This window comes from Triturus cristatus, chromosome 5_2 (assembly GCF_964204655.1).
Source record: "Triturus cristatus chromosome 5_2, aTriCri1.1, whole genome shotgun sequence".
NCBI lineage: Eukaryota > Metazoa > Chordata > Amphibia > Caudata > Salamandridae > Triturus > Triturus cristatus.
The window spans coordinates 218549643-219655394 of record NC_140588.1 but is presented as its reverse complement, the minus strand read 5'-3'; the positions used below and the strand labels follow the sequence as shown (position 1 = coordinate 219655394).

Sequence of the window (1105752 nt, the reverse complement as noted above, 5' to 3'; positions counted from 1 at the left end):
GCGCCTGTTTCTAATTGTCTAACGTTTCGGCTCCTGCCTTGTTCACAGACTGGATCACAAGCGCTCCGGGTGCGCTCGAGCCTAATATACCATAGCGCATCACGTGACTGCAGTCTTAAACTACTGCTCCCAAAGTGCATTGTGCGTGTTTTGGCATTGTATGGTGATAGTTCCATCTTAAAGCACAAGCTCGATGTCAAAGTGGAATTTCATTTTTAACAGTCAGGTGAGAGTATTATTGCCGCTGCTCATTTTCATTGACTTTGACTCTGGAAAAGCCGTTGGCAAACTGTACGATCATGACAGGGTGTCCCCCCATCTGAAACCCTTCCACGCGCCGACCTTTTTGCTTTAGTAGCGATCCTTCGTAGGTTGGGAGGCGCGAGTGAGCCTAGCTCCTCATAAACATTCAAAAGAAGCATCAAAGCGTTCCCCTGTTGTCAGGAGCTCCTGGCCCTTCAGGGTGGCCTCACAAAATGGGCACAGGGAAGCCCATCAATACCTTCTCGGCGAAACAAACAAGGTGAGGCCCAATGCAGTTGCAACTCGCTTTATTTCCAAAGTCACAAAGCGCCTGTTTCCAATTGTCTAACGTTTCGGCTCCTGCCTTGTTCACAGACTGGATCACAAGCGCTCCAGGTGCGCTCGAGCCTAATATACCATAGCGCATCACGTGACTGCAGTCTTAAACTACTGCTCCCAAAGTGCATTGTGCGTGTTTTGGCATTGTATGGTGATAGTTCCATCTTAAAGCACAAGCTCGATGTCAAAGTGGAATTTCATTTTTAACAGTCAGGTGAGAGTATTATTGCCGCTGCTCATTTTCATTGACTTTGACTCTGGAAAAGCCGTTGGCAAACTGTACAATCATGACAGGGTGTCCCCCCATCTGAAACCCTTCCACGCGCCGACCTTTTTGCTTTAGTAGCGATCCTTCGTAGGTTGGGAGGCGCGAGTGAGCCTAGCTCCTCATAAACATTCAAAAGAAGCATCAAAGCGTTCCCCTGTTGTCAGGAGCTCCTGGCCCTTCAGGGTGGCCTCACAAAATGGGCACAGGGAAGCCCATCAATACCTTCTCGGCGAAACAAACAAGGTGAGGCCCAATGCAGTTGCAACTCGCTTTATTTCCAAAGTCACAAAGCGCCTGTTTCCAATTGTCTAACGTTTCGGCTCCTGCCTTGTTCACAGACTGGATCACAAGCGCTCCAGGTGCGCTCGAGCCTAATATACCATAGCGCATCACGTGACTGCAGTCTTAAACTACTGCTCCCAAAGTGCATTGTGCGTGTTTTGGCATTGTATGGTGATAGTTCCATCTTAAAGCACAAGCTCGATGTCAAAGTGGAATTTCATTTTTAACAGTCAGGTGAGAGTATTATTGCCGCTGCTCATTTTCATTGACTTTGACTCTGGAAAAGCCGTTGGCAAACTGTACGATCATGACAGGGTGTCCCCCCATCTGAAACCCTTCCACGCGCCGACCTTTTTGCTTTAGTAGCGATCCTTCGTAGGTTGGGAGGCGCGAGTGAGCCTAGCTCCTCATAAACATTCAAAAGAAGCATCAAAGCGTTCCCCTGTTGTCAGGAGCTCCTGGCCCTTCAGGGTGGCCTCACAAAATGGGCACAGGGAAGCCCATCAATACCTTCTTGGCGAAACAAACAAGGTGAGGCCCAATGCAGTTGCAACTCGCTTTATTTCCAAAGTCACAAAGCGCCTGTTTCCAATTGTCTAACGTTTCGGCTCCTGCCTTGTTCACAGACTGGATCACAAGCGCTCCAGGTGCGCTCGAGCCTAATATACCATAGCGCATCACGTGACTGCAGTCTTAAACTACTGCTCCCAAAGTGCATTGTGCGTGTTTTGGCATTGTATGGTGATAGTTCCATCTTAAAGCACAAGCTCGATGTCAAAGTGGAATTTCATTTTTAACAGTCAGGTGAGAGTATTATTGCCGCTGCTCATTTTCATTGACTTTGACTCTGGAAAAGCCGTTGGCAAACTGTACGATCATGACAGGGTGTCCCCCCATCTGAAACCCTTCCACGCGCCGACCTTTTTGCTTTAGTAGCGATCCTTCGTAGGTTGGGAGGCGCGAGTGAGCCTAGCTCCTCATAAACATTCAAAAGAAGCATCAAAGCGTTCCCCTGTTGTCAGGAGCTCCTGGCCCTTCAGGGTGGCCTCACAAAATGGGCACAGGGAAGCCCATCAATACCTTCTCGGCGAAACAAACAAGGTGAGGCCCAATGCAGTTGCAACTCGCTATATATATATTATCTACTGGCGGTCGCCAGTAGATAGTTATAGTTAGGACCGAGTTTCCATAGGAAATCTCAAAATTCTATTTTGAATAACTTTGGCGCCGATTGACGAATCATCGCGAAATTTTAAAACTAATGGGGCGCTCCGCTCCTACCCTGAAAGTCTCGGGGTGATTCGTCAAGCGGGGGCCGAGAAAAAGGGGGGGTCCCAAAACACGTTTTCCCCATGGATTTTTCCATAGGGACTTTAGTCGCAGCTACAGCCCGAACGGCTGAACAGAATTACGTGAAATTTGGCAGAGAGGTTGCCATAAGGTCCGTTTGGTGCCTTTTGCAGGTTTGGTGTAAATCTGTTCAGTATTTTCTGAGAAAATAGCATTTAAATCAATATATATATCTATACGCGCGCAGCGTGCGCGCAGGGTGCGCGCACTCGGCCGTCCGCGAGCGCACTTCTGATTGGTTGTTACATCTTAGTAAACATTCGAATCGGTCGAAACCAGGAAGTGTCGGCCGCCATTTTGTCTCTCGCACTGAGAGGGGGGTGAAACACAAAGGAGAAAAACATGTAAAGGGGGCATGCTGGACAGTTCCTGACCCCCTAGCAGGGGTCAAGGGGTCCCAGGAGGTCCCCCAAGGGCAATTAAAATGTTTTAATTTTTTTCGGTAATTCGCCGAGTGCGCGAAGCGTGCGCGCACTATAGAAATGAAAAAAATTCCGCGAGGTTCGCGCAGCGTGCGCGCATGGTTTAAATGCTTTAAAATAAAATCGCAATGTCAATCCCCCCGTGTGCACACCCTGCGCGCAGCGCAGTGAGTGTGCATGGCTTATATAATCATTAACAGTTTATACCAAAACCCTTAACAACAAAGCGTATCATGTGTCCTCCTTCTGCGGACGGTGCGCGAAGTGCACCGTGCGTACATGGCCCATTAAGCGTAACGTGGGCGCGCGGTGCGCGTAGCGCACTGCGTGCCCACCGTGCGTGCAGGGTGCGCAAAGTGCACCGTGCATGCACGGCACTAACTGCGTAAAGTGGGCGCGAGGTGCGCAAAGCGCACCGCGTGCTTACCGTGCGCGCACGGAACGAACTGCGTGAAGTGGGCGCGCGGTGCGCAAAGCGCACCGCGTGCCCACCGTGCGCGCATGGCACGAACGGCGTAAAGTAACTTAGCATTTAAAAAAACGTACAAATTCACTGAAAAAACCATAGGTTTCACACACGTTATAGTTAGGAATTAGCATTTAAAAAACCTTGCAAATTCACTTAAAAAACCATAGGTTTCACACATGTTATAGTTAGCTGGGCATTTTCCTCATGAAAAACCAATGAAATTCCCCCGTTATAGTTAGTGCAGGCAACTATAACTCACGCGACCGCAATCCTCTGCTGATGACGTCAGATATTACATCACTGATGACATATGTGTCTTTCTGAAAAATAAATATTTGTAATATATGTATAGCTAAAGATTAATGGAAGAAGACATGGGTAAATAAGTGTCTAAATACAGTGATGTAATATCTGACGTCATCAGCAGAGGATTGCGGTCGCGTGAGTTATAGTTGCCTGCACTAACTATAACGGGGGAATTTCATTGGTTTTTCATGAGGAAAATGCCCAGCTAACTATAACATGTGTGAAACCTATGGTTTTTAAAGTGAATTTGCAAGGTTTTTTAAATGCTAATTCCTAACTATAACGTGTGTGAAACCTATGGTTTTTTCAGTGAATATATATATATATATATATATACACATATAGGAAAAGAAAGGAAACACCCACGTGGCTAGCACTCCCAGGCAGATAGGATAAAGGGCCATGCAAGGTAAGTGGGGATCAAAGCACGCCCCCTTCAAAGCATTGATCCGACGCATTTCGGGAAAGACATCCCTTAATCATGGATCCCAGGAGACAAAAGCAGCAAACAACTGGGCTACATTTAGTCCACCTTTTATTTTAATTAAACAGGAAATGAACGGGTGGCCTGGAGGCTACCTTGCAGATGGAACATAGTGGGGATCATTGGCGCTTTTCACCCCTTTTTAACAAACTCTGCCTTTAGAAGGCAGTCCGTCGGCTCGCAGCTGTCTACCTTTGCGAGCTAGTACGCTGCTGTGCCTCTTTGCGAGCGGATGCGCCACATTTGGCAGGGAGAAAGGTTGTGGTCCAGAAAGCACGCTTTTGTTTATACCCCTTTCACGCTCCCTCTGCCCACATCACCAGCTCGCAGCTATGCCTTTAGAAGGCAGTCCGTCTGCTCGCAGCTCTCTACCTTTGCGAGCTAGTATGCTGCTGTGCCTCTTTCCGAGCGGACATGCCACATTTAGCAGGGAGAAAGGTCGTGGTCCAGAAAGCACGCTTTTGTTGAAATGGGGTAAATCAGTTCAGTAGCTTTTGAGAAATATCATATTGTACAGATATCGATATTTGAGAATTCTGACATCTGATTGGTTGAGGTGTTACGAGCACGAGCTTGCGGCTCATTGGCTGCGAACTGTTGAGACTAGGAAGTGTTGCCAGCCATTTTGTGATTCAGTCCGTCAGCTCGTATCTCTCCGTAGTTCTACCTCTGCGAGGCAATACTGAAAATATACCGGAGCTCTGTCTGTGCGAGATTCCCGTTTCACGCTCCCTCTCCCCACATCACCACTTCACAGCTATGCCTTTAGAAGCCAGTCCGTCGGCTAGCAGCTCTCTACCTTTGTGAGCTAGTACGCTGCTGTTCCTTTGGGAGCGGACAGCTCATAGTTCTCCCTCTGCGAGTCAAAGCCCTCGGGCCGCAGCTGTCCCTCTGTGAGCCTGGGTGCAAACTGTTGATAAGTCACACTATATGAGCATTGAAAAGCCATTTTGCGATTCAGTACATCAGCTCGCATCTGTCCGAGGCAACTCTGAAAACATACCGGAGCTTTGTCTGTGCGAGATGCCCCTTTCACGCTGCTCTCCCCACATCAGCAGGTAATTCACCCTCTTCCCACTTCACCAGCATACCCCCAACAACCTTCTTGGGCCCGCAGTTGTATCTGTGAAGCCAAGACTGGAAATATGCCGCAGGTCTCTCTCTGCGAGATACCCCCTTCACGCTCCCTCTACCCACATCACTGTTCCTCAGCTATCCCTTTGGAAGCCGACGGCCCGCACCTTTCCCTATACCTGTCGGCCTGCAGCTGTTCCTCTGCGAGCTGGCTCGCAGCTCTCCCTCTGCGAACTGACAGGCCGCGGCTCTCCCTCTATGAGCTAGCAAGTCGGCTCGCAGCTCTTCATCTATGAGCCAGTCCGCCGGCTCGCAAGTCTCTGAGAGCAGATGCAATGGAGCCAACGATCATGCAGGTCGGACACCCAACACTGCTCCAACACCCCCCAGCAGCAGCTCCTTGTCCGCCATCCCCCTCACCTCCACCCCGCACAAACAAATGTGACAGTCTTGTTAGGGAATCTGGAACGTAAAAAATTGTCTAATGTCGTACAATTATTAATAAGAAGATGCTTGTGAGGTTGGACAAATAAGAATCTTAGTAATGTATGGATATACATATAAAACATTTTATTTAAACAAAATAACAAAATAAAAGTAGGTACAGGTATGGTGTGTCATCCCTCGACAATTTGTGAATCACAGCCTGCAAGACAAAAAGAAAGATAAGATGGTGCATCATGCGTCCAGCAAAGGAGAGAGAGAGAGAGAGAGAGTGAGAGAGAGAAAGAGTGAGATACAAGAAAGAGAGAAACAGTGTGAGTGAGAGGAAGAGAGAGAGAGAAAGAGTGAGAGAGAGGAAGAGAGAGAAAGAAAGAATAACAGAGAGAGGAAGAGACAGAGAAAGTGTGAGAGAGAGAAATGAAGAGATAGAGAATAAGTGAGAGAAAGAGTGTGAGTGACAGAAAGGAAGAGATGGAGAGGGAGAGTGAGTGTTAACACTGTGGAGAAAATCTTCACAGCTCACCTTTCTGCCACCGGTGTGTCTCCAACCACGTGCCGGGATATAATGCAGCCCTCAAGTTTAGTCATCTGAAACATAGTATAGAAACAGTGATGGCAGAGTACATAGAAATGCACATGCGTAATTCACTGTTTCGCCCCTGCGCACTCAGGCTGCTGCACCCCATCGACTCCCGTCGCCCAGAGGTGTCTGTCTGGCCTGCGCACTCAGGCTGTTGCACACCATCGACTCCTGCCGCCCAGAGGTGTCTGCCCACGTCTGCGCACCCAGGCTGATGTACCCCATCCACTCCCACTGCCCAGAGGTGTCTGCCTGCTGCTGTGCACCCAGGCTGCTGCACCCCATCCACTCTCAGTGCCCAGAGGTGACTGCCCGTTCCTGCGCATCCAGGCTGCTGAACCCCATCCACTCCCAGTGCCCGGAGGTGTCTGTCCACTCTTGTGCACCCAAGCTGCTGCACACTATCCACTCCCACCGCCCAGAGGTGACTGCCCGCTGCTGCGGAAAGAAGCCTCTTTGCCCACCTTCCGCCACCTGCGTGTGTGTAAGAGGGTGCACCACGTGCCGAAGCAACCTTCTCAGGCGTTGCATACACGCGGTACAGCAGAGCTCACAATTCAGACTGGGTGTTGATTGTCAGGATGGCCACGCATCATTGCAGGCTGCACACGCGTTCAGCTCTGGTGGCACTGAGTGGTGGGAGTTTTGTGTTGGGGGGGGACATCAATCCGTGAATCACAGCCTGTTAGACAAAAAGCAAGATAAGATTGTGCATCATGCGTCCATCAAAGGAGAGAGAGAGAGACAGAAAGAGTGTGAGAGAGGAAGAGAGAGAGAGAGAGAAAGAAAGAGTGAGAGGAAGAGAGAGAGAAAAAGAAAGAAAGAGTGAGAGGAAGACAGAGAAAGAGAGAAACAGTGAGAGTGAGAGGAAGAGAGATAGAAAAAGAAAAAGAAAGAAAGAGTGAGAGGAAGACAGAGACAAAGAGTGAGAGAGACAAAGAGAGAGAAACAGTGAGAGAGGAAGAGATAGAGAAAGAGTGTGAGAAAGAGGAAGAGGGAAACAGAGGAAGAGTGAGAGAGAAAGAGAAAGAGAGAGAGAAAGAGTGAGAGAGACAAAGAGAGAGAGAAACAGTGAGAGAGGAAGAGAGAGAAAAAGAGAGAAACCGTGTGAGAGAGAGGAAGAGAGAGAGAAAGAGTGTGAGGGAGAGAAAGGAAGAGATGAGGAGGGACAGTGAGTGCCCACATTGCGGACAAAATCCTCACAGCTCACCTTTACGCCACCACTGTGTCTCCAACCATGTGCCGGGACCTAGTGGAGCCCTCAAGCTTCCACATCTGAAACATAGTACAGAATCAGGAATGGCAGAGTATATACGAATGCGCATGCCTAAATCGCTGTCCCACCTTTGTGCAGCCAGGCTGCTGCACATCATCCACTTCCACTGCCCAGAGGTGTCTGCCTGCCGCTGCGCACACAGGCTGCTGCACCCCATCCACTCCCGCCGCCCGAGGTGTCTGCCCGCCCCTGCGCACCCAGGCCTCACTGCTCACCTTTACTCGGACAGGGCCCCTGTCCCTGACCCTCCACATCATGCAACCCCGCTCCGCAGGCCACCAGGTCTCACATTTGGTGCTGCGTCTTGATTTTACCATGGCAGAGGACATACCAGTGCACCCACCATTATCGCAGGTTGCACACCCACTCACCCCTTGCTGTGCCACTAACTCAGTGACCAGTGAGGCCACGCATGTGGCGGTAGGCCCCGGCTGTCCAATGGCTCAGGCATACACTGCGGTCCAGCAGGGTACACAAAACATGAGCTGTCCGGACCAGTGGGACGGGGGGGGATCATCGCAGGCTGCACACCCACTCAGCACTTACAATGCCCCTACCTCAGTGGAACAAAATTCATCGTCCCGTGGCGGTGTGCCTGTGCCGGCCGCAGTGCATCCAGTGCACCAAGTCTGAAATGGAAATGGCGTGGAGCACGTACGTCCGGTTGTTTTGATTGGCAGGGTCACGTGTCCTGTGACGCCTGTGCGTGATGGGTGTGGTGTGGGTGTAAACCAGCCATCAGGGAGTGGCTGTGGTGTACTGAGAACTAGACCTGTGAGCAGCAGATGACTACAATGAAAAGCTGGGCCATGTAGCGTTGTTGTCCCTCCCTGTATGTGTAAACGGATTGGGCTGGCCTGGCGTATGCCAGCCCTGCGTGAGGTTGTGAACAATTACTCCGGAGCTCTGGGCGTGGTTCCGTCCTGGGCTGTATGAGGAATCAATTGATGTGGGTGTCCCTGTTGTAGTGGTGCCGCGACCCGGGCCGCAAGCGCCAATGTGTCACCCTGTACTCTAGGTATTGTGTGCATTATTATTGGTGAGTGACTTGCGTTCTTCACACATGTTTGGTTGCCACATCTCGCTACATTCAGCTATTGTGTGGCTGAGGGGCCATGCCGTTTTTGGAAGCTCCGCTGTCCTGTTGTGCGCAGCCTCGGTGGTAGTAGGGGGGGTGGTCCAGGCGGAGGTCCTGAGGGTGGTGGCAATGGGTTATGTGGCCTTCTTGGGTGTCGGAGGTGCATGAACAGTAGCTCTATGACATGTGTTGGTCTTCAGATGTGATTCAGGGCTGGGCTCCCTTTCACACTGTAGGTAGTCATCCTACTTTACACCAGTAAAAGGCAGATGTTACATTCCTACTGCTAACGCAGCTCTTCGCCTGTTTTTGGAACGCACCGCAGATTTGGCTGCTCGTTGAAAATATCGGGAAGTTTTGTTTTCGTATTATTGTGTACAGGAACGCCTACTCTGCATATTATTTGCGTTAGTTGTTGCTCTCATTTGTGGCAATTTTTTTGGGCGGGAGCTATTGCTGAAAAACTGGCGATATCGGCTGTTTTAACCAGGTTGAGAATGGAATGATAATTTAAAATCACTGATAAAACTATAGGTTTAATGAACATTATAATTAGAAATTAGCATTTAAAAAACCTTTGAAATTCACTGAAAAAAACATAGGTTTTACAGACGTTATAGTTAGAAATTAGCATTTAAAAAACATTAGAAATGCACTGAAAAAACCATAGGTTTCAGGGACGTTATAGTTAGTTGGTCATTTCACTCGTACAGAAATTCAAACGTTATAGTTAGTAGAGCTAACTATAACTCGAGCCCCCGCAATGCACTGCTGATGACTTCACATATTACATCACTCATGACATGGTCAGTGACATCACTCATGACATCTCAAATGACATCACTCATGACATCATCCACGTGATAATCTGATGCACCTCCTCACACCCTAATATAACCTTTGATACACCCAGTATAAAATACAGACTACCATTTTCGAAACCATAGACAAATCAATAGCAGTTACTATATACCCACTGACTAATTCCTAGCTATACACACACATTCATTCACCCATACAGTTATTCATACATGCAGTCACTCATCAATACAGCACTATTATATGTACTCATACACCTATACAAATACTCATACACCATCACTCATCCATAGAGTTATTGACACACCTAGCTAGTTATGTAAAGAATCAATAACACTGCCATTTACTCACCTATACAGTTATACATTCACCATCTAACCTATTCTTACAGATACTAACATATACTTAATCTCTTATACAATCACTGACACAAGCACACACTAATTTATACAGCCACTCTCACAATTACTGAGTGTCTCACATATAGTCATGTATATACTCCAACACTCACATATACTGCCTTTCACATATGTAGTTGCTCACACATATACCAATGAGACATACATTCACTCACCTATAAAGCTATTTCCACATGCACTATTGAACCCATACACCCAGTAAATTATCCACTCACACATGTAGGCAGAAAGGCACACACCTCCCACCCACCCACTCACACAAACACCCATACAGATACTCATGCAACTAATAAGTTACCCATATAGACAGTCATGTACCGAATCATCAACCCATGCAGCAGCTTACACAACAACTGAGAGACTGATACAGACATTCACATAGCTTAGTCACTAACCCATGCAGTCAGTAAGACACAATTAATCACTAACTTATACAGTCAGTCACACACCTATTAAATGCTCCACCCACAACTTATACACCAACTCATTCTTCAATACACCTCGGCATTAACATATATAAAATATATTTAAACTTTACAGAAACACACATTCACTGGATGAAACCATGTCATCTGTGATGTAATATGTGACGTCATCAGCAGTGCATTGTGGGGGCGCGAGTTATAATTTGCTCTACTAACTATAACGTTCGAATTTCTCTGTTTTGTACGAGTGAAATGACCAACTAACTATAACATCCCTGGAAACTATGTTTTTTTTCAGTGAATATATATATATATATATATATATATATATTACCTACTGGCGGTCGCCAGTAGGTAGTTATAGTTAGGACCACGTTTCCATAGGAAATCCGCAACATTCTATTTTGAATAACTTTGGCGCCGGTCGACGAATCCTCGTGAATTTTTCAAAATAGGTGGGGCGCTACGCTCCGCTCCTACCCTGAAAGTCTCGGGGGGATTCGTCAAGCGGGGGCTGAGATAAAAGGGGGGTCCCAAAACGCGTTTTTCCCATGCATTTTTCCATAGGACCTTTAGACAGGGCTACAGCCCGAACGGCTGAACAGAATTACTAGAAATTTGGCAGAGAGGTAGTCCTCAGGTCAAGGAAGTGCCTTTTGTAGGTTTGGTGTAAATCTGTTCAGTAGATTCTGAGAAAATAGCCTTTAAATCAATATATATATCTGAGCCAGCTTACGGTGCGCGTACGGTACGCTTACCGTACGCGTACGGTGGCGTGCGCGAGCGCGATTCTGATTGGCTCTTAGATCTTAGTAAACATTCGAATCGGCCGAAACCAGGAAGCGGCGGCCGCCATTTTCTCTCTCGCACTGAGAGTGATTTCTAAAATATAAAGCCCAAAAACATGTAAAGGGGCTGTTTAGACAGCTCCCACACACATAGCCATGTTGAGGGAGTCCCCAAAGATCCCCCAAGGCCAAAAACGGAATTTTTATTTTTTCGGTAATTTCGCCGATTACGCTTACCGTACGCGTAAGGTAAAAAATTAAAAAAAAAAAAAAATTATCCACACTCTCTCCACCCCGTGTGCAATTGGTGCCCGCAGGGCACCAATTGTGCATGGCTTAATAGAGATGACATAAACTAAAATATTAAAAAAAAAAATAATAAAAAAAAAATTATCCACACTCTCTCCACCCCGTGTGCAAATGGTGCCCGAAGGGCACCATTTGTGCATGGCTTATAAAATATACGAAAAATTAAAATATTACCTTTCAAAACGAAGTGCATCATATGTCCTCCATGTGCGCACGGTGCGCGAAGCGCATCGTGCGTACATGGCCCATCTAGCGTAACGTGGGCACGCGGTGCGCATAGCGCACCGCGTGCCTACCGTGCGTGCACGGCACTAACTGCGTAAAGTGGGCGCGCGGTGCGCGAAGCACACCGCGTGCTCACTGTGCGCGCACCGTGCGCGCACGGAACGAACTGCGTTAAGTGGGCGCGCACGCCACGAATGGCGTAAAGTAACTTAGCATTTAAAAAACCGTACAAATTCACTGAAAAAAACCCATAGGTTTCACACACGTTATAGTTAGGAATTAGCATTTAAAAAACCTTGCAAATTCACTGAAAAAACCATAGGTTTCACACATGTTATAGTTAGCGGAAATTTTACTGATAAAAAACCAATGAAATTCCCCCGTTATAGTTAGTGCAGGCAACTATAACTCACGCGACCGCAATCTTCTGCTGATGACATATGTGTCATTATGAAAAAAAAATATTTGTAATATATGTATAGCTAAAAATGTATGGAAGAAGACATGGGCAAATAAGTGTCTAAATACAGTATTAGCATCAGCAGAGGATTGCGGTCGCGTGAGTTATAGTTGCCTGCACTAACTATAACGGGGGAATTTCATTGGTTTTTTATCAGTAAAATTTCCGCTAACTATAACATGTGTGAAACCTATGGTTTTTTCAGTGAATATATATATATATATATATATATATATATATATATATATATATATATATATATATATATACATTTATTTTTTTCCCATCAAATAATTCACCGCACTCCAGAAGTCGTCTTTTGAAAAAAGCTTTTAATGAAGCATAGTTTCCACCACCATTACCACCACCAAACGTTTCGACCAAGAGATGGTCTTTGTCACGGTTTCGTAAGTCCATCTCTGCTTTCGCCCTTTTATAGTGTCACACTGTGTGCCCAAATATACTGCATTCTGGGACTTGTATTTTCACTTAGTCACAAGAGTCTTTTAGTTTGGTAAATCACACATTCTTGTTCCTTTTATCCTCTTTATTTTATTTTTCCTGTTTTCTGGCACTGTTATTCATCCATGTTTGATGAAGAATTTCTCTTTATTGTGTATCTCAACCACTTAGTAGTGTAAATGTTATTCTCCATGCAAGTGTGTTTATTTACTTTTCTTTGTTGTTTTCTTCATAGTGGACAAACTTTATTTAGATATATGTAGAGTTACACTCGCTTTTTCTTGATTCTCATTGTTTTTTAGGTCTCGCCTGACCCAGCGCATGCGCTGGTCTGGCGAGACTTTTTGTGAGGGCTCAAAAAAGTGCTACCACTGTAGCCTAGAGCTACAGTGCATGTGCGCAGGCGCGCGCGCCTCACTTCCGCGTCCGCTTTGATGTTTGATCGCGATTGCGATCACTTTCACTTTCGCGGCTTTGATGTTCTCCGTGAGCCCGTTTTTTTTCCCTGTTTACTACTTCTATGTAGTAATGGTGGCACCCGTGCGCCGCCATTACTACAGAGCAGTAATAAACAGAAACAAGCATTGGCATAGCCAATAGGTCTCGCTTTTGGGACCTTATAAGTATTTAGTTATGCAACTGTTGCATGGCTAAACACTTATAAGGTCCAAAAAGCGAGACCTATTGGCTATGCCAATGCTTGTCTTCATTCAGAATTGTTACTGGTGTAGTACCCATTTTCTTTTCTTAGTGCATGTTCAATTCTTGTGTTTTTATAGATGTGTATATAATTCTTCCTCTCCGTTTAGTCCATACAGGCTCTTTATTTTGAACTTTATGATAAGGCGCCATTCCAATCTTCTTAGTTTGAGGGTTCGATTACCTACACTTTCATTGAGTGGAACAGTTGCTATACCAAAATAGCGTATGTTTTCCCAGTTGGTTCTGTGTTGGGTGTGTAGATGTTTGATATCGCATAGTTCATGTCTTTATTATGAATAGCTCTGAGATGTTCCAATATTCGTTTATGTCACGGACAGATAGTGCTACCAATGTAGCGTAGTCCACAGGTACATTCAATCTTGAAGACAACATATGTTGTCTCGCAGGTTATCCTTTCATTTATCGTGAATGTTTTACCTCTAAAATCTTTGATGTTAGTTACGGTCTTTCCTATTTTACAGGCTTTGCATCTGTTGCAGTGGACAAACCCTTTTTGGTTTTCTCTCAGCCATGTAATTGGTTTTTTCATCGAAAAGTGGCTATTTACAAGTTTTTCTAGAGATGCTACTTTGCAATATGTTACATTAGGTCTCGGTCCAATATTTTTTCCGATATCAGGATCTTTTTCCAATACATTCCAGTATTTTTGTAGAATTTACAGCTTTCTGTACAGAATTTTGAAGCTTTCTTTGCTGTAGGTTAGGATTAATCTGGTTGTGTCCTCTGTTTCAGTCTTTACTTTGTTTATTAGAGTATTAGCTCTTGATGCTGTTTTTGCCCGTTCTAGGTCTTCTTTTACATCTCTGTGTTTGTATCCCCTTCTCATGAATAATTTTTCAGTTTCTTGAAAGTTATTTTCTGCGATTTCATCTACAGAAAAAGTTCTCCTCACCCTAATAAATTCCCCATACGGGATGATTTTTTTCAATTTTGTTGGATGAAAGCTGGTGCCGTGGAGTATGTTGTTTGTGGCTGTGGGTTTACGATACACTTTCGTATGAATCTGATTTTCTTCTATGTACACAGAGACGTCCAAATGTTGAATTATTATGGAACTGATGTTATAGGTGAAATTCAAGCCCACTACATTATTGTTTAAAATGTTGAAGTATTCTTTAAATTCGTCCGGGCTGCCATTCCAAATAAGGAAGAGATCGTCTATGTATCTCAACCACAGTTCTATTTTGGCCATGTATCTTTCATTTTCCTCATTCCATGCTATGAAATTTTCCCACCAACCCATGGTGAGGTTGGCATAGCTTGGTGAAAATTATATCCCATAGCAGTTCCGCACTTTTGGGTGTAGATTTGCTGATTAAAAAGGAAGATGTTGTTCCTTTAACAAACTTTATTGAGTACCAAATAGAGAATACAATGTTTTTTGCCAGGTACCATACGGCATTTTCATTTTTTGTTTTGCCATCTTAAACAAATATCTTATTGTTTGCAGACTAGTTCGTCTGGGTGTGGATGTCAATACACCATGGTACAATCAATACAATTGGAAAACAAATAATGTGTGCTTATAAGGTACAATGTTATCACTTGGAATGATTGCATTTTAAAATACATTTTGAACAGTTCCGTTGACTAGAACCCCCCATTCTCTCCCTCCTCTCTCCCTCCTGGTCTGCCGTCTTTTGTATGCTGTTCAGCCTAATACAGTACATCTGCCTAGATAACTTTTGCCACCAGTTGCCGGTGGTGTGTAGTTTGGGTGTTGATATGGCCCATAAGAAGTCTGTGTCTCGTGTTATATAATGAAATGGATACGTTATGGAGTAGGGGTGACGTGTACGGGTATAAGGTCTATCTTTCTAAAATCCTCTAACATGCAGAGCCATTCCATAGAAATGGGATGTTTCCTTAGCCCTCTCGCCTCCTAATGTCTAAGTGCCGCGCTCTCGGCTCCACACCATCTGATCACATCTTGCTGCCACATAGTTAATGGGGGGCATGTAGGAGATTTCCATCTCATGGTGATCTCTCTTATGGCTAATATAAGGGCGAGGTCTAGGAAGCGCAATTGGACCCTCAGGGTGCTGGTACGTTTGCGGAGACCCAGTAGACACTCCAGGGTGTTGTCATTGATTGTTAAATGTGTAGCCTCTCCGAGTGCTCTTCGGATCTCTCCCCAGTAGACACTGAGGTGGGGGCAAGCCCATAGCATATGGACAACGCCTGTCTCCTCTACCTTGCATCAAGGGCAGCAGTGCTGGGCCTCTGGAAACATACGCTGTATTCTCTTAGGAGTTAAGTGGGACCTATGTAGTACCATAGTTTGTATGAATTTAAGTCTGGCATTACGGGATACCCGTTTGAGATGTTCTAGAATGCTCGCCCAGGCTTTGTCAGTTATATCCGTGTCAGTGGGTTCTGCCCATTTTGCTCGGAGGTCAGTGAGTGTGATAGATGCCTGTGCCCTAATACCAGTGTACAGCCATTTAACTAGATGGCCGCCCTTCCCCATATAAAAAAGCAAGTGTACTAGCTCATGTTGTGTAGGTTCAATGCTCTGGGGTGCCCATGTCTCCCTAGTGTAGTGGGGGACTGCAGCATATAGTAAATAATGGCGATCTGGTGCTCCCGTGGTCTGCACAAAAGTCTCATGATCTAGTAGCGTGCCATCGCCGAAGAGCGATCCGACCTCCTCCACTCCAGCCTCCGCCCAATCCTGTAGCTGTACCTTAAGGAAGATGTTGTTCCTTAGGCATAGTTCCACCATTTCCATTAACATCTTTGTGTGCTTTAGTTCCTGAATGTTTCTCTGGCGTAGAAAATACCCAACAGCCTTCAATCCGAATTCATGATCAATGGATGTTTATAAGGATACCACTTTGATGGTTACTAGATAAAAGCCTTTTTGCCATCCCATGTTGGTTAATGTTTTAAAATAAAAAAATCTCCAGTGTCTTTGATATAAGAACTTAAGTTGGTTACTATGGGTGCGAGATATTGATCCACATAAATCGAAATGTTCTCGTATAAGGAGTTACAACTAGAGACGATGGATCTCCGTGGAGGGCCTATGAGGGTCTTGTGAACCTTATGAAGGAAGTATATGGTGGGCATCACCGGACTGTCGTTGAAAAGAAATTGGGCCTCTTCATCATCCAATAGGCCATCATTTTTCCACGTCTTAATCTTTATTTCTACCTCCAATGTTAATCTGTTGATTGGATTGGAGGACAATTTTGTGTAGTTTTTCTTTTCTCCAAGTTGTTTCATGGCTTCATTTATGTAGTCTGTGGTGTTCAAAATAACTACATTCCCACCCTTGTCGGCTGGTTTGATTGTTATGTGGAATTAATCAATTCTATTGCCTGGGCTTAGAGAGGGACAGAATTTTGATTTCGGTTTCAGACCCGATCCTTTATGTTTCACCGTGACGATGTCTAGATCTTCTAATATCTGCGTTTCCGTCATATCCTCCTCATTTAGATCGAGTAACATTGCTACGCTAATCCCTAACCAACTGACCAGGAGTCTCAGGTCAGCTAACAGAGGCTGGTCACCCAACGATTCAGGTACAAAATGTACAGTGACCATTTCCTCCACATTCTGAGCTCTTCCCTACTCATTCATCTGACCCTTCAAAAGGTCTACCTCACATTCAGGAAATCCTTGTAGACTCATCTTTTCACCCTGGCATGTAGACAACTTTGCTATCTTAGTATCATCCAGCACAGCTTTACCCTGCACTGTTCGTCAGGCACCTAAGACCAGCCCACCCTTTATACTAGTTCTCTGGACTCATGCACATTGATCTTTGAACTTATTAGTGGGACTGTTGTTTTACGTTGTCCATCGTAGCAGACTGATTGGGGTCACATTACCAGTGCTTGTGGCAGCTTTTTATGCTGTACTTTCACACTCAATCTACAAGCACTCTGAGGCCACAGATAGCCATCATTTAAATATATATATATATATATATATATATATTCACAGAAAAAAACATAGGTTTCAGGGGTGCTATAGTTAGCTGGACATTTCACTCATACAAAACCATTGAAATTCCACCGTTATAGCTAGTTCAGCTAACTATAACTCGCGCGCGCAATGCACTGCTGATGACATCACATATTACATCACTCATGACATGGTCAGTGACATCACTCATGACATCACTCATGACATCTCAAATGACATCACTGATGACATCACTGATGACATCATCCTTGTGATAGAGTGGCAGACCTCCTCTCACCCTAATATAACCTTTGATACACACATTCAAAAATATAAACTAACATTTTCAAAAAAATGAACATACCAATACAAGTTACAACAACCTATTCAATAATTCCAAGATCTACATACACATCCACTTATTCACCAACAGTCCTATATAGTCACTCATACATGTAGTCACTCATCATATGTACTCATTCACCTATACATTCTGTTACACACCGCTACTCATTCATAGAGTTACTCACACACATAGTCACTCATGCTAATACAGAATCAAACATCCATTTACTTGTGTATACAGTTATACACACACCACTACACTTACTTCTACAGAAACGTACACATACTTACTCTCTTAAACAATCACTTACAGAAACACATATTTATACAGGAACTCTTCCAATCTCTCACTCTCACATATACTCTCTTGTACACACCAATACTCACATATACTAGTTTAAAACATATATAGTTACTCATAAAGACACTATTGAGACAGTCATTCACTCACTAACACACCCATACACACACTCATCCACCCATACAGTCCTGCACACATGCTGTCTTCAACACCTACAAACAGTGAGTCACTCATTCATTTATCTATGCGCTAAGTAATACCCCCCACCGAACTATTCAGACACTCAGACACTCATACTGATACTCAAAAACACAACTAATAACCCATATAGACACTCATATAACTACTCACCCACCCATGCACTCACTTATACACAAAGTGAGAGACTGATACAGATATTTACATATTTAAACATTACTCGCTAACCCATGTATTCACGAAGATACACTTTATCAGTCAGTTATACAATCAATTTTACAAAAATAAAATCCCTTTAGACACTTCTTTACCCATTTATTCTTCCATTGTCCTTGAGATATACATATATAAAAAATATTTAATCTTCAGAAAGACACACATTCACTGGATGATGTCATCAGTGATATCATTTGAGATGTCATCAGTGATGTCACTGACCATGTCATGAGTGATGTAATATGTGACGTCATCAGCAGTGCATTGCGGGCGCGCGAGTTATAGTTAGCTGAACTAACTATAACGGTGGAATTTCAATGATTTTGTACGAATGAAATGTCCAGCTAACTATAACACCCCTGAAACCTATGGTTTTTTCAGTGAATTTCTAAGGTTTTTTAAATGCTAATTCCTAACGATAACGTTCCTGAAACCTATGTTTTTTTCAGTGAATTTCAAAGGTTTTTTAAATGCTCATTTCTACTTTTTACGTAACTGAAACCTATGTTTTTTTAAGTGAATTTCAAAGCTTTTTTAAATGCTAGTTTCTAACTATGCCTACAGAGGTAGGACATGTGAAGAAAGAAGACAAAACACACAGAAAGAAGAAAAAGAAATATAGAAAGAAGCAACAGAAGTCCTCAAAGACGAAGAAAAGTGCAGGAAGAACAAACAGAGGAGCAGAAAGAGGCCTTGTTGCAAAATCATTCTGCACCCTCAACTTTTTCAGATGGATACTGGTGGTAACTGACTCTGACTAACCAGTCCTAGAGCCAGTACTATGCTAAAAGACACTTAGAATACAGTTAAAACACCTACATACACTAGGGAACACTATGTGTTGGGGTACCCCTGTTATTAGCATGACCTCCTCTGTAAGCCCCTAGTATATAATAGGGTAGGGGGATTAAACGTACCTCTTACAATGCGCCACAGGGTGCGTTTGCACACTGGTGAAGGGAGGGGGGGGGCTGAGCTGACTTGTGCAAACACGCCCTGTGGCTGTTTTAATTTGGGGTATAAAGTCCCCTTGAATCCTGAGTGTCCCTAGGGTACAACTGGCCCATCAGGTATCTCTAGTTAGCACCACAGAACTGCGTTGCAGAGAAAATGGGCACGGCCTAGACCACCTCTCTGCAACGCAGCGCAGTGGCGCTTACTGGAAGCACCTGGTGGACTAGTTGGCCCCCATGGGCCCTCAGGATTGAAGGGGAATTATTTCCCCAACTTAAAACGCGCCATAGGGCGTGTTTGCACACGTCACCTCAGGCCCCGTCCCCTCCCTTCCCAACTCTGTAAACACGCCCTGTGGCCGTTTTAAGTTGGGAGATTAACTCTCCTTGAATCCTAAGGGTCCCTAGGTGCAAATTAGCCCACTAGGTACGTCCAGTAAGCACAATTGCAGAGAGATGTAAAAAGGGTCACGGCCTGCACCACCTCTCTGTAACGCAGCGCAGTGGCGCTTACTGGGAGCACCTGGTGGGCTAGTTGGCCCCCAGGGTCCCTCAGGATTGAAGGGGAATTATTTCCCCAACTTAAAACGCGCCACAGGGCGTGTTTGCACACGTCACCTCAGGCCCCGTCCCCTCCCTTCACCACTGTGTAAACGCACCCTGTGGCCGTTCTAAGTTGAGAGATTAAGTCCCCTTGAATTCTAAGGGTCCCTAGGGTCAAACTAGCCCACTAGGTACCTCCAGTAAGCACCACAGAGCTGCGTTCCAGAGAGGTGTAAAAAGGGGCATGGCCTCTGAACACCTGTCTGCAATGCAGCTCCCTGGCGCATGCTGGAGATACCTGTTGGGCTAGTTGGCCCTCAGGGACCCTCAGTATTGAAAGAGAGTTAATCCCCCGACTTAAAACACGCCACGGGGCATGTTTGCACAGTGGTGAAGGAAGGGGGCGTGGCCTGAGGTGACATGTCTGCAAACACGACCTGTGGCGCGTTTTAAGTTAGAAAATTAATTCCTCTTCAATCCATTTTTTTCTCTGTTTTCTGGTGCCTCGGTTCTACCGAGGCACAAGATGGCTGCCAACACTTCCTGGTTTGGAGTGTTGACAGCCAATTAGCATACTGCTTGTCATCGGAAGGGTGCGCGGATCCTGCACACCCATAGATATATAAGTGATTTTACTTTAGATTTTCTCAGGAACTACTTAACAGATTTACACCATTTAACCAAAAGGCACGACTCTGAACCAAGGGCTACCTTTTTGCCAAATTTGGTGTAATTCCGTTCAGCAGTTCGGGCTGTAGCTGCGACTAAAGGTTCCTATGGAAAATTGTATGGGGAAAACATGTTTTGGGACCCCCCTTTTTTCTCGGCCCCCGCTTGACGCATCACCCCGAAACTGTCAGGATAGGAGCGGACTAGAGCTGGCCAAAAGGTTTAAAAATTTCGCGAAGATTCGTCAACCGGCGCCAAAGTTAATTGGAATAGAATGTTGCGGGTTACCTATGGAAAATAGGTCCTAACTATAACTACCTACTGGCGACTGCCAGTAGGTAATATATACATATACATATATATATATATATATATACATATATATATATATATATATATATATATATATATATATATTCACTGAAAAAACCATAGGTTTCACACATGTTATAGTTAGCGGAAATTTTACTGATAAAAAACCAATGAAATTCCCCCGTTATAGTTAGTGCAGGCAACTATAACTCACGCGACCGCAATCCTCTGCTGATGCTAATACTGTATTTAGACACTTATTTGCCCATGTCTTCTTCCATAAATTTTTAGCTATACATATATTACAAATATTTTTTTTTCATAAAGACACATATGTCATCAGCAGAAGATTGCGGTCGCGTGAGTTATAGTTGCCTGCACTAACTATAACGGGGGAATTTCATTGGTTTTTTATCAGTAAAATTTCCGCTAACTATAACATGTGTGAAACCTATGGTTTTTTCAGTGAATTTGCAAGGTTTTTTAAATGCTAATTCCTAACTATAACGTGTGTGAAACCTATGGTTTTTTCAGTGAATTTGTACGTTTTTTTAAATGCTAAGTTACTTTACGCCATTCGTGGCGTGCGTGCCCACTTAACGCAGTTCGTTCCGTGCGCGCATGGTGCGCTTCGCGCACTGTGCGCGCACAGTGAGCACGCGGTGCGCTTCGCGCACCGCGCGCCCACTTTACGCAGTTAGTGCCGTGCACGCACGGTGGGCACGCGGTGCGCTACGCGCACCGCGTGCCCACGTTACGCTAGATGGGCCATGTACGCACGATGCGCTTCGCGCACCGTGCGCACATGGAGGACATATTTTTTTTTTTTTTTTTTGTATTTTTTTTTATTGAGCAGAGCAAAAAGGTACATGCATATTTTTCAAGAGCAACATTAGAAACACCACAATTAGACCAACCATTGATGTTGATTGGCTACTTACTAAACAAAGTGCAAAGTGCAATGCATTTTCATATTTTATAAACAGTCACATATAATTTCATTGTCTGTTGACAAAAAAAAATAAAAAATAAAAAAAAATAAAGTGCAAATGCAAAATGTAGCCACAGGTTAACTTATAGCTCAACTAAGACACAAGACAGACACAAAATTCACTCAAGACAAAAAATTAAAATCCCGATTAAAGTGCCCAGTGCGATAGCAGCCGAAGTTAACCTTGGCGAATACAGTACTCTTAGCATCACAGATAAAGTGCAAATGCAACATTTGAAACCAGAATTAGACCCACCATTGATGTTGGTTGTTAATAGGCTACTTACTAAGCAAAGTAAAAAGTGCTATGCATTTTCATATTTTGTAGGCAGTCACATATTCTTCCACTGTCTATTGACAAGTTGGCAGATAAAGTGCAAATGCAAGATATAACTACGAGTTAACTTATAACTCAGCTGAGACATAAGATTCATCTTAAATCACTCAAGACTAATATTAAAATCCAGATTATAATGCCCAATGCCATAGCAGTCAGAGTTAACCTTGACAAATACAGTACTCTTAGCATCGAATAAAAGTATAAACGAATAAGGTGCAAATGCAAGATAAAACTACGGAGTCGCATATAACACAACTCATCTTATAGCTCTAAAGACCTAATTAGGTTCTAAATTAAAGTATCAATATATATGCAACCAAAATCTACCTTGTTAGAATACAGTATTATTAACATTATTACTGTTTAAAGTGCAATTGTACTAGCAGCAAAGCTTAGTCGTAAAATACAACATATCAGGCAACTGGGTAAAATACAAAATACCAATGGCAACCATTTAAAAGCTGCTGAAATCACATAAAAGGAGAGCAACATTAACATCATTGACCCCAGTATAAAACTTGTACAAGTAGAAAATCGTTTCCCCAATCCATTTGGGGATCAATGATAATTTAATAATTAAAATTGCATTGTTCTTTAGCAATTAAAAAATCCCCGCGCCATCTCTAAGACCTATCCTTGAGTAGGAGTAATTCTTCAAACTTTTTCCAATTTTTCTTATATTTCCTTATACCCCCTACTCTTTTGGCATATGCCTCTTCAAATTTCCAAATCCTTTTCATTTTATTTAACCAATTTAGATGATTTGGAATCTCCTTAGATTTCCAATTTTGAAGTATCAAAGAACGCGCCACCATACAAGATATTGCTACAAGAACCCTATCGGAGCTAGATAAATTGGCCTCGTCCCTGGAATACCCGAAAAATGCAGTTTCGGCCTGGGGAGAAACACTTATGCCTATAACTGCTCCCAAATCATTGAAAATCTCCCCCCAGAACTGTACCAGTTGAGGGCAAGAAAAAAAAATGTGTAGCCATCCTCCTTCCTCCTCCTGGTGACAGCGGAAACACCTATTGGGATGGTCTGGATATCGTTTCTGAATCATAGATGGGGTCCAATAAGCAAGCCATCTTGATAGAAAGGACATTCTTTTAAAATTAGCGGCACGTAGAGACCTATGCCCTAGAAGGCATATTTTTTCCCATTCCCTAGGGCTAAATCTGCAACCAGTATCCCTTGCTATTTTTTCGATATGGGAGACTGTCCCTTTTGCCTGTTCATCCTTCCGCAATACAGAATACCATTTCCCCAGTCCCAAAAGCTTGAAGTCATAGAGTTCTACCATGGTATAGTGTGGAGTATTCAAAATACCCTCCATATTGGAAATAAAATGAGCTATCCGCATATATTCAAGAAATGTGGGCTTTCTACAACCTTCTGTCCTATCCATTATCTCTTGCCAGGATATTATTTTGTTATGGGCGATAAAGTGTTTAAGTTGAGAAAACCCACAGTTCCTCCAAATCTCAATATGTCTTAGTTGCAATTGTAGGCCCAGACTGTTGCATTCTCCCAGACCCAAAAATTGAAAGCCAGAGGAGCTATTTTTTTTAAAAACTGCTTGAAGCCTAAACTGAACTTCTCGTAGAGACTTATAGCGGGTCCTCTTGGGTAATTTAGCAGTTTTTAAAAAAGCGGGCATTTGCGTTCCCCCTTCTATTATCATTTTATCAATAAAAAAGCTATCATAAATGCACTTATAAAAAGTTAGGTCAGCGACTAAATTCAATAGGGCAGCCTGATAATATGTTCGTATCTGCGGAAGTGCTAGACCTCCTTGATTTATGGGCAGCTGTACTGTACTTAATTTTATTCTGGGAACCTTTTTTGCCCAAATAAATTCCCTAAACAAAGTATCTAATTCATTAAAATAGGTTTGATTAAGGCGAATAGGGACATTTAAGAACAAAAAGATTAATAGAGGAAGAATGGACATTTTAATCAAGGAATTTCATTGGTTTTTTATCAGTAAAATTTCCGCTAACTATAACATGTGTGAAACCTATGGTTTTTTCAGTGAATTTGCAAGGTTTTTTAAATGCTAATTCCTAACTATAACGTGTGTGAAACCTATGGTTTTTTCAGTGAATTTGTACGTTTTTTTAAATGCTAAGTTACTTTACGCCATTCGTGGCGTGCGCGCCCACTTAACGCAGTTCGTTCCGTGCGCGCATGGTGCGCGCCCACTTTACGCAGTTAGTGCCGTGCACGCACGGTGGGCACGCGGTGCGCTACGCGCACCGCGTGCCCACGTTACGCTAGATGGGCCATGTACGCACGATGCGCTTCGCGCACCGTGCGCACATGGAGGACATATGATGCGCTTCGTTGTGAAAGGTAATATTTAAATTTTTCACATCTGTAATATGCCATGCACAAATGGTGCACTTCGGGCACCATTTGCACATGGGGTGGGTATAGTATGGATAATTTTTTTTTTTTTAAACTTTTTACCGTACGCGTACGGTAAGCGTAATCGGCGAAATTGTCGAAAAAATTAAAATTCTGTTTTTGGCCTTGGGGGATCTTTGGGGACTCCCCCAACATGGCTAGGTGCTTAGGAGCTGTCTAAACAGCCCCTTTACATGTTTTTGTCCTTTGTTTTTTAATCCCCACTCAAAGTGCGAGAGAGAAAATGACGGCTGCTGCTTCCTGGTTTCGACCGATTCGAATGTTTACTAAGATCTATCAGCCAATCAGAATCGCGCTCGTGCACGTCACCGTACGCATACGGTAAGCGCACCGTAAGCGCACCGTAAGCTGGCTCAGATATATATATTGATTTAAAGGCTATTTTCTCAGAATCTACTGAACAGATTTACACCAAACCTACAAAAGGCACTTCCTTGACCTGAGGACTACCGCTCTGCCAAATTTCAAGGAACTCTGTTCAGCCGTTCGGGCTGTAGCTGTGTCTAAAGGTCCTATGGAAAAATGCATGGGAAAAACGTGTTTTGGGACCCCCCTTTTATCTCAGCCCCCGCTTGACGAATCCCCCCGAGACTTTCAGGGTAGGAGCGGAGCGCAGCGCCCCACCTATTTTGAAAATTTGGCGAGGATTCGTCGACCGGCGCCAAAGTTATTCAAAATAGAATGTTGCGGATTTCCTATGGTAAGAGGGTCCTAACTATAACTACCTACTGGCGACCGCCAGTAGGTAATATATATATATATATTCACTGAAAAAACCATAGGTTTCACACTTGTTATAGTTAGCTGTACATTTCACTCGTAAAAAACCAATGAAATTCCCCCGTTATAGTTAGTGCAGGCAACTATAACTCACGCGACCGCAATCCTCTGCTGATGCTAATACTGTATTTAGACACTTATTTGCCCATGTCTTCTTCCATTAAATTTTAGCTATACATATATTACAAATATTTTTTTTTCATAAAGACACATATGTCATCAGCAGAAGATTGCGGTCGCGTGAGTTATAGTTGCCTGCACTAACTATAACGGGGGAATTTCATTGGTTTTTTACGAGTGAAATGTACAGCTAACTATAACAAGTGTGAAACCTATGGTTTTTTCAGTGAATTTGCAAGGTTTTTTAAATGCTAATTCCTAACTATAACGTGTGTGAAACCTATGGTTTTTTCAGTGAATTTGTACGGTTTTTTAAATGCTAACTTACTTTACGCCATTCGTGGCGTGCGCGCCCAGTTAACGCAGTTAGTTCCGTGCGCGCACGGTGCGCTTCGCGCACCGTGCGCGCACAGTGAGCACGCGGTGCGCTTTGCGCACCGCGCGCCCACTTTACGCAGTTAGTGCCGTGCACGCACGGTGGTCACGTGGTGCGCTGCGCGCACCGCGTACCCACGTTATGCGGGATGGGCACTGTACGCACGAAGCGCTTCGCGCACCGTGCGCACATGGGGGACATATTATGCGCATCGTTGTGAAATGTATTCTTTATTATTTTCATATGTTTGTTATGCCATGCACAAATGGCGCACTTCTGGCACCATTTGCACACGGGGTGGGGAGAGTATGGATAATTTTTTTTTTTTTAAAACATTTTTACCGTACGCGTACGGTAAGCGTAATCGGCGATTTTTCGAAAAAAATAAAAAAAAATTTTGGGCCTTGGGAGTTGTTTGGGGACCCGTATATCACTGCTGGGTGGTTATGATCTCAATATACTGCCCCTTTAGACATTTTTTGGCTTCATTTATGCTGCCACACTCGGAGTGCGAGAGAGAAAATGGCGGCCGCCGCTTCCTGGTTTCGGCCGATTCGAATGTTTACTAAGATCTAAGAGCCAATCAGAATCGCGCTCGCGCACGTCACCGTACGCGTACGGTAAGCGCACCGTAAGCGCACCGTAAGCTGGCTCAGATATATATATTGATTTAAAGGCTATTTTCTCAGAATCTACTGAACAGATTTACACCAAACCTACAAAAGGCACTTCCTTGACCTGAGGACTACCTCACTGCCAAATTTCATTTAATTCTGTTCAGCCGTTCGGGCTGTAGCTCTGTCTAAAGGTCCTATGGAAAAATGCATGGGAAAAATGCGTTTTGGGACCCCCCTTTTATCTCAGCCCCCACTTGACGAATCCCCCCGAGACTTTCAGGGTAGGAGCGGAGCTCAACGCCCCACCTATTTTGAAAATTTCGCGAGGATTCGTCGACCGGCGCCAAAGTTATTCAAAATAGAATGTTGCGGATTTCCTATGGTAAGAGGGTCCCAACTATAACTACCTACTGGCGACCGCCAGTAGGTAATATGTATATGTATATATATATATATATATATATATATATATATCCAATTGCCGCTGGTGCATAGAAGACGTAATCGACATCAGTTGCTCCAGAAACACTCGCAGACACGGACCTTCGTTAAAGTGCTTATTTATTTCGTAAGGTTGTCGTCATAACGTTTCGGCTCAGCAGAGCCTTGATCACATGACAACGTCAGTGCAATACAAGATCCAATAAATAGCCTGAACAAAGAGTTCAAAGTGCAAAATTACAAACATGTGACCTTTGGTATCATTGACATAGAGAAAACACTACTTCATTCACTTAGTGTTTGTACAAAATGCAAAAAACGACTTAATCCTAAAATAAAACAGGATGAAGTTATTCGAATTGTGCAAATTGTTGCTGTTATTCAAAATATTTAGATTAAGACAATAAATAGATAAATAAGTCAGTAAAAACAAACAATCCATTTTAAATATAATTGTCGCCCTTCATGGTAAAAACATATCAGGTAATCATGGCGTAAATGCCAAATAAACGATACCTATAGCCCTAAAAAACAGAATATAGGATGATGCACAGAAAATATATGTTAGGTGCAAACAATAATGGCATAAATGCCTGTAGCATCCATCATCTACATATTAGAGGGGTTATATTGATTAGGGTAATCATGGAGGGGGCTTTAAATAAAGGTAGTCTATATCTAAAAAACATATGTCAACAATATCGGTCATGTGCAAAAAGTGATCCAATGTAGAACTCATGATTTGTATCAAGGCTAAAAACGGATCCACAAATAGGTACTAAAAGATTAAAGTGCATGAGTTATGGAAGGAAAAAAGATAAAAACATAACATATCCAACGCTGGCGTGTAACGGGACCTCATTGGATAATTACCTACTGAATTTCAACAATATTTGAACAAAGAAATCCTGGGATCAGGGAAGAGTATCCCATTAAGATACTGTGATATTGGAGTAAAAGTGCAACAAATATATAAAGAGACATCATCTCATGGCATAAGCAAAATTATGTTGATCAGAAGTTATAGTCATTCACATTGTTCATTTCATACCTAATTGTATGGTTCATTTAAGGTAGACATGTATACATATCTTCAGTTGTATTGAGCCCTTTCGGGTGCTTAGTATCCAAGCGTAATATGTATTGAGTTTCCAACTTGTGGAGCTTCGCTTCTCTATTGCCACCTCGTCTGCTCGCATTTATGGCATCAGTGACGACTATCACTGTGGTGGGACTCCCTGAAATGTCTGGCCACTGGGTATGTGTTGTCTTGATTAGATATTGCCCTAAGGTGTTGAAGAATTCGTTTGTGCACCGGCAATTTGGTGCTGCCCACATACCTCAATGGACACGGGCAAATCAGGATGTAAACTGCGAATTCCGTTTTGCAGGTAAGTAACTTGTTGATCGGATGATCCAAGGTACTAAAACCATCCTGATAGGATCTAGTGTTCACACCTTGGAGACATGATTTGCATGTTTTGCATTTATAAAAACCCGTGTTGGATTGTAGCCAAGTTGCTCTCTCGATAGTTTCAGGATTAGTATCCACCAGGGAGTCCCTCATCGAGGGAGCTCTACTGAAGGTAAGCGAGGCACGTGTTGGTAATGTTGCGCCTATAACTGGATCATTAAGAACAATGGGCCAATTATGATTGATGATTTTATAGATATCCTTATGTTGCTTGCTATACCCTGTAATGATTCTAAAGGTGTTGATTTTTGCAAGGGGAGTGAGAGCTAGGCTTTCATTCACAACACTCTGACTGGGAGTATAGGTGCTCAGAAGTTCCTCCCTAGTGTGTTGCATAGATTTGCTGATAGCACTATCTATAGCTTTTTTTAGAATAGCCTCTCTCAAAAAATCTGATGCTACTAGAAAGTTGTGCTGAGGTCAAGTCAGTGATATTGCTGCATACTCTTCTGATACGCAGCATTTCCCCGTAGGGGATGCTAGCTATCAGATGGGCCGGATGTGAACTCCTGGCATGTAACAGTGTGTTACCTGCTGTCTTTTTACGGTATAGTCTAGTTTCCAATACTTCATTAGGACATATACCTCAGTGTCTAAGAATGTCACTGATGTCTGGCTCATAGTTGCAGTAAAGCTAAGATTATAGTCATTGCTGTTAATATAACTAATAAATCTTAGAGCTGAGTTCTCATCTCCTCGCCAAACAATAAATAAGTCATCGATAAAACGATACCATGCTACCACAAAGTTATCCATCACATCTTTGAACTGTGATCTGAGGACCAGTTCCTCCCAAGCTCCCATCACTAAACAGGCATAGCTTGGTGAAAAACTGGCCCCCATAGCAACACCCTGGAGTTGGCGGTAAAGCAAATTATTAAACATGAACAAGTTGTTAGTTAAACAATATTGTAGCATCTGCAATAACATGGTGTTATGATCATTGTCTTGGTCACCCCTTTGGCTCAAATAATGGGAAACTGCTTTAAGACCAATCTCGTGTTTAATGCTGGTAAAGAGGGCTGTGACGTCTAGTGCAAGCATCCAGTAGCCATCTATCCACTTAATTTGTTGTATCTTGCACAAAAAATCTCCTGTGTCCTGGATATAAGAGGGTAGTTGTTTGACAAAAGGCTGAAGGAAATAATCAATATACACAGAAGTTTTCTCCAAAAGCCCCCCTCTGGCTGAAATTATAGGTCTACCCGGGGGTTTATTTATATCCTTGTGTACCTTTGGGATAAAATAAATGATTGGAGTTAATGGATTATCAACTTTGAGATACTTAAACTTTGCTTCTGTAATTAGTTTTTTGTTCCTCCACTTTGTAAGTTTCAAATGATAGTCCTGTACCATGATTTTAAGGTCACTCGCATTAGATCTAATATAGCACTCTCTGTCATTCAATTGAGTGTAGGCTTCCTTCTCATAGAGTGATCGCTCCAAAAGTACCACATTGCCACCCTTGTCACTCTGACGAATCACAATGTTCTTGTTTTCCCCTAGTTTCTTTATTAGGTTGTTATATTCAAAGGATTGTCGGTCATATTTTTTTCTCTGAGTTACTGTCTTTTTATAAAGTTTTTTTATTTGACAGACCGTGTTCTCATGGAAAATGTCTATGGCATCACGTGGCATAATGGGATTAAATACAGATGGAGGCTTGAAAGGTGTTGTTGCTTGTTTGCTTTCCGTTGTGTTGAATTGATAGCCAATCCCATCCGTTTCCCATAGTTCTAGAAGCTCGGCTGTTTGCGACATATCACAAGAATCAATTTTGTCCTGAGTCTGACCACTGGATTTCGTATTGCCAATGTTTTTATTGAGAGCAAAGTACTTGCGAAGTTTTAGTTTTCTTACCGCCTTATAAATGTCACACCTAGTTTTGGTGTAGTTCATGAGTTTGAGAATATCTTCTTCAGTTTTGGTTAAAGTACATGAACTAAGATTGATGATGGTATATATATATATATATATATATATATATATATATATATATATCTGGAGCGCAATGTTTATTTCTGCTTGAACCGCCAAGGTCAAAGGAAATGAAAATCATCCTGCCAGCTGGAAGATTCTGTCAATTATAGAATTGAAGGACTAAAGTAATCCATACTTTACCTGCAGGAGTGCTTAACATTTTTTGAAACCATGGCACGGCGAGGGATGGTAACATGGCACAAGCAATGGAAAAGGAGGCACAGAGGCTGGTTTCACGAACGACGGCATTAATCATGCTTCGTGTAAGTGACATTTGGCAAACATGACTTTCCTGTTATTTAAGAGGAAATGCAGCCGTTTAAACAGAATGTGGTATCTACCTTGAGGCTGTAAAGCACACGCAGACATGGCAGCCATAAAGTTTAGTATTACACCATGAATTCAAGTAGTCCTTCGTCACTGGTCGTGATAAAGGGCTTCCTCAATGAAATCATTTGTGGTTATATTTAAATGTGCTATGTGTTTAGAGCTGCGTTGATGAGCACTGAGGAAGGCTAAACGCTGAAATGCATTTGCTCTATGAATGATGCTCAAATAAAGAACTATTGAATACCTCCCGAGAGTGCTCCGCATTTTGGAAGCTGTGGTATTTTACGTGATTTCACCCTCACGCTGGCGGAGAATAGCACCCGTCGAATAAGAGTTCAGCAGCTGGGTGTTACTTGGAGCGCGATGTTTATTTCTGCTTGAACCGCCAAGGTCGAAGGAAATGAAAATCATCCTGCCAGCTGGAAGATGCTGTCAATTATAGAATTGAAGGACTAAAGTAATCCATACTTTACCTGCAGGAGTGCTTAACATTTTTTGAAACCATGGCACGGCGAGGAATGGTAACATGGCACAAGCAATGGAAAAGGAGGCACAGAGGCTGGTTTCACGAAGGACGGCATTAATCATGCTGCGTGTAAGTGACATTTGGCAAACATGACTTTCCTGTTATTTAAGAGGAAATGCAGCCGTTTAAACAGAATGTGGTATCTACCTTGAGGCTGTAAAGCACACGCAGACATGGCAGCCATAAAGTTTAGTATTACACCATGAATTCAAGTAGTCCTTCGTCACTGCCCGTGATAAAGGGCTTCCCCAATGAAATCATTTGTGGTTATATTTAAATGTGCTATGTGTTTAGAGCTGCGTTGATGAGCACTGAGGAAGGCTAAACGCTGAAATGCATTTGCTCTATGAATGATGCTCGAATAAAGAACTATTGAATACCTCCCGAGAGTGCTCCGCATTTTGGAAGCTGTGGTATTTTACGTGATTTCACCCTCACACTGGCGGAGAATAGCACCCGTCGAATAAGAGTTCAGCAGCTGGGTGTTACTTGGAGCGCGATATATATATATATATATATTATCTACTGGCGGTCGCCAGTAGATAGTTATAGTTAGGACCGTGTTTCCATAGGAAATCTCAAAATTCTATTTTGAATAACTTTGGCGCCGGTTGACGAATCCTAGCGAAATTTTCAAAACTAATGGGGCGCTCCGTTCAGCTCCTACCCTGAAAGTCTCGGGGTGATTCGTCAAGCGGGGGCCCGAGAAAAAAGGTGGGTCCCAAAACGCGTTTTCCCCATGCATTTTCCCATAGGACCTTTAGACACAGCTACAGCCCGAACGGCTGAACAGAATTACTTGAAATTTGGCAGAGAGGTAGCCATAAGGTCAAGGAAGTGCCTTTTGCAGGTCTGGTGTAAATCTGTTCCGTATTTCCTGAGAAAATAGCATTTATCTATACGCGCGCAGGGTGCGCGCACCGTGCGCGCACCGTGCGAGCACCGTGCGAGCACCCTAACGTGCGCGAGCGTAATTCTGATTGGTGGTTACATGTTAGTCAACGTTCGAATCGGTCGAAATCAGGAAGTGTCGGCCGCCATTTTGTTTGTTTTCAGTGCGAGAGTGAAAAAGGAAGGTGGCGAACGTGAAAAGGCGGCAGGGTAGAGAGTTCCTGACCCCCTAGCCTTTGTCAGCGGGTCCCTGAAGGACCCCGAAGGCAGAATTATTATTTTATTTTTTTTAAATCGCGGGGGTGCGCGCTCCTTGCGCGCACGGTGAAAAACAAAAAAAACATTTTTTTTTTTTTTTTTTGTAAAAAAATCGCGGGGGTGCGCGCACCTTGAAAAAAAAAAAAATGTTTAATACGTAGTTTATTGTAAAATAAATATATATAAAAAATAATAATACATAAATAAATTAGCATTTAAAAAACCGTACAAATTCACTGGAAACACCATAGGTTTCACACACGTTATAGTTAGGAATTAGCATTTAAAAAACCTTGCAAATTCACTTAAAAAACCATAGGTTTCACACATGTTACAGTTAGGTGGATATTTCACTCGTAAAAAACCAATGAAATTCCCCCGTTATAGTTAGTTCAGATAACTATAACTCGCGCGACCGCCACTCTATCACAAGGATGATGTCATCAGTGATGTCATGAGTGATGTCACTGACCATGTCATGAGTGGTGTAATATGTGACGTCATGAGCAGTGGATTGCGGGCGCGCAAGTTATAGTTATCTGAACTAACTATAACGGGGGAATTTCATTGTTTTTTTTGGAAATATCCACCTAACTATAACATGTGTGAAACCTATGGTTTTTTAAGTGAATATAAAAAAAAAATGACCATCAAGCCCCAGAGGGTCACAGAAAGGCAGCACACCAAACGGAAAATCCAGGTTAGTTTCAAGTTGCTCACTTCATGTTTATTTGCTTTTTTTCTTCTTAGATTTCAAACATGCAAAGTGCAAAGTGCATCAGGTAACAAAAAAGACGAGATACATATATATATAATGTGACGATTTATGTGACCATCCATATGTAATCAGAGGAGCAGCAAACAACAGGAAAGATTGCATGCTGGGAAGTATGAGTATACAAGACAGTGGAAGTCTTTTATTTCATAAATATATACTCAATTGATGCTTCTGTATTTTCTATTTACATATACTCTTCACCACATATTGACACTTTCTTTCACTAACATGCTCAGTATGGTATGCCCTCCCAATAGCTGGTGTTTCAATGAGAATTAAATAAATCAATGTAAAATATCATCAAGCTTTGTGATGTTCTCACAAATGCTTTATGTAGAAGTTCCATTTGCAGCGTACGTATCAGCAGTGACTAGACCTACCAACTCACACGGTGCCGCCATATGTCACACGATTTAGGCTCCCTTCACACAGTCTACTGGTGAGGAGCTGAGAACACACGGTGGCAGCCAAGGCGAGCTAGAAACCACTGCAGAAAGTGGATTATCAGCTTGTCCTTTAAGGCTGCAAGCAGGCAATGTCCATTAAGGGGTGTGAAAACACCCCAGGACATGACCAGGAGCCTCAAAAACCTTTAGATATCAACTAGGGGGAGAGTAAGGGAATTCAGTGCTCAGTACACAGTTCAGAAATATTATAGCATATTGTATTAGTGCATTGCTAAAAAAAGAAAGGATGTCATCCCTGCACCCCTTAATATGGAGGTAAACTACTTGAAAACAGGTCTTCTGGCACACACAATAATAGATAAAAAAAATAAGAGTCATCCAAAAATATATGATTAGTATCACGAATATGGGAAGGTAGGTTCTCCACATATGGTGTAAAAATAAATCTACATATTCGAAAAGTCTCTCTGTTGGTCCCCCAATACCGGATATAATGGGTGTACAGACATGGGTATCACACACAATCAAGTAGCTTTAATATGAGTGTTTCCATGGATCGAGAAAATATGGCAGAAGTATTATTTAAAAACCTTAAGATGGGCAGTAGTAAGGGGTGCGACAAAGAGGGAAAGTATGTGACATCATTTATATTAGCATTTAATGCACTTTTGTAGGGGGTGCAAACATTGATCAAACATTTCCTAGGGGTGTGTGGTATAGAAAAGGTTGGGAACCCCATGTCTAGTGTCTGACTAGAATGGCAGAGTGAGCAAAAACATTGGATTGGAAAGCAATCCAGCTAATTACCATCAGCTGAGATTAGTTCAAGCATTCGATTGAAGGGATGAGACATCAAGGTAAGAAAGCTAAATTCTCCACCACAAACAGCCAGGTCCCTACAGCAACTGCCTAACCTTGAATCTTACGTACATTCCATCTCCAGATGACATACATAACATTTAATAGCCCAATATACTGCCCTGTCTTCACAATTTAAAATAAACAAACTTTGATAACCTGAATATCATAACAACATTTTAGACATATAATCACAAAATGAAAATGCTAAAAAAAATAAATAACATGAACCATACAACTCTTCAAAACCAATCTTGATGGGAATATATATGACAAATAATGTGAAATCAATTATTACATAACATAATCTTAAAATGTTACTGGACTGGCTCTTACTCTATGGGGAAACCTTGTTTGACTGTGGTTGCAACTTTTGCCATCATAATTCCATGGTTGACTCTGGTCACAACCCTTATCATCATGCTTCTCAGTGCTCATACCCACCTTTTCACACACATACTTAAACATGGAGTTATGCACCCATAATACTAGGCTCTTGTTGTACACTTTTCCATTCTTGAGAACCACTATATGTTGCTTCACTTACTTTACCTGAAATGGTGCTGAGAAACAGGAAAAATATTTGAATATGGCCAGATTTCTCGATTCTTATCCAGTTTCCTGCCTTAACAGGCAATTCATTGTAATCTCTCTTGACAGTACTAAATCTCTTTTGCACTTCATATCTCACATTCATCACATTGCTAATCTTTGTAGCATAAACACCCTTCATGTCCATCCATTCTTTGTTCAGTTTGGAGCAGGCAACCCTTCCTCTTAGTAAAGTAAAAGGTGACATTTCTGTGCTCATGTGAGGTGTAGTCCTCACTGCCCAAATCATATCCCTCACTACAGACTTCCATTCCAATCCATTCTCCAATGCCAACTGCTGTTGATCTTTAATGATGCGATAAATCCTCTCCACTAGACTGTTGCTAAGGGCATGATACAAAGATGTTCTTACATGTTTAATGTAAGTAAATTCCAAAAACTCTCATCTCTCGGAACACCAACCAGGTACCACTGTCAGTCATGAATTCTCCAGGATTCCCTTCCTCAAAAATACTTCCTTGAAGAAATTAATGGCCACACTGAAATTCACACTCTCAACCAATTTGATCAAAATACAGGCATAGTTTGACGTGATGCTCAAAACACTGTATGGTCCGGATATGTCAAAAGCTAATTTACATCATGGTGAATTATACGTGACTATGAAGGAAACAGGACTGGGGCAAGTCACCTGCGATTTGTCATAACACATATATAACAATCGCTGACAAAAAGCTGCTCAGCCATGTCAACTCCAGGCCATCACACATCCACCTGTACCCTACGCTTCATGGCACGAATTCCAATATGACCGTCATAGGTTAAAGTTAAAACCTTGTCACGCAGATCTGATGTAACAGCCCACACTTACATAAAACTCCATTGAGAACTGACAATTCAACAGACACTCTTCGATACAGAATTAGGTTCCCTCGAATCTCTTTGGCAGCAGGCCAATGACTGATGACAAATTCCATAACACTTTGTATTTTGCTGTCGCTTGCTAATGCTTCCATCCATTTCCTTTCAGAGAGGGTTTCATTCATAGCAATTTTGATAGAACTTACTTCACACACCATTTCCAATTCTCTGATCATTTCATAACGGGACTCAGACTTACACAATGGCAACCTAGTAAAAAAATCTGCAATAAAAGTCTTAGCACCAACCAAATACTCCAGCTTGTATTGAAACTCTTGCTGTCTTTATTGCCGTTTGACAGTGCAAGGCGTGGCTCTCCCATCACCACTCGTGCTAAATAGGTCCACCAACTGTTTATGGTCCTTTCTTAATATAAACTCATTGCCACACAGAATTTCTGAAATATTGCACACCCCACCACAAACCTAAAGCCTCCTTCTCAATGGTGGAATAAGTGGCCGCAACAATTTGCAGAACCCTTGAAGCAAATGCAATGATTTCCTTATAATGCTATGCCTTTGCATGAGTACTGCATTAAGGCCCAAATTGCTGGCATCGGTGGAAATAAGGCAGATGTCATTCATATCAAACGGTTTGAGAGGGCATGCTACAATAATTTCATGTTTAATTGAATCAAAAACTAACTCTCACTATCCCAAAAATACTTTGAGTTTTTCATGATTAAATCCCGTAAATACACTATTTAGCTTGCAAAATTATCCACAAATTTGGCATATCATTTTATTAAACCCCAAAAAGATCAAAGTTCGTATTTATTGGTGGGTTTAGGTCCTTCTCAAATGCTTCCAAAGATTTGACTTTAGACTCTACCCCTCCTTTAAACACAAGGGGCTAGATGTATGACCTGCCAAATAGTGCCTCGCAAATTGCGTCGCATTTGCGACTCGCAATTTGTGAGGCGTTATTTGGCATGTACAACAGTGTGTTTAACGCTGTTTGCGATTCCCAATGGGGTCGCAAATTGCTTGGCTCATGAATATTAATGAGCCTCTCGTAATTTGTGAGCCCATTGGGAATGACAGGCTCTCCCAGGGCTGAGCAGACCACCATGTCTGGGACTGCTTTTAAATAAAGCTGCTCTCTTGTTTTTTTAAAAGCAGCCCGTTTTTCTTAAAGGAAAACAGGATGCATTTAAAGAAAAAAAATGAAAAGTTTTCGTTTCATTTTTTAAGGGCAAGCAGTGGTCCTTGGGACCACTGCCTGCACTTAAAAATAATATTGCATGCATTTGCAAAGGGGAAGTGGTCTCCTGGGGACCCCTTCCCATTTGCAAATGCATTACCACCTACTTGAAGTAGGTGGTAATTTGCGAGTGTTTTGCGACCGCAATTGAGGTTGCAAAACATTGGTACATAGCTTTGCGGTTGCTATTAGGAAGGGAACGCCCCTTCCTAATAGCGAGTTGCAAAACAGTATTTTGCAAGTCACAAAATACTGTTTGAACATGGGCCCATGCTTTTTAGCGTGCGCAAACGGGTCTAAGACCCTCTTGCGCACGCTAAAGAGCGTCATACATCTGGCCCATGGTGTCTTAAATAATCCACCCCATCTTGCGAGAATGTGCACTTATCCTTCCTTAATGTCAGCCCACTAGATATCAATATGTGAAGAATACATCTTATCCTATTGTCATGTTCGTATCTGTCTTTCCATATACCAAAACATCATCTTGGAAATAAACTCCTGACATAATCTTGAACTAATTATTCATCAATCTCTTGAAAACTGCTGATGCAGACGTCAAACTAAATAGCATCCGAATATAGCGATACACAACTTCGGGTATTACAAAGGTTGTGCGATTTCTAGATTCTTGACACAACTCTACCTGGCGGTAAGCAGCTGACACGCCCAAAGATGTAAATAAACACCTCTCCCTTAAGGATTGCTAACATTTTGGTAATATTGAGCAATAGTTGACGATTAACCCATATATTAGCATTCGGATCCCTCAAATCACCACACAATCTCAAAGACTTCTCTGATTTGTGCACCAAGACAACAGGAGCAAACCATTCTGAACCTTCAATAGGTTCAATGATTCCCAAATTACACAATTTCTCAAGTTCTGATCTCAGCTCAGTCCATAGCCCCTTGCATGCCTTATGCACAATTGCTCAGATATTGTCTTTCAACATAATGTGGTGTTGGAAATCCTTCAGTTTGCCTAACTTTTTGTTGGCAACATCAGGATATACTTTACCCCCTCACTCTTGCACAGCTGACCAACACTCAAATAATTAGGATCGCATCACACACTTTTCCATTGAAATTACCATATCAGGTTGATTTGGATCTAATACTATATTCAAATCTCCTTGTTATTTCCACTCTAACTAATTGAATCCATCTTTCACAACATACACCAGTCCCTTGGTGAAACTGCCTTCAAACTCCAATGTGGTGTCAAATTTATCCTCAAATTCTACTCTCTTTCCCCCATAAGCAAATGTTCTAATGCATGATGCTTGTAATTGTACCCTTTGAAACTCATAAAAATCCTTCACATTAATAAGTGTGAAGGGAGAACATGAATTTGACAATTTTGCCTTTGACAGCAATTCCACATTCTGAAGGCTTCCTCCTGTGAAGCTCACTCATAGTAGATATCTCTACAATATTGCCCCAGCGATGCTCTGGCGTAAAGAAGATCAGTATACAATTCCCACTTTTATCAGTTAAAACGTCCTCCAGTGATTTTACCATCACTGAACTACGAGACTTTTCTCCTAATGCTGATTTATACACACATGCAAAATGTCCTTTCTTTCCAGACTTTAAGCAAGTCTGATTGACAGTATTACAAAACTTGGAACTGCCTAAATGTGATATGCTGTCACAACAGAAACACAACATATCCTTCTTTTCTCAGTTAGATTTGGTGCTCGGCATTGGGCATTTTCTGTGGAAACTTTTCACCCTTTGAATACCAACAGTGCTTTTTGCTTTTTTAGAAGTGGATTTATCTATCCTCAATTGCTTCCAAATATGCTTCAAACGATTCCCTCCACTTGGCTAATTGAGTTGAGAGTTCTGGGAACAGATCAAAATGGTGCAGGAGGTGCTATTATTTCCATGAGCGTGACCTGGCGCGAGTCAGTTGCAGCCAATAACTGTACTATACTGTATATTACATTGGTCAAAATCTACTCATCAGGGTGTGGTAACCAAGTGAATAAGGTGTGCCTTTCACCTTCGATGCGGGCTTAAGTTAATATGTACACCTTTTGTTTTTAGATAAGAGACAAGAAAATGAGATACGATATCCAGCAAAACTCACAATATTCAAACTGAGCAAGGTGTGCTCATCACTGTAAATGCAGGCTTAATGTTCACACTTTTTTGTTATTGAGGCAAGAAAACAAAATCTGATATCTAGCAAGCCCACAGTCTTAAAGTTAAGAAATGAAACACTTAACAATCCACTAAAATGGCTGCCAAAACATAGAAAACATGATTTTCTATAGCAGGGAGGGCACAAATTCCACCCAACCTCACAACATGGGTGCCAAAATGTGCCGCATGCAGGGATGTGCTTATTTTTAATGGGGGTTTAGCTTAATTCTTACTAACGCAGATCTCCCTGTGATATGCCACGAGAATAAAAATATCTTAAATTCACAAGGCGCGGTGCCAGGAACAGCAGAAAGACACTTGCCAAGAGGAAGGGCCAGAGTACACAGTCAGCACTGTGCCACATACCCAAATCCGGAACCCAGCCACAGGAACACGCATACAGTGTCAGGAACCTCTGCAGGAGCACTGAAAGTAATGGACACATCGAGGTAAGTAAGCCATGTTTATTATTCCACCCGTAATGGCCAGGTTCCGGCCGCAAATGCCTAATTGTGAACCTTACATACAGTCCATCTCCCAATGACATGCATAACATTCCATAACCCGACAAAAGTCCAGATAAAAGATAAATGAGGTGGAGTCCTCTGGACCACCACAGTAGATGTCAGCTGTTCTGGAGAGGAATGGACCCACTTTCATTGGATGGATATGGTTTTTCAAGGAGGTGGACTATATCAGTGCAGCACTGCTGACCAAAGCTTAAGTGGACAGCCTATCAATTAGCAGTTGAAGATCAGCAGTCTAAAAGGTGACAAGATCAAGTAGCATCAGTGCACAGGGGTATCCTGTTCATGGGTAGAGAGAAGGCCTTCCCTAGTTTTTAATAAGGTGATTTCAGTGTTCCTGTGTGGTTTATATTCAAACTGGAGGTTACTGAGGAGAAAATTGGACTCCAGGTGTAGGACATTTGGTGAGAGAAAATGGTTTGGAGCAAGCTTGCAGCACATGGAAGGCCCAATTTCTTTTTTTTTTTTTTTAATTTTCTTTATTGAGTTTTTTATGACATCAGGCAGTCAGGACAAAAATCAAGAAATACATATAATTTAACAAAAACATCATTTGCAGGAAGGCACGTCATATAAGATACATGCATTAAGAGTATTACATCAGTTCATAACCAGTTAATAAGTGGGGTCCACAGTTTCAACCCAATTGCTCTCCTTTTCTTGCCCTTAGTTTTATAAACAGCCATTTCCAGGTGATACACAGAAAGTAATCTGGCTTGCCAGTTATTAAAGACAGGTGGTTCAATATCTAGCCATTGTGTAGTAATACAACGCCGAAAGATTGACATACATATAAATACAAATCTATCCTCCACATCTGTTCTTATACTATTACTACTAGTTTGTACCCCCAGAATCACCAATTCTGCAGTAATTTGTGTTGAAACCCCTAAATAAATCGATAAAAAGTTCTCGATGTCTCTTATAAATTGGCTAAGTTTTGGGCACAAAAAGAACATATGTATAGTGTCTGCTGCTATTAAGTCGCATCGATTACATTTATTCACTCTGACCTGTGCCCATCTAGCAATTTTAGCCGGTGTATAATATAAGTCATAAATGGACATGAAGTGTTGACTTATTAATGATCCATTATATAACGTTTTACTAGATATTTCGATAACTCTGTTCATATCAATTCCTTCTACATCAAATTTCTTTTGCCATTTGTCTCCTACTATTGATAGGTCATCCTGATAGTTGGCAAGCATTAATTGATAAATAGTTCCAATTCTCGACCTTTTCCGAAGTATTTCAATAATTTTGATTTTTTGAAACAAAATTTGATTCTCAAAACATTTTCTATCCAAAAAACTACGAATCTGTAAAAACTTAAAAAATTCTATCCGAGAAAGACCATATTTCTGTTGTAGAGACAAAAAAGAAGCCATTTGTTGACCAACGAATAAATCCCCCAATTGGCTAATACTGGCCCGATACCATCTGTGCATAATTGGATCTTTGAATATATCCGGTAGCAAAGGACAGTTAATTAAAGGTGTATAATAATTTAAGTTGGAGCTGAGACCTATTCTTTTCTTTATTTTTTTCCAAATCTCAAATACAGTTAATATAATTTTACATTTGGTTTTTTTATAGTAGCTCGGCTCGATAATACGAACTAAGCATTGGCGTGCCTCCTGTCCTAAAACCATCTCATATATAGATGGTCTAACTGACTCATCCAAATATGTTTCATTAACCAATAGGACACCCATATTCTGTAAAAAGATAGACCAAAAGTATAATTGAAAATTAGGAATTGCCAGGCCCCCTCTATCTCTTGATAAAGTAAGTTTTTTTAAAGCTCTTCTAGATCTGTGATAGCTCCATAGAAACCTGGACGACATTCTATCAATTCGGTTAAATATTGATATGGAAAAAAGCAGAGGTATAGTTCGAAATAAATACAAAAACTTAGGAAAAATTAGCATTTTTAAAACATTGCTACGGCCATATAACGACAAACGAAGATTATCAAGCCTCTCCAGAGTTTTGTTGGCAGAAGCAATTACCGCATCAGTATTTAAACAAACAATTTTATCTAGGTCAGCAGATATTTTTATTCCCAAGTATGTAGACTCTGCCTCGAAATGCATGTCTTGTGGACGTCCAGCTTCTGAATGAAGAAGTTGAGTCTTGGCAACATTAAGCTTATATCCAGAGTATTGACCAAATTTTTCCGCCGCTTCTATTATTTTAGGGAGGGCAGTCCTGATATCTGTTGTGACTATGGCAATGTCATCTGCATATGCAAACACCTTATAAGCTATGTCGTGTATCATAACCGGATTGATTCCAGCGTTATTGTCCAGACTATTTAAAAAGGGCTCAATATACAGAGCAAACAACAGGGGCGATGTAGGGCAGCCCTGCCTTGTACCCCTCGTAAACATTATATTACCAGAGAGCCGACCTGCGATACGCAGGGTTGCTTTTGGATCCTTATAAAGAGCCTGAATAGCTATAATAAATTCAGCGGGAAAGCCTTTCCAAGTTAGAGTTGACCATAGGAACTTCCAGCAGACCCGGTCAAACGCTTTTTCAGCGTCCAACAGAGCCACTGCAACCGGAGAGTTAGAGGCCTGTGCCCAATCCAATATGGAGATAATTCTTTTAACGTGGTCCGTTGTATCACGCTGTAGAATAAATCCATGTTGTCTCTTTGATACCAACAGAGGCATAAAATTATTTAACCTGTTTGCTATAATTTTAGAATAGATTTTGCTATCCACATTAAGAAGAGATATGGGTCTATAAGATCCCATATCTACTTCTGGTTTTCCTTTTTTAAGGAAAATTACTATGATGGCCTCTGACCATGAATCCGGGGGTCTACCCGAGAAGGAATGTTGGAACACCTCCAGTAATTCCTTTTTCAGCATATTTCTGAAAGTGCGATAAAACTCCAGAGGAATCTGATCCGGGCCCATTGCTTTACCCATAGCTAATGCTAAAATAGCTTCTTCAACTTCATCCCACGTTATTGGGGCCGATAAGACAGTTTTCTGTAGTTCAGAAAATTCTGTTGTCAGAGCCCCCATCGTATACTCCCTCCCATCATGATCATACATCTCACTACCCGGGGCACTATAAAGCGATTGATAAAAATTCTGAAAAGCCTCCAAGACCCCCTCTCTTGTTTCTTGAATAACACCATCGGCATCCATAATTTTAATAATATCATTATATGCCGCTTTTTGCCTTAATCTTTGAGCCAAGATTTTCCCAGTTTTCTCACCGAATTCGTATACTTGCTCTTTATGTTGTTTATATTTTAAAGCTATTTTATCCGCGATGTTAGAGTATACTCTTGCCCTATTGACAGTGAGTTCTCTTTGAGCCAATCCTGGGTTCCCACCAGACCTAATTACCTCGGCTAGTTTATGTTCAGCTAACATGACCATCTGAAAGTCATTTTTATATTTTATCAACATTCTTTTGCGTCGAGATAATGAAAAACTGAGGGTCTCCCCACGAACTGTGGCTTTAAATGCATCCCACGTAGTTTGAATAGATGCCGTCCCTTTGTTGAAAGAAAAAAACTCCTGTATAACTTTAAGCATAAATTTACAATATTCGGTTTCTAAGAGGAGGCTCCGCTCAAAGGACCATGATTGATTCCCTGCTTTTATTTGTGATTCAATTGAAACTTTGAGAACTAAAGGATTATGGTCAGATATAAGTTTTGGCAAGATCTCTAGCTCCAATTTTCCTAGATATTGTAAAGACATAAAAAAATAATCTAATCTCACAAATTTCTTGTGCGGAGCAGAGTAAAAGGTATATCCTAAGTCATCCCCATGAATTGCATTCCAAGTGTCAAATAGCCCATGATCTATAATCAGATTTCTTAATGCTGTATATAAACGGGGTTTTCTACCCTTATATGAAGTAGTCATCCTAACATCTAGATTAGCATCCAAATGAATATTCAAATCGCCACATAAAACTAGAGGTTGTGGCCATTGAGCTAACTCAACATTAAGAAAATGAATAAGTTCTGTATCATCCAGATTAGGTCCATATACATTACAAACCGTGAGTCTAAGTAATCCGATCTGAAATAAACTAATCGTCCATCGCCCCCATTTGTCTTCAGCCGACTTAATACATGCACCTAAGCCTCGTTTCATTAGAGTTGCAACCCCTCTCTTCACCCCTGTCTGTTTAGAGCAGGCAACCAGTTCTAGTCCAAGTTTCCTCAAACAGCCCCTTCTGGCCCATGCAACATGAGTTTCTTGTAGGCAGAGTAAATCAACATTTATAATCTGTATAAACTTCGCAAACACTTCTCTTTTTTTCACATCATTTAACCCACAGATGTTAAGCGTACAAATTTTTAATTTCCTGGCCATAATATAAACAAAAAGTTACGGACCATCATCTTGATAAAAACAACAAAAATTATCGAGATGATATCTTGTACATACATTAGTATAGTTTTGCCATAGAATTTGATGCTTTCCAGATCAGCACAATCAAATAAACTCATAAGTCCAGACTGCCGATGTTCTTTTATTCCCCCCCACACAACCCAACACCCCCCACTCTTCCCTTCCCCTAGACCCAAGATCCCCCAGCAAGCCGCCCAAACCCACCCAAACCACCCAACCCACCCAAACCACCATATGAGGCATAGGGACAAGCAGGCCCTAATAGAGATGGTCAGCCGCCCTCCCTCCCTCCCTCAACTGCAGACAAGGTTAAACTTATAAAGAGAGACATCCCCTATAATTCAAGACACATACTATAATGAATCTAGAAATCCTCTGGCTAGAATCTCAGAAAAGAAAAATCTAGTCTGACCTTTAAACATAACTTTGAGCTTGGCGGGGTTCTGCAAATATACAACAGCACCTTTCTCTTGGAACCCAGATATTAATTGTCGTAAGTGCCATCTTCTAGAAACTGTTTCCTTACAAAAATCAGGTCTAACAAAGAATTTACAACCTTTCGCAACTCTCTTCTTATCAGGTCGTGCCAAACCAAACACGGCTTCTCTAGCCAAAAAATTATTGAATCGAACCAAAATGGCACGAGGTTTCTCTTCTTCTCCCAATCTAGTCTTCCTAACATTAAAGGGAATCCTATGGGCCCTTTGAATCTCCATAGACCAGTCCCATGAAGTCAGTTCCGGAAAAGCTTCGACAAATAGATCACAAATAAATTTCCGAGCATCAGCTCCTTCTTCTTTTTCCGGAATTTCAATAATACGAAGATTCTTTCTCCTGGCTTGATTTTCCAGTTCAGCCAGTTTGGATACAACATCATCCCTATGTTCACAAATAGAGCTTATTTCCGTTTTTTGGGCTGCTACGGTATCTTCTAATGTAGAGATTCTAGACTCTGCTTCAGTCATTCTGATTGCCGTATCAGAGCAAATTTTTATAACCCGACGCACAGAGTTTTGAACTTTCCGGCATGTGGCTTGCATACGAACATTTTCTGATTTGATCTCGGCTCTGTGCTCCATCATAGTATTATAGATTGTGGATAATGTAATTTCATGATCTGATAATTGTGTAGCAGAATCATTTACTATATCAGAATTTTTTTCAGATATTGGCCCCGTCTTCATGGGTCCTGTAGGCGTGTCACCATTAGCTATGTCCTTATTACTGTTAATAATAAGACGCTCTTTTCCTTTTTTGGTTTTTTTCACTGTTATTATAGGGGAGTCCTTACTTAAATCGGCTTCATTTTCAGTATAATTTTCTGCTTCATTGTCATACCAATCCTTACTGCTTTCATCTGACGAAAAATCAGACAAGGAATAAAAGTTATCAGTAATTTCTTGAGACCCTGCACTTGCCTGTGGTAAAGCTCCTTTGTTTAATCCAAATACCTCTGTTTGTAATGTTAGATCTTCAGACACAGGAGTTTCACGCACTACATCTCCCAGAATTCCCCTTCCAGGATTGGAAAGCAACTGATTTCTATCCATTAACTGTTCTTCTGTTAAAGTACTTTTTACGGAGTTGGATAGAGACAGGCTAGTGCTTTCAACAAAGGGTGAGAGATTACCAGCTACAGTGTCTCTATTGCCAGATAAAGTTGAACAAGGCTCCCCTTCCCTTTCGAGTTGCAACAAAGTATCTTTTTTCGTTACCTGCTTTCCAAACAACTCTGGGAGGGTTATCGCTCCGTGCTTTCCAGTACGAGGTTTCTCCTTTCCACCTCGATCCCCTTTCTTTTGAGGCACGTTGTTGGAGTGCTGGGTGAAGCCGGCGTTGGCCGCTCCTTCCGTTGATTCATTAGTTGCACCCGTAGTAGCGTTCTCCGCAAGGGCTACCTGAGTCTTAGTGCTACGCGTTACAGCTTTTGGCGGCATCATGCACTGAGTATTTCTGCGCCAGTCAACAGTGTTCTGAAGAGCACGCCAAACGCCGATAGAAGGTAAACGGGTCAGAGCCGCCTCCCAACTCCGGTTCTGGCTCCGACTCTGTCCGGTTAACGCCCTCCAGCCGTTAAGTATTCTGGCAACAAAGCGGGGAATGAGGACCCCGCCAAACATTCAGAGGCTCCAAATGCGGGTCATTTACCGACCGAGAAGCATTTTCCTCTTTTAATCACCATATAGCCATATCGAACAAAACCCTCTCCAGCAGTTGAGAGAGGTCAGGGAGTCGAGCTGTTACACAGCCTTAATCACGGCGGCCATCTTGCCTCTGCAGCCTGGAAGGCCCAATTTCTAACTCCAGTTGGCTAGGATATCAGGATCTTCTATAGATTTCTTTAGAATGGGCCCAATAGTTGCATGTTTGAAAGACTGGCTAAGAAGCTATTCACAAAGTTGCTGATGGTTGGTAAGAGTGCTAGAGGCCCAAGACTGATGACTTTAGCATTGGTGATATCCAAAGATGGAGAGGACTTCTTGACAAAGTTCATGATGTTCCAAACTTGGGATTCAGAAGCTGGGAAAAACTCACATAGAGTGCTGACACTAGAAGTGTTGGGAGACTGAGGAGTATTCTAACTATATCCCTCTGAGGTGGCAGCGATTAGGACTTCAGAGAGTAAAATGTATTGGAGAAGAATGAGAGCAGGAGGTTATAGCAGAGATCTGATGATGGCACAGGCAAGCAATTGGAGGCTCTGAAACACACCATTTACTTGAAGGTGCAAAACAGCTCCTTGGTGGAGTCAGAAAGTTCAGTGATTTGAGACTAGTATTATTATTTTTCTTTTGCCCTTGCACATGCAGATTTGTCGGTACAGGTGTAAGCATGGCAGGTTACGCTATTGGAAGGAAGTTAAGTTTTGAATCTGCATCTTTCTAGTAATCTGCTTTGCTGTTTCAGATGGCACTGGCTGTTAGTACATCATTTGTTAGCTATTAAATGACATATTTTTTCCCTGAAGATCAAGGGTTTTTGTTAACTTTGAGATCATATAATCAAGAATGTAATCAGGAGGTAGAGAAGTGTCCAGGATACATCTTAGCAACTGGATGAAGGCTTCCTGTTGTAATTTGTTCAGTTTAAATGAGAAGGAGGAAGGAATCTTGTTAAAGAGAGTCTTGGATCCGCTATCGAACACGTCATCAATACAGAATTTAACTAAAAGTGGTCTGACCACAATAGCTTTTAGATATAAAGAAACAGTGGTACTGGTGTTGTTTATGCGCAATGGAGGACAAAATAGAGTGGTAGGATTGACTAAATGAAATGGCAAAGTAAATGCAAATTATGTGGCATATTATGTGAGTAATGGTACATTATGCCATACATACAGTAGCATTCAGTTGCCACTTTTAACATGCATTGATTCAAAAAGAATGTAAATGCTATGAAAAATACGTGGGGCCTGATTTAGATCTCGGCAGATGGGTTACTATGTCACAACGGTGACCGATATCCCATCTGCCGAAATATAAATCCCATAGGATGTAATGGAATGTATATTTCAGCGTACGGGATATATGGCACCCATGTGACGGAGTAACTCGTCCACCCAAATCTAAATCAGGCCCATAGGTTTTTTAAGAAAATCTATATCCAAAAAAACCAAATGATTTTGTCTAAAGCGGAAGCACAGGAACCCTGTTTTATTAATCCTATCTTTTCTGTCTCCCTGAGTAAAATTGTTTATGTAAAGCACATACAATATTGCATTGCACAGAAAATAAACCTACATGAACAATGTACGTGTTAATAAAAGGTGTTTCTCTTTTTTTTCTGCACATCCTAACTATGCATGGAAATCTACTCAGTTTCAAGTTTACCCTTTAGTTACACTGTAGGTCCTCTGGAAGCAACCATTTCCATTCAGAAAAAGTCATCTAGACCAATAATGTACATATTACATTTATTACATTTTAGCAATATCAAATTACCAGCCACTTTAAGATTCAAGATATGAGAACTTTTAAATCAGTGTGTCTGCTGTAAACATGAATTTCCATGATCAGTGAAAAAAACATCTTCCTAAGAAAGAAAGAGCCATTATTTCTGTTGTGGTTCAATTACATTAAGGCAAATAATATTTTTTTAACCTACTTAAGCTTAACCCCCTTTTCCAAACATTAATTGGCAATTTTAACATAATCTTAGCATAATTATCGCCTGCTTCCTGCCAATCAACAGTTGATAGGTGAATTGTTAACTTTGTGCTTTCTACTTTCTGAAAGTGACAGATGTCCTGGGTGAAGTGTTTCTAATTGCTTGCATTGTGTTTGAGCTAGAATTTTCTTTCTGTTAAAATATGTAAATTATGCAGCAGTTAGTGGTTACGTAGCACGTGTGGCAGCCAAACATATAGGCTGTAATAGCTTCAGAAGCACAGAATTTCATCGGCCCTGGGTATGGCAGTAACTTTCTCTATCCCTAGACCTCTTTCTTTCTTTTGGCTTTCATTTGTGAATTGTGCTTCAAGTGATTCCACCCAGTAGTGTTTATTTATATGAAATCTACAATTTTCTTGTATATTTGAATTTTTTTTAATTTGTCAGTTTAAAGGTTCAGGAAAAATTGAATCCGCTTCCTCATCCCCAACTGTTGTACATGTGCAGGTCCCAACTATGTCCTCTGTCAGCTAGTAACCCACCCACACATCACACTGGTTATATCTTAAAAGGGCAGGGTTCTAGGATAACAGATACTGGCTGGATGGTTAGGGTTGCCACCAGAAAGAGGGTACAAGATAACTCCTACAAGCAATCGAGAAGGCTTTCTTTGCAGGGGAGTGTGAGGAGGTAAAGTTGCACCTGTTCTATGATGACAAATATTCTTGCTCTCCACATGTAATCTAAACCTGCTTTTTGCTTCTGCTAACATTTATTTTAGTAGATAGTCATATTCCACTAATATAATATGCTAACTGGCACTTCTGTTGGTTCTCTCCACTCTATCATTACTACACAGAAGGCCTGATTCACAAAGGGCGCCTCAGCACTCGTGGCAGAGTCTCGTCACTTGGGGCGGAGTCTCCGCGATGAGAATTCTCATGGCAGAGATTCCGAAACGAGTGCCAAGACTACCCCATGCCGGGCCTCTGCCATGAGTGCGCATGCCCTTTGTGAACCAGTCCAGAGGCTTCTCTTCCTCATTTTTTATTTAAACAAATTTTATTAGTTTTTTCAAGCGATGACATATCTGGTGCAGAGTCTTCTCTTCCTCATCAAGATGCCTGAAAGGCTTGTGGAGGGATTTGCTGTACTGTAACACTCCCCTTTCCCCTCACCAGAAAGGCTCCTAATCTACTTTGCCCTCTGATGGTGGAAGCCACCCTGAGTCATTATATGCTACCTGCTACTGCTGCTGTCATGACTCAACACTGGGGTGTGGAAGAGAAAGCATTAAGTTCTGAGACAAGGAAGATAACACTCAGTTTAACAGAAATTAACCTAGACATTAGCCCCCCTTTTTTGCTCACCACAGTCCCCAACAGGAGCAAAAACACCACCTGACTCCAGTATACCAATGCAACACACATGTTTATTGCAAAGACCATTGCAAGGGTATTTATTGTGTCTCAAAATGAGGGAATGACAATCCCACTAGTGTCTGTATGGGAAACTCAGCCTGAAATATTGTGAAATGAAGGTGGAGGGCAAGTGAAAGTGGCTGCTTGAAGGGAACCCCCAAAGCTTCAAACCAGGGAGCCAACACATAACATGCTTAGTAGCCATATTGATAAGCCCTCATTATGAAGGCCAAGGTAATCTCGATGAGGCCAGTAACAAGATGTATCGGTCTCATTGGGATCCCAAGACCCAGGGTAATTCAATGGATCAGTCGCACTTCACCCTGAGACTTTGACAAAGTAGGCAATGACTCTGTGTGAAATACTGGACTAAAACTAACAGGAATCAATGTGGAATCTTGATTTCCCACAAGTTATTGCCTAAAATCTTGCTTCCTTTATTAGTTGATTCTAGGTGGGGCAGGGAGATGGAGAATACCAGGATAAAACACCGACTCGTACTGGCCCCATAATCTTCCACACCTACTTTTTTTTCCCTTGGTCAATGCATATGCCGATACTAATGTCACCTTTTCTATTAATCTGATTCTGCCTAAGACACTTTGATTATAGTAACGTTATAACAGTAGCTGGTATGGCCTGCACCACATACTGAATCCCAGGCGCATTCTGTTGAACAGGAATTTATCAAGTTTTCAATCTTGAAAGCAGGGTGCTTGGTTATAAGTGTGAGGGTGCCCCTGCATGAGCAGGACACCCCTGCAAACCCTGGAGTCCATTTTCCAGTCATTGTAAGTGTGTCAGTCATTACAATAAATATAGTGACAATGCGTCATTATATATATCTTGAGCATAAGATTTCTGAACTTGACTGTCATACTTCTCTCTTGATGTACTATCCAAGGCCACTGTTTCTCTTAGGGTATACCAGAACAAAACTGAATGTCTCTTCATTCACTTTGTGAAACTTTCAGATCTAGGAGTCTGCTTAGTATTCTGATGTTATGGTTTAAACTCAGGAATATGACTCTTTGGCATTGGTAATTGTTATGGCATGAATACAATACAAATAAGTTGTTCAAAGATTAGTGGTTATCTGCTTAAAGAAATTGACGATGACTAGTATAAAGATATAACAACAAGCATTGCAAGCAGCACAGAGGAGCACCTTTGTGTGCCCGACTGGTTACAATTGATCTGTTCATACATGGAGGTAAAGTTTTCCAAATGCATTGTGCTAAACAGATTCACACAAGAGATGGTGGCATCTGTGGAATTGTATTTACAATTTACTCAATAAAGGGCCTTTGTGGCTTAGTGTGCGTTAGTAACACAACAATAAGTGTGAAAGCAAGAATTGGATAAGATTTATCTGCCATAAGACTTAGAAACAAAAAAAACCCTAATAACAAGACATTTACTTGGAAATGGTTGCTCGTTTTATGTCTTGACAGGTACACAGAGGTGACAATTTCAAGGACCCTGAAATGAATGCTATTCTGATGATCTGTGATCAGCAGTGAGTTGTAAGGATGAGTCCCACATGCTGATGCATATAAATGAAGTCCTGGATCTGTGATATTAGGAAGCATTGCTGGATTGATAGTGAACCAATGGGTTGGATCAACATGAATTTTGCCAGTACCAGATTAGGTAGCCTAACACATTCTGGATATTGTAGTCTTGTTTTCCTCCATTGAAGTATTTAAACTAACACATCGAAATCTATGTTTTGTAGTTGAGAAGTTCAGAACTGGAAATGATGTACTTAATGACCTGCCATGTATTATAGAGAGGGTGCAGTGTCCCTGTATGCACCATGGCGCACCTTTAAACATGTTTCACATGTGTAGACAGGGATTGTGCATCTTTTTATCAATTAATGTGCTACCCTGAGGGCAGCCCCAGCCCAGCCTCTGTCCTCGGGGCATTGCATTCAGTGAAATACGGAATTACAGAGTAGGCGGCAACCCACCTGCTTTTTAAAGAGGTTACAGAGATCCCCCTGCAGGCAGGTGCAGTGAATGAGTACACCGGCCTGCAAGGGGATGTCTGGGAGTTTCATGGGGCCCCCTTTCCCACCACCAGAGGGATGTCTTTTTGTGGCGCACTATCATGGCGCCTCCTAAGAAACTGTTTGCCTCTGTGCCCATGTCCATAATATGGCTTGGGGCACAGATGCAAAGTGATTTCCTCTTTGCATGGGGCAATGCCTCATGCAAATTAAGCTTTGCCCTCTCAAGATAGTGCTGCTGCTAGATGTGCACCAGCGTTATCAGTATTACAGAAGGAGCCGCACAAACATCTGCAGCCCTTTCTGTAAAACCATAGTGGCACAGGGGCACACAAAGCAGGCTCTCAATGTATAATACGGCCCCTGGAGTCAGGTGGTCACCCTTATATCAGATATTGAGAACTGTTACAGTTATTTGGTTAGTACTTCAACACTATTCACTGGGAAACTGGCAAGCAATTTTAGGATTACCAAGCTTCTATAACATGGTGACCTTTCGGCAACCAGCTCACATGTCAAATGGTAGCATTTTGATTATCCTTCAGTTTGATGAGTGCATAAGATGGAAGGCCTAAATACAAGGTGTTCCAGTAGTCTAACCACCACAGTCAACCAAAGCATACTGATCAACTGGGAGGACTATCCAAAGAAGGGAAGGGTTATCAAAATAGGATGCGGAGATCGCATTATCTGATCCAGAGCAGAGAGATTCATATTTAATAAGAAACAAAGATGAGGCATCGTTAGCATCTGGTGTACATCCCTGGTATAGAATGGGTAACTCTGGCATCAGAGGAGCATATCTGGCAGCTTCGATTATCCATTGAGTTTGATGGACATTTCTGGCATTTGATGGACATTAGTAAGGTATGGTGTCTATATCTACCATTTCATGGGTATTCCTGTCATGCGCCCATATGCCAACAATTTCTGGCACTTGCCACATATCCATGGCATGTGGTGGTCATTCTTGGCACATGCGGGACATTACTTCTGTTTGCGGACCACCACTTGTATTGGCAGGGAGCTTCAATGTAGACTTGAGTTATTAATTAAATATGAAGGCTGATAATTGGGATCAAAACTAATTTATTTTCATAAAATGACATGCTGGTGTTTGAGGGTAAAATCACTACATTGATAAGCTGATGTCTGTCAAAATACCAGTATACTGAGTCAAAACAAATGTGGTATTTTCGGATACAATTTGTATATTTAAAATAAATTAAGATGTTTGGGAGCTAACTAGTGTATCTCAATCTCAGAAAAAGCTGATGATCACGTACTGATTCGTGTTGAGTTGGGGGCACCTGTTACTGATAATATTCTCGTTGTGTTAAAGAACACTTGCTATATGCTGTTTCAGAGCTCCCGTGGGGGCATTCCTACACTGATACATTTTTGTGATATTATTATCGATATAGTTCCTTCCGCTGAATGACACCTTAACCTGAAAGAACAGTTTACCCTGAGGATACGTGTATAGGTTGAAGCCATAATGTCTTGGTGCATTGAATGTTAACTGTGAACCTGTAAAAGCTGTCTAATTTGATGCATAGCACTGTTGTCTAAAGAATGACATTGAAAGCTCTATACAGCCTTTATTTACCTTGCCACATCCATTCTCAGAACTTTTAAGTGACCAATAGTCTTAGCCTATATGATGAACCAATTTTCCTGCACCACGGGCCAGATGTACAACCGTTTTTAGTGGTCGCAAACTGAAAGTCGGGCTGCTTACGACCGCTAAAAAGGGTTGTAACATGTACCAATCCTATTTTGCGAGTCGCTAACCTGTTACTGACTCCCAAAATGCATTTTGTGAGTCGTTATTAAGAAGGGGCGTACAAAGGGTGTCCCTTCCTAATAGCGAGTCACAGGGGCTTATACGATTGTTTTGTGGCCGCAAACGCATTCACAAAACAATCGCATTTACCACCAATTTCAAGTTGGTAGTAAGCCAGTCACAAACTGGAAGGGATCCTCAGGGGACCCCTTCCCGTTTGTGATTAGCAGCTAAAATGTTTTTTTAAGAGTGGACCATTGTCTGCTCTTAAAAAATGAAACAGAAATGTTTCATTTTTATTTTTTAAATGCATCCCATTTTCCTTTAAGGAAAATGGGCTGCTTCTCCCCCCCCCCCCCCCCCGCCCCCCCCAAAAAAAATGCATTATTGAAATAGCAGTCACAGACATGCTGGTCATTCCCAATGGTTTGCAAAATGCGACCTGTCTCATGAATATTAAGGAGGCAGGTTGTTTGCAAACCATTAGGGAATCACAAACCGTGTCTCAGACACTGTTATACATCAGTGTTTACGAGTTGCAAAACAATGCAAATAGCGAGTCGCAAACACTGAGGGTTGTACATCGGGCCCCACATTTTATATGTATTGCACACTTCTCATTGGGGGCAGGATTGCTCACTAACTGCTGACGAATGTATTAGTCTGAAGGTCATGCGTTTGAATGTCAGCAAGGCAGACTCAGCTTTCCATCCTTTCGAAAGGGTAAATTGAGTGCCATAAACTAGGTATTAGTAGCAGCTGTTAATTACACTGCGACCCCAGAATAACAGGACTTAGCAACAGTGGCAGCTGGCACAGATCGGGGGTGAGATGCAGCCTGTATGGAGAACATGCAAAGTGTGCATGGCTGTTTGGACGGCCCTAGACGGACGGCCAAACATTCATGCGCACTATGGAAGGGCTAACCACTCCTCCACTCCCTTACTCTGTCAGCAGTGCAGCCCCGCCCGTAAAACTGCAGCAACAAGGACAAAATAAAATGATAATAACTAAGAGTTATAATCATTTCATTTTTCCTTTATCCCGTACGGCCTTTATCTATACTGCTTTAATAGCAGTGGGGCGACGCTCCTCCACCTTAGCGGAGTAGTAGCTACAGCAAGTTAGCAATGAATAAAAAAGAAGTGATTAGAAAAATGACTTGGAGGGACAGTGTGAGAAAATGAAACGAAGAGAAGGTAAGAATGAAAGAAGATGGTCCACATCGTTTAAAAACGATAGTATGCTACATAAGATTGCACAACGGGATTATTTGAAATGTCTATAAAAACGATGGGGTTTTTTTATCTATAAAATTTCGCTGTAAAAAGAACCATTTGGCCCAAATTTTGTGGAAGTGTTTTTGAGGGAAGAAGCACCCTGAACATTTATTGGAATTTCGAGCTTGTTCTGGAACCCAAGAAGAAACAGCGCAATCAAGAGAAATGGAAATACCAAGGCAGACTGTTTCCTTCTCACCAGTTAGAATGATGAATCTACTTAATAAAATACATGATGAAATAGAGAAAAGCACACACAGTTAGGGCCAAAAGTACACCTGTGCTATGACAGATAATTTAGAGCTCCATGTTTAATAGAGCTGAGGCTCAGTCTTTATTAATTTAGTCTAAATAAACAATTTGTTTTATTGCATGATGTATAGTCTCAATAATCGTTCTTCTTTTGAAAAGTGTTTTTACAGTGAGAGGTATGGGCACCACACACAAGTCAGTTCTATAAATGTCCCGCTACAGCAAGCCTAAACTTACCACTGCTACTAGATGGTACTGTGAAATGTGTTGTTCGGTCTGCACATGTCAGCTTTATGGAGCCACTGCTGCGGCTTTCCTGGAAAAATTAGCTGGTTGCTGTGTCATATTACTGCACTTGTTACATAAGCCTCTACCACCACTCTGATTCCAAACAAATCTTTTAGTGAGCTCTGTAAATTCTCCCTCCACTCATTCAAAAAAATTCAAGCTTCCAAACTCAACAGAGCACCTGAAAAGTGCTGTACAAGTGCTTCTTATCGCAAGACTCCGCTTCAGAAATGCTATTTTAGTGGGTGATCGTAGGAAAGTAGGATCTGCTTTCATGGTTACCCCTACATTTTGCTGGTGTCATTCTGTTTGCTGACTAATCTGACTGGACTCCTGCTAATCAGGACCCCCCTAAATTAGACCATGGTGAGTACTTAGGTACCTCCCCATATTGGCCTCTGGTCTACCCTTGTATGTCCCTAGTATGTGGTACTAAGGTTCCCAGGGCATCGGTTAACCAGGGGTCCACAATAGGGTGAAGCAGGTATTATGCCACCCATGGGAGACCACTCAGATTGTGACTACAGGCTGCCATTGCAGCCTGTGTAAGCTGGTGCTAGCACCACTTACTACAGGTATGTTTTCTTATATCCGGGGTCACTACACTTAAAACCTATAACTCACCCCTAAGGCAGGCCTTTCAATCTTGAAGGCAGGGTGCTTGGTTATAAGTGTGAGGGTGCCCTTCCATGAGCAGGACACCCTTACAAACCCCAGAGTCCATTTTCCAGGCGTTGTAAGTGTGTCAGTCATTACAATATATATAGTGATCATACGTCATTATGGCTAACTATAAACTGGCTGTAATGAACCCTGGCATGCTTGGTATCAAGCATGTTGGAATCATATCCCAACACCTTAAACTTTGTTGGAGGTATGATTCCATGCACTATGGGGTTCCTCCAGGAAGCCCCAGTGCTCCCGGTACCAGTCTTCCAGAGTCTAACAGCAAGCTAGGGCTGCTGCTGACCACAGACATGATTCTGCCCTCCTGCTGCTGAGCCAAGCTCAAGCAGGGGAAGGTAGAACAATAGGTTTCCTGTCACAGTGAGGTGTGACCACCTCCCAGACAGGATTTAGTGTATTGGGCTGGGGCGGGGGTGCTTGCCAGCACCACTAGACTGCTTTGTAGGGCAAATCTGGTGCCCTCCTTGCATACTCCAGTTGGAACCAGTTCAGGAAGCCATTGGCTCCTGTACTGGCGTGAAACTGCACAAATGACATGGAAGTATCCTCCCCACTGTCCAGCCCCTCCTTTGGGAGGGACCCCTGAATCGTCCCAACCCTTTCCTTAGGGTACTTAAGTGCTTACCTGTGGATGGCTCTTCAGGTTCATCATGGGACAACATTCAGCTCTGAAACCACTTCACTTCAACCGTCTGGGCCCTTTGGACTTTGTTGGACTTCACTTAGGGAACCAAGACTGCAACTGGAAGAATCCTGCTGCTCTTGGTGTCGTCGTCTTGCCAGTCTTCTGCGTTGTCTGTGCTTGTGCTCCATCCAGGTTCTTCTGTAGGCCTGTGGGCATAAAAGACACCTGAAGTAATCTCCCTTGGAGTGAAGAAGTCACTCCCCTGCATCCGCAGGCACAATAATTAAGCTGAGAGGGCTGCTGCTCCTGACGTCCTCCGGACTTCCTGAGTCCAGCAACACAGGTGGTGGTAATGCAACCCCCTCAAGGCCTGCGCTGCCCTATCACCGAGTTTGAGGCCAGTATCCCTCGTAGGAACCGCTGGAATAACACCCCTGTGCACCATGTTGACTTGCCAATACCAAGGCTTGTTGACTTTCTTCACCAGAGATCTTCAGTGGGCATTCGTCTTCTGTGCCTCCTGGTCACTCCTGAGTGGCATAGACTTGTTCCCTCTGCTTGCAGGTACCTCTCTTCCTGAATCTACCCTTGGATTACACCGCACTCTTTCACCTTCTTCGCCAGTGGCATCTATTCTGAAGTACTCCATTGTGGTCTATGGCGGTTCCCGACGTCACTTCTCACCTATGCACCTGGCTTCCCTGGTGTAAGTACCCTGGGTCCCATGGTATCATTAGTGGGGTAACTCTCCACCCTTCCATCTTCAAGGTCCTCTGGGAAGAGTCCTTCTTCTTGAAAACTGCAACTGCGACTTCCCCATTGACTTGTATTGAGTATGCAGCTGAGTATTCACTCTGCAAACAGCCTCCGTGAGGTTCCTGGGTACTTACTTTGGGTGGTTCCTTGGGTCCCCAGCTCCTCTAAGTCTGCTGGGTCCAGTCTCGACTTCGGTCGCAGTTCGCATTCCACTTCATTAGTATGTGGTTTGCCCCCCCCCACCCCCCCCCCCCGGCATCCACTGTGTGTTTGTGCTATTTACCTGTTCTCGTATTGAAATATTGTGTGTATTGTGTTTATATATCCGGACAGGAGATATACCAATGTGTTAGTGAGTGTGTATAATAAATAACATTATTTTTATAACTACAATGTGTGGTTCTTTTTCGTTTAACCTACACTATATGATTAGTACTGGTAAAACAAGCTGCTTCAAACTCCTCTGCATTAAGCCTGAAGGCTGCTCTCCACAGCTACCACTTAGAGAGCTTTCTAAGGCCACTAACATCACCACAAGGGTTGCCAGGATTAGTGCAAGGTGCTCCACTTAAATAAGTGTGCACCATATACTAAGCCAGCCTCCTACAGTGACCACCACAAACATATCTTATCTTTCTCTAATCAAGGCAATATTATATACCGCAGCTAAACATGACACTAACTCAAAATTATTCGACTTCATTACACAATTTCTACATGATCAGGTTTTGCTAAATTTATCAGCAACAATCAAGCTCAAATTATGCTGCCTCACCTTTACCTTACATTAGAATAGACTCACATTCAAAGCCAAACTTGGAGCCATTTTGGGTGGCCTAAGAGAACTTGAAGGCTGGAGCTAAAATTTTGAAGTACCTCGCTTCAAAACGTATGTTGAACAGAAACATTCCTTCACTGGTGGCGTGTCCTCTGCTAGAAACTCACTCTCCCACATAGTAGAACGAAATCCAGCCTTCTTAGATTTAGAAAACACCCAAAAAATCAACGCTTCAATTTCTACTTGAATTATTTCGCTCTCTCCCACACCAATTAACCTCCACATTATGTGGCCCAGTCTTTCCAGAATTACTAAGGCATTTACATAACTGTTAGAACTGGGGGTCTCTAGTTGGCAAAGGTAGGTACCTTTGACCAAATAGGGACCCTTGCTTCTAGTCAGGGAAAGGGGATTACACTCCTGGATAACCCTTGCTCGCCCCCTTGGTAGCTTGGTACGAGCAAACAGGCTTATCTCAGAGGCAGTGTGTTGAGCATTTGTGAACACATACAGTAACACAGTGGAAACACTACAAATGGACACTACACAGGTTGTATAAAAAATAAGTATTCTTTATAGAGACTTAACAGAAGACCACAAACGACAACAATCCACAATACTGTACTCAAAATAGACTTAAAGATGGCAGATGTAACTTAGCTCAAGATGATGATAAATGCGACACGTTTCTCACAAAAGTACCTTGGATGCGTAACGCAAAACAAACAAAAGGTTTGCAGGGAGGGTGATGCGTCGGTTCCTTGCTTCGGGGGAGGCAATGCGTCGCTCCTCAATGGTTGCGTAGAGTAGGGGATGCGTCTTATTCCTTACCGGAGAGGAGGTGATGCGTTGATTCTCATACTGCGTTCCGGTTACGATGCGGCAAGATGGCGCCTCAATGCGATGCGACAATCCAGCGCGATGCGATAAGATGGCGCCCTTGATGCGATGCGATGACGTGAAGACGACGCGTGCACTCCCGATGGCTGTGCAGTGACTCGACAACTTCTGAGCTGCGACAGGCCCTGTGACGCGCTTCTCCGGTGATGGGACCCTTGCGGTGGTGATACTCTTCTACGGTGATGCGACGGCAAGCAACTGCGGCGAAGACACGCTTCTCTGGTGATGCGGCGGCAGCCTCTGCGGCGGCTACACGCTTCTCCGTCGATGCAAATGCACAGCTGCGGCACACTTCTCGTTGAGTCGCGCTTCCAGCTCCCAGCGACACGCAGGCTTCTGCAGACAGAATTCCCAGCAAGGGAAATTCAGAGGGGAGCTGGTGGTGAAGTCTTGTAGCCCTGAGACTTCAGCAGGAGGTAAGCACAAGTTCAAGTCCTTGGAGAAATATTCTGCAAGATGATGAAAGTTCCTTAAAAGTTCCTTCTCCTTTCCTTGGCAATATAGAAACCACTGCAGGCCAACCCAGAAAAACAGCACACTGGCAGAGGGGCAGTCCAAACTCCTGCAGCTTTCTTGGTTCTTCTCCTTGGCAAAGGTTTGTCTTGTTTTCCCAGAAGTGATCTAAAGTCTTGGGGTCTGGGCCCCCATATTTATACTACTATTCTCTTTGTTCGCTGAAGGCAGAGGGTCCTGTACCTAGTTCAAACCAGTTCTGGGTGCATTCTGCCAGTGCACACCTTCTTCCTTTGTCAGTGTGGGCCAGGGTCATCACACACCACAGGAGGTGGAGCCAGCATTGTGGAAGGCAGGCATAGCCCTATTCAGGCCCAGGTGCTACTCCTCCCACCACTCCTCATGCAGATAGGCCTATTCAGCCTAGTGCTGACTCACCCTGTCTCCAGGAGCCACCCAGCCCCTGTCACTCACAAACCAGACATGCAGTACACAACCTAGCAGAGGCAGACTGGATGGTTAGGCAAGAAATACCTACTTTCTAAAAGTGGTATTTTCAAACACAGAATGCTAAAACTCATTCTGAGTTCAGGCATACTAAATTCGTTTTTCTACCATGTTCCCTGGGTCAGTAAGTATTATAAGATGTTATAATCAAACTGCCCATTCTGGCCTATGGGGACAGGTAGCCTTGCAATAGTGAAAAATGAAATAGGCTGTAATTCACTATCATGTCATGCCACACACATCAGGGCATGACCTACCTTTTACATAAAATTCACCCTTCCCTAGGGCCTACCTTAGGGGTGTCTGATATGTAGAAAAGGGAAGGTTAGGGACTGGCAAGTGGGTTCACGTGCCAAGTCGACATGGCAGTCACAGACTGCACACAGGCTCTGCAATAGCAGGCCTGAGACACACTTTTACAAGCTGCTTCTGTGGGTGGCACAACCAGTGCTGCAAGCCTACCAGCAGCATTTGATTTACAGGCCCTTGGCACACAGGGTGCACTATACTAATGTCTGACAGGTAAATCAAATAATCCAATCAGGGAGTCACTAATCAATACATGAATTTACAATAGGGAGCACTTGCACTGTGGCATTGAATAGCAGTGGCACAGTGCCCAAAGCATCTAAACCAGCAAAACATATCAAAACAGAGGAGGCAATCAGTGAAAAAGGGAAGGGAGACTCATGCCAATGGTACCAGGTCTAATAATAACTTCCTCACAATTACAATAACATTTCCTACTCTTTATTGCAACTTTTTTCTCAGTGATTTTTTAAAATGTTTTCCATTAAGCTCATCATAGCATGCCCTAATGTTTCTGGGAGGGCAGGTCCACTGTATGATGAGGCTGAACATATTCCAACAATGGGCATGGTGTCTCCTCCTCTGATGGAGGGTCTGATGGACTCTACTGATCCTTGTGTGTTGGTCAGTCTATGGTCTTCTTGGTGTCACCTTCTACACCCTCAGTTTCTAGAGTCAAGATGTAATTGTGTGGCAGTTGTGATAGGACCCGCTCACTGACCTCCACCACTAACATGAGAATGGGCTGAAATGAGACTGTTAGTGCTGCTGCATGTTTAGCTTGCAGCTTATTCAATCAATCAATCAGAATTTGTAGAGCCTGGCTGCTTCATCCATGAGGGTCTCGAGGCACTGACGGATAGTGCTGCCTGTTCTCCTGTTGGTTGAAAATCTATTTCTTGAGGTCCTTCCTGAATTGCAGGAGCGATCGGGAGGTTCTGAGGTGAAAGGGGAGGGTGTTTCAGATCTTGGCCACCAGATGGGAGAAGGAGCGGCCTCCGCTGTATGTCAGGGAGAAGGATCGGCCTCCGCTGTATGTGCGGTGGATGCGACAGGTGGCAGCTAGGGCAAGGGATCCAGATCTGAGTTTCCTGGTGTACAAGTTCTGCATTGGTTGAGGAATGCCGGTCCCTCGTTGTGTAATGTCTTGTATGCATGGGTGAGTAGTTTGTACTGGCATCTCTTCATGGCTGGTAGCCACTGGAGTTTCCTGAGGTGAGGGATTATGTGCGTTGCCGTGGCTAGAGCATCTGCCACATGTACAGATGAAGTGACTAGAGTAGGTGCTGCTGGAGTGTCTGCTGGAGGTGTGAGTAAAGTCTCTGCTGCAGTTGTGAACTAATGGCTGCAGACTGGCAGCAGCTTTTGCCATGGAGAAGGCAGATTTATTGGCTGCTGAGATGGCAGCTGAGATGGTAGCAGGTGACAAGTGGCATGGCTGCAAAGATGGATGCTGTCTTGGTTGGGTAGGTGGCATCTGTCTTGGCTGCAAAGACAGCAACAGGCTTGCCAAAAGTGATTGATAAGCAGGTTGCAGATGTTTTAGCACTGCTAGGTGTCTTCATGCCAGAACTTCTAGGTGTATTAATTGCTCCTTTTCCTGCACTCGAGGTGGCCACAGTGTTAGCCATGATTTAGAAGCTGTGGTTGATAAATACATGCTGTGGGTAGAGGGACTCTCATCTGACTCGTCAGGGAGGGAGTCATCTGCCAGTGGAGATGTTTTATTTTTGTGCAGTTACTTTTCACGCCCTACACTGATTACAGCCATGGGAGGTGCCCTTTTGTGACGTCGATATAGGAAGTGGAGATGCATGTAGTGTAATAATGTAATGACACGTTAGTGTTGTATATTGGGGTTTTGTTTATTTGCCATGACCATGCTGGCGCCTTTTTATTATTTGTATTCATGTATGAGACCTATTTTACTTGATCAGGAACAAGTCTCAGGGCCCGATTCACAGAACTAACTTAAGACAAAATCCTAAACTTACAACCATTTTGGTATTCACAGAAAGCACTTACTCATTTTGGTATTCACAGAAGGCACTTACTCATTTCGGTATTCACAGAAGTTAGGAGTCCTAACTTTAGGACTCCTAAATGCCTTCTGTGAATACCGAAAGTCTTAAAATGAGGATTTTTCTGAGTTTAGTAGTAGTATAGTTAGGACTCCTAACTTTAGGACTCCTAAATGTCTTCTGTGAATACCGAAATTCTTAAAATTAGGATTTTTCTCAATTTAGTAGTCCTAAGTTTAGACTTAGGACTACTAAATTGAGAAAAATCCTAATTTTAAGACTTTCGGTATTCACAGAAGGCATTTAGGAGTCCTAAAGTTAGGAGTCCTAACTATACTACTACTAAACTGAGAAAAATCGGAATTTTAAGGCTTTCGGTAGTCACAGAAGGCATTTAGGAGTCCTAAAGTTAGGAGTCCTAAACTTAGGACTACTAAATTGAGAAAAATCCTAATTTTAAGACTTTCGGTATTCACAGAAGGCATTTAGGAGTCCTAAAGTTAGGAGTCCTAACTATACTACTACTAAACTGAGAAAAATCCAAATTTTAAGGCTTTCGGTATTCACAGAAGGCATTTAGGAGTCCTAAAGTTAGGACTCCTAACTTCTGTGAATACCGAAATGAGTAAGTGCCTTCTGTGAATACCAAAATGAGTAAGTGCCTTCTGTGAATACCAAAATGGTAGTAAGTTTAGGATTTTGTCTTAAGTTAGTTCTGTGAATCGGGCCCTCAGATTCTTGCACTTTGCTCTGAAGTCCTTACATTTTTTTAAACAAAATATTATTATTGTTCATCATGTCTGCATGATACAGACTGTGCTATATATACATAAAAGAGCATAAGACGATGCACAATTGTGGGTCATGGCACAATACATTTCAGCCATTATTACAAAGTATACAATAGCGAATACTCAGGTTTGCATTTCGCAAGGTAATGAACAGCAATCGCCCCTGAGGTGCAAGAGGTTTGCATCAGTACCACCCAGGCCATTAGGTAGGCTTCCCTAACCATCTATCGAACACAACACAACTGAAACCCCCACCTGTTCATCTAAAGCGGGGTGTCTGTTCCCCACCTTTCGTCTAGTTGTATGGTCGATCTAAATATACCTGCGGCAATCACCTCTGCCCTCCTGTGTCACTCATTACCTCACCTACCTTTGAGTTCTAGGGAATAAACGAGGATGTCAGCTATTCTCATATCCACGTGGCATTCCAAAGTCAGGGATGATTCCCGGCCCTAGTCATCCAAGTATGGGCAGCACTCAACCTCTAATCAGCGATAGGATTATCATCGATAGTCTCCCCTACTCACAAATCTCCCAAGCCTGAGCAAATTCCGTAGGCCCCATGCCCTGCCCTGATGCGCCTCCCACAGCCCATTGCAGTAGAACTGCCATCCAGCGGTCAACCTTGGGGCCCGTAGCATGTTTCCATTGCTTCATAATTCTTCGCTTGGCAAGCACCACCTCAGACCAGTAATAGGTTAAATGAGCACACCTCCATAACATGTGAAGGAGATCCCCATCATCAGCATGAAAGCAAGGACATTAATGGGTAGCCGGTGGGAAATCAATGCTAAGTTTCTAGGGCATGAGGTAGGCCTGATGTAAAACATAATAGTGAATACTTTTCAAATGGGCATTGTGGGATATCTTGGGCACAACTTCCCACATTTTAGACCACTCCCCATCTGTAGACGGTGATCCCAGATCAGTTTCCCATTGTTCGCACAGTAGTGTGAGTGGGGAGAGCACATCCACACTCAGCGTACCATAGAGCCCCAAGGCCAATCTTCTAGTGTTAGTGACATCACATTAAAGTGGCATCTATGAAGTGGCTGCAGTTCTACCTTCTACCTCTGCTAGAGCCTATGCACCACCGCAGTCAGGGTACCATATAACAGAAACTGCCGCGCTGGGAGGTCAAACTTCACACACAAATCCTAGAAGGGGTGCAACACAACATCCATGTAAAGGGCATCTATTGTATCCAGGCCACCCTCTATTCAATCCTGTAGGCGACCTTCCTCAACCACCTCAGAGTGCGCGAAGTGTGCCTGAAGTGGGAATCCTGGGGATTACAGAGCTCACAGCCAGTAGTTCAATCTACCAGCAGGTCTTCTTGACCCGCAGAGAAAACCTGTTTAGTGTTAAGCAGGTGGGTCCACAACTGGGTCCGGTCAGGGTCATCCGGAAATCCCAGCATCCCCGGGGTCTCTTGTCTCCAAATCCACTCCATACACCACTGCAATTGTGCTGCCAGGTAGTAGGATTCAAAGTCAGGGGTTTTCTCCCCATGTCCATGGATGCTCGATGCATCCTAGCTAGTTCACCACACCGCCGGCACTTGCCCCAAATCAAGTCAATCAGAATCATGTCCAGGACCCGAAACGTACCCCGCGAAACCACGACTGGGAGGACTGCAAAAAATTACAGAAGGCAAAGCAATGCTATCATTTTAGCTATGGCTATCCGACCCACCACCGACAGGGGCAATGTCTTGCAAAACTCTGCATTCACACGGAAAGCAGCTACCGCCATCTCCACGTTACCCTCCAGTAGCTCAGGAACCATGCGATACAATCAGACCCACAGGTATTGCACTGCATTCCGTTCCCATCTCATGCCGCACAGAGCCGGGGGTTCATCCCTGTCTTCACGAATCAGGAACAGACTCATTTTGAGCCAATTCATGCGGAGACCAGATGCCTCCCCAAAAGTCCTGAGGAGATGCACTACCCTCTCAGTTTCTGTGCACAGCTCACCTAAGTAGAGGACCATATCATCAGCATGTATGTAGATGTAATGTGAGACCTCACAGGACTGAATGTCAGCATAAAGCAGTCCGCCATGGGCCCTGCTCATCAGTGGCTCCACCACAATGGCAAAAAGCAGGGGAGAGAGCAGCTACCCTTGACAGGTGCCCTGCTCCAGGTTATACTGCCCGGAGATCATCCACCCCATTCGGATCCACGCTACAGGGTTTGCGTAGAGCAAGAAAGTCCATTTCACAAATCGACATCCCTGCCCCATATGAATCATGACAAAGAGGTGAAATTCCCAGTCTAAGCTATCAAAAGCCTTTTCAATGTCAACAAACATGAAGCCAGCCCATTCTGGCAGGGCTGGGCTATCCCCCAAAACTGCCAACAGGTTCCAGATGTTGAGATCTGTGCTACAGCCAGGGATAAACCCCGACTGGTCAGCATGGATCAGCCCCCATATGTGGTGCAGTATATGCTGAGCTGGGACCACATTGAGGTTTTAATAATCCAAGTCCAGCAACGACAACAGTCTGTAAGCCATCACATCAGTTGCAGGCCTCCCGGACTAAAATAGGGGCACAATAAGGCCCTCCCCCAAGGTGGGGTTAAGATACGAGCCATCAGCGCCTCCCCGTACAATGTAGACAGGAGGGGAGCCAGCACATCAATGGAAGCTGCAAACAACTCCACACGGTTTGCGTGGAGCAAGAAAGTCCATTTCACAAATCGATACACAGCCCCATATGAATCATGACGAAGAGGAGAAATTCCTAGTCTAAGCTATCAAAAGCCTTTTCAATGTCAGCAAACATGAAGCCAGCCCATTCTGGTAGGGCCGGGCCATCCCTCAAAACTGCCAACAGATGCCGGATGTTGAGATCTATGCTATGGCCAGGGATAAACCCTGACTGGTCAGCATGGATCAGTCAAGTCGGACTAGAGCAGGGGGACAATAAGGGCCCCCCCCAAGGTGGGGGTAAGATATGAGCTGTCAGCGCCTCCCCGTACAATGTAAACAAGTGGGGAGCCAGCAGGCGAATGTAAGCTGCAAAGAACTCCACTGGGAGGTCATCTGTCCCTGGGAATTTCCCTGGGACTTTGACATAGGACATACGTTGCATGTAAACTCAAATCCCTCCTCTGTGATGCCCTCTACCTATCGCCCTCACCACCTCTGGTGCCAACCTGCAAAGTGGGAGGCCAGCCAACCAATCAGAAATGGTCTGCTCTTGTGTCCCATCACCCTCGGCGTACAGCCTGGCATAATAATCGGCAAAAGGTTGAATTATCTCATCCTGTATGTAGAGACTAGTCCCCCAAGAGGTTCCCAACTCTAGGGTCGGTGAAACAGCAGAGGTGCTCCACATATTATGTCACTTTTTCCTTGGCCTCCAATAAGGCCTGTTGTAGATCTGGTCTCCCCTACTGTAATTGCTCTATAACTTTTGGGACCTGTTCATGAGTAATAATCTCACCTAAGAGGGTCCGCTACACTCCAGCTGACTCTGATATGCACTAGCCCCGGAAGACAACCTTGAAGGCCTCCAATTCATTAAGCAGAGAAGAGGCAGTGCCCTCATTCTCGGCAATGTAGTGCTGGATACCCTCCCTGATAGTCTTGCGGAACACCAGGTCCTACAAACTAGCAGCCTTCAGACATCATCTTGGGAAACATGCATGCGCATCACCCCACTGTATCGTTATGAGATTGGGGGTTGTCATTGAAAATGGTTCTGGCCAAATATTCTATGTCCGAAATGGCCCCCAGCATGTCAGCTGAGCACAAAAGGGTATTGAGGCAGACATGAAGCGCATGCACGGTTGAATGAAACAAATAGTCATGGTCCTGCGGGTGGCGATGCCGCTACCCATCCTTCAGACCCCAGGGGCAATCCAGGTGGAGAATCTCCCAGCTATTCGGACAGCTGGGGAATCCGTAAGTGGGAGTGAGGGTGATCCAGGTCAGTATTGGTGACACAATCACAATTAAAGTCACCACCAATAATAAGCGGGTGTGGTAGCAGAGGAGCTAGAGCATGGTACAACTTGTCAAGAAACAGGATTGGTCGATATTGGGTGCATGAATATTAACAAAAGAAATATCTTGGCTGCCCAAACAGCCCATGAGGATGGAATAGCGTCCTTCAGTGTCTACTTTCTGGCTGGTGACTTGGGGACGCAAGGCAACATTACCCCATCCAAAGAAACTCAACCAAAGAAACCAGTAGACCATGGATCCACCAGCACCACTCCTTGTGGGGTATCAGAAGTAAGACGCAGTTGTCGTCAAGAGGAGGGAGCCCCGACGGAGAAACACCACACTTGGTCATTCAGGAAAAAGAAGAGAGCAAGCCCTCGTCCTAAGGCTCTCTACGCAGTGAATACGATTAGTCATCATAGGATCTGAAGACAAAAGCACCCCGCAATACCCCTAGGTGTACCATCAAGTTCAAAGGGCCAGTGTATATCCTTACAACAAACAAATGATGGACGGAATGCTGACAATGCAGACATTCTCCCCCAGTCAAGAGATCTGGGTTAAATCCATCGTTCTTTTGCCCACTACACCACCCCAGTTTAGACATGGCCATATGCAAATCAGTCTTGACCCTGTGCCTCATGGGAACAGTCCAGCCCGAACTGCCAAGCCATGTCTTCCCTGGACCGGAATCAAGCATCCTAGGACCGGTTTCTGGCTATCAGCCGTCATCAGCCAGGATAGCTTGACTCCAGTGGCGTAGTGAGCATGGGTCCCACGTCTGGGAATACCCATCCCACTTAGGGCGAAAAGCGTTACAACAAACAAATGATGGACGGAATGCTGACAATGCAGACATTCTCCCCCAGTCAAGATATCTGGGTTAAATCCATCGTTCTTTTGCCCACTACACCACCCCAGTTTAGACATGGCCATATGCAAATCAGTCTTGACCCTGTGCCTCATGGGAACAGTCCAGCCCGAACTGCCAAGCCATGTCTTCCCTGGACCGGAATCAAGCATCCTAGGACCGGTTTCTGGCTATCAGCCGTCATCAGCCAGGATAGCTTGACTCCAGTGGCGTAGTGAGCATGGGTCCCACGTCTGGGAATACCCATCCCACTTAGGGCGAAAAGCGATACAACAAACAAATGATGGACGGAATGCTGACAATGCAGACATTCTCCCCCAGTCAAGAGATCTGGGTTAAATCCATCGTTCTTTTGCCCACTACACCACCCCAGTTTAGACATGGCCATATGCAAATCAGTCTTGACCCTGTGCCTCATGGGAACAGTCCAGCCCGAACTGCCAAGCCATGTCTTCCCTGGACCGGAATCAAGCATCCTAGGACCGGTTTCTGGCTATCAGCCGTCATCAGCCAGGATAGCTTGACTCCAGTGGCGTAGTGAGCATGGGTCCCACGTCTGGGAATACCCATCCCACTTAGGGCGAAAAGCGTTACAACAAACAAATGATGGACGGAATGCTGACAATGCAGACATTCTCCCCCAGTCAAGAGATCTGGGTTAAATCCATCGTTCTTTTGCCCACTACACCACCCCAGTTTAGACATGGCCATATGCAAATCAGTCTTGACCCTGTGCCTCATGGGAACAGTCCAGCCCGAACTGCCAAGCCATGTCTTCCCTGGACCGGAATCAAGCATCCTAGGACCGGTTTCTGGCTATCAGCCGTCATCAGCCAGGATAGCTTGACTCCAGTGGCGTAGTGAGCATGGGTCCCACGTCTGGGAATACCCATCCCACTTAGGGCGAAAAGCGTTACAACAAACAAATGATGGACGGAATGCTGACAATGCAGACATTCTCCCCCAGTCAAGAGATCTGGGTTAAATCCATCGTTCTTTTGCCCACTACACCACCCCAGTTTAGACATGGCCATATGCAAATCAGTCTTGACCCTGTGCCTCATGGGAACAGTCCAGCCCGAACTGCCAAGCCATGTCTTCCCTGGACCGGAATCAAGCATCCTAGGACCGGTTTCTGGCTATCAGCCGTCATCAGCCAGGATAGCTTGACTCCAGTGGCGTAGTGAGCATGGGTCCCACGTCTGGGGTGAATGTATGACATTGTTCTGCATTCTGTCCATCAATTGTTGTTTTTGCATTTGTCACCCCGAGTGGGAAGGGTATGCTCAGACGTGAGTCCCTTGCTCTCCATGCCACTGGAATCAAGCTATCCTGGCTGACGAGGGCTGAAAGCCCGAAACCGGTCCTAGGATGCTTGTTTCCAGTCCAGGGAGGACCTGGCTTGGCAGTTCGGGCTGGACTGTTCCCATGGGGCACAGGGTCAAGACTGATTTGCATATGGCTGGGTTCAAACTGGAATGGCATGGTGAGCAAAAAAACGATGGATTTAGGCCCAGATCTCTGTACTGGGGTGAATGTATGACATTGTTCTGCATTCTGTCCATCAATTGTTGTTTTTGCATTTGTCACCCCGAGTGGGAAGGGTATGCTCAGACGTGAGTCCCTTGCTCTCCATGCCACTGGAATCAAGCTATCCTGGCTGACGAGGGCTGAAAGCCCGAAACCGGTCCTAGGATGCTTGTTTCCAGTCCAGGGAGGACCTGGCTTGGCAGTTCGGGCTGGACTGTTCCCATGGGGCACAGGGTCAAGACTGATTTGCATATGGCTGGGTTCAAACTGGAATGGCATGGTGAGCAAAAAAACGATGGATTTAGGCCCAGATCTCTGTACTGGGGTGAATGTATGACATTGTTCTGCATTCTGTCCATCAATTGTTGTTTTTGCATTTGTCACCCCGAGTGGGAAGGGTATGCTCAGACGTGAGTCCCTTGCTCTCCATGCCACTGGAATCAAGCTATCCTGGCTGACGAGGGCTGAAAGCCCGAAACCGGTCCTAGGATGCTTGTTTCCAGTCCAGGGAGGACCTGGCTTGGCAGTTCGGGCTGGACTGTTCCCATGGGGCACAGGGTCAAGACTGATTTGCATATGGCTGGGTTCAAACTGGAATGGCATGGTGAGCAAAAAAACGATGGATTTAGGCCCAGATCTCTGTACTGGGGTGAATGTATGACATTGTTCTGCATTCTGTCCATCAATTGTTGTTTTTGCAAGTGTATATCCTTGGCAGTTTGCGGGGTGACACGGGGCAGGTCTCTGTTCTGGGTGGTGTCTAGTGTGGATTCAGAATCAAGTCCTGAGTCCCAGTCTCCCGCCATATCCCCAGATGGCTGTAGGTGCTGCTCCAAGCTCAAAGTCATAAGCTTAGCAGCTGCCTCCGCCGCATTCTGCCGGTCACGCTATGCTGCTGTTGGAGCGTCCCGCCACCCCGCCGGGGTCGAGTTAAAGGCTACAGGGTGCTCTTCTGGGCTCAGTTAAGCCAGTCCGACACCTCGCATTGATCCAAGAAGAATTTGGTCCCTTGGGTAGTGATAACCTAAATGAGCCGAGGATACAGCATAGCGAACATAATATCCAAGTCTCTGAGCTTTTGCTTGGCCTCCAGAAACGAGGTCCTCTGCCTCTGGAGTGCCAAGGTAAAGTCAGGGAAAATCATCACCCTGCTGTTGTCAAACATATCTCCTCTATGTCGCAGGCACACTTCAGGATGTGGTCACAGTCTTGGAAGTGCAGAAGGAGTTGCACAATAGGGCGAGGCACACCCGCAGGTGGTGATTGGCAAGCCGGCGCCTTATATGCCCTTTCCAGGGCAAAAAAAGGAGGACAGGCTCTCCAGGACAACCACACATCTTAGCTAGTCCTCAAGAAAAGCAACCATGTCTGCGCTCTCCACTTTTTCAGGCTTCCCCACCACTCAGATATTATTCCTGTGGGCACGACCTTCAGAGTTCTCCATCCAGGCCTCCAGAACATGAACCATATCAAGAACATTTGCCATCTAGCCCCTGAAATCCCCTTTCATCTGGACCACTTCCTGGAGTGGAAGCTGAGTAGCTGGCATGCACACAGCTAATTTACATTGGTCTCCTCTGAGCAGACCAAGGTCCGCCACCACAGTGTCTATTTTGCACTCCAGGTTTCTTTTGAGTCCATATGGCCAGCAAGATACAGTTGAGCTTATCCTGTGGGACCAGCACCAATTCCATAGTGGGATAGTCTCATCCACGGCTGTGGGGGGCCCTCGGCCACTAGCTCTGGGACCTCTTACGAGCAGTGTTGGTGCCACATGGCCGCAGGTGGAGGATCTGTAAGGATAACACGGGCCCTTGAACACCAGGCATTAGGAAAGAATCACAACCCCTTTAGGTCCAACTAGGAAGGCCCTCTTAGGGTTGCACACAGCTCCCAACCTAAGTTGGGCCTGCAGGCTGCCCCACAAGGTAATGAGGACAAATCCAAAGGGACGTCAAATAGTGCTGGAGGGGTCACAATAGGCACCAGGTCAACACAGGGCACTCCTGCAGTAGCACCCAGGAAGTAGGTGAGATCCCCCCATCAATAGCAGTGTCAAGAAACGGCAGTTTGCAGCAGCCACGCTAGCACAGGTCATCAGCCGATGGCTGCACCCACACAAAGGCACTCCAGGGGCCCAGTGCCGAAGGCAGCTGTCACAAAGTCCCAACACTGACTTCTCCCATAGAGCCTTGAGAGGATCTCTAAAGCCAGATCATGGGCAAATAAGTAGCAGAATTCCAGTGGGAGGTAGGGCACCATCTTTTGCGCCACTGGGGTGGTCCCATTTTGTCCCTCTAGCGACTTCACACAGCACAGGGCAGTCCACAGACACCCTAATTGCCCGCGCCCGCTTGTGCGTTCCAAGCACAGCAAGGGAAGGCCCGCTGCAGCTCGCATCCATGGGTGTTCGGCCTTGTAGAGCCTGCCTCAGATTCAGGCTTTAGCTCGTATACAAAGGTCCCTAGGGCCCCGTGCCACCATTAACATCAGGGGGGGGTCATCGTTTCTTCACTCCGCAGGCCGCAGAAGAAGTCGCTCCCCAGGAGGCAATGCAGCGAGCTCCATTTCAGTAATGTCGTTCGGCCCCACAGCACTCACGTAGTGGGCCTCCTGTAGCTCCCTCTGAGGTCCCGCAGTGGTGATGGTTGTCAGGGTCTGCTCCACGCATCACACAAAGGCTTCCTTGCACTTCTCTCCCTGCTGTCCTAGGTAGCAGGCCACAGGTTAGAGGACACCATGCTCAGGACCAGCCATCTTGTCGAGGCCTCGTGGCACAGTTGGGCTCAATCTGTGTAGAGGGCCGGGGGAGCCCACCACACTCATCCCAGGCATTTGAAGGGGGCCCAGGATGGTGCCAAGGATCTCAGTGGCCCCTCATATGACAGTGGTGGTAGTATTGTCAGGATAGGGCTGGATGTGGGAGCCCTGCTGGAAGCTCCTGAAAGCAGCGTCCTTTTCCAATGGCATCCGGCCACACAGCCCGAAGTCCTTACTTCATACCCACATATGTGCTTCACTAGCAAATTTAAAATAGCAGTATTCATACGTAAATGAATATTCTCCTAACCTGTGTCAACTTAATTTACATTTAGCAGGCAGTGGGGCGATATGTCTCCTACAACCCATTAATGTGCTCCCTGCACCACCCTCCCAGCTCCACTGTTTACATATGGCCACACTCATGGGCATTCAAACTGTGACCATCCGACACATTCCTTCCCCAAATGTCATTACCCCAAGATGCCATACAAATGCCTTTATGCTGACACGCTGAGTGGTGCATTGCCCACTGTCATCATGTCCAGATGATTTTTCAAAGAACTTTTTCCACAGTGTGTCTGTGCCAGCTGGGGTGTATCGGTTTATAGAAGTTGTTCTTTGTTTCCCATATACTGACCACCATTTACAAACTGCAGCCCCAACCAGCATCACGTCAAGCAACCACACACAGCAGATTCACAACGGCATGCACCATGCATTGCATTTGGCAACAACTTTCATGCACAAACTAGGTCCGCTCCTCAGATGCAGGGCTGGACAGTGACCGCAAACTAGTCCTGGCAATTACGTTGGACCAGCCCCTGAGAGTGGGGTGTATGCTGGTGGGAAACACTGCTGCTGCGCTTTTGTTACAGGGGGACGATTTTGTAGCACTGCTACAAAACCGGCCCCCAGTAACAAAAACTGTCCCGACCAGGCCAAAACCGGCCCCCACCCTTCCGGCCCACCGGGAAAACGCCTGGTGCCTGATACCGCCAGTCTGGCCCTGCTCAGATGTCCTCAATTCCCAAAAGCTCCTGGAATCTGTTGCCATTTACCCGGGCTTTAAGATTCTTTAATAGACTCTTGGAGGACAATTAAGCGATAAAGGTCTCCAAACTTTGCAGGGACAAGATTCAATGCAGTGAAAGAAGATGGGCAAGGGAAGTAAGAAATAGATTACGTTGCATCCATTTTGATTGTGGTACAATTACATCCTGGTCCCCTTTTCCAGGTAAACAAGTATTAAAAGAGTCTGCGGCAAAGGTGGCCGGGGCTCTCGACCTGGCATGAGTCAGAAACCTTTGATCAGTTTTTCAATATCCACTCTAGGTCTGGATATCGTTTGTTCCCTACCTGACGCAGGTACCTGATCCCGACCTGCTGAATGAAATTTTTAGGGCAAGAGTGGGATGTAATCCAATCCATTCATCCCGCTCTTATTGGGCCAGGGGCCAAGATAACAACAGTTTTTGTCCCTGCCCCCTCAATGTAAAATGCTCTATACTGCATATACTAATGGATTGTGCATTTTACCTTTCATGTTGCATTAAGTTTTTAAGACCCTTGTTTTTTAAATATAGAATTGTACAAAGGATGAAGGCTGTAGAGTTGCTGTCAGAAATGTGTTATTTAGATGAGGCACTAGGAATTGCTCGGTTTTCACATTTTGTTAAACAGAGTTATAATGATGGATTACAGTAGAATGGGGGCGATGGGTTGGCCAGAGGGGTTGTAGATTAGATTTACACTGTAACTGTTTAGTGTGTTTTTTAGAAGGTTTTATGGACAATTGTCCAAATAAACTTGTTTTCTACTACTACCAAAAGCTCCAAGATGAGGAGCAGCTTGGATATAAGTACATTTGGGGTGCATGTTTATTTCCTGTAACCTGGGTCTCTATGCAGTTAAGTGCAACAGCATCACACACAATACTGTTGAGATTGTTAAAACTCTTTTTACATCTTCTACACCCCTTGTGTATTTAGATACCACAACCTGGACCCCAAGAGGTGGAGTTCGTACTGTGTGGCAGATGTGTTTGTTCAGGAATCAGACTTTGGGGCCACTTCAGTTTTGCACTCTACAAAAATCTTTTTTGTCCACTATTAGTGCTCAGAGGGCATTGCCCTACATTGAACTGTTTGCAGTGTCATCCCCTGGGAATGGTAGGTAGTAGAATGTATACTTTTTCCTCAGTTTCTACCCAAAGGGTAGGAACTTCTAGTGAGTTTCAGATCCTGGTCACAATGGACTTCCAGAGTTATAGGTCTCTTGTCAAGCATCTGTTTTATCTGAAGATGCCTCCTGAATGGATTCAGTAGATACATGTGTAACGTACCCTCAGGCACCAATACTGCGAGCTCACAAAGATTGAATGCGACTGTTGATATTTCTCCCCCACGTAATGTAACTAGGCCATCCCTAACCCAAATACATCTACCACAAGAATCCTTTCCATACGTTGTGGTATTAACGGGTGTTCCTGAACTTCCTAACAACAAAAATGAGTCCTTTGAACAACTAAAAAATAAAGTAAGTCATTGGCTTAACATTCATAGACCAATACCGAACGAACTGAATGGTCGGATTCTTTTTGTTAGAAGGGTTCATTGGATAGGCTCCCAACCAAAAAACACGCAGGGGGATTGTATCATCGTTAATTTCAAAGATCCACGCCTTCCTAGGTTCATCACCGAGCATCCATCCTTTGATTCTAGATCCAGTATAGAGGCCCACAACTTAGCTTATTTCTACACCGGAGGTCTTTGCCAGTGACAATTGTATAGTTTGACACCCCTCCCACACCCCGTGACACCGAGGGTAACTGTTAATACATTAATAGATCCGGTGGCCACCCCTTTGGTCTGGACCAGATTTCAAACATCACCCAGTGCTTTAACGCCAACTTCATCCGGTCTGTCTGAGAGGGAAAATTCACTTAGCCAATCTATTACGATCCACACCACACGGCCTGGTAACTACTCTGGTACCTTTTTGTCATGGAACCTGGCGGGCATCAATACAAAACTTGACTCCCCTGAATGGGTTAGTTTTGTCAACAACTATGATCTCTGCCTATTGCAGGAAACATGGTCCCTCGAGGCTCGGTTTTTGACGGGTTACCTGAGCTTTCATGTCCCAGCGACGAAAGGCCCGAAAGGCCGTCCTTCTGGCGGCCTAATTATTTGGGCTCGCCAGGATCTATTTTCACATGCTGTCGCGATTGATACCGGGTCCCCGGATATCCAATTAGTGAGACTAACTTCTGACCATAAGTGCTCCCTGGATATCTATAACATTTATCTCCGGGGCACTAAAGGGAAAAAGTCAAGGGAGTTGGACATTTTAACCTCACTCATCGAATTTAATTCGTGTCGGAGGGACCTGATCGTAGCTGGGGATTTCAATGTTACTTTTGAACCCCTTTTAGATCCTGATTTGGAATGGGGCTCTGACCCCGATGAGGACGGCCAATGGGGTATCCCAGTTCTTTCGTTACCCCCTATTAAAAGGTGGACTACGGCCGCAGTCCAGGTAAACGCATTTTGCCTTGGAAATGGACTACGGGCACTGAATGGCAGGACAAAGGGTGACATGATGGGAGCACCTACCTTTGACAATGGCCGTTCGGTCAGTAGGATTGATTGCGTCCTTTGTTGTCTGAGGTTGTGGCGTCAGCCCATAGATATGGTGGTGGAGAAAAGATTAGAGAGCGACCACAACCCAATTTGTGTCTCCCATTGTTGGTGGGGTTCTCTCCGCTCATTGACCAAGGAAACAACTTTGGATCCTTTGGCGTGTGTCCCATCGAACGACATGCGGAGGCTAAAATGGTCTACGGTAAAGACCAACGCCTCAGTAATGGCCCATATTGACACCACTCTTTCTGCTACTATTGCAAATTTGCAAGAAATCTTGAAAACCCATGACCAAAATGCACAAGTAATCAGAACACATGAGTCTTTTTTTGAGGACCTACGCGCTTTCTTTTTCAAACAACTAAGAAAGGACACTATGCCACCATCAAAGCGACCTAGGTGGTATGATAAACATTGTAAAAGCGCAAGAGGCACCCTGGCCAAAGTACTTTCCAGTGGACGTTTACCTCTTATCCAATCTGCTAGACAAGCTTATAGGAAAAGCATCACTCTAGCCAAACGAAAATGGGATGCTTCGTTTTGGCTTGAATTGAAGGATGCTTGCCATGCCCGTGATACGAGATTATTCTGGAACGTGCTAAAGTGGGGCAGAGGGGGTTCCCCTGATAACCCCGCAAATCATGTTACCCAGGAAGATTGGCTGAGGTACTTCAAACCCCAATATGCACGAGACCCCCATTGTAGTAACTTGGGCCAAATTCCATATGTTTTCTATCCATCGGGACCTTTTAGTACTAACGACGTTTTGGTCGCCTTATCCTGTGTAGCTACAGGGCGGGCCCCTGGTTTGGATGGTGTTCCATCTGACCTTTTCCTTAGCAACAAAGCTTCCTGGAGTAAGTACATCGCTTTAATCGCGAACGCAGTGGCTGTAGGCGCCCCAGTACCTAAATCCTGGGGGGGTGCTATTATAATTCCAATATACAAAAAGGGTGATAAAACCCTCCCAGGGAACTACAGGCCCATCAGCCTAATTGACACAATTCAAAAAGTCATTGGGAGGATGGCACTGAATGAGGTACTTAATTGGATAGAAGCTAATAAGATTATTTCTAATCTCCAAGCGGGCTTCCGCAAATTTACCAGCACTGTGGACCAGGTGTTTCGCTTCAAACAATTACTTTGGAAGGTAGTTGAGCTAGGCAAAGGCAGTCTCTATGTCACCTTTGTGGATTTAAGAGCAGCCTTCGACCTTGTCCCTCGAGAGCATCTCTGGAGGGTCCTAGAAAAGCTTGGTCTACCCCTGGAGCTCTTGACCCTAATCAGGAGACTCCATGAGCCTAACTTTGCAAAAATACAATGGGGTGGTCTGGGGGAAACAACTCAAGAGTTTCCAGTTGAGAGAGGTGTGCGCCAGGGATGTGCAATGGCTCCCACACTCTTCTCTTTGTATATCAACGGAGTAGTTGATTATATGCTCCAAGCAAATACTGACGCCCCCAAATTGGCAGGAGTCCCTATACCAATACTAATGTTTGCAGATGACACCCTTATAGTGTCTAAAACACCGTGTGGCATGCAGAGGGCTCTGTCAATTTTCGAAAATATTTGCAAAGACTATGGCCTGGAGGTAAATGTGGCAAAGACTAAGCTTATGACCTTCAATCCACACCCAAGCTATAGAGCTGGCAAGCTTTTAATGAACTGCCAAATTCTGGAGGAGGTAACAAGCTTTCCTTACCTGGGCATCCATGTCTCTCATAATAATCGGTGGAGCAGACATTTGGAATTGTCCACGTTGAAATTCACCCAGATTACGGGGGCGCTGGTTAAAGAGCATAAAAAATCACTCACTAAACCTGTTAAACCAGTGCTACAAATATATGAGGCAAAGGCCCTAAACTCTGTCTTGTATGGGGCAGAGCTTTGGGGTTTTGACTCATTAACATCTTTAATAGCCGTTGAAAATAAATTTTTCCGTTACATTATCGGCTTGCCACAAAGTACGCCAATGGTCCCATTGCGTTACGATCTAGGTAGAAAGGGCATTAATGATTTGGCCAGTCTCCGCCCGGTTCTATACTGGAGGAGACTATGGACTACACCGGAGCTACAATCATACGCACTGGGTATCTTGGACATAATCCGGGTTGATAAGTTTCACAAGATTGGATGGTTAAGGAACCTTCGTGAATCTTTAAAGGCCCTGGGGTTGGAAGATTTATGGATTAATCCAGTTGGTGCCGTGTTCCCCGCCAAAAAGCTATTGAAAACATTATATTGGGAACAGGTAAATCACAGGGTATGGGGTTCTTTTTCTGCCCCTACAATGACCAGCCGCTTTTTAGAGGCTAAGGTCTCACCTTTCCTAGAACCTTACTGGGATTTGATTACTTCACCAACTGACAGGAAACTTTATTTCCAACTCAGAGCAGGCTCCCTTCCACTAAGGGCTTTAACTTGCGGGTGGTTTAGAACAACTATATGCACCTGTCCTGCTTGTGATGCCAAAGAAGAAACAATCGCCCACTTCTTGTTTGTCTGCCCGGTATATGTCATTCCAAGACGTCATTGGCTCTCTCCTTTATGTAAACTTTTGGGTACAAGGAGATCCGCCGTTGCCATTAGAATCCTACTCACAAGTACCTTACCATTACACTCAGTAGTTTTAGCCAAATACACGGGGTGGGCATGGTCCCTTAGATTAAAAGCCCTCCGGTCCAGGGGAAAGGCTCATAGGTAGGCCCTTAAATATGATCATTAATTGTGTATTAACTGTTTTAACACTATTTGATTATTGATGTCTAATGCATATCATCTTGTCTGTTTCAATGTTTAATACCCCTTTTATCTAAAAATTTTATCTATTTATTGAAAGATTTTAGATTTTAATTATTCAGTGATCTGTTCTATTTTGTATTTGTTTTTTTTGTGTTTGTGTCTTGTATGAATTATTTTAATTCGAATAAAGACGATGATGACATGTGTAGAGGAGCCTGTGAAATGATCCTTTCCTGCAACTAACTTTGCGATGCACTCGAACATAAATCACCTACACAATTCCATCCCTGCTAATGCACTTTCAAGCACTGAGCAGGGCAATGAATACAGGAAGGACTCCTATGGCCTGGATTGGATAGCCTCTCTTCCTGTTCAGCAACAAGTTTCCCCCTACTCGGCCACCTCATCGTCAAGTCAAGCAAGAAGCTCTTCTGCAGTAGATTGGGGTCTTCTTGGAAAAACTGGTATGGTTCTGCTGCTACTAGTGAAGAATTGGGACTTGAATATTAATCCATCATTTTCCTTGTACAGACGTCATTTGGAGACATCTGCCAGATACCCGAACTAAAGCAGCAAACTGGTTCATGGTTTCAATGATAGTGATAATCTTTCTAGTTGATCCAGGAGACTTCCTTGTCTCACTATACTTCAAAAATCCTTAGCTGGTGCTTTTTTTATTTAACTTAAAATGGCCAGCATTTCGGAATGTAGTACCACTTTGTAGGTCGAGCCTGGGCTGTGCATGCGCTGCTCTGCAAGGCATGCTGTATTTAGTTATGGACTTGAACCTCTGCCCGCTCTCCGCCCATATTTTTTATTGGCTTGTGCCATTGTGCTTTGGAAACTGTGGCTTTTCATTGGTCAATAGGCTTAGTAGTCCCTCCTTAGTACCACCTTGTCTCATTTTATAACCTTCCCTGAGGACACCCCCTGTTACATGTGTTGTTAGTCAGTGGGCTTTAATTACAGCCTCCGAGCACTTTTTACTTAAATGGTTTTCTCCTGCCTGCTGTTGCAGGCAGGACACGCTGCCCCCCATTGTTTTTTTTTACTGTTTATTAACTTTTATTTTTATACCTGCCCCATGCCGCACTTTCAATTTATTGGCGGCTCTGCCCCTTTCCATTGACCAGCGGCGTCAACTTGACAAACAAATGCTTTTTTTTGTAAAAACGCCCCATGCCACATTTTTACTTTAATGGCGGCCATGCCCCTTTCTTAAGACACAGCTCGTCTAAGGAAAGGGGCGCGGCCGACATTAAAGTGAAAGCACCGCATGGGCGCTTTTACAAACAAGAATTTGCAATGCAATAGGTCTCACATTTACAAGAGTTTCGTAAATGCGAGACATATTGCATTGCAAATGCTTGTTTGGTCTGGCACCAGCTCTGCATACAATTACCAAGGTTCTGCACCATTACAGTCAAAGAGGAAATTCAAATTTTCTCTTATTCAGATGATACCAGCGTTTGGAGTTCCACATTCCAACACCTATTTCAACAACCAACACAAGTCATACTCGCACCTGAAACCAATAAAGCAAATGTACTTAATAAGGACATCGTTTTGAATTGATCGGTGAAGAATGCTCCACCAGTTCACAGACAGCTCAAGTTGTACATGGTGGTAATCACCCAGGTGGATTTTGATTTGCATTAATCTGTCACCTTCTGAGACATTTGTCCCCTTCCTCATAGAACTAATACCGTCAACATAACCAGCCGCAACCAAAATAATAACATCTCAATCAATCAATCAGGCGTTTGTTAAGCGCGACTACTCACCCATAAGGGTCTGAAGGCGCTGGGGGTGGAGGGGATGCAGGTTCCAGTCCATCAAGGAGGGGGTCTGTCGAAGAGCCAGGTTTTGAAGTTTCTTGCGATGATGGGGAGTGATGTTGTCTGTCTGAGGTGGAGCGGGAGGGCATTCCAGGCTCTGGCCGCACGGAAGGAGAAGAAGCGGACTCCCGATCTGGTCTTTCTGGTGCGGGGGACCACGGCGTAGGAGAGCTGGGCTGATCATAGGGTCCTTTGGGGTGCGTGGAATTTGAGTCGGCTATTTAGGTATGCTGGTCCGGTGTCATGGAGGGCCTTGTGTGTGTGGGTGAGCATCTTGAAGGTGACTCTAGCCTCGATGGGGAGCCAGTGGAGTGTGCGCAGGTGCTGGGAGTGTAGTGTAGTCCCAATATTACCCTGCATGCAGGACCTATGCTATTTACGGATAACATATACTGTGGGCCTGGTGGCAGACTGACTCTGTGCACCCCCGCCGCATATGTTAGCCTATGGTTTGCATTAGCTAGCTCGTAGTGCCACAAGAATCTCCTGATAGAGATTGTTTTTTGGCAACCTCAGAACACAATAACCTCAGACTTGTAGAAACAATATACTACTTTTCACCCAGTCACTCGTGCATGCTTGTTTTGCTCTCAGAGAGATACAGAGAAGAAACAGTCGCGTGGTTTTACAATAAGAATTTATTGTACCGTAGTTCTTCTCATGTAAAATAAGTGCGCTGTTACCATTGTAACACAGTAGCAGAGATATAGGACCAGCAGTACAGTGAATAAAAAAGAATAGTATTGTTCTATCATTTTGCAATAGTCATGAACACATACATGATTATAAAATGCGTTTATAAAATAAAGTGCGTACTCCTAAGATGCCTGATTAGATGTGCCTAAGTGTACCTAACATGTGAGTAGGTGCTACAGAGCCTAAGAGGCTAAGAGCCAAGAATCCCGCTAGGACTGAGTCAAAACCCCATACCTGAATAGTGAGAGTGTGGGACTTCGTCCTGGACTTGAGCTGGACACCCCGCAAGGGATCGTCAGACCACTGTCAACTGGAGTGATGGCATGCCGGAGCTGCAGCGTTACTGGTCAGTGTGTCGGTCTTGAAGTCTTGGTTCCCTCCTGCTCTCTGGTAGCAAGAGGTGCTGTATTTATACAGTCTATGTACGTGTGTTACCCATTGTTCAGTATGAGGATGACGTTGGGGATTAAACCTTGTGCGTCGATGGGAGAGGTGAAGGACACCTCCTGGAGAGTGTACTCATCAATTATTCATATGTGCTAAGGATGACGTCTTAGCAATATCGATTGAGAAATACCCACCCTCGGCATGGAACTAGGTGAAAGGTTTAGTCCATAAAAGTCTACAGGCTCGTTCATATGAAATAATGGGGAGATGATATAGGGAAAGTGTACGATGTTCCCTGGACCTATATTAGGGTACCAATATGAAATATAACAGGAGATGTGGCAGTGTCTTGGCAGGTTGAGGACCAGTCTTGCGGCGGCGTTCTGGATGTTCTGTAGCTTGCAGGTGTGTTTTTTGTTTATTCTGGCATAGAGTGTGTTGCTGTAGTTGAGTCTGTTGGTGACCAGGGCGTGAGTGACGGTCTTTCTGTGTTTGAGGGAGATCCAGTTGAAGGTCTTTCATAAGAGGCAGAGGGCGTGGAAGCAGGAGGACGAGACAGAGTTGATCTGGCAGTCCATTTTGAGCTCGGAGTCCAGGATGGTTCCCAGGTTGCGTGCGTGGTCCGTGGGGGTGGGCGGGCTTCCGAGGGCGGGGGGCCACCAGGTCGTTCCAGGTGTCTGGGTTTGGGCCCAGGATGAATACTTCTGTTCTGTTGGTGTTTAGTTGTAGGCAGCTATTTTTCATCCATTTGGCGACGGCTTCTATGCCTTCTCGAAAGTTGTGTCTGGCGGTGTTGGGTTCGATGAGTTGCGTGTCGTCTGCATATGACACAATGTCGAGTCTGTAGGTTCTGACGATGGGGGCGAGCGGAGCCATGTAGACGTTGAAGAGCGTAGGGCTGAGGGAGGAGCCCTGGGGGACTCCGCAGGTGTTTGGTGTAGAGTCCAAGAGGAAAGGGGGGAGTCTGACCCGCTGCATTCTGCTGGAGAGGAAGGAGCGGATCCAGTAGAGGACCTTCTCCCGGATCCCTGCGTCGTGGAGTCTGCGTATTAGGGTGCGGTTAGAGACTGTGTTGAACGCCGCTGAGAGGTCGAGGAAGATGAGGGCTACTGATTCTCCTTTGTCCAGAAGGGTGCGGATGTCGTCTGTTGCGGCGAGGAGGGTGGTTTCCGTACTGTGGTTTTTTCTGAAGCAGGATTGGGAGGAGTCGAGGGTGTTGTGCTCTTCGATGAATGTGGCGAGTTGGCTGTTAATGGCTTTCTCGATGACTTTCACTGGGAACGGGAGCAGGGAGATGGGTCTGTAGTTTTTGAGGTCGGTGGGGCCCGCCAAGGGTTTCTTCAGGAGGGGGTTGACCTGAGCGTGTTTCTAGTCGTCCGGGAACGAGGCGATCACCAGGGAGCAGTATATTGTGTGGCGGAGCATGGGTGCGATGGTGTTGGCAGCTCGGTTGAAGATGTGGGGGGGGCAGGGGTCCGTGGGGGCCCCAGAGTGAATTGACTTCATTTTCTTCAGTCTGTTTTCGGTGATGAGTGCTGTCCAGTTGTCAATCGCTGGCTTCCGGGTGTTCGGGGGTGGTTGGTGAGGGTTCAGTGTGTTGGTTGTCTTCGTTGAAGTTGTCATAGATGCTCTTGATTTTGTTGTGGAAAAAGGTGCTGAGTTTGTCGCACAGGTCTTGTGAGGGAGAGATGTCAGTAGACACACTAGTGGGTTGGGCAAACTCCTTGATGAAGTTGAAAAGTTCTTTGTTGTTGTGTGCGTGTGTGGAGATTCTGTCTTCAATCGCTTTTTTCCTCGTTTTTCTGATGAGTTGGTGGTAGGCGTTGGTGGCGGCTCTGAAGTCGTTGTGGGCTTCTGTGGATTTGCTGTTCCTCCAGGCCTTTTCGAGGCAGCGGCAAGTGCATCTGGACTCTCGAAATTCGGTGGTAACCCACCTGGCTTTCTTGGCATGGGAGTTGTTGTTTTTCTTGAGGGAGGCTATGGTGTTGGAGCTATCGGAGATCCATCTGTGCAGGGTTTGGGCTCCGGTGTTGGTGTCGTCGTTTTCCGTGATGGTTGGGGTGGAGTCGCTGAGTGAGGAGGTGAGCTGATCATCGGTAATTTTGGGCCAGTTTCTACGTGGGAGCAGGTACTGGTGTCTGTGGATGGTGGGTGTTCTGAAGGTGAAGAGGACGCATCGATGGTCAGTCCATGGGAGTTTGGTGGTGTGGCTGAAGGTGATGGAGTTTCCTGTTGTGAAGAGGGGGTCTTGGTGTGTCCTACTGAGTGCGTGGGTTTGGTCACGATCTGGCAGAGGAGGGCATCGAACACCAACACTCGAGAGTGCAGGGGCTCGGGGAAGGCCTCACTTAATGGTGGAGCCGCGAGGGTGGGAGAGCAATTACACTGACAATGAGTTTGTGGTCTTGCTGAGGGAGGAACCCTGGGGGACTCCGCAGGTGTTTGGTGTAGAGTCCAAGAGGAAAGGGGGGAGTCTGACCCACTGCATTCTGCTGGAGAGGAAGGAGCGGATCCAGTCGAGGGCCTTCTCCCGGATCCCTGCGTCGTGGAGTCTGCGTATTAGGGTGCGGTTAGAGACTGTGTTGAACGCCGCTGAGAGGTCGAGGAAGATGAGGGCTACTGATTCTCCTTTGTCCAGTAGGGTGTGGATGTCTTCTGTTGCGGCGAGGAGGGCGGTTTCCGTACTGTGGTTTTTTCTGAAGCAGGATTGGGAGGAGTCGAGGGTGTTGTGCTCTTCGATGAATGTGGCGAGTTGGCCGTTAATGGCTTTCTCGATGACTTTCACTGGGAACGGGAGCAGGGAGATGAGTCTGTAGTTTTTGAGGTCGGTGGGGCCCGCCAAGAGTTTCTTCAGGAGGGGGTTGACCTGAGCGTGTTTCCAGTCGTCGGAGAACGAGGCGATCGCCAGGGAGCCGTTGATGGTGTGGCGGAGCATGGGTGCGATGGTGTTGGCGGCTCGGTTGAAGATGTGGGGGGGGCAGGGGTCCGTGGGAGCCCCGGAGTGGATTGACTTCATTTTCTTCAGTCTGTTTTCGGTGATGAGGGCTGTCCAGTTGTCAATCGCTGGCTTCCGGGTGTTCGGGGGTGGTTGGTGAGGGTTCAGTGTGTTGGTTGTCTTCGTTGAAGTTGTCATAGATGCTCTTGATTTTGTTGTGGAAAAAGGTGCTGAGTTTGTCGCACAGGTCTTGTGAGGGAGAGATGTCAGTAGACTCGCTGGTGGGTTGGGCAAACTCCTTGATGAAGTTGAAAAGTTCTTTGTTGTTGTGTGCGTGTGTGGAGATTCTGTCTTCAATCGCTTTTTTCCTCGTTTTTCTGATGAGTTAGTGGTAGGCGTTGGTCGCGGCTCTGAAGTCGTTGTGGGCTTCTGTGGATTTGCTGTTCCTCCAGGCCTTTTCGAGGCAGTGGCAAATGCATCTGGACTCTAGAAGTTCGGTGGTAAACCATCTGGCTTTCTTGGCATGGGTGTTGTTGTTTTTATTGAGGGAGGCTATGGTGTTGGCGCTATCGGAGATCCATCTGTGCAGGGTTTGGGCTCCGGTGCTGGGGTCGTCGTTTTCCGTGATGGTTGGGGTGGAGTCGCTAAGTGAGGAGGTGAGCTGGTCATCGGTAATTTTGGGCCAGTTTCTTCATGGGAGCAGGTACTGGTGTCTGTGGATGGTGGGTGTTCTGAAGGTGAAGTGGACGCATCGATGGTCAGTCCATGGGAGTTTGGTGGTGTGGCTGAAGGTGATGGAGTTTCCTGTTGTGAAGAGGGGGTCTTGGTGTGTCCTGCTGAGTGCGTGGGTTTGGTCACGATCTGGCGGAGGAGGGCATCGAACACCAACACTCGAGAGTGCAGGGGCTCGGGGAAGGCCTCACTTAACGGTGGAGCCGTGAGGGTGGGAGAGCAATTACACTGACAATGAGTTTGTGGTCTTGCTCACCTGTCCCCGCAGCGGCCGCCATTAAGTAGGGGTCGGGGAGGGCTGGACAGCTGGGAGGCGGGAGCAGGGAGGGGATCTGGATTGGGCCGGTCGTGCTGGTCAAGCTGAGGGGGAGGGGCTGCGGGGGCAGCAGCGGCAGGGAAAACGGGCAGGAAAGGGAAAGGAGAAATAAAGGAGGAATCAAGTAGTAAATAAAGTGGAAAAAGCAGACAAGCAGAAAAGTGCAGAAAAGCAGGAAAGAGCAGAAAAGAGAATAATATAAGGGTAAAACGAGTGAAAATGGAGAGGGAAGCGGAGCGAGAGAAAGGAGACAGGGTTCCACTGGACCACCAGGGATGAGGCCCAGGTAAACCTGTGGGTGGAGGAGGGCCTCGAACACCAACACTCGAGAGTGCAGGGGCTCGGGGGAGGCCTCACTTAATGGTGGAGCTGCGAGGGTGGGAGAGAAATGACAGTGACAATGAGTCAGTGGTCTTGCTCCAGCTACATATATCATATCAGATTCTGCTACAACTAAACACTCCCTCAAAACACTAACTACCTCTTCACATCTCACACATACAGAAGAAGAAAAACAACACACATTCCAGGGTACGACACCAAACCAAACATCGACACCTTTTGACTCCACTCACAACACACTACAGCCCAGCATGCAACATCTGTTCCAAATTGTCTCAACTGCCAAACCCCACAAACAGCATTTCTATGAAATGTAGTAACATGTAAAGTGAAGTGTTAGAGGGATTTGGTATACCATGCAGAAATTAACATTGTAATCGTGTCCTAAATGGTGAAATCTTAATGTTCGTTCATAAATGACTAATGAGAAATTAATTTACTGACTATGTAACGCATTGATTTAAATGTGCACAATAATAACGGTCATGTATATGCATGTTTAATGAAGTTCCATAGTGATTTTTATGTTTGCTCATTTTCTGTAGGCATCATGTGTATTTTCCTTAGCTCTCAGAAATGGTTGGGTATATGCAGAATCTTTCTTTTTTCACGTTTCTGTTGCAGGTGGAGAAATTCATCTTCATTAGTTAGAATAGCGCTTTTGTTTAAGGAGTTAGGCTTAGGGAGGAGAGGATACAGTTGAACTAGTGGTGCTGATAATGTGAGACAGTGTTCTTTCTCACTAGAGAAGGCCTGGGAATCAAGGTCATCGAGCTAGAGGCTAGGAGTATCGAAAACAACTGGAAAGTTACCTATGAGGAGGTGTCTAGCCGGATGGGACAATCACGTGATGTGAAGATGGGTATGTCCTAGGATTTTGATGTTGGAATTAGGGCCAGTGCCCCGGAGATTGAGTAAGGAGAGGAGATCTGATGGTGGGAGAAGGAGCATCTTAGAACGAGCTCTATAACTTTATGCTACATGACCCAATCAACGTGAGTGTACTTCTTAGGAAGTCTTCACATGCTGATACCTTTTTTTCTGAACTTGCCTGGGCAAATGCTAAGTAGGGATGTCACATTAGTGGTAGTGTGGGGATAGGCTAATGCTTTTTACAAACGAACCTCCAATGAGCAATAATCTTGATGTAGGGGCAGTCATTGCCTTGGTTCTGATTCTAGAACTGGTCATCCATTGCTTGCTTCACCATCTCAACTTCGCTCGTAGATTTGGCTTTGTATTAGTCCCAATGTCTTTCTACACCCTCATCTTGAGGTGTTTGTATGACCAATTGTTCTTGGGTTTGTAATAAACTGACTAAACTTAGAACCTGGAGTCAGTGATTCTTTGCAGTAATGATTATTGAGATTGAGAATTATAATCAAACAAGATATTATTCTCCCCTTCACACTTTTAAGCAGGAACCAACAATCCATCAACCAGAAGTGGTTCCAAAGTAAATCTAGAACATGGAACCGGCCCCATCATATCCACTGAATCCTCCTATTCATCTGCAGTAATGAATGGCACAGTACAGCTACGATATAGCTTGCATACAGACCACATTACACATTGCACACCTAACATATATCACAGCAACTAACACCTACATAACAAACACAAACCATGTAGACAATTTGTTACTCTTACACACTAGCAGAATAGCAAATTTGGAACTCACCTACCCCAAAAACATGCTAAATGGTTACTCTAATTCCCCACGTACAGCTAAAATCAGCAGTCATCTTACTCTACTCACAAACATATTAGGTCCTCTTCTCCCCCTCAAGGACTGCAATCAGTACCACAACACTGAACCTGCTAAACCACAGTCCACAATAATACTCAACTGACACGCAGGTGTTTTGTTTTCAAAGCATGTCACATGTAGGTTTCCCTACCTAATAATTTTAGACTCAAAACGAAACGATTCCTCCTTGATTACCTCTACACATAGACAACGTCCTGATGAAGATCCTGGGAATTTACTGATGAGGTGTCAAAATATTGTCTGAAATTATTTTGGACTGTCCATTAAAAAAAACATAAAGAGGAACACGATTTTTGATTTCCACCTGGTGTGTGTTAATCCCAAAGTGGCCCAGCAAAAAACATTTGTTTATAACCACGTGGGATTTTTACCGTTCATATGTTCGCATGTTTGTTTTGAATGAGCACAGTGCCATCCCCTCAAAGTTCTTACCTGCACCTTGTTTTCCTCTTTTAGGAATACATTCTTATGTTGTATGAATTGAAACCATGTTTGTCTACCAAAACAAAAATTGTTACTCTTCAGGCATGTTTTAAAAAAAATTTTAAACTTGACTTTAGTAAGTGTGCATTTAGCAGCCATTAGTCCCGAGGGACTTAGCTCACAGGTAGATATCCCACACTACCGTCTAAAATAAGGAAAAACATGCATGCTAAATGTTTTCATTGTACACAACCATGATATACAACCAACGTAGTTTAGCATGTACTTCAGACAAAAACAAAAGGTCCATGAAAGCTTTGGTTAACTAAATTATTCAGGAGTTCTATAAGCCATTTCAGTTCTCAGCAAGTATGTTCGAATAGTACGATCACCAGTTCTTGGAACGACATTGTGCTGGCGGGTGTCTACCAAGCTTGCACACTTGGGGTGATTGGATTATATCACCATAACTGACATTGAGTAATTTTCAAATCCGGTGCTGTTCTAGAGGGCCACCGCTAGCTTCGTGTTTGGTTGTATATGTTCTAATAGTATTAGTGAATGCTTTAGTGAGCATCATCACTGAGTATTTATTTTGTACCTAGCCAAGCAGATTAAGGGTGCATCCCAATGCAAGCAGAATCCAGGTAAGGAACTTCTATCAGATAGAGTCCTTTGGCACTAGAGTCCCTTAGGTGAGCTTTTATGCTACCATAGTCCAGAAACAGGAGAGATACACAAATAATCACCGCGGCTGAACACTGTTGGTCAACATCTATGTATGTTCCATAGTCGCCATATCAACCACAAATATAGAGCAACAGCTTCAATTGATCTGTGTGTGGCAGACATTTCAGTCAAGGATGGCTGAGCTGCATCAGGCCCACTTTCAAATGTGATACCAAAGGGGATGATGGACGGAGTGTTTGAGCAAATCAAACACTCACCCCCAGTCAACTGATCTGGGTTTAGTCCATCATCATTCTTTAGCTCACTACACCACCCCAGTTCAGACATGGCCATATGTAAATCAGTCTGACCCTGTGCCTCATGGGAACAGTCCAGCCCGAACTGCCAAGCCATGTCTTCCCTGGACTGGAAACAAGCATCTAGGGACCGGTTTCGGGTTCATAACCCTCATCAGCCAGGCTATCTTGAATCCAGTGGCAAAGTGAGCAAGGAACCCACGTCTGGGCATTCCCTGCCAACTAAGGGCGAACAAAGCGATACCAAAGGGGATGATGGACGGAGCATTTGAGCAAATCAAACACTCACCCCCAGTCAACTGATCTGGGTTTAATCCATCATCATTCTTTAGCTCACTCCACCAACCCAGTTCAGACATGGCCATATGCAAATCAGTCTGACCCTGTGCCTCATGGGAACAGTCCAGCCCGAACTGCCAAGCCATGTCTTCCCTGGACCGCAAACAAGCATCCTGGGACCAGTTACTGGGGTGAATGTATGACATTGTTCTGCATTCTGTCCATCAACTGTTGTTTTTGCATTTGTCAACCCGAGTGGGACGGGTATGCTCAGACGTGAGTCCTGTGCTCTCCATGCCACTAGAATCAAGCTATCCTGGCTGAAGAGGGGTGAAACCCCGAAACCGGTCCTAGGATGCTTGGTTCCAGTCCAGGCAGGACCTGGCTTGGCAGTTCGGGCTGGACTGTTCCCATGAGGCACAGGGTCAAGACTGATTTGCATATAGCTGGGTTCAAACTGGAATGGCATGGTGAGCAAAAAAACAATGGATTTAGGCCCAGATCTCTGTTCTGGGGTGAATGTATGACATTGTTCTGCATTCTGTCCATAAACTGTTGTTTTTGCATTTGTCACCCCGAGTGGGACGGGTATGATCAGACGTGAGTCCCGTGCTCTCCATGCCACTGGAATCAAGCTATCCTGGCTGAAGAGGGATGAAACCCCAAAACCGGTCCTAGGAGGCATGGTTCCAGTCCAGGGAGGACCTGGCCTGGCAGTTCGGGCTGGACTGTTCCCATGAGGCACAGGGTCAAGACTGATTTGTATATAGCTGGTTTCAAACTGGAATGGCATGGTGAGCAAAAAAACGATGGAGTTAGGCCCAGATCTCTGTACTGGGGTGAATGTATGACATTGTTCTGCATTCTGTCCATCAACTGTTGTTTTTCCACTTTCAAATGTGCCAAGGAAGGCTTTGACTTCTAGAATGGACAGTTCTTGCTGTTCTGGAGGAAAGCAAAATCTATTACAAATATAATGGGAGCTATCTGGAATAAACCACAGAAAGATATTCCTCTGTGTATGAAATTAGACTTGGTGTTCAACAGCACAAATGCAACCACATTACACAAGATGCTTATGGACTATGATCCACCTAACTACACTATGGGAGAAATGGGATGGAAATATGGTTGAAAAAGATCCCTAATGAACAATGGGTATTAGTGTGAGTTTACAATTGGAAAGCCTTAAAGATGCTAAGTTCAAATACATGCAATGAAATTACCCAAACATGACCTCTAGACCCCACTGGTAAATAGTAGTGTTTCCAAAATGCTCAATGAGACTGCTGGGTTACATTAGACTTCTAGGCGAAAGCCATTGACAAATTGGTAGATTTGACTCTCAGGTCTTCATAGTGCTCTTTCAACATATGTGTACTCATGATTACAAAATGGTGAAACCAGAACCACAAATTTCTTGACCACACTATGTTACTAGCAACAACGTTCAAAGTGATCATGGATGGACAGAGTGGTTATTGGTCCTAAACTCCACTGGGGTTTTCTCGTCTACAATAAGCCTTGCTACTAAAGGATCATGGTCGCTCATCCCTCTGTATGATTTCCAAATCTATAACCCACCTCCAAGCCTCTATACTAATCAAGAAATAGTCTGAAAGTGAGGATCTCTTGCCACGACAAAAAGCCTCTTGCTGGTAAGTCAGAAAGGGTTTGCCTATTTATTAAGCTTACCTTATGGGTTAAGAGGAACTAGGCAGAAGTCTCCAATTGTTTGCTAGCTTTTTTCCAGTCTAATATGTCTTTGGAATACCCCAGTGCAGGTTCTCCTCTACCACCTCATTGTTCACTATATCCTATCCTGCATATGAATTAAAGTCTCCCTAAATAATCCGTATATGAGTCATTTGAAGGCAAGGATGCCCGGAGATACTCTAGAATCCATACTAGTGCTTCCCATTGCTCTCGTACCTTATGAAACCAGCCAGAAGCTACATGCACATTTTAAATATTTAGTAATGGAATTAATTTGCCTATCCCTGCTAGCCTATATGCAGGATATAAGAGTTTGTATTTGCAGTGTGTAACTGTTCAAGCTTGCTTTCCAATTTCTTTCACACCCAAGTTAAAAGACTACCAGAGGTGGGCTGACAGGCCCTCCACCCCAAGCCCTAAAAAGCTCCGGGACTCCATCCGCTGTGGCCGTAATTGAAATAAAAAGGGAGGGGGGGGGCTATGCAGCCTCCATCCTGGAGCCTTTTAAAGGCCCCAGTGATCCCATTCCCCAGAGCCATCTCAATTACTGTTACCCGGGGTGCCCACCACCCAAGGCACAGTAGTTTCCCTGCCCGCACTAGTATGGGCTGGGAAACATTTTCTCTCTTCTGGCGGGTGTATTTTCAAATCTCTCATCAAATGAGAGCAAACACTTAAGTCTGCTTTCAGCCGGCTGGAGATTTACAAATGCTCCCACCGGCTTGGAGCAGACGTGTGCACTGTTTTCCCGCCCGCACTGCCCACCAGGAGGGAGCATGCAAAGATAGCTGTTCCCTCTGGGCGGGACCAATGCCACATAACACAAGCTTGGTTCCCCTCAGGGAGTTGTATATATGATGTCAATCAATCAAAGCTTTATTTCGATAAAAAATTATATCATAAAAGCATACAACCAAACATAAATAATACAAATTTGTCATAGGGAATGAAATAACTAAAATTAAGACAAATAAAATCTGGTCGGGGGAAAAAGAATATCGTTACAAAGGGAGCAATCGTAGAATAAAAGATACATTGCTACACCAAACGTTTCTACCCCCCCCCCGCAGAACCACATGAGAATCTAAAAGACAACCAAGAATAAATAGATTTAAAAATGGACAGTCACAATCTATATAAAAAACATTAAATTGCACTAAGTAACAATGCAGTTAATTCCCCAAAGAAGATAAGTTGAGAGATATATCATATCAAAGAACGCAGAGACCTAAATCTAATAACCCATGACCAGCCAAGAAATTTGGCCAGACCACATACCAGCAGTGCACTAGTGTCTGACTGTAAAATTCTAAGTGCTACACGATAGTTCGCAGTGCCCAGCTGCCTGCAGACGGGACTCAGCCATTTTACTCGAGGATTTTTATAAGCTGGGCACTCGAACAAAAGGTGCGCTACAGTTTCAACCTCCCCATTGCAACATGGGCAATTTGCAATAGTTTGATGGGGGAGGGGGTTCCATTTACTAGTACACTCACGAGTAGGGAGTGTGCCAAACCTAAACTGGGTATAAAGTGTCCAATCTCTAGGTTTCTGTATAAAATCAAAAAAGCACTCCAACCTTACCACCTGTTTGTGTAGATAGAAATCCCCAGTCAATCTACCTAGGTTGGGAGTGCTATTCTCCTCGTTATCTAGCCAGGTCCAACAGGCCTTCTTGAGATCAGCCCCGCTCAAGTGTTTTCCAGTCTCCCAAACTTCTCTTAAGCCCATTGAAAGAAAAGACTTTTTGACATTGCTCAACCAACCAATCCTATGTGAACCCGTCGCGCTCATCACTTCTCTAAGGCCATCAACGTATTTGGATAGCTCGGGGGTGCGCCATAGGCGGGTCCAAAAAAGCAAGGGGCGTAATCTAGCAAGATCCCTAAATGAGCGCCTGCCCATGTCGCTCATCAGGGGCTTAAGAGGAGTGCCCCTTGGGAGCGAGACCAAGTCCCTAAGGTATTTGCTTTCAGATCTTGAAATTTCATCGACATTATCAAGACCCCAGAGTTCGGCACCATAAAGTGCAGAGCTGACAGCTTTAGCAGCATAAATCACAAGGGCGGGAGCAATGGGCCTGCTCTGCGAAGAGCGATGTTCCTTCCCAATTGCTCCCGTAACCCGCTTGTGATTCAAGAGCATTTTATCAATATGGGGTTTCCAACTTAGTCTGTCTGAAATTCTGATTCCGAGATAATCAAAAGTATTAACAAGCTCCAAGGGGACTCCATCCAAAGTAGGAGTTATTTTAAGGGATCTGCAGGGATTAAACAAGAGAAGTTTGGTCTTCAAGGTGTTTATAGTCAAGCCTCTCAATCTGCAGAAAAGATCGAACCTATCCAAAAGTTTTTGCAACCCTGCCGGGGTTTTAGAAATTAGCAGGGTGTCGTTGGCAAAAAGTAGGGCAGGAACTTTATCACCCGCCAGGGTCGGGGCATCAGCTGGAGTTTACTTACCACCCCATTCACATATAAAGAGAATAGGGTGGGAGCCATAACACAGCCCTGGCGCACTCCCCCATTAACAGGAATTTTATCCGTTTTCTGTTGCTGAGAGCCCCACCTCACCTGAGCATAGTTGCCCTCATGAAGACGAATCAAAAGGTCTAGGATAGGCAGCGGAACACCCATTTCCTTCAAGACCAACCACAAGCGGTCACGAGGGACTAGATCAAAGGCAGTCTTTAAATCTATGAATGCCAAATAAAGACTGCCCTTGCCAATCGAGACCACCTTCCAATACAAAAGAAGGAGCCTAAAGACCTGGTCAATGGTACCCGTGTTTGCTCTAAAACCCGCCTGGTAATCTGTCAGGATGTTGTTATCATTGGCCCATGTCAAGATTCTCTCTAGCAAGACCCTGCCAACTACCTTCTGACCAGCATCAATGAGGCTGATGCGTCGGTAGTTGGCAGGGTCTTCCCTAAGTCCCTTTTTAAATATTGGGATCACCTCCGCCCCTTTCCATGATTCTGGGACGGGGGATCCTTTAAGGAGAGCATTAAGCAGGGTGGGGAAATACCTGGCCCAATTTTGGGGATCGGCTCGAAACGAATCACCAGGGAGGCCATCTGGTCCGGAAGCCTTGGCTGGGACTATTTTATTAACAGCAGCCAAAACTTCAGGTTCCACAAATGGATCATATGTCTCTAAAACGAAAGATGACAAAGAAGAACCAGGAAAGTCACCTAGGCAATGAGCAACATCCCCAGAGTAGAGTTTTTTAAAGTGATCGAACCACTCCTGGTTCGTAATATGATTGGGATTTGTATCGGAGTCCTGGCCATTGGACTTCCTAAACAGTTTCCAAAAGGCATTTCCATCTTTGGCCAGACTGGCAGCCTTTAGATCTAACCAAAAGGATTCTTCCCAGGCACGCTTAGCTCCTAGTACTGCCTTTTTATAATCCTTTGTAGCGCTTTGCACCAGATGGCAATCACGTTTTTTAACAGCAGCTATCAAGATACACTTTTTTTGTCTGCACTCCGAGTTATACCATGAATCTGAAACTTTGGGGGGCTTGTTTGAGTTACTAAAAGAGGATGGTACCAAGAAAAAAGAGCCTATCAACTCTACTGTATTTAGGTAAATACTCCCGGTGTTAGGGGGCCCATCCACGACACTACATGCTATCTGTAGTTCCGTGGTTTTAGCCAACAAGACCTCTTTTATAGCGTTCAGTTTTTGGACGTCGCAGACGATTTTCGGCCATTTCAGGTACCTCCTGCAATTAGATGGAACTACCTCCTTTGAAGACATGATTCGACCAGTACCAGAATGAAAGGAGTCAGGAGACCAAGGATTCTTCATAGACAAACATAAGGAATTATGATCACTTTCAGTAGTAGGAACTATAACCAGATCTACTAAATGTCTCCATAGTCTATGATCAATTAAAATATAATCAATTCGAGAGGGGCATGTTGCTCTATTAAAAGTATTGGCACCATGGATATCAGAAGGCGTTCTGCCATTGGCGGCTCTTAGGCCAAATTCAAGTGATAGGGCATTCATTTGGATGGCCAACTGCGTCCACTTCTTGATTGGCGGTAAAGTCAAAGATGGTATGCCCCACCTGGCATCCTCAACCTCTGTCTCAAGCAAATCTTCTGAGGCCAAAGGTTCGAAGGTGCAGTTCATATCCCCTGCTACCATGATTAAAGAGTCAGGCAGACAGGAGGTAAGTTCGTCACCCAAAGCTGTAACAAGTGGCGACTTTAGACCACCCTTCGTACCTCTAACATAGACATTAAAAAGCTTGATGACAGGTCCACCTCTAACCCCGGTCAATGTTAACCGCATCAAATCCAGGGATATACACTCATGATGTTTTACCCTACAATTAAGGTTAATGCTAACCCAAACAATGAGACCCCCGAGGGTCGCCCACGACCATTGGAAATTGCTGGTAAAAAAACAAGTAAAGCCAGTTTTGTATATTGGCACTAGACTCCAGGTCTCCTGAAAAATACATATGTTGTGTTCTTCAATGTAATTATTCCAGTCTCGCAACAACAATTTGTTACATAAACCCGCAATGTTCCATGAGATTATTTTGAGATTTAAAGTGGAGAGCGATGAGGTATCATCAACATGGACAAGCATTTCACATGGTAAAAAATCACTCGATCTATCAACAATACTCTCACAGGTATTGCGGGGTAGGACAATATTGTCTTGGGGTTGAACTAATGGAATAACAATATTAGAGTTCGTAGCTAAAGATACAGAGGTTAGTCAATCATTGTTGTCAAAAGTGGATTGACTCACTTTCAGCTAATCTAATTCAAAACCCCTCGATATTAATGGTTCGACAAAAGGAAAGCGCCTAAACTGGATGGGAGAAGAACCTGGAGAAGAGGTTCTAAATTCCAGTGCCAAGAGACCCTTGGCCAATGGGTGGCTGGCCAAGGTGAGTTCGATGGTATCAGTAAGATTATCTTCAGATCTACACCTTTGGGCCCTGACTATATCATTCCTTATTAGGGACCGGCAGCCCCAAACATGGTGAATCCAATGTGTAACCTTGTTTATGAGAGAACCTTCATCCTCTCTTCCCACAAAAGCAGGGACTCGAACCATGAAAACAGTGGGCTGCTTGGGAACATTGGGGATCTGGACCCTGCAAGAAGGAAAGAAAGAACAAGTCTCAGGAATGCTACTTGGTAGTTTGGCCAGTCTAGAAGGGTTTGACGAGCTAGAAATCAAGCAAGGCTTCACAGTTGGATTAGAAAGGTAAGCCCTAGTACTGGCTGTCTGCTTTGTATCTTTCTTAACGTGAATAGATGGAGTGACAGGGGGGAGCTGATTGCCAGTATAATTTGGGAGTAAGAGATGGGATTGTGAAGATGGTAACAAGGGAGAAAGGCCACCTAAACTAGGATGAAAAGTATTCGGGTTTGATTTTTTAACAATGGTCAGCAATTCTTGAATCAGTAACTTCATCTCACCTACTTCTTGCCTAAGAGAAGCAATAGTTTCCATGACATCAGGTGTTTCCCCTCCACCTACATCAGAGGGCTTCCCCACCATACCCCTGAGAGCCGAGGCTCGTAATTCTGGTTCCCTAGCTTGTTCAGGCTCATCTGATGCATCGAGGGTATCAGCCAGAACCGCGTAGCGGTTTGCACAAACTACGACTAATGGTTCAAGAGGTATATGATTGATACCGGATAAGGTAGTATTAGGGTCGGGATAAGCTACCACAGGGGAGACCACATTTTCACATAAATTATCGTTACTAGATGCTAGGTGGCGAGATGGCAGTTTACAGAACATTTGTGGGATTGTCACAGAACGGGGTGGACTTTTACTCAAACACATGTCTGTATCTGCAGTGTTCAAAAAAGAAAAATTTGGGGCAGATTCAAGAATCACTTCGCAATCATCAACCAGTGACTCAATACGATCCATTGTGCCAGTAGGAAGTTGTTTCTTGGTGGTCTTCCTTGTCTTTTTCCTTTTTGCCGCCCCACCAATAATGCTTGGGGCCCCTTCGTAATATTATGGTCTACTTTGTACTTACTTTCAGACCCCAAATGCCACACTTACTTATAGAGCAATGTGTGCAAAAGAAGCTTGGATTATGTCGTTAGTGATGTCATCAATGATGTCATTTGAGATGTCTTCAGTGATGTCATAAATTATATCATAGACCATGTCATAAGTGGTGTAATATGTGAGGTCATAAGCAGTGCATGGCGGTGGTGGCAAGTTCTAGTTAGCTCTGCTAACTATAACTAGTGAATTTCTGAGATTTTATTAGCTAAAAAAGTTAATGTTGACACCGAGATATTTACCTAACTATAACATCACTTTAACATTTGTTTTATCATATGAATTCTAAGTTTTTTTTAAAAACAAAAGCAGATCATTTTATCACACCTAACTATAACGTTACTTAGGCCTTTCGCCATGCGCAGCAGGGGGTTGGACGCAAACCTGGTCTCTGGACAGGCCCTGTGGCCAACCCCACACAGTGCACACCATTTGGCCATGCACATCAGGGAGTTGGCAACAGGGCCTGGCATGTGGCTAGACCCTGATGCCAAACCAACCAGAGGCAGCCAACCCCCCTCCACAGATAACCAACCCCATGCCGCGTACAGCTTGAGGCATGAGGTTTGGCAACAGGGCTTATATATATATATATATATATTCACAGAAAAAAACATAGGTTTCATGCACGTTATAGTTAGGAATTGGCATTTAAAAAACCTTAGCAATTCACTGAAAAAACCATAGGTTTCACACATGTTATAGTTAGCTGGACATTTCCTCGTACGAAACCCTAGAAATTCCCCCGTTATAGTTAGTTCAGCTAACTATAACTCGCGCGCCCCCGCAATGCACTGCTGATGACGTCACATATTCCATCACTGATGACATGGTCAGTGACATCACTGATGACATCATCCATTGAGTCTGTGTTTCTGTAGAGTGTTAATATGTTTAATATATATAGGGAAAGACCTATAGAAGAATGAGTGGATGTATAAGTGTGTGAATGGATGATTTTCTAGGTGTGTGACTGACTCTATAAGTGAGTCATTAAATGTATCTTACTGCAGACTAGTGACTAAACTGTGTGAATGTCTGTATCTGTCTGTCTGTTGGTGTATAAGTGGCTGCATGGTTTTGTGAATAGCTATATGAGTGTCTATATGGGTTATTGATTGGTTGTCTGAGTATCTGTATGGGTGCCCGAGTGTTTGTGTGGCTAGGGTGTGTGTGACTCTGTCCATAGATGTGTGAGTGGGTGAATCTATGGGTGCATGGTTTTAAGAGTGCATCTGTGATGGACTGTATGGTTGGGTGAGTGTATGTATGGGTGTGTTAATGATTGAATGTATATCTCAGTGGTACATGTGTGAGTAACTACATATGTGAAAGGCAGGGTATATGTGTGTAAGAGTATATAACTGAGTATATGTGAGAGTGTGTGATTGTGAGAGTGGCTGTATAGATGAGTGTGTGCTTGTATCAGTAATTGTATAAGAGCATAAGAATGTGGAAGTATTTTTATGAGTAAGTGAACTTGTGTGTGTATAACTGTATAGGTGAGTAAATTGGAGTGTGATTAATTATTTGCATGATTGACTAGGTGTGTGAGTATGTCTATGGATGATTGGCGGTGTCTGAGTGTCTATATAGGTGTATAAATGAGGTGTGTGTAGACCTAAGTGTCAATGAGTGGGTATGTAGTTATTGGTATTGGAGTATCTTTGGTTTTGAGAATGGCCGTCTGATATTTTGAGTCGGTGTATCAAAGGTTATATTAGGGTGTGAGAAGATGCACTAATTTATTACATGGATGACATCATCAGTGATGTCATCACTGATGTCATTTGAGATGTCATCAGTGATGTCACTGACCATGTCATGAGTGATGTAATATGTGACATCATCAGCAGTGCATTGCGGGGGCGCGTGAGTTATAGTTAGCTGAACTAACTATAACAGGGGAATTTCTAGGGTTTTGTACGAGGGAAATGTCCAGCTAACTATAACACCCCTGAAACCTATGGTTTTTTTCAGTGAATTTCTAAGGTTTTTTAAATGCCTATTCCTAACTATAACGTCCATGAAACCTATGGTTTTTTCAGTGAATTTCAAAGGTTTTTTAAATGTTAATTCCTATCTATAATTTATCTCTAAAGCTATGATGTTTAATGATTTTCATCAAATTTTGAAATTTTTCAATTTCAGTGTGTCAATTCCTTTAATTATGTTTTTTAAAGTACTTTTTTATCACCAGTTTAACTTATTTTTTCAATTAATTATTTAAAAAAAGTAAAAAATATTATTTGTTTTTATTGGCTTTTTTTTTTAAATTGTTAATTTCGTTAAATATTTTTTTATATTTTTTCAAATATTTTTTAAGCTATATTTTCAAAACTTAATTTTTTATTTTTGTTCCCATTTTTTTGGGATCCGCGCACCCTATGCACACCGTTCTCTATCCCTACGCGAAAGCATTTCAGTTTTTTTCCCTTGGATCCGCGCACCCAATGCGAGAGAAACCGTGCATCCAACGAGTTAGGATGCGCGACTCCTAATTTTACTGTAAAAAAAAAAATAGCCCCTATCACTAATTTTTATTATCCCCGGGGACCTCATCCCCCTGGGCTTATAAAAAAACGTTGGAGACCTTGGGGGGAGCCCCACTCGCCCACGGTCCCAGCCGGCTCCCCGCGTCCTTCGGGAGCCGGCATTGCTTTTCCACATGGGGAGCTGCTGACATGCAGCTCCCTGTGTGGAAAAGCAATATCGTTTGGATTTTGAAAGAGAGAGCAGGTTTCCCTGCTCTCTCTTTCAAAATCCTAACGAAGTTTGCTATGGGAGGGTGGGAGACTCCCGCCCTCTCATAGCAAACAACAGTGTCCTGGGGGTGGGCACCCCAGAACACTGTAGGAGCTGGCCCTGGGGGTGGCGGTCCCCAGGGCCCTCGAGGGCTCCAGGAGGGGGGACCACGCAGCCCCCCTCCCCCTATTAATTTATAACAATTTGCCACCGGGATTTGGCCCACCCGGGGGCTAATTATTAACGAAGCACGGAAGCCCGCGCTTCGGGGGTTTGTTTTTTTTCCGTCCGGATCCGCGCACCCTGCGCGCATTTTGCTGTTTAAAAAAAAAAAGGGGCCCCAGGGGGTCCTTCTGGGACCCCCTAAGCAACACTAGAGGGTCAGAGTATTTCTACCCTGCCCCCTTTACATCTTTCACACACTTATTTCCCTTACTTAATCAGCCTCGCTTCTACCGAGGCACAAAATGGCTGCCAACAGTTCCTGGCTTCGAATGTAGACAGACACTCGACAGCCAATTAGCATTCAGCGCGTGATCGGGATGGTGCGTGCTCGGTTCGGGGAGGGTGCGCTTAGGGGGCGCATAGGGTGCTCGGATCCTCCGAGGCCATAGATATATCTATCTTTTTTACTCTAATTTTCTCAGGAACTACTGAACGGATTTACACCATTTATGCAAAAGGCATGAGTCTGAACTGAGGACTACATCTTTGCCAAATTTGGTGTAATTCCGTTCAGCAGTTCGGGCTGTAGCTGCATCAACAGGTCCTATGGGAAAATGCATGGGGAAAACACGTTTTTGGGACCCCCCTTTTTTCTATGCCCCCGCTTGACGAATCACCACGAAACTTTCAGGATAGGAGCGGACCGGAGCTGGCCAAAAGTTTGGAAAATTTCACGACGATGCGTAAACCGGCGCCAGACTTATTGGGAATAGAATGTTGCGGATTTCCTATGGAAAATAGGTTCTAACTATAACTACCTACTGGCGACCACTAGTAGGTAATATATATATATATATATATATATATATATATATATATATATATATATATATATACCTAGCTATATATAGCAAGATAGAGGAAATACATGAGGGTAACTATGTAATATGGCCCATTGTTACCACTGAGAGATTCTGGTGGTTTCAGAAACCACAAGGCCAAAAGCTGATTGGTGTATAAATGTTATCAGAATCCAGAGATGGCAATATATATGACATATTATAAGTTTCCTATTATGTATTTGTATTTTTTATATTACATGTTTATTTTGCAGTGGTTAGCTAGAAAATCAGTTTCCTTCAAGGTGCATCTATCCATGGGCACTAATTGGAATTAAATTGTTTAGGTTTATCTTTCATGAATAAACTGTTCATTAAACATTGGTGAGGAGCAGAAGATTTATGTGATTCTGTGGCTGCAGTATTTAACACATAATTATGGAAATTATGGAGATACTACATTTGCCATGTAATTTACAGATTTCACCCAAAAATGTTGTTTGCAGGTAAATTGGATTAAAATAATACTGTCAGAGAACGTGCATCATCATTTGCATTTCTGAAGGACATTTTGGTCCTCTATACCGCATAATCATAGTAACACTGACAATATAAAGCTCTGCAGAGTGGCTTAGGGCCCATCATTATGATGATGAAATCCGTACTTCACAGACAACGAGGAAATATTTTCCATATTTCACCATTCACGGTGAAATAGAATGTTTTTATACCACTGCAATTTATGCAATCAAAGCAGCCTACATCTAAAGTACGGAAAGTGTTACTTAACCGGTCAACAGCTATTTGTAGTGCATCATGCTCTGCATGCTCCTGAAATTTAGTGTTAGGCCTGGATGTTTGCAATTTGTTTTTCTTCAAAGAGGTCTAAGTCACAAGACTTGTTGGGACTCCACCTTTGGTCCGAAATGCAGCAACACACTGGCTCCCTCGCAGATTGTTTTCTGTTCAGCGGGCGAGTAGTATAAGTAAAGTGCAGTGTCAAAGCCAGTGTTCTGTGCATAATAAAGGGATTAAAAAGGACGTGAAACTATATGTGATCATTGCTAGATTCTGGGCAGGATGGTGTGGGTATGTGAATCTACAGAATACACACTACAAACAGATGGTTAAAGGGTAAGTAACATTTTCCATTCGTACCATGTGTGGCTGTAGCTTATACATTTTCGGCATAGACTATAAAGCTGTCACTCTTGAAAGAGGTGTCTAGCATGTAGTTGATGCAGATATGTGAAAGCGTGGTCTTAAGACAGCTTGGCTGACTAATCCTTGCAGATGTGCTAAAATATCTACATAATAATGCTTGAAGAAGTTGTGAGGCATTCACTAAGTGGCAGCCTTGTAGATATTCGCTAAAGAGATATTACCCAAAAAGACTACAGTGTCCCCTTTGTTGCGTGTAGAGTGGCCTCTAGGAGGCAGGGGTATGTGCCCTTGGGCTTAGCATAGCAAGTATGAATGCACTTACCTAATCATCTTGCACTGCCGGCTTTAGAGATGGCATGATCCATGTGGGTTTGGCGAAGGCTACAAAACGTTTATTGAACTTTCTAAAACATTTAGTTCTGTCAATATGTGAGCACCCTCCTAACATCCAGATTGCAAAGGGCTCTTTCCACTATCCACTACAGACTACGGTTGAGGGAAAAAGACAGGCATCTGAATGGTCTGGTTCATGTGAAAAGGTGAGGCAACTTTGGGCAGATATTTGAGGTTGGGACGAAGTACTACCCTATCCTTGTGAACCTGGATGAATGGTTCCTTTACTGTAAGAGCCTGGAGCCAAGTAATGTATCTGAGCTTGGTGATTGAGACTAGGAATGCCACCTTCCAAGATCAGAACAGTAGAGTGCATGAGTATAGGGGTTCAAAGAGAAGGACATTGAGTATAGTGAGGACTACATTCAGCTGTCACACACGCTCAAGGGAGTTTTTGTAGGTATTACACTGTTAAGACCCTCGATGAAGTCTTTAATGACTGAGACTCTAAAAAGAGGTGAGTATTGCCTGTTTAGTAAATACACTAAAAGTGTGGTTAAGTGTGTGGAAGTCTAGGCAAGGCCTGCCTGGTATAGGTGCATAAGGTAGCAGACATGCTCCTGTATTTAAACCTTTAAGGAGTCATTTAGAGATACTATAATGTATGAACCTTTTCCACTTAGCTGCATAACAGGCGCTAGAAGTGGGCTTACATGCCTCTCGCAAGATAAGCATGCATTCCTCTGTAAATTTGAAGTAGCCAAATTCAAGGAAATTAAGTGCCAAATCGAGAGGTTCAGCCGTCTAGTACCTGGGTATCTCAGCTAACTGGGAATGTTGAGTAAAAAGGTCCGATCTGATCAAACACTTCTTGTGAGGATTGACAGATACCTCTAGGAGCATTTAATATCATGGCTGACCTGCCAGGGCTGGTGCTACATAGGATAAGGGTCAGGGATACCAGCCTTACCTTCCTCACTATCTACAGAATATGAGGGGAAAGGTGAAAAAGCCTAGAAAATATCACTGACCAGTTTATTCACAGTGCATTGCCTATGAAATGCAGGTACCTGGCTGGAGGTGGGGTTTTGGCATTTTGCATTTTCGGGAGTGGTGAAGAGATCTAAATACGGGTTCCCCACTGATGAAAGTACTTTTGAAAGATATGGGGGGATGGAGTTCCCTCCTTGATTTATTGATATGGTTGGCTGAGCAGTTCCACAAAATAGTGATCTACTCCCAGCAAATGCTCCACCAACAGCTGAATGTTGTTTCAGGTTGCCCAGTGCCAAATTTGCTGAGCTAGTGCAGAGAACTGGGGGAGAGGGTGCTCTTTTGGCTCTAGATATAATACATGGTTTTCAGGTTGTCCATCATTATTAGGACTGTCTTACCCTGAAAGAGACTGAAAAAAGCTCTGAGGGTTAGTCTGATGGCTAACAGCTCCAGGAAGTTACGGAGCTACTCTTGGTACTGAGGAGTTCAGATGCCTAGGGCAGTCATCTCATGAAGTTGAGCACCACACCCCATGAGGGTCTAGAGATGGCTTGTCGAGCAACAGTATGTTGCTATTCCACCAAACCAAAGAGAGGTGAGCCCTGGTTGCCATGAACACTAGATGCTCTCAATGCCATTCTGCATGTGCCCATTACCTCTAGAGGCACTCCTTGAGCCGTCACATTTGTAACATGGCATATGGCACAATTGCTATGCATGAAGTAATCATCTCCACCAGTTTCATCTCAGTTTGGACAGCTATGGGATGGTATGTATGAAAAAGAGGCCCCAGGTGTTGGAATGCCATCACCCTCTGTCTGTTGGGGTATGCTTTCTCTGTTACTGCATTTAAAACACAACCTAGGACTTGCTGTGGTTGATGGTGTGACTTTGTTTGCATTGATAGTAAAACCTAGTCTGTGAACAAGGGACATCATTGTTTGAGAATGTGTTGTCTAAGTATGGAAAAACAGGCATTGCTTTTCTACCCAGGTGCGCTCTACTATCACTGGGCACTTTTTGAAGCGGTAGGGACTCTGACGGGTAACACCTTAAACAAGTTTTGTCACCCACTTACCAGGAATCAAAGGTACTGGTGATGCGCTGGATGGATTGGAATGGGAAAGAATGCGTCTTTAAGATCCAGCGCTGACATGATGTCACCTTTGCGGAGCAGGCGGATGACGTCCCTACGGTTGACCAAGTGAAAATTTTCTGAGAGGATGATGGGGCCATTTGTTAGAAATACATTAACCTTTTCCTCTAGAAGGTCGCTGTGACGTGGCAGCAGGGTGAGATGACAGGCTGGGGATGGGGTGGATCTTGAGGCAGTACCCTACTCGCACAATAGAGAAGACCCACAGGTCAGAGTTGATGTCTTTCAACTGAGGGAAGTAACTTAGTCTTTCACCAACATGCATGGTGTGATTGGTGGGGGAATTATGGGTGTTAGACCTGGCATCTTTTGCCGTGATTTCCCCTGTCATTTTGCTCTTGGTCTCCTGTTTTTGACTGTGCTGCACTTCGTTTTTGCAAGTTTTAGGACTTTGGACACTTTCCCACTGCTGACCAGTGCTAAAGTGCAAGTGCCCCCTGTGTAAAATGTATTGGTGATTGGATTATCCAGAACTGGCATATTTGATTGACTGATAAGTCCCTAGTAAAGTGCCCAGGGTCTGTAAATCAAATGCTGCTAGTGGGCCTGCAGCCCTGATTGTGCCACCTACATGAGTAGCCCTGCAAACATGTCTCAGACCTGTCATTGGAGTGAGTGAATGAGTGTGTGGTGTGTGTGTGGTTTTAAAACTGCCATTTCGACATGGCAAGTACACCCCCATGCAAGGCTCAAACCTTCCCTTTAACTACATGTAAGTCACCCCTAAGGTTGGCCAAAGGCAGCCCCTTGGGCAGGGTGCAGTATATTTAAAAGGTAGGGCATGTACTGGTGTGTTTTACATGTCCTAATAGTGAAATACTGCTAATTTAGTTTTTCACTATTGCAAGGGCTATCTCTCCCATATGGTAACATGGGGATTGCCTTGAAATATATTTAAGAGTAATTTTCCATTGGGAGCAGACAGAGATTATGGAGTTCGGGGTCTCTGAACTCACAATTTAAAAATACATCTTTTGGTGAAGTTGTTTTTTAATTGCGTGTTTGAAAATGCCACTTTTAGAAAGTGGGCATTTTCTTGCATAGCCATTCTATGCCTCTACCTGTCTGTAGAATATATGTCTGGGTTGGCTGACAGTTGGGCTCTTGTGCATTCACTCTAGACAGTCACACAGAGGGAGCTGAGGTGTGCCCTGCATATCCTGATGGGCCATCACCAGGGTGATGGGCCTTCCTGAGGTAGAGGGGTGGCCAAAGAGTTGTCACTGACACCTGAATAGGGTTGTGCCTGCCTTCACACAAAGCTGTCTCCACCGCCTGTAGTATGTCTGGAGCCAGGTCAGGGAAAGGCAGGGTCTTGGACACTAGAAAGACTTTCCTTTGAAGCTTGTCTACTTCAAAGGCAGAAAGAGGTATACGTATTGGGCCTCTGACAATCAAAAGTCAGAACACTTCTGAACTGAGGACATTCTGCCAGAGAGAAGAGCTGGATGCTGTAGGAGGGACTGCCATTCTGCCTCTTGCTTTGATTTGCTGGCCTGCTGCTTCTGTCCTGGGAGTGAAAGGACTGGACTTTGCTTTCTACATCCTGCTTCCAAGGTTCTCCAAGGGCTTCTTCGTGCTTGCCTCCTGTTAAGAAGTCTCAGAGCCATTAAAGACTTCACCTACCAGTCCCTGGGCTCGTCAGCTGAGAGAACTATCTTGCCAAGTCATGCCGCATCCAGTTCCTGGGCCCTTGGAAGTGTCGCTGCAAAAGATCGACACATCGCCGGTGCCAGCCCCGAGGTGTGGTTCCCGCTGGAAGCATCAACCGCAGCTTTCATTGCAGGCCCCAGCTCGCCGTCGCAGCATGAGTCAGAAAAATCGCCGCAGCGTGAGTCCCAAGCCCTATTTCACTGACTTCTGTGGCATCCGCACCGACTGACGCAGGACCTTCTTGAAGAATCGACACAGCACCTGCCTCGATACTGCAACATTGACACAGCACCTGCATTGCTGCAGCACATCTGGATTTTCAATGCATCGTCTCTCGATGCCGAGTCTTCATCAACACCACACCGCAGTAAGGAATGGAGGCGGCATGTCCAGAAACCAACGCATCACCTCTCCTGACAGTAAGGAACCAACGCATCATCTCCCCAGCCTAGCAGTAAGGAACCCACGCATCACCTCCCCTGCCTGTAAGGAGCTGATGCATCACCACCCCTTTGTAGTAAAGGTACTACGCATCAATTGATTTCTATGGACTAAACCTGCTAATCTTTTAAAAGAGATATCTTGATTTGTGCATGTTGGATTTTTGTTGTTTTGGTCTGGTTTTATTCAGATAAATATTGGCTATTTTTCTAAATGGGTGTGGACTCTTTTTGTTGCGTTTTCACTGTGTTACTGTGTGTGTGGTTACAAATGCTTTACACATTGCCTCTGAGATAAGCCTGAATGCTCATGCCAAGCTACCAAGGGGGGAAGCAGTGATTATCTTAGCTGTGTGACTTCCTTACCCTGACTAGAGTGAGGGTCCCGACTTGGACAGGGTGCAAACCACTGCCAACTAGAGAACCAATTTTTAACAAGGGGGAGTCACTGCTAGCTGGTGTACGTGCCTCTAAGGCAGTAGCCTTTGACTCTACCATGAATGCTTCTTCTGTAGGCTCCCCCACTGGAAGGTTGTGGTGTGCTGGAGGTCCTAAAAGGGCTCATGGTGTTAATAGGGAAGTCTGCTAAGAACCCGCTCATGTAGCACCATCCCTGTTTTGCTGCCTACTAAAGGCAGATCTGAGACTGCGGAACAGCAAGGCGCCTACGGACTTTGCAATCTCCATGTCGTTCTTGATTTTTTTTAGCATCTCGTCCACCTGGGGGCCAAACATGCTCACCATCCAAAGGGGCATGCAATAAGTGCTGCTACACCTCAGATCTAAACTCAGATTCCCAGAGCCAGGCATGCCTGTGGAGGAGGATCCTGGTATAATTCCTCTAGCACCAGTATCTGCCATGTCAAGGATGTATCTGGTGGTAGAGTTGCTGATGAAAACCCCCTCAGCATCTAGCTCCTGTTCTCACTTCAGGTGGGCTTCTGGAAGGTATTCACCAGCTCACCATTTCCTCCCAGTGGTACTGATCGTACCTAGTAAGGACACTCACAGAATTGGCAATGTGTCAATGGGTAGCTGCTCAGACTTTGGCGTTGAAAGGGGTTCAATATTGTTTTCGATGCTGTTCATGGAGAGCTTTTGCCATCTATTTCAGCTCAGAGTGGGCATTTTTTTACCTTTAGGGTTGAGGTGGCATCGAAGCATGACACGGTTTGATATCCTTGCATGGGTCTTCACTAGCGTCGACCCAGCCCTTCAAATATGGGGCATCCCGGTCACAGAAGCCAAACCCAAAGGCGTCTGATGTTTTCAGCTCGATGTGGGGCTCAAAGCCAGACTCCTGCGGGAGCAGTGCTCCGCCACCATCAAAGGGCATTTTAGGGCTTCAGACGGACATTTTGGTGCCTGTGGTGCTATCAAGGTGTGGAGAGTCGATCTGGTCTTTCGCCATGAGAGTGGCATCTGTTTCACTGTAGACGCTTGGAATTCCACCTCTTCTTTGACGTTGGAGGCCTCTCAAAAGATGCCCTCTGGGTTCTCCACTTCTTGGCCTGCTGATATGCTGAAGGGGCTAGCTTCATCTTCCTTGGTACCGGACAGGTCTTTTGCTCCGAAAAGATCCAGCTTCTCGGACGATGCTTGTCACTGCATTTTGTGGTAAGTCTACCTTTTTTCCCTCAGATACCACAGTGATAGGCATGGCATGCTTCACAGGAGGACTACTTGTGGTCTTACAAAGTGCTGATCATTCCAGTGGTATTTGGTATTACACCTAGGGCAAAACTGTAAGGGTTTAAGTTCCATAGAAAATGAGAGAGAAGACACGAAGTGCGTCAAGGACCACGCCCTTAAGTTGAGGTAAGTCAAAGGTTAATAGTAAGTGGCTTTCCAGTTTGCATTCTCAGCATAATGGATAAATACTCTTGACAATGCAATCAAATATTTTTTGTTGCAGGGTTCAAAGGGTGAGCAGCTGAAATCAAGAACACCGGTGTAGAGCAATAGGAAAAGAGCAGCGTTCCTGATAGTCGAAAAACAATGTTGGAAGATAAGAATCCAAGGTGGTGCCAGTGTGCTGGTTTATTGTAAACCAAGGGTCGGGTCACAACAGGTCTTGTGAGTCATATATTTTCAAAGAAAAACAAGTTCCACACATCCAGGCCCAACACTAGACGGCAGGAGGATGCAAAGCATGTGTATTTACTACCCCGCATGCTATGGACGTAATGTGTGTATATATATATATTTAGAAAGGAGAAGTTGGAGGACGATTAGGAATCTGCAGTTAAACAGGGTATCCACTAGAAAGAGCGCTTCCAAAGGAAAGTAACTTGTTCTTTTGATGCAGACTTCTAACTGCGGATTCCTCACCTTAGAACGGATACCAAAGCAGCAAATCTGAAAGGTGAGGGGTCTGTTGAGTGGACTCAACCCAAAAAGTTCTATAGGACCGAGAAACCAAAATGCCCTTCCTGCCAAACCTGGCTGTCGAGGCAGTAGTGCTTTGTGAAAGTGTGCATTAATGCCAATGTCGCAGCCTGGCAAATATCAAGAACAGGCACTCCATGTGCCAACGCAGAGGAACCAGCCTCAGACTTAATGGAATGGACTTTCAGCCTTTCCGGAGGCTGCTTGTTGGCCAGTGAATAGAAGATCGTATTGCAGAGAACTGTCCATCGCAACAGGTTCTCCTTCTACACAGCCTTCCCCTTCTTCACACAGGAGAACTCCACAAAAAGTTAACTGTCCACTCGATGCTCCTTGGAATGAGCTTAAAACCCTTTTGGGGTCCAGTCAGTGGACCCTCTCCTACTCTTTGGTGTGTTTAGAGTTCCCACACTTATTTTGATTAAATGGGTACCCCCACTTGAGTGTGTCAGACTAGCACACACAATGTGAAATGTGCTAGACCCAGATACACTAGTAAGGTACCCTTTTTATTGGAAGAGATGTGGGCTTGCTGGGTGGTAGGAAATGTGTAGATATTCGCAGATTCCAGAACTTTCCCTCACAGAAGCTTAAGGAAAATGTGTGATTTTAGACAATGTTTGAGGTTTGCAGGGTACGAAAATGTGTCGGGTCCATGCAAGGCATAACACCCTGTACTCTCCTGAGTGCAGGGTTTTGAAATATGTCTGTGTATGTTAGGTTTCCCTGGGTGGTGGCCGAGTCCACAACCAAATACTGCAGCTACCCTAACACTAAGTAATGAGGATGCAAATGTAGCCAGGATACCATTTGTGGAAAAAAAAAGTGTAATGAAGCCCTAAGTGCAAAGTGCCCAAACAACAAAAAAGCTCAGCACTGGGGATGGAAAAGCCTTAACAGATAAGGGGCTACTAGTGCCCACTTCATGGGCCTTGGTGGGCCAAAGATAAAACAAACAAAAGGATGTCCGGCAACTTTGATTGTAAGGGCTCAGTCTTACAAGTGTCACACCAGGCCACCAATTTGTCCCAGTGCCTGGTATAAATGGATTTTGTGGAAGGACACATGATGGCAAGGATGATATCCACCACTTCAAGAAGCAGCTCAAACACAGTCAATTGTCACTGCTCAGCAGATCAAACACAGTCAGTTGTCGCTGCTCAATCTCTATGCATGTAGGTGCAGATTACAAAATCTCTGGTGGAAGACACTGCCTCATTGCTGAAAAACAAGATTCTTGCAAAGTGGTAGGCTGATCAGAGAACAGATGCTCATACCTAGAAATCTGGGTACAATTCTCTTCTGGCCTAACGCGGAATCACTCAGGAAGGCTTCCTGATCTTTTTCAGAACTTGGGGCAGAAGAGGCAGGGGCGGAAAAGTGTACAGAAGTCCTGTGTTTAATTCCAGAACCCCCTAACAAGTGTTCTTTCAGAAACTCCCAATGCACAACACATTTGACAGAAAGATACAGTGAAAACTCCTCCTCCTGCAGATAACTGATGCTTTGGGAATGAAAATGATATGTTTGTACACTTTCTCTAATAGTGCAGTAGATGCAAAGGAACTGATAGAAATTGCTTCTTCAACGGTGGCACAGGGCATGCCTGTAGAGCAGCGACCAATCCTTCCCCTCTAACTTGGGGCTCAATGGTGACTGCAGTTCAACTGGGGCACTGTGTTACCAGTTATGGGCAGTTATTTACAACGTCTCCCACAAAGCACTAGGACATCATTGCAATCCCAAGTGTTAGAGACTCACCATGTCCCTTTCATAATTCCCCTAGCTAAGCACCCTCTCACACAGGGAGGGTTGGGGAGTGAGGTTGGGGCTTTCGCTCTTCCCCTCAGGAAGGAATATGTGACTGGTGGGCACATGTGACATAGGCGGAATAACTCACAATAATGTCACATCTGCCCCCCTTTTGCCACACCCACTCCATATCAAGGATGCAATATTTGGTGAGGGGCCCCTAAAAGATAAAAAAACTAGCTGCTTCCCTTGTATACAAAGACATGTGGTCTGAAGGGGCCCGAAGGAGTGGCCAGCCCACAAAAAATGACAGGAGAGTGTTCCAACCTTGGAGCTCTGCCTTTCAACTATATATTGTTTTATATCACTCTGAGTCGTGTGCTGCTTTCGCTTAATTGTATTTGAGGAATTCGTTTAATATAGCATTCCTAGACTCTGGCGGATGGCAGAGAGCTGGACCACGACGGTACGAGTTTAAATGGTCTATGTGACCATTTGGACAAAAGTTGTGGGAGGGTATGGGTACATCATCATTCCACTTAACACTGGAGTGCAGCTTGCTCCCAGAAGGTGCTGGCTGTGTGCTCATCCTCCAGAAAGGGAAGATGGAGGGGGCATGGACATCTAAATCTGCTCCAGAGAAAGGAATGAAACAGTGAAATAAACTTGTTCACATAGTGTGGAGAGACAGACGATTTAATTTGCAGCACTAAAGAGCATTTCGATAGAACAGCACTTTAGCATACAGATTCCTTCACATTAGTGCCAAGAAGTTGCATAGGATTTTACCACCTCTCTTTACACCACATCCCCACAAAACACAATACTGTATGTTTATAGCTATGCATATGGTGGTGACAGATGTACTGCCAGGGATAACTTTTTTAGACAAAGTGTAAATGGTGGCATTATTTGTAACACATGCAAATAATGTTGTTTCCTTCTACAGTTTTTGTATGTGCCTCTAGTGCTGAAGGTTTAGGAGATGGAAAGTGTGAAGGGTGGGCCTACAGTTTCTATTGCTCATTTGAGGAAGTTTCTAGGCAGGGCTTTTCCTTCTGTATGCCTGATTGCTGCTACAGGAAGACTTAATGACGGCCAGATGTGAAATATCACATTTCATTGGGACTATGTTGCGGGTGCTTCAGACTGGAGACAAACCCAGTGTTACCTGCCCTCAGAAGTGTAGATATGTCCCTTTTGAGCCTACTTTGTCTCTCCCTTAGTTTTCCATACTAGATGTTACACCTTGGTTTTCATGACATTATTTTAGGAATACGCTGTACATGTTGTTTATTATTCAGGGATTCTTCTGGGAAATCAGTCTGCACATTTCATCCCTTGGTTGCCTAGTATACATAACAACATGGTGTTTTGTTTTCTTTGCCTGGTCAGCACCAGTTCCCAATGTTTTAGACATCTAAAACACTGTGGCACAGATGCAGCTTTTCAACACAGTAGTTCTTATCATATAAACAGAATCGTGTGCTCTGGGTGGCAGGGAAGATAATTCTGACAGAAAGACTGGTCCTGGAACAAATGCCTGCACAGCCTGACATGCAACCAAGCAGCCTTGCGTAATCGGAGTTTACAATCATGATGCAGATCACCTAACTACATACATGTGGTATGGGTTCTGTTGCCAATCCCAGAAATAGCCCTGTGTCCTCACAGTAAGGGTAGGCCTTCACACATAGATAATTTGCCATGGCAGGGATGTTTATTTTATACAGCTTAACAGTAATGCCAATTACTTTGCTTAGTTTCATCTACCTAGTGATCGCAACACATTTGCTTCATAATAGACTACGATAGTTTCAATAAATATATTGTAAACTTTCTTGGTGTCTTTCTTTTGTTTACTAAGGGCATGCATGAGTGAGCGACGAAAGGTGAGGATCTGTTTCCACGGTTCCCTTGAGGATTAGGGGGCCATGGTCTAGGTTGCCAAAATCACCTGCTACTCGGGGAAGGTTAGGAGTTCAGGTGAGGCACTGTGAGCTAGCCAGGATTTGGATCGAATAACACATGTTGTAGAGCGACTTAGTCCCTACATTCTGACGTCCTGTCATCCCAAGGCACAGTTCTGCTTTACCAGCGGAATCCCTGCGCCATAGCACTACCAACATGGTCAGGTACTTTAACTGTTCTCCTGAGTAATATTTGTGTGTGAGCATAGTACCCTTACACCTCCTCTGGAGACTTCCGTGCTGTTGGGGATTAATCCGCCACAGTATTTTAGGAAGCACATTTTTTTCTGTTAGTTATTCAAGCTTGAATATTTAAAAAGATTACTCACATTTGTGTTTGCACTCTGGTTCCAATACTGTTTTATTAATGGCGGCTCCTCCGCATGTACCTGTAGCTGACAATTGTAGACTTTCAGTCCATGCACAATTACTTTTACATGACCTTGGCAATGCAGGTGGTGACAATCTTCATGGTTGAAGCCCACAATGCCTATTGTTAGGAAGTATTTTATTCTTGGGTCATTTTTCCAGCTGTGGATGCTAATACACAGACATTTCATCACTACACTGAGATTTCACCACCACAACAATACAGAGTGGATCAGCTCTTAGAAATTCCACTTTCTCATTGGGAACATCAAAATTGGTTCAGAGGTGCCCTAATACACGTATTTGCTCCTGTACGCATAGGTTCCCTTAGTAACGAAGGGGCCACTTGGCCAGCGTAAGCTAGTTATACATCATACCATAGCCTACAAAACCTCAATGTTAATGAGCTATGGCAATAATACAATGGTCTAGTTAGACTATATAGATGCTTAAATCAGTATTGCGTACCTTGCTTTCTGTCTCAGCGAGGTCAGTACTAGCAGGGTAACCACAGTTGCTTGTGGTACCTACAATAAGTCCTGTGATTATTAGTTCAATTATGAGTAAAATTCCCACCAACCGTAAGTAAATCCCTTTTTGGATAGCCAAAACATTGATCAGATTGAGGCAGGGTTTCCCCTTACGAGACTACAAGACAAGCACAGAATATTGACTATAGGCTTACCCTAAGGGATGGTTCCCCAAATAGGTGACTGCGCCTCCTGGGGCACAGTCTTAGCTGTAGTCTATATCATCATGCATGGTACTCTGCCTATGTCAGTCTTGCTGGAGGTGTTAAAACAAATACAAAACAAACACGGGGCAGTTTCTGCCCTGGATTTGGGGATGAAATTAATGGGAAATTTTCCTGTAGTCTCCTGCTGCGTCTCCTGCAGATTATGTCATTTATACTTATCCACCACTCTTGGAATCTACCAGTTATCTTACTGCACCTGTGGCTCCTGTTTTTCAACAAACTGCTTCTGGTTATTTTGTGGGAAAAGATGATTTTTCATCCGACTATTGACAGTTCCACCGTTCTAGACACTCCGCCTACACAGCCTGCGTTTTCTTTTCGTGGCTGAAACACACTTATTTGGCCTCTCCTTGGATATATGTTTGGATAACATTTTCCTAGGATTTCTTTTGATTTGATTTGTGACTGTTTTCTTCTTACGAATAAATGTTCATTACCTTCCAGATTGCTCTGCCACAGAACTAGTGGATGAGGTGTTAATACCTCACTTTTCTTCACATAAACTGAAAAGAGATCAGTTCCTTGTTAACATTTTAGCTGTCCCATAAGCTGATGGAATTGTTTGGGATATTTTTGGTCCTAAAGAAATAATACAGATTTCTTATATCTTTAAGGTCTCCATGGGCGATGCTATTGTACTTGGGTTACATTTGGATGACTGGGATGATGACACTGTTAACTCTATGCTCTCAGAGCTGACATATTATACTGTTTTTTAAAGGGAAGACCTGTATCTAAATTCTGCTAATTATGGTGAAATGTTCAGTTATCATCAATATGGACATCATTACTTACATCGAGCTGGTGTTCAACGCACCCTTTATAAATTGCGCGGAATGGGAACACTGTCCGACTTCCCCAAAAGGGAGCTCAATAAACATATAGGGATGCATTCACATATTTTTCTGGCCATGATTCATTAGACCCAAAAACTTTTTATTTTAATCTTGTCCCCACACCAGCAAAGAAATATAAACTGACACAAACCAAGCTAATATATACAGATTTGTTTGTCACACAATTTGCCTTGAAATGCTATGAGAATTGGAAGAATACCATATGAATGAAATCAATCTGGGGTACCAAACACTGGCAGGTTCAGGGAACAGGCACCTTATTTAGAGTCAGCTTAATTCCAAGACAAATGATTTTACTAAATTACACAGTCCAACAGACTACTTGTTTAGTATTTGCTAAAATTAAAGTCATTAATACAAACAATAATTCTTCCATTGCCCGATTTGATAATATTCAACATTTAACAATTAATAGTGAAGAACACCTCAATAGTATGGTGCAGAAGGGTACATTTAACATTACTCTTTCAGGTCCAAATGGGTGGTTGTAGTAGCCAATGTACTAAAATGGTTGGTTGTAGTGGCCAATGTACTAAAATGGTTGTTATGCTTGTTTTTGGAATTCCACATCAGGGTTTAAGTCAAGCAGACTTTACCCTCGCAATTCCCAGTCTCAACACTCAGGGATAGTCACCAGCTATTGGGTAGTGAAATTGTGACAACAATGGTTGGAACATTCCACACTGTCTGCAGTAAAATACCATCTTTCCCTCCTGCTGAAAGACACGGACCTATCTGATTTCTTGTTGGGTTTTAAGTCTCCATGCTCTTAAAGTTTAAATTATGCAACTTACAATGAAATTTGGATAGTGTCACAAATGGAGGCAGCTGCACTTTTAAAACAAATTGATCAAGATTATTTGGATAGCGTTCTTGCTGTTGTGGATTATAGTATTGATATGTTGTCTTCTCGCATTTACAGCTTGAATAACATTGTGTCGTCTGTGGTCAATATTATGCAAGATAACATGTCTTTATTATACCATGGGCAAAGTCAGCTTAGATCTCCTATGTAGTTTAGTTGAACACTTCAGGACCTACAAAATTGCTGCATGCCATGGTGTTTATTAAATTCTACGCAACTATTCTTGCCTTTCAACCTCACACGTAAAAAGCAACTTGTGGCCACAAAACATACCACCTACACAATGTTACACATCGAGAAGTTAGAATAACTACCATTTACAGTAGCTGAAACACCATCCACTGAGTGGTTAATACATAGCATGTAATTCTTGCCAATTTCAACATTCCAGTTTACATCTTGCAAGAAACATTTCTTGGTAGGTAGATATGAAGCTTTGGGAGGGAGACAATCCATGGAGATTGCAATACTTCGGTAGCAAATCTGGCCTGTTTTCTAAAAGGAATACCAGCCCCTTCAGTTCTCCCCCTCATTACTGTCCTTTTCAAAGCCAGTTATTTCATGTTAAGTGACCAAGATTGTTGTGGAATGAAGACCGGAATCCCATATGTCCTTTCTGTTTGTCAGATAGTGATCTGCTGCAAAAACGTGCCTTTTCCTCCAAAGCCCGTGGTTTCCTATAGTTAATTATGGCCTTCAATTCCAACTTTGAAGGTAGATTTTACCTGGCTAAGCAAAATTAAAGCCTTTTTTTTTTTTTTAAAGATTTGTCATTAACATTTTCCTGAGAAACTGTTGAACTCCAGGTTGCAAGGACATCCAGAGAAATACAGTCACTTTTGAGCACAAATCTGCTGCTGCATTTCAGCAAGCTTGTACATCGCATCTTTAATGCTCCCAATACTGTTGATATAGTGCATATTTTTTAAAACAATCAGGACTGACTTAGTCAGTAACTTCCAGAATAATGTTGGAGTGACACCGGCCTTTATACAGTCTCTGTTTTCAAGTGTTTTCGGGGCATACCCTTAGTGTTATTCGTCATTTGCTGCATTTTGGTTCTATTTTTGCTATTCCGCAATGGATGTTCAGTTTCGAAGCCCATGATTAATGGAACTTCCACCGGTTCAGCTGTTTTTGTTAGCGCATGATAGGATTCTTTGGAGTCCCTCTGCTCCAGGAACTGAACACTGACTGGTCAATGGCAACCTGACCCCACCTGGCTTACCTGTTTCACTGCCTAAGGTGTCCCTTCAAGTGGGCACTTGCTGTTTGCCTTGCACTGCAATTGCCTGTTCCTATGAACCTGTTGAGGAGTCTTATAATGACCCTTTTTCGGAGTTGTTTTATGAACTTGCAGCTGCTTCAAGATGCATGGTATGAGCTACTCCCTACTGGGGAGATAGGTGCTTTAGCACCTGAACCTCTGAACTCCAGCTCTAAAAACACAGATGCAGAACAACAGACTACTTTCCCAGCATCGGCTGAGAGCGAGGATCATGTCTATTCTTTGTAGTGTTGAATGGGACTATTGAAGAATTATTGTCTGCAGAGACTGAATCCATTCTGGATTCACTAAACATTGATCTTGTGGAAGAAATCTTGGGTGCCCCCGGCTCAACCTAATCTGGCCCCCTTTTAAAAAATGTAATGCTCCATTTTTATTATACTTTTAAATGTGGATATTATGCTTATTAGCATCGCTTTGACTTTGCTTGTGATCTTTATTATTTTGTTAGCCGCTAAATTACTCTCCCGACCAAGGAGGGGGTGTAGTCCCGTCTGGGCCCACTTAGGTTCTCCCTTAGCTTTCCATATTAGATGTTTTAGGCTGCCTTTACTCTGCACAGCCACATAAAATACATTTTTTTCATGACATTATTTTAGGAAAACGCTATACAAGGTTGTTTCCTATTCAGTCTGCATATTTCATTCAAGGTTGCCTAGAATACATAACAACCTGGTGTACTCTTTACTTAGCACAGTCAGCAACAGCTTTTTAATGTTTTAGACATAATATGGTAGCACAGCTGCAGCTTTCCAACACTGTAGTTCTTATCATATATACTGTGTTTTGTCCTCTTGTGGGAGGAGGGGGCAGAGAGACCAGTCCTGGAACGAACGCCTGCACAGCCTGACTTGCAGCCATGCGTAATGCACAAGTTACTACTTGTGTAACGATATATCTGTAAGAGACATTAGTTAGTGATAGATTCCTTACCTTAGAAAATCCCCAGGCGTCAGACTGGATCCGGAAAGTTTTTCGTCAGCAGTACCCCTGCGCATTGGAAGGTGGTGTCGTGCGCTCCGCGTCCGTCGCTGGCGCCGAGATGACGTCACAGAGACTACTTAGGCACCACCCATGCGCACTGACGTCAGTTCTGTACACGACTTTCAGCGCCAGTAACGCAGAGCCATGCAAGAAACTGACCACCGGTGCCATGAAACTAGGGCCCTGAAAGGGATGACCTTAACCCTAGAAATCAGTTCGCAGAACGGGGAGAATGGGTGGGGCGGTAAGGAATCTATCACTAACTAATGTCTCTTACAGATATATTGTTACACAAGTAGTAACTTGTGCATCTGAAAGAGACACGTTAGTGATAGATTCCTTACCTAAGAATAGATACCCCAGCAATACCAACCCCGGTGGTGGGCTGCGAACAAAGATCACACCAGAAAGTCACGGAAAACAGAACGGCCAAAGAAGTTGTCTCTCCGGACTTGACTGTCAAGGCAATAATGCTTGGTAAACGTGTGCAGCAAGGCCCACGTAGCTGCCTGACAGATGTCCTGCAATGGGACGCCGCGTCCCAAGGCAGTAGTGGCTGCCGTTGCCCGGGTAGAATGGTCACGCAGCCCCACAGGAGGCTCCTTCTTAGCCAACGAGTAACATGCTTTGATGCACAGAACGAACCACCGAGGATTGGTCCGTTTGTGCACGGCCCGACCTTTTTTGGTGCCCACGTAGCCAACAAAAAGTTGGTCATCCACCCTGGACTGTTGTGTGTGCTTCAGATACAACAAGAGTGCACCTTTTGGGTCCAGATGGTGGAGCCTCTCTTTCTCTTTTGAAGGATGCGGAGGTGGAAAGAAGGTAGGCAAAGTGATGGTCTGCCCGATGTGGAAGGGTGCGACACCCTTATTCAAGAAAGAAGGACGAGTCCGTAAAACCACCTTGTCCGGAAGAACAGAGAGAAAAGGAGGTTTAGAAGACAGAGCCTGGAGCTCACTCACTCTCCTGGCAGAGGTGATAGCTACCAGGAAAGCCGTCTTTAGAGTGAGAAGACATAAAGGACAGTTATGGAGTGGCTCAAAGGGAGCGCACGTCAGATAAGTCAAAACAAGATTTAAGTCCCATTGAGGCATTATGAAAGACACGGGAGGAAACGTGTGTGTAATGCCCTTCAGGAAGCGGTTAACAACCGAGGACTTAAAAAGGGAAGGCTGATCTGGAAGCCTTAGATAGGCGGAAATGGCCGAAAGATAACCCTTGATAGGGCCCAGAGCAGAGCCCTGCTGAGCCAAAGAGAGAAGGAACAGAAAAACCTCGAAAAGAGGGGCAGAAAGGGGATCCACAGCCTACGCTGTGCACCATGCCACAAATCTGTTCCACCGGCAGGCTTATACCGTCTTAGTGGTGGGACGCCTGGCTGCCAGAATGACATCACAGACTTCAGGAGGAAGGTCGAAAGCTGTCAACTGTCGCCGCTCAATCTCCACGCATGAAGGTGGAGGCTGGACAGGTTCTGGTGGAGGACTGTCCCCTGCTGCTGCGACAGAAGATCCTCCCGAAGAGGCAGTCGGATCGGGAGATCGATCACCATGCTGAGTAGCTCGGCATACCAGTATCTTCGTGCCCAATCCGGAGCCACAAGGATGACTTGGGCCCAATCGCGCCAAATCTTTCTCAGCACTCTGGGCAGAAGTGGTATAGGTGGAAAGGCATAAAACAGACCGTAGCTCCACTCGTGACAAAGCGCCGCCGAGCGAGTGCCGCCTTGGAAATTCCAACGCGCAGAACTGATGACATTGCGCGTTCTCTTCAGTGGCGAATAGATCTAACCAAGCCTCTCCCCACTGCAGAAAGAAACCTTGTGCCACGTCCGAGTTCAGAAGCCATTTGTGATCCAACATGCTCTGGCGGCTTAGTTCGTCCACCTTGGCGTTCAGAGAACCTGCCAGGTGTTGAACCACCAAGGTAACGCCTTGATGTTCCAGCCATGTCCAGAGGTGGAGAGCCTCCAGACAGAGTCCACAACCCCACCCGCCCTGTTTGTTGCAGTACCACATGGCGGTGGTGTTGTCCGTGAACACCTGCACTACACTTCCCCGGACAGTGGGAAGGAATGCCTTCAGTGCAAGTCGGATCGCCCGAAGCTCCAGAAGGTTGATGTGGAGCCGGGACTCCGCCGGAGACCAATGGCCTCTGATCTCCTCCTCTCCCATGTGGCCCCCCCATCCCAGGAGGGACGCATCCGTCACCACTGTGTGCTCTGGTTGGGGAAGGGAGAGGGATCTGCTATTGACCCAATCGCGAGTTACTACTGCAATTGTAGTGCAGTGCCCTCCGAGATCTGGACGTGATTGGACAGGTTGCCCTGATGCTGTGCTCACTGGAACTTCAGGTCCCACTGCAGAGCTGCCAAATGCCATCTAGCATGCAGCACTAGCAGAATGCAGGAGGCCATCAGGCCCAGGAGCAGGAGGGTCATCCTGACTGAAAGCCGGGATAGAGGCTGAAAGATCGGAATCATAACCTGTATATCCTGGACTCGCTGCTCGGGAGGATAAACCCGAAACTGCGTCGCATACAGAACCACTCCGATGAAGAGGAGCTTCTGAGAGGGACTCAGGTGCGACTTTGGCACATTGATGGAGAACCCCAGCAAATGCAGGAGGTCGGCCGTAGTCTGGAGGTGGGAGATGACTGCCTGGGGCGAGCCCGCCTTCAACAACCAGTCGTCAAGATTGGGGAAAACTGGAACCCCTGATCTGTGCAGATGAGCTGCGACCACAGACATCACTTTTGTGAACACCCGAGGGGCGCTGGTAAGGCCGAATGGGAGCACGGCAAACTGAAAGTGCTCGTGGCCTACCGTGAACCGCAGGTAACGCCAGTGGGCCGGCAGGACGGGGATATGAAAATATGCATCCTGCAAATCCAACGTTACCATCCAGTCTCCAGGGTCGAGGGCAGCCAAGACCTGAGCCAGAGTCAACATCTTAAACTTCTCCTTCCGGAGGAAGCGATTGACGTTCCTGAGGTCCAAGATGGGGCACAGGCCCCCTTTCTCCTTTTTGGGTACCAGAAAGTAGTGGGAATAACAACCACGTCCTACTTCTGGTCCAGGAACGTGCTCGATGGACCCCTTGGCCAAGAGGGCTATGACTTTCTGTTGGAGAAGCGCAAAGTGATCCCCCGACATACAGTGGAACTGAGGTGGCATGGCTGGGGGAGCAGACTCGAAGGGGAGGGAGTAGCCCCTTCAGATGATTTGCAGCACCCACCTGTCCGAGGTGACTTAACGCCAGCGGGGGAGGTGATGGCGAATCCTGCCGCCCACCGGCGTGGGGTGCACCCCAAAGCTCGGACTAGGAAAACTTTGAGGTGGATGCTGAGGGAGCAGAGGTGGACTGACCCGCACGCTGGACCCCTGTTCCGCCGCGGCGGGAACCACATCTGCGTCCGGGCGGGCGGGCGGGCTTGGGTTGGGAGGAGGGCGACTGTTGTGGAGATCGCCCTACCCAGTGAGTCTGCAGTGTCCAGTCCACACCTGATGGTGAACTTAGATGCATCTTTCCCCTCACCAACAGCTTGGGACAGCACTGCCCGAACCTCCTCCGGACACTGAGGCAGCGTCTGCGCAACCGTGTCCACACAGCGTGAGAGTAGCAGCCCAAGAGGCATGCGGTGTTCACCGACCGCAGCCCTAAGCTGGCAGAAGAAAAACGTTTCTTGCCAAACTGTTCCAGCTTCTTAAATTCCTTATCTGGCGGGGCGGTAGGGAATGCGCTTTGGGAATTGGAGGCCTGGATGACCAGGCTCTCCGGAGTTGGGTGGGTTGTCAAAAAGGCAGGGTCACCCAGGGTCGGCCGAAGGCGCCTCGCTACGTTCTTATCCACAGGAACCCCCATGGTTGGTCTAGACCAGGTGCCCATCAACACATCAGTTAACGCTTCATTGAACGGTAGCAGGGGCTCCATAGAGCTTGCCGCCAGGTGAAGGACTTCAGTGAGGAGGTTAGTCTTGAGGGTCACCGTAGGCAGGTCACGGTCAAGGGCCTCAGCTGCTCTACGGAGCACCACAGTGTATGTTGCACCCTCCTCCATGGCCACAGCAGGAGGAGAAAGAAAACCAGGTTCAGAGGAGAGGTCAAGGCCACCTGCATCCTCCAACTCTTCTGTCCATTCCTGTTCTGACTCGCACTGCCGTGCAAGAGGGTCCTCAGACCCCTCCCAGTCGTCCCCTTCCTTTACTGCCCGTGGCAAAGGCGGCGGCGGTGGGGGAGGGACAGGGGAATATAAGTGGTCCAACGGCACCGGGAACTGCGCCGGTCGGCACTGATCCGGCTCCATGTCCCAAGTAGGGTCCCAACCCGGAGCAAAATTGTCCGGAAACCCGGGCAAGGGCAGAGGTGGAACTAAAAGGAACCATTGCGGTGCCAGGAACGGAGCCGTGGGAGGCACCGGGGCCAGAGCCACCGGCGGAGGACCTTGCGACGCCGGGGCCAGAGCCGCCGGCGGAGGCCCTTGTGGCGCCGGGGCCAAAGGTACGCCAGCGGGAGACCGAGGCCTGAAAAGGTGGTCCATGGCAGCAAGAAAATCTTGCACCTGGGCAAGAGTCGCCGACAGACCCGGATAAGGTGGGTAGGCCGCGGGACTCACAGGCTCCAACAAAGCCGCGGGGGAGGTACCCTCGGCCCACTCGTCTGCATCTGGGGACCGACGGGGGGACGTCGGAGCGTAAGCGCTTCTTCGACTTCTTCTTATGACGTCTCTTACCCGATTCAGAGTGTGAAGACTTCGACCCCGGGGAGCGATGATGATGGCTCCGCGGACGGTCCCTCGATCGACCCCTGGACCTCGAACGGCGCGGAGACTGCTGCCAGGCCTCCAGCAGCTTACGGAACCGCTCCCGCAAGGCCTTCGGAGCCATGGCCAGACAGTCGGAACATGACCGGGAGTCATGGTCGCGCTCCAGACAGTAGACAGACGCCATGGGGGTTGGCCACCAACATCGTACGGCGACAGGCCCCGCAGGATTTAAAGTCTCAAAAAAGTCAGTCAAAATGTGACTAAGGTACGTGTTCTAACCGGATCTGCGCTTGCTGGCACGGAAAAAGAAAGAACTGACATCAGCGTGCATGGGTGGGGCCTAAGTAGTCTCCGTGACGTCATCTCGGTGCCTACGACGCCAGCAAGGGACACGGAGCCGCACAACGCCACCTTCCGACGCGCAGGGGTACTGCTGACAAAAAACTTTCCGGATCCAGTCTGACGCCTGGGGATATTCTAAGGTAAGGAATCTTTAATTAACGTTTACTTTCATGATGCGGATCACTTAACTACATGCACCAGGTATGGGGTCAGCTACTTATCCCAGAGATCACATAAATCCCTATGTCCACACAGGAAGGTTAGGCCTATCCAAAGCAATTATTTGCCATAGTGGGGATGTTTATTTTATACAGCCTTTAGTAATGCTAATTACATTGTTTAGTTTGATCTGCCTAGTGATCGCAGCACATTTGCTTCATAACAGACTACAATAGTTTCAATTAATTTATTGTAAAGTTTCTTTGTGTCTTTCTTTTGTTTACAAAGGGCATGCATGAGTATGTGACGAAAGGTGAGGATCTGCTTCCACGGTTCCCTTGAGGTCTAGAGGGCCATGTTCTAGGTTACCAAAATCAACTGCTACTCTGGGAAGGTTAGGAGTTCAGGTGATGCACTGTGAGATAGCCAGGATTTGGGCCGACAGATACTCACATTGTAGAGAGACTCAGTCCTTACATTCTGAAGTTCTCTCATCTCAAGGCACAGTTCTGCTTTACCAGCAGATTCCCTGTGACAGTAGCATTCGTTTACACAAACTCACTAAAACAAGCTTGATTCTATTTAAATCCCACTCTGAAAACCACATGGAAAAGTGAAGAGAATAAACATTTAAAATATAATATTCCTGTTTTTGCAGTTTCCTTCTATCAGATTCATTGGGAAAATTAAACCATTTTTATTAAACTGTATTTACCCGGTGGGTGTGAACACTAGATTTCTCATGGCATACAGTGGGATTGTAACACATGCAAACAATGTTGTTTCCTTCTACAGTGTTTGAAAGCTATCTCAAAAAGCCTCCAATGATATTCCTAAAAACCCTGCATGAAAACCAAACCTTCACTTAAAACTTCAGCAAGTCGACTCTCCTTTTTCCTTCGAATTACCCTGTTCTTCCTTTCCATTCTCTGCATGCCTCCGTTCTTTGAGTTCAGCCCACTCATGTAAAAGGCATGTCTTCCTTTAATCCCTATTATTGTGCGTCTGTAAATTACCCACTGAGGTCAAACTTGCTTGGCAAAACGAAAATACTAATAAATATTTTGAGTTTTCCTTTAGAAATGCCTATAAGAACTGTGTTTATGGTCCATTTATCTCAGAAATAGTACTGAAAATCGCACCAATATTTTCAAGTTTTCCCGAGGGGACAACCCTCCCCTCCAGCCATCCCTCAGAAACATCAGGCTCGCTTGTGTGATTTACTTAGGTAATTGCTCTAATGCCTCACCACTTTCAAATTCCAACATCCACCATTGAACTCCACTTTGCTAGTTCCAATATCACATGGCAGTGGTGATGCCCATGAGAATCTGCACCAGCATCTGCAAGATGAATTATAGGAGAGCCTTCAGAGCCAGACAAATGACCCACGGCTCCAAGAGATGGATGTGGAGCTGGGCTTCTGTCGAAGACCAGAGTCTTCGGATAGCCATCTCCCCCAGATGACCTTCCCTGCCAAGCAGGGGCAAATCTGATACCACCATCAGCTCCGGGCGGGGAAGGGTAAAGAGCCTGCAGCTGGACCATTCGAGCAGTCACCACTCCAGATTGTGAGCTGTCTCCTGCAAGATCTGGGTTGACAACTGTCAGATTTCCTTGAAGCTAAGCTCACTGGAATTTCAGATTCTATTCAGAACCTGGAGTAGCTGACAAGGATGCAGATTTCTAACATGCCAAGAAGCCTCAGAGCTGCTCCCTACATGATCTAGGAGCAAGGCACATTGAGATCATAACCCACATTTTCCAGACTTGTCATGGAGAAGGGAAGGCCCTGGAACTGTACTGTGTCCAGGATAGCGCCAATAATTGCAAGCCTCTGTGAAAGACTCAGGCGTGACTTTGCCTCGTTAACAGTGAACCCCAAGACTTTTCGGAGATTGGTCGTCGTCCGGATGTGGTCTATGACCGACCATAACAAGCCCGCTTTCAACAGCCAGCCACTAAAACTTGTGACCTAACTTAACTATAATTCGCACCCCGCCACTCAGTGTTCTCATCTAATATGTTATTTCAGATGTTGCAGTGATGCTATCAATGATGTCATAAATTACGTCATGGGTGATATAAGGGATAGTTAGCAGTCTAAGTCGTGGGTACAAGTAATAGTTAATTGAGAGAACTATAACTGGTTAATTTCAGTGGTTTTGTTAGTGTAAAAAATGTATGTTTTAACTGGGATTTTCCCCTAGCTATAACATATGTTTAACCTTTGTTTTTTTCAATGAATATCTCAATTAAAAAAATATTTATAAAGTAAGATATTATTACAATTACTGACGATAACATCACTTTAACCTTTCTTTTTTTCAGTGAATTTCAAGGTTTGACGTAAAGTAAGCTGTTCCTCACTGTGCGCGGTGTGCAGTTGGGTGCCCAAACCCCCACCAAGTACAGCCTTTGGGGTGCAGTTTCTCAAATAACATATTAACATGTCAGTTTCTTTTTAACATTTTTCAGGACAGAAAATGCCCGTGTAGAAGAGCCTACTACAAGAGGTCCCTGCACTGCAGGGAAACAGCAGGCAGTTTCAGCTCACAGTACTTAAAAAAACTATGGTAAGCTTTCCTGGGGTCATGAATTCAATGATCCAGGAGACTTGCAGTATTTTTTGTTAATGTTGCTGGCGAGCTGCAGCACTCTGTGGAGCCCCTGAAAACATAAAACAAAGCTTGTTAAGTGTCCTGTCCCTCCTACAGACATCACCAGGATGAAACAAATATTTTTTTAAAGCCCTTGAAGGACATTATGGGCTATTCCCTAGCTAGAGCAGTGAATGGGAAATAAACAGCAAATTCGATCATGTCACATTTGCAGTTTATTTAATCTACTTTTAATAGGGGAGGGTGGCATGCAGCTCCCCCTCCCTGAGCCATTTCATGGCACTGGGATACCATTCCCTAGGGCTATCATTTATTTTTGGGGGAGGGTGGTCATGCGGCCCTCCTTCCCTTGCCACTTAAGAGCTCCAGGGACCCCATCACCTGGGTCGATGCTTTTTAGGTCGAGCCTAGAGCATCGCATGCGCTGCTTGCTCGACTTTTAGTAAGGGGTTTTTCAAAGTGCTACCCACAAGCTTTTCCTGGCCTAAAGCTTGCATGCTTTGCACGTGAACGCGTGCAGCCGCCATCTGCCTTTCTTATCTCATTAAGCCTTGTTTTACAGTTACGAACCGTCATAGCTCATTAACTGCTTTCGCGTGCAGCGCGCGCGCACACATGTCCCTCCACCTCTCTCTCTCCCGCTGCAGCCCCATCTATGCATTCTGCGCGCCCAATGTTTGTTTATTATCAACAGCAGTGTAAGAAACGCTTTGTGTGCTCTCTCTCCCACTTTTAGCGGGAGGCGCGTGCTTGTTTCCTTGGGGTTTGCCTCAGGCATGTGTGTCGGCGCCCATTTCACAGAGCGGTGCTAAATGTTTCAGATGGCGTTTCACACCTAATCTCCCCGTCCCGTCTTGCACGCCCTCCCACAACACTGCTTACCTGCCCTACCAACTCTCCAAGGTCACCTGGCTGTGCCATCCCCGCCCATCGCTGCTTGTAAGCGGGTCGTTCTGGCTCTCTATCGAAATCGCACTCTACACTCAAATGGAGGCAGTAGTATCCCTAGCCTAAGTTCAGGGGACCGGGAGGCGCTGCAGCCCAGTAGGAGGCATGTTAAAGGCTTTCTGTGCTCTGTTTTCTCTTTAATCCTCGGGTCAGGCTCCTTTGTGCTTTCATTTTAAGAGGCTGAATGGGAGCGCCAAGCTGCGTTAACCTGTGCCTCTTAGCGCTGCCTCTCCACTTCGCATTAGACAGCCAGTGTCTGTTGGCACTGAGCGCCCCAGCGCCAGCATACAGGAGGTTAATGAAGCCTCAGGTCCAGACCCCACTGTGGACTCTCTTTGTGTAAAGCGGAGCCTTGTGATTCCGCGTGTATTGACATACCAAGGCATCTTTACTGCCCTGTGACAATGCTTTGCCCTTCTAAAAATATTTGCAATTGTATCATACTGTGCTTTTCTGCCTACCTTTAACAGTATGGGTTTCGGATTTAACTTTGGATCTTAGAATGCTCATCTAAATTGTAAAAGACCTGCAATTGTGTGTCTTTTGCTTTCTCACATCTAAATTGTGGCTGCTCTTTTTTTATGCACAAACCTTTAGATGCGCTGCCACTGCTTGAATATAAAGGTCATCTGACAGCAGCAGCTTCAGTATACAAAATAGATGGATTGATGTAGGAAGGGGTAATGATGCGAGAGTGGCAGATAAAGGGATTGACTAAGGTGCATAGTGAGAGACTGATGAATAGGTGATGCATGTAAATTAATAGAAAGAAATGTAGAAACATCCAGCTCTGGGCATGGCGTGTGTTTTCATCTCTTGTATCTCCATGTGTGTCACTTTCCATGTCTCTCTCTGTTGGATACCTTCCTCTGCCTCTTCCTGCTTCCATCACACTGCCTCTTCAGGTTTTTCGTTTTCGGTCTCTTCCTTTTTGTTTCCTTCACTGTTGCTCTCTTTTCATCTTGCAGTCTGTTTCTCCCAAATTAACCTGCATTTCTGTGCTTCTGCTGTGTTTCTTACTATTCCTTTTTGTCTTTCCCTGTCTCATCTGGTCTTTCTGGCCGATTTAATTTCTCTCTTTGACAGACTTTCTATGTCTCTCCCTTTCTTTTGCCTCTAAGTCACACTTGAGTGTGTCTATTTATCAAATGCTGTTTCACTTTACAATGCACATCAAGGGCAGCTTTGAAGTGATTTAATTTATAGTTGCTCGTTTTTTTCCCTCCAAATACATCGGAGCTGCCAGAGCAATGGAATAGGGCAGTGGTATGTTTACGGTGGAATCTTATCGTTTTTGTATAACACACGGGCTGCACTCTCAATCACACTCTCTTCCCCCATAAAACAAGCATTGGCATAGCCAATAGGTCTCGCTTTTGGGACCTTATAAGTAGTTTGTTATGCAGCACAATATCCTTGGTGCAACAACATCAACTGTTGCATGGCTAAACACTTATAAGGTCCCAAATGCGAGACCTATTGGCTATGCCAATGCTTGTTTTGATGTGTGACACCTCCAAGGACCAGGTAAGGGCCCAAGGGACCATCATCCCCCACAGCCATTTTTTTTGGGGGGGGGGGGGGGAGGGGGAATGGGGCCCCTAGCCATACAGTGATCCTAGGGAATCCATCCCCCGGGCCCAATGGCAGCAATGTCCCGGGGACCCATTCCCTGGGATACTGCAGTTTCCTGCCTGCAAAAATGGGGCCAGAGAGAACAAATGCCCTGTCCACTCTCTAGCTGGCAGGGAACACAGGCTAGTTCCTGCCTGGCAGAAACAAACAGATGGAGCAGGCTTTCGCCACACCACGATGGCAGCAGGCTGGGGAGCCGGTGGTGGCCCTGGGGCTCCCTCCATGGCCACATGACCTCCTATTGCTGAGGGTGTCGCGGATAAGCACTGGGCACACATGCAATTTTAGTGTTTCGACCCCAGGGTATGGGGTCCCAGGACCTGATAACGGCATGGGAAGTGGAACCTACATTAACTCTCACCTAAATACACATTCGGTCCCAGGGGATCGAGCCCCTGTGGCTTATTTAAGGCTCTGGGAGGGGGCACACTGCCTTCCTCATCAAGTAAGAAAACAAAAATCACACCAGGCCTAGAAGGCTTGGGAAGGGGGGTGGGTCTGCACCACTCCACAGGGCTATTTTTTTTATTTCTTTTTGCAGCTCTGCAGATCCGATCAAAACAAATAAAATGGCCACAGAACCCCCATTTGGTCCAAGGGGGCAGGGCATGCCTGCCCCGCCTCCCTAAATGTTTTTAATAACCTTTCTGTAGGACAGGGAACTGAGCCACCAAGTACTAAAACAGCTGCAGTCACATCTTTGTTGATGTGGTGGTAGCAATCAGATTTTACCTTTTGATCTGAAGAGCCTGCGGATCTTCTGCTGCCTGGTATAAACATAAATTAAATTTGGAACCAAAATTTCTCAAAAACTGCTAAACGGATTGTTAGAAATGGGGTCTGCAGTTGGCAGTGTTTTGCACCCTGTCCAAGTAAGGACTCTCACTTTAGTCAGGCTGTGGGGGTCACACAACTAAGATAACCCATGCTCACCCCCTTGGTAGCTTGGCATGAGCAGTCAGGATTATCTCAAAGGCAATGTGTAAAGCATTTGTACCCACACACACAGTAAAACAGTGAAAACACAAACAAAATGAGTCCACACCAGTTTAGAACAATAAACAAGTTCGCATCCACAGGGCCTAAAGGAGAACCTCCCTTATGGGCAGCTGATGCGGATTAGGAGAAATTGTACAGGTCTGGCAGAGTTTGAGGACCACGCAATGTCATTCTGTAAGGAAATGGAAAAGAGGGGTTACCCTAAGAAACTCCTTAAGCATTCCAAAAAAAGAGCAAGGTTCACTCCTAGGGAAAATTTGTTACAGAAAAAGGAAAAGACAGAAATGGACAAACTCGTATGTGTTACAACATATGGGGCCCATACCAATAAATTCAGACAAATGATCTTAAGGAATTGGCATTTGCTTGAAAGTTTGGAACATCCCTTAGCTAAACCCATTTTCGCCATGCGCAAGAATCCCAGCATTGGCCAGCAGATAGTAAGAGCAGACAGTTACATCCCTAAACCAAAGAGTGATTTGATCACCAAGTGGAATTTAAAACCCATTTGTGGGCACCACAAGTGTGGGAATTGTGTGGCCTGCCCAGCTACTATAGAAGGAAGTCTATTTGAATACAATGGAGTAAAATGGAGACATGAAAGTTTTACAAATTGTAAGACTAAGAACGTCATTTATGCAGTGGTATGCTCTTGCAATAAAATATATATCGGAAAGACAAGCCAACAGGTTAATGTGAGAATTATACAGCACAAATCTCGAATTAGGAGAAAAGTCCTGACAGCACCTATGGTAGAACACTTTCTAGCTGTTGAACACAGCGAAAATGAACTGCGTTGGACAGTTCTTGCATGGATTGACTCAAAATCTACATGTATTGAGACCGCTCTACTGCGGAAAGAGGCATATTTAATTATGAAATTCGATAGCATCAACCAGGGCCTCAACTGCATGAGCGAGCTAAACAGAGCTTAGATGGCTCATGAGCTGTAATCAAGTATATGGCGCTGCTGTCAGCTTCAGGACCTGTATCTCTCTAATAAAGTAAAAATGGGATCAATATCGAGATGTTGGAAAACACAACCGACCTGTGATATTGAAAAGTTTTACTTTGGGCAAATGAATTGAGACACATGACTTCAATAAACAACATCTCCCAGAAGTCATTGCAAATGCAATTAGATCATCCCCTCCTGTGATCGATCAGAAACGCATCATGTGACACTGATGCACCATCACATGATGTGTCAATCAGCTCGGCGAGCTGCTAGCAATAATGGAGACAAATCCCCACTTGAAACCTCGAGCCTGAAGCTTCATTAGGTGAGCAAAACATAGTTTGCACTTGAATCCAAGTGCTTTCAGCCAAAAACGATTTTTACAAACCCTTACATTTTTTTGCCCCTGCAGCCACGAACTATTTTTAAAGAGAGTGAAGGACCGTCATTTGTTACAACACTTCCTCTGTGGAGCCACGCCTTTGGGCCCCTTTCTCTGAGTGAGTAAATAATTTGTGCCTAGTTGTCACGTTTTAAACTCATTTAAACAGACACCGCGAAACTGCATGTATTATTTCTCTTGCAGAAGTAAAGATCTGCAATTGCTGTCTACTGTTTATAAATCATCTTGGCCACGCAATATTGAAAACCAGGTAACCTTTTTTTCCCTCCTTGTCCCCAGACATAGCTATCAGACAAAAGAATTACACCCCATGAGCTAAAATATTCATAATGTATTTTATTGCAGATTGGCAACCACTGCTTGTTACATATTGCTGATGGTTACATTTAATCGGCATAATGCAGGTATGTGACCACCAACTTGTGCAGATAGAGAAAGAATTAGGGCTTTGGGAAGCGCCTTTTTTAATAAAAACTTAAACTCTGTTTTTTCCCCAACCCTCCCCCCCCCCCCCTTTTTTGTCACAATCAGTCTGTTCGTGAGAAAGACTAATCCAGCCCTGATGAGAGTGCGGCAATTGATTTAACCGGCACTCGAAACGCGTCGGCAGACAAAGGAACTCAACTCCTTGGTTAAATATTGCAAATATACCCCCTTGTGTCCCTGATATTTCAGAGGATTTGATTTATTCCAAATATAAGGGTGTTAGTTGTCTAATTCATCAATTTGTATGACAACTTTGTATTTCGGATTGTGTATATAATGATTGTTCTTTGTGACATTTCATTTGGTTGTTTCAATGTTTGATTATTATGAGTTTATTTGTAATTGTGTGTCAAAACACATTTTTCGCGTTGTTCATTTTCATTGTGTAAGTACTAATGTGGTATTTCGTGAAGTTCATTATGTGTTCTTTTTGTGATCAAAGATATTTATTTAAAAATTAAAAAATAAATAAAAGGCAGAAATTACTGCTTAGGTAAACGTATTAATTTTCGTTTATCTTACTTCATATGAATAAGTGTTGAAGTCACTAGAGGTATAGGTAATTTTTTTCTTATGTAGTATAACTGGCCCTACCTACCCTCTAATTCTTTGGGCCAAACCCCTCCTTTTATGATAGCATCGGAGTTGGAGGCATGGGGCTCTGGACTCATGCTGTGTCAATTCTTCTGACGCACTGCAACGGCGAGCTGGGGCCTTCGGTGAAAACCTTAGTCAATGCTTGTAGTGGGAACCATGCTTCGGGGCAGGCAATCGTGATACGACGATCTTTTGCACCGATGCGTCAAAAAACACAGGCGCTGGGACTCGATGTGTGGATTTTCTCCCTAAGATCACCAGGTTACACTTCCAGGGGCCCAGGAACTGGAATTGACACCACTTGGCAAATAAGGACTCTCAGCAGAAGAGCCCAGGTACTGGTAGATGAAGTATTTGATGGCCCTGAGACATCTCAACAGGTGGCAAGCGTGCACAAACCTTTGGAGAACCTTGGAAGCAGGATGTATAAAGTAAAGCCCAGCCTTTCACTCCCAGGAAAGAAGAAGCAGGCCAGTACAACAAAGCAACAGGAATAGTGACAGTCCCTCCTAAAGCATCCTGCTCTTTTTTTCTGTCAGAATGTACTCAGTCCAGAAGTGTTCTGATGTTGGGGTGTCTGAGGCCCAATACTTATACCCCTTTCTGCCTTTGAAGTAGGCAAACTTCAAAGGAAAGTATTTCTAGTGCACAAGACCTTGCCTTTACCTGACCTGGCTCCAGACACACTACTGGGTGTGGAGACAGCTTTGAGTGATGACAGCACCGCCCTATTCAGGTGTTAGTGACAACTCCTCCCACCACTCTAGCTCAGGAAGGCCCTTCGGCCTGGAGATGGCCCATCAGTATATACAAGGCACACCTCATCACCCTATGTGTGACTTTCTAGAGTGAATGCACAAGAGCCAGTCAGCCAACCCAAACATGTATTCTACAGACAGGCAGTGGCACAGAATGATTAAGCAAGAAAATGCCCACTTTCTAAAAGTGACGTTTTCAAACTCGCAATATAAAAACCAACTTCACCAAAAGATGTATTTTTAAATTGTGAGTTCAGAGACCCCAAACTCAAAATCTCTATCAGCTCCCAAAGGGGAATTAGACTTAAGATATGTCAAGGATATCCCCATGTTACCGTATGGCAGAGATAACCCTTGCAATAGTGAAAGACAAAATCATTAGGATTTCACTATTAGGACATGTAAAACAATCCAGTACATGTCCAACCTCTTACATACACTGCACCCTGCCTTGGGCCTACCTTAGGGGTGAGTTACATGTAGTAAATGGAAGGTTTGGGCCTGGAATGTTGTTACACTTGCCAGGACAACATGGCAGTTTAAAACTGCACCTACCAACACTGCAGTGGCAGGTCTGAGACATGTTTGCAGGGTTACTCATGTGGGTGGTGCAATTGGTGGTGCAGGCCCAATAGCAGCATTTGATTTCAAGGCTCTGGGCACACCTGGTGCACTTTACTAGGTACTTAAACAAATATCCCAATCATGGATAAATCAATCACCAATACATTTTAAACAGAGAGCATATGCAATTAAGCACTGGTTAAGTGCTCAGAGTCCTAAAGCCAAGAAAAACAGGTCAGAAAAAATAGGAGCAAGAGGGCAAAAAGTTTGGGGATGAACCTGCAAAAATGGCCAGGTCCAACACTGATTTACACCAAATTACACTTTCTTCACCAAGAGCTACTTTTCTGCCAAATTTGGTGTAATTCCTATCAGCCATTTTTGCAGCATCACTTTTCAATTTTCCTATGGAAAATTACATAGGGAAATGATTTTTGAGACCCCGCTTTTTTCTCAGCCCCCGGTTGATGGATCTCCACGAAACTGTCCAGGAAGAAGCTGATGAGGAAGAGACTTTTCTTTGGAAAAGTTTGTGAAGATTCATCAAACAGAGCCAAAGTTATAAGCAAACACGAAAAATAATTTCCTATGGAAACTTGGTGGTTACTGTAACTACCCAGAGGTGACCGTACAAAGCGTGGTTCTCTTCTTATGCAAACAAACTCTCTTCCGTTTTTATGACCCAAGTTATTTGTGGAAAAAAATAAGAAATGTGGCGCTGAGTGGGCTGCAGACATGGGCATGGACCAGCAGATAAGCAGTTATCAAAGGGACATTTTATTTGTTTAATTTATGACCATCAACTGGTTTTACCTTTCATCCCAGAGTTGGCAAAACTCTAAGCTATGTATGTTGGATTTTCACAATTGCTTATAAAACACATACATGTCTGCAATAACAGCCAGCCATCACCACCTATGTTGAGATCCTGGCACTGGGTTCCATTGAAATTTAAAATCCTCTCCTTGATACTGTATGGCTCAACTCGATCTGTTCAGTGGAGTTTCATACATTTCAGCATGTACACCTGGATTTGATGACTCTTGGCTGTTGGGGTCCTTTAAAACAGATATGGAAGGTGTGGAGGTAGAGGGTTTCTGGTCCACGCTGTTAGTTTGGGAAACAGCCTGCACCTGGCAGTTCCACCTCTCTATGCCTAAATGAGATGACAAAGGCAGGGGAATGTTACTGTTCAACTAGGTCAGTTTCCCACCAGAATATTGTGGAAAAATGATCTTTGTTACCAAGACGGAATATGCATTGTGAAGCTATGTAGAGGTGGAGTTAGGAATAGGAAGTCCAGTCTTACCTATATGCACTTACTTTCACAATATTTTGGCTCTTGATGTTTAGACCTCGATATTTTGGCTCCACTGTTTTTTTGCCTTGATATTTTGACATACAATCTTTAGATCACTTGGGGCCTTATGTACAAAGCAATTATACAGTTGCAAATAATGCAATTCACTATATTACAAGGTTTATGAGAGCAAAATAGCCATTTGCTATGTACTAAAACAAATTGGGTTTAGAAACGTGTAACAAATCACTATTTCTAGGGAGGTATTTAGGCAGTCCCTGCCAAATAATAGTTTGTTTAAGGGATGTATCAATGTTTTGCACCCGTGATAATATCGCCAAACACTGAAAAGTTACTTACTCCCAATTTGGGGTGATAATACTTTCGCAAAAAGGAAGGGTTACCCAGGACCCCTGTCGCTTTGTGAATGGTAAAAAAAAAAAAAAAAAAAGAAGGTTGTTGGGGAGTAGGTAGTGGTCCACTTCCAACCCTCATAAATCTTTCAAAAAAATAATAAACTTTTCTTTTTCAATCCAGTCCAATCTCCTTTAAGGAAAACGAGCTGCTTTAAAAAAAAAAAAAAGTTTGTTTTACAAAAATGTAATCAAAGGCAGGGCCGGGCTGGCTACCAGGTGATTCGGTGGACAAGCAGTGTGGTAGTTGCCTTCACTGCTGTGGGGGCCGGTTTTGTTGCTAGGGACCTGCCAGTCACATTACCAGTTGCAGTGCTTCTAAATGCACATTGCAATAACAAAATGTTTTAAAGTGTGCTTGAAGCGCGCTTAAAAACATTTGTTTTTGCGTTGTTTATCGGTAAGTGCTGCAAGTAGGAACAAGGCTAGCAGGTCCCCAGCAACAAAACCGCCCCACGCTAGTGCTCCACCTTTTTATCACAAGAGTCACAGGTATTAGGAGAACCATTTGTTGTGTTTTGCTTTCAACTGTTTCAGATTGTTTTTTGGGTAATGGGAGCAAAGTAATCCAGTGTGATAGTGGTTGTTATGGCAGAGGCAATCCAATATGTCGGCGGGTGATGTATGGGAATGCCGCCTTTAACAGCAAGTGCCTGAAAAAGTCCTTGACCGGCTCATAATTTGAGTTTCTTATCCACAATGAAAAAGGGGCGTGGGCTTTCACTACAGTCTTTGGGGAAAATTAAAACATAATGGATTGTGCCAGACCTAGAGGTTGATTAAGAAGGATTTAGATAATGTTTATGAAAGGTGATAAACACCTGCACACAAGGAGCAGCAACTGGTTACACATTTGATAAGTAACTGTATAAAGGACTCTTAGTGCGCTCCTGTCTCTATGTGACTGGAGATGGAGCTACTCATGTGTATGGCCTTTACTGAATCATCCACCAGCCTTCTGCTACATTCCCTTTTTGGGGGACAAAAGGAAAGTTTTCAAATATATCTGAGTCAGTCTCACATCTTCTGGCTGCACATTGTTAAAATATCCTAAGAACTAGCTTGATGGAGTCAGATTTTTACAGAACGAGTCAGATTTCTACAGAACTTCTGTCATATCTGAAATGTTTAGTGAGCCAAGGTGGCAGGTGAGTAGAAAACCTTGGTGAATCAGCTGTAGTGGAAGTGGGTGGAAGTGGTACCTACGCATGCAAGGATCTGAATGCACAAAGCTATGAGTGTCTTACTTCCAAAACTGGATGGCGGAGGGCATATTATCTTTGCTTGCATTAGGCCTGATGACACATTTTCTGCACCATTACATGGTGGAGAGGCTTCTAGCTCACTCTTAAACCTTCCAACACACCAACTCCTTAACCAGACAGAGGAGGATCGGTGCAGAAAGAACATTTCACAGGGATTCTGGTTATATGAAAACAAAGGTACTTATTTTCAGCTTTTTAATGTGGAAATTCTGAAGCACTAAAGACCCCTTCCCACCAATGTACTCAAAGTCCCTTCTTGAAGACGGCTACTAAGATCACAATTATGGATGGGATGGCTAAATCCAAGTACTTCAGTGTGATAACTTTCTGAGATAAGTCACATAAATTCACTGCATTCATTAAATCTGGTCCTTTGAATCACATAAGGATGTTTTGTGATATGCAAGGAAGCCACCAGGTGGCACATAACTTATAAGCTTATAAAGGAGCCACTGTGAAGATGATCCACTTTCCTTGGTGAGGGAAAACAAACAAATAGGGAATGTCAAGTCAACAGAGTAAATTGATCCGGGTTGGCCTGCTTGAAGCTTCCACAAGAGTGCAGGAACAAGGTTGTGGATGTAAAAGTGCATGTGGTTTCTTTTTACCTGTTCTCTTCCTATACATCATTAGTCAGTAGAAACGACTTCGATGCTAGCAAAACATTATGTGCATCACTTTGATATCACGTTAGGGACCAGGCCCTATATATAAAACAGATTATAATAAAGAAGTCTCAAGTCACAAACTGTGAATTAAGTCATATTGCTTTATGCAAATGTCAATTGCATAATGCACTTTTAAGTCGACCCCTGCAGGTGATAATGGGTGCTCACTCATACGGTGTAATAATTAATCATATGGAAGCATTTAAGGTATTCTGCAACTAAGCTAGATAATTCTGTATCCAAACTTGGTGTATTTTGAGTTTTCAACCAATGGAACGTGCTTGTACTAGTGGTAGTAGAGTTATAATATGTAATTAAACAATAATAAAACCTACTATTGCTTATACGTAATTTACTTGAATGTTACTATCCGCCAAGTCAATAATGTAATAAGAACAAACTAAACTAGTGAACACTGGCAATAATCTGTAGAAACCTGAAGCAAATCACCTGTATAGTTGTGAATATTTTTTTGCATCAATGATCCATATTTGATAGACTTTAAATTTGATGCAATCATAGAAATGTGTATTTGTACCTGCAAGTTAGATCCATCATCTACAGTGGTATTTTGGTGGCATGTATCATATTAAAAAATATGTAAGTGTATATATCAAAACACATGCATTGGAGGACGATCCAGATCAATACTCAAAACCGTAGCAATCATTTCATAAAGAGAAGTATTCACATGTTTTGGCTAGTAATGATTATGAACAGAAAATATATAAACACTTTTTGGTGATGGGAAAAAACATACTCCTTCGATCCCCTCAAACATTTCTGTTGAGTCATTGCATGTCACCGTGACTTTACCTTCTTTAGCAATAATACACGTGGCACACTTCATCCATGTAAGGCATATCAACAGGTCTGACATTTCTTAGGAATTATGCGGCTAACAATCTCTTACTAAAATCATGTAATCTGGCATTGTTCGCTAAAGTGACATCACATTCACAAAACATCTCCTCCATTCCTTGTTGAGAGGAAAATATACAATACCGGTGGTTTATCCTCCCGCTCTTAGGTTTGTAGCACAGTTGCTGCTCAGGCCCCATGGTCCTCTGTTAGTGGTGGGTGGAGCATGGAGTGGGAGGAGTATGGAGGTAATGAGCAGTGATCCAACGACGCGGCTTCATTTCCCAGTATGAAAAGATGAGGAGAGTGGACTAGCCTCATTGAGGTACACCTTGCTTAGTACCAGCTGAGGCCCATGACTTCCCCTCAGATTGCATCAGGAGGATGTATAAGCATAGGTCGTTACCCAAGAGACCTAAGGGACAAGTGCCATTTCAGCCGCTTCTCCCAACCTTGAATAGAGAAGTGAAACTATAAGGGGTGATTACAAGCTTCCCTAAATTTCCAAAGGGGCCAGGAACCGAGTTCCTAACTCCATCAGGCACTACAAGTTCCACTGAAAATCCACAGACCACGTGACTTCATCCTGGGACTCCAGTTGCTGAAAGCAGCTGAAATCTCTAGGTGAAGCTATAGGAGGAAATTAGGGATTACTGTGGGGATTAACCGGGCAGTAAAGGGGAGCTTGTAAAGAGATCCCAAAAATGTTCACTGTAAGCATCTTCTTCGGTTTATTAATTGCCGTTACAGGTTTAACAGATAGAAAGAAAGGTGACAAATTAACACAAGTGCGCCTTGTGGTTTGCCAGCTGTGACCAGCCAGTCTCTGGAACCAGCATTACCCTTGAAAACAACCCAGCAATGATGCTCACTCATAGAGGAACCCACAGAAATGAAACGCTGAAAGACCTCGCGCGCGTGGCTCACTAGCTGCATGGCAGCAAGAAGACACACCGCAGCATCAACTAAAGTCAGTAATGAAAACTTTACTGTAACATTTTTCCACACAGACAAGTTCTGTCGTAAAGTGTAAAGCTACTGTCTTGCACACAAAGGACAGCTCCATTTTCAAAAACTCGTATGGATACAATAAATATGGAGTTTTATATACTAATTCTGTACACAAAAACGCTTCCTCACAGCCATAGAAATTTACATTTAACAGTGCAACATGTATAATTTAAATCTCTCGTTTTGTCAGACAGTTTAGGTTTACTTACTAAACACAAGCAACTATTTTGCTTAATTGTACACATTTCATACATGTATACAGGCACACATGTATACATATATATGTATACATATATACAGAGAGGATGAGAAAAAGATTGATCGCTAAAGATAGGGGATAGACAGATAGATAGATAGACAGATAGACATACAGACATATAGATATTAAACAACCTGTACAGTTTTCTACACATAAAACTCCAAAAAGGCACAATTGTCTTTACAACATGTACAAAATGGCTGGAGCTGACAAGAAACTACAAATATTGGTCAAGAGTTCATGATTGCACATGGGTCGGTACAAGTTTCGCTCTGAAAAAAATGTGCTTTAAGGAACAGAAGGCTCTCAAAGAAACCTTCAAGTTAGTTTTACAAAATAAAACTTTAAAAAAGTACTAGGTTGCAATCACAAGCCTGTCCTCGTCGTCGTCACTGCTGGCATCACTGAACTGCACAGTACTTTGCTTGCGGGACAACTCCATCCGCCTGCGTATTTGTCGGTCTGGAGAAGAAGTCTGGTGAGAGGGAGACCTCGATGAAGCTTCAGAATGTACTTTTCGGAAGGGCTCGGTGGCAGAAGCCGTTTTGCCCTTCAAAGAAGTAATGTCATGAGGGAGCTGCGCTTGCCTCACTGGGTCACCTCTATCGGCATGGGTCTTCTCCTGCACATTCGCCTTGTTATGGTCAACCACCTGCTCTAACCCCTTTCTGGCACTGGAGTCTTGGGCTACAGGCAGTGCATGAGGAGAGTCAGCTCTGGTGAACTGGTGAGTGTCTGTGACAGGAAAGTGCGCAGGCCTTTGCTCACGTGGAGTCTCTGAGGGTTTCCCGTTGGAAGTCAGTGAGCCGGCAAGCCCCCGTCCATCTACTGTTACTGGGCTGACAGACGGAATTAAAGTAGGCAGTGCTATGTTCAGTATCTGCAAGCCTGGAATGTGAGTCTGGGGGCCTGGATTGCTCTGTGTTGAGGGACTTGCCGTCAAAACTTGTAGCCCTAAAGCATTGAGGGTAAGACCAGAAGGATGTATCTGTGGGGCTAGGTTTGAATTTGTCAGGCCCAAGATGTTCAGCGTCTCCATGCTTAGCGACGGAAGAGGGGTGGTCAGCTTGGGGAGACCAGGCACATGAACCTGACCAATAGGGATGCACGGCAGGACACTGTTCACTTCAGCAACTCCAAGGGTATTTGTAGGTCCAGATGTCTCAGAAGACTTGTCACCCGGTGTACTTGCGTTTCTATGGAACACACCAACCGCAGGGAACGTGAGCTGCACTTGCCCCGCTTGGAGCGGCAGAAAGGCAGAGTATGCAGCCAGGCCCGCCGGAACCAGCTGGATGCCACCTACTGGTATACTGTAAGGTACTCTAGCTGGGTGCTGCGAATGCAAAGGAAGGTGGCTAAAGAGATGCGCCTCTGTAGATGGAAATTGAGTTGCTTGTTCCTTGGACACCTCTGTTTTTTTCGAATTTAATTCATAATCTGTAAAAGCCATGAAGGGTGCCACCATTGTAGTCTGTGTGCCACGGTCCACAGGTGATGAGGGGAGTTTCACAGATGATGCATCCTGAAAGACAAGATATAACCAATCACAATCTATTTAGAAGTAGATCTGGAGTCTAATAGGGCTCCATTACAATACATTAATGCAGCATATTTTTGCTTAACAAATCCCACTTTGGCTGCCACAGCAATGTGTTTGGTGCTAATAAATGATTATAGTTGAGTTATGACTCACAATGTCTGTTGCCTGAGCCAGCAAACAAGGTAAAAGATGGGTCACAATCATAATTGTAGCTGCAGTTTAAATAAGGCAAATACATTTTTTTCCTAAAACTAAACACTGACCACAAAATATTTATGGCAACATGTTTAGTTTTTGAGCACTAAAGGTCATTACGGGTAAAATAGAAACTTTCTGCCTTTCCTATACTTTGAGTCTTTTTAAATCTGACTTACAATGCACTGATTCTAAATATCTTTTTGCAACAAATTATTAACTTTTTTGTGTATTTACTTTCAAACTAGATTCTGCTTTTAATCTTCATGTTTGCAACTATACCACCTCCTTCATATAAAAGAGCAAGGCTTCTAGGATTTGAGTGGTGTGTGGGATGGATGCTGGTGGGACAATTTAACATAAGGAATAAAATACCCCTTCCATACATTTTAAAGATGTTACAAGTCATCTTGGAGTTTCATGACCTAACGAAGGAACTCTGCCTGCGGCCTTATTCCTCTATATGGTCACAGATCTCCTTGGTGGCTTGTAATATCTTTATAGTGTATGCAGGGGGTACTTTATTCCATATATAAAATACATACACATTTGTAATAACAAAATAAAGTAAAACCAATGTTTACTGTTCTTTGCTGAAGGCAGCATGTTGACGAAAAAATAACAAGCATTTGCAATGCAATAGGTCTCGCAGTCGCGAGAATTTAAGCTATTGACACTGTAAATGACAATGCCTTTTATTTATATGTTTTGATAATTAGCACACAAATAAAAGGCATTGTCATGAAAAAATGCCAATAGCTCAAACGCTTGTAAATGCGAGACCTATTGAAAGAAACGTCCGCCATTGTCCCGGGCTGCTTAGAAACTGAAAGTGTGCATGGCGCGCTGAATGTTGCAGGAAAGCATGTTGTGCCATCAGTAGGAGAAACTATTTAAAGAAAATTGTGCATACAGACTAAAAAGGAATCACAGTATAACAACCGAAGTAAAAGGGTTATGAGGACTTCATGGGAGTTTACAAATGAAGACAAGGCGGTACTAAGGAGGGACTAAAAAGCCAATTAATGAATTAGAAGCCTACATTTACGAAGGACTATGACACAAGCCAGTGACAAATATAGGCAGAGAGTGGGTGGGGCTAGTATTCCATACTCCAATACAGCATGGCTCGCAGAGCAGCGCATGCGCTGCCCAGGCTCAACCTAAAAATATAGTGATTAAAGTAACTGAAAATTGAGAGGTGATGCTCACATCTCCTGAAGAAAATACAAAGATATTCACACAAAAAATCTTCCACTGTTTATTAGATTAAAATGTAGAAACAAATACTGAAAGGACCCAGGAGAATTAGAGGGAAAGGAATGAAGATGAGGGCACACATCTTCTGTGCCTTTCACAATTCTGTTTCCGAGTTTGTACACAACGCGGCTGGCATGTGTGCAGTGGTTCTGTTCTACAATCATTGGATTCAATCGTTAGCGAATGCAGCTTTTCCTAAATTGTAAACTGATTATAATAATTTGCTTTGAATTTAAAGAGCACTTACTGAAGCTGGTCTTCTATGACACACTACAGTAGGTTGGAAGGAAAAGGCAAACACTGTAATGGAGCTTTCACTAGAAGCAAACATTTGGAGGGATTTGCCATTTAAGTTCCACAGAGAAAATTACCATCTCACTTAAGACATACAATGAGCGGCAGTTATAACTCAAAGCAAAGAAATAAGAAGTTACCTACGGAAAGGTCCTTTCATGAATCATAATCACGGAACACAGTGGTTTCCACTTAAAAGAGCAACAATACACCGCCCTCCCAACACAGATCGCACATGCTGGAGCCAGCTACCGTAGCTTTTAAATGCATTTCCTTCCCTGTACACCAACATCTGGTTAGAAAACCTTTCACAGCATTTAGAGTATGTTGTTGTGGGTTCAGCTAAAGGATTATTTTGTGCATCACTTACCACTTATGCCGCATCATAATGCATATGTGAACAGTGGGATTGATACACAAGCAGGCTGCTCAGAAATAAGACCTCAATTTTAGTTTTGATGAGCATATGGCATATCACTGACAAGGAGCCGGGGCCACACCTGTGAGTGCAGACACTTTACATTATGAGTAATGGTCGTAGACTCAGATGGTTCACCAAGGCATTGGTACACACCACTCGGAGCCCCTTACTACCCACCCGCGGGTGCTGGGAAAGAGATATTAGCGGAGACATGGCGCCCAGGGAATGGGACGTGCTCCATTATCCCCAGAAGTTATCACGGAACACTACATTTCAATACATCCAACATAACATTCTTCTTAGGGCTTCCCTCACACTGGCGTGCTTACATAAAAAGTTTGGGTCCGCCACTCTCTGTCCCAGATGCCGTGCACCGAATGCTATCATGGCTCACATGTTTTGGAACTGCCCGCCCACCAGGACCTTATGGAGAGAGCTTACAGAAGCATTGTTGGAGCTGAGAGGTCAGAAAGACCAGCTTACTATGTAGTGGGTGCTTTCAGGCCTATTTAAATAGAATTGCAACACTTAAATGGGGTAAGGCTGAGGCAGTGGCGCTAAGGCAGCAGGAGGTCCGAGGCTTGCGCAGCATTCCCATAGCAGCATCACGGAACGTCCTATTGCAGGACTTGCAAACGTTCCAAAGAATCCCTCACTGTCCAGATTGTGATCCAAACAGAAGTACAGCGGCTTGCCACTGCACTCTGACCAGGCGGCCTACCCCTGTCTTCTGCATATGTACCCCATTTTCATTCCCATTTGGTTAAGCCCCAAGGACACTTGGGAAGCGAAGAGGTGCTGCAAAGAAAATATCTCTGCTGCAGAATATTTAAGTAAGTCGGGAGGACACCATGATAGGGAATGTCATTAATATGGTGACAGGGATCTATTGACCTAGTGTGTGTAACTGTTTATGTATTCATGTTATGAACCAATTACTCCTGGCAAAAGATGAACTCTACCATATCTGTACAGAACCTGCGAGGAGTTCCAAATGTTGAAGTATACTGTGATTTACCGCTATGATGCACATAAATAAAATTGGTTAAAAAATATATAGTTTTGGTGAGTAAGCATATGCATGACTTAATGTTTGGGTCCATCATGTGTTGGCTGATGTCTTACATTTACGTTCCTTTGGAGGTACAGTGTGTCCTATGTTACCTACAAGAGACTTGGTCTACCATGGATATGGCTATAGACGGTTTTACTTCAGTCGCTGCATCGAGGATGGGTAAAACAAAAGGGGACTTTTGACATTGATCTCCAGAACGGCCTCACTCAGAAACGTTAAACATTTTCTAGCCTCTCCACGCTTTTAATTACTCCTGGTAAGCATGGCTGGCATTTTGAATCTTGTTATTATCACATTTTATAATATTATTTTTGACAAACATAGGACCCAAGTTGTAACTGCTCTGGAGAAATTTCTGTTAGATAAGAATAAGGATGTTTTTATCATTTGGGCAGGAAATTTTAACCTGCCTAATTGTTCTATATCCCTTGATAAGGCATATGGGCAAGAGGACATAATTGATAAAGATTTAGACCACTTTAAACATTGTCAATATGGAACGCATCTTAACAGGCTAGTGGCAATACTTTAGATGTATATTATGGCCCCTACTCTTAGGAGAGTCGACAGCCAATAATACACTTCTACCGGTACCAGGGGCCAGAGTAACATAGATCACATACACATTTCTAGAAATAAAGATGCAACATCTCTCCATCTGGTGACAAGTAAAAATTGTGTAAGTGATCACAATCCTCTTAAGTTATCACTTGAGATCCCAATTCAAGCTAAAATTATGATGGAAGCCATTGCACATAATTATTTAGTAAAACAGACATGGATAAGGGTAAAGTGGTTAGGTGTCGACCGAGACCAAGTTATGCGTGACTTACTGAGAGGCAATAAGGATAATTTCGATTTATGTTCTGAGGATCATCCAGAACCCTCAGCAGTCTTTAACTCACATATTGCTATTTCGATCAATCGATTGACCATCCTCTGAGCAAAGTGGTAAGAGCTAACATAAAAAAGAATAATGGGTGGTTTGACAGCCAGTGCAATAAGGCACGCAGGGACTTAATTAAACATCTACATGCATCCCCAAGGGATCGGGATGCCATCATAGAGAGAAGAACAAGATATAAAAAGGCCATAAAACTAAGAATTTACAGGACATAGCTTGGGCAAATCTGACACAGGCGGCCAACACCAGGGATAACAATCAATTTTGGGGAACAGTGAATGCCCCATTCCTCAATGACAAATCTGGCCCGAATTTAGAAAGAACTATAGGGGCAGAAGCATGGGCAGACCACTTCTCCATCATGTTTGTATCTACAATTGATCTTCCAGGAGTAGCTTGTCAATCACCAAACATCAAAGAATTTGACGTTACCTTTAATAAGGAGGAAATTCGGAGAGTGTTAGTTAAATTCGTACAAGGGAAGGCTCCCGGAACCAATGAGGTACCCATGGATGTAAATAAGCAACTCTCTGATCTATGGGTGCCCTGGTTAACACAGGTGTAATGCCACTGGAAAGGGTCATATACCACCCACCTGGCCGGAGTCCATTATCATTCCGATATTAGAAAAATGCTCCAAACAGAACTCCAAATGCTATAGACCAATCTCACTGTTGGACTCCTCAGTAAAATTGCTGTGAAGAGTACTATGAGAGAGATTGGAGGAATGGGCTGGGCCAATGACACACTCTCAAGTGCACAGTATAGCTCCAGGAAACCTGGTACGACTGAACAGTGTCTTAATTTAGATCTTTTAATTGGTAAATATTTTAATGCCAGATCTAGCGATTTGTACATGTGCTTTATGGATTTATGTAGTGCTTTTAATCTGGTGAATCATAGCAAGCTATGGAGAGTAACGTCTGTTTGCGGGGGCGCTAAAGACATCATTGCACTATTTACTCAAATGTATAGTAATATTTCTGCCAAGGTACTATTTGGACCATAGAGGGAATTTACCAATTATATTCACATCCGTAAGGGAGTCAGACAGGGGTGAGTTCTGGCCCCGCTTCTCTTCTCCGTGTATATCACTGGTATTGATAAAACGCCTTCCATCACTTGGTACTGATGCCCCTAAAGCAGGGGCTAGACCGGTACCAATTTTGTGGATTACGCCTTACTCCTAGCTTTAACCCCAGCCTAGCCCAAGCGCTTATTAATTCTTTTAGTGACTTCAAAAACAGGGAGAAAGGATTAGAAGCGCCAAGCACTTTAATTAACTTGGCCTTAGACTCTCAGATAAAGAGGATTGGCAAATGCATAAAAACGTTACTGTCACTAACATAGCCAGGAATAATGAGGCGATCTTTAGATTTGCCACTAAGCTGGGGTGAAGAGAATACCGGACATGATAATGTTATATAATGCAAAGACAATTTCCACTGCCAACTATATGGCAGGAATCCGGGTTTCCGAGGACAACACAGCCTTGCAAATGCAGGAATATACATTTTTACAAAGGTTCTAATCTGTCCCAAAATCAACTTCCAGTATTATCATTCATTTAAAACTTGCCTTACAGTACATAGCTGCGTTACTAGAGGAGAGACAATTGCTGCTCTGGCATTCAGTCTGGACGACAAATTAAGCTATACTGACCTGGGACATTATAAGGGACTGAATGCCGCTACATGATGCGAATTTGTTAACATGGCTGTCTTATATTTAAAAGGCCCTCTACACTTTAGCTGACAATATTACAAACCTGTGGGAACATCCGGGGGACAAGCAACTAGTCAAGGAAAAAATGGGGCATATAACAAGAAGTATGGCAAGTCCCAACCAACAGCTGCAATATATACATCATACTAAACGTCCCATGGACTACAGCAGTACCTGTGAAGGGTTTATAACAACTATCACAGGTTCCTATTGATTAGATTTTGCAAATAAATCTTCCATCATTTGATAGTATTTCCAACAGGCTCTAATTGAGCTCCCAAGGTCTGTAAGTGCTCTTGTGACAATGTAACCCACAATCTACATTGCATGCAGTTATCTTTTGTACATTTTACAGCAAAGGCAGAACAAGCATTGGCATAGCCAATAGGTCTCGCTTTTGGGACCTTATAAGTATTTAGTTATGCAGCACAATATCCTTGGTGCAACAACACCAACTGTTGCATGGCTAAACACTTATAAGGTCCCAAAAGCGAGACCTATTGGCTATGCCAATGCTTGTTTCCTTTTGTTAAAGCATTCTATGATAGTGCATGTGATTTCAGCTCTCCACCTGGTGTGCTTCTCCCACCCGCACTCTGCGTTGATGTCTCCTTTGTGTTGGTAGCTCTCTCGCTCATGTGTGTCCCCTGGCCAAACATCTTGCTTCCCCATGGTCCATGTTGCTTTCTCGCTCATGTGCTTCTCCCTCCACTCACCTGGGTTGCATTTTCCGATGTCTTGATTTTCCTCTTCCTTCACCCACTTCCTGTAGGTTCCCCAACCTATTCCTTCTTCGCTGCCACTTTTTTTCTTTTGAATTTTTTTTATGGAGCAATTTGCTGCCGGCCCCTCTGCCCTAAAATAGCTATGTCATGCTACTGCTTGTTATTTTTTTTAATTTACCATTCTATGTTGGTTTGCTAAATAAAAATGTTGCCTGCGTTATTTTGTAGGCACACAGGCATAATGACGCATGCATACACACACGTCTTCATGCATGTGCATGCCTATAAAATGACGTGGCAGCTGTAGCCCGTTATAGCACCTTTAACATTTTTTTTTCTGTTTTATTTTGCAACTTGCTGAATCTGTACAGCATTGCCAAAGGCATCATCAAAGCCAATAGGATGCAAATGAACATTTCCTATAAAAAGCCTTATAACTTTATACACTTGTGCCCGTTTCTCCTACATCCCTCGACTTCTCTCCAGGCTCCAGCTGAGCCACAAGCTCACTGCAGCATGACTGAGGCCCACCACTGACTCCCCAGCATGACTGAGGCACACTACCGACAACCCCAGCATGACATCAACATTCTACCCAAACATACAGACCACCCCATAAACTCTCACACTCTGCCAGCCATGCACATCACTCAGACTCCACCACCACTAAGTGCTTTGGGGCATGGAAGCGCTATACAAATGTTACAATATGCTAGAATAACTATGGAGACAGGAGCAGTACGGCCCCTGTGGTGATCGCCACGCAGCGCCCCTTTAATGCTAGACCTTCATAAGAGACTAATTAAAGCCGTGGGGGGATATCACTGGCTCGCCCCCTTGAAGCCTGTCATTATTTGTGCCTCTGGGCAGTTGTAGAATGAAATTAATCAAAAGGTATGACATTTGACAGAGTGGTCCATGCATGCTTTTTTACCCATGAAATGATGTGACTCTATAAACTGCAACGCATTTTCAAACCAGCGACTAACTCTATGCCCGCCCTACCAGCCTTTTCAAAGCACCTGCAGCCTGACACATGACTGGCTGCCGAAGTCCTAAGGCCTTTTCAGAAGCAGTGACATCACAGCCTAATCCAGGACTAATTCTTCCCCAGCCCAACCAGCACTTCAGAAGCGCCTGCCCACCTGGAAGTGCAGTGATGTTCCATTGCCTGTCATGAGATTGAGTGCTTGCCAACCCCACTGCCCTGTCAAAAGCTCTTGTCTTGTGTGTCTGATTCCTGCCGAGCTGGCCTTTCAGAAAAGCATGTGTCTCGTACTAAAAAACCAGACTGACCCTACCATAGACCTACAGGCCTCTCAGAGTCACAAGTGTCCCACTCTGTCCATTTCTGAAGAAGTCTGCGGCGCGCGCCGCCCTCTTCTCCGAGACCCATCGTCAGAAGTGTTTGCAACGAGACCTGATATTACAAGCAGACCTTGGTGGCAGGGCAGGCTGGCTCCCATGAGCCTTTTTGGTGGAGACTGGAATATATTGCCCTTTGAAGAAGTAAGGAAATCACACACGGATATGAGCCTGCAGCTAGGGGGATCTTACGGTCAGACACAGGAGCCGGTACAAAGAGGTAGGAATCACAAAGATGGAAAATAAAATGATTAGGCAGATTCTCGGTATCTGAGGAACGGAGCTCGAGGCTCAGTCCATGTACAGCCTTTACTTTGCGGGAGCGAGCAGCGGCACCATCTGTTTCCAAAGCGCAGGCGTGATAATTGCAAACAGATGGCGCCGCTGCTCGCTCCCGCAAGGTAAATGCCGTCCATGCACGAGTGCTCATTGGAAACAGTGCAGTACATGCACAAGTTTCCAAAAAAGTCCGGAGTGATTCCAAGAGGTCTCTCCTAAGCAGCGCTTGCGCGCCGCATAGGCGACACCTACAAAAGTACTTAAGGACCTTTTTTTTAAGTGAAGGGGTGCGGTAATACACAGTAGCCTACACATTTTATATGGAAATGCAAGATATAATAATTCGTTTTGCCCTTGCATCCTTTCTTGCCTATGTGATTAAAATGAGGAAATCATTAAGGGACATAGGATAGATACATGTATGGAGCTATACCTTTTTTTTTTTAAATCATTACTGTATTTCTGTACAATCAAGATTTATGCGGTTATTTTAAAGATTTTATTTTTAATTGATTATTCATAATGGTGTATTAAACAAAAATGTCTGGGCGGGTTTGTTGTACGTTTGGTTTATAATTCTTTTATATGCTTTTATGTTCATATTCTTTTATGTACCGAATAAAGATTTTTTAACTCTAACCCAAAGGTATGCCGAAACATTACAGTAAATTGTGCGACATTAACAAAGCATTAAGCCTAGCAGTGACAAGGGTGACATTACGCTTTTTGGGCTCAGGGTACGTGTAGGAGACCTGAAAATATCTGATGTTTGATAGTTATGACTCCTGCTAGGTAACTTAACCTTTTCACGACTCAGGCAAGCATAAACAATGAGTTTCCATTATGAAGGGTAACAAAATGTGTAACATGTTTGTAATGCACCCTGTGATGGCGTACACTTACTGGTAATCACCATTACACCAAGTGGAACTCTTTGTCATCCCTGTCCTCACTATCTAAGGATAAATTTGAGCCCAGATTACATGCACCAACCCATGCCCTTTAAAAAACATATGACTATATTTTTAAGAAATAAACCACTTTCCACCTTATTTGTAGGGCAGAGGTGAAAAGTTGAAGCTAGCCCATTATAAAAATAATGAAGTTATTTTGAAAATAATATCGACCCCCAATATTATTAGATCTCTAAGGAGCTCCACTTGACAAGCTAATATTTAGTTGTACTTCATATTCCAGGATCCAGAAATTAAGGGAGGAAAGTAGATAAAAAAGTCCTGAAAAAGGTGAACTAGAAGTACAATTTATTTTCACCGGCACAACTCACCGAAGATTAAAAAACATAATCCGCCAGCCATGAATTATTGTATATGAACAATCAATTCATGATTGTACAGTGACGTCATTTGGTAGATGCGTATTTGTTGAAGGTCTAATGATTTGGCCTCTTTTAAATTTTCTGCCTTGTGATTGTGATATCCGTTTTTGTTTTCTATGGTGTATGAGCTATACGTAAAATGGAATAAATGAAGTTTTTATAATAATAAATATTTAACATATTTTTAGATATTCATGTGGTTATTTCACAGTATGTGTAAGACATTGTTTGAAGAATAAGTGTTGTGTAGGTGTTGAATGCAAGTGTGCAGTGGGGGAATATTTTTTTCAGTCCTGGTTCCCCCCTCTTCAAACAGAGGCCCGTCTACCTCATGTGAAATATAGAACTGTCTCCCACTTATGCGAGCTTCTCAAACTTCTTGCAAGCTTTGGGGCTCAGGATGAAAAGAGGTTGCGCAGTCAGCAGTGAAGTACACCTGTCTGGATGTTGAACAGCACAACAAAAGCAGCTGGCAAAGCAAGAAATCAATCGGAGATGCGTACTTCCATGATTCCTTACATGCTCATAAACGATTAAAAAAAAAAGGCTAACTGGAAATGCAGATTAGAAAAAGTGACACTGAAGCAAACAAGATCAAGACCTTCCCATACCATCAATTTGTCAAACGGGCTAGGACGAAGACAAACGAAGGTATATGAGGGAGAATCACAGCCATGTAATGAGAGTAAGCGTATAAATACAAAGGCTGATGCATGTGGAACACCAGCTCTATTAAACAATTCCACTACAGTGATAACTTAAGGTCCAGGCTGATAGGTGAAAGAAGCAAAAGGGATCTGTTCAAGAAATCATGAGAAATGGAAAGCAATGTAGCCAAGAGCCTAATTTTCAACCAAGCAAATGGGTTGACGGAGAGGGATTCTGGCTAGAGCAAGACAGAGGAGGTGTAACAGAGAACCACTGAGAGGACAGCCTTCTGTTCATTCATCTGGCTAGAACTCTCGGAAATAATGGGATGTGCAGAAAAGCAATTGCGACCTCTCACTGGTCAGTTGAATAAAATACAGGAAGCTCCCAAAATGTCAGAGATGGTCAGCAGGATGCAAACAAGCGCCCAGGAATCAGCAAAACTAGCTCCAGACATAATGATTAGGTCTGGGTGAAATTAAAATTGCACTGGCGAGGCTAGCGTAATTTCACGCTGTGTTTGTTGCACAAAGTTTCTGAGATTGTGCCAATAAGCCACTTCATATAATTTTGTGGCACTTGTGGTAAGGATTTTCTGCGAGCGTACCACTCAGGATGAAAAGTTACCATGAACGTACAGGAACGCCAAACGAGAGCGGCTGTTGTTTATGGTGCTTTTGATTTTCTTGCGCTGTTTCTTTAAACAAAATGAACCATCGAGCAAAAGTACAGTGCAAATTAATAGATTTGCATTTCATGTGATTACGTGTAATTCAGCGTAATATTGCCAACGTCTTGCATAATTGTACAAAGGTCAATTATACAAATTTCGCACAACCTTAATAACAAGCATTAAAATAATAAGGGGTGGTCTCATTTTTCCCAGACAATGTGCTGGTATCAACCAAGACCAAAGTTACTGAAGTGGTCTCAATTGAACAAGGCAAGCAAATGAGCTGCTCTCCCAGAGCAGACCATGGCTGCAGCATCAAATATTGAGTTAGGAGTTTTCCAGGGGTGGAGTGGGAATAGAATGGACAAAGGAACTTGGAAGGGAAGTTAACTGTGGAGCCATATATAAAAAGTGTTTGTCACAAGATTCACAGGTCAAAACTGAGCTGGGCTAACAATAAAATCAGAACGACCAAATCTGTGCCATGCTGCTGTCCTAGTTGAAATAAAGGAAGCAGGGCAAGTCATCTTTCACTTCGTTGTGTCTTTTCGTGACCCTGCAATGTCATTCACTACTAATAATGAAATCGGAAATCGTTCTGGGAGAAAATTCTAGAATGTCAGGAAGATGCATTACTATTTAAACTAGAAAAAACAAGGCCCTGTGGGATCCATGAAAAGTATAGAGAATGCATGAAGGGGTGACGACAGCTAACAAAAGTCAAGCCAGATCACTCTTGCGCTGTCAGGACAGCAACATATCTAGTCTTCTTTCACCCTTGCATGCGCACGGTGTCCCATTGGCAGGTCTGAGCTACAGCCTAACTACGGCATGAGCAGGATTTAGGACATGAACACCTTCTCAAACTTTGGCTTCCTTTCACCTAGGAGGAGTGGGAGGAATCTGGGTCTTTTCAAGTTTGTGTAGTTTCTGCTTAGGTTGCCAGCCTTGCTTGCTTTTCCACAGACTGCCTGAAATGGTACATAGCTACTCATTTTGTCACCAACAGCCAACCTTAAATGGTACATTGATACCTCTTGTGTCACCAACTCCCATTCTTTCCCTTTTGGTGTCCTTTTACTAATTCGACAGCATCCATGCATAACGCATGTCGCTGCATTGAATACTGGGCTTTCTTTGATTAATCTCTTTTTCAGTGTATGGGCACAGAGCATCCCATTGCCCCTATGGCTAAGCTGGTTTGTCCTTATTATAATTATAATTTGTACCTCTATATTTCACATACCCTCACTTATCACACTATCAGGTTCTGCGTCCCACAACACGATAACACCCCGGTGGTAATATTGCAGGACATGACAACACTTCCCACATAGGCTTAAAGCACAACATATATCCTCTGAACCATAGACCCTACACGGTGTAGTTTGCTATCTTTGTGGGAAAGCACTTCAGCACCCCACACAGTGGCAGTAAGCGCTTTACAATACAATACTGTCTGGATCTGGTTTCTTTTTTAGGTTATTCCTTTTAAAAAGTGGGCAGGAGAGAATGGGTATGTGGCCATTGTCAGCGAACAGGAAGGGTACGAGAAGGTCACGCTGGCACTCTGTGTGCCAGAGAAGGCAGGGGATGAGAGCTACTAATGATGGCAGTGCCCACAGAAACCTTAGCTTTTCTGCAGTGCAGTGCCACAGTCTTTGTAGGGAGGAAGTGTCGCTCTGACAGGGTCCCACTACCTGTATTACTGTAACCTTCTGGTATATGGTTGGCTGTATGAGGCACCAGAGGGTTGAGAGGCAGGCATGGTCTCTAAACTAATACAGGGAAATGACCAGGCTGTCCAGAAGGTACTATGCCTGCTTCACATTCAGTCATACAATACAATCGCCATGACTCTCGGCTCCAGAATGGGCATCTGAGATGCTGCTGCAATGCCTAGTGCCCTCTGCACACACACATTTGTAACTATGGTCCTTTTCACAAATCTGTATGAAGTTTTCCAAAACAAATGTTCACTCATTTAATGTTCTCTCATTTTTAGTATTTCTCTGCCAAATTCCATGCAGATTGCTCGAAGGAAGCAAATGTTATAACAGGGTTCGAAAATGTTCTATTTTTCCATTCAAAATTTCGCCCAAACTTTTGCTTGTGTGACCAGGAAAAGTTACTAGAAAGATATACATAAAAATGTACAGGAAGACATGCAATGGCCAACTTGAAATCTTGTCGTGGTTAGAGTTAAATTTGTAACAGAGGTGTTGCATATAATAAAAAGAATGTCAAATAACAGTAAGTTGACACTTTGGTTCACCAATCTGTATTTTTATGAAATCTTTCTGTCTGACACCTAAAATTCTATTAGGCACTGCAAGTTTCGAGAATCAACACATTTTGAAAACCACTGTTCTTTTGGTCGTTGAACCGTGTTCATGGGAAACCTAGAGCACAATGACGGCTAGGTGGGCACACGCAAATCTGACAGGAGATACACACAGGTGTAAAATGCCATTTTCTCTTCTGAAAACGAAATGGTAAGAGGTAAGACATGAGCTCAAACAACAACCTTGGCCAGTTCTTAAACTAATTGTGAGTCCACAAACTGCCATCAAAACACTTCCTTCAAGAAACTAAAATGGATCTACCTTTCAAGAATTGTCCCTGCCATTTCCAGCTTGTCTCTTATTCTACACCCCACACTACTCTACATAAAAAACACAGACCCAAGCATATACATATCGTCTTATGCCTATTCAACCAGATTGCATAAGCATGCATTTGAAAGAAAATATTTTTTTTTAATCTTACCTTTGTTGCAGCTGGGCTTTTAGGGGATGGTAAGGTCTCCAAATCTTCAGCATCTGGGGAATCAATAGACATCTGATGGCACAGCGATTTGGGGGGCGCATCTAAAGTTTGAGTACCATTTGAATTGGTGCCTGTCTCGGGCAGAGAGCTCTTGTTTGTCTCTTGCTGAACAGCCACTCGCGGACCACTTTCCTTACTTTCGGGTGTCGTACTAAGTGCAGTCATTTTGGTGAGCAAAGCTTTTGGCAGGACGTCCATGGAGTCAGCATGAGATAAACAGCCTGGTACCCGCAGTTCTTCATCTGCACTCGACGTCTCATGTTGACTGCTTCTGTACGGCTGGTGCTGAGGGCTAGCAGTAACAGAAGGCGTGGTGGACAGCACAGACTCAGCCTGACTGTCCTCGTCCTCCTCATCGTTGTCATTGTCATCCTCGTCTTGCCCATCTGAATCATCCGCATCAAATCCAGGCTTATCACAGCCAAACCGAGGTCTCTCACCTGGGGGGCGAAAACCAAGATAGTATTACAGATGCTACACTGCAGTTACATGTTCTACTCAATTCAGAAGTGTTGTTAGGGAGTCACATTTTTTGTGAAGACAGATAATCACCACTGTATATACAAAACACCATAGCAACACAACATATAATTTGTAAGGCGGTACATCTGATTAAACTGGATTAGTTAACAACTTAATATAGCCTTACACGTTACCCCTTGATTCACCAGATCAGAGCAGAAAAAGGAGGGCAGGGTTTGGCAGAGCACTGCATTAAGAATCATTAAGTGACTTATGTGAATCCTTAGTTAGTGCACCCCACTATCTTTTTTTGATTGGAATGTTCCACTCTACTAATAGTTCCTGTGGCACCAAATGCAACATTGGTACAAAGTCCTTACAAAAACAAACAACGTTTTATCACAAAGTGCCATGTAAGTCGAGATGGGTGGACGGGAGTGGCAGATCACGTTGAATTGTGTCGACTTTGTGATAGTTTTTTTGTTTTTTTAAATAAATAGCGCTGTCTCTCCCACCTTATGTCAATAGATACAGAGGAAACCGAGCATTGCAAGGTCAAGACGTTAGTCAGGATTTCGTTTTTTAGGTCTCGCCTACTCAGCGCGCATGCGCTGCATAGGAGGGTCTTTAGCCATCGTTCTTCACTTTTTCAAGCACTGCACTCGTGCTTGTGGCGGCATCCACCTTGAGGGAGCGAGCAGCGGCGCGCCACAAGCACGAGTGCAGTGCTTGAAAAAGTGAAGACTACGCGCATGTGCACGCACGCACCACTCCCTGGCTTGATAAGAGTTTAACGAGTTTTCTCAGGTGCCTTGTAATCCTTACCCGATGTGCTGTCTCTCTATCTTAATTGAATTACTTTAAAATGAAATTGATTAATATAAATTAGCAATGACGAGCACAAGCGTGAGTGCTTTAAAACAGCTGCTGCTTGTGCTCTTTTGAAAGATGGGAAATTACAGGTTTTCAGAACATGCGGATTCAAGTCTTCACTATAATTGTGTCTTTTATTTGTTCTGCATGTATTTATTTGCATATAATAATGTAGTATCCTCAGAGCATTAGGAATAGCCACAAATCGTTAAACTATGCAAACATGTACAGGTTTGATATTCAAACCATTGTCACAATGAAAGTTGAGCTTTAGGGTACTCACCCTAACTGCCAATGCCTTGCATTAATGACTGACTCTCCCTCACTTACTATCACACTCCCACAGACTCTCTCTCTCTCACACTCTCACTGACAGACTCTCCCACTCACTCTCACTGACTGACTGACTCTCCCACTCTCACTCACTGTCTCACTCAGTCTCACTGACTGACTCACTCACTCACTCTCACTGACACTCTCCCACTCTCTCTCTCACTGACACTCTCCCACTCTCTCTCTCTCACTGACTGACAGACTCACTGACTATCTCACTCTCACTGACTATCTCACTGACTATCTCACTCACACTGACTGACTCTCACTGACAGACTCTCACTGACAGGCTCACTCTCACTAACAGACTCTCACTGACCCACTCACTGACTCTCACCGACAGACTCTCCCACTCTCACTGACTGACAGACTCTCCCACTCTCACTGACTGACAGACAGACTCACTCACTCTCATTTTACTGACAGACTCACTCTCACTGACAGACTCTCCCACTCACTGACTCTCTCACTCGCTCTCTCACTGACTGACTCACTCTCACTGACAGACTCACTCTCACTGACAGACTCACTCTCACTGACAGACTCTCCCCCTCTCTCACTGACTGACTCACTCTCACTGACTGACTGACTCACTCACTCTCACAGACTCCCTCACTGACTGACAGACTCTCACTGAGACTCTCCCACTCACTCTCACCGACTGACACGCTCACTCACTGACTGACTCTCACTGACTGACTCTCTCTCTCTCACTGACTGACTCACTCACTCTCACTCACTGACTGGCAGACTCACTCTCACTCACTGACTCACTCTCTGACTGATTGACTCACTCTCACTGACACTCTCACTAACAGACTCTCATTGACTGACTCACTCACTCTCACTGACAGACTCTCTCAATGACAGACTCACTCTCTCACTCTCACTGACCGGCAGACTTTCACTGACCAACAGACTCTCACTGACCGACAGACTCTCGCTGACCGACAGACTCTCGCTGACCGACAGACTCTCGCTGACCGACAGACTCTCCCACTCTCTCTCACTGACTGACTCTTCCACTCTCTCTCACTGACTCTCCCACTCTCTTTCACTGACTGACTCTCTCTCACTGACTGACTCTCCCACTCTCTCTCACTGACTCTCCCACTCTCTCTCACTGACTGACTCTCCCACTCTCACTGACAGACTCTCACTGGCTCATTCTCTCTGACAGACTCTCACTCTCAGACTCTTCCACTCTCTCTCACTGGCTCTCCCACTCTCTTTCACTGACTGACTCTCTCTCACTGACTGACTCTCCCACTCTCTCTCACTGACTGACTCATTCTCAGTGACTGACAGACTCTCCCACTCTCTCTGACTGACTCACTCTCACTGACTGACAGACTCTCCCACTCTCTCTCACTGACTGACTCACTCTCACTGACTGACAGACTCTCCCACTCTCTCTCACTGACTGACTCACTCACTCTCACAGACTCCCTCACTGACTGACAGACTCTCACTGAGACTCTCCCACTCACTCTCACCAACTGACACACTCACTCACTGACTGAATCTCACTGACTGACTCTCTCTCTCTCTCACTGACTGACTCACTCACTCTCACTCACTGACTGGCAGACTCACTCTCACTCACTGACTCACTCTCTGACTGATTGACTCACTCTCACTGACACTCTCACTAACAGACTCTCATTGACTGACTCACTCTCACTGACAGACTCTCTCAATGACAGACTCACTCTCTCACTCTCACTGACCGGCAGACTTTCACTGACCAACAGACTCTCACTGACCGACAGACTCTCGCTGACCGACAGACTCTCGCTGACCGACAGACTCTCGCTGACCGACAGACTCTCGCTGACCGACAGACTCTCCCACTCTCTCTCACTGACTGACTCTTCCACTCTCTCTCACTGACTCTCCCACTCTCTTTCACTGACTGACTCTCTCTCACTGACTGACTCTCCCACTCTCTCTCACTGACTCTCCCACTCTCTCTCACTGACTGACTCTCCCACTCTCACTGACAGACTCTCACTGGCTCATTCTCTCTGACAGACTCTCACTCTCAGACTCTTCCACTCTCTCTCACTGGCTCTCCCACTCTCTTTCACTGACTGACTCTCTCTCACTGACTGACTCTCCCACTCTCTCTCACTGACTGACTCATTCTCAGTGACTGACAGACTCTCCCACTCTCTCTCACTGACTGACTCACTCTCACTGACTGACAGACTCTCCCACTCTCTCTCACTGACTGACTCACTCACTCTCAGACTCCCTCACTGACTGACAGACTCTCACTGAGACTCTCCCACTCACTCTCACCAACTGACACACTCACTCACTGACTGAATCTCACTGACTGACTCTCCCACTCTCTCTCACTGACTCACTCACTCTCACTCTCAGACTCTTCCACTCTCTCTCACTGACTGACTCTTCCACTCTCTCTCACTGACTCTCCCACTCTCTTTCACGGACTGACTCTCTCTCACTGACTGACTCTCCCACTCTCTCTCACTGACTGACTCACTCTCACTGACTGACAGACTCTCCCACTCTCTCTCACTGACTGACTCTTCCACTCTCTCTCACTGGCTGACTCTTCCACTCTCTCTCACTGGCTGACTCTTCCACTCTCTCTCACTGGCTGACTCTCACTGACTGACTTTCCCACTCTCTCTCACTGATTCACTCTCACTGACTGACTCTCCCACTCTCTCTCACTGACTGACTCTTCCACTCTCTCTCACTGGCTGACTCTTCCACTCTCTCTCACTGACTCTCCCCCTCTCTCTCACTGACTGACTCACTCTCACTGACTGACTCTCCCACTCTCTATCACTGACTCACTCTCACTGACTGACTCTCCCACTCTCTCTCACTGATTCACTCTCACTGACTGACTCTCCCACTCTCTCTCACTGACAGACTCACTCTCACTGACAGACTCTCTCACTGACAGACTCACTCTCTCTGACAGACTCACTCTCACTGACTGACTCTCCCACTCTCTCTCACTGACTGACTCACTCTCACTGACTGACAGACTCTCCCACTCTCTCTCACTGACTGACTCTTCCACTCTCTCTCACTGGCTGACTCTTCCACTCTCTCTCACTGGCTGACTCTTCCACTCTCTCTCACTGGCTGACTCTCACTGACTGACTTTCCCACTCTCTCTCACTGATTCACTCTCACTGACTGACTCTCCCACTCTCTCTCACTGACTGACTCTTCCACTCTCTCTCACTGGCTGACTCTTCCACTCTCTCTCACTGACTCTCCCTCTCTCTCTCACTGACTGACTCACTCTCACTGACTGACTCTCCCACTCTCTATCACTGACTCACTCTCACTGACTGACTCTCCCACTCTCTCTCACTGATTCACTCTCACTGACTGACTCTCCCACTCTCTCTCACTGACAGACTCACTCTCACTGACAGACTCTCTCACTGACAGACTCACTCTCTCTGACAGACTCACTCTCACTGACTGACTCTCCCACTCTCTCACTGATTCACTCTCACTGACTGACTCTCCCACTCTCTCTCACTGACAGACTCACTCTCACTGACAGACTCTCTCACTGACAGACTCACTCTCTCTGACAGACTCACTCTCACTGACTGACTCTCCCACTCTCTCACTGATTCACTCTCACTGACTGACTCTCCCACTCTCTCTCACTGACAGACTCACTCTCACTGACAGACTCACTCTCTCTGACAGACTCACTCTCTCTGACACTCACTCTCTCACTGACTCTTCCACTCTCTCTCACTGACACTCACTCTCTGACAGACTCACTCTCACTGACAGACTCACTCTCTCACTGACAGACTCACTCTCTCACTGACAGACTCACTCTCTCACTGACAGACTCACTCTCTCACTGACAGACTCACTCTCTCACTGACAGACTCACTCTCTCACTGACAGACTCACTCTCTTACTGACAGACTCACTCTCACTGACAGACTCACTCTCTCACTGACAGACTCACTCTCTCACTGACAGACTCACTCTCTCTGACAGACTCACTCTCTCTGACAGACTCACTCTCACTGACTGACTCTCCCACTCTCTCACTGATTCACTCTCACTGACTGACTCTCCCACTCTCTCTCACTGACAGACTCACTCTCACTGACAGACTCACTCTCTCTGACAGACTCACTCTCTCTGACACTCACTCTCTCACTGACTCTTCCACTCTCTCTCACTGACACTCACTCTCTGACAGACTCACTCTCACTGACAGACTCACTCTCTCACTGACAGACTCACTCTCTCACTGACAGACTCACTCTCTCACTGACAGACTCACTCTCTCACTGACAGACTCACTCTCTCACTGACAGACTCACTCTCTCACTGACAGACTCACTCTCTCACTGACAGACTCACTCTCTCACTGACAGACTCACTCTCACTCTCTCTCACTGATTCACTCTCACTGACTGAGTCACTCACTCACTCTCACAGACTCCCTCACTGACTGACTGACTCTCACTGACTGACACACTCACTCACTGACTCACTAACTGACTCTCACTGACTGACTCTCTCTCTCTCTCTCTGTCTCACTGACTGACTCTCACTCGCTGACAGACTCACTCTCACTCACTGACTGGCAGACTCACTCTCACTCACTGACTCACTCTCACTGACTCACTCTCTGACTGATTGACTCACTCTCACTAACAGACTCATTGACTGACTCACTCTCACAGACTCACTCTCTCACTTACTCACTCACTCTCACTGACCGACAGACTCTCACAGACCAACAGACTCTCGCTGACCGACAGACTCTCGCTGACCGACAGACTCTCGCTGACCGACAGACTCTCGCTGACTGACTCTCCCACTCTCTCTCACTGGCTGACTCACTCTCACTGACTGACTCTCCCACTCTCTCTCACTGACTGACTGACTCTCCCACTCTCTCTCACTGACTGACTCACTCTCACTGACTGACTCTTCCTCTCTCACTGACAGACTCACTCTCACTGACAGACTCTCACTGGCTCATTCTCTCTGACAGACTCTCACTCTCAGACTCTTCCACTCTCTCTCACTGGCTCTCCCACTCTCTCTCACTGGCTCTCCCACTCTCTCTCACTGGCTCTCCCACTCTCTCTCACTGACTGACTCACTCTCACTGACTGACAGACTCTCACTCACTCTTCCTCTCACTGACTGACTCTTCCTCTCTCACTGACAGACTCACTCTCACTGACAGACTCTCACTGGTTCATTCTCTCTGACAGACTCTCACTGACTGACTCTTCCACTCTCTCTCACTGACTGACTCTCCCACTCTCTCTCACAGACTCTCCCACTCTCTCTCACAGACTCTCCCACTCTCTCTCACAGACTCTCCCACTCTCACTGACAGACTCTCCCACTCTCACTGACAGACTCTCCCACTCTCACTGACAGACTCTCCCACTCTCACTGACAGACTCGACCACTCTCACTGACAGACTCTACCACTCTCACTGACAGACTCGACCACTCTCACTGACAGACTCGACCACTCTCACTGACAGACTCGACCACTCTCACTGACAGACTCGACCACTCTCACTGACAGACTCGACCACTCTCACTGACAGACTCGACCACTCTCACTGACAGACTCGACCACTCTCACTGACAGACTCGACCACTCTCACTGACAGACTCGACCACTCTCACTGACAGACTCGACCACTCTCACTGACAGACTCGACCACTCTCACTGACAGACTCTCCCACTCTCACTGACAGACTCTCCCACTGACAGACTCTCCCACTCTCACTGACAGACTCTCCCACTCTCTCTCACTGACAGACTCTCCCACTCTCTCTCACTGACAGACTCTCTCTCACTGACAGACTCTCTCTCACTGACAGACTCTCTCTCACTGACAGACTCTCTCACTGACAGACTCTCTCTCACTGACAGACTCTCTCTCACTGACAGACTCTCTCTCACTGACAGACTCTCTCACTGACAGACTCTCTCTCACTGACAGACTCTCTCACTGACAGACTCTCTCACTGACTGACTCTCTCACTGACTGACTCTCGCTAAAAGACTGACTGACTCTCGCTAAAAGACTGACTGACTCTCGCTAAAAGACTGACTGACTCTCGCTAAAAGACTGACTGACTCTCACTGACTGACTATCCCACTGGCTCACTCTCTTTCACTCACTGACTGACTCACTCTCTCACTCTCATTCACTCTCACTGACGGACTCACTCTCACTGACTGACTTGACTCTCACTGACTCACTGACTAACTCTCTCTCTCTCACTGACTGACTCTCTCACTCACTCTCACTAACTGACTGACTTTCACCCTCCTGTTATTTATGCCCCCCATAACAAAACAAGCATTTGCATAGCCAATAGGTCTCGCCTTTGGGACCTTATAAGTGTTTAGCCATGCAACAGTTGATGCTGTTGTACCAATGATATTGTGCTGCATCACTAAATACTTATAATGTCCCAAAGGTGAGACCTATTGGCTATGCCGGTGAGACCTATTGGCTATGCCAATGCTTGTATTTATTTTCTTGCACAAACATGTAATTCGCAAAGAAAATGGCAAAACTTCAAAAATAAAGGACTGGCCATGCAACGCAGGCACACTGGCTCTGGCATTTAGGTGTGTACTCCTTTTCAGGCAACAATGCACATGTGATCAGGCAAAATGATGTCACTCGCACTGCAAGGTACTCAATTGGGCTAAGTTAGTAGGTAGAAGCAAAACATGAATGATACTTGAGCAGACCAACGCATGTAGAAGGCTGACAAAGGAAGATATATCCATATATCTCAAAGCAGCACTCGCGACAACTCCAGAGAAAGTTTCAAGATGTGTATTTATTTCGGCTGACTCTTTTCGAACGGGACGGTCCTCCTCAAAGACACACACACAAAGACACATACACACGCGATGCTCATGGTTAGAAATTCCTAAGTAGACAACTGGAGTTCCAGCATCGACAAAAAATACCAAAAGTAAGATGTGTATCTGGCGCATAACTAATACTTTTTTTGAGACAGTAGTAAGACTGACCCAGTGAATTAGCTAGAGACAGAGAGATCTTATAGTCTCGATAAAGGTGTCAACCCATATTGGCACAATACTTAATGGCCAAAACATGTTAACAAATAATTGAGTGGTGGGAAGGTGATAATACCCAGACAGAGACCAACCACATATTTTTAATCCTGTCTAAGGAACCGGTAAATAAAGGTCAGCAGGGACGCTCAACATCCTATGATTCTAGGCAACTCACGTAATCTCGATTGTCTGACAAATAAATTAAATGTATCCGTCTGTATCGCAACTGGCGCTCATGTAAAGCGCTCTGATACCTTCAGGTGTGGTTCGCGCTAAATAAAACATCCCCCCCCCCAAAAAAAAACCTGGGCATTCCTGAAAGCAGTTGTATCTATTCATGATTGGATCTCTGTACCCATTATCGAGCTTAAAATATATGACCAAGCTCATGCCCAATGATGAAGCATGAAATTAAAGCTGGCAAGGGCATTGCTTCCAGAATGATGGCATCACACCAGCAGGTAGACTAAAAACCTTAATCAATCTTTGAGTGTGATATACATTGTATTGATCTATATGGTACACAGGAAAGAACCTGAATGTAGTGCGCACTGTTCCTAATGAACATAAAGTTCTAAAACCTACTTTATCTAATAATTTATGACAACAATTATTCCATCAATAAAAAAAAATCATTGTATTTGTTATTGAATCTTTACAAAAAATCATAATGTATTTCACCAAATTAACATCAGTTTTTGTATAATCGTATAAACTTAATGATTGCTCAAACAATTAAATTTTGAATTGAATAACATCATCTTGTACATTCCAAATGATTATAATACAATGCGGGGTTTGATATCACATTGAATATTTCACTCATTGTATATTTCTTAAGAAGCCCCGTGATTCTTAGAAAGCCCAATGCATTTCGGGACTCACAGGTCCCTTCTTCAGGGGTGAGCTTCTGTGTGATACCGATGTGCCTCAAAATTTGAGGCTACAGTGAGCAGTTCGAAAAGCCAAAAAAAGACCGACGTTGCCGGTTCGAGATCGTGTGTGGAGGTATTCTAAAGATGTAGGGGATTTTTAGGAAGTGCCGGTGTACGATCAGAGTTATCGAATCGTTCAAAGTGGATATAAATGAAAAATATCACAACGCGATTCCGGTCTTCAAAATAACGCTGCATGTGCATTTTATTGAGCCTCACCCATGCCTCCTCCCAAGAATTACATATATCACTGTGGCCCCTGTTAGTATGCAATCCTGTCTGGGCTTGGAATTGTTGGAGCACACTGTGCTGGGAGGAATGGTGTTATCGGATGGTATTGAAGGGCTTTCTCAAAGTTTGCCTCTCAGGTCTGTGGCAGATGATGTAAACAGAGGAGTATAACACGTCTCCTTCCATCAGAAATAGCCAAGCTGATAATCGTTAACTCATAAAGGGAAAAGGTCTTACTACGAGAGGTTAGAACATGCCCTCTTCTTGGTTTAGTCATTAGTTTTTCCCTGCCCCTTATTTTGCCCATCACTTTAGCACTGCAGCAAATGCTCAGTTATGTGAAGCTTCCAAAGCAACGACTGCTGGCGTGGAGCTGGCATGGAGCCTAGTCTGAATGGCCTTCTGATTTGATAATTGTCTCACTTCCCAGAGAAGAGTCATGTCCAAGCTTTACTTTGATGCTCAGTCTACTGAAGAAGGTTCGCATGAAAGACAATCACTGAAGTGTTGGGTAAAGCGTCAAGAAAGAGCTATATGGGGACACAGACCTGTTCTTGGCACTTCTCCCTGAACTTGGGTCCCTGAAGACTAGTCAGGAGAGATTCCTGAGCAGGGATTCTCTTGGGAGGGGCTTTAGAGGGAAGAAACAGTTCAACCCTCTCTCGGGTCCTCAGGTCAAGAAGCCAAGAGTGCAAGCGCTGCCCCAGCATTCATTGCAGACTTCAGCCTACAATATGTGCACTGACGCCATTAATCACTCTTGCTTACACCTTGGAGAGCACCAACTTATACAGGGTGAGATAAATGGCAGGTGAAACCCTGCTGTGCTTGTCTACCACTGGCCCTTGGGTTCCAAATATTGTGTGCCTGAAATTTAGAAGAATATTGGAGGGAAAACGGAGTCAAAATGATGCCTCTACCATAGCCATTCTATCTTTCCCTAAGACTGTGCATTTTAGATTCTACATAATAAGCATCATTCACTTTTAAACTTCTCTACAGAATGTAAATTAGAGTCCTAATGCATTAGTGATCCATGTCTCCAGCCTCCTTGCAGCCAGAAAGGAGTCATGCGTGTAGCATCACACAAGTCATGAGCAAGGAAAGCGCATGTAGTACAAATATGTCCAAAGTTTCTTACAGCACCTTTTGTCAAGTAATATGCTTAGAGGCTGGTAATTCTAGGATTTTCATACAATGCACCTTATAAACAAAATGAAACATATACATGCATGAGCAAGTAATAATGTATGGATAAGCAAGAGTCAGGTCAGGACGCTTGTATGATGCTACAATGCAAACAGAGTACCTCCGGCCAGGTGCACTGCCACAAAGAAAGGGCACCTACCGCCATAACGCTTCGCAACACACAACAAACTCGCAGAGAGGCCGCTGTTGGGCATTATTAGCTTTTATTTTTTTTTTCCCTCGTAATGCACTTTTGGCTCGGGCCATAATTGTCAAGATTTTAATTAATCTCAGGGAATGTCCTTTGTGAATGTTCTTAATTAGCACTATTTTTTAGTACTGATTGTTTTGACCACTGTACTGATGTTCTTAATCATGCAATAACGTATTCTCACGTCTACCAAACTATTTCACTTGTCCTTTTAAAAAAAATGAATAAAAAACGACCTGCCCCCACAAAGGCCATATTCTCTAACTAATTGCAATAATAAACATGTCTGTTCTTAATATCCATCAACATATAGCAGCCAACTTTTCAGTTTCGCCAAAATATCACAAGTGCATACAGACGTTAATTTCCCAGTAGTTATTGACCCTCCACAAAATGACAAAACTCCCAACTAAAGGGAGTAGGAAAAGTATTGCCTGTGGAGAGAAAAGTACTCGTTTTAAATACAATGTCATACCCGAAGGTCTTTCAAATCTAAAGTTTTCTTTTAAATATTTTTTGTATACAATTACGGATTTTCACAAGACACGTATTTATTTCGACATTTTTCGTTTAGTGAAATTATGATTAAAAAAAAAGTTGCCTTGACAGTGGAAAGAATTCCAACACAGCAACCTAAACCAGGGAAGGGGCGGAAACAAAGGCAAAATCCAAGACCCTACTGGAGACTCCATTATAATCGTCTGCACTCGGAAGATGCCAGCGGGTTTTCCAGTGATCACAGCACGCTGAGACCCGAGAAACCCGAAGCTCTTCTAATGGCCGCCTCGGTGTTGTCAGTAAGCAGCCTGTGACAAATTTCACTCCTCTGTCCTTTTCTTCCCTCCAGCGGCCCAGCTGCCCCCGTTTGTGGACAAAACTAATCTTACAAAATAATCCTCCTTTTGATCCTGTGTCTGGAGTGAAACTAAATAGGATGTGGATTGCAGGGTGACTGCAAGGATTCCCTGCACATTCCCTGGATATGAGCGCTGCAGGCGTCCCCTTTTCGGACACTTACAGCAGGGCCGACTTTAGGGCAGTGCCATAGGTGCGGCCGCACTGGGCGCCGACCTGTGAAGGGGGCGCTGTGTTTAGCAATAACTTATGACTTGAGAGATGAGGGGCACTTTTTCCCGGTGGTAGTGATTGAATCCGAGGAGGCGGTCAGGGGGTGTGGGGGCACCGATTGTTGTACCAGGGGGCGCCACCAGCGATAAAGCTGGCCCTGACTTACAGTCTATGTGAAATGTAAAACAGGAGATAATACTTACCTGTTCGCCCCTTGGAACATGTGATAAGCCATCTTTAAAATACATTTCACTGCGAGGAAAAACGCACACCCAAGAAAGGTGCTTCAGAATCATCAGGCCAATCATCCTCAACCTCCTCCCTCCGCCAGGCCGGAAGCCCCTCTACACCCAAGATCTGGGTAACCCATAGGTGCGTTAGGGAAAACAAATGGGAAAATGAGTCCAATATCGGAATGTTTGAATCCTTGGAGCGATTCCGCATGATCTGCACAATTTCCAGGATAAGCGCTTTTCTCAATATGATCCCTTGTAAATAGTGCGGGGCCTGACAGCCCCATACTCATGAAGCACAGCGATCACCCTAAGCGCATGTGAATAAAAACATTGTTTTGTTTACAACCTTTGCAAAGGGTTTTGACGTTTTTTACCACACAAATCAATCATGTCTACTTTAATGACCGGATACAGATGAAAGGCTGAGTTGGCCCAGCCAGAATTCGACTCGTAACTTACAGGTCACACTTGTGAGTTGTTGCAAGCGGACGGTGTTTTGGGAGTGCGGATAAGGTCTGGCCACAATGAAACTGACTCAAACATTTCTGGACCTCTAAATTGGATTTCGGAGCACCAAATAACCACTGTGTACTTATATTCCGAATCCTCAATCACACAATCAAGACTAACAGAATTTCATCGGTAGAAAATGCATTAGAAAATGTGGATATTTGGCCAGCATGGTAGAATGTCCTCATTCACAAATCTGGAGCTTGACATTTGTGGGCGTTTCTGGGTGCAAACTTAAAAAATGAACTTGGGTCTGATCTTCTGAAAAATAATCTGTGTGCACACATAGTACTAATCCTCATTTGTAGAATCAGACCTAGCAGAATGTTGTATGTGCAAAGATAGGGTGACTAGATTTTGAAAAACAAAAACATATTTAGCTAACAAAGAAGACAGGCTACAATTTTACTTCGGCTGAGGGGCACAGAGGACTTTAAAGTCAGCTCTCAGCAATACAGACAAACTGCAGTAAGGGAATACCTTACATGCAAGTTTTAAACCCAGCCTCATGCATGTTAATTAAATTGTTTTCTGATAACTGCTGACTAATCCTGCCTTGGAAAGCATGAAAGTATGCCTCCCTTTCCTTTCAGGTTACCCTCTCTGAAAACCAGGACATGTGCCAAATTTGCCAAAATCTGCAATCGCTTTTTTGCTTACCATGCCAGCCCAGTATGGACCCAGCAAAATGCAAATCAGTCTAGACCCTGTGCACCATGTGGACAGTCCAGCCCGAACTGCCCACAGGAAGTAACCTGGGACCGGATTCGGGGTATCACCCCATATCAGTCAGGCTGGCTTGAATCCAGTGGCATAGAGACCATGGGACACACGTCTCGGCATACCCTTGTCACTTAGGGCTGCTATAGCAACTCAAAAAGATGATAGAGGGAATGCAGAACATTGCCAAACACTCAACCCACCCTCACCCGAAGCCAGTCCCAGGATGCTTGTTTACGGTCCCGGGAAGACCTGGCTTGACAGTTCGGGCTGGATCGTTCACATGAGGAGCAGGGTCAAGACTGATTTGCATAATGCTGGATCCAAACTGGGGTGGCTTGGTGAGCAAAAAACAAGGAATTAAACCTAGATCTGTGACTGGAGGTGAATGTTTGCATTGTTCAGCATTCCGCCTATTATTATCTATTCTTTTTGCTTTTGCCGCCCTAAGTGGGAAGGGTATGCCCAGATGTGGGTCCCGTGCCCACTGTACCACTGGATTCAAGCTAGCCTGGCTGATGAGGGGTGATATCCCAAAACCAGTCCCAGGATACTTGTTGCCAGTCAAGGGTGGACTTGGCTTGGCATTTCGGGCTGGATTGTTCCCATGAGGAGCAGGGTCAAGACTGATTTGCATATGGCTAGGTCCAAACTGGGGTGGTTTAAAGAGCAAAAAACAATGGATTAAGCCCAGATCTGTGACTGGGGGGTGAATGTTTGCATTGTTCAGCATTCCATCCATCATCCGCTCTTTTAGCATTAGAAAGCTGCCAGAACTCTGTCTATGCACCTGCAAATGTGCTGGGCATGCTAACCAGATGAGACTAAGGGTCTCTGGTCCCCAGGGAGCTCATCTCAGTGGTATTTACAATTCAAGCTTGTATGGTCCAAAGTCACAAATTTACCTTGCAGTTAATTCCATGAACGCTGGATCCTAGCACTTTGGGGTTCGTCAGTTCCTGCACCCCTGCATAGACAGCTATGGTCAGCAGTGTCTTGGGCTACTCTTTCAAAAACCCAGGTGTAAGGGTGAAGTTGACCCTTGCTCATGCTACAAAAGAGAAGAATAGGTGTTACTAGAGACAAATAACGGGTGACGCCCACATTAAAAGGATCGCTAGGTGTAGTGGAAGGGCTTCCCTGGGTAGGGACTCTACCCAGGTTGGATCATCTGCACTTTCCCACTGTTGCAACAGCAGTCCTTGGTTTCTTGTCAGTGGTCTCTGGAAGCCTTTAAGTTACTCTGTGCAGCTCCTCTGGTCTCCTTTGGCTCGCTGGGGGTCTCCTCTCAGGATGCACTTGCAGACAGTTAGCAGCTGTCATTATCACGGACAAAGAGAGAACTTCAGGCTCTGTGCTAGCATAGGGGAAAGCACGCAGGGCACGGTGTGATGACGTGGGTAAGTACTGCAGGTCCTAACATCAGGCTGTAGAGGCCTTCCAATTGCTGGGCAGAGGAATTGGCTTGCATCCTCCATTTGTGGCAGCTGTGCCCACAGCTAGTTTTACTTTTAATTTATACTTTTTTTTTTTTAAACATTGCTGCGAGATGTAGCAAAATGCGAAAAATAAAGGATGGCATCGAAATAAAAGGCATACACAATTTAGATGAGGAAAGGCAGGTCTGCACAACGTATATGTAGAGTATATGACATTAGAAGGACCTTCATAATTCTTTAAAGGACAGTACCAAATCCTGTGATTTGACCCCCTGGGGGTTATGTAGCTATGTACAGCATTTGGACAGAAATAGAATCAGAAAGAATAGTACTGAATCTTTTGGTGCCAAGTAATCAACTTGGCGGCATATTTGCAGGCCTTCTCTCACAATAAAGGGCTTGGAACAGATGTCCATGGTGTAGTTCAGAATCGAGACAGACATGAGAAAAATAACTCCACAAAAAGTGTAGTGCTGGGGATGAAGGTGTGTGAAAGAAGTGTATACCATCGTTTTTTCCCCCTGGCACGGACATGATACGTCAATGCTCAGAATATTGTGTTTCTTTAGGTTTGCTAAAAAACTCTAATAAAACATTTAAAAAAATGAAGGTGTGTGGAAGATCACCTGCCAGTGGAGAAAGAAAATGAGTGGGGGTGGACACAGAACAGAGTTACAGAAGTGTTTCCCCTTAAACTCAGAAGTTTTCAAGGCAACCAGGGACACAACATAAATTCAGATAGGAGGGAGGACTGTGCGGATGGGGAAACTACCTGCACTCAAACATATGTCCATTAACTTGTCACACACATGCAGACAGCTCATGAGGGCCATTTAGTATTAGTTTTGATGGCACTGGAATTTAGACTAACCTGGAATAAAAGCAGACTTCCTCACTGAAGCTCACAGCTAATTACTCCCTGTAGTAGGGGTGGTGTAGGATAGCAGCTTCCATAAGCACAGGCCAGTGAGAAACACCCTTCAGAAGACTCTGCTCAACTGACAGGAGGAAAGAGGCTTCACCTCCGGTGCAAATCTCCCATCACTTTGACATGACCTTGGACAACCATGTTTGAGGGATCCAGCGCCAACACGCATGAAAGAGAGGTCCAAGGTCAAAACACTTCAGATCAAGCATTGGATTATCCAACCCCCCTGAAGCAAGAAGGAAAAAACCAAACTGGTGGTTGGGGGGGGGGGGGGGGGGGGAGGCGTTCACAGAGTTTGTTTTTTTAACAACTGTTTCCATGCTGATGCTGAGGTTTTAAATAGGAATTTACAATAAAGGTGCTTAATTCTTGTGGTGTCATTATCTCAGAATGTCCTGTGTAAGGTATTTTTGGATGTCAGTAGCAACAATTAGCAAAGACAACAGGTCAAAACGCCACTGCACAAACCTGCACTGCAGCATATTTCAATTCTACATTTACGTGATCGAGTACTACACACCGATGTAGTTTGTTTGAATCCATTCTTGTTGGCAGTTCTGCACACTGCCATTTCCTTGTCAAAAGAGGCTGCGCGTGACAATCTTTATCTAGTAATAAGGACTAAGGAGGAAGACATTTAATGGTGATGCAAAATCCGATCTTGTGTGACAGTCTGAGGCAATAATTTCCATGGGCTGCAAAATGCGGGTGCATTCTGCGAGTTTGCTAATCTGCATTAGTGAAAATGAGTCATTGAGAAACTGCACCCGATTCAGAGTTTCACATCTAAGGTATATTGCGCCAACAGAAGTTATTCACCATTTTCTGGTGTGCAAACAGTGCATCTGTAAGCTTTGCTTCCACATTTTGCTGCGGGCAAATTCTAGGGACAAAATCCGCCACATTGTATTCCTGATTTTGGCACAAAGTGGAATTTGACCCAAAATTAGATTAGAAGTCAAATGGTGGTTGGAGCCTTCCAAGGATATAATGTCCTGAGATGCCTCACTTGGAAGCAAACACTGCTAATATGAATCTTGATTAGGGCTCCCTGTTTTCCGTTTTTACTGATTCTTACAGATAAATACAGACAGAAAAATTTGTTTCCTGTCTGTATTTATTTTTAAAAGCGGAAAAATGCAGATAATTTGGTTTCTTTAGAGTGACTCTCCGTGCTGAGATTAATGACTTGCGGGCCAAAAGCAGTACATATTGGCAGCATAGGAGTTACAAAGCTCGATGAGATTTGCTTAAAATACTGCATATCTCAATATGTATTGGTGCGGTTATGCAAATGTATTAATGTGGGTTTATTATTCTATTACTTTTGGCTGTGTAATGTACTAAACCCAACAGGCATCAAAATGAGTGCACTTTTATCTGTTAAATAAATGTGGAAATATAAGAGTTATCACACCATCTGTTCACAAAACATAAAATAAATATGGATCAATTCCGATAAAATGGCCCAAAAATTAAATATGGATAAATACAGACGGAAATGTTCAAAAAATAAATACCATAAAACCGGGAGCCCTAATCTTGATGTGCCGATCATCAAGTAAGAAGCATGAAACAGAGAGCAACTACGCGCTCTAATCCGTTTTAACAATTAACAGCACATGTAATATGGCACTACGCAACTTCAAGAAGGGGCTTCTTTTGCTGTTCCTTAAAAGCACTGTTTCTTCCTCTCTGGCTCGGTTTTAGAGTCGAAAGCTCCAGAGTCCTAAACATGCTTGTCGGTTAGAAGATGGCAAAAAGCAAAAGGGGGAAATAATAATAATAATAATAATAATAATCCACATTTGTAAAGCGCGAACAATCACCCGTAAGGGTCTCTAGGCGCTGGAGGCTGCCGGGAAGATTAGGCAAGCTATTGCCCAGAGTCACATGGTGCTGGTCTAATCTGCCGCCGGCGATCGAACCGTGACCCCCAGATTCCGGAGTCAGTCGCCCTGGCCGCGGCGCCACACCGTGAAAGAAACACGTGGCAACCGTACCTCACCTTAGGATAGGCAGGGTACAGGCAATTGTGTAAAACTTTATGAGTTGCACTACTGAGTTTTAAGATACACTAATACATTAACCACGTACATCATAACAGTTAATCTACTGATTATTGAAATTCTTGAGTTGAAAGTCTGTTCAACAAAAATTAGAGCTCTAAAGTTTGCTGATGCCATGCGTGAGCAGCTACTGAGTTCACTTTTTGCCCCGACACTTGCAGTCCTACTTACCCGTGGCACTTGAGATCTTTGAAAAGTTAGTCTCTCTCTTCATTGCCTATGACAATTCACTCATCATGCCAATGCATATCCCAGACACTTGTACGGGAGTCACGGACAGGGATAACTGCTGGTGAAAACAACCAACCAGTGTAGATTGTAGAGCACTGCTTAACCATTAGCACACCAGCTTGTCCACAATACTCAAGAAATAACACAATGAAAGTGATGCAATCAATGGTACCACACACAAATACTGATTTACGCAGCCGTCGTTGGACAGGATGCTTTTTGCACACCAAAAAAACAAGGAACTCCAACCTCCACAAAGGACACTCAACTGAGGCAGGGTGTTGGTCACAGGCGTTTGTGCCCCATTACCATTTCACATTCATTTTTGACTAATAGATCACAAATTCCCTTAGCGTGAAAAAGCGCAGGCTGGTGTGACATGCTTAATGAACCCTGGTACAGCAGAACCCGATCTGAGAAACTGAGTGCACTGGGAATGATCTTTGCAACCAGTGGATAATTATTTGGCAAACCTCTTGGTTTTCACTCCTCCATCTCTGGATTAAATTACTTAAATTAGTTCTGCGGCACATCCCTGAGTCAGTCACCCCCTCAGCAATATCCATGCCTTTCTGTAAGCGCATTGGTTTTGCTAGCCTTGTTTGGGAAAACAGCTCAACCCCCTGTGCAACCAATATAATGTGTAGTGATTCTGATACAGAGACCTTTACACCAACACGCGATGAACTAACTAAAGTCTGCCTATGGGGAGGATGCAGAACGTAAACTGTGCATTCCAGAATAACGATGAACCATTCGTTCATTGGCCTTCATTGCGGTTAAGTGATAGCAGGGGAGGATCAAGCTGCAGGTTTAATAGTTCTGGCCTGATGCTAGCAGTGTTCTGCTTGACTTGGGTGTTTCCCCATGTCAGAACAAAGCTGCTACAATCCAGAATCGAGCATACATTTTACCTATCATTTAGGTATAGACTAACTGCAATTCGCAGGCCTCTGGCACCCATCTTCAGAAATATTAAATTGGAACTTATGTCCGACCGCTGTACAATAATACTGGATGTGGCTGCCTCAAATAGTATCCGAGCTGTATGGATCTTTCCACATGCAGCACCTATTGTTTTACATTTCCACACCATTGCCCGAGTCTTAGGAGCATCTTGCCCATTCAAAGGATCATTGTGCCAATGGGCCAAGGTTCTTGGCCTCAGGGTGGGAAAGGAACACCTTTCGCTTGTCTCTATATTCACCTAGTCTGTCATACCACACCAAGGGGCCAGCATCATCAAACACACCCTCTCCTTGTGCCACCTTTTTACCCTGGTCTGAAGAGGCAAAGCAGGCTTGGCACAGGAACTTGAATGCTCCTCAAACCCAATGACCCCCTCCTAGAACCCTTTTTGGGGCAAGGGATTCAGGGAAGCTGAGGATACTGGGCTAGCATGGGGTGGTAGAGACTCAGAACTCAAGCAAACACACTCAAAAAGTAGACGCCCAGGCCAGAGTTTTTTTTTTTTTTTTTTAAATAAAAGAGAAGTACTTTATTACACCACAATATAATATGTTACAGAGAGAAAATGAAGCAATACCGGGATAAACACTACAGAGTCTTCATGTTTCTCTACATAGAGAAACAAAATGTCCTGGAACAAAGTGTAGTTGTATGATCACTGATTAAGTTGAGCAGTTTCCCTGTATTGTGTGACCTACTGATCAATCCGTAATCATCAACTGTGCAGCTCTTGTATGCGGCCTGCAGTTACTTCTCCATCAAAATCTGTTTAGCCAGCTTAAAAGTCTATGAGTCTCAGCAATTGACATTAACTCAAGTGGCATGTACTGGGAATTCCAAGCATGGGAGCAACTTTTGTCCACACTAGAATAGCAGACACTCTTCTGGTCAACACAGCTCATTTGAGCCAAACCTCCTCCTCCTCCTCCTCTCTTTATCGACTAAACTCTGGACAGGCTATTTCAGCTCCAGTGGGGAGGGCAAAGGTAGAGTCCACACATGTTTTCTGTCTTCCTCTATAGAAGTCACTGGACCGGCTGGTATGGTGGTTCACTACGTAAACTTAGTCTTTGGTTGGGCAGTGAATCCAGGAGTCCCTTAGGTTCACACAGGTTGCCTGCAGACATGCTCCTATTGCAATCTGCTTCTTCTGGGATGCTCATCTCTCTGGACTCGAACTGGGGTTTTCCTCCAAGGGCAGACAGCATCTGTCGAACAATGCACTTCCTTCTCTCCTCTTAGCAGGAAGGCAGGTTCCCTAGTCTCAGAGTCCACAGTTTCACCAGTAAGATGTGCATACTTCAGGCAATGTCCCCTTTCCTGCAGGAGACGGACTAGCGACAATACCAGCCCAGAATCACAGCATCCTGACAAGCAGCTTGGAACTGGAACCAACTGGGAAAGTTTAGGTCCCACATGATTTCTAGACTTGGGATGTGGATCCAACTTCTACAGTTTAGGGTACGGTTTGTGGTGGTTCCTTTACATACATTCATAATCTTTCTGCAGTGCAGACAAAAACATCTTTGAATAAAGAGATGGCTCACACAGTAGATAGTGACAATGCTGGCTCCAGGCACTAGTACCCATAACATGCATGCAGTAAGTGTGAAGCTCTTCCTAGATGAGTCACTCAAGGGAAGAGAAAAGCCCAGGATCTGACTAGAAACTTCTCTCCCTCTAGCACCTGAATCTGCTGACCTACCCACATTCCCTCACCAACATCCAAATGGCAAGTTTTCAGGAAGGACTGATCCACAATTCCCAGAGAAATAGGTAAAAGAACTTCTAAATGCACCCCTTTCTCCATCACTCCACACATCAGGGTCTAATGTACACCTTCAAGCTCAGGAATTCAGGCAATACACTTTCACTGTTAAGGAGACTATCACAATCTCCATCTTGTTACATGTTGAAACCAAAGGGAATCCTAATGTGATCTCACCGGCTTCTGCATACACACACTCGCACTACATGCAGTATTGCTACCAGGCACCAGAAACACAACTTGCACTCGACATATACACAGGGATGCAGTCTGGTCATGACGTGCAAACAGAATTTTACATGAGCAGGCCTATAGGCACTGCATGCTTACTTGGAACAGATAAAAAAGGCCTGACCAAAACTATGGATTCACCACTATTCACTGTCCCAGAGACACAGATCATAGTCTTGTGGCAATTGGAGAGTACAATTTTGGTGTCCCTCCTTCGGGTCTCATGGTGAATTTCTAATTTCAGGCTTAGGCCTTAGAACACACACAGGATTTAATGTGTGTGGTGGGCCTAAAGAAAGTCAGGATACAAGATCCACTTGCAGCTAGGCGACTCACAGCAGGGGTGCACACCAATTTCCATGCAGGGGACATTACCATTTCAACACCCCCTAATGGGCAGGCAGTGTTGTTAACACACAAATACCAAGTGCATGAACATGTCTCACAGAACATGGCCCAGAACCTGGCAGGCAAACAAGCTAGGGGTTAAAAAGCAGAGATTGTATGTGGGGAGAAAGTTACCTACACATCTTCACACTAGTCCCGAGTGAAACACCTACTATCTGGCATGAGGAGATGCGCTGGCATTTCTAACTACCATCATGGACAACATGTAACATGCAGTGAAACGAACTTAAGTAAAAAAATCTGTTGGAGAGTAAAATTCTTATTTGGTTTCAAATAGGAAATTACAGAAAGTATAGAGAGAAACAATTATGCCTTTTCCAGCACTTCCAGATATTTACTTGGAGAAACAGTTGGACCATAAAGACAAAACTCAAGTTGATTTAGTGTGAAAATGTAAAAACATAAATGTGTTACAAATTACTTCCCTGGTTATTGCATCAAGGTGAAGTTGTCTTTTGCAGCAAACTAAGATTTTAGAGATAAGTCCGGCTCTCCACATGTTTGATGAATTTTCAGCAATGTTTATAGCTCAAAGGTCTGACAACAGAACAATGCAATTATGAACTTTGGTGCTAGCAGATGGGTGAGGGGAACTTTGGTATATTGAAAATTAAATTTCTCCTAATTAAAAGTAGCAAGAGTCAGAAGGAAGGGGCATAAATAATAAGGAAAATAATTTAAAAGTACAGAAAACACGCATCTATTCACTAAAGATCAGCAACACCATTATAAATGAAGTGTCAAAATAAAATGCATCCCTATTCACAGTGTGTGTGTGTGTGGGGGGGGGGGGGAGAAAAATTGTTCAAATTCTTCAAGCTCGGTACACAATGAACAGAAAACGTAAAGTATAAATATGTGCTGACGCATAGGCAAAGAACCCATGGTTAGATCTATAAGGAGCACATTAAGAATTATATATTTTTTACTTTTCTTACTCGAAAAACAAACTGAGTGCAAGGAACCCACCCATATAAACAGAAGGCAAGGACAACATACGAAAGGAACCTGTAAGACAAAACAAAGCCAACTGCCACCATTTCTATTCCTACTTTATCAATTGTTGATACTATTTACAAATCATTATCATCAGTAATGTTAGTTCTAAATTCTGCCATGTGGGTGGTCATATTAATTTGCGTTCTTAATATTGTTGATTAAATATTACCATTAGGATTATCAACTCAGATAAATAATTATTCCCAACTAAAAAACTGACCGATGTGCAAACACTCGGAATTTTGTTTTTGGAGGATTGTGGCAAAAAGCACATTGTTATTCAATGTATATAATTGAGAAGCTGGAAATTCAGGGCCCATTTTGCACTTGTGATGCCCATTTGCATCTACACTTTCCGCATGCAGATGGGAGCTCCTTTGCTGCATCACTCTTTTTTGCCCATATGCTCTAACTCATGCACATATTTACATGTGCAAATAAGATGCATGTTAATGCGCAATTTGTGCAAGACCAATCTGGGACATTTTTTACTCCCTAGCCTTTACAGAAGAAAAAAAAAATCATTTTTGGGTGGGGCTGTGAATTTGAGGAGATCACTGGAATGTATGCTGCGTTTCTGAAAGTAGTTGGGCCCCCTCTCATAGGCCCTGGAAGTAGGGGTGCGTGGGGCGCTGCCGAAAAAAACCATGCTGGAGTTTAGAAGATGAATGAGCAATAAAGATACCTTTAATTTTTTGTTTTTATCTTGTCACATTTGCTGTGCGTTCAAGGCAGAGGTCTAACGTCAGGCTATTTACTTTGAAAAATTGCTAATTATTCTTTTAACATGAAAATTGAGTTTACTTTTCTGTCTCTAACTGAAAGTTCAAGGCATTTTTCAAGGTGACCCATCTGACAATCACGCTGGGGTACAGGAAATATGAAAAGAAAGGCCGTAGGATGTCAGTTTCTTTAAACACCCTAAAAAATTTAAATACCTGTAAATACACTACTCGTGTATTTCAAACATGTCAGCAGATAGAGGAACATAACAGAAGCAATTTTGTTTGTAATTCGGAAGTGTGATTAAAACATTTTAATAGGATTAAAACAAATCAAGACACTTTACAAGGTGTTATGCAAACGATAAACATTTGCTAAAACCCGACTTTCACACATTATCGTTTGTGCACTATGGCTTTATCAGCAAGAATCAATGTCAGTGTGAATTTTGCCACCATTTTAACTGAAAATGTGCTGTCGGTAAAACAAATAGGTTTGAGACGGTATGCTCAAAAACGCACCGACGGCTACATACCACCCTCATCACTCTCCTGCTAAACTGATGTGGACCGTTTGCTGCACTTCTTCTTTGTGACCACTTAGATTTTTCACACTCCGTATGACTTCAGTGATGCAACATTTATGACAGCAGGACCACTCTGGAAATTGGTCCAGCAGCACTGGCCCCTCCAGTGTCTTTAAGACCCGATAAACGTGGAATAGCGAAGGTTTCAACAACTGGCAGGAGTCACAAGTTGGGAATCATATACCTGGGTGTTGGATACTGGCTCTTTATAGAGCGCAGTAAAATGAAGTACACTGTGTAGAGAGTCCAGTGGGACCCAGATTGGTATATAGAGGCAAAAGTAGATAATACTAAAGCTCTATTTCTGGTAGTGTGGGCAAGCAGTCAGGCTCATCAGAGGGTAGTGCCAAGCATTTGTTGTACACACAGAGGCAATAAATGAGACACATACTCAAAAATAAACCCAAGACCAATTTATAAAAATAATATCGATATTATATAATTTATCGGACGAAGAACCTCATTCTACAGTAAGAACTTTTAAAGATATGAATTTTTCAATATCAATCCCTTCTGTGTGCATTTATGCACCATTGAACTCAATGGGAGAAAACACAAAAATGCACATAAAATCACAGTTGCATCTCAAGGTTCACCTTCTGGATTTAAGCAAATAGCAAGTCTGGTCCAATGTTCAACCAGTAGATTCTAGGGAGCATCCCGGATTCGGCCGGGAGCAGCATGCCGAGGTCGTTGGTTGCTGGTGCGCTGCGAAGAAGGGGGCTGGATAGTTGTTATTAAGGCCGGTCGACTAACCATGCAATACCTGCACGTCATGGGGAGGGGCGGACATCTGGTCCAAGGCTTCGTTACGGGAGCACACGGCGGTTAGTCTGGGCCTGCTTCGCGGAAAATGGGAGCTGGACCTGGGGAGGCCATTGGCAGACAAGAAGTGGGAAAGAGTCCTTAAAGGCCCAGTGCGTATCCCCAGAAATATGCGGTTCATAGTACACAGGGCCTACCTCACACCTGAGTTGATTAACAGGTACTTTCACCGCAACAGCGCACTCTGCCCTCGGTGCAGCGAGCTGGGGGCGGGGTTTTTGCACATGCTGTGGAGCTGCCCTGGGTTGAGCACCTATTGGAGAGTGGTCAGTGGGCTGTTACAGGGGAGTGTGGGTCGTAACATCCCACTAGACTGGCCCGAACACATTTTACACCAATTTAAAAGATCGCCCAAAGACAAGGTAACGTCCCGATTTCTGGACCTGGGGCTCGTAGTAGCAAAACGCCTCATCACTAGGAGATGGAAGGCGCATGACCCACCACACACGCGAGCCTGGAGCTCCTCATTCCAGGCATGGGCTAGGGCGGAGGGGACTGCCATCCGTAGGGAGGACACTCTGGGGCTGCGGAAGGAACCTATGGCGGACCGCTGGGAGCAGTTACTTGCTGAGCTCCGGCGCTTGGACGGGGAGGGTCACACGGGCCTTCATGGGGGTGGTCAGAAATGCCTGCGCGAGTGACGGCGTAGTACAGGCTGCCTTACTGACGGGATAGCATAGCCCCCATTGCCTCTAGCCTAAAGACGGGGCGTCTGCGAACACATGGGGATGGTTGCAACCGTGGGGTTGGGGGGGGTGATCCCGGAGGTGCGGGGGGGGAGTCAGGGGTAGGAGGGGGGGGGAGCAATCTATGTGTACCACTGTTCACGCTGCCACTGTTATGAGTTCTTCTTTTGAATTGTAGGTAACTCATCTGTTCTGAACGCCTAAGTTGTGTGGGCGACATAAGTTTGCATGTACGGCTAAGTGGCTGGTATACGGTGGCAACTGCCCCTCCTCAAGTGACAACACCAGAACTGATCACGAAAATGCAGCCGGCTCCTGAGCGGGTGGTGGTTGGCACATAACTCAAATGCAGGTTATATTAAATTGACTGCAGGCTAGGCACGGCTTAATCTGCATATGCTCATGAACTTCTGTGTGTAATGTATGCTGCCGAAACATGTATTCTTTTACCAAAACAACAAAACAATAAAAACAGATTTGCAAAAAAATGAAGGCCGGTCGGGACGGATGCAGAGCAGATAGGTCAGCTGGGCGCATCAAGATGTCCTTGGGGTCAGGAGCAGGCTTGTAGAGGGGATTCCAGAACAGCTGGGCCACTCACGAAGTGGGTCACCGGGACCTCGACGCCCCTTGAAGGATGCTTGCTTCCTGGGCAGTTGGAGTTCAGAGTGGCCTCTTCATTTCGCTGTACGCTGCAGGGGGTCCAGTCCTCCAGGTACTGGTGCAGCAAGGCTCTGGTAGATCCTGGTGACTTGAGACTAGATGTAGAAGCAATTTTGATCCTACGGAGCTGGTGCTGCGTCCAAGTCGCCAGGGAGCAACAAGTCGGTAATACCGAATTCTGCGGTTCGGCATCTGTAGCTGCTGGGGAGTGGTACCTCCACTCCAAGGGAGTTATTTGGTAATTTGTCGAAGGCTGGAGGGGCTCTGGGGTTCTTGGAAGCCTCACAGTTGCAGGATGAGACAGCACACCACACCACGATTGTCAAGTCCTTAAGGCAGCAGACAGGATTTGGCACCAAATTGTGCAGCAGGGCTTCAGTTCTCAGGTCAGCAGCACTTATGTGTCTGCATCCTTTTTGTGTCCATCAAATCTAAAGTTCAGGGCCCAGGGGTGCAACCTAAATACTAAATCTATGGTTGTTACAGGGGGAGACAGGCAGTAGCCAATAGGCTACATACCTTTAGGTTGTCTACACCCTCTATGTGATCACTTCCTTCATCTGGAGATGCCTGGGTTACATTTCAAAGGCGGCATCACCTTTGAAGCTTCCTGCCTTGGAATGCCATTCCACCCTGGACAAGGTGTGAAGCACCTCACCCAGAGCAGGCATTATTCCTGCCCTCTGAGAGCAAAGACCCTCACCCCATGAGGTCAGAAACATGTGTTGTGGAGGCAGGCTGGCTAAGACTAGTCAGAGACAACACCAGTGCTTGACAGGTTTTTGGGAGGCCTTCTAAGGTGCTCTGTGTGTGCATTTATCAAAAAATCCAACACTGGCAATGTGGATTTATTAAGAGGAGATGTTTGGTACCAGACATCCCTGGGTACAGTGAAGCCATCACGGGGCTGGGGAACCCGTAATGACGGGTGTCCAGTAAATTTACTTTATTCGCCCTCCTTCCTCACTTACAAGACTTAAGAATGGACGTAGATATTGTAGAGTCATATCTGATAAGACAGATATGACCACACGTGGTATACTGCACCCTGCCTTAGGTATTAAGGCCTGCAGTAGGAGTGACTTACCTATACATCAAGCAGTGTGAGGGGGCGTGGCACACAGGGATGTGTGCCATGTCGACTCTTCAGTTTTCTCTGCATCAAGACACGCAGCCGGCAATGGCAGTTTGTGGTCTTGGTGAGGGGGTCTCTGGGGGAGAGGAGAGGGCCATTTGTGCTGCAGCCCTATAGGACCCTCTTCAGTCCCAATGCCCTAGGTACCAGGGGTACCATTTACTAGGGACTTATAGGGGTGGTTGAAGTTGTGCCAATTATGGTACAGTTTTAGGGAAAGAACACTGGTATTGGGAACTTGGTTAGAAGGGACTCAGTACACCTCAGTCCAAGTTGCATCTGAAACCAAGCAGAAAGTGTGTGTGTGGGGGGGGGGGTACTGCAACAAGAACCCCATTTCCTACACTGTGGCTCTAGTCTTTTACCTCCCATTTCCCACATTAACTTTGGTGTCTAACACTGGCTTGGGGTTGCAGAAGGAGCAGATGTGCTGTAATGTGAATGAATTGATGCATACAATGGCCAGGGGTGGACATGCATTGTTCTCCTGTTACCGTGCAGAAGAAGCTGTATGTAAACTAGCAATGGGGTTGATAAAAGATGGAGCTGCAACATGCTTGGACAGCTCCATAGACAGCCTTATTGCTGCGGATAGTTTGAGATATGCAGCACCATCTTTACTACGCAGTGCCAAGCGGTAAGGTTAATTGGTGGCCAGTGAAGGAAAAAAGCCAATTAATCGGAGAAATGACAAGACTGATAATGAAAAGCACCACAAAGGCTGCTAATTAGTGTGTACGAACTCTTCGGTCCTTCGACAGTCCCATGGACAGAGGTGGCATGTTGTGGTGGCACCGCCTTTGATAGCCCTGCTATAGGAGCGTCACCAATTGAAGATCCATTTCTTTGTGCCTCCTGCTTGGCTGGAATGAAGCACAATGAGGACCTGAAAATCTGCAACTCTGTCCTTTGAGGGGCTGACATTTTTAAACACACATTGTTTAGAGAATAACCAAGTGTGCCCTTCCTGAGAAACTGATAATGCGCGTGGCAATGTTCACTGAAAGTAAAATACTCCAAGTATCAGGTAAGAAACACATAAATGAGAATTAGCCTTCAAATATACGCCATATAAAAGCTACTGAAAAAATGTGCTATACTACCATACAAGGTTGTCCCTGATGTTATTATCAGCAGTTTATTTTCCGCCGCTGCTTTGGTGCAGATTCATAAAGGGTTAGAAAAAAACAGGTTGGTAACTTGCTGCAATCTCAAGCTACAATTGTGCCTGTGCATACCTGTTTAGTCTGCTTTTCTGCTAATTGACAGTAGTTTCTTGTGTCTTGTGCCAACACTGCCCATGGCATGAGACAGCCAGGCAAATGTATGAAATTCACCGGCACAGTGTTATGGCTGCAGGCTCTGCCACAAGTCCTGAATATGCAGCTTGTACATAACAATCGACAATATGGGGGGGGGGGGGAGATTTTATAGTTAACAAAAGTGCCTCCTCTAATGTGGCAACTGATCGACTTCTAGGAAATACTACAAACAAATCTACGTTTGGGCACGTGACATTTCTGAGTTATGACAGGCTGGAGCAGAAGTACTTTTGCTGCCACAGAAGCAATCCTATGGCTTCACCACCCTATTTCTTCAACCAACAAATATAGTCTACAGCCGCTACTGCCAGGATGGGTCTTTCGCCCACTTGCACCACATCCTCTCATTGTTCATCATGGACGTTTCATGCGAACAATTCGCTCACATATAAAAATAGGGCTCCCGGTTTTATGGTATATGTCTTTTTTGTCAACTTTATCTGCATTTATTCATATTCATTGTGGGTTTTGTGAAAAAAATAAAGCTGAAACTGGTATATTTCAGCATTTTTTTACCCAATAAATATGCAGTCATGCTTGAATGCATGCCAGCTTTTAGTGATATGAACACCTGCAGAAGATAAATCAATGCAGAGTGTAGAATGAGAGATTGGGAATGATTCTCAGTTTTTTTGTAGTTGTTGCAATTAGCTCTGCACCAAAATAATGTCAAGTGGCTTTCATTATATGCAAGGCTCACTGTTTTCCGTTTTTACTGATTTTTACAGATGAATACAGTCAGAAAACCATTAACTTTCTTGTCTGTATTTATTTTTAAAAGTGGATAAAAAAGGAAATTGGGTGCTTTTTGAGTGATTATAAATACACTTTGCCATGACTGCCAAGCCAATAACTGTGAGGCCTGATAGGTAAGTGTGTTAAAAAAAAGGAATTTTAGTAAAGATGCTTAAACAGTAGTAGATAGGCACAAGGCTGATACCGAAAGGGGCATCATTTTCATATAAGTGCCTGTTTCTAAAATATCCTATTTTAGTACATAAGGGAAGTGCAGGGAGACCGACAAATGTAACCACGATTACTCAAATGTATCCAAGTAAGGATGTATACAGGTTATGCCTTCTGCAGTCTGGAAGTCTGATTACATATCATTCATATCGGTTCGAGGCTTCTTGATTTTTCATTATTTTTTACATTTAATGTGTATTGCTGCTGGATGACTCCAGCAGAAAAATAAACGATAACGGCGACAAAAACAAATAAAAATGTTGGAGAAAACAGAAATGCACACTGTTTGCTCTTGACTAACAAGGGCCTACTGTCTCCATTGTGTGATAATTGACGGGGTGACGTTTTCTCTACATCCCTCTCACTCTCATACACTGCGCCTCAGGCGAAGCAGTAACTTCTGCACCGCAGTGAGACAGGGCATTTTTTAAATACCGTTTATCCGGGCACCATTAAAAACACGCAGTTTGTGCAAAGAATGAAGAACAAAGCCGAAAATCAACTATTTTCTCCGTAGAGGTATCCCTAAAATAATAAGGGATCTTTAAAGAGCTTTGTCGAAATGTGGGAGAGAAGGGAAACCGATTAGCCCTTTGGTACAAACTAGAGACCCTTCTAAGAGTGCAACCTGTGTGTCCCCTTACCGCCATTACACACATTTTAAACGTTCCTGCTTTCAGCACCAGCCACTGTGCGAGTAAACAAACATGGCGCGGCCTTTTTCATTCAGCTACGCTTTTTTAACCTAAAACTCTCCGCCTGACCTTCTTGCCCTCTTTCGCAAATAGTGTCCAAACCTTTGACCCGTTAAGCTTGTTGGCACTAATTAGCAGCTAAGCTTTCAGTTCAGAGGGCTGCGTGGAAATGAAATACGCGGTGCTAATGACAGACTTTGGTGGTTGGTTTTGGGCTGTGTTCAGCTTTGTCTTGGCTTTGAAGTTATGTGAGGTTGCTATCCCAGTAGGGGCGTTGTAAGAGCACACGTTGAAGGAGGGATGTTTTCAGGGCTAGAGAGGACGCGACCATGTTCAAAGATAAACAAATCCCAGTAGAAATGGGAAACCTTGAGATTTGCTAGAATGTAAGTGAGCATGGAGCGACCGCGCGAAGCACAGCGGAGTCTCCTCATCACTTCAGCAGGAAGCGAAAGACCTGGCTTTCTGAATAATCTCTCCTCCTGCAAAGCGCTTGGATACCCCTACAGGTGATTAGCGTCCTATACAAATCTGCACAACATAACACACAAAACTGACGGTTTGCTAATCAGAACCCAGTACTAAACGAACCTTGACCAGCGCGCACAGGCTTGCTTTGTTCTGGATATTAAATAAAAAAAAGTGTAAAGGATTTGTGCCACGTTCATCCATTTGCCGGGTGGAAAAACCTTCTGCACATGGTTCATACTGGTAACTAACGTTCATGGCGTATGGCACTAGGACACAAGGAGAGTTCCATTGGTCAATTAGAAAATCCAGATCAAACGAACAAGCCTAAAAAAACACAAATCACAGGCAAGGCAGCATGACCCCAAAAATACAACAAAGAAGCAACAGCTCCTCAGAAATTGTGAGCTGGCCAAAGGTCTTACAAAAGGCTGCCATTTTGCATTTCACAGTCTAGATGACTGGCTGCAGTGCATAATCATTAGATGAAAGGTCTTTCCTGACACTACATGCAGAATCTTGTGCGTCTATCCATGGTGACTTCATCGCTAATCGATTTCTAGCTATCCCAAAACAAGTGCTACACATACAACTAAACAAAATAAGCACTTCAGTGTTGTGTAACATTGATGGCATAATTATAGCTGAGAATTAAGTTAAATATGGGTGCATGGTTTGCTGCCACAACAAGTTCTCTGCCCCATTTTGAAATCCTTTGGTTTCACCCCCAGTTCTCGCCCCACTCACAAACGGCAGATCAACAGGGAGGGAAAATTAGCACATTTCAACTTGCTCTCCCTCAAATAAGTTCAACATCCCATTTTCATGGACCATATCAAAATGGAAGTCCAGGCTCTTTTCATCTCCATAGTAGACGTCGGGAATGCAATCTTTACAGGAGCACTACAATCTGCAGTCGCTGTTCAAAGTAAGCCTCCACTCACCCGCCAGATTGATCACTACCTCAAAAATCTTTGGTCACATCAACCCACATGGTAGGACAGCTTCACTGGTTACCGACAAAAGCAAGGATAAAATTCAAATTGTGCAGCCTCACCTACAAATGCACTCACCACAACAACCTTCTTATTGTATATGACCAATTATCCAACACTGGTGGACATTAAAAAGCCTTAGAAGTCAGGATTTCCTACAATTCCAGGCCACTAAATTTAGCCCATCTGCTTTTCAGGGACAATCGCTCCAGTGGTGCCGATATAGTTGCACGGAACTCATTACCCTTTCAGTACTATAACTGCGCCCACCACACTTGCCTTTAGGAAGACCGTAAAATCTCAAACCTTTAACCTCTTCCTTCCCTACAGGTACCCACAAACTTGATATATAATACATTTACTAGTTCTCCACCCCCTCGCCTAACCGGTTATCTCCTTTGGCATTTCTTAGAGTTCTGTATGGTCTGCTAATTGTCATTGTAACAATGGACTCCTGATCTATAAGTAGAGCACCCTAATACCTATTGGTAGAGGTGTTCTATACAACACTGCTAAGTAAATTGAGAACATGTGTTCTAGGAGACCAGAAGATCTGGGCTTATAGAAAACACATACTTTAAACTGGCACTTTACTCTGAACAATAGCACCAACTAGACGACTGTCTGAGAATCCAATTAAACCGGTTCAGATGAATACATAATACTCCAGTTATTGTCCGAGACAGCTTGAAAGTTAAGTTGGGAGGTTTGAGTGCTCGGGCAACAATCGTTAGTGATTTAATTAAAGGTAAGGGCTGAACAGTTTTGCCCAAATCTACATCTATAGCTTACTTCGATGAGCTACGGAGGCCTGCGATCATGTGTTTCCACATATGGAATTTGCTACCACAAACTCTGCTCAGGAACGAGCTAACAACACACCTCTTTAAACAGCACTACATCACAATGCAGTAACAGTTTACTTCTCCAGGAATCCTGTTTCCTCCAGTCAATCATTGACACTGCATGGGACTCTGCAGTCGATAGGATAGGATTACATCTATAAAACCTTTATCAGCTTCATCCCAATTATTTTCAGGGAGAAAAGTGGAAGTACTGCCGAGGCCGGGCTTACATCCTTTCACCCGCAAACAAAATGTCACATAATGGGGAGCCACAGCCAACGGGCAATAAGCCAAGGGAGCGGTGGGTTGAAAATGTTTGGGGACCACTGAGCTAGGGTGATGGGTGTGTCAAACAATAGCACTGAGAAGCAATCACATAGTTAATGAAATAAAAGAAAGCTGTCAATCTCCATTTAAAGACATTAAAAGTGAGGAAGAAGAGGCAAAGGTGTATAGCATTTCAAAGGTAATCGGTCAGATTTTCCACCATCCAAATGGCAATTCAAGGTTAGAAGAAAGCAGGGCCCAAACCTTCCTTTTTAATACATATACGTCACACTCAAGGTAGGCCCTAAATGCCCATTGGGCAGGGTGCACAGTATCTGAAAAGTAAGATATGTAAATTTTATGTTTTACATGTTCTAACAGTGAAACACCTCCAAAGTCATTTTTTCACGGAGGTAAGACTGACTCTCCTATAGGAAAGCAGAGGATGGCATTATAATACCTTATAATGTTTACCTTTAGTTTAGGAGAAGCTAGAAAAGTGATTGTTACTCATTTCGATAGTAATCGAACATCTAACTCAATGGTCAAGGACTATATATTAGTATTTTGAAAATGAAATTTTTAGAAAGTTGTAATTTTCCTGCCTGAGTCAAATGTGACTTTCTGCCATTGTACAGTATCATCCGGTAGCTGAATAGGTCCTTGATTAGGTGTGAAGTGGCTCCTTTCACCTACTCATATCCTCCTCCACTAGACCCAGGCTTGGCAATTTTGCATTAAAATCTCCTGCCAGACACAAATGCAGTTGGCGACCCTTGCTAGAAGCAGTCTCCACCATAGAGTTTATAAACTCAAAACAGGAAAGCTCAAATTTGAGACACTTACAAAATCGTTATTATAAAAATTTACAAAATGTACAGTCATGGGCCCCTTTAAGACAATCACTTGAAAGTAAGAACTAAAGGTATTCACAGCCTCTGTGTGGCCACCCAACAACAACTTAATCCACAAACGGACGGGCGACCAGAACTGGAAGGAGTGGCGGGTACACTCAAAAAAATGAACCCGTCAAAGGCAGTATTGAGTTCCCATTTTACTTGGAATAAAAGAATATCAATGTTTTCCAGTCAATTGCTCTGTAATAATTTAGCAGAATATTTCAAGAACAAAGTAGAGACAGTTTACAGGGTTTTTGACGCCAGTCGAACTGCTAACTCCCCAACTTTAGGGAAGAACAGCTCAAGTCAAAGCATCTCTGAACTTTGCAAGTTTCCGCTCCTAACCACAGAGCAGGTGACAGAACAGACAGACTGCAGTAAATGAGGAGCTCCTTCTGACCCACGCCCGAAGGTCCTCCAAGATGCACCAGGAATGGTAGCCACTCACCACCCTACTGAACAATATCATGAATGTAGACCTCTTCCCCACCGATTGGAAAGAGGCCTCCATTCTCCCCTTGCTGAAAAACTCTTCCCTTAATCCAGGCGAGAAAAAAAACTATCATCTCATCTACATCTCCCTATGCCAGCAACAATCGTCAAGAGGGATTTGAATATAGCTCGTGCAGAGTATTTAGATCAAAATGAGATTTTGGATGGAGCCCAGTTTGGCTTTAGGAAAGGCCATAGTACTGAGTCAGCATTGGTAGGGGCTACCAAAGAGATGAGACATATCATGGACAACGGAGGAAAGGCTGCGGTATTACTTTTGGACCTATTTGCAGCCTTTGACACCCTCACTCAGTTCTGAAGGAGCGTCTTGTGGAGATTGGGATCGGCGGTTTAGCCTACGATCTCCTCTTTTCATTTCCCACTGACCGAAAGCAATTGGTCTCCTTTGGAGAGTTCACCTTCAAATTTTTCTCCTTGCCCTGTGGTGTCCCGCAAGGGTCATCACTAACCCCTACACTTTTTAACATTTATGTAGCTCCCCTAGCTAAGCTGATCCGGTCTGTTGGTTTCTCAACCATCTCTTACGCTGACGATACACAGATCATAGTGTCAATCATAAGTAATGTGGAAGAGGTGGCACACCGCTTTAACAACTGCATGAGATCAATAGTCCGCTAAATTCAGAGAAAACTGAAGTGCTCCTTTTTGGTAAGGACACCTAATTTTGGAAAACTTCCGGGTACCAGGCAAGACATAATTTAACTGTTTGTGCGGGTCCCCGTTAACGTTTAAAATTTAATTTAACATTTTTGGCATCATGTGGGTTTGAATTAGCAGGAAATGGGCAATGAAATTCAAATTTGCTCTGCATCTGGTCCCCAAAATAAGTCTTGCCCGGTGCCCCCAAAATCCTTAAGCCGACTGCTACCTTCAATGCATTTGAAAAAGTAGTGATAATCGCTTAATAAATCTGGAACTCACCTGCAAATGAATGAAACTAAAAAAAAGCATGGGTTCTGGGCAGGTCCATGATAGGCTTAAAAGATATTTAGTAGCAATGGGGAAGAAACTGGCACACAAGTACACTCAACCACCACAGATGAGGAACTATAGAGGTGTGAGGACAGAATCTTTAGGACTTTTGAGTCCATTCCTTTTATTAAGGGCAGGTTTGTGGTGTCAGTTACTTGTATGCATGTGGGAATATTGCCTTATCAAGCTCTAAAGAAACTGCATAAGAAGCAGACCTCAAATCAGCAGTTAACACCAAGATTATGATGATAGGTGCTGCATAACTTTTGTTCAAATCCCTGAATTCATACCCTACATCGCCAGGGAGGGAGGGCCCATTTCTGCATATTGGTATAATGTTCCCCTGTTAGAAATGGGGGTCTCTAGTTGGCAAAGGTAGGTACCTTTGTCCAAATAGGGACCTTTGCATCTAGTCAGGGTAAGGGGGATACACACTTTAGATAACCCCTGCTCACCCCCTGGGTAGCTTGGCACGAGCAGACAGACTGATCCCAAAGGCAATGTGTAAAGTATTTGTACTCAAAACACACAGTAATACAGTGATAACACCACAAATGGACACCACACCAGTTCAGAAAAATAAAGTATCTTTATCTAAACTAAACAAGACAAAAACGACAAAAAATCCAACATACATGTAATAAGAATATAACTTTTCAAAGGTGTCAAACAACTGGGTCCATAGAAAACTATGGATGCATGACTCTCACAAAGTAACTGTAGATGCGTCAAAATTCCCAAGGCAAAACAGCTGCAGAGATGGGAAGCGTAGAGAAACAAAGAGATGTGTCAGTTCCTGAGACCTTGTGGAGGCGATGCAACAGTTCTGCTGCACGCAGGGGAAATGATGCGTCGACTCCAAGACGGTTCTGGTCTGCGGGTGTTGCGTCGGGAAAACTTGCAGCGCAGGTGCAATGCATGAAAATCCGGGATGCATCGGTGAGCGATGCTGCGGCGTTGTATCGGTTTCTTCAGCTGCGATCCCTCGATGCATTGGTTCTTGCAGCAGCGACAGGCGCTGCGTCTGTTCCGGCAGCGGCGCCGCGATGTGTGGAGATTCTTCTTGCAGAGCGATGCTGCATCAGAAAAACAGCCGCAAGAAGAGCTATGCGTCGATTTCGTTAGTTCTTTAGGTTTCTTCCAGCTCCCAGCAGCAAGCACAACCTCCAGAGGCTCAGAACTGGAACAGGAACCTCCTGGCAGGTCAGAACTCTCAGCAGCAGAGGTCAGGGGAGATGTGGGTGAAGTCTGAGTCCCTGAGACTTCAGAGCAGGAGGCCAGCAGACACAGGCCCTTGGAGATGATCTACAAGCAGGTTCAAAGCAAAGATCCAGTCTTTGTCCTTTCCTTGGCAGAAACAGCAACTATAGGCCAACCCCACACAGCACACAGCAAAGGGGAAAGTACTCCTCCTCAAAGCTCTTCAGCTCTTCTGCTCTTCTCCTTGGCAAAGGTTTCTCTTGTGTCCAGAAGTAATCTAAAGTTCTAGGGTTTTAGGTCAAATACTTATACCCCAAAATGTCTTTGTTCTCTTTGTCCAAGGGTCTCTGAGCCCAGTCCAAACCGTCGGTCTTCACTGGTGCAGTATGACCACAGGGGGTGGAGACAGCATTGTGCAAGGGAGACAGGCCCTATTCAGGTGCTAGGCCATCTCTTCCCACTACTCTAAATTCAGCCAAGGTCTTTTCATCCCAGCTCTGAGTCATCCAGGATGTTTCAGGCACACCTCAACCCCCACCCAGTGGCTGGCTACAGTGAATGCACATCTACAGCCCCTGTCACTCCAAAACCAGACAGTCAATACGCAACCAGGCGGAGGCACAGAGAATGGTTAAACAAGAAAATGCCTAGTGACATTTTCAGACACACAATTTAAAAAACATCTTTAGTAAAAAATGTGTTATTAAATTCTGAGTTCAGAGAGCCTAAACTTTATTTCTCTATATTGTCCCAATGGTAAGATGCTACAAAGTTTTTCCCATTCTATCCTATGGGGGAAGATACCCTTTCAATAGTGAAAATCATAATTGGCAGTATTTCACTATTAGGGCATGTCACACAGAAACGTACATGTCCTACCTTTCACATACACTGCACCCTGCCCAGGGGGGCACCTTGGTCCAACCACAGGGGTGCCTTGCATGTAAGAAAAGGGAAGGTTAGGGCCTGGCAAGTGAGTGCACTTGCCAAGTCGACTTGGCAGTTAACAACTGCGCCCAGACACTGCAGTGGCAGGTCTGAGATACCTTTTCAGGTTACTCATGTGGGTGGCACAAGCAGTGCTGCAGGCCCACTAGTAGCATTTGATTTACAGGCCCTGGCACACTTCAGTGCATTTTACTGGGGACTTACCAGTAAATCAAATATGCTAATCAGGGAGAACCAATTGTAACAACAATTTACACAGGGAGCACTCGCACTTTGATACTGATCAGCAGTGGCAAAGTGCCCAAAGCATTTAAGCCAGCAAAAACAAAATCCAAAACAGCATCAAAAATACAGGAGGTAGAAGCAAAATGTCTGGAGAAACCACGCCAAATATACCAAGTCTGATATCCCCCTTCTTCCTAGAGGTTTTCTGTTTAAATATCAATTTATTAATTTGGGTTCATATAAGACGTGATATATAGTAACCTCAAGCCCCTTGACTTTCCTAATGAAGAAAGAAGCAGTGCTTAATTTATGCCGGTAGTTGTTGGCGGGAGCACCGGCACTTATTTTTGGGGACCAGCACTTATTTTTCTGCATCAGACATTTACCAAGAGTAAGAGAGAGAAAAACAAAACAAACACTGAAGAACAGAAAGATGGAAAACCCCTCAAAGGGAGAAAGTAGGAACCTGCAAAAGTGAGATAGAGGGGCAGGACGTGTCTGGCATTGGATTAAAAGGGCATGAGGTGGAATAAAGACTATGCGGAATTGGATGCTGTAACATTTAATTGCACCGGCTACGGGCTTCTGAGCACAGCTTTGGGCACCGACACTCATTCTTTTACAAATAATCACTGGAAAAACAGCATTAGTGGTGTGAAAAAGGACTGAACTTCTGGGAAAAACCTATGAGGCTAATTTACGACAGAGTCCATTTTGTGCTTGGATACTCCTTTCATAGGTTGCATTATAGGTTGTCAGTCTCACCATATGTACCTCGGTATCCTCTGCCCCAAACGTCCTCCACCAAGTTTCAAGATGGCAATACTACCTAATCAAGGCGGCAAGCAAAGTCTTAAAATCTGTGTTTTATCGAGCTCGACTCCTAATGGTTTTTAGTGGAATGATCCTGTTGTAAAGTGAACAAATCCTTTCACAGAATTACGAAGTAGCTATCACTAAAACTCGCAGCACTTGGCCGGGGCGGGCTGGCCTTTTATCTCATCTGACTTATCCCCAGTGGGCTGGAGCTATGGGAGGCCAGTTTTAGAAGGTTCGGGGCCATCATGAAGCTTCTCCCACTCTGTCCACCTCCCCGTAGTTTATTGCAGCAGGTGCATCACTGAAAGGGGAAGACAGAGGAGAGGTAAAGACAGCAGAAGAAAAGAGAGAATGGCTAGATGTCAGAGAGAGGGAAAAGCGAGATTAGCGAAGGAGAGACTGAATAGATGGATTGAAAAAGAGAAAAAGTAAACAGAGCAAGGGAGAGGGGCTGTTTGAACATCTTTGCAAGAGCTGTTTTGGTTCTCAGCCGTACCCTGGAACTGGAACTCTGTATCAGCTCTAGTGGGGCTTATTTTGTGGCTAGGGACATTGGGGCTCTTTTCATTTCTGGAGTTCCCTCGGGAGCCCGTTCGCCCTGCAGACTGTGCAGGCGCTCAATTTTGAATGTGCACAATGCATGATCAATCCAAAATATAGAACCACTTCTGTTCTGGAAATGGTAACGTTTCTGGAGAATACAGAATTAAGGTAAAGTCTTACATACGGCATGATACAATAAATGCAACTTGTGAGAAATTATGTGCATCTGTTTTATTAGTAGTTTTGAATAACAAACCGGGTCCTAATCGATGTCAAGGTGCTTTACAGATTCTGTCCTTGCACATTGTTTTAGAACTAATGTAATTACACAAAGACTTGTATTAGGCGAGTGATATTGCAGAATATTGTGGGTTTACTACCGGGGGTTGAGGAGCGTTATCATTTCGTGCATGCAAGGAAAGATTATTTGCTATCAAAGTATGGAGTAACAGATTCGGAAAAGAGGCATTGCTGAGCATTCATTACGTTCAAAAACCTTGGGGTATCTGTTGGTTCTACGAATTTCAAACGCAAACTAAAGCCTTGCCAAACAAGAAGGCGAGGAGACAGCGCCATTGAGCCAGAAATGGAGCCTATTCGTGCAAAAAGCCCATTCCTCCCTTGGCAGTATGGAAAAACAGAGGCATCTTAGTGGTTGGCTGATTAACTACATAGCATTTAAGAGCCAATACCTCTGATCCACGTTGCCCTCTTTTTCGGTCGCGCGTGCGACTCTCGCTTGTGAAATACTGCTGTTTACTGTAAAGGGTTTGGAGCCCACCCATTAATTACTATTTGTTGGCTTCAGTGTCACTCTTCTGTGCAGTCTCCTAATTGGCCAGCGCAGGCCAAGCGTCATTTCCATTCCTTTCTGTGGAGCACAGATTGATTCCACTTACATAGTGCCCATTCGCAGCTCGCGCTGTGAGGTACTATTTCTTCCTCCTTCCCCTGTCTGGTATTAACTCCCACGCACCTCCCTCATTTTGTTTTTCCCATTCCTACTCCTCCCGCTGTCCATTATTGCTGTTCCCTCTACCTCATGTTGGTCCCCCTCTCCCCATGCAATTTTTAAACCTATTGCACAGCAGCGCAGGCTGCTGTGCAACATTGGTTAAAAAACGCTTTGACGCTGTCAGCGCTGGCAGAGTCACAGCACTTCTTTTCGTGACTTTAAGCCACGTTGCACAGCAGCGTACACTTGTTTTTATGGTCAGTGTAACTTTTGAGCAGTCCACGTTCCCTTCTTTAGCCAATCCAATAATTTGATGGTAATGCCTGCTGGAAACAATCTCATTATTCACTGCAGATGAGCTCCAATTCAGGATAGAGTTGAAGACTAACCTCTTTCAAGAACACTAGATGGGGATGGCATCTATTATAACACAATAAAGAGAGTAAAGGCAGAATGGACACTATAGCACAATGCATGAACTGTCCACAACCTAGCCGCCTCTCCTATTACTCTGCCTTTATACTCATCTTCCATCATGTACAGCGCTATAGAAATATCATATACGTATCATATACGTATGGCATTAAACTGTAATGATGAAAAGTTCAGTACTTTTGCCTGCAGCTATCACTCTGTTGTCACTTTTTTTCCAGGCACAGTTTCCCTCGTTCATTTAACTTTACCTTGTGGGCGGCATTCGCTATTGTGTGAAATTCCTTGATAATACAGTGGACCGGCATCCAAAGTTTGGAGATCCTGGAATCATGCAGCCACTATTTGTTTTTAATATAAAAAAAGATTGGAAACTTTGTACTCAATAGATGACGCCCACTTCAACCTCTGCGTTTGAGATGTAAAATAGTTCCTCTGCATTGCAATACTCCATTTGAAGTGTAAGGAAACACAAAACAGCATAGAGTGTGAGGAGAGAGAAGTACTTGGGTAGAGATAAAGCGGACTATCTAGATTTTAAATAAGCATTATCAAAGCCAATAGGTTTTGCCTCAATGAAATCTTTTGGTTTTGTCAATGTTTTTTAGATATGTTACAAACAGCATGTCTTAAAGTTTAAAAATGGCAGCATGACAGTCAATGCATAGACATGTTGCACAGTGGCGCAAGCCGCTAGACAACATGGCTTAAATTTTTTTTTTTTTAAAGGGCTATGACACGACCCTCGTCATAGTTTTTTTTACTCTAATACACACTGCATAGCAGCTAGCGCTGCTGTGTAGCATGCCTAAAAAGCATTGATAAAAGCAATAGATTTCACAGAGGTGAAACTTATTGGCTTTGCCAAGGCTTGTTTCTTATGTAGTTATATGTTGCACGAATTCCATCGGAAGGTATTGGAGTGCTTTATGTGAGCACCAGTTACATTACACAAGGTCACATTACTTTATTTTTATAGGTATGGGGACATGACGTGATTTGCCCCGAATCACAGAATGTTGAGCAGATGCTGAGACTCAAACCTGGTTCCCCAGTTCAGTGTAATCATATTTCGTACCCAACTGAAAATACCAATTCTAGTTAAGCCCTTTACAACCCTTTATATATATGGTTAAACCCTTTATTGCTGTGCAACTTTCCAACTCTCACTTTAAGTGTGGTTGACCCTTTCTCCATACCATATATGTTACGCACCGTGTACCACCAAACTAACAGCAAAGGCGGTGCCAGTGAAAGGACGTTGGCTGAGGACCGGAAGCTCTACTTGGTCCTTGCTCGATGACTTTGACCGAGAAACAGAAAGCAAAATCAGGAAGTGCCAGTGTGGCACTGACCAATACGAGGCAAGAAAACGAGACGGAGGACGCAGGCAAAAAATGGTGGCTGTAAGCCCCTCTTAAGACTTTTAAGGTCCCGCCTAGCGAACGCAGCGCATGCACTACTTCGCCTTGGCGAGACTATTGTTGTCGGTTTGGTGCGAGAAGGGAGACAAACCATGTGCGCGCACGGACAGGCGATGTGCACACGCATGGCGTCTCCTCTGCCTCACACGCTCCCACCACGCGCTTGATTCTGCTTTTAGTTTCACTGCGCGCTGCAACTATACAAGGCAGACACGCGCTTGTCATAGACTGCAGCGGGCATAGGAGGTGTGGGCTTCAGAATACATGGAACAGCTGTGCGTTCGACATGTCTGCGGTCCTGAATGCAAGCAACCGTTCATTAAGCTGGTGGAAGGTCTCAGTGACTGAGTGCCCTATCGAATGCTCTAGCCTCCACATCTGCGCAGCACTAGAGTGACACAACGCTACAGCCATGGCATGTGGCAGCCCAGGGAAAGTGCATTCCTGCTGGATTATCCGTCAGAAGGCTCGTAATTGTGGAACACCTTTTTATGGGTGGTGATGTCAGCAAAGCTGCCGGGCTTGCTGACCTGAGAGGAAGCGACCAGTCAGTGTGCGTGACCTGCGCCGAGGTCTTTGTTCGTACGTACCCCATGCTCTTTAAGGTCCTGTCTGCACCTCGTGTGGTAATTAGTTCAGACAACACTAATGCCGAAAATACAGCACGTTACGCAAAAAGAACTATTGATGGACAGAATGCAGAACAATGTCATACATTCACCCCAGTACAGAGATCTGGGCCGAAAGCCATCGTTTTTTTGCTCACCATACCATTCCAGTTTGGACCCAGCCATATGCAAATCAGTCTTGACCCTGTGCCCAATGGGAACAGTACAGCCCGAACTGCCAGGCCAGGTCCAGAAAATACAGCAAGTTAATCATGCTTCTAAGACGTGGACTACTCTGCAGTGACGATGAACGTGCGCCGCGTGCCCAACACCCTCAATGGTTGCAACGACCTTATATGAGTTTAAACGCATCACACACACAAATCTAAAAATTAGTACAAGAACATATCCGAGACATAACACATGGTATGGGGTAGATTTCATAGGAATCGATATTTTGAATGTAAGAAATCGAGTTATATTTAAATGGATGAAAGAATAAGGTAAGTCGATTTTAAATTAGCACATGTTTTGTATATGTGAAGACATGGTTAGCGAATGAGGGGAGAGAGCGTGTGGTCCTGGGAAAGGGCTAGTGCCGGCTCAGCAGCTGTTGGTGTGTGTATTTCAAGCGGTGAACAATCTGACCTAAAAGACATTTGAACCATTTTCTTTAGCAAATAACCCGGAAGTACCTTCTTCAAAGTCTGGATTATAAAGACAATTGCCTTCTCAGTGTAACTTTTGCGTAACTGCTCTGAGTAAAATAATCAATTAAGCATGCTGTGTTATCCTGGCTGGCTCATAGTGCGACCACATAAACTACCAAACAATATGTGCCAACTGGCGCAGAGGCCCGGGCCTCTGCGCCTAATGACTATGTGGGACCCTTCTGTTTACCTCGTAGTTCCACTTTTTCAGCTGGACACATGTACAACAAGCATTTGCAATGCAATAGGTCTCGCATTTACGCGAGTTTGAGCTATTGACATTGCAAATAACAATGCCTTTTATTTTTGTTTTCGTTTTTAAAACATAAATAAAAGGCAGTCATTTACAATGCCAATAGCTTAAAGTCGCGCAAATGCGAGACCTATTGCATTGCAAATGCTTGTTTTTATTTACAAGAGATTTCGCAAGCACAGTGTAAGCGAAACCTAAAAATGGCAACAATAGGCAGATGCAACAGTTGTGCTGTCATGCCAGACCTAAAGAAGATGACCTTAAACATGCCGGTCTATGTTCTCCTGAGGTTAGTACACCGAAGCGTTATTGTGAGACACAGGGCTTACTGAAATGCCATACTCCCCAAAATGGACACATATGGTCACATTGAGAGCTTAAGTTCTCACAATGCATTTTACAAACGCGTTTGAAAACGAAATTAAATTTAACACCACTCTGTAAGAAAAACGGGGTGGCAAATTTGAAGACTGTACAATCTCAATTTGCATCAATAACGCATTTATTCTATTCCAGACACATACATATATGCGCCCAGGTGCTTGTATAAAAGTACCATCATTTTACTTTTGTACCCCTTCAAGTCTTCTGTGTTTCAGTGGCAACTCCTGCGGGCGGAGGGAGGGGGAGGAGGGTGGATAAGCTGAGACTGGAATAAACTAATTAATTTAATGACTTGTTTCTGAAAGACGAAGGATGAAAATGCGTCCACAATGTGTTTAAATAAATGGTTCTTTCTGATTATATTATAATCAAGAACGACCAGTTTACAGATAACAATACAAACAAGAGCGCCCAGTCCAATCTCTTAATACCTGAGGGCTAAAAAGAAAAGAAAAACATTTCAGAATGCTTCTATGCGAAAGGATTTTTTTTTTTTTAATGTTGACCATTGACGAAAAGGCGTAATTGCTTCAGCGGCTGCAATATTACGGGATACACTGGTGTGGACCATAGGCAGGCCATGAAAAAGACAGAAACTGCCCTCCAACATGGCGAAATCGGATACTGCGAGTTGCGTTTTGTCACGCTAAACGGTTCACCTGGCCTGACACCTTAATTCACATATTAACATTCCTAACATGGCAGCCCGCTGTTTCGGTGACAGGCGCATTCCGTGGAACAGGAGACGTGAAATAAACAGCCATAGGGGAAGATTCCGGAGGACACAAAAGAATAAACAAAAAGAATTTACTAATTCCCGTATGATGACAAAAGATTCCACAAGGAGGCTCCGCTGACAAAGAAACTTGACCAAATAAAACTGTACATATATCAGGCAGTGTCTTTTAAAAAGAAACTCTGCAGTAAAATAATACAAGTTGGGATGACTTTCGAGTCAGAACGAAAAAACAAAATTGGGATAAAAAAAAAGAAATCCGATTTAAGTACGTTACCTACTTTTTTTTTTTTTAAATCAAAAGGCACACAATATTGTTAATGAAAACGGCATTCATCCGCCCCCACCCCGTCAGTGCTACCGTTCGCAGACAATGGACTTCAACCTCGTAGATAAATATTTAGTCTAATCCATTTCTAACATGAAATCGACTTCAGAATACAAAAGATTGCAAAAATCAGATTGGAAAATAAATATGTATTGTCAAATGAGCTATCATGCTTCAATATTGCCAGCCAAAAATTTGTACTCGTTTTAAAACATAAAATCCAGTCCAACTCACGTCACGTCCTCTGCAGGGCATTCACATTCTTAAACAAACATGTTTGGGAAAATGCTCGACAGTGGGATTGCATTCATGTGGCGATCTTTGGAGAGAGGTTTTTATGTGTGGTAGATACTTCTCCAGTAGATGTTGGAGTCTATATTTTTGTAGTCAGCGGTCCCCTTTCCTGCTCGCTTGTAAATCCAGGTTCAGTGCAAACTCTTGTTTGTAACTGGTTCCATATTTTAACTGTTGCAGAAATAGCACACCCAGCTGGTGTTTTGTCACACAACTGTCAACAGGTAAAACCTGGAGCAACTTATGTGAGCAAACACAGTATATTCTGTTCTTACAACTTAGAATGGGTGAAAACACGCGCCACTGTCATTCTAAGGTCCAAAAGTCGGTTGTATGACAGAGGAACGCATGGTTAAACCACCACATTTCTTTACCACGCATGCCCTTACCAGGCAATTTCCTGGTAAAGACATGACTAGTAAAGGGGTGTGTGGTAAAGATCACACCCCAGCCCCCATCCGCCCTGAGCTCTAAAGACTACCCCAATCCCCAAGCCCTCTACACTAACCTGACCCCCCTGAGCCCTAAACACTACCCTGACCCCCCTGAGCCCTGAACACTAACCAACCCCCCTGAGCCCTGAACACTAACCAACCTCCCTGAGCCGTAAACACTACCTGAGCCCTAAACACTACTCGACACCCCTGAGCCCTAAACACTACCCGACCCGCCCTAAACACTACTCGACCCCCCCTGTTAGCCCTAAAGCACAAGTTACTTACTTGTGTAACAATATATCTGTAAAAGACATTAGTTAGTGATAGATTCCTTACCTTTGAATATCCCCAGGCGTCAGACTGGATCCGGCAAGTTTTCGTCAGCAGTACCCTTGCGTGTCAGTAGGCGTCGTCGTGCGGCTCCGCGTACGTCGCTGGCGTCGTAGTCTCCAAAGCTACTTAGACGCATCCACGCGCGCTAACGTCAGTTCTGTACACAACTTTTCGGCACCAGGAACGCAGAGCCATGCCAGAGACCAACTACTGGTGCAATAGAACTAGAGCCCTGAAAGGGATGACCTGAACCCTAGAGAACAGTTCGCAGAACGGGGAGGATGGGCGGGCGGTAAGGAATCTACCATTAACTAATGTCTCTTACAGATATATCGTTACACAAGTAAGTAACTTGTGCATCTGAAAGAGACACGTTAGTGATAAGATTCCTTACCTTAGAATACATACCCAAGCAATACCAACCCCGGTGGTGGGTCTGCGAAGTGAGATTAGACCAGAAAGTCACGGAGAACCGAACGGCCAAAAAAGCAGTCTCTCCGGACCTGACTGTCAAGGCAATACTGCTTAGTGAAAGTATGCAACGAGGCCCAAGTGGCTGCCTGACAGATGTCTTGCAGGGGGACACCGCGCCCCAATGCTGTAGTAGCTGCTGTCGCCCTGGTAGAATGGGCGCGCAGCCCAAACGGCGGTTCCTTTTTAGCCAGAGAGTAACAGGCTCTGATGCACAAGACAACCCATCGGGAGATAGTTTGCTTGTGCACAGCCTGGCCTCTTTTGGCGCCCACATAGCCAACAAAGAGCTGGTCATCCACCCGGAACGGTTGTGTGTGGTTGAGATAGAATGAAAGCGCACATTTGGGTCCAGACGGTGGAACCTCTCCTTCTCTGGAAGGGTACGGAGGCGGAAAGAAAGTGGGCAGTGACAGTTTGCCCGAGATGAAAGGCAGAAACTACTTTTGGTAGAAAGGAGGGACGCAGTCGAAGCACAACCTTGTCCGGATGAATCGCCAGGAAAGATTTGCTGGAAAGAGCCTGGAGCTCACTCACCCGCCGAGCGGAGTTGACGGCCACCAAGAAGACAGTTTTCAAAGTTAATAACCGCATAGGACAGTTATGAAGAGGCTCAAAGGAGCACACATCAAGTATGTGAGAACCAGGTTCGAGTCCCACTGAGGCATCACAAAAGGAATAGGAGGAAAAAGGCGAGTAATGGCTCTGAGAAATCTATTGACAACTGGGGACTTGAAAAGAGAGGGCTGATCAGGCAGCCTAAGAAAGGCTGAAAGAGCAGAAAGGTAGCCCTTGATAGTGCCCAGAGCAGAGCCCTGCTGGGCCAAAGAGAGAAGGAACAATAGGACCTCAGAAAGAGGGGCAGAAAGAGGATCTACAGCTTTCTCTGCGCACCATGCCACAAATATTTTCCACCGACAGGCGTATACCGTTTTAGTGGAGGGACGCCTGGCTGCCAGAATTACATTACAGACTTCAGGAGGCAAGTCAAATGGAATCACTGTTGCAGCTCAATCTCCACGCAAGGAAGTGGAGGCTGGACAGGTTCCAGTGGAGGACCGTCCCCTGTTGCTGCGACAGGAGATACTCCCGAAGAGGCAGTCGGATCAGGGGATCCACTCTCATACTGAGTAGCTTGGGATACCAAACTCTTCGAGCCCAGTCCGGTGCCCCAAGAATGACTTGGGCCCAGCCGCGTCTGATCTTCTTCAGCACTGACTCTGGGCAGAAGTGGTATAGGAGGAAAGGTGTACAACAGACCGCAACTCCACTCGCGACAAAAAGCGTCTCCGAGCGAGTGCCGCCTTGGAAATTCCAACGCGCAGAACAGCTGACATTGCGCGTTCTCTTCGGTGGCGGAAAGATCTAACCAAGGTTTTCCCCAGTGCTGAAAGAGACCCTGTGCCACCTCCAAGTGAAGACGCCATTCATGATCCAACCTGCACCTGCAGCTGAGTTAGTCCGCCCTGGTGTTCAGGGTACCTGCCAGGTGTTGAACTACCAAGGAAATGCCTTGGCATTCCAGCCACGTCCAGAGACGTAAAGCCTCCTGACATAGGGTCCACAACCCAACCCCGTCCTGCTTTTTGCAGTACCACATGGCGGTGGTGTTGTCCGTGAACACCTGCACTACTCTCCCCTTGACAGAGGGAAGGAATGCTTTCAGTGCAAGTAGGATCACCCTGAGCTCCAAAAGGTTGATATGGAGGGAGTATAAACCCGAAACTGCGCCGTATCCAGAACCGCTCCGATGAAGAGGAGCTTCTGAGAGGGAATCAGGTGCGATTTCGGCCCGTTGATGGAAAACCCCAGCAAATACAGGAGGTCGGCCTTAATCTGGAGGTGGGAGACGACTGCCTGGGGCGAGTCCGCCTTTAACAGCCAGTCATTGAGATAGGGGGGGAGACTGAAATCCCTGATCTGCGCAGATGAGCTGCGACCACCACCATCATTTTCGTGAACACCTGAGGGGTGCTGGTAAGGTCGAAAGGAAGCACGGTGAACTGAAAGTGCTTGTGGCCTACTATGATCCGCAGGTAACGCCAGTAGGCCGGCAGGATGGGGTTATGAAAATAAGCATCCTGCAAGTCCAATTGTACAATCCAGTCCTGTGGGTGTAGGGCAGACAAGACTTGCGCAAGCGTGAGCATTTTGTACTTCTCCTTCCGGAGGAAGCGAGTGGCGTTCCGGAGGTTTAAGATAGGACGTAGGCCGCGGTCCTCCTTTGGGATTGAGATGTAGTGAGAGTAACAACCATAACCTACTTCTGACACTGGAACGTGCTCAATGGCCCCCTTGGCCAAGAGTGTCGCAACCTCGTGCTGGAGAAGTGTCAAGCAATCTTCTGACATGCGGTGGTGCTGAGGTGGCATGGCAGGAGGAGTAGTGTCGAAGGGAAGGGAGTAGCCCCTTTGGACCATTTGCAGAACCCCACCTGTTCAAAGGGATGGCACACCAGTGGGGGAGGGGATAGCGAATCCTGCCGCCCACTGGCGTGTGGTGGGCCTTAAACACTGGACTGAAACAGCCGACTAGGAAGGTCTTTAGGACTGATCTGCCTGCTAGCCCCGTGTCCCATTGGTGCGGGTCCCCTGTTCGCGGCTGCGCTGCTGTATGCAAATTGCCCTGCATATGGAGGAGGCGGAGTAAAGACCACAATGGATGGTGAACCTTGACGCATCATTGCCCTCGGCAATTGCTTGGGAGAGCACCTTGGAAGCATCCGCTAGACACAGAGGCAGCACCTGCGCCACCGTGTTCCACACACAGTGTGAAAAGAGGACAAATGGCACTTGGAGAGGCAGAGTCTCGAACAACTAGCCACTCTGACGTTAGGTGTTGGGTGATGAAACTGGGGTTGCCTTGTATCCACAGGAGCCCCTGTGTTAGGTTTAAGTGCGTTACTGAAGGGTAGTAGCGGCTCAGTGGAGGATGCCGCTGCAGAAACACTGCAGTCAGGAGAGCCCGGATAGTCCCTGTAGGGAATGTGATGTTAGGAGCCTCCCCTACGCAACACCACAGAATGAACCAACCACCTCCGTAGCTACGGAAGAAGCGCACAGTTTATAAGGGTGTGGAGATAATTCCAGCTCGCTGGGACTCTCCGTGTTGCCAACTTAGTTAGTACATCCTCCCACCGAGCTGCGAGAAGGTCCTCAGACCCCTCCTAGAACCCCCCTTCGGTCCCTGGCCGTTTGAGAGGCCGAGAAGGACGAGGGGCTAGGGGGAAGGTGAAAAAATGTCCCCCGCTCGGAACAGGAATTGGAGAAGGCAGGCTCGATAGAGTCTGGCCCTGGAGGCAACTACGCCGTGTCCGGCGCCGAGGTGGGATAAAACTGAGTTACCGAGGCCAGCGCCGAGTCCGGAGCCGAAGGCGGCACCGATGCCAGAACCAATGGCGGCGTCGAGGCCGGAGCCAACGGGGGCGCTGAGGCCAGAGCCAGCAGCGGCGCCGAGGCCAGAGCCATTGGCGGTGCAAAGGCCGGAGCCAACGGCGGCGCCGAGGTCAGAGCCAATGGCGCTTCAGGGCATCTTGCAGGCGTAACGGGGCCCAAAGGCGGTGGAACGGAGCAGAGCCACCCAAGGGGTTCACAGGGCCCAAGGGCGCGCCGGAGGGACCCAATGGGGCAAATAAACTACAACAACGGAGGCTCCATCGGAGCCGCGGGGGAGTGACCACCCGCCCCCTCCACCGTGTACCACGACTGGTGAGGGGTAGACGAAGAGCGACATCGCTTCTTCGACTTTTTATGGCGCCTGGACTTATCTGTCCCAGATTCCGACGAATGGTGGTGACGGCCTCGCAACCTGTCTCCCGATCTTCCTCAGGAGCGGGATCTCGAGCGTCGCGGAGCCGAATGCCGGGCCTCCAACAACTTTCGGGAACGCTCCCGCAAAGCCTTCGGCACCTTGGCCCGACAATCAGGGCATGCCTCGGGGTCATGGGCATACCCCAAGCAGAAGAGACCCACTTTAAGTGGGTCCACCACTGACCTGTTCCGATAACAGTCCAGACAGGACTTAAACCCGGGCTTCTCTATTGCACCAGAAGTCGAGAAATCGACAAAACAAGAGAAACAAGTCTCAGAACAAAGTTAAAATATTAACTAGGAGTACCGCTCTCTTTTGGATCTGCGCTTGCTGGCGCGGAAAAAGAAAGAACTGACGTCAGCGCGGGTGGGCGCGTCTAAGTAGCTCCGACGACGTCATCTCGGCGACTACGACGCCAGCGACGTATGCGGAGCTGCACGACCCCTACCGACGAGCAAGGGTACTGCTGACGAAAACTTTCCGGATCCAGTCTGATGCCTGGAGATATTCGAAGGTAAGGAATCTATAACTAACGTGTCTCTTTCAGATCACTACCTCGACCCCCGAGCCCTAAACACTACCTCGACCCCCGAGCCCTAAACACTACCTCGACCCCCCGAGTCCTAAAACTACCCTGACCCCCCCCCTGAGCCCTAAAACTACCCCAACCCCCCCAAGCCCTAAAAACTACCTTGAGCCCCCTGACTGTAAACACTACCCGAGCCCTAAACACTACCCCAACCGCACTGAGCCCTAAAAACTACACCAACCATAATAAAAATACTCCCCAAAAACCCAACCCCACTTACCAGTCCGCGTTCTTTCCCAACTCTTCCTCTTCCTGTGTCCGCGCATCTAGACCAGCACAGTGCCTTAACCACGAGGCATATGTGGTTGCGCTTGCCGGAAAAAGCCAAGTGTGGCTCTGCCAGCGTTTAAAAGGCAGTTTCCCCCCCAAAACTCAGAATGGTTCAATAATTAAGCACTTGGTAACTATCGTACCTAGCAGTATCAGTATTTACCAGGAGTGCAGCTACCACCCGTGAGTTAGAATGTGCTCACTATTTTTTCACATGCGACCATGCCCTCATTACGCGTAGCATCTTAGTTTGGATGAGGCTGCCAAATGCAGTTACTGACCCCACAGGATTTCTGAGAGATGTGCTTTTTCAGCAGGTCTGCTGATTTTCACCCAGAGATTTAGCTGACATCGCAGTGTAAACATCTTGGGGGGGTGGGGACAGAATGAGGAATTACTAGGGTCAGTCTTTAAATGGGCCATAACTGTCGGGTACTGAGTGCCTGTACTTCTTTATCAGGAGAGGGAGAATACCAGGACTTCACAGAAACAAGCAGGTAAACTGCATGAGGCACCTGCACTTCCAATTTCCATTTCAAGCACTGACCAGGGAAATTACCGATTACCCCAGTAATTCTTCATTTCTAAGTGTATCCTCAGGATCACACTTGAAATGCCCTGGATTTTCCCCACTCTTTTCATGACTTTCAGCCAAGTTTCAGCAAGATCCTGGGCGGGGAAATTCCGTGCTATTTTCTCAGGCCCTCGTAATGAGTATCTATGTGATAGCCAGAGAGCGGACAGTTCTTACAGAAAAGGAGGAGTGGTTAATTTGTAAAAAAGAAATTAATAAGTCCCAGGGCTCTCCTTAAGAGGCAGCTTGCACCAGCCCATTTCTCCTGATAGCGCCGCCTAAAGCAGAACCAACTACTAACCACGAAAGTGGGGAGAGGATGTGGCGTAATAGCCAGAGCTGCCAACTTTGGTACGGGAGAACCAGGTTCAAGTCTCGGCGTCGGCTCCGCATCCTGTGATTCTGGGCAAATCACTTAATCTCCCAATGCCTGAAAGAATGTCCTAAACTGGTGCTCATGAAAAGCGCCGGTGTTCATAATTACGTGCCGGTGCTGAGCACCGGAAACCACAGGCTCAAATTAAGCAGTGGCAAGAAGCAACATATTAATTGCACAATCCAATTCCAAAAGAGTACAAGTACCATACGGTATCCAACTCTCTGTGCCTGGGCATCGACATCCGAGTAAGTGCAAGTCTGCAATCACATTCGCTCGTTTGCATGCGGAGAGGTTCACATGGACTGCATCTGTCCTCTCCTCCACCTCCTGAGGTCCCTGCAGAACATGCTCTTCAGATAGACTTCCAGGCATGGGCAGAATATAAACACAGAACGCCTGAGCTTCCAGAGAGAGCAGAGCATGAAGGGCATAGTGATTAATTAAACTGGTGGCAGGCACATTGAAGACCTTATAATGACCTTATATGACATGCAAAGGAAGAGTCAACCTGACAAATAGGTAACATGGCAATGTTTGGAGTGACACGGAGGGCCACCATCAGGTTTTCAGGATAAGGGTTAGAGTGTTATCTATTGGGAAAAAAAACGCCAGCAGGAAAATTCCACTTATTTTAATTTTAAGTGACATGTCCAGTTGAACCAAGGCACCCTGTTTCAGCGCAGGATTGTACTAAAAAAGCTTAGCCTTCACAATAGATGCTTGATAAATGCCCTTAGAAGCAGAGCGTGGTAAGAAACACCTCTACGGAAGTTCTGACCCACAGTGCTCAGATCGCCAGTTTAGAAAAATTCCTATCCAGTCGCCTATTCCTCTACAGCAATGGTTCTTAACCTGTGGTCCAAGAACTCCTGGGGATCCGCAAGACCTACTCGGGTGGTCCGCGACTGTTTGACAAGCAAATAATATTGAAAACTAATAAAGTATATACAAATAAAGAAGCAACATTGAAAATGTAAAAACGTTTTCTATATTGGAGTGTGAATTTAAAAAATATTTATATATTTCATCATTTATGCTGTGTGTGCTTGTTTTGTATACTGTCTCGTGGTTCAAATCATTAAAATTGCTTAGGCCGGTAGTGACCAATAATAACTTGGTTGAGGTCCCCAGATTCTAGTAATGATTCAGTGGAAGTTCACAGAAGTCAAAAGGTCAAGAACTGCTGCTCTACTGTATTACTCCCCTTGTGGAGGAGGTGTGTCCTATATTTGTGCCGACCCCTTCGTTTCACTCATTCTGTTCTTGAGGACGGTTTCGGTGCATCAATGGTGTTTTGTTCTCCTCACAGCTCCCCTTGATCTTAGTCTTCTATATGGCAATAAGCAACCCCAAGAGAGTTAAAGTCTTGTTCTGCAGACCGCGCCCTCGCCACCGTCCCCCGCATCCGAAGAGTGACCGCCGGCGGCAGATCATTCTCCCACCTCGCCGCCAAGACATGGAACACCCTCCTCATCCACCTGCGGCAGACCGAAGACCTTCTGACCTTCAGAAGACTTCTCAGGACCTGGCTCTTCGAACAGTAGCAGCTCCCCCCCCCACGCCTTGAGACCCTCGCGGGTATGTAGTGCGCTTTACAAATGCCATGATTGATTGATTGATTCTCCTCACAGAATGCTGGCCTTACATAGGAAGCCACAACAGCTGAAATGGACACGAAATTTATAGAGAAAACAAAAATGGACTCAATCACAACTGTTAAACAGAGGCTTAGATCAAGCACTGAGCGGGAATCTAGAATGGACACCATGGCAGTGTAGCAACAGAGATGCTGGCTCACGGGCTACAAAGGAAAAAGTCAGGGTGTGCGGCAACAGTACATGCTCCTCTTCTCAGCAAAACTTCATGTCACTGTGCATGGTAAATCACACTTTTTCATGGTATTTGGTGGAGTCTTGGGAGCGGCCTAAATGGGGTCTCCTCTGAACCAGACACAAACAGAAAGGGTATACGCAAGGAGTGACAGTCAGCTTATCACATAGTTGCAGTTGAGACAGTGGCTGTGGTTGCCTCGATTGAACCTTTACGGGGAATTGCGCGAGTCCCATCAATAAGGACTCCGACACATCCTCTACGAAGAAGGGAGACGGCAACGAAAATGTAAGTAATAACAACAAGAAGCAGTACCCAGTGGCAACACCTATAATGCTGGATGGCATTTTTTGATCTACTTTGTTGCCGTTGTCGTACAACATTTTTTTAGATCTATTTCCTCACACCATGCCCCACCAGGGCATTACTTGTCTCTGCCCTTTTTAGGTGCATATTTGACTCTATTTGCGTTTCTTTGTATGAATGAGGCATTGTTTCCTAGACCGATTTTTGCGTTGGGTCCTCCCTGTCTCTAGTGTCATCCGAGCTAGTGCTGGTATAGTTCCTGTCCTTAAAACACGGGCTCTAATAATCTTCTAGTTTTTACATTCTGCTGTTGAACTTGGTTTGTATTCCAGTTGTGCTTTGTACTCTTGTTCACCATCCTATTTCAAGACTGGTCCATCATCTGCGCCAGCCCTGCATTAATTTGCAGTGTGACCAGAGGAGTTGTCTTTAGTCCCAAATAAGGGATAAACTTCAAGGGTTGCTTCCAGGACCCATAGCTGCCAATGTCCAACACAGCTGCCAACGTCCTAGGCAACTCAGACAACCTGTCCTGGTTTTCAGCAAACAGCAGCACTTTGAATGTGGGACTTCCCAGCCCAAACACATTTCAGTAAAAAGGAAACTACATGTGATACAAAGCTATGTTCTATTGTCTAAATAGCAAGGGTTGGCTGACATGGTCACATGGAGCCAATTGTTGAAAGCTACAAGTAGGTCCTGTGGAGTTTTGCCTTTCTTAGTTTGTTGTCAGTCTTGGTTCATCTTCGCAACAGTGTCTAAAAGCATGGTCAAACTATGGTTTTGCTTTATGACTAAACCACATCTCTTGGCATCAATATAGATGGCTTCCCGATAACTACCAAAATCCTTTACACACATACCAGAAGACTAACTCTGATCAAAGCGTGTTACCCGGAAACTATGGTCGTTTTCTGGTGTTCTCCTTTACTCTCTCTGGCTTGTAACCAGCATCTGTCCTCTGCACTGCCCTTGACATCAAGTTTCTATTTATGAGCAGCCTGGGATGTAGCTTGATCTGTTATTGTGCGACGTATTACCTTCCGAATCACCTTGCCCTTCTGTTCGACATCTCGGCTCTTCCTGGTCTACACTGATCCCTGCTTTATGTCACAGAGTTGCTTTCTTTAATCAGCGCAGGAAAGTTCAGATCAAAAGGCAATAAGGAGTAGTGTAGTACATACAGCTTTTCTAGCGAGTGAGCACTAGCTTGCTACTATAGGGAGAAAAGTTGTGCTCCCATCAGAGAAATTAAGAAACCTTAAGTTTACAACTCTGAACTTTACCCTAAATTATAATTTACAAATGTCATATTCTACTTCTCCTTAATTCCAAGTTAGTGGACATATTTGTATGAGAGTAAGAGATTTGCTCTTCTCTACAGTCCACTTCCTGCTATTTCACAGGGGCAGCTAGTTTTGTATGAGAATACAGGAGTGGTTTCCTCTGCTAGCCAAGGACCCAGCAGACTGACCCTGGGCCCTCTGAGCAAAGTGATTCACCGAATAACTACTGACATTTCTTATCCAAGGTAAAGTGAAAAAATTCACAATGTCTTCACATATGAAGGGCCATTGACTTATATATACATCCACAGAAATGTAACTTAGAAATGACAGTGTGCATTTGACTTGAATTCATTTATTTTAGATTTCATTCTGTAGTAAAAATATAAGTTTAGAGAAACAAAAATTGCAAAAAAAGCTTTAGAAAAGAGGTTTAGACAAAAGGTACAAACACCAAGATATTTTCAAGTCAACCTAGCAACCAGAAGGGTTAACGAAAAACTCATTTATTGATACTGAGGCTTATTAGGCACAGGGAGCCACCAGCAAGTGTCACAACAGTAGGAAGGATTTGTTAATGTGCTTTTAAAAGACGTGCAAGATGTCCAGTACAAATAACTTTGATACTTCCAGACACAGATCAGCAGGAGCAGGCCTGTCTGTTGTATGGCCATTCACATTCACCCATGTGAACTCTTCAGGGGTGAATGGATGAGTCCACTTACAGTAAAACATGGTGGTTGAAGTAAAACAGAAGGCATTAGCCTCCAGTGGAGGTCAAAAAGGAAGTGCAGCAAAAGGTTTAGACAGATGGGATCCTTCCAGAGACGCTTTTGGTCATAACCCTCCCCCCCCATGTGGCTAATAATGCATGAAACTTAAGTCCCACTAGTAAAGTTGTATTAAAACCATACAAGGCTGCTGATGAACGCTGTAGCTCTGCTCGGGTGGTTTAATCTGCCTGCGCTTTGCCTTGAGTGCAGAACACGAGTTTGCGCTGGTGATGCACATGTCTTACATGCGCTTATCTTTAATGGAAGGTTCTACTGCCGCGGCCTGTAGCTTACACACTCTTAGAGTGATGGACGCTTGAGCTGCTCCTGGCTTTGTTAAATGTTCTGTACGACAGTGAAATGGGCATCATGCATTGCTGTTGGTGTTCCAGTACCTGGTGTGTGTGCAAGGAAAGCTGCATCTGGACCTATTAGCCATGAATTAATCGTTCTCAGCTGCTTCACCTACACTAACCACAGACATGGAACATGTGCTTGATCAGGGTGTACTTGCCAAACCCAAGTCCCTACAGCACCAGCATCACCCACCCTTGGTGACCATTCAGGTCATGTAACCATCACCACAAACACTCTTTGGTAAACATCCAATTCTTTGAGGTGTGGACCTCTCTGGAACCTCTTCTGTGCCTCAGACATGGTGATATGTAAATCTCACTTAAGACTGCTTCTGTATCTCAGATGGAAGCGCCTTCATTTCATTTCAGCTATGGACCATCTGCATCTAACGGAAGGGAGTTTATGAACTTCAATAATGTGAATGTGTACAATACGGTTTGAGGTGTGTGTGCTCTCCAAATGAACAAAAATCTTACCGAACTGGGCTTGTGCCCAACATGGAAGGGAGATTGTGCACCTCACTGCTAGACGCTTGTGCATTTTACTGGCAGAGGCTTGTGGACATTTCTGATCTGTGATTCTGTACCACTTTATTCCATATGCCTCAAAAATCGCAATTCGCGCTCTAAATTTTATTCACTGTGACATCATCGAAAAGCACTCTTGGGTGACCCGGTTTAGATTTCAGAACAAGCAGGCTGAGGAAACAGCATCTTAGGAAATGAGCTCTGAAGGACACTGGTAGATACATTTAACCTCATCTTTTTAAAGGATTTTTAATTGTTTTCTTTAATAATGCCTACTTAGAAATTAGAAGGCTTCTGGTGAAGATTATACAGGAACAGTAGCTCAGATAAGAAAAGGCGAGTCCCCGATGAAAGAGGTCAATAGAAAATCAGATCAGGTTCGAAAAGACTTTGATATAAATATGAAGTGACCATGAGAAATAACACACCAAATTTGAAAATCAGAATACATTTTAATCCTGGAGACCCAGGCTGCCTTCTACACCCACAACGGATCCAAGGCTAATCAAAGATTCACAGAGCAAGAATATAACATCAGAAGAAAAAGAGAAAATCAAATGGGATGTTCATAAAAAAAATGTTCCCCATGCTTTTATGTTTGCCATCAAATTTTCCACTGGAGATTGAAAGCGCCCACAAATCCTTGGCCCCAGCCCCACTTCAAAGACCAAGTCTTTCTGTGCACTTTGTGCTTTTTGAGAACTTAAGAAATACATATCAAAGCATCAGATGCATGAAGTGGCGAGAAGAGGGAAAACGTGGGTCCGGTTTTAAATCCTTTCACAAAAGTAACTTGTTTTCCAGGCAGGTTTTCTTTCATCTATGACACTGCAACTCCGAAAGTGAAGAATGAAGCTTGAGAGTATAAATAAGTTGACAGCAATAACAAGTTCATGGAGCACCTTATGGCAGAAGTTTCTGAATGACTGACCTCTTGTTATAGATTGTACCACTCACACAGGCACACTATATATATTTCTACATTGTGCTGTTTTGTGTCCACTAAAGGTGACCTGAGGAAACCTGTGTCTCCTAATGTAAATCTATCGCCACCGTTGAAGAACCTTTGAGAATGACACATAGGGGTCTGGAGACTCCTTGTGATTTTCACAACCCACCCTTCTGAAGTTTCCTTCACATTGCCCATTTGATGCGGAAAAAAATTATCCATCAATTCAATCTGGTACAATAATGCAACGTCTACCCAATCATGCCATGGCTTGCATCGGGGACGGTGACACTGGGAAGGCACTAGGCGGACTTCTGCCGAGGGGAGGCCGCTTAGAGGCCCGATATGCCAGATACCCTAAAAAGGTGACATATTAGCACATATGCACTATTAGCACTTCCACATGTTCATTTTGGGTTTTTTCACACATTTTCTGAATCTTGGTAATCGACATCACTTTATCTACGCTACCAGTCATCTGGGTGGCCATTTATTTCACTTCTTTCCCAATGATACGTGTATCACTCTTTCCAATCAATCCTAAATTGATCTGAGTTTTGCAATCAATCCTGAATTACTCTCCTTGTAATTTGGGGATAAGTGATTTGCGTAGCTATGTTTCGAACTTCTCCTTCAGAACCCACAACTTTGTGTGTATTTTGAGACAGGGCTGTTCCCACACGTGGCCCAAATATGCACATTCTCTTGCTCATTACAATGCAACAAAATCGTGCACGTTACACAAACATGAATGAAACACATTGTAATTTATCTAATGAAACAAATAATGACAGCTTTATGTTTCTTCACATCAGATGGATTCTGGCATTGAAACTCGACTAACGTGGGTGCTTTAGGGGCACAATAAAGCCCACAAAACCTATGGCTATGTAAAAAGAGTCACGTTGCTTTTTATGCAAGCAGTAGACTCTTTCCAATGGGTGACTCATTCGTGTTATTTCTTCCGAATAGGAACAAATCAATTTGTGCTCAAAATAGACGAACTCGGTTTTCGTTATACTTAGAATAATATTGAGTTGCGAGAACTTAAGCACGAGAGAGCCACACTCCCAAGGGATTCACCACTCAATGCCGGCTGACTCACGCCGCCCGCTGTTCGCAGACGACAGCAAGGGCATCCATCTTTTCTTTTACACTTTTTTCTCTTCCAATACTTCCATTTTGTCGTCTTCAAATTCAACCCACAATGCAATAACCACTGACCTTGGCATGGAATTTGACTGGAAAAAGTGTCCCTGTAGTCCCCTTGCAGGGAGGTGGCACGGCCGTTTTAGCTGCTTTGTTTAATAACACTGATGAAGAGTTTGACCAGTTGCTTCAAATATGGGTGTGTTAGAAGGGGTCAATGCTCTGAAATCTCAGCAGGTTAGTAGACTATTATTCCAGGCTTGGCAATTTGGAATATCAGAAAGTTAAACAAGGCAGAACTGATTGCATGCTTGTGGGTTATAACACCCATGTATCATTACAAATGGTGGATACACCCCCTTTGCAGCTAAAATGTTCTCATTTGTGGTGGAATCATACCGCTTTAGCCAAAATGTCATTACTGGTGGTGGATACATCCCATTATAGCTAGAATGGCGTTGCTAGTTGGATACATTGCACTTTAGCTGCAATGGCATTATCAGAGCAAACAGTTTTGTCAATTCTGGTGGATGAGCAGCTGGGCCCAGGTTGCGGGCCTCCAAGGAGTCTCAAGAACATGTAATGTTGTTCTGCCCAGACTACTTAACTAGTAGGCGTTGTTGGATCCTACCACTCTGCCGGAATTTGGGGATTAGAGAATATGTCTGCCCTAAGGATATGAAAAATCAACTGTAGTAAACCATTGGTTTTCACACTCTACCGGTACTTGTTGGCTATGTGCGTTACAAGGGCCAAATTTAGGGCCTTAAACGGCTAATTATCATGGGTTATTCTGTTAATGAGCGTACACGCACCATCAAAAGTGAATTTTTAATGTTGTATTTTATTTTGAATCCTTAGTCTCTGTTTACACAACAGTTTTAATATTGTTTTAGGCACATTTGCTTTTAGACCATGTATTTATTGCACTAGGATTATTAATGTTTTATCATTCCTTATTTATGTGCTTTTATGGCCTTGGGCCGAAGTATCGCTTGAACGAACAAACGTTTTGTCAATTTACAAACTGATTTTCCATGATAACAATGAATGATGTGCAGTAAGTTTTGATGCTCGTTCACTGTCAAATCAGCATGCAATATGTAAAGACCAGCTGGTTGATCAGCTTAGCAGAAGCAAGTTTGGGAGTACAAAAAAAAAATACATCTATTACTCTATAGTTTTAACACAACTTTATTACAAAGCTATACGAACAGTTTTTTTTGTTAACAACCCAAGGAACTCTATAAAGTCGCTGCAAAGTGATATTCTTTTAATCAAGGCTCTTATCTTTTGCCACCATGGCAGCCTTCTAAGTTCCTCCATGTAGCATAACCACAACAATGCCTACTCTCTTTTGCATTCTGGCTTTCCTAGTGAATACATATGAGCTTGTACAAATGTTTGAGTACTGGCCTGAATGCATTTGCAGAGCATACAGTCCCTTCTTCCAGGTGTTGTTTAACTATTTAATGAAATCCTCATGGAAAACCCAATTTATTCCTGTTTGGGTCGCTGGGGAAAAGGAGATGTGTGTCCTGCAACAGCATGTGAAAGTAAAGTGTACTGATCAAAATTAACAATAAAAAAGAACCGATTTACTATACTATGTGTAATTATAAAGCACACTATCGCCCGCAAGGGTATCCTGGTGCTAAAGAGGTGTGTGTGCCTAGCCCTGCCTATGGTAGGTTGGTTAATGGAAACGCCAGGCCTTCAGCTTCTTGTGAAATTCAAGACGAGTGGAGGAGGCTCTGAGGTGGAGTGGGAGGCCGTTCCACGCTTTAGGGTTGGCTTATATAACATTAAAGTGTGTAAACTTTAAGGGGCAGAAACAGTGCACCGGGTGACACCCTAGAATCCATTGAAAAGTTTATTACAGCATCTTGCTGGGACCAAAACTGGTGGACCTCCATGGTGTATGTAGTGTAGAAATGGTTCCACTAACTTAATAACTGACTTTACCTCAGGTAAGTGCTTTTATTGACGAGTTTAAACTCTTCAAACCATGTTTTCCTCCTGCCTCAGTACCCTCCCACCGGTGCACGTTAGCCCCCAACAATACCTGCATTCTCGTGCAATGAAAACCCCAACCAGGCTGCACTCACAGAAGCAAGAGATAAACAATATATGGCAACTCTACTTATTTTTGCCTAACAATGTACTTCTTTTAAAACGGTTCACCACCTTGACAATGCACGACAACATCTTCCACAGCTCAAACTCCCCTTTTAATTGGCGTTAAGCTTCTGGTTTTACTCACGCTCCCCGTTTTAATAAACAAATTCACACTTTATGGCAGATTTTTCTTATGGTTTTTCGGATCTTCCTGAAATATTGTAGCAGTCCTGTTTCTCTGGATGTTGATGTTGGGAACCCTCTGGCAATGCAATTCCGAGCACAAAGTACTCAGCTCCTTTCACTTGTAGTCACCAACCTTGCAGAGTATCCCAATCACAAGCTCTAAAGCTTCTTACCGCGCATATGGTGACGCTGACGGAAGGGGGTCGTTCCCTTCAATCGATGAGAAAATAAGAAACATAAGATGTCCTTTATATCGAAGAAGCCACTGTTACTTGTTTTATTATGTGTTCTTTACAATGGCATCTACCTCAATTCATTAGGTCCAGGGGAGCGCTTGTAATGCTACTGAGAGACTGGTGCTTCAAAGCTCAAGCATTTGATATGTAACTGTTATCAGATTAGCTTTTTTGGGGGGGGGGGGGGGGGGTGGGGGGGGGGGTTATATAGCACAAACTCGACTTGAAGGTATCAGAGCGCTTTACATAAGCACCGGTTGCGTTACAGACGGACACATTCATTTTGGAGATTTGGGAGATTAAGTGATTTGCCCAGAATCACAGGATGTTGAGCGTCTCTGCCGAGACTCGAACCAGGTCCCTCAGCTTCGAGGTCGACAACTCTAGCCATTAGGCCACACCCTCTCTCCGCTTTACTGCTACATGGAGATCCACAACACTGGGGAGGTAAAGAAGCATCAGGCGCTGTGTCATGGCCTGTAATTAATGGCACTCAACAGAAACTTTCGTCACAGACCCTAACTCTGGGCTTCCAAACATAACCACTGACACCCAGTTGGAGGCAGAACATGGATCCGATGGCTAGGTTAGTAGCAGCTGGAGCCAACAAAGGGGGGGGGTGTCTTTCAGGCATTGGAACATTAATTTGGGACTATTAAAGTGGGGACAGTAGGGATCACACTTTTCTTCAACATTTTGAATAGTTGTAGGGTTGCAGCTTCGCACCGAGTTTGTATTCCTATGCAGTCCATCACCATTTTTTTTTACATTTCTTTCCTTTCAAAGGTAAACTTTTTTTTGTTTTTGACAACATTTTGGGTCGATTTTCCTTTTTCATCATCCCTCACGGTTTTTACCCGCAAACTTTTTGTTCTTGATTCGTTAACCCTCACCTCATATCAGAGACTTCGAGTGGCATTATCCTAATATTCCCTTAAATCAATAGTTGCTGAATGCTTCCGAGCGGTGGAAGGGTTTTTGGGTCCCCTTTGACTCTTCAACAGTACAATGCAGTCTCTGGCAAGAATATGTATTGTGCAACTTGTTACACATTTGGTAACTTAAGTCCGATATTACTTAGGAAATACTTTAAAAATATTCCATGACCTCTGATGAATCGCTCCACTGGATGTGCGAGAATTGTTATCAAGGCTGCCACCAATGATGTTTTTTTCTGTCCATATTCCCCTTTCTCCACACTACAGATTTGGCTCTCCATTCCTACTCAAAGGGCAGAACCTTGGGTGGTGCAAGGTGGGAGGGAGGAATCTTGAACTTATGAGGGTTGACTGGGCCATCACATTTAGATTCCCAGCAAAGCAACTGTTTCTCTACAAAGAGCACCAACTCTTCAAATGATATTCCGTATTATCACCTATTGCAGCATCATCGGGCACAGAATGTACTGCTGGAGTGGGGCAGGGCACAGAAATGCCACTGAAATATATATATATCCACCGCCCTTAAAGACTCTGCGACTGCGCTTTCCCATCCCAGAATTCTTGACTTTGGATGTAAAACAGAAGATCGGTTCAACCGTATCTTATTTCTTGATTACTACGATGGAGAAAGAGAGAATGTGTTTCGGTATATGAATGCTCTCTTTTGATTCTTGATTCAATGTTCTAAAATTTAAAAAACAGTCCGATGTAAAGAGGCCATGTCATAAATCAGTGTGATCTTGCGGGCAAAGTATATTGAGCAAAGCCTTATCCAAAGAGGCAAGATCACTTCAAGTCTCCATCATATATACATGGCTGACTGTCTGCAGAGAGGCTCCCTCAGCTCTACATGTGGTCCTGAAAGGTCTGATCTTGGTTATAAATAGCTCTTTCTTAATGGCAATCTCTACTCAACTCTATTCCACCTCAAAGAATAATGAGGTAGAATGCTAGGTAAAGATTGCTTTTACCCGCATGTTCTATTTGCTGATTGCTGGATGCTTTGCCCTAATCACACATTTAGACCAGTTTGGCACTAAAGCCTCTTGCAGCATTCAGGGGACAATAAGACAAAGCAGACAGCAAAGTAATGTTGTGGAAATTGGGCTGCAGTCGTTGGGAGAGGGAGGGAGCGAACCATAGGCACTTTAAGGAAACTTGTGCACTAATTATCTGTGCCCCGATTTTAAACACTGAAGATCGAAACTATGCTCTGCCTGACTGATGGAGGGGCCAGCTGCTGAAGCAGGGGTGTAAAATTCCATAACAAAACACCACGTTCCGACAATTAGGAAGAGAAATGTACTAATCTTTTCAATTTATTTAGCTATCTTTTGAAACATTATCTTGCGCTTTAGCTGAGGGTTGTTTGATCTCCAACAAACGAAGGGTGAAGGATAAATGAATGAGAAATATGTTATTTGCACAGCAAAAGATGCTCACTCTTTAATATCCCTCTCCATGGGCTACCAGGACACATCCGCACTTCTAAGATTAATTTATCTAGTGCAGAAGTATCCAACATTTTCTATAGTGAGAGCTACTTCTGATCCATGAAGATCATTGAGAGCTACGGAAGGCTAAACAACTCATGCATTGTTACCAGACACCCCATGCCCAGCTTCATGGACTTTAGGGCTAGTGTCCATAGAGCCAGATACTAGGGTTTGAAAAAAATACTTTGACTAGTGGCACTATGACAGGGCTGCCATGTATGTCAGTGATAGTGTGGCCTATGGGATGTATAAACATGTGTGCGCATGAATGGGATATATGGGTATGAGTGACTGAGAGCCTGTGTCATATGTACTTGTGGCGCTGGACATACCTTTCACGTATGTGACTCCACATACATAGAACCACTTGTTTTTAGGTTTAAATCTTTTATTAAAGGTTTTTAACAAAGGAAAAAATAGCGTCAAGCAATTTACACATTCCCGGCCTAAGCGGGAGCAGAATCAGCTGAGCTCGCCTCCACCACCAACAGTTGGGGGGAAGCCGAAGAGGTGCTTGCTAGTCCTATCAGTCGCTATCAGTTACACCCCCCCCCCCCCGTAACCCAAACCCCCCAGCAACCCCCTCCCGCCGTCACTTCCCCCCCCCCCCCCCCATTCCCGTTGTCAAGATAGTCAGAGGAGAGAAAGAAAGAAGAAGAAAGAAAGGAAGGGAGACCCTGTCTCGGGAACAAAGGGACCAGAAAGGAGAGTGCCCAGAGCCGCCTCCGGGCAAGTGTCCAAGCAGGGCGGCTATGCGGACTCCCCATCCTCTGGATCTGTGCTAAGCCGTAGGAGGCGTAGGTATCGGGGACACGTCAGCTCCCTGAAGTCCTGCGATAGAAGGGACCTGAACGGCTGCCACAGTTCCGGGAAAGAGGCGCCTTTTCCCGCCAATGTCAGAGAGATACGTTCCATCCCCAGGATATGCCAGAGGCGGTGCAGCCATTCTAGATGTGTGGGTATGCAGGGTGTTTTCCAACAAGCTAGAAGGCACTGTGTGGCCGCCCCTAGCGCCAGGGCTATCTGTTTCCCCCGGTGGGACATCAAGGGGTAAGTAATGGCATTGGGGACCCCCAGGATGATGTATGCAGGGAATCTGGGCAGCTCTGTGTCAAAATATCTGTCCACCTCATCCAGAATCTGTCGCCAATAGGAGGATAACAAGGGGCAATCCCAAAGAATGTGCGCTAAAGTGCCCAGTTGACCGCACCCCCTCCAGCAGTCCGCGTTGTGTGAGCTATCCATGCGGTGTAGGCGTTCCGGTGTGTAATACCAGTAAGTCACCAGTTTAGTGAACGTCTCGGTGAGCCCTGTGTGTGTAGCCGTGTGACAGGCCCTATAGCAACATCCCTCCCATTCCTTCGCTAGTAGGTCCCTTCCCAGGTCCCGCTCCAATCGTGCCCTCCCTGCGTGATATGAGTGATAGTGTGTCGAAAGGAGCATCTTGTACAGATCCGAGGTCAGTTTCTTGTCTGTGTGGCGGGTGATCAGCCAGCGCTCGAACGGTGTGAGCCGGCGTTGCGCTGCGCGTTTCTCCCGTGGCCGTGTGGCCCAGTGTTTAACCTGCAAGTACCCGATCAGATCCGTGGCCGGAATTCCATAGTCAGCTGCCAACTGTGCTAGGGGGATAAACCTGCCGTCATTATACAGGACCCCCAGTGCTCTGCAGCCGGAGTATCGCCAACCCGGGAAAGTGGACTCCGAGAGCCCCGGCGGGAAGTCGGGATTGCCGAACAGAGGGGTAAGAGGCGAGGGGAAGGACGTCAGCTCATGTCTCTCACCGGTCTGGTCCCAGATCCGCACTGTTGCCTGGGTCACCCACGAGGCATACAGATTGGGTGGCCGCTGGTCCCGTCGAAGAAACGGGATCGCGGCCAGGGGCGTCCCCGCCACCGCCTGGTCCTGGAACAGCCAATGCTTTTCGGATGCGGGCCTCATCCATTCCGCCTTGTATCGTAGCTGGGCGGCTTGGAAGTAGAGCATTAGGTCCGGGACGCCAATGCCCCCGTAGTCCGGCGGAAGCGAACTAATCTGGCATTTGAGACGCGGTTTCCTGCCCTGCCAAATGAATTGTGCTAGTTCGGATTGGACCCGTTTGATCCAGCCCTTCGGGGGGTATATGGGGAGCGTGTGGAACATGTACAGAATCTTAGGCAGTATAGTCATTTTGATGGCCGCCACCCGCCCAAGCCACGAGATCGGCAGACGGCGCCAGCGATGGAGATCCGTTTTAATGGCGGAGGAAAGACGGTCGTAGTTCAGGGTCCGGATGCCCGGGATCGTGGGAGTCAGCTGCACCCTGAGGTAGGGGACTGGTCCAGTTGTCCAGGGGACCGGATATTTTGCGCGTAGGTTCGCCACCGCACCCGGTGCGAGAGAGAGGGAGAGCGCCACTGATTTAGCAATGTTAACTTTGAAACCCGATACGTCCCCGAACACGGCGAGTTCCTCCAAGATCGCTCCCAGGGACGTCAAGGGCTCTCTGAAGGTCAAAAGGACATCGTCGGCATAAAGGCAAATCGTATGGGTGTCCCCACCGAACCGGATGACGGTGATCCGCCCGTTTTGGCGTATGTGCTGTGCTAGGGGTTCCATATACATTGCGAAGAGCAACGGGGAAAGGGGGCAACCCTGCCTAGTGCCCCGGGAGATCCGAAATGGCGCCGACGTGTGGCCATTAACGCGGACCGAGGCGTGGGGATCGCGGTAGCAGTTGAGTATTCGTGCCCTCATTTTGTCCTTTAGGCCGAACCTGTGCAAGACCGCTTCGAGATAGGGCCAGTGCACCCGGTCAAAGGCCTTCTCGGCATCCACCGCCAAGAGGGCGTAGTCGGCCGGGAAGCGGGAGGCTTTCTCGATGAGATGCAGTACCCCCTTCGTGTGGTCGCTCGTTTGGCGGCCTGGGATAAAGCCCGCCTGATCCGGGTCTATGAGGTTCGGCAGGTGGGGCGCAATGCGGGCCGCCAAGATCCCCGTGTACAGCTTGAGGTCCACGTTGAGGAGGGAGATCGGTCGGTAGGAACCGCACTGTTTTCTATCCTTCCCGGGTTTGGGGATCACCACTATTGCAGCATCCAGCAAAGAAGGGGGCATCTCCCCGAGTGTGTCAAACGAATTGAAGAGTCGCGTGAGTACGGGGGTAACCAATGAGCAAAATTGCTTATAAAACGTGGCCGTGAAGCCGTCCGGGCCTAGGGACTTGCCCACCTTGAGCCTCGAAATGGCCGAAATCACCTCCTCCGGCCGAATCGGCGATTCCAGCAGCTCAGCCTGGGGTGGTGAAAGGCCTTCCACCCGTGCCTGTTCCAAATACGCGTCGAGCCCGCCACCGTCAAGGGGCTGATCGTCATAGAGCCGGGCGTAAAAATCCCGAAACGTCGCGGCAATCTCCCCGTCATCTGTATGCAGGACCCCGCGGGAGTCCTCTATCGCCTTGACGCCCTCTCTCTGTCTGCGCTCCCTCAGGCAGCGGGCCAAAAGGCTACCACATTTATCACCCCCCACATAGTAGCTATGCCGGAGGCGTAGTGCTGCATACTCTGCCCTATCGCGGTCTAGTGCTTCCAGCTGTGCTCTCTGCGTTTTTAACAGCCGCCAGACCCTCGGAGCCCCCGTACGGCTGTGCATACGTTCTAGTTCACTGACTTTCTGCGATAACTCCGCGCGTTACGCCTGCCTTTCTTTGTTTTCTGCCGCGGAGAGGGCTATAATGGCACCCCGGACCACCGCCTTCAGAGCAAGCCAACACGTGGGGAGGGTTGTGGCTCCATTGTCATTGAATCGAAGGTATTCTTCAATGACCCCTTGTAGCTTTTTGACCACCACAGGGCGAAGCAGGAGTGCATTCCGCAACCGCCACTGGCGCTTCCTCCTGCCCATGGGCGGGAGTGTCAGCGTCATAACCACCGCCTCATGATCGGAGAGGGACGCCGCCAAGATCTCCACCCCCGAACCCATCTCCCGAACGAGCGCTTGGGTGGCCAGAAAATAGTCTAGACGCGCATATGTACCGTGCGCTCCCGAAGTGTGTGTATACTCCCGGGCCGCGGGGTTGTATAACCGCCAGAGATCCACCATATCTAAGTCCTGCAGCGCCGTGCGACCCGTCTGGGATAGAGCGCCTACCTGCCCCGTGCGGTGGGCCGACCGGTCCATCACGTTGTCGAAGGCCAGGTTTAGGTCACCCCCGAGTAACAGCCTCCGGTCCGGGGAGGCCGACAATTCCGTCAGAGCCGCATGGAGGAAGTTTTCCGGTCTGTCATTGGGTGCGTAAATCGTGCCTGCCGTGAATGTGTAGTCTCCCATGTGGAATTGGTAAACCAGCAGCCTGCCCTTAATCTCTGCCACTTTACACAGTGAAAGCCCCTTAAACCTCGGTGCGAGAAGTATCGCCACCCCCGCCCGTTTCGTGGTGTCACAGGAAAAGAACTGTATGGGGAATGACCTGGACTGCAGCCGGTGCGTGTCTTTCATGAGTAAATGAGTTTCTTGGAGCAGGCACATCTCCGCCCCTGACTGTGCAAGAAGGGAGATTATGGATCGACGTTTAATTGGATTGTTCAGGCCCTGGACATTGAGCGTAAGGATCTTAAGTGTTATTGGAGGCATTCCCACCGGTCAGCGAACGCCAGCTTGTGATGTGTATCCCCGTGACGGCCAGAGTGCGCCCCAGACATCCAACCACCGCCCTCCGAACCCGACACAGGAAAGAGAAGAAAAAGAAAGGAAGGAGATAGAGAAACAGAAAACCCCAACTAACCCCGTAAGTCCCCCCTCCCCCTCCCCAACAACATTAAGCGCACCAAAAGTCCATCTTCCAAGGAAGATCAGGATGTCCAAAGTCAAAGGGGGTAACGTGGCGTACCGAAGTGTCCCCCCTCCCCCGCCCGTCCGCCCTAGTGTCCGCCAACATGGCCCCGACGAGCTTAGAGGCATGATAGATGAAAAAGGAACGACATTAGCACTTTCCTCAGGTAGTCACCCTCAAGGGACTTCGCCCTGCTGATCCAATGATTCTGCCACCGAGGATATGGCATCCTGACGTCCCTGGGCGATCACCTCGGGGGCGGCCTCCGTCGTCTATCACCCCTGCGGCGCTGCTTCAGTTGGCTCCAGCCAGAGCTCGGACCGCTGACTCTGTGAACTCGTTGCCTGTCCGTCCTCCATCTCCGTCGGGCAGTCAATGTCCAGCAGCTTGCACGCCTCCGTCAGGGATTGAAGCTGGTACAGTCGGTCCTCGTGCCGGAAGATAAGACGAAACGGATGGCCCCAGGAGTATTTAATGTCCCGTTGACGGAGGGCATCCGTGACAGGGCGAAAGGTTCTGCGTTTTTGCAGGGTCAGGGCGGACAGATCTTGATAGAGCACCGGGAGGTGACCCTGAAAGGTGATGGGGTGTTGTGTTCTGGCCTTACGGAGGATCTCCTCCTTAGTGGTGTAGTCCTGGACACAGACCAAAATGTCGGCGGGGAGGGCATTTTCCGGGCGCGGGTGGCCCACCCGATGGGCCCTGTCCAGAACGAGCGCCGCGCCGGCCGGCCTCCCCAGGATCTGGTTGAAAAGCTCTCGCATGAAGGTGGAGATGAAGATATCCCCCGCTTCGGTGTCCCGTTTCACCCCCCGGATGCGGATGTTGTGCCGCCTCGACCGATTCTCCAGGTCTTCCAGGTGGGTTTGAATGTCCACCTGCTGGTCGTGGAGCCGTAGAAGATCCTGGTGGACCAGGGAGAGCTCCGTGTCTTGTGCATCCGCTCTGTCCTCCACCGCTTGCACTCTCTCACCCAGACCGTCCAGGTCCCTCCGTACCTCCTGTAGCTCCGCCGCCAGTTCCTGCCGCATGCCTTTGAGTTCCTCCTTCTGTTCCGCGAACAGCGACAGCAGGAGTGCCTTGGTGATCGGTTCCGCTCCGTCGTCTCCGGACCCCTTCGACTGCATCGCGTCAGACGCGGTCGTCTGAGTTTCGGGAGCCGCCGCCGTGGCCCCCCCTTGGGTCTTGGCAAACAGCTCCTGCAGTGACTTGCCCTGGGCCTTGTCCTTGCCTTTACCCCTCCGTGTCGCCATCGTTCGGGTGGGCTCACCGTCGTGCCGTCTCTCTAAGCGGGGCACCAGGAAGCGGGCCATATACCGGCCAGGCAGGTCCCCGGGGTCTGTTCTCCGCGGCTCCGTGGGCCTCTGCGCCTCCCACCTGTGCAGCCGCCGATGGGGGACAAGTATCGTCTGCTACCGCTCTCCGCTTCCTGGGGATCTCCCCCACCGATTGTGGGGCGACGTGGCAGCAGCCCTCTCCCGCCCCAATCACGCAGCCGTGTCTGAGGGGCCTGTCCGCTCCGTCTCCCGCCCGCCGGGCGCCTCCCGGTCCCTCCTCGCGCCCGGGGCCCGACTGTCGTGGGTCGCCCTCTCCGCCTCTGGGAATTGCGGGCAGTAGGCCTTCTCACCTCTGGGGGCCTGGAGTCACCCCGGCCCGCCGTTCTCGACTGCGGGCTCTTCGTCGCCGGTTCTCCCACCTCCAGGCTGCACACCGCTGTGATGCGCGTGCGTCCACCAGCCAGTCAGGCCCCCCGCTCCAGTGTGGGTGCGCGGCCTCTGCCTCCGTCCATGGGCGCCACAGCAATCTCCTCGCCAGTCCAGGCCGGCACCGCGCCGTGCCCCACTAGGCCACGGGCCTTCCTGAGTGCCCGCCGCCTCCGCGTCCCTCGAGTCTGTGCTTCCGTCGCGGATGTCCTGTCGCTGTGCCCACTAGGATGCGGCCCCGGGACCACCCGGCCGCCGCCAAAACTGCCACGGGAGCCGCTCACCCTCGCCTGTTCCTCTGCACTAGAGGTCGGGGCTGCGACGCTCGTCGCCAGGCCGCGATCGGCCGTTGACGTCCTCCGCCACCGGGAGAGCTCCACTGCTCACGGGAGCGTGTGCGGGGTACCGGCAGGCGCGCCTCGCTCTCGGGCGTCGCTGGCGGTGCTGTGTGCCGAAAACGGGAGAAGGAATCGGTCCCGTTTCGGCGCTGTTCACGGGCGCGCGAGGGAGAGACAGAGAGATGCGTCTCACATCGCCGCCATCTTGGCCACGCCCCGAACCACTTGTTTTTAAATTGGAAAAAACTGAAGAGCAGAAAGATGTTCTGCAAAAACATTCAAAATATGGAACATTTTTCTACCCTTTAGATTTCCCCCCATTTAAAAAATGTGTGTATTTTTTTAGTTCTCTATATTTACTGGCCATTACAAGCAAGAGGCCTGCTGTATGTCAATGTGACACTTTGAAATGGGAGAAAATTAAAAAGAAGAGTTAATTTAATCATTAGGGTAACTTTTTATTTTACTATTCTCCCATTTAAAAGCACTCAGAAACATCATTATTTTCTCACGTTCCAATATTGAGTTGACAAGGACTTTTGTTTAAGAGTTAAATACCTCAGTTCTTCACCTCTGTGCCCTAGCCTCATCCTGGGTCAAACATCTGACTGTGCACTGCTCAATATCAGGCCCTGCTAGCTGCAGCCTGATGATAATAATGCAATAGAAACACAGCCTTCCTTAACTTTGATATGAAAATGTGACCCTGTGCTTACTTAGAAATTAAATCAAGGCTGTGAGTTACACTAAAGGTGTCTGGGAGCTACTGGGAGCTCGCGATTGACTGGTTGGAGACACCTGATCTATTGTATCCTGAACAGAAAGGTAAATGCCAGATAGTGCAGCTCTCACCAGCTGCATGAAATAATTCATGAGTGAGATCAACTATGTTATAGTTAAAATTATTCTCATCTGCATGGCCATCCACACCCATATATCTGACCAGCTGGCTGAACTAATTCCCCTCACTGGCTTACCAGTGAAAACTGATGAAATTCAAGATCTCCAAGTCAAGGAAAGTCAGGACAGGTTCTCTAACTTCTGACATACAGAAAATTATTAAAAATCCCCCCTCCTACCATCACCTTTACCCACTACTAGCATAGTCTCTCTTCCTGGTCCTCCAAACACATGCTTTGTTAGAACATGTTTGTGCATTAACGCCTGTACACATCATCACAGTAGAGGTCTTGTGCATGTCCATTCATGCTTCTGAGATCTTCACACATCACGCATAATTACTATCCAGCATAATTGCTCTGCTGCTCTGCGAGGTTAGGTTTGCTCTTTAAAAATGCATCCAGTAAAATAGAATAAAGAGCCAGAAAAAAATTATTTCCCACCAGGGCTGATCCTCATATGCAGCTTAGCCTAGCCCACATGCACCCGGGCATGGTTCTGATCACTGTTGAAGAGACTCCTGAAAGTATTAAAAGGATTTCTTGTCTTTGCCACTCTTCCCATAGACTTGCATGGCTTTCCAGTCAAACAAACATTCCCACTGAGCATAAATAACATTCTTGCAACCGGTGATGGCGTTCTCCTCTCCTTTCTACTCTTACTTTTTTGTGAAGTATAGTTCTTAAATGTTAACTGTTTAAAAAAAAAATACTCCTGTATCAGCCTTAAGCTTTTCCTTTCCTTTCTTAAGGCAGTTGAATGCACGCTTCATCATGCATCCACGTCACCTCTGGTGGAGTTAAGTCTGCCCTAGTCAAACATTGGCTAAAGTTACTTCAAGAAGACTTTTGGCCAACTGTCTGAACTGTAGGGTTAAGATGTTGTGGAAGTTTGTCTAAAATAACAGTTCACGCCTGCTCATCCAGGTGGTTCCTAGAATCCCCAGACATCCAAATTCTGGGTACCTTTTGAAGTGATGAGGTGGCTTCAAAATGAAAACTTTACTTCAGGGATAGAATTTATATTTAATTTCCCCTACCACAAATCTAATAAGCATTTATCGACCTGAAAACAAACGTACACCTGCCCTATGGAAACCCAGAAGTGTAATGTAATGTTGTGGATATGGTGACAATACTGCACGCTTCATTCGAATTAGACATAAAGGAGGGGAACAGAAAAGGATGATATCGCCTATGAAATGCCGTGATCTGGACCTAAGGAGTAGGACTCTTTAGTGCAGTGTTTTTTTATTTGGCACTTATAATAAACGTTATTGTTTTTTCCACAACAAAACAGTACTGCTTATTTAATATCTCTGCCAACCTCCTTAGCAATTTGATCAAATCATTTCAATGTATTCTCGTAAAAGGCAGACAACAAATAGCTTTATTACTCAATGTTCTCAGATTTTTCTGCAACTACAGCTTTCTCATTTAAATCTCCCAGGGGCTTTGAGGAAAGGATATAATATAATAACCCAGAGCTCCAGGCAAGCAAGATAGAAATATCTTCCAGGAGCAGCGGCTTCGGAAATGTTTCAGGGAGAACAGTTTAGGGTTTTACCAAAAATATCCGGATGAGACTGACAAACAAAAAACACACATAAAAGAAAGAGTGGGGATTTCCAGTGACAGAGCCAACAGCAAACGAACAGGTGAAAACTAAGTCTCTACAAACGTGTGTGCTGATTAAGAACCCACCACATGTAGGCTGCAGGGTATGTGGCGTAATCTTCAGATGAGAATAAAGGTCAACTGAAGGACGTTGTTCAGGCAACCAATGTTACACTGGCCGCTGGTGACGACTAGGTTGGTGTGCTGCCTTTTTGTTCACAAGGTCATTCATCACAAAAGCCTGCGCCACAAAATGAGCTAAAAAAGTAAAGTTAGCCAGCCAAGACCACAGGACTCCTCTGCAGCAGTCCAGTTTATTCGACCTCTCCCTTTCAGTGAACGGAAGGGCCTGCTCATTCATCGTCTGATTACTTTTATCATATGGGGCGTTAAAGGCGTCGCCGCCCCCTCCCGCTTTAGCTGCTACAAGTGTGTGTGTGGGGAGGGGGGGGGGGGGTTGATGGGCCTCTTGTCTGCAGCTCAGCAGAAGATGACTCATTATTTACGAAAAACTGTTGGTGGGCGAGTGAAAAGATGGATTGGATGATGAGCGGGTGAGTGGGTGAGTAAAAAGCTAAATGGAGAGATGGCAAGATGAATGAGTGAAAAAATGGGTTCAAGGATGGAAGAGTGAAAGGATTCATGGGTGGGTGGATGGATGGATGAGTTGGAAGAGGGGTGGCTGAGTGAAAGGGTGGATGGGAGGCTGAGTGAAAGGATGGATCAAAGAATGGGTGGATCGATGAGTGGATGAATGGATGGGTGAAAGGATGGATTGCTGAGTGAAGGAGTGGGTGAACGGATGAGTGAAAGGGTGGGTTGATTGGTGGATGGCTGGTTATATGGATGAATGAGTAAACGGGTGGATGGATGAGTAAAAGGGAGGATGGATGAGTAAAAGGGAAGATGGATGAGTAAAAGAGGAGTTGGGTGTACAGAGTGAGTGGATGGATTGGTGAGTGAAAGAGTGGGTGAATGACTGTGTGAAAGGGTAGATGGATGGGTGGAGGAATGGATGGATGGTTTGGCTAGAAGGATGATGGCTGGATATGTGGATGGTTGCGTCAAAGGATGGATGGATGAGTGAAAGGGTGGATGGATGGATGAGTGAAAGGGTGGCTGGATGGATGAGTGAAAGGGTTGATGGATGAGTGAAAGGAAGGATAATGGAGTAAACAGGAAGATGGATGTATGGTGGAGCGAAAGGATGGATGAGCGAATGAATGGATGGAGGGGTGGATGAGTGAACGCATATATGGATGAGTGGAAGGGTAGATGGGTGGAAGAGTGGATGGCGGAGTGTAAGGGAGGATGGATGGAAAGGGTGTGTTGATGGATGGCAGATGGATGATTGAGTGACCGCATGGATAGAGGGATGGCAAGATGAATGACTGAAAGCATGGATGGATGAATGGATGGATGGCTAAGTAAAAGGATGGATGGAAGGATGGTTGAGTGAAGGCTGGATGGATGGATGAGTGGATGGATGGGTGAAAGGGAGGGTGAATGGGAAAAATTAAGTCACCTCGATCCTGTCAAGGATCTTTGCTGTGTAATATGTGCAAGATGACAAAGGTTGGATGGAGGGATGGATGACTGAAAAGATGAATGGATAGGTTTGTTGGATAGGTCTGGAGATGGTTGAATAGATTTGGATATAGATGGGCGGATGAATGAATGGACAGATAATGGTGAAAGACTGAATGATGGATGAAAGAATGAATGGATGACAGAATGTAATGGCGAAATGATGGCTATCAGTGGGTGGATATAAGGATAAAAAGGATAGCTGCTTGGATGGAAGAGACAAGAGAGATCCTCTGGGGAAGGTCTCAATGACTTGACTTGCTTGTTTGGTGCCAGAACAGCTTTAGTTCAAAGTGGGGGGTATTTTAATTTTCTGGCTACTCCCTTGACCAGAGCTATGAACAAACTGCCCCCTCAAGCTCAGGTGAAAATAGCATGCTTGTGCGAACATTCACATGCAACAGTTCCCGCGTACTTTTTTATATAAAGAACCCGTGCAGATGTGGGCTCACTCTGCATATTTTAATGAGATAAAAATATTCAGAACGTAGGGTAGGAGAGATCTTATATCCTTTTAACAAATGTGAGGACATATTTAAGTTTTTAAAGACTGCATTTTTGAGATGATATCTAAGAAATGGGTCGAGGAGGTATTCATATACTAGAAAGGACAAAGTATAGAACATGTTCAAAGTTTTCACAATATGCACTGACCGGGAGACTTCGTCATCTGGATCTATTCGTAAGAAACTATTATGCAGATTCAAAGAAGCACGTGCCAAGTCACATGATGCGCTGAAGTTTTGTTAACTATAATGATACTTTACTTGCTTTCCTTTTTCACTGCACTTCCTTTCTGTCCTCCAGTTCTCATTGTTTTAAAGATAAACACGTTATATTTCTTGCCACCCTTTTCTCTTCTTACCCTTTTTATTGACTTTTCTCGCTTGCCCCTTTCTCCTTTACTCTTACCTTCCCATCCTACTCCTTTACACCTTCGCTCATTTATCCCATTTCTTTCCTTCATCAGCTTTCTCAACCTCCCTTTTGCACCCTTTATTCTGCCCCATTCGTTGCTTTTCCCCTCTTTTCCACCCCATCTTCCATATATATACATGTTGCAATCCGTCCGTTTCTTTTTGTCCATCATCTACGTCAAATTTCTCATTTCATTTGTTCCTTTGTTCACTTCTCACTGAGTCTCTTCTTTGTTGTTTCGTTTCATACTTTCTCTTTTCTTCCACTCATTCGAACCCCTTTTCTGCATTACCTGTGCTTGCTTCTGTCCTCATTTTTATCTATGTATCACCCATTTCCCAACTCCTTTTATAGTTTCCTTACCTCTACTCTGTTTGTCCTCCCTTTTTCTCCATACACATTTCTTTCTGCCACTGCCCCATTTCACTTCCCCTATTTCTCTCCCAAGTTCTCTTTTTCACTTTACTCTCTTCCTTTTTAAAACACATTTGCCATGCCGGGTCATTTTACAGTTCATAAAATTATGTAAAGATTTTCTGACATGCTTCAAAGTAGCAAGAGGGAACATTTGGACATTCTGCATGGCTCCAAGCATCACACACATCTGCAATATGTTACAAATGCAGGGCGATAACGAGCTCAGTCTCACCTCGCCCTGTATAAATCCGAATAGATGTGAAAAATCAGTCGGTACAAAGCTAGTTTTCACACCCCCCCCATCCCTTGCCTTTTCATTCATGTGACTTGTGAACAGAGGATTCAAAGAGAAATCATTAACTTAGTGCAGTTAACATTAATACTTCATTTTTACACCACTGCCAAGGTGTAAAAATGATAAGTCTCAACTAGTATTTTATAATTAAATATATGGTCTCAATATTAATTTAAACAATTTTTTTTCTTAAAGTTTTATATAGCGCGAACTTGACCCGAAACCGTGTATCAGCGCGCCTTACAGGAGCACCAGTTGCGTTACATGAGGACACATTCATTTTTGTGAGGCATGGCGAGATTAAGTGATTTGCCCAGAATCACAGGATGTTGAGCGTCAATGCCAAGACTCAAACACGGTTCCCCAGATTTGAAGTCGACCGCTCAAGCCGTTAGGCTACATCCTCTCAACCAGGTCCAACTATATTGGTACAACATGGTTACCTCTTTTTTTTAATGAAAGTTCGTCCCCAAGATAAATTGCAACTTTGGCCTCAGATGAAGTGGTGCAAAATACTGGGTTATGGGAGCAAAAGTGCAAAACATGCGGCCAGCGGAGCAACACCATTTTGTTCCAGTAGAGGTGACATTTGGGCATAGTGGAAAAGAACAAGAAAGGTAAATAGGCATGCACAGCTGTTCAATTCCTACCAGCTTCCTCAGTATCCTGGTCATCGTATAGATCATCAGAAACTCCCAAATCTATACACTTCTTGCTGTGGGCTTTGGACTTCATGTGTTTGGTGAGATTTCCTGTAAAATCCAAGCATAGTTGATTTATGTACGGTTCAACGTTCAGATGAGATGGTAACATGAATGTGTACATTCAAAGAATAATTTCACTGTTATGTTGAATTGTATACAAGATACTATATATTTATCATTTATGCATTTGTATCTATTTGCTTCGAATATGTTGCCACTAAAATATGTACATGAGTAATCAGAGCTAGGTGTGGTTAGTATTAGTAAATGAGTTTGAATCAACAGATGTGAGATAGTCGCAACCCTAAATGAACTAAGACTGATTTTGGAGGAGAATAACTTCTTAGGTGATTCATTTACCCACACTTTTGGTTTTATTTTTATTGTACAAGACAACAGCCAGGGCATTATCACGGCTGCCATCGGGTGCCTGACATACTGAAGAGGAGTACCAGGAAGAAGTGGGAGAGGAGAGAAGGGGGTGTGTAAAGGGATGCCAGGGAAAAAGCACAAGAGTGCTCGACAGAAATTGAAGGATTAAACATATTCAATCAAAAGGAAAGAAAAAATAGGCGATGATCCAGGAGCAGGACAGACATGGAACGGGGTAGAAGTCATCTAATAAAGAGCAGGGAACTGAGATAGACAAGAAAGCCATTTAATCACGAGCAATGGCCTACCAAAAGCACGCTCTTTACCGCATAGTGTATCTGTAGTGAGACCACAAAAAACATGAGACCAAACTAGAGATCTGACAACATATAAAAACAATTTATTGAACAATATATATATATATATATATATATATATATATATATATACACATATATACACATATATATACACATATATATACATATATATATATACATACATATATATACATACATATATATATATACACATTTGTGTGAGCAAGGCAGGAAATGCCGAAACGCGTAACAACGCGTAAAAGAATAAACGAAGATTTGAAATTGAAAGATTCATAGCCCTGTGTCCGTGTCCGTGTCTAATGACAGCTCGCCGACCATCCGGTCTTCATTTCTGGCTTTCCTGGCGTCCCAGCAGATTCTCTTCATGCCTGACGCGTTTCGATGCTGGATGCATTTTAGTCATAGGCTTGCAATCTCGCGGAAAAGAGCTCCTCTTTTATTTCCATTCGTGGCATGCTCAATTAATTATTTGCCCTAAGTGGGTCCTGCATAGTGCGTAACATGGTATAGCATGCTGGGACTTGTAGTTCCTTTGGGAGCATCAGTATTTCCCTAAGTGGGTTTTCCGTCGAGTTGCACATTAAAAGCATTTATTTTCCTTAGTAGGATTGCGGGGCGTTCTGGAAAGTCCCATTTGCATTAGGCTCACTGCGCTGTTTCAGACACGGAATAGTTCCACGTCGCAGCCTCTCTTGTATTATCCGAGATGGTGCTCCTGTCCACGGCTGGACCACCGTGCAAATAATTTTATTCCCCAAATGCCCACGAGCTTTGACAGGGCACACGACAGCTCGCCTACCATCCGGTCTTCATTTCTGGCTTTCTTGGCGTCCCAGCATATTCTCTTCATGCCTGACGCGTTTCGATGCTGGATGCATGTTAGTCATAGGCTTGCTTGCAATCTCACGGAAAAGAGCTCCTCTTTTATTTCTATTCGTGGCATGCTTAATTAATTAATTGCCCTAAGTGGGTCCTGCATAGTGCGTAACATGGTATAGCATGCTGGGACTTGTGGATCCTTTGGGAGCATCAGTATTTCCCTAAGTGGGTTTTCCATCGAGTGGCACATTAAAAGCATTTATTTTCCTTAGTAGGATTGCGGGGCGTTCTGGAAAGTCCCATTTGCATTAGGCTCACTGCGATATATATATATGTATATATATCAACGCTCCAGTTTCAAAGAAACTTGCTGCACTCACGGGGTCCCTTTAAAATAACTTTATTTGCAAGGACGCGTTTCGGCTGTATGCCTTCTTCTGCTTGCTTCATAAATAAAACGTCACTGGCATGATTCTGCTTTTAAGTTCATACCTGGATCTTCATTGGTCCCTGCACAGTGACAGGAGAGGGGATTGGATGATCATGGGCCAATGGCAGTGCCCCGTTTCAGATTTTACATATTATCCGTGTACTTCGGCGTTATTGAATGTTTGGTTCTTAGGCTGTATGCCAATGTTCTTTTTCATATTGCGCCCCCAGATGGGCACCTCCGAAGCACACAAATCTCCATGTGAATGAACACACTCTTTTTCCTGTACTGGCCATTAACGCTGTGGTGACGGTTATCTTGCGGGATCCCTCGTCCGACCGTCAGGGTTCTCAGCACGTCACGCAGGAGTCGGTAGATAGCCGTAACTCCAACAGTCTCTATGACTGTCGACTATGTCGACGTTTCCTACCAGGATTCCCTCAGGTGGTGCAAGACGCCATGTATACAATACTTTGCTTCATAGTCCACCTTAAGGCGCAACTGCACTCTTCACGACGGGTTGCAAGCACGCACGGAGGTGGATCCATGCCAAATATCAACGCTCCAGTTTCAAAGAAAATTGCTGCACTCACGGGGTCCCTTTAAAATAACTTTATTTGCAAGGACGCGTTTCGGCTGTATGCCTTCTTCTGCTTGCTTCATAAATAAAACGTCACTGGCATGATTCTGCTTTTAAGTTCATACCTGGATCTTCATTGGTCCCTGCATCTGGGGGCGCAATATGAAAAAGAACATTGGCATACAGCCTAAGAACCAAACATTCAATAACGCCGAAGTAGACGGATAATATGTAAAATCTGAAACAGGGCACTGCCATTGGCCCATGATCATCCAAGCCCCTCTCCTGTCACTGTGCAGGGACCAATGAAGATCCAGGTATGAACTTAAAAGCAGAATCATGCCAGTGACGTTTTATTTATGAAGCAAGCAGAAGAAGGCATACAGCCGAAACGTGTCCTTGCAAATAAAGTTATTTTAAAGGGACCCCGTGAGTGCAGCAAGTCTCTTTGAAACTGGAGCGTTGATATTTGGCATGGACCCACCTCCGTGCGTGCTTGCAACCAGTCGTGAAGAGTGCAGTTGCGCCTTAAGGTGGACTATGTGTATATATATATACAGATTTTTCCACAATCACTTTGATTTAATCTTTTTACTCTTTTCTAGCCACTTTTTTTTTTTACCTATCCTTCCCAGTTGATAATACAGTTCTATATACAAAAAAAACATACAACAGACTGTGAAAGAATCTAGGGATTTTGTTATAGGTGCTGCCTACAATAAACTAGCTATCTAATGTAATACAATACATGTAATTTATATATAATCTCGCCATTTGCCTGCACAATTAGATGGAACTCTAGTTAGAGTTACCTCAAACTATAACTCGTGCCCTTTTAGGTAACTATAACTCGCAGCCCCGCCATAAACCGCTTTCTCATCAATTATTTTACAGCAAATATTGCAGTGATATTATCAATGATGTCATAGACATTGTCATGAGTGATGTAATCTGTGGGGTAATTAGTAGTGCATGGCAAGGGTGCGAGTTATAGTTACTTTAGGGCACGAGTTACAGCTTATTAAGATAACTTTATAACTGCTACATTTCTATGGCTTTGTAGCAGTAAAATCTGAACCCCACTATAACGTCCCTGATACGTATGATTTTTAGTAATTTTTAAAGTTTTTTCCAATTCTATTTCTTAATAATAATGGCCCTGTAATCTTTGGTTTCTAGGGTTTATTTTATCCTAAAGCACAACTTACCTACCTTCGGTAACGATATATCTGTAAGAAACATTAGTTAGTGATAGATTCCTTACCTTAGAATTACCCCCAGGCGTCAGACTGGATCCGGGAAGTTTTCGTCAGCAGTACCCCTGCGTGTCGGAATGTGCCGTTGTGCGGCTCCGCATCCGTCGTTGGCGTCGAGATGACGTTGCGGCAGCTACTTAGACGCCACCCTCGCACGCTGACGTCAGTTCTGTACATGACTTTCCGCGCCAGAAACACAGAGCCATGCAAGATACAGACCACTGGTGCATTGAAACGAGGGCCATGAAAGGGATGACCTTAACCCTAGAAATCAGTTCACAGAACGGGTAGGATGGGTGGGGTGGTAAGGAATCTATCACCAACTAATATTTCTTACAGATATATCATTACTGAAGGTAGGCAACTTGAGCATCTGAAAGAAACACGTTAGTGATGGATTCCTTACCTTAGAATAGATACCCCAGCAACACCAATCCCGGTGGGGGGTCTGTGAACCAAGATCCCACCAGAAGTCACGGAGAACAGAACGGCCAAAAAAGCCGGCTCTCTGGACTTGGCTGTCCAGGCAATAGTGCTTAGTAAAAGTGTGCAGCGAGGCCCACGTAGCTGCCGGACAGATGTCTTTTAAGGGGACACCACGTCCCAACGCCGTAGTGGCAGCTGTCACCCTGGTAGAATTGGCGTGCAGCCCTAACGGAGGCTCCTTCTTTGCCAGAGAATAACAGGCTTTAATACACAAGACGACCCATCGGGAGATAGTCCGCTTGTGTGTGGCTTGACCTTTCTTGGCGCCAACGTAGCCAACAAAGAGCTGGTCATCCACCCGGAACTGTTGTGTGCGATTCAGGTAAAATTAGAGCGCACGTTTTGGGTCCAGAAGGTGAAGCCTCTCTTCCTCCTTGGAAGGAGGCGGATAGAAGGTGGACAAAGTGATGGTCTGCCCGATGTGAAAGGCAGTAACAACTTTCGGCAGAAAGGATGGACGTGTCCTGAGCACAACCTTGTCCGGATGGACAGACAGAAAAGGAGGTTTGCAAGAAAGAGCCTGGAGCTCACTCACTCTGCTAGTGAAGGTGATGGCAACCAGGAAAGCAGTTTAGAGTTAACAGGCGAAGAGGACAGTTGGGGAGAGGCTCAAAGGGAGCGCACATTAAATATGTGAGAACCAGGTTCAAGTCCCACTGTGGCATTACAAAAGGAATAGGAGGGAAAAGGTGAGTAATGCCTTTGAGGAATCTATTTACAACAGGGGACTTGAAAAGAGTGGGCTGATCAGGAAGCCTAAGAAAGGCTGAAATAGCAGAAAGGTAGCCCTAGATAGGGCCCAGAGCAGAGCCCTGCTGGGCCAAAGAAAGAAGGAACAGAAGTACTTCAGAAAGAGGGGCAGAAAGGGGATGGACAGCCTTTGCTGTGTACTATGCCACAAACTTGTTCCACCTGCAGGCATATACCAACTTAGTGGAGGGACGCCTGGCTGCCAGAATGACATCACAGACTTCAGGAGGCAAGTCGAAAGGAATCAACTGCTGCCGCTCAATCTCAACGCAAAGAGGTGGAGACTGGGCAGGTTCGGGTGTAGGACCGTCCCCTGCTGCTGTGACAGAAGATCCTCCCGAAGAGGCAACGGATCGGAGGAATCGATGGTCATACTGAGTAGCTCGGAATACCAAACTCTTCGAGCCCAGTCCGGAGCCACAAGAATGACTTGGGCCCGGTCGCGCCTGATCTTCTTCAGCACTCTGGGCAGAAGTGGTATAGGCGGAAAGGCGTACAACAGACCGCAACTCCACTTGCGACGAAAAGCGTCTCCTAGCGAGTACCACCTTGGAAATTCCAATGCGCAGAACTGCTGACGTTGCGCGTTCTCTTAGGTGGCGAAGAGATCTAACCAAGGCTCTTCCCACTGCTGAAAGAGACCTTGCGCCACGTCCGAGTGAAGACGCCATTCGTGATCCATCATGCACCTGCGGCTGAGCTCGTACGTCCTGGCGTTCAGTGAACCTGCCAGGTGTTGAACCACCAGGGAAATGCCCTGACGTTCCAGCCATGTCCAGAGGCGCAGAGCCTCCTGACATAGGTTCCACGACCCCACCCTGCTTGTTGCAGTACCACATGGCGGTGGTGTTGTCTGTGAACACCTGCACTACTCTGCCCTTGACAGAGGGAAGAAATGCCTTCAGTGCAAGTTGGATCGCCCGAAGCTCCAGAAGGTTGATATGGAGCCTGGACAACGCCGGAGACCAAAGGCCTCTGAGCCAGAGTTAACATCTTGAACTTCTCCTTCCGGAGGAAGCAATTGACGTCCCTGAGGTCCAAGATAGGACGCAGGCCATTGTCCTTCTTGGGTACCAGAAAGTATTGGGAATAACAACCACGTCCTACTTCTGGCGCAGGAATGCGCTCAATGGCCCCCTTGGCCAAGAGGGCCGCGACTTCCTGTTGAAGAAGAGCCAACATGCGGTGGTACTGGGGTGGCATGGCTGGAGGGGTAGTCTCGAAGGGGAGGGAGTAGCTCCTTCGGAATATTTGTAAAACCCACCTGTCTGAAGTGATGGTGCACCAGTGGGGGAGGTGATGGCGAATCCTGCCGCCCACTGGCATTTGTTGGGCCTGAAAAAACGGACTAGGGAGGTTTGGTGGCAGTGGTGGCCGGGGTGGAGGTGGACTGATCCGCCAGCTGGCCTCCTGACCCACCTCTGCGGGTCCCACGTCTGTGCTGAGACTGTTGCTACACAGGCCTGTGGCTCTGGAACTAACGTGTTGGGGTACACCTTCCGTGGCCACGAGAGGAGCAAAAAGCAGAAGGCCGAGAAGGACGCGTGGCGGAAAGGCCCAGGGATTTGGCTGTAGCCCGCGAACCCTTACAGCGCTTCAACGCACTGCCTTGTTGCCAAAAAAGCGAATGCCATCAAAGGGCATTTCCATCAGGGTGTTCTGGACATCCCCAGAGAAACCAGTAGTCCTCAGCCAGGCATGGCGATGGAGCGCCACTGTGGGGGAAATCACTCTGCGCAGCGAGTCGGCGGTATGAAGGCCACATTGAATTGTGAACTTTGTTCCATTTCGCCCTTCAGCAATAGCCTGAGAGAGAGCACTGCCCGGGCCTCCTCCAGACACTGAGGCAGCACTTGCGCCACCGTATCCCACACAGAGTGGGAATAACGGCACAAGAGGCATGCGGTGTTCACAGCATGCAGCCCTGATCCGGCGGAAGAAAAAATCTTCTTGCCAAACTGCTCCAGTCTCTTGCATTCCCTGTCCGGTGGTGCCGTAGGAAATGCGCTCTGGGACATAGAGGCTTGGACAACCAAGCTCTCAGGGGTGGGGTGTTGGGAAAGGAAAAGGGGGTCGTCCTGGCCGGGCGATGGCATCGGTCCACGTTCCTATCCACAGGATCCCCTGTGTTGGGCTGGACCAGGTGTCCAAAAGAACATTGGAAAGTGCATCATTAAAGGGCAGTAGTGGCTCCGCCGAGTTAGCCGCTGGCTGAAGCACATCTGTCAGGAGGTTAGTCCTGACGGCCACTGTAGGGAGCTCGAGGTGGAGGGCCTCAGCCGCCCTACGCAACACCACGGCATAACTCGCACCCTCCTCCGTAGCCACAGTAGGAGGAGTTAGCATGCCAAGGTCAGGAGAGGTGTCAAGACCACTGGCATCCCCGAGCTCCTCCGCCCAGTCTGGGTCATACTCACACTGAGCTGTGAGAGGGTCCTCAGACCCCTTCCAGTCCTCCCCTTCCTCCGAAGGCTGATGAAAGGGCGAAAAATAAGGAGGCTGGACATAGGGGTAGAAAGGCCCCGTCTGAATCGGTGAAGAGCGACGCCGTTCCGGCGCAGTGTCCACATCAGGGCAACGTCAGTGGTGGTGCCGGTGGGGTCGACGTCGGTGGAGGTGTCACAAGGTCAACCGCCGTCGACCGGGATCCAGGCCTGGATACATGGGGGCCCTGCTGCGCCGGAGCTGCCGACAGTAAAGAGCGAGGACCACCAGTCGGGCCTGCGGGGCCCAAAGGAGCGTCGGTGGGGCCCAAAGGCCCAAAGAGGCAAGCCATGGCTGAAAGAAATTCCTGCAGCTGGACCAGAGTCGCCGACGGACCTGTTAAGGGTGGGTAGGCTGACTGCGTAGGCTCCGCTGGCGCCACGGGAGAGGCGCCACCCGCACCCTCAGCCGCGTCGCGCGACAGGGGAGGGGAAGTTGGGGTGCGATGGGGCTTCTTCCGACTTCTTGTGATGCTTCGTCTTACCTGACCCCAAGTGCAAAGACTTCGATACAGACGAACAATGGTGGTGGCTCTCCACGACCAGTCCCTCGACCTCCCATGGGACTGAGACCTTGAATGGCATGGAGCCGACTGCCGGACTTCAAGCAACTTTTTATACCGCTCCCGCAAAGTCTTTCGGCGCCATGGCCTGGCAGTCAGGGCACGACTTGGGGTCGTGGTCTCACCCAGGCAGTAGAGACACAAGCGGTGCGGGTCCGTCACCGACATCATGCGAGGACAGTCTCTGCAATGCTTGAAGCCGGGTATCCCTACGGCACCAGGAGTCGATCGACTTGAAAAATAGAGACAAAAAGGCCTCGAAAAAAATCAAAAAGTGACTGGGGTACCGCTCTCTCCAGATCTGCGCTTGCTGGCGCAGAAAAAGAAAGAACTGACGTCAGTGCGCGAGGGCGGCGTCTAAGTAGCTGCCGCGACGTCATCTTGGCGACCACGACGCTAACGACGGACGCGTAGCTGCACAACGCCACCTTCCGACGCGCAGGGGTACTGCTGACGAAAACTTTTCGGATCCAGTCTGACGCCTGGGGGTAATTCTAAGGTAAGGAATCTATGACTAACGTGTTTCTTTCAGATGTTATATTTAATTATCACGTCAATCTATCTGTCGCTGTGCATGGCCACTGGCAAACGAGCATCAAAGTCTATCACGTACAAAATGTGAGGAAAAGTGTTACTACATGAATTACGGCTATTTCTATAATATGATTAGAAATTGAGCAGTTGACACTTGCAGTTGTGATGTAGCTGGTGCAGAATGAAATACATTACTTCAAGTTTCAGAATGCTATATGAGGCCAGGTACACACCTGAGAGAGATTTCTGGAGGTTAACAGTGCTTTGGATTACATTTTAGGCTACCCAAGAGTGTCAGAGATGCATTGGGGAGCCACTTCCTTCTACCACATGATGTAAAATAAACATTGAATTAATCATGTATGACTATTTAACTGCTCAAAAACTGGCATGACCACGCTCCTTTGATGGGATCATATCAGCGGTTGCATTAAGGACAAATATTATGACGTTTATTAACACAAGAAAAACTATAAAGATTGCAGCATGATAATTTGAGGAACTGAAAATTGTAACTGAGATGTAACAGCTCTACTGCGATATTTACACCTAGAAGGTAGACTTAAAAATGCAAAACCAGAAAGAGAGGAAGGGATTCTAAAGCCCGTGTCTTGACCTTGAGGTAGTGAAATTGGTTTGTTGGAGTGTGTCCACACTGCAGATCTTTTGTAAACCCAGATGAGCCAGCACTGTCAAAGACTATAGTAACAATGCCTCAACTGTTAAATGATGTGGTGAACAATCAATAACTGAATTTTAGTTGAAGGATTCTGCTTCTTTTATCCATCAGAAACAGATAATAGAAATTGATCAGTTTACTGCAAATATGTATTACCTCCCGTTAGGACAATACTTAGGTTAGCTCAACAGCATACTGCTCATTGCATCACAGAACAAATAAACATTGCATATAGAATCAATTCATGGTTGCACTTCTACGTAGAGCCCTTGAGATGTAGCAGACATCACTTCCACACAGACCAAAACACCATCTTCATCACAAAAGGCTGTAATCTCACCCAGCTCAACTCACATGTTCCAAGTCCTGATCCCAGAGCGTTACATCATGCTACATATTGACTGACCTAAAGAACAGCATGAGGCAATGTAGCGGTACTCCAACGACCATCACTTGGCACTTTCTTTAATAATGACCTTAATATCCTTTGAGGTTGCTTTCATTGCAACACAGATTGCCACTATCCATCTCATCTGCAGACCTAAAAATATAATGAAACACAGACCTAAAAATATAATGAACCACAAAAGGTGCCTTCGACAACCTGCTTCAAGCCACTAGCATTAAACAGCTCACCTAGCCTGCCAATCCATGTTAATACAACATCTTGGACATCAACTCATTTTCCAGGACCAGTCTCACCAGCCACGCCACACAACACTTGGCATGGACAAATCCATTGTTATCAACCTACCTCACTTTAGACACACCCACCAGGAACAGCCAAACCAGACCGCTTCAATCAAGAACATCACCATTAAGGTACTCGGCAAGACTCCAAGCACCTATCAATCTCACTCTCCGCAACTATCAGGCAAAGTTTCAAAACTGCACCTGCACCATTTCTTAAACATTCCAAGGCAAAACTCTGAGCCAACGGCAGTCTTTTTAAGAAAATCAACAAAATATGACAACATCACCAAGGCAATACTAACCCACAATGCTCCCAAATGGAGTCACTTCAACACGCTCTAAACTGATGATCCTTCTCAGCATACCAAATCTTTGAAAGCCACCTTCTACAAGGATGAGATCTGAATCAAAACAGTAGAACATCTGTGGTGAAGCTCTTTAACAACTATTCAACATAGTCAACACTACCACGGCCTAGACACTTTCCTAAACTCCCTCACAAAGAAAAACTCCTCTCTCTGTTGAAAAATACCATACAGAACTGTGATAACCTCAACTACCAACAAGTCCATTCACTTTCCATTCTAAGGCAGGATCACGGAGAAGGCTGTCAATACCCTGATTCACTAGAAGATAAAGAGCAACAACTTAAGACTACCCATCTCACCTCCTGCGGCAATGCAGCACTAAAAGAGCAATCATGCAGTTGTCGACAATGTGCTAAAAAAAGAGAAAAATCATACACTATAGTGATCCTTGAATATTCATTCTGCTTTACCACTCAGCAGCCTTCCATATGGTGAACCACCAAAACCTGCTCAATGCCCTCTCCTCAGAAATGAGTTTCGTCCTGCAGTGGCCCTCATCCCAGCTTACCCAGGTGAGCTCCATCATATCCGAGCCCATTCCCATAATTAATGCATTACCTAAGCTCAATCCTGTCACAAGTGATCTTCTACCACTACTCAGCTTATCCAGGAAAGCACCTCCAGAACTAAGACCATTCCCTCAAGTTTGGCATAAACTAATCTCCAACTTGTCACCAGTGACCTACAACCTGTACAAGTACAAGCAACTCCCATGGAAACGTCTTTGCCCACCACAATATCAATATCAGTATTCATCAATATGCAAACAATATGAAACCCGACATTGAACATCTGGGGCTGTATTATGCATAGTGCCACAACCGATGTCTGCGCCTGCTTTGTGCCCCTCCGGGGCACTATGGTATTACAAAAGGGGCTGCAGACACTTGTGTGGCCACCACTGTAATACTGAAAACACTGGCGCACATGTAGCGCCAGCACTATCTTGCGAGGGTGTTCCCTCAATTACATAGAGATGTGGCCCCATGCAATTGAGGGAATCACTTTGCCTTTGCACCCGCACCCTGTTACAGACACTGGCACAGAAGCAAACAGTTCCTTAGGAGGCACACAAACAGTGCCCCCACAAAAAGGTGCGGCACTGTTAGTGTGCCATCTTATGGCAGCACTCCGGAGGGTGCAAAGAGGGTCCTGGACCCCCAGATAGCCCACCGCTGCAGTTACTCACTGCAGCAATATGCAGGGGTTCTCAGTCCCATCTTTAAAGTGCAAGCGGCTGCCAACTGTGGCGTGACGCATGAAGTAGCTTGTAAGCAGCTGCCACGACTTTCACTAAATGCGTGGCACCCAAGGCAGGCACAAGTACACAGCTGCCCTGGGGGCAGCCCATGCATTGCAATAGGGTGCACTGTCTCAGTTGTCACCAGGTGCATCTTCCGAATGATGTACTTGGCACAGGCCGGGACAGTACGCCCATTCTGTAATCTGGTCCTGAAGCTCTGTCTGAAGCATCATCTTCAAGGAAATAAGCTAAAACATCCTACCATACCTGCTACGAACAAAATGTCTTGTGAGACATGCAACATTGCCATGACCAAGATAAGAAACTTTTTTAAAAAGCAGAAGACGGGTGAAAGACCTTCTTCTATGCACCACGACAGATTGTTCTGGCAATCACAATCCTTCCTCCACTTCAACAATCCATTTCGATATGCAACTCTCATCCTTGTGTAACATACCCAGTAAACTGCCCCAAAACGAAGAGTCCCCACCCAACCAGATGCACATCCACTTTTCTGTAGATCACAAAAATACCCTGTACTCCTTCTCCCTTGAACTCCAGAACCATGAGGGCCCTTATGCTTTGCAGCCAGGATCACACTATTAAAGTTTCTCTTGAACATAACTCTTCACTAATAGCTGCAATTGAACTGTAAAAGAAGTGTTGTGCGATGAGAAAGTTGACAAAGGGGTAGTATGACGGGGGGGGGATTGCCCTCTCAGACATTAGGCTCTATTATTGGGTGTCGCAATTAATGGTAGTAAATCACTGGATATCCCCTATAGATCCAGCTTATTTGCTGGACAAATACCAAACTGGACAGATGGAATATTTGGAGGCATTGTACTCAAAAGTTAGTAAGGGGCGCTATTTTGGGCCCACATCTCACACTATAACAATCTGGCATCAGGCGGACTCCCATCTGGGATGGTCAAATGTCCTCACAAAAGCCGCGCCCCTGTGGGACACTATAGGGATTTCCACTGTAGGGGATTTGGTCAAAGAGGGCTCGATCCTTAGGTTTGAGGAGCTCAGAGACAAATACGACATGGCCCATGGGGAGGTATTCAGGTACCTGCAAATTAGGCACGCCCTTACAACAGCTTTACCTGATCTTACAGACATACCGGAGTCATCACCACTGGAAGACCGACTGCTGGACGGCCCGCTGCACTCAAAAGCAATAACACTGACCTACAAAAAACTATGCAACAACCTACCTGACACGTTCCACAAACTAAGAGAGCAGTGGCAAAGAGACCTAGGACCCATGGACAATGAGGACTGACAAATGGCACTAATGTCCCCTAGGGAAGTTTCAGATTGATACAACTCAAAATCTTACATAGGTCTTACGTAACAGGGGTTACTCTGGCGAAGATAGGCGCTAAACTAGATTCGCTCTGCCTCAGGGGATGCCAACAAAATGCAACCTTCTATCACACGATTTGGGTATGCCCTGCAAATATGGGAGGGGGCCACGACCCATATCCAGAATGCCCTGGGAAAGGAGTAAATCTTAACACCAAGACTAGGTCTTCTTAACATATGGGAACCGACTGACCTCATGGGAGGTGGAACAACAACTGACCACACTGGGCTACACCCATGTCAAGCGTGAGATTGCGAAGGGATGGGGGCGGCAGGTGAGCCTTCTCCCCGATTGTGGGTACAAGAGTTCGATAAGTGTATGATTGCAGAAACTGAAGTATTTAAATCACAAGGATGTCTGAGGAAATGGGATAGGAAATGGGGCAAGTGGAATGTACACCGTGGCAACCTGTGTAAATCCCCATCAGTGGAAATGGACATGCAGTACGGGGGAGAGTGAGGTATAGGCATATTATGATTGTAACCGCTTTCACCTCAACTATTGCAATGAAGCATTGCACGATTACTCGAAATGATAAATGGAAAATTCATGTGACTTTAATTGTTGTGAAATTAATAAAAAGATTAATAAAAAAAAAAATTTAAAGTGTTGTAACAGCCCCGTTTGTTGGCAATGACATACCTCTTCAATCCCTCAAATTCTTGCAGACTTGAGTTTCAAATGTCTCAAAATGCAAGACAATTTATACAGTGAACACAGGGTTTGAGATCTGAAAATTTTACAGTAAACTTCCTTAACACAAAATAGTCAAAGGCTTTACTTTGACATCGTGTTCGGTACCTTAATAGGGAAAACATTTCGGTGGTGAATGTTTTAAATTAACAGTAGGGTTTTTTGGTAGAATGTCAAAATCTCCATGTTTGTATCTTTTCCAAATGTCTTACAGAGATAGACAATTTGGTAATGATTTCATATCCTATCACAGCTACCAAACAAACGTAATGAAATAGGTTCAAGAGTGGTGTTCGTGAGTTAGCCCAAAACCTAAGAGAAAAAATGTCAAACAGCCTTGGACCACCCAATGGGACATTTGGCAAATCCCTTATACTCAAGGAGTGCTAGGGTTTCCCTTGCTGCTCTCTTTCACATTCGTTCAAGTCGAATAGGACGTCAAAAATGGATTTATGCTGCAATAATACAGTCAAAAGCATGTCATCCTTCAAAATGGCTGAAAAGGAGTTTACAATTAGTGGATGTGTAAAACATAAATAAGTTGGTGTTATAAATTACAGCAAATGGCAAATGGCAGAATTCATCAAAAACAGCACAAATATAGTCCTGTCTGTGTGGCTCAACACACACAGAGCTATATTTACAAAAGTGCATGGGGGTACAATAGGCACCTGTTCTCGTTAAAGGGATCCGATGCATTTTGGGAATGCCAATTGGGTCGCAGAGTTGCTGAGCCCCTTCTGTAATTGCTATTACCTGTACGCATAATACTTAAGCCATATGCACGGTCCACTAGCGAGCCATTACTGGGATGGGGTGCAGAGGGATCCCCAGGGACTAGGGCCCTTTCATATGGAGGCCAGGGTGCACATCAGTACACAATGATGGTGTGAGAGGGGGTGTAGTGTCACTGCTTGCATAAGGGCAGGATGTCACCTGGCCCACGAGGGGGCCCTCAGGGGTCAGGAGACCATTTTCACACACAGCAGCAGTGAACTGCTGCTCTGTTTGTTTGTGACGTGCATACTTTTGCTCATGTACTGAATGGCACATTTCACTTTGTGTATACTTCATATTAATAAAGAACGTACACAGGCAAAATAGCCACAGAGGACATGCTAAGTGTGCACGAGTGGAGCACGTTTATAACATCACCCCAAAGTATATTTAGGAGGGTTACGGCAGACCCTAAGAAACCTCCACTAGGCTATCTATAAGGGATGGGACGGTTTCATTCACAGACTATAGTCTTTGTGTTGTTCTCACATGGCGAGAGCGAGAGCTAACATACCCAGTTGCATTGTCCCAAACATTCACTTTTTCAAACAAGCATTTTCAATGCAATAGGCCTCGCATTAGTTAAATGTTGAGCTATTGCTTTGCAAATGTAAAAGAAATGCAGCGTCCGCCTGCCTTTTTTTCTGTTTCTTTACCATTGTAGCAATCGCGGCTCGCCGCGATTTAGCTTTAGATGTTTGAAGCTAAATTGTGGTGTGCCGCCATTGCTATAAAAGTAAATAAATGTAAAAAAAATGTGGCATTCGCCCCCTTTTGTTTTTTTAAGCATTGGTGGCACGCCGCGCTTTAGATGTTTAAAGCTAAAACGTGGCGTGCCGCCATGGCCACAAAAGTCAATGCAGTGTTGTGCAGGGGGAGGGGCATGCCGCAAGAAGGACGGCAGCAATGACGGGAGAGACAGGGTGCAAGCAAGGAGGCAACAGATGGCCAGAGATGGCCACCCAAAAAAAAACAATTGGTGAGATCTCCTGGGAGGGAACCAAGCACACATGGGGGGGGGGGGGGGGGGACAGATGGACAGTATTGACCAAGCAGAGTAAACCAATTTAGAAAGGCAGACCAATTAACCAACCAGAAAAGCTGGGTGTTTTGAATGCCCATATCCTGAATACAGCATGTCTCGAAGAGACAGCACAAGCGTTGCCTAGGCGAGACCTAAAAAATAGCAACTGGGTGAATTCGCCCTTTTGTGAATAAATAGTCTTTGTGTTAACATCCTGATTTTTTTTTTCAAACGGAGGCCAGGAGTGCCGCTGTGCATACGAGAGTGTAAGAGGCAGCATAGAGTCAGCATTTGTGCTTGAAATATGGCGTGGGTCCTTGAGGTGGACCTGGAAAACCCTACCATGGTGGGTGTTGTCTTATTTTACCCACCAACCTTGGGGCGGCAGATCCCACTCAAGAGCCGGCTGGAACACGAGCAGACAAAGAGCGAGGAGTGAGGGTGGCTGGTCCATGAACGTCCACGGGGCTCTCTTTTTCGTTTGTGCTAGTCTTGTACAATGAACCAGCGAGTGAAATCCGCGATGACCTGCAGGTCACAAGTTCGAATCCTGCAAGGCCAAATGAGCTTTCCTTACTTACGAATTCATTACATTATCATTAAATTAATGAATACCTGTAATGTGCAGGTCTTAGAATTGTCCCAAAAATGTTTAAGTTACAGATTTAGAAAAAGGTATCTAGATAGCGCTGTTAAGTTTTTTTTAGGTTAATGGGGAGTGCCCCTGCCTTACTCTTTAAAGATCCATCTCTAGCAACCTAAGTCCTTGCACCCCTTCAATAACAAAACCTTGTTTTTCAGAATTCTATTTAGTCATTTAGTGCTGGATTAATCACTAGAGAACTGGGCTCACTTCAAGTACATGCATAATTCTGATGCCTGTCGGATACTGCTGAACAACAGGGAGCACGCATGGTTTCAACAGCACATATGTCACCTACCAATACGTGTGAGAATTAACCCCTTCGTTACTCTTACATCTAGAGCTGTATAAGAGAACTCACGTAATTCAATTGAACTTTGACCGTTCGCTAACAATAAGGTAACTCTGGGTTTTACTCGGGTAAGTTCCATCTTCAGCTCATCGATCTCCACAGAACGCGAGAATTAAAATAGTTTTTTTAAGGGAAAGCTCTCTACGTAAGGCCCCATCCGCTGGTACACACGGTTGTATAAGAATATGGAAAACGGACTCCGCGCCATACAGGCGTCAGGCCCAGCAGCTTTAGGTTCACGCCACTCTCTCAGACAGTGGTCGAAGTGGGGGGGAACGGAAGGGCACGGCGTGCCCCTACTTTTTAAATTTATTACAGTCCGTTCCCCTACTTCTTTTTATTAAGAAAGCGTCCCAGGACTGCAGGAATGGTCCATACTAAAATGAAATCTTAATCATTTAGCCATGTCCCCTGTGTGGTGCATATCGAAGAAGGCCTCTGCGGTGCCCACTGCCTTCCCCTCTGTATCTGGGGACAGGGGCCTGTAAAACAACACTGAAAGGGCCGTCAGTGGGAAAAATGCTACCACTGATGGCTCTAATTACAGTGATTTACAGCTCATTTACTGCCGATGCTACATGCCTGCCCCCACTGTGACTGATACAATGGTCACATCAAGAACGTTTGGTGTCCCCGCCCTTGACCTCGTATGCCCTTTATATTCGGGCTCACCCAGATTGACGGACACCTTACTGAAAAGAAGTAAGAGGGATTCAGTGAGGAATCCCTGGCTGGCTGCGAATCTGCTCTCCAACCAGCCAGAACTCGAAAATAGGAGGAAGCACCTTGAAGGATGGTCCACCACAATCCATACTGAATTTCACCTCCAGTCTTGAAGGCAGGCCTAAAAAGCAGCACACCCTCGAGCAGCAGTGAATTTGTCACTGAGGTCATAGGACCCTTGAGGCTAGACCACCTCACTCATTGGTGCCTCCATTGGCTTTGTTCCAGCAGTACTAATGCAACTCACCAGGGATTGGCATGCACAACGCAAAGCTCCAAGTCATATTTTAAAAGCCACGCAAAGCCACTTTGCAAGTCTTCAATGGCTTCATAAATATGAAATAATACAACGCAGTGCAAAGTGCTGTGTTGCCTTATTGTGCGCAAAGGAGGTGTTGCGGTGGGTGTTGGGTGGGAGACTGGTTTTGCAGCAATGCTGCAAAATCAGCCCCCAGTCACGAAACCAGCAGAACTGTGCAGCATAATGACTCACTCTTAAAAACACATAACACACTGCAGAGTTCCTTGTAAACCCAGTAGTTTTCCTGCAACAATAAAAGTTTCCACGCAACTCCCACGGTTTCTGATGTATTCACAGATTTACAAGGACTTCTAAACTTGGGATTGCGTCAAAATCTTGCACCTCCTGAGAGGAGGCATAACGAGGAGAAATGTTGTTATTTCTCCTTCTTTTGTCAGCACACATAGAAAGAGGAAAGAGCCTCTTAGGATTGTTTTTGTACAGGAAGGTGCATGCAACAGAGGCATCCTTGCACCATGGTGCAAGTGTGCCTGCGTTGGCGCTAGCTTGCCAAAATGGCACCAGCACAGGGGAAAGGGACAGGAATGCACCATATTGGATAAATACAGTGCATTCTTGCCCTTTCCCTGTGATGCAGGGCAGCGCAGCAAAGTAACTTGCTGCGCTGCTCTACGCCACCATTCCCATAAATATTCCCCTAAGTTTGCAAACTCCACGGTCTCTCTGCTTCATGCACAAGCACTTTTAGCATGTGCTGCCTGCTTTGATGCCACTGCAATTATGCAGCCATGGAAGACAAAATGATGTTGCAGTGTTGACTAAATCCTGCAGCAAAAAGGCTGCAGCGTAATGCTGTACATTTTCTGATACTTTATTATTTTGACATTTTTACACATACTAATAGTCTCTGTAAAGCAGTTTAACAAACAAGTGCAGCACTGAGAATGTGATCAGTTATCCTTTGTAAAGGACCCTCCACTTCACAGCAACACAAGTCACGTTGTTAATCAATTTGAGCTACAATTTATTTTTAGTTAAAACCTTCAGATTATGCAGCGGATGGTGCATTTTGTGGCAAACACGGGAGACCTATAATTATGTGGAAAACATTTGCAAACTAGGATATTTTGCATCCATGTTTGAAGTTCTCTCATGCAGTCTCTGTTGGGTGGTATTTCCAGACACCTACAGTGCTCTTGGAGAGATAAAGAACCAAGATGTCTCATAGTGATTCTGGAGGGGAGAAAATAACTGATTGAGATAATCCAAGGACCACTACCTATTTCTGAGTCTACCACTGTTTGAGTCTCATAATTTCAGAATCGATGCATTTGCAATTCTCATTGCTAACTAACTAGAGTAGTAATTACACATACTACTAATAAAATAGTTGTATTTCATTCGTCTGATACTACTAAAAGCATGTGCAAAACCACCAGGTCTCTGTTTTTGAGTGCGCTATGTTTAGATACAATAACCGGAAACTAAGAGGCATCTAATGCTGGCTTCGTGACATGTTGCGTGAATCACGTAAAAACGTAGGAATATAATTTTGCATGGACGGGGGGGGGGGGGGGGCACAGAATGATGTAATCAACAGTGCTCCAAAACTCGTGGGGCCTTCTGTCATAGAATCTAAAGCCAAATTTTATGTTCAGAAATGGTTAGAAAAAGGGAGGAAAAGTGCTGATGAAAGAAACTACATGGCTTGGACACACATGGCTTATGATTCCACTTATATGCGTATTTGGGACATTCTGTGATTGAAAACGTATCCCACATTGTAAATGTATTTTAATGTCAATAACTTGTATTAAACCTCAAATAAACGTGTTTCTATTGGTAGCATTAAAAAACACTTATAAACTGTAACAGGTCAGTGAAATGCCAAACATGCTAAAAATTAGGATGTTTTGCTCTTTCTAGCCACACCTATGACTCCACCCACTGAACCAATCCCTGATTATTCCCGCCCCCTGATGCCCCACCCACAGTTCCCCTACTTTTTTTTCCCCACTTCGACCACTGCCGTAAGGGAACAACTGGGAATGCCACTCGTTCCTGCCCCTCTATCGGAAATACAACTCCGTAAGGTCTTTGACATATTCGGATGGACAGATAGGTCCTAGGTGTTGCTGCGTGCCCAGGCAATGTCTGCTTCTAACTTCTTTCAACGTGTGATGCTGTTGGATTGCGCCCATTCCTACCACTGTGCTATTCTCGCCTCGGCCACTGGGTGCTGCTGCTGCACCACTGTTTCTTTCTATATCTATCGTGTTACTCTTGGCCCCTTTTGCCCAGCAGAATCAATCGCCAGCACCGGTAGCTTTATCTCTGTGCTTCAGGCGCTCAGTTGTGATAAGAGAGGAGTACTTCTGTAGACAGCCTTACTAAGGTTTCATTAACAAATGTACTGCCCTGTCCAGCTCGGTTTGTTGTCATGCCACATGACGTCTGTCAAGGGAATACGTAATGGCAACAGGCATGCCGTCTCTCTCAGAAACACTCCTTCTCAAACAGAGACGTGTCCCCAGGAAGCTTTGATGAAAATCCGAGGAGACCTAATGCGGTAAGAGGCTGACCTTTAGTTTTGAAGGAGAAGTTGCAGTAATTGCAGCGGTAGGGTCGGACGTCCGTGTGCGTCCGAATGTGTTTCTTCAACATGCTCGGCTTCTTGCATCGTATCCCGCACTCCTCGCAGATGTACTTCCCTCTGCCTCGGCCACGGACGTACACATACTCCTCGTTCGATTTGTAGCTGGTGAAAAAAATGCAAAGAGAAACCACAGTTTAGACTAAGTCAAAAAGCAGAAAATAAACTAGCGTTCTAAGAGTTGAACTGAACTCTCAAAGTAACAGCAAATATGAACCACTGCACAATCACAAGCATCAAATAACCAATACGTTTTATTGTGGTTAAATAAACATTACATGGTCGATAATGTCCCCTGTATTAAAATACACAACTTTCGCACTGGAGAGTCTCAAGACAGACACGAGCAATGCTGTATTTAGATTCCAGCAGAAGAAGCTAGAGGCTCCAAAGGAGACACACTTCTTCTCCATGGCCCAAGTCCTTGGGAGCCAGCAAAGCCATCTGTGGAGTGCCTCAAGGTTCATCACTCAGCCCACCCTCTGCAACGCATGCATGATCCCGTGGGGCAATGTCATCGTGCACTCCTACACCGACAGAACTCATACTCTCCCTCTCAGAGATGTAGAGAGCCACCCGGACTCTCCTGAACAATGTTGCACTACAACACGCATCCCTACACCCCTCGGGGCGGGCTCGTCCCGAGGGGAAAAATAAACGTGGGCGGGACCGCACGTGGTCTTCCAGCCCAGAACGATATACTGTGGTGTGCGTGTCCTTTACTCCATATCGTGGCAGTAACTGAGACCCAGGCCTCACCGCCCTACAAGATAAGAACCAACAGAAGAAACAAGTTCACCGCCTGCATGACCGAAGTCGCTAACTGGAGGAAAGCCAACTGTGATGCTCAACACCCACAAGACAGAAGTAGTGATCTTCCACAAGATCACCTCACCATGTGTCTCCAACTGGTGGCCGGCCAAACTCAAACCCACACCCTCCACACAAATCTCCCATGCCAGGTACCTTGAAATAATTATCGACAGTAAACTGGACATGACCACACAGATCAATGCTGTTACTGCATCCTGCTTCCATTCCCTGAAGATGCAGAGGAAAATCTTCTTATGGCTTCCAAGCAACACTAGAAAAACTGTCACTCAGGCCCTAGTCTCCAACAAGTTGGAATAAGAGAACGTCCTCTATGCCGGGATCACCAAGCAAGCGACTTACTAGAAGACTACAAACCAATGAGAACTCGGCAGTCAGATTCATCCTCAACTTCCCACACAGAACTCCCATTGCTCCACTGGCTCCCGATACACAAACACACTTATTTCACATTCCTCACACACATTCTAGGCTCTACACAACCCCACATACCGGAACCGTCGTAGCTCCTACCACCCACACAGACACCTCCATTCCAAACAGCCCTTCAAAAAACAATATCCCAGGCTGGCCACTTCACCCCATGTCTTTCATACTCCTCAGAGCGGAGGACGGACTATGCTCCCCGCTCTCGATGAAAGCACAGAGACAACGCAACATGCTGAGAACAACTGTAATATAACAGCCACCACAGAGTGAAATCCCCCCACCAGCAACAAGTTTGGACCAAGTAGCTCAAAAGGCAAGAGGGAAGATGGCTGCTGATGCAGGCGCATCGTCCACATTCTCTCACTTCCTTTGGGTCCATGGAAGAAAGAGGGAGGCAGAGGGAGGGTAGTATCTTTCGTCTGAAGTGACCCAGGAGAAGCAGGGTAGGGCCTCAGAAGCTTCCATTTCCCTCATTGACCGTACAATAGTAAAAATCTAACATAACCCAGTGGCACATAATCCGTAACAAGCACGACTCTTGAGACGAAGCAAACCACATCCATAAGTGTGCTGGGTTATGTCAAATGCTGTACTACCAGCATACGTTAAAAAAAGGTCAACATTTATGCATGGCACTTTTTAACCACAGTCCAATGCTTGCTATACAGAAAAAGTGGACTATTAAATTGAGGCCAGCATTTAATTCTCAAATCCACTCCCTTTATTTTGTGAGATAGCTAACCCAAAACATGAAGTCATCTTCAGCGCTGATCGAAAAACTGAGGTAAATGTTTGTAGTTGGAAGTATTTTATACATTACTTTTCGAACATACGGGTTCAAAAGACTTCGGCATCAAAAATGAATATAATTGGGTGGGTTAAATGTATTTTTCATTTGAAAACACTCAGATTTTTATTCAAACCTAAACTATTTTCAATAGATTTTTCAATTGTGGCCCAGTCCTGCATAAGGCCTAGACCTTAAGAGCAGCTGATCGGTGCAAAGGTTTGGATTCTCAGGAAAGAATACAGTTTACAGTAATCATAATCAAGTTCACTAGTTAAATATTTCAGGCACATATTTTAGGTAAACTTTGAGTAAATAAAAACAATGCAATTTGAACAATTTCCTAATATATGTATTTGGTAAAATCGATCACAAGGTATTAACAGGAAACAATTTTTAGAAAACAGCAACATTGATATATATATTTTTTTTTAATAAAATGACTCAGTTGAGTTATGCTCTAACACAGCCATAAAAACACCTCAAAACAGGTCACAAACGCCACCTCTACCAATATAATTTTGTTCTAAAGCTAGCAAACACTACTGCTAGGAATAGGACTACAATAACAATACTGGCCTTTGTATACTACACACCACAAAAATAACTTAATTTTGGAACTTACTACGACGTGCTTTCACTACCCTGGTGTAAGAAAGCAGTTCCAAACTCCTGGAAAGGATGATACCTCCAGCTGACTCTGCCAGGGTTGACACATTTTAGCTGCAGGCTACAAAGAGATCCTGTTAAACTGTCTGGCCAATTTAGGTGTCCACAAGCAACCAATGGGATTCTCACTAATAAACTCAATCTGACAACATGCTGAACATTGTGCAACAGATTATTTCTCATTAGCGACACATTTAAGTGCCCAAAGTGCTACAGTTTAGTGATCAGTGTCCCACTGTAGAGCGGTGACCCATAATTATTAGTGGTTTAGGATTATTAGTGGCTCAAGATTATCGAATGATTCCGATTATGAGGAATACCCATTTCTCAGTAGTATTGCAGGTACTCAGTATAATCAATGGCCCTGTACAGTCATTGACTCATTATAACACATGGGATTCTGCAATCCCTGTATAAACGGCGGTCTCTAATTTCTTTATAATCGGAGACGTGACTCACCCAGTCGCCGATTATAAAGAAAAGTTATCTTAACTCGACTATAAGTTATTACAGTCTGGGTCTGATGTCACAATGCCTGCTGCTAGAGGTAGCAGCCAAGATAAAAGGCAGGTCAGGTCATGGAGCATAAATGAAGGAGCTGTTTAAAGCAACAAATCCAGAACTTTGCATTTCTTTATTCTGCTCTATTTTAATAGCTTACAATGACAAGCAGAGAGAATATGTTTATTTTCTGCACTCCTTAGATAGAGAAAAGCTTGAATCTTTCTGCACGTTAATACACATTCCAAGCTACTGCAGCTTTTTTTTTTAAACTGACTTGTATTGAACTGCTTCTAATATATGTTTGCAACAAATATTTAACAGTTTTTTGATGTGTTTGACTTTGCACTAGAGGTTTTAGTTTTCATGTCTACAAACATGCTCGCTCCTTCATATGAAAGAGCTGCGCACCAAGGTTGTAATTGGTTTGTGGGAAAGATGCTGGTTTGACCATGTATTATATGGGACAAAGTACCCCCGGCGTACATGATAAGGATATTGTAAGTCACCTCGAAGTTCCACATCCTTACAAAGGAACTCGGACTTCTGCCTCCTTCCTCTTTATGGTTTTGAAGTCCTCTGTGACTCCCAATATCCTTATAATGTACGACAGGGGCAACTTTACCCCTTATATTACCAGTATTTCAGTATTACCAATGCCTCGGTGTAGTCTGTGTCTCAATATAGTCAATTGTGCAGTGCAAGCGATGGTGCCATGTTATCAGTTCAATATCAATAGTGGTTTATTTTAATCAAAAGGTCAGTATGGTTTAATGGCTCTGTCTTTTTAGCCGCTTGTCAAGATCAGTGGCATAGCATGATTTATTAGTGGAAGCCTAGGAGGCCTTCAGCAGAACAGGCAACCATCTGAACTGTACAGATGACTGAACCCCCAGAGAAAGAACTGGGTATCTCAAAAGTTCTCCTAATGGTAAAAGGATCATATGATGTGTTGTTCATCATAACATGATCTTGGGACAGCCTTTCCTTCTGGGAAGGTGCAAAGTCTTTGAACATCTCATCAGTATGTAGATCTCTACGCATGTGCTATTAAATCGTAGTGAGGTGCCAGGAGAGTCTGATAGGCTGCAATGGCAGGATAAAAGCACAGATAGTGCGAGAAGACAGGATGCTGCAATTCTTAAACACTAGAACCAGCAAAAACCCCTCCAATTAGTAGATGTATTGGTAAAATACCTATCACCAATAATTTTCACGTAGGCATGCCTACAATAAAAACAACAAATAACGTGTAACATTTAAGAAAACGACCTGGAGAGAAAGCAGCAGAGCAAGAGACCACAGCTGGTCCCTCGCCTCCTGGAGTTAAACGGTTAGACAGAAGTACATTTTGGTCATAAGGCAGACAATGTGCAAGACTGGAAAAGGAAGGGTGATAGGCAGCACACAGGCTAAAAGTAGGAACAACAAAAATATTTGAAAATATTTTGAGCAAGCACAGGTGAGTCAAGAGCAGAACTGCTAAGAAGAGACAGAAAGTTAGGCCAGGCTTAACTTTATGGGGAGCAGAAAAATGCAAGCACAGTGGAAACAGCTAAGCACTAAGGAAGGATGCAGAGAGGTAAAATTGTAGCTAAAGAATTAGCTGATTAGAACAGAAAAGAAGGAAAAATGCAAATAAAAAAAATAGGAATATCTCAGTATAAATGGGGTTTGCTGGGGAAATAGGAGGCCTTGAGAGCTGGGAATTGGCCACCTGAGAGAGAAAGAGGAAGGGGCAGCTGGAAACTTTTATGAAAAGCATAACAGCAATTCTGATATTTTTTTTTGGACTAGGAAATTCAATAGAAAAATCGATGGTGAAGGAACCGTGGTGACTAGAAAACCGAGGCACCCGTTAGGATGACACTACTAATGGTATCAATGCTGCAGTAGCATACAACTCTCTTCATGACTATATTGTGTACGCCCATATCAGCAGAAGCTGTACAATACAGGACACACCACTATCACATACAGACCAATCTCCACCCGCACACAGAAGGTCTTATATGTGGTACTTTTGGAAGTGGACTAAGTAACAAGATTGGCGTAGGAGGATTATGTGGTTGAATTACCACTTTTGCAGTGAAGACAACACATTCTGAGGGTTCTCACCATTCTATAGTATATTGCAAAGGAATAGCTCCTTAATCAAAACCAAGTACTGCTGGCAAAACAAAGCTAGTTTACTAGCTTAGGTTGGAGAGATTATTGTTATTACTCTGGATGGATCAGCCAGAGGAAGGGCCAATCCATTCCTGCAGATCATAACACGTTTTTTGACACAGTTTATCATTTCCCATCTTTCAAGAGATTGAGATGAAGTGGCTGTTCTTTTTCATATGTAGCATAACGTATGTGGAATGCCTCATCAAATGCAGTTACGTGTAACCAATAACAACCCGGCCTTCAGGAAAGTGTCACAAACATAACTATTTGAATACATCTTCTTGTAAACAGCCAGCAGCACCAGGACACTTGGTCAACATACTATAGCTAACAACATGCAAATATTGCAGCATTAAAATTCTCTCTATTCTCTAGCAGTTGGTCTAATCGCTCGCTCCTGTTTTTGGTCTCATATGCCTGTAGAGTTCATGCCTCAACTGGAGATGGAGAATCTGAGTGATCTCTTGTCAAGAAGAAAAATAAACCAGAATTCAGCAAAAACTAAGACATTAGGAAAAAGGGAACGGTTTAGGAGGTTTCAACTAAATTTGAGATTGCAAAACATTATGAAGCTGCACTTAAGCAAACAATATAAATAATAGCACAAATCATCAGGTTACTGACAATCAAAAATACCAGAGGAATACCTCAATAACCAAAGCAGGGGAACATATGACCTGTTGCACACCCCTTCAGGTATGCACGACCACAAGATGAACTTTAGTGAGGAGGGGCTATAAAAAGAATACCTACAAATACAAGAGCGGTCTATCTCCTGTTGACTAACCAGCTGTGACTCATGATGGAAAGAATAGAATCCATAACCTGGAAGAGTAATCTTTGCATTTTTGGTGTACTAGAACCGGTCACTGGTAATATGTTTGCATTGAATAGGTTTGCAACAGAATTTTTAACAAAACATTAACTCAACGATGCAGAAAAGGAGCGTACACTGGACTAATGTAATCTGACAGCAAATGTATAAGATTTAGTAACGTATTTGAATACATACAATATGCACACTAATCCCTTAAGAACCTTCTTTTCAAATTCAGTCTTCTGTGCTTTTTAATAAACATGTTTTAAAACTAATCATTAATTTCTGTGCATCCGGGATAACACATGTATCCGGGATAACACATGTAGCTTATTAAAAAAAACACTGGGCTTTATTTGACGGGCCGAAAAGCAAATCTCAATTTTATTAAATCTTTTGAAGACCTGTAAATAATGTTTGGTGTCTTAAACCTACATTTGTATCTATCCATCGTGTTGTTTTAAGCACTTTAAGCTCTGCTCTATTGCTAACAAATTATTAATTCATACCCAAGTATTAGAATGACACACATTATTTGCTACACCTCATTGCATGTTAACATGTTTCAGATTTGGACCAGTTAGGCAGAAGTAACCAGTTGGGCAAGCCCATAAGCAGCAGTGAAATTAGTCAATTGTTATCCGGTATGAAGAAACTAGTACAACCTGTGAATATCAGATGAGTTTTAAAATAAGCGGCTTTGTTTAATTTAGAATGTAAGACATTAAGAATTGTAAAAATGTAAATTAAGAAATTATTTGGCTTAAAGAATCATCAAAATGCCCATGCTTCATTGATGAAAAGTTAGCACATGTTCATTTTCTGTTTCAAGCTAGAAGCATACCGGACTAATTTGTTTGATAAAGGCAACAACATCTGTAACTCTTATACAATAACAGACATTGAAAGCACTGTACTTGGTATTCTCAGCACCCATTACGATATATGTTTTGTCAAACTTTAGAACTCCATGTGGAATTGGGCCTACAGATTTCTTGCCTGCCACTATTATGGGGAGAAAAACTTTGGAGAAGCTACGCATCTAAAGAGAAAGGGAAATGACTAACATTTGCAGGTGAAGATGACAGAAGGGATGCCAGGAAGTGATTATCCTGTGTCTCATACATACACTGAAATATATTATCATATACTACATTATCCATATAAATGGACTGTCTGGGCTACGTTTAGTACGTCTGAGTTTGTTTTTTATCCTGCCTGAACTAGTAATAATAATATATAAATAAAATAAGGCTACTACTTTGCAAGTGGGTTAATAATTAAGAAGCTCTTGATGAACATTAATATCTGCATCTTTAGACTTTCAATAGTTACAGTTTTTCACGGTCCAAAGTTGGGTAAAAGTTAATTTTGATGTGGGAATTTGGAGGGTAGATAATAACATAAATAGGGGAAAATGAAGGAGCAACAATTGGGCATGGCAGAATGTGGGCCGTCACATTTCGGCTACAGCAATAACAAATTCCTGAAACGTAAGGTCAGTGGCCTTAACACCATAAGAAAGTAACAACTGAGAACAATGTATTGCATTACTTAGAACCAATACCCTATTTACAAGAGATATTAATAAACAGAAAGATAAACATTGGCATAAACTTTGCAAGTCTGATGGGCTTCCTGTGTTTATACACTAACAATTCACCAAAATGCAAATGAACCTGAAGATAGGTAGATAATCGCAAGATTAAGCTTTAAAAGGGAGCAAGGTAAAGTTTTTGTTTTTTTACTCATCCGCTCCTGTTTTTAGAATCTGCTTAAAATATCCAATTTGCCCTCTCTATAAGTGGAAGATGGACATTATAACACGGTTCTCAATCTTGATATTGAAAGTATGAATGTGCAACAAAATAACTCCTAAGATCAAGAAACACATCTAAAGGGAATTTACACTTATGAATACTGATTTTTATCTACACATTAAAGTACAATATATTTATTTCATGCATCTATTTCACACATTCAAATGTGCAATACTCTGGCATTGATTTGACTAATGCATTTATGGATTTGCAATGAAAATCTAGTTTCTTACAGTCCTCTCAAAGATGGCTTCCATCACGCTTCCAATGAGTTTGAAATACTCGTGGACATTCTACATACTTAAAGATAAACGGCTTGCAGAAAAGTCTCAAAGGTGAATGCAACACTAAACAGAGATTGCAAGATAGGAACGGCTAAACTAAAGGAATAAAAGATGGTGCACACTGAACACTTCTAAAAGCAAAGACTGCCCTCATTTGACAACGTTGAAGGGATCACTGTAATCAAATTAGGGATCATAGATATATGATCATTTATATTCAAAGCGAACGCTAAAGGTCAAGCTTCTGGGCATGAATTTAGCACACATTTTTGGCAAGGTCCTATGGTTTTTAGTCAAAATTACATTTTCATAAGGTTCTTGCTTTTAAGCACAATGTCGTATTCTGCAGATTTTAGACTGCTCTGGTTAAAAAAGTTTAGACCGTGACTAAAATGACTTTTGGAAGAAAGCATATACCGAGCAAAACAGGAATAGAGTAATGTGCAATCCAGACTACTGATGCTGAATCACGTTCAATCATCTTACCTTGACTGATGATAGATGCTAGCTTTAATCTCAGTGGGGGCGGGGAGTTTTAGATCACTAGGGAATGCCTTAGAGATCCCACCTGGCCATCACCACTGCAGGATACAATATGAGAAAGAAGGCACTTTCTTTGTTGTGCTACCTCACACATTAAATGAAGGAATATCAGTGTGAAGCACTCCAAATGCACCGGGCAAGCGTGAAACACGGAGTGACCCAGAAGGAATTACTTCATATAATCCAATAAATACCAATCCATCGATCAGTTTCCTTTTAAAATGCAGCTAAAATCCATCTACCCAGGGATACTTAGCAAAATAAGTCCCCACAGCTTAGCTGTACTTCTATTAATCAATTATTGCTATTGTAACCAGAAACAATGCAAACTCCAGAAGCTTCTGAGATGGCCGATATGATATCCTTTGAAATCAAAACATCGATAAGCCCCTCTCTTCAACATTTTGTTCAATTTCTTTGATGATGTTTGAAAAATTTACAGACTACAGGGTTATCATCTGTTGCACAAATACGGATCCTGGAGGATCAGCATCTTGGAAAACCAACCACAGAAGTATAAAAGGGTGCTAATGCAGTAGGGAACCCTTGCAACAATCTACTGGATGCTTAAGAGGCATTTGGCAGGGGTCACTTCAAAGATCTATGTGCCATGATGGCCTAGGTCACCTTTGAAAGATTTTTTTTTTTTTAACGTCGGTGGAAAACCTTATTAGAAAAAATAAAACTCTACTTTCCATAATTTCAGAGCTCCGATTTCAAAGGGACACACGATGAACTGCCCGCCTTGTCTGGAATTGTTCACTTCTGTATATGGAGTAATTTGTAGTACAAATAAATACAACGATCAAAGAATTCTACTGTTGTCTGTGAAAGGACAAGATACACGTATGCCAACTATAGGAAAGTGTTGTAGTGTTTTTCTATTTCATTCTCTATTTATTTTTTACACTATTTCTACTGTGCAAATGTCACAGATAAGAGTACCGCCTGGATTCAGCTAAAATCACTCCTTTGTTTTAAGCCACGACCACAACAACTTGAAAACCACTACAGTAAAACAAAAAGAGACTCAGACATGGAGACACAGCAGACTACACTTATATCTACAAAGTCATACAGCGTTTAAAATAAACGGAGCCCAATTCACAATAAAAAAAGTAAATCTTTAGATGCATCATAAAGCACCTTACTGCATCTTATGGAAAGGAAACTGAGACCACAGTGACATTCCAGGATACATATTTCAGAATTTTACATCTATGAACCTGAAGCACAAAATGCATAAGGCCACACCGCAAGTTTATCATTTGCTTACATTTCCTGGAGAATTCAGGCTTCCTCTGCTCTAGATGTATGGTGGCAGCACTACAGGGGAATACCCATCATTAGTGTAGCAGGTGCAGGGACACCATGGCACAAGAGTGTGAGGCTTCCACTTCAGCAAGCAGCAGTTTTATCCGCCAAATGACCCTGATTAGAGTGTCTTTTTGCGCCCACTCAGAAGGGAGAAAGGTACATTAGCCTGGCTTCCTTAAGGGTCCTTGCAATTGTGATGCTCCAATAGTGCATAGGCAGTAACTGATATTGGCAAATTTTAGCTACATTTTTTGAAAACTTTCTTTATAAGGAAAACGTATTTCCATGTAAAATACCCCTTCCTACAACCACCCTGGGAAAATGGGTGCGTTCAATGCACTCTACCACACAATCAGTCAAGCAGTGCTCAAAGTATGACAGGCAATGCAAGTGTCTGTGACTACTCGTAACATTACAATTCTTACAGGAGTTCACCTCACTAAAGGTTGTCATGCCCACTTCTCCTCTAGGTGACACTAATGCAAAAACATATGTGCACGCTTTGCGTAAATTCGCAATTCACGACTCCTTTGCGTGAGTAACTCAATGAAGCACATTGCAATTTTGCATGTGGTGTTTTGAATATTTACATGGGTGATTCTGACCTAAGCCAGTGAAAAACACTTTGAATCATGTCGCTGAATACAACAACCATCTCTCCTTCCCTCTTCTGGCGCACAACCCTTCGGAAACAGGACATAGAGGCACAGTCATTAAACACTTATAAACTATATTTTTTGGCGGCAAACCTTCTATGATATTCAAAACAGAATTTTTGAACTTCGTAGACCTTGACATAAATAAAATAAGTTTCTTTGAGCCAAAAAGAAGGCAAATCAATGGTAACTAAAAAGTGTGATGAAATACACAGTACAAAGCACATTTAACTCTTACTTACCCTCCATCAAATATTTTGACTCTTCGTGGTTCGTGTTTGGGAAGATAACCCTCTTTGTCGTGTTCAGCGTGAGCCTCGGAGTTCTCCTTGTCACAGACTTCGCTAGCTGCAGCTTTATGGTTAGCTAACCTTTGCTGAAATGAATGAAGAAACTATTAACAGTGGGATGGAAAGCAATATCTAGACGTGACGTCACAATTTTAAACAAAAAATATACTGTGATCTAGATTTTATGTCTATTTGATATTTTCTGCAGGAAACATGGAAATATTTATTTGAATCTCTCTGTACTGTGATGAACTGTCTGACAATTAAACACATGATGAAAACCGTTATTTTTAGTTGATTACACGATTCATTTATTTGTAGTCTGAAATACATGTGGTTCACTGTAAATGGGTCGAAAATGTCCTTGTCACTTTGGAAAAAAAGTACATAAGTTCCAAACATTTGATTTCCATCTACACCTCGCTCAATTCCTTCGTCAAGTCCTAAGTCTATTTCTATTTTTATTATCTCCCTCTTTTCTGTGCTTTCTCCTATTCTTTCTTTCCTACTGGGAAGTGCCTCATACCTCCGAATTAACATTACACCTGCCGATTCTCCTTTCTGCACCTTTTTCCTATTCTTCCGCTACTAGATCTTTTCCAGTCCTACATTCTTGCCTTTCTACGCTCAACTTCCTTTTTTTGAACCTATATCCTCTACAAGCTATTTACTATCACACCACTTGCACGTTCAAACCATTTGCTTCAGACTGCAAGTAATTTATTTGTATGAGCCACTGGTTACTGTTTTTTTTTTTTTTTAACCAGTCTTAAAGAATTTTTTTAGCTATCACCACCATCTACAATAAAAAACTAAAACGTGATAACTAAACCCTACCACACTGTAAATGGTGTGACTGATGTGCAGCTCACAGAGGGAAAAACAGCTCAACTTGGGGAAGACCTTATCCCCTCTCTGTTTGCTTTTATCAATTCTCAACATAGGTCTTGGAAGAATATCTTTAATAGAGGGTCATACAATCTCAAGTTTGCTGGAAACCACAACAAAAAAGCAAAAGTTGGGAATTGACCATACGTCCACTGGATCTATGGGTATATGTTTATTATCTGGAGACTGTAAACTAAGGGTGTGTGTTTTACTTTTCCCTTATTATCCTTGCCATGCGTGGAGAAGGTATATATTGTATCGTCATGCAACCCTGCCACCAAACCTTTCTCCATGTCCCACACCTATGAGAGCCCCGCAACATACGGAAACCCGCTGTTCTTTTGAGCATGGGAGCAAGTCAGACATTGAAAAATGCTGGAGGCAATGGAAACCAGCGCTGCAAGTGAGGACTGTCTGAGGCTTTTAAGCTCCATCTAAAGAGGCATAGTGCCGACTTCTGTCCCTCTCCTCATCTGGTCTTTTGCAGCTACCGGGCAGGGGGTGTGGATAACGTAGTGAGGGGGTAGGAAATAATAAAAAATAAAGCACTAACCTATACCGCCGCCTCTTCTTCCTCCGTCCTTCTTCCGCAGGAAGCAAACAGCCTCCCAGAATCCTTTGACGATTCACAACTCTGCCTTAGCAGCGCAGTGTTTGGTCCGAGCGCTGTGGTTCGGCACTCAGACAGGGGCTGGCAGGCTGTGCATGTTCTCCACGCAGAAAGCCTGCATGGCGAACATGCAGAGTGCGCATGACTGTTTGGACGGCCCGAGAAGGCTGGCCAAACCATCTTGCACACTTTATGTGCTGCTACCCCTCCCCCTGTGACGTAGGGAGCCCAGCCCCGCCCCCCTGGCTTCAGCTCCAAGCTGAATAAAGAAAACAAAATGATAATTGCGTATATTATCATTTTATTTTTTGTATTCAGCTTGCAGTTCAAGCAGTGGGGTGACGGTCCTTTCTTGGCGCAGGAGCCGCAACTGGTCTTTTGTACAGTCCTTTCCAAAAATACTACTGCAAATACTCCACCGTGCGGATTGCTTGCCATATGTAGTTACCTCTGCAGATCTGTTGGTGTTTATTCTGCTAATCAGGATCTTTTGCAAAGCTAAGTTTGATTTCAGTGAGCACAAAGTTTGTAACTTGCGCCCCACAGTGAGCAACTCATGCACCATGTCATTATGCAACTGATTCTTAAGCAAACAAGGTGCAGTTCTGCACCATATATTTTGCATAAGCTGCTAGCTCCAACATAAAAATAATTTCTATAGCTAGTCTTTTGGCAGATCATACGATAATAAAAGGAGGTGTGCAATAATTCACGCTGTCTATAATTGTTCGTTACATTTAAAAAAAAAAAAATACTCTTTCAGCACACATAGTGAGCAGTAAACATTGATGTGGAACACTGCACATCTTTTCTGCTCTTAAGCATCACGCCAGATGTATAAATTTTGCATAAAACACTCGTCTCCACGTGACGTGCATGAGATGAGTACCCTTAATAATCGATGTAATTCATGAACACTTCAGTATTCGATCAGAGGTATGCATTAGAAATGCTGTACACGTAAAGTCGCCTAAGTGTAGTATGTGTGGAACAATAGCCAGTCTATGGCCTACAGACATTCAGCATTGCCGCATTTATCACGCACCTTAAGATACAATTCTCAGCCCACGAGAGCGACCCGTTAGTCCTTTTGACATGCCGAGATGGCCGGATGGCAGTAAACCTCCCATAAATAAACATACATGCGATCTGTGCGACAGATTGATGCTTGTTAATCTAGGGTACACAAAACCGGTTTCTTCCAAAGAAGGACTTCAGCATTAATGTGGCAGGGTTCACGCTCTGCGCGTTTCACTTGTCACACATTGTGTAGGTGGGACTGGTGACGAACAGTCAGGCGACAGGCACACAAAGGAATACAGGCCAACCCGTCTCTATGGTCAGGTTGCAGGGGCAGACAGAAGCAAATGGTCTACTGCAGAGAAATCTGAACAAAGGTTAAAACTCGTGATCAGAAAAAAAGAAGAAAATTCACGGAATCGGTCAGCTTACTAATCCTCCTTTAATATTGCGGAAGAATACTGTTTTAGACAATGAAATAACCAATATTTTTTATTTTTTATAGAACTTTAGGAGACAGAGGCTCTGTTTTCAATAAACCGACAAATCCCTGGAATTGGGGAGTGTTTAGTAACTGTGAACACGTAAAATCACTGCTACAAAAACAATGATATATTTTGAAATATACACCCAATTTCAACATATTAGCTATACCCAAGTGCCGACATCAAATTTATTTTACTTTACCCTTATTAATTTGTCTGACGTTTTTATCTGCAATTACTTCAACAGCACCTTTACTTCATCTAAATGAACTGAATTTAGCACTACTTTGCCCAAAGTATTAGGAAATGACTTGTAAGGAAGCATTACTTAGTCTTAGGGTAACAAAACAATTAATCACTAAAAAACGACTCAATAATTGATCTTTATGTAGTTTAGCAACATTTTAAGTTAGGATTAGTTTTAATTAAGTTAACTGAAGAATACGTTAAAGGTTAGGATCAAAATAACAATACTTGTTGGTTCATTTTTAAATAGAGTTAAACTAATAATATTTAAAGTCAGAGTTTAATTGAATAAAATAAAATTATAAATATAATTAAGCATATTTCTTAAATGATAAATACATTTAATACAATACGGCTTTGGCTAAAATTCGGGTTACAACAATTTATAATTATTTTACTTTAACTTAATTTAGTTTAAGAATTCATTTAATACAAATAAGCTAATTGAATGTAAATAACTGAATTAAGGTTAGATTGGAGTACAGTAAATGTATTATTCTTTAAATTTAATTACATATATTAAAAATATAGTTGGAGTTACGGATAGCATTCGTGTGCTATTAAAAGTAATTCAAATCAATTTAAGTCCATTTAAGTTTTGGGTCAGGGTTGTTTCAGCAAGGTAACTTATTATTTTAATTACTTTTAATTCAATGCATGATTGGGTTTAGGTTAGTTATAGATATTTATTGCAAAAAATTAAAACAGGAATAAGGAAGTGGTTAACAGTAAATAGAATGTAGGCTTAAACAAAGGGAGATATTTTGAAGGTGTGAAGAATAAGAGGGGACAAAGGGGCAGTTCAATGTGATGAATTTGTGAAAAAAATAAGAGGACTAAGTGAAGATGGGGAAATAAAGGTAAGGGGCAGTAACAATAAACCTATGACTGCATTCTGTGAATGGGGTCCTGAGTAGTGCAGCTACTGCTCTCAATGATTCGGTTTGGAACACAGACGAGTTTATGCCAACCTGATTCTGAAAACACCTGCTGCAGGGATAAACCATGATAACTGGAGATAAATTTTTTTAAAAAAAACAGAATTGGGGTTAGATGAACACAAGTCAGTAAAACTTCATATTAAGGCTACAGTGAATGGAGTGTTTCCTCTCCTCCAACCCTATGTAAAATATCGTTCATATCAGAATAGAGGTCTCTTATCAATACAGCCACTAATTTACAGATCAAGTAGCGTCAATTCCCGAAGAAGGCCTACTGCTAAGAAAACTAAGCAGAGGGCAGCAAAACAAACTACTGTCACTGGTCAGGAGAAACAGTGGAAACGGAGAGACCATGTATCAACCACAAGAAGAGTTCTCCACAGACAAAAATAGTATGCGGCCTTTCTGTCACATACAGTGCAGCACAGGACATTTCGCCCCATGCACACACCGACTGCAAGAGTAACTGCAGTAGCTGGTGCCACACTGTTAGCCGTCACAGGGCACATGTGCTAGTATACATGTGGTTGCGACCCCCATGAGAAGCTGAGGTTTGGAGGTAGCACCCCATAGAGGAAAAAAATTAACACAAAGGGATGGGGAAGGGGAGATTCCCACCAGTTTAAAAAAAAAAAAAAAAAAAAAAAGGACAGACAGCGGAATTCCAGCTTCACATCTGGGTTAAGGTCCACAGAAAAAAAGGAAACCAAAGAACAGTCTTTTCTAGTGGGAATATGGAATAGGAGCAACGGGGGGAGAGCGGGAGCGAAGGTACGAGGGGCAAAGGGAGAGGGAAGTAGAAAGGAAACACGAGACAAGGTTATTACCGCAGGACAAACAGCACCACAGAGTGTATGTCAGTGTTAATACTGTTTTGTGAAGTCCACAAATCATTAAAAATTGAAGACTGCATACAGTTAAGGATAGTCTATCCCACACAACACTGAAAGCTCTGAGATACAACAGCACCTCACTGTGCAAATAAAATCTTACAGTTGAGGAATCTCTCGCAACTAGTAGTAGCAACGTGTATTTTAACATCAGTAAGACAAAGGTGCTTCAAACGTCACAATCTACAACAACATCCCCTTAAATCCACGCATCTAGCGGAAAGAAGGAAATGGAAATGTTGGTTGTAGAAAATCATAGGTTCTAGACTCGTCGCCCACAGCAGTCTGTCCAGCTCCAAGAAGTGGTTACTCTTACTACCGTGTCCACGAACAGATTTAGATTGTAGTCACAACCAGAATGCAACTGTCAAAGAGCAGTTAATCGCACTAAATGCACCATCCATAAACTAGACAATCCTCTTGTGGATTCCAGACTCGAAACTCTGATTGGGGGAGGTCTATTAATGCCTCTTCAGAAATCACTGAAAGCTATGAGATGAATCTGAAAATGACATTCAAATCTGGGCACAAGAGTTACAGAAAACAACAGACAAAGAGTACAAAAGCCACTCCACAAATACAATCTTCCTCGGTGACTCACTTGAAATACATTTTTTATGGGAGTTTAGCGAATGTATTCTGTACACTTATGACAGTGGTGAAAACTCCCACAACCAAATTGTGGTGCTCTCTTCTCTACAATAGTGATACAAATGAACAGCCCAGCAAGTATTCATATGTACACCTGTCTTTAGGTGAACATGCCATATCAATGAAATACCAAAGGGGATGATGGACGGAGTGTTGAACATTGTAAGCACTCACCCCCAGTCAACTGATCTGGGTTTAATCCATCATCATTCTTTAGCTCACTCCGCCACCCAGGTCAGACATGGCCATATGCAAATCAGTCTGACCCTGTGCCTCATGGGAACAGTCCAGCCCGAACTGCCAAGCCTTTCTTCCCTGGACCGGAAACAAGCATCCTGGGACCGGTTTCTGGCTAATCAGCCTTCATCAGCCAGGCTAGCTTGAATCCAGTGGCAAAGTGAGCAAGGGACCCACGTCTGGGCATACCCTGCCAACTTAGGGCGAACAAAGAAATACCGAAGGGGATGATGGACAGAATGTTGAACATTGCAAGCACTCACCCCCAGTCACCCCGAGTGGGAAGGGTATGCCCAGACGTGGGTCCCCTGCTCTCCATGCCACTGGAATCAAGCTATCCCCGCTGAAGAGGAGTGAAACCCCAAAACCGGTCCTAGGATGCTTGTTTCCAGTCCATGGAGGACCTGGCTTGGCAGTTCGGGCTGGACTGTTCCCATGAGGCACAGGGTCAAGACTGATTTGCATATGGCTGGGTTCAAACTGGAAGGGCATGGTGAGCAAAACAATGATGGATTTAGGCCCAGATCTCTGTACTGGGGTGAATGTATGACATTATTCTGCATTCTGTCCATCAACTGTTGTTTTTGCATTTGTCACCCCGAGTGGGAAGGGTCTGCCCAGACGTGGGTCCCGTGCTCTCCATACCACTGGAATCAAGCTATCCTGGCTGAAGAGGGGTGAAACCCCGAAACCGGTCCTAGGATGCTTGTTTCCAGTCCAGGGAGGACCTGGCTTGGCAGTTCGAGCTGGACTGTTCCCATGAGGCACAGGGTCAAGACTGATTTGCATATGACTGGGTTCAAACTGGAAGGGCATGGTGAGCAAAACAATGATGGATTTAGGCCCAGATCTCTGTACTGGGGTGAATGTATGACATTGTTCTGCATCTTGTCCATCAACTGTTTTTGAACATGCCATATCTTCTGGCCACGCTCTGGAAAAGAATGTGCCTTATCATACTTATTTATCTTCTGAAGCCAGAGAAGAACAATGCCTAATTATCACTGTATCAGAGATCTAAAAAAGCAATATAATAAAACCTTCATCCAATCACTGCATTGAATTGGCACATATATATATCGGTTTCTACACACCTTTCAAGACCCAAAGGACTTGCTCAAATGATGATTAGGTAGCTACCCTTTAAGATTAATTTATACAGTGCATCTTAGTCTTGACAAGGTCCACAGGGTCCCTCCAATCTACACGAGGCTCCTGGTGCCCTTTGGGTCTATGTTTTCAAGAATGCTCTCTGTTGATTAGTCTGTGTGGGAAATGTAGTGTGCCGTGCAGGAGTCGGTATACAATTCCAAACATGAGAACATGAAATGTTTTATTTTAAAATTCAACAGATGCTGCATAAAGGTGAGAAATATCGAATATACATGTTACTTTCAATGCGCCGTCTAGTGAATTGGGGAACACACAGAGGTGAACTGGTTTTCAAAAGACGCTTCTGCTAGGCTTTCCTACCCTTGCAACATCAACTCTCGCAATATCCAGGGCATGGAGTCTCAGTTTGTCGCTTGTAGACATCCAGTGCATGGTGTCTCAATTTGTCGCTTGTATATGTCACTTTGAAGTTCTCTTTATCTCACCACGAGCAGGTAGTTCTGGTGGGCACCAACGCTAAAAAAAGCTGGCATTTTGTGGCCTCATTGGCTTGTCTCACTTTTATAGAAAGAGGCGCTCTGTATTACAGATTTCATGTAGTTGTATGCATGGATTAAAAGGGCTAAAGGGCCCTCGGCTACACCCTGGACAAGATTCGCAAAGGCAATTATACATTTACATATTAATGTTAGCATGCATTCAGCAGTTACCCCTAAAGCTAAAAGTACAGACAATTCAACCTAGGAAACAGTACGGCAATATGTTCTTGAATTGTGCTCTACATCTTGTCCTTTTTTGTACTTTTTAAGGAATCAGAAGTGCTGTGTTGCTGAAAGGACTAACTCTTCTGGACTGCCGCTATGAAGGACTGCTGCCATGCTGTGCTGACATGCTGCCCTGTTGCCTGAGTGAGAAGGACTGGACCTGTATCTCTGTCAGCCTTTAGCATTTCACCCTTGTTGGTGCATTAGACACGTGTTTCAGGATAATTGTCCTTCTTCAGTAGAGAGCAACACTTTTTAGGGGGATGCTGGAGATGCAGCCCAAAGTCTTCTCAAGTCTCAGTATCACTCGCAGGGCGCAGGTGCATCAACTTTGGGCAGCATCTCCAGCACGCCCAAAAAAAGTGTTGCTCGCTACTGAAGAAGGACAATTATCCTGAAACACGTGTCTAGAGATGCACAGCACTGGCTGCACCAACAAGGGTGAAAAACTTAAGCCTGACACCGAAGAAAGTGTTATCATGCACTGCATTTATTATGATGCATCGGGGTAAACGGAGTGCTGGAGTGTGAGGCAGTGTGCGCCCACCCCCCTCCCATGCTATGTAACTAAGTTAACCACGTTTCTATTGCCATCTTGAATATTGACTTTTACACGTTAAAGGCTAAGAGACCTGCACATTTCATTCTCGTTTGTTTTGCATGTTATGTGTTTCTTATTGCAGATGCGTTCTTTCCACATGCCTGTTGCTAGCCACTGAATAGAATATTGTTATGTATTAGAAAACTGATAGTGAGTTTCTCCTGAAAAGAAGATGCTACGATGGGAGAGCGACTTGTGGGAACAGCTGATTGCACCCAACAGTCTTTCCAGTGTAACAATTCAAGGACATAACCATGCATGGACCAATGACTTGCTCTGAGAAAGAGTGGAGTTTACCTGCTCCCAGTAAAATGATTGGCTCCCAAGAATGAGAACAAGCTGTAATGCTGCAAACGAATACCTTAATGAATAAGAATAGTGTGTTTTCCTTAGACTAGAGAGGAGATGCTTGCTGACTTTGAACTGAGAAGACCCTTCTCACCTCTGCCAATCTCCGCTTCCAAAGTGCAAAGGCTTTATGCTGAAAGCCTTCACATTTTCTCATCAGAGACCATTATTTGTTTATCTGAAGCCGACACCTTATCTTGTTAGCCTAACCTAATGCCCTTTCCCGAGCCATACCTGCTTAATTTACATTAGGGTGTTCCTTCATGGAACACACTTATTGCATATTTTGTTTTCTTTGTGTAATTCTTGTTGATTTTCTATTTTTCCTTATCCTGAAATATGGCTTATGGACAGTTTAAAGTTGTAATAACAATGCATACAATCTGAATATTTAATTAATTAATTATTTAACTAAATGTGTTAACTAATCTCTTAACTCGATACAATTCTATTTACTATTTCTTGTGGAGTCCAATTGGTCATCACTGTTTATAGAAATTAATGTAAACGATTGCATCTAGCCCATAAGACTAGTGGCAGGGTTTCTCGGATGATTACACCCGTTTGAAATTTAAGAATCCCCACGCCATCAAAACTCTCTGAACATGCTGCTGTACTTCAGGTTACTGAGGACCATTAAATTCTTTACTAATAAATTCTCATATCAAGCCTGATATCTGGGTACATTGAAACCGAAATCAAATCCAACAGGAAGGGGAGGTGAGCTTCTGCATTTATGCTGACAGTATTAAGCCAAGTAACAGATTTACTTCTAAAGCTTTACACCACAAAAAACCTTAATACCTACTTTCCTCAATCAAGAGATATAGTAGCAGCAAGAGAATTACCAGGGGCGCCAGAAGTTCAATTAGGAAACTAAAAAACGTATCACTAAGAAAGCAGCTACACGTGCCTTCTGAGGGGCTGCTACCGCTATTTGGCATTTCCTGTCAAAGAAAAGTGGACAACATCTAGCATGACCACATCCTGACATAACAGCCTTTTAACTAATTTATTTGGTCTGGGAGGATCACCTGATTTGAACCTTTCTTCTCTCACCAACTACTTCCTCAACTTTTGTTTTGTCAAGGCGTTACGTCGGACTTCTTTTTCGTCATTTTTCCCTCTCTCCGTTATGGTCCTTTTTTACTTCTATGCCTCATCTATCTGCACTCACCCATCTGTTCTGTTTCACTTCTATTTTACTCTATATCATATTCTTCCATCCAAGGACCCATATCTATCCCATTTATACATCCATGGTATCCTAATGTATTGCTTACGTCAATTGTTCTTATGCAATATTACATTTGATTCCATGCTCTCGGTAACTTGCTTCACCGATTTGAGGTGAGGGGGCAGTGCACACATTCACAGAGTCCTCCATGATTTGTGCTGTGCATTGCATGCCTTTGTAGCTTCATGGGACTCTCAACAGTGGCCTAGATATGGACATACTTGCCTGCTTAGACAAGAAAGAATATCCCGGAAGCTGTGGGTTGGTTGTCCCCTTGTGACCCGCCAAAACAAGCAACTGTGAAGCACTTACCCGGCAGTGGCATCATGAGAGAGAAAGAGTGGCAGTCTAGCAGGTCTGTTGCGAGTGTAGTGAAAACTTTACTTGCATTGTTCCCCACACCTGGTCATCCAAGTGCAATTGCGTGCTCTTTGAGCTTTTGACTTTAGACCCACTTGTTTAGAAAGGGCATATCTGCGTGTAGTAGACTGGGGGAAGGTAGTAGTGTGAGGGAAGGGCCACTGGAGAGAGCCATCTACCGTCCTTTTCCTCTGATGCTTACATATGCTTCCCCCTAAACAAATAAGTGGCAGATGAACAGAGGGGCAATTTAGTTCCCGGCCAGTCCTATTTTGTGCTTCCTATTTTTAATTTCAATCTGAGCCCCTATGCCATTGCCATATACCACAATGAAACCTAGACATTTAGGTAACAAAGGAGCCACAGTAGGACAGGGGAGCAAAGGACAGGACTCAGAGGCCACAAGCTTCTTCTAAATTCATGTTAACAGTGTCACCTCTAAGCTCCAAATGTTTACAAAGACCCAACCTCCTCCCTGCAGTAGGACAAGAGGGCAATTGGAGCTAGCAGATATGTTGGGTAATAAAACAGGCTTAGACCCTTAAGTTTGGGGAAAGAGCAGGGAATATTTGCAAAGACAATCACCAGCCCCTCCAACAACATTCACAGGGCAGGAATAATCTTGCACTGTAAGTGGGGAGAATGAAGGCTCTGTGCATCATCAGACTGGATTATACCAGGCCTACATGCACCTGCTATAAGGAGGGGGGACATAAACTCAATGGATAGTCCAAGCAGCAACTGTAATTATTCCAAATTCTTCCCCAACAATTTAATTATATACCAGCATCGTGGATGCATTTAGTGACACAAAGGGCTCAGGGGAGAGCATGAGTAAAACCATGACTCCTCCTATGACTCCCTGCCTAGATGAGACACAAAAGCAGTGGGTCCTCAATCCCCTGAACTACCTGAGCCCTTTGGAAAAATGAGTTAGAGACGATTTCTAAATAAAATAATCTACAAAAATAATCAATAATTGCTCGAGGTTTCTTTCAATTTGTCTTGGAGCAGAGTGAACAAAAAATCTAAAGGATGCTGGAAAAGGATACAAAAGAGGTCGAGAACAGAGCTGCCTGAAAAGGCTGGAGCATCACACCGCTGGCATGTGCAACATTGATCCCTCTGCAGAACAAAGAAGAGAAGCCAAAAACGACTTGCTTCCTGTCAAAGCAGTCTGGGGAGGAGAGCATTGCAAATGCTCCTATTAATTGTAGCTCCTAATTTCACAGCTTCAGAAAACACAAATACTAACCTCTAACCACTGAATATATCCTAGGACGCATTAAAACCTTGGTAAAAGCACAAGCAGATGAAATAACCAATTTATAGAAGATGTTACAGAAACGTCTGTGCAAAAACACCTCCACACTCATGATGAAGGGGCATTTAACCTGCTCAACCCAAACTACATCGAGCAACTTCAAGGAACAGAGCAACACAAAGGCCACAGACAGTAGAGTCCCATCCTAAACCGCATTAAAGTGTTGTTCCTCGGCCCAGAGGGTCGTCTGACAGACCCAGTTACAGGTTTAGGCTCACAAACGGAACTTCTAAACAATCTACTTATCGCTGCGAGGATCCTACCACCAAACAGATTTTTTTTTTTTTATTTCAATACAATTTTATTGAGATTTTGTCAAAGAAAGCCATATACAACAAATAACAATAAACATAAAACAAAGCACTTTGTATCGCATGTTGTTACAGGGCAGCACACGTTGGATGTCTAAGCAGAGGTTTCGGTCCAGTAAGCAATCAGTTTCAACTGCCCTGTTGTAGAGATTGTGCCTGCCTGTCTCAACCCCCTTACAGAGGCCACAAACCAACCTCGGTAAAATACTTGGAAATGTAAGCTCCCATTATTCCATGGGATGCCAACGGAAACAAACCTTGCCTCAGATGAGCAACACAACGGGGACTTACCAACGGTACTGAGTTGACCTATTTCAGTGACTTAAGAATGGTAACCACAGTATATATTCCAGAAAGGAGTCGAGCAAGACACTGTACAATCGTGGGCTGGGGGTGAAGCAATCTTCCAGGCATTGGACCAAGAAGTAAAAAGTTAACGTCCACCGTCTCAAAAGTGAAACAAGTCCTCTAACAAATTTCTTCAGAGATGGTTTTCTCTCCCAAGGAACATTTCTTATGGGATTTATAAGTATGCTATAATTTTTTATGTCACTCTTCATTGCCACCTGAAATCAGTGTCTTGGCACCAGCATCATACAAATGTACAAAACAAGATGGCGAAAACTACTCTTGACCATATAGCTTTTTTTCTTTTCAAAGCAATAATGGCTTTATTGATTCAAAGCAATCACGCACCAGCTGTATTATGTAAGTGATTGGACTGAAGAATGAACCAGCTCAACCTTGGAACATTTTGAGACAGGGTGGCATTCTACTACCAACCCATGAACTGAGTAACCTATATTCAAACATTGGAATCAATTGCCTAAAGAAAATGATCTATATTTGTTTTATAGCATTCTGAGCCCCCAATTCATATTTTTCATCAGCCACAGATTTTCCTGTTATCAAAACATTTCGACATGCCCATCAAATGCCATGTACCAAAAGTTCCTGTCTTTTTTTTTTTTTTACTATTGTGAAATTGTTATTTGCTCTTTTCCCACTCACTTTAGGAATGACCTTTTTTAACATGTTTGCATTTTTAAAACGTTATTTTTTACTAAATGCTAATAAATTGTCAAATATCATATTTCATCCAGTTCTGTGTACAGCAGGCTAATACACTTGGTGTGAGTGTGCTTTATAAGGAAGTAAAAATAAATAACTGGATAAAGAAGACTGTCTAAGGCATACAGAACCGACTCAAGACCTAGCTAATCAGCTTCATGCATACACACAAGCCAACTAGTAAAAATGTGTTTCCTTATGCTACAAAATGTAATTCTTCCAATTCAAATATGCAGCCTAGTTATTATATGGTCGAACATCGAGCAAGTGTTTATCCTGGAGTAAATGTTCTCATTGTATTAACCCAGTGGCTCATTTTCTTCTCCTAGTCTCGTACACAGCTTTCAGGTTGGCAATTTTTGATCCCCAAGAGAAATAGATTTCCTCCCCTTTAGGTCACGACCCATTCCTCACACAAGGAATATTCACCAAATAAATACGCTAAACATCAAGCAATGCTCTATGGCTCATTCAGTTACTATCTCGAAGCTTGATCGCCATGGCTGTAAACGCAGCACCCTCCATCTGCAACAGTTTCTTGAAGACATTGCACTCTGTAAGAAAGGTGATGAGATCTAGTCTGAATGAAAATACAACCAGATTAATATTCCAGACTCTGTGGATGAACCACAAAAATAGATCAACACCTGGAAGAGGAGGGCGCTGTGGATATATTCAGCAATAGAGGTGTTGTTGACTCTTGCAACATATTCAAGAATTTGCTTGGACTACCCTGACAGATTATAAAGTAACTAAAATGCATACATTTCCTTCTGTAATTATTTAGATCTCCCTCGTCTCTAAACTGATGCATACTGCACTGTGCTGTATTCCTATTATCTCAATACTCTGTTGATTTAATTTGGCAATAGTATACATGAAGGCTTAAAAAAAGAAAATCGAACATTTCACTCAATCGTGTCTCAATCTAGTCTGTTACTGAAAACACAGGGATCTGTTTGTGTATCAATCAATCAAGATTTATAAAGCGCAACAAGTCAGCCGTGAGGGTCTCAAGGCCCTTATGTAAGACAACGACAATGTACAACTTATCAATAAAGAGTTTCAGAACTGCCATTGGCTGGCCTCCCTCTTGGTGAACCTCCTATGCACTTTACAGCGGGGCAGATGATGGCCTGGAGAAACGCAGGACTTGTTACAGTGGGTGACTGCTACCACCAGGGTGCCATGTTACCACTGGATGACCTCACGGAACAATACGGCCTGCCGCCGGGACAGTTCCATACCTAAGAAGCGCTGATACGGACCTTCAGGGACATATGGGCGGGGGACCGAGAGGAGCCTGAAACGTACGCGGTCCTACAGTCATTGGTTAGATTAGGACTGACTAGACATCTAGTAACATGGCTATGCAAGTCCTTTGCGACAGTGGTACACTGCCCGCTACTGGCCCTACAGGACAAGTGGGAGAAGATCCTGGAACGGGAGCTGACGGACCCGGAATGAAGGAGAATCCTAGCCTCCATGGTGAAAATCTCTAGGAATACGAGCTTAAAATATATATAATTTAACTATATCCGTATGACGCGCATGACATCGCATAGGCTCCAGGTGGTGTATGGAGGTGAACCGTGCTTGTGCCCCAGATGTGGTCACGTAGATGCTGATTTAAAAAAACATAGCATAGCATTGTCCTACCCTAAGGCCCTACTGGGAAGGCATAGTTGAAGCCTTAAAGAAGACTCTTGGGTGATCTCCTGCCCGCCCTTTGGAGGCATGTGTTTTGGGGTTTTTCCCAAGACCGGCACAGAGTAAGGTCAGCACGAGGTTCACAGACCTGGCCATAGTGCTGGCTAAGAGGTGAATAGCCATGAGTTGGAAGTCATCCAAGAGTGCTGGAGTGCAGACCTGGAGGACGGATGTCACCAGATGGGCGAAAGCCGAGGAAAGGGCACTGACCTGAGAGGAGGCGGGGGGGGGGGATAAGAATCCGCCCAATTGCAGACTTATGGACAGAAGAACTGATAACATGGGGGCACCCGGAGATTGACAGGGTGGAAAAATCCACAGACAGCCGACAGACAGCAAGGATAGGTCAGGGGACGAATGAACCACCATACCTAGAGGCCAGACAGAGGGGGAGCCCTTGAAGTGATAGTGGACTCTCACATTCCTGAGTAGGGTGACACAGGAAATATTAAGTGACTACCATACACCACATACCATGCGGTTGGTGCACATTAACTAGATAGCACTGATCATCCCCGAAGATGTTAGAAGACCCTCCCACCCATGGGTTCCATGCCAAAGGGCGTATGTCCTAGCCGCTTGGGGAACCCCAAAACTAGACATTGAAAATGTGATGATTAAAAGCTGGCTGGTCGTTTCCTATGCACGCAACCCTCCTGTTTTTTTTTCTTCTTTTTTCTTTCTACGGTCACTCACATAGTTCAACATAGCTTTAAGCAAAGTTTCTTATTATACAGACAGCACCCTAATCTTCTCTACACGAACACCCAGACACGACACCCACATGTCCCTCCTTTGTATAAGTAAGGGGATGCTCTCACATACTATGCGTGGTGGGTTAATGGTTATATTAACTGGATTGGTATTTGATCATATTAACAAATGCAGCAGCTATAAGATGTATGTTTTCTCCTGTGTTTCGATTTGCAAACTACTGAGATGACATGTAATACCATAAAATGCCAATAAAAATATCTACTAAAAAAGAAGTGTTTCAGATACTATCAAAATATAAGCTTCAAGTGTCCAGTGTAAAAAACACAAACCACGAGACATGCAGGTCTTGATTTTAGAAATGATTTAGTTGAACAACAATCACTATATCTTGCAGTGAGGATCAGCCATTGTTACTTCAGAGCAATGGGTTAATAGTGGCATCAATCAATGAGACTGTTTTTGAGATAGAGTATACAAAGTGGACCAGTGTTAAAACATACAAAAATAAACAGAGATTCAGGTTTAGCCTATTCTAGGATCCAGTTTCTTCTAGAACTCATTTTGATGTGCCTTTATCTGGGATATTCTTCCTTGAAGCAGGCAATGTTCCTAACTCGTTTTGGTATCATGGTGCGCAACTCTTTCTATTTGCAGATAGAAATAAAAGACCGAGGAAGGGCCTACATCTAATGATTAAAGAGTGTGAAGGAAAAGTTAAAACTTGTACCAAGCACATCACCACATGTTGCAGTGGGTGGAGTCATAGCCTAACATTGAGACTGTAATGGAAGCAACAGATATGTAGTTTAAGTCCATGGCTGCTTATCAGAACAAGTTGTCTGACACTAAAACTCGTGCCCCAAGGTAACTATAACTTGCACCCTGCCATGCACAGTTTTCTCATCAATAATTTCATTGCAAATGTTGCAGTGATATTATCAATGATGTCAAAGTAGATTTCATGAGTTATGTAATATGTACCGTAATTAGCAGTGCATGACGAAGTTATAGATTCTTAAGATAACTATAACTGGGGAATACCTGTGGTTTTTAGAGTTTAAAGCGTTACGTTGTTAATGAACATTTCATCTAACTATAACGTTATTTTAAAGTTTTTTTTAACGTAAAGTAAAATTTTATTACCATATGTAAAGCCAACCACCTGCCGCGCACAGCCTTTGGACGTTCCCTGAGTGCCAACTCCTGGCAGGCAGCCAACCCTACGATGCGCACTACATTTGGGAGTGTGCTGCAGGGGTTTGGCCAAGCCCCACAGGCAACCAATCCTCTCCCTACTCCCCTCAACTTACACCCCATATATAACACCCTATATATAAAGGAGATCTATCATCGTTATCCAAAAACTACCAAAAAGATTAATCAAATCAAAATATCAATAAGGACTTAAAACATTTTGAATAAAGTTTTATTGAATTACATATCTGTGACTCTTTCCTTTTACATAGTTTTGATTATTACATTATTACATTTTGGTAGTGAAAATGTTTGAAAACAAATAGTCAGAGATATATTATTTTTTCTATAAGAAAAAAATAAAACAAACATATCTCCTTTCTACCTTTTAACATTTTACACCCAGAAAATGCAGTGGTAAATACAACCACATAAAGGGCTTGCATTGTATGTGATATATCTTCAACACACAAGATTCAACCGGTCCCTAGGTGGCACAGCAATCCCAGCTGTATAGCAAAAGCTCCAGTCTGAGAAATGCTTTAGAAATATAAGTTAAGTTCTTCTGAGGTCATGGTTTGAATGACACAGGAGACTTATGTTTTTTTTTCTAGTGTTGCTGGGGGAGCTGCAGATTTCACTACAGCCCCCCCCCCCCTCCCAATTTGCAAAAAATGTTTGGGACATCCACCCACTACTTTATTCTTTTTTTTTTAATGGGCCATGGGTGAGCCCCAAATAAAGGGCCACGGGGGAGGGGGGGAACCCCAGGCCATACTGGCTCCCTGAAAGCGACCGCATTTAATGGGGGAATGCAGGAGCCAGCAATTTTTATGTTTTGTGTCTAAAATGTGCATCAGTGCCCACCAACTGGTTCCTTGTTGGGGACTAAGGGGGGAGCCCAGGGCCCCCGCAGAGCCGGAAGGACTTGGAGGCCTCCCTACCTTTTATCAAATTATGAGCCCTGAGGATGGAGGGGGGCCATGCTAATTTAATTTAAATAAATGCCACGTCTCCCCCCCCCCCCACCCGGCACTGGATTGCGGTTTAAAAAATAGAAATAAACCTGGGAACACACTATTTTCTTTTATAAATATTTCAGCAGATTTGTGGCTCCTCCTTGAATTTTAGGCAAAAAAAAAGAAATTGACCCCAAACGGGGGTCTCTCTGGTACCCTAGCACCAGGCCTAGAGGGCCAGGGTATCTGTACCCTGCCTCATATCTTTTTTTGATGTTTTTCTTAGGGCTCAGGACAGAGTCCTGAGTCCTAAGTTGGCTGCCACCATTTCCTGGTTTAGGTGGCAGCATCCAGTCCGATCTCAGGAGGAGATCTGTCAGCTCCTTGCATCCTCCATGGCATGATATACACAATTTATTTAACTTTACATTTTACAAAACTACTCAACACATTTACACCAAACCATAAAAAGCACTCTTTCTGGAGCAAGATCTAGCTTTCTTCCAATTTTGATGTAAATCGTTTCAGCTGTTTGGGCTGTAGCTGTGTGAAAAGTTCATATAGGAAAATGAATGAGAAAAACGCGTTTTCAACCCCCTGTTTTTCTCGGCCCCCACTTAACGGATCACCGCGAAACTTTACACAAACTAGTCAAAATATAGCACTAGTTTGGAAAGTTTCGTGGAGATTCGTCAAACGTCTCCAAAATTATTAGCAATGAAAAAAACACTACCCTAACTGTAACTACCTACTGGATATATATATGTGTGTGTATATATATATATATATATATTCACTGAAGGCACGTTATAGTTAGGAATTAGCATTTAAAAAACCTTAGAAATTCATTAAAAAAAACATAGGTTTCAGGGGCGTTATAGTTAGCTGGACATTTCACTCGTACAAAACCCTAGAAATTTCCCCGTTCTAGTTAGTTCAGCTAACTATAACTCGCGCGCCCGCAATGCACTGCTGATGACGTCACATATTACATCACTCATGACATTGTCAGTGACATCACTGATGACATCTCAAATGACATGTCCTTGTGGGGTCCCCTTACGCAGGCCCAGGGGGTCAGGGCGCTTCTACCCTGCGCCTTTTTCGTGTTTTGCGCATTTGTTTTACTGGTTTCTTGTGCCTCGGTTCTACCGAGGCACAAGATGGCTGCCAGCACTTCCTGGTTTGGAGAGTTGACAGCCAATTAGCATGCAGCTCATGATCGGGAGGGTCCGCGGATCCTCCGCGGCCGTAGATATATATTTGTGTTTACTTTTGATTTTCTCAGCAACTACTGAATGGATTTACATTTAAACAAAAAGGGTTCTTTCTGAACAAAAGGCTTCCGAATTTGGTGTAATTCCGTTCAGCAGTTCGGGCTGTAGCCGTGTCTAAAGTTTCCTATGGGAAATTGCATGGGGAAAACACGTATTGGGACCCCCCTTTTTTCCTCGGCCCCCGCTTGCCGAACCACCCCAAAACTTTCAAGATAGAAGCCAACCAGAGCAGCCCACGAGTTTTGAAAATTTCGCGAAGATTCATCAACCGGCGCCAAAGTTATTGGGAATAGAATGTTGCGAACTTCCTATGGAAAATAGGTCCTAACTATAACTATCTACTGGCCAGTAGAATATATATATATATATATATATATATATATATATATATATATATATATATATATATATATATATATATATATATTCACTGAAAAAACCATAGGTTTCACACATGTTATAGTTAGCGGAAATTTTACTGATAAAAAACCAGTGAAATTGCCCCGTTATAGTTAGTTAGTGCTGGCAACTATAACTCACGCGACCGCAATCCTCTGCTGATGCTAATACTGTATTTAGACACTTATTTGCCCATGTCTTCTTTCATACATTTTTAGCTATACATATATTACAAATATTTTTTTTTCATAAAGACGCATATGTCATCAGCAGAAGATTGCGGTCGCGTGAGTTATAGTTGCCAGCACTAACTATAACGGGGCAATTTCACTGGTTTTTTATCAGTAAAATTTCCGCTAACTATAACATGTGTGAAACCTATGGTTTTTTCAGTGAATTTGCAAGGTTTTTTAAATGCTAATTCCTAACTATAACGTGTGTGAAACCTATGGTTTTTTCAGTGAATTTGTACGGTTTTTTAAATGCTAAGTTACTTTACGCCATTCGAGGCGTGCGCGCCCACTTAACGCAGTTCGTTCCGTGCACGGTTTTTATCAACTTTAATAAGCCCTGTACATTTGGTGGCATTCGGCCACCAAAAGCACAGGGGGTGGGGTCAATGTGGATAGTGTTTTTTTTTATTTCGATTTTATAATTCCATGTAGACAATATATAGTTTTTTATCACGGAAAATAAGCCCTGTACATTAGGTGGCCTTCGGCCACCAAAAGCACAGGGGGTGGGGTGAGTGTGGATAGTGTTTTTTTTTTTTCAATTTTTTTACCGTACGCGTACGGTACGCGTAATCGGCGAAATTGCCGAAAAAAAAAAAAATCCTTTTTTGCTCTTGGGGGATCTTTGGGGACTCCCTCAACATGGCTATGTGGGTGGGAGTTGTCAAAACTGCCCCTTTACATGTTTTTGGGCTTCATATTTGAAAAATTACACTCCGTGCGAGAGACAAAATGGCGGACCCCGCTTCCTGGTTTCGGCCGATTCGAATGTTTACTAAGATCTAAGAGCCAATCAGAATCGCGCTCGCGCACGCCACCGTACGCGTACGGTAAGCGTACGGTAAGCGTACCGTAAGCTGGCTCAGATATATATATTGATTTAAAGGCTATTTTCTCAGATTCTACCGAACAGATTTACACCAAACCTACAAAAGGCACTTCCTTGACCTGAGGACTACCTCTCTGCCAAATTTCAAGTAAATCTGTTCAGCCGTTCGGGCTGTAGCCCTGTCTAAAGGTCCTATGGAAAAATGCATGGGAAAAACGCGTTTTGGGACCCCCCTTTTATCTCAGCCCCCGCTTGACGAATCCCCCCGAGACTTTCAGGGTAGGAGCGGAGCATAGCGCCCCACCTATTTTGAAAAATTCGCGAGGATTCGTCGACCGGCGCCAAAGTTATTCAAAATAGAATGTTGCGGATTTCCTATGGAAAAGGGGTCCTAACTATAACTACCTACTGGCGACCGCCAGTAGGTAATATATATATATATATATATATATATATTCCACATGAAATGCCACCACAAATGAGCCTCACAGGTAAGTGAGGGTGCAGGACCAGGCACCGACCCACTGTAGTTTTCATGAGATGAAAAACAGGTAAAGAGACGCTTTCCAGTGAAATAAAAGAAAATATACCTGAAAGAGTAAGAACTACTTTGATCAGAAGGCTGTGCTAGCCACGCCCATTGTGGAAATATTAAAAAATGTAAGTGAAATCACGAAAGTCTCGCTAAAACAAACAAGCCATTGAGAAAGGGAGATGAACTTACCCGAAATGCGTTTGGCTTAATGAGTGGTATCCTGGTTTCTGAACTGATGGATTGTGGCTCCTAGTATAATAAAGGGAGAACGAATTTACCTGTGAGGCTCTTCATTTGTGGTGGCATTTCGTGTGGAATCTATAGCAGCTGGTCTCCGACAGCGAAGAGCCCCACCGCATAGCAGCGGGCCAGTGGAAACGGCGATGGAGTTTCCGATACACGGGAGGAAGCCCGTACTTGCAGCAAAAGTTGACAACCCTGAGGGTGCAGGACCAGGCACCAACCCACTGTGGTTTTCATGAGATGAAAAACAGGTAAAGAGACGCTTTCCAGTGATATAAAAGAAAATATACCTGAAAGAGTAAGAACTACTTTGACCAGAAGGCTGTGCAAGCCACACCCATTGGGGAAATATTAAAAAATTGAAGTGAAATCACGAAAGTATCGCTAAAACAAACAAGCCATTGAGAAAGGGAGAGGAACTTGTCCTGGTTTCTGCACTGACGGATTGTGGCTCCTAGTATAATAAAGGGAGAACAAACTTACCTGTGAGGCTCTTCATTTGTGATGGCATTTCGTGTGAAATATATTTTATATATATATATATATATATATATATATATATATATATATATATATATATATATATATATTCATATATTCCACAAATTCTTGCAACCATGCGTACAATAGCCTACACTCTAGGAACATATTTCACCGATTAGTTTATTGGCTGACACATTGGTTGATCAGTGAAGTTTATTGGCTGATGTGTTGGCTGATCAGTGAAATACGTTCCTGGAGTGCCGGCTATTTCTGGTACTCATGGTTGCAAGAATTTGTGAAATTATTTAAGGCGGGTCCTGCTTTCGCCGCCGAGCACAAGTCCCGCTGGATGGATGTAGCTGGGAACAGCAGGGGAATATGTTTGATAGATATATATATAGTAGCACAAAAGCAATGCTATAATTTCATATGCTACAAGTCATGCAATAAGCAAGGGGATTACAAATGCATGAAGGAGGAGCGTGTTATAGTTAATGTAGTGTAGCGAGTAAGGTGACAAGACAGTGAACAGCAGCAAATGACTTGTAATAAATTCAAGGTGGTGCAGAAATAACAAAATTTAAGTTAGAACTTTTGAATATCGAATGTTTGTCTAGCTTAGATTGGGTTTGTGTAAACAACTAATAATGTTTTCCTAACTATAACTTACCTTTATCCTTCAATTGTTTTCTTTTAATTTGAAAGTTTTTAATTTTTTTAACAAAAATTTGTTTCAAATTGTAGAGTCGATTGCCATTCATTTGAGTCTCAAGTGCAGTGTCGTAGAGAATAGTGAAGGACAGTGTTGTACAGTCTAGTGTCATGGACCCTAGTGTTGAAGAGTGAAAAAGAACGGAGCGGCTTTGCATATACTGGAGTAAAGTGTTACAGTGGAGTGGCTTGGTGTGTTGTGTAGTGAAGTGAGGAATCGTAGTGTGAAGTGGCGTGTTGTGGAGTGGCATTTCATACAGTACAGCTGAGTGTCATACAATGGAGTGTCGCCAACTGCAGTGTCGCCGAGTGTCGTTGAGTGGCATGGAATGGTGAAGCTTGTTGTACAATTTAGTGGCAGAGTGGAGTACAGTTCAGTAAAGTGTTGTACAGTTCAGTGTTGTGGAGTGTTGTCCAGTAGAGTGGCCAATAGCATCGTACAGTGTAGTGCTGTACAGTGAAGCGTTGTAGAGTGGTGTGTAAGATAGTGGACAGTGTTGTACAGTGTAGGAGAGTCTTGTGTTGTGTGATATAGAGGACTGGCATGTCGTGGAGAGAGGTGGAGGGACGTATGCTAGAGTGTCATACAGAGGTGCAGAGTGGAGGGGTACAGAGTGGAGTAAAGTGTCATATAGTGCCATGGAGTGTAGTAGAGTATAGAGTTGCATTGAGTATAGTAGGGTGCTGCGCAGTGGACAAGCCTAGAGTGGAGTGTTGAACAGTGTCGTAGAGTGGGCTAAAGTATCATCGACTGGAGGGGAGTTCGGTGGAGTCACATAGGATACAGTGTAGTAAACTAATACAAGGGAGTGTTATGTTGTACAGTAGAGAGGTGTGGGGTAGAGTGGCCTGGCGTATTATACAGTGTAGTAAATTGTCAGAGTAGAGTGCTGTGTGGTACCGTGGAGTGGAGTGGTGTATCTTAAACTGTTGAAAGGTTTTGTACAGTAAAGTGGCTTAGAGTGGAGTACAGTGTTGTAGAGTGGAGTGGCATACAGTGTCAGAGTGTGGTAGAATGTAGTAGGTTAGAGTGTTGTAGAGTTGAGTGGCATAGAGTCACAGAGTGGAGTGACGCACACTCGAGTAGTGCATAGAGTGGCGTAGGGTGTCAGAGTGGAGTAAAGTGTTAAGGAGTGGCGTAGAGATAGTTGTGTGGGGTCTCTTAAGTGTCATAGAGAGGCACAGAATTGAGTAGAGTGTTGAACAGTGGCATAGAGTGGAGTAGATTGTTGCACAGTGTAGGGGCATACAGTGTAGTACAAAGCATAGAGAGTAGTGGAATAATATAAAGTGCATTTTTACAGAGTAGGGTGTCACAGAGTGGAGCGGCAAACTTTGGACTGACGTACAGTGGTGTAGAGTGGGGTAAACTGTCGTACACGATTGGCATAGCGTAGAATGGACTAAAGCGTCCGATAGTGGAGCCGTGTCTCGTTTAGTACAGTATAGTGATGTAGCATACTGTAGAGTACAGTGTTATAGAGTGGAGGGGCATGCCATGTCAGAGTGAGGGCAAAACTGTCGTAGAGTGGAATGGCATAGAGTGGACTACAGTGTTGTAGAGAGGAGTGAGGTATAGAAGAGTGTGGTGCAGTGGAGTGGCATACAGTGTTGTAGAGTTGAGTGGCATACAATGCCAATGTGTGGCGTAGGGAAGTGGAGTAGAGCTGAGTAGTGTGTTTAGAGTAGAGTGGAGTAAATTCTGTTGGAGTGGCATAGAGGGAGTTGCATAGAGTGTCGTACAGTGGAGTAAAGTCTGGCATCGAGTGCAGTACAGTGTTATATAGTGACAAACTGGTACAGAGGAGTAGTATAGAGAGAAGTAGAGTGGGGGTCGTAGTGTTGCACCGTGGAATAGAGGTTTGTAGAGCTGAGTAGACGCAAGAGGCATATACTGGAGGGGCGTAGAGGGCAGTGCTGTACAGCATAGATTTGTAGAGTCATGGCATACAATGCGACGGTTTAGAGTGTTGTGGAGTGGTGTAGAGTTGAGTGGCGTAGAGTGGAATGGTGTACAGTGGAATAGTGTATAGTGGAGTGGCGGTACAGTTGAGGAGCATAAACTGGTGTTGGGTACAGTGGAGTGGCATATACTGGAATGGCGTAGAGTCGCATACATAGGTGTAGCATGTAGTGGAAGAGCATAGAGTGGTATACCGTACTGTGGAGTGATATATAATGGAGTGTCCTAGACCAGAGTGGCGTAGGGTGGAATAGCGTATAGTAGACTAGGGTACAGTGGATTCAAGCCTTAATTCCATCTTTTTCCCTACACGTCTGTATTCAGAGATAGATGTTTTTGAGAGAGGTGTAATCAAAGACTTGAAAAAATGTCACGGATTACTCAAATAATTTGTTTTGCATTTAATTTGTGTATAGTATTCATTTTGTGGAATGAATTATTATAATTCCTGACTTACTGTTCCAATAAAGGCATATATGGTAATATTTGCATTATGGAGTTTAAAACATGGATTGTGTTTTAATATTGCACGTTTCAAAATGTCCGCACTTAACAAAAGTGATTGTCAGACCATGTTGCAGTCTGTTTGTCTCTGTTAGTTGCACTGATGGTAATTAGAAGCACCTAGGAAATGGCTTATCCACAGACCCATGAGCAAGGCTATGACCGAAACGCGTCAGGGGCAGCCGAGATCACAATAAATCACCTTTGCTGCAAAATCATTGGTGTAAGCAGTTTTTTCATTTGCATGGTTAATAATTTTGTTTTTTGAGATACCCAATGGTGATTGCCACTGGTATTTATAGTTAGGATTGTGCTTCCATAGGAAATTCATTTTTGGTGTTGCTAAAAACTTTGGCGTAGTTTGAAAAATCTCCACAAACCTTTCCCAAAAATTGCTCTCTTTTGCCTAGTTTGGGCATGGAATGTTTTGAGGTGATCCATCAACCATGGGCAGAGAAAAAAGTAAGGTCCGAAAATGCGTTTCCCTCATTTATTTTCCAATAGGAACTTTAGGCACAGCTACAGCCTAAGCCGCTGAATGGATTTATTTATTTATATAGCTCAACATTCATCAGGCTGGATATCATGGCGCTTAGGAGCACAATCTAGGTGGGAGTGAAGTAATGTGAAAAGGTCTCTAAGTCACTGATCAGACCCTAGTTAACAGATGGGTTTTCAGCTTCTTCCTAAATACCAGGTAGTCATCGGTAAGTCGGAATTCTAGCAGTAATTCATTCCAGTGAGTTGCTGCCAGATGGGAGAAGGAGCAACCCCCTTCCCTGGTTTCCTTGATGCGTTTGGTTTTTGCCCGTGCCTGATAGCACAACCTTAGGTTCCGTGTGGGGGCATAGAATTCAACTCGGTCTTGCAGAATTCTGGGGCAAGATGGTGTAGAACTTTGTGTGCATGGCCCCGCAGCATAAATCTAGCCATTTGACGCACAGGCAGCCAGTGGAGCTCCCTCATGCATTCTGATGCAGAGCTGTACTTGCTCTTGTTGCACACTAGCTTGCCAGCAGCATTCTGGACCACCTGCAGACGGGCGAAGAGGTAGTCTGCCATGCCCACATAGAGTGCATTCCCGTAATCCAATTTACTTATCAGCAAGACCTGAATGATGGTTTTCCTACACTCCAGGGGGATCCATAAGAAAAGTATTTTTAGGAGTTTGTGTCGCAAAGCTTTTCCTGCACAGTGCACGGACATGGTCCTGTATGGTTAGTGCATTATCACTAAGAATGCCTACATTTTTTTTGTGACCTGTTTGGGTGCGGGTGCGTTTCCTAGTGATGGGGCCACCAGGTTGCGTCCCAGACTAGGTGTGCTCCTCCACAGAGTAGAATCTCTGACTTATCCGCATTCAGCTTCAGACAGTGGTTGGACATCCAGGCCGCCATTTCTGAGAGACAGTTGGTTAGTCTAATCATAGTGTCCTCGTATCTTTCATCAAGGTCTATCAGTAGTTGTGTGTCATCTGCATAACAGCAAATTTACACCAAATGTTGCAGAAAACTAGATCTAGGTCCAGAAAAGATGCTTTTTGTCTTTTGGTGTAAATCGTTTCAGTAGTTTTTGAGCAATTAATGCTCAGGAACTTCACGTATCTAGTGCCGTGGAGGTTTTGCGGGTCTCGTCAGATCTCAAACTGAGGACTGATTGGCTGCCATCACCTCAACCAGTAAATGGTTGCAGCCATCATAGAACTCTGGACTTAGTCCTGAGTCCAAAGACAAAAATAAAACACAAGTAGAAATGGGAGGAATATCCTGACCCTCTAGGTCCTGTCGGGTTAAAAAACAAACATGGTCTCTTTCGCTATTTTTGTGTCCCTGGGGCCGAAATCAGGCCAGGGAGGGGGGCCACATTCCGACCGGCTATGGGGTTCCCTGGGCCGAAATCGGCCTGGGGAGGGGGAGCGCTTGCCTCCCTTCCACCTGAAAAAGTTACCAGGCCCTTGGAGATGGGGTCCCCAGGGCCTAAAGCCCACCACCCACAGCATATGGATAAAGACCGTGTGCAGTGTGGGGTTGGCTGCTTTCGGGGGTTTGGCCACAGGACTTGCATAGCGTGAGGTTGGCTGGATGTGGGGAGTTACCGGAGACCATGCACGGTGAGGGGTTGGTTTTACATATTGTAATTCAATATTACTTTACGTTTTTTTTAAAAACTAGAAATTTACTGAAAAAAATCAAGGTTAAATTAACATTACAGTTAAGTGCAATATTCAGTAATGACGTAATGTTTTAAACTCTAAAAATCACAGAAACTGCCGTTTATAGTCTGAGTTATCGCAAGTAACTATAACTTGTGCCCTAAGGTAGCTATAACTCGCTTCCTCACCATGCACTGCTAATTACCTTAAATATTACATAACTCATGACATCTTTTACCACCTCATTGTTAATATCACTGCAACATTAGCAGTGAAGTTCTTGATGAGAAAACTGTGCTCAGTAGTGGCCTGAGTTAAAGTTGCCTTACGGCACGAGCTATAGTTACTTGAGACAACTAACTATAGCTGGTGAATTTCTGCAGTCTTTAGAGTTTAAAACATTACGCTGTTACTGAACATTTCACCTAACTACAACGTTACATTAACCTTTGTTTTTTTCAGTGAATAGAATATAAATATATAAAAATATATATCCCAAAACTTAGACTTTTTAGACAGATGTCCCGGCAAAATTGCTGAACTGATTTTTATTAAATTTGGCAGGAATGTAGACGATGATGTGGAAAGGATCCCTCTTGTTCTTAGAAGTGAATTGTTTCAGCGGTTGTTTTTTTAGTAATAAAGTATAAAAATGTAGTGATATATTGGTCTGCAGTATACTGCGTACGTTTGTAGTATACCACAGTACTTAGTGATGACAAAATTGAGAAGACACCATTTTATTGCCTAATGCAAGCCTTTATAAAATTAAAAGGTAGTCATATCGCCGAGACCTTACTTTGGATATGCTATAGGTTTCTACGTCCAATATAGGTTTGTACAGGAGGCCCTTTACCAAAGTCTCAATAGGCAAGGAAAACTATTTTTTTATATATATTTTTTTTAACCACTCCATACCAGTTTACTACACTCTACTGTATGACACAGTACTCCACTGTAGGGCATTCCAGATTATGACGCTCTATGCCGCTCCACTTTACCACACTGTAGTCAACTCCATGCCACTCTACAACACTGTACTCCAGTCTACGACATTCTATGCAACTCCCTTTATGCCATTTAATGCAAGTTTACTACAGTGTCCTATATGACGACATGTGTGAGTGGCTGCGTGAGTACTCGTATGGGTCTGTGAATGGGCATGTGAGTGGTCGTGTGTATAGGGGTGTGCATGGGTGATTATTTTGATGATGTCATCAGTGATGGCATTTGAGATGTCATGAGTGATGTAACTGACAGTGTCATGAGTAATGTAATATGTGAAGTCACAAGCAGTGCATTGCGGGGGCGTAAGTTTTAGTTAGCTCAGGTAACTGCTGAATTTCTCTGGTTTTGTAAGAGTGAAATGTTAGCCCAACGAGAACGTCCCTGTAACCTGTATACATATATATATATATATATATACACACACACACACAAGGTCCTAACTATAACTACCTACTGGCAACCGCCAGTAGGTAATATATACATACACTCCACATAAAGAGGGAACATCCTTTTGTGACTACATTTGTTTACACACTACAGACACATATATAGTTACAAAAGAATGTTCTGTGTGCATGTGTATATATACATATATGTTATGACATTTATAGTTCCTTAAGGCAGTCAGGACCTAATGAGGTCTAGACAACAGTGGTAACGTGTGCTTCACAGGACGAGATATCGTTGGATAGTTCAGACCAGCCAATCTAGAAAACTATGGAAGAAAGAACGATTGAAAAGCACATTCTTTTTTTGTCTTAGATAAGGATACTATTGATATAAGAACATAAGTCAAATTGTCACATTACTGGTAGACACACACTGGGACACAAGTATACATGGCTCTTTGGGACACACTCTAGTACAGGCACTTTACCTATGTGGTAATTACCTTGTCGGTGCGATTCTTCCACTTGCTTGAGTAGACTAGTATGTCCAATATGGGACGTGAAGTTCCAGGATAACTGTAAAGTGATTTTCCTTCCTTCTGTTTTGAATTAAGAAGTGAAAGTGCTACTTTAGTTAGCAAGCCAAGAGGATTGGGATTGTTCTGACTAACCGTCCAGGCTGAATATGCTGATGTTTTCAAATCATTTTGAGGAAGCTGTAGTGGTTTCCGTTTTAACAGATAACACCAGGTGAAACTTGTCGTAGTCTTGAGGCTTGGGAATGAAAGTCGATGCATGTCACCAGCGTTGATCACAGAAATGGACGTCCCAAGCTTTATTTGCCCCTGAATATTTACTTGTTTACCCTGGGAAGTGACCACTGTAAGTCGAGACTCCTGGATACTATTGGAAGATTTTGAATATGACGATTCAGTCTTTCCTGAGGAGGGTTCTGGTGACCTTCTCACTGGAGAACTGGAAGGCAATGAAGATTTAGCAATTGTCAGCCCTGTTGTTTCTTTGAGAGATTCTGACACTTGGGGTGCTGAATTATCAGATGAATGGTTACTGTTCACAGGCACATTCAGAGAGCAAACTACTTCCTTGCTTTGACCTTGCTGAGTGGCAACTTCTTGATCAAGACTGTCAAGTGGCTCCATGGTGCAAACCTGTCGCACTAGAACAGGTTTCTTTGGCCTGTATGGGTCACTACCTCTCAAACTTAACAAATGCGCTGAGCGAGCCTCACTGGTAAAAGCTGCCCCACTTTCATCCTTCACCCGCTTCTGATTTTTCTCCATGGCAATATCCAAACTATTGGCAGGAGAAAGCATGCGTTTACTTGAGGCAGTTGCTTCTTGCTGAGGAAGAAGTCCGCCAACTGCCACTTTCTCATTGAAGTTCAAGCACCCTATCGAATCTGAGTTTTGGCTTGTAGTTTCTGAAAAATTATGTTCCTTACTAGGTGGATTATGAGAATATGGCAAACTCCTAGGTGGGACTTCAAGAGATTTTGGCACCAACATGTTTTCTTCAGGTATTGGCGTGGGTGCTTTATTTGCTTTGCTCACAATCGACTGATTTACCTGATCCTGGGTAACTAAAATCTCTGGTAATTTTGCAAGAGTAGGACAACCATACGGGTGGAGGTTACTATAATCATGAACAGGCACCACAAAGGAAGTGCCCTTTAGCAATGTACTAGAATTGCCTGACATTATTTGCTGAGGCACTGGGTAGCTGCTTGGCAAACTATCAAACAAGCTTGTTCTATTTACTGAAACACCACTAGGGCCTATACCTTGGCTATTGGTGAAAATGTTGCTGCTTAAATCTTTTAAAGACTGTTCAGAATGGTAAATGGTATTTTCATGCTGTGTTAAAACATGAAGCTGATATTTAGGAGCAAAACAACCTTCCATTTCATTGAGCTGCCTAGATACTGCGCTAATGTCTTGCTCACCACCCACCATTTGTAGTTTATCAGCAGATGTTGGTATGCTGTAATGCAAAGGAGACTGTGAATGTTTGGTCCTGAAACCAGAATGCAATTGTTCAACAGAAGGGAGGCTCGAAGAACTACATTTTTTAACTAATGAATGTGACTCTATTAATGTCTTGATATAGGTTGGTAAATGCAATGAGCTTTCCAGAAGCATTCCTGGAGCCCGACAACTGGATTGTGATTTATGAACTGGCACCATAGATATTTCTGCAGACTTTTGGACAATGCAAGTAGATTTACCCTGAGGCAAAGTGTTTTCCGGAGCAATATTTAATGATATTTGTCTAACAAAAGGGCCTCGTCTTCTTTCCAATAGAGGCACATGTCCAGTAACCACTGTGCAGAGAGACTTTGGAGTTTGTGTTTCAGAATGCAACACAGCCATAGAGAGAGACAGGCTTCCACAGTCAAAGGATTTACTCCTGTAATCTGGAACCTCCATTGATGGTTGTGTGCATGTGATCTGCTCAGAAGCAGCTCGTCTCATTTCTCTAGGAGGACCAAGAACATTTGAGCAAGTAGGAAGTGTAAGAAACTCAGATGATTTAGTGGCAACCTCTGCTTTGGAAGAACAGTCAGTTTTAAAAGTGTCTTCCTTATCAAATGATGCTGAGAAACTGGAAGCACGAGATAAACTGCTATCACGGCTAAGACTTCTTGACAAGGTTGAGTCAAAACTTGATTCACCAGATGAATTTTCAAGATCCGCTAGACGGATCCTTTTTTTCTTTGGCGGGAGTTTTTCTGTTGGCAAGTTTGATAGACTCTCACTACGCTGGGGCCAGTTAAACTTTTCGGTTGTCTCCTGATCATTTGCAGTATTCTCTCGATCTTGGTCGGGTTCTTCTGTTACTAGAATCTCAGGGACCTGAATATTATGTTGCCGAACAAGTCTTGATTGGGGCAAAAGCATACTTCTTTCATTAGAGACCACATTTTGCATTTCTTGCACTTCTAAACTAGTCACCTCTGATGAAATTAATTGAGGAGTATGACTAGGACTTTCATTTGAATGCTCATCTACTGAAATCACTCCAATACTATTTAGCGAATTAGACTTAGCAGTCTTGCTGATGTCAACAAAGGAAACTGGTGAAGCTCTTTCAAACGACTCCAATTTCTCAAACGAATTTGGCCTGCTCAATGAATTTGTATGTTGAATCACAGAAATTCCAGAGCCTTGCCTTTTCAGTTCAACTTTTTCTTGCACAGCTGAATTTATGTTATCTAGAACTGAAGAACATGTTGGCTCCATGCTCTCTTCGGTTACTCTGGATATTGACTGCAATTGAGAACTTGGCAATGGAATGCTACTATATTGTCCTGTAATGATAACATTATTTTTTGTTGAACTTGAACAAGGCCCAGATGTATTTTGACACTGAAGAGTCTTGTTACCTTCCACAGATGTGCTACATTCAATTTGCTGAGGCTCATCGTCATCTCCAACACTTTTGACCTTTCTTCTTTTGCGTATTTGTGGAGGTTGTTCCAAGATTCCAGTCGATCCAGCAACTCGATAGTGTAGTACTTGAGGGGCTATGCTGCTTGGTGCCACGTTCTGGTCTGGCTCACGTGCAGAAGCCTTGCTTTTTGGTCCATGCAATTCTGAACAGTAAAACTTCTTATGATTTTCAAAATTTTCCAGTTTTCTATACCTGTTTCTACAGGTTTCACACTCAAACATTGTCCCTCGCCCTTGATGGGATTTTTTCAGTTTGTCTATACTTGATCCTTGTGCAAAAGACTTACTTCTTGGCAACATGATCTCTGTAGCTACACTACAACCATGATAGCCTTCATCCACAGACCTTGCTGGACCAAGGCCATGACTGTCATTGGCCAAGTCTTCTACTGCAGTCTGTCGGACCAGAGTACGGGGATGGACAACTTGGTGCAATGGAGTAGCTGGTGCAGACACAAAGACATCATCACACAAGGCACCTATTTTATCATCAAATGACTGACTGCCTCGAAGAGGATGAGGAGGGGGTACTACAGTAGGAGGTATGGCAGAACAACCTGAGGTGGGCATCGAATTGCTTCTTGTTATTGGTAAACATTCAACAGAAGGAAACTGAGAAGGGACAGAAAGAAAAAAAACTTGTTTTGATTTTTCATTTGGTGTGAAAGGGGATTTGGGAATTTCAGAGCCTGAACTCGTTCTTCTGCCCACAGGCTTTAAATCGAACTGGAACGAATCCTTGAATATGTATGATTTTGGTGAATCTATACTGCCCCTTCTGGAGAGAGATGTTCTTCTGGGCTTCACACTGTCCAGTTGCTTGTCATCCACCACAGCTTCATTGTCCGATATGAGCTTTGAAATGCGCTCTTCAAGTGTTTTTGTACCCACAGGGGGCATCATTGTACCAGATAGAACTACTGGCTTCTCACTGCACACCAATTGTACAACAGAAGCCACAGATGTTTTGGTACGTGAAACAGAAACCAGATTTTTAATAGCATCTTTTTCACAAATTGGTAACACCCTTATGAAGGGAGATGGAGGACTCATAGTCTGGTCTGCACTTTCAGAGCGTGAAAAATAACCAGAGTCTGTACTCCCTAAGCTTCTTGGGCTCAAAAGACATTTCCCCTGCTGGTCTAGGGAACAATCTGTAGCCTGTTGCCTTTGGAGCTGTGCATGATTTGTTACTGAATCACAGACATGTTTTTCAAGAGATTGCAACAATTCCTCTTTTCTGAGAGCTGCCTCATTCAAGGAGGGCATGCGTGTCAAAATAGGCTTGATGGTTGCAGACTTGCAATCCACCGGTCTCTGTGCCTGGACATACTCCACAGCAGATTCTGTCTGTTTTGGACTAGTCACCCTAGATGGAGAAACAGGGACAGGATAAACTACTACTTTTGGCAATGTTGCTATCATGGTTGGGTCTGTGGAGTTTTCCAACAATAAGCGTTCCTCCATTAGATGATCTGGTTGGCTTATCTGAGAGTGACCAGAGCTATGTAGGTCTGAATCAGCTGCCATTTTCACTGCCTGGGAGAACTCCAGTGGCAAAAACTGCTGATCATCTTGCCTTTCTTCTGATGTACATTCGTCATCACTTTCACCACTTTCATCCAAATCTGAATTAACACATAGAGATTTATCAGATTCTTGTGAAAAAATGAGGCCTCCAGAATCTGTCTTTAATCCGAGTCTGATAGCATGGGTATGAGATTTTTTGTGCTTATATAGATTGCTTTTTGTCTTAAAGGAAATGTCGCATGTTATACAAGGGTAAGGGCGTTCTCCAGTATGAGATCGAATGTGCTTGAGGAGAACACTTGGCTTTGCACATGCCCGATTGCAATATTCACAAATGTATTTTCCTTGCTTTTTTGATTTGTGGTCTTTCAGAAGCACAGCACACACTTGTTCCCCACTTTGGTTCACAAGTGATGCTACCTGTGCTAAGTTATAAGCAGAACCAACAGTCAACTGTGCAGAACTGGATGAAATGGTGGATCTATTTTGAGATGAATTTGCTGTCAGCTGACGTGGAGTAAGAGCCTGAGGTATTGAACATATGCTGTGACCCGCAGAAGAACCTATAGGCAAACTGTACATTTGTTTCAGCTTAACGGATTCCAGCAAACCTGCCGAGCTTGGACAGGAACCAACCCGTTGAAGTCTGTGATCAATCTGAGACAAAAAAAGTTCATGTTTGTCACGCGTTTGAGAAGTCGGTTGAGCCAGTGCTTCCATACTCCTCCCCGATGTTGACAGCAGACCAATACGAGCAGCACAGGGATAATGATGAGTTCTAGAAACAAGCTCTTGCTGTGACGAGTCATTACTTTGGAGATTACACTGGGGATTGTTTAGGCCTGATGGGAAAGACGAGTAAATTTTATTTGGTCTCAGTTTGTCTGCATGTGCACCACAATGATTAAACTTCTGTGTCAGAGTGCTGAGTTCTGGTTCCATAGCTTTTAATAATACATCAAGAGCAGTGTTTGGGCAAGAGGGAGAAGTGCTGCAGTCACCAAAGCCAATATTGTCCCTTGTTTTATCTGATGAAAGGTCAGAAGCGGACTTGCCCTCTGCTGATGTCAATTTATTACCAGAAATGTGGACATTGTGTTCCCCATGACACATTTCCAAGGACTGTTGTGGCAGTGAGTCCTCTCTGGATTGGTTGAACACTCCAGGTTTCAAAGGCTCTGCAGTTAACTCATTACTTACACCACCATTTTGTTTGGAATATTCTTTGCCCTTATGTGCAAGGCAACTGCCCGGAACCTTTTTGTCTCCTGAACTAACATTCGGAGAATCAGTAGCTGTAGAGTTCTCGGTTTTATGTCTAAGCTTTTCCTGAGTGCGAGTCCTTAAAGGAGATTTGGGTATCTTTTTCAATTGATTTTCAGTTACGATTTTCTTTCTTTTGATGCCTTTAATACTGTCCACGGCAGCATGCCCACCTGTCTCCGTTACTTCTGTAAAAAAAAGAGAAAAATCATTAATAATACTGCTTCTTTGTTGAGGAACTAGATTAAATTGTTACAGTTCATAAACATCCAGGTCAACAAATCATGAAAGGGTTTGTTTAGGTTTAATAGGCATCTTGTTAGCAAATATGAGGAAGTGTATCTGTAAATTTAAGAAAACAGATGCATCCACAGTGTTGTTAAAGCAAAGTGATCACAAACCTGTTTTTTTGTGGATACTGGCAACAATGTTTGCAAGATAGACTCACTGAAAAATTCAGAAAAATGTGATCTACAGCTACGGGATTCAATATCCTTCAATTCCACAGATTGTTGCAAGGTTATATCTACTATATAGAGTATTGCAACGTTATGCATTATTTGAGGCAGATCTTAGCAATATTCAGTTGTTATTTAGAAATGTACGCTGAGTGCTTCTACCCGTGGATTAGCCTCGTAAAGTTCTTGCCTTGTCTGTTTGTTGCAAGCCGAGTTTGACTTTAGCGTCTCGAACGGTATTTGAATGTAATGTTGTCTATGAAGGAAGCCTTTGGTGACATGAGTGGAATTGTGATGGTTTCTTCATTTTTTCACTGTGAGCGTGACGCTGAATGAGGGTCTATTGGGCCCATGAACAGTGAAGTGGACATGTTCTCTACTTCATCCACACCTCTACCTGGACCGGTCTTAAGAAACCTCAGCTATTAAGAGGGAAATTAATGAAAGGTTTGTCTGGTGTTGCGAGCAACCTGATGTCTATATGAGAAGTCGTAGTCATACTCTTATGAGCAGTTGGTCAGTTTACAAAACAGTAGGTGTGAAAGAAAGCCAAGGTATCAAGTGTGACTGCAGGGTATGAAGTGTGACTGAAGTATTTAGATTCCTCTCTCAGCTGAAAGTAGGTTATTAGGATTTTTAAATAACTAAGATGCAACTCAAAGGGGATTCTGGTAAAAACAAGATGCAGTTGAATTGACAAGGCAAAAGGACACCTAAGTTCTTTTGGTGGCTTTGCATTTAAAATAAAATATATTGTGTAGCTTGTAGACAGACAGATCAATCATTCATCTATTAAATGGGATGCTGGTTTCTCAAGGGGTGTACCTTCTGCTGTTCTTCTGGTTCTTAGCCATGTACAGCTTTGACTTCTACTAATTAGTATTTTTGCAACACCCCCTTGGTGCAAAGTATAAGATCTTGCAGATTTGAGATAGTATCATATGCAGACACCCAACTATTTGGGAATGATCTGGAAAACGTTAAATCTCGGCTTGTGAGCTCATGAAAGAAATTTCTGATTGTGTGAGTAGAAACTGCCTTCAATTAAATATTAAATGGTGTACAAAATGAAATAGTACTATTTGGTAAGGCCCAGTAGCTTTGGTCGGCAGACTGGTGGCCTTCTGAGTTAGGCATATCCCCATGCTTAAAACAGGTGGTAAAAAAGCTTGGCATTAAACTGGATCAAACGTTTTTCATGAAAGGCCAGGTCAGCGCGACCTGTGGCACTTGTTTTGCTACAATGTGCCTCCTATGAAAAGTCTTTCTATGCCTTCCACCCACTTCAAGAAAGACCCTAGTCCATGCACTAATCACGAGTCACTTGAAGCATGGGAATGCACGGCTAGTGGCAGCTAACAACACATTCCTGTCTATACTTCAAGTTGTGCAGAACACGGTGGCTCGGATGTCCTGCAAACTCCCTTCACGTGCTTCCTCTGCACCTATTTTGAAAGCATTGCACTGGCTGCCTATTATAAAACGTGTCATCTACAAGTTATGTTGCTTGACCTATAGGGCACTTAGTAACTTGTTAACTACTTACCTGTACACCAGACTATGTCACTATCAGCCCACCAGACTGCTTACGTCCGCAAATATGGCTCTATTAAGGATTCCTCACGTATGCAGGTCCTGGCTCGGAGGTAGATCCTTCTCATACCTTGCCCCGCTGCACTGGAACAACCTCCCTCAGCAAATTCGCACTTGGCCAGATTTTTCCAAATTCAAAAAACTTTTAAAGACGTAGATATTTTAACTGCACTGTACCGTTTCTGAGAAGCAAGTTCCGAGATCCTTCTTCAGGAATGAGTCGCTGCCCTATATCAAGTGCCATAAACATATGGGGAAGTTTGGTGGCAAAAAGAATTTTGTTAACAAGATGGATAGTAGTTAGTAAATCACAAACTGGGCTATTAGAAAAGGCAAAGGTAGGTCAATATTCAGCTTTATGTGGAATTAATTATTTGGAGCCATACGACTTATAAAATCTACTAACTTAACTCTTGTGAATTATTCCACAAGGCATTTTCATAATTTACTGGATTATAGGAACAGAACAGATTGCGCTGAATTTTGATCAAAAATGTCCAGTTCTGGTGAGGAACTTAGGCTTATGCTATGACTAACTGAATCAGAGATCTTCAACCATAACAATACTTTAGTTAACTATTCAGACCTTGGTCATTTCATTTACAAGTAATACACAAATGATCTATAGTAATGATTAGATTCTAAACTAGAAAGTTGTGTTTTCTAAACTACTAAGGGACTTGCTCCTCTTTGATATAGCAAAGTGCATTTTAAAAGTAACTGTCTCATTAGCTTTACTTACTATGTTTATACCCTTTTTTTTATGATTTTATGTCATATTACATCAATAAACAAGCATTGGCATAGCCAATAGGTCTCACCTTTAGGACCTTATAAGTGTTTAGCCATGCAACAGTTAACGTTGTTGCAGTAAGGATATTGTGCTGCATAACTAAATACTTATAAGGTCCCAAAGGCAAAACCTATTGGTTATGCCAATGCTTGTTTTTCCTATTGAAGTCAGTGGAGTGAAACTCCTCCACCTTAGCAGAGGAGCCCTCACTGAAAACAAAGGCCCTGGCTGCATCCCTAAATAATTATCAGTGACAGAGATTAATTTAAGCATTCCAACTTACACTTTTTTGATTACTTCATATTGAATATTCAGTTATGTACAAGCGAACATCATACTCCATTTAGGCAAAACGATCTCAAAAAATGACAAACAGAAATATATTTCTTCAAATAATTTATTGGAATGAACTATTACAATTCAGATATTGAAAAACATTGTTAAAACGTTCTGAAATGCGTATTATTTTGCTTTGCCAGAAACCGTAAGAACGAACATCAATTGAATGCGCTTCTGGGAAGCATTTTTGGACCGACTGCTACCGTACAGATGACGCATCTTTTAAAATGATCATTAAAATGTATTGATTTTGTAATCTTTGTTTACAAAGCTCCCTGTGCGGTTGCCACGGCTCCGGCTCTCCACGAAGTGGATTTCTCGCTAGACTTTGGGATGTCGTCATCGAGTCAAAGCCTTGCAGCAGCGCGAGCACAGGAGACATCAGTGGGAAATAAAGAGGGGGAGGCGGGCTCGCGCTGAACGTGGCTGGCATTTTCAGGCTGTAATGGTTTGCGTGTGAAGTCTTAGCCAGTAAATTACCTGGTTGCAAACACGAGCACGCGAGTAGTGCGCGAGCACCACAGCGAGCCATGTGTTTTGAATTATTGCGCCCGTGTCTGGGCACGATATTTAAAAACATATGGCGCCGGTGTGGGAAACTGCAAGCAATAGGCCACACACGCACGAGCGTGTGGTGAGCTCTTGAAAGCCCCTTACTATAGGTCTCGCCAGAGCAGCGCATGTGCGCTGCTCTAGGCTCGACCTAAAAATGAACTAAAAAAAGAAAATCATTATGTTCGTGGATGCTGCAAAACTGGACATTACAACATATATGAAGACTGAAGAAAGACAAAATATACTGGGAGCAAGAATTGTGGGGACCCATCACAGACAGAGAAAATTCAGCAAGTAAGCAGAGAGAATGCTTAAAAAGACGTCATCTTGGGGTTAGGCAAGCTAAGTGGTGACAAAAGCCAGATAATAAATGTGTTCTTTGGAGTGGAGGTATCCCAATTTCTAGACTTTTTCTGGACTCCTAGTCTGAGTGGTGTGAAGCCCGCAGAGGTGGTCATTGGTTCTTGAAGTTCACAATTATCTTAAACGACATCTTAAAACAGCAGACAGTTTCAGATATGCGAATGAAGCAATGGCTCCTTTTGTTTTCCTATTTGTTTCTATGATAAATACATAGTTAGGCTGTGTTGGATGCCTATTATGTCTGTAAGGTCATTACAGATACACTCTGTCTTCTAGTATCAATCACTGGTTTGTGGCTTTGAGAGTAACAAGGTATTGAAACCACCGGCTTCCAAAGCATGCTCGGCAGAGTGTGTTGGTCTGGGAGCATGGTGGTATGTATAAGTAGTGTGCCTCAAGGTTAGCAATAAGAGTTTTCATCTGGGCTATGTCCACCCTGGCAAACCAGGGCCTCTCAATTGAACTCACTGTAATGAGAGTCAAAAACTACTAGGATAACAATATCAATGAGGCTTTCTGTTTCCAACAGTATGCGTGATATTAATAAAGGCTTGGGTTTGGTTCATTTTAATATATGGAAAGCAAAATAAAAAGATACTTTATGGTGGGACTAGAAAGAAGTTCTCTTCCATCAGGATATGTTATCCTGCATTGAGCCCAATCCTGCCCATTACCTAAAGGTTAGTAATGAAGTGCATAGTTTTTACACGGAACAGATACAAATGATTTGATTATTGTCTACAATAAAAAAATAAAACAATTTGAAAATGATTCTCTACACAAGAGGCAAGTAAAAAAACTTTATGCCATCAGCTGCTGACAGGAGCTTAAATGGAATTTAAAAAGTGGGATATTGTGAACATAAAATAATTACTGTCATTTCCTAAATAACCTGTATTCTGAAATTATAAATACTGTTAACCTACAATGGATTCCAAAGCTCGGAAAATCTAGCTACTAATTTGGTGTTATCACAGCTAGGTTCAAATTAACCAAGCCATTGCTGCTTATCCCACAAATGAGTTTCCAGCAACAGAAATCACATTTAGTTTCTGTATTCATAAGCATTCAAAAAGCTTAGTTTTCTTTTTAGAAATTTAGAGCTGATATTTCAGAAAAATCAAGCCAAATATAAGCCATTTCCTGAAAATTTCCAAATGTAAATTCTAGAGTAGTTGAAAAAAATGTTAATGTAATTTATTAATGTACCCCAGACCAAAGCTTGCCAAATTGTGTTTTTTTCAGGCTGATCTACAACCATACGAAAACTCCACCCCCCAATGTTTTCCACCTCAACCATGCATCAAATCCCAGGATGCTCTACCGTGTACTCCACCTTGTAGGGGACGAATAGTGCATCTTCAATGCAACACTGTTCTTTCTGACTGAAGGATTAGAATAGCATTCACCTTTCAATCACTTCTTTCAGTTTTTTTCCTACTTACACGTTTATTTGGATCTAGCATTTGCTTGATCATGATTTTATTGATATCACGGTTTCAGGAGACAAGGTGTTGTGCCCAATCTAGGTTAGAAATCCTGCCTTCTTGTGGCAAGGGTGCTCAATGTTATTAGGTTGTGCTGCCTGTTAAGATGTCATAAGCCCAATTCTATGTTTCATGAACATCTTGAGAAACAATTAGAGCTCGTAATCCTCATGTTCTGATAATTGTGTTCTGCTGTAGCCCTTCCTGTTACTAAGAAAATGCAGATTATATATCCAAGTCAATTCTTATCCTTCCACCAAAATTAAACACAGACTGAATTAACTGTATCTGCTTTCGTGTTTCGGTAGCTCGGTCTTGTTCTGCAAACTTTTTACTCTCATCAATTGTGCTACGCCTTACAACAACCACTATTATCTCACCTGATTTTAGTCTTCTGACCAGTCTTTAATTTCTCTAACAAGATTCGAAATCTTTAAAGCGGTCAAGTAATTGCTCTAGACAATTTGGTAACATTTTGCTGGGCCATCGCTATGAGCATTTAGGCCTTTCAATAAAAAAATCGATTCTGTTCACCTACACATTTAAATTCTCACAAGCCCCTTTTAATCTCTATGGCTGACTTGACTGAGATGTTAGTTGTCTTTTCTGCATCGGTGTAAGTATTTTCTTCATGGATTGGCCTTTCTCAACTACTCCATTTTTCGACTGATCAGTTCATCCTTGATTGGCACGGATTTGCAGCTTTTCTTTGCCTGTGAGAGGGAGGCTTCCGTCACCGAGGTTCATGAGTGAGCAATGCCAGGGGTCCTCATTATCTCTTCTAGGATGATTTAGTGCGTTGGCCCATTTCCATTCCTACAACGATTTTTCTCCAAGTTTTGCTTACTGCAAACGTTAGGGTTGGCATAGACGGCGTGTCTCCACCCCAAAATAAGTATCTTCAAGCAGTGCATAATATAGGCCTGGGCTAAAAATCTGTTCCGCTCGCGGAAATTGCGATAATTTGACATTTTCGCATTCCGCGGAGAGCGCGAAAATGTCAAAATTTCTGCATTCCGCATTTTACCGGAAATGTATTGCTTGCTCGCGCTGTAAAATAATGCATTCTCGCGTGCGCGCGATCGCCTTACCTGAATCCCCGCGTTCGCCAACAAGTTTTCCCGATCCGGTCGCGTTCTCCACGAGATGTTGGATAGTTGGTAGCCATTTGCGCTGTCTCGCGACAGTTCGCGCCCGCAGTAATGTCATTCATCGCGCGATCACGTCTTTCTTCTCGCGATCATGCACCGCGAGACAAGTGAAAACAAGATGGCCGCGCCCGCGAGCAACCGCATGGGTAAGTTGGGGAGCCGCGACCACGCAGAAAATACCGAGAACGGGCGGGAAAAAAACTTCCGCATCTTCGCGATATTTCCGCGTGTTTGCGGAGATTTTTAACATTTTCGCGATAATTTGTGAAAGTGAATTTCGCAAATTCCACCCACCCCTAGCATAATAGCAAGGAAAAGGATTTCTTAGTGGACATTTAATGATCTGAGATCCCATAGACCTTAAGGTGTCACACAAAGTACCCCTAAGACTTGTAATCTCATGGCTCAATAGGTACGAGTTGAGTATTTACTAGCCTGTATAGGAATCGCAAGTATTGCATTAAATCTCTCTGCTAGTTTGCCATTCTTCCTAAGGCCCGACTTCCTTTAACTGTTACTGACAACAGAAAAGTCAGGCCAATCTCCAGATATTCATAGCGCTCAAACCAACTATTAAATATTTTGTACCACTCACATCCATTTCGAATTAGAGCAAGAGTGCAGGCAAATCAAACTTTCTGAAATATCTAGCAGGTTTGATCTAGACTAGGAGCACGAGTATCAATTCCTGATCATTATCACATATAGTTTCTAACAATGAATATAGAATCTGCATTTGACATGTGGCTTCCGAACAAAATCAATATTTGAGTCTCTATTCAAAAGGTAGATTGCATTATAAATCCTTTTTCTAAATCTTCTATAATTTAATTTTCAAAGGGTCGATTTGATCATGAGGAATCTTTGCACCTAGTAGGAGACCACTCATGCTTGCGAAATTGAGGAGTATTGCACCCCTGGACACAAAACACATCTGCATAATCCTAGCAAGCTGCAGATAGACCATGTTACTCTTAAGGAATGTGGCGTAGCAACACAAAGATTGTGTCTGCAATTTTCGTGTTCTTGGAAAACTGTGCGGCTTACTACATGACAGATGAAGCTATGAAGTACCAGGCACTACTGGAAACACAAGCAGTCTCACACACCAGTGGAATGTGGACGGTTTCTACTGCAATGTCTTCAGATGAGAGAGTTGCCCCATCAGTGTCCTCTGCCTCCTCGGTTTACACTCTTGACAATACTTAGGCACATAAAACTTATCGAAGCCCTAGATTTTATTCAGGCATACAATACGTCAGACGTCAGAATAACAATGAGAAACAAATGAGCACTATCCACGGCAGACACTTGAAATAAAGGTGCCTCATTGGGCCATGTTTCCCTCCATCTGTAGGCAATGGCCAATGAAATGACCGAACCACAGTAAAGGCACAAGCCTGCCTTTCCACACCACTCTTCCTCTTCAGCGGCTTAATGTTTTGTGACATTCACATTTGTATAGGTTTTTTGTACTTTTAGTTGTTAGAATCTTTGGCATATCTAGTAACAATTGCCTTTCAGCAGGTGTTTAAAGTCTCTCAGTTCAGCGTCCCTGTTCCTGCCGGAGGAATCCAAGGGAATGCTCCCAGTGCCAGCTGCAGAGAGTTCCATGGCTTGTATTCACTGTGTGAAAACCTATGAACAAGTCAATTTGTGTACTGTTTAACGGACGCGCGTTGAGGTTTCCTAAAAAAGGAAATAAAACATAGCTCTTAAAGTGTTTTTGTGATAGTCCGCCAGCAAAACAAAATACACAACGACTGTAACTAGGGGAAAAAACAAGGCCTTTGCCGCAAATGCGTTTTCGCTCCAATAGCTGTCACTTTCCTGGCATTCTGCTGCCGACAGCAACCTCCATCCGCAGCTAGGAGGGTAACTGGATTTATGATGTAAATAGCTGCGGCCACCCACGTGTACTGTCAAATAATGTATTTCAGAGCGCCAATTACCGCACTGCAATATCGCATCGGCACGGCTATCCCCACGGACCAATAACACCGGCCCAGCCTGGATGAGATCGCATTGATGGGCGATGAAACAAACTTTGAATCGCTTTATTGACTAACTCCTGCATCCTTTGCCTTCGCGCTTCATCAAAAATGAATTAGGGACTTGATGCAGCCGACGGGAATGCCAGTTGGTTCAAATCATTTCTCACGGTGTTGTTGAGTCATCTGGAGAACTGCGCTTACCAGGCAGATACAGGCATTATTTTATATTTAATCCTGCATGCTGATTAAAATTAATGACTCCGTAACAAGAGTTCAGGTTAAGGGCTTTATATAAAGAGCTATCCGGAAATTCGAGGCAGCATGATGCCATTAAATAAGGTTTATGTTATTCACCGTGGGCAAACGAATTTGCGATTTGCATAATTTTTTAGCGCAGTGAAGGATTCCAACGAGGACTGTTGGAATAGAAAATATTCCTGCTGTTCATGAGTGTCGCTCTTCAGGAAACTGCAATAACCTACCTGATGGGCTCATGAAAATATGCTGTACATTTTTTAAAATTTAAAACCATAGCATGTGCACTCGCCACACTATACATTAAAGGACTGCAGGACATTAAGACATCTCGGCTTAATTTATATAATTGTGAGTTGAATTCTCACGTTCTTGAAATTCACATATGAATAATAAGGTGCTTACATTTGTAATCATATATTAATATGTAACGGGTATATGGGCACGGGTACATTTCTGTATCAGAAATGCTACAACGTAGAAAAAACATCTCCCCTGTGGAGAAAGCCCCTTTGCTAAATCCCCACTTATATTGCCCGTATTACCTACTCACTATGAAAACGGTTTTAATCCCGTCTTGGACACTGATAAATCTCCGACCACTCTCAAAGTGGGAAATTCTATAAACCTCTGGAGCAATAACCCACAACGCGCGTCTTTGTTGGTCTTCATCAAGAGACCACAGCATTACCTTTTATCCACCAGCCATGTACCCCAGACAGTTGTCCCATCACTGTTACACCCGCCGCCTCTGGCGGCATGTCTGCGTTGGTGCTGACGTGTATAAGTGGTCTGCAATAAATGAGTAAATATTCACTCTTCCTCTATATCTATGCAAATGCCTCCTACTGTCTACTGGGGTTCGGGGGCCACATGTACAATACATGCCCCAACAAGCACTCCCGTAGTAGCTGTGCGCGCTAGAATATTTTCATCTGTTCATTCATTCGTTTTCACTATACAAGCTGGGACCATTCTCTGAATTTTTTTTTTTTTTTAACATAAGCCACGCCCTTGACAGAGCCATAATCAGTTCAAATATATCCAGTTCTACAACTATCTGGACAACACAAGTGATGCACTCGTACTGGCTCTCGTGGCGGACTCATGAATCTTGTTCTCCATCTCCAAGTGCACAGCACCTCCTTCTTCCCTGGAGTAAACCAACTGATGCCCTCCACTGGCCGCGACGCTGTGGATCGCCAACAGATTGGCAGAACAGACTCATGCGAGCTGAAGTGAGATCCACCACCTTTGGATGTTGGTGACCGTGCATCCTACCAGGCACTGTAAGATGCACAGCTTAACTGGAGATCGTCGCTGCCAGACCCCGCTTATTGAGCCCAATTAATAATGTACACATTCTTGGAGTAATACAATTCAAAAAGGTTCAAGAAAACAGACAGAAGAGTACGAAAACGGTGCTAAAGCAGGCATCTACTTCTTCACTATCATGACCGTATTTCCACCAAGAAACTTTCCGATACTTGCTTTGAGAAGATTGAACAGTGACCAGGAGACTCTGCTTTATTTATTCTGTGTCAAGCTTTCTAACTGAGGCTGTAAATCAATTTAAGTTACAGTTATTTAACATTAGAAATTGCCTTTTCCTGTTATTATGGCCTTTTGCATGAGTTTCCACCACATTCGATATTCACAATAATATGTGATGCCCACTACTTAATTCAGGAATAGGCTCGATGATTCAGCTATAAACAGATCTCCATGAATTGGTACGAAATTAATTTAAAAGGCCAATTGCATTATGGCTCAAGTGAATTTGCCACTATGTCACCACTAACACACCCATTCGCAATCCTTTAAATTCACCAAATAGATCCACTCTACAAGTTAAAACAACCTTTTACTACACAAGGTTTAGAAAGGATATGTTTTTGTTAATCCCAGTATTCACAGACTTCTGTGACTGCATATTTCTGTCATTTACAGCAGTCGTTTTTGTATTAAATCACCAACCACAACAGTCTGTGGAATTGAGATGTAGTCTGAAAAGTAAGGGTGGTTCAGCTAAAGGGATCTAGGATCACACATCAAGGCAGTGGTAGTACAAGTCCAACCGAACACACTGCTAGGATGTCAGACGGCACAATGTTGTTCTGGTTTGTAGTTTCTTCAAGCAGTTCAGCACAGGAAATGCACAGGGAGGCCGAGTGACCACTCGCAACTTGGATGGTTGCTGGTTGGGCTCCCTGTGTCAGTAAGCTCTTCTAGGTGCTAAACACACTGGGACAACAGCTAGGCTTCTCCTCCTGAACAGTTTCTCCTCCTGCAAGGCGGTGCGCTCTCCTTTACCCTCTGGGCAGGCAAGCAGACTTCTAAGCAGACCCACAGCTTCTCCAGCAAGTTGTGCAGACTTTAGGTGATCCCCCTCACACCTCAGGGATTGACCATCATGAAGACACCAGTTCTGGCCTCACAATAACTGAAGTATGTCACCGAGCACGCCAGTCCTTAGTCACAAAGAGCTTGAAGCTGGAACAAAGTGGGATGATTTGGGTACCGCTTTAATACACATTTTACAGACAGAGGACAGTAATCCATCCACTGTCTAATGTCCTGGCACCAGTTTGAGGTGGTTCTCTTTCAAATGTAATTTTCTGGTTGCAAAGCAGATACGGCTTTTTGTACAAAGTGTTGATGTGCTTCTCTCTAGCTTGCAAGAACCACTTTTGTCACCAGCGGAAAGCCCACCAGTGGTCTGTCCTCATAAATGTAATGAAATGGTGCATGATCTACAAGTACCCACCACTCACTCTGATAAGTTGGGTCAGATCCTGGAACAAAATAAACAACTGTTTGCCATGAAAAGGAAGGTCCTATATAGGAGAGTATATTAGCCATAATCGGGCCGCAATCAAAGATCAATTTACATAATTTTACCATAATTTGACACTCTAAGCACCCTGTTATTCCATATAAACTCTGAGCATGAAGGTTAGTCATGTTGAATCAGTTTGCAAGGTAGGTTCTCCTTAACATATAGGATAGGAGCTGTGGGTGTACAATCATTTTCAGCAGGGTCACTCCTACCGGTCAGGGACAGTTGCAGCAGGTTCTATTGATGGAGAATCACTTTTCATTTATTCTAGCATTGGGGGAATATTACTCACCCAACTCTGTGTCTCAATGTGGACTAAACTCATCTCAAAGTAGCAGAAATTGCCCATAGCCATAAATAGCTGTGATGATCATAAAATTCATTCTACCCACAGGAAAGACACTTCGCCGTCTTAGACCCATTCACTCTCAACCCCACCAGGGTCTCAATAGGTTTAAAATCGTATTGGCTTTCGGACCTGAGCTAGCTGGTTTGCTAGATAAATCAGGAAGACATCAGCATATAAAGACACATGCTCTTCCAGCCCAGGAAACCACGCATATCCTGTGAAGCAATTAGCCCCTCAGATACCATCTTTCCATGTCCACAACATACAGCAGTGCATATAAAGGGCACCCCTGGTGGGACAATCAACCAGTTGGGAAGGGTGCAGAGAGCGCTCTATTCAGCTGCTCTCTGGCCATCGGCTGGTGATCCACTAGGAACACCCACGAAACTAAAGTGGAACCAAGGTCAATGCAACTGTGACTGTGGAACATAAAGAGGTAGTCGCAGTTTAGATTTTTGAATGAGTCTTCAAAATCAACCACGAGAAGTGCCAGGTGCTCACTAAACTTGTATGCCAATGCTCGGGAAGTGAACGCCCTCCCAGTGCTGTGGCAGGTGGAACTACTGGAGTTCATGTCACTTTGATCGGTATGGACCATTGCGTTAATTACTTGAACAAGCCTATTGGCCAACATCTTGATCAGGATTTTGGCCACTATACAGATTAGCAATGTTGGTCTATAAGATCCACAGTGGTCAGGCAATTTGTTTGATTCCAAGACAGCGCTGATGGCAGCCTCCCTGCACGTAGCTTCCCTTGAGGAAATGAATATTGCTTGTAAAGTATGAACTAGCAAGCCAGGTAGCTTTTAAACAATTCCACCAGGATCCTTTTGGGTTCTGACATTTTTTTGGCATGCAGAGCGGGATCACTTCAATTATAATGTTCCAGTTGAGTGTCGCCGCCTTCTCCTCCGAGAGCATGGCCACAGGGAGGTGAGGTACAGGGTTGAAGAGGGCTTCCAGGTTTATTTGAGGCCTGGGAAGCACAGTCTGAGGTAGAATTGTGCAAATGTTTGTGCATTTGTCTCTATGTCCTCTTATAGCTGGTCTATATCCTACTGTATGACCCAGATACATTTGCCCTGCACTGCTCTGTGACATAGCCAGTATACAAGCTTTCCCATCTTACTTTCCTGATAATACACGGTACACCGGGAAGAGAGTCATAACTGCTTGGGTTCACTAAGCAGAAGCTGCCAATAATTCAAATTGGATGTCTCCGGTTGGGTAAAGAGCTCTTTCTGCTGACTGTCTCGGATTCAGGCCTCCCGTTACAGGATATCTAACTCCATATGGATAAGCACCTCCTGCCCAACCCTTTTGAGTTGGGAGATGAAGCTTAGGGCTTTCCCTCTCACCACAGGTTTAAAGATTACCCACAGGGTCTTCAGAGAATCTATCTACCCCTTTTTAGCAAGATGTATTGCTTTGTCTTCTCCCCAAGGGCTTCCATAAGCTCTATACTAGTAAACAACCAAGCATTTACTTGCCACTTAGCCTGCGACCTAGTGAGCTCCCCTCCTATGGTTAGCTCAATCTGTGAGTTACCCGATAAACCCTGGCTGCATCTGTATCGTGAACCATTACGTTCTCTCACTGTCATTTATCCTGAAGGATGACATGGGAACTTGGGATTGTTTTAGCACAAAAGTAGCTGTCTTGAAACACTATAAACTCCAAAATGAATCAACACATGCAGAAAAATCACCCAACTCTCCCACAGTTTCTAACATCCAATGAAGGGAAAATATGCTTTCAGCAACATCTTTCTCTGGAGCACTGGAAACTCCTCTGCAATCACTTGGGGGTAGTCCGTTTATAGCTGCACCACTCCAGAGTATCAGTCCCAGGTACCAGTTACAGCAGTCATAAAAGAAGAGAACTAGCATTTTCTGTACTTATACCTACTCCCCTCACCATTAACAGCACCCCCACCCTAGTTCCTGGAGTGCTAATCTTCAATTGAAGTGGCTTTCATAGAGCTTACCTGCTCTGCCTCTTTTGTGATCCTGTCTTTTGTATTACTATCTGAGTGGGAGCCCTGCCACACCATGGTTCCTCTGTGTCCGCACAATCCAAGTCTTAAGCCCGACATTTGTTGTTCCATGGAGAATCCCCTGGATACCGGGCCCAGAAGGGCCTCCTCCTGATGCACAGATGTTCCTTCCGTTTGCAGTATCTGCTAGTGGCAGGTCGTTCTCTATGGGTGATCACCCAGTAGTGGCTAGAGGAACTTACATTCTTCCACCTAGTCCCACGCAAAGAAGGACTTAGAATGAAAAATGATCTTTAATTTTAAAGGTACAGCAGCATATATCATAAATGACTTATTGTTTCCTCATGTGCTGGCCTGTACACACCTGCTTGCAGATGCAGGATCACTTCAGAGACTTCATTGTAATGTTTCAGTCGAGAGTCGCCGTCTTCTCTTCCGAGAGCGTGAGTCACAGAGTTTAAGAGTGCTTCCAGGTTTATTTGAGGCCGTGGACCCCGTATGACCCCGATATACTTGCCCTGTGGCATCGCCAGTATACAAGCTTTCCCACCTTAATTTCCTGCTAATACACCATACACCGAGAAGAGGGTCATATCTGCTTGGCAGCAGGTAAACTAAGCTAAAATGTAATCTATTCAATACTAGGTTGTTGAGATTAATTAACGCCCTTATTGTGTCCTTATGATAAACGTTACACAAAGCAGGACCTGCCCCGTAAAAAATGGTAAACAAAGTAAGCACACCTTCATCAGTATCCCTTGCAAATTCAAAGCTGTTTTGTTTTGATATTGCATGTGTGGCCAATTTTTTGCCATACAACAACCGGGTCTGATGTCACTCACTTCTTTAGAAAAACCTATTCGTGTCTATGTGTGTATAAAAATGTTTCCTTGGTTATCTCTTTCCCAAAAATAGTTTGTATAGAAGGAAAAGACAGAGGGAACCATATGTTTATGGTGTCCACTCGAAAACGACAGTGGTAGAGGAAAAGTGAAGAGGGACTGGCAGTGCCTCACGGAAGTAACCCCAACGGGGATACGCAGACAGGTACTCGCCTGCTATCTCACGTTCTCATCAATAAGCAACTGCCGCCCAGAAAGGAAAAAAGGAAAAAAACTTCTTATCAATCCCAACAACTGGTGCCTCGTGAAACTTATATAGTAATTTGTGTCTATGTTCAAAAATAACAATGTCGACCCAGATAGGAGAGACTAGGTCTGATCAGAACCCACGTCAATCCAAGTTAAAACCAAGCGAAACTACACTAGCTGTATAACTCTTTATTCTGTGCTGTGTGTCTGCTCATTTAAAACTTATGATAAACGTGTCAGAGTCGGTCTCAATGAATCAAGTTCCAGGTTAGATGAAATGCCACCTGCTTGTCGTTGTCATAATTCTGGAAATCAACATCCGGACCTCTCTCTGTATATCATGTAAACATTGGATATAAATGTTAACTAACTATGGTCAGTGACAAGAGCTTTGAGGCATTCCTAACCATTCCACCACCATTACATCAGTGTTCTTGTCCCTCCATTAAACTGCCCTATGGTTGGAATCAAAGGATTCAAGTTATCGGCCCAACAAGTCTTTCAACCCACCCCTTTTCAGATTCTATCCAGAAAGAGATGGAGTAATCAATGCTGATAAATACAGCTGACAAAACCAATAGCTTTAGTGCTTTGTCGTGTGTTATATTATGCAGAGAATAAACATTTAGTGTGGCACTAATGAAAAGATTCAGCCGTAGCAAGGTTAATGATTGGCATAATTATATGCATGGTGTATGCAGCGCAAGCCAATAAACAGAAACAAAAATTATGACTGAGCAATGGTCTTTCCTCCATTCTCACTGAGCATGGAAGCCTGCACAGTTTGCACTACACACTCACAATATGCTCTGCACAATGTGGATTAGTGCACATGGCTCAGGGAAATTATAGATTAAATATGCACTCAGTCAGAATGTATTTATTTAAACCAGTCCACGGTTCCTTGTGTGCAATATAACAGAAATAAAGTTGGGTTCAAATCATCTAGAGACATAACAAGGGTGTTGGTGGCCCTTAGTTGCAATTGTCAATAAGCGCACACAAAATACCCTCACAATTGGCCACACATTGGTAAATTTTAACTTTCAGATTCTCTTAAGAAGTTGAGAACTAACAAACAGCCATGATGCCAAAACCCATTTCCGGCCCTCAATACAGTTTGATGCATTGTTTGCAATGCAGCGGCACTCTAGGCAAAGTTAGATATTTTCCTGCATCCCACTAATCTCGTCACGAATTCGGCAGTGGGGCCACATTTGATGCTAATCTGAAGCACCCTAAGTAGTCGCTCAGCATTGCCTTGCCCTAATCCCATCGACGACTGTCACAGGGCCGACTGCATTATTTAGGACCTTCAGCAAAACTACATTTTGTTGTACCACTTCCACCACCACCACCCCAGCAGTGTGGCCATATTGGATACTTCAGATTCCTATCTGGAACACCATAAGTGCCTGCCTAGCACTGCCTTGCCTTAGCATACATTGTCCAAAGCCGAGGTGGCCTTGCGCTGCCCCTGGTCTCTGTAAAGGTGTAAGCAAATAATGAAACTACCAGAGAGACCCAAAATCCACCATGTGACACTTCTGATAGGTCCAAGTATTCACACACAATACATATATGCAGAAAATGTAACAACTACAGCAAAACTAGAAACTAATACAATAAGCATTTGCAATTCAATAGGTCTCGCAATTGCGAGATTTTGAGATATTGGCATTGTAAATGTAAATGCCCTTTATTTGAGCTTAAAAAAGCTGCAATAATAAAAGACATTGTCATTTACAATATCAATAGGTCAAAGTTTCTAAAATGCGACACCTATAGCATTGGAAATGCTTGTTGTTTACAAGCGCCCCATGCTGCGCTTTCACCTTAATAGAAGCCACGCCCTTTTCTTTAGACAAGCCATGTCTAAAGAAAGGTCCTCTGCTGCTATTAAAGTGAAAGAGCAGTATGGGGCCCTTTTACCAAAAAAAGCATTTGTTTGTCAACTTGATGAACAAATGCTTTTTTTTTTTTGTAAAAGCGCCCCGTTAAAGCCTGCATGGCGCACTGAATGTTGTAGGAAAGCATGTACTGGCTGCAGTAGGAGTAACCATTAAAGAAAATAGTGCTTACAGACTACAGAAGATGTATTGTGTAACAAATGAAGTAAAAGGGGCAGTTCCTCATGGAAGGTTACAAATGAAGACAAGGTGATACTAAGGAGGGACTAACAAGCCTATTAAGGAATCAGAAGCCAGCACTTACAAAGGACAATGACACAGGCCAATGACAAATATGGGCAGAGTGGGCGGGGCTTCAAGTCCATACTCAAATGCAGCATGGCTCACAGAGCAGGCAGCGCATGTCCAGGCTCGACCTAAAAGTACCATTAGAAAGACACTGAGAACGTGTTCATATTGTACCCCACCTGCGCACACTAAAGTCATGATTATTGAAACAGATACACTTTTCAGAACTCTGATAATCTGGGACGGTCCATTGAGCCTTTGCCTCCATAAAAAAAGAGCCAGTTAGTGACTTGTGGACCACCAGTAGGCTTAGATATGCAAATATTTACCAATACAGCATGGCTAAACAGGAAGTGCGCCAAAAGAAAATGCAGTTCAACCGAATTAAACACCATTATTATTACCTGGACGGCTCTTTGTGTTCTCGACCCGGGGCACGCTATTATCTTGGAGAAAAAAAGCTTGAGTTCCGGTTCTGCTGCAATAACTGCCAAAGCCGACCGTTTCCTCAAGTACATTAAAATACCACCACTACGGCCAGTCTGTCGGAAGCATTCCGCGTTTAATCTGGATGCGCGCGTGCACAGAAAGGTTAAGAGCAGAGGCACGGCCGTCCACTTCACTGAAAGATATAACTCCGGCGCACCCGCTTGAAACATAACACGTCTCCGCCGAACAATTTAAAAGCCGAGAGCGGCGCGCGTCGTTTTCCTGGAAGTCCCCGTTTGCAAATTTCCATGAAATGTGCTAAAATCTGCCATGAGCACTTCACGGGTGAAGTCAGCAAACGACACGTGAATCTCTTCTACTACTCAGCTTGAAGGAATACAGACACCACACCAGGTCCCACGATTAAAAATGAAAAGAAATGCAAAATAACACCAAGAAGGGTCTTGAGCTCGGGGGGATCCTCCCAGGCGTAACGCTGACGTGCACAGGGTACTATTTATTTGTTTACAAGTCATGCGTGAGGTTGCCACGTGATTCAGTATACACTCAAGTGTAAATTTTAACCACCTGTTTCCTTTCAGTATTTAGCCAACGAAACACTTGCAAATAAGCATTCACAAGCCCTCCTGGTTTAGCTTTTGTGTAGCAGTAGCTTCACGAACACAGTCCAGGTACAGCGATTCAGCTGGCACATGTGCCGCAGCAGTGTAAGCTTGCCAAAGACATGCACAGGCAGCGGTGGCACGTGGTCCAATCCTAGGTAAACCGGATCTCTTGGAATACCACAAAGAGGCAGCAGGCGCCATAACGGACATGGAGTAACATTTAACAAGAAAGACTAAACTTTCCATAGCGCGAATATTATCAAGTTAAGATCTAGCTCAGGTTTATTTTCCTGAGTGCGGGCAAGATAATCAGCCAATTGTGGGATATGTTGAGTGCAGGGATTTAAGTGGGCCGGGTCCTGCCGGTGCTGAGAAAGTAGGTGCTGAAACAGGTCTCTATCAGGCTCTCCATTTTCGCCCTCACCCTTGGTGAAAACATAAATCTTAACTGCAGCAGTGCCACCCTTCACTGCCTCTGATGTAACTCAAACAGACTCCTTATAGTTCTTTCACAGTCTCATTTCAGAACTGTAGCATTTTCAATATTCTATACAACAAAACCATAGCTGTTGCTTATTTATCTTAAACAAATAACAATTGGCAAAGCCTATAGTCCGGGCTTGCTGTAGGTGTAATTTTACTTGTTGCATTACATAACTGGATGCAATGACAGAAGCAGCCAAATACCAGTCTGCGGCACACAATACTAAGCACAGATTTTTAGATTACTTTTTAAGCCTCGCCCTAATTACCTCAACCACGCCCCTTTGAGAGAACCCCCAGTTTTTTCATCCCACTTAAAGCCCTAGTGGAGTGGTTTATGCTGCAGATCAAGGAGCCACACTCAGGCCGCTACCAGGCCGGACCGTACCCGCAATGAAAGAGGCCCACACTCTGGATGCTGTGCTCGAACGGCCTAGTGCCTCTTTATTTATTACGTCCGGCCGCGCCTGGCCGGCAAGATGCGCGAGACATCCAACGTACCGTAGTGGGCGGTGGTTCACTACATGCCTTACAACCTTTATCAAAAGAAAGAAAGGAAAAGTGAATAACGAAATATAAACTTGATGAAACAAGATAATGTCCATGTCCTTGATTCTGTGTACACGCAATCCTCTCAGCATGCGGTCGTGTACTGCTAAGATCTTCAACATGCAAAGTCTCTGAGCCTTTGGCTAGGTCTGGCAGGTGCTAAGGGCACCACCGGGAGTTCGGTTCCCCACTAGACCTCGACTGGCTGTCTTCTTCTGGAGTCCCCATTCTCGGAGTGCGGCCATCACTCTAACAATGATCCTGAGATGCTTGAGTTCCGGCATCTTCCTGACTCTAGCCATTCACCGTTGAGTCCTCTTCCCATATGGGATCACCATTTTCACTGTGTCAAGTGCTTGGAATCTTCCGGAACCAAGACACATTCCTCGACACCTCCATGTCCAGTCTTTTGGCCATCCCCATGGTTCCTTTTATTTTCATCACTTCCCATTCCTCTTTCTCAAAAGGGGTGCAAAACTTCCACCCTGGGTGGCGATCTTTGATGACCACTTGATAACCCACTCGCAGGGTGAGTACCACAGCTCTCCTGTAATGGCTCGCTCGCTTCATGGTTAGCTCTTCTTTTCTCCTGAGCGGCATGGGCAATGAAGATAGCAGGTTGCCAGTTTAGTCCAGCTGGCAAGAGATCTTGCATAGGCCTTCTCATCAGCAGATCGTTCGGAGCACACCTGGTGGTGCTGTGGGGAGTCTGCCTGTAGGCCTTTAGGAATTGGTGCAAACGGCACTCTGGGTCTTCACCTCGCTCTACTACAATTTTGAAAGCCTTGTTTAGTGTTCTCATAAACCTTTCCACCTCTCCGTTAGCTTGTGGCCATTAGGTAGTTATGAGATGATGTTTGATGTTCAGTTGGCGAAGAAACTCGCAGAATTCCTGGCCTTGAAAAGGAGGCCCATTGTTGATCTTGGTTTTCTTGGTCAACTCCAATAATGCAAACATATTTTTCAGAGCGGGCCGTAAACATGTTCAACAGCAGGGAACTTGGCATGGCTATCCATGACCACAAGCGTCAATCTGTTGTCTGGTAATCTGCCAAAACCCATACTCGCGGAAGACCGCAGCTGGGAGCAGGCAGCTTCAGTGAGGACAGGAGCTATAGGCAGCTCGCCTCCTGCGATTAATGCAGGACGTGCAGGTCTTCACACTCTCCTTGACCAGAGGATCCATACCAAGGAACCACACTTTGCTCCTTAGCTGCACTTTCGTTTTGGCAACATCTTGATGTCTCGATGAGCCTATTCCACTGTTCTGGTCCCTAGACTACAGGGAATGACTATCTGATGACCCTGCAAGACGAGCCCTTCTCTGCTCTCGCCAAATTAATTCCTGCAGAGCCACAGCTGGATTCGCACCTAGTGTCCCTTCACAGTTAACTAACCTGCCCCATCCAGGAAGTTCCTCCACCAATGTCCTCCCAGGGCTTTGGATACATGTTGTAGGCATGGATCTGTTATAGAGGCTCCTGCAATTTCTGACAGACAAAATTCTCCGGGATAGGCAATCTCCATGATCATCTTTACAAACTCTTCAGTTCCAGGGTCATCCTCCAATTACGTGCTGGAATTTGCCACCAGGGGATGACGCAACAGATAATCAGCGGGGTTGTTTACCTTGGGGCGATATATCACCTCAAAGGAGTACAGTTGTAACTGAACGGCCCACCTCTTGATCCTTGGCAGCCCGTTGTGAGCAGTACCTGCAAATAACAGTATGTTAAGGCATGTAACAGGGGTTTGTGGTCAGTCACTACTTGAAATCTTTGCCCGCAGAGATAAAGGTGAAAATGTTTGCTGACCCATTCAATGGCCAAGGCCTCTCTATTGGGGCATAATGAGTTTCCACTGCCATCAGTGTCCTGCTCGCATACGCTATGGGGACACATTCACCTTCTCTCTTCAACTGCAACAGTACAGTGCCAAGCCCCACTGGACTTGTGTCCCCGATAAGTTCTGCTCTACGTGCGGGATTAAAGTACACCATGGTGGCGTCATGTAGAAGGGTGTTCTTTATGTCTCCAAAAGCCTTGGCTGCCTTGCAGTTCCACTCCCAAGAGACATCCTTCCTGGTCAGTGATCTCAGAGGGTCTGCCAAAGTGGCTAACTGAGGAATGAAACTGCTGTAGTAATTGGCCATCCCCAGAAAACCTCATTATGGCTGCGAGGAATGGCAATGGTCTTGATATCTTCGAACTTCTTTGTGTCTATTTGGAGGCCATCACAGGAGAATTTGTATCCAAAGGATTATATTACATTGGTGTACAATAGGCATTTTCGACAGTGAAGGGTCAGGCAACATTTTGCCAGACGACGCAGACTGGCCCTCAGTCTGGAATGATGTTCTCTAGCATGCTTGAGAAGATGAGAATATCGTCACTTACATTGATTACACCTACCAGGCCAGACAACCCTTCACATATTGCGTCCTGAAAAACCTCTGCTACAGAGGACATGCCAAAGCTAGGACGCTTCAAATGGCAGAGTCCCACATGAGTAGATAATGTTATGTACCTGCTGGACTCTTCTAGGGATAGTTGATGGGGTTCAGAGTTCAAGTCTAGTTTAGAAAACTATTTTGCCAAATTCAAATCAGCCACGATTTCATCAATGGTTGGTGTTATATGCCTTTACCTGTGAATGGCTTTGTTGGGAAACCTTATATCAACGCAGAGCCATATTGCACCAGGATGTTCAGCTTTCGAGGCAATGACCCGTGGCAAACCCATGGCGTCGGGTCTGTCACCTTCTCTAGTTCGCTATCTCGCCGAAGCAGTTTCAATTCTCGCTCAACTTGCGGGCGAAGGGGAAAAGGCACTCTACAGTGACGCAAGGCTACAGGTTTTTACATATTGTCAGCGATACGGAGTTTCACCTGGAGGTCTTTTGAGCACCCCAACTCCATGAACAGCTTTGGGAATTCATCCATGATATTATCGACATGTGATTGATGGACCCATCTTGCGAAAGACACTAGCTCCAAGTCCTCGGCCGTTTGACACCCTAATAGGTTTCCAGTGCTGTCCTTGGTCACATGCAATTTGGGTCATGACTTTGTGTCACTGCTGGCGATATCAACTTCAATGACACCTCTTAACAGGATGGGGTCTGTACCTCCACACATGTAAATTTTAGCCTTCGTTGGCAGGATTTTATGGCTTGGGGTTCAGGTTCAGGAATTGTATTAAGTCAATGACAATTATCTGATGCTCCTGTATCAATAAGAGCAGAGATCTGCACACCGTTCTCTTCGATGTCACACATGGTTAATGGCCTCCGTCACTGGTTGTTCCGGCCTGTGAAGGATATAGTAAACAGCTTTTACTCCTCATTGTCATCCAGTTGATTTCCCGTGGCCTGGTGCGGCAGCGTCTGGTCAACTCCTCCAGTTACAACTGCTGACTATCCAGAGACTTCTTCCCTTTTGTACTCGGGACGGACCCGGTGGCGGAACTGCGACACCTTTGCAAAGTGATTCAAACCACTTCAAGCCTGTTTCCCCTTGTGCTAGACATCCTCGTGGCGGGCCATTCCGCAGCTTCCGCATGCTCTCTCATTCTTACAGGCCAGAGTTGTCCCCCTTGCTCACACTGGGACCATCGGATGGCCTCCACCTGTTCCTCCTTGACTTTTACCACGCCGGCCACCGTTGGAGCTGCCGAGCAATGGATGAGCGCTAATTCCATCGCTCGCTGACAGTCGGACTGAGCATCATGCCGGACGAAATCCTTATCCTGGGTTGCCACAATATTAGCTTTCGGAGGTTGGACGACCTGCAACGTTGAATTAGTTGAGCTCTGATTTCATCCTGCTAGTCTATCCCTTTGCACATGCTCACTAGCTTGCTCAGCCTCGCAAAGAAAATGCCTACTGACCCTGCTGCCACCTGAATCACAGAATGCTTCACAGCGCTGACCGTCTCACGCGCTGCACAAAATAAATTCTGAAACCTTCCATTCCACTGACGCCATTGTGGTGCTGACTCTGGATCAGCAATCTAGCTGAATGGCGGCAATGCTGCAACTGGGGCCTGTACACTTCTCTGCGTTGTTTGCCGTGCAGCTGCAGCAGGCGCAGTGTCTTGGGGCAGAGCCGACATGGTGCTCTCCTCTTGCACCTATACAAAAATGCAGGTGTGTGTACTTGGCAATCACTGTCTGCCTTATCTCTGGATCTCAATGACCCCCAGTTTAGTGTATGCAGAGGGGCTCCTTTCATAATATGCGCACAGGCATGCACCTCCACATTACTTGGGGACCTGTTCCTTCCTCTGTTTAAAGTCTTTTTGACAGCTGGGAGCACTCCCCTCTCTCTTGGCAGGCACACACTGCACAGTCACTCTTGTTGGGCCTCAGTTACCTGCTGGTAGGCCACACAGGATCATCAGGCAGCCATCAATGCTCTGACGCTCTTACCATGTAATGAGCAGACTGGCGGCTGAAGCTCTGTCAGGCTCCCAGAGCGCCATGCCCAATCCATGTTGGGTGAGTCAGCACGCAGCAACTCCTCTCAGGTGGGCTGAAAGGCCGCCTCCGCGCAGCAACTGGAACTGGCTGGGCAGCGTGGGGCAGGAATGACGCCAGCGAGATCACACTCCTTCTCCCAGGACTGCCAAAGTGGCCAAGCCGCACATCTGCTGACATCCTGGCAAACAGTGGGAAGCGACACTCCGGCACGCTCAGCAGCAGGGCCTTGCGGGAGAGCAGGTCGTACTGGAGATGACTCTAATCACCGAAGGCAGCACGTGACAGGTATCGCCCTCCTCGTCGCCAGGGTTAAATCAGAGAGACACACTCAGGACACTACAAGGCCTGATCTCACACACAATGAAACACGGCCACACTCTGGATGCTGTTAATTTCAGTGGTAAAAACCAAAGACGTAGCTTCAGAGATTGTTGTACAACCACATTCGCTAAATATTGGATGTAGTACCTTTCTTCTCAAATCAAGTAAGCCAGCCATGTTCAATAGATAAGTTAAATAAACATTGTAGGAAGGTGGATATCGGACTATGGTTACCCCCAAATTTTTGCCTAGTGTCTAGCTGGTTTTTCAACTTAGTTGGCCTGAGATCCTGCCATTCAGGATCTCAGCCTATCTGCTCTCTCTTTAAAATGGACTCCATGTACCCTAGGTGCATAACCCATTGGAACTAGATCACCCTGTGAGCCCCTGTACCAGTGTACACTAGGTACCCAGGGCATTGGTGTATCTAAGGCCTACCAGGGGCTGAAGCATGTATTGTGCCACCCCTGGCCTGGCCTAACAATTTGACACAACTGGCTGATCACTCAGCTGGGGTAAGTTGGTGTAACCACCTCTTACTTAGGTGTAGTATACCTATACCTAACCTTAAATGGAACACATGTTAACCTATAAGTCACTCCTATGGCAGGCCTTAACAATCCTGAAGGCAGAGTGCTTGGTTCCATGTGAGATGGTGCTCTGGCATGAGCTGAGCCTGTCTGCAGTGGTCGGAACAACTTCCTTCTACCGTTTCCAGATATCGCCATACCATATAGTCTTAAGTGCATTATGAACCTCGCGGTTAAATGCTATCTTTGGTTTGGCTTTATCAAAACATGTCGAGTAAGGTGTCATACGAATTGGAATACTAACCCCTCGCCAATTCTGGCAACGGGGTTAGCATTCCACCCTTCTAGAGGGACACGACATGTACAGTACCTGAAACCCAGGTAAAATCCGACATAGCCTCAGCTCCACAAAATGGACGCTGCCACCACAGACACAAGTCTGCCCTCCTGCTGCTGGGAGTCCTTCCAGCTTGGGAGGCGTGGACAAAGGGTTTCCTGCCAGGGGAGGTGCGAGCACCACCCCAGACAGGATTTTGTGTATTGGTCAGGTAGGGCTTGAATGGAATCAGACATGCCTGAGGCTCACAAGGAGCCTCGGTGCATATGCCAGTTCAAACCGGTCCTGGGGCACACCAGCCCCAGACCTGGGGCGAGCTGGACAAAGGATTGGGGGTGCAACCACTTCCTGGTCCCACCCTTAGGGAGGGACCTAGCAGGTAGTCCGGCCCCTAGAATCCGCTTAAAGGTAGGAGCTGTGTCCTAAGACTTCAGACATCCTGGAATCAACTTACTACAAAGAAGAAGACGGGAACTTCGACGCTCTGCTGCACAGAGGACTGAAGGAAATCTCCCCTATGGTCAGGGAGTGACCATCTTGCTAACGCAAGCACCATCCAGCAACTCGACGTCTGCTTTGCCGCCGCCTCCTGCCGGAGCCCGAGCCCAGAGACTGACAAGACCTAGACCTCCAGACCTCTCACAGCCCGATCCACAGTCCCTGCAAAGAAGGAACCCGTGGAGGCACCGAGACACGTGGAGCCAGCCATCTTGGAAGACACTCGACAAGCTGCAAGCGCGACAACAGAGGCTCCCTCCCAGTTGTGCTTTGGGTCCTGAGAAGCCCAACATCCGAGCAGCATCTGCACCAAAGGTGAGCCCTCCAGCATCTCCACGATCTGCGTGGGGCCCCTCTGCACTTTGCATCTCGACGCGCCTGCCCGGTCCCTGGCCCGTTGGCTAGTGGCCATTTTGGCGACGAACCTTGAAATCTACGACGCTGGTCTGGTTGCTCCAGACTGGCCCCTGCTGCCCTCCAAAGGAGCAGCCCCTCTGACCGTGCTGGTCAGAGTAATCAGCTTTCTTCATTCTTCACGACTTCTGCTTTTGCCAAGGCTTGTTTGCTTCCTTCGAGTCGCCGACACCGCCGACAGCGAGAGCCTGCGTGGGACAGCTCGTGAACCGACTCCTGGACGTCGTCGACCTTCAGGGACCACGTGGCTGCGGAGACAAGCTACCCCTCATCACCTGTTTGCACCCGACATCGCCTGGTACCTACCTGGTGCCACGCTGGTCACTGGCTAGTGACTGTGAACACTGCCCCCTCTGCTTTCAGGTCTTCTACAACTCCGATCCACTCTTGGATCCACCGCATCTCTTCTGGACCGGTCGCCTGCAGCATCTTTGTCATCAGGCTCCATTGAACAGATAGACGAAACCCGACGCACTTCGAGACCTATGCACCCGCTTCCTGTGGGTGAGGTAAAGCTGGCACTCCGGTGCCCAAGTGTAGAGAAACATCTCTAGTGTCTGTGTTTTAAGTCTTAAGTTCGTAGTCCATCCAGAAGACCCTTCTAGCAGTAACTTTTGAACTTTTACGCACCCTTTGAAAACCTATGGGAGCCCGCGTGTAACTTTCCTCACTGCACACGCGACCCGTGGACCTCCTGGTCACTAACTGAAGTTAGCTCCTTGTAGGCCCAGCGATTCTAGAGGCCCTAGGCCTTTTCCCTTTCCTGTTCGTGGTACTTATACCACTATTTTAGTATATGGTTTGAGTGGCCACCAGGGCCCATCCATATAAAGTGCAACTTCTGTATATTGTAATACTTTCTTGTTTAACGATTTGTGCTCCTGTGCTCATAAAGAGTCTAGGGGATACTTTGAGTAATAAATACATATATATTTTGAATATATATCTGTGTGGTGTCCTTTCATTGGTATAAAGAGGGGTTACCTGTGGTAAAACAGCCTGCTTAACACGCTTTAACGAGTTTAGCCTCAAAGACTGCTTAGCCTACGCTACCACTAGGGCAGCTAGTCCGAAAAGGTTGACTTACAACCACACCATAAGGGTTGCTTGGCATGGTACAAGGTGGTCACTTTAACTAGTGAACATCATATACCAGGCCAACTTCTCACAAACATGATTTAAATTTTGACCTCAGATACACCCAGGAACCTTCAAATTCTATGTCAGGATCAGAGGCAAGAATTCTGCTTTTCTCTTTCCACTTAATTGAATGGCAGCCATTTGAAGTTAACAAAACAAACTACTATTCCCATGAAACATAGAAAATAACACAAGAAAATGATAGAGTGTCCATGGGTAGAATGTCCCTCTCCCTCTGCACCAATCACAGGGCTCTGAGGTGATGGTATTCCTCTGTAACTGTCAATTTCCCCTCTTTATTCGCTGCTTGCAGCCAGATAAGTGCTATTTTACTTCACTCTCAGTGTTTTGCATTATTGTGCTCTTTTCTCGACTATTTCAACCGTCGAGCTATTGTTTTATTCATTGTATGTTAATGTATGCTGTGCCTGTCTCTACGGGGTTTTTCCAACTGTTTTTCCCCTCAGGCACTTCCAGTGCCGAAGCGCGCTTTACCTTCACTGTCCCTGCCTTTGGGCGGTAGGTGTGTGCAGTGCATTGGTTCTACATATTGTGCCGGCTTCCTGGGGGTTTTATCTCACCTTTCCCCTCCGGCGCTTCCAGTGGCGACGCGTGCTGGCTGTTTGCCGACGCGCGCCTCACGCCCCGTATACTTGTTATTTGCCGGCTTTTGTTTATCTGCCGGTTTTTGGCTAATACTCGTTTATTTTTCACCTTCCTTGTGCCCGAGTCAGCCACTAGTCGGCTGACTCGCATCCAGCCGTGGGAGCGTTTCCTCCCTAACGGCTGCATAGTTGGTGCAGTTCGCGGTGCTCTCCTGCTGCCGCATGAGGTCACGTTTGTGCGTCCTTCTCACGGCGTGCGCTCTCGGGATTCTGCTAATTTTTCAATCTCGAGATCGCACCGCCGTGAGTAAGCCTCTGCCTGCCTGTACACTGGTTCATGGCCTGTCTACTGCCGTTAGGCAGCTTTATGTGCGTGAACGCCCCCTGAACGCCTTTGACGGTCTGTAACTGTCATTTGACAGTGTGCTTGTGACCCGCCTGGGGGGTCAGTATCTTTAGGCCTCATAACGCTCTGAGGGAGTCTGTATTGCAGGCTGTAACCTGCAGGGGCCCCATTTTCAGGCAGGCTGCCCTTACATTCTTGGCACCAGGGCTGTTGGGTCCCAGGGCTTTGTTCCCGAACGCGGACGCTGCTTGCTTGAAGTGTAGGCTGACACCAAGCCCCCCTTATTGTGAGGTAACCCCTCTCCCTGATTTATTCCACTTACATGGGTAGTGTCACTTTCCTGTCCTCATGGAATCCTACCAGGACGACACATACCAAGATGACCAGTGGGAGGAGGATCCCCTAACAGCGCTTCAGAGGAATGACGATTTTTATGATGCTGTTGACTCATCCATCTATAAAGCGGTGGAGCAGGCTTTGGCGCCCCTAGAAGACCACCTCTCCCGCAAGATTGAGCAGGCCTGTGATAAGCTGACCAGGGCAGCTCAGGCCATCCCGACCTCTCTTCCACCCAGCGGAGCCCCGCTGACTCTCAACCCCCTCCAGCCAAACGACCCAGAGATGCGGGGGTTGACACAGATGCCTTTGCTCGCCTTAAGCAGGCTTTCCTGGCAAGCAATCCCCCATCAGCGACACCCACTACCCCTGGGGACACTGCTCAAGGGGACGATAATGATGCCGCCGGCCCTTCGCGCCCACTACATCCTGCGCCTGATTCAGGTGACCAGAACCTCTGCGCGGATATGTTAAATCCTAATGGCATTCTGCACCCTAGGTCTTCCGACTGGGCGCCCTGTGAAAAAGTCACCTAATACATTGCCAGCCGCATCGGCCGGCCGTTAGAGGCCACAGTTCGTAACTGTCTTAGGGCAGAGTGTCCTCGCCCCTCTTTAGAAGGAAAGGTAGCGGCCACCGCTGACATGGACCCACGCATGGCGACCTTCTTTCAAAAATTCATCAAGGACCCTAAGAAGGGCATTGACAGGTTTTGGCGGGCTTGCCAAGACAAGCTCCTTGATGCCTTAGGCCCCATCACGAAAATCCTCGATATGGCAGAAGAAGCCAAATCGTCAGGGTCCCTAATCTCCCCAGAGAACCTCTCGTCTTGGGCCCAACGAGTCGTGGTATTTCTTGGAAATGCCAATTGCGCTATCTCGACAGAACGGCGCAGATCTCTACTGATTAAAGTTGACCCCAAGATTGGGGATCTGGCAGACTCAGAGGCAGGCCCCATTGCTCAGCGAAGCCTCTTCGGAGAGCCCCTTATGAAAGAGAAGGGAGGCGTTTACATGTTTGGACAGGGCGCAATCCTCTATAAGGAAGGTGTGAAGCCCTCGGGTTTTCAGAGGGGCCGGTCAAGGCAGGGGCTGCTCGTCCGGCAGCCCTAACCAGCCCAGAGGACAAGGCTCCAACCAGGGAAATTACCAGGATCAAGCCAGATTCGGCAACCTTTATCCGACAAGAGGACGACGGGGCAAGAACCGAGGCGGTAGAGGCGGTGGCACCTCCAGCTCTTCCGGTGAGTGTTCGCCCTTCTTCCCTTCTAAAAGTGGGGGGCCGTCTGGCACATTTTTTCCAGGCCTGGACTTCTGTCACAGGGACGCCTGGGTTCTCCAGACTGTTCAGGGGTTTCATATAGAGTTTCACGGGGAACCCTTCCAACCAGTTCCACCACACCCTCTCGCTTTTTCGTCAGCAGACACCGTGTTGATCGATCAAGAGGCCCAATCTCTTCTGGACAAAGGGGCAGCTGTTGAAACCCTACCCCATCCCGCGGCTTCATCAGCAACCTCTTTGTGGTGGACAAGACGGACGGGGGTCAGAGGTCCATCATCAACTTGCATGAGTTCAACGAGTGGCTGGTTTACCGCCACTTCAAAATGGAGGGAATCCATCTTCTTCGCGATCTCCTCAGGCCAAACGACTGGATGGCGCATCTCTATCTCAAGGACGCATATCTGACCGTACCCACTTTCCCTCCTGACCGGAGGTTCCTGCAATTTCAATGGCGAGACATGGTGTACGAGTTCACCACTCTTCCTTTCGGTCTTTCCTCCGCTCCTTGGTGCTTCACCAAGGTTCTCCGTAAGGTGATCGAACGTCTGCGAGCGTCCGGTATGAGACTCATAGTTTACTTGGATGACATCTTATTGATGGCACAATGCCCCAACGCCTTGACTCATCAGCTCCAGATGGCGGTCAATCTGCTCCAAAGCATGGGCTTCGCGATCAACAAAGTCCACCCTCGCTCCTACCCAAAGGGTCATTTACCTTGGGTTTTCCATTGACTCCGTGGCTGCTACTCCCAGTCTTCCCTCCCGAAAGATTACGAAAATCCATCACGCACTCAGGAGAGCTCTCTCCCAACAGCAACTCTCCCTCAGGCAACTGGCACGCATCGTAGGTCTTCTTTTGGCATCGATTCAGGCTATCTTCCCGGGGGCAATCCATCACAGGGCCCTCCAGCGCCTCAAGCTCAACACCTTCGGAAGGGTCTCTCCTACTATCGGAAGGTGTCACTCTCTGCGGAAGCCAGAGAAGAAATACAGTAGTGGCTCTCCAACATGGAGGCCTGGAATGGGCGTGCGATTTTCGGTTCCGCGCCAGATAGCTTTATCAAATCAGACGACAGCAGATCCGTCTGGGGCACGCGATGTGGCGATTTCACGACGGGAGGTGTGTGGTCACCACAGGAGCGACAGTTGCACATCAACTGTTTGGAACTCTTGGCGGGATCGTTTGCGATCCAATGTTGGACCAAGGACTCGGTTTGCTCATGTGTCCTGCTCAACATGGACAACATATAGGCAGTCCGATACATCAATCATCTTGGGAGCACGCATTTGAGAGCACTCTCACACATAGCAGCACATTTTTGGGGGTTGCCTGGATCATTAGGTTTCCGTTACGGCGGAATATCTGCTGGGTCACGACAACCAGATAGCGGATTTCCACTCTCGCCATTTCCACGATGGGAGTCTTTGGCAGTTTTATCTGGGGGACTTTGCGGATCTCCAGAGTATCTGGGGCCCGTTCTCAGTCGACCTGTTTGCCTCCCGTTTGGACCACCAACTTCCCCGGTTCTTCAGTGGGAAACCAGACCTCCTGGCAGCGCGGACAGACGCATTCCTTCAGAACTGGCTGGACGAAAAGGGCTATGCCTTTTCCCCGTTCGCCATGCTCACGAGGGTCTCAGCCTAGGTTTGACGCCAGAGAGCGGACGTGGTCCTTATTTTCCCAATTTGGAGTTCTCAAGTTTGGTTTCCGGTTCTTCTGGAACTTTCTTGGAATTCTCCAACCTCACTCCCCCGCTTTCTGACTCTCCCTCTCACCCGCTAATAGCGCAGGGCTCTCTCACCCTGATGGCGTGTCGGATTACAGGGGACGCTGGGCTGTCACAGGCCTTTCGGGAGAGGCTGAGAAATACATGTCCAAGGCCTGGGCAGACAGTACCGTCAAACGATACCATTCTACCTGGAGGAGGTGGTATTGTTGGTGTGTGCGATGGGGCCTCAATCCCGTGGCAACAGATGTGACCTCTATCCTGAATTTTCTGGCCAGCCTCGCGGAGGAGGGCTTGGCTTATAGGACCAGTAACACCTCCCGTTCCGCCATCTCGGTGGGTCATACCATGGTTGATGGTTCCCCTGTGGGCGAGCACCCCTTGGTCTGTCATCTCCTTCGAGGCATCCGTCTCTCTTTACCTCCTGAACCTCGTTTTTCTCAACTCTGGAATGTTAACCAGGTTTTACATTTGTTTCTGTCCTGGCAGCAGAACAGGTTCCTTTCTAGGAAAGAACTGTCGGCGAAATTGGCGATGCTTCGCTGCCTTATATCCTGCAGGAGAGTTTCGGACGTTGGGGCCCTGTATGTTTCCAGCAGGATCTTCTCTCCCACGGGGGTCCCCTTTACAATTCAGAGACAAACAAAATGTCGGACGACGTCCATCTCATACCCTGCGTTCCCGGATACTCCGAAGCTGTGCGTGGTCTCTTGCCTCAAGGCATACGAGGAAATGTCAGAGGAGTTACGTCCTCCAGGTGAGCGGCAATTACTTATTGCGCTCAAGAAACCCCATAAGGCGGTTTCTTCCCCCACCACTGCCCGGTGGGTAAGGTGGGTGATGCAGGAAGCTGGAATTGACCTTCGAGCCTTCTACGCTCATTCTGCCAGAGGAGCAATGGCCTCTAAGGCATTTACCCTGGGAGCTCGTCTGGAAGACATTCTGAATGCAGCAGATTAGTATTCAGACTCCACCTTTAAATGGTTTTATTTTAAACCGATTATTGATATGGCTCAATTGGTGGTGAGCAAGGTCTAAACGAGCATAATCCTCGCCTCCGGTCCTGAAATAGAATGAAACATTTCCTAGCTATCTTAACGGAAAGTTTCTATTCTATTAAGGACTCGGAGGCGAGGATTATCCCACCCAGGGTAAAAGGTGCTCTTTGGTACCTTCCCACCCTCGTACTGGGGTAAGTAAGATGTTTTTTTATCTTGCCTACAATATCAACTGCTGTTTGGTATACACTTCTCTGTACTGTTTCCCCTACAGGCTAAATCTTAGCCATTGCTGTCGCTTATACTTTATTTTGCTTTGCAGGCGATTCTAGTAAACAAAATTCGTGAAGCCTCCTGGCTGGCTGACCTTCAGCAACGAGAGAGGGGGAAGGGACAGTAACAGAGGACTACCATCACCTCGGAGCCCTGTGATTGGTGCAGAGGAGAGGGACATTCTACCCATGGACACACTATCATTTTCTTGTGTTATTACCTATGTTTCATGGGAATAGTAGTTTGTTTTGTTACCTTCAAATGGCTGCCATTCAAAAAAGTGGAGAAAGAATAGCATAATCCTCACCTCCGAGTCCTTAATAGAATTGAAACTTTCCGTTACGATAGCTAGGAAATTTTTCATTAACTGAAACTTAAAATAGCCTACATTGTACAAAATCATATTTATCCTTAAAAGATAAATCAAAATCAAGACATAACTGCCTTTTCCACACGTAGGAATCTTAGATATAGTAAGAAAACCTATAGTATAAAGAAGATTCAAGGTCATTTTCACAATTCTTTTTTATACATTTTAAAAATAAATTGCATGCAAATTGTGACATTAACAATAGTTCCTAAAGATAGTAATTGATGGTCTCTAATAATCAAATGAGCACTTTCTAAAGGACAAAGTAGTATCATGGTTTGATAGGGACATTTCCTTATAGATTAATCGTTTTAAAGTGCCTTGATCAACTACTACACACTTACTCAAAGAATGAATGCATTGAAGATTGGGTACAGACAATACCAAAATGAAAAATAGTTCCAGCCACATTTAACATTGGGGAGTTGAAGATCTTAGCTTTATGCAAAACTGCAACATAAAATATGGAGATAAAGAGCTATAAACCCCTAAAGTCCCAAAGTAACAAGTCTACTTGTAATTACATCAATTGAGGGTCGGACTGCAGAAACAATTTCACTACTTCTACACTTGAGGTTGGCTAGTTATTGTAATTTATCTGGCTACCTACGATTATACAGAAAGAAGATAACTGGTTACAAGGTTTAGATTTGTGGAGCCAATATTCAATGAAAATCCAAGATTTATGCAACTGAAGCATATGACTTCAGTTTTCAAAGCATTACTATTCTAGTTTGTTATATCGTTCAATTCTGTGCAGTAATTGAAACCATGCCATTGACATAAAAACCAAAATCATCATCGTAGACCGTGATCACTTTTAAGTAACTCATTTTCAGTAGTACGCCTCCTTCATGATTTAAATATTCCACAAGATCTGCAATATATAAAATAGGACGCACCAAGATACACCCCTGTTTCAGGCCATTAGCCATAAAGATCTCAGGGGAAATCCCGTTCAGCTGCATAACTTTGTTTGCACCCAGGTGATTGTTTGAATTTCTACCAGAAAATGTAACAAAGCACTATAGATAACCCGAGATTGCAATTTTAACCTTGTCAAAAGCCGAAGAATAACCAACACAGAACAAAGATCTTTGGTGATCAGTGCAAGTAGGGAATATGTTCAAAGCCATGATCATAGTAGAACAACTTTTGGAAAAAAAATGTTTTGGAAAATTTCAACAAACCCTTTTCCTGTGCCCATTCAATATGCCCATTCAATATGCCAAATAATATTCAAAAGTCCTATGAGGCAATTTAAGAATCATTTGCTCGCCTGAATCAGTTCCTCTAACTGCTCCTATGCAATGATTACAAAATGGATCCTTCTAAGAAGACGGTATAATCTCAAGGCTAGTGGAAAAAATACTCACCACTGCAACAAGCATACCATTAGGACCAGGAACTTTTGACAAACGCCTCGATTAAAAAAATAAAATAACTTTCTTTCAGAAATAATGATGCGATTGTTTACTCAACAGAACATGTAGAATTAGTTTTCAAATTAACAGAATACAAATGTAATATAAAAGACTCAGAATTTATAGGTGATATTATAAAGAGCTATTATTTTTACAACAATGTAGACCAAATCTTACTAAATGCTAGTAGCGTCTTGTGCCTCTATTTTTTCAACTGCCATACAGTTGTGATCAGATATATTCAAGCTGAAGTCTCATAATATCGCACACTTGCTATCTATAGCCAAGTGAAATACCTTCCTCATGTTTTGCGTCAATAATCAGCCTGTGAAATCTGTTTCATTATGCTTTACTGATAAATATTTTTAAATGGTCTAGATAAAATTTGTCCAAATCTGGCATGCATCTGTAATAGTAATAGAATTGAAGAAATAGCTCTTTCATAAAATCGCAAGAGTATGAAAATGCTGGTTGTTTGATATAACAATTCCATCAAATATTCCTATTGTTACTTATATGGGCTGAATGTGCCCAAAAATACCAAAGATTTGAGTGTTATGATCACTTTTGCTTTGAGAAGTAATTTCAAAATCTGAGCAGTAGTAAAATTCAGAAATAAGTAGGAAGTGTAATCCACAAAACAGAAAAATAAGTGCTGTGGGATAGTCAATCAGAGCTAGAACAAACATGTAGACTAGGAAAGCCCAAGGTTTATAGTAAAAAAAATGTTTTAAAAAAAATCTACTGCAGATTGGTGCTTAGCACCAAAACTAGGTCATGGAACATTACAGTAATTTTCAATTGAGTCTGCAGTTTTTACAAAAAAAACACAACTGAGAAGATTAGCATTAAAGTTACCAACATTTAAAAAAAAAAAAAAAAATCATATTTTTATATCAGATGTTCAATTTCAGATAATTCAGATTTTAAACTTATTGTACATGTAAGAAGAGTAGGGGCAGTAAACTAAGAATTAGTACACCCGGTTCAAATGAATAACTAGATAAGTACTCCATCCTGACAGGAAGGATTAATTTAGAATTAACATTTAATTTTAACACCTTGATGCCTAAAGTAGAGTTAACAAAGGTAAAAAGGCAGTGCCTGACCCATCACTTGATACGTTTGAAGCAAAGGTTCCATATAAGACAAAATTATTAAACGTAAAATTGATCCGCTTCCCTGATTCTTGCAAACATATAATAAAAACATGAATTAAAGAACAGTGCTAAATTGCCACCCCACCCCTCCAGTTTTAGTAGTCTTTCAATAGCAACGATGTTGCAGGAGCATAATATGTGGAGAAGCTTTAGAGGAATCAAGACGCGTTTTAGGTGTATCGGGTATCTTGTGTAAATGATGAATGAAGAGAACAGGTGAAATTAGCATTATACTCCTTGCCAGTCACCGAATCAATAATATTATTTAAAACACAGACTGTTTAATTTGTCTTGCTCTGGATAAAGCCATCACCAGGTTGTCATCTTCATTGGAAAAACAGGCGTCCAGCCCCTTATAATTCCTGCAATGACATCCTTGACTCAGAGGACTATTATGCTGTTCAGCACTTCTAGATGACGGAAAATGTTTAGGTCTTAAAATTGAAGGGTAATTGTTTTGGGGGACTGTTTTTGCTAAATGCCCATAAGTGATAGGACTGGTCGTTTCTTCCAGATTATAGCAACCCAAGAATGAAAAGCTCATGACATTGGTTTCATTAAATTATGCCTGGTTAAATTTTTTTTTTACCTTAGTAGATCTTTCGATTTGAGGTCTTTAAACCTGGGATATATAGACAGAAGCCTTACAAGGTTACATGTGTTCAACACGTCATATGGACATTTCAACAAATACAAAACAACAAGCTCAGTTTGAGTTCTGATCAGGTAATGTAGGTTTTAACTAAATAATTGAGCCTTGGGATTCTGATTACTGTTGGAGTTGTTCGAGGGAGTATTAGACTCAAGATTAGATCCAAGCACAGCAGCATAAAGGTGCTTGCCAGGGACAAGTAATGATGTATCAGAAGATGGCTCAGATGATACTATAGGTTTATGACAACACTTGTGAGGGGGGTAAATGTTTAACCAGAAGACTATCCATGCCAACAAGCATCTTTTAAATCATATTTGCAGGTCTCAGAATTACAGTGGCCAAAAGATTCAATGAAATTCTTGTTTGAAGTGTTAAGATTTGAACTATGTAAGCCAGCTTCGTTACAAGCCACTTTTTTCACTTTTGCTGGAGAGGTGTTCTTATCCACTATTGCATAGTTAAACTGTTGATTATTACTTGTGGTCTCAATTATAGTTTTTGTCTTAGACCCTGTGAAAACAATAGACTGAACATTCCTCATGTCAGAGACATTGAATATTGAATAGGTTTTACTAATCATCAGAGAAGTAATAGGATTCATAGTCTAATCGAATTTTGCCTTATTTTTTGCAGATTGTTTTCAATTTCTTATGTTGTTTCAATCTACATTTACTAATATATGGCTGAAAAACACCACACTCTTCCAGTCCATCTGTGAAAAGTCTGTGCATTCAACATTGGAGCCCCTTGCATATCCATATCAGAAATGCCAACTATCAAATTAGAGCTTATAGGATTGTTTTCATTAACTTCATAATCCTCCAGTAGAAAAGGAGGTTGAGCTGGATGTGGAATCACATTGTTTAGTTAACCCCTTCGACGCTCATGACGGAACGGTTCCGTCATGAGCGTCGGTTGCGCTGTGCTCATGACGGAACCATTCCGTCATGACCACGCCCGCGCAAGCAACGGTCAGCACCGCGGGGGAATCCGCCCCGCATGGAAGGGGTTAACTAAAATAGACTGAGAATCTATAGTGCTATCAGGAGTTGTAAGTTTAACAGTTATTCAAAACAGAACCAATTTTAACAGGAGGCAGCTGAATTTGACCAATTTGGTTGTCCATGCCCAAGGTAGTACTATATTCTGAGTGAAAAATCTCCAAATTTGTATTTAACAATATGATCTGATGTAAAACCGTGTTTATGTTTTCTGTGCTAAAAGCAACAGACTTCAACAGGGTGAAATGGTCATTTAACAATGATGTATAATTTAATCAGATATCACTCATTTTCGACAGAGTGTTGGAAGATAGCGCCTGTTGAGGTCGAAATAGGATATGATGGTGGAGTATCATTGTGCTCCAACGTAGAAGAAGGTGGCTTGATTAACTTTGGGCTAATGGAGTTGCCTTTATTAATCTCAATGTCAATACTGGAGTTCCTAGGATGTGAGGATAGCGCTTCAAGTTCAGCTAAAATTATGATTTTTTTAAAAATCTGTTTTTATTGATTTCTGATTAACAACACACACGTATACAGCTCAACACATTGTTTGCCCCAGACATAGGGGGTAAGCAGCATTAATAGACAGCAAAGCGTGGTACAGAGATGATTGAGACATGTCAACAAACGGCTATGTCCAACATTAGTGAGAAACATGAAAGTAGAATCATATCAAAGTTGACTACGGAAGGTAACTTCAACTTTTAAACATCCAGGTACAACTTATAGCAATTTTAGTAAGCGTCTACTGTGTAATGGTCTATGTAAAATGGTGAATTCTTAAACGAATCGCTCAGTTTAAAACTGAAAACTGGGTTTTCAGTGACAATTGACAAATTATCATCAGACGCATTGTCCAGGTGATCATCCGGTTTATAAATGGACTCTCAGATAATTGGTATTGAAGCATAGAAGGAAAAGCGGTCAACTTTATGGAGTTAACTAATGCAGCCGAAATAATACTGTTCCTTTGACTTAGTAAATGAATCTCTTTTTGAACATCCACAGCAGAAGTAGACGATTTTGATGTTGTATTCACAGAAGCTATTTTGGAAAAGCAAAATGTAATTGTTTGTTGCTTGCAATAAAACATATTTTCTACAGAAAAAGCCACTTTTTCTTTGTTACCGGTCATCAAAACAGTAACCAATCCCTAGCTGTGCGCTGTTATTGTTCTTGGCACAAGTAATCATGATTCAAATAAAACTCAATTAAATAACTTTTTTAATAAGAATGAAACATAGGAGTATAATATTACATTTTCCAGCAGCCAAGGCAACGCCCATAGTGTTACAGAAGTGAGCCTACCAAAATCCTTCAGGTGAATAAACAAGCAAAATAAACGGAAGTTGTACCGCCAGCTCACCTCCTTCCCAATTTGCAGCTGATTAGTTGCCAATTCAGCTTGACTCACCGAATTTACAAGCTGCTACCAAACTTGAATACTTCATTGAGGTCATACCTATGCCATCAATGCCAGCTACCAATAAGCCAAAACTGCACACTTAATTAAATGCTTTTCAAAAACGTTTCACTTGGAAAACTGGAAAAAATGTAAAAGACTAAGAGAATGTTAAGGAAGACTTGCCAAGGCCAAATTTTCTCTCCACAAGATCCAGCCATTTGGTCTTCTGACAGTATCCCAGAGATTTACGGGCCTCCAGCAGAAGTGTTATCCTAAGTACACCATCTGCCTCAAACACCACCTAAGTGAGTGCAGCATATGGCAAACCGTCAAATAGGAAGCAAGCAAACAAAGTGACAATTAACCCAACCAATAGTAAGCAATGGGTGGGCTGTAAGCCAACTGTCAGTTCACATTAGGTCTTTCGCAACTAGACAGCTTGTGCTGTGGTGGGCTTGACCTAAAAAGCCAGGGTATTGTTTCATACATGCAAACACCTCAGAACAAGAAAGTAGGAGATTGTGTGGAAAAAAATATGGGGCAATGTATTTTCCTCATGGACTTCTATTGAAGCAGAAACGATTTTAGACATATAAAACAAAGCCCTTTTTGGCTTTAAAAAAAATCAGGAGTCTCCTGGCTGAATCGGGTCTATTGGTATGTATGTTGTTTGTTACCAGAATGCATTTACAAGTAGAGGATCAACCTCTTCCCTTCTTCCGTTATCCAAGAATCTCGCTGCTTGTGTGTATGAAGAGGCAAAGGCAACAAGCATTGGCATAGCCAATAGGTCTCGCCTTTGGGACCTTATAAGTATTTAGCCATGCAGCACATTATCCTTTGTCCTACAACATCTTCTGTTACTTCACGTGGCACTGGTAACGGCCACATACACCCAAGGATGGGCTTCCATGTTATTTGATGAAAACATGATAAAGACTCTTCAAATTTCAAAAAGTGTATTTCTTTAACGAAGGCGCTTTGACACTCATAGGCACATTATAGCACTGCATTCTTAAAAAGTAGTCTGATTTCTTTCTGTCACAGGAGGATAACAGTGTCTATGACCTCCATCATGATCACTGTGAAGAAATCATTCTAGAGATCCATGGTGAATTTTATGCAAATGTATCCCCATGGTTACAAGGCAAGCCTTGAAAAGACAAATTAGGTAGTGACATATAATCTCCCCATATACACATCGCATGGTCGGGACCCAGGTCCCCTGAAGCAGCGCATAGGTGCCCAGTATAGGTGGTAGACCCTGCCTTTTTGAGACCAGCTGCAGAACGAAATGCAAAAAATTGCTTTTACTTAAAAGGGGGATTGGAAAAGGCAAGGACTGATCTCTGAAGACAAACAACCTTTACAACGCAGTCATTACATCGCACTACATTTACAACGCAGTCATTACATCGCAACATCCTTTACAACGCATGTCACTACAACGGAGCAATAACATTGCAGGTCACTACAACGCATGACACTACAACGCATGACACTACAACACAGACATTACAGCGCATGTCATTACAACACATACCATTACAATGCATAGTACCCCTACATTATCCAACACTTACCCTACTGTTGCACCCCCTTGAGTTAGAATAGCAATTTTTACCCCTACACTATCCAACACTTACCTTAAATGCAATGTAATGGTATGCGTTGTAAAGGTATAATGCGATGTAATGGAATGTGTTGTAAATGAAGTTTTAAAACATTTGTTGTAGTGGCATGCCATGTAAATGTATGCGTTGTAAAGGATGTTGCGATGTAAAAACTGTGTTGTAAAGGCATGCGTTGTAAATGTATGCATTGTAACATCATACATTCTCCCTGAAGGAAGAAATAAGAAAATCCCCAAATACCCAGCTGCAGCCACTCGGAAAGTCAATTTTCTGCAGTTTTTAGCTGCGCCCAGTAACAATCAGTTTCTTGTAAGGTGGTGGGTTTGATGGGCGATAGGTGGAAGCCCTGGGCTATGCATGCGCAATGCACTTTGTAGCAGGCTTAGTGTGCATCATACATGAGCTACTGGGCTGTGTGTGTATTCTGCAGTTTGCACTGGACTGTGAGCGTGCATCGTGCACTCTGCAGTCAGCTGTATGATGAGCAGTAGCCTGCATTCTGTACTGGGCTATGGGCTAAGCCTGCACTCTGTACCTGGCTAGACAAGCATGCTCTGGAGTCACTCTCGCACCCCAGAAGGCGTCTAAGAGAATACTAGAAAGAACAGCAATTTCGTAACCTGTGGAGTTAACTGTAAACAGAAGGGTTCCTGGGTGACTTTGTCTGTGCTGAGGGGGAGACCTCCTAACGGGCTGGAGAGGGGGAAGTGTATAGTTCCTGGAAACAATGAGCGCATTTGAGGGAAGGGACACTTCCCTAACACTTTACTTAAGTGCGCTACGAAGGGCGCAGACTTCCTTGGTGAACACTGAGTAGGGTTGGTCAGGTGGTGACGACAGGATCGACTGCCTTCAGTGTTTTTGTCTGCGGTGCACGATGTCTGGTGTGGACGGGTATGTTTGACAGTTTGTAGCCGATGAACGCCACAAATAGATCGTCTCTAAAATAATCTGAGGGAATTCAGTGGCCGGAAATGCCCATTGTTCGCCATTTTCAGGATGTGACATTTTCGTGCGTCTGCGGGATCCCCTCACCCAAAGTCTGATTCAATATTTGGGTTTGACATCGTTAGATGCATTAGTTTGTTTTATTAACGCATGGCCCTTCCTGCAATCTTTGCCCCTGGGGCCTATGATCTGTTTGCCACACATCTGTGATTGCTGCCAGGATACATGCCCCCCCAGATCTTTAGAGACTGGCACTCAGATGTGAGGTGATAATTCAGCAGCCGGTGTTTGGAGGGGAGATGTGCCACGGATGAGTTCCCTCCGGGTAGTACGAGGATGTTCTAGGGGGTCGAAAGGTTCAGGCGCATGCTTGTTTCTTAGAAGAGGACGCGTTTGCGACGTAGGTAGACACCGGATGGCTTTAGTTAGAGGATGGCTGAAGCACGGTGTAGCGAACAAAAAAAAAAACAATGTTTAAAGGTAAAGCGGACGTTGCGGCGTGCTGCGAACGCTTTTAGTGTAAATATAAAGTGGGTAGAGAATAAAAACAATATTTAAAGTTAAAGCATGACCTCGAGGTGAGTGCTTTTTGTAAATATAAAGCGGACGCGCAAGCACCCACATAAGTGCCTGTCCGTTGTAAATTGTAAAAAAAAAAGCGAAAGCACCGGGCGTTGTGTGTAACCTGACCTACGAGGAATGCAGCTGCCACCTTGTGCGCTGCAGCTCGCTCCCCAGAGCAAATCGCCATGGGAGTTAACATCAAAAAAGAAGGTGGGACATGTACCCGCCTTTAGCCATTTGCGTGCTTTCATTAGTGAAAGACACACGAAAAAGCCAATCATATGTGTGGGAGAAGTCAGACCCACACGGAGTAATTTAGAGTGCTTACAAGAAGCCTTGCAGAGCAACGCATGCTCGCTGGCTCAGGCTCGACCTAAAAAGGGGAGGGCGAAAGGCGTGTGTAAAGGGAGATCTGGGAGAGAAGACTGAACAGTGAGAGCAGCAGCCTGTCACAGATGCACCCGTGGTGCAGTGCTAGCACTGGATTCACCAGAGGCAAATGTACTCCCTACTTTTGGGTTATCCTGGAAGGGATTACAAAATGTTAAAGATTGAAACCTTATTTAAAATGGGCAACTAAGTAATCTAGTTACTTTCAAAGGAAGGAATCTCTTTCACAACCAAATCCCTTTGGGTCAAAGTACGAGCTTCCAAATCGTTTTTACTTGTGGGTCCAAGTTCACTTTAGTAAGCGATAATGATTCTGTGCACAGGGCACCTCCACAATAGCCCGTCTAATATTCCTAATGGGTTGGATTGTCAAAAGCTCACCAAATAGGGTTCTTAGTTTGACCCCCTAAGTAGGAAGTGAGAAATGCCACATCTGCTTCTGGGTGAGAGCACCCTCGCTCTAAAGTATTGTGGCAAGAAGACACCAACAAGAGGATCACCTTCAAGCTCCTCACCCACGCACACAAGGCACTCCACAACACCGGACCGGCATACCTCAACATACGACTCACCTTCTACACCCCGAACCGCCAGCTCCCTTCCGCCGACCTCGCCCCCATCCCACGCATCCGAAGAGCGACCACCGGCGGCAGATCGTTCTCCCACCTCGCCGCCAAAACCTGGAATACCATCCCCATCCTCCTTTGGCGACCCAGGACCTAGTAACTTTCAGGAGGCTACTCAAGACCTGGCTATTCAAGCAGTAGCAGCACCCCTTTCCCCCCGTGCCTTGAGACCCTCACGGGTGAGTAGTGTGCTTTACAAATGTTCTGATTGAGTGATTGAAAACGATAGTCGGCCCAGAGAGGCAAAGATGCATCCATTTTCCTTTACCAAGAGGGACAACTGCACTATGAGAAACAGCTGTACTTTGTAGTCAAAATATGGATCTCAAATTCAGTGAGGCTGTAGGTGAGGTTTCAGTTCCTGTACTTGGATAAGCGAATGGGGGTGAACGTTCTAGTGGGTAGCAAATGCAACCACAAATGTCTGGAACATACATTCAAGTGTTGTCTACTGACTCTTTTGAGGAGTGGGGAGTCGCTGAAAATGAAACATTCAGATACACAGTATTGTGTACGGTAAATATGCAAATGAAAATTGCTTAAGACATTCAAGGGCATTTTGTCCAGTGATCTGAACTCCTGCCAGAGGGATGACGTTAGTCAATAAAATTGTGAAAACAAATGACGCTTGTAGGCAGGCATCCATGGAATGTGCAATAACTGGTGATACTGCCTCAGTAACTTCTAGGGAGTTCCCAGCTCATAGTCTTCTTTCTCCCTCTTCAAGTTTTGATGATTCAGACACTCAAAGTGAATGTGTTCGCCACATGCTGCAATTTGCCAAGAATCGATATTATATTCCCCCACACGCTGTCGATGAAGAGTAAAATTAATCCACCACCCGCTACATTCAGAACTTTGCCATTTTCATTAATAAAACCAAATCTTCAATACACTACAAAAAAACAATAATGCTATAGTAATTGTTTTACAGTGATATAATGCTTGCAGATAATGCCTCTGTAGAGGGAAGCTTGATTGCCAACTAGTCTAATGTTAGGACGTGCCCCAGCATGCAGTGTACTGTTGGCAAAAAATGAGGGCTGTCCCGAGTTGTCAAAAGTGAAACGGATCCATTTGGCAGCTATGGTGAAGCTCTTTCACTATGCTGCTCCTAACCTAAAACCCAACAGCACAGATGTACTTTATGAGCCTCACAATTACTTGCCGCAAAATAAAGAAGGATTGGCTAAACTTTACTACCAATCACATCCGGTTAGTGGTTCCTTTAAAATCAAAATACTAAAGATCTCAAACTTGTTTCATGTACATTTTTATTATGGCCATTTATAGGAGCATCAACCCAGTCATAACTTCTCAAGAGCAAAACAAATAGATGGCATCAAAGCAGCATAGTGAAAAGTGAAAACAATCTAACTAGAAAAACACACAGATTATTTACAAGAAATTTTCATTACAACAAGACAGAGAAGGCCAGTCTGCATCTAGGAAACAAGTATTCCCTTTGTCGTCATATTAATTCTCAGACCCCCATCTTGGGTATGCATACACCAATACATTACTCCGAGTTCTTGGTTAGGGTACAAAAGGAGGAGCTAACCTGGTCAAAGATCAGATAAGGTAAAATCACTTCTTCACATATTCAACTTTTAGATGCTTGCCCCTCCCCCCCTATTGCCACTTGCTCGATCACCCCCCCCCCCCACCCCCAGCCACCGAAAGTTATGCTTTTTACCTGGCCTCCCCTGCATGATGATTCATCCCATCCAGGCAATCTCCTTTGTTGCTCCTTCTTAACACCCACCGGTTTCCACATCATTGTACAGAGATAAAGGATGTTATCATCTGCCATAAATTATACATTTTGTTTCTTACCGAAACATGGCTCAAAGACTCCTCTGGGAAAGAACTAGCTCTAGCCCTCCACCCAGGTTTTAACTTTCTCCTCCTGGACCGTCCTGTTAAAGCTGGTGGGTAGAGTTTCCATCATTTTTCACAATCTCATCTCTAGCTCTCTGCTTCCTTCTTTACCTTTCGTCCCACGCAGAATCTTTTATTTTTAGATTATGGCAGACTACCTGCTATTCTGCTGGTCTGCAGCTTTATCTCCCGCCTTGTGGCCATGCGCAAGATATCTAGACATTTTTCTTAACTTTGTGTTTACATGCTTATCAAAGCATTCATTTTTTTTCTTTTCAGGCACATTAATACTTAGTTTGAGGACGCCTAGCTCACTAGAATTGCTGAACCAGATTTCCTCTATCGGCTTCTCGCTGTCAGTCACTCTACCCACTCGCTCTGGGGGAGAAATTCACGATCCAGTTTTCACTTCCTGTTGTTTTCTCACAACCTGGATATCTTGTGAAACAATCTTATGGTTGCTTTTAGCATCACACTTTCCGATCTTTAGCTGGTCACCCAAGCTCCCCGAGGTCTTGTTTTCGCCACTGAAACAAGATCAATAGCCACAAATTGCAAGATCATCTTGCCTTCACCCTCTCGTCTTTTTCCACATCCTCTGGAACCAACCAATAATTACTTCTTCTGGCTCATAGATGCTGCCAATTTTCTTGCCTCTAATTAATGTATCTGTCAAACCCGAAAAACTCAGTCAGTAGCCTGGTTTACACCTGCTTTCACTAAAGCTAAAAGAAGCTGCAAACATGTTGAATGATTTTGGAGGGCTGACTGTGGCCAAAACACAATACCGCCTCTAGCTAAAGCAGTATAACAACCTAATCAAACACGCTTGCTCCTCAAATTATTTTGCCTCCATAACTAAAATCACGAATTCTCCCAGCTCAGTCTTCTTGATTGTTAGCCATCTTATCGACCGCCATTTGTAGATTCCTACCATTTGACCCTCACAAGAGTATACAACCTTTACAACGCAACTTTTACAACGCACTACACTTACAACGCATTTTTTACAACGCAACATCCACTACAACGCATTCCATTACATCGCAGGACACTACAACGCATTTTTAAAAACTACCTTTACAACGCATTCCATTACATCGCATACTACCTTTACAACGCATACCATTACAACGCATAATATTACATTCAAACCCCTACACTATCCAACACTTACCCTACTGTTGCACCCCCTGGAGTTAGAATAGTAATTTTTACCCCTATACTATCCAACACTTACCCTACTGTTGCACCCCCTGGAGTTAGAATAGTAATTTTTACCCCTATACTATCCAACACTTACCCTACTGTTGCACCCCCTGGAGTTAGAATAGTAATTTTTACCCCTATACTATCCAACACTTACCCTACTGTTGCACCCCCTGGAGTTAGAATAGTAATTTTTACCCCTATATTATCCAACACTTGCCCTACTGTTGCACCCCCTGGAGTTAGAATAGTAATTTTTACCCCTATACTATCCAACACTTGCCCTACTGTTGCACCCACTGGAGTTAGAATAGTAATTTTTACCCCTATACTATCCAACACTTACCCTACTGTTGCACCCCCTGGAGTAAGAATAGTAATTTTTACCCCTATACTATCCAACACTTACCCTACTGTTGCACCCCCTGGAGTAAGAATAGTAATTTTTACCCCTATATTATCCAACAATTACTCTACTGTTGCACCCCCTGGAGTAAGATTAGTAATTTTTACCCCTATACTATCCAATACTTACCTTAAATGCAATGTAATATTATGCGTTGTAATGGTATGCGTTGTAAAGGTAGTATGCGATGTAATGGAATGCGTTGTAAAGGTAGTTTTTAAAAATGCGTTGTAGTGTCCTGCGATGTAATGGAATGCGTTGTAGTGGATGTTGCGTTGTAAAAAATGCGTTGTAAGTGCATGCGTTGTAAAAGTGTGCGTTGTAACGACATACATCCCTCACAAGAGCTCTGCAGCTTTCTTTTTTTTTTTTTTACGTCAAAATTGTAACTATTTACCAGTTCAATACTTGCAAGGCCAATTCTCCTTCCGGTATTCTTACCAACTCTGACAACCAGCCTCTACTAGATCAGTTTTCTTAGCACTCATCAACAAAAAGTACTTTCTCTTGTTAATTCTATTCCTTCTCATTGGCAACAAACTAGCTTTTGTTCAAGAGACCAACAGTGTATCTTCCTCTTCTCAATATTACCTCCGGCTGCACAAGAAAATTCTCTCACTTCTACCAACGGGATTTAGGAAAACGGTTGTTCGGGCTCTCATGCTTGCCAGACTTGACCATTGCAACTCTTTATTTAGGTCTTCCTGATTGCTGGCTTCTATAGCTCCAGTCTATTCAAAGTACTGCAGCAAGGTTACTCATGGGCATGCCGTCTTGTGACCCCCCCCCCCCCCCCTTCCTCCCCCAATGTCATCTTTTGCCCAGGCTCCACGTGGCTACAAGAAGCACCTTCATGGCTTTACTTATTTTCTACAAAGACCTAGTTTGTCAATGTCCTCTTTCTTCTGGGAAAATTTCACTTGAGAGCACTTCAATCCTCATCACCCAGTTTGCCATGAATCGGACGATCCACAACCAGCACACTGGTGGCTGGTCTTTTTCTAATTTGGCTGTCAAATGCTGGAATTCGTTACCAGGCACACTTCCTGGTCGACAGCATGCTTTAATTTTCTGGAAACAGATGAAAATCTGGCTTTTCCAAACTGACTGTTAGGAGGCCTCTACCTCTCTTTTTCTCCCTTAACTATCAATCGATATCCCGCTCTTACCCCCATCCTCAACTACCAGCATCACATCCAGCACCAGGGCGCCTTTGAGATATCAGCGGCACTCTATAAAAACTATTCATTTATAGTATTATGCGATGCATGTGTAAGAAACGTTTAGGGAAAAGGAATAATCTTTCTTAAACTCCGCTCTATTTTTTGGAAAAGCATGGCTCTCAGAGATCCAGAGACTTTCCCACACTTTCAGTAAAACAATGCAAGAATGTATAAAGGTTACAAAAAAGAAATTAACCATCAGTTACAAATATTACATGCCATTTTACTTGTGATTTTTGTTATTCTCTTCTCCAGTTTATTTTTAAAAACTCTACCGATACTACTTACACAGTTGTAAAACACACCATTTAAAAAAAAAAGCAAACCCCTTTACTCACTTTTTAATAAAATAATATTCACCTAAATTTGGTTTCAGAAATGTGTCAAAGAACAACCAATAGCCCGGAGGACCATTTCATACACAGAACTAAGGAAAAATGAAAGCAGAATTTGTGTAGATATTATTGGTACAAACAACGTTCTTCAAGTTTGAAACCAACTATGTTACCATATCAAAGAAGTTTAGCACTGGGGATCAAAATAGTAAGTTCGAGAGATTCATGTAATTTTAATTATGGAGTAAAAAAAATAATACAAAAGAGAAAAAATACAAAATGTATGGAAACATTTACAAATCCTTCAGTGGTGCTTCTTTCAAAAAATACCATTCCAATACAAACAAGCCTTGGCAAAGCAATAGGTCCGGCCTTGGCAAGAATGCAATTGTTTTATTTCTTTATTTGCATGCATATGCAATCGAATTTAAAGTTTACAAGAAAAGAAAAACAAATATACATAACAAAAAAGAAATAAAAAGAGATTGGCCCACCAGCACTGGCACTGAAGAAAGCTACATTTTAGGCAGAAGTGAGCATGTGATCAGAGTCGGCTTTAGCGCTGGTGTAATCTTTTTTGGTGCCCCTCCCACCCCAAGACCTCCTGCTCGCGTTCACTTACTGCCACCCGACAAACGTGCCCCTGATCTCTCCATAGCTCCTCTCTCACATACATTTCATTTGTTTTAAAGGCTGGCTTTACCAATCCACTCAGCTAACCATATAAAATACAGATCCATTTTGTTTTTTGCAGCAGGCATATTAACCCTCTGCGCTACTTTATGATGAGTCAAAGCTGCCACTAGACAAAACTGCAATCTCTCTCTGTAGCAGGAACATTTACACAAGAGTTATCTTGACATTTTTATTGCTGCCTGAAAGCTGGAAGCACTGGGAACCCTGCAGCAGGTGATTTGAAACCATAAGTTATTGCTAATACTGCACTCCCCCTGAGGTCAGTGCCCCCTTCCAAGTCAGTGCCCAGTGTTGCGTACTAGACAACATGAGACTGGCAGCGTCAAGAAGATAATAGACCATATACGCTCTACATGATACTTTTTCGTATTGGGATTACTGAACTCGTAGGAACTTTATTTAAGGACGCCACAGACAACAGACTCCCTCTGTGGGTTGGAATTATCACCATAGAAATAAAATTTACATTGAGGAGACTTAGCCTTGAAAAAGTCGCAGGACCAATTCCCATGTATGCGACGAACCACGTGTCGGCTGTGTCTATGTGTGAAGATCTACTGAATAAAGGCGAAAAGAAGACAAAGAATCTGGAACCTTTGTTTAATTGTGCTCATTTTGATGCACTGTCCATTATTTTTCTAGGATATTTTGATGTGTGCCGGGGAATGTAAATGTACTTTGATAGCTTAGGCTAGTAAATTGGGGAGGTTGTTGGTTCTCCTCACCTTGCAGCACCGTCACACGAATAGATACTAAAGTATAAATTGCAATGTGATTTTCTCCTTAAAGGCGCCAAAACTACCTAGAACAAATACCACCTTTTTGTTATGTCTGCACCAGTGGCACTGCCCTAAAGCCGGCCCTGCATGCGAATAGAAAAAAAGTGCCATTACAAGCACAAGAGAGTCGAGAGGAAGTAGGCTGAGCCACCGCTCTATGCTGTATACAGTAGAGGGCGGAAGTAAAATGTGAATGGCAATTTAATGACCGACAGGTAAAGAGGGTTGACCGAAAGCCCCTTTATGTATGCATTTGAATTATTTTTTTTAAACACAAGGCTAACGATTGAAATAAAGCTGCCTCTAACAGACCTAACAAGGAATGACGATATGAAGCAACATGCCTGCAAAAATAATTTAGCAAAATAAAACCTGATGACGAATTTGATACCACAATTGTGTCCGATTTTGTGCTGCCTCACTTTTTTGAGGTGGGGGGGGGGTTCCACAGTCAGCTGGTCTAGAACCTAGCCGGGGGGTGGTAAGATGTTGGCACTCAGACACAGACTAGACCTTTGTTATGAATGTTAGCCTTAACAAGGGGAAATAATGGATGAAAGAAGCCATCATCAAGAGAAACTTCTCGACCATCAAGCCAAGAAATGTTTCACGTATTTAGGGTGTTATTTCTAAAGTACTAAACCTCCCTATGAGGCATCTGGTAACGGTGCATCATGAGTATCCTCTAGACTCCAGCTAGGATCCCGAGAAGGCAAGAGGTTGCATTCGTTCATTAGGTGTCTTAAAGGAATCGGATGAATTGGAGCCTCTGTGCAAGTTGCAGGCTTGTCTAAGGTTTATTCACAAAGACCAGTGAGTAGAGGGAATGGAGGAAGAAACCGAGGTTGCCAGAGTCTGGAGAAATCAATTGTTGAGGTGCATGTAGATGAGAAACTTCTGGCGGCACACAACTAGGCTACATCTTCCAAGGAGACGCATGCACACCAAACGAGAGGATACAGACCTAACAACATTTTCTCACACCACAGAAATCTGAACTCTCCAGTAACACTGATATCGTAAGTAATGGAAATAAGGGCTTGGGATCTACTTCACCTAGCAAATCTCCCTCTCTATGATAAATGAATGGATGCAAAATCACAGCAATCAGCTTGAATTTCTCAAGTAATAGGAATAGATATGGCACACAGATTTAGGTAAGAGCTTGCACCACTATCCTCATCTACTATTACATAGCGGAATACAATGCTTGGCCTCTGGTTTAGGTCATCCATGTCCTTAACTTCTAACTCTCAGCCAAAAGCTATGCTGAGATGCAGAGCCTACCTTCCACTTATTGGTGATGCAGAAGTTAAATTGGTGACTAGAAGTTTACATACAATGCAAAAGAAGGTACTTTAATTGTCTACCAAGTAAGACGAATGCTGAAAATTAAACATGTAAATGCATTAAATAGTTTAGACTCTTCAACAGTGGTTGTGTTACTTTGCATGACATTTTAAAGAGCATGTTTCATGCACGTTAAAACAGACACATCTTGATGCACTATCTACATACTACTTGCAAGCATCCAGAGGTGATGCAGTTTCTCTTCTTCAAATTACTGGGTTGAAGATTCATTTTTCTTGCTGAATGTGGTTGAAGTAGGGATCCTGAAAGGTTTTTATAAGTGGAGCAGTGTAGGAGAAATCTGTAGTGTGATGCCCAGCCTGGGAGAAGCAAATGGAATACACCACACATGGAGCTCTGCGATACACACCTTTATTCTTCAACATGGAACCATACACTGCACACATTGCATCATAACTTTCATAACCACATTTTAACACCTCCCAGCAGATTACATAGTTCCTGTTTACAGTCCACCGAGAACTGCAAGGGTCCTAGAGCTCATAATCTCAGGAAACTACATGTCCCCCCTTGGTTAAAAAAAAAAGAATAGACAGCATTATCATCATAGTTCCTCAATGAGTCGTCAAGGCGCTCAGCCAGATCCGGTGGTATGAGGTTGTTGAGGGGCCTCATGATCAGGCACTGATGCCATCAGTTCAGATGTTTGATCTGGACAGGTAGGAGGGGGTCGCCACCACTCGTGATATCAGGAGCTGATGAACATAGAGGTAGGTGTTTAAAGTGGGACGAGTGGCGTGTGATGGACTTTCTGGGACAATGTGGTGTCACCATGTGTCCTTTGCAAGTTACAACCTTGAAAGGGTCGACATCAAACCGAGTGTTCGTTTTTCACTTTCTTTTCTTGTTGAACATTACCGGGGGCCCTTTTCCGCAGACTCTTTCCTGGGCGCGCCAGCACTAATCAGCATATGTTTCATCTAGCACTTTCGAGAAGTGTCTGTGACACGAAGCTCATCGGCATTCATCGATAGGTCCGATGTCCAATGTGGTAGTTTGGTTCTGATGGCTCTCCCAAAGAGCAAGCTGGCAGGACTCTCACCAATTTTGCAATGAGGAGTTTATTGATAAGCACAAAGCGCTTGACACATGGCTTGGTTGGTTGAGATTTATTCCATCTATCGATTCTCACTGAATCACCTTCTTGAGGGTGCCCATGAATCATTTAGCAACACTATTGGCTTGGGGCCAGAGAGGTGTACTCTTGATGCTCGACAAGAAATTCCTTGAATTCTTTGCTATTAAAAGGTTGCGCATTGTTAGATTTCCCACGCTGTAAAGATGTTACCGAGCCATCTATGACTGTCAGGGGTTGTTGATGACAAGTCTTCCACCAAAGGAAAACAAAAGTATTCATCAATGACTACAATGAAATTATGTCTAGTTCCTAGAGGCCCAAAGAAATCAACTGCAACTCTCTCCCAGGCATTTGCAGCAAGGTCACACAATGTCAATGGATGCTGTGTCACCTTGGGGGATAAACAGTTAAAAAGGTGGCATGCTTTCAGCTCTTTCTCAACTTGTTCATCTAGGCGAGATAACCACACTCTGTATCATAGGGCTTTTTTGGTGGCTATAATGTCTTTAATGGGCCAGTTCAATGATTTGCTGTCCAAGGCTCACAGATATGACTATTCACGAGCCTCTCAGTATGAAACTTTCGAGTGATGAAGAGCTCATCTTGTACATTTTTGGATTTCAACATCAGCAAAGGGTCGACTACTTTTCTTCCAAGATTGGGTTGTAATGATGTCTATGAGGATGAGCATGTCCTTATCTGCATTCGTAGGAGCAATAATTTGTTCAATGGATAGAGCTGCTGGCATTCTGGACCTTGCAATGAAGTAGAGATACTCTTCTGCAGCATTGGACGTTTAACTGTGGCAATGTAGTGGCACTGGTGTAAAGTAGTCGGTGGGGTTTTGATATTTCCCTGGCTTGTATACAATCACATAGTCGTACTCTTGAAGTTGCACTCTCCACCTCTCGATATGAGGGGTCATCAAGGCTTTTGGATTTCCGAAGATAGTGAGCAACTTTTGGTAGTCTGTGAGGATAGTGAAACCTTTCCCATATAAAAACACCCTACAGCCAGACTCTCCTTCTGAGAGTAGGCACGTTCTGTTTCAAACAGGCTTCTACTGGCATAGGCTACAATGGGTACAAAGGGTCAATGGCACCAAGCTACAATAAGCTGCTTCTCAGTTGCAACTAAGTTCCACCAAGTGGCCTTAACGTTTCTATGGGCACTTTGCATTTGTATATTATGTGCCCTACTGTTCGATTTGTAGATTCCCTAAAAGAAGCTATTTGATACATTATGTCCTTCTATCTAGCCCAAGGTGTCTAGATGGAGGCAGGTGTGACAAACCGAACTTGATAGATAAGTGATCTGGGGGCACATTTTAACAGTTATAGACCTGATGAGTTACTGTAGTCAATTACAGGCTGAAACATGCCTACTTGGAATCCTGTAATATTACAAAATGAAGAAATAATAAGAGTAGGCTGCAATAAAGAGTAGGATTGTCAGGCATTTTATCAACTGCACACCGTTTCACATATGTCAAGCACTTTTCCTCACACTACAAATGTCATTAGGCTGGAACACAAGAGACTGTTACAGAGTACGAACAGCGACTTTCTTCTAACACGAAAGGACAATTCCCGGACTAGTGAATTTCTTTGTCTGAAGTCAGGAGTCACACCCTTTTAGCCAGTGTTGCTACTGATTTTTATAAGTAAAAGAAACTGTGTACAGTATGGTTAGTGGTGCATCCCATATGAAAAGGTGAAACACAAATAATCTTTCACCAAAAAAGAGAAAACAGGGCTTCCAAATGGGAGCAACCTTTTTGACGAGAAAAATCTTACTTGGAGTGAGCGTCCAAGAAGCAGGTCAAGATCACATAGTGTTATACCTGCTGTTCTGAGGACCTCAGAATAAAATATGAAGTGATTGAGAGACAGACAGAAGCGACTTCCTAAGCAGCACCTGACATGCGAGTTAGGGAGTCTACAACCTATAAACGAGTGGCCCTTTAATGCATGCCTTCTCCCAGTAGATTAAGTATACAGACTACATCTATTCTATTCCGCTATTACCAGGCTCAAAAAGTTGAGAACCAGACAAATGGTTGATTTTATTTAAGCAACGCTAATCAGCCAAGATCAGTTTTGTTTGCTTCATAAGCATTTTAGAGCTTGGGCAGACGCAAATGAGTTCCAAGCCCTTTGACATTTTGTCAGTTACGCACTTACGCTGCTGACTACAGTGGTCACCAACATAGAATAGGTTACTTTTACCTTTTTGCAGGTCTTCGGGACTGTGGAGCTCTTTTTGTGCTTCTTCAATTTTATCTGTGAAGAGAGAAAAACATTAATGTCAGTTAAGTACAAATAATAATTTTAAAAAAATGTAAACATCAGAAGTATGGTAAGAGTTAGATGTGAATGGCTAATTAAGGATCAGTGTGTAAATAATGAAGGGGAGAGGTTATTGAGAAGGCGAATATAATTTGAATGCCAAAATAACCTACAATAGTATTTATTTGGTATAGCAATGGGCAACTAATGAGAAAATGACAGTACTTCTGATATCAACTTTGAGAGCCTAATTGATATTTGTAGAGTTTGCTGAACTGCGTCAATGACAAAATTGCAATGATTCATTTTTCACCCATGAAATGTAAAACTCTCTATTTTGAAGAAGTAATATATACTTGCCAATGGCAACATCACAATCCAAATTGCTTCAACAAAGTGACGGGTGTATCGTACCATGAACATAATCTAGGCCTCACAAAATAAGGGCGCAAGACCTTTTTCTTTTTGTCCAAAAAGAGGGGACAATCTAACAATCGATGAATTACAGAATATTTAATTTGCAAATTACACATACAGTAGCCACAGTTGACCAGCACCCTCCTTATAAAACCACAAACTCTTCAACCTGGGTTGATCCCAATCCAGAACTGTAAAATAGCGTTCCTTAATCGCTCTAATGGGAGTTGGCCCAAGTAAGGAAAAGGCACCTCCATTCCAATATATTCTAAACATTTCCTTAGAGAATGTTTTGTAGTAAAGTGCTGTTTATCACTGGCTAGTGAGGAGGGTTTAACTCTCTTCAGGAGAACTCAATCGGATTCTACATCATCTGATCACCCAGATCCACAAAGTTAAATCCCATGCCAATTTCCCTCACTGCCTTCTTAAAATTTTGGGGAGATTTGCTTACATTATGTCCTGCATCATCATAGATGATCATTTATCTTTAGAATCGTCATGTCTAAGACCGCGCACAAGGCACATGATCTAGTATTCACAGAACAGGAGTCGAGATTGAACTCCAACCTATCTACGCTGCTCTCTCCAGGTGGGATCAATATCTTGTATTCAGTTTCCCTTTCCACACTGATGCTGGCAGGGAAACAAAACAAGTCTTCTCCCAACTGGCAGGAGCATTTTTAAAGGTCCCGCCCACTGGGAGCAGACTTTGTTTTTGCTCCCATTAGTACGTAGTTTTAAAAAGCTTCCAGCAAGACAAGAGCAAACTCAAGTTCTGCTGTGTCCCGGGGATGCCCAACCCAGGACACAGCAAATGAGCTGGCCCTGGGGGAAGGGGTTCCCGGGGCCATTAAAGGCTCAGGGAGGGAGGCTGCGTTGCCCTACCCCTTCTTTTTTTAAATGACTGCCCTGGGAGATGGGGTCCCCGGAGCTTTTTAGAGGCTCGGGAAGAGGTATCATGGCCCCCTCCCCATAATCAATACTCTAGGCTCCATGGGATGGGTTACCGGGGGCCCAACTATGACTTGGGGAGAGGGGCCATGCACCACCCCTCCCCATATTAATTACATTGGACCCTTGGGATGGGGTCACTGGGGCCAAATCTCAGGGAGGGAGGCCATGCGCCCCGTCCCCATTTAATTAACTCAGTCCCCAGGGCCGAATACTGCTCAGGGAGGGGGGCATATGCCCGCCTCCCCAATTCATTTAATGGGATGATGGCCACCCTGGGCCGCCATTTTGCGGGGTTTTTTGCCCGCGATTCAGCAGGAGTCCTGCGAGATCACTGCAAAATTGATTTTTTTTTAATCTTGGCCCCGAACAGGTGGGGGGTGTGGGGAGGTCTCTCTGGGTCCCCACTATGGGGCATAGGGGGCAGAGTATCCCTACTCTACCCCTTATAAGATTTTTAACTTAAGGTTCAGGACAGGAACTAAGTTCCTGAGTCCTGTAGTGGCTGTCAGCAAAAAATGTTCATGTTTTTGGCAGCCAATCAGATCAGTTGTTCCAGCTAAAGCCTGACTCCAATGGTGTGCAAGATAGCCCATGGTAAAAAAAGCTCCCTGGCCAATCAGAATGCTCTATTTTTAGGTCTCGCCTTGCTATCGCGTAAGCGATCACAAGGCGAGACTATTGTAAGGGGGTTTTAAAAGTGCTCCCAAAAAGCGGATTGCATGGCTAGCACGCGCACAATCACCCGCATCGTGCCGCCATGCAATCCGTTTGACATCGCACTTCAAAGGGTCCGCTCTCCCGCCTGGAATGCGCTCCCCCACCCCCGCCAAGCACGCGCACCACGCTCCGCCGGGCTTGTTTAATTAAGCCCTGTACATAACAATGCTTTTTCTACCTACAGATATTGGCATAACCCTTATTGAAAAAGAAATGTTTTGACGTGTCAAGGCTTCTCGATTTTTAAAGTCCTTGTCAATTCTTTCATTCCTAATGTCTTCTTTTCTCTAGCACGATTTGGTTAGAAATCAGACACAAATCAGCTTCACAAAAAGAGCATTTAAATAATTAGCAGACTGAGTTCACGTTGTTCTTGCATGCTTGGTGCTGCACCGTGCCATAAGGTACTTGGTACAGGCACACAATACTGCTGGTCTCAATGTGTGTGGTGCCGAGCTGGTCACACAAAGAGTCAAAGTCTTGTCGTGACTCGTGAGGGGTGAAATATGCTGCAGGGGGCTTCATGCTCCACTGAACTGGAACAGCCGGCTTTTGACACAGCTGCCACATTCACCATAAACGACTTTCACTATACCACCACGACCAACAGCGCTTTCTTTTAAACACTCTTTATGACCAAGCAACAACTTTCCATTATCTTGGCTGACCCCCATCCTGTTTTCGTGACTTGAAAGGAAACTGTGTTCATTTGTAAGGCGCAGTTTATTTCCATTCCCGGCAAAAAGAACTAATGTTGACTAGCAGGCGAAATCGCACTTCCGGTTTCAGCCAATGAAACTGAGGGTTCCTATTGTAAACACTTGCAGGATCGAAGTGTCTGGCTCGCATGCTGCATTTGATCTAAAGAGATTTACAACGGCACTGACAGAAAAACAATGTTTAATCTGTTCCTCAACCTCGAATTTCCGTTTTCACTTTAAAGCACAGCATACACCCTCAAAGTCCCATTAATTGTACATTCAGCTTTCAAAGTAGCAAACCATTATAAAATAAAAACGTTGTGGAATTGTTAAACTCAGTCAGAGAAATGTGCAGATCTTTGCTATCAAACACCCTCCCATCTCCATGTCAAAATACAAAATAAGCCCTCTCCGACTCATCTCCAACCTGCTCCTGGAAAATGTCAAACCCGTAAATAATCTATTATCTACAGGCGAGATGCACTAACGTGTAATTCTATGGGCGGGTAAAAATCTGAACGTATTTGTAAACTTCACAATATTTGCCGAGGTTCAAAAAATGAATAGAAGAAAACTTCAGCTACAAGTAAGTTTGTGATGCATAAACTCCACAGAATCATATATTGATGTTCTGCCCCCACCCACGCCCTCTTTCTTTCTCGTTCTTTGCTTCTCCTCCACACCTCCCACACTCCACCACTCTGTCGCTTCTCCGACCCCCTGCCCCCAACCCCACCGACATTGCTTACCCACAAGCCGAGCACTCCATATTGTTTCCCCCACCCTGGCCCTCTGTGCTCCTTCCGCCACCCAGACACTCCATGCTGCCACCATCAAAGCTAAAAGAGTACACAAGCATTTGCAATGCAATAGGTCTCGCATTTACACGAGTTTAAGGTATTGGCATTGTAAATGACAATGCCTTTTATTTATGTTCAAAAAACAAAAATAAAAGGCATTGTCATTTGCAATGTCAATAGCTCAAACTCGCGTAAATGCAAGACCTATTGCATTGCAAATGCTTGTTTTTAATTGGGCTTGAGGGACTCGTGAGAGTCCCTCGAACCCATCCGTCCAGATATACAAATATTTTAAACCTTAGTTTCTCAAACACTACTGAATGGAATTACACCAAATCACACAAAGCACAATCTGAGACCAAGATCTAGCTTCCTGCCAAGTTTGGTGCAATTCAATTCAGCAGTTTTTGTGATAGCACTTCTTAAAGAATTCAATTGAAAACGTATGAGGATTTTGCATTTTTGGATCCCCCTTTTTTCCCCACAGTCCCCGCTTGACAGATCACCCCAAAATATTCCATGCTCAAACTAGTCAACAGGTAGCACCTTTTTGGAAAGTTTGGTGAAGATACGCCAAATGAGGCCAAAGTTATTACCAAAACAAACAAGCCATTTCCTATGAAAATGCTGACCTAACTATAACTACCCAGTGGCTACCGTCACTTGGTAATGTCCGCACAGTAAAGGCATGTGGGTACAAGACCCACAGAAAGAAAGTGGAAAAGTGATAACGAAGGGATGAGGAAGGCAAATCAGGGGGAGCATGGACACAAGAAGGATAGAGGGAAAATAAAGTTCTATTTCTCCACGACACTATGTCTGCATCAGAGCCCCCATTTTAGGTTGAGCTTGGGCAGTGCATGCCCTGCTCTGTGAGGCATGCTGTATTTGATTATGGACTTGAAGCTCCGCCCATATTTTCCATTGGCTTGTATCATTGTCTTTTGTAAATGCTGGCTTCTGATTCATAAATAGGCTTGTTAGTACCTCCTTAGTACCCCCATTGTCTTCATTTGTAACCTACCATGAGAACTGGCCCTTCGGTTGTTACATGGTAGGTCTTATTTAGTCTGTAAGCACTATTTTCTTGAATTAGATTCTCCTACTGCATTCAGCGCGCCATGCACGCTTCCACTTTCCAAGCAGCCCTGGACAATGGTGGCCGCTTCTTTGAAGTGAAATAGGTCTTGCATGTGCAAGAGTTTGAGATATTGCCATTGTAAATGACAATGACTTTTATATATGTGTTGATTATCAAATAAAAGACATTGTTATTTACAATGCCAATAGCTTAAACTCTCGCAAACGCAAGACCTATTGCATTGCAAATGCTTGTTAAAAATCCAAGCAGGTCATCGTGGAAAGGCAAGGTATGGTAGTGTCCTTAAATAAGCACTGAAAGATAATGAAGCTGTTTTAATAAAATTTCTAGGCCATTATACTACCAAAAAGTGGTCCTTTTTGTAGACTATCAAACATATCACTCTGGGGCACATACAAGGCATTAAAACATAAATGCACTTCCCACTGCTGGGAACACCACGGGGGGGTTTACACTACAGCGGCAGAACTGCAGCACTGGGCCTTGGAAGGAATCCAAGATATAGGGGACTTCTTCCAACATGGCTCCCTCATCTCATATCAGGAACTCATAGTGGAGGGGAACTTACGTCCTGGGCAGTTTTTATTGCATCACACACTCCTAGCTTCCTTAACGTCTAAATGGGGCACTCTTACACAGAAACCCCCCATGCACTACACTTTGCAGTATCTGCATGTGATGGGTACAGGGGGACACTTGACACGCTGGTTTGCATCTTCCATCCGACAACACACAGAAGTTGATCTCACTCGACTTAGACACCATTGGGAGGAGGCTCTGGGCAGGGCATTCACAGATAGGGAATGGACCACAGTCAGCGGTAGTCCCACATATATCCCGCGCAATCAACGGTTCAGATTCAATTCTTTGTGCTTCATAGGGCCTACCTTACCCCCACCCAAATCAACAGGCACTTCCTCCGTACCGATGCGATCTGCCCCCGTTGCCGGCAGTTGGATGCTGACATTCTTTACATGCTGTGGCATTGCCCAGTCTTAAGTGAATACTGGAACAGTGTGTCGACTACCCTGGTGACCTGCACCTCTCGTACCCTTTCATTTCAATAGAAGGTTTACATACTGCACCTATTTAGTAGAAACAAGAAGCACAGAGCCACCACTTGATTTCTAGACCTGGGTATTATAGCAGCCAAACGCTTAATTACTAAGCGGTGGAAATCCCCCCTATCGCCTCACACACTCGCCTGGCGCCGGTCTCTGCTTAACTGGGCTGAAGAAGGGGTGGCCCTCCGACGGGAAGACCTCCTTGATCTCCGCAAATTTCCCCTAGCGCCTCAGTGGGACACTATGGTATTGAAGCTCCGGGAAACGGTCCCTAACACAGGGGACCCCCACACGCTGTCTCCGGCCGATGACCACGGATCCCCCTCTGATCCTACGGGGGGTGAATAGCACTGACCTCCAAGACACTCTGACGCGTCGACTACCAAACCTCATTGTTGCCGAGTCCTGATGAACCCGGGCCCCACCCTCCCCTTTCCCCCCCTCGGCTACACCAGTCACGGCGGCAGGTCTCAAGCGACTCTCCTACCCCTTTCTAGATTTAGGTTGTCCTCCTTTTGTTGCATGCTTTGACCACAGTTGCTGCAATTTGTACCATGTCTGATTTATTTGCATGCCGATCAGTGGTACGGCCTTTTTGGCCCTGAAGAGCCTCAAGATAGGCGCAGTCATTGGACTTCCTGTAGTCATGGTTATACAATTCATCTGCTACACCCTCTCCTGTTGAGAGCTCGTTTCTGTACTACAGGCAAGCATTTATTCATGATGTACGGGCTTTGCTCGGATTGTCTACTTTAAAAATGTGAAAAATGCTAATAAAAAAAATGGTTCCAACAAAAACAATTAAAACAAATGCACTGAAAATGTAAAAATCACACTTGAGCAAGTGGAAAACTTGGGGCATATGGATGGTGGTGTGGAAACGTGTATGAAAGTGTTTAATTGACATGATCAATTAAGTGGTTGTCAAAGTTATATTTTTTTTCAGAGGCACTGCCAATGAAAACCATGTGCCTCATTTATGAAAAGTGACGCATCACTGCGTGAAAACAGTGATGCGCCACTTTTCACTGCGCCCTCCCTGCGACTCCATTGATGCGTCATATTTACAGTATGACGCATCATGTCGCAAGGAGTCACATTGACGTATCTGTAGGTGCAAAAGTGACGCATCGCTGGAGTGTGTCACAAAAGTGACGCAACTCCAGCAATGTGTCCTTTCACATGGGGCAAGCCCCATGTGAAAGGGCCTGCGTCAGTCTTACGCCTGCTGTGAGGCAGGCGCAAGAAAGTGACGCATTTGCACACTAGAAGTGGCGCAGTGAAATCTCGTAGATTTCACTGCGTCACTTCTACGACCCTTTGTTGCGTCAAAACGCCCCCCTTGCATACATTATACCTGGCGCAGGTATGATGTGGCGCAGGGCTTTACAAAGTGACGCATCTACCTAGATGCGTCACTTTGTAAATATGGCGCAACATGGCGCATGTTTTCTGCCACTGGTGCGTCACAAAAAGTGACGCACCGGTGGCGCAAAAGTGACGCAGGGGCTCATAAATGAGCCCCCATGCACTTAACGCTTTCGTCTAATAGCCGAACTACAACGACACCACATCCTATGCAAACTACCACGCATGTCAATTGGTTTCTTTTTCAGAAAATTCAGGTATAGTCCTTAAAGCGGCCAGTAGGGGGCAAGCGACACTAAATATACACACTGCTAAGCCTTTCCCGAACTCTCGCCCTTTCACTGGTGCTGTTAGGTGAGCCCGCTCAATCCTGGATGACGCTAATGACCGTGTCGGCGATTACACGGTGTAAGGCCGTCAGAGTAGTCCACAGGTCCCTGGATGTTTACGTGACTTATCTACTTCCGAAAACACAGGACTCAAACCACTGCGATCTCAACTGAGCTCACGGTCGGTATTTAAACAGCTACAGATTCAATGCTTGTAATTCCTCTGTGAATGCGAGAATTAAAATGTGCCTCTTCACAAGGATTATAAACGAATTTGTGTAAAAATAAACGCGAATCTTGAAGAAAAAAAAAAGCAATCGTGAAAATATTTTTCTGTGGTTCCCATATTTTATCTTCGAGAATTGGTGCACTTGTGTGTATATGTTGGGGGGGGGGGGGGAGGGGGGTGTAAAAACACTTGCATTTGACAGAGATACAGGCAAATAAGCTTCTATAGTCACCACTTGGCCTCCGCTATTAAACAGTACTTCCTTGCTGTGTAGCTAGAATTGCGCCTTATAAAAACCCATATTATCATATAAACTTTTAAAAACCTGTAAAAATGAAGGAATAGAATAACATTTGAAAGCCGTCGGTGAGTAAATACTTCATCGCTCCACAAATAGTTAAACGTTTGGTTTAAATAACTTAATTGCAGAAAGGCTATGGCTGCCGCTTGTAATAGAGGCGGCAGGCAAGCAGTCACACTGTCGAGGCGCTATGTTGCACTCATTCATAAGGAACAGAAAGATCATGTGTTGCCCAAAACGATGGCAGGTGTTGCCAATTCCAACACGCACCCTTATTGTAATGTGTGCGATTGCTGGGGTGGCCGCCTTTCTCACAGAAAAATAGTACCATGCATTTGTTTACATTTTGCAAGAAGGGCCTAGAGCTGGTAGGAGGGAACATCTGTGTAAAATGTTCACTATTCTTTTGTTACATGGCAATTATCACACTGTTTGCTTTGGTGATATTTTAGAAATAACTTGAGAAATTCTAAAACCATTTCAATTGATTTATTCATGTTTTTCTACTCATATTTTAAAAGGGAAAACAATATAGCTTTCACTTCTTTCCCCATTTATTTTTTCAATTGGCATGCACATTAAAATACATGCCAGGCTGGTAGAATATCTGTCACCAGCAACCCTAGATTTTGAACATGTGATGTTTGTTAAACATCAGACAAGTATCTTAGGGGTTTTAAACATGTTTTGAGTTTGTGGTACCACTTCTCATTTATTTTTTTCACCGTGGGAACTTCTATAGCATGCACAACGATCAAAATGGCTCAAAACTCTCTGTATCAAATACCACCACAGTTAAAACGCACCTATAAATAAAGGAGACTACCTCATGGATGTATTCTTTTATGTTTTGGTTATGATTAAACACATTTGGTAACAACTACTGCACTGTAAAAAACCTGGCAAGAACTATACATGCAGATTCGCTGAGTGTAATATGTATGCATTACCTTTGTTGAGGGATATACATATACTAGCATATTACTCTATATGTATATGTGTAGATAGATAAATCAATCAATCTATCAAATCAGACATTTATAGAGCAAACAAATCACCTGTGAGGGTCTCTAGGCGCATACAGATATCTCATTGGCAAGCCCAATTACTGAATGTTTGCCAGTGGTTTCAAAGCTTGTATTTCACACTGTAATTCACAGTGCTGCCTTCATTTGGAGGATATTTTGCTTCCGTTTGCAGGTATCTACTAATGAGTCCTTCCCTAGTGTGTGAAAAATATTATAAACGCATAACCCTGTCAGCAAATATTTACACTGGTCCACATTGCACTTTTTTCTTTCCTGTTCTTTTTAAGGCTACTTTATAGTGCCAATGTACTAGAAAAGAAACATTTCAAATAGGTTTTTAATTTTCTTACCACCTGCTTTAGTTTTAGAATTTGACCTAGAATGTTACACTTTGTTGCAAAAAGATATTTAAAATATTTTCACATTATGGTCAACAAAAACACACATTTCTCAAAACACGGACAGTCGCTTTAGCTGCCCTGGCCTGCAGGGGTCTCACGTAGGACCCGATTAAAACAATCCTTCAGCAACACAATCTTGTCAGATGTATCAAACGCGCACCCAGGACTGCAAAAAGACCTCATTTATTGAAAATAAATCAAACCAGCTCAGCAACGCGTTTCAGCCCTCAGGCCTTGCTCACTGGTTCAAGAGAAGTGCAAACCACCTCAATTAATGTGAACGATAAAAATGGAAAAAGGACCAACACTGTTTGACTAACACTGTTTTTCAAATTGAGCGCCATGTTGGAAGGTTACCTCGTGGTCTACAAACATATCATTGTAATAACAAAATAACAATAATGCAAGAAAGGGAATCAATGACATGACTTCATCTCTCCCCCAAGTGGGAATAAAATATGCCTTCAGCATATAACATACATTGGCGATACTAAGCAATAAAAATACATGTCAGGAAAAGCCAATGGAAACCATGTGGTACATACCCACATGTCAATCTCACCTAAATAGGATTATCCCGTACCTCAACATGACCCCAGTCTAGCACTGAAGTATGAAACATGGACGTTGCAAGTTGTTTTCCTTCAAAGTAGGGGTTTCAATTTCGAGGTGAGTCAAGGGAACTACTTTGAAATCCATAATGCACCAGGGTAAGAATCCACCTTAGACTGTGCAGTTTCCCATACAGATGAGATGAGAAGGGTATGCAAATATGTACTTTAAACATAGTACATTTTAAATGTCATAACTTGAGCTCAAATCCAGGGAGGTGGAAGGGCACATGCGAATCTATGAGCACTACAAGCTGTAGACGGAGTTTTACAGGTAACTAATGTTTTTATTTGCATCAAGTGCTGCTATAGATCACATGGTATGGAAAGACTGAAAAGCACCATTCTCCCTGAAGCAGTAGCTAGTGAGCAGAATGGAAAACATTTAGTACAACGTTTGAAGTACAGTTTGTCTACTTGTACTTCATGTCGGCAAGAGTGTCTACACAGCAATGTTTGGCGAAAGTGTGGATTGAAGACCATGTTCCAGCTTTACATATGCATGCAAGCGGAATGCTAAGAAGGCTATAGTGGCTCCCTAGACATGGATGTAAACATAAGATTGGCTTTGATAGGAGGAACGTGAATACACCAGACAACCCAAACGGTAAGGCATGTCATTCATTTCCCGAAGTATGGCAGGCCAAAAGATACAAAGAGCTGCTTGATTTCTTTAAGTATTTGAGATCAAAGTAGTACATAAGGGCTCTAAACATCTAAAGTGTTTAGGGATATTTCAGCATCATACCATGATTGTGTGTGGGGGAGAGGGTGGGCGAGGGAGTATAATCAAGGGAAATGGGGAGACTACCATAGGCAAAAGAAATGTATGCTCTAAGGTTAAACCATCCGTTGTGCATCTGAATAAACAGCTTCTCTAGCATTAGGGACTGCAGTTCTCCTCCCAGTGGCATCTGCTGCCTAGGCACCAGTGTGTGGCAGGACCCACGGCTACGTGCTTGCCTGCAGCATTAATCGGCTTGCTTACTTTGTCTGGTGGAGGGGTATACCTGTACTATGCGCTAAAGCCTTTTTAACCTGCTGTATGTACTAGAGGTGAATGTGGTAGGACATAACCTCTAATGTAAATGGGGTCTTGTGGTAACACTTTATACCGGTCAAGCTGAGGCGTGACAATTTTGTCTTTGACAGATCTTTGAAGTTTTTTGTACGGAAGTTCAGTATGCTCTTTAACAGACAAAAAGTGGGCAGAGCTCTATGCCGATGAAAGGTGTCTCAATGACCTCTTCCACTTCCATACGATGCCAGTCAATTCATCAACGAAGTTTCAACAAATGCCGGCTAAAACTCGTGCAGTTTCACTAGGGTACCCTGAACATATTTAACCTCAGCAAGATTACAGGTTATGTTCCCAGACACCACTCTTTTTATCCCAAGATGTAAAGAGAGGGAAGCTATATTTATACATATGGTATATGGTTCTGTGTCATAATTAGACAATGGTGGACCGATGTCACCAGATAATCACCGAGTGGACTGACAAGTATAATACAGATCAACTTTTAAAAAAACGTGTCCTAAAGGGTTCATGCAGTGGCAGAGGATGGAAAGTACAACAAAAATGTATTGACTTGGCTCTACTTCTTGCAATGATGGCAATTTCAATGCAACAGAGATAACTCCCATCTCACCAGCCCACAGAAGATGGAGATATGATTTGAATAAGTTTGCACAGGAAGAAATCTATGCAAGATGTGGCTGTGCCAGAAATGCAAGCAGACCAGAAGGAGCACTGAGAGGGGAGGCCCTGCTGGGGGCTGTTGAATCTAAAATAGATAAACTCCATGAGCAGCCACGGACATTCCAATTGCATTAGCAATAGCATCTCTTGAGCCATTCGGGGTGCCTGCAAAAACTTTGTTTTTAGGTCTTTCCTAGGCAGCGCACTGCTGTCTCTCAAGACATTCTGTATTTACTTTATGGGCTTTCAGCACACCCATCCGTTTTGAATTTGCTCCATCATGTGCCTTTCAAAATTCCTTTGTTTTAATTGGTGAATAGTTTACATTTGACCCTCCTTTTGCTACTTTCGTCACGCCCTGGAGACTGGCCCTGTTACATGGATCATCTCACTATTGGCCATATGTTAGTTCAGGTGCACTACATTTTCTTTTGCCTGGGCTTGGTTTGGCTTTCCGAAAGCGCTAAGCCGACAGTTGCAAATCATGTCCTTATCTTGTTTTTAACTGTTTTTGGTTTCACAAGCGCTTTTTCAGCCGTACGATATGTTGTTTTTCATCCTACAACATTTTTGGTTTCATTAGCTCAAATGTACAAACCTTAACTATTATACTTATTTAATGGAAATGTAGTTTAAAAGACAGCCAACAGAAGGATCAACCTATTTACGTTGCGCTTTTGACAACGTGAATATTTGGAAACGATTAAAGAGGTAAACATGCTGTTATTGCTCCATTTTCGGAAAATGGAAGCAGCTTCAAATTGTGTGCTTTCAACTTTTTATGCTTTTCTTTTAGGTTTCCTTCGATGGTGAAATAAAACCAATATTAAGGGATGCCTCCTCATGCTCTCCAAACACAGCATGTAATGTGAGGTTCCTTAACAATATATCCCTGCAAGTAGAGGGTGTAACACCACCTCAGCATCACCTCAGCATTAGCGCACTACCACTTCAACATGAGTCAGTGTCACTCAGCTCCACTTCAGCAGCACCACCTGAGCAACACCTAAGTACCACCACAACACCAGCACGGCACCACCTCAGTACCACCTCAGACCCAGCGCAGCACCACCACACCAACTCTGCACTAATGCAGCACCACCTCACAACCAGTGCAGTACTACCTCAGTGCAACATCACCACCTCAGAGCAGCACCAACATAGCATCACTCAGCACCACCTCAGCATTACTCAGCACCAGCACATCTCCTCAGCATCACCGACCCCCTCAGTATCAGCACAGCACCACTTCAGCATTAGCACAGCACCACCTCAGCACCAGTGTAGCATCACCAGCACAGCACCAACTCAGCATCACTATGCACCACCTGAGTACCACCTAATTATCACTCAGCACCATGTGAGTATCACTCAGCACCACCTGACCACGACTCCATACAAGCACACCACCACCTCAGAATCACTTAGCACCACCTCAGCATCAGCACATCAGTGCAGCAGCACCTCAGCATCAGTGCATCGCATCAGCACAGCACCACCTGAGCACCACCTCAGCATCAGCACAGCACCGCCTCCTCATCAGTGCACCACCACCACTGAAGCACCAACTCCATATCAGTGCAGCACTGCTTCAGCACCAGCGGAGCACCACCTCAACATTAGCACAGCACCAATTCGGAATCAGTGCACCACCAGCACAGCTCCATCTCAGCACCAGCGCAGCCCCACCTCAGCAGCAACTCAGCACAAATGCAGCACCACCTGAGCACCAGCACAGCACTACCACAGAATCACCTCTGCATCAGCACAGCACTACCTGAGCACCACCTCATCAGTGCACCAACATCAGTGCAGCACCAGCGCCACCACAGTATCACCACTGCACCACCTGATCATCAGTGCACCACCAATGCAGCCCCACTAGAGCATCAACGCAGCACCATCTCAGCATCAGTGCAGCCTCACATCAGCACAGCACCACCTGAACACCAGCTCAGCACCACCACAGCCTCACTAAGCACAGCACCACCTCATCAGTGCACCACCATATATGCAGCAACTCCGCACCAACGCAGCACCACTTCAGCACTACCATCACCTCAGCACTGCACGAACTCACTATCAGTCACGACTTCAGCACCACCTGAACACCAGTACAGCACCACCACCTCAGCGGTACTCCGCATTACCAGAGCATGACTCAGCACCACCACAGAATCCCTCAGCATCACACAGTACCCCTTCAGCACCACCTTAGCACCAGCCAGCATCTTCTCAGCATCAGCACAGCCCCACTCCCGAATCAGTGCACCAGCGCAGGACCAACTCAGCACCAGCACAGCACGACTTCAGCATTAGCGCAACACCACCTCAGCACCAGTGCAGAATTACCACCACACCTGCGCAGCACCAACTCAGCATCACTATGCACCAACTGAGCACCAGCTAAGTATCACTCGGCACCACCTGCCCACCACGTCGGTACAAGCACACCACCCCCTCAGTATCACTTAGCACCAGTGCAGCTCCACTACAGCATCCACAGATCACCACTCAACATCAGCACAGCACCACCTCCTCATCATCATCATCATCATCATCAGTGCACCACCACCACTGAAGCACCAACTCAGTATCAGCGCCGCCCCACACCAGCAGCAATTCAGCACCAACTAAGCATGAGCATATCATCACAGCACCAACTCAGCATCCCTCAGCACTACCTAAGCACCAGCTCAGCACTACTGGAGCACTAGCTCAGCATCACCTGAGCACCAGCTCGACACCACTTCAGCATGACTCAGCACCAGTGCAGCACTACCTACACATCAGTGCCTTACCACCAGCATGGCCCCACCTCCACAGCAATGCAGCACCACTTCAGCATAGGTGCAGCATAGCAGCAACCCAGCACCACCTGAGCACCAGCACAGCATCACTCAGCACCACCACAGCATCACTCAGGATCACCTCAGCAACAGCGCATCTTCTCAGCATTATCCAAAAGCCCCTCAGCATCAGCACAGCACCACCTCTGCATCAGTGCACCACCACCAGCGCATCACAAACTCAACTCCAGTGCAGCACCACCTCAGCAACAGTGCATCACCACCTCAGCAGCAACGTAGCACCAACGCAGCACCAGTTCAGCATTAGCACAGCACCAGTGCAGCATCATCTCAGCACCACCAAAGCATCACTCAGCACCAAAGCATCACTCAACACCACCTCTGCACAAGCACACCTTCAGTATCACACTACACCACCTCAGCACTAGCACAGCATCAGCACACCACCTCATCAGTGCACCATCACGGCGCAGCACCACCTCAGCACTAGCACAGCACCATCACAGCATCATCACAGCACCACCAGTGCAGTCCCACCTCAGCACCAGCACAACCCCATCTCAGAAGCAGTTTAGCACCAATTTAGCACCACTTCGGATTCAGCACAGTACCATCTCAGCATCACTTAGTACTACCTGAGCACCAGTGCAACACCACCACCTCCCCATGACTCAGCACCACCTCAGTATCACTTAGCATCACCCGAGTATCACTCAGCATCACCTCCACATCAGCACACCACCACCTCAGCATCACTTAGCACCACCTCAGTCTACCGTCTGTTGATTCTCCCCTAGTGGCTGTCCGCTGCAGGTACTAGTTCCCAATCTCCACCCTCCAGTTGTTTATCTTCCCCCTTCAATAACAAAAATAAAGCTATAACAACAAGCATTAGAACAAGCAGGAAGAAGTTGCCAGCATTGCAAGGACAAAAAACTAGAAGATATGTTTTATGTTAATTCTTTTTTTAATAGGGTCGTTCAGTTATACATAATGTTTTCTTCGTTATATATATATATATATATATATATATATATATATATATATATATAGTTACAAAAATGCAACTTTTCAACATGCTGCACAGTAGCCGCAATGCTCTACAACATAGCTTAAAGACATTGGCAAAGCCAATAGGCTCTGGCTAAACACTTATATGGTCCCCAAGGCGAAACCTATTAGCTATGCCAATGCTTGTTATTTTCTCTGGCTGTCCACGGCACGCAGGTAACAGGGTGGTGCCTGCTAGCACAAAAGCTAGCACATGTGCTTCAGCAGTTCAAAAGTAGACCTGACTTTAGCATCTTTAAGATGGTTGTTGATTGTTCAAATGAGTTGCATGTTTTAAGTTATGATGAGCATCCTGAGATGGATCGAATCCATTTGAAAAGTGTAAAGCATGTGACAAAGTGTTGGACGAGTAGTTTCATTTTTTCAAATACAGTACATCATGTCAGAAGAGTTCTATCAGCACTGTACGTGGTCTGTATCACTTAAAATTTGAATAATGATCAATTAATGAAAAAAATATTTAGTTTGCAAAAATCGTTTAGCCCATTGCAGTTTTCAAAGTATTTAAAATAGCTGCCTCTTTTTGGGGTCTGATTTACAATGAAGCTAATTTTAAAGTGAATTACCTTTGAAAGTATATATGTATGTATGTATTGGTATTTATACGTGTGAACCTAGCTATGAAGCAACAGAGCGCTGTACAGTACAGGGAGAGTTGGGAGACAATCTACAAGATCGTGTACATCTATTGGGGATTACACAAATGCATTTCACACACATGTAGTGAAAGAGCCACTCTTGTGGTTTGGCAACCTATGATGACCTCCAACTACCACCATTTTAACTGACTTTAGTGTGTTATTTTACCCTAGCCTTAATGTAGGATGGTCCTGCATATATCTGCTTCTCTTCTATCCTGTGATCTTGCGGTCGTTCTTTGACATGGCCTCATGTCATCCTGCTTTCTGACTTTACCTTGCTTCAAACTTTTCTGTGTGCACAGTGGTGCTTGTAAGTTGTGTGGATGAGAATTATAGGTGCTGACTATTGCCTTTGACAGGGCCTCATGGCTGACTCTGCCTTGCTGCTGCGTGCACAGCAGTGCTTGCAAGTTGTTTGGGTTATTCACATTCAAGGTCTTGCTGTTTTCCTGAGCAATTGTTTTTGTTTAGTGTACTGTGGAAGGCCTTGTGAGAGCTTCGTCAAGACAGATGCTAGAAGAAGTGTGAATGGAGGAAGAGACTTGAGAGCTCCTTACTGCCATGAGGATGCTTGCTTGGAACTTGGCCAGTTCTAGTAAAATTCCTCTGGCGGTGGGAGGAGGTCTTTCATGAATCTTCTAGTGTGTTTAAAGCTGAGGGTTGCAGGCTGAGAAACTGAGAGTTTGGATTCCGAGCAAGGGCAGATGTGGCTATCTCGGATTGAACCCTGGCTTGCTGAGCTCTGATCCCCGGCTGTGATTCGCCCGGTCAGAAGTGGGCAGTGTATGCACCAGGTGATGTATTTAGTTGTGTGGTTCTTTGACCATTTGAGGTGTTTTCTTTGTGGTGTGGGAGGTGCACATCCAGAGTGATCCTCTACTGTATATATATATATATATATATATATATATATATATATATATATATATATATATATATCTTTGATGTCTTGCAGGACGTCCAGTGTATCTTCTCTTAATCAGTATAATTATTGATTCATGCCTTCAGATTATAAATTTGCTCAGTTATTGATTCATGCCTTTAGATTATAAATTTGCTACATATATTTGAATCTTATGCATTTGGTATCTGAGACAGCTTTTGTTTAGAGAGTATTATGTAATAAACCCCAAGCCTTATTCTAAAAGGGATAGAGTCTTTGCATTTTGTTAAATAAAACCCCTTTTCAAAAGGTGCGGTTTGTTTTGTTTCGAAGTCTTGCTGTGCCTGGGGTGGTAAGACAGGCTCAAAAGTGTATATTATTCAAAGGTGCAGTAGTATATTTGCCTCCCAGGTGGGAGTGCAAGGATTGGGTGTGGCTTATTGGTGAGAAGCCAGAAGTGAAACACACACGTTACATACTTTTTAGGCACAGGAATATTACCGGATGCTGGGATTTGAAACTGGGTTCCTAGGTTACATGGGTGGTAGCTCTTGCTACTAGGCCACATCTTCTATGTAGCCATTTGTATGGGTGTTATTTAGATAATATATATTTTTCCGCATGTTTTAGCATTTCCCAATTTTGAAATCACAATAAAAACAATTTTAAAACCAGTGCATGTTTACGCAGGGTACTGTACCTATTGAAACATCTAAACAGCAAAATTTTCAGGTGGTCTTAATACCCACAAGAGCATACATCTATTAATTCATAATTTGAAAACTGAATACAAATTGTGGGGAACAACCTTTACAACGCAACTTTTACAACGCACTACCATTACAACGAAACTGTTACAACGCAAATGCATTGACAACGCATGCCATTACAACGCAAGTCTTTACATCGACTTGCACTAGATGGCGTGCTAACATTAAAAATAGTGTAGTTTACTATCCAAACACCTTCCCTACTGTTACGTGGACTGGAGTTAGAATAGTAAATTACACTTTTTTAATGTTAGCACGCCATCTAGTGCAAGTCGATGTAAAGACTTGCGTTGTAAAGACTTGCGTGGTCACTGCATTTGCGTTGTAAACATTTCGTTGTAACAGCATGCGTTGTAAAAGCATGCGTTGTAACATCATACATCCACAAATTGCTCATGAACCTCTGAAATAAAATCTACTCTAGGGCATTTAAATGGAAAATTAAAATCCTTCTATGAGTATCAAATTGATACCATTTTACAGTTAAAGAAATAGTAAATGACAAAGATAGATAGTCTGAGGAAACAAATGTGGAGAGAGGATGCGGAACTCGAGAAAGGGATCTTTCTGGTTAATCATGTTTAGGCTAGCACTTTAAAAATAAATGATGCTATGAACATAAAAAAAAAACCATTCTTCCCTCACATAATGCTCCACATGGAAGGCTTTAAATCAAAGAGCTCCTACTCTACCAGTATGGCGTTCAAGAGGGCCTCACTACAGTCATGGATACAGAATATGTTATGGCAAAAGGAGTATGAATCCGGTGAGTTGTTTTTCAGGATACATTTATTATTATCAAGTTGTAGCCGTAACATAGCCACCGCCAGAGAGTCGTATGGATGCGCTTCAACTGTCTTTCAGTGGAACGCTCCATGAACGAGCACGGCAATGACCTCACACAAAATACATTCCATGAGTTGGGTGATTCTACCAACTCAAGACATATAACTTAATCTCTTTTTTTTTTACAATCCGAACCCAACCTATCAAGGAAACTAATTCAGGAACCCCCCCCAAAAGAAATAAACACAAAAATAATAGCTAAACGTAATAAAACACTATCTAATAAAACTAACCATAAAATATATGAAATTATGGGTATCTTGCATAGAACCAATATGAAATTATGCTCATGTTGCATAGAAAACCCAGGCATTCTACTTATCTCAGCTTCCATGGTAAATACTTTTCATGTGTAGACCTATGTAGCCCCACAACTGTGGAACCCTTTTTTGTGGCTGGCAAATTTACCTCCATTTCCAGGTTTGTTATTCCAGGCAACTTTTTCCCAGCATCATCCTGTACTTTTACAATTTTACTCGCATTCCACCAATGTCCACTCTGAACCATTACAGCATTACCACAAAACCGTTGGACAGTATCTGGCTCTCCATAGCCGATATCACCTTTTTTCACAAAATTAACTTTCTTCACACAGACCACACCACCAATGCGAAATACTAGCTCTTTGGTAGCCATTTTTACGTAACACTCTTTTTTCATTTTATTCTGTTCTTTCTCTACCCTACTACACATGGCTTTCTGATTAATACTATTCATAACTTTATTCCTTACAGCTTTAGACAACCACGCAGGATAAAGTATCAACATAGATTGGCGCCCTCTAAGCAAATGAAAAGGAGACACTTTGGTGAGAGAATGTGGTGTGGTTCGATAAAACCACAACATAGACTTCATTGCTTCCTCTGTGTCTTAGCCATTGGTTTTTGCTCACTTTATACATTCCACCACAACCCTATTCATTCTTTCTGCTAATCCATTGGTTTGTGGATAATAGAGCAAACTTCTTATCTGTTTCACTCCTGACTCTTTCAAAAACCCTTCCATTTCATGATTCACAAATTGCACTCCATTGTCGGAAACTAACGATTCTGGGAAACACTCCCTCATGAAAATGTCTTTTAGGAACCGCCCTGCGTTGTTAGCTGTTGCCGTTGGAAAAAAAAAAGCAAAACTTGGGCCATTTGCTATTGTAGTCCATTTGTACAAATGCATAACACAAGTGATATGTAAGAAAATTAAATGGACCTACCATGTCAATGACCACTTTCATCCACGGCCTTTGAGGTAAAGGTATCGTTTGTAAAGGTGGTGTCACAATCTTGAACCCCTTTGCAGCTTTGCTACATACTACACAGCATTTCACAACCAATCAATTTCCTGATCAATAGATGGCCACCAATAATGAACACTAACCCTTCTTTTGGTCATGGTTGACCCAAGATGGTCTTCATGAGCATTGTTAACCAATACTGCTCGTATAGCGTAGGGTCGTACATACTTCACATCTCATCACAACACCATCCTCTATGTTCTTTCTCAATTTTGCAGAACAGTTGAGTCTCAGAGCACATGGTTCTTTCCTTAGGCCAACTATTCACAAGGAATTATTTGACCCTTTTCAACACCATGTCATCTTCAGCCTTTCTCCAGTCAATCTCACTACATGCTTTAATCTCAACAGCACCCACCCTTGCTATAAAGCAATCTTCCTTGACATCTTCAGGATCTGCAATGTCCCCATCACTGACTGGCAACCTCGAGAGAAGATCTGCTGTGACATTCTCTTTACCCGGAATGTACTGTATTTCAAAATCGTACTGAAGCAACTTACTGGTAAGACGAGCTATACGGGGAGTAGTCTATTTGACTTTACCACCACTCAGAATGTACACAAGTGGCTTGTGGCCATTCCATAACACAAACCTCCTACCCCAGACATGACCTCTAAATCTTTTAGCTCACCCAATAACATGACAGTAATTCCTTCTCAATTACCTACTTAATTCCGGTTCATGCAGCCCTCTAGATGCGTAACTGATGGTCACCTCACCCAAGTCAGTACACTGGGCTAAGCCGTACTTGCTCGCATCGATCGTGATGGTGCATGGTACCTTCAGATCATTTACAAACAATGTTTTAGCATTCATCATTTCCAGTTTAGCTATGTCAAACGTACCCTGGCAAACACCATCCCAAACGAACAGAACCTTGTTTTTCAACATATTGGTTACAACTTTCAGTTTGGTGGCATAACCTACGATGAATCTAGCATAAAACTTGCAGGACCCAATGAACAAATGTAGTTCTTATTGTTGTTAGAACTGGGGCGCTCAACTATTACCCAAACCAACCCTGGCCTGGACTGATGCCCTCACTCGATACACGGTGTCCAAAAATGTCCCTGTTCCAAAATTCACATATTTCTTTTTTAAATCACCACACCATTCTTTTGAAAATTGTGAAGTACAGACCTAAGGACTTTGTCAAGATCTTCCAGGTGTTTGACAAAAATCAGCACATTGTCCTGACAAATGAGGACGCACCTCATATTCTCTAAGAGTTGCTGCATGATTCACTGAAAAACCCAAGCGACAGACTCCAAGCCAAACGGCATCCTGCATAACTGGAATGTACCAAAAGGTGAGTTAAAGACGTGTAGTGACAGGATGTATCCTCCAACACCAACTGATGGTACGTTGACACCAAAACGATTTTAGAGAACCATTCAGCACCTCAAAGTTCTTCTAAGAGATCACCAATCCTGGGTAGGGAGTGAGTATCTATCCAAATCTCCTTATTGAGGCTCTTCAAATCAATGCAAAAATGCATTTCTCCATTGCGTTTGTGGGCCGCCACCAATGGAGATAGCCAAAGGCTAGATTCAATGGGCTCAATCACACCTTTCTTCTACAAGCTATCCAATTCTCGTTCAAGATCGTCTCTAATGCTGAATTGTACAGATTCTAATCTTATGTTTAACAGGAATTGCATCTTGTCTGAGTTTTATCCTGTGTTTGAAACTAACAATCTTTGCTAGATTGTTGGAAAAAACATTGGCAAACTCGTCTGCAAAATGCAATGAAGAGGACGGCTCCTTGATAACCAGAACCTGTTCCCTCGTCCTTGGCTTAAGCACAATCCCAAACAGACCCTAGTGGTACCACCCCAAAATATTTAGACATCTTACTGTTACATATACCTTGCCTTGGATCTTACACCCCTTAAACTCGAAGATATATTCAATAAATCCCTCCAGATCAATCTTCCTGCCTTCGTAAGATACCAGAGCTCTGTCTGTGGGTAACAACACTGTCACCCCACGTCTTACGAACGAACGCAGAAGTGATCATTGTGATGCGTGTCCCCGAATTTACTAACCAGTGCAAAGTCTTGTCTCCAACATCGACGTAAGGATCCACACAATTACTCGGGTCTCCAGTTACAATTTCATCTTCAGCGACAACTACAACCATATCTTGAAATTATTTTGCAATTAGTTGATCATTCACCTCATCATCCAGCACACTAAGGTACTTTACTTTGAACACTGTGACAGACCTCAGCTAAGTGACCGACTTTTTGTCACACTTACGACAGGACACACTCTGGGCCGGACACCCTCTGTTCTCTTTGTTAAGGGGTAGGTTCCCACACCGAAAACTAGTTAAGAGTGTTTAAAAATGACTTCTCCAAACATTTAACATTCCTGTGCGCAGACTGGCTGGTGGAAAAGACACTAACATTTTCCTTGACAATATGTGTCGCATTGTTCTTTGGGTAATAATTGTGCTGATTCCACACTCTTAGCTACTTTTATAACGTCTGCCAATGATGGTTTACAAATAGCTAAAAGCTTTAGTTGTATTTGCTCATCTGCGCAGTGACCAATGAACTGATCTCTTAGTAGTTGGTCATGATTTTGACCAAATTGACATTGTGAACATAACTTCCTTAAAACACTAATATAGGCATTGAGATTCTCATTTGTTCACGTTTAAAAGATTTGTGAATTAGTACAACCCGATAAGGCTGGACATCAAATCTTGCAACTCATTTCTTAAATACTTCTTGATAGCCATCCAACTCTACTCCCTCAGCCAGTACCAACTCTGGAAGGTGCATAAAAACCTCCATGCCTTTGAATCCCAATGAATGTAGGAGCAGAAATTTCTGGTCTGAAAAGCGACGCCCCAATTGCACCAAGATACATTTCAAAGGCTTAATACCATTGTTTCTATGGAATGTTATGATGGTCAGGCGATTTTAGAAAGACCAGTGGAGGGTTAACAGACTGCATACTTGAAGTGTTTGGACCACCACTGATGCGCCACAGGAACTGATAGCCAAATTCAAAAAAATAACAATAACCCCCAACCAAAATTTATAGCAAATGCAGACGAGGAAAAATGAAATATTCTTAAGGTTTCTGCAACTCAAATTTCGACACACAGGCAAAGACATACTAGTCACATGGAGGTATCAAAAATGTACTAATGTAACAAGACTAGAAAATGGTGAGTGGATCACCAAGATGGAACCGAGCCCCAACGACACGCAAGTACATAAAAGGAACGAAGGAAGGTCACCTTTGTAAAAGTGGTGAACGTGTCACTGAAGCTTCACAGAGGCACGCATCAGAAACATGTGGCCACTTAAATGAGGTGTGCGTGTCACCAGTGAGCCGAGTGAAGAAGAAACACGCTGACTGTAGACTATCAGGTGTGTGTTTCACTGATGAGCAAAAATGAAGAAGAAATACGCTGGCAGAGAATTGTTCGGGGTGCGCATCATCAATGAACACGCAGGTAATAAACTGTAATAAATAAATAAATAAACTGGTGTGCGTGTCATCGAAGTCTATCAGCTGTACTTCACAGTAAGAAACCGGCTTGCTGATTAATCACACACAGCCAAAAAAACACTGACCCACGGTTCCTGCAGCACTGACCGAGGAATGTATGTCAAGGAGACCACATTTCTACACAAGATGGCAGACACATGCAGCCTGGAGACTGGGCAGGATGACCTAGGATGGCAGCCAAAACATTGCGTGATGCAGCCATTATGCAGACTAGGCTTGACCAACAAAGTCCCTGGACAGGCGGAGATGGCAGTATTGAGTACCCGCAGCAAGTGCAGTAGCGCTTCACTCAGACACTCTTTGTACCAAATCCTCTGGTCTGCACCACTGATCGTTGCTTACTTATGGCAGCACCCGACCTTGCGTCAGCACCAGACCTTGCGGCAGCACCGTGGCTCGCCTGGGCTCAGTGCAGTGGATCCCATCCTCATCGCCAGTTTATGTTACGATGAAATGAGCATGAATCATGTGCGTGGTCTTTCAGGATACATTTATTATCATCAAGTTGTAGCCATAACAGAGCCACCGCCATATAGTCGTCTGGATGTGCTTTAACTGCCTTTCAATGGAAGGCTCTACGAACGAACATAGCAATGACCTCACACAAAACTACATTCTATGAGTTGGAGGATTCTAACTACTTAAGACATAGAATATACCAATGTTAGCACTCTAGTTGTTCATTAGAGCTCTGATGATGTAGTAGAACACTAGAGAATCAACTGACAGTCTGCTGCTACTGTTGGAAGTTTGTTTCACTCAACTTGCCAGACTTTTCCCCCACATGGATGAGGAAGATATTTAATACTCCACAGGAAATGTTTCCTCAATTTTACCTTTCTAGGACACAGACCATAATTTACATGACAAAATGTACCTCCTCAATTTGTACACTAAATGTGGTCTGCTCCACAGGAAATGCTGTCAATTCAACAGTGCCTATTACAGTAGCATGGCGTTCAGGTATCCCTCACATTTGTCAACAATACTGAATGGTAGTTTTCTGACTGTTTATTATAACAATATGATGATGCTGTAGAACAACATCGGGTGAGATCGCACTTATAACCATGGATTATTTATGGTCACTGAAAAAGGCCACTTTCACCCCTTCGGTGCTCATGACGGAACGGTTCCGTCATGAGCGTCGGTTGAGCTGTGCTCATGACGGAACCGTTCCGTCATGACCACGCCCGCGCAAGAAACCGTCAGCACAGCGGCGGAATTCGCGCAGCATGGAAGGGGTTAATAAGACAGGTCTGTGTATGTCAAATTGTTAAACAAATACACGATCTTTAAAATCCCATCTCTATAATAGATGAAATATTTCCGATCCTTCACACCAATAAAACTCACTGGAGCCCCCAACCGCTCAAATGTAGACAGCCCAAAATAACAAGCATCGACTCGAAGCATCTGAAACGCATCACGTCTGCTGCCTTACAGATTTAACACTTCACACCACAGCTATTGGAGTACGTGTGTTTTTTAGCTAAGACATGCACTGCTAATTACATCAAATATTACATCACTCATGACATATTCTATGACATCATTGATATCACTGCAGGATCTGAAATGACATTATTGATGACAACACTGTGCATGGCGGGGGCGAGAGGTCTAGTTACTTTATGGCACAAGTTATACTTACTTGGGATAACTATAACTTGTGAATTTCTGTGGTTTTAGACATTTAAAATTGTATGTTTTAATCGATATTATTATATAACGCCCCTTTAACCTTTGCATTTAAAAAAGAAAAACCTTAGAAATTCAATGAAAAAACAAAGTAAGCGACATATTGATACCTCATATACTGTATCCCTTACGGCTACCTTAAAGAGGAGGACAACAAAAAAAAACAACCTTTCTGTGCTAATTCTCTACAATGTTATGAAGTCACGGTCCTCAATAAAGTTTGGTGTATCAATATGTCGCTTTTTTTTTAAACAAAGTGCAAAAGGCAGACAAATGTAGACATATTAGCGCTATTTTAACCCCACGCCTTTTGATAAATATTTTCAATGTATTAGGATGCCTCATACCATATTTGTTGGCAATACAAAAATGACAACTTTTACTGGAATGCGGTATGTCTTTGGCATGTAACATCATCACTGAAATATTGATGTTTCATCTTCAAGGGGACAGATGTCCTCTGCATAACAATTAACTGCTGAGATATCTATCTGGCTATTTTAATTAGTAGGATGTGCTCGAAGCTCACAGATGAAACATCAATATTTAAGCACAGACATTTGCCAAAAAACACTGTACGCTATTTAACGCTCGTGAAAGTATATAAACAATAGTGACTCGTTTTTGGAAGCGAAGCATGGACAGCCCGCAGCTGAAATGCTACGTTTCCTTGCTCCTCATCACGCTAATTAGACGCATGCGCAGTTCTACAAAGAGTGACAAAATCGACTGAAAAATACAGCATCACCTGGGAGGGTGCCAGTCACCCCTGGTTTATCGCAGCTCGTGCTGTTTAATGCTTGCTCCTGCACATCTTCTATCTATGAAAAATGACTTGGCCTGCACATATCATAACCAAGAGGAATTTTCTTTGTAGCTTGCTTTGATTTGATTTATGTGAACAATTGAAAAGGTCACATCTAGAGCGTGCAAGAAGATGGATAGCAGTGCAGAGGAAAACATGAAATATCAAAGAGAGAAGGGAACCTGAAATCTCTATCAGCTGTGCGCCGCCAGCTGCACCATCCCTGGAAGCCATTTTATTAGGGTGGAAACCAATCGCTTCTTTGGTTTATTAGAGCTTCCCTTTTTATCTGGTAAAAAGTGCTTGATTTGTAAAATAAAATAAATAGACCCGAGGCCCAAAGTTCCTCTTAGAAGCCCACCCCCAAATCTGGATTTTCAGTACAGTTTCAGAATATCAAAGCAGCCTAGTCTTGATTTCACCTCATGCCTTTCTTCATCACCCTACAATTCTGCCTTCTTTATTTCACTCATGCAGGTTCTTTTGCGTCACTTTTTTTTTTCTCGTTACAGTTTTCTAATTTTTCTTTTCCCCCCATTTTCTCACTTTCAATCTTTTGTTCTGGGACAAGGTCGGAAACAAAAAGTAAAGTACTGGGCTCAGAAATAAAAGTGATTGCACACCACCTGCAACTATCTACACAAATTATGCCTTGATTGTCAGAGGCAGCTTGTGTCAGGGTAGGGTTGCGGGGCGAGGGAGTTGGAGGGTTGGGGGGGGGATGGATAGACTTGAAAAAAAACAAAAAAAGAATAACTTACCTTCAGCTACATCACACTCTTCTGCTCCTCTGCAGACAGGCTCCCAGAATCCCCTCCTGCCAATCCTGACACTGCTCTAACAGCATGAGAGCAGCATTCGGATTGGCCTGAGTGCCGTTGATGTGCGCTCTCAGGGAGCCTGTGCCTGCTGTCTCCAACCCGGCAACGCAGCTCGGGTTAGAGTCAGCTTCAGCGCACATGTGGGTTTGGCTGTCCTGAGACGGCCGGCCAAACCCACATGTGCACTGAGGGCAGTGCACCTACCACTCCCTCTCACTGCTTGTCATCCCCTGGCCCTGCCCCTAAGACTCGGCACACTTCGAAGAAAAATAAAACTATAATAAATCTGGTTTAACTGCAGTTTTATTATTGTTTTATTTTTCATGTTTTTGAGGGTGCTGGGGGGGGGGGGTGGGGTGGGGGGAGGGGGGCGACGCTTTTCCACAATACTGGAGGAGCCATCGCTGCTGATGGTTATCAGTGTGCTTTGGTCTTTGAGGAAAAGCTGCACCCCTTCGCATTTTCTTTGAATGGCAGTGCTCACCTTTATGGGTTCTCTCCTATAAAATATACGCAGTCGATGTCCTTGTTTTTTTAGAAGACATTGAATCAGCCATTCCTTCTATTTTTAACATTATTTGTGCATTTTCTGTTGTTTCTGGCCCTACCCTTAATACAGAGAAAATGGAAGTGTTCCTCCTGAATCCATTTTGTCTTCCCTCCTCACTTATTAGATTCAGGCTTTAAATGGCAATCCACATGCATTAAATACAAGAGGATTCGGTTTTGTAGAGATCTTATAGATACTGCACTCTATAACGAATCCCACACAATAAATAAAATTAGAGATCTCTTATCTTCCTGGTAGCCTAAATATATTTCTTGGTGGGGTAGACTGCAAACTCTGAAAATGATCACGCCAATCCATTAATTTCCTGTCTTCTAATGTTGTAGACTTGTAAAGCGCACAGCTACCCCAGCAACGGGGCGTCCCGGCGCTGTAGACCGCTGGGGAACCCGTCCTGGCTATCCCTGTGAGATGGTCCCTTTCTGGGTATCTCCAAGGTGAAACCAGGCATCCCCGGCGTCTGTGGGGGGCCGTTGTAGAGATGAGGCAAGCTTAATGCCCAGAGTTGCCGAGTGAGTTCCTGGTTAGAGTAGGTACCGAGGCAAGAATTATCGAGTCCGTTTTGACCCTGGTCCACGACCCTGCCGCGTCGGGAATTGAACCCTGGTCCCTGGCCGATTCTCTGCTTACGGGTCTGCCGCCTCTAACTAGTGAGCCACACTATGCTCCCTTTTAAACGTTCAGCATCTTTCTTTCATGAAATTGATATACTCACTCTGAGGTTTTTATGGAGCGACAAGAGAGCTGGAATTACCAATAAATACCTTAGGAAACCTTCTACGGTTGTAGTCTTCCGGATAGGAATGTATACCAAATATCCTTCCTAGCAGCTCAAGGAGCAATTTGGTTCTTACCAGAATCTCACTACATACCTCCATGGGTCCATACAGAAAGAGACTTGTGCTCTCCTTTAAGCGCTCTCTCCCTTCTTACAAGCTCAAAATTTACAATAGCACACTCTCAACTTGTTATATTAGATACGGTTAATGCTTTAAAATACTTTGATAGAAGACTTTCGAAACCCATTCATAAACCAAGATGGACATCTTTATGGCTTCATCCTAAGCTTGCTGATGATACTGAACTTCATACGGCTTCTCAGTGGGCCTCTATGGTACTAAGGTACTAATCATGACCCTCTTCCCTATAATAACAGTACAATTGATTGTTATACCTTCTATTATCTCTGTGTAACAAAATTGCACCTTCATTGATTCAATCTAAATTCTTCACAATGAATCTTACATTGGACTCCTGCTCGCGTACACAATCTGAAATTAAGAGATAGTGACCTATGTTGGAATTGCAATTCAGAACCGGGCACCCACCATCATATGTTCTTTGAATGCACACTATTGGACTTTTTTGGGGCCCTATACAGAAACATGTGTCTATAATCTTTAATACAACTATATACTGGGCCCATGGGCTGTAGTTACCCCTCTACCTCTTGATAATATAGATTTGGAGCTATTAGATTTGCTTTTATCCATCGCAGTCAAGATTATACTCACAGAATGGAAATCCTTTCAACTTCTATCATACCTCACTTGGTGGGCTTGGGGGTCATATCTTCCAGGAGCTCATACTATTGAAAGGAAACCGTATGCATTTCCAATCGCTAGTAATGTATGGCATTCTTTGTATAACTATATGGATTTGTCTGCTCGGGGTTTGGTAGCTCAACATCCTTTTGGGTCCCTCTCTTGATTTTGTCTTACTACTGTTACAAAAGTATTAAATTAAACCCCGGGCTCCCAAGGGAGTTAGTTAAGACCTTAAAGAGGCAAAAGTGCAAGACAGACACATTTTCATATAAAGTTTAGGAGCAAAAGAAGCGATCCTTATTAGTCGGATACTTAGCAGCAGAGTAGATAAAGGAGCAAAATGCCAAAGTGTGCAAGAGAAAGTGCAAATCGCAGAAACAAATTTTAGCCTGTGCAAAGGTTCTTCTAATTTGGCTGAGCATCCCCCATTGTGTTCAATTTTAGGCAAAAAAACTAATATAAAAAGTGCTGAGTCCGAGGCAACAAACAGTTAACCAAGGCTGTTCCACATGATGGCTCGGAGTGTTCATTAAACAATAATTTTGATGGCCACAGTCCATATGGAAAGTGCAGATGTAAAGACACGGAAAGTGCAGATGTAAAGATATGTAAAGTGCAGATGTAAAGGCAGCACAAGTTGTCCCAAGGCTGCTGTAGATGATTAAAGTTTAGTAGCAGCTGTACAACGATGTTCTTCGTTGCACTACTCTTAGGGAATCAAACAAATAGAAAGTGTCAAGTCCATAGAACAATGGATTATCCCCGAGATGCTTTAAATGCTCATTAACAGCTGTTCAATGAGGAGGACAGATTGGAGAACAGAGTTCTGCAAGGAGGGTGGGGTTTGCGGAGCCTGGTTTCACTAAGGCCATCTTAAGGAATTAAACAGTTGTACAGAGTGCAGTTACGTGAACCAAGAGTGAAGGAAGTTCTCACCTTCTAACAGGAGGCCTTATGGCAGGATGGGATTATTGAGCAACCTGCCAGTAAGCAGAGGGTGCTAGATCGGGGTGGTCTTGGGTCACAGAATGAGTGCTTCCAGAGGCCCATTGGGGGTGGCAGAGTGTGATAGAGCACCCGGGGTCACTGGACCCGTACTCACCCCGCCAGGATCATCACCCCTCCGATATGCTCCCTTCCAGGGCACGCAATCTGGAATAAACACCAAAGCGTCCGTGACAACGGAGACCCCGCCCCGCTCTCTGTTACAGGATCCAATCCGGAGAGACGACGGACCGGAAGGACTGCCCCTTGACCCCGGAAATCCCTCCTCCATGCTGACGGCCGGACAGAGAAAAGACGGAAGACGAGAGACAGACGGCGTCGGAGTATCGTGGCAGGAGATTTCGACTGGAGGTGCGAAGGAAGGAGAGGACGGGAGTGGAGAACCCGAGGAGTGGGCCGAAGACTGTTGGAATCCCCCGGAGGTGGCTGAAGAGCGGCCGTAACTCGGAGGAGAGTTGTGGCGGAGCGCGCGAGTACCAGCTACCCTCTTTAAAGCACGCTAGGTGCTCTGTGTAAACAGTACGACTCCTATGTAAATACTCCCTCTATTTTAGGCACGCCACATCACTCAGACACCTTGTAAATAAAGTACAGCACCGTGCACTGTGTAATTACCGCCCCCTTTTTCGAGCACCCCTCCATCTTTACCAAGTCTTGTCCTTTCCCCTTCTCTTCCCTTTTCCCTCACGATCTGCTACGCCTTTATCACCCCTGGTTGTGGTACCGGACATCGAGCCCCAGTAGGACTAACGGCGCCTTTTCTTTCTCTCACTGCCCTCCGAGGAGCCGCCCCCACCTCCTACAGACGGCTACCACCGAGACCTGAAGCCCCTGGAGCAACGACACGAACGACAGCGGCAGAAGAACACTGCACAGTTTATTTTCCTTCTCCTTCCCTGAGCCATATCAGGGTCCCTTTTATTTTTTGGCTGTAAGAACTGGCTTGTGTGCAATAAAAGATCACAATTGCCCAATATATCCGGCCTCCTCGCCTGCTTTTCCAGCCCGCCGTACCCCCACGTTCACACAGAGATGCTAACAACTTAGCTTCTCCCTCTGCTTCATTTCCTAAGTGTCCAATCTTGCTTTTCTGCAAGTTTCAAAAGCTTGGTTAAGTAAAGGTCTCGGCATCCTCGGGTATCTTTTCTTTTTTTTTTGCTCTGCATAGTTTATTTTCTTGCAGATAATTGTGGCTTCTCAATAGGATGCCCCTGGTTTCACAAGGGAAGCCAGCTTCCATCCTGCACTGCTACAGAGGAACATTTGGAACACAAACATATAGTAACCGTGTCCCTGACAAATGAGGCACCATCAGTTAAATCATCTTTTTTGTGCTGTTACAACCAGGGCAAGAGGTGCTCCGGTTAACTAAGGGTAGACCACAAGAAACCAATATGGAAAATCCTTTTGCAGTTCCTTATCAGCATATGGACAAACCTACTTTCCATTAGCAATGCTACTCAGGAACTCCTGAGGTGTAGAAAAGAAGCGGGGTCTGCTAGTAAGGTCCCTGCAGTCAGTCATAGCTTGAGTCCAGATATTACCACTGTTCAAAGGTGAAATGATCATAAGCCAGAGGGACAAAAGTAAAAGGGACAAAAGTAAAAGGGACTATCATGTTCCAGCCTTTTACTCAGTGGTAACATATGCTTTGTTTTCCAGTCAGGTTCCACATTAAACCTGGTTGTGGCTACCAAGCATGTGAGAGCCAAAGGCAAAATCAGGATTTGTAAGTAGGACGGTGTTTGGAAAAAAAATAACCACAGATGACAGCCCAACAACACTGGTTAGGGGGATTTACTGGTTATATATACTGGGCGACCAAATATTTCTTAAAGGACAGTTGCTGTACCGGCAGATAGAGGCATACCCTGTCTACTAATGGAAACACTTACAATCCTGACTAATTAACATGGTTTCAGTACTTCGGGAAAGTGGACAGAGATACTCGATAGGTACTGTTACTGTGCTACACTGGCTGAAAGAAGCCATTGTCGCAGAAAAGCTGTCTTATGTAGGTCTTTGCAGTACACTGGCGATTGCTTAAATCACCTGGAGATTGGATGTTTTTTGCTCAATTCTGTCTGCTAGCACTAGGAAATGTACAAACATGGGAGATGTGGAAACTGCTGTAGTGCTACAGTTGCTTGTGTGAGGATTACAGTAATGTAAAATCACATCAGGGTTACACCTACAAAGTAGGTAAAACCACTGCTTATTACTAACAGAAACCTCCCGCTGAAAAAATGTCCACAACTTGCGAGTCAAACTAGACATCACCCTGTCAATGTTCGTTGTTCAAGACTACTTCTGATAAAAGTCACTAAAACATGTTTCACTATCGTCACATCCTTCGTGGAATCCTACCTCTGCTTCTGACTCCTCAAAGGAGAGTCCTCATGCTAGCTGATGAGAGATGCAGATCGACTAGTGCAATGTAATCTATTGGGACTCACCAACAAGGACCACAGGAAAACTCCAAAGCGTGCAAAATCCCATCACTTGCCCCTATCCGTGACCTGATGCTCACAGGACCATATACTTCCTGCAATGAAGTTGTGCCACTAAATTTGTACTAAAGCATTGAAACAAGAACTTCTGCGTAAGTGCTGCATACATGTCTACCAAAAAGAGATTCTTCGTACAACCAATGAGATAAAAATCTTTAGGAGGTATCATGTTGAGTTCAAGGGTTGTCTCTATGGGACTCTCTTACCTTACCACTTGCATTTGAAACAACTCATTTAGATTCAGGAAATTCATGAAATCACACATGCCTCAACATGCCTTTGGCCTCTATGCCAGTAACCAGTTACAGTTATTGGCAATTACTATGTTAGCGGATAGAATCCTTTTCAAATCCCGTTACCTGGAATTCCAATGGTAACTGCCCTGAAGCAGCTTCCGGGAAGCACCAGCGCAACACAAAAAACTCAATAAATAAAAGAAAATGAGAGAGAAACATGTTGAATGCTTACTTATTTGCTCAAGAGGTAGATTACTGTACAATACTACCAGATGGGTGATTCTACATGCGAAGGCAGATGGGGTGATCATTGCACAGTAATGACAACTGAAAACGTAGACGCAGAAAGCCACAATGCAACACTGGTTCATGAACAGAAGTGATAAATCATGTGACTATTGTTCACAACTGCTTGGGTACTGCCTATTCTGTTACTACTTTACTGTACTGATGTATAGGGGAGGATTAAAATGTATTGCTGGTTAAGAGGAGAAGGATCCGATCATTATTGACTTTTGGTTTAGAGTACTTTACAGTACCTTGCTACTGGGTACGTATTACTGGGACTATGCTTGGCTTATTACGGTCACCGTTTCTCTTGCCGGTTATAATGAGAATATCTGAAGGAATATTTGTCAATTACATTTGGCACAGTAGTCTACCGGGCTGCATCTAGGACATATTTATCCAAGTTCAATATCGGGCATTTTTTTACTGATACTTTCTGAAAAATGTATACATTAGAGTGTACAGAGATATATATATATTGCACTAAATGGATATGCTCATGTTGATCAGAGACCTTTTAGGTAGTGTGTATCCACTTGAGAATATTTTGGAAAAGATCTCCCCCTTTTAATTTTTTGTAAATTAACTGAGTCATTTTACAGTTTTCTTGGCTATTAATTTAAATATTTTATGGATGTCACTTGTGGTCATGTAATTTAGATCTAAGATCATCTATTGTCGCTTTCTGAGATGCCACAGGCTCTGCTTACTGGCATCACACAATTGTCTGGGGAGATGAAGGGGCTGGATAGGCTAACCCATATAGAGAAGTACTCCAAGACGTTCGGAAATTACTGGAGGGTGGTAATCTAGGCATATACAATAATACCAAGTGTATACTATCCAGGTAGCCCAACACTGAAAGGAGGTGTTAAGCGCACGACCGATGGTTGGTATACGGGAGAACGAAAGGGCCAACATTCTAACTAATTAAAGGACATAAGTACCCAATGCTATTTCATGGCAGATTCTACACAATGTACTCAACAGAACGTATTGGAAGTCAGTGAGGCAAACCAAGACAGATGCAGCAGTCAACATCAGATGCTGTGGATGGCATGGAGAAGACTTCTTTCTTGCATAGGGCATGGAGCTGACAGATACACCAGTGTGGCACTATGTATTCCAGCTGCAAAGGAATGTTCTGGATGCGAGGCGCAATGGTCTGGTTCTCGCGGAGAAATAAAAAAAACAGTAAAAAGGTCATTTAAAAAAAAAGACAATTTTCAAAAACGTCATCTTGGATGTCTCAAATATGGATATAGTCCCTCTTTTTGCTTGATTTTATTTTGGGGGGGGAGATGCAAGGCACACTGCTCAAGCGTTTGCAGCATCTCCAGGGAAGGTTCTACTGAATGGTTTTGGAAGGTGTTACTATTAAATCAATGGAGATAAAAATACTTCGGGAGGGTGAGGAACCTTGGAGAGTATGATGCCATTCAAGCTTAAGTGAGGTATTTTGTTTGAAAAGTGAAGAGAAGCCCAAGTAGGGTGGCACCCTCCAAACGAGGTGTGGTTAAACAAATCTCACTGTGATGAAGCACTGAAAAACCCATAACATGTGGCATTTTAAATGGAAAAAGAAAAATACAACCACTGCAAACCAACCCGAGAATGTATAAAATTCGGATCAAGCGTGTGCATGCTGTACAACCATCAAACCTATGGTCTTTGCTAATGTCGACTGCCCGGCAGCACTATGGCGTGAACACAGATAAAAGCATCTGAAAACCCAATGTTACAAAAAAAGAGGATTTTTTCTAGGTCATCCATTTGTAGCCGTTTTGTTTTAGCACTGTATGCCGAGTGTTACAAGGCCACTAGCCAACTGTTTGCAAAATAGTACCTCATGTATTCCAGTGGCCGTAGAAGGACACACTCAAGGAGCAAAGAGCAAACCGGTGATACTCATACAGGCTGATTCAAGATGTGATTGATAATGTCCCAAGCCAATGGGCGAAGAAACCAGTGGCTTAAGGATTATGTATGATTACCAGAGAAACGACACAAAAAAGAAATTCCAAACGGGTTATTTGTGCAAGAATTTGTGGCCCACGTTTGAAAAACTGATGCTCAGAGGTAACACTGATTCCACAAGTCTAAATAAACACCATATTTCAGCAGAGTCTTATAGGAGAGCACGATAGAAATTCACAACATCAAACATGGATGGATGGATGTCAACTTGAGGTAATTTCAGTGCCCTTCAAAATATCATAAGCAAGCTAACCAATCAACCAAGAACTGCCCCAATATCTGGGCTGCAGGCGTGCGCAAGTGCCGCGTAAAATGCCAGAGCATATGAAAATGGAAGAGAAAGCAATAACCTATTTGATTCATCTTCCAACACCAACTGTGAAAGCAATATTACTTACTAAATTTATATTAAACTTATTTCAGAGAGTGTGGTTTATTTTTGTGCTGCAAGCGGCCTGGAAACCTTGAGAGACACTCCACCTCGGCCTTTGAAAACAGTGTTCCCAAGCACAGTGAGAAACAGGTCACCATGGAAAGAACACGCTTTTAAAAGAAGTTCTGAATGTGCCAGGGAACTTCTTCCACTTCCTGCTGTGTGACTCTATAAATTGCTGCAGCCAGTTCTCTACCAGACGGGCAACTCAACAGAAGGCAGCGAAAAAGCAGGAAAGTTTCCGCCACAATGCTTGAACTGCTGTCGGAGAGGGACGTGTCTTTGAAATCTTACAGCGAGCTTTAGTTTGCCTTCTAATGGGTCATTATGTGCAATTTCCCATTTCTGCGTATTAGCAAAGTTTTTCCTATTCCCCTTAGCGAGGCTGCTGAAGTCTACTGATTCACCAATAAAGAGGCCTCTTGTGTGTTTTTTACCTTTACAGAGGTTACAGGGGAGGTATTAAATCAATTGTCTCCACGGGAGGCGGAAGGCAGACTTACCTAGAAAAGTTGCAATGCACGCCTGCCTCACATACACCATTTTTCCAACCTGAAGATATGGTGTAAGTGAGGTTTAGGTGTGTGTGGGTAGAGCGCATTACACTCTAGTTAAAAAGAAGGAAAAACGTCACCACCTCTAAACACACAACGCACCCACTCACCTATAGCATAACAATGCATTTTTTTTGTTACCTTTCGCTTTGTTTATATTTTGACAACTGTGTACCTCCTTCACAGATTCAGATTCAGGAACACAAGTTTTAGAAGCAGACCGCTTGGATTCCCGCAGTCCTTGGAGATGCCAGCAGTGTAATTTCCCCCTGCTGCCGCATCGGTACATTTAGTCCTCATCTTACACCTACAGGCTTTATTGAGGCCCGCCCCTGTGGTTTCTTTTTGAGAAATTCCTCTTATTATCGTGCTTGGTTGCAAGCCAAGTGTGACCAGTACATGCATTGCTCTCTGACTAAGGCTCCCATATCTTGTGTCCTTTAGATGATCCGAGTATCTTTATAGGGGTCGAAACGCCATTCACTTTAACACGAACCCTTCATACGTTGTGTATCATTTTGATGGGCCGGCTGTACTTGTCGTACACGCTGATCACGCTTTATCACTTGTGTGTATCACGTATATGAGAGTACCAAGCATGATTTGCACAAGCACCCACTGCGTCGTTATTAGGTCTCACCTAGGCAGCGCGCATGCGCTGAATTGGAGGACCTTTAGCCGTCGTTCTGCTCCTTTTCGAAGCACATACTCGTGCTTGTGGCAGCATACACCGTGCGGGAGCACGCAGGGGTGCGCCACGAGTACGTGCTTCCAAAAAGAGCAGACTGCATGCGCACCACTCCCAGGCTCACCTCCTGCTCCCCCTCTCTCTCACGCGCATTCCTTGTTTTTTTTAAAAACTTTCAGCGCGAGGCGCGCAAGCTTGTTTATTAGCTGCTGCCCCTTGAGCACAAACTTTTAACAGGTACTACACTCAAGCTAATCACAAACAGGTTCCGACTTAAGGCTCACAGATATAGCTCCTGCACATATTTGCCAGCTAATAGTTAAACAGATAATGCCTTATTTTTTATCATATGGGAGCATCCCTAAATCTTATCTTGTCCCCTTCTCTTCACTTTGCATAAACTTGTTTTGTTGCACTGTTTCCCAGGACTCACCGATAATCCTGACTTTTCATTAACACCTTGGTAAGAACAAGAAACTTGTGAATTTAAGTACTGTTTTTTGGAGGTTCTGCCTTCGAATCTTGCTTGTCCAGTTGTTCATCTTTCTCAGTAAGTGTAGTGCACTTCCATATCTATCTTCAAGTTCATTAGTTGCAGTAATCCCCTGTATGTGCTTCTTGCTGCTTCGTTTAACTGTTTAGGGCCGTCTCTCCTCCACATGCTTTAAATTAATTTGTATCACGTGCAGTTTACGCTTTCACTACTCTAACCAGGAAGAGTTGTTGCTCTCTTTGAATATCTGAACTTAACTAAAGATGAGAAGCGGATATATGGTTACCTGCCGCCCTCACATTGATGACACATAATACAAAGAAAGTTCCACTAAAAGACTGAAGTTTTTCCCTAATACAAGACGGAAGGTGGTAGATTTTGCATGCTTGCTATGCTAATTTTGAGCTGTGTACTTCTGCTTTCATGATAAAAAAAATGTGTAGACAGTGGTCTCTTGAACATCTCAAATTCCAACATCCAGGGTTTTAAAAACAAGGGTAGCATGCCCAGACATAACACAGGGTCCCATGGTGTGCATGTGTGTGTATAGGCTGCAGTCCACAGTGCTGGAGAATATGCATTCATCAGTACGAGTTGCTTGTGTTTGTCGAGAGTGCCCACGGTTGGCAACACACCTTCTGACCCTTGTCCTATACCTTCCATTACACATTACAGTGGGAATCCAGATCGGTTCGGGCCTACCAACGTACTGCTATAGCTTTCTACTGCACCTATCTTGCTGTGGAAACTAACATTTTTCATTATCCAATGTTTGAGGTAAGATGTCTTTCCGTAGCCTTCTACATACCCTACAAACTGGAGACCGTGACATCTGTCACAAGGGTCAGCGTAGCCTCTCCCATCCTTCAGTCTGCAGTGGTTCCCCATTCAGGCCAGCACTGCATTTGAGGAAATATCTTTGGTATACAATTCCCTTCGAGGAATGTCCCCTGAGCAGTTAATCTGAGCGGACCCTTTCCAGCCAGAGCATTATCCACCATGAACTCTGTATCTTAAACGTGCCGTGCCTTTGAGAGCCAGGGCAGGGGCTGCTCGTTTTCAGTTCTTGCCCTCTCCCTATGAAGCGCTCTACCTCTGGATCTTCGGGGGACCCCTTTACTGTACTCCCGTTCAGAAAAAAATAAAACCTTGCTCATTTAATCGTTTCATGTAGCAGTACCTTTCATCTTCTGTATTCTTTTGTTGTTTTGCCAAGTAATATTAGTTACACCAGTGCTTAATTTGAGCCGGTGGTTGTAGGTGGGGCCCACCGGCATTCAGGTTTGGGGACCAGCGCTTATTTTTCATCAACACACGTTGGCCCAGAGCAAACGAGGGAAACACAAGCGAGAAAGGAGGAGCAAGAGAAAAATAAACAAGCATTGGAATAGCCAATAGGTCTCGCCTTTGGGACCTTATAAGTGTTTAGTTAATCTGCACAATATCCTTGGTGCAACAACATCAAGTGTTGCATGGCTAAACACGTATAAGGCCCCAAAGGCGAGACCTATTGGCTATGCCAATGCTCGTTATGAGAAGTTTTCATTTTGTGTGTTGATTAAAATACTATTTGGTCAAGTGACATTCTAGTACTTTTATTCTGCATTTTACTATTAGTTAGTAGGGGTAAAGTGCACAGAGTTCTAAAACCAACAAAAATAAAGGGTACATACGGCAAGAGGTGAAAAGAGGGTGGCAGTACAGGAAAGGTGTATTTACTACCAGTGTCTTCCAAATCTTTTTCCAGACTTGAAGAGAAAGGGATTCTAACATGGGACCCAGCAAGGAAGACGAAAAAAACACAACATATTATACTGCTGAAGCCGCACTGGAAAGGCTCGCAGGAGAGCTCCAGCGTTCTACCATCTCTGCTATTGAAAATGCCGTGTCTGGGCACTAAAGCTTTATTATGGTGTGTATCAGAGGATGTTGGGAGGCTTGATTGCCCAGTCCATCTCCTTTCGGTTTTCTAGATTCATCAACAGTTGAGTTGCTCTGCCCCAAAATACACTGAATATCTCGGGCACCAATGATTATTATGAGCGGGTATACAAAGATGTAGTTAAGTGCGGGTGTACAGTGCAGCAATGTATAATCTACCTTGAATTTGCCCTACAAAAGGTGCTTTCTGCACAAGCTTTGCTTACATTAAATTTTCAGCACGCAAACAGAACTTTAATCTAGAGCCAAATACAGCGGATGTTCATACATTAAATACATTTTAGAGCACAACAGCATACATCTTGTGCACAAGGTTGATACAATATCATTAAATTGATTAATTTGGCTGATTTTTCAGCCTGAACACTGTTACAAGTAATTGGGTTGGAGTAATCGTTAAAACCTGTTCTATAAACTAGTTTAAAATAGATTAAATTATACACCTTTATAGTTCTTCGGGGGTCAATAAAATAAGCACCAACTGGGAGGAGAATAACATCAACCATTATTTAAAACAGCAAGAGATCATTCACTTTCAGGTGTGTGGTGGCAAATAACTTATCATGATAAACAATCACTAATAAATACAACTTGTAACACTAGATATATAACATAAGCATAATGATCAATTCAGTTTATAGGATGGGGTAAGGAAACCGTGTGGAATGTCTTACACAATCGAAGAGTGTGACTGTGCAGGTTAACCTGCAAACTCCTAATTGGCCACCGAGCTGGACTGGCCATAGCGCGCACCGGGCGTTTACCCAGAGGGTCAGAAGGGTGGAGGCCGGTTTTGGACTGGTGGGGGCTGTTTTTGTTACTGGGCGCCGGTTTAAAATCGGCCATTTATAACAAAAACGCAGCAGCAGTGTTGCTGCCAGCCCCACCCCCGAACTCCCCTCCCCCAGCCGGTCAGACGCAATTGCCAGGGCTGGTTTGCGATCCCAGTCCGGCCCTGTTGGCCACAAAATAAGAATATATTTTGGGTGAGGGGCTCACTACAGGTCCACCACAGTAAAAGAAGCGACACCTGACCAGAAAGAGCTCCACATTTTTAGGCTCACTCCAACTTCCCACATTCAAGGCCAACAAGAAAAAACAAGCATTTACAATGCAATAGGTTTCGCATTTACGAGAGTTTGAGCTATTTGGCATTGTAAATGACAATGCCTTTCATTTATGTTTTACAAACAAAAACATAAATAAAAGGCATTGTCATTTACAATGCCAATAGCTCAAACTCGCGTAATTGCGAGACCTATTGCACTGCAAAGGTTTGTTGCTGTCTGTAGACACTATGAATAAATGCCGTTGTACAGTGTGAACTGCTTTTAGAGTCCTGCATTTTGAAAAAGTAAAAGAAAAGGTGAAAAGGGATTGCTTGCAGGTTAGTGTGTGTGTGCAGGGCAATGGTGAAGTGAAGGAGATGCCTGGAAGTGTGTGCAGGAGAGAGTCAGTGGAAAGAAACCGCTGTGTGACGTATGCAGGCGGAGGCTTTTTAGAAAGATGGGGAGAGAAAAGGGGCATAAAGGGTTCTAATAGAGAAACCGTAAAGGAAAGAGGTGTGAAGTAAAGAATGGGAGCGATTAAGACTCCGAAGACCTCTACCTCTTACACAGAACTCAGTAATGTTTAATTCACACACTCAAACTTCAAAATTGAAAAATTTGCATTTCTTCAAATGCTATTACAGATATCAACTGATTGATAAATGATCATTATATTAATTATCTGTGGAGCATGCTATACAGAGTAAACGTTCAGTAACTCTAATATTGGACCATTTACAAAGTGCAGCTGCAAACTCGCTTATTAGGAAAGGTAGTTTTGCACAAGCCATTCCTTTGATCGCCAAGTTACATATGGATCTTCGCAGCAGTTACTCAACCAACTGAGCTAACTTGAAAGTGCTGTAAAACCATCTTTGGAAATTACGTAGAGCCATAGACTGATAAAGAGGCAGGCAAATCGAACCAAGATATGTGGCAGCTGCATTCATTCAACCTTTCTGAACATGGCAGGCTTTGCGACCCGGCGGGATGGCTTGAGTCAGCGTCCGACCCCGTACCCCCACCTCTCCCTCCGACAGCCATGGATGAGGAAATCGTGAGGATAATAAACAAGAGCCAGCGGAGCTTAAAAGGGAGATAAGGGGGCTGCGGGGATCTGGGACGTTTGGAGCATTGCATTTTAAAAGTCGTTAAATAAACAAGAGAGTAGAAAGAAAAGGAGACAAGAGTGATAAAGCGAAGGTAAAAGAGTGAGGGAAAGGCAAAACAAAAAGACGGTGGAAAGCTAAAAGGAACAAGAGAGAGAAATGGAGTCTGAAACAAAGACGGGATCGACGTAACAATAGCCTCCGTAGTGCGTGGGGCCCCGAGAGAAAGGGAAAGAGTGGGAGAGAGAGCGAGAGAGAAAGAGAAAGAGAAAGAGAAGGCCATGAAAGAGAATGTGAGCCACACGGGGTAACATGGAAGCGGGGGGGGCGGTGAGTGCTGAAGCAATACAGGGAAGGGTGAGGGGGGGAATGTGAGAAGCAACATGCAGGCTGGCAAATGGTGTGCATTTTCGCGGCCGCTTTGATGTTCTCAGTGGCCGCGCGGCTCAGTGAGAACATCAAAGCGGCCGCGAAAGTGATCAGCAGACTGACAAATGGTGCGCGCGCCCGGCGCACATGCCCTGTAGTTGGAGGCCTGAAAAGCCACTAGTCTGCACTTCCAAATCCCGCTTACTAAAGCTCTCGCCAGAGCAGCGCTAAAGCTCTGGCGAGACCTAAAAAGGGAGTAGCCAATCAACAGATCAGAACATTAGAGGATATTATTGGTCAACGCCATGTCCTTCAAGCTTTAGTGCATGTTAATGTGTGGAAACCACAACACTCTTAATTGCCGACACTATCCTTTGAGGAAGACAAGGAGACAATCTAAGCTATATTTTTCTTCAGCTTCATATGCCCTTATTCATGGAATTCTCAGCAGTATCTTTAGAAAATGTATGGAAATTGGTGTCAATGTCTACTCTCCCCTTATGTGATTAATCATCATCAAAATGCCAAGGCATGTGACATGGGTACAACTCCATCCCTGTACCCAGTAGAAGCTTCAAGAGACAAGTCTAATGACAATTCTATCAACACATTCAATGAAACGTGTCATGTAAGAGTGATGCTGAGCGGCAGGCAACTTTCTTGGGAGTAATTCTTAATCGGAAGACCAATAATTTCGTAAGATTAAATCTTAAATAACCATGAAAAATGCGGACAAAAGCGTGCACTCCTCTAACATCTCTAGGACTAGATACTCTCAATCAGGGTGGATTAGCCCCCGAATTAGCGAAAAGAACATATGATGGACGGAATGCTTAAAAACTCAAACATTCGCCCCCCAGTCATAGCCTGGGTTAAATCTATCGTATTTTTCTTCATGCAAAGCCATTCCAGTTTCGACCCAGCCATATGCAAATCACTTGTGACCCTGCTCCACATGGGAACTGTCCAGCCTGAAACTGCCAGGCCAGGTCCTCCCTGGACCAGAAACAAGCATCCTGGGACTAGTTTCCGATCATCACCTCTCATCAGCCAGGCTAGCTTGAATCTGGTGGTGTAGAGAGAACGGGACCCATGTCTGGGCATACCCCGCCACACACTTGGAGGCAAGTTACAAATTATAGCCAGAAATGACATGCTTGCTTTGTGAAGGAGTCTTATAGAACTATAATAAAGCAGAAAATAAAGGCAACACCATATTAATAATATTGATATCACACATCTCACTTTAAGAAAAAAAAAAGATTAACCAGGTGTCCACGAAGGATAGTACTCAAAGCCTCATGAACTTGGCCTATTCCAGTGTCCAGTAGCACTTGGCAGAAGATTAGATCAGATACCGAGAAGGGCAGCAATTCTATGCTGGTCACTGCATGAATGAATGTCTAGGCGAGTGCTTTTTGTGATCAGTAAATACACTGACCCTCTCAGCGCTCACCTAGAACAAATCCCTGATACATGCTCTTTCACTTAAAAAACCTTGCTGTGAAGCAGATGCGCATGGGCAGAGGGCAAGTCACATGCAGAGGGCAAGTCACGTGGAGGGCAAGTCACGTGCAGAGGGGAGCGCATGGTAAACTGGAGCAGTGTGACAACTGTTAATGGCCTCGGTCCCGCAGGAGGCAAGCAATAAGTCAGACAATGGACAAGGGCACACTGAGAAGTATACAGACGTGCCAACAACCGCAGTGCACTGAGCGGTCTATAAAGCAATATACAGTAGTACAGATAACGATGGATTTTGGATAGTTGTGTCAACTTAAGAATTAATAAAAAAAGGCAATAAATGTCCTATGAAGAATGTGTTATTTTGTGGCTCATAAAGCTCCTCACTCGGCTGCAAGTGATTGGAAGGGTAATTATGAAACCTGCCATTCCATCTACAGGCGGCAAAAAAATGCACACCACAAAAGAAAGAGGAAACTAGTGGAGAAATTTCAGTAGACCATGCTCCTTGCTGGCATGGGATCGCTACTGGAGTGTCTGAAATAAAGCTAAAATCTACTATACTGCATAAAAAAATAAACTGTGCAGTAATAGCAATTAGTGGCTGGAGCTTTCCGACAATTGTAACCTGCTTGCTAAGAACCCCAGAAAATGTTCAGATTTAGAAGGTTCGGTTATTAGCACATGCAAAGTGCAACAAAAACAAAGACTACCACGAACACATTGAATTTACGGGCCTGGCAGAGTGCGCTCAAACATAAGGTGGTTTAAGGAACCCACATAAGTAACTCTGTTGTGGGTAGTGTTAAGACTGGTGAGCGGTCGTATGGCCAAGAAGTTTGTAAGTATATGCATAGGAAAATCCCACCTCATGGGGGTGGGGCTGGGCAGGCATGTCCATTAAGTCCAATGAAGAGCTACAGAACGAATAATCCCAACACAAATCACAATTTTGTTGGTCTCTCAGCTTAGGAGTCACCTGGACCCCCCCTACGGACTAATTCAGACTCTCTGCCAGAGTATAACCCCCTGGGGCCTAAACTGACTCTGGAGCCTATGGGGAAGGGGGGGGGGAATCTCCCGCCTATAGCGATCATTGGTCTTAAACACACCGGATTTATTAGACTGGCTCCGACGCCAATGGGAGTCTCTACCTTCCCCAGAGATCTTTGCGTTCCAGTACCAAACACCTATTGACGGTCCCTAGGAATAGGAGAGCGAGATTAGGAGGGAAATCTCTATCATACCTCGGACCTAATTATTATTATTATTATTATGTGTTCTTATATAGCGCTCAACTTACCCTTGGGCATCTTGGCGCTTGCATTGGGAACCCGTCCTGGTTTTTCCCTGTGAGATAACCCGTACTGGGCATCCCCAAGGTGAAAGCCAGGCATCCCACCGCGGGGGGGGCGTTGTGGAGATTAAGCAAGCTTGTTGCCCAGAGCTGCATAGTGTGAACTCGTGCTTAGAGTGGGCACCGAAGCGAGAATTATCGAGTCCGTGGACAATTGGGCTCCGGACCCTGCCGCGTCGGGAATTGAACCCTGGTCCCGGGTCTGACCTCTGCTTCAGGGTATGCCTCCTCTAACCAGTGAGCTACACTTCTCCACCAATTATTGGAACGAACTCCCCCTTTTTTTAAGAGAATGCTCAAATCATTTAACTTTTAGGGAATCACTTAAAACCATTTTGTTCTGCTTTTAATAAAAGTAAAACTAATCCTACAGCCTTCGCTATACAGCTGATATGCCTCCACAAAAGCGCAGAGATACTGCTCAGAGTCGATTCTGGCGCTATATAAACCCTTAAATAAATAAAATAAATAGGTAGACTTAGGCCCGTTGGAGGACGACGAGTGGAGGGAAGCTAAGGTGGCCCGCGAATCTTGGAAGTGTAGGCTCTTCTCCACTTAATATGGATAACATATTTTCACAGGACATACTATACTCCCGAAAGATTGTAGAAAATGGTCCTTAGATTGAGTCCTTTATGCCCGCGTTGCTTGTAGAAGAAGGGCTCCTTCCCACACAGAACCTGGTCATGCATGGTTGTCTGATACTACCAATCCCGAGTGGAGAGGGCACTATCTTCCGCAATGGGTAGACCATTGGGGCTTAACCCCTAAGATGCCTTCTGGGTTCACTGGAGGAGGAGGGGGGGCCATGAAGCAACCAGTAGGCATAGTTGTAATCTGGTGAAGTGGGACATAGCTCGTAGATGGGGGTTCCACCACAACAACGTAAAAGAATGGCAAAATGGGATGAATCAAGGCTTTACCAAGGAGCATGAAGTATACAAAACTATGGGTTGTCCACATAAACACAACAAAGTTTGGTGACCCTGATTGGAGTACTCCACGACACAGGGTGCATGCCAATATACTTAGCTGGAACCCGGGATGTGTCCCATGCATTTATTATTTAGGCCATTAAAATATGTATCCCTGTTACAGTAGTATTATGACCGGCGGGAGGAACCGCTCAATGGGCATTTCAGGACAGAAGTACTCGCTATCCATTGCTGGAATTGCCTGCTTTTCAGTAGGTTATCATGAGTACAGTACAGTAAAGTTTGGCAATTGTCATTTGATTACACTATAACTTACAGTTTACACATAATCAATAGAATATGTTTGGGGAACATAAAAAAGTACATTGATTTGTCTAACACTCAATTCATAATAAACTATATGAAAACACAATACCTATGCTTCTCAAAAACACCGATTCACTTAAATGCGTATAAATACACGGTGCAACATTGTAAGTAAGAATCAATTCATCAAGTTAGACAGGCTAAAAGCCCAATACAAAACCATCATCCCAGAGCTAAAAACATGTTGACAATTCATTTCGACAGCAATGCTACCGAAGCATTTCCTTTGCTGCTGCGATCTCCCCCTCCTTCCAAGACCTACGTGTAAATTGTAAGCACAGCGAAGAAAAGAATGGAGTCTTTTGTCTCTTTTGTTAACATGACACTTCACTCCCTCAAATGTGGCTTACTGCAAACCTTTCTCAACCTCTCCTGAACAAGAAGGCAAGTAGACAAGATTCTTCACTGCACCTTGTTCAACAGTGCAAAAGCCTTCTGGCCTAAAATCTACCATAGATCTTTAGCTTGCTAGGAAGAACTTCTGCCCAAACATATATTCGCATAAAGCTGTCAAATCACTAGCAAAGAGTCAGCTAGGTATTTCATTGAACCTCACATTGAGTTATACACAGAACAAGTCATTGAAAGCATGCTGTTGTAATCCTTAAAAGCACTTGTGAACCTTACCATATGTTCCTTTAGGATGCGGGTTGACTTGCCCCGCATAGAAAAAAAGCCCAAAAGACCCAGAGTGTCTTTAATGTAGGTAAGCTACAGGATCAAGCGACAGCTTTCCGCTGTCAAACTTGAGTGGATGCCTCGTGGCAGTGCTGTGCATGGGAGTGAAGCCACAGTTCTACCCAGAGTGGCAAAAGCTTAAACCATACCATGTCCGTCACAGGTTTTATCTCACATAACTGTGCTGTAGCAGAACCTGGAGGCACTCCAGGAGCATGAACTGAAAAGATAGTCAGCATTACATAAGAGTTGCACTGTGCACACCCTAAACGTATGGCACCAAGTGATGCTGCTGGCAATACACACCACTGGTAAAAATGTGTCTGTAATCATTACTACCCACCTACACGGTCCAGCTGAAATGCAGAACACCCACAATTAACTGCCTGTATGTGTCCCCGAGTCTCTAATATGTTGAGCCCAGTAACATGTAGCTACTCATCTTGATCCCAATAGCTTACTTTTTCTCAAATGAGAAGCTTGCAAATAATAAGAATCCCTCTTTTCTGACCTATGTGATTTTGGACCTCGGAAAACCTTTGGTTCTACTAGCTATCATGACTCTACGATTAAACAGGGGCAGATCAAGACAACCACCCACTGAGAAGCTGGGGTACATTCTAGCCTGCCACGCTCAAATGCATAGCCAATTCATTGACAAAAACACTGAAGATTGGGGGCATGAGCACAACCTTCACACACCCGAAGAGCCACCAGAAAAGGTAGATAAATCGTGCACCACCCAAGGCAATCTCATGTGCTTTTTCATGTGTAAAAACGCCGGTCCCAGTCTTAGCACGTGGAGTGTCTTCGAGGTGAGTGTCTATTTATCAAGGTGTTTAACTGTGTTAAAATGATAACCGTAAATATATAGCAGGCTTGCGTTTGTTCAAACACCCCCTTTAACTCCTCCTGTATCTTGGGAATAAATTCCCCTCCTGCAATTACTCATATAAATGGCTTACTAAGACTTTTCATAAAATCTTTGCATGGGCATTCAAAAGGAAAATAGATCTGTTGGGTATGTCCTGTCTGTTTCAAAACCAGCAACATTATTGGCCTCCCCCAAGGTACTGTGGGAGACGGGAGAGGAGACCAGTCAAGAGCATCATTTAATGCTAGAAAAAAAGACTGATGCATACAAATCTAAATTTGATCTATACAGCTTACTTACTTCCATATCCAGACTGAGCATTTATCAGATTTCTATTGACACAAGGTTAACTACACTTCAGAGATCCGAAAGGGATCAACAATGGGATCCCCATAAGACCTTCACGCCGACGGACCCCTACCTTATCTCAAGCTCGACAAAGTAATTGTATTACTGATCTTACTACTCGTTTAAATCAGAGTACTGTGGGGTGGAAGCACTCAGAACGGACATCAGAAATGCTACCAGATATATCATGGAGAGACTACTGTTGCTGCCCAGATATTTCAATGGAAGGAACACCCTTTAGGAAATCCAGACAAGCTGCATTGGTGCTAGGAGGCACGGAATTCATCCCGGCAGAAAAAGAAGTCCTAAGATGGCCTATTAATGGGCAGAGCTTGCAATAATTGGGGAGAGGATGTAGCCTTACCGCTAAAGCAGTCGACATCGAAGCTGGGGAACCGGGTTTGAGTCTCGGCAACAACGCTCAACATCCTATGATTGAGGGCAAATCACTTAATCTCCCTGTGCCTAACAAAAATGAATGTGTCCATCTGTAACGAAACTGGTGCTCATGTAAAGCGCTCGGATACCGGATATCTTCGGGTCTAGTTCGCGCTATCCAAAACTATAACTATAATAATTCTAATTTTAAGTTAGCGATTGAGAGCTCTTCTGCCAGGCCCAGCAGCAGAGCTCTTGGGGTCTTACCTAGACTGATGTGGTGGTCCGGTACTGAAAACTTGTCTTCCAACATTGCATAAGACCACAATTCTTTTGTCACAGTCTAAACAACTCAAGTAGAGGCCAAACCATTGAAGGTGGTATCCCTAATTCCATTGCTAGCCTCGGATAACCTCAGTATGGTGACTATCGCCTTCTACTCAGCAGGTTATAATGTCCAAAACATTAATGAATGTTCCTTTCTAACTCACTGGCAGACAACTGCCTGAATTATGGACGGCGCACAGCCATGAGGCGGGTCTAGGTGCTAGTGCTCCAGCACCCGACATGGGAGTATAAGGATTCATTCAAGAGCAGACTAACAAGTCACACAGTACGTGAAGCAGATTCACCCAGTGGAAGAAGTAAAAACAAAATCAATGGCTTGGTCCACACAACTGCAAACATGATAATGTGTCTAAAAGGTCTCCGTAGGGATCCAGTCACCAAAGAACTCGGGGAACAAGTGCCATTCCTCACTGGTTAATAAAAAAAAGAAGAAATATGGGGGGTAAGTAACAAAGAATTATTGAGAATTTCTTGAGTTTTGTAGTTGCAGTACCACTTGAAGCCATTTCAAATCTCTAAAGAAAAATGGAGGACAGATCAGAGAAACCTGCTCCTTGCTTCAGCTTTGAGACCATCCTACGTGTCTTCACAGGTGGCGATGAACAGGTGAGGAATGGGGCTTCTCTGGAATCTCGAGAAGTTTCCTGCAAGATCTGGAGGGAAAGGTAGGACGGAGAGGCAGGAGTACTGACAAAAAGTGTGTGTAAACAAAAGGGAAATGCTCAGCTCTGCCCTAGCCTCGGTAATGTTTAAGCAAGTGGGGGAGCAATTTCAGGTTATACTAACTACTGAAATGAGGTTTCACAGTCTGAAAATTTAAAAGTGCTACCTTGAAGAGTAATTTGTGTTTTCCAATCGCCCAGATCAGCACACACTATACTCCTCGAAAAAGCTCCTCGCACCTGCCGCTACTCTGCAGTACTTGGTGTGTTGACAACAGTTCACTGACAGATGCCACCACTGGTGGTCTGAGAGAGAAAAGGGGGTGGGGTGCTGCCGACATATTGTCTTTTGTTTAACTTTTTACCTACTCTATTCAAAAAATGGAAAATCCTCCCCCTCGCGCCCTTTGTTTGTCCCGCCTCTGCAGTCAGACGCACCGGGAGCAGGGAAAACACCTTCCAACAATAATGTTGCCGAGGTAACTACTTGCTTATGCAACGTTATTAGAGGTTTTCCAGCACAGCCGCGGAGTTCCACGCGGCACTTTTTTTCCCCTTTTGATAGACATGCGCGAGGCAGCTTGACTGCGAGGTAAACTCCCAGAATGAATGGTGAGGCGCTGAGATGTTTGGACGTGGCCTTTTGAAATATTTCAACAAATATGAGTACTCCAGTGGAGAGCTTTATAACAAAACAGGTTGTTGCTATTTGTATGTCGCCAGACAAAGGACCACTTCAGGCTGTTTTATTTACATGAGAAATAGTGTGTACTCTAATCAGTAATTCTCACATTGCAGGTTCTTTATGGCGCTTCCTACTACGAACTGCAACACAGGACACTGTGACATGGTAAAATTGTGCCATTGCTGCATAACAAAACGTGCGTGCCTTCATTTGAGCACAATGCATCGCATGCTTGCGTTACACTGAACACACTGACGTCTAGAACCCTTTTAACAATTGGTTAAGTGTTCGGCCTTTTCCGCGGGTAATGCACAAATTAATGTATAGCTCTCATAATTTAAGTTATGTGCTTTTGACGGAAAGTAGAACATGAACAAATGTAGAAAAATAGCATACGTGTATGTACCTCCAAAGTGCTCTCGATTCACATTAAGGCCCAGGGGCTTAGCTTCCACGGGGCAGCGGTTGCAGTGGCACTGGGGCCCAATGAACTCGGATTACTGCTGTATTTCACAGTTCCTACAGGGGATCCATTTCCTTCCTTGCACTAGAGCCCATGGCGCACCGGCTACGCCACTGTAGGGGACTGGGTGCAGAGAGGATGGCCAGGTTCACAGCCTGATTTGAACAAAAGGGTTGAGCACTAATGCATGAGGTTTGATCTCCACCCATCTAAAGGTCCATTTGATTGTAACTAGAAACTGGCACTCCCATACAATAGGCATAAAAGAACCAAACCAATAATAATTGCATGACAAGTAAAAGCATGCACAGCTATGAGCACGTACAAGGGCATGGTACAGGGATGACCAGCTCAACACCGAGTGCCCATGCTTGGCACAAGCTGGTCATTGATCGACACAGAATTCAAATGACGTATGTAGACTGAGGAAACACAGTTTTGTGTTTTAACAATTAATAATAAAAATAACATCTTCATTGAGCACTAAAATCTAAAGATGTCTCTGGTGTTTTCCTTCAAGCAGCACATAAATACTGGGGAGATGTTTGGGACATGAAGCCAAGACATGAAGCCAAACGTTTTTAATGCGACATTTTTTAATCACACATTTGTTAGCCCATACAATATAGAAGCAGCTCATCATGACTCAATAGCTTACATGCCTTGACTCACTTCAGCAGGTCAGCAAACCATGCCTCTGCCCACATCAGACCTTATCTTCCAAAAAACATTCAAATTGCACAATGGTGTGCATTGCCCTTCCTAGGATTAACCACCAAGTTATCTCTTTCACGGTCACCACCCCCATTCACTCTGGTGCACCCAAGGACCCTTGCCCCCACCACATATTCAACATGGGAAGTAAACATCATCAGCAAGGAACTCACCTCCATCCTCAATGCCTCCATCACCTCTGCCTCCTTCCAAGAGGCATAGAATCCCGCAAAAGTCAAACCTGTCGTCCAAAAACCCTCCGCAAACCCAGATGAACTGAAGAATTGTCCGCCCATCTCCCTGCTCCCATTTCCCACAAAGGTTCTAGAAAAAGTCAACAACCAACAACCTGTCAAGGAGAGTAACAAGGTGCTTGACCCATACGAATCTGGTTTCCACTTAAATAACAGCATGGAGACCACCCTAATCGTGACCACCAATGAAGATGTTATGTTATATAGGCTTATTAAGTGTTCGAATGGCCTCAGGCGTCTTTGTGCTGGCTAGACCATGGAGAAGCCGTAGCCCTGATCCTACTCGATCTCTCTGCAGCTTATGACACAGTGTCACACTATACCCTCTTACAAAGACTCCACCAAATGGAGGTCCAAGGGAACGCCCTCAAGTATATCACATCCTTTCTCACCAAAAGAACCCAGAGTGTCCACCTCCCACTCTACACCTTGGATCCAAAAAACATCACCTGCGGCGTTCCCTAGGTATCGTCACTCAGCCCTACCCTGTTCAATGCATACATGGCCCCACTGGCCTCCAAGGTATGTGCATCATATCATACGCGGACGGCACAGCTCATCCTGTTCCAGTCAGCAGACCCTACTAACACCAAAGCCATAGGTGCATGACCCGCCGGGCCAACTGGATGCAAAGCCGCCTCCAACTCAACAGCAATAAAACGGAGGTACTCCTATTCGGGAGCAACACATCCATGTGGACCAACTCCTGGTGGCCAGAAGTACTGGGCCAGCACCTACACCCATAGAACACACAAGAAACCTCAGCATCATACTTGACAGGAAGCTCTCAGTGAGGAAACAGATAAAAGCTGTGCCCTAAGCCTGCTTCTTCACTCTCTGCATTCTCCGGAAAATCTTCAAATATATTCCTGTCAGCACCAGACGCACTGTTACCCAGGCCCTCACCACCAGCAGTCTGGACTATGGCAACACCTTTTACATAGATATCACTGCCCAGCTGTTCATCTGACTTCGGAGCATCCAGAACATGGCAGCAAGGATCATCCTCAATCTCACATCACCCCTCACCTCAGAACTCTTCACTGGCTCCCTTCCAAAAAAGGTGCCACTTCAAGATGCTGACCCACGCCTTCAAGGAAGTCCTACCACAACCACAGGATCAACTTCCACCACCTCCACACACATCTGTGCTCCCTCTCCCTCTCCAACACTCCCCACATTCACTGAAGCAAGATCGTAGGCTGTACATTCTCCTACCTGGCCGCCAAGACCTGGAACGATCTTCCCCTCCGTACCTCACCTAACCTACAGAGATTCAGAAACGGCCCAAAAACCTGGCTGTTCGGCTGACCCCAACCCACGCAGCAGCAGCAACATCCCCATTTATAAATACACTTTGATTGATTTACTGTCCCAGATACACACACTGAACAGTGTGCCTAAAGAAACTGTACTGTGTTCATACAAAATATTAGAGCAAGCACCATCACAAAAGTCACAAGAACATTAAATAATACCACACTTCGATAGCTGGTGCTAAAATGCCCAATGGTTGAATCTATCCAGAAAATATTTACAGCTAAATCCAACATCAAGTACTACCTCAATCATCTAAAAGAATTTACTAAGAATTTACTAAGCCTTCTCCCTCCAGGATCACCAATTCAAAAAACCCTATGACCTATTAATAATATTGTTTTTACATTTCTTTAAAGACAAAAATCATCACAACTTAAGAATAAAGCTAACACCTAATCACAAACGTCACAGAGCAACATGGCCCTCCTGCCTGATCACTTAAATGCGTCCTAGAATCCACAGACTGCAAAAAATTGTCACTCTAAGAATGAACGGCCACATAGATCCATTGCCAAACATTACATCTCAAATAATTGTAGCATCAACCTGTATTGCACTTTCATGACTAGACTGACCATCAAATAATAGTTGGCAGAGCACGTCTTTAGTCTTTTGCATGTAACTGAATCAGGTCTGCACAAAATCTGTGATGGATCCATAACGTTTTTAATGAGGGCAAGGCATGCCTCTTTGTGCTACCAGACCAAAGGGAACCATTTAACTTTTTAGAGCATGAAGCCCATCCTCACTGCCTTTGCTGAGCAAGCAGACATCTGATTTTCTGGCCTCCCTATTTCCCGTCTGACCTACCCGAGGTAAGCTGATCCTTCCAGATTCCCAGCAAGATTCATACAGATTCCACGAGGGATCATCAGCACCAGCCAGTCTATTCAACATTTATCACCACACACCCACCCCCCATTGCTGAACATTATTAGCAAGCACAATTTCCCTTCCACTTCCGAGTCGATGGCACAGAGCTCTGCCTTTAGACAAAACCAGTACTACAATGATTTATCACACTCGTAGCCATAAATGCATTAAATGCCGTTTATAATCTCATAAATAACCTCTCGGTTAATGTTTAGAGATGCAGAATTAACTGTTTGAAAAATACGTCGATAAATGCTCTGTGACTTCACTTTAGAATTTGTTATTCAGTACTGTCTAAATTCTTCATAATTGATTCATGTATGGTCATCTTGTATTAAAAAAACAGTAGATGCAACTGTTTTGTTTAAAGGCAACCTCACTAAACTACCTAAAAGTAACCTAGTAGCTTTGCATAGTCTAGGAGAAGAAAGCCACATCATACAAAATAAATGCCGGAGATCTGTCTGAGGAATGGTACTAAATGCATCTAACTATTCCTAAAAACCTCTAATAGAGATACACATAAGAATTTATCATGTCTAAAGCTACAACTTTAGGTGCACTGTGTAGGTTAAAGAATAAACCAATATCATTCTGAAAAAGATACATATAATCTAGATACATTAAAACACATAATTCAAATCATGACATTTACCCGACTGGCATTTTTTTCTCGTTCAAATTAAATCACAAACTTACTCTCACTCATTCATCCTTCACTCTTCCAACTGTTACCCACATGCTGTAACATCTCAGACTGCTAACACACACCTACAAGGCCCTCCATAACACCAGACCCCAATACCTCAACGAAAGACTCTCCTTCCATGCCCCCAAGAGAAACCTCCAGCCCACCGACCTTGTCCTAGCCACGGTCCCCCTCATCCACAGGGTCATAACGGGTGGCAGATCCTTCTCCTACATCGCGGCCAAGACATGGAATGAACTCCCCTTATGCATCAGACGAAGCCCGACACTGCACTTATTAAGAATGGACCTCAAGACCTGGCTCTTCGGATGACCACAGAGCTGCCCGCAACCCCCCTTCCTCAGCGCCTTGAGAACCTCACGGGTGAGTAGTGCGCGTTACAAACCCCTGATTGATTGAAAGTTCAAACATTAACATCTCTTATATATGAAATGTTGATTAAATGTTGGTGTTCGGGTCCGACCAGTGCTTGAAATGGAAAAATAGAAGTGCAGGTACTCTGTAACAGTACCTGCTTGTTTCTGAGAAGTGCTGGTACTCTCCACTTGAAAGTATAGCATTTCTCTTGAGAAGCGCAGATACTCTCTCTCAAAATAAAAAAGTGCCAGTAGTCTGTACCGGACAGTAACGCCCCATTAAAGCACTGGGTACGCCAATAAAGAAAGTGCCTTTTGAACTATGTATTTTTAGTTTACAGCAAGATTTAAACTGTTATTTTGGCATAACTAACAACGCAGTCATCTTTCCCAAAAATTTCGAACCTCTTTTCTTCTCATTTATGGGAGTCTTGCAATCAGTGCAAGCAAAAAAAAATCGAACAGGCCATTACCATCCAAGAATTCACATCCACACAAGGTGAAGAACTGCTTTGTCAATTCATCACTTACTAATTAAACAGTCACATTGACTTTTTTCTGCTTAAGGAGCCGGAGCATGAGTCGATCTGCATGTTTCGATCAGTTTATAAAACGAAGTAAAAAAATAATGAGAAGGTTCCTTAGTATAGAAAAAATCTTTCCTTTATCTAAGTACCAAGAGGGATACTTTGGAATATATCGTAAATAAGACTATAAATCAGAATTTGAAAGGACGGTAAGAAACACAGAATCAGGTACCGGATAGGCACTGCTGACTTGTCCAGTTCCTGGTCTGCTTTGACACAGATCCTAGATAGCCCCCAGCCCAAAGATTCTCTTCGCTCATGCTTTTCCAGCACTACTCCTTTCCTACCTGTTGGCGTGATGATCTGTGAATCATTTACCAGGGGAGGCTCCTCCGTTATGGGGGAGGAGCATCACCACCCCCCACACCCCACTGCTGAAAGCCAGCAGAGGCAAACGACAAAAAGAAAATGATAATAAAACATTTTTATTATCATTGTATTTTTGGTCCTGCAGGCTGCGAGCTGAGAGAGGGGCAGGGTCATCCATACCGATGCTGGTAATCTAGTGCCACTCCCTGCAGATCTCTTGTACCTGCTCGGACAGCAGGTCACTGGAGGAGCTAGTCTGTTACCCTTACTTCAATTTTCCTCCATGCTTGGATCCAATGGCAGTCAACACTCGTAGAGTCCCCTGGCGTGGCATTCACCCCAAAGATTGGGATTTATATTGACTTATACGTGGTCTTTGTGGACCCCAAATCAGCTATTGATTCTATTCCCATAAGCAAGCTCTGGGAGGTTCTGAGGGAGATGGGTGTCCCTGACAATCTTCTGCCTGTACTAATTAGGCTCCATTGGCATAACTTGGCCAGGGTTAAATAGGAAGCCAATGGTGAGTTTACTGACTCCTTTAAAATTAGCTCCGGTGTTCACCAGGGGTGTGTGCTGCCCCCTATATTATTCACGCTCTACCTTAATGGTCTAGTGTGTCCACTCCACTTCCAAGGCAATGATGCAGTTAAATTGAGTCCTCACAAAATTGCAATGCTGCTCTTTGCAGATGATAGGCTATTAATATCTAAAACTCAGCGTGGTCTGCAAGAAATTGTGGATCGTTTGCTACACTTCGGCAGCACACGAGGACTCGAGCTTAGTATTAATAAAACAAAATTCATGGTGCTAAATCCGTAAAAAATAGCCAGGGCTAAGATCGTGGTGCAGGGTGTTCCTCTCGAACAAGTAAAATAGTTTGTGCATTTGGGGGTTTGCTTAAACCAAAAACAATAGCTGGTCCACACACAAGGAAAAATGCATTGAAACTCCAACAGGAGTCTGGGGTTGTGTCTAAATTGCAAAGAAGCTCCATGCGCACACTTTTGCCCCAGTAATGGGGATCTACATTATTAAGGTGAAAAGTTCAGTCATGTATGGTGCAGAACTCTAGGGACCCGCTTGGTTGGATGAACTCTGTAAAATAAAACATAGGTTTGTGAAGAGTGTTCTTAACCTCTCGCAGAGTGCCCCTCGTCTTCCCCAGCTCTTAGACTTGGGTCTTTTTTCCTATTAATTATGCTATTAGGGCTAGATCCATCTTGTATTGGCATAGACTCTGGTCTACAGAGGAACTTGAATCCTAAGAACTTTGATTACGGCATTCCTAAACTCCCTGGGGTGGGAAAAGATCACCCCCCTTGTTCACATCAAGTCCTTGCTTCGTGCACCTAGTATGTTCTCTCCTTGGGATTTACCGGGTACGGATAAGTCCATCCCTCGCACCGTGATTAAAAATCATCTAAAGGATCATCTGTGGGTGAGAGAAGTAAAAAGTGTCTAAGGAGGGAGCATGACAGATTCATTTTTAGATATTAAAGATTAAACCTGCCTATGAACGGTTTGTTGACAGTGGGGTGCAAAGTATTGTAGCTCGAGCTGGTACACCTCCTGCAATCAGAAAAAAGAACCCCTCCATCACTTTACTTTCTTTTGTCCTGCTTAAGCCAAACCCCATAAGCAATGGCTAAAACCTTTGTGCAGGCTTCTAGGCTTCCGGCAGTATACGCCTACACTTCGCATTCTGCGTTTCGATGCCAGAGAGGTGACTGTGGTTGCGATGACCAAGTTTCTTCATGCTGCCTGACTTTCTTGCATCCGTAGTGTTCAACAACGAAGTATTTATTTTTGAGTGCCCCTGATTGGAGCATTTTTATTTTGTACCCCAGATCTAAAGCTATATTGTTACGCACTTTTATTACACCCGAACTTTGTTGCTCTGTATTTTATCTTTGTGTGCTAATGCAGTAATGTGGTATTGACTCCTTTGTATGCATTTGCTGTAAACTACAGCTTTTAATTTTATTATTTTTATTAATTGCATTCTAGATGTATGTGTTTTATGGATTTATTCAAAATAAACATTTGATAATGAGGATAGCCATGAGAGCGGCGTAAGTGCTGTATTCATCCACTGTAATATTTGACCACATCTCCGATTAGTGACTGGAACTGGAAAGGGAGCCGGGTCAGACAAAGCATGGGTAATTCCTGTTGACGGTTCCAGCGCGATTACTGCAGCACCAAGATGCTCTAGAGTGTATGAGCTATCTATATATAAATAGTATTGAAAAACAAGAAACTGTGCAATGTAATGAGTTGAACAACCAGACCTCGTGATAGCAGGAGGAATAGAACAACAAAGGAAATGCACACACAACTGATAACTTCAACCACACCAATATGGAGTGAAAAAAGGGCAGGCGTTAGAAGACAAGTGAGAGAAATCAAACCTAGATTCTATGTTTTCAAATGAAAGGATGTTGGAACTGGCACTTTCTGGTTGATGCGGCAGTGCCCTAGGCGGGCAGAACCTTACCACTCTCATCAGGGGTAGGTGATACTTGCTGTATAACCTGCGCTCACCCTTAGGTAGCTTGGCATTGAGCAGTCAGGCTTATCACAGAGGCAATGTGTAAAGCATCGGCACAGCACACACACACAATAAGTACACTGAGCGTCACAAAAGAGACTTCACATTTGGTGTATGTAATTAAAGTTTTTGAATTCAACACACACATTAACATAACATGAACATCATGTTTTTGTGGGCATGAATCACATGTGGAAATATTACTAGCAGTACTACGCCCAAGCATGTTAAAATAACATCAGTGGTATGCACACATGGGACAGATCCTACTTTACGCCACAGCACCCTCATGCAATGCGAAACGTTGTCAGAATAAGGCCTATCATGGTAATTATTACAATTCAATGAATACCACACAGTAAGAGGGTGCACCCCAGATCATAACGATATCAGAAATGTGTACACACATATAATTACAACACTTTTAAACAGCACCATGGGCCAAGGCCGCACGGGTTAAAACCAACATCAAACGTAGTATTCTTTTGGCAAGGAATCAATGTGTAAAGCAACACCGCCATACTGTGCAATTAATAACAGGCGGTCCTCAAGCAGTCACTCCCACATACTCATTCAGAACAGCTACGCTGTGCAACGGATATCAGGCAAATCCGTATTTAGTGCACACACAAGCACAAAGCACCGTAATGTGGTGCAACTGATAAACAGCAGGTCTGTTGAGAATATAAATGCAGAACCCCCATGGCCCAAGCCCTCCTCCACCTTTCAGCTAACCCCGAATTCCCTACGCCCATGGGTTGGAGATAAAAAAAAAAACCCCGATACTAGGCTGATTGCGGCTGGAGTCGCACTTAGTCAGGGTCCCAGGAAAGAAGGTAGGGGTAGGTAGCAGGGCTAATTAGGTGGCAGTCGATAAATGGGGGTTTGGCCAGCACTCTGGAAGTTCACCCATGGTATGCGGGGCAGAAAAGGCTGAGGGTGATAATCGTTCAATCAAAGGGTTCCACTATTGGCCTTCTGGCACCAGCTCTGTTCTGTGAAGCACAGGGTGGGAAGTCACGCACTCTTGACCCAACTGCTCTCAGAAGTGCTCCTCAGCCCAGTCGATTACTTTCACCATCCAGGTCCGATCCGGGCAATATTACTTGGCAACACAAAGTCATTGGGCGGGGTGAGGAGAGGACAGTTGATCCACTGATCTGAGGGCACAAAAGGAACAATCGAGGGTGGGTGAAGCAGGGAAGTCTCTCGGAAGAAGGAGGCACCCCGTCAGACACATATCGATCAAAGTAGCACCCAGGCAATCCAGGCACAACAGAACACAAATCCGCTCCTCCTGGGAAATTAGACACAACGTCTGGTGCGCATGAGCCAAGCCGCACCAAAACAGTTCCAGTCACACACAACGATGAGTGCCCGTTGATACGGGTCGCACCTGGCAATACCGGTCACACACACAGTGGCAAGTTTAGCAGTGCAGCACGAGGTAGAATGAGGCACCACTATGGGGACGTCCTCCTTCCGAGGGTCGCAACCTGTGAATCCGACACTGCACGCAATGAGCATGCAGTCAGCGTGTCGCATGAGAGAGAATTGGCCAAATCGACGAAGCGGGCTACACTGGGTCGGGAAACTACCTTTACAACGCGGTCATTACACCGCGATACCTTTACAACGCGGTCATTACAACGACTGCGTTGTTAGTACGCGATGCATTTACATCGCAAGTCTTTACAACAAATTCCACTAGGGGGCGCTGAGGTATTGGAAATGAATTCCAACACCTTCCCTACTGTTGCGCAAACTGGAGTAGGAATAGTAGATAATACTATTCCTAAGTCCAGCGCGCCCCCTAGTGGAAGCCGTTGTAAAGACTTGCGATATAAATGCATCGTGTACTAACAACGCGGTCGTTGAATAGCATACGATGTAATACATTGCGTAGTAAAGTGCTATATTCCACTTGGTCCTGCAACCGGTGAATCCACTCATCACCATCAAGACGCTTATGCGTGTTGAGGCTCCCACGATGAAGGGGTCACACTCCTTAGATGTGGGCAATACTTTTGAGGCTCGGCACAAGGCAATCCGGTTTCCTGGCACAATCTTCAGTTCCACATTCACGCAGGGCTACCAGTTGCGATCCAGTAGATGAGGTGGGCACTCAAGAAGGCACCGCTCTCCAGGTGTCATGCGTAGACAGTGTGGGTCCCTTGCAGGAGGTTTCTGATGTCCCTGAGACCTTCACAAGAGAACAGGGGGCAAGCCAACATGCCCTTGGAGAGTACATTTCAGGTGTCACACATCCCAGGCCAGTACTATTCAGAAAGGTTGCACAGTCCCTTCAAATGGCAGAAATCCTCCTTGTGCACAACAGATTCCTCTGGCAGTGTGCACCATGCAGTTCCAGGGTGTCCGGTCCCACATCCCAACTAGTGTATCTCTGCCCTGCTGAAGTATGGCACCAGTAGTTATGCTGTAGTGTGCCTCTGAAGTAGGGGGTGGTAAAGAGGGCTACCTTTGAGCCACCCGTCTCCCCTAAATTTCAGTTCAGTCTGCCATGAGACCGTGGAATACAGATGTTAATCTTTAGTGGGGCCATGATCTGGCTTTCCAGAGGCCAAGTGTCAAACACTGTCCCTCCAATCTATCATGCCAGGCCCCAAAATTGAAGAGGTTGGTCATTCCAGTTGCATGCCCAATGTCTATGGCTGTTGCTGGGGAATGCACGGTTGTGCTCTCCCAGCTTCCAGTGTGGACTGGAGTAAAACTAAAAGGCACACAAAGAGGTAGCGCAGAGAAATTCCCACGTTTTAGACGTGCCACTTCTAAGCTATTAATGAAAAATCCACCTTTACCGTAGGAGAGGATTTGTCATTGTGAATCCAATGTTAAGAAACATTATGAGGCTGCTCCACTGCAAGTCACTATTGCAGCTTGAAGTAGTTTCAACCATTCCCCATGTTAAACTATGGAAAGAGCAAAAAGTAGTGAAAACACACCTGGGTATTCTTCACTATATGGGCAGGGAACACATGTGTACCTGCCCTGCCTTTCACCTACCACTTACTTCATCCCTCAAGACATACCCTAGGGGTGCTCTAGTGGTAGTGAAAGGTCCCCTCAGGAGTGGGTAGAGGTTTAGAAAGGCCAACCTGAGCATAAATGCAAGGACGCACACACATGCCTGCCGTAGCAGGCGGGAGGCATGTTTAAAAACATCATAGGTGCTAGTGCGCACATACAGGCCTGCAATGACAGGCTTGAGGCATGTTTGGAAACATCATAGGTGCAAGTGTGCACACACAGGCCTGCAATGGCAGGCGAGACATTTTTTAAAACATCAGGTAAGCACCACTTCCTAACATGTGTATGAACAGCGCACCCACTTGCACACTGCATTTACAGTGGGAAAGTGCCCTAAGGCCACTAAAAGAGAATCAGCAAAACCCTGGTGTTGTCCCATGGGAAGAGCCAACCTCCTAGGTAGGGAAAACCCACATGGGGGAGTTCTTCACTACCTGGGCATGGAACACCCATGTGTACCTGCCCTGTCTTTTGACTACCACTTGCTCCACCCCTCAGGGCTTACCCCAGGGGTGTTCTAGTGGTAGTGGAAGGCCCACTCAGGGTTAGCTAATGAGTTAGAAATGTCAACCTGAGCTTAAGTACAACTGCGCACCCACAGGCCAGCAATGGAAGGCTTGATACATGTTTGAAAGACTTACGGCGAGAGTGATGTCAGATTTGCTACTACTGTCATTTTGGCAAATAGATGTCCATGCTGATAACGAACTCAATCTACGTGGCTGGGGCATAACACAGCAAGCCTAAAGATTTAGAAAGAATCCAATTTCATTCTTTACTACTTTAATGAAAAGCATATTATACCTCCCAAAACAGTGAAGATGTGTCCATCCTTACCTTTGAGCAACAACAGAGTCTGATTTCAAGGAAAGCACCAGTGTGGCTGGCTGGTGCTTCACCTTGGCCTCCGTATTCCTGGGCCATTCAGAAATGTGCCCATGTACGTATTCCTGCATCCAGGGCACTCTCACAAACAAACGGTGTTTCCTGTAGAGAGTAAGCAGTTTTCTTCCCTCTCGAATAGCCTTCACTATCTGCTATAATCACTCCATCACCTTTATGCATAATCATCCAATTTCAGTAGTTCACTCACCTGAAGTTGTTCAGGGTTTTCGGAACCAGTATCAAAACCCACGTATTACGCAACCAAGTACCAAAGGTGACAACTTGCAATAAACCAGCGGTCAGGATTAACAACACAGGTAAGCTTTTTGCATCTTGTTAGGCCACCAACTCCCAAATTCCCATATCACTGCTAGTGTTTGTTCCAGAATCCAGCAGTCAATATGTACTACATTTGGTGTTGCTCTTAGCCAGATGACATTGGAAACATTAAGAGCAACGTTTCGCTTGGTGTGGCATGTCGCTGTAAGCAGAAATTGCTGGTATATACCATATACAGAGGTGAGTCAGGAAATAGAGAACTTTAATATTTTCTAAAATGGTTTTCCACGATGACTGACTGAACAACATGAACGTCCCGCCACTGCGGACCCATAATGCTCCAGCAACCTCAACCCACTTCAAATTTCACTCTGCAGCATGTAAAGCGTTAATTTACAGTTCTGGACGGACCCAAGCGGACCTGGCCAGCTCGCACATAAAGCAGTGTACAAGTTCTGACAAGACCAACACACTGGTGTACAATGCCAAGACCAGTTCAAGCATAGTATTGCACAATCTGTGAACGTGTTTATGTGCTCTCTCCAACCGTGTATGAGATAAAGATGCAAAAGAGCACAGCCAAAGATCAGATCCACTCCACTTCTCAGAGAAATCACCTCGCTTGGTCATTTACACAATAGGGAGGTTGAGCTATCTCACGGGTTGGCCATGCAGCCTCACCAGCGAGTATACAAACATTGTGTTTTCCACTGGAACCCTGGCTGGATCAGCCATTTTCCCAGTTGGCTGTGTCTACAAGATGCTTTCAGAACTGGGAGGGCTGCCATGCCCCCATGGCCACATTCTAGTTGGGCCTCCAGCGGTGTGTCACTGGTTTGAACATTATTGGCAGGCCTGACACTGGCTTCCAGTCCAGCCCTGGTTGCAATGCTGTGCTCCAAGGCAGCTGTCATCTCCTCAATAGTGCCGGTTTCATCTGCTTTAAAAAAAAATTAAAAAATCCATCCAGCTTGGCTATTTATTATATCATTTTGTTAGTTTATCTACAGGTTGCCGCTCTGCACGCCTTTCCTCTAATTTCCGATCCTTTTGTTTTTTGCTTGAAATACCCGGTATGAAATCTGGCCTTTCTTCGGCAGCAGGTGCTGCTGCTAACCCCTGGACTATTTCACACTAATGCGGGCGGGATTTTCTTAGCCAGGGAAAAAAAAAGTGTTTTCCTTCAGAAGCCGGTGCTTCGTTTTCTTGGAACTGCTGCCGCCTGGAGCAAGTTAATCTAAGAGTGTGTAGGTGTTAGAACTGCAAAGCCATACATCAGTGGCACAGAAAATGATTTTGAAAGTCCAAGACTTCCGCCAACGCATTGCTACTTGCTCAAAATATCCTCAGTGGCTGGATGCTACAAAACATTGTCCAAGAAAGTTTCCAAATAGGCAGACAAAGTATTTGATTGAAACAGAACCCATAATGCAAATAATTGCCTTAGTTGATTACCATCGTAGGCAGATCAGTCCTTCTCAAACCAGCAGCTCTAGACCCAGTTAGCTTTATTTACTAGCACTTAGCTTTATTTACTAGCACGTTTATATAAATAGCACAGACAAGATCCAATGTGCAGAAGAGCACTTTAAAGAGCACCAGGCTTAAGCAAACAGTGAACAATACATTATATGATGCATAAAATAGTGTATAGTCAAAAAAATACACTAACATTTCGAAACAGTTACACAGGGTGTGATTATGCTTGGTGAAAGCACACAATATGTAGAATTATGGATGGATAACAACTATGGGAATGTCTTTAAACTAACGGGCACTTCATGACAACAAACTGAAAAGAAGCACTGGCAAAGCCAATAGGTCTCCCCTTTGGGACCTGTTGGCTTTGCCAATGGGTTTGGCCATGCCGCACAGCTGTGCTGTTGGACTAACGAATTAAGAAAAAAAGGTTTTGCAGCTGGGCATCAGCTGGGCATCACTTTGTAAGGGCACGTCAACCAAATAACGTGGATGTTTTCTTCTGACTTTTTTTTTTTTTAGTCACCAATCCGAGTTGGATCGTTAACTAAAAAGAACAAGCATTTACAATGCAATAGGTCTCCCATTTACGAGAGTTTGAGCTATTGGCATTGTAAATGACAATGCCTTTTATTTATTTGTTGTTTTTAAAAACAGATAAATAAAAGGAATTGTCATTAACAATGCCAATAGCTTAAATAAACTCTTGCAAATGAGTGCTATAAAAATAAAACAAAAGTGTTAGGAGAGAGCGTGTCCTGCCTGCAAGAGCAGACAGGACAAAGCTATTTGAGAAAATAGTGCTCAAAGGCTGTAATTAAAGCCTACCGAGCAACAACACACGGACTAGGAGGTGTCACCATGGAAGGTTGCAAAATGAGACAAGGCGGTACGAAGGAAGAAATACTAAGCCTTTTAGTCAATGAGCAGCCAGTTTACAGTGGCCAATGAAAAATGTGGATGGAGAGTGCACGGAGCTTCAACTCCCTACCTCAAGACAGTATGCCTCGCAGAGCAGTGCATGTGCTGCCCAGGCTCGACCTAAAAACGTGTGAAAGAGTTCTATTTTTTTTTAAGTAAGTCAGACAACAACATTGGGGGGGGGGGGGGCGGAAGCAACACAGGGGCACAGTTAGGTGTGGAGGCAACAGTGGGTTGGCACCGATAGGTGTTGGTCGAACTGCCACTGCCAAAAAAACACAGTGGAACTGGTAGGGAGAAAATAAAAGGTGAGAAGGCAACATGGAGGGCATAGGAGAGACACGCATGGGGGAGAGAGAGAGGAGCAAGAATCATGGCTAAGGGGTGAGAAGCACCCAAGGGAGAAACTGGGAAAACACATGCACTCTTGTAGAGTGCTTAAACAAAAGAAAACTAATAGCACCTGAAAGCCAGAGCAAGCAGAAGAAGTACACAGTAATGCGCCAATGCTCCAGAGGTGGGACATACGCAAGAAGAGGACGGAAAACCCACACAGCTACATAAGAAGCAAGGAAATGAGGGACAATCAAGCAACCCAATGGTAAGCAGTGGGCAGACTTTAAACCCACTGTAAGCTAACAATATATCTTACAAGCAACAGCACATGCACGGTCTTACGCAAGATATAAAAAACAAAACCCAAGATAGGCAATGGATATTTGAAATAGATATAAACATTCAGTCACATGACCAAAATAACTTATTTTTAACAAAACGCGTATTATAGACTATCCCTGTTTGTAATATGCACTCTAAAACAGATAAAACACAATTGTTCCTAAAAACATCAACCACAAAAGTATGAAGGGCTAGGTTGGAAGTACATGGATTCGAACCTGTAAATTAAAGGTTACACAGAAAATTCTGTTGCAAGTGTGGGCCTCAATTAGCTAATTTAACATGTGTAAAAGGAGGAGTGTGCAACGTTGCTTGACAAATTCCAAAACAAAGCATAATTTGCTGCAAAAGTTTCTTTCTCGACTCATGATAAAAGTTTTCTATATGCGGATATATGCTACAGAATGGCAGATACGCTTTTCCCGGGTCGTGATTTGACGAGGGGCTTAGTTTTAGAAGCTATTCTCAGAATCGAATTAATAAAGTGTGCTACTACATGAGAAATCTAATTAGCACTACTAATTGTCCAGCCACCCGAGTGCTTCTAGTTCTCAGAATACCATCAAGCAGATTCTATTGGAAAAGAGAAAACTTCCAACATGAATGGACTTCAAACCATTCATCTTTCTCCGTTTCTCCTAATTTTAAACATTATTTAGTAGCGATTCGTTGGGCTGGAGAGAAGAGGTAACGGTGCATGCAGAACTGAATATTTATCCACTTCCTATTTATGTTAAAGGAATCAAGAGATATTTTGTTTATCCTGTCAAAGCATTCTCATGCAAATTCTGCCATCAGACTTTTCACTCACTGTAGTGGTCTTGTCTTTGCAGGAAGTGTGCCCTTACTGCAGCAAGATATGTTATGTATTTTCTTTTGGGTCCGACTTAAGAGTTCTGGCAACACTATGCTGTCATCAGTAGGTCTTTGTAGACACTCTCCAAGGAGAAATCACTACAGCTAGTCTGTAACCATTCCTCTCAAAGGAGTAGGGACTACAGATGGTTTGTCTCTCGTACTCTCAGCCTTACTCACAGTCAGTCTGTCTTCAGCAGGGTTAGATTTACTGACAACAGAAAGGCTAACCTGGTTTCTCTCAGGTATGTGCACCACCAGTGGCGGCTGCTATGTAATGGCGGAGGAGCATCGCTAACCCCTGCCTGGCGCAGAGCCAGCAAAGGGAAAATAAAACGATGCCCTAGCATCGTTTTATTTTTTGTTTGCCAGCTTGTGCATGGAGGGGCGGGGCATGGGAGGAGGAGTGCTTGTGCACTCCCTAATCCCTAAATGCTCAGGTGCATTTGGCCGGCCATCTCTGGCCAACCAAAACAAACATGCGCACTTAGGTTTTCTCCAGCCCAGCTGCTTGAGCATCAGGTGCTGGAGAAACCCCACAGACTCCCCTGAGCAGGGCGTCTTTTCTACCTGCTCAGACCAATCCCCCCCTCTGCTTTGAAGCACAGGAATTGGCTGGGAGTCTGTCCCAGGGGCTGCGGGGACCCAGAAACAGCCAGCAGAAGCAACGCGGGAGGCAGCCGGCGGGGTGAACTACTTAAAAAAATTATTATTACTCTCCCCTCCTCATGCTAGCTCTCCACCCCCCACAACCCCCCACCCACCCCCACCCACCCCACCACCCTTTGTTACTGGCGGCCGCCACTACACACCACAATGTTTCTCAGTTACACCCAATTGACACTTATTAAAGTAAGTCTGTCCCTGCTTGCCACCGACAAGTGCACTTTCTAAGAAAACCTCACTTTGTTGTACCATCACAGTAGAGGTCTTCAAACTGCGGGGCGGAAAGGGGGAATATTGATGCTTAGCGGGATGAGGGTTGACGGGGGGCAGGCACTATCCAAGAGAATCATCATGCTGATAATACTACTTTGTTTTTACCGGAAAAAAAACACAGAGGGCCAGAAGGCAACTTTGTAATGTGCCACTACAAACATCTTATGTCATTCATATGATGGCTGGAAGTCGGTGTCAAGGGGGGAGGGGGGTCGAGGGAAACCACTGAATGATACTTTTACACTTTAGTAAGACGTAGCTGACCAGAATAGTGGGTTAGGAATAATGTATTTGATAGCATTTTTAAAACGGATAACTGCAATGTTCAAGTATATTTATACATATTTAAAGATTGTCGATTTTTTCAGACTAATTTGAAAAAATAAGTTTTCATGGGGGGGGGGGGGGTATGATTCTTTTTTTTTTCCACCGGAGGGGGCACAACATTAAAATGTTTTAAGACCACTGCATTACAGTAATATCCGTCTGCCTCTCATTTTCACTGTAATTTTGTATTGTGCCCTAATGCAGCACCAGTTTGTCAGTCTTTGGGCACATGCGTCTCCCAGCATGTGCAGTGACGTGCTGCATACTGTAGGAGAGCTTGACTGTGATGAGCACTGGTCCAATCAGTTCATACACCTGTGCAAACTTCTGATGGTGGCAGCACAGGTCTCAGGCAACATTCGGAGGAGCTTCTAAGAAGGTGTCCAGAGTGGATTCAAAGCCTCATGCCTATCTGCTGGCTCATCCTCTACAAAAAGAATGTCACAGTATGCAAAGCTTCATACCCTACTTGGATACTTCCTGGAGCACACATTCACGGGCAGGTTCCCGTAAACTATTAGAACTATGCCTTTCTGTGATCCTAAATGCAAGTATGGTTCCAGGGTGCACGAGTGACACAGACTTCATGGTTATTAACCAGTATTATTTCCTGCCCCTTGTCTAGTTTAGATGCTTCCACAAACCTGCCTACTTGTCACTGACCAAAGAATGTGAGCCCATGTGCTGTTTTTAACAATACTTGTTACATTTTAAAATTGGAATACTTTAGTCTGCAGTATGATGGGCACTTGATCCAGCAAAACACTAGACTGCCAATGACTTCAATGGTGCGTGAAATTGTGGCTCCTTAGTGGGGATCACCCATGCATGAAACCCGCTCTGAGACTGTGGCACCAGAAAATAACACAGTTCAGAAATAACTATTTTGTATGCCCAGTACAACTACGGTTGGTGTGATCTTTTGCAATAGTTTCCCTGGTATGCACTATTTTCTGAGAATCTATTTTAGCATGACTTTACCAGAGAAAGCAGTTTAGTCTATTTTAACAGTGATAGCGCTAAATCGATTAAACCCGGCTATATGTAATAGATGAAGTTGCCAAAGCGTTTTTAGGTCCCTCAACGTAACGCACCAACATCAGCTTTATGTTGGCTTAAAAGTGAAAGTGTTTCTTCATTGATTGCATATGTTGTTGTGCTAAATGACTTGTGCTCGAGTTCATTAAAACCAGCTCTAGTTGGTTTGCCAAGTCTTGTATTTAGATGGCGAGCTTTATTCTTTGGTCCCGGGATGGAGGTGGAAAGGTTCACAAAGCTGATCTCGAATTGTACTAATTTGGAGTGGGCAAACTCTTGACGAGGCAGTAGAAGCAGGCCACAATCCATCCAGCCTGTAAGCCACCTTGTATATTGGGTGGAAATGATGACATGGGCAGGGGCTACCTAATAACGGAGGATGCAGCTTTTTCCAGAGCCCTGCTACTCCAATATGTCTAGAGCAAGTCCTATTGTTTGGAGGGCGGTGTCTCAAATTACAGGTTTTTTTACACTCCGCGCATTTTACCATGTTAAAAAATGGTCACAGGTTAGCATTCAAAAGGCAGATTTTGCTCCAGCACACTTGATTCTGGTAAATCTTTAAACGTTGTATACAGCTAGAGGCATAGGAGAGTACGGGCGAGGTGTAGTAGAACACTAAGCATAGAAGAGATTTTGTTTCTGGAATGACGAGTCACTGGCTCAACACGCGATCACTTCGATTAAAAAAGAAAAAACTGACTAACTGAAAAATGTTCTTCTTGAAGTGGCCTTCACCTAGCTTAGGCTTAAAATGTTCCATCTCTCCTTCACTGAAGCTCAGATGATGACCATTTGATAATGCAAACAATGCTTAATAGAACTAGCTCAAAGAAATTCACCAATAGATACATCTTCTGGATTCCCTAAGCACCAGTTAAAAGAGACTACTTGGATTGTGGATGAGAGCATTAGAGCAAAGAAAACAAAGCACACTTCTACATCAAACAGTACATCTAAGCTGCTTGAGGAAGAACATTTTATTCAGGTTACCTATAAAAAAGATCCACAATACTAGATGCTCTTGCAAATCTGAAATGTATGTAGTCAATCAATACATTCGCAATGTTAAAATTAACTTCCAAAGCCAAGCACCTGGATTTCGTTAGAAGGGGCATATAGTGAAATGTAGTCTATAATTTACATCACTTTCAAAATACAAGTATGCGAATAAAGCAATATTCATGACACATGATTCAAATGAAAACAAAAGCAGTACACACAGCTTCCAAATAGCTACTTCAGTCTGACTGTTTATTTCTCATTATTGATTCTGAAGGACACTGACTGGCTGCAATGCAGACCAATTACTAATAGATGAAGTATTTCCATTTGACAGCTGAAGACAGGACAGCAATCAAGACCAATTACGTTTCCAATATTAAAACAATTAATGGCTTCTAGGCCAAAAGCGATGGCCATTCTATCTTTAGCAATGCACAGACAAATATAATGTACAAGTTACTGACCATCTTGCTGAATATGTATCTACAAATTCTCATTAAAACCACACTGACGATCAATAAAGCATGCAAATCAATTCCCTTGGTCTGTGTTTTTAGAAAATCCAATTTTATAAATTCATCATCTTATTAAAATTGGTATCAATGTTAGAAGGAATATTCTCCAACGTTATATCTCAATACCAACTAAAAATATCAAATTAGTTTTGTTAAAAGTTGACCAATTGTAGACAATGCCCACGAGCATATCAGGGTTTTGATTTTCTGTTATTCAAAACCAATTATAATAATAACAATAGCAGTGCTAATAATACAATTAGTAATAATAACAAGAACGCTAATTATAACAATGGTAATAAAATTAGCATTAACAATTGTAATAGCAACAATAATAAAAAGAAAATCGTAACAGCAAGGAATTGAGCTGGCGAGTTTCCCCTATCAGGCCTTTTGGTGGCAAGCTGCGCAACTCTTGACCGATGGGGCTGTAAGGTAGGATCTATGGCCTCTAGCCCCTAGCAACTCTACATTGCTTTTAGCTGTGCGGGAGTCTAGGGGCCAGCGCTGGCTCCCTAAGGACTCTTGACACAAACTTCACAATACTTTAGCCAAAGTTCCACACAAGTTAAGGTGGCAAGTTTGCCCAGATCAATGAATAATGTACTTTTGCTTTAGCACAGCACACCAAAACCACATGTAGGCACAGAAAACAGCTGTGGGGACAAAAACCTTAACACTACAAGAAAACTTGCATTCAACCTTTTTGTTTTTCTGGCCAGCGGAGTGATTTCCCCCAATCTGTGAATTTGAGATCTACCGAACCTCTGGAGATGATCCACATTTTCTTTCGCTGCTCCAGCAGAAGTATTTGCTCCTACAGCCAATCGAAAATATTGTTCATGATAAAGAAGTGCGACTCAAGGATTTCGGGACACCAAGTAAAACTCATACGCTATGGCCCACACGATAACACCGACTACAAGTGCTAGTGTCATTTTGACTGCAGCACCTTGCTGCGGTAGCAATCTAAATATTTACGGGTCACATCTCTCTCTCTCAGAAGATGCTACCCCCTGTGGTTTTTTGTGTTGTGTGCATTTTTACAGCCTTGCTTCAACTACTCAGACTGGACATCAAGTTAATTGGGTGCGATAACTGCATCATACTACATTTGAGTTCCAAACCTACTATTACCTCCAGGTCGGAGTATTGACTGGTCATCCTAGCTAACCTTGGAGAGTCAAGTGTCCAAAGGGAATAACTTAGTTATCCAACAGGAGAGAAAGCAACCCCATTGGTTCTGGAGCACTGGTAGTAAACTACAATACCCACCATGAATACTCTCCAATATCGACAAGCTTCTCTGGACTCAACTGCATGTCAAGTCCAGAAAGAATAAACACATTCAGCATTCCCCACTGTCAAATAGTGCAAGGGTCAGCACAGCCATAATGGAATAGAATAGCCTTGACCAATGATAATTTACCTTCACATCATAAAATCTCCAATCCCAGGTACACGTGCTAAAATGAATGCCATTTTAATCAATATGGAACTGGCCAAAACTATTTTAATACCAGGTACATATAATTGAATTTTGTGATGCAAAAGGCGTTACTTCAAATCTGTGAGAGATCATTGTTGTATTACAAACACTGACAAGTGAGAGCTTACATTTACATAGGGAAGAAAGGATGGACTTGCGTAAGCATCCCATTGCTCAGGACTGGGATTCCCTGCTTGAAGCATTTACACGAGCTAACAAAGAAGATGCACATCACTCATAAAACACTCCCACTCATGCTGAATTAAGTCACTGGTCCTTTTCATCGTTCCAGTCCTTCTAGAGTAAGTATCTTTATTATGTTCATTTTAGGTATTGCAGCCTAGTTCACTCCCTTGAACAAGTCAGTGACACCAGTTATTAACCTATATTTTATGATATTGCCCATCAATACCGATGGTTGTGGAGAGGGACGGGTTGAGTATTGGGGAGTGGGGGGTGAATTCAGATGGGTGTTTTTGCACTGCGCGGGAGATGAGAACGTTACACAGAAAAAACGTACGATTTCAATTGTACCTTTATTTTATTTGTATTAGCAACAATATTGTTAAATACTATACTTATTCGAATACTGCCAATAAAGAATATATATATTTTTTTTAAACTTGGACAAGAAGAGAAATTTTGTGAATACACTGAAGTTTGTTCTCATAATCTGCTGATTACTGCAAAATAAAACAAATTATGTGAATGCCCAACATCTCATTGTTTCAACTTTTTACAAAGGACGGACGACATAAAATGAGACCAACCTATAGAGTCAGCTCAGTAAGGGGCCCTTTACACATCATGTGCATGGCTATTATGGAGAACGCCCATTGTTTCATCACTTCTCTCTTTCACCTCCAATGAAGATTTTTCTACTTTATGGGTAGACCAGTTCTTCATTTATTCACAGCCAGTGCACTCTGTGAGTAGGCCTATGTGGAGGCGCAACTGTCATAAGAGAGCAACATAATGAATGGATTCCTTGTGACTTATTTCTTTCTACCCTAAAGGGCTGCTATTTTAGCGCATGTCTTAAATTCTGCTCTGTGAAGTTGTTGTCAGTCCAAAAACAAAAGTGCAAATATTTGAGATCCTGTTGATCAAGTTTGCCTACTTTATTAATATAGTGAACGTAAAACGGTTTGCTATAAGCGGCTACTGATCAAATAAAGTAGAAGGAAACAATAGATGTTGGCAGTTTGCGTAAACTAGAGATTTACCAGAAACAAACGTTAAATGTCGCAAGAGCTTTAACCAATCAATATAATGTTTCAGTTTATAGATGTAAGCCATTCAATATACAACACATACACTTTGCTAAAACACATAGTCAAAAACATATACAAAGAGTGATCAAGACAGCTCCCCCCCCCCAAAAAAAAAACTCATCTTGAGCTGATAGCCCAGCGCCACTTTTATAGTGCATTGCCATGCAATCGTTTTTCTTCAAGTGCAGTTGCAAAGCCAGCCATACAATTCTCGAATTTAAGTAACAATTCTCTTGAATCATTGCGCAAAATGGACATTCTAAAAAGGTGCAAATACTAGTAAAAAAGTGCAAATGTTTCCCAGTGCCTGCAATAGTACAAATAATCGAATAAAGTACTTATGGCATGAACTGCTAAATAGAGGGACAGCCACTAAGAATGGCTTAAAAATAATGAGGAAAACGGTTTACCAAAAAAAACGGCCACCTAACTGCATGTTTTAACTTTTGCATTGGGAAGTTAACGGTCAGTCCAATTTAAAATGCAGAACTTGAGATCCTGTTGATAAAGTTTGTTTGGCATCACGTTATGTCCCTGGAACCAAGCACAGAGTCAATGACCCAATCTGTTTTACTTTTCAGGACAGTGCAGCTTTTTTTCAGTGGCCATCTTGGTATTCCTCGAGTATCTTCAACTCTGTTGGACCAGACTGTGAAATACATTTTAGGCTGGACCATCATAAGGCCATCCTAAAAGAATGTGAGCCCCTTTGGGAATGAGGACCCTCTAGAGAAGGGTATCTCCAGGTATTTGTAGAGGGGAAGCCTATCTAAGGGCAGCCAATCACTGTGAAAAATGATATGCCCCACATCCCCAAAAGCTCTCTGAAATGTTGGCTATCCTGTAGATTACTACATTAACATCTGCAGTGCTCCGAAAGTCATGTAGTGTTTGTGAACACAAGATCTGGAGCTGCTGTCTGTGGGTAAGTGCCACTTTACACTGATCCTATTGACATGGATCACTACAAAGGGTTAATAGACTATTGCCATAACAGTATTGAGGGGTCGTCAATAATTTAGCTTTAATTAAGTTGTCCTTTACATAAATTCTGCCAACTTTGGATGTTTAATATTGGCACTCTGGACCCTTAAGTGTGTATTGGACCATTAGCATAACTGCCTGTTAATTTGTTGTGTGTGAAGCACAAATCCGTGCTAGGGCCTAATGCTGCTCTGCAGCTTCATCGAAATCCATACATTGTGCACAATGTATTAGCAGATCGTACCCTGGCAAAGATTTTTGACACCCTTCCAAATAGAACATGACCATCAGGCATGCACTTCATTTTCTACTTGAGAATCAATCCCACTGCGAACCGCCAGCTCGACTTGGAGTGAGTGGTGAGGAAAGAGTGGGCGAAAGCCCCAGCAAGCAGACACACCAAGAGGCACACACTCGCATACTTGCACATGGAAATTAACAATGAACTTGGAAGGAAGCGTGAAGAAAGCGGTGTTCAAGGTGCTTCTGGGGATGTCAAGTCTAAAGCCTTAGAAGGAATGGCTGTGGAAAATCCTAACAAATGTTGCACAGTTGTCACAAGAATAAGTTGATCTTTTAGGAATTATCAACAAAGTTATGAAGGAAACTGGCATTTTTCCGCGAAAAATCCGCCCTTCAACAAAGGAAAATCTTATCCCTTCAAGACGGACTTGACTGGAATGCCATGTCAGAGTTACCACAGAGCTAACCGCATTAGTTAAACGGTTACAATAGCCAGAAAGTGAATATTTTAAGGGTCCGAGTAAGAGAAATGAGGCAGAAGTATAGTCATATGTAGAATTCACAAATCACACATTGTGGACCAACATGCATATGTTGTGCTTAGAAGAACGATGGTGCAGATTACAGCCAGATTATTTTTAGATTTTGCCTAGAAACATCCTTAGCCCTTTACCCAGCCTCAGGCAATCAAAAAAAGTGGAGGAATTAAAAAAAGGCATACGTAGATACATACATAGAGTGGCTTTGGATCAGGTAGCCTCATCCATTTGTCTGTTCTACTGTCATTCATGTTTTGCTTCCGCACATGTTAGCATAAAGCATGGGGCAAAGTGTCAGCCCACTTTAGCCATCTGCTCTGGCACTTCGAGAGTCGGCACTGTTCCTTATCACATTTGCACATCTGCCTAAATAGAAAAGCACTTTTGACCAGGGCAAATGGGACAATACTTTACTTTGCGGTTTTTTTTCTTTTAATTCTTACTCCTTTTTATTAGTTTTTGGGTGGAATTCTTTTTTTTATTAATTATATTTATTAACATTTTCCAATATTATCAATGTATTTTTGGCACTGATCATCATGAGACACACATTTGTAACAAATAAATGAACTTTTGGCATATCACATATCCTTTTGATGACATTAGTAATATAACATCTCCTATTCCTCTTTAATGAGCTTACGTCCGAGCCTGGATCCTCCCTTGGGAGCTCACATATATTCCCACGATAAGCGTTCCACCCTCCCCAAATCAGTGACCATTTTTTGGGGCATCCTCTGTGAATATATACAGTCTCTTCTACAATCATTGCATTATCCATTGCTTCACTCCACTGAGGAAGGGTGGGAGTCTGACGGGACCCCCACAGCTGTGCTATATTTCTTTTTTTGGGTGGAATTCTTGAGTGTTTAAATTCTCTTCAGATTACAGTAATTTCATGACACGAGCATATTCGTATTTCCTGTGATGTGCATTAGAAATAAAAAGCCTCTGTTTTAAGTACACCTACATGCTACATTGTACCCTTATGTTGTACCCCTATGTTTCTGTTAACATAATATGCAATGCATAGCTGAAGTAGAGTGGAGGTCTGGGGTATCATTCACAGAAAGAAAATGAAAAAAAGCATCCTTACAAATAAGGTAATGTTGAGCCTTCCCTTGTAAATAAGAGGGTCAAAATAAGAGATGAATAAGACAGTGGCGTCTTCTCTGGACAGACTGGTAGGCATGTCGACTGCTTCCATCCATGCCATCACCCAAGGGCCTTTGCACCACAGGGCCTAACAAAGGTTAAGGGCTCTTCGTCTCAGGAAAGCTATTATGTATACACAGATTTCCCTCTTGGGGAGGCAAGAGTGGAGCTTGTGCGGTAGTCAGAGCACATGGAAGATTGGAATGGGAAAGCAATTTTCAGTTGTCTCCCAGAACTGGTGCTTAGTGTCAGCAGACTGGTCTAGGGAGTGTGATGTGGGGAGGTTGTCACTGAAGGTCTGTGATGACCCGAGGAACTAGAGTAGGATACAAGTTGTGTGACCTGCTAGCAGGCTATTTTGGAGGTAAGCCTCTACCATGGGATTATCTGAAGCATTACATTCTTCTGGGAATGGACAGAATAGCAACACTTCGCTACATGAACCACTTAGGAGGTATGCACACCTGAATGTTGGCAGATTTAGCAAAGGACTCTAGATTTGGAGTCTAGCCAGGTAGTTAAAGTACAGAGTAGATTTCCAGCCATGGAGAAACAACGTGGTGCCAACTGGCAATCTCAGCATTTCAGGGATGTGAATGATTAGATACAGATTTGTGAGTTGGTAAAAATTCACAACCTTTTACGCAGCTGGTTTTATAGAGATCTTATTGGATCATGACTCAACACTCTGATTGAAATCGTTCTTAAAGGGAGGCTGAACCAGAGGATGCAGCTGCAAACGATTTTACACACGACTGAAGCAAAGTAGTTAGCTACATGTCCCGCCCTTTAGCAATGACTGCCAGGACCCCAGCCCAGTAGATGGCAGGGAAAATCACTGGTATTAATAGCAATAGTGACGACAATGCAGGCACAGTTCCAGGTATTCTAGAAGTGGGATAGAGCTTTCTGATCCTCCTTCACCACCTTCAGTGGATTGGATGTGGCTTGAACCAATAGTTCAAGCCACATTCAATGTTTTTGAACGAGCTGATGCATTTAGCAGCCTGAAGGATATTAACATAAGTTGGCCATGCTCGGGCCTTTCAGTCTCTGCTTTCACGTTTCTGCTAGAATCTTGTGCTTCACGTGCCACTTAACAGTATCAATTAAAATCAAATAGATAGACTACGCAATAGGTGACTATCTCTTGGCCTCTAGACTGATGCAAATAATTGGAATGCTGCCTATAAACAGATAACCAAAAGTATGGGCCGTCAGTGTAGTTTTCAATTTGTTTTTGAGCATGCAGTGCAATGCACATTTGACAAGAAAACAACTTTCAGCCAAGCTTACAATGTTCTCATGTCTTATTTCACATAAGAGGTCTTCAGATGCATGAGAGATAGATAGCAATGGTAGTTTGTTTATTTTTTACTTTTTTACAACAAAATGGGTGGTGTTCAATAAAAGATGAAGGAGCGGTACAAATGTTTCATCTGCTAGTTCACAGATTATGTTCAGAGGTGTGGAATTTTATAAAACATCTACTTGTCCAGGAAAGAAGACGCTTCAGAAATCTACCTGTCCTGTAAAAATAAAAATCCACATCACTTTTGGTGCCATGAGGTGACATGTGTTGGCAGCGTTCTCATTTTATCACAGATCCAACAATAGCCTTTTAGCCCTGTGCATTTTAACTGTTGCCTTTGGCAAGGCTTGGAGGGACAACATTATGTTGAGCATGTCCCAGGACCCTGATTTAACATGGTTTGAATTGCAGCAAGATTCCGACTTTGTAACTTTAGAAATCTACAACAGGGACTGGAAGTAGGCAGGAAGCAGTAGTTCCAGGTTTGGAATGCCATGCGAGTCTGTGCACAAAGGTACATATTTAAGGGAGTGTGCCAACTCAGCTCCAATCTTTCCTTCACTGAAAACACTTTGAAGTTTACCCCTGACAAGGGCAAGAGTAAGCATTTCTCAAAGGAGGAAAAAACGTGGGTGTAGGAAAAGTGAACTGACAATCGCTCAGCAGATTTTTACATCAGCAAATATGCGTTGCTATATTTGCTCAAGCAAAAAATGGAGCTCATAAACATTTACTAGGAGCACTGTTACCAGTCCAACCTTTGTAAATTCTTGTGAATTCCTGAAAGCTGTAAAGCTGCATCAGTACAATAACAGAATGCCCGCGGGAGCACTTTTGAGACTTTCTTTACGAATTGGGGCCATAATTTATCTTCATGCTGCACATAATGGTTTTACATTGATTCTCCATAATGAATATCTGTTTTTAGGTCTCGCCTGAGCCAGCGCATGCGCTGCTCTGCGAGACATTTAGTAAGTGGGCTTTTCAAAGTGCTACCACAAGCTTTTGCTGGCCTCAAGCTTGCGGATACGTGCGCAGCCACCATCTGGCTTTTTGTCATGGCTTATTAAGCCTTACAGCGTGTGAATCACTTGTATTTGAATGCTCCTCCACCCCCTTGCTCTCTGCTCTCACTACCCCCTCCCTTCTCCCCCTCGCTCCTCGTCAGCTTCATGGCAGACTCTACAAGGCTCATTTTAAATTGGACATTGATCACGCACACAAAGTAACCATTACTGAAAACCTTACGAAATATTGATGAGCCCTGTGGAAATTTCATTTCAGTGTTAGCCGAGATCAGACTCTCGCACTACACACATCTCTCACCAAAAATAACACATGGAACATATTTAGGCAATAATACTAAACATCCTGCCATTTACCTTTATGGAAAACAACGTGCTCTCTCACCAAAGGCAGCTTCATCTGATAATTAAACAATTATTTCGTACTTAAACATACATTTCTGTCTTGTTATTATGAAATAAATTGAGTGCATGCAATTAAAAAAATGAAACCATGTGCTATTTACCCAAAGACAGCCTCGGCCGCAAGTTATACAATTTATTAAATTTCCTATTTAGCTTTTAACTACTACAAACATCCTTTCCATTTTTAAAAATGTACCCATATGTGAAACTTTGACGGCACATTTTCCTCTCCTAACGCTGGGACTAATATTTAGGAGGACCAAACCACAAACATTTTGGAACCCTTATAATTGCAGTGCCATGACGTCCTCGTCTCCTCATTATACATGCTTTCGTGCTTAAACTAACATTTCCGTTTTGTTATTATTAAATAAATACCACGGCGATCAGCCAATGTCTACGAACATCAGAAACACATTCTGCTCATCTTTGCACACATAATAACTTGAGATGCTTCGGCAATAAGGACCACAGCAACAATTAGAATGAGGTTCTAAATCGTGTTATTGTGTTACAAAATTTGTGCAGCTTGTGGCTTCACGTTAGTATGAAACTGAAAACTCGCCTCTTCGAGAAACGCTACCTCGGGTAGGATGACTTCTACTAGCGCCACTTCGTCAGCCACAATCAGCACTCTCCTCCCCGCTTTACACCCCAGTGGCGCTGGGCTGCCCAGCTCTCCATTACTTGCCAGCTAGGTTCACGCAGACAAGCTACAGCAAGGTGGTCTCAGATCAGACAACTAAAATGAGGCAAAGTGAGGTGTCTATAATTATAAATATGTGCCTTTGTAATTAGCATAGTGTTTATTGCTGTGTGTGTTCTGTGTATTTCGGGGTCGGTGTCTGTGTTGGGTCCTGTGCGTGCTTCTGAGGTTCAGCTGTTGTTGCACTGTGTTCTTTTTGTCACTGTGACTCTGTGGCTGTTCATCTCTTGAGTGGTCGTGTTTGCCTCCGTATTTGTGTGACCGCTCCTCTCTATGGCTGTGACTCTGCTCTGCACCTGTGTGTGCTGTCCGGTAACACACATCGTGTGCCTGCAGTCGTGTATCTTTTGTGCCTTGCGTGTCACTTGTGCGTTTGTGTCTCTGCTCAGCACACGCGTGTGTGTACCTGTGATTCCCAGCGTGTTCTTGCTTATGTGTAGCTTCCATTTCCGGTGTGTAGCTGTGCTTCTGTTACGTCCCCATGGCATTTGTTTGTGTGTGTCTGTGATACCTTGTATGTATCCGCAGTGTTTTCATGACTCACTGTGTGGGTTTCTGTGTCTGTGATTTAGTATTTAGATTTGTTATTCTCTGTGTAGCAGCGTGTCTAATGTATCGCCCTGTGTGCATGTGTGTGTTTGCAGTTATATGGCTGTGCCTTCCTGATTAATGCTAGCTGCCTGTTGTCCGGAGGTTTAATGTCACACCTCTTCCCTCGTGTAATAAATTATTTGTGCGGCTCCTCAGAATGTCATGTTTTCACAATTATGCATACAATTGTCAGCTCTAATAACTCACGGACTCTGTCCTGTCACACTACAACCCCACGTTCGCAAGGTAGAGGGAAGCACTTTTGTCAACCACACGCAAATGAGTTGGCAGAAATGCTTCTCTGTCCTTGCATTGGACCTATGGAACAGTCACTCTGTACATTAGCTTTATGCTAAATCACTAGCAGTGAAAAAAGGCAGTGGCAAGGCCAATAGGTCTGGCATTGGCTGCCAGCCTTTTGGCTTTGTTAATTTTGTTTAGTTTTTGTTATGGTTTTTTAAAAACAATATTTTTGCAGAGCTGTTTGGCCCTCAAAAATATTAAAAACAATACATTGGCTAAAAACAAACATCGTTTTTGGTCTAAAAAAATACACACATTGCCATAGTAGTCCTTTGCACTGAAGGGAACTACTTTGAGTGTGTGGATGCGCTCTGGTGAAAGAGCAGAATGGCGTCACTCACAGTGAAGTTAGCCTGTGGCTGAAGTGGGCTGTCTTACTGCCCTGTGCTGTATGCTGTGTTGGGTGGAATTAAAATGTGAATGACACAACTGCCCAATGGATGAAAAGGGCTGACGGACATAAGACTACAAGAACGTGGACAACTGGAGTGGTTCAGTTATAGTCCATCCAAGTGTCTAGTCTAGACATACAATTCGTATCCTTATTGTGTTGAGTGGACAATCTGGGGAATTTGGGTTTGGTTGTATGTTAGGCTAACTGCATTAATTGCAGCTCCAATATCGTTTTCTTATACAGTAACAAATGGTATAAAGGAATAAATACAAAGTAATTTCTGCGTAGAGCACATTTAATTACCCTCTACACAATTATTATTCTTGATGAATTGTACCAAAACATATTTATAACCCACATGGACAATAGCACCTAATCAATGAAGTAAACACAGAAATGACATATCACAACATTCTATACATAAACCAAAAACAAATATATAACACAATAACCCTAAAAAATTATTATCGCTAGTGTTCCCCTTACAGTTCTGGAAGGACCACTGAGAGGTAGTCCAGGTGTCACATTTAAGGCTAGTCAACTAGTACAAATTGTTCTAGAGTGACACCCTACAATTCCAAACAATCACTACAATTCCAATGACTCATCTTTAGAAGTGTCTTGACTTATAAGGTCCCAGAAGCGAGACCTACTGGCTATGCCAATGCTTGTTAATATAGGCATGCATCAAACATTTTACTAAATGAAGCCTTTAAACTAACATATGTGTGCAAATCGTTGGTGACCTAACTTTTCCAGCTGCAGGTTATCTTCTTAAAGAGTTTAGCCCATTGTAGCCCTCTGTATAGTGTTATTGCTTCAGAATCTGTGCAGGATAAGCTTTCTCACCACAACTTTTTAGGGACGGTCCAGAGACAGCTTCAGCTGCCTCACCAGCTGTGCAATTTGGCAAATTATAACTGAAAATAGACTTCTAGGGGGCCTCTGGAACAGCAATCTTCATTCACCAGACTGTTATTCACATTTGGCTTCTGCCTACCACAGCGTAGCATATGCATGGAGCAATAGGTCAACCACTTCACCCACTAGCACTCTTTCACTGATGGGTGATGGCATTTATCCTGATCACAAGTGATTGATTTACCTGCCGAAAAATACAGGCACTTCAGTGCCCGATCCGACAGCCCAAAAGTTTACATTGCTAATGTTTTCTCTTTCCAATCTCTATCCCTTTCTGCTCATCTTTGTGTACGTCAACTATGTCTTACTTAACCCCTTCGATGCTGCGCAGATTCCGCCGCTGTGCTGACGGAATCTTGCGCGGGTGTGGTCATGACGGAATGGTTCCGTCATGAGCACAGCTCAACCGTGGGTCATGACGGAACCATTCCGTCATGAGCACCGAAGGGGTTAATTCAAAGCCAATAGCAAATTTTCTCTGCATCAACAAAAAAAATCAAGTTAAATCTGGTGAAGTGAATTAAAACTAAAAACTCTTTCCATACCGACGACTTCAGGGTCCTCCTAGACCACATTGAAACGGCAGCCCTCATCCTCCTGGACCTGTCAGCCACCTTCAATACCATCTCCACCCACATCTTGATCAACAAACTCCATCACATCAGAATCCAGGGAGATGCCCTCAAATGCATCACCTCATACCTCACCGGAAGAACCCAGAGAATCTGTCTCCCACCGTTCACCTCGAAACCCAAGAAGATCATCTGTGACGTCCCCCAAAGATCGCCCACAGCCCCACCCTCTAAAAAACACACATAATTTCCTAGCTAACACAGTCCGATCACATGGACTCAACATAATCTCCAACGCTGATGACACCCAACTCATCCTCTCACTATCAGAAGACCCCCTCCATCACCAGACCAAACTTCCACAGATGTATAAGGAACTTCACAAACTGGATGAAGGACAATTGTCTCAAGCTCAACACGGAAAAGACAGAAGTCCTGATCTTTGGGAACAACTACTCACCATAGAACGACGCCTGCTGAACTCTCCGCTCCCCTCCACCCCCATAGACCACACCTGTAACCTAGGCATCATCCTGGACAGTAAGCAATCTATGAAGAAACAGGTTAACGCAGTCTCATCCACCTGCTTCCACATTTCTATTCATGCTACACAATATCTTCAGGTGGATCCTATCAACACCAGAAGGACCGTCACGAAGACCCTAGTAACCAGCAGGCTGGACTACGGGAACACGCACTACGTAGGCATCACCACCCTCCTCCTGACAAGACTACAGACAATACAAAACTCTGCTGCAAGACTCATCCTCGACCTCCCCAGACGGACACACATCAGACCCCACCTCAAGAAGCTACACTGGCTCTCAAACCAGAAGAGATGCCAGTTCAAGCTGTTGATCCATGCCTACAAAGCACTGCACAACGAGGAACCAGCATACCACAAACACACACATAACTTTCCACTGACTGACCAGACACCTAATATCCACAAGCCTCTCCCTCGCAAACATCCCCCGGATCCGCCAAATCAACAGAGGAGGACACTCCTCTCACTTAGCGGACAAAGCTTGGAATGACCCGTCCCTGCACCTCAAGATCGACTTTTCGCTCCAGCAATTCAGGAAAGGACTCAAGACTTGGCTGTTCGAATGAGCAGATGACCACCAAGCAATTAGCCACTCTTGCACCTTGAGACTCTCATGGGTGATTGGTGCGCTTTATAAATCTTTGAATGATTGATTGACACCTTTTCCAAATACACCTGACTGCTGGAAAGCAACCATACTGTTTCACAAAATTTATATGCAATGATTAATTATTTCTTCAGTTTAAAAAAATGGATAAGCGTATGACTGGTTGTGACTATTTCTTCCCTACTTTCACCCTTGTGCAATGGAACAGTTGTCTTTGGTAAGGCTTGGAAAGACAGCATTAATTTCGGTTAAGAATGGACCACTGGAAAAAAATAATTATAACTACGGACCCTCTGCTGAATACAAAGAGACCGGGTGGGACTGGATAGCTATCGGATGTATCAAATGGAAAAGATTAAACCCTTACATTTGAGAATGGGAAGGAAGGAAATCAAGGAAATCAAACAAACCAAAGAAATAAATATACATAGCTTGCTTCTCACAAGAAAACTAAAGCAGTAAAGGCTGGTAACAACATCAAGACCCAACTGTGTCAATCTTCTAGGGAGGTCTTCTGTGGAGACAGAGATTGGCTAACAGTACTGGCATTGATGCCAATCCTGAAATCGCCCTGGCAGAGGTTCACGAAAGATGTGGATAAAAACATCAATTTACAACTTGCTAATTAATGCATATACATACAGTACTACTATTTTATGATTCAAGTATATTCATCGATCTGGTGCAAGATAAGCACTGTGCAAGTGTAAGCCATTCACCACGAGTAGCGATCCAGACCCATTTAAGAGCATCTATGCCTGCACAATGCAAATTAGAAACAGAGAGGTGTAGGAAGTACACACAAATATTTACTATCTTTATAGTTTGCCGATTTTAACCTCAACTTAAGAAATATTTCAATTGCAGCAAAAAAAAAAAAAAAAAAAGGACTGAACAGGGCACATCAGCACTTTATCTGCTCGTACATCAGATTAATCAGATCAATTGAGTTATATGATGTGCTGAGAAGTAATGCAAGTGTATAACTCAACATCTGTCAACGTCCAACAACTTTGAGACTTGGCAGGTGTCAATTACTTTTGAACTGAATTTCCTTAGCCCTCTACTGTGGTATACCAATTTTCCAGAAATTACACCCCTTGAGACATCCACTGTTTTATTTCCAGTTATGCATGCATAATAACTACTCTTCTTTTCCAGGCGTAAGACTGACTACCAAGTTAAAAACACAGGGCCTGATTTAGAGTTAAGTGGACTGTTCACTCCATTACAAACATGGTGGAGATCCAGTCTGCCTTATCACAATTACATTATATTCAGTGGCACCTGCAAACTGTAGTGCTGTGTGATCATGTTCAGTAGGACCCTTGTGGTCCTAGGCGGACTACTTAAAAAGTTACTTAATAAGGTGGGAAGTATTTGGGTGTGTCTAGGTGTGGTTAATAAAGTCTATGACATGTGCGTTCAGGTAACGGTTGCTTGCCGAAGGATAAAGATGTGTGTAATATAGCTCCATGTGCGGCATAGTCATTTATGAGCACCCGAGCTGAGGTGGATACTACACAAACCACCCACCAAACTCTTAATCAGGCCCATACTGATTCGGGTGCCAGCAGCAAAGGCCCCTTAGGAAACACAACTTAAGATACATGGCACTGTAACGCTGTAGCTTTGTGGGCATCCTTATCAAATGAGTTTCCAAAGATTGGATACCTCAAATGATAAACAATGTTCGGTTAATGCATAGTATAAGACCTGAGCAAGGGTCACCATGATATGCCAGTCAGGAACCAAGGGTAAAGAAATTCAAGAGCAAAAAACAGTAGTTCACTGTGGACTCTTAAATAATTATGTTTATAGAAAATAAACCTAATAGATACAGTAATTATTACAACAGTAAGGAAACAATTTCCTGTACACCAAAGACATAAATTTTAGTTATAGCATCAATGCAGAAAAAAGTGGTTAAATAGTGATCACATAGTGTGGTAAATATGCAAAACATATTCAATAAAAACATGATGACTAAGTCAGGATTGTCTGGTCTCCTAGGTGCCTTGACAGCTGGACACGCACAGGAGTTTGTTTAAACTGGAAACCACCGCTACCAAACATCCCACAGGGTCAGATCCTTGATCTACTTGATGCCCAAGAATCGGAACCACTCCCATCTGGTCCACTCTCCTGCATGGGTATGATTTACGCCACACACCTTATTTTTTAGGGGATATGATGTGCACCAGTTGCCATACGCTTAGGTCAACAATAGGAAGAAAGAAACATGTAATAATGTGAGCCGGGTCGGTTTTCCTTACTACATTGCGATCTTCAGAAACCCCAGGTGGGAAAGTCTTTGCAGTCCGGGAATGGCCAGAGCTTCTCCCGTAGAAGCGCTCTTTGTAGAGAAGTCACTTGCACGAGAGCCTCTAACTCACTGAGTCATTATGGATTTGCAGGAAACTATTTAAACCCCACACTCCGGGATCTCAATGGGAAGCAGACTTATGGAGCTCCTCTCCAGATCCGGCTTTCTTGGGGGACGTTGCAGTGGGACACAACTGTCAAGGAGCAGTCAGCAATCTAGGATTAGAATCTACAGCAGGACCCAGACAAGTGCTTGTGCCTGCAACTTAATTTTGTGGCGATAAGCAGGGGGCGCTGTGAACCTTGCATAGTGAACATTGCCTTCAGATGACTAAAAGAATTTAAGGAATCTGGGTCTTGGTTTAAGTTCACGTTTAATTCTAAGAGTGTTCCTTGTTCTTTATAACTTGTGTGAAAAAGTGAACTTTTGCATATTTAGTTCTGATGTTCATGTGTGACAAAGTGGCATGGATCACGACAATAGTGAGATGGCAATATCATAGTTTGTGGAGGTGCACATGAAATGCAGGGAAAAAAATAACATTGAGTGTTTAGTATGTGAAGACAACCTAATATTATTGCAAGAGTAAGCCTTAAATACCGCTCAATCAAGTCGATGAATCCTCAGATATCAGTTATAGATTAGAGAGAGGTCTTAGGAGTGCCGAGGGACAGCTAAGCACACATGGTATCTAACCCAAATAGGTTCTTGGGACTTCTTTTAGGAGTGAAGTTGAGGATTTGGGGAGGGATCTCTGAGATCCAAAGGCAAGACAGGTGACCCTCTGTTTTTCTCAACCGGTAAGAATGCGCACCCATTTACTTTTTTCTTTTAGTTAGTTTGTTCCTAAAACCCCTTCCATTGGGGTCACCTATTGGTTACTGGTCATCTGTTTTCAGTGGCAGTTGGGTGGCTTTGGGGGGGATTGTTGGGTTAAAGTTGCCTTTGTGGTCATAACCAGAGAGAAGAACATGTTCCAAGTTTCTAGTCCCAGATACTCTAGACTCAAAGTTATCTCAGAGAAAACAAGGTAAAAGACACTAGCTGTTTAACCTGTGTAAGGCGTTTTTACCTCATTAGGAGTACGAGGTCTTCATCAGGCCATAAATGTAGTCAGAGCACTTATAAGAGATGTGGCAATATGTCCCCTGGACATATACAAATCTGCATTGCCAAGGAACCAAATCAGGGCCCTGGTTTTGATACAGAGAGTCACAGAATGAAATGAAAATGCCCTCATTTGGAACCAATCAAGATGAAAACACAGGATTCATACATGAGAACACACTAGCACTCACTGATTTATGCTTGCGCCTGTGGATGCACTGCAAACACTATTGAATCTCATCTAAAATAAAGGGGTCTGTAAACCATGGGTAATATTCAGTTTAGGAAGTGGGAAATGAATTTGCTTCTAGTTTAGGGGAGTGAGATGACAGAGGGGGGTGCTTGTATAAAATCAAATGCATGGGAGTGGCGTAATCCTCACATGGAAACTGGGTTCATGTACCCAGCACCATCTCCCAGTGTTTGCATATCAGCTCCTGGAGCGTCATTGCAGCAGTTTTTCCAAGGGGTTTGTTTACAGGATCAAGGTTTGCAGTTTGCTTCAAATGATTTTGGCACTCCAACAACACCCCCCCCCCCCAAAAAAAAATAAGCATTGGCAAAGCTAATAGGTCTCACCTATGCAAGAGCTATTGGCTTGCCAATATGTTTTAGCCATGTACACCAGCGTGGTTGGTATTCAGCATAGATAACATTTAATGGGATTAAGGAGTCTGGAGCAGAATGTTGTAAAATGGAGTAGAGTGCAGTAGAGTTCAGTGTTATGGAGTGGCGTGGAGGGAGGAGAGTTTCAGATTGATAGAGAGTAGAGAGACGTAGAGTTGATTGGAGTAGAGTTTTGTAGAATGTAGTGGGGTAGAGGGTGTTGCATAGAGTGGAGTAGAGCGGAGCAAATTGTCGTGGAGTGGCATAGCGTGGAATAGTGTAGGAGAGTGGATTGGTAGAGTGGACTACAGTATTGCAGAGTCAAGTAGAGCAGAGTGGAGTATTGGGTTGTATAATAGAGTGGAGTAAAGTGGCATGGAGTGGCATAGAGCAAGTTACATAGAGCATCAGAGTGGAGTAGTGTTGTAGAGTGGCGTAGAGTGGAGTGGCATCGAGTGGAGTAGAGTGTCAGAGAGGAGTGGCATAGAGTGGAGTAGAGCATCAGAGTGAAGTGGCGTAAAGAACAATGGTGCAGAGTAGAGTGGTGTAGAGTGTAGTGGCATTGAGTGTAATGGTGCAGAGAGGATTAGAGTGGTGTGCAGTGATGTAGAGTGTAGTGGCGTAGAGTGCATTGACGTAGAATCCAGTAGAGCGGTGTAGAGCTCAATGGTGCAGAATAGAGTACAGGGATGTTCAATAGAGTGGTGCAGAGAGCATAGTGTGTATTGGTTTTGAGTAAATTGGCATAGAGTGCATTGCCGTAGAGGTCAGCGGTATAAAATAGAGTGGCGAGGAGTGGTGTGGCGCAGGGTAGATGGATGTGGCGTGGAGTAGCACAGAGTGGAATAGAGTGCCACAGCTTGCAGTGGCGTAGTGTAGATTGTTTCAATGTAGAGTGCAGTGGCAGAGAGTGCAGTGTAGATTATAGTGGCGTACAGTGCATTGGCGTAGAGTGGAGGAGAGTGGCGTAGACTAGAGTGGTGCAGAGTAGAGTGTAGTGGCATAAAGTGCAGTGGTACAGAGCAGAGTGGTGCAGCGTGGAGTGGTCAGAGTGGAGGGGCATAGATTGGAGTAGAGTGGGGTAAAGTGAAGTATGCATGGTATGGTACCATACTAGCATTACAGACAGTACATCTTCAATTGAAATGACCATTACATTTGCACAGACATACAGTTTAACTGATAAAAGTATAAAGCACACAAATGATAATGTGTGGAAATGTTATCTCCCAGTGCATTGATTCGTTTTAATCGTATTAAAATATGTGGTTCCACCACACTTCAGAATTACCAAAAAAAATGTGCTTCATTTGTGCTTTGCTAATTCTGATCTATTCCGAAATATCTGCACAGTTCATATACAGACATTTAAATTTTGTTGTGCTCTAGAAATAAAAATATCATTGTAAAGACTCATCAAGCACACCCCCAGTAGCCAGCATGACAGTCACATAAATCCTTTCACTTTAAAGTCGGAGAAAGAAAACACCCGGTTCCCTGGAAGACAGGGCCTGACATTTAACCTCTGCCTTTGAATGCACAGCGAATGTGACCATATAAGAACAACATTTAAAAGGCCTGTTTACACAGGTAGAAAAATACAATAAATAGGGTTTGGTTAATGGAAGTGATGAACTCAAGCCGGACAGTCAAAAACAAATAGAGCCAGCAAGCAAATGTGAGTTACAAACCACAAAGCCAATGGTAAGCAATAGGCGGAATGCATTCCCAGGAAAGCTTTCCGAATGTCCCCAAGATGTGGTGTCTGGTAGGCTGAGACCTAAAAAAAAATAATCAGCCAAATGATCTGCTTCAGCCAGAGAAGGGAGCTACCCATCAGCTAGTGCATGAACTGCAACGTACAAATCTTGTTTTGTTATCCACTGCATACCCTGAGGACAGCTGTACAATATCAGAGGTCCTGGTTCACGAAGTACTGTAGAAGACTTGAACTACGATTTATGCATTTTTGTGGTTCACAATACACAAGTACATTCATGAATCAAAGAAAATATCATTTCTAGACCTTCTCCTGGTCTTCCATGCATCCATTAGGTTTTCTAGTTAGCGGAAAACCAACAGAAATGCCTTGCTGAGAACAATTCGTCCCACAAGCGCATGAAAAGTTAGTGTGCGACGTTTTGATACCATCTTGGAAGAAAATTACTTCTGCTTTTTGCAGGAGTAGTTTTATATGTGGCGAAGAGGGTCAAACTACCTGCAAAGTACTTGTGAACACCAACATACCTATAAGTTTGTGGGCGTTTACTGCTATTTCTACGAATATTGTCACACCGATTCTCATGGACTACTTTAACCACCGCTGATCCAACAGTTGGCAATCAGTTTTTATGCACGTGCACAAAAATGAGCCCTAAACAATTAGTCTCTTAAAAAAAAAAAAAAAAAAGAGCTTTTTATCCCCAAAGTCCACATGGCTGTGAAAACCCAAATACTGCTGACAACACATTCCTGCTGTTGTTTCATGAGAGTGAATTTGTGGACTACTTGGCTGGGATTGGGCCTTCCATCCAGTATCTGTAGTTATGAATGAATAAAGCTATGAGAGCATGTGTTAATTTGACCTGAAAAAAATGGTTACATTACCATCCTAATGATATTACTTATTCTATTGTCCTTCTTTTACACTATCCTAACATTGCATAGATACAGCCAGCTATATGTATATGTCAGATGGAAAGAAGTATGTCTTACAAATGTCTTACAAATGAGCTCCACTACTTTAACAATACACACAAATATGTTTACGAAAAGTAGAAGTTAAAGAGAAAATTAAATTTGCAATGGGAATTAGAAAATGTAAAGTAAAGATAAGCAAAAAAAAATGTTCCACAAAGATAAACGGTATGGATAAAAGTACCATATGCATCTCTAACCAACACTGAAACGTATAGGCAATTCCACCAGCACTGTGCGACCGGACAGAAGCTGCATGTCACTGACGGGGTCCCAGAAGTCTGACAGCGGTCTAGGATGCATACACTTTATTTTGCATACGTCTGACCCATAACTTAAGTATCCATGTGAGCAAACAAATTACTGGACTGAGGCCCCGAGTAACCAGTGGCTAAAATTCGTTCAATTATTCCAATTCGTCACTTTTTAGCTTCTCTATTTAAGGATGTAAAGTTCACAAATGCAAATTTTTGCGTAAAATGGCGCCACAAAATCCCTAACTAACACATCTGGCAATACTGATTTAAATAATTTAATTTTTTCTATTTAGCGCTCATAAGCTCAAAAGGTGGGGTTAAATCGCTCCCACAGCAGCAGGGCTGCTTTTTATAACAAGTAATACGTAATGCGGAAAGGGAACAGCAAACAGCAGACTCTATTCACCTGTCAGCACGAGGATATTAACTTGAAACGGGCCCAGTCGTTTTCAGCCTATGCGGAACCTTTTTCAACTGAGGCGGAAGTTCAAGTGGATAGCGTGCCAAATTCAGCTACTTGAGTGTAATTTTTCCTAAAAAACCAAAAACCTGAGTTGCCTCGACCAAAGACATGTTATTTTGGGATGCCCATCTTAGGAGGCATCTAGGCAGGAGATAAATGTATTAAACTTTATGGTTCAGTAAGTCAAATTAATGAAATATGGGTAATTTTCTCAGATTTGAGTGAAACTGAGTTAGCCTAATCATTCACTCCTCCATTGGGAATTCAACACAGTCAAATGTAAAACTGCAGGGCAGCCTGGCTGACCACTTTGCTGGTACTGCTTAAAGCATAGCCAAGACTCTAAAATCAACCCATGTACGGGTGCTGACCCACTTTGTGCACAGCGGCTACGAACAAAGACCCCCAAACTTTTGTCCCAGGACCCTGCATAACATTTCACAAACAGACAGCAACCGTTTTGAAAATGTATTTCTGTCAGTGTTAGAATAGAATATATAATTAATGGCATCCGCAATAATTATATCACTACCAAGCGACAGGCATCTTCATAGATATTAGGGGCTCTAATCACCAGCCCTCTGTGTGAGGAGCACAGCCTCTTGGCCTCCCAGCTTTAAATGGAGAGGCAGCTGTGTAATAAGCACATTACACTGCCCGGAGTACAAATCCTACACACAAGGAAAAGCTATTGAATACGAGGTTCCCTTGCCGTAATCACAGAGTATAAAGACTGTAACTAACAAGTTTCAGGTGTAAAATCGCAAGGCACCAGATTAGGGATGGAGTCATGGAGCGAAAACCGACTCTCTGCCTCTTTTGAGTGACCTGCGTTTTTGAACAAAAACGACATGCAATGACGAGCATTTTCAAAGTAAATAGGTCTCGCATTTGCTAGAGTTTAAGCTATTGGCATTGTAAATGACCATGCCTTTCATTTATGTTTTTTTAAAAGCAACACATATATAAAAGGCATTGTCATTTTTAATGCCAACAGCTCAAACTCTCACAAATGCGAGACCACTTTAATGGTGGCCACGCCCTTTTCTTTAGACGCTGCTCGTCAAACGCAGGTTACAGCGAGCAGCATCTAAAGAAAGGGGCACAGTCAAACATCAAAGTGAAAGCGCGGTATGGGGCGCTTTCACCCAAAAAGAAAAAATAATTAAAGAAAGGTTCTGTATCGCGGCCTCTAAAATAAAAGCCCTCTAAAGTGAAAGCGGAACGCCCTGTAAATTAATTAAATAAATAGGCACGCCCGCTAAAGTGAAAGCGCACCGTGCTGTAAACTGAATAAATAAACGTGGCCGCTAAAGTGAAAGCGGACCGTGCCGTAAATTAAATAAATAAATTAATTAATAAGCACAGCCACTATAGTTAAAGCTGGCCACGTTGTAAATTAAATAAATGCATTATTAATAACAATATAAAAGCGGGCAGCGTGCTGCTATGTCGTGGGTGGAATAGGGGGAAGATCATTAAAGAAAATAGTGCTCACCTACTACATAAAGCAGACCATGTACCACAACAAGTAAAAACTCCAGTCCTTATGGGAGAATACAAATACAGACAAGGCAGTACCAAGGAGGGACTACTAAGCCTATTTACGAATGAAAAGCAAAGTTTCGAAAGGACAGTAACAGGAGCCAAATGAAAAGATGGGCAGGAAATGGACGGAGCTTCTATTCCATACCTCAATACGGCATGCCTCGCAGAGCAGCGCATGCGCTGCTCAGGCTCGACTTAAAAACGCTATTGGGATTTCTAATGAAATGCCCGGTTTAACTTCTCTCAGTATTTAAGTCCCAGCAAATTCTGGGCAATGGAGCAAGTTATGCACAAATGACAGAAGTACCCCCTACTATAAAATCATGAGTCTCTTGTGAGTGCTTGAAATTTCCCCATTGGTGTTTGTACACCTTCAGCAACCTCTGACCAAAGTGATAAGGGGGTGGAGAGCACAGGTTAGGCCTCTGCATCCTTGAATGCACAAGACACAGCCCTGAAAATATATGGATTTTAATGTTACTTAATGGGGCCCCCATTAAGTAACAACGAACTCCATATATTTTCAGGGCGGTGTCTTGTGCACTCAGGGATACAAAGACCTAATGGGTGCTCTCTGACCTCTTATCACCTTGCTTTAAGAGATACAGTTGTTGGAACCCGATACTGACAAAGGCGTTAGGCCAGTGTTACAATTCACTCAGGGGGCAGTTCAGAAGACTGGCAAGAGTAAAAGGATAGGTCGCATAACTGCAGGCCGAAATAAGGAACCACCAATAACGATACAATCATGCCCAGAGTCAAAATGAAGGGGGCAGAGAGAAAGACCCTAAGGTAAAGGTTCAACTTGGTGGCAATCACAACCATCAATGCCCTGCCTAGGTAGTCTGACGATTAAACCTAGAAGTGGAAGACAAACAAAAGCAGTATAAGTAGAGATAGAGAGAGAACCCCAGTAGTCAGTGTGAACCCGCTTGAAAAATTTAACCACAGTGCACAAAGTAGGAATACAAATGGGTGATACTATAGTTCAGAGGATTCTCTCCCCAGACATTACACTGGGGAGAAACACTTGCTTCAATCCTTAAGAGTGTAACATTCTGAAAACGGTGAACACTAGGCAGAGCGAAAGCAACATCTGCCAAAATATAGCCGCCAACAATAAAAACAAACAGGGAGGGCTGGTTAAAACCTTCCATAGCTCGGAGTAGCAAGAGAGGAAACACAGGGGGAAGGAGAAACAGCCCGTCTACCAATCCAGGATCCCTTGACACAAAAGGGATGTGGCAGATCAGACAAAGCATGCAGTCTTTTCATTTCCTCAAGTACTCAGAAGCTACACCATGGCAAGAGCATAATGTAAAAAGAAGGCACACCATCAAGCACCTAAACAGAAGATACTGACATCTACTAAGTAGCTAATACCAAGAATAAAACCCTCCTTCGCTTCCAGAGATTAATACAAGGCAGTTTCAAAGGCATCAATAAAACAATACTTCTGAGATCACAAAGGAGAGCTGAGCAGAGTAAGGTAAAGTTAAAACAATGCTTAAAACACATCAAGAAGTATGTCTCTGCCCTTTGGGAAAGAATACCCACCCTAAAAGAAACCGGTGATAAGATATACTTACACCAAGGCCAGCTCAAAATCAACAATCATATACAGCACATATTTCTCCATGAAAAGAGGACCTCAAACACTGGTCATAAGGAATAACATCTGAATTTTGGCTACGGGGATGCTCAATCAAAATTGATCAAGAGCATATGGTGGTGCAGATGTATGATAAAAGAAATTCTGCTCCTGATATAGATTCAGAAATACTCAACTACAAAGATAAAGAGAAGGTGATGAACAACCTAAGAGGTGGCGACACAGTCACCCATACAAATATTTCTAAACCAGTTTAACTCTTCAAAAAAGGAAACATGTCAGACTGGTAGAAGACTATTTAGGTAAAGTAAGAGCAACATACAGATGGGGCCATGCATTCACTAGTAGCGTTTTCTAGAGCGGCAAACAACAATCTACAAGATTGTTGAGTGAATTGTGCACCATCTTGGGACTGGAACCAAGGTAGTCAGAGTGCAATGGTACACTGACAAACACCGCCCAGGAATTAGGTGTTCCACTGGAGGAAAAAAAAGCAGATTCAAAAGGTCAATGGAGTGGCTGAAGAAGCAAACAGTGCAGGAACCAAAAACTACTGAACCAACAGGTTAGCAAAGAATTAAAAAGATGGTAAGGGAAGCAAATAGGCCATTTACTCACATGGTGAAGTCTTCAAAATTTAGGGAGCACACTAGGAGGCAGGCAGTCAGAGCAGGGGATGAGCAGAAAGAACTAAGACGGCCAGTAGTAAAATCTCTTTCTAGAAAAACAAGACTATTGACTGCAGAAGGACTTGGAGAAACATAGGATTCTCATGGTATCAAACGTCATAATTGTTGAATGCAGTTGTTGAGGAGGGATTAAAGGAGGTGGGAAACTGTTAGAGGAACCTTAACCCCGGAAAAGAGAAGGGTGGCAATATAGGGCTCGCATAGAATAATATCTCAGGCTGTGAACTCCATCTATGCGCCTAGCTCAAAACTCACAGCATTCCTTCATACAATGATGCATGCACTTCTAGAGAGGTCCAAAAGCCCCCTTGTTGTGAGTGGAGACCTAACCCTGCTAATGGACCAGGGAACACTAAAACCCAAAAGAGGTACAGGGGAAGGGTGGATATCACAACCAGTGGTAAGGGATGGTTAAAAGAAACAAATGTAACTGATTTGTTGCAGCACAGACTCCCTATACAGATGCACTTCACACTCTTTCCTGCAGCACACAAGCTTTAACAATGCATAGATGGCATACTCATTGACAGGCATATACTTACACAAGTATAAGATGTAGTGTAAGATCATCTGACTTTGTCAACTCTTGTCCCATAAACGCACTTTAGAGTAGCTGAGAGAGCTGAGCAGAAGAGATGGAGGCCGACAGAGGCCAAACACAAGGTTCTGTACATAGACCCAATCATACTGAAACCTAAAAAAAGAGAATCAAAGACTGTATTCAACTGGGAAGCTCTGTAGAGAATATTTGGGGGGGCAATTCGTTGTGGAGGTAGCTCATCTAAATTTCATGAGGGAGGCACTAGCCAAGAAGCTGAAGAGGGCCCTTAAATAGACAGAACAGAAACACAAAGCAACACAGTTGCATGAACAGTGGAAGAAGGTCATTGTATTGAGAAGTTATGTTAGAACGCTGTAAATAGGAAGAACACATCACGTGAGATAATAGGATGGCGATAAGATGATGCCCATTAAACTGCAACACTGGCAAGACAGAAGTTATGTGACATAACAAGCAGGGGGATGCGTTGACTCAGGCGACTGAGGCAATAGATTGAAAATTCCACCCAGAGCTCTACAGGAAATAAACCACAAACCACAGACCAAGAAGAGAGGGTAGGCTACCTCATCACGACTGAAATCCCAGCACTCACCCAATAGGCCAGAGAGGTAAATAATATTTATTAAAAAAATGAAAGAAGAAGCTCCTCTTGCAGTAAGAGGAATCATAATTGTGAAATTCCGTGAGCTAGATGGCTCTCAACAGGCTTTTTAGAAGACATTTGTGACCTAATTGTTTCGGATGCGTATCGAGATCTTCAATGAAGTCAATGACACAGGAACCCTACATTAAACAACGTTGGAGACATTTGTCTCTCAAATTCCTAAAGCAAATAGTTCACCCTTGGAATGTGCCTTATACATGCCAGTTTTAATGCTTAATGCGGACGCAAAAATGCTAACCAAAACCTTGGCCACTAGGCTACATACACTTTTAACTTAACCTGGTCTATCCTGACCAGGCGGGCTTCATCCAGGAGAGGAACACTTGAAACACCACCGAGAAGGTGCTGCATCTCAGATACCAGATGTAGACTAAAGGCAGTCCTCTTGTCTTAGGATGCAGAGATTGCCTTCAACAGAGTATATTGGGGTTTTCTGGAAAAGACAACAGGGCTTAGATAATCAGATTTTTTAGGCGGACACAAGGCTACTGCAACCCCTCAGCTGCTTCAACTCAAATTACATCGAAAGCAAACTCTGAGTTCTAGTCCAGAATGGGACAAGACAGGGAAGTCCTCGGTCTCTTCTTCTCTATGTGATCTCTACCTGGAACTTTTCATGCCGAGGATATAGAGAATTGGAGATATAAAAGGCATCAAAATGGGCCCAGGTGAATTCAAATTAACCATGTTTGCAGCTAGAAATAGGAGTAAGTCAGACTTCCTTAAAATAGGTGATGGGGATTTGTACAGCTGGATACATGCAGCTCCTTCATATGGATATGGCACATCACTCATTCAAAATTGTGATCCTCCTGTAAATTTTATCCAGCTTCTAAGCCAAGAAGATAAACATTTTAGATACCAGCAATTCCAACACAGGTTGTGCACACTCAAGTTAAATCAGGAGCTGATAGCCAGAAGACCATGCAAGATGTTCCTCCTAGAGAGAAACACATCAACATTCGTCACGTCCTCATATACAAACTGCTCACTGAACTAGAGGTGCGGGAAAGCTACTCTTCCAAAGGGCATAGGAGGAAGAATTAGGGATTCAGTGAGATGAGGATATTATGATAAGAGCAAACAACTTTGCAACCTATGCATCTGGTAAGAAAACCCGGCTTAAGATCTTATGCCAATGGTATTATACCCCAAACAGCTACACAAGATAGACATAAGCAGATCAGACCACTGTTGGAACCTTGACATACATTGTGTCGTGCCAAAAGTTCCAGAGTTTCCAAGGAGACGTTTTAAAGCGTTCAGCGCGGGGAAATTCAGTTGGAGTAACCAAGCACTTTATAAGCTTTAATCTAAAAGTGATCAAGGACATCACGGGGTCTGCTATAGAGTTAGATTTAGAGGTCAACCTCCTCAGCACTGCGGCAGGATTGGTTTACCCACTGCAGGGGAGGAAAGGCAAATTCATGTCAAACTTACTATTAGTGGGAAAATAGTCTCTATCGCACCTTTGGGGTTCTGAGGTAATACCTAGGGAAGACATGTGGTTATAGAAATTATAGCGGATAGTAGAGGTGAAAAAACGATCCGAGGTGGCACTTGGAAAAGAAAAATCCTTTCAGAAACAATGGCAACCGGTAGTCAACTATAAATAAAATAAATAAATAAAATATACGCGCACAGCGTGAGTGTATGTTGTCTAGCTAGGTGAAAGAACATAATAAAAGCATGCCATAATAAAATATGTCTTTGTGTCAAAAGAAGAAACCTGCAGGATGTAAATCTGTAAAGCAATTGTAAATATGTACGGAATCCACCAACATAAATTCAGGGGATGACGACGGGCCAGGCATACGTGAGCGGAGCTTACAAGTAGGGGAAGTTGCATATGAAGTTGTAATTGATTCACAAGCATTGCTAACTTAACACCTGTATTTTCAAATGTTCTAACGTTAAGTGGGCAAAGACAACACACTGCATAGCTCTCTGATACATAGGGCTAGAGAAATGGCAAAAAGAAAAATCACGTTTCCTGTTTAATGGAAATGTTGGTCATCCTTTCATGCTCCATTATCTGATTTTTTTTTTAAATTACGGTACACTTTCGGCAAAACTTCGACTAGTTTCTACAGGTGTCAGTGCATATATGTTTGTGAGAAATGCATTACATTTTGTATGTGAACAATAGCAAAGTTATAGCTGCGCAGCTGATTGTTGGGACGATTATCCTTAATAAATATTCTGATGTTACATCCAACATCGTTTTTGTACATTTTGTGGTTTTCTGCCCGGCTGCCTTATATCTCGAGATCATGTGGAGATGCTCCATGGGTACTGATGCTGGCCAACCAGCTGCAGAGTGGGACGACCTGCTGGACAAGGTGATCACCACTAAATTAGACATCGCCCTTAGTGGGTGGTGACTAATGCCATTTTCATCAAGCAATGGGTGATGGTTAATGGCATTTTTTTTTTACCTGTGCCTTTAAGAAAAGTGCCTAACTATATAGGTGGAGAATCCTTGCCCCATGCCTCCAGTTCAGTTTAGGGTCCTTGTGTGCTTGGCACCTAATTTGCATACACAGTCACAACTGTTTGACACCAAAGTAAAGCGGGGATAAAAAACGTTGGGAGCATTTGTGAATATTCACAGACTGTGTGGCTGAGGGCCACATTCACAAAGCACACCACACGCGCCTTTCTTGTTAACACTCGCATTCCCTTCACAAACCCAGGACTCAGGAATGGGGAAAGCCTTTCATGCTTCTCAATTAACCACAGATGTGGGTTCAATCACGCGGTGCAAATACACACACATCCAGTTTCCATAATTCAGGATCTACATGTGTGCCTGCACTTTTTTTTCACATGGAAGTTGTAACCAACTGTGCAAAAAGAGTTGTGAATGTGGCCCTAAATATTTAAATTATGAACAGGGGCATTGGTTGTGTTGATGTGATCGTTAAAAGGCACAATATCACAATTTCCCATATGCCATTGAACCATCTGGCTCTCTCCAGGGCTCCTAGATACTTGTGCCTTTAACAGTTGTGCCTTTGTGGGTAGATGTTAACAATCAATATTTGGTTCCCATGACCCATGTTCAAAATTCACTGACATAGTATCATTAGTTTTCTTATGGACCATCTCCTGGTGCATGCCCGAGTTCAATGGATTGACAGAAGAAAAAAATACAACGTTCTGCAGAGGGAACATTTCCCAGCTGCAATCAAAATAGATCAATGTGACAAACATGCACACATTTTAAACAGAGTGGCAACAATATATTGGAAAAATACAAGTGCAACTCGGAAAACATGATTGTAAATACGCGCCATTACCGGTTACTTGCAATGATGCAAAGTCTAACTTCTGGTTATCCTGAGAGGGAGTGGGACAGAGTAGGAACCTTTTGCTTGTTTGCTAAACAAAGACATCTAGAAACATCCAGGGCTGCGAAGCCCTGTGGCAGTAGACCTCACAATACAGAAACACTGAAAAGAAAGTCCAATGAAGAGAATGAGGCAGCATGAATAATTGATGGAGGAAAATGTGTGGGAGGCTGGCTGAGAGTATAGGATTCAGGGGACGGAAAAACATGGAATACATTTTCTTGGCTTGTAAGAAAACAACAAAAAATACTCCATTGTTAGATGCTGTCACATTGCACAGGAGTGCTTGAAAATACACATTAAGTGTTACTGTTTTCCTTGGCTTTTCACTGAAACGTCTGCTGTTGTTTTCAGTTTTTGGTAAGCGTTTAGCATTGGTGGGTATTATACCTTAGTTTCTGCCATATTTAAATTGTGTCCATGATTGCAGGTGGTGGGCACTAGCAATCATTAGGTCTGGCTCAACCCAAAAAATTGCTTTCAGGTGTACTAGCTTTGGCTCAGCCCACAAGTTGCTGGACAGGATTACATGTTTCGATTGGGCAGTCGTGTGGTTGCATAGAAAAAAAACAGAGCTTCCCCTCCAAACAGCTGTGATTATTTTGTTTATCTAGCAGCCTCAACCAGCAGCAGTATGGTTGCTTGGAGAAGTCTCACTTACATGCATAAAGTGTCAAGCTTACAATGGAATAGGACCTTTCTGGTGCACATACACTGCACTGTAATGCCGTTAAAGTGTCTTAGATAAGTAGATAATTTATGGTGCTTGTTTTTATCTCAATGCAGCACAGAGGAAGGAAGTCATGAGGGTGGTATTGTCAGAGCACCCCTCCCTCTATTTCCATCACTACCTTTAGACTTCAGAATGCAGTTGTGCGCTTTCAGAGCTGAGTGGAGAAACAATCTACATGAATTTTTAGGTCATGCTTGAAAGAATAGCTTTCGCTTGACCTTATGTGATAAAAAAGAGCTTGGAGAGTACTACTGAGAGAGGGGATTAGGCCGCACCTATATGTTGGTTTCCCTGAGTACAGGATTTGATTGGGCCAGATTTGTGTGCTTCCACTAAAAATGCTACTTGTATTGCAATAGCTGTTTGTGGCAAGGCTTATACGAAATATATCCGGACTAAGTAGGTTATGTTGGCTAGACACTGGTCATGGCTATAGGCCTGATCTGTTTATTATGAAATGTTACAATAAAGGCCTGATATACTTATTGTAAACAAAAGTATTTGCTAAAGTTAATCAGCATTTAAGGTTGGATTGTTATTACTCGACGTTAAAGTCTACAGATAGTTTTTATTTTTTTGTTACATGGATGAACAGAGATTACACTGGTAGGCAAGAGTTTTGGTGTTGGTTACCCCTCTGAGAACTATGGTTATAGCAGGTCTGCACTGAAGACCAGTATTTGGTTACATGTAATCTCACAGGTTACCATAGCAGGCACGGGTTAGAAGGTATGGATTTTGGTGTTATCCCTCTGATAAACAGCAGGTATTTGCACGATCAGATTCCTTGCTCCGCCTTTTTCAGCGGGAAAGTATACATAATTACAGCTGGCACACAAAATACTATGTACTTTGATGACTGCATGCATGACGGGTGCCTTGTAAGAAAGTTTAAGATCAATACAGGAGGCCCGAATTGGTTCTGGTGACAAGCCAGTGATAAAAGCTAGAGGCCGATTGATCTCTAGCAGAGGTTAATTTAAATGTCATAGGTCTGATCGGTTTATTATGAAAAGTTATAATAAAGTCAGTAGGCCGGACATATTGATTGTGACGAGCATAAGCTAACTTCAATAGGCATTTAATGGTAGATTGTATTTCTATGTATTAAAACCTACAAATAGGTATTTTACTCCATTAAATCTCATAGAATACCTTTGTAGGGAAGGATTATGGTGTTGGTTAAGGCTTCTGATAAACCATAGGGGTAGAAGATTTGCACTGTAATAATTCTTGCTGAATTCTCATCTTTGCTTCCATCAATGACAGTGTCGCACAGGGATTGGTTCAGTCCACATCGGTCATTGGCTCTCTTGCCCTGTGAATGGCAATACCTTCCGATCACATGTGAGAAACCACTTTAACATTAATGCACTTCAGTGTCAGGGCTGGTTACACAATCTTTTAGTTTTCAATTTTCTCGTTTTACAATTCCCCTTTCATTTATTGGTTTTTCCTCTTTATTTCAATTTTCATAAAAGGATTCTACAGCTATCCAGACAGTGCTAACGGGTTGCTTATTTGCCGCTCATTTGATCTGCTGTATGCCACATCCCATCTGGCCATTTTCTCTAAACCAGGAGGCCATTATAAAATGCCGCTGTCAATATTGTTTAATTGATTTACCATTCCAAGATGGCCAACAGGTACGCTCTAAGTGTGGAACCTATGCTGGAAAATTAAACAACGATAAACTATGTACAATACCTCTGCAAGATAGGCATCTGCTGCTACTTTAGTTTAATTGTTGCAAGCATATGCCACCCATGTTTAGATGGCAGCATGGTTTCTTATTCTACCTGTATTCCATTAATTTATCTTGAACATGTTGTTGAAATTGTATGTGTTTTATTGCAGTTGTTTCAGAGGATGAATGCAAGAATGAGTCAGTGGATGGCTGAATTGGTGAACAAGTGCAAACATGAGTGACGGAGTGCACGTATGGTGACTTATTGAGTACCCAAACTCATCAATGACACAAATAACATTCACTCATAAGCCAGGCCTATTGGCATTGCCAGAGCTGGTTTTTGGAGATGGGGAATCATTTTATCATCATCAAACTGATACAGAGCAAGAGGCAGAATGGCAGGAAACGATAAAGGAGGAGGAAGGGAACAATAGCAAAACAGTGATAAAGAGAGAAAGCAGAGATGAAAAAGCCTGTAAGAGTGAGCTAAAGAGATAAAGTATTGGGTGACAGAAGTAAGAGGCATGAAGTAGAATAAAAGCTAAGCAGCCTTAGCATTCAGAAATTACGGCATTAAACAATGGGCTCCAAAAAAAGTTTTACACCCTGCACACTATTCCTTACTAAATTATGCGCTACCCAAAGAGTACATCTCACATAAGCCGGACAACTTTGCCATGGAAAAGCCCTCATTTCATTATGCTTACAGGAGCAGTTTGGTCCTGACTCACAAAGGAATGCTCAGTGAGTTGAACTCTAACCAGTTAGATATGCAGTGATCTGCGGGCCAGAAGTTCAAATTTCAGTAAGGTCGACTCAGCCTTTGAAGGTTGGCAAATTGAGTACCATTAAACTGAGTAACAGTCAAACTCATTATTTCACATTTAAAATGGCAGTATGATAGCCACACTCACTAGTTAACGTTTAAAATGGCAGTATGGTATAACATGCTATATAAATAAATATGAAAAATATGTGATTCGTTTATAGCTTCTTTCAAGGACATTTGGTGCTTGAGATCTGGTGCAATACTTGAGCAATTCCCAGTGCCATATGATCAGCCTACGATCTTTAGATCAATGACAGTGGTAAATGATGCCTTATATGGCAGTATCTCACTAAAATATAAAAGTTGTAACAGCAGATGTTAGTTACGGTTTGTCGAGCCTTGATGGACAAATGCTTCTTTTAGTCACAAACAAAATTTCTAGTTTTGTCCAGTAAGTTTGTCACAGAAGAGTGCACAAGAATATAAAATGATGAAAAAACAAGAGTCCAGAGTCAAGGAGTGTAACCAACTGAGTCTAACGGTTGTGTTGTGCAGGCAAGGAAAACCAAAAGTTGGATTTTGTGTGCCAACTAAAGTGGCAAAAAAAGATAACGGACACTGATGTTCAGCTTGACAAATTTGTTTAAAAAAAAGAAAAAACACACACAACGCAGAAGTCCACAGCTGACCAACAAAGATAGCGTGGAGGCAGTGTTTGTAAAAGTAAAATGAGTGTTCTGTTAAGAATCAAATTGCTTTCCCTTATTCATAATCATCACTCTTTGTTATTCTGCGGTCCAACTGACTTGACAAAATGAATACTATCCTACGAACTCTTGCAGTTTATATTAAAGATTGTGATTAGGCTGTTCTTTCTCATTTATTCCACTCCAGCAACCATTAACAAAACATCAAAACTACATTTCCCATGAGCCAATGGAGAATGGAAATAGAAAAAAGTCCAACATATTGTCCAATCCTAGATCAGTCCAGCTTGTGACCTTCCCTTGAGAACGCTCTACCATCCTCTTTCTTCGCTGCTCCAGCAGCACTCAGTTAAGTGAATGTTCCTCTCTGTGTTGTTTGGTAGTTCTAATTGCTTTATAAACAAAGTTTTGTTTTGGAAATTGTACCAGCGCGAGCGCTAGGATGTCTGTGCAATTGCCCTGTGTTTAATAACCTCACGCAACTTGTTTTGACAGATTTAGTCAATATCCTGACCGCTCGAGTGCTCACTCCTTACGCGGTCTTTATTATTACTGGCTGTCTCTAACACGGCGCGGCCCTCCCGCCGCTAGGGGACCACGTCATTTCTTCTCCTCAGCACGTTTGGCGCGCAGATTACCACCCGAGGCCAACGAGTCTCTCTGCCTCAGTTCGCGGTCTGTGGCTGACACGGAGAGACTCGATCGGAGACTGCTGTGAGGCTATAACCACCTTTCCTTTAAAACACGCGGGGAAAGAGGTCACTGCATTCGATCAGTACTAATAACAGGCAAAGCCGGTTACTTGAGCCATTGCCTGGAGAATAACACCTGTGCTTCGGGTAAGACAGCTTCATTAAAAAGGGACCTGCCCAGGCATAATTACCCTCTGGATGTGAAGGGAGTTAAGGTCCCAATCTTATTCTTATAAATACCATAAAGGTATTCGACATCTTTACAGGGAAATCCCCTTCTATTTACCCCTAATTAAGAGAATTTTGGCCTGATCCTTAACAATGGAGGATTTTGAGGACCAGTATTACGAGGAGGAGGAGGAGGAGGAGGAGGAAGAAGTGACATACTTACCTGTGGATGATCACTTTTGTCAGATTATGGACTCCTCCATCCTCAGGGCGGTGACAACGGTGGTAGCGCCCTTGGAGTAGAAAATTAAGCAGTTGCAGGCCCAGTGCCTGAATCCTCCAGGGCAGTCCTCCACCTCCGCCCCAGACCGCAAGAGGAAACGCGCCGATGACGCTCGGGTAGACACTGATGCGTTTGAGCACCTAAATAAATCGTTTATGGATACCCAACCCCTTCTTTCTTCTCCAACTGCTCCCCAACCCTCAGGAGACCTGGCGGGACCCTCGGGACTTTCAGATTCTCTGCCAGCGGCAGATCAGGATGCGTCCCCCCCCCCAGACTTCTCCCTGTGATGGTGACTCTGGCAGACCATGGCGCCCATCGAGATCAGACCAACCTGCAGAGCCGGAAGTAAGCAGTGACATGCTAAACCCGGAAGATCTACTGCAGCACAGGTCAGCAGAGTGGGTTCTGGCCCCTAAAGTGGCGGCTTACATGGCATCAAGACTTTGCAAGTCCTTAGACAAGGAAGTTACAAGCTGCCTCAAAGCAGAATATCCGAGACAAGCTCTGGAGGTAAAGGTCGCCCTTACCCCCGAGGTGGACACAAAAATGGCTACCTTCCTGGCGAAGTTTATTAGGGATCCCAAAAAAGGCATTGATCGTTCCTGGAGAGCGTGCCAGGACAAACTCCTGGACACGGCAGGTCCATTAGCTAAAATCTTGGACATGGCGGAAGATGCCAAAGCATCGGGCACGCTCATATCTTCCGAAATTCTTTCCAGTTGGACCCAAAGGGCGGTCATTTTCCTGGGAAACGCTAATGCGGCCATTTCCACAAAACGCCGCAGGTCCCTGTTTATCAAAATTGACGCTAAGTTGGGGAAATTGGCCACCTCAGGGGCCGGGCCGGTAGCGGAGGGCAATCTCTTCGGAGATCGTTTTGTTAGGGAATAGGGTAAATTCGTTAACATGTTCAATTCCCTGGACAAGGCCCAGTCCTCTATCAAGCAGATCTTCACCCTGCGTGTGTTTGGGGCACCCGGTCGTGGCAGGGGGCGCTCGACCGGCCGTCCTTACAATCAAGCCTCCTTCAAGTCGTCCAAACCCCACCGAGGTCAATGGCAAGACCCCAACAAGTTTGGGAATTTCTACCCTACCAGGCCACAGCAACGCCGTAGAGGAGGTAGAGGAAACAGCGGCTACAATAACCAACAAGGTGAGCGTTCAGAGTTCAGTGGATGTAGTAATAGGGGGAAGACTACAGTTCTTTCTACCACAATTGGGCTTCTTTAACATCAGACGTATGGGTATTGCAGACGGTGCAAGGTTTTCAAATAGAGTACATCGAGCAGCCTACCCAACTTGCTCCCCCAAAACCCATCTTTTTTTCAAGAGAGCAGAGGGATCAGATAGACAAAGATCTGCGATCTGTTGAGGAAGGGGGCAGTGACCATTACGACAATAACTCGAAGACTGGCAAGCTGCGGTCCCACGAAGAAAGAGGAGGGTAGAGTGTCCTAAAGGGAAGGTCACAAACCGGACTGATGCAGGATTGGACAATATGTTGGACTTTTTTCTATTTCCAGTCTCCATGGGCTCCTAGGAAGTGTAGTTTTGATGCTTTGTTAATGGCCGCTGAAGTGGAATAAATGAGAAAGAACAGCCCAATCCTCGCCTCCACGTCCTTAATAGAATTGAAACTTTCTGTTATGTTAGCTAGGAATTTTTTTAATCCTAATCATTAACTGAATAATACATGACTGGTGTCTTTTGTTTTCTCTGAATGACCACAACTACTCACACTGAACAGTGGGTAGTACTAGTTATTTCAGATTTATCCTTTCAGCCCACAATGTCCTTATACAATGTATTTTTCTTACTTTTATTCGCGGTAACATCTTGTAATACAAAGAAAGAGGCTGCAACTGTCAACATAATCAATAACAAATTAATCACGAGAATCAAATTAAACCAAAAACTTGGTTTGATGACTACATTTAAAGAACTGCTTTCTTTTTAAAAGCTAGGGATAAAATCACATTTCAATGTCTACTCCTTATTCATATAATAGTGAAAAGCCTAATGTTCCCAGACAGCATAGAGACCAAATAGAAAGGGGAACATTTATCTAAACACCATGTCAAAAACTCATTTTCCAAATAGGTTGTTCATAAACCAATTATGTGGTGCCAAAGCGATGTACTTTTCCCTTTGTATCGGTATTTCTTCTTGTAATATAGAGGTTAGCTCGTATTACTTTTTAAGTATGATCAGTGCCTCGATTTGCCAGCTACAATGCTTATCCAGGGGTCATGCGTTATGGTAATACATTCGAATTGCACTAGCTGCTTGATAAAGATCTTGGATTCAATCAGTGTTTGAGTTGGTGCACTCAGAACTTCCCATCAGTCTTTGATCCGACTTCTATTGCATATGTGGCTCACCAAAATACTGTTTATAAAGGAACAGGGGTCCCTTATAGAAAGACTGCAAACAATTAAATGTACATAAAAATACAATAAGAGGCCTATCTAAGTTATCCAAATGGAACAATCATAAATATGTATTTGATACAATAAAACACAATTATGTGGGAAAGTAAACAAAGGAGAGACACATAAGACTTACAAACTCCGGCATATGAGTGACAAAATGAAAGAATGGTTGTATTCTAGGACACTTCCACCCTACTTTTAGTTTCACATGAGGATATGAGAATTACCCCCACTCATGCATAGTTGGAACTGGGTTACACATGCCGTAACTCTATCTCTGTCTCAGGCATAACTTTGTATGTCCTGATGACGATCCTAATATTTCACTAAGGATCGAAACTCAATTGCTAAAATTGTTAATTCCTATACACATGACCATTGATACCGACATAATGTGACTACAACCATTGTGTTTCATTTTGCCACACTCATATGCCTGAGTTTGTAAGTCTTATGTGACTCTCCTTTGTTCGCTTTCCTACATCATTGTTTTTTATTGTATCAAATAACTATTTACAGTTGTTCCATTTGGATAACATACATAGGCCTCATCGTATTTCTATGTACATTTAATTGTTTTTAGTCATTCCATAATAGACCCCATGTTCCATTGGAAATACATACACCCCTGGTCCCTTATTAGCCATGGGATGGCCTTGTTTTACAGAAACTCACCAAAATAGTGGACATCAATTTCAGCATCCCGAAGGGGTCTCGGAGTAGAATATTTTCTTAAGAAACCATTAAAATACCACATAGCATTAGAAAACAATGCAGGAATAAAAGTGCTGTAAACTGAAGGACACCATGGATTCTGTCAGTTTATTCCAAGGCTAAACCAGCATTGGATTAGCACTGATGTCCATCACACAGGCTTTTATTATTTATGTAACAGGTAACCATGGCAACAAATTACAAGGTTCATCCACAAGGGTATTAAAAAGGCCACAACAGAGTCGTACGACTAAACATACCTCATTTGCTCTAATACATTATTATTTGGAGAGAGAACTCAAAGTGCTCATGTAAAATAGGAAAATTATGTTAGAGGTTTTCAGGTGTTTTTAGTATTTCCTTTATACTAATTGTATTCTCTGCTCAGAGGAATAACTTAGTATTTTGGTTTCACTTTTCTGTTTGATGAATTTTATCTGTCAAATATGGGTCTGATATAGAGTTTGAGGGCTGGGTACTCCGTCACAAGTGTGACGAGCATCCCGTCCACCTCATTACAAGCATCATAGGACTCGCAATGAAGCAGATAGGATATCCGTAACATATGTGATGGAGTAACCCGCCCACCAAACTCTAAATCAGGCTCTCATTGTCTTCATGTATGTCATAGATAAATTCATGACTAAGTTAAAAAAAAATATATAATCTGGCTTCCTAAACAGTGCTCCTCTTCTGAATGTGTGGCTACATAGGATTATAAATGTCTGAATGTTTGCGTGGTGTGAGGGAACCTATATTGTTTTAAAAAAATATTGCTTCTTCATTGACATAATAACTACAGGGATTATTATCAAATGATATCAGCACATCTGACCAATCCCTCGCCCCCATACACAGATCTTGTACAACAATTTAGTTCCCACCAGATGTCCCATATTTTAAGGTACTTACGTGGGCAACCTTCCGCCTTGCGCCTTGCAAGCAGTTTTTGGTACAGCTGCACATAGGTCCATTTCTACACAGTTGGGGGAGGGGGGCAATCAGGGTCGGACTGGGGCCAAAAACCAGCCCTGGCAAACTGCTCAGTCCCCCGTCCCCCCCCAGGGTGAGGGGGAGTGCAGCCGAGCAATTTGCGAGGGCCGGTTTTGGCCGATTGTTACCGATATTGCCAACCCCCGGTAACAAAAACAGCCCCCACCCTAGCGGCCAACCGGAGAACTGCCCGGTGCCGGCCATGGGGCAATAGGGGGCTGCTGTCTAGATTTTGGTTACTATATCTCGTTTTGCTGCCATTAAGCAGATGGTTACCAACTTAAGGGTTCTAATAAAGTCCACACCTCACCCCTACTGGAATCTATATGTTAAATTAATTAGGTACTGTTGTGCTAAAGCCGAATACGTCTTGAATCATTAGTGACAAATATACGCCCACGTATGAGTTTGTGTGGTTTCTTCTACGTTAATATTCAAAACTGATGCACCATAAAATCTATCTTCATCATAGTAATACTTTAACACATCTGTTTAAAAGTTCTATAGAAAATTAACTTAGCCTTCAAGCAAGGAAGATGTATTGCGTAAGCAAAATGAATCTTTTATGAGTCAACTTTCCATTGCATTCGGCCTACTGACGCACCTTTGCTTTGTTCAATTTCTGAAAACATTTTAGATTTTTTTTAGCTCTGTTAGCAATAACCTGCTTGTGGTATTTATGATTTGCAAAACATTTTACAAGGTGTTTTCAGCACACCTCGCCATGAATACACTGCACACTTGCATGGATCTAAGAATCACAAAGTCAAGAGCTTCTGAGGAGATATTAGTATATACCAAAATGCCTTTTTTTCTTTTTTTTTTTTAAACGTAGACTAGATCTAGCTACAAAAAAATGCCATAACATCAAAGAGAAAAATACATTCAAAGTAAAAGACATAACATCAGTTACTTGAAACCTTACAAACAGTTTGTTTTAGGAGGCCCAAACGGCAAGTGAATGAAATCCTACACAATAGGCAACCTGCCACAGCCTTACAGCGATTCATCAATGAAGAGGATTTACCTAATAGGTGAAATGTTACTCTTATGGGCAGGAAAAATTGTGTAATATTTTGGGGCATTTTCCGATATATTATACTAAAAGAGTGAATTGTTGAAAACAATACAGCACAATTATGAGACCTATGTAAAAACTCTTCCAATGCACCATGCTTACTCCATTTCTGCATTGCACCTGCTACATAAGGTAACTTTTTACTCCATTTGGCCGGTTTCACACTTCACAAACACCAAATAGGAAAACTATTCAAAAGTAGGAGGTGTGACCACACTCCAACAAACCAGCATCACTGTATGTCTTGGCCGTAATAGGAATTCCTTTCTTTCTGTTCTCCCTAGGCCCTGTGTATCATACAGTTGCATATATCACCCTTCATCTATAATGTAGAATTGCAGGTGTCAAAAGCCCACATTTCCATACCCCAATACTTTGATAATTATTGTCATTCTTGTATAAACCTTTCCTCTCCCTTGTTTTAGTGTTCTGCTCAGAGCTCTTCAGGGTAATGAAGCAGTTGATAAAGCGGATAAGCGCTGAACTTTTAACTGACGCACAAAACCGGTTATGACACATTGAGAGAAAAATGATGAAACATTCACCGATTGTGCTAATTATACGTTGAAGAAATATGAGAAAATCTGGAGAAGGCTTAGTTGCTGCACCGCAAAAGCATGCAAAAAGAGTTAATTAGATGAAAATTAGTCATTTGAATAACGCAGATGGTACTCTATTTACAAGTATAGGTGTATCTTTTCAAAACGTAATAGAAAATGTTAAGTGATAAATTTACATAGTCTAAAATTTTCCTAATTACATTTTCGCAATAATTTGTGTGTATGGAGACTTTATAAAAATTGATGTAATTTAGATGACAATATGCGCATTTTGGGAGTCTCCTCCTAAACTCCATGTTTAGCACACGTGAAATTGTGCACAAGTGAGAAAAGAGAAAATAGCGCTGCACGTTTAAACCAAAAGTAAATGCTCCGGAATTTTTAGGGAAAAATCTTCATACATGTACAATATGAATCACTAGAAACAATATTAATAATTTATGTTTTGAAATAATGTTATACTTTTGTACTTTGGAAATGCAGTAATATGTCAGTTACTCGTGCCGTTTATAACAAAACTAAAATACTTTAGGAGCGCAATTAAGTTGGAGTAAGTATATCGAATCCCAAAGAATATGAATGACATGAATATTTCCATTCTTTTATATTCTGTATTCCATGTGTCTAATTAGATTTTGGCCTCCAATTTCCCTACTTTGCTTGATTCTGCTCTCATGGAAAGGCTTTGTCATTTTACAATGTGAAAAAAAACTATGATATGTCTCATAGGGAGAGTTCCCATTCGCATACTAGGACTGTTTGCAACAATTTAGTTACTTTGGGAACATCTGCCATTGGAAATTGTCCTCTAGAACTCACCCATGTGCTTTTGCAAAAGGACTATTGTTTGAAAATTATACATACTGGATAGTCTGACAACTTACATGATGAATACCATCTTTTCGCAATAAAATGTGTCTTCCTTATGCTGCATGACAATCACCCAATACGAACTGAACAATGGACTGAGTAGTCTGACCAGATGAGGTGACCCAGGAGGTGTCACCCCAGAACCTGAGGATTATATTATATATTGATGTAACGGAAAGACACACATCTGTCTCTAACATTCTATTGCACATCGGTTCTCCTTACTTTGGAACTTCCTTGTGGACTCTACTGGCTGACGCATGCGCTATGTATGCTATTCCCGGACTTCGTTCGCTCGCCTGGTAGAGTGCCTTTGAGCTGTCATGGTCCATGTACCGTCCTGGACTTTTCTGATCTGTGGTAATTAATGACCAACCCTAAATAGATTTGCCTAATTGCACTTTCGGATCTTAAATAACTAAAATTTTACTCCTTTAATGATTAATCTAACCATCCTCAAATTCTCCGTCTATGATTTGTCTCCAATAATTGATTGTGAATTCCAATTGGGGAATTAATGATTACAGGGAATTCTAATAGAGAGATCTCTGGACAGCAGCTATTAATGTTATTATTCTGCATAGCTCTAAATTAATTATTGGTCCTATTTCTTCAGGAGATTTGATCTAGCAGTGACAATACTTTGCTTGTATAGCCTAGTTCTGAGAGGTATATATATGAATCTAATGACGGGTCTGTAGGTCAGTTACCCAATTCCTGGTCCTCACTGGATAACTGGAGTTGGATCCCCTATATTCAACCCCACTTGGCACGAAACAAGATCCATCAGGTGGCCAAATGAATGAAAGCCAAGGTGAGTGATAAATGATAACGGTTAGTGATCAAAAGGGCCCAGTGGTGATACAGCAATGCCTAACAGCAGCGGATTCAGAACAATTAGCTTTTCAAAGAGACAAATGCTTTAGTGCCGGTTTAAGCGGCGGTCTGCAAGAAAGCATCTCCCATTGTGCCTTGCCAACCTGCCCTAGAAGGCAAAACCTGAAATCCAAAAACGTGTTCTGGCTGCACTCCAAACAACTAGCATCGATTGAGCGTAAGTAACTTGGCTTCAACATCCCTTCCCCTGTTCCTTGTCTTTCATTAAACTGCCGACAATGCAGCTACATATTTTACAGTTCATCAGTGGACCACAAGCAAGTGGGGACCAGAATACATGCAGCAAAATAACTTGTCTGGATTGTCTGTAATAAGCCAAATAAGCACAAGGGGACGCCACTTTCCAAATTTGAAATTACTTGGCAGACAGAGGTGAGCTGCTGCACCTGCGACAATGTTTTCAATGACACAATGTAAACATCCACGATCAATTGTGGCTTTAGTAGCATGAAATCCATTATGTCTGACAGCTACAGTGGTCTGTAGCCAGATGCTAACGCAGCCAGTAACACTTCTGTGATTAATACTATCATGCATTAGTTGTGCTGGAGCGCAGCCCCTATACCGGGTTTTGTAGATCTTTTACAAGGCTGGCTAAAGCACGTAAACTTTCAGAGTATTCTTTTACGGTGTAATACGTTTTTAGCAACTGCTTTCTCAAAGCTTCACAACATGACCTTTGATCAAAACAATTGGGTACCATGCTCGGATTCATTGATCGGGTACCCAGATAGAACAAATGTTGCATGACACAAAGCATGCACTCAAGCAGCGGCATGACGAGAACACACAAAGCCCCAAGGATCCCAACCAACTATTCCCACATAGGACACATTACAACCCACACACCCTCCCAAACAAAATAGTCCACCTCTTGTCACTCGAGACACTTTTGAGCACTACCATGCAGGTAGAGGCAGTCGAATGCTACACAAATATTATATAAAACGAAATAATTACATTTGCATTAATGCTGAGGTCAGCACGGAATTGATTTTTAGGCCTTGCCTGACAAAACCAGCACTATTTTACATCACAGAAATACACTGATGATTTTTATTGATTCAATAAACACGGTAAAACCAGACAAAATTCATGGAGAAAATAAGGAATAAAACTGTAAAAACCCGGTCAGCCTATAAGTAGTTTGTATTAATCCTGATCGCCTTCAACGTTCCTTTATCTGCAGTGGGCCTAGGCTGAACGTCTAGGTTGATTGCAGTGAATATTTTATGTATAAACTTGCCACATTGACCAGGTCCATGGGGTGGCAATCCTTAAGCAGAGGTCAAGGGCTACTTTGCATGTTAGAGTCTCCTACTTTAAAAACATTGATTTCAATAAAGTGCAATGCGAAAATAAAAATTCTGGACAGCAGCAAAATAAGTTCTGCATTGCTTATAATTGCAGAATATGCATTTATTTATGGCAGCAGGTGATTTCCAAATAATCCTCAAATAGTTTATTGGAAGAACCGTAAGACGAGTGCGCTGGATACGTAATCTACATCCCTGCTTAGGGCCACTTTCAGGTGTGGTTGCATTCTTGTAGCATTGTACGATTTTGCGAGCGAGTAGGCGTAGACAGCTGATTCTATTTTGTCTAAGTCCACCTTGCGGGATATTGCTTTTTTTTTTTTTTTTTTTTTTTTTTTTTTAAGAGTGACCTTTAGTCCAACTCTTGAAACCGGAGTCATCAAGCAGAAGTACACTGAACATCATATTATAATTTCTTTATCTCAGATGCATTTTATACAGAAAGAAGTTAGTTTTCGATATCAACTAAAGACAGCTTCTAGCTATTTGTTTTCAAAGACATACTGTGTACAATAATGATCCTTAGAGAAGGCTTTGTAGGAAACCCATTACTAATCATTCATTGTCTTTCTTGCCAATCTCATTTACTTGCTACTTGTTCGATGACGGTCCTCGTTATTCTTGTGTTTAGTCTCCTCCTGCCCCAACTTAAGCCTAGCTTCTTTACTGTCATTTTGAATAGATGACTGGTATGCTTCCACAATTTACAACTTGCTACTTGTTCGATGACGGTCCTCCTTATTCTTGTGTTTAGTCTCCTCCTGCCCCAACTTGAGCATAGCTTCTTTACTGTCATTTTTAATAGATGACTGACTGTATGCTTCCACAATTTACATTAGGGGACTACTTTTCTTCCTTTTTCTTTGAGCACTCTACAGGAGCACATGTGTTTTCCTGCAATCTCCCCCATGTGCTTATTTCCCTAGAGCATACCTACGCCATGTTCACTGTGTTGCTCTCCAAGCACATCTGTAAAAACACAGTGAAAGGTATAGATTTGCCGGATTTGACTAAAGAGCAGATTTTAAATTGGGTGGGGTTTTTATTATCTCCAGCCTTCGCATGAAATGGCGCACAAAAGCTGCAAATATGGCTCTAGGAGAGGGCAAATACACAACATTCACTTACTCCACATTTAAAGCAGGAGGTGTACATACAGTGTCTTCTCTCCCTGAGGTCCATAAATCTAAGCATAGGCTATTGCAGAGCCCAAAATAATCAAGGCATTCGTTTCAGTTCCAAGTTGTGTCAAAAGTCAATAGCTAGTATTTCCTTTTACATTCTGACACTTCCTCTGACAGCTGTAAAGTAATTTTAGGTATCTTCAACTAGTCCTGTTATTTCTGAACTGGATGACATGCATGGTGTTTCCTGTGAGAGTTGCAGAACCCTTCAAGTTGCTTATAAAGATTCAAAATATTTATTTAAATATTAATTTTCAAGATACCTTAATATATGTGTTTGCTTTTCCTCCAGCATTTCGATTTGTTTTGATTCTCTTAATGCTTTAAAAACAAGGATTGGCAAAGCCAACACAATAGCATTCACATTATGACGATGAGAACTACTGGCTTTACATACTTAGTTTTTTGTTAGTTTTTTTTCACAGTCACTACAACCAACTTTAAAAAAAATGTTTTAACTGGTTCTAAAATATAGTCAGACCTGTTGGCTTGGTTAATGTTTATTGACATTAGGATACATATGTAGAAAACATCAACATGCCCCATGAGGCACATTCCTCAATTACGTGAATGCAAACTGTGTTATTGGCATTGCACCTCCCATATGTGCCTGCATCTTTTGGCAGCTAGAGCTGGATAAACACGTGTTTGTGAATGCACTTATGACTGATGCTCTTCTACGCGGTTCTCCCAATGTTTGTTATATCTGGATTTGCTGAGGCACAATCTGCAGTCTGGTGAATAATTAGGGTCATGTGTGTGTTTGTAACCTATTTTGGGCTGTGTTTTTAATTGAGTTAAATTAGATAATTGATATTCATGGCTGGCTTCAAGCCAGTGTTTGAATGATCACCGAACAAACAGATTATAGTCAGCTTTCTAAAATATGCCACTGGTATTAAGGGATTTAAAAGGCAAAGCGGAATGTGTAGTTCTGCTCACTAAAGAAAGCAAATTTGCAGTGTATGCCAATTAAAATAACTGTCCTTGTAGCACTGATTTGGCTATTAAGGCAATTATAAAAACTATCATTCTCATGCAACAGTATGACGCTGTTTAATTTCGGGGATCAAGCTACTGGATGCTTTAGTACCAAACCAATGATACGCCAACATACAGTGATTTGGGTTTATATTTTCCACGTGGATATTAAATATTGGTGCTGTGAGGAAAATGAAAATGATGCTTTGGTCTCCCACAATGCAACAGTGTCCGAAGGGGGTAAATGGAACATGTACATCTGTCTTACACAATGAGAAATATTTGGATGCATTGTTTTATTCTAAGACAACATAGAAATGGTTGGAATGCTTGCAAATGTCTGAGACTTGCAATCACTAGGGCTGCATTCCATTTCATAAAACATATGCAAACCAGAACTGGTCCTGCTCCAACTAGAACAGTCCAAACTGCCTCACCATATCCCCCCGATATGGGCACCAAGGCAACCCCAGACAGGTTTCAGCCTACTTAGGCCTCAGTTCGAGTCCTAAGTCTCAGTGAGCACGGAACCCAGCTTTGGGCTTAGCCAAGATCACACTTAAGGTGTTTTATCCAGTATGTACAAAGCAAAAATATTTTGTTTACAAGTAACACATTTTGACTTTTTAGTTCAGTAGCGTCCACACCTCCATACCCTGCACATCGCTATGCAGAATGGAAGGAATCACGGCTGCCAGACCACGGTCGGATTGGTCATTCTGTCACTTTGGAAATTATCCGATAGGCTGCAGGCCAGGGGACTGTTTTGAGAGCAGGGAGTCACCATGGTCAAACCATGCCCCCCCAATACGATTTATGGCCTTCTGCATTGTGGGCTGGTTTAAACATTCTCCATCCAGTGTGGATACCAGCAGACAACTGAGGATTAAGTGCTCTTCAATATGCAGGAATGTAATGGAAATATATTGTTGGCAACATTTCATTAGGATAAAACTACTGTTGGGAAAGGTTGTATGATGGAGCAACGCAGGGAAATACTCTGCATGCCTTTACCACGCATTTTTTACCCCGCACTTTTTTAGATCACATATGCTTTTAAAACGAATGCCTTTACCACGCATTTATATATATATATATTTATATATAAACAATGTATTTGTGGGGGAGACCCCCCCCACCTCTGAACTTACCTAAAATGTGTGGTAAAGACATGTGCGTTCTAAAAACATGCATGGTAAAAAATGTGTGGTAGAGGTACAGCGAGGTAAAAACCTAGCTGTAAAGGCTGTTTCCCGTTGGGAAACATAAGCAAAAGAAAGATATGAAAAGGGGGGAAAGAACCTGAGAAACAACAAATCTGAGTAATCTCAAAGCAAATATAGATTTTCGGATTCAATTTGCGTTGTGGCCTGGTTGAGCAGGAATAGCCGTCAAATTGGGCCATATTTCTTTCCTTTTTATATGGCAAAATAGAAAAAGGACAACATGAATTCATTTGAAAGCTCAGGCAGTGTATATTTAATACAATGTAATATGCTGTCATTATTAACCCTCGCCTGTGTCCCTTCCCCGCTCCCGTCCTACCTATTGCGTCTGTGCGCGTTGTTAAAATGTAAAACCTGACCTCTTCTCGTTGCTGTGTTGACCTATGAGTCATCCATTTGATCGCTGTCCTCTTTGCCAGCCCCTGCTCTGTCCTTGGCACTCCCCTTGCACAATTGTGTGTAAAGAAACTAGGGTATTGCAAAATATATATACATGCAGAGACAGCACAAAAGAACAGCTGGCATCTGCTCGGAGTTTCCTGACAATGGTTAATCCATGAATGAAGTGTACATAGATCGCGTATGTTGTTATGCCGTCCCAAGACTCAAAGTTGCTTAAAGACCAAGGCTGTTGGTGTTAATATTACCTCATTGTGTGTGTCTTTCTCAAGCTCTTTTTACACCATTGGGCGTCCCCTGTTTGCGATCTTTTCCTATAAAATCCCATGTAATCATTGCTCAGTGTGCTTCCTCCTTGAGTATCCCTTGGTGCTTGTTGGACGAGGCCCCCGCTCAGGAGTGTTAATAAATGATCTGATCTTTACTTCACTCCAGGGTCGATTCTCCTTATTTGTTTGAACCCGTGGACCAAGGATGACCCTGCACCAGTGTGTCTGGCAGAAGGCACACTTCCACAGCTTGGCTCCCAGCGCGCGGTTAGAACGTTCATGCGGGAGCCGTTAGTTAACAGCATTCTGAGGTACAGAACAATAAAGAAGGTTACTTTTCCTACCGCCGCCTGTCGCCTCATCACTACGAGCCCCTTTTTGGTGACGAAGATGGGATCGTACCATCAATCTGCGCAGATCACCTTCCACATTTATGTGGCAGTGCACCTTAGGCTCTTAGACCTTCCAGTTACTCTCCGATGAAATCTAGTGTGAGAGGGACTTCCTTTTCCTCCTGACCTCCACTTCTCCACGCCCACTGTTCATCCAGCCTCTTTATATTTGCCTTCTTCGATCTCTGCCAGCCCCTGGGAGGTGCTGCAACGAAGCGTGAGTGAAACGAATATTATTAATCTGCCCACTGGGTGTTACCATCAGCAGACACCCGAGGGAGCCAAAACCCTACTTAACAGTTTGCCCTGTAAAAGACTTGTTGACACTTTCCTCATTAATACACCAGTACTGTATCAGCATGACTAGGATAATGAACGCAGTGGCCATGCCCAGCAACTTTTTTAAAGTCCCTGGGCCACCTACAGAAAATTGGACACAGTGGGTTGAATGTTTTGAAAAACATCTGAAGGCAATTGATGGAACTGAATACAATCCTGCCAGGAATCAGGCCATGGTGTATAACTGTTTGGGGGCAGAAGGAAGGAGGTTATTTGATCACATGACCCCCATTGAAAAAGAAGAGGGGGATGAAGAGTGGAATGTGTTTAAAGAAGCAAAATTGAAGATGAAAAACGACTTGGATACCACTATGAGTGTGATAATGGAGAGGTAAAACTTCTACTACAGGTACCAAGCTCCAGGTTAGGGAACTGATTCTTACGTCACAACATTAAGAATGCTGGCCACAACATGTGCATTCAAAGATGCAGATGAGATGATACGTGATCAGGTGGTGATGCGAACCATGTGTGTGAAGGCACAGAAAAAACTGTTATGCCATAGGAACCAGAACCTAGATAAGGTGGTCTCCACCATCAAGAGCATGGAAAGATCAGCCAAAGGAGTTAAGTTACTGCACAACCTTGACAACCAACAAGTGAGCGTCAATCTTGTCCATAAGGATGAACAATCTGAATCCAACAGACCATGCAAGAATTTCACTAAGAAAACCCCCAGTACATTCAGTAGAAAGCCTAGCGGTTATCGTTGCGGATCCAATGCGCATGTGGCAACTAACAGTGTCCTGCATGGGGAAAGGTCTGCCAGGGATGCGGAAAAATGGGACATTTCCTTAAAGTTTGCAGAACGTCGTGTTCTAGAAAGATTTATACAGTGAATGAGTCCAAGTCCGAAGAAGACTCAGATGAGAGTGAACTACTGGAGAACTTGATACTGCTGGTCGCCTTTATCAACAGTGAAGATGTGCAAAACCAACCCTGGGGTAATGTCGGCGTGAATGGGGAAAATGTCAAGATGTTGGTGGATACTGGATCAAGGATTACAATCTTGTCAAAGGAAACCTACAAGGTCTTAAGTGCAAGACACCATTGGAATCCAGCAGAATTGTTCCAGGTGCATATGGCGGACACAAGATAAAATTAAAATCACATATCCAAGTCGAGGCAGCACTACGCACCAGGTTGTGGTCCTTCCGCACCACCCTCCACAATACCACTAGTAGAACCGCATTTGAACTAATCCGGGGTAGAGCAGCGATTAAACGTTTGCAACCACATTGGTCATTAGCTTGGAAAAAATGGGAAAACGAGAACCACAAAGAAAATGAGAGTAGGATGAGAAGTCTGGTGGACAAACGCCAGAAACGCATGCACATTAATTAAGACACAAGAAATGCAGTGAAAGAGAAGTCTGTGAAGGTAGGTGATGTGGTGAGAGTGAAGTATCCTAGGAAAGGGGCTAGTACAGTGAACCTAGGCGTGTGGTCAAAACTAAGGGCACTGCCATCCTCCTCGACAATGGCCAGTGGTGGAATTGTTCAAAAGTTGCTAGAAGCAGGATCCCCGAGCCTGTGAGCAGGCCTTCCAAATTGCAAAACGAAGTTCTGGCATCCCCAGCAAAGGCACCCATAGGTGAAGTGTGTGGGGCTAGCACAGATCTATGTCTGTTAGCGATATCTCCAATGTGACACCTCCTGAGCTGGCTACTGGTCCGGTTGATACGGTTCCGGGCAGGTGAACATTTGTTCCGCCCATAAGATTTAAAGATTATGCAATGTACTAGTTCACCTTTAAGAAAAGTAAAAGTATTTCCTCTGCTTGTTTGGAAACTGTGTAATCCCCTTGTTGTCTTAAAAAACGAGAGAAGATGTAATATGCTGTCATTATTAACCCTTGCCTATGTCCCTTTCCCGCTTCCGTCCTACCTATTTTGTCTGTGCGCGGGGCTCCCTGCGCCGTTAGAACGTTCATGTAGGAGGGAGCCGTTAGTTAACGGTATTCTGAGGTACAGAACAATTAAGAAGGTCGCTTTTCCTACCTCCGCCTGTCTCCTCATTACTACAAGAGGTAATTAATGCAGCTAATAAACACATGCAGCACAACAACTCTTCTGGCGAAATATGGTCTGTTATGGCATCCAGAATGTTAACTTTGTATTCTTTCATGCCAATGAAGTACACGGATGCAAAAACATTCAGAGTAGCTTTCCTTTCCCGACTAGGTATACGAAAAAAAACATCTCGTAGTTGAACATAGCTACAGTAAAAAAACCTACAGCCGACTTCTCGAAGGCAAGTAGCACATACATGCTTTCCATGTGACTTGCACGTACTCCCAGCATAGCGTTCACAGATCACAGCCTCCTTTGACCTCCTGTACAGCAGTAGGTTTCACTGGCTCTAAGTTTGCAGAGTACATGGGGCTGACTCCGAGGGAATGAGCGCACAAAATGTTATGAAGCAAACAACTAAGGGTACCACTCAAGGGGCAGATGGCGCCCACAGAGTCAAGCAGAGGATGCTACTGAAAGCCACAAGTTCATCAATAAGCCTTTTTTTTCCAGAATACCAGGAGTGGAATTATAAATCTACAAAATACTTATTGCAGTTTTAAAAGTAATTCGACTTACTCTACTAGTTCTCGACACGGACTATCCGAATCACAAAGTGAGCATCTATTTCCTTCCCCCTTTCCCCAAGAGTTGCGCTTATCTATGCTCCAAAATGTAATATCGCCTTCGAATTATCAAATACAAATACTTCTTTACCTGGAGTCCCTGACTAAAATGAAGTATTAGGACGTCACTGGCATAGGCTGGGTGCCTTGTGGACGACACATCAACTAGGGAACACAACAGATACAGATAATAATAATAAAGATCTTTGGGAGAATGTCACACTTCATTACTGTGCCAACAAATCATAGGATATGTGAAGGTAACCTCTTCACTCGTGATTTTGCGTCACTCATTTTTGTTTTTGAAAATTAAGCAAACCCATTTTATTATCACCATAATGGTGCATGATATATCAACATAGGCTCTCCTACCGGTCATGCATTGTTCGGCCCCCAGCCATTTTTTATTTTTTTGTACAGGCACAGGATTTGAAATAAATTGAGAAGATATTTTTGTTGCTCAGCTAACCTTTGCCTGCAGAAGGATCCATATTTTAAAAGAAATTCAGGGATAGGAATATAGGGTTCTCTCTTCACGCTTCCACACTATGAGGCTCACTTCCGGAAATATAGAGCAATGTGGCCAATAATCTACTCCTCAGAAGGTTACTGGCCGTTAAATCAGTTGTAATCCCAGCTTTCTGCAAGTGTGGACAGTTAACAACAAAAAATTAAAACCACAAATAACATGTTACTGCCTGTGCAAGCACCACCATATAGAACTCACTACGCCTCTTTTATAACCATATGCTGTTGCAGATGGGACACAGTCCATGGTATTATACATTTACCCAATGTATTGTCCATGATTATAGGCATTAAAGCAGTGGGTATTTTCTCTCGATCGTGGCTTTAATCCTTAATGCTTGGCTGGATGCAAAATAAATTAATCCAATTCACCTGAATGTAAGCTATTTAATCGGATGTTTTCTAAGAAACATAACTTTGAATAGGAAGCCATACAGTACGAGTCAGATTTAGTAGCATTGAACACTGTTCAAGACCTAGTAACACCATGGTCTCCACACCACATACAACTAATGCCATAAACACACATACAGATGCGAGGCAAGCAGGCCCTCTCTATCTGAATGGAACCCAAATTGGACATTGCACACTATGAGGTACATCACCAGATGTTCACCACTGAAGCGGTCACTCGCCAATCAGACGATCACTCGCCAATCTTGACCCCTGTTCAACAGCGAACAGGGGTCAAGAGAGATGTGGCCAAGCACCGAGAGGTTCTACACCTCAGCCAGGAAAAGTTAGATTGGCGAGTCATATAATGTTTAGGGTGGACAACAAGATAGGACATTTTTTCTAGAAATGTAATCATTAATAACCCACTAGAAAGAAAGCAGTTGACAGATTCCACAATCCTAAAGGCGCAATCATAAATTTGGAGGATGGAAAGAGTAGGTTTGTCAAGTCATGAGAAGAAGCAGCAGCTACCAGGCATGAAATCAGAGACGTACTATGGAAATCAGTGACAGCAGCGCCTTTCCTAACGGAATGGAAATGTATAGGTGTAGAAATGAAAACCAACAGAAGCAAGTGCAATTCCTGAGCTTCTCCATCTATCCCAGTTCTAACTCCTGTGAACAGCAGGCACGTACAAGCTCAGCTGAATCCGCTTCTTTATACAACGCTAAATAAAGGCCTTGTTTAGCTGATATTTTGCCACAATCCAGTATAAATAAGGACCAATTATGGTTCACTGATGTGGTTATAATGATCTAAATATGCTTCAATAGTCTATCTCAAAATACGATCGCCGAAGGTAAGTAAAACACCTAGTCTTCCACATCTATTCTTCAAGGAACTAGCAGCTGAGGTTCTGTAGCGCCTGATATTCGGAAGGCCTGTTTAACCTTTCAGAGTATGTGAAAGAACCCCCACACTGACCTACTTAAGGGTCCTATCACCTTTATCCTTAGCTCTAGCAGTAGGTAGAGCTAAAACAGAAGGCTGGTATTAAAGTCTTCCGGGAAGAGAAAACATCCACAATTGTCTCATTGCTTTCAAGGTATTTCTGTCACAGCACAAGTTAAGTTGTATATTGCTACAGTGCTTTAACATATCTCAGCGTACACGTGCGTGTATAAATGAATAAACTCCGAATACAGGAGCAAAGAAAGTCTAGATTTGACCGAGTCAAAATACGTGATGACTATTTTGGTATTCATCCCGTAAAGTTGGTACTTTCATGCCCATCTTTAAAGGTCATATTTAAGCATTTTTTAAGAGTGCTTATCTGTTTGCACTTGAAACAGGCAGCACCACCGTCCTAGCAGCTTTGCGACCTCAAGGAGAAGCTCCTTATTTCTTGAATAATTTCGTAAAACAGTACAGGAACAAACTGTGTAAAATGAGTAGAAGCCATGTTGAAATGCAAGCACAATGATCTAGCTCGAATCATGTACGTTTGAAAACGTAAATATTCTTTATAACTTGCAGGAGAAACAATTACTCAGCATCCACCAATCTATCCTTTGGAGTCAGCTGAAAGACCATAAATTAAAGGTATGGTTATACATTTGTGTTTGCATAAAGTGTATACTAATATCTTGCTTAGACCGCAAATCATTACAAATGTACTTTAATAATATTAAGGGTTAAGATCGCTGCATACAGGTGTGGTAGATCTGGTATTTAAGGGTGGGTTGGCAACACGGATTGCAACTGAATGAAAGTACTGCAGAAGGACTCATTAAACAGGTTAGTAAGGCTTTCTGGATGGATTTGAAAACCATAAATACTGTCAATTGCAATGGTGTGCATCAATCGCATAATAGTGGGACTGGCAAAATACTTTCACTTGTAGCCTTGACGAGAAACTAACATGTCCTTGGAGACCTAGTAGGAAGCATGAAAATAAATTCCTGTACACTTCACACAGGAGCATTTACGAGGAGGAAGCGCTTTCCAAGAAGGGACAAGGGAGCATGCTCCTTTGTGCAAGCCAGAGATTAAATCATGACTTTATTTGAGGGTAATCTTATAGCCAAAGACGAAAACGTAGTGGGCAAGGTATTTACACATGGTATTGCTTTTTAACAACACGCTCTTTAGACTCAAAGTCCCTACCCTTCTGGAAGTTTTATGAAAAGACCTGTAGAGAAGAGGGAAGCCGAGGTTTCAAGGACTGGCAGAATTATTATGGTGAAGATTTAATTTCTTAAAGTTATGTATACCTGTTAATATGATTTCTCAACCCAACAGCGTAAAGCAAACTAATTAACCTATGGACAACGATAAAATTGTGTGTTGGGGGTGGGAAGAGACACTACAGAGAGTCAATAAAAGGTGCTCTTGAGCGAACCCTTCTTAAATGATCAGGCAGTACTGGTACACTTTAGACACAGGACGGACGTCAGTATTTGGAATTGTACTCGCTTGGGGTGGGGGATGCAAGGAGGCAGTCCAAAGAGACCAAGGACAATCGTACAAAGCAGGCACGTTTGAAAGGTGCAAACAATTCTTCTCATTGGGCACATTCAAAATTTCTGATGCCATACTAGACCATGAGCATTTGTGTCGTCACTGCTGAGCCCTCTAGTCTAAGGGAACATCAAAACTGAGTCCTGTAGAACACTCCACTGATGATGCTCACATGATCACACATTCTAGTGAAGGAACCCACCAAACTAAAGACTCAACAATGAAAAGGGGTCAAGAGAGATGTGGCCAAGCACCTAGGGGCTCCTGAACCACCTCCCCTCAAGGAGTGGAAGGCAGGGATGGGCCTATACTTGGTGGCTGAGAAAGTGACATAGGTTGCCCCAAGAATTTCCGTAAAGTGTGGGGCCCTTGGCTCCGGTATTACGACAGAGAGGGATGGGGAGGGATCCACCTCAATGTGATATCTCTGATCAAGAACCAATAAAAGAGGAGGAACCTCCAAACTACATGGTCCCATGTATGAGGGACCTGCTATTTCTGTCCTGCATGATTACACTGCTTTATGACTGTGACCACATAGCATTGCCAATAAACGTGATGTGTTGTATCATGTGTTGTTCGAAAGAAAATCTAATAGAAATAATTAAAAATAAATAAAAAAAACAATAAACACACCACAATAGGATGTGCAATATGATACAGCACAGAGCTAAACATACCTACAACAAAAAGACTGGCATTCCAAGTGACTTATGATATGTAGACAGACCCAGCACCACACTCTCTGGATCGAGGCCTCTTCTCTTTTGGCATACAGTTTTGTAAGGCCTAGTTTTTGCTACCAATGCCACCCTTTACAGGACAGAAGTGTGGGACTGCCACTGCTGCATATGTTGTAGCTCTAACAGTATTCATCCATAACATTATGTGTTTATAAATTCATATGTATATATTACATTGCACAGGTCACCAACTTTTAAGTTATCGTTCATCAGCACTTTCTATGGAAACGTCTTTTTTTTTTAAATGTATTGGACTATATATGTAGTAAAAAATAAAGCACAGAGGATAAGCAATTTATTACCACTGTTGAGTGTGGCAACGGGCCTTTATTCACAAGCACATGCTTTTGCTGTTTTTATTGTACAAGAAGCAGAGGCATAAAATCCACATATCACATATGAAATCTGGAAAATATGTTATGGTTGCCTGCGAAATACCGATTTCGTCATCTTTGGGACAGTCCCCAAACCACTCTGCAGAGGTTTATCAGTATCAGGGGTACCAGCATTATGTAGCATGGAGGTCTAAATTATGAAGCAAAGAATGCAAATTATGTGCCAATTTCTTTGCAGTATTATTTTCATCCATTTAAGCTGGGAACAACGTCCCATTTCTGAATAAACACTCGAGCAGGCATTCCGCAGAGACCCTGTTGGCAGAGATGACTGGGGACATCAAATCATACGTGAGTAATGCTTAAAGTGGCATAGAGACCAAAAACGCTCAGAGGGAAACCTATTATTCCTTTCCTTTATACAAAAAGCGTCACTGCAGAATACAGCGTCTTGGCCAGAATACTCACAAGTGTTCATTTCCGCTTCTCCCATTGGGTTCAGCGTTTCAGATGCATTCTTTGGGTTGCATTGATGCACACTGCTTTATCATAACGGCATGCATGCGCCATTTAAGTACAATCATTTTATTAGCACTAAAAGCACAAAAAAAGGATATATTTTCTAGATCCAAACCTACCCCAAAAGCTGATGTAAATGGAGCCAACGCAGTAATTTGGTCATTATACACAGGCACCATAAAGATCAAATAGAGCCTTTATTTTGGGTTTTAAACCCTAGAGAGGTATGAAAAATGCTCTGAAAACACAGTGAGCTTACCACATAAGGTGCCACCAGCGCTACAGGGCTGAACTTAATGTGTGGCATCTTGATGGCAAGCATGCACCCTCAAAAGAAATGCAGTAAAGAGTTGGGCAGACAGTACTGAGCGGGTCATGCAGGACTTGAAAGGTTAGCCATGGAGAGATGATGTAGCTGCTGCATTCTTGCTTATGCTTTCTTAAAAGAGGGTATTTGAAAAGGTTACATTCTATTCTAGACAAGCATTACCAAAGCCTATAGGGACGGATTTAACATGACAAGGCGTGCAAATACAGGCAGGTGGATAAGTTTCCAAGCAATAGGATATTAAAGCAAGACATACTGGCTTTGCTAATGCTTGGCAGTGATGCTGGAGGTTAAGTATTCGCGTTGATATTGGGAATGGAGGAACTGGGGGGGGGTGGCTGTATTGTGGTTGTGCTATTGGTGTGAAGGTGACTCTACCATCAAACCAATAGCACAACCACAATACGCCCACCACCACCAGTTCCTCCATTCCCAATATTAGTAATGCTATTGGTCACAGTGGGGTGTTATTGGGGGGTATTTTCAATATGTTCAACATTGCTTATCTCGAGTGTGTGTTCCCAATTTTGTAAAAGTTGGAGCAGTCATCCCCTTAGTAAAAAAAAAAAGTCATTCTGGAAATCTCTCTACTCGAAAAATATTGCACTATCGTCCTGCTCGTGAAACTTTCAAAGAAGCTGGATAAGGGAGGAGCCAAGATGGCGACCGGAGCAGACGCTTGAGCGCCCGGCTCCGTCGGCCCTTGGCCCCGGACTATTATCCTGATTCCTATCCTTGCCGATTCTCGAGGTGAAACGTGTACGACGACGCGCTGTCCACGCCGCCACTTCCCCGAAGTCTCAGCCCGCCCGGATGCCGGAGTTTTTGGTGCTTTTGTTCTCCGCCCTGGACCCCTGCTCCATTGTGGCCTTTGCCGGCCCCCAGGAAGCTCCGCAGTCCCCGGACCCGCTAGCGCAAATCCGAGCCCCGCGGTCCCGACCTCACCTAACGTCACGGACTGTCGCCAGATGAGCCTGGGGAGGGACGGCCAGACACCTCCTGCACCCTGCGCCTGAAGGGCTGGGGCTGTAAGGTAAGCCCCGGTGAGGCGGGTCTCCTGCCCCGATCTGTGGACCGCGCTGTGGGAGGCTGCCGACCCCCTTCTTCTATTGCCGAGTCGGCTGCAAAGAGAACCCGAGGGAAGGGAGGCGACTGTTGGCTTTTCCAGTTGCGGCGCAGACCCGAGGGGAACTGACTCCTTGCTACGACCCCCCCCCCCCTGGCCATTGTACCGTCCGGCGGTAAAACATGGCGTTGTTTGCCTGCTCGCGGCTGGGGGGTGATACTCCGGTCTTGCCCGCTGCTCGCTTCGCCCTCCCTCCACCAGACACCAGCTCCACAGTGCCGTCCCGGATTGCTGCCGATGTGGGGGTGCAGCTTCCGCTGACATGCGGCTCCGTACTGGCCGTCCTGCGGGACTTTCGTTTACAAATGTTTGCTCGCTTTCAGGCGCTAAGTGAGCAGTTTGACTCCCTGTTGTCGGCTGCGGGCCGTGAGCGCTCCGTCTGTCATCAACACGGCGTGGGTCTGCCAGTGCTTTTGTCCTCTTGCGGGGACGCAACGGCTGTGTGTGATCGTGCTACACTGGTGCCTGCATCTGGCTTTCCCGGCACCCAGGATCAATTGCTCTCCAGCTTAACAGCGGATACTTTGTTTCCCCGTTCATTGCTGCCTGCTTCATTGTTGCCTGCCTCACCGCGTCTGCAAGAGTATCCAGCTGAGCAACACCTAACATCCTCGAGGAATCGTTCACGGTGGCCTACTGCTTCTTTTCTGTGGAACTCCTGTACTCTACATGCCATGTCTGGACTTTATGTGGTGCACAAAGGGATCTCTACAGATGGTCGGCGGCCATTTTGGGATTCTACTTCACCATCTTCTCCCAAACGGACATATTGTCTTTGTCTGCACGGGATGCGGGGCCTTCATGTAGGGGCTGGCTTAATCTCAAGCCCGCGATCGGGCCAGGGCTAGACTGATTAATATCGCCATGGTTTCACGGAGGGGCTGGACTGGAACTGTATGTGTACTTTGTGCGCATTCGTCGCGATTGGTCTTCCTTCATCTAAATTGTTGTGACAATTCATTTTCACACGACCGCTTTTGGGGTAGTGGGTTCTCAGTGTGTGGAAGCCAAAGATGGCCGATGGTTTAGGGCGCTCTGATGATACGTAGGCTCCTCCCCACCTTCTTCTCTTTGGGAGTTTAGATTAGAATAGTCCTATTCTTTTCTCACCCCCTTTAACATAGGTGTATTGTTTTCTTCTCTTTCTTTACTTTATTCTTACTCTCTTTCTTGTCTATATTTCGGGTTTATTGGGCGACAGGCACTATGCTGGGGGGGGGGGGGGGGGGGAAGGCCGTAGCCTCCGCATTGGTGTAGGGTGGGGGGGTAACTTACTGTTTCCAATTAGTTCTATGGGCCTTTTTTCTCTTTATGTTTCTGCGCTATACTTGTTTCGATTCTGGGTCCGGGTGGGGGGTTGACTGAGTGGGGGCGGCACTGGAGGGGTGCGTAATTGCTCATGTGACTATCCTGTTATATAACTGCATTGCCTCACTGCCTGCGATTTTACTTCCATTGCTGTTTTAATGATACTGCTGCTCTCCCGTGTGGTGAAGATATCGTGCGGACTCGAATCTCCTTGGTACTTATTCTTCACTGACTATTTCCCTGATATACTTATTTTGAAAACTCTAAAATTAACCTTCACTTCTCCTTTCCCTGGGGTCAAGGATCTCTCCAGTGTATGTTTCATAAATCGTTGCTAACCTTGACCGTTGAAGCACAGGGGCCGTAATGTTTGTATCAGTGCTTAACCGTATCGTGGCCGGCCTGACGGTTGTAGGCCCGTATTTGTTCTTTTAATATGCACGAATAAAGGTTTAAAAAAAAAAAAAAAAAAAAAAAAAAAAAGAAGCTGGATAAAACCATAACCAAACAATTAGAAAACTTTCTGGAAGTAAGCAAGGCGCTGAATTCCTGTAAACATGCTTGACTCCCAGGCAGAAATACAGGAGCGGCCTTACTACTGGCCACAATCTGTGTATGCCTCCTTTTAGATCCGACAGTAGGGAGAGCAAGCGGGGAGTACCATAAGGATCCTCACTGTCTCCGTTAGTCTTCAGGGTGTATGTGGCCTCACCTCTCCAACTAATCTAACATCATAACTGCAAGGCAGTGATTTATGTGGACGACATCCAGCTCCTTGAGCGACTGGTTAAAGCTGCCCCTCCACTCCTCGATTAACTACACCATCTGCCTCTCTGATATCCAAGCATAGATCGAAGCAAATGCTTTAAAGGAGTAGTGGAAATAAGTCTAAGCTCATCATTTTTTAAAACAACACGTATGGACTAGAATGATTCCACCTGCTCTACCCCACTGCCCTCCCCCTGAATTTACTTCCTCAATCAATTCCGAGGTAAATTCATATTTATTTATTCATATTCATTCTCGCTCTCTCTCGTCACTTCCAACTATCTTTTGATGCTCCACATGGTAAGGGGAGTACTTCATTTCCTTCCAAAAACTCTTCACACTCATCATTGTGTGTTCACCAAATCTGGACTACGGTAATGGCCTCTAATAATGACTTTCCGAAACGGCATTTATTGCACTTGAAAAGATCAAAAAAATCTATCTGTGAGAAAAGTCACAAAGCGTAGTAAATTTCAGTCAATCCCAGAAGTCTGAAAACAACTACACTGGCTTCCTGCGCAACTTACTTTACAATTCTGGACGGCATACACAAAGCTTACTAGGATCTCATAAATCTAGCCTCCAGGACACATTTCCGAAGCATGTTCCTATATAAACATGGGTCTCCTACCAAGTGCTCATTTTAAGCATCCAGGAAGAAGCACTGGAAGATGGGCAGCAGAGCTTAATGCAATCTCTGGCCTAAACTATGGTATGCCCTCCCCGTGCTCTAGGCATTTGCTCTACGCTCAAATCATCTTCTATTTTGAAAGCTTCTTCAAGCATATCTTTATTGCTATTTCCTTTGGCCTTCTGGCACGAAAGTTCACTTTCTTAGTTTAGTGCTGTGATAACTCTTGGGGTGTACATGCGCTCTATAAATATTAATTAAATAAAAAGAAACAAAACACCATGTGGTAGAGTATTCTACACCTAAATAGAGTGCAGAGCAGCCATTTTGCAGAGAACAGTTAAAGAACCAAATCAAAACATACGGATATTATGACGCCAGGGATCCTTCCGAAGGCAGGACACAAGTGATAACGAACTGAATGTGGCAAAAAGTGTGATGGTTGACTGTACATTCTAGATGTAAAATAGTCCTTAGTCCATTGAAGTGCAAGACCACTATAGGAGGTTAAATGATGCACTACGCAGCTAACAGCATGATGTGAGAGAAACAGTCCTCTGGACTCATCGAAGTGGCGACACACAATTTATCCAGCCCGTAGTTAAAAGGAAATTATCTAAAGAAGTCCATGGTTAAAGGGGGCACACTCAAAGCCCACTAGATTTATACTGTATGCAATATGTGTGACAGACCTTAGGGGAGAAAAAAAAAAAAGATAATAGCCATCAAGACCCATTTTTTTCTGCTAGAATCATAGGAAATTATAACTGTTAACCATAGGCAGAAGCCATTGAGCGTGTTCCATGGTAGTCTATTCTGCTTCCAAGAGACAGAAATAGCCTTCCTTCCTGACACAAAATATTTCACTTCTCTGCCTTAATCAGTTCCTTGCTACTTATTTACTAAGAACAAAACGCCTGCATATGGCATGCTATGCAAATGAATCATACAACCCAGCTTAAACCCAGCGGGCAAGTATCGAAGGTAACTGCTGGAGGACCCTCTTCCACGGCTAGTCTTTAAGCTGCAAAAAATATTTCCGCAGGCCAACAACAATCTGTCTGGCCTTACTACAGAAGGCCAAATTGAACCTCATTGGAAGAAATACCAATTCAAAGATCTACATTTTTAGGTGGATTTCACTATTTACAGCTCGGATAAGAAAACGGGAGGAAAGTAGGACTGATGGACTACACTTGGAACAAACTTATACTCACTGCACAGCACAGAGACCGGAAAAGGAGTAACACAATTCAGGTACCAAAGCACATTATAGTTAAAGTGCATTGATAAACACAAACTCCAATGCTACTATAAAACGAGAGGGTATACTTCCCTCAAGTTCAAAATGTAGCAGCTGTAACTATTCTGCAGATTGGGCAGTGAACCTTTGGGCAGTGCCCCTTCCAATCATTCTTGGACTCAAGTGCCTGCAATGTGGTGAATTTTAGGTACTTCAGTTTATATGAAAAATTCAATGTTGCTGGGTACTTGTTTTGTGAAAATGGCCCTAGGTCATTTAAGGAACAATCATTGGCAAAGCTGATAGGTCTGCATTAGTTGCCATCTTCTTGGCTCTGTCAATGTTAGTTTTGCTTTGACAATTTTTTTGTAAAACTTTTTGGGGAGGATCTCCTGGGCCCACAATATTCTAAATATAATATTGTTTAAAACTAAAAAGAAATGTTAGTTTCAAAAATTACACATTGGGATGGTAGCCCCTCAAGTGAATAGAGCTACTTTGTGTGAGGATGTGTTCCTTGTGAAAGAGCAGAATGCAATCACTCACGGTAAAGTTAAATTATAGCTGAAGTAGGCTGACCCACTGCCGCATGCTGTATACTATATGCTGTAGTGTGCGGAAGGAAATTGTGAATGGCAACTTCAGACTAATGGAAAAAGAGGGCTGCCTGAATTTTAGTATATTATATAATTTCAGTAAACTTAAAAGGTCTTGACTAACGACAGACCAAAAAAAGATATTAAAAGTATGCCTGAAGAAAGCCTGTTATAAGAAAACCTTTGGGCTGTTGACATTGATACAAGAAAATACTAGTTTGCTCCAAGTAAATACTTCTAAAGAAATCTGCCTACCGTCGTCTTGCATTCTACACAATGCTCACATTGGGTTAATAAGCTACCTGGGAAATATGCATTAGCTCATAACTTCTCAGTGTAGCTACTTATTGTTATAATGTCTTAATTAAGAAAAAACAACTCTAAGTTGTATTTAAAAAGTACTCTACATTAGACAGCCCACAAATATAGATCATAAAGGTAACAACTTGCAGCTTACCCAATCGAGTGGTTTCTTTCTTAGGAAGAAGAAGAAAGACTATTCTCCCTTTAAGTAACCAGAGTATGGACAAAAAGAAAAGTGGTATGAGGCAGTAAAATGACAGCCCAGACTTTATGCGCTCCATTTCACTGAACGGTAAATTACTGCTTTGTAGCAGGGACCGGCACGCGGAACTCCATAGATTCAATTAGGAAAGGTGGCAGAGACCTCCAAGCATGCTAAGCATGAGAGTGGTATTTAGCAGTATAGTTTCAATCATGCCTCTTGCTCTGCTCAGACAAAATAGCCATGGGTCATACATACAACAATGAACCTGTAGCTACATCTAGAGCTGAAAGGCAGACACCGATAATAAATGTGAGCAACAGCTCCTTATGCACAACAAGATCTCTTTCACAACCTCAACCTATGTAAACCAATCGTCAAGCCTAAAACTAGGGTCTCCACTCCTTGGTACCACCACAGACATGCCAAACAAGCGGCTAAGAGCAGCATTTAATTAGGGCCCAGCAGGTAAAGCTTGCACAATGTACATAGGACAGCACAGTTTGTGACCTTATAAATTCCTTAACAGGGACATGTTTTAAAAAGTCATAAATGCTGCCACATCTTGGACAGAACAGCCTGCAGGCCTTTAATCAATAAATCTGTATGCGTAAAATGCAAGTACGTGCAAAATGTAGGTTACTTAATGCATAATCAGTGTGCAGTGAAAACTGCAAACAAGATCACATACGTAGCAGTTGAAAAAGTATGTTTATTTTAACTCATGGTTTGCTAACTATTAAGGTACAATGATCTTTAAAAAGTTTGTAAAATTCATCGCCACACCTAAAAACCAATAAAAACCTAAAAATGTTCCCGCCGTATGTTACATAAAACATTTCTTATTACACAAGTTTTATCGCATTGGCCCTTGACATAATCCCATATTTCTTAAAAACTAGGTTTAAAAACATGTCTTAAAGAAAAGAAATGTAGACAATTAATTAAAACAGGAACAGACAAGCTGCTCTCTCCCAAACTGCAGCTACAATACCCGTCCCCGCCCCTTATTACTGGCTCTTCTACACACCCTTCAAAGACTGGGTACAGCCCTATTCAAAATGTTTAAATTGCTAAACGCATTCCTGGATTGGGTATATTAGCTAGATAGGGGAAGGTCATTATATGTAACCAAAACTCTGAGAAAAGTACTTGACTGTTTTTACTCAGATATTTCAGATCTTTCCTTTTGCCATCTGTAACAGGGTGCCAAAGTTGAAATCCTTTATATTAAAATTTTGCACTAAACTAAACAATTGATCTATTACATATCTTGCCCAATGTAACTCATTAAAAGCTATTTCCTTAGAAGACAGAGATGACATTTTTACTTTACTTGCAGTTATCCGCTGGTGCCAGAACCGCAGACTAAGGTTTGCTGCAATGGCATTCCAGGATTTCAACCTAACTTCCATCGTAACAGCTTGATTCACTGTACATGAAGGAAGATCTAAGAGCTGTTTGAGACAGTAGCCTTCCAATTTCTCCTAAACATGACTGGACCCAAGGCCTAAGATCTCCACCCGTGTACTAGTGGGGGAAGGGGGGAATATTGCCTCATATGGTGTGAGCACAGGTTTGGTGAAAGAGCTCCCGAAGTCCCTTTTGAATTTCTTCAACGCCCCATTTTCAAAACTTCAAGGTGCATCTTCCACTGTACGTTACTATTAAATATCCTACCTAGATATTTTTTGGGTGAGGTTTCCTTCACAGCCATTTCTCCTATCTTCCACTTAACAAGCTTGCATTTCTTCCTTCATACCAAAGCATTGTTTTTTCCCCCTAAATTAAGTATTCATTAATTATCATGGCAATACTTATTAAAGGCATCTAATTTTCTTTACAAACCCACCATCTTAACATCCAGAATAACACATTTTCTGCATATAGTAAACAAGATGAATGAAGCCCCCCCAACCCATGCATAGGGAAAAGGAGTGCGTTAACTGTAAAGCTGCAGCCAGGTCTGCAAGATACAATGCAAACAGTGTCGCACCCCGTTCGTAAGCCCTATTTAATTACACAATTTTGAGACAGAGTGCCATTGTTATGTAGCACTACCTTAGCTCAGTTACCTTGATGCAATTCTTTTAACACTACCATCAATCTTTTGGGGATATTTATTCTACCTATTTTTTCCAAAAGAATAACTCCATCTACTAGGTCAAAGGCAGCACGATACAACAAAACAGATTACTTCTTGTCTCCATTACTTTTTGGCCCATAAGCAAAACAGTGATCCAACGTTGAATGCCCCTCTTTAAAACCGCCTTGTTCAAAGGAAACTAAGATATGCTCCTCAATCCAAAACTTCAAGTATTCAAATAAAGCTTTCAAGAAAATGTCAGCACCTTCATCAAGTAGCTAATCAGGTGGTAAGTTTTGAGATTCAACAGGTCATCTCTTTTTAGAATTGGCCTTATTGCACCTTTCCAACTACAAGAAAAAGAGCCCAAGCTAGCCAATACCTTGAAAGCTATGCAAAAAAAACTTACCCCACCAATCTAAATTGGTTGTGAAGCTAACTGTTGACAGGTTATCTGGGCTGGCAGTCATCAGCGAGGACCAATGAATACAGGGCTCTATCATTTTTGTGATCCTCTCTGCACAAGTTTCCAAAAAGTTTTCATATCTTTCGAAGCCAGCACAGACAGTATTTCCTTCCAATTTGATTTATAAAGGAGCCTCATATTTCTTTTAATTAGCGCAGCATATTCTGCCTTTCTTTCCCAGTACACCTTACCCCAATCTGTATTCTTCGCTTGCCTTTTATTTTGCCTTACCTTTCTCAGGTGCCTCTTTAAATCCGAACATTGGTAATTAAACCAACCAGAGAAATTTGGCCTTTTTAATCTTACTTGTGTCCTACTAGTTCCGTTATTCCCAAAAACTACTTGCAAGCTGTCAACAGCTCTTTTTATTATCATAGAGTACCAGTCTATTGTCTCCTGGTTTTTGTCCAATTCCAAGGAAAGCTGAAACTGGGCTAACAATGCCTACTGTTTTTCATCAATACACATTACCAGACATTTGGGGTAGCTCATTTGGAATGGTATCCTTTCATCTAGTTCACTCATTTTCAAGTTTAAGCCCAGGAATATAGGTCTCTGACTTCAAAACTTAAGACATGGTAGTTTTTACACAGCTTAAAATTACAAAATTGATTGAATATATAATAAATTGGTTCTTTCTGATTACCTTGATGGAATGTTTGTCTTGCTGGCATATCGGTACCCACATGCGACTGATAAACCCCCTTCAAATACAATTTTTGAATTTCCCATGCAGTTTTCATATAACCACATTTTAGAAATACAGCGGATATGTTATACACAGCAAGTGACGATAAGATCCTGAGGAGGATTCAGAAGCATTTTAAAATCCCCCTAATTAAAACTTTAGTTTTTTCATACGCAGAACATAGGTTACCTAATTAAGTACTAAACAGTTGTATGTGGTCTGTTTCACATAGCATCCCATACAAGTCCACATTGATATTCAACACAGTTATCCTCTCAATGTGAGTGTAGTTTACATGAGAGTTTATAACACATGCTTGTATCCATCACATTCTGTTCTTAATTGACGGATGCCTTTAGCAACTTGGTTGATATCAGGGTCACTACACCATGAACAGACACCCAGGTCCTAACTGACGTGCTTACGTGCAGATCTGGGAAAATCCTTTCAAAGCAAAGCTTTCCCCAGATCACCAAGTCTCCTGACACCACATTATTATATTATTTATTTTATTTTAAAGTTTTATAGAGGGCGAACCAGACCCGTGAGGGTGTCAGAGCGCTTTACAGGATTGACGGGTGGTATACAAAAGACTTAGGAGGGGAGGAAACCATTGGGATGAAAACAGGTAGATACATTATACAAGGAAAAACAAGCGGTCTCAGGTCCCGGATACATTTGGGATAAAAACAGGTAGATACATTATAAAAGACAACACGCAGTCTCAACTCTTGGGTGGGATGCTCAGAAGTCCCGGGAAGGTATCATCCGGAAAAGGCATGGATAATGACGTAATGATGGGTAGAACAGGTCGCTGAGGTGATTATAATGTCATCCCTAGGCGAGGAATTTGCCCATTAGGAAAGTTTTGGTCTCCTTTTTAAAGCGGGCTAAAGATGGAAGTCTTCTGATGGTGGGCGGGAGAGGGTTCCATATTCTTGGAGCGGCTCCAGAGAAGGCCCGATTGTAGTTTTTTTTTTTTCGGAAGTATGCTGGTTGGAGCAAAAGGTCTCTGGCAGATCTGGAGTTTCTAGCTCTTCCGGATATCAGGAGTTTCTGGGCAAGAAATGCAGGGGAATTGGAGTATAGAGCCTTGTGAGTAATGAAGGCCAGCTTAAGTTGGATTCTGGCCTAGAGAGGAAGCCAGTTCAGAGCTTTAAGGTGGGGAGAGATGTGGTCGAATTTCTTTGAGCCTGTTCGGAGTCTGGCTGCGGTGTTGAGGCCGGCTTTCAAAGGGGCCAGAGAGTTCTTGGGTAGACCTGCGAGAGTAGAGCATCCATATTCTAGTCTGGAGATGATTAGTGCCTGGATTGCCGTTTTTAGGTCTGAAGTGTCGATGAATGGTTTCAGGTTTCTTAGGTAACTCAGGTGAAATCTGGCAGTTTTGGCCATCGAGCTGATATGGCCCGCATGTTCAAGCTGCCGTCTAGGGTTATTCCAAGGGATTTAGCAGAGTCCACAATGGTAGGAGGGCAGTTTAGCACTGTGATGGCCTTGATCCATTCCTGGATGTCTGGATTGGTTTTGGGTAGGGAGATTAGAAGAAACTCAGTTTTATTTGCGTTAAGTTTGAGCTGGTTAGAGGTGAGAGGTAAACAGTCAGCTTCAAGGCCTCATTCAGGGAGAGAATGTCCTCAGGGGAAGAGTTTTTAAAGTAGATCTGTGTGTCGTCGGCATACATGTGGTAGGAGATATTGGCGGTGCAAAGCACCTCTGTGAGCGATTCAAGGTAAAGATTGAAGAGGGTAGGGGACAGGGTTGATCCTTGGGGGACTCCAACCGTGATCGGAGAGGGTGCAGATAGGTTACCGTTGATTAGGACTCTCTGTGAGCGATTCTGGAGGAAGGACCGAAACCATTCAAGTACGGTGCCTTCCAAACCCATCCTGAGTTTGAGGCGTTCGAGGAGTGTTTCGTGGTGAACCGTATCGAACGCCGAGGATAGGTCTAGGAGGATTAGGGGACAGGTTTTGCTTTGGTTGAGGGCTTGGAGGGCGTCATCCACGATGTGGAGGAGGGTGGTTTCAGTGCTGTGTCCAGGTCTGAACAAGGATTGGAAGTCATCTAGTAGGTGGAAGTTGGTGATGTGTAGGCTCAGCTGCTGTTGCACACATTTCTCCAGAACTTTGGCTAGGAGTGGGATGTTTGATATAGGTCTATAGTTGTCGGCAGAAGCAGGATCCAGCGTAGGTTTTTTTTGAGATGGGGACAACTTGGCCGGCTTTAAGAGAGTCTGATATCGAACCCTGTAGGAGGGAAGCGTTGATTATTGCAGCCCAGGAAGGGATGATAGCCTGAGTGGCGGCGACAAGGCAGCTAGAGGGGAGAGGATCATTGAAGTGATTCGGGTTTAAGGAGGCTAGAATTTTCGAGATAGAGTGTTCGTCATAGACTTTAAAGTTGGACCAGTGTGCTTGGTTTTTGGGTGAAGTCTGGGAGGGCAGCGCGGAGAGGAGAGGTAGAGCCGACGGAGTTTGGAAGTAAGTTGCGGATTTAAGTTAGTTTCCTAGGGCAGCGATTTTGTCGCAGAAGAAGGAGGAAAATACCTCGGATGATATTAGGGATTTAGGGGTTTCTTTGGAGGTTTTTGCTAGTTTGTTGGATTGTTGTTTGACCAAATCAAATAGCTTGCGAAGTCTATTCTTGGCATTCTCTAGTTCTGTTCTGAAGCATTCTTTTTTTGAGTGGAGGATTTTCCTATTGTAGGCATTTCTTGCCTGGCGGAGAAGTTTTAGATGGGCTGCTGACGGGTGCTGTTTCCAGTCACGTTCAGTCTGCCAAAGGGATCTCCTCTCCTTGTAGAGGGATCCGTTGAACCAGTGAATCCTGTCTTTGATCTGGGTTCTTTTTAGTTTTAGTGGAGCAAGGTCATCGAGAATGTGGGAATATAGTTGAGGAATAATGATCAGTGAGGTTCTTAACCGAAGTGCACTGGGGGGGTGGGGAGTCGGTCTCACAGCGCGCAGACGATTTCCCGTGATGTTCTGATAAAACGGTTTCAATACACTCTAATTTTGACAGTCTTCTTAGACCGTGTACATTCCAGGCAAAAACTGCTAGGATGGCTGGGGAGCACTCATCCTAATCTATATCGCTAAACCTAGACAGACCTTCCTGAAACTTGCTACTGGGGGTAAAACGATTGGGACCCCGGAGGTGTTGGTCATGCTGACCATTACTATTTTGCAGGATGGATATTCTTAAATTGCTTCAACAAAAGCCCACTGTGCACCTTCAAAGACCCTTCAACCGGAGGTAGCTTGATCTTACTGCTGCTCAATCCTGCGTGGTTATTAGGAAATGCATGTTCCCCTCTAATCTCCAACGCCCCCTGATGGACTGCCCTAAGGCCCTGTTGATTTAGTTCTTTCCCTGCATTCAATATTACATTTTGACCAGTGCTGAATAGAACTCCACCTTTGTCACATCTCAAACCTCATTAAAAAACACTACATGTGTTAGATTGTTTGTAGAGAAGATTTACAATGAAGGACAGTTATGAAATGTGTGAAGAAGGTGGGATCTATTTAAAGGCCTCAATGTTTTAGTTTTATTCCTGATATCCGTGTCAAAACATAAAAATCTGCTGCAAACCTCAAATTTGATTGTTTCTTTTTTTTTACCACCCCAAAAACTTGGGGAAAACCCTTTTGCCTTTCCTAATTCTCTATCTTGGGGAAGAATATCTCTTCTTTAAGATCTTTCTCTAGCCTTTAAATTGGTTCCCTGCTTTTGATTTTTCTGTAGTCAGGGGTGTGGAATTCCTACAGCCAGACTCCTAGGACATATTGCTTGGAGTCAAGGACAACACATTCTCATGCTTATGTTGTTTTTGGGACAAGTAAGCTCAACCCCCTGCAGTACAAACCCTTTGGCTGCCAGTTTACAGCACCACATTATGGAACAGGAAAAGGAATTGTCTGCAGATATTGTAATATTTGTGTCCCTATGTTAATGCTGTTTGAACTAGTATTTATGTGTCATCAATACAAAACCCTTACCATTAGAGTGAGCGCTCGAAGATATTTGTTGTATGCTCGGACTGCACTGCTGACAGTGGTCCCAGTATGAAAATGTGCAAACACGTTTGCAAAGTTTAACAATATGAGGCGACATATAATGCTCCCAGAATGCTCTTCGATTAGATGCAAATATTTGCAGAAGCTTGAAATTAAGATTGATGAGTCTTTGCTTTTAAAATAAATGTTCACAAAAAAATGCAACAAGGAAAAAAACGTTTTGCTAAACTAATGTGAAACTTCAGGTACCATTTCCTTGAAGCATCATCTTCTAAAATGTGTTGATGTATGCTAGTATCCCGGCCCCCAACACACAAATATTTATAATAGAAAATCAGTACAACCAGTTTCAACAAGATTATGGGAAACATGAAAATAAACAATCTTTGGCAAAGCCAATAGTTCTGACATTGGAGGTCAGCCTTTTGGTTTGGTCAATGAATGTCTTGTTTTGACATGGTTTTTATAAAACTTTATTGTTGTGGGAGCTGCCAGACCATCATCATTATAACTAATATTAGCAAAAAGCAATAATATTTTTGGGTCTCAAAAAGCACACATTGCCACAGTAGTCTCTGCAACTGAGCAAAACTACTTTGTGTGCCAATATGCTCTTTGTGAAAGAGCAGTGTGGTGTCACTCACATTAGGTGCGGGGGTGGGGGACAGAGAGAGCGCGAGAGAAAAACAATTTTATTGAAGAAAAAAGGTCTTGGTTAAGGTAAGACCTAATTAGGGGGCCAATTCTTAAATAAAGTCACAAAAGTGGACATGGTATATGCCCTTGCATTAGTGCAGATTTACAGCTTTCATGAATTCACAATAACTTACAGAAGTAGGCCAGGAAATAGTACTCCTAGAAAATATTTGTGAACAGCATTTTAGCACAAGCAAATATGCATGGGTCGATTTTGCTCATGCAAAAATCTGTTGAGCGTTTACAAGTTCCCTTTCCCTCCAACCACTTTTTCCCCCAACCGTGGAAGAACTTCTATATCTGCACTTGTCAGGAGACAATTTCCAACCTTTCTCAGTATGGGAAAATATTAGAGAAAAGCTAGTGAAACCCCTAAAACATGCAAATTAGTAGATTTGCACAGACTCCAAAAAGCATTCCAACCCTGGAACTATTGCTTACCGCTACCTCTAGCCCCAGTATGTAGATCTGATGAAAGGTGGCAAAATGCAGGAATTGCTAGAATTCAAACCCTACCATTGTATGAGCCCTGGCATTATCAGATAGGCTACTATCAGAGCTCTTATATAATGAGATTGCTGCCACAATTCATCGCCGCACTAAGTGGCACCAAAGGGACAAATGGATTTTTTACATGACAAGTAAATTTATGAAGCAACCTGTACCATGGTCAAGTAGATATTTTATTAAATTACACACTCCTGTGTAGTGAATCTATAGTGTTCCTTTTTTGACTTATCTTAATTCATCTTAAGACTTCGTGCTACATAACTTTTCTTCATCCACTGGCAACACGATTGGGGATTACTCTTTAATTTATCTCTTCGCATATAATCCCTTTTGTTATTGTTTTTTTTACAATTTTCAGCCTATTCCCTAATTTCCCTTTGGCCTGGGATCCCTTTCGCTTAACTGAGAATTTAAGGGAGCTACTACCATAAAACCCAAGACTCCTGTACCCATAACGCTCCCCTTTTATTTTGATTAGCATTGTAACTCTAGAGATATAGACCGCGGGTGAAGAAGTGACATTTTCCCCTTTATCTGACTCCATTATACTACTTCCCTATTACTTCTTATTGAGCTACTAGTCTCATCAGAGAGGGCATACAGAAATTGGTTAGACTTGGGGCCTCATTATGATGGCGATCGAATGAGCCATCATTTCCGGAACAAGACCGTCCGATGAGGAGTCAGCACTCCCGACAGCCCAATTACGACACAACTGCTGTGCAGGCGGTTGTAAAATGCTTTTTACTATTGTGACTAATGCAGTGGCCCACAAGCTGCAATAGAAATAAGCATTTTTAAAAACATCCATGCTCTATGTGCCAGGCACCATGTGTTATATGGTACACAGTGCATGGATGTTTGGGGGAGCACCACTTGTGCGCCCCTGGCCACATAGCGGAAGTCCAAAGTCCCTTTCTGACAGCCTTTTCATGGCTTATCATCTCCTAGATTTTCTTTTCCATAGATATCAAGTTCACTTTCTGAAATGGGACATCCTGATCCTGCTGTGGACTCTGCATTTGGGTCTTACAACCACTTTTATGCCTAAAATGTTTATCTACAAACTCTCTTATTGAAGATGCCAGATGGACTTCTGAACTGTAGTCTTGAAGAGAAGCCTCTCTTCTTGCAAGGTGCTTTGGTGAGGTGCCCATATCTAGGTGATTTGTGACACCTTTCTGATTTATACCTTTTATATGCGGTCTCTTCCCTTCTCCAGTTTTCCTGGACCCAGAAAATCCTTGACCCATCCCTTGTCTATTTCTTAGCATTCACATTCTTCTGTGCCCTTTTCTTTTAAAAAGTACGTGGTTGACTGTTCAGCACTCAAACAAATAAAAAAAAAATGTCAGATTTAAAAGAGTGTTGCGACTTGACCAAGGTTTTGCTATTTTATAGCATTATATTGTACTGAAGTGCCTCCAAAGCGGGCATCAGACAGTCTGGCCCATGACTGTATTTAATATACGTGTATACTGGATTATGATCTTACACCAGTCGCTGATGATGTCCTTTAGTAATCCCTCCCAGAGAACACTTACCTCCCTCTCCTTATATTCAACCACTTCACCCGCTCCAGCCCTGCAGAACCAATCATGTTTCCCAAATGTGTGCTTTTATGTATGGCACTGCTTCCCCCAGGCTACCTCCTCCAAGCGCCCTGCCGTGTGCTCACCCTCCCTGCTGCAGGCTGGACATACCTGGCTCCCAGGGGGGGTTTGGACGCTGTGGCAGTGGCTGACTGCCAGGCTTTGCAGGAAGATGAGGAATTACAGGGACTGACACGCAAGACAATTTCGGGGTAATACCTACATTTCAACACATTTTCCAAAGATTTCCAAAAGCAGCTTTCCATGCCTAACGTTTGTGCTTCAAAAACCAGTGCTTAATTTGTAAAATATTAAGTGCCAGGGCTCTGACTAGGAGGCCACTGCAGCTTGCACCACCCATCGCCCCTATCATCGCTGCCTAAACAAGTACTAACCACCTCTCTCGCATGTAAATGCGATAGGTCAGATTATTCCAGGTCCCCAAAGCCAAAGGAATGGCTGGGGAGGCAGGTATTAGTAATTTTTCAATGTATATTGTTTTCCTAAACAACTGTTATACTGCTTATCTCTAAATTACATTAGCAGCGCCACCTTGTGGCAGACTGCCCTGAGTGTGGTGTTTACAATTAGGTGCCGGTGCAGAGCACCAGAAACCAATTAAGTGCAGGTGCTCAGCACCGGATAGGTCCGGCTCAAATTAAGCACAGTCAAAAACATCACAATAGAAAAGAGTTTCAAAGATTGTGAGCATTCGTGTACCCAGTCAGAGATTTGATGCTTTACATCCAAACTCTGAAGGGTTCCTAGTTTCAGCTCAAGAGCTTTGAAAATACTGAGAGAGTTGTGTAAAGTCTCATACAAAAATCTTAAATGAACTTGGGAGCAATGAAGAGTATAGACAGAGAAGGACCATATCCATAAAAAACTGCAAGCATTCGATAAGTGACACACTCTGAAGATTCCATCGAGAACAAGTAGGGGTCCTACAGAAACATTTTTTTCCTAGGAAATGTTTATTACAGTTAAAGAAGTCCTATGCTTAACTGATTGTTTTATTTGGCTGTGGACTTCTAAATCAGCGTCGGACAAAACGAATCGGCTTGACTTTGGAAAGAGTGCAGTACATTTTTTTTTTAAATATATAGCCAACAGGCAAATAAGTTGGCAAACATATTTAAAGAAAATTTAAAAATTAAAGGAGAAAATGTGCATCACAGGGACACCAGTTCTGCCACTAAAGCGCACTTCTTTCAGGCAGCTGTGCACGTGCGGTAAGGCAATATGCTGTCATACCCATTGCACCATGCTGTATGCTTTGGTAGCCGGAAGCATAAGGTGTATAGCATTAAACAAACTAATGAATGAAAAATTAAGCAAAAAATGGATGAAAACGGGTGCATGCATTTATGTATGCATTTTTTATTGATTTATTTTTCAAGCACGAGACTGGCAAGAAAAGTTAAGTTGTCTCTAAGCTGTATCTCAAAAGTGGGCCTAAAAATTATGTTTTCTGCTACCATGTATACTTCAGGAATAACATTTTTTAGACCTTCTTGTGTGTTTTAACATCAGCTCAATTCCGTTAATTTCCATATTCTTTAGGACGCCAACCTCTTATGTGAAAAAGTGATCTTGATGAATATACTGATTTATCAAAGTGAAAAGAGTACTTTGCTTTAAGCTCACTCTTTCCCCACCCATTTGAACTGCGGAGGGGGGGGGGGGGGGGATCTCTCATTCATTCAAGTTTTATTAGCTTGTACATATTTCGTGATAATAAACAGAATAATATGCCTCTAATGCACATTAGAGATATATTGTAAGTCACACAGGAGTTATGTGCTTCAGATCTGTCAGCTTTTCCAAATAAACCCACAAATTGCCAATATTTTTAAAAGCATGATCATTTTTAGTATCCTAATGGAGTGGATTTAGAATTAATGATATATATAAAGGAAGGGGTGTCAGGTCAAATTATTAACTTATCACATGAGCGGTTTTCTGATCAATTGTAACTCACACAGATTTAGAAGTGTCAGGGGAAAGATGACAGAGGTATTCATTAGAGCTCTTGCGGCTTCCTGCCAAACATCACTGTCAATTTGAGAAAAAGTTTTTCTTTTTTTTCAGCCTACCTTCCATGTTCCTAATGAATCATACATGGTACAACGCAACTGCGGAGATGGGGATAAAAATATGTTAAACACTGCCTGTTTCACAAGGGTGAGGGATTTGGTTTAGATCAAGGGAGGTTTTAATTGTACTCAATTCAAGGTGTACCAACTGAACATAAGGTAACCGCAATCTAAATTTGCGGCACATTTTTGTGCTAACCAATCAATAACTTACAAGCACTGTGTTCTACCATCTGAGCATCTTGTAATGAGGACATGCAAGTTTTTGTATTTATTTTACAGATGTACGCACCTCGAACGAGACCCAAATGGTTGACAGAGACATTTTCTACAGTACACTTATAATGCATAAGCACTTGAGGTTTGTTACATTATACATAGTTTTTTGAGGATTAAATGAACAATCAAGCGACGTATACAATTTGTGTATACATCTGTCAGCCAACGAGAAGACCAAAGAGCGAGTTTAAAACATATTTTGCATCTTAGTACAAATATAACTTCTATTAGATTTTTCTGATCAAACTGTGCTCATCCATCTTAGCTTTAACTTCCCTACACTAAGTTTTCTTACCTAGGCCCCTCCTTTTTAGGGTTGAGCATGCAAGAGCATAAGCTAGCACCATGCGTCTCGCTTGCGAGACACCATTGTTAACAAAAAGAGCTTGGAGCCTGCCCGCTGCTTACCATTTGTTGGCTTGTGAGGCACTCTTCTTTGCAGCCTCACAATTCGTCATGGCAGGCCTAACAATTTCCGTTCCTCTCTGTGGAGAAGGGACCAAGTACTGATCGATTCAACTTAATCAGCGCTCGTCAACTGCTCCCGACGTGATTGAGGTATTATTTTGCTCTTTTTAACTTTAAGTGCCCTGCAAACAGAAGGCATGTGACCTGCAAAAACGTACCCAGCACGACAAACAAAAATTGCAAAGATTTATTTTCTATAGTTAACTTTCTTTTATTTGGCTAAGTCTTCTTTTCTTAATTGACACTCATGTTTTCTTTTGTTTTAGCTTGTGGGCACTGTTCTAAAAAAATGTTAATTCTTTTTTGCAAAGCAACATTGTATCTTTCGTATGTGTAATTTCTGAAATTATTCTTTAACACAATTGTGCAGTATACCCCAATCTGCCCCACTCCAATTCACGCCACTAGACCCCACTCCAATCCGCCCCACTTAATCCAATCTACCCCAGACCAATCTAATTCATCCCGTTCCAATCCATGCCACCTCACCCCACACCAATCTGCCCCACTCAACCCAATCCACCCGACTCCAACCCACCACACTCCAATCCTCCCATCCCAATCCAATCCACCTCATCACATTCCAATCCAATCCACCTCATCACATTCCAATCCAATCCACCTCATCACATTCCAATCCAATCCACCTCATCACATTCCAATGCAATCCACCTCACCCCAATCCAATCCACCGCTATCCAATCCACTGCAATCCAATCCACCGCAATCCAATCCACCGCAATCCAATCCACCGCAATCCAATCCACCGCAATCCAATCCACCGCAATCCAATCCACCGCAATCCAATCCACCGCAATCCAATCCACCGCAATCCAATCCACCCTCACCCCAATCCACCCTCACCCCAATCCACCCTCACCCCAATCCACCCTCACCCCAATCCACCCTCACCCCAATCCACCCTCACCCCAATCCACCCTCACCCCAATCCACCCTCACCCCAATCCAATCCACCCTCACCCCAATGCACCACACCTAATCCAATCCACCTCACCCCAATCAAATCCACCCTCACCCCAATGCACCACACCTAATCCAATCCACCTCACCCCAATCTAATCCATCCCAGTCCAATACAGCCCACCTCACACCATTCCAATCCAACTCAGCCCAGTCCAATCCAACTCACCCCAGTCCAATCCAACTCACCCCAGTCCAATCCAACTCAGCCCAATCTAGCTAAATCCAATCTCCCCCACTCCAATCCAGTTCCCCCACCCCACCCCACCCCAACCCATCAAATCCAATCCACCCCACTGCAAGCCAATCTACTCCACTCCACACCAGTCCATCCTACCCCACGCCATTTCAATCCACCCCACTCCAGTCTAATCCACCCCACTCCAGTCCAGTCCACTTCACTTCAATCCACCCCACTCTACCCCAATCCAATCCATGCAGAAGCCAATGTCCTTCTACATGAGACTCCGGCAGGCTGCTGATCGGGCTATAGCAAGGAAATCGCTTTGCTAGAAGTAGCCGAGTCAGTGAGAGTGACAGCTGACGGCGGCACATCTGCCATGTTAGTGCTGTTGGACCTATCAGCTGCATTTGATACGGTTTCATATTCAATTCTGTTGGAAAGACTAAATAATCTTGGTGTTCAGGGGTGGCACTTGACTGGATCCGGTCGTATCTTGAAGACCGCACACAATGGGTTTTCCTCCGCCTGTTCGCCTGCTCAGACTACTACTATGTGGAGGGCCTCAGAGTTCCGCCATGAGTTAACTGCTCTTTAATATCTACATTGCCCCTTTGGCTGCTCTTTTTGCCAAATGGGGAGTGAAGGTAGTTTCCTATGAGGATGACACTCAGTTAGTATTCTCTATTGAAGAACATTCCGCTGCAGCCTTCCATAAATTTAAGGAATGCTTATAAGACATTGCAATCTGGATGAACAGAAACTGTCTGAAACTAAATGCAGACAAGACGGATGTCTTGTTTTTTTAGTCAAACATCTCCTCACCCCTCCCCCGTTGTGCCTTTGGGGGCGGAAGAGTTTGGTTCCCCGTCTGTGCTGAAGGACTCAGCTAGAAATCTTGGAGTTAGGTGGGAGACTGACCTCTCCTTTACGGCGCAAGTCTGGCAAATTTCTGCTGCCTATCTTGGGAGAATTAGATCCATCAGGAAAATATTTACGTTTTCTGCCGGAGGAGAGCCATAAGATTACAGTGAATGCGTTGGTAACCTCTCAGCTGGATTATGCCAACTGCCTTTACCTGGGGTTCCTGCCTACCTGATCCACAGGCTGCAGATGGTCCAGAATGCTCGGCGAGGTTAATCCAATAGGTCCCTTTTCACCATCATATTGCCCTGCACCCGAGACAGCTACACTGGCTGCCAGTGCCCAGGAGGATAGAGTTGAAGGCACTCACCCTCGCCTTTCGAGCCACTCACTGCAAGGGTACTGGCTACCTCAGGCAGAGGCTTAGCCCATATCGACAGGAACGGAACCGGAGATCAAATCAGCTGCATCTCCTCTGTGTCCCACAATACACTAAGACTAGACAAGGGGGCAGGCCCTTCACGGTAAGGACAGCCAAATTATGGAACGCACTGCCTAGCCACCTGTTAGAAGCAGAACATGAGTTTAGGAAGGCCTTAAAATCTGGCTCTTTAAGCAGGGGTAGTAGTATCATTGGCTGCTTAGTCTCTCTATTCTATTTTCTAGCGCCGGGACACCTCGGGCGAGGTAGCAGTGTGCTTTATAAATGGCCACTTATTGATTGACTGGTCCACCCCACCCCGGTTCAGTCCACCCCACACACTCCAATCCATCCCACTCCAATTCACCAGACAGCAATCACCGCTCTACAATCCACCCTACTCTAATCTAATCCACCCCACCCCACCTCAATCCAATCCAATCTGCCCCACTTCAATCCATCTCACTCCATTTCAATTCACCCCACGCCATTTTAATCCATCCAATCCAATCCACCCCATCCCATCCAGTCCACCCCAATCCAATCCACCCCAAAGCAATCTACCCTAATCTACTGCAATTCAACCCATCTCACTACCTCAACCAACTCCAACCCACCCACTCTATGACACTCCACGTTACTCTCGTCCACTGAACTGTACTCCCCCTACTCCACTCTAAGACACTCTACTCCAACAAATCCAGTCTACGACACTCTATTCTCCCACTACACTCTAGAACGCTCCACGCCACTAAATATTAGCCATGCTGAACAGCAGCCTCACTGGTGTACAATATGGTAAACACACACTGCCAAAGCCAATAGCTCTCTTGTACAGACGAAACCTATTGGCTTTACCAATGCTGGTTGAGTGCTGCCATGGTGGAAAGGAGGGCGAAAAAGGATCAATCACCCACAGCTCAGGAAAAACCTTGTGTCTGCCTTTAATGATCCTACTTCAGTTTCATCCCACCTGTGAGAGCCAATTAAAAGCAGTGCCATTATTCTGAGGAGCCTCCTACAAGGGAGCAAGCACCAGCCCGCTCACTCTACAGCTCATCTCAAACCCTCTCGAACACCACAAACATTCTGTCTCAGGTTTAAGACTCTTCTTTTCATACACCAAGCCCATCACTTTCTCATATTGGGCACACTGGCACTCTGACTTAGCCCATGTAGCCCATCAGACAACCCTCCCATTCCTAAGATAACAGTCAGTTATTTCACCCACTAGGCTCTGCACAGTACTGCCCTTGAAGGGAAACAAAGGGAGTGCGCAGCTTGCTCACACTCGCCCTCCTACATCAAAATGTATACCAGTTACATTTTACCTAAATGTACTCCATCTGTAAAGCATAACCATTGGGAACAACACCTACATAAGAAAGGTAAGAAGGTCCTTGGTCCTTCTGTCCCCCATGGCCACGAGACAGTGGTCCACTGCTGTAAGTGCTCCTTAGTTTATACGGTCAGGAGAATCTGCTGAAACATAAAAACCTTAAATGTGCTTAGTATGATATGTTGGATAGAAGCCGAGCCCTGCTACCAGCTAACGGTCTCCAATGCAGCCAAGAGGTAATAGTGACGTTTATTTGCACAGTGCCTGGCCTCTGATTTGCATTGTATGTCATCCGAAAATTGGTAATTTTTTATCCCCAGGTACACAGAAGTATTATGTAAATTCTAAAAAAGACTTGCACAGAAAAGAAATTAACAGTGGTCAGTCCGTAACTACAACAAGTCGAAAACAACACAACTCTTTCAGTTACAAAAAGAGTGAAAGATCGGCCAAGCAAAGAAACTGAACAATGTCAGGTCAGAGGCTGAAAAAACAAGAGAGAACTTGCACTCTTATTAAAGGACTGTTAAATCACTTTGAATAACCGTAACTACATCTTGGTTCTCTCAAATGGTTAAAGGGTCTACACACTTAGCAGGGCATTGTCCAAGCACTAGTAATTCCCAGACTAGATTATGGTAGTGCAACTCTCTGTGGACTACCTAGATCTACAACTGCCCCCCTAAGAGCATCGCTCAACTCAGCGGCCAGGCTCATCACAGGCTCTAAAAGAAATAGCCACATCTCTCCTGACTTCAAAGCGCTCAATTGGCTACCCTTCGAAGCAAAAAGTCAACTAAAAATCGCCTGCATGACACAAGGCCATCCATCACAACACACCGAGTTATCTAGCCCAGAAACTGGAACTTTCGTGCGGAAACAGATCATCCGGGAGCGCCAGTAACCTTATTCTGAAGCCTCAAAGGTTTGCCAAGAAGAAAACATACAACCGCGCCTTCTCTGGTATTGCTCCAAGGATCTGGAATGCACTACCACCAGAAATCAGACTCAACCCCTCAACTGTCTATTTCAAAAAAGAAGTCAAATCTCTTCTCATGTCGAAATTTACTTAAATATTGATGCGGACTCTTAGAATAACCAGTTGGAACTTAAGACTTTATTCCGAAACACTAGGTTACCCTTGTATATGGTCTCCTTTGCTAACTACTTCTCTTGTAAAGCGCTCCGATACCTGCAAGGGTCATGTTCGCGCTATATAAAACCTTCAAAATAAAGTAAAATAAATAAAATAAAATTGTCTGGATGTGATCTTTTCGGATCAACCCAATGTAGGATAGACCAGATAACTTATTATAATCTGGCCAGACCACAGTGCGATCTTGTTTGAAATCTCTTTGCAACTCAAACTGTCTGTAAAACCCCCAGGCAAGGGCACTACCACTCGGCCATGGAAAAAGACAGAAGCAGAACAACTCAATAATGTGCTCACCCATTCTTTACAGAAAACTCCTTCTGATCTAGATCTTGCAGTGACGAACTACCACTCTTGGATTGACTCCGTAGCCCGACAGCGGGCCCCACCCGCCAATCGTCGTCACTCCATGCAATTACTGTCGGAACCCTGGTTTACATGATGTGCTGGTGGACCGCTTCTCATCGCTTGGGATCAGAGACAAAGCTCTCTCCCTCTTAAGCCCTTTTCTGTCAGATCGGTCCCAAGTGGTGGCACTTGGAGATTTTGTTTCCCCACCTTTTTCTCTTCATTGTGGAGTCCCTCCTACCCTATTTAATCTGTATGTCACTCCCTTGGCCAAATTAATTGAAAGGTATGGCTTCACTCTGGTGTCATACGCAGATGACACGCAGATTATTTTGTCAATCAACAGTGCACCTACTGCTACTGCAGCCCGATTTCAGGACTGTATGGGCCATATAGGAATCTGGATGCAAGACAACGGTCTTAAAATAAATTCATCTAAGAATTAAGTCCTTCTCTTTGGGAATTCATCTTCAGTCTGGACAGACGGTGGCCCACTCAAATGGGTCCTTTACCGGCCCCTTCAAATAAAGTGAAAACTCTTGTTGTTTTCTTTGACACTAATTTACCATTTGAAACCCAGATTAATCACACAACATCCACCAGTTTTTTCATTCTTAAAGTCCTGAAAAAGGTGCTTCCTGAGGAAACCAGTGGTCACTGCACTTACTGCATCCATGCTTGACTACTGTAATGCACTATACACCAGTACAAGCAAGCGCAGCATTCGTAAGCTCCAGACAGCACAGAATGCACCAGCCAGAGTCCTGTTAGGGCTCTCACGCTTTGATTCAGCATCTAAGGCTCTTACAAAGTTGCACCGGCTGCCAATCGCGAAGCGCATTCAGTTCAAAGCAATATGCATAGCTTTTAAAGCTCTGCATGGTCTTAGTCCGTTGCAATTATCACAACACTTTAAACCATACATTCCAGCCAGACCACTTAGGTCTTCGGACTGTGGAAATCTGATCATTCCCAGACTGCATAAATTAAAATGGTGGGACAACAGCTTCACCCATACCACTACTAAACTCTGGAATTCCTTGCCAACAATATTGAAAAAAGAAACCAATCTGCTTAAGTTTAGGAAAGGGCTGAAAACTTGGTTTTTAAATGGTGAGTCCAACGTAACATTTTTAAATCCACTAGACTGAAGCAGCGCCTAGACACCCTCGGGTATTTGTATCACTTTATAAATATGTCATTTCATTTCATATTTTGAGAAGTAAGCATGAGATCTCCCCTCCACGTATCGTCTTTGTCCGCAAACCAACAGAATAAGGCAAGTTCCTGGCTATGTAACTGAGAAGTACCCCATAGCTGTTTAATCTCAGTGAACCTCGATTTACTAGGACAAAAATCAGGCCACATGATAACTTCTGACTGCCTGCATCCAATTTGAGGAATTAGGCCCAGGACACGCCAAAAGGGGGATGTTATGCAGTTACTAATTGAAGGTTGCCGATGGATCATAATCATTCCCCACCTCCCCTCTAACCCTTGAATATTAAGGGATCTACACTGAGGCTGCATTAGAAATTGTGCCACAACCACAAACGAAGTGGAAGTGCGTGAATACTTTGACTGGTTATACAACGAAATGCAGTTGTGATGGGCATGGTCTGTGTAATAGAAAGTGATTAGGTGGGGTTTAGAAGAGTAAGATGCAATAATTTAAAAACGGTACACAAGTCATGCGGAAGGGAAAATCTCACAGAGGAAGGGCACCCAGTTATACAATCGTACGATGCCCATCTTGATACTGTTTTACTGTTTGGAAGAGGAACTTTTATATACAATACTTGCAATGCAAGTTAACAGAATAGATTGCTGCTAAGATTTTCAAATTACCAACTGACATCACCTTCATTTGAGCCAGCATAGCATGTTTAAAGAAAACAAAAGCTCCTGGAAAACAGTCAAACATTATCATGTTATCTCAGGTGCTGGGGGGCAGGCAAAATACCACTTTATTCCATATTGTATTCACATGTATACGGATTGATAGCTGCGCACCACGCCGCGTAGCCGTACGTGATCTCCGCCCCCCGCCCCACGGCAATGGCGGTCTGCTTTGTTTTCCCTGAATGCCAGTGAGGAGACACAGACGCGGAGACGCTGCTTAATTTCCTACGGCTGCATTTCTCGTCCCCCCCCCCCCCCCCGGGAGGCAGAATCTTGTTTTCAGAGGTAGCGGCTGGTTCGTGGCGCTTGGCACATCTGCTGGGATTGTTGGTCTTCGCTGGCTGGCTGTATTACGGACGTGGTCTCCGTGCTTCGTCCCTGCTGAAGGAGGTTTTGGTGCTGGCTACTGGTGAAGAGGGAAAAAGGTGCTGGTTAAGGAGACCGTAAATAATACTGGAAATACTGGAAATTGGGAAAACTTGAATGGCTGGTGTGAAGGGGAAAAAAAACACTCAGAAAATTTTAACAAAAATATATATATTTTTTTTAAGAAAGGTGTAGTAAGAAGTAGAAAGCCCTATAATAGGGTTGAGCCCAGTCTAGAAGTTTTTGAAGAGATCTAAAGGGCTGTGTTAGAGAATGAGAAGGAATATGAATACGCGCCCTAAAGCCAAAAAGCGCCTCCTACTGGCTAAAGAAACTAGAGAACTGGCTTATGGTGCCGATAAGGATATTAGCCTGAAATCACCAGGCCCTGACTATATGTTTGAGAGTTCAGAAGAAGAGGAGAGTACTGGTGCGATTTTGGTGGAAAGGGACGACAAAACAGAAAAGAACAAGAGTGTTTGTATCTCTTTGCCAGCTTTAGCTCTTACTCAGATCGCTGAGAATCAAAAGAAGCGGAAAGTAATTAAAGAAACAAAACAGCAGTCTTGATACTGCCGTCGACAGAAGGGGCCGTGTTAAAAGACTCCCACGATGTCTCAAAAGAAAATGGACTGGCTTCAATTCAAGGCAGCACTGTTTTGACTGCTGCAGAATGTCTGGAACAGGGGACGGACTCTGAGCCTTTGAAGGTTCTACAGGAGCCCGTCAAAACAGTTGTGGATATCCCTCCTCTAAGTATGCCTGTAGCAGCAGAACCTTTATCCAGCTTGGGACATAATCCTCTAACTTCTTCTAGTGGAGGGCTCAAACAAGCAGAGGCCATTGGACAAGAAATGCAGCACATTGGACTTCCTAATAAGATTGGAGGTGAACAATTATTATCTGCTCCGGACTTATCTTTTGCGTCCCCTCTCGCTAATTTAAATTCTGTTATGGATTCAAATGGAGATTTTCAGCTGAGCATTAAAGATATGCTAAATCTAATATTAGGTGAGATCCGGAACTTAAAAAATTCTCAAAGGTCCGAACTGGCCTCTATCCATCAAAGATTAGAAAAGATCGAAGGGACAATGCTAAGTCTTCCCACTAGACTGCAAGAAGCAGAAGCCAGAATTTCATCATTAGAAGATCAAATGGTTATTGTATCAGAAAAAGTTAAAGAAGCAGGAAAAGATAAAGATACTCTGATAAATAAATTAGAGGAGTTGGAGAACCACTCTAGGAGATCCAACCTTCGAATTGTGGGTATAATTGTGGGTATACCAGAGGGTCTTGAAGGATCTCAGCCCTTGCAGTGGATTAACTCTTTTATTAAACAAAAAGTGGTCCTTTTCCTAACTCCTCTTTGCCTCGAACATTCTTGCTAAATTTTGCAGACTTTCGTGTGAAAGAAAAAATGTTGTCTAAAGCCATTCAACAAAGACAGTTTACAGTTAATGAGACAGCAAGTTGTCGGATCTTCTCAGATATGACAGCAGCTGCTGCACGTAGAAGAAAATAATTTGTGAAAATGCTCCATCTTTTTAAAGCAAAAGGAGCACAAGCGTCGATCGCTCAACAATCTAAACTGAAAGTGTTGGTTAGAGGCAGATTTATAATGCTTTCTGATTTAGAGGAAGCCCAGAAGCTGTTAAAGGAAATTTCGTAAGGCCCTAAGCAGTATTAGTGGTCTATATTTTAGGAGGCTTTACGTTAAGAGTATAGCTGGATTGTGGGTGTTCTGAGTTCTTCTTGGAGGTTGATCCGCTATTTATGAGGATTGAGTTTTGAGAATTGGGGGGTAAGATCACGGGGGTGTAATTCCAAGACACCCAGGTTAATTAGGGGAGGTAAAATGTGGAAGGTGTGGTGTGGGGGAGGGGTTCCACATTTGGGGAAGGGTAGGGGTGGTGGCATAGGAGGAAAAATTAAGTCCTTGAATTTTTGTTTTTTTCAATTCCACTGTAAAATTATAAAAGATAGGCTGAATTTGAGGAAGGCCCATAGGCTGACAGAGTTCAAGTCGAGCAGATATGATGCCCAGTATTGAATTATTGAAGGTTATTTCATTTAACGTAAACGGCCTAAATAATAGCAACAAAATGCGGGCCATTGAAGTATGGATAAAACCAGAAAATCCGGCAGTGATAATGCTGCAAGAGACGCATATTTCCAATATTAAACTGCCTGATTTTCGTATGTTCCAATCGTGGGCTTCGTATTGGGGGTTTTCTTCATCCTCTGCCTCCTTGAGAGGTACGGCCATATTTCTAAATAAAAAATTACAGGCAGAGGTAGTGAATTTTGGAAAAAAAAAATGGTCGTTGGTGCTGGGTAAATTGTACCCTTAGACAGTTTAAAAAACCTATAACTTTTGTCAATTTTTATGCACCAACAGAAGTTAGACCCAAAGTCTATGAGGAGTTATTTCAATCTTTAATTCAGGTACCGGGGGATCTGATAATAGGGGGGGATTTTAATATCCTTATGAATCCTTTATTGGACTCCTCCAAGTCAAAGCATAAGCAGTTGAAACCTAGATCTTTTAAAATTCTACAACAAAATAGCGCTACTCTTGACTTACATGATCCCTGGCGAAGAACTAATCCAAGTAAATCCGCATTTACATGCTGGTCTGGGAGGTATCGTTCCTCATCTCGTATTGATTTCTTCCTGTTATCCCGGACGTTAGGCTTTAATCATCAGGCCTTTCTTTTTAACGGATTCTCTGATCATGCGATGCTGAGGCTACAAATCGAACTGTCAGAGGTATCAAGAATCCCGAAAAAATGGTCTCTTAATCGACACTATCTATATGATGAAATTTGGGTGGGTGCCTCCATGGAGGAGATTCGATATTGTTTTAGCCGAAATATGGGCACAGCATCACTACATATGATCTGGGATGCATTTAATGCCTTTTTGCGGGGGTTAGCTATTGGAAAGGATTCTGAATATATTGAAAAAACGAAGGACAAGAAAAATTTGGAAGATAAGGTGCAATTTGCATATGCTCTCTTCATAAAAACTCCTTCCCAGAATAATAAAAATGTGTTGACCCGGGCTAAGTATGATCTTACCTCTAAGTATTATGCTCAGGGGGGAATCAACTTTTCAGAATGCACAGCAAAGAATATATGAGGAAAGTAATTTTACTGGCCATTTCCTAGCGTGGCAGGTTAGGGAACGCACCGCCTCAAATCATATTAAAGCTTTAATATGCCCGTTAACTCTTAGACTAAGTAAGGATCCTTCCTATATTGGCGATATTATGGTTTCGCATTATGATTCCATATATGGCCACCAGCAAAATGTGAATTTGAATGCCCTTAAAAAAGTATTATTAGAAAATAATCTACCTAAACTTACGGAGTTGACAATCTTTCTATGGCCAGCCCTTTCACAATGGAAAAACTTGAAAGGGTTGTTAAAAACTTGCCGAACGGCAAGGCCTGTGGCCTGGATGGACTACCATCAGAGTTTTTAAAGGTTTTCTTTAGTTCATTTTCGGAATTTTTTCTTCAATTATTGAATTCTATGTTAGAGGGGGCGAAATACCGGAATCTTTTCGTCAAGGCAATATAGTTAGCTTTCTAAAAAAGGGGAAAAATAGTGACGACCCGAATGCCTACCGGCCGATAACGTTATTAAACTCAGATTATAAAATCTTAACTAAATTGCTATCACTTCGGTTTAATCAGTATGCAGATAACCCGATTGGCCCGGATCAAAACAGCTTTATTGCTTCTAGACAATTGGCTACCAATATTCATTTGATCCACATATGATGAGCTACGTATGAGTGAGGGGTGCAGTGCTGACCAATTAATAGTGCAGTGAAAGTGTATTAAAACTAGTCACGGGACGGCAAGGAAGGTTCTCACAACCGTACCGAAGCTAGACTAAAAACGTGAACACCACTGGTCGAAAGTAGGCCATGGTGTTTAACAAGGAAAGTTTTAATACACTTTCACTGCACTATTAATTGGTCAGCACTGCACCCCTCACTCATACGTAGCTCATCATATGTGGATTTAGTCTATCCTTTAGTGCACAATCAAAACATCCCTGAGCTCCTCCCTCTCATAGAGGGGGTCGTAGCCCCCAGAGAAACTAGGATTTTTCTCTGGGAGGAGAATCCCATATGATGAAGCATGTCACCCAGGGTGAGTGAGGGATTACGTCCTTAAAAGGGATTGCCCTTTCATTATATGAATTGGGCTTTTTTTCGTTTGTCATTTACACACCACCTTTTCATCTTTCTTCTTTTTTCCTTTTTTGGTGACTTCAGACCTCAGGGTTCCTTGTGTTATTGAAAAAAAGTGAATACATTTATGCAAGGAGAAATGGAGGTTTTAAATAATTTTATAAAATATGAGCCTCCTACTTTGATTAAGGAAAAAAAAAAAGGGGGGGGATTCGTTACTCTTTATTATTAACCCTGCGGAGGAGGTTTTTAGATCTTGATGAGGTGTGATCTGCTGCTTCCTGAATTGAATGTATTATTTTATCTTCATGTACTATGGTGCTAATTGCTGGTCATATTTGTTATTGTTTTTAATGTTTTATTAATGTTTTTATGTCTTTCCTTGGACTAAAAAAAAAAAATGAAAATAAAAAAAAATGTTCTCAGGTGCTCAGGTGAAACCAAATAATGAGAAAGCTCCTATACCCGATGTAAACATAGGGAAGCCATTTCTCTCTTGACATCTATGAGGTATTCTATTGGTGTTGTATGGGTTAGATGACCAATTTTTTGGCACATTAGGAGCATTAAATTGCAGAGAACAACAAAAAAGCATAAGGCCCTTACATGCTTAGGGGCCGATTGCGATGTCGTGCTAAAGGCTCCGGCCGACAGTCGGATTTCCCTAGACAGTGTCGGAACCCTTCTGCCCGACTCGGTCGGTTTGCAATCCGACCGACCGATTAGGATGTACGCGGTCTGATTGTCTTTCCGAAACGGTACCGACTGGCTCTCGGAGTATCCATGTCAGTCTGACCTGCAGCATAAAGCTCTACGGATAGAGTTTCCGGCCGAGCGATTGCAATGTCAGTTTCCAACAGCTTTGCCGAGTCGGCCTGTCCGACAAGAAAAGGCTGTCGGAAAGTGAATTTTGGGGCCCCTGGCAGGCACCCCTTCATCCTGCGGCCTCCAGTTGGGGGGCAACTAAGGGACCCCCCTGTAAAACCCTGCACTGTGTGGCAGGCACAATGGGGGGCCTGGAACAGGGTGCAGTATTTTCCGCACACACCCCATTTCCCCATAGGAACCAGTGTTGTCCGTCGGAACACAGGCTCCGTTAGGAATCAACAGGAATCCGACAGAACAGTGTTCAGTCACATCGTAATCGGTCTGGTGGAATCGCAGACGGCAAGTCGGTCGGTTTGGATTCCGAGGCGGAGTCGGGCAGAAAGTTTCCGCACGACATCATAATCGGCCCCTTAATTTCATTTCATTATTTAATACTAGGAACATCAATTTACCAAAATGGCCAAAGGTAGCAAAAGGAACAACACAAACCTTCTGACAGACATTACAGGGTGGACTACTCTGCCCATTTTCTAACACCACATCAGCCTCCTATTCACTGCTAAGCAGCTCAGGTTAAACTTCAAAAGCTATGCAGGGTTCTTACACCTTATTTAATTTGTGGTCCTACTGCTGTGTTCAATGTGCCTGAAACCAGGGGTCAGAAGGTAGTGCCAGGTGAACCACAGGGCAAGCCAGGTGGTGGCAGCAGCTATACGTCACTGATGTTCAGGTGTTTATCTCACCGAGTACCCAGGGATCAATGGATGTTCAGTTGGGGACGGAAAAGAACAGAAGTTAAAAACAAGCATTGGCATAGCCAATAGGTCTCGCCTTTGGGACTTTATAAGTGTTTAGCCATGCAACAGTTGCATAACTAAACACTTATAAGGTCCCAAAAGCGAGACCTATTGGCTATGCCAAGGCTGGTTTTAACTGCTGCAATCTATTGAAGCCTCACGGAGAACATCAAAGCAGCCATGCGGCCGCAAAAGTGATCACGATCAAACATCAAGCGGCCGTGCGGCCGCGAAAGTGAAAGTAATCACAGTAAAGCGCGACGCGTAATCGCGGTAAAGCGCGACACGCGCGCACATGCACTGTAGGTCTAGGCTGGCCTGGTAGCACTTTTTGGAGCCCTGACAAAATGTCTCGCCAGCGCGTGCGCTGGGTCAGGCGAGACCTAAAAAGGTTTGGTTGCACTCTGACAAGCCAGCTTCAGCATTTTTAGTGTTCTGGCACTGGCCCCCACTGAGACCGGAGCGTATTCAGGTAGTTGTAGTTTTTTACATTATAATCTTGTATTTTATCTCATTTTAAAGTCAGGATCACACTGCACCAATCGGACTATTCTATTCCCTCACAGTATGTACACTATGTGGGCCTTGTTCATAGCGTGTAAACCTACAAAATAGATAAATATGGGATGCTGCTTTACTGACTTGTAGCTAGATATATATCAAACTCCTAACAAATTACATTACTCACACAGAACTTACACCCCCCCCCCCCACCCCCCCCCCCATCCATTCTCAGCAACACGATATTTCAAGCATCTAAAAGGGCAAATAGATTTCAAAAATCAGGAGAAGAGGGTGTTTCATCACGACCATTTTGGGTTTGACAAAAAAAAAAAAAATCTAACCGCGATGGTCACCAACTGAGCTTGGTAATGAAGCGCTTAAAAACAAGCCAATGAAATAACAAGGCAAAACCGTTAATTGGAGCGACAGTGACATCCAAGTAAATACCAAACGGTGCTTCATAAGAAGACGGATGCCCAGAAGTCGTGCGCACAGAAGCTTGTCACAAACAAAGGAAAGACACTAAACCAAAGGAAAGACACTAAAGACTAAACCAAAATATCCCACTATCTGCCAAACGTCCTCAGGCACAAAAACCACGTGCAGAAAAATCAGGCCTAGAAATACTTATTCTTGGCGCTTTTCCGTTACGTGTAGATCAGCAGCAATGTCTAATAGCGTTTGTTTGTAGGTTACCAAAATGTCCGTAGGCAGTTGAGCGCCTACCAAAGCGCTCTGAGTCGGCCGTGCGTCCAACATGTTAGAGGCATTGGTCATCTCGTGTTCAGGGTCAGCGGCATTTGATTTGTTGGTGGTAAAACCGGTCTGCTGTATTTTATTTTTATCTTTAAATGTTATTTAATAAAATGCCTCTGGCAACTGTGAAAAGGACATTATATATTATAGTACTTTGGATATGCTCTAGCATTCCACAATGTACTGCTGACCTATTCACAGAGTGTTCATGTTTATCGGGCACTTAATATGGCCGATATCACCAATCAAGTCAAGCAGAGAGGCCACCAAACAATTGGCCCGATATGGCCGGTCGAGGCTCAGTAGAAGTGATACGGAAATCGGTAATGTTTGTGTAAAATGACACGGGTCAGAACTCAAAGTCAGGTCGCATCCCTAAAAATACAATGTTTTCCAAACATTTGCTTTGCTCGTAGACTCCAATATTCTTACCATCAGCAGAAGAACTGCTTTGAACATCTCTTATTAAATTTGGAAAAATATAAAAGTCTAATACTGAGCACTAACTAGCGGCCTCTATTCATGGCTGAAAGTGGTTACTTTACAAGATCATTAGGCTTATAAAAAGGATCCACTCGAAATAAAAACTTCCAAGGATCGCTTAAATCTAGTATGCAAGCACAATATTGTAATTATCCATAAGATTTGCAAGCTATAAAAAGTGACTCAATACATTAAAAGATGACTCAACACAAGGCTCGGCTTATTTACATTGAGCTTAGCTCAAACCCTTTTGATGGGTTCATTGTGGGCAGGTGAACCTCCTGGGCCAAAGCCAAAATTCTGAATCCAGAAGGCCAATGTTCAAAATAGCGCTGAACTTATTGAATATTAAGGACATAAATCTGTCCCATCTGATTTATGTCAGCATAGGTGGCAAGAGTAATACATACAGTGAAAAAAGGAGGTCGAATCATTTAGATCTACAATTGAAAGTATTGTGGTTTCATCACTTATTGAAAGGTCTGGCGTTGAGGCGATCCTATGGTAGTACACACCTATTGGCTTTCTATACAATACTGCGTCACGCACTGCCAGTCATTTGACGACACCAGAGCTGGTCTTGAATACTCATCCTGCACAATCCTCTATCACGTTCAGTTTGTCCCACCATGTAAACATCTGAACACCTTACTGCCAGCACCATCCTCTGCCACCCTCTTTCCAATCTAGCCATACAATCACACTTCTCTATCTTCTGAACATGCAAAATCTACCAATATCGCCTGCCCGGATGCTTCCATTCCTTCTACGGAATACCAGATCTAGTATATAATGAGGCAAGTTACTTCATTATCGTCAGCTTCGCTTCTGATTTCGGTCATGAATTCATCCCATAGTGGAAACACTGATCCAGATTAACTTTACATCAGCTGTGGTCATATACCCCTTTGGCATTCAGCGGCTCTTCGAAAAGGGTGGAGTGGTTACGTTCTTAATACCAGACTTCCTACTACTTGATCCCACACACTAATACTGTGTGGAGAAGTGTGGCTCAATGATTAGAGTGGCAGACCCTGATGCAGAGGTCTAGCCCGGGACCAGGGTTCAATTCCCCGCCTCGGCGGGTCTTGGGCTAAAAAATTCCACGGACCTGATAATTCTCGCCTCGGTGCCTATTCCAATCATGGAGTCCCACTCTGCAACTCTGGGCAATAGCTTGCTTAATCTCCACAACGGCCCCCACAACGCTAAAGGATGCCTGGCCTCCACCTTGGGGGTGCCCAGGAGTGGACGCCTCACAGGGAAAGCCAGGATGGGTTCCACAGCGGTATTCGTACAAGCGCCTTGAGACCCTTGCGGGTGAGTAGTGCGCTATACAAGTATCAAATTTATTTGCAGAGACAGCTCCTTTCATCTGAAGAGATCTGAAATGCTGACCATCAAACAACCTGTAATACACAGCAAGGCCTACCTAGAGAACAGAGACCAGGGTTTGAAAAATGATTTTTAAGATGTAGCTGGAAAGTTTCCAAGAGTGGAACATTCCAAAATATGCAGTGGGTACTTGTAGTTTATATCAGCTTATACAGAGAACCAGTGGCACTCTTTAGAATGAAGTGTCCAAGTGGGAAATTGTCAGCAGAGACTGACTGCAGCTTCCAGCCACTTAGAAGGAAAAGTACTGTGCTCTTCAACTGCCTGTGCCAATGCCTCTGCACACAGCTCACCGAGTTTCTATTCCAAAATAAGTTCAGAAAGGTCCCTTCAAGGTAGACCTCTCTGTTTAGGAGCCGTGGAATGTGTAATGCTTAGATGGCCATAGTGTCTTGCTGTGGACTATCCTCATCGGCCTGCTACCCCCCTCCTCCAATACCATCATCAGCACATACTGCACTCTTTGTTCCAATGACTGCACTAGTAAGTCAGAACTAGGTTTTCTGCCCTGGAATAGTGGCCCTAAATACAACCTACACCATGTCTATGCAAATCAACTAAGCATATACCAGCCTGCACAGACACTTGTGTGTGTGCGCTTTCAAGAGGCACACGCCAACATGTTCTGAGCTACAGAAAACATTAAAATAATCTCCATGAGCACTCGGCAGCTGTAGCACACAGCCCACTACACAACCGAAGACCTGGGCCGGGTGCAGATCCAAAACAGAAGGAACAATATCCTATTCAAACCGTATTAATTCACGGTACGTGCATTCTTGTAGTTTAATAACACCAATTAGCGCACCCGTGCTGCCATACCGGGCCTGCAGATAGTTGAGCTTCTATCATTTCCATGCGCATTTTCATTGAGAAGCAACTTCAATTTCTGCTAAAAAAAAATCATGTAATATTGCGAAGATTTGACACACTTCACAGCCCAAAACCTTAAGCTTCCTGAACCCGGGGTCCCTCGTCGTGTGCTTGACCAACTATTTTTTTTCCTCCCAACTCACATTTTGATACTTGCTATAATTCTACCTTAGATGAACAAGGGACTAGGGCTACCATCCCCAGGAGGAACAGGGGGGGCAACAAACAAGCAAGGTCTGGGTGAACATTTCACACCCGACAGCGATACTCTGACATTTTGCTTCAGAAGAAAAGATTTCTTTGCACATCAGCAACACTAAACCAGTGGGGGTAAAGGAAATCACCACTGGCCAGAAACGTTATCCACCACATTTAAACACACACACACACAAAACATTGTTCCAAGTTAGAGGAAGAAAAGGTCTGGAAGGCTCAACTGTAAAAGCAGGAGAGAGGGGAGTTCTAAACCCACCTTCCCGAGGTATCTAGATTAGGTCATCCAGGGTAAAGCATTTGAAAGCCCCTGACTTTTAGTTCTCAAAACTGGTCAGCGACAGGGTATATTACGGTATTACATTATTATATAAAAATGACTTTGAGAGGGATAAACGTTTAGACCCAAATCTCATCAATAAACGAGAATCACATTTTATTATCTAGGTAATTATTGTATTTTCTTTAGAGGGCATGCGTCTGTGTTTACGTTTTCCTACGTATTAAAATATTTAATATCTAAAGATGAGTCACTCAAGGGCAGTGCTGTAAAGTGCATGGGGGGGGGGGGGTTCAACCTTCCCATCAGCACTTAAGTGGCTCTTCGAGAAAAGAACTCGGTTACATCATAGGCTCAGCAGAGGAAACTACAAATAGTGCCGATTAAACTGATCCCACATGCCCTTATGCACAAGGCTGCCGGCCTGTGCATGGGATTTTTCAAAGCAGCACCGTAAAGCCCCTGAAAGAAGAGACCGGGATAAATGTGCCTTTCCCGAAGCAGGGCTGGAAAGAATAACCGAGGAGTGTCATTCCCTTCATTCATGTAAAATGCGCGTGTGTTTGTGGCTTGGCTGCGACTGCCGCTCTGCTGGGAAATTAATGCCCGTTATGCTGAGCTAATGTTTATCAACGTCAGCCGGTTACAGATTTACAGCGGGCTGCCCGGCGTCCTATTTTCGTGCTTGATCTGCATTTCCAGAGCAGCACTCGACAATGCAGGCGTGCAGAAACGCCCGGGGATTCCAAACATTACACAATACCACTGCCTGCACGGGAGAAAATTAAAAAGGCAAACTCTTCAAGCCGTGGTGCGACCAAGCCAAAAGAATCGTCAAACCGCGGGTCATGCATGAACAGTACATGTACATGATGCGCGGCGTATATCCTGCTTTTCCTGTCCACATTGTGCCCCAATTAAAACAAATAAAAAATGATATTCATTGCCTAAATGTATTTTTGCTATCATACTAAGAACTCTGTGTAAATGGTGTGTCAGGTGACAGAGGCAGTTAATGCACGCTATAAAGTGTAAATATAGGGATATCGTAACGTGCACACATTATCCTTTAGTTAAAAGTTACGCAACAAATGTGCAGAAACAACAGTGGGCACTACATAAAGTTTAAAATGACCAAATGGCACCTGTCCTCATCGATCCAAACATGCAGTGTGCACCACCAAAAAACTCAACAGTTAAAAGGATTTGCTAACAAAAAAAAAAGATCGCGTGCAAATGTATACATTCTGAGAATGAAGGGGGGATAGTTTCACTCCATAGGGGAGACAACCAGTGCAGCCCAAAGCACGCGCTGCCATTGTTATGATTGCGATGCGTGCAGCAGTAACAGGGAAACGCCGAGAGTTGCCTTACCGGAGAGCGGACGGGTCATTCCCCATTAGCAGCGCCCGGCAACACCTGAGGTGCCCTGCCATGTCACATTATGCTCACTGCGCGCGCGGCTCCCAGACGTAATCCCTAGCAGGCTGCGGGAGCCCAGGAATCCACCCCCGCTATCTCTCCATGGCAACAGCAGCACGGCGAGGACGGCCCACCGCTGACGCAGGCGAACCAAATAATAATAAGGATGTGAAAGGATGCCATGAGGCCACGGGTGTCAGCAGCAGTCAAAACATTCCCCTTTCCCTCCGGGTTTCCCCGTCAGCCACTCTAACACTGCTGCCCCAAAACAGTTTAAGTTAAAGCTACAGTAGCCCTCTCCGAAGTGCGCCAGACTGAACTCTGGAGAGCGGTTAGCTAACATGTTCTATGATTTTAGATATGGATAGCGCAGAAAATAATGGAACAGCCCAACACTCACATTACAAGCAAAGTGCCCCACCACATCCCAAAAACACATTTACATGAAATAAGACTACAAAATAAAAACACTTGCATGCATTAAAATTACATTAAAAATAAATGCACTTACCTGGGCTGCGTCCTATGTGTCTTGCAGTCCGTGGCTCAGACGGGCACCAGGGGAAGCGGAAACTTCCCCAACCAATCCAGACACTGTTCTCATGCTGCATGAGACAGGGTCTGGATTGGATGGAGCATCCTGGCTGGAAACTCCTTTAGGCCCTGTAGACCTGCAAAGTGTGCATGTTACTTTGGCTGGCTCAAGACAGCTGCCCAAACTGACTTGCGCACTTTTGCAGTGTCAGGCCAGCCACGTCACCAGTCCTCCGTGCACCAAAGGACACGCCCCTCCTTCATCCTGGCTCCTGGGAAGGCTGAAGGCTGTGGCGAGCTTTGTGAATAATAAAATGGCAATGAAATAATTTCATTGCCATTTAATTGTTGACACTGTTTAGCTGCGTTGGCAGGGGGACGACGCTCCCCGCCCTCAGGAAGAAACCGCCACTGGTCAAGCCTACCTTTCATTGACAAACACAGATCGTGCTAAAGGAAATAATAGTCTTTCAACTTGGCTACCGAGTGGCACTGTTGGCATGTTTAAGACTTTCAGCCACTTCCGGTTGTGTAGCCAAATGCAATTTACATGCAGAGCCTTTAGGGCCACAATTAAAACAGAAATAAGCTTAGGCAAAGCTAATAGGTCTCGTATTGTCTTTGTCAATGTTTTTTAAGCCCGGTTGCTGTGCAGCATGGTTTAAAGTGAAAAAAAAAAAAAGGTACAAGAAATTATGATGTAGCCAGCACAGAGTCATAACGCCTTTTTTATTCTTTCTTTTTAACTTTCAGCCCTACTGTACAACATGGCTAAAAACATTGATTAAGTCAATAGATCTCCAATAGGTAAGGCTACTGGCTTTGCGAATGCTTGTTCTTCATAAATGGTGGAGAGCAAATGTAGCTCAGTGATTAACGATCCAGCAGGCAAACCAGCTAAAGTATTCACTAGCCTGCAAACAGTAAAGCCTTTGTTTGAAAAAAACACACCTGAATCACACATTGACACTCTTACGGAATAGAACCTGCAGAGATTTACACAAGTGCTGGCCTCTTTGCTTCCACATTTCTTGAAGTGTTTAGCACTCTGAGGGGTGTTCAGTTCACCCCTCAATTATTTTTTTAAAGTTCAGTCTATAAATGTTTCAAGGGAAAATTTTAAATGCAATCATGAAGAATCAGCATAACAAACTCAGGTTCTTTCATCAAGGACTGTATGTTCGGCCCAAGCTGGCAAAGGTTATTGGGTCAGCGGTTTTATGGTGAAAACTTCCTCCGTGGGGAAACAACAATGGAAGACTAGCAAAAACGATGGGAGGGGGCAAACATTGACGGGAGCTGGCAGGGTGCAAGCAGCAGCGACAAGGGAAGCAACAACAAAAAAAGTATCGAAATAGGAGTCACAGAAGGGCATGAATAAAGACAATAATCAGTACTTGGTCCATGCTCCATCATAGAGACAAACACATGGAGAGAGAAAGTGAAACTGGTATTCACTGACCAATGAGAAGCAAGGAAATTAGAGTGACGATGAAGCCACTGAATGGGAAGGACTGATTGGCTCTAAGCCCCTGTTAGGGTTTAAAAAAATGTTTTTAAGTAACATGAAATCTCACGTACATCAGTACATGTGCTGGCTCAAGCAAGACCCAAAATGCAAAGCTACACTGACCAGAATACAAATTGTTCCTGGTTTAAACATCAGGACTGGCTGACTTAGCTCTTGTGGCTTCAAATGCCCTTAGTTAGGTATTTAGGTATAACACCTAGAAAAAAAGGTGCTTAGTAAGCTCTTGCCAAGCCACGTACCTAGAAATCTTACTCCACAACCAAGCACAGGAAAACTCACCAAGAACCAGTGGAAAAAAATGGGTATGTTCCGGAATCACAACAAGTATGCCAGCCGGAACAAGGAAGACCAGAAAGTCCTGAGGCCACGTGAGCCATGGTCATGGCCGCATAGATAAACACAGAAAGCACCCTGGAGGCCGAGGAAATGATGGAGGCATGCATCATCATAGAATAAATTTTGACAAATATCATCCAGGGCAGGCGCGCAACGCCCATTGGGCTCAAAGGGCTTCAGCCCTCCCCCCCCATCGTGTGTGGCAGCCTAGGCTGAGACAGCTTCCCTGCACACACACAGCCGCACCCGAGTACTTCACAGGTCTTTAAAAGGCCATTTGCTTGTTAATGTGGCTTTGTTATTTTTCACCCCTTCTTAGAGCCCCTGCATCTCCACTCCGCCCATTGCTGGAAGAATTAGCCCCTCCCCTAAATTTTTTCTTAGCTCCCCCACCCCCCGAAATTTGGCTCTAGTTGCGCCTCTGATCCAGGATATTTCAGCACTGTCGGTATGAGATATTAAAATCTGCAGTACTGTCCTACAATCAACCTGAACATGCTCTGGACTCTAGTTAGTGATCAGACCAGGCTTAAGTTTGCAAAGAATCCTGAAGGACCATCCCCATCATCGATTTAGTACACTCAGGCTACAAAACAGCCTGTAATTGTAAAAGCCAAGACTTTCAGCAGAAGTGCAAAAAAGAAGAGTAAAGGTGCTGGGGGAGCTTGTGTTCTGATGGCATACTTGTTAACTACTTGAATTGCTTGTTTTTTAAAAAAATCATCTTTGTGTTATTAAACTAATGTCTTCAGACTGCCGTACTTCAAAGCCAATAGTACCCTTCATTGTGCAGGTCAAGAATCATATTATCCAGTGATGTGCATCAAAACGAAAAACTGTTTCTATACCTGCTCTGAGTTCTCTGACTGCTAGAAACGCCTGCACTGTTTTTTTAATGGCAGCCTAGGGCCACAAAGATTAGCAGATGGTGTTTATTTTTTTCCCTTCTTTTTATTTTTGTGGCATACACTTGCAAAAAAACATAAAAATTAAACAATTTCTCTGGCTTGCCAGGCCCAACCTACTAGCTTTTCCACGCTCGTTTAAGTTTGTGGATAAGCCAGACTTAAATAATACAGATCAAGATTGGGTAACACTGGGCATGACATTGGCGAAGCGAAATATAGCACAACACTGGGGATCTAGGCAAACCCCTGCCCTTCACCAGTGGTGTAATGACATGGATGTGGCAATGGAGGCGGAAAAGTCCGTCTACACTCATCGCGGGTGCCCCAAAAATGGTCACGGGTATGGGGAAAATTGAATACTTACCGTGGGACTATCTGTGAACCCCCGCATGAAGATTCTATCTCAGATATTAGTGAATGATCACAATATAACTTGTATAATTTGCGAGAGGTGGTACAGTTGTTTATTAGGTACTGTAACTTATACCAATCAGTTTCCAATGTATCTATGCAACATTGAAAGTTTAAAGAACCTGCTGTTCCTCCTTATATGCACCGTAATATTCCAGTGTGTTGGATGTTATTGCTTTATTTTAAATGTCAATAAAAATGTAAAAAAAAAAAAAAGTTTGTGGATAAGTTACAACTGCTGTTTTTTGCTTTGCATCTCATAAATAGAGTCAAGATGGATTGGTATTTTTGGATACACATCTAGTGTGGTTGGCACAAGAGTTGTTATGGGACAAGAAAGTGGATGGTGAAGTAAAGGGGCGTATGGCAAGATGGGAGAGGGGACCCAGAGGGCCAGCAAACCAACGCAACTGAGACGCAGAAGGGGGGGCAAAAAGGGGGAGGGCGAGCCGAAAAAGGCAGGGTGGGAGAGCAGACGAAAGGGAGGGGGTAACAGCAAATTAAGTGAAGACAGAGCAGCAGAAAATGAGGGGCAACTGAGCAGCCGAAAGGGAGGGGGACATCAGAGAGCCCAAAGGGGAGGGGCAAAAAAAAAAAAAAAAAGAAGGAAGGGGTGGGGGGGGGGGGGGGGGTTCAGAGAGGAAACAAAACGGATGGCAATGGTAGGGAGTGACAGAGTGGATATAGGTGTGACAGAGGGAATGAGGGGGCAAAGGAGGCCAGATAAGGGAGCACAAGCAGACAAGGGAGGAAAGAAAGCCCCATAGTTAACGTTCTGGATTTCTTCAGAATTAGAGTAATCTATGACGGCAGCAACTAATCAAGGTTTGAAGATGAGCACAAGATTCACATTTTGCTGGTGGAAATCCCATAGCTGGCAGAAAAAATATATGGGAAGTACTTTGTGAAGAAATGGCTAGACACCAACAATGAGTAACATTTTAGTTGCTAGGAGCCCAATCACAGTAGTCCACAACACAGGCAAACTGAGAAAATGTATTGGGAAGGAGAAAATCGAGGCATTACTAAAGAACACAATACATAGGTTACATTTCGTGGCATTGGTTCTTACAAACGACTGTCATTGGTAACATAATACCCTGAATTACACAAGGAGACAAAGCACCATGCATTCAAAAGAAGACACAAGGCAATGTAACAAATAGTGAAATAAATTAAGTACTGCAAAATGCATTACATAAAACAATACTACATTATTACCCTTCTGCCATCTTGCGACAATCTCTGACATTCCCCACAACACTAGTAAACCCTCAAGTCATGTCAACAGACCACAACTGTACTTTAGATTACTGAGTTTATTAACAACAAGAGCATGAAGAGGTGGGGGGAATGAAAGGAGATGCTGGCGGTATGGGTTTGGTCAATGAGTTGTAGACTTTAAACATCAGCTTGGAAAATAAATCAATACAACAAAAGTGAGAGGGACAAGACAGAAATGTGTTGGTTACAATCTTTGTATGTTGAACTACTGGATAGCAGGACCAGGGGCCACTGAAGTTGTACCAAGTAATAATAATGAATTTTGTTTTAAATTTTAAAAGGAAACCCGAGTTGCGCAATTGAAGAACGTAAATGTAGCAGTCTTAGATCCTGTGCACAAGGCCCAGTAAACTCAGAGAATGGCTTAAGGCTGACATTTTGTCATTTATTTTTTAGGTAAATATAGTTGAACGTTGTATTTCTTTTACTTTGTAACAACTGGAATGATTTCTACTAAATGCACACAATAATATAGTGTATTTTCCGTTTATTTATTTTGGGGAGAAGATGTTAATTTTGTAGCCTATCAGTGTAGTATAGTGAGATTTTTTTTTCTCCTTTTTTTTTAAAAAACAGATTTGTTGGAAATATCGCTTTCAGTCATAAATATAAAATCGGTGGCAGAGGTAGGCGCCAATGAAGATGGAGGCTTCCCTTCAGATCTCCTGGGGAAGTGGAGGCCGCCTACCCATTTTTAGGTCTCGCCTACGCAGCGTGCATGCGCTGCTTAGGAGGGGACCTCTAGTAATCAATTCGGTTTTCAGGACAAAAACGTACAAGCATTGCATTGCTTTCAATGGCAACGCGAGCACGTTTGGTGATTCCCTTGCGGGAGCGAGCTTTGAAACCATCTGTTTGTAATTAACTTTCAAACAGATGGTGCCCTTCCTCGTTCCCGCAAAGGAAACGCTATGTGTGCCCTCGGCCGCACTCCCCCCACCCCTCCCCCCTCAGCTGCATTCCTCGCATCCCACAGCGTTTTGCGTGCAGGAGCGAGCAGTGCCTCCTTGTCTTAGATGTGCGGTGTTTGGACAGTGCTATGCTGGTTACATATGTTTATTTAGATATCAGGTGTTTGGTATGTAGTGCTGTGCTGGTTACATATGTTTATTCAGCTGTCGGGTGTTTGATATGTAGTGCTATGCTGGTTGCAGGTGTGTTTTTAGCTGTCGAGTGTGTGTGGTGTTTGGTATGCAGTGCTATGCTGGTTAAGGGTCCTTTGTTTCTGGTGCAGTGATAGGCATGTTTGTAAGCTTGACATGCCTTGGTCCCTGTGTCCCTCTGTGTTTTATATTGTGTGCTTCTTGTGCATGATGTGTTTGTTACATTATATTTGTAGTTTCTTTAACGTGTTGCTTTCCTCTGTACGTGCACTTTCTATATTCGATGTGTTAGTTTTATCATGTCACCCTCGTCATGCTTGTTTTGCTATGCTCCGTATGTCGTGCTTTCTCTGCAATGATTGGTTTCTAGAGTACGTTTAATGTACTTGTAAAATGTTTTGTTACATGTTGTGTGACATACATATTTGCTATGTTAGTTTTATAATTAGTCATGTTATGCTCTGCTTCCTGGTCAGACACGTGTCTTCAGTTACTTTTAACTTGCTTACATTGATGTGCTTTTTGCGCTGACTTTGATAGGTTAAGCCCTGTGTCCATAGTTCTTATAGCGTGCACTGACCTGCCTCTAGGCGTTCACTTCCGTTCAGATTCCTTTCAGTTGGGGTTGTGTCCTTCGATAGACTTTACTGCCATGCCTTCCACAGGGACCGCCCCCTCGCCCCCAAGCCCTCCGATGACATGTGTACCGAGCCCAGCGCCGTGCTGGATCCAGTACCCTGCAGGGCCCCACCGCACAAGGACTGTGCGCCAAGCACCACACCGAGTACAGCTGGGCATTACCTCAATATTTAATATTCTGATTATCACACCCTCTTTATTGTAGATTCTCTGTGGTATTTATCACAGTTTAGATGGTGATCTAAGGGGGGATTGGACGTGTGCACGTAAATACACTAATTCATGCATATTCGTTTTTTTAGTATATTTTATGCTTTACATTAACTCAAAATTATACATTCGCTTTAATGAATGTTTATATCCGTGTGTGCCTTGGTTTGTTTGTACGTGTGTACTTCCACACACACACACACACACGTGTGCGCGTTTGTGTGCGTACACGCACATGGGCAAGCTGAATTATAAGTTTACAATTATGTATATTCAACCATCGGTTATATTCTGTAATACACGGTATACTTTCTATTTAAATAAAAAGGCATGCCCATTACATTTTCACGTATACAGATTTATGTGAATGTAGGTGTATGCACGAGGCAGCAGCTGTTGTCTCACGCACTCGGGGTGCACTCCATGCAAGGGGGATAGGGTCCTCCTCTGCTAGCTCGTCCTGATTTAGATATCTTTTTCTTGTCAACCCTCTACGGGTCATAGATGTTACACGCCCCCACCCCCAGGGGCCCTGGGCACTAAGGTCTTGCCTCCACTCCTGAAAGGCGCTGGCTTACTGTGCTGTCTCACCCTCTGGGCCTCACTTGATAACCTACTTGCCTCCTTTCACATCAAAATCTACATGTCCAATCTCATTTCCGAAAGCCACGGCTAAAACAATCCAGGTCGAGACATCATCCACCTATTCCTTCTCAGCCCCTGATTTTCCAGAGGCCACTCTCACCACTCTCCTAAATGAACTGGCTGAGATTAAAGGTTGCATTGCACAGATGTCCTCCGCAGTTTCTGCAACAAATTCAGAAGTACAGTTCTTGCGAACGGACATCAGCTCATTTCAGGCCAGATTGACCACTGTTGAGGAGCGGCAAATGGATGTGGAATTATGCCCAGATGCCATTTTGGACTGGAGTAAAGATATCTTGCATGTCCAGCAGAAAGTCATCGACTTGGAAGACCGCAGCTGCCGCAACAGGATTATTGGCCTACTGGAGCGCATTGAGAAGGAGGATATGCCCTGCTTTTTGGGTGCTTTGATCCCTGATCTTCTGAATCTCACCTTTGACCCTCGGCTGGAATTCCATAGGGTCAAAGGGTCCTCTACAACCGTGTGCCCACAACCATCGCCAACATCATGTCTTGGCATGTGGTTTAAGGCATCAGCATGCTAGACAGACCCTCCAGGTAGCCAAAAACATGGTCCCTATTGGCATGAGAATGCTTAAATTCTGTTTGAAGCGGATTTTCCGACCCTTACCAATGCCAAACAGAAACAGTTCTTTGCTCTCTGCCCTCGACTTAAGAAAAAGGGCGTTAAATATGGATTACTGGAACCAGTTACCATGCTCATCACTTTTCTGGGCCGAACATCCAAAAATCATGAACCGGAAGATTTGGAATCCGTTTTGGATGCCTTAGACGACACTAGCATGGAGCTGCTCCCTCAAACTACTCGCCCAGATAAGGCATGACCCAAGGGGATACCTCCACCTCCTTGGCTGAACCTAAATATTGGGACTCGTCACGCAGAAATGGTCGCAAATTGCCCAGCCGTGATCCCGAAAGTTTTTCCACCCAAGAGATAAATTGAGATCACCCTTAAAGACTTGATAGGGCCCGTGCCTCTGGATTGCCCTGTAATGTGTACTTGAGCCTTCTTTGCATGACTGGGCAAACTTATCCTCCCTTTGTTCTTCTGAATTCATGATTGTATAATACTGCGGGGTATAGATGTTGTAGACCGTCTATTATATTGTTCCTATTTCAATGCTAATGTTCTTTTTTCTGGGGTGGGAGTATGGGTAGGTAATGGAAATATTACTGATGTGGTGAATTTGATTGCAGCCCTGTGGCCTCTATTGTGATCTGCTCCCACTATTGCTTTCCGGGGCTGTCTCCCCTCCTTACGTGCACTGTTCCCAGCCAAACGGACCACAATGTGGGCAGCCCCACTCCCTTCGGTACCAGCGCCTCCTCTTGCACCCCATTTACAGGTTCAATTTCTGGGTCTATTGGAGTCCCTACATGGCCCGGACCAATTCCTACTTAGACACACCGGCTTATCCATTTCTACTGGGCATTTCTAGTAGGAATGTACCTCGCCTCTCCCACCACATGCGCACCTGTCCTTTCCCACACTCCTTCCAGGGCCCCTCACTAGCTCAATATAACTTTGTGACCTGCTCTTGGGGAGCCTCCTGCCTGCTGACTTCCCCCTCTGGACTTGAGATCGTGACCATATAGCACATATCAGTCTCGTGGCATATCCCCTGCTGCAAAGATTCTTGAAGGTACTTTCCCTCAACATATATAGCTTGACACATTTCTTCAAGCGGAAGAAAGTTCTCACCTTTTTGGGCTAACACAAACCAGACATTGCTGTAGGAGAGTAGGATCTGCTTCTTATAGTTACCCCCACTTTTTGCTGATGCTTCACTGTTTTTCGACTTTAGTCTGGCTGGGATCCTGCTATCCAGGACCCCAGCCTAGCTGCTTCTTCTCTAAATTGATTGCATGTACTTTAGGTACACCACAGATTGGATTCTGGGGTACCCTTATAAGTCCCTAGTATATGGTATACTATGTACCTAGGGCATAGGTACCCCAGCGGCCTCTCAGGGGCTGCAGCATGTATTATGCCACCCCTGGGAGACCATTCAAAATGACACAATAGGTCTGTTACAGCAGCCTGTGTAAGGTGGTGTATGCACCACTTACTTAGATATAGGTTCCCTATATCTACCCATATCACTGCACATACAAACATATCATTCACCCCTATGGCAGGCCTTATCAATCCTTAAGGCAGGGTGCTGGGCTTTATGTGAGAGGGTGCCCATGCATGAGCAGAGCCCCTCTGCAGCCTTCGGAACCTTTATTCCGGGGTGGTTTGTGATGCAGACAAACCATATACTCGCGGTAAATGCTAACTTTGGAATGGCTGAATGGAAACATGTCGTGTTTGGTGTCAAACAGCTTGGAATCATACCTCTCCGCCAGTAACTGGCAGGGGAGGTATGATTCCATCCTACTAGATGGAGAAATATGACTCCACCGGTACACCCGGTACCAGCTTCACAGAACCCTGGCATCACAAAATGTATGCTGCCAGCCACAGACACGAGTCTGCCCTCCTGCTGCTGGACGAAACTCCGGCAGAGGAGGCTGGACAATAGGTTTCCTGTCACAGGGAGGTGTGACCACCTCCCAGACAGGCTTTAGTGTATTGGGACTGGGTGGGTGCACTCCAAGAGTGCTTTGATGTCTGCACTGGGGGCACATTTGGTGTCCCTGTGCATAGTTCAGCTCAAACAGGTGGCGGGGCAACCAGCCCCTGCTCTGGCGCGAAACTGGACAAAGGACATGGGTGCAGCTGTCCCTCTGTCCTGACCCTCCCATAGGTGGGTCCCCAGAGTTTGTCCCACCCCTTCCTTGGGTATAAAGTAGGAACCCCTGGCTACAGGACTTTAGATTTACCTGGACGAAACTCTGCTACAGAATCTCAGAACTTCTATCTACACGACGTTGGATGACCGAAGAATCTCCCTTGGAGTAAAGGAGTTACTCCCCTGCAAGGCAGGCACCAAAGACGCATCTGTCCGGTTTGCAACTACGCAGCTCCTGAAGGATTCCCAAGACTTTGCAACACAGGAGGTAGGTTTCCAAGCTACCCCGAGGCCGATACGTGCTTTCAGCAAACCGGAGATCCAAAGCCCTCGTGGGGGCTGTGCAAACCGAACCCCTGGACACCGTGTACATTTGCAGCAGCATATGCTTTTTGGCGATCCCCGAGGCTGTGCTTTGGGCTACTTGTAGTCCAGACCCCAAGCAGTGATTTCACCGAAGATTACTGGCCTACACTCCTCGAGTGTCCCGTGGGCTGGAATTTAGTGATTCCTCTCGAGGTCCATGCGCAATCCCTTGTCCGTCGACTCATGGGTCTCTGAGAAGGGTACTTTAACTTTCAACGGACTTACCTGGTTGCTCCAGACATGCCCTGACTCTCCATCGCTTGGGGAGTCCACAGGACCTTGCTGGTCCACACCAAAGCCGTTTCACTCTCACCGTGTGGATTGCCATTGCCAACGCTTGTTGCTCTCCAATCCGGACACCGACCCCCCAGCACTCGACATCCTTCACGGGACAGCTCGCCTGCGGACTGTGGTCGTCGTCGACGTCTCCTGGCCCCATGGCAGTGGAGCCAAGCTTCACCTCTCCGCACCTGAAACACCCGACATTGGTGGGCATTGATCTACCGTGCCCCTGGTCACCCTGTAGTGACCCAGACTCTGTCCCCTCTGCTTCCAGGTTCTTCACATTTCCGATCCAGGCTTGGATCACACCGGACACTTCTCCTCTTCACGGCAGCAGCACTTTGCAGCAACTCTCCACTGAAAACGACGAAGATTCCCACCATCATTTGACACCTATGCACCCGGCGTCCCTGGGTTAGGTAAGACGAGTACTCTGGTGCCCACATGGGTGCTGGCCTCAGAACCTTCTAAGTTTGAAAGGGTTTGCTCTAAGTCCTCTCCTAAGTGTCCTTAATCTTTGAAATTCCAACCGTAACTTTCCCATAGGATTGTACGGAACTCACAGCTGTTTTCTCACACTGCACACGTCCCCCGTGGGTCCCTTGTGTCACTACCTTGGGTTGTTCCTTGGCGTCCCAGCGATTCTACGTGCTCTAGGCACTGTGTCTAGTCAAGTTGTGGTTCTTAAACCACTTTCTTAATATATGGTTTGGTCTCCCCCTGGGGCCCATTGTATATTGTGCTATTTACTGTTGTTTTAGAACTGTAATATTGTGTGCCTTGCTCTCTAATCTCATAAAGAGGTAGTGGAGAGTGTTTAGAAAAAAACCCATATATTTTATATATACCTTGTGTGGTACTACTTTCATTTGGTCATTCAGGAGGTTATGATCTAGTAAACCAAGCTGCTTTACATTCCTTCGAGACTTAGCCTGAAGGCTGCTCTCCAGTTACCACTAGGATAGCTTTCAATAAAGGTTGTCTTTAACCTAATCATCAATAAGGGTTGTTTGGATTGGTGCAAGGTGCCCACTGTAAGTAGTAGACAGCATATACCAGGCCAACTTCTCACAATTGCCCTTCTTCAAGAAACCCACTTGTCCCCAGCAGTGTGACAAGCTATGGAGGGACTGGGAGGGCCCGGTCATCCATACTAGTATCTCATCCACATTACAGGGTTCGGTTGAGGCGGGTGGTCCACCTAGGAAATGGGGCTTGCTATTCTTCTCCATAAACACCTCTTGTTTAGACTTCTCCAAACTTGGTTGGATACAGACGGTAGCCATGTGTTTATCAAGCTGTCAATACAGGGATGACTGTCATTGTGGGCTCTGTGTATCCCCCACAGACATCTAAGCCTGTGTTTCTTTCTCACATCGGTAGGTTATGGACATCCTTTGGCACCTCTAGAGTCATCATTGGAGGGGACTGAAACGTGACCCTCAGCCCTTTCTTGGACAGATCAGGCAGGCCAGACATACACCCTGACGGGGACATGCATGCCCGACAAGACCTGATGCAGGACCATCCTCTCCTGTGACCCTTAAAGACTCTTCCACTCACGAGCTAAACACTATACTTTCACCTCTTGCACCCACATCATTCAGATTCGCATTGACTACTTCCTTTGCACCCCTTTAGTGACCGAACACATAGCAAAAGCAAATATAATCCCCTGCAGGTTCTCTGATCATGACCTTATACAGCCGCACTTAGACCTGGTGTTGCATACTACCCCACGAGGACTTTGGCACCTCAATGTCTCCAAATATAAGAACCCAGAGACGAAACGTCGCCTCGCAGAATATGAAGAAAGGAGGATAATGGGGGTTCTGTGACCTCAGCACAGACATTGTGGAGGGCAGGGAAAACTGCTCTTCGTGGCATGCTGATGAGTGACTCGGCGCTGACCAAACGTAGGCTATCAGACTGCAGCTGAAAGCACGGATCAGGGTCCCAGACAGTGCCTAATCCTCCTCTCCAGGCCTGTCCCTTCTCCAGGAGATTCTGCTGGCTACATACCAATTGAACATGCTCTGTACCACATTACGAACAGGTAGGCTGTTGGCTTGACTCTTCTAGGATGGTCCTTGCCATTCGAGACCCAGAGGCGCCCTTCGTCACTCCTCCAATAGCAATAGTGGCGGAATTTCAGAAATATTGTGAATGCCATTCCACAACAGGAACGCCACTGGCCCCAGACGCTGAATCCTCCTTTTTTAACCCACTACAACTACCAAAGTTTACCCCATCCAATCTGGGCAACTGGGGGGGGAGCTATCATGGCACTGGAAATCACCATGGCGATTGATGCCATGCCCACTGGGAAGGCTCCTAGTGAGGATGGCCTCCCGGCTGAATTTTATAAAGCTACCAAAACCCAGCCCATATTAGTCTCGGTTAGCAGGAAGGCATAGACGACGGGCACCTCTCCTCAGAGTTACTCAGGGACCAAATTTCTGTGCTCCCGAAGCCAGGTAAGGACCTCCTGCAATGCTCTAGCTATTACCATAAATTCTTAGATAAATGCAGATGTTAAGAGTTTGGCAAACCTTTTTTGCAATTTACTTGAATAAAGTTATCGCAACCCTTATTCATTTCTTGCAGGTGGGCTTTGTCCCTAGATGCTCCTCGACCAATCATTTGTGCAATCTCTTGCATATTATTTGGCAAGCAAAAGAGGAGGTGTAAGAGAAGGTACTCTTCTCCTTGGATGTCAAAAAGGATTTGACCGCGTTGATTGGGGCTACCTCTTTCAGACCATGGAAATTATGGGAATAGGCCACAACTTTCTCTCACTAACCTGGGGCATGTACTGTGATCTCACTTCATTGGCCATGTCGGATTTCCTATTTGCAGTATTTTGACATCCACCACGGCACAGAACAGTGGTCCCCGTTGTTGTTTGTGGTCTCTGGAGCCTATAGCGATTGCAATTCGATCTAATGACAGCATTTATGGTATTCACACGAGCGCGGGTGAGGTTAAGACTTTTCACTATGTGGATGGCATTCTATTGACATTATCAAACCCCACAACCTCAGCAGCTGCTCCGATTTCTCAACTGGCTATAAGATAAACGGATCAAAATATGAGGGCCTGCCCTTAATGCCCACAGCCAGAAGAGCCTCTCTGACTAGCCTACCAAGTGACTTAAGTCCTATTTAAAATACCGCAGGGTGAATATTAATCAGGGTCTGGAAGACATGGTTCTGGACAATTTGCAACCCATTATGGATTTATGGAGCAGGATTTAAAAAGGTGGCCTGCTCTGATCCAGTCCCTGTGGGGGAGGGTCCAGATCATCAAGATGAATATCCTCCCCAAATGTAACTGCATCTTTAGAGTACTGCCCCTCGTTCTATCAGTCTACCCCCGGCGGAGCATCAAGCGCTCCATCTCCAAATTCATTTGAGGTTCAGATAGACCAAGATTAAAGGGAACTAAGCTCCACTCCTCATCAGAGGAGGGTGGCTTACATCTTCTGAATTTGGAGGGTTACTGGCTGGCACAGCAGCTGGCCCACTCCATGTACTGGTTGCCTACTTCCAGGGCCATGCCCTTATGGGTAGGGATGGAACACAATATATAGCAGTCATCCAGGGATCTTGCAGTGTATTACAGTTCAAGATCTTCGTTATTCCCCCTCCCCACCTTGTCAACCCGAGCATTCTAACTTTCCAGTACGCGTGGCATAGGGCTCATACACTGGTGCAAGTCCCGAGCCGTATTCACTCTAAAGCCCTATTGAGACACAATGTGGCCATCACAGTCTAGGACAGAAAATGTACTGGTCCACCTAGATTACTCATGGTATTCACCACATTAGGTACCTTGTCTCTAACGGCTCCATTGAATAATTCCCCAACTTGAGATGAGAATTTGAGATTCCACCTTCCCAACTATGGAGCCTCAATCAATCAATTATCCCACTTCCTATCACATGTCCTGTGGAACGTGCATCTTCACCTCCCTAGATCGCCCACTACTCAATATATCCACACTTGGAAAAACCTTGGGCTGGGCTATTGCGGGATTGAATGCCGCATTGCTGGACCCCTGTTTTGCTTCTCCCACATCCACAGCACTGTGTGCCTGTTGGGAAAAAACTTAACACACAATTCTTGGATGAGGACTGGGATACGCTACTGGCGTGAAGCGTGCCTTAATAGTTTTTTTAGAGATCTTTCACCAGTGGCACTGGTCCACAGAAAAGTAACCCAGGGCCTGTCTTAGTTTGGAATATCGTTGATAGAGATGTGGCTTAACTGACTGCAATATAGAGCATATTTTATAGGAATGTGACCGGCTAAGGGTCTTCTGGTTGCAGGTTTGGGACCATATGAGGGAGGACCTCAGGGTAGACCGGCCTTTTATAGCCCATTTAGTGCTCATGTACGATACTTTTGACCTCCCTTCAGTGACCCAACATGTTAATAGATGGCTCTCCACTGCCCTAGGGTTGGCTAAATTGGTGATTCCGCGACTCTGGAAATCGACTCCTAATCCTACATTACAGGCCTGGTTGGAAAACATGTACAACATGGCGTGCTTTGAACGCCTTATTTTGTAAGCTAAATGACAAATTGCAGATACTGGAAGAGGTTTTGAGCTCTTTTCTTAAGGACTAAAGAGTTAAACACACCCATACACCTAAGGTGCCTATTGTGTAACTTGTCTTGCTTCATGTTCCATGTAGATCTGTTCCCGGTCCCTTCCTCCTGAGGTTTCCCAGACTTCGATCCTTATGGTAGGATGCCTTCGTTAATGGGGGTTCCTTGGTTTGTATCCTGCAGATATGGGTCACTGGGACTTGGCCTGGAAGGCGCTGGGACAGAAGGCCATCTTATTTTATTTTATGCCATAGGGACGTTCCCCTCCCCTCCTTCTCCCCACTGTGGGAGTTTGTTTCCTTTTTCCTTTCCCCCTTCATGGTTGTGTTCTTCTTGTTTTCCCTATTTAAGTTGTTAAGTAGTCGTTGCTACCCATTTGCCCATTTCCTGTGTCTGTTCTCCAAGATTTATACTCTGCTGTTCATGGTATTCCTCCTCAGTTTTTGCAATAGGAGGCCGGATCTACAAATGGATTATGGGTTTGCATTCTACCATGTTTGTTTCCACGCCCTGCACATCTTCTTGACTGTGTATTTTTAATGTACCACTCTTGTTACAGTAATGGAAAAACTCAGTACACAATTGAAACCACCATAGACATGAAATCTACATGGGCTGTACCTGCCATCTCCAAGAAGAGTACCAATGTGTGTTCGAGGAGTTTCAGTAGCCTGACTTCAGCACAATTGATTGTTTCTTCATTAAAAGTAGCAACTCCACAGAGCTTAAACCTAGATTACACATGTTATAGTAGTCTCTAGGAACCAACGCACCTCTAGTACCTTTTCCAGTGTGAAGGTCCTTCTTATTACAAGGGAAGCAGAACAGCCTGCATCCGGGATAAGTCACTTTATAAAATTGGATTATTAATTGTGGTGGGTGACTACTCACCTCAAGAAATAATCACAGCCATTGTCAGCATGAACCCTCGAAGCAGCTATGAGCTCAACACATTGGGAGCTAAGGCACAGTACAAGCAGGCTTAATTTAGGCAATGTGTAAAGTACTTATACAGTAATCAATGGTCATGGTAGACCGGGACCTAGGCGCAAATTGTGGTTGCCCGTGATGGAACACGGGTCAGATACACCAACCAGTTTGGATCAGTCAAAGATTTGCTCTTCTGACTTAGACCTTTATATTCCAATCCACCACATGGTGTCAGACAGAGGCCAACAGAAGGGCCTAGTCAAAGTCCAATTGCAGGAAAGGCCTCTCGTCACTTGTTGTATCCCTGTAGCTTGAACAAGAGGCCAAACATATGAACCTTGGCGTCCACTTCTTGGTCCTGGGAACAATAGGGTATTAGGTCTAGTCTTTCACTGCTTCTCTTCGTTCATGGACAGCAGGTCCAGTCCTCTTCTGTTCATCCTCATCAGGTCCAGCAGTGATCTGAAGTGGGTGCACAGAGATGCATATTTATGCCTTGCTCTAGCTAGTGGGTAATAACGACTCCTGTGCATGTCCTAATTACCAATGGGGTAAAAGTACCTGGGGTCAACCTTACACACTTTCTGCATTTTAAAGATGGAAAATGTCTTCGGCCACACTTAACTTTAGCTCTGTCGGCTGGGTGAGGCGAATAAATTGGTAGTGTACTATGGTAATCCCAGTGTCTTCCCATTTCGAACAATAACATTTAAATCAGGGTTGAGGCAGTCATTGTACCCGAAATAATCCCATGGACACATATATGAGCAATCAGACAGTGGTTACATAAGAATTGTCTTGGCATCCTGTTTTCTTCTTTCAAGTATGCCCAAAGTGTTATATGTATACCCCAGCTGACCTGCAAAGCAGGATTTGACAGTACAGTAGGAAATGGCACTTTAATGTCCAATAGGATGCCCACTGCCTCCCCCGGGCTTATTTTGTGAAGCTCAGAGGAATTATCTCTGCCCATTCAGGTCAACCTATCAATCACAGTGACCTATTGCATAGCCCCTGGGATTAATTTTGCATCTCATTCAACAGCTATTCAAATGCTAATAACTGGCTAGGAGAAGTTGGATAGCAGATGCAAATAAGCCTCCACGACCTTCAGGCAGGGAAAAGGTAGCTTACTACAAGTTACTTTTTCTTAATAATTATTAAAAATCCGACTTCACATTTGAAATGGATTTAACAAGACTATTGAAAATAGTGGTTTAATGATTTTTTTTAACAAGTCCTATTCGCCAGATATAGTATTAGGTTTTTCATCTGTACTCTGTTTTTCTACACAGGGCAGCTAGGCCTGTGATGCTGAAAATAGATTTTAGGGTATGGTAATAATTATTTTCTACATCTCCAACATTTTAAATACTGTGCGCCCTACTTTGTGGGCAATGAGGCTTAGGTAGGGGTGACTTATTATTATGGGCTTCTACATAAGAGATATAGGCCTGCAACAGTGAAAAGTAGCGTTTGGGTGCTAATTGTAACATGTTAACATTACATTTCAACAGGTCATACTTTAAAATATTATGCACCCTGCTTTTTGGGCTACAAGGCCCACATAGGCGTGACTTAATGTTTAAAAGGGAGGTTTTGACCTGTTTAAAGGGTTTATTTTGACATGTCAAATTGCAGTTTTTACACTGCTACAGTCAGGCTACATTGGGTGGACCTGAAGTATTGTTTGCTTTACTACTGAAGTGAATGGCCCAATAGGTGCTGCAGTCCAGTGGTGGCATTTAACTTCCAGGCCCTGGGTACACCTTGCACCATTCACTAGGGGCTTAGAGGAAAGTTAAACATACCAATTAGGAGTATGTCAATTTGACCATATTAAAAAGGGGAGCACAGGCAGTATACTACTGGTTCACGGGAGGTAAAGTGCACAGAGTTTTAAAGACAGCAAAAACATAGGGACCAGCAAAGCCCAAAAAATCTGCGGGTGACCACGCAAAAAAGGTGGATTTTCCAAAGTCACTAATGCCTTAGTTGTGCCACTGAGAGAGAACCGTTCACTTGGAAGCCTGCTGTCTTACAAGTAGTAGCACAGGAAATTGAGGAGCGTTTTCAGTAACAAAGGTGAATGAGGACAGAGTTTTAGCTGAGTTTTCTCCAACTGAGGATGGGCCAATGAGATTAGTGAGAGTCTGCAAGTTTAGAAAACATGCATACATATCATTGAAATGGCAAAATGCCCAAATTTAAGTTAAACTTTGAAAATTAGAATTGTGCTTTAAGGTATGAGAAGAAGGCTAAAAATACAGGTTTTTGATACACAAAGTGGAAATGGTTTCAGCTCAGACTACCAATCCTCCTCTGGGATTACCCACGCAAGAATGGCATACAAATTATTCAAGGAGAGGGTTAGGAAAATCCACCAGGAGGATGAAAGGATTATTGGTTTATACAGTGTAGAAGATATTCTAACATGTAGTTTATCTGTGCTTGTTGATATTTGGGGAGAAAATCTAAATTTTCCTAAATGTGAGGGTTGTAAACAGGTTTAGTTTTAAATCTGTTTTATTGAAAGAACACCAGCGATGATACAAGAGCTTAGCGCCTACAACCCAACGGGCCGGCGCACTACTGCGCAGGTATATCGGCAAAGCAAGCACAATCAGAGCAGACACTTCCAACTTAAACACAGTATGTCGCCTACAATCCATCCGGGCCGGCCGCATTTGAAAGAATATAGGCAGGGAATTGCAGTGGCAAGTAATAGCCTGAGCAGGCGAGCAAAACGCTCGAGATGCAGTAGGTCCCTGTCCCTGAAGAAGTGACCCGCCAAAATCCAGCAGCTCTGAAAGGCGCTCCATGGTGAGATATAGATCTTTCTTGAAGTTTCAAAAGAGACAAAAAAGATAACACACACACACAAGGCCATTCGGCCGGGGAGCTATCCGAACCCTGCTGACATAGGGCCTGCAACTGAACAAGCGAACTTAGAAGTGAGTGTCCGATCACAGGCATGCTCCTTTGTAAATCAACCACACTAAGTCGAAGCAGGGGCTAATATACCCTGAAAAGGAAAAAGAAAAAGGCATAAAACTCCCCCCCCTTTCCCCTATTCCCCCCTAAAGATCCTATAGATCCCTGGGCCCCCTAATAGGACTCCCTCACCCCTCCGTCTCCATTGTGTCCGCTAGACGTAATTAACGCAGATAACGTGGCCAAGTGACTTCTCGAAATTCATTTGCCAAAAGTGACAGAAAAGGCTGCCACAACTCTCTATACTTGGAACCTTCACCCGCCATTGTCAGCGTTAGTTTCTCCATTCCGAGGACGTACCACAAACGATACAGCCATCCCGTGAAGGTCGGAATGGTAGGGGTACGCCAGTGAGTAAGTATGTTCTGTATCGCCGACCCCAGTGCTATTGCCATTTGCCGCCCTCTACGTGCTTGAAGCGGGTAAGTCAAGGGGTTTGGAAGACCAAGCAGAATGTACAACGGGAATCGTGGTATCTCAATGTTGAAGTGTTTATCTACCTCATCAATCACCTGTGACCAATAAGTCTGAATATGTTCACACTCCCACAACAAGTGCACCAATGTGCCCATCTGGTCACACCCCCTCCAACACCGCGCCTCCCTCGTGTGGTCCATTAAGTGTTGACGTTCTGGGGTGTAGTACCAATATGTTACCACCTTCGTGAGAGTCTCGGTGAGCCCCATATGATAGGCTGAATGCCGGGCCCTATAGTATATACCCTCCCACTCCTTGTTGCCAAGTGTCCTGCCTAGCTCCTTCTCCCAACGCACCCTGCCAGGGTTGTAAATGTGTGCAAGTCTAACCTGGAGCATCTTGTATAAGTCCGAGATTAACTGTTTGTCCGACGTGCGTGTGATGAGCCATCACTCGTAAGGGGAAAAACGCCTATCAGCCGCCGGACGAACTCGCTCATCAAGCGCCCAATGTCGAGCTTGCAAGTACCTGAGCCTCTCCGATTCTGGCAGCCCGTATTCCTGTTTAAAGTGCTGAAAGGGGATAACGCCATCTGCTCCATATAGATGGTACAGGAAGCGGCATCCCGCCGGTTTCCATGCCACAAAGGCCATCTGGTCCATTCCTGGAGCAAAATCCGGATTGTCCAGCAATGGAGTTAGCGGGGAGGGAAAGGTAGTGAAATCGTGCTTAATATTAGTGCGGTCCCACACTTCAAGAGGAACACGGGTGATATACGAGGCGTACAGGTTGAGGGGCCTATGTTGCTTGCGGAGAAAGGGGATCTCCTGCAAAGGCCGTGCTGCTACCGCTTGGTCTTGAAACAACCAGTGTTTCTCTGATTCCCAACGACTCCATTCGACCAAGTGTCGCAATTGGGCGACCTGGTAATAAAGCTGTAAATCGGGAATTCCCAGACCGCCTCCCTCCGGGGGCAAAGTCGACAAGGACCGCTTCATTGTGGCTTCCGACCGCGCCATATAAACTGCGCAAGTTATGTTATGTTATATTAATTTATTATGCGCACAGCTACTCCAGCCAAGGAGCGTCCCGGCGCAGAGACAAGGAGAAACATAACACAACAGGAAAAAAGACCTAAAATGGACAACTAAAACAAGAATAGCTCTCCGGAAAGACAGCAGATCATCTAACTGACGGACTTCAACCGGGAGGGTGTTCCAAATTAGTGCAGCTTTCACGCTGAAGGAACGACCCCCCATCCGGCTGAGTCTAAATCTGGGGACCACAGCAAGGGCCTGGCCCTGAGATCGGAGACTGCGGGTGGGGACATAGAAAGAGATACAGTTGGACAAGATTTCAGGGCCTATACCTCTTAAGATTTTAAAGGCCAAACAAAGGACCTTAAAAAGAATACGCTTCCTTACAGGGAGCCAATGCAGGGAGCGGAGGACATTTGCCACCGGGCAAAATCTGGGTAGGCCAACAATGGCTCTAGCCGCAGCGTTTTGAACCCGCTGTAGGCGAGTTAACTCAGCCTGGTTGGCCCCAGCCAGGAGAGAGCTAGCGTAGTCCAGACGAGAGATGATAGTTGCCTGGACTACAAGCTGTCTGGTTGGGGCATCGAAACATTTAAGAACTGGTCTAAGTCCTCTTAACAGACCAAAACAACCGGCTTCAGTTTTTTTGGTATGCCCTACAAAGGTAAGGCCAGCGTCCAACCAGACCCCCAGATTTTTCACCTCCGACACCGAGGTCGGAGTGGGGCCCAGCTCAGAAGGCCACCACTGATCGCCCCATAGCTCTACTCCCTTCCCGACAGCCATTACCTCCGTTTTTGTGGCATTAAGCTGGAGACAGTTTCCTGTCAACCAGCTAGCCACCGCCTTCAGTCCAGACTGAAACCTGGGGGCATCTTGTTGTACATCCCCGCTGAGAGTAACCGCCAGCTGAGTGTCATCGGCATATGAGACCAAAGTTAGGCCCCACTGCCTCGCGACATCAGCCAGTGGTCTCACGTAAAGGTTGAACAACGTGGGGCTCAGCGAGGACCCTTGCGGAACCCCCATGGCCAGAGGCTGGAAACTGGACGTGAAGGGTGGAATGGCCACACAGAAGGAGCGGTTGTCCAGGAAGGAGCGGAGCCATTGCAGCGCCAAACCACTGATACCAATCTCCTCGAGCCGATGCAGGAGGATGCTGTGAGATACCGTATCGAAGGCGGCACTGAGATCTAACAATATCAGCGCCGCCGTCTGACCAGCATCCAACCTTGCACGCAGATGTTCCACCATCACAAGAAGAGCGGTCTCCGTGCTGTGACCAGCACGGAAGCCATTCTGTGTGGGGTCGAGGGCGTTGGTCCGGGCTAGATGTTCTGACAGGGCCAGATTAACATGGGCCTCTGTCAACTTTGCCAGCCAGGGTAGCAGCGAGATGGGACGAAAACTTTCAGGCTCAGACGGGTCCAAGGAGGGTTTTTTTAATAATCGGGGACACCACCGCCTGCTTCCATTTAGTTGGAACTACCCCCGACTCCAAGGAGAGGTTGACAAGGGAACGCACAACAGGGCGTCCCATAAAGGTCTGGTCTCGAAAGAGAGCAGGCCTCACTGGATCGGATGGAGATCCAGATTTAACTTGCAAAGCAAGTTTATCAAACCCATCCGAGGTGAGAGGGGGAAATGAGAGCAGGGTGATCTGACGAGGTGTCTCATTGGAACTTCCCGACGAGACCCCAATGCTAGGGAGTGTCCGATAAATAGCTTGGACTTTTCCCAAGAAATAGGAAGCAAGGGATTCGCAGTGGGAGACAGAACTCTCGGCTGTAGAGGTAGTCCGCTTAGCCATAAGATCTTTAACCGCCTTGAAGATGGCCTTTGACGGGTTGGTGCTGTTCCGGAATTCTTCGGCATAGAAGGCCGCTCGAGCACGACATATGGCCCGATGATAGAGCTTGACGGACGCGGCATATGCAGCTTTTAAATCGGCCCCATATGTCTTCCGCCAAGCCCTCTCCGCCCGTCTATTGGCTCCCTTCAAGGCGCGTAAGGCCCCATCATACCAGGGACTCGACTCACGAGGATTGATCTTAGTCGATACAATAGGTATCAGAGCGTCCAGAGCCCTAGTAAGCCAGGAGCAAAAGAGGTCATACCCCTCGTCTACATTGTTAGATGGGCCCAGGGGCTCCACTAACAGAAGACGATGAAAATCTTCCAGCCTGAGTTTATTCCAAGGTCTCCTAGGTACCCGTCTAGCTGAAGAAGTGGGAGTGGTCGCTGACACGGGACACTGGATAGACACCAGGAAATGGTCAGACCATTCTACTGGAGTAATCGCAGTGATTTTGGCCTCAGTCAGATTGGTGAAAAAAGGGTCAAGAATATGTCCCCCGATGTGAGTAGGCTGGAAAACCAGCTGGGAAAGTTGAAGAGCCTCTAAGTCCAAAGAGATGGTACGAGCTGTCAGACTGGACAGTGTATCGAAATGCAGATTTAAATCACCCAGTATGGAAAAATTGGCGCAGTCAGTGATCAAGGTGCCAACAATATCCGAAAAAGTATTTCTGAACAGCACGTCACTGCCCGGCGGACGATATACCACCATCCCAGAGAGTATGAACTCTGGGCTGACAGAGACTTTAAAAGAGGCACTTTCACAGCCAGCGATCTTAAGGCTGTTCCACACACAGGGAAAACGAGACCTAACTATCAGCGCTATTCCACCCCCTCTAGATGCTCTATTCAAGGTGTACATAGAATAGTCAGAGGGGCATGCCAGATTAAGAATGGCAGTGTCAGCTTCCTGAAGCCATGTTTCAGTTATGGCGAGGATATCCGGGGCTTCATCCTCAATAAGGTCGTACAAGTTCTGCTGATGTTTCAAGACCGACCTCACATTTAGGTTCATAATCCGCAGAGAGGGAGGAGAGCCCCTACTATGGTGGACGACAGAAGGATATTTCCGGGGGAGAGGCATTGGGGGGTCAAGTATCAGGCCATTGCAGGGACAACGATACGGACCACAGAGAGGGTGGACAAGCGGAAATGTACAGCAGAAGCTCACCTGGCCGATGGAAACCAGGCTCTCCCTGGAGTATGTCCGCATGGCGACGAAACAGAAGTAATGACTATCGCAGACCAGAGCCCGCCACGTCCCGCACGGCCTTAGCGCGGACGGGCGCAGACGGGCAGGACTCTGGCACGACTCCGGCCACGCGAAGACACGCCCGCTGCGCGATCCCGCTGCGCTAGGGGAGGAGCATTAAATATGCGTTCCCCCGCTGGCGCATGCGCAATGAAGCGCTGTCGGTCTAATCCCTCACCTCACCCCAAACCAAGATGTCCGCCACCCCAGGACCAACCCGCCAAGCGGCGGTGAGGGGCACGATTATAGTGCAAGTAAGGGGAGCAGGAGAGCGAGGGTCTGAAAGACCTAAAAGAAAAACAATCAGGTGAGTTAAAATTCAGCTAAGCAGCAAGCGCCGTAACGCTCCTGTCCGCAGTGCGCTCCTTGTCAGGCTGGGTCTGCTGCAGCCAGCCAGTGGGCGGATGTAGGGAAATAGTGCGAAAGAGATAGAGAATTTGAGGCAAAATGGTCATCTTGACCGCTGCAATTCTGCCCAGCCACGAGAGGGGACTATGTTTCCAGCTGCCAAGTTCCCGACGGATCTTCCGACGCAGGGAGGCATAATTGATAGCAACAACTTGCGGGAGAGTGGGCGCCAACTGGATCCCCAAATAGGGAATCGTATCTTGAGCCCACTAAATATAGGCAGCAGACCCTGAAGGTATTCCCGAGTGGATCGTTGCAAGGAGAGATCAAGAACCAACGATTTGTTGGCATTGACCTTAAACCCCGCAGCCTGCGCAAAGGTGTCCCGAACCGCAAGGCATGCCAGCAAAGCCGTGCGCGGACTAGATAGCGAGATCAACACCTCATCCGCCTACAGACTGATGGTATGGACATAGCCCCCGAACCGGATTCCGGAGATCGCTGGATTCTGCCTAATCCGTTGGGCCAGGGGCTCCATGTAGGCGGCGAAAAGGAGAGGTGACAGAGGGCACCCCTGTCTGGTGCCTCTCTCTATAGGAAATCTAGTTAGTGGACGTGTAGCCGTTCACCCGGACAGAAGCAGACGGGAACTTATAACAATTAAATATGTGGGTTCAGAATTTCTCTCCCAGTCCCATCCGGTGCAAAACCCGCTCCAAATACTGCCAATGAACGCGATCTAATGCCTTCTCTGCATCGATTGTGAGTAACATATACTCTCCCTCCGTGCGAGAAGCCTTCTCAATCAGATGTAGAGCGCGTTTCGTGTTGTCCGATGTTTGGCGCTCCGGAATAAAACCCGCTTGGTCCGGGTCAATAAGTCCGGGCATGTGGGGTGCAAGACGATTGGCCACGATCCCTGTATATAGTTTGAGATCTGCATTTAAAAAGGGAGATGGGGCGGTACGCGCCACACTGAGTCCTGTCTTTCCCTGGCTTGGGGATTACTGCTATTGAGGCCTCTAAAAGATCCGGAGGTATCGCCCCCGGTTCGGAAAAGGAATTAAAAAGTTGGGTGAGGAGAGGAGTGAGGCGGGCACAAAACGTTTTATAGAAGATGGCTGGGAAGCCATCCGGGCCGGGTGCCTTGGCGAGCTTTAGCCGGGCTATGGCAGCAATTACCTCCTCAACTCTGATTTATTAGATAGGGACATAAGCCTGTGCCCGAGTCAGAGCCGGGAGAGTAACAGAATCCAGGAAGTCGGTCCCCTCCGTCTCCGCCAACGGGGAGGCAGTGTAAAGCGTGGCATAAAAATCGCGAAACGCCTCAGCGATGTCACCGTCCTCCGAAACTCGCATGCCGTCACCTCTGCAGATCTCGCGCACCCCCTGCGTCTGCCGGACTTCATGTAACTTGTGGGCAAGAAGGCGCCCGCAACCATCTCCTCCCGTGTAGTAAGCATGTTTCAACCTCAGGGCCGCAAACTCCGCCCTATCCTGATCCAGGACTGCGAGTTGTTGGCGCGCCGCTTTTAGCCGACACCACACTCGGGGGGGCTCCCGTTCTCTGATACATCTGTTCCAGTTCCCTTGTCCGTTGAGTGAGGTCGTCCCGTTTACGCCTTCGCTCTACATTATCTGCCGCCGATATAGCAATAAACTCCCCCCGGAGGACTGCCTTTAGTGCCGCCCACTGTGTTGCCAGAGTTGTGTCTGTGTTGGCATTATGTGACAGAAAATCAGAAATAGTGCTTTGTATATGTGTGACCACGTCTGCTCGATGGAGGAGGGCATCTCTAAGGCGCCATATCCTAGCAGGCTGTGAAAAGGGTGGAAAGGTAAAAGTAGCAGTCACCAGTGCATGATCGGAAAGTGAGGCAACCCCTATCTCAACCCCTGTCGCCATCGCTAGGGTCGAGGCAGATCCCAGAAGATAATCTAACCGGGCATAGGTTTTATGGACGTGAGAATAGTAAGAGTACTTCCAGCCCTGCGGATGGAAGCTGCGCCATAAATCGCAAAGACCTAGGTCCAGCAATCGTTCCATCCCCAGTGCCGAGAGTGCTCCGGCTTGGTGCACCCGCTGACAGGATCTGTCCAGTGTATTATCAAAAACCAGATTCAAATCCCCCCCAATAATAATGTGGCGGTCAGCCGTTGCCGTGATGTCAATAAGGGCGGATTGGAGGAATTGTTCCTGGCCCTCATTGGGGGCGTAGATGGAGCCCAAGGTGAAAGTCGCGGTGCCCAGGTCAAATCTAAAGGCTAGCAGCCGACCCCTTATTTCTGCCTCCTTCTGCAGGACCTCCCCCTTAAATCGCTGCGCCACCAATATCGCCACCCCCGTGGACTTGGTAGGGCCGGAGGAAAAGAATTGTGCCGGGAATTTCCGTGACCGGAGACGGTAGCAATCCCTGGCTAGTAGATGCGTTTCCTGCAAAAGGCAGCGATCAGCTTGGGAGTTTTACAGACATGATAAGACTGCCCTACGCTTATCGGGGTTGTTGAGACCCTGCACAATGAGAGTTAGTATTTTAAGTGTGGAAGCCGGCATTTATGGTATCTCACGGAACCAGGCAGTACGATCAGGACCCAAAAGAACTCCTGGGAGACGTGAGGGGTGTGGAGTCCACTTGTGTTATCGGCTGATGGAGCCCCTTCTGCCCCCCCCAAAGGTGGACATGGAACCCTGAATCCCCCCCCCCCAACAAAATCCCCAAATACAGGAACAATAAAACCAACCAAGAAGAAAAGTGTATCATATCCCATTGTCCTCCACCTCGCGGTGAATGGAAGGATGGCATCGTGGAGGAAGTAGCCTACGGTGAGACGCCCCCCTCCCGCCAGCGACCCGTGTACAGAACAGTTACCTTGCCGGACCCTCGCTGCTGCCGGGGTCAGCCAGGCTGGGAGCCGGTCAGTTCCGTGGACACAGACTCAAGAGCCGCCTGCTGGCCTTTGAGTATTTCCGCCATTGGGGGTTTCCTCGGCCGCCGTCGACTGCCTGCTGACGCCATCTAGGCCTCGAATCATTGACCTCCGTTGGGTGGTTGTCGTCTTCGCTATCGCCCGCTGGGAGTTCCACTCCCAGCAATCTGCCTGCCTCGGCCAAGGAGCGCAATTGATAAAGCGTATTGTCAATCCGAAACACCAATCGAAAAGGATGGCTCCAACTGTAAGGAATCTTGCGTTGCTGAAGATGTGCGGTACTGGGCTTGAAGGTTCTGCGTTTGTGAAGTGTGAGGGCAGAGAGGTCCTGGAACAAAACCGTCCGTTGGTCGCGGAACGACACCGGATGCATCTGACGGGCCTTTCTCATTATATCCTCTTTGGAGCGGTAGTCTTCGATGCACACTAATATGTCTGGGGGAGGGGGGCAGATGGCGCTCGCGGAGGTCCCACTCTGTGCGCTCGATCAATCCGCAGCTCCGTCTCGAGTGGCCTGCCCAAAATATGATTAAAGAGCTCTCTTGTGTACCTAAAGAGGTCCTTTGAATCATCGTCCATCTTCACTCCACGGATCCGAATATTGTGGCGCCGGGACCGGTTCTCCAGATCCTCCACGTGTGTTTGCAGGTCTACCTGCTGATCGTGAATCCTGAGGACTTCCTGCTGTTGCGCCGCCAGCTCCGTATCCCGGCCGTTGCTTTTGCCCTCCAGCTCCGCCACTCTCTCCTCAATGCTGTCCACATCTCGGCGAACCTCTCTGAGTTCCGCCGTGAACTCCCGCTTGAGAGTGTGAATATCGTCCCTCAGAGCAGCGAACATGGACTCCAAGAAGGCCTTGGTGATTGGTTCTGCACCCTCCCCATTCTCTGTAGCTGGGCGAGCCCCACCAGACGCCATGTCGTGTGGGTGCTGACCCATCTGCACCTTCGCAAACAAGTCCTTCAAAGTTTTGTCCTTGCGCCCCTTAGGGGGGGGACCATAGCGCGCCGCACTCCGAGCCGGAGGGGCTCCAGATGTCAGTATCTCCCTCCTCCCTGCTCTTCCCCCTGGCTCAGAAGGTCAAAATCGTGACGTCAAGCTGTGTCCCCGTGGTCAGCAGCCGCAGAAGCGCCAGCCTCACGCCGCCCGCGCCAGGCCTCTCAGCGCACCCCTGCACTCCGCCGAGTTCCCACAGCTGCGGTGCGTGGACCGTCCCCCTAACTCCCTCGTAGGACCTCCAGCTGATGCAATGGGGTGCCCCCCCACTCTGCCCTTCGTCCGTGACCCCTCCAACTTCGGTATGTCACGGCCTCAGGTCCACACCGGGATGCAAGCACATGGCGGGGAAAGCAGGGCGTCGGCCGTTCTCTGTTCTGTCCCGTAGGGTGTGTGCGCCCCTCCCAGCACCTTCGTGGCCCAAGCCCCCAGGAAGCGCACTAGTCCATGTGCTGGGAACCCCCCCAGGCGGTAGCACCGCAGAATCCAGCAAGCTGCCACAGTTCAGGCGGGCACTCACTCCCTCAGCTCTCGGGCCAACTGCAGCACCGAACCCCCCCCCCTGCAGCGTGGGTAGCGCGCCGGTATAGCCTCCCAGCCGCCAGATGCGTAGCGGCAGCTCGCAGGAGCGGCGAGTCAGGCACTCACCAGGGTCCCTCCGTCCACCACTGTCTCAAAGGGAGCCGGGGATCGTGCAAGCCGAAAACGCCAGGGTCCATTCCTCTCCGCTGCCCACTCCAGGACGACCCACTCCAAACAGTGCTTAAGGCCTCCCAGATACTGCACCAGCGCTGCACCAAATGCGGTCCCGACCGCCAGGCGTGACAAACAGGCCGCAGGTAAACCTTCAGGCCGCCATTTTCCTCCAGGGCGCTAAGATGTCGGTCCACTCAGAAGCCGCCGCCTGGAGCCACCGTGTCACTCGTGGCCACCAACGGAGCCTCCCTCTCGATCCCAGGAGGAGCCCGCTAGATCCGCTCATTCCAGGCCACGACAGTCTCTCTGCCTCCACGTGAGCAACCTCTGTGGGGACATCTCTTCTCACCAGTGCTCATGGGTGGGCCTCGCCCACTCCTCCAGACGCCAACCACCGAATCAAGGGAACCGGGCGCCAACCACACCACTTACCAGGCCCCCTGCTCAGCCATCAGCCGCTCACCGGTCTCAGCCCTCTCAGCAGGGCGGCCGCTTCTCCCGTGGGGTCATCCAAAGCCGGGCCGTCGGGAGGCCCCCCCCAGAGTCACTGCCGAATCGGGCACTAGCAAAGCCCCTCTCCGCAGCTGGCAGCCCGGCTCCCTGTCATCTCAACAGCACCTCACCCAGCTTCCTCCCGCTAGGCACGTCTCTGCAACCCCGCCACTCTCAGACCACTCCAAAGGGGCCAACAACTCGGTGGGCGATCACCGCCCCCGGCCGTCAATCAGGCAATCAGTCCGTCTTGAAAGCCTTGCGGCGAGCAGGCCTTCCGCTGCGGGCCTCACCACGCTCCACTGCCGATGCTTCACTACGACTCCCCCAATGAGCGCACCCGCTCACCACCGGCACTCCGGATCGGCAGCTCTACGATTCTGGATCACAACCGGCCCCGTAGCGAGGGTCGGCAGGTGCTGAGACGACCTAAATGCCGTTGCTGCAAAAGGCCGTCGGCGGGAGCTCTGACCCTACACGTCTGCTTGCACCGCCATCTTGGCCACGCCCCCTTGTAAACATGTTTGGATGAGAATATAACTGCAGTATCATTTCATCGTGTGACATTCTGATGGAATTAATTTGTTTTATGGCTCTTTTGAGGAGTAAAATCATTCAAGCAGCAATCTACAAAGGTGAGACACTGTCACAATCTGGCAGCCACCTAGCTGCACAGACAGCTCCTTTACCTTGGGGTGGTTAGGAATTCAGGTTGGCCTACCTCAGGAGCTGTAGAGGTGTTGGGGGGGGGGTCATCACCAACTTCCACAGAACCTCATAATACATGTAAAGGTAGTTCCTTAATGTTATTATGGGGGTTGTAAGGAGCTCCCACATTCAAAGGTTGTTGTACTGCTTCGCTCCCAAAGCAACACTTCAGTGCCCACAGACATCCTATGCAAGGCAGTCGAGCAGAAGGAGTATGACCAATTGTGAGAAGTTGGCCTGGCATATGCTGGTCACTAGTTATAGTGGCCACCTTGCACCAGTCCAATTCGACTCTTATGATAGATAGGTTTAAGACAATCTTTTAAAGAAAGCTATCCTAGTGGTAGCTGTGGAGAGCAGCCTTCAGGCTAAGTCTCTGAGGAATGTAAAGCAGCTTGTTTTACCTTATAATCTCTTGAATTACCAAATGAAAGGACACCACACAGGTATATATATCAAATATATATGTATTTATTTCTAGACACACTCTACTAATCTCTTTTTGAGATTAGAAGTCAGGAACACATTCAAATATCAACGTTTCACAATAAGTTAAGCACAAATATGGCTGGGGCCCTAGGGGCGTACCAGACCATATACTAAAAAAGAGGTTTAGGAAAGTCGACTTGCAGAGGGACAAGGCCTAGGGCCTGTAGAATCGCTGGGGCTTCACTAATCCACCCAAGGCAGGTAAGTAAAAGACCCACGGGAGACGCGTGCAGTGTGAGAACACAGCCGCGGGTTCCCTATTGATTTCAATGGAGCAAGTCGCGGTTGGATTTTTAAAGTTTTAGGGTACTTCGAGGAAGTCTACAAGCAAGCCACTTACAAGGTAAGTAATTCGAGGGCCAACACACACTAGGGCACCGGAGTGCACGAGTTACCTCACCCAGGGAAGCCGGGTGCATAGGTGTCTTCTGGTGTCGGGTCGCGTCGCTGTTTTCTATGGAAGCCAAAGAAGATTTGCTGCTTGCGAAGACTGAAGAAGTGTCCGGTGGAATCCAAGGCTGGATTCAAGATGAAGATGACCTGAAAGCAGAAGGGACAGTGTTCACAGTCACTTGCCAGTGACCCGGGCCAGGAAGATGGATGCCCACGAAAGTCGGGTGATTTCAGGTGATCAAGGGTGTTTTGATTCTTCGCCCACGAGGTCCAGGAGGCATCGACGAAGACCAGCAGCTGGATTCAGAATGTCCCACGACGTCTGCAGCTTACTGAGGTATGGGCAACCGGATTGGAGCCAACAAGCCTTGGCAACAGCAAGTCTCGTGGAAAGTGAGTAAAGTCAGTGGTGCAGACCAGCAAGGTCTGAGGGACTCACCCAGCGAGGGTGAGTGAGGGCAGGCCTGGAGCAACCAGGGGAGCCCTTTGGTTCGATCAGAAAGTCTTCAGGGGACCCACAAGCCAACGGGCAAGGGATCGCGAAGACGCCTCGTGAGGAAATGCTTCATAGGAGCCCACGGCCACTCTGGATGGGGTAGGCCTCTGATTTTCGGTGCACAACCTGCTGGAGGCTTGGGCCACAAATGGTCCAATGCACAAGTTCGTAGAACGTCGTGAAGGGGTTGCACTCGACAACAGTGCACGGTACCTGGGTATTGCTGTTCCTCGTCACTCGTGGGATCCACTCGCCTCAGCTCTGCTGGGGATTCACAATGGCTGTCAAAAAGTCAGGAAATCCACTTCTGGGGCTGCAGGGACTTCGGACTCCGGCAGGAGCTGGAAAGTTTGCGACCGTTGATTAGAGTTTTTGGTGCCTGCCAAGCAGGGGAGTCACTCCTTGACTCCAAGGGAGATTCTTCTGTCTTCGAAAGGTAGTGGAACGTCGAAGGGCCAGGATTCTTCTTGTAAAGCGTCGTCCAGGGATATCTAGTTTGCAATGGCAGGGGTTCCCCATCTTATACTAAAAGAAAGGGAGGGACTAGCTTAATGACCACTCCTCTGGGAGGGTCAGGGTAGGGGGTGGTTACACCCACTTCCCTTTGTCCAGTTTCACGCCAGATCAGGGACAGGTAGCCCCTGATCCGGTTTGAGCTGGCATATGCACAGAGGAGCCTACTGCTCCCCCAGTGCAGGACTTCAAAGCACTCTAGGAGTGCTCCCACCCAGCCCCAATACACTAAATCCTGTCTGGAAGGTGGTAACACCTCCCTGTGACAGGATGCCTATTGTTGGGCCTCCTCCACTGCGAGTTTCAGTCAGCAGCAGGAGGGCAGCCCAGTGTCTGTGCTGGTGGCATCCATTTTGGGATGCCAGGGCTCTTTCAGATTTCTACTGTGTTTCCACAGTGGGTACATGTCGTCCCCTCTAGAAGGGTGGGATCATACTCCCACACCAGTTACTGGTGTGGGGGTATGATTCCAAGTTGTTTGACACCAAACACGACATGTTTTGATGCAGTCATTCCAAAGTTAGCATTTATCGGTAGGTTATAATGCACTTAAGAGTATATGGTTTAACCGCATCCACAAACAGCCACAGAGAATAGACTCTGCCAGCTGCAGAGGGGTCCTGCTCATGCAGAGGCACCCCCTCACATTGTAAACCAAGCACCCTGCCCTCAGGATTGATAGGGCCTGCCTTAGGGGTGACTGATAGGTTTATATGTGTGTGTATGATGAGATATAGGAACCTATACCTCAGTGAGGAGTGCTAACACTACCTCACCCAAGCTGCAGTAGCAGGCCTGTGGTGTCAGATTTAGTCTGCTTCCCAGTGGTGGCATAATACATGCTTCAGCCCGTGGTAGGCCTGTGAAGTACCTATGCCCTTGGTACCCAAGGTACCATATACTAGGGGCTCATAAGGTACCACAGTATCCAATCACTAGTGCATCTAGTATGCACTCCAAGTTGTTTAGAGAGAACAGAGAGACTGGGGCCCTGATTAGCAGGGACCCAGCCAGACTATATCCAGAAACCAGTGTTAACATCAGAAAAAAAGTGGGGGCAACATAAGTGCAGATCCTACTCTCCTACACTAATAGTTAAATAATTGTTTAGCCTCCTAGCCCATGGGACAAAAGAAAGACCAGTGCCTATATTCACCCTCTTCTTAGACAGCAGAAGGTTGAAAAGGGCTATTTGGGGTCAGCTGACACCATTTATTGTTATTGTGGGCTTCTTCAGCTTAGGTAGTGCTGGAGCTGGGATACAAGAGCTCTGGTGAGAATTGGTTATTACAAGGGGAAGAAGAAAGACATAGTTTTAACTGTGTGGTCTGTTGCATGACCTACAGCATTGTAACAGAGAACGCAGGAATCTGACTGGACATACCCATCACACTTTAGGACATATAACAACAACAAACAAACATGAAAGGAATGCTTGAATTAATCTTAGCCACTGGTGTTTGCCTGGGGCCACATTCCAGTCCATCTTTTTTTGCTGACTTTGCCACACTAAAAAGAGACTAATACAAACATCCAACCCGAATTGTTAACTTGATCCAGAGGCAACACATAGGCTTTTCTATATAATAGCATTACATAGAATGGGACATGGACACATGCTAGGCTACAAATGGGCTTCAGGGTCTGGGAACAGGTTGCCACTTCAGAAAGGAGATAGGTAATCCCTGGGGGAAAGCAGACATATATTACATGGACTTTTCCATCAGCCTCAGCAGCCTGAGCAGGCACGGCACTAACTCTGAGAGAAGGCGATGTTAGGAACTCTATAACAGAAGAGGGTATGTGAGGAGGTATACTGCTGTGAATTCTCAACAGGCCTGGGTTCTTCTCGGTCTGCTGTCACACTTCTAAAATGTGACAAAGGAGGGGCAGCCCATTGTCATTTTTCAGTGAGTCACCTGCCACTGTGCCACTGTGCACCTCTTCAGTTGGGAGGCCATTCTATCTAGGGGTGGAGAGGTGTGATGCAGTGGCCAGGGCAGCCGACTTCGGAGCACAGGGTTCACGGTTCGATCCCCGGCTCCGGTGGCAGCTCAGCTCAGCTCAGCACCATGTGACTCTGGGCAATAGCTCACTTAATTTCCACGACAGCCCCCAGCGCCTTGAGACCCGTAAGGGTGAGTAGTTCGCGCTTTACAAATCCGGATTTTATTTATTTTATCTATACAGCCAGCATTTTCAGTGCCACCTGCCACACACTTTACCAATGTGCCTCCAGATGCTACCTAGATGAACCAAGCTTGTGCAATAGTGTTCCACCACGAACTGGGAGACTCAATGCACTATGGAAAGGCCGCGTGAGAACTCTAATCTGGGAAAGTTCGACCTGCCCTTGGGAATAGGAACAAAAAGATTTGACACCCACTTCCCCTTTATATTTCCCACCTTCAAGGCTACAAACTCAACTCCGGTTGCTGGGTGGCATTGTTAACTCTGTTGTATTAAAAATGTATCAGACCAGAAGAGAACACAGTTTGGCTAGCTTCTGGAAAGTTTATATACCTCCCACAGAGCTTTTAACTGTGTGGCTTCTACGGCACATTTGAACTTGTGTCATTGAGCATCAATACCGCTGCGTAGAGCACAATATGAAGATGTGATATGGATATGTATCAAGATCTTGGTCCTGGAAGTTAAAGATGTATATAAAGCCTCTTTTCATTGACCTTTACTGCAAACACAAATGAAATCATTCAGGATGGAATTATTAAACCAACTGCATACTTAAGAGACATATCACCATCCACACAAACACAAACAGCTAGGGTGAAGTAATCTGTTCTTTTAGCCTACACATTTACTCGCGTCACACTGAGAACTTGTCAGAGGTCAAATATGGCGCTACATTAGCCAAATTGCGTTTTTTTGTGGGTCAAGTTGGTTGGTGCAAATAGATCTAGATTCATTTCAGTAGATGAAAAAAAGGCTGTGGCTATAGCACACCTTTGTAGGATTTCCATCTTTCCCATAGAAAAATACCAGCCATCTCTTCAACATTTAACACTCTGCAAAGACCCAGACATGTTGAAGTATAACTTTATATGAAATAGTCTGTATTCATATTTAGGCAAACGCCTACCAGACAAAGCTGTCTGGTTGCAAAAGGCTTCTTGGGTACATTCTCAAAGTTTCCCAAGGAATACATTTCACCCAGTGCTAACCATTGGCTTTGTGTTTTGTAACTCACAGTTGCTTGCTCTCTATTTGTTAGTTGTATTTGTTTTACGCTGTCCAGCATTGCTTTGTCCCTCTCTTGGAGCATAGCCTGTTTACCACCTCCCGGCAGGCTCCTTGTATTATTCCACGAGTGCTGGCTTTCTGGGAACTCTTTCTTTATTGTGAGGCACTCCAGGAGAGAACATGTGTTTTATGTTATATGTCGCTTGAAAGCTGGTTCAGGAAGCAGTAGCGGCGCTGTATTTCCTGGAAGAGGTTTCCTGCTTCCTATCGTTCCGCTTCACGGATTCGAACCATCTTTTGCCAGTACCAGTTCATCAATCTTGCATGCCTGTGAGGAATAATGTACTGTCTTGGAGCTTGTTTATTTTGGTCAGTGCTTTTTACTTGTAGCTTAATTTAAATAATCTTCCTCCTCAATTTTAAATCTATTCCATAGGTGCTGGAAATAGGGGAGTAGGGGTGCTGAAGTAACCATGCTGGAGTTCAAAAGTGAATAAGCAATAAAGACCCTTTGCATTTTGTTTTTATCTTGCAACATTTATTGTGCATTCAAAGACAAAGGTAAAATGGCAGACTGTCTTGAGGGAAGTTGATGTTTATGTTTTTTTATGTAACTGCAAAGTGGGAGGATTTACATGACAATCTTGCTGTGTACTTGGGGTGGGAAAGGCTGTAGGATGTTATTTTCTAGCACACAACAAAATGTAAAATGCCAGTAAAACTGCACAAATAATTCAGAATATATCAGAATTAAGAAAGCACAAATTAACCATGTAATTCTGATGTGTGGCGGTAACAAACATTTTAATACGATACACTAGCTGATGATAATTTCCACACATTATAGCTTGTGTGCTGTATAGTTTTAATCAGAAAAATTGTATGTCTGTGCAAATGTAGTGGTCATTTCCATTGAAATGGTGTTTTTGTATGGCAGTGCACTATCATATCATGCATACTCCACTCTACGCCATCCCACTCTACATCACTCAACTCTGCTCTATGCCCTTCTATGCCACTCCACCCTATGCCACTCCACCCTACTCCATGACACTCCACTCTATGCCCCTCTACTTCATTTTACACTACTCTACAACACTCTACACCAACCTGTGCCCCTCCATGTTACATGACTCCACTCTATGCCACTCCAGTCTATGACACTTCAATCTACCCCATTCCAGTCTACGACAAACTACGCCAGAGCACTCTTCTACGGCAATCATTTTAAGCCCTGCTGAACAGCAGCCATGGTGGTGTACAACATGGCTAAAATATTTTGGCAAAGCCAATAGTTTTCTGCCGATGGCCTTTCTGTGTTTGTTTACTTTAATTCTCAGTCAGTGGTCCTTAAGACAGCTGTAGAATATATTTTAAAGTTTTGTCTTCTTGCACTTACTGTGTGAACTATGTACTGATGAGGGGGAAACTACCAGCTTTAGGAGATTTTCCTAACTTTTGTACTTGCAGTAACATTAAAATACCAGTCATTTCGGTATATAACCGGCAGGTGACAACCCTACAGCCTTGTGACCGAGCCAGTGAAAAGTATCAACCTCACAACTGCAAACGCATTTCCCATTAGTCAGTGGTATTAGCAGACCAAAGCCATTATTTTATTTCTTGTGCGTCATCATAACTTCTTTCCCCAAGTTACGAAGTGAGAACACTGACGGTGTTGGACCTCCGCTAAACTCCCAGAAAATGACTACAAACTCCCAGAAAATGACTACAAGCGAATGCAGTGGAATAACACCACAAAGTGGCGAGCTGCCATCGCCCTGGCAGCAGAGACCTTTCCAGCCAGAGGAAACGTCATTTATTCCAGATCCGTCTCGCTGGCTCGGCAGTTACATGCCTGTAGATGAGTAGAGCAGAAACAGAGAAACAGAACGGTCGTGATTCAAATGTTTTTTTTTTTTTTAAAGAAAGTACCACAAAGATGGAAGGATAAAAGGTAATTTTTTAGAATATAATTATGTAAAGAGTATTTTTTGTGGTGTATAGATTTGTGGCAAGTAACAAACTTGTCTACAGTAACTTTTATAGTGCCAATATTTATACTTTTTCAAACATCTAGTTCTTAAAGCTATTTAATGGCAGTAGCGTTCCTAGTTCTTTTCATCTCTTAAAGCACTCCACTCAATACCCCACATCTTATTTCTGAAACATTTTAACTCCCAACATTTTTTTGTTTATTCTATGAGCCTTTAAAAGGCCATTTTCTGTGTACTGTAAAATTATTCCAGGCACATAATCTACAATTCTGGCTTTCCTGTGTTCAGGTCCCTCCCCGAATACTGCTCTAAAGCATGAGGTTAGATCCCTATATTTCACTTTTTGTCTTTGCAAAGCTAGTGTAGTCTCTGAGGCATAGGAGAGATATGATTTCAATAGCCAATATTAGCCAACACCCTAACTGCATGGTTTTGTATATGCTACAGTCTGCCTACAACCTACTCGGGGTGTCACAGAAACTAATTATAAAGCCAACAATTGCTCATATTGTTCTTCTTGTCCTGTCCTTCTCAACTTATGGTCACATCTTGGCTGATAAACTAATGTAGTAACCACATGCAGTGGTAAGCTGGTGTAAGGAAATGCCTCATTTTGTATGGTCACCCCCAAGTTCTTCAACTAATGCTGCTGGTTTTTCGACTCAAAGTGCACTGAGGCCTGTTAACCAGATTTAAGTGCTAGTGCCCTTTCCCCTGTCCCTAAAGTGTATGTCGAATTGCCTGTACCGAATTGGAAATGGCTAACTTACCTGTAAGTTCTTAGTAATTGGTGACCTGGTACCCAGGACATGTAAGTTAGAGGGGTACCCCAGGGCTTTCAGTACTGGTTGTGTCACCCTGCAGGTCCACAAAGCAAAACAAGCCCCCGCAGACTCCCACTGCAGACTGGCAGAGCAGTCGTGCACTGCTAGCCCGACTTTACCATTAAGAGCCATGGCAAAGTCACTGCTTCGCATGTAAATCTGTGTACGTCACCCCTCTAGCAGGCCTACTTGGTCCTAAAGGCAGGGTGAAACATATGACACCGGCAGGACATGTACTCTGCATGCCCTGACAGTAAAACATGCAAAACTACTGTTTTTACTGTGGAGAGACTTGGTCATCCCATTGGCGAGTACAGGGTAACACGCCGATCCCTCAGCTGTGTTAACTCTTGAACGGTGTGACCAAAATGGGCACTCTAAGGTTTCAAACAACTTGTTACATTAAGCCAGAGTCGTATCTCAAATCGAAATTAAAGTAACTTGCTGCAGTGTACAGCATTAGCAAAGCTGCCTCTTTGTTGCCTTTAAAACTCCTGTGCCTTCCTGGGCACACATGGAGCCTGTTCCATGAGACAGCTTTCTGCCCTCCTAAAGAGAAGTACCAATGACTCTCAGGAAGGAGGACACTGAGAGATTGCAGGCCAGGGAGGTGTCACCTCCCTTCTGCAGGAAGCCACTTGGGTGTTAGCCCCAAATGGCAGGCTTCAAAAAGGAAGCCACCTATGAAGGGGAGATGTGCATCACCGGTGGGGAGGGGGGGGGGGGGACAGCCCCACTGTGTAGGTAGACAGGCTGTGACTGGGAACAGAGAGGGGAAACCAGCTCTTAAACCAGTTTCCCCAGGGGCATGTAGCCCTGAGGTAGCCACACCCCGGGCTGGGCTACGGAGGTCTGACTACCGAGAGCAGGGTCTCACCATCTTGAGAATGGGCTGAATGGTGCATCCTGTGATATCCAGATGCCATCATGGTCACCATGTGGGAGGGAACCTGGTAGCTCATTGGCTACCAACCGCATCCTGCTCTGAGGGCACTTTCCGAGCATATAGGGGATACCCCTGACACCAAGATCTCAATCGACTTGGAAGAAGGACCAAAGGAGGCTTGCCTGCGGCACCGAGGGGTCAGCAAAAGTGGCAGCATAAACGAAAACTTCACCTGCTGCACCTGGTGACTAGCGAAGAGAGGTACTGTGCTTGCCATGTTCTGCTCAAGGTGAAGTTGTCTCTATGGCTCAGTCAAGCCAAGAGAACTCCAAGGGCCGCCTGACTGGCCTTGTGCTGGCAGCACAGGGACACAGCAGCTGAAGAAGCCTGTTGGGACAAGATGTTCATAGCCCTAAGTCTTCAAGCTGCTATGACCGACGCCATGCAGTGACAAGAGCCAAAACCCCGCACAGAGTTGGACATGAGTTCACAGAGTTGCTGGGGCCCTAAAAAGGCAAACCAGGAAGGACTGGCCTGTGACCGTAACAGGTGGCTGGTAGTCCAGATGCGACTGGACTTCGGCCAGACTGGAGAAGACTTTGTGGGATGTCAACCCCACGACCCCCTCACCATCTTCGTGGACCGAGGAATGCCTGCAGGAAGACCCGTCGACCGCATCACACCCAGCATCCTTAGAGCATCTTCAGCATCCTTCATCCCTTGCATCAGGAACACTCCATAGGAATCCATTGCAGCATAGATAAAGGGCCTGGAAGTGCTGAATGACTGCTTCTTGTGTAAAGGTAACTGTTCTTGAGGGCAATGCCGGTCACACTGATTAGCTCCCTGTCGGAGTTGGTCGTACGAAGTACTTCTAACCGACCACAGTGACACTTGCCTACGTTTCCTTTGGAAAAGTTTCCAAGTGTTCAATTCGTTGACTTTGCCAAGGATTGTTCATGGTTGAGTTAAAGGGCTTTGATATATTATTGCTTGTAAAACCTAGATCTACGGAAACCTCCAGTGGATGTTTTTCATTCTAGCGTCTAGATTTGTATAAAAATACAGTCTATTTTATAAATTGGTATCAGATTTCTTGAGCGTTTTGTCCATTTCTTCTTCAATTGTTTTGGTGCTGTTTACATGCTTAATATTTGTTCCTCTGTGTAGGCATTGCTGCTCCGTGCCACAGGTACTGGGGATTGAGCTGAGAGTTTTACATATGAAACCTACTGGTCTTAAAGGGGTTGGTAAGTGTATTGCACGTTGAGGTCGCAAAACCACACCATATAATACACCCCATTTCCTCACATCTGGTACCGAACCTTCCCCATGTCATCAGTTCATCAAAAACAAAACCCACTGATTTCAGTCACTGGGAGATTTGCACACTAAAGTTTCATAGCCCAATAACCTTATACTGGTCAACAAGGCTTGAAATGCTTTCTCTGAGCCCAGCAACTTCAACTCCGTTTTTAGTATTTTTTAGGGCCAGCCAGCTATCCCACACCACGTCCTGTAGTTTCACTATAACTTTGTTGAGACTAGTGGCGTTGCCCTCAATATTCACAGAGCTATCATCTTCTGACTATTGTCTGCATGCATGTGAAACTACACAGCACTAGCCATGAGCAGATAGTGTAAGAATTTTATATATATGTTGAAAAGCATCAGTGATAATGGTGCGAACTCGGGCATGCCAAATGACAACATTCCTGGGGGGTGCAGTGCTCCCATTACAAACAGTGCAGAGGGACGATGGGCCAAAGAATAATACACTCCCTAATCTTCCTACAAAACGTTCATAGTGCCCACTACCGACAACATCAGAAAGTTTAAGCTGCACTTACAGTGAAGCTTGACCCTGATCTACCATTTTATGTGTGTCTTGCTACTAAACAGATATTCAGATCCTCTGCTGAGCATAACCCTGTCAGAGAATCTCAACAGAGCACAAGTTTCCAAATGAAGAGATGGTTGCTAGTTTTCCAGGATTTTAGGCAGGAATAGACCACCTGAAATTGACCAACGCATAGCCAGATGTAGGAAGGTTTTTCTCTGACAGGTACTGTATCAATGCTTGGTTAAAAAATATTGGAAAACATCCTTCTGTTGTACAAGTAACATTTGAAACAATCAATGGTAAAGCCAACAGATCGGGTATTGGCTGAAAGCCAATTGCTTTGTCATTGCCTGCTTTAATTTATCATGGCTTCTGTAGAACTTTATTGTTGAGGCAGCCACTAGGACTTCCTCAATATAAAAAAGAAAAGGAAGCACTGGCTAAAAGCAGAAATCTTTTTAAGCTAAAAAAGAGCACATTGCCATAGTAATCACTGACACTTGTGCAGATGTGTTCATTGTAAAAGATCAGAACACCCATACTCACAGAGAGGTTAGACAATGGCTGAAGTGGATGACCCGTACCCCTTTGCAGTCGTAGGAAGAAGAAGAAAGTGAATGACAACAACAAACCAATGGTTGAAGAGGGCTGGCTGAAAGCCCCATAAGTATTTGATATAAATAATCCTAGTAAAATCAAAAAGTCTTGGCTAATACCAGGCATAAAAATAAAACAAATATAAAAAGTAATGAAGCAGTGGGTGGGAAAGGGTGGGGGTGCAATGGCCAATCAAGGGATTGTTGTGAAAGACAAGAGAGAGTGCTGAAGAGCATAGATAGCTGAAATATCCTTAACACAAGAAAGCCTTTCAATCAGGAGAAAGGGGTGACCCAAGCGGACTCTGTTATCATTAAGGGTGGGCGGACTTTTTTATTCCGCTGGCAGAGTCGGAGTAATTTCACATCACTCCTGTAATGCAGAATTACTAAATTCCGCCGTTTGGTATTAAATTAGGGTCTCAGTACTGGTCTGAAGTTATTTACTGGCTTTCAAGGCAGACAGGGAACGCCTTCACAAATGTACAGAAAACAACAAATACTGAAACCGTTTAGCATGCTAGAGAGGCTTCTACCTTGCCACCCAAACAATGAAGCAATGGGCGTGCTTGGAAAGTAGCTAGTATTTTCATAAGCAACTAATGGGAGACAGCACATTGTCAGCCAATGGGAACCTGCGGTGCCCCCCCTGCATGACACACCCACACCTGTAGCACAACTCAGCAAACAAATCTACTCTACCCACATTTGCTATACGTTTTATTTATTTGCAAAGTTTTATATAGCGCTGGCTAGACCCGAAGGTATCAGAGCGCTTTACATGGGGATGAGCGAGTTACAGGTTACATAATTACATCAATTACAGGAGCCAAGTATAGACAATAGGAGAAAACAAAAGACATGAGATTACACAGTAATATGAGGTATTAGCGCATAGAATGGCACTGTTCCAACAGCTCTCCCACCTGCGTGGTGTTTGAGATATGGAACGCTGGCTTGAAGACTGTGCGGTGTGCCGACCGCCTAAAATTGGAGACTCCATTATGGTGGGGCACCAGGCTCCCGCAAGTAACAGGCCTACAAGGTTTTCAGCCTGGGATGTCATAGGCATTCCAATGTTGGGGGATGTGCTTCACAATGGGATGTTTAAGTCCTTTCTGGACCTACAAGAGGAATACAGCATGCACCACGTGCAGTACTTCCGGTATCTGCATTTACGCCATTCTCTTCTCCCCAGCATACAAACCGCGGAAGATATCCCTGGATTTTCCCCACTGGAGGCCAAAATCTTCCTCACAAACCTCAAACACCACAAGTATTCAGAAGTATACAAAATGCTATTGCGCAACGTGCCAGACCCAATGGCAGGGGTACGAAGCATGTGGAAGGGGGATCTAGGCCAGTTGGACAAAGGTGGTTGAGGTCCTCAGAGAGGCGGTTATAGCCTCCCAATTCAGGTTAATTCAGTTGAAAGTGCTTCACAGGGTTTATTTCTACAGAGTTTGTTTCCATTGCATGGGCCTGATCCCCGCAGGGAATTGTCGGAGGTGCAGTGACCCACAGGGAGACTTACTTCACACTTTTTGGCAGTGCCCGATTTCCCACCTCTGGGGTGGTGCTTTGGGGAATCTTCAGGGTACTGGGATGGGACATTCCCCGGGACCCCAAGTTCATACTTCATGTCACAGATGAGTTGGGGGAGGACGGAACACAATATCAGAGGGCGCTTCTTTGGTTGGGCTTGATTGTCGCTAAAAGAGATATCGCGTGCGCTTGGAAGGAGACAGAGGCCCCTAGGCGAAACCTGGGCTAAGTGCATGTATCACTGTATTGGATTAGAAGGTCCTTGTCACGGGATTGTCCCCAGAAACACTTTAAGATGTGGGAAGAGTAGGCAGAGTACATAGGGATACGGTTAGAGCCCTGCACGCATGGGCCGTGGTTTGCTGGTGGGGGTGTGAAACTCCACGAGGTGAACTCGCTTGATGCAGAGACAGGAGGATTAGTTAATAACCTGCTATAATTTTGCTGGTAGCTTTGGGGAACTTGTTTTTTGTGGTAATTCCACTATCTGTTTACTGTACTAAGATGTGGTATTGTATACTTGCACCACGCTCAACGTGCTACTTTTCATCTGAGTTGTAAAATCAATAAAATGATTTTTTTTTAAAAATAGCCTCTAGTCTGCAGTGCACATAAGCAGTATCTAGTCGTTTTGGGGAAGAGGACGTCTTTTAACTCTAGTTCATGGGAGTGGGCTGAGTCTGAAGTACCAGTTGGCGCCGCATTTTAAGGTGATTTTCAGTGTGCGTTTTTAGTTTGAGGCTGGGAAACATGCGCTGCTCTGCGAGGCATGAGCTATTGGAGTATGTACTTGAAGTACCGTCCACTCTCCACCCATATTTTTCATTGGCTTGTGTCCTTGTCCTTCATAAATGCTGGCATCTGATTCTTAAAAGGCTTGTTAGTCCCTCCTTAGTACAGCCTTGTCTTCATTTGTAACCTCTCATAGCAACTGGCCCTTTTACTTCTGTTGCGACACAGTATGTCTTATTTAAACTGTAAGCACTATTTAATGATTTTCTCTTACTGCAGGAACATCTTGCTTTCCTTACATTGGGCACGCCATGCACGTTTTTACTTTCAAGCAGCCCCTGACAATGACGGCTGCTTCTATGAAGTGAAATAGGTCTCGCATTCACAAGAGTTTCAGCTACTGCCATTGTAAATGACAATAGCGTAAACTCTCGTAAATGCGAGACCTATTGCATTGCAAATGCTTGTTCTAAGAATGTACACGTGGCTTGTGTCGCAAGACATGGATTACATAGTTATGCTCCAAAAGGTTTCCATGCTCACTAAGCAGAGTTATTGGAGCGTTGGTAGTTTCGATATTTGGAATTTATTGTGGCGTGCCGAATGCATTGCACATGTGTGATGAACTTCTGTTGTTTATTGATTAGTACGAGGGCGGTTAGCTGTTCAGTTCTCCAAAATGATGGTACTGCGTCCCACTGCGGACCATTTTCCTGGGAAACCAGCAACTGGTTCTACTTGTAAACACAACATCTTAGGGGGCAAAAAAAAAGAGAAAATAAGCAAAAGCTGTTGTTTCCACCAAGGGCTGTCTGCTTCAGTTACATTGGACTAAGTCCAACACGTGGCTGACCCAGCCTGACCAGCCTGTCAGACAATTGGCTGTGCAGAGTTTGCCCACCTGTTGTGTAAGGCGACCCAGCCAGCCAGTTCTGGGGGCCTTGATTTGATGTCCGGGAGTCCACTCCTACGAATATATACAGTTACTTTGCATGCGTTACATCGCATGCTTTGACAATGTGGTTGTTACAACGACCGCGTGGTTACAACGTGAGCCATTACATTGCAAGTCATTTCAACGACTTGCTGTAGGGGGCACGCTGGACTTAGGAACAGTATAATGTACTATTCCTACTCCAGTTTGCGCAACAGCAGGGAAGGTGTTGGATTGTAAACACTTGTATCGCAAGTCGTTGAAATGACTTGCGATGTAATGGCTCGCGTTGTAACAACGGGGTCGTTGTAACGACCGCGTTGTAAAAGCATGCGGCGTAACGCATGCGATGTTATGGCTGTTTCCCCACTCCTACCTCGCCCCTTCTTCTCTTTAGCCGGCAGGAGGCACTCGCAGCACAGAAGCAGCCTGGCAGGTCGCTCGTCTGAGGTAGATCCTGTGCCAGAGATAATCGGCAGCTGCAGCCCAACTTTCAGCTTAATAAACAAGTTCAGTGTGATAGGAGCCTGCTAGATGCGGGGCACATGGCCCACCGGGCCTCGCCATCTGAAGGTGTGGAACCCAAGCACAGGCCTTTAATGTGCAATAATGCAATGTAAATAACCGGCCTTGTCAGGGTAAATTGCAGTGCCCACTGACTTTGCCCCCTCACGGAATTCAGCTGAATATTAATGTAATTCCACAGAACAGAATGAAACTCCGCCAATTCCGCCCACCCTAGTTAACATCCTGTAGTTAATAGGTTTTAAAACAACATACAGCTAAAGCTAATTGACTTTAAAAAGGTAATATATTTAAATTTAATAGGACTCAATTCATCAAATTCAAAATATAACATTAGGTCCCCCTGATCAAAGGTTAAAACTTTGATCCACAGGTTAAACACCAATCTCAAGAACGTAACTCACCGAACTTTTCCCCACACATTGTAGGTCAATGCCCTATTACATTTATATTTCTAAATTAAACACATTTTCAGTGTAAATTAAACCTTTACCATAGTTACAACAAGTAGTAATGTTTTGCCATCTAAAAATACAGTTAGTTATATTTCTCATAAGGGGACACGTGGATGGAAAGGTAAGCGAAGACCAGGGCAGTACAGAACTTTGTGGAAGCTCACAACTTCTCCCCAATAAAAACCTGCACTCGTGGCTCCCAACACATGGGCGGAACCAAAGCCCCCCTCTAGTGATGCTCGCATAATTGTTCGGCGATAGCTGCACTATAAAGCCAGACCATAAAAGCACAGGTAAAATTAGCATGCAGGTAATACAGATGAACACATATCTAGGAAAAATAAAGACTTGTTTGCAAAAAAGTACTACTTTTGAAAAATGGGTTCTAGGAAACCATAACAAATGTGCACATTTTTCGGCACAAATAAGTACCAATTACTACACTAACCAGAAGTCCTGGCTTCATAGCGAGACGAGGTTTTGTGCTTGACATAGGCGTGATTTTAAAATTTGGTGTATATGTCGAAAGAGTGGGGCACCAAATTACATGTTCAGATAAAATTGAGGGACATTAAATCCCAATTTCAATGCTTCAGGGGTCAATAAAATGAGTGGCATTGAGTTAGGTAACAATCATCGCCCTAGATACCCCCTGGTGAGAGCATGCGCTTTACAAATGTGCCTTCAACAAAGGCATTTGGAGATCCGTTCACAACAGAACCAGTGTACTGTCAGCAGGCACCTGTGATTGGAGCGCAAGGCTCATTTTGGAAGAAGCAGTTTTCAGATCAGCAACCCAAGGACTACTACCACACAGGCATTAACCTCTCAAACGGTTTTTGTGTACGGTACAGTTTTGAGACGGTATATTTCTCTATTCATGTCGTAGAATGTTTTATTCAAGGATACCTTTGTTCTAGGACTTCAGTTTAAACTAGAAGGGTATGATGCACGTAGGTTGCAACGGTTAAAGTACATTTTTCTCCAAGACCAACCAGAGTGTGTATTGCAAGATCTCTTTGGCAAATGTCTTAATACACATAATTTAAAAAAAAGACTAACTAGAGTGCTCTCCTGCTGGGCACTCTTCCTGCTGAACTAATGATTCCTATGGATGTTGATGCATTATGGTACAATGTGCATATTTTATCATTCGCAATCACCTCTCCCTTTGGAGTCAGGAGATGCATCTTTGACCTTTCTCACCCCCCCCCCCCCTCAAAAAAAAAAAAAAGAATTGTTGATGCAATGAAATGACGATGTTAACATTATTTTGAGAGCTTTTTCCTTGATGATTACTTTGGAGCGGTATTACTTCTAATAGACATTTTGATTCTATTGCATTCATTTTTCACCAGTGCTGGATGGCTCATCATCTAAAAATAGACCATTTATTAGTTAAAATAGACTACAGGGTATTTGAAATATTTAGCAGTATTTCAGCAGACTGATTCTGTATTTTAAACCATCTTGTCACTAGCCAAATATAATCATTCAAACTTTGCAGCTAGGCAACTCCCCAAATAAAGTCCTTTTGTTTAACTTGCTCCATTACATCTTGGAAAAACTCACTTGTCTTCATGTTGCCTGGCCTCGATTGTTCATTTCTTTGGTTTCAAGGTAATTTCCTATGTTGACAACACTCATATTATTGTTGAGGTGCTGATGAAATTCTACAACAGGTCGATTTCTGTCTCTCTCCAATTTATCACTGGATGAACAATCTTTTCCTCAAGCCAAACTCCGATATGGTGGAACTTATAATGCTTGGGCAGAATTCTTTGGTGTTGCGACTTACTGCATGGCTAATGTCCCCTTCAACTTCTGAAAAGGTAAGAGCTTAGGATGTTGGCTAGACCGGGATCTTCGCTTAACTCCTCAGATCAATTTGGCGTGCCAGCTTGCTATTTGCAGATTAGGACCATCAAAAATGGCCATGCCTTTCATCCTGTTAATTTCAGAGCTGCAATTTAATGCTCTAATCATGACCAGACTTAAGCAAGCCAACACTTCATTTTAGACTTCCTTCTTCCACTTTATATTAAGTGCGATGCGTTCAGAATATTCCAGTGTGGACTGACTGGTCCCCGGCTTTGGGGAAATTTAATAGGGTCTCACAGGCCCGTCGTAACCTCCACTGGCTGCCAATTTCCATCTGGATCAAACATAAGTCCCTTTATCTACCAGATAAGGCCTTCTTCTCATCTGTTCCATCCTCATCTGTGAACTTTCTTCAGACACATATGCAAAACCGGGATTTACAGTCAAGCATTACTCTTCTTCTGGTCCCTAGCTTTAGAAACTCTCACCAGGGGTGTGGAATTTCTCTGTTACTTCCTCTATCTGGAATTTCCTACCTTTACTCCCTTCATAGAATAGAATGACACCATGAAAGACTTATTTTTTTCATTGAGGCTCCTGAAAGACAAATTCAGTACCATCGCAATGAAGCCTTAAGAAGCAAGTTTGTGCATTAAAAATAGCCTTTCTTTAAGAAACTGGATAATTATTTGGGTTGGGCAACTGCCCACTTCAAGGAGTAATCACAACCCATGTCACGGTGGACCATTCAAGTCTACGGACAAGGTAGACTGGGACCCTGGAGCAATTTTGGGCTGACCGCAATGGAGCGCAGGTTCGAAACACCAACCAGGTTCATCCTGGTTAAAGATTTTACCTTCTGACTCAGTCCAAGTCAGAATCAACCAGAGGAGTAAACTTCTAAAGCCCCCACAGGACCTCGGGGAGGGACTTAGACTCACTGGATATAAGCAGGGTCCAGTCCAGGTCCAGTTGCCACTTGCAAATGGGTACTTTCAGGAAAAGGCCTCTTGCAGCTGGTTGGGTCCCTGTAACCACACAGGTGGTCAGCCAACTGGCCTTTGGAGTTCACTTCTTTGTTCTGGGTAAAAGAGGGAGCAGATCTGGTTGTTCGGGGTGCCTCTTAGGTTACAGACAGCAGGCCCGTTCTCTTTGGTTCATCAGCAGGCCCAGAAAGGTGTCTGAAGAGGACGATTGGGGATCCCACATTTATGCCTGGCTCTAGCTAGTGGGCGAGGTCGACTCCTGTCCCCTCCTTAAGTAATGGGGTAAAAATGTCCAGGCCCTGACCTACCTACCTTTTCAGCAATTCCGGATTGCCTTACTGGAAACAAACCCAAAATGCCATGTTTGAAGACATTTTCAAGATAGCGAAAGTCTTCGGCCACACTATATTGGGCTCGGAAGGCTGGGCGTGAAGGGAGGGAGGATTATCCTAATCCTAGAGTCCTCCCACATCTAACCAAATCCAGTTTGAAGTAGCTACTGTACTCATAACAAACCCAGAGAAAGATGTCTACTGGGACAAAAGCAGGGTCCTTTAGCAACCAGACATGGGATCCACAAGAATTTTCTTTGTATCCTTTTCTCTGCCTTTGAAGTGTGCCCAAGTATTACATATGGCTCAACAGACAAGCAGGACTGGAATCTATGCTGTGAAACACAGGCCCACAGGCACCACCCTGCATATTATGTCAGGCCTCGAAAACTCTAAAAAAAATGTTACAAGACCTGCAAGTCTAGTGATTTGAATACTCTACATCTACTCAAACTAACTATAATGCCCTGGACTCAAACTCTTCTCAAGTTGCAATATCTTAGGCAAATATTTTATTGCAGCAAGTCATCTTTTTCTTCAATACCACTTTCAAATATAGGAGTTCAGCATGTCTGCTGTATAAAAATCTCTTTTGTTTGATTTAATAGGCTAATATTTTGCTCCATGCTTAATACAAATCTAGCCCATATTGACGGTACACATGACCTCTGCTTTACATCTTCGGTCCTTAATGGAATTGTCATCAGAGCGGGCAGGAATGTTTTTAAAAACTCTCACTTTTAATAAATATATTACTAAAGCATAATGTGGTAGTTCACTGCCATTTACAAATAGATATTTTCCATTGAAACGGCCACAAACTCTCACTGACATGCAGGTTTACTGATCAAACTATAAAAAGGTACAAACAATTGTGTATGGAAATCTGGTTCCCGTAAATTTAGCATTTGCATATCACCATAGTAAAGTATTCTGATATGTGTTCATCATATTAAAATCTTTATTGCCACCATTTCAGAATTACAAAAAGTGCATTCTGAGTTACTGAAATATTTGGAAACATTTGTACAGTTAATTTATAATCTATTTCAATGTTGTGTGCCTAGCACCATTGTCAGACAGTTCACTTTACAAAATCCTCTACCTTTGCAGTCATAGAAAGAAAAGCAAACACCAGTCTCCAGGATAAATAAGCAGTAATTTATCAGAAGACATAGCCTGTCATTCGATCTCTATCTTTGAACACACAGCAAATGTGACAAGATGAAAACAAGATTTAAAGGCATCCTTATTGCTCATCCACATTCTGAATGAATAGAACACCCGTTCTTTGCCAGCTCATTAGACGGGCCAGTAGTCTCTAAAATAACTTGACCTGATAAAATCTGACTTGCTACAGTAAGTAGATTTCTTGATTCCTATATGTTGGCATCAGAGTAGTCGTCCCTGTCCATTCAGGTCTGCCTACTGTTTGCTCCTGGGTAGGACCTATTCAAGGCTCAGAGATGGCAGAGGCTTATGCTAATTAGCCTCCAAACAGTTCAGGCAGGTAAAGGGTAACTTTCTAAAAGTTGCTCTTTCTTAATATTTATGAAAAAAACAACTACACTACTAAAACATTGCGATGATTTTTTTTTCTAGCTGGTCCCATTCCAGAGATACTGTATTAGTATTTTAATCTGTACTCTTGTTTTTTACAGATTATCTGGGCCTGTGACACTGAAAATAGCTTTTTGGGCCTTTTCACTGTACGGAAGGGACATAGTAACAGTCGTTTTCTACATCTTGCACATTTTTAATACCAACCACCCTACCTTGTGGGCTACAAGGCCTACATAGTGGTGACTTATTAGTATTTTAAATGGAGGTTTTTACCTGTCAGAAATAATTATTTTTAACAGGTCACACTGCAGCAGTCAGGCTACACAGGGTAGCCAGAAGTAATGTTTTCTTTGCCACTGTAATGGAAGGCCCAATAGGTGCTACAGTGCACTACTGGTGCTTAACCTTCATGTCCTGGGTACACTTTTTACACTATATATTAGGGACTAACAGGCAAATTACATATACCAATTAGGAATTGGCCAATATGACCATGTTTAAAGAAAGAACACTAGAGTACTAAAGCCATCAAAAATATAATGTCCAAATAAAGAGGAAATGTCAGGGGTGACCATGCACAAAAGTCGGATTTCCTACACTTTCATTATTCCATTCTATGTAAATTCATTTTGGAGCTCACAATGTTATGCTAGCCTTCTTTGCAGTGGAAGGTAAAGCACATGTGGATACATGACTCCAGACCCAGAATAAAACGCAGCACAATGGTAACATAACCACATACACTACAGGTGATATCACACCACAAGGTAGAAAACAGCTGTTGAAGTTATTTTCCAATGGTGGTGGCACTACCAGGTTTAGTATGGCCCACTGGGCTGCTTGTTGGAGAAGCGGGACCCAATATTTAAGTGTGAGGGCCCTACTGGATCCTCAAACTGTGGAAATCCAGGAATCACAAGTTGTAGACTAATGATTTCAATGGGTCAGGGATCAGTGAGCCTGGACCGAGACAACAAAAAAGTCACTATGGTCCTATGCGGAATGGTAAACCATTTACATTACAAGCCCAGTGAGAGGCAAACATCTTGGCACAAGTATTTGATGAAGGAAAGCAGAGAGAAGAGGGCGTATGAATGGTCTCATTCTTAATAGGAAGTACACAGAGTATAAGAAGCACACATTGTCTAACAAAAGGCTACACCTAACCAGAATGGATATAATATTTCCCTGGACACAGGAGAATCAAAAGGAAAATTAGATAAACCTCTTTTATGGAAATAGCATGGAACAGCGTCCCAGGATAAATTAGTTAAGCAAAAACAGTAAACCCATTTTAAAATGCAAAGGAGCACAGTAAGAACTTAGGACAGCAAGGGTAAATCTAGGCAAAGTGTGTATACGTAAGGGTCAGCGAAGAGTGTGCAGGAACATTCACATACCGAAAGTTGCTAACAAATTATATTTGCAATCAAATTCTTTCTACATTTTTGTTTTGTGGTGGTAGCGAAAAAAATAAAAATATAGAATTGGTTGGCAAAGAAACCAATTTCTGAATTTCTCCCAATGGATGGAGTGCGCAACTCCTCATAAAAAGTATGTGGCCTTCCTCTTCCTAATAACGGAACTTGTGACTTAAAGAAGAGTGTAGGCTCGCCTCAAGTAACATAGTTTGGACTAGTACCAACACAATGCCAACATTAATAAATTAAATCAGGTAAAAGTTTACTACCTCTAAATGATGCCAAAATCTTGATTATTTTCCTTTTTTCGTCCATTCAGTCACAGATCTACTAATTTGTTTTGGCTCATAATCTATTTTTAGCTGAGCTTTAGCTGAGGGAGAGATGGCCGCACATTTTCCTCAAGAATGAATGGGCATGGAGTGGAATTCATGATGTAATCAGTGGTTCATATGAAGACAGAACCTGTGGCTGCAAAGCAGGCGCATGTCATTCCCCTCCACTACCGTTCATATGCAGTGTTTAACCACAGTGCACAGCAGCATGTTGGCGAAAAACAAGCCTGTGGTCTCACCTGTGCAGAGGACATTATTCCCGAAGTCTTATTTGTCCAGCCGCTGTTTTGCAAACCTAAACTATGAAAGCAATTTTTTTGCAAAGAGCTTTCATCCTGACTACTCTGCCACAAAAGCCATCCTTGTTCAAACTTTTCCTTATGGTAGATTCATGAACTCTGACCCTTACTGTATTGACAGAGGCCTCTAGATCTCTGGATGCGACTTTAGGGATCATCTCTAGGTGCATCATAATTTCTGATTTTCAATTGAATTTGCTGGGACACTCCCTCTTGGTTAGATTGGAACTTTCATCATTCCTAAATATTCTTTCTTTCAGTTGAACAATACACGTCGTATTGTTTAAGGCTTTATAAAATTTCCCAGACTGAAAAGCAGAAATGCATCTTTCTCTGCAATTGTCCCAGATATCCTTTAACATAAACAATATGTTATCACAAACATGAATGCTCCAGACAAAACCAACAGCATTTCAGGTTCAATATACTTCGTGATGAAGTAATCTTGTGCACTTGTTCATCAGCACCCAATTCGAATTACCTTCCTAAGTGACGTAGAGCCATTAAGGCTGCACTTTCTCACACAATGCTTCACAATATTGGCAGACTGTTCGGTTTAATAAATAATGACAAAGTAAAATATTTCTTATTTTTCACGAGTTTCTACTAGTGTATGGTTTAAACGTGAGAACTAGATGAATGTCAGATATATGTTAACATGTAAAACCATTTAATCTTAAGGGAAGGCGCCCTTTTCACATCACTGTAGCTACTTTCAGCAACACATGCATGCTCCTTCTAAAGTTTCTGGTCTTCTAATTTTGCCAATTAGGGAAGCCTGCCCAGCAACAAACACAGCTGCTATGTGTGGGTAGATTCAAATCGGCCACACACAAGAATACTGCATGCCATAGTCATTCGGAAAGCGCCTCTACATCAGGCTCAAACTCATCCTGAAACTAAAGAGGCCAGTTCCTCCCAGAACTCGGCTGCACGCGCCCGCGTAGAAGCAGGAAGTCACGTGCCCCTGGTGCCGCATCGTTAGCTAGAGAAAGAATAATAAAGCTGGTACTCTGTGTATAATTAACCTTCATCTTTTCATTAAAGCAAGGAACAGCAGACTGAAACCGAGCCTCCGCTGGCTGGGCATTGAGCTTATGAGGGACGGTTTCATGGAATCTGGGAAAAAAAACACATGGGAATGAGTTTCTTCAGTTTCCCTTAGGGCGCTATACTATCTGGAATGCATACCAGTAACCTTCACTACTGAAACCCTCCCTTCCTTATCCCGGTACCTACTTATGGAAGGAGGCCCCACCACGTTAAGTATCTCTTGCAACTACCTATCAAAAACAATATCTTAATATCTCCTCCTTGGCATTGTTCTGGTAAGGAATTCACACGCTACCACTTCAAGTTAATTAAGGAACGGGTTCGGTTTTTTGAGTCTCACTGCAAGGTCGCAACTTGAACCCAGAAGTCAATCTGCCTGTGCATCAGGAAAACTGTACAGGTTATAACTGCTGTAGCGTTTACTCTTCTGTATCATAGCACATGCAATGTAAAGCTTTCCCGTCAAATAAAGATTACATAAAGACCTCCAATTGGAGGCAAACATCATTTCATGCCACAATAGACCCCTCTTCATTCCAGCTTACAAATACAATTCTAATATTTTGTCCACACCTTTTACATAGTAATTCATGTTAAGCCAACTAATCTAGAAGCTCTTGGCTTTTCACAGTCAGGCAAAATAGTTAACCCTGGGCGTAGTTCGCGAAGTAGCACTTCGCACTACCCGAGCTACGCTTAGCACTTCGCGAACTACGTAGTACCCTGTTCGCACTGTGCCAGATGCCGTTTTCAATGATTGCACAGTGCGGACAAGCATCCGGCACTGTGCAATCATTGAAAACGGCATCTGGCACAGTGCGAGCTGTAGTTTTCTGCCGCTCGAGTAGATTTTTACTTGAGCGGCAGCTTTCTCAACGCGAACTGGTAGTTTCTCATCGCGAGCGGTCGTGAGCATACGTGATCACTCGCAATGAGAAACCTGACCTCCCCGCGTTGAGAATCTCGCCAGGAGGTTTATTTTCCACGCTCGCGATCGCCAACTTGATGTTGCTGATCGCGAACGAGGAAAAAAAGTCTCGCCGGGATGTCATTTTGCTTGCTCGCGGTCGCCAACTTGAAGTTGAGGACCGCGAGCAAGCAAAAAATGATCGCTGCACTACGCAACGCTACACGTGTTTGCACTGTGCTACGTGCAATTCGCGTAGTGCAAAGTAGCGCAAACTTCGCGAGCGTAGCGTAGTGCTTTGCCCAGGCTTAAAAATAGTTATACAAATAAGTGTACACGCATTTCTTTTTACACGATCGCTAGAAACAGTGCCAGAGAGGGCAGATGTAAAGACTTGTGACTCCATGGTCAGGGTACCAGTTCACCTAGAAATTTGATTTTGACCAGGTGAACTAATCTAGTTCATAAGTCTCAGATACAAGACAGTTGGCGATAGAGTAGTATATTGTATTTTATCATGCTGTATTTATATGTGTTGTTATGGGTTAAGATGGGACGTAAGACCATACCTTAGTGCCAACTGCCAACACAAATCTACCCCAAATGGTGATACTCTAGCCACAGTTCAGAGGACTAGGGTATCCCTGCCCTACGAAAAAATGGGAATGAGAGTGACTGGGTGGAGATTCACAGGTCCTCATCTCGCAGTTTAATTAATTAGCACGCTTTAAGTGCCAATTGAGCCAAAGGTCAGAGGTGGGATGAATGCGTTGTACTGGTGGAGACACAAGGGAGGAATATAGTGTTGAATTTCACACAGAACATATACCCATGATCACAATGTGTTAAAATAGTAAAGGAGATAACAAACAATTATGAAATGACAGGAACCATTTAATCAAAATGAAGGAAACTATTCCACATATTCTCCAATGCAAAAGGTATCCACACTTTATAAACCAATTTTAGCCAATAATATGCCTATCAATCCTAAAGAAGACCTGAAGTAGTAAAGTAGGAACATTTCAGAGCTATGTAGCACAGACTCAATTTCAAAATCCTCAGTCGCCAACCTGAAGAATTAATGTGAATATCCTTGATTGAATAAGAGATGATAACGCAGAATTATTTGAGGCCAACTGACAATATCTATGATTTGGGAAATCTTTAAGTGTTTAGGAGAGAGGTTGTTATGTAATCACATTGTTGATTAGTCAGAAACATAAGGGAAGAATGGCAACAACAGGCAAGGGTTCCTGCTGATGCAGACCACGGAATTGATGGTGGCGAGTCTAAATACAGACTTGTGTTGTGTGGATATACATTGACAGGGCACTCATATGCAGGATTTATTTTTACACTGAGGACTTTCTCTTCTATGGTAAGACACCCGGATAAGATTCTGTAAATGCTGGAATCAGCTTAGCAATATGGAAGTATGTCTGGGCTGCTGTTAATCTGGAACATTTCACATTTATTTACACCAGGTGTAGGAAGCTGGCTCTTTATATAGAATACTGTGCAAAGAGTCAAGGGAACTCTTATAAGTGGGCAGGGGCTTGTTCACGCAACCCCAAGGTGCTCTTCTAGGGAGTAGCGTGATTGAGCAGCCTTAGGCTTATCAGAGAGAAGTGTTAGACATCTGCAATACACACTCAGTCAATAAATGATACACATGGTGACTCAATAAGGAGATACACACCAGTTTATAAAAATAACACATATCTTTAAATAAAGCTTTAGGCTCCAAGATCATCAAAATCGGTAAGTGCATTTTGAGTTATGAATATTTTTAGTTTCTAAAAATGGACAGTGCAATTTCTGAAGCGGTAATGTGATCCTACGGAGGAAAGACAAACTGCATACAGGTACTTCACAGCGACTTACGTGACCAATCTCCTGGACGTAGGGTAAGTATGGAGCAAGGTCAAAGGCAGCACCAACAGGTCACTTTGAGCAACACTGGGCAGCTGGGTGCAGAGGTGCTTTTCAGCGTCAGGTGCCCAATGTTATCCCATGGAGATCGGTCCGATCCAAAAGAGGCTGTTGGCCTGGACTGGAAAACCAGCGAGACTGAACCAACAGGGGATTCAGGTCTCATTATGCTCAGGGATGTGGGGACACATTGCTCCACTTCCACCTGGCCCAGGGCCAACAGATGACGAGGTATCTTGAGGAGTCAGGTTTTTCCTAGCCGAATCATTCAAGGTCAGGTGGGCTGCACAAAGAGGCTGCAGGCAGCATTCAGGAGTACCCTCCTGGCAAACCCAAGGTGGGTTTCTTCTCTGGAGGGCTGAGGGACCACGCTGGCACAGTTGGCCCACTTCTCTGGCTTAGAGCGACAAGTCCAGTGGTGCTGGCCGGTGTTGGGTTTACTCGGTCTGGAGTCCTCACAGTTCTTTCTAAGGTACCTGCAGGGTGCAGGGAAGCAGCTCTGCGGCTCCTTGGGAGTTCCTGAGTCTTGGCAGAAGTGCTGGCAATCCTCCCAGGCTTTTCGAGGCACAGTTGCTTACAGGGGGAGTCGACTTTGGCGCAACCGTCAGTAACATGCCAGCAGGGTTGGTGCCAGGTCAGTTGCTTCTTCCACAGTTCTTGCTTTTCACAGCTCTTCAGTCCTTCTTTTAGGTAGGCAGGATCTGATTTCCTGGTACCAGCGGCTCCCCTAAATACTACTTTAAGGAGCGTTAGGGAAGCGTGGGGTAGTAGCCAATGGGCTACTTACCACTGGGGTCACTACGTCCCCTATATGACCACTTCCTGTGGGAAGCGGGCATAACCCTGTCCCAGAGTTCCGAAGTTTGCCATCATCGGAAGTGGGCATAACCCGGTCCCAGAGTTCCTAAGTTTGCCATCACAAAGATAGCAGACGTCTTATTTCCGTATTCACTTCAGGTAGACCACCTTAGGGGTGGAACTAGCCTGAAGGTGAACACCTCTCTGACTACTAATTTTCCTGCCTGGCAGGTGCCAAATGGGCCCTGGGGGTGTCCAGCATCCACTCCGGTGAGGGAAGCCAGATTTACATACTGAAGGTGGTGGGCTCGTTGAAGCTTCCTGCCTTGGAATGCTAATTTTCAGGTCATCCTGTGAGAAGGGGTGTAAACGCTCTTTCCGAGCAGACTTTGCAATTGAACTCCCTGAGACCAAAGGCCCTCACCTCTGGAGTAGAAACCAGTCTGTGGTGGCAGGCCGGCTAGGACCAGTAAGTCAGAACACTAGTAGTTGGTAGTTTTTCTGGGGAACCTCTAAGGAGTCCTCTGGGTGCATGTATTCATAAATCCATCACTGGAATCAATGTGGGTTTATTAATACGAGATGTTTGATACCAAACATCTCTGGTTTCAGTGAAGCCATCATGTAGCTGGGTGTTAGACTTGGAATCTTTTGGCGTGTTTCCCCTGAGTTTTTGCTTTCTGACCTCCCAGTTTTGACTCGGTTTGTGCTGGCTTAGTGTTTCTGCGCACTTTTCTCACTGCTGATCAGTGGTAAAGTGCAAGTGCTCCTGTGGTAAAATGGGTTATGGATTGGTGTTTTCATGATTGGCCTATTTGATTTATGTGTCAGTCCCTAGTAAAGTACACTGAGTGTGCCAGGGCCTGTAAATGAAATGTTGTTAATGAGCTGCAGCACTGGATTGTGCCACCCACACAAACAGCCCGTAAATGTAACTCAGGCCTGCCATTGAAGAGCCTGTGTGCAGTCTAGTACTGCCATATCGACTTGGCAAGTGCACCCCCTTGCCAGACTCTAACCTTCCCTTTTCTTACATGTCAGTCACCCCTAAGGTAGGCCCAATGTACCCCTGTGGGCAGGGTGCAGTGTATGTGAAAGGTAGGACATGCCCTGGTGTGTGTGGCATGTCCTCATAGTGAATTACTGCTAATTTCGTTTCTCACTATTGCAAGGCTACCTGTTCCCATAGGACAGCATGGGGAGTTTGTTTATAACATCTTATCAACATAACTGGCCCTGGGAACTAGATAGAAAAAAAAGGTTTAGTATGCCTGAACTCAGAATTTAGAGATATATCTTTTAGTAAAGGTGATTTTTACATTCTGTGTTTGAAAATACCACTTTTAGAAAGTAGGTATTTTCTTGCTCAGCCATCCAGCAGGCCTCTGCTGGGTTTGTGGATTGACTGTCTGGGTTTTGGATGACAGGGGCTGGGGAGCAGCAGTGGCTCTGGATAGTCTAGGTGGGTCAGGAAAGGGCTGAATAGACCTGGGCTGAATTTAGAGTAGGGGGAGGAGATTTCCTTTCACCTGAATGGGCCTGGTCTACCTCTGACATTGCCGTCTCCACCTCCTGCCAGGAACCACACCAGAGAGGGCAGAACTGGTTCTGGCTGGGCACAGACACACTCTGCCTGAGAGACCAAAGGATTTTGTGGTATAAATACTGGGGCCCAAACCCCTGAACTTTAGAACTCTTTTGGACCTAGAAGACTGCCAGGAAGAGGAGCTAGAGAAGCTGTGAGGAGGAACTACCACTTTGCTGAGTGCTTTGCTGTGTTGGCCTGCAGTGTCTGCTTCTGTCTTGGGCAGTGAAAGGACTGGACTGAACTTTCTGCAATCTACTTTTGAGAGTTTCTCCAAGGGCTTGAGGTAGAGCTTGCCCCCTGTTCAAGAAGTCTCAGCAACAACAAAGACTTCAAGCTCTTCTGCCCCCAGCACTGGGAACAGTGTGTTTTATGCTGCAACAGAAGAAAAAGCAACCCAACGCCGTTTACGATGCCGCTGCCATCTCCCTATCCTGAAGGCACCACAGAGGGCACTGCCAAAACGTGAACCTGGTCTCACCGACGACGCTGGCTGAAGCCGCCACCACCAAGCCGCTGCTTGCACCGCAACTTGTGGGCACCGCACCCTGCATCACCTCGCTTCACGACGCTGGCTTGGTATCCCAGACGACGAAGCTCCATGACAAAATAGATGCTACTGCTTTCACAGTGGGTTGAGGCCACCGCTCGTAAAGTTACACAACGCACTGCCCTCATCCTGCACCGCAGCCTTGGCCTACCGACGCCATCAACTCCAGTTCGGTAGCAGACGACAGCACTTCAGCAACGACGACGCCGCTGCTTGCACCGTGACCTGCCAGCACTGTGACAAGCACCGCACCACTTCGCACCGCAACCCTGGTCTTACCGACGACACCATCTGATGCCGCCACCGAGCCACTGCTCGCACCGCGACCATGAGGCATCGCACGCTGCACCACTTCACTTCACAATGCAGCACCCGGCGCCTGCAGACGCCACCGCTCCTGACTTCAACCACGAGGAGTTCGATCTGCGACACGTGTGACTTCAAGGGCCCGACGACTCCTGCACCAACCGTCGGAACCGATGCCTGCAGACGCCGTGCTTTTGGAAGCTCAACTAAAGGTCGCCGATGCCCTGCATTTCTAAAGGTACTGTTTTGCGGGTCTTCCCGACACCGTAGCTGGCCCGCGATGCAGCAGTCAGCCAGAGCTGTTTGGATCAGTTTGTTCACGACGCCGTGATAGTCCCAGTGGGAGCTATAGACTTCAAGGAACTGTTTTTCAAGGTTATTTTGATAACTGAAGATTTCTAAGTACTGGATTATGGATTTTTAAATCATTTTTGGTCATATCTTAAGTATATAAAAATATTGGATATTTTTCTAAACTAGAGTGGTGTCCTTTTGTAGTGCTTACACTGTATTACTGTTGGTTATGTGCAAATGTTTTACACAATGCCTCTAAGATAAGCGTGACTGCTCGTTTCAAGCTACCAAGGGGGTGAGCAGGGGTAATTTTAGAAGTGTAACTCTCTTATCCTGACTAGGAAGAAGGGTCCCTACTTGGACAAAGGTGCAAGCCCCTGCCAACTAGAGACCCCCATTTCTAACAATGGGGGAACTCGTTTTTGACCAGTATCCAGCACATGTATTTAAAATGGCTTCCCTGTTCACTTGTACTGGCAGCAAATGAACTGGCCAGCGCAGGGGCATATCTGCTCATGCAGATTTGTTCACACATGTAATATAATGCACCCTGCATTAGGGTTGTAAGGTCTGCCATAGGACTGTCTTACAAATATTACATGCAGTGTTAGGGGACATGGCACACAAGTGTGTGTCCTGTCGTGTTTTCACTTTTCAGAGCACCTTGACAGGCAACCTGCGGTGGCAGTCTGTAGGAGTTTGGTACTGGGTCATTTAGAGTGGCTCAAGGTATGCTGCAGCTCCTAGAGACCCTCATTAGTTCCTATGCCCTTGATATCACCTCCTAGGAACTTACAGAGGTGTTAAAGGCCTAGCCACTTGGGGATCAAGTGACCAGTTGTCTTGTTTTGGAGAATGAACACTGGCACTGGGGGCGTGGTTAGAAGAAACCCAGTGCACTTCAGTCAAAATTACATAAAATACCAGGCCAAAAAGTGGGGGGCTACTACAACAGAACCCAAGTTTCCGACACAAGGTAGACAGAGATCCCTCTTATTATGATTAGAAGTCTCCAGTGGACTCTAAAATTCTTATATATTTGGACATACAGGTTTGCCATGATAGCACAAACACGTATGACTCAAATATCATCAGGAAGACTAAAGGAATGAAGAGGCTCGTAGACATCTGGATGACTTTTCCATTATGGGATGGAGAGATCACGGTTAGTAGCTGGTGAAAAAGCCACATTGGAAAATACAATTGAACCTGGGTTTTTAATGAGTCTTGATCATACCATTCCAACAAATGTATTGCTGAGGAGTTGTGGATGAGAGCTTGGACAACTCTCATACCAAAGATGGAATTCCACTCAGGTCTTTGACAGTCTTGAGGGAGATATGAAAGTAGTACCAGATGCAGCTGATCATAAGATTGTCCCAATAATGGTATTTTGGAATAGGGTTTGCAGACCAAGAGGGACAAGTGCAAAAGAGACTGTATGATTCTCTGGGTCTTGTTTTGGAATGTGAAGTTCAGATAATTTGATGAACTATGGGAAACCCGTGGCAAAAAAATCTGGTCTATGCTTAATGTCTCGAAAGGAAGCATTGTGCTTCATAAACACCCCTAATCCCGGCACGAAGAGGCTATTTGACTCAAGAGGCTTCAAGAAGTTATTAACAGGTGCACATGAAATATTAATGGATGCGATCCTACAACATGCTGTACACAAAGTCAGATAGGAAATGGACTTGGGAGTCACAGTAACGCAGCAGAAATTAAGTAGATTCCTCAACACAATAAAAGTGTGTTGTCCGTCACCAACTTTAAATGATTACGCTTTAGGGTGCTTCACCAGAGGTACGCGTCACCCACTAAGGTGCATACATTTATACCAGAAAGATCCCTTAAGAACTAATGAAATATCTGTTCATTTAGTAGCTACTGAGAAACATTTGTTTGTGAATTTTAAAAATAGGCACATTGAGATCTGCATTTATCCAGCCTTTTAGGTGTCCTGCCTTGTTTCATTTCACTTGAATTTCACAACAGCTGTTAGTATCAGACCCATAGCACCTGAGACATTCTATATCTAAAGATTGGTTGATACCAGCTGCTTGATAGTCACTGCATGGATTTGTTCTTAAGTAATCTTGCACAGCACAAGTTGGACTATCTTATCTACAGGCAACATCATTGTGCAACTTCATTTTTCTTTTCTTCCAAGCCTCAATTAATGATGTTCCGCAACCATTTTTCAACTGCAACCTTACTTGACTTTTTTAAATTACTTAATGTTGGGGATACCTGACAAATGTGGAACTGCACTTTACGTCGCATCAAAAATTACAGCTTTGGTTGCTGCCTGTTACCTTGCTCTGTAAGAGCTGCAGAAAGGTCCTTTACTTTGCTGCCCTCATACAATGGGCACATAAATACCTAACGTTCCAAGTGAGCAGTCATTACAATGCATTTTCACAAAAACTGTTTTTCTAGTAAAAACAAACTGAAATGGTGTTAAAATAATTTTGTTTTTAAAAGTCTGGGATGATGTGAGGGGATATTTCCTTTAAGAGTCTAAAAAAATGTTAGTTCAGGTCTCATCCAGGATTTGAAGAAATGCAATCACATTACCCCAAATTTGATGGAACCCCATTAGGTCCCCTTGCCAGTCCACACCATCTTCAAAACCAGCTGCATCATTTATTAAGCCAGCACCCCTGCTTATGTTGCAGATAAACTCATCTCTAGCGGCTATTGGCACATCCATAGCCAGGACGCCATCAGACTGCAGACAAAGAAGTGTAAAAAAGAAAAAACAAGACAACAGGTCTTTTCAATCAGTGCACTCAGGATCTGGAAAAACATCCACGCATCCTTCAGGACCGCTCTAGTTTAGGAAAGATTTGAAGAACACTACATCACAATGCATTAACCGTCCAGAACACAACTTCTCCTATTACTTGACGGATTTAAGCTTGCCTTTGACCATGTGCGACACTCCACTGCCTTTTTGCAAGGTTTGTGCTATACAAAAACTATATACATACATGTATACGCTTGTAGCCAAGGTGTGTCAGGGCGCTGCATGCTTGGTATAGTAAATTCAGACCTGCCCAAGATAGGCCCTTCGCCCTAGTTAAATTGTAATTCATTGGCTTGAAGGTAGACACCACGTGCTGGTGAAGCAGTCCAGGGACCAAAATGTTCTGCCTGCATCATTAAGCACAGCATGTGTTATAAAACAGGTGTTCCCTTGTCTGCTTTACATCCAGCAGGTCAAACTTCCATACAAGACCAACTTGCAGGATTTGGCTTAACAAGCTGAGGTGTCAATTTCTTTGACTTAGTGCTCCAATTTAAATTACATTTGTGCTCTCATTGTTTTCACTTCAAATAACCTGCCCGATGCTAAACTATAGACCCATGTGATTTGAAAGTTTAGGGCCATTATTTTAAAGAGCAAAACACGTGAAAATCTACAGTATGTTTCAGGACAGTTCGTGCGGTAACTGTAGAAAAGTTGCATTGGTTACTAAAGGCTTAAATGAGTGAAAATATTGTTCTCTAGTCACTGAACTTTGCGCCTGTATTTGAGAAATGTTACACCGTGTGTTGGGTTCGTGACGTCAACATTTGCATTACTGATTTTTTTTTAAACCAAAGTTTGGAAAAGAAGCAAAAAAGTGTGGAGAGGGTCCCTCACAGGGAGCAATACCTTTCAAACAAGGCCTTTCTGCTACAAAGCGAAAAAACACAGATAAACAAATGTTAACTTTACGGGTCACGGTGGGCGCCTTAGTAATGAAACTATCATGTTTTCATTAGCAACAGCACAGCTCGGTCGCTTGCCACACCAAATCTCGCAGATTCTAACCCACTCAACACATGAAATGAGGCAGGTTTAAAGCTTCCTACCGCAGAACGATAGAAAAAATGTAGGTTATTTGATCACTACTCCAATAAGTAGACTGAATTCGGACTATTGCAGCCGTGCAATCTCTTTAACTATTAATATTTCAGCGCCGTTTTAGCGTGGAAAGCCTTACGTATTTCCGCTCAATCGGGCTCGGTAATAGCAGAGTGCCTGGTGCATGCTCCAGTGGGTAAATGAGACAGGGTGCCCAAGCTGTCACAATATTGATGAAACAATCACATTTGCGGTTCAAAACCAGTCTGTCTCACTTTCGCGCAAAGTCTGTTTGTTTATTAAACTTCCCCCTAAACAAAGCAATCTGGAGAGACGGCGCGCGCCATCCGACGCTCAACGCCCTGAAACATATTTTCGCGCACATCACGTTCTATGCAGAAACGCGGAAGGCGCACCGCGTTCACACGTCAGCTCGCTCAACCCTGACACCTTGGACGGGTCTCCCCCTGGGCCAAACCTGTCAAAACCGGGCGCACTGGGCTAATTATCAGTTAAGGTCGCTCTCCGGTAATGGGCCACACTCAGGCCTTAGGAATTTTTGTAGCAAAGCGAAGACAGGCGTGTGGGGGATAATAAAACTTCTCTCCGTGCTTTGCAACAGCTTCTCTGCTCAAACGTTGCCCTAGTTACTGTTGCCAAAACTGTGCTTCTGAGGTGCCCGAGGGAGGAAAAAGTGGGCCGGTTACATTGCTGGCTCAAGAGACACGGATACGTCAGTGTTTACTAGTAAAAATAACAAAAACAATAATGTTCAGAAAAGCTTGGAGCATCAGGTACGTTTACTCCTGTGTGGTTATGAAAAATTGTACAAAAAAAATCGTAGGTAGGAATACTTTACTCATATGTATTGACAACTCACCGGACTACTGGGTATTTACATTTACACCCTTCATGAAATTGTACTCACGATTACGAATGAATAAGTATGCGCCGAGGAGTACAATAATAAAAGCAAATTAACAGATCAGAGTACCCAGCCTAGTGACGTTTGTACTCCTAGTTCCCCGTTTCCTCCAGACTCACAGAATCTGCAGGTCAGTGGGTCAGGGAACAAATGTACTTTTTGGGCGTATACAAAAACAAGTGAGAATTCTAGACCCTGGGTGCGTGTGCGATGGCTCTCAGGTCATTTCTCCCTCTGCTCCAAAGCACAAGGTCACTTCCAGATCCCCATTTTAGGAGGGAAGCCAGAGCCACATCGATAAGAAAGAAGTAGGTGGGTGGGTCGTTTGTGGAAGTGTGGCTCAGGACCGCAACCAGAACAAGAGTCAGAACCCTTCTTTGCTCGGACTTCCCTAGAAAGAACTGTGGGGCTCAGCAAGCATCCAACACCCTCCCTCCTTGGAACTACCAAGACCATATCACTTGCTGCCACGTCGTCGAAATAACTAAGGTGGTGGCAAGCTAAAAAGATCATCCACAACAGAACCATGCACAAATTCTAAAAGCGGGCGTTGAGGAAGACCCATTCAGTCCATGGCCATTTCTAAAGAACGGATCATGGCAGATGCCGGAAAATATGCCACTTTAGCCCGGGGAAAAGCCCTGTACACTTTCTACACAGCAACAGATCAAGAGAATATCCTAGCACCATTCTTCACCCATAGTTCAAGTGCCTTGGACTGCACTTGAGAGAAGGAAGAAAGGTAGAAAACATTACGGGTAGCCAGTCACTTGGCTCTCGGAAACCTCCTTATTCCTGAAGTTTGAGGAGTAGTAGATAGCTTCCTAAATATATAAAAAAAATATTTCTCAATCTACAGCACTCAATTCCAATCTATTCTACCCCACCCCAATCTACACCACTTCTCTACACCCTAAACTACCTCACTCAATTCTAATCTACACCACTTAACCCCACTCCAATATACCCAACCCCAATCCAATTTCCCCCACTGCATCCCAATCTACTTTACTCCACCTCAATCTACCCAATTCTACCCCACTCCACCCAATCTACCTGGCTCCACTCTACCACATTCACTCCACTCTACCACAATCTGCCCCATTCCACTCCAATCTACCCCATTTACTCTATCCCTCTCCACTCCAATCTACCAGAATACACCCAGTCTACCCCACTACACTCTACCACACTACTTTACCCCAGACTACCCCATCCCAACCCCAATCTACCCCACTCCAATCTACCTGGTCCCACTACAATCTACCCCACTACAACCCAATCAACCTCAACCCACCACACCCCAATCTACTGCACCCAAATCTATCCCACTCCAATCTACCCCAATGCAATCTACCACAATCTGCATTATTCCACTCCAAGCTATCCCTATCTGCCCACTACGCTCCATTCCAATCTACCAGACTCCACCCCAATCTACCCCACCCCAATCTACCCATACTCTACCCTTCTCAACCCCAAACTACCCGACTCCAGTCTACCCAACTGCAATCCAGTCTACTCAACTGCAATCCAATCTACCCCACTCACCCCAATCTACCCAAATCAACAGCACTTCACCCCATTCTACCCTACTCCTATCTACCCCAATTAACCCCACTCCAATATACCTTACTTCCACCCCACTAACTTTTAGCCATGCTGAACAGCAGCTTCACTGTTGTTCAACATGGCTAAAAAAATTGCCAAAGCCAATAAGTCTCACATAGGCTTTGCCAATGCTAGTTTCTTTCTTGTCCTTCATTCTATTGGTCTCTCCTCTTTTGTATTTGCCTCTCTTTTTCCAATTCTTTCGTCTTCAAATTTCTTTCTCTCAATAATTCTTTAATTCTCTCTTTTCCCTCCCCTTTCTGTTTTTCTCCACTTATTTTTATTCCCCCCGCTTTCTTGATTTCGCTCCTTTTCTTTTGTCCTATCTTTGTTTTTCTCTTCTTCTTTCCCTACTTTCTCATAGTCCTATCCTCTTTCTCCATCTTCATCTTTCCCCCTGTTATTCTTTCTTTTGCCTTTGTGTTATTTATTGTACTTTTCCTCCTTTTTTCCACTAGCACTGTAATTTTCTCCAGATCGTTCCTTCTTTGTTTCTTTATTTTCGTTTTCTTTCTACTCTTTGCCATTATCTATTTTTTTCATTTAATTAATGTGTCTCTCATTCTCTTTCGCTTGCTTTATTTACTCCTTTTGCTGTGCTCATGTTTCTTTATTTTTCTACTTCATTTGTCATTTTTCTTTTTCCTCTCCATTATTCCTTTCACTGTTTTTCTTTTTCCTTCCTCTATCAATCAATCCATATGATCTATATTCAGTATGTGCAACACACCCATAAAAGATAACATGTCACATAAAATAAATTTAAAAACACAAAAAAAGTAATAAAAACAAATTAGTTTGGTAGAGTTTCCACATTCATATTAGGGAGATTTTCCCCGATTCTGATCGTGTTACTAACAAAGCATGTTATGGCATTACAAATATCTAGTGTTCATTTTCTTCTCTCTCTTTCATTTAATTTTTTTCTTTTGCTCCTTTTTGTTTAATTTTTGTTTTACTCATTCTCTTTTCTTTTGTTTCTTACCCTATCTTTGTCTGCTTCTTCCTTCCTTATTTGCCTTTCTATCTCTTGACTTTTTTTCTCTCATTTTATCACTCTTTCCTTTCTCTGTATCATTCTCTCTCTCTCTCCCTTTTACTCTTGTGTTTTCTCTCGCGCTATCTATCCAACTATTTATCTAGTTATAGCTCTTGTGGTTTCTCCCTTTCGCTGTATTAAGAACAAAGGAACCAAACTGACCCTTAGGGACCCTAAATGTAAACCTTTTGCAATAAAAACTCCTATGCCATTAATGTTGCATGCTCCATTCAGCAGGACTGGGGTACTCTATGGGGAGTGTTTTAGTTATCTGGTCTCTGTGTGCATTTACAGAATCCCTATGTTGGGCAGTAGCTCGCAACAGTTTATAATGATCAGAAGTAGCTCTCACTACAGGTAAGGTTTAAGTCTCCTGGGATAGACCCAAAACCACTCTCTCAAAAGCGACCACATTGGATTACTATGTAATTAGACACCACAGAAGGGCTCCCAGGCGGAGGTGGCAAATTAAATCTGCCAAAATAGGGCTTAGCAACATATTTCTTGCAAACATACATGTATGTGGCAATCAATACCTATGTAACCTTCCAGGCTTGAAAAAGCCCCAGGGGAATTGTGCCCTCGTGGGCGAAACACGTGTTGGCTGATATTCGTACTATTGTGTATGAAGAATGAAAAATATTAGAGTCATAGGCATACCAACAAGACGTGTCCATGATGATCCCTTTAACAAAAACTTTAAAGTACTCAGAATGAATTAAAAGCGTAAATATGACAGTTTCTACTGTAATTTATGAAACTCTCAACTAGGTTTCATAATGCAACTTAAAGCATGTAAAAAAATATATATATTTTCTGAGTTGCGGTCAGTCTCATTGGTGGTGGTGAATATTTTTATTGGATAACCTCACCAGCACAACAATGTGTCTTACAATACTTATGACTTGAACAATTGTAAGTGGTTACAATACATATTCAGCTCTGCAAAGAGCACCTGTATGATGAATGGAGCACGGCAGGCTTCGATACCCAAACACAGCATTTCAATTATGTGCTAAGCAGACCTTTGGTGCAGTAAACCTGCAAGCATAATTATATGCATATAACTGTATGACTTTTTAAAGCATTGAAACCGGAGGACATCTACCAGCTGTTTGGTTGTTCACCATATTTTTTAAGCATTGGTAAAGCCAACAGGTCTTGGTTTAATGTGCTAATGCAACCGTGTTAGCACATCAGAGGTAGACACAGGAGAGAACCAGCAGGTGCGGACAGAAAGCTACAGTTGTAACGTAATCCCTTATGCAGTTCAAAGCAAACCCTTAAATTGGAGTAAAAGGATATACCCAAATAGATAACAGCACTAGGTGAGAGATGAATAATCAACTGGGCTAAGCCAAGACGTGATTGACAAAGTATCAAGCCAATGGCTGAAAGAGGCTGGTTGAAATAAGCCAACAGCCGCAAGACTCAGTTGCAAAGCCCACTTTATTTATATTGTAAGCAATAGGTCAGTTTGGCAACTGCGATATCAAAACTTTGAAATACATTTTTTATCATTACTTAGAAATATTAAACTGTTTAAGGGCAATCAGTAGTTTGAAAACATTTAGACAACCGGATGCTATTAGCCTTTAAAAACTTACGTTTTTGTCAAGTTACCTTTAAACTTCCTGTGTCTGACTCAGACATCTAAAGACCGTCTCTGGATTAATTCTTCCCTCTTTCCAGTTCCTTTCCTCGCACAACTTTGTACAGGTTCTGCAGAACATGTCCATCGGCTAGCTTTCTACAACTGCCCTCTTTCCCAAGCCATACTTCTGTCCCACGCATGATTGCCCTACCTGGTCCCCAGTAGAGCAAGCCAACCAGAACGCCACAACCCCATTCTGTATTCAGATGTTATGTACTCTAGAAACACACAGTGTATGAGAGTGAGAAAACACGGTCTCCTTAAGAGGAAAACATTCTCGTGGGTCCCACAGAAATATGGGGCACTGGGCAATCACACACCTGGGGTGGTGAAACAGCCCTCCTTGACATCTCTCCCACTTATATTTCTTCTCTGCTTTCTCTATTCACTAACATTTAGGAATGTGCTACAACGACCTTTTAGCTAATAAACAATGAACCCATCAAGCTCTCCCCACACAAACCTTGAAATATTCACACAAACTCAACCTCCAACCCTACCTAGCTCCTGCTCTAAACTACTACCGCAGTTCGTTACAAGAAGTGCAAATATGAAGAACTTAACAACTAGCCCAGACCCCCCCCACCACCAAAGAGAGAAAAAAAAGAATCACACAAAAGTATAGTGTATTACACTACAGTGACAAAGGGATTTGTGGACAACAGAGGGCACATCAAGCAATCAGTGGGACCCAACAGCGCTGATACCCGCGTCACCATACACACACTCACTGTAATAACAGTCAAATACCAAACAGTGGCTCAGGGCAGTGAGAATTCAGTTACAGGAACAGCAAAAACACATGCGAACCCATACAATGTCCAGAAAAGAAGCAGCCAAGCAAGACCAAGATAAACAGTAGGACAATGGGCAGGGACGTGACCTCATCTATATGGCGGAAGGTTAGAATACCGGATTACCAAAACAGTACCCATTTCTGAGCCCAACAGTCATGAAGATAATGGTAAAACAACATATTTAACGCAGTACAAAACCTGGTTACAGAATTAGAAGGAAACTAAACTAGGTCACTCTGGGAGTCCACCACACGCATGATACGTATGCAGAACTTGAGACTTGAACTCGCTCGCCGATCATTTTTGTTAGTTTTGGAGTTGAAACAATTGTGGGCCATGCTATATTGATTTGTAAAATGTAGCGCTTTGATGAATTTAGCACTGCTCCATAGTACATAAAACTTACAGCAAAACACAAACAAAAATACTATTGGCACAGAAATCAAGAAAACTTGCAAACGTAAAAACGTGCCAATCTGTAGATCTGTCCCCTGCTAAACAGATGCAATATTAATGTCACCGCAGTCTTTCGAAGCACACACTGTGCCTTGGCACAGGCTTTCACTGCCACGCAGCCCTGACTTACCAATGCATGCCCTAGGGAAAGGAACAAAGAAGGGTAAGAAAGCAGCACTCATCGGAAGAAGCACGGGTAGGTAGACCCGGTGATGGTTAAGGGCAGTAAGCAGACGTATTTGCACCGTCTCTGACGTCACCAAATGCCTGAATAACTTTAAAGCACACCCAAGCAAAGGTAACACAATAAAACAGTTCAGTCAGTAGCAAGAAGTCATGTCCATGGAGGAGGATAGTTACTGCATGGATCACAAGTGAAGGTTGTTGGAGATGCTGACAAAAGCCTTGGCAGGTGAGTTTTTCACCATCTAGAAAGGTTGTAGAGTGTGAGTAGGTGCAGTCAGTCGACCAGATTCACAAATAGTTTGCATTGACGTACTCGAGAAATACTCCTGGGTTACCCGGGGTGTTTAGCAGTAAGCCAAGATACTACAAAAGTAAGCTACACCCACTCACAGCAGAATGTTTGTGAATCAACCCCAGTGCATCAGATTGGCGAGAAAGAGCATTCTTGTGCATGCCATACAACATTATAATGGCATATAACACCTTAATGGCATGTATGTCTACAACATCTACAAAGCAATGTACACACAGGAGAGGCCGGATACGGCTGTGGTGCTTCTGCAGTAGAGAGCAGGCAGGGCTAGGGTCTTGTGGCAGGAGAAAGAACGGCATGCAGAGCTATGAACTTGTGAGCATACAGGGGACATCAGGCACTCTGGGGATTCTGATGCAGAAGGAATCGTACTCACTAAATGCCAGCACTTCAGAAGGTCTTAGTAGATAACAAAATCTAATAGATGGATCAACTGCATACACTCCCTTGAGCAGTCATTCAAAAACTAAGTTTTGTGCTGACAAACACTTTTTTAAATCCACCACAAGCGTTATTCTTCTCTGCCATCAGCTGACTTTAATATACCTCTTAGAAGGAATCCGGATTCTAACAAAAAGTCAAAAATTCATTAACTTCTTTACTCCTGCTTGACTTGTGACCTACGGGCAGTCTAAAACAAGCATTGAAAATGCAATAGGTCTCGCCTTTGATCAAGTAAAAGCCATTTGCATTGCTAATAGTATTGTAAAGCAAAACAAATGGCTTTAACCTAATGAAAGGTGAGACCTATTGCATTTTTAATGCTGGTTTACTAATTGCTGCTTGGAAAATGTAGTTTCTTTTTTTTTATTACTACAGTTAGAGGTTTTTGTCAAGTGAACTGTCTGGCATTCATTCTGAAACAAAAGACTGTAATATGTCAGTTTTTTTTCTAACGCAACTTTTAAATAGCTTGTAAATGAATGGTACAAATGTTCCAAAATATACTAGGAATTACTAAAGCACATTTATTTGTAATTCAGAAGTGTGATGCAAACAAAGATTTAAATGGGAGCAAAACAAATCAGAACACTTTACTTGGGAAATCAGTCACAGTCACCCTGCAGCCAGTCTCCATCCAGATTTCAAATTCCACATATGCCGTGTTCAGAAAACGCACAATGCAACTAGCGATCAGGGCTTGCCCAGGTGTGCCCCTACTTTCACAAGTAGCCCACCTGCGCAACATATACCTCGCCGTAAGTGCATGTGCATTTGTTTCCTGCCTGGGAGGTGCCCAGGACGTGGTCTCTGTGCTCGGAATCTGCCTAGAGGTGCTCTGCTTTAGAAGGCCCCAGAGGTGCATCGCTTAAAGAACTCACCCGGGGCGCCCTTTCCCTGGAACCGCCCACTCTGATTCACACTCAAAACTTCCCTCTGGTGTTTCCACCTGCCCAAAGAATTTAGTTAAAAATAATAATAAAAAGAAAAGCAGAAGAGCACAGGATTAATGGCCTGTTGTCCTATCATCAGGGCCTTCCAGATGTTCAGTCATGCGATGCCCACTAGTCCTACGCTAAGAACGTGCCCGCCAGGTGTGTCATGAACCCGACATTGCTCTCTCACGTAGCCAACTATACATGACACTACACCAGGATGGGGGTATATGCCCACTTTCACAGGGCACCGCTTGCCACACACCACCCAGGGTCTGAGAGAAACTGCAACCCCCACCCTCCCCCGACTGCCGAAAGGACTGTGAGGTCACAGGACACCAAAGCTTCTCCAACTCTCTGCATCGATTCCTAGAAATCATTACACGCACACTTTCTCAGCTCTGGACTCTATTAACAGGCTTACAGTAATGTTACGTGCCAATAACATGCAATATAGACGGCAGTTGCCTCGGGCGTGTTGTAGCTATATTGAGGCCGCTTTACACAAAAATACACATTAGCTTGGTGGTTTGACATAGTGATCCCCAAGTAACAAAACTACCACATCCCAAAGTATAGAGAAAACAAAAATACGGGTGTGGATGGTATACCGTGGTAACGAAAATCGCACAGTTGATATTAAACCATTAAGGATTGTCGCAGAAAGAAAGACAACCACCACTCTCCTCTTTGGCCTCCTTCGTTTCTTTATTCAGGCATTAACGTCAGTCATTCTCTTTGTGCCAAGATTAGGGCTTCTAGGAGTGAACGGGGTGTTGTGTCGGGAAGAGAGTGCACGTTATATGCCCATCTCGGCTTGCACTGGATTAAAGATATATTTTTTTATAGCAAAATAACGAAGGAAAAAGTTAGAAAATACATTCTTTGGGTAGAACAGAAGCAGCCTCTTTAGTAGAAGAGTAGAGTGGTAGTGGTGTGAGTGGGTGTGGGGGAGGGGCACGCATACCTTTTACAGAGGGTATATAAGCACTTGCCTGTCAGTGCGAGGAGCAGCGCAGCGTCTGTGCGAACTCCCCTCTAGTCAGACTCGAACCGCAGCCTCCCCCGCCTCAGCACCGTGCGCACATCACCTGCTTAAGGGACCGCCACAAACTCCCAGAGCCCGCGCTGGAGCCGAGAAGCCTCTGTGCAGCCGCTCCTCAGGAAACTGGGAATGCGCTCTGCTCCCTCGCACGCAGGGCAGGCCCCTCCCGAGGAGGATGGCGGACCCACCTTCCACCGCCCGGCCCACTGCAAATCTTTAACTTTTGTAGCCAAAATAGGTTTTCTGTCAGTCTGGTGATTGGCAGTGCAGCAGCGGGCGGATGTCTCCGATGCCATCCCAGCTCACTTCCTCAGGGCTGGATTGGGGCTTGGTGACGTGAGGACAAAGGCCTTTAACGTGTACAAATAATATCCGCCTCCTGGGCTCCCCCCTCTCGTTTGTATGCCAATACAAACTTTTCTCATCTGGCTGTGTCCACGAGTTACACAATCTAACTACTCGCTGAGCGCAGATGAAACAGTGGAAAAATCCAATTGTAAATGCCACAATGCACTTTTTTCTTTTCTTCCAACCTGATAAGGTTTCTCTGTCTAGCTATCCAACAAATGCTTGAGGCACAGATAAAAGTAAAGAACAAGCGCTCGCCATTGAGGAAAGGCAGCACTGTTTATTTTTGCATCGCGCTTTCTCTTTAAAGAGAAAGCGCAATGCAAAAATAAACACGCGGCGCCCTTTTGGGACGGCCCATCCGGACTGGATCACACAGCGTGTTTACATAACACGCCTCCTTGCGATAACAAACTGCTTCACGACAGCCGTGAAGCAGGCGATCCAGTCCGGATGGGCCGGGAAAAAAAGCAAAACGGAGGCAACAAAGAAAGCTTATTTCCAATGGCAGGCCACCATTTACCATAAACGGTGACGCAAGACAATGGAAATAAGGGGCGGGGCTTCAAGCCCTTCTCTCAAAGTCCTCACTGACAATAAATTTCGCCGAGCGAGCAGCGCATGTGCGCAGCAACGCTAGGCGAGACCTAAAAATAACTCTCCAGTTTAAAAGCATATGTACACAAGAATGTTTCGCTCTACAAGGAGACAATGCACCACTAACCTTTCAGGGACTGCAGAACAACCCCTTAAGCCCGTATACTCACATCAGAAGAACATGGAGCTTTCCCCCTGGGAATCTGTAAAACAAAGTTTTGCACTGCTTTTGGAATGAAACAGGCACATTTAGGCTTCATTACTGCATCTGCTCTCAGCACAGACAATTGTGGATACTGTGTAGTACCGTTGGGCTATCTTCCCAATGGACAATTGTCTTTGCAATTTGGTTACTGGTGGTTTTTCCAGCGCCAAATGCCGCACTGTAGCGGCTTTCATTGTCTGAAACTGTCCGCATATGATTACATCGGAATCACCAGAAGACACGCATTGGCAAAGCCAATAGGTCTTGTATATGGTGTGTGGGTGCGCGCGTTCATGGATCGGTCTTGGTTGCTCTCTGACTGTGTTCACTGGTGTCTGAATGTGCTTGAATTGGTCATTGGTTGTGTGTGGGTGTCCTCTTATGTCCATGCATCAGTCTGCTTGTGCCTATGAGTGGCTCCATATCGCTTTGTCAGTAATTGGGTGTGTCTGCGCTTATGTATATAGGTCTTATTGGTTTCTGTGTCCACATGCATCTATGGGCTGTCCGTTTCCTGGGCTAACTGTGCATGTGTTTATGTGTCTAAGTGTATTGTTCTTAATATGGATGAGTCTGTGTGTGGGCCTAGATGTGTGAAGCTGTGTACTTGTCCGTGTTGAACTGTGTCCTAGCATTTGGACAGCAGTTTTCTCTTAGTGAGACTGTGTGCGTCCGTATGTGTATGTATTTTGTTGTATGCCTGTGACTGTATGCCTTTGTGTGCTTGTGTCTGATTGTAATAGTCTTTTACTTAATGTATGTGTCTATAATATGTTCATCTGTATATGTGTCGAGAGCCAAGAAACAATTTATTAATCCCGGAAATGTAAGACGTTCGGCATGGCAGACTGTATACACATGGTTAGTATCGTATGCTGAAAAGTAGTGTGGAGCAATTTTGTCGGTCAAGCTCCATAACCTATTGTAATTATAAATTGTATTTATATAGAGTTATACCCCTGACGAGGCGTAAAAGAACTTTACAGCGAGTAGCACACTGCTCCGGAACACAAGATTAGAGCTAAATAATTAGGGAATAAGTAGCATGTGCTTTACTTGTGGAAAATGTGTGCTCTTGAGTTCTTGTGTGTTTAGTAGTGTTTCAAGTAGGGATACAATGATGGGAATGGATGAGAAAAGGGGGAGCTGCAAGTTGTTATTGGGAGTAGGACATGTGCGCTTGTTGATTGGGAGAATTGTCTAAAAATGAGGGCTATGTTTGAAAAGGATGTTTGGGAGTTCATAGTAGCAAGAAAGGTTTGGCATGAATCAGAGTGGAGGAATGGGTCAAAGGGAGTAGATTTTTTTGAAACAAATAAAATAACTTATGCATACATATATACACCCACGATGACACTTAGTAAAGTTTTAGTAGTAGACACAAACCGGTCTATATATACACACCCATTTGCACATCAAAGCAGCAATAATTACATCGTCCGATATACACATGTATCTTTTGGTTAACTATACAATCTCCAATTCTCCCCCTTTAATACTAATGTATCTTTTTTAACAGGAAGCATAGTTTGACGTATGAGGACAGATGTATAACAACCACCTCATCTCCATACCCTGAGATGCCTAGTATGTCATGTCTTCAAACTTAAAAAACAAAAACACCAGAATTCAGCATCCACAGCCAACCAAAGAAACTACAACCTGCAAATGTAATCTGTAGATAGCGGAGCAGATTTCCAATAGAATGCAACCATGCATGTTTGTTGATGCAGCCCCTAATAGTGTCACTAAACATCTCCAGTGATAAAAGATTCACGAAGAGGGGTCCACAGAAAGAGTAAACAGACTACGGTCACACATTCATTTGGTCAAATGTGGAAGCAAGGAATAAGTTCCTATTTATTGGTTCCACAACTGAAGATACAATCACAAGAAAACAACTCCGGTATATATAGTTCGTGGTTAAAGCACCTGTTGTGGTTATTATGAAAACAATGATTGAAGTTCCCTTCTATGCAGGGTTCCTGCTCGGATGGTGACACGTGCCCAGAGGTAAAAGGCAGGGCCTGTACTAGAATTTCTGCTACCTTAGGAGAAGTGACATTCTTCCAGCGCCCTGCAGTGGCAATTTGGCCTTAGTTCATGATTCCCTAGGCTATCTGGTGAGTCCATAGTTAATGGCTCAATATTCAACTGCTTTGAAGTTGCACAGCTCTGGGGAAATGCCATATGGAAACACGAACAACTAAGACGGTGACAGCCACTGGGTTGGGCACCTCTTTCAGAAATCTGCGCGTTGGTAATCCAGTGGGTGAACGAAATGCAGTAGAACTGAATAGTAGTTACACCTAGTAGGAGCGCCTAGATGCAATTCAGTGCATGACGTGCAATCATATGTGATGTTGTCATGCAACCGCGTCAGTGACAAGAGGTGTGAAGCTTATTGAAGGCTCTTTCGTCCTTTGTAAATGGGCAGACAAACTTTCCTTCATAAATAATATATTATAGCAAAGGGCAGAAGCTATTCTGAGCCCTTCAAGTTTTACTGCTTTTGAATTTGAGAAATATAAATTCATGAGCTAGCAGGTGGGTTGATGTAAAATCAGCAATGACTGTTTATCTAGCACACAGAACAGACTAGATTGCCTAAAGGTGCTTACCTAGTTGGGGTTTCTACGCACTACTGCTGTGCAATGACCACGCTGTGTCGACTGCACAAATACTGGTATTAGACGGTCAGCTTCTATGCAAGTACATACATAAAGTAACTCCTAAATATTTCTACTATGGGGGTGGGGAGTGAGCGAGGGGCACTGACAACTGGCTGTCTTAGGGGGCAAAGGACACGGCAAGAGGGCATGGGGGTACAAAGGACAGGGGGAGACAGTGTGTTGGGGGAAGAAGGACAGGAGATATATTTCTAGGTAAACTTTTATTTCAAGTTCGAATATAGAAATCTATGCCATACGCCAGTTCAGAAAAGATGGTAGGGTTGGACCAAGGACACAGAGAATGAGTGGTGGATGGACAACGGATGTGAGCAAGAGAGATCAACGTAGAGTGCAGGTGCGAGTAAAGGAGCACACTAAGGAGATGGGAAGTACAAGCACTCTCATGTAGTGCTTCACGAAAAAGAAATAAATAGGTCCCAGAAAGTAAACATTGGTGAAAGCACAGAAGGAGCCAGTGGGAAAGCCGGTAAGCGGGCTATGCTCCACAGGAGGGTCAAATAAGCGGGACAGGTGAAAAAAGATAAAAACGAAAAAACTATAAGAGTGAGCGAGGAGAACTGTTGTGGAGAATTACCTAATTTCCAAAAATGATCTAGACCAAATCAGAAAGGGAGGCAATCTCCTGGACTCACTAATTATCCTGTATTAAGGAAAAGAACAATTTTTTTAAGCTGGCTCGCGCTCAAATATTTCTGTGTGACATGCTTCATCATTAAACCCTCACCAGGTGTAGTAGTCGATATCGGTTGGGCTCAACCCCTCTTTTGGTGGGGGGCACTTTGTTGTTTTTCTGATAGCTCAAACTAGGGACTAGTAAAAGAGGGTTAAAAATGACTACAGGTGATATACCCCGAGTGCTTCTATTTACTGAGAGAGTACCCTTGGCAAAAGGACAACTAGGGCGAGACATGTACGGATAGCTTAAGGACTTCCACGTTCCCAGTTCAACATGTTTCAGCTGGTTTTAGTAGACAACGAGGTCGTTAAGCTTTCATCGGGACCATCTTGGTCCAAAATATTAGAGGTTATTCAATTCCTGCGGCTTGATGACATAGGTTTACAAATATATAAACTGAACAACCCATCCAATAACTCATGCAAAATACTGATACCGGACTGTAGATACCAATTGATTTTGTGAATTACCATGGTAACGAGCTCCAAGAAGTGAATACTATGTAGAAGACATTAAGCTAGCCATACACGTCCCTCCCGCCCTAACTTTAACGTGTAAGGGGTGCCCTACCAGTAAATTGAAGAACTCAGGGTAGCTTGTAGGCATTTTTAACATCATTTCCCTGGTCCCTAGTTTTAGCTATCTGGTAAAAAAAAAAAAAAAAAAAAAAAGTCAATGAATAAAACGCAAGCAAATAAAAGTGACAAAAGTAAAAGCCAATAGGGGTAAAGTAGATTTTATTTCGGTGAGCTCTTGGCATATCCTCAAGATGTCTTTGCGATCAGACAGCTCTATTGTCTAGTAGGGTTAAAAATATCCCAAGACATTCTTGGACAAAGGGTCGTGTCACCTTTTGGCACCATTTCAAATGGCACTTTATTTTGGGTCATAATTCCCTGTTTTACTCTGCACTTTCTCTGTTTTTTTGATTTCTATGTTTATTGGTGGGGGTCCTGTAGTACACCACTTTCTTGCTGCACAAAACAACATCTTCAATTAGCGCAGTTACCAGGAGTTTTGTGTGTATTTTAAGTCAGTGGTGAGTTTTCAGGGGTGTCTAGACTTTTCAGGAGCCTTGAGTGGAGTTAAATGTCTGTCCTGGAGCACGAGCACAGAGAGCGTGAGTTCACCTTTTGGGCAGGGAGGGGGGCATGGTTTGGGGATGCATTATCCTGCAAGAGATGTCAACTGGCAGGTCACTTTTAAGGTCTCAGGTCATGTAGCGCATTTTAGCCAAGTGTCCCTGAAGGATGTGTACAGATTGCTAAATTGTCACCCTGGTTTAGTTGTGTGGGCTTTACACGTTTGTCGCTAGTCAGATCTGCGACTCGGGATAGATGCACCCTTTATATTGTGCGTTATCACTAGATAAACAGCAGCAGGTCAGTGTGGTGATAGCCTGTTGCTATATGGTGCTTACAGACTCCAACTAAGGAAGTTACTGTTACCCAACTCAGCGCTCCTCATTTAATTGATCCCATAATGAGGAAAGACTGGGATTAGAATCAAATCCCACTCAGCTCGCTGGATAAGGAGCATTAACTCACTGAGAAATATTCTTGACTTGGGGACTTGAAGGGATCACTTACACACACCCACACATATCTTTAAAGCAGATCTTTTAACCACGTAACCAACTTAGGCTGGAATCTGTGACCTGCATCTTACACAGGTCTTTTCAGGGGCAGGGTGGAATTACATGGCGTCCATGTTGCACACAGTTGTCCGCAACGGGTGGCCTGTCCCACTAAACTATCCTGCAAGCTCTCGGACCCTTCACGACGATGAACTCACACCTATGCGAACTTATGACATTAGGACGTGCCTTTTATTTAAGTGAAAGTAGTTGTTGTAATTGTCCATGTGGTCATCAGCTATACATGTTGATGCAACACAACTTTTGGGTACTGCAACTTGCAACCGATGAGCCTGTATGAAAAAATGAGCACTCATGGCCATTTAACATTTTTCATACTTAAGGTGTGTAAATTCAAGTACACAATCATCATCATCTGTCTCATCTCTAGAGCCTTTAGGAAAAATGATGAATTAACTTTTTCAGTCTTAACACTGCAACGCAAGACTTTTTTTTAGGACTCTTTTTATATGTTAAAAATGTTTTGCCGCTCTAAAATGGACATCCTGAGAAAGGAGGTTGTTTGGCAAAATTACGTTTTTGAAACTTTCGAAAGCCCACAACGCAAGAGGGGAGCAGTTGAAAGCAACAGCACAGAGTGTGGCCACAGGGAAATGGCTGAAAACACATGAAGGAGTGAGTACAGAATGGACAACATGGAGCGAAACAAAGAGTGGCAAGGGAGAGGTTGGAAGTGTAGAAAGGAATAGGTACAGGAAGGGAGTAGGTGAAAGCAACATCGTAAAGTAAGACCAGGTGGAAGACAACATACAAACTCATGCACTCTTAGTGAATGCTGAAAGTAGAAGAAAATAGTAGCCTGGGCCAGAAAGTGCGAGCAGCAGAAGGGCACTTGCAAACAAAGGAAGCAGTACTTGGGCCATGCTCCTGGGGAGGGAGAAACACACCAAAGAGGAAGTGAAGCAGGCAAGCGGTAACCAAACTGGAGCCAGCAAATATAAGCCACGATGAAGCAAGCCAATGGTATGCAATGGATGGGCTCCATGTCCCCTTTAAATGAACAAAATGTCTTCAAGCAACAGCATATGTGCTGTCTCCGGGGAGACCTGAAAAGGTCTGTGAAGTAGAATGGGTTAAAATTAGAGGTCCTTGTGAAAAGTAAAATGTATGGCTCTTTTGTCCTCCAAAATCTATCCAGGAAGAAAATCCAAACTTCAAAAACATGTCAAGGTTACTGTAAAGAGAACAATGGTACCTTACATTGGCGATTATATATCCAGGTAGGCCGAAGCTAGTGGTAGAACACATGAGCAAAATCTGTCCACTCCAAAAAAAAAAAAATATAGGGAACATTTATTTACAAGAGACAAAAAGTTTTCTTCTTGCAAAAAAAAAAAAAAAAAAAAAAAAAAAAACACTTGATATATACAGAGAGCATTAAGGTGAAAAAAAGATTAAGCTAAGAGTAAGGATTTTAATAGGGAAAAAATGTTGACTTGCTTTAATTTTTCATGACAGGGCTGGTCAAATTAAATCCGTATCCTTCTTTAGAGAGAAAACTCTAGCAGTGAACTAGGTATGGTAATTAACATTTATTTTAAATAATGCAATTGAGTAGTCCTGCAGCATACTGTTGCATATGTATATTGTAGGTGTTGGTATTATGGACATTTGAACTTTTAAAATACATTTTTAGGTCAACCCAACCAGATGGCACAGCAGTCTGGTTAAAAAAGACCCATTATCATCTTACAAGATTTTACAGTGGGCTTAAAGCCCACGCACTACTTAACATGTGTTGGCATGATTGTTACTCATTTGCTTATTTCTTATTCATTGGTTACACAGTCTATCCCTCCTCTGCATCATAGCCTTTTTATTTGTGTCTTTCCACCTAACACTTTTAGAGACCTGCGTCTTGCTTAAGCACTTCACGAGAGTGCATGTGTTTTCCAGGTGTCTGTCTCATGTGCTTATCTCCCCAACACGTGATCATGTTGCCCTCTCCTGTAATTCTCTCCTATCTATATTGCGATGGTTATGGGTGATAATGGGTTAACAACGTGATATCATATCTGAGCAAAGGATCTGAGAGTCAAGGTCCATGAAATAGGACAATATAGGAGCTGAACTGAAAGAGAAGAAACACTGCCCTCGACTGCCCTTTATTAGTCCTCAATCTTTACAAACTCAACTTTAAGGAAGCTGTGGACGTCTACTGAGCATTACCTTCAGGGTAGTATGATTTCAAATTGTATGCAGGGTACAGGCACAACAAGAGAAACAGAAAGATGACTCCAGAGACCCATGAAACAATCATTAGACACAATCATGCAGACAGCAGAAGAATGGAAGGAGCCACTGCAGTCATCTCAAGGAAAGCCTAAAACAGCAGCAACTCTAGGAGGCGAACACATTTCACTTGAAGATCAGTATTCATGCCATAAACATGCCAAATAGCTCAGAAGACTGTTTCAGAAAGGCAAAACGTTCAAGGTCACAGCAACTTGGATCACCCACAGAGAAAGGGGACTTGCTTGTATTCTGGGAATGCAAATGTGCCGGGAGGTATGGAACAAAATAGGAGTTTAACCAATATTAAACAGGGGCAGCTGTAAAGTTGCAGTTCGGATGAGGATCCAGATACCAAAGCAAGGTTGCTCGATAGTCATACAATCCCATAACTGGCTCTGGAAATTCGCAACAGAGCTAGGCGACAATTGTAGTACAGGAAATTGCCACAAGGGGCATGCCCAGGGAAAGTTACCAGGTAGGAGCTGCTGGATAGCTGAACTTTTAGCAGGTGGTAGGTAGAACACTAAGAGGACACCAGAAAAAAATTCAAACGGGGATCAAGTGAAAAACACGCATCCCTCGCCGTCTCAACTACCATGAGACAAGCACTCATCATACTATTCTGCAGACCAAACCAACAAGCTTCATACAGACCATCTTCATAAGGTCCACCTTTAGATCCACCCATTGGCTCCCAGGATTACATAAAAATATTCGGCACATGTAAAATGTGGACTGGTGCATTGTGGTGGACTGGTGCATTGTGGTGGATAGAACTTTGTAAACCAGACAGCTTCGTCGGAGAAACTTTGATAAGATTTGGGGCTTCTGGAACAAACATTATGGACAGGTTATGAATGAGTATATTGGATCATAATTTGGTGAACCCCTGTCAATATATGTACTGATCACGGTGCGTTTATATTGTTACGATTCTATGCTATATGTTGTTCTTCTGTTGCCAGACATTTCTGACGTGAGTGCAGCCTCTTGGGATATGGGTGACCTCTTGTTGAACACTTTTTTTCTGAGTATTGAGGTGTTTCAGTTTCAGGCACAAAAAAAAAAGAAAAAAAAAAACAACATTTGTTAAACAAAATCTACACAACGCACGAGGCTTTCAGTGGAAGGGTCCCAATTACCTTTAGAAATGTTCCTGTGCAACCCGAGGAAAAATTTAGCTTATTAATCTGCAATGATTTGTTTTTTCAAGGTAAATCTAAAAGAAAAGAAAAAAAAAAAGGAAGGAGGGAAGACAGGCTTTTGCTTTGTCGCAACAAGGACATATACTTGGATTCAGAAGTACTTTACTCTAATCTCAGGGAAGGACCCCAAAAAAAACGTTTAATGCAAGTGTTTGGAATTACGCCGAAGAAAACAATTACACCTGCCTTTTCTCTGAATCCCTGACCCCTGCCGGTAACCTAAAAAGTCTCCACCCATCACACATCCCTTGCCCTGCTTGTCCTTTCAACCCATTCCCTACACACACAGCTATTCAATTTAATAGATTTTCAGTCAAATTGTAAATGTTTGAACTCCAGAGAGCAGAACGACAGAAGGCGGTCTACTTTCTGTGCTCAGTGCCAGCTTCTGATATCATGCAATAGACTGAGCCCAATGGACTTACTTGTTGTTTGGCCACCTGTTAAGTCTACAAACTATCCTCCAAACCTGTTTTTTACTTTTATGAACGTGTTTTTCATGCCCATTTGTACATGAATCATTTATTTTATAATTTAAAGCAGGCTGGTAACTTGTATCTTTGAGAAATGTTTTAAGACCTACAGAACCTCGGACCTTCCTACTTTGGAGGTTCTGATGTGCGAAGAGTGAATTCCTGATCTCAGATTTTCTGCAGAGCCAGGGGCCTCAAAAGGAGTCACATGGAAAAGTCCAGCTTGGATATCAGATCGCGGACACTGGAGACAGGGCTATCTTTCCAAATCTACCTCATTTCAGCATAGGAGAAGCAATGACCCTGCTGCTGTGATGGAGAGGGCGAAACTACTTTCAAAGATATGGTGTGTCTTGGAAGGACACGTGACTGTATTCTGCAAATATTTGGTTCAAAATATATGTCTGCAGAACAATTTGAAAAATGATAAAACAAAACAGAAATGTGTTGCCATTTAGAAAATTGGACCTAAGCAAGAAACAATTAGAGTAACAGATGGCAAACTTCCCCTAGCGGCATCTGTGTATCAAAATCGCAGAGGCGTTTCCAAGGGAAATCATCTCCAAAGACTCAGAAAGTGCCAGATCAGATTAAATCCCAGAATAGACGCAAAACTGTCTGGTTCAGAAATTACATGAGAAATGACTTTTCTCTAAGAGAACTGTTGCCCTTAAAATCATAATGCATCTTCAGACCCCAGTTTATGATTATAAAACATAATACCTTGTAATTTTAAACATGCACACAGGACTATGAACAGGAAATGCAAATGTCTAACATGATCCTAGACCTGCAACACAATGCGGTCTTTATTTTACTAAATGACAGAGGAACTGGCACATAAAATATAAAACCAACCAAAAGCACTACTGACCAGTTTCTGGGCTTCCCTTCCTTGTTAAAATTCTGTACAGCTTTGTGGACATTCAACTTGAGAATCTTGTGAAGTACAATATACCGGACAACTCCAGCCCAGGTTTAAAGAGAGTTGAGGAGTGAGACAGTCACGCTGGAAATAATTAATTATGTTCTTGCATATTGCACAAAGGTGGTTCATGCCTTCTGGTCTTTCAGTGGCATCAGACATGGCCAACCATGATATCCTTCTCCATACATTTAAAGACCATACGGGCCTCGAAGGAACATTCCATGACTGGTTCAAATCGTATCCAGCGCATCGCACATAAGTGACTAAATTTGACCTCTTAACGTCTCAGCAGCTAGATCCATCTCCAGAGATACCTCAAGGGGCTGTATTAGCCCTGGTTCTGTTCGACCTTTATCTGAAACCACTAGGCAATAGCTTAACATTTTTTGTCATACCTTATCAGTAAGCCAAAAACAGCACGTTCTATCTGAAGTTGATCATCTGCCGAAACCTCCCTTCTGGCATCAAACCTGGATAATATGCAGTCATGGCTGATGGGGTACCTTCTCAAACTAAAACTCCAAAATACCAAGTCCCACTTTATTTCTGCACACGGTTCCTCTTGAACAGCACAAGGATGGCGAGATTCTACCACTGTGCTTGAATATTCTCCCATCATCACTGAAAGTTCTAAATCTCTAGGATTTACTTTGGACAGCACACTGAATCTGCTTAAACATATGAAAACCTTGGCCAAAAATGCTAATTGCCAACTTAAGCTTATCAGGGGTATGAAATAATTTATACCTGAAAAAGATCTCAAAATAAAAGTCACAAGATCTGTGGGCCTATCAAGACTAGGCTATGGAAATGATGTACTAGCCAGGACCCCAAAAATGTATCTAGCAGCAGTCAAAGCCTTAATATATGGAGCAGGATGTTTGATCGGTGCGCTTTGAACATACCATACACTATAATAATTGAGCTGCCAGCCAATCAAGGTCAGGTCCGCTTTTAAACTTGCCTCCCTAGTTCATGAACACTTGGATGACTAATTACCTATCGAAGAAGGTATGAAAATGACCGTACTTGCTCAGTTTAACTAAACGGAAATCTAATGCAAATTTGAATTTTTCACTGTCATTGTGTTCTGTTTTTCACTAATTAGTGATGGCTACTACCACATTGTAATCACTTGTTAATGTCTGATTGGAATACAATTATGTCAATTAGATTCTAGCAATGTGTATGACTTGCATGTTTGGATAGGTCTAGTATACTCTGTAAATAAATCACTACTTTGCATTAATGTAATGAAAACAAATCATTTGGTCAACTATTTAGATGTTTTGATCTTTTGCCCAATTCATAATTACAAAGTTGAATCGTGCAAAATAATCACTTTATGCACGTCTTTAACTTGGCACCTGTACAGATACAGTAGCAAAGTGTTTCCTCATTTGCATGGGGCCACGCCTCCATGTGATGGGAATGGTGCTCATGTAATGCTGGCGCAATCTGTACTATAGAAGGGGCAACCCAATGTCTGTGGCTCTTTCTGTAATACCAATGTGCTTCAGGGGTGCACAAAGGAGGCATACTCGCTCCTTGCATCCACAGAGCACTTATTGCAATATTGGCCCAGCTGTTCCACACCATGCCCAGTCATTTAGGATGGTAGCGATCAATGAGGTTACTGGAGACGTTGTACTTAATGTCACCAGCGAGACTAGCTTCATTCTCATGCCATAGCAAAGTCATGACCACTGCATTAGGGGATACTACAGCAGTGTTCCTAACCATAATTAGCATATTACAGTGGTTTCTAGGTTGTGGATCATAAATAGAATAACCCTTCAAGGGGATTAGAATTAAGATGTTAGCCTAATCCCTTATTAGCCAACCATAATGTCCATTTAATGGTTTTTTTTGTAATTTCTTAGGTTTCATAATAATTATTTATTCACTGCCAAAAGCACATGCTTGGCATTGCACTGGCCATTACTTTCAGCGAGCACTACTCCCATGCTTTCCAGTGAGCACACAGTGTAACCTTTGACCGTGCACTATGTTAAGTACCCGTGGCACCAATGCCCACTAGGTGTGGCCCTTCCTATGGTGCCAACTGGGCCAAGGAAATTGCCTTTAGACATTCTCGGTGCCCAGTAATCTTTCTTACAGTGCCCACTTGGTATGGTCTTCAGCACCGCCCAGTGCCCCAGCAGTCACTGCATGCCGGGCACAGGCATAGGTCGTGGCCTCATCCTGGTAACACTCATCTCTCTGTTCACTAAGCAGCTTCACTAAATAACCTGCAGCCAAATGCAAAGGCATTGGGCAAATGTATCCCTGCATTCAGAACCTGCTTGGCATAGATGTAGTTTTGGCCTAGTACCGCTCCACATAGAATTACTGGGTATAAAGTAGTTTTCCAAGAATTTCCAGTGGAAATTCCAAAGCGACATGTACCTTTAGGGGCCCTCCCTTTAAATTGCTCATTTATTCCATTTGAATGCAACTTTCCAAAATGGAACAGAGGTTCACATGTTTAAATTAGATTCTGCATACAGCATCTAAGTAATAAGAAATCTAAATATATTTTTCCTACACCTACATGAAGTACCAGACCTAGTAAACACAACAAGATGAAAGATGAAGTGCTGACATTTTTCAAACACTTGTCCCAAGTCTTGTTCACCGTGCGACCCAAGTTTGGACTCAGCCATATGCAAATTAGTCTTGACCCTGCTACTGCCAGGTCAGGTCTTGCCTGGATAGAAACAAGCCTCCTGAGACAGGTTTCAGGGTATCACCCCTCATCAGCCAGGCTAGTTTGAATCTAGTGGCACTGCAAGCAAGGGAACCTAGTCTGGGCATACCCTTGTCCACTTAGGGCAAATATAGCAAATACAATATGATGATGGATGGAGTGCTGAGACTTTTCAAACACTCACTCCTAGTCAAGAGATCTGGGTTAAATCCATTGTTCTTCTGCTCACCATGCCACCCCAGTAAGGACCCAACCATATGCAAATCAGCCTTGACCCTGCTCCCCATGCGAACAGTCCAGCGAACTGCATATGTATATGACTGGGTCCAAACTGCAATGGCATGGTGAGCACAAAAAACTATGGATTTATGCCCAGATCTCTGTACTGGGGGTGAATGTTTCCATAATGTTCAGCATTCCGTCCATCATCTTTCTGTGTTGCTACAGTCACCCCAAGTGGAAGGGTGTGCCCAGATGTGGGTCCCGTGCTCACTAGGCCATCGAATTCAATTTAGCCTGGTTGATGAGAGGTGATAAACTACCCCAGAGACCAGTCCCAGGATGCTTGTTTCCAGTCATGGGAGGATCTGGTCTGGCAGTTTGGGCTTGACTGTTCCCACAGGGAGCAGGGTCAAGACTGATTTGCATATGGCTGGGTCCAAACTGGAATGGCATGGGGAGCAAAAAAACGATGGATTTATGCCCAAATCTCTGTACTTGGGGTGAATATTTGACAAAGGGAACTATGGAGCAAGGAAAGTCAATGTGGGGTACTTTGACGAGGTCCTGCTGGCCATGTCCAAACCATGTTCCCTGAGGGATCCAGGACAGAGAGACTGAATACAAAACATGGCCAAACGCCCACCTAGTACCGAGTGGGCACTTTAGGGAAGGCCCAAATAAATCATGACAAATTCAAATTCACTGCTTAAACATTTTCAAAGGGAAATTATGGTGATCCCTCAGATAACAAAACAGTGGGCAGTAAATAAAAAAAATAAACACAAAACTTGCCCTAAAAGACCTAAGTTTTAGTGATGTTCCAGCCGAAATACAAAACAGAAAAATCTGAATTTCATCAGTTTTGGTGAGCTTTTCCACCATAAACCCAAAGCACTCCATGCAAACTCGGACATGGCGTCACAGATTATATCAATTACATCAAGGACGTCATCGCTGATCACGTCTGGTATGGCATGACCACTGAACCAGAAGACATATCTGGGGACATCAAACAACAAATGACCACTGAACACAGTGGCACTGCTGATGCCACAAATAATGGCTCTTTTCTATCTCTGTTTAATGACCGTGTAAATGGCATCCGTGTATACATCTATCCATTGTGATGGCATCGGTTTATTGAAACTAATACTCTATAAAGGGTAGATTAGGCAATGCGCGCTTCTTCCCATCCCCTCCCGCGTCCTAAATAACATTTTAACCAAGAGGGAAGCTGGGGGACTAATCACTGGCATGTATAATATTTTGTCTACAAAAGTTTTCTCCGAAACTATAGAAACAGTAACTTGTGCATGCTAGCAAACACAGTTGTCCCATGATCACACAGGAAAGGAATGTCCCTCGCTGCTCCTTACTCGATAACATTCTCTAAGGCAGGCTAGACTCCAATTCACGTACTTCAAGGCGCTACAAAATTGATATTGAAACCCAGTTAGGATCAAGCTGGTGGGCCCGATACATGTTGGCACTCTTTTCAGTAGGGCAAACAACGAGTGCCTAATCCAAACACGGACATCCTGCCCTGCTTTGCAGCTGTATTGCTCTGCAATCTGGCAGACGTCTATACCATTCGCTGTTTCGCTCTGCACACTTCTGCCAGCTCACCAATGGTGCTCGTTGTAGGAGAGTAGGGTCTGCTATCCTATGGTCACCCCAAATTTTTGCTTTTTGCTTCACTGGTTTTTGACGTATTGAGGCTGTGGGCCTGCTAATCAGACCCCCAGCCTGCTGCCCTCTCTGCTAAATTGACACTATGCACTTTAGGTGCATAACCCATTGGAACTGGATCACCCTGTGAGCCCCTGTACCAGTGTACACTAGGTACCCAGGGCATTGGTGTATCTAAGGCCTACTAGGGGCTGAAGCATGTATTGTGCCACCCCAGGCCTGGCCTAACAAATTTGACACAACTGGCTGATCACTCAGCTGGGGTAAGTTGGTGTATCCACCTCTTACTTAGGTGTAGTATGCCTATACCTATCCTTAAATGGGACACATGTTAACCTACAAGTCACTCCTATGGCAGGCCTTAACAATCCTGAAGGCAGAGTGCTTGGTTTCATGCGAGATGGTGCTCTGGTATGAGCTGAGCCTGTCTGCAGTAGTCGGAACAACTTCCTTCTACCGTTTCCAGATATTGCCATACCATATACTCTTAAGTGCATTATGAACCTCGCGGTTAAATGCTATCTTTGGTTTAGCTTTATCAAAACATGTCGAGTAAGGTGTCATACGAATTGGAATATTAACCCCTCGCCAATTCTGGACACGACATGTACAGAACCTGAAACCCGGGTAAAATCAGACATAGCCTCAGCTCCACAAAATGGACGCTGCCACCACAGACACAAGTCTGCCCTCCTGCTGCTGGGAGTCCTTCCAGCTTGGGAGACGTGGACAAAGGGTTTCCTGCCAGGGGAGGTGCGAGCACCACCCCAGACAGGATTTTGTGTATTGGTCAGGTAGGGCTTGAAAAGAAACAGACATGCCTGAGGCTCACAAGGAGCCTCGGTGCATATGCCAGTTCAAACCGGTCCTGGGGCACACCAGCCCCAGACCTGGGGCGAGCTGGACAAAGGATTGGGGGTGTAACCACCCCCCTTCCTTGTCCCACCCTTAGGGAGGGACCTAGCAGGTAGTCCGGCCCCTAGAATCCGCTTAAAGGTAGGAGCTGTGTCCAAAGACTTTAGACATCCTGGAATCAACTTGAAACTAAGAAGAAGACGGGAACTTCGACGTTCTGCTGCACAGAAGACTGAAGGAAATCTCCCCTATGGTCAGGGAGTGACCATCTTGCTAACGCAAGCACCATCCAGCTTTGCCGCCGCCTCCTGCCGGAGCCCGAGCCCAGAGACCCACAAGGACTGGACCTCCAGACCTCTCACCGCCCGATCCACAGTCCCTGCAAAGAAGGAACCCGTGGAGGCACCGAGACACGTGGAGCCAGCCACCTTGGAAGACACTCGACTAAGCTGAAAGCGCGACAACAGAGGCTCCCTCCGAGTTGTGCTTTGGGTCCTGAGAAGCCCAACATCCGAGCAGCATCTGCACCAAAGGTGAGCCCTCCAGCATCTCCATGATCTGCGTGGGGCCCCTCTGCACTTCGCGACTCGACGCGCCTAACCGGTTACTGGTCCGTTGATTAGTGGCCATCTTGGCGACCATCTTGAAAAACTACGATGCTGGTCTGGTTGCTCCAGACTGGCCCCTGCTTCCCTCCAAAGGAGCAGCCCCTCTGACCTTGCTGGTCAGAGCTAACAGCTTTCTTCAATTCCTGCGACTCCTGCTTTTGCCAAGGCTTCTTTGCTTCTTCTGAGTCGCCGACAGCGTGAGCCTGCGTGGGACAGCTCGTGAACCGACTCCTGGACGTTGTCGACCTTCAGGGACCACGTGGCTGCAGAGACAAGCTACATCTCTTCACCTGTTTGCACCCGACATCGCCTGGTACCTACCTGGTGCCACGCCGGTCACTGGCTAATGACTGTGAACACTGTCCCCTCTGCTTACAGGTCTTCTACACTTCCGATCCACCCTTGGATCCACCGCATCTCTTCTGGGCCGACCGCCTGCAGCATCTTTGTCGTCAGGCTCCATTGAACAGATAGACGAAACCCGACGCACTTTGAGACCTATGCACCCGCTTCCTGTGGGTGAGGTAAAGCTGGCACTCCGGTGCACAAGTGTAGAGTAACATCTCTAGTGTCTAGGTTTGAAGTCTTGAATTCGTAGTCCAACCAGAAGACCCTTCTAGCAGTAACTTTTGAACATTTACGCACCCATTGAAAACCTATGGGCACCCGTGTGTAACTTTCCTAACTGCACACGCGACCCATGGACCTCCTGGTCACCAACTAAAGTTAGCTCCTTGTAGGCCCAGCGATTCTAGAGGCCCTAGGCCTTCTCCCTTTCCTGTTCGTGGTACTTATACCACTATTTTAGTATATGGTTTGAGCGGCCACCAGGGCCTATACATATAAAGTCCAACTTTCGTATATTGTGATACTTTCTTGTTTAACGATTTGTGCTCCTGTGCTCATAAAGAGTCTAGGGGATACTTTGAGTAATAAATACATATATATATATTTTGAATGTATATCTGTGTGGTGTCTTTTCATTGGTATAAAAGGGGGTTACATATGGTAAAACAGCTTGCTTAACACGCCTAAACGAGTTTAGCCCCAAAGACTGCTTAGCCTACGCTACCACTAGGGCAGCTGGTCCGAAAAGGTTGACTTACAACCACACCATAAGGGTTGCTTGGCATGGTACAAGGTGGTCACTTTAATTAGTGAACATCATATACCAGGCCAACTTCTCACACTCGTTTTTACAGACATACAGGGAGGGGTCCTTGTAACATTGGCACAGACCGAGGGCCTCATTGGCAGTTGCCAAAGTCTTCACTTTGAAACACGGTGGATTGGTGGCCATAACCATACACAATGACTGGACACTGGGCCTCATCCGCATGGACCTTATGAGAATCGCTTACAGGCCACTCGACCAGTTGTGAGCATAGGACAGGATATGAAGCCTGTGCTTGTAATACAGTCACTTAATGTGACGTGTTATGGAACCTGTGCACACTAGCCGCACCTGTCGATAACATTGCTGTACATAAAATCCAACTGGCATTTGTCTACATATTCACAATTTTTATGAGCTACTTTATTCTACCACTTGCTCCCCCACCAGTCCGCAGTTGCGTATATGCGGAAGGGCGTTCTACTCGCTTGGTCGGATCTCTACAACCGCTAATCAGAAGTCTCCATCCGCACTGCTGTTTTGGGCTGCCTCCCTCCCCTAGCCCCAAACTCTACAGCACCCTTGTCTTTTTCCTAGCCCCTGGCCTGATGTCGCTGCGGATAATTGTAGGTTTCATTAGTAATCTGTAAGCAATATTGAACGCTGAAAAACTGTATAGAAAAATTCATTTGTTCTGTTGCCCTTACTTTGACATTATGCTTTTATTGTAAAATGCTGCGTCTCTTTTCGGACACCCCCTCCATGCAGCCCCCCCCCCCAAAAAAAAAAAAGATATATAGCAGCTTTGCAGGTTCCCAACAGCAGTGAATAAGAATGGGGCTATGCAATACTAGGCAGTATAACTGCAGCCACCTTTCTCCTCTGTATTCTTTTACCAGGACAGTGTTACTTCAGCTTTACAACTGCATTTAAGGCAGTGACGTTATGAACGGTATCAATGGTAACATGCTGCTGAATGTTCTGAATGATGCTTTCGAGCCTTCCAAAAGGCTGCCGAGATGATGACAATTTCCTCCTTGGCAAGTCTGGTGGGGGCTCACATGCAGCCCGACCAACCAGGCCGAGTTGGGGGGCATGGACAGAATCCCCGATCAAATAGGGCAGGCCAATGATTCTAGCTGAAGACTTTTTTCCCTGTCTGCCGTTTCAGCAATGGGACTAATCTGTCAAACACTGAGCAAGTCACTGAGATGTCCAGCTTGCATGATGCTGCAATGGGCCTCCAAGTGTGCCGCTTCGAATTTTTGTCCCATGTTGTGAACATTTGGATGTATCGTTAAAGAATGAAGCTTTTTATCACCTCAAAATGAACATGCTACGCCTTGTTCTCCATTTTTGAGTGACAACACGTGCGTTTTTTGAGGGGAAAACGGTCAATTTCACTCTTCCCACTTTTCATCCTTTTTCTAAAATCACTAATATGGGAGCAGTTTAATTGATATATAGCGAACTCTGAAATGTGTAGTGGACAAGTGCATTGTTTTTGTTGGTTTCAAATATATCTTGGCCAAAATTCACCAAACCCGCAAAACGCACTAAACGAGGCCTAGGCCTACATACCTTGCAACACATTGTCTGCTGTTACCTATGGTAACCTATGCATAATGACAGTTTCTCCTCCCGCAACAACTGTACATCAAAGTTGAAAAAGTCCAAGTAAGTGTAAGGAATAATGTTTTTTTTTTTTTTTTATCAAAATTTGGTGTACCTTGTTTAAGGGGGACAAAGCTTTTGGCGAGGTAAAAACATCTCTTTCTATTAAGTGTTGTGCCAGCTTTCAGCACAGAGGCACACACACTCCAACTTAATATTTCACTTACAAATAGATCAAACATGTTTTGTCACTCATCCATAATTGGAGACTATTTTAGGATGTTTATATAGTGTGGACCTAGCTTGGAGGAAGTGCAGAGTGCTTTACAGAGAATATTAAAGTGTGGCTAGTTCAACATCAGATTAAGCAAGAATACATTGGGCAATGGTCATTTTAGACTGAGATGTGAAGGTTGGTCGTGGCTTACAGTGGTTTACACTTGAAAACTATTTTAAGCTTTTATCAGAATTCATAACAGCACACATGCACATCAGTGCTTTTAGGACGTCTGTCTTTCCTTTTTCTTTTTCGGTAGAATATGGGGACTCTGCCCTTGCTCGCTTATATCTTTGAAAATAAAATACATTATGTCATAACAGCAATGTACTGATAACCAATATGTTTAAGTCCACTGTAAGCCAAACGACCGAGTTTTATTTTCAGAGATGGTCAATGCTTAGATGCTGAAAATAAAACGAAAAATGAAATGCACCCGAGAAACAGCATTAGTTATTCTACGTGATTTGATTTCTCTGGCCTAGGAGTAGATCGCCGAGGTAGATCCTCTCCTGTGGGTACTGCGCAACGGATTGTCCTTACAGCTGGCAGCAAAAGTACCATGTCCAAGTTGCGGCAGATTCAGCAGGAAGAAAGCATGCTCGCTTTGTCAATCCAACTCCACTTGCAGCGCTCTGTGTTATTCCAGGAACAGCAAGAACTAAGGCGCTTAGTCAGGCTTTGGCAGAGTGGGACGAACGTGATACAAGAGCGCTGCTCTTTCCTGATCCATTCAGAGTTTGGGAAACTGCAGGTAACCGCCAGCGGGCCCTGGCTGACTCGGTCTGTGGTAACCAAGTGGTCTGTCTGCCACAGTGTCTGACGCCCCGCCCTATCCGGACGCAGACAACCGTCTACCGTCACCCATTTCCCCTGCACACCCTGTCGGCCACATCACGCACATGGTCAAGAAACATTATTAATGGGACACATGGGGAAAAAAAGGCTTCCTGCACGTCACATCGTGCCTATTAGTTTTTTTTATTCCACTTTGAAGTTAGTTTCTTGAAAGCCGAAAGTGTTGTAGAGTGAGCACTTTAAACATGGTGGCCGGCCGCTCAGCACTCTTCACTGTTGTGAAAGGAGCTGCAGTGAGGTGGGTCCTTTCACAGAAGGGACATCCCTGCCAGGCAGGCGGGCTCACTATATAGGACAGGTGGCCATTTTCCAGGGTGGCGGAGGTTGTAGTTGTAAACTCCACCACCCTCCAACCCACAGGATGGCGTCCCGCATTCCTTGAGATCCCTTATGGACAGAAACCCTAAAGCTCATTTTTTTTTGTCAGTGAGCAATGCTTTTCTCGGCTACCATAGAATCCAGAATAATTTCTTGTTTTAAACTTCGTTATTTTTTAAGCATGGCACTTTAGCCAGGAAGGTCAGGTGCTCCTCTATTACACTTTCAAAGTTCTGCGTTAGAGAGAAAAAGAAAGTACTGCTTGGGTGGAGGGGGGGGGGGGGGGGGTCATTCTCTTTCAGGACTGAGCATCCAGCGTCTGCCCCAAGTCTGCGGCAGGGCGCCTTCATGAAGTCAATAACCATAATGGTAGAGATAGCACAAGTGTCACCACGCACCACCTGCCCCTTGATTACATCACACGTTTCACTCCTGGTCCAACCCGCAGCATCATATCAAACCTCATGTTAGCTGCGGATGGCTTGGAAGGAGAGCAAGAAGTGGAAACTACCGAAGGAAACAGGACTCCGAGTGTGGGTTCAATTAATTTGCTGCCACAGTTTTCGTAACCCCTGAGGGGATCAAAGGCACTGCCAAAAAAGGTAACAAAGGGAAAGCCAGGGGTGGCAGGTGCTACACTTGACAGCCCTTTATTGACAACCGTGGGTCCCCCTGGTGTCCACATCAGTGGATGTCTACACATGGGCAGCTTGGTTCTAAAATCTGGTCAAAGCAGTGTTAACTGCTCAGATAAGGGCAACAACGTTTAGCCCAGTTAAGTGCTGGAGCGGCCCATGCAGGTAAGGGCAGTGGGGTTGGGTATTTCGACAGATGAGGAGGGAAAATTGATTATTTAATTTTCCCTCGTGGTCGTCTGTCGAATTCCTCCCCCCCCCCCAATCCGGCCCTCACCGCTCTTACCTGCAAGGGCCACTCCTGGTTATCTGCTCATGTATCACCGTAAGAAACAATCTTTATTAAGCAATACTAACATCCACATTTACTTCTGCCATTGAGGCATGTTATGTTATGTTAAAATATTTGTAAAGTGCATGGATAACCCAGCAACGGGGCGTCATGGATAATCGGATTGTGTATCAACTTGGTTCTCTTTCTACTCACATCCAGTCCCAGCGTCCACTTTCTGTTCCGGAATGAATGAGACTTTCTTTCATATTCTTAGTCATTGAGTCTGGCTTGCCAGCCACAACTGTCTGCAAGACCTATTGTTACCAATGCTTTTAAATATACACAAATAGAACAAAAGAGGGTGCCGGTGCTGCACTGAACTTTCAAAGAAATTTTAACAAATGAACTGATTTAAACAAATCCATTTTTTTGGTTGATTTTAATCAAAAATATTTTTATGCAATTTCTTATTATTTTGCACGGTTGTATTTAGAATGATTCAACCATATACACAAAAATTAATAATCAAAAGGGACAAACACAAGAATACATTTCAAAATATTTACATTACATAAACACATGAATAACCACACAGCTAGCGTACCTCAGACATTCAGACAATAGACAACATTCAATTAACAATTTACACTTGTATGTACAAAGGACAGACCATCAGTGAATAACACTTGCACTATTTCAAAAAACGTCTATTTTTTAAAATTTTTGTTTAGCAGTTATTTGGCTGAAGGCGAAGACAAGTCAAAGTAGGTCAACGCGTTTCGAATCCCTTCACCGGGGATTCTCATCAGGACCAAAGCTCTCTAAAATTTGAAGTGACGCACCCAAGAATTTAATTGGATGGTAGAAGAGCGTCCAATAAAAGGATTGGCAGGTGTCTGCGATGTCTTATGTAAACGTCTGTGGCCCCTTATTCATCCTGGGCGATATCGGCAAGTTCTAGTCAGGAGCAGCGAGTCAAATAGTTAGCCAGCCGGAATCTTATTAATCTCGTTGTGCGAGCGCCCTTGGATCCGACATGAACCGTGCACGGTTCATGTCGGATCCAAGGGCGCTCGCACAACGAGATTAATAAGATTCCGGCTGGCTAACTATTTGACTCGCTGCTCCTGACTAGAACTTGCCGATATCGCCCAGGATGAATAAGGGGCCACAGACGTTTACATAAGACATCGCAGACACCTGCCAATCCTTTTATTGGACGCTCTTCTACCATCCAATTAAATTCTTTGGTGCGTCACTTCAAATTTTAGAGAGCTTTGGTCCTGATGAGAATCCCCGGTGAAGGGATTCGAAACGCGTTGACCTACTTTGACTTGTCTTCGCCTTCAGCCAAATAACTGCTAAACAAAAATTTTAAAAAATAGACGTTTTTTGAAATAGTGCAAGTGTTATTCACTGATGGTCTGTCCTTTGTACATATAAGTGTAAATTGTTAATTGAATGTTGTCTATTGTCTGAATGTCTGAGGTACGCTAGCTGTGTGGTTATTCATATGTGTTTATGTAATGTAAATATTTTGAAATGTATTCTTGTGTTTGTCCCTTTTGATTATTAATTTTTGTGTATATGGTTGAATCATTCTAAATACAACCGTGCAAAATAATAAGAAAAATTGCATAAAATATTTTTGATTAAAATCAACCAAAAAAATGGATAAAATGGATTTGTTTAAATCAGTTCATTTGTTAAAATTTCTTTGAAAGTTCAGTGCAGCACCGGCACCCTCTTTTGTTCTATTTGATTACCTTGACTTGGCCCTGCTGCCTTCGAGTCAAAACCCAAGCTTGTCTTTAAATATACACAGCATGGGCCTAGGCTCCACCCAGAGGAGTATTTCACTCATGCTATTGACTGTATATCATACCACCTGCTATGGTGTGCCTGCATTGTAATGCAAGAGTAACTATTTCAAATCACAAAACGTACACTGAACTCACACATTTATGCTATACATATACTGTGAGTAGAACGCCATTCTTTTGTTTTCTCATAGCACTAACCAAATGTTTCACCAGGAGACACATTTTAGCGGTACAGCTCTCCATGTACTTGATAAACAAGAAATGGTCAAGCCAATTTGTCTGCCCAGAGTCGGACTGGCCTCAAGGGTAATTAGGCAGTGCCTGAAGGGCTGGTACAGCATATCAGTGTGTGGGTCGATTTTTAGCTGTTTACAGGCCAGTTTATGGTATGCTGGGATGGTGTTACTGTTGATTTCCAATATATTAAAATAAATATTGCCTGCAGAAAGATCAAATCCATGAAGTCTTCCATGCCATGCCAAACATGTACAGTACATCTTCATAAGTTCAAAACAGCCCTGATTTGCCACCAGGGGCCACTTTTTTAGCTATCCAATTCACTATCTAATGGGGGCCACTTTTATTTTGGTGCCCAGGCCTAGTTTCTGTTGCAGTTCGACACTGCAACGCCAATATGTAAACACAGACCTGTAACAAATGCTGTTTGGATAATTTCGTACAGTGGAGCCAGATCTACTGGCTTTGAAAATACTTGTTACACCAAAAACGAATAGTGACCCATCCCAGTTACTCAAGTAGCTCATGGCCATCACATTCCGTCAGTAACCACCCTCCCTCGAAGTACTAAAAGAAGCATCCCAACCACGTTTCCAGGTCGCGAGCAGCATTCTTATGGTTGCTCTAGGCAAACAGATCCACACCCAATCTAAAAAGATTACCACGGTCCCATACATGCTTAAAGCCCTTATTACATGTTCAGGGTTAAATTACAGTTCCCTGTGCAACAGTAGTTCCGATTCTGGTCATTTAAGTTTCCACACTCATGCAGGTTTCCCTTGCTAGATTCTGGCAGGTCAAACCTGGCCAAAGATGGACTGGAGAGGTGGGAGGGGGGTGGGGGTGTAAGAAAGGGTAAGACATGGAGTTTGAAGCTAAAAAACAATTCTGCATGTTACTCATTTTCATGTTTTACAATCGGTAAATACCACGCCTGGGCAATGATATTTAACAGATGTGGTAAATACTTCACCATATTCTGCCCATATTTTAATTCTTGTCCAAGTGTCTGCATTTCCCCATAGAGTTCAACAGCAAACACAAGGCCCTACATTTCCATTTAAGCACTGGTAACATGGCTGCCGCTACACACGTTTGGACCAGCGTCAGTTAGGGTGCTACAATTAGATTTGTGGAGAAAGATACAACATGTCTTAAAATGAGACTTGAAGACAAAAAAAGGCTCACTCAGCACCAAGCCAAAGCTCTTCTCCAAAAACATATATTTCCACCACAAAAAACCTCGATTTTGGTTCTCCAATTTCAAATTAAATGAATGCCCTAAGCTAACAATTACAATTTTCTCATGGAGCTGGACTTAAATATAAGAATTAGAAAAATAAAAAAAAATAACCCAGCGGGGAGTGTAGGAATTACATATACTTGTTTTAATACACACGGCAGTACGGTAACATGCAAGTAACCTGAAAAGGTGGCCACTGAAGAGTCCATGAAGGGTTTCGTTTAATAAACAGACGGCTACCTAAATCATTCAACAAACCAGATTTTTTTTTCTTCAAATAAAGCATCATCAGACAACATGAAAGCACCTTAGGGATATCATTCAAACTTACCAACAATGCCACCTTTAAGATACTACTTCTAATTTTTACGTTTGCTCGGTCTTTAACACAATGCATCTGTCCCAAAACAACCCACAATGTTGCAACATCTTGGCTTTCTCTCGAAATCTCACCCCTGGTGTATAGAGTTTTCTGTTAGCTACATAAATATACTAAATGGTACATGGAATGTCTTGGATGTCTGTTTAAAAATACTAGAGAGTAGGCCTTCATTTATAAACTTAAAACCCAACTACGCATGTAATTTAACTTTTAAACAGTATGCACCACCAAACAATTTCAACATTACATTCACTACATGGTGTACTCAAAGAAAGCCTTTCTTCGTTACCACTAAGATGACAAACACCCTGCAGCCAAGGAGTGATAGCTATTACCTTAGAAACAAAAAGGTACAACCACAAGATGTGGATACGCACATCTGGATGAAAGCCCACGTATGAGATGTGACCTAGACACAGCATTAGTGGTCTCACAAAACTCACGTTTAGAATGAAAAGATAACAAAATTACATTTAAGCTCATAGGTTCCCCCCCCCCCCCCCCCCCCATCAGCCCTCTTCATCCGCTGGTCTCTTTAAATGTCAGTCACATTTGGTTTCCTCCCACTAAGGCCTACAGCAGGTGGCACTGAGCCAGTCAACTTTACGCACTGGCTGTCTTTCACTGTGACCGATGGCATTTAAACTGATCACATCAACCTGTAAAGGTGTGCACCTCAGTGCCAAAGCTGCTGTACTTGGGCGGCTGGATCCCTCCCCTTCATATCACAACGTCATACTCCAAGACAGAGGAAAGAGTACACACTTCTCTAAAGAGAAATGTACATTTGAGCTGTCGTTTTGAGCTTTCACGCGGTTCCCAGTACCGCGTTTCCCCACACCCCTTCCCCACCTGCCTCCATCGAAGAGTCACAACCCTTTTGATCTCGGAAGGTCTTTCCACTCACTTTATTTCACAAAATGAACCTTTCTGCTCAACTCTGTTTTAACCTTCAATCTCCGTTATTCAAGAAATTGAATACAAGTAAGGCCACAAAACACACCGCAAGACTGACAGTGTTAACTGAATTTTAATAGAACTGTTGCACAAAAGCAGTATGAATTGCCAAACATACAAATGCATGCATAATGCGGCTCGAGGAACATTGGTCTCAACAAATAAGAATTTACTCCATGTACATTGCAAATTCTAAAATATATAAAATCTGTAATAATGCCCCAAAAAGAACAGAAAATAACACATATAAACACATGAACTGTGTATAGGAAAATAGCATTGTTTAAACCATAAAGTAATTATGGCAGAGCAAGTAATTTTGTAACAAAATTGAATGCATCTCTGTTACTTTGAGTCACTCTTTTGGTCTGGGACTGTGGCATGACTTTTCCCCCCAGAGCCAAGAGCCAAGATCCACTGGCACACTCCTCTCTTTGCTAGCCCAAGGTGCAGCAGATGCACTCCAGCAGATTGTGCAGCCCCTCTTTGGGAAGTCCAAGGGGCAGCAGCAGGGCAGTCCATCTTCTGCCCTTGTTCCAGTTCCAACCTGATTGGAGGTGAGGGGTTGCCAGGGGTGCCATATTTACTCCCAGAAAGTGCTCAGGGGAGAAGATGCGGTCACTAGCCAATAGGCTACCAGGTTACCTCCCTCTTGGGGATGACTTTCTGGCTATGTGTGGCATCTAGTAATCCCAGAGTGCACTATTATGTCCAGAAGATGTTGGGCCCTTCTTCCGATTTCGGGAGCTTGGTAGCCCAACCTAGAAGAGTGGCTACCTGAGAGCTACGTGCCCACGGTAAAACCAGTTTGGGCACTGGGTTTCCTCTATGACCCTGTCTGCAGCCTGTCTACTTGAACAAAAGGCAGTTCCTCAGGAGTGTAAATGCCATCTCCCCACCTAAGGCGGCTTCGCCTTTGAAGCTCCCCTTTTGGGATAACACCGAGTGGCTTCCTGCAAAGGGAAGGTAACACTATGCCTTGAAGCAGGCTGCTATTTTTCCTAGCACTGGGAGTCATAAACAACTCCCCAGACAGGCAGAATGCTGTCTGTTTTTAATAGATACATTATATTCGACCTGGGCAGTAAATAATGCAGTTTCAGTCCCATGGCCAGCACGAAACCCAAATTGCTCTAAGATCTGGTTAGCTTCTAGATAGTGAGATAGAGTTTTACTCACATGGCGTTCCAGGATAAGGGAGAAGGGAAATAGGCCTCTATTTGCTTAAAATTCCAGGGTCTAGAGAGGCCTTTTTTCCAAAGGTGTGATCAAAACTCTTTTCCAAGCTATTGGAACCTCCCCCTTATTCAGGGATTGGCTACAAATTTGTCACAAATATGGAAGAGTTTCACCTGCCAGTTCTTTCCAGACATTGCAAGGGATAGGATCCAGAGGAGAACCCCAAGGAGTGGCCAGAGCCAGGTTTCTAAAATGATCTTCTGTTAGGTAATCAAAGTATTCTTATTGACTTATCTGCTCGGAGTGTACTTCATCCAGAGGGGGACTGACCAATATAATCTCTGGTTGAAGAGCATCAGTACATGTAGAAGGGATGGCCAATACCCTCGATCAAAGATGTTCACCACAATCTCTCCTTTCTGTTCATATAAAATCCTGATACCTTCCTTTTTTTAGACCCATGCCAAACCCAGAAGCTTATAGTACCAAGCTGGGTAGTCCCTTTTATAAGTTAACCAGGTTGCGGGCTCTGCCGGTAACTGTGTTAGCCAATGGAGCTACTCGTCTTTCCACAGCAAAACAAAAATGTTAAAGTGTTGCTTGTCCTACCTAATAGTATACAGCTCCTTGCCTTGGGCTCTCCAGGCCTTTCCTAGGGAATACTGTCATATATTGTTAAGGGAAGTGGGGGCTGTGCTATTAGTTTAAATGGCAGAGTCGAACTAGCAATCTTACCACTGATCTTCCAGTGTGCAGTGGCAGGCTGGGGGTCATTTTGTACATTGTCACACACAGGGTGGCACAAACAGTGCTGCAGCCCTGGGTGGACACACTGCCTTACATGACCTAGATACCCTGGACACCATTTACTAGGTACTTCTAAATAAGCCAGTACTTGCCAATTGTGGATAGCCAATTCGACTTATACTTTGTGATGGTTTAGAACACTGGCACGGAGGTCTGATTAACAGCCCTCAGTAGAATTTCAGTCATTAAACAAGCAGCATCAGTCCAAAAATGTGGAGATGAACATGCAAAAAGAAGCATTTCCTTAAATTTAGGAATCCAGATAAGCAAAGAAATGCATGCTTCCATATCCCAAAGGAATCTGATAGTCCCCAATAGCTATAATATAGACACTGAAGACAAACTTTCTAACATTTATTAACATCATCCTCACTAACATGTGACAGACACAGCAAGGTCCACAAGGACCCATATATTCCTGTTCATAACCTTCAATTTCACGAATGTCTAAGATGTACATGTGAGGTAGTCGGATTACCGAAGATATTACTTCCTCCAAACAAATACTAAAATAAACTAAAACAGCCTGAAACAAGCTCACACAGAGTCAATCCAAACTGACCCAGACACCCGAGGCACTCACTAACCCCCTTTTATAAGGAAAGGAGGAAGACGCTGCTGGAAAGCAAGTGAGATTGCGTGGCTTTCTGCAAGCTGTCACAAAGTTGTCATAAGTGCAACTGGTGTACCAAAACCTGGGTACCATGCACACTCAGCTACAACTCACTGACAAGACCGAAGTAGGTCAAAACCACCAGTCTGGGGTTGCTTGTGTTCCCTGAATGGAGGTTATCTGGCTTGGCATCTTGGGCTGGAATGTTCTAATTGGATCAGAACAAAGACTGATTTGCCTTATGGCAGGTTTCCATTTAGGGTGGCATAGTAGGCAAAAAAACAATGGTCTTTAACGAGAACCCAAGGGATAGTAAGTGGCTGAGATCAATTCTAGCATTCTTTTCATCACCTTGTTGTTTGTCGTACTGGGCCAAATGAAGAATTTGGTGACACTATTAGTCTCAGAAATTAACTGTAGTTGGTCTGCAAAAGGCATGGTTAAGTAAAAAAGGCGAATATAAAAAAAAAAAGGTAGGATGGACATCTTTACTAAAGTTATATTTCCTAGCGTGGTTCATGTAAAATGCTTCAAATCTCATCACAAGAGACCACTTTCTTTGTATCAGCAGCTTAAAGTTCTCATTGTATAGGTCTTCAAAAGTTTCATGTGAGTGTGACGTATATCCCTAAATATATTTCTTTAAAGCTACAGATTTATTTTTTAAAATCAGCGTTTAAGAACTGAACCATATCATCAGCAGATAATTTTACTTTTGCCAGGCCATTCAGAATTTTTTTTTTTTGTCTGGAGTGAAATTAATTGCAACAATCATTGGTTTAACAAATAAATAAAAAAAGAACAGATGTTATGGGGGCTCCATTAATGTGCCCCAATATCGATTAAAAATGATCAACTGTTTTGGGAATTAATTGCAATTGAAGCCAAAACCTCCAATTTATGAGTCGAACCGGACTTTATAATCCCACGGATTTACCCTTATTTTCTTTTGCCTTCATATTACTCTATTACATTTTGCGAAGGCAAAGTAGGAGTTAGGGGGTCGCACTGATACAAATGTACTCTATACATTGGAAGAGCTTTCCCGACAACTCCTAATATTTCTTTCAATGTCTGCTCTCTGAAATCCCATTAATTCTGCAACCATCAGATTAAATATTATTTACCTCCCTTTTGGATGCAAAGTAAAACTTGAACAGTGCCTTGAACACTTATCATACTCCAGTTTGAATGTCAAGCAACATTGGAGCGATACCCGGGACCCTTCGGTCAACAACTTTACTGCTTCTTAATGAACAATTGTGTTACTCAAGACTTCATATAAACTTACTCATATAAAAGGCTCCAACTTGACTTTAAGAATCCAAGAAAGACTTCCTTGATATTGAAGACCCAATCCCTGTATAATAGGTCTGCTCATTTCAAGAACCCTTAGTGGTCTTCAGACCTCATGCTAACACAATACACAACAGACAAGATAAAACATACAGAAACAAGCTGTGGGCCAAGGCTCTTCAGTCACTGACTTGTGTGGCTGAGGGCCCTTTCGGCATTGGGCTGTCCTTCTCATTTTGGGACTAGCCTCCACCATTTTGCAGGCGTCTACGTTTTGACTACTTACTTTGCTGATGAGGTATAAGGTGGTCCATGTCAGGAACTGAACGTAATGACCCACAGCACCTTCTTTTAACATCTCAGCTACTGAACATGGTGTAGCACTTGCAGGCAGCCAGCTGTGATTATTTGTATGCAGTGTACTTGCTAAGGCCGCAGGTGACAGACCCCGTATCTCCACGATGTGAGCTATCAGATATAACATAAAATTGTGCCAATCATAGAATGGGGGTTTCCAATAAAGCTAATAGCCACACCATTTTAGGATGTCCAGTACTTTTCAAAAAATGGAATATCGTGACGTTCACTTATCTCAAATCTCGTTTCAATTTGTCCAGTATTCCCTGTGACACTCTAGTGGAGTCAGCACATGCGGAGGTCTACTCCCCAATCCACAGGCCTTTGTAGTCATAGGCCACAGCACATGGCAAGGACCACGCCCTATCCCAAATGGACCCAACAGGGTGACTGCAGCATGTGCACAGCAGCCCTCACAAACTGACTGAAGCTGGATGGTGCTCGATTCTACAACAGCATGCACAGTACTCTCCTGAGCCAAGCACCATCAAGGCTGTGCTGTGTCAAACCAGGAAATGGAGGATTACTTATGCCAGATGTCCTGGACCACACTGCAGAAATCAGCACCCAGGCAGCTGTGTACGCACCCCAAGCCAGCTGTGAAAAGTGACTCCCCTCTCTGCGGCCACTTCAATTTGCAGGACACTCCTGCCATCCTCACCTGCACAGCTCTTATACCTCAAGCCCACTTTGGCTTTCCAGGCCAGCTCATTTGTAGCAATGGAGCCTGCTACCCACACCTTTACAGTCAGAAGACCATGGCCCGCTTCGGCAGCTCTGCATGTCCTGTGCCCCCCACTGGGAGCCACCCCTTGCGCCATGCACCTCACCTGCTTTATGGCCTTGTCCAGTGTTTGTCGATAAAAGCCGATGGCTGCTATCCTGTCGGAAAGCTGAAGGTTTACAACAAACTAACACATGTAAGGTCTACCAGTTTGATCAATGGCCTTTTTTGCGGGGAGGTTGGGCATGCTTGGTTGTGCTACAGACTCAGATCCAACAATGTTACTTTAACCCTTAAGGAATGTGATGGAAAGCATTTGCAATTCAAAACAAGGTTGACGGCAGTTCAAAACACTGGGAAAGCCAATAAATCAGTTTTACGCCTGAAAATGCAAGTTTGACCGATTGGTTGTGCCCATGCTAGTTTTTCCTAGAGTCATGAGAAGGCTGCCGTTTGGCTCTAGCTTCACAGCTGCAGGGTGAAAGAAGCTTAAGGGGGAACGAAAGACCATGCCAACTAGGCACCAAATGGGACATTCTATTGTACAAATAAGCAGTTAAATTGACAGATAAGTCAAGCCTGGTGTCTTATTTTTCTGCAATTAGTTGGGAAAGAGAGACTCATCCTCGATGTTCACCACAAACTCCCCTCTCTGTTCATATAAAGTCCAGATACCTTCTCTTTTTTAGACCCATGCCAACCTTTAAGGAAGTGTTAAATCTAAATAGGTAAGCATGGTGTTGTAAGGCGGTATGACGAATTTACGCACCATTCAATAATGAGGTAAAACGAACTGAAAAGGGTTTCTATCAAATCACAACACTCCACTCTTTTATCCAATGTACGTTCCATTTTTAGGATAGGCTCCCATGAGATAATTAGTTCCACAATTACATCCAGCTCCTTTAAGAAGACAAGCATTGGCAAAGCCAATAGGTCTCACGCCAGCCCTGGATGTGTGACAGCTAAAAGACATTGACAAAGTCAATAGCTCTCACATAGGTGCGACCTATTGGCTTTGCAAAAGCTTGGTAAATAGGGCTGAAGGTCTGCCAAAGGACTGCTTCTCAACAACTAGAGCACACACCTTTAAAATGTCTGCTCTAGAATGGGAGTAATCTAAGAGATAAAAATTGCAGTTGTATCTGAGAAAAGATCTCTCAGCAGTGCGTACCGGGGAGCAGGACAGAGATTGGTGCCACAAGTAATCAATGTAAAATAAAGAATAACACCAAGCACGAATAAAAACTAGTTTGAGAATCTTTAAAATCACTGGTAAACCAGTAGCTGCTCCGCAAGTCACTCCACACACAGTCAGCAAGAATGTATGAGTGCAAAATGCAGAATAGAAGAAACATTCAACATACATTCAGATGCGCATACGCATGCCAGCCGTTTCTAAATGGGAATGACGGTCTTCCAAAGGATTGCTTCCCAACAACTAGCATGCGCTTTAAAAATGCCCGCACTTGTGTAGGAGCATCCAAGCAATACATTATGGAATGAAAAATATGAAAGGCCAATAGATTAGGATAGGTTTGTTCGGACGGAGTACGGCAGGTGGGATGGGCAAGCAATCACAGGGAAAGGGAGTAGGGGTAAGGTTGCAAGCAACGACTACGGGAAGGTGTGGGAGGACAGGGGGCAGCAACACAGAGAAGGGGTGAGGGGGTAGAAGCAACAAGGAGAAGGGGTGGGTGGGCGGCCCTGATGGTTCTTCCGGCAGAGATTCGGTGCCATTTAGGCACTTTGTAGTGAGGGAAAGGGCGCGAGGAGCTATCAAAGCAGCAATAAGCCACGAGAGGCCCTTCACCCCTGTCCGTGATCAATTGTGCTTGGAGAAATGCTGTAAGGCACAGGGGAGTTGCCAAGTAAGTCATGTGGTGGAGCCACTCTCTCTGGGCAGCAGATTGTACTTGAGAGTAGTGTTGGCTGCTCTCCTTAACCTCTGCACCTTAGAGAGCAGACCAAACTCTGTTATTAAACACTACCAGCACTGCTGTCTCTGACTCGGTCTGCCCCGAGCAGAAAGCCATGCCTCGTACCGATTTCTAGGAAGCTGTGCAGCACAGTCCTGTCCCTGGCTCTTGCTTACAGGACTGCCTGCTACATCTGACCTCACTTCCATATGGCAGTAAACCATGTCTCTCTCCTCTGGTCGTGAGCTGTGTGGGAGAGATGCTGAATTATCCTGGCTTCTTGCTTCCGCAGTGCTGTGGGGGAGGGGAGGGGGAAGAATGAATGGAATGCGGCGCCCTGGCGAGTTCTGGTGCTGCTCACTGCATTCCGTAAAACACCCGGACTAACAACCAAAATGAAGACTGACCGCCACATCCACCCCATAAGAGGAACGCCTGCAGACAGACTTGATCCCCTCCAATGGTGCATCACAGGGTAGGATAGGAGGGGCATTCTGTGTTCTGAGTCGGACACGATTTTGAATGCCCATCTTGTACTCGCGCCTCTGACCTTCACTAAAGTCGCTGCCTAAGACTCGAGTGCTACACAAACACAGCAAAATAAGTAGTGAGCACACTCGGAAACCAAGACAGCGGAACACACCGTGAGGTGGAAAAACAACGAGGGAGAATCAGGGAGAAATAACAAAATAGGGAAAGAGCAGCTAGAGAAAGATAGGCAGAAATCAAAACAAGCAGCTCAAGAGGAATGGTGGGGGCGGGCACAGGGAGACAAGGGGGGAGTGGTGCAGGGGAGACAAGGAGGCACTGTAGCTGCCGCCCTACGCGCCGCTGCTCGCTCCCGCAAGCAAAACGCCGTGGGAGTGAACCTTTGCAAAAGAGGTGGAACATGCACCCGCCTTCAGCCATTTGCAGGCTACGATGTCAAAATGACACAGGCAAAAACCAACCCAAAGCGTGGGGGGGGGGGGGGGAGGTCAGACCCACACAGAGTAGTTTAGAGTGCTTAAAAGAAGCCTCGCAGAGCAGCGCATGCGCGCTGTCTCAGGCTCGACCTAAAAAAGGGTTTCTGTCATGCATCCTAAAAAATTAGTGCAAGCCACACACTGATCTGTGCTTGTGGTCGTGTGCATTAATTTATTTCTGTAAAGCAAAAAGGGTGCTTAATCTATGGCAACAGCATATGGATTCACTCCTGTACTTTACCCTGAGCACAAAGACTTACATTAACCATGGCTAACATGATGGGTTGTGTTTTTCCTAGCCAGAAAGCTCTTTTCACACAGCATAGTGATATGTTACAAGAGACATGGGGCTGCAAATTGTTTGCTCGCTCCCATAAAGATGGTGCCTAGAATCAAGAGAAGCAGGCAGGCAACTGAGCCAATGCAAAAAGTAAGCCTTAGCAATGAGTCATTTATGGTTATTCAACCTGCATTTTAAACAAGCAAAATACATCTGGGGATATGGTTAGGCGAATAATGTTAATTAATGGCATTTAAATGAATCCAATGCAGCACGTTTACTCCACTGTGATCAAATGTGCATATTTTGCAAGCATTTCACACAAACTGTAACTGTTTATGAATTATTATACTAATAAATAAAGAGAAATGCCTCACAACAGGAATATTTATTAAATGCACTTGTCAGTGGATCTAAACTTAGGAAATGGAAGACTTACACACTAATCTACAGATGTGAGTCACCCACAAGTGGCCAGTACAATTGTCTTTGACCCCAAACACTGCTCCAGTGCATTTTAGCTAGGCTGCGCTACACTAATAGCATTTACATACATACAGTTATAATAGCAGAGGAATTCCAAAATCAAGAGTGTAGCAATGTTTCAAAGGCAAAGACATCACCCTGTTCCAAGTGGACAGAAGGATCGGTGCATGTGGGTGAATTTAGCACGAGAGACAGCAGCGGTGGCAATGGGTGGAGACAAGCAACGCGCGGACTCGAGAAAAGCTGCACTTAGACTACCAATCCCAATGTCATCTACTGAATTGGTGGCAAAACCTTTACAGGCAACTGGCGTGTTTTGTCTGTCAGTTGTGCTGTAATATAAGATGAAAGGCAACATGGACAAGTGACAGTGGGCAAGATCCATATGCGACTTTTGTTGTGAGATTAATCCGCTAGCTAGGACTGCTATCCTTAAGTAGACCCATCCGTTCCCTTTGTCCCTTTCTCCAATCCTTCAACTGACCTAGCATGCCTCCTATTCTAGAGGATGTCCAGTGAAGCAAGTACTTTCCTCAGGCACCCACAGAGTTCATTTGCCTACAATTTACTGAAGCAATTGGCATTTGCCCCAAAAATCCCTTTAAAATAGACAGCTGTGTTGCATGCGAGTCAGCGAAGCCCTAGCAGACTACGCAGTAGGTACCTCATCTATAGAAGAAATATTTATTTTTGGTGTGCAAATTGGTGACTTTACAGAGGGCACTGCAAATTAGGTGAAGTCTCTGCTACTGAACATTGCCACATCACAACAACAAACAAGCATTTGCAATGCAAATAGGTCTCGCATTCACACGATTTTGAGCTATTGGTATTATAAATGGCACTGCCTTTTATTTACGTGTTGGTTTTTAAAACATAAAAGGCATTGTCATTTACAATGCCAATAGGTTAAACTGTTGCAAATGCAACTTAAAGAATGCCCCCTTCATTTCCTTCTTCTGTGAATCTAGTATCGTAATGGTACTACTGGACGTGAAACCCATTGTCAAGCGGGGGATACGCCAGATAGCCCCCAAGCCAGAGGTGTAAAATAAAACGATGCCTCCCTCTGCAAAAATGTGATGAGCCCCCCCACCTCCCCCCCCCCCCACAGAGTCTCCTTGGGCTTAATGGGGGCACCATTTAAGGGTTATGGGGCCCCTGCCTCAAGCCTCGCCAGTGGGTAGAGAAAGAATGAATGGTTTAATCAGAGAGAGAGAGAGAGAGAGAGAGAGAGAGAGAGAGAGAGGAGTACAATGGTGGCTCACCGCTAGAGATCAGAGTAGTAATTAGTCTCTAGGATGAGTAAGATGCCCTCCAGCCTCCACTTGAAAACAGGGGTGTATCTTTACGGGGGGGGGGGGGGGCATGCAATACTTTAACACGGGTAACTGTTGTATGCTCTTCCTTGGACAAAGTGAGATGACGGCTACTGGGTTTTAGCCAGACTCTTCAACACTTCGCCACAGCGCTTTTCCTGATGGACCACTTTGAAGCAGCACTGCTCTATGAGAAGGTATGTGCTAAGACGGGTTGCGGTCTACAAAAGCAGGTCTCTTAACCTTCCACTTCTCAAGGCTCGTACCTTGGGGTCTTTCTCATAGTAGTACTGCTGGATGCGGATCCACCTCCCTACCAGGTGATCGCGCACAGTCTGGGCTAGGGCGAAGTAGTAGTCTCGGGGGTGGCTACATTGCGGTCCTTCACCAAGGTGAAACGCAGGTGCCGATTGAAGTTCTTCTTCAGGTCTGTCACGTTCTCCACACCTGCCAGGCCACGCACGCTGATTTGCTTGCGCTTCTCTTGGTCATTCAGAGGCCGCGACATGGTGCTGGAGGATGGAGGCAGAGGAAAACTGACTGCGGCTGAGGCGCTAAAAGCTGACAACCGAGACAGGGAGCAAAGGGGGTCTAAAGAATACCCCCGGCCCAGCAAGCCTTGTACAATTACAGCACAGGTTGCTGCAGGGCAGGAAAAACTAGCCAATCAGTACTAAGCCCCGCCAACAACCACCCAGGTCAGACAAAGCCCAGCGAGCAGCAAGTCCAGACAAATAACAGACGTTCCTTGCACATTGCCCCACCAATCATGGCCTAGCTTTAACGTAGGACTCCCTGACCAATGACAGCCCTGTGTGAGCCCTACTGAAGACCAATGGGGGCTTCGCACGGTAAAAAGTCAGGATAGCCACAACTGAATACACATACATCGCCGATCAGCACGACATTACAGCTGGCTATATCTGGCTGCTCAAATATCTGCTGCATCCAGAGGGGGAAGCAATAATCAATAACAGTCATGGTTATTAAGTGATATCAGCAAACAGTCACCGTAAAGCGCTTCGACGCCTCGCATGGCGCAAGCGCTATATAAATCCAATTACAATTCAGTAGAGGTTGACCCCGCACTAAAACAAACGCGCACTCTTGTCCGATAGAAATCATTACTTCGGTACATGCACACTTATAGCCAGTTTTCACTTTTCCCAACGCTTCACTATCAAAACCATGCCGTTTCCGAACATTTTTGCTGCTGTCGATATAAATAAAGTCGCTTGTGCAAAAGGTAAGCTTTTACAATTTAACCACGTATTGCTCTTTTTCTACAAAGAAAGACATTAATCTCACTAAAACGTATTAGGCATAGCTGTGACCAGCCCAGGGTGACAGTCAGAAAATTAAATATGCCAGTTAACAATCTCTGCGGATTTTCCACAGGATAGCTAAACAGAACTAGCTGTCGCCACGTAATGGAATTATAAAGTGAAAGTGCGCCATGCATGTTGTGCCTGCCTGCAGCCCTGCCTCCTTTTGGGACGGCCCACCCGGACTGGATTACGGCTTGTTTATATAACACGCCTCGTGAAGATAAGAAAGTGCTTCACATCAGCTGTAAACCAAGCCATCCAGTTCGGCGGGGCCGTCCCAAATGGCGAAAGGGCGGCAACCAAAAAGCTAATTTCCAATGGCAGGCCACTGTTTAGCATAAACGGTGACGCCAGCCAATGGAAATGAGGGGCGGGGCTTCAAGCCCCCTTCTGAAAGTCCTCATCCACAATATATCTCGTCGGCGAGCAGCGCATGCATGCTGCAACGCCAGGCGAGACCTAAAAAACATGGAAAATTAAGAGAGTTGTAGTTATATTGTATTTTAAAAAATAAATTATACTAATAGGAATATGTAACTATAAAAGGTTTATTCTTAAGAATTTACAAGAGCCACAGCAATAGGATTCTTTTATTTTTCTTTGCTAAAGAAGTGAATGAATGAGTGTGGATTGCAATTCTACCAGAATCAGTTATCACACGAAGAAGTGGATCTTGGTATGTAGCAAACCCCTCCGAGTGATGAGAGCTACTTTCCAAGATCTGCCTTCCCTGTCTTTTTTGTTTGTAGCAGGGCACAGTCCCAGCATTCTTACATTTTAATTAGGTTCGAGCCACGTCTTCGTCATAATTGTTGTGACTACCCAGGATGCAACCTGCAAAGGACATCTGAAAGTTCACAGAATCCTTGTACAACCAAGGAAATACAAGCAGAGTTCACTTTTCACTTATTGGCTAGTGACAAAGACAAAAGCGAGCTAGCCAAGAGTTAAGGAGCATCCAAAGTGCACTTCACTGGACCATCCATGCTAATAATTGTAATCAATCTGGGCACTGTTCTTAAATGATGGCCAAGGATGTTGGTAATCCAAAATCTAGCGATTTCCCACCAAGACCAGAACAGGTGTTTTTTCTCCAGGACGGCTAATAGCAGAGTCTGCCATTCCAGTAGTCTGAGAAGCCATGTCCCGACGACCTTGAGGGCCATGGCTAGGTTCACATTTGCCCAGTACTGATTGTCAGTTGTAGTTGCTCACTCTTTTTAGGTGTAGTTAACAACAAGGAGAAACTGGTGCCCAGGCTGGATGTATGACGTTACAACGCACACTTTTACAACGCATGCACTTACAACGCATTTTTTACAACGCATAATCCATTACAACGCATGACATTACAACGCATGACACTACAACGCATGACACTACAACGCATTTTTTAAAAATACCTTTACAACGCACTACCATTACAACGCATACTACCTTTACAACGCATACCATTACAACGCATAATATTAAATTACATTTAAGGTAAGAATTAGATAGTATAGGGGTAAAAATTACTATTCTAACTCCAGGGGGTGCAACAGTAGGGTAAGTGTTGGATAGTGTAGGGGTAAAAATTACTATTCTAACTCCAGGGGGTGCAACAGTAGGGTAAGTGTTGGATAGTGTAGGGGTAAAAATTACTATTCTAACTCCAGGGGGTGCAACAGTAGGGTAAGTGTTGGATAGTGTAGGGGTAAAAATTACTATTCTAACTCCAGGGGGTGCATCAGTAGGGTAAGTGTTGGATAGTGTAGGGGTAAAAATTACTATTCTAACTCCAGGGGGTGCATCAGTAGGGTAAGTGTTGGATAGTATAGGGGTAAAAATTACTATTCTAACTCCAGGGGGTGCATCAGTAGGGTAAGTGTTGGATAGTATAGGGGTAAAAATTACTATTCTAACTCCAGGGGGTGCATCAGTAGGGTAAGTGTTGGATAGTATAGGGGTAAAAATTACTATTCTAACTCCAGGGGGTGCATCAGTAGGGTGAGTGTTGGATAGTATAGGGGTAAAAATTACTATTCTAACTCCAGGGGGTGCATCAGTAGGGTAAGTGTTGGATAGTATAGGGGTAAAAATTACTATTCTAACTCCAGGGGGTGCATCAGTAGGGTAAGTGTTGGATAGTATAGTGTAATATTATGCGTTGTAATGGTATGCGTTGTAATGGTAGTATGCGTTGTAATGGAATGCGTTGTAAAGGTAGTTTTTAAAAATGCGTTGTAGTGTCATGCGTTGTAATATCATGCGTTGTAATGGATTATGCGTTGTAAAAAATGCGTTGTAATGGTAGTGCGTTGTAAAAGTTGCGTTGTAAAGGTTGTTCCCCGCCCAGGCTCTCAAGCCTGTATCTCTCTGCTTAGAGCCACACTTATTGACTATTCCAGAGATAAGAGAACCTGTTCACCAAGATGGAGCCACTCTCTGCTCTTACCATTAGCAAGTGCAGTATTCCGGAGTTCCTTCAGAAGAGAGAGCTCCAGCCAGTATGCATTACAGAGGACAAACAAGAATCTACAAAACCTCTACACAAGTTAAGTCACGGACACAATCAAATGTTTGCGAGTAGGCCTAAAACCATGACCAACTTCTGCTGGGAGCAGTCAGAATTGACACCTAAGCAGGGGTGTGGAATTCCTATAGCACGACTCAAAGGACATATTGTTGTGGGTCAAGGACAACAAGTTTATATGTTGATTTTGTTCTTGGGACAAGTAGGCCCAACTCCCTGCAGCACAAACCCTTTGGCTGTCAGTTTATACCACCGCATTTGGATCAGGGATGGTCATGGTCTGCAGTTCAGGTAATATCTGTGCCCAAATGTTAAAGTTGTTCAAACTTTTATTCATGGTCTATGAATACAAAGCCTCTCTTATTAGAGTGAGCGCTCTAAGGAAATGTTGTAAGCTCGTACTGCACTACTGCCAGTGGCTCCAGCATAAAAAGTGTGTCCACAATTTTGCAAAGTTTAACAATATGAGGCCACATACAAGGCTCCCAGAATGATCTCTAATTAGATGCACATATCTGCAGAAGCTTGAAAACAAAAAAAGATGTATGATCCTTTGCTTTCAAAATAAAATGTTCACAAAAAAAATGCAAATAGAAAAAAAACATTTTGCAAAATTGTAAGTTACATTTCTCTGAAGAATCATTTAATGTAATGTGTTGATGCATGCTAATATTCCCCAAAAATATTCATAAGGGAATATCAGTGCAACCAATTTCAACATAATTATGGGAAACATGGAAATAAACAAGCATTGGCAAAGCAAATGGGTCTGATATAGGTTGTCAGCCTTTTGGTTTTGCCAATGCGTGTCTTTTTTTAAAACCTTGTGAGAGCTGCCAGGCCCTCACTATTATAACAAACATGAGCAAAAAGCAATAATATATTTTGGTCTCAAAAGGGAGGGAGGGAGGGAGAGGGAGAGAGAGAGAGAGAGAGAGAGAGAGAGACTACTTTTTAGCACGAGCAAATATACAGGTATATATTTGCTCATGCGAAAATATGTTGAGCATGAGCAAGTTAATTTTCTGGCCAATCACCTTTTTCCACAACCCTGGAGGAAGTTTTGCTTCTGCCATTGTCAGGAGTAAATTTCCAACTTTACTCAGTATAGGAAAAGATTAGAGTAGAGCTGGGGCAAACCCCTAAAACATGCAATTTAGTAAGTTTGCACAGACTCAAAAGGGCATTCCAATGCTGCACTATTGCTTAACGCTACCTCCAGCACCAGTATATAGATCTGCAGAAAGTTGACAAAATAAGGAAATTGCTAGAATTCAAACCCTACTATTAGTATTAGCCCTGGCATAATCAGAAAGGCTAATATCAGAGCTTTTATATAAGGAGATTGCCGCCATAATTTGGTACTGCACTATGTGGCACCAGAGGGACAAGGGTATTTTATAAGACAAGTTGATTTATGAAGCAACCTGTCCCATGGACAAGTAGATATGTTATTACATTCCACACCTCTGCTAAGCCTTGCTTAAGCCTTCCTGCTCTGCTTCCTGTGACCACATACTACTGTTTTTCACTAAAGCAAGAAAGCACCACCCACCACTTGGCACAGATGGACCGACTGCTGCTCCCTTTGATGTCAGTGTTAATTTTTCAGGCACTATATATGTTTTGTTGATAAAGCACTCCAAAAGAGTGCATGTGTTTTCCAGCTGTCTCGCCCGTGTACTTCTCGTCCCCCCTTTGCCTTACTCTATATTGCTCTCTCACCGTTGTTTCTTCTTCAAGCCCTCTGTGTTTATCTCGCCCTCATGTGCTTCTTCTCCTGCATTGCGTTTTTGTGCTTTTCCCCCTCAATCCATGCAGCTCTTTCACTCTCTCTCTAGTTTGTTTCCCCCCTCACACCAAGTTACTCTCTCAGTCTCATTTGGGTCACCCTAACTATGCCCTCCATGTTGTTTCCCCCACCATGCGCCCTCTGTGTTGCTGCCGCCCGACCCACTTAAAAAAAAAAAAGTTTTTTTTTTTTATTTACTGATAGACCTCAGATAGGTAAATAAAAAGGAGAAAAAAATGGTGTCATTATTTAAGATGCGACTGCGTGGTGCACACACCTACAACACTTTGCAGCCACATCACAGTCTTTCTTTTGCTCCTCTTTAGCCACGCTGTACAGCATCTAGGATGCTGCACAGAATCTCTAAAAACCAGTGGTAAAGCCAATAGATCCCAAAGGCGAGACCTATTGGCTTTGTCACTGCTTGTTTTCTTTCTGTGTCTTATTTAAGAGCATAGAGGGAAAGAGGCACTACTCGTAAGTGGAAATAAAGAATTTTGGTCATTATAGGCAACTGCCAAGGCATTTTTCATGAAGATCTAATTGTCATAATAACTTCAGTCATTTTAAGAGTCCAATATTCTCATTAAAATCCTTTCAGACAAGGCTTCTTTCACCCTTACCAGCATCACAACGTTAAAAAAACCTGTAATTATCAGGTACAAGAATACGGTGGGCATGTCAATTTAAGAAATCACTCAGCCAAATTGGGAGTCTAAAATACAACGGAGATTATCAAAGCCCTGGTTCTGCTAAAAAAAATCTAAAGTATCTTCTCAACCACGCATTTATATTTACCTTATTTAGCTGGAATACTACCTATCAAAAAATGTTTCCCTAGACCTGCAAAACGTTTAGAACATACACATCCAAGTAGAATTGGTGAGCAGGCGTGATACAGGTGTTCCATCTCTTAATGAAAATCAATATGTGGACCTTCTAGTCTCAACTAACCCCTATCTTAAGCGTTAAATTACTTTGCGTAAAAAATTCTTCAGGTTCCAAAATCAGCACAAAAAAGGGTAAAATCGCAAAGGCATTATGTTATCCAGGGAGGCGCATAAGAATTTAAAACACTGATTGCTCACACTGGCCGGACCAGATCCAACATGCTTTCCTTAAGAGCCATCTGTTTCACAACCATACATTTGTCAAAAGCTCCAGCAACATCTTTTGACTTAATGTTATGCATTGTAATGTAAGACCTAAACATGTGAGCCAAATACAACAAGTACCACCAGGGTTCCCTGACTTTCCCTATTTGTAAAACCCAGCAGTTACTGTGATTAGCCGAAGAGACTGACCACCTTGTTTTGTGTTGTAAAGGAGAAATGTCCAGAAGCTGTAGTGTAGGTTGTAGAAGAAGAAAGGTTTATTAGATCTTAGTTACAAGTAAGTAAGCAAGCTGGTCGCTAAGCTGTTAAGTAAGCCCCACCAGGAGCAGCCTCCTTGCTGCTCAGCCAACCCACTCCAGCTTCCTCTCTCAACCTCACCAGACACTCAATCATTCCATTACTTCACCAAGCACTCCAGCATTCCACTACACCACATTCATACTGGCTGAGCAGCAGGGACTTGGAACACTGGGGAGGATGCAAACATCTCGCCCGCTAGTCTTATTTTCATACACTCTCAGAAAAAGACCAGCCATATCTGCCAAGCAATCTATTCGACCAAACAGATTTGGTCTGCAGTAAACCTATCAAACCACAACAACACAAAGTCAATTAACAAAGACTGCTGCATCAGCATCCCCGATAAATACATACACCAGAAAAAGAGAAGATGGCCTCCCACTCTTTCCAACCAAACCGGAAGAGAAACTGAAGAGACTGCTCTCCCGGAAGTAGGAGAAAAGGATGCACCTTTAGATGCCATATGGAAAATAAAAAGTCGTAGCGCTCACTAAGACGGCTCTTTACTTTAACAAACTCATCGCAGGCCTTGAACATTTTCCTTGCCCCTCCCACTGTTGACCATTATTAAACCAAGTTTGAAGGACACGAACACTTATGTCCAAAGATTACCCTGCCAGTAGCAATGACCTTTGAAATTCTGCTGGCCTGGAAACTGTGAAAACCATCCGTCAGCGAACTCGTTTTGACCTCTTATACGTTTTTATTTTCCATTCCTTAATAAGGAATGGAGTCTGGGCGCGGATGAAAAACACGTAAATTAGATTCTTAAAGCGGTTACTTGTGTATAATGTTAGCGAAGCATGAATTTACTTAGGCAGTGCTTGCCTGGCTGGTATTGCTAACAATTTGCATTTTATTTTATGTATGAGTGCCTCGCTCTCTGTTACGGCTGGTTAGGCTAGGAAGCAGCCAGTCCATTATCCGCTAAGTGTCCCCTTTTCAGTAAAAAAAATAAATAAATAATAAAGCAGTTCTGCAAACCCCAGAAGGCAGAAAGCCTTGGGCAAAAAAAGCTGCCCTTACTGAAAGTGTCATGTGACATGTGGCAAGAAGGCATCACTGCAGTCACCCCTCAGCATCATCTCTGACAGAAGAGCAAGTTTAAAGCAGAGGATATTCCATGTCATTATTGTCACGGACAGGCTTGCAGGACTGAGGCATAGGCAGTCACATGGCAGGATCACATCTGCGAGGCTGCTCAGGATAAGTAGGGGCCAGATGTATGACAGGTTTGCCTCTTAAAGTCTGGCGGAGGCGGTTCATATTCAGTCACATGTCAGACCAATGGCTGGACGATTAGTAGTCCAGTTCTGGAGACAGTGTGTGAAATGTCAGGGTCACCTCTGAAAGAATGTCTAGGTAGCCATCTGCCAGACTTACATCTTAAAAGGGGCAAGTGAGTCACACCCCGAGTACCCTCATTCATCTGATTGCCACCAACACAACACTATTGTATTACATTATAATTTTTTTTTTAAAGACATTTTTATTGAATTGTTCACAATAACACAATCATCTTGGTCTGCAAGGTTTATCTTGACCAGTTTCTGTCGCATATGAACAAGACAATCAACAAACCACCCCCCACCCATCCAATCCCCTGTTCCTGGCTCAAACTAACGTTTGTCATGACAGTAATCTATCATCTATGCGAGTTCGGCAATACACAACATGTAGATCAGTTGCAGAATATTAACCTTGTATATACAATTTACCATATTGCACATTATATAGTGTCCATATCACCGGATATTATTCATAATCCCATTTTATACATTCCAGTACTATTCTTCTAGATCTTTGGCCACAAATTCCTCCATTATTGCATTCCGGTCAAGCGATATTGGTATTCTTCTCATCCCCTTCTGCTCCTCTCTATGCAACTCCGCTCCTTCTGCCCTCCCCCATCGCACTACTTCATTGTACCAATCTAGCAAATTTGGGTGGTCTGGTGGCTTTCCATTTCATGGTTATGTTCCGTTTTGCCAATATCATTGCCAGGGTATTGCATTATAATAAATACGATTACTTAGACAAATTAAAAAACCTGTATCTAAATTATTTGTTCTATTTCTACTGCAAGAAAGCAAGGTAAGAGCACAGCCGGCCAAGCTGTGAAACAGCCCCCACTGCTCCAGATCCCAGCATGAGCACCTGTATTTGAGGGCGTTTGCGTCGCTGGTACCGGATGTGCGTGGCAACTTGAAGCATTTTATAGATGGTAAACAGTGGTGTTCCCAATGCTGTCAGACATATTATAGAGAATGCTTTAGGGCATTCTTGCTCCAGATCAACACAAGGCAAGGCCTCACCAATGACCGTGAGAGTCTCCAAGATGGCACTGCCCATGTTGGGGGCTGGAAGAGTGCTGTCTGTGTACAGGAGTGACAAGGGAGTTGGCCTGGCTCGTATTACGGAATGTTTTGGCCCAAATAGGGATCCATTTATTTCTGAGAGTGTAGTGCCTGTGCTCACGCCTCTTTTTCAGTGGTAGGACACCCCATCTCCATGGTGGCTTGTGAAATAGAAGCCCAAATCTTACATATCTAAATTTGGGGGATGCAGAGCTTTGGTCATGTGCAGCAGATCTTCAAGCTCTTACAATGAAAACTTAAGATGCCAAGAAACAAGCTGCCCCGAAATAGAACACATTGTGATCTGGGCAGATATGATTTAACTAGTATCTACTTTCAGGAAGATGCTCTTGAACATGACTGATCCCCTCCTCACCCCATGACATGTCAGGTGGCCCACTAGTTCTCAGTAACTGAAGTGGCAGGGGAAATAAATGGCCTACGAGTTAAGTATTCACGTTCCTCTCTGACTTTATTCAAGATCTCATTGCCCCACCCCAGAGAAAGGACTGAAAAAAGGGCTAGAAGTTTGGCTCTCCCATCAAGTTGAGGCTAGATTCGAAGGTCTGAGAAAGAGGCTTATGCTGCTGTAATTTGAAGAAAAAGGCGACAGACTGGCCTGCTTGCAACAAATTGCTTTACATCAGCAGATGCCAAGGCCAAGCTGTGAATGTACTGATGTTAGGAACAATATCCAAGCGAACTGAATTGCCTGGATCAGACACTTGCCCCATTGCAAAGCATGGACCATGGTCAGGGCCACTGGAATTATACGACAGGAGAGGGACAAATTGTGCGGCAGGTTGAGTAAATTATGCAGCAAGAAAAAGCAAATTATGCGACAATAAGCGCTACGTTTTGTAATATTTAGTTATTTTTAAACTTGGTAACACTGCATAGGCATTGGTTGCATCTCATTAGTATCAATGTAATATCCAAATATAGCAATAAGCAACAGAAAAGTAACAGCCCAGCTTTTCAAAGGGAATTCCACTCTGCGGCAACACCCGACGCTGCATATTTGGTAACTTTTGAACCGTTTGAGCTAGAAACAAACATTTTTGCATTATGAAAACGGAGGATGGATTATGTGGCATATGCGTCAAATCTAGAACTATGCCAAACAAAAAAAAAAAATCCCTGCACAATTTCAGTGGCCCTGACCTTAGCAAGCCATTGTTGAGGCAGAGTACTCGTTATTTATGTTTTTTAGTGTCTGCTGCCTACTAGTACCTCTGAGACAAACTATGTGTGGCTTGCCACATGAGCTCTTCCTTCGCTTGAAATCTATTTCTCTACCTTTGTACGCTGATCATGATGTTGCAGTCATTGTTTAGTCTATTGTATGGCTCCCCTAGTATTAAACCACCTGACTACAAAGGCGGGACTAGGACTCAGGCACACCGCCGAGTATGGCGGTCGCGCCGGTCCCCCAGAGTCCAGGCGGAATCGCCGCACCAAGAAGTGATGTACGTGGCTCCCGCCCCATGCCTGCAATGATTGGGCGCTGGGGCCGTGTCCCGGAAGCGCAAGAAGAGCTTCCAGGTCAATGAAGACAAAATGTGACCGGGGAGCTGGTTCTAACAGGCTCCCTGGCCAACTGTGCAATAAAGGGGCTGTGGATCGGCAAATCGGCCTCTTTCTTCGCCGCTCCACAGCCTGAACAGGACACAAAGGTCTCCAGGACTGAGACCTCTTAGAAAAGAGCTTTTTTCCCCACCCACCATCCCCTGAGGCAGAGGTTTTTGAATGTGTTGTTCTGTTTCTCCGGTTTTGTCCTAGTAGGTAATTTAGTAGATATTGTAATGATGTAGTTTTATTGTGCTAACCAAATTTTTCTTCTAGGGCAGCGTCTAGTCGTATTTTATGTAAAGTTAGGTAGTATGCTTGGTCTGGCGGTAAAAGACACACATTTGTACGGTCATGATTGGTGGGCATCATTTACGGTCCTTAGTAGGCATCGCCATTGTCAAAGGGGGGGGGACAGATGGTCACTCATGGAACTCCAGGTGCAGTTACAGCCGGTAGGTTGGAAGGGTGCAGGGAGGGGAAGTTCCACTTCTGGTAGGCTTTTTGGCCAGCCCCTGGACACGTGCAAGGGCGCAAGAAAACTGGGCATAACTGCACAGCCCTTTATGGAGATAATGTTGAGGGTGTAGGGAGTGGCCGGGGTGAGGTAACCTTCCGGCGAACTGGGCCTCCTGCGCAAGGTCACTCCCCTAGGAGGGTGGGACCTAGCGTGATCTTGATGTCGGACCTGTCATTGACCTTGAGGTAGGCTCAAACAGGGATACGCAGAAAGATAATGTTACTGATCACTTACCTTATGATAGGAATGGCTATGTATTAGAAACATGTTAAGGATAGCCAAATACCATACCGTACATATCTATATAATGGACCGGACTTTCCGCGTATTGTGTAAAATGGTGTAAATATTAACAATGTATGTTTTGTTTATTGTTGTGAATAAAATACGGCTGGGGTTCTACGACCCTTAACTCAAGCTTTGGTGTGTTGTCTACATTGTTGCCTGGGTGGAAAATGGAGGAGGATCGGTCTGCCCTATGGGGCCTCAAAGATTGAGGTAAAAAGGGGGGTGTCTGACCAAGGGAGGGGCACTCTGCAGTACCTGGCCATACCCTGAACTCGCACCATCCACCAGAGCTCACACCTCCACCCTTTGTGAAACACTGAGGAACTGTTCACACCAGCAGCTGAGGACTATGGCCCACTTGAGTGTCCAAGTAACCAGGACACTTCTGCCCCTTACGCCCCGCTACTGTCACTGAGAATGCTCAAGCCATGTGGGTCCAAGTCCTGTAGCCACATCAAGAAACAATGCACAGAACCAGTTCATCACATGAACAGTACGCCGTAGTAAAACGTGCACAGAACTTTCTGACTGTTTTCCTTCACTGCTTTGCCAGTCCATCTAAGCATATGGTCTCACTGCCTACCTTGGTATACCAGGACCTAGATTGTCTACATAAATTGTGTTGAACGTAACTTACTTTAAGGTTAGAAGAGATATTTTACTGGGAAACTCAACTTGTACCTCTGAATTAAGGCATTGCACTTTTTGTCAAATGCATAACACTGTCAATCTTTTATATTTATTTGGCGTCATTCTAGTGTTACCTAGTCAGGAATTAAAGCCTAAAAAGAAGGTTGCTGGCGCTCAGTGAGTGCTTGTGGGAGTATTTGATTCCTGAGGTTTCAGGGACAACAGGCAATACTTTTACAAGAATTGCCCAGCTGTGTGTATGTGTACGCCTCGGAGAGCTTGCCTGATATCTCCCAGAAGTGGAACACATTCCAGTCAAGTGCCACGCATCTTCCGTTAGAATAACGCATTTCTGGTCATTTTCCCAAATTATCGCAATGTCTGAGATTGTCATGCAAAAGAACTATGTCCTGAAGTGCAATAAAATGGTGTAGTTTCAGTTTCTTGCTTTGCTGTGACAGACGCATAAAAGCTGACCTTCAAGTACCACAAGATGGTGTTAGTGTATAACAATATGACGTGGAAATATCCTATCACACAAAGCCAAATGGACTCCAGAAATTTGAAGACCAAAACACAAAACCACACATCCGCCTAATTAATGTAAAAAAAGCACCCACTGCTCAAACCACAGTATCAAACAGATGTGGCTGTCAAGCCACAAAACGAAGTTTCTAAATAAATGCCAAAAACTGGGTCAGTCTAAACTGCAGTAAAAGAGGGGCCTAATTGGAGAACTGTACAGGGAGACAATCCCGCTGGTTAGTCACCCTCCGGTCCCACATGGCAGAAAAGCCTGAACAGACTCCGTCAATTGATCAGGTCATTAATTTAATTGATTGCCAGCTAGGGAGGCGCAGGCTGGCTAAGGCAGGGAATATCTGTCTAATTTATTGTTTCTCTGCCTCCTACCTGGCCACAGGTGTCCGACCTTGTCTGTACCATGCTACTGCTAAGTGTGGGTGACGTTATACTGTTAGCTAGAAAGTGTCACTCATAGTTGTTGAATGTCACTCATAATTACACTGAAATTATGAAAATGCCACACATAAGCAAACTGAAACCTTGGCAGCTATGGGAACATGTCAGATCCTAGAACTTGTTCAGAACACAAAAGTAACAAATGTTGGAATGGTTGTTGGGGAACGATAAGCAAGTAAAAAGACTGAGTTATTGTAGCTGAATCTGCAGAACGTCAAGAGTAGGTGTGCACATGGATTGTCGACAAGCAGAAAAATTACCTTTCAAAAAATTCCGTTATACGACTGTAACTCGCTCACCAAGTCTGACAGCATAGTCTTGGAATACATTTTTATCATTTAAAGAACCTAGGGGCATATTAGTGCGAGCAATGGAGCAGAGAATATGGCATAAAGCCAGAAGATTCAACATCTGCTTCTCTGCTGGCATATCTTTCCTATGAAGTCCCCAATTACAATTGGAGAGGAGCGTATCTCATGGTGGGATACCACTCTGCCAGGATGTACGACACCTTGATATTGTGCATGTGGACAGGCCCAATTTTACCTTCCGAAAAATACTGATAGTAAACTCTTGTGTAGATCAAGCAAAGGGTGCAAGCTCCTGACTGTCCTATGGCACAGGTGGTAGGATGCAATGTTCCTCCCTGACACAAAACAGTCTGCCGTGCCCGGTGAAACCGTCCACACCTTTATTCCATCTCCATTGAGGATCTTCTTTGAGCAGGTGGAAAACAGAAATGTTAATCCACACGGATTTGAGAATTTTGTGTGTTACTTCATCAGGAAAAGCCGTCTTCATTTCATATGAACTATTCAACAATGATTTACATGCAACTGCATGATACGGTTGTGGAATTGCAAGATACCAGTGTTTACAGATGCAGAGTTAGCATCCTGCCAGTACCATGCAACTTGCAATGAGGCCCTATGTATCAAGCACCTGTCCAGCAGTAGAAACTTCTATAGCTTCACCATCCACCTGCCAACATGATGAGGTAAGTCCACCAGAAATACTGATTGCTCAACTATCCGATCTAAGGTGACTGACACAGAAAATGTAACTTAGATACGAACAAATGTTATGCCAGGTTAACTCGAAATGAGGCCTTATGTCATTCATGAAGTGGTTACAGTCCTGAGTCCACCAAGACCTGATACTAAATATTAAGTCAAGATTTAATTCAAGGCTTGCATCATGGATGTCATTTCTATTTATGTTATAGCTGGCCTACTAATTTAAATTGCCGTTTGTGTTCATGAGAGAGAAAAAAAGAAGACTGGAAGTGTGAGTATTTTTTAGCATGGTCCAGTATTCCTGCTGATGAAAAACCACGTTGCAAACATTTTCAATTTTAAATAGTAATAAAAAAAAAACACATTTTTTTAATCGCCATATTAAAACTGCTACTTTTTTTGCTTTTGCTCAACAAGCAGAAGACTGGGTTCCATATTGGCTTATTGTATCCATTCCCACACTACTACTCATGGGCTTACCCGTTGCAGGCTCTCAGTCTGCATGCACTGGTGCCGTCATCTTACAGTTACCAGCAAATAGTGACCCAACCCGGAACCAAGAGAGCAGAAACCCACCCTAGACCAGGGAGTGTTAGACACCTGGATAAAAGAATTGTACAGAGGGGGAGAAACACTACTACATAAGGAAAGAAGTAGATAAACAAGCTAAAACGTTGCAAAATTGTCTAATTAATCCTCATTCAAAAGTTGGGAGCTATTCTGTTTTTGCCTGAACTCTGGTACGAACTTCTCAGCAGGCTTGGTGGCCAATCATGGTGTATATCGAGTAGACAACGGGTGTTTTGGGCTCCCAGTACAGTGAGCATCTCCCACTAAACACCATTCTTCTTTTATGACCATGCCCAGGAAGGAAGCCCATAGGACAGAAAAAAAACATAGAACCTTCCACGTCAGTTTCCTGGGAAACCAGCAATGAAGAGCCCTATCGCCCCTCGACTCAATGTGGAAACAGAAGTGCCAAAGAAATTGGGCAAAAGCCATGACATGGCTCCCAAGATCTATGGACACATAAAAACGTAAGCAAAAAGTAAGTATATGTGAATCATTCTGATGACAGAATTGGAAGCCATTTTGCCACCTGTTATTGGTTTGCCTGTTTGAGCTCCCCGTTTTTATTTGAATACTATAGAAGAGATTCATACCCAAATGTCATGTTCGAATGCACCCATCACAAGCATACAATCCCTTAAAGGCAGAGGCACCTAAGAGGAATATTGGAAACTGCAACTTTTGAAACTGATTGTGGCGGTCCTAGGCCAATGGAAGCAAACAAACTAAATAGAAAAAAAACACCCAAGGTCAAAGAAATGCCAATCCTTATGAACCAAAAATGGTAAATTGCACCCTGCAGAAGTGTGCACAATTATTAGGCAAGCATATCAGCCCACTTAGAATGACACATACATGTTTGAAGAGTGATAACCAGTTGATACCCTTCCCGTGGTAGGGAAATGTAATGCCCATGAATCAATGTATAGAGGCCTACATCTTGGTGCATTATGATGCTTTCACAGCAAATATAAAATGACAATTGAGAGTGCCATAAAACCCAGAGATGAAAGGGCATAGTACACAATTACTGCAGAACTAGGTCAGTAATGTTTTAGAAAAGGGTATTTAAATATGAAGATATGGATTCAATCAACACATACTTATCAATGAATCTAGGACATGGGACACTGCATAATTCACTCAAAAAGGCACTGAACGGCAGGTGTTCTCTTGATTCAAATTAATGAAACAACTTCATTTAAAAACACCATCATAATACTATTGTGCACAGTCAAATAAAAAGAAACTTTACTCGAAGGATTGTTCATCCTGCGCGAGCATTCCTGGCCAAAACCTGTTGCTCGCTGTCCAATGTTTGTGTATATTTTCCCAAAACTAAAAACTACATGATATACAACAATGAAATTTAGAAAAAAGCCTTCCAATTATTAAATTCGATGCTTGCCTACAATTATTTCAAACAAAGTGGTCAGAAAGTGAATATATCTCTCAAAGCTAGGGGCGTATTGCTTACAATAAAATGTCACCTTTCTTGCAGAATGAGACAGACATGTTCACGTTTTGTCGATTTGACGTGTGAGAAACAGTATGTATTTAGGTTGCAACGTGAAGCAGTGAACAAGTCGTTTAGGAGATGGCATGTCACTTTTGGGGTCCAAGGCGCCTCATCTCCGCACAGCGTTACGTGTTCGTTGTTTACTTGCTAAGGTGACAGGGTGAACTAACTGTTCGTCACACAAGTAACTACTGACAATCCAATAACCTGCCAGCTATTCAAGGAACTAGCACCTCGCGCCCTTCAACTCTCGACCTCGCGCCAAACTGTCCCCTGGACAATAAAGGACTTCGTGGCTCTGCTAAATTAAGGCGATGTGTCTGCAGTGCTCGAGGACTTGAGCAAACAAGGCGCCGCAATGTTATTGCAGGATACAAAGGCTCATCAGAGCCAACCCTCAGACAGGCAATGTTTTCAAGCAACGCCAGCCCACCTGCCGCACCACTGAAAGGCGAAGCACAGCCTCCATGTTTCACAGACAATCACATCATCAAGCGACCATGTACCAGAGCATCACCCCTGTGATTGCATTCATTTGTTTATCACATTTGGTGGCGGGAAATCTCACATTGACTGCCAGAGGAGGGTGGCAGGGGGACGAATGCCCGCCCCGATTCCAAACCACAGCTGAGTTACATGCAATGCAGCAGCACCAATTCCCCAAAACCAACGAAGACCTCTTACCTCTGAGGTTTTTGGGGTGTATCTGTTTTGTCCGAGGCATGGTCCCCCCTCACGCCTGTCAAAGCTGCTTCTCTCGCCTCAAAAATGGAGACCAACCCTGGACGTGCGGAGCCTCCATGAAGCCACCAAGTGCATCAACTAATCCAGCAGGTGAATCGACGGGGGGAGGGTAAAATAAAGCACACAGAGAAAACGCAGTCACATATCTGTATCCCACATGTGTTCAGAGATCTATTTTTCTGAGGCAAGCAGAGCCTGACATTAACACCCATACCGTCAAAGAAATTGGGGCAAGGGGGGGAATAGACGTGCAACACCCACACACCTCCAGAGCAGTGCAAAACAAACCAGCATCATCGCCCCCTCCCCTCTCTCGCCCTCCGCACACACACACACTGAATATCTCGCAGGTTGGACCATTCATGATTTTATGAATCACACGCGATTTGCCACAGCCCACAAACGTGCCTGCCTCGTTCCAGCTGGATCCCTGTTCCTCCTATTGCAACGGCGGTGGTACAAAAAAAAAAAAACAATGGAGAGAGCCGCAGAAAAAGAGGGCATTAAATCATTATATGCGTGCCAGGGGTACACCCCCTACTCTCTCCCTCCACCCGGGCATCATCAGTGGAAATGAACGATCAACAGCCGCTCACCCCAAAAATAGAAAAGAAAGGCTCATTGACAGTCGAGAGGTGGTCTGAAACCGCCACCAACAACCCAAGGGGATTTCAATCACTTGTTCGGTGCATGTTTATTTGGAATGTTTCGTGGTGTGTTACACTGGATGTCCCACGTTATTGTGGTGTATGCAAGCAAACGCGTATTAATGGCCAGTACCCAGAAAAGCAAACACCGCTGGGAGTGATATTGCGGGAGGAGTGGGAAAACAAATCATCCTCGCAAAAAAAGGGGGGCCTGCACTGTGCACAGCAAGACTCGAGAAGAATGTGAAAATGCCAGCGATGGGAGGAGACTGCCCGGTTTAGAACTGGAGGGTGGAGACGGAATCTGTTTAAGTGACAGGAGCAGAAAAGCGTTGCAGAGGGAAAGGGAAAAACATGAATGAATCCGGAGGGAGGAGCCTGGGAAACCCCCCTCTGCAAGGCGGTGCTGAGCACAAAGCACTGCCGGAGAGACAGCGAGCAGAGGCCGAGGGCGCCTCAAGGGTGGACGGGGAACAGCCGCGTGTATAGAAGGGATTTAGGTATAAGCGTGCTTGCTCATTGTGAGAGTTGCGCACAGATACCTGCGGTACAAGGACTGCGCAAGTTAGCCATTTTCTGTACAGCGAGCTTTCTATAATGCGAGACGCTTGGAAAGTCAATGAGAAATTACCCCAGTACACTACCAGTCCCTCAAAACAGGCTCACCACCTCTTGGATGTTCAATGGCTTTATACTAGTAATTTTGGAAGACTCTCTCTACCACAGTCAAATGAGCAAAGGAATCTGATTTGAACAAGCAGCAGAGATCACACATGGGGAGGGCGAGGAAGGGATGGGCATGGCCTCTTTTTAAGGGGCATGTCAAATCGGTGCTACTGTTGTCTACAGGTGCCTCTTGGTCACTTTACAGGAGGAAACTGAACATGGGACGCTGGCCGCAAAGAAAGACAGTGCAAACAAGAGGGCTGAACCCACTTCTTAAAATAGCTGTTACAAGTAGGAGATCATCTTCTCACCCCCTCCTGTGTGGCTATCCTGCGTGGATTGTGAGAACCCTGTTTGTGTCACTGTACTGGTGAAGTGTGTAAACACACAGCAGGCTTCCTCCCACAACACAAACATGCCCCGTCCTTACATCCGATAGATACCCTCAAATGGACGCCCCCCTGCCCGTACCGTGGGAACCTAACCCTCCACAGACACGAGGCGGCCAGGGGGTGTGTTCGGCGCCCAGGAGCCGCGGGCCTCGCTTTCTCTGGTGATTCCCTCCCGCCATATGCTGGGGCAGTCCACACACACTCTCCGCTTGTAGTGCCCCCTCCCTTGTTGAGTTGGAGTGTTACTTACTGCCGGTGCTGCGCCTCCTCTGTGTGTGTCTGGGGGAGTCTAGGAGCCGGAGGCGCCCCGGCCTGGGGTGAGAGGAAGCGTCCGCTCATGCTTACGGGAGCTCCTGCTGCTAGAGGCTGGTCTGGGGCCCAGTGCTTGTCACCGGCTGGGGGTGGAGGCTGTCTCCTGCCTCTCACACATAGAAGGCCCCGGACCCTCTCCGCAGCGGTGGAGGGGGGGCGGGCAGGCTGGGAGCCTCCCCGGGGGCAGGGATGGGGTGAGACAGATAGCGCCGTGCTGGGGGTGTCCTATTATGTTTGTTTGCACGCCCCCCTCACTTTCTATTGCACAGTCCGGGCCAGTGACGTCATCGGGTCTCCCCTCCCTCCCCTCCTCTGCCCTGACTGTGACTGCAAGGGGAGGAGGGGGAACGGCTGCGCAAGGGGGTTCCCGACGGACGCAGTGACGGAAGCACTTACAGCAGGCCTGTTCGTCCAGCAGCACCAGGAATCTGAGAAAGAGCGAGACTGCAGCTCACCGGTCTAACTAGCAAACACTAAGACATCTCAGTGATTTAATGTGCCTCACGCAGCTTCCGTGTTGAACTCGTAAATTACAGGTTAAGATAATAAATCATGTAAAATGTCTCTATGAATAAAATACGTCTGCTGCGATCTACATACATCTCGGATGCCCCAATCACACTACCTATCTCAGTAGGTTAATGCGCCTGCAGCTGTCGTCTGTATGCTTTTGTACCCTGTAGCCACATATTTCAATCCAGGTAGAGGCCACTAAACCGTCATTTTTGTAATGGATAATATAGGTACTGTCAAATTAAGTAATGTTATTTACACCTATGACGAACCGTTTTTGGTGTATTAACACAAAATGAGCACTAATATTTTTTGCAAGCAACCTGTATTTCGATGTGTGTGCGATTAAATTGCTAGCAGTTGCACAGTGCTATAAATGTTGTTAATGTCCCAAAATGCAATGGAATTTATTTTATTGACCTAAGAAAGATGAAAACCTCAGTCGGCCCAAAGAATTTTGAAAATGGAAGTATAGAAATTCTGACAATACACAGACTTAATTTTGAGTCATTCAGAGTTATGCTTTTCATGATGGAATCAAAACGAAACAATTGATGGACAGAATGGTGAACAATGTCAAACATTAACCCCAGTACAGAGATCTGAGCATAAATCCATCGTTTTTTGCTCCCCATTCCAGTTTAAACCCACTCATATGCAAATCAGTCTTAACCCTGCTCCCCATGGGAACAGGCCAGGTCCTCCCTGAACTTGAAACAAACATCCTAGGACCGTTTTTTGGGGGCATCACCCCTCACCAGCCACGCTAGCTGGAGAGAGCATGGAGAGCCCGGGACCCACATCTGGGTGTACCCGTCCCACTCGGGGTGACAAGACTAATTTGCATATAGCTAGGTCTAAACTGGGGTGGCATGGTGAGCAAAAGAACAATGGGTTTAACCCAGATCTCTGGACTGGGGTAAATGTAATGATTTATTCAGCATTCCATCCATCATTTGTTTGTGTAGCACTTTTCATGATAGAATCAGCCAGAACTCTACTTCTTAATTTACCATGACCAACTCAGAGGTCTATCTTCATAATACATAGACACACCCAGAGAGGTGCTCTATCGTCATAGACTTACTAAGAGCTCAACTTTTGAAAATTATTAAATTGTAACTGCATAAAATTAAATAGCCATTCATAACTCTACTCCTTATAAGGCATCTACATGCTCAGACCTTCATTTTTGTCAGTGGTTAAAGTACATCTGAGCTCCGCACTTATTATTTATTTGTGTTTGACAATATGCCTTCTAGGCAAAACAAACATTAAAAGCCTCACATACAAACACATTATCATTCTACTAATACATAAAAACCACATTTCATATATTCATCATTCAATTTCACTAAAAGCTTGTAAACAGTAATTGGTTCTACAAAAACATTTACTGCTTTGGAGAAGGGTTTTTAAACAACCAGTATCCCTTTTAAGTGGCCCAGAAAAAAGCACTAAAGTACTGATAAAACATATCTAAATTAGCCCTAGTGTAAGAATCCTACCGGAGAATATTTCCGCAGGAGCGCCAAGAAGTTTCAGGATGCTGTCGTTAAGGCCTCAACCTTCCACTATCACCTAGTGCCCCTATCAAACCCTAGATCACACTGGTAATAGGGGAAAGAGGGGAAACAAAACAAGGAAAAAGAGAGGGGTAACAATCCCTGGAGCTTCAGTCACCACTTCACCGGCAGGTATAAGGACCTTTGGCTTCTAGAAAGGACAAAGAAACAGTGATGAATGTATTAATAGGTCAAGCTAGCTAAAAAGTGGATCTCTCTAACATATGTAAGTACCTAACGCCTGAACTGTGTCTATATCAGGAGTGCACAGAACTGGGTCTCTGGGCGTGATCAGGAGTTCAAACAGGAAAGTCACAGGGGTCTCACAGGGTTAACACAGCCGGGGAGCTTACAGACATCATGGACCATGTCCCATCTTCAATTGGCAATCTGTTCCTATAATAGATACAACACTGAAATAAGTACTGAAAGTAGAGATTAGGCTCTATAAATCCCCCTTATAACCACAACGCTGTTACCGTCACACCAACTGAAGACGTCCAGCGATGAATCGGGTTCACAACAGGCTCCAAAGAGATGTTTGCACCAAGTCCCATAAGGCTACAGAGCACTCGATCCGTTGGTGCTACCTCGTTCCAGGGAAGTAAGCAAAAGAACTGGGGGAAATAACGGAGGGAGTACACCGTCAGGGTAGCGACCCCTTCCAATACTCAGGTGAGTGCAAGGGCTAGAAACTGGAGTCGCTAAACCCGGCCGGCCGACGGGAATAAATCCGGAAGGCGGGCGGAGCAAGCGACAACCAGCTCCACCTCTGAATAAACGGAGCCGGGTCAAATGCAGCTACTCCAAGTTCGACGAGAATCAACAAATAAAAAAGGGGAACTCGCGGTTGGCCAGAGCTCTGGATAATAGCTGGTAGTCCGGTTCACCGCTAAGGGCAAAAAGTAAGGAAACGAAGGAAGGGGGACGAAAAACTGCGGGCCGAAGAACTTCAGAAAGTCTGAGTCGGATACAGGAAGTCAGTAATCAAACTGCGGGGCAACACTAGAACGCGAAGCCTCGTTGTTACAGGAAGTCAGGCTTTTCTACTCGCCTGACTTTCTCGCGCATGCGCGATAGCATGCCGCCATCTTGAATCCGCTCGCGGCACTCCCGAGTCCGCTCTCGGCAATCCTGACAGTACACTCCCCCCAGGGTGCCCCCCACAGGTTTGGGTTTGTTAGGATGTCTTCTATGGAACAGACAAACTAATCGAGGGGCATGCACATGGCTGGCAGGTTCCCAAGTGCGTTCCTGTTGGAGCCGGCCTCGTGGCGTGGTCCTGTTCCTCCTCGCTCAGCTGCACGAGGTCCCATGCACCTCGGGGCTCCTCCATCTTGGATTACACGTCACTCCACGTGACCACCTCCGTGACCCTGCTCTACCCGACCTCGGGCCCAGCGAGGCCCGACATCAAGGCGCCCACCCCTGGCCCAGGGGATACCACGTGAGCCCTTTCCACTCCCGGTGGAGGGCAGTATCGATGGGACCCCCAACCGTCCTTCCACACCTAGGTGCGACCGCCCCACAGCTCTCTGGGGCCTGGCGCCTCTCCTGCTGGGCGTCTGGCCGCGCCCTACCCGGCCTCTCCGCCCTCCTGGGCGCAAGGGTCCGGACATCAAAGGGCTCACGACCTATATCTGGGGCGACTCGACAACAAGAGGACAGTTGTATCCTGGAGTCAAGAGCCCTGCTGATCGGATCGCGGCTGACCCTACGGAGAAAGACTCTGCCTGAAACTACTTGCTGAGCCCTGCTGACGACGTCGCAGCTCCATCGTGCTTACAAGACCTTCACGAACCTTTGGGGCCCTGCTGACGCCGTCGCGGCCCGACCTTGTTGCAACAGACCATCAGAGCCCAGCTGACCTCGTCGCGGCTCGACCGAAGCGGACCTGCTACCGGAGCCCTGCTGACTGTGTCGCGGCTCGATCCAAGCGGAACTACCACCTGAGCCCTGCAGACGCCGTCGCGGCTCTCCACGTCCGAGCCGCTCTGAGACCAGCACCCAAGGTCTGGCGCAGAGCCTCCCCGTACCTGACCGGTACCAAGACTGTCCCGCTACCCTATCCCTCCAAGAACATTGAGACTCTTACCGGATCACTCGATCCCATTGTAAATATTGAAACGTACTCCTTTTTATATAAAGAACCAAGATAAGCAACTGATACGGAGTCCTGTGTGGTGGTGTTACTGGGACTAGTACGATTATAGGAGAAGGACCTCTCCTCGGAGGCTTCTCAGCGGCGCTCGGCTATAACTTGGTGGTAGGAAGGTGCCGGAGTAGTCCCTCCGACTCCCCGGTGGTCCTCCCTCCAACATTTGGTGGCCAGCGACGGGATCCGAGCCAGACGCAATCGTACAAGCAAGTAACGCACCCACTACCTAACCATGAACGGACAAGAAGCAACCGTGGCCGCAACCTTCCAGCTGGAAAAGCTGGAGGAATACACCCACAAAGAACTAAAACAATTCTGCAAAGACAAAGGGATCCCAACCACAGGATTGGGCACCAAGGAAGAAATGCAGAAAGCCCTGAAAGCCTAGGCCGAAGCCGAGGCCACTCCACCCCGCACCGAAGGGACCTCGGCCCGGGACGAAAACCTACCGACCACAACCCCGACAGATGGGGGGCAAGGCATCCCCGAAGCCCGCCTATCCCACGAAGAAATACGGGAACGGGAGAGGGTCCGGGCACACGAAATGGACCTCGCACGACTCCGGCTGGATGGCGAGCTCCAGCTAGCGGAGAAGAAAATAGCCCTGGAACAACTACGGCTGCAAGAGGAAATCGAGGAGAAGAAACGGCATTGGGGGCTCGAAGAGAGACGGCTGACCCTCGAGCACGAGAGGAGCCTCAAAGAACTCGAACTGAAATCCAAAACGGGGGAGACCAGCACCCCCGGGGCCCGGGACGCCCTGCCCCTGATCGAGCCAAAAGTTCATATCCCAAAGGATGTCGTCAAAGAGTACTACAAGAACGACGACATCCAGCAGTGGTTCCGAGCCTACGAGGTAGCCATGATCTCCCATCGGGTACCCCGGAAGGATTGGGGTGCCGGCCTATGGGGGAGGTTCCTCAGCGAGGGCCGAGATACCCTGCTGCAACTCCCCGACGCAGAAATGACCTCCTACGATCACATGAAGGAAGCCCTACTCACCCGCTACGGACTATCCGCCGAGATGTACCGGCAGCGCTTCCGGGACTGCAAGAAGCTCCCCGGTACCACCTGGGTCGAGTACGTGGACTTCTTCAGCCGGGCTTTTGAAGGGTGGATAAAAGGAAGCAAGGTCACCTCGTACAATGAGCTGTTCGACCTCATTGTCTGGGAGCACCTCGCCAACAACTGCTTTGTAGAACTAAGGCAACACCTCCTGGACAGTAAGTTGACCGAGCCCCGGAAGCTCGCCGCTGAAGCAGACCGATGGGTCAACACCCGGGTCCCCCAGAACCCCGTGGGGGACTACCAACGGAGTACCACGGGACCCCCTCGCCAGCGGGGCGGAGGAGGGGGGTCCCACCGCAGCCGAGACTTCCCGACTGGACCGCCCAGAAGCCCGCCACGAGGCCAAGCCGCCAACCCCACGTCCCCGACCATGGGCCGAAGGGGGACCCCCATCGCCCGACCGGGACCCCGACCAACCGTAACCTGCTTCGCATGCCAGCAGACCGGCCACTATGCGAGCGACCCGGCCTGCCCCGTGAACCGACGAAACGGGACCGCTGGGCCCCCTCCCCGACAAATAGCCACCGCTGCCCTGGGGGAAGGAGGAGAAGAGGAGGAAAACCGCGAGGACGGGTCCCCCGAGTGGGAACCGGCTGCCATGTCGCTCGTCTGCCTGGGCTCCCGAGAAATGGTGCCCCGAGCGGCCATCCCCAGCAACACCCAGAAGTACCAGCGGTGGGTCACCATCAACGGACAACGGGCCGAAGCCCTCCGAGACACTGGGGCTAGCGTGACTGCTGTCCGCTGCCACCTGGTGACCCCCGAACAAATCCTGCCCCATGTCCTATGCCCGGTCCGCGGACAACACCGAAAGTATGTGCCGGATGGCCAGGATCCCCTTCGAGTGGGGAGGAGTGTCCGGCACCCTAAAAGTGACTGTCCGCGACGACGCCCCCGTGGACTGCCTCCTGGGGAATGACCTAGAGAGCTCCCCCTGGGCCCAGGTGGAGCGCCGAGAGCATCTGGGGATGCTAGGGCTGCCTGAGTGGGCCTGCGCCACCACCCGGTCCATGACCGCCCCACCCGCCGCTGCCGCGACCACCGACCAGCCTACGGGCCCAGAACTATCACCCTCCTCCGGCACGGAGGAACCCGACGATGAGGCCGGGCCATCCGAACTGTCTCCCGACGAGGCCGCCTCCCTCAGCGAGATCCCCGAGCTGGCTCAGTGGCGCCACGATGGGGGCCCCACCCGCGAACAGTTCCAGCAGGAACAGAAGGCCTGCCCGTCCCTCGAGGGGGCCCGCCCAGGCCTCGGGGGACCCCACGGGAACCCACTGGGTCTATTGGGACAATGACTTACTATACAGCGAGCAGAAAGTCGCCGAGCTGGGAGCCGGCCGAGTGTTGGTGGTTCACCTCCGGTTCCGGGAGTTCCTCCTGAACCTGGTGCATGACGTGCCCCTCGCCGGACACCTCGGGAGGGACAAGACTTACAGCCGTCTAGTGACCCATTTCTATTGGCCCCGAATGCGGAGAGACGTGGACCACCACTGCCGGTCCTGCCAGACCTGCCAGGCTAGCGGGAAGACTGGGGGTCGAGTTAAAGCCCCCCTCCAACCATTTCCCGCCGTCCACACCCCGTTCGAGCGAGTGGGGATCGACATCGTGGGGCCCCTCGACCCCCGAACCACCCTGGGACACCGCTTCATCCTGGTACTGGTCGACCACGCCACCCGATACCCGGAGGCCATCCCACTCCGCACCGTGACAGCTCCAGTGGTGGGCCAGGCCCTGATGGGCATCTTCTCCAGGGTGGGGTTCCCCCGAGAAGTGGTGAGCGACAGGGGTACGAACTTTATTTCAAAGTACATGAAATCCCTCTGGCAACAATGTGGGGTCACCTACAGATTCACTATCCCTTACCACCCCCAGGGGAACGGACTGGTCGAGCGGTTCAACAGGACCCTAAAAGGGATGATCCAAGGTCTGGAAGAGCCCCTGCGGAGGAGGTGGGATGTCCTGCTGCCCTGCCTCCTGTTCGCCTATCGAGAGGTACCGCAGAAATCCCTGGGCTTCAGCCCCTTCGAACTGTTGTATGGGCACCCCGTCCGAGGGCCTCTCAGCCTGGTCAAGGAGGGCTGGGAGACGAACGTCCAAGATGCCCCCCCCGACGTCTACCGGTACCTCCTGACCCTGCGGAATCAGACTCGGAAGTTCCGGGCCCTGGCAGAAGCCAACCTCGAAGCCAGCCAAGAAGACATGAAGCGCTGGTATGACGCAAACGCCTCGACCATCGAGTTCGAGCCAGGCCAGCAAGTCTGGGTCATGTCACCCGTGGACCCCTGCGCCCTGCAGGACAAATGGACCGGGCCCTTCAAGGTGGTTGAGAGGAAGAGCCCCGTCACCTACTTAGTCGACATGGAGTCCCCGAGGAACCCCCTCCAGGTCCTGCACGCCAACCGGCTCAAGCCCCACTTTGCCCGAACTGAACTAAGCCTGCTGCTGGCTACTGATGATGGGGGCGAAAGCGACTCCGAGCCCCTGCCCGACCTCCTGGGGTCCTCGAGCCAAGACGGCTCCTTGGAGGGAGTCCACCTCTCCGACACGCTGACCCCAGAACAGCGCCATGACTGCCGGAGGCTGCTGCAACCCTTCGCTGCCCTCTTCTCTCTCACGCCGGGGTGACCCCCTGGTGCGTACACGACGTGGATACCGGGGACAGCCCCCCTGTGCGACATCGCGCCTACAGGGTACCCGACCGGGTCCGGGCCTGCATACAGACCGAGGTCACCAAGATGCTCGCCCTCAGAGTCATTGAGCCCTCTGACAGCCCGGTGGTCTTGGTGCCGAAGGCCGCCGCCCCCGGTACTTCTCCGGAACTCCGATTTTGTGTAGACTACCGGGGCCTGAACGCAGTCACCAAGACCGACGCCCACCCCCTGCCCCGGGCAGACGAGCTGATCGATCGCTTAGGGGCCACCCGCTACCTAAGCACCTTTGATCTCACCGCTGGGTACTGGCAGATCAAGCTCACTCCCGGCGCCCAGGAACGATCCGCCTTTTCCACCCCCGATGGGCACTACCACTTTCGGGTAATGCCCTTCGGTATGAAGAACGCCCCAGCAACCTTTCAGAGACTGGTAAACAAAGTCCTGGCCGGGCTAGAGACCTTCAGCGCGGCCTACCTCGACGACATTGCAGTCTTCAGCGACCATTGGGGGGCGCACTTGGGACACCTCGGCAAAGTCCTGGCCGCTCTCCAAAAGGCCGGGCTCACAATTAAGGCCAGCAAATGCCAGATCGGTCAAGGATCTGTGACCTATCTGGGCCACCAGGTGGGGAGTGGTCAGGTAGCGCCCCTCCAGTTGAAGGTCGATGCCATCCGGGCGTGGGAGCCCCCCGCAACACAGACCGCTGTCCGGGCCTTCTTAGGCCTCACAGGCTACTACCGGCGATTCATTAAGGATTATGGCAGCATTGTGGGGCCCCTTACGGAGCTCACTTCCAAGAAACAGCCCAAGGTGGTGCACTGAACGCCCCGCTGCCAGACCGCTTTTGAAGCCCTCAAGGCGGCCATGTGTGCTGCCCCGGTGCTACAGGCCCCTGACTACAGCAAGGAATTTGTGGTGCAGAACGACGCATCCGAGTACGGGGTCGGGCGGTCCTCTCCCAGATGGACGCTGAGGGCCTCGACCGACCTGTGGCCTTTATCAGCCGCCGACTGCTGCCTCGAGAACAGAGGTGGAGCACCATCGAGCGGGAGGCCTTCGCTGTGGTATGGGCTCTCAAGAAGCTCCGGCCCTACCTTTTCGGCACCCACTTCAGGGTCCAGACTGACCACCGGCCCTTGCGGTGGCTCATGCAAATGCGGGGCGAGAACCCCAAACTGTTGCGATGGTCCATCTCGTTGCAAGGGATGGACTTCACCGTGGAGCACCGGCCCGGCAACGACCACGCCAATGCTGACGGCCTGTCCAGATTCTTCCGCCTCGGCGAGGAGAACCCCCAAGGAGATGGGTGACTCTCCCTGCCTTCAGCTGGGGGGGACGCGTGTTGGAGCCGGCCTCGTGGCGTGGTCCTGTTCCTCCTCGCTCAGCTGCACAAGGTCCCATGCACCTCGGGGCTCCTCCATCTTGGATTACATGTCACTCCACGTGACCACCTCCGTGACCCTGCTCTACCCGACCTCGGGCCCAGCGAGGCCCGACATCAAGGCGCCCACCCCTGGCCCAGGGGATACCACGTGAGCCCTTTCCACTCCCGGCGGAGGGCAGTATCGATGGGACCCCCAACCGTCCTTCCACACCTAGGTGCGACCGCCCCACAGCTCTCTGGGGCCTGGCGCCTCTCCTGCTGGGCGTCTGGCCGCGCCCTACCCGGCCTCTCCGCCCTCCTGTGCGCAAGGGTCCGGACATCAAAGGGCTCACGACCTATATCTGGGGAGACTCGACAACAAGAGGACAGTTGTATCCTGGAGTCAAGAGCCCTGCTGATCGGATCGCGGCTGACCCTACGGAGAAAGACTCTGCCTGAAACTACTTGCTGAGCCCTGCTGACGACGTCGCGGCTCCATCGTGCTTACAAGACCTTCACGAACCTTTGGGGCCCTGCTGACGCCGTCGCGGCCCGACCTTGTTGCAACAGACCATCAGAGCCCAGCTGACCTCGTCGCGGCTCGACCGAAGCGGACCTGCTACCGGAGCCCTGCTGACTGTGTCGCGGCTCGATCCAAGCGGAACTACCACCTGAGCCCTGCAGACGCCGTCGCGGCTCTCCACGTCCGAGCCGCTCTGAGACCAGCACCCAAGGTCTGGCGCAGAGCCTCCCCGTACCTGACCGGTACCAAGACTGTCCCGCTACCCTATCCCTCCAAGAACATTGAGACTCTTACCGGATCACTCGATCCCATTGTAAATAATGAAACGTACTCCTTTTATATAAAGAACCAAGATAAGCAACTGATACGGAGTCCTGTGTGGTGGTGTTACTGGGACTAGTACGATTATAGGAGAAGGACCTCTCCTCGGAGGCTTCTCAGCGGCGCTCGGCTATAACTTGGCGGCAGGAAGGTGCCGGAGTAGTCCCTCCCACTCCCCGGTGGTCCTCCCTCCAACAGTTCCTCTATACCAAAACCTTTCCAATGTATCAAATACTGCAAACGACGTCTACTTCTTCTAGAGTCTATGATGGCTTCCACTTCCTTTCATTATCATCGTCCAGCAAAACCGGAGCAGGGGTCGTAGGAAGACGGGTGCCAGGTTCAACAGGTTTTAGCAGTGATACGTGGAAAACGGGGTGTACCTTGAATGAAGCAGGAAGGTTCAGCTTCATTGCTACTGGATTGATTACCTTTATGATCTTGTAGGGTCCAAGGAACTTAGGTTTAAACTTACAAGGACCTCGTAGGGGTATGTACTTGGATGACAACCAAACCTCATCGTCTATTTTATACAAAGGTTCAGCACGCCTATGTAAATCAGCCCCTCTTTTGTAGCTGGCCTTTGCCTGATCTAAATTCACCTGCGTGTTTTGGTGTATATTCTGAATGTCCTGAATGAACTCAATGGCTGCAGGAGCAGTGCAATCTGAAGGGGTTATGGAGGGCAAGGTCTTAGGATGATAGCCATATGAACAGAAGAAAGGTGTATATTTGGTGGATGTGTGATGACTGCTATTGTAAGCGATTTCTGCCACCCATACCATCTAATCCCATTCAGTGAGCGACTGTAACGCCTGACTTCTCATGTATTGTTCAAAACACTGATTAACCCTCTCCGTTTGTCCATCAGTTTGTGGGTGATGGCTAGATGACAGTCTTACATCAATTTGAAGGAGTGAACATAGTTGTCTCCAAAAACGAGAAATAAACTGGGCACCCCTGTCTGAAATTACCACAGAGGGAAAACCATGCAAACGGACCACAAGTTGTAAAAAAATAGAAGCTAGTTCTATAGAAGTAGGCAGTCCCTGTAGAGGGATGAAATGAGCTGTTTTCGTAAATAGGTCAACCACCACCAATAATGTGTTATGTCCCTTAGTAGTGAGTGGCAATTCCACTATAAAATCTAGGGACACCGTGTGCCATGGAAGAGGAGGTGTAGGCAATGGTTGGAGCAACCCTGTAGGGTTTTGATGAGATACCTTGCTTTGAGCACAGACATGACATGTCTTTACGAAATGCTCCGCATCTTTTACCAAGGTAGGCCACAAAAACGCCTTCGTAAGGAGTCAAGGGTCTTTTTAATCCCTGGATGTCCAGTCAAGGGGTGTGAATGACACCATTCCAACGCGTGTCTCTGTAATTCTAGAGTCGGAAGAACAAGCCCTCCTTGCACATACACAAATCCTGCTTTATCAATGTGATCGTATGAACCTACCAACTTCTGTCCATCCTCAGATTGTTGGGTTGTCTTTACTTTTGCAAAAAACTCCTCTTCCGAGATGGTCCCTCCCACAAACCTATTCTGGGGTAAAATGAGTGGTGGTTCAACCTGTTCTTTTGGGTGGTTAAACCCTAGACGAGACAAGGCATCTGCCTTGCCATTTTTCCTCCCTGCACGGTATTGAATAGTGAAATCGTACTCACTAAAGAATTGAGTCCAACGTAATTGCCTCATAGACAAGGCCTTGGCCGATTTTAGAAACTGTAAATTACGCTGGTCTGTGAACACCGTAACTGCGTGGCGTGCACCCAACATATATTGTCGCCACTCCTCAAATGCCTTTTTAATGGCCAGTAATTCCTTGTCCCCAATTGCATAGTTCAACTCAGCTGGAGTTAGTTTGTGCGAAAAGAAAGCTACAGGATGCAATTCCCCTGTCGCTGTATCTGCCTGAGAGAGAACCCCGCCTACCGCTACTTGGGAAGCATCGGCTTCCAATATAAATGGGTAACTAGGGTCCGGGTGATGCAGTACCGGAGCTTGAGTGAAAGCCGTCTTTAGAGCGTTGAAAGCTTCGTCAGCTTCTGTCGTCTATAGAAAAGGAACCCCCTTTTTTAGCAATCTTGTTATAGGCGCTACCAGTCCTGAAAATCCCTTAATGAAACGCCTATAAAAATTGGCAAATCCAATAAAACTTTGGATATCTTTCACTTTCTGGGGGGCCGGCCAGCGATGGATAGCCTCCACCTTCTGAGGATCCATGCTTAAACCCTGGGGTGAGATGATAAAACCCAAAAAGGAAACTGTTTGTACATGAAATGTACACTTCTCTAACTTGCAATACAAATGGTTATCTTGCAACCTTTTCAATACCTTTCGTACATGAGGTATATGTTCTGTAGAGAAGGGGAGTAGATCAACAAGTCATCAATGTAGGCTATGACGAAGTCGTCTAACATTTCTTTAAGGACCTCATTAATAAAAAATTGAAACGCTGAGGGGGCGTTGCAAAGCCCAAAGGGCATTACGAGATACTCAAATAGACCGTACTTTGTACAGAAAGCGGTCTTCCATTCATCTCCTTCTAATACACGTACTAAATGATACGCCCCCCGCAAGTCCAATTTCGTAAAGACTTGGTCGTTCTTTACTCTGTCAAGGAGAGAAGAAATGAGTGGAAGATGATATCTGTTTTTAATAGTAATCTTGTTTAAGGATCGATAGTCAATGCAACATCGAAGACCACCCTCACGTTTCGGTATGAAAAACAGTGATGAGGAAGCAGGCGATCTAGAAGGAGGAATAAAACCCATAGCCAACATGGTGTCCAGATATTCTCGCAGATAGAGGTTTTCCTTCTCCGTGAGAGAGTAAACCCGATTGCATGGTATCTTAGCTCCTGCTTGTAGATCAATTCTACAGACATATGGCCTGTGAGGAGGGAGACTGGTGGCCTCTTCTGCATCAAAAATGGCCTATAAGCTTTGGGACGGAGGGAGCCCTAGAATAGCGTTGGGTAAGCTTACAAGAGGGGTATACGACGGGGGGCTGGCCCTCCCGGATGTCCGTCTCTATTACTGGGCCTCCCAGCTACAAGTAGTTAATGAGTGGGTGTACGCAACGGGGTCGGAGCCGGCGTATAGGGTTGACAGGCATGTTATGCCAGGAGGAAACTGTGAGCAGCTGTTGTATTCGAGGAGGAGATGCAGGGACCTCCCATCGCATACCGGGGTGGTCATACAGTGCTGGCGGGAGGCCCATCAGTTTCTTGGGTGGGCAGGCACCCTCACGGGTCGGACGCCGCTCTGGTTTGGGGACCAACTACCAGAGGTCGCGAGACTGACCGGTTTCAAAGGATGGCGATTGATCGGGATAGATTACCTGGGAGATGTATGGAAGAGGGGCGCCCCCAGATCCTTTGATTATTTCCAAAAGGACTATCGCATGCACAGTGCTCAACACTTCCATTATCTGCGCCTCATGCATGCCCTGGGTTCCTACCTGCGACGAGGCTCCTCGCTCCCTGAGTATTCTCCCCTGGAGGATAGGCTCTTGCTTGACCCCATACCGGGGAAGCTAACGGCCACCATTTACCGTAAGCTCATTAATAACATGCCTGACCCCCTCGTCTCCTTGCGGGCTAAGTGGGAGGGAGATATAGGCAGCGTGGATGACGAGGACTGGCAGGAGGCCCTGCAGGGCCCTCGCGAAATTGCCATCCGGATGCGGTTTCGCCTCATCCAATTCAAAATCCTGCATAGGGTTTACTATCCACGGACCAACCTATTTTCATGGGGCAGGGCGCTGTCGCCTCTGTGTGTGAGGGGCTGCCGGGAGGAGGGCACGTTCTTCCACATCTTGTGGGAATGTCCGAACATAGTACCTTTTTGGACCCGGGTGACGGACACTATGGCGAAGGTGGTGGGTGTGCCGGTCCCATTGGAGCCCAGGTGGCTGCTACTGCTGATCGAGGGAGACACGGACTGGTCCAGGTATCACGAGATCTGGCTGGCTACAGCGGCTGGGGTAGCAATACGGAACATTGCGAGCGCCTGGGGGGCGGTTGCGCCTCCACAATGGGACCAGTGGCTCAGGGACCTGGACTGGTGTCAGAGGGCGGAGGAAACAGTCTATAAATCCAGGGGCTGTGTGAGGAAATGGAGGAGGGTGTGGGGCCCATGGTGCAGATTCCGAACCTTCAGAGGCGGTGGGGGGCAGCTGTAGTGGGACCTTTGGGTAACTCTCCCGATCCTCAACTCTGTAATGTACCACTGTTGGTTTATGTGCCTTTTGCTCACTGCTTTGTCATGCATATGATCTTGAGCTATGTTAATAAAAAAAGATGTTTAAAAAAAAAAAATGGCCTATAAGTCTTGGTATTCCAAAGGCAATGCATTCTCCTCCTCGCAGGTAACCACGTCTTTTACCTAGATAGCAGCCCTGATATGTGCCTTACAACACTCAGGACTGAACTGCATCGTTGCCTTCCTCCAGTCAATAAGGGGGTTGTATAACCTCAGCCAAGGTAAGCCCAATAAAAACGGAAATTGAGGGGATTGAATCAGATCGAATTCTAGCAGTTCTTTATGACCTGGTTCAATGGTATCTTGTACGGGCTCAGTTTGGTGTGTGATGGGCCCGGATTTCAATACACTCCCATCAATAGTAGTCACCTTCTCAAAGTAATCCTTCCCTTTATTCTTTATATGATGTTCCTGTGCCCAAGCCTTATCCATAAAGTTTCCTGAGACTCCTGAATCGATCATTATTAAGACCTGGGCCTTTCCTTGTTCCCAAGAAAGTTCCGCCAGGGCAAAGAAATGACTAGAAGGAATCGTATTCGGGTCAGAAGAGGAGACACTTAAACCTGAATAACCCGGGGTCCCCGTCTCACAGGGCCCCGGGCTTTCTAGTTTTCCGCCTTCTTGGTTTGTATGGGTTTAGTGGGGCAGGTTCTAAGAAAATGTCCCGCTTTACCACAATGAAGACATAGCCTATTTTCACGTCTTCGGCGTCTTTCTTCTGGTGTTAATGGACCTCTTACAATACCTATTTGCATAGGTTCTCCCTCATTGACTACTGGGCTGGCTTCTGTTCTCCTCTCTCTTATGGTTACCATCCGGACTTCAGGCCTGCCCTTTTCTCTCTTGTGTTCTTGAATGCGATGATCCATCTTTACCACTAAATCTATAAGCTCCTTACAGGTCTCGGGTGGATCAACTATTTGGGCTAACGCATCTTTAATGTCTTCTCTAAGGCCCTTGTAAAACAGAGCACTGTGTTTCTCTTCTGGCCAACCCGCCTCTACTACCAACCGTTGAAAAGTGGTAATATATGAAGTAAGGTCTGTAGTCCCTAGTTTGAGAGAGAGCAATTCGGTATCTGCTGAGTGGGTATATGTATGTTTGTCAAACAATTTTTTGAATTCTCTTTTGAAGACACCGTAATCTTGTAACAAAGGGTCATCCCTTTCTATTAATGGAATTGCCCAGTTAGCTGCGGATCCCCCTAAATAGGAAATCACAAAAGCAACCTTTGCTTGGTCAGTAGGAAAACAATGAGTCTTGCATGTGAAATGTAGCTGGCACTGGCTAATGAATGCCGCAAACCTGGTTGATTCACCCGAAAACCTTTCAGGTGGAGCAAGAGGTATGGAGGGAGACATTGTTACATGTATTACCGGGGCGGGATACCTAGAACCTCCTCCCCCAGAACCCATCTGTCTCTCTCTCTCTCTGTAAAGTATTTACCCGAGTTGCTAATGCCTGGGTTTCTGCCTGTAAATTACCAATCATGTTGGCTACATCTGCCAACGTCACCTGTTGAAGGTCCATGGCGCTCGGGCAGAACACACCACTTGGGCTTCGCTTTCTGTAAGAATCTTACCGGAGAATATTTCCGCAGGAGCACCAAGGAGTTTCAGGATGCTGTCGTTAAGGCCTCAACCTTCCACTATCACCTAGTGCCCCTACCAAACCCTAGAGCACACTGGTAATAGGGGAAAGAGGGGAAACAAAACAAGGAAAAAGAGAGGGGTAACAATCCCTGGAGCTTCAGTCACCACTTCACCGGCAGGTATAAGGACCTTTGGCTTCTAGAAAGGACAAAGAAACAGTGATGAATGTATTAATAGGCCAAGCTAGCTAAAAAGTGGATTTCTCTAACATATTTAAGTACCTAACGCCTGAACTGTGTCTATATCAGGAGTGCACAGAACTGGGTCTCTGGGCGTGATCAGGAGTTCAAACAGGAAAATCACAGGGGTCTCACAGGGTTAACACAGCCGGGGAGCTTACAGACATCATGGACCATACCCCATCTTCAATTGGCAATCTGTTCCTATAATAGATACAACACTGAAATAAGTACTGAAAGTAGAGTTTAGGCTCTATAAATCCCCCTTATAACCACAACGCTGTTACCGTCACACCAACTGAAGATGTCCAGCGATGAATCGGGTTCACAACAGGCTCCAGAGAGATGTTTGCACCAAGTCCCATAAGGCTACACAGCACTCGATCCGTTGGTGCTACCTCGTTCCAGGGAAGGAAGCAAAAGAACTGGGGGAAATGTCGGAGGGAGTACACCGTCAGGGTAGCGACCCTTTCCAATACTCAGGTGAGTGCAAGGGCTAGAAACTGGAGTCGCTAAACCCGGCCGGCCGACGGAAATAATTCCGGAAGGCGGGCGGAGCAAGCGACAACCAGCTCCACCTCTGAATAAACGGAGCCGGGTCAAATGCAGCTACTCCAAGTTCGACGAGAATCAACAAATAAAAAAGGGGAACTCGCGGTTGGCCAGAGCTCTGGATAATAGCTGGTAGTCCGGTTCACCGCTAAGGGCAAAAAGTAAGGAAACGAAGGAAGGGGGACGCGAAACTGCGGGCAGAAGAACTTCAGAAAGTCTGAGTCGGAAACAGGAAGTCAGTAATCAAACTGCGTGGCAACACTAGAACGCGAAGCCTCGTTGTTACAGGAAGTCAGGCTTTTCTACATGCCTGACTTCCTCGCGCATGCCGCCATCTTGAATCCGCTCGCGGCACTCCCGAGTCCGCTCTCGGCAATCCTGACACCTAGTACATAAAGAAACTGAACTATATCAAAAGACAATATTATTTATAAACCAAAACTATGGAATAAAAACACTCTATAGGCTACCAACTGTTACAGCCTGACGTTTTCCTCACAGAGAACCTTAGAAGTGGAACTAGGGACAACAGCTCAATCTACAGGAATTAGTTAGTGAGCATTCCAGCAATAAGACATTCACCTTTCAAAGTATTATATTTGTGCAAACAAACTAATACAATTTCTTGGCCGACTTGGTAGAGGATTAATATAGATAGAACCCATGTGCCTCACTCTTCCCTCTATATCAAAATGAATGTTGCATATTTCCTTCATCAAACAATTAATTTTTTTCCATTACCAATTTCCGAAATCTCCCTAGGATGTAGCATTGTCTCACATTCTTGCATTGCATTATTAATGGCATGAATTCATGAACTGTACGTATCTGTAAATCTCTAAAAACAGGGAGTAACAGTCTCTGTTTTTCTTGTGTAAAATATGCACAAAATACAGAGAAATGCAGCTGTGTTACAGAGCTAGTTTTACAAAAGGGACAAAGGTTCGCCTCATAACTTTCCTTTCCATTGATTATATTTTTAATTCTCCATTTTATAAATGCCGGGTCCTGGCCAAGTCTTATCTTTAAAATCCATCATCTGAAAGATCTTGCTTCTTTTTGGCATGGGTGGGTAGGATTCCGATGAGACGGGGTTCCTGTGTTCAAAGCAGCGACCTACATCCCTTTTTGAACCCCCCCAGCCACTTGCCCCCCTCTACTCCGATTGGGCGGCTAGCTTGGGGGCAACTAATCCTGTGCACCCCTCTTTTCGTGGACTTGAGGGGGGTTCCTGCTCCTGGGAGGTGTTCGACATGGGCCCCTATCAGGCCTGGCTTTGCCTCCCTGGCCCGTGTTTCAACCCCTCACAGGGGGTGATTTCCCCCCTTCCTCTTGGGGCCCTGACCACTTGCATCCCTTTCCCCCATAATTCATTCCAGTGACGGCATGGTATGGTGCATAGAAAGGCCGCAGTTTATTTAAACATGGATTATACATCTCACAACTTATTGGTTGGTCATTCATAAACATCCATGTTACTTTTACATCCTGCCTTATTTTTCATGCTTGGTGTTGTCCTTTTATGACAGCACCATCTTTGCTCGAGGTGCCCCCTTAAGCAAGGCCTCAGTGTTTGCGGTTCCAGGCTTCCCTTGCTAAAGATTTTGTGGGAGTCCGTTGGGACTGGCCCCGGGCTGGATGTGCCGTTCCGCTTGCCCTGGACCCTTGTTGGCTACTCGCCTGCTCCTCAGTGCCCCTGCCGTGTGGCTTCAAAGGACCCTGTGAGAGCATCTTATCTACTCTGTCTGTGGCTGTGTGCTGTCATTTGCTCACTCTGTGTCCCTGCCATGAGGCATCCCAAGGTCACTGTGTGAGCAGCTCTTCTACCTATGGTACTTTCCCCTTGGATATTTTTCTGGGTTTCTTCCACCATGCTGCTGATGGGTCAACAATCAGAGGCAGCTCCCCCCTTTGCCGCCTCCCTTGCCCTTGCTCAAGAGAAACTCAGTTGCTCCAGAACTCCCACTATGTTGAGTATGAACATGTCCATGCCTACCCTGGTTAGGAGCACCTCATCCTCCAAGTGGTAGCCTGTGGACCAGAGATTATTCAGACCATGTCTTACGAAACTCCAGCTGTTGGCCCTGCATATATTCGCCATGCTAATGTTCAGTTTGCATCCGGAATTTTCAACTGCACCCTGGTTTATGGCCCCCCTCTACGTCTTGCGCGCTATTACTTCTGACCATACTACTTCTGCCGGGAAGAACAACTTGGCTACTAATGTCAGGTCAGTGACTATTTTCTCGAGGAGGCCTCTCCTTCCTATTGTCGCTGGGTCATTACCCCCAATCGAACCACCAACGTGTCCAGTCCGTCGCCCTGCCGAAGCACCCATCGCACCGCGGGAAGCAGCTGGTCCCATTTCATCCCAGATTGTCCCAGCCAGGTCACCTCCGTGTTACGTAGCCAGATCCCTCTGAATTCTTGCCGTGGCGCCGCCCACTGTTGGGCCCGGGTTATATACGAGGGCCACACGATCCACATTTTCTTGCAACCCTAACATTGGACCTAATTGGTGGGTGGGTAAAAAAACAAAACTCAGTAAACCATGGGGTGTATGTATCATTTAAAGGCTTTCGATACCCATTGCCCAACCGCCTTCATTTGTTCAGCCCCAAACGTCAGGTCCAATGAGATGGGGGCTCCTGTGTTCAAAGCGGGAACCTATGTCCCTATTTGAACCCCCAGCCGCTTGCCCCCCTTTACTCCAATTGGACGGCTAGCGGCTAGCTTGGGGGCGATCAATGCAGTGCGGCCCCCCCCTTTTCGTGGGCTTGCGGGGGATTCCCGCCCCCGGGAGGCATTTGTCACAGACCCCTATTGGGTCCGGCTTCGCCTCCCCTGGCCCGTGATTCTTTCTTTAACATCCCTCATCTGATAAATCTTGCTGAGATGTCTTTCAAATACAGGTGTAGATTGCCCATGAAATTTACAGCCATTAAATATGCAAGATGATTTCTGCTTCCACAATCCTCTCAGTCTTTTTTTTAATGGCCTTTTCTTTAACTGAGCAATTTTGTCCCAGAGGCACTGATAGTATTCTACTTTCATTAGGTTCAATGAATCAAACATCTTCTGGGTTATATTGAGGTTTTCCACCCATGGATTTAGATTTCTGGACTCTAGGTGGAGAATTTCAGGGAGCCCTCGGCTTCATTTGTACTGCTAAACAAATAGTTCAAAAATTGATGATAGTATTTAAATTTAATACTTATTAGTCCCAACTCAAGTCGTAGAGCACTAATAATCCTGCCTCTTGGGAGTCCATTTTTTTTTTTACAGGAACAAAGGTCCCTCAAAAAAGAGGTTATATCAAGCAATAACACTCAGAAATACAATAATATCTATGTTTTGAATTCCAAATGGAAATTTGTAATTTGCTATTTCATCAAACAATATATTTTTAAATCATAAAAGTGGGGCAGTATATAGCAGAAAAAGAAAGCCAGGAGACTTCCAGGACTCAAGCATTATTTAACATGTGGCTAAAGTACAAACAATGAATGAGCCACAATGTGCAAGGTACCTTTGCTCATTTAGAATAACAAGTGAACAATTAAAGTCAAGGTAGAGGCCAAGTCAATTCTACCAGATGTTAATTTCTGCTATTTGGAGGCAACTGATATCTCTCTAGTGCAAGATCTCACTCCCATAGAGCAACAGAGTTGTTATTTTTAAATGATGTCTCCTTTACGACTTCCCCAGACTTATGTCCCAGGTTGTGCTCCATTTAATTCGCACCTGATAATGCACAGATTTACTCAGAGTTCTCTTTTTGACAGTATCTAGACACAATCAAATGTCTGAAACTGATAGTGCAGACTCACTTAGAGCAATACCTTTGATATAAGCAATATTCACACCGTGCTTTGCCCTTGATTTAAGCTAGACTGGCCTGGAAATCAGCATCTGATAATATGAAGACTTACTACCCATGTCTACTTATAATACAGCTCCTGATAATACACAGACTCACTTGGATCCCCTGTGAGTCTGTACCCTAAGCTAAGTTGTCACTGCCAAGGTGAGCTTACAGACCAATGAAATGTAATCTGACCTGGGAAGAAGCTCATTCATTACTAAAGGATTCAGTCCTTGCATCCCCCCACTTACATTACAACTTCACTTTTAATTGAGTTGTGTAAAACATACATTGATTGGTTTATATTATTGTGTGTGAGGTACACAACATGTTATTTATAATAAACATTGGTGGCTGGCATATGCTAAGTTAAAAAAAAAAGTGTACTCCTGATTTGTGTAGCTCCTAAAATAATTTTGAGTTTGTTAAACACAATATATATGTCACATCATACATGGAAACAAGCTACCTTCATAGCATAAATACATATTTTATAGGTGTTGTGTGATTGATGGACAAAGTTAGTCAACCAAGATAAAGGACCTCTAGGGGACAGTCCCAATCAGTGCCAAGAGACTGGCCAGTTGGTTAATGTATATAGTGCACTGATCCCACATTACCTCAAATTGAGGGAACATCGATAGTACAGATAGAAATCAGCTTCAATAACATCATACCTTAACAAAACATCAAGACCCAAAGTAATCTCAACCCAGGTGCAAAAAGATGTTTGGACCCAAATTGGGAATATAAGTAGTGCACAAATGTCTATGTTTCCCAGCATACGTTTTATCATGTAAAACCTGCTTAAACTTGTGTGTAGGAAAATGCAATATTTTTAATTCTACAGCTCAGAAAGTGAGGAAAACATGCAATATTAGTTAGTGCTTTTTGATCAGGGCCACTGTAGTTAATGCAATTCTGAGGCTGCTGTGTTTTCTGAATAATTAATAGAGTTGCACGTTTGCCACATAAATCCATCATATGCTGCATAATCTACAGATTTTAACAACAAAAAAAGAGTTTGTAGGTCAAATGGATCACAAATTACTAATAACGTGGGGAAATGTGTTCCTGTGCAGCAGAAGGCCTTTCACAAAGGTTGACTGGTCATCTTTCAGTTGTTTATTGCTGTATTCGGTTGTTAAACTGGTACTAATGAGGTGTAATCTTTGACCAGTCAGTGTTACTTTGTGTAAAAATGTTAAAATAATAAAGTAATATTATCACAAAATGTTTCACATTTTGCTGCATAATGTGACTTTTCATGCCATAATTTGGTCTTCCCTTGCTGCATAATTCCAGTGGCCCGGTTTATGCCCCTTTCTGGCGGAACTTGGAGTAAGGAGACAATACCACATTGGCAAAAACCAAACTTGTGGTACTGGAATTTTTCCTAGTAAGTATTACCTCCTCAGGTTATCACGTGAGGGCCTGAATAGAATTTTAAAGTTCCTTGATCTCAAAGTTTGAAGAAATACAATCTACCAGTGGATTTCATTGAAAGTGTATGCTGATAATAATAAATAACTTTGGACCAGGTGTATAAAGAGTTTTTGTGGTCACAAACCCTCCGATTAGGTAAAAAGCACAGGATTACCAACTGCAAAAACCCTTTTGTATATGTAAAAAAAAACATTTTGTGATTCGAAAAAGTTTTTGGGAATTGCAAAATGGGTTTGGAAATGATTACCAAATCACAATTTGGAAGGAGTGTGTAATGGGCCTCCCTTCCAAATTTCAATTTGGTAATCTACATATACATGACTTGCAACCATAAGTCGCAAACTTTTGATCAGTTATTTTACACCCCCCGTTGCGGTGGTAACTAATTTGCAAATAGGTATCAGGTTCCCTCTGGGCCTCTTTCCCTTTGGGAGTCAGGGTGGCAACTTTGGTTAAGGAAGTTGTCCAGGGGACCACAGCCAACTCTCACTGAAGTTATTCAAAATGGAAAACGTTTTTTTAAGCAGTCCCGTTTCCTTTAAGGAAATGGTGCTGCTGTGACAGGGATGACGATCCACGGACTCTTGCCGGCTAGCATCCTTGTCAATGCAACTGATACATTGATTTCTGGGCCCACTTGCGTACCATCAGTCCTCTGACAGACCTTTCTATCCGAGTGAGAGGTGATGGGAGTTTGCATGAACATCAATAAAATTCAATTAAGAGTGCAACCCATTTGGCTACACAATGAGGACCAGGAATCAGTAGCTTGGGTACAGAAGATTTATTACAAATTAAAAATTAAGTTCAAATACACAACTTGCAGCACCATTTTATAAAGATGCAGCATAACAACTGGGAAATTCAACCTCTTGAAGAAGTTTAGGAGTACCAGAATTAAATAAACAAGAAATTCTGTCAATGCAATACAGAAAATTAATAAAAGCAATTGATGCTCAGAAAAAAATCTCATTTTTTTGTCTATGTATAGGTAAATCTATAATCACAGAAAACAAAGTCCAGCTAAAAGGATGGTTCGGTTAACCTAAAGAGTCTCAAAAATCAGGGAATTACATAAAGGAAATCAAAGTCAAACAATGAAAATTTTATTTAGAATGTGTCAGCATTTCAGAAGCTTGTTCAAGAGTCTGCTATGGGTCAGAGAAAAAGTGTTAGCCTAAGCCACACTTGGGAAGGTATCGGATAGGCATTGAGGTTAAATCTCACAAGGTTCGGGGAAAACACACTAGGCATTCGGGATCTGCAAAGATAGGTCTGGAAGGCTCCAAGAGAGAATCTGAAAAGCATCCGTCTAGAATGGAAGAGGCATCTATGAATCCCCAACAGTGTGAGCACTTAGGGGCCGATTCCGATCCGTGTCGGAAGGGCACCGAACGCGATCCGGCCGGAAAAAATACGAGCCGTACGCGTGTTTTCCGCCCGACTCGTACAGCTGTACGAGCGAGCAAGTACGATGCGAGCTACGTGAAATTCACTGACCGAATCGTTTCAGGGTCTGAACCGCTCTGTACGTCTCGGTCGTAAGCTAACCATGGCGTGCAATGGATGCGATCTACGACCGAGCCAGTACGATGCACGCGTCGGACAGCCTGTGTGAGCCGTAGTGTTCGGCTCGCAAAACGTCCGGGTGGTTGCTTTGGGGGTCCGCGTCGGACCCCCTATCACCCGCAGCCCTATGACTCGGACACAGGGGTAGACCCAAGGGTCCCACCAACACAGGCATGTATGGTGCGGATGGCACCGACGCGCATCCACTGTAGGGCGCGCCCTTATGCGAGACGTACCCATTCAGTCAATGGGAGCCCATGTACGCGTCGTGCGACCGGCTCCCATTGACATCTATGGGAGTCCGACCGAATCGAGTCCAGCAGCATACGGCCGCATCGTACTCGCTCGGTCGGACTGCAGGACTCCGGCTCGGTCGGAAAACACTCCGGATCCGGCTCGGTTGGAAAACACTCCGGATCCGGCTCGGTCGGAGTGCTTTCCGACCCAGATCGGAATCGGCACCTAAGTCCGCTAGGTAACACCCCTTCTGTACGCATCATCAGGGGGTTCATTGTTCTGTCCGGTTCTCAGGTTGCAGATGGCTACATTGGACAAAGGTCTCACACTGGACATGCAAATGACATTGGTTTCTCACATACACATCAGTTTGCTACATTTGCTCAATAGGCCTTTCAGTTTAGGCTCTAATTTCCCGTGTTCCATTCGTCAAGGTCTTCTTCTCAGGCTCTTTCTCTAATACAGTAATGTATCTATTCTTCAATTAACAATGCATGTGAATACCTGCAAGAAATATCATGTTAGCAGAAAATAAAATCCGCTTTATACAGCATGGTGAAATACAGGCCTACATATGACAACTTAAACTTTAGCTCAATGGTGCACATTTAATATGCATGTGTGCATTTAAAGACAAATCAACATAAGTTTCTTATGCATAAGGTTCCAAATTACATGTAACATTCAGTTAGACTTTGAAATAATCACATCATTATGGCTAAGAACTACATTTAAATCAACATGTGAAATATTAATGCACACATTACATTAACTCATTATCATTTTAAGTTAAATCACATTGTACATATATGAGGATGTTTTCTATCTAGTTTTCAAATCAATAAATGTTATTCATGTGATATAGCATACAAATTATGAAAATCGCATTTCATCTATATAGTGAGTACTTTATCTACTTAATTAGGATGGTTTAACTATCACAATCAGCTATGATAAACACATTTATATGAGTAAATCCTACAATTAATGCACTCTTTCATAGTGATGTCAAGTGCAACACTTACATTAGTTGTTAAACCACACAAGAAACATTTGCTAAATGCACTTTTATATCATGTGTCTTTAAGTATCTGTGATGTATTTGTGGCATGTAAAGGGTGGGCAACTTTTGGGCTGCACCCATACCCCCTCTGATGGTGAATCAAGCCATCACATCAAGGTCTTCTCCTATGGAAGAATCACAATATAGTTATTTTCATCATCTTTCTTCTAGAATCCAGAAATTTCATATCATCATAGTATTTACTCTGTCTATCTTCCAGTTCCAAATCTGCTTTCTTTCTCTCCACTCCCTTTTTCACTTGTGCACATTTGTATCCCTTATAGATTACATACATAAATAAGCAACAAAGAGAAATTATCACTAAGGGGTTTAGAATGCTTCCAACAATTCTACTACCTAGGTTTCCAAATCATCTTCCTATAACAGAAAATATATTCTCCATTGCTTCTAAGCACATGTTGCTGTTAACTCTTTCAAATCTTTCTTTAAGTTGGTAATGTTGCTAAACTTCAAAAGTATAGTCACATTCACTATTCCCTACGAAAATTGTATCAGTTGTGGATTTTCTATTGAAAATGCATAATCTTCCTTCTGTTGCTAATCAAAAGCTAATTCTGCCATGTTTCCCACCAATCTATGCTCACTTTCATCTTCAGTCCATTGTGGCACTTTTGTATGATTCGTTGCTTTAGCCAAAATGTTTCTTTTTCTATCTTCTACTGAATCTATCAATTTATTTTCTACATCTGTTAAGAAACAAGGTAAGTTGTGTCCAGTATCATGGTGGTTCGAAAGAAATGTCCAACGATCTCAGTGTTTTTAGCATCAGGCTGTCTATTCAAGGGCTTAAGCACACGATCTTCTGAAAAGACCAAGTCATGATATGAATAACAGTATTGAAAATTACCTTTCCCATAAAATAAGCTCAGCAATAAACTACATGTAACTCCATGGGCCAAATTATGGTAAAAGCGCATTTTCATTGTTTGCGCCGGGTGCACCTTTAAAAAGTGTGCTGGGCGCAAACAGTGACAATGTGCTCTATTTCCATGAATGCACTGCCCCCAGGGCAGCTGCGAACTCATGCTGCCCCCAGGACAGTGCATTAATGTGAAAACTGAATGCACTGTCGCTCCATGCCGCTCCATGTTTTCACAGTGCAGGTGGCACCCATCTGCACTTTTGAAGGGGATTAGAGATCCCCTTGCAGGCGGGGCAGCCACTGACCATGGGACTCCCTTCCGCCCGCCAGAGGGCTGCCATCAGGGGTCGCACTCACAGAGCGCCACCTTTTAAGTGCGCACTGTGAGTGCGCCTCCTGAGGGCTTCTTTGCCTCTGCACCTGCCTCTGTAATATGGTGCGGGTGCAGAGACAAAGGGTTTCCCTCATTTGCATGGGGCACCCCCATGCAAATTTGGGAATGCCCCCTGCAGATAGCGCTGGCGTTTTATGTGTGCCAGCGCTATCGGCATTACAGAAGGAGCCGCACAAGCATCGCAGCCCCTTCCTTAATACCAAAGTGCCCCGGGGATGCGCAAAGTGGGCGCAAATGCCCGTTGTGCCCCCAGGGCACTCATTGTAATATGGCTTCATATGTGAAGGGGAGGTGGTGGTACATAATCCCCTCAGCAACTGATGCAGCTCATTGCATACAAACATAGCAATCCCTAGCAGCCATAGTGTCAACATATTAATAAAGCATCTCATAATAAACATTCAATGAGTAATCTTCTCTAGAAGCAGCTACATGTAATTCTTTCTGATCCATTGCAGGTAAACTATTGTCAGTAGGAAGTGATGTTTGAGGGTCATGTATACATCTAAGCTCTTCTACCTGTGGAGAATGGTTCAAACTCAAAATGATAAGTAAAACAATTAATACTAAAGTCACAACAACAAATAATCCCACACACATGCGTCTACATCTTTTAGAATTTGCGTTAGGCTCAATGAGTTTGTTAGTGACAGACCGTTTAACTAGAAGAATGCAGCACAGCTCTTTCCGTTAGTTTCCACTTGCGCTAAAAGCAAAGCAAAGTTCAAATGCCTCTTGCTGTAAAATATGTACAAAGATTTTCATGAGACTTCCTTAGCCTTTCTCCGTGTTCTTCTAAGGAACAACCTTATGATCTGTCACTAACTCGGACCTTGGTACTCTTCTTTGTAGTTTGGGAAAATCTATTAAGTTCTGTCTCTAGTAAATGCACAGTTCAAACTCACAAATGATCACTTCCAGAATAAATTGACTCAGTCTGTTGAGTGGCAATGCAATTTTAAAAGTCAGTTCAGCCACAAAGTTCAGTAGAAGGAGGCTCAATCGGATGCAAATTGTTATAGCAGAGGTGAAAAATGATCTCTCCCAGTCATTGACTGCTAGGTAAGTCTTTTCAGGTGAAGACTACCTTTGATCGGGCACTCTAGCTCTCTTGGATCTCTTCACTATTGGCCATTCTTCATCACTGTCACTTAAGTCAAATTCTTCAATATCTTCTGGAATAGTGTGTGGTACGTGCACTTCAGATAGACTGCGTCTCCTTCTCTCCTGTCTCCTTGATCTCTGGTCTCCAGGTACAACTTGTGTTATTACTGCCCTAGGCCCTTTGCCATGGTCTGAATCTGGTGCAGTCAACACTACAGGACAGGACCCTTCTGTTCTGACTTCAACTGATGACTCTTTCAGACCCCTCAGGCAAAATGAGTCCTGTCCCACCTTCTTGCTGCTGCCCAACAGCTTGACTAACCTGCTACCTCTGTCTCACTGTAACCACCGGCACATCATGACCAGGTGCTGGTATATCATCAAGGGAACACAGGACTCTGTGAGTGTGGGCAGCATGTACCCAGTTAGGGAGACTTCAACATTTCACATCAGTTGTGGTGACCAAGATCACTTGGTACGGCCAATGCCACTAAGGCTCAAAGCATGAATTGTGCACATGCTTCTTCACTATTACCCAGTTGCCCGGACCGAGGTCATTGCACTGCTCCTGTTGAGATGGGGTTGTAGCCTTTCAAACCTGGTGAGACACAGAACGCACCACATCAGCCAGTCCTTTGCAGCAATCAAGAATCATGTCATCTGTAATGTTCACAAGCGCATTCACAGGCACAGCTGGCAGTCTCATGGCCCTCCCCATGATGATTTAATGGTTGAACAATCCTGTCCTTCTATCTGGAGTACTACGTAGACTTGTGAACACAAAATTGGTTGCAGTGGTATATAGATATTTTGCACCTAACTGGGTAAAGAGTATATAAGTCAAACAAATTGACGTCAATAGTGCCTAATAGGATAATGACACCATGCCACCATGGTGGTGTACAACATGCATGGGAAGAAACATCCTCATATATCAAATATACAATCACACCCAGAGCACTCCAAAGTCTTTTATAATGTCTGCAAAATGGAGGCAGGTCCATTTCTGGTGGATGATTTAATGGTCCAAATTTGTTTGGGCATTAGAAGATAGCCGACAAGTGTTTTGTCTTAAATGACTTTTTCAAGGCTGTGGATAACAATGAACACATATATAAATATATATTTTTCAATTGAAATAGTGCGTCTAGTAACCTCTACATGTCTCCATGCTAGAGTGAATATATTGTGGGAGACAATGTGTCTCGGGCTGAAAACCGGCTCATAAGAAGACCATAGCTATGATGAATAGACCAGATTTCCAACAAAAAATGAAGTGTGTGACTTGCAAAGAAGTGAAAAATAAAACCTCCATTCACATATAAATTGAAATATACTAAATCACAAGTGAAGAAAGAGAAACCCTGGTGAATAAGAACATGCTGAAGACCTCCAGAGAAAGGAACATAGCCAAGATGAAAGTAAGAAACAAAAGACAAAAAATAACAGGCAAAAAGTACCTTGCTCTAGTCTGGTGTCATAAGCAATTGAATTAAATGGAAAAGTCCATGTCAAGGAGAAATGTACCTGAATACTATCTAAGTAAATGAAGCAGACAGGTCCACAAGGGTCCAGTAAGTAAAGTCCACAACCTTAGGGGAATGTAAAAAACCATTGCTGTAGGAAAGTAGGATCTGCTTCTTATGGTTATCCCCACGTTTTACTTGATGTTACATTGTTTTGACTAGTCTGACTGGGATCTTGCTAATCAGGACTCCAGTCTATCTGCTTTCTCCTTAAAAATGTTATGCATGCAGACTGGATACTGGGGTACTATTGTCAGTCCCTAGTAAATGGTACCCAAGTACCCTGGGCATAGGTACCCCAGAGGCCTCCTATGGGCTGAAGCATGTATTATGCCACCCATGAGAGGCCATGCAAATGGAACTACAGGCCTGCTATTGCAGCCTGTGTCACATGGTGCATGCACCACTTAATTTGGATATAGGTTTACTATATCTATAGGTCACTACACTTAAAACCAGTCACCCCTCTAGCAGGCCTTGACAATCCTGAAGGCAGGGTGCTGGGTTTTACGTGAGAGGGTGCCTCTGCATGAGCAGAGCCCCTCTGCAGCCTTTGGAGACCATTCTCTCGGGCTGTCAATGACGCAGCCAGACATATAGGTAGAGATGCATTATATGCTCGCGTAAAATGCTATCTCAGAAACAGCAGCAACAAAACATATCATGTTTGGTATCAAACAACATGGAATCATACCCCCACGTGGGTTACTGGTGTGGGAGGGATGATTCCACCCTTCTGAAGCAAGCTTTGTGGGGTCACTGGTCTTCCTGGTACCAGCCTTCTCGACCTGGGGAGCACAAAATGGTAGCTGCCGACCAGAGACATATTTCTGCCCTCCTGCTGCTGAGCCAAGCTTGAGCATGGGAAGGCAATATAATAGGCATCCTGTCACAGGGAGGTGTGACAACCTCCCAGTCAGGATTTAGTGTATTGGGGCTGGGTGGGTGCACTTCCAAAGTGCCTGAAAGTCTGCATCTGGGCACACTTGGTGTACCTGTGCATAGTCCAGTTCAAACCAGTCCTGGGAGCCATTGGCTCCTGCTCTGGCGTGAAACTGGACAAAGGACATGGGAGTATCCTCCCCACTGTCCTGACCATCCCCTGGGAGGGTCCCCTGAATCTGTCCAACCCTCTCCCATCGGTACAAAAGGGCTTACCTGGCTGTAGGACCCTAGATTCGATGTGGTCAAGATTCTGAACCAGAAACCACTGAAGTTTGACCGTCTGGACACTCTGGACTTCGACGGGACCCGACTTCATCTCCCTCTCCATCCAAAGCATTGTCTATGCCCGTGCACCATACAGACTCCATGCAGGACCTGTGGAGCATCAAGGACAACTGAAGTATTTCCATTGGGGTGAAGGACTCACTCCCCTGCATTTGCAGGCATCATAACGCAACTGACCGGTCTGCTGATCCAAAGCTCCTGCGGACTCCGAAGGCTCCAACAACACAGGAGGTGGGTTTCTATGTTCCTTGAGGTTGAGCTGCCCTCTCACTAAGTTTAGGCAGTATCCCTTGTGGGGACTGCATAGCCTGAACCCATGTGCACCGCGTACATTTGTAAGTGCATATACTTGTTGGCGTTCCGCAACTAAGTGCATTGGGCTATCGATAGCTCCAACTTCTGCGCACACTCAGTATAAGGGACTTTGGCCTCCTCACACTCTGTGCCCTGCAAGCTGTTGTTTTCTGAAACTTCTAGAGGTCCCTCTCGCGACTCCTGTGCCTCCGGCCTGTGGGTCCATTTGAGGGACAACACTACTTTTCTTGGGATCCCTTGGTTGATCCAGGCCTGCCCTGACTCCCCTTGCTGTGGTGAGTCTCCTGATCCTTGCTGGGACAGACTGTAACCTTACTCGCTCTTCTGCGTAGGTTGCCGCTGCCAAGGTTTGTTGGTGCTCCCGCCAGACACCGACCCCTCAGCACATGACATCCTTCATGGGACAGCTCGAATCTGGCTCCTGGTCATCCTCAGCATCTCCTGGTCCCCGTGGCTGCAGAGTCAAGGTCTCCATCTTCACACCTGAAGCACCTGTCATCGGTGGGCATTCGTCTACCGAGCCCCTGGTCACTCCTGAGTGACCAAGACTCTGTCCCCTCTGCTTTCAGATTCCTTCCAGCAAGAATCCACCTGTGGGTTCCACCGGTCACTTTTCTCCTTTCCAGTAGTGACATTTCTTTGAAGACTCCCATTGAGATCGATTACGGTTTCCGACGCCACTTCAGCTCTATGCACCCGGCGTCCCTGGGATAGGTAACTCTGGTATATCAGTATCCACGGGTGGGGTGGCACTCAACCCTTCTATGTTCCAAAGGGTTTCTTCTTAATCCACTGGGAAGGGTCCTTAAACCCTAAAACTGCAACCGCGACTCTCCCATAGAATTGTACGTAGCACGCGGTCGTGTTCTCACACTGCACCCGTCCTCCGTAGGGTCCCTACTTACTCACCTGGGGCTGTTCCTTGGGGTCCCAATGATTCTTCAACCTCTAGACACTGTCTTGACTCGAGTCGTGGTCCTTATACCACTATTTTAGTACATGGTTTGATCTCCCCCTGGAGCCCATTGTATATTAGCGCTACTTATGATTGTTTCTGTGCTACAGTATTGTTTGCTTCGTGTTTATCTGCGTGTAGTAGATAATGTGAGGTATTTAAGGTGTGCTATATTAATAAATCCATATTATACATATGTTTTATAACTACTGTGTGGTTCTCCTTTCATTTAACCAATACAATAAGTTTGCATTCTGGTAAAACAAGCTGCTGAACATCCCTTCAAGACTCAACCTGAAAGATTCTCTCCACAGCTACCACTTGGATAGCTTTCTAAGGTTATCTTTGACCACTTAAATCACCATAAGGGTTGTTTTTACTGGTGCAAGGTGCCCACTTTAATTAGTGGACATCATATACCAGGCCAACGTCTCATTGTTGTGCAGTGGTTGGGATTCAAGCCTGCATTGTTTTATCAGATAAATCTTTGTATTGATTAACTGAAAACCACCAAGTACTAGGTACATATAATACTAGCTTGGATAAGTAAGTTCTACTGAACTTGGGGTTGGGTAAGTCAAGGGTTTAGCACACCCTTTCTCCAACCTAAGAGAGTTTAGTTTCCAACTAGGTTAGGTAGGTGCACACACCACACCACACTTAGTATGTCTACTAAAGGAGATGCTAGTGGCTCTCTACCTTCTAGATACAGTGAGCTTTCATTTCAAGAATTGAAAGCCCTGTGTGCCTCTAGAAAGCTGAAGACAGGGAGAAGTGCCAACACTCAACGTCTCATTGATATGTTACTGTTCGATGACCTTAGGAAAACCCCTGGGTCAGATGAACAGGACAGAGTGGGTGGGACAGGGAATGAGGACAGGTCAGGAGGTGACACCTTTTATGACCTAGACTCCGACCAGGAGGACCAAGATGGGTCCCACCTGGATAGCTCAGATCTCACAGGAGTCAATGGAGAAGGTCAAAGTGGCCCCCTCTTCACCCTCCTGGAAGAGTGCAGAGTTTACCAAGGAGATCTAGATCTCCCTCTGCAGAGTCAGATTACCCAGGACAGTCGGTAGGGACCTCTGTATCTAGCAAGAAGGATCACTCTTATGACAGGGAGTACCAATTTCTTGAACTTGAGAAAGCTAGGCTTAGGCTCAGGCAAGAGCAATTGGTCCTGGATTAAGAGTCCATAGAAGTCCAGAGAGCTAGAACAAAGTTGGGACTAGAGTCCCATGGTGGCAGCAACAGTGTCCCTAGAGTTAAGGAGCATTCTTTTGACAATAGGAACCTGAGCAAGTTTGTCCCTCCCTACCATGTTGGGGATGACATCCATAAATGGATAACTGCTTTAGAGAGGGCCTGTAAAGTACAAAGGGTCCCTCAAGAGCAGTGGGAAAATATCTTGTGGCTCTCCCTTGCTGACAAAGGTAGAGATAAGCTCCTCACCGTTAGGGAAGAGGATGCTGACAATTATTCCGTCCTCAAGAGTGCTCTCATTGATGGGGTTGGCTAAATCACTAAATAATACAGGATTAAGTTCAGAGACACCCAGAAGACACAGAATCAGGACTGGGTAGACTTTGTGGACAGTGCCATTAAGGCTCTAGATGGCTGGTTGCTTGGCAGCAAAGTGAATGATTTTAAAGGATTGTACAATTTGATTATGAGGGAGCAGATCCTCAATAATTGCCAAAATCCGTAGTTGCATCAATACCTGGTTGACTCTGATCTGACTTCTCCCCAAGAATTTGGGAAAGAAGGCAGATAAGTGGGTCAGATCCAGGGTGAAGCAGAAAACCCAGAACAATGGTGGTGACCAAAAGAAACAGGATTCTAAAACCTCAGATAAGGGTGGGGACATGGGCAAAGAACAAAAGTCTTCATCAGGCCCCCAAAAACCTGCATCTGGGGGGGGGGGGGGAGTCATAGTCCAACAAGGGAAAAAGGCACAAAGAAACCTTGGTGTTACTTATGTAAAGAAAAAACCCATTGGACAAAAGATGCCAGTTGTCCAAAGGCCAAGGATTCAACTCCAACCACCACTGTCCCTAAGGCAACTGCTCCCCCTAGTACAGTTTCAAGTGGTGGTACAGGGAACAAGGGATTAGTAGGGTTAACCTTGGGCTCTGAGATGGGTTCTGTCTTAGGCTGTACTTGTCTGTGATGGTGGCATGGATATTGCCACCTTATTTGTCAGTCCCAGTAACCTGGGCAAATACAGGCAACAGCCTTTGATAAATGGTAAGGAGGCCATGGCATACAGGGACACAGGTGCAAGTGTCACTATGGTGACAAAATATCTTGTGGGCCCTGATCAGATCATACTTGGTGAGATGTACCATGTGACCAATGCTAACAATGTCAGGACTGATCATTCCTTGGCAGTTGTTAATTTCAGGTGGGGAGGGGTAACTGGCCCAAAGAAAGTTGTGGTTAGCTCAGACCTTCCAGTGGAATGCTTGTTGGGCAATGATTTGAAGACCTCAGCCTGGGCTGAGGTGGAACGTAGGACTCATGCAGCAATGCTGGGCATCTTTGCAGATGTGTTTGCTGTGACCAGGTCACAGGCCAAACTGACTTCTACTGAACAGGCCCTGGATTCTGGAAAAATGGATAAGGCTGTGTCCCCCCCGTCCCCCCCCCCCCAGGCTCACAGAGAGGATCAGTCTTCTAAGGGAGATGATCTCATTCCCTGTGAAGGAACTGTCTCAGATGAACTGGAACCTGATCAGGTTGAGTTCTTGGGGACAGGGGGCCCTTCCAGGGCAGATCTGAGCCAGGAGCAGCAACCCTGCCCCTCTCTTGAACCCCTCAGACAGCAAGCTGCTGCTGAGCCTGCTGGGAATGTCCGTGGGTCCCAAAGGATCTCTTGGGATGAGGGACTCCTTTACTCAGAGGGCAGAGACCCCAAGCCCGGTGTACCAGAAGGTTGGTCATACCTCTGAAGTTTAGGGGCTTCCTACTCACCTTGGAACATGACATTCCCTTAGCAGGACACCTAGGCCAAAGTAAGACTTGGGACAGGCTTGTCCCTCACTTTCACTGGCCTCACATGTCAGAGGCCACCAAGGAGTGTTGTCGCTCCTGTGCCACCTGTCAAGCTAGTGGTAAGTCAGGTGGTACCACAAAGGCCCCCTCATACCACTACTTGTTGTAGGGGTTCCCTTTGAGAGGTTTGGGATAGACATTATTGGGCCCATGAACCCTCCTACTGCATCTGGGCACAGCTACATACTAGTGGTGGTGGACCATGCCACTAGGTATCCAGAAGCAATACCCCTTAGAACCACCACAGCTCCTGTGGTGGCCAGGCCCTCATGTGAGTTTTTTCCAGAGTGGGTTTCCCTAAGGAGGTTTTAACTGACAGAGATACAAACTTTATGTCAAGTTATATTACGGCGATGTGGATGAAGTGTGGAGTGAACTACAAATTCACCACACCCTATCACCCATAATGCAATGGGCTAGTTGAGAGATTCAACAAAACCCTCAAGGGCATGATCATGGGCCTCCCAGAAAAGCTTTGGCGAAAATGGGATGTCCTGTTGTCCTGCCTTCTCTTTGCCTAGAGAGTGGTCCCACAGAAGGGGGTTGGCTACAGCCCTTTTGAACTTCTGTTTGGGCATCCAGTTATGGGCCCCCTGTGTTTAGTGAAGGAGGGATGGGAGTTACCTCTCAAACCACCTAAACAAGACATTGTGGACTATATGCTTGGTCTCCGCTCCAGGATGGCTGAGAACATGAAGAAGGCCAGCAAAAACCTTGAGGCAAGTCAAGAATTGCAAAAAGCTTGGCATGACCAAAATACTGTACTGACTGCTTATCAGCCAGGACAGAAAGTATGGGTGTTGGAGCCTGGGACCCCAGCAGCCCTCCAAGACAAGTGGAGTGGACCCCATACTATTCTTGAGTGAAGGGAGAGGTCACCTACATGATGGACCTTGGAACTCCCAGGAGCCCCCATAGGGTGCTCCATGTAAACAGGCTCAAGCCCTATGTGGACAGGGAAGACATGGACTTGCTCATGGCTTCTGATGAGGGACAGGAAGAAGAGAGTGACCCACTCCCTGACCTCCACTCACAGAACCCTGATGATGGCTTAGTTGATGGTTAGCTTTGGCAGGCAGCCTCACTGAGCAACAGCAGATTGATTGCAGGAAGGTCCTCAATTAATACAGGCATATGTTTTCTTTGACTCCTAGTCAGACCACCTGGAGTACCCATGAAGTGGACACAGGTGAGAGTCTACCTGTTAAAAAAAGATTTACAGGCATCCTGGCCATGTCAGAGATTGCATCAGGACTGAGGTCCAGAAGATGCTGGAATTGGGAGTGATTGAACCTTCGGATAGCCCTTGGGCTAGTCCAGTGATCTTGGTACCCAAACCTCATACCCAGGGTGGTATGAGAGAAATTAGGTTTTGTGTGGACCACAGTCACCAGGACTGATGCTCACCCTTTTCCTAGGGCAGATGAACTCATTGACACTTTGGCTTCAGCCAAGTTCTTGAGCACATTTGACCTCACTGCTGGATATTGGCAGATCAGACTAGCTGAGGATGCCAAACCCAAAACAGAATGTTCAACCCCTAGTGGGCATTATCAATTTATTGTAATGCCCTTTGGTTTGAAAAATGCACCTGCCACATTCCAAAGGCTGGTGAATAAAGTCCTTACAGGCCTGGAAGCCTATAGTGCAGCATATCTAGATGATATAGCTGTCTTTAGCTCCCCATGGGAGGATCACCTGGTCCACCTAAAAAATGTTTTGGCGGCTCTGCAGAAAGCAGGTCTCACTATCAAGGCCACCAAGTGCCAGATAGGGCAGAGTAGGTTGTGTACCTGAGCCACCTTGTGAGGCCAGTTTCAACCATTGCAGAGCAAAATCCAGACCATCATGGACTGGGTTGCTCCCACTACCCAGACTCAGGCCAGAGCTGTTTTCGGACTGACTGGGTACTACAGAAGATTTGTGAAAGCATATGGGTCTATAGTGACTCCCTTGACTGATCTTACTTCAAAAAGAATGCCCAAGAATGTTCAGTGGACAGTTAGCTGTCAGAAGGCATTTGATGATCTCAAGCAGGCCATGTGCACTGTTCCCATTCTGCAAAGTCCTGACTATTCCAAACAATTCATTGTCCAAACAGACGCATCTGAGTTGGGGGTAGGGGCTGTGTTGTCACAACTGAATGCAGAGGGTCAGGATCAACCAGTAGCTTTTATTAGTAGAAGGTTTGCCCCCTAGAGAGAAACGTTGGTCAGCCATTGAGAGGGAAGCCTTTGCTGTAGTTTGGACTCCGAAGAAGCTGAGGCCAAACATGTTTGGCACTGACGTCATTGCTCAGACAGACCACAGTCCCCTCTTATGGCTAAAACAGATGATGGGTGAAAACCCCAAACCTTTGAGGTGGTCCATTTCCCTACAGGGGATGGACTATACAGTGGAACATAGACCAGGGAGTAACCATGCCAATGTAGATAGACTCTCCAGATATTACCACTTAGAACATGAAGACTCAACTGGGCATGGTTAGTATCATCTCCTTACGTTTGGTGGGGGGGGGGGTTGTGTAAGAAAGTAGGATCTGCTTCTTATGGTTACCCCCACGTTTTACTTGATGTTACATTGTTTTGACTAGTCTGACTGGGATCTTGCTAATCAGGACCCCAGTCTATCTGCTTTCTCCTTAAAAATGTTATGCATGTACTTAGTTACACTCCAGATTGGATACTGGGGTACCATTGTCAGTCTCTAGTAAATGGTACCCATGTCCCCTGGGCATAGGTACCCCAGAGGCCTCCTATGGGCTGAAGCATGTATTATGCCACCCCTGAGAGGCCATGCAAAATGGAACTACAGGCCTGCCATTGCAGCCTGTGTCAGATGGTGCATGCACCCCTTACTTTGGATATAGGTTTACTATATCTATAGGTCACTACACTTAAAACCTATCAGTCACCCCTCTAGCAGGCCTTGACAATCCTGAAGGCGGGTTGCTGGGTTTTACGTGAGAGGGTGTCCCTGCATGAGCAGAGCCCCTCTGCAGCCTTCGGAGACCATTCTCCCGGGCTGTCGGTGACGCAGCCAGACATATAGGTAGAGAGGCATTATATGCTTGCGTAAAATACTATCTCGAAAACGGCTGCAACAAAACATGTTGTGTTTGGTATAAAACACCTTGGAATCATACCTCCACACCGGTGACTGGTGGGAGGTCACTCCCCTTCATTTGCAGGCACCATAACGCAGGCACCATAACGCAACTGACCGGTCTGCTGATCCAGAGCTCCTGCGGACTCCGAAGGCTCCAGCAACACAGGAGGTGGGTTTCTATGTTTTTTGAGGTTGAGCTGCCCTCTCACCAAGTTTGAGGCCATTATCCCTCGTTGGGACTGCATAACCTGAACCCCTGTGCACCGCGTACATTTGCAACTGCATATGCTTGCTGGCGTTCTGCAACTAAGTGCATTTGGCTATCGATAGCCCCAACCTCTGCGCACATTTTCTACCAGAGACTTTGGCCTGCTCGCACTCTGTGCCCTGCGAACTGTTGTTTTGTGAAACTGCTAGAGGTCCCCTTGAGACTACTGTCCCTACGGCATGTGGGTCCATTTGAGGGACAACACTGCTTTTCTTGGGCTCCCCTGGTTGCTCCAGGCCTGCCCTGAATCCCCTTGCTGTGGTGAATGTCCTGGTCCTTGCTGCGCCAGACAGTAACCTTACTCGACCTTCTTTGTGGGTTGCCGCTGCCAAGGCTTGTTGGTGCTCCCACCAGACACTGACCCCTCAGCACTTGAAATCCTTTGTGGGACAGCTCACATCCGGCTTCTGGTCATCCTTGACACCTCCTGGTCCCCGTGGCTGCAGAGTCAAGGTCTCCATCTTCACACCTGAAGCACCCAACATCGGTGGGCATTCGTCTATCGAGCCCCTGGTCACTCCTGAGTGACCCATACTCTGTCCCCTCTGCTTTCAGGTTCCTTCCAACAAGAATCCACCTGTGGGTTCCACCGGACACTTTTCTCCTTTCCAGCAGTGACATTTCTTTGAAGACTCCCATTGAGATCGGCGACGGTTTCCGACGCCACTTCAGCCCTAAGCACCCGGCTTCCCTGGGATAGGTAACTCTGGTACTTCAGTATCCACAGGTGGAGTGGCTCTCCAACCTTCTGTGTTCCAAAGGGATTCTTCGTAATCCACTGGGAAGGGTCCTTAAACACTAAAACTGCAACCATAGAATTGTATGTAGCACGCGATCGTGTTCTCACACTGCACCCGTCCTCCGTGGGGCCCTTACTTACTCACCTCTGGTGGTTCCTTGGGGTCCCGGCAAATCTACAACCTCTAGACACTGTCTTTACTCGAGTCGTGGTCCTTATACCACTATTTTAGTATATGGTTTGGTCTCCCATGGAGCCCACTGTGTATTAGCGCTACTTATGTTATTTCTGTGCTACCCTATTGTGTGCTCTGTGTTTATCTGCGTGTAGCAGATACTGTGAGGTATTTGATGTGTGTTATAATAATAAATACATATTTTCACAACTACTGTGTGGTTCTCCTTTCATTTAACCAATACAATAAGGTTGCATTCTGATAAAACAAGCTGCTTAACATTCCTTCAACACTAATCCTGAAGGCTGCTCTCCACAGCTACCACTTGGATAGCTTTCTAAGGGTATCTGTGACCTCTTAAATCACCATAAAGGTTGTTTGGACTGGTGCAAGGTGCCCACTTTAATTAGTGGACCTCATATACCAGGTCAACTTCTCACAATTGCGTATCCAAAATTGCATGTATAACACTAAGATAATGGAAACATGGTCGTAAACATGTATCTGCCAGTACAACTGTGTCAGTACGCAATTATTGGCTACAGCAAGGGACCTTTGATAAGCCCATTTTTGTCTTCCAAGCATAGCTAGTACAACTGTGTTGGAACGCAATTGTTGAATACAACGAGGGACCTTGATAAGCCCATATTAGTCTCCCACGAGTAGCTAGTAAAGATAAGGGAGAACAGCAAAAAGGTAATCCATTATAACTATGTAGATTATGATGCGGCCACATAAATTAACCTATTAAAAAAAAATTAATAGCAAAAACGCAGTCTCCCTACTTACGGTTTGTGTGCTGAACGTGTGTGTTCCGAGGCGAGTACAGTCTCCCAGACGTCACAAACTGTTTTGGAAAAACTGGACAAATAAAATGGAAGACAGTCTCGATTTACATCTCAAAGACGGTCTGATTTGAGCGCCATCTTGTAACGGACCATAGTGTTTAAGACAGCAGGAAGGGAATCCATTTTTTTTGTTGATAACTTCATTGAGTTTTAAATGATGCATAGTACAGCAACACGCATTATAACCCACATCGATCACCCGATGTTCTGCGAGCAGCCCCCTTCCCCTACAGCATGGCAGAGAAAACCAAATGCGAGAAGACAGTAGAGACAATTGCACACTTTTAGCCCACTAGATCCAGCCATTTACCCCATATACGATCTCGCCTATTAAACGGGATTTTCCTGCATTGTGCACCAGTCTAGCCCTCTGCGCCATTGCAACACTGTGGGGGAGGGGTGGGGTCCTTTCACTTGGCCGCTATGTCTCACTTGGCCACCATGGTGACCGTACCCAGAAAAGCTCTATCTGCCCGTGAACCTCCCAATCCCTCCCAAGCCCTCCAGGGCCCTCCAGGACCCCCAAAATAAGGACATGGGAAGTGAATTGCACCTCCCATCCCAGGACCGCATTGAGCACGCTCACTATAGCTGACTAATATTTATTTAAGTCGGGACAGGACCAACTCATGTGGTAAAAGTCAGCTGGAGTTTCTGCACATCGCAGACAACCGGGAGTTGGGAGTTGGGAGGAAACCAGCTTGATGCAGTTTGACAAGGGTGAGCCAGGCGCAGTGAAGAGAGTAGGCTTGGATCAGTCTCAGCCATGATGAGATAGTAATCATTCAGGGCCAAATAGGCATCCCACCAGCCTTCTTCCTCAAAAGGGCCTAGCCAATACTCCTAATGGGCTCGCAGGGGATCCAGTGTGGTTGGAGAGTAATTGATAAGAGAACAGTAGATCTGGGACACCCCTCATTTCCCCAGATGGCCCATGAGGAGTTTGGCTTCATTGGGCTGAGCTCAGGAAGTGTAGTGTTGGTAGGAACTTGCAGGGTGATTGCATGCCTGAGTTGCAGATACTCATAAAAGTGATTCAATCTCATTTTTGGTACCCATCCTGTGCAGCAATCTCTTTCAGCCAGGTGCCATGCCAGCAAGGTGATTGGAATGTGAGTTTAGTATCCCAGTGGGTGTGTCGGAGCACAGATCGCCATGCCAGGAAGACCGTGTGAGACACCACAGGAATAGTATGGGGAATCGGAAAGCCATAGAGCATTGCCTGGATCTGAAGAAACTCCAAAGATGTTAGTTCCAGCAAACAGGCTGTGCCCCTCCATCCCCTGGAAAACCAATCATTAATCACCAGGAGGTGAGCCGCTAGGTAGTAAAGGAAGAGGTTGGTCATTCCCAAGCTTCCCTCGTAAGGGGCTCATTGGCCGTGAATTACCCCAGAGAAATGCTGTGGCCAGTTTGTCTAGGGTGTGGAACCAATGGTGCGGGAGGTGAAGCAGCAGATTCTGCAGTATGTATGTATAAGAACCCAGGGAGTATCATCATCTTGTATAGGGCAATGCTGCCCATCAGGTTCAATGGGAGGAGCTGCCATTTGCAGAGGTCTTCCTTGGTCATCTTTACTAGTGGAATAAGATTGAGGAACCAGGTAGCTCTGGGTGAAGCACCACCCAGATCCCCAGATAGCGAAAACGAAGGCGTTGGCTTGGTATGTCAGATTGCCACTCTACACAAACATGGGAAACGTGGAGAGGTACCAGGGTGGATTTGACAGGATTCATTCGGAGATCAGGAATGTCACCAAAAAGCTGGAGGATGGGTAGACAGCGGGGACCTGTCCGAGCAGGGTCCGCCATAAACAGGAGGACATTATCCTCATATAAGGCAATGCTGTAATCGTGGGAATCACTCCACTGCCATCCTCGCACCTGTGCGTCACATCTGATGAATCGGGCAAGGATGTCTATCGTTAGGACCAGGAGGAGAGGAGATAGGGGGCAGCCTTGTCTTGTTCCTCAACCAATGGGAAAAATGTCAGAAAGGGCACCATTTATTAAAACTCGGGCAGAAGGGGTAGAGTAGAGCATACACATGAGTCCCAGTAAATGCTGGCCGAAGCCTGCTCTCACGAGCACCTCTTCCAAGTGTCGCCAGTCCACCGTGTCGAAGGCCTTTTCAAAGTCAATCAATAGCAAGGCCACATATGGTGAAAGGAAATGACAGTGGGCCAATGCAACATGGAGGCGTCGAAGGCAGTGTCTCGTGCTACGGCGGGGCATAAAACCACATTGGTTACGGTGAATCAGGGAATGGAGTACCAGTTTAAGACGAGTTGCTAGGATTGTGGCGTAAATTTTGACCTCAGTGTTAATAAGGGAGATCGGACGGAAGTCAGAGCAAGAGGATGATGGGAGGGGGTTTTCGGAATTACCACGATCGTGGCCACATCAATGTCTGCTGGGAAGGTACCCTTCTTCGCTGCTTCTTTGTACAGGGCATGGAGTCGTGGACATAGGGTGTCTTTGAACACCCTGTTGGATACCCATCGGGGTCCGGAGTCTTCCCAGCCATCATGGTAGAGATGGCCACATCTATCTCGTCCAGTAAAATTGATTGATCAAGTAGTTGGGTGCCGGCTTCTAAGAGTTACGGGAGCGGTATCTCCCATAGAAAGTGGGGACTGGGTTCTGAGGTCGCCGTGGAAAGAAGCAAGTAGTAATCAGCAAAGATCTGCGCAATGGCGACCCTGGGCGCATTGGGCATGGCCCTCAGCATCTACAATTCTATTTATTTATTCCAGAAACATATGGAGTTTGTGTTTTCTTGCTGATATTTATTTGTTCCGTATCTGAGGACTTCTGTTTACATTGGAGCCTCAAGCTGTGGCAATCTTATTGATTTATCACAAATATTTTGCTATATTGTATCTTTTAAATATGATCCCTCGGACTAAAGAGAACGACGGTATTGAATTCTGTACTACATCCCAATTATTATATCTATTTGAGCCGATTTTGCTTGAGCCCTGACGAAGTTGCCGTGGCACTAGGGAACGAAACGCGATGACTGTGTGCCGTTTAAAAAAAAAGATACTACGCTAATAAAAAGAAGAATTTTTGGTGATAACGTATTTCTCCTGACTGACTTCAATCTGAGTGCACCTTCCTTTCTTGTGGACTTTATCTAATGACTGACATCCTTCAGCAGCGGATGCCGGAAGTAGCTGCACTCGTATGTGATATGTGAAACTGGTGGAATTTAAGTGCTTGACCTTGGTCAGCTGCTGTGTGCTTTTCTGTCTGATGTCATGGTTGTGACTGGCAAAGAGAGTGGGTTGACTTTTCTGAGGCAGGCAGACCTCTGGGTGTCGGGCTTAGGAGAGAGAAATGGGGGCCACTCCGGGCAATGAGGGCTGTAGGTGCGCAATATAAAAACGGTGTGTCACAAGCTGAAAACAAAAAGAAGAAATGCAACAACAAAGAAACAGTTTCCCCAACATTCCCACTGACCAACCTCCCACCCCATACTTCAAGCCCGGAAGCATCTGTCGCCCTTAAATGAGAACCAAAAACAAACACAGTGAATTTGGGAGTGGAGTGGTGGACCCCTCCATGTTACTGGATCGTGAGAGTTCAGGAGTCTGGGACTGTCTGCGAGTGCAAGGCATGTGTCAGGCCACCTTTGTAACCAAGGTGACCCCACTCTCAGATCACAGGGCTCCGTGAGGGTTCGGTATCTTTCAGGCCAGCGAGGGGTGGGGTGTCGGACCGCTCACAGGGCTCACTCGAACTAGACTCCCAGTCTTGCAGCGGCCGGGGTGGAGAGGTAGACACAGGAGATCTGGGTGCTCCCTGCACAGTCAGAGCTGTCGATGAGGATTCCACCATCCTAGCATTGCATCCCCTGCTGGAGCAAGTACGTCTCCTTTGAGGTTTGGGAGTCCCATCTGCTGTAAAGCCCGTGTGCAGTCTCTGGGAGGAGGAAGGAACAGCCACCTGCCAGCTAAGAGGCCGCTCTTACGTAACCCAAGTCCATCACTCCTCAGGGGTATCAATGAAGTGGGTTTTTGCTGTTAAAAACCACTCTGAGTTGGGCTGGGAACAGGAGCCTGTGTGGTAGGTTGAGGGCCCAAAACATTGTGTTTGCACCTCCTTGGTGGAGTCAGGAAAGATTATCACCTTATTCCCTTGATAAGAAAGGATAGGTAGAGAGGGAGCCTCCTGTAGGATAGTATCCCTGTCTTTAAAGTTGAGTACATGGGCAATGATCGGCCTGTGTGGGCCTCTGGTGGTGGTTTGAGCGTGAGACCCAGATGCGCCTGATGGGCCAGCTGCACAACATACCATGCTGTGAGATGATCCATGGCATCCAGGATCCAATCCACGCCTCCAAAAAAGTTGCGGCCTGCGCAGGTTCTGCTTCCTCAGGAATGCCAATGAAGCGAAGGCTGTTTTGCATAATGGAACTTGGTTACGTCAATGTCAAATTGTAGCAATGGGTTCAAAGTTTTCCCCATCTTTTGCGAATTCATATATGGGGTGGATGGAGAAATGTTACATCTGGTCTAAATGTTCTGTGGAAATGATGAACAATGTGATATATAGGGGTCACTACGTTGACTTCGTCCTAATGATATGGACGGGTGGTGTTGCAATTTTGTGCGTTGCTCAATAATAACTTGCACAATATAGTTTTCAAATATGAATACAGCCGAGCACAAATTTCATATCTGAATCTCGTTCCGTATGCAAAGGACTCCAAAATCTTGTCATTCTCTTTCAGAAAACCTACATCATGTAACTCTATTCTCCATGCTCAAAGCTCACACTGAAAATCACAAATATACACAATACCGTATGGTGAAATGACCAGGATAGGGAGCAATTGTAGCAAGGAAGTTACATTCCTCGCTGAAATAGAGAAGGCGGAGAAAAGATTTATAGCTAGAGGCTATTCAATTGATGTAATCTCTAAAGCTAAGCAACCCATTTTACGCACCCAGCACCACACGCTATTGTGATGTAATAGCAGATCATCCAGAAAGAATGATATAGTGGCATTATCACCCCTTTTCATAAGTCCAGCCATTTGTTTTATACCATTTTACAAAAACATTGGCATGACTTGAATGCAGATCCTGTACTTAAGGATTTTGTCTCAAATAAACCAATGTTCACATATAGTCGGGGAAAGACTTTGCGTAATCTACTGTGCCCTAGTTTCTTGAGTCCCAGTAAAAAGGACAATATTTTGAGGTGGATGCCTTCACAGTCAAAAGATTTTTATTAATGCTAAAATTGTAAAATGTGCCCTTATGCTCTGGACAAAATGCGAAGCTTCAAATTTAATGCAAACAGGAGATACACAGTTGGTGTATTTATGAACTGTAATACTAAATTTGTGGTGCATTGTATTGTCTGTATATGTCTTCATATATACACCGCCTGTACCATTAGACCACTCAAAGAAAAACTTCAGGAACATTTTCGGGCCATAAAAAAAGAACAGTAATTATCCACTGACAAACCACTTTAACACACATCATGAGAATGCAGAATTGATACATCTAATGTTTCATCAACTGAGGATGGCACATGATTATTCAAGAGGAGGCAGTAGAACTCGTACACTTAGAAAATTGGAAACTTCTTGGATCACCAGACTCATGGCAGTGGACTTTGGCTTAAATGTAGATTGGGAGTTATATGTGTTTTTGGATGATTGAACTCTTGTTACCTGTTTCTGTGACCCTTTTGAGGCTATCTTATTGTAGGAAACAATATCTGCCAAATATGAGTATGTTGGTTTTATACTGAGAAAGTGGAATATAAAAAGAGCAACAAAGTATCCCGTAATGTTTTACTGGGATTGTCTCTAGGAACCATAATTGTAATTGTGTATATAAATAACTCCGGAATATCATGTTTCTGTAATATACAAGTTAAATTCATTTTGTGAATCAATGTCCAGTTGTTGGCATACAATCGGGGCTAGGCACACATAGCACTCACTTACTTTCCCCTTTCTCTGGACATGCATTTGGTTTTCGTCTCTATTCTTTTAGTTTGATTCACTTTTTATCCTGCTCCCAGCCATGTCTCAAAAGATTTTTGAAAACTCGTGTTCAGTTACAAGATGGCACTTAATTGGACCATCCTTGGATTTAAAATACGGGCTGTCTTCCTTTTCTTTTGTTCGCCTTTCAAAAACACGCTTGAGAGGCTGTACTCGCCTCAAAACACATACGTTCCGAACACAAACTGCAAGTCTGGAGACTGCATTTCTATCATGAAGTTTAAAAAAGTATCACACTTTAATAATAATTATGGATTCCTTTTCATCTGTTTTAAACACTATGGTCCATTACAAGATGGAGCTTAAATTGGACAGTCTTTAAAATGGAAATCGGGACTGTCTTCCATTTCCTTTGTCCGTTTTTTTAAAAAACAGTACATGACAGCTGGTAGGCTCTACTCGCCTCAGAACACACACGTTCGGCACACAATCCATAAGTCAGGAGACTGCGTTTTTGCTATTAAGATCTTAATATAGGTTGATTTATGTGACTGCACATACTTTTATAGTTAATATGGTTTACTTATTGCTGTTCTCCCTTATCTTTACTAGCTACGTGTGGGAGACTAATATGGTATTATCAAGGGCGCTCGATGTAATCAACAATTATGTTCTAACACATTTGCACTAGCTACGCTTGGAAGACAAACACAGGCTTATCAAAGGTCCCTTGCTGTAGCCAACAATTACGTACCAACACAGTTGTACTGGCAGGTGCGTGTTTACGACCATGTTTCTATTATCTTAGTGTTATACATGCAATTTTGGATACGCAATGGTTTTTTACATTCCCCTCAGGTTGTGGACTTTAATTGCTGGAACCTTGTGGACCTGTCTACTTCATCTACTTAGATAGTATCCAGGTACATTTCTCCTTGACATAGACTTTTCCATTTAATTCAAATGCTTATGACACCTGACTGGGAGTGAGGCGTTTTTTGCCTCTTCATTTTTGTCTTTTGTTTCTTACTTTCATCTTGGCTATGTTACTTTCTCTGGAGGTCTTCAGCATGGGTTTCTCTTTCTTCACTTGTGATTTACCATATTTCTATTTATATGTGAATGGAGCTTTTATTTTTCACTTGTTGGTGAGCCACACACTTCGAGAGATCCCGAGAGAGAGGAACAACAGGTTCTAACGTAGGCAGCCGACCTGATGCAAGTGTGACAATAGGTGCCGCCTCCCTCCAGGATCTATGTCACGAGAAGTACTTTTGATTAAAGTATAGAAACCTTGATGGTAAAAACCGTAAGTTACATCTGTCACAACCCTATGAACACCTTAGCGTGTGTGCATGGTTTATGTGAGCTCAGGGTTCACTCTAAGCCACAGGTCCTGAAGAAAGCCATTGTATTTGACCCTTGTTGCTGAAACATGTAGACCAACTCACAAAAATTCCCTTTTCACATAATTTGAGGAGACGTGCGAGGCCAGTGTCTTATTCACGTCCATTTGAATTTTAATTTTTTATCCTACCCCAGGGGCCATATAATAAAGGATCAGGTACCCTGTAGGTAGTTGTAACCTTTCACTTTCACGGTGTCCACCTTTCACATAAAACAAACAAAAAACCCAGCTCTGCTGTAATCAGGCGTCAAAGCACACCTAGGAGGCATTTGGCCTTCTGGGTGGAAACCCAATGATGAAGCATGCCACTAGGTTGGAGGGTGAGGGTTCTTCTAAAAAAAACAACTGGATTCCCTGTCAAGGAGACTAAAATGTAATTAACCCTTGAGATTGGGTTTTTCTAGAGCGCAGCTCTATGCTCGTTCTCTATGTTTTTATGTGCCTAAACAGGTGCACCATAGAAGCTCTCTCCACATGTGCTGTTCCCTGATACTGTCTCGCCATTGAGGGTAACAAGCTATCTGGCAACACTGGTCTTCCATCTGCTGAAACCCGAATGTCATCTTAATTTCTTTTGACACATCCTGCTCTAATCTAACCTTTCAGTTCTGCTTCTGGCACTTCTTCCTGTAACCTCTTAACTTCCTCCCAAGTATCATCTGTGGTCAACAACAGATTACAATTTGTGGCATCTGAGTTTTCCTTGACATATATCAAAGGTGCAAGAATTCAAAGCACAGTATCTCTTTGACTCATCACTGTCACATAGTGCTGTGTCGATGTGCGGCACATTTAACCAGGTCGGGTCAAGCAGTTGCAAAGCATGTAACTAATTTCACACTTTTGCCATTATTGATTGGGGAGCCCTAAGAGGTCATAAATCCGCGTTGGGACCATAACTTCCCAAAGTCATGAACGAGGTCAAATACGTACTGACTATCAGTGAAAATCTTCACTTTCAGCCAGTCTGAAGCACAGCGTTTTCTGGTAAGTGCAATTATTTCCTACCACTTTTGCTGAAAACACTCCTTGAAGCCAGAAGGCTTCACCACACCTGAGACAGTACAGACACATATGCAGCTCTCAGGTTTCCATCATGATCTCGTAAGCAGGAGCCATCAACAAACAGCAGATCATTTGAATCAGGTAGTAGCACATCTTGTATGTCAGATCTCAGCTTGGTGCATAGTTCAGTATCATCAAGACAGTGATGCTCAACTTCACCTTTAACAATTCAATTTCCAGGAAGGGGCAGTAAAGTAGAAGGGTTTAGCACAGTACATGTTCTCAACGTTAAATTCTCAGTTCTAAGAATGACTTGTTTATACTTGGTAAGCTGACTATTGGTGAGGTGTTCTGTTCGGGTACGTGTTAACAACACCTCAACTGAGTGGGGAAGAAAGACAGTTAAGGGATGACCCAGAACGATGCTCTTGCACTGCTCAATGCTGACACTAGTGGAAGCAATAGCTTCAAGGCAACCAGGCAAAGCAGCCGCTACGGGATCCAGAGTGGCAGAACAATACGCCACAGGCCTGTGGGCTTTCCCGTACATCTGAGTTAGCAATGAAAGAGCCCAACTCTCTCTTTTACTGCAAGGCAAGTGCACATGGTCGAAGGCCTTCTCTGTGTCTAATAAGAAGAGCATCATCTCGCGCTGGGAGAGGGTCGCCTTATCTATAAGGTGAAGGATCCACTTGGTGTTGTCTGGGCACCGTCTAACAAGAATAAACCCAGATTGAGCTGGGTCTACTAATCTGGGCATATAAGGGGTGAGGCGGGCCGCTTAAATCTCAGTTAACAACTTTGCATCTACATTCAGAAGCGATATAGGTCAGTAGGACCCGAACCATCTCTTGTACTTCCCAGGTTTCTCTATCACCACCACCAAAGCCTCCTTCATTGAGGGGGGAAGTGTCGTTGAGCTCGTGATTACGTTAAACAATCTAGTGAAGAGAGGGGCCACCGAGTTGCAGACAACTTTATAAAAGCTGGCCGAAAAGCCATCTGGGCCGTGAGATTTATGTGGCTTTAGTCAGGAGATTGCAATTATTACTTCCTCAATCCTAATAGCACTATTCAGGCCTACTGCCTGCTCCTCTGATAAGTGTGTCACTTTAGCATTTTCCCAAATACTCGGATATACCCTGGGTCGGGAGATACTGCTCTGAGTATAGAACCTTATTGAAGGATCCAAACCTCTCTGCCACAGCCTCATCTCCTTCTGTCACTGCCCAGTCTTCAGTTATCAACGCCTCCACTATGTTGGCCTGGCACTGTCCCCTGAGTTTGTTTGCTAGCATTCTCCCACACTTGTTCCACCCCACGCAAAACGCATGTTTAAGGCAAAGTATTGAATACTGTGCTATCTAAATCTAGGCCAGCAAATTGCTTTTCTAATCGCCTCCAGTTGTTGCCATACCCTGGGCGCCCCATTACGGTGATGTATGCGTTCTAGTTCTCGCATTTGTTGTTGTAGCTGTGCACGCTTATCGCGCCTATTCTTGTTGCCCGCCTTAAAGATGGCAATCAACTCCCCTCTAATCACTGTTTTCATTGTGTCCCATAACATCTTGATCAAAGTCTCTGGGGTGTTGTTGACTTCCAAATACATCCTAATTGAGCTATCTATCTGCTTTATGACCTCTGGCCTACGGAGTAGGGTTTCCCATAGATGCCAAGAAAGGGGCTTTTGATCATGTAGGGCGAGTGTGAGATCTAGCAGGACTGTCGAGTGATCAGATAAGGAACGAGGTTCAATTTCCACCGAGTGTGTTGCTGCCAGGACCTCCCTAGAACCCAGAAAATGGTCAAGCCTGGCGTAGGATTTATGTGCGTCGGAGTAGAATGTGTAATCTCTTGAATCTGGGTGTAAATTCCACCATATTCCCCTCAGTCCCAATTCCTGCAGCCTAAGGCCCCCCCTGAACTGACCTCCCCGGTTGCTCTTCTCCACTGGATCAACATCTAATTCATTATTGAATATCAGATTTAGGTCTCCTCCAGGGCCACCCACCTGTCTTGTGTGGTCCGGATGTCTGCTACTGCTTCTTTCAGAAACTGTTCCTGCCCCTCATTAGGATGTAAATGGACCCCAGGATGATAGAATGGGAACCAAAGTGGACTCGGTAGCCCAGAAGGCATCCCTTGATCTCCCCTACTTTCATTCTGACTTTCCTTCGAAAAGAACGGGAGAACAAGAATGCCACCCCAGCCCTTTTGTGTGATAAGGAGGAGAAAAATTGCCACAGGAAGGTCCGGGATTTTAGTCTGTTCCAGTCCCTATGTATCAGATGTGTTTCCTGGAGGAGGCAGACATCTGCCTGAGTCTGTTCCATGCCCTCCTCTTAACCTGATTGTTTAAGCCATTGACATTTAGGGTCAGCACCCTGAGACTTTTTGCTAATGATGCAATAGTGGGCTCCTGACTCACCTCTGAACCTTTCTGACAAGCCTTCTTGCACTCCACCTCCTTAATACCTCGTGGGGTTCCTTCAATCTCATGTGTGGGCTACTATGCGAATCGTGACTCCCTGGTGGGTACCCAATAACATTCTCAACAACCATGACAATAACAATGAATAACCATAGTCCCTGGATCGGGGAGGGAGACAGAAGATTCATCCCACTACCAGTTTGAAGTTTCTGTGTGGGACGATAACCAAGGCCTCGAGGTCTCATTCTGCCTCTCCGCCCCCCTCCCCTGCCTCCGGCCTCTCATCTCAAGCCATTTCTCCTCAGGCAGGATCGTTGGAGGAAGTGTCCTCCACCAGTTTGTCCAGCAGGGTCCTCCTTTCAGATGCAATAGTTGCCTCTGGCAGGGGCCCGTTGCCAACTCCGACGGCCCCCTGTCTGGGACTGTCGGTTGATATCCCCTGTCACGGCTCCTCGGGGGACTCTATCTGAAGCAATTCACATACCGAGCTGGGGTATTTTAGGTAGCCAGCTGAAAAATGTAGACGTTTTTGCAGAGTGGAGGTGTAGGGGACTCATTATAGCCTACCATACCACCATCCACTGGTCTTCTAGTGACCTTCTTACTCTGGTCAGGGAATCCAATATTAAAGTTGGATTTAGAATTCCAGTGGCCAGTTTTAAATTGTTATTTCTGCCCCATTTCTCACTTGTGATCCCATCTTGTTTCTCTTTGCGTGTTGTATTGTCTTCCCCTCCCTATTGCTCCACCTCCAGCGTTGGTCTGTCCGGAGGTGTGTTAGCGGCCCTATGATGAAGCATGACACAGATTTCTGTGTGTGAGGGCAGTTTTAACACCCTGGTGTGTTTTCCCACCCATAGATCACAGCGATTACAAGCACAAAGCCCCCCTTCTACTTGTGAGTGTAAGTTGTTTTTGGAGGTCGAAGTGCGGCGATATTTCTCCTACCCCTTATCTTTTGAGTGTGGTGCACTGGCCTATGTCTACCCATGCCTATAACCCAGATTCCCAGCCATAGACCTAGGGCTTTCACTGGCTTCTTCCACCAGGTGCAGAGTCTAAAGTGATTTTTTACGACCTTTCTCTTAGTGGCTCACTGCTTTTGGGGGGCCTTCCAAGGTATTCCTGCCTTGTGCTCTACGCTCCATCGCAGCAATCCCTCTTGCTGTCCTCCACTGCTGGTCATCCGCCCCTCCCCCACCGTGTGCTCTCGCTGTGGTGATGCCTGCTGCCAGTTGCGATTGCCTCCACCTCCTTCCGGACCTAGAGTCTTCGCCCAATGCCAAAGCTGTCTGCCCAGATCGTGGGAAAGGGACCCCAGCCAAAGCCATTGCTCACGTCAGGGGCATGGATTCGTGCACCGGCTGCTGCCGTTCAGCATTAGTTCTACTTCGCTGGACTCCGTGTTCTCGCCAGTCGAGCTCACTTCCCGGCCTTCTCCAAATGGGCCGCGGGTGCCCCGACCAGCCACCTCGTAGTCTGCTCTGAGCCCTCCCACTGCCAGGCCCCCTTACGCTCTGTCTCTCGCAGCCTCTACCCAGCCCGGGCTGTCCCGTACTGGTCGCCGGACTGTCCGACGGAGGTAGCCAATCCGTTATCCCCGTGCCATTCGGGAGCTTCGGTCTCGATCACTCTGCCCGATCCTGCCGATCGTCGTTTTTAGAGAGCGAGTCTTATCCCTCGCTGCCGTCTGTCCGCCATCCGGGCCACTGCCAGTTGAGGCTCCATGGCTACGCAGCTCGGGCCCAGGCCGACTGCTTCCTCCACAGGCTCTGCGAGAGCTATCAGCTCAGGTTTTCCCCAGCGGTGTACAGGTCATCACTGAAGCCCTTTCAAGATTTCCACACTCCGAGGGGAGTCTACAGCTAGGGCGGCGGGGAAGGTTTTGCTCGGCTGGAATGGAGAAACGGAAACCCATGTCTCACTCCGTCGCCATCTTGGCCACACCCCCCAATGGATTTATTTTAGGGTATTAATTAATCCAATATATAAGCAGAATTAAAATAAGTTCAAGGATACAACAAAACAGCTGGTAAGCTGATGTATCTCAGTAGATTGAATTGAAGCAAGATGAGATGCAGAATTGTAAAAGCCAAAATAACGATGAAACAAATCAAAGTAAATAGGTGTTCCATAAATAAACTTACCTTCTCTCTTCTAAATATAGACCTACTACAGGTTCATCTAACCATGGTCTCTATTTAGGGAGCTTAGAAGGTGTCAGCATAGTATAGACTTCTGTAGAAGTCTTGGAAAAACGGAATAAGTGTTCAGCCTAAGGCTCCACACTTGAAGAAAAGCAGAGAGAGCTGTTCCTCTCCAAGTCAGGAAAGAATCTGAATCTGACCAACTAACTGTGGAAACACCTATTAAAACAACAGGAGTTTCAGAAACATTCTTATCTTTTCTCACACCACCAGTAACCAAGCAAATTGCTGGTTGAGAGGAGTATCCGTACTCTCCATTAGTTTCCTATCACATTGAATCTATGACTTTAGACCGCAACCTTGGTCATCCCGCTGTCCTGGTACATGATGAATAGAAGGCCTCTTCTGGTCATTAGGTTTCCGCGTTCTTTGCCAGTTTTTCCCTTCAAGCCTCACTATCGACAGTCTAATACAAACAATAAGCCTTTCTCTAACTATTGAGAAATATGATAATACACATACAAAAATAAAAAACATACTAGTAAATCTAAACGCATTTCAATTGAGTTCTTTGCTCACAACTAACATGAATTTGAATACATGATTATACATACACAAGAATAACTCTTAAGAATAAATGCAAAACATTAATAGGAGAAGACATGTTTCAATTATCCAACAAGACCAGCTGAGAGGATTGATGTTTTCAACATTTTAGTCTGGAGTTCTCCAAGTGTTTCATCTCATCATAAAATCCAAATGGACTCTCCTCCAGTTCCACATCTCTTTCTTCTTATTCCCTTTTAATGCGACTCTTTCCTTCTTGCTATTATACACTTTTACCCACCTTAAAGATTAAAAACAAACAAATGGCACAAGTGGCAATGATTACAAGTATTTTCAAAATGGAGCCTATTATCCCACTTCCCAAGGTTCCAAACCATTTACCAACCACAGCAAACTCATTTCCAATCACTTCCCAAGCACCTGTAGCTTCCAACTCCTCTACGTCTCCCTTTAAGTTTTTAAAAAATGTTTTTAATGTATTTCTTCACCTCCTCACTCTTATCAGAAATATAAGTACAGGATTGCTGGACTTTCAGCATCTTACAGACTCCGCCCTCCTTCGCGAGAAGGATATTTAATGCAAGGCAGTTCTGCATTACCATAGATCTTTTTTTTGATAATCAATTTTTTATAAAGTTTTAAAGAGAACAAGAAATAAATTGGCAGTAAATCAGACACATTATTCACGCACAGTGCAATCACCAGGAATGACAAGGACTCATAAAACATTCAAGGGGAGGGTATACCACCAGCTGAGAAAAACAACCATATCCAAGAATAACACAAAAACCTCAGACCTGCAGTAAGTTGAACCATTTGCCCCAGATTTTGCCAAAAAGTTCAGGGCATCCCCAGGCTTCGAAAAGAGGCTCCTCCTGGGTGCCGCACCAGTCTACTCCCTTCCTCCATCTCCGTACTGTAGGGGATTTAGCTTGAGACCAGAGTGCTGCAATGTCTCGTTTTGCCACCGCCAAAGCCGTTCCCAAGAAGCGCTTATCAGCCCAGGATCCATCAAGGTCGTCGAACACCCCCAGGAGCAGACGCAGCGATTCATGGGGTACCGCCCACCCAAGGGCCTGTGTGAGCTCCAGCTCTACCCCTGCCCAAAATGGTGCAAGGGCGGGACATTGCCACACCATGTGGTAAAAATCAGCTGGAGCCCGCTGGCAGCGCGTGCAGGACGGTGGAGGGACACAGGCGGGCATTGTACAGGCGCGCGGGGGAGAGGTATGCTGCATGGAGATAGTAGAGTTGGACGAGACGCAGCTTGGAGGAGGTCGTCAGCGTTTTGGGGGCCATAAGGGCGTCCGTCCAATCCGCGTCCTCCAGGGGACCCAGCCACCCCTCCCATCGAGCGCAAAGCGGATCTAGGGCCACGGGGCATTGTTCACGAGGGAGCGGTAGAGCCGCGACACCCCCCCTCTACCCAGGTTCCCCATCATCACCTGGGCCTCCAGGGGACTGAATTCTGGGAAGGACACGGGGGAAGGGACGTGGACCTGAAGGGCATGCTTCAATTGTAGATACTTATAGAATTGGGAGGAGTGGAGGGAGTAACGGTGTTGTAGGTCTGCAAAGGATCTGACATGGTCCCCCACCCAAATATCTCCCAACAGCGAAATCCCTATGAGGTCCCACCTGCGGAAGTCCTGGAGAGAGGAGACCTCCGCCAGCCATGTCCCATTCCACAGGGGTGTTTGCCTGGTAAGTTTCCGATCCCACTTTACATATCTTAGCGCAGCACGCCAGGCCACAAGCACCGCCCTGGTGACGGTGGGAAGAGCCTGTGGCACCGGGCTCCCTTACAGATAGGCTTAGAGCTGCGAAAAATCTAGCGACCTAAGTTCCACTCTGTACGCCGGGTCAGACCAGTCGCCCGTGAACAAATCACAATAAGCCGTGTGGCCAGGTAGTAAAGGTGAAGATTAGTCACCCCATTCCCCCGTCATAGGGGGGTATGCGGCAGCGCGCCAGGACCTTCGCGGCCTCTTTCCACCCCACAGAGTGCGGGTAAGGACCCTGTCCATTTCCCGGAACCAACTCCCCGGGAGGTGCAAGGTAACATTTTGTAGTATGTATAGGAAGGGGGGGAAGACCATCATTTCGAAGAGGGCACTTCTGCCAAGGGGGTTGAGAGGGAGAGATTTCCAGGTCTTGATGTCCGCCTTTGCCCTAGTAACAAGAGGGGTGATGTTCAAGGCCCACTCAAGCTCCGGGTGTAAAGCAATCCACACCCCCAGGTACTTAAAGATTGCCTACGCAGGGGGATGGATGTTTGCCAATCGAAGCACGCCCGTAAGGGGTGCAGGGGGACCAGCATGGATTTCACCGAGTTGAGCCTAAGCCTGGAAGTCTGCTCAAAGGCCGAAAGAGCATCCAGACATCTCGGGCCAGAACACTTGGGATCCGTCAGAAAGAGGAGAACGTCATCCGCGTATAAGGCTATTTTGTCAATCTGGGTCAGATCCCAGGCCCAACCCCGGATGAGGAGGTCTTGGCGGATGAGGCAAGCCAGGGGCTCCATCGCTAGGGCAAATAGAAGCAGGGAGAGCGGGCAGCCCTGGCGGGTGCCCCTCTGGCTAGGGAAGGGTTCCGAGAGTACACCATTGATAAGGACCCTAGCCCTAGGAGCGGAGCATTGGACCTGGATCAGACGCCGGAACGCGGGACCAACACTCATCCTCTCCAATATGTCCCCCAGGTAGCCCCAGTCCACCGTATCAAAGGCTTTCTCAAAGTCTAAAAGGAACAGGGCCAGATACGGGGTGAGGCGGTAACGGTGGGCCAGAGCGAGGTGGAGGCGGCGTATGCAATACCGAGTACCCCGGGCAGGCATAAAGCCGCATTGGTCAGGGTGGACCAGCATTTGCAAGTGGTGGCGAAGTCTCTGGGCTGCCACTGTGGCAAAAAGTTTGATCTCCGTATTAATGAGGGAGATGGGGTGGTAATCCGCGCAGGCAAGGGAGGGCGGCCGTGGCCCTCCACCAAGTGTGGAACCAGTGTGTCCCGATAGGTCGCATAGTACTCTTGGGGGTAACCGTCGGGCTCGGGCGTTTTGCCGGAGCGCAACAATGAAATGGCCCGGTGTACCTCCTCGGCCGTGATGGGGCGGTCGAGAGTTTCGGAATCCGTCTGGGAAAGGCAGGGCAACTGGGTCCCAGTGTCGGCCATTAGGGCCCCCAAGGAAGAGGCTGCGTAAAGTGTCGCATAGTAGCCGGCGAAGGTCCGAGCGATGGCACGAGAGGTGACATGATGAGCCCCCCTTCACCCCGGATCTCGGGAATGATGCGGTTGGCCCTAGGATAGGACACCAGGTTATGCAATAGTTTGCCGTTTTTGTCGCCCCAACCATAAACGCAAGCGTTTTGGCAGATTCAAGTGAGATCTGACAGATCTCCTCTCGAATCAATGTGAACTGACGAATGGAGTCGGCATCCTCAAGGTCAGCCTGGGCGCCCTCCAGCCGCGCCGCCTCGGCCTCCAGCTGTGCAAGCCTGGCGGATTGCTCTTTTCGCTTCGCATGGACCAGACCCCTACCCACCCCCTGCATCACAGCCTTGCCGGCCTCCCACAAGGTCCCCGGCGAGGAGACTGAGCCCACGTTGGTGGAGAAGTAATGTTTCAATTCCTGCCCGAGAGATTCAACAAAGTTCGCATCCTGTAGAAACCAGGCGTTCATCCGCCAAACTGTGCGGGTGCCATTAAGGGGGTTTCCAAGACGGAGGGAGACGGGGGAATGATCGGAGATGCCCCTGGGTAGGATCGCGGCCCTGGTCACCAATTGACAGTCTGTGGCAGGTAACAGGAGCAGGTCAATACGAGAGTGCGTGCGGTGAGCTGCGGATGTGTGTGTGTACTGTGCCTTACGGGGATTCCATACTCTCCAGGCGTCACAGAGGCCCAAGGCAGAGGACCAGTAAGAAAGTCGCTTTGCAGAAGACAAACGGGAAGCCGATGGGGTGCCCATCGCGTCACGCGAGGGCTGCAAGACCGCATTAAAGTCGCCCCCCACAACCGTCAGACCCTGGGGAAGGGAGGCAAAGACCTGCGTTAATTGGCTAAGGGTAGAGGCCAGATTGACGGGAGGAATGTAGGTACACAGAAGATTAAGGGGATGCCCCTCGATCATGCCTATCAGGGCCACGTACCGGCCCTGCAAATCTGTTACAGCCTGTGTCAGGGTGAAGGGAAGCCCTTTCCGGAGCAGTATAGCCACCCCCCGTGAACCCCGCGTGAAACCCGAATGCCAAACCCTATCGAACCCATATCGGGCGAGGAAGTTACATCGGGAGCCCAGGAGGTGTGTTTCCTGTAGGAGCAGGATGTCAGGGGATTACCATAGATCTTATAGCTATCATTTCAGTATCCATGGCCAATAATGAATTTGCTGTATTGCTAACTATGGTGGATAGCTTTCTAATTTTGAGATCATTCAAAACCATTCCAACAAAAGTGATCACTGCACCAAATATATCCCCAACTATTTCAGAAGCCCTACTGCTCTGTATGGTTCTATCTCGTGATCACCACACGTGATCATTCAGATGTTCTACATGATAAATTTCCAGGAAGACTACAGCAAAATAACATGTGCCATACCAGCCTCAAGGCAATGTAAAACATGCATGCTCCCCACAAACATAATAAACTCCAGGAATAACAGGATCCTGACCTCCTATGAATACAGGCCATTTCCTCCATATTCAAAAATTTGATCACAATCACTCCGTCCCATCAATTTAGTGTGAACTACAAATTTACTTCTATGCACACATAGTTTTCCCTTGCGTTTCTAATCCAACGTTAGTGGAGGCATAACTCTTGACTCTTGATGTTCTATTTCCTCTTATTCCTATACTTTTAATCTTTACCTGTTCTCTATTGTGCATCCATCACCATTCTCCTGTCCTCCACCGAACCTAAAAATGTATTTTCAACCTATGTTAAGGAACAAGTCAAATTATGCCTATGTGCATAAGCAGTTGGGTGGCAATTCAAATGTTTAACCCCTTGCGTGCTCATGACGGAACCACGACGTCATGAGCCACGGGCGGCGTGTGCTCATGACGGCGTGGTTCCGTCATGCTGCGGCCGCTCCTCCCACGCGGCACTGATTCCCCGCCTGTGCGGGCGAAATAGAGAGTGGGCGGAGTCGTGACGGAACCACGCCGTCATGAGCACAGCTCGCCCGTGACTCATGACGGCGTGGTTCCGTCATGAGCATGGCGGCGCCGTGCTCACCCCGCACCCCCCCAGCGCCGCGGCGGAATTCGCGTCGCAGCGAAGGGGTTAAACATAGGGCCTTTAGAATTTGAGAAATAAGTTTGAAAACAATCTCTTCCTTATAAAAGACTCACTAAAAGGTCATAAGTAATATCATTTGTAAGAGGAATATGGTGATAGGAAATATTGGAATCCCCTCTGCAGCAGAAGCAGTGAACTACGTAAATAAATAACAATCCTTAGTGTCAATGGTGTCAATATATTCATAAAGCAACTTAAAATAAGCATTTGAGGAGAAATCTCCGATTGATGCATCTACATGTGATGCCTTAAAATTAAATGTGTGCAAACTACTGTCAGTGGGAATTGAAACTTTAGGAGTAGGCTTGGATTCCAGTTTATTCAATTTGGGAGATGTAGGTGAATATAATCCTAAAAGCAAAATAATTAGGACTACAGCAATAGCTACTAATACACCAGCTAATATAAACCTACGTCTATTATTATTACTAGTTTCCCTGACCTCACTAGAATCAGACAGTTTTTTGTTTTGTTCGTGAAGTAATATGTTAACACAGCTGTTTGCCCACAACCCGGAGGCCGGCAGCATGTAACTGGTATCAGCATTACCAACAGGACACAGCTTGTATGCCTACAACCCAGCGGGCCGGCAGCGATGTAACGATCCAGTATTACAACATCCGCTATGTCCACTCGTTATCCCATTTCAGCTTATGACGTAGGTTTGTGCTTAATATATCTTAACAGAACAACAACCCCCCCTCCCCCCCACCCCCTCTGCCTTACCCAAATTAGCTGCGATGTCACCCCACATGTCGTGTGGTTTGTGTGGTTGTCGTGGTCAAACAGGCCCCACACTTCTCTCTATGTCTCTGATCACAAAAATGCTCTCCCCTTGCGTCCCCACATGTGAAACTCCGACCCTAGGGATTTATCGATTACCCCATTTTATGTCAACACCACCAGTGCATCTCCGCTTAGCCCCTTTGAAGGTCTGAGCCCCCCGCATCCAACTAGGCCACAAATGGTTTCCAAATATCTGCCGGCCTGGATCTGTTAGGCATTAACTCGCCAATAGTGTGACAGCTGGTCTTTACAATAAACCACAGTGTTCACCCATGCAGCTATTGTAGGGTGCTGTTGTTTCTTCCAGTGGATTGCCACCAGCCTCTTAGCCAGTAGCAACAGCATGGCCGTGAGCTTTCGAGAGCTCTTTGGGACCTCAAAAACAAAGCCCAGAAGCGCCGTTAGTGGATTGGCTGGTACCTGATGCTTCGTGATTTGTCGAATATACCCAATTACTGCCGCCCAGAAATTCTCTATCGGTCCGCAGTCCCATGCCAAGTGTGAGAATGTGGCGCCAGGAGCCCCACATCTCCAACAGCTCGTGTCCGGATGTATGCCCATGCGGTGCAGCTGGGAGGGCATTCGATATAGTCTGTGCAAAAAGTTAAAGTGGATTAGCCGCAGTCTATAATTGGGTGAGAGATGTTCCAACTGTGAGCAGCAGTATTGCCATTGTTTGTCCGTGATGACGATGTTGGAGTCTCTCTCCCACTCCGCCCTGGGCGTGCATACTATTACCGGCGATTCTTTTTGCGTTGTACTGTAGATGCGTGTAATCAATTTGTGAGGGGATGGATTAGCCAGCACATTTTCTAGCGCAGGTAATGCAGGAGGCGCCTGCGGGAAGGACACGTATCCAGCACGGCATGCGGCCCTAAGCTGATAATACAGGAGTGTGTCTGATGCCGTTGGTGTTTGAGAATTGCACATCTGTTGTAATGTCAGGATTGTATCGTCTGGAAAGAGATCACCACCCTTCACCAATGCATGCGCCGTGGCTCCAAGTGTGACTGCTTTGTCCATTAGTGAAGTTAATAGCGGGTTATCCCCCAGCGGCATAGATGGTGATTATAATGCCTCAAGATGGGCCCTCTTAGCTATCCCTCTCCATGCCCACCTCATTGTTTCCACCATGTCAATTTCTAAATGAGGCCTTTTATAAGGCTGGTAGATCGCCGTTTTCAGAGGAATGGGAGCTACTCTGTCAATTTCCATCGCTACATGGGGTTGAAAGGGCGTAGGGTGCTGCCAAAAGTGCAAATATTGCGCCTGAGCACTATAAGCATAAAGTTCAAAATCAGGAGCCCCCAAGCCACCCTGGGCGAAGGGTAGTGTCAACAGCTTCCAGGATGCTCTGGGCTGCTTACCAGCCCATACCAAGTCAAGGATGTGGGATCTCAGCTTCCTGAAAAAGTGTGTGTTTAGCGGCATCGGAATGTTTACGAACAGGTATAGGAGCTTGGGCAGTATCACCATTTTAATGATGGCTATTCGCCCCATTAATGACAACGGATGGTGCTTCCATTTCTGTATTTTGCACTCAATCCAGTCCACTACTGTTCCTTAGTTTGCCAGCCATATTTCATGCACCGATCTGCTCACCCATATTCCTAAATATTTTACTTCCCCACTTGCCCACTGTATAGGGTATTCCGTGTCGATCTGAGTAGTATTGTCAGTGAGCGGAAAGATCACGGATTTGGACCAGTTTACCTGTATGCCTGTAAGCCCACAATAATGGACGATCTCTCGCATTACTTCCACAAAGTTGTCCTTGGGGTTTGTGAGGTATATTATCATGTCATCCGCATACATTGAGATCAACGGTCCTTTGGACGTGAACCCAATGCTTCTTTGTGTATGATGTTGGCGAAGCCGGGCCGCCAATGGCTCCGTGGCGATGGCGAACAACAGTGGCGACAGTGGGCAGCCCTGCCGTGTTCCCCTTGTTATGGCAAAAGGTTCCGACATCTGCCCATTTATCCTGACCCGTGCCATGGGTTTCTTGTAAAGCAACTGAATTTGTTTAAGAAATAAGGGGCTAAACCCATACGGGGCAGCAGGACAAAGAGGAACCGCCACTCCAATGATTCGAACGCCTTCGTGGCGTCTAGTAGTGCAGCAATTGCTTGTACATGGGGGGCCAGATAGTGCAGTGTTTCAAACAATGTTCGTAGATTATGGGCAGTTGAGCGGCCTGGTATAAAACCAGATTGGTCTGGCAATGCTATCTGCGGCAGCATTGGTTGCAACATATTGGCTATGAGTTTGGCATAAATTTTAGCATCTAGATTTATTATGGAGAGTGGGCGGTATGAGTCAGGCGCTGTAGGGTCTTTTCCAGGTTTCAGCAAAGCGATTATGGTGGCCTTTCTCAGCGTGGGAGGAAGGAGGCCTGTCTCCATAGCCTCGAAGTATACCTGCAAAAGGCGTGGTGCCAGCATATCTGAGTATTCTTTATAAAAGGCCGCAGTAAGCCCATCTGCCCCCGGAGCCTTCCCCGCCGGCATACTGCTTATTACTTGCCTAATGTCTTCCACCGTGATGGGAAGCTCCATGTACTGCCTAGCACTGTCGCTAAACCATGCCAATGCCATGGTGTCCAGGTAGTTCACTATGTCAGACTGTGAAGGGTTAGTCTTGGAGGCATATAGCGTTTCGTAATAACGGGACATTGTGTTTAAAATTTCTGGCGGTGTTCTGACCAGCTTCCCGTCCTCTGTGAGCATTTCAGATATGTACTCCGCTCCCCTAGGTGGTCTAAATACTCCCGCTAGTGTTTTTCCGGCTCTTTCCCCTTCTCCATAGCGCCTTGCCTGAGCATTTTTATATAAATACACCGTTTCTCTCTCCTCCTCTGCCTGAAACTCTGACAGTTTAGACCAAATCCGCGCCGTAATGGCAGGGGATGGGGAGCGAACCTGCATTTGCTCCAGAGCTCCAATCCCCCGCTCCAGTCTCTGCAATGTGGTACGTATATCTCTAAGGACCCCTGTTTTGAGTGCTATACAATCTCCTCGTATCACAGTTTTAAACGCTTCCCATAGCATGCCAGGTGATTCCACGTGCCCTCATTAAGTGTGAAGTAGTCTTCTATCTTCCCCCGTAACTCTTCCCTAAAAACTTGGTCCTGCAATGCCCCAGAAGGAAATCTCCAGCTGAATGGAGAAATGTATGGACCTGGCATTTTAAATGTCAGCTGCATGGTCTGAGAGCGTACGCGGGTGGTGTTCAGCCGCAGTTACTCAAGTGTGCATGTCCTTAGACAACAACCAGAAGTCTAGCCTCGACCAGGCGCTGTGGTGGATGCGTCACACATGTGCCCTCTCTAACTGTTGGGTGTAACACTCTCCAGGAGTCCACTAGGTGCAGGTCAGATATGATATCTTGCAACATCGCAGTTGCTCTCGGGTGGTGTTCACGTGATGCGCCCTGCCTGTCAGCTACGTCCGAGAAGACCTCATTGAAATCGCCACCCCAGATGACCGTGGTGTTATTCAAAGCTTGCACCATTTGCCCAATGTGTTGGAAGAACTCAGGGTCATCCGTGTTAGAGCCGTAGGTGTTGATGATCACTGTGGGTGTATTGTATAGTGTACCTTGTAACATAATGTACCGTCCTTCCCTATCTATCATTGTACGGTGTGTTCGCCACAGCAGTCCCCTGCGCAACAATACAGCCACTCCCCGTGAATAGTTGGAGTACCCCCCGGCAACTACCTCCCCCATCTTTTGTTTCTACGCATACCCGCAGTACTGACTGTTAGGTGTGTCTCCTGCAGTAGACATATGTCCACTCCGTGTCTAGAGAGGTATGAATGGACCAGTCTCGACTTCCGACGATCATTCAGGCCTCTAACATTCCAAGTAAGACATTTTAGATGTGACATAATGGAAACAGATACTGGACATATTGACAACCTGCAAGAGACGCAGGGCCCCCCAGACCAACCGTGAGCAGAACCTCAGGTCTAGTGCTATCTTTAGCAGCAGCCGTTTGTTGTCTAAGTGTGAATACATCCACTTGTGTCAACCACCATCGACTACTGGGTGTACATTTATATTTTGGCAGATACCCATAAAAGAACTGACCCTTTCCCCCCATCCCGTCCCACACCAACCCCCCAATCAGGTTGTGACTCCCCCCCCCAACTCCCCACAATTGCAAACAATAGCTCCATAGTAGGAGCCCTAAGGGAATCATCCCATGGGGAACGTGGGTCCGCCGGCATAACACCCCTGCACTCAGGGCAGGGTGGCCGAGCATATCGCTGACTGCCCCAAGTCATGTAGCCATTATGTTTACGTACCAGTGTCAACATGTGCGCCGGGAAAGCCCTGACATCACCAGAAAAATTGTCATTCCTATCTAGCAAAATCATACATCCAAATAACTTCCCAGCCAACTTCATCACCGCCACTCAATATCTCATAGACATGGACTTATCTGCCCAGCCAGTGCAGCATTCCGGTGCCCTCAGTCATTATCGCTCAGATTATTTGCCGCATGTGGATCTTCCGACTGCGGCCTCTCTCTCTGCTCCTTAGCCATCTGATTTGCGTACGTCAAAGCAGCCTTCGCATCCATGAAGAAGGTGAGCTTGCCAGGACTTTGAATCCGCAACTTGGCGGGATATATCAGCGAGTACTTGGTACCGATCTGTTGGAAGATCTTCTTGGCTGGCATAAACTCTCTGCGGGCCGCTTGGACTTGTAACGTGAAGTCTGGGTACATGGCAATGTTGTTCCCATCATATTGCACGTCCCCTTTCTCTCGTGCCGATCGAAGGATCGCATCACGATCCCTATAGTTGAGGACTCTTGCCAGGATAGGTCTCGGCCGAGCATCTGGTCGTGGCCTAGGGCCTAGCGTTCTATGGGCCCATTCTATTAGGAACATGGGGGAAAAGGCGGGGCCAAAAAGATCTTTTGTCATGGTCTCTATGTATCTCTCCATGTTTTGAATGTCTGTGGTTTCCGATATACCTGTAATTCTTACGTTGTTTCTCCTTGACCTTGCTTCCAAATCCTCATTCTTTAACTTGATTACCTGTAGCACCCCATCCATTTCACGCAGTTTTTTGTCCATTTCCGTTTGCCCCTCTTCCGTCTCCGTGACTCTGATTTCCAACACTCCCATTCGACCTTCCTGCTTTTCCATCCTCTGCGTTATCCGGTCCATTCGCTCTGCAAGGGAGTCCATTTTGGAGTCGAGACCTTGAAGACTTGATTTCAGATCATTGAACATGGATCGGATGTCCTCTGCCGGCGGCACCGATGCGGCAACCTCCTCCGCCTGGCTCTGCTGGCTAGACTCACCATCCGCCACTTTGTTAGATTTTTTTCAAAAGTGATCCTGGTCTGCCACGTATCAGGTTTCCCGATCTCGACTGGCCTTTGGCTACGCGTGGCAATGTCTGTCGCAATCAGGCTGCCCGTCTACTAGGTATACCGCTGCCGGGCACGAGACTCAGTGCGACAGTAACTTTCCACGCCCACCAGGGATCGATCACCGCCAACAAATATCACCACAGCCTTCTAGCCCTCTGTAGATTAGCAGGGCAGATATGCATCACTCTGTCCCAGCAGCTCTATTTGGGCTCTCGCAGGGCGCCTCCACTATGCACGGCTTAGCTCATCCCTACGCTGGTGTTCCCCTGAACGAACGCCATCTCCTGCCCTGCACAGCTCCCCCATGCACGCCCGGGCTGTTGCAATTATTGTCTGGCGTATTCAATGTGCTTCAGGGGCCGTCCCCCCTCTGCCCCTGTGCCCCAAGAGGTGCTCCGCAGTGTTACCCTGCCTCTGCGGCCCAGAGCGTCAGCGCTGTTATATAATGCAGAGCGGCGACTTAGGCTGAGTTAATATTGTAGCATCTCCTGTATGGTATCAGCGATGTCCTGCTCTTCTGCAGCCCTCTGTACACCTAGCTGCGTGTAGCCATCAGCCCGCCTTCCACAACCAATGTCCTGAGGGTCGCAGCACTGAGTCAGCAATCCGGGCCCTTTCCACCGCACCGGTCATGCACCGCGCTTCCCGCTGCCGCCCTCCGTAGCCTCAGCATCCAGTCGGTGTATCATGATGCCTCCACTCGTGCTCCTGTCATACAGCCACTCTCTTATGACAGACTAGTGCCAGCCAACTCTCAGGAAAGCAATCTTCCCCAAGCCAGCGAATCCATGTGCGTCCAAGCGATAGGCCCAAGGCTCGTGCGACAGCAGCCAGGCGAGGCCTTCCTCTCGATGTCCCCACCACCCGAGAGCAGTGTCCTACCTTCCGGCCTCAGCGGGGGCAGTTGCCGAGCGCCCCCCGCTCTCGTGCTGGGATAAGTATGCCGCCGCAAATGTCCCCAGGCTGCAGAGTCGGAGCACCCTGTTACGCCTTACTTTCCCACCGTTGCTTCCGATGTCCTCCGCTCCTACCAGGATGCGTCGCGTAGCTGTCCTCTCAAGCACACGCACAGGTCTCTCCCCTGCCTACCGCTCCAATGTGAGCTGGCATCTGTGTTCTGCAGCGCGAGGACCTCCCGCAGCGATTTTCGTCCCCACTCCGTCCGCAGTTGCACTTTCGTCTTCGCGCCACCCAGCCGCCGCTCGGGGCCACCCGGGATAGTATTCACCCAAGGCCCCGGCTTCATGGAATTCGTGCACGGACAGGCCTCACATTCGTCCTCGCCTCCACCCGCTCCGGACGTTCAAGCTTCCGTTCTCTGGTGATGTCGCCGCACCTACAAGACAGTTGGACGGCAGCAGGCTCGCACTTGAGGCAACGTCGTCGGATCTTTGAAGGATTAATTCAGCTCGGCCGGCGGAGCCACTCTAGCGCGTGGCAATTTCGCAGCTCGACGAAGCCACGCTCCCAGAATCAGACAGTTGAGTAGAAAATAGCATCAAACAGACTTCCTGAGTAACTTTCGACCAGTGCAAATGGTGAAACCAAGTTTGTGGATAATGTATTTAAAATATATTACAAAGTCTTTGAGAGTCTTCCTTCACCCTACTCTGTCTTCTTCTAAATGTCACCCTTAAGCTCCTTCTGCAGCCTTGGACCTAGGGAATCTGAGTAATTATTTTTTTTAAATGTTCACTTAATTGTCTTTAATGAAAATCAAAATCAAAAGCTCAGTTCAAAAACCATGCCAGTTGCAACTTGGGTCAGTTCATTCATTGGTAGAAGCAATTCAAAGGGACGTTCAGAAAAAAACTCAGATTCACAGTGGTTCAACTGGTATCCCACTGCTATCGTTCACACCAAAAGACCCCTACTACTGTCATTTGCTATAAAGTGTCCACTCAGGGGACGAATACCTCCGACAATGAACTCTGACTCTTTTTGATCCTCTAAGCGTCGTTTGTTCACCTTCCCTACAACTCAGATCAGAATCCTCAGTATCCTCTGGGACAGTAAGCGGTACATGTTCTACAGGCAGACTTAATCTCTCCCCCTCTTACCTTCTTGGGCAGCTATCTTCAGCTACCACTCGGTTTGACTCACCACTAGGCCTTTCACCAGGGTCTGAATCTGGCTATATCAGCACCACAGGCCAAAACTCTCTTTATGTCTGAAGTCAAGACACCGACACATCAAGACCACCCTCAGGCCAAGGGTGTGCTGTTGAGGATTCTCGAACCGCCACAACATCTGAGGTTCTCACTGATGTTCTGCAGCTCATTCACCTCTTCCCGCTGCCATTCAGTTGCTGACTGAACTTCTGTGAGAGGCACAGTTACATCATTAAGGGGACACTCCACTCTATGATTGTGGGCGGCGTGTATCCAATTGGAGATTCCCCCACATCAAACAGCAATATTTGTCACAAGGATCCCCTGGAAACGACCCTTCCATCGAGATTCCATACATGTCTTCCGATCATGCTTATTCACCAAGACCCAGCCCGTAGGGCTAGGTCATGGCACTGCTCCTGATGTGGAGGGGCGATAGCAGCTCCAACCTGGTAGGACACAGAATACACCACATCAGCTAGCCCCTTGCAACAATCAAGATTGATGTAATCAGTAATGTTTAAAAGGGCCTTTGCAGGCACTGCTGGCAGTCTCATTGCTTGACAGTCCCGTCCCCTGACCAGGAATGCTGCGAAGACTCATCAACACAAGAGGCAAAGCATCAGGCAACTCACGAGATGTTGATGCACACACTTTGGCCTGCCTGGATTTCAACTTGCCATTCACTAGTTCCACAATGCCTGAAGCCTCAGGCTGATAAGTGCAGTGTAGCCTGTGCTCCACTTATAATGCAGCACATAACATTTTCAGGACCTCACTATTAAAATTAGTTCCTGGTGTGACTCCAACAAAGTCGGGAATCCGAACTTGGCCATCTGTTCCCTCAACAACAACTTAGCTACTGTGAGGCAATCATTCTTCTGGTTGGGTATGCTACAACCTAATGTGAGCAAATCCACACAGTCAGCAGGACATATCTGAACCCTTTGCACACAGGCCCTTCGATGAAGCCCAGCTGCATCCTGATGAAAGGCCCTCCTGATTTCCCTATATGGCTTAATGTCACTGGGGTTCTTTTTTGCTACATTCACCTGTTGACAGACAACACATCTGTGACATAATCCTCTAGCCATCAATTTGAATTGGGGGTTAAACCAATTCTGTCAAAACAACCTGACCATGGCATCCCTCCCAACCTGTAGGGGACCATGAAAATGTCTAGCCATTGGGGACAACAAGCTATTCAGAAACACAGTTCTTCTATCTGCTGTAACAAATATGCCATTCTCTCATTTAACACAACCTGCTCTAACCTAACACTGTTGTTCTGCCTCTGGTACTTTCACCTGCAACATTTTCACTTCTTCCCAAGTATCAGCTGTTGCTAACAAAAAGTTGCTATTGGTGTCATTTTCAGATTCATTCACCTATTCTCCATTGAATGCTCGGGACCCATGACCACAATATTGTGCATCCTCATCAGTATAATGGTTGCCAAATGTTACATAATCGTCTCCGCTTCTGTGTGCTGAACACTTTACAACTGCCATTCTGGCAGGCAACTGCAATGCCTTCAAAAATCTCATAACATGTACCCCAGATGGGAGATACTAATGCCATCAAAAATTCCCTCTGTGACTATAACTGTCCAAAGTCATGAACCACACCAAAGCCATCCTGACTGGCTGGCAGAAACACAGCAAGCTCTACTTAGAGCAATCAGTTTAGCCACTAGTGCAGAAGAAACACCACCGAGCCAGGAGGCTACCACTATCCCCGTGACTGTACAAACTGTGCAAGCAGTTCTTAGGGTTCCCCCATCATCTCTTAGGCATGACAAACCAGGGGTGTAACACAGGCCCCCGCAGCCCCTGTGGAGCGGGGAGCCCCCAAGCTCCAGGGGGCCCCCTCAGCACAGCACTCTTGCTGCAGAGCTCCTGGTTGAGGCCAGAGGGGGCCCCTCCATCTGCCTTGCAGGGAGGCCCCCTCAAGTTTCGTTACGCCAGTGTCACAAACAGTATGTAATCAGACTCTGCCAGTGGCTCATCCTGTATATCTGGTCTTGGCTTGGTGCATAGCTCTATGACATCAAGACAGTCATGCTCTACTTCCCCATCACAATTTTCATTCTCAGACAAGAGTAATAAGGTAGCAGGGTTCAAGGAAACACACCGCTTCAGTGTTCTGTTCTCAGCTGCAATTATAATCTGTCATATTAGTCAATCAGCTGTTGGTCAAATGGTGAGTGTGTGTACTCGTCAGCAATATTTCCATTGAGCGAGACACCATTACAGTAAGCAGATATCCCATGACAATACCCTCACATCTTTCAATGTTGCCGCTTACTGCCGCTACAGCTATAAGGAATCTGGGCAGTTCTGTGACTACAGAATCAAGAGTAGCAGAAAAATAAGCCACCGGTCTCCGTGCATCCCCATGCACCTGTGCAAGCACTGAGAGAGTGCAGCCCTCCCTTTTACTGCAGAAAAGTGTAAAAGCTTTGGTGTAATCTTGAATTCCCACGTGGGGGCATGATAGAGACTTTCGTCTCAGCTCTAGGAAGGCAATCAAACAGTCGTTATTCCATACTATCGGATCTGACACATCCTGGGGTGTCAGCCTTTGTTAGGGCTTGTCCTCTGGGAAACAATTGAGTATCCACCGTCGACAGAAGCCCACCATTTCCAAAAACATCCTAACTTCTCTTTGGGTGGTGGACAGATTCATCTTCAGAATTGCAGTGATTCTTTCTTGTTATACCTTCCACGCTCCCTTCTCAATGTGATGTTTGAGATATAGAACTTCTCTTTGGCAATACTGCAACTTACACGGTGACACTGTATGTCCATTCTCAGGTATGCAATTTAACAATGCAATGGTGCCTTGGTTACAAGCTTCCTGGCTATCTGATGCTACTAGCAGGTCGTCAATGTACTGAACCAAGGAAGAGTTACAGTGCATTCAATGTTCCTTTAAAGGATTTTATTAAAGATCACAGGACTCTCTGTATACTCCTGTGGAACTCATCACCATGTCAAAACACAGTTCTCGAACGGCAAGGCAAAAAGGTGCTGGCTGTCCTCATGAAGGGGTATAGAGTAGAAAGCTTGGCACAAATCGATCACAGTAAACCATTCATACACATATGGAATCTAAAATAAAATCATAGCTAGATTCGGTACCACTGGACAACAGCGAAAAACAATGTAATTTAAAAAAAAACACCTTATTTTTGATTTACACAAATATTGCAGCAATCGTATGAGTACAGGTGTCGGAGGCATATTACCAGATAGATCGGGGAACTCCGTCCCGCTCACTTACAGTACCAATAGCTATAAAGCAGTGATCAATACTTAATTTGGAAGCTGGGGTATACATTTGCCTCTCTCCCACCCATCACATTTCGCTCCTCTCTTTCCACTCCCCTTCATGCATGACCCCATTAGCAGCTGATTCATGTTGGTCGTCCCCACCTGGGTCCAAATTCAGGACAGTATTTCACAACTCACACCACTCACTAAGGTCTTCCTGCATTTTGTCGACCCTGCAGTTTAATTTCATGTGAACTTCTTCCACCAAGGTCCATTCCGTATGTCCCTGTGTCATACTGTTATATCCAGGCCTCTGTGTCCTATCCAAGTGATAGCCACCCTGTGGCTAACTAGCACCAACATCAGTTGTAACAGCTGGTAAGCCATTTTTTGCTTCCTGAGTTTCTTAATGTGGCCCAGCAAGCACTGCAATGGCTCCCCCTCAATACAAAAACCTGAGCTCTCCTGCACTCTTTCCACCACCTGACCCCAGACCTGCTTCACCCCAGGGCATCCCCCATGCTAAGTGTAAAACATCCACCCCATCTTCAACACATCTAGGGCATGTGTCAATATGGGGCTGGGTAATGCGGCGTAGTCTCACTGGTGTCAGGTAGGTGCGGTGCAAAAAGTTATAGTGTATCAGTTTAAATCGCACATTGCAAGTCACTGTGTGTGTAAGCCCGCTTATGGCTGCCTAGGTCTTGTCATCTAGGAGCCCGGCTAAGCCTGTATCCCAAGCCGCTCTTGCATGAGGGGGAGGCCCAGTTACCCGTCCTCATAGCTTTGTATAGGGGGGAATCCAGCCTGCGCCCAGAGCCACATGTGAGCAGTATGTCCTGGGTGAGATTTGTTTGCGGTATATCAGGATATGTGGGCCAGGTTATCCTTGAGATTTCCATCAGACCGGCATAGTGTAAATATTGCCCTTGTCCGAACGAGACGTCTCCGCATGCTTGCTCATATGTGATGAATGTTTCACTCGGGTAGAGATCTGCTAAGACTTCGAATCCCCCCTCCCTCCATGCCTGGAAGGACACAGGTGAGCTAATTTTCCACACTGGGGTGAGTATCCATAGAGGAAGTTCCCTGTGGAAGGGGGGACGTCGCAGTACCTTCTCCATATATTGTTGCAAAATAGTCGCAGTGTGACGAACCATGTAAGGCATATCGTCGGTGGCTCCCCTGCCCTGCATCAATGCCACCGGGAGTTAATACGGGTGGGCTCGCACTGCCAATAGTCATTTCTCCCAATTGTCTCTGTCATCTAACCAATGGGACGCACGTAATAGTATAGGTCCAATCTGGGTACCTCCAAACCCCTCTCCTCGTACCGACGACTCGATGTACCCAATGCCACTCTGCTGCGCTGACCAGCCCACAATAATGTCACAAGCAAAGAGTTCAGTTGCTTGAAGACCCGATTGTAAATGGACATGACGAGTTTTGCAACACTTACAGGCAGCGAGGCAGTAACATCATTTTGGGCACTGCCAATTTGCCCATCAAAGAGATGCAAGAAGCTCCAAAAGGTCACAGAACGTTGCAGCGTGTCTATGACCCTATCCACATTAAGGTGCATCAGCTGGGCGTTGTCAAGTGCCACCTCTATGCCCAAGTAACTGAAGTGCGCCCTCTCCCATCGTATCCCAAGATCAAGGAGACTCTCCACAGTCAGTGTGGCCATGCGTGCCAGAGGGAAGATCAAGGATTTACACCGAATGAGACACAACACAGAGTATTCCCCCAAATCTTCTTGGTATTGCAGTAGCCTAGGTAGCTCCAAGCGGGGAGAGGCTATATAAAAGAGGGCGTCATCCGCATACAAAGAGATTATGTGCAATGTTTCACCTATGTGGATGCCGCATTGTTCTAGCTCTCTTCACAGACCGTTTTTGAGAGTCGCAATTTAGGTAATCGCAATTTCTTACGATTACCTGAATTGCGAATGCAAATTGGGAATCCCAATTTGTGACTCCCTAATGCTAATGCAAGACGCCTTTCCTGAATGCGAACTGTGCATTTAGGAAACGCTAATTAGCATCATCTTCAAGTTGATGCTAATATGTGCATACTTTGAAAAATGCACAAAACCGCATTTTTCAAAGTGCCGTGTGGCACACACATGCCCCTAGGGCATGTGTGTTCCTTACGTGTGCACCTATTATTTTTAGGTTCGCCTCCGGGGGGCCTTAGGCTCCTGGGCTCCTGGGCATCCTGGGCCTTTGCATTACCTAATTTGCGATTACCAATCAGGGAATCGCAATTTAGGTAATGCAAAACCATTCTCACCTATGGGCCTTGAGGCCCATAGGAAAGATTGAAGTCGAAATAGCAAATAGCGATTCCCTAATTGTGTGTGCTATTCTTAAGGAATCCCAATTAGGGAATCGCTATTGGCAACCTGTTTTGTTGCATTCCATTTTGCGCTTACCAAATAGCGATTTCTTAAAAATCGCTATTTGGTAATCTCAAAAAAAAAGTTGATGCATATGCCCCTTAACCTCCACTGCCAAATTAGTGCTTTGTGTAGTGTTGTCTTAGCCCCCATCTGAGCATTTCACCTGTTGTCAACAGACACTGCGTGTCATTGCTACTAACAAGAGAAACAAACTGTAACAAGTACCCTCCTCCCCCACCCACGGACAAATAGCGTGCAACGGTGCTATCGTCAAGGCCCTTCTATGTACGTGCGAGGATGTGCACAGCCTCCCTCACAGCCCAGCAGGGGCCACTGAACATCCCTAACCGACCATCCTCCCGGCCAAGCCCGCCCAACACCACATCCCCAAAGTGCCTGTCAAGGGACATATAATCATAGAACATTCCCAGTAGGGTGGTGGCATACTCAATGTTGAATTCTAATTTTCACTTTACCAGCCACTTCATCAGGCTCCACAATATTCCCAGGCAGCCCACACTCATTACACCCACATCCCCATCTTCACTATGTGAAATGTGCTGTCCCAGTACGCATCACTCTCGCTCTAGTTGCATGGGGCCATCCTTGCCCACCGTAATTCTGCGATCCTCCAGTGAAGCCCCATCCGAATTCTTACTTTGGCGTTTTTTGTTCCCAGCTCAGGTGCCCCATCCTATTCTTTTGCTACACTGCTCTCGGGGAGGGGGGGGATAAGGGGGGATATCAACTCGGATCCCCAGCCATTCCCACATCTCTTCCGGTGTCTCAAAGAAATGGGCCCTACCTTGTGTGATTACCTTCAGTTTGGCTGGATACAGCAGCATGTACTGCAGTTGCAAGTCACAGAGCTTCCATTTTACCCCAGAAAGGTTTTCCGCTGTTCCTAAACCTGCTTGGTATAGTCTGGGCATATGGTGATTTTACTGTTTTCATAGCAGATATTCTGATTCTCTCTAACAGTCCAGAGGATATAGTCTCTGTCCTGATAGTTTAATATTTTGGCTATCAGTGCCTGGGGCTGGGGGGTGGTGGGGCATCACCAAGGCCCTGTGCACTCTTTCCAGTCCAAAGAGTTCTGATAAGCCTGACAGACACAAGTGAGTGTGTATCCATAGCTCCTGGAATTGCTCTGCCCTGCCCTCCTCAACTCATTCGGGTAACCCCAGAACTCTTATGTTGCTGCGCCTTGTGGGCTGTTCCGCATCCCCAGACTGACGCTCAAGGGCCCTTATGTCCGTGGTCTTCAGGCCCCTGCTGCTTAAGTGGTGCCACTTCTCCTTTTAAGTCATCTATGCGGATACTTTGTTTGCAACTTTACGGAGATTATCACTCAGTAAGTTCATGTCAATAGTCACAGTCTTGATTTGGTTTTCCAGTGCCTTCCTGGAGCCCTGGATGAGCACCAAGAGCTCCAGACGTGTTGGTTCTTCACTTGCACCATCTTCTCCCTTATCCCCAGCACCCATCTGTTTCGTTATGCGTTGCGGTGGGTGACGTGGGGTGGTATACTGCATGATTGTGTTGGCCCAGCAGAGCGAGCCGCCTTTTCCTCTTCCATCTTGTGCCCACCCGGCACCCCCCAGTGCTCTTATCCCAGGCCACGCGGGCCACCCCGACAGCAGACAGCAGAGGTCTCCTGCATCATTGTCAATCTGTGCACTGTAGATTTGGTTTTTTGACCCCCCACGGGAGGGGTAGGAGATAACCCCGATCCAGCACCCATATCTCCAAAACCTCCTTCAGTAGGTTACAGCTGCGGGGCCAGCAGCATCTGGTCCGTCAATTATTCCGCAGAATCAGCCCGGTTGCAAGTACTTGTATTGTTGCACAGGGACCCGAAGGAGACTTTCCCCTCAGCTCAGTTCAGCAGTATATGGCATCCCAGTTCACCTCCTATATTTCACGGATCCCCAGGAGACTGACAGCAGTGGACCTTCTTTTCCTGCCCCATCTCTCCGGGGCCAAAACCAGGCAGAGTCAAGGGCATAAAGGCCACCCCCGCAGCTCCAGTTGCAATAGTCCAGCTGTAAGGTCCAGGCGTCTATCTTCCATCTGCTCCCACCCCAGCAGACAGTTCAGGGCAGGCCTCACAAAGGATAACCAGGGAGTCCTCAGCCAGGCCGTGTTCCTACCGTCTAGAGCACCCACACCCCAGCATTCATCATCTTCTGCTGGTGGGGCCACGGCTGCTTCCAGTCCGCTCGGAGGGGGGGCGGGAAAGCAACAGCGCTCACGGTTACCCCCCCCTCTCCTGGCGTGCACCTGCAATGTTGTCGCCGTGTTGTCAAGACTCCACCTCATGCCTAGTAGCCGCAAAATTATTCCGTGCCCCCCCCTCAGAGACAGAGTCACAGTCTAATCTGCGAGAGCTCCGGATCATCAATCTCTGTGACCGCAGGAGCCACAGGCCACCAGAGCCAGCAGCCTCAGTCGGTACAGGATGAAGGGAGGAGCACAGCCGCCAAGGTAACTGCTGCCTCCTTTACCTTTTTTTGTTCAGGGACCCGCTTCTCCAGTCCGCTGGTCCAGGCCACGTCACCGCCTCCGGCTGCCGCCGGCTGCCTCCAGCCTCCTGGGTCACGTTGCGCTGTGTCTGCACCCTGATCCGCTGTCGGTGCCACACCGGGGAAGCTCTCTGGTGCAGGGTTGCACGCCGCAAGTCAGGACAGCAGGGCCTCTGGCTGCAACCCACCGCCGCCTCCGTCCACGTGGTAAGCTGATCCACCCCCGCCGGGCAGCCAGGTTCTCGCTCAGTCAATCATCCCTTTCAAATGGCTACCGTGGTTTTTCTATGTCACTGCTGGAACCCCACAGTGTACATGTGCCACAGGGCAGATCCCAGCATTGGCTGCAGTTAGTTATCTGTAGGATCAGGCAGGATTACTGGCCAGGCCGTCCAGGACCTCAAGGGCTTCCGTCCTGTCGGCCATGTTGCTTGGCCATGCTCCCGCTAACAACAAAGTTATCAATCTTTTTCAGGCCCTGCACAATGTGGTACTTACCGCTCAGTTCTGCAGGCCCATGATTGGTGTTACATGGACACCCCATTATCTCCTTCAAAATGCCTTGTTGTATCATTGACTCAATGAGCCCAGCTTTTGTTTCGGTAGTCATATTATACTGAGACGTTCTTGGGTATTCAGCATTGGGTTTAACATTTACATGGACAGGCTCAACTGCCTTTATGAGACCTATGACCTTTTCTGAGAAATCCCAGACTTCAGACTTCACTGTATCCCTGAGATCTAGTGGCAAATCGCAGTCATCATCATAGGGTACAGTCCAAAGACTGGGCCTTAACTCACCAATTTCAAATCATCATCCCCATCATGGGTCTGAAACACCACACCTTTTGGTGTGCAATAAATGGTGCAATTTAGCTTGCACAGCAAATCACGTTCTAAAATGTTCACAGGACTAGAATCATACACCTTAGACTGATGGATCTCATTACGACAGATCAGAACAATAGCCCCCAGGTGAGTAAAACAAAGGAAACTGCTGAAATGGGTCTTGAGTTTGAAAGGAAATCTGACTGAATTTCGGGAACAGGTTAAAATTATATCTAGGGCATTCACATTTTTCTGGGGCATCAGGGCTTGTCTGACCCGCACTGGGACTTGTGATATATTAGGACCTTGCATTCTTGGCCTTTGCACATGCGGTGGCTGTACAGGGTTGGGGTTAAGATGACATTTCCACTTTCCGTGCTCCAATTTGCTAAAATAATGACATGGATTAGATTTCCTCAATGTTGCCACATCAATCCCAGTAACAGGATCAATAAGGACACCACAACCTCTACCCTGTTGGTAACCATTTCCACCTTGCATCACAGGAACTCCCTTCTGATACTTACCACCTTGCATAGCACCAACATTCCCTACATACCATTGATTCTGAGTTCCCCTCTATGCTGCTTTCAACTGAGCCAGCATGAGCTCTTCCTTCAACCGCTTCTGTTTCATGTCCAATTCATCACTACAATAATTTGCATACATCAAGATCTCATCAATTGTCTTATTTTGCCAACAAATGTAATGCTGTTGAATCATCAAACTAATCTCAGGCCCCAATCATGTCACAAATCGCAACAAAAAACTTTCCATGTCTTTGGTTCCTGGATTTTCCATCCCACTGTGCTGTTAAACACTTGCAACAATTTCTCATAAAAAGCATACACAGTCTCTTTAGACTCCTGAGTTGTTCTGTCAGTCTTAACTCAATCAATATCTTTTGCTGGCACCTTCTCTTTGAAAAAGGTAATCAACTATTGATACTTTTTCATCACCAAAGGCGACGGGGTATGAGATTTAGGATTTCTCTGAGGCTCTTTCTCTGACCACTGTATAGCCAGTTTACACTCTGCCCATGAGTAACTCGGTACCACAATGCCAAAAAGGGTATTCAAATCCACCCATAGTACCTGAGAAATCTTCATAAATCGATCAGCCTGGGTATACTACTCCATTGGTTTCTCCCTTAATTTAGGGAAATTGTTTGTGAATGAAGCAAAATCACTCCTACTCCACGGTTCGTGAATGTAACCTCCACCGGGCACCTCTCTTAGTGGGAAACTTGAAGCCCCTTCTCCATCTATCGAAAAAGGAGGTGGCTCCTCCTTGCTTTCTGGGGCAGATACCCCTTCACTTACTTCTGGTGTTTCTTCTTGGCGCACCTATCTTCCCACTTATCCAGACCATTGCACTTCTGTATGCAACCAATAAACTCTCTAATTTGAGTTTTCATCCCTGACGTTCTCATACTAGTTATATCACTTTCATCAAGACATATACGTAACATTTCTGTAAGGATTTGGCCCTGCTTAAATCTACACCATACACTTGAGATAAATCAGACAGCATATCATGAGCTTGTCCCACATGCTTAGTAACATCCTTGAGGTATATAAAAGTTCATTCTCTTGATAAGTATCTAAGTGGAAAAGATCAAGATTTCCTGATATCTCATCCTTTCTAATTTTAATTTGACCACATCCTCTGCAGTCTACCTTCCAGGAGACTGGAGTTCCCTGTTCAATTTCGAACCCTCACATTCTCGCAGGACCCATCGGAAAACCTAATCTAATCTTTCAGCTCCTGTGAATTAACACCATTTTAAACTCCAGAGGTAGTGGATGTTATCCCTTCCTGGGTACTACTTTTTGAAACACGATGAGGTGAGTTCCATATAGACAGGTAGGATATTTGTGACCTCTGAGCCAGTTCCTTTACAGGGGTGAGCCCTGTCTTATCCATTGCTGATGGTAGAGGAGCAACATGGGGTGGAGTCACCTTGTTGAGAACCAAAGTAGTTGATGTGTTTACTCCAGTAGGAACCATCAAAGCATGCATTGCGGTTATCATGCTGACTCAGGTTTATATATGGGAACTGCAAGACCAATAGTATTTGGAGCACTTATTGTGTCTGGGACATTTGAAACAGAAGAGTTGACAGGGGCACGTATTCCTAAAGTTTCTCCCATAGGGTTCTGACTTGTATTCACTGGGGTGGTGGCTCTCTCAGAGTCTTCACCAGTAACAGCATCACTCATCCCTTCAGATTGGGACATGTTATCAGGCGATGGACGAGTTGACAGTAGCACATTCAGAAAGTCATCACTAGAATTACTGTCACTATCTTTGCCTGAGCGTCTGTACTTTCTATTTTATCCTCCTTTTTCTTCTTCTGAGGTCCCTCATTTGTCAATGCAGGGTATAGTCTAGTTCCCTCAATTGCTTCAGCTAGCCATTTTGTTGTTCTCCATCCCACCTGGCTTAAGCACAGCTGCTCACTGCCTTCCTGACTTTACCCTGATACCTCTGCTTTTCTTTAACATGAGCCGCACGCTCTCATGCATTAAGGGCTTCATACAGTGCGACTCTAGGGGGTGGCTCCATCTCGTACAATACCCTTCTCAGATTTTCAATAATTCTCAAAGTAATTATGCCATTGTGAGGAAACCTCAAACACCTTCATTTTCAGTAATCTTATGCCTCTAACTCAGCCCAATGCACACATGGAGCCTCACATTTATGGCCTTCTGGTGGCATCTCCTCTCCTTCTCAAATAGGAACACTCACATCTCCCCATATCAAATCTCAGATAACCCTGAAACATTTCATCTTTTCAAAAATATCAACAATCGCAAATACAATTTCATTTCAAACCAGGAAATAATCTCTTGTAACCATACCTCTCGTTCTGACTTATCACAGTGCGGCTCTCTATGACGTAACCAATCAATAGTAGTGCTGCACTAACGCAGACCGTCCAATCCCAGCACGGCATCCTATGATGTACTCCTCACTGCTCTCCGCGGTTCACCCTCCTTTACAATTTTTATGAGCCCACTATTTTTATCAATGCTAACCAAGCATAATAGACAAACACTAAGTGATTTCAACAAATAACTTTTGGTCTCCTCCACTAAGGAATTCAAAGTAATTAGTCACACAACAAATAGTTCAGAATGACACTTTCTGACTTACCCAGAAAAACACTGGAGTGAAACCTAGACCAACGGGGATCACCCCGATTAATGCAGTTTCTCCCTTGCGAAACAGGATCTACCACACTAATCACAATTCACGCTTAGGTATATGTCTCCATCTCAAGTGTGCAGCCAATGGTACCTCACGACTGACACCACAAATCTAGCAGACAAATTACACCGCAAGGTATTCTCACTTATTCCGAGATCTTGAGCTACAACCAGTTCGTTAACACTCCAACTGCTCAGCGTTAAGTGCATTCACATTTAAACAAAAACTAAAACATCATCGCATCACACCACACAATTTTAACAAAATACCGCAAGCTTGACATGGACAATTGCAGCATGAGACTATATTAATACTCACTGCTCTGCCATTCCAACTCTTTACTGAACCGCTGGAATTCGGCTGATCCTCCGAACTGAGACATGGGTTTTAGGGGCTAGGACTGGGTTTGGGCAAGTCTAGAGTCCCTACGGGGGTATTTTATCTCCCTTTGCTTCAGTGATCAACCATCCGGCGTGCTACTGTCTGACAGCATGCTTGTACTTCCACCTCAGCCTTTTGGTAAGTACGTCATAGATTTTTACCCATTGGTCCTATGGACCTTTGCTGGGTGAATTAAAGCACTGTACGGGAGAAGACATCACTAATACATTTCTGATTATGAAGCCAATGTGACTCCACAGTAAGTACAAGGAATTGCCAAATATGGCTAAATGGATTTATTTTAGAGCATTAATCAATCAGTATAGAAGCAGAATAAAAATTAGTTCTAAAGATACAACAAAACAGCTGGTAAGGTGAAATATCCCAGTAGGTTAAACTGTAATAAGATGAGACACAGAATTATAACAGCCACAACAAGTATGAAACAAATCAAGGGAAATAGGAGTTCCATAAAGAAACTTCCCTTCTCTCATCTAAACATAGATAGACTACAGGATCATCAAACCAGGGACTCTATTTAAGAACCTAGACGTGTCAGCATAGTATAGACTTCTGTAGAAGTCTTGGAAAAAGGGAATACGTGTTTAGCCTAAGGCTTCACACTCACAGAAAACAGAGAGGACTGTTCTTCTCCAAGTCAGGAATGAACTAAATCTGACCATTAACTGTGGGAACCCCAATTAATATTACAGGAGTTTCAGAAACTTCTCATCTTACCTCACATCACCAAGAACCAACCAAATCGCTAGTTGAGAAGATGTCCACACCCTCCCTTAACCCGTTCGGTGCTTGCGTCGGCCAATGGCCGACATAAGCACTACCTCCCTGGTGCTGCACACGTCCGTTGGCCGTCACATCCCCGCCCGCTCTTTAATTCTCCCGCACCGTGGTTAAGGGGTTAAGTTTCCATCAATTGAATCCGGGACTGTAGACTGCAACCTTGAAAATCCTGCCATCCTGGTACATGATGAACAGAAGGCCTATTCTGACCATTAGGTTTCCACGTTCTCTGCCAAGTTTTTCCCTTCAGGCCTCTTTATTGACAGTCTAATACAAACAGTAAGCCTTTCTCTAACTAACGGGTAATATGATAATGCACCTGAAAAAGAAAAAAGAACATACTGGCAAAGCTAAACGCATTTCAATTGAGGTCTGTAATCAGGCTAAGTTAGCTTAGCAGCTAACATACATTTGAATACATGATTATACATAAACAAGAATAACTCTTAAGAATAAATGCAAAACATAAATAAGATAAGACGTGATTACATGTTTCAATTTAACATTTGTGCACTCGTATACAAATCTGTAACCTCTACAATGATTACATTTCATTAGTATATTTAAATGCTTCATACATGTTAAAGAAGTTAAGAACATAGGGGCCGATTAAGATGTCGGACGGACCTGAGTCTGTCCAACATCGTCTGGGAAGAGGGACCGAACAACCTCCTGTCATCAGTCCCAACCCAGCAATTAGGATGCGAATGAACCCTATACTTTATAATGGAAGCATGCATTCCGAATGGAATACATGCCCTCATTGTAAAGAACAGAAGTGCAGTTCATCCCTGCTCCCAATGACAGGCACCTCAAGGTGACTGCCACTGGGTGCATGGATCAACAGGGGGGGCACCATTCAGCAGCCTTGCACCCATGGGGGCCCTGCTGGGGGCCCCCAAAGTCAGATTCCCACAGCCTTTCTGTGTCGGAATGGCCGGCACAGAAAGGCTGTGGAAATCTGACATTGTAATCCCTCTGCCGTAAAGAACTGGCCGAGGGATTGCTGAAGGCTTTCCAAATGGCGGACAGGCTCTGCAAACCCATCGGAGGCCATTCAGCAATGCGATTCAGATTCCCTTCCGACCGACCCCATCAAAATGGGCCAGTCGTAAAGAAATCTGAACAGCCGATTAAGATGCGGTCTGTATGGCTCCAACCGACGGTCGGAGCCATTTCAGACCGCATCGTAATCAGCCCCATAGTACGTGTAATGGCATATATAAGTATATAATTGCATAATTGTGACAAATAAAGGGTGGAGCCTAAATTACGCTGTTCCGCTAACTATTGACTAGTTTTTGGCTCCTCAAAGGATGCAGTAACTGATACATAAAGGGAATGGTGGGGCCTCTGTGGGATATAGGTTGGCAGTCTGAGGGAAGGTAGGCTCCTTTTGAAGTTTGCCTGAAAGAAAAATATTGTTTTTTTAAAGTAGCACCAGTTCCTTTAAGGAAGTTGAGCTTCTTTATGTTTAACTTTGTTTTATTGATTTTTAGGCAACTGAGTAGGCATATTACATACCCCATGTAAACCCGTGTTTCGTCGATTGGGTCCCTCCCCCACCCCGGATCCAACCCGACCACCCCACATCTTTGAAGACCATCGAGTGAATCTGTAGTAAAGGTAAGTGCCCCGAACGGCAGAGTAAGGCGAGGGCCCCTTTTAGATAGGCAGTGTGCAAGGCCCAAAAGAACAAAAACACCCAACAACCCCATCCCCAAGTCCAATCCCCCCCCGAACCGATGTGCTGTGTCTATACCTTATTAGGTTAGTGCGTGAGAGGTCTGGGGCATGTCCTGCATCAGTAGGCTGCCACTGCTTGCGGGGTATCAGTAAGTCAAAGCAGGCGAAGGTATTTCAGGCATGTTATTTCATTTAATTCTAATGCTAGCAGAGATATTAGAGGGCACCATGTAGTGTTGAATGAGGCAGTTGAGTGTGTAAGGTTGGCTTGTATTCGCTCCATTCCAATGATGTACCATAACTTATGTAGCCATCCCGTGTGCGTTGGACGAGTCCGTGTGCCCCACAGAGAGAGAATGTGTTGGACAGCCGCTCCCATTGCTAGTCCTATCTGTTTCCCCCTAACTGACTTCAGTGGAAATGTAAGCTCGTTGGGGAGCCCTAGTAGAGTGTAGGCAGGAAAGCGAGGTATTTCAGTCTCAAATTGTTTGTCAATGTCGTTGAGGACAGCCACCCAGTATCCTGTCAATTCCTTGCAGTCCCAGAGTAGATGAGTCAGTGTACCCTCCTCGTCGCAACCCCTCCAGCATGTCGTACTACGGACAGGATTTCCTCTATTCAGTCTGGCAGGTGTCAAGTACCAATAGGTTGATAACTTGACCGCTGCTTCTCTGCTTGCTGTATTTCTGGCCGTGTGATTCACCCTGTAATAGATATTGTGCCATTCCTTCTCAGTTAGATCCCTTCCCAAATTCCCTTTCCCATCCTTTGGGGGGCATAGCATCTTATAGAGTTCGGAGATCATCTTTTGGTCTGAATATTTGGTTAGAAGCCATTTCTTGTAGGCCGTTAGTTTTCTACCGACCAACGGGCGCACATCCGGGTGCATCAACCAGTGACGAATTTGGAAGTACTGGAACCGTTTTGGGTCTTTAATGTTGTGTATTTGTGACAAATCGGAGAACTTGAGGAACCCTTCTAAGTCAAATAGATGTCCTGCTGACTTGCACTCCGAGGCCCGCCATTGCGAAAACGCTCACCCCTCCAGCCCTGGTGGAAATTCCAGATTGTCGAACAGGGGCGTCAGTGGTGAGGGAAAGGAGGTGAGTCCCCTGTCCCCTTTAATCGCTACCGTATCCCACATCCGCAACACTGTGCGTGTAATTGGGGAGCCGTCCAGATTCGGCGGTCTATCGGACCGTTTCAGAAAGGGCACTTTCCAAAGGGATAGCTGTGCCAGCGCTCTATCCTGAAACAGCCACCGCTTTTCGGACTCGGGTCTGCTCCATTCTACCAAGTATCTGAGTTGTGTCGCCCAAAAGTAGTTCAAAAAGTTTGGAACCCCTAACCCCCCCTCTTCAGGGGGACGATAGGATAAGTCTCTGCACATCCGCGGCCGCTTCTCGGCCCATATAAAGTGTTGCACTGCCCCCTGTAGTTTATGAATGGTCCCCATGGGGGGCCCAACTGGAATTGTCTGGAAAGTATACTGCACTTTAGGTAGTATGGACATTTTCACGGCAGCGATGCGGCCAAGGAGGGACAGAGGTTGCTTTTGCCACCGGCGTAAATCACCTTGTTTTTGGGAGATGAGATTAGCGTAGTTTTTTTGCGACTGTTTGCCCAGTAGATGGGGCCAGGACTATCCCCAGGTAAGGGATCGTGGCCTGAAGCCGGAGCTCTCCGTATTCCTTGGTTGCTCCTCCGGGCAAGTTCTTGTTTAGACCCAGCGGTAAGATCATCGATTTCCCCATGTTTATTTTAAAACCGGACATGCTACCAAATGCAATCAGTTCCCGCAGAAAGGCTGGCACCGAGCGCTTGGGTGTCACCAATATATCTGTCCGCGTACAGACTGATTGTGTGCCTTTCTCCTCCGAAGGGAATGCCAAGGATATCGGGGTTGTCTCGTATACTTTGTGCCAGGGGATCAACATAAAGCGCAAATAGGAGGGGCGACAGTGGGCACCCCTGCCTTGTGCCCCGTTGAATGTCGAAGGGTTGTGAGCTTGTCCCATTGACCCGTATCGTAGCCTTGGGCTTATCATAACAACTCACCACCCAAGCTCTAAACCGGTCTCCAATGCCAAAGTGTGCCAATGTTTTGTCTAAAATGCCCCATTCTACCCTGTCGAATGCCTTTTCGGAGTCTATCAACAGCAGCAGGGCATCCATACTGGTGCGGTGGGCTTTGTCGATTAAGTGCATGATGCGTTTAGTGATATCACTGCTTTACCTATTCGGTATACAGCCAGATTGGTCTGGTTCGATAATACCGGGCATGCGTGGACCGAGTCGGGCCGCAAGAACCCCTGTAAAAAGCTTCAGGTCCAGATTGAGTAGGGAAATTGGCCTGTAAGAGGCACATTGGGTGACGTATTTCCCACGTTTGGGCAGAACAATTATATCCGCTTCAAGCATGTCTGAGGGGATAGATCCAGGGCCCTAAAAGGAATTAAAAGGGCGAGTTAAAAGCGGGGCTAGGATTGGGCAGAACGTTTTATAGAATCTGGCCGAAAAGCCATCCAGGCCTGGTGATTTCAGAGGCTTTAGGCGGGAAATTGCGCTTATCACTTCCTCGATCCTAATAGGTGTGTCTAGTGCTTCGGCCACTGCTGTGTTCAGAGCTTTCGTCGCAGCCTGTTGGAGATAGGCCTCCCCATCCGCGCATACTTGCGGGTCTTTACTATATAGAGAGGCGTAAAAGTCCCGGAGGGTGTCAGCTATCTGGTTATCATGTTCCACCATTTCCCCCTCAGCGTTGTGAAGAGCCACAATTTTAGAACGCTGGGTACGGGCTCTAAGTTTACTCGCCAGAAGACGCCCTCTTTTATCTCCCCCTATGTAATATGCGTGTTTCAGACGTAGGGCCGCATATTCAGCTCTGTCTAGGTCCGGGCCTGCCAGCAGCCCTCTGGCCGCTTTCAATTGGTGCCATACCCTAGAGGCGCCCGTTCGGCTATGTACCCTTTCCAATTCCACCACATTCACCGTGAGTAAGTCTCTCTTTTCTTTCCTTTCTCGAGCTTCCGCAGCGCAAATAGCTATCAGTTCGCCTCTCACCACCGCCTTGAGGGCCCCCCATATTGCTGTCATATGTGTGTCCGTATTGTCATTGATCGCGAGATAGTCAGTGATGCATTTGTGCAGTTGTTGAGATACCCCGCTCGTTGTAGTAGAGTCTCCCGTAGTCACCACCTCCCCTTCGGTGTATGAGTTGGGGGTACGTCGAGGGTCACTGTCACAGCGTCATTGTCGGAGAGCGCAACAAGGGTGATTTCCACTGTGCTTACTAGTGCATTTACCTCGGATGTCCCAATAAAGTGGTCTAGTCTGGCATATGTGTGGTGCGCATGCGAGTAAAAGGAGAATTGTGTGCTCTGGGGGTGAGCCTCCCGCCAAAGATCCACCAACCCCCTGTGACTCAGCCAATCCCTCCCATCTTTCCTGTGAAGCTATAGCGTTGGCCCAACCTATCTTTCTCCGGATCCATGACCAAGTTAAGATCACCTCCCACTAATATCTGCCTGTCCTGGGAGATAAGAATCTCAGACATGGCTCCCTTGAGGAAGGGCTCTTGACCTAAATTGGGGGCGTACAGAGACCCCACAACCATGGAGGTTCCGCCAACCCATAACTTGTATGCCAGCAACCGGCCCTTGATCTCTGCCACCTTATCGCCCACTTTGCCCTGGATGTGCCTAGCAAACAATATAGCTACCCCCGCCTTCTTATCCGTTGTAGAGGAGTAAAACTGTTGGGGAAAGGCCCGGGACTTCATTCTGTGCCAATCTCTGGATAGTAGATGTGTTTCTTGTAGTAGGCACACCGAAGCCCCCGAGTTCTCTAAGTAAGACAAAATAGCTCGCCTTTTAACGGGATTATTTAGCCCCTTCACATTAAGGGTGATAACCTGAAGAGCAGGTCTCGACATATTGCTTTCATGAATAGTGACTGCAGTGTCATTGGAAGTCTGCCTTTTCCGGTTGTGTGTCTGTGCCCTTGAGCCGAACTACTCTCCCATATTGATTCTGGCCTCCAGCTATGCCCCTTCCCCTACAGCACACTGGTTCCCCTCCCCCTTCCCAAGCCCCAATAGCCTCCCCTCGAACTTTCAGGGCTACACCTTCCCTGTATTCGGAATTCGTTCCAAGTTTGCTTTGCTGTTTCTCGCCTCCTCCTGTATGGTCCCTCCTCTGCCCCGGCCTCCCGGATCCCCCCTCTTCCACCCTAACCCCAACTGAACAGTCCCAACATTTTACCCTAGTCCAATGCCCACCATCCAAGACCACGGGCATGTGGTGATGAAAGATCAGGGTGACCGTGTAGTCACTGACTTTGGCCCCCTGCCCCCCTTCCCAGCCAGCCATAGTTCAGTGCGTATATGTCCCCTTGTGTAGATTTAAGTTTATCAGGTGATGTAGTGTCCGTTGACACCGCTTCCAGGACCGATGTCCTTTCGTGCGTCATAGTTGCAAGGTTCGGCTTTGATTCCATGGTGGGTGAGCGCCTGCGACCCACTCTCTGCCATCCTCCCCCCAAAGATTGTTGTGAGTGGCTGGGGGAAGCGTCCAGGCTCTGGTGTGCTAGGCCCAGGAGCGCACATGTCTCTTGGAGAGATCGCATCTGGTGCAATTTGCCGTTCTATTTGAAGATCAGACGGAAGGGGTAACCCCATGAGTATGGCACTCCCTTGTCCTTCAAGAAAGTGGTCACTTCCCGGAGTGCTTTCCTCTTTTGTAGGGTGATGGATGCCAAGTACTAAAAGAGTGCTACAGAGTGCCTGTGATATTTGAGGGGTTGTTTCAATCTTGCCTCGCGTAATATAAGCTCCTTCAGTTGGAAGTCCAGCAGAAAGACCAGAATGTCTGGCGGAGGAGCTGGCGCCCGCCTCCCTATGCCCACCCTGTGTGCTCAGTCAATGCGGATGTCGAAGTCCGAGGCCTCTCCCAGAATCTCCCCAAACATACCCTGGAGGTATTGTGCTACATCTGCCCCTTCTTCTTTCAGTGGGACCCCTCGGACGCGGATGTTGTTTCGCCTTGACCGATTTTCGAGGTTTTCTGTGTGCTCCTGCAGGTCTACCTGCTGGTCCTTGAGGCGTATGAGTTCCTGCTGCAGGTGCTCTAGCTCCTCGCTTTTGGATTGTTCACTGCTCTCTATGGCGGCTACACGCTCTCCGATCTCATCGACGTTGCAGCGTATCTCTCTCACCTCTCCTGCTACTTCTTGTTTGAGCATTTGAAAGTCCTCCCAAAGGGTGTTGTAAAGCGTTTCGAGAAATGCCCGAGTGATTGGCCTTTCCCCATCTCCTTGTTCTGCTTCCTGTTTAGGGGACGGGAGGTATGACCTCCTCTTTACCCCGCCGTGGAACATTTTGTAAGCATCTCTTTTAGTGATCGCTCCCCTTTCTTCCTCATCGTGCACATCTTAGGGCCCCGGTCTGTCGGTCCTGGGCTTCTGTGCCTTGTTCGCGTGTGCGCCGCCGGGGAACTCCTTCGGGTGCAATAGGAGGCAAATGGCTGCTGGACTCACAAAGACTCCTTTCTTGTGGGACTCTTCCTCCCTTCCAAGCCACGTTGAGTATTTAACTGCTTCCCGGGGTGCTCTGAAATCGCCAGCTACCTTGCGCCTCATCTCGTCGCTTCTTAAGGCCCAGGGGAGCACGTGCGCACCCACGATGCGGCCCTTCTTCTTGTGCGCCTACTTGATGATTGAAGTGTTCCTCGCAGCTTGGTGGGGGAGATGGTCAGCAGGCGCGCCCCAAGCCCGTTTTGCCACCATCGCTGGGTCCTCCCTTGTAAGTCATCCGTAGCACTGTCGTCCACTTCGTGCCACGCGGTCCTGGGCAGCTCATAGGGCAGCCGTATAGAGGTAGAGGTAGGCCCCTTCCACTCTAGGCCTCTCTCCTCTGGGGGCCCTCGGCTGTTGGATATCTGGTGCGGCTGCCCCGCGTGGCCGCTTGGTGGGGGCCTAGTCCCGTCTGTGATCCCCGTCCCCAAGTGCTACGTCAGCCCAGGTAGGGGCCGCTCTTGGCCATCTCTAATGTGCTGTTGCCCCCTCGTATGGTCGCTGGGTGATGGGTCGGTGGCCCCCAGGTCCATCGCTGCCCCCGTCGCTACGGGTACTGGCCCATGTGGGGGCGTCGCCGCCTGCTGAGCTCCCGCCCTGGCGCTCTGCCTGACCCTGCTGAATCAGGCCTTGGTCTTCTGCCTGTAGGTGTCTGCTGCCAGCGTGTGCCCCCCCGGGCTCCGCAGCGCTCCTTCCTGCCGTACCCCACCAGGGGTGTTGCTGTGCTCAGTTCAGGGGCCCATGGGCCCGTCCCGCTGCTACCGCTAGGCGCGCCCATTCATGTGCGGCCTTGATGCAGTTCTCTCGCGGGCACCACCCGGGCACTGGGGCCTGTAAATCGAGGTCACGTGGAGGGTGACGGGTGCCCCCAGATCTAGTTGCCGCTCCCCTTATGTCCCAGACAGAGTCCCTATGCAGCGTGTCTCTCTGCAGATGTCACTGGTGCCAGACACGCGCCTGTGCAGGCCCACAAGCCGTGCCCTCAATTTCGCGCTGCCGCTCTGGCGGGAACTTCCGACTCTCAACTGTGCCGCTCCCGTCTGCCACTTCTCAACACCTCTACAGCCGGCTCCCACTCGCTGTCTTAAAGGGCGCCGCTCCGGGTAGCCGTCTCAAGCCCGACGACGCCTCCGCTGATCGCCGCACTCCTTATGTCCCCGGTAAGAGTCACTATGCAGCGTGTCTCTCCATAGATGGTACAGGCGCCAGGCACGTGCCCGTGCAGGCCCACAAGCAACGCCCTCAAGTTTCGCACTGTCACCCTGGCGGGGAGCTCCGGCTCTCAACTACGCCTCTCTCGTTCGCCGCTTCTCACCACCTCCACAGACAGCTCCCACTGACTGTCTGAAAGGGCGCCGTTTTGGGCCCGACGGTGCGTCCGCTGATCAGGAGCCAGGTCGCGCTCGTCCACACCTTCGCTCTACTGGGCTCCCAGCCTGGGCGTCATTTTCCGCTGGTAATCGCCGGACCGCAAAGAGGGTCGCCCAGTAGTGCACCTTGTCTGAAACTGCTCCCAGGAAGGCGCTTCACTCCCGTATGTCGTGCCACCTTCTGTGGTGCACAACTGTGGACTTTACTCTTGAATTGGCTGGAAAAGGGGGGCTTGCAGCAAGGAGCCTTCGAGCTCTGCGTCCGTTCAGGTCGCCATCTTGGCCACGCCCCCCAGTTGAGCTTCTTTTAAAATAAAAGTTACCCACTTGGAAATAAAAACACAGGAGTGGTTCTTTGCTGCTCCTTGCAGGCCATCATCCCTGCATTTATAGCCAAACACGGAGGTGTCACAAATTGCAATCTGCTAAATTAATATTCATTAGGCAGGCTGTTCTGCGACCCCATGCAAATATCAATTTTGCAAATCCCCTTAATAGTACTTGATAGGGTCGCCAAAGCAGATTCTGTTTGCAAAAAATCAGTATGCAATTTGCAACCACCTTTTGCAAATGGAATTTTAGTATATCTAGCCCTTATTTCATAATTCTAACAATATATATTTTACTTTCTTATGTTACCATTATAGAAACGTCACTAAAAACACACTAAGAAACGTCTAGTCCAAAAGAGAGAAAATTATAACTATAACTAAAGATTTCAGAGTGTGAAACTATTCATATGAAGCAACAAGTAAGTTTAAAAAATGCAATTAAATGTAAAACAATACGATGTATATGTACAACATATCTTGATCTACTTGCAAACACCCAGACAATTAAACACGTTTCTATTGTATTTAAATCATCTAGAGATCTCAAAATATCTACTGAGCCCAGTTTAACCATCTCACAGAAATGAAAACTCCTTTTAACATATATGGATACATTTAGGTAAGTAGAACAGCACAAATGAACACACTCTCCATAACACATCAAAAGTGACGCTGAAACGATAAGCTCCTAAAAAGACAATTAAGTGACTATTTGAGCATTTCCAATCTGATCTATTAAGACAGATATCAAAGGCAAGGGGTAATAGTTCTTCACAGTAAACACAACAAAACATAACCTATATACTGTTTAACAGTTGCTAGTTCTAAATCAAATGTCTCTCTGACTTGACTATACTGACTTCTTCTTGTAATTTAGTTATGACCACCAGGGTCTCAGAGAGAGTTGTGTCCAAATCCATAGCTCAGGATGGATCATAACATGGGCTAGGAAGTTTTGTACTAACCTTGTGTGTAAGATCCAATGGTAGCAATGTTTTTTTTTTCTCTCACACCCACCAATGGCCATATGTACTAGAACATGAGAGCCAATACCAGTGTGGGGAAAAGAGAATGGAGTAAGAGAGAAGACATAGGCTTCAGACTCTGCCTTGTCACTTTTGGGGTCTAGGAGGTCTAGGAGGTTTGCAGGTTATAGTGGATCTCTACAAGAGAAAGAAATGCTGTACATAACTTGTCATTGGAACATTGAACATAACTGTACTTGTGAAATGAGATCTCTTAGTAACCTCTCTGTATTACCACCTCTAGAGGGAAGAGGTGTGGCGCCATGGCCAGGGTGACTGACTCTGGAATCTGGGGATCACGGTTCGATCCCTGGCACCAGCGGCAGATTAGCCCAGCACCATGTGACTCTGGGCAATAGCTTGCTTAATCTTCCCGACGGCCCCCAGCGCCTAGAGACCCTTACGGGTGATTGTTCGCGCTTTACAAATGTGGATTCTTATTCTTCTCAATGCTTCGACAATGTACAGTGAATTCCTGAAAGTGAAACATAAAGAAACATGAATATCTTACTAAATATTTATATGCTTATACATCATGTTATGTTTAGAATAACTACCTCAAGCTTTGTCACTAAAGTCTATTTAGTGGAAGATTAATATTGTTTCAGCTTGACTGCTATGGAACTGGAGAAATAAGAAACATCATTAACATCCTGTGATTCCCTACATATTATACGTATTCTGGAATTTGAATTTCTTAGATGTATTAACATTGATGTACCTCTGAATATCCTCTTTGAATCAGTTCTGTATAGCAACAGGAACTTGTAGCAGTAAATCTAACCCTAAGTCTTTCCCTATAAACAATTGCACAAACAATAGCTCAAAGTTTATTTTCAAATCACACAGAACTTCAGGATACTTCTCTGAAAACCAAAATGGACATAATCCAATCCTTAGGGAACTAGAGGTGAAAATTAACATTTGTGTAGTGAGGTCTGACTGTAGCAATGTTGAAGCATGAATTACATAGCAAGAACGCCAAGATCCACGAGTGAAGTTAAACATGATGATCCAAGATGACTGCCATATATCTTGAGGCACACAAGAGTCCCTAGCTCTCTGGCAAATATATTTACCTACCAATGCCCTAGCACGCAGAATGCACAAAATGCATGGAGGGCTTGAGTATAGTCAGCTCCCACATTCTGTAGTGAATGCAAACTTTATTTGGGTGAAAGGCCCTCAGCATAGATGGTCTCAAGATAATTGCTTCCTCTAACTCAAACCCAACTTGACAGTAAAAGGCCTTTCCAGGCTACATCCTGACATGTAGTAGCACGCTTTTAAGTTAGTGCATTATGTTATGTCAGCGTATGCCTTTATGTTGTCATTTTAATGTAAGGTTCACTTCCAACTCATATATTTTACACACATTTTAATGTGACCATGCTCTCATCTCTGTGATCATAGTATTTTGTAAGCAGTAAGTAGCAAATTCAGATCACATTTAAAAGTCTTTAACATTGAGCATGCATAATTTTCTTTTTGCTTAGCTTCTGTTCACATCTTAGCTCATAAAGTTCATAGCCTTTGAAATTAAATATTTTAGTTTCCTCACTAACTCCCTACCAGCTTGTGATCACGTGTTTAATATTGTGATCATAACTGATTTCCTATCATCTTCTGAGTAACCCTGGGCGTAGTTCGCGAAGTAGCACTATGTGTAGCTACGCTAAGTGCACTTCGCACTATGCGAGCTACGCGTAGCACTTCGCGAACTGCATAGTACCCTGTTCGCACTGTGCAAGATGCCGTTTTCAATGATTGCACAGTGCGGACAAGCATCCGGCACTGTGCAATCTTGCACAGTGCGAGCTGTAGTTTTCTGCTGCTCGAGTAGATTTTTACTCGAGCAGCAGCTTTCTCAACGCGGACTGGTAGTTTCTCATCGCGAGCGGTAGCGAGCATACGCGACCACTCACAATGAGAAACCTGACCTCCCCGCGTTGAGAATCTCGCCGGGAGGTTTATTTTCCATGCTCGCGATCGGCAACTTGATGTTGCTGATCACGAACGAGGAAAAAGTCTCGCCGGCGTGTCATTTTGCTTGCTTGTGGTCGCCAACTTGACGTTGAAGACCGCGAGCAAGCAAAAAATGACCGCTGCACTACGCTACGCGTGTTTGCACTGTGCTACGTGCAATTCACGTAGTGCGAAGTAGCGCAAACTTCGCAAACTACGCGAGCGTAGCGTAGTGCTTTGCCCAGGGTTACTTCTGACCACATTTATCATTGTGGTCCAATCTGTTTACATATGAAAGCCAATACAATGGCCTCAGGCCATGCTGAAGACAGACACAAATCACGAAGAAGAACTGGAAAAGCAGACACACACAAAGCTAAACCGCACAGATGCCTTGATTTCCTGCCACAAGTTGCTCTCCAACTACAGTGCAGAGAGGCTGAGAGTGTCTTTGTAAAAGCATGTATCTATTGATAATGTTCAAGTGATGGAGCGGGTAAAATGTTTTTCTTTTATATACCCAATCCATTTTTGTATGTTTGTATTAAAACGATTAATAATTAATCATAATAATGAACAGTTTTTTGAATGAAAACTAATCAACCTTATTAACCGAGGGAATACATGTGGGATTGCTGTGCATGGCTAAAATAATATGTAAACTAAGTTTGTATGCATATAAATAGGATAAACGTTGCTTATGTGATGGTATCGTGAATTATGCTTAAATAAACACGTATTAATGGCTTTGAACGTTGCATATGGCTAGATAAATGCACGCACATAGGGGTATTAGCAAGGGAAATAACACTGTTTAACCATTTTAATGTATTAATTACGTTTTTTGTGTTTCTTTGCTTAAGTTAACCATTTGGGCCTGCTATAAAATGGCCGCCGACTGAATCAGACATTTATGAAGTAATACCAATGAAGGGAAAGGAGAAATGCGCCTGCGCAAACTTCAGCAGCTGTGACCTGCCGGTGAACTGTCATCGCTGTGCCCATCAAGGCTGCTCTGGGCGAAAGGCCAACCCTTCAACAGAAATTGTTGCAACCCGAACTATGGATTGCTAATATTCCCATACATTCGTTTTGGAACTTTTAATATGTGGGAACGACATCGAATGTTTCCTGATGCATTAGAATGTATTTCAGTGGACCAATGAGAATCACTGAAAATGTTATTTGCAACATTTGGAATGTAAATTTTAGTGTAAATAATAGTAGACTAGAGAGGTGGGTGTTCGTCGTGACTTCATCATTTCCAGTATCCTGATGTAATGCTGACGGAGAGGACGGTGACTCTGCATGATAGAACAGAACTTTGACGATTTGACTGAGGACCAGATTCTGACTTTTTGACGACAATTAGCCAGAATAGGTAAATATGACAACAGATGAAAGTTATTAACTAGGATTTAACCTGCATTTGATTTAGATAAAGAAATATTAAGTGAATTCATGTGTCGGGTTGTTCTTTATTTGAAATGTATTCTTGAATAATTTCAGAGAATTAAGGAGTCATTAAGCTAATCCCAACTAAATGATTCATTGACCAATATATATTTTCCTTGATGGGAAGGGAAGCGAGGGTTTTGATAGTAGAGGGAAAGCGATAAAGTTTCCCATCAAGGGAAAGCAGTGTGGTTCGGAACCAAATGTTTGTTTTCCCCTTCTGAGTGAGGTACGGATAGATTGATAGAATGAATGTTGGTGTTATGGGCCCCACCAGCGTATGATGTGTGTGTGCGTGTGTGACTGCGAGATCACTCTGTCCGTGGTAGTAGGGGGAAATTGAAGAACCCAAACTGCACCACAAGTACCTTGGCAAATTGGTTATTGATGTATATGGTATGTCCAACAATCATTTTAAGCATTTGGTTGGCTTTCTGTTTATTGATCTTCATTGTTATTTTGATATCAAAAGACTCAAGCACTTTGTGATATGATGCTTTACATTTCATCTGTCTACAAATGTATTTAACCGTTTAATTTAGCACCGAAGCACTTCAGTTTTTAAGAGGCATTATAGAGAGTTATTTAGTTTATTTGAAAATAAATTACATTAAAATAGGCGCGAGAAACAGAGAACAAGAAATCAGAGTAAAAGGCTAGGAACAAAATGGAGAATTTATAAAGTACGATTAAAGTCACAGCATGTGACTGGGTGTCTGTTTTTCTGTAGTAGAAAAAGGAGTATGGGAGCTTAGTAATAGTCCAGGTAGAGGAGAAAGAGGTGAGTTTATAGATTGATGAACTTCAGCAATAAGGATAAACGTCTGATGCTCAGAGAAGTGGGTTGTAGGAGGGGTGGCAGGTTGTGAAAAATGATGTTTTTGTGCATGGAGGCTTTGAAAAGAAGTACTTACAACACCTGAGATCCATTTGACCTCCAACGAGGGTAAGGGACTTGTAAAATTAATATTCTTTACAGATATCATCCTCCTAGGTAAAAATTATTTCAGGAATGAGAAGCCAATGTATATCACGTAGAATCTGCTTTAAGGTTTTTTTTTCCCACTTTAGTGACCTGTCAGGAAAATGGATTTTAGCACTGCAAAAGAGGATTGTGGGGAAACCTCTAAGGCCGTAATCAAGAAGTCTAGTCTGAAGAATACAAACGCTTTGAGACCATTCATTAGTTCTTCCAAATTCAGTAGATCCTTCACATTTTGAGTGAGTGGAAGAAGATGTTTACAGGCAACCATTTGATTTCTGGAAGCTTTGAGAGTGAGGGTAGTGTCTAAGATGAAACTCAGGGATTTTTCTGAGGGGGAAAAAGATGCTGAGAGAAGACTTTCATGGACAGGATATTCAACAGAGACGGGTCAAATGTGCTCCTTTGTTTCAATGAGATAGAGAGGAATTCAGGTATTTGTGAATACAGTCTTAGGAAATTACCAGCCATCCATAAACTGAGTAGGCCTGGGTGTGAAATTCCGCTCCGCTCGTGGAATTTGCTGAGTTTTTCCTCTCTGCGCTTTATGTAGATTGCAGAGTTCTGAAAAACTCCGCTCCGCGTAGCTGAGTTTTTTCCTTGCACACCAACAATAAGTTGGCAAGCGAGGAAAATCTTACTCCAGACCACCTCCAGGCGAGATTGCTCAACGCGGGCACTCGTGGATGTCCGCTAATGCTTGCACTGGGAAACCCTCCGTTCCCGTTGAGGAAGGTTCCATGCGAGTGGAGCATCTATTACAGCAGCAGAAAGAAGCAGCGTTCTCTTTCTCCGTGCATGGTGACATTTGCTCTGATTTTCCAGCTCAGGACAAACACCTGACTCTAAAAATTCAACACAAACAGTGTGACCTAACGCACTCTGCCGCTTGCGGAACTCCAAGTAGCGCAGCAGAGTTTTTGGGTCACTCTGCCCAGGCCTAGTCATGAGTAGAGGGTGACCTAAGCGTAGAAGTTTCTAAGTACAACTGCATATCACCAGCATATTGGCGCATAACGCTTGAAAAGGAGTGGTTGGAATAGAGTTCTGATTTATACAAGTAGTTTCTTTCTGTAGTGCCAAGGCGGGCAAAAAAATGGATTTGAGTGCAACCCAAGCAATTGCCATTGGAAGAGACTTTTTGATGAATTCGAACCATCACCTCTTGCTTTCCTCAATACTCAATGCATTGGGAATATGACATCACCTGGTTCAAGGAACTGAGATGCTTACAAAATTTATGTTAGAAATATTTGCCTTTCCTAATACCAGATGCATAATAAAACCATGCACACACTGGGGGCTTTATGGTGGACAGAGGCCGACTTGTACCGCAATGTTTCAACATCAGACACCTCGGAAGAGTTTCAGAAACGGAAGAAGACAGACCTCACATTTCATTTCCTGGTCATTGAGTAGTCCAAGAGCACGGGTCAATAAACACAACAGTTATCACAATTGTGCTATTGCAGTCGAAGAGGTGATGTCAATGTCCTAAGAATGATTGCACTTGACATGGTTGCTAGGTGACTAGGAAGACCGAACAAAATGAGAGTCAAGCATTATGAATTTTTAGTAATGCAGTTTGCATTACGTAAAGTTCCATCATCTTTCCAATACTCCCTGAATGGGTTATTTCTTCGTGTTTTGAAATCCTTTTTTTACCATTTATCTACATGACAGTCACGTAGTTTCCCAACCTCTTCAACAAAAATAAACATGAAATAATCTTTTAAGAGTCTGTAAAAATATCTATACTCTAAGCAGAGGTTAACTACGTAAATTCCATCACCACGGGAGCACTATCTTCTCAGATCATGTTATAATTCCAAATAAAATCGAAATGAATCCTAAAAAATCCAAGACATCTTCTTCAAAGGACTTTAGTTATTCCAAGGAATTCAAAACCTTTATTATCTCTGATTTAATGAAATCTGTGTCAGCTTGGCCCTGCTCTCTCGCCAAGGAAACAAATACATACTTGGACATTTCTTTGCCAACTCATTTTTCAGAACTCTAAGTACATGGGAGCCAGTACACCTGGATGCAGAAGAAACTTATATGATGGCGTATGGTGTATTTAGTTTTGCACACAGAAGACCACACAAACCCCATGCCATTGCATACCCATTTCACCAAAAGAGTACTGCAGAAATGAATTGCATTATGTTTCAAAATGAATGGGAATTCGAGAAGCATTAGCCCAGATTCCAAAAGGAAACTCGTAACTCTACAATGCTACACATACACTTACGAATGGCCACAGGTGTAAAAGTCCTGGCAATTCACAAAATCTTTAATAGTAAATCCAATCAGCAAGTCTCCAGGTGAACTCCTAGGTAAGTCACCCAGCATTTTTTTTGAACAGCCATTTCACCAATGCAGAAGTGTACACATAGAACAATTCTACAGTCGAGAAAAGTAGAACCACTGTGCAATAGCATATTTTATTTAGCTTTTTTCCCTCTGCTCGGGGGAAGGCTGTATGACGAAATATTGTGATGTTAAAATATTGTGGCAAACATATTGATAAACCTAACATTGACTTTTAAAAACCCCTATAGCAAACAACAAAAATTTTGAAAAGAAAAATATTGGTGATATAAATATCGTAAAACAAACATAGTTGATCACAATAAGATAGACAATACAAATTTGAAAACACATTAAAACAAATGCAACACAACCTAAATATTGATAACAAAGTTATTGAACGCTAAAATATTGATAAATCAACACTCCCAAAATTAAAACATATATTAACCTATTATGATGTGAAATAAAATGTATATTTAATTAAAGACACATAAAAATAATTAGTGTCTTTCAAATAAGGTTGACAAACTATCTGCTGGCTTGAACCTAACCAAATCTAAAAGCAAAACAGCAAATATGAACAGAGCCCTAATCAGAAGGAGTTTAAAAACAGAGCACAGGAAAAGGAGAGGATGTGCTCCGTCGGCTACGCTGCCGACTTTGGGGCTGGAAACCGGAGTTCGAGTCTATATAAATATGCAAACAAAAAAAAAAAAAGACAAAAAAAGAACCAAACTACCTCTTCTCTAGCCACCTTCCTGACCTGACCTGACCTTCCTGAACCACACCACTCCCCCGAGAAAGGAAACAATGAAAGCACTTCATACTTTACAAATGTAAGTACAAAAATACATTAAAAAATATCAGGCGTAAAATAGCAGTATTCGAAAATCTATAAACAAAAGTAATTATCGGATTATCTTATATATCCCTAATACAGGTCACAGTGCTTACAAAGTGAAAATAGAATGTGAAATTAACAGAAGCCTGAAAGTCGCTATAAACGAAAAACAATTGAAAGGGTCAAATACAATGTAAGTATTAAAACGAAATTTTAAAAAGATATCTTAAAATTCTTAAGGTTAAACAATAAATACATAAATAATTAATAAAAAATATGCAGTCTAAAAATAAAAGTAAAATGTATACATAGATATATAAAATAGACCTTTTTGTTGTATATTTCCAAATCAGAAAGTAAAGAGAAAATCGAAAATACAAACTGAAAGAAAAAAAAAATCAGAAACCAAATAAAATTATAAAAAATATAATTTCTGTTTTCCATATTATCATCATTTATAGATCCCAGTAAGTCAGAAAGCCCAAGGTGTATAACATCACCAATAATGGAAGCGCCTACTAAGTCACTTGGGATATAAACAGTTAGTAAAGAAAGTGAGAAATGGAACAGCCCACTGGAAAAGCACTAAGTATTATTCAAACAACTCTTATGGGAGAGAAACCACTCTAAAAGATAGAGAAGAAAATGTTACGAAGAAGTGTAGAGCAAGGCCTAGGGAAAGCAAGGACAAAGTATTCAGACCCAACAGGAATATAATCCCAAATATTTCCAAAAAAGCAATGGAACAGATACCTATAAATTCAGGCCCAAAAGACTCATAAATAGACAAGACAAACCGCCAGGCAAGTCACAGGAGCCCCAAGAACCTTTCAAGAAGTAGATATTCCTGAGCATTTAAAAGTCACTCATACAAATCAGAGCTTCATTCTGTATGACAAAATTATCATATTTTTCTGTAAAAACCAATCACTTACTAACCATAACTTAATGCACTATCTCGTTGATGGATGGTACTTTCAAATCTTGCCCCCACCATTCACACACATATACATAGATACTAATATAACCCTAATATATGCACTACTGTCCAACAGAAAAAGTCCACATACCAAGAACTATTAACAACAATAAATGAAAAATCAAATACCTATTAACCACAGGAAATGTTCATGGCCTTTGAATATGCCAAGATACCCACAGTACTTAAGGTCTATTTCCATACAGTCATGAAAACCAGCTACTATCACTTTAATCACGCTGTATGTCCCTATCACAAAAGAGATGCACTCAATATCCATTGCTCCTAAGTCTCCCAGGTCCATGCATGGGTTGCTGGTCCAGCCTATTTTCTTCTTTGTAATCTGGGACTAGTATTACTGTTTTTTAATAATGAGACTAATCAGCATAAAAGGCACAGAATGAAAAGCACAACCCTGGACAGGAGAAGCTAGTCATTCATGGACCTGGGAAACTTGGCAGGTATGAGTATTGTTTATACTACCAAGGCCCAGTAGCTATATGAAATATAGAAACTAATACCCCTGGCCTATGTGCAACCCACAGAAGCCACCAAACACTATGACATATTAATGCAGTCACCTTTTTACCAGGCCAGTGATAAAAACTATCTCCTCTGTTTTTTGTTTTTTTAAATAAATGTTATTGAAAGAACATAGGCATGTTAATAATCAATGCACAGCATTGAACAGATGTTCCATAGGCGGTACATTTAGAAAAACATCAAAAGCTCATTATACAGTATAATATAGGTGTCGTTAGAAAGCACATATTACTCAATATCAGCGGCATTTTCATCTAGGCTCCCAGAACTATCTCCTCTGTTAATAGTTTTTAAAGCACTTAGTTTGGATGTATGCGTTTCTCAGGTCTCAGATCGCAACTCAAGTTCCATGCCCCCTGGTGGAAGGCGTGCAACAATACACTTTTCAAAGAGGCAAAAACAAGCAATGTTGCAGAAGGGTGGCACAACTCCTTCCAATGAAGCATACTACATAGAGATACAATGAGGTCTACGTCAAGTGCACAAATGGAATATAAATACAATTATTGATTAAAATTAGCACATCAATAAGGTGGGAAAACAAACAGAAAGGAAGTTAAGAAATGTCTAGGCTCAGACATTTATCCATGTGACTAATGTGAAGGAAATTCGGTGACGTCACATATATTTCCAAGTATCCATGCTCACAATATCACTTGGATAATGATAATAGGAGTCATGGTACTATGAATGATGGTGTTCCAATCCCTTAGTTGAATGTAGGGATCATCATCAGGACATAAACGATTAATGCCTGAGCCAACAATACCTGCGGAAAAAACCATCAGGGATGGTTCATGAAGTATAGAAAGGGCGAGAGCCCTGTCAGCTACCATACATTAATTGGGACTCTTAATAGGGTGGTACGCTGAGGCAAGTCGTTAAGACATATGAGGCATAATAGCAACCAGATAGTAACCAAGAGGGAAGGTGGAGTGATGAAATATGAGGTTTCGGTGAAGCTGTTGATGAAGGTGGGAAAAGGTCTGAACAGGAAAAGTCCAGAGATTCCACCCAGGATGTTGTTGACATTAATCGGATGCTGCTTGGCATCAGGCCTGGTGCAGATTTTTACTTTAGGACCTGATTTGGATCTTGGCAGAATAAGTCCCACCATAGTTTTTCCATCAGATTCCCCACCCGCCCACCAGGTGGTCCACCAACTTTAGATGCTGGTGGGTCGATGGACGACCATCGGAGTACCGCTGACTCCGCCAGGTATGTTCACCTACGTCAATGATTCAATAGGCAAAACTGGCTGTCAGAGGGAGTACAGCCGATTTGTCTGCCCGACCAATCACGATGTGACTTCCCGCAGTGGTGGGGAATCCTTCACACCTGAGTTGGTGGATTGGAACGAATATAAGGCTGAAACTTACCTTCTTTCTGTTTCACACTTCCTTTTCCATCATGGAGTCGATTGTTCAAGTCCTGCCTTTGCTTCTGCTACTTGACCACAAAGCAAATCCACACCATCATCTCCGGAATCGAAGGTAAGCTTCTTTTATAACTTTTTACCTTTTGACTTGTCAGTTTACATTTGATCTTGACTTGAGCATGTTGAAATCTCTCTTACAAGCACTAATCCGTAGGACTTGTGCATTTGTGGACATCATAAACTTTGGGTGAGGTGCCTAGACTGATTCCAAGCACCCCCACAGGATATGTTGGGCTAGAGATCAGCTAGCTCTCAGTGCCACCAGAAGCCACCCTAACCCTACCAGGGAGCCAATGATTTCTGACAACCACTGAACATGACTACCCTGACCCCTCAGGGATTGTGGCAATGGATCAGAACCTCACGCTCAGTCACTCGTGTTACTTTGTTCTTGGGGAGATATACAAAGAATACACAATAGGATGTTTTCAATATATTTGTTGAACTAACGTTATTCTTGTATAAAATACATGTTGTGAGAAGCTGGCCTGGTATGTGATTTCCACTAATGTAAGTGGGCACCTTTCACTAGTCCAGACAACCCTTATGGTGATTTAAGAGGTCTCAGAAAACCTGAGAAAGCTATCCAAGTGGTAGCTGTGGAGAGCAGGCTTAGTCTTGAAGGAGTGTAAAGAAGCTTGTTTCACCAGAATGCAATCTTATAGTATAGATGAAATGAAAAGAGAACCACACAGTAGTTATAAAAATATGTATTTATGATAGAACACTATCTAGTATGTTACAGTATCTCCTACATGGAGATAGACACAAAGCAGACAATACTTGCTGAGACCCCAAGGAACCACCCAAGGTGAGTAGATAGGGACCCCACGAAGAGCGTGTGTAGTGTGGGGACACGACTGCGTGCTCCGTACAAGTTTATGTGCAAGTCACGGTTGGAATTTTAAATATTAGGGACCCTTTCCAGTGAACCCTGCAGAAATCCTGTGGAAGACAGAAGGTTAGAGAGCCACCCAACCTGTGGATACCGAGGTACCCAAGTTACCTATCCCAGGGAAGCAGGGTGCATAGGGTTGAAGTGGTGTCAGAAACCACTGTCGAACTCAATGGAGTACTTCAGGAAAGTGCCTCTGCTGGAAGAGGAGAAAGTGTCTGTGGGAATCCAAATGTGGATTCTTGAAGAGGAGAACGTGAAAGCAGAGGAGACAAAGTCTATTTCACTCAGGAGTGACCAGGAGACTTGGAAGATGAATGCCCTCCAATGTCTGGTGCTTCAGGATAGATGACGGTGACCTTGACTCTGCAGCTGCAAGGACCAGGTGATGCTGAGGACAACCAGGAGCGGGATATGAGCTGTCCCACAAAGGATGTTGAGTGCTGAGGGGTCAGTGTCTGGCGGGAGCACCAACAAGCCTTGGCAAAGGTAACCCATATAGGAGGTTAAAAAAGTTTATGGTTTAGACCAGCAAGGACCAGGAGACTTACCGCAAGCAGCAGAATGAGGGAAGGCCCCAAGCAATCAGAGGAACACAAGGAAAACCAAGGTGACCCTCAATTGGACCAACAGGCCGAAGGCACAGGAGTTGTGAGGGGACCTCAAGCAGCTTTACAAAACAACAAGCCACGGAGCACACGTTGTGATGTGGTTGAAGATCTTTGCAGGAGAAGTTGCCAGAGATTGGGGTTACTTAGAGCCCCATTCACTTGCTGCAGAATTGACAATAAGCATTTGCACTTGCAAAAGTACGCAGTGCACAGAGGTTCGGGTTTTGCAGCCTCCACAAGGGATTCTGGCCTCAAACTGAGTGAGAGGGCAGCTCGGGCCTTGAGGGATGTAGAAACCCACATCCTGTGTTGTTGAACCCTTCAGAATCCGTAGGAGCGTGGGATCAGCACAGCAGTCAGCAGTGTTGTGATGCATGCAAATCACTCCAAGGTGTCCTGGATGCTCCACAGGTCCTACACGGATCCTGTAGGTTGCACAGGCACAGACTAGGCAGCAGACTGAGAGGGAGACAAAGTTAAGCTAAACAAAGTCCAGCGATGTCCAGAGTGCCCAGACGGTAGAAGTGCAGTGGTTTGAGTTCTGAACCTTGTCCAGGACGAATCTAGGGACCTACACCCAGGTAAGCCCTTAAGTACCCTAAAGAAATGGTTGGGAAGATTCAGGGGACCCTCCCAGGGGAGGGCCTGGACAGAGGGGAGGTTACTACCATGTCCTTTGTCCAGTTTTGCGCCAGAGCGGGAGCCAACAGCTCCCAGGACTGGTTTGAACTGGACTATGCACAGGGACACCAAATGTGCCCCTCATTTTTTGTTTAAATATCTTTATTTGTATTTTACTTGTTTATCATGACTGACAATTTGAATACAAGGAAAAATAAACTATTGGTTATGTTCTGCTGTGAATAATATAAATGCAAATCTCAGGTGCCAAATAGTATTAGCAATCACAACAATTTAGATATAACACATTTATGATAGTCCTGAGCGCTGACATGCAGATCATATTGGAGCATACGCAGGAGTACCTCTGTGTGCTATCGCCCATTATCAAGCTACATCATAGAACACCAAGTAATGTCATTGTTTTCTGCTGCATCTTCCAGATACATCCAGTGCGGAACCGGTTGGATCGCACCGGCGAGTCACTTTTTATTAGGAGAAAGACCTTAAATAATTATGAAACACACATATCGGTCACTAGTGATTTCCAACAAAGCATATTTTTCCCAAAATTACCGAAACATAACTGAAACTTAAAACATCTAAAGGAACATCTGCCACCCACTGACCTTAGTTAGCCCTAACCACACAGGACCGCACATTAATACGCATTATCAATGCACTTCCACGCATCCGTACACTCAGTCAATAGTAAACCCAATACTCATAACAGTACTGAGCCATCACCGACAAGTTGTGTCCGCATGTCTGGGGACTGAGGGGGGCATATGGGGAAGCATATGGGGAGTTATCCGTGGCAGAGTAGGAGAAACGATATAGATCTACGTCATAGGCTCAGAGGCGTGCAGCTCCCTTTTGCTGAGTAGTGGGGGGCTAGGTAAGGCAGTCAGGGAATGGCCAACAGAGTGACACTTGGTGCTGTCGTATTAGCAGTTTGGAAGGCAACTAGCAACTCGTCCCAGTCTTGTGTAATAGGGAATTTACGAAGCACAGCTATCTCCTCTCTATGCAATGCTGCGCTTTCCGCCTGAGCCCACACTGTGAGTGAACGCCTCCAGCTAACTACCTCCAGAGGGAGTGCATCCTTCCATTTTTTGGTTATGAGATGCTTTGCAGTGATGAGACCAAGGTCTCAAAATTTGGAAGTAACTCTATTTTTCTTAGATCTGACATACAGTCCCAAGAGGCACACCTCCCATGATAGTGGCATATCTGTGTTTGTGCATGAAACCAGGGTTGTCACTACCAAATGCCAGTAATGCTGAAGTGATGCACAGGTCCATAGCATATGGAGTAGATCAGCATTCACATGCTGACAACGGGGACATGCGGAGGTGGTGATGTGAAAATACCTATTAATCATGTCAGGCGAAAGATACGCCCTGTGTATAACGACCAAATGTGCCCCTCATGCAGACGTTCAGGTGCTGGCAAGCGCACCCAGCCAGCCCTAATACACTAAATCCAGTTTGGGAGGTGGTCACACCTCCCTGTGTTAGAATAGAAAAATCATGTTTACGCATTATTCTATGCATGTTAGCATTCGCGGTGCCATTTTCTTTCTCTGCTCCATTTTGTGTTATAATCAAAACGTATACTCTGCTATTTCCGAGAAAGGCCTCTGTTAGGTTATGTTTCCCCAAGGCTAGGTTTTGCTTCACTAATGAATATACTGTTCCTATTAGCACATACCTTTCCTTTTAGATAGAGGCCTTCTCACACTTGTCTAGTGGAGGGCACTGGCAGAACGACCTTGACTGCTAGATAGTTTGTGCCCTGCCGCAGAATTTAAACTTATTTTTTGTATTTCACTGTTTTGCTACATCTGCTTGGAAAATTCCATTTTGAGCGTGCCTTCATTAGTTCTGAAATGTACATAATGCATCTCTATGCTGGCTGAAGTTAGTCCCTCTGCAGTACTCCTAACCGACAGGGCAGACTGGGCTCCACTCTGAGTGTACCTGAATAAATAGATATTGGTTTGTATTCTCTACTGTCTGACCGACTCTTCATTTGGTTTTGAAGGCTGAGAGGTGGTCATGAGTGACCTGGGTGACCCTAATCGGGCAACTTCCTTCAGTTGGCGCCCGAAGAGGGACTCCTTCGGGTGAGTGACTCTTCCCCTTCTGCGGACGGAGGGGAGGTCGAGGCCATCGTTTGGTCGGACTGACGGTTCAGGGATCCCTGTATGAGGAGCATTGATTGCTCGCAGCTGCCCTTTGCAGACTGTGCCTCACCCAGCGGTCATCCCGACTGGAGTCCTAAACGGTGAAACCTTTGGATCTGACAGTTTGGTCTGAAGAGTTGGCAGTAGAGAATTAGTTCGCTTGACCTGCATATATCAGGTGAGTTTGTTTTGGTTCTTTGTGGATATGGTACCATTTTGTTTTACATTTGGTATGGTCTGATGACCGTCTTTTGGGATAAAAGCATTTGCAATTGCTTTTCCAGGCATAAATAGTAAACTTGTTTTCTTTTGAGAATACCCGGTGTCAGCAAATTGTTTTCTTTGTGCTGTGACTGTTGTTCTGCAGATGCTCGATTGGAAGAAGCTCAGCCGGCGCCTCGAGAAGGCACTCAAAAGTTTGATATGTATGTGAGGCATGGTCTTGGCCCTATTACATTAAGGCACAAATATAAAAGGGACAATGCTGAGTTGCAGTGGCCGTTGATGGGCACTTTTGATGAACAAAAGATTGGGTATTTACAGGAACAGTTATTTAAAAGGCGAAGTAGACAGTCTATGTTTGATTCCCTCGGAACGTGGCAGAAAGCAGCTTGACAGAGACGACTGAAGTCAGAGAAAGAGGCCCGGAGAGTGAAAATGCAGACACTGACTCAGAAAGCTGTAGCATACAATAAAGAAAAACATGAAAAGGGGGTTGAATGTGAAGACAAGAGATTTCGATTGCATATTGATAAATCGTATTTGGCTCAGGAGGAGACTGATACTTTTGAAGAGGAACTGTTAGATACTCGACTCCCGCTCCCATATGCTCCCCTAAGCATATATCCTATTGTCCCTGTGCCATCACAGCCGCCTGTTACAGCTGTTCTCACTGTCCCTGTATCTACTGCTGTTGTTTTGACGGCTGTGGCTTCAGCTCCTCCTCCTCCTCTTTCTTCTGTTTCTTTGCGGTCTGTGGCAACTTGACTGTTAGCATCCCTGCCACACCTAGTGTCTCAGCATCCCTGTCTTCAGCTCTTTCTCCTCCGACGCAACTGCCGACAACTATTGTGTCCATTACTTCTGTTGCTTCCTCCTCTATGGTTCTTCATCCCCTGATATTTGTAAACACCAAGACACCAGTTCGTGGGTTTGAGGATAGAGACTTGGCAACATTTATGGAGTGTTTGGTTCCTTTTGTAAGGTCTGCGGTGGGGGATGAGGAGAAGAAGGTAGGAGCTAATCAGACCACGTAGTGGGGTCGTAATCCCATTTACAGTGTGCAGGATGTTTGGGATGTGATGAAAGATTATGAGCCTTTTATACAGCAGCATGCCCTTAAGCATGGACACATTTTTAGTAACATTACCACATTGGTCGCCTATAGGGGCAGGTTGCATGATAAGAGTCCTACTACGGTGTCTCAGTTTCTGATGCAAGAGGTTCATCCAATATATTATCCAGAGATACCAGAGTCAATGGATCGGCTTGGTAATGTTACCCGAGCAGTTGTAGCGGCCCGGTTTTAAGAACAGTGGTTTTATACTCCGTGCAAAAGAAGGGAGGGTTTGTCTTTAAAGACTCATTTGCCCGATCCTAGGAAAAATCCTACTGCTTATTATAAAAATTTACTGAAGCTGCGTCTTTGAAGGTAATGACTCTTGCTGTTATTGAAATGTTTTTTGGTCTTCTTGTTTCGGTTGATATTTAGAGGCAGGTCCATGCCCAAGATCATGATCCGGAGTTGGGTGGTACCTGGGACCAAATTAAAGCATGGGATCAGGAAAGAAAGCCAGGTGATAAGCCCGAGCAGAGATTTTAGCATTGCCAGGTCGTATTATTACATATATGCATTCTCTTATTCCCCCAAGAAAGGTCGACTGGGATAAATTGTCAGCTTGTCGACAAAAGAAAGATGAGAGTTTGTCTGATTTTTTCTCTCTTTTTGAGGGTACATTTTTTAATTACAGAGGACAGGATTTGTCTATTGAAGGAGGTGTTCGGTTGTTTGTTAACAGATTCATCACTAATTTGCTTCCTGAAATTCCGACTCGATTGCAGGCTTCTGAAAGCACCTGGTCCACCTCTTCCCCTTATGCTATTTTGAATATAGCTCAATATTATGAACATCGAGACAATGAGGAGAAGGAAAGACAGAGAAAAAGCATAAGGATTTGAAGACAAAGGTGTTGTTGCAACAGGTGTTTAGAGGGAATGGTAGAGGACGTGGAGGTCCTGCCCGACATCTTCCACGCACTAGTAGGCAGCCGAACATGACGCCTCTGGAGCCGAATAAGTGTGCGCATTGTAAGGAAGAGGGTCACTGGCGTAGCAAGTGTCCCATGCTTTTCCAGAAGGTGGAGGTCCCCAGAGGACCAAATTCACGTGGACGGGGTCGTGGAGCTGGTGGGGCTGATAGGGCCCCAACGCTGCAGCCTCACAGGGTCAGTCTGATAATAATTACTTTGATTACCCTTGTGATGGACAGTACTGCCATGATGATTATGATATGGAGGAAGTGACAGGAATGTCTTATAGCTAAGACAGCCAGGGGCAGAGTGGGGGACCAGTTCTGATACCTGTAGACCAGCGTGGTCCTTATGTAACAGCGGAACTGCAAGGTTCAACTAAGGAATTTTTGTTGGACACAGGTGCGACTAAAAGTTCTTTTTCCCGAAACATGGTCCCTGGAACGGCTCTGTCTGGCCATAATAATGTTTTGGTAGGTTTTTCTGGTGTACCGGTTCTTAGCCCCATTTTAAGACCCCTTGCATTGACTATTGCCCTTTCACTGTGAATTCTCAATTTTTGCTGACATCTAATTGTAGTGAGAACTTGATGGGTTTGGATCTGTTCAAGAAATTGCATGCTACAATTTATGGTACCCCGGCAGGTGTCTATATGACAATGGGCCCAGATGTTAGAGGTGTTAAACAGTGTTTGTCCAAGGATGTGCCTCTTCCTGCTGAAGTTGCTGATGTGCCACCCACTTTGTGGGCAACAAGTGATACAGATGTTGCATATACTGCCCATTTCAATAAAGGTTAAGTACAAAGCTATTCTGCCTCGTATTCCCTCATATAAAATACCGCAGGCATGTTGCAAATTATTTAGGACTTGATTAGAAAGGGAGTGGTTGAGGAGACGTCTGCCAATGTTTTTAATTGCCCTATTCTTCCGAATCTTAAACGGACACCCTCAGGTTCCCCTGAAGATCATGAAGATGTTTATCATTTTTCTAATTGATTTACGTGAGGTTAACAAAATAGTGGTTCACCAGTTTCCAGTGGTACCCGACATTACTACATTTCTGACGATGATTCCCTCCACTGCTAAATTCTTTTCTCTCATTGATTTGAAAAATGCATTTTTCACTTTTCCTACTCATCCAGATAGCAGGTATTTGTTTGGGTTTATGCTAGCTGGTAAAAGCTTTAGATTCTGTCGAGCTCCTCAGGGCTATACTGGGTGTCCAAGTAATATTCGTCAGGCTTTAAAGAGTCTATTGGATTCCTTTTCGCTTCCTACAGGTATTGTTTTGGTGCAGTATGTTGATGATCTCCCTATCGCTTCTGATACAGAGCAAGGTTGTAAAGATAGTACAGTTAAATTGTTATTGCATTTGGCTCCTCATGAAACATAAAGTTTCTCTTTCTAAATTTCACCATTGTCGGCTGGAGGTCACCTACTGTCGAAGGAGGATAGGAGATTAACCCCTGAGTGTATCAGTACCATTGTTAAAATGCCTGTTCCAGAAACTCAGAAAGATGTGCATGCTTTTATAGGTATCACTTCCTACTATCGGCAGTGGATACCTAATTATTCCCTACTAATCAAACCCTTGCTTGCACTAACGACTAAAGAAGTGTATGAGCCCTTGCCTTGGACGCCTGAATTTTAGCAGTCTTTTGAGCAATTGAAAACTGTGCTTTGTTCGGCTCCAGTACTTGGCACCCAGGATTATAATAAATCGTTTGTGTTCTACGTCCATGAGATTGCTGGTTGCTCGCTTTCTGTCCTAACACAAAAATTTGGAGATAAGCAACGGCCGTGTGCTTATTTCTCTGCTGGTCTTGCCCCTGTCACAAAAGCCCTTCCGAGTTGTCTAAGAGTGGTCGCGGCCGTGGCCACTTCAATCAGACAATCGGCTGGACTTGTACTGGATACTGATCTCACAGTCATGGTACCCCATGCTGTGGATACACTTTTGAATAAGACTAAGACACATCACCTCACCAGTGCACGTCTGACTGGTTATGAATTGATATGGTTTGCTAAACACATCACGATCAAAAGATGTGCCACTCTGCATCCAGCCACGTTACTTCCCCTGCCTTCTGAGAGTGATGACATTGATAATCATGATTGTACTTCCGGACTAAAGAAGAGACAAAAGGAAGGGTAGACTTGACTTATGTTCCCTTATCTGACCCACAAGGGGAACTATATGTTGATGGCTCTTGTTTTAAATTACCAGCTGGCACTACAACTGCTGCTTATTCTATCACCACACTGCGCGCAGTAGTAGAGACATCATGGGTCCGTTATCAGTCGGCTCCAGCTGCTGAGCTTGTTGCCCTAATACGAGCTTGCGAATTGAGTGAGGGACTGGTTGTCAATATTTATACTGACAGCCAGTATGCCTTCGGCGTTGCGCACAATTTTGGGCATCTCTGGCCTGAGAGAGAGTTTCTTACTTCGCATGGCACTAAAATTCAGTATGGGCACCTTCTATTGACGCTCTTGTCTTCTTTGACACTCCCTAAGAAATTGGCCATAGTAAAGTGTAGCGCCCACCAAAAAATCACTGATGATGTAGGTAGGGGAAATGCTTTTGCAGATCAGACGGCTAAGGAAACGGCACAGACTAAAATGAAAAGAATGTTTGTAGCAGGTCCCGCCCGGCGGGTGCCTGAAGTTACAAGGTTTGAGGACACACTTGAGAATGTGAAAGAGCTACAAAGTGAGGCCTCAATAGAAGAGTTAGCAGTGTGGCAGGAAAGCACAGCACAATTGAACGATGAGGGATGTTGGATTGATAAGTCAGGGAAGCAGAGATGGATGTTGCCTGATGCATATGTTCTTCCTGTAGTTACGTTATCCCATGGCCCAACCCATATTAGTGCTAAGGGTATTTGCAAGCTGTTAGACCCTGTATGGCAGAATGACAACATTTTTTAAAACGGCTGCACATTTAGTGAAGTACTGCATTGTGTGCATCATGCACAATCCTGGAAAGGTTCCCCCCACACCGCCTGGTAATTTTACACCACCCACTTTCCCTTTTGAGGTCCTTCAGATGGATTATATAGAGTTAGAAAGGTGTAATAATTTGAAGTATGTTTTGGTGGTTGTTCAGTAAATGGGTTGAGGCTTATCCCACTAAGGACAATACAGCCATTACAACTGCAAAGGTACTCCTGAAGGAGTTCTTACCTCGCTTCAGCTTGCCCCGTTTGATCTGGAGTGATAACGGAAGTCATTTCAATGCGAAAGTGATTCAATTGATTTGTGATGGTCTGTGCAAGAAGCAAAAGTTCCATGCTGCCAATCATCCACATGCAAAAACAACAGTTGATGGACAGAATGCAGAACAATGTCATACATTCACCCCAGTACAGAGATCTGGGCCTAAATCCATCGTTTTTTTGCTCACCATGCCATTCCAGTTTGGAACCAGCCATATGCAAATCAGTCTTGACCCTGTGTCTCATGGGAACAGTCCAGCCCGAACTGCCAAGCCAGGTCCTCCCTGGACTGGAAACAAGCATCCTAGGACCGGTTTCGGGGTCTCACCCCTCTTCAGCTAGGATAGCTTGATTCCAGTGGCAAGGAGAGCACGGGACCCACGTCTGGGCATACCCTTCCCACTCGGGGTGACACATGCAAAAACAACAGTTGATGGGCAGAATGTAGAACAATGTCATACATTCACCCCAGTACAGAGATCTTGGCCTAAATCCATCGTTTTTTTGCTCACCATGCCGTTCCAGTTTGAACCCAGCCATATGCAAATCAGTCTTGACCCTGTGTCTCATGGGAACAGTCCAGCCCGAACTGCCAAGCCAGGTCCTCCCTGGACTGGAAACAAGCATCCTAGGACCGGTTTCGGGGTCTCACCCCTCTTCAGCCAGGATAGCTTGATTCCAGTGGCAAGGAGAGCACGGGACCCACATCTGGGCATACCCTTCCCACTTGGGGTGACACATGCAAAAACAACAGTGGATGGACAGAATGTAGAACAATGTCATACATTCACCCCAGTACAGAGATCTTGGCCTAAATCCATCGTTTTTTTGCTCACCAAGCCGTTCCAGTTTGAACCCAGCCATATGCAAATCAGTCTTGACCCTGTGCCTTATGGGAACAGTCCAGCCTGAACTGCCAAGCCAGGTCCTCCTTGGACTGGAAACAAGCATCCTAGGACCGGTTTTGGGGTTTCACCCCTCTTCAGCCAGGATAGCTTGATTCCAGTGGCATGGAGAGCACGGGACCCACGTCTGGGCATACCCTTCCCACTCTGGGTGACACATGCAAAAACAACAGTTGATGGGCAGAATGTAGAACAATGTCATACATTCACCCCAGTACAGAGATCTTGGCCTAAATCCATCGTTTTTTTGCTCACCATGCCGTTCCAGTTTGAACCCAGCCATATGCAAATCAGTCTTGACCCTGTGTCTCATGGGAACAGTCCAGCCCGAACTGCCAAGCCAGGTCCTCCCTGGACTGGAAACAAGCATCCTAGGACCGGTTTCGGGGTCTCACCCCTCTTCAGCCAGGATAGCTTGATTCCAGTGGCAAGGAGAGCACGGGACCCACATCTGGGCATACCCTTCCCACTTGGGGTGACACATGCAAAAACAACAGTGGATGGACAGAATGTAGAACAATGTCATACATTCACCCCAGTACAGCGATCTTGGCCTAAATCCATCGTTTTTTTGCTCACCAAGCCGTTCCAGTTTGAACCCAGCCATATGCAAATCAGTCTTGACCCTGTGCCTTATGGGAACAGTCCAGCCTGAACTGCCAAGCCAGGTCCTCCTTGGACTGGAAACAAGCATCCTAGGACCGGTTTTGGGGTTTCACCCCTCTTCAGCCAGGATAGCTTGATTCCAGTGGCATGGAGAGCACGGGACCCACGTCTGGGCATACCCTTCCCACTCTGGGTGACAAATGTAAAAACAACAGTTGATGGACAGAATGTAGAACAATGTCATACATTCACCCCAGTACAGAGATCTGGGCCTAAATCCAGCATTTTTTTGCTCATCATGCCGTTCCAGTTTGAACCCAGCTATATGCAAATCAGTCTTGACCCTGTGCCTCATGGGAACAGTCCAGCCCGAACTGCCAAGCCAGGTCCTCCCTGGACTGAAAACAAGCATCCTAGGACCGATTTTGGGGTTTCACCCCTCTTCAGCTAGGATAGCTTGATTCCAGTGGCATGGAGAGCACGGGGCCCATGTCTGGGCATACCCTTCCCACTTGGGGTGACAAATGCAAAAATAACAGTTGATGGACAGAATGTAGAACAATGTCATACATTCACCCCGGTACAGAGATCTGGGTCTAAATCCATCGTTTTTTTGCTCACCATGCCGTTCCAGTTTGAACCCAGCCATATGCAAATCAGTCTTGACCCTGTGCCTCATGGAAACAGTCCAGTCCGAACTGCCCAGCCAGGTCCTCCCTGGACTGGAAACAAGCATCCTAGGACCTGTTTGGGGTTTCACCCCTCTTCAGCCAGGATAGCTTGATTCCAGTGGCATGGAGAGCACGGGACCCACGTCTGGGATACCCTTCCCACTCGGGGTGACAAATGCAAAAACAACAGTTGATGGACAGAATGTAGAACAATGTCATACATTCACCCCAGTACAGAAATCTGAGCCTAAATCCACCGTTTGAATGTATGATATTGTTCTGCATTCTGTCCATCAACTGTTGTTTTTGCATTAGCTACACCAGAGGGGCCTGGACACGACATTCAGCTTGGGGACTTTGTGTTGGTGAGAAACTTTCAGCGAAAGAAGAGTTTGGAGCTGCATTGGAAGGGACCAGAGCAGGTCCTCCTCGTTACACGCACAGCCGTCATGGTCGCTGGCCGTAAGAACTGGATCCATGTGACTCACTGTCTCAGGATACCTCTACCCTTGCCCTATGACCAGTGGGTGAAGGATGGAATAGGGGCCTCCGAGTGTGAGACGGTGCCTCGGTTTGTCCCCTTCAGCTACGCCATGCTGACTTGGATGCGAACGGATGAGGAAAATGATGAAGTGCTGACTGCAGGAGTTCCGCCGGAAATACGAGCTGTCCAGGAGCATCTTTTTGTTGATCCTTCTGTGCCTGGAGTCACTAGGTACAATCTGCACCCTCGGCTGAGGGACGGTGCACCAAAAGAGAAGAAAGATTAGATAGGGATGAACTGTTTAATTTAGGATGTACTTTCCCATAATACCAATGGTGTTAGTTGAGGGTGATGAGAGATTTGTGCACTGTTTGAACATTGGACAGGATAGATCCAAGGTATTCCCTTGGGGGTATATTATCCTGGTTGCCATGGAAACACAAGCTTAGGACAGAGCAAGCTCCACCGCCGGTGCTCAAGAGCGCCAACGTATTGATGGAGAATAGAAGCCTGTACCAGTGAGGCTCTGACGGACTCTGGGAACTTATACATTTCTTTTGCTTGCATTTCGCCACATTTCATCATTCGTTATGCATCCCTTTGGCAGAATGGTGCTGAGGAAGAGCAGCCAGTGATTCCCCCTATTCACACATGTGTATTTTGGTCGAAAGAAAAGTACAGCCCTGAGTAATGTATTTTTAGATACCCATAAGAGATTTTTGGGAGAAGGTACTGCTTGTTATCCTACTGAATCTGTAACTAGTTTATGGACAGCGTATCCATTGTCAATTGCCAACTATACCCATACTCAACCCCCGATTTTAGTAGAAGTACAAGGATTATTTGGGTATGGCTATCCAGGTCCTTGTCTATACCATAGAAAGCTGTGAGGCATGGGTTATCCACGGTGTGACAACAACACTTATTGTGACATTTTCTATATGGAAAAAACAGAGGGCCCGATTCACAGAACTAACTTAAGACAAAATCCTAAACTTACTACCATTTTGGTATTCACAGAATGCACTTACTGCTTTTGGTATTCACAGAATGCACTTACTACTTTTGGTATTCACAGAATGAATTTACGACTACTAACTTTACGTCCGCACTCGGGCTGGAAATTCCAGCCCAGAGGCGGAGCTTCCGGCCCAGAGGTGGAGATTTTGGCCATGGCTAAATCTTCGCCACTGGCCGGAATCCCCACCTCCGGGCTGGAAACTCCGCCTCCGGCCTGGAAGCCCTGCCTCCGGGCCGGAAGCTCCGCCTCTGGGTCGGAAGCTCCGCCTCCGAGCCGGAATTTCCGGCCCGAGTGCGGACGTAAAGTTAGTAGTCGTAAATCCATTCTGTGAATACCGAAAGTAGTAAGTGCATTCTGTGAATACCAAAAGTAGTAAGTGAATTCTGTGAATACCAAAAGTAGTAAGTTTAGGATTTGGTCTTAAGTTAATTCTGTGAATCGGGCCCAGAATGTTACCGTGGTGAGTTATCATTGCAAGGAGTTGAAAGTTCCCCCAGAAGCTGGTTATTATCCTGCATGTTGTCCAATTGTCAATTATACTGATCTCATTCTGTCAACGATTCAGGAATATTCTTGCGTAAGGGCACGTACTCTATGGTAGATCCAAAGGACCCTAGGACCGTTGAGTGTAATTCCAGGTATTCTGTTGTAGATTATGATAGGCCAATTTATGCTCACCCTGGGTTTTTCTTTCTGTCCAATGGAACTTATTCGAATATCCATAATGGCACACATGATGTGGCTCTTGGGATGGTGCTGCCCATGGGTGTGCCTTGCAAACAAGCAAAGCCAAGAGTAAGATGGGTAAAAAGAACATTGACAAAGGAATTCTGTGAGGGAGTGACAGATCTCGAAGTTAATAATTACAGCAATGGTATTACATTCGGATATATTCTCTCTTCCATAATTGCATTTGGTGGTGCGGCTATGGCCAGGGGTGAGAGAGCTAGAGAATACTTTGAATATAAACTACAGATATTGTCTAACTCTACAGAAGCAGCTTTGCGTGACATTACCACCCAATTGGAAAGGATGCAAATATATTCTGAGCAGACTAAATATGCTGTTGATTTGTTTCCTAGCTAAGAGTGGTGGTGTGTGCTCGGTAGTTTGTCAGGGCGCATCGTAGCAGAGTACACTGACAGCTAGTAACAAAGCTGCAGTGTAGGGAAAGACTCGATTTCCCGTCACTCCCCAGGTTTCTGACGAAGCATGCAAGGTTGAGCGTGCTGTCAGGAAGAACAGGATATAGACGGAGGACGCCATCGCGAAGATGCCGATTATTTTGTGGTTGTTGGCGATATTAGAGAATAGAAGCGATCTGGTAAGGGTGCTTCTACCATCAAATCTTGATTCCTTGGGAAGCCGCTTGTTTTTGGCTTTATGGACAGTTGTGAATTTTGTCTGATTTCTCCCGTTGGCAAGACGCATCTCTTGTGCTGTCTCATGCGGGAGAAATTCTGGGTGATCTAGATTCTATCACCTCCGCAGTGCTTTTGTGACCCTCCTGTTAAGGGTTACAACGCGTGACTTCATCGCCGTCCGTTGGCGAGTCTCCATTGTAGTGTATTGCGGAGGAGGTATTGGATTTGTTTTCTATTTGTAATACTTTGCCGATAGCTGCGGCTTACACCAAGGAGGTATTAGCCGCCCCACCTAGGAGTGAAGAGTGGGAAACTTCATTAAGAGCTGGATGGGCATGACAATCATTAATGCCCAGTAAAGCTCTCTTTGATTTGCATTGCATTTCGGCTGTATTTTGTGTTCTTTCATGGAAGAGTGGAATTCTCACTCTTGACTATTGCTCTAGCTCTTTCTCTGCATCCAGGATGTACTTTATTACTTGGAAGTTGGAGCCACTGGTCATTTCAGCCACGACTGGGGTTTTTATCTCAGGAATTTCAGTGCATGGTTTTTATGGAAGAAGAACAGATCAGAAGTATTATCCATACAAATAATAGTGACCTTTCTATTTATCATACGTTTCTTACAGGGGAGGTCAGTAGGGGGTGTCCAGCAAAGAACAGTTGAACTTGGTGGAGTACTCACAAAAAGAGGCACTGTTCCAGAGCGAATCAGGTCAAGGAGTAACCAGGATCCACATATAAAAATGAAGGGATAGAGGAAATTAGGTCAGAGATGAAGTGCTTTGGGTAGCGGGGGGACACAATATTGTCTCTTGTTGCCCTCACACACCCCAGAGGATGTCATGCTTCATCATCGGGCGTGTGCTCCTCGTCGGGCCGGTGGTGCAATGCCCTACGGGTCCCCCGAAGGGTCTCTTTGGCGGAGATCTTTTAGAGAACTGCCGATGGGTGCATGCGGGTGTGTGGGAGGGGAATCCCAGAATGGTCGGTGCAAGCTAGTGTGTGTGAGGTGAGTTAAGAATACCTAAGGAGTACCGAACAAATGGTGATTTAATAAAAAAGTACCCTTGGTATGTTTAAAAAGCCCGTAGGTAGGTCGTTATCAGTAGAGACGTAATGTGTCTAGATAACTTAAAAAATGGTCGACATGTTTCACGCCTTGGGTGGTCAAAGTGATCCTTGGCGTTTCATCAGGACCAGGGGTGAAGGTGAAGTGAAATAGGTGCACAGACAAAAAATACACAGCTGGTAGGGTAGATTTATCCCTATCGCTGATCAGGAGGGGGAGAATTGGTATATACCTCCTAAATAAGTAGTGAGTGAATAAAGGAGTAAGTTATGCCCCCTTTGAAGCTGACCTAGCAATGGAGTCAAAGTTACTCCATGAGACTAATGGCGTTGGATGCCCACACCTTCTAGGGGGGTTACTCAGGTGACGGCACTGGAAACCTGCCCGGTCCAGACGCCTGCCTACGAGCAGGCGTCTGGACCGGGCAGGTTTCCAGTGCCGTCACCTGAAGGTGTGGGCATCCAAAGCCATTAGTCTCATGGAGTAACTTTGACTCCATTGCTAGGTCAGCTTTAAAGGGGGCATAACTTACTCCTTTATTCACTCACTACTTATTTAGGAGGTATATACCAATTCTCCCCCTCCTGATCAGCGATAGGGATAACTCTACCCTACCAGCTGTGTATTTTTTGTATGTGCACCTATTTCACTTCACCTTCACTCCTGGTCCTGATGAAATGCCAAGGATCACTTTGACCACCCAAGGCGTGAAACATGTCGACCATTTTTTAAGTTATCTAGACACATTACGTCTCTACTGATAACGACCTACCTACGGGCTTTTTAAACATACCAAGGGTACTTTTTTATTAAATCACCATTTGTTCGGTACTCCTTAGGTATTCTTAACTCACCTCACACACACTAGCTTGCACCGACCATTCTGGGATTCCCCTCCCACACACCCGCATGCACTCATCGGCAGTTCTCTAAAAGATCTCCGCCAAAGAGACCCTTCGGGGGACCCGTAGGGCATTGCACCGCCGGCCCGACGAGGAGCACACGCCCGATGATGAAGCATGACATCCTCCGGGGTGTGTGAGGGCAACAAGAGACAATATTGTGTCCCCCCGCTACCCAAAGCACTTCATCTCTGACCTAATTTCCTCTATCCCTTCATTTTTATATGTGGATCCTGGTTACTCCTTGACCTGATTCGCTCTGGAACAGTGCCTCTTTTTGTGAGTACCTCATCGATTCTTTTGGAGCACAGGCACTGGACCATTATCAAGCTCCTGGTCCCCCCCTCTCTTTTTGACATAGTAGAACTTGGTGGAGTTACATCCCCTAGTTTATATGGTATGTGGTATTGATTAGAGTTAACCTCCTCTCTAGAAGTTCATGACTATGGTCAAAAGAGACAATTAGATATTTCTAATGTCCGTTGTTCTTTCTCTAGGATAGTAAACGTGTTGGTATCTTGAATTCACCCTCTCATCTCTTCTAGTGTAGGGCAACTTCTTTTTCTTTACATGTATTTCATGAACCCATTCCTTAATGTATACATTACCATATCAAATGTTTAGAGGTATCAAATATTAAGTACTGTTTCTTGTCATTCTCAGGTCTCCTTCCCTGCAGTTTCGACCCTTCCCCTCCCCGGTTGACCATCCCAACAGTCTGAGTTGATACAGCTATCCGGATTTGGGCCCGTCGAGAGGTGAACCCCTCTGAGCATCAGCACGACCCTGAGGATATGATGGAGGCTGTGACATAGTGGGAGACCAGTGTGTAGTCAGGATCATCAATATGGAAAAGAACATTACCCAAAATATTTGAGATATCTTAGAAAATGTTAAGGGCATGGAAAGTGGGAAGTGGAGTTGGTCTCTTTTTGGCAGTTGGGGTTGGATCCTTGAAAAGGTGAGCTATTTCATTGTGATTTTGGTCTTTTGTTGTGTCTTTGTTCAATGCCTTCCCTTCTGCTGCTCTTATTGTACCACCTTTCTAACTCCTAAAAAGAAAATATTGATTCATGATACTAATGCAACAACTATTATCCAGAAGGAGATAGATGAACTTACGCAGATAGATAAGGCATTTTTGAGACTTCTTCCCTCCTTACAGTCTCTCTCTTCCTGATGTTGAGAACATGGAATGCTCCTAAGAAGTTCATTTATGATTTGCTGAATTACTTATTCTTTGCCATTGATAAGAGTTTTTTTTTAGCTCTGCTAAAAGGAGGGTCTGTTAGAATGGAAAAATCATGTTTACGCATTATTCTATGTATGTTAGCATTTGCAGCACCATTTTCTTTCTCGGCACCATTTTGTGTTATAATCGAAGCTTATACTCTGCTATTTCTGAGAAAAGGCCTCTGTTAGGTTATGTTTCCCAAAGGCTAGGTTTTGCTTCACTAATGAATCCACAGTTCTTATTAGCGTTTACCTTTCCTTTTAGATAGAGGCCTTCTCCCACTTGTCTAGTGGCGGGCACGAGCAGAACGACCTTGACTGCTAGATAGTGTGTGCCCGGCCGCTGAATCGAAACTTATTTTTTGTATTTCACTGTTTTGCTACATCTACTTGGAAAATTCCATTGTGGGCGTACCTTCATTGGTTCTGAAATGTACATAATGTATCTCTATGCTGTCTGAAGTTAGTCCCTCTGCAGCACTCCTAACTGACTGAGCAGACTGGGCTCCACTCTGAGTGTCCCTGAATAAATAGATATTGGTTTGTATTCTCTACTGTCTGACCGACTCTTCATTTGTATGGAAGGCTGAGAGGTGGTTGTGAGTGACCATGGTGACCCTAATCGGGCCACTTCCTTCACCTGTGACAGGATGCCTATTGTTCTGCCTTCCCCTGCTCGAGCTTGGCTCAGCAGCAGGAGGGCAGAAATGTGTCTCTGGTCGGTAGCAACCATTTTGTGCTGTCCGGGTCTAGAAGGCTGGTACCGGGAGCACAAGGAGCCCAACGGAGCCCGATTCTGGTGCTTGAAATAATACCTCCCACACTGTTAATGGTGTGAGGGTATGACTCCAACATGTGTGATATCAAACATGATAGGATTCATTGCAGCCGTTTTCGAGATGGTCATTGCGCGGTCACGTAATGCCCCTCTATAATAGTATATGGCTCCTTCGCTGACAACCCGGGAGAATGGACTCTGTAGGCTGCAGGGGTGTCCTGCTCATACAGGGGCACCCTCTCACTTAGAACCAAGCAACCTGCCTTCAGGTTTGTAAAGGCCTGCATTAGGGGTGACTTATAGTTTTAAGTGCAGTGACCCTTAGATATAGTAAACCTATATCTTAAGTAAGTAGTGTATGCACCAACTTACACATGCTGCAATGGCAGGCCTGTAGTTCCATTTTGAATGGTCTCTCATGGGTGGCATAATACATGTTGCAGCCCATGGGTGACCCCTGGGGTACCTATGCCCAGGGTACATGGGTACCATATACTAGGGACAGACAAGGGTACCCCAGTATCCAATCTGGGGTGTACCTAAGTACATAACATAACAGTTTAAGGAGAAAGCAGATAGACCGCGGTCCTGAGTAGCAGGATCCCAGTCAGACTAGTCAAAAACAGCATCACATCAAGCAAAAAGTGGGAGTAACCATAAAAAGCAGATCCTACTTTCCTACACATGTGCTGCGATAATCAGTGGACAGAAACAGATGAAAGTGATGACAAGCAAACAAAGAGTAAATAGTAGATACAGTTTTACCATGGTGCTTAAACAGCGTATATATGCAGGCATATGATACAAGGCAGTAATCAGGCGTACTCGTACTATGTAAACCCTACTTTGTGTGTACCTAGAGTGTGTGTAGGTGTGAAGCCAATAATCCCACCAAGGAACGATCTAACCCCATTAGCTGGCGGGAGAGAATGTAGGACCATGGCCTGGTCACGGACTGAAAAACCCTCACGGATATGTCAAACCGCTGTGTGGTGAAGTCTCAGCATACAGGGACCCTCTGTGTCAGCTGAAGTACCTCCTCTGCTAATCTTTTGGGGTGCTCATTATTTATAGTAGAAAGCATCCTTGTGATGTACCTAGATTAGCAATGCCATGGATATGTAGATTGCCTTGTTGCCCTGTGGATGAAGATGGAACAACATTTGTACATTGTGCGCAAAAAGGCATTGTACATGGTGTTGAAGGCATCGTGATAATGTTATGCAAAGCTAGATGTGTAAACAGAAGTAGTTTCAGAGAAACAAATCCATTATTCTCATGCACGGGAATATGTGCAAAAGGTCACAGCAGGAATGTTACTGTTCAACTTTAGGACAATGTAAGAAAATGTGCAGCTTTGTTACTTGGGCCTAACCCGGGCACATAACAGTGTAATGCATATATGTGTAATGTTGTTGTTTAAGAAATTTAAAGAAACACACCTGTATAATTATATTGTCATTTTAAATTTGGTGCAAGTTGCCTTCATGATAATGGACACTTACACAAAAATAGACATCAATCAAAAAATCAACTGACTATACAGGTGTGTTAACTTAATTTTCCTAAATTATATAAAATCAAACACATATGCTTTATAGACTATTTGGTTAATTGTAATGTAATATAATGTAGAAATTGCACTTGACAAGGTGAAATGTTTGTTTTAAAATAACTGTAAAAGCAATGTCAGTTCCAAATTTAATAAATGTATATATTTAACAATTTAACATTTCCTGTTGCATAGTGAATTTCCTTTATTTTAATTAAGTGTTATTTGTGCATTAATTATTTTATGGTGCAATGCATATGTGTTTATTTTCATCACTTATCAAGTACAAATAAACACATCTGTATTAACACTTAAAATAAAAATATTACAGATCCATTTGTTGGTGTAAGTGACCATCATCATGGTAAATGCCTGCACCAAATCTTAAATGTCCATCACATACTTTTATTACTAGTGTATGGAGTTTACAAATTAGACTATTTATGAAATATGTTTCATTTTGTGTCAGAATTTTAAGTTAAAATATGTAAATCACATTTTAATCATTAACAGTTCTAGGAAACAAAGAATAGTAAAGGAAAATAATCTCAGGACAAATTTGGTGAAATTAAAATATTTTTTATTAATCAATGAGATACTTGTCTCAAATCAAGATATATTTTATTTTCAAACATAAAAAATCCAAAAACTGAAACGTCCCAAAGAAGTTGAAGTGTTGCCCCAAACTTACCTCCTGAACAGACTGCCAAAGGGGAACATGATCAGGAAGGGTATCTAGTGGGGACAGTGCAGGCACCTCAAGGATATTCCTTGGGAGAGGTGGGTTTGGGTTTGGGATGAAAGGGTTTGGGTTTGGGAGTGGTAGGTTTGGGTTTGGGAGGGTTGGTTTTGGGTTTGAAAGGGGTGAAGGTCAGAACAGAAATAAAAGCAGAACTGGGATAAAGGGTAGGACGGGTGGGAGAGGACTGGGTTTTGAAGATAGACGGAGCTGGAGAATGTGATGTGCATGTGTCTGTCTGTTGTGCAGCTGCATGTGGGTCTGGTGGATAGTTTGTATGTTTGGCGTGTATTGTTTGGCAGGTGCGTGGTGTTTGGGTGAGTGTGTGCATTTGGTTTTGGTTTCTGTTGTTTTGGGTGTAGGTGTGGTTTTGTGTGAGTGTGTTTGTTTAAATGAGTCTGCTGCTAAGGTGGTTGGTCTAGTTGTGCTTGTGGGTGTGATGGTGATTATGGTGGTTGTGGGTGTCCTGGTGGTTGTGTTGCTTGTGGGTGTGCTTAAGCATGTGGGTTTGCTGGTGGTTGTGGGCGTTCTGGTAGTTGTGGGAGTAGGAGTGGTAGTGGTTGTAAGGGTGGTGGTGGTTGTGGTGGGGTGTGGTGGTGGTGGTTTTGGGGGTGATGGTGGTTGTGGTGTGCTACTGGATGTGGAGGTGCTCATAGTTGTGGTGGGTGTGAGTGTGATGGGTGTTGTGTCAACAGTGTCTGTATGGCATACTGGTTGTGGTGGTGGTTGTGGCGGTGGTGGTTGTGGCGGTGGTGGTGGTTGCGGTGGGTGTGGGTGTCTTGTCAATAGTGTCTGTCTGTTTGTGTGTTTGCTTGTGTTTCTTTGAGTGATTGTGTTAATGTGTGTGAGTGTGCTGCTTGTGTGTGTTAGAGTGGGTGGCTACAAAGCAGTGAGTGTGCTTGGGATTTAGGTGAAAGTTTGGAATTCGGAGGAGGAAGGGTCCTGAGTTGGGGCACAATGTTGGACTGGTTGGAAGGCTGCGGTCAGTGTGTAGGCTAGTCTTGTAAATGATCTCTGTAGGCTAGACATAGCCCAATGAATGCCTTCCAGGTATGCTACCATTTGTTTCATATGGCAGCTAAGACCCTGGATGGAATTCAGAAGTGCAGTCTAGCCTGCCGATATACTGTGTAGGATCAATAGCCTCTTGACTTATCGCCTTTTAAGGGGGTGGCGATGGCCAAGTGGGGGAGAGCAAGAGGGAGGGTGGACATGGGTCTCTGGGTGGTGGACAAGGATGCAGGATTTAGATTAGGAGAGCGAGAGGCTCACAAGAAGGTTGACAAACGCCATTGACAAGGTGGCCCCTGCGTGGAGGGAAAGAGTAAGGAATAGAAGGATGGGCGCACCCTGGTATACAGAGGAACTAAGAGGAAAAAAACAAATGTTGCACTCATTTTTTTTAAACAAATTTTATTGGTCAAGCGGCACATGTACAGCAGAGCCCTGTAACCCAGTGACATCTTCACAATTATAACATATAGAATTAACTTTGACATTTTTCCACCCCTATACCCAATAAGACCTTAAAGGAAATACAACATAAATCTAACGCCCTCCCCCCCACCCAAGTGCACTACCCATTCACCCCGACTTGATCCGCATAGATATTGAAAGTCAAATTGCCCACCTGGGTCCCACCAAATGTTGCACTAATTTGAAAGTAAATGGCATAAGCTGTATGATCCGGAGGCCGCCAAGGAATATAAAGTAGTGTTAACCCTTTAAAAATAGCTGTCATTGCAAGGAAGTCAGCATTTTATGAGCTGAGGATTAGGGAGGCAGATGACATACAGAAGAAGACCTTTAAAGTACTGAGGGAACTCAGCCAATGGTGGGAACAGAAGGCTACTGCCAACCTGGAGGACTGTAACAAGATACAGAACTTCTTCTTAAAGAAAGTTAGGGATATTTTAACGGAAATAAGTAACACCTGTATCAGTCCATGCCCTTTGCTAGTGGAGGAGAAACCTGATTATCAGGGTGAGAAGCTCTCAGTGTTTCCCAAAACTGGATCTAGACTCCTTATCACTTATCATGGCTAGAATTAAATCGGGTTCACCAGAGGACCCTTGCCCACCTAAGGTGTTCAAAATGGCACCCCGTATGATACGTATGAAACTGCTGTCCTTTTCAAATCACTTCCTGGCAACCAGGAAGGTTCTGCTTAATTTTAAGAAAGCCATGGTAACCCCACTACTGAAGAAGGCAGGGGCAGATCCTAAAATCCTGAAGAACTATCGGCCCATATCTAGGCTCCCCTTTCTAGCAAAAATAGTGGAACAACATGTACTCAGATCTCTCTCCCTATTTCTAGAGGAACATCAGCAGCTTCATGTGCGGCAGGCGGGCTTCAGGGCTCACCATAGTACAGAAGTGGTGATGATCTCAGTGCTGGATGATCTTAGGCTAGTGGCTGATAAGAAGCCTTCAGTGCTGATCTTACTGGATTTCACTGCTACGTTTGACACAGTGGACCATGTACAGTTGTTGAACAGCATTCAAAAGAAGGGAACCACATATGAGGCATTTAAGTGGATTTCCTCCTTCCTGAAGGATCGGACGCAAAAGGTCCAGCTGGGTGGCCATGTGTCTAGTAAAGGAACACTGTCATGCGAAGTTCCCCAGGGTTCTGTGTTGTCCCCACTGCTTTTCAATATCTACCTTCAACCACTGGTGGCAGCACTAGCTCAAATGGACTGCCAAGTGTTTAATTACGTGGATGACACTCAATTGATCCTTTGGATTGACAATTCTTTGCAAGTACAGTCTAGTGCACAGAATATCCTTAGGTTCACAATAAACTGGATGACTGCTAACTTGCTTAAAGTAAATCCAGAGAAGACTGAGGTTCTAGCAATCACCATGGGTGGGAATCCCTGGTCAAACCTTTTTGGGCCACAAGGGCTAGGCGACACTCCTGCACCGGTGCCTGTTTTGAAGAGCCTAGGTATTAAGCTGGATAGTAAGCTGACATTGACAAAACAGGTGATGACAGTGGTAGGAAATTGTGTAGGCCTTTTGAGGCAACTCCGGAAATTGGTACCCCTTCTAGCTTTTTCAACTATGCGAACTGTGGTAACGGCACTGATTGTGTCGTGACTGGACTACGGCAATGCGCCATATATTGGGCTACTGGACAAGTGGTTAGGAAAGCGTCAGTTAATTATGAACAATGCTTCAAGACTAATTTTCAAGCTCCCAAGGCAATCACATGCCACACCATTGTTGCAACAACTGCACTGGCTTCCAATTAAGCAGAGGACTAGGTTTAAGGACCTGTGCATTGTACATGCCACTGGATTCAAGCTAGCCTGGTTGATGAGGGGTGTTACCAGGAAACCGGTCCCAGGATGCTTGTTTCTGGTTCAGGGAAGACCTGGCTTGGCAGTTTGGGCTGGATTGTTCCCATGAGGCACAGGTTCATGACTGATTTGCATATAGCTGGGTCTGAACTGAAGTGGCGAAGTGAGCTAAAGAATGATGATGGATCTGTGACTGGGGGTGAATGTCTGAAAGGTTTCAGCGTTCCCTCCATCATCTCCTTGTGTTTGCTAAAGTCTGCTGTCCTGTCCACGGTTTGCAATGGCTATCATGGGCGGATGAGCCTTTTCAATGCTGATTCCCAGTTGTGGAACAAGTTGCTTGAGAATGTGCGAAGGGGACGCTACTCTCCTTCCATTTAGGAAAAAACGTAAAACTTTTTTATTTACACAGGCCTTTGGAAAAGATCAGCTCTAGCGAAGTGGCACTGCGCACATAACATTTGAGGTGGTTTATAATTCTCTCACACGTGCTAAGAAACCATTGTTGATTATGCGCTATACAAATGCCACTTAACACAACATAACAGTTCCCGTAGGGTCCACAACCACTAGGGTCTACTGGCTTGTGGAGGCCTCCGAAGATGAGCTGGTGGCATCCCTTGTAGCCCCCTCACCCTCCGTGCCACTGTGTCCCTTTGTATCTGAGGTCTCAGTACCTGAATCACAGTGATCAGCTGCTTCCCTGCCTTTGTGGCCACTGTCCCCTTCGCCTGGTCCAGAAGATGATGAAAAGACATACACAATAATTTTATTGTATCTGGGTTATATGAACCGATGATATTTTCTCTCAAAACATTTTTATAATTATTTGAAATCACCTACTTCAAGTTTGTCAAACTGTGGTTAATTTTTATCATTATCTCCTGTATGTAGGGTACAACTTCAGAAGCCATTTGGTCACAGTTTTGTAATCACCCCACATAAATCCTATATAATTTATGATCTTTTCACTTCCCCTTTTTAAATCCTCTTCAGGAACTGTTTAGCACCTCCGAATGGTTCAGATTTGTTGTATTGTACAGTGAACATATGTCACCAAATATCTTACAAAGCAAAACTACCCTTGTACTCTTGGCGCAAATTGGTACAACATCACAGTAAATATTTCATACACTGATTTATATATAATATACAAATTAAAAAATATACAGAAAATCACTATATGCAACAGATTAAACCTTGATGCATTTCTCCAATTTCCTGATGAGTCTTGAATAGAGCATTATTTTTTGTTTGCCAGATGGGATAATTCAACATATATGTGACGGAATATTCCATCTGCCAAAGTCACTTTAAATATTCTATTTTTGTCATCATGGTTCTATCATCTGAACATAACAAAGGAAATATAAAAAAACGTTGTGGGGTATGTGTTAATCTGTCACCAATGTGCCCACATTCCTGTCTGTTTTATCAAAAAGTGTATGCCTGTCAACATATTGTTTTAAACAGACTGGTTTACATGCACATTTGTCACGGAGTAAGACATCATATAAATCTGTCACTTTTAACATAAGTTAAAATGTTTTTTGATGCAAAACATATTTGTGATATGTTTATGATCAAAAATGTAGCCATGTTTCTAGTAATTTTGCCTCACATACTCACTATTGTTTGTCTATAATACCAACTCGCCAATTTGATGTTTGGAACATCCACTGTATCATGTGCCTTTTATGCTATTTCACCTATAATAGGACTAACGTAACATAATTCAAAATAGTGAAGGAGCATGACACCTAACACAATTATAACTTGTGGCCTGTTTGGTACAACTGTCCCTTATAACATCACAGATAATCATGTATATTTGTTGTTTAGGCAGGCATGTGTCTGCTCAAAACAATCCTTTGGGAGTGAACAGAAATCTTGCGTTATTATTTTTACACAATTTAATATACAAAACACATCGTCATACACCTTGTGCAAAACGTACACCTTCAAGAACTGTTCTTGTGTGTTGGACTTGTGTCGACCTTAATGTTGATGTTATAATTTCTTGCTATATCAAAAATAGTTATTTAATATGTTAAACTGAATCAAGAACTTACGCCCTGGATTCTGCTGTTGCGCTCTCAACTACCTATCAAATGCTGGATAGGTCACCACAAGTATGCAAGCCATTAGGGGATCAGGGTGCGGAGCATGCCCTTCCCATGTTGGGAGGACTGCCTGAGCTGGACTTCAGATGAATTTATGGTCCAGCGTCATAGGTCCTCCCACCTCTTGCGACAATGTATTCTGCACCGCTTGTAGACCCCCAGGGTCCGCACCTTCTTGAAGATGGGCTTCCATATGGTCTTCTTCTGATGGGCATTGACCTGTATGGATACAAGAAATTGCACAACAGGGTTTATTGATTTAGCACTGGTTCTTGTTAGACGAGAAATAACTATGCATTGGAAGGCAACTAGTGCTCCCAGAGTTGAAAAATTGAGGATGGAGTTGAAGTTGGGCGGGCTATGAAAGTGAAAGCTAGAGAAGTGAGGAAAGGAAGAGGAGCAACTGATAGAGCTCAAGTGTGGGATTTATTGCTGGATTGTCTAAAAGATTCTGACAAGGAGGATGTGTCTGTGGAGGAAATTAATTAGTAGTACCTTTATGGAAAATCAGTGAATATGTCTTTGCAAATACTAACAGCAAAATTATAACGAAGAATAGAGGGGTTGATTCCGATCCTGTATTTTTTTCCCCCGTATGACTCGTATCTGAAAATTTTTCCATACGAATCGTACGAGTCCCGTCCGACCCATGAAGTACGATCCTTATGTGAAAAATACATACGAATCCGCCCCATCCGTACGAATTAGAGTCTGGAAAAGTTGTACGACACGGACCCGGACACGTTTCCATACAAATCGTAAAAATAGAGTCCGAACGTACAAGTACGATCCGGACCGGCTTACCGAATTACGATTTGCATGGAAAACGTCCGGGAATGACTTCTACATATGCAATGGCGGTGTACGCACCGTACATAAGCGATGGCGGTGTATGCACCGCACATAAGGGATGGCGGTGTACGCACTGTACCCAGCAATGTCGGGGTACGCACCATACATATCAATGGCGGTGTACGCACCGTACAGAAGCGATGGCGGGGTACGCACCGTACCTATCAATGGTGGTGTACGCACCGTACATAAGCGATGGCGGGGTACGCACCGTACCTATCAATGGCGGTGTACGCACCGTACATAAGCGATGGCGGGGTACGCACCGTACCTATCAATGGCGGTGTACGCACCGTACATAAGCGATGGCGGGGTGCACCGTACCTAGCAATGGCGGTGTACGCACCATACATAAGCGATCGCGGTGTACGCACCGCACATAACCAAAGTCCGTGTACGCACCGTACATACACAACGCATGGGGGGGTGTGCCTGTACGACTCGTACCCCTGTACCGTACTGAAGCACGGACACTGTAAAACAGCACAACACCACAAAACACATCTACACTGCACAGAAAATGGAAAGGACTGACCTGGACACAACGAAACAGGCAAACAGAGGGGCAAACTCACAACCACCCCTTATAACACACCCACCAAAAATTCAAACTGAGCCACACCCACAAATTGACCAATAAAAAGGGCCCACACACACAAACCATGAGCCTTTGCAACAGACTCACTGCAGATAGACAGCACACACAAACAACTGCACCCATCCACCTTAACTTACACACCTTCACACAACCACCTTCACACATACCCCCTCTTCACATTCAGACCCACTCCGTCACATTCAGACCCACACACCCACAACCATCCACACCCTCACCCCACACCATGCCCACAGACAAGAATCCAAAGTTCACAAGGGAGGAGCTGGAGATCCTTGTCAATGAAGTCATCAAAGTCGAGCCACAGCTGTTTGGAACATTGGTCAGACAGACCAGCATAGCTGAAAAATCACGCCTGTGGCAGAGGATTGTCGATAGGGTGAATGCTGTTGCACCCATCAGAAGGACCAGGAACGATGGCCAAACCAGGTGGTACGATCTGCGGAGGGCAGTCAAGAGAAAAATGACTGAGGACTACGCCCAGAGCAACATCACTGGAGGTGGGGCGCCCCGCAGACCAGTACATTACCATCCCTGGGAGGAGAAGGTGATGGCCATGCTTCCGCCGGTGGGAGTACATGGACTCCAAGGACTTCCAGAGCCTGGTGAGTACACAAACAACTTACGTAACAGGGGGGTAATGGCATCCACACCCCAACTACACCAAATGCACGCAACTACCCCCAACCCATCACCGGCCACAACCACAGTCAAAAACAATGCTAATGCCAATAACAAGTGTATGCCCCATTGAGAAAGCAAGGCCATGATATATCCCATGCTACACGAAGCACCAACCCAAGAATGGATGTCCGGTATGCTGGGAGGGTGGGTGCCACAAAGCGCTTTTTCTAAATACAAATCAGACACAATTGCCCTCATCCCATATGGCCCAGCTACATACCCATGCACCATGCGCAATGCACAGGGATTGGGAAAGTACTGACAAGATAGCGCACACTCGGCCCTGGTGTAGGCAGCACAAGGCCCTCCTGTGACCAGTGCAAACACAAACACCAAGACAACAAGGTCAGATATCTAGGACAGGAACTCGCACTCACTGTCATGGCAGCATGCTCCATGCGGGGACAGCTACATCCCCTGGAGACCCAGGGCCAAATCACACTACACCCACCAGCAGGCCCTGTCACACACACCCCTTACACAAGCAAACACCATCAGGACAGGCAATGGATTTGCCCACTGTCACAATGGACATGCAACACAACAAGATCAATACATAGCCAAAGAAGCACCCAAGCCGCAATTCGACATGTCAAAGACCCAGGGGAACATATCAATCTGTCCCCCGCAACATACCCATCCACAAGTGAACATTGAGGAGAATGCTAGGCACATACAACTACCTGGAGGAACAGTGCCAACTTGAATGTGTATCAAGCATGCATTTTGCATGAAACAGCATTAACATTGTCTGTCTCTCACACACAGGGCAACGTGATGAACATCCCCCCAACAATGGGGGTGAAGAATCACAGTCACAGGCTCGGGAGGAACCTGATCCCACCGGCAGCGACGCCTCTCAACACTCCGTGGATGACACCGACCGACCTGGACCCTCTGGTGTCCAAGCCCCTGCAGCACCTGGTTCAGTGACATCTGTGCCAACCACCACCCCTATGACTGCCACATCCCAGGAGACCCCGAGGAGCCTTGCCCACACTGAACAACTGAGCCTGTCTGACCAGGAGGGACAAGGTGCAACGGGCACCCAGGAGGAGGCAGACAACACTGCCATCCCTCAGGGGTCCCGTAGACTTGATGTGCCCACAACGGCAGCCCAGACTCGTGTGGGCAGGGGTGGTGGGAGTGGAGGATGGCGGAGGCGAGAACCTGACCAGCCAGCTGAAGGGACCGGTATGTCACACATACAGGTCATCATGGACGCATACCGGCGGGACACCAGGGAGTTGAGCCAGGTAGTGATGACCCTCACAGACATCAAAAACCAGCAGGCCGAGCAACACGCCAGTCAACAACAACACCAAGGACGGATGGAGGCAAGACTGGCTGAGCTCCTGGCGGTGCAAAGGGACATTAGCCATTCACTCCGTCGGATCGCCGACAACATGGGCAACCCTCCCTGTGCCACCAGGTGAAGAACACCACCAGCCACAGGGAGGGAGGAGGAGGAGGATTCGTCTGACGGAGCGTCCCATGCACCGTCAAGGCCTGCATCTGAGGGTCCCCCGAGGAAGGTGGGTCGTCCACGGAAAAGACCATGAGAGGCATCCGCCCATCGACATCTCCCAGGTCACCTGACCTGGCACCTGGCCTTCATGAGCGACAGCATCACCTCATTGACTGACATCATCTGCCACATGGACTTGCTGGTCACAGTCTGAACTATGATGCCAAACACTGTGGCATGGACTCTGATGACTTCAATTGCCAAGGATGCCATCTCCCCCTGTGAACGTTGGATTCTAAGGTCCCTGTATAGCACCTTTTTCTGTGCACAAATCACGCCCCAGAGCCAAAAATAAATATTCTACATTTGAATTTTTATGTTTCTGTCATTTAGTGTGTGGGGATATGTCAAAGATTGCCTGAGTGCGGAACTAACTCCAGCCATCCATACACTGGGATCTGAGTCTGGTGGAGGACACACATGGGTCACAATGTAACAGCAAATACAGACCTGGAGCCCAATACTCACCCGTGATGACCCCAAGCTGCTGATGGGGGGCTTGCAATACTGAGTATCAAGAAGGTGTAGGGCTCATGGGTCATGTTGAGGTTCCCGGGGAGGGAGTCCCTGGTCTGTTTTGCGAGGTGGGACGGTGCCGCAGGTGAGGCAGCAGCAGGTGGAAGGGGTGACAAATTACGCAAAAAGTAGCACACAAAGACAAGGAGGTCAGAAAGGCACATTGCAACAGGTGTATGTAAAGGAAGGAGTGTCAGGTTACTCATGGGTCACTACGCGAAAATGTATGAACAATCACCAAAAATTAAGGCCACAGGATCAGGCAACAGAATGCGGACTTGCGCACAGGAGACACACCATCATCAGGCATTCACGTCCCGTTGTGGGGATCAACCTGCAGAAATACATACCCAAACAGGTACTACTTGCACAATAGAGATCATTAGCCATGAAGCACTGCATGCATGTTGCCGAAGTACACATACACACAGATGCTCAATCTTTGACAATTATGCCATAGATGACGCATGCAAACTGGCAAGAGAGCTGCAGTGACAGAGATGAGGCACTTTGGATTGTGCTGAACTCCTTTATTAACAATACACACACAAAGGGATTTGCATCCATATGAACAGGCTCACATGTCAGTTGACACAACATGTGGGACATACGTTGGACACCACCTTCACAACACGGATGATGTCAATCCCAATGAACTGGCACACAAGTTAAGGGGATGAACCAAACATATCCTGCTGCACACAGAGAGGATGCAATTCCCCATAGAGCCTGTTGTTGTGAGGTCCCACACTATGTCCACCCGTAGCATCCGCAATGTTTCAGAGGCAATGTTTACACACATTGATGCCTTCATCAGACGCCACACTCCACTACAGATGACTGTCAAGAAGGGTGACTATCATGTCATGGGAGTGATGCTACATGTGATTTGTTCCATGGTGAGAATACATGTATGCATGGTACCACAACATGCACAGGAGCAGGCCCACACATTCCCAACCCTTACCACCACCAAATAGCCTTGCTGCAATCCTTACCCAAACTGACATTTCCAAATGTCCATGCATGGAACGCTGATTCAGCACACATTGAAATACTCATGAGGAATAGCAGGAGGACAACGATGACACGAGCAGACAACATGCGCAAAACCCTGTGAATGACAGACACACAAGAAGTCACCTAAAACCATTTGTGCCGCACACATGGATATTTACAAAACATGAACAATGTTGGACACATGTAAAGTTGAAAGACAGTCTCGCCGCCAAACTGTGTGGCATGACATCATCACTCGAGTGACACATCAGAACACACAATCAAATTCAATTAGCATTCATTCAGCTGTACACACACATTACAACACATGCCACTCAATGCTACAAGCATCCACACCCATACCCAGTCACTCACCATCATGAGAAGAAGTTGCGTATGAGCTGACTCCGGATATCATCCTCCTCCTCCTCCTCCTCCTCACTAGCCTCATGACCAAGCCCTTGATCCTCCACGGGTGGATGTTCCTGCTCATATGGATCGAGGATGAGTGGCACTGCCTTGTCAACTGCCATGTTGTGCAGCATGGAGCACACAAGGAATATTTTGCAGACCTTCTCCGGGGCATAAGGGAGGGACCCGCCTGTCTTGTCCAGGCACCGGAATCTGCTCTTCAGGAGTCCAAACGTCCTCTCAATCACGCGCCTGGTCTGCCCGTGTGCATTGTTGTACCGGTCATCTACAGCAGTTCTTGGGTTGCGGAGAGGTGTCTTCAGCCATGGCATGTTGGGATAGCCAGAGTCTCCTACATGGAAACATCATGTAAAGAAGTGGGTCAGGAGATGGCGTAAGAGACAAACATACCGCAACACACAGGACAAAAAGAGTATACCCACCAACAAGACATGCTCGTTCGTTGTGCAGCCGCAGCATAATTTGTGGCACCCTGCTATGCCTCATGATGTAGGCATCGTGTGCTGATCTTGGAAAACGTGCACAGACATGGGAAATCAGCATGTTAGCACGACACACCACAAGGGCATTTATCGAGTGGTAATGTTTGCGGTTGCGATAGGCTTGCTCCTGTGCCTGTGGTGGTACGAAAGCCTCATGTGTACCATCAATGGACCCAATTACATGGGGCATCCCTCTCAGGGCATAGAAATCACCCTTGACATCTGTCAACTCCTCTGGAGTGGGAAATTTGATGAATTCATCAAGTTGTCCCAACATGGCTGCTAAAACATCACGCAAGACACGGCTGAACATGGTCTGTGACATCCCACCCACATCATCTATGGTCAATTGAAACGTACCTGTGGCAAAAAAATGTAAGGCTGCCATCACCTTCACCTTGGGGCTCAGCGTAGTAGGATACCTGTGTTGCGGTTGGAGGTCTGGAGCCAGCTTGTCTGTCAAGTCCTCAATCAACTGCTGAGTGAATCTGTACCGGCGGATGCAGGCACGTTGCCTCATGGTACCCAAGTCTGGAATTAGTCTTGGGACAGGTGGTGCCCTGCAAAACATTGTTTACAAGAAGGAAGATTGAGAGTGGGGAAACATCAATGTCAATGAACATAGCACATGCTACACTGCTAATACACATCAGGTAACTATGGAGTCGGGTTGGTGCAATACATACAGGACACATATGCCAGCTTGCTGCCACTCCTACAAAAAGCAAGATACACCTGTTGATTGTCAAGTCTACATGACATGCCTTGAAATAAACTTGGGCCCAGTCTGAGTGAAAGGCCACAGTTATCACCGGAGTGACACACAACCACATAGCTGCATTGGAAGGATGTCATCTCATCCAGACAGCTGATTGCAAGGCACACGCACAGGTCACATGGATTGTCAAATGTACATATCAAACACATTGTGATGAAGGGGAACACGTGACAACACAAACACACAGCCATTGAGACAACGAAGACATGTATGCCTGGGAAACACGATGTCTGATGTACACTGACACTACAGCCGTGGGAATCCACATGGGGCATGGTGTGAGTAGATGTGTTCCATGCCCATATCTACACAGACCCATGTTGGACGCACCAACAGCAGATGCAGTTGACGGAACACTGACATCAAGGTCATGTGAACACATGACACACACCTGACATAGTCCCAAAGGGGCACGCTGATCATGACATGTCAGTTGAAAGAGTGTCCCTGCCCCTGCCATCAGGAGACAGGTGCGGGTGTTGATGACTGTGCCATCCCACTGCTGCTGTGCATGACACAGTTGGACTACAGACACACATGTGGCAAATGTCAAGGTGATGTGTGCCACATATTGCACCATCACACATGACGTGTCCACAGGTCATCACACATCAATTGTGCAACTATATGAGATGACCTGTGCAATATCACTGGCTAACACACCCAGGGCCTGCACATGACAGTATGCAATGACAAGTACATGACTCGTAGGCCTCCATTCCTGGCATGTGTACGCCAGTATTACCATTGTAAGCGTGTGAAATGCGTACCCGTACGTGTACGCACTGGCAGTACACGTACGTGTATGCACTAGTAGTACACGTACCCGTACGAGTACTACCAGTGCGTACACGTACGTGTACAACTAGTGCGTACACGTACTTGTACACGTACGTGTATGCACTGGTAGTATACGTACATGCACAACTAGTGCGTACACGTACTTGTACATGTATGTGTAGGCACTGGTAGTACATGTACGTGTACAACTAGTGCGTACACGGACTTGTACACGTACGTGTAGGCACTGGTAGTACACGTACGTGTATGCACTGGTAGTACACGTACGTGTACAACTAGTGCATACACATACGTGTACAAGTCCGTGTACGCACTAGTTGTACACATACGTGTACACACTGGTAGTCCACGTACGTGAACTACCAGTGCGAACACATATGTGTACAATTAGTGCGTACACGTACTTTTACACGTACGTGTAGGCACTGGTAGTACACGTACGTGTACAACTAGTGCGTACACGTACGTGTACAACTAGTGCATACACATACATGTAGGCACTGGTAGTCGTACATATGTGTACAACTAGTGCGTACACGTACCTGTACAAGTCCGTGTACACACTAGTTGTACACGTACATGTACGCACTGGTAGTACACGTACGTGTGCGCAACAGTTGTACTCATACGTGTACTACCAGTGCGTACACGTACTTGTACACGTACGTGTAGGCACTGGTAGTACACGTACGTGTACAACTAGTGCGTGCACGTACGTGTACAACTAGTGCGTACACATACGTGTAGGCACTGGTAGTCGTACATACGTGTACAACTAGTGCGTACACGTACGTGTACAACTAGTGCGTACACGTACGTGTACAAGTATGTGTACGCACTAGTTGTACACGTACGTGTAGGCACTGGTAGTACACGTACATGTACTACCAGTGCCTACACGTACGTGTACAAGTCCGTGTATGCACTAGTTGTACACGTACGTGTACTACCAGTGCCTACACGTACGTGTACAAGTATGTGTACGCAGTAGTTGGTGTACTACCAGTGCCTACACGTACGTGTACAAGTACGTGTATGCACTGGTAGTACACGTACGTGTACTACTAGTGAGTACACGTACTTCTACACATACGTGTAGGCACTGGTAGTACACATACGTGTACAACTAGTGGGTATGTCAGGACCCCAAGATTACAGATAGGTTTAATTGCGCATCGAAGATTCAAAGTTTGTACACCCCCAGCAATGGAAGGTACATGGGTGGAGCTGACTCGGAAATGGCGCCAGAAAAGGCAACCAGTACCGAGTAGCTGTTAGCGTTCTAGTGTTTGGCAGAGAACGCGCTGGAATCCTAGGTGAGGCTCGCGCTGCCTAGGAACTGCGCACTTCACCAAGAATTCTAGAGAGTCAGGTGCGCATTTCAGAGCGCGCTGACTAAAAGTGTTTCAGTTTTCGCTCGAAGGCTTTTCAGAATCTAAACTGAAGGGCTTTCGGAAGTCAGTAGATACAAGTTCGAAATCCGAGTTCAATGAAGTAAAGTGACTTTTGAGGAGAACAGCAAATCTTAGTTTGTGAAGATTTCGCACCGAGTCGTCAGGGAGAGGAAGCAGCGTCAACAGGAGCATCTGAAGGAAGAACAAGGAAAATGAAGCTAAGTTAACGAGTGTATATTTGTCACGTCAGAGAACTGAAGTAAATTACTGAAATCATTAGAGTCATAGAACTTACTGTGAGGAAAGTGGCTTTACTGTAATTCTTCACAGAGGTAACGAGTAGTAACGGCAAGTCCTGAAAAATCGAAGAGAGAATTGCAATATAGGTTAGAACGCTTGAGCAACTACAAATAATTAGAATAAGATAAAACCATAATTACCACAGAAATAAGTCGTCGAACAGTAGCTGAGTACAGAGAGTAAAATACCACCACGAAAAGAAGAGAAAGCATTAAACACACAGATGAATAATTACCAATAGGAAAAGACCTCAAACTCAGCAAGTAGAATACCAAATTAAAATAGATAACATCTAGTTAAAAAGAAAGCTGAAGTTCTTAACAGATAAATGTAAATATATTGCAGGTGTGCAAAAAGAAAAAGAAGCTGTGAATCAAGGCAGATACCAAGGAAGATAAAACATAGGAGAGTGAAAAGAAAAATAGGAAAGTAAGTGAGAAGCACAGAGAGAAAGATTTATATGAGGCAGATAAACCTTGGGTTCTAGCTATTTCCTTTTTAATTGCAGACGAAGAATATAGTTAAGGAAATAAAAGCACACACAGAAAAGAAATAGAAGAAAAGCTGAGCTCTGAAATTGGCATGGTAAGGAAATAAGGCAATAGGGGTTAAGAGATAAGAGAGGTTAAGGACTAAAAGTTTATGATAACAATAACTCTTGTCTACAGGTTATCTCTTCAGCAAAAGAAGTCTGCTGGACGGACTCCTGAAGGAAGCCGCAGAACAGTCTCTTCTCTCTTTTGTTATTTTATCCACTTTCCCCCTTCCCCCTAGATAGCCACTCTAGAGACTTGTCACACTAAGCTCTGGATTGTTGTCGGGGTGGATTTGGGAACTAGCATCTCTGTTCCTTTGTAAGTTGAGTACCGTAATTAGAGTCTGACAGAGTGAAGTGCCCACATTGCATTTTACACCGAACAGAGATGGCTGAGGGAATAGACGTACAAGGTTTAGGAACAATATTAGATACCATACAAAAAGAGTTAAGTGCAGTCCGAGAGGAAAACCAGAGCCTCAGATTAGAAGTAGTAAATTCTAGAAAAGAAACCGCAGAATTGGCGCAAAGGCTTAGACAACCTTTTGGTTCAGGGTCGGACGCTCAAGCTTCATTGACAGAAGGGACTAATAGGATGACAACTCAGGTGATTCACTCCCTCTCACCTGTCATTCCATTAGCGGCACCCGAGCGTTTTAGTGGGGATCCTCAGAAGGCTCAAATATTCATTACGCAGTGCTCATTACACTTCATGTGCCGCCCTTCCATTTTTCCAGATGCTCAGTCTCGAGTGGCCTTTGTGTTGTCATACTTAAGTGGGGATGCAGCATCCTGGTCTTTGCCTCTGATTTCAAAGGACGATCCCATATTGCGGAATTATGAGAACGTCAAAGAAGAGTTCCTTCGAATATTTGACAGAAGGCGGATATCCCAAGCCGTAGACAACGAGCTACTCGACCTGAAACAGGGGAACCGCGATGTGGTCTCTTATTTGGCTCAATTCAATAAACTAGTGGGGGAAACCAACTGGCCTGAGAGTAAGAGAGCAGCGGTGTTTTATCGAGGTTTAAGAGATGAGCTAAAGGATGCATTGGCCGGAATACCCAATAGACCCACAGAAATCTCAGCGTTGGTGGATTTAGTGCTGGAAATCGATTTCCGTCATGGTGAAAGAAAAGGTGAAAAAAGGAAAGATTTCAAGTCAGTGATTCCACGATTTGATCGAGTAAGGTCGGAAGGAGGACGAAGCAATGAAGGTCAGCAGGGCATCGAACCAATGCAGATTGGTACAATACGGGGTCCTCTTTCCAAAGAAGAGAAGGAAAAGAGAAGAACCCACAACCTATGCATGTACTGTGGATCGGGAGGTCATTTTGTACGTGCGTGTCCAAAGAAACCCAAGGGAAGTTTCAAGCCGAAGGAAAAACTAAAGGCACCATCTGTTGTAGGAGTTGAGCAGGTGGATGCGATTTTCGATCAGACTCCAAAAGAACATAGGGTGGCCAATACTCTACAGTCTGCAGCGCCACATCTAACTTTATCAATGGAAATCAGGTTTTGACACGTGACGCTGAGGGAAGTCTCAGTGATGATCGACTCAGGAGCCACCGGAAACTTTTGCGATCTAAAGTTTGCGAGCAAGGTGGGAATCGAAGCCATCAAAAAGTTAAAAGCTGAGCCCGTTAGGGCTGTGGATGGAACCAATCTGTCCTCAGGTGCAATAATCAGTCACACAGAATTAATTCATCTGATCTCGAATGACGGACATGAGGAGAAGATCCAGTTTAACTTGATCGATGCCCCCCAATTCCAGTTGATCCTTGGGCTTCCCTGGCTTACTGAACATAATCCAACAATCAACTGGAGTACCAGAGCCATTAAGATGGAATCAGATTATTGTTTGGGAAATTGTTTCAGAGGCCAGCTGCAGGAGCAAGAGGTGATTCCTGCACATTCGTTGTGTCAGACGGGAGGTTCAATTTGTGTAATCCATGTACAAGACATACCAGAGGAATATTGAGATTTTGAAGACGTATTCAATGAAGTGGAGGCAGAACAATTACCACCCCACAGACCTTATGATTGTAAAATTGAGATAGAACCCGGTTCAAATCTACCTTGCAGCCGTGTGTATGCCCTTACGGAAAAAGAACACCATCACCTAAGAGATTATTTGGATAGGTATCTAGCAAACAGCTTCATTCGTCCCTCGCAGTCCCCAGTCTCCTCGCCCCTATTTTTTGTGCCAAAGAAAGAAGGAGATTTGAGGACTTGCATCGACTACAGAGCCATCAATAAGATTACAAAAAAGAACCGTTATCCATTGCCGCTAATATCTGTTTTGCTAGATCAAGTGAAAGGAGCAACAATTTACACGAAGTTGGATCTGAGGGGAGCGTAGCATCTGGTGAGAATGAAGGAGGGCGATGAGTGGAAGACAGCTTTCAGAACGAGGTTCGGCCTATTTGAATATCAGGTTATGCCCTATGGGCTATGTAACGCTCCCGCAGCCTTTCAACACTTCATTAACGATGTATTGAAGGAGTTCATCGACCAGTGTGCACTGGTGTACATCGATGACATCCTTATCTACTCTGAGAACAAGGAAGAACATCAGGATCAGGTTAGAAGGGTCTTACAGAAGCTGAGAGAAAATAGACTGTTTGTAAAGCTAGAGAAGTGTACTTTCAGTGTCTCTCAGGTTGAATTTTTGGGCTTTGTAATTTCACCAACTGGCATTCTTATGGACCGCAAGAAGATTGAAGCGGTGATAAATTGGAAGTCCCCCGAGAGCGTCAAAGAAGTACAAAGCTTTATTGGTTTTGCCAATTTTTCCCGGAGATTCATTGGAGAATTTTCGCATAAGATTTTACCACTCACCCGTCTATTGAAAAAAGGGGTCAAATTTGAATGGACAACTGAAGCTGAAGAAGCTTTCCGATCCCTAAAGGGAAGTTTTACGTCAGCCCCAATCCTACAACATGCAGATCCGACTGAACCATTTTATGTGGAGACCGATGCCTCTGATCAGGCGGTGGGAGGAATTTTGTCCCAACGAAGCAAGCAAACGGGCAGCTGCATCAAGTCGCCTATAGGTCAAGAAAATTAACTCCGGCAGAAATAAACTATACCATCACAGAGAAGGAGCTATTGGCCATATAAGAAGCATTTAAAGATTGGAGACATCATTTAATGGGGGCACAGCATCAAGTCACAGTATATACAGACCATAGAAATTTTAAATTTCTAAAAACAGCCAGAACCTTAACACCAAGACAATTGCGATGGTCGCTGTACTTTGCTGATTACGATTTCATCATTACTTATCGACCAGGGGCCCAGAACGGAAAAGCAGATGCCTTGTCTAGGATAGACACAGAAAATCAAAAGACACCACTAGGAAATCAATCCATTATCCCAAGTGAGAAGATTATTGGAGCAATCACTTCAGTTGATCTTGAACAGGGTATCTCTGACGCAATGGATGAAAAGACCTTGAAAGAGGGGGCGAAGAAGGAAGGAAGAGAGGTTCGTAATCAGTTGCCCTACTTCCAAGGAGCTCTGTATATTCCCACTAAAGAGTTGCAGCAACAGATTATCAAGGAATGCCATGATGCAAAGTTGGCAGGACATAAGGGCAAGGCAAAGACCAGAGAACTGATCCAGCGACACTACTGGTGGGCTGAAATGTTGAAGAGTATTGAGCAATATGTTAAGACTTGTGAGATTTGTGCTCAGGGAAAATCCAAAAGGCAGGCCCCAAAAGGTTTTCTTATGCCCTTACCCACTCCACCTTATCCTTGGCACACTGTTACATTAGACCTTATAACTGACTTACCCCTTAGTCAGGGCTACAATACCATCTTAGTAGTAGTAGAGTCCCTTTCTAAAATGGCTCATTTTACAGCTTTAAAGGGAGTGCCAACAGCTAAGCAGTTGGCGACTCATTTTAGTGCTCAAATTGTGAAAATACATGGAATCCCTAAAATAGTAATCACAGATAGGGGTCCACAGTTCATTTCCCACTTTTGGAAATCTTTCATGGAAGGGTTGGGTACAGAAGTCCGTTTTTCCACCAGTTACCACCCAGAAACTGACGGTCAAACCGAGAGGGTGAACCAGGAACTTGAACAGTATCTGAGATTGTTTCTTTTGAAACAAGAAGGAAATTGGTCGGACTATTTGTGGGCAGCAGAGTTCGCCCATAATAATGCAAAGAATGTTTCCACTGGGTATTCCCCTTTCTTTATGAATTATGGAAGACATCCCAACTCGACCCTCAGGCAAACCGAGATCTCAGTTCCGGCGGTGGAGGAGATCGTAACACAGTTAGATCTGGTACATAAGAGGGCAATTGAAAATCTTGAACTAGCTAAAGAAAAATATAAGAGTTATGCAGACAGAAAGAGACGAGTAGGCCCCTCATTGGAAATAGGAGACAGGGTTTGGTTAAGTACTAAGAATTTGAGATTGAAAGGTAATCGGAAGTTTCAACCGAGATTTATTGGTCCATATCTGGTGGAGGAGAAAATAAATCCGGTGACTTACTGAGTTCAATTGCCACCAAAGTTGAAAATACATCCAGTTTTCCACATATCCCTGTTGAAGAAGGCTCCAGAAGATCTACGAAAAAACCTGCCTCCAAGGCCTCTTCAGCTAGAGACTGGTACTGAATTTGAAGTCAAGGAAATTCTAGACTCCAAAATACAAAAAGGGAAGTTATACTATTTGGTGGACTGGAAGGGCTATGGGCCCGAGGAAAGGTCTTGGGAACGAGAGGAAGATGTCCATGCTCCAAGATTAGTTAAGGTCTTTCACCTACGATCACCAACTAAACCCCAGAGGAGAGAACCTACCTTGTTGGAGGGTACTGTCAGGACCCCAAGATTACAGATAGGTTTAATTGCGCATCGAAGATTCAAAGTTTGTACACCCCGAGCAATGGAAGGTACATGGGTGGAGCTGACTCGGAAATGGCGCCAGAAAAGGCCACCAGTACCGAGTAGCTGTTAGCGTTCTAGTGTTTGGCAGAGAACACGCTGGAATCCTAGGTGAGGCTCGCGCTGCCTAGGAACTGCGCACTTCACCAAGAATTCTAGAGAGTCAGGTGCGCATTTCAGAGCGCGCTGACTAAAAGTGTTTCAGTTTTCGCTCGAAGGCTTTTCAGAATCTAAACTGAAGGGCTTTCGGAAGTCAGTAGATACAAGTTCGAAATCCGAGTTCAATGAAGTAAAGTGACTTTTGAGGAGAACAGCAAATCTTAGTTTGTGAAGATTTCGCACCGAGTCGTCAGGGAGAGGAAGCAGCGTCAACAGGAGCATCTGAAGGAAGAACAAGGAAAATGAAGCTAAGTTAACGAGTGTATATTTGTCACGTCAGAGAACTGAAGTAAATTACTGAAATCATTAGAGTCATAGAACTTACTGTGAGGAAAGTGGCTTTACTGTAATTCTTCACAGAGGTAACGAGTAGTAACGGCAAGTCCGGAAAAATCGAAGAGAGAATTGCAATATAGGTTAGAACGCTTGAGCAACTATAAATAATTAGAATAAGTTAAAACCATACTTACCACAGAAATAAGTCGTCGAACAGTAGCTAAGTACAGAGAGTAAAATACCACCACGAAAAGAAGAGAAAGCATTAAACACACAGATGAATAATTACCAATAGGAAAAGACCTCAAACTCAGTAAGTAGAATACCAAATTAAAATAGATAACATCTAGTTAAAAAGAAAGCTGAAGCTCTTAACATATAAATGTAAATATATTGCAGGTGTGCAAAAAGAAAAAGAAGCTGTGAATCAAAGCAGATACCAAGGAAGATAAAACATAGGAGAGTGAAAAGAAAAATAGGAAAGTAAGTGAGAAGCACAGAGAGAAAGATTTATATGAGGCAGATAAACCTTGGGTTCTAGCTATTTCCTTTTTAATTGCAGACGAAAAATATAGTTAAGGAAATAAAAGCACACACAGAAAAGAAATAGAAGAGAAGCTGAGTTCTGAAATTGGCATGGTAAGGAAATAAGGCAAAAGGGGTTAAGAGGTAAGAGAGGTTAAGGACTAAAAGTTTATGATAACAATAACTCTTGTCTACAGGTTATCTCTTCAGCAAAAGAAGTCTGCTGGACGGACTCCTGAAGGAAGCCGCAGAACAGTCTCTTCTCTCTTTTGTTATTTTATCCACTTTCCCCCTTCCCCCTAGATAGCCACTCTAGAGACTTGTCACACTAAGCTCTGGATTGCTGTCGGGGTGGATTTGGGAACTAGCATCTCTGTTCCTGTGTAAGTTGAGTACCGTAATTAGAGTCTGACAGCGTACACGTACGTGTACAAGTCCGTGTACGCACTAGTTGCACACGTACGTGTACTACCAGTGCCTACACGTACGTGTACAAGTACGTGTACGCACTAGTTGTACACGTACGTGTACGCACTGGTAGTATACGTACATGCACAACTTGTGCCTACACGTACGTGTACAAGTCCGTGTACGCACTAGTTGTACACGTATGTGTACTACCAGTGCCTACATGTACGTGTACAAGTACGTGTATGCACTAGTTGTACACGTATGTGTACTACCAGTGCCTACATGCATGCGTTGTACACGTATGTGTACTACCAGTGCCTACACGTACGTGTACAAGTACGTGTACGCACTAGTTTTACATGTACGTGTACTACCAGTGCCTACACGTACGTGTCAAACGCACTGTGCAACTGGTGCCGTAGGGGTACGTGTGAAACGCACCATACCTGTGTATGGCTTTCAAAATTACATAGGGGACACATAAGGGACAAGTATTAGGCCCTAAATGCATGCTAGTTGTCATGGATACCGAGTTTTCTCTTCAAATTTTTCCATCAGGTGTCCTGGAAAAGTCAGTTGGCCACAAAATACAATGTTGCAAAGTGGTTGTTGACTTGACATGATGCTCTAAATTTGAACGATGCAAATGCTGTCACTGGTGTATGTTTAAAGGGATTGGAGTAAACGTAAGATGCGAATGATTCTGACCAATCACTATGTACTCCTCAAAATGAATGCCCCTCAGCAAGACAGATATAAGGCAGCCAGAAGCCATGAGAGGGCACTTGCCTGCACAACTTTCCTGACGACAACATTGCTGCTGTCTCTGCTTCCCTGGACCATGTCTCGTGCTGTGGAGAGGGCCCAGCCATTCACCCAGGAGTAAAATCAGGCCTTCATGGTCGTCCTCCTCCCACAGTACACCAGCCTGTATGGGAGACCAGGGGAGCAGGTGAGTGCTGAGTCCACTACCTTTGCCTATGCACCTGTTGTGTGACTGTCAATATTGTGTCCAGGTGGGACTGACGTGCAATGTTGTTTAGAGTGTGTCCCGGGGGGGGTCATGCTAATGGCTCTCATGCAGAGCATCATGTAGTTCCTATGTGCACTCCTCACTTGCATGGTGCTTACAGTGACTTTCACTGCATAGTGCATGAGACATTCAGCCTGGCTAATCCTTGGGGGCTTTTATTCCTGTTGTCCTGAGGTGATTCAGTGGTCCCCCCGGTGTGACAGGTGACTGTACCCACAGATGTGTATGAGTTGAGTGGACCTGTGGTGAGAGTGTCCAAATGACGTGTACGACCTCATGGACATTGATGTGTGTGAATGTTCCTTGTCATGTGGGTGAGTGTCTACGTGAAGTGTTGCACCACAGCTGCATGTTGGAGGCTACTGATCTAACCATCTGATGTGACAAGTGAGCCGTGCTTTGTGTCTGACTTGCAGAGCTAGCACGTCACCTGTGACTCCCCCCTGGCAAATGGCACATGTGCAGAGTGAGGGTTGTATCCGCTGTTGTCAATGACAGGCCAGTGATCTGTGGCTGGGTGTGTCTGTCTAGTCTGCTGAGGGTGCGTCAGTGGAGTGGGACATGTGACTGCATGGCACGTGCTGGCCATCAGCCTGCTGTTGCATGTGCTGCACAGTGTGTGGCATGATCATTGAGTGTTTTGCACCCCTCATGCCAGTTGTAGACTTTCAATGTCATGTACTGCATTGGCGCTTGCACACAGGCCAATTTCATGTTGTGAATGAGGCTATTCATGTCAGCATCCTATGCCCTGTTCAACATTTCAAAGATGTTCTAATGTGTGTCTCTGGGACATGGAGCAGGTGTATTGATGTTGTGTCACTTTGTCATCCTGACAGGTAACTGCCTACGAGAAGGGAGTGATCTGGACCAACGTTGTCAGGGCCGTGAGGACTGCGGGGGGTGTGATCGGCAGCTGGCCCAGGTCTGCAAGAGGTGGCAGGACATCTGGTGCTGGACCCGGCGGATCGCCCGGGTCCAGCTCAAGCTCTCTCCTCCTCGCCCCCACGGCGGCCGCCAACACCTGACCCACCACATGAAACGTGTCCTGGCGGTGGTCTTCCCTGACCTCGATAGGCAGTTACAGGAGAGACTGCAGCAAGGAGAGGGTAGGTACATGGCTTTTTGTCGTGTTATGTGTCGCCAGCTTTAGGAAGTGCTATTTTGCATGAATACACTCCCAGAGTTCATATGTGCAGTGCATTTTCTGTTCCCAAATGTCGCCTGGGGATCTTTTTCATCTCTTCCTCTCCTTGACATGTGTCCACTGGTGTGTGTGTAATCACATTTGCACATGGTCATCTAGGGTGCCAGTACATCTAAGTGCACAATGCTTTCTGCATCATGTGGGAGGGTGGTCCGTGACTTGTGTCGGTACCTTGCCTGTGCCATGACCTGTTCACTATGTTGGGGGTCCATAGTTGTTGTCACTGATGCTGATTCTCAACATAGGAGTGTGAGCTTTCAACTGGACACCCTTGCAGCATGCATGAGCAATGTTGTGGCCTCAGACATGATGTGCATGAGTGTGAGATATGCATAGTGCCATGACGGTTGAACATGGTAGAGTCAGCTCATTCCAGGACCATGGAGCAGTGTGCCCACTACACTCCCCTGAGGCACCCTGGCCTCCTAATCGTGTGTGTTATCCAACACTGTGCACATTCTCTGTGTGTGCTGCATAGGTCTGCCTCTGTGGCATTGTTCCCTGGCCTAGTTTGGATTTTGTTAATGTGTGCTACATGTGTCCACTGAACAGGGATACACCATTTTGCTTGTGCATACTCACACTGGGCAGTGCCTGTGTGGCTATTCACAACAATCTGTTGAGGGTTGTTTGTCACAAATATGTGTTGTCAGCCACACGAGGTGATGTGGTGTAAATGAAGCAATTTTTCTAGCACTGTTGTTGTAACCCTGAATATGAGGTGTCACTTCTTGATCTGTATAAATCACATTGACTCAGGTATTGGGGGGGTGCGGGAGAGACATACATGTGCAACCCTGATTTTTCATTGCCAGGTCTGACTTGTGTGTGAGAATTGCCTGGACTAAAATACACTGGGCAGTGCCCCTGTGATGCTGGCCAGTGCTTAATGTACGTGCTTTGCAGCCTGTGTAATTTTTTTACCAACAAGAATCCTGCTCATACATTTTTGGCATGTGTGTGGTTCAGATGCAACACAGTTTGGACTTTGTGTGCTGACATCTGTGTGTACATTCTGGCTTGCCATGAGGGTGCCCCACAGTACAGCTGGTCCTCCGAGGACCCATGTATATGTACTTTCTGCAACACCATCTATTTCTAACAGTGGCTCCTCCGAAAAGGTGCCAGCTTCTTCAATGACAGTGTCAATGTACTTTTGTGTGTACTGCCTTGTGCAACATATTGCATGCAGGCACATCAGTGTTCTTTTCACGAAATGGCCAATTGGCACATTCCAAACATGTAGATTGGTTAAAGTATTGTGAGTCCCAAGGTACCAACATTTGTTCGTTTTGTGTTCCAAGGAACTTACAGGTCTCTGAGTGTGGTGACACCTTGAGTATTGAGGTGTGTTCGTTTACCTTGAGTGCACCACTCCTGTTTATTTCAGGGTAAACAAGAGGTGTCATGACTTCATTGTATTGCTGTGCTCACTGGTTCACAGACACTAGCTTCTCAGTTTATTGCTCATTCAAGTTGTGGCCTTTTGTGTTTTTAGTTTCCTGGTGTCCAAGTGGCATGGTGGGTCTACCAACTGGGCAGTACAGGGCTTACATATGCGCGGAGTAATCTAGCTGTTACTCATGATGCATTGCCTGATATGCACTGTGACCAATTGTTCTTGTGCTCATGTGTCAGATGTATACAGGTGACGGATGCTTTTTTGTTTCTTCTCCTTGCCCACAGCATCATTATCCACAAGCGAGGGAGACACCTGCATGGACCTTGAGGAGGGACAGTGCCACCAGTGCTGTGGAGTCAGCAGGAACCAGTGGCACGGAGGGCGAGGGGAGTCAGTCGGAGGACCTGTCCGGAGGCGAGAGCATGTACGACACCGACGGGTCCCAGGCTGACGTCCTTGACGAGGCGGAGGATGCAACAACATCTGGCAGCATCCCACCATCTGTACCCGCCTCCTCCATTGCCATCTCCGCCCTCCCAGTTGCTCCCGTCCCTTCTTTCCGTGCAGGGTCCCACCGTGTCTCCTTCGGACCAGGCACCGCAGCCCCTGCCCCTGTCACCCTTGCTGCCCTCAGTGAAGAGTCTGTGGACACACTGCGGCAGTTGCAGGTTGGTCAGGCATGGATGCTGCATGTCCTCCATGAACACACTAGACTGCTCACACAGTTGGTGTCGTTCGTGGAGGGCATGTCATCAACGATGACTGAGCAATGCAGGTTTCTGCGGTCCATGGACTCTTCACTGACGGAAGCAGTGTCTCTCCTGCGGTGCTCCGTCCCCTCCCCTACCCCGGACCCATCCACACTGCCCTCTCCCATGCCTGACCAAAGCACACAAAGACAGTCACAGGCACACACCCCAACAGACACATCCAGCACACCCCGAAGTAAGGCACAGCGCACATCTCCTCGCACGCACTCAGGGGGATGTAGTCACACTCACAGGGTCTGGGGGCAAACGGCAGACACGCAGCCACAGTCAGAGTCCGCATTCCTCACAACCCAACTCCTCCAAAACCACTCCCCTTAGCTCCCCTGCCAAACTGTCACCCAAAGAGACCTTCATGGCTGGTCTGTCCCTCAGCCCCACTGTCACACCACCCCGCAAGCGGGTGAGGAAGTCCACGGGCAGGGGAGTTGAGTCCCCCCCATGTCCACCCCCTCCCCAAGAGCGCTGCACCCCATCCCTCGGACACCCCCCCTCCATTGGCCCTGGGGTTTCTTCCGGTGCAGGGGTTACTCTGGACGCCCTGGCAGCAGTGTGCAGCGAGGTGCTCATATCCACCTTTGGCACTGCCTCACCCCCTGTGGTGGAGACGTCCAGCCCTGCACCCACCACACCTACCCAACCCACTCCTGTCCCTGTGATGCCTGGTACTCCCACTGATGATGCCCCCCCGGTCGACAAACATTGAGGTGACTTTGTGCAGGCAAGGTAGGGGTGGACACAGTTGGCTACGTCCACCCTTGTACGCAAACTATGGACTGGCCATTGGCCTTTGTGAATAGTGTCTTCTTAAATTTTTTTATTTGTGTGCTGAATGAAGCCTTTTCATTTAGTTTCAACACTATTGCATTTCAGGTACTTGATGTTGGTGATGAGGCTCATGAAGTTGGTGTTCTGGTAATGTGTTAGGGTTCTGAGAAATGTTTTAGTATGATGGTCATGAGGTGGACCATGGTATCTGTGTGCCATCACAATATCTGTGCAAATATTATTTGGTAGTGTGTGTTCATTTTGATTGGGAGACATTGTCCCAAGGAGTGTTCCTTCCTCTGTGGCACCTGACATGTTCCCTGCAAACAGTAGCACAATTGTTGTGCTGAACTGTGTCAACATATCCTTTGTTGGTGACGTATCCCTTCAACAATGGCCATGCATGCTCACCAATGTCTCCTGCTGAATCGTCTGTGCCATACTTACCAGTCACTGTACTTGTGTTTTGGGTATGTAGGAATGGCATCAGGGACCAATTGCCCCTTTTCAGCACTATGCATGTGTGTACCTGACTCACAATTGTGGGCATTTTATCTAGTCGATGTGAACCCTATTCCTTCCATGAGAGACAATATCTGGGTGGCTGGACCAGTACCTGGACATTCCTATCACTCCTGTGATGTGCGTGACAGTGTGTGTTCCCTTTGGCTAACTTATTTTTGTATGCATTTCCATTACTATACAGTCTGTTGGCATGAAATCCGGGTGTGTATTGTGCGGCATCCGCCATGGGTGGGTATGCATGTGTTATATGTCCTCACACCCACATGTGGTGTGTCATGCAGTGTGTGAAAGACATCCATCCTCCTGGGAGTGGGGCAGTGCTGGGAGTCCTCTGCACCCACCCCTCATATGTCTGTCCACTGCTGGGAGTCCTCTGCACCGACCCCTCATATGTCTGTCCACTGCTGGGAGTCCTCTGCACCCACCCCTCATATGTCTGTCCACTGCTGGGAGTGATATGCACCCACCCCTCATATGTCTGTCCACTGCTGGGAGTCCTATGCACCCACGCCTCATATGTCTGTCCACTGCTGGGAGTCCTCTGCACCCACCCCTCATATGTCTGGACACTGCTGGGAGTCCTCTGCACCCACCCCTCATATGTCTGTCCACTGCTGGGAGTCCTCTGCACCCACCCCTCATATGTTTGTCCACTGCTGGGAGTCCTCTGCACCCACCCCTCATATGTCTGTCCACTGCTGGGAGTGATATGCACCCACCCCTCTTATGTGTGAACACTGCTGGGAGTCTTCTGCACCCACCCCTCATATGTCTGGACACTGCTGGGAGTGATATGCACCCACCCCTCATATGTCTGTCCACTGCTAGAAGTCCTCTGCACCCACCCCTCATATGTCTGTCCACTGCTGGGAGTGATATGCACCCACCCCTCATATGTCTGTCCACTGCTGGGAGTGATATGCACCCACCCCTCATAGGTCTGTCCACTGCTGGGAGTCCTCTGCACCCACCCCTCATATGTCTGTCCACTGCTGGGAGTCCTCTGCACCCACCCCTCATATGTCTGTCTACTGCTGGGAGTGATATGCACCCACCCCTCATATGTCTGGACACTGCTGGGAGTCCTCTGCACCCACCCCTCATATGTCTGTCCACTGCTGGGAGTGATATGCACTCACCCCTCATATGTCTGGACACTGCTGGGAGTCCTCTGCACTCACCCCTCAAATGTCTGTCCACTGCTGGGAGTGATATGCACCCACCCCTCATATGTCTGTCCACTGCTGGGAGTGATATGCACCCACCCCTCATATGTCTGGACACTTCTGGGAGTCCTCTGCACCCACCCCTCATATGTCTGTCCACTGCTGGGAGTCCTCTGCACCCACCCCTCATATGTCTGTCCACTGCTGGGAGTCCTCTGCACCCACCCCTCATATGTCTGTCCACTGCTGGGAGTGATATGCACCCACCCCTCATATGTCTGTCCACTGCTGGGAGTGATATGCACCTACCCCTCATATGTCTGTCCACTGCTGGGAGTGATATACACCCACCCCTCATATGTCTGTCCGCTGCTGGGATTGATATGCACCCACCCCTCATATGTCTGTCCACTGCTGGGAGTGATATGCACCCACCCCTCATATGTCTGTACACTGCTGGGAGTCCTCTGCACCCACCCCTCATATGTCTGTCCACTGCTGGGAGTCCTCTGCACACACCCCTCATATGTCTGTCCACTGCTGGGAGTCCTCTGCACCCCCCCCTCATATGTCTGGACACTGCTGGGAGTCCTCTGCACCCACCACTCATATGTCTGTCCACTGCTGGGAGTGATATGCACCCACCCCTCATATGTCTGTCCACTGCTGGGAGTCCTCTGCACCCACCCCTCATATGTCTGTCCACTGTTGGGAGTGATATGCACCCACCCCTCATATGTCTGTCCACTGCTGGGATTGATATGCACCCACCCCTCATATGTCTGTCCACTGCTGGGAGTGATATGCACCCACCCCTCATATGTCTGTACACTGCTGGGAGTCCTCTGCACCCACCCCTCATATGTCTGTCCACTGCTGGGAGTCCTCTGCACACACCCCTCATATGTCTGTCCACTGCTGGGAGTCCTCTGCACCCACCCCTCATATGTCTGTCCACTGCTGGTAGTGATATGCACCCACCCACGCACCCCCTTGGAGCTGTACACTGCTGGCCAGGGCCTACACACACAACAATATGAAGGTAACATGCTGGGCCAGTCCTCTATGCCCACAGTCCTGGCGTGTGTACGCCTCTTATCCAAAATTTACTGCTGTCGTAATGGGCGACATGTGGTACGCACCGTACCCACGCATTCATGCGTGGGTACGGTCCGTTCCACTGTGGTCATGGTGCCGTAAGGGTACGTGTGGTACGCACCGTACCCACGCATTCATGCATGGGTACGGTCCGTACCACTTTTGTCATGGTGCCGTAGGGTGACGTGTGGTACGCACGTACCCACGCATTGCGGGGTACAAGCAGTTCCGGATCAGAATCGTTGGTATTTTTTGCCTGTATGGTCTTTTGTATGATTCGTACGGAAATAGGCTTTCTGTACGAATCGTTCTTCCTAGGTTGTAATTGGAGTTTACCGGGTACGAGTCGTACGGGTAAAACGCTCCTTACAACGATTTGTACGGCCCTTTTCCATGATTGGAATCTGCCCCAGAGTGTATGTAGTAACAAACTGTGAGAGGTGTATAGATTATGATTTTATTGTATAGATACATGATGTGGTACTGGGCCTTAGGTGATAATGGATTTTGGAATGGTTGAGATTCTACTGTGTAATGTCTATTTTATAATAAATATCAATAAAAATCTGTATAAAAAAGGAAACGAGAAATGAAAGAAACAAAATGTGTTTTGTGAATTTTTGTTTGTCTGTTTTGATGTAACACAATTTTCAGAAATCAATCACAAGCATTGCCCAAACGTTACAACACAATATTTTGTTTTCTCATTCTGATCAATAAAAACACACATTTGTAGTAACCCGTTGAGTACCCTTATCTCTTGTTATGTCCTAAAGTTACTAAACCAGGCCAGTCACATTAACTAGGCCACAGGTATTCAACATTTTCTGCAGTGAGAGCTACTTCTGATCAGTGAAAATCATTGTGAACTACTGAAGGCTAATGAACTTGCACATTGTTACCAGACACCGCCATGCTCAGCTTCACAGACTTTAAGCCTAATGTTCATAGAGACAGATACTATGAATTTACACTAAATACAAAGCCTAAGGGCACAATGAAAGGGCTGCAATGTGTGTCAGTGAGAGCGCTGTCTTTGAGGATGTATGAACATGTGTGAGTATAAATGGGATATATGTGTATGTGTGACTGAGAGCTTGTGGCATATGTACTTGCTGCACAGGACATTCCTTTCGCCATATGTGGCACCGTTACATGTAAAACACAAACATACAATAATTTTTCTTAAATGGGAGAACTTTAAAGTGCAGAGAAATATGCAGCCAAAAAGTTCATAATATGGAACATTTCTCTGTACTTTAAAGTTTTTTCATTTGAAAAGACAAGGTTGTGATTTTCCATTATACTTATGACACAGTATCTACTGGGAGTTAGGGGCCTGCTGTTTGTAAATGCCACACTAGGAAATGGGAGTCAATTCAAATGAATAGGTACCTTAATCATGGAGGTAACTTTCCATGCTCATTTTCTCATATTTAAAAAAATTCAGACACATTATTTTGTTCACATCTCCAAGATTGAGTTGAAAAGGACTTTTATTTAAGAGTAAAATATGGCTGCAGAGAACCACGCCTCCCCGTAGCCACAGGTGACCGCTGCTCCTCCCCCGGCAATGGAGTCTGCAGGTCTCCGTACCTGAACAGTACCTGAGCAGCAACGCGGAACACGGAACGAAGGACTCGCCGGCTGGCTGGCATCTTTGGCGTACTCGGCGTGTCTGGTGGGGCTCACGCGGAGACAACGATGGGGGCAGACAGGCAAAAGTCAAGATTGAGGCTTGCACGGCCTCTCAAGCGTTTACCGTTTTGATAAAATGCAGCGTCTGAGCCAAGCCTCTCTTTCTTCACCGAAAGACCTTTTTGAAATCGTAGACACGCTCATTTCACTAAAGATGCCAGACCCTGTGGTCAGCTCACAGCAGCTCTGTAATGATATTGCACAATTCTTTAATTCTAAGATTGTGGATATTCATTCAGCTTTAGAGCTACAAAAGGTAACTCTATCTACCTCCACATGTTCTCCTGTTACCCCGCTACCACTACCCGAGGAGGTGTCCCCGGGGTGTTTGTCCAGTTTTCCATCCCTTTCCCTATCGGAACTCGAAGTCCTCCTGTCTAAGATTAGGTCGGGGTCCCCTTTAGACCCCTGCCCTCTGAAACTTCTTAAACAGTGTAAGGACTGTCTTCTGCCTCCCTTATTGGGTATTATGAACAGGGCAATGAAGGAAGGGACCTTCCCCTCTCAATGGAAGAAAGCGGTGGTTAAACCTCTTTTAAAAAAATCCACACTTGATCCGGGCGTGCTTAAAAACTTTCGCCCCATCTCGCTGCTCCCAGCTCCTGCCAAGATGCTGGAAATTCATCTTAACCAGCATCTTGTTGACCTTCTGGAAACATTTGATCGGTTAGATCACTCGCAGCATGGATTTAGGAGAGAACATAGTACCGAATCTGCCCTTACCATTGTGCTTGACACCATCCGCACCAGAGTAGATAAGGGTCAGACCACTCTCCTTATCCTGTTGGATCTTTCGGCTGCGTTTGATACCCTGTCTCCCTCAGTCCTAACATCGAGGCTGAGAGAGATAGGGGTGGAAGGGCCGGCACTTAGTTTGCTGGCATCTTTCCTGAATCAGAGGGAACAGAGAGTAAAGCTGGGGGAGTTTTTGTCTCCATCCCTTCCTGTGCATTGTGGGGTTCCTCAAGGGTCGGCATTAAGTCCGACCCTTTTTAACATCTATGTGACCCCACTTGCCAGGCTTATTAGATCTTTTGGGATGGAGGTAATCTCATATGCCGATGATACACAGATACTGCTGTCTTTTGCCCAACCTGTCATCTCTGCTGCCTCCAATTTTAAGAACTGTATGAAGGCAGTCGCTCAATGGATGATTTGTAATTCATTGAAGCTTAATGGGGAAAAGACAGAGATTCTGGTGTTTGGTGGAAAGGAGGATATTTGGTCGGCTGATTGGTGGCCCTCCACTATGGGCGTGTGCCCGACACCGACGACCCTGGCCAAAAACTTAGGAGTCTTGATCGACCCCTTTTTGAGGATGGACCAACAGGTAAAGAGGACCATTTCCACCTGCCGGGGCCTTATAAACATCCTACGGAAGATCAGACACTATCTGTCCTTTCAGGCTAGGAAACAAATTGTCTTGGCACTGATAGGTTCCAGACTCGACTATTGTAATGCTCTTTATTTAGGCATTAACAAGGGCCTGTTAACACGTCTCCAAATGGTGCAGAATGCTGCTGCCAAACTGGTTTTGGACCTGCCCAAACGGGCCTCTGCCCATACTGCTAGAAGGACCTTACACTGGCTTCCAATTGAGGCCAGGATATCCTTTAAGTCCCTGTCTTTGATCTACAGGGCTCTGGCCACTAATAGGTCCGGAGGCTTGAGGGACCTGTTGGTCCCTTATACACCTTCCAGAACCCTCCGGTCTGCCAATAAATCCTTGCTTTTAGTTCCCCGGATCCGTAAAGCCAAGTGGGGTGGCAGAGCTTTCTCAACTCTGGCCCCTAAGCTGTGGAACATTTTGCCTTTGGAGATCAAATCTCTTCCCTCCGTGCATGCTTTTAAGAAGGCCCTTAAGACGTGGCTATTTGCCAACGCCTACTCTTAGATTTGATTTTTGCCTTTTTTGAATCTCTTTTGATTAGGCGCCTTGATGCCTTCGGGCTAAGTAGCGCGTTTACAAATTTCCTTTCATTCATTCATTCATTCAAGCCCATGCTTGAAAATAAACTAGCGACATGCTGGAAGGGCGCAGCCAATTTGAAGAGGTGAGCCTGCCCTGTGATATTTTCGGCCTCAGCTGACACAAGCTGTTTGATGTAATCAGAATAAACTGAGGGAGAGTGGGCATCGTCTGCCTGAGGTCTGCACTTTCCCTTTCTTTTCCTGGGCGTGAAGGTTCTTGTGTTAGAAGCTGTCCCCCTCCAGCACCAGGTTTATGGGGCTGACACCAGGACATGTTTGTGCTTTAATCATTCACTAATTTGGGGGCTTTGAATATCGTGTTAACTTGACTAAGATCTAGGATTCAGCGGGGAAAGAAAGTAAAAAAGAATGGGAAAACATTTAAAACAGGGGAATGCTATCGCAAAGGTCGATTCTGCGGCCGGGTTGAAAGCCAAAACTCACTTAGCCCAGGCAAAGGCAATATCATCGGCGGCCAGAGCTGAACATACGTCAAATCGACCTGGCGTTAATTCCAGTTCTGAGAGTTTGGAAGAAGAGCCACCCGAGTCGCAATCGCACTCGGAAGAGGGGGTGCTTGCTACACAGAAGCAAATGGAAGGGCCTGATCCAGCGAAAACCCAATAATTTGGACAGGAATGAACATTCAATTACTTCATTTACTGTGGCCCATACACATACACCCAATGTCCCTGTTGCACTGGTGTCTAGTTTGCGATTTCCTTACCAGATCATATATCCTTAAATCAATAGTTAAGAATTTCCACAAAATTCACATATAATCACCTAGGATCAATTCTTCATCTTCTTGATCGATGCCTCAATTAGTTGAATAATTGAAGGTAAATAGTCATTTCAAATTATTGACAGATGCAAATAACCACAGAATTTCTTCGTAAGTTGTTACCTTTTATCTAACTCAATGCATTAATTCAAGAAAAACACCTCATGAGAGAGAATACAATCTAATAATCATCTAGCAAATAGTCAATCTCAACAAATGCATTTGTTGCATGGAGGGGATAGATGAAGAGACGGATCACTGACGAAATATCGAGAAGGAGAATATCGAATTGCCAAAATATCGAGGAAAAAATATAGAATGCCAAAATATCGAATCCCTATCTACAAACAGGTAAGTACAAAAATATAGAATCCAAAATATCGTTGTAAAAAATATAGTTGGTCAAAATATCGAATTTTTTAAATGTCTTAAAAGTAAAGTAAAATTAAAGAAATAATACATATAATTAACTAAAACATACTTAAAAATACTTAAATAACTTTAAAATTAATAAATAATCAATGTAAGTAAAAAAAAATTTTTTAATACATATATATTCACTTAATATTATTTAAACATTCAATATTTTTTGCGTAGGATAGCGGGCGGGTAAAATTTACTATTACCACTCCAGTAAGTGCAATAGTAGGGAAAGCGTTGGATAGCGGGAGGGTAAAAATTACTATTCCCACTCCAGAGAGTGCAACAGTAGGGAAAGCGTTGGATAGCGGGAGGGTAAAAATTAGTATTCCCACTCCAGACAGTGCAATAATAGGGAAAGCATTGGATAGGGTAGGGGTAAAAATTACTATTCCCACTCCAGAGAGTGCAACAGTAGGGAAAGCGTTGGATAGCGTAGGGGTAAAAATTACTATTCCCACTCCAGAGAGTGCAACAGTAGGGAAAGCGTTGGATAGCAGGAGGGCAAAATTTACTATTCCCACTCTAGTGAGTGCAACAGTAGGGAAAACGTCAGATGGCGTAGGGGTAAAAATTACTATTCCCAATCCAAAGAGTGCAACAGTAGAGAAAGCGTTGGATAGCGTAGGGGTAAAAATTACTATTCCCACTCCAGAGAGTGCAACAGTAGGGAAAGCGTTGGATAGCGGGAGGGTAAAATTTACTATTCCCACTCCAGTGAGTGCAACAGTAGGGAAAGCGTTGTATAGCATAGGGGTAAAAATTACTATTCCCACTCCAGTAAGTGCAATAGTAGGGAAAATAATAATGTCATCTTTTATTAAAAATAAAATAATTATTAATACCAAAAAAAGTATTAAAATTAATTACCAATCACACAATATTTAATAATTAATTCATTATAAATACCAATATTTTCTTATTTTAAATTAATTACCAATTAATAATTAACTAACAACCAATTAATTTTCAATGGCAACAATTAATAAATACAAATAATACCTATTAATAATTAATTAATACATTAATTATCAATATACAATAATTATTTCAATAATTAATTATTTACAATTAAATTACTTCCCACCATATTCCCCTATAAACCCACAACCCGCTACAAATAATACATTAATAAAATTAACATAATTATCAATTAAACAATTAAGACAAATAATTACCAATTAATACAAATGAATTACCAATTAATAATTAATCAACAACAAATTAATTTACAATACCAATCAATAATTACTTAATAACAATTAAATTACTTCCCACCCTATTCCCCTATAAACCCACAACCCGCTACAGAAGTAAAACGCAAAATTAAATTTCAAATAATTAAGATTTCCTAAAAATTATTATTTAATGTACTATAATTAAATTATTTCCCACCCTAATCGCCTATAAACCCACAACCCGCTACGGAATTAAATTACACAAAAATTAAATAACATAAAATTCATTACTTTAAAAATATTCAAACATACATTCCAAAATGAATACATACTTTTAACACATATACTAACACTTAACACACTATAAAAAAAATTCGATATTTTTAACAATTATATTATGACTGTCGATATTACTTACTTCTATAGTATGTAAATCGATATTTCTTACCTGATTTTCGATATTCTTCACCACTATATTTTGGCAATTCGATATTCTGTTCATTCTATATTTAAAACTCGATATTCTGTCTAGTCGATATATTTTTTTTCGATATTATGTCTGTTTCCCGAAGAGACATCAGACAATAGGCATCAAATCAAATTCTCATTTCAGAAAAATAGATAAAGAGACAAAGCACAAACTAAATTCTCAAGTTATCAAAGATACCCACCCACGGAAATAAGAACGAAGAAAACCACCACCCTGGCCTAGGTACCTACAGAGGACCCCCAAACAGAGTGTCAGGGATCAAAGTCTTAGGATCAGGATAAGACAACACTGGATCTACGCGCTGGGGGTACGCACCGTACATACACGGGTGGGGATACGACTCGAACGTACTCGGGTGTACATACACGGGGGGGTTCGACACGTACAGTTCGACACGTACTCGGGTGTACATACACGGGGGGTTCGACACGTACTCGGGTGTACATACACGGGGGGGGTTCGACACGTACTCGGGTGTACATACACGGGGGGGTTCGACACGTACTCGGGTGTACATACACGGGGGGGTTCGACACGTACAGTTCGACACGTACTCGGGTGTACATACACGGGGGGTTCGACACGTACTCGGGTGTACATACACGGGGGGTTCGACACGTACAGTTCGTCACGTACTCGGGTGTACATACACGGGGGTTTGACACGTACATGCGGGGGCTGGGGGGGTACGGCGCGTACATGCGGGGGCTCGACGCGTACATGCGGGGGCTGGGGGGGTTCGATGCGTACATGCGGGGGCTGGGGGGGTACGGCGCGTACATGCGGGGGCTGGGGGGGGTACGGCACGTACCGGACACCTGTTTGGACGTCTCCATGGTTGTTATAGGGGTTCGGTGCGGACGGTCTTTTAACCATACGGTTGTACATTCGGACGCCCGGGACGGATCGTGATTCCCCGGTCGGACTTCGCTTTTCACGTTTGTACGGTAAATCGTCCGAGGACGTGTCGGACAATTTTCCGACCCGAGGACGTGTGGGGAATTATTCCCAATGCGATTCGTATGGTCTTTTTCCCATGCGAATCGTGATTGCCAGTTCGTACGGCACTTGTACGATTCGTACGGTAAAAAGACCGGATACGAGTCGCACGGGGAATTTTTTTACCGGATCGTAATTGGCACCTTATTCTTTATACCCTTTTCATACATGTCCATCCCACTAAAGCTGCTAATGTCACCTATTCTAGCTACAGGATTGGTTAAAAACGAGGGGCGGATGGTCATCCTACATTAGATCATGCTTTCTTTGACTGCTCCGTTGTTCGTCTTCTTTCCCACATATTTTGTATACATCCCTCCTCTCTCATGAGGGAAAAGTATCATGTTAAGGACAAAGTTTATACATTTTATAAATTTGCAGACTTTCACACGGAAGCACAGAAGTTGGCCGCTCGTCAAGTGTCATGTCCTTCACCACTTCCCACTCTTTCAGCTGGCTCAGCAAGTTTATCCACAGTATCACATGGTTTGTGCACGCTGCAAGTTTCACTCATTACAGTTTGGTCAATTTTAAGAACATGGCGACTTGTCCATTTACTAATAGAACTGTACGCAGACATTTATTAATAATGTGAAAATGAAACGTTCACGGTTAACCACCCTTCTCTACTCAGATCCAAGTTAGCAGTTTTTCTAGCATAGCATAAGTAAAATGCAGCATTAATTAGCATTTCTTAAGCATCACACAACATGCCTTTTAATGCACTATGTGCACAATTTGCAGTGCAACCCATTCACAACACATTCTACTCACCATTTTATTACATCTTTGGTTATTTACATTTTGTTAAGATTAATTCCATGCATTTTGTGAAGCGGTTTACCCTCATGTGATGTATCGGTGCACATTAGTATTCTATCTACGTAACAATAGTATGTGTTACGGGGGTACTCAATACGAGCGGGTTTCTTTTTTCGAATCCCCGCTCCGTCATGCCAATCACTATGGAGAAGGAACAGGTAGATGAGTCTATAATCGCGGTCAACAAGGACAAGATTAAAAGCTCTAAAGACTTTCCTTTATTCTCTAAAAAAGCATCTCCGTCATCTCCTCCCAAAATCACAGCAAAAATGCAGCTATTAATGGAGGCAGGGCCAGAAAATGCCCCAATTGGTTTTTCACAGACCTCATCTGCATCACCAAGAGCTCAGACGCATGGGCAGGCTCCCTCTACGGCCTCTCTGGTAGAGCAAGAGTCCGGTCAGCCCTCGGATGATCAGGTTACACCTTCAACCCCAATGCCATCAATGTCACAGACCAGCCGGTTCAGCCATCTCCTGAAGATACTATAATGCCGCAACCAGAGGCTCAGACACAGCCACAGCCACAGATCCAATCCCAGATGCCTGATAGAGCCGGCTTGGAATCTTTGGGTCAGCCTCTTGGGGACCAAAAGCTAGAGGGGAGAGTGCAACAGGACAATTCAGAATCCTCGATAGAAGAAGCTATTACTCAACAGATTGATATAAAGACCATGCTGAACCTTATCTTGGAGGAGATAAGAGAAATGAAGAAATTCCAAGAGAATTAAATAGCCTCCCTCCATCAGCGTCTCGGGAAAATTGAAGAGGATGTGGCTTGTTTTCCAGCAAAAATCCAAGAAGCTGAATCAAGGATCACCCTGTTAGAAGATCAAATGAGTAATATGCTTTCGAAAGTAAACAAAGCTGCAAAAGATAAAATCATTTTAGAGAATAAACTCTAGGAACTTGAAAATCACTCCCGCAGGTCGAACTTACGAATAGTGGGTGTCCCCGAGGGAAGTGAGGGATCCCAAACTCTTCAATGGGCCGACTCATTTATTAAGCAGAAGGTCTTGCCCGAATTTACTGGAGACCTAACTATTACAAGGGAACACCGAGTCCACTCACACCCTCTGCCCAACTCAAAGTTACCCCGTACCATCTTGATTACTTTTGCTGACTTTCATATTAAGGAGAAGATTTTGGCCAAGGCAATAGAGCTAATCCAGCAAAGACAATTTTCTATTAATAAAGTCACGAAATGTCGGATATTTTCAGATATGTCAGCTGTGGCCGCACGTAGGCACAAAGAGTTTGTTAAACTCATATCTTTTTAAAGCTCAAGGGGCGCAGGCTTCAATAGCCCAGCAATCCAAGCTTTGAGTCCTCGTGAGGGGGAAATTTCATATGTTTTCAAATATAGAGGATGCTCAGGGTCTGCTGAAAGAGATCTCTTCTCCAAATCGAAATTGTATATAGCGTGATGCAAAAGGTCTCTAATGCCTGGGGGAGGAGGGTCACCCAGGGTGTAGCACCATGAAACCCAATAGTGAAGTGGGGGGGTGAGATGTGGCTAGTGGGGTTTTCCACATTTCCTGGGGGGTACTTTCGGGGGGGATGGGTGATAATGAGGGGGATGTATCGTAGTAAAAAGAGCAGCAGCAAGGTGGGTAAGGAAAACAAGGTTTTGAGTTCAAAGGATTTTTGCCGCAATTACATTTTTTAGAAATGGTTAGTAAATGTTGTAGTATGTCAGTAAATATGGAGGGCCCATAAGGTGGCTGGCCTCTTTTATGCTGCAAGTTTTATTTCTTCAAGAAACCCACCTTAAAACAAATTCTCCTAAGCTCTTTCTCCCCAGAGCTTTTTGAAATGCTTTTTTTGCATCAGCTGGGCTGGCTAAGAGAGGAGTAGCTATTTACTTTTGTAGAAGTATGGCATGAGAGTTTGTCCAAGTCCCGAGAGACCCTCATGGAATATGGCTATGGGTCACGGTTAAAATAAATGGGATGATGTTAAATTTTGGTAATTACTATGGCCCAGTCATAAACTATCCTTCAGCTTTAAAGAAGGTTAGGGAGCAACTTAGGGGGACTCCTGGACAGATTGTTGTAGGAGGGGATTTTAACTTTATCCAAGATCTGAGAAAAGACACTTCCAACAAAAATAAGAAGCAATTGAAGCCAAAGACAAAAAAAGTCTTAGATGCCATAAAACAGGAGTATCAGTTGATAGATCCATGGCGTAAAGCCAACCAGACAACATGCGAGTTTACATGCTATTCCCGCCAATTTCAAACAGCTTCTCGCATCGACTTTTTTTAACATCTCGGTCTTTGAAATGATTGCCTTTTCGGCCGCTCTGTCCAAAATACATGGCACCAAAATAGCTGAACTCCAGCAGGCTGTCGATGGTGCCTTGAATCAAAGAATTGCCCCTCTACGGGGAGACAGGGCAGCAGTGAGTCAGCTTGAAAAGGCTAAAAAAGCACTTAGGGGATCTTTCTTTATTAAAGAGATAAATAGCTCCCAGACATTCCAACAACGTGTATATGAGGAAAGCCAAACGGTTGGTAAATTGTTAGCCGGGGCAACCAAGACTAGACAGGAAGCAGCCGTAATTACTGAGGTCATAGATCCCAAGGAGAGTAGCAACCAAACTTTGATTGGTAAGAAGGGATAGTAACACGTGGTCAGTCTCAAAGAGGGTTGGGTTATAAATAGTGATGGGGGAATCCCTCCTTTTGGATATAGTGCCCTCACACCCTTGCGAGTGTCATGCTTCATCATCGGGCGTTGCACCTCGTGGAGGTGGTGCTGCAGTCCCCCACGGGCCCCGCGAGAGGGCTCTTTAGCGGAGATCTTTTAAGGAGACACAGCAGTTGTGCATGTGGGTGTGTGGGCCTTGGGAGGTAAGTGACTGGGTGAGTTAAAATTACCAGATGGTACCTAAAACCTGAGTTTATTCAGGGGCCCGAGTGGTAAGTTTAATATAGATGTGAATCCTGGAGCTCCTCTTAGAAACAAATAAACAGGGTGGATGTGTGACTAACCGCTGCTCTCAGAATAAGTGCAGGAGTGAATAAACCACACAAAAATAGGTCAACATGTTTTGCGCTCTTTGTTAGTCCATAAGGGATCCATAGGCGCTTCGTCAGGACTGGAAAGTTGGTGAAGTAAAAGAGAAAGGGACAGGTCTCAGGAAAAAATGAAGGTCCTGTAAACCTGTAATGCCTTGTTCTTAAGGTGTGTAAGCGTCCTTGCACAGACGGGGAATGGGCTTGGCTACATATACTCTTCATGTGTCCAAAACTAGAGCCATTTTGGGTTAGGATTTTGTTCGGCCATAAGCCAAGCAATCCAGAAGAGGCTAGACCCAGAGGCTGAGGTAGCCCTTTTTTGTATTAACAGAGATAGGGAAAACTTGACCAAAGCCGAGGAGACTTTTATAGTGATTTGCTCCCTCTTTGCTCGCTCTTTAATTCTCTAGAATTGGAGGTCGGCGGAAGTAACTTCATACTCGAAGTGGCTAAATAAGATAAAACTAACTATGATGTTCGAAGAAGCATATGCTAGGAGGGTGGTGCTACAAGAAAGTTCACTGCTGTTTGGAAATATTTAGTGAACATTGAAACTATGGTGGAAATAGAAGTCCTATAGATATTTTATGCAGGATTAAAAAAATAGGACACGTACTTGAATTCTGGCTTATCATGTAGAGACACTTTGTTTGGAGAAAGATAGTCTGTTTTTGGTTGTTTTGTGTATTATAGCATTTTAGAACTTCAGCACTTTAGTATGCTATATTTGCACATCTGTAAAATGTAGGGATTTTGACCAAAGCACTTCTTAAAATTGAGGATGCTGCCAGATTATTGTTGCAATAGTTCTGTTCTACGTAAGCTATGTTGGTTTAATGTCGGGTGAAAGACAATTTATTATGGCTCTTTCCATGTATTTCAGCACATTAGCACTTTAGCACTTTAGTATGTTAGATTTGCACATTTATAAATAGTCGGGATACCGACTAAAGCACTTTTGAAAATCAAGTACACAGCCAGATTATTGTAGCAGTATGCTTTTTTTTCTTTTTTCTTCTTCTACTTATTCCATGTTGGTTTTATGCATAAGATGCAGGTCTTGATCATGGAGTGCTATTTAAACTCCCTGTTTTCGATTGAGCTTGCTATGTCTCATTTGCTCTGCTCGATAAAAAAATAAATTTAAAAAAAAGAGTAAAATACCTCAGTGCTTCACTTGTTCACCTCTGTGACAAGGCCAGAGCCTGGCTCAAATATCTGACTGAGAATTGCTCATTATCAGGCCCTGCGAACTGCAGCCTGATGGTAATAATGTAAAATGTTCACAGCCTTCCCTTAATTTTAAAAATAAAACATCACCTTGTGCTTATTTAAGAATGTACTCATGGCTGTGAGCTACTCTGAAGGTGTCTGGGTTCAACTGGTATGTCATGATTGATTGGTTGGAGACACCTGATCCAGACTGAGTACATTGTGGGATAGTACAAATAGCAAAAATAACTTTTTTTTTGGTATGTAAAATAATTTTTTTATTTTTTACAGAAATTGTAATGTATGTTGTAAATATTCATAATGTCATTTTCATAGATTCCACAGGAGTTTATCAACTATACTTATAAATACATAGAAATACACACCAAAGAAAATATAAGGCGATAAAAACACACACCTACTAATGTTGTGGTGTTGTCTAAATATAATGTGTTTAAATATACACACCGTCATTGAGGATGGAGAGCAGGAAGAGCCACCTGGTGAGGATGGCGAAATTGCAAAGGAAGATGATAGCGGTGAAGAGGTAGGAATTGACATAGCCCACCTGAGTGTTAATATAAATGTACATATTATGACTGTAAGGTTAAACCAACTTTTAATCTCATGAAGATAACGGTCCGCGTAGGAAATTTTCAGAAAAGGCAAGTTGATGAAATCCAGGACAAAGACGTTTGTTGATCAAAGTGTTGACATATTGACTACTGGGTTAATTTAGATTGTCAATATTTGATTGTTCTTTGAAAATGTGTCCTCAAACATTCTAATTTGTAATGTGTCCAATGTGTAATCTAATTATATGATTCCTTATATTTTGATCTGTTTTAGGGCCCTTCACCATGTCCTTTTCATTTGGTCATTTCAAAGTTGTGACATTTGCAGTTATATGCTGCTGTTGCGTAGTACAAATGGAACATTGATTGATCCTGTGGAAGACACACACAGACTTTGGGTGTGCATATCTTGCATTGAGTCAACTTGCTCAGTGATTGAATGGATGTTTTTAAGATTGCATTAGACTTGTTTTTTGCTGAATGTTGGCACCAAGCCAATATCTGCTGCTTAGATTGCTCTAACCACATGTGGTAGTCGACCCAAAGCATACTAATCTCCCTTCGCATTGGCAAAATGCTAATTTTGTGTTAAGTGTATGAAGCTATTGATGTGTCTCATCATTGTAGAAAGAACTTCTTGTAGCACACCACTTAAAGCTGGTTGTGACATTACCCCAGATACTGCACCAGTATATTGGAATGATCCTGTGGGCACAAAATTGAGTATTAAGGATGTCTGAGTAATGGTGGTATTGTTGTGCAAGTCCTGTTGTGAGGCAGAAGATCTGGCTCCAGTTGATGACATAATTCAATAATATTTTCCCTATTGAATCTGATTGTTTTGATTATATCCCCTTCTTCCATGATGGTAAGGCGTGGAACTTGAAATGTAGAAATGGCACTGAGTATTTGTGTTATCTGTGGTTTATTATGTCTAAGAAGAATTTGACAGATACATCTTTTTCAAACTTAATAAAATACTAGCTGATGAGTTGTTGGTATTTGCATTTGGTTCTCATAGTACACAATTGCGAGAAACTCTACATACTTGTAATGCATTTATGAATAAACAATCATTTGATTTTTTACATTTTAACATGTATGATATAAGAAAGAACTAATAAATACAGAAAAGAACTACAAGACTTGTCTCTGACTTTGTTACTTTTGCTTTTAACAAACAAAACCAAATAAGCTAAAACAGGATGAAAACCTAAAAGCAAACAAAAAATGAAAAGGTCAGTCATGGTGAATGGTCTTGGGACAGATGGATGGATCCCAAGACTTAGTCGATGGTGGCCTGGGTGACAGTGAAGCCAGTGGCCTCACTATGCTGGCCCACAGATTCTCTCCCATGACCACTAACTACCCTGTACCCTTGACCCACTGTGCCTCATCCCACTGGGTCCTGACTGAACTGGAGGTGGTAGTGCTGTTGGTTTGGACACAGGAAGTGGAGGTATCTGTAAGCTGAGGTGTTGTAACAGTTGGGGTGGGAGGTGTAGTTGTGAGCCGAGTGATACTCACTGGAGCTGTCTGCCCAGGCAGACCAGATGGACCAGACCCCTTTTCTTCATCCATATTTGCTGGAGTGGAGTCCTCCCTGAAGACTTGTTCCTGTTCTCTGGAGTGGAGGTATCTTCAGTGGCAGATGTTTGGCCACGTGTTCTGGCTGTTGGACCTATTATGAATGACACAAAATAAATAAATCGTAATAGTGTGGATTACACATCCAATGGCTTTAAAGCAGAAAGTTAGCAACCTACATGGGAAAAAGAATTGAATATCATGATTATGCCGTTCAGTGGTATTGTAATTAATTACACAAACAGTTTAAATTTCAGACAAAACTACTTCAAATAAACAGGTAAGACGATGTCCTGAGATGAAAAAATAACTTAGTATCTATAGATGGAATCTACCATCCATTCAACACAACACAATAGAAAGGAGAAATGGGAAATTAACCAATCCAAGGCCTAGCAGACTAAAATGCAGACATTTACACAACTTAGAAGGATGTTTAGCATATAGAATCATATAAACAGTGTAGAGTACATTTTTCACGTATACCACTTATATTCAACTTACAAATTTGCATACCTTAAAATGTTTAGGTCAACAAACTTTAATTTGTGAAACTAATGATTTCAATTCAATTACATGACAAGAAAAGGACAACATACAAAATTCAACGTAAACAATTTTCAAAAGAGAGCATTAAATTGAGATTGATCACTAAATTACACTTTACCATCTGTGAAAATATGATAGAAAAGAGAGAATGAGCAAAATTACATTGCAATATTCTTTCACAAAACAGAAACAAGGGATCATGGTAGTTGTAGTTATTTCAATGAAACATTCACAACACTTGCAAAATTCTAACTTGAACATACCTAGTGAAAGCTGCAGTAAAAAACAGAAAAACATCTATGTATTTTGTAATTTGGTGTACAAAAAAGTTCAAGTACCAAAACATCATGTGAAATGTAATAGAGATTGAAACCTGTAATCTTAAATACAACATAAAACCTTCACACAAACAAGATGTTACTATGTTACAAAAATGTGCAGAACGCGTTAGCTAACTTCAAAGCAAACAGGAAATTTAGGTTTAGTGACATATTGAAAAGTATAATATACTATTCTCCACCCAACCAGGGATTCCTGTCAAGCCTTCAGGATGTAGGATCAGCAAGAACTTCTCCTCCCAGGGAATAGTTGTGAGGGAGGGCTGGGAGACCCACCAACAATCCTCTCTGCCTCCAAGTGACTCTTGGAGGCTGGAGAACGCACTCTTCCCCGCAGGTCATTCCAGCTCTTTGCAATTTCCTCCTGTGTGCGCAGTGTGTGCGCAGGTTGTTGGTTACAGCATTCACTCTGTCAACTATTCTGGCCCACAATTTCCTTTTCTGAGATATGGTTGTATTTTGGACTTGGGCTCCAAACAATTGCTTCTCTACTCTAATAATATTATCCACCATGACTGCCAATTCTCCCTCTGTAAAATGGGGATGGTTATCTATCTTTCTCCTCCCTGCCATTATGATGTTATTCAATTAAATTAATTTGAGAACTCACAAGTAAAAGAACATTATAATATAAAATGCATAAGAAACAGAGGAATCAGAAAGAAAACCCTGAATACTCTGACAAAACTTCTCAAGGAAAATGTTGTGCTGTGCTGAAATGGCAAATGATAATGGTCTGAAATAGAGTGTGTTTTATAGGGTGGTATGCAGGTGCAAACAATTAGGCAAAAGATATCAGGTGTGTGATGCAAGCATTCATCCTACAGCCACAGGAGTAGTCCAATGTTGACCATGTCCCATGATGGAATCACTTCGTCAGCAACTCGCCGCTAGAACTCAACCAGCACAACTGTAAAATCTAAATAGACTTGGCACAATCTCGCCACACTGATGGCAATGGAGTAATGTCAGCAAGCAGAGAAGTCCACCGCGTCGACAGCGGTGCACCGTTTAATCAACGGGAAACACTCTGTCGACGCGGACGGTGGTTCAGCCAGTACACATCTAAATAGGGCGGGTGGGATTCCATCAGCTTGGTGGCCTACTTGTAAACTCCGCCACTGAGGGATGACGATAGTCCCATCAAGATCTAAATCAGGCCCATTAACTCTTTTCTGGAAGCTGGATTTCCTCAGGGGGCACAGCTTGCAGGCTCTTGCCAAAGAGGGTTTGACGTCGTTGGGTGCTGGTTGGTGTCGGGCCCACTCAATTGGATTTACTTTAGAGGAGGTGAACATAGTGGGAGCTGCAGCAACGTCAGGCCCACCGGTGAGGCACCCATGGCATATCCGCTGGCAAGTTGATCCTTGTCCCATGACAGTTCCCAGGCAGAAATTTAGCAAAATGTTTCTAAGTCCCAGCTTTTAGGGTTGGGCACAAGGAGTGCAATCTGACAACAGTCAAGGGTTCCAAGGCCTCAAGACAGCACTACAGCACATTTTGGGCCAGTACTCATTCCAGCAAAAGTCACCAGCATGGTCCAGGGTAGGTCCAGTTGAAAGTCGTCAGCTTGGTTCTTCCAGAAAAGTGGTCTTTTAGCAGTTTTTGTGCCTCTGTAGTTTGACAGGAGTTCAGCCAACAGACCCTTGGAGTCCACTTTTTTGTCCTCAGTATAAATGGGAGCAGGTCCGTCTTTAAGGTGTCCTCACATGTCTCAACAACAGTGGCAAAACCTTCTACTATGTTTCACAGGTCCTGGAGTGTTCTGAAGAGGGTGTTGATGGGTGCCACATTTATACCTGGCGCTAACCTGTGTGTGTGGGTGACTCCTTGAACCTCCCTTACCAATAAGGAAAATGTTCCACTGGGTAATCCTACCCACGTTTTCAGCACTTACTGTGTGCCCTACTGAAAACAAACAATCCCAGAGTACCCCTCTGTATATAATCCAACATGACAGAACTTTTCTTCCCCTGTGCAGAGCTCTTGTGCCTGCCCTAGAGGTGTGGTCAGGAAAAAAACAACCCCTCTTCTGTGGTCACTCAAATCCAAGTTTAGGGGTAGCTCCTGTCCCACTAGGATTGAAGCCTGGCTGGCTAGGAAGACAAAAGGGAGGCAGGCACAGGTGTGAGCTACATCTGCCAGTGGCAGGGTAGGCATCCTTTGAATATAATTACATTTCTGGGCTTATAGTTAGGAAATAGAAATAAAAAACGTAAGAAATTGACACAAAAAAAATAGTACAGGGGCGTTATAGTCAGGTCTAGATTTAACACAAGAAACCATACAAATTAAGCGGTTAGAGTTATCTCAAATAACTCTAACTCGTGCCCTAAGATAACTACAACGTGCACCCCGCCATGCAGTTTTCTCATCAATACTTTTACAGCAAATATTGCAGCGATATTATCAATGATGTCAGAAAAGATGTCATGAGCAATGTAATATGTAGGGTAATTAGCAGCTACAGTGAGTGGCAAAGTAGTTTTGAAAATGTCATTAAGATTCATCAAATGGCGCCAAAGTTGTTAGGAAAACAAAAAGCTGTTTTCCTTTGGAAACTGGGTCCTAACTATGACCATATGCTGGTGACAGCCAATAGATTTTTATACATATATATATATATATACATATATATATTATATATATATATATATATATATATATATATATATATATATATATATATATATATATATATCACTGAAAAAACCATAGGTTTCACACATGTTATAGTTAGCTGGACATTTTACTGATAAAAAACCAATGAAATTCCCCCGTTATAGTTACTGCAGGCAACTATAACTCACGTGACCGCAATCCTCTGCTGATGCTAATACTGTATTTAGACACTTATTTGCCCATGTCTTCTTCCATTAAATTTTAGCTTTACATATATTACAAATATTTTTTTTTCATAAAGACACATATGTCATCAGCAGAAGATTGCGGTCGCGTGAGTTATAGTTGCCTGCAGTAACTGTAACGGGGGAATTTCATTGGTTTTTTATCAGTAAAATGTCCAGCTAACTATAACATGTGTGAAACCTATGGTTTTTTCAGTGAATTTGCAAGGTTTTTTAAATGCTAAGTTACTTTACGCCATTCGTGGCGTGCGCGCCCAGTTAACGCAGTTCGTTCCGTGCGCGCAAAGTGAGCACGCGGTGCGCTTCGCGCACCGCGCGCCCACTTTACGCAGTTAGTGCCGTGCACGCACAGTGGTCACGCGGTGCGCTGTGCGCACCGCGTGCCCACGTTAAGCGGGGTGGACCATGTACGAACGATGCGCTTCACGCACTGTGCGCACATTGGGGACATATTTTGCGCATCTTTGTGAAATGTATTCTTTGTTAACTTCTTACATGTTTTATGCCATACACAAATGGTGCCCTTCGGGCACCATTTGCACACGGGGTGGGGAGAATGTGGATAATTTTTTTTTTTTTACAATTTTTTACCGTACGCGTACGGTAAGCGTAATCGGCGATTTTCCGAAAATTATTTTTTTTTTTTTTGGGGCTTGGGGGTGGTTTGGGGACCCCTGTATCAATGCTGGGTGGTTAGGATCTCATGAAACTGCCTCTTTACACATTTTTGGGGTTCGTTTTTGCTGCCCAACTCAGGAAGCGAGAGAGAAAATGGCGGCCGCCGCTTCCTGGTTTCGACCGATTCGAATGTTTACTAAGATCTAAGAGCCAATCAGAATCGCGCTCGCGCACGCCACCGTACGCGTACGGTAAGCTTACGGTAAGCGCACGGTAAGCGCACCGTAAGCTACCACAGATATATATATTGATTTAAAGGCTATTTTCTCAGAATCTACTGAACAGATTTACACCAAACCTACAAAAGGCACTTCCTTGACCTGGGGACTACCTCTCTGCCAAATTTCATTAAATTCTGTTCAGCCGTTCGGGCTGTAGCCCTGTCTAAAGGTCCTATGGAAAAATGCATGGGAAAAACGCGTTTTGGGACCCCCCTTTTATCTCAGCCCCCGCTTGACGAATCCCCCCGAGACTTTCAGGGTAGGAGCGGAGCGTAGCGCCCCACCTATTTTGAAAAATTCGCGAGGATTCGTCGACCGGCGCCAAAGTTATTCAAAATAGAATGTTGCGGATTTCCTATGGAAACGTGGTCCTAACTATAACTACCTACTGGCGACCGCCAGTAGGTAATATATATATATATATATATATATATATATATATATATATATATATATATATATATATATATATATATATATATATATATATATATATATATATATTACCTACTGGTGGTCGCCAGTAGGTGGTTATAGTTAGGACCTATTTTCCATAGGAAATCCGCAACATTCTATTTCCAATAAGTCTGGCGCCGGTTGATGAATCCTTGCGAAATTTTCTAAACTTTTGGCCAGCTCTGCTCCGCTCTTACCCTGAAAGTTTCGCGGTGATCTGTCAAGTGGGGGCCGAGAAAAAAGGGGGGTTCCAAAACACGTATTCCCCTTGCAATTTCCCATAGGATCTGTTGTCGCAGCTACAGCCCGAACTGCTGAACGGAAGGACACCAAATTTGGCAAAGAGATAGTCCTTAGTTCAGACTCGTGCCTTTTGGATAACTAGTGTGAATCCGTTCAGCAGTTCCTGAGAAAATTTGAGTTAAAAGTACATAAATATCTATGGCCGGGGAGGATCCGCGGACCTTACCCGCACCGTAAGCGCACCCTCCCCGAACCGAGCGCGCACCCTCGCGATCGCGCGCTGAATGCTAATTGGCTGTCGAGTGTCTGTCTACATTCGAAACCAGGAAATGTTGGCGGCCATTTTCTGCCTCGGTAGAAGCGAGGCTGAAGAAGCAAGGGGAATAAGTGTGTAAAATATATAAAGGGGGCAGAGTGGAAATACTCTGACCCTCTAGAGGTGCTTAGGGGGTCCCAGAAGAACCCCCTGGGGCCCCCCTTTTAAAAAACAAAACGGCGAAATGCGCGCACGGTGCGCGCATTCTATCGCGTTGGATGCACGGATTCTCTCGCGGCTGGTTCGCGGATTGAAGGAAAAAAAAACATGAAATTGTTGGGAGATAATGATTAAGCTTAAGTGTTTTGTTCTTGAGTGGCTCTAAAAAGAGCCGTTGTGTTCATTGAGAGTTTTTGGTACTTATAAGTAAGTACCTATACAGAGTCTAAAGTTGTTGAGGAATACTCTGTTTCCTTCATCAGTAAAGTGTACTCCATCTCTCCTATACATCTCTTGCATATGAAAGCGCAGATTGTTATTGTAAATGGACCCCATTCTGTAGTCTCGGAGAAAAGCAGAAACAGATTTATTCACATGTTTTCTAGCTTTCTCAATCTGTGGACAAAAATGATCGGACCAGTTCCATTTCTGCCTTTGGCAAATGTTAGAATACACAAAGGCAGTTTTAGGGAAAAGTGAAATCAGTTCTGCAAAGGTGTCCTTCATAAGCATTTCCAGACCTACCCCAGTCAATGTGCCTAGGTCATTGCCACCACAGTGCACTATTATGAGGTCAGGGTGTTGGATTTGCATGAAGGATTTCACCAATGGCATCAATTGGTGCCACTTTAACCCTCTCTGTTCAATCCATTTAATGTCTATATTTGGCAAACCTAGGTCTTTGTGAATGCCTTTGTTTTCTGCATACCTTTGGCTCCAGAAAATGTAGCTGTGTCCCACAATCCACACTGTAAGCATCTTGTAAGGAGGTCTGGATGCACTCATGTGGTCTCTGTAAATGAAATGGCAGTTTGGAAAGTAAGATGTTTCTAAAATGGTGGCTAAGATGCAATTTTGAAAAAAGACAAGAAATCATTGGTTGTTTGACAACCTTCTACACTGAAAGGTAGGGTGTATATTTCTGTTTTTTAAACGCATGATTCTTATTGGTTAACAAAAACTGATTGTGAGGAACATTAGATATGATTAGCTGATATGTTGAGAAGTCAAGCACACTTGCTGTATTGATTAGCAACATTGTGTGTGCTGAACTTGTGACCTGTGTGCACAGTACAGTGTTCCATGACATGTTTCTATGGTAATGGGCAGAAGGCAGATTGGGGGAAGGGTTGAAGTTTATGTCATTTGGAAAGGGTTGAAATGTTTAACCAATAGAAATGTGTGTTTGCTTTTGAATTTATGTGGAAAGGAATGTGATTTGATGTTTACATGTATATGTGTGGAATATGAGAGGGAAACTTTGCCATTCTTTGGTTCTGCTGACAGGTGCACAGTGCAGAGATTCTGTAAAAGAAAATCTGGTGTGTGACTGATATCTGGTGTGTAACTGATATACTTCTTAATCTACAAAACATCATGAAAGGTGAGTCATTTAATTGTGAGGGGATGTATGTAGACTATTTTTATTTTAATCAGACTAATGTATTTCTTCTGCTAAAGTGTAGGGAGTACTTTTTTTTCTTTACAATCTTATTGACAGTGTGTGTGCATGTAGAAAGCAATTGTTTTTTTCATGTGTTTGTAGACAGATAACTATGCAGTTTTTATATTTTGGTAGAATTAGAAACCAGTCATTGTTTATGAATTTGTGAAATGAGTTATGTTTCTGCATTAAAATGTAGTACTCATTGTAGATTAAGAAATGTGTTTTGGTATAGTGCAAGGGATAGTGTTGTTTGTCTAGAATCACACAGAGAGTCTGTGTGCATTTCGGAACCACTGTGAGAGAAGCATTTGGTAACATCGTGTATTTGTTGACAGATAACTCTTTTAAAACCTGTCATGTTGTCAACTTTTAGTAGCATTAGAAGCCAGTCTTTGCTTATGCGTTGATTAAATGAGTCAGGCTTTGACACAAAAGTGCACTCTTGAAATATGCACATTGTGTGCAGTCCCCTTACCACTTCCATAGTAGTAAATAAGTTTTGGTAAACTCCTAGGGATAGTGGTTGTTGTCTAGAATCACACTGTGAGTCTGTGTGCATTTGGGAACCACTGTGAGAGAAGAATTTGGTAACATTGTGTATTTGGTGACAGATAACTGTTTTAAAACCTGTCATGTTGTGAAGTTTTAGTAGCATTAGAATAGAGTCTTTACTTATGCGTTGATTAAATAAGTGAGGCTTTGACACAAAAGTGCAGTCCTGAAATATGTAGATTGTGTGCAGTTCCCTTACCACTTCTACTGTAGTGAATGAGTTTTGGTAAACTCCTAGGGATAGTGGTGCTTGTCTAGAATCACACTGTGAGTCTGTGTGCATTTTGAAACCACTGTGAGAGAAGCATTTGGTAACATTGTGTATTTTCTGGCAGATAACTCTTAAAACGTGTCATGTTGTCAAGTTTCAGTAGTATTAGAAACCAGTCTTTGCTTATGCGTTGATTAAATAAGTCAGGCTTTGACACCAAAGTGCAGTCTTGAAATATGTACATTATGTGCAGTTCCCTTACCACTTCCATAGTAGTGAATGAGTTTTGGTAAACTCCTAGGGATAGTGTTGTTTGTCTAGAATCACACTGTGAGTCTGTGTGCATTTGGGAACCACTGTGAGAGAAGCATTTGGTAACATCGTGTATTTGCTGACAGATAACTGTTTTAAAACCTGTCATGTTGTCAAGTTTTAGTAGCATTAGAAGGCAGTCTTTGCTTATGCGTTGATTAAATGAGTCAGGCATTGACACTAAAGTGCAGTCGTGAAATATGTAGATTGTGTGCAGTTCCCTCACCACTTCCACTGTAGTGAATGAGTTTTGGTAAACTCCTAGGGATAGTGGTGCTTGTCTAGAATCACACTGTGAGTCTGTGTGCATTTGGGAACCACTGTGAGAGAAATGTTTGGTAACATCGTGTATTTGCTGACAGAAACATGTCATGTTTGTCAAGTTTTAGTAGCATTAGAAGACAGTTATGGCTTATGCTTTCATTAAATGAGTCAGGCATTGACACTAAATGTAGTCGTGAAATATGTAGATTGTGTGCAGTTCCCTTACCACTTCCACTGTAGTGAATGAGTTTTGGTAGACTCCTAGGGATAGTGGTGCTTGTCTAGAATCACACTGTGAGTGTGTGTGCATTTGGGAATCACTGTGAGAGAAGGATTGGGTAACATCGTGTATTTTCTGACAGATAAGTCTTTTAAAACGGGTCATGTCGTCAAGTTTTAGTAGCATTAGAAGCCAGTCTTTGCTTATGCGTTGATTAAATGAGTCAGGCTTTGACACAAAAGTGCAGTCTTGAAATTTGTACATTGTGTGCAGTTTCGTTAACACTTCCATAGTAGTGAATCAGTTTTGGTAAACTCCTTGGGATAGTGGTTGTTGTCTAGAATCACACTGTGAGTCTGTGTGCATTTGGAAACCACTGTGAGAGAAGCATTTGGTAACATTGTGTATTTGCTGACAGATAACTGTTTTAAAACCTATTACGTTGTCAAGTTTTAGTAGCATTAGAAGCCAGTCTTTGCTTATGCTTTGATTAAATGAGTCAGGCTTTGACACAAAAGTGCAGTCCTGAAATATGTAGATTGTGTGCAGTTCCCTTACCACTTCCACAGTAGTGAATGAGTTTTGGTAAACTTCTAGGGATAGTGGTTGTTGTCTAGAATCACACAGTGAGTCTGTGTGCATTTGGGAACCACTGTGAGAGAAGCATTTGGTAACATTGTGTATTTGGTGGCAGATAACTGTTTTAAAACCTGTCATGTTGTCAAGTTTTAGTACCATTAGAAGGCAGTCTTTCCTTATGCTTTGATTAAATGAGTCAGGCTTTGACACAAAAGTGCAGTCCTGAAATATGTAGATTGTGTGCAATTCCCTTACCACTTCAACAGTAGTAAATGAGTTTTGGTAAACTTCTAGGGATAGTGGTTGTTGTCTAGAATCACACAGTGAGTCTGTGTGCATTTGGGAACCACTGTGAGAGAAGGATTGGGTAACATCGTGTATTTTCTGACAGATAACTCTTTTAAAACCGGTCATGTTGTCAAGTTTTAGTAGCATTAGCAGCTAGTCTTTACTTATGCATTGATAAAATGAGTCAGGGTTTGACACCAAGGTGCAGTACCATGTACTATTCTCTTCACTGTGGCAGAACTGAAAATTTAAAATTTTTACCCAGGCACTGTCCTAGAAGTAGTCTGATGATTTAGTCAGTTTCTAAGTACTTATGTTGTGAACCATTCATTACCAAATAGACTGCTTCAAATGTCTATGCAGTATGCATGTAGTGTTCTAACATACTATACACTTGTCTTTTACACCTTCAATTCCCTAGTCAGTATCCACACACTTCCAGGAAACACCCTGTCACTCCCTTTGCAGTCCTCTAGTGACTCATTCAGCACCATGTTCTAATCCATTCACTGTGCCAAATCCCAAACACTTATAAATTCACCAAGACACTCTCTTTCCAGTAATCTAATGATTCAGTCACTGCCTAAGTATTCATGCACTGAGCCAGGCCTTAGCACATGGACTTCTTCAAAACCCTATCCACTATGCATGCAGTCTTCTAACCACCTAGAAACTTGTCTTTCACACTTTCAATTCCCTAGTCAGTATCCATACAGTCCAGCAAACATCCTGTCACTCCCTTTGCACTCTTCTAGTGACCCATTCAGTACCAAGTACTAATCCATTCCCTGCGCCAAAAGCCTACCACTTATAAATTCACCCAGGCAGTCTTTTTGCTGTACTCTAATCATTCAGTCAGTACTCAAGTACTCATGCAGTGAGCCAGGCCTTATCACATAGACTGCTTCAAACGCCATTCACTGTGCATGTAGTCCTCTAACCACCTACACAGTTGTTTTTCACACATTCAATTCCCTAGTCAGTATCCATACACTTCTAGGAAACACCCTGTCACTCCCTTTGCAGTCCTCTAGTGACCCATTCAGCACCATATACTAATCCATTCACTGTGCCAAAACCCAAACACTTATAAATTCACCAAGACACTCTCTTTGCAGTACTCTAATCATTCAGTCAGTGCCTAAGTATTCATGCACTGAGCCAGGCCTTAGCACATGGACTGTTTCAAACCCCTATCCACTATGCATGCACTCTTCTAACCACCTAGACACTTGTCTTTCAGACTTTCAATTCCCTAGTCAGTATCCATACCGTCCAGCAAACATCCTGTGACTCCCTTTGCACTCCTCTAGTGACCCATTCAGTACCAAGTACTAATCCATTCCCTGTGCGAAAAGTCTACCACTTATAAATTCACCTAGGCACTCTCCTTGCTGTACTCTAATCATTCAGTCAGTACCCAAGTATTCATGCAGTGAGCCAGGCCTTAGCACATGGACTGCTTTAAATTCCTATCCAGTATGCATTCAGTCCTCTAATCAGCTACACAGTTGTCTTTCACACCTTCAATTCCCCAGTTAGTATTCATACACTTCTAGCAAACACCCTGTTACTCACCCAGTGTGTCTCCTTATAGTACTGTAATCATTCAGTCAGTTAGCATGTAGTCTTTTAGTGAGGTAGGCTTTAGGGCATGAACTGCTTCAAAGTAGTATGCACTATGCATGTAGTGTTTTAACCATCGTCACACTTGTGGTTCAGGGCTATAGTTTCTTAGTCAGTTTTTATATAAAATGTGTTTGTACAGTAATGGAATACTGTAAATTTGAAAGTTATTAATATACATTCATTTGTGATTCTTTTTTGCAGATACTGTTTTTCAACGTTAAAATAGAGAAATTATGCCAGAAGAAAAAAGAAAAGAACAGAGACAGGAGGATTATTTGAAGAAACATCAACCACAAGTATTGAATGAACAAGATAATGTGGCTAAAAGGAAAAAATCTTCTGGTAAGATCACAAAGCAATTTATTAAAAATGTTTGTAGGAGCAAATAGAATGTAGATAATGCTGCAACTTCTGAGAATTTTTCAAGTAAGAAAAAAATTCAAAATAGGAGAAAAGTAAAAAAGCAAATGTTCAGTCAAAGGAGATAAAGTATGGTAAAAGAAAAAATCAGTATAAGGAATTATGCAAAAAAATATTTTACAAGAGAGTAGTGCATAATTTGCTGAAAGATGTGAAGAAATATAAAAAGAGAGCTTTATTTTATAAAAAGAAGAAGCATATTGAAAGCATTGTGGAAAAGGCTTTTGAAGTAAAAAGGAAACTGTTTATTTTAGTGTTAAACAGAATCGATCACTAGAAAAACCAATATATGTAATGAAGGCCAAAAGTAGGAGGAAAAGAGTTATTAATAAAATAAAATGTTGTGATGTTTTTTTGGGAGAATGGAAACACAGTTCTAGTTCAGAGCCCTTTTTTAATGAAGAGAGTTATTCACTGAGTGAAAAATTATTGTATGCAGTTGACCCCAGTGGTAGAGGTTATGAGGTTAGTGATGGTTGTCCAATGGAGAAAGTGAAAATGGTTGAAAGAAATGCAGAAGAAGTGATAGCTGATGAAGTTTTAGGGAGACGTGCTAAAAACCCTGGGTACAGTTGGGATTGCAGTAGTGTTTGCAGTGTACGACAGGAATCTATTGAAAAATTATGTAGTTTTTTACAAGCCTATACTAAAAAAAGTGTAAAACAAAAGATTAAGGTGTTACAAGGACTAGACCCTTGCAGAGTGAGAAAACATACTGGTTTGCAAGGTAATTCTCTGGCTTGTCTTTCTAGGAAAGTTTGTGAAAGTGTTTTTCACCATTTCAGAATGCTGGCAGTACATCATACTCAAATGCGGAAGTTAGTGAGAAGGTTGTATTATGCAAAAAGTCCAGCACTAAAGATAAGTGAGTTGAACAGTGTTCTTTTACGTCGGTCATTTTCAGATGTGAAGCAGGTCTGTGAGGATATTCAGTTTTGTTACTTTGGGCCTCAGCAAGAGAGTGAAGAAACTGACACATTAGTAGAACAAAATGTTGAAGACAATGTAGAACCCGTAATTACAGAAAAATTTGAGGATGAAATCACAAAGTTTAAGGTAATTTCAGGTGAAAGACCAAATGTTTCTTGTACTTGTTGTCGGCGAAGTCACTATAAAAATCAGACTAGGGGTGTCAATCTGTATTTAAAAAGTGAAATAGAAGATAATGATAAGTGGATGGAATTTGCAACTGATTTGGGATGTGAGCAACGTATTTGCAAATATTGTTATAACAAATTAGATGAGAAAAAAATGCCTGCTAGAGCTGTTCATAATAATCTAGAGTTGGTTGCTATTCCTCCAGAGCTGATAGATTTAAATACGTATGAGTCTATTCTCATACAATGTGTTCACCCGTTTCAGGCTATTGTTCGTATGGAGCCCAAAACAAGTAAATTACCGCCATCAGAGTTGCAAAGAGGATTAAAAGGAAGAGTTGTGTATTTACCATTAGATTTAAGGAAAAATATTGAAACTATTGGTGTAGATCATGCAGAAAATGAGCCACTAGTCATTCTAGTTAATGGTGTTCCTACTAAGAATAAGAAAATCTGGCAAGAGTTAGTGGATGTTAGAAAAGTGCAAAAGGCATCATTGTATCTGTTAAAAAATAATGAGTACTATACAAATGTGTTTGTTGGAGAAGAAGAAATAGATTTAGCAGAAGATAGTGAAACATTAAGTGGAAAAATTGAAAAAGTGGACATGTCCAGATGTGAAGAGATCTATGAACTGTACAGTGTACATCCACTTCATTCCAAAGTGGTGATGGGTAATACGATTGAGTTGTTTCAAATGAAAAAGCAACAGGAAGTCCCATGAGTGTATGGGAAGAGAGCTTGGAAGCTTGTTGTTTCCCGCAGTTGTTTCCAACAGGAAAAGGTGGACGATATGATGAACGTTCTGTGCAGATTCCTGCATCTGAATATCGGACAACAAGATTATTTGCAGAAGATCCAAGATTTCGACAATGTATCCCTTGTATGTTTCATCTTCTGTTTGAAAGTGACTTCTCTGGACTTTCATATGCAGTAAATCACATTTTAAAAACTGGAATGCATCTTCAAAATGTAACTGCAAAGGATTTTATGGATAAAGTGTATCAGAGAGATGGTCATTTAGAATCTCAGTTGATTAATCTGATGGCATGTCAGCGTGGGACTAATGAATATTGGTACTGTCGACATGGAGAACTGAAATGTATGCTACGGAACTTGGGAACTCCTACATGGTTCGTTACACTAAGCTGTGCTGAGTATGCTTGGGATGATTTACTTGAATTTCTTCGAGAGGCAAATTCCAATATAAAAAATATTGAATAGAAGACACCTGGAGAATTGTGCTCTTTGGATCCTGTTAATGTATGCAGATATTTCAATCATAGATTTGAAGCTATGATGTATTTCATCTGCAATAAAAAGAATCCTCCTCTTGGAGAAGTTGTGGATTTCTTTTGGAGAAAAGAGTATCAAGCAAGAGGTGCTTCTCACATACCTATGTTGTTATGGGTCAAGGACGCCCCAAAATTTGGAACAGATTCAGATGAAACTGTTTTTTGTCTTTCATTGAAGATTATGCTACAGGTGCTCTTCCAAATAGCAGAGAAGAGAAAAACTTAAAACAACAAGTCTTACGATTTCAAAGCCACAGGTGTGGAAAATACTGTCGACGAAAGTACAAGTCAAAGGATAAGTTCTATACCAAATGTCGTTTTGGATTTCAACGTCCTGTATTATCCAAAGGAAGAGTGAACAGTTTTATGTCAGCTGTACGACATACCATCACAAGAAAGTCTCCGAAAAACACCTACAACTTAAGAAGAAGCGAAGAATCAAAATACATAAATGACTACAATCCAGTTATTTTATCCATGTGGAACGCTAACATGGATATTCAGTATTTTGCGGACAATTCCATTGCTGTTGGTCGATATGTAACGTCTTACATTACTAAATCAGAAAAGACTGAATTGAAAGAAATGTGGGAAGAGATTTCTCACGAGAAGACTCTAAGTAAGAAATTATACAGTTTCAGTTTGAAGATGTTATCACATCGTGAAATTGGAGCATTGGAATGTTCAGATCGGCTATCATCTGCAAGTCTATATTCCAAAAGTAGAAGAATCATTTGGGTGAGTCTAGGTCTTGCAGGAATGCAAAATCGGGTACTGAAATCTGTTCAAGAAATTGAATATTTGGCAGAAAATGACCCTGAAAGTACAGATATTTTGAAAACCAATATGTTGGACATATACTATCAAAATAGAAGTCATCATCTTGAGAACATGTTTCTCTATGAAGTGCTGCAAAACTACACTTTTAAACGGAATATTACAGAGAACATCAACAATGGAAAATATGGAGTGATTGGTTCTGAAGGATGTCTGGTGAAACAAAGGAAAGGAAATGTAATTAATCACAGAAAACTGAGTTGCGACACTGCTGACAAAAGTGAATTTTACTATTTAGCCCTTTTGCAAATGTTCAAACCATGGCGTTCTGAACTGGAATTACTTGGAGATTTTCCCAGCTATGAAGATTCATTTAATGCTTGTAAAGATAGCATACAATGCAGTGCTTTCGCAAATTATGTCAAAATGTTGAATGATGAAATTGATCAAGAAGCTATAATTGCAGCTGAGATTGCTAGAGACAGTTCTCAAGACAGTCAAAGTTCTGCTGCACTGAGTCAAGATCCAGTAGGACAACCAATTGTTGAAAATGAAGCAGCGATTGCAATGAATGAGGTGGAAACAGCAATGTATCAAGCACAAGAAGATGCAATACAGTTAGGAAACTTGGAAGAGCAACTAAATGTTGAACAGAAACAAATATATCAGCAAGTGAAAGAGCAGATTGACCATGGATTACTACATGAAAAGAGAGGGTGCTCATGTACATCATTTCAACCTATCCGAATGTATGTGAGTGGTCAAGCTGGAACAGGAAAAAGTTTCTTAATTAAAGTAATTACAAGTTAACTGCAAAAAACAACTGAGTCGCATTTGTCTTGTGTTGTCACTGCTCCAACTGGGTTGGCAGCACAAAACATTAAAGGAATTACTTTACATCGTTTACTAATGCTGCCAGTAGAGCATGAGAACAAATTGGAATACCACAAGCCATCTGGAGAAGCTTGTTGTGAAGTTCCAAGAGTCCTGAAGAAAATGAAACTTCTCATTATTGATAAGGTGAGCATGGTTTCAAACTTGATGCTTGCCTTTGTGCATTTAAGAATGCAGGAAATTCTTAAAACAGAGTATGATGTGTTATTTGGAGGAAAACACGTCATAGTTTTTGGAGATCTACTGCAACTGACACCGGTAAAAGGACAACCGGTATTTAAAACACTTGCCCATGAAGATACCAGAAAGTCTCTTGGCAGTGTTGGTAATGTGAACATTTTGAATACAAAGAACTGACAACAAATATGCGACAGGCAAATGATGCTGAATATGGAAGTATTCTTCAAGATATAAGAATCGGAATTCTTTCAAAACAAGGGAAAGAAGCTTTGGAGAGTCGATTACTTTGCAATGTCTTTCCAAATGAAAATGCAGTTCCTGCAAAAGTGTACGTGGAAATTGCTAAAAATAAGTCAGTGATTTGCTTAATGCCAACACAATGCGTGAGTGTTCAATATTCAACGAAGAATTATTAAAATTGGAAAATGAAGAAATTGTAAAAATGGAAGCCATCGATAAAATACTGCATGAAGGAATCACTATTATTTTGAAGGGTAAGTTGAGATCAAAACTGGATTGTTTAGAAAAAAAAATATCTAAAACTGCTGGTTTGGAAAATACACTGTATGCGTGTGTAAACTGTCGGGTAATTTTAAGGCGTAATTTGGATGTAGAGAAAGGTTTAGTTAATGGTGCGATGGGCAAAGTGGTGGATTTTGTGAATTATCAGAAAAAAGAAGGAATTGAATTTTTAAAAATTAAATTTGATCAGATTGATGAAGTTAAAAAAATTGATCGTTGTTCAGTTAGTTTTTTGCTCGTTAAAGATTTATATGTCCGTACGAAACAATTTCCATTTTCTCTGGCATATGCAGTGACTATTCACAAATCTCAAGGATTAAGTGTAGACAGTGCATTGGTGAACATTGGATCTACCATATTTAAAGAGGGTATGGCATATGTTGCTTTGTCGCGAGTCAGAACATTATCTGGCTTGTTTTTGATTGATTTTGATGAGACAAAGGTTACTGCAGATGCAAACTGTGTAAAAGAGTATAATAGGTTATGCTCCAAATTTAGGACAATATCCTGTATTTGAAAAGCGTGTGATTGGTCGAAAAAGAAGGTTAGAGAATATCTGTTCTGAAGGTGTCAAGAAAAGAGAAGAACAAGATAATGTTGTGATTGCAGGTAAAAAGAAATTGGACACTGTTGGAGAGATTGTTGGTTATCAGTTTGAAAATAGTTCTGGTGTCAACTGCTATGCTAATGTAGTGGTCAATGTTGTTTTTTATCTTGAAGGTTTGCAAGAACAAATTATGGAGAATCGGCAAAAAAGATTTTGTTCTCTGTTGCATTCTGTTTATGAAAAATTGACAACAGATAGAAGTAAAATACAATCTGAAAGAAACACGTTAGTTAGATTCCTCACCTTAGAATATCCCCAGGCGTCAGACTGGATCCGGAAGATTTTTCGTCAGCAATACCCCTTGCGCGTCGCTAGGCGTCGTCTGCGGCTCCGCGTCCGTCGTCGGCGTCGTGCGCCGGGATGACGTCGTCGGAGTACTTAGACGCCGCCCTCACGTGCTGACGTCAGTTCTTCTTTTTTCCGCGCCAGTAAGCGCAGATCCGGGAGAGCTACCCCTTTAGTCAATTTTTGACTAACTTTTTTGATCCTTTTTGATCGTGTCTCGACACCGGTGCCGGTAGGATGCCTGGGTTTAAAGCCTGTACAGACTGTAACCTATTGATGTCGGTTACGGACCATCACCGCCGGTGCCTTTACTGCTTGGGCCTCGATCACGACGCGGAGTCGTGCTCGGACTGCAAGGCCCTGATCTCGAAGGCTAGACGGGAGCGGTCCCGTAAGCTTCTCGAGATTCGCCACTCGGCTCCGCGCGCCTCTCGATCCCGGTCCAGGAGGAGGTCCATGGATCGGTCGCGGAGCCGCAGCCGACGTCACCATCGGTCGTCGGGATCCAAGTCTTCGGGTAAGTCGAAGCATTCCAAGAAGTCCAAGAGGCGACATCGTTCTTCGGACTCCCCTCGCCGGTCGCGCGACTCGGCCGAGGGTCAGGGTGGTTCCACCCCCGCGGCTCCGGCGGAGCCGCAGGCGCCGCGCCCATCCCCCTACCCTCCGGTCCCTGGGACTAACGCGACGCCGGCGGAAGTCAGTGCCTTCCTCTCGGCCATGAGGAACCTGGCTCCGACGTCGGCGCCCGCTGGTGCGCCTTCGGGCCCCGCGGACCCGACTGGGCTGCCTTGCCTGCCGGTGGCTCCGGCCCCGGCGCCGTTGACGGCTCCGGCCTCGACGCCGCAAGCGCCCGAGGGACCCGTTCTCGAGTCCCCGTCGACACCGGTTAACCTCGTCACGCCTCCTCCGCCGGCGTCGACACCGGTACCACCCCCGACGCCGACGTCGACTCCGCTCGACGTCGTACCCCAGTTCAGTCCCACTCCGGGCCCGGCGCCGGTCCGGCGTCGATGGACGCCGAGATCGGCGCCGCTAGAGACTCATTATGTCTACCGCCCGGCTCCGTTACTTTCTCCTCTATACCAGGAGTCGGATGATGGGGACAACTGGGAGGGATCCGAGGATCCTATGGCCGCTCAGGCTCAACTGTCCCAGGACTGGGCAGATGAACTGGGGGAGGCCAGTGGCCTGGATACCTCTCCAGACACTGGATATGTCTCTCCTCCGACTGTGGCTTCGGAGGAGGGCGCTGCTTTCTCTGTGGTGCTGCGCAAGGCGGCCGCAGCCCTTGGGCTCGAGCTGCCTGTCGTGGCTGTGAGGACTAACGTCCTTACTGAGGTGCTTCAGTCTGCAGAAAGCTCTACTGAGCCTCTGCTGCAATTCAATGAGGCCCTCATTGACGTTCTGCAGGGCACCTGGTCCAAGCCCTCCACAGTTCCCCCTGTGGACAGGAACGTCGCCAGGCGCCACCGCCCTGCTCCGGGCGACCCCAGTTTTCTGTCCCAACACCCTACCCCTGAGAGCCTGGTTATCCAGGCCTCCACCTCCCAATCCTCTTTCCCGACCGCCCTGCCGGACCGGGATTCCAAGAGACTAGAACAGTTTGGCAAGAAGCTGTTCTCTTCCCTTAGTTTGGGCCTGCGGTCTTTGAACACCGCTTGTCTCTTGGACCGTTATTCCCACTCTCTGTGGGATGCGGTGGAGGACGCGCTGCCCCTGTGTCCGGAGGAGGTCCGGACATGACTCACCCAGGCTCTGGCCGATGGGAGGGATGCCGCGCGACATGCTATACGTTGTGGGCTTGACACCACGGACTCGCTGGGTAGGGCCATTTCTACCACAGTGGCGCTTAGACGTCACGCCTGGCTGCGGTCCACGTCATTTTCGAGCGATGTCCAGAGCACTCTCATGGACATGCCGTTTGATGGCACTCGCCTGTTTGGCGAGAGGGCGGACAGTGCGCTGAACCGCTTTAAGGACTCCCGGGCTACGGCCAAGTCCTTGGGCCTCTCGGCCCCGCGGTCGCAATCTTCCGCCTTTCGCCCCTTTCATGGCCAAGGAAGGGGTGCCTCCTCATGTGCGCCTAGCCACCAGCCGCAGAACCAACCTGCGCGCGGTCGCGGACGTGGTTTCCGGCGAGGCGGTTCTGGAGGACGACGAGGTCAGCCCACATCCACCCCGGCAGCATCCGCCTCAAAGCCTTCCTAGTCCGAGCTTTCAGGCCCATTCCACGCCAGTGGGCGGCAGAGTTCGCCATCACCTGCTCCACTGGTGGTCCATCACATCGGACAGGTGGGTGCTGCAAATCGTCCGAAGGGGCTACTCCCTCCCCTTCGAGACGACCCCTCCAGCCATGCCACCGCAGCACCACCGTATCTCGGGGGATCATTTGAATCTTCTCCACGAGGAAGTTTCGGCCCTCTTGGCCAAGGGGGCCGTCGAGCGCGTTCCGAGTCCAGAAGTAGGTCGTGGTTGTTATTCCCACTACTTTCTGGTTCCCAAGAAGGGCAAAGGGGGCCTACGCCCTATCTTGGACCTCCGGAATGTCAATGCCTTCCTCCGGAAGGAAAGGTTCAAGATGTTGACTTTGGCTCAGGTTCTAGCTGCCCTAGACCCCGGAGACTGGATGGTAGCGTTGGACTTGCAGGACGCATATTTCCACATCCCCGTCCTGCCGGCCCACCGGCGTTACCTGCGGTTCACGGTGGGCCAAGAGCACTTTCAGTTTACCGTGCTCCCCTTCGGCCTCACCAGTGCCCCTCGGGTGTTCACGAAAGTGATGGCGGTGGTCGCAGCTCATCTGCGCAGATCAGGGGTTCCAGTCTTCCCCTATCTCGACGACTGGTTGTTGAAGGCGGGCTCGCCCCAGGCAGTCGTCTCCCACCTCCAGACTACGGCGGATCTCCTGCATTTGCTGGGGTTTTCCATCAACGTGCCGAAGTCACACCTGAGTCCCTCTCAGAAGCTCCTTTTCATCGGAGCGGTTCTCGATTCGGCGCAGTTCCGGGTCTATCCACCGGAACAGCGGGTCCGGGATATTCAGGCCCTGATTCCCATCTTTCGGCCTCTATCCTGGGTTTCGGTCAGGCTAGTGTTGCGGCTTCTGGGGCTGATGGCCTCCTGCATCCTACTAGTGCATCACGCCAGGCGGCGCATGCGGGCTCTGCAGTGGGACCTGAAGTTTCAGTGGGCCCAGCATCACGGCAACCTGTCTGACCATGTCTTGATCTCGGAGGGCACTGCACAGCAGTTGCAGTGGTGGCTCACGGACCGCGATTGGGTCATGGGCAGAAGCCTCTCCCTTCCCCAACCGGAGCATGTCGTAGTGACGGATGCGTCCCTCCTGGGATGGGGTGGCCATATGGGAGAGGCGGAGATCAGAGGCCTCTGGTCTCCGGCGGAGTCTCGTCTCCACATCAACCTGTTGGAGTTGAGAGCGATCCGACTTGCACTGAAAGCCTTCCTTCCCTCTGTCAGGGGAAGTGTCGTGCAGGTGTTCACGGACAACACCACCGCCATGTGGTATTGCAACAAACAGGGCGGGGTGGGGTCGTGGACCCTTTGTCAGGAGGCCCTGCGCCTCTGGACGTGGCTGGAACACCAGGGCGTCACCCTAGTGGTTCAACATCTGGCGGGCTCTCTGAACGCCAGAGCAGACGAACTCAGCCGCCGGTGCATGATGGATCACGAATGGCGTCTGAACTCCGAAGTGGCGCAAGGTCTCTTTCAGCAGTGGGGAGAGCCTTGGTTAGATCTATTTGCCACCGAAGAGAACGCGCAATGTCAGCAGTTCTGCGCGTTGGAATTTCCAAGGCGGCACTCGCTCGGCGACGCTTTTCGTCACAAGTGGAGTTGCGGTCTGTTGTACGCCTTTCCGCCTATACCACTTCTGCCCAGAGTGCTGAAGAAGATCATGCACGACCAGGCCCAAGTCATCTTGGTGGCTCCGGATTGGGCACGAAGGTACTGGTATCCCGAGCTACTCAGTATGTTGACCGATCCTCCGATACGTCTGCCCCTTCGGGAGGATCTTCTGTCGCAGCAGCAGGGGACAGTCCTCCACCCGAACCTGTCCAGCCTCCACCTCCATGCGTGGAGATTGAGCGGCGGCAGTTGATGCCATTTGACTTGCCTCCTGAAGTCTGTGATATCATTCTGGCAGCCAGGCGTCCCTCCACAAAGACGGTATACGCCTGCCGGTGGAACAAATTTGTGGCATGGTGCACAGCAAAGGCTGTGGATCCCCTTTCCGCCCCTCTTTCTGAGGTTCTCCTCTTTCTTCTTTCTTTGGCCCGGCAGGGCTCTGCCCTGGGCACCCTGAAAGGTTATCTTGCTGCCATCTCTGCCTTCTTGCGGCTTCCTGATCAGCCTTCTCTTTTCAAGTCCCCTGTAGTTACACGCTTTCTAAAAGGCATTACTCACACGTTCCCTCCTGTCCCTTTTGTAATGCCTCAGTGGGACTTGAATCTTGTTCTCACATTTCTAATGTGTGCTCCCTTTGAGCCTCTTCATAATTGTCCTCTTCGTCTGCTGACGCTTAAGACTGCTTTTCTGGTAGCCATCACCTCGGCTAGACGGGTGAGTGAGCTCCAGGCTTTATCTTCAAAGCCTCCTTTTCTCTCTGTTCATCCGGACAAGGTTGTCCTTCGGCCTCGTCCCTCCTTTCTTCCGAAAGTGGTGACTCCATTTCATCTTGGGCAGTCTGTCACCTTGCCCACCTTCTTTCCGCCTCCGCATCCTTCCAAAGAGGAAGAGAGGCTCCACCGTCTGGACCCAAAACGTGCGCTCTCCTTTTATTTGGACCGCACACAGCAGTTCCGGGTGGACGACCAACTTTTCGTTGGATACGTGGGTGCTAAGAAGGGGAAAGCTGTGCACAAACGGACCATCTCTAGGTGGGTCGTTTTGTGTATCAAAATTTGTTACTCCTTGGCAAAAAAGGACCCTCCTGTTGGGCTGCGCGCCCACTCTACTCGGGCCACAGCGGCTACTACTGCTTTGGGACGGGGTGTCCCTTTGCAGGACATCTGTCAGGAGGCGACGTGGGCTTCGCTACACACGTTTGCCAGGCATTATTGCCTTGACAGCCAAGTCCGGAGGGATGGCTTCTTTGGCCGTTCTGTCCTCCAGGACTTTCTGGTGTGATCTTGGTTCGCAGACCCACCACCGGGGATGGTATTGCTTGGGTATCTATTCTAAGGTGAGGAATCTAACTAACGTGTTTCTTTCAGATGAACAAGTTACTTACCTTCGGTAACGATGTATCTGTAAGAAACATTAGTTAGCTGAGGGGAGTGGATTTGGAGGGTAGTGGTCGTGAGGAATGTGGACTCCCACTCTGGCTGCGTGTCTTCCGTTTCCCCCCCGACCCAGTGGGTGTGCCTACTTCACCCTGTGTGTGCGTGCCAGGAGGTGTGCGCTTTGCCTTCCCTGGTGGTGTGGTGCCTGTGTCTGGTGGTGTGCGTGCATGGCTACGTCTGGGTGTGCTGTGGACAGGCATGGGAGTGGGAAGTGTGGATGGGGCATGGGTAGGGGGTGGGACGAAGTGCTGCAGGAGATCCACTGCTGCAGTCAGTGTCGAGTCAATAGACCGCAGCAAGTTGCGTTGGTCAGCCTGCGATGCTGAAATGCCCTCCAAGTATGCCTCCATGTTGTTGAGCACTCGGCTGTGGCCATGGAGGACATTAAGCATCGCAGCCTGACCAACCTGCAACTGCCACAGGATGTCCACAGACTCGGCATTGGCGGCAGCAGTGGAGACAGGGGCAGGGGGTGCGGTGCCTGGCAGGAAGGAGACACGTGGTGACCTAGCACACCAGGAAGGGACACGAGCAAGTGGGAGGCCGGTGATGGCAATGGAGGGGGCGGGGAGAGATGTTGTGCTGCTGTCAGCTGTTGGAGCTGCCTCCGCCCCCTCGGAGAGCTCAGCCTCGGACCCGTCTGCTTCATATTCTGTGGTGGCAGTGGACAGGTCCTCCGGCTCACTCCCCTCGGCCTCAGTTCCACTCGATGTGCCAGCTAAGATGTCACTGCTGGCACTGGTGCCCGGTCCCTCCGCACGGTCCGTGCCGGTGTCTCCATCCGTGTCCCCCGACGATGCTGTGAGCAAGGTGAATAAACAGGAATTAATCAGACACCTGTATACATATGTCACATGACTCAAATCTACATAGGTTACAGTGCATAGCCTGAAATGAAAGATGAGTAACATCTACAATACAAGGTACATATATGGGCCCTGCAACACACAGTTGGTTCACCCACCATGCCACTGAGAAACTATGGAGAGCATGACACATTTGCAAATGACATGATATGGATTTGGACAGAGGAGCCAGGCTCTGGGGACAATCCAGCACTGCATCTGCACCACACAGCGTTGCCGTAACTAGGGATGAGCAGGGACCATCTCCATGAACTTGAGGCACATGCTGCAAAGGTAATACTCTAAGACATGCCCAACATGAATGGGACACTGCACCTTGAGTGTATGTCCAGACAAACATCACACACTGGCCAGACCGAGCAATGAGATTTCAGGTGTCGACATGTAGGCCTTGCCCGCACCAACAACCCCCTACATGCGACAATTTGATGAGACACATGAAGCACTTGCATCTCTTAGTCTGGGAGAAATACACATGGGCTGCCAGAAACCCATATTGGACCCAAAATACCCCATGTGCGCCTGTACAACGATCTCATTTACAAATGGCCATCATCAGATAATTGTAACAAGACACACAGGCACTGGCCACCGTGAGTATGAACGAGGAAAATTAGGTCAGGCTGTACAGTGGACACTTGTAGAACACGTTACGGAAATATACATGGTGCCAGGGAACAATGGCACAGAGCACATCCTATGCTGTAAACACTGAGAGTGTCCACATATTGTGATGACACACATGATACCTAGCAAAATATGCCCCAGGGGACAGTAGTGGCCACAATATTCCATGGTCCTGAATGGTAATGACTGCAACACAGGCCACCACCCCTGCACTCTGCGTATCGCACCCTCATGCACATCATGTCACAGGCCACAACATAGGACATGCTTGCTGTAAGGCATTACACTTCAGAGACATACTCCTATGTCTGGACTCAGCATCAGTGCCAATTGACATGGACCCCACAAGTACTGAACTGGAAAGGGCACAGGCAAGGTCCCAAAACCTGTTGCACACCACCCCCACACATGATGCTGTAAGCATTGGTCACGTGGATAAACTGCCAGCCCAGATGACCTTGTGAAAGAGTGACTACACACAGACCAGGGAACACATGGCAAGGAGGGGAAGGGAGGAAGGACAGCACCGCTATACTGTGGGTGACAGGACCTGCACCGCACATTTAAACACTGACAGTGTATCCATGCAACTGCGCACTTACAAATGCTGGTGACACACAACAAACACACATGTACCTACCCCCTTCCTGCTGCTGCTTCTCCCGTAAACGCCTGTCCATGTCAGGAAAGACCACCGCCAGCACACAGGCCACTGACGCTACCTCAGCAGAGTACACAGACACACACAGGCACAGGACATACATCTGCCATTGCCAAATGCAGCTACAAACCTCACTCTGCACATGTGCCACTAGACTGGGGGGGCTCACAGGTGTGGGGCTGGCTCTGCACGTCAGACACACAGCACTGCTCCCTGCTCGCATCAGATGGGCAGGGTATATCCATACCTCATGCAGCTGGGGTGCTACATTCCACATATGCACCCACCCACATGACAGGGGATTGACACACACACCGATGTCCAGGGTACGCCCACATCATGTGGACACTCTCAGCACAGGTACACTGAACAAACACACATCTGTGGGTACAGTCACCTGTCACACTGGGGTGACCACAGAATCACATGAGGACTGTAGAAGCAACATTCCCAGGAGGATTAGACAGGCAGAATGTGGCATACACCATGCAGTGATTGTCACAGTAAACACAATGCAAGTGAGGACGGCAGACATGCACCACAGCATGCTCTTGCTGGGAGACATCAGGCATTCCCCCCCCCCCCCCCCCTGGGACCCACTCTACAGTACAATGCATGTGTGTCACACCTGGACACAATGCCAGAAGTCCCAGTCACAAAAAAGGGACACAGTCTGTGCTAGTGGACTCTGCACTCACCTGAAACCCTGGTCGCCCGTACAGCATGGGGTACTGTGGGAGGATCACATCCAGCAATGCCAGATTCTCCTCCAGGGTGAAAGGCTGGGCCCTCTCCACAGACCTTGACATGGTGCCAGGGAATCACGAGCAGCAGCAGTGTTGTAGAATCAAAAGATGTGCAGGCAAGTGCTCTCTCATGGGACCTGGCTGCCTTATATCTGCCTTGCTGGCCTGTTTCATGCACAGGAGTACAGAGTGATTGGTCACTCACATTTGCATCCTATGTTTCCTCCAATCCCTTTAAACCTAGCACAGTCAGTGGCTTTGCTCTTTTTTTTCTTGAGCATGATGTCAACTCCACAACCACTTTGCAACAAAGTAGATTCTTTCAAACCGACTTCTGCTGGGCACCTGATGAAAAAATTCAAACTTTAAACTTGGTCTCCATGACAACCAGCATGCATGTAGGGCTTTATACTTGTCCCTCATGTGTCCCCTATGTAATTTATAGATTCACACACAGGTACGGTGCGTTCCGGGGCCCTAGGGCACCCCAAATGCATAGCAACGGGCCGTACAGGCGTGTGTACGGTCCGTATCACTATGGGTACGCATACGCGAGCAAACCCATAGTGATACGGACCGTACACACGCGTGTACGCTCACTATCACTATGGGTGTGCTCGCGTATGCGTACCCATAGTGATATGGACCGTACACACGCCTGTACGCTCACTATCACTATGGGTAGGCCTACGGCAGCACTCCCATAGTGATAGGGAACGTACACACGCCCTCAGAGCGAATGTACGGTGCCTTTCGCACATAACAGTGGTGACAGGCAGCACACAGAAAGGAATAGAGCTGACATACTTGTCCATGGATGGACATCAAGGCATTGTCTGGGCAGTAATACATGTGTGGGGCACAGGTGTGAAAGGCTGTGATGTGGCACGTTACTCCTGAGTTGTGAAGGCAATAGATGTATGATGAGATGTGTAGAGATGTAATGTGTGATGGTGCACTATGTGCCAGACATGCCCTTCACTCCTTTGACATGTGTGCATGTCATACAGAACACTTGAGATGAGCGTCACTGGCATGGCACAGTCAACAACACACGCAAGTGTCCCCTGATGCCCGCTACAGGGGTTACCACACCTGACATGTGACTGCCCACGGTGCACGGTGTGACTATGTCATGTATGTGTGGTGTGTTCCCATTAGCTTGATGTTGGTGTTCCCTCAAATGCATCTGCAGTTGCTGCAACCAACATGTGTCTGTGTGTAGATGGCCATGGCACACTGTTACGCACACCAGGCCACATGTGGTTTCAGATGTAAGGTGTGTATGTATGCATGGGACATGGAGTAGCATAACAAGGACCTGTCTGCATACTCTCAATGTATGTGTGGTCAGTCATGACATGTACACCTTCATGGCAAGGTGTGTGGGCTGTCCTAGTGTAATGTCATGTGACCTGTGGATCTAGTGTTCCGCTACCTGTCTCTGCAATCAACATCCTACTTCTGCTGATATGTTTTTTTTTTTTTTTTTTTTTTTTTAAAGTTTTTATTGAACAATAATTCGATTACAAGCACGGGCCTACAACCACCAGGGCCGGCCGCTAAGTACAGAATAAAATATACATTTATCAAAGCTGCAGTCGGTTCCCGGGGCTCGGCCCCGTAGTGACTCCGGATAGTTCTAAAGGAACAGGAGACTTAAGTCCAACAAACACAAAAAACTAAAAGAAAAACAAAAGGCGAGGCATAAAGACAAACAGTGCAGGTCAGGCTTCCTCCGGGGAACTCCAGTTCAGACCATTAAGCAGCACGCGAAAGGAAGGAGTACCGGGAGGCTGGGGACGGGGGGGGGGGCCAAGGGAAACGAACGTCCATATGTAGTCATTCCAAAAGGTGCCCGGAACCGTCAAGGGTCAGGGGGACATGGCGATATCGGTGTCCACCAGGGGGGGCGTACAGATACCCCCGCGATACGCATTCCATTGCCCCCAGATTCTGCCCCATGCCCCCGGCTTACCACGGGCAACATACACAGTCTTCTCCCTGAACATACACCAGTCCATATTCTCCTTCCATACTGACACGGTGGGCGGCCGCTGGGCACCCCAAAGCTGCGCTATATCTCTCTTGGCAATCATGTTCCCCAGGGCCGCCCACCGAGTCTGAGCTGCGCTATAATCATTGGGCTCCCACACATTCAGGACACAGCGACGCACCTCCGGCAGCAGCACAACCCCAGTGACCTGTCCCATAACCGTATGTACCCGGCGCCAGTAGTCCGCCACCTCGCGGCACTCCCACAGGATATGGAGAAAGGTGGCGCTGAGCCCACAACCCCGCTTACAGAGCCCATCATCGGAATATCCCATCGAGACTAAGCGAGGACCCGTCACATACACCCGGTGAAGAATCTTAAGCTGTACCAACCGGAGACGGGCCGGAATGGCGACCTCCTTGGGGGACGACAGTGCAGACTGCCAGTCCTCGTCGTCCAATTCCACCCCATCCCCCGTCCAAGCCTCCCGAAGGCGCACCAAGAGGTCAGCCCGATGATTAATCAATTTCTTATAAATTAAAGAAATAGTACTGTCAGGGACATGTCCGTCAAGTATGCGGTCCTCGAGGGGCGAAGAAACCGGGATCTTGGTCCCCTCTCCAAAGACTGAAAGCAGGGCGTGTCGAACTTGGGCATAGCGGAAGAACTCCCTGTCCGTAAGCTCATATTCGGCCTGAAGAGCCGCGAAAGTCTTAACCGCGCCCTTATGCCACAGGTCTCCCACTTTGCTGATACCAATCGTATCCCACTGGTCAAACCCCTTCGTAGTCCAGAGGCTCCCCAGGCGATCGGAGGCAAACAAAGGAGTAGCACATGTCAGTCGCTCACTCCAGCCCGTGGCCGCAGTGGCAGCCCTCCAGGTCCGCACCGCAATCTTAGTAGGACCCGTAAGGGTCCGGCCAGCCGAGCGGGAGTAAAGCGCCCTGTTATAGTCCCCGCCGGGAAGCAGGAACTTGTCCATCTCATACGCCGGATTCAGGCCAGGCGCATACGTGGCATGGTTGATGGCCGAAAGCTGCGCGGCCCAATAATACCTGCGAATGTCGGGAAGCGCGATGCCCCCGTCATACCAGGGGAGAGTAAGCTTAGCAAGAGCAATACGCGCCCGCCCGTCCCACACCAATCTCCTCTGCAGGCTCTCCACCTCCCGAAAGTAGGCCACTGGGATGACGTCGAAGGAATTCTGGAGTGCATAGAGGAACCTGGGAAGGGACATCATTTTGAACAGCGCGGCCCGACCCAGCGGGGACAGGGGCAGCCTGCACCAACGGGCCGTGTCCTCTCGCAATCGCCGAAGCGGACGCAGGAGATTCTGCTCATAGCGAGCCACCGGGTCCAGCGAAACGTATATCCCCAGGTACTTAATGCCGCTCAGAGATACCTGGATCGGAAGCCGAGGCGGCAGGAGAGGAGGACCACCGGAGATCGGATAGACGCAGGATTTAGACCAATTGATCGTGAGGCCCGAATTATTCCCAAAGGAAGTCAAAACGTCAAAGAGGACGTTGAGCGACTGCCGCGGTGAGGTGAGATATAGGAGAATATCGTCCGCATACAGCGAAACCCGATCCTCAAAGCCCGGGGCCCACCGGATCCCTCTAAGCGAGGGCTCCCAGCGGAGCCAAGCCGCGAGTGGCTCCAGGGCGAGAGCAAAGAGCAAAGGGGACAAAGGGCATCCCTGCCTCGTGCCCCTGCCGAGGGCAAAGGGCCGAGAGACCCGCCCATTCACCACCACCTGAGCCATGGGTCCCGTGTAAAGAAGCTTCACCCAGCCAATAAATCCTTCCCCAAAGCCAAACTTAGCCAAGACAGCCCAGAGGAATGGCCACTCGATGGTGTCAAAAGCCATCGTGGCATCCAAAGAAACCAGCACGGCCGGTTCGGAGAGGAGCTCCGCCCTGGCAAGGGCGCCGTGAAGACGCCGCAAGTTAAGAGCGGTGTTACGATGCGGGATGAATCCGCATTGGTCCGGATGAATAAGATCGCACACGACGCTCAACAGACGATTGGCAAGGACTTTCGCCAGGACCTTAGGCTCCGCATTTAGCAGTGAAATAGGCCGGTAAGAAGTACAGCGGTCTCGCGGCTTGTCCTCCTTGGGGATAACGACTATCGTGGCCAAACGCTGGTCGGCCGGGAGGGAACCCGCCGCCAGAGACTCACGGAACATGCGACTGAGGAAGGGCGCAAGCTTGTCAGGGCGCAATTTATATAGCTCAATGGGCAGACCGTTGGGACCCATAGCCTTGCCCGAGCGAAGGGAGCGGATCGCGGTCGCTATTTCATCCGCCGACAAGGGGGCGTCCAGCCGCTCACGGTCTTCAACGGACAGGCCGGGCAAGGCGATATCCCTCAAAAGAAGGCGAGAGTCGTCCTCATCCCTGTCAGTCACTGGGGAGTACACAGCCCGGAGGTGGTCGGCAAAACATTCCACAATCTCGTCAGGCTCCGTCACACACACACCATCCGCAGCACGCAACTCCGGGACCACACGATTCACTCTCTCCTTCCTGTCCAGCCACGCGATCAACTTTCCCGCCTTGTCCCCGGCATCGTACAGTCGACCCTGCTGCTCCCTATACATAGTTTTGGCCGCGTCAGTGACCAGGGACCTATACTCAAACTGTTTCAGGCTGAGGGCATGGAGCCCGTCCGGAGTGACATTCGCCTCCAAGGCCGACTCCAGCCCCACTATGTCAGCCTCCAGCCTCACCACTGCCTCACTCTTGACCCTCTTAGCCACCACTATCTGGGAAAGGGCGTGTCCGCGGATCACGGTTTTAAAGGCTTCCCACAGGGACATTGCAGACGACACCGACCCCTCGTTATCCAGGAAGTATTGGTCCATAGCCTTGACCAGGCTGTCACGAGTCGTAGGGTCTCGCAGGTACCATGGGTTAATGGGAGCGATCCGCCCTGCAGACCGCGGCCCGGTGTCGAAAAGAAGCCACAGCGGAGAATGGTCGGAGATACCCCGCGCCAGGTGCCTGACCTCACGAATCCGACCAGTCTGCGCCGCGGGCATAAGGAAGTAGTCTAACCTAGAGAGACTCCCATGCGCCCCCGAGTGAAAGGTGAATTGACATTGGGTCGGATGCATTAATCTCCAACTATCCACCAGGCCGAAGGTATCCAGCATCCCACCCAGCCATGCCTGGGCAGCGGGGAGGGTCCTTGGTGGGTGACGATCCAGTTCACCCGAAACCACAGAATTAAAGTCCCCGCCCATGAGCAGGAGGCTGTCCGGAAGGTCAAGCAGCATTCGACCCAAGTCAGTGAAGGTGGAGTTCTGGAGGCCCGGGGGGACGTAAACTGAAACCAGGGCAAGGGGCTGCCCCTCCCACCTCCCAATCAAGCACACATAGCGCCCTCTGTCATCCGAGACTATCTTAGTGATCTCCACCGGAAGTGAGGTTCGCAGGAGAATGCCCACCCCCCTGGAACCAGTTGTGAAGCCAGAATGGGCCACGAGGCGGTATCCCCCCCTGTTCATTGCATGACAAACATTACCAACCAGATGCGTCTCCTGGAGAAACACCACATCAGGAGTCAAACGACGCAAATATTGCAGTACTACACCCCGCTTGATACGGTCCCCCAACCCATTGACGTTCCATGACATAAGCCTCAACCCGTTCCCCCCCCATCCCCCCCAATAGATCAAGGGTCCCCCAGCCTGCAGCACAGTTCCCAAATGTGGACAAAAATCAGTACCTCGCCCTGTAAACAAAAAACACACAGCAAAACAACCCCACCTCCCCCCCAACCCCACCCCAGGACCAACTCCCCCCACCCTGCACCCCTGCGGGCCAAAAAACCCCCCCAACTTGCAGTGTGCCTGTCGCCCCTCTAACCCCATTCTACGAAAAGACCCCAGAGGAGGTAAGGGACCCGTCCCCGCCCGCCCCCCTCACTGGTCCTGGTTAAACACAATATGCAAGTGAAATAAGACCCGACTGTACAGTGCAAAACGGCAAAATCAAGGACCAAAAGTCATTCTAAAGGGGACCCGTCACCCGCGGTGCCCGCAGAGGGTCCGGGACGGCCACCTCCGTCCGGCAGAGAGTCCAGCCAGTCACTTGCAGCCACGGGAGAGTCAAAAAAGGCTGTCCGATCCCCATGTTCCACTCGGAGCTTTGCAGGGTAGAGCATCGAATACTTTAGGCCCAGCTCGCGGAGACGACGCTTCACCCCTTGGAATCCCATCCGTTGTTTCTGGACCAGTTGCGTGAAGTCCGGATAAAAATTGATGGTCGAGTTCTCATGACGAACCGGGCCGTGGGTCCGTGAGGCCTGCAGAATAGCGTCGCGGTCCCTGTAGTAGAACAGTTTGGCCACGATAGGCCTCGGGGGGGCCCCCGGCCGTGGCCGACCGCCCGGAACTCGATGGGCCCGCTCCACGGCAAAGAACTTACTTAGGCCAGCCGGGGACAACTGTTTCAGGATAAGTTCCTCGACCACGAGGTCAACCGGGCGGCCGTCAGAGGACTCCGGTACACCTATGACGCGGATGTTGTTGCGTCGGGCCCGTCCCTCGAAGTCCTCAAGCCGCCGGGCCATATGATCGTTGACCACCCTGATGTCTCCAAGCGCGGCCCGCAGATCCGACACCTCCGCACCGAGGGTGGAGGTCCGTGTGTCGAGAGCCTGGACCCTCTCGTTAGTTTTGGAGAGGTCGGCCCGGATCAGGGTGACATCAATCGCGACAGTGTCAATCTTACGGGCCAGGGCCTCATATTGCGTCGCGATGGTTTCCCTAATGCCCTCAATGGCGCCCATAATGTCCTGCAGGGATAGTTCCGTAGAGACGGTCGCGCCTCCCTCCGCAGTATCCGAGGGGGGGCCAGCAGCGCCAGAGGGCCCCCTGCCCTGGGTGTATCGGTCCATGTTATTGCTCTGGACTGCTCCCCCGCGGAGGGAAGCCTTGGTCTTGCGGCCCTCGGGACCCCCTTTGCCCCCCATGTGAACACGGTCACTCAAGGGGACACCCAATCAAGAAGTGTAAGGGCACCAGCAAGAAGACCACAAAATGTCGGCAGAGGGGGTCCGAGGCGATAGGCACTCTAGTAGCAGGTGAAAGAAAACCTCATTCAGAGGCCCAGGAAGCACCTCGCCACCCCGAGCGCACCCCCCTGCCGGTCTCCTGAAGTGCAAAACCGAAACCGAAAGTGGTGGATCGGCAACTGGCACCGCGCTGAAGCCGCTGTTGTTCAATTGCAGCCCGGCCCCTCGGGTCACCTTCACCCCGGTCACCTCCGTCGGGTGGGTCCCAAAAGTTCCGACGGCGACAACTCAGGATTCCCAGGTCCGATTTGAGTTTTGAAAAGAGATATATGCTCAGCTGGTCTTTATCTCCCAGATTCCATAAGCCACGTCAGGATATTCTCAGGATAGATTCCGAGGAGCAGAGAGGGTCCGGGGAGCCCTGTGCTCACGCGACCATCTTGGATGCGCGCTAGGCTCCTCCCCTCTTCTGCTGATATGTTGATGTATGTCACTCCTGTATTGCGTCTGGCTGTTCACTTACACTGGGACACAGCTAGTCCCATGCCATGGGATGTGGAGGTTCACAATCTCCGTGTGTAGCTGGGTCTTGGTAGGAGTGTCACCTGGCAGCCATACGTGTCCAGGGCATGTAGCACATACCTGACTCCGTATGTAGCATATGTGTATTGACAGATTAACATGCTCAGTACATATAAATTGTTGTTGTAGTGCACTCACTCTTCCTTGTCACTTCCAAATTACTGCAGAGCGCCGCCTCTTCCCCGACCAATTCCGGACTTGGCTGACATGCGGGAGAATGACTGTATACGCTGCTACCTCTTCCCCCAACGGTTGATTGAGGAGTTGACGGCAAGGCTGGCACCACACCTGCAACCACTGCACAGGTATCCTACGGCACTGACACCCAAGCTGAAGGTAATGGCAGCCCTACATTTTCTTGCCACGGGTACCTTTCAATATACCATAGCTCATGTTGGTGGCATGTCCCAGAGCATGTTCAGCCGTGTGCTGCATGATTTTTTAGAGGCCATGTTGCTTCACCTGGATGAGTTCATCCATTTCCCTACTCCTGAACAGTTGACAGGTGTCAAGCGTGGATTCTATGCCCTGGGAGGGATGCCCCATGTCATTGGGTCCATAGATGGGACACTTGTGGCTTTGGTACCACCACAGGCACAGGAGGTAGCGTACAGGAATCACAAGCACTACCACTCCATCAATGCCCTTGTGGTGTGTCTGTCCAACATGGTGATTTCACATGTCTGTGCTCGTTTTCCAGGATCAGGACACGATGCCTACATCATGAGGCGTAGCAGGGTGCCTGAAATGATGACGCAGCTGCGCAACGAACGAGCATGTGTTGTTGGTGGGTACACTCTGTCTGTCCTGTATTTTGCGTAGACTTCCAGCCCGACTGCTTCTCCTGTCCTACTTATGTCTATGTGGTTTCCATGCAGGAGACGCTGGATATCCCAACATGCCATGGCTGATCACACCTCTCCGCAACCCCAGCACGCCGGCCCAGCTCCGCTACAACACCGCCCATGGCCGGGCAAGGCGAGTGATAGAGAGGACATTTGGCCTCCTGAAGAGCCGATTCAGGTGCCTACACAAGACCGGCGGCGCCCTCCCATATGCCCCGGCGAAGGTCTGCAAAATCTTCATGGTCTGCTGCATGCTGCACAACATGGCAGTTGAGAAAGCTGTGCCACTCATCCTGGATCAAGATGATCAGGACCATCCAACCGTGGAGGACGAAGGGCTTGGCAATGGGGCTAGTGATGTGGAGGATGTGGTTCAGCAAGAGGACATCCGGAGTCGGCTCATACGCGACTTCTTTGCTTAGTGGTGAGTACCAGTGTCTGAGTGTGCACGCATTGGTCCTTGTGTGGCATGTGTTGCAATGTGTGTGTCCATCTGCATGTATGCCACGTGAGTCAGAGGTGTGTGGATGTGTCACTCGAGTGATGGTGCCAGTGATGAGTGTATTTCCACAGTCATAATTGTGACCTAGCATGTTGTCATCCATACATGTGTCGAGTACATGCACATGCAAGTGGATGTGCTTTTTGTGGCTGACTTCTTGTGTGTCTCTCATCCCCAGGTACTTGCGCATGCCGTCTGCTGGTTGCATTGTTGTGGCACTGCTATTCCTCATGGACACGTCATCGTGTGCTGACTCAGCGTTACACGCACGGACAAGTTTGGAAGTCTCCTTAGGGTAAGGGATGCATCAGGGGTGTATTGGGTGTGGCAGTTGTTTACGATGTGTGCACACTGCCCCTGTCGATGTTTGGTTCCTCTGCAGACATGTCGCATCACCATGGGACACATGACATGTAGCCGGATACACCTGAATAGATGGTCAGACTTGTTGACAGTCATCTGTAATGGGATAGTGGATTGTGATGATGGCATCAATGTGTGTAACACTGCCCTCAGACACATACGGTTTGCATTGGCTTGACATGGTGTGGGACTTCCACATTAGAGGATCAATGGTGTATGGCAGCCTCTCCGTGAGCAGCAGGGGGTGTTTAGCTGTTACCCGACACTTGTGTGCCAGTTCCATGGATATCAAGCATTTGTGGTGCAGGAGGGGGGTGCCAGTGTTGGACCCACATGTTACTCCACATGACCTGTGTATGTGTACTCCGAGTTGCCTCTGCATTCCGGAATACATGACTAATAAAGGTGTCCCTATGCCTCCAAGGTGCCTCTTCTCAGTCAATGCTGGTGTGTTGCCACGGTGCATACGGCATGTCTGGCATGGTTTTCAGTGATAGTGGCTATGTGTCTATGTGTAGAGTAGCAAGATGCAAGCTGTTTGTCTGGGATTAGACTCTGTATTGTGCATGATGTCCATGACTGTGTGGGTATTGTGACATGTGCCATCCCCATGCATCCAACGTTGGCCAGGCCACCATTCTCTGCATCCACCTGACTCAAGCTTGCAGGACATGGTTCTGCCACCTGTCTACACATACCTGGGTGCCCCCCAGGACACTTCACATGATCCCTGACCTCTGCGCATGACTGTTGCTGTACTCAATATGTCTGTTGGCACGGTTGTGCGGCCACCCCCTCAGCTGGTTGGGCCCATCACGGGTGTGTATGGTGCTCCATGTCTGTCTTGCCTAATACATTGTGACCCATGTGTGTCCTGTGCCAGACTCAGGCCCCAGGGTATGGATGGTTGAAGTCATATGAGAACTCAGGCATGGTTAGACTTTACAAGACACATGTAAGGTAATAATGCAAAATGTAGGCATCATCTCTTGATCGTGTAAGTTTTTACTTGTGTTGGGGTACGTGTTGGGGGGGGGGTATGACAAGAGGGGCTTTCCGGGTGTGTGGAATCCAAAGTTCACTGGGGGAGTTGGTATCCTTGCCATTGGAAATCATCACAGCCCATGCCACAGTCTTTGTCAACATTGGTCAGACAGTGACCAGCAAGTCCATGTGGCAGAGAATGTCATTTGCTGTTGTGCTGCTGTTGGTCCAGTGGGCCAGGTGCCAGGCCAGGTGTCCTGGGAGATGGTGCTGTTGCACCGACCCTCACGGTCTTTTCCGTGGACGACCCGCCCTCCTGCGGTAACCCTCAGAAACAGGCCGTGACGATGTTTGGGATGCTCCGTCAGATGTATCCTCCTCCTCCTGATCCCTCCCTGTGGGTGGTGATGTTCTTCGCCTGGTGGCACAGGGAGGGTTGCCCATGTTGTCGGCTATCCGACGGAGTGAACGGTTAATTCCCGTGAGCACCGTCACGAGCTCAGCCTGTCTGTCCTCCATCCGTCCTTGGTGTTGCTGTTGACAGGCATGTTGCTCCGCATGTAGCTGGGCCTGCTGGGTCTTGATCTCCTCGAGGGTCCCCTTCATCTCGTTGAGGGTGGACACAACCTGGCTCATGGCCGTGGTGTCCTGCCGGTATGTGTCCAGGATGTTTCTTACATGGGAATATACCGGTTCCGCAGCCAACTGGTCAGGCTCGCGCCTCCGCCGTCCTCCACTCCCACCACCCCTGCCCACTTGCACCTGGCCTGCCCTTGTGGGCACATCGGGTCTCCGGGACCCCTGAGGGGTGGCATTTGCGTTGTCGCCTGCCTCCTCCTGGGTGCCCGGTACACCGTGTTCCTCCTGGTCAGCCTGGCTGTGTTGTGGTGGTGGGGCAGGGATCCTGGGTGTCTCCTGGGATGTGGCAGGAGTGGGGGTGGTGGTTGGCCCAGTTGTACCTGACGCAGGTGCTGCAGGTGGTTGGACACCAGAGGAGCCAGGTCGGTCGGGGTCGTCCACAGAGTGGTGAGAGTCGTCGCTGACGGTGGGATCGTCATCCCGCAGAGACAGGTCCTGTGAGTCTTCCCCCCAGTGTTAGGGGGTGATCCACGACGTTGACCTGTGTGTGAGAGAGACAATGTTATTTTTGTTCCATGCAACATCCATGTTTCATTCGTTTCAAAGTTGGCACATTTCCTCTGGGTATTTGGATATGTCTTGCATTCCACTCACAGTGCACTTGTGCATGGGTATGTCCCTTGGCCACAACTTTTGAGACTTTACCTATGTGTGACACAGTCTTACTTGCTGCGTCAATTGTGACTGCAGTCAGCAGTGGAGTGAGCAGGTGTGGCGAGCCATGCATTGGCGCCTTCCGTGTTGCACTGTACGTGGGCACATGGAGTTGTTCCACCCACTTATATAATGCAGGTAGCTGGCGTTGTGCTCGTGCACAGGTTGAGACATGGCCCAGTGTTTTGCCATGGAGAAGAGAGGGGGATTCAGGCACTGGCCACCCTTGTCTACATGCATGCAGTCCACCTGCTGACGAGCAGACATTCCCACACCACCCAAGGCTGAATTGGTCTCCCTGTGTATCCCTTTCTCACTCCCTCTCTGTCCCCCTCTCCCTCCCTCCCTGTGTCAGCCTCCTCCCTCTGTCCGTCTCCCTGTGTCTCCCTCCCTCTATCTCCCCCTCTCCCTCCCTCTGTGTGTCACCCTCTGTCACCTCAGCCCAGCTTCCTAGGCACACACTTTTTGCAGATCTTTGAATGGCCCTTGGCTTGTTCATGTGAGTTTGTTTCTGATCTCCAGCCACCCATTGGGTTTAGTGTCTGTGTCTGCGCTGCTGCTGTGGTGGTGTGTGCTGCCACTCTTTCACAGTGTAGGCTGTTCATTGGCTGCTGTCATGTGCAAAAAGTGCCTTCACCCCCATGTCTTCATGCAAGGCGTCTGCCATTTGCAGGCAAGTCTTTCCTGTGTGGGGACACACTGTTTGTCTGGCTGTGACCTAGGCCATATGGGCAGAGGGCATTGCTGTCTGCTTCTGAGTTGCACTATGTGATTTTTGAGGCCCACACTCCCGCCATCCGGGTGACCGTGTCTTGTGTTGGTGTTTTCTGTGGCCTGTGACTTGGCATTGTCTAGCTGGGTGCATGGGGCATGGTGGCGCTAGTGGCATGTGCGTGTTTATGGAGTGTGGTTGAGTCATGCGATAGCTTTGGGGTGGTTGCGTGCATGATTGTCAGTTTGGTTGTGGATGACGTTCCCCCCATGTGAGGTGAGTTGTTTGTGTACTCACCAGGCTCTCGGAGTCCTTCTACTCCCTCCACTGCCACCACCGGCAGTATGGCCATCACCTTCTGCTCCCAGGGATGGTATTGTACGCGTCTGCGGGCCGGCCCTCCTCCAGTGCTGTTGGCCTGGTTGTGGTCGTCGGTCATTTTGCGGCGGACTGTCCTCCGCAGATCGTACCACCTGGCTTGGCATTCATGCCTGGTCCTTCTGTTGGACGCAACAGCATTCACAGCATCGACAATCGTCTGCCACATGGCTGTTTTTTCGGAAATGCTGGTCTGTCTGACCAATGTTCCAAAGAGGTGTGGCTCGATTCTGAGGATTTCGTCGACAAGGACCTCCAACTCTTGGCTAGTGAACTTTGGATTCTTGTTAGTGGGCATGGTGAGGGGTGTGGGCGTGGATGGTTGTGGGGGGTGTGGGTGTGGATGGTTGTGGGTGTGTGGGTGTGGTTGTGCAAGTGTGTGTGTGAATGTGATGGGGGGTGTTTGTGAAGGTGGTTGTGTGAAGGTGTGCAGGTGTAAGGTGTAGTGGAGGTTGTAGTATGGTGCAGTTGTTTCTCTGTGTGGTCTGGCAGCAGTGGGTGTGTTGCAAAGGATCATGGTTTGTGTGTGTTGGGCCTTTTTATTGGTCCATTGGTGGGTGTGGCTGTGTTTGAACTTTGGGTGGGTGTGTTATAAGGAGTGGTTGTGTTTTGGGCCTCTGTTTGGGAGTTTGGCAGTTGGAGGTCAGTTAATAGGTTGTATTTGTGCTTGTTGGACATGTTTTGTGGCTTTGTGTGATTCAAATGGAGTCTTCTTGTGTTGTTTTGCTTTGTCCTGGTTGTGTACGTGTGTTTTTAGCGTCTGTACGGTGCGTACATCGGCCATTTTGTTGTACAGTGCTGTCCTTGTCTCTGGCTTGGTACGACTCGTACATGCGCGATGTTGGGCGAGGGTGCTGGTGTTGGGGCCTGGGGTGCGCTCCGTACTTAGACTGGTGGGGTGTGTGTTCGCTCCGTACATACACGGGTGGGGGTACGGTCCGTACATACACTGTTGGGGTGGGGGTACGCTCCATACATACGCGGGTGGGGGTACGGTCTGTACATACACTGTTGGGGTGGGGGTACGCTCCATACATACACGGGTGGGGGTACGGGCCGTACGTACACGGGTGTATATACACGGGTGGGTGTATGGTCCGTACATACACTGTTGGGGTGGGGGTACGCTCCATACATACGCGGGTGGGGGTACGCTCCATACATACGTGGGTGGGGGTATGCTCCATACATACGCGGGTGTGGGTACAGTCCGTACATAAACTGTTGGGGTGGGGGTACGCTCCATACATACGCGGGTGAGGGTACGGGCTGTACGTACATGGGTGTATATACACGGGTGGGTGTACGGTCCGTACATCCTCTGTTGGGGTGGGGGTACGCTCCATACATACACGGGTGGGGGTACGCTCCATACATACGCGGGTGTGGGTACGGTCCGTACATACACTGTTGGGGTGGGGGTACGCTCTATACATACGCGGGTGTGGGTACGGTCCGTACATACACTGTTGGGGTGGGGGTACACTCCATACATACGCGGGTGTGGGTACGGTCCGTACATACACTGTTGGGGTGGGGGTACGCTCCATACATACGCGGGTGGGGGTACGGTCCGTACATACACTGTTGGGGTGGGGGTACGCTCCATACATAAACGGGTGGGGGTACGGGCCGTACGTACACGGGTGTATATACACGGGTGGGTGTACGGTCCGTACATACACTGTTGGGGTGGGTGTACGCTCCATACATACGCGGGTGAGGGTACGGGCCGTACGTACACGGGTGTATATACACGGGTGGGGATACGGGCCGTACGTACACTGTTGGGGTGGGGGTACGCTCCATACATACGCGGGTGGGGGTATGGTCTGTACATACACTGTTGGGGTGGGGGTACGCTCCATACATACACGGGTGGGGGTACGGGCCGTACGTACACGGGTGTATATACACGAGTGGGTGTACGGTCCGTACATACACTGTTGGGGTGGGGGTACGCTCCATACATACGCGGGTGAGGGTATGGTCCGTACATACACTGTTGGGGTGGGGGTACGCTCCATACATACGCGGGTGGGGGTACGGTCCATACATACACTGTTGGGGTGGGGGTACGCTCCATACATACACGGGTGGGGGTACGGGCTGTACGTACACGGGTGTATATACACGGGTGGGGGTACGGGCCGTATGTACACTGTTGGGGTGGGGGTATGCTCCATACATACACGGGTGGGGGTACGGGCCGTACGTACACGGGTGTATATACACGGGTGGGGGTACGGGCCGTACATACACTGTTGGGGTGGGGATACACTCCATACATACGCGGGTGAGGGTACAGTCCGTACATACACTGTTGGGGTGGGGGTACGCTCCATACATATACGGGTGGGGGTACGGGCCGTACGTACACGGGTGTATATACACGGGTGGGTGTACGGTCCGTACATCCTCTGTTGGGGTGGGGGTACGCTCCATACATACGCGGGTGATGGTACGGTCCGTACATACACTGTTGGGGTGGGGGTATGCTCCATACATACGCGGGTGGGGGTACGGTCCGTACATACGCTGTTGGGGTGGGGGTACGCTCCATACATACACGGGTGGGGGTACGGGCCGTACGTACACGGGTGTATGTACACGGGTGGGGGTACGGGCCGTACGTACACTGTTGGGGTGGGGGTACGCTCCATACATACACGGGTGGGGGTACGGGCCGAATGTACACGGATGTATATACACGGATGGGGGTACGGGCCGTACATACACTGTTGGGGTGGGGGTACGCTCCATACATACGCGGGTGAGGGTACGGTCCGTACATACACTGTTGGGGTTGGGGTACGCTCCATATATACACGGGTGGGGGTACGGGCCGTACGTACACGGGTGTATATACACGGGTGGGTGTACGGTCCGTAAATCCTCTGTTGGGGTGGGGGTACGCTCCATACATACACGGGTGGGGGTACGGGCTGTACGTACACGGGTGTATATACACGGGTGGGGGTACGGGCCGTATGTACACTGTTGGGGTGGGGGTATGCTCCATACATACACGGGTGGGGGTACGGGCCGTACGTACACGGGTGTATATACACGGGTGGGGGTACGGGCCGTACATACACTGTTGGGGTGGGGATACACTCCATACATACGCGGGTGAGGGTACAGTCCGTACATACACTGTTGGGGTGGGGGTACGCTCCATACATATACGGGTGGGGGTACGGGCCGTACGTACACGGGTGTATATACACGGGTGGGTGTACGGTCCGTACATCCTCTGTTGGGGTGGGGGTACGCTCCATACATACGCGGGTGATGGTACGGTCCGTACATACACTGTTGGGGTGGGGGTATGCTCCATACATACGCGGGTGGGGGTACGGTCCGTACATACGCTGTTGGGGTGGGGGTACGCTCCATACATACACGGGTGGGGGTACGGGCCGTACGTACACGGGTGTATGTACACGGGTGGGGGTACGGGCCGTACGTACACTGTTGGGGTGGGGGTACGCTCCATACATACACGGGTGGGGGTACGGGCCGAATGTACACGGATGTATATACACGGATGGGGGTACGGGCCGTACATACACTGTTGGGGTGGGGGTACGCTCCATACATACGCGGGTGAGGGTACGGTCCGTACATACACTGTTGGGGTTGGGGTACGCTCCATACATACACGGGTGGGGGTACGGGCCGTACGTACATGGGTGTATATACACGGGTGGGTGTACGGTCCGTAAATCCTCTGTTGGGGTGGGGGTACGCTCCATACATACGCGGGTTAGGGTACGGTCCGTACATACACTGTTGGGGTAGGGGTACGTTCCATACATACGCGGGTGTGGGTACGGTCCGTACATACACTGTTGGGGTGGGGGTACGCTCCATACATACGTGGGTGGGGGTACGGTCCGTACATACACTGTTGGGGTGGGGGTACGCTCCATATATACACGGGTGGGGGTACGGGCCGTACGTACATGGGTGTATATACACGGGTGGGTGTACGGTCCGTACATACGAGGGCTGGGGGGTGGTTGGGCGCGCACATATGGGGGCTGGGGGGGTGTTGGGCACGTATGCGGGCACATGTCTCCATGGTTGCTATGGGAGTTCGGTGCGGACGGTGTTTTTTCCATACGGTTGTGACATCGGACGCACGGGATGGATCGTACTTGCGCGGTCGGACTTCACTTTTCACATTTGTATGGTAAATCGTCCGGGGACGTGTCGGACACGTTTTCCGACCCGAGGACGTGTGGGGAATTATTCCCAATGCGATTCGTATGGACTTTTTCCCATGCGAATCGTACTTGGCAGTTTGTACGGCACTTGTACGATTCGTACGGTAAAAAGACCGGATACGAGTCGTACGGGGAAATTTTTTCCAGGATCCTAATCGGCACCTTTGTAATGATGCCCAGTTGGTTTTCAAACAACGTTTGCCTAGTGAATTACCAAATTCCTACCTAATATTTTTAAAGCCAAAGTTTTAGGAAGATAATTCACTCTCTGAGGAATTTATTATTATAATTTAATGGGATCACCATTGGACAATTTACATAAAGAAGAAGTGCAAAAATACCATTTGGCCTCAATGAAAGGTATATTTTTGAATTATGGACTTTTTGGTGGTCATTTATTCGGTGATTATTTTAATGCGGCAACATTTACAGTTTTTATAAGTTAAGGTTATAAAATTTTGTAATCTGTAAGCATTTCATATATGTATGATTTGTATTTTCTGGTATGTTACTGAGAATAGTATGTTGTTTTTTTTTTAACAATCTTTCTGATTGTTTTTTTTTTGCCCGCTGTTAAGTGATGAGTACGATTGAAATCACTATTTCTAGTGAAATTCAATATATTATGAGAACAGCGAAAAAGGCAAACAAATTACTTTGTGGAAATTATGCTGTGTTATAAAAAATGTATTATTACATGTTATAATTCTTTTTTTCTTTTCTTTCACAGATCCAAATGTTAAAATAAGCAATTTTTAAGAATTTAGATTGGAATGAAAATGTGACAAAAATGTGTACCATTTTTTATTACTATTACTGTGAAGGTAAGTTTAACTAAGTCTCAATATGCAGAATGAGTAGGTCTGCAAGAAGCTACAAAGTGGAAACATGTTTCTAAAAAACACTCTGTTTATACCTATGTAGTTTTGAAATCTGACCATAATCAGATATCATGTGACCTGCAAAAAAAAAGATTTGAGGGGTTCATAATATTTCCTATTTTAGCTATTGAAGGACCGCACTTATTTCAATCATTCTTCTTTGAACATCTTTGCAGACAAACTCTGTGCTTACCTTTTATCCTTCGCAAGGAATTTTAAAAACAGAAATATGTCACTTTTTGTAACATAGTTATTGTGTAAGATACTCTTTCATATTTACAAAGAGAGGAAAAGGCACTCTGTGCACTTTTTATACTCCATGTAAATACAACCTCATCATGCAGACCACTTTGCGTTGATAGGGTGTTCTATAAGTGTTGTTGTGCATGATTGCACTGAATACTCATACAACAAGACACATGTCTAGATTTATCATAAATCATAAATCTTGATATGTGTGTGAATGGTGCACCATTCTAAAATTGGTGTAGGAAAGCACAACAAGGAGAATTGTCTTCATTTCTCCACATTTTTATATCTTCAATGCATGCTGAAATGTTCAGCATACATTGAAGGAGAAAAATGCATTTTCTCATTGTTTTTGTGCAGGAAGGTGTGTCTTCCTGTAGAAAAAAAACAGCACATGACACAGATATCCTTGCACTATGGTGCAAGGGTGCCTGTGTCACCACATGGCTGCAGTTTAAGCAGCCGTGCAGACAGAAGCATAGATTTGCAACATATTTATGTACATATGTTGCATCCCTGTGCTTCGGAAGTACTACAGCACACTGCAGTTAAAGAGGTTACTGTGTGATGCTGCAGCACTTCCTCATACTTCTGCACTTATACATTCACCATATGCTACTAATGCATTCATTCAGTCAATTACGTACTACACATACATTCATGTAAACTAACACTAACAAAGAAATTTAGCTCTTTTTTTAAACCAGGAAAGTTAGTTCTTCTTTCTTCTTTTATAATTTTTTTGGGATTTTCTGAACAATTTTTTAATTTTTTTGGTTTTTCTACAAAAAAAACAAAAAAACAGGAGAAACCAAACAATGAACTTCAGGTAACAATAGAAAAAAACAAAAAAACGAGCAAATGTGACTTTCTTGGTGGTGGCAGATCAGATCGATCGACTGCTCACCATTGCACAAAGTCGCATTGCACTTAGTGCAGAGCACTTTTAAAAATTGAAATTGAGGACGGATGTCCAAGGTTTGGGCTGATGGATGCACTCTTGATGTGCTCGGCTGTGATGAGGTGGATGGTGCAGGAGCAGGAGTGTTTCTCATCCGTCGGCACTCTTCTCGTGCAAGATTGTTCGGATTAAGGGTCCTCATGTGCTTCATCATATTTGCCGTGCCGCAAGAGTATTTCTTGTGAGGATCCCCTCGTGACAGGACTCTTTTGCAAATCTTGCACGAGACCAAGGTGGCATTGGTCTTATTCTGCCCCTCAGGAAAAGTAAAATGTTTCCACACCACTGAAGAAAAACGTTTTTTGGGTGGTGCCTCCGCCAAAAATTCATCCTCAGAAGTATGAGGTGATGCACGTGATGCCTGCTGCCTTGAAGCCATTTTTGGTTGAAAAAAGTTAGAGCTAAGTGTAAACTTAGCCTAAAAAATCTTCTTCTCTCCAAAGAGATGGTGCTCTAAAGAAGGTCAAAGAAGAATGATTGAAATGGGTGGGGTCTTTCAATAGTTAGAAGATGAAGTGTAATGAACCAATCAAATCTCTTTTTTTGCAGGTCACATGGGATCCGCGCACCCTGCGCATACGCAGCACGCACCCAGCACGCATTCGCGAAATTGAATAAAAGAAATTATAGGATTAGATCTAAAAATATTTTAGTTTTAAGACTACTTTAGAGTTTGTCTTCAATTAATATTCACATGAAATACATACATATGTTTTTTTAAATTTTAAATACTTCGCGGGATCCGCGCACCTACCGCGTCATAGATGCAGACGACGCATCGCGGAAGCGCGGAAACGTCATGTTACGTACATCGTACGTGTCGCGTATAGGCTGGGAGTCGCGTACCGGTCGCATTGCGATCGCGCACTACACACGTACCTGACGCATACCATGCACGGATGCTATCGCGTAGGGATCGAGAATGGTGCGCTTAGGGTGCACGGATCCAAAAACATTGAAAAAAATATATAAAATAAAGTTTTGCACATATAGTTAAAAAAATATTTTGAAAAATATAAAAAAAAATGTTTGAAAACCCATTAAGTTCAAATGATATTTTTTACTTTTTAAAAGAATTAATTGAAAAAATAAGTTTAAAAAATGGTGATAAAAAAGTATTTTAAAAAAAATGTAATTAATAAAATTGACACACTGAATTTGAAAAATATACAAATCCAATCAAAATCATTAAACATGATATCTTCAGAGATAAGTTATAGATAGGAATTAGCATTTAAAAAACCTTTGAAATTCACTGAAAAAGCCATAGGTTTCATGCACGTTATAGTTAGAAATTGGCATTTAAAAAACCCTTGAAATTCACTGAAAAAACCAAAGGTTTCAGGGGCGTTATAGTTAGGAATTGGCATTTAAAAAACCTTAGAAATTCACTAAAAAAAACATAGGTTTCAGGGGCGTTATAGTTAGCTGGACATTTCCCTCGTACCAAACCCTAGAAATTCCCCTCTTATAGTTAGTTCAGCTAACTATAACTCGCGCCCCCGCAATGCACTGCTGATGACGTCACATATTACATCACTCATGACATGGTCAGTGACATCACTGATGACATCTCAAATGACATCAATGATGACATCATCCATGTGATAAATTAGTGCATCTTCTCACACCCTAATATAACCTTTGATACACCGACTCAAAATTTCACACGGCCATTTTGACAACCATAGATACTCCAATACCAATAACTACACACCCACTTATTGACTTTTAGGTCTACATACATGTCCACTCACTCACCTGTACAGTCACTCATACTTACAGTCACTCTGTGCATTTATACACCTATATAGACACTCACACACCACCAATCATCCATTGAGGTACTGACACATCTAGTCAGTCATGCAAATAATTAATCACAGTCCAATTTACTCACCTATACAGTTAAACACACTCAAGTTCACTTACTCATAAAAATACTAACAAATTCTGTGTCTTCCTGCAGAAAAACAAACAGCACATGACACAGATATCCTTGCACTATGGCGCATACAGGCACTCCCAAAATCACACACTCTCACATATAGATAGTTATATACTCTTACACACATATACACTGCGTTTCACATATGTAGTTACTGACACATGTCCAACTGAGATATACATTCAATCACTAACACACCCATACATACACTCACCCAACCATACAGTCCATCACAGATGCACTCTTAAAACCATGCACCCACTGAATCACCCACTCACACATCTAGTCACAGAGTCACACACACCCTACCCACACAAACACTCAGGCACCCATACAGATACTCAGACAACCAATCAATAACCCATATAGACACTCATATAGCTATTCACAAAACAATGCAGCCACTTATACACCAACACAGAGACACATACAGACATTCACACAGTTTAGTCACTAGTCTGCAGTAAGATACATTTAATGACTCACTTATAGAGTCAGTTACACACCTAGAAAATCATCCATTTACACACTTGTACACCCACTTATTTTTCAACAGGTCTTTCCCTATATATATTAAACATATTAAAACTGTTCAGAAACACATACTCAATGGATGATGTCAGCAGTGATGTCATTTGAGATGTCATCAGTGATGTCATCAGTGATGTCACTGACTATGTCATGAGTGATGTAATATGTGACGTCATCAGCAGTGCATTGCGGGGGCGTGAGTTATAGTTAGCTGAACTAACTATAACAGGGGAATTTCTAGGGTTTTGTACGAGGGAAATGTCCAGCTAACTATAACGCCCCTGAAACCTATGGTTTTTTCAGTGAATTTCTAAGGTTTTTTAAATGCTAATTCCTAACTATAACGTGCCTGAAACCTATGGTTTTTTCAGTGAATTTCAAAGGTTTTTTAAATGCCAATTCCTAACTATAACGTGCATGAAACCTATGGTTTTTTCAGTGAATTTCAAAGGTTTTTTAAATGCTAATTCCTATCTATAACTTATCTCTAAAGATATCATGAAAAGCATTCTTTTTTAAAAGTAGGGTGCACATTAGTTTTGTGGAAAAGCATCTTTGTGATTGGTTAAGAAAAAGCAGTTTCAACGTGGAGTACATATCATAGGATAAAATTTGCTCAGCTCAACCACACCTGCTACTTGCATTTGGAAGGCACTGTTGGAACTTAAAACAATCGTGAACTTTTAACCTGCACGTGTCGTTAAATGTTCAAGAAAATTTTGCAAAAAAATATCGTTAAGTTTTAAAAAATTGATGAACTTTTAATCTGCACATGTTGTAGAATGTTCTAGAAAGTGTGTTGATAGAATACGTTGCACTTCTGACTTCTATGTGTTGTTGAATATTAAAAAAACGGTTCATATGGAAAATTAAAAAGAAACCAATAGAGAAGTTTTGAAACCTAAAAGAATCAAGGAACTATGGAAGAGGAAGAAGCAGGGAGTGGGGGGAGGGGGGAGATGGGCAGAATGGCACACATGCACAATTAAGTACAACACACATATAGACTAACAATGGCCAAAATGAAACACACCAACAAGGAGCACAAGTCATACAACCCACCAACATCACACCACTAAACGAGCATAGAAGTGAAAACCACTCTGCATTCATACAGGATGTGTCCAAAGGCCAGTCGTTGGTGTTGTGGGATGTCTGCGACCGTGGTCATCATGGATGAGATGCACAGCATGTGGCACATGGTCGAGTTCACTGTGTGTTATGTTGCCAAACGGCTGCTCCTCCCTCCCACGAGCCCCCACACTTTTGTACGGTGCGCTGTTGTATCTCGTGCACTCATACGGCGCACCATTGTAATGCCTATTTGCGCATGTCCTGCTACATTCCAACTACACCATCACAGTGCCGTTTGGAGGTGGTGCATGCCACTTTACAACATCGACTGCTGTGGCTCTTGTAGCAGGCCACACCAGAACACAGAGACACACTTACCTCACTTCCTGTACACGGACATGTCCGAGACACCCCGTTCCCCTTGCCGGATAGGCACACCCCTGCACTGACCTGTGAACCCCAGACCAGCACACGCCAGTTGTGCATGCAGGAGGATGCGTGCATAGCTACACGTCCAGGCTCACTGCCAACGCCGAGGTGACAGCACACTGTGATGTTGCAGGGCTCGTGCCTATCATGCTAAGACAATGACCACAGGGACACACTTACTAAGATGTGGGTTTGGGGGGTATTGGCGGTCCTGGAGTTGTTGAGATGAGTCTTCTGGCCCTCATGGGTATCCCTGTATCATGCTCATTGACTCTATGGCACCTGTGGGTGTTCTGGTGTGGCTCTTGGCTGTGTTCCCTTTCATGGTGCAGGTAGTTGTCCTGCTTAACACCAGCAGAAAGCAGGTGTAAAATCCCTGGTGCTAACGTGTCTTATCGCAGGAATTTGTTTCGCATTGCAATTGGTGTGAAAGTTGTGATGTGATTTTTTTCGTGTGCAGAACAATATACGAACTGAGCAGTGTATCTCGTCAAGATCCAGCACCTGATGCACTATTCTCAAGCAATATAAATACAATGAGATTTCTTAATAGATTTTGTGTGTACCCTGTAAGTGCAGCCAATACCTCAGTGCAATTCAATACAGGATGTTAGTATTTAGAATAAATTGGAAAGGTGCACCTCGTGTCTTTTTGCACGAGAACGGCTAGTCTCCATTTCATTATAAGCACTTTAACCGAAGTTGAGATAAATCTAACACACTATTCAGAATTTGGTGCAAACTGCTGATATCACCAGTATTCCAGCAATAAGTGCCCCAAAATTTAACACCATGGTGGACTCCATCAAATAACAGTAATAAGAACAAGAAAGAGTCACACAGCAGTTAAGAGAACAACCAAAAACGTTATTAATTTTTTTTTCAAATTTTATTTTTTATAATCATAAATATGTAAACCATAAACTATTTTCAAACTTTATTTTTTTATTAACATATATATGAACGATAAACTAATAAACAAAATGTAACAACAATAATACAAAACAACAAGGCGGAACACTCCTTTGGAGACCATGGATGTCGACGACAGACCTGGAAAATCAGAAAGATTGTTAAAAAAACAACAACATGGTATTCTCAACAAAATACCACAAGAAACAAATCACAGATATATAAAATGCATACAGCTAACAAAATTTTATAAGTTTAACTTACAAAATCTGTAAATGTTGCCGCTGTAAAATATTTACCGAATCTGAGGACATTTTTTTGCAGAAGGCCCCACGCCCACATTTTTCTTCAGTGGTGAGGACATTTTTTACTTTTCCCAATGAGCAAACCAAGACCAATGCCACCTTGATCACGTGCAAGATTTGCAAAAGAGTTCTCTCACGAGGGGATCCTAACAAGAAATACTCGCACGGCAAGTATGATGAAACACCTAAGGACCCTTCATCTGAACAATCTTGCATGAGAAGAGTGCAAACAGATGAGAAACACTCCTATTCTGTATCTGTAAAAAAGAATCACAAATAAATGTAAATTAATAACTTTCAAAATTATACTATTCCATTACTGTACAAACACATTTTTTATAAATACTGACTAAGAAACTATGTCCCTGAACCACAAGTGTGACGATGGTTAAAACACTACATGCATAGTGCATACTACTTTGAAGCAGTTCATGCCCTAAAGCCTACCTCACTAAAACTCTACATGCTAACTGACTAAATGCTTACAGTACTATAAGGAGACACACTGGGTGAGTGACAGGGTGTTTGCTAGAAGAGTATGAATACTAACTAGGGAATTGAAGGTGTGAAACACAACTGTGTAGGTGATTAGAGGACTGCATCCATACTGCATAGGCATTTAAAGCAGTCCATGTGCTAAGGCCTGGCTCACTGCATGACTACTTGGGTACTGACTGAATGATTAGAGTACAGCAAGGAGAGTGCCTAGGTGAATTTATAAGTGCTAGGCTTTTCGGACAGGGAATGGATTAGTACTTGGTACTGAATGGGTCACTAGAGGAGTGCAAAGGGATTGCCAGGATGTTTGCTGGACTGTATGGATACTGACTAGGAAATTGAAAGTGTGAAAGACAAGTGTCTAGGTGGTTAGAAGACTGCATGCATAGTGAATAGGGGTTTGAAGCAGTTCATGTGCTAAGGCCTGGCTCAGTGCATGAATACTTAGGCACTGAGTGAATGATTAGAGTACTGCAAAGATAGTATCTTGGTGAATTTATAAGTGTTTCGGTTTTAGCACAGTGAATGGATTAGTACATGATGCTGAATGGGTCACTAGAAGACTGCAAAGGGAGTGGCAGGGTGTTTCCTGGAAGTGTATGGATACTGACTAGCGAATTGAAAATGTGAAAGACAAGTGTATAGTATGTTAGAAGACTGCATGCATACTGCATAGACATTTGAAGCAGTCTATTTGGTACTTAGAAGCTGACTAAATCATCAGACTACTTCTAGGACAGTGCTTGGGTAAAAATTTTAAATTTTCAGTTCTGCCACAGTGAAGAGAATCCTACATGGTACTGCACCTTAGAGTCAAACCCTGAATCATTTTATCAATGCATAAGCAAAGACTAGCTTCTAATGCTACTAAAATTTGACAACATGACAGGTTTTAAAAGAGTTGTCTGCTAAAAAAACTACACAATGTTACCAAATGCTTCTATCACAGTGGTTCCCAAATGCACACAGACTCACAGTGTGATTCTAGACAAGCAATACTATCCCTAGCAGCTTACCAAAACTCATTCACTACTGTGCAAGGGGTAAGGAGACTACACACAATCTACATATTAAAGTACAGCACATTAGTGTCAAAGCATGAATCATTTTATCAATGCATAAGCAAAGACTGGCTTCTAATGCTACTAAAACTTGACAACATGACAGGTTTTACAACAGTTATCTGTCAGCAAATACACGATGTTACCAAACGCTTCTCTCACAGTGGTTCCCAAATGCACACAGACTCACAGTGTGATTCTAGACAAGCACCACTATCCCTAGGAGTTTACCAAAACTCATTCACTACAGTGGAAGAGGTAAGGGAACTGCACTTAATCTACATATTTCACGACTGCACTTTAGTGTCAATGCCTGACTCATTTAATCAACGCATAAGCAAAGACTGGCTTCTAATGCTACTAAAACTTGACAACATGACAGGTTTTAAAACAGTTATCTGTCAGCAAATACACGATGTTACCAAACGCTTCTCTCACAGTGGTTCCCAAATGCACACAGACTCACAGTGTGATTCTAGACAAGCACCACTATTCCTAGGAGTTTACTAAAACTCATTCACTACAGTGGAAGTGGTAAGGGAACTGCACACAATCTACATATTTCACGACTGCACTTTAGTGTCAATGTCTGACTCATTTAATCAACGCATAAGCAATGATTGGCTTCTAATGCTACTAAAACTTGACAACATGACAGGATTTAAAATCGTTATCTGTCAGCAAATACACAATGTTACCAAATGCTTCTCTCACATTGGTTCCCAAATGCACACAGACTCACAGTGTGATTCTAGACCACAACCACTATCCCTACGAGTTTACCAAACCTTATTTACTACTATGGAAGTGGTAAGGGAACTGCACACAATGTGCATATTTCAAAAGTGCACTTTTGTGTCAAAGCCTGACTCATTTAATCAACGCATAAGCAAAGACTGGCTTCTAATGCTACTAAAACTTGACAACATGACAGGTTTTAAAAGAGTTATCTGTCAGCAAATACCAGTTGTTTCTAAATGCTTCTCTCACAGTGGTTCCCAAATGCACACAGGCTCTCTGTGTGATTCTAGACAAACAACACTATACCAAAACACATTTCTTAATCTACAAGGAGTACTACATTTTACTGCAGAAACATAACTCATTTCACAAATTCATAAACAATGACTGGTTTCTAATTGTACCAAAATATAAAAACTGCATAGTTATCTGTCTACAAACACATGAAAAAAACAAATCCTTATCACAAAATGGTTTCTACATGCACACACACTGTCAATAGATTGTAGAGAAAAAAAGTACTCCCTACACTTTAGCAGAAGAAATACATTAGTCTGATTAAAATAAAAATAGTCTACATACATCCCTTCACAATTAAATATCTCACCTTTCAAGATGTTTTGTAGATTAAGAAGTATATCAGTCACACACCAGATATCAGTCACACACCAGATTTTCTTATACAGAATCTCTGCACTGTGCACCTGTCAGCAGAACCAAAGAATGGCAAAGTTTCCCTCTCATTTTTCACACATATACATGTAAACATCAAATCACATTCCTTCCCACATAAATTCAAAAGCAAACACACATTTCTATTGGTTAAACATTTCAACCCTTTCCAAATGACATAAACTTCAACCCTTCCCCCAATCTGCCTTCTGCCCATTACCATAGAAACAGGTCATGGAACACTGTACTGAGCACACAGGTCACAAGTTCAGCACACACAATGTTGCTAATCAAAACAGCAAGTGTGCTTGACTTCTCAACATATCAGCTTATCATATATAATGTTCCTTACAATCAGTTTTTGTTAACCAATAAGAATCATGCGTTTAAAAAACAGAAATATGCACCCTACCTTTCAGTGTAGAAGGTTGTCAAACAACCAATGATTTCTTGTCTTTTTTCAAAATTGCATCTTAGCCACCATTTTAGAAACATCTTACTTTCCAAACTGCCATTTCATTTACAGAGACGATCTGAGTGCATCCAGACCTCCTTACAAGATGCTTACAGTGTGGATTGTGGGACACAGCTACATTTTCTGGAGTCAAAGGTATGCAGAAAACAAAGGCATTCACAAAGACCTAGGTTTGCCAAATGTAGACATTAAATGGATTGGACAGAGAGGGTTAAAGTGGCACCAATTGATGCCATTGGTGAAATCCTTCATGCAAATCCAACACCCTGACCTCATAATAGTGCACTATGGTGGCAATGACCTAGGCACTTTGACTGGGGTAGGTCTGGAAATGCTTATGAAGGACACCTTTGCAGAACTGATTTCACTTTTCCCTAAAACTGCGTTTGTGTATTCTAACATATGCCAAAGGCAGAAATGGAACTGGTCCGATCATTTTTGTCCACAGATTGAGAAAGCTAGGAAACAAGTGAATAAATCTGTTTCTGCTTTTCTCCGAGACTACAGAATGGGGTCCATTTACAATAACAATCTGCGCTTTCATATGCAAGAGATGTATAGGAGAGATGGAGTACACTTTACTGATGAGGGAAACAGAGTCTTCCTCAACAACTTTAGACTCTGTATAGGTACTTACTTATAAGTACCAAAAACTCTTAATGAACACAACAACTCTTTTTAGAGCCACTCAAGAACAAAACACTTAAGCTTAATCTTTATCTCCCAACAATTTCATTTTTTTTCCCTTGGATCCGCGAACCCACCGCGAGAGAATCCGTGCATCCAACGCGGTAGGATGCGGAACACCTAGCGCATTTTGCCATTTTCTTTTTTTAAAAAGGGAGGCCCCAGGGGGTCCTTCTAGGGCCCCCTAAGCACCTCTAGAGGGTCAGAGTATTTCCACTCTGCCCCCTTTATATGTTTTACACACTTTTTCCCCTTGCTTCTTCAGCCTCGCATCTACCGAGGCAGAAAATGGCCGCCAACAGTTCCTGGTTTCGAATGTAGAGAGACACTCAACAGCCAATTAGCATTCAGCGCACGATCAGGAGGGTGCGCGCTCGGTTCGGGGAGGGTGCGCTTACGGTGTGGCCATAGATATTTATGTACTTTTAACTCTAATTTTCTCAGGAACTACTGAACGGATTCACACCATATATGCAAAAGGCGCGAGTCCGAACTGAGGACTACCTCTTTGCCAAATTTGGTGTCATTCCGTTCAGCGGTTCGGTCTGCAGCTGCGACAACAAATCCTATGGGAAATTGCTTGGGGAAAATGCATTTTTGGACCCCCTTTTTTCTCAGCCCCCGCTTGTCGAATCACCGCGAAACTTTCAGGGTAGGAGCGGAGCGGAGCTGGGCAAAAGTTTGGAAACTTTTGCGAAGATTCGTCAATCGGCGGCAAAGATATTCCCAATAGAATGTTGCGGATTTCCTATGGAAAATAGGTCCTAACTATAATTATCTACTGGCAACCGCCAGTAGATAATATATATATATATATATATATATATATATATATATATATATATATATATATATATATTACCTACTCCCGGTTGCCAGTAGGTAGTTATAGTTAGGACCTATCTTCCATAGGAAATCCACAACATTCTATTCCCAATAAGTCTGGCGCCGGTTGACGATTCTTCGCGAAATTTTCCAAACTTTTGCCCAGCTCCGGTCCGCTCCTATCCTGAAAGTTTCGTGGTGATTCGTCAAGCAGAGGCTGAGAAAAAAGGGGGGTCCCACAACACGTTTTCCCCATGCAATTTCCCATAGGACCTGTTGACGCAGCTACAGCCTGAACTGCTGAACGGAATTACACCAAATTTGGCAAAGAGGTAGTCCTCAGTTCAGACTCGTGCCTTTTGCATAAATCCGTTCAGTAGTTCCTGAGAAAATTAGACTAAAAAAGACAGATATATCTATGGCCTCGGAGGATCCGCGCACCCTATGCGCACCCTCCCCGAACCGAGCACGCACCCTCCCGATCAAGCACTGAATGCTAATTGGCTGTCAAGTGTCTGTCTACATTCGAAACAGGAACTGTTGGCAGCCATTTTGTGCCTCGGTAGAAGCGAGGCTGAAGAAGTAAGGGGAATAAGTGTTTAAAACATATAAAGGGGGCAGGGTAGAAATACTCTGACACTCTAGTGTTGCTTAGGGGGTCTTAGAAGGACACCCTGGGGCCCCCTTTTTAAAAAAAAAAATCAGCGAAATGCACGCAGGGTGCGCGGATCCGGCCAGAAAAAAAAAAACTAGAAGCACGGGCTTCCGCGCTTCGTTAATAATTAGCCCCCGGGTGGGTCAAATACTGGGGGCAAAATGTTGCTAAATTAATATCTTGGAGGGGGGCTGTGTGGCCCCCCTCCTGGAGCACTCGAGGGCCCTGGGGACCGCCACCCCCCAGGGCCGGCTCCTACAGTGTCCTGGAGTGCCCACCCCAGGACACTGTTGTTTGCTATGAGAGGGCGGGAGTCTCCCGCCCTCCCATAGCAAACTTCGTTAGGGTTTTGAAAGAGAGAGCAGGGAAACCTGCTCTCTCTTTCAAAATCCAAACGATATTGCTTTTCCACATGGGGAGCTGCATGTCAGCAGCTACCCATGTTTAAAAGCAATGCCGGCTCCCGAAGGACGAGGGGAGCCGGCTGGGACCGTGGGGGCGTTGGGGCTCCCCCCACGGTCTCCAACGTTTTTTTATAAGCCCCAGGGGATGGGGTCCCCGGGAATAATGAAAATTAGTGATAGGGGCTATTTTTTTTTACGGTAAAATTAGGAGTCGCGCATCCTAACGCGCATCCTATCGCATTGGGTGCACGGTTTCTCTCGCGTTGGGTGTGCGGTTCCTAACGCGTTGGGTGCGCGGATCCAAGGAAAAAACTTGAAATTTTTGGGAGATAAACATCAAGCTTAAGTGTTTTGTTCTTGAGTGGCTCTAAAAAGAAACGTTGTGTTCATTGAGAGTTTTTGGTACTTATAAGTAAGTACCTATACAGAGTCTAAAGTTGTTGAGGAGGACTCTGTTTTCATCATCAGTAAAGTGTACTCCATCACTCCTATACATCTCTTGCATATGAAAGCACAGATTGCTATTGTAAATGGACCCCATTCTATAGTCTCGGAGAAAAGCAGAAACAGATTTATTCACATGTTTCCTAGCTTTCTCAATTTGTGGACAAAAATGATCGGACCATTTCCATTTCTGCCTTTGACATATGTTAGAATACACAAAGGCAGTTTTGGGAAAAAGTGAAATCAAATCTGCAAAGGTGTCCTTCATAAGCATTTCCAAACCTACCCCAGTCAAAGTGCCTAGGTCATTGCCACCACAGTGCACTATTATGAGGTCAGGGTGTTGGATATGCATAAAGGATTTTACCAATGGCATCAATTGGTGCCACTTTAACACTCTCTGTCCAATCCATTTAATGTCTACATTTAGCAAACCTAGGTCTTTGTGAATTTCTTTGTTTTCTGCACACCTTTGGCTCCAGAAAGTATAGCTGTGTCCCACAATCCACACCCTAAGCATCTTGAAGGGAGGTCTGGATGCACTCAGATGGTCTCTGTAAATGAAATGGCAGTTTGAAAAGTAAGATTTTTCTAAAATGGTGGCTAAGATGCAGTTTTGAAAAAAGACAAGAAATCATTGGTTGTTTGACAACCTTCTACACTGGAAGGTAGGGTGCATGTTTCTGTTTTTTAAACGCATGATTCTTATTGGTTAACAAAAACTGAGTGAAAGGAACATTATATATGATAAGCTGATATGTTGAAAAGTCAAGCACACTTGCTGTTTTGATTAGCAACATTGTGTGCTGAACTTGTGACCTGTGTGCTCAGTTCAGTGTTCCATGACCTGTTGCTATGGTAACAGGCAGAAGGGAGATTGGGGGTAGGGTTCAAATTTATGTCATTTGGAAAGGGTTGAAATGTTTAACCAATAGAAATGTGTGTTTGCTTTTGAATTTATGTGGGAAGGAATGTGATTTTTCATTTCATTTCGTCTTTATTTCGGTCACTAGGACCATAAAAGAGAGCAACATATACACATAAAAGTTATGCACAATAAAGTTAACAAACATAGTTCAGATTAAATTAGTCGCAGAACAATTAGACTAAAATCATCAAGAAGATTCATTCAACTGTATTGGCTTAGTACAATGAGTACGAATAATCCACATTGATGTTAAAAATTTTGCAACAGCAAAAACAATTGGGGCAGATAGATCTGTTTTCAGTATTCTGAAAGCTGGCAAATGCTGCCTAAAGCCCAGGTTTCTCAGGAGTGGGCGAAGCCAGTAGTTCCTTGCTCTTTGGTAAGCTGGGCAGAAGAATATAATGTGCAAGTCATTCTCTCGCGGGTACGCGCAAGCGGGGCATTGGACTGTAGAGTGGGAATGTGTCCAGTGAACTGTGTGCGCCCTGAGGGGGAGAGTGCTATAACGCCATTGTAAGTATAACTTCCTTGTTAGTGAAGGGCCTATGTCATCAAATGTAAGCTCTAGGTGGTATGAGTCTTTAAAGCCCAGGAAGTATTCGGTTAGAGACCCCTCCCGTACGCTCATAATTGCAGCGCGTAAATTATGCTCATAATAAGCCATAGAGATGGATTTACATGAGATCCTGGGACATGCAATCCCTGGATCGGACCACAATTCCGGTCTACCTAGTAACTCGCAAGTTTGCTTAATATATCTTAGCCATGGGATTTGTGCAGTTTTAGAAAAACGCAAAATCTCTAGCAGCTCAGCTCTATAGTTGAAAAGTTCCGGCAAGCTCCATATTTTACACCAAAAAGTTATGGGTTTAAGACCCAACTCTTCTGAAATCGGCCTTAGGCCCAGATCTAGTCTGAGTGGGAGCAGAGGGGTACCAGTCGGTAAAGAAGCCAATTGCCTTATGAAGTTATTCTCCGTGACCTGCATCTTCTGGCCGGGAGTGTGCCCCCAGATTTCGGCTCCATAGGTCACTGCCCCTCTTGCCTGGATTTTGTAAATTTGGAGGCGGGGGCCAAATGGCCTGTAAGTCAATCCTTTTGTCATCCTGGCAATGCCACCCACCAGCTGAGACAATTTCAAGTTTGCCTTAGTTTTATGTGAGTCCCACGTCATGGACTGGTTGATTGTTACCCCCAGATATTCGAACGTGTAAACCCTCTCTAATCTGGAGGACCCTATAGAGGGATTCGCGCGTGTTGAGGAGGGCGGGTTGAAGATCATATACCTGGTTTTTGCAGCATTAATCTCCAATCCGTGGCTCGCACAAAAACTCGCAAATTTGTCCAGGACCCGTTGTAAGCCCATGGGGGATTTGGAGAGCAGCAGGTTATCATCTGCAAACATAATAGCAGAAACCCTGCTGCCATCCAACTTGGGGGCGTCGATGTTACTCAGCTCGTTAACATGGTTAATAACCCCGTTGACAAAGAGGCAGAAAAGGGTCGGTGCAAGCACACAACCCTGCCTAACCCCCCTGTCAACGGGGAAAGCATCCGAAAGAGTGCCCCCTCTTCCACATCTCACCCTGGCAAAATTTCCCTGGTGTAGTCTTTTCAAGATTAATAGGATATCAGCGGGATCTTCGAGGTCCACTAAGACAGCCCATAGTTTGTCCCTGGGCACTAAGTCGAATGCGGCTCGCAAATCCACGAACACCGTGTATAGGCTGCCGCCCTCGATCAAAACAGTCTTCCAGTATAAAAGATTCAAACGGAAGATTTGATCGATAGTGGAAATACCCCTTCTGAACCCTGCTTGATATGGGCTCATGATCGCGCGTTCTTCAATCCAATCTTGGAGGCGATTTAACATGAGTCTACCAAAAATCTTCTGTGGCACATCGATGAGGCTGATGGGTCTGTAGTTGGCTAGGAGCAGAGGTGAGCCCTTTTTGAATATTGGGACGATCTCTGCGCCCAGCCAAGTACCAGGCATAACCATGCCTCCCAAGATGGCATTAAAGAGAATCATAAGATAGGGTGCCCAGACGTCCGGTTCCTGCTGAAATAAGTCGCCCGGCAAGCCGTCCAGGCCTGGTGCCTTTCCTGATGCCAGCCCGGCAATGGCCTCTCGGACCTCCTTTAGTGTGAACGGCACCCCATTCCGGGTAGAACTGGGCAGCTGGGTAGAGTTTACCATGTCGCCCTCAGGTGATTTGTAAAGGGACTGGAAATGGTCTTGCCATGCCTTAGCTGAGATGTTAGGCTCAATGGCATTTGATGTTTACATGTATATGTGTGGAAAATGAGAGGGAAACTTTGCCATTCTTTGGTTTTGCTGACAGGTGCACAGTGCAGAGATTCTGTATAAGAAAATCTGGTGTGTGACTGATATACTTCTTAATCTACAAAACAACTTGAAAGGTGAGTTATTTAATTGTGAGGGGATGTATGAGGTCTATTTTGATTTTAATCAGACTAATGTATTTCTCCTGCTAAAGTGCAGGGAGTACTTTTTTTTGTCTACAATCTTATTGACAGTGTGTGTGCATGTAGAAACCATTGTGCGATAAGCATTTGTGTTTTTCATGTGTTTGCAGACAGATAAGTCTGCTGTTTATATGTTTTGGTAGAATTAGAAACCAGTCATTGTTTATGAATTTGCAAAATGAGTCATGTTTCTACACTAAAATGTAGTACTCATAGATTAAGAAATGTGTTTTGGTATAGTGCAAGGGATAGTGTTGTTTGTCTAGAATCACACAGTGAGTCTGTGTGCATTTAGGAATCATTTTGAGAGAAGCATTTTGGTACTAATGTGTAGTAGAACGTTTTCTGTAATGTGTGCAGTCACCTTAGATCTTGTAGACTAGTAAATGTGTTTTGTACAAGGGATAGTTGTCTGACTACAATCACACTGTGAGTGTGTGTGTATTTGGGTAAACATTGTGAGAGAAGCTTTTGGTAAAATTATGTATTTGCTGACAGACAATTGTTTTAAAACCTGTCATGTTGTCAAGTTTTAGTAGCATTAGAAGCCAGTCTTTGCTTATGCACTCCTAGGATAGTGTTGCTTGCCTAAAATCACACTGCGAGTCTGTGTGCATTTGGGTAAGGATTGTGAGAGAAGCATTTGGTAACATTGTGTATTTGCTGACAGACAACTGTTTTAAAACCTGTCATGTTGTCAAGTTTTAGTAGCATTAAAAGCCAGTCTTTGCTTATGCATTGATAAAATGAGTCAGGCTTTGACACTAAAGTGCAGTACTGAAATATGTAGATTGTGTGCAGTCCCCTTACCCCTTGCACAGTAGTGAATGAGTTATGGTAAACTCCTAGGGATAGTGTTGCTTGTCTAGAATCACACTGTGAGTCTGTGTGCATTTGGAACCACTCTGAGAGAAGCATTTGATAAGATCATGTATTTGCTGACAGATAACTGTTTTAAAACCTATCTTGTTGTCAAGTTTTAGTAGCATTACAAGCCAGTCTTTGCTTATGCATTGACAAAATGAGTTAGGCTTTGACACTAAAGTGCAGTACTTAAATATGTAGATTGTGTGAAGTCCCCTTATCCCTTACATAGCAGTGAATGAGTTATGGTAAACTCCTAGTGATAGTGTTGATTGTCTAGAATCACACTGTGAGTCTGTGTGCATTTGGGAACCACTGTGAGAGAAGCATTTGGTAATATCATGTATTTGCTGACAGATAAATGTTTTAAAATCTCTAATTTTGTCACGTTTTAGTAGCATTAGAAGCCAGTCTTTGCTTATGCATTGATAAAATGAGTCAGGTTTCACACTAAAGTGCAGTACTTTAATATGTAGATTGTGTGCAGTACCGTTACCCCTTTCAGACTAGTGAATGAGTTTTGGTAAACTCCTAGGATAGTGTTGCTTGTCTAAAATCACACTGTGAGTCTGTGTTCCTTTCGGGTAAGGATTGTGAGAGAAGCGTTTGGTAACATCATGTATTTGCTGACAGAAAACTGTTTTAAAACCTGCCATGTTGTCAAGTTTTAGTAGCATTAGAAGCCAGTCTTTGCTTGTAACCTGCCATGTTGTCAAGTTTTAGTAGCATTAGAAGCCAGTCTTTGCTTGTGCATTGATAAAATGAGTCAGGCTTTGACACTAAAGTGCAGTACTTAAATTTGTAGATTGTGTGCAGTCCCCTTACCCCTTCCATAGTAGTGGATGAGTTTTGGTAAACTCCTAGTGATAGTGGTGCTTGTCTAGAATCACACTGTGAGTGTGTGTGCATTTGGGAACCAATGTGAGTGAAGCATTTGGTAACATCATGTATTTGCTGACAGATAACTGTTTTAAAACCTGCCATGTTGTCAAGTTTTAGTAGCATTAGAAGCCAGTCTTTGCTTATGCATTGATAAAATGAGTCAGGCTTTGACACTAAAGTGCAGTACTGAAATATGTAGATTGTGTGCAGTCCCCTTATCCCCTACATAGCAGTGAATGAGTTTTGGTAAACTCCTAGTGATAGTGTTGATTGTCTAGAATCACACTGTGAGTCTGTGTGCATTTGGGAACCACTGTGAGAGAAGCATTTGGTAATATCATGTATTTGCTGACAGATAACTGTTTTAAAATCTCTAATTTTGTCAAGTTTTAGTAGCATTAGAAGCCAGTCTTTGCTTATGCATTGATACAATGAGTCAGGTTTCACACTAAAGTGCAGTACTTTAATATATAGATTGTGTGCAGTACCGTTACCCCTTTCAGACTAGTGAATGAGTTTTGGTAAACTCCTAGGATAGTGTTGCTTGTCTAAAATCACACTGTGAGTCTGTGTTCCTTTCGGGTAAGGATTGTGAGAGATGCATTTGGTAACATCGTGTATTTGCTGACAGATAACTGTTTTAAAACCTGCCATGTTGTCAAGTTTTAGTAGCATTAGAAGCCAGTCTTTGCTTGTAACCTGCCATGTTGTCAAGTTTTAGTAGCATTAGAAGCCAGTCTTTGCTTGTGCATTGATAAAATGAGTCAGGCTTTGACACTAAAGTGCAGTACTTAAATATGTAGATTGTGTGCAGTCCCCTTACTCCTTCCATAGTAGTGAATGAGTTTTGGTAAACTCCTAGTGGTAGTATTGCTTGTCTAGAATCACACTTTGAGTGTGTGTGCATTTGGGAACCAATGTGAGAGAAGCATTTGGTAACATCATGTATTTGCTGACAGATAACTGTTTTAAAACCTGTCTTGTTCTCAAGTTTTAGTAGCATTACAAGCCAGTCTTTGCTTATGCATTGACAAAATGAGTTAGGCTTTGACGCTAAAGTGTAGTACTTAAATATGTAGATTGTGTACAGTACCGTTACCCCTTTCAGACTAGTGAATGAGATTTGGTAAACTCCTAGGGTGTTGCTTGTCTAAAATCACACTGTGAGTCTGTGTTCCTTTCGGGTCAGGATTGTGAGAGAAGCATTTGGTAACATTGTGTATTTGCTGACAGATAACTGTTTTAAAACCTGCCATGTTGTCAAGTTTTAGTAGCATTAGAAGCCAGTCTTTGCTTGTGCATTGATAAAATGAGTCAGGCTTTGACACTAAAGTGCAGTACTGAAATATGTAGATTGTGTGCAGTCCCCTTACCCCTTGCACAGTAGTGAATGAGTTTTGGTAAACTACTAGGGATAGTGTTGCTTGTCTAGAATCACACTGTGAGTCGGTGTGCATTTGGGAACCACTGTGAGAGAAGCATTTGATAACATCATGCATTTGCTGACAGATAACTGTTTTAAAACCTGTCTTGTTGTCAAGTTTTAGTAGCATTACAAGCCAGTCTTTGCTTATGCATTGACAAAATGAGTTAGGCTTTGACTCTAAAGTGCAGTACTTAAATATGTAGATTGTGGGCAGTCCCCTTATCCCTTACATAGCAGTGAATGAGTTTTGGTAAACTCGTAGTGATAGTTTTGATTGTCTAGAATCACACTGTGAGTTTGCGTGCATTTGGGAAGCACTGTGAGAGAAGCATTTAGGTACTTCATATCTTTGAATACGCATAACTGCTTAAAAACTTTCCTGTTCTCAACTTTTGGTAGAATTAGAAGGCAGTCATTGCTTATGTATTAACCCAGGAACTGTCCTTGTAATACTGTAAACATTCAGTTAATATCCAAGTAGTAACGGAGTGAGGCAGGCCTTAGCACAATCATTGATTCAAATGCTTATCAACTATGCATACAGTTCTCTAACCATCTAAACAGTTCTCTTTCACACCTTTAATTCCACAGTCAGTATCCATACAGTTCAAGCAAACACCCTGTCACTCCCCATGGACTCCTCTATTGACCCATTCAGCAGCATATACTAAACCATTCCCTTCGCCAAAACCCAAACACTTATAAATTCACTCAGGCACTCTCTTTGCAGTACTCTCATCATTCAGTCAGTATCCAAGTACTCATGCAGCGAGCCAGGCCTTACAACATGGACTGCTTCAAACTCCCATCCAGTATGCATACAGGCCTCTAGTCACCTACACACTTGTCTTTCACTTCTTTATTTAACTAGTCAGTATCTATATACTTCAATAAACATCCTGTCACTCATCTTGCACTCATCCAGTGACTAATCCAGTACCATGTACTAATCTTTTTACTGCGCCAAAACTGAAAAACTTAAAAGTTGTACCCAGGCACTCTCCTAGCTGTAGTCTAATGATTCAGTCAGTTTCCAGGTACTCATGTACTCATGTAGTGAACCATGCATTACCACATAGAGGGCTACAAATGTCTATGCAGTATGCATGCAGTCTTCTAACATACTATACACTTGTCTTTAACAGCTTCAATTCCACAGTCAGTATCCATGTACTTTCAGCAAACATCCTATCACTCCTCGTGCAGTGTTCCAGTGACTTACTTAGTACCATGTAGTAATGCATTCACTGTGCCAAAACTGAAACACTTGTAAATTTACCCAGATACGCTTCTTGCAATAATCATTCATTCAGTACCTAAGTCCTAATGGAGTGAGGCAGGCCTTAGCACATGGGTTGATTCAAACGGGTTTCCAGTATGCATGGAGGCCTCTAACTACCAACAGAATTGCCTTTCAGACCTTCAATATCTCTGTCAATATCTATAAACTCCAATAAACACTATGTCACTTTAATTGCACACCTCCACTGACTCATTTGGCAGTAAGTACTAACCTATTCACTGCACTAGAATCCAAAATCTTAAAAAGATTCACCGAGTCACTCTTTTTGTAGTACTCTAATGATTCAGTCAGTACTCAGGTAGTTTTGCAGTGATTCAAGTGTTAGTCTATGGACTGTTTCAAATGTCTATCCACTATGAATGTAGGTCTCTAGCCACCTACATACTTGTCTTTCACCTTCAATATCCCAGACAGTATTCATACAGTTCCCGCAAACACTCTGTCACTCTCCTTATGCTTCTCCAGTGACCCATTCAGCACCATGTACTAATCCATTCACTGCGCCGAAAGCCAACCACTTATACATTCACCCAGGCACTGTCCTTGCAGTACCCTAATCATTCAGTCAGTACCCAAGTACTCATGCAGTGAGCCAGGCCTTAGCACATGAATTACTTCAAACGCCTATCCAGTATCATGCAGTCCTCTAACCACCTACACACTTGTCTTTCACACCTTCAATTCCCTAGTCAGTATTCATACACTTCTAGCAAACACCCTGTCACTCCCCATGCAGTCCTCTAGAAACCCATTCAGCACCATGGACTAATCCATTCACTGTGCCAAAACCCAAACACTTATGAATTCACCCAGGCACTCTCCTTGCAGTACTCTAATCATTCAGTCAGTATCCAAGTAGTATTGGACTGAGACAGGCCTTAACATATGGCTGGATTCAAACATGTGTCCACTATGCATGTAGGTCTCTAATCACCTACACACTTGTCTTTCACACCATCAATATCCATGTCAGTATTCATACACTTCTAGGAAACACCCTGTCACTCACCCAGTGTCCTTATAGTATTGTAATCATTCAGTCAGTTAGCATGTAGTCTTTTAGTGAGGTAGGCTTTAGGGCATGAACTGCTTCAAAGTAGTATGCACTATGCATGTAGTGTTTTAACCATCGTCACACTTGTGCTTCAGGGCTATAGTTTCTTAGTCAGTTTTTATATAAAATGTGTTTCTACAGTAATAGAATAGTATACATTTGAAAGTTATTAATATACTTTTATTTGTGATTCTTTTTTACAGATATTGTTTTTCAACGTTAAAATAGAGAAATCATGCCAGAAAAAAAAAGAAAAGAACAGAGACAGGAGAATTACTTGAAGAAAAATCAACCACAAGTATTGAATGTACAAGATAATGTGGCTAAAAAGAAAAAATCTTCTGGTAAGATCACAAAGCAATTTATCAAAAATGTTTGTAGGAGCAAACAGAATGTACAGAACGCTGAAACCACTGAGAATGTTTCTACTACAAAAAAAATTCAAAATAAGAGGAAAGGCAAAAAACAAATGTTCAGTCAAAGGAGACAAAGTATGCTAAAAGAAGGCAAAATCAGTATAAGGAATTACGCAAAAAATATTTTACAAGAGAGTAGTACATAATTTGCTGAAAGATGTGAAGAAATATAAAAAGAGAGCTCTATTTTATAAAAAGAAGAAGCATATTGAAAACATTGTCGAAAAGGCTTCTGAAGTAAAAAGGAAACTATTCATTTTAGTATTAAACAGAATTCGATCACTAGATAAACCAATTAATTTAATGAAGGCCAAAAGTAGGAGGAAAAGACTAATGAATAGAAAAAAAAATTGTGATTTTTTTTGGGAGAATGGAAACACAGTTCCAGTTCAGAGCCGTTCTTTAATGAAGAGAGTTATTTACAGAGCAAAAAATTACTGTTTGTAGTTGACACTAGTGATAGAGGTTATGAAGTTAGAGATGGTTGTCCAATTGAGAAAGAGGAAATGGTTGAAAGAAATGCAGAAGAAGTGATAGATGATGAAGTTCTAGGGAGACGTCCTAAACACCCTGTGTATACTTGGGATTGCAGTAGTATTTGTAGTGTACGACAGGAATCTATTGATAAATTATGTAGTTTTTTACGAGCATATAGTATAAAAAGTGTTAAACAAAAGATTAAGGTGTTGCAAGGACTAGACCCTTGCAGAGTGAGAAAAAATACTGGTTTGCAAGGTCATTCTCTGGCTTGTCTTTCTAGGAAAGTTTGTCAAAGTGTTTTTCACCATTTCAGGATGCTGGCAGTACATCATACTCAAATGCGGAAGTTAGTGAGAAGATTGTATTATGCGAAAAGTCCAGCACTAAAGTTAAATGAGTTGAACAGTGCTCTTTTGCGTGGCTCAGTATCAGATGTGAAGAAGGTTTGTGATGATATTGAGTTTTGTTACTTTGGTCCTCAGCAAGAGAGTGCAGAAACTGACACATTAGTAGAACAAAATGTTGAAGACAATGTAGAACCCATAATTACAAAAATTTTTGAGGATGAAATCACAAAGTTTAAGGTAATTTCAGGTGAAAGACCAAATTTTTCTTGTACTTGTTGTCGGCGAACTCACTATAAAAATCAGACTTGTGTTGTGAATCTGGATTTAAAAAGTGAAATAGATGATAATGATAAGTGGATGGAATTTGCAACTTATTTGTTGGTAGAGGATTGTTTTGATTTGAGATCTGAGCAGCATATTTGCAAATATTGCTATAACAAATTAGATGAGAATAAAATGCCTGCAAGAGCTGTTCATAATAATCTAGAGTTGGTTGCTATTCCTCCAGAGCTGATAGATTTAAATACGCATGAGTCTATTCTCATTCAATGTGTTCACCCGTTTCAGGCTATTGTTCGTATGGAGCCTAAAACAGGTAAATTACCTCCATCAGAGTTGCAAAGAGGATTGAAAGGAAGAGTTGTGTATTTACCGTTAGATTTAAGGAAAAATATTGAAGCTATTGGTGTAGACCATGCAGAAAATGAGCCACTAGTCATTCTAGTTAATGGTGTTCCTACTAAGAATAAGAAAATCTGGCAAGAGTTAGTGGATGTTAGAAAAGTGCAAAAGGCATCATTGTATCTGTTAAAAAATAATGAGTACTATAGAAATGTGTTTGTAGGAGAAGAAGAAATAGATTTAGCAGAAGATACTGAAACATTAAGTGGACAAATTGAAAAAGTGGACATGTCCAGATGTGAAGAAATCTATGAACATTACAGTGTACATCCACTTCATTCCAAAGAGGTGATGGGGAATACAATTGAGTTGTTCCAAATGAAAAAAGCAACAGGAAGTCCCATGAGTGTATGGGAAGAGAGCTTGGAAGCTCGTTGTTTCCCGCAGTTGTTTCCAACAGAAAAAGGTGGACGATATGATGAACGTCCTGTGCAGATTCCTGCATTTGAATATGAGACAACAAGATTATATGCAGAAGATCCAAGATTTCGACAATGTATCCCTTATATGTTTCATCTTCTGTTTGAAAGTGACTTGTCTGGACTTTCATATGCAGTAAATCACATTTTAAAAACTGGCATGCATCTTCAAAATGTAACTGCAAAGGATTTTATGGATAAAGTGTATCAGAGAGATGATCATTTAGAATCTCAGTTGATTAATCTGATGGCATGTCAGCGTGGGACTAATGAATATTGGTACCATCGTCATGGAGAACTGAAATGTATGCTACGGAACTTGGGAACTCCTACATGGTTTGTTACACTAAGCTGTGCTGAATATGCTTGGGATGATTTACTTGAATTTCTTTGAGAGGCAAATTCCAATATAAAAAATATTGAATACAAGACACCTGGAGAATGGGGCTCTTTGGATCCTGTTAATGTATGCAGATATTTCAATCATAGATTTGAAGCTATGATGTCTTTCATCTGCAATAAAAAGAATCCTCCTCTTGGAGAAGCTGTGGATTTCTTTTGGAGAAAGGAGTATCAAGCAAGAGGTGCTCCTCATATACATATGTTGTTATGGATCAAGGGCGCCCCCAAATTTGGAACAGATTCAGATGAAACTGTTTTGTATTTCATTGAAGATTATGCCACATGTGCTGTACCCAATAGCCGAGAACATAAAAACAACAAGTCTTACGATTCCAAAGCCATCGATGTGGAAAATACTGTCGACGAAAGCACAAGTCAAAGGATAAGTTCTATACCAAATGTCGTTTTGGATTTCCACGTCCTGTATTATCCAAACAAAGAGTGAACAGTTTTATGTCAGCTATGCGACATACCATCACAAGAAAGTCTCCGAAAAATACCTACAACTTAAGAAGAAGTGAAGAATCAAAATACAAAAATGACTACAATCCAGTTATTTTATCCATGTGGAATGCTAACATGGATATTCAGTATGTTGCGGACAATTCCATTGCTGTTGCACGATATGTAACGTCCTACATTACTAAATCAGAAAAGACGGAATTGAAAGAAATGTGGGAAGAAATTTCTCACGAGAAGACTCTAAGTAAGAAATTATACAGTTTCAGTTTGAAGATGTTATCGCATCATGAAATTGGAGCATATGAATGTTCAGATCGTTTATCATCTGCAAGTCTATATTCCAAAAGTAGAAGAATCATTTGGGTGAGTCTAGGTCTTGCAGAAATCCGAAATCGGGTACTGAAATCTGTTCAAGAAATTGAATATTTAGCAGAAAAAGAACCAGAAAGTACAGATATTTTGAAAATGAATATGTTGGACACATATTACCCAAACCGAAGTCATCATCTTGAGAACATGTGTCTCTATGAAGTGCTGCAAAACTACACTTTTAAACGGAATACTACAGAGAACATCAATGATGGAAAATATGCAGTGATTGGTTCCGAAGGATGTCTGGTGAAACAAAGGAAAGGAAATTTAATTAATCACAGGAAACTGAGTTGCGACACTGCAGATAAAAGGGAATTTTACTATTTAGCCCTTTTGCAAATGTTCAAACCATGGCGTTCAGAACTGGAATTACTTGGAGATATTCAGAGCTATGAAGATTCATTTAATGCTTGTAAAGATAGCATACAATGCAGTGCTTTTGCAAATAATGTTGAATGATGAAATTGATCAAGAAACTACAATTGCAGCTGATATTGCTAGAGACAGTTCTCAAGACAGTCAAAGTTCAAGATCCACTTGGACAACCAATTGTTGAAAATGAAGCAGCAACTGCCATGAATGAGGTGGAAACAGCAATGTATCAAGCTCAAGAAGATGTAACACAGTTAGGAAACTTGGAAGAACAACTAAATGTTGAACAGAAACAAATATATCAACAAGTGAAAGAGCAGATTGACCATGGATTACTTAATGAAAAGAAAGGGTGCTTATGTACATCATTTCAACCTATCCGAATGTATGTGAGTGGTCAAGCTGGAACAGGAAAAAGTTTCTTAATTAACGTAATTACAAGTTATCTGCAAAAAACAACAGAGTCGAATTTGTCCTGTGTTGTCACTGCTCCAACTGGGTTGGCAGCACATAACATTAAAGGAAATACTTTACATTGTTTACTAATGCTACCAGTAGAGCATGAGAATACATTGGAATACCACAAGCTATCTGGAGATGCTTGTTGTGAAGTTTCAAGAGTCTTGAAGAAAATGAAACTTCTCATTATTGATGAGGTGAGCATGGTGTCAAACTTGATGCTTGCCTTTGTGCATTTAAGAATGCAGCAAATTCTTAAAACAGAGTATGACGTGTTATTTGGAGGAAAACACGTCATCGTTTTTGGAGATCTACTGCAACTGACACCGGTAAAAGGACAACCGGTATTTAAAACACTTGCACATGAAGATACCAGAAAGTCTCTTGGTAGTGTTGGTAATGTGAACATTTGGACTAATTTTGAATACAAAGAACTGACAACAAATATGCGACAGGCAAATGATACTGAATATGGAAGTATTCTTCAAGATATAAGAATTGGAATTCTGACAGACCATCGCAAACAAGGTTTGGAAAGTCGATTACTTTGCACTGTCTTTCCAAATGAAAATGTAGTTCCTGCAAAAGTGCACATGAAAATTGCTGAAAATAAATCAGTGATCTGTTTATTGCCAACACTGCGCGAGTGTTCCATATTCAACGAAGAACTATTGAAACTGGAAAATGAAGAAATTATAAAAATGTAAGCCATCGATAAAATAGAGCATGAAGGAATCACTATTATTTTGACGGGAAAGTTGAAAAACAAAACTGGATGCTTTAGAAAAAAAAATATCTAAAACTGCTGGTTTAGAAAAGACACTGTATGTGTGTGTAAACTGTCGGGTAAGTTTAAGGCGTAATTTGGATGTAGAAAAAGGGTTAGTTAATGGCGCAATGGGTAAAGTGGTGGATTTTATTAATTATCAGAAAAAAGAAGGAATTGAATTTTTAAAAATTAAATTTGATCAGATTGAAGAAGTTAAAGAAATTGGTCGTTGTTCAGTTCGTTTTTTGCTTGTTAAAGATTTATATGTCCGTAGGAAACAATTTCCATTTTCTCTGGCATATGCAGTGACTATTCATAAATCTCAAGGATTAAGTGTAGACAGTGCATTGGTGAACATTGGATCTACTGTATTTAAAGAGGGTATGGCATATGTTGCTTTGTCGTGAGTCAGAACATTATCTGGTTTGTTTTTGATTGATTTTGATGAGACAAAGGTTACTGCAGATGCAAACTGTGTAAAAGAGTATAATAGCTTAAGAAGGGTGTATGCTCCAAATTTAGGTCAATATCCTGTATTTTGAAAAGTGTATGATTGGTCGAAAAAGAAGGTTTGAGAATATCTGTTCTGAAGGTGCCGAGAAGGGAATAGAACAAGATAATGTTCTGATTGCAAGTAAAAAGAAATTGGACACTGTTGAAGAGGTTGTTGGTTATCAGTTTGAAAATAGTTCAGGTGTCAAATGCTATGCTAATGTAGTGGTCAATGTTGTTTTTTATCTTGAAGGTTTGCAAGAATAAATTATGCAGAATCTGCAAGAAAGATTTTGAGCTCTGTTGCATTCTGTTTATGAAAAATTGACAACAGATACAAGTAAAATACAATTTGTTTCAGATGTTTGTAATCTTTAGGATGTGTGTTCTGGTTCTACACAATTTACACAAAATATCCAACAAGATGCTCAGGAATTTTTAATGTATATGCTTACCATTTTTGAAAATGAAGGTGTAGAAATAGAAAATATTTTTGGCCTTTCTTACAAATGGGAACATCATTGTGAAGATTGCATGTATACATGTACCACTAATGTAGACACTGAAAGATTTGTGTATTTAACATTACCGGACTGTAAATCAGTGTCTTTCAATAAATTAGTTAACCCCTTCTGTGCCCGCCCCTTTCCCCGCACTGTGCCGGCCGTTGAATTAGCGGGCGGGGTCTATGACGAGCTGGACTCGTCATGGGCACAGCGCCACCGCGGCCCATGACGAGTCCAGCTCGTCATGGGCACTGAAGGGGTTAAAGGTGCAAATCAAAACATGGAGGGTAGCCAATGTAAATCAGAAATGTTATCCACATTATTGTTAACAAATTATGGACAATACATAATTTTAATGATGCAACGTTGTACAGCTGATGGAAGAAAATTGGATTCTTTAATAAAGCAGTTTGTAGCAACACAACTATCAATATCAGTAAGGACGTTTGTAGCAATTGCAATAATTTTCCATGATGGTCCTTCCACCACATCTGGACATTACACTGCCTATCTAAAATGTGACAAAGGATGGACACTTTGTAATGATTCCCAGTTGGTTTTCAAACAACGTTTGCCTAGAGAATTACCTAATTCCTATCTAATATTTTTTAAGTCAAAGTTTTAGGAAGATAATTCATTCTCTGAGGAATTTATTATTATAATTTAATAGGACTACCATTGGAAAATTTACATAAAAAAGTGCAAAAATACCATTTGGCCTCAAAGAAAGGTATATGTTTGAATTATGGACTTTTTTGTGCTCATTGACTCGGTGAATATTTTTAAGCGACAACATTTATAGTTTTTTTAAGTTAAACTTATAAAATTTTGTTAGCCATAAGCATTTCATATATGTGTGATTTGTATCTTGTGGTATTTTACAGAGAATAGCATGTCGTTTTTTTTTAAACAATCTTTTTGATTGTTTTTTTTTTGCCCGCTGTTAAGTGATGAGTACGATTGAAATGACTATTTCTAGTGAAATTCAATATATTCTGAGAACAGCAAAAAAGGCAAACAAATTACTTTGTTGAAATTATGCCGTGTTGTAAAAAATGTATTATTACATGTTATAACAATTTTTTCTTTTCTTTACAGATCCTAATTCTACAATAAGCAGTTTACATCAATTTACATTGCAAAAAAAATCTGCAAAAAATGTATACCATTTTTAATTTCTATTGCTGTGAAGGTAAGTTTAACTAAGTATTAATATGCAGAATGGGCAGATCTGCAAGAACCTACAAAGATTGAACAAGTTTTTAAAAACACTCTGTTTATACCAATGTAGTTTTGAAATTTCTCTGTTACCGGATATTATGTGACCTCCAAAAAAACAGATTTGAGTGGTTCATAATATTTCCCATTGTACCTATTGAAGGACCGCAATCATTTCAATCATTCTTGTTTGAGCATCTTTGCAGACAAAACTCTCTGCTTACCTTCTATCATTCGGAAGCAATTTTAAAACAGAAATATGTCACTTTTTGTAACATAGTTATTGCACAAGACACTCTTACATATTTACAAAGAGAGGAAAAGGCGCTCTGTGTACTTTTTCTACTCCATGTAAATACAGCCTCATCATACACACCAATTTGCGTTGAAAGGTTGTTCTATAAGTGTTGTTGTGCATGATTGCACTGAATACTCATAGAACAAGACACATCTCCAGATTTATCAGAAATCATTAATCTCGATATGTGTGTGAATGCTGCATCATTCTCTAATTGGTGTACGAAAGCACAACAAGGAGAATTGTTTTCATTTCTCCTCATTTTTTAATCTTCAAAGCATGCTAAAATGTTCAGCATACATTGAAGGAGAAAAATGCGTTTACTGACTGTTTTTGTGCAGGAAGGTGTGTCTTTCTGCACAAAACCAAACAGCACATGAGACAGATATCCTTCCACCATGGTTCAAGGGTGCCTGTGTCACCACATGGCTGCAATTTAAGCAGCCGTGCAGAGAGAAGCATAGATGTGCAACATATTTATGTACATATGTTGCATCCCTGTGCTTCAGAAGTACTACAGCACACTGCAGTTAAAGAGGTTACTGTGTGATGCTGCAGCACTTCCTCATAGTTCTGCACTTATACATTCATCATACGCTATTAATGGATTCATTTAGTCAATTACATACTACACATACATTCATCTAAACTTTCACACACCAACAAACAAATATATAGCTCTTTTTTTAAACCAGGAAAGTTAGTTCTTAGAAGAACCTATTTTTTTTCTTCTTTTTTCTTTTATATATTTTTTTGAACAATTTTTAATTTTTTGGGATTTTCTTGACAAAAAAAGGAAAAAACAGAACTGGAGGAACAAAACAATGAACTTCAGGGGAATACCCCCCCCCCAAAAAAAGACTAGCAATGATGGCTTTCTTGCATCCTGCAAATTAAGTCAATAGATTGCTCTCCGTAGCATAGCACTGCATTACACTTCAAGCAGAGGACTTTCAGTGTGGCAAACTGAGGATGGATGCACGCGAGAAATACTTGGCTCTGGGGCTGTGAAGGTCCAGGAAGAACTCTCATTCTTCGGCACTCTTCACATGCCAAGTTTATTGGATGCATGGTTTTTAGATGTTTTTTCATGCTGGCTGTACCACGTGAGTACTTATTTTTTGGATCACCACGGGAGAGCACTCTTTTACATATCTTGCATGTCACTTTGGTGGCATTGGTCTTGGATTGCCCCTCTGGAAAAGAAAAAAATTTCCAGACGATAGATGAATATCTTTCCGGGTGTGGTGCTTCAACCAGAAATTCATCTCCAGAAGAATGTTGAGATGCTGGAGATCCCTCCTGCCCTGAAGCCATTGTTTGTTAAGAAAAAAGTTTGAGCTAAGTTGAAACCTAGTCAAAAAAGCTTCTTCTCTTCAAAGATATGATCCTCCCTTAAAGAAGGCTAAAGAAGAATGATTGAAATGGGTGGGGTCTTTCAATAGTTAGAAAAGGAAGTGTAATGAACCAATCAAATTTCTTTTTTTGGGTCACATGGGATCTGCGCACCGTGCGCTTATGCAGCACGCACCCAGCGCACATCCGCGAAATTGAATTTAAAAAGAATATAGGATTAAATGTTAAAATCTATTGCTTTATGAGTAGTTTACAGTTTGTCTTCAATTAATATTCACATAAAATACATATATATATGTTTTTTAAAATGTTGAATATTTCGCGGGTTTCGCGCACCCACCGCATCTTGCATGCACATGACGCATCGTGGAAGTGCGCAAGGGTCGCGTAACGAGCATCATACGTGTCGCATATAGGCTTGGAGTCGCGTACCGGTCGCATTGCAATCGCTCACCAAACACGTACGCAACACTTACCGTACGCAGATCCTTGCGCGTAGGGGTCATGAAGGGTGCGCATAGGGTGCGTGGATCCCCAAAAAATGGGGAAAAAAATAAAAAATAAAGTTTTGAAAATATAGTTTTAAAAATATATATAAAAAATATAAAAATATATTTTAAAACATTAACAATTTTTTTTACAAAAACCCAATAAAAACAAATAATATTTTTTAATTTTTAAAAGAATTAATTGAAAAAATAAGTTAAAAAAAAGGTGATAAAAATGAATTACAAAAAAACACAATTAAAGGAATTGACACACTGAAATTGAAAAATTTAGAAAATCAATGAAAATCATTAAACATCATAACTTTAGAGATAAATTATAGATAGGAATTAGCATTTAAAAAACCTTTGAAATTCACAAAAAAAACCATAAGTTTCATGCACGTTATAATTAGGAATTGGCATTTAAAAAACCTTAGAAATTCACTGAATAAACCATAGGTTTCAGGGGTGTTATAGTTAGCTGGACATTTCCCTCGTACAAAACCCTAGAAATTCCCCTGTTATAGTTCAGCTAACTATAACTCGCGCGCCCCGCAATGCACTGCTGATGACGTCACATATTACATCACTCATGACATGGTCAGTGACATCACTGATGACATCACTGATGACATCTCAAATGACATCACTGATGACATCACTGATGACATCATCCATGTAATAAATTAGTGCATCTTCTCACACCCTAATATAACTTTTGATACACCGACTCAAAATTTCAGACGGCCATTCTCAAAACCATAGATACTCCAATACCAATAATTACATACCCACTCTTTGACTCTTAGGTCTACACACACCTCCACTCACTCACCTGTAGAGTCACTCATACTTACAGTCACTCAGTACAGGACTATCATATGCATTTATACAACTATATAGACACTCAGACACCACCAATCATCCATAGACATACTCACACACCTAGTCAATCATGCAAATAATTAATCACACTCAATTTACTCACCTATACAGTTATACACACACAAGTTCACTTACTCATAAAGATACTACCACATTCTTGCACTCTTATACAATTACTGATACAAGCACACACTCATCCATACAGCCACTCTCACAATCACACACATATATACTCTTACACACATATACCCTGCCTTTCACATATGTAGTTACTCACACATGTACCACTGAGATATACATTCAATCACTAACACACTCATATATACACTCACCCAACCATACAGTCCATCACAGATGCACTCTTAAAACCATGCACCCATAGAATCACCCACTCACACATCTATGCACAGTCACACACACCCTACCCACACAAACACTTTGGCACCCATACAGTTACTCAGACAACTAATCAATAACTCATATAGACACTCATATAGCTATTCACAAAACCATGCAGCCACTTATACACCAACAGACAGACAGATACAGACATTCACACAGTTTAGTCACTAGTCTGCAGTAAGATACATTTAATGACTCACTTATAGAGTCAGTCACGCACCTAGAAAATCTTCCATTCACACACTTATACACCTACTCATTCTTAGATAGGCCTTTCCCTATATATATTAAACATATTAAAACTTTACAGAAACACATACTCACTGGATGATGTCATCAGTGATGTCATCAGTGATGTCACTGACCATGTCATGAGTGATGTAATATGTGACGTCATCAGCAGTGCATTGCTGGGGCGCGCAAGTTATAGTTAGCTGAACTAACTATAACAGGGGAATTTCTAGGGATTTGTACGAGGGAAATGTCCAGCTAACTATAACATCCCTGAAACCTACGTTTTTTTCAGTGAATTTCTAAGGTTTTTTAAATGCCAATTCCTAAGTATAACGTGCCTGAAACCTATGGTTTTTTCAGTGAATATATATATATTCACTGAAAAAACAGGGCGTGTTTACACAGTGGTGAAGGAAGGGGACGGGGCCTGAGTTAACGTGTGCAAACACGCCCTGTGGCCAATGGGAAGATTAAGTCCCCTTGAATACTGAGGGTCCCTAGGGTCCAACTAGACCACAAGGTACCTCCAGTAAGCGCCACAGAGCTGCGTTGCCGAGAGATGTAAAAAGGGGCACGGCCTAGACCACCTCTCTGCAACGCAGCGCAGTGGCGCTTACTGGAAGCACCTGGTGGGCTAGTTGGCCCCCAGGGTCCCTCAGGATTGAAGGGGAATTATTTCCCAAACTTAAAACGCGCCACAGGGCGTGTTTGCACACGTTAACTCAGGCCCCGTCCCCTCCCTTCACCACTGTGTAAATACGCCCTGTGGCCATTTTTAGTTGGGAGATTAGATTCATTTGAATCCTGAGGGTCCCTAGGGTCCAACTAGCCCACTAGGTACCTCCAGTAAGTGCCACAGAGCTGCGTTGCAAAGAGGTGTAAAAGGTCGCACAGCCAGGACCACCTCTCTGCAACGCAGCTCAGTGGCGCTTACTGAAAGCACCTGGTGGGCTAGTTAGCCCCCAGGGGCCCTCAGGATTGAAGGGGAATTATTTCCCCAACTTAAAACGCGCCATAGGGCGTGTTTGCACACGTCACCTCAGGCCCTGTCCCCTCACTTCCCCACTGTGTAAACACGCCCTGTGACCATTTTAAGTTGGGAGATTAAGTCCCCTTGAATCCTGAGGGTCCCTAGGGGCAAAATAGCCCACTAGGTACGTCCAGTAAGCGCCATTGCAGAGTGGTGTAAAAAGGGGCACGGCCTGCACCACCTCTCTGCAACGAAGAGCAGTGGCGCTTACTGGGAGCACCTGGTGGGCTAGTTGGCCCCCAGGGTCCCTCAGGATTGAAAGGGAATTACTTCCCCAACTTAAAACGCGCCACGGGGCGTGTTTGCACACGTCACCTCAGGCCCCGTCCTCTCCCTTCACCACTGTGTAAACGTGCCCTGTGGCCGTTCTAAATTGAGAGATTAAGTCCCCTTGAATCCTACGGGTCCCTAGGGTCAAACTAGCCCACTAGGTACCTCCAGTAAGCACCACAGAGCTGCGTTGCATAGAGGTGTAAAAAGGGGCATGGCCTCAGAACACCTGTCTGCAACGCAGCTCCCTGGCGCATACTGGCGATACCTGTTGGGGTAGTTGGCCGTCAGGGACCCTCAGTATTCAAGGGTAATTAATTCCCCAACTTACCCCTGGCCAGGGGGAGTATTTGCAGAGTGCTGCAAGGAGAGGGCGTGGCCTCCGGCGCGATGCCGGTCTTTTATTTATTGTATTTTTTTAAGAAGGAGGGCTGTGTCGCCCCCCTTCTTTTTCTAATTTATTGGCCCTGGGGACCCCATCCCCCAGGGACTGCACCCTAATTTTTTTTGTTCAAAAAAATAAATTTGGAAGGGGGCCACGTGGCCCCCCTCCCAAGGCCTTAATCGGCCCCGGGGACCCCAACCCCTGGGTCATGGCCTTTTTCAAAAAATAAATCTTTAGGAGGGGGCTGCGTTGCCCCCCTCCTCAGGCCACTTATGGCCCCAGGGACCCCATCCCCCGGGGCCGGCCTTTGTTTTTTATTATTTTAAAAAAATATATATTTATAGAAACACCTAGGACATGCTGGACAAACCGTATGTACCTGTCACCATGACGATTTGCGTGATATTCATTAAAAGGCGACTATGCATACAATAAATCTTCATGGAATGTATTTACACCGCTAGTGAAGCTCTGATGTGTCTGACGCCCTCCGTGCCTAATCCCGGCGCCCCCGCCGGTGGGTACTCTCCAAGTAGACACCCTTGTCGTTTATTTATACAAACATGGGTAGCTATTGACGGGCACATTTAATACACACGCACACCAAGCCATTCAAAGGGGATTTGACAAAAATTCGACCAAACTATGCAAGAAACCCCCCTCACGGTTAATAAAACACACATCCACCGCCGGATGTGTAATACTTTTTATTTTAGTCTCTGGAAAGGAGACGAACCTCACTTGAGAGTCACAGCGTGCTCCTGGCTGAGCCCAATGCTGTGTTACACCCACCAGTGCCCGCCGAGTGCCACACACCTCTGTGTTGTATTCCACCAGCTAGTGAGTATGCTATGACACTCTCTAGCCCATGTGCACTGTAACACCACCCCGTGAATATGTCATGCCACACTTGCCTTCGCACAGGTTATATTGCCCCATCTAACGTGCCTTCCTCGATGCCTATGTTATAACACACAGCGCTATGCCATACATATTACAATCTGGGATCCATATCTTTGTCACAGTGCATATGCAACGTTACACTCCCCAGCACATATTTTATATTACAACTTTAGAGACTAGTTAGGTTACACAACACTGCCTTGTGCATATTACACTCCAAGGCGCATATCGCATAGCACGCGCGAGTGCCTGGGCTATCTCGCGCTCTCCAATGAATCTGTCATTGCGCACAATGTATTGCATATTATATTTCATGCCCCGGTTCATCTTATATCACACTTTTTGGTGCATAGTTTATACCATATACTATATCTAGTTTTCATTTTCAATCGTGCTCTCAGGACTATGTTCTATATAACCCTGTGTCCACCTACCCTTTTCACGGGCATTACATTTTGCGATGGGGGGTGGAGGGTCAGGGGGTGTTTCTGCCAAGTGAGCCCGGAGTCACAGTCACAAACATCCTCTTCTTCCTGAATAAAAGTGAGATTATGCTGCATACTTGTTCATATTTTAAGTAGTTCGCATAGACACACATTTTAAAAACAATACAGTTCCTAATACCCACCTTCTCTGAACAGTTAGCTTGCTGCCCCATCCACCTCCTCCCTATCCTCTGTTGTCTGAATCCATGGACTAACCTCCTCCCTCCTGCCATGCATGGACTGATGTGCTGCCACTGCCCTCCATTTAGCATGATGTACCAGTCCACTCCTCCTGCCCTCCATTGCCCAGTTCTATGGCCCATCATTGACCTCCTGCTTAGCCTCTGTGCTTAGCTTGCTGCTCCTATTCTCCTTCCCCCTGCTCTCCGATGTCTTTGTGCATGCCCCTGCTCCATCCTTTTTGACCACCATATTCCATGGACCTGCCACTCCTATCTACTCTGAGTGTTCTGTTGAGCTGCCACTCCCCTCCCACCTACCTAGCATTGTCAGATGACTGTAACCTGTCCCTGCCACCTCCACCCTGCCTGTCCACATGCCATGCCCCTATCCCCTTGCTCCTGTCCTCCATGGTCCATTTTACTGCCACACCCTTCTGCCCTACCTGGTCTGTTGTGCTGCAACTGCTCCTCCTGACTGCCCCACGTGGTCTGTTTGGAGGTCCCTTCCCCTGAACTCTCTTGTCTGTGCCCAGGTCCTGACCCTCATTTCTATCCTCCATGGTCTTTTGTGCATGCCCCTGCACCCTTCTTCTTGCCCATCATAGCCATTGTGCTGTCACTAACCCTCCCGCTTGCCATGCATGGTCTTCTGTGCTGCCATGGCCCCTCCCACCTTCCCTGTGTGGTCAGCTAGCTGCCCCTGACCCCCTCCCACCTTCTCTCCATGGTCTGTGTGTATGCCATCATAGTCTCACTGTTGCTCTCCATGGTGTGTCTTGTTTCTAGTGCCCATCCTGCCTGACCTCCATGGTCATCTTGCTGCTCCTGCCCTGCCCCCTTGCCCCTAGCCCTCTGTTTCCATGTGCAGACCCCTATTCCCTCCCTCCTGGCTTGTCTGTTCCATTGTAATGCCCCTGATCCGTCCCTTCTGCCCTTTATGGTCTGTTATGCTACAGCTTTCTCTCCTGTCTGTCCATTATGGTCAGCTAGCTACCATTGCCTCTTTCCCCTCTGTTCTCTGTTGTCCATGTGCATGGTCCTGTCCCCTCCCTATTGCTTTCTATGGATTGTTGTGCTGCACTCCTGTCCCGCATGCCCTATGTGGTGTATTGCACTGCTGCAAACCCTGATGCCTGCCCTGTAGGGTCAGTTTGATGCACCTCTCCATGTCCCTCCTGTCCTCTGTTATCCGAGTCCATGTCCCTACCCCAATTCCTCCTGCCTACCATGATCCAATGTACCATACTTGCGAACATTTTGAACTTGGTAAGAGGGAGATTTTGAAAAAAAACTGGGGTATTGATTTTCCCCTTTGAGTTACATTGAAAAAGAGGAGATTGTAGACAGGAGACAGATCAAATAAAGCCCATTTGAGCTTAAAAACATTGGACGTTTCCTGGCTGAAACGGGTCTGTTGGCATGTATGGTTGTACTACCACTGCCTCTTCCTTCTGCCCACAATGGTCTATTATATTGCCACAGCCTCTCTTGCCAGTCCTGTATTGTTGGTTTGTTGCCCCTGCCCCCCTTTCCACTGCCCTCCATAGTCTGTTGTGCTGCCACTGCCCTTCCTGCCTGCCTAGTGTGGTCAAATTGTAGGATCAGTGATGTCATTTGAGATATCATCAGTGATGTCACTGACCAAGTCATGAATGATGTAATATGTGACATCATCAGCAGTGGATTGCGGGCGCGCAATATGTAGTTAGTACAACTAACTATATCGGAGGAATTTCAATTTCAATGGTTTTGTTCGAGTGAAATGTCCAGCTAACTATAACACCCCTAAAACCTATTGTTTTTTCAGTGAATTTCTAAGGTTTTTTAAATGCTAATTCCTAACTATATCAGGCCTGAAACCTATGGTTTTTTCAGTGAATTTCAAAGGTTTTTTAAATGCTAATTCCTAACTATATCAGGCCTGAAACCTATGGTTTTTTCGGTGAATTTCAAAGGCTTTGTAAATGACAATTTTTAATGTATTCATTGTTATACTGATTTTTTTTTATACTGATTTACTACATTGTTTAAACTGTTTATTTTTAGATATTTTATTTTTGTATTTACATTATACATTACAATACAAAATATACTTTCTCAGAATGAATTACTTTAGTTTAAATACTTTGCAAATAGGCAGTAGACTTTTAAGTACAGTAGTTACAGTTGTTGCAATGGGCAACACAATTTCAAACACAAAGCAACATTGAGCTCAATGTGAATTTCTAGTCAAATGCAATTAGTTACTTTATGGATTTCATTTCTAACCACAGGACTGGATGCTAGATTCAGTCCTTGGACATCTCCTGCAAACAGTTGAGTAAAAGCGTTTTGGTTACAGTAGTGATTTTTATGGATTATGATTGTATTTTAAAAGTTGACACTTAGAAAATGTTTCACATAGAATCACCAATGTTATCCTATGGCAGAAAATTCACTTAGCAGGTAAGTAGTGTTATCGTTACTTTTTCTTACTCAGTGGTGGATCCTAGATCCAGCACAGGTGAATCTCCTGTAAACAGTTGAAAGAATGTGTTTAAGTCATACAGACGATTTTTTAGGAATATTTTTAGTTTGTGAAAATAGACAGAAACTTTTCTGCTTAAAAGCACACAATGGATTCCTATGGAAAGAAATACAAGTTACTGGTAAGTACGCTTAGAATTACTTTTCAGAGTCAGTGCTGGTCTAAAAGATGCAGCACTGGGTTCTCTACTGAGAACAGTTGAGTAAATCGGAATTCGTAGTTCTGCTGATTTTAGAGGAATATTTGTACGTTTAAAAAATGGACACCGAAACTTTTCTGCTGAAAACCACACAATGGATTCCTATGGAAGGAAATACAAGTTACTAGTAAGTACGCTTAGAATTACTTTTCAGGGACAGTGCTGGGCTAACAGATGCAGCCCTGGGTTCTCTCCTGATAACAGGTGAGTAAATCGGTATTCGTAGTTCGGCTGATTTTAGAGGAATATTTTTACGTACGTCTGCCACTCTATCACAAGGATGATGTCATCAGTGATGTGATCAGTGATGTCATTTGAGATGTCATCAGTGATGTCATGAGTGATGTCACTGACCATGTCATGAGTGATGTAATATGTGACGTCATCAGCAGTGCATTGCGGGCGCCCGAGTTATAGTTAGCTGAAGTAACTATAACGGGGGAATTTCAATGGTTTTGTCCGAGTGAAAAGTCCAGCAAACTATAACGCCCCTGAAACCTATGTTTTTTTCAGTGAATTTCTAAGGTTGTTTAAATGCTAATTCCTACCTATAACATTCCTGAAACCTATGTTTTTTTCAGTGAATATATATATATATGTATATTCCAAGTAACCTTTTTTCGATGGATACAGCTGAGACACAAATCTGAAAGCAGGAACGGACACCTCTTCTTTGGTGCAAATTATTTTCTTTTTTATTTGTGCGCTATGCCGCCATGACGTGTTTCGGTCCACAAGGACCTTGATCACATGACGCGCTGACAACACTTCCCCATTTTTAAAGTGCTAGTGCAACTCATAAACATGAATAACAGACTATCATGACGGGAATCGATTAGCAGCTGAATTGGTAAATGCAGATTTAAACAGAAACCAATGTGCAAAGAGCAAAGTGCGGAAAATATGCATTAATAAATATATTTAGAAACGTATAAAATGAGAGACCCTTCATATTTTCATATTATTTACACAGTGTGTTGGCCGTGATCACAAATGTAGTGCTGACACATAAATGAGTTTAAAACATAATATAGGGTATTAAAATATATACAGAAATAGTGATCTTATTTCCCCCATTCAATATATATCATAGCTTTTCTTTAAATCTATGATATTTTAACAAATAGGTGTCTCTGCTTATAAAATACACCTGCACTACTGTCTGTTTGAATACAGTGCATATGTGATGCTCAATATTACGTGTCGCTCTCACCACATCCTATGAATTCCTGTATTAATACATTTTATCAAATGCATTACTGTATCAACTCTTGCAAAGTACACATGATGTTATATATATATGTTCACTGAAAAAACCATAGGTTTCAGGGGTGTTATAGTTAGCTTGACATTTCACTCATACAAAACCATAGTAGAACTAACTATAACAGAGGAATTTTTTTTTAAAAATGTAACTCTATTTTTTTATATTTTTTAAACTCTATTGTTAATATTTTATTATTGCTTTTAAAAAAAACATTTTTTTTTTGGAAGTTGCACACCCAATGCGTACCGTTCTCGAACAATGCGCGGAACCTAGCCGTCAATTTACCACTATTGTTCAGGATCTGCATAGGGTGTGCGATGAATACGTATTTACCTGCGCGATTGCTATGCGATCCATACGCGACTTCAAGCGCATACGCGACGCATACGTTGTACGCTACGTGACGCTCGCGCGCTTCCGCGTGACGTCATATATGTATTTGCCGCGGTGGGTGCGCGATTTCCGCAAAATATTTTAATGTCAAAAAAGATATATATATGTATTTAATATAAATATTAAGGCAAGACATAATCTAAGCTATTCATAAAAATAATGTATTTTTACTTTTAATAAACCTATATTACTTTTTAATGCAATTTCGCAAAGTCGCACTCGGTGCGTGCTGCCTATGCGTAGGGTGCGCGGATCCCATATGACCTGAAAAAAAGAGATTTGATTGGTTCATTAGACTTCCTATTCTAACTATTGAAAGACCCCACCCATTTCAATCATTCTTCTCAGACCTTCTTTGGAGGAGCATCTCTGTGCTTTGAAGAACTTTTTCTTGGCTAAGTGGACACTTAGTACAAACATTTTGACAGAAACAATGGCTTCAGGACAGCAGTCATCACCCCCATCTCAACATCAGAAGATGAATTTTTGGTTGAACCACCACGCCCTGAAAGGTATACTTCTGTTATGTGGACATTTTTACGTTCCCAGAGGGACAAAATAAGACAAATGCCACCAAAGTGACATGTAAAATCTGTCAGAGAGTGCTGTCACGTGGTTATCCCACAAAGAAGTACTCATGTGGTACAGCCAGTATGATGAAGCATCTCAAAACTTTGCATCCGGTGAACCTGGCACGTGAAGAGTGCCGAAGAATGCGAGTTCTTCCAGCACCTTCAGCACCAAGTACTTCTAGGACGACTCCCTCAGAAGAACATCTGCATATACATCCTCAATTCGCAACACTGAAAGTGCACTGCATGAAGTGCAACAAATTATTATGCTATGGAGAGCAGTCCATTGATTTAATTTGCCAGTTGCAAGAGAACCATCGGTGTTAGAAGTTTTTTTTTTTCCCCTGAAGTTCATTGTGTTGTTCCTCCAGTTCTGTTTTTTTCATTTTTGAAGAAAAACCAAAAAAATCAACGAAAAAATCAGAAAATCAAAAAACAAAAACAAAAAAAAAGAAGAAAAAAAACTTCTTGTCAGAACTAACTTCTCTGGTTAAAAAAGAGCTATATTTGTATGATAGTGTGTGAAAGTTCAGATGAATGTATGTGTAGTGCATAATTGACAGAACGAATGCATTAGTAGTGTATGGTGAATGTATAAGTGCAGAACTATGAGGAAGAGCTGCATCATCACACAGTAACCTCTTTAACTGCAGTGTGCTGTAGTACTTCCGAAGCACAGGGATGCAACATATGTACGTAAATATGTTGCAAGTCTATGCTTCCCTCTGCACGGCTGCTTAAACTGAAGCCATGTGGTGACACAGGCACCCTTGCACCATGGTGCAAGGATATCTGTGTCGTGTGGAGTTTGTTTTTGTGAAGGAAGACACACCTTCCTGCACAAAAACAATCAGTAAAGGCATTTTTCTCCTTCAATGTATGCTGAGCATTGTAGCATATATAGAAAGATAAAAAATGAGGAGAAATTAAAACAATTCTCCTTGTTGTGCCTTCCTACACCAATTGGAGGATGGTGCAGCATTCACACACATGTCCAGATTTATGATATCTGATAAATCTAGAGATGTGTCTTGTTCTATGAGTGTTCTGTGCAATTACGCACAGCAACATTCATAGAACGCCCTTTCAACACAAAGTGGTGTGTATAATAAGGTTGTATTTACATGGAGAAGAAAAGGTACACAGAGTGCCTTTTCCTCTCTTTGTAAATATGAAAGAGTGTCTTGCGCTATAAGTATGTTACAAAAAGTTACATATTTTTGGCACAGGATGCTTCTAAAATTGCCCTATAAGTGCTTAGGGATTGGCGGCAGACTATTACAATAACAACATTTTGGTAGTACATTGTTTTAAAAATTGCACAAGAATGATAGGAGCTAAGCACAGACTATTGTCTCCAAAGATGCTTAAAGAAGAATGATTGAAAAGATTGCGGTCCTTCAATAGGTAGAATGGGAAATATTATGAACCAGTCAAATCTTTTTTTTTCAGGTCAGATAATATCCTATGACAAGGAGATTCCAAACCTACATAGATATAAACTTGCTGTTTTGAAGACTGTATTGATACTTTAATGCTTTTTACAGATCTTTATGCAAAGTATATAAAGAATTTTTCTAGTACTAAGGTTAATGGCTAGGCCAATCCTTAACTATATGAGTAATAAGTAGAGTAATTTCAGTACTGCAAACAGAGAACAAGATAAATGTATAAGTACTTACGTTTTGGCAAACCATGTCCCATTTTATACCTCTCTCCAATGCAAGTCTTTGACACTTTCTGCATATATCTGTTGGGTTACTTGGCCACAGGGACACTCAATATTCATGTTAACTTTATCCTGTAACTTAAAATGCACACTGAGCATCTTTCCAGACATATCTACTCCATCCGTCTCCCCTTTCTTCACCAGTGTGGAAACACAGCCCATTGTGCATATTAATACTTAGTTAAACTTACCATCACATTAATTGGAAAAAAAATGCAACACATTTTTTTCATTTTTTTTATAATTTAAATTTCAGAACATTTCAAATGTTAGAATTAGTATCTGTGAAAGAGAAGAAAAAATACAATTATAATATATAATAATATATTTTTTACAACACAACATAATTTTAACATTTTGTTAAATTATTTTCTTTGCCTTTTTTGCTGTTCTCAGAATAAATTGAATTTCACTACAAACAGTGATTTCAATCGTACTCATCATATAACAGCGGGCAAAAAAAATCAAATCAATTAGATTGTTTAAAAAAAAAACTCTCTCTAACATATTTATCATATATCCAACTTTTTTTGAATATTCCACAAAAACTACATCCTCAATAACAAACCATATAATACTACAAAACACCCATATGTAAAATGCTTGCTTCTAAGAGAAATTTCTTACTTGAATATGCAAGAAATCAAATAATACGATAAACTATTACTCATACATCCTCAATAACAAACCATAGAATACAAATCACACATATATAAAATGGTTCCTTCTAAGCGAATCTTTTTACTTGAATCTGAAAGTACTCAAATAATGATTCAATAAAGGATTCTTTTTATAATTTCTGTGCACTGTAAATGAGGTTTTAAAAAAATATATGCTGTGAGAATGTGCTACAAAAAGTCCGTAATTCAAATGTATACCTTTCCTCAGGGCCAAATGGTATTGCTGAAATCCTTTAAACAGAAATTGTCCAATAGTAATCATATTAAGACATTTTAACATATGGGAGAGCTGGGAGCAAGATGGCGGCCGTATCCTTGGCTGTGTGAGGCAGCGTTTGCTCCACTGACCGCTGGACCGCAACGGACCTCAATGAAGATCCTGCAGTGCTAAAATATCGCTACTTTGAAGATAAGCTGAACTGAAAAGATGAACGACTAACGGAACTCCCTAACGACTTATCTTCTGATTTGGCCTTACCTTGAAAACTGACTGGGCTTTGCTGGATTACTGGCGGACGGCTTAAAGATAGCTTCGATACCCTGACTGGCGTCCCAGGCGCAAATCCTCCCTGCTAAGCCCAGCGTTTGTTTTTCCTACATTTTCTACTGACCTCAAGGATGCCTCCGAAAGCTCCGCCGAAGGCTCTCTCTAAGGCGGCGGCGGCTGCTGCTTTGAAGACCCGTGGCTCTGCTCGAAACGTGCAGGATATCGATACGGGGAGCTCCGGTTCTGTGCTTTCAAAAATGCGAGCGCAAGACTTGGATAAGCCTCCCACTTCACATCCCGCAGCTGCTGCTACTCTGTCTCCGATGCTTGGCAGGGGACAAACGCTACCGGATATCTTTAACAAACTTAATACAAGAGAGAAGCTTTCAAGTCAAAATTTAGCTGCCGGTGTATTGCCTGCTCCGCGAGATACTGCTCCGGCTCCCAGTGGTTTGGTCGGTAAGGAGGGGGGAGATCTGCATATACCTAATGATTCTGTGACTCCGTCTACTATGCTAATTGTGCAGACCCCATCCAATTTTACTCAAGAGGAAATCTCCCGGGTCTCCGGCTCTTTGAATGTTACATCTCCCCCAGCCCATTGCATTCTGGGTAATGTAGTCCAACCAGCTGATACATCTAAACCTGGTATCTTGGAGCTGCCTGTTGATCGATCTCATCATGCTAGGGGGTCCGAGGTTAGCGAGTCTACAGATAAGTTTTATTCTGTTTCTGATCACTCTGGCTCTGGGGAGGAGGATGACCCTGATTCTCAATGGTCAGATAATGACAGCGATGCGCCTGACTGGCGACCCAGTAAGGCGCCAAGGGATAAGGCGGCAGACACGGTACGCAAAGCACCTGGATCTAAGCCATCTCATCAGTACACTGCAAAAAACTCACAGAATGACTCTCGAGAAAGTCAATCCCAACTGGAATTACAGGAAAACTCAGGCAATAATGGAGGGGACTCATTTGATATTCCTGAAGAAATCTCCTTGGCGACAATTTATCGTACTATAATGATGCATCGAGAGGCAACTAGGCAAGAAAATATCCGCACCCAAGGGGTTTGCCGCAAGATGCAAAACTCTTTGCGCCGTGTCATTAAGTCTTCTGTTGAGACGGTTGCAAGGGTCACGGAAGCTGAGGAAAGAATATCAGCTTTAGAAGATGCCGTTGCATCACAGAAAGATCTAACCATAGAGGTCAAAGAACAACGTAAGGATATCCTATGGAAACTATCTGATCTTGAGAATCGGGCTCGAAGAAACAACCTGCACGTCCTGGGGGTTGAGGAGAATAAGGAGGGCGACGATGCTCGAAAATTCATAGTTGAACCTTTTTCAGATGCCTTCCCTGAGCTTACCCAGTGGGACTGGAACCTCCAGATACAGAGAGCGCATCGATTCCCATTTACCAGGAAAAAACAGTCCTCTTCCAATGCTGATAACTTATATCCTCGAGCTATCCTGGTTTCTTTCAACAACTTTCTGGCCCGAGAGTCCATATTTGACTTAGCCAGGCCCAATAAAAAAAGGTCTGCCAAGGGTTGCCAATTTTTTGTCCGACCGGACCTCTGCGCAGAGACAGTTGATCGCCGTTGGCACCTACGCCAGTTAATCCCTATGTTTCAGGTGAAGGGGGCCCAGGTGTTCTTGCTTTTTCCGGCAAAATTGAAAGTGATTTTCAACAGTCAGACAAGATATTTTTTGTCGGAAATACCCGCTAAGGAGTTCCTGGACTCAATTTAGTTAAACTCTCTAAGGCTTTTTCTCCTTTCTTCTTCTTTTTTTTTTTATTGTTTATTTACTATCTTTCAGCAGATTATATGCTACTCTATTTCTTAGCCTTTAGGGAATGATACTATTTACAGATATGTATTTTTGGGAAATTCTATTTTGGGTATCTTTTTTTTTTAGGGAGGAATTGCTGGTCCAGCGGAGTGTGGGGTGACGTTTACTCAACCATCATAAGTACCTCGGTCCTGTGCTCCGAATGGGGGGAGAGGGGTAGGGGGGAACAATGGGTGGGTGGGTGGGTTCAACAGGGGGTGGGGTGGGTGGAGTGGGTGGTAGGGTGGGTGAACTGGGTGGTGATGTGGTGGTGGGTGGAAGAGGTGATTGGAATTGTTGACATTAACTTCAGTAGGATGATTATAAATGCATGTAAGATGTCAGTTATTTGTCCATTTTTCAAGGTGAACAGGAGGAATACATTCTATACATTTCTAAACTATTACTTAGATATATCTCTTTTTTTAATCTTTTTTTCTATATACATATATATATATATAATTAGTGACTGGCCCTAGATTGACATGTGCAACTTGGAATATTTGCGGATTGAATGACCCCAAGAAGCGTAGGCTTTTTTATAAGTTGCTACAGATGATGCAAGTGGACCTAATCTGCCTCCAGGAAACACATATCCCTTGGAGTAGTCGCCATCATCTTAGATTTCTGGGGTATGATTTAGTGGCCTCCACTCGACAAACTTCCACTATTAGGGGTGTAGCTATTATTTCAAAAGCTCGACTTGGACAGGTTAAAAGGATTAAGCAGGATAATTCTGGAAGATGGCTAATCGTTGAGCTGCTGGTCAACAATCGTCTGCTTTCCATCTGTTCGATTTACGCTTCTAATTTAGATGACCCGCAGGCTCTTATAGACCTAAATGTAGAATTAGCTATGTGGCCACACCCACTAATCTTCTGTGGAGACTTTAATATTAACATTCCAAGTCAGTTAGATATTACAAAGCATAGTGTTTATATTGGGCGGAAACCTCAGGTTTACAAGGCGCTTCGTATATTACTCTCTGAACATGGATTTGCAGACTTATGGCATGTCAATCATCCAACCTATGATGGGTTTACTTTCTATTCAATACCTCACCAAAAGATGGTCCGCATCGATTTTGTTTTCATGTCTTCTGAGGTTATGGGGTCTACTAAGATTAAAATTGACCCTCGGACCATATCAGATCATAATTCCATCATTTTTAGCTTTTCATGGGATCGCCCAGTTAACCAAATTAGGTCATGGACCTTCGATAGGAAGCTATTGCCTGATAAAATATACCAGGAACGGATGTCCGTTTGGATTCCAGAGTTCTTTGAAATTAACAGCCTTACCGCACCAGTTGGCATAGTCTGGGACACTTTTAAAGCCGCCTTGCGTGGCGAAACTAAGAGAATCGCATCCTATCGTTGGCAAGAAGAACAGCACATTCTTAAAAGCAGAGTAGCAGCACTTCAACAAGCAGAGCTGGACCTGAGTACCAACATTTTCAGGGGTGAGGAAGTAACAACCAGCCAGAAAGCGGTTGCCCTGGCTAAGGCCAATCTTTTGGATCCTCTTTATGAGGACATAGCAGCTAAGTATTTTCAATTCCGATCTTCGATGTATGAGGTGGGTGAAGCTGCTGGAAAGGTCCTTGCAAAACGCTTACAACAAAGAGCAATAGCCAACCAAATTCTTAGGATCAGGGATCAATCTGGTACAGTACAAGACACACCCGAGGGTGTTGTTAATACCTTTAGTGAGTTTTACTCAAAGCTATATACTGAGGAGGCAAACATAATTGAACACCAACAAATCCAATTGGACCATTTTGTTAAACCCCTCGACACTCAGAAGGTCACTGCCGATCAGAATCTAATCCTTGTAGAACCCAATAGTTGGGAAGAAATTGTGGCTGCTATAAAATCTCTTTCTGCTGGTAAAGCAGCCGGGCCTGATCTCATTCATCTGGAATTTTATAAGACTTTTTTACACTTACTTAAGCAGCAGCTACTGGAAGTTTTTCAACTTGCTCAGATGGGGGTCATCCCTGATTCTTGGCGGCAGTCGACAATTGTAGTATTTAAGAAGAAGGGTAAGGATGAACTAAACCCAGCTTCATATCGGCCAATAGCATTAATAAATACTGACAACAAAATTTACTCAAGGATTTTAGCGTATCGGTTTGCGCAAATAATTTCTCCTCTAGTCTCTATCCGCCAACATGGGTTTATCCCAGGCAGGGATACGACTGACCATATCAGGCGGGTTATTGCCCTCTTAGATTGGGCTCAGGTGACCAATTCTTCCCTTGGGGTGATCCTGTTGGACGCCGAGAAGGCGTTCGACAGGGTCTCCTGGGGGTACTTATGGGCTGTTCTACATTGGAAGGGTATAGCACCCGAATTCATTCTCGCTTTACAAACCCTGTATATATCTCCAATTGCTAAAATCCGTATTTCAGGGAAGGAATCAAACTATTTTTCTATCAATAGGGGCACCAGACAAGGTTGCCCCTGCTCTCCTCTTCTCTTTGCTTTATTCATTGATCCCTTTCTGTCCCTGATAGAAAAAGCTCAAAATATCCCTCCAATTGTAGCTCAGGGTACTGAGTATAAGGCATTGGCATATGCTGATGATATAGTCGTATTAACAGATAATGTTGCTGACTCTTTCCCGGCATTGGAGACTCTAGCATTTCAATTTGGCTCAATTTCGGGCTATAAGCTAAACATTGCAAAAACACAAATCTTACAAACATCAGCTATGCCAATATCTCAGGTTCCCATTAGTACACAGGCAACATGCTTGGGCATCCAGATCTCGGCCGAAGTCGATCGGATCCCTGACCTGAACTATCTTTCTGTTATTGATCTGCTTCTCAATAAGATAGAACGCTTGAATCATCTTCATCTTTCTCTATATGGGCGCTGCAATGTCCTTAAAATGCTCGTTCTCCCTAAATTTATATATTTATTTAGATCCATTCCATTATTAATTTCTAATTCTATCCTAATAAGAGCTCAAAGGATCTGTCAACAATTTTTATGGGCATACCGCAAGCCAAGAAGAGCTATTAAATGGATTTGCCTTCCGCAGGACCGAGGAGGCTGGTCTGTCCCGAATTTAGTCAATTACTACTGGGGAACTATGATCCAGCAATTTGCTTTTCCATTATCAGATGCGACCACTGAGATACCACTGTACTTGGCGCCATCAATATATTCAATTGCATTAGGAGATGCCACAAAAGGAATACTAACACGCATCCTCGAGCCAAGCTATTTTAAAAAAACGAGATTTAAGGTTGCATGGGCTCTATTTACGATCTGGCAAAAAATACGCCGTCTTTTTTCCATCCCTCAGCTTAATTACTATACGCCATTAAATGCCTCTGGATTACTTCCAGCAATATTTCAAGGGGGTGTAGTCTCCATCTGGGCTTCTCAGGGCCTGAGGGGAATAGGAGACTTCGCTGATTCCGGCCGGATGGCCTCTTTCCTGTTTTTAAAATATAAGTTTCAATTGCAGGCCAATCATTTTTTCAAATACTTACAAATCAGAAGTTTTTTAGATAAAAAATCTCTGACGAACCTAATTCTGTTTGACAAAATTCTAATTATTGAATTAATTAAAAAGAAAGCAAAAATTGGGACTTTATACCAAACCCTCCAATCCCAATATCCAGATGATCTATCTGATCATAATAATAAGTGGGCAACTAAATTTGGAGTACCCTCCATCGACCTAAAACTCCCATTGATGCTAGCCAGGACCGTTTTGGTCTCTGGCACTCTCCGTACTCAAAGCTATATGGCTATGTTTAATTTGTACTATACTCCGGCAAAACTGGTTAGCTGGGGGACCACTATCGGGGGTAAAAGCTCATTCTGTGCAAGATGTAAACTTTCATCTGCCGATTCCCTTCATATGTTTTTTGATTGCCCCGGATTGTCTCTTTTTTTTAATCAAATTGAAACCTTTCTCACACAGATCACTCAATCTTCAATTAAAATTACTGCAGAAATGGTAATCACTGGTTATCAGTACTCTATGACTTCTCAGAGATCAAGATATATGCATTCATTTTTGTTTATTGCAATGGCAATGGTTAGACTCTGTATTACCTCCCTTTGGATAAATCCTGAATCTCCTACTTTTTGTCACTGGCAGGCCAGGATGCTGGCATGGTTTAAATTAGAAACTGCTGTACAAAAGATCAAAGGGAAAAGACGATACTTAATTGCTTCTAAGAACTGGGCTCCTTTTCAAGAATGGTTACAAAGTTAATAGAGTATCTCAGCTTTGCACTGGCTTTTTTTTTTTAATTATGATTATATGTTAATAGGAGTCTGTCTTTTGGTTTTTTCTGTCTACAATATCTTCCTGCTGTATAATTCTTTATTGATTCTTTGTTTGTATGATTATGCTTTATTGTCAATTCCTCTCCCACCACCACGGGAGGTATGCATTTAAAAAATCAAATAAAAATAATTTTAAAAAAAGGAAACACAGCCCATTGTGCATATTAATACTTAGTTAAACTTACCCTCACATTAATTGGAAAAAAAATGCAACACATTTTTTTCATTTTTTTTATAATTTAAATTTCAGAACATTTCAAATGTTAGAATTAGTATCTGTGAAAGAGAAGAAAAAATACAGTTATAATATATAATAATATATTTTTTACAACACAACATAATTTTAACATTTTGTTAAATTATTTTCTTTGCCTTTTTTGCTGTTCTCAGAATAAATTGAATTTCACTACAAACAGTGATTTCAATCGTACTCATCATATAACAGCGGGCAAAAAAAATCAAATCAATTAGATTGTTTAAAAAAAAAACTCTCTCTAACATATTTATCATATATCCAACTTTTTTTGAATATTCCACAAAAACGACATCCTCAATAACAAACCATATAATACTACAAAACACCCATATGTAAAATGCTTTCTTCTAAGAGAAATTTCTTACTTGAATATGCAAGAAATCAAATAATACGATAAACTATTACTCATACATCCTCAATAACAAACCATATAATACAAATCACACATATATAAAATGGTTCCTTCTAAGCGAATCTTTTTACTTGAATCTGAAAGCACTCAAATAATGATTCAATAAAGGATTCTTTTTATAATTTCTGTGCACTGTAAATGAGGTTTTAAAAAATATATGCTGTGAGAATGTGCTACAAAAAGTCCATAATTCAAATGTATACCTTTCCTCAGGGCCAAATGGTATTGCTGAAATCCTTTAAACAGAAATTGTCCAATAGTAATCATATTAAGACATTTTAACATATTCCTAATACTCTGAATTATGTTCCTAAAACTTTGGCTTTAAAATATTAGGTAGGAATTTGGTAATTCGCGAGGCAAGCGTTGTTTAAAATCCAATTGAGCATCATTACAATATGTCCATCCATTATCACATTTTAAATACGCAGTGTAATGTCCAGATGTTGTAGAAGGACCATCATGGAAAATTATTGCTACTGCTACAAAAGTTCTTCCTGAAATTGATAGTTGACTTGCCACAAATATTCCAATTTTCTTCCATCAGCTGTACAACGTTGCTTCATTAAAATTATATATTGTCAATATCTTTGTATAAATAATGTTGATAACATTTCTGAGTTGCATTGGCTACAGTTCATGTTCTGATTTGCTGATTTAACTCGTTTTTTGAATGACACTGATATACAGTCTGGTGACGTCAAATATATAAATCTTTCAGTGTCTATGTCAGTGCTACATGTGAACATACAATTTTCACATTGATATTCCCATTTATAACGAAGGCCAAAAAGATTTTCAATTTCTATACCTTCATTTTCCAATACAGTAAGCATATACATTAAAAATTCCTGAGCATCTTGTTGGATATTCTGCGTAAATTGTGTACAACCAGAACATATATCCAAAAGATTACGAATATCAGAAACGCTTTGCATTTTAGTTTTATCTGTTGTCAATTTTTCATAAACAGAATGCAACAAGGAACAAAATCTTTTTTCCCGATTCTCCTCAATTTGCTCTTGCAATCGTGCAAGAAAAAAAAAACCATTGACCACTACATTAGCATAACAGTTGATACCAGAAGTATTTTCAAAGTGATAACCAACAATCTGTTCTACAGTATCCTTTTTCTTTTTTCTTGCAATCTCAACATTATTATGATTTTTTTCCTTTTCTAAAACTTCACTACAGATATTCTCATATCTTCTTTTTCAACCTACCACACGCTTTTCAAACACAGGATATTGCCCTAAATGGGGAGCATACACTCTTCTTAACCTATTATATTCTTTTACACTTTCTTTGACTCATAAAAATCAATCAAAAACAAACCAGATAAACTTCTGACTCACGACAAAGCAACATATGCCATACCCTCTTTAAACACAGTACTTCCAATGTTCACCAAAGCACTGTCTACACTTAATCCTTGAGATTTATGAATAGTCACTGCAAATGCAAAAGAAAGAGGAAACTGTTTTCTACGTACATACAAATCTTTAACAAGCAACAAACGAGCAGAACAACAAGCAATTTGTTTCACTTCTTCAATCTGATCAAATTTAATTTTTAAACATTCAATACCATCTTTTTTTTGATAATTCACAAAATCAACAACTTTTCCCATTGCTCCATTCACTAACCCTTTTTCAACATCCAAATTACGCCGCAAAATAACCCGACAGTTTACACATACATAAAAATTATTTTCTAAACCTGCAGTTTTAGAAATAGATTTTTCGAAAGAATCTAACTTTGTTTTCAATTTGTCCGTCAAAATAATAGTGATTCCTTCATGCTCTATTTTATCAATGGCTTCCATTTTTATTATTTGTTCATTTTCTAGCTTCAAAAGTTCTTCATTGAAAATAGAGCACTCACGCACTGTTGGCATTAAGCAGATTATAGAATTTTTTTCTTCAACTTTTTTATATATTTTTTCTGGAAGTATATTTTCATTTGGAAACAAGTTTGTAAGTAATCGACTTTGCAAAGCTTGTTTGCCATGTTTTGTCAGTACACCAATTCTTATATCTTTAAGAATACTTCCATATTCAGCATCATTTGCCTGTCGCATATTTTTCGTGAGTTCTTTGTACTCAAAATATGACCAAATGTTAACATTTCCAACACTTCTCAAGGACTTTTTGGTGTCTTCATGTGCCAGTGTTTTAAATACTGGTTGTCCTTTTACGGGAGTAAGTTGCAGTAGATCTCCAAAAACTATGACATGTTTTCCTCCAAATGACATATTATACTCTGTTTTAAGAATTTGCTGCATTCTTAAATGTACAAAAGCAAGCATTACGTTTGAGACCATGCTTACCTCATCAATGATCAGAAGTTTCATTTTCTTTAGTACTCTTGAAACTTCTAAACAAGCTTCTCCAGATAGCTTGTGATATTCCAATTTGTTTTCATGCTCCACAGGTAGCATGAGTAAACGATGCAATGTAATTCCTTTAATGTTGTGTGCTGCCAACCCAGTTGGAGCAGTTACAACACAAGACAAAAGTGAGTCCGTTGTTTTCTGTAGATAACTGGTGATTACTTTAATTAAGAAACTTTTTCCTGTTCCAGCTTGTCCACTCACATACATTCGTATAGGCTGAAATGAGGTGCATGTGCATTCTTTCTTTTCATGAAGAAGTCCATGGTCAATCTGTTGTCTGACTTGCTGATATATTTCATTCTGTTCAACATTTAGTTGTTCTTCCAAGTTGGCTAAGTCCATAATATCTTCTTGAACTTGATGCATTGCTGTTTCCACCTCATTCATGGTGATTGTTGCTACATTTTCAACAATTGGTTGCCCTAATGGATCTTGACACAGTGGAGCAGAGCTTTGACTGTCTTGAGAACTGTCCCTAGCAATCTCAGCTGCAATAGTAGCTTCTTGATCAATTTCATCGTTCAACATTTTCACATAATTCGCAAAAACAGAAGATTCTATGGTATCTTTACAAGCATTGAAGGAATCTTCATAGCTGTGAAAATCTCCAAGTAATTCCAATTCTGAACGCCATGGTTTGAACAGTTGCAAAAGTGCTGAATAGTAAAATTTCCTTTTATCAGGAGTGTCGCAACTCAGTTTACTGTGATTAAATTTCCTTTTCTTTGTTTCACCAAACATCCTTCGGAACCAATAACTGCATATTTTCCATCAGTGATGTTTTCTGTAGTTTTCTGTTTAAAAGTGTAGTTTTGCAGCACTTCATGGAGACATATGTTCTCAAGATGATGACTTCTATTTGGATAATATGTGCCCAACAATTTTGTTTTCAGAATATCTGTACTTTCTGGTTCATTTAATGCTAAATATTCAATTTCTTGTACAGATTTAAGAACTCGATTTCGTGTTGCAGCAAGACCTAGACTCACCCAAATGATTCTTCTAGATTTGGAGTATAAACTTGCAGATGATAACCGATCTGAGCATTCATACGCTCCAATCTCTCGATGGGATAACATCTTCAAACTGAAACTGTATAATTTCTTACTTAGACTCTTCTCGTGAGAAATCTCTTCCCACATTTCTTTTAATTCCGTCTTTTCTGATTTTGTAATGTAAGATGTTACATACCTAGCGACAGCAATGGAATTATCCGCTACGTACTAAATATCCATGTTAGCATTCCACATAGAGAGAATAACCAGATTGTAATCATTTATGTATTTTGATTCTTCACATCTTCTCAAATTGTAGGAATTTTTTGGAGACATTCTAGTGATAGTATGTCTCACTGCTGACATAAAACTGTTTACTCTTCCTTTTGATATTACAGGACGTGGAAATCCAAAACGACATTTGGTATAAAACTTTTCCTTAGACTTGTACTTTCGGCGACAGTATTTTCCACAGCGATGACTTTGGAATCGTAAGACTTGTTGTCTTAAATTGTTTTCTTCTGTGCTTTTGGGTATGGCACATGTGGCATATTCTTCAATGAACGACAAAACAGTATCATCAGAATCAGTTCCGATTTTGGGGGCATCTTTGATCCATATGAGCATATGTATGTGAGGAGCACCTCGAGCTTGATACGCCTTTCTCCAAAAGAAATCCACAACTTCTCCAAGAGGAGGATTCTTTTTATTACATCATACATCATAGCTTCAAATCTATGATTGAAATACCTGCATAAATTAACAGGATCCAAAGAGCACAATTCTCCAGGTGTCTTGTATTTAATATTTTTTATATTCGAATTTGCCTCTCGAAGAAATTCAAGTAAATCATCCCAAGCGTATTCAGCACAGCTTAGGGTACAGAACCACGTAGGAGTTCCTAAGTTTCTTAGCATACATTTAAGTTCTCCATGACGACGGTACCAATACTCATTAGTGCCACGCTGACATGCCATCAGATTAATCAGCTGAGATTCTAAATGATCATCTCTTTGATGTACTTTATCAATAAATTCCTTTGCATAAACATTTTGAAAATGTACTCCTGTTTTCAATATGTGATTCACTGCATATGAAAGTCCAGACAAGTCACTCTCAAATAAAAGATGAAATATATATGGGATACATTGTCGTTCATCATATCGTCCACCTTTTCCTGTTCGGAACAACTGCGGAAAACAACGAGCTTCCAAACTTTCTTCCCATACACTCATGGAACTTCCCTTTGCTTTTTTCATTTGGAATAACTCAACAGTATTCCCCATCACTTCTTTGGAATGAAGTGGATGTACACTGTAATGTACATAGATTTCTTCACATCTAGACATGTCCATTTTTTCAATTTGTCCACTTGATGTTTCAGTATCTTCTGCTAAATCTATTTCTTCTTCTCCTACATACACATTTCTATAGTACTCATTATTTTTTATCAGATACACTGTTGCCTTTTGCACTTTTCTAACATCCACTAATTCTTGCCAGATTTTCTTGTTCTTAGTAGGAACGCCATTAACTAGAATAACTAGTGGTTCATTTTCTACATTCTCTACACCAATAGTTTCAACATTTTTCTTTAATTCTAGAGGTAAATATACAACTCTTCCTTTTAATCCTCTATGTAAATCTGAAGGAGGCAATTTACCTGTTTTAGGCTCCATACGAACGATAGCCTGAAACGGGTGCACACATTGAATGAGAATAGACTCATAGGTATTTAAATCTATCAGCTCTGGAGTAATAGCAACCAACTGTAGATTATTATGAACAGCTCTAGCGGGCATTTTATTCTCATCTAATTTGCTATAACAATATTTAAAAACACGCTGGTCAGAACCCAAATCAAAACAATTCTCGACCAACAAATAAGTTGAAAATTCCTTCCACTTATCATTATTTACTCTTTCATTTTTTAAATACAGATCAACATTCCTAGTCTGATTTTTATAGTGAGTTCGCCAGCAACAAATACAAGAATAATTTGGCCTTACACCTGAAATCACCTTAAACTTTGTAATTTGATCTTCAAAATTTTTTGTATTTTGTACTACTATGTTCAACATTCTCTTCACCATTTTCTTCTATTAATGTATCAGTTTCTGCACTCTCTTGTTCAGGACCAAAGTAACAAAACTCAATGTCATCACAAACCTTCTTCACATCTAATACTGATCCACGCAAATGAGCACTGTTCAACTCTTGTAACATTAGGGCTGGACTTTTTGCATAATACAATCTTCTGACTAATTTCCGCATTTGAGTATGGTGGACAGCTAACATCCTGAAATGGTGAAAAACACTTTGACATACTTTCTTAGAAAGACAAGCCAGAGAATGACCTTGCAAACCAGTATTTTTTCTCACTCTGCAAGGGTCTAGTCCTTGCAATCACTTAATCTTTTGTTTAACAGATTTTTTACTATATGCTCGTAAAAAATTGCATAAAATATCAATAGATTCTTGTCGTACACTACAAATACTACTGCAATCCCAAGTGTACACTGGGGCTTTAGGACGTCTGCCTAGAACTTCATCAGCTATCACTTCCTCTGCATTTCTGGTAACCATTTTCTCTTTCTCAATTGGACAACCATTTCTAACCTCATAAGCTCGACCACTGGTATCAACTGCATGCAACAAATTATTGCTCTATAAATAACTTTCTTCATTAAAGAAAGGCTCAGAACTTGAACTGTGTTTCCACTCACCCAAAAAAAACCACAAAAATTAGTTCTGTTAATTACTCTTTTACTCTTACTTTTGGCCTTCGCTAAATGGATTGGTTTATCTAGTGATCAAATTCTGTTTAAAACTAAAATAAATAGATTCCTTTTTACTGCAAAAGCCTTTTCAACAATGGATTCAATTTGCTTCTTTTTTTTATAAAATTGTGCTCTTTTTCTATATCTTTTCATACCTTTCATCAAATTAAGAACCACTCTTTTGTAAAAAAATGTTTTACGTATTTCATTGTAATGATTTTGCCTTCTTTTACCATACTTTGAATCTTTTGCATGTAAATTATCTTTTTTTCTTTTCCTGTTACTGATTTTCTTTTGTCTAGTCAAATCATTGTCATTAGTTTGCACATTCTGCACACTGTTTGTAGGCTTTGAAAGTTTTTTAATGAATTCCTTGGTTGTCTTACCAGAAGACTTCGGGCCCGATTCACAGAACTAACTTAAGACAAAATCCTAAACTTACTACCATTTTGGTATTCACAGAAGGCACTTACTCATTTTGGTATTCACAGAAGGCACTTACTCACTTCGGTATTCACAGAAGTTAGGAGTCCTAACTTTAGGACTCCTAAATGCCTTCTGTGAATACCGAAAGTCTTAAAATTAGGATTTTTCTCAGTTTAGTATTAGTATAGTTAGGACTCCTAACTTTAGGACTCCTAAATGCCTTCTGTGAATACCGAAAGTCTTAAAATTAGGATTTTTCTCAATTTAGTAGTCCTAAATTTAGGACTCCTAAGTTTAGGACTCCTAAATGCCTTCTGTGAATACCGAAAGTCTTAAAATTAGGATTTTTCTCAGTTTAGTAGTAGTATAGTTAGGACTCCTAACTTTAGGACTCCTAAATGCCTTCTGTGAATACTGAAAGTCTTAAAATTAGGATTTTTCTAAATGTTGCAGTCATAAGTTTAGATTTAGGACTACTAAATTGAGAAAAATCCTAATTTTAAGACTTTCGGTATTCACAGAAGGCATTTAGGAGTCCTAAAGTTAGGAGTCCTAACTATACTACTACTAAACTGAGAAAAATCCTAATTTTAAGACTTTCGGTATTCACAGAAGGCATTTAGGAGTCCTAAATTTAGGAGTCCTAAATTTAGGACTACTAAATTGAGAAAAATCCTAATTTTAAGACTTTCGGTATTCACAGAAGGCATTTAGGAGTCCTAAAGTTAGGAGTCCTAACTATACTACTACTAAACTGAGAAAAATCCTAATTTTAAGACTTTCGGTATTCACAGAAGGCATTTAGGAGTCCTAAAGTTAGGACTCCTAAACTTAGGACTACTAAATTGAGAAAAATCCTAATTTTAAGACTTTCGGTATTCACAGAAGGCATTTAGGAGTCCTAAAGTTAGGAGTCCTAACTATACTACTACTAAACTGAGAAAAATCCTAATTTTAAGACTTTCGGTATTCACAGAAGGCATTTAGGAGTCCTAAAGTTAGGACTCCTAACTTCTGTGAATACCGAAATGAGTGAGTGCCTTCTGTGAATACCAAAATGAGTAAGTGCCTTCTGTGAATACCAAAATGGTAGTAAGTTTAGGATTTTGTCTTAAGTTAGTTCTGTGAATCGGGCCCACTTTCTTTTTAGCCACATGATGTTGGTCATCCAATACTTGTTGTTGAATTTTCTTTGAATATTTTTCCTTTTTCTGTCCTTTTCTCTTTCTTGATTTTTCAGGCATGACAACTTTATTTAAATGATGATAAACAATATCTGTAAAAAGTAAACATAAATAAATGTAATTTAATAAATTTAGAAATTATACTTTTCAATTATTATACAAACACATTCTATATAAAAACCATTTAACCACTTTGTTTTCTCTTCACTAATTGAAATTGTAATTCAAGGTGTATACATAACTAAATAGGTGATTACAGGCAGGTCAGCATGTGTAATGCTCGAAGGTTTCTACCAGTGTTTGTGTTATGCCCTGGGACATTATATGAGTACTTACTCACTGACTGAATGATTACAGTCCAGCAAGGAGAATGCCTGTGAGAATGTATAAGTGTTTAGGTTTTGGCACAGTGAATGGATTAGTACATGGTGCTGAATGGGTCACTGGAGGTCTGCAAGGGGAGTGACAGGGTGTTTATTGGAGTATATAGATACTGACTGGGGAATTGAAAGTGTGAAAGACAAGCATGTAGGTGGTTAGAGGACTGCATGCATAGTGGATAGGCATTTGAAGCAGTCCATGTGCAAAGGTCTGGGTCACTCCATGAGTACTTGGGTACTGAGTGAATGATTAGAGTAGTGCAAGGAGAGTGTCTGGGTGAATTTATAAATGGTTGGATTTTAGCACAGTGAATGGATTAGTACATGGTGCCGAATGAGTCACTAGAGGAGTGCAAAGCGAGTGACAGGGAGTTTATTGGAGTGTATATATACTGACTGGGGAATTGAAGGTGTGAAAGAGAAGTGTGTAGGTGGTTAGAGGCCTGCATGCATAGTGGATAGGCGTTTGAAGCAGTCCATGTGCAAAGGCCTGGCTCACTCCATGAGTACTTGGGTGCTGACTGAATGATTAGAGTACTGCAAGAAGAGTGCCTGGGTGAATTTATAAGTGTTTGGGTTTTGTCGCAGTGAATGGATTAGTACATGGTGCTGAATGGGTCACTAGAAGAGTGCAAGAAGAGTGACGGTGTTTGCTGGAAGTGTATGGATACTGACTGGGGAATTGAAGGTGTGAAAGACAAGTGTGTAGGTGCTTATAGGACTGCATGCAGTGGCTAGGCATTTGAAGCACTCCATGTGCTACGGCCTGACTCACTGCATGAGTACTTCGGTACTGACTTAATGATTAGAATAATGCAAGGAGAGTGCCTGGGTGAATTTATAAGTGGATGTGTTTTTGCGCAGTGAATGGGTTAAGACATGCTGCTGAATGGGTCACTGGAAGAGTGTAAGGGGAGTGAAAGTGTGTTTGCTGGAAGTGTATGGATACTCACTGGGGAATTGAAGGTGTGAAAAACAAGTGTGTAGGTGGTTAGAGGCCTGCATGCATCGTGGATAGGCATTTGAATCAGTCCATGTGCTAAGGCCTGGCTCACTCCATGAGTACTTTGGTACTGACTGAATGATTAGAGTACTGCAAGGAGAGTGCCTGGGTGAATTTATAAGTGTTTGGGTTTTGGTTTAGTGAATGGATTAGTAGATGGTGCTGAATGGGTCACTGGAGGAGTGTAAGGGGAATGACAGGGTGTTTGCGGAAACTGTATGAATACTGACTGGGGTATTGAAGGTGTGAAAGACAAGTGTGTAGGTGGTTAGAGGCCTGCATGCATAGTGGATAGGTGTTTGAATCAATACATGTGCTAAGGCCTGGCTCACTCCATGAGTACTTGGGTACTGACAGAATGATTAGAGTATTGCAAGGAGAGTGCCTGAGTGAATTTATAAGTGTTTGGGTTTTGAACAGTGAATAGATTACTACATGGTGCTGAATGGGTCAATGGAGGAGTGTAAGGGGAGTGACAGGGTGTTTATTGAAGTGTATAGATAATGACTGGGGTATTTGCGGGAACTGTATGAATACTGACTGAGGTATTGAAGGTGTGAAAGACAAGTGTGTAGGTGGTTACAGGACTGCATGCATAGTGGATAGACGTTTGAAGTAGTCCATGTGCTAAGACCTGGGTCACTGCATGAGTACTTGGGTACTGACTGAATGATTAGAGCAGTGCAAGGAGAGTGCCTCGGTGAATTTATAAGTGTTTAGGTTTTGGTGCAGTGAATACATTAGTACATGGTGCTGAATGGGTCACTAGAAGGGTGCAAGGAGAGTGACAGGGTGTTTGCTGGAAGTGTATGGATACTGACTGGGGAATTGAAGGAGTGAAAGACAAGTGTATAGGTGGTTCGACATCTGCATGCATAGTGGATAGGGGTTTGAAACAGTCCATGTGCTAAGGCCTGGGTCAACACCTGAGTACCTGGGTACTGACTGAATCATTAGAGTACTGCAAGGAGAGTGCCTTGATGAATCTTTTAAGGGTTTGGGTTTTGGTGCAGTGAATAGATTAGTACATGGTGCTGAATAGGTCACTAAAAGAGTACAAGGGGAGTGACAGGGTATTTGCTGGAAGTGTATGGATACTAACTGGGCAGTTGAAGGTGTGAACTACAATTGTGTGGGTGGGTAGAGGCATGCATGCATAGTAGACACATGTTTGAAGCACTCCATGTGCTAAGGTCTGACTCACTGTATGAGTACTTGGGTACTGACTGAATGATTAGAGTACTGCAAGGAGAGTGCCTGGGTGAATTTATAAGTTTTTGTGTTTTGGCGCAGTGAATGGATTAAAACATGGTGCTGAATGGGTCACTGGAAGAGTGTAAGGGGAGTGAAAGTGTGTTTGCTGGAACTGTATGAATACTGACTGGGGTATTGAAGGTGTGAAAGACAAGTGTGTAGGTGGTTAGAGGCCTGCATGCATAGTGGATAGGCATTTGAAGCAGTCCATGTGCAAAGGCCTGGCTCACTGCATGAGTACTTGGATACTGACTGAATGATTACAGTACTGCAAGGAGAGTGCCTGGGTGGAATTATAAGTTGTTGTGTTTTTGAGCAGTGAATGGATTAAGACATGGTGCTGAATGGGTCACTGGAAGAGTGTAAGGGGAGTGAATGTGTGTTTGCGGGAACTGTATGAATACTGACTGGGGTATTGAAGGTGTGAAAGACAAGTGTGTAGGTGGTTAGAGGCCTGCATGCATAGTGGATAGGTGTTTGAATCAATACATGTGCTAAGGCCTGGCTCACTCCATGAGTACTTGGGTACTGACTGAATGATTAGAGTATTGCAAGGAGAGTGCCTGAGTGAATTTATAAGTGTTTGAGTTTTGGCACAGTGAATAGATTAGTACATGCTGCTGAATGGGTCACTGGAGGAGTGTAAGGGGAGTGACAGGGTGTTTATTGAAGTGTATAGATAATGACTGGGGTATTTGCGGGAACTGTATGAATACTGACTGGGGTATTGAAGGTGTGAAAGACAAGTATGTAGGCGGTTACAGGACTGCATGCATAGTGGATAGACGTTTGAAGCAGTCCATGTGCTAAGGCCTGGGTCACTGCATGAGTACTTGGGTACTGACTGAATGATTAGAGTAGTGCAAGAAGAGTGCCTCGGTGAATTTATAAGTGTTTGGGTTTTGGCGCAGTGAATAGATTAGTACATGGTGCTGAATGGATCACTAGAAGAGTGCAAGGGGAGTGACAGGGTGTTTGCTGGAAGTGTATGGATACTGACTGGGGAATTGAAGGTGTGAAAGACAAGTGTGTAGGTGCTTAGAGGCCTGCATGCATAGTGGATAGGCGTTTGAAGCACTCCATGTGCTAAGGTCTGACTCACTGTATGAGTACTTGGGTACTGACTTAATGATTAGAATAATGCAAGGAGAGTGCCTGGGTGAATTTATAAGTGGTTGTGTTTTTGCGCAGTGAATGGATTAAGACATGGCGCTGAATGGGTCACTGGAAGAGTGTAAGGGGAGTGAAAGTGTGTTTGCTGGAAGTGTATAGATACTCACTGGGGAATTGAAGATGTGAAACACAAGTGTGTAGGTGGTTAGAGGCCTGCGTGCATCGTGGATAGGTGTTTGAATCAGTCCATGTGCTAAGGCCTGGCTCACTCCTTGAGTACTTTGGTACTGACTAAATCCTTAGAGTACTGCAAGGAGAGTGCCTGGGTGCATCTTTTAAGTGTTTGGGTTTTGGCGCAGTGAATGGATTAGTATATGGTGCTGAATGGGTCACTGGAGGAGTGCTAGTGGAGTAACAGGGTGTTTGCTGGAAGTGTATGGATACTGACTGGGGAATTGAAGGTGTGAAAGACAAGTGTGTAGGTGGTTAGAGGACTGCATGCATAGTGGATACACGTTTGAATCAATCCATGTGCTAAGGCCTGGGTCACTGCATGAGTACTTGGGTTCTGACTGAATGATTAGAGTTTTTTTTAACCAGTTATGTGTATGCAAAGACATGAAGTACCCAAAACCTTCTCTCAGAATGGTTCCTAAATGCATACAGACTCACAATGTGATTCTAGACAACAAACACTATCCCTTGCATATTACGAAAACACATTTTCTTGTCTGGAATGGATAAACAGAGTACACACAATCCACATATTTTACTACTGCACATTATTGTAGAACCTTGACTCATTTTACAAATACATAAGCGATGACTGGTTTCTAATTCTACCAAAGTGTGAGAACAGGATAGGTTTTTAAGCAGTTATGTGTCTGCAAACACATAAAATACCCAAATCCTTCTCTCAGAACAGTTTCTAAATGCACACAGACTCACAGTGTGATTCTAGAAAGCAAACAGTATCCCTTGTATTTTACCAAAACACATTTACTATTCTTGAAGAGGTAATCTGACTGTACACATTCCTCATATTTTACTACTGCACATTAGTGTATAAGCCTTACTCATTTTGCAAACACATAAGCAATAAATAATTTCGATTTCTACCAAAACGTGAGAACAGGATAGGTTTTTAAGCAGGTATGTGTCTGCAAACAAATTAAATATCCAAATGCTTCTCTCAGAATGATTCACAAATCCACACAGACTCATAGTGTGATTCTAGGCAAACAACACTATCCTTTGCTTTTTACCAAAACACATTTACTAGTCTACAAGGGGTAAGATAGGTGCATACATTCCACATATTTTAGCACTGCATTTTTGTGTTGAAGCCTGAGCCATTTTGAAAATACATAAACATTAACTGGTTTCTAATTCTACCAAAACGTGAGAACAGGATAGCTTTTTAAGCACTTATGTGTCTGCAAAAACATGAAATACCCAAATCCTTCTCTCACAATGGTTCCAAAATGCACACAGACTCACAGTGTGATTCAAGACAAACAACACAATTCTTTGCACTTTCCCAAAACACATTCACTAGTCTGGAAGGGGTAAAGTGACTGCACACATTCTACATATTTCAATACTGCACACTACTGTGAAAGCCTGACTCATTTTCTGAATGAATAAGCAATGACTTGCGTCTAATGCTACTAAAACTTGACAACATGACCGATTTTAAAACAGTTATCTCTCAGCAAATACCCGATGTAACCAAATGCTTCTCTCACAATGGTTGCCCAAATGCACACAGACTAACAGTGTGATTCTAGACAAGCAACACTATCCCTTGCATTTTTCCAAAACACATTTACTAGCCTGCAAGAGGTAAGGTGACTGCACACTTTGCACATATTCTACTACTGCACATTAGTGTAGAAGCCTCACTCATTTCACAAATACATAAGCAATGACAGGTTTCTAATTCTACCAAAACATGAACACAGGATAAGTTTTTAAGCAGTTATCTGTCTGCAAACACATGAACTACCCACATTTTTTCTGTCACAATGGTTCCCAAATGCACACAGACTCACCATGTGATTCTAGACAAGAAAAACTACTCCCTGGACTTTTAGCAGCAGAAACACATTACTCTTATTAAAAACAAAATGCACCACATACATCCCCTCACAAATTAATAACTCACCTTTCAAATTATTTTGTAGATTAAAACGTATGTCAGTAACACACCAGATTTTCTTATACAGAATCTCTGTATTATACTGTTTTCAGGAAAACCAAAGAATGGAAAAGTTTCCCTCTCATTCTGCACACATATACATGTAAATATCAAATCACATTGCTTCCCACATTAATTCAAATGCAAACACACATTTCTATTGGTTACACATTTCAACCCTTTCCAATTTACATAAGATTGAACCCTACACCCAATCTGCCTTCTGCCTGTTACCATAATAACAGTTCATGGAACACTCAACTGAGCACACAGGTCACAAGTTCAGCACACAGTGTTGCTAATCAAAACAGCAAGTGTGCTTGACTTTTCACTATACCAGCTTATCCTATATGATGTTCGTTTCAAACAGTTTTTGTTAACCAATAAGAAACATGCTTTTTAAAAAGGAGAAACATGCACCCTAGTTTTCAGACTAGAATGTTCTCAAACAACCAATCTTTCTTTTTTTTTTCAAAACTGTATCTTTGAATAATCTTAGTTTTCAAACTGCCATTTCATTTACAGAGACCATCTCAGTGCATCCAGACCTCCTTTCAAGATGCTTAGAGTGTGGATTGTGGGACACAGCTATATTTTCTGGAGCCAAAGGTATGCAGAAACCAAAGGCATTGACAAAGACCTAGCTTTGCCAAATGTGGACATTAAATGGATTGGACAGAGAGGGTTAAAGTGGCACCAATTGATGCCATTGGTTAAATCCTTTTTACATCTCCAACACCCTGACCTCATAATTGTGCACTGTGGTGGCAATGACTTAGGCACTTTTGACTGGGGTAGGTCTGGAAATGCTTATCAAGGACACCTTTGCAGAATTTATGTCACTTTTCCCCCAAACTGCCTTTGTCTATTCTAACATATGCCAAAGGCAGAAATGGAACTGGTCCAATCAATTTTGTCCACAGATTGAGAAAGGTAGAAAACATGTAAATAAATCTGTTTCTGCTTATCTCAGAGATTATAGGATGGGGTACATTTACAACAACAATCTGCATTTTAATAGAGAAATGCGCATGCGCGGGCGTCTGCGCATGCGCATTTGTGAGAAGAAGTTGCCGCTGAACCAGGAAGAGGGAGCCCAGGGACGCCGCACTGCAGGTAAGGCATTTTCTTACTTTAAAATACTTTAAATTATTTTAAAATGAGGGCGGGCGGGAGGCGGGTGGTGGGCAGCTCTGCTCCTCTGTGGCATGTGCGTAGTGCTGCCTGCTACGCCTACTTCGTCAACAGCGAAGCAGGCAGCACTACGTACACTCTGTGGGCGGAGCGGAGCCCTACGCCCACCATTACTTACGTAGAATGGCAACTCGGATATGATTTGAAAAACCATTGCATGTAACTGAGACATGCTTAAGGAGGATCCTGTCATAGGGAATACTGTTCCAGCGAGAACTAGTAAAACCTACAGAAGGGGCAGGAATTTATGAGATTTGCTAGTTCATAGTGATCTCACTGATACTGAAAACACCACTAGGGGGTGAACTTGCAGGGCTTTTTTCCACGCGGCCACTGCAAGGCCTACGGCGGCAGCCGCATGAGAAAATAATTTTCTAATACCAGCACCAATAGCATGATCCAGATTAAGCAGTTGCTCACATGCAGCACTACCTTTGTAGTGTATGTCCTACAATGTCTGTGTAAGTTGATATACGTGGGGAGCACAACACACATGCACAAAAAAATAATTCTAGAACATATGAGAGCCATTACAAGCAGAGACAAACAATATCCCATTGCGAGACACTACGAGACACACAATTTTTCAGACAGCTCCAAACTGATATATTATGCTATTGAACTGGTGGTCAACAACAGGAGAGGGGGTAATCGGATACTCAAACTCAGACAGGGTGAGTCCAGACACATCATAAGAATGGGTATGCGTTACCCGAATGCACATAACATGGATGAGAAATTGCCGTGCATCTGCAGGAATTAAAGGCCCATTCCTCCAGGGCAATATCCTAGGGCATGTTTTAGGATCAAGATAGCGGTACTGGGTTATGTTTAAACTGTCGTATTTTTCTTGAAACCATTTAGCATTCTATTGTTTCTTCTTTTTTAACACTGGAACTCTCTCGAATCTGCAACTTTTATCTTTTCTAACTATGCTCATAGTCTTTGCATGACTTTCTGACACTGCTCTTTTTTTGTATTTCTTTCCGGAGGAAAGGAAGGGATACAAGTCCTGTACCTGCTAATATGAGGTCCCTACCCTTTTCTTCACGACATCCTTGTGTTGCATCACATCTGCCAGATAAGACAACTTTGCATGTTGCTATTTGTATTTTATCTTTTATAGTGTGCACTTGGATTAGGTTGCATATAGGGTGTATTTAGAATCTACTGTTATTACAGAAGCACAGATGTGTTGTGGATTTTCCATTTAGTTTCTGGGTTCTCAGAGGGAGCCTTAAACACAGCCACTGGGCGCGTTACTACCATTACCATCTTTACACGTGTAACTAGGGAATACACAAGGTTTATGACCCCAGTATCATGAGGCATAATGCGCGATTATTTCAGCCACTTGGGCTTTTCAGGACTCTCGGAGGAGGATGATATCATATTTCTCCCAGCTTGAGACATACATACTGCATTTTACCACTAGAGTGAACTTACTCTGCACAAGTGGGACCTGGCTTTATCTGCTTAGCACTCCCAGCCATGAGGCACGGCTCGACGCTACGTATACCAGAATGCGGCACTCGACTGGAACTTTGAGCATAGGGATACACGGACATGCACCCACGACGAGAGGTGGTTACGCTTCTCTCTAGCTGATGTATATTATGCCTTAGGTACCCTGAGTATGCGACACATACTCGTTGACAATCATGATGTTACCAATAACATTGCATGTAGAAACAGGCTTTTGAGGGCGGATGGTAATGTATATTTCTCCAGTTTGTGTGTAGATCAAGCACACAGGTCAGTCACTATTGGATTATATATTACACGTGTGAACACTACGTTACCTGTATTTTTGATATATGATTTACTTTTCCAACATGGTGGACATGTTTTGTTCATGATTTACATATACATGTGCTTAGTCCTTTGTTAATGATTACCTAGGAAATGTATGTAAGGACAACAGAAACTTGACTCTGGTGTGTGATCAATACCATCTCTGATCGAAACGTGTCATGGAGGATTTATGATGCTTAATAAATCCCCTTTTTTCTAATTGGGACATTTCAGGAGTTTTTGGCCTGAGAGCACGTATTCACTGAAATGATACGTATATATATATATTTACCAGCCGAAGAGCGTCATGACTGTGAGATGAGAGAAAATAAATAATAATCGCACAAGCAAGAGGAGTTTGTGCATTCTTTCTCACTGTCAAGGAGGTTAAGGAGTGCTATTCAATTGGATTATATATATATATATATTCACTGAAAAAACCATAGGTTTCAGGGGTGTTATAGTTAGCTGGACATTTCCCTCATACAAAACCCTAGAAATTCCCCCGTTATAGTTAGTTCAACTAACTATAACTTGCGTGCCCCCGCAATGCACTGCTGATGACGTCACATATTACATCACTCATGACATGGTCAGTGACATCACTGATGACATCTCAAATGCCATCACTGATGACATCACTGATGACGTCATCCAGTGAGTCTGTGTTTCTTAAAGTTTTAATATGTTTAATATATATGGGGAAAGACCTATGGAAGAATGAGTGGGTGTATAAGTGTGTGAATGGATGATTTTCTAGGTGTGTTACTGACTCTATAAGTGAGTCATTAAATGTATCTTACTGCAGACTAGTAACTAAACTGTGTGAATATGTTGCAGCCCACCAGAGGGGGGCTCGAAGAACACTGACTCAACGCGCAAGAACAACGTAGCCATCCGAGACAATCAAACAAAAACTACACTTCCCAGGATCCTCGGCGCGATGATGTGGCGACGTCATGACGCGCGCGAGGCATTCCCTAGAAAACGCTACGGGGCAGCAGAGCGCTGCCGCTTACTTTATTCCTGAGGAGCCGTGCTGTGTGCTGGAGGCGGGTAAGGGTGCTGTGTGCACCGCATCTCCGTTCCTACCTGTTGGTCAGTGCGCACGCTCACAATTCTTCGAGTGGCTGTCTAGGGGGTCTGCACTTGCTTTGGGAGTGCTCCGTTGGTGGAACCACTTGCCGGTTCTTTGCGGAGCAACCCCTACAGCGGGTCCCACGTCCCGGCATAGAATTAGTCAAAGTGAGACCTGTGACTTTGGGGTTTCACCTGGATTGCTTGCCCACACCGTCCTTCCTGGAACCGTGAAAGGGGGCAAACCGCTGTACTCCTTGTTTCCCTGTTGGCGAGCCGCCTTCGGCTCTTGCAGGGGACAGCCCATTCCTGACTCATAGGGGGGACAGACTAGACCAAACTCGTTTTCCCTGTTGGAGAACCACTCCGGTTCATGCAGGGAAATCGCTGATGGTCTCAGCTTAACGCATCGCCACCGCCAGGCATTATTGGTGGCCATAATTTCTTATTGTTTTTTCCTTTGGATTGTGATTGTGAAATGCCATATACTTTAGCCTCCGGCAAGAGAGGTGTACTATCCTTGGTGTTAAGGGATAGAAACACTGTGGCAAGGTGCATATAGGAATTTTGTTTCTGCGTTTGATCACAGCCTCTACCCAAGAGGTATTCGGAGAAGGGCCTGACAAGTTCTCCGCTATTGCTAGTACTGTGCTACTTCTGAATGTCATGTGATCCCTTTCTGTATCCTGTAGCAGGGGTATTGAGAGTGAGCAGAGGACGGCTCTTCCGCACCCCTGTCTCGGCCTCCAAGAATGTTTCCATGGTATGTAGGAGGAATCTGTGTGCCACCTCATAGTTGATGTTACAAGGTATTGTGCAGAGTGCTGACTATGGTCTTTTTTCACTAGGTTGAGCCTTAGGACACAACATCCATTAACCTTGCAGAATAGATGAGGCGGTGTTTTCTTTCTTTACAGGTACTACTGGTAGACTGCGGGGTGATCTTATAGTGGGGTCCGGGTAAGATAGGAAGGAACTGTATGCAGGCTCTGGTAATTTATATCACTATTGTTGTCTTTTCAGGTCTCCCTCCCTGCTGTCCCCTTCCTTCCCTTCCCCCACTTGACCACTCCATCGAGTCTGTGCTTATATACATTCAGACCGTGGTGGTGTCGAGAGGTGGACCATTCTGAGCAACGTACGATCCTGAGGAGTCCTGGCCATACAGAGTAAGCGGCCCAAGAATAATATCCCTCACGGTCATACGTTCCGCTATGGCCACCTTGGAGGATGTAGTTGCAGCGCTGCATATAGTATAGAATGAGTTAGCGGCTTCTAGAGCAGAAACCGCTGCCTTACAAGCTACTGTAGAGAGGATGCAAAGAAACCCCTTCAGCGTAGGCATTCCGCTTACCTCCCACTCTCCCCCTCTGGTGGTGGAGATACCCACTCCTGTCCCGTTAGCCACCCCTGAGCGGTTTCACGGAGAGAGTAGCAAGGTGCAGGTTTTCCTCACTCAGGTGTTGTTACACTTTTCTTGCAAAACGAAGGCTTTCACTACCAATCATGCTCGGGTTGCCTTCTTGATCTCTTATCTAGCGGGGGACGCTACCCAATGGGCAGTTCCTCTAGTCAAAAGAGACGATCCCCTACTGTATGATTGGGATACATTCATAAAGGACTTTGAAAGAACATTCAATCGACGAACTGACTCGCTCTCAGTGGATAAAGATCTGTTGGAGCTACGTCAAGGGAACCAGGACCTCATACGCTATTTTGAATGACTTCCGTAGGCTGGTCACAGAGACCGAATGGCCAGAGGCGAAACAGGCTGCCATCTTTCATAGAGGCCTCAAAGAAGAGATGATGGATGTGTTGGCCCAGATTGAACCACAACCCGCAAGCTACGAAGACCTGATACACCTAGTCCTCCGTCTAGATCATCGTCTCAGTGAAGACGAGGAGAAAACAAGCGGAGGGACCGCACGTCCTGGAGACAAGACCCACCCAAGACCTCTGACCACTCGGTTGCTTCCAAATCTGAGCCCATGGAGATAGGAAGAAAGGGAATATCGGCACAAAAAAAGGCCTTGGCATTTACTGCGGGAAGAAAGGCCATTTCATCTAGAAGTGTCCCTTGAGGACAAAGTACCCCCGCAAACAAGTGGCTGCTACATCAGAGGGGGCGTCGGGAAACGACAATGCTTGAGGAAGGGAGAAGGGGATTCCTCAAGCCCTACTTCTATCCCTTCTTTGAGTGATGAACTCCAAGGCACCGGATGACATTTTTTTATTGACCTTTTCCTGCTCGTACAAGGTGAGTGGCATCAGGTATCGGCCGTGGTGGATTCTGGTGCTACCGGATGTTTCATAGACCAAAAACAAGCAGCAGATTTGGGGTTGGTGCTGTAAGCCAAGGACACCCCGGAAGAAGTATTCGCAGTGGATGGAAGATGTTTGGACGCAGGACCAATCCGGCTCCAAACAGAGGTCCTGGAAGTGCGCCAGGGCCTAGATCATCTGGAAAAGCTTGCCTTTAACGTGATCCAAGCACCCCAGTATGGGATCATTTTGGGGTTACCTTGGTTAAGATTACACAATCCCAGGGTAGATTGGGTGGAGTAAACCATACGGTTTACCTCGGACTATTGTACTGCACATTGTGTTCCCTCATCTCTGAGTCCGTCTCAAGTGATGGCCACGCTGCACCATATAGCCACAGCTGCAGAACAGTCAGTCATGTTACCAAACGAATACCAGGAGTACGCCGAAGTGTTTAACGACGTGAAGGCCGAGATACCCCCGTCCCACCGGCAGTATGACTGCCAGATCGACTTGATACCTGGGGCAGTCGTTCCCACAGGACGGGTATATGCCCTAACGGAGCCAGAAAACATGCACTTGCGAGCATACCTGGACAAATATTTGGCGTTAGGGTTTATCCGCAATTCTTTGTCTCTGGTGGCTTCCCCGCTATTCTTTATCCCAAAAGCCAATGGCGAGCTGCGAGCCTATATTGACTTCAGGGTGCTCACCGCCATCACAGTAAAGAACAGATATCCTTTGCCAGTGACCCCGGTCGTACTAGAACAGGTGAAAAAGGCTGTCGTATATACGCGGTTGGATCTGAAGGGGGCCTATCACCTGGTACGCATGTGCGAGGGAGACGAGTGGAAGACGGCATTTAAAACGCGGTACAGCTTATTTGAGTACCTCATCATGCCCTTCGGGCTATGCAATGCGCCGGCTGCATTTCAGTTCTTCCTAAACGATGTTCTGCGCAAATATCTGGATCATTTCGTCGTTGTGTATTTCGATGATATACTGATCTACTCACCCACCTTCGAGAGCCACACAGGTCATGTACGTACCATCTTACAGACTCTGCAAAAGCACCATCTCTATTGCAAGATCAGCAAGTGTGAGTTTCGGGGCACCACGGTGGAATTTCTGGGGGTAATGTTAACCCCTCGGGGGCAGGAAATGGCCAAAAGGAAGATAGCAGCAGTAAAAGATTGGCCTGTCCCAGTTAATGTCAGAGACATCCAGTGCTTTTTAGGCTTCGCCAATTTTTATCGATGATTAATCAGCCAGTTTTCATCATTGGCGACTCCTCTCACCCGTTTATTGCAGAAGAAAACCCCTTTCCTGTGGACCGAGGAAACCCAAAAAGGGTTTGAAGCGTTGAAAGACACGTTTACCTCCGCTACTGTTTTGGTACACGCGGATCCTGACCAACCATATATCGTGGAAGCAGATGCGTTAGAACATGCGGTCGGAGCTGTTCTGTCTCAACGCCATGTCAACACAGGCCAGCTCCACCCGGTGGCATACCACTCAAGAAAACTCAGCCCAGCAGAAAGAAACTACACGATAGCCGAAAAGGAACTCCTGGCTATCAAGGACGCTTTCCAGGAGTGGAGACATTTCCTCAAAGGTGCCAGACATGTGGTTACCGTATATACGGATCACCGGAACCTTCAGTTCATGGCAGCTGCCCGCCGCCTATCTCCTTGACAACTACGATGGACCCTGTTCTTTGCCGAATATAACTTCTTAGTCACCTATCGACCTGGCAAAGACAATAAAAAGGCCGACGCCTTAACCCGGCAAACATACAACCCTACTCAGGAAGAACAGGAAGAGAAGGCCATCATCAATCCAAAAAAGTCATTTGTGCCACCATCACGGACCCTTCCTCAAAAGCGTGGCCCGAGGCATGAATTCACAAGATTGGAAGAAGTGGCTGAGAAGACATCCAGAATGGATACTAAAAGTAGGTCTTCCGATACGGGGAACGCAGTTGTTACTCCCCATTAGCTCTCTGCGAAAGTGAGTTTTCACCTGGTGTCATACCCTTCCTAGCGCAGGTCACAACGGGGTAGAAAAGACCACAGAGAGAGTCCTGCGCCAGTTCTGGTGGCCTACTGTAAGGACCGATATCTGCACTTGGGTCAAGGAGTGCGTAACGTGTAACCAGATGAAAACCTCACATGCCAAACAAGCATGGCTCCAACCGTGGGAATGCATTTCCCTGGACTTCATAGTAGGCATGCCACCGGATAAAGGGCACACGACAATTCTAGTAGTGGCGGATCACCTCTCAAAGATGGCCCACTTCATTGCCTGTAAAGCCATGGCCACTGACACGATTACAAGTCCTCCTCAGGATCTGGGCGATGCTCAAAGGGGTCCACCTCCTGACATCCCCAAACTCTGACTAGAATATCTCCAGAGTGTTGAGGCGATCAAGCGAGGAAAAGGGTTAGGGTAGGTGCAGCGTGGGAAAAAGGGAGACCTGCAACAAAAGAATATACCATTAGTCTTCACGACAAGTCTGACTACACTCATATGTTCTCGCTACCCCCTCTCCCGTACCGGTAGGTTCTTCCCTGTCTGCTGTTATCCTCCGTCTAGTAAGATTCCTCTCTCACTTCAAGGAACGTCGTCCAAACATCTACAAAACCAAACACACTTAGTTAGTGCGACATCACCTTTCCTTTCAGCAATTAGTCATAAGGAACATATAATGCGCATACATACCCTACACCATACACCCTCGAAAATTATAGAAAAGAAAAGCCATCTCCAGTAAGTTGCTGGGGAACCTAACCCCTGAAGGGAAGTCCATTCAGTCTATGGACTACGAGCGCCCAGAATACCCTTCCTTTCAGGGCCTCCAGACTGGACCTGCTCAGGAGATGCAGGCGATGTCTCTTTTGATAATAGTTCCCCAAAATCCATTTGGTGCCAAAAAGGCGATGCCTTCTATCAGGTTCTCGGCACTCTCCACCACCTTGCTCTCCGGTGGGCAGTATTTCTTAAACATGAAAATAAACAAAGCAGCTAGTCATTCCTCCGGGGCTTACCTGGGGTTCACGTAAGCACGCGGAGCTCCGATCATCAGCGGCCGGTCCTTCCCTCCACCCTTGTAGACTGATGTCCGGGTTTGTGACAGCAGGGGCAGTCTACTAGGATCCCCTCCTGAGCCTCACGATGCTGACAGCCTCTTCCCCGTCGCCGCCGCAAAACAGGGAAAGACTCGATATCCTGATGGCCCCCGTCCGTCACACTGGAACAAAGAAACCTCCGTAAGGCCCCCACCTGAGGGTCTCGGTCACGGCACCCGCAGGGGTTGGGTCGGTCCTTGGAAAGTCTTGGTGCACTCAACGAGGTGCAGAGCAGCCGCTCTGCATCCAAATCCCTCCGTTAGTTAGAATCACGTACAACGCTCCCTGCGTTGTACGTGGTTTTGTAGTTCCAATCCCTCCTCCGCCTGACAGCCTCCTGTGAGTTGTAGTTTGCTGCCACATTCAGTTCAAGTGACGCAGGCGCACTACTCGATCAGATCCTGACAGTACTCCCTCCTCCCATGCACCTCCTAGAACCAGGCTTCCCCGGATTACGGGAATGAAAAAGGCGCACGGTGCAAGGGGCATGCACCCCAGTGCAAGGCTCCCAAGAATCGTCTTCGGACGGGTACCCCTTCCAAGAGACAAGATACCACAACCGGCCTTGGCGGTATCGAGAATCCAGGATGCGTGCACTTCATATTCCAGCTGCCCGTCCCTCACCACCGGAGGCGCGGCCCTGCGCCGCGCGCCCTTTGCAGGCTTCAGAAGCCCACAGTGGAACATCAGGTGTATCCGTAGAGAAGCTGGTAACTTCAGTTTGTACGCCACGGGGTTGATTCTGTGAACAATGGTGTAAGGACCGATGAACGGAGGACGGAAAATGCTGCGCCAGCGGAAGCGGATGTTCTTCGTGGAGAGCCACACCCGATCTCCCACTTGGTACGTAGGCCCTTCTCGTCTATGACGGTCGGCTCATTTCTTGTAGAGTCTTTTGGCTTGAACTAGGTTTGCTTGTATCCTTTTATGGATCCGTAGGAGAGATCCGACTTGTGCCATCACTGTTGGATAGTTTTGCACTTCCCGTGGGATAACCAGAGGCAGCGTGGTGGCGTGGAATCCGTTATTCGCTCTGAATGGTGTTTCTTTGATAGAGCTGTGCCAGGTATTGTTGTAGGATAGTTCGGCCAACCACAACAAGGAGACCCAGGATTCAGTGGCCTCTGCAGAATAACATCGCAAGAATTTTTTCAATGTTTGATTCAACTGCTCTGTTTGTCCATCGGTTTGCGGGTGGAAGCTGGTGGACAGAGCGGCTTCGACATGAAGGGCCTTACACCACATGCACCAGAAGCGGGCAACGAACTGGGGTCCCCTGTCAGATACAATGACCCTAGGAAGTCCGTGTAACCGAAAAGCATCTGAGCTGTTTGTCCCTCCGTGGGAAGGTTCTTGCATGGAATAAAATGACCCATCTTAGTAAGGCTGTCTATAACAACCAGTATAGCCGTGTACCCTTGGTCCTTTGGTAAACCTAGGACAAAATGCAAACTGATCGTTTGCCATGGTTGGGAAGGTGTAGGCAACGGCATCAATCTTCCCTTGCTTTTGCTTTGTTCCCCCTTTGCACGCGCACACGTCTCACATTGCGACACCCAGTGTTCTAGGTCTTTTGCCATTCCTTCCCACCAGAAATGACGCTGGGTTAGACGGAACGTTTTCTTGTGTCCTGGATGCCCCGCCAGTACGGCATTGTGACACCAATTGAAAGCTTTCAAACGGAGTTCGTGAGTAGGCAGATACAACTTGTTATCGTGCAAAGGGACTCCATGTTTGAGGACTCGATGAGGGTCTTGCTCCACACATCGCTGCCATTGATCAGGGGACCAATTGTCCGTGACCTGTTCAAGGAATTTCTCCACTGTAACCCCACACAGGACCTTTTCGGGATCCACGATTGTCTCCAGACGATCTTGTTGTGGCACATCGCTTTCCCCTAGCCTTGACAAGGAATCCGCTTTCTTGTTGTCCGAGCCAGGACGGAAGGTGATCAAGAAATCATATTCTGCGAAAAACAGCATCCACCGCATCTGTCTCTGTGAGAGATGTCGAGCTGTCTTCATGTACTGCAGATTCCTGTGATCCGAGTACACGGTGATGGGATGTTGGGCCCCCCACAAGTAGTCTCCACTCTTGGAAGGCCTTCTTGATGGCCAATAGTTCTTTTTCCGCTACCGTATAGTTGGTCTCAGCAGGGTTCCATTTTTTGGACAGGAAGGCCACTGGATGTAGCTGTCCCGTGTGCTTGTCTCTCTGTGACAACACCGCTCCAACCGCGACATCGGATGCATCCGCTTCCACTATGAAGGGAATGTCGATTTGGGGGTGTCGTTAGATGGGAGCGGTACAGAACGCCTTCTTGAGTTGCGTGAATGCTTCCATCGCTTCGGAGGTCCATAGTAAAGTTGCTCCTTTCCTCAACAACCTAGTCACAGGAGAGGCCAGTTGAGAAAAGTGAGAGATGAACCTCCGATAGTAGTTGGAGAACCCCAGAAAGCACTGCACATCTCTCACACTTCTTGGAACAGGCCAATCTTGAACCGCCTCCACCTTCCTCTCAGCCATACTAAATCCCTGAGGACTCAGATCCACACCCAAAAATTCGACCTTGCTAACACTAAACTCACACTTGCTTAGCTTGCAGTATAAGCTGTGTTCTTGCAGCCTTTTAAGGATCATGAGTACGTGGCTCACGTGTTGTTCCGGGAGACGGAAAAGACCAAGATGTCATCTATGTATACTATAACAAACCGGTCGATGTATTCTTTGAGCACGTCATTAAGGAAATATTGGAAAGCCGCCGGGGCATTACATAACCCGAACGGCATAACCAAGTATTCAAATAACCCGTACCGGGTTTTAAACGCTGTTTTACACTCATCCCCCCTGTGACTCCGCACCAGGTGATAGGCTCCCCTTAGATCGAGTCTAGTGTAAATGTTGGCCTCTCTCACCTGATCTAGCAACACCGGGATGAGTGGAAGCGGGTATCGATTTCGCACAGTGTTCTTGTTGACCATGTGATAATCGATACACATCCTTAACTCGCCATTGGCCTTCGATATAAAAAAAAAAGAGGAGAAGCGGCTGGAGAGCGTGAAGGATGTATGAACCCGATGGCACTAAATCTTTCCAGATATTCACACAGATGTTTGGTTTCGGGTTCTGACAAGGCATAGACTCTACATGATGGAATCACCGCTCCATCAACCAAGTCTATGCGACAATCATATTCGCGGTGTGGGGGAAGGGTCTCGGCCTTAGCCTCACTAAACACCTCCTGATACAAGGCATATTCTGGAGACAGTTCTGTCTCCTTTTCCGCTGCAGTGGCCACATGAGAAACCTGTGCTAGGGCCTAGGTGTGTGAGACACTACTTTTCATACACTTAGCTAGACATTCGGTGGAGTTAAAACAAATTGTTTTGTGCCTCCAGTCCATGGTAGGGTTATGCTGCCATAACCATGGCATACCCAAGATAACTTCGTATTGTGGGGCTTCGATTATGTTTAGTGTAATGTCTTCCACATGATCTAGGGGATCTCCTTGGAGGACCAATTCCACTATCTCTGTGTGATCTGTAATGGGGCCAGATTTCAACGGCGTGCCATCTACTGCTAGCACCTTCTCTGGCTTGCTGTTAGGCACCCTGGTTAACCCCAGTCGCTGTACCAAACCGTAATCAATAAAATTCCCGGTGGCTCCTGAGTCTATCATGGTGCATACCCGATGTTGTTGTTGTCCAGTCCTAAGGATCATGGACAGCACTATGTGTGATTCTGTGCTTTTCTCCTCGGTGACCGCCAAAGACGGCAATCTCCAAACCTTTTCGGCTGCTTCCCTGTCTGGTGACTCTGTTTTTATGGAGTCCACTGTAGTTGAGGTCTCTATGGACATAATAGCTACTTGCTTACCCACATAAAACGTATTCCCTTTCTTGGGTTTCAGTGGGCACTCCCTCACGTAGTGTCCCTTCTTCCCACAGTACATGCAGAGTCCTTGTGCCCGGCGATTCTCTCTCTCTGTCTTGGACAATGGGGGTCTAATAGCCCCCACGTCCATAGGTGCAGGACCGGGTTCCCTTGAGGCGTGAGCGGTACGACTCTCTTGCTCCATATCGACCATAGACCTATCACCCTTTCTACGGTCCCCTCCCCTCTCCGATAGTCTATGGTCCAATCGTAACGTTAGATTGATCAAGTCGGTGCAGGTGGTGGGTTGTGGATCTATCTGTGCCAACACATCCTTCAGCTCATCCCTGGTAATATAGAGACATTCTTTTCTCCTCTGGCCAGGCGGTCTCGACCACTAAACGGTTAAAGGCTGTCATGTAAGTAACCAGATCCTTCTTACCCTGGCGTAATTCCAACAATTCTCTATCGGCGCTAAGTGTGGTGGCCCTACGATTGAATACTCTCTCGAATTCTCTCCTAAATGCTATCCAATCGGTGAGCAGCGGGTCGTCGTTTCTAACCAAAGGAACCGCCCAATTGGCGGCATCCCCTGTCAAATAGGAGATGGCAAAAGCCACCCTGGAAAGGTTAGTAGGAAACAATGAGGGTTTGCATTAAAAATGAAGAGTGATCTGCGTAAGGAAAGTCTGGATTTTTAGAGGGTCACCTGCATATTTCTCCAGACTGGCCAAAGGTATGGGCGGTGGAACCGTCACCTGTATCTGTGGTGCACCAGCCGAGGCGTCAAAAGGGTTCCTAACCTGTCTATCCACCCTCTCTCTTAAAGCCGCTGTTTCTGCTCGGGACGCAACCAATTCCTGCTGAACCACAGCCAAAGCCTGTAATACGTCGTCTAGTGTCGCCATCTTTGCGAATGGCCCAGACCGGGAGGAGTGTCTTTCGTGGGTACGTGATTCTGACACGATTACAAGTCCTCCTCAGGATCTGGGCGATGCTCAAAGGGGTCCACCTCCTGACATCCCCAAACTCTGACTAGAATATCTCCAGAGTGTTGAGGCGATCAAGCGAGGGAAAGGGTTAGGGTAGGTGCAGCGTGGGAAAAAGGGAGACCTGCAACAAAAGAATATACCATTAGTCTTCACGATAAGTCTGACTACACTCATATGTTCTCGCTACCCCCTCTCCCGTACCGGTAGGTTCTTCCCTGTCTGCTGTTATCCTCCGTCTAGTAAGATTCCTCTCTCACTTCAAGGAACGTCGTCCAAACATCTACAAAACCAAACACACTTAGTTAGTGCGACATCACCTTTCCTTTCAGCAATTAGTCATAAGGAACATATAATGCGCATACATACCCTACACCATACACCCTCGAAAATTATAGAAAAGAAAGGCCATCTCCAGGAAGTTGCTGGGGAACCTAACCCCTGAAGGGAAGTCCATTCAGTCTATGGACTACGAGCGCTCAGAATACCCTTCCTTTCAGGGCCTCCAGACTGGACCTGCTCAGGAGATGCATGCGATGTCTCTTTTGATAATAGTTCCCCAAAATCCATTTGGTGCCAAAAAGGCGATGCCTTCTATCAGGTTCTCGGCACTCTCCACCACCTTGCTCTCCAGTGGGCAGTATTTCTTAAACATGAAAATAAACAAAGCAGCTAGTCATTCCTCCGGGGCTTACCTGGGGATCGCGTAAGCACGCGGAGCTCCGATCATCAGCGGCCGGTCCTTCCCTCCGCCCTTGTATACTGATGTCCGGGTTTGTGACAGCAGGGACAGTCTACTAGGATCCCCTCCTGAGCCTCACGATGCTGACAGCCTCTTCCCCGTCGCCGCCGCAAAACAGGGAAAGACTCGATATCCAGACGGCCCCCATCCGTCACACTGGAACAAAGAAACCTCCGTAAGGCCCCCACCTGAGGGTCTCGGTCACGGCACCCGCATGGGTTGGGTCGGTCCGTGGAAAGTCTTGGTGCACTCAACGAGGTGCAGAGCAGCCGCTCTGCATCCTAATCCCGCCGTTAGTTAGAATCACGTACAACGCTCCCTGCGTTGTACGTGGTTTTGTAGTTCCGATCCCTCCTTCGCCTGACAGCCTCCTGGGAGTTGTAGTTTGCTGCCACCTTCAGTTCAAGTGACGCAGGCGCACTACTCGATCAGATCCTGACACCCACAGCCAGTCAGTTGGCTTGACTATTGTTGGTACACGTGGTGAGGCTACACGGATTACCACAAGTGATGGTTCCAGACCGGGATCCTCAATTCACTGCCAGGTTTTGGAAGACGTGGTGCACAGCCCTCAGGATAACGCCTAACCTGTCTACGAGCTTTCACCCTCAAACCGATGGGCAAACCGAGCGGGTGAACCAAACCCTAAAATAATATTTAAGGTGCTTGCCTGGATGGACAGTTTATGGTTGGCAGAAATCGCCCACAACAGCGCTACACATAGCTCCACCAAATATTCTCCTTTGTTCTGCTCTTATGGTTTCCACCCTAGATTTATCCCTTGTTTGCACCCGGCTAGAACTGAGGCTTTGCCAGAAGTGAGACAGAGGGTACTACACATTCAAAAAACCTTGAAGCAAACACAGGATGAGTTGAGAAAGGCAAAAAGGGTATACAAAGCATATGCAGATAGACATCGGCGTTCAGGGCCCGTGTATAAGGTGGGAGATTATGTATGGGTGTCCACTAAGAACATAAGGATAAAAAGATACAGCATCTTTAATCCCAAATTCATAGGCTCGTATAAGATAGTGAAGCTCATAAATCCTGTAGTAGTCAGGGTAGCTTTGCCTTCCCGCTCGTTCATTGGCCAAAAGAGGGTTGCCTCCGGTGTTGGTGAATGAAGAACAGGAACACGAAGTGAGGGGTATCCTAGATTCCAAGATATACCAAATCAGACTATGGTACCTAATAGCTTGGAAGGGATACGGGGATGAAGAGAACACTTGGGAGCCAGCAGTTGGAATACACGCCCCTCGTTATGTCTAGCAGTTTCACAAACGGTTCCCGAGGAAACCCTGCCTTTGTCAGTGTTCATCGGGAGAGGGATGTACTGTTGCAGCCCACCGGAGGGGGGCTCGAAGAACACTGACTCGGCACGCTAGAACAACGTAGCCGTCCCAGGATCCTCGGCGCGATGACGTGGCAACGTCATGACGCGCGCAAGGCATTTCCTAGAAAACGCTACTGGGGCAGCAGAGCGCTGCCGCTTACTTTATTCCTGAGGAGCCGTGCTGTGTGCTAGAGGCGGGTAAGGGTGCCGTGTGCACCGCATCTCAGTTCCTACCTGTTGGTCAGTGCGTACGCTCACAATTTTTCGAGTGGCCGTCTAGGGGGTCTGCACTTGCTTTGGGAGTGCTCCGTTGGTGGAACCACTTGCCGGTTCTTTGCGGAGCAACCCCTACAGCGGGTCCCACGTCCCGGCATAGAATTAGTCAAAGTGAGACCTGTGACTTTGGGGTTTCACCTGGATTGCTTGCCCACACCGTCCTTCCTGGAACCGTGAAAGGGGGCAAACCGCTGTACTCCTTGTTTCCCTGTTGGCGAGCCGCCGTCGGCTCTTGCAGGGGAAAGCCCATTCCTGACTCATAGGTTAGGACAGACTAGTCCAAACTCGTTTTCCCTGTTGGAGAACCACTCCAGTTCATGCAGGGAAAACGCTGATGGGTTCAGATTAACGCATCGCCACCGCCAGGCATTATTGGTGGCCATAATTTCTTATTGTTTTTTCCTTTGGATTGTGATTGTGAAATGCAATATACTTTAGCCTCCGGCAAGAGAGGTGTACTATCCTTGGTGTTAAGGGATAGAAACACTGTGGCAAGGTGCATATATGAATTTTGTTTCTGCGTTTGATCACAGCCTCTACCCAAGAGGTATTGGGAGAAGGGCCCGACAAGTTCTCCGCTATTGCTAGTACTGTGCTACTTCTGAATGTCATGTGATCTCTTTCTGTGTCCTGTAGCAGGGGTATTGAGAGTGAGCAGAGGACGGCTCTTCCGCACCCCTGTCTCAGCCTCCAAGAATGTTTCCATGGTATGTAGGAGGAATCTGTGTGCCACCTCATAGTTGATGTTAGAAGGTATTGTGCAGAGTGCTGACTATGGTCTTTTTTCACTAGGTTGAGCCTTAGGACACAACATCCATTAACCTTGCAGAATAGATGAGGCAGTGTTTTCTTTCTTTACAGGTACTACTGGTAGACTGCGGGGTGATCTTATAGTGGGGTCCGGGTTAGATAGGAAGGAACTGTATGCAGGCTCTGGTAATTTATATCAGTATTGTCTTTTCAGGTCTCCCTCCCTGCTGTCCCCTTCCTTCCCTTCCCCCACTTGACCACTCCATCGAGTCTGTGCTTATATACATTCAGACTGTGGTGGTGTCGAGAGGTGGACCATTCTGAGCAACGTACGATCCTGAGGAGTCCTGGCCATAACAGAATGTCTGTATCTGTCTGTCTGTTGGTGTATAAGTGGCTACATGGTTTTGTGAATAGCTATATGAGTGTCTATATGGGTTATTCATTGGTTGTCTGAGTATCTGTATGGGTGCCTGAGTGTTTGTGTGGGTAGGGTGTGTGTGACTCTGTGCATAGATGTGTGAGTGGGTGATTCTATGGGTGCATGGTTTTAAGAGTGCATCTGTGATGGACTGTATGGTTGGGTGAGTGTATGTATGGGTGTGTTAGTGATTGAATGTATATCTCAGTGGTACATGTGTGAGTAACTACATATGTGAAAGGCAGGGTATATGTGTGTAAGAGTATATAACTGGCTATATGTGAGAGTGTGTGATTGTGAGAGTGGCTGTATGGATGAGTGTGTGCTTGTATCAGTAATTGTATAAGAGCGTAAGAATGTGGTAGTATTTTCATAAGTAAGTGAACTTGTGTGTGTATAACTGTATAGGTGAGTAAATTGGAGTGTGATTAATTATTTGCATGCTTGACTAGGTGTGTGAGTATGTCTATGGATGATTGGCGGTTTCTGAGTGTCTATATAGGTGTATAAATGCATATGATAGTCCTGTACTGAGTGACTGTAAGTATGAGTGACTCTACAGGTGAGTGAGTGGAGGTGTGTGTAGACCTAAGCGTCAATGAGTGGGTATGTAGTTATTGGTATTGGTATTGGAGTATCTATGGTCTGAAATTTTGAGTCGGTGTATCAAAGGTTATATTCGGGTGTGAGAAGCTGCACTAATTTATTACATGGATGATGTCATCAGTGATGTCATCAGTGATGTCACTGACCATGTCATGAGTGATGTAATATGTGATGTCATCAGCAGTGCATTGCGGGGGCGCGCGAGTTATAGTTAGCTGAACTAACTATAACGGGGGAATTTCTAGGGTTTTGTACGAGGGAAATGTCCAGCTAACTATAACACCCCTGAAACCTATGTTTTTTTCAGTGAATTTCTAAGGTTTTTTAAATGCCAATTCCTAACTATAACGTACATGAAACCTATGGTTTTTTCAGTGAATTTCAAAGGTTTTTTAAATGCTAATTCCTATCTATAGTTTATCTCTAAAGCTATGATGTTTAATGATTTTCATTGAATTTCTAAATTTTTCAATTTCAGTGTGCCAATTCCTTTAATTATGTTTTTTTTAAATACTTTTTTATCACCTTTTTTTAACTTATCTTTTCAATTAATTCTTTTAAAAATTAAAAAATATTATTTGATTTTATTGGTTTAAAAAAAAAATTGCTAATGTTTTAAAATATATTTTTATATTTTTAAAAAATATTTTTTAAACTATATTTTCAAAACGTTATTTTTTATTTTTTCCCCTATTTTTTTGGGATCCGCACACCCTATGCGCACCGTTCTCGACCCCTACGCGTAAGCATCCGCGTACGGTAAGCGTTGGGTACTTGTTTGGTGCGCGATTGCAATGCAACCGGTACGTGACTCCAAGCCTATACGCGACACGTACGATGCTCGTTATGCGACGCTTGCGCGCTTCCGCGATGCGTCATGTGCGTGCAAGATGCGGTGGGTGCGCGAATCCCGCGAAATATTTAACATTTAAAAAAACATATATATATGTATTTTATGTGAATATTAATTGAAGACAAACTGTAAAATACTCATAAAAGTAATATATTTTTACATCTAATCCTATATTCTTTCTAAATTCAATTTCGCGGATGCGCGCTGGGTGCGTGCTGCGTAAGCGCACGGTGCGCGGATCCCATGTGACCTGAAAAAAAGAGATTTGATTGGTTCATTACACTTCCTGTTCTAACTATTGAAAGACCCCACCCATTTCAATCATTCATCTTTGACCTTCTTTGGAGGAGCATCTCTTTGCAGAGAAGAAGCTTTTTTGACTAGGTTTCACTTAGCTCAAACTTTTTCTTAACAAACAATGGCTTCAGGGCAGCAGGCATCTCCTGGATCTCCTCATTCATCTGAGGATGAATTTTTGGAAGAGCCACCATGCACACCACGTTTTCATCCGTGGTGTGGAAATGTTACACATATCCTGAGGGGCAAACAAAGACCAAGGCCACCTTGGTGACCTGCAAGATCTGCCAGAGAGTGCTGTCCCGTGGGGATCCAAACAAAAAATATTCATGCGGAACTGCGAGCATGATGAAACATCTAAGGACCCTTCATCCGGTAAACCTTGATCGGGAGGAATGCCGAAGAATGAGAGTCGTTCCCGCTCCTTCGGATTCATCGCAGCCAAGCAGTTCAAGAGTGCATCCTTCTGTACAAAATTTGGACATCCGTCCGCAGTTCCAATACTTGAAAGTGCTCTACATAAAATGCAATGCTACTTTATGCTATGGGGAGCAGTCTATTGATCTAATCTGCCGCAAGCAAGAGAGTCACCATTGCTAGTTTTTTGGGGGTTTTCTCCCCCTGAAGTTCATTGTTTTGTTCCTCCAGTTCTGTTTTTTCCTTTTTTTGTTTCAAGTAAATCCCCCAAAAATTAAAAATTGTTCAAAAAAACAAAAACAAAAATATAAAATAAGAACTAACTTTCCTGGTTTAAGAAAAGAGCTATATATTTGTTTGTTCGTGTGTGAAAGTTTAGATGAATGTATGTGTAGAACGTAATTGACTGAATGAATGCATTAGTAGAGTATGGTGAATGTATAAGTGCAGAACTGTGAGGAAGTGCTGCAGCATCACACAATAACCTCTTTAACTGCAGTGTGCTGTAGTACTTCCGAAGCACAGGGATGCAACATATGTACATAAATATGTTGCACATCTATGCTTCTCTCTGCACGGCTGCTTAAATTGCAGCCATGTGGTGACACAGGCACCCTTGCACCATAGTGAAAGGATATCTGTGTTATGTGCTGTTTGTTTTTGTGCAGAAAGACACACCTTCCTGCACAAAAACAACCAGTAAACGCATTTTTCTCCTTCAATGTATGCTGAACATTTTAGCATGCATTGAAGATTTAAAAATGAGGAGAAAAGAAAACAATTCTCCTTGTTGTGCTTTTGTACACCAATTAGAGAATGGTGCAGCATTCACACACATATCGAGATTTATGATTTCTGATAAATCTGGAGATGTGTCTTGTTCTATGAGTATTCAGTGCAATTATGCACAACAACACTTATAGAACAACCTTTCAACGCAAAGTGGTGTGTATGATGAGGTTCTATTTATATGGAGTAGAAAAATTACACAGAGCGCCTTTTCCTCTCTTTGTAAATATGAAAGAGTGTCTTGTGCAATAACTATGTTACAAAAAGTGACATATTTCTGTTTTAAAATTGCTCCCGAATGATAGAAGGTAAGCACAAAGTTTTGTCTGCAAAGATGCTCAAACAAGAATGATTGAAATTATTGCGGTCCTTTAATAGGTACAATGGGAAATATTATGTTTTTTTGGAGGTCACATAATATCCGGTAACAGAGAGATTTCAAAACTAAATCGGTATAAACAGAGTGCTTTTAAAAACTTGTTCAATCTTTGTAGGTTCTTGCAGATCTGCCCATTCTGCATATTAATACTTAGTTAAACTTACCTTCACAGTTATAGAAATTAAAAATGGTATACATTTTTTTCAGATTTTTTTTGCAATGTAAATTGATGTAAACTGCTTATTTTAGAATTAGGATCTGTAAAGAAAAGAAAAAATAGTTATAACATGTAATAATATATTTTTTACAACACAGCATAATTTCAACAAAGTAATTTGTTTGCCTTTTTTGCTGTTCTCAGAATATATTGAATTTCACTAGAAATAGTGATTTCAATCGTACTCATCACTTAACAGGGGGCAAAAAACAAAACAATCAAAAAGATTGTTTAAAAAAACAACAACATGCTATTCTCAGTAAAATACCACAAGATACAAATCACACATATATGAAATGCCGCTCGTGGTGGAAACTGACCTTTGCCCTGGGAACAACGCACCGAGGACTGCGAGGTCCAGCAGCCCTCCGCTTCCTGCTGCTGCTGCCTGCCTCTTCCTCAGGACCCGCCCCTGGTCACCGGTCAAAAGCTCGCGGCCCCCGCTTCGCGGGAGCTGCTCGTGGTGGAAACTGACCTTTGCCCTGGGAACAACGCACCGAGGACTGCGAGGTCCAGCAGCCCTCCGCTTCCTGCTGCTGCTGCCTGCCTCTTCCTCAGGACCCGCCCCTCGACGTCACTTTAATAACCAACGCACACTTTTCCGCAGCGCGGTTCGCAGCGCGGGCGTAGCCCGGGACAAGGGCGGGCCCGTCTGAGCCCGTCAGAGACCGACTGAGGCCGGGACGGGGCACCCCTCTTGGTTCTGCTGTTGAACAGGTGAGCCGTGCGCCAGTGAGTGTTGAAAACCTTATTGTATAGTTGACCAAGACTAAATCCTCTATCCTCGGGTGCTATCGGAACACTTCCTTCTTTGTGGTGAGCTGATTTGTTGTCATTTTCTTACGTTAACAATTGAGTATGGCCACTGCCGGCGCCAGAAAGGGCCGGAAGTCTGTGATTGGGACCGGAGTAGTTGGAACTCTGGATAGTTTTATAACCAGAGCTGCCTCAGTTTTACAGAGGGAAATCGAACTGACAGAGAAAAGACTGTCTCTCGACTTAGTCCTCGACAAGCGCTCCTCTCTGGGCAATATTGCCTCTGCTAAATCACCGGCAGCATCCAATCACTTACCTGCATTAGTCCACCACACAAATGTCTCACCCTTGAGTGGGAATGAATATGTGGATGATGTAGCAAATAACAGCGTCCGTATTGTGACTGACCCCGGCGACTCTCTTCGCCCCGTCTCTTCAATTGCTACGATATTCGAAGGCACCACCAGATCTGGCCAATCCATCCACCCCGATGCCACCTCTACTAAGTTGCCGGAGAAGGCGGTGAAACGCAAAAGGGGTGGCCCACCAGCGCCGACCAACAAAAGACCTAAAGTACAAAAGCGGACTAACGAGGGGGCATCTGAACCTGCACCTACTATAGACTTGATGGCTGAACGCCTCGAGGCACCACCGGGCCCCGCATGGAACAATGATTTTTGGCAAAAGATGGAACAGCTTTTTACTGCAATTTGCCGCCCCATCTGCAACAGACTCGATTCCTTAGAAAATGGCCTTACTAATCTGGAATCTATGATTGCTTCATCTATCAGGTCTAAGGGCACAGGGGGCAGAGGGGGAAACACAGCAAGCTCTGTTGAGACTGGTGTCTCTGGTGTCTCTGTCCCAATTTTACCAACTGCTCTGACAACTATTGCAGATCAACCTACTGTACAGGGCCAGGGCCAGAGCCAGGGATTGCCTATTGTCCCCCAAGTAGCTGCCCATGTCCCAGCCAGTATAGGGAGCACCAGAAACAGAGCGAGCCCTGTAACTTCTAACACATTTAACACCCCACTATCTAAGTCTACTGGGCTCCTCCAATCTCCTAGTAAGCAGCCTCAGCCCTCCCGCGACCCGAAATTACCCTGTTTGGATCTTCCACCTGAATCGGCACCATATGTGGTGATCCTTGCTGGTGTTCCCATCCTGAATCAAGGATCAAGGGAGTCAATTCTTGATTTAAAAAACAAATGCATGCACTGGTTAAATTGCCACAAACCCCTTCCGAAACCGTGCTCAAGTGAGATCTTATTCGCCAGGAGAATAAACTGGGTTGGACATAGAGCCAAAGATGTTCAGGGAGATTGTGTAGTTATCAACTTTAGGAACACAAACACGGTCAGATATATTTGCACATTCCAGCCAGGCCCTAATTCTAACAAGCACTCAGCAATTAGAGCTCTCCCCCTTACCTATTTTTACCCAGGACTGCACCACCTTAGTACTAATAATTTAAATAGGGGAAGGGTGGACATTGTGCGAACTGATAGGGTTGGTTCACTTCCTCTTGATCCTAACACTATCCAAGGCCTAGACCGACCCTGTCCGCCCACGTTGAAGCTTTTTACCATCCCAATAGATACAGCACCCTTGAGCAAGTGGATTGGCGTTTGAACTCTAGTATTTCGAAACTGGCCCTAACCCCAGGGAATAAGCCAGAAATGGAAGGGTCGGCAAATAGGCCCTTGTGGGAAACTACAGAGAGGGCTCTGAGTTCATCATCCGCCATTAACCCTGCTGCTGACCAGATCCCACTCCCTAGTAAATCAAAGTCGAGTCCTTGTTTTCTATCTTGGAACGTGGCAGGTCTCAAGAGTAAACTGGATTGCGAGGACTGGGGTGCTTTCATAGACGATTTTGATATCTGCCTGATGCAAGAGACATGGGCATTGGAAAATTTGCACAGGGTAGGTTTTGCATCTTTTGACATATTGGCTGTAACTAGTGGTAGGGGTAGACCCTCAGGGGGTCTTACCACCTGGGTGGCACTCCATCTGGGTGCATCGGCAAGGCAGATCCACACCAACTCGGAAGACATTCAATGTACCCTTCTAGTGCTGCCAAATAATATCCATTTGGCTCTTTTGAATGTCTATTCAAGACCTTCCCAGGGTGGTCGGGAATCTGAGGTCATGGAATCGCTCAATAAATTTATCCTGACCCTGGACTCAGAATATTCCGTGGTCGTAGGTGGCGACTTCAATTGCCAATACGAACCACTCTGTGTGTCGGCCTTAGACGATCCAAACACAGAGAACGAATACCGAAATATCCCCGATCCTATGATTCCAAAGGTCAAAGCGTGGTCCCCTCTGGCCCTTCAAATCTCCGCTCTCACCCTTTCCTTGTCACTGAGGGCTTGCAATGGGAGATTCGATTCTGACAGACCAGGACGAGCTACCTTCAATAGGGTAGGTCATACCTCCATTCTTGACTATATCCTTATTGAAACTAGATCTTGGGATAAGGTGCTTGATTTTAGGGTGCTAGATCGTGTTGATAGCGATCATAATGCTCTGGTTGTAACCTTTAAACCAGGCTGTTGGGGTATGAGCACCTATGATGTACCACTACCCACCACTGCACAACTCCCCATACTACACAACAACAAACGAAGGGTGAGATGGCCGCACATTGCCGCAAGTCCTAACAAAATTTCAGAAATTTACAGCCTTGCCCTTCCTCACCTTGTGGAAATGTCTGAGGTGGAATTATCTCGATCTCCACTAGTACATGCAATTGGACCCACAGGCATTCACCTACAGTTAGTAGATAAACTCTCGAAGGCGTTTTGTCTGACAGGGTCCGCGAGGCCCCACTTACCTAAAAGGCAACCGTGGTACTCTGCTGAGTGCAGGAAATCGAAGAGTGAGCTACTTATCGCCATCAAAACCCTCGATAGAGACAGGATTAAAGTAGCAAGGGCCAAACACAAACAAATTTTAGAAAGGGCAAAAAAACACTGGGAGTCCGACATCTGGGAAGAATTAAGATCTACTCTAATAGCGAAGGATTTTAGGGGCTTCTGGACAACCGTGAGCAAAGGGAGGAAAGAAGCAGGAACGAGCTCATTCCCAAATATAGCTCCAGCTGTATGGGAAGCTCATTATGGAGGTCTCTACTCAAGCCCAAATTTCAACACTCCTCCTTCGCCTATTTTCCCTCCCAGATCTACCACCCAAAGAGAGGCTATAACGATGATAACTATAAAGGAGTTGGAAATGGCTATCCATCTTTTAATACCCAACAAAGCACCGGGATTGGACAAAATCCCTGGCGACCTCTACCGCTCTGAACCAATGATCTGGGTGCCATACCTTTGTATCCTATTTAATTCCATTCTGTCGGGAGGTGATCTACCAGAGTCATGGCTAGGTGCGGAGATCGTGCCTATATTTAAGAAAGGCTGTCCTCTAAAACCATCAAATTATAGGCCCATCAGCTTAATCGACATTACTCAGAAGCTGTTTGGGCGTATAATATTGGACAGACTCCAGGCCTGGGAGACTGAAAACAACATCTTAAGTTCACTGCAAGCTGGATTCAGAAAGGGCACCTCCACCGTGGACCAGATCTTCCGACTTCAGGTCATACATTGGAAGACCGTGAGTTTAGAGGGTGGCAGCCTCTATCTCATTTTTGTTGACCTGAGGTCGGCATTCGATCTGGTCCCGCGAGAAAAACTGTGGAAGGTGCTTCTGGCTCTTAATGTCCCCTTGTATCTTCTGGACATCGTTAGTAGACTTCACACACAAAATTTTGCCCAGGTTAGATGCGGCAAATATGGTGAGCTTTCTTCCCGTTTTCCCGTAAATCGCGGAGTCCGACAGGGATGCGTGTTGGCACCCACATTATTTTGTCTATATATCAATGGGCTTATCAAGCACCTGGAGGATATTAGGGACATAGATGCGCCCAGACTTGCCACAGGTTTGGTGCCAGCGTTGATGTTCGCTGACGACACTCTTTTGCTATCGCGAACATCAACTGGCATTCAACGCATTCTGGATGGCTTTGTGGATTTCTGCGCAGAAAGAGGCTTAGAGATCAATTTGGCTAAAACCAAATACATGATCCTAAATCCCCCCAAACACACACGGCCAAACCCAGTCCTGAATGGTGTCTACCTTGAGTGGGTAACTACATTCAGTTATCTGGGGATTTTATTACAAGAAAACTTTGGCTGGGGTGGTCAAATTGCAAATTCTGTGTTAAAACTTGCCCAAACCACCGGGGGAATATCCCAAGTATTTAGGGGTTCGGTCTCCAAACCAGTGTCCCCAGCATTAGAAATATATAGGACACAAGTAAGAGCAGCCTCCATATATGGAGCAGAACTGTGGGGCCATTCCAGAATACACAGCTTGATTGGGTCGGAAAACTCATTCGTGAGGAGCCTGTTGGGCCTTCCCTCTAGCTCCCCGCTGACCCCTATCAGGTTGGACTGTGGGTTACTACCCATGGAACAAGTGGTAATGTTGCGTCCATTGATATATTGGAAGAGACTATGGTCAAATGAGGAGTTGGGATTCTACCGTGAGGAATTCAAGGGAGTCTGGTCCCAACTTAAGAGCAAGAATATCCCCTGGCTGAGGTTCGTCAGGGATTCTTGCACTAAGATTGGCCTTCCAGAATTATGGACCACTCCGGAGGCCTCATGCCTGGTCCTACCCAAAGCTAAATTGGTTGAACAGTTCAAAAACTACCATCTTGCGCGTTTGTATGAATGCCCTAAGATCGGTAGGCTGACGGCCGCGTTCCTCCAAATTAAAGATAATTACAGGAAAGAGGAGTTTTTAGACTTGGTCAGTCCACCGGCCGCGAGGAAGCTTTACTGCCAACTGAGAATGGGTTGTCTCCCGCTCAGGTCATTTACATCTGGATGGGATGCCAATAAAATCACTGCTTGCCCGGCCTGTAGCTACATATTGGAGGATGAAAAACATGTCTTCTTTTTCTGCCCAATATATCTACCCCAAAGGAAACGCTGGATTAAGCCCCTATGCAATAATCTTGGTTTTAGAGAATGCGAAAAAGCAATGAGAGTTTTAAAGTATGACACTAAACCCCCGATAGTTTTTGCAGTCTCCCGGTTCCTCAACTCTGTTTGGTTATCACGTAGGAAATTTTTATAATCAGCCATCCTGTCAAATATTTTTCTGTTTTACTTGAATGTAATGCAATATCTCTGAAAATGATTGGACTGGTTGTTTTTTTTATGTTCTCTTTTATTGTATTATCTATTGTGAAATTGCTTGTTGCTTTTATGGTCATTGAACCGAAATAAAGTTTAATGATGATGATGATGATGAAATGCTTATGGCTAACAAAATTTTATAAGTTTAACTTATAAAAACTAGAAATGTTGTCGCTTAAAAATATGCACCGAGACACTGAGAACAAAAAAGTCCATAATTCAAACATATAACTTTCCTTGAGGCCAAATGGTATTTTTGCACTCCTTTTTATGTAAATTGTCCAATGGTAGTCCTATTAAATTATAATAATAAATTCCTCAGTGAATAAGTTATCTTCCTAAAACTTTGACTTTAAAAATATTAGGTAGGAATTAGGTAATTCCCTAGGCAAATGTTGTTTGAAAACCAACTGGGAATCATTACAAAGTGTCCAGCCTTTGTCACATTTTAGATAGGCAGTGTAATGTCCAGATGTGGTGGAAGGACCATCATGGAAAATTATTGCAATTGCTACAAAAGTCCTTCCTGATATTGATAGTTGTGTTGCTACCAACTGCTTTATTAAAGTATCCAATTTTCTTGCATCAGCTGTACAACGTTGCATCATTAAAATTATGTATTGTCCATATTTTGTTAAAAATAATGAAGATAACATTTCTGATTTACATTGGCTACACTCCATGTTTTGATTTGCACCTTTAACTAATTTATTGAAAGACACTGATTTACAGTCTGGTAATGTTAAATACAGAAATCTTTCAGTGTTTGCATTCGTGGTACATGTATACATGCAAATTTTCACAATGATGTTCCCATTTGTAAGAAAGGCCAAAAATATTTTCTATTTCTACACCTTCATTTTCAAAAATGGTAAGCATATACATTAAAAATACCTGAGCATCTTGTTGGATATTTTGTGTAAATTGTGTAGAACCAGAACACACATCCAAAAGATTACGAACATCTGAAACAGATTGTATTTTACTTGTATCTGTTGTCAATTTTTCATAAACAAAATGAAAGAGAGAACAACATCTTTTTTGCCGATTCTGCATAATTTGTTCTTGCAAACCTTCAAGATAAAAAACAACATTGACCACTACATTAGCATGACAGTTGACACCTGAACTATTTTCAAACTGATAACCAACAACCTCTTCAACAGTGTCCAATTTCTTTTTACTTGCAATCACAACATTATCTTGGTCTTTTCCCTTCTCGACACCTTCTGAACAGATATTCTCAAACCTTCTTTTTCGACCAATCATACGCTTTTCAAATACCGGATATTGACTTAAATTTGGAGCATACACCCTTCTTAACCTATTATACTCTTTTACACAGTTTGCATCTGCAGTAACCTTTGTCTCATCAAAATCAATCAAAAACAAACCAGATAATGTTCTGACTCGCGACAAAGCAACATATGCCATACCCTCTTTAAATACAGTAGATCCAATGTTCACCAATGCACTGTCTACACTTAACCCTTGAGATTTATGAATAGTCACTGCATATGCCAGAGAAAATGGAAATTGTTTCCTACAGACATATAAATCTTTAACAAGCAAAAAATGAACTGAACAATGACCAATTTCTTTAACTTCTTCAATCTGATCAAATTTAATTTTTTTTAATTCAATTCCTTCTTTTTTCTGATAATTAACAAAATCCACCACTTTACCCATTGCGCCATTAACTAACCCTTTTTCTACATCCAAATTACGCCTTAAAATTACCCAACAGTTTACACACGCATATAGGGCCTTATGTAGGTGGGCTGGCATTTACCACTTCATAAATACCGAATCATACCGATTCGGTATTTATGAAGTGGTAAATGCTATGTAGGTAGTTGGTCGGTAAATATTACCGATTCGGAATAATTCGGTAATTACCGAATCGGTATTTACCGAATCGGTAATGAGGCATACCTTCCCATTGATGGGAAGGTATGCCTCATTACCGAATCGGTAAATACCGATTCGGTAATGGGGGAGCACATGCAAGGGTGGCAGGGTGTCACATTGACACCCTGTTGCACCCCTGATTCGGCCATGTGTGCACATGTGGCACACATACATGCCCTGAGGGCATGTGTGTCTGCCACATTGCACACATCTACGGGCAAAATAATGCATTTACACACATATTCGTCATTTACCACCAACTATTAGTTGGTGGTAAATAACGAATCCCCACACACACCACACAGTCCCCCTACATCTGATTTCTGTATTCGGAATTTACCGAATCGGTAAAATTACCGAATCGGTAAAATTACCGAATCGGTAATTTTACCGATTCGGTAATTTTACCGATTCGGTAAATTCCGAATACAGAAATTCTCCCCCTTACATCTCAAAAGCCAAGATACCGGTCGGTAACGGTATAATTACCGAAAATCGGCCGTTACCGACCGGTATTTGGCTACCTACATGAGGCCCATAGTGTCTTTTCTAAACCAGCTGTTTTGGATATTTTTTTTTCTAAAGAATCCAGTTTTGTTTTCAACTTTCCCATCACAATAATAGTGATTCCTTCATGCTCTATTTAACGATGGCTTCCATTTTTATAATTTCTTCATTTTCCAGTTTCAATAGTTCTTCGTTGAATATGGAACACTCGCGCAGTGTTGGCATTAAACAGATCACTGATTTATTTTCAGCAATTTTCATGTACACTTTTGCAGGAACTACATTTTCATTTGGAAAGACATTGCAAAGTAATCGACTTTCCAAAGCGTGTTTGCCATGTTTTGTAAGAATTCCAATTCTTATATCTTGAAGAATACTTCCATATTCAGCATCATTTGCCTGTCGCATATTTGTTGTCAGTTCTTTGTATTCAAAATTAGTCCAAATGTTCACATTACCTATACTACCAAGAGACTTTCTGGTATCTACATGTGCAAGTGTTGTCCTTTTACCGGAGTCAGTTGCAATAGATCTCCAAAAACTATGACGTGTTTTCCTCCAAATAACACGTCATAGTCTGTTTTAAGAATTTACTGCATTCTTAAATGCACAAAGGCAAGCATCAAGTTTGAGACCATGCTCACCTCATCAATAATGAGAAGTTTCATTTTCTTCAAGACTCTTGAAACTTCACAACAAGCTTTTCCAGATAGCTTGTGGTATTCCAATTTGTTCTCATGCTCTACTGGTAGCATTAGTAAACGATGTAAAGTAATTCCTTTAATGTTATGTGCTGCCAACCCAGTTGGAGCAGTGACAACACAAGACAAATGCGACTCAGTTGTTTTTTGCAGATAACTTGTAATTACTTTAATTAAGAAACTTTTTCCTGTTCCAGCTTGACCACTCACATACATTCGGATAGGTTGAAATGATGTACATGAGCACCCTTTCTTTTCATGAAGTAATCCATGGTCAATCTGCTCTTTCACTTGTTGATATATTTGTTTCTGTTCAACATTTAGTTGTTCTTCCAAGTTTCCTAACTGTATTACATCTTCTTGAGCTTGATACATTGCTGTTTCCACCTCATTCATGGCAGTTGCTGCTTCATTTTCAACAATTGGTTGTCCAAGTGGATCTTGACTCAGTGCAGCAGAACTTTGACTGTCTTGACAACTGTCTCTAGCAATCTCAGCTGCCATTGTAGCTTCTTGATCAATTTCATCATTCAACATTTTCACATAATTTGCAAAAGCACTGCATTGTATGCTATCTTTACAAGCATTAAATGAATCTTCATAGCTCTGAAAATCTGCAAGTAATTCCAGTTCTGAACGCTATGATTTGAACATTTGCAAAAGGGCTAAATAGTAAAATTCCCTTTTATCAGCATTGTCGCAACTCGGTTTCCTGTGATTAATTACATTTCCTTTCCTTTGTTTCACCAGACATCCTTCGGAACCAATCACTGCTTATTTTCCATCATTGATGTTCTCTGTAGTATTCCGTTTAAAAGTGTAGTTTTGCAGCACTTCAAAGAGACACATGTTCTCAGGATGATGACTTCTGTTTGGGTAATATGTGTCCAACATATTCGTTTTCAAAATATCTGTACTTTCTGGTTCTTTTTCTGCTAAATATTCAATTTCTTGAACAGATTTCAGTACCCGATTTCGCATTCCTGCAAGACCTAGACTCACCCAAATGATTCTTCCACTTTTAGAATATAGACTTGCAGATGATAACCGATCTGAACATTCATATGCTCCAATTTCACGATGCGATAACATCTTCAAACTGAAACTGTATAATTTCTTACTTAGAGTCTTCTCTTCCCACATTTCTTTCAATCTCTTCCCATATTTCTTTCAATTCCGTCTTTTCTGATTTAGTAATGTAGGATGTTACATATCGAGCAACAGCAATGGAATTGTCCGCAACATACTGAATATCCATGTTAGCATTCCACATGGATAAAATAACTGGATTGTAGTCGTTTATGTATTTTGATTTTTCGCTTAAGTTGTAGGTATTTTTTGGAGACTTTCTTGTGATGGTATGTCGCATAGCTGACATAAAACTGTTCACTCTTCCTTTGGATAATACAGGACGTGGAAATCCAAAACGACATTTGGTATAGAATTTATCCATTGACTTGTACTTTCGTCAACAGTATTTTCCACATCGATGGCTTTGGAATCGTAAGACTTGTTGTTTTAAGTTTTTATGTTCTCTGCTATTGGGTACAGCACATGCGGCATAATCTTCAATGAAAGACAAAACAGTTTCATCTGAATCTGTTCCGAATTTGGGGGCGTCCTTGATCCATAACAACATGTGTATATGAGGAGCACCTCTTGCTTGATACTCCTTTCTCCAAAAGAAATCCACAACTTCTCCAAGAGGAGGATTCTTTTTATTGCAGATGAAAGACATCATAGCTTCAAATCTATGATTGAAATATCTGCATACATTAACAGGATCCAAAAAGCACAACTCTCCAGGTGTCTTGTGTTCAATATTTTTTATATTGCAATTTGACTCTCGAAGAAATTCAAGTAAATCATCCCAAGCATACTCAGCACAGCTTAGTGTAACAAACCATGTAGGAGTTCCCAAGTTCCGTAGCATACATTTCAGTTCTCCATGACGACGGTACCAATATTCATTAGTCCCACGCTGACATGCCATCAGATTAATCAACTGAGATTCTAAATGATCATCTCTCTGATGCACTTTATCCATAAAATCCTTTGCAGTTACATTTTGCAGATACATTCCAGTTTTTAAAATTTGATTTACTGCATATGAAAGTCCAGACAAGTCACTTTCAAAGAGAAGGTGAAACATATAAGGGATACATTGTCAAAATCTTGGATCTTCTGCATATAATCTTGTTGTCCGATATTCAGATGCAGGAATCTGCACAGGACGTTCATCATATCGTCCACCTTTTCCTGTTGGAAACAACTGCGGCAAACAATGAGCTTCCAAGCTCTCTTCCCATACACTCATGGGACTTCCTGTTGCTTTTTTCATTTGGAACAAATCAATCGTATTCCCCATCACCTCTATGGAATGAAGTGGATGTACACTGTAATGTTCATAGATTTCTTCACATCTGGACATGTCCACTTTTTCTATTTGTCCACTTAATGTCTCAGTATCTTCTGCTAAATCTATTTCTTTTTCTCCTACAAACACATTTCTATAGTACTCATTATTTTTTAACAGATACAATGATGCCTTTTGCACTTTTCTAACATCCACTAACTCTTGCCAGATTTTCTTATTCTTAGTAGGTACACCATTAACTAGAATGACTAGTGGCTCATTTTCTGCATGGTCTACACCAATAGTTTCAATATTTTTCCTTTAATCTAATGGTAAATACACAACTCTTCCTTTCAATCCTCTTTGCAACTCTGATGGAGGTAATTTACCTGTTTTAGGCTCCATACAAACAATAGCCTGAAATGGGTGAACACATTGAATGAGAATAGACTCATACGTATTTCAATCTATCAGCTCTGGAGGAATAGCAACCAACTCTAGATTATTATGAACAGCTCTAGCAGGCATTTTATTCTCATCTAATTTGTTATAACAATATTTGCAAATACGCTGCTCAGATCCCAAATCAAAACAATCCTCTACCAACAAATAAGTTGCAAATTCCATCCACTTATCATTATCTTCTATTTCACTTTTTAAATACAGATTGGCACCCCTAGTCTGATTTTTATAGTGAGTTCGCCGACAACAAGTACAAGAAACATTTGGTCTTTCACCTGAAATTACCTTAAACTTAGTGATTTCATCCTCAAAATGTTTTGTGATTACGGGTTCTACATTGTCTTCAACTTTTTGTTCTACTAATGTGTCAGTTTATGCACTCTCTTGATGAGGACCAAAGTAACAAAACTCAATATCATCACAAACCTTCTTCACATCTGATAATGAGCCACGCAAAAGAGCACTGTTCAACTCATTTAACTTTAGTGCTGGACTTTTCGCATAATACAATCTTCTCACTAACTTCCGGATTTGAGTATGATGTACTGCCAGCATCCTGAAATGGTGAAAAACACTTTGACAAACTTTCCTAGCCAGAGAATGTCCTTGCAAACCAGTATTTTTTCTCACTCTGCAATGGTCTAGTCCTTGCAACACCTTAATCTTTTGTTTAACACTTTTTTTACTATATGCTCGTAAAAAACTACATAATTTATCAATAGATTCCTGTCGTACACTACAAATACTACTGCAATCCCAAGTGTACACAGGGTGTTTAGGACGTTTCCCTAGAACTTCATCAGCTATCACTTCTTCTGCATTTCTTTCAACCATTTTCTCTTTCTCATTCGGACAACCATCTCTAACCTCATAACCTCTACCACTGGTGTCAACTGCATACAGTAATTTTGTTTCTCTGTAAATAACTCTCTTCATTAAATAAAGGCTCTGAAATGGAACTGTGTTTCCATTCTCCCAAAAAACATCACCATTTTTTTTTCTATTAATTACTCTTTTCCTCCTACTTTTGGCCTTCATTAAATGGATTGGTTTATCTAGTGATCGAATTCTGTTTAATACTAAAATGAATTGTTTCCTTTTTACTTCAAAAGCCTTTTCAACAATGTTTTCAATATGCTTCTTCTTTTTATAAAATAGAGCTCTCTTTTTATATTTCTTCACATCTTTCAGCAAATTATGTACTACTCTCTTGTAAAACATTTTTGCGTAATTCCTTATACTGATTTTGCCTTCTTTTAGCATACTTTGTCTCCTTTTACTGAACATTTGCTTTTTTGCTTTTCCTCTTAATTTGAATTTTTTTTCTAGTTGAAACATTCTCAGTGGTTTCAGCATTCTATACATTCTGTTTGCTCCTACAAACATTTTTAATAAATTGCTTTGTGATCCTACCAGAAGATTTTTTCTTTTTAGCCACATTATCTTGTACATTCAATACTTGTGGTTGATGTTTCTTCAAGTAATTCTCCTGTCTCTGTTCTTTTCTTTTTCTTTTTCTTTCTGGCATGATTTCTCTATTTTAACGTTGAAAAACAGTATCTGTAAAAAAGAATCACAAATAAAAGTATATTAATAACTTTCAAATGTATACTATTCTATTACTGTAGAAACACATTTTATATAAAAACTGACTAAGAAACTATAGCCCTGAAGCACAAGTGTGACGATGGTTAAAACACTACATGCATAGTGCATACTACTTTGAAGCAGTTCATGCCCTAAAGCCTACCTCACTAAAAGACTACATGCTAACTGACTGAATGATTACAATACTATAAGGAGACACACTGGGTGAGTGACAGGATGTTTCCTAGAAGTGTATGAATACTGACATGGATATTGATGGTGTGAAAGACAAGTGAGTAGGTGATTAGAGACCTACATGCATAGTGGACACATGTTTGAATCCATCCATATGTTAAGGCCTGTCTCAGTCCAATAGTACTTGGATACTGACTGAATGATCGGAGTACTGCAAGGAGAGTGCCTGGGTGAATTTATAAGTGTTTGGGTTTTGGCACAGTGAATGGATTAGTCCATGGTGCTGAATGGGTCACTAGAGGACTGCAAGGAGAGTGACAGGGTGTTTGCTAGAAGTGTATGAATACTGACTAGGGAATTGAAGGTGTGAAAGACAAGTGTGCAGGTGGTTAGAGGACTGCATGCATAGTGGCTAGGCATTTGATGCAATTCATGTGCTAAGGCCTGGCTCACTCCATGAGTACTTGGGTACTGACTGAATGATTAGAGTACTGCAAGGAGAGAGCCTGCGTGAATTTATAAATGGTTGGCTTTCGGCGCAGTGAATGGATTAGTACATGGTGCTGAATGGGTCTCTAGAGGAGTGCAAGGGGAGTGATAGGGTGTTTGCTGCAGTGTATGTATACTGACTGGGGAATTGAAGGTGTGAAAGACAAGTATGTAGGTGGTTACAGCACTGCATGCATACTGGATAGGCGTTTGAAGCAATTCATGTGCTAGGGCCTGGCTCACTGCATGAGTACTTGGGTACTGACTGAATGATTAGAGTACTGCAAGGAGAGTGCCTGGGTGAATTTATAAGTGGTTGGCTTTCGGCGCAGTGAATGGATTAGTACATGGTGCTGAATGGGTCACTGGAGAAGTATAAGGAGACTGACAGAGTGTATGCGGGAACTGTATGAATACTGTCTGGGATATTGAAGGTGTGAAATACAAGTATGTAGGTGGCTAGAGACCTATATCCATAGTGGATAGACGTTTGAAACAGTCCATAGAGTAACACTTGGATCACTGCAAAACTACCTGAGTACTGACTGAATCATTAGAGTACTACAAAAAGAGTGACTCAGTGAATCTTTTTAAGATTTTGGATTCTAGTGCAGTGAATAGATTAGTACTTACTGCCAAATGAGTCAGTGGAGGTGTGCAATTGAAGTGACAGAGTGTTTATTGGAGTTTATAGATACTGACAGAGAAATTGAAGGTCTGAAAGGCAATTGTGTTGGTAGTTAGAGGTCTCCATGCATACTGGAAACACGTTTGAATCAATCCATGTGCTTAGGCCTGCCTCACTCCATTAGTACTTAGATACTGACTGAATGATTAGACTATTGCAAGAAGCGTACCTGGGTGAATTTACAAGTGTTTCAGTTTTGGCGCAGTGAATGCATTACTACATGGTGCTGAATAAGTCACTGGAACACTGCAAGGGGAGTGACAGGATGTTTGCTGAAAGTACATGGATACTGACTGGGGAATTGAAGCTGTTAAAGACAAGTGTATAGTATGTTAGAAGACTGCATGCATACTGCATAGACATTTGAAGCCCTCTATGTGGTAATGCATGGTTCACTACATGAGTACCTGGAAACTGACTGAATCATTAGACTACTGCTAGGAAAGTGCCTGGGTAAAACTTTTAAGCTTTTCAGTTTTGGCGCAGTGAAAAGATTAGTACATGGTACTGGATCAGTCACTGGATGAGTGCAAGATGAGTGACAGGATGTTTATTGAAGTATATAGATACTGACTAGTCAATGAAAGAAGTGAAAGACAAGTGTGTCGGTGACTAGAAGCCTGTATGCATACTGGATAGGGGTTTGAAGCAGTCCATGTTGTAAGGCCTGGCTCGCTGCATGAGTACTTGGATACTGACTGAATGATTAGAGTACTGCAAACAAAATGCCTGAGTGAATTTATAAGTGTTTGGGTTTTGGCGAAGTGAATGGTTTAGTATATGCTGCTGAATGGGTCACTAGAGGAGTACATGGGGAGTGACAGGGTGTTTGCTTGAAGTGTATGGATACTCACTGTGGAATTAAAGGTGTGAAAGAGAACTGTGTAGATGGTTAGAGAACTGCCTGCATAGTGGATAAGCATTTGAATCAATGCATGTGCTAAGGCCTGCCTCACTCCGTTACTACTTGAATACTAACTGAATGTTTACAGTATTGCAAGGACAGTTCCTGGGTGAATACTTAAGCAATGACTGCCTTCTAATTCTACCAAAACTTGAGAACAGGAAAGTTTTTAAGCAGTTACGCGCATTCAAAGATATGAAGTACCCAAATGCTTCTCTCACAGTGGTTCCCAAATGCACACAGACTCAGTGTGATTCTAGAGGAGCAACACTATCCCTAGGAGTTTAAAAAAACTCATTCACTACTGTGAAGGGGTAAGGGGACTGCACACAATCTACATACTTCAGTACTGCACTTTACTGTCAATGCCTGACTCATTTTATGAATGCATAAGCAATGACTGGCTTCTAATGCTACTAACACTTGACAACATGACCGGTTTTAAAACAGTTATCTGTCAGCAAATACATGATGTTACCAAATGCTTCTCTCACAGTGGTTCCCAAATGCACACAGACTCACAGTGTGATTCTAGATGAGCAACACTATCCCTAGGAGTTTAAAAAAACTCATTCACTACTGTGAAGGGGTAAGGGGACTGCACACAATCTACATACTTCAGTACTGCACTTTACTGCCAATGCCTGACTCATTTTATCAATGCATAAGCAATGACTGGCTTCTAATGCTACTAAAACTTGACAACATGACAGGTTTTAAAACAGTTATCTGTCAGCAAATACATGATGTTACCAAATGCTTCTCTCACAGTGGTTCCCAAATGCACACAGACTCACAGTGTGATTCTAGACAAGCAACACTATCCCTAGGAGTTTACCAAAACTCATTCACTACTGTGGAAGGGGTAAGGGGACTGCACACTATCTACATATTTAAGTACTGCACTTTAGTGTCAAAGCCTAACTCATTTTATCAATGCATAAGCAAAGACTGGCTTTTAATGCTACTAAAACTTGACAACATGACAGGTTTTAAAACAGTTGCCTGTCAGCAAATACACAATGTTACCAAATGCTTCTCTCACAATCCTTACCCAAATGCACACAGACTCGCAGTGTGATTTTAGGCAAGCAACACTATCCTAGGAGTTTACCAAAACTCGTTCACTACTGTGCAAGGGGTAAGGGAACTGCACACAGTCTACATAAATCAGTACTGCACTTTAGTGTCAAATCCTGGCTCATTTTATCAATGCATAAGCAAATACTGGCTTCTGATGCTACTAAAACTTGACAATATGACAGGTTTTAAAAGTTATCTGTCAGCAAATACACGATGTTACCAAATGCTTCTCTCACAATCCTTACCCGAAAGGAACACAGACTCACAGTGTGATTTTAGACAAGCAACACTATCCTAGGAGTTTACCAAAACTCATTCACTAGTCTGGAAGGGGTAAGGGTACTGCACACAATCTACATATTAAAGTACTGCACTTTAGTGTCAAAGCCTAACTCATTTTGTCAATGCATAAGCAAAGACTGGCTTCTAATGCTACTAAAACTTGACAACATGGCAGGTTTTAAAACAGTTATCTGTCAGCAAATACATGATGTTACCAAATGCTTCTCTCACAGTGGTTCCCAAATGCATACACACTCACAGTGTGATTCTAGACAAGCAACACTATCACTAGGAGTTTACCAAAACTCATTCACTACTATGGAAGGGGTAAGGGGACTGCACACGATCTACATATTTAAGTACTGCACTTTAGTGTCAAAGCCTGACTCGTTTTATCAATGCACAAGCAAAGAGTGGCTTTTAATGCTTCTAAAACTTGACAACATGACAGGTTTTAAAACAATTGTATGTCAGCAAATACCTAATTTTACCAAATGCTTCTCTCACAATACTTACCCAAATACACACAGACTCACAGTGTGATTGTAGACAGACAACTATCCCTTGTACAAAACACATTTACTAGTATACAAGATCTAAGGTGACTGCACACATTGCAGAAAATCTACTACTACAGATTAGTACCAAAATGTTTCTCTCAAAATGATTCCTAAATGCACACAGACTCACTGTGCGATCCTAGACAAACAACACTATCCCTTGCACTATACCAAAACACATTTCTTAATCTACGAATACTACATTTTAGTGTAGAAACATGACTCATTTTGCAAATTTATAAACAATGACTGATTTCTAATTGTTCCAAAATATAAAAACAGCACAGTTATCTTTCTGCAAACACATGAAAAACACAAATGCTTATCACAGAATGATTTCTACATGCACACACACTGTCAATAAGATTGTAGACAAAAAAAGTACTCCCTGCAGAAATACATTAGTCTGATTAAAATCAAAATACAGCACATACATCCCCTCACAATTAAATAACTCACCTTTCAAGTTGTTTTGTAGACTAAGAAGTATATCATTCACACACCAGATTTTCCTATACAGAATCTCTGCACTGTGCACCTGTCAGCAAAACCAAAGAATGGCAAAGTTTCCCTCTCATTTCCCACACATATATATGTAAACATCAAATCGCATTCCTTCCCACATAAATTCAAACGCAAACACACATTTCTATTGGTTAAACATTTCAACCCTTTCCAAATGACATAAATTTGAACCCTACCCCCAATCTGCCTTCTGCATGTTACCATAGAAACAGGTCATGGAACACTGAACACTGAACTGAGCACACAGGTCACAAGTTCAGCACACAATGTTGGTAATCAAAACAGCAAGTGTGCTTGACTTTTCAGCTTATCATATATAATGTTCCTTTCAATCACTTTTTGTTAACCAATAAGAATCATGTGTTTAAAAAACAGAAACTTGCACCCTACCTTTCAGTGTAGAAGGTTGTCAAACAACCAATGATTTCTTGTCTTTTTTCAAAACTGCATCGTAGCCACCATTTTAGAAAAATCTTACTTTTCAAACTGCCATTTCATTTACAGAGACCATCTGAGTGCATCCAGACCTCCCTTCAAGATGCTTAGAGTGTGGATTGTGGGACACAGCTATATTTTCTGGAGTCTAAGGTATGCAGAAAACAAAGGCATTAACAAAGACCTAGGTTTCCCAAATGTAGTAGTAAAATACTTTATTTCGATTGAATTTACAATCATAAAAAGTTCATTTGAAGCTTTACAACAATGTACACATTAAATGGATTGGACAGAGAGGGTTAAAGTGGCACCAATTGAGGCCATTGGTAAAATCCTTTATGCATATCCAACACCCTGACCTCATAATAGTGCACTGTGGTGGCAATGACCTAGGCACTTTGACTGGGGTAGGTCTGGAAATGCTTATGAAGGACACCTTTGCAGAATTTATTTCACTTTTTCCCAAAACTCCCTTTGTGTATTTTAACATATGCCAAAGGCAGAAATGGAACTGGTCTAATCATAGTTGGCAGGGTATGCTCAGACGTGAGTCCCTTCCTCACTTTGCCACTGGATTCAAGCAAGCCTGGCTGAAGACGGCTGAAATGCCAGAAACCGGTCCTAGGAAGCTTGTTTCCGGTCCAGGGAAGACAAGGCTTGGCAGTTCGGGCTGGACTGTTCCCATGAGGCACAGGGTCAGACTGATTTGCATATGGCCATGTCTGAACTGGGGTGGCAGAGTGGGCTAAAGAACGGTGATGGATTAAACCCAGATCAGTTGACTGGGGGTGAGTGCTTGCAATGTTCAACACTCCGTCCATCATTTCCTTTGGTTTTTGCTTTGTCCGCCATAAGTTGGCAGGGTATGCTCAGACGTGAGTCCCTTGCTCACTTTGCCACTGGATTCAAGCAAGCCTGGCTGAAGACAGCTGAAATGCCAGAAACCGGTCCTAGGAAGCTTGTTTCCGGTCCAGGGAAGACAAGGCTTGGCAGTTCGGGCTGGACTGTTCCCATGAGGCACAGGGTCAGACTGATTTGCATATGGCCATGTCTGAACTGGGGTGGCAGAGTGGGCTAAAGAACGGTGATGGATTAAACCCAGATCAGTTGACTGGGGGTGAGTGCTTGCAATGTTCAACACTCCGTCCATCATTTCCTTTGGTTTTTGCTTTGTCCGCCATAAGTTGGCAGGGTATGCTCAGACGTGAGTCCCTTGCTCACTTTGCCACTGGATTCAAGCAAGCCTGGCTGAAGACGGCTGAAATGCCAGAAACCGGTCCTAGGAAGCTTGTTTCCGGTCCAGGGAAGACAAGGCTTGGCAGTTCGGGCTGGACTGTTCCCATGAGGCACAGGGTCAGACTGATTTGCATATGGCCATGTCTGAACTGGGGTGGCAGAGTGGGCTAAAGAACGGTGATGGATTAAACCCAGATCAGTTGACTGGGGGTGAGTGCTTGCAATGTTCAACGCTCCGTCCATCATTTCCTTTGGTTTTTGCTTTGTCCGCCATAAGTTGGCAGGGTATGCTCAGACGTGAGTCCCTTGCTCACTTTGCCACTGGATTCAAGCAAGCCTGGCTGAAGACGGCTGAAATGCCAGAAACCGGTCCTAGGAAGCTTGTTTCCGGTCCAGGGAAGACAAGGCTTGGCAGTTCGGGCTGGACTGTTCCCATGAGGCACAGGGTCAGACTGATTTGCATATGGCCATGTCTGAACTGGGGTGGCAGAGTGGGCTAAAGAACGGTGATGGATTAAACCCAGATCAGTTGACTGGGGGTGAGTGCTTGCAATGTTCAACACTCCGTCCATCATTTCCTTTGGTTTTTGCTTTGTCCGCCATAAGTTGGCAGGGTATGCTCAGACGTGAGTCCCTTGCTCACTTTGCCACTGGATTCAAGCAAGCCTGGCTGAAGACGGCTGAAATGCCAGAAACCGGTCCTAGGAAGCTTGTTTCCAGTCCAGGGAAGACAAGGCTTGGCAGTTCGGGCTGGACTGTTCCCATGAGGCACAGGGTCAGACTGATTTGCATATGGCCATGTCTGAACTGGGGTGGCAGAGTGGGCTAAAGAACGGTGATGGATTAAACCCAGATCAGTTGACTGGGGGTGAGTGCTTGCAATGTTCAACACTCCGTCCATCATTTCCTTTGGTTTTTGCTTTGTCCGCCATAAGTTGGCAGGGTATGCTCAGACGTGAGTCCCTTGCTCACTTTGCCACTGGATTCAAGCAAGCCTGGCTGAAGACGGCTGAAATGCCAGAAACCGGTCCTAGGAAGCTTGTTTCCGGTCCAGGGAAGACAAGGCTTGGCAGTTCGGGCTGGACTGTTCCCATGAGGCACAGGGTCAGACTGATTTGCATATGGCCATGTCTGAACTGGGGTGGCAGAGTGGGCTAAAGAACGGTGATGGATTAAACCCAGATCAGTTGACTGGGGGTGAGTGCTTGCAATGTTCAACACTCCGTCCATCATTTCCTTTGGTTTTTGCTTTGTCCGCCATAAGTTGGCAGGGTATGCTCAGACGTCAGTCCCTTGCTCACTTTGCCACTGGATTCAAGCAAGCCTGGCTGAAGACGGCTGAAATGCCAGAAACCGGTCCTAGGAAGCTTGTTTCCGGTCCAGGGAAGACAAGGCTTGGCAGTTCGGGCTGGACTGTTCCCATGAGGCACAGGGTCAGACTGATTTGCATATGGCCATGTCTGAACTGGGGTGGCAGAGTGGGCTAAAGAACGGTGATGGATTAAACCCAGATCAGTTGACTGGGGGTGAGTGCTTGCAATGTTCAACACTCCGTCCATCATTTCCTTTGGTTTTTGCTTTGTCCGCCATAAGTTGGCAGGGTATGCTCAGACGTGAGTCCCTTGCTCACTTTGCCACTGGATTCAAGCAAGCCTGGCTGAAGACGGCTGAAATGCCAGAAACCGGTCCTAGGAAGCTTGTTTCCGGTCCAGGGAAGACAAGGCTTGGCAGTTCGGGCTGGACTGTTCCCATGAGGCACAGGGTCAGACTGATTTGCATATGGCCATGTCTGAACTGGGGTGGCAGAGTGGGCTAAAGAACGGTGATGGATTAAACCCAGATCAGTTGACTGGGGGTGAGTGCTTGCAATGTTCAACACTCCGTCCATCATTTCCTTTGGTTTTTGCTTTGTCCGCCATAAGTTGGCAGGGTATGCTCAGACGTGAGTCCCTTGCTCACTTTGCCACTGGATTCAAGCAAGCCTGGCTGAAGACGGCTGAAATGCCAGAAACCGGTCCTAGGAAGCTTGTTTCCGGTCCAGGGAAGACAAGGCTTGGCAGTTCGGGCTGGACTGTTCCCATGAGGCACAGGGTCAGACTGATTTGCATATGGCCATGTCTGAACTGGGGTGGCAGAGTGGGCTAAAGAACGGTGATGGATTAAACCCAGATCAGTTGACTGGGGGTGAGTGCTTGCAATGTTCAACACTCCGTCCATCATTTCCTTTGGTTTTTGCTTTGTCCGCCATAAGTTGGCAGGGTATGCTCAGACGTGAGTCCCTTGCTCACTTTGCCACTGGATTCAAGCAAGCCTGGCTGAAGACGGCTGAAATGCCAGAAACCGGTCCTAGGAAGCTTGTTTCCGGTCCAGGGAAGACAAGGCTTGGCAGTTCGGGCTGGACTGTTCCCATGAGGCACAGGGTCAGACTGATTTGCATATGGCCATGTCTGAACTGGGGTGGCAGAGTGGGCTAAAGAACGGTAATGGATTAAACCCAGATCAGTTGACTGGGGGTGAGTGCTTGCAATGTTCAACACTCCGTCCATCATTTCCTTTGGTTTTTGCTAATCATTTTTGTCCACAAATTGAGAAAGCTATGAAACATGTGAATAAATCTGTTTCTGCTTTTCTCAGAGACTATAAAATGGGGTCCATTTACAATAACAATCTGCACTTTCATATGCATGAGATGTATAGGAGAGATGGAGTACACTTTACTGATGAAGGAAACAGAGTCTTCCTCAACAACTTTAGACTCTGTATAGGTACTTACTTATAAGTACCAAAAACTCTCAATGAACACAACGGCTCTTTTTAGAGCCACTCAAGAACAAAACACTTAAGCTTGACGTTTATCTCCCAAATATTTCAGGTTTTTTTCCTTGGATCTGCGCACCCAAAGCGTTAGGAACCGCGCACCCAACGCGAGAGAAACCATGCACCCAACGCGTTGGGATGCGCGACTCCTAATTTTACCGTAAAAAAAAAAATAGCCCCTAACACGAATTTTTGTTATCCCCGGGGACCCCATCCCTCGGGGCTTAGAAAAAAACGTTGGAGACCATGGGGGGAGCCCCAACGCCCCCACAGTCCCAGCCGGCTCCCCGCGTCCTTCGGGAGCCGCCATTGCTTTTCCACATGGGGAGCTGCTGACATGCAGCTCCCCGTGTGGAAAAGCAATATCGTTTGGATTTTGAAAGAGAGAGCAGGTTCCCAAGAACAACAACAGCACCAACTCCACCACCTTGATCGACAACCTCGCCAACCTCGGACTCAGACAACTCATCACAACACCCACCCACTCCGCCGGCCACACGCTGGACCCCATCTTCTCTGCAAGCTCCCACGTCTCCTTCAACCACACCACCAAACTCCACTGGACTGACCATCGCTGCATCCACTTCACCTTCCGGAAACCTACCACACACAACCGCACACAACAGACCCCCGCCGCTGCTGGAGCACAGTCACTGAAGATCGGCTAACCACCACCCTCACCCGGAGCCCACCCGCCGACCCCACAGACCCCGACACCGCCGCCCGCAAACTCAGACAGTGGATCGACGACTGCGCCAACACTCTCGCCCCCGATCAAGAAAACCTACGCAGCCCACAAGAACACCACCCCCAGACACCATCACCTCATCAGATTCGCCAAAAGGGCCTCCTTCAAAGACCGCCTAGACAACAACGCACGCAACAGCAAAGAGCTCTTCAACATCGTGAAGGAACTCTCCAACCCCAACTCCAACACCAATGACATCCCACCTTCGCAAGACCTGTGCGACACCCTTGCCACCTTCTCCCATCGCAAGATCGCAGACATCCACAACAGCTTCAATGCCACACCCGCCCCGACAACCACTGAGACCTCCGCCCCCACGGCCACCATCGGCACCGACCCCCTGCGCTCCTGGACCAACATAAACGACAACAACACCATCAAAATCATGAACACCAGCCACTCCGGATCTCCATCAGACCCATGCCCACACCACATCTTAAACAAGCCAGCACCACCATCGCACCCCATCTCCAGAAAGCCATCAATATCTCCTTCGAGATAGCAACCTTCCCGGAGAGATGGAAGCACGCCGAAATCAACGCCTTACTCAAAAAACACAAGGCTGACCCCAAGGACCTCAAGAACTTCCGACCCATCTCCCTGCTCCCGTTCCCAGCGAAGGTAATCGAGAAGACCGTCAACAGACAACTGACCCCCTACCTCGAGGAGAACAGCATCCTGGACCCGTCCCTGTCCGGGTTCCGAAGCAACCACAGTACCGAAACTGCCCTCATCGCCGCCATGGATGACATCAGGGCCCTGCTAGACAACGGTGAAACCGCGGCCCTCATCCTCCTGGACCTGTCAGCCACCTTTGACACGGTCTGCCACCGCACCCTACCCACATGCCTCCATGACGCTGGGATCCAAGAGAAGGCCCTGGACTGGTCCACCTCCTTCCTCTCCTGCAGAACCCAGAGTGTCTGCCTCCCCCTTTCCGCTCCAGTCCAAAGCCACCGAGATCATCTGCAGCGTACCCCAGGGCTCATCCTTCAGCCCAACACTGTTCAACATCTACATGGCACTGCTCGCCCATGTCACCCGACTGCATGACCTCAACATCATCTCCTATGCCGACGACACCCAGCTGATCCTGTCCCTCACCAAGGACCCCCACACTGCCAAAACCAACCTCCATGAAGGAATGAAAGCTGTCGCCGAGTGGATGAAGAACAGCCGACTGAGGCTAAACTCGGACAAGACGGAAGTCCTCATCCTCGGATCCACCCACTTGGCCTGGGACGACTCCTGGTGGCCGACCACACTGGGAACGGCTCCAACACCCACTGACCATGCACGCAACCTAGGGTTCATCCTCGACTCTACCCACTCCATGACAAAGCAGGTCAACGCTGTCTCGTCCTCCCGCTTCAACACCCTCCGCATGCTCTGCAAGATCTACAGGTGGATCCCCACCAAAACAATAAGAACGGTCACCCAGGCCCTCGTCAGCCGCAGGTTGCACTACGGAAATGCCTTCTACGCAGGAGCCTCAGCCAAACTCCTGAAACGACTTCAACGCATTCAGAAAGCCTCCGCACGCCTGATCCTCGACATCCCTTGCCGCAGCCACATCACACCCCACCTAAGAGAGCTGCACTGGCTCCCCATCAACAAGAGGATCACTTTCAAGCTCCTCACCCACGCACACAAGGCACTCCACAACACCGGTCCAGCATACCTCAACAGAAGACTCAACTTCTACACCCCCAACTGCCAGCTCCGCTCCGCCGACCTCGCCCTCGCCACAGTCCCCTGCATCTGAAGAGCGACCTCCGGCGGCAGATCGTTCTCCCACCTTGCCGCCAAGACCTGGAACACCCTCCCCATCCCCCTACGGCAGACCCAGGACCTGCTAACCTTCAGAAGACTCCTCAAGACCTCACTATTCGAGCAGTAGCATCACCCCCCACCCCCAGCGCCATGAGACCCTCACGGGTAAGTAGTGCGCTTTACAAATGCTATGATTGATTGATTGATTGTATTTATAATTATATGTAATCACTGAAAAAAAAACACAGTTACAGAGACGGTATAGTCAGGAAATAGAGTTTAAAACACCTTAGAAAGTCACTGAAAAAAACAAAGGTTACAGGGACCGTAAAGTTAGGCTCAGATGTCACTCCTACAAAACCATTGAAATTTAGCAGTTATAGTTACCTGATCTTGTTATAACTTATGTCCCAGCAATGCGCTGCTTATGACCTCACAAATTACATCACTCATGACATGGTCAGTGACATCACTGATGACATCACTGATGACATCTCAAATGACATCACTGATGACATCACTGATCTCATGAAGATTCATCAGTAATTCTAAAGCCAAATATCTCTGTCCTATAATGATCACGTTTGTGTGACATTATTAGTAGTTGAGGGATGTATCATTAATTATGTTATTGGATTGAACTGAACTCCATGTGGAACAATTAGGTATATGAAAATACCAACAATCTCTCTACACTGTTGATGTATCGTCGTATGAATGGGTGACTATATGGATATGTGTCCACTCTCTTTTCAATTGCTGTTACATTGTGAAGTAATCATTGCACTTTGTATATTTGGGTTTTAAAAATATATTTATTCTACAATAAAATATATTGAAATGTTATGCCTTAGTCCTTTGACCCATACATATAGTAAACACTAACTGTACATGTATTCATAGCTGCTCAGGGTTGTCTATACATTAGTGGCTTCCCTGTCCTGAGAACTGTTAATTTTTCCAGGGGGTCCCTATTTTCACATTCTTATGACCTCACATATTATATCACTCATGACATGTTCAGTGACATCAATTATTACATCACTGATGACATCTCAAATGACATCACTGATGACAATATCCAGTGAGTGTAAGTGTTTCATAAATGCTTCTGAGACTTAAAGATATATACTAAGCTAGTGCATAAGTTAAATTACTATTCTTTTTGTACTACTGATGAGTGATACTGTTTCTAATAAATGTCATCTGAGTGGCACTGTGACTGTCTGTATCAATGTGGGAGTGGATGTCTGAGTGGCTGTATGGGTCTGTGAGTGGCTGTATGGATGAATGGGTGGGTTTGTGAGTAATTGTATGGGGGAGAGAATGACTGTGTGAGTGTCTGAATTGGTGAGTGAGGGGTGTATTAGTGGTTGTATGGACGGGTGGGTGTGTGTGTGAGCTACTGTATGAGTGACTCAGTAGTTGTGCGAATGGCTCTGTGGGTGAGTAACGGTATGTAAATGGATGTTTGGGTATGTGATTGGCTGTTTGAGTAGATGCACGGGTAAGTAAGTGGGTGTGTGAGTGGCTGTTTTGCTCAGTATCTGTGTGAGTGGCTGAATAGGTGAGTGAGTGGCCGTGTGAGTGCTTGTATTAATGTATGAATGGGTATGTAAGTGGTTTTGTGAATGAGTGAATGGATGTGTGAGTGGCTGTATGGATGAGTGATTAGCTCTGTTATTAGCTTTATGGGTGAATGGGGGACTGTGTGAGTCTCTGTATGGGTGAGTGGCTGTTAGGGTGTGTGTATGAGTAGGCACGCAAGTGGTTGTATGAGTGAGTGAGTGTGTGTGTCAGTAATTGTATGGGTCTGTGAATGGGTATGTGAGTGGTAGTAAGGGTGTGTGAGTAGGTGTATAAGAGGTTGAGTGGGGGTATGAGTGGGTGTGTGAGTAGTTCTGCGGATGATGTTTTCAGTGATATAATTTGAGATGTCATCAGTGATGTCATCAGTGATGCCACTGACCATTTCATAAGCGATGTAATAAGCAATGCAGTGGCATAAGTTATAGCTAGCTCAGGTAACATAACTGCTGAATTTCAATGGTTTTTGTATGAGTGAAATCGGAGCCAAACTATAATGTCCCTGTAACCTTTGTTTTTTTCAGTGAACTTCTCAGGTTGAAAAAAAGTATATTTCCTAACTGCAACATCCTTGTAACCTTGGGTTTTTTCAGTGAATTTCTAAGGTTTTTATATTTTATTTCCAAACTATAACATCCCTGTAACCTTTAATTTGTACACAGTTTTGCACAAAATGTCTATCCAACTGGAGTACTTTCTATTGTTCAATTAGAAAGTGCTACCTTGTTGGGTAAATGTATAGTGCCTATCGTACAGTTCAGCTGCGTAATGGACCAGGATAAAATGTTTCCTGACACCTTGTGAGCATTTCAGCAATGTTATTGTTCCTCATGCGTCTTTATCCAGAAATGTGTGATAACATGGCTACTCTTATAGAGAAGATAATTACAATACAAAGAGCTGTATACTTAAAGAACCCACTCATCAAATTCACTTCAAATTGCACTCCCATAGATCAATCATGCATTCACATCCACCAAGCATTTCAGATCTTATTTTACTATGGCATTGCTGACAAAACACACTTACTTTGCCTTCACAAAGCCGAGGAATTTATTATCATTTGAAATTTATAGAAATATTCTATCTTGCAAGAAACAGATGTGCACAGAAGCTTTTTTTTCACTATTTGTTTGTATTCGCAAAGTCTTCGCAAACGGTTATGTATATTCTGGTACGGCAGTTATTCACGAACTTGGAGTGATTTTTAGAAAGTGTAAAAAATACATATACACATATTGTAATTATTGTTTGTGATCAGTAGTTTACTAGTATAACATATAAATAATATTTTCCTAAGTAATTAAATTTTTCAACACTGTATTATTCCATTTTGCATTATTGCAAATACATCAATGTTCGTGAATAGCCGGCGTTCATGAATATCACATGACTACAGATTAAAGGGATTTTATTTGACAAAACACTTTTCATTATTCTAGAAAGGATGTCTCCATCCAGTTGTCTTTTCTTTAGACTTCCAGTGCTGAGATTGGAGTTTCACATTCCAGCACCTGCTGTTTCCCTATTGGAAAATCATTTTGGAGTTTTGTTTAAATTGAAAACTAAAATGGCATTAGGTGGTAGTGGACATCAGGAGCCACACCTTGTGAAAGACAATTCATCAGAGGATTAACCCCCGGTTGAAGCCCCAATCCACTGCATGGGAATTTTTCACCATTCCCTCCTGTGTGGGTGTATCATTGGATATGTAAGTAACTATGTCAGCATATGACTAGCTCTCTTAGTAAGTCTATAGGTCAGTAAATGTGTACGTAACTGGCTGTATGGATTGCTTACTGGCTGTATTAGTGAACGTTGGGGTTGGCACAACAGGCTCTATTATTAATGGATACATAAGTGCTTTGCTGAATTGGAATGTGACTGAATGCGTAAGTGCCTCTGTCAGACTGGGTAGCTGAGTGCCTCTATGCTTTTATAAATACATATGTGAGTTGCATTATGGGTAGGACACTGGATGTTTAGCTGGGCACATGGATCTGGAAGTGTGCATGCGACTCACTAAAACATCAAAGTACATGTCTTACCTTTTAAACACATAGTACCCTGATCTATGGCCTACATACACCCTACCTTAGGGGTGACATATGTAGTAGAAGGAAAGCTTATAGTTGGGCAAGGAGTTTTAAATGCCGACTCAACCAAGCAGTAAAACGTCACACATAGACTCTGCAGTGGCAGGCCCAATACATCTATCAGTACTTCAGTACATATCTAAATAAGGGTATTAGTCCCTCTCTGGGTATGTCACTGGATGCATAAGGGACTATGTCGCTATCTGATACACTGTCTTAGTATCTCTATGGGTGTGTACTACTGGCTGTATGGATTGCTTACTGGCTGTGTTAGAGAGCTTTGGAGTTTATAACTTTGTGTGCAACTGGTTCTGTTATTGCTGGATACATAAGTGCTGTATGGACATATGAATGAATGTGTAAGTGCCTCTCTCTGACTGGGAGGGTGAGTGACTCTCGTTTTGAAAATATGCATATAAGTTGCAGTATGGGTGAGACACTGGATATTTAACTTTACTTAAGGGTCTCAAACTACACATGTGACTGACTGAGACCTTAAAGTGCATGTCTTACCTTCTAAGCACATTGCACTCTGCCCTATGACTTACCTATAGCCTACTTAAGAGATAACAAGTACATAAAAAATAGAACCTTATAGTTTAGCAAGCAGTGTTTAATTGCAATTTAACTACAGACCGATTAGTCTAATCGATGTTTTACAAAAAGTGGTTGGCAGAGTCCTCCTGACCAGAATTAAGGCCTGGATTGACGAGGAGGGCATTTTGAGCCCCTTTCAAGCAGGATTTAGGGAGGGAGTTGGCACCATTGACCAGGTCTTTAGATTTTATACCATACATTGGAAATCTGTTGTTATTGAAAAAGGCAGCCTCTATTTGGCATTTATTGATTTAAAAACAGCCTTTGACCTGGTCCCACGATTACAGCTGTGGCAGGTGCTGAGCGATCTGGGCATCCCTCCCTTAATTCTGGACCTCCTCAAACGCCTTCATGAAGGCAATTTTGCCAAAGTCAGATGGGGGCATCAGGGCCAGCTCACAGAGAGGATAACTGTCGAGAAAGGGGTCCGCCAGGGTTGTGTTTTAGCCCCGACACTGTTCTCTCTCTTTATTAATGGGGTGGCAGACCATTTGAGAGATGGCATGGTCGATGCACCAACCCTGTGTGGGGAGAAAACACCTACCCTGCTTTTTGCTGACGACACCTTGTTGATATCCAAAAGTCCTATGGGCCTACAAAGACTGCTCACCCGTTTCTCCCAATTCTGTGACAATAGGGGCTTGAAAATAAATACATCAAAAGCCAAGCTTGGCATTATCACCTTCCAAAAATTTCAGGAATAATATCAAGCTCAATGATACCACCCTTGAGCTAGTTGAGGCTTTTGATTATCTTGGAGTCAGGGTAAACAATAAGCTAAAGTGGGCCCCTCATCTATCAAAAATGCTTCTTGCCCATAAAAGAACTTCAGGGGCAATAGTGAAACACCAGAGGCTCTCATATAGCAGGCCTATAGCTGCGGCAGTTAAGGTCTACGAGGGGAAGGCAATGTCAACGGCCCTCTACGGGGCGGAACTTTGGGGGTTTGAGAACTTAACAGAGTTGCTTAGATCGGAGAACAAGTTCTTTAGAGACTTACTCTCGCTTCCTCTGTCTAACCCGCTAGTTCCTCTCCGTAGTGATCTCGGCAGACAAAATATTAGCAATGTGGCTAGGCTGCGTCCTATATTATATTGGACAAGGCTTAGAAGGTCCCCTGAACTCCACCATTCTGCTTCTGCCCTGGACGAGCTAATAAAACTTGGAGCAGAGCGTAAGATCCCCTGGGTACTGAATTTGAAAAAAGAGTTGAAGAAGATAGGTCTGGAAGAGGCTTGGGAAACCCAGCTCCCTCCACCCAAGTCAACGATAAAAAAGATTTATTGGGAATGGGTTATGACTAATACCCTTAGAAATCAGGGAGGAGAGCTAACTGTGAATTTCCTGGACGTAAATCCTGTACCTAGTATGGAACTTTTTATGGACCCGATTGAATCCCCTGAAGATAGGTCCCTTTATCTTAAAATGAGATATGGTACCCTTCCACGTTACGAGTTCCAATCTAGATGGAGCAAGGCACCCGTATGCTTGATAGGCTGCCCAGGTTGTGCCTCGCCCATAGAGTCCATCGGCCACTTTATGTTTGCTTGTCAGGCATACCGACAACCAAGATCAAGATGGCTGATACCGGTCTGTAAAAATCTGGGAACTAGGTCTGCCAGGGGGGCATTGCGCATCCTGACGTATGAAACATCAGTCCCTAGTCTCATTGTTGGAACTGCCAAATACTTGGGCTGGGCCTGGAGGTTAAGACGCAAGCTCCTTAAGGTGTACCAATTATAAGATAAATATTCACCCCCCCGACCATCAATGAGCACTACTGTTTAAATGCATTACCCAATGGGGGTCTATGAAAATGTTGTATATATATATTTATTGTTTTTATTCCTTTTAATTGTATAAGGACTAAAGTCCATAGTTGTAGTGGGTTTTAAACTGTTTTTTAAATGTACTGTATCAAACTTTTATGATATTTTTTTATATATCGAATAAAGTAACTACAACAACAACAATTTAACTATGCAGTATAACTATACCCACTCTTTCTACAGTTCCAGGGCAACACATTATTAAAGGACTACTCACTCTCAGACCCCAACAGACACACACAACCCACACACACTCATTGAGACCACTCACACACCCATTCATAAACCTACAAAAACAATCACACACAAATCCCCACATACACTCTTAATACTTTTGCATATTTCAGACCCACTTTCATCAACCTCATGTATACATGTATCATTTCAGTCACATTCTTTTAAACTACACTCTAATTCACATACCTGAGTTGGTTGATCAATTATTTTCTTTACGTTGTCAGTTGCACTGTATTCTCACAGAACATGCAAAACCTGTGCGTAAAAATGGTACACAACTCTCCTTCAAAGCACCCATTAATGGCAACCTTTTCAGCATTGCTCTCAGTGGGACCATTGTAGTTAGCAAATCAAAACATCCATTTCATATTTTACTTTTGTTATTTTACTTCTCAATGCTCAGTATTTCTTAACCCTTTCTTGCACTTCAGTAAAGAAGCCCAATGTGGTAGTGTTTTTGGGCGTATTTGCAAATTCGTTATGACCCTCAGCGTGGAACCCGTGTAAAATTTGTGAATAAGTATGGTAGTTTAAAAACATATCTAGCTTTGTACCCTTAATACTTTACAATTACACTACACTTCATAAGAAACTCCTAAATAGGAATATAAACCCTTCTGCATAAATAATGAGTCTGAACTACTCTAACTATAACTAATACACTACATTCTGTTTTTTTTTTTAAATGCTGTTTACTGGTTTTCATAAGTTTGAACATTTAACCATAGCATTATTTAGGATGCATATTTCCATCCAAACAGATACCAACGGGGTATGGATACAAAGAGGTTTACATGTATCATTATATCATCAAGTATACCAGTGTTACAATGTTGATGGCATTCCTGGGTCATACCATTGCATGCATAATATAGTAACATTTACAATAAACATTTATTAAACACTGCTCTATAAAGTAATGCATGTACACGGTGTCTGCTGTTGTTAGGCGTGATTCTGTTTGCATCCTAATGCATTTATTTGTCTAGTGCCATGGGTATGAGGCAGGCTTCATGTGAGTGCTGTGTGGCACATATCAGTGCAGGTTGTTCCTAGTGTCACTGGATTGACATCCGGGGACATGGGGAACCTGTTGCTTTATCGAGGCCCTGTTATGGGGTGCTGTTTTTCATGTTTAATTTTGTTTCCACATAGGCTAAATCTGTTTGCCAGTCCATAGGGGTTGCGGAGGAGGGCGTGTGTGACACAGTGACTTGGAGGGTCTCGAGTTCTGCCACCAGTGCCCTACGTAGGTCGGCGAGCCAAATAGTAATACAAGGCGCCACTGCCGATTTCCAGGTCATTGCCAGTCTGCGCTTGGCCAAGCTGAGTGCCAGGTCCAAACATTTGTTTAGATTCTTGCAACAAGCATTTCCTTTTGTTCTGCCTAATATAAAGTGTGTTCCCTGAGCCCTGAGCTTAATTTCCGTTGCCCCTGATAGTATTGTGGACATGTCTGCCCAGTATGTTGCTATTTGGAGGCATGCCAGACCATGTGGAGGAATGTGGCCTCTGGACTCTGGCAGCGGGGACATATATCAATAGATGTAGCATACATTTGCGCCAGCCTGTGTGGAGTTAGATATGTGTGATGGAGATAGTTGAATTGCGTGAATTTTATTCTGGTGTTCGTGAATATCACTTTGGGGACCCCTATGCATTGCAGCCATTGTTTGTCTGTGATTGAAACTGCTAGTGCCGAGTCCCAGTACTCACGCAGTGGCTCCAGCATGAACACTGCATCCGGCCTTAGGGAATTGTATAGCATGGTTATCGCCTCCCTGCCCACTCCGTGTGTGAGGAGTACCTGAAGCGTGTTGGATGTTATAGGTTCGGCTTGCAAATTCTCCCACGTCCTCGTCAACTGATGCGTGAGTGTCGCATACAGCAAGAAGGTCCCAGGGGACATCCTGTAATCATCCAACAATGTTTCAAAGTGGCCCAGGTTTGAGTCTGTGTATAGGTCGTCCCAGGTGTTGATCCCAGCGACTGCCCACTCCGCCACTTCCGACCTCTTGAGGCAGGTGTATGTGCTAGGTGTTATCTCAAGAGGGAGATCAGGGGCATAAGGTGGGGGTTTATGTCTGCCTAATACATAACTCCTCCAGCTTCTATGGGCCACTGCTATTAAGATATTTCCCTGTGTCCTCAGTGCTGATGTTTTGGAACCAAACAGTCACTCCAACATTTCGGGTCGTCGAATACCCAGAGCCCATGGGTCCAATTCGGAAAGGTTGCGACCAGCCAATCAACGCATGGGCCATTGAAGCTGTGCTGCCGCATAATAGTGTTCATAGTTGGGCGCTCCAGGTCTCCCTCCGAGCTAGGAAGGTAGAGCTTTGAGAGGGTGACTCTGGCCCTGGATGTGCCCCAAACTAAGGATGTGAGGAGTGACCTCAGATCTCTGAATAATTTTCAAGGGAGATGAAAGGGGAGGGCTGCGAAGAAATACAGAAGTCTAGGGAGTAGGATAATTTTAGCTATTGCGATGCGGCCCATGGGGGATAAGGGCAGCTCAGTCCAGAATGAGAGTGTAGCGCGGGCATTAGCGATCACCCTACCCAAATTCCCTTCTATCAGATCTTTCTTCGCATGGTAAACCTGCACACCCAGGTACTTGAAAGAGTCACAGGACCCGGTGCGTGGGGAGCTGGGTAAGCCCGTCCTTTGTTCTGCGGACAGAGGTGTCATTGGAAATAGTAATGATTTTTTCCAATTCACCTTCAAGCCTGAGATGCGCCCTTGATTATCGAGCAGGCTCATCAAGTCTTGTAGAATTGCCTGTTGGCCACGTAGATAGACCAGCATATCGTCTGTGTATAACCAGACAATGTGCCATTGATTGCAAGTCCTGATGCACCAGTCAACAACACGCCTATGGAGCGCAGACGCCAAGGGCTCCATGGCCAGGGCAAACATAATTGGTGATAGGGGGCAGCCCTGTCTGGTGCTCCACTCTATCTCAAAGGGTTTGGAAATGATCTGGCCTGTCTTCACTTGTGCACATGGTGTGGTATACAACAGCTTGACCCACCTCAGAAACTGTTGGCCCATGCCATATCCTGCTAAAGTGGCGTGCAGATAGTCCCACCCCTGGGGGTCAAAAGCTTTCACGATATCCAAGGAGGTTATTCACATCAGGTCCACCTTATTCACACCCAACCCAGCAGTTTGAAGAGACTACAGAGATTTAAGCCTGTTTTCCGCATGGGATAAATAAAACCATTCTGGTCTGACTGCACTAGAAGCTGCACCACTTCGAGAAGTCTGTTGGCCAGCATCCGCCCGGTATTTTATAGTCCGAATTCAGGAGGGACTGTGGGCGATATGAGCTCATCTGCACTGGGTCTTTGCTGGGCTTAAGCAGTATTACCAGTAGTGCCTCTCAGAGGGATGGTGGGAGCACACCATGATTGAACACCTCTTGGTAGAAGTGATGTAGGCGTGTTGTCAATTGTGTGCTAAACGTTATGTAGAGCTCCAAGGGCCATCTGTCTGCCCTCGGGGTTTTATCTCTTGCCAGCTGCTGGATTGCCTCGGTAATTTTGTCTGTCGATATGGGTGTTTCAAGGGCATCGCAGTAAGTGTGTGGGATTTTAGAGAGTCCTAGGAATTGTTCTATCTCCTGCTGATCAAGGTGGGCAGGAGCCTTATATAACACAGCGCAATATTTATGAAAGGATCTATTGATCCCTTCTTGCATGTTTATCAGTTGGCTGACGAGGGCATAATTAGCTGTTATAGGAGTTTGGGAGGTTTTGTTTTTCAACAGCTTCGCTAGCATCTTACCCACCTTATCTCCCTCAGTGTGTTGTCTAGCAAGGTATCGTTTATAGTCCAGGGTGCATAGTCGGTCCAATGCTGTTTTGTGGGATAGCTTAGCTTTGGTTAATGAGGGTATAATGACTGGATCTGTGGCAGAGAGACGCTTGTGACTTTGAATTTTGACTTCTAAATCTTGCAGCTCTTTTGTAAGGGACATGTGTGAGCCGTATACAGCTTTTATTACATGCCCACGCAAAACTACCTTGAATGCATCCCATTCCATACCGGCATGGGATGCCGTGCCTTCGTTGGTGTGAAAAGTGTTGTGATGGATTGTGAAAGGGAAGCACGCAAAGCAGCAGCTTTAAGGGCCTCTGTAGGGAGGCGCCACGTCGGGATACTGGCTCTAGGTGCACCCCCATGTTAAGTGCAACTGCAGGGGGCTATGGTCCGAAAGATAAGGGCGAGGTATAATGCTTGGTAACCATGGATAGGGCCACAGCTGAGTAGTATATTGTATCTATTTGTGTATGTAGGTTGTGTAACCTCGAGTAATGAGAGTACACTTGCCCTGTGGGGTATTTGCCTTGCCAAGCATCCAGTTGGTGGCCCATGCTTGCATTAGCTGCAACAGGAGAATGGATTGTGCCCCAGTGGGGGCGACCGGTCCAGGTCAAGGTCGGGAGTGCAGTTGTAGTCTCCGCCCCAGTATGTGGGGGCCGAGGAATCACAGAGTAATCACGGGAACAGTGTGTGTAAATGTGCGGACTAACCTGTATTCGGTGCGTATAGTGATATTAGTGCCCCTGGGGAGCCATTCAGGAGTCCCTCCAGAATCGCATAGCGGCCGTTTGGATCCATGCATGTGTGGAGCGTCTGGAGGTGAGTCCAGGGTGCCACCCACATCAGGGTACCCCTTGCTTATCCGGAGTATGTGGTCTCAACTACTGTGCCCCTCCAACGTTTGTGCAGGGATGTGAAAGTTTGCACAATCAGGTGCGTCTCTTGAAGGAGCGATATGGAGATCCTGCGACTGCGCAGGTATTGGTATACCCTATGTCATTTGGCATGCCCTGCCAACCAATAGACATTCCACGGAATTAAAAGCATTTGGTTACCCTCATAGGAAAAGCAGACTGAAAACAGCCCCATGGTTCTCCCCCAAACTGAGGGATTTGAAACAGTCATGCAGAAGACTAGAAAGAAGATGGAGACATAACTTCTCAGAGGCCAGTAAACTTGATTACAGAAAGGCAATCAGGCTTTACAAACTAGAAATCAAATATGCCCAAACCGCATTCTTTGAAGAGAAAATAGGCATTGCCGCAAACTCTCCCAAAGAGATTTTTCGTATTGCTAAATCACTCACCACCCTACCCCAAAAACAACCCACAACTGATGGAGCTCTTATCCGCTGCAATAATTTGGCAGCTTTTTTTCATCAAAAAATCCAAAAGATTTATACGTCCTTTCCCACCACACCGACTAAGCCCTTGTCAACCAGAACAACAGGCCCTCACCCCAACTCCCAATGCTCGCTAGAACGATTTCCCCTCCTAGATGTTGAATCACTGGATCTGATCATTCCCAGGGTAACATCAGACTCTCCCTCTGACCCAGCCCCACCGCAATTTCTTACCCTAGTCATTAACTCCATCCGCCCAGCAATTCTTGATATTTTGAATTCTTCCATCACTTCTGGTACGGTACCCCCTACTTGGAAATCTGCAATGGTCAGGGCCCTGCTGAAGAAACCTAACCTAGACCAATCCAATCTGGCCAACTATCGCCCAATCTCCCTTCTCCCCTGGCTGAGGAAGCTGATTGAGAAACATATTAACACCACACTTGTTGATTATATGGAATCCAACAATCTGCTACATGATACTCAAACAGGCTTTCGTCCTCAGCTCGGGACAGAGACCGACCTATTAGCAGTAACGGAGGAGGCATGGAGGTTACTGGACCAGGGAGGCACAGCGGTAATCATCCTTCTGGGCCTCAGTGCCGCTTTTGATACTGTCAACCACAACATCTTGTCTCATCGTCTCAAAAACATGGGAGTGACAGGCACGGCACTAACCTGGTTCCAGTTCTTCCTCAAGGATCGCTTCTTCCAAATTTTTGAAGGAGAAGTGGTGTCCACCCTGTTGCCTCTTAGCTGTGGGGTTCCTCAGGGCTCTGCCCTGAGCCCTACTCTATTTAATATCTATCTGAGTCCCCTGGCAGAGATTGTCCATCCATTCGGCATTAAAATCATCACCTATGCAGATGACACTCAGCTAGTAGTGGCATTAAACAACTCTGAGGGGTCATCCAGCACCCTAGGTCCCTGCCTAGAGGCGGTGGCCGAGTGGATGGAACTCTCATGCCTTAAGCTCAACGAGGACAAAACCGAGATTATGTTCTTGGGCAACACTCATTCTTCCATCCCCTCTATCCCTACTCCCTCATGGCTAGTGTGTCTTGGCCCGGCCCCCGCTCCAAAGGCACTTGGCAGAGCCTTGGTATGTGGCTAGACAGTTCCCTCAATTTTAACCACCAGGCTACTAAGCTCTCAGCCACTTGTTACAGCCTGATGAGAATGCTATGGAAAATCATTCCCCTCCTTTCCTTCCAGGCAAGAAGGATAATGGTACAGGCTGTCATACTCTCCCGCCTTGACTACGGGAATGCCCTATACCTGGGACCTACCCAATTTACCATTCATAAACTGCAAACAATTCAGAACTGCACTGTCCGTCAACTTCTCCAAATGCCCCAATGGCAATCTGCCAAACCAGCACTCAGGAGCCTCCACTGGCTCCCAATCTCAGCCAGGATACAGTTCAAAGCTATGTGCCTGGCTCATAGAGCCATGTGGAAAACTGGCCCGGTCATTACCCACTCCCTTATCACTCCATATCAACCCCCCAGAAATCTTCGCTCCAGGGCCTCTTTTCTGGCCACTCCAAAGATAATACGAAGATCTAGATGGGGTGGACGCTCTTTTTCGTTTAATGCACCAAAACTCTGGAATACGCTTCCCGCTACTTTACGGACGGAAAAAGATCTGCTGGCCTTCCGTAAACTTTTTAAAACTCACCTTTTTAAGACATCGCTCTAACTGACTTGGCAGACCTGCCTTTTCTGTCAACAGCGCTGGGAGGCCTCAGGGTGGCCATGCGCTATATAAATATAATTTCATTAATTTCATTACCCTGCATCGCTTGTGTGTTTTGTGTTTAACCTGATTAGTGTTAACGTTGTACTGGTCTGTGGGGACCAGTCATACGAGTATTGCCTGCCGATAGAGACAAGAGTACCTTGTGACGCTGCGCTTAGAGAGCATTTTGTGTACAGCATGTGTGATTTATTAATCTGGATAGAACATGTGTGCTCATTTTGGTACCCAGCTCCCGAACCCTGGCCAGTTTGCCAATGGGAAAAAGGCCATCCACACTTAAATGCGAAAGAACGTAAAAGTAAATAATTAAGAGATGTAGGGGGGCGTGGCTAGGCGCCCAAGGAAGATGGCGGCGTCGGCGTAGGAGCTCCGTTCGTGCCAGAGCTCACCGGCGGTTCGCGCTTCCTACGCGAACAATGGAAGGAAGCCTTCGACGTCGGAAGGTGCCGGGAGTGTGCTGAGCCCGCTTCTGGCATTGCGGCGGACCTGCCTTCAACTCTGCTGCCCTTCTTACTCACGGTCGCGGCTCTGCACTGGCCACGGCCACCATTTTGTCGATTTTCCCGATGACTGCTTGACAGCCCCTCAGCAACGCGTTTCATCGCGTAGTGGATTCTTGGCCCCCTCGTGGATCCTGCAATGTTCTCCAGCTTCCACAGATGTTACAAACCTGCGTCTCTAGGTGACTTTTCATCAATTATTATGGCTTTCTCACGGACTTAATGATATTTTTTTGTTCTCTTCATTTTCGGCGGCCATTTTAGGTCCTCAACCTTGCATTTCCTGGTTCTGTGACGTTCTTGGCTCTTGATGTTTTGTTTTTTTTTTCTTTCGCCTCTACACTGGCCTAGCATTTTTACTCGCCAAATCCTTCCATTTGCTCCTTTTTTGCTCTCCACATTTTTAGGATCTCATAAAGTACTTGTTCTGTTTTCAGTCGGGCAGAGTGGTCTTTGTGAACCTGCGCTCCATAGATACATTGATGGCTGACTGTTCCAGCAAGATCCAAAAACGCAATTACATCTAAAACTCCAAGCTTTTCACGGAGATGGCTCAATTAGAAGCCTCTCAGTCTCTCCCCACCAGTGAGACGACGTCGAACATGGAAGCTTCCTCACAGTCTTCAGTAAAAATGACGCCTAAGAGGTTAAAAAAAGATCCACCTTCGCCTCCTAAGTCCTCTTTGACCATTTCGATGGAATTACTCCTTTAAGAGATACGGGCCCTACGTCCTTTCATGGAAGAAACCAACGCTAAGCTGCAGGTCCTAACTGATAATTGGGCTTCAATGGATGAGAGAATGACGTCGGTGGAGCGTGCTGTCTCCTCGCTTCAGGACTCTGCTGCCAAGATCACACATATGCATACGCAGATTTCCTCTCTCCAGAAGCAAGTGGAGGACTTGGAAAACCGAAACAGGCGCAACAACCTTCGCCTTTACGGCTTGGTGGAGGGCTGCGAGGGAAGTGATCCCATCAATTTTTTCAAATCCTTTCTTCCTAAACTTTTACGCTTGCCTGAGGATCCCCCGCTCAATATCCAGCGTGCCCACAGGCTTGGCCGAGCTTCCTCCTCTTCATCCACGTCAGTGAAGCCCAGGGGTGTAATAATGTATTTTCTGGAATACACAGATTTGCTGAGGGTTCTTTCAGCAGCCAGAGCCTCTCCTCGTCTCACATGGTCTGGTTCCACTTTGTTCTTTGCGCAGGATTACGCCAGAGCCACTGCAAATCGCCGTAAGGCCTTCTTGGACATGAGACCTGACCTTCGCTCCATTGGTGCCAGATATGGTCTCTTCCACCCCTGCTTATTCAAAGTCACCTACAATAATAAAACTACGACATATGAGGAGCCTACGCGACTTCGAAGTTTCCTTAACTCTTGCGGCCAGGCTGACATGGAGCTTTCTGGGCCTTCCTCTTCTATTCCACCGTGACTTTTTCTGCTGTTGTATTATGATGTTTCAATTTTTTATGTCTGCTGATTTCTCTAATTCAACTGTTATCAGATTGCATATTCTCTTGATGAGTTTGTGCTTCCCATTGTAATATTGGTTACTGCTGTTGTGGTTCTTTGGTTCACCCCATTCATTGCTTGTCTTGTACCCTTGTCATTTGCCGTCGCCTAACCTTGTTACCTTTTTTCCTTCCTTCACAGATTAATGTTCCGCGTTCCGTCCTGTTCTTCTGGTTGAATGTCTCACTGACCCCGAGTGTCCTGCCTTCTCCAGTTGGCCCTACCTCCCTCCCCCCGCCTCCACGTACGTCCTTGCTTGTCCTTGTTCCTGATCGTATCTTCCCTAAATTGCCCTTTGTAAGTATTCCTCATCCCTTTTTGGACATGTTTGTTCTCGTTTTGTTTCTCCTCATTTTGATCTTTCCCTTCATATTTTCAAGTTTATTGGTGTCAACACCTCTTTCGCGACCTTTTTCTTCTTCTCCCTTTCGCTTCTTCTTTCTTCTCATCGCTTATTGGCTCCCTTGGTCATACTTCCCTCTTCCTATATATTTCATTCCCCTGTTACTTCAATTCTCCTTTGGCTCATACTTACACTCTTCTCCTTTTGACCTCCTTCTCTCTTGTCCTGCTTGTTCATTGGTCTCTTTGCGTATGTTCTTTTTTCTCTTTTACTGGACCTTACTTCTCAGTATTTCTGGACTTCATTTTATCTTTTCACTGATTTCAGTAACGTCTTTGCTTCTCTTTATTTTTACGATATCTCTTAGTCTTCTCTTACTCTTCTTTTTCTTGCTCATTTTATTTCTTCTCTACTCTTATTTCTTCTCTTCTTTCCCCTACGCTCTTATTTCTTACGAGGCTTTTTTTCGATGTCTTAATTTTTCTTTGCTTTACTCTTTTAATAATCCTTAATGTCAATACGAATTGTTTCTTGGAACGTTAAAGGTCTTCATTCTCCTATTAAGAGGCAAAAAATTCTCTCTCATCTAGCCAAGTTGAATGTAGATATTGCCTTTTTACAAGAAACCCATTTGTCTGATATTGAAGCTGCTAAGCTCAAGAAGGGTTGGGTAGGCGATGTATTTTCTGCTCCTGGTGATGGTAAGAGAAATGGTGTGGCTGTGTTAATCCGTAAGTCTCTCTCTCATTCGCTTTTGACCTCTGAGTCAGACCCCGAAGGTAGATGGTTGTATGTCAAACTTTCCTCGAAGGGTATTCCCATCTCCCTTTTCAATATTTACGCACCTACTGGTGGCGATCCTGCTTTTTGGCGCACAATGGCTCCCCGTATCTCTGAATACGTTGATGACAACTTTATTATGGCAGGAGATTGCAATCTACCCCTTGATCCCTTTTTAGATAGGCACTCCAAAGCATCTTATATCCCTAATAAGTCTCATAAACTGTTTGCTCAGGCAATATCCCAGCACAAACTCATTGATGCCTGGCGTTTATGTAACCCTACTGCGAAAGAGTTTACCTTTTACTCCCCGTCCCACCAATCACAGTCCCGTATTGATTACATCTTTCTTTCCCATCATATCTCTCAGTCCCTCACTCACGCTGACATTGGCCCCATCTTGTTTTCTGATCACGCCCCTGTACTGGTTAACATCGATGTCTTACCCAAGTCCAATGGGCCAAAACGTTGGCGCTTTAATAATACTCTACTTCTTGATCCCAAATTCACCACCTCCTTTGTTGAATTCACTACAGAATTTTTTGCCATTAATGACACACCCACTCTGCCCAAGCATGCTATATGGGACGCTTATAAGGCTGCAGCCAGGGGTTTCATCATTGATCATGTGGCTAGAAAACGTAAGACTGCCCGCAAACGTGCTAATGATCTTCTCCTCATGATTAAAAAACTGGAACATTCTTTCTACACTTCCCACTCGCAGGAAAGTTTGACTACTCTTATTGAAGCTAAGATGCAATTTAATAAACAATCCACTGATGATGCTTCATTATATTTGTTGAAATCTAGTTCAAAATTCTATGGGGGAAAGAACAAAGCGGGGAAGGTTTTAGCCAACTATTTAAAAGTCAAGCAACATAAATTGAACATTGAGTCTATCTATGATGTTAATTCTGTTTTAAGGCACACTGATGTTGATATTTTAGAGGAATTTTCCCGTTTTTACTCCACACTTTATTCTTCTGAAACTCGCCCCACTCCCCATTCACTTGCTACCTTTTTCTCCACCATTCAGACACCTCCCAACTTTCCTGTTGACTTATCCATTCTTGAACTGCCCATCTCTAGTTCCGAACTGCACACTGCACTTCAGTCACTCAAGAAAGATAAAGCCCCGGGTTCGGATGGATTTACGGTTGAATTTTACTTGCACTTTTCTAAATTACTACTACCCAGACTACATTCTCTTATTGACTCTTTTATTCTTAGTGGCACTTCCTCAGGTACTTTGTCAGACGCCCACATATGTATTATACCCAAAGAAGGAAAGGACACCCAGCATTGCAAGAATTATAGACCAATCTCCTTGGTTAACATTGATTATAAGATATATGCTAAATCCCTTGCCTTAAGACTAGACCCCTTTCTTCCTGAACTGTTAGGCCCGGAACAATCTGGATTCGTCAAGGGTCGTTTTATCACGGATAACACTAGACTTTTGTTTAATGTCTTGTCCAAATCCTCACGATTCCAGGGTTCACTAGCGGCAATCGCTTTGGACGCAGAAAAAGCGTTTGACAGAGTAGAGTGGACTTTCCTTTTGTCCGCCCTTAGATGGTTTGGGTTTGGTCCTAATTTTATTTCCTTTGTCTCTTTCCTGTATTCCAGTCCCAGAGCGGCGGTTTGTGCTAATGGTCTAGTCTCTTCTTTCTTTAACTTAGGTAGAGGGGTCCGTCAGGGCTGCCCCCTTTCCCCCTTCCTTTTTAATCTGGCTTTAGAGCCCTTTCTCTCAAAACTCCGCCAAAATCCCAATTTTCATGGTTTCCAAATCTCCCAAACAAACATCAAACTTGCTGCATATGCAGATGACATCCTACTTTTTATGTCCAATCCTATCATCTCTATTCCCGCATTTTTAACTGAAGTTCATGAATATTCCCAAATTTCTGGCTATAAGTTGAATAACGACAAATGTGAAATTCTACCCCTTACTAAATGTACTTTCAAACTGGATTTTGCTGCGTCCAATTTCACCTGGAGTCCCTCACACATCAAATATCTTGGTTTATACATTACCCCTTCTCTTTCCGACACTGTCTCGCTGTGCCTTAATAAATGTACCCAGAAATTGTCCGACCTCACCTCTAGGTGGCACCCGCTTTATCTTTCCTCCGCTCATTTACCTCCTTTCCAGCAGGAGGTTTCTAAGCCACCTTGATTGACCTTTTTTGTTCCTTTGCATTTTTTATAATCCATTTTACTATATGTAATTTCCAGTATTGTTTCTGTTATATAGCCTCAATTATTTGTTATCTCTTAATCTTATGTTCACTTTCATAGTCATGTTTTTTATTCCTCCTCTTATCTTGCTGTTATGTTTTAGGTTTTCTTATGTATCGACACCTTTATTTATCTAATAAAAATCTTTTCAACTTAAAAGGAATTAGCATTTAAAAAACCTTAGAAATTCACTGAAAAAAACATAGGTTTCAGGGGTGTTGTAGTTGGCTGGACTTTTCACTCGTGCAGAACCATCGGGGTTCCCCTGTTGTGGTTGGTTCAGCTGACTGTGGCTTGCGCGCCCGCGGTGCACTGCTGATGACGTCGCATGTTGCATCGCTCATGGCATGGTCGGTGACGTCACTCATGGCATCGCTCATGACATCTCGGATGGCATCACTCATGACATCACTGATGACATCATCCTTGTGATAGAGTGGCAGACCTCCTCTCCCCCTAATATAATCTTTGATACACACATTCAAAAATAGAAACTAAAATTTTCAAAACAATGGACATACCAATACCAGTTACAACAACCTATTCAGTAATTCTAAGATCCACATACACATTCACTCATTCACCAACAGTCCTATACAGTCACTCATACATGTACTCACTCATCATATGTACTCATACACCTATACATCCTGTTACACAATACCACTCATCAGTAGAGTTACTCACACACATAGTCACTCATGCTAATAAAGAATCAAACATCCATTTACTTGCATATACAGTTATACACACACCACCACACTTACTTCTACAGAAATGCACACATACTTAGTCTTTTAAACAATCACTTATAGAAACACATAATTATTCATACAGGAACTCTTCCAATCTCTCACACTCACATATACTCACTTATATACACCAATAGTCACATATACTAGTTTAAAACATATGTAGTTACTCATAAAGACACTATTGAGACAGTCATTCACTCACTAACACACCCATGCACACACTCATCCACCCATACAGTCCTGCACACATGTTGTCTTCAACACATACAGTGAGTCACTCATTCATGCACCTATGCACTACGCAATACCCCCCACCGAACCATACAGACACTCAGACACTCATACTGATACTCAAAAAGCCAACTAATAACCTATATAGACACTCATGTAGCTACTCACCAACCCATGCAGCCACTTATACACAAAGTGAGAGACTGATACAGATATTTACATATTTAAACATTACTCACTAAGCCATGTATTCACTAAGATACACTTAATCAGTCAGTTATACAATCAATTTTTCAAAAACAAATCATCCATTTAGACACTTATATACCCATTTATTCTTCCATCGACCTTGAGCTATACATATATAAAACATATGTAATTTTCAGAAAAACACACATTCCCTGGATGATGTCATCAGTGATGTCATGAGTGATGTAGTTTGGGATGCCATCAGTGATGTCATGGGTGGGGTCGCTGACCATGTCATGAGTGATGTGGTGTGTGGCGCCGTCGGCATGCATTGCGGGCGCGCGAGTTGTGGTTGGCTGAGCTGACTGTGACGGGGGAGTTTCGGTGGTTTTGTGCGAGTGAAGGGTCCAGCTAGCTGTGGCACCCCTGGGGCCTATGGTTTTTTCAGTGAATATATATATGTGTGTGTGTATAAGGATGACCAAGACCACGGACGTGGTCGAAACATGTCTTTTTGTCATTCAACAATAAACAACTGATGATACCTGAAAAGAGATAACTGTAGTAGAGAAAAGTATAGAAGAAAAGATGAAGAGAGAATAGACATGGAAAACATCGTCTATGTAGTTCTGTATCAGATACTTATCGTGAGTGGGGATGTAGATGTGACAAATTCAAGAAGCCCGCTTCGATAGTGAGTACTTGCTTAGGCCAGAGTTTGTCTAGTGTTGCGAGTCTTGGTCTGCAGTGTCAGTTCTGTTCGCAGTGGCGTCATTCGCCACGACTGATTGTGCATTTGAGACGTGCAGCATTGGATCACATCAAGTCATCTGCGGGGTCACATCGGGCCACCTCCCAGCACCGCCATCAGCTGCGAATCCGTTAGTTGGTAGGCGTGCTCCGCTGTGATGTTTGTTTCTGATTCCGATAGCGGAGGGGATCCGGCATTTGCATGTTTCTCTGCACTTCTAACCACCTGCGCTCTCTCCTTTGCTGCCTGAGCTTTGGTGGGGTGCCACCACACGCCCCACATTGCCCGCGGGGCTCCCATTTCCGAAGGGCACCACTCCCCGCCTGTGGGTTGTGTGACATTCCGTTTTGTTCCATCCAGCTCCAGGCCTCTTCCGGGGAAGAGTAGAACGTGGATTTCTCATTGTGCTTGTTAGAATTGGGGATCTCTGGTTGGCACAGGTAGGTACTTGTGACAAGCAGGGACCCTCTCCTCTAGTCAGGGTAAGGGGTTACACTCCTAAAATAACCCCTGCTCACCCTCTAGGTAGCTTGGCGTGAGCAGACAAGGCTTATCTCAGAGCGTTATAGGTTAAGCATTTGTGACCTACAGTAACCCCGTGACAACACCACAAATGGACACCACGCTAGATTTATATAAAAAATAGTGATCTTTTATATAAAGGCTTAGCACAAGACCAAATAACGACAAAAATGACATAACAAATATCCAACATAACACGTTCCCGAAAAATCAGGGGGCAACCATGTATATGCTCTGTTGTAACAAACAAAATACGTACCCTTGGCTGCCAAAAACGGCGGGGAAGACTGAGACGTAAAAACATACGTCTGAGTACAAACACTCTTCCCTAACTGAGCTTTCGGATTCCTGACAATACCTTGCAGACAAAAATGACCTCGGTGGGGTACGATCCAAATCGGAGGTGACCTCTTTCGTCTCTGCTTTTCACTCAGGCTAACACTGTATCCAGTCGCGTTCCAGACAACATAAGCTAGTAACTCGTCCTTGGGAATAGTCCTATACGTATCGATATCCCTACTCATATTCGCAATTCCCTTTACCAAGGCTTTATTACTCGAGTTATCTCTTATGGAACGCAGGGGATAGACTTCGATAGCATAAATGAACATCGTCTGGAAAGCCCATAAAGACCCATTCTGACTAAACGGCAGAACCAGATAGGGAATACCTCTATCTGTAGTATGTGGCATAAGACCACACACCCAACAATTAGTGATGTTCACTACCAACTGATGTTGATGCAGAAGCTGGACAAATGAGTTATTTACAAATTCTGACCTTCTAATCTGCTCGTGTTCGGGTAAGATATGAAAAGAATGCAAAGAAGTAGTAATAGGAAAAGACGTAGGTTGGGAAGTGGGTGCAGAAGTCAATTGGGTAGAAAAAACAATCCAACCCACCAAAGCTAACGTCATGCTAAGAAACATCAGAATACATGTAATCGGTAAACATTTGAGATGCATTATCCTGCATAGTTTCATCTTAAAGTTCGTTTTCTCAACAGCTCTCTTGACCTCAAAAAATTCCATCCTCTCACCGTGCTGTTCGCGGCGGTTGGTTTTCTTCTGCTAAGGAGTGCGTCTGTCAGTCCAGGGAACGCCCTAGGACCAACCAGAACCATCGACCTTGTGTCTACACGGCTGCAATCCCAAGTCTTTACACCGCGACCTTACAGCTGAACCCGGATGGTGGTTCGAAAAAAAGGAAAAAAAAATAGATCAAAACAGTTCCTTGGCTGAGAGAGTGCTGTTCTCAAAATGAAAGGAATTATTTGTTCTTTATTAGTCCATTGTCTCTAGACCGCAGGTTATAACGACTTTTACCAGGCTCTGTCTGACTTTGAAACAACAGTTCAGGTTCAGTGGTGTCCAATCTTAAAGGTGAAGGCACAGCTGCTTGCAAAACATCGTCATCTCTTTTCTCAGACCTTGTCCATACCAATTCAGCATCGCTAAACGGTGTGAATTTCGGTAATCTCTCCGTTTCGGTGTCTGCGATGCCTTCGCGGATCCACTGGTCGTACGGCAGTGGTAAAGGTACCCTCCTACAGTGTACGCAGTGGATCCAATTTCTTTTTCCGAAGACTTTTACAGATGTCCTTGTAGACAACAACACCTGGTGAGGGCCCGTCCAACGGGGCTGATCGTTCTTAGTCCTCTGGAAATTCTTTACCAGGATCCAATAACCAGGATTGATAGTATGACCTGGGTCCACAGATGCTGGTGGCAAGCTATCATGAACCTGTTGATGCAAGACACGCAATTTAGCCGTCAGGTCATACAAATAGTTCACCAACACAGGATAATCGATGTCACTAAATTTCGTTGGTCTCGGCACTCCCCACACATTTGCCGGTCGACCAAAAACAATTTCATACGGACTAAGTCCAATTCGGGAATGCACTGTAGTTCTAGTTGACAAAAGTGCCAATGGCAAGGCATCGGGCCATTGGAGACCAGAACTCGTGTGAATCTTGGCTAACTTCAGCTTCAGAGTGCCATTATAGCACTCCACTAAACCAGCTGATTGGGGATGATTCGCAGCGTGGAATTTCTTCTTTATGCCCGAACCCTCACATACTTTCTTCATGATCCTGCCCACAAACTCACTTCCGTTATCACTCCACACCATCCTTGGCAACCCGAACCTAGGGAAATATTCTTTGAGCAAGACTTTAGCTGTGGACAAGGCAGTATTATCTTTTAGGGGGTATCCCTCTACCCATCTAGAAAAGGCACAAACAACTACAAGGACGTATTTCAATTGTTGCATCTTTCCATGTGGATAAAATCCAGTTGCAAAACCTCGAACGGATACGTCGGAGGCGCGAAGTGACCAGCTGGAGTTGGAGTTCCCTTACCAGGATTATACATCAGACACACCATACAATTCTTGACCACATTCTCTGCACACTTGGGAATTCCTCCATTCTCCCACACTGGAGCCAACAGATTACAAATCCTTTTCGCACTGATGTGAGACATTCCATGTGCCATCGTAACCACCGCAAGCACATATGCATCGGGTAACATCCATCCTTGGTGTTCCGACAACTCAACCCAACAACCAGTCGAATCCAATCTACCCGTAGTTTCTCTCCACACGTTTTTTTCACTCTCCGTAGCTTCGGCCTGAATCGATTTCACACTCTCAATCGTATCCTCACACATTCCAGCCGCGCCAATCCATCTCGCAGGGCCTGCAACATACATTCGACCCATCATATTTTTCGCTGTTTCTTTCGCAACTTCGTCCGCAAATTCGTTACCACGGCCAACATCATCCGTAACCTTTCGGTGAGCACTACACTTCACAATCGCAACTTGCTTCGGCAGAGTAAGTGACTCAAGAAGCTCATTCACCAACTGTCCATGTTGGATTTTAGTCCCATGCGACGTAAGAAATCCTCTCTCTCTCCACAAGCGTCCAAAACTGTGTGCTACACCAAACGCATACTGACTATCGGTATATACATTCACTCTCTTTCCTTCAGACAAGACACACGCTCTTATTAATGCGATCAATTCCGCTGCTTGTGCTGAATTATAGCTCACTCGTGCAGTTTCAACAATCGTACACAATGTCGTCACGGCATATGCCGCAGTCGTATCACCATTCGGGAGCTTGTAGCATGACCCATCAACCCATAGCGTACCATCTGGATTTGAAAGAGGAGTATCTTTTAGATCAACTCTACCCTTCGTTTCCTCTTCTGTCCTAAGAAAGCAATCATGCTGTTCTTGACCATTCCTATCCACAGAAATCGGCAACAATGTCGCTGGATTTAATACGTTACACCGTTTAATGTGCACGTGACTGGCCAAAAGCGTCCACTCATAACCCAACAACCTTGCACTAGTAAGATGCTGAGTCTTTGTTCTGTTCAATAAAGTATCCACTGCATGTGGAACCATCACAACCAACGTATTATCCATCACCAACCCAGCAGACTGTCGGATGGAAACAGCCGCTGCTGCTGTAGCTCTCAAGCAACTCGGCAACGCTCTAGCTACCGGATCCAAAGTCGACGAGAAATACTCACATGGACGCTGCTTCTCACCAAACTGCTGCGTCAGAACTGACAATGCACAACCCTCTCTCTCATGAACGTAGAGTGTAAAAGGCTTACTGTAGTCAGGAGTACCCAACACCGGAGCAGAACACAACGCGTCACGCAATTCAGAAAAACTTTTATGACAATCGTCAGACCAGGGAAAAGGACTCGGTGTATCCTTACAAGTCAAAGCCAACAAAGGTTTTGCCAACAAGGAAAAATTCGAAATCCACTGTCTACAGTACGACGTGATACCCAAGAAAGCGCGTAACTCTCTTTGCGTACTAGGCACAGTCATTTGAGCAATCGCTTGGATTCCTTCTGGGGTCAACCTTCTTCCCTCCTTCGACAAGAGATGACCTAAGTAGGTCACTTCTTGGTGACAGTACTGTAACTTTGAAGGTGACACTTTATGATGCAAATCAAACAAATGTTGTAACAACGAAAGAGTAGTTTCCTTATCATCAGCAGCCACTAACAGATCGTCAACATACTGAATAAGAGCAGCACCCGCAGGCAACACAAAAGTATCAAGCTGAGTTTTCAAAGCCTGACTATAGATGGACGGACTTTCACAATAGCCTTGAGGAGCGCGCTTAAACCGGAAGCTTCGTCCTCCCAAAGAGAAGCCAAAAATATCTCTACTTTCTTCGGCGATTGGAATACTAAAGAAAGCGTTCTTCAAGTCTATGACGGAGAACCAGGCAGCTGAAGCTGGAATCAAAGTCAACAAAGCAGTAATGTCCGGAACAACAGGAAACTGGGGCACAACAATCTTATTAACCTCTCGAAGGTCAATCACAAACCGATACTCAGGCTGCTGAGAAGGAGCAGTACGCTTCAAGACAGGCAGAACAGGACTGTTACACACGTTACCTCTCGTCTCTTCGATCACACCTTTCTCAATTAAATCATAGATGATCGCTAAAAGCGCTCTTTCACCATCACTCGAAATCCGATATTGGGGAATACGTGGCAATCTAACATTCGATTTGAGCGTCACAACATATGTTGGAATCCCCAAAAGACCCACATCATTAGGACCAGTATCCCAAAGAGTATCAGGGAGACAACGCAATTCCAGTGGAAGCTGATCTCTAGACAGATACATCGGAGAGGTCACTCTCTTACCCAATGTAAGGTGTACTCCCGAAGGAGAACAATACAATGTCGCGTGCAGTCTCTTTAACAAATCCAGACGCAACAAATTCTCACCACAACCTGTCGTTAAAATAAGGGGTGCTTCCAATTCACAAGGCCCAATAGAAAGAGACAAGGGACTAGAAACTGGATTACGAACCGGGGCGCCAGAAAATCCCACTGAAATATTCGTTAAGCCAGACAAAGGTGCGCCAGGGAGTTTAGAGTGCATGATAGAACTCTTCGCTGCACCAGTATCCAAAAGAAAAGGCTCTACCACACCTGATGTAACCACTGCAACATGAGGTCCATCCTGGTCTACTGGAACTGACACTACTCCTTCTCTTTGTCCTTGGCTGTCCTAGCAATCATTATAGCCAGTACTCTCACTCTCAACATAGCAATCGTCAACATAATATTGCGGAGATCTGCCAGTCTGTACATTCTGCTGATCAAAATAATTCATAGACGTCTGTGGGGGAAAAGAACGTTCGTTCTGAGGGAACGCGCCACGTCCTCTACCCCTAGACACCTGCTGGAAACTACCACGACCTCTTGGAGCCAACATACCGCTCGCACGTTGTCGTAAAACAGGGCACTCATTCTTGTAATGACCTTCCTCTCTACAATTCGCGCACTGATTCAGACCCAAAGGTGGTCTTGGAGGAAAATACTCAGGTTTCTGTGACAGTCTCTGAAACGATGGAGGTTGCTGAAACTGTAGACGTTGCTGTGATTCTTGCTGATTCGAGCGAGGCGGATACGCCTGCTGCAGAAGAACCTTCGTTAAGTCTTTTGTCTTTTTCTTTAATCTATCTTTCTCATCCTTATCCCTATTCTCGTAGTACTGTGCAGTCGCCAATATCTGGGCCGACGAAGAGACAGCCCAAGAACTCTCAGAATCTTTCAACTTATTACACAGTTCAGGAAGTAAATTAAAGACAAACTTATCTACAAACAGTCTCTGGCCACCTTCCGTACTCATATCTTGACCGCTATGATCTATAAAAGTCTCTTCAAACCTGGTGAAGAAATCAGACACACTTTCGTCCTTCTTCTGCTTACATGCTGTCAACTTGTCCCAATTCACTCGTAACGCTGGCATCATCGTTTTCATCATATTAATAATTCTACTGGGTAAATCCGCAATTAGAGGCTCAGGTTTAGCTCCTCCTACCTGTCTAGCATCTGCAGCCGCAATATTCACCCATGTATCACCTAATTCTACCGTATGATCCTCATGGCGAATCTTCGCCCACAACGGTTGAGGGACTACATTACCCAATAACATATCCACATCAGCTAGATTCATAATGCATGCGTCGACTGTCTGGGACAACTCCTTATAATACCCCGCAGGATTCTTAAGGAGGTCGGGTAAGGTTTGCTTAAGAGCCAAAACCTCAGCTCTCTTCCAAGGGACATGTATCCAAACTCGTTGGAAATGAGCCAAAATAGGTGGATTAGCGTTTGCGTCTCCCTCTCTCCAAACTGGAGGAACCTCTCTCATTGGATATTGTCGTACCTTCTTTCTAACTGAGGCATCAGGCTCAAACAATGGCTGGGGAGGAAGTGCAGACCTATATGTAAGAAGTGTCACTCCCGCATCTTCGACACCAGCTCCCACTATCGTCCCTTTGGCGAACTCACTCTGAATATCAAGCAATCCAACAGGAGCCAACTCCAATTCATCATCTTCCCATTGTTCCCGAAGCAAAGTACACATCATATCAAAAACATACCGCTGCGTCGGCTCTTTCCACTGTAGGAGCGTATTCAAAACCACTCCCGGATCATACCTAGAAACATTCGTAACCCACCTACGAGCCAACGAATCCAACACTCCACGCTCCACAGAACCAGGGAGCTGACTACATCTCTGTCTGTCATCAGAAACGGGGGTCGTGACTAGTGACCCAAATAGAGGAGTTAAGAAATTAGCAACAGTGTCAGCTACTCGCCGACGAACAGAAGGGGAAGCAGTCATAAGAACAGGAGAAAAGGTACCGTGCGATGGCAAAGAAAAAGATGCAGAAGTGGAAGAAGTCGAAGGGACAGGAGCAAGAGGCAGAGCAGTCTGAGTCAAGGCAGGCAAAGGTAAAGTAGGCAACCCAGGAAGAGGGGGTGCCGGAGGAACCTGAACCAACTGTGGAACAGGAAAAGGGGGTTGCGGAGGGACTAAAGGCTGACCAGCAACCTGTTGTACAACAAGCGGTAATATCGGTGCAGTAGCACCTTGCACGTAAGGGGGAGGTGACTTTAACAAATAAGACATTAATGGATCCTTTTCGGGATCCTTAACAGGATTCACAGGAGGGGGTGACAAAACTGGATAACATTTATCAATAGCCATATGATGTTGCCTATTTGACACCTCAATCGCTTTATCTTCTTCATCTTCTTTAAACTGCCTAGCAGCTTGCATTATCGATACACCCTTTTCTCTCTTATCTCTTTCAGCTTGCTTTATCTCTCGTTGTCTGGCTTCTTGCGCCAAAGGCGGAAGGAGTCGAACATTGCCGGCCGGGCTTTCTTCCTAAATAATTTCGCTTCCAAATTGTCTAAAATCTCTGTATCAAAACTACCATGTTGGGGCCATCGTAAGACACCATCTTTCCTAGTGTAGCGGACCCATACTTCATTGAACGTAATTGGGCCCATGCCGTGTGTAGAATAGAGCTCATAAGTCGGATTTCCAACTGGAGGTATCGGACACGAGTCTTCCAATCGGAACTTCCTGTTATAACCACAACAAAACCAAGTACCAAATTTGCTACGATTAGGCATCTTCGCTCACTAATCGAGCTTCAAACTTCAAGGGACTATCTCTACCGATACACTCGTAAATATACGAGACCCTCGGCTTTGGAAATTGCAATTTTCAAATCAAAACTAAGGACCAAACAAACTAAGAACCAAACTAAGAACCAAGCAAACCCAAGAACCGCTCAAACTAAGGACCAAGTAAAACTAAGAACCAAACAAGTTAGTGGGAGCGACCCACTTATACTTAACCAAGTTGTCTGCTACGCCACCCAGAAGATCCATTGATCGTCTCGCCTTACGAAGTTTCACAAAAAGGAGGGGTGTCCAAGACAGGGCGACAGTCAGGGCAGCGGTCCTTACTTAGCCGTCAGAAGGGGGAAATCTCATGGAAAAGACCTTCGGTCCACGTTTTCGACATGCATGGGTCGCTGAAGTGGGGGCCCTCCTCCAGAGTTTCCTCATGAAGTTCCTCTCGATCCTCGGGCTTGGACCGGTACCGCTTGATGTCGCCCCACGTTGGGCGCAACCTGAAGAACAGGTTTTTAGAACCCAGCGGCGCCAGGGGCACACCCAAAGTCTTCGGGTTCACCTGTCTTAGAATACAGAGACACAGGATACTTCTTGGTGGCGTCAGAGATCGAATTTATTTAGTCTGCAGCCAGTAACAGAAGTCCTAGAAGTCATCACGGTATGAGTTCTCAGGAGACTGCTCAAATTTACAAAGCAAGTCATCCCTTTTTATGCCAGAAACATCACATTCCAGACAAACACCCATTATTTTACAAATTGTCCAATCGCATGTAACCACACCAAAAGTATCGCATGACGGTAAAACCCACTTTTCAGTTGTCCGGCCCATGATCAATCATCGAACAATCCCAACATTCTTCTTTAGACAAGCCGGACAGACCCATAATAAAGAGACCACAACCCATATCGTAAATGGACCATAAAAGAAGAAACAGAAACAGATAGAAGTAGGATGGGGCATGTTTGTGTGCAATAAAACTTTACGAGATCCCGTGCTCTGACCCTTAATCAAGATCAGCTAGCGGGCGGGAACGGGTTTGGCAGGGTCGGCCTCAGGCAACGAGGTCAGTTCACTCAAGTCATGTAGGAGTCAGCACAAACTCGAGCTAAGGTGCGCCTGACAAAAAAAAACTCGTTTAACCACAGTCATCGGCCTATGTGAGGGCAACCACAAAATAGCTACCATGCACAAAATGGAACCCAGGGTTCGGAACGAAAACCCTAAATACGCAGTGAATCCATTGGTGTAATGTGACGAAAACACACGTACTAGCCAAACTCACTAGTTACGGTTCGCTGTTACCAAAATCGTAACGGAACCATGATATTTATACGCAGATTCAGATTTCACGGAACCTCAAGGGTCCCAATACTTATACCCCTAAATCCTTTGTTCCTCTGGGGTAGAGGGGCCTTTGCCCAGTCCAAACCAGTTCCTGAGCACTTTGTTGACATGACTTTGACTTTCTATTCAGAGTGCAGGGCAGAGACATCAGCCGCTCCACAGGAGGTGGAGCCAGCATTGTGGAGGCAGAGCACAGCCCTATTCAGAATCCAGGTGTACTCCTCCCACCCATCTGGATGTCAATCTCTCTATTCACCACCAGGCTACCTAGCCCTGCCCCTCTGGAATTCCCCAGCCCTGTCACTCACACAAACCAGACAGGCAGATATACATCATAGCAGAGGCGGGCTGAAATGGTCAGGCAAGCAAATACCAGCTTTCTAAAAGTGGCATTTGCAAACACAGAATATTAAAATAAACTTTACTAAAAGAGGTATTTTAATATTCTGAGTTCAGGCATACTAAACTCGAATTTCTACCATGTTCCCTGGGTCTGTTAGGATCATAGAATGTAACAATTCTAACAGCCCATTCTGGCCTATGGAGAACAGGTAGCCTTACAATAGTGAAAAACGAAAATGGCTGTAATTCACTATTAGGACATGCCACACATATCAGGGCTTGTCCTACCTTATGCTTACAAAGCACCCTGCCCTTGGGCCCACCATAGGGGAGACTAATATGAAGTTAAGGGAAGGTTTAGGGACTGGCAAGTGGGTGCACTTGCCCAGTCAGCATGACAGTACCAGACTGCACACAGGTTCTGCAATGGCAGACCTTAGACACATTTTACCAGGCCGCTTCTGTGGGTGGCACAACCAGTGCTGCAAGCCCACCAGCAGCATTTGTATTTACAAGCCCTGGGCACCCTTGGTGCACTTTACTGGGGTCTGACAGTAAACCAAATAAGCCAATCATGGAATTCAACCAACATATACATTTTACAGTAGGGAGAGCATATGCACTTTAGCACTGATCAGCAGTGGTAAAGTGCCCAGAGTCATAGAACAGCCAACAACAGTTCAGAAACAATACAGGAGGAAGGTAAAAATTTCAGGGATGACCCTGCAAAAAGGACCAAGTCCAACACGACCCCCTTCCAGCCAAAACGCAGGGTAGCCCAATCACCACCGTGATGGGCTTCCCTGCTTCGGGCGATAGAACAAGGACCTGGCCCGCAACTGCAGGGGCAGACTCGAGTTCTACACCACTCTGAACCTATTGGAATCCCTCTGTCCATACTCTCAGGGCCCACCAAGCCAATCCATGGGGAACCCTTCTCCTCACCTGTGGACACCACCTGTGCAGCACCTAACCGTAACTGGCTCACAGGTGTGTCCCAACAGACAGACAGCAAAATGCTACAGTGGCCATTGATAGTAGTCAGGGATGAGACCCAGGCCGTATGCCTCTCAGGGCTCTCAAACCTCTGTGGCGCCAGGGAGCGGGGGGCAGTAGCCCCAGGTGCTTGGCAACCTTTGTCCATTCTCCCTCCTGTCAGGTCAGGTATGACATCCTGGCACTGACCCACCAGCCCCAGGCCTGTACCCGGCAGCTTGACCGAAGACTGGGGTGGCCTCTCCCACACCCGGTCCTCCTCCTTGGAGCTCTGTACCCTCCCACTGGGAGTGGTACCCCCTTCCAGAATTGCCAGGGCACCTGTGGCAGGTGTCCTGCGCAATTCACCCACCAGTTCAGGGGTTCTATCCTGCAGCTGGGCGTCCAGGTCAGGGGGGACACCCTGAACCTGGCCCTCCAACCTAGGGTCTAAACCCTTCAGTTGAGCCGGGGTCAGAGGCGAGGACTCCCTCCCTCTGCACCCCCTTCCAGATGGCTGTACTCTCCCACCTGGAGTGGTACACCAAGAAGACAGACTGGTAGGGACACTGATTACAGATGTCCCTCCCTCCAGGTCAGACAACAACTGAACCTGGCTCTCCAACCTAAGGTCTAAACCCTCAGGCTGCACCGGGGTCAGAGGTGAGGACTCCCTCCCTCTGCATCCCCTTCCAGAGTACTGCACACTCCCAACTGGAGTGGTACCCCTAGAAGCAACATGGGTCAGGACACTGATTACAGTTGTCCCACCCTCCAGGTCAGACAACACCTGAACCTGGCTTCTCAACCCTGGGACCAACCCATGCGGTTGAACGCTCGCCTGACGCACCAGGACTTCCCGGGGAGCACGCATGCCCCCCCTGAGGGTGACACATAACTCATGTGTCGTGTGACAGCCTGCCTGGCGCAGATCTCCCGACCCCTGTCCATCTGACAGTGCGCAAAGATCCCCCAGGACAGAAGTGGTGTCACCCTGGTCATTCACTGGTGATGCAGCCCTTCTGGCTGGCCCCTGACCCACTGGTTCTTCCACTGGGGACTCTTTCCCCCCTCACCCCTCACTCTGGTCTTCTGCACCCTCCCAACTGGAGCGGTACTGCCAGACACCAGAACTGATGGAGACCTGCTTACAGACACTCCCCGTTCACTAGACACTAGGGGGACCCGCACAACGGGCAGCCCCTCAGGACAGACTAGGCTCCCCACCTGGTGTTCCCTTAAAGAACCATCCAGGCTCTGAGACGGAGGTTGGGCACTACCGGGACATAACCCATTCTCACTCCTTCCCCTTAAAGACAGGACGTGAGGCCCTACACCCCTCTCACTACTACAGGACCTAGTTGGGCTGTTCTGAGCCACTTCCACCACACTGGGTTTGAAGATACCTGAACCACTCATCTTGGGATCACTCCCCAATGCCTTTCCAGACCCTTTGGACTCCACCAAAAGATGTGCCTCCAATGTGCGCTCCCTGCGGTCAGAGAGCTCACTCTCCCACAGGTGTTGGCATAGCTCTGGAAAACAGGGACTTACAATATGCTCTCCCATAATTGGATCACACAGCCCCCTAGCAGGGTTAACCAAACTATCCTTCACCTCCCCATCCAGTGCCTCGCACACGTACTCCACACCACTCTCCTGAGATTGGCGAGACAGTATCTAACTGTCCCTGTCACTCAACCCACACTCTTCTGGGCGGTCTTCACACTCACACACCAGGATCTTAACTATGGGGGAATCCCTCCCACCACTAGGACTATGAACACCTGTGCCTGTTTCCCAATTCACCTCAAGAACACTGCGCACCACTGGAGCTACCTCATATCCTTGAACCTCCTGGTGTAAATTAACCCCCTCCTTCAAGTCAGGCGCCACATCTCTGGGTGTATGTACTACTCTCTCAGCACTAGAAATTTCAATATTGCTGCCACCATCTGAGCTGGATTCCTCCTCCCACTCAGCAAAGCTCAATCTCTGAACTACACACATTTCTTGTTGTTGGGCTGAGACACTCATGGTCTCAAACCTCTCGATCTCTAAGTTAAGCTTCCTCATTATCAAGTCATGCTCCATTTGCATTTTCTTTTCTTCCAGAGCCAGCTTTTTGCTTTCCAACTCCCCATTCACTTTTGCCATCTCCATTTCATGTGCTCGGGTTTCTTTCCTGTCTGCCAACTCTTCTGGCGACAGGCCTCTGCCAAAACTATGGACACTTTCTGCTGGTTCCATTACTATCGCATCCTCAGGTGACCTTGACTCAATCCAGGCCCTCAGCGCCCTTTGGAATTGGGATTTGTTTCTGCACCCAGTCGGGGAAACTCCAAATTTTTTGCAGAAGCCCTTCAGCTGGGCTAATGTGTAGTCCTCTAATTTTTCCTCTTCCCATTCAATATCTTCAATTTCAGAGACTACAGATGCTGCTCTCCCCACAACGACTGAACCAGGCATGATTTCTTTAAAAATTGGCGATTTCCAGCAAAACAAAAATTAAAAAGTGTGTAGCTGCGTTATGGTCTGAACTCACTAAGTGGTGTTCACCAATCACTGTACATGAATCACAAATGAAAATTCAGGATCCTCACCGCTGACCACCAATGTTAGAATTGGGGATCTCTGGTTGGCACAGTTAGATACTTGTGACAAGCAGGGACCCTCTCCTCTAGTCAGGGTAAGGGGTTACACTCCTAAAATAACCCCTGCACACCCTCTAGGTAGCTTGGCGTGAGCAGACAAGGCTTATCTCAGAGCGTTATAGGTTAAGCATTTGTGACCACATACAGTAACCCCGTGACAACACCACAAATGGACACCACACTAGATTTATATAAAAAATAGTGATCTTTTATATAAAGGCTTAGCACAAGACCAAATAACGACAAAAATGACATACACAGTTCAAGAATATGATTGTAGAAAGAGTTCTTAGGTTAGCGACAAAATCATTCACCTTAGCGTCCGTTTTAACCCACAGTACCTTATGATGCGATAAAAAGTTCCTAGCGGCACTTCACCGTTGAAAATCAAGGTGTAGCTTATCCGGTAGAAATTTACACGCTAAGGTACAATGCGACAAAATTCGGCCCGCTAACGAGCGGGGTGACAATTTCACCAGCGGTTATCTTGGTTGAGTCTGCGACGATTTTCGCAGCGATAAAATTACTCACGCTACCGAGCGGTGCGATGATGTTGGCTTGTTCTGCAACGATTTCACACAGCAGCGTCAGGCTCTGCGACAAAGTTCGCAGCGATAGAATTCTTCCCGCTAACAGGCGGAGCGCGGATCTTGGGCTGGTAGCGATCAAATTCGGTCCGCTAACGAGCGGTGCGATGATTTTCCCAGCGCTGATCGGGCTCAGCGGCAGCAGACTCTGCGACGATGTTCGCAGCGATAGAATTCTACCCGCTAACAGGCGGAGCGTGGATCTTGGGCTGGTAGCGATCAAAGTCGGTTCGCTAACGAGCGGTGCGATGATTTTCCCAGCGCTGATCGGGCTCAGCGGCAGCAGGCTCTGCGACGATGTCCTCAGCGATAAAATTCTGCACGCTAACGAGCGGTGCGACGGAAATTTTCTCGCTAAGCCGGCTGTGCGTGAAAAAGTGGAGATCTTTGATTTCTTTCTTCTTGGCCAGCTTCCCAACAGAAGGCACAGCTCCCAGAGGCCCCAAAACTGGTTCCAGCACTCTAGGAGGGGCAGAACTCACACAGCAGAGTTCAGGGGGAAGCTGGGGGTGAAGTCCTTTTGTTCCTGGGACTTCTTAACAGGAGGCCAGCTCTACTCAGGCCCTTGGAGATCTTTTAAAGCACAAGTTGAAATAAAGTCTTTGTAGTCTTTCTCCTCTCCTTCAGCAGCAAGGCAACCACTGCAGGCCAATCCCCCAGGTCAGGGACAGTACTCCTCCTTACAGCTTTCCCAGTTCCTTCTCCTCAGGCAGAGGTTCTTCTTGTCAAGCAGGATCTAATTTCTTGGGAGCAGGGTCCCAATACTTATACCCCTAAATCCTTTGTTCCTCTGGGGTAGAGGGGCCTTTGCCCAGTCCAAACCAGTTCCTGAGCACTTTGTTGACATGACTCTGACTTTCTATTCAGAGTGCAGGGCAGAGACATCAGCCGCTCCACAGGAGGTGGAGCCAGCATTGTGGAGGCAGAGCACAGCCCTATTCAGAGTCCAGGTGTACTCCTCCCACCCATCTGGATGTCAATCTCTCTATTCACCACCAGGCTACCTAGCCCTGCCCCTCTGGAATTCCCCAGCCCTGTCACTCACACAAACCAGACAGGCAAATACACATCATAGCAGAGGCGGGCTGAAATGGTCAGGCAAGCAAATACCAGCTTTCTAAAAGTGGCATTTGCAAACACAGAATATTAAAATAAACTTTACTAAAAGATGTATTTTATTATTCTGAGTTCAGGCATACTAAACTCGAATTTCTACTATGTTCCCTGGGTCTGTTAGGATCATAGAATGTAACAATTCTAACAGCCCATTCTGGCCTATGGAGAACAGGTAGCCTTACAATAGTGAAAAACGAAAATGGCTGTAATTCACTATTAGGACATGCCACACACATCAGGGCTTGTCCTACCTTATGCTTACAATGCACCCTGCCCTTGGGCTCACCATAGGGTGACTAATATGAAGTTAAGGGAAGGTTTAGGGACTGGCAAGTGGGTGCACTTGCCCAGTCAGCATGACAGTACCAGACTGCACGCAGGTTCTGCAATGGCAGACCTTAGACACATTTTACCAGGCCGCTTCTGTGGGTGGCACAACCAGTGCTGCAAGCCCACCAGCAGCATTTGTATTTACAAGCCCTGGGCACCCTTGCACTTTACTGGGGTCTGACAGTAAACCAAATAAGCCAATCATGGAATCCAACCAACATATACATTTTACAGTAGGGAGAGCATATGCACTTTAGCACTGATCAGCAGTGGTAAAGTGCCCAGAGTCATAGAACAGCCAACAACAGTTCAGAAAAAATACAGGAGGAAGGTACAAATTTCAGGGATGACCCTGCAAAAAGGGCCAAGTCCAACAGTGCTGAATCCGCAGAGTGGCCGGGAACTGCAGAGCATACTTACTTCATGATCCATCAGACATTTTTCGACTTCCAAGAAGGAGGTCCTGCGGCACTGTACCGCTAGCGTGTAGTTCAGGTAAATGTGCACTGCACCATTCTCGACCTGCCACAGCCCGCGGGCCCTTGTCACCTGCAAGATATGTTCTCTGTCTCTGTAGTTGAACAGGCGGGCTACTACCGGTCTGGGAGGGTTACCCGGTTGTGGGGTCGTGTGGACCCTTTCCACTAAGAATAACTTGGAGTGTTTGCCCTTCCGTATTACTTCGGGGAACCAGGTCTCAAGATATAGCTCCATACTTTGGCCTTAGATGAGTTCCGGCAAGCCAACGCTGCGCTCACTGCTCCTCTGGGACCTGCCTTCCTGATCTTCCACACAGTTTCTTAAGTGCTCTACCTCACTTTGTATTGACTTTATTTGGTCTGAAGTTGTGGCTAGCGTAGGTCTCATAGTCGCTAATGATGACTCAGTTTCCTCGACCCTATCCATCTGTCTTTTATGATCTTAGCGCAGGAATGCCATCTCCGCACATACAGAGTCTATTTTGGGGCCCAGCGTTGTTTTATGTTCATTACAGCTGTCAAAAGCTCATCAAAATGGTGCGAATGGTCTGTTTGGTCTATTGATGCCGGCTTTGTGGCTTGGGGAGCATCGGCAGGGGGGTTCCCCGTCTCTGGCGCACCCCCGGCCTGGGGCCTATCCACCTTAATTTTACCCATCTTGGGGGGGTGGTGTGCAATGTTCTTGACATTCAGGGGACAAAAGTGGAGGGGCTCCGGTACTACAGAGCGGTCCGTGACGCACCGCCCCTGGGCCCACACAAGACCCGTAGGCAGTTCTGTACAATGTCCAGCGCAGAGTTTTTAACCTGAGCAGCTATGATGAAGGTGGGGGAGGGGCCTCAATTAACTGGCTGATGTGTGGGGCTGAGTTCCTGGCCACAGTCCAGGCCCCCAAGTCTTTGCTGTGTCTTTTAAGTCACTTCTTCTATTATCTTTGTCCCCCTTTGTGTTGAGCTCCAAAGGATTGGGCAGGCTCAATGCACCCCACTAGCTACAACTGACTCAGCCCCTTAGGGGGCTAAGCCTACTGAGTCCTGCATATTTCAGCTAGGGGCAGATCACATAGGAGTAATGCGAGTCGGGCTTCACTTCACCCACCTGCGCCATCATCCACGGTCTGGGTCGTACCGCTGTGCACAGCCGCTTGACACAGGGCCCCTGGGTGCCACAGCCGCACGCCGCCCTCCAAGCCACCTGGCGCCCGCTCCTCACTGGGTGACGCTGCACTCCGCGGCAGCTGAATCGATCGAACAGGCTGCCCAGAAGCCGGGCAGTCGTGTTGGGGCTTCCAGCCTGCTCCAGACATGAGCAAGGCCCCGATCCGCTTTCCTTCATCCCGCGGAGTTGCACCAGCCACATATGGGCAGCCGCTGTCTATTTTGGTCTGGGCAGTGCTTCTCATGTCCTGCGGGGGTCCCACCGGTGCTGCTCGCCTGACCACAGAGCTCGGGGGATCGGGCCTCGATAGTCGAGCAGGCTCATCTCGACAGCGCCAGATTACGCTCCACGGCTCAGGGACACCACGGAGGCGGTCCAAGCTTAGCACCCATGTCGGCTCGGTCCCGAGGGTCGACCAGACTCTCTTTGCGAAGTTTGAGGGCCAGTTATGATCGCGATGCAGGATCTTGCGGCGGGTGCCGTGCGGAGCTATTTACAAAGTGTCCCCTGCAACCGCCATCTTGGCCACGCCTCCTCACTACATTCTATGTAATACCCTTCCCCCCACAGTCTCTTAGATTAGTTTCCATAGCAACCCCCTTTGGAACACTCTCTTGAACCAGCAGGTCACAAGTTCAAAGCACATTCTAGAAGCGACATACTAGTTCAAAATGAACAGCAGCAGGTGTGGTTTACTATTCAGAATTAGAAGCCTATCCAAGTTTGCATTAATATTTTTTATTTTCACCAGAGCCAATCACAGATCTACTTACTTATCCTTTAAAGACACTACCTAATTTGATCAACCTGCATATTTACACCATCCAATCAAATATGTTTTTTTAAACCAGGTCCTGTCCTCCATTTTAACTACCTTTCATTTTGAAAACTGTATCATTCAGCTCCAGCCTTCTCCTGTGTTCTACTCCTCCTTGCATTCAACATGGTTATTGTGGATTGTGGGTCACAGCTTTGTGTTTTGGGCTAGAGAGTGTGCTAAAAAGGAGTGGCATTGACAGGGACCTAGGTTTGGCTAATGTTGACAATACTTGATTGGCCAAAGAGGGTTAAAATGGCATCAATTGATGCCTTTGGTTGAAAGCATTGCAGATTGCCAACACCCTGACCTCATGATTGTGCACTGTGGTGGCAATGACCTAGGCACACTTACTGGGGTAGGACTGGAAATCCTAAGGAAAGTTACATTTGCTCAATTAATGGTACTTTCCATTCAGACTGCCTTGGTATTCTCCAACATATGCTACTCCACCTGGCGCAATCTGGTTTTAGAGCTGCCTACAGCACTGAGTCAGCTCTAGTCGAAGTCTCTGAAGCTATTCGGGACTGCTTGGACTCTGATGGAAGTGTGGCCCTCATAATACTAGACCTGTCGGCCAAATTTCGATACTTTTCCCCATTCGCTGCATTTGGCCCGGCTGGTGGACATAGGTATCTCAGGGTTGGCCTGGAGGTGGCTGAACTCCTTCTTGGAGGGACGCTCACAACAGGTCTGGCTCCCGCCATTCTCATCTCCACTTCAATCTGGGACTACGGTAGTGCCTCAGGGGTCCTCCTAGAGTCCCCTGCTTTTCAATACCTATGTCACCCCTCTGGTCCAGTTGGCGGAAGATCTGGGCGCCAAGATCGTTGCTTACGCCGACGATACCCAACTCTTGTTTACTTGGGGTAAATCATAGTTCTCTACTGTGAAGGCTAAAGAGTGTCTGATTGCTGTTTTTCAATGGCTCTGTGCGGCTGAGCTCAAATGCAACGAGGATAAGTCGGAAATCCTTCTTTATGGAAAGTTCCCTCCCCGGTTCAGAGAATCTCTCTGGCCGTCCGACTATCCTCTGCCATCCTCCTCTGGCCTACCAGTAAAAAATCTGGGTGTTTGGTTCGACGAGCAGCATTCCTTTGTGACCCAAATTAAAAAACTGTCTGGGAGCTGATTTGGGATATTAAAGTCCCTTAAGAAATTCCTGCCGCTGCTCTGTAGGACAGCGAAGGAAACAGTGATCCGGGTGCTGATACTATCCCGTGTCGACTACGCCAATGCATTATATATCGGCCTCCCAGACTACTCTCTCAAGAAATGGCAGGTGGTCCAGAATGCGACAGCTAGGCTTGTGTTCAACATTCCTATTAGAAACAGTGTCAAGCTACATTTGCGTATGCTGCACTGGCTGCCTGTAATGAAACGTGTAAAATTCAAGGCCCTGGTTATCGTGCACCGTGCCCTGCACGCGGGGGGCCTGAATATCTTAGGAAGCGCTTTGCTTTCTACACGCCGGACAGACATCTAAGGTTGACATCTCAGCTTCTTGCACAGATTCCCCGGGCACGTCTTCAAAGAATGGGGGGCAGGTCCTTAGCCGTTAGGAATTCCTTGCCCTATTCCTTGCGTAGCATCCGGGATATGGGGCAGTTTAAGAAACAGCTTAAAACTTTCCTGTTCTAATTGCTGCCTTTTCAGCACCTCATAGGCTCATGCAGGGACACTCCTAGGACTATCAGTGCATGGTACAAACTTCAATAACATAACATAACTTTCGCTGAAATGATGTCCGAAGTCGGTGGTTACTAGATCGCTGCAAACAATACTAGAATTTTGGAAACCATACCCTAAAGAACGACACGATAAAAAGGAATTAGATTCACCATATCATTGAGCCCTGAAGAAGTCTCATGGGAGACGAAACGCGTTGGCTATGAAAATGTGAAATATGACATGGAAGAAATCTTCATACAAAATCAATAAAGAAGAAAAAGAGAAAAAAAACTTATATGTTTAATGTGTCGTGTGCTTCATCAGAATTTTACTCGTTTACTGTTAACGATACAAAAGAATTTAGGTACTTGGAGATCTAACCATAGTACATAGTGCTGAACCTCCTGTGCATTTATATGTTATTGTAGGACTTTGTCCCACATTATTGAGAGTAAAGAGGGTAGTACTCTCTGGTTTCGTGCACTATTTGAATTGTTTACGTTAACCACTAATATTTGTTTGGTGCAGTCCTAATCAGCCTCCACCCTCTCCCCTTGTATATATAACATAACATAACAACATAACATGCCAAACGCAAGAACGGAAATGGTCAAATTAAATCTATCCACAGATAAACAAAGCCAGGAAACATGTCAATAAAACTGTCTCTGCATTCCTCAGAGATCATAAAATGTGCTCTATCTACAACAACAATTTATGCTTTGACATGAATGGTATTTATAGAAAGGATGGAGTTCATTTTACAGGGAAAGGCAAAAGGATGTTCCTCAACAGCTTGAAACACTGCATCTTGTTTTATGTGTAGTTATCATCTACACACAATCAACACAAAGGCTCTTCTCAGAGTCACCCTATTTCCCAAACACCAGTTCATTTTCTATTTAAATCCTTTTTTTTTTTTTTGTTTTCAAATTCAGGAATACGTCGTGAATACACAAAACAAAAGCAGAAATTCAATAGATACCAGCACATTTATATCAGTGACTCTATGCATGTGACTGGGTGTGTGAGCATCTGCATGGATCTGTGAATGGGTGCATGAGTCTCTGAGTGGGTGTGTGAGTGGGTGAGTGAGTGTCTGAGTGGATGTGTGAGTGAGTGCAAGAGTCTCTGAGTGGGTCTGTGACTGGGAGCAAGAGTGTCTGAGTAGGTATGTGTGTGGGTGTGTGAGTGTCTGAGTGAGTATGTGAGTGGGTGTGTGAGTGTCTGGATGGGTCTGTGAATAGGTGTGTGAGTATCTAAGTGGGTCTGTGAGTAGATGTATGAGTGTCTGAGTAGGTCTGTGAGTGGATACATGAGTCTCTGAGTCTGTGTGTGAGAGGGCGCATGAGTCTCTGAGTGGTTCTGTGAGTCAGCATGAGTCTTGGCACATGAGTCTCTGAGTGGGTATGTGAATGGGTACATGAGTCTCTGAGTGGGTCTGTAAGTGGGTACACAAGTCTCTGAGTGTCTATGTGAGTGGGTATGTGAGTCTCTAAGTGGTTCTGTTAGTACGTGCATGTGTGTCTGAGTGGGTCTGTGAGTGTATGCACCAGTGTCTGAGTGGGTCTGTGACTGGGTGCATGACTCTCTGAGTGGGTCTGTGAGTGGGCACATGGATCTCTTAGAGGGTCTGTGAGTGCATGCATCAGTGTCTAAGTAGATCTGTGATTGAGTGTGTGAGTGTCTCACTGAGTCTCTGAGTGGGGTTGTCAATGTCTTAGTGGGTCTGTGAGTGAGTGCATGAGTCACTGAGTGGATCTGTGACTGGGTACGTGAGTATCTCACTGGGTCTCTGAGTAGGTGTGTGAGTATCTGAGTGGGTCTGTGATTGAGTGCATGAGTCTTTGAGTGGGTCTATAACTTGGTATGTGAGTGTCTCATGGAGTCTCTGAATGGGTGCATGGGTTTCTGAGTGGGTATTTGAATGGGTGCATGAGTTACTGAGTAGGTCTGTGTGTGGGTGTGTGAGTCTCTGAGTGGGTGTGTGACTGGGTACCTGAGTCATCAAGTGGGACTGCAAGTGGGTCCATGAGCCTCTGAATGGTTGTGTGAGTGGGTGCATGAGTCTCTAAGTGGGTCTGTTAGTACGTGAGTCTCTGAATGCATGTGTGAGTAGATGCTTGAGTTCCTGAGTGGCTGTGTGAGTGAGTGTGTGAGTCTCTAAGTGGTTCTGTGAGTACGAGTCCCTGAGTAGGTCTGTGAGTGCATGCATCAGTGTCTGAATGGGTTAGTGACTGATTGTGTGAGTGTATCACAGGGCCTCTGAGTGGGTGCATGAATGTCTTAGTGGGTCTGTGACTAAGTGCATGAGTCTCTGAGTGGATCTGTGACTGGGTGCATGAGTGTCTCACAGGGTCTCTTACTGGGTGCGTGAGTGTCTGAGTGGGTCTGTGATTCAGTGCATGAGTCTTTGGGTGGGTCTGTGATAGGGTGCATGAATGTCTCAATGGGTCTCTGAGTGGGTGCATGGGCCTCTGAGTAGGTTTGTGACTAGGTGCATGAGCCTCCAAGTGGGTATGTAAATGGGTATGTGAGTCTCTGAGTTGGTCTGTAAGTGAGCATGTGAGTTTCTAAGTGGGTGTGTGACTGGGTGCATGAGTCTCTGAGTGGGACTGCAAGTGGGAACGTGAGCCTCTGAATGGGTGTGTGAGAGGGTGCATGAGTCTCTAAGTGGGTCTCTGAGTAAGTGTGTGAGTCTCTGAGTGAGTGGATGCATGAGTGTCTGAGTAGGTCTGTGAATGGGCGCATGGGTCTCTAAGTGGGACTGTGAGTGGGTGTGTGAGTCTCTGTGTAAGTGTGAGAGCGGGTGCAAGAGCGAGTGGGTCTATGTGTGGGTACATAAGTGGCTGAGTGGGTCTGTGAGTGGGTGCATGCATCTCTGAGTATGTGCATGAGCCTCTGAGTGGGTATGTGAGTCAGTGTAAGAGAGTGTGAGTGCATCTGTGAGTGAATGTATAAGTATCTGAATGAGTCTGTGAATGCATTTAAAAAACAAACAATTTCAGTGATATTTTGAATTCCCATAGAGATTTTAGACATGACTACAGCCCAAACCGATGAACGGAATTGCACCAAATTTGGCCAAGAGCTAGATCTTGGTCCAGAAAGTGTGCTTTTCGTAATTTGGTGTGACTCCGTTGAATAGTTTTTGAGATATTAAAGGGAAAACAAATTTGTATGGTAGGGACGCAGACCCTTCGTGGATCCATCACAGCACTTTGTGAATTCATGCACCAACAGCAATGCCGTGATTGGCTGGTTGCAACCTGAGCAGAAAGTTGTGGCTGCCATTTTAGAAATCAGAGAATGGTCCCGCTACGAACATTATTATATAAAGTAGTAGAAGGAGGCAGGGTAGAGGTTGACTGACCCCCTGGGTGCAATTTAGGAGTCTGTGAGGGACCCTTGATGGGATGGAAATTCTTTCCCTCACATGCACAACTTTTTGGATCCAACATGACATGCATGACTTCGCGGATGCGCCTCACAACCACCATTTTATATATTGGGGGAATGATCCTGGGGTGCAACATTTGAAGAGAAATGTAATAGAAGTGGTCTCGTTAAAGGTACCCTGACTTCCTGGGTGTAATATAGGGGTCTGTGAGGGACCACTTATGAGAAGAAAATGCCCCCCAACAAATTTCTTTTCACGTATGAGGACTGATGTTTCCTCCATGACTTCAATGCAGCCCCCCAGGTACAACCATGGTAGATTCACAAATTCAGCTGAAAATATAAAAAGAATATACTAACACGCTCACTCAGAGACCAATGCACCCACTCACAAACCAGCTCAGAAACTCTCACACCCACTGACAGACTCACCCAGACACTCACACACTCACTCACACACCCACTCAGACACTCTCACACCCATGCACAAACCCCATGTGAATCCGCGAATTCACTGCGAAGTTACACAGGGGCCACGCTGACCACCACAGTCGATTCGCTGAGTTGCAGGACAAAATCAACCAAATTGTGCTACTTCACAGAAAACATCGAAAGGGTTAAAGAAATACTGTCCATTTAGAAGTAGTATAACAAAATTAAAAGATGAATGACAGCCTGTAATTTGTTAACTAGAGCAGCATAAGTAAGAGCACATGGTGAAAGGTAGTGATTTTAGTTGCTTTCCTGCTGAGAGTGGATGTGGATTGTGGGAGTTGTCACTGGAGATTTGGAATGAAAACTGATGTTAACAGACATAGAAATAAAACTAAGAGAACAGCAAACAGCTTTTACAGGTATGTTAATTAGGTTGTAGTATATAAAAGTATATTTAGATTAAGAGAAAGTAGAAGAGAGCAGTGCAGGAAAGGAGAAAGAATAATTGGTCTACTGAAAGTATAATACTTTTACTAAGTGAGTATGAATGAATGTGTTTGAAATTAGATGTAGGTGTTTGCTTGTAGTATGTAATTTATTAGTATGTAATTTTCACGCACTCACATAGTCAGGCAGGCACTTACATACCCAGTTACACTCCCACAAAAGCACTTATGTACCCACCACTCATATAGCCAGACAGTGACTGCAACACTCAGTCACATACCCATTTACTCATTTATACATCCAAGCAGGAGTTCTAGTTCACCCTTAGAGCTTGGGAGTACATCTACAGAATGCAATCTGCACCACAGGAAGTGTTTAAAGAGGACTACTTCAGTACTCTTGAGAAAGAAGAACCCTAATTGTAGTTGCCCTCAGAATCAGGGCCCCAAAGGGTAGTGACGGTGAGAAGGAGGGAGAGGAGCAGAGAAATGACTGGGCAAAGGCTCCAGAGGAAAAAGGGGATACCCCAGAGAGGGAAAATTCCTTACTGGATTTGATGCAGAAAGTAGTGTCTCCGCTCAAACCCAAGGTCAGACAGGCTGCGAGGGACTTGAGGCTGCAGTTGGTCCAGCTGGCTGCAAAGGAGAGAAAAGTGGAGGCTAAGAGAGCCTTTAAGGAGAAAATGGTCTTGCTGGCTCATGAACTGAGTGACAAGGAGCTGGACTTGAAGGCCAAATAGCTGTTATAGTCTAGCAAAAATGGGGGGAACACAACTACTGTGTCCAGTACAGAGGAAACAGCTCATATTCCCAGAGAGATAGTGCCTGACTTTAAGGAGGAGGATGATATAGACAGGTGGTTTCAGGCATATGAAGTAGCTCAGAAGGTACAGAGGATCTCAGAGGAAGATTGGGGAGCTGGCCTTTGGAGTCCTTTTCCTGGTGATGGGAGGGATGCCCTACTGGCCCTAGAGAAAGGGGACAGGTTGAAGTATCCCACCATAAAGGAGGACCTTGTCAGTAAGTGTGAATTCATCCCAGAAGAGCAAAGGTTGAAATTCAGGAGCAGTCCGAAATTGTGTAACCTGTCCTGGAAGGATTTTGTGATGTACTTTTGAAATGATTGTGAAAAGTGACGTCATTTTTTAAGAAGGCTTTTTTTCTAACAGTTTTATACTTTTCCTTTTTTTCTCATAGAGAACAGGGAAGAAGGAACTGAATTTCAGACTGTGCAAACATGAAAATTCAATGGAGAGCTAAGAAAATAAATAAATAGTTCTTCTGACAGTACTTTTCACATCTATGTGGAAATGCAGTGCATGCTGCTTTAGGCTTTTTTCCTCAGTGTCTTTTGTAATACTACATGTAATATAATGTTATATGAAAGAAAGTGCAGACTCATCTGTGTTTGTTCTAAATTTAGGTGTATCTTTTAACCGGAACAGCATATAAATATGAGGAACACCTCTTGCTTGGTATTCTTTTCGCTAAAAGAAATCAGTAATTTCTGCAAGAGGTGGATTGTTTGTTGCAGATGAAGGATAGCGTTGTTTGGAATCTGTGCTTAAAGTTTCAGCAGCTATTTGCTGGATCCAAAGAGCAAAGTTCTCCTGATGTCTTGAATTTGATGCCTTTAATGTTTCAGTTAACTTCTCTCAAAAAGTCATGTATGTCATCCTCTAGATATTCTGCACAATTCAGAGTTAGAAACCAACTTTTTGTGGGTCCTGTTGTGCATGGCCTTTGGCCATGCTTGGGGTGGTTGGTCACAAGACTTGGGTACACCCAGGCGCTGCTCCCACACCTCTGCGTGCAGCCAAACTCAATGTGTGGCCATTGACCAAGCACAGCATCTGCGCTCTAAATAGCTTAACTTTTCCAATTTTTTTTACAGAATTTGCCAATCCTATGCTGGACTCACCAACAGTTCACACTGTCCCCTTATAACCCTTTTCGTTGTTTTCCCAGCATGGTGCTCAGTGCACAGTGTTGGATAATGACAGTCACAACAGAATTTTTTCTGTGATGAACAGCCATTCAGAATGTTGTAGATTTACAGATCAGGATTGTAAAATAGGGAGAAAAAGCTCCCTAATCCAAATTACACCTTTACTTTTTTAAATAGAGTCCTGCATCTTCCGTGGAGTCGAGATACCATGGAGGATCTGCGCATGACTTCTCAAAAACTACAGAATGGATTTACATCAGATGAAAAAGCACAATCCTTGAGAAAAGTTCTAACCATGTCCCAAATTTAGTGTAATTCTGTTCACCTGTTATTTTCTGTACTGAAGCACAAATAATCCAACTGGAAAAAATGAGAAATAGAACTTTTCGGAACCTCCCTTTTCGTTGGCCTGGGTTTTATGTATCTGCACGAAAGTTACCACTAAGAACGAAAACTGGATGTACTGTTTTAGAACCATTTGTACCGATTGGCCGAGAGGCAGCAAAAGTATTAAAAAAACAAAAAATACCTTATCTATGGAAAGTGTAACTATATACATCTACATATTTGTCACATCAAAACACATTTAAAGTGGCACTATGGTTCCAAATCAAAACTTAAAATCCCCACACAATATGTGAAAATCTTAAGTCCCACGCCAAAATGTTTTATCAGCAAATAACAGTTCTTAACAAAATCTCTCAATAATAACACATACCTCAAAATAGGAATTACACTGTATTCATGGAGATGTCATAGAAATTGTCAATAGTAAGTTATGTAATGTCACCAGTGATCTTTAAAGTGAAACCTTTCTGACTGTGTGCGCGGTCAACAACTGTCCATTTTGGGTTGAGATATGGTCACATAGGAAGGAAGTGATAAGTGGAGTTAATTATTGACAGTGTTAAACGATAACAATGATCAAATCTGTTTCAAAGAATAAATCTCTCGTTTGTGGCAGGCCGGTCGTTGCACAGTGCCCTGAGAAGGTTGCACGTTGCGAGCGGCCCTCGGGGTACCCTTGCCTCAAGAGGAGCACATTTTCTCCCCAGTCTGCTGAGCGGCTCAGTGGCTGCTGGAGATCCCGGAGGTTCCGCTTGCCACTAGGTCATGCGGTGTCCCTTTCTTGCTGACTGGGCTCTCCCGAAGTACAAACCGCCACCCTGTCTCAGGTTACAGCCCACGAGGGTTCTTCCCATTTGCAGCTCTCGATGACGTGTTCTCTATTGACTAATTCGTCTTTGTTTTGCCAAATTCCGGATAAAAAAGGAACGTTTATTAAAAGCATCGTTAGGTAAACAGAACACGGAGTTATTAGGTATTATTATCATTAACTGTCTGAGTTTTTTAATGTAAGCGCGGAAATTCAGATACATATGGCTATAATGCAGTAGGAATTATACATTTCTATCTACACATAAATCACTTATCTACAGTGCTTTAAATACGTTTTCTATACAATTATATTACCACGCAATCTAAATTGGCATTCATTTTAAAATCTACATCGGAAGAAGAAAAGGCTGTATCGAACTCCCTAAATTCACGCCCAGTCATATTTCAGTCAGCAGCAGGGGCTGAGAAGCAACAGTCATGGAGAGTGTTGCAATACAAGGCAGATACTGCATGTGCAAACAAAGCGAGAGCCCGACCCTCTGCAGGGCTGTTCAGCGGGCGGTGGTCCTCTCACATGCAAATCTGAAATAAAGGCCAAAAGCCTAGTGCCAGGATCAAAAAAGATAAATATAAGCATTCACATTTACTCATGTGCATATTTACTCATACTATTAGTAACTTTTCAGCTGAAGATAGCGATCTCTGTCATCGAGGTGAAGATCTTCCCTTTGAGAAGATATGCGGAAAATTATTGCTGTCTATTATTCTTTACACATAATAAACATATTTTAATGTATAACATGAATACAAATTAATTCAGAATATTTATTATTAGCCATAAAATAATATTTTTTAGACGACATAATTTCATCAAATTAAATATTCATTAAATAATTAAATACATAATTTAATCTCTAAATATTAATTTTTAAACAATAATTTAAAAACAATTACTTCCCTACTATTTGTATTTAGTATTTAGAAAACCTGGTAAAACTATATACTTAATATACTAACACACACACACACAAAAGAAGCAGAGAACTCTGGGTAGTTCTCAAGCTCCTGTATAGAGCACTCTCAACATCAGCAACACTCTAGATCTGCTCACCTCAAATGTCTGCTTTTCTATCAAAGTCTTTAAGCATAGGGTTAGCACAGTGCCATCCATGCCGAGATAGAAATGGACAAAGTCTTATGCCATTTCTACTGCTAAGTCTTTCCCCACTCCCCTGCACCAGTGAAACAATGCATCTGGAGGTGCCATCCCGCAAAACCTCATCAGGGATTCATCCCTTGTACCAACAGAAGAGACTGGAGAGAGATTACTCGATAGAGGCAGTTACTGGCCTGTGGATCACTAATAGGGAGCTGGAGTCTGTGAAGGCTCTAGGGGGTGATTCACGTTCGGAGCATACAGCTGTTTGTGGTCTGATGGCAGAGGCTTCTCCTTCAAATTACTCCTGGAACAGCTGACAAATTAATGTAAATCTTGGAGGCTTCCCTTTGCGGCTCCATCCCTGCGACTATGTCCTTCCTTAATGGGCCTATACCTTTCTGTCTATCCCTTACGGGATCAGGGTGGCCGGGCCAATAGGGAGGTAGCAGATGTGCTTGGCTATTTATCTTTGCGCTCCCCCTCCCTGCATTCTTTGGCAGCCTGGTGTTCTGGTCTGCCTTATAAATGCCTAATTATAAAAATGTTTTACTAATTTGGACCACACACTATGCGAATCTGTCCTGGATGGGGAGTTCCGAGGCTGGTGCATGTTGCAGATGTTGTTTCTCTTATTTCTTATTATTTGGGAATGGAGCTGCGTTTTCTTTGTGTGAGTGTATGCTGGGCCTGGAAACGTGCGGGGACTGCCTATGATGTATTTTTTGTTACACTATGCCCGTGCTGACTTGCATTGGAGGAAACATTAAATTACTTACATGGAATGTCCGATGCTTAAATTCTCCCAGCAAACACTATAATGTGCAGACCTCTTATCAAGTAAAGAGGTGATTAGATAGCCTTCTTATGCGTCCATTACTATTGATAATGACATTACTCCTAGTCCTACTCCCTCGCCTTCCTTCAGCACAAGTGAGGACATAGCAAGCAGAAGAAAACAGAGACGGACAACGGAGTGATAAAGAACACCAAAATGTAATAACATGCCCCAAACACAGCAGATCAATATCCCTGGTCCTGCATAGAGAACAAGACCCTGTGGCCCAGAACTTTATTCAAACGCTCCAGACTAGCAATCCAATAGTGACTGACAAACGTAGAGGGAGAGGACCAGGTCGCTGCCCCACAGATCTCCAACACAGAGGTACCCTGCAACTCAGCAACCATAGCCCCCATACTGTGAGCAGAACGCTCCTGAACCCCCACAGGAGGAACCACCTCCTTAAGTTGGTAAGCCATCAAGACCGTGGACCCAATCCAACGACTCAGCGTAGCCGTGGAAGGCTTAACACCCTTTTTTGCAGGACCAAAGTTAACAAACAAAGCGTCCCCCTTCTGGATGGACTCCACAACCTGCAGGTACCACATTAAAGCACGTCGCACATCTAGACAGTGCAAACGAGATTCCTCAGCCGAGGAAGGAGCAGGACAGAATTCAGGCAAAATCACCTCCTGACTGAGATGGAACGCCAAATTGACCTTAGGGACAAAGGACGGAATCGGCACCAAAACCACCCGATCCAAAAAGATCTTGCAGAAAGGATATTTACAAGACAAAGCCCCCAACTCACCCAAGCGTCGCGCCGAGGTGATGGCCACCAAAAAACAAGTCTTAAAAGTCAAGAGTCTCAACTCAAGACCCTCAAGGGGCTCAACGGGAGGACCGGACAGGACCTCCAACACCAGCTGCAAATTCCATAAAGGAAAGAACTTGACAGGGTGAGGAAACACATTCAACAGACCCTGAAAATACGATGCATCAGACCCCGTCATCTCTCAAATTACGCCGCGAACCCCGAAAAGCCCAAATAGCCGCCCACTGCACCCACAGAGAAGCCACCAACAACCCCAGATGAGACCCATCCTGAAGGAACTGCATTACCAAAAAGAGGTTAGCAACTGTGGGATCAATGTTCTTAGCAGAACACCAGGCTGAAAAGGCCCGCCAATGCCTAGCACAGGACAGCAGAGTGGAGGAACTATGGGAAGCCTTTAAAGTAACAGCCAAATGTTCAGGAACCCCCAACACAGCTAAGCCCCGCCGCTCAACCGCCAGGCCGTCAGGTGTAACCTCGGCACGGAGCACAGGGGAAGGGCCGGAAACACCAAAGGGGACAGACACACCGGAAGGACCCTCTCCCAGTCGCAACACAACCCTGTCAGGAGAGGAAACCAATTCGCCCGAGGCCAACGGGCCGCAACCGACAACACCTGAGCACAGTCCCTCCGGACCTGCACCAGAAGGCATACAGAAGACCCTAAGGCCAAGGAGAGGTCAACCCGTCGACTCCCAGAGCCCCAGGTCCCCGACCCAGAGAACAGAATAGGGCCACCTTGGCATTCTCCGGGTCCGCAAACAGGTCCACCACAGGGAGGCCCCAACGACTCACCAACTGGTTGAACAAACTGGGAAGGAGAGAGAAATGCTGCGACGAAGGAATGTCCCTGCTCAACAGATCCGCCCGCACATTGTCCACCCCCCGAATGTAGAGAGTAGTCACACCCAGCACCCAGACCTGAGCAACAGAAACACGTCGCTGGCTATCAAGTTCAAGGACCTGGACCTGGCCCCCCGATGGTTGACATAGGACTTCAATGGTGTAGGCCAGATACTCCTGGGCGGTGTTCAAGGTGCCCTCACACACCCTTGCGGGTGCAAAGCATCATCATCGGGCGTTGCTCCTCGTGGGGGTGGCGCTGCAGTCCCTCACGGGCCCTTCAAGAGGGCTCTCTGTCGGAGATCTTTTGTTGGAGTAGCCGTAGTTGTGCGTGCGGGTGTGTGGGTATAGTGGGTGAGGTGGTGAAACTAAAAAGACCCTAAGGTACCCCAAACGGTTTATTAGTGAGTCCGTAGGGTCTGGATAAAATCTAACGGGGAGTGGTGCCAAATTAGCACTCCAAAGAGTAAGGGAAAGGATAGATAATCCTACTGCTCTCAACCCGTGTGTGAATTGTTAGAGTGAGAGTGAGGACGTGGAGTGGGTGGTCAACATGTTTCGCGCTGCCCTTGGTCCCTAACGGATCCTTAGCGCTTCGTCAGGACCTAAAGTGAAGGATAGTTGAAAAATGGGGAAAGAGGGAGTATACTATAATCCCATCTTGAAGGGGAGCACGTATTATTCGTGTCCCTGACAGCGAACCTGAGGGGAGGGGGGGAGACAAAAGAGGCAAAAAATGAGAAGGTCAACGTTATATCCAAGGTAAGGTACAAGTCACTAGAGTGGAGTGCGGACAGGTTCGTCAGCATGTTCAAGTGAAGGTGTCAGTGCACAGGGGTGGAACAGCCCTGCCCTTGTGAGAGCAAGGGCGAGTATGACTCATAGCTCTATGGAATGCAATGGAAAAGTGATCATGCACGTCTGTGCAAGGCACGTCGAAAGCACGGAGTGCGGGGCTTAACGGTGCTATGATCAATATAGTGGGTGGTGACCACTGGCAGGAAGGTCTCCTGACGTCGTGGGATGGGGTGGAAATGGCAATGAAGAGGTAGTGAGAGCTATCTAGCGAAGTGGGGTAAGTGAGGGGTATAAAGTGCCGTCAAGGTGGTGATGCACATATCAATGATGGAAAGCGAGGTACGTAGGTGGCAGGAGCTGCGAGGCTAAGAATGCAAAGATAATGTATCGAGGCCAGCGGCACATAAGTCTTAGCCGATTGACTGTGCAGGACAGTCATGCGGAATCCTGTGCTGCGTGAAAGAACATAATCATGCTGCAGGGACGTGAAGGTGACAATCATAAAATACTACTAAACACGTAGACTAGGTAGAGGACCGAAGGAACCTACCCGCATTTGTCTGGGTCCAAGCTGTGCCGGGTGAAGATCAACTGGGACAAGGGCTACAGCTGGGAGGAGATACCATGCAAAAGGGCGATGTTAATGTCAGCATTGAAAACCAATGAGGAAAACAAGTCTAGAGCAGACAGCTGACAACTAAAAGGCGGTCCGTGAATATGGTATCTCAAACTTAAAGCAAATCTAAGTTCTAAGGTGCAGACAGAAAAGGTTAGCGAGTCAGATACCTTAAGTCAATTGCAAAAATACTGAACAGGCCATAGCGGTAAAAATCCCGCCGATACTTACACGAGCCCCAGGTAAACTGTTCTGAAAACCTACGGTGCCTCCAGGATCGCCGGTAAATGGGATGGGGTGGAGGCTCAGTATTTAACTGGAGTTGATTGGATGTTCGCAATGACGAGATGTGAGTCAGGTGTAGGTGTAGTGGAAACTAAGGAGGGTCTAAACGCTGGGGTCACTGATGGTAGCGGCCATGATGGAAAGGTCTGTATCATAGTAGAGACTCACAAGGTTCTGAAGAGTCGAGTATACGTGTGTATGACTCAAAAAAACACATATGCCTTCAGGGGACAACACAGGTGAATGTTGTAGCAGAGGCTGTGTGTCGGAGACAAAATTAGCGATACTCGGTAGTTATCCTGAAATATGCATCCTCGAACCCCAGGTGGGCTGGACAATGGTAGGCGGCAGCCATGTTGGAACGGTTCAGTGTTCATGATAAAGTGAGTGTAGAGATGCAATTACTTCGTAATAGGATGAAAAGGCACCAAATCTTAAAGAAACCTCTGGCAGCATGATGTCATAATCAGTCTCCATACATATGTAACTGTAGGTAAGTAAAAAGAGTGGGGAAATAAAGACATGTGTAGCCTACATATGTCTATAGTGGGCTGTGACAAGTTCCTAAGAGGTTGGTACCAGATACGTGATACGTCCCTGGTACTGTCTGGAAGGGTGTTGATGTACTGAGACCTCGTGTATGGGATAGGCTGGACAGCAGCAACAGTGTGCCATAAGGTAGTGTGATTATATCATCCAAAGTATCTTAATATACAATACATACATATGCTTGAGGACCAACAGGTATAGTCATATTCCCTTCAGATATCAACCAGCACTTATTGGAAGGAAACCCAAAGGGCAGGCCCTGAGAATAGGGAGAGTAGTGGTCCTAATCCTATGGGGGTTCAATGTCAAGCCTATGTCAAAAGGTATCAGGTGGATGTTCTACAGTGGGATCATTGGGTAAGGGAGCTCCATGGGATGTCGTCGTTAAGACCGGTGACATTCAATCGGAGTCTGAAAACCCAACGTTGTTCAGTTTTTAGCAGTGTTGCTGGTGACCATGAGGGGTTGTGATCGATCACAGTCCAACTGAAACTGTCTGGCGGGTGGTTAAGTTCCAGGAAGTGATTCTGCAGACTGGTCTGGGTTTTTTTGCACCGTATCGTACTCTTATGTTCTCCGATGCGGATTTTGACAGGTCTAGTTGTCATGCCTATATATCGGAGTCCGCAAGGGCAGGTGAGTAGATAAATGCAATTTTTAGAGTTACAGTTAGTGTGACGTTTGAGCTGCCATGGTGTGGGTAGTCCCAGGTCCAGCTCTTTAATGGGTTTAGTTTGAGAACAGGCGGTACACGAGCCGCATGGAAAGTGTCCTACGACTGGGGGTAGGGCCCATAGGGTCCCTGATGGTTTGGTGTTCTTTCTAGGCCGGGTATGTACTAGGATGTCTCTCAGGTTTTGGGTGCGTTTCAATGCAAATAGAGGAGGAGGACCTGGATCAAAGGAACCCGTTTTCAATATTTTCCAGTGTCTTCTCACTATCCTCTGGATGTTGTTAGAGAGAGGGGTGAATGAAGTCACGCACGTCAGGGTTGTGTTCTCTGGTTTGATTTTAGTTTCCAGCAGTGCATCACGATGGTTGTTCCTAGCCCTTTTGTGTGCTGTTTTGATGATGTTGGTAGGGTATTTTCTAGCAATCAGGTTCTTTTTGAGGGTGGCTGCTTGAGCCTCAAATTCAGTGAGGGTATTACAATTCCTTCTCAGTCTAAGGAACTGACCCACAGGGAGGTTGTCCCTCAGTGCTTTAGGATGGTGACTCTGATAGAGTAGGAGACTGTTCCTGTCGGTTGGTTTTCTGTAGTTCGTTGTAAATAAACAGCCATCTTTGAGGGATATGGAGAGGTCCAGAAAAGGAATCGACTCGAGAGATTGGGTCCCTGTGAATTTGAGGAAGGGATTAATCGTGTTCATCCAGGAAAAGAACGCAGCACACTCATCTGCACTCCCCCTCCAGAAGATAAGGATGTCGTCGATGTATCGGCGCCACAAGAGGATGTTCTCTTGGAAAGGGTTAGATGGATTCTGGATTTTCTCTTCCTCCAACTTGGCCATGTAGAGACATGCCAGGCTCGGCGCAAATGTGCTCCCCATGCACGTGCCCTGAGTTTGATGGTATAATTTGTTGTTAAACTCAAAGAAATTTTCTTTGAGTGCAAGATGGGCACATTCGCAAATGAAAGGTATGGGAGTAGCAAATGGCCATGGGTCTAGACTGTGTAGAGCATCTTCCAGGACCTTCAGGGTAGCGTCCTGGGGTATGTTGGTATATAATGCTTCTACATCAAGGGTGACGAGAAGATCAATTGTGTCAGGGGAATCAAACTCTTGAATAAGATTGAGAACCTCCATGGTGTCTCTCAAGTAAGTAGGTGTCTTAGTCACAAGTGGTCGTAGGAAGAAGTCACAGAATTTGCTTAGTGGTTCCAATACAGAGTTGATCCCTGATACGATGGGGCGGCCCGGGGGAGGGTTGATACCTTTATGGATTTTGGGGAGGCAGTAGAAAAATGGTGTAACCGGGTTGGTCTGGTTCAAGAATGCTGCTTCATCATGTGAAATCCAGTCTTCTACTTCGGCTTCGGTGGTCATATTCTGTATCTTGGTCACCAGGCGTTTCGTTGGGTCTACGTTGATAGGTTGGTAATATCGCCTATCCGAAAGTTGGCGTTCGCATTCTGCTTCGTAAATACCTCTATCCAAGATGACAATGGCTCCACCCTTGTCGGCCGGTTTGAGAATGATGGTCTGATCGTCTGTGAATTTGGTCAGGATAATTCGTTCCCCTTTGGAAAGGTTATCAAAGCGGTGGTTAGGGGTCGTATTGGCGACATCTTTCAAGACCGCCTGTTCGAAGGTAAGGACTTCGTTCGGTGTCATAGCCGAGGTTGGGGTGAACTTCGATTTGTTCTTGAGGCCAGTACCCACCGTAGGTATTTCGGGTTTCCCTTCGAAGAATGCTTTCAGGCGGACCTTTCTGAAGAATTGATGGAGTTCTTGGTGAAGTCTGAAATTGTCTTCTCTGGGGGTGGGGACGAAACCAAGGCCTTTATTCAGGAGTCTCTGTTCGTCCACAGTCAGAACTTTGGTGGAAAGGTTGACTACGAGGGTTTGGATGTTTTGCTCCTCAGTATCATCTGTTCTGGGTCTTGCCACTGTACATTTTTTGGTCCCGTTCTTCTTCTGCCTCTTCCTCTGCCCCTCCCTCTGTTTAGAAAAGGTGGGGTCTGGTATTGGTGGTATTGAGGCAACGGTGGGTTAGGTCCTAAATGGGGGTTCCACAGGGGTTGTGGGCCCATCCAGGGTCCCTGATACATGGGTGGTTGGTATGGAAGACCCGGAAAACCTTGAATTAAAGGAGGAGGTTGGGATTGGTGTCTGTAACCTCCACGGTACCTTGGTTTTCTGTTCTCGTAGCTCGTATTACTATTGGTGGAATTTGATCCGGATGAATGATTACTACTGGCATCGTCCGATGTTTCAGTAGTTTGAAAGACATAGTCTTCCTTGGTATAAGGGTATATCTTCTCTTTATCAAATCGTTTTACATCCTTCTGAAGTTGGTTGATTTTTTGTTTGGTAAGATATTCCTTATGTTCATTCATCTCTTGGTTGATCTCGGACAAGCGGGACTTGAATGTCGTGATCGAAATACCTGTTTTTAGTCTGTTTTCAGAGAGAGTAATCTGAATCAGAAGTTCGTCAGATAGTCGCTTGGCTGTATTGATAATTAGTACCAGCCAGTCTCTGGTACATTTCCAGGAGATGCGTGACCATTCTCGCCTGAAGGTGAGGTCTTCCAGGAATATTCTTGGTGCCAGAGCGACAAGGAGACCATTCGGAGCGATGTTAGCTCTGAGGTATTCAGTCATGATTATACCGTGCAGGGCGGTTTTAATCTGTAATCTTCTCAAGGTTTGGAGAGATTTCCAATCATCGTCTCTACTTCCTGATGGGAGGTTGCCATCCTCTGAAAGTAAGGAGGGTGCCCTCAGTATCTCTGCTACTGTTTCGTCATCGAAACATAGACCGGGATCTTCCATGATAGAGATCGAGGAGCTGAGTCAAACTTGTGTGGGAGAAGGGAGGGAGGGAGCGAAAGAATAAAAGAGAATGTCCCACGGCAAACTGCCGTACTAAATAGTAAACACACTGAGGGGGGGACCAGGAGCAAGGGTTAAAGAGTAGGTCCTGTACCAACGCTCCTAAGTTAACTACTTAAACAAAAAGGTAACAGTTCCTAAGGGTGGCAGTACCAATGAGGTATCTTGCCTGAAGGGTGGAGAGGGAGAAAAAGAGAAGGTTCGTGGTGGTGTCTATGGTGTAGGCCAGATACTCCTGGGCGGTGTTCAAGGTGCCCTCACACACCCTTGCGGGTGCAAAGCATCATCATCGGGCGTTGCTCCTCGTGGGGGTGGCGCTGCAGTCCCTCACGGGCCCTTCAAGAGGGCTCTCTGTCGGAGATCTTTTGTTGGAGTAGCCGTAGTTGTGCGTGCGGGTGTGTGGGTATAGTGGGTGAGGTGGTGAAACTAAAAAGACCCTAAGGTACCCCAAACGGTTTATTAGTGAGTCCGTAGGGTCTGGATAAAATCTAACGGGGAGTGGTGCCAAATTAGCACTCCAAAGAGTAAGGGAAAGGATAGATAATCCTACTGCTCTCAACCCGTGTGTGAATTGTTAGAGTGAGAGTGAGGACGTGGAGTGGGTGGTCAACATGTTTCGCGCTGCCCTTGGTCCCTAACGGATCCTTAGCGCTTCGTCAGGACCTAAAGTGAAGGATAGTTGAAAAATGGGGAAAGAGGGAGTATACTATAATCCCATCTTGAAGGGGAGCACGTATTATTCGTGTCCCTGACAGCGAACCTGAGGGGAGGGGGGGAGACAAAAGAGGCAAAAAATGAGAAGGTCAACGTTATATCCAAGGTAAGGTACAAGTCACTAGAGTGGAGTGCGGACAGGTTCGTCAGCATGCTCAAGTGAAGGTGTCAGTGCACAGGGGTGGAACAGCCCTGCCCTTGTGAGAGCAAGGGCGAGTATGACTCATAGCTCTATGGAATGCAATGGAAAAGTGATCATGCACGTCTGTGCAAGGCACGTCGAAAGCACGGAGTGCGGGGCTTAACGGTGCTATGATCAATATAGTGGGTGGTGACCACTGGCAGGAAGGTCTCCTGACGTCGTGGGATGGGGTGGAAATGGCAATGAAGAGGTAGTGAGAGCTATCTAGCGAAGTGGGGTAAGTGAGGGGTATAAAGTGCCGTCAAGGTGGTGATGCACATATCAATGATGGAAAGCGAGGTACGTAGGTGGCAGGAGCTGCGAGGCTAAGAATGCAAAGATAATGTATCGAGGCCAGCGGCACATAAGTCTTAGCCGATTGACTGTGCAGGACAGTCATGCGGAATCCTGTGCTGCGTGAAAGAACATAATCATGCTGCAGGGACGTGAAGGTGACAATCATAAAATACTACTAAACACGTAGACTAGGTAGAGGACCGAAGGAACCTACCCGCATTTGTCTGGGTCCAAGCTGTGCCGGGTGAAGATCAACTGGGACAAGGGCTACAGCTGGGAGGAGATACCATGCAAAAGGGCGATGTTAATGTCAGCATTGAAAACCAATGAGGAAAACAAGTCTAGAGCAGACAGCTGACAACTAAAAGGCGGTCCGTGAATATGGTATCTCAAACTTAAAGCAAATCTAAGTTCTAAGGTGCAGACAGAAAAGGTTAGCGAGTCAGATACCTTAAGTCAATTGCAAAAATACTGAACAGGCCATAGCGGTAAAAATCCCGCCGATACTTACACGAGCCCCAGGTAAACTGTTCTGAAAACCTACGGTGCCTCCAGGATCGCCGGTAAATGGGATGGGGTGGAGGCTCAGTATTTAACTGGAGTTGATTGGATGTTCGCAATGACGAGATGTGAGTCAGGTGTAGGTGTAGTGGAAACTAAGGAGGGTCTAAACGCTGGGGTCACTGATGGTAGCGGCCATGATGGAAAGGTCTGTCTCATAGTAGAGACTCACAAGGTTCTGAAGAGTCGAGTATACGTGTGTATGACTCAAAAAAACACATATGCCTTCAGGGGACAACACAGGTGAATGTTGTAGCAGAGGCTGTGTGTCGGAGACAAAATTAGCGATACTCGGTAGTTATCCTGAAATATGCATCCTCGAACCCCAGGTGGGCTGGACAATGGTAGGCGGCAGCCATGTTGGAACGGTTCAGTGTTCATGATAAAGTGAGTGTAGAGATGCAATTACTTCGTAATAGGATGAAAAGGCACCAAATCTTAAAGAAACCTCTGGCAGCATGATGTCATAATCAGTCTCCATACATATGTAACTGTAGGTAAGTAAAAAGAGTGGGGAAATAAAGACATGTGTAGCCTACATATGTCTATAGTGGGCTGTGACAAGTTCCTAAGAGGTTGGTACCAGATACGTGATACGTCCCTGGTACTGTCTGGAAGGGTGTTGATGTACTGAGACCTCGTGTATGGGATAGGCTGGACAGCAGCAACAGTGTGCCATAAGGTAGTGTGATTATATCATCCAAAGTATCTTAATATACAATACATACATATGCTTGAGGACCAACAGGTATAGTCATATTCCCTTCAGATATCAACCAGCACTTATTGGAAGGAAACCCAAAGGGCAGGCCCTGAGAATAGGGAGAGTAGTGGTCCTAATCCTATGGGGGTTCAATGTCAAGCCTATGTCAAAAGGTATCAGGTGGATGTTCTACAGTGGGATCATTGGGTAAGGGAGCTCCATGGGATGTCGTCGTTAAGACCGGTGACATTCAATCGGAGTCTGAAAACCCAACGTTGTTCAGTTTTTAGCAGTGTTGCTGGTGACCATGAGGGGTTGTGATCGATCACAGTCCAACTGAAACTGTCTGGCGGGTGGTTAAGTTCCAGGAAGTGATTCTGCAGACTGGTCTGGGTTTTTTTGCACCGTATCGTACTCTTATGTTCTCCGATGCGGACAAAATCCGCATCGGAGAACATAAGAGTACGATACGGTGCAAAAAAACCCAGACCAGTCTGCAGAATCACTTCCTGGAACTTAACCACCCGCCAGACAGTTTCAGTTGGACTGTGATCGATCACAACCCCTCATGGTCACCAGCAACACTGCTAAAAACTGAACAACGTTGGGTTTTCAGACTCCGATTGAATGTCACCGGTCTTAACGACGACATCCCATGGAGCTCCCTTACCCAATGATCCCACTGTAGAACATCCACCTGATACCTTTTGACATAGGCTTGACATTGAACCCCCATAGGATTAGGACCACTACTCTCCCTATTCTCAGGGCCTGCCCTTTGGGTTTCCTTCCAATAAGTGCTGGTTGATATCTGAAGGGAATATGACTATACCTGTTGGTCCTCAAGCATATGTATGTATTGTATATTAAGATACTTTGGATGATATAATCACACTACCTTATGGCACACTGTTGCTGCTGTCCAGCCTATCCCATACACGAGGTCTCAGTACATCAACACCCTTCCAGACAGTACCAGGGACGTATCACGTATCTGGTACCAACCTCTTAGGAACTTGTCACAGCCCACTATAGACATATGTAGGCTACACATGTCTTTATTTCCCCACTCTTTTTACTTACCTACAGTTACATATGTATGGAGACTGATTATGACATCATGCTGCCAGAGGTTTCTTTAAGATTTGGTGCCTTTTCATCCTATTACGAAGTAATTGCATCTCTACACTCACTTTATCATGAACACTGAACCGTTCCAACATGGCTGCCGCCTACCATTGTCCAGCCCACCTGGGGTTCGAGGATGCATATTTCAGGATAACTACCGAGTATCGCTAATTTTGTCTCCGACACACAGCCTCTGCTACAACATTCACCTGTGTTGTCCCCTGAAGGCATATGTGTTTTTTTGAGTCATACACACGTATACTCGACTCTTCAGAACCTTGTGAGTCTCTACTATGAGACAGACCTTTCCATCATGGCCGCTACCATCAGTGACCCCAGCGTTTAGACCCTCCTTAGTTTCCACTACACCTACACCTGACTCACATCTCGTCATTGCGAACATCCAATCAACTCCAGTTAAATACTGAGCCTCCACCCCATCCCATTTACCGGCGATCCTGGAGGCACCGTAGGTTTTCAGAACAGTTTACCTGGGGCTCGTGTAAGTATCGGCGGGATTTTTACCGCTATGGCCTGTTCAGTATTTTTGCAATTGACTTAAGGTATCTGACTCGCTAACCTTTTCTGTCTGCACCTTAGAACTTAGATTTGCTTTAAGTTTGAGATACCATATTCACGGACCGCCTTTTAGTTGTCAGCTGTCTGCTCTAGACTTGTTTTCCTCATTGGTTTTCAATGCTGACATTAACATCGCCCTTTTGCATGGTATCTCCTCCCAGCTGTAGCCCTTGTCCCAGTTGATCTTCACCCGGCACAGCTTGGACCCAGACAAATGCGGGTAGGTTCCTTCGGTCCTCTACCTAGTCTACGTGTTTAGTAGTATTTTATGATTGTCACCTTCACGTCCCTGCAGCATGATTATGTTCTTTCACGCAGCACAGGATTCCGCATGACTGTCCTGCACAGTCAATCGGCTAAGACTTATGTGCCGCTGGCCTCGATACATTATCTTTGCATTCTTAGCCTCGCAGCTCCTGCCACCTACGTACCTCGCTTTCCATCATTGATATGTGCATCACCACCTTGACGGCACTTTATACCCCTCACTTACCCCACTTCGCTAGATAGCTCTCACTACCTCTTCATTGCCATTTCCACCCCATCCCACGACGTCAGGAGACCTTCCTGCCAGTGGTCACCACCCACTATATTGATCATAGCACCGTTAAGCCCCGCACTCCGTGCTTTCGACGTGCCTTGCACAGACGTGCATGATCACTTTTCCATTGCATTCCATAGAGCTATGAGTCATACTCGCCCTTGCTCTCACAAGGGCAGGGCTGTTCCACCCCTGTGCACTGACACCTTCACTTGAGCATGCTGACGAACCTGTCCGCACTCCACTCTAGTGACTTGTACCTTACCTTGGATATAACGTTGACCTTCTCATTTTTTGCCTCTTTTGTCTCCCCCCCTCCCCTCAGGTTCGCTGTCAGGGACACGAATAATACGTGCTCCCCTTCAAGATGGGATTATAGTATACTCCCTCTTTCCCCATTTTTCAACTATCCTTCACTTTAGGTCCTGACGAAGCGCTAAGGATCCGTTAGGGACCAAGGGCAGCGCGAAACATGTTGACCACCCACTCCACGTCCTCACTCTCACTCTAACAATTCACACACGGGTTGAGAGCAGTAGGATTATCTATCCTTTCCCTTACTCTTTGGAGTGCTAATTTGGCACCACTCCCCGTTAGATTTTATCCAGACCCTACGGACTCACTAATAAACCGTTTGGGGTACCTTAGGGTCTTTTTAGTTTCACCACCTCACCCACTATACCCACACACCCGCACGCACAACTACGGCTACTCCAACAAAAGATCTCCGACAGAGAGCCCTCTTGAAGGGCCCGTGAGGGACTGCAGCGCCACCCCCACGAGGAGCAACGCCCGATGATGATGCTTTGCACCCGCAAGGGTGTGTGAGGGCACCTTGAACACCGCCCAGGAGTATCTGGCCTACACCATAGACACCACCACGAACCTTCTCTTTTTCTCCCTCTCCACCCTTCAGGCAAGATACCTCATTGGTACTGCCACCCTTAGGAACTGTTACCTTTTTGTTTAAGTAGTTAACTTAGGAGCGTTGGTACAGGACCTACTCTTTAACCCTTGCTCCTGGTCCCCCCCTCAGTGTGTTTACTGACATAGGACTTCGCCACCAGATTGTCTGTTTGAACCAACCCCCAATGGCCCAGCAGAGAGTCCTGAAAGTGAACCAGGGCAAGCCAAAGCGCCCTCAACTCCCGCCAGTTCGAAGACCTCTGGGAGTCCAGCAGGGACCAGCACCCCTGAACCTGATCTGACCCCAGCCAAGCTCCCCACCTGGACTGGCTGGCGTCTGTAGTCATCACAAGGGGAGCTGGAGGAGCCAAAGAAATCCCTGCCAGAAGGTGACACCGGCAGAGCCACCAGGAGAGCTCCCCCCAGATCCGCTCCGTCATGGGTAGCAAGGACAACAGACTCTGAGACCAACTCAACAGGGTCCAGTTGGCCAGGCGAAGAAGGTGAAAACGAGCTCAGGGAACCAGAAACACCATAGAAGCCAAATGCCCCTGCACCCTCAGCCACTGGACCGCTGGAGGAGCCTCCCGGGACATCAAGGTCCGAACCTGCAACTGAAGAGAGACCAGGCGCCTGTCGGACAGAGTAACATGGCAGAGCAAAATCTGAAAACGAGCTCAGATGAACACCATGTTCCGAGAGGGGACCAAAGAAGACTTTCCCCAGTTCACCAAAAGAACGTGTCCCTGAAGAACCTCCAAGGCCCTCCCGACCTGATCGAGCAAAAGAGACTCCCTGGCAGCATGCAGCAAGAGGTCGTCCAGATAAGGAAGAATGAAAACCCTGTCTGTATGAAGGAGAGCCATGAGGGGTGCCAGGACCTTCGTGAAGACCCTGGGTGAGGACTTGAGGCTGAAAGGTAGGACGCAAAACTGAAAATGGGCATCCCCCACAGAGTACCTTAGGAAACGCTGAGAAGAAGCGGCAACCGGGACATGGAGATAGGCATCCTCGAGATCCACGGAGGCCAAAAACTCGCCAGGCCGAATCAGCGGAATGATTGCCTGAAGGGTCAACATATGGAAGTGAACTGTCCGAATCATAGAGTTGACCCACTTGAGATCCAAGACGGGCCGAAAGCCGCCGGACACCTTCTGCTCCAGGAACAGAATGGAGTAGGTCCCCGCCCCGATTTCCTCGACAGGAACCCGGCAGATGGCCTTCTCGGCAAGCAAACAGGACACCCCATCCAGCATAGCCACTATGCGGGGGCCGGAGAGAGGCACTGTGTCAGCCGAACCCCAGAAACCGGCAGAACCTGCCAAAAGTCGATCACGTAACCATCACCCACAGTGCTCAGGACCCAGCCATCCTAAACGTCTTGCTGCCACAGAGGAAGAAAATGACTAAGTCAACCACCCACCGGCAGCGAACCGTCCAGACAGTAGTTGTCAGGGGCCCTTCTTGGCAGGGCCCTTAGGAGTGGAGGCAGCGTTCTTAGGAGAAAAACGGGGCTGAAAACGCAGACAGCGGAAAGACTGACGAGACTCACGCTTCGGGGATGACTGAAGGGCCCTATTCCAAGGTTTACTAGACAGAACCAAACAGCCTTTATAGGACAAAGCATGCTTCCGCTCCTTGAAAGCCTTAGAGATCATGGCAGGCAATTGGTCCCCAAACAGAGCCTGCCCATTAAAAGGCAACTTCAACAAAGCTGCCTTCTCTCCATTATCAGCCTTTCAGTTCCAGAGCCAAAGGAACAACATGCCCCCACCAAAGCCCCAGTGGACATAGCCGAAGATTTAATAACATCAGACGAAATGTCCGCCAGCAGCTTAGCCTGCTGTTCCATAGCAGCCAGAAGGTCAGAGCATTCAGAGCCCCCCTGAACAGCGGCCACCAATTTCTCTAAATCCTGCACCAAAGACTGCGTGGAATAAGCAGAGAAAAGGCTAGCCCTCAGTGCCAAGTTCCCAGCAGCAAAAGACCTCTTAAGGCCAGAGCCCACCTTTTTATCAGTAGCATCAGCCAGGGTACAATCCTCAGGCTGAATAGCTGTTTTGCCAATCAGTGTGGCCAGGATAGAGTCCAGCTTCACATTGTGAGGCAAGGTGTCCTCCCCTTCCAAAAGGTAAAGTTTCTGGAGGAAGCGAGGGACTTGCAACTTATCCACCTCACAACACTCCCTCATCACCATTTCCTTGACTGGGCCCTGAAAGGGCATGCCCAACCGGGAGGGAGTAGTATACTGAGGAAAGAGAGTTCCACCTGCCTCTCCTAGCCGGAACGGAGGGAGTGGAGGGAACCCCAAATTGTCCCGCACATGTGCCAGAACATCCCACCTCTCCTCCCTGGAGACATACTTGCCGCCAGAGGAGGGAGAAGGGCCATCACCCTCTGACTGAGATACATCGTCCACAGGATCCAAAGCACGAGGACGAGAAGGACTGGAAGGCACCGGACAAGCCTGAAGAGCTCTAGTCACCGCCGCCTCAATCATTCCCTGCACCTTGGACATGAGAGGCACGTCACCCCCGGAAAGTCACTGGCTCCTAGGCCGCTTAGGGGGAACCGGAGAACCCTTAGGAGAGGAAGAGGAGGAAGAAGACACCACGTTATTTCTCTTAAAAGCCCGCTTGGGACCCATGGCTGCAGAAGAATGGAGAAGCAACCCTCCAGCAACCTATATGGAGGAAAACCTACCAGCCAACAACCAATGAAAAAACACTGGCCGGAAAACAACCTCAAGCAGGAAAAAACACCAAAATGCAAGCCAAAATAAAAGACCGGGTACAATCCCGTCCTACCAGGTCTCCATGATGTGTGCAGTCCGGGAGTAGAGGCAGCCTCGTAAGCCCAACCCGGAAACACAGCTCCAGCCGCAGGAGAACCGCCGAACATCGTCGCGGCTTCCCGAGCAACCGCTCCGCCCCATACCACGAGGGAGACGAGGAGAGGAAGCACCGCCGCGAGAACGCTGCAGAGGGCTCCGCCGTCGCAGAGAACAAGACCGAAGACTCCCCGGCACCGCCACAGGGAGGAACTGAAAAGGTAAGTCTCACTAGGGAGATAGAAAAAAAACAGGTGGAGGTGGGGGCGGGCAGAGTTTTTATGGGCTGGTGGTAGGACCTGGGTGGGAGGCGGGGCCTCACTTGTGCTGAAGGAAGGCAAGGGAGGGACGGGAGGTAATGGGACTGAGGAAAAGGTGGCATGGGCGTACATATTATGCGACCTATATGGCCTATGCGAGGTGTGTGCTGATTGAATCTGGCCAGGGGCCCACTTAAAACCTCTTGCAGGGATGGTAGACCCAAATGGGAGATTTATTATTGTTAGGAGTAGACTCGAGGGTAAAGATATAGAACTGATTAATGTGTATGTGTCTAATGTTGACCAACGCTCTTTCTTCTCTGGGATGACCCCCACTGTTTTACATTACCCGCAAGTAGTGGGGGGGTGACTTTAATTGCGTTGAAGATATGTATACTTGGCCATGTCCCGGCCCCCAATCTCTCCTTATAGCACCCAAAAACTAGCTAGGGCCTTCACGGATTGGATGGCCGGATGGAAGGTGGTGGACTCCTGGATGTTGCTCAAACCCCTGACTCAAGCGTTGTCCTATTACTCTGACGTTCATGACTTACATATCCACCTAGATAAATTTCTGGGCTGTACCCGTTTACACACCAAAGTTACACATGTTGAGTATTTGGTTAAGACGTACTCTGACCACAACCCCCTCTTGCTCACCCGCCACTGGTATGCTCCTAGGCCAGCTATCCCCAACTGGAAACTCCAAGTGGGATTACTGGAATATCCTATTTTCTGTGACTTGCTGGCCATGGTAATCTGCAAGTACTATATCGAGAACACAGGTATGGCAACATTTTTACTGGTAGAGTGGGAAGTCTTTAATGTAGTGGTCAGTTAACACTGCATAGACAGCCAAGTGGGGGGTTTGCTCGCAACGTCATGCCGATTTATTTGAAAGAAAGAGAAAATCATAAACGATTAGAGGGCGAGGCCTAATTTGGGCCCTGTGAGAGGGATCATGCACCTGCCGAAAGGGAAAATCTGTAAGCAATGGTAGAATGCTTGCAGGACTTCATTATAAGGCGCATCTAGCATGGGCACACAATTAGCTGGATAAAGCGGGTAGACTGCTTGGCTGGCTGATCGATCAAGATAGTAGACTCACTTCAATCTGTAGCATCCGCAAGACTGACGCCAGTTTAGTATTCTCATAATTGGAGATTAATATGGCCTTCAAGGCATATTGTGCAGAGCTGTAAGTGGCACAGGAAAAGGTTCATAAGAGTAGGTTTTTAGAATATGTTGTGGCTGCCCAAATCCCACATCTTCCTGTGGAAACCGCAAACTTTCTTGATTCTGAAATTACAACACAGGAGGTAAGAACAACTACCAGACCATTGCCAGAGGGAAAGTGCCAGGATCTGCCGGTCTCCCAAATGAGATTCACGTGTTGTATGCAGATGTACTTGCGGCTAGGCTGACTGCACTTTTTAACAAATAAAAGTGTGCAGGATGCTTGACTCCAGCTTTAAAGGAGACACTTATAATCTCCCTTCCCAAAAACAGACAGGGACGCCACCTGGGTATTGAGTTACAGACCCTTGTCTATGCCTATTCCAGACTACAAGATATAAAGCAAAACTCCAATTGAACCGCCTACTACCCTGGGTTGGGAAGCACGTTTACCCAGATCAAGCAGGCTTTTTACTCTACCATAGCACAATGCCTAATATTAAACAATTAATACAGGTGCTTGATGACCCCCGCGATTTTGCCTGAGGGCCTCGGTCCTTTCCATCGACAGTGAAAACGCCTTTGATTCCCTGTGGTGGGACCTTTCATATGCTATGATGCAAGCCATGGGCATGGGCAGAGGATTTGTAAATTGGACCTGTTTACTATACACAGACCCATTTGGTCTAATTAAGTCAGGCGCTCTTATACTGGCCTGTGTACTGTTAGAAGGGGGTACTAGGCAGGGTGTCCTCTCTCCCCGGTACTCTTCGCCCTTGTGGTGGAACCACTTGCTCTGACAATTCACAAAGGGAAGTGTTTCCAGGGCCTCTATACCTCTGATAAACCATTGTATATATCCTAGTATGCAGATGAGATGCTGCTGTACCTTTGCAGATCTAGGAAGGATATTACAGTCGCTGTTCACACACTAGATAAATTTGGCAACTTGTTAGGCCAGCGAGTCATCTTGGGGAAATCGTGTGGCTATGTACTTCGCAGCCCAGAGGATAATAGGGACTGTTTAGAATTGGAAATAACTCTCAGGTGGGAGCCGGCTACTCTGTGCTACTTAGGAGTCTGCATCTATCATTCTGAACATCACTTGCTGCAAGGGAATGTAATGGCCACGCTAACCTCCTTGAGACACACAGTCCTGTTCTATAATACCCTACCTGTATCTGTGATGTGGAAAGTAGCTTTGTCAAAAATGGTAATGCTCCCCAGATAACTTTAGTTTTTTGCAATACTGCCAATACAAATTCCCAAAGAGATTTTTTTTAAATTAGACCATATGTTAGTGAGTCTGATATCCGCCTTATAATGTTCCTAACCAACCTGCGATTGCCAACTGACGAGGTGCACTAGCTGCCTCCGATTTTTAAATTTATTACATCGCTGCAGATGGGCAGTCAGGACAGCTGGGTTGAGACCGAGCAAAGGACTCCAGTGCTCTATGGAGCGCTGAGAGAGCCTGCTCCATCCAATCCTGGCGCTGCTCTGATGCTTAGAGCAGTACCTGGATTATTTAGGGGAGTTTCCTGGGGCCTGCGCTGGAGGAATGAAGGACACTGGATGGGAGCGTGGATGTGCCGCAAGGTAGGTGAGTTTTCTTTCCTTTTGTTTACTGACTTAAATGTATTTAATGTGTGTTTAATGTGCACCAATTCAGCGACTTACATTACATTACCGTTTTAAAGTTACGATAGAGTAATACATTATCGCAATTTTGCTGATTTAACGTTGTGGTGCACCAGCACTGACCTACCATTTGCCCGTCTCACCCCTCCTTGGAGGTGGCAGCCACCACTGAACTGAACTGCTACTCAACCTGAGGGTACCCTTCACAAGAGACATCCCCTGACCTCATTAGTCTCCCAGCTGCAACTTGTCTGCACTCACAGACTGGGTTGCAGCTGGGCTTAAGATACCGATGACACTTCAGGACCTGCATCTGGCATACGGCCTATCACTGGACCATTTTCTTTTACACAGCGCCTTATTGGCAACAGTGCGTCACAGATGGCACTGTGGCATTGTGGAGCCATTGGAACATGATGGTTTTAGATACATAGTAACGCTGGGTGGCACAAAACATGTGGTGACGATTCTTTACCATGCACTTGCCTCAGCTTCTAGATGTGAGCTGGGAAAGTTCTGAGATAGGTGGAATGCGGACACAGGCACCCCTATTGTTGATCGAGATTGGAAAAACGTGTTACAGGCATGAACCTGTATTTCTAGAAATTCCAGATTTAAATGAATACACTATTAGTAACTCCACTGCATCTACCTAATCCCTAAAAGGACCCATCAGATATACCCCGGGGCAGCAGCGACATGCCCGAGATGTGGAGAAGTGGGGGTATATTTTTGCCACATGGTCTTTTTCTGCCCTCCCATTGCTGAGTATTGGTTGACGGTCTCTCAAAACATCTACCGTGCCACAGACCATGACTTCTCTTCTATGTCACTGGTGTGCTTGCTAGATTTGTTCCTCAGAACCAAAGCTACTAAAAGAGCAGGCAAATTTATAGATCTGACACTAGTGTTGGCCAAGTGTCAGATATCTATGTCCTGGAAGCTTCCGGGTGGTCTCAAGATACTGTGTTGGGTGACTGATCATAGTAAATGGTTTAACCACGAGCTACTAGTCTTTCAAACAGAGGTACCCACCTCAATTCTTTCAGTCATGGGAGTGCAAAAGGGTGGGGAGGAGGTGGCACGAACTGACCCTGTTATTCATGGTGGAAGTGGACTCTCTACACACACCAGGGATGCTCATCTCCAGACCCCCAGCCTCCACTGCAGGCTTAACCTGACCGGCCGCCCTTGGGGAAAGGAAATACGATTAAGGGTCGACCATCATCCATCACAATTCTACAGAAGAAGGAACTTGCTCCAGCTTTGGGAAAATGTACCACTTTGCAAGTGGGCATAGAGGCAGATACAAGGGTAGAGGACCACTGAAGCACACACAAACATCATGATCTATGTTTAGAGCAGTGTAGGAGTGTTCAATACACAACAGGGGTATTAAGAGTCTATACCCCACTGGAGTGAACTCCCAATGGAAAGAAAGCATTTAAAGGGCTGTCAGGGTGTTGGACCCTCATAAGGTTGTTTGATCATGATCTATTTGATGTGGTCAGCATGCACCCTGAAACCTGACACGGCCTAGAGTTTAATTAAATGGCGGATGTTTGCATATGGCCAGACACGACACAAGAAATTGTCTGAGTCTGCATCTGCCCTGTGCATGTCTCTTTCCCCCTTCCCCTGACTAGTGCTAGTGCCCAAAAGACTCTCCATGATGTTTCATATCTTTACATACACCTACTTACAAGTAGCACCATAAGGAATCCTCCAGGCTCCTGAGAGGTCATTGGACCTTTTCCACTGTGCTTAGAATGTGAGCCCCCTGTAAAATTAAAGTCATCAATACATCACAGTCTTTACAACATCTGATGAGTCAATGATGTGAGTTTTAGAGAGTTTTAAAGGCTTTAATATATCTATAAGATTAGAATCTCTAATATCTTTATTCAGTTTAGTAGTTTACAGAAATAGTAATAAAAAAAGAATAGTCATCAATAAGATTATGTGCTCCATAAAGAAATCCAATAAACTAACTAAAGGACCTAATCTAAATAAGAACCCATGAAGATTTCCATTAGAAAAGAGCGGTAAATAAGGATAGAACTTCCCATAAAGACATAAAGAGTAGTTCTTGGTAACTCAGCCGAGTTTTCAAAATTGCAGTAGCAACTGTTTAGAATAGCAATCTGTGCAGTAGTTTCGATCACAAATTAATTAAAGAATCACCTCAAGGTACCTAATGAAAAGGATTTACCTCTCAATGAAGAAGAGTCACGGGCAAAGGAGAAATCTAGCAAATCTACCGGACGGGTAAAGAAAAAATAAAGGTGTGCCGTATCTAACTAGCTAGGAACACTTGTTATTATAACCTTTCAATCCATGTATCGAATCTTGTAGACACCTTCACTCGATTGTCCAATCAGAACAGCTCATAAGGGTGTGTTGTTAGGCATACGATGCATCTTCTTCCGATTTCCACAATCTGCACTCTCGTCCTCTGGATTGATACCGTTGCTAACATTGGGGCCGATTACGATGTCGTCAGGAAAGCATTCCTAAACAATCAGTTCCGGAATGCTTTCCGACGACTCAACCGCGAGCTTCCCGAACAACGGATTAGGATGCATTGCATGGTAAACTCCTACAGGGCTGTAAAGGATACAGTGATACAAATGACTGTTTTGAAATTAAAAACAAACTACAGTAAATGAGCATGTGATTTGTATGTCATATTGATAAACAACATACTTGCAATTCTTACAAACTCACGCAAGGGTTTGTGCGCCAAACACAAGTTACTCCATCAGCGATCTTGCAAGCACATTTCCACTCACTCTCAGGAAAGGGTAGTCACAGGTAGACTGGTTGGGATGGCTGTGAAGGTGGGTGTGGGCACAGGCCTGATGGGAATTGTAGTGACAACAAACACTCCTCCGACACAGTTAAAAAGCCCACTTGGAACTATGCTTTCATGACAGTGAGTGGGAATGTACTAGCAAGATGGCGACACTGCTGCATGGTGTCTGGAGCAGAAGGCCTTGATGGGAGTCGCAGTCAAGTCAAACAACAGGCACCAGTGTCAGACATCTTGAATGTACAGTTCCCCATATTGTCAGGACATCCCTCTCCCTGGTGGCCTGGTTGGTCTGCCTTGGAGGAGGAGTGTTTGCGCTGACTACATCTCCCATCAGGCTCTTTCACAGATACACCTTCCCACCCAGCTCAAACACCACACCTGGGACTAGGCTGTCCCTGACGGTGAGTGGAAATGTACTGCCAAGGTGGCTGACACCGGGGACTGCTGTTTGGAGCACAATGCTATGATGGGAGTTGTGTCAACTCAGACACCAGGCACCAGTGTCAGAGATCTTGATAGTATACCACCCCTCATTGTCTATTTCTGCTGTGCTGTTTGAGCTGTGTGGGAAGGTGTGTGTGGGCCCATGCCTGATGGGAGTTGTAGTGACAGCAAACACTCACCACACCCATCCCAAATAGCTAATGCTACCTGGCAGTGTGGGGAAGTGTATCTGCAAGATGGCTGACACTGCTACATGGTGTTGAACTTGAAGCCAAATATCATCATGGCCCTGTGCTACAAACACCAGGCCCCAGTGTCAGCCATCTTGCCAGTACATTTCCATTCACTGTCAGGGACTGCATTGTCCCAGATGTGCTGTTTGGGCTGTCTGGGAAGGTGTGTGGAGGGCAGGGCATGATGGGAGTTGAAGTCAGTGCAAACACTCCTCCTCCCACCCAGCCCAACAAACCCACCAGTAACCATGCTTACCTGATAGTGAGTGGAAATGTACTGACAAAATGGCTGACATTGTGGACTGGTGTCCGGACAACTATGCCCTGCTGGAAGTTGTGGACAAATAGGCACCAGTCATCAGTGTCAGACATCTTGCAAGTACATTCCCACTCATTGTCAGGGAAGCTGAGTTACAGCGAGGCTTTTGGTGCTGGGTGGTAAGGTGTGTGTGGGGCAAGGCCTGATGGGAGTTACAGGCATTGCAAATACTCATCCTCCTACCCAGCCCTGCTAACTACTCTGTGCCTATATTTACCTCACAGTGAGGGGAAGTGTACTGGCAAGGTAGCTGACACTGGTGCATGGTGTTAAACTTGAAGACAACTCCCATCAAGGCCCAGTGCTTCAAACACCATCCAACAGTGTCAGCCATCTTGCTACTGCACTTCCATTCACTGTCATTGGCCCAGATGAGCTGTCTGTGCTGGTTGGAAGAAGCAATGTTTGCTGTCACTACAACTCACATCAGGCTCTGTCAGACACACACCTGCCGACCCCATCCCAAATAGCTTACCTGGGACTCTGCTTTCCTGACAGTGTGTGGCAATGTGCTGACAAGATGGCTGACACTGGAGACTGGTGTCTGCAGCAGAAGGCCCTGATGTGTGTTGCAGTCAAGTCAAACAATAGGCACCAGTGTCAGACATATTTTCAGTACATTTCCACTCGCTGACAGGTAAGCATGGCTCCTGGTGGGCTGTTTGGGCTGGGTGGGAGGAGGAGTGTTAGCCCTGACTACATCTACCAGCAGGCCCTGTTCTACACACATCCTTCCCAGCCAGCCCAAGCAGCCCACCTGGAACTCTGATTACCTGACAGTGAGTGGCAATGTACTGACAAAATTGCTGCCACTGGGGATGTTGGGACCCCACAAGTCTCACCTTTCGCTTGTGAAGTATTCTCACAGGGAAGACATGAACAACCACCACCGTCTCCACCTTACCCTAGAAATGGCCTATGTACTGACCAGGATGAGGATGGGGACCGGGAGAGGACGTCCTAGATATGTGGGAAGATGTCCTTTATGAAGACTTGAATGGTGCCCCCACTGGTGGTCTCAGAATCCCTCTAGGAAACACCGTCTATAGGAGAAAATATGAGGGCAATCACTATTACCGCTGTTCTCACTCATACAGACCCATACATAGTATTTAACAATGTTCAGATAATTACATAGTCACCTGAGGCTTGGCACCATAATGGAAGGAAAGGAGGTTTGCTGACCAGGAATTGAAAAGTAAAACGCGCTCCTGCGCGTGTAGTCAAAGCAAAAGAACAAAGCTAGCGCACCTGCGCTAATGGCGAAGTACAAGGACAATGCAAGAGCCCTTTATTGGGCCAAGGATTGGCACCAGTGTGATCCGATATGAAGAGGGCAAGGAAAGCGCTCCTGCGCTTCTTACGGAATCAAGTCTGCGCTCCTGCACATGCTGCCCAAGACAAAGAATAATGGAAGTGTTCCTGCGCTTATTACAGAATCAAGTATGTGCTCCTGCGCGTGCTGCCCAAGACAAAGAATAATGGAAGTGCTCCTGCGCTTAATACAGAATCAAGTATGCGCTCCTGCGCTGGCCCCAAGATGTCAGGGAGTGGCTATGTGCACCTACACGAGACGAGGATTATCTTAACATCTGAAATACGAAGCAGGGGCTACGCGCAACAGCCCTAGCCACAAGGCCAAGTACGAGCAAACGCTCCTGTGCTTGCTTCATCAAGTACCTGAACAGAGGTCTCAAAGACATGCTGAACGCACGGGATCCTGGCGAGGCGACAACGTCAATCCGAAGCACTGCCCGGGGTGAAACACCGCAGCTGTTTAAGCGGTCTCCTCCAGAAGTGCAACGTCGTTGTCCTGGCGACTACTTTCGGTGCAGGGAAGCTAGACCGCCAACCTGCACGATACATCCTACGCATCTACAATTTAAAGGGATAGAACGGTGGGCGCGCACACTCACAATGCACCAGGCACGCCTATCGGACGAGAACCATGACAGGGGACTGATGTTCAGAGCACAAGGCCATAATGGAATTTGTGGTCAACTCTGACAACAGGCACCAGTATCAGACATCTTGATAGTACATTGCCACTCACTGTGAGGTAAGCATAGTTCCAGGTGTGCTGTTTGGGCTGGCAAGGACTGATGGTAGTCAGTGCAAAAACTACTCATTCCAAACAGCACAACAAGCCTATCTGGAACTATGCTTACTTGGCAGTGAGGGGACGTATACTGGCAAGATAGATGACACTGGGGACTGGTGTGTGGACAACAAGGCACTGTTGTGATTTGTGGACAACTCATACACCAGGGTCACACATCTTGATAATACATGTCTAACACTGTCAGGAAACCATTATGCCATGTGGTCAGTTTTCTCTGGGTGTGAAGAGTGGGTGTAGGACAGAGCCTAATGGGAGTTGGAGTAATGGCAAACACCCCTACCCCCACCCAGCCCAAACACATCATTTGAGCCTATGGCTACCTGACAGTGAATGGAAGTGAACTAGCAAGATGGCTGACACTGTGGCATGGTGTTTGGTGACAAGGCCTTGTTGGGATTTGGATTCAATTTTAACACCATGCACCCGTGTCAGCCTCCTTGCTAGTACACTTCGCCCCTCTACCAGTTAGCCATAGGCTCAGAGGAGCTAGCTGGGCTGGGTGGGAGGAGGAGTATTTGGAAATGTACAACTCACATCAGGCCCTGTCCACCATACTCCTTCCCACCCAGCACAAACAGCCCAACAGTAACTAAGCTTTCCCACAGTGTTTCCAAATTTACTAGCAGGATGCATGACACTGGGCACTGATGTCTGACTTTTCCACAACTTCCATCAGAGCCTTGTGCCACAAAAACTTGTCACCAGTGTCAGCCATCTTTGTCAGTATATATCCAAATAATCTCAGGATAGCATAGTTTCAGGGGTCCTGTTTTTGCATAATGGCATGGGTGTGTGTAGTACAGGGCCTGATGGAGAGATCTGGCCATTACAAACACTCCTCCTGCCACCCAGCACCAAAAGCCTACCTGGAACTATGCTTTCCTGAGAGTGAGTGGAAATGTACTGACAAAATGCCTAAGACTGGGGACTGGTGTTTGGAGCATGATGGGAGTTGGGCTTGACTCAGACGGATCACTGACAGATTATCGAATGTCAGAATATCGACCTACAACAATATCGCAGCAAGAATATCAAAGTCAAGAATATCGACATCCTATCTACATTAGGGTAAGTACAAAAATATTGAGAAAAAAATATCGTTGTCAAAAATATCGTTGTTAAAAATATAGTTTTTTTAGTTAAAAAAATAATGTAAAATAAAGTAAAGAAATCATATAATTAAAATAAACATGTTACAAATACTTTAAAAAAATTTAAAATTATAAATAATATATATTTTATAAATACATTAAATATATACATATAATATATAATATATACACCTACTTATTAATATGTTTTAATAATTATTTTAATAACATATTTTTTTATTTTTTTAAAAATTATAAATACATCTATACAGATAAGCAATAATATAAATAATAATTAAATACATATATGTAACAAATTCAAAAAATATATATTTTTAATCTTTTTAAAATTGATTATATACTACATTAGCTAAAATAGTGCAAAAAATATTAGATAGTGCAGGGGAAAGTGTGGGATAGCGTATGGGTAAAAATTACTATTCCCACTCCAATGAGTGCAACAGTAGGGAAAGTGTTGGATAGCGTAGATGTAAAAATTACCATTCCCTCTCCAGAGAGTGCAATAGTAGGGAAAGTGTTGGATAGCGTTGGGGTAAAAATTAATATTCCTACTCCAGAGAGTGCAACAGTAGGGAAAGTGTGGGATAGCGTAGGGGTAAAAATTACTATTCCCACTCCAGAGAGTGCAATAGTACGGAAAATGTTGGATAGCGTAAGGGTAAAAATTACTATTCCCACTTCAAAGAGTGCAACAGTAGAAAAAGTGTGGGATAGCATAGAGGTAAAAATTACTATTCCCACTCCAGAGAGTGCAACAGTAGGGAAAGTGTGGGATAGCATAGGGGTAAAAATTACTATTCCCACTCCAGAGAGTGCAACAATAGGGAAAATGTTGGATAGCATAGGGGTAAAAATTACTATTCCCACTCCAGTGAGTGCAACAGTAGGGAAAGTGTTGGATAGCGTAGATGTACAAATTACTATTCCCACTCCAGAGAGTGCAACGGTAAGGAAAGTGTGGGATAGCGAAGAGGTAACAATTACTATTCGCCCTCCAGTGAGTGCAATAGTACGGAAAATGTTGGATAGCGTAAGGGTAAAAATTACTATTCCCACTTCAAAGAGTGCAACAGTAGAAAAAGTGTGGGATAGCATAGAGGTAAAAATTACTATTCCCACTCCAGAGAGTGCAACAGTAGGGAAAGTGTGGGATAGCATAGGGGTAAAAATTACTATTCCCACTCCAGAGAGTGCAACAATAGGGAAAATGTTGGATAGCATAGGGGTAAAAATTACTATTCCCACTCCAGTGAGTGCAACAGTAGGGAAAGTGTTGGATAGCGTAGATGTACAAATTACTATTCCCACTCCAGAGAGTGCAACGGTAAGGAAAGTGTGGGATAGCGAAGAGGTAACAATTACTATTCGCCCTCCAGTGAGTGCAATAGTAGGTAAAGTGTTGGATAGCGTAGGGGTAAGAATTACTATTCCCACTCCAGAGAATGCAACAGTAGGGAAAGTGTTGGATAGCGCAGGGGCTAAAAATAACATACTTATAATTAAAATAATTTTTTAAAATAAATAATGATTTAATTATTAAATAACAATAAATTAATTATCAATACCAATAAATAATTAATAAAAAATAATCAATTAACAATAAATTAATGCTAAATACCAATAAATAATAATTAATAAAAATGAATTGCCAAATAAAAATTAATTAACAACAAATTAATTTTCAATACTAACACATAATAATTATTAGAAAGAAATTAGCAATTAATAATTAATTAACAATACATTAATGATAAATGCCAATAAATAATAATTAATAAACATTAATTACCAATTAATAATTAATGAACAATACCATATTTTCAATACTAAAAAAATCATATTTATAAAAAATGTATTACCAATTAATAATTAATTAACACAAAATGAATTATCAATACCCAACAATAAAATTAATAATTACTTAATTAGAATTAAATTACTTCCCACCCTATTCCCCTATAAACTCACAACCCGCTCCAATAATAAATTAATACACTTAATATAATGACCAATTAATCAATTAATGCAAATAATTACCAATTAATAATTATTTAACAATAAATTAATTATCAATACCAATAAATAAAAATAAATAATTACTTAATTACAATTAAATTACTTCCCACCCTATTCCCCTATAAACCCACAACACGCTACAGAACTAAAGCACAAAATGTAATTAAAAAAAATTAATAATTCCTAAAAATTATTAATTAACTTACTATAATTAAATTACTTCCCACCCTATTCCCCTATACACCTACAACTCACTACGGTACTAAAAAGCATAATTTACTTAAAAAAACCTTACTAACTTCTAAAAAATGTATATATATATTTAAAAACTAGTACAATACTTAACAAAAAATATATAACACATACATACAAAATACATAATAAAACACATAACACTAATATAAATATCCATATTAGTAACATCGATATTTTTGCTATCGATATTACTAACTTCTATATCAACAAGAACAATATTTCTTACATTCAGGTCGATATTCTGGTCGTCGATATTCTTGATTTTGATATTCTATCCCTATGATATTTAAAACACGATATTACTGTAGGTCGATATTTAAGACTCAATATTTAGACTGTGCACCGACTCAGACACCAGGCACCACTGTCAGACAGCTTGATAATACATTACCACTCACTCTGAGGTAGGCATAGTTCCAGGTGGTCTGTTTGTACTGTCTGGGAAGGTGTGTTTTGGACAGGGCCTGATGGGAGATGGAGTCAGTGCAAACACTCCTCCTCCCAGCCAAACCAAACAGATCATCTGGGCCTATTGCTACCTGACAGTGAGGGGATGTGTACTAGTAAGATGGCTGACACTGTGGACTGCTGTCTGAACCTATCACAGCTACCAAATTTGCCCTTGTGCCATAAACACCAGCCACCGGTGACAACCGTCTTGCAAGTAGACTTACCAGCATTGTCTGGAAACACTCTTCCTGGTGGCTTGGTTAGGCTGGGTGGGAGGAGGAGTGTAAGTTTCACAAATAGAGCATAAGCAAGCAAACGTCAGTTCATTAAAGTGGTTTGCCACAAAATGGTAGAAAGCATAGTTTGTAATTTCATCTGACTATGGAGTTAATGAACAAAAAACATGATCTGTGTAGGTACAAAGCTAAGCAGTCACACATTTTGCTCATCATAGCCATTCCCTTGTGTATAATGAGATGAGAATAATACGCACCTCACTCGCACCATTCCCACAAATTTCTGGTTTAATAAACAGACTGTGAGTGTGTAGGCAGCCACATCTATGTGACTGCTAAAGACATGCACTAAGCCCAGTACACAGGCCTAAAAAATTGCAACATTTGGAGATAAAGAGTACGTATGTCACCATGAAAGTACAGATGTGGAAAACACCAACTAACCTGTGTCATTCACAGGTTGTCACAAACCAGTCAATGTCTTTGTACATGTAATGTGAACTAAACACAACATGCCCATTTATGCACATAGCTGGACATGTTCATTAATCCCCATCTTGTCTAAATTACATTGTCCACCAAAAACATAGGCCAGAATCATGGCTGAAGGAGGACAATCTATGTATATTAACTCATCATTATGTTCAGAAGCCTATGTAATGGGTATGATTTGAGGGGCTGTGGACATTCACAGCAATCACGGTGTCTTTTCTGTACCCACAGGGCGAGCTGGGAACACCCCTGGAACCAACCAGGACAGCCTGTCCCAGGCACTTTTCGACCAGGAGCTCTGCAGCGTAGATGCCTCTCAACAATCCTCGGATGACGAGGAATGACCTGGCACATCAGGTTTGGGCTGGCCCACAGCACCAGCAGCGGTTTCAGAGGGATCCTCTGTAGCCAATCCCGTCCCAGCAGACAACACCCAGCTGACCCCTGCCCTGATGGACACAGCAGCCCAAGCCACCATCAACAGCACAGCAACACAGGGCACTCTGAAGTTGGCGGACAACAACACCCCTGTCAACGAGGAAGGAGGCTCAGTGTTGACTGTACCACTACCAACTGGGCCTGCTCGGGTATGTAGGGGTGGTAGGAGGGGCCGTGGAGACCTGGGCCGTCATGCAGCTGGTGCTGCTGATAAGGAGCACCCAAACCTCTACTGGATCCTCAATGCCTACGAGGGTTTTAAGAGAGAATTTGGCCAGGTCGCTAGGATCCTCAGGAACATTGAGCAACTACAGGCAGCCCAAAATAAAAAAAACTGGCCAGTTTCCTAACTAAAACTGATGACATGACTGCGGTGTATCGGGACATTGTCACCTGCCTCCACCAGATTGCCAACAACATGTCCACACCTCCCTGTGCACCCACAACATCTGGTGCATCAACATCAGCATAAGCCACAGGGAGGGATCTGGAATATCGCAAAGAATACCAACCACCTCTGCTGCCTGCACCTGAGGGTCCCCCACAAAATGTGGTAAGGGTCGTCCGAGGAGGAATCCTTGAGGGACAGATTGCAATGCATCAGCCCCAGGATGTGACAATCTGCCCCTGATATCCTCCATTGTGTGCCAAGCGTTCACTTTGTTGACTGTCATTGAACTGTCCCACATTGGATGGATATTCTAAGTTGGACTTTGGACTTAAATAACTGTGGACTTACTTTTGAAGACTTCTTCTACAAACACTAGAAACTCTTATCTGCACTTTCTTTTAAGCTCTCTGCCATTGTGTGGAATGATCTACCACCTTATTACACTAAAATAAATCACTTTTCACTAAATATTTGCTTGTGTCGTGAATTTGATTCCCAAATGTACAGATTAAAATGATGCACAAAATCACAAAGAAGAAAGTGTCAACACCATTGGTAAGAATTCCCTTCCAAATAGTCAACTAATATCTTGTTAGTAAATGTACCATGTCACAGCATGATAGATAGACACAGCCAGGTTATCACACAACTCGTAGTACATGGTACTGCTTCAATTTAAGTCTACTGTGGGCAAAACTATCACCATTTGCAAGCACAATCAACAATCATCTTCAGCAAATCAGATCATCATGGTACATGTTTTGTTTCAAAATTATCTTGGGATGTGTGAAAACAGACAAGGAACACCTCTCTTGCTGCTGCTCTTATGATTTGTATGTGATTCTTTTTTATCGCTTCAGAATTAATTGATATTTCATGAACACTTGAATATGTATGTCTGATATTTTAATTGTATTGTCGAAATAAAGCAATTGATATATTGATTGACACCTCAATGTGGAGTACAGGTTTATTCTCCAGATATAACTTGGCGCCTTAATCCTAAATCAGATCACATTACACAGCAACAAAATGCTCGCAAGTAAAAATAAATACAATCAGTTCAAAAGGAAGTGTGTGCCAGGGATTTCCACAACAGTTCAATGTTGGAGTGTGTCACAGCATCATGGGTCTGATAAGGTCACAACTCTGCAGTTGACATGGCAAAGTAGCCTGGTAAGGAGAAACATAGAACAGCGTAATGAACCCAGGAATAAGGTAGTTCAATTTTGCAAACTATGTCATCTAAAGCACAAGAATGTAAATGTGAACACTAGCTAGGCTTTATGGTAACACTTTACATGTTAACCTGACCATTTTACAGACCAATTTACAAAAAACGTCAGGACAATTATCAGACACTCACAAGCATACATACATATTGTCCACAAGCAACACAACAACAACCAATTGGGGATAGTCACCTCCTCTAGTTGCATACTTACACTCATGTGAAGAAGTTGTGGATAAGCTGATGTCTTAAATCCTCACCATAATCATCATCACCACTGTCATCATGTCCCAGTCCTGGATCTTCCTTCTCTGGCAGCTGCTGGTCTCCATCGTCCTGTATGAGAGGTACTTCCTTCCGTATAGCCACATTGTGGCGCATGCAGCAAGCTGTGAAGATCTTGCACACCTTCAATGGGGCATATTGGAGGGCTGCTTCTGTGCAATCCAGACAGCGGAATCTGGTCTTCAGTAGCCCAAAAGTCCACTCCACAACTCGTTGAGTCCTACCATGGGCCTCATTTAACCACACTTCTGCAAGGGTGACAGGGTTGTGCAGGTGTGTCAGCAACCAGGGTGGGTTGGGGCATCCAGAGTCTCCTACATTGAACACAGAAAAGACTTCAGTTATCTGGCAACAGAACACTATCTGATATACAATCAACACACACCACAACATACACATACAATATCACCTACCAACAATCCAGGCACAGTCACATTGCAGCTAAGACATCATATAGGGGATAATGCTGTTCCTTAGGTTGTAGGCATTATGTGCTGAGCTAGGGACCTGTTAATTTGCCTGTGGTGGTACCAAAGCAACATGGGTTCCATCAATTGATAAGGTCAAGAAAGGAGTATGCAGTTCCTCAAAGAGACTAAGAGTGACTAGGGGGAAGAGTGCAATCAACTGACTACCAGGAAGGAGGATGGGGAATTCCTTCTTTCGGATTTAGGGCCCTCACACACCCAGCCAGCTGGGTGTCATGCTTCATCATTGGGCATGCTCCTCGTCAGGTCGGCGCTGCAATACCTGACGGGCACCCTCAGTGGGGGCTCTTTGGCGGAGATCTTTTAATCCTTGCCCTTAAGGTGAGTGCATGTAAGGGGCCCTAGAGTGTAGAAGTGTAGTGAGTTGGTGTTTAAAAAGGTGAATTAAAACAAGGAAAGGGAGAATCAGGGCAACTAATTTAATAATCCTGTCTCCCCCCTTGGTTAAAAGTGGGGTATTGGCGACTGTCTATGGCGATGTTATAGGCAGCTGCTCAATATATCACACGGTCAACATGTTTCTTGTCTTAATTGTCCCCTAGGGGATCAGCTGGCAATTCTTCAGGACCTAGAAAAATGTTGTTATCTACACTAAGTGGCTGATAATGAGGTGTATTATCCTAAATATTACCAGTCTGAATGCACCACTGGTGTCCAGTGTCCTTGGGTGCAGTAGTCAATCTAGGAGAGAGCACAAATACATAAAAACAATAGTCACTTATAACATGATTAACCCAGGTCGGATTGTCACAACATCAATTATCTAAGTAGTAGCTATGAATCATTTCGCACAACAATATGGTACTACTTGCATGTGAAACGAGTCAGTGTGGTGATGGCGTCTAGTCCAACAAGACACCGTACTTTTATATCCTCCCTAAAATACACAAAGGGATAAGTCCGGTACCAGGGAGACCTATAGTGTCCGGAATAGGGTCACTGTTGGAACGACTCTCTAAGTTCTGTGATCACTTCCTCCAGCCTCTGGTGAAACAAACACCAGCTTTTCTCCTTGATACTACGTCTGTATTACAACTAATTGACGAATTTCCCCGACAAAACGAGATTGACCTACTAGTGACGCTAGATGTGGAATCACTCTACACGAACATACCGCAGCGTGCCACCCTAGAGGTCATAGAGGATGCCTTGGGTTCCTCAGAATGGACATCGCCAACACCTATAACGCTTGTAATGGAATGTGCAACCCTGGCCCTCACTGAAAATTCCTTTGAGTATGACAAAAAACTTTACCATCAGACACAGTGGAAGAGGTACATTGACGACGTTCTGGTCTTCTGGAAGGGGGACATGGGTAGCTGTGTGGACTTTTGTAAATGGATTAACACCTTGAATCCCTACCTCAAGTTCACCCACACAATCTCTGACACAAGCATCCCCTTCCTAGACCTGAACATTAATTTGGGGCCAGGTACACTAAACACAACACTCTACAAGAAACCCACTGACTGCAACAGCCTCCTATTTTTTAGCAGCCACCATCCAAGGGCCCTCAAAAACAATTTACCATTCGGTCAATTTCTCCGCATTAGAAGAAATTGTACACTCATTGAGGACTACATAGTAGAAGCCACTAAACTAGCAGCAGATCTACGAAAACGAGACTACCCAAAACAGACTGTCTCCTTGCCCATGAAGAGAGCAAGAAATTACAGTAGAGAGGCACTGTTGGAGAAAACTGAGAAGACTCCCACAGAGGCCATCACGTGTGTAACCTCATTCACACCTGCGTCAAATCAGATCAGAAAGATCATACGCAAACACTGGGGCATTCTGAACACAGGGGATCTATCACTACTACCACCTAGGTTTGCTTTTAAAAGAACAAACAATTTGAAGGATCTCCTAATACACACTAGACTTAGATCCAAAAATGTTCCCAGTCAAAGAAGCCTATGGGGTTTACCTCCAGTTACTGGCCACTATCCGTGTGGATCTTGCTCAGTGTGTCCCCAGACTAAATGCACCAAAGAGATAACTTTTGCCAACGAGTTCACATGGCAGATGCAGAAACATACCAACTGCAACACGGCAAATTGCATCTACCTGATATTCTGCCCATGTAATCTCACCTACGTGGGTATGACTACCAGGCCAGTCAAGAACGGAACATAAGAGTAACATTAGGTGCCACAAGACCACAACACGCCTCTACACCCATTTTTTAAGCTGCCAACATACTTGCGAATCATTCAAATGGGTGATCCTGGAAGCGCATGTATCAATCACCCCTAAAGTGTTATTCCGAATTGAACAACGCCGGGTCCACCGTCTTAATTCTGATATCAATGGGTTAAATGTGGAGACCCCTGGAGCACCTTAAATATCCACTAGCTGGGATCATTACTGACACACATCCCATTAGCCTCACATTAGACAATCATAGGTTGAGCCCCACTGACAGTTACTTCATGTACTTAGCTGTACGCGGGTCCTGCCCAACTCGGACTTGAGACAGCAACTGCTCCCTGTAAATGGGAGCTCATACCAGCATAGCAAGACTCCAGACCTGCATCACATGTGATGGCAAATTTTTTCAACTTAGCATAATTAGACCTGCCTGCAGCAGCGTTCTACCTTGAATATGGCCCTCTAACGTAGGGTCCACTCTTCATTAATTTTGTTTTGATTTCCAATTGAGGCAGCAACCAACAAAGTAAGTTTGACTTCAATTAAGAGGGGATACATACACTCCTTACACCACTACAAGATGGCGCCGATTTCCACGACCTTCCACTAATTCCAATATGGCCACCAATAACACACACCATAAGATTTGAGGGGAGGCGCTTCAACATCAGCACCATGACGCGGAGGCTTGCCGCTGCGTCCCATTTCCGATGATACATTTTACAGGTTCTGGTTAGGTCTGTTACCATCCCGGAACCGGCATAATGAGTTAGGTTTTCCGCCGAGTGGGCGCGAGTTGCTGTAAGTATCCTCACCTCTTCTTGTGCACAGGAGCTAAAGAGGTAAGATCCACCAACGTTTGCTGATGCTTTGGCAGTTAACATCGTGCTGTCTAACGGTCATTGTTCCCTACGTTTTGGGGAATCGACAATGTGCCTCCGAGCTGCTGTGGGCGGAGGCCTCCGCTATTGTTGACAGTCATGACGCCGGACTGTTGGACCTGGGTGGCGCTACGATCCATCCGGATCCCACGCCTCCTTATCCACTTCTGCACACCACCCTGTGGGCATTTAGCTCTGGGTGGGGCCGCACCATGGGGCGATCTAATGGCACACACCTCCGTTCAGAGATGTATCACCTCGCTAACGCCATCACTTTTAACGCTGGAACCACCACTTCCCAGCTTAATTCTACACTGGCATGAAGCTTTTAACTTGCCTTCTACTTTACTTTACCCTCCCTGATGGCCACACCTTTTAGGACACATGTTGGATGAACGTGTCCACTTGATGCCGCAATCCCGATGGCGCCAATCCTGTTCTTTATATAGGTGAGTGGCCACAGCCTTTTACTACTCTGGCGCTCCATGTAATATATTTTTTTTTAAATAGCTCTGTCTTGTTGGACTAGACGCCATCATCGCACTGACTCATTTCACATGCAAGTAGTACCATATAGTTGTGCGAAATGATTCATAGCTACTACTTAGATAATTGGCGTTGTGACAATCCGAACTGGGTTAATCATGCTCTAAGTGACTATTGTTTTTATGTATTTGTGCTCTCTCCTAGATTGACTACTGCACCCAAAGACACCGGACACCAGTGGTTCATTCAGACTGGTAATATTTCGGATAATACACCTCATTATCAGCCACTTAGTGTAGATAACAACATTTTTCTAGGTCCTGAAGAATTGCCGGCTGATCCCCTAGGGGACAATTAAGGCTAGAAACATGTATATTGAGCAGCTGCCTATAACATCGCCATAGACAGTCGCCAACACCCCGCTTTTAACCAAGGGGGGGAGAAAGGATTATTAAATTAGTTGCCCTGATTCTCCCTTTCCTTGTTTTAATTCACCTTTTTGAACACCAACTCACTACACTTCTACACTCTAGGGCCCCTTACACGCACTCACCTTAACGGCAAGGATTAAAAGATCTCCGCCAAAGAGCCCCCACTGAGGGTGCCCGTCAGGTATTGCAGCACCGACCTAACGAGGAGCATGGCCAATGATGAAGCATGACACCCAGCGGGCTGGCTGTGTGAGGGCCCGAAAACCGAAAGGAGGAATTCCCCATCCTCCTTCCTGGTAGTCAGTTGATTGCACTCTCCCCCTTTAGTGAAGGTAGCGATTTAGATACATACATTGCTATGTTAGCATAAGCGTGCTACCTTTTAGAAAGCCATCTTGCCACTATTGCTGCTTTTGCACACTACACTGCAGAGACATGTTATTATTTCTTCACATGGGAACTGTCTGTTGTTCACCTCCCTGGACGTGTGCTGCGACCTTGGTCTGAACATAATGTGCAAAACACTCTGAGCCGCTAGACAATGTATGTTTTTGAATCCAGGTTGATCGGCCCACTCTCTAGTCATAATATGCACACAGCTGCAAATACCTGAATGTCGAGAGCCTTTAATATTACAGTTTGCATGCGTTTGAAACACATTCTGGAGAAGAACATTTCCAGGGGCAGAGCAAAGCTGATCCTGTGATGTGATCCACATAAAGCTGATCTTTACGGTATGGGGTTCCCCATTCAAGCCTAGAGACCTTCTACTAGTCTAATAATATTAGTTTACTAGCGAAAGGAAGGTGGTTGTATTCCACTGTCATTTCTACTATGATTTCTCCTTTCATTTTCTATGGTATTGTAACAATGCTGATGGTTTTAATTATAATAATTTGTCTGCTTATGTTAGCCAAAGTACTGCATCTTAGGATCCGTAGTTTATAAAATAAACCTTTTAACCTTTACCGTGTCTCTGATTACTTTGTTGTGGATTGATATATGAATAATAGCGAACAGGTATTTCTGATTCCCACCATTCCTGAGAATACTCTAAGTCGCTTGTTCTGGGTTGTCTATACATTGGGACCCCCGAGATAATGCGGATAACAAATGGGACACTGATGCTGGTCGGATAGGGGTTCTGGGTACTGAGGTGAGTTTTTGGTACACCACAATTCACTGAGGTCCTGGTTTCCTGCGCATAGTTCTGTGCATGAGCAGAATCCCTGCAACATGGCGCACCTAACGTTTGGTCTTTTGATTAGTAGTGCTTATATTAGTCCACAACACCCTCACTCTGGTTTCCGGATAACGGGAGTGACGGATTTCACCTACCTGTTAGTAACCTAATAGGTTCATACAAGCTTGTAAATTAAAAAGGTGTTTTATATTTCTGAACCCTTGTGCTACTGTAATATCCATTGTTGTTCTTCTCTGTGTCCTTATGGCGGTCGAAATTGCAGCACATAGTCATACGCCTTTGCGGCGTCATTTGACGCAGTATGGGGTACCGGACGATGGGATGGCCGTAAATTTTGCGGTGAGTGCGGACGCGTCACACCCTTATGAGTTGTTTTACTCTTGGGTGACGCTGCCGGCAGTGAATGCGGATGATAATACGTTTCACTCATACTCACACACGGGTCCAAGCAAATGATACGCCATATAGGACGCTGGAGATTCCACTTTCAGCCTGGCAGCATAGCATTTGGTTTAATGGCGCCCTTCCCCATGCGGTTGCACCGGCTAGACTCAGCCCTTTATCAATTCCAGGGGCCACGTGGCCGGTGCTGGCCGGATTTACGCCTCACCCCCGCTATTTGACTATTGCGGTGGATGAATTGCATACACTCCATACAGCCCTCATTACAGTATATAGGGCTTTGGTGCAATACGTTTCGCGTAATGTGCAGGTGGGGGCACCTGCTGTTGCGGGTTTACCAGCTGTTCATCCTGCGGTTGTTATTAGCCCAGTCATAGTTAATTCGGTGATGGACAAGCGCCCCCAGAATAAGGACGATTTGCCTTATTGGCTTGCTGAGAAATGTGACCAACTGTCAGTTTTTCCACACTCTACAACAGTGGAGAAACACAGAATCCTCACCATAAGTTTGCCGAAAGACTTGGTCCCGGAAGTGTCCGATTGTGACACATGGGGTAAGGTTTTTGCCGCGGTCTATTCGAAGTGCTTTGGAACTCCGTCTATGGCTGTGCTCCCGTCCGTTATTAAACGTGTTCAAGATAATCACGGTCCGGAGGCGGCGGTTGAGTTGGGAATGCGACTTGTCGGAGTGTTCGACGTAGTTGCCTCTCTCGTCCTTGGTAACCTCAAGGGAGATGCAGTACAATTTCAAGTGGCTAATGGTTTAGCCCGCGTCGATGAACTCGATAAGCCGAAAGAGTTGCCTAAAATTATTGGGGAGGCGTATAAAACAATTGGCCGCAGTAGTTTAGGGGTTAAAACAACTATAGTCATTCCTGACCTGATACAACAAACTAAGGTGAGCTCGTCTGTTAAAGACGATCGTCCAAATTTTCCAAAGCATAATTGGCGACAAAAGAAACAGGGTAAGCAGCAGCAGAAACAGGGGTCTCGTCCTGCGTCTCCCACATAGCCAACTAGTGAGCGCACATACGATTTGCGCGATCGCACTAGTATTAAGTCACCTGATAGATTTCAGGTTACTGAACGTTCTCCTCGTTCTTCACAGGAAACATTGGCCTGGCAGTCCGGTGGAGGAGAACGTGGCAAAGGTCGGGGTGCCCAGCAAGGTCGTGAGCAACCCCGTCAGGCTGAAGGTAGAGGCAAGCAAGACGAGTTTGCACGTCAACGTCCCCCGTTTCAAAAGAAGAAGGTTGCTGCGCTAACAGCAAGGTATGCCACAGATAGTACGGACGCAGCTTCGGAACCTGACATGGGCGATAACGCTGCTCGACAGCGCAGCGGAGGTTACAGTAGTGCGGCAAGCACTACGTCCATATCTGGACACAACAGCAACTGACACGTTCATTACTGTAGAAACTGCGGAAACTAGAGTGGCTCCCCTTGACAGACTATATGATATAGTCCTCTTAATCGAAGGTGACATACAACGCACAATACAAGGGATTTTTTGGGATAATCTGACCTCTTCCTATTATATTCTCTTGGCGGAGGCGGACTGGCCCCTGACTTTCATTTTAGATGCTCCTAGAGGGGAGGAGGTTATCCTCCCGTCCTTTGCGCATACTGTGCCAAAGGAGCATGCTGAAAGGTTTGCCGCGGAGTGGGCTCAGGTGCTTGCACTGGCCTTGTATCGTACTCAGGTAGGCTGGAATAAATTGTCCCCCAGCCATGAGATTCCCTTACGGTCTATGCCTCAACCACAACCCCAATATCCCATGCGCCGCGAAGCTAGATCTCACGTCACGGAAATCCTTGATCAATTGGAATATCAGGGTGTTATTGAAACATGTGTGTCACCAATGAATAATCCTTTATTCACTGTAACAAAGCCTGATGGGTCGTACCGCCTAGTTTTGGATTACCGGCACCTAAACTCATATTGCCGGACATGCGCGGTACAGAATACCCACAGTTCTGCCCTAGTTGATAGTCTTGTGCGTAAAAGGTTTAAGACCACACTTGACATATCAAATGGCTTCTACAGCCACAATCTGTACTCTATTAGTAGTCAGTGGACAGCATTTACATCGGGCAGCAAGCAAAAACAATTTAAAAGACTGGCCATGGGCTATAAAAACAGCCCTGGTGTCTTTGCCGCACGTGTAGTCTCTCTGTTAGAGAGCATTGACCCAGATGCGTACTCGTATGTTGATGATATCTATCTCACGGACGACGAGTTGTGGCCGCATCTGTGTCGCGTTGATCGTATTATTGTTATGTTTGCAGACTTTGGTTAAAAATTCAACTTTGCGAATTCTCACATTGCGGATAATACAGTGTTCTTTTTGGGCTACGAGCTCAACAATGAGGGTCGAGGTTTAGCTCCTCACTTTCTGGAAAAGTGTGCATGCTTGGTGCTCCGACAACACTGAAAAAATTACAATTGTTACTGGGCTTTCTGAATTTCGGTCGTACGTACATTCCCGACTATGCCCAGCGTATCAAGCCGCTTTATGCCTTGGTACAACCAACTTTTTCCAAATCGAGCTGGCTGCCAGAACATTCAGCTATTTTGCAGTCATTGCAGGCTGATCTTCTTGCTTCAAAATACTTACTGACACGTGATAACCACACAAACCTGGTAATAAGAATTGTGCCAGGCGCAGTGGGTTTCACGTACCTAACGTTCAAAGAGGGCGACACCGTCCCCATTGCATACAAATCACACCTGTACACTTCGGCTGAACTGCGCTTTTCCTCTGTCAAAAAAGTTTGGACTGCTGTGCAGATGGCGATTCTTAAAGAACGAGCGCTGTCGCAAGGAAAACGCATGTTGGTGGTTACACCGTATCCTGCCCTAGAGGCAGTTACGAAAGCCAGTGTACCCAATTCGAAAGCTTTGCATCCACATTGGATACAATGGGCAACTTCACTGACATCGCCAGATGTCACTTACATCTTTGATGCATCATTACAGACGCAGGAGTACTTGCAATATGAATTTGTTCATCCGGCTCCTCTGTCTTTGCGCCCGCTCGAAGATTACCATTGTGTCATTTATACTGACGGTTCGGCACAACCGGCGACGAGATCGAAGCACGCCTATTCGGCAGCTTGCGCAATTGTGGCAGGTACTTTCGTAAATGGTGAATTCCAATCTGATGTCGTGCATACGCAGTCATTGGGTGATTGTACCGCACAATTGGCGGAGCTACGTGCTCTGGTGCTTGCACTGGAGTTTGCTGATCCTCGAGTCACTACTCTTATAGTAAGTGACTCGTTTTATTGTGTTCAGTCATTCAACGACAATCTTTTGTTTTGGTCTCAAAATGAATATCGTGATTCCAAAGGTAGCACAATTAAGCATAAAATGCTTTGGGTTCGAGTGGCAGAACTTAAAGAACATCTGCCTCTCGTGAATGTAATTCACACTCTTGGGCACCAGCGAGTTGGTGTCCACGCTGTCGGAAACAGCTTAGCTGACGAAGCAGCGAAAACAGCAGTGGCGACATATTTAGTAGCAGCAGTTACAAGATCCAAAAGTAAGTTCGATGATGACATCTTGGCAGCTATTGCTGCTACAGAGAAGGGAGGTAATTTCCCGAGAGGGTTCCCTTCTCGTTACCATTATCACTTAAGTCCTGATAAAGTTCCAAACCTTCAACTGCTGCGCGTCCACCACAAACTCAGTTGTACATATCCAATAAACCACTGGGGTGTGTTTATCTGGATCACTGCGGTCCTTTCTCTTCTGATACTGCGTATAAGTATATCTTAGTTGCAGTGGATTCGTGCACACGTTTTCTGTGGGTATGGCCACAAAGGAGTGCTGATGCCCGTACTGTCATCAGGGATTTGCGTGTCTTTGTGGGAAGTTTTGCGTGTGGTACCTTTCATTCTGATCAGGGCCCTGCGTTCGCCTCTAAGGCGTACAAAGAAGCCATGAAAAATGTGGGGGTCCAAGTCAAATTTTCGTCTCCATAGCGACCTGAGGGTAATAGTGTAGTGGATGAACCGTGACTTAAAGCAATCCTTGACAGCTAGGGTTTTAGGCACTGGTCGGAACTGGCTAGCCCACTTGTATAACGTTCAACGTGCACTTAATAATCTCCCTAGAAGGTCTCTGGGTGGGCGGACCCCATACATGATGCTCTTTGGCATAAAAATGTTTGTCCCGGACCTTGATGGTCTAGACATGGCGGCATCTGCCGCACCCTTTGACGTAGATGATCACTGTGCTGTGTTACAGACTCTACAAGAGGCTAGAGATAGTCTCGCGAAGGAACACATACCCTCCACATCTGATGCTGCACTTCAGATTCCGGTAGTCAGCTGGCTACCTCGAGTTGGTGACCTGGTCCGTGAGAAGGTGGAGAACAAGAAGGAGTTCAGCCCCTCTTATCGTGCCCCGGTTCCAGTGCTCGTCATACGGGGTACAAGAACAGTCATTTTACCTCCACTTCCTGGTCGCAAGGATAACAGGTACATCTCCATTGACAATGTCACACTACAGCGAGTGGCCGATTCTTCTTAGTATGACTCCAGCGGTTTCTTGCCCTGCGATGCTGAGAAATTCTGTTTTGGCTCCGGCTCCTAACACCATGCCTGATGTTTCCATCGAGATGCATACAGTTACTGATCCTTTATTGCTACCACCGGCTGGTGGTCTCCCTGAAGATACTGAGTATGCTTATCCTGCAGATGTAACAGTACCCGTTTTACAATTGACCGCAGTTACACTGTCACGTTTCTCCTTTGATACTAACTCTATGACTTCCAGGGTCCCATCAAAAGTTTCTATGTTTGCTGTTTGGTTTAAAAGACATTTTTTGATTCCCCCTTGGACTTACATTTGGCTGATGCTCATATGTGTTTTTTTATTTATGTCCATCGGATTTGTGGTGGTATTTTTTCGTCTTGTGAACGGACACTACCTAAAAGAAAGATCTACAATTAGACTAATTGATGGAACTTTGGCCCCTCACTCCTCATCACACATCATGAAAAGAGACAAGACTTTTGTGAACATTACTGCCTGACCTGTGTTAGATGGGATTGCATGGGATGCTGTTAAATTTCAGATTCATGGACCGACTGAGGTTATCAATGTACCAAATGTATTTCGTGTTTCTATGGGAGATGTGGTCAAACAAAACATCCGCTCTGATGATTGGGACGTTCAGGCCATAGAAGCACTGTTTTCTGATTTGAAATATTATGCCGCTTTTGAAGCTGAAGATTTGTATTTAGACACTGCTAATTACGGAGAATTGTTTTGCTATCAGCATTATGGCAATCATTTCTTACATAAAGCCAATACGTTTTTTAATTTTGTAAATTATACACAATGGGAACATTGTCCAACACCAATGTTAGGCAGCCCAAGCACATTGGTGAACAAATTTGCCTATTTTACTGATTTCAGTGTTTCAAAACCTGCCGCCTTTTATTTTAAAGTGGCAGCGGAGTCTGCCTCGAAGGTTAGGCTGACACACACTAAATTATTATATTCCAAATCCTTTATGGATGAATTAGCGGTCAGGGGTTATGATCTGTGGAAAGATACTATTGATCTTAAATCTGCCTGGGGTTCTAAACCATGGCAGGTACAAGGAACAGAAGCTTTGCATCGTGCCTGCCTCATCCCGAACCACATGTTATTTTTGAATTCGACTATTTTTTAGACCACCTGCTTTGGATTGGCTACTTCTAAAAAACTGAATTCCCCGTCTATTCCAGATCTGGGTGCTTACCCAAATTGGGTTAATCATACAGATCTGTCCCTTGATGCATTGCAGTCTTACATTACTAATTCATCCTTCAATATTTCTAAGTTCAAATCTGAAGGATGGTTGACTTGGCAGACGAGTTCAGATTCCTGTCAACATCGTTTTTTGGGTCTGACGCCTGTGTATACGCAGGATCGTGTAGACCCCCACTTTGAATCTTCTCATTCGGTTACTACCTACTCCGTTGGGAAGTTATGCCAGTCTTGGCTGCAACACTCCAGCTTGGCATCTGTTAAAGTTCATTTATCTAAATTACATGACAAAATAGATTTGAATGATTTTGTTAAGGGTCCTGTGGGTGGCAAGTCCAAGAGATGGGTGTATGCTATTTATAACGAGGTTTGGAAGTTATCACAAATTGAAGCTGCTTCCAGATTGAGAGCTATTGATCAAGCCAATATGGAAAAAGTGCTAGCGGTTATAGATAATAGCATTAGCACCCTTTCTTCCAGAATTTACACATTAGATAATATTGTTTCATCTGTTGTTGATATCGTGCAGGATGATGTGTCTGTTTTATATCATGGTCAGAATCAATTGCGTTCTATAATGCAGTTTGCGTGGACATTGCAAAAGTTAAAGGCTGGGAAAGTCCCCTGGGACTATATGAATACTTCATCAATATTCCTTCCCTTTAATCTAACTGCGAAACAACAATTCACGTCCATGAAAGATGCAACATACTCATTACTGCATATTGAAAAGTTAGAACCTTTGCCTTTCTCAGTGGCCGAATTGAACTCAGCTGTGTGGCTTATCCACGGGTTAATCACATTGCCATTTACATTGTTTAAATTCAGTTCGTGCATGAAACATTATGCCCTAGGCAGATATGAACCATTGGGTTCTGCTTTCCTGCATGAATATGGTCACTCCCATTTACATACAGGTGTATGAGAGAAGGTAAAGAAGTTTATTTGAAGGGTGAGGAATGCTCTTCCTCACCTGATCATTCTGTAGTCTGTAGGCACATCCAATTGCATGGCGCGTGCTATGTGCAAGCGCCTAATTTAGCATGTGTCCTGAAAGGGATTCCAGTGCCAGCTATTACACCTTCTTTTACGTTGCTAGCTAACGGTAGTTATTTGCTTTTGCATAACGAGGCTTGCTGCGGAATGCTAGTGGGAATTCCCTACATTGTGACTGTATCACAGAGAGTAGTCTGCTGTAAAAATGTCCTTTTCCCACCCCCGCATGGGCGGCTGGATGTATCCATCTGGCCTTCCATTTCAACCTTGAAGGCAGAGTTCAACAAGATGAGCAGAATAAGGGCTCTATTGTCTCAAGAAGAGGTCTCCCTGACTTCGTCCCGTGAAACATTTGTCCTTCACGTAGCTAACACCCATACCGAGGTGCAGGCACTTTTGAATACTGATCTCCCACTTCATTTTGGTGCACTGATTCAAACTATCTTTAACGCCTCGTCAACAACTGGCTTGGTGCATTTTTTCAAAATTGTGGGCTCCGGCCTCGTGACCTCCTTCCAAACTATTTTTGGTGTGATACCGGCCAGTGCTTAATTTGTAAAATTTTAAGTGCAGGTGCTCACATTTTTTTAGGAGGCCACACCCACTTCCTCCGGCTCCACCCACTTCCTCCAGTGGCTCCACCCACTTCATGTATTGGCTCTACCCACACCCATAAGCCTTAACATATCAGAGCCACCTCCTCACTTCTTGAGTTCCGCAAGAAGCTGAAGCCCTGGCTCTTCACATAAGCCCCTCGGGGGCCTCACACCTGTCCAAGCTCCTGGATACCCACTTGAGTGATTAGTGCATTATACAAATCAATATAACATAACAGAATATTACATATGGGAAGCCCATGACAACAACTTAAAAATGAACTCAAGTTATAGAATGTATGTAACTCTCAAAATGCAGCTTTCAGGAAAGGTCATTTGAGGATTTGAAACAGTTTTGCAAACTAAAGAGAATGTGCATGCACTGCGTTGTTCAAAAGAAAGGAAGGGATGAAGGAAGGACTACATTAAATAAGGCAGCAACAAATACAGACGGGAAGGGGAGTACTGGAGTGAGGAACAATTAATGGATGAAAGAAGGAGAAAATAAAAAAAGAAAGTGAAAGGAAGAAATTAAGGAATAGTGCAAAAAAAGAAGTGAACGATGTGTAATGGATGAATAGAAAGAAGAAAGGAGGAAGAACAGCAGAAGGAAGGGTTGAGGATAGGAAAGGAAGAAATTAAAGAAGGGGTGAAGGAAGGAGCAAAAAAAAAGAAAGTAAGGAATAAATGCACTAAGGAAAGAAGGATGGGGAATGAATGAGGATGTATGGAAGCAAAAATGGATGGAAGAAGGGAGGCATGGCTTGAGGTGCGGAGAAAGAGAAAAAGGAAAAAGATGGGATGGGATGGGACGAAGGAAATAAAGGAGGTCAAGGGAATGGATGCGAGTATGAAAGGTAGTGGATAAAGCAGGGAATAATGACAGTGTAATATTGCAAAGAAATTGAAAAACAAAAGATTAAAATATATATCTGTGTCCTAAACACACCGGGCCCGATTCACAGAACAAACTTAAGACAAAATCCTAAACTTAGTACCATTTTGGTATTCACAGAATGCACTTACTACTTCTGGTATTCACAGAATGAACTTACTACTTTTTTCGATTCACAGAATAAACTTACTACTTTTGCTATTCACAGAATGGATTTACGACTACTAAACTTACGTCCGCACTCGGGGCGGAGCTTCCGGGCCGAAGGTGGGGATTCCGGCCAGTGGCGGAGATTTAGCCATGGCCAAAATCTCCGCCTCCGGGCCGGAAGCTCCGCCTCCGGCCCGGAAACCCCGCCTCCGGGCCGGAAGCTCCGCCTCCGGGCCGGAAGATCCCCCTTTTCCCCTGCCCCTCCATAGTTCTGGTGTAGCTTTCCTGTGACTCTGCTCCAAACACTAGGAGAGGACTAAGGTGATATGGAGTTATGTGTCTCTCCCTTTTTGGACTGAACCTTAAACAAAGGAGCGTAGAGAGGGAGTGATCTTTATATGTTCTGTTGATTTACTTACTTCCTTTCCTCCAGATATCCCTAGAGTTATAATTATCGCCAGACCGATTGGGGGAAGGGGGGGAGACAGATACCAAATCCTGCGGGGTTAGAGATGGAATCCCTGTAAGCTTTCCCTTTCTGAATTTGCCTTCCTCTCTTCCGCAAATGTTTTGAAAAGAAGGGGGGACCTGGGTTGGGTCTACCCAGTCCAAGACCCTAGGCTTTCTTGTCTGACACCACCAGCACAAATTAAGCAATGGGAAGGATGCAAGTATATTGGCAGTGCTCTTGGAAGGGACAGCCACAAGATGGACAAGGAAAACCATCGAATAAGAAGCAGGCAAAAGACAATGACAGGAAAGCCAATCAGTGGTAATCAATGGGAGGGCTCTAAGCTCCTGTATGTTCTTAGTAAGCCCACAATATGCATCTTAATGGTGCATGCACTGTCTTGGAGGCTCTACCTACAATGGTCTCGGACACAGACCTAGAGGCCTAGAAACATTCAATGAAACTGACGCAAGGCTCGATAGATAAGACGACAGACTAACACATAGACAGAGAGACCACTGGACGTTCAGAGAGCCAATATGGGCCCTTAATGATTTATTACTTTAGAATTTATTAAATAAACCAAACACTAAAAGAATGACAGGCCAGCCAGTTTAGTGAAGAGTGTGGAGGAATTCAATTACAGATGTCTTAACTTCAAAGTTATAAACCACGGTCCTTTTTCTGGCAGCCTCTGCTCTCCTTAATTAAGTGAAATGCGTTAATTTAGTGTTGCTTGCTGAATCTCTGAAAAATGTATTCTCTCTGGTGTGCCACCCTAAAAAAGTATAAAGAAAGGATCTCATATGCAATTGCTGAGTGATGCCTTGCATTTTTTGTCTTTGTGCGTTATGGCTGAACATATATTTCAAAAGTAGACTTTAAAAAATATGTACATTACAAAGGAAAAGAGTTCATCGGAGAACATTTGGCTTTTCATGAAATCATGGTCAACGCTTATCTGTTCCCTAGAGCAGCATTTATTTACAGTGTCATATCATGCATTTCATTGTGTACTGTCTGGGCTTGCTGCTGTGACACAGGACTGTTAATGGGTGATTAATGCATGAGGCTGATTATGAAAGGAGACCCACAAGGCACGTATGCAGACTTCAGGAATCAGACACTAATACCAATGATTGACTCCTATCTGCCTCGCATCCATAGATGGCGCCATTTTAATTGTATTAACTTGTATGCAACTGTACACAAATTACTTTGCAATATTTTTTCCTAATGTGTACACAAAATATGGCATTTGACTCTGCTAATCACCGTCGTTTATATTACTACCATAATTAAGCCCCAGCAACAATCTGCACGTTTGCTTGCAAAGAAATTTCAATGTGTCACCTTGGGGAAAACTGAAAATGTATATAATATCAACATGGACCCCGTTTTACAAAGACTGATTATCAGATGTGTTTTAGTTCTAAGCGTGTATCCTTTTCTGGTACTAACATTGCTTGTCTTAAATTTCTCACCTCCAACTGTACTGACCTTTTACCCAGCGCTCTTGCTCATCGGAGGTTTAGGACATTCACGACGGTTACTTCTGCCACTTGCTCTGCGTCCTCTCGTCCAACTCAACTGCTCCTTCTCTATTCAGGAAGATTCCTTTGCGGCCGGGGGCTTGGATGGGGACAACCAACCAGCTCTCACGCTGCTGCCTGGAGTGCCCCGGAAGTCGATTTGCGCTGAGATCTTCCTGTTCCGTTCGCCCGGGCCTGCCTGTTCCATTTGTGCTGAGGCCTGCCTGTCGCTGCAGAGCCTTGAAGGTGCCTCCGACCACAGCCCTGCTCACCACTTCACTCCTTGCTCCGCAGCTGACCGACTCCTATCAAGCCTCAAAGCAATGAAAGAAACTCCACCCTGAAAAAGTCGGAACCTGCAACACTCTGGAGCATACCTATGCTCATCAATTCTATAGACCCGGCCCTGAGAAATAGGTGCCGGTGCTTAGCACCGGAAAGCACCGGCACAAATTAAGCACTGATACCGGCCTTTTTTCATTCTATTTTTTCCAGCGTCTTTGGAGGGCTCCCATTGATTCTCGCCCTCGTGGCTGGCGTACTGCTGTTGGTCTGCGTACTGCGCAATGGCTGCACACTGTGTGTCACGCAACAGCCTGCCCCGGCTGCTCCATCTTCGTAACCGGATGCTTGAATACTATGGAACTTTACCACTGGCAACCCTGAGCATAGCCTATGGATTGTCCTTACGGTTTGCCTACTTTACATGCGTACAACCTGTTTTTCATTGCCTAGATTGTCCTTTCGAATGGGCTCTGGATTTGTGCTTGTAATAAGTCCATTAGTGGCTCATGAGTTGGACTGTTCTGGTGTTAGGATTATGGCCTGTGGAGCGGCACATGGAGTCCTTGGGAACTGGGACAACAGAACGGCAGCGTATGACTTCTTGGCACAAAGTTATTTAGAAGAACACGCCAGTTGTCCTCTGAACGTGCTAGAGGCTCCAGTGGTCGAAGAACATGTATGTTCGTTTACCTTGCTAAACTGGATGGCGGAACCTTTTGCAACTCGTTCCAATGACTTCCTTTTGGAAGCTGTTGCTACGTACTGTGCTTACACGTTTATGGATTAACTTGATTATCGTCCAGCTTCCCTAGCACAAACCAAACATTTTTTTTTGTATTCCAACATCGGGGCTCATTGACCCTTTCCATGATGTAGTGACTTGCCATTTTTTCTTTTTCCCTTCATTTTGGTTTTTTTTAAACGTTTTTTTTCGAACTTTCACTGCTCTTTCTGGATTTCCAATACATGCACTTGGTTCTGCTCTGTCGAACTTGAACTCTGCGTTCCTTTTTGTTTCCCTATTTGTTTGTAGTCCGATCAAGGGGGGGTGTAGTGAAGGCAGCGATTTAGATACATACATTGCTATGTTAGCATAAGCGCGCTAGCTTTTAGAAAGCCATATTGCCACTTTTGCTACTTTTGCACACTACACTGCAGAGACATGTTATTATTTGAGAACTGCTTGCTTGCCTTTTCTTCACATGGGAACTGTCTGTTGTTCACCTCCCTGGACGTGCACTGCGACCTTGGTCTGAACATAATGTGCAAAACACTCTAATAGCGAACAGGTATTTCTGATTCCCACCATACCTGAGAATACTCTAAGTCGCTTGTTCTGGGTTGTCTATACATTGGGACCTCCGAGATAATACGGATAACGAATGGGACACTGATGCTGGTCGGATAGGGGTTCTGGGTACTGAGGTGAGTTTTTGGTACACCACAATTCACTGAGGTCCTGGTTTCCTGCGCATAGTTCTGTGCATGAGCAGAATCCCTGCAACACCCTCTAGTCACTCTTAGTCTCTTGAGGAACTGCATACTCCTTTCTTGACCTTGCTACTTGGGCACGTATGCTGGACCTCTCAAAAAAGCCCACCACATTGTCTCCTCTTTTGACAAACATTACATCAGTTGATCCAATGACATGGGGTATCCTTCCCAAGCCATAAAATTCCCCCTTGATCTCTGAAAAGTCTCCTGGTGTTGGGAACTTTATGCACTGGTCCAGGTAACAGAGCAATGCCTCCAAAACACCACGAAGGACATGGCTGAACATGGTTTGGGACATTACACCAGATTTTGCCACTGTGTATTGTAAAGAACCTGTGGCAAAGAAATGTAATGCTGCCATAACCTTCACTTTGGGTGTCAGTGCAGTTGGATATGTGCGACCAGGCTGCAAATGAGGTGACAACTGCTCAGACAACTCTTCAATTATTGGCCTTGTGAATCGGTATTTCCTGATGGTGTCATGTTCTTCCATGGTCTGTAGGTCTGGAAAGTGCCTGTACACTGGAGGTCGTCTGCGATACCTATGTGTAGAGTGTAAACACAGTTGGTGTTAGTTCACAATGTACAACGCAACACGCATAAAGACATACAGAACATGAAATCTGAACACAACTAAAGCTACAGAACACTGGTAATACGTATTTGAAAGAAAAAGGCTGACCTTAGATACATATCACAACATTAGGACCCTTCTCAGACATGTTACCAAGGTATGGTGACACGTCAGTTAGAGTGCTGTACTGTAAGAATCTCTAGTGTCCGCCACTGTTCATGTGATCAAGCATCACATACTCCACAACTCACCACCAAATAAGCCAAGATATAGGTTTGTGAAAACAATTACATGGTTTAAAGGTACCCACAATAGGATCATGTAATGCCAGATATGTGGGATACCTAATACCCTAATTCACACAGCGTCTCACAATGTGAATCATGCACACTACTGTCACAGAGTGGACACTGTCATGTTTGCATGTCTGCAATACAGATACAATCACATACACAAAACATTTACAATGTAGGAGTTGCATATATAATGCCATCATCCACTTGGAGACAAAGATACACTAGTAATTGAAATAACAAACACAAGCTGATGCAGCTGTATCATGTCACGGTCTACTCATTCTAAGGGAAATGCTTTCTATATGGCTTAAACACCAAACATTTACAACCAGAAATCACACTGATTGCACACTGGGTCACACAGGCCCCAAATCCAGTGAATATATCAAGAATGGACATGTACATCTCCAAAAAGTCATTGTCACTGTGAACAAGTCTAGGAGGGTAAATGGAGTAGTTTGTCTCCTGTTGGTATAAGCCTCAAAATCAGTGTGTCAAGTGCCCTTCAAGGTTAGCTCCTCATGGAAGTGTGAGATATTCATGTAAAGGTCCATGTCATCTTGAAAAAAAGCCTCCACACATGTGATGCACAAACAACATCAATTACAGAAGTGTCTGCCCTGCCGACTGATTATTCAAAGGACGCGGTAGCTGCATCCTAACCGATTCGGACACAGCCATTGGCTGCAAGTTGTTATGGTGACAGACACGTGTTTTGGTTCGGAGCCTCATCGCATGGAAACCAACTCAGTAATCTCTCATCACCAATGTATCAAAGTCAATCGTGGTCCGCTGATGAGTTTTTGAACATCGTGGTAGGCGTGTCATCTGCAAGCAATGTTATGCATTGGAATGATTTGGAAATGTGACCCATGCAAACCTATTGCTTTGGCCGCATGGAGTTAAGACCGCCTCTGCTGTTTAGATATGTCTGTCTGTTCCCTAGAGACTTCACTTGACTGCACCTCCCATCTCTCTGTTGCTGTGTCCACATCCCCTGGGAGCTACTATGGCACGTACAGTGGTCAGGGCCCCAGCTTTCACATAGGAGGAGAACCAGGCCCTTCTGGACCCCAACCTGCCACTGTACAGCCAGCTGTATGGCAAACCAGAGGAGCAGGTGAGTGATGATCACACTGCATTTTTATTGGAGATGTGGAATTCCCATGCACTACTAGCATTAGGAATCTCATTTGCAAGCATGTGAACTGTTTTTTGTAAGTTTAAAAGTGTGTAGATAACTATTTTGGCCAGGTAACCTGCTGTGGTAGTGTGTGTACTGGGGTAAACATCTTATCACTGTACGGAGTTATCATTGAACACAGGACAACTGCACATAATGCCATATGCCTACCTCTTAGACATTGTTGCCAATCTGACCATGACCTATGTGTACAAGTGTCTGACTCAGAAACATGTTGCATGTGAACTAAGGGTCTGTCACCATGTAATCCTTACAGGTAAACTCCCATGAGAAGGCCAAGCTGTGGAAGACCATTGCCCGGAAGGTGAGCTTCATGGGGTTGGAAACTCGCGCGTTGAATTGTGCTATGGTATCTTGTTGCATATGGGCTTGAAAAATTCACTGATACTTTTCTTAAGCACGCAAAAATGTCTGAGCCTCTTTTCTTGTTTTAATTGTCGCAGGGTTTTTGTTTCCACTTTACTGTTTTGTTTTCTTTGAATTGAAAAAAAAATTAAATAATTTTGTAGGGAAGGAGAACACAATATAGATCTCATTGTATTTCTATATTAACTGTTTCGTTCTTATCCTTCCTGTGTATGCTCATGTGATCAGCATAAATTACAACAACATGGGCATTGAGATAAACTTCAGGAGTAATGCAACTGCTCAATGTGTGTCATCCCATTGACTAATATATGAGCCTTTTCTCAGTGTGCTTTAAACAAATCTGTGAAGTATGTTGTTATTGGAGCACTCAAGTGTGAAAGTCCCATGCTATACATCCCGCAGGAGGTGACATCAATGTTGAGGCCTTGGTGAGTTTAGCTTGGTCAGTGTGCTAATGTTAGGTCCCAGCTGTGCTGCTCAGTGTAATCAAATGTATCCCATGGGCCAATTACAGGTTTGCTTACTCTGGTCACCTGTCACACCGGCCTTTCACATGATTGTGTGGAATATTCCATTCACTTCATCCAAAAGAGTGAGTCCATCTGTCTGACTCTGTAACAGTGACAACACATGCCATTCATTGTCAAACACAGGTGGTCACTGATGGAAACATGGCTGAAATTGTAAGGTATGATGTTAGATAAACATTCACAACGGTTGACCAGTAGCGGCTCCTGGTGAGAGTGCTGCCGAGCAGTGACTTGGAGCGGGGGTAGTAAACACCAGAATACAGATGAATGCAGGTAAGTAGACAATTAAATCAATAAAACTAATTTCGTTGCGCGCGCTGCATCACCAAATGTGATGCACCGCGCGCAACGAAATCCATTTTATTGATTTAATTGTCCACTTACCTGCATTCATCCGTATTCCGGTGTTTACTACCCCCAACCCTGCCCCTCCCCCGCCCCACGTCACCTCCCGGCAGCACTCCCACCAGGAGCCGCTACTGTGGTTGACATATATGTAAATACTCTTGACTATTCATATTTTGGGCTTTGTAAACCATGTGAATGATGCATCACTGTCAGATTGAGAGATGTCAAATGTGCATCATTTGGAGTAAGTTACCAAACGAGATGGAAAAAAAGAGCAATGCAAGCTGTACAAAGTGTGCAATCTGTCTAATTAGAAGTGAGGGACATTCAGACTTGGGCCATACAAATGGGGACTTCTGCAGTCTAGACAGGATTGGTGCCCAGTTAACATAACTGGACTCATGAAGAATAGAGGTCCTTTCTAATAGTCTGTACAGACAATGCACTCAGACGGGCCAGTGCCATGGCGTTCCACCTGAAGCATTGTAAAGATGCAGTCATCAGACTTGGCAGTGTGTTGACCATTGTTCACATCTATAAATGGTAGCTATTTACAATGTGCACAACATTCTGATTCATCTTCATTACACTGTGCATAGATGACACATCTTAGCTTTGCCTACTACCTTGGTGTCTCCACAATAAGAGTCAGATGTGTGACCTGACAGTAGAGAACCTAAGTTACAGGATAAATTAGCACAATCACTGTTGTCTGTGTGACATGAGTCATGCAATGACTACGCAATGTTAACATTTGACAAGGAAGTCATTTGGCCTGTACCATCAGAGCCAATGGTTTCCAATGTGATGACTAGGGATTGCAGAATGGATACCATGTCTCAATTCAATCGTGTGAATCCTATTCCCATTGTGAGCTCTAAACTCCTTTTCAGGAGATGAGACAGGTATGTCAGGACACAAGACCGCCAGGAGCAAAACACGATACATCACCTGCTACATAGTAAAGTAGTTGGCATTGTGGGTGTGTCATTTGATGTTGATACACCAAATGTTGCAGTTAACATCATGTGTGAGGGAGCAATGGTTAACTGGCACACTAACATATGCCATCTATGTAAATGTATCAAAAGGTAATAGCACTAGTCAGAATGTTGAATTTGTTTGATCTGTGAAGATTTGTGATGTTACCTATGTGTCAAGTACATACGGATGACTTATGTGATTCTTTTTCATTCTTGTTCACAGCATCAGCACCCGCCTGCCAAGGAGGCAGTGCCACGGATAAAGGGGGAGCAGTTTGCCAGTCTGGATCCAGTGCTGAGACAGAAGACGAGGGACCCAGTGGCAGGTAGGGTGAGAGGAGCCACACTGACGGCAGCTCTGAGACAACATCTGCAGCATCTGAAGACTACTCTTGCTCCTGTGATGACTCCCTTGTGGTGGTGGAGGAGACAGGGACTGAATCCTCTATATAGTAGTCCACCATCACTACCATCACCACCCTCCTTGCTGCTCCCAGGCCCAGTGTCCATGGCCAATCCCATGGAAGGGGAGGCGTCTCCTTCACACCAGGCACCTCACCCCTTGCCCCGGTCTCCCCTGCTGTTGTGAATGTGGAGGCCATTGACATCCTGAGGCAGATCTCTGTGGGGCAGACAGCAGTGCTGAATGTCCTCCAGGTGCATATCGATCATTTGATACAAATGGTATAATTCCTGGAGGGCATTCACTCGGACATGTCTGCCCCACCCAGATCCAATCAGGCCCTGGCTTCCACACTGACGGCAGAAGTGTCCCTGCTCCAGCACTCCTTCCCCCCTCCTGCCTCTTTCCCATCCACAGTCCCAGCTACCCTCCCTGACCCAAGCACCCACAAACATACATGTGCACACACTTCAACAGCCACAAGGAGAAACCCTCACACACGTACCACACTCAGGAGACAGACAGCACACTCACCACTATGGACATACCAGCAGATGACACACATGCATACACAGACACTCTGAAGACCTCAGCACCCTCTGCCCCCACAACCCCTATCCTTGCCTATCCTGTTCCCTCCTCTGCCCAGACACTCCATCTCTATGCCCTGGTCCTCTGCCCTACCCACACCTACAAATCCCCTCTCAAGAAGAAGAAGAGGTAATCCACCCCCAGCCCTGCCATCTAAATCTGCCCCGGAGAAAAAACAAAGCCAAAAATCCCCCCCCACAAAAAAATCCCCCCAGGCTCCCAAGCTCAAACCCCCTCCACCAACCCATACTTCCCCAGCCCAGCCCAGTACCCCACACCAAATAACACCCTCCCCAAAAGTCTGAGTCCTTCCCTATTCCTGTCTGCACCATACAGCATTACACCAGCCCCAAAATGGTCAAACCCAGCTCATCCCCCCTCCATTGAGCCCTCAGACTACAGCTGCCCCCCCTCAGTCTGAGCCTACCACTGCAGTGGACCCACTGCCCACTCAATCTGGCCTAACCACAACAGTGGACCCACACACCCCTTCTGATCCCATCCCTCCCAAAACCCAACCCAGTCCTCCCTAATTTTGTACATTTGGTACCTCGCATGCCCCCTAGATGCCCCTCTCAGGGGAGGTGACCCTTTGCAGTATTTATGGAGTCAAGAGTCGATGGGCAAGATGTTTGGGCCCATAAATCCTCACAACATTTTTGGACTGGCCATTGGCCTTGTGTTATTTATTCATTTGTTTATTCATGCAGAATAAAGCATGAAACAGTTTTTTATTTCTGATTTCTGTGTCCAACAAATTGTTTTATAGTTAACTGTAAATCATGTACAATTAGTAGTGTAAGTATACAATGATGTCAGTATGGCATGGATTACATATGGTCAATGGAGTATGTGCCCTTTGACAGTATGTTGTCAAGAGTTTGGTATCTACATTTGCTGGGTGTCATCGTCCACATCAGTTTTGACTATGAGATGAAGTCACAAGCCTTTACTTTTTTACATACAAATTGCACATAGGCCAGGCTTTCATATGTCAACATAGTGCAAGTGTCTCAAAGTGCAGCAGTTTAGGAAAAGCATTCTGCTTATGTTTGTGATGTGCAGAAAGACACCTGTCACATCAATACACCTGGGTGCATATGGAGTTTGTCTAAATGGTAGTGACTCTGGACACACCTGTGTACACAAAGTGATGGTACAATACTTGTATGTGACTTGATAGTGGTGGATCAATGTCTGTGTCTTCTTTAGATCTAGGAGACTAGTGGCAATGACAACCTTATCACAGGTGGCATGCCACTGTAGGCACATTCCCTTCATGGCTATGTACTCATCTGATACTTTTCCCGAGCCCATGGTGAGTGTAAGGTGAGCAGTATTCTCACAGTCTTCTGACTCTGTTGCCTCCAAGGACTGCACTTTCTGCAGATATTCCTGTTCGGCAAGGTGTGTGTGGTCTTAATAGTCCATTGCTTTCTAATTTATATGTCAGTTATGCCATCTTGCTTTTTTTTGGATACATCATGTGGATGGTGTGTGTTGTCTGTCCAAGCTTGGATTTCATATTTACAACCACACACCAGTTGCAGTTGAGCATTTGATTTGTGTGTATTTTGTCATTTGTGGATGACTGACAATGGAGTCCTTTTGAGCTATACTTGATGCTCTTCAAGATCACACAGAGCTGCACTAGGAGTGCTGTTATGTCTGTTAGATTGTGCTACATGTGGTATACCTTGTGGACAGTGATTACACAGAAGTGTTGTGGGTCTGTCTGCTGTGCAGATGCTACAGGAAACACTGAAACATCCATGCTCTTAGTTTAGTTGCCACACAGGGGAGGATGTGGATTTTTGAATGTGAGGCCTAGCTGCAGATGTGTTTTGCAAGGTTCAAGTTGTATGTGTTAAGCTAGCTTAAACAAGGTTGAAGGTGGGAGAGACTTGTGTTTCCAATTTTAAAATGGAGTGGAGACTCATACGTAATGGGGGCAGGACAAATTTAGTGAATAATTTAGTGGGAATATCAGTTTAGAGAGGACAGCAACCAGCCTACCCTCCCATTCCCTTACCTAGTCCTACCGATTTTCCCTCCTTTTTCTGTGTCTAATATTGGTAGTGATCCCTTCGGTGCCATATGTACATTATATTGTTGATGTCGCCAAAGTTAAATGTGTGTTGTTTTTATTATTGTCTAAACAGAAGCCATATCAAATTTATTTGAAGTCCTTAATCCATTGACGTTACTAATCCAGGTTGTACATATTAATTTCTGAACACGATTGGCAAATATGTGTTTCCTTCTTCCCAGATGCTTTGTGAACCATTTATGTCGACAGAAGTCAAGTGTACACTGTATACCACCGTCTACACATAAATCCATGGCGGATTACTGTGATACCAACATGAAACATGTTTTTCTAATAATACCAATTACTATTGGCAAATATTGTTACTGTGATACCAACATAACACATGTTCTTCTAATAATATCAAATACTATTGGCAAATTATGTTTCCTCCCTCCCTGCCTGTTTCTTTTCACCTAGCGTGCATGCCGCACTTTGACAAGACCTGTAAACTGCGTCATCATGTGCTACATGCTGATGGGCTCTACTTCAAATACTTCAACCCGATACGTACGCTTGAGACATTCACCGACTTACGTGGTATTAGGTAAGACATGCAAGCGAGCCGCTGCGCGTTGTCTCGTTTTCTTAATGTTTTTGGGGCATATTATCAAGAAACGGCGCTAAAATTATCGCCGCTTTAGCGGCAGAAAACTGCCGCTAGCCGCTAAAGCGGCGATAATGAGCTTGATAATATGCCCTTGAGAATTCCCAATAGAAGCCCATGTTCTGGTGTCAACATGGGCTTCTATTGGAATTCTCTGAGGCATATTATCAAGACCATTATCGCTGCTTTAGCGGCAGTTTTCTGTCGCTAAAGCGGTGATAATTTTAACGCCGTGCTTGATAATATGCCCCTTTCCTCTTCTGACGGGTACCATCTCCTTGACTTTTTTGGCAGAATACCATTGACAAATCGGATCTCCCAGCTGAATGAGTCAGCTGTCGTTCCGAATAAAGGGAAGCTGTGCACTTTTTCAAAAGCAGCGTTTCTGCATCATTTAAATCCAACTAAGCAATAACAATGTTCACAGGGAACTTATTTTAAATAACAATTTTTCAATAAGGAGTACAAATTTGTATACTCATAACTGATTCAATCCGAAAAAAACCTATATACAAAAACAGGGAGAAAACTATTTCAAATCAATTGAGAATTTACTTCAGTAACCTTGAGAATTATTTACTTCAGCCGAAGTAAATATAGTATATTTCATGAATAACAATTTACACGAATTAAGCGTCTCCTTCGCAACGGCTGCAATTTGCGAAGGAGACGCTTAATTCGTCGTCCAAGGGATTCATACAAACTTTATATCATTCCTGCGGCCCATTTATATCATGGACAAGTGAAAGAGACTTACTACGTATGCTGAATTGAAGTGATTAACTCCCCCCCATACCCTGGTTCGATCAGTGGGTTCAACGTAGAATACTGTGGAGATACGAGACTAACATTGGTCCCCAGATAATTGTCCTGAAGAGACCCCCTACCCAATGTGGGTTGAAACGTCGTCGACACAAACCAAGAGAGAGCAACAAAGAATTATGTTATTGTTGAATGCCTCTCATTGTTTTTAAGACCTTTTTCTTTATTCACAAACTCTTCACTTCAAAGGCTATGATCACTTCACTGGGTTCTCCCTTTCACTTTCTATCACTGTGCCTGTAGCATCAAAAAATTTGTGATGAAACAATTTTTGTGAGTAAATTGTTATTCATGAAATAAACTATATTTACTTCGGCTGAAGTAAATAATTCTCAAGGTTACTGAAGTAAATTCTCAATTGATTTGAAATAGTTTTCTCCCTGTTTTTGTATCTAGGTTTTTTTCGGATTGAATCAGTTATGAGTATACAAATTTGTAATCCTTATTGAAAAATTGTTATTTAAAATAAGTTCCCTGTGAACATTGTTATTGCTTAGTGCAAATTACCCAGTTCATAGGGACATATGGGTTGCTCTTGTGTTTTCTAAAATCATTTAAATCCAAGCCAGTCTCTTACAGTCATGCTCTCTATTTTTTCGAGTCAGCCGGGATTTAGTCATAAGGTAAGATGCACACTTTCATGCAACGGCGTTGATTGCAGAGTTCAGCATACAGCCGGCAAGCTTACACATTTTTGGTCAACTTTAAATTTCAGATTCCCTTCATATAAAGAGAAGATATTCGGTGGTAGCACACTCCTAGCTACCTCGACATGAAGGTAAGACGCACGATTTTCAAAAAAGCAGCGTTTTCTTTAACATCACTGAACAAGACCACATAAATATGTATTACATTTGATTGTAGATCACATTCTGCTTGATGGAATCCAGCTTCTAATCACCTACGTGCAGGCACTTGCACATCGCAAAGACTCCTCATTGACACCAGCGCCGCCTCAGCGAAGGTAGGCACCTCTTCTCCTAAGCGCCTATTCTTTCCATTCCTAGGCAACTCTGCATTTTAATACTTACTCTCTTATTTCGTTCCCTGTCTGATTACAGAATCCAACCTGACGGTGGATTTTCCTTTTGTTTTCAAGCTGATCACATGGAAATCAACACCCCGACAATTGGTAAGTCACTGCTACCAACCGTTTTGTAAATATTCCTTTTCCCCTTCTTTGAAACACACCATACTTATTCAATGAATAATTATTCCCATTATAGGCTGTACTTATCCACCTCACTGTCCTGAGGAAGACCCGGTGTGACGTTGGCTCAGTAACACACATTCCTGGGTCGAACTGTCGACGCCTCACAACAATCCATGTCCTACAGTCTCCTCGCCCCAAAGTTGAAAAAGGACTCAGATCAGGAGTCTTGACATCACTTTGTATAGGGACGGATGACAATCGATTCATACATTTTATTTTTTACAATTACCGCACTGCATATATTGTACACACATTATCACCTTGTCACTTACTTTCATTTATTCACCAAAAGTCACACACTCGCTTTTCATTGATGAAAAAGCTTATGTGACAGCCTTACATATATATAAAAAAGAAAAAAATTTAATAATATACTAATTGTTGAAATCAGACAATAATACTCTCGGTGTGTTTCTTGGTACACATTAATTTAGGAATGCTAAGAAATTGTTCATCCAACAGAACCACTTGTTTTGCTTCTGTCAAGGCACACAAGGCAGGGCGCCAAGGTGAGTATGCTCCAAAGGCTGGCCCACAGCCTCAATTTGCAGCACAACGGGTGAGCGGACAACATACTGGCACCACATTGCAGTGACCTGGTGGGGACTGTGCAAGTGAGTCAGTCTCTTGGTGTGGTTTACAAAGGCCATAAAACCATGGCCCACAGGTGACCCTGGTGCCATGTCCCATTGACCAATGCCCAATTGCCCGCATAGCCAATCCAAGCCTATACAGAACACTTTCTGATCAAAATCAACACCCAAAGGGCTTTATGGGCTTCAGCCCCTGTCATGTGTGTCAGTCCAGGTTGAGACAGCTTCCACACACACACATACAGTCCTTGAGCTGCTGTGGGTGGCTGGTCTGTCGTGTTTTTGCATCAGCATCCGAGTATTTCACAGGTTTTTAAGGGACCATTTACTAGATGATGAGGCTTTGTTTTTTTCCAACAGTCCCTAGAGCACCAGCATATCCACTCTGCCTATTCCTCAAAGTTTCCAGCTACATTTGCTGCCACAGTGTGAGAATGCATTTCCTGCAAAGTGACCTTTGGCTTTGTGTTTTGGGAAATTTCTACAACTTGTACTCCAACTGTAGGTATTGAGGCACTTTGCACCTTCCTTGGACACCCTTTGGCTTAGGTTTGTCTACATACTGTCTGTTGTTTTTTTAACATGACTATGTTGTGATGTAGTCAACAAATGTCTGGATTACAATGAGTCTTCAAGTAATTAGTGCTACTTGTGTTTATTGGTATGTTATGTACATTTGTCTTTTTATGTTTTCAGCCCTGATGAAGCCTTTTGTAAGGTAAAACGCGGTGGCTGCTCCCCTTTGAAAATGCACAATAAAGTGAAAAATGTCTTCAACCAAGATCTATGAGAAATTGTTTAATGTTCAATGGTGTTTGTGTTTTTGGATAATGGTCTCTCGTTGCCTCTCTACTTTTTTAATCAAAACTTGTTAATGCATGGTCAATGTGCAGCTGACCATTGAGGTGGGCAATGTCCTAGTTTTATTTATTTGTTGTGACTACATTAGGTGGTGTGGCTTTGAATTCCCAGGCTGCTCTTCTTCCTTGTTCAAATTCTGGCCCGCCGCCTGCTCCCGCTGCTCCCAGGTTGATACATACTGATTACTGCAGTTTTGTACCCCACCGTATCACTTTGCTGGATATACGTCAACTATTTGGAATAATGTGTGCAGCCCATGGTCAGAACCCCTTGGCTGGTTGCCTCTCCTTGGACATCGGGCAAGCTTTTGATACTCTGGGGTAGGATTATATGCGTGCGACATTGCAGTGGTATAGGATCCCCCCGTAATATTTTAAAAGGTTGAAACTATTCTTTACCCATGGCCAGAGCCAAAACATGCCAATATATAGCCCAACCTTATCAGATACTTTGTGGGACCCATCAAGGATGTCTCCTACCCCAGCTCCTCTTTGTGTTGGCAGTAGAGCCACTTGACCAGCATCTCGGTCATACTATGCCAAACGTTGGAATCCCAGTTGGACGGGTTATTCATTCGGTGTACTTGAACACTGATGATATGCTCCTGTATCTTAAGGATCTCCGGAGAGATATGGCTGGGCTGGTCCAGCTGCTCTCAAAGTTTGGCTCCATGCCAGGACTGAAAATAAACACCATTAGGTCCTGCGGGTATTCCTTTGGTGGCACTTATAAAGAGCCCACTCTCCAATTTGGTGAGCTACATCTGAAAACTGAACCATATTCCTTCTGTTATTTAGGAATCCGTGTTTATAGGGAAACACAGGATATACTGGAGGGAAATCTGGTGCGTACAGTTAATTCCCTGAGGTCACAGGTGTCGTTCTGGGTCAAATTACCCATATCCATTGTGGGCAGGATGGCACTGGCAAAAATGCTGATGTTACAGTGGTTACTGTACCATTTTGTGAATGTCCCGCTGGTGGTCCTAACCTGGGTGTTTAAGCTTGTAAACTCCATGCTGATCAATCTTGTCTGGGGTAAGGGACAACGCAGAGTAAGTCTGTCTAAACTGCAACTGCCGGCATCCAGTGGAGGATTAGGAGCCTCAGATTTCAAAGCCTGCTGCATAGCTGGACAGACACAATGGTTTTCTTATTGGTTAGCAGGCCATAATTTGTTTGAAATAGAATATACAACCGTGCACCTGCAACAGAGGGAAGCTTCACACACTGTTATGCCTAGAGACCTTGTTATCAGATGTAGACACACTATTGTTGCATGCTGCCCTGATGTATTGGAGAAAGGCCTTAAAGTACTCTAACACACATGTGCCATATGCACCGAACATTTCACTCTATGGTCTTCTGATATCCATGGGCACATTGATGGCCCACGGGCTGGCTCCCTGGGATCAGACTGGGGTGACGCCAGTTGGATCCCTGTTCGTGGACAGCATCCTTCTGCCCCATGTGGAGTTTGTACAAGCCCACGGGTTGCCTGATTCTTCATTCCTGACTCACGCTAGTATTCTCCATTATGTGTGCAAACATTGGGTATTGGATAATAAGGAACCTGCGTCGTGCGAGTTGCTCCAAGTGCTTCACACAATGAGGCATGGGAGCCATTTGGGACACTGGCTCTATCGTGGTCTGAGGGAACACCTCATGGTTTCGCTCAACCCATTGAAACTTAAATGGGATACGACCTGGCAAGGGAACTAACTGACAAGGAATGGGCCTACATTTTAGAGTACCCCAAAAGCGTTTCTCGTAATACCCAATTTAAATGTATCCAGTTTTCAATACTGCATAGAGCGTATCTGACACCAAACAAGCTACACCTATATGTAGCAATTGGCATAGACATGATTCCACTCTCCAGCCCCTCCTTGGACACCCTTTTGGGTTAACCTTGTCTGCCTACTGTCTGTTGTTGTTTTTTAACATGACTCTGTTCTGGTGTATTCAACAAATGTCTGGATTACTGTGAGTCTTCAAATAATTAGTGCGACTTGTGTTTATTGATATGCTATGTACATTTGTATTTTTATGTTTGCAGCCCTGATGAAGCCCTTTGTAAGGTGAAACTCGTGGGCTACCCCCCTTTGAAAATACACAATAAAGTGAAAAATAAAGTCAACAACCAAGATCTATAAGAATTTGTTTAATGTCCAATGGTATGTTTATTTTTCAATAAATGTCTCTTGTTGCCTCTCTACTTTTTTAATCAAAACAGGCCAGACTTTTACTGTGTATTTTATACTCAGTATTAAGGATTGATAGAGGTTTATACGAGGACAATTCGGTTAGACGGCTTATCTGGCTTCAAGCTCTAATCACAGGGTTACTTATACATGTTTGGGTTTCGCATACGTATTAAGGGCAAATGTTTATTCCATCAATAGTTAGGCCCTCTCTATAAATTGGTATTGTGAGGTTTTCTGTGCCTACACCAACTCCTGTTATCTATAATCTTCTCTTCACACTTACTTCATCAAGGTAGAGAACCCTTGTCTTGTCCAACCGTGCCCCATCAAACAGCCGACTGGAGGAGCCTTCATGTCGAACAATGCTTCCTTATGAAGTGGCCGATTGAAGATGTGTTCTGAGTGGTTAATTCTTTCCTCACTTTGCTGGGTGAAGGAGGTGGTTCAGGTGAAAAGTAAAATGCGGCACGGACTGCGATTAACTCACACAGTCCGTTCTGCTTAATCCCATGTTGTTTACTTGGTCCGCGATTCCCATCACTGTATGGTAGCTGGGAAGCGCGAGTCATGTATTTGTGATCTCTCAGGGATCCTCATGTTTATACTGGTAGAGGCATAGGCTGCGTGCCGTGCGTGTAAGTGAACGCATCTACCATGTTCACAGATCCTGTGGCGTGCCCTGACGTATACTGAAGATGATATATAGAAAAAGATAATGCCTCGGGACTGATACTCTCACATAAGTTTAGGCGAAGAGATAGATGAATTATCTCTCCCCTGGAGTAATATTTATTTCTCCAACAAAACCTGTATTATTAAATTTTGTGACCAAGTCAACGGCGATTCCAATGAAAACCAAAAATGTATCAATTACTTTTTATAAGTGTGAGGATATTTATTTTCTACCACACTTTTTTTGAAATTCTTTTGTTTTTAGACATATATATACAAACAAATACAATATTTACAATACTTACATATAGCACAATCACTGAACATATACATATCATCAAACGCCCTTTTTAATGTACCAGGATGCTTATGGGCTTTTTTTGAAACAGCATTCCTATATATAGAAGATCACTACTAAAGACGCACTACGAGATTTTGTCGTTTACAATCTCCTAATTATTTTGAGTGCTCTTTCACAAATAAGTCAAAACATAAATCATAATCCAGTGAGTGTCTTCAAAATAAATGTCGACGCGTTTCAGCCAAATAACTCTTTTGGCCTCATCAGGACTAGGGCATCCGAACCAATAATTTACAACCTGTAAGAACAAATTAATTGTCCCTATTAATATCCATCTTATCTCTATTTAGATTATATACACAGAAACACAGGAATAATATTAAAAGACACTATATTACAGTTATATTACAACAGTTCAAAACTGAAGTGGCGGCTCATACAACAAAACGTAGAACTTCAAATAAAACACCCAGAGTGTATAACAACCTTACAACCCAATCTAATATATCACCGACAGTGAATGTAAAGCAATTAGGTGTATTAATATGTGATATGTTGAATAAACTTAAAATACCTTATATTGAAAACTGCATATTACCTATTGTCCAATTAGGGTATGGTCGGAACAAATAATCGTCTTTTCTTTCTTTCTTTTTTCTATAAATTATTTTGGCGGGCTAAAAGCAATCAAAACCAAAAATTATCTCAATGGAAAATCACTCCACCTATAATCAATGTATCTATTTCCAAGTCACTGACTCCCACATCCGTTACCCTTTATCTTAAAGTCAGTATAATCTCAAAGTGCATCGATTGTATCGTTATTTAAAACGAGAAAACCCAAAGTAATTGACACCGTAGGTTACACCCATTAGGGGAAATTAGATAATAGAACCTGCCTATTATTGAAAAGGATATGTGGTACATACCTTGTGTATAATTATTCGACCCTTCCAAAACCACTCGTTATACGGTTCAAGTATTCTGCATATGTTTGTGCATATACACTGTTTTAGCACTGCTTGAGGTCGCCTCGCTCTCAACTCTGTCAATAGAACCAATAAAAAAACCAAATCTAAGTATCAATTCTCTTTAGCCTTGGTGTAACGGTAGGTATATTTACACTTTTGCCGAATCGTACGTCTCCTTACCTCGAAGTTTATACACAGGACCCACTTCTAACGTTCCTTCTCCCTCCAGTCTACACGGATCGCGTCCGATGTCACGTGATGCGGAAGTCTATTTAAACCCGGCAAATATTGCCGTAAACATAATAAAAGGACCACTCTCTCTATGTTGATGGTAGACAACGACATTGCCAACCATAGACCTAGTAAAAGGACTACTATTCAACTGAAACGGAGAACAGTAAGTTTATACATACGGAAACGAATAAATACCCAAATTCACCAAAATGCACATATATGTTATTGCCGCCATCATGGAAAGTCCTAATCAGGTCCTAATGGATTCAATTCAGAGTGGGGATAATTGAATAATATTAAATGCCCTAAACTAGCGTTATATGCTCTTCTTTTCTTTTACTCATTAAATACCTGCTTAAACAAGATTGAAAATAAAGTGCAAAAAAATGTAGAGAAGTTACCTTATATCCCAGTATATTACCGCCACTCCTTACATTCTAGCTATCCACAATACATTAGTGTAGATAAGTACGAACCGACTATTGCAAGCAACATCGTCTGAAGAACATGTGAACCCTTTTTACGCTCCATTATTGTATAAGAGCCCAGATCTCATCTTTATCATTAAGGCCTAGCGTTGTGGTATGATATTTCGCTATTAGTCTGGCCTCTAATCTGTTAAGTTTTGTTTGTAACTCAGTTTTTTCGAAATTACCGACTAAACACATTACTGACCATTTTAAGTCATTTTCTGAATGCAGATGGTTCTGAAAATGCTGCACCAATGGGGCCCCCTGAACTTTACATTTAATTCTTGATTTGTGTTGCAATATACGTTTCTTTACATGCTGTGTTGTCTGGCCTATGTAATATTTATTACAAGGACACTTTATGCAATAAATTGCATTTTTTGAATTGCAATTGGAAAATGTTTTTTGGTAGTGCGTAAGGCCATTAATCTCCAACTGTTTGGAGTCTTCTGTTAGATTACATGCCACACAGTTTTGGCATCGGAAGTGACCAACTACCGGTGGTAATTGCAGGAGGTTCCGCAGATCTTTTCTTGGTATTTCTGTCTGTCTTGTAGCCCTCACGAGTTGTTGTCGGATATTTTTACCTTTTTTAAAAGCAAACAAAGGTTTCGAAATTCCCAAAGGCTCAATTATTTTCCAGTTATTTTGGACAATTTTTTTGACTTTATTAGCTTTTGGATCAAAAGTCAACACACATGTCAATGGAGTGATTTTATCCTTTGCTTTTGGAACTAATAAGACTTCCCTCGGGGTGTACCACGCTCTTTTGAGTGCACCTTTCACTAATTTTTTCGGGTATCCTCGAGTTATTAATTTGTCTTTTAATATCTCTGCATTAGTGAAAAAGTCTTTTTTGTTTGTACAATTTCTTCTTACACGGAGAAATTGTCCGTACGGCAAATTTTCCTTTAAAGTACGTGGGTGGCTACTTGTAAAATGTAAAAGAGTGTTACGGTCTGTCGGTTTAGTGTATAGACAAACCCCCAGTACTTCATTTTCCTGTTGGATAAAGACATCCAGAAAGTTTATTTTGTCATGGTCAGCACTTTTAGTGAAGTTAAATTCAGCTGTTCTTGAGTTTAGCCAGTTGTGAAAGTCTTGTAGACATGTATCATCTCCATCCCAAATCATAAAAATATCATCTATATAGCGACACCAAAACCCAATATTGGTTAAAAATGGGTTGGTGTCACTATATATCCATCTTTTTTCGAATTCAGCCATAACTAGGTTAGCTATTTCAGGTGAAAAACTGCAGCCCATTGCGACTCCCGATACTTGCAAGTACAAATTTTCTTTGAAATTAAAAAAATTATTTTTTAAGCATAAAGTAGCTAGGGCTATTATGAATTCGGTAGGAACTTGATGGGGGCGATCTCTTTCATCCAGTTTATATTGCATGACAGCCAATGCCTCATCTTGTGGAATGTTGGTATACAAGGATTCGATATCGAAGGACACCAGAAGTTGTATACTGAAGTCTGATGCCGTGCCGTAGTACGTTGTGTTTGTTCCTTTGCTTGTTCTTGAAAGATAGTACAAATGCCTTAGGGGACCAGTAGTCCCTATTAACCAGTTTCTTGGTCATTGATGATAATCATAAATCTTTAAAAGGGAGGACACCACCTATCTATACCCTGTGGGTGATACTTACACCGACCACATAACGAGGGGGTAAAGCTCTCCGTTTTAAAGATATCCAATTGCACTTCATAATCAGGGGGCTCCTGTACATTAAAAGCCACATTGCTTACTTTTGATGTGATACCAAATTAACATACAATGGTTGTTTCTATACCCTATGGAACCCCTTCTCTTACTTTTTTCTCTTTTCCCAATGGGGTGAGACAATGTATTGGCATTATTCTGGCTAAGACATTAAGATTACAATTATGATTACTCAGAGACCCCCTTGGGATATCGTCATATAATCCGTGTTTGTCAGTGCCCAGCCGGAACACCGCCCATCGTTGTTTGAAAGTGAGGAGAGCCCTAGTTATATCAGTTTTCCTATGTTCTAGTTTCTCTATAATGAACCATTCAATGTCGTTTTCGGTGTGCGGTGCGCCAATGTAGTGTCTTGTCAATTTTGTGTTATCTTTCTTACATTCCATTGTGCTTCTATGTTCAGTTATTCGCACCTTAATTTTGCGGGATGTAATGCATATATATATCGCAGACCGCAGGGACATTTAAGTGCATATACCACATTGTTGGCATTACAGTTGATGAAATGTTTTAATTTCCATGGAGTTGGTATACCAAGGTCTACCACATTGGATTTTTTGTGTGTATTTGCATACTCCACACCCACCACATGGTTGGTGACTGGTGGGTGGGGGGCGATTCCATAGTCTTTGTTGTGATTCTCCTCCTTTTTTCATGGGGCATGTGCACACAATGTCATCTCGTATGTTCCGGCTGCGTTCAAAGGCAAAAAGGGGTGATGGAATTTTTAAATTGCCTGTGCCAATGTTTTTATATCAGTTTTTTACTGACTCTGATATTGGGGTAAATGCTGTTACGCAAGTTATTTTAGGGTCTTTAGGTTTCTCATATGTTTCAAGGAGAGCCTCCCTGTTGTCATTTAAGGCCCTCTTTTTTGCTCTTTTGATGGTACTGTCCAGTTAACTTCTTTCTTCCAATTTTTCACTCAGTATTTCTGCGTGCTTTCTGAATTTCTCTGTGTCAGTGCAATTCCGTCTCAGCCTCAAACATTGTCCAATAGGTAGTTCCTCTTTCAATGTGCGGGGATGATAACTCTCAAATCTGAAGAGGCTGTTTTTATCAGTAGGTTTGTAATATGCCTCGGTCTTGAGGATACCATTCTTATGGTAGATGCGTTGGTCCAGAAATGGCATTTCGCTAAGGGATCTAGATTATTTATCCAGTGCGAGAAACACATTGCTTCCTCTTCTGTGCATCTCCAGATAATGGAAATGTCATCAATGTATCTCTTCCACAATCTCATCTGGTTTGGAAAAGGGGTGGTCTCATTATAGATATATTTACTCTCAAAGTTATGGATGTACAGGCATGCCAGGCTTGAGGCACATTTACTGCCCATGGAAGTGCCATGGCTCTGTAGAAAATACTCGCCCTTACATTCAAAGATGTTTCTAGTGAAGACCATGTGGGCACAATCAAGAATTAAATCCGCTGGTTCCTGTTTTTTGACTTGTCTTGGTGTGAATAGTTGCTTAATAACAGCTACAGTGGACTCCTGTGGAATATTGGTATACAAGGATTCCACATCTAGCGTCAACAATACCTCTCTTTCTGGATCAAAAGGCATGTCCCTTCACAAGGATATCTTTGGTGTCTTTTAGATAGGACAGAATTTCAGCTTGTTTCTACATATGCACACAGATATTGTGCTGTTGTCTTTAAAACAAGATTCTTATGGTATAAGTGTGTTTTCATGATCCTTTTTAACTAGACCTCAATTAGGACCTAGCATCCGTATTGTCCAAAGTGGATACTTCCTTCTGTACATTTTACTGTTATTTCTGTATCACAGTCAAGCAGAATCATGTTTGTTTATTTCCATTGTCATTGTTCATGCTATTCTTGATAAATATTCTTCGGTCCAGTCACAAAATTGTACCCTTGCCTCAAGATCCCTCCAATAACTCACTGCACCCTATTCATTCACAATAACTTGCTGCTGTTCATTTATCTAGTTTGCTGTGCCATGATGGCATTAGCATAGAGTGAGCAGAATCAATATCCATGTAGTGCGATAGTGCTTCAATGCAAAGGCAATATGATGCTTAGTACAATTGTGCTCTGATTTGCAGTGAATGTAACATTTCCAATCACACCATAGCGATTCCGCAAATTTAGTAATTTAATATACAAAAATAATGTATATAATCCCTCGATTTTGGGAGTGAGTCAGAAGACTTTCTTCAAGACATGGATGCTGCTAGGGTTGCTGTCCGGTTTTTTTTCCATTTAGCTTCCCACTTGGGATTTAGATATTTTTTGATTTACCACTTCTCTGTAATGATCTATCTGCTGAGAGCCTTCATGGCATTGACTCTGTACCACACTTCTTTAGATTTTTTAAAATAAATTCTTTGAATTTATATGCTGATATAGAACTTAATTATTGATTGTGCCCTTTTATTTGATTGACTGTATTTTTGATTATTCTAATCTGTTGGGAGGTGCCTTACCATGGGGGCACATTGCTCAGGAAATTGAGGTTTAACACCATCTCCAAATCAAAAAACTGTGGGTGTTCTAATATTTTGCGGTGCCAATATTTTGCGGGAACCCCCACCCACAAACGTTTGGTGCAAGAGGATGCTTCCGAGTTAAGAGCACCTCCTTCCTGCTTTTAAATGCGTCCTTTTTTGCCCTGTACATGCTGGTAGATTTAGCTGAGCTTGTGACTTATAGTATTGCTCCTGAGCAAAATAGATTGTACTTCTGAATAGGGTAGAATGATTCTGGTGTGTTTTTGAGGCATTGTGGGGGTTGCTGTGTGATGTACTGTTATGCTGCATGTGAGGTTTTTGGTTGTGTAATGTTGATTTTATGTCAGGACTAGAGGCGAGGAATATGCATTAACTTTCTTCTTTTTATTTGTACAGCAGTCTCATGAACAACAAACAGAATTACATTTCTCATAAACCTAGGGACATTTAGAACAATTGACTGTCCAATCCTGTAACAGTTATCGCCTGAAGAGAGGTGAATGCTTCCTGCCCCTCCTCTTTCTTCACTGTTCCAGAAGCAGAGAAGCATCTTTCATTGAGTCCTCTTCAAACTGTGCAGTCATTTTGTCAAGATTTATTAATAGAAGGGATCATTGGTTGCGAGTACTGTGGGATATCATTGTGTTTATCAACTGTGGGATCGGATCTCAGACCACCTGGGTCATTGTTGTACAGTGCGGAGGCTTCACCTGCAAGAGCGGTTCTCCGACCACCAGAGGGCACTACTCTCCCAGTCCCAGGAACCATCAGCTATCACTGTATGGCGCAAATCTTTCTTTTTGGCAGGAAAGAGTACGCGGTTTCACAGTGATCGATTTCTTGTTTGTTTCTGCCGCTTGCCTTATTTGGTGCCCTATTACCTCCAAAGCATTGCTTTGGGACCGGCGCCCTTTGACTGTTAAAGTGTGATGCCTCACCTGGCGTCTATATCTGGTCAAATGTACATGGAGAATGCTGAGGCTCTGCCTCTAAAGTCTGTAACTGTGCAGGGAGAATAAAAACCCCTGTAATCCTCACATGATTCCGACCTAGGTAATTCCATAATCCTCAGGCCAGCAGAGTTCACAATCATATGACATATTTCTTGGCTGCCTACAGCCCTATACCTTCATCTATGCAATGTATCAATTGGCTTGCCCCAGACCCCATAATGTTCCAAAGGGGTAACTCCTGTCTCCAGGAGGACGAGGTTGAATTTGTTTCCTGGGATGTGCACATTGCAGAGGTGGTTGATGTCTTAGTGTACAAAGCTATAGTTACAGGATTAGAGCCTCTGGAGAAGAAACTCCTTGAGTTGGCAAACAGTCGCACTGAACTTCTCTTCGAGAGGGAAGAACTTCTTGGACTTTCTGGGTCCTCACAACCTCTGAGGCCATATGCATCCCATGTAAAAGATATAGCTAAACATCCCAGGGATCCCAATCCCACGAGGACATATTTGATCTTCTTAAGAAGGCTTTCTTGGGTGAGGAACATTCCTCTCTGAGAACTCTTACAATATATCAACTCCGGAAATACAGGATATTCCCCCCTTCTCTGGGTTATACTGACCTTTTTTCCCACCAGGGCCGAAATCGTCCCAGGGAGGAGGGCTGTGCGGCCCCTCTCCCTCATGAAGTCTTGGCCGGGCCCCGGGGAATGAGGTGCCCAGGGTAGAAATCGTCCCATGGAGGAGGGCCATACGCCCTCCTTGTAAAAAAATAAAAAGGGAGACCACAGGTCTATCTTGGAATTACGCTCAGTATGCAAATGTCCAACATCATCTGAAATTTCTGCTCATTTCATGTATTCGCATATTTGTGGATTAAGATGCTGCAGGAACAATCACATTGCCGAAATTACATTCACAGAAGGTCAATGGAGACATTACCTCCTGCGCCATTACACAGCTATAGTACAGAATATGCATGAGACATTTACCCAATCAGGTAGCACTTTCTAATAGACCAGTAGAAAGTACTCCAGTTGATTAGACATTTTCAGCAAAACTGTGGGCTCTTCTTCGAAAAAAAGAGTTTCCATTTTGCCTTTGATGCTCATTTAACAGGAATTAAGCCTCAAAGCGAAGCACTTACAACTAGAAACAAAGCAGGTGCCGTAGTTTAAGTTCTACTTTAGTAAAGCACTAACAAACGTAACTTCTTGGACTTGGCAAAGGCAAAGCAGGTGTTTTCCTCTTGTATTCCACGTTTAAAAATCAACATGAAATCCTTAATGGAGGTGTATGCATAGTTGAACTAATGGAGCAAATCTGATCTGTAGTGACTCTGATGAGTGGTTTCTTTCTCACTGTCTCCTAGTGAGCGCAGAATCCATGGTTCTTTCTTTTAAATACCCTAAGTGTGCAAATATCCAAACTCCATTGCACCACTCACACACATACAAAGGCACTAACACACCCACTCACAAACCCACACAGACACTTGCACACCCACTCACAGACCTATTGTGCCACTCAGAGACCCACTCATAGATCTACACAGGTACTCACAGACCCACACAGGCACTCACAGACCTACTCACACACCCACTCAGGCATTCACCCACCCACTCACATTCCCACAAAAATACACACTCGCTGACAGACCCATACAGCCACTCACACATCTACTCACTGACCTATACAGCCACTCACACACCCACACTTAGAGGCTACAGGAAAAGTAAGGAAATACAATTGAAAAGAACATAGAAATTTACTGAAAAAAACCCAAAGATTACAGGGCCATTATAGTTAGGAAATAGAATTTTTAAAAAACCTTAGAAATGCACTGCAAAAACCAAAGGTGACAGGGACGTTATAGTTAGGCTCAGATTTCACTCGTACAAAACCATAGAAATTCAGCAGTTATAGTTACCTGAGCTAACTATAAATTTCACCCCACAATGCACTGCTTATGACATCACATATTACAACACTCATGACATGGTCAGTGACATCACTGATGACATCACTGATGACATCTCAAATGATATCATTGATGACATCACTGATAATGTCATCCACAGCACCACTCACACACCCACTCACACACCCACATATCCTCTCATATATCCACTCACACATCCATACAACTACTTACACACCCACTTACTTATAGACAGAGCTACTCATATACCCATACAGACGTACAGCCACTCATACAGCCACTCACTTACCCATACACCTACTCACACAGCCACTCACTCACCTATGCAGTTACTCACACAGCCACTCACTCACCTATGCAGTCACTCACACAGCCACTCACTCGCCCATGCAGCCACTCACACACCCAGCCACTCAACAATACAGGTACTCACAAGCCTGATGTGCAAGTCCCTGAAAACTCTTGCTTCAGAATTAATAGTTGAATTTCATGTGTCTGTCTTGGGAGGTGTGGTACAGAATGGTGACAATGCTACTTCAAGGTTGCCAGAAACTCATACAGTACCGGTTACCATTGAACCTGTTGTTCCTGTTTATGACTTAGGCCCAACAGAAAGTCATAACCCGAGACAATCCATCCACGTGGAAGGGACTCTTTTAGGAGAAACAGGGAGTGCGAATGGGGGTTTCATCCTTTAGTACCTATAGAATCCAGTACCCCTCTCATGACTACTGCTGACTCTTCTGTAGTACGGATTGGCTCCAGTACTATAAGGTCTATACCCATGGTAAGCACTGGTTCAGATTTGCGAATGTGGGAAACTCTTGTGAGAGGGTCAAGTGGCATGACTCAAGAAGCAAGCACAAGTCAGAGAACCAGCATGTTCTAGACGTTGTGGACCTAGAGTCATGGTTGAAGGATCACAGTAACAGTAAGGAGAGTCAGAACAGTAGGTCGAGTCAGGGTACCATCAAGGCTGCAATGAAAGCGAAGCTAGTGGATGTGGTGAGGATGAAGGCTAAATTGGAGGAAATCATCAGTGGGATTCTATCACCCGAAGGGCAAAACAAGCACATGAGAAGCTGTCAGAGGTGGCTCAGAGGTACAGAGTAGATCTATCCTGGATGAAGGCATTGCAGGGAAATCACCGACTAACTTACAGTGATCCAGAGTTGGAGGAAAACAGAGTGACTGGATTGAGGACACACATTCGGGAACTGGTAATAGGAATAAGGGCTTGAAGTATGCTGGATAAGTGGGAGGAAAGATGGTCAAAGAAGAAGAGCATAAGAAAGGTGACAGAAGAAACACCATCTCCAGAAGGGGGGAACCCAGGGAGCAGAGACATATCTGTTACGGGAAGTGCCTAGTGGAGGATATGTGCATGTTCCTTGGAGTCGGGGTGACCTTGCATTCACAAATGGTTTCCCCAGGATAAGAGCTAAACAAGCAAGTTTATAGCTTTGTTAAGATCTCAAAAGTGTTGTGGATTGTCTTAAACACCTTGTTTGAAATTTTGGTTCCTACTGATCTATGATCTGCTTGTAAGATAGCTGCTAAGTGGCCTGGTGCTGAACCAGTAAGGGACTCAGTTACTGATGGTCCTTTGCCGATGGTCATGAAGAAGTACGAACAGGAGATTACATGGTTGCAGTCTGAAATAAGATAGGCTGAACGACCCAGGAACCTAAAGAGTCAGTATGTGCTTATTATGAAAGGCTGCTACAGGCCTTTAAGCAGTACAGTGGGTTAAACACACTAAACCCTAAAGACATGGAACAATTTGTGTCTGAATTTGTGACTGGGTTGAGGCCAGAGATCAGTCTCATGATCCAACAGCACCTAATCTGTTGGCAAAATCTTACGGTATGGCAGGTATGGCAGTGATGGGGTGGAATCAAAACATAGGAGGATATAGGAGAAACTGATGTTGGTCCAAATGCGCAACGCCCAGAAAGGAGATGAGATGCACGCAATGATGGGAGCTGTAACTCGTGGCCAGGAAAATTCCCCAGGAGCTGTACAAGTACAACCAGTTGCAGGGTCGATGGGCCAGGTAAGAGGAAGAGGTATCCCTATAGATCCAAAGACAGGGGTAGATGTGGCGACCCTGAAAAAGACAACTGCTTGTCATTTTTGTCACAAGATCGGGCATTGGAGGTGCAAGTGTTGCCTTAATCTTGCGAATGAAGAGCAGGGAAGCAAACTCGTGCAAGTAGCAGATGGCGTAAATCAGTTACAGACAATAACCAGGCCAAGATCATTTACAACCAGTTAGTGCAAGTGCCTCAGCCTCCAAAAATCTCACAGGAAAATCGAACATACCATCAGATGTCCTTAATGGAAGCTCTAGATAGATTCAATCTGGACCCGTCCTTCTGACAGTGCCTGAGGGGGTAGGAAGAATGTACCCTTGGAGCAGTCTTACAGGTAGACCAGAGTGGACCATATGTAGAAGCAGACATGGAAGGTCATCCTATTACATTCTTGCTTGACACTGGTGTTTCCCATTCTACTGTGAGATCCGCAGTAGCCCCAAACCACCCCCACCTGGGAAAATCTAACCAAGTTATAGGAGTTTCTAACAAAAGGATGATGCAGCCCTTGATAGAAGAGGTACTGGTGAAAATCTGAACCTTTCAGGACCACCATCAGTTTGTGGTGTGTGATTCGAGTCTAGTATGTTTGCTAGGGCGTGACTTGTTGAGCAAATTGAATTGTACCATCCATATCAACTCCAAAGGGAATCGAATTGCAGACTAATGATAAGGACTTTGCATTCAAATTGGCTAATCAGAATCTTTGTACTGCCATGTTTCCTTTACTAACAGTGGAAGACATGCCGCTGGATCTCAGAGACACCATCTCTTTAGTGGTATGGGACTTCACAGGGGAAGAGATCAGAGTGATTTGAGGATTTGAGCTAGTTCGCATAGAGGTCAAGCCAAATGCAGGGTTTCCTATAACACCCCAGTACAACCTGACCCCAGAAACAGTGGCAGGGATTACACCTGTAATTGAATCCATGATTGCACAGGGCATTCTGAAGGCGATCATGGGAAGTCCATGCAATTGGCCTATCATGGGGTTGCAGAAACCGAGTGGGAAATATTGCATTGTCCAGGATCTTTTTTCGACTATTGCTTGGACCGGAGTTTGCAATTAGTTTCGACCATCTCTTCAGAAAATCATGAACATTGAGACTTCGATTGAATCAAATGCAAATAGCATATTGAGCCATTAAGCAGCTACTAGAAATAATAAAATAATCAAGGTAATCCAAGCCTCTACTGATTTATGGCAAAGGAATTATTCACAGATCGGAATAGACATCTATAACGTTTAAGAATTGATTGTCATCAGAAACTATTGAACACAATTCCTGATCTTTTACAAATGAGAAGTGGTTGATAACTACACTATCTATAGATTCAACTAAAGTAACCACTGGTATGAAAATCCTGAAGAAGGATTTGCCGAAACGCGTTGATATCTCATGAATACTGCCAGTGTCCTCTGATATGACTCTGATTTAATGTTCAACCTATAACTTATAATTATTGTCAGTGTCCTCAGACATGGTTTTGATTATATGTTCTATTACATAAAGATAATGCAAATGATTATGAAATTTAGAATACTATAGACATATTTGGATCTTCTTTTTGCATTCATGACATATTTTCCTCAGGTTGCTTTGTTAATTTCATTGACAGGTGGTTCTAAGTTATATGGGAAATATTCATCATGTGTATCTACTCATGTAGCGAAATCAATTTTGATTGAATAATAAATGTTTTTTTTATATCCAAAATTTAAAAAAACAAAAAAACTAAAGGAAAAGTAATAAAATCATAGATATATTTTTTCAAAATATTTGTATGTCTTTTTGTGTGACTAGAGTTTATAGGCCCTTCTAGGCTATCATAGCACTTAACCCGGTGCATAGTGTTTTCCCAAAATGGAGATCATGGGAAGTCCATGCAATTGGCCTATCATGGGGTTGCAGAAACCGAGTGGGAAATATTGCATTGTCCAGGATCTTAGGACGATCAATAGCATAATGATTCCATATTATCCTGTGGTACCGAATCCATCTGTAATCCTATTTCAGATACCTTGCGGAACTGAATGGTTCACGGTGATTGACCTCTGCCAAGCATTTTTCTCCATTCCTTTGCACGAGGAGAGGCAATTTTTATTTGCTTTCTGTCTGGAGAATCGTGTCTTAATGTGCTGTTGTATCCCTTAAGGGCATACTGAAAGTCCGTCCATATTCAATCAGATCTTGAAAAAGAACCTTGAGAGCCTGATTCTGCTCCGGAACTCAGTGTTGATCCAGTATATTGATGACCTTTTCATTGCATCTGAAACACGGAAATGGTTGCAGGGATGATACCATTACCTTACTGAACCATCTGGCTGACAAAGGGCACAAGGTGTCTCTGAGTAAGCTTCAGTACTGTCTAAATGAAGTACAGTACTTGGCCCATCAAACCTAAAAGGACAAAAGAAAGGTGTCACCAGAGAGAGTGGAAGCGATCATGAAAATGAATCTTCCCAGTACCCAAAAAGAGGTCAGAATGTTCTTAGGAATAGTTGGCTACTGCCGACAGTGGATTCCTAACTTTTCTGTTGGCGAAACGCATGTAGATGCTGACTCACAAGGATGTATGTGATCCGCTACCTTGGGATAACAATTGTCTGTTTGCCTTCCTGGACTTGAGAGAATGCATGTGTCGTGCTCCAGCTTTAGGAACGCCTGATTACAACAAAGCGTTTTCACTGTTCTGCCAGGAGCAGGAGTAATATGCTCTATGTGTACTCACCTAGACACATGGAGGTGGCCGTAGATCAATGGCTCACTTCTCAGCTACTTTAGATCCTGTAGCTTCAGGGTTGCCTGGATGTCTCAAATCTGTTGCTGCAACAAGTGTCAGTATTGAACGATGTGAGAGCAATGTGATGGGTCATCCTCTTACATTATATGTACCACATTCAGTTGACCTTTTGATGATGAGAACCAAAACCCAGCATTTGACAAATTATAGGCTGACAAGGTATGAGCAGGTGCTTCTTGGTGGCGAATCGTCACTCTGGAGCAGTGTTCTGTGTTAAATCCTGCTACCTTGTTACAATTCCAAACGCTGATGGGAAAGAATGAGAAGACCATGACTGTCTGGATGACACTGAGCTTTTCACAAAACTGAGACATGACATTGTCGATGAGCCATTGCCCAATCCTGATCAAGACCTTTTTGTTGATGGTTCATGCTTCAGAAATAATGAAGGTCACTTGAGAGCCGTGTTTGCTGTCTGTACCATATCTGGTGTGGTGGAAGCTGCTTGGTTACAGAGAGTACACTCCGCACAAGTGGCTGAAATCATTGCCTTGACCCATGCATGCCTAGTTTCTGAACAAATCCGAGTCACAATCTATATGGATAGCCAGTATGGTTTTGTTGTGGTTCATGACTTTGGACAGCTATGGTCGCAGAGAGGGTTCCTAACATCATCTGGGTCCCCTATACAAAATGAGGAGTATCGGAAATAGGTACGCAGACGAAGACACACGCTATTCTGCTTTTCATGCCTGTGATTTCAATGGGGAATATATTGGTGAGAGCACAGAGAAGACCAAACTCAACATGATGCTAGCAGCAGCTGACATGTGGAATGAAATGAGGCGTTTGCAAATGGAAGTCACAGAGGAGGAGCAAGCGGGTTTCATCAGAATAGGCTGTGAAAAGGGAAAGATGATATTTGGGTATCTGCTGATGGTAGGGTAGTATTACCAGATTGTTTGTTACACCCAATAGTGAGGCAAATTCATGGAGCAGCTCACATTGGAAGGGATGCAATGGTGAGACTGTTCAGACAGACTTGGTTTAATCCCAGGTTTCAAGTGATTGCAGAAGCTGTGTGTCATTGGTGTGTGATGTGCCAACAAATGAATGCTGGGAAGAAGACTGTCGTTGCCTTGAGTCATATTAGCAGATCAGAGGATCCCTTTAATCAAATCCAAATGGATTTTATTGGGATGCCTGTGTGTAATGGACTGAGATACATTCTGGCTGTTGTGTGCATCTTTTCTCGATGGGTCGAAGCTTACCCGACTAGTGGATGTCTCACAGTAGCTAATTTGTTGCTGAGGGAACTCATTCCTAGATTTGGATTTCCAAATACATTGGAGTTGGATAGAGGTACACATTTCCAATACCAGATCATGAAGTTGTTGTGCACCGCCTTGAATATGGATCAAAGACTGCATTTTAGTTACAGGCTAGAGGCATCTGGAATAGTGGAGCAAGCCAACAGTATTTTGAAATCAAGGTTGGCTAAAGTGTGCCCTTTAACATATTTGAAATGGACTCATGCTTTGCCCCTAGTGCCAATGAGTCTGCACAGCATTCCTGACAAGAGAACTGGGTTGTCACCACATGAGATACTTATAGGAAGAGCAATGCGTCTGCCTGCTGTGGCTGCTACCGCATTAGTGAACAGCACAGATGAATACTGTAACGGATTGGGTGACATGGTTCGTTCTGTATGTCATCAGGGTGAAGCAGCGACTGCACAGACCACAAAAGACCTCTGCTCCGACCTGAACCTGTGAGATTGTGTTTTCATCAAAGAGCATGTGAGAAAGAACTGTCTTAACTCTCATTGGCGTAGGCCATGTCAAGTGATACTGGTGACTATGACTGTTTTGAAGTGTGGTGTAGTGCCGGATTGGGACCATGCCTCTCACGCCAGATGAGTCCTAGGTTCCTCTAATGAAACAGCTCCCCTCCAAGAAGAACTTCCTGCAGTGACCGAGGAGTCGCAGGAGAGGGCAAGCCAAGCTGTAGAGGTACCTGAAGAGGCTGGACACACACCAAGTTAATCTGAGGGGGTTCAAGTTATACAAGACCTTGGTATAGACTATGAGGAAGACTGTAACATTGCGAGTGACAGAGAGTCTGACTCAGTGGAAGAGACTGGTGTGACAAGTGATTGTGTGCAGTTAAAGAAGAAAGATGATGCAGTTGAGACCTGGCCGGTGAGACCTAGCCAGTGATACAGAAGAGAAGGAATCCGAGACTGCCTCTGAAAGAAAATTTGCACCAATAAGGGAATCATCAGAGTCCGATCTAAGTCAGATCGAGCAGAACACAGAGTGCGAGACGATCCAGGAGAGCTCGAGTGCCTTGTTGGAGACACCCCCAAGTGGACTTAGCTGGTTACAAATGCCCCGCAGAGCGAGGTCTAAGATTTTGATAGTGATTGTTGAGATCTTGCTGAGAGTTCCTGGTATTGAAGCAAATACACTTCTGTCATTGACGGTTCTATTCCCACCAAGGGTAAGTAACTTATGGATTCTGATTCTGGAAGACATTACATTTCCAAGATTTGGAGCACCACAGTCTCTTCAAAAGATTGCAGCACTGAGATCTGAACTGTTACAACGTGTTATTGAGAAGTTGGCTCTGACTTGATTAGGGATGTGAACTGAACTTTGAATTGTAAGTAATTTGTTTGAAGAAGATAACCTTTGAAGAAGATAACCTATGCCCGAGTGGAAGAAGAATACATTTAGGGGTTTCATCTAGAAGAAGAAGAAGAAAGAGGGCTAAGGAGATCATTCATGCAGTGTAAATATTGTAAAGCAGGGGCATTTTGAAAAAGAACTTTCCAAGATTTCAAAAGTCGCTCGAGAACCTTATCATATATGAAGAAGACAGAGAGAAGAGACTTTAAGTGTTGATCTTCTTTCGATCTGTGATCTGAGCTACTTTAAAATGGAGTCTGGAAATTTGAATTGTAGACACAAATGTCTTATAGGGGCACTCATTGTAGGGGTGGTTATAGTAATAGCTGTAGTCATCATAGAATCAATTTTGAGTTCATCCGAAAACAAGGAGCATGGGTTGGGGGAACAGTGGACATCCACACCTACCACTGCTGTCTCAAAAGAGGGTACATTAGGATCTGAGAAAGGCTTAATAGAGCAAACTAGTCGCTTTTTTCATGTAGACCTATGCAAGGGTGATTACATGTTGAATGCTTATGCTAAGTTGCTGTACGAGTATGTTGACACTAAGGAAGTGGAAGATTGATATATGTGCATGCAATTGCTTTCCTCAGTCGAGGAGGGTATGTGTTACCGTCACTTACCTTTGGCTTATGGTATTAGTTGTAGTTTACTCCTTAGTATGTTTTATGAGTACTACTTTCGAAACTATGATGTGGTACTTTCAGAAATTCCTGTATATAAACATCTGAATAAATACAATTACTATAAGAGAGTAAAAAAAATGGAAAATTACTTCTCACCCACAGTGACACTAGACACTGCTTACGTGCACATACATAATTTAACATGCATACTAACAGACATAGAAAAGAAATTTGTAGAAATTAGACGTAGGGGGTTAGTTGTTAGTACTGACAACAAGGACAATCATTTTGAGTGGACCAAGGAGGAATTAGCTCCTAAGGCTAAGGGAAGTTCTGGTCCTATAGCTTTGGATTGGCAACTACAAGGCAAGCTTTGCATATGTCAAGCTGAGAGTTGTTATGATACAGTATTTACGGGAGAGTGCGTGTGTGATCGTGTCTTCTTAATCAATGGTCCTTGGAAGACATTTTGGCAAGAGTCAGTTCAAATGGTACTCAGGGTGTATTTTGTGTGTGGAAAGAATGCGTACATTCAGTTACCGAGCAAATGGTATGGTACATACTATTTGGCGGTTTGGTATCCGAAAATATACCATGTGAAGGATCTAGATAGTTTGGAAGGAAAGTCAAACAGCAGGGAAGAACATAGATTGAGTGCAGGAGAGGTTGTGGGAGATATATTTGGAATGATAATACCTAGTTTGGGAGTGGTGTTGAATGACATCAAGATTAGGCTGTCTACAATAGTGGATAAGTTGTCTGTTAACGCAGCTCAGTCTTTATTACTCTTAGATGGGGAGATGGTCTCGATAAGGGCGATAATGATGCAGAATCGCCTCACATATGATGTATGAATGGCAAAAGAAGGTGGAGCCTGTTGGATGCTGAAGGTCCAACAGTGTTGTACTTATGTCCCTTATAGAGGTAAAGATCTGAAGGGATATATTCATAATATCCCTGACATACATCGTGAAATTAAGGATTTGGCAGCTGAAGGAGTTTGGGATAAGGTTGGAAAAGGATTTGATGCAGTTGGAATATGGTTTGCAAATTTAGGAAGTGGAATCTTTGGATACAATATTGAAATCAATAATGATTGTTATAATCTGTATCATTATCTTGGTAGGGATGATAAGGTCATACAAATGGCACAAAGCAAAACAGTTGAAGAACTCCTTAAGTGAAAGAGAGAGAAGGATGAAAAGACTGCAGGACAGTAACTATGAGAATTTGAAGAGAATGGAGGAGTTCAAAAAACATTCACTATAGTGGCGGTCCAAACATGGCTTCAGGCCAATCCTATGTAGCCTGACTATTGCAGTGTAAGCTTGCAGTGAAAGCTGTTATAATAAATATTTTGACAGGAGAAAACATTTCTATTAATACTAATAGGTCACCCATATATCGGCCCTGCAATCCACAAGGTAAAGGGTATGGTATTTAAAAGGGGGACTTGTAGAAAATTAATGTTACCATGTCCCTAAAGTGACGAGGCCCGAAACACTATATTGACCGTGACAGGCCTAGCTATCCTATGTAGAAAACCGGAGTACAGACTAAAATACTAATACTGTATCAATTCAATGGTAGAGTCAGATTGTTTCAAAATATTGAGGAGAAATCATGTTTAGAAAGTTACCTTTTCCCTGAAGGTCCAAGAGAGTAATTTGCATTAGCTCTCAAGCTTTTCCTATCCTGTGCTCATCCTTGAATAGGTGAGAATGAGGTGTGAAATGCCACTTGGTAGCAAACAATAGGCTGATCTGAATACACAGAGGACTCCTCTGAACTCCACGGAATATTTAGAGTCGGGCTGTGGGCATTCTGTGACACCACACTGTCATTTCCTGCTTGACAGGTCTGTGGAACTACATATAACACCTGGGGTACACTTAAAAGGGAGAGAACAGGGTGCCAAGACATTTCTTGTGGATCCTATATATGGTTTCCGAAAGACCGTGCCTTTGTCCTACCAGGTATCTGTCTCTGGTTCTGTTGTGAGAACAGTGCCTGTCTCAAACTGGATTTCAGTGTTGTGGAAGGACACTACCATTGCTCCAGACCCCCCCCCCCCACACACAACTGCCCGCCCCACCAGCCCTTGCAGTAAGGCAAACAGGAACTATTGAAAGAGTGTGTAGGATTGGGCCGAGAACTATTACCCCATTGGTTAGGGAGTTCCCAGTAGCAAGTGCCCAGCATAACTGTGGCACCTCCTGGCATCCACTTGAGAATCCTTCCCGACCTGTGGAAAATCAAAAGAGGATTTGACCAGCTCTATGTTATGTGAGAGGTGCCCTTAAGGCATGGACCTGCTCTCTCTTGCACCCAGAACAAAGAAATGGATTCTAAGCATCAGCTAGCTGATATTCTTGTGTATCTAATCAATAATGGAGGAACGAGGGCTTTTCAGAAACAGGTCCAGCATACATGCCCAAGGACAAGTGAATCAAAGTAGAAGTATGCGGTTCCTAAAGGGAAGGGGAAGGGGGGGGGGGAGAAGAGAGGGAGAAAGGAAAAGGGGAACCAGGTAGGAGAAAGATCAGCAAGGGGAGAGCTCCAATAAGGACCAAGAGCCCTCACATCCCCCGAGAGGTGTCATGCTTCATCACAGGGCAGCTCCTCGTTGGGGCTCTTTGCCCGAGGCCCTATGTGTATGGATGGTGGGGCGTGAAATGGTGAGTAGAGTTGGTGTAGTGCATCAAGATGTGAAATAAAAATATCTATCACTGCTCCAGGGAACCTTTATTGACTGGACACTATGCTATGATTAAAAAAGTCTCCCTGAGTCTCAGCTGACAGGACGAATTCAACCTGTTGCAGCTCAATACGTGTAGTGGTGAGTGGAAGTGAATTAATACGTCGACATGTTTCACGCCTTATTGGAGCTCTCCCCTTGCTGATCCTTCTCCAACCTGGTTTCCCTTATCCTAGTGTATCTACCATGAGACAACAAGCTGCAAAAGACCTTTTCATGGAAGTGCCTAGCTGACCAATGGCAACTGGACTTGGACTGAAATTTGTTGTTGGCCTCTGCCTGATAATCGGACAGTCTCTAAGCACCCTCCTTTGAGCTCCTGTAGGCCTTTGAATTGTACTGTTGTGGTTATTTGGGACTTGAAAGTCTATGGGACTGATTCATATGTTGGGGTAAGGCTACCATATCGCAAATGAGATGGAATATTCTTACAGTCAACATAATGGTCCATCATTTAGATTTAGATGCTGGTGGATCTTTAGTGTAACCACAGCAGAGACTACTCTGTCGCTGCCATGTTTACACCCTTCTACCGGCCCGACAGTGTAAGGGCCGTCAGAGGCTGACCTCTATGTCTGCCCACCAAATTTAGATGGGTAGACCTACAGTGCAGTTTTCACTGCCTCTTACTGCCAAAAAATAACTGGTGGTAAGGGGCAATGAAAACTACTCAATGCTCCTCTTACCATGGGAGAGAACTCCCATGGTGAGGGGAGAATTATCTTTTATTTTCAGAAAGAAAATACAATTTTAGGATTTTTTTTTTTTAAATAACAAAAAATAAGGTTGGCGGACTGCTCTGTTATGATAACAGAGCCGTATGTCAAACTTAAAAAAGCTTTGACAGGAACGGCGGTGACAGCGGTTCCTGCCAATGCTTTTGAAATGACCATCAGCTTGGTAGTCATTTCTAAATTTGGTGGGCAGAATACCCTTGGCCTGGCAGGTGTTAAGTCCTCTGCCAGACCGACAGAGAATACTCCGTCTATCAAAACTTAAATCGGGTCCTAAGACAGAATGTAAAATCTTTGACCAGGATGAACCTGGTTGGTGTATCCAATTCACACTCCACTGCAGTCGGCTTCAAATTTTGCCCAGGTTCCAGTCTACCACAACTGTTGATTATTATTGGTGCTTTGTGTTTTTGGGCGCATTTTCTACTTAGAAGTTTAGAAAATCATATCTCTGGTTCCCCATTTTGGATTTTTGTCATTTTGTTTAATACATTTTGCTCAATAATTATATTTTACTCTGCCTGCTCTATGCCATACTTACTAGGTGGTTGAGCTCAGGTTAATTTAGTGACTTTGAGGGATCACCCTTACAAAGGTTGTAGTTATTCCTTGAGGTGGGTAGTTACCCACCCCAAATTATATTCCAATTTCTTACAGGATCCATACCTGGATCCAGATCCAAGAGCATTTGCAGAGTAAATCAACAAAAGTCACATGGACTACATGCCGACTCACTGATCCCCTCAAAGAAGAACTCATGTTGCATTTAAAACTATCCCTTGAGGCATGGCTCCACAAGACCCATTCTTACTAAAAGCTCCACACAAAACAATACTCGTCCAATTATTATATAAAGCAAAAGACTTCCCTAGCTTCTAGAACAACCACCACAGAAGCAAACTACAAGAACTTTCTTTGAATGACTTCTTGAGCTCCAAACAGTCACTGAAGCACTTCACAATAGGTCTTCCTCTATATGTATCTTGAGAGATACACCACTAGTACAGAAAGAATATCCACGTCATCTAGAAGCTGCAGATAAACAGAAAACATTTGGGGGAACAAACCAACTTAATTAAGCACCTTATCATATCTCTGCAAACCTTGGTACAGAAATTTCTGATAATCAGCAATCAATGTATGGGGTGAAAGACGTGACAACACTAAAACATCCGAATTGACTAATAATGTGTATGTGCTGAGGTTCATCAATGTTATCAGTAGTCCTACTTATGTTGTGGGTTACATGCATGACCTGTTAGTCAGAGAAAGTATTGCAAACACCAGCATCAACAATAAACATTTATCTAGTCTGTTCATTCTTATATTTCATTGCACATCATGGACATATTGCACATCATGGACATACTGTACAAACCAAAAAAGTCATGGAAAACCCACATCTACGAGTCATCTCAATAACCTCAATGATATTTTTATGAACAATACAAATAATTACAATAAAGACCTAGAGTATCTTTTGGGCAAAAGCAACTATTTCATGACCTTCATTTAGGGCTCCAGACCATGGGAGGGATGAGATCTGTTTTGGCTGATACTGGAGCTGAATGCCTCTTTACCCTTAGTGAAGGCCAACAAACTGCTCTAATCCTTCTTAATCTCTCTATAGCCTAGGGCACAGTAGATCATAACATATTTTTGCCCAGACCAAAGGAATGCTTTGAGATAAGCAAAAGGTCCTAAACTTGAATAGTTATTTTCTCAGTGATTGCTATCAACCGGTACACATTCATTAAGAAATCTTGTCTCACAAGTAAATCTGCAGTGTCACATGGATGTGACTCCTAGGTCAGCATGACAGAAAAAAGGAATCCTGCTTCTAGGAGCACCAATCCCTTCCATTAATCAGTTTATTTGGCCCTGTAAGAAATTATATTATTATTTGGGGTGAGTGACTCCCCATCTCAAAGAATAATCACAGCTCTTGTCAGTTTGTAAGCCTAAAGCTACTAAATTTAACTGACATAATCTCCCTGGTGGAAATGGCACAGAGAAGTCACGCTTAACTTAGGGCAATAGGTAAGGTATTTTGCTAGTGCCAAAACAGTACTAAAGGCGAAATACTAAGCAATAAGAATCCCAACCCAAATTTTAACAACTGAGAAAAATGTAATTAACAAAATGACACTTACATATTTAAAATTCAATAAGGGGCACTGGAGATATAAATGATTAAAGTTTAAGTAGAAATAGAGCCAAAAAGCTATAACCACCAATGATATTTCATGGTCATGATAGACCGGACCTAGGTGCAATATCAGACTGACTGTGAAGGAGCACAGATCGGATACACCAATTTGTTTCATCCCTGTCAAAGACTTTACTTTCTGACTTAGGTCCCAATTTATATTTTCGAGATTGGGCTATCATCTGGCAGGGCTATGGAGTAAATTACTCCATCGTCGTGGCAGATGTCCCGATAATGAAATGTGTAAATGTCCGTTAGACAGGCGGTCATTAAATTTATTGACAGGAACCACCATCAAGGCTACAGGTCCAGAAAGTGTAATGAATGAGTGCCTTGGGGTGCCAGATTTATGCCTGCCACTAGTGGGTGGGTGTGACACCCTAACCAAAGTAAAAGGCACCGGGGCCAACCCTACTCACTTTTTCAGTAGTTCCTGTTTTGCCTTACTAAAAACATGCCCAACATTCCATGCATCATGGACTTTTCAAGATGGCACCATTTATCAGGCACACTAAACTTGGGCTCTGAGGGCAGGGTGTGTGTGTTGCACTGTCATAGGGAAATAACTAGTGCCTCCCACATCTAATATTAAAATCCAGTTCGAAACAGGTCCTCCACCCGAAACAAAGCCAGAGACAGACGCCTGGTAGGGCAAAAGCAGGGTCCCTTAGCACTCAGAGAAGGAATATACATGGTTTTGTCCTGGCATCCTGTTCGCTCCCTTTTAAGTGTGCTTTTTTTGCTTTTTTTTTTTGAGGATCCTCTTTTTTCCCTTTTGTGTTACATGTGGCTCAACAGACCTGTCAGGCAGGATTTGACACAGTGGTGGCAACAGAATGCCCACAGCCCCCACCATGCACTTTCTATTGAGCTCAGAGGAGCCATCTATACCCATTCAGGTCAGGCTATTGTGTGCTCCTAGACAGAATTTCACTTGTGTCTCACACCTCTTCCTGGACTGAGCACAGGCTGGGAGTTACTGGAGAATTAATGCAAAATAGTCTAGAGGAAATTCAGGCAGGGAAAGGTAACTTTTAAAAAATTACTTTTCATTAATATTTATGAAAAATCCATCTTTAACATTGAATTGGAATTTTAATAACTGTTAAAATAGTTTAATTATTTTTCTAGCTGGCTTCATTCCTGAAATCTAGTATTAGTATTTTAATCTGGACTCCTATTTTCTAGGCCTTACACAGTACAAATAGCTTTTAGGGTGTTGTCACCGTAGGGACATGGTAATATTAATGTTCTATTTGTCCTATTTTTCAATACCATGCACCCTGCTACCAGACCTACATAGGGGTGACTTCATAATATTTAAAAGGGAGGGTGTTAACTGGCAAAAAGGGTAATTTTGACAGGCAAGTGTTACCCTGGCAGCAGCCACACTACAAATGTTAGGCCTGTAACCATGTTTGTATTGCAACTGTAGTGACTGGCACAATAAATGCTGAAGACCACAAGTTGCATTTAATTTCCAGGCCCTAGGTGTACTTTCTACACTATGCACTAGGGATTTACAGGCAAGTTACACGTGCCAATGAGATGTCAGGCAATTTAATCATGGTTAAAGGGGGAGCAAAAACATTTCTTCCTAGGTAGCAGTAGTAAAGAGTACAGAGTTATAAAACCAGCAAAATTAGGATCCAGCAAAAGGTGAAAGATCCTCGGTGACCACGCAGAAAATGCGGATTTCCCTTATACCCCATAGTCTAGGGCTCACTCAAAGTTTCCGGATCCTCTTTAAGGCAGAGCTCTCATTCACCGCTAATTATCAATGCGGTGGTTAAGGTGGTTAATACGCAACTTTTGATACTCTGGAAAATATTTACTACCTTGCAAACATCTCACTAGGTTGAGCTAACAGGCTGGCTTGCCCCAAGGTGTCTAGATTATTCAATGTGGTGTATTTGGGTATCCCAATGAATCTGCTATACAGACTTCGACGCGCCTGAAGAAATATGACCACATACTTCACTGCCTCCTATTGCCTGCCCACACCTACTTCAAGGCCATCTGCTTCACCTTAAAGTCAATCATAGCCAGCACCCCCTCTTCGCTGCTTGACAAGCTCACCAGATCCAACAGTTCTCAGCACACCCGCAGTAGACAAGAGAAGAAGTGCAAGAAAAAATAAAGCTAGGCAACAGGCCTTCTCCATCTATTCACCCAGTTTGTGGAATGACATCCCTGTATCCTAAAATATTTAATTCAGGAAACATCTGAAGACACATCTCTTTAAAGAATGATACATCGTGATGCAGTAAATACTACTTTTCTCCTCTCGAAGCATGACACCTCTACATAGAATCGTTCTCTGCTTGTACCTCTGCCATTGACCCTGTACAACCATGCACTGCCTTTTGGCAAGGTTTGGGTACCATATACATACACACACACTTAAAACATATCAAAATCAACACATCATGGAGATATGAATTGAATATATATTTTTATTTTATTTTATAAAAGTAAACTGCTTTACATGGTGGTTCATCTTGATAAAGTAGGGTTTCACAAAGATGAAACATGTTCGAATTGAGTACCCCCATAATATGTACTAACAGTAAGTAGTAAGTGGACTAATGTACATCTGACACAAACACGTGGGAAATAGCTTTGCGCATGCATGCACTAATATGAAATAATATGTGAAAGAACTAAACGCATTGCAGTATGCTTTGGAGAAAACAAACTAGGCTGCATGAGCATTTTGTGAATTGCATGTTGCATATTGTTTTAAACAGTGAATAATGCTGTTTTGGGCTTAAAGCTTATGCTAGGTAACTGTAATAAGGAATGGTGCAAGGGGGGGGTACACAGTGAAAACTACATTGTCATATAATTAATAAATGTTCGTTTGCATTTACTTTAGTGTACGAGATAAGACTCCATCTTGATGTAGAAAACTAACCCGAGTGGGAGGGGTATGATGCGGAGAGCAACAGAACTGACAGAAGCAAGGCAGACATGCTGTGCTCAACAGAAAGATTACCTGAAGTTGAAGGCCACAATGACGTACATCTGCCAAAGAATAAAGTCGAACATGGGACCAGATTCATGTTCTGCGGAAATTGTCAATTTCTGTGAATAAAAATATGAAAATTTTATCTGGTGAAGGAAAAGTGAACACGTGTTAAGGATGTGAACTGTGAGAAACACATTGAACAATAAAGGGACTGACCTGTATATGGTGTGACGGAGACACCCCCGAAGCCCACCAATCATTTGCTTAGATTATAGAAATGTTTCAGTTATGTGGGATGGACATGTAAGTTTGAGGGTATAGTTGGGGTGCCTTTAGGGGCGTGGTTTACGCTTAGGCTGGCAGGAAAGAAAGAGGGGAGATGCGTCGCTGTCTGCCGGTTTGCAGAGAGGCCTAGCTGTACCAGACCTGTCCTGTGTCTGTCCTTTTAGACTTTGTTCCCTGATCGTTTTTCGGGGAACCCCAACCATCACTTAGGCCAAAAGGGTGATTTTCTACAAACCAATAGGT

At 44.5% G+C, this 1105752-nt stretch overlaps 1 protein-coding gene, 1 long non-coding RNA gene and 1 pseudogene across 3 annotated transcripts; 1 reads left to right on the top strand and 2 right to left on the bottom strand.

Annotated features, from left to right (window-relative positions):
- Positions 1-138437: 138437 nt before the first annotated feature.
- HIVEP1 (HIVEP zinc finger 1) lies at positions 138438-645117 on the bottom strand. Of its 2 annotated transcripts, XM_085607000.1 has the most exons (9): positions 644840-645117; positions 642825-642962; positions 351749-351802; positions 291770-297717; positions 262816-262949; positions 251677-251852; positions 231598-231699; positions 153954-154453; positions 138438-140266 (listed from the first exon to the last, which is right to left on the bottom strand). In XM_085607000.1, exons 2-9 carry the CDS (start codon positions 642862-642864, stop codon positions 139097-139099), a joined length of 8124 nt encoding a protein of 2707 aa, XP_085463126.1. In that variant the 5' UTR covers positions 642865-642962; positions 644840-645117; the 3' UTR covers positions 138438-139096. The 2 variants fall into 2 exon arrangements, with proteins under 2 accessions (XP_085463126.1, XP_085463127.1); XM_085607001.1 differs by lacking the exons at positions 642825-642962; positions 644840-645117 and adding an exon at positions 515670-515729.
- LOC146822818 (large ribosomal subunit protein uL15 pseudogene) lies at positions 518109-518817 on the top strand (annotated as a pseudogene).
- Positions 645118-1079565: 434448 nt separating the features above from the next.
- LOC146822816 (uncharacterized) lies at positions 1079566-1081051 on the bottom strand. The gene is made up of 3 exons (XR_014961840.1): positions 1080548-1081051; positions 1080217-1080295; positions 1079566-1079916 (listed from the first exon to the last, which is right to left on the bottom strand). It is a non-coding gene; the product is annotated as an uncharacterized LOC146822816 (long non-coding RNA).
- Positions 1081052-1105752: the final 24701 nt, after the last annotated feature.

Bases quoted from the DNA above. Each gene is read 5' to 3' on its own strand.
- HIVEP1 (XM_085607000.1), bottom strand. From the start codon at position 642,864: ATGCCTCGGACAAAACAGATACACCCCAAAAACCTCAGAG. The intron at 297,718-351,748 runs GTAAAAGTAACC...TTTTTTTTACAG, and splicing joins TCCCGAAGACCTGCAAAAAG to AAGTAACGGAGACAGGTGGG. The intron at 251,853-262,815 runs GTAAGTAAGAGT...TTTTTTCACCAG, and splicing joins GTCAAAATATTTGATGGAGG to CTACAAATCGAACGAGGAGT.